General features: G+C 40.0%; 4 protein-coding genes, 2 long non-coding RNA genes and 3 pseudogenes across 11 annotated transcripts in view; 5 read left to right on the top strand and 4 right to left on the bottom strand.

The window, feature by feature from the left end:
• Nucleotides 1–22319: 22319 nt before the first annotated feature.
• POU6F2 (POU class 6 homeobox 2) lies at nucleotides 22320–520847 on the top strand. The gene is made up of 10 exons (XM_040259501.1): nucleotides 22320–22424; nucleotides 126946–127117; nucleotides 251806–251894; nucleotides 255479–255707; nucleotides 394143–394501; nucleotides 467201–467347; nucleotides 496960–497166; nucleotides 506455–506623; nucleotides 516221–516389; nucleotides 519908–520847. The coding sequence occupies exons 1-10, from the start codon at nucleotides 22320–22322 to the stop codon at nucleotides 520410–520412; spliced, it is 2151 nt and encodes a 716-aa protein (XP_040115435.1). The 3' UTR covers nucleotides 520413–520847.
• Nucleotides 520848–583269: 62422 nt separating this feature from the next.
• LOC120877265 lies at nucleotides 583270–596016 on the bottom strand. Its single transcript, XR_005724307.1, has 4 exons — nucleotides 596004–596016; nucleotides 595441–595450; nucleotides 584324–584327; nucleotides 583270–583359 (listed from the first exon to the last, which is right to left on the bottom strand). It is a non-coding gene; the product is annotated as an uncharacterized LOC120877265 (long non-coding RNA).
• A 1789-nt stretch (nucleotides 596017–597805) lies between these two features.
• YAE1 (YAE1 maturation factor of ABCE1) lies at nucleotides 597806–601994 on the top strand. Its single transcript, XM_040259500.1, has 3 exons — nucleotides 597806–597981; nucleotides 599406–599527; nucleotides 601389–601994. The coding sequence occupies exons 1-3, from the start codon at nucleotides 597853–597855 to the stop codon at nucleotides 601816–601818; spliced, it is 681 nt and encodes a 226-aa protein (XP_040115434.1). The 5' UTR covers nucleotides 597806–597852; the 3' UTR covers nucleotides 601819–601994.
• Nucleotides 601995–633805: 31811 nt separating this feature from the next.
• Nucleotides 633806–695435, top strand: RALA (RAS like proto-oncogene A). 5 transcript variants are annotated; one of them, XM_040259495.1, is made up of 6 exons: nucleotides 633855–634066; nucleotides 648796–648894; nucleotides 683769–683921; nucleotides 686090–686298; nucleotides 690046–690220; nucleotides 693464–695435. In XM_040259495.1, the coding sequence occupies exons 3-6, from the start codon at nucleotides 683808–683810 to the stop codon at nucleotides 693584–693586; spliced, it is 621 nt and encodes a 206-aa protein (XP_040115429.1). In that variant the 5' UTR covers nucleotides 633855–634066; nucleotides 648796–648894; nucleotides 683769–683807; the 3' UTR covers nucleotides 693587–695435. The 5 variants fall into 5 exon arrangements, with proteins under 5 accessions (XP_040115428.1, XP_040115429.1, XP_040115431.1 ...); XM_040259494.1 differs by lacking the exon at nucleotides 648796–648894 and having other exon boundaries at nucleotides 633806–634066; XM_040259497.1 differs by lacking the exons at nucleotides 633855–634066; nucleotides 648796–648894 and adding an exon at nucleotides 641355–641369.
• Nucleotides 695436–708235: 12800 nt separating this feature from the next.
• Nucleotides 708236–709082, top strand: LOC120877261 (annotated as a pseudogene).
• A 79668-nt stretch (nucleotides 709083–788750) lies between these two features.
• LOC120877530 lies at nucleotides 788751–790223 on the bottom strand (annotated as a pseudogene).
• A 14616-nt stretch (nucleotides 790224–804839) lies between these two features.
• The window catches only part of CDK13 (cyclin dependent kinase 13), a 127961-nt gene continuing 67610 nt past the window's right edge, over nucleotides 804840–865190 (top strand). The window contains exons 1-5 of one of the 2 annotated variants that reach the window (XM_040259488.1): nucleotides 804840–806071; nucleotides 840537–841196; nucleotides 846565–846735; nucleotides 848122–848261; nucleotides 850102–850272. In XM_040259488.1, coding sequence (XP_040115422.1) covers nucleotides 804858–806071; nucleotides 840537–841196; nucleotides 846565–846735; nucleotides 848122–848261; nucleotides 850102–850272 — 2356 coding nt within the window. In that variant the 5' untranslated portion in view covers nucleotides 804840–804857. The remainder of the gene's footprint in view (nucleotides 806072–840536; nucleotides 841197–846564; nucleotides 846736–848121; nucleotides 848262–850101; nucleotides 850273–865190) is intronic. The other variant, XM_040259489.1, reaches the window with a different exon arrangement.
• On the bottom strand, nucleotides 811739–813009 carry LOC120877256 (annotated as a pseudogene).
• Nucleotides 863089–865190, bottom strand: part of LOC120877259 — a 5328-nt gene continuing 3226 nt past the window's right edge. The window contains exon 2 of the long non-coding RNA XR_005724305.1: nucleotides 863089–864792. This is a non-coding gene — a long non-coding RNA (uncharacterized LOC120877259). The remainder of the gene's footprint in view (nucleotides 864793–865190) is intronic.

The raw sequence follows: 865190 nt of genomic DNA, 5'->3' as shown, positions 1-865190 counted from the left end.
GCAAAGAAATAGAGGCAAACAACAGAATGGGAAAGACTAGAGATCTCGTCAAGAAAATTAGAGATATCAAGGGAACATTTCATGATGGGCTCGATAAAGGCCAGAAATGGTATGGACCTAACAGAAGCAGAAGATATTAAGAAGAGGTGGCAAGAATACACAGAAGAACTGTACAAAAAAGATCTTCACGACCCGGATAATCACGATGGTGTGATCACTCATTTAGAGCCAGACATCCTGGAAGGTGAAGTCAAGTGGGCCTTAGAAAACATCACTGTGAACAAAGCTAGTGGAGGTGATGGAATTCTAGTTGAGCTGTTTCAAATCCTGAAAGACGATGCTGTGAAAGTGCTGCACTCAATATGCCAGCAAATTTGGAAAACTCAGCAGTGGCCACAGGACTGGAAAAGGTCAGTTTTCATTCCAATCCCAAAGAAAGGCGATGTCAAAGAATGCTCAAACTACCGCACAATTGCACTCATCTCACATGCTAGTAAAGTAATGCTCAAAATTCTCCAAGCCAGGCTTTAGCAATACGTGAACTGTGAACTTCCACATGTTCAAGCTGGTTTTAGAAAAGGCAGAGGAACCAGAGATCAAATTGCCGACATCTGCTGGATCATGGGAAAAGCAAGAGAGTTCCAGAAACACATCTATTTCTGCTTTATTGACTATCCCAAAGCCTTTGACTGTGTGGATCACAATAAACTGTGGAAAATTCTGAAAGAGATGGGAATACCAAACCACCTGACCTGTGGTTTCTTGAGAAATCTGTATGCAGGTCAGGAAGCAACAGTTAGAACTGGACATGGAACAACAGACTGGTTCCAAATAAGAAAAGGAGTACGTCAAGGCTGTATATTGTCACCCTACTTATTTAACTTATATGCAGAGTACATCATGAGAAACGCTGAACTGGAGGAAACACAAGCTGGAATCAAGATTGCCAGGAGAAATATCAACCTCAGATATGCAGATGACACCACCCTTATGGCAGAGAGTGAAGAGGAACTAAAAAGCCTCTTGATGAAAGTGAAAGAGGAGAGCGAAAAAGTTCGCTTAAAGCTCAACATTCAGAAAACGAAGATCATGGCATCCGGTCCCATCACTTCATGGTAAATAGATGGGGAAACAGTAGAAACAGTGTCAGACTTTATTTTTTTGGACTCCAAAATCACTGCAGATGGTGACTGCCGCCATGAAATTAAAGGACGTTTACTCCTTGGAAGAAAAGTTATGACCAACCTAGATAGCATATTGAAAAGCAGAGACATTACTTTGCCGACTAAGGTCCGTCTAGTCAAGGCTATGGTTTTTCCATTGGTCATGTATGGATGTGAGAGTTGGACTGTGAAGAAGGCTGAGCGCAGAAGAATTGATGCTTTTGAACTGTGGTGTTGGAGGACTCTTGAGAGTCCCTTGGACTGCAAGGAGATCCAACTAGTCCATTCTGAAGGAGATCAGCCCTGGGATTTCTTTGGAAGGAATGATGCTAAAGCTGAAACTCCAGTACTTCGGCCACCTGATGCGAAGAGTTGACTCACTGGAAAAGACTCTGATGCTGGGAGGGATTGGGGTCAAGAGGAGAAGGGGACGACAGAGGATGAGATGGCTGGATGGCATCACTGACTCGATGGACCTGAGGCTGGGTGAAGTCCGGGAGTTGGTGATGGACAGGGAGGCCTGGGGTGCTGCAATTCATGGGGTCGCAAAGAATCGGACACAACTGAGTGACTGAACTGAACTGAACTGAAATGATGTCTTCTTTGCGGAGAAGGCAATGGCACCCCACTCCAGTACTCCTGCCTGGAAAATCCCATGGATGGAGGAATCTGGAAGGCTGCAGTCCATGGGGTCGCTGAGGGTCACACACGACTGAGAGACTCCACTTTCACTTTTCACTATCATGCATTGGAGAAGGAAGTGGCAACCGACTCCCATGTTCTTGCCTGGAGAATCCCAGGCATGGAGGAGCCCGGTGGGCTGCCGTCTGTGGGGTCGCATAGAGTTGGACACGACTGAAGTGACTTAGCAGCAGCAGCAGCATGTCTTCTTTGAGGAAATGTCTGCTTAGGTCTTTTTCCTACTTTTTGATTGGTTTGTTTGATTTTTCTGGCATTGAGTTTTATGAGCTGCTTGTATATTTGGATAATTAATCCTTTGTCACTTGTTTCATTTATTATTATTTTCTCCCATTCTGAGGGTTTTTTTTTCACCTTGCTTTTAGTTTCCTTTGCTGTGCAAAAGCTTTTAAGTTTAATTTGGTCCCACTTGTTTACTTTTGTTTTTATTTCTGTTACTCTAGGAGATGTATCATAGAGTATCTTGCTTTGATTTATGTCATCGAGTGTTCTGCCTATGTTTTCCTCTAAGAGTGTTATATTTTCTGGTCTTACATTTAGGTCTTTCATCCATTTTGAGTTTATCTTTGTGTACGGTGTTAGGAAGTGTTCTAATTTCATTCTTTTACATGTAGCTCTCCAGTTTTCCCAGCACCATTTATTGAAGAGGCTGTTTTTGCCCTACTGTATATTCTTGCCTCCTTTGTCAAAAATAAGGTACCATAAGTGCATGGGTTTATTTCTGGGCTTTCTATCTCATTCCGTTGGTCTATATTTCTGTTTTTGTGCTGGTACCATGCTGTCTTGATAACTGTAGCTTTGTAGTATAATCCGAAGTCAGGAAGGTTGATTCCTCTAGCTCCGTTCTTCTTTCTCAAGACTGCTTTGGCTATTCGGGGTCTTTTGTAGTTCCATATGAATTGTGAAATATTTTGTTCTAGTTCTGTGAAAAATGCCATTTGTAATTTGATAAGCATCACATTGAATCGGTAGATTGCATTTGGTAATATAGTCATTTTCACAATATTGATTCTTCCTACCCAAGAACATGGAATATGTCTCCAACTGTTTATGTCATCTTTGATTTCATTCATTAGTGTCTTATAATTTTCTGTGTACAGTTCTTTTGTCTCCTTAGGTAAGTTATTCCTAAATATTTAATTATTTTTGTTGCAATGGATTATGAGATTGATTCCTTAATTTCTCTTCTGTATTTTCATTGTTAGTATATAGATATGCAGGTGATTTCTGTGTTTTGATTTTGTATTCTGCAACTTTGCTAAATTAATTTATTGATTAGCTTTAGCCATTTTTTGATACTATCTTTAGGGTTTTCTATGTACAGTATCATGGCATTTGCAAACAGTGAGAACTTCTTCTTTTCTGATCTAGATTCCTTTTATTTCTTTTTCTTCTCTGATTGCTATAGCTAGGACGTCCAGAACTATGTCAAATAATAAAAGTGAAAGTGGGCACCCTTGTCTTGTTTTGGATCTTAGAAGGAATGCCTCCAGTTTTCACCATTGAGAATAATGTTTGCTGTAGCCTTATCATATACGGCCTTTACTATGTTAAGGTAGGTTCCTTCTATGCCCATTTTTTGAAGAGGTTTGATTGTAAATGGGTGCTGAATTTTGTCAAAGGTTTTTTATGCATCTATTGAGATGATCATATGGTTTCAATTTGTTAATATAGTGTATCACATTGATTTGCATATATTGAATCCTTGCCTTCCTGGAATAAACACAACTTGATCATGGTGTATGAGCTTTTTGATGTGTTGCTGAATTTTGTTTGCTAACATTTTGTTGAGGATTATTGCATCTATGTTCATCAGTGATATTGGCCTGTAATTCTTTTCTTTTTTGTGCTGTATTTGTCTGGTTTCGGTATCAGGGTAATGGTGGCCTCATAGAATGAGTTTGGAAGTGTTCTTTTTCTGCAATTTTTTGAAAGAGTTTTAGAAAGATAGGCATTAGCTCTTCTCTAAATGTTTGATTGAATTCTCCTGTGAAGCCATTTGGTCCTGGGCTTTTGTCTTTTGGGAGATGTTTGATCACAGGATCAGTTTCAGTCCTTGTAATTGGGTTGTTCATAATTTCTATTTCTTACTGGTTCAGTCTTGGAAGATTGAACTTTTCTAAGACTCTGTCCATTTCTTCAAGGTTATCTATTTTATTGCCATATAGTTGTTCATAATAGTCTCTTATAATCCTTTTTTTTTTGCATTGTCTGTTGTAACCTTTCCTTTTTCATTTCTAAATTTTTTGATTTGGTTCTTCTCTCTTTTTTTCTTGATGAGTCTGGCTATAGGCTTGTCAATTTTGTTTATCTTCTCAAAGCTTTTAGTTTTACTAATGTTTACTATTGTTTCTTTCATTTCTTTTTCATTTATTTCTGCTCTTATTTTATGATTTCTTTTCTTCTACTAATTTTGGTGTTTTTTTTGTTCTACTTTTTACAGTTGTTTTAGGTGTAAAGCTAGTTTGTCTATTCTATGTTTTTCTTGTTTCTTGAGGTAGGATTGTATTGTCATAAACGTCCCTCTTAGAACTGCTTTTGCTGTATCCCATAGGTTTTGAGTTGTCCTGTTTTCATTGTCATTTGTTTCTAGAAATTTTTTGATTTCTCTTTTTATTTCTTCAGTAAGCTGTTGGTTATTTAGAAACGTGTTGTTTAATGTCTATGTGTTTGTGCTACTTATAGTTTTTTTCTTGTAATTAATATCTAGCCTCATAGCATTGTGGTCAGAGAAGATGCTTGATATGATTTCAATTTTCTTAAGTTTACTGAGGTTTAATTTGTGATCCAAGATGTGGTTTATCTTGGAGAATGTTCCATGTGCACTTGAGAAGAAGGTGGATTCTTCTGCACTTGGATGGAATGTCCTGAAGATATCAATGAGATCCATCTCATCTAACATATCATTTAAGACTTGTGTTTGCTTATTAATTTTCTGTTTTGATGACCTGTCCATTGGTGTGAGTGCTGTATTAAAGACTCCTACTATTATTGTGTTACTGTCGATTTCTCCTTTTATGTCTGTTAGTGTTTGTCTTGTGTATTGAGATGCTCCTATGTTGGGTGCATAGATATTTACAATTGTTATGTCTTCCTCTTGGATTGATCCCTTGATCATTAAGTAATGCCCTTCCTTATGCTTTGTAATCTTGTTTATTTTAAGGCCTATTTTGTCTGATATCAGGATTGCTACTCCAGCTTTCTTTTGCTTCTCATTTGCATGGAATATATTTTTCCATCCTCTCACTTTCAGTCTATGTGTCTTATGGTCTGAAGTGGGTTTTCTGTAGACAGCATATATATGGGTCTCATTTTTGTGTCCATTCAGCCAGTCTGTGTCTTTTGGTTGGTGCATTTAATCCATTTACATCTAAAGTAATTATTGATATATATGTTCCCATTGCCATTTTCTTAATTGTTTGTGGTTGATTTTGTAGATCTTTTTCTTCTCTTGTATTTCTTGACTATATACATCCCTTTAACATTTGTTGTAAAGCTGGTTTGGTGGTACTGAATTCTCTTAACTTTTGCTTACCTGAAAAGCTTTTTATTTCGCCATCAATACTGAATGAGATCCTTGGTCAGTACTGTAATTTTGATTATAGATTTTTTCCCTTTCAATACTTTAAATATATCCTGCCACTCCCTTCTGTCCTGTAGAGTTTCTGCTGAAAGATCAGCAGTTAAGCATATGGGGTTTCCCTTGTATTTTACTTGTTGCTTCTGCCTTGCTGCTTTTAATATTCTTTCTTTGTGTTTAGTCTTTGTTCGTTTGATTAGTATGTGTCTTGGAATGTTTCTGCTTGGGTTTATCTTATATGGGACTCTTTGTGTCTCTTGGACTTGATTGACTATTTCCTTTTCCATGTTGGCAAAATTTTCAACTATAATCTCTTCAAAAAATTTCTCATATCCTTTCTTTTTCTCTTCTTCTGGGACCCCTATAATTTGAATGCTGGTGCACTTGATATTGTCCCAGAGGTCTTTGAGACTGTCCTCAGTTCTTTTCATTCTTTTTACTTTATTCACTTTTCAGAAGTTATTTCCACCATTTTATCTTCTGATTCACTGATTTGTCCTTCTGCTCCAGATATTCTGGTATTGATTACTTCTAGAGTATTTCTAATTTCAATAATTGTGTTGTTTGTTTCTATATGTTTACTTTTTCATTCTTCCTGGTCTTTGTTAAATTGATTCTTGCATTTTCTCCATTTTATTTTCAAGGCTTTTGATCATCTTTACTACCATTGTTCTGAATTCTTTTTCAGGTAGTTTGCCTATTTCCTCTTCATTTTTTTGGACTTCTGTGTTTGCAGTTTGTTCCTTCAATTGTGTAGTATTTCTCTGCCTTTTCATTATTTTTTTTTTAACTTATTGGGCTTGAGATCTCCTTTACCCAGACTTCAAGGTTGAACTCTTTCTTCCTTTTGATTTTTCCCCTCCTAAGGTTGGTCTGGTGGTTTGTGTAACCATTGTATAGGGTGAGATTTGTGCTGAGTTTTTGTTCATTTGTTTGTTTATTTTCCCTCTGATGGCAAGGCTGAGTGAGGTGGTAGTCCTGTCTGCTGATGATCGGGTTTGTATTTTTGTTTTGTTTGTTGTTTAGATGATGCATCCCGCACAGGGTCCTACTGGTTGTTGGGTGATACAGGGTCTTGTATTCAAGTGGTTTCCTCTGTGTGAGTTCTCACTATTTGATACTCTCTAGGGTTATTCTCTGGTAGTGTAGGGTCTTGGAGTCAGTGCTCCCACTCCAAAGGTTCAAGGCTTGATCTCTGGTCAGGAACAAAGATTCCACAAGTGGTTTGTTATGGTATTAAGTGGGAGTAAAACAAATATCCAAAAACAAGAAACCAAAGATGAACCCCAGACAAATGGCAGTTACAAAACCAGGCAAATAACAATTACAATACTGGAATATACACATGTACATATATACCCATGAGGAAAGTGAAAACAGCCCAACAGAAGTAAAGTACAGTAGACTGATCTGGCAAACAAAGGAAATAAAAAATTATATTTACCAGTTAAGAAAAAAACTAACTAAAGTACAAACTGGAAAACAAAACTCAAGCAAAGTGCCAAGTGGGGAATAAAGCAATGAAAACAAAACTAACAAATATGTTGAAAGGAAAGGAAAAAGAAAAGAAAGAAAAAATAAATATCAAAGTTAAATAGAGGCAAATAAAGATTTATATACATTAAAGACTAACTGCAAGAGGAAAAGAACATTAGGAAAGGCAAACAAAAGAATAAATGTAGAAAAAATATAATAGATTTTTTAAAAATTAAAGATAAAATTATAAAAAAGAGGAAAAAAAAAAACAGAAGAAAAAAAAAAGGAGAAAAAAAAAAAAAAAAAGGAAAACTCCACAGAACTGCAAAAGCCCAATGTAGAGGCAGAGGATTCTAACAGTGATAAAAAATGTGACTGAGGGGGGAAAAACAGCTCCCAACAGCTTAATTAGATTTAATTGTGCCAATAAAATCGACAACTACAATGGGGGCGGGGCGGGGGGGCAGAGAGGAAAAAGAAAAAAGAAAAAAATCCAAAGGAATCTACAGAACAAATCAAAACATGTTCGATGCAGGATACAGGATGCTTGGGGCTGGTGCACGGGGATGACCCAGAGAGATGATATGGGGTGGGAGGTAGGAGGGGAGTTCATGTTTGGGAACTCATGTACACCCGTGGTGGATTCATGTCAATGTATGGCAAAACCAATACAGTATTGTAAAGTAAATAAAGTAAAAATAAAAATTAAAAAAAAAGAATAATAAATGTTTTTCTTGAGTCACTGCTGTCAGAGTCCTTTCCCTCGCTGGGAGTCACAGTACACCTCACCTCCCTAGGATGCCCTCTAATGCTGTGCTGATCTCTGGACCTTCTCAGATTCTAATCTGGTCCTACTCCTACGTGTTCTTGCTTCCAATGTCCACAGCTGTCAGAACTAGTGCATTTTCTTTTGTGGGAGCTCTCAACGACTTTTAATATTCCATAGACACAGAGTGCCTAGTTGATTGTGTGGATTTAATCCGCAGCTTGTACTGCTGGTGGGAAGGTTTTGGGTCTTCTTCCTTAGCCACTCTGCCCCTGGGTTTCAATTGTGGTTTCATTCTCCTGAATGTGGGTCATCCACTGGGGTTTGCTCCTGAGGCTGCCCTGGAGGACTTGGGTTTGCTCCTGTGAGGGCCAGGTGTGGAGGTGGTGCAGCTGCTTGGGTCACAGGTATTCTTGCAGCACCAGGTACTCAGGGGAGTTGGCGGCCAGGGCAGCAGGAAATATAGTGCTCTAAAAGGGTATGTGGTAACCAGCATTCGCCAATATATACTCCAGTATTCTTGCCTGGAGAACCTTCCTCCCTGGCAGAGAAGCCTGGCAGGCCACAGTCTACAGGGTCACAAAGAGTTGGACACTACCGAAGCAACCCTGCCTGCATAGACACAAGACTTTTTTTTTTTTGCCTGTGCCAGCTCTGTCCCAGTGAGAGTTGAGCGTGAAAGTGGCACAGCTGCTTGGCTTGTGGGGACCCTGGCAGCGCCAAGTGTGCAGGGACATGGACTGCCTCTGCTGCAGGAATATGGCCCTATCAGAGTCTTTTTTTGAGCCTCTTGTAGCTGGCGATCAGAAGGCCTCTTTGGCCAGTCTTTCTCCGTAGCTCCACCTGTTCTGGCGCTTACAGGGGTCCCTTGCCTGGGGTCATTCTCTATTGTCGAGTGCACCAGGCACATAGAGGGGCTCCCCTGGCTGGGGTCCTACTCTGCAGATCGGTGTGTTGGGCACTCAAAGGGGCACCCTGGATGGGGTCCTACTTTGTAGTCGGCACACCAGTCACTTAAAGGAGCACCCTGGGTAGGGTCATACTCTATAGTACAGTGTGTCAGGCGTTTGATGGACCAGCTGCTCTATTGTTCAGCTGCTGGTGGGAGTGGGGAGAGAGAGGCTATAGTGAGGGCTATAGTCACATCCCTTACTTATGACTCAGCAGTATCGCCTTGCTTCCATTGCTGCCTGGCTTTCCTGCACAGGAATTTCCCATCACAATCTCCTCCCTTACTTCCCCTCGATCTTTCTCTCTGCAATCAAGAGCAGCCCTCGCCCTGGGATCACTCCACAATCCCTAAACTCCAGCTCCCAGCTGCTCCACCTTCCAGGGGACCCTGGTCCCTGTCTGGGTTAAATATGGTTGTCACAAGGACTGTCTGATTCTCATTCCATTTAGGCTGCCACAGATCAGCTGTTTCACTCTCAGCCTTAATTGTTTCTTCTCTGACTCAGACAGTTGCCCCAAAGTAGGGATCGGACCCCTGCTTCAGTTCCCCCATCCGCCAAGGGCAGGTCCAGTCCTATTAACACTCCTGGTTTTCCCCCCTAGTTCCTTCATCCCACCAAGTTTTGCATGGTTCTGTATATTCTTTCCTGGTCAGGTACTCCTGTCTTCTCTCAGCTGGTGTTCTGCACGCACTTCTGTGTCTGAAGGTGTATTCCTGATGTATCCGTGGAGAGAGATGTACTCCACATCCACCTACTCTTCTGCCATCTTGTTCTCCTCCCATTATTATTTTAAATTTATTTTTATTGGAGTATAGTTGATTTACAATGTTGTCTTAGCTTTCTGTACAGCAAAATGAATCAGTTACACCCACCTATATATATACTTATATCCACTCTTTTAAAAACTCTTCTCACGTGTAGGCCATTATGCAATATTGAGTAGAGTTCCCTGTGCTATACAGTAAATTCTTATTAGTAATGAATATTATTAACTGGCACCTAGCTCTAATATATACTTGGGCATTATATATACTGTGTCCACTAAATGCTCTCACAACTCTATGAGGTAGATATTATTATCCCCATTTTACAAGGGAGTATTGATCAAGAGTTTAGTAGTGAAATACATTCAGAAACTGTACATCTGAAAATATCTCTCTGTTGTTCCCACAGAATTCAGACAATACACTGGCCAAAGGTAGAAATACTGTAGCTATTACCTTAAAACCATTCCTTCATTTTGCATAAAAGTCTGATGATAATTTGAATTTAAAATGCTTCCAGATAACTGAAACTATCACAACATTGTCAATTGACTATACTCCAATATAAAATTAAAAAGTTAAAAAAAGAAAACCAGGAAAAATACTTCTGAACACCTCAAAACTAATAATATAGAAATGGAAAACTGAGAGAGAAATCAAATGTGAAGAATTAATCAAGGAGTTAACAATTATCCTTCAGAAGAAAATAAAGCAAGCTGATTGGAAAGAAATGTATTAGAATTACACAAAAGTTTTTTAAGGTTTAAAAAAGACTTGGTTGAAACATGTATAATAACATGTAAGAATCGAAATGCCAGTCTATGTCTGATGCAGGATATGACACGCTTGGGGCTGACGCGCGGGGATGACCCAGAGAGATGTTGTGGGGAGGGGGGTGGGAGGGGGGTTCATGTTTGGGAACGCATGTACACCTGTGGTGGATTCATGTCAATCTATGCCAAAACCAATACAGAATTGTAAAGTAAAAATTAAAAATAAATAAATAAATAAAATAAAAAAAAAGAAAAAAAAAAGAAATAAATAAGTAAATGTTAAAAAAAAAGACTTGGAACAAGCCACATGTTAGAAAAAAATTAACAAGGGAAAGACTAGGAAACATCCAGCCTGGAGACCATTTTCTATATGATGGTGGGGAGATATTGAGAGTTTACACACTATTTTTTTTTTTTTTGTCTCACAGCAAGTGGGATCTTAGTTCCCCAACCAGCAATGGAACCTGAGCTCCCTTCTCCCCTGGCCACAATATTGGAAAGGAAACCTTAACTGCTGGATGGCCAGGGAAGTTCCAACACACTATTTTTAGTTTCAATTATTTGATGAAAAGCTGGAGATAAAGAAAATGGAAAGTTCATGGATGGAAATGGCCCCATTTCAACATGAACAAACCAAAAATGATATAAATCCTTGTGGAAGCCATGCAATCATCCTACAATGGTATGCAATAACAAATTTTGAGAGTGTAGACTGTCAACCACTGATTAAAAGTACTTCTTTGGAAGAATAAGAAAAGATAATTTTTGATAGTACTAGTATCTTAAGGAAATTTCAAGGAACATGAATGCTATGAAAGCATCAAAGAATATTTGACAGAAGAGTAAGAAATAAAATGAAACCAGTAGAGCTATGAAAAATTGAAGAGACAAAATATATTGCATTTTTGGTTGTTCTTTCAAACATATCTTCAGTTCAGTTCAGTTCAGTTGCTCAGTAGTGTCCGACTCTTTGCTACCCCATGAACCTCAGCACGCCAGGCCTCCCTGTCCATCACCAACTCCTGGAGTCTACCCAAACCCATGTCCATTGAGTCGGTGATGCCATATCTTACAGTATAAGAATTGTAGATACAGCTAAAGCCACCCCCATCCCTTTCTAATCCTGTTCCCTAACATAATCACATTCTTTAATTTGGTGTGTTTCCTTTCTATGCATGATTTTATACCTTTACTACAATGAATGTGAGTATTAATAAGATATAATATTATTTTATGCTTTTAAAATTCACATGGTCTAGATGATGTTACATGCATTAAAATGGCAACTTTTTTTTTCTTTTTCATCCAAATACTACCTTTTAAAAGTTTTTCCATGATGATCTATTTTGGTCAATTAAACTGTTGTATGGCATTTCATAGTATACATATACCTCAATTTGTCTATTCTCCTACTGGAGATTTTCTATGTCTTTTACAATTGTAAGTGGTTATGGAATAAATATCTGTTTATATGTTTCTTTAAGCACATATGGATGTGAGATTTTCTCCAGAGTAGACTTCTACAAGAGGGTCAATTTGAAGGTCAATACACATCTTCGGTTCTTCAATTTGACAAAGTATTAATTTTCTCCAACTTATACTTATATTCTTATCATAATGCAAATAGTTCCAATTTCCTCCCACATTGCCTGATTTGTGTTTTAAACTTTTCAATATACAAGTTTATTTCCACATTTGAATATTTTGCTTTGTACTTAACATTGTGTTTCTTTCATATTTTATTTCTTTCCTGTTTCTCTCTCTATTGGCTAAGTTACATTAGATTTTCTTCAACATTATAGACATTTATTTCCTCATGATTTCTTGCCATTTAAAATTTCAGAATAAAACTCTTTCATAGGTGATAATTTTCATATGTCTATTTGAAAAGTTTTAGTCTTTATTTAAATTTAGTGTTTTGCCAAGAGACTTTGCTTTTGTTACTTTTTATTAGGAAAAAATGCAGAAATATACAAAATCAAAGAACGCAAGTAACTTCTGAGTAAGTTACTGTCCAATTTCAACAAACATCCTCCCTACCAGACTTGTTTTGTTAAATCCTTTCTGCTTTCTTGGCTAGAGTATTCTAGAGTAAAACCCAGATATTTGTTCATCCACTGATAGACACTTAGATTGCTTTAATATCTTGGTTACTGTAAATAATGAACATGGGGATACAAATATTTATTCAATATCATGTTTTAATTTCCTCCAGATATATTCCCAGAAGTAGAATTGCTCCATCATGTGGTAGTTCTATTTTTAATTTTTGATGACTCTCCATACTGTTTTCCATAGTGGCTGCACCAACAGAGCACAAAGTTTCCCTTTTCTCCTTATCCTCACCAGCATTCATCTCTTGTCTTTTTAATGCAAACCATTCTAATGGACCTGATGTGATATCTTATTGTGGTTTTCATCTGCATTTCCCTTATGATTAGTGATCCTGAGCACCTTATCATGTACTTGTTGGTCATTCATATATATTCTTTTGGGGAAAAAAAATGTCTATTCAGGTCCTTTGTTCATTTTAAATTGGACTATATATATATTTTTGCTATTGAATTGCAGAATTTAATTGACTAGTATAAATACAAAGATTCTCAAAAGACAGCCTGCAGAATGAGAAAAAATATTTGCAAGTGATAGATCTAATAAGAGGTTGATATCCAGAATACATAAAGAATTTTGACAAAAAACTAAATCAATTAAAAAATGGACAAAGGACCTGAATAGACATTTTCCCAAAGAAGATATAATAGCCAATAAAATATTGCAATCAGTGTCCTTATTTGTAAAGTCAAGATAAAAATATTTACTTTCTAGGGTCAATGTGAGGATTAAATGTGTTAATGTATATAAAGTGCTTTAGGGCAGTACATGGCATATAGTAAACACTGTATTATGTCTGCTATTCACAAACTTTTTAATCTTAGGACCTCTTGACACTATTATAAAATTGTTTAGCACCCCCCAACTTTTGTGTTTACGGGTTATATTTATCAATATTTATTACACTAGAAATTAAAGCCAAGAAACCTTAAAAAGGTTTATTTATGAAGTCTTTTAAAATAACATGATAACATAATTTTTAAATGAGAAAATAACTTCATTTTCCCCCCAAAATTAGTGAGAAGAGTGGCATTACTTTACATTTTTGTTCACGTGGGAAGCATCTGGCTTTCTATAAAAGACTTGGAACCATACTTGCTTCTGCATCCAACCTGCTATAAATCACACATCAGGAAGCCTTGGGAAAACTCCACATGCTCTCCTCAGAAAATGAGAGTGAAAAAGGCAAATCTCATTTTATTATTATGTGAAAAAGTTTTGACCTTGTGGACCCCCAAGAAGGGTCTCAGGGACCCTCTAGAGTCCTCAGACTGAATTATACCTTGAGATTCCCTCTCTCTGTTTTCTATTTTTACTATGGTTATGGTTATTGATGATGATGGAGAAAGCCAGGATAGAAATGGGGTTTCCAAAGTTAGAGCTGCGTGTGAAGTTCTTTTAGTTCTTTGCAGATATCATTTAAAAAGTGCTTGTCTTTGAAAAAGTGGAACCAGGTTTGGGTTAAAATGCTGTGAACCAGGACTTCTCTGGAGCTCCAGCAGTTGAGATTCTTCTATGTGTCTACTGCAGGGGGCGTGGCTTTTATCCCTCCCTGGTCAGGGAACTAAAATCCCACATACTGTGAGGTGTTGCCGAAAAATAAAATCAACCAATCAATAAAAGTTAGGTGAAGAAAATATTTTAATAAAATTCTGTGGACCTATTGATATTCAGAATAAATGGACAGTTGTATTTAGCTTTTTCATGCATGTGGAGCCAGAGCTATGAAGAGGAAAAAGACCCCTTAGTGCATTGTTGCTATAAGGAAACAAAGTGTGTGCTTGCACCACCATGGAAAATTTTCATTAGAAACTTTGTGTTAGCATTGGGCTCAGACACCAAAACTGCAGATAGTACAGTGAAATCCAAGAGCATTCTAATGCTCTTTTTCCAAAGATGCTCAGGCAGAAGAAATATATTTTGGAAGACCAAAATGCGTAACTAACCAAAGCATTTCATGAAAGGGGAAGATGGAAATGAAAGGATCTTGGCTCCCTTGCCTGGATTTTTCTGTTTTTATCAAGGATGGTCACTTGGTAGAAAAGGTAACAAGGTTGAAGTTCTGATTGTACATCAGTCTATTCACGTGCCATTCTTGCCCAGACAACAAGGTGTTGAACTTCTTAGCTATTCAGTGTAAAGGCAAAATCTTGTCATTGTCTCTCAGGCAAAAATAATGATTCCAAGCTATGTTGTAAAACGGAAAAAAAAAAAAAAATCACAGGTCCTCATGACTGATGGTGTTTGGCTCAGCAAGCCAAACCACTCTGGATCCTATATTCTCTAGGTCTTGTTGTGTAGGTTTCCTTCTTCCCCCTGTTCTCTTTTAAAAATACTCATTCTGCTTTTGGTATTTTCCCTGTCCTCAATTTCCCCAGAAATATGAAAATAACAACAAAAGATCCCAGGGTACAGAGTCGCTATACTGCTCAAGGAACTGTGGAAGTAAAATTCATCTAATGTTGAGAACGCTTAAGGAAAAAGATTGAAAACACTATTCCAGAGAAATGATCTACAAAACTTAAAAGTAGAGGCAAAACTGTGATATTAGGGGGATAGTGCAAAGAGAGAAGGGAATGGCTCATTTCAAAGGCTGATGGTGTCAAATGAAATTTCAGGAAAACCTAACCTTGAAAAAGAGGTACAGGATGAATCAAAAGAGAGTGAACTAAAGACTACAGAGAAAGTCCATGAGCTGCCTTGACTATGTATATCTAACTCCTCCGTACTATCTCTTGTCTACCTGTTACCCTGGTTCCTGCATCAGCCCTGAAAATCCTGAAACAACTGGATGGTGAGGCGTACTCTAGAGGATGAAATGTCATGATTCGTACTCTAGGAAGAAGACTGAAGTCATGTGGGCATGTAACAAGAACAAGGTTTGGAAGATTTGGTGGAAAAAATGAACTATTAATAGTGGAGAAACATTCAGACCAGAAAGCAGAAGAATAAAAAGCAAAGAGTAGGAGAGAAACAAACAAACAAACAAAATTAAAACTGTAACAAATGAAGAAACAATTAGCCAGAGAAAGAACAAGTCTTAACAGAGAGAAAAGGAAGGTAGTACAGAATTGAAGCAAACCAGCATGTTGTGATGGCATCGGTGGAAATAGACTGAGCAGAAGTGGATTCTTCCTGGTGACTTTTTGAATGTTTTCTTCTCTTGATTCTTGCAGACCTCAGCTATATTATCTCTTCTCCCTTTAAACACTGCAGAAGATTTACTGAAAAACAGATGACCAAAACCTCTATTTTATATTGTTTCCCTGTATAGTATTTATCTCTCAGTATTCTTAGGATTTTAGTTATTAAGAAATTAAGGACATTTTGGGAAATATAAGCAATATTTTATAATAACTATAAATATTTTATAATAACTATCCATAACCTTAAAAATTGTGAATCACTATATTGTACACCTGGAAGGTATATAATATTGTACATCAACTATACTTCAATTAAAAAAAAAGAAATTTGGACATCTCTATTTCATTTCCTGAGAAGTTGGAGACTGAGTCTGATTTTTGGTGACTGGTTGTTCTCTTATATACCAGATGGTATCAGGTGTTGGGGCTGTTGGGAAATTGTCATGTCTAGATGATCTGTGATGCAAGAAGGGGTCTTACAGGATTGGAAAAGTATCATTTTATGAAATTTGGTGGGGAGAGGGGAAAGCAGAAGAGGTGATGGTAATGACGAACATTTCACTTCAGGAATTTTCTTTCCTAAATTTGTTTGTGAGCCTGGGAGTAAAAATTAACTGAAATACTTTCTGCCCCCTCCATTTGTTTTCCATTGTTTTAACCTTAAAAGCATCTGACACCCACACTGACAGAGGAACAGATGGTTTTTCTCATGGTCTTCCCTTTGCCCCAAATAGAAAATACCCTCTGTTTATATCATAATCAAAATCCTTCCACCATCTTCATGGTGGTGAAGAATTCATCTTTCCTGCCTTCCTATATTCCTTCCATATGGGAAAATAACTAACATTTGCTGGGTACCTACAGAATATAAGCTCTCACAGGACATTATCTCCCAACATTCTTACAGTGACCTTAAGGAGTTACAAGATGAGAAACTCAAAACAGAGGAGTGGCCACTTTCTGAAGACAAGTCAGAGGTAATGAATGGCTGGAGGAGATTCTGACCCAAACCTGTATGTTATGGTAGTTAAAACTGTAAGAATCTTCCACCAAATAGAATCAAACAACCCCCAGAGATAAACTTCCTTATGCATTTAATTTATTTTTTAAACAGCAATTTGTGCTGTATTTAAGTCATTTATGTGTGTTACCTGCTAAATTAAGAATCTTTGAATGTCAAGAAGCAGATATTATTCAACTCTCTGTATTACCCAGAGTACCTCCCAGTTCAGTTCAGTTCACTTCAGTAGCTTAGTCATGTCCGACTCTTTGTGACCCCGTGGACTGCAGGACACCAGGCTTCCCTGTCCATCACCAATTCCTGGAGCTTGTTCAAACTCATGTCCATGGAGTCGGTCATGCCATCCAACCATCTCATCCTCTGACATCCCCTTCTCCTCCCGCCTTCAGTCTTTCCCAGCATCAGGGTCTTTTCCAAGGAGTCAGTTCTTTGCATCAGATAGCCAAAGTATTGGAGCTTCAGCTTCAGCATCAGTCCTTCCAATGCATATTCAGGACTGATTTCCTGTAAGATTGACTGGTTTGATCTCCTTGCAGTCCAAGGGACTCTCAAGAGTCTTCTCCAACACCACAGTCCAAAAGCATCAATTCTTCAGTGCTCAGCTTTCTTTATGGTCTGTCTCTGATGTCCGTACATGACTACTGGAAAAACCATAGCTACAACTAGTTGGACCTTTGTTGGCAAAGTAATGTCTGTGCTTTTTAATATGTTGTCTAGGTTGGTCATAGCTTTTCTTCCAAGAAGCAAGCATCTTATATCTGACTCTGACATCCATACATGACTACTGGAAAAACCATAGCTATGACTAGTCGGACTTTTGTTGGCAAAGTAATGTCTGTGCTTTTTAATATGTTGTCTAGGTTGGTCATAGCTTTTCTTCCAAGAAGCAAGTGTCTTATAATTTCATGGCTGCAGTTACCATTTGTAGTGACTTTGGAGGCCAAGAAAATAAAGTCTGTCACTGTTTTCATTGTTTCCCTGTCTATTTGCCATGAAGTGCTAGGACCAGATGCCATGATCTTAGTTTTCTGAATGTTGAGCTTTAAGCCAGCTTTTTCACTCTCCCCTTTCACTTTCATCTAGAGTTTCCCCAGTTTCTTTTTGCTTTCTGCCATAAGGGTGGTGTCACCTGCATGTGGTGATGGTGGTGGTTTAGTTGCTAAGTCGTGTCTGACTCTTTACGACCCCATGGACTGTAGCCTGCCAGGCCCTCCTGTCCATGGGATTCTCCAGGCAAGAATACTGGAGTGGGTTGCCATTTCCTTCTTCAGGGGATCTTCCCAACTCAGGAATTGAACCCAGATCTCCTGCATTACAGGTAGATTCTTTACCTACTGAGCTATGAAGGAAGCCCTATCTGAGGTTATTGATATTTCTCCCAGCAATCTTGATTCTAGCTTGTGCTTTATCCAGGCTGGCATTTCATACTCTGCATATAAGTTAAATAATCAGGGTGACAATATACAGCCTTGATGTCCTCCTTTCCCAATTTAGAGCCAGTCTGTTGTTCCATGTCTGGTTCTAACTGTTACTTCTTGACCTGCATACAGATTTCTCAGGAGACAGGTAAGCTGGTCTGGTATTCTCATTTCTTTAAGAATTTTCCAGTTTGTTGTGATCCACACAGTCAAAGGCTTTAGCATAGTCAATGAAGCAGAAGTGGATGTTTTTCCAGAATTATCTTGCTTTTAATATGATCCAATGGATGTTGACAATTTGATCTCTGGTTCCTCCACCTTTTCTAAATCCAGCTTGAATATCTGGAAGTTCTTGGTTCACATAATGTTGAAGCCTAGCTTGGAGAATTTTGAGCATTACTTTGTTAGTGTGTGAGATGAGTGCAATTGTGCAGTAGTTTGAACATTCTTGTCGTTGCCTTTCTTAGGGATTGAAATGAAGACTGACCTTTTCAAGGACCTACCAGGAAATCTTCCTGCTGATGCTAAATAGAGGCTGTTGGGGCTTCCCAGGTGGCTCAGTGGCAAAGAATCTGCCTGCAATGCAGGGGACACAGGTTTGATTCCTGAGTTAGGAGGATCCTGGGAGAAGGAAACGAAAACCCACCACAGTATTTTTGCCTGAGATATCCCATGTACAGAGGAACCTGGCGAACTACAGTCCGTGGGGTCGAAAGAGAGTTTGACAGGACTTGGTGACTAAACATTAACAGAAGCTTTTAATTGAATAACTCAAAAGCGGCTTTTTATTTTTACATTATTCTTTCCTTGCCATGCTAGGCCTGAAGCTCTGTCCTCCAGTTTTTATTTGGGCAAGGTCTAGCGTCTCAACCAATCTTTTACACCAAAGATGCCTTTCATGTCATCTGGAGACTTGTTATTGTGGGAACTTCTAAGAACAGTTCTAGCTATCAGTTTTACCTTGGTTTCCTGGTAGGACAATTTTAATCTGCTGGGCAACCCAGACCCACCAACTCATTCCAAAGCAGTCTAATGCAGGTATCAAGAACCTGGATTTCCCCCAGATGAACCTCCCCGTCTGCTGCCTGATCATGGTCAAGTAGCGTCATCTCTCAAATCCCTAGACTTTTCATCAGAAAAAGGGGGATAATCATTCTTAACCTGAAGATTGCAGTGAAAATAAATCTCAAACTAAAATTATGATTCAGGGACCTTCCCTTGTGGTCAAATGTTTAGGACTCCACGCTCCCACTGCAGGGGGCACAGGTTCAGCCCCTGCTCTGAGAACTAAGACCCACATGCTTCATGGCAAAGCCAGAAAAACAAAACAAAACTTAAAACTAGAAGTATAATCTTTACTGTCCTTCTCCAACCTGCTTTTCCTTCTGATTCCCTAGCTCAGCAAATGGCATCACCCACTGTACATTTTATGCAATCCAGAAAGACATCTCTTGTTCCTTCAGGTTCCACCAGCAGTCAGTCATAAAGTTCTGTGAATTTTACCTATCATCTTGAAATCATGTAGTTCCTGCAACACCAGCACCGCCGCCCTATAACTAACTAGTCTCACCAAATCAACTTTTATTATCCCAGCCCCAGCCCTAACTTTCTACACTATTGCCAGGGACATCTTTCAAAATTAAAGTGTGAGACATTGCTAAAATATTCTCAGTGCCTTTGCAGTGCTCCTGGCTCGGGTAAATCATCTTCCATACCTAAGAGACCCTAAGTGCTTCTGTTCTTTGCTTGCAGTTTTCCTTTCCCTTCCAGTCTGCGATCCAATCAAGGTAGAAAGTCTGCTTAGAGCTCCTCCAATAAGCCACAATCCTCCATCACCTTTTGCACATTTCTTCTGCAGAGAATGTTTACTCCATCATGCCCTTTCTCCCTTTCCCTGAAATTTTTTTCAACTTTAGTTTATTTCAAGTTAATTGCTTAATTCCTCTTTGCTCAACCTGCACACCCATGACTAGGTCAATGTTTTTGATACAGGTTTTGCTAGTAGGGTTTTGCCTTCTTCCGTCACTCTCAGAATAATTTTAAATTCCTGTGATTATTCAACAAGTTTCTGTACTAACACTAGACTGTAAGACCCCTGAGGAACTACCTTTTGCCATATCTCCAGCATTAAACACGGCACGTGGCAGATAGCACAGGTTCCATAAATATTTGTTGAATGAGTCTGTACTGTACATATGGTAAGGTTACCCCACCCTCTGGTTTCATATGAAAAGCTCCATCTTTGGATTCGGCGCAGTTTTAAATCATGTCCCTGTTAATCTTGAGGAGCTATGTCTTTTTGTGCTCATCTGTAAAATGGGAATGACTGTCCCTGCCTCACTGAGTTGTTGAGGCTTTAAAAGGTGAACACAATATCAAGTGTCTGCCTGGCTCAGAGCTCCCTCCGCGATGGAGAGTAATTACGGTAATTAACACAGGTCGGAAGGTCCGGACCTTTAAGCAAACAATTGTCTCTACGCCAACCTGGAGCTTCAAAGGGGGTCTTTGGACTCAGTAGCCTGTCCCCCATCCCAAACCCAGCCAAACTGTCCAGGAAGTTCCCATCCTAGGCGAAGGTTAAGCCTGCAGGGAGGTGGCAACGAGAAGACACCGGCTGCGCTGCAGAGGTGGGGGCGGCAGCCCATCCCCCACTTGGCTCAGCCTGTTCTCTGCAACTTTCGAGGTCCCGCGGCGCTCCCTGTTTGCCTGTCGGTGTGTCTCTGTTCTCCTGTCCCATGAAGGCGACGCCAGGAGCGGCCGCACCCCACCTGGCTTCGGCGAGCCCGCAGGCTTTGGGCAAGTTTGGCGCAGCCCTCGCGGGTCTCACGGCGCCCCCGGCCCTGATTTCCGGGCGCGGGGGTGGAGGGCGCTGTCCCCGCCTCCCCTGCGCGGCCAGAGGTGGCGACCCGCGCGCGAGCGGCGTCTGATCTGGGGTGGCTGCACAAATACCCGGGTGTGTCCGTGTCTCCGCGGGCAGAGAAGGGTGTCAGGGGCGGTCTGTGCATTTTAATCTTGTCTAGGAGGGCCTTCCTTGTCGTCAGTTCCTAGGAGGGCTACCCAGTTGGTGCAGTTTCTTTTTCCTTTGGGGATGCATATTTAAGTGTGTGTGTGTGTGTGTGTGTGTGTGTGTGTGTGTGTGTGTGTAAATCTTTATATTGTGGGGCAACTCTTAATTAGAAGTCCATGAGATTTCAATCCTTAGTTCTTCCCTCCTAAAGCTTCTTTAAATATGTTGCAAGTTGTTTTTTTTCTCTTTCCTTACTTGAAGTTCATTTTATTTAATTTTCAAGCAACGATACAATACAATGTTATAATATACATAAAAATATGTATTCTGTTGTTAAACATTTCTCAATACTCCTCTACCTTTCAAGCTTAACGTTAGATTTGAACCTTGAAAAAAATACCCATTTTCATAATACAAAGTATTCCTGTAAATTTTTTTGAAAAGTTAAGAGTACACCAACTAATGAACTTAAGTTTAAAAAGTGGCCAAATGCAAATGTTAACTCCACAAAGCCACCAAATCAATGGATACTATTTATGCTTTTGGATATTCAAAGAGCAGTTTTGCAGTATCTGTCAGATTGTCTTGAAAATCAGGTTCTGATCTTAATCCTGAAAGGGTTAAATAACTTCTAGGTTGCTCTCATAATAGCTGACTCATAATACATCAATAATCTTATCCTAGGGTGTGTGGAATCAAATAGCTTAAATTAAATGAAAATAAGTTGAAATATTTGTCAGTATGTTGTATGTTTTATCAGTTTAGATGACTTGCAAGTAAATAATTTCCTAACCTTTTAAGGATGAACAGCTACTTTCTACACACTTTGAATATTTTTTAGGCATGGTCATCACAGTTTACACTGGTGATAGTGTATATGCATTTCCAGTCAACAAATAGCAAGGTATCTGTGTTATTCGATGGTTAACAACCCACACTTTTCCATAAAGGTGACATTATATAAAACTGTAGAGATTACTGAATAGTATCAAAAGACCATTTTGAGAATCTGAAGATAAAATCATTAGGGATAAGTTAAGAGATATTGGGTAATGAATTATTGAAAAAAAATCATATGGTAGCATAGATATCAAAGTCTCAATTAGCACATGAAATAGTTAATTTTGTTTTTGTTTTAAACATAGGTTTCCAGAGCATTAAAAAAAATCCTCTTAGGTTTGTTAAACCTTTAGTAGAAGATTACAGCCAATGTTTTGTGTTTGGTGAATAGCTGTTTGTCTCACTTTATTTACTTGGTATTGGATATTTGTCAACGTCATTTCATATCTACAGAAAATTCTTACGCTCTATGGAGGTAGTGAATGTGTGTGTGTGTCTGCCGGAGGTCACATGACAGTTTCATCCTATTTGGTGGAGCAGCTTGACTCCCCCCCCCTCTTTGCTTTTGGTGATGGTTGTGAGTACAGAAGTTGATTGACAGATGCATGCCAGAAACCCCCATTCTCTTTTTCAAAGACAACATATGATGGATTGCGATCTCTCAGCCCAGCAGGACACGGGGACCATGCAAGCTGTAATTGGTCAGGTATGGAGTCAGCCATTTCTCAACTCCCCTTTTTTTCCACAAGGATCTCACCATATGATTCACATAATTCATATTTACAGTACCATCTTTCTATCTGTATCTTCAGCTACCTGCCAGCGTAGCGCTGAAAGTGCGAAAGGGAAAAGGCACCCATTAAAATCTAGCCAGGAGAGCTCAGCTTCAAACTTCAATGCGATGCTTACAAACCCAAACTAATACAACCACCAAAAAAAAAAAAAAAAAAAGCGGAGAACAAATTGAATTTACCCTTTTGCCTGAATGTTTAAATATATATATATTTTAGAATTTATTTTCTGTTGAGAGATAGTGATCTCTGAAAGAAAGTGTGAGAAGAGAATAAAGTAGTATGTTTTCTCGGTAGTAGTTAACAATTTTCTGTTAAATATTTTGATTTGGACTGTCTTCTCTCGCTCTTTCTCGCTCTCTCTCCCTTGCTGTATGGGAAATATAAATACATAAATGCACGTGCCTTTACTCCCAACCCAGATAGTGTGTGATCGAGCCTGGGAGATGTATGTAGTGGTCTTGCCCGCTGCAGAGGGGCAAGCTGCAAATTAAACACTGCCACAGTCTGAAAGGTCCAGGTGGTCTGCCCGCGCCTCCTAATGCAATCCACACAACAGCTTTAATAAACAGCTCTATTTAGTGCCTCCTCCCTGTATCCAGGGAGGTGAACTGGTCTGGGGCTGCTGTGATGAAATGCCAGAAGAATATCTCTCAGAGGCCTCACAAGCTGATTTTTAGAGCTTTCCCGTTCTGTCGTCTTTGTCTTCCAAATGGGTCAGTGAGTCTTGCTCTTTTCCGTTTTGGTGCTTTCTGTGAAATCGGTAGCTTCTGTTTGTGTGTAAATGTTTGCGTCCTGAGGTAAATCAGAAGAGGAAAGGGTTGTTGTATTTTCATTTGCCTTCCAATAACGGAAGGGAAGAGAGGGATGAGAGTGCCCTGCTGCAAAAGAAGGGTGATTTTTCTGATTGTGATGGGGGTGGGGTGAGGAAAAAGGGAATATATGTGGTTGCTTTCTGGGTTTTTTTGTAATGTATTTTTGACCAAAATTTTTCCGAGTTTTTTCTCTGCTTACTTAGGAACTGTTAACTCATAAATCAGAATATGGTTACGAATATTTATGAACTCCTAAAAGTTTTTTCTTTTTTCCTTTTTATATCTTTGCACACTTTCCAATCAAGACAGGCTGGTGAGGTGATGACCTAAAATTTGTTTGCTGTATGTTAATAGCATGGAAGGAAATATACCATCTTACTGTGTTTTCAACAGAATTATAGCAAAGCACTTTAGAGGTCTGAAAGCACATGGTTTATTAATACCAGCATGCTTCATAATGCATTTTACAAGGAAAATGTCAGATATATAATACCATGTTTCCACAGGTTCACACTATTTTAAAAGCGGTAGATAACTGCTTAAACAGAACAGTATTTTTTAAAACTTTCCAGTTGGTTTTTGTTATACAGACATAAATAGAGTGAAGTCTCTGGGCATATATTTGTCAGAAAAAAATATGTGAAGACTGATTTTATATACTGTTAATACCCTTTTCGGTGTTCACTGATGAACGAGCAGGTATGTGAAATCTAGCTAAAGTAATGGTGCCATGTGGAAATAAATACATACTTGTTAAAATAGATAACCATTTCACGTAGAAATAAAACTTAAGCTCTGATAACTGTCTTGTCCTGCTAAATAAAACTTGTTGGTTGGCAAGCATGTTCTCACTTCTGTAGATCATAGTATGGTCTTAATACTGTGCAAAATTACTGTGTTTCAGTACCCAATATGAAACATTTCCTTTTGTATATATTTCCCTAGTTGGGAAAAGAAAGCTTGGTTAAAACAGACAGAAGAGATACTTCTAATTTGTTATTTGATATTATTTATCAGAATTAATTGTTGATGTGTATATTTTTAAAAGGTTCAAGAACATACTGAAAAATAGGAAATGGCATATACTTTACAGATATCAGACTTAAACTTCTAATTTGTCAGGATTTCATATTGGTTGTTATTACTACAGCACTCTGGATTTTGTGTGTATGTCAAATGACTTTTAAAGGCTTTTTTTTACATGTGTCCGGAAACTATATATGTTAATTATTTGTTATGGATACCTACTAAACAGTTGCATCAAAGTAGCCAATTTTTTTCTGAAGATTTCATTCCTCATAAATTATTTTATAAAAACTCAGATACTTATGTCCAACGAGTAAATTATAAAAGCAATTATTCTGAAGGTTGTAAAATTTTCTGTAGTAAAAATGGTTTGTACATTTTTAGTTCAGAAACTGAAACACTATTTGGAAACTGAGACACTATTTGGAAACTGAAACAGTAATATTCAAAAGAAAAGAAAGATAGAATCCTGTCCCATATGCATATCACAAAAATAAGAAAACTTAATTGAACTCATATCTATAGCTATAAAAAGAAAGATGATATCCAGATTTGAAATTATTTCCTTTTAATTGTTATAGCACAGATAATAATACTGACTCAAACCACGACTTCTAACAATAAGGACAAGAACGTGAAAACAATTTTCCTTGCTTTTCAGTCACTCGTAATCAGAAAGAGATGGTTTATTTTTCTGCTTTTGATTTCAATATCATCTTTTCCCTACTCACCAGGTGTGAATCAGTCTCAGCTGATGATACAAATGTTTGTGAGTGTTCCTTCTCAAATACATACTGAAATAATAATTATGTTTGTCCTTTTATTTTTCTTTCTGGTCCGAGTTCTGTTCCTACATGGCTTTGAGCTGGAGAAGCAAATCACTCGTTTTCAATGATATTTTCCTTTCAGAAAGATTCCCATGAAACAGTTCTTCAGGTTTTTTTAATTCATCTCTGGGATCACATATCTAGATGCTTCCACTGGAGGGGACAAGGAGACTTTTCTGTGTTGCTGGCCAAGATCCAGCTCTGGGGAGTGCCAAGGGCTACCTGGAAGAGATATTGTTCCTACGTGCCTTCCCTCCAGGGCCTTACCTCCCCAAGCCAGCAATTAAGCAGTCTAGTACTTAAGAACAAACTCTCTGCCTAGTATCTCGAGATCAGGAAACTTAGTTCATTCATAAAGTTTTGGGGAAATCAAGCGGGATTTTTGATAGTTACCTCTAGCAAGTTTACTATACCTTGGAAGCATAGGATGGATTTTACCTTTACACGATTTTCAAATCAATTCAGACTAAACAGTTAAGTAGGTTCTGAGCCATGAGTTTGAATAGCATTTAAAAATGAAGACACATTTCTACCTCTCATGGCCATTTAGTATTTACTGCATCTTTTTTGAAGACCTGAGCTTTTGAGTGACAGATTAGTTTATCAGCATCACAGACCTCTTGGGTTTTTTTTCTTTCTTTTTTTTCTCATCTCACACAGACGGGTCATGGTGTCCAACCCACTTCTGGCACTGCTGTCCCCAGAGGACCCTTGGCTAGCCTGCCATCTTGATGTGTAGGCCTGAAGGTCCAGGCTTGGCTGTGTTGCTATAGACTGACTTCTGCAAATATTACAGGACTGAGACTATTAAATTTGTTGTTAATAAAAACAACAGATGAGGCAAATTAGATAAAAATATGTATCAGGCAGATCTAAGAGTTTGCTGGGAATGGCAGAGACAGCAGGATGAAGGGGCTCCTGTGTGCACTCCCAGTGGACATGGCTGAAGTACCCGAAAAGTGGAAAAGCCATATTTAACAGATATCAAAAGCTTTTGTGGTTTTCCTTACCAGTAAAATGGGTCTTTTTCTTCTCCAGGGTAGATTTGGATGATTTAAAGTGTTTGGAAGTAGCACGTTAGAAAGTGAATGCAGTTGTCTGAGACCATGGCCAGTGAGTGTGCTAAGAGTTTAGAAGGGGAGTGAGTGTGGCTAACTGGGTGCTTTTGGCTTAGTGGTATTTCAGTGTGTGTTTTTTTCTTACGGAGTTTCCAAACACGCAAATATTTTGATACTGTAGTATCAAAACAGTTTTGTAGTGGGTTTGTTTATACCCTCCCTTGTTCCCAGAAGTATTTTAATGATGCTTAAAGAACAGTGTGCTTACCTAGAACATACTCAAGCTGATGTGAAATGCAGGTGGCCTAGGGAGAGAGGGCCCTGTAAATAACATGCTTGCAAATTGTTCTTAGTCCATGGAGACTGCTTTCCATGCTCCTTCTATAAAAATTAAACTTTGAGGCTAACCTAACCGTGTCTTATGGGTGCCAAGCATAACCCTCATATACATTTGAAAAGTCATTTTTTGTAGGTATGAATGCCTATTTTTTGGGAAACTGATATATTCATTTAAACAAATTTACATATTTTGAAGATATATAATTATTATAATTTGGATTTAATTAGTAATACTTTTTTCAGAGTACTGTTACAGGTAATAGTCTGTCGCTAAGTTGCTTCAGTCATGTCAACTCTTTGCAACCCTGTGGACTGTAGCTCGCCAGGCTCCTCTGTCCATGGGATTCTCCTGGCAAGAATACTGAAGTAGGTTGCCATTTCCTCCTCCAGGAAAATAGTTTATTAGAAAAAATGCAAATTAATTAAGGATTGTTCTTTCTGAACACAGAGTCGTGCTGGTATGCTTTTTATAAGTGGGGAGCTCAACAAAACTGAATTTGTACTGTGTATTTCTAACTAGCCTTAAATGCTTCATGCAATATTCCACTTAGATGAAAGTTGATGTTACCTTTATATATTTTATCAGATTAACTCAATTTTTATTATCTTTAAAATATTTTAAAATTGAAGTTCATTGTGTTGCTTGAGCAGTAGTTTAAATCGCAAAGCCAATTTTGTCCCTTAAAGTAAAACTTGTCAGTATAGTAATAATACTATACAATAATGTTAACAATAATACTCAACAAGAAACACATGAAATCTGGTTTTGAAACTAAATTTTCTTTTCTATTTTTAAGAAGATTTAGTGAAACGTTCTCTATATACTATTCAGGTATTATTTATTTATTTTAGTGCTTAAGAATTGAAAGCTTTTGGATTCATATCTCGAGAATATGGAGAGAGGTTGTTGAGACATGTCAAATATGAACGCTTATGAAAGAAAATTTGAATGCAATATATTTCCTGTATATAAAATCTATAGTACTTGTTCTGTAGGTCATTGAAAGAAGGTATTCTTTCCTTGACCATTTTTGCTATGTAAACTGCATTTAGTCCAACAATTTGAAGCATCTTTCTCTTTTCACCTTCATTGTTTACTAAAATTACAGGTTAACTAACATGTTTATAAATATTGAAAAACTCCACTTTTCAGTTGCATTATGATTTCATATAAACTGTTAACTTTTTAAAATGCTTGATTGAGTAGAAAATTAAGTTGGGAAATAAAATGCAAATATAAAAGGATCAGACCTGAAGAAACAGTGTGCAGAAAGGTGAGTAATGATCTGAATTTGAACACTGAAAGAAAATCCAGCTTATAAAACTTTTAAATAAATTTGTATTTTGTAACCAAAGTTTTACTTGGGAAATAATAGTTGCTCTAAATATATTTTCAAGCTTGCTTTTATATTCTGCTTTATTCCCTTCCTTCCTGTTTTTTTTTTTTTTTTGGTAGGTGAAGTGTGTTTCTAATAAAGTAAATTACTAGGTGAAGCTTGGTTCTGGGATCACATGTCATTTACTCTGTTGATCCATCATATCTTGAGCTGGTCCAAAATTGTAATCAAATTTATAGAAGAGGTTGTGAGAAATTGTCATTACATTGTGGTAAGATTCATTTTCCTTTCTACCTATTATTTTCTTATTCTTCCTAATTATACAATGTGAGCCAATTATGATGGAAATTGACTATTATTTGATAAATTTTTTCCTGGTTTACCCTATGCTTGTATTATTTTCTTTAGCACATCTGTAAATGGCTATATTATTGTTATTTCAAGGTTTCCACTTCTTTTAAATATAAAACCATTATACGTAAGTAGTAGACAAATGAAAACATTTTTGATTACTTATATTAAAGACAGCTCTCTAAATTTTTAAAGGCACTTTCTTTTTCAAGATAGCTGGTTTTGGAAAATAGCATTTTGTCTTATCACTAGCTTTAAAACCCCCATGATACGAAGAACTCTTTCTTCCAAAGAGAGAGGTTAGCTGTTGATACTTGGTACTGATTCTGGATGAATTGTAACCTTATTCCCTTGGCAGCATTTTTTTAAACTAGAGAATAAGAAAGAAAACTGAGGATCAACAGAATATTCTAAATTTCACCTAATTTCAGTACACCTGCAAGGGGTGGATTATTCCAGTGGGAAGAGATACTCCTACAGTTTCTAGCTCCTGCCTCCTAAAGGTCAGAGATGCAAATCAATGTCTGGACATCTTGAATGAAAAGGACATAGTTACTTAAATGCATTGCTCTATTATTTTGCTCTCTTCCTTCAGTGTCATTTTTCCATCAGCTTTTCTTCTCTTTTCCACTGTAACCCAGAGTCAGTCAGATGAGTAATAAGTGAAAAGTGAATCCTTGTGGGCTGTCCAGGCAGCAAAGGGCACTGGAAAGAGAGACAAGACCTGAAGCAAAACAAAGCAGAATGCTAGCAGAAAACTCACCAACACACTTGCTTCTGTATTTAATTTTTTGGTGAGGCATTTCATGAGCTTCCTTCATTTCATCTAGCAATAGAAGATCATGTAAATACATAGTAAAGCAGTATTTTAGAACAAGACCTGTAAAATTTTAAAACAAAACTGAAAGGAAAAGAATTAGCTTCACAGTGCTGGAAAAAGAATTTTAAAATTAAGAAACACTTTTTTCTGGAGCTTTTTACAAGATTTTTTTATGACTGCCTGGGTGCTGTGAAATAGCAACCTTATTAACAGTATACACCAGTTTCTGGTGGTTAATATGATGTAAACTCTGCATATTTTACAACTTTGACTTTTCATGATTAATCAGAAGCTATTTTAAGAAGAAAACATCTAACACCTAAAAAACATATATACTTAAAAAAAATGAAATATCTATTACATGGTGCTTTTAGCCTTGATCAGAAGAATTCTAGTAGACTTATCTTTAAAAGAACAAACTGCATCTTTAGAGAAAACTTTGTTTTCAATGCAGAATTTATACACAGATTATTATTTTTTTAATGAAAGACTTCATTGTTAAGAGTGAGAGGCAAATATTGCACCAATGCAGAGGCATAGGTACCAGAAGCCCTAATGGATATTGGAGATATGTGTCAAGAAAGGTAGATATTTCTTAGATCTCCAGTTATATTCCTCCAAAACTGAAGAGCAGCATGGACGAGAATGAAGCCAGGCACCTACTATTAGGCTATGGCAGGGCAAACTTGCTTCAGACAGACCTAGTTAATTCTATAAGCCTTAAATAACACTTGAAAACAAGGCTCTTTCAACTTTTTGGAGAAAAGGTTGAGAGTTGGGACAAATGTAAAATGCTGCTTAGTGTGCACGAATAAAGCCAAGAACATCAGGCTCATTTCACTCTGTGTCAGCCCTGATGATTCATCGTGATGGTCAGGGCAAACTGTGGTCTCTGGGTTGAAACAATTTTATCCATTTTTTTTTTTAACAGAATGTTCCAGCTTGGATCTTATATCCTTAGGGTTCCGATATTGAATTCTGAATCAGGAAACTTAATCTTGCAGCCAGATTTGACAAGATGCTGGTTGAATGGGAGGCAGAAGTGATGATTGTGGGATGAAATGCTCCAGGTCAGAATTTGGGAAAATAAGATATTTTGTGGAAATTTGGCTATGATATAAGAACCCCCCATTTGAAAATTTCTCACTACTCATATTAGCAGATGGTGTTCAAGGATCTGAAAAGTAGATCACTGCTGTATTAATTTTCTCTGCTTCAAGTCTTTCTTTAACAGAGGGAGTTTTTACACGTTCTTAGGTGCATTTCTTAGTGTATTTCTAATGTTGCTAATATAAAAGGTGTTTGTAGTAACAGTCAAAAGGTTTCTGGGAACAATGAATAACATTATGGCTCAAATCTAAGACAGTCATACTTTGTTCCTGGCAAAAGGTTAATACTTAGTTCAGGAACTAAAGTTTCTTCTTAGAAAACTGTTTCCATTTGTAAACATTTTGTGGTGGTGGTAGTGGTTTAGTTGTTAAGTCACGTCCAACTCTTGTGACCCCATGGACTGTAGTGTAGCCCCCCGGCTCCTCCGTCCATGGGACTTCTCAGGCCAGAATACTGGAGTGGGTTGCCGTTTTCTTCTCCAAGGAATCTTCCCAACCCAGGGATCAAACTCTGCTTTGCAGGCGGTCTCCTGCATTGCATGTGGCTTCTTTATGGACTGAACCACCAGGGAACCCGAAAACAAAACTATGTATGTATTTCCAGAGACTAAGGGATTTAGGGGTGTCCCTGGTGGCTCAGATGGTAAAGAATCTGCCTGCAGTGCAGGAGACCTGGGTTCGATCCCTGGGCTGGGAAGAACCCTTGGAGAAGGGAATGGCTATCCACTCCAGTATTCTGGCCTGGAAAATTCCATGGACTATATAGTCCATGAGGTCGCAAAGAGTCGGACATGACTGAGTGACTTTCACTCACTGAAAGGGATTTAGAATAAAACTGAAAATGAAGCAATCTAATTATAGAAAACACATACACACACCTCTTAATCATTATAGGGGTACCTGATGATTTAACCTCTAGTAATCTAAAAATGGGCTTTCCAGGTGGCTCAGTTGTAAAGAATCTGCCTGCCAATGCAAGAGATGCAGGTTTGATCCCTGGGTCAGGAAGATTCCCTGGAGAAGGAAATGGCAACTCAGTCTAGTATTGCCTGGGAAATCCCATGGACTGAGGAACCTGGTGGGCTACAGTCCATAGGATTAGAAAAGAATTGGCTATAATTTAGCAACTAAATAACAACAAATTAAAAAATATGTTAACTCTATGTTTTCAGTTTTAATACATGAAAAAATTATGGACCATCATGTTTACTTAAAATACTCCCCCTCTCAACTAAATTGTTCAAGACAATGGATAAATATTTTGCAGCTTCTAGAGATCAAGATCATCTTAGAAATCTGAATACATAGTTGATCAATATGCTGCAGAAGGATGATTATTGTGGTTATTTCCTTCTCAAACAGGGGTTCTTTGTTGGGCAGTGTAGTTCTATTTTATATCAGCTTTCTACAAGTACTAAAATATATCAACTGGGATTGTTTTCTCTCTTTCTACCATGATTCATCATATAGAAATTAAGCAACTAGTTCAGGCAGAGAGTGAAGCATCTGAGTAACACCTGCAGAAAAGTTCTTTTTGGGGGGACTAGAGAAAGGTTTATTACAGAACTAAGCAAGCAAAACAGGTGCTTATGCTCAAAAGAAACCTGAATTCCATGAACACAATTCTTAAATGCATAGTATTGAGGCAGGTTATATAATGGAAGCCTACAAGTCTTTTTAAAAAATTTTATTGAACAAATTATAAAAATCATGCATGGTTATGACAAATAATTTCAGCACAGGAAAGTATAGAGAGAAACATAAAGTACCCCATCATTTAACTCCTCAGAAATAATCATCATCAGTAATTTCTTATATCTTCTTCCAGAAATTTTCTCTTCATGTATAAGCGTAGGAAATCTTTATACAAGCTAAGTAGATCCATACTGTATCCATACTGTACAGAGTTTTGCAAATTACTTTTGCATTTTAAAATTGTATTTTTAACATACCATATTGCTACCAGGAGATCTGCACTCTTCTCTATAGTATTGCATTTTATGGGCACACTATTTAACAGTTTTCTCTTTTTTAAATTGAAAAAATTTATTGAAATATAGTTGATTTGCAATGTTGTATTAATTTCAGGTTCACAGCAAAGTGATTCATATTTATATATATGTGTGTGTGTGTATACATACTCTTTTTTACATTCTCCTCCATTATACATTATTACAAGATACTGAATATAGTTCCCTGTGCTATACAGTAAGTCCTTGTTGGTTATCTATTTTATATATAGTAGTGTGTGTATTTTAATCTAAACCTCCTAATTTTAATCTGTTGTCTTTTTTAAAAATATTGATCTATAATTGACATTTAACATTACTTTCAGGATATAACATAAGGATTCAATATTTGTACACATTGTGACACAATCACCACAATAAGTAACCAGTTATCTCTTGATGAACACCTGGTTTTTCAAATATAACTTCCTCTCTGTAAGAAGACTAGCTAGCAGAGATGTTTCATTTCTCTTAGCATAAAAAATTCTAGAATCTTCCAAAAGGGGTTTTGCTGTATCAAAAGAACTTTAAATAGCGACTCCTAAAAGAAGGTAAGGTGTAATGTTAAAAGTGAAGGATAGCTTATGCCACAAGAATAGATACTTATCACTTATATATTGAATACTCAAACCAGTTAAAATTAACACTAAAAATCATAGTATTGTATTTAGTGACAAAGAAGGGAAAATAGGAGATAATAACATAAAGAGACTGTTCTCGTTAAGATATGACCTAAAAAATCTCTTGTTTGTTCCAAGCTGAACAAAATGCATAACTTATTTTCTTTCATGGGCCTCAGTGCTATTTATTAAGCTAATTGACAGAGATCTATGCTTCCAATGCCTGATTCAGTTACTATACCTAGATTAGTGAAAAGGAGACCAGAAGGTATTCATGGTAATTATGTCAGTTAAATTCCTGTTTTCTATATTTCACATCGCCAGACTAATCCTTCAACCGTGATTTGTAGGTTAAATAATACAGTCAGGAGGAGGGCTGAATCAAAATTAACCAGACATAGTGCCTGAAATCAACTAATTTAGGGTTTTGATAAAGTAGACAAAATATGTGCTACTTAAATATTTAGTAGTTAAGAGTTACGTTTTATGTTTCTTTTTTAGGATATATCTCTCATTCATCTTAACCACATCATTTCACATATACTAAGATGAGAAGTGGAAGTAAGGAAATCGTATTTGTGTAAGAGATGGAAGTGTAGGCTGATTGTGACAAGAACAGTCAAGGTACTCTGAACTGATCCTAGGGAGCTCCTAGTTGGGTGGGTAAATGCTTCCTCCTTCTCTGTTCTTCTCTCAGATGCTGGGACAAGTAACCTGGATAAGAAATGATCACGTTCATTTATAGCCTTAAAAGTGGCTGACTCCCTCATGTGACGTTCAAAGCAGATTTTTAAGAACAAACTGCAGAGGAACTCTCTGAAATTAATACTTTCATTTGAAACCCACAACTCTGAGAAGTAGGTCGAAGTCATCATTCCCATTTTATGGAAGTGAAAAATGCTCAAAGAGGTTATAGGTCTTATTTATAGCCATATTGCTGTGTTTAGAAGGGAGGTTTGGACCCAGATTTTTTTTTAAGGGTTCACTGTTTTTTCCTACACCAGTTCCTACCTGTGGTTGCCTTTTAGAATCACCTTGGGCAACTGGGGAAAAATCTACTAATACCTTGAACCAATCCTTAGAAATTCTGATTCACTTTACCTTGATAGGGCCTGAGAATTTATAAGAAGCTTTACAGTGATTCTGGGCTTTCCCGATGGCTCAGCAGTAAATTTTCCCCCTGCATTGCAGGAGACACAGGAGACATGGGTTCGATCCATGGGTTGGAAAGATCCTCTGGAGGAGGGCATGGCAACCCACTCCAGTGTTCCTGCCTGGAGAATCCCATGGACAGAGAAGCCGGGCTGGCTACAGTGTAAAGGGTTGCAGAGTTGGACATGTCTGAGCACACACACACACTACGCACATTACCTGCTACACTGATTCAGATGCACCGCATCACAGTGCCTCTTAAGTTGTATGAATGTTTTTAAATAAAATGAGATAATGAAGATTAAACAGTGTTGATCCACCCTACCCCCACCCCACACACATACACTGCTGCTGCTGCTGCTAAGTCGCTTCAGTCGTGTCCGACTCTGTGCGACCCCAGAAACAGCAGCCCACCAGGCTCCCCCGTCCCTGGGATCCTCCAGGCAAGAACACTGGAGTGGGTTGCCATTTCCTTCTCCAATGCATGAAAGTGAAAAGTGAAAGTGAAGTCACTCAGTCGAGTCCAACTCTTAGCGACCCCATGGACTGCAGCCCACCAGGCTCCTCCATCCATGGGATTTTCCAAGCAAGAGAACTGGAGTAGGATGCCATTGCCTTCTCTGACACACATACGCACACAGTCATAAATCCACAGAAGAAAGGCGGGAATTTAGTTTGGTGTTCATTTTGTGTGTGCGTGTGCTTCAGTGGGAAGCTTGTAAGTTTATTGAATAGCCAAGAAAATGTTTGATAACACTTTTCATCCAGAAAAGAGCTAGTCACTCATTTCAAAAGTTACATCACTACTAATAACCTACCAATTAGTGAGTGCTTCCTTGGTGCCAGGGAATTTATAGACAATGTGGAATCCTTGCAGTCTGTGAGGTTGTCACTGTTACTGTCCCCATTTCATTAAGTAGGTGACAGAGGAGGTGGCGCAAGTTCGTATGGACAGTAAGTGGTAAAGCTGGAATTTGACCTAAGGATGTTGGATGCCAAGGTATACATCTTCAATCATGCACAAAAATCAGAGTTGAACCATGGCACTGAACATTACCTGTGGGAGGTAATGATTCTTGGTATCATCTCTCTTTTTATTTAAAGATTTTTTTAATGTGGACCATTTTTGAAGTCTATTGAGTTTGTTACAATGTTGCTTCTGTCTTATGTTTTGATTTTTTAGCCTCGAGATGTGTGAGATCTTAGCTTCCCAACCAGGGATCAGACTTGCATCTCCTGCATTGGAAGGTGAAGTCTTAACCACTGGCCTGCCAGGGCAATCCCTTTAGTATCATCTCTTGATGAAGGCATATTTTATTGCAGAAATAATTGGTAGGGCTTGGTAGGGCTTGGTAGGCCTTGGTAGGGCTGAAAAAGAGAAATCTCTCCCTAGACAGTAATTTGAAATTTTTACAAAATATCCGTTTTGTTTACATTTGTGTGTTATGGGTATAGAACCAAGTAGAGTTTACTCTTAAATATCTCCTTTAACTTTTACACATAATTCAGTTATGTCAGAACTCATAGACAGGTGGTTAGCAAACAATATGGTGATTTAGAAAAATGAATCCCCATGATCTTCCACAAAGTACTTACTGCTTTGGAACATCAGAGATGAACATAACATTTGGTAAAGACAGTGGTTTTGCTTGGAGCTTGCGACCCATTGTGGTATAATACATCTTCTATCTTGGCTTGCCACGTCTTCCCCACCTACATCCCTCCTCTCAATGACCGCTGGGAATAAGAGGTAGGAGAGATGCTCCACAAGACGCAGTGGATCCTTATTTTTAGCACATCTTAATGTGGAATCTGAAAGTACGAGAAGGGATACAATAATTCCTTCCTTCAGCAGTGGTTCTGGGGCATTTTTTGGGCAAATTTCTTTGCCCTGGGGATACAAGTTCCCGGCTGTTATGACACCACCAGCAGGTATGGATACATGTGAGCAGACAGTGTAGATGTTTTAGAGAAAAGAGATCATCAAGCCTAACTGACCCAAGTCCCTTGTTTTCAAAAAAGTGAAATGGGTAGACTAAAGTCAGTGGCCAAACCTCGGTGAGAGAAACTCCACTCTAGGCATTATGTCATCAGTCTTAGACCACCTCTGATTGGTCCCTAAGCAGCTATCTTGTTGGTTCAGAAAAATGTGCCAAACAGAGACCATTCTATTTTTTTTAATGATATTTTGTTTTATTTATTTGGTTATTCTGTGCAACATAGGATATCTTAGTTCCCTAGTTCAGTTCAGTTCAGTCTCTCAGTCATGTCCGACTCTTTGTGACCCCATGAACCACGCAGCATGTCAGGCCTCCCTGTCCATCACCAACTCCCAGAATCCACCCAAACCCATGTCCATTGAGTCAGTGATGCCATCCAGCTATCTCATCCTCTGTCGTCCCCTTCTCCTCCTGCCTCAGTCTTTCCCAGCATCAGGGTCTTTGCAAAGGAGTCAGTTCTTCGCATGAAGTGGCCAAAGTATTGGAGTTTCAGCTTCAACATCAGTCCTACCAATGAACACCCTGGACTAATCTCCTTTAAGATGGGCTAGTTGGATTTCCTTGTAGTCCAAGGGACTCTCAAGAGTCTTCTCCAAAACCACAGTTCAAAAGCATCAATTCTTCGGCACTAAGCTTTCTTTATGGTCCAAGTCTCACAGCCACACATGACCACTGGAAAAACCATAGCCTTGACTAGACAGATCTTTGTTGACAAAGTAATGTCTTGCTTTTTAATATGCTGTCTAGGTTGGTCATAACTCTCCTTCCAAGGAGCAAGCGTCTTTTAATTTCATGGCTGCAATCACCATCTGCAGTGATCTTGGAGCCCAGAAAAATAAAGTCAGCCACTGTTTCCACTGTTTCCCCATCTATTTGCCATGAAGTGATGGGACCGGATGCCATGATTTTCGTTTTCTGAATGTTGAGCTTTAAGCCAACTTCTTCACTCTCCTCTTTCACTTTCATCAAGAAGCTCTTTAGTTCTTCACTTTCTGCCATAAGAGTGATGTCATCTGCATATCTGAGGTTATTGATATTTCTCCCGGCAATCTTGGTTCCAGCTTGTGCTTCCTCCAGCCTTATGAGGCATACCTAATGAGGCATCAAACCTTTGGTCCCTGAAGTGGAAGGATGAAGTCTTAACCACTGGATCACCAGAGAAACCCCAAGACTGATCTTTGCAAATTATCTTTGTACTCTATTTTCTCTGACCAGTTTTATAATAATTCTTTTCTCTTTCCCTTGTTCCTGCTCCCTCCCCACTCCTACCAGCACTCTGCCCCCCTCAGCCCTCTCCCTGCCCCAACAATGATCACATGAACAATGTATGTAGTAGTTATGCATCGCTTTACTACTCATTCCAGTTAATCAGTTACTTGTAACTTTGATCTTGACCCTGAAACTTTCTGAGGTCAGAAGTGGGGGAAAGGAATCTTCTCTCATGTTCTTTATCAGGTGCACTCTGGCTTGAGCTGTCTTAAGTGATTAAGGTGGACTAGAGTGAATTTTAACAACTCAGGAAGAGGGGTTTGCAGCCAGCTCCCAATGAGAGAGGAAGCTTACACAGTTTACAATATGTCTCATGTTTAAAAAGCATACCTGTATCTAGACTTAGGTATATTTTGATATTTATTGAGATTTCATGGGATACCTAGAAAGCCATTAGGAGATCTTAACGTTTGTATATAAGTAGAAGCATGTGCCATAAAAGTATTTTTAATGCAAGAGGAATGTTAGGAAAATTTAAGCAGTGAACATTGGTGTTCATTGTTGTTTTAAGGTGAATTGGAAGGAGGCAAGAGAAGAAAGGGTGGATCATTGTGTTAAAGACTCAACAGTGGAAAGCCCAGTGTGGACATTAGGGGGTTAATTTAAGAGACAGATGGTAGAATTGAAGTAGTGCGAATTGGGGGTTGATTTTTTAAAAATTTTATTTTCTTGGATTAGAGTTGATTTACAATGTTGTATTTCAGATGTATAGCAAAGTGATTCAGTTTTATATGTATATATATATATATACACACACACACACACATAATTATATTTCAGATTGTTTTCTCATAGAATATTGAGTAGAGTTCTCTGTGCTATACAGTAGGTCCTTGTCGGTTTGTTCTTGTTTAGGTGCTAAGTCATGTCCAGTTCTTTTGAGACTCCATGGACTGTATGTAGCCTACCAGGCTCCACTGTCCATAGGATTTCCCAAACAAGAATACTGGAGTGGGTTGCCATTTCCTTCTCCAGGGGCTTTTCCTGACCCAGGGATTGAATCAGAGTGTCCTGCACTGCAGGCAGATGCTTTACTGCTAGGGTACATTTCTGCTTTGGTAACCATAAGTTTGCTTTCAATGTCCGTAACTCTATTTCTGTTCTCTAAACATTTATTTGTATTATTTTTAAGAAATTAGATTCCATCTATGAGTGATATCATATGATATTTGTCTTTCTCTGACTTATTTCACTTAGTATGATAATCCTTAGGTCCAGCCATGTTGCAACATATTGCCTTTATTTCACCTTTTTTTTAAGACTGAGTAGTATTCCACTGTATATAGATACCACGTCTTTATACATTCATCTGTTGATGGACATTTACATTGTTTCCGTGTCTTGGCGATTGTAAATAGTGCTGAAGTGAACATTGGGATATGTGTATCTTTACAAATTATGGTTTCCTCTGTGTATATGCCCAGGAGTGGAATTGCTGGAGCACGTGGTAGCTGTATTTTTAATTTTTTGAGGAGCCTCCGTAGTGTTCTCCATAATGGCTGTCCAATTTACATTCCCACCAACTGTAGGAGCGGTCCCTTTGCTCCATATCATCTCCAGCAATCATTGTTTGTCGACTTTTGATGATGGCCATTCTGAGTAGTGTGAGGTGATATCTCATTTTTTTTTAAAATTTCGTTATTTATTTATTATTGAAGGATAATTGCTTTACAGAATTTTGTTGTTTGCTGTTAAACCGCAACATGAATCAGCCATAGGTATACATATATCCCTCCCTTTTTGAACCTCCCTCCCAAATCCCTCCCCATCCTACCCCTCTAGGTTGATACAGAGCTCCTGTTTGAGTTTCCTGAGACATAGAGCAAGTACGGCTATCTAATTTACATATGGAATGTAAGTTTCCAAGTTACTCTTTCCATACATCTCACCCTCTCCTCCCATCTCCCCATGTCCATAAATCTACTCTCTATATCTGTTTCTCCATTGTTGCCCTGTAAATAAATTCTTCAATACCATATTTCTAGATTCTGTATATATGCATTAGAATATGATATTTATCTTTCTCTTTCTGACTCACTTCACTCTGTATAATAGATTCTAGGTTCATCTACCTCATTAGAACTGACTCAGATGCATTCATTTTTATGGCTGAGTCATATTCCATTCTGTATCTGTACCACAACTTCTTTATCCATTCATCTGTTGATGGATATCTAGGTTGCTTCCATGTTCTAGCTATTGTAAATAGTGCTGCAGTGAACAGTGGAATACATATGTCTCTTTCAGTTTTGGTTTCCTCAGGGTATATGCCTAGGAGTGGGATTGCTGAGTCATATGGTGGTTTTATTCCTACTTTTTAAAGGAATCTCCATACCATCTTCCATAGTGGCTGTATCAATTTACATTCCCACCAACAGTGCAAGAGCATTCCCTTTTCTCCACATCATCTCCAGGATTTATTATTTGTAGACTTTTTGATGATGGCCATTCTGACTGGTGTGAGGTTATATCTCATTGTAGTTTTGATTTGTATTTCTCTAATAATGAGCAATGTTGAGCATCTTTTCATGTGTTTGTTAGCCATCTGTATGTCTTCTTTGGAGAAATGTCTGTTTAAGTCTTTTTCCCATTTTTTGATTGGCTTGTTTGTTTTTCTGGTATTGAATTATGTGAGCTGCTTGTGTATTTCGGAAATTGACCATTTGTCCATTGTTTCCTTTGCAATTATTTTCTCCCATTCTGAGGGTTGTCTTTTTTCACATTGCTTATAGTTTGCTTTGCAAAAGCTTTTAAGTTTAATCAGGTCCCAATTGTTTACTTTTGTTTTTATTTCCATTACTCTAGGAAGTGGGTCATAGAGGATCTTGCTTTGATTTATGTCTTTGAGTGTTATGCCTATGTTTTCCTCTAAGAGTTTTATATTTTCTGGTCTTACATTTAGGTCTTTTACCCATTTTGAGTTTATCTTTGTGTATGGTGTTAGGAAGTGTTCTAATTTCATTCTTTTACATGTAGCTGTCCAGTTTTCCCAGCACCATTTATTGAAGAGGCTGTTTTTGCCCCATTGTATATTCTTGCCTCCTTTGTCAAAAGTAAGGTACCCATAGGTGCATGGGTTTATTTCTGGGCTTTCTATCTTGTTCTATTGGTCTATATTTCTGTTTTTGTGCCAGTACCATGATGCCTTGATGACTGTAGCTTTGTAGTATAATCTGAAGTCAGGAAGGTTGATTCCTCTAGCTCCGTTCTTCTTTCTCAAGACTGCTTTGGCTCTTCGGGGTCTTTTGTGTTTCCATATGAACTGTGAAATTTTTTGTTCTAATTCTGTGAAGAATGCCATTTGTAATTTGATAGGGATCACATTGAATCTGTATATTGCATTTGGCAGTATAGTCATTTTCACAATATTGATTCTTCCTACCCAGGAACATGGAATATCTCTTCATCTGTTTATGTCATTTTTGATTTCTTTCATCAGTGTCTTATAATTTTCTGTATACAGTTCTTTTGTCTCCTTAGGTAATTATTCCTAGATATTTAATTATTTTTGTTGGCAATGGTGAATGAGATTGATTCCTTAACTTCTTTTTCTGATTTTCGTTATTAGTATATAGAAATGCAAGTGATTTCTGTGTATTGATTTTGTATCCTGCAACTTTGCTAAATTCACTGATTAGCTCTGGCAATTTTCTGATACTATCTTTAGGGTTTTCTATGTACAGTATCACATCATCTGCAAACAGTGAGAACTTCACTTCTTTTCTGATCTGGATTCCTTTTATTTCTTTTTCTTCTCTGATTGCTATAGTTAGAACTTCCAGAACTATATTGAATAATAATGGTGAAGTTGAACACCCTTGTCTTGTTCCTGATCTTAGGGGGAATGCTTTCAGTTTTCACCATTGAGAATAATGTTTTCTGTAGCCTTATCATATATGGCCTTTACTATGTTGAGGTAGGTTCTTTCTATGCCCATTTTTTGAAGATTTTTTGACCATAAATGGGTGCTGAGTTTTGTCAAAGATTTCTTCTGCAACTATAATCTCTTCAAAAAATTTTCTCATACCCTTTCTTTTTCTCTTCTTCTGGGACCCCTATAATTCGAGTGTTGGTGCATTTGATATTGTCCCAGAGGTCTCTGAGACTATCCTCAGTTCTTTTCATTCTTTTTACTTTATTCTGCTCTTCAGAAGTTGTTTCCACCATTTTATCTTCCAGCTCACTAATTCATTCTTCTGCTCTAGATATTCTGTTATTAACTCCTTCTAGAATATATTTAATTTCAGTAATTGTGTTGTTTGTCTCTGTATGTTTATTCTTTAATCCTTCTAAGTCTTTGTTAATTGATTCTTGCATTTTCTCCATTTTGTTTTCAAGGTTTTTGATCATCTTTGCTATCATTGTTCTGAATTCTTTTTCAAGTAGTTTGCCTATTTCCTCTTCATTTATTTGGACTTCTATGTTTCTGGTTTGTTTCTTCATTTGTGTAGTATTTCTCTGCCTTTTCTTTTTTTTTTTTTTTAACTTATTATGTTTGAGGTCTCCTTTTCCCAGGCTTCAAGAAAAGTTGAATTTTTTCCTTGAAGAAGGTTGAATTCTTTCTTGCTTTTTGTTTTTGCCCTCCTAAGGTTGGTCCAGTGGCTTGTGTAACCTTTGTATAGGGTGAGATTTATGCTGAATTTTTGCTCATTTGTTTCTTTGTTTTTCTTCTTATGGGGAAGGCTGAGTGAGGTGGTAATCCTGTCTGCTGATGATCGGGTTTGTATTTTTGTTTTGTTTGTTGTTTAGATGGTGCATCCTGCACAGGGTACTACTGGTTGTTGGGTGATGCAGGGTCTTGTATTCAAGTGGTTTTGTTTGTGTGATTTCTTGCTATTTGATACTTCCTAGGCTTAATCTCTGCTAGTTCAGGGTCTTGGTGTCAGTGGTCCCACTTCAAAGATTCAGGGCTTGATCTCTGGTCAGGAACAAAGATTTCACAAGTGGTTTGTTATGGCATTAAGTGAGATTAAAACAAATATCCATAAATGAGAAATCAAAGATGAAACCCAGACAAATGACAGTTACAAAGTCAGGCAAATAATAATTAAAATACTGGAATATACACATATATGTATACACCCATGAGCAAAGTCAGAGTAGTTCAACAAAAATAAGGTACCATAGATTGACCCGGCAAACAAAGAAAATAAAAAATGATATTTACCAGTTAAGAAGAAAAACTAACTAAAGCACAAACTGGAAAACAAAAATAAAGCAAGTTGCCAATTGGGGAATAAAGCAATGAAAACAAAACTAACAAATATGTTGAGAGGAAAGAAAAGAAAGAAAAAATAGATATGCCAAGTTAAACAGATGCAGATAAAGAAAATTTATGTACATTGAAGATTAACTGCAAGGGGAAAGGAACAGTAGGAAAGGCAAGCAAAGATTAAATGTAGAAAAATATAATAGGTTTGCTGCTAAGTCACTTCAGTCGTGTCCGACTCTGTGCGACCTCATAGACAGCAGCCCACCAGGCTCCCCCGTCCCTGGGATTCTCCAGGGAAGAACACCAGAGTGGGTTGCCATTTCCTTCTCCAATAATGGGTTTAAAAAATTAAAATTATAAAAAACAGAAAAGAAATAAAATGGAAGAAGAAAGAAAAAAGGGGGAAAAAAAAGAAAACCCAGAACTGCATAAGTACAAGTTATAAGTACGTAAGTACAGTTATAAACCTGTAGAGGTACAGGTTTATAACAACAATAAAATGTGTGACTGAATATACACATATACATATACACCAACAAGCAAAATCAAAACAGTCCAACAAAAATAAACTACAATATTGATTGACCTGGCGAAAAAAGGAAACCGAACTATATCTACCAGAACAAAATTAACTAAAGCACAACCTGGAAAACAAAACTAAAGCAAAGTGCCAATTGGGGAATAAAGCAATGAAGATAAAAGTAACAAATATGTAGAGAGGGTAGTAGAGAAAGAAAAGGAAGAAAGAACAGACATGCAAAGTTAAATCAAGGCAGATAAAGAAGATTTATATACAGTAAAGATTAACTGCAAGGGGAAAAGAACAGTAGGAAAAGCAAACAAAGGAGTAAATGTAGAAAAAATAATAATAGGTTTAAATAATTAAAAGTTAAAAAAGAGAGAGAGAGAGAAAAAAAAAAAGAAAACACAGAACTACAAAAGCTCAATGTAGAGGCAGAGGTTTATAACAACAATAAAAAAATGTGACTGAGGGAAAAAAAGAGATCAAAAGCTTAATTGATTTCATAGTGCCAATAAAATCAGCAACTTCAACAGAGGCGGGAGAAAAAGGAAAAAAGAAAAAAAAATACTAAAGAATCTACAGAACAAGTCAAAACATAAGAATAATAAATGTTTTTCTTGAGTCACTGCTGTCAGAGTCCTTTCCCTCGCTGGGAGTCACAGCCCACCTTAACTTCCTAGGATGCCCTCCAACACTGCGCTGATCTCTGGATCTACTGTGGGCATAGCTCAGATTCTGATCTGGTCCTACTCCTGTGTATTTTTGCCTCCAATGTCCACAGCTGTCAGAACTAGTGTGTTTTCTTTTGTGGGAGCTCTCAATGATCTTTTATATATTCCATAGACACAGAGTCTGCCTAGTTGATTGTTTGGATTTAATCTGCAGCTTGTACAGCTGGTGGGAAGGTTTTGGGTCTTCTTCCTTAGCCACACTGCCCCTGGGTTTCAATTGTCGTTTTATTTCCACCTCTACATGCGTGTCATCCACTGGGGTTTGCTCCTGAGGCTGCCCTGGAGGACTTGCCCCTGTAAGGGGAAAGATGTGGAGGTGGTGCAGCTGCTTGGGTCACAGGGGTTCTGGCAGCACCAGGTACTCAGGGGAGTTGGTGGCTAGGGCAGCAGGAAATACAGTGCTCTAAAAGGGTATGGCAACCAATATTGGCCAATACGCTCCAATATTCTTGCCTGGAGAACCTTCCTCCCTGACAGAGAAGCCTGGCAGGCCACAGTCTACAGAGTCGCAAATAGTTGGACACTACTAAAGCAACCCTGCATGCATAGACGCAAGACTTCTTTTGCCTGTGCCAGCTCTGTCCCAGTGAGAGTTGAGCGTGAAAGTGCCGCAGCTGCTTGGTTTGTGGGGACCCTCACGGCGCCATGTGTGCAGGGACACAGACTGCCTCTGCTGCAGGAGTTATTGCACTATCAGAGTCTTTTTTTGAGCCTCTTGTAGCTGGCGATCAGAAGGCCTCTGGCCAGTCTTTCTCTGTAGCTCCGCCCATTGAGGCACTTATAGGGCTCCCTTGCCTGGGGTCATTCTCTATTGTTGAGTGCATCAGGCACATAGAGGGGCTCTCCTGGCTGGGGTCCTACTCTGCAGATTGGCTTGTCAGGCACTTAAAGGGGCACTCTGGATGGGGTCCTACTCTGTAGTCGGCACATTAGTCACTTAAAGGAGAACCCTGGGTGGGGTCCTGCTCTGTAGTTCAGTGCGTCAGGCATTTGATGGGCCAGCTGCTGATGCTGGCGTGTGGGGAGAGAGAGGCTATGGTGATGGCTCTACCCCCTACTTGTGACTCAGCATTATCACCTTGCTGCTTATGGCTTCCTTTGCTGTGCAGAAGCTTTTAAGTTTAGCTAGGTCCAGGATTGGGGGTAGATTCTAATAACATCTCTACTTTGTATAGACTCCTCTTCATGTCATTTGAGGAGTATTATGGAAAGTTTCTGCCTTTTGGCCACAGAGGAAGGAATTCCCCATTCCTTGTAGAACCAAAAGGTCTCAGTGGCCATATCTCCTCATCAGCTACTTGAGACAGGGGCCATATTTCTCTGCAGCCTCTAACCAAATGCTTTACACATAGTAGGCTCTCAATAAGGATTTTTCAAATGTATGAATGTGTAGGCTTTCTCTAAGCATGTGGTTACAAGGCTGTTCAGGTGGTTCGTACTCCATTTTTATTGCCATTCAGAACTTACTGCTCCCATAGCAACAATAACTTGTACCCCTCGAGCATATATAGTATTTAGTATTTCTGTATGTGGTGTCAACTTTCATGTCATAATATACTATATATGTAACTGGTTAAGTTACAGTTGTATAGGGAACCACAGGCTTTTTCTGTCGAAAATAGACATCTTGCTAGCCATCCTAGTCTACACAGAGGTAACATTTGTTGTATGACTCTCTCCTGCCTACATCCCACCTCCTCATCCCCAATTTGGTAGACACATCTAGTCATAAGCTTAATTGCTGATTATAAAGACAATTCTGTGTTCAATAGTCTTTTTGCTAGTTAACATCATAACATGAATATTTCCAAAGGCCACTTTTATAATTGCTACTGTATTATCAGAGGTACCTTATATTATAGCTATACTTAGAAAAATGGGATTGATTCAAGTTCATATGGCTGTTTGAGATTTTCCTAGAGACAATGACATAGAACACACATATTCCTCATCCTGCCTCCTAGAGCCCAAGAGGAAATGTAATGACTTTGTTTTCCTAAAGTAGATCTTGTAAGTTTTACTTTTTTGCTCATAATTATAGATTTTCAAAAATTGAAATAGTTAATTTACAATGTTCTGTTAGTTTCAGATGTACAGCAAAGTGATTCAGTTATACACATATGTATTATATATATATATACATATATATGTATATATACTTTTCAGATCATTTTCCATCGTAGGCTATTACAAGATACTGAATATAGTTCCCTGAGTTATACAGTAGGTCCTTGTTGTTTACCTATTTTATATATAGTATATATAGTAGTGTCTATATGTTAATCCCAAACTCCTAATTTACCTCCCCCATCCATTTTGGTAACCATAAGTTTGTTTTCTGTGTCTGTGGGTCTATTTCTGTTTTGTAAATAAGTTCATCTGCATCTTTCTATTTTCGATTCCACGTGTAAGTGATATCACATGATATTTGTCTTTCTCTGTTTGACATTTGTTGTTGTTCAGTTGCTCATTTGTGTCTGACTTTTTGTGACCCCATGGACTACAGCACTCCAGGCTTCCCTGTCCTTCACCATCTCCTAGAGTTTGCTCAAACTCATGTCCACAGAGTCGATGATGCCATCCAACCATCTCGTCCTCTGTCCTCTTCTTCTCCTGACTTCAATCTTTCCCAGCATCAGGGTCTTTTCCAATGAATCACCTCTTCACATCAGGTGGCCAAAGTATTGAACTGTCTGATATACTTCATTTAATATGATATCTCTAGGCACATCTACCAATTTATAAGGAGTCTTGCTTGAAACTTGGAGGAATAACTAAGCCTTACTTTAGTTGTTCTTGTAATTCACCTAAGGATAGAAAGCAAAGGAAAGGGGGCAGTGCTCCTGTGAGGGGGCAGTTGAGGAAAGTCCAGTGGAGTACAGTGCTCTCTTCTTCAGGTCCCAGTAGCTCATTTGGGAGAATCCTGGGCCACACTGCCTAAGCCAATTGGCCCTTAGCCAGCAGATATTTCTGTTTGTGTTACTCGAGGCTTAGAGATCTGTGTGTTGTACTCTCTCAGGGAAAACCAGAGCCTATCTGTGTCTTTCTAAATTGAGAGCATCTTATTGTTAAGGCTGATTTACTTATAAAGATTTTACCTTTGTAGTGATGACTTAAACCATTAGTGAAGCAAGGGTGATGCTTCACCAATGTTTATCACACTTAGGTAACTAGCCTCCGAATCCTCTTCACTGTATTTCTTCTGCTAAAGGTTCTCTTAATCCCTTTTAATCTCTCACTTTTCCACTCTCTCTACACACACACACACACACAGCCCTCCCTCCTCAACTTACAACAGTAGATCCTATATCTTTTACATTTGGATCCCTGGCCTCAAGACTGAACATATTTAAGATCTTTGTTTCTCCATCATAAGTCATAAGTGGGTTCACTCAAATACATTTGTTGAAAGGGAATAAAAAATTTTACTTATAGAATATCTGGCAAAGACTGGAGTTAAATGAGGCATTTTACCCACTCTTCTCTGTTCGTGTCTTCTTGGCCTCTGAGCATGGGGACACCTGGCCCAGTGTCTGTCCATCTTTATAAAAAATGTAATCTCTCCTTTCGCTATATCTTCCAACACCTTTCCCTGTCCTTGGCAAGTCAAAAGCCACCAGTTGAGTGTTCTTTGTTCAAACAATCTGATAAATGATTTCATACCTAAGTGTAAATATGTGAAGTACTGTGTAGTATTCATATTTTCAAAGGAGTTTCTTGGCATTACAGGATATTGACCTTTAATAAGGATTAATATAATTTGAAGGACTTCTCATTGGGCAGGTGAGAGAGATATTTCTAAGTGGATCACTTACTCAGCCTCTCAATGACTTATTATGGGTATAATAGCACTAAAGTCCGTAGTGACGGACTTCCCTTATAGCTTAGTCGGTAAAGAGTCTGCCTGCAATGCAGGAGACTTAGGTTTGATCCCTGGATCAGGAAGATCCCCTGCAGAAGGAAATGGCAACCTACTCCATTATTCGTGTCTAGAGAATCCCATTGACAGAGGAGCCTGGCAGCCTATAGTCCATGGGGTTGCAAGATTTGGACACGACATAGCGACTGAACCACCACCACCATACTGAGACAAAATAACTAGAAAAGTCATGTTGCATCACAGTCAATTTGTGTATGTGTGTTAGGTTAGAGTTAAGGACAGGTGTTTATAATTGATTATTTAAATCATATACTTGTACTGAGTGCCTGCCATAGGCCAGGCACTGTATAATATCATGAGGCTAGAATGGTGACCAAGAAAATTGTGGCAATTGTCTGACTCTAGATTGCAGGATGGATAAGGAAAAAGATGAAAAATAAGTAAAAATAATACAAATAAAATACTAATTTTTGATAAGTACTAGGAAAGACATAAAAAATATTGCCAAGATGGTGAATTATGATTGAGGGTTGGAAACCTACTTCCGATGGAGGATACAGGAGAAGGCCATTTTTAAGCTCAGTCTTGAAGGTGGAATGGTCAGCTTGTGGAGAATGGGGCTGGTGATGGGATGGGAGAGATGATGATGGTGATGGTATAGATGGTGACGCAGATGGTGGCGGTGGTGCTGACGGTGGTGGTAACGGCAGTGGTAAAAATGATGCATGAAAGTGGTAGTAGTAATGCTGGTGGTGATGGTGATGATGATGGTGATCATTAAGCACAATGAGATTTCAAACAACTCTCTGGTAAAAATAACAGCTACATCAAATGTTAGTCCTTGATATTTTATCTAAGGAGATCTGGAAATAATCAGGGTAATATTAAATAACTTATTTAATGTTATCTGTGAACAATTTACCCTTAAAAGTACATTTAGTACCAAAGAAGTAAACTATACTTCTATAGTTTATGTGGTTCCTTTTGGAGATTATGAATTCTAGGAAAAAACAAACTTGACTGCTATTACTTTATTCTTCTTTAGGCAAAATTCAGGAGTTTTGAAACCGTTTTTTTAATATAGTGCTGGTTTTGCCTTGAGGTCAATGATTTACAGGTATCATGGAGAAAAATAACATTTAAGAGCAATAAACTGATTACTGACCTGCTGTTTTGGTAATTTATTAATTTGATCAATGTCTTCAACCCTAAGCTTGTTTTTCTCTTCAGGAGGAGTTTCTAAGTATTTTCTGATGGTTATGTCCTCCATTCCTGCCATCTTTTTTCCTTCCTTTTTCTCTCTTGCCTGCCAAAGTAACCTCTCATCTCCTGCCTAGCATAGAAATATAAGGATATCATTAAGGATCAGGTATTAATGTTAAGCAATGAACAGAGATGGTGTTTTCAAAGTTTCTGAGTTGCTATTCATTATAGTCCGTGTTATTATCTATGGAGAAACACATGTGGAAAACACAATTTGGTTACTTTTTTGTTTTTGAATTTGAAAGATTTAATGACATAGAATCTCAGTTATTTCGTAAACCAGAAAAAACAAGTTATAATACATTATGTACTACATGCTTCAATTTTATAAATAATAGAAAAATATGAAATGTATATGTAAATATTTATATATACCTATAAAAGCCATCAAAGATATACTAAGACATCTGTCTCTTAGTGGGATATTTTGAGAAAATATTATGTTTTTTCTACCCTAAGTTCTAAAATTTCATCAGTGAAAGGTATACTTTGAAATAAACCACAAATAAAACAATAGTTTGTCTTAGCTTTTGACCTGGTGATTCTAGTAATTTAGAAAATAACCAGAGATCTGGGTGAACAAATTGTGTCCCTTTTGTCACTTATATTAGCTCTCACATGTGTAAAGGAAAGATCTGATGTCTAAAAAGAGGGAAGTGGCTGAATATATGAAGTTAAATCCATAGACCATGTGACATTAAAGCTGTGTTTTCAAAGAAGTTGAGTAACACAGGTGTGTGCTTACCATATAATGTGTAATGTTAAGTGAAAAAATTTAGTGTATGTAGTAAGGTACTAATTATATATGTAAGAAAAAAAAGACCATAAATAAATAATCAAATTTTTGTCAGTAGTAATTTCTAAGTTTGAGGAATCATGTTTCTTAATTTTTCGATGAATGGGCATTCTCTTTAAAATGAGATATTATAATTAAAAAGATCAGAACAAGATGACAGACAAGAATTTATTTAGATGTTTGGGTGAAAATAATTAGGCCTAGAAAATGTTCCATTTCTCTACATCCCTTTAGTGGCTGAAGTAAACAATAGCAAATGATATCCTTGAATTTCTTGGACATGTCATATAGACTGTCTGAAGTCTAGAGAACTGCAAAGAAATACCAAGTTTTAGGACTGGATTACTGGATTGTCTGAGTGGGTGTAAGTTCAGACATGTTATTACTAACATGATTATTAGAGACACTATCAACTCTTGTCAATTGATTAGGAGACTTCAGTCAGATTAAAAAGCAACAGAAGGGCTTCCTAAAGGTTTTCTTGCATATTGGACATATGGGCTAAGAATGGACTGTATTAACCTCAGAGTCCCCTTTAAGCTACACGACAAACCTGGTGTAGGAACTGACCTGATTGCTTAGGGGTCCCTGAACCTCTGGCTCAAGGAAAGAAAATCTGTAGATTTGCAATGCCCTGTGCAGAAGAGACTCTCAATAAACAAATGAATAATCAGAGCACAACTAACGCACATTTGATCCTTTTTATATTCCCCTCCACAGTTTTAACCAGAAAACAAATTCTTCATATATGATAGTTACGCAAAGGGTAACTGTCTGGGGTAAAAAAGTCCAAACAAGAGGAGTAATGGTATAGATAGTAATAAAAAGGTGCTGAAAGTTATGGCTGCCAGTTATTGTGTCCCTGCAGTGTGCCAGGCCCTGCAAGTGCTGCTGGTATGTTTCTGCTCCTTAATCACTGATGCCCGCGCCAATACGCTCTGGCCTTCACTGATGCTTATAACTGTACAAAGACACAATGACCAGGCTCTCAGTTCATAGGGTGTCTGATCGTCTTCATCCCCTGTCCACCCTGGATCTTGGTCTGCGTTCTGATGGTGTTCCATCTCTGTCTGAAGCGGATGGCATTCAAGGTGAGAGAAAGAACAAATCCTGTAAAGTAATCCTGTCACTCACCTCATCTTCATAATCTTCCCCAAGCTTCCTCCACCGCTCACCCCGGTATTGATCGTGTCACAGGCTATAGCCGAGGGAGGCAGGGGGCTTGAAAACCTTTCCTCGCCAGCCCCGCTGGTGTGCCTGTTTCAGCTCCAAGAAGAAAAGCCTGCTGTGAAAACAATCAGTGCATTTGCTTTAGATCTAAGTGATTCCAACTAGGTCGATGCTTCATGCTGATGTGTTGAAAACATTTTAAAAATTTCTCAGAGTTTGATTTCCACGGGAACATTGTGGCATGTGTCTGAGTGTCTGCTGCTGTTATTTTTCACGGACGCAGCTGACAACTGCTTCTGCCACTGCATACAAAAGCAAGACAGAAATCAAGGCTTTTGTCTGCGTGGGTATTTACCACGAGGGCTTTTTGGAAAAAAGGGAGGAACATATGTGCAAGTTTGGTTGATGGTTGCATGTTAGCTTGACCTACAGTGGTAGGGTTCTGTTTTTGTTTGTTTCACTCCAGAAGTGAATATGATCCAACATTGATTAAGTCAAGAGAAGAGAGAATGGGCAATCCTCTGGTTTGGTTTTGAATATTGAGATTTTCTTTGTTTGGGGACAGGCTTTCCTAAGGCCAATCTTGTATAATAATACCAAGAGTGTCTCTTCTAAAAGATACATCAGATCTCTGCCAGTGCAGGTTTATACTCAGAAGCCATTGGAACTCTTCATTGCATATAGGCATCAAGTGGCAAAATAGGCATTGTAGAAAGGAGTTATCCTCACCCAAGTTGATAGTTACTTAATCTCTGTCACCAGGACAGTATTTATGAATTAAATCAACAATATAATCTACTAAATTTATTAATATAAAGATATAATAATTTGGGGGCTTCCCAGGTGGCTCTGTGGTAAAGAATCTGCCTGCAATGCAGGAGACACTGGAGCCAGCTGTTTGATCCCTGGGTTGAGACGTTCCCCTGAAATAGGAAGTGGCAACCCGCTCCAGTATTCTTGCCTGGAAAACCCCATGGACAGAGGAGCATGGTGGGCTATCATCCATGGGGTCGCAAAGAGACACGACTGAACGATTGAGCACACATGCACACGCACGTGCAGGCACACGTGCATTATAACTGTAAAATGTACAGTCACAAATTTCCCCATGAAAAATAATCCCTACAGGAAGGGAATGCTACACCAGTATTTATGTGGTGTTGGGGGCATAAGATGGGGTAGGGGTCTTGTTTTTAGAAATGGAGGTCAAAGGCATTTGAAAACTTATTATACTTGATCACATTTCTAGGCTCCTCATCCTGGTTATTAATAGTAGAGCCCAGGGTTGTTATTAATAAAATCAAAACAAAAGCAGTCTACAAGCCAGACCTTCAAAATGACTTTTCCTTTATTTGGAAATGAAGTCAGAGGACTGACATTAGAGTGTTTTGTTTTTTCCATATTGTGCCTTGGGGGGTCTATGGCTGAGTCAGAATTAGAACTCATTTGGTTAGCATTTCATCTGCCAAGTCCTAGAAAAACTGTGTCATTTCAGCTGAGTTTTCTTTGCAACACCATCATTTAAAGCAAATGTTGGGGTTTTCTTCTAGGCATGAACTGTCTGGAGTTGTGTTACCCTGTTTGCTGTTTACTGTCAAGATGCTGAGAGAATGTTCTTATAAAGATCCAAGTGTTTGTGTGTGTGTGCTTAGTGGCTCAGTCATGTCCGACTCTTTGAGACCCCATGGACTGTAGCCCACCAGGCTCCTCTGTCCATGGGGATTCTCCAGGCAAGAATACTGGAGTGGGTTGCCATGCCCTTCTTCAGGGAATCTTCCCAACTCAGAGATCAAACCCAAGTCTCCTGCACTGCAGGCAGATTCTTTACCATCTAAGTCACCAGGGAAGCCCAAAGATCCAAGAGGAAGTGGCAAATGAGTGCTCCTCATTTTGTTGATTTTTGTTGATTTTGTTATTTTGTTGATTTCTCAGAATGCCTACTGATAGGAAAGTTTCCACAAAACTAAAATCTGTGAGTTTGTTGTATGAAATCCAAGGGAAAGAATTGCCAAATGAACCCCTGTGCTCTTATCTGTTGCTAACCAAAAGTTGGGTTTATTTTGTGTCAGAAGTTTTCCTTAATGCCTTACAATAAGTCCCCTACCTTCAAAAGAGTTCCATTCTGAGAGCATATTTGTAAATCCAATTAGTTCGTAAGTCCAATAACGTTAGCCTAAGTACCCAACTAACACAGTTGGCTATGTACTGCTGTTATGCTTGCTTCTGGACATCTTGGGCTTGAAATAAAGGTACTTTACTACTGTACTCTGTACAGCACATACAGTCAAGTACAGACAAACACAGCCACTTGTAGAGGATGCATGCATGTGAACAATGTACTCTCAGACGTGAACTAACTTACGTGATTGGACATGTGAATGTGTGTTTGCATGTTTGAAAGTTGGCAACTTGAAGGTTTGTGTGCAGGGGACTTAGTGTACTGTTTCTCACCTGTGGTTAGTTCTGTATCTGTATTATGGTTTATTTTGCTGAACATCTACATTGAATACGTGTTGTTTGCATACTCAACTATAGAGCTTATATTCCAGATACAAACTGCTTATGGATCACCACTTATGGAATTTTTATTATTTTTATATATCATTAGAAATAAGATATGGAGTATGTGGCTTTTAGAAGGAAAGATACTATGGGTCTTGGTGTATTACCTTACTCTTGTATTTTGATTGATCTGTTTATCTGGGAAGCCTAAAGTGTTTCCAGGGTATTAAGTCAATGATACTTAAAGCTTCCTTATGGAGAAGGTGGGAAGGACATTTCAAACGGAATGTACTTCCTTCCTCTTGAAGGCTCAAAGACTTGTGTTCAGGGGGAACCTAGTTCAGTGTTAGTGGATCTGGGAACAGAATTTGTCTCCAGCTTCTAATTTTCTCTATCAGATATTCGCTTCTCTAACATGGGACACGTCTTCCAAATGTCTTGATCTATAGAGTTTTAAAAGCTTGGGGATAATATACTCAACTGATTTAACCATGACAATGATTTTCACAGTGTTACAAAACTTTAAAAAGGGAGCATTTATGTAAAACCATGTCCCTTTTCTTGTTAATAGTAGCATTTGTTTGAAAACATGGAGGGAGTGGAGCTGCTGCAAGTCAACAAGTGGGGAAATAATTCTAAACTGTCATCATTCCAGCATCATTTCATTCATTTTAAAAATACACTCTGTGGGTGTGCTGTAGAACTACGATTTGTGCTTTCAATGTACTATCAAGAGCCCTATTTGTAAGGAATTTATGCACTTAATTTATGTACTCAGCTTGCTAAGTTACTTTGTTTCTAGAATTCCGCACCCCCATCCCACCCCAGAGCCTCGGGAGAGTCTACGTGAATTGCAGAAAGAAAAACTATAGGCTTATAATAAGCTTATACTGGCTCATGCATGGAGCTCAGACTATATAGATTTTCCAGAAAATCAAATATGTATGTGGCAGAAATATCTTTTCTTGCCAGAGAAGTGACTCATTAGGGGACTGTTAACAGGGTATCTCTTGAGGGTGTCTTTAAGTGATTATTTGAAAGCCAATGTTTATCAGGAGAACTTTCAGAGAACCAAAACCCAGTGCTGGCAGTTTAGTAAAGCTGCTTTAAATGAACATTTCCCCACAGGAGATTATTTCAGATGGGCTTGTGGAAATGGCAGGTGACATGGAGTTCTCTTGTAGCTAATTGGAAAAGCATGTTTTCATGAGAGTAGATTCTATATCTATCGAACTATTTTTGATAACATCCTATAGAAAAACCCAAAGGAACTTTCTGGCCAACCCAATATAAAAATGAAGGTGAATGTACAGGAAAAATGAAAAACAATTTGTTTTAAGGAAGGAAATCATAAAATTGTAGACATTGTAATGTTAGGAAATCTTTCCTCTTTCTGTTGTTGTTCAGTGAGTAAGTCCTGTCTGACTCTTTACTGCCCCACGGACTGCAGCACACAGGGCTTGCCTGTTCTTCACTGTCTCCCAAAGTTTACTCAGACTCATGTCCATTGAGTTGGTGATGCTATCCGACCATCTCCTTCTCTGTCGCCCCCTTCTCCTGCCTTCAATCTTCAATCTTACCCTGCATCAGGGTCTTTTCCAATGAGTAGGCTCGTCGCATCAGGTGGCCAAAGTATTGGCGCTTCAGCTTCAGGATCAGTCCTTCCAATGAATATTCAGTGTTGATTTCCTTTAGGATTGACTGCTTTGATCTCTTTGCTGTCCAAGGGGCTCTCAAGAGTCTTCTCTAGTACCACAGTTTGAAAGCATTAGTTCTTTGGCGCTCAACCTTCTTTATGGTCCAACTCTCACATCAGTACATGACTACTGGAAAAACCATCAGTTCAGTTCAGTCGCTCAGTCATGTCCGACTCTTTGTGACCCCATGAATCGCAGCACACCAGGCCTCCCTGTCCATCACCAACTCCCGGAGTTCACTCAGACTCACGTCCATCGAGTCCGTGATGCCATCCAGCCATCTCATCCTCTGTCGTCCCCTTCTCCTCCTGACCCCAATCCCTCCCAGCATCAGAGTCATTTCCAAAGAGTCAACTCTTTGCATGAGGTGGCCAAAGTACTGGAGTTTCAGCTGTAGCATCATTCCTTCCAAAGAAATCCCAGGGCTGATCTCCTTCAGAATGGACTGGTTGGATCTCCTTGCAGTCCAAGGGACTCTCAAGACCATAACTTTGACTAAAAGAACCTTTGTCTGCACAGTGATATCTCTGCTTTTTAATACATTGTCTAGATTTGTCATAGCTTTTCTTCCAAGGAGGAAACGTCTTTTAATTTCATGGCTGTAGTCACCATCTGCAGTGGTTTTTGGAGCCCAAGAAAAGAAAATCTGTAACTGTTTCCACTATTTCCCCATTATTTGCCATGAAGTGATGAGACCAGCTGCCATGATCTTACTTTTTTTGGATGTTCAGTTTTAAGCCAGCTTTTCCAATGTCCTCATTCACCTTCATCAAAATCTCTTTAGCTCCTCTTCACTTTCTGCCATTAAAGTGGCATCATCTGCATATCTGAGGTTGTTGATGTTTTTCTCAACAATCTTGACTTTAGCTTGTGAGTCATCTAGCCCAGCATTTCACATGATGTACTCTGCACATAAGTTAAATCAGCAGGGTGACAGTATACAGCCTGTTGTACTCCCTTTCCAATTTTGAACCAGCCCACTTTCCCATGTCTGGTTCTGTGGCTTCTTGTCCTGAATACAGGTTTCTCAGAAGACAAGTAAGGTGGTCTGGTATTCCCATCTCTTTAAGAATTTCTCACAGTTTGTCGTGATCCATGAAGTCAAAAGCTTGATGTTTTTCTGAAATTCCCTTTCCCTGTGATCCAGTGAATATTGGCAGTTTGATCCCTTGTTCCTTTTGCCTTTTCTAAATCCAGCTTGTACATCTGGAAGTTCTCAGTTCACATCCAGCTGAAGCCTAGCTTGAAGAACTTTGAGTATTACCTTGCTAGCATGGAAATGAGCACAATTATATGGTGGTTTGAACATTCTTTGGAATCATCCTTCTTTGGGATTGGAATGAAAACTGATCTTTTCCAGTCCTATGGCCACTGCTGAGTTTTTCAAGTTTGCTGACATATTGAGTGCAGCACTTTAACAGCATCATCCTGTAGTCTTTTAAACAGCTCAGCTGGAATTCCATCATCTCCACTAGCTTTGTTCATGGTAATGCTTCCTAAGGTCCACTTGACTTCGCACTCCAGGATATCTGGCTGTAGGTGAGTGATCACACCATCATCGTAATATAGGTCATTAAAGCCTTTTTTGTACATTTCTGTGTATTCTTGCCACCTCTTCTTAATCTCATCTGCTTCTGTTAGGTCCTTGCTGTTTCTGTCCTTTCTTGTACCCATCTTTGCATGAAATGTTCCCTTGGTATCTCCAATATTCTTGAGGAGATCTCTAGTCTTTCTCATTCCATTGTTTTCCTTTATTTGTTTGCATTGTTCACTTAAGGCTTTCTTATCTTTCCTTGCTATTTTCCAGAACTCTGCATTCATTTGAATATATCTTTCCCTTTCTCCTTTGCCTTTCATGTTTCATCTTTTCTCAGCTGTTTGTAAGGCCTCCTCAGACAACCACTTTGCCTTCCTGCTTTTCTTTTTCTTGGGGGCAGTTTTGTACAATGTTGTGAACCTCTGTCCATAGTTCTTCAGGTACTCTGTCTACCAGATTTAATCCCTTGAATCTATTCATCACTTCCATTGTATAATCATAAGGGATATGATTTAGGTGATACTTGAATGGACTTGTGGTTTTCCCCAGTTTCTTCAAATTAAGCCTGAATTTTGCAGTAAGGAGTTACGAAGATCAGAGCCACACAGTCAGCTCCAGGTCTTGTTTTTGCTGACTCTATACAGTGTTTCCATATTTGGCTGCAAGAATATAATCAGTCTGATTTCGGAATTGAGCATGTAGTGACGTCCATGTGTAGAGCCGTCTCTTATGTTGTTGGAAGACGCTATTTGCTGTGACCAGTATGTTCCTTTGGCACAACTCTTTTAGTGTTTGCTCTGCTTCATTTTGTACTCCAAGGATGAACTTTCCCCTTTCTTTGCCTTAGGTAATGTGAAAGCAACATTATTCATTAATTTTAGGGAAATTTTGTAAAGGCAGCATTTTGTTTTATATCTGAGTGTGGCCGATTAACAATGTTGTGATAGTTTCAGGCGCACAGCAGAGTGATGGAGCCGTGCATATACATGTATCCATTCTCCAGGGGAAATATTGCGTGTGTGTGTTGAGTTGCTAAGTTATGTTGACTCTTTCGTGACATCTTTTACGACGTGGACTGTAGCCTGCCAGTCCTCTGCCCATGTGATTTCTCATGTAAGATTACTGGAGTGGGTTGCCATTTCCTTCTCCAGGTGATCTTTCCAACAAGGGATTGTGGCAAGTCTTAATTCCCTTTATGAGCCCCATTAAAATATTGTGTTCAGTCTTATGGGTTCAGACAAAATTGAACGATAGAGTATCTGTACTTTACCAATTTGTTTTTATTCTGTTGTAACCTTCTACTTGTCACTAGTGCTTAGTCCTGGAAAGGAAACGGCAGGTTTCTGTTTTATTTATTTATTTTTTTGGTTCTTTTCCTGGCCGTCTCTGAACTTCGAGGGTCATGTGCAACATTCTCTCACAAACGTTGGAAAGATCTTTTTCACAGCAGGCAATAAAAATATATCCCTGGTTTAATAAATGACAGGCCTTTCCCAGTTCTTAGTTTCCTTTTGGCAAACGCTGAATTATTTCCACAAAGATGTTGCTTTTTCCTTTCTGGTGCTATTTACTGTTTGCTGTTGGTGAGGTTTGCTGTTGGTGAGGTTCAAAAGCCTTTTGGCAAAAGGATGGTATATGAGAATAAATTATTGTTTTCCTCCTCATCGTTTCCATTCAAATGACCACTGAGAATATTTAACTATTTACCTCGGGATAAAAAAACCACAGTGATTAAAAAAAAATCTTATTAGTAATGGGGTTATTATTTTGTCAACAAACAGAATTTTAAAGATATTTAGATACCTAATCTAAATTTTGTTCTTCAAATCTATTTCCTCCTTTGAAAAAAATTATAATGACTCATAATCATACCTGTAGGTCTGATTATATCTCTTTTCTCATGACATAAAGTGGAAAGAGATTTCTTTCAGAATTGGAAGTTGGTTTTAGGAAAAATATTTATTTGCATATTCATTTATGCCTTCATTTTATTTATTCATTTCATTATTCACCAATCAAACGTGAGATATGTGTTTGGCTTTAGTAAATGGTGTGCATTTTGTTGAATGCTGAAGATAAAGGACAAATATACATGATTTCTGCTCTCAAGGAGTTTATGGCTTATTGTAAAAAAAAAGTCAGCAAATAATCATAAGGTAATGATAATTGCTTTCATTCATCCAGCTGACAAATTCTTATTGAATCCCTACTGCAAGACAAGCACAGTCCTAGGAATTGGGATATGATGAACAGGTTCTCTTCTCCTCTTAGTCCAGTAGACCACACCTCCTACCACATGGCCCTCATCATCCCCAGTGTAGCCACACTAGGCATTCCTGTAGCTCCCAATGCCAAGTATGCTCCCAGCTCAGAGAACTTCCTGTTCTGGATGACCTGCCCCCAAATAGCTGCATGGCTCCTTCTGGTTATAAGACATTCAAAAGTTATATTAAGCTTATTCCTACATATTGTGTGTGTGATAGTTGAATGGATTTTTTTTTAAGAATTATTCTCTTAATTTATTAAATAATTATCCTGGATTTGTATATTATTATAAATCATGTTAATTTCTATTCTTTTTATAATAGTTAAACCTCATTTCTTTTTCATATCTTGCTGCATTGTCTATTACTTGCATGTTAACATATGAAACTCTTGGTAAAACCGAGCATCTTTGTTTGGTCCTGCCTGCTCCAAGTCTTTGTGATTGGTATAAATATAAAACCAGTCTGAACTCTTTCAGCTGCAAATGACCGAAACTCAAATCAAGCTGTTAAGCAAGCTGGCTCACCTAACTCGTTGGGAAGCCCAGGGATAGGACTGTCTTCGGGCAGAGGCAGCTTTTGAAGTTCAAATAATTTTATCAGGACTATATCTCTGTCTCTATCTCTCATCATTATTTTCTTTTGTATCAGTTTATACTTTGGCCACCTGATGTGAAGAACTGACTCATTAGAAAGGACCCTGTTTCTGGGAAAGATTGAAGGCAGGAGGAGAAGGGGACGACAGAGGAAGAGATGGTTGGATGGCATCACTGACTCGATGGACTTGAGTGTGAGCAAGCTCTGGGAGTTGGTGATGGACAGGGAAGTCTGGAGTGCTGCAATCCATGGGGTCGCAAAGAGTTGGATATGACTAAGTGACTGAACTGAGCTGAATAATTAGAAATACCTTCTCCCTGTAGTAGGGGATATGGAATGCTTCTGCTGGGTCTTTCTGAGGTTACAGGCCCACCTTTCTGTTAAACTTCTGTGTGAGATGGCAGGGTTAACCATGTGGGTACATATGTGTGTTTACATGTATGTGCTCAGTAGCTTTAGTTATATCCAACTCTTTGTGACCCTGTGGACAGTAGCCTGCCAGGCTACTCTGTCCATGGGATTCTTCAGTCAAGAATACTGGAGTGGGTTGCTATGCCCTCCTCCAGAGGATCTTCACGACCCAGGGTTCATACCTGAGTCTCTTATGTCTCCTGCACTGGCAGGCGAATTCTTTACCACTAGCACCATTGCTTAAGGCAATGGTCTGAATTCACTTGATTACAAAATCTGATCTGAACTGACATGTCAGATATTTCCCCTGCATAAATGTGTGATGTTCTGGAATGTGCTAGGAGGGTTACTTAATATATAGTCTTAACTATTGTATTATCCTTATAAAATCTCTAAAATTCTGAGTTCTGATTTTTATCTTGTTCCAGTGAAATCATACAGTGAATACGACCCCGTATAATTAACTTTTCTATATTTATCTGTAAGTTGAATCTTAAAATGGGGAATAATTCCAGTATTTGAAATATGCATTATAAAATGAAATAGAGTGTCTCATAGGCTAAATATATAGACTTATGTTTTGAAAGCTGCTGCTGCTGCTAAGTCACTTCAGTCATGTTCCGACTCTGTGGGAACCCATAGACGGCAGCCCACCAGGCTCCTCTGTCCCTGGGATTCTCAAGGCAAGAACACTGGAGTGGGTTGCCATTTCCGTTTTGAAAGCAGTGTCACTAAAAGAGGAAATAAGTCAGTCAGTTCAGTCGCTCAGTCGTGTCCGACTCTGCGACCCCACGCACCGCAGGACGCCAGGCCTCCCTGTCCATCACCAACTCCTGGAATCCACCTAAACCCATGTCCATTGAGTTGGTGATGCCATCAACCATCTCATCCTCTGTCATGCCCTTCTCCTCCTGCCCTCAATCTTTCCCAGCATCAGGGTCTTTTCAAATGAGTTAGCTCGTCACATCAGGTGGCCAAAGTATTAGAGTTTAGCTTCAACATCAGTCCTACCAATGAACACCCAGGACTGATCTCCTTTAGGATGGACTGGTTGGATCTCCTTGCAGTCCAAGGGACTCTCAAGAGTCTTCTCCAACACCCTGGTTCAAAAGCATCAATTCTTTGGCGCTCAGCTTTCTTTATGGTCCCCCCCTCACATCCATTCATGACCGCTGGAAAAACCATAGCCTTGACTGCTGCTGCTGCTGCTGCAAAGTCGCTTCAGTCGTGTCCGACCCTGGAACCCCATAGACGGAAGCCCACCAGGCTCTGCCGTCCCTGGGATTCTCCAAATTGACAAAGTAATGTCTCTGCTTTTGAATATGCTATCTAGGTTGGTCATAACTTTCCTTCCAAGGAGTAAGCGTCTTTTAATTTCACAGCTTGAGTCACCATCTGCAGTGATTTTGGAGCCCAGAAAAATAAAGTCTGACACTGTTTCCACTGTTTCCCCATCTATTTGCCATGAAGTGATGGGACACAATTAATAAAAGTTGGAAGTTTGAGGGGAGATGGAGCAGGATATTTTTACTTATAAATGTTTAATTATGTCTTTGTCTTTTCATTGAGAAGATTCACTCCCTCCACCAAGAAATTTATTACTTAGAATTCATTTGCTTCTTGGAATCACTCCTTTCAGAACACAATGACTTCAAGTTCTATTGCAGCCTGGATTTCCAGATCCGCTGCATGGCCATCTTGGAAATTTCCCTTTCTTTTGCTGCCTTATTTGGTCTGTAGTTTCTTAAACCTCTTATTTTCTTCACTCTTGGATTCCATGTTTTGTTCTAGTTATTTCTAGAATATGTTTTTGAATCTGTAGATGGTAAAATTTGTGAGTTCTTGCATGTCTGAAAATGACTATTTTGTCTTTACTCTTGACTGATAGCTAGAATTCTAGGTTCAAAATAATTTTCACTCAGAACCTTTGAAGGCATTACTTGGATGTTTTTTGGCATCCAGCATTGCTTAAGAAATGTCTGAAACCAATTTGGTCCTTCTTCCTGTGAAGATAAATGTTATAATCTCTTTGGAATCTTTTAGGATCTTTAGAATCTTGGCATTCTGAAATTTTACTGTATATTGTCCTTAGATTCCCCCCCCCCCCGCCACCATTCTTTCTGTTCAGCCCCAGATGGAATATTTTAAAATGAAGTTATATTATTTTTGTTGGTTTGTTTAAGTTGAGGTAGTTTCATTTTTTTTTTTTCATGCCTTTGGTAAATTGATCATGTCCCTTTTTTAAGAGGCCTCTTCTTGGAACAACAACAGATGTTTATCTCCTAGATTGATTGTCTGTGTTGAAATATTTTACATTTTCTGTTTGTCAATTCTTTCTAGATTCTAGAAAGTTCCCTTGACTGTCTCATCTGGTATTCTATCAAGCTTTCAAATGTCAAAAATTACATTCTGAATTTTTATAAACCATTATTTCTTTTATCATTGCAACCTCTTGTTTTATGGATAAAATAATTTGTCCAATCTCTTTCATAAAACCAATTAAATTAAGATTCCTCCTTCTTCCTTGAATTATTTCTTTCATCCAGTATCAGTAGATTGTTCTTTTTAAGCTTTTTTGGCTATTTGCTGTGATATATCTCGTGCATCTGACAATAATGGTGGTCCATTTGTATTTATAAATAAAGGAATAAGATAATGATAACCTGTTGCTCTGCAACTTTCCCTTGTAGTTTATCTCTGTCAGACTTTGCTCTGTGACAAGTGGAACTAGGAGCAGGTGAGCAAAGTGAATGCTGAATTCTACTCTGAGGTCCCATCTCTCATTCCAGAAGCCAATGCCTCCATTTTGAAAAGTGTTGGCAAGGATCAGAGGGGACTTCCTCATTCAGGCCCTTGTTAAACAAAATTATGTCTTTTTAATTATGCTGTGAGATGAAATATTCAGAAAGGTAAGAGAAAGGGATAAAAGATTTTAATCTAGTCAAGATACTCAATTTTCTACTTAGATTATTATTATATAACCATAAGATATAGCCATATTATTTTCTTAGTCTACTCTTGATGTAATCTCTTTCCTTTCCAGTGTGTGTGCTGATGTCTTAATTTTCACAATTATGGCATTGAGGATAAAGTGCAAACTAACTGCTATTTCTGCTTTGAGGAATGTGTTGAGATGGTCTTGGTAGTCTCATCTATGACTCCTTTTCATTACTGTCCCATGAAAATCTGAAAAGAGTATGTATTTTATATCTGTAAGATACAGTGTTCCTCTTTTACTCTTTCTCCTCAATAAATAAAACTCCTTAATTGTGTTATTGAAGGACTTTCTCTGTTTTTTTATCTACTTGTTCTGTCATTTTCTGAAAGAACTATCTATATATTATCTCCTTTAAGATTGCAATTTTTACCAATTTCTTATTGTGTTTCTAAAAGTTCTTCATCTGATGTATTTTGAGTTTAGTGTTTTTTTTTCCAATGTATAAAGTTTCTTGACGTATCTGTTTGGCAGAATATACCTTATATATATATATAATATACCCCATTTAATGCATTTTGCTTGAGCTATGCTTCAATAGTAATATTGCCACCTGCTTTCTTTTTGTTTCCATTTGCCTTGCTTTCAAGGAGACCATTGGATAAAAACTTGTGACTTTTTTCAACTTGGGGAAAATTTCTTTGATTATATTTCTGATCAATTTTCTCTTTTCATTTGTGATATGCTCTATTTGCTTTTTTCTGTATTCTTTTCTCTGGTTTACAGTTTACTAATAGTCTTTTCTTTTCTCATTTGTCAGTTGCTCATTTTTCATGCTTGGTTGCTCTTTTTTCTGGATAAGATATTTTCTCAAATTCACTGAAATGACTTGAATATATATGTCTATTTAACATTCACTCTTTTTTTGTGTGTTATTATTTTGATTGCTCATCTGATTACCCCCTCAATCCTCATTATTTTTTACAATAAATAAAATAAAACACTCAGATGTACTTTTCAATCAGTTTTGATACATGTGTCTAAACGTGTAACCATTACACCAGCCAAGACATAGAGTGCTGTCATGGACATGGAAAGCTCCCTAGCTCCCCAGAGGCAGTCACTATTTTGATTTTCCTATCATAATTTATTTTTGCCTCTTCTACAAGAACTAAAGAGCCACTTGATGAAAGTGAAAGAGGAGAGTGAAAAAGTTGGCTTTAAACTCAACATTCAGAAAACTAAGATCATGGCATCCAGTCCCATCACTTCATGGCAAATAGATGGGAAAACAATGGAAACAGTGAGAGACTTTATTTTGGGGGGCTCCAAAATCACTGCATATGGTGACTGCAGCCATGAAATTAAAAGACACTTGCTCCTTGGAAGAAAAGTTATGACCAACCTAGACACCATATTAAAAACCAGAGACGTTACTTTGCCAACTAAGGTCCATCTAGTCAAAGCTATACTTTTTTCCAGTAGACATGTATGGATGTGAGAGTTGTACTATAAAGAAAGCTGAGCACTGAAGAATTGATGCTTTTGAACTGTGGTGTTGGAGAAGACTCTTGAGAGTCCCTTGGACTGCAAGGAGATCCAACCAGTCCATCCTAAAGGAAATCAGTCCTGAATATTCATTGGAAAGACTGTTACTGAAGCTGAAACTCCAATACTCTGGCCACCTCATGTGAAGAACTGACTCATTTGAAAAGACCCTGATGCTGGGAAAGATTGAAGGCGGGAGGAGAAGGGAATGACAGAGGATGAGACGGTTGGATGGCATTACTGACTCAATGGACATGAGTTTGAGTAAACTCCGGGGGTTAGTGATGGACAGGGAGGACCTGTGTGCTGTCGTCCATAGGGTCACAAAGAGTCAGAAAGGACTGAGCGACTGAACTGAACTGAACTAAGATCTTCTTATAAATAGAATCAAACAGTGTGAACCCTTTTATGTCTTTTCTTTCCCTCATAATGTCTACGAGATTCAGTCACATTTGTGAATGTATTAGTCTTTCTTTCCTGCTTTCTGCCTTCCTTTCTCCCTTCCTTCATCCCTCTCTCCCACTCTTTCTTTCACATCTTTCCTCCCCCATCCCTCCTCCCTTTCTTTTTTTCCTTGAAGGAGTATTCCACTGATGATAAACCAACCTATTCATCCATTCATTAAAAAAAATTTTTAAGAATGGAGTATAATTGCCTTACAAGGTTGTGTTAGTTTTTGCTGTACAACAGTGTGACTCAGCGATACGTGTACATCCATCCCCTCCCTCTTGCGCCTCCCTCCCACCCCCTCATCCCACTCTTCCAGGTCATCACAGAGCACTGAGCTGAGCTCCCTCTGCTCTACAGCAGCTTCCCACCAGCTATCTTTTTTACACATGGCAGTGTGTATATGTCATTGCTACTCTCTCAGTTTGCCTCACCCTCTCCTCCCCCAACCCTGGGTCCACAGGTCCGGCCTCTATATCTGCGTCTGTATTCCTGCCCTGCAAATAGGTTCATCAGTACCTCTTTTAGACATTTGGGTTGTTTCCAGGTCTGACTAACCATGAATGAGCTGCTATGAACATTTTTGTACAAATCTTTGCTCAGACGTATGTTTTCATTTCTTTTGGGTAAATACTTAGGAGTAGAATTGCTAGGAAGTCCTAGGGTAAGTATATGTTGGACATCTTTTCATATGCCTATTGATCATTTGTATATCTGCTTTTGAGAAGTATTTTGTTCAAGTCTTTTGCTTAGTTTCTAAGATTAGTTTTTTTTTTAAATTAATTGTTTTAAAAGGGTTTTAAAATGTATGATATATGTTAGCCTTTATTGAATCGTTATACTGTGATTTTTTTCAGTCTCTGGCTTACTCTTTTATTTCTAAACAAAGACTTAAGAACATAAATTTAAAATTTGATGAAGTCCAATTTGCCACATTTTTCTTTGTAGGTTGGTGCTTTTTTGTATCCTGTCTAAGATGCTTTGTCCCTAGTGGACATTGGCAACTTCTTCAATATCTGGAGCCATTCTTGTTTGTCACAATTTGGGTGGGTAAGGGGTTGCTAGCATCTAGTGCTTAGAGACCAAGGATACTGCTAAGCCTCCTACAACGTACAGGACAGCCTTCTAACAGCACAGATATTCAGCCCCAAATATCAGTAGTGTCAAGGTTGAGAAATCCTGTTTAAAGGGACACACAACCTCCCGAAGAGTTTTTCTTTTTTCTTACTAGAGAGTTTTACTAGGAAGGTTTTCCTATCTAATTTGTAAATTTATAAGGTCTTACATTCTCCTGTATCTTACTATGGCTACCACATACTGAGTACTTAATATGATGCAGGCTCCATTCTATGTACTGTATGTATTATCTCAATGAAGTCTGATAAGTAGGTTTTCTCCCCACTTTACAGATGGAGAATCTGAAACCAGAAAGGAAAAAGGCCCAATAGTCAAATAGCCAAGATTTCTGTTTAGATACTGTGAGAGTTGAGTCTAAGACTCTAAACATTCTTTTGTGTTTATTTTCATATAAAACAAATGATCACTTAAATTGCTTGTTTTACTTTGTGGTGCTTAGTTGCTTCAGTCGTGTCTGACTCTTTATAAGCCCATGGACTGCAGCCTGCCAGGCTCCTCTATCTATTCTCCCAGCAAGAATATTAGAGTGGGTTGCAATTTCCTACTCCAGGGGATCTTCCTGACCCAGGGATCGAACTTGGTCTCCTGCACTGCAGGCAGATTCTTTACCACTGAGGCACCTGGGAAGCCTATTAAAATAGTGCTGATATTCAAAAATAGACGTGCTGTATTGTGCTGTGATGATACAGTGTTTCAGGTTGAAAGGTAGGGCAGCAAGGAAATAGATAATTTTATTTCCATTTTAGAGATTGCCAAAACTAAGAAACTGTGGCCAAGTGCCTCATCTAATACCTTGGAATGATTTTGGCAATTGACTGCCCCTCCTTCTGTTTTTGTTTTTCGTTTGACTGTCCAACTTTCTGATGATTGAAAGTAGTATTGAGCAGGCTTTGCTTAGGATCTAAGAAAAGACATGAGCAATTTCTCCTGACAGCATGGAAAACAGTATAAGTAAAGTACTTATGAAGATTATAGTGTATTTCCAGAGTGCTTTGAGCAATTTGAATGAGTAATGGGAAATACATTTATATGCTTGAGACCTTTGAAGCTCCTTTCAAGTACGTTGGATACCTTTGATATTATACCAGATATCTTTCCAGAAATCCTACCTGTTACTGTGTATTGAACAGGTATTCTCTAAAAACAATCCTTACTTAGGCTTTCTGCCACCCTCCAAGTGCACTGAGTTTCTTGGATGCTTCTGTCAGGTAAATTAAGACTGGCACCACAGAGCTCAAAACACCATTGCCCACAAGGGCTTATTTTCCTCCCTTTGCCCAAGACTTAGGAATATTATGGTATATCCATAGGGACCACCAAGGAGAGCAAGGAGGGGCTGCGTCCCCCTCCTCTCCCGTCCTTGGACCCAAATTCCGTTAGAGCAGCTCCACTATTGACTTTTCATATTTTGTAAGTTTGATTTCAAGGGGTTTTGTGACTAAGGTGCGTGGAAAATTTTGATCTGCAGGACAAAGTACAAACTGGTAACACTACAGAAATGGCGAACCATGACTTGTCTCTTTCCTACATTGCTAATCACATTTCCTTCCCTTCCATCATAAAACCTAAAACCTTATTAAGATTTTTAACTTGCATGTCTTTTTATGAAAAGAAAACTGGGGAGAATTAACCTTTTTTTGCCATAGAGTTTCCAATCAATGATCATGGTATGTCTCCTCATTGATATAGGTTTTCTTTCTATAATACTTTATACATATATTTAGAAAATTTGTAAAGTTCTCTTTGTGCAGGTTTAAATATCTTTTTAGATTTTTTATTAACTACCTTGTAGTTTTGTTGCTTTTGTTTTTTAACTTAACTTTGCTATTTACAAAACTTTTAAATTTAGATTTTCTAACTATAGTTGCTGATGTGAAGATCATAAAACAGTCATCTTGTCATAAATTAACCCTTTTACCTGCATTTATAATTGTTGTTTTTCAGTTATTAAGTTGTGTCTGACTCTTTGCGACCCCATGGACTACACAGCATGCCAGGCTTCCCTGTCCTTCACTATTTCGCAGTTTGCTCAGACTCCTGTTCATTGGGTTGATGATGCCATCCAACCATCTCGTCCTCTGTACCCCCTCCTCCTCCTGCCCTCAGTCTTTTCCAGCATCAGGGTCTTTTCCAGTGAGGCGTCTTTTTGTATCAGGTGACCAAAGTATTGGAGCTTCAGCTTTAGCTGAATATTCATTCATCTGTCCTTCCAATGAATATTCAGTGGTGATTTCCTTTAGGTTGACTGCTTTGATCTTTTTGCTGTTCAAGGGACTCTCAAGAATCTTCTCTAGCACCACAATTTGAAAGCATCAGTTCCTTGATGCTCAGCTTTCTTTATGGTCCAACTCTCACATCGTACATGACTACTGGAAAAACCATAGCTTTGACTATACAGAACTTTGTCTGCAAAGTGAAGTCTCTGCTTTTTTTAACATGCTGTCTAGATTTATCATAGCTTTCCTTCCAAGGAACAAGTGTCTTTTAATTTCAAGGCTGCATGCATAGACATCACCAGATGTTCAATACCAAAATCAGATTAATTATATTCTTTGCAGCTGAAGATGGAGAAGCTCAATACAGTCAGCAAAAACAAGGCCCAGAGATGACTGTGGCTCAGATCATGAGCTCCTTATTGCAAAATTCAGGCTTAAGTTGAAGACATTAGGGAAAACCACTAGGCCATTCAGGTATGACCTAACCCAAATCCCTTATGATTATACAGTAGAAGTAACAAATAGATTCAAGGGATTAGATCTGGTAGACAGACTGCCCGAAGAACTATGGATGGTGGTTTAGAATATTATGTAAGAGATGGTGACCAAAACCATCACCAAGAAAAAGAAATGCAAGAAGGCAAAGAGGTTATCCGAGGAGGCCTTACAAATAGCTGAGAAGAAAAGCAAAAGGGAAAGGAAGGGAAAGAGAAAAGGAAAGATACACCCAACTGAATGCAGAGTTCCAGAGAATAGCAAGGAGGGATGAGAAAGTCTTACGTGAACAATGCAAAGAAATAGAGGAAAACAATTGAATGGGAAAGAATAGAAATCTCTTCAAGAAAATTGGTTATATCAAGGGACCATTTCATACAAAGATAGGCATTATAAAGGGACAGAAATGGCAAAAACCTAACAAAAGCAGAAGAGATCAAGAAGAGGTGGCAAGATTATACAGAAGAACTATACAAAAAGCCTCTTAATGACTTGGATAACCACTATGGTGTGATCACTCACCTAGAGCCAGATATCCTGGAATGTGAAGTCAAATGGGCCTTAGCAAGCATTACTGAAAACAAAACTAATGGAGGTGATAGAATTACAGATGAGCTCTGTCAAATCTTAAAAGATGATGCTGTTGAAGTGCTGCACTCAGTACAGCAATAAATTTGGAAAACTCAGCAGTGACCACAGGACTGGAAAATGTCAGTTTTCATTCCAGTTACAAAGAAAAGCAATGCCAAACAATGTTCAAACTATCGTACAGTTGTGCTTGTTTCACATGCTAGCAAGGTAATGCTCAAAATCCTTCAAGGTAGGCTTCACAAGGACATGAACCGAGAACTTCCAGATTTACGAGCTGGATTTAGAAAAGGCAGAGGAACCAGAGATCAAATTGCCAACATCCATTTGATCATAAGAAAAACAAGGGAATTCTCCAAAACTTCTGCTTCATTGACTATGCTAAAGCCTTTGATTGTGTGGATCCTGACAAGCAGTGGAAAATTTTGAAAGAGATAAGAATACCAGACTACCTTACCTGCCTCCTGAGAAACCTGTATGCAGGTTACGAAGCAACAGTTAAAAATGGACATGGAACAATGGACTGATTAAAAATTGGGAAGGGAGTATTCCAAGGTTTTATATTGTCACCCTGCTTATTTAACTTCTACGCAGAGGACCGCTTGCAAGATGCTGGGCTGGATCAATCCAAGCTGAAATCAAGATTGCTAGAAGAAATATCAACAGCCTCAGATATGCAGATGACACCACTCTACCACGCTAATGGCAGAAAGCGAAGAGAAACTAAAGAGCCTCTTGCTGGAGATGAAAGAGGAGAGTGAAAAAGCTGGTTTAAATCTTGATATTCAAAAAACTAAGATTACAGCATCCGGTCCCATCATTTCATGACAAATAGATGGGGAAAAGTGGAGAAACAGTTACAGATTTTATTTTCTTGGGCTCCATTCTTTTGGGTTTTCTATGAAGACAATTATATAATTGAAAATTTGTGTACTACTTTTCTCTCTCTTATACCTTTGGCTTTATGTCCTGTTAACACTGGCCAAGTTCTTTGACTCCAGTATTTAATAAAAATAGTGATAGTGAGAATGTTGACTTGCTCTGCATTTCAAAGAGTATTTGCCATTTTTCATGATCAAGATAATATTTCCCATAAGCTTGTTATAGATGTCCTTTAAACTAATGACATGCTCTTCTCTTCCCAGTTTGCTAAAAATTTTCTTATATTTTACACATCTATAGTGAAAATTTAATGATATGCTTCTTCTCAATATGTTAAAAGACAATCATATAATTGCTCACTTTAATCATTTAATATATTGAGTGTCCTTTATAGATTTCAAAATGTTAGATAGCCCTTGAATTTCTTGGATAAATGTGACTTCATCATGATGTATTGTTTATCTACACCACTATATTTTGTTTGTTGATATTTTATATACTTTGCATGAATGAGATCACCCTGTAAATATTTTTTTCCCTATATTCTAGTCTAGTTTTGGTATTAATTTATTGCTTCATAGGTTGCAGAGTATTCCTTCCTTTTTTCTCCTTTGAAAGAGTTTTTAAAAATCAGATTGACTTTTTAATACTTTCATTTTTAAAATTATCTGAGACAATATGTGTGTGCATGTGTGTATGTAAATTAAAATTATGGATTTGATTTATTTTAAAATGATGGGAGATATTCATGCTTTTTTAATCTCTTCCTAAATCTTTTAGGAAATTTTCTAGAAAATTGTCCATTTTTGACTAGGAATTCATACTCATTGATATAGTCTTCACTGAATTCTCTATTATCTTTTTGATATCTGTTTCATTTGTAGTTATGTTTCCGTTTTTATTCCTAACATGGTTTACTTGTGCATTCTCTCTTTTTTTTTGGCCTCAATCACTCTTGATTGAGATCTGATTATTTATGAGCTTTTTCAAAGAAATAATTTTTGCTGTTCTTCTCTGTTTAGTGAAGTGAAAGTCGCTCAGTTGTGTCTGACTCTTTGTGACCCCATGGACTATACAGTCCAAAGGAATTTCCCAGGCCAGGATACTGGAGAGTGGGTAGCCTTCCCCTTCTCCAGGGGATCTTCCCAATCCAGGGATCAAACCCAGGTCTCCCACATTGCAGGCAGATTCTTTACCAGCTAGGCCAAAATGGAAGCCCAAGAATATCGGAGTGGGTAGCCTATCCCTTCTCCAGCGGATCTTCCTGGCCCAGGAATTGGGAATCATATTTTAATGGTTAGCTAAATGTTCATTATAATTCAGGTTTAAGTATTTTAAATTTCAATTATTATTTCTTAAGTTGATAGATTTTGTTAACATTGCCAAATATATGGAGATTTTAAAATATGTATGTTGATATTGATTTCTAAATTAATCACATTTTAGTGAGATGATGTGACATGCTTGACTTTGATTCTTTGAAGTTTTCTGGGATTTACTTAATGACCTAGGTAGTTTGTATAACTGTTGCAGTTTTTGAGAAGAATATTTACTTTATTATTACTAGGTGAAGAATTCTATAAAGACCAATAGCTCATGTTTCATAATTATATTGTTTACATTTTCTGTGTTTTTACTACATAGCAAAAATTGAGAGATGTTAGAATCTCCCATTCTGGTGGTGGATTTTTAAAATATCTCTGTAATCTTATTACTAGATTTTTTAAGCTATATTGCCTAAGTACATATAAGTTTAGTACATTTTTTAAGCTATATTGCCTAAGTACATGTAAGTCTAGTATATTTTAGCTTCCAGGTTAATCAAATATTTTATCACTGGCATGGGTGACAATAAAGAGACCAGTTAGGAAGCTATTGAAATAATCCTAGTGAGTGGTGGCGGCTTGGGCTGAGGTAGAAGGGCTGGAGTTGGTGTGATGTGGTTGAGTTTGGATATATTTTGATTTACTGTCGGATTGTGTGGTATGTGGAAAAAACAAGAATCAAATACACCCCCCAAAGGACCTGTGCTGCTAGAAGGATGAAATTGCCATTTACTGAGATGCAGACTCCTAGAAGAGGAACAGGCTTTGGTGGGGGTTGTTGTGGGCTTTAAAAGCAGCCATTCACTTATAGACAAGGAAAGTTTAAGATGCTATGAGATATTCAAGTGGAAATACATGGAGGGAGTGGTTGGATGTTTGAGACCTAAGAATTAGGCAGGAATGAAGTATTTGGGGATGTCAGCTGGTGGCTGGACTTTAAAGCCAAGAGCCTGGGTCAGGGGTCCAAAGGAGAGAAGGTAGGTAGAGGAGAGAAAGCCAGGGGAACCAAGTCTCTAGGGCACTTCAGGGTTCAGAGGTGGGAAATGAAGAGGCACCTCCAAGGCTGTGGAGGCCTGAGAGATAGAAGGACATGTGACAAACATCATTTCCCGGAAGCCACGAGTGTTTGAAGGAAAAGAGAGTGATGGGTTGTGTGAAAGGCTGCTAAAAGGTCAAGGCATAGAGAACTGAGAATTGACTATTGGACTTAGAAGTGTGGCAGACTTGGTAACCTTTAGCAGAGTAGTGTGTTGTAACTGGTCTCCCTTCATGAATTTCTGAGAAGAGAGACATATCAAGTCTTGGCTAGTGGAAGCATCCAGTAACAAGTGCTAGCCATCATTGTTCATCTGATTGCTGGGCTGCAGCTTGTACTTTGCTTTGTAGGAAACAGCTGCCAAGAAGAACACATGGTTTTCCCACCCACACATATGCTGCTGTCCCAGAGACCCAGGGTTTCTCTAGGAACAGACAGAGGCCAGCCCATAGACTCTCCCAGTGACTTAATGCCCTGGGGCTGCTGTCCTCCAGGACCAAGGACATGGTGTTCCTTTCTTTCTAGGCAGATGACAGCCAGACTCTGGGATTCAGTTTGAGGTTGTCTACTTAAAGTGGTCCTCAAGATATGACAAGAAGGACTTGAAAAGCCCTGTGGGGCAGGGGAAGATGCCAGTGCTGTTGTGGCAGAATTAAAAATCTTCACTGAATAAAAAATGGTATTGACCTTGTCCTCTTTCAATAATCGATATGGGCAGAGGATGGATTAAGCACTCAAAGTATGAAGATGATGCCAGCGTAGAAGCTATGAAGCAGAGGATATGAATCCAATCTATACATTATTGATATTCCTCGAGGAAGTTCTAGAATGTTCAGCAATAGAAAAGGAAATTGAGAAAGAGTGGCCAGTGGTGTAGGAGAGTCTGTCAGGGGCAGCATCCAGGTTGACAGGTATCCGCAATCTCTGTTCTAACAGAAAATCTCTTTCCTGTGCTACTGCTGCTGCTACTGCTAAGTCACTTCAGTTGTGTCCAACTCTGTGCGACCCCATAGATGACAGCCCACCAGCCTCCTCCATCCCTAGGATTCTCCAGGCAAGAACACTGGAGTGGGTTGCCATTTCCCTCTCCAATGCATGCATGCATGCTAAGTCGCTTCAGTCGTGTCCGACTCTGTGCAACCCCATGGACAGCAGCCCACCAGGCTCATCTGTCCTGTGCTAAAGAAACCCCAAATCTGTAGACCAAAGGGCTCACTCACCAAGACCTGTTATTTAATAGATTATCTATTTTTAAAATGTTAGAACTTCACCTTACACTGAACACTAAGAGAAGTTTCAGATGGATTTAATAGTTAAATAGAAGAGAAAATTAGTTTTTGAAAGTCAAATTGAAAAATATGGGAGTAGCTATCTGTTACTGATTTTGAAAAAAAATTTTTCCTGGTTATAAACAAGTCTGGAAAAAGATGCAAGAATGGCAAACTAAGAGATTCAGCAAAATATAAATGTGAAACGTCTATAGGTCAAAAAACATGTAAATAAAATACAAGAGGAAATGAAAAACTCAAAGGAATTTGCATATGGTGATTATTTCACAATATATACAAATATTGAGACATTATGTTGTATATCTGAAATGAATATAATGTTATATGTCAACCAGATCTCACTTAAAACTTTGCATAAATATGACAAAGGATTGGCATCATTCCTATAAAAATTCATACAATTTGATGAGAAAAATGATACTTCAGAATAAAAAATATTCAACAAAAATAATAAACATATGAAATAAGAAATAGATGCAGGAGCATCTAGGTACACAAAAATTGAAGGAAGTAATTAAATTTACGAGATGCTATTCTTCACTGGGGAAATTTATAGAAATGAAAAATGACTGACAGTATATAGAGATGTTAAAGGAAAAGATTGTTGAAATGTAAGGTATTAGACCATTTGAAAAACAATTTGACATCATGTTTTTTAGTCAAAACAACTAAAACCCTTAAGATTATAACTTTCAGCAAGGTAATTTTTCATATTAGAAATGTTATATGATTATAACAGTGATCTGAAAAAAAATGTTTTTAAAATATATGCTCATAGTCTCCTTAAATGTTAAAATATTGTGAATAGCTTAAATATGCAGCCATAATACAGTGATTACCTTAAATATTATGTAGCCATTATGGTACAACTGATGAGGAATATTGAGTCTGAAGAATCTTAAGCTGAATGAAATAGAATAGTAAACATAATACCAAATTCATGTGTGGATGTATTAAAAAAAATATGCCAAGTAGTGTGACTGTGGAATGCATACATTTTCTAATTCATATGTATATTTTCAAAATTATCTTCAGTGAGCACTGTTTCTTTCCATATTACCCTATATTCATTTTTATGTGTATAGAATGTACTATTAATAACTATATTAGTGTATATTATCTAAAGACGAGGAAGACCTGGAGATAAAAGAGAAACAAGAAAACCAAAGACCGATATTACCAAGAGCTATGGAGTTCAACTAGGGCAATTTAGAGGGCAAAAGGACACTTTCTTTTTTTAAATTAAATTTTATTGGAGTATAGTTGCTTACAATGTTGTGTTAGTTTCTGTCGCATGGTAAAGTGAGTCAGCTGTACATATACTTATATCCCCTCATCTTTGGATTTCCTTCCCATTTAGATCACCATAGAGCACTGAGTAGAGATCCCTGTGCTATACAGTAAGTTCTCATTAGTCATCTATTTTATACATACTGTCAATAGTGTATGTCTGTCAGTCCAAATCTCCCAGTTCACCCCACTCCCCTTTTCCCTCTTGGTGCCTGAATGGCAAAGGGATGCTCTCAAAAGTTGATGCTTTTCTCTTTCTTCTCAATTGTCTTGAGAAAGCAAAAGGAATAGATTCTCCCCAAACTTTGAGTAAGTGGGCCCAGAGAGACCCATGGGACGATTTCCATTTTGCTTAGCCAATTTGGGTCAATGAGATTGCTTTGAACAAACAGTTTCATAGCATAAACCGAAGTGGTCAGGAAGAACTACTCAATTTACCCAAACTTTGATGCACCAGCTGCACACAAGAATGTGGTCCCTTTTACACGATTGGCACCTTCTCTTGTCTGATGAGCACCAGCCAGTCTGCGCCACAGTCATTTCATCATATTGCCCAAAAGGCGATGCCTTTGGCCAGAACCTCCAGTTATACTGATTTTAGAAAATTATCCATAAGCCATTTTGTTAGATGCCTAGTAAAGGGTGATTGCTAGGATCAGCAAATAAACTTGTGATACTAATAATACTTTTTAAATATATAATACAAATTGGAAAAACATTAGAGGAAACATTCCATTTTGAGGTTCCTCTGTGAATAGGAGCTTATAACAAAACACCTACTCTCTGCATCTGTCTTTTATTTACTAAGCAGCCCTTATTTCTTCTTTGAAAGGGGTCTGAATTTCCTCCCTCCTATCATTTAGTGTTCTTTAGAATGGCACTTGGCATTTAATAGATAAAGACTCCAGACTCTTTGCTATCGCAAGCTTGGACTTAGAGGAATATTAAAATTTATTTACTTATGTTTGTGCTGGGTCTTCGTTGCTTCACTCGGGCTTAGTGCAGTGAGCAGGGCTACTCTTCATAGAGCTGCACGAGCTTCTCATTGTGGTGGCTTCTCTTGTTGCTGAGCACAGGCTCTAGGCTTGTGGGCTTTAATGGGTGTGATGCACAGGCTTAGTTGCTCCACAGCATGTGAAATCTTCCCGGACCAGGGATGGAACCCATGTCCTTTGCATTGGCAGGTGGATTCTTATCTGCTGAGCCACCAGTGAAGTCTGACTTAGAGGAATTTGAGCTTTTATATTTCAATAATTGATCCCACTGAATCTGGATCAAAAAGGATGCTACTCATTGTTTCTAGATCCATTTCCCCCAAATGTTTAGAGATACCAAGAGCTTTTGTTTCATTTGTTACCCCTACAGACTTCCCTAGATAAATATATGGTTAACTAGTGGGTATTGAGTGATGACTTTATGTAGAAACTTTGACCTGGCATCTTGAAACTCAAACCCCTTCTCTCAGAAAACATTACAAAGGCCAGATTGTGGGAAGGAATACAATCATATGAGCCCTTCTTCCAAAAGAAATTATAGTCACTCTCCATTGTACACAAATGAGTGTCAATATAGCATTACTTAATGAAGAGAAAAATAAGGAAAAGAGGCATGTAATAAAAACTTCGGCACAGCCCCCACCCCTGAAAAGATACTAGTACACGTAGTTCCTATAACATTGTGTACAGTCAATCCAATGAGATCCATATGCATTGATTATACCTGTATGACAATTTTCTGTCTCCTTTCTTTGTCCAAGGATGCTGTATGTGAACGTGACGCATCCACAGAAAACCTTTTTTTCCCCCAAAGGTGCTATCTTGATGTTAATTCTGACATATGCTTGCATGAGGAACAGAGAAATTCAGGTTTGAGCCTGTCATGCTGAGATTTTGCTTTGTTTTATCCTGGTCACAGGGCACAGAATGTTGAGCATGCTCTGAGGCCCCTGAAATACCTTGCTAGCACACAGGCCATCTTTTTTAATAACCACTTTTACACAGTACAGGGGAAATCTCAGCCACACACAGCTGAGGATGCTGTAAGCAGAGAAACTCCTGGGAGCCGTCGATCTACTCCTCGGCTTGTTTTCTCATGACACACATCTTCAGTTTAAATTCTTTGGTGAGGATTCTTGGCTCCCAGCGTGAGAAGGAGCATGGACACCCACTTATGAAACAAATGGGGAATGTGGAAGGAGGGAGAGCTGTAACCACATCAGTTCAGTGTCATAGAACATGTGTGATAAAATCAGTGTCTGAGGTTTCCTTGGTCTTTGCCTGAAGAGAGAAGAGATATTCCTGAAAAAACGAGTAGCATCCCAGGATTAGAAGCACATTACACCCCTACTATTTTTAGGCATTGGGAGAATGCACATTCTCTATTGATGAACAGGTACCTAAAAACTGCACAGACATATTTGGCTGAGGAATTCTGAAAGCATATCCTGTGGCTCCCCAGAAAACTGATGTGGTTAGAAACATATATGTGTGTATGGCGGTAATGACATTTCCTTGTATCACATCTATCAGGTTACAAGCAGCTTATAATTTTCTTTTTCTAGTCACAGCCAAACATTATAATGGCACAAACTGTAAATCAACATCGACACAGAACATTGCTTAGCCCGTATAAATGTATGTGCATTGCAGAGTGATCTGAGATTGCAAAAATATATCAGAAGTCAAAAGGAGCTGGTGGAGAGATGCTATGTCTTTACTTTATTGAGATTGTTTGGAAGATCCTAATGTACTGTCACTGAAAGAATAATTTTTCCTTTACAATCTACTTAGCAAAGATTTATCGATCCTTCCCCCTTCATAGAGAATTACTGATCCATTTTAGAAAATCAGATTTTCACACCTTTCATGAGAATGTACCCAGCATGGTTCTCAGGGGACCTGCCGGGGAAGTTGACTTTGACACGCGGTCCCTTGAAACTTACACACCGCAACCTAGAGTCTCATCACTGATTTGTTGCACCAGGCAGTAAAATACTTCCATTCATTTATAGAGAAATGATTGTACTGCAAGGACTTATTTTTCCATGCCCGTGGATGTATTCAGAGTACTGTTATTTGTGTAAATAGCATTTTTCAGATGCGGTGCTTTTTATTTTTTCTCACTGTCTTCTCAGCTGTGATGTGATGAACAGTAAGGTAAGATAAAAGTTGTTGAAATTCATGCTGCAAGGCTGTGGGATGCTGTAGAATTTCTCAGTGTGTGTGTAAATAACTTTCTTAGTGACATACACATCTGCTTGCCCCTCATTATGGGATCAGCCGTGGTAGTGAGGCAGCCTGCATGGTATATTGAAATATGCATCATAATGAAGATGATTTATTATAATTAAAACAGCATGGTAGGGAGCTCTGTATCAGACATACTGTTTCACAGAAGAGCTTAATAAAGAGCATTATTATTAGTTATGGATTTGGGTGAAGGATGTTGTTTCCTAGGAGTTATATGGGTATTAGCTAAAGTCTGAAGTTGCTGTTTTGAGTTGTTCTGCATTGGGAGGTAAGAAAGACTCAGTAAATGAAGAATATTCATACCAATGGGAGGCTAATGTTGATGTGTTTGTGTGTAAGTAGAAGAGAGATGGGAGAGAAAGAGAGAAGAAAATGACGTGCACCTGAACTGTTCTCGGCAGGCGCGGTTCTAGAATACTTTATTATATATCTATGGAGACAATGACATGGATTATAAGTAGCTCCTGTCTCTTGATATAATAATGCACATAAAGTCGGGGTCAGACTGGGTTCGCTCTGGGCTTTGATGCTGCAGAAGGTCACTAGGGGAATCAATGGACCAAAATGAGCCCTGAGTTTCATGCAATCGATGCGATTTTTCTGTTTAAAGTGGACACTGCTGGGTGTGAGCCTCAAGCTTCAGATGTGGTTTGGCTCAGCTTTTTTTAGATCATGAGTAGATGGCAATGCAAATAGGTGGTTTATTATCATAATTGAGATGAGATGCTGAATGCAGGACTGGAGAGGCAGTCTGCAAACATTGCTTTCAAGTTTGGCGCCCTTGTTCTTTGCACAGCCGAACTAGTAGCCACTTGATTGCTAGGAGATACCTTGTTCTCAGTTTACTTTGTGATTTTTTAATGAGTCAAGAATTAAGGGAATTGTATAAAAATGAAAAAAAAAGAATTGTTACTAAAATCAAACTATTTCTAAATCTTTTCTGTATTCTAACCACCCACCCACCCATCTATTAGCCATCCATAATCTTTCCATCATCATGATCTATCACTACCATTCATAATGTTTGCTGATTGGATGGTATTTAGAAGAATTCTCTCATGTATTTTCATCGCTACCATTTCTAAAATAAATTTTCTGAAAGTTTGGCCCTGTCAGATGTGAATGGAAGAATTTGATTGTCTGAAAATCTACACTTCTGACTTTGCATTAATTCTTTAAGTTCTCCGATTCTCTGCAGGGGCAAGCAGCTTCCTGTTTCAAAGGACAAATTATAAATGCAGTTTTCCCACCAAAATGAAAGTTCTGGAGCTGCTGAAGGATCTTTTATGGGTTTCTCTTCATCATGTCACACCGCCACTGAGATACACTGTATGTCATTCAGGGAAACAGATTACAGGGGGACGGTACTGTTGTTTCTATTTGGGGGAGAAGGCACATGAGAAAAGACTGGAATTTATAAAAATATTCTGAGTAAGTTTATGAAGGATACCTCTTTTGCTCTATCCCATAGGAGGACTGCAGTGACTGAGACAAACGTAACTGAAAGATCCTGCATTTTACTTTGGGCAAAACTTTGCATCTTCCTGTGAATCAGGACTCTAATCCAGTGAGAGAAATGCCAGTCTCCCAGTTACTGAAGGGCCAGGAAGCTGGAGGAATTAAGGAAAATTAACCTTCTGTCACACTGAAACACCTTTGCCACTGAATGGCCACTTGATGTTTTTCTTCCACTCTAAAAGACAACATTGCTGCCTGGGTTTTAATTTAAAGTTAATTTAATCGAAACTTCCAGGGTTTTAATTTAGTAAAAGAAGGGGAGAGAGGAAATAATTGACACCTCTGTTGACCTGAGGCAGAAAACCAAGTTCACACTCTTTCATACAGGCCCTGGCTCCCTTTCACATTCAAATAAGTATTTCCCCCCTTCCCATCCCCCTACCCCCCACCGCAAAGAGCCTGTAAGGGCTGCTTCCCAAGTGCTAGTGGTAAACAATCCCCCTGCCAACACAAGAGATGCAGGCTCCATCCCTGGGTTCAGGAGATCCCCTGGAGTAGGAAGTGGCAACCTACTCCAGTGTTCTTCTCTGGAGAATTCCAGGGACAGAGGAGCCTGGTGGACGGTCGTCCATGGGGCAGCAGAGAGCCTGGCAGGCTACAGTCCATGGGGGCGCAGAGAGTCGGACACAACTGAACGACTGAACACACACAGTTGACTATACTTGTAATAGTATGGGCCAAGTACAGAGAGGCCTAAATTTATTTGCTGAAACTGGAAAAGTGTGCTCAGGGAATAGCAGGTGATGAGAAAAGGGGGAGGGGAGGTGTGCATATCACAAGTGAAGAATTTTGCCTGTAGGATCTTGTTGCTGGGCTTCTGCGGTTAGGGCAGGGTGTCATCATGCCTGCAGTTTTGGGTCTTTATGTGTAGGATCCAGTCGGAGTAGTTTGGTTTGCATTAGTATCCTATCCCTCAAAAAAAATCTTCTTTTAGTGATCTCTAGAATTTGAGGCTGAAAGAATGATTAGTGTTCTTAGCCAAACCATTTTGAGTTTGTGTGTTTAATTATCATAATCTCAGAACAACTCAGAAATATACTGTTGAAAATAACATTTTTGAGTATGTTTTCAAAGACGTAGAACCTTAAATCTTAAGAATTTGTAATATGCACTTTGTAAAATACCTGAAAGATAGGAAAAGAATGATTTAATCATTATCAATTGTCATGAATGACGCTGCACTGTTCACGTCTAGTCACTAAGTTATTTTCTGAAGTGAGTCATCAACATTTAGTCTACATAATATTAAATACAAAATTTAATTTGTGATTTTTTTTCCCCTTTGTTTTACTAGTGATTCTATAAGACAGATACCCTTTAAAAGTGAGAGGGAGGGGGAACTCGGAGATTTGTAGTGCTGATTCGTATTTTCCAGAACACGTTTATTTGTGAAAATAATAAGCTGCTTAAACTTTCTCTGCCATAGGTTTATTTTATTTTATTTTTTTGTCCGTGATGTGTAGCTTGTGGGATCCTAGTTTCCCGGTCAGGGATCGAACCCACATCCCTGGCATTGAAAGGTCAGAGTCCTAACCACTGGGCTGCCAGGGAAGTCCCTTTCTCTGCCATAGATTTTTAAAATATCATAGACTTTACATTCCAGGAAAATTTGAGAAATGGAAAAAAGGAAATGTACTTTTCATATGAACTTGGAATATGTGTCATTTTATATTTTTCCATATATTATATATTATTTTATTTTTATATTTATTATATATATTGTTCCATTTAACTGACAGAGTCCTAGTATTTTAACTTATAGAGTCCATGGGAAAATTAAAGCATACCCCTCATGGATTATGATTTTTAAATCTTTCTTGAATAGTCCTTCTTTGAAAAATGGATTTGAGTGACTCAGTCACTGCTTAAAGATCCTGTAGATCCTGAACTCTTTAGGGGAGGGTGAATTAAGACTGCCACTGAGATGCTTCTTCCAACAAAATCACTTCCCTTCAGATGAGGATACTGGAATAATAGAAAAATTCTTAATCTCAAAAGCATCCCTGAATGTGCCACCCTGAAAATTAACCTCATTCATCCCCTTCCCCCACCTTCATTTTTCCTCTTTTTTGAGATCTCAGAAAAATTGAGCACATAAATTAAAGTGTCCCTCTAGCTGCCCTAACTTATGCAACCAGCATTAACTCAACAGAACCCTGGGTTACAGAGACCTTGATAACATCACAGAGGTCATATTTTCACCCAGATGAACTGCTCAGGAGGAATTTTTTTCAATGTCTTACAGCCAAACAGGCCTTTTTGTTTTGTTTTGCTTTATTTCAGAGACAAAGGCTGCCTTCTTTTTTGTCTTAATTTTTTTTGAAAAGACATTTATCGTGGCTATTTCTGGGAAAAATCCCACTTTCCTGTTTGGTTTGCTTTCTACTTGTGTATCTCCAGCAATAGATCAGGTGAGTAAAGAGGCAGAGACTCTTATCCTGCACTTACATGAATTCTTTTTCTTTTTTTACCTGGTGGCACTTCTTTTCCTGTTTGCAGTATTACAGTCCAGCAGGCCATGTTTATTGATCTTTCTCAAAAAGCTAGTCTTTAAGTCTAGTTCTGGGGAAAGGTTTTGACTGATGGTGCTCTCTGGAGAGATACTTTTCCCCATCACCCTGTTTAGAAGTTCTAGCCGAAGAGGTTAGGATATCTTTCTAGTTTTCTGGAGGCCAAGAGTAAGTAAAATCTCTCTCCACTCATTATCTTCCCCAAATTAGGTTTGGCAAAGAGGAAAGTGTAGTAAACAGTTCCCCATAAATCTCCCATAATTCAAATATATAGTAGGTTTATGTCGATGATCTTAAAAGGCGGGCCCTTGTTGGAATTGTTTGCTCTGCTGGGTAATCCACTGAAGGGACCTGAAAGTGTGTGGTCCACAGACCTGTGACGATAGAAACTGTAGCTGATTGAGAAATCAAAAATTAAGGAAGAGAATGGCTTAGCAATGTTGGGGAGGAAGAAATTTTCCTTTACCCTTCAAGGTTCTTCAGGATGGTCTAAGAATTAAAGTGACATAAGACAGATTAACAGGAGAAAATCAAACAGAGGTTTAATAACATGTCCCTACTAGGGAGACACCCAGGAAAACTGAGCAACTCTTCAAAATGGCTGAAATATACCATCTTCAGCTAAAGACAAAAGAAGATATTAGAGGTAGTGGTTTGGAACCTCAAATGGAAAGAAGGCAGTTGGTGTGGAGATGGAAAAGCAGATGTTTGGTAAATAAATGTTTGCTGGACCATGCACAGAAATGGGACACAGAGAGGAATTTTAACAAATAGCCTTTCTAGGTTCTTCCCTGTCTACAGACCCTGTTCTTAACGGTGATAGCTCCCTTCCTGGAACAAGTCCTGAATCTAAATTTTTGAGGCAGTTAGGGGAAGATCGAATATTCTTCCTGAGTCTTTGGGGCCTTGATTGTTTTCAGTTTGAAATAATTCATATGCCAAAGATACCTTTTGACGTGGCAAATTTCACCCATCTACATAGATTCTGGAACCGTCTCTTTTGTAACATGATTATTCCTTTCCACACTTGTAAGAACCGTGTGCTGGTCTTACTCTGTTTCACTAAGATGTACATACAGTTCACTTTTTTTTTTTTTTTTGCCATGTTCACCTCCTCCTTATACTGTCCTTTTCCTTCTTTTAGATCATTGGGTCCCTCTGGACACTGCAAAATTTGCATTCATTTTAGGGGAAAATTAAGCTATTTCTAAGGAATTTGAATACTTCTGTGAAGCCTCTAGTTTTCACAGGAAATGGTGTTTTCAAGGAAAATGCATTTGAATCCCAAAAGGCTTAAGTTAGTTTCAAAGAAGGTGAAAGTGAAAGTCACTTCGTATCTGACTCTTTGCGACCCCACGGACTATATAATCCATGAAATTTTCCAGGTCAGAGTACTGCAGTGGGAAGCCCCTTCTCCAGGGGATCTTCCCAATCAGAGATCAAGGCCAAGTCTCCCGCATTGCGGGTGTATTCTTTACCAGCCGAGCCACAAGGGAAACCCAAAGAAGGCCATCTATCAAAGAAGAGAGCCAATAACAAAGGTCCCAGACAAAAAAAATTGCATCTCTAAAACACAGTCTTCAGGCAATTTGAATCTTGGAAAAATCTCTTCCCATTTTTCAATATGGTTCGAGTCTGTGATAACCTTGGAATTAAGAGCAGTATTTATTCTTTCTTGTAGATCCCTTTGAAAAATCTCTTTAGTAATGCTGCTAAACTCCTAAGAACCTTGTCTTATTACACATATTCACTTTGTTTTTTTGTGTTACCTTAACTTTCAGTTCTCTATTTAAATCTTGACTGGAATAGAGTGGGCCCCATGAAAATAACACTTCTTGGGCTGACTTTAGTTAAACCTTCCTGATTTGTCTTGACCAAAGAGAATTTTTCTTACCACAGTTTCACCTTCTGTGGACAGAGAATATTATGTTACTACAGAGACATCAGAGGGGAAAATGTGGGTGCTTAATAAGGATGGTAGACAGAAGTACTTGTAAAATGCTTCTGGGTCCTTGGGAGGAAGTAATATATAAATACATGGATTAAGGGCATAGATTCCAGACAGTTTGAATTCACATAACTTTTGTTGGACAATTGTATCACAATATTGACTCAAGTCCAGGTTAGGGCCTCTGGGGTGTCTGTTTCTCTACTGATTTGCAGTTTATTGGTTCTGCGATTCCATTACTCTCTATCTGATTTCCTCAACATTTCCCTTGCTGTTTTACTATGGTCAAAAGTTCTGTTTGGGAACGGCAGATACAAGAGGTTACTCTTGTATGGAACATTGGCACCACATTTAATTTTCTCGATTCTGGGACATTGACTTTGTTCTCAGTAATTTATTAGAAGAAGAATCGATAGTTAAGAAAGCCTGTTAGTTAATTTCCATTGAAATCTGACTTTTTTTTTGGTCATCTCTGTCCTTGGATGTCTACATCTTTAATTTTGTGAAGTATAGATGAGCCCTTTTATGGATGCATCAACTAATTGCTTCACTTAAATTAAAAAAGAAGAGATTATATATTTTTTTCTTTACTCACTCATGGTAGACATTCTCCATAATTGAAAAAAGAAAAGAAAGGTACAATAGCCATCCCAAGTAATCCTAATTAGCTCAATGGATATTTGAGCTCTATCAATTACTTAAATAACATAAGGAGTCGGGGTATGCTGGTAAAGAACCATCAGCCTATGGCTCAGTAGTACCAAGTAAAACAAATGGCTTGAAGCACAGATAATGTCCCAGACTCTGATCTTGAGACTTGATACTCTCATCTTTAAGCATCTGGCATGCTTAATTATTTGCATTTCTAGTTTTTGAACAATGAGCAAAGGTTAGATGAAGGGTGAATTGAGAAATGAGGCTGTAAAACCAGAAGTTTGATTGGAGATGTACTTGGTGAGGTACCAGATTAAGTACAGAGCTCAATTCGATGACTTCAAATCCATGGTGAATACATGTGTCTGGGATCCTGGGCTTCACTCTGTTGTACTGAATTCCATCAGCTGCTTTTTATCAGCAGCTGTATTGACAGGATTTTCATCACTTCCTAAAAGTCTGCACTGGTTTGCTTTATTTTTCTTGGTAAAGTTTGATATGAATATATATGTATATATGTCACTACAATGTGAATCACTACCACCGTCATCATCCTTCCCATTTATTAATGCTCTTAGTTGCTCTCAAATAATTCTTTCTTTCTTGACTTATCTGTGAAATCCTTCTTCCCCTTGAACTCCATTATCTGGAATTAACCCCGTCATCTTCCACTGTTTTCTGTTTGTGTGGCCAACATAACCATTTTCTTCTTATAAAGTAATGCATATGAAGTGATATATATATGTAATCGTATATACATAACATGTATGCTGCTGTAATACCTCCCCTGGTGGCTCAGACAGTAAAGCATCTGCCTGCAGTGCAGGAGATCTGGGTTTGATCCCTGGGTCGGGAAGATCCTCTGGAGGTGGGCATGGCAACCCACTCTAGTATTCTTGTCTGGAGAATTCCATGGACAGAGGAACCTGGCAGGCTACAGTCTATGGGGTTGCAAAGAATCAGACACAACTGAGCAACTAACACTTTCACTTTCACAACATGTATACAAGTATATATGTATGTGTGTACATGTGTTTATCAATGTATATCTGTATACAACAAATCAATAGCATTTTTTATCTCTACTACCATAAAAACGTATCTATGTTTTTAGTACATTTTAAAATAAAATTTAGTGACTTGGTATTAGCATGAATTGCATGTAATAAAATAAAGTCATTCTAGTCATTCTATCTTTAGTATCTATTTTGTAGTTTTACTTTTAATCATTAATGAATGCTGCTTTTAAATAATAATTATTTCTTAGAGAAATAATCAGAAATGGACTCAAAATTTATATACAGCTAACAGTTGCTCACAAAATGTAAATTTGTTTGAAAAATCCCAAATCTAGGTTTTTCTAGGAAAAACAACTGGAAGAAAATACACCAAACTTTGTGGTTTTCCTGAAGTAGAAGAATTAGGAGTAATTTATATTTTCTCCTTTATCCTCTTATGTATTTTGCAGTTTTTCTACGGTGATACTCTTGCCTGGAAAATCCCATGGACGGAGGAGCCTGGTAGGCTGCAGTCCATGGGGTTGCTAAGAGTCGAACACGACTGAGCGACTTCACTGTGACTTTTCACTTTCATGCATTGGAGAAGGAAATGGCAACCCACTCCAGTGTTCTTGCCTAGAGAATCCCAGGGACGGGGGAGCCTGGTAGGCTGCCGTCTATGGGGTCGCACAGAGTCGGACACGACTGAAGCGACTTAGCAGCAGCAGCAGCAGCAGCAATGATATATTACTTTTGTAAGAAAATACTTATATCTTAATTTAAGGAAACTAATAAAGCAAGACATGTTCAATGGAACAAATCCAAACAATAATACCAAAGTATGAGAAGTACAAGGTCCTACTTTTCTTTTTATCCCACTGGGGCTCTGCTCCAGTTTCTGTTTACCTTTTCTGATATTTTGTCTGTGCCTCTACCATCATACACAAATACATGCTTGCATAATTACATACATATGTCTTTAAAAACTGAAAATTGTCCCATATACTGATCTGTGGAATTTTGTAAGCAGATTTTTAAACTTGTGGTAGTTTGAATGTAACTATGGCAAGTGAGTTTACCTCATGGAAATCAGCAACCAAAAATCAAAGCTTCCTTTAAAAATGAGAGCTGGTTTCCCAGCACACCATGGACCCATGCTATTTATTTCATTATGTAATTTTCTTTTTGTTTAGCAATGCAGACCATGTTCCATATCAGGACTTATTTATAAGTCTTATCTAATTCTTTTTATGGTTATGTGATCTTCTGTTGCAATGATGTCATGATCTTTCTTTTTTTAAAATATTAATTTATTTATTTTAATTGGAGGCTAATTACTTTACAATATTGTATTGGTTTTGCCATACATCAACATGAATCCACCGCAGGTATACACGTGTTCCCCATCCTGAACCCCCCTCCCACCTCCCTCCCTGTACCATCCCTCTGAGTCGTCTCAGTGCACCAGCCCTATGCTTTAAAAATTTTTTGATATTGCAAAAGAAATATTATGCTTATATCTCTTGATGTACTTGTGCAAGTCACTCTGTAGGACAGAGTCCAAGAAGTAGGGTTTTTTTGGGCATATAACACAAATTTTGACTACTACTGGCAAATTGCTGTCCAAAATCATTATTCTAATTTGCACGTCAACCAATTTTTTATCTCTAGTCACTACTTGAGATGATCAATCCTCTAATCTTTTAATTAAAAACATATTTTTTGGCTGTACCCTGTGTCATGTGGGATCTTAGTTCCCCAACCAGAGATCAAACCTGTACCTCCTGCTTTGGAATTGTGGAGTCTTAACCACTGGACCACCAGCCAATCTTTTAAACTTTTTAAATTTTACAGACAAAATAATTGGTACTTTGTTTAATTATCTGTAATTGGATTAGCTTTATTAGCTAATCCAATTTTTATAAGTTTATTGTCCATATATATTTCTTTTTGGTCTTTTGTTATTAGTTTATAAATGCTCTTTACATATTAAGAATTCTATCTTTTTGTTGTATGTGTAGTAAATAGTTTCTTCTGATATATTATTTTTCTTTGTCTTATTTAAGGCTTATTTTGCCTTCTGGGAGTTAAAGTCTTGCTTTATGATATCTAGGTTTCATTTAATAATTATAAATTGTTCTCTAATCTAAGGCTATGAAATTATTAGGTGATGTCCATCAACTTCTTCCACATGTTTTCATGGAAAAGGGTACTTCCATTTCTACCCAAAGACCCAAAGAATGTTGAAATGACCTGTTCTCTTCTTTACATGTCCCCATGAGAGGAGTAATTGCTAATTTGATTGGTAAGAATTATGAGCATTTTTGGGGTCAAATTTTCAAATGTGTGGCCTGAGTGTTAAAAGTCAAAGTTTCCTATGGCACAGCCTCTTGGCTTCTTGAAGATATATGCTAAAGTTTGGAGAGAGAGTGGGCAGAAGAGGATGTGGGATGAACAAGAGAACAGTTGGTTTTCCTGTATATATTTTTATAGATGTGCCTTTTTAACACTTGTCTAGATGATGAAACTAAGACATTTTAGGAAGCAGAAGAAAATGGGCAATTAAAATGTGATGGTCAAGTTGTGAGATACATAGAAAGTAAAATGAATGTAGATTTTAAAATGCTACTCCCCATTGTAGTATATATCCTTAATGTTTATAATTTTCTGGTCCATGGGAGAAAACTGTAGTTTGCTGTCTCTTTGAAGTTAGGAAGAGTCATTTAACAAGTTCTGGCCAGTAGATTGTGGAGAGAAGTGATGTGGGTTACTGTCTAGCCAGAACATTCAGTTGAGGCTTTGAGATCCTTAGTTTCAGTGGTCGTGGAAGCACAGTGTATTGAGAAGGCCACTCTGCCAGCGGGGACTCTGAGTGACTATGATGAGCAGAGCCACCTTGACAACCTGTGTTTGACAATATTGCATGAGCAGGTAAAAAATGTTTTTTTAAAGTTCCTGAGATTTTGAAGTGGTTTGTTACTATAGCCTAACACTGATTGTCATATTCATCAACAATATTGTAGGCCCTACCCTTTAACTCATTCCCCTTATAATCAGCCTCTTTAGTAAGGCTTGCTTTGCATCTCCTGTCTCCAAGTGGTAAACAAATCTTATCAGCACCTACTGGAGACCCAGAGTCTGCAGGGTAGATGCCTGCTCTTTCTTTGTTTCAGCTTTTTGCTTCCATATGGATGGCTAAGTTATGCTGTCAATGTACCCTGACCTGTTTTTAATTGGGGCAGAGGAAATAGAAATATTTTCATCTCAGACTCTCTCCTGCTGCATCTTCCTATCAGAAGCCCTTTCAGGGGTTGGGGACACCCACCAGGACATGAATAAACTGGTATTTTAATCTGCACTGGGCAAGTGGTTCTAGAGTGTGGACGTGTTCTCTGTAGGTTGAGTGGGGAATGGAGCATGTTAGATTTCCTAATATTCCATAGAAAGCATTCTCCTTAATTTTATTCTTGTGATAATTTATACCACAGAAACGAAGTTTTAACAACTTCTATTTTTCACATTCCCATGTTTACACATGATACATTTAATTCAGGAATGCAGTTCCCAACTTTACTGCCTTTAAGTGTAAAAACAGCAAGAAAATACAGTGGGAAAATTTTTCACTGTCTGGCCTAGGAATGGACATCAGGAGTGCAAAGTAGGAAAGACTATTTGTGAGACCAATTTGTGTGACATTATTCTGCTGCCTATAAGTATGTCCTAGATGCAAGAAGACCAAGGAGGGGGACACTTCTGTAATACTCCCTTAGAGAAGAGGACTCCTTTCCAAACCTAGGCAAGTGCTGTTGCAGTAATGGGGCATCAAACAGGCAAAATTGTATGTGTTGTCAATGGTGACAATATAATTTTGTTGATTTACAATGCTGAGTGTGAAGACATGATTTCTAGCTTATATAAGGTGTCACATTGGAGTAATTGCACACAAACTAGATTTTATGGCCAGAAAAGAGCATGGTTATGTCCACACAGATTCCTCAGGCTGCCTTGTGTTTAGGGTTGTTCTGTAATCAGAGAGTTATTATTAGCAGTTGTCCTGCTTGAATGCTCATGGAAGGCACAGATGTTCTGTGGCTTGGGTTTGGTTTTAGTATATGTATTTGAACCATGTAAAAGAAAGTGTTTTCAAGTTTCTTCCTTGGTTTAGTCCAGAGCCGTTCTGTCCTTTTGGTCTCCATTGTCCAGATATTCATGAACTTCTAACCAGCATTCTCCATCATGAACTTTTTCATATCTCAGCTTCTGTACACAAGTTTTGGGAAATACTGCTCCCTTTAAGCAGAGCACGGGAATCTCAGTGGATGATTCTCAGACCACTTGTATCAAATCACTGGGTTGCTAGGCACCGTTTCAGAGGGAACCTGTCAGTGAGGAAATATGTACATCAACTATGAGTCATATGAAATTTTTAAAGAATATATGGATTTTGTTTTCATTTTGTTTTACATTTGTGTCATATCTTTATTCAGAGAAATCTAGAAATCCAAGTTTATATCAGCTTTACAAATAATTTTCATATTGCTTTGAGACATGTCACATTCAAAGATTTGTTGTGCATAACAATACATGCCCATATATTTATACTTATATAGGAATTAGCATATATTCTATGTAAAGACCTTGCTTGGAGTTCACCTGTGCTATTCTTGACAATGAAATGCTTCAAGATATTTTGAGAAAATTGTATCTAGTGAAGAAGCAGACTGTAGCATTTTTATTTGAAATTAAAGGATGTTAGTTTTTCTGAGCCTGAACCAGGTTTATAAAGTGATTCTAAAAATATTGCCACCTCAGTTGTGAAATAATAAATGTTTCCTGAGACTGACCACTACTGTGATGTGATTAAATTAGAAAGCCATTTCTGTTCTTATAAGTTGTTGTGGTCAAACAAGGGATGTCTTTTCTCACAGGCTAAAGATTGCTGACTGAGACTATGAATAAGTTGATAAATATGAGCATTTTTCTGCAGAAAAAAAAATGTGCTCAAGTTAACATTCAAAAGAAGAAAGGATATCTTCTCATATGATGTTTTATAAGAAGACTGTGATAGTTTTGCAATTGTGACTGGTTTAGCTGGGAAATATCAGCCAGGAATTATCATTAGCCCTCTCTGAAGGCACAAAAGGTGAATTCCTATTTGTGTTCATCCCAAGAGTATGGGTTTGCCCCTTTCTGAGCTCTCATCAAATACAAATCTTATGAGATCTACTTTATAACGCCTCTGTAAAAGCAGGCTAGTACAGGGCATCTAAGGCCTTCTGTTAGTGACTTCTCTGCGGACACATGCAACCCCACCCCTTGCAATGACTTTTCTTGAAACTTTTGAAGATTGACAATCTTAGAGTTATGATGTAGGCACATCACTCTATTGGTTTCAGTTCCTCACAAGTAGCATCATGAAGTCGCATCCAGATTTGAGAAATTGTCAGCACTGTGGTCAACTTCAGAGCCAGTGGGTGGAAGCCAGAGGGGGGCCTAGAATTCCCACTGTCACCTTAAAATGAACATTAGGGCTGCCTAAATATACACCAATGGCAACCCTAGCCCTTATTTTTCCCAGGAGGTGAAAGAAGGAGTTTCCAGGAAAGGTTATTGCCAAGATCACAATTTGCAGATTTTATGACATTTCCTGATATTTGTTTATTTGCCTTAAACCTCACTCCCTTCTGACTTCTCTTTCATTATTATCTGTGTTCTCATATTGGGATTAGGCCCTTTAGAGTGATGACCAGGTTCAATTTAGAAAAATCTTTACTGAGGCATAACTTACCTACTGTACATTCACTGAATGTAAATGTGCACTTTGATAATTTCTGAAAATTTACAGAGTTGTGTAACCATCACCATAAACCAGTCTGAGAACACTTCCATCATTCCAAAATGTTTCCTTATGTCCTTTTGCAGCTGATCTCCACTCCTTCCCCTAACCCCAGACAACCTCTTATCTGCTTTCTGTCACTACAGATTTGCCTTTTCCAGATATTTTATCTTTATAAATTTTAATTGCTGTCATATTTTATTTATCCATTCATAGTTGTTTGATTGTTTCTAGTCTTTTGCTATTATAAGTAAGGTTTGTATGACCATTCACGTATAAGTTTTTGTGTGGACATATGTTTTCACTTTTCTTAGGTAGATTCCTAGGACTGGAATTTCTGGATCATTAATGATGTACCTATGTTTCATTTTTAAAGAAACTGCAAAATAGTTTCCCAAAATGGCTGATCCACTGCATGTTGCCATCAGCAATGTGTGAAGGGTCTAGTTTTTCTAAATTCTTGCCAAAAATGGATCTTGTCTGTATTTTGCATTATAACCATTTAGTAGATGCATAGTGGTATCTTCTGAACTTGCCTAATGACTAAATAAGTTGGACATCTTTTCAAGAAAAGTCATTGCAAGGGATGGGGTGCATGTGTCCACAGAGAAATCACTAATAGAGGTCTTTGATCCCCTGCTTTTATACAGGTGTTATGAAGTAGATGAGATAAGATTTGCATTTGATGAGAACTCAGAACAGGGCAAGCCGTGTCCCTGGGATAATCACAATTAGGAATTCACCTTTTGTGTATTTAAATCTTTTACCCATTTTAATATCGTGTTGTTTGTCATATTATTGAAATGAAGAGTTGATTAAGTACAGATATAAGTTCAGTTCAGTTCTGTTCAGTTGCTCAGTCGTGTCTGACATTTTGCGACCCCATGAACTGCAGCATGCCAGGCCTCCCTGTCCATCACCAACTCCCAGAGTTTACCCAAACTCATGTCCATTGAGTCAGTGATGCCATCTAACCATTTCATCCTGTCGTCCCCTTCTCCTCCTGCCTTCAATCTTTTCCAACATCAGGGTCTTTTCAAATGAGTCAGCTCTTCGTATTAGGTGGCCAAAGTATTGGAGTTTCAGCTTCAACATCAGTCCTTCCAATGAACACCCACGACCGATTTCCCTTAGGATGGACTGGTTGGATCTCCTTGCAGTCCAAGGGACTCTCGAGTCTTCTCCAACACCACAGTTCAAAAGCATCAATTCTTTGGCACTCAGCCCTCTTTATAGTCCAACTCTCACATCCATACATGATCACTGGAAAAACCATAGCCTTAACTAGACGGACCTTTGTTGACAAAGTGATGTCTCTGCTTTTTAATATGCTGTCTAGGTTGGTCATAGCTTTTCTTCCAAGGAGTAAGCGTCTTTTAATTTCATGGCTGCAGCCACCATCTGCAGTGATTTTGGAGTCCAGAAAAATAAAGTCAGCCACTGTTTCCACTGTGTCCCCATCTATTTGCCATGAAGTGATGGGACCGGATGCCATGATCTTAGTTTTCTGAATGGTGAGCTTTAAGCCAACCTTTTCACTCTCTTCTTTCACTTTCACTTTCTTCTTTCTTTTCACTTTTTAAAGAGGCTCTTTAGTTCCTCTTCACTTTCTGCCATAAGGGTGGTGTCATCTGTATATCTGAGGTTATTGATATTTCTCCCGGAAATCTTGATTCCAGCTTGTGCTTCCTCTAGCCCAGCATTTCTCATGATGTACTCTGCATATAAGTTAAATAAGCAGGGTGACAATATACAGCCTTGATGTACTCCTTTTCCAATTTGGAACCAGTCTGTTCTTCCATGTCCAGTTCTAACTGTTGCTTCCTGACCTGCATACAGGTTTCTCAAGAGGCAGATCAGGTGGTCTGGTATTCCCATCTCTTTCAGAATTTTCCGCAGCTTATTGTGATCCACACAGTCAAAGGCTTTGGCATAGTCAATAAAGCAGAAATAGATGTTTTTCTGGAACTCTTGCTTTTTTGATGATCCAGAGAATGTTGGCAATTTGATCTCTGGTTCCTCTGTCTTTTCTAAAACCAGCTTGAACATCTCGAAGTTCATGGTTCATGTATTGCTGAAGTCTGTCTTGGAGACATTTTGAGTATTACTTTATCAAGGACTTGGATAGAAATATAGCTTGCAAATATTTATTTTTTTCCCAGTTTATGGCTTGTCTTTTTATTTTTTAATGGTGTAATTTGAAGTGTAAGAGTTATTATTTGAACAATATGTTTTATTTTAAAATAGACTGTTTTTGGAGTCATATATAAGAACTCTCTTTTTAAAATTTATTTATTTATTTATGGCTGCGTTGGGTCTCAGTTGCAGTGCGGGCTTCTTAATTGTGGCATATGGGCTCAGTAGCTTTGGTGCTCCAGCTTAGTTGCTCCAAGGCATGTGCGATTTTAGATCCCTGATTAGGGATTGAATCTGCACCTTTTGCATTGGAAGCACAGAGTCTTAACCACCAGACCACCAGGGATGTCCCGGAATGATTTTAAATAGTACGTTTAGGTAAGCTAACAAAACAGCATGGAAATCGTGAAACAGCATAGTTATTTCCATATTGACTTCTCAGAAAATGTCACATTATCCTTAAGTGTTCATATATAGGGACTCAGTAATGAGCTTCAAGAAGAATTTTAGAATATTATATTTATAGATAATATGAAGATTTTAATTAGGAAAGGAAAGCATTGTTGAGATCTTTTAGGTTAAGTTCTTAGTTAAATGCATATGTACTTCTAAGAGACTCAAGCGAGAACAAAGAAGCAGGCAAAATGATTATTAAAAATACCAGAAATCTGCATATAATGTTTTAAATGAGTGACCAGACCTGATTCATAAATATAGTATTCAAAACATACTCACTTTTTGGAAATCACACTGAGGAAGCTCTTTACACCCACTAAAATAGCTATAAAAATAAAAAATAAGTGGAAAATAACAGGTGTTAGAGAAGGTGTGGGACTTCTTAGTGGCTCAGTGGTAAAGAATCTGCCTGCCAATGCAGGAGACTTGCAGGAGATGTGGGTTCGATCCTTGGGTCAGGAAGATCCCGTGAAAGAAGAAATAGCAACCCACTCCAGCATTCTTACCTGGGAATCCCATGGACAGAGGAACCTGACCGGCTGCAGTCCATGGGATCACAGAAGAGTCAGACATGACTTAGCAACTTAACAACAACAGAAAAGATGTGAAGTTGGAAGCCTTATACATTGCTGGTGGGAATATAAAAAGGTGCAGTTGCTATGAAAAATAGTGGAAGCTCTTAAAAAATTTAAACATGGAATTACCATATGATCCGGTAATTATACTCCTGAGTATTTAAAAATGTATGTATATTTTAAAAATGTGCACACAAATGTCTATAATAGCATCATTCATAATAGCTAAAAAGGTGAAAAAAACTCAGGTACTTATCAACTGATGTATGTATATACTGGAATATTACTCAGCCATAAGAAAGAAGGAAATAGTGATACATGCTAGATTATGGATGAAACTTGCAAAATTATGTGCTCAGTGAGAGAAGCTAGTCACAAAAGTCACATATTATATGACTCCATTCATACATCTATAGAGATGGGATAAATATTAGTGGTTTCTTAAAACTGGGTAAATGAGGAGATAGAGAGGCAGAGCTAAAGGAGTTTTTCTTTTTTGTTTTTGAGTTATTGAAATGTTCCAAAATTTACTGTGGTGATTGCACAACTCTGTGACTATACTAAGAATCACTGAATTGTATACTTTTAGAATGGTAAATTTTTGGTATGTGAATTATATGTCAAATTTCAAAAAAAGAAAATTTCTCAATTTTCCACTGAAATAGATGAAGAAATTGATAACATGAAAATTTACAAAATTCCCATGTAGAACTGGGGCTTCCCTGATGGCTCAGTGGGTAAAGAACCTGCCTGCAGAGCAGGAGGCACAGGAGATACGGGTTCGATCCCTGGGTTGGGAAGATCCCCTGGAGAAGGGCATGGCAATACACTCCAGATTTCCTGCGTGAAAAATCCTATGGACAGAGGAGCCTGGCAGGCTACAGTCCATGGACTTTCAAAGAGTCAGACACGGCTGAGCTACTAAACACGTGCACTCACACACACAAGTAGAACTAATATCCACCTATTTATTTTCCAAATCTGAAAGGAATCTTTACTAACTTCAAGATGGAAGAAGTTTGAATAAAAAATGCAGTTGGTGGTCCAACAATGCTTTTTCTTTTTTTTAACGTTTTATAATAGCTTTTAAACCAGAAACAGAAAGTAGAAATTTGTCCCTTTCTATCTGCACAAAATGAAATGGTAATTCTCAAACATTTGAACTCCAAACTTCATTACAATCTTGAAAATTGTTGAGAACTGCAAAAAGTTTCATTTATGTGGGTAATAGCTATTGATATTATCACATTAGAAATACAAATTGAGGAAAACTTGAATTATTATATACTAAGGCAAAAGTGAAGAGGAACTAAAAAGCCTCTTGATGAAAGTAAAAGAGGAGAGTGAAAAAGTTGGCTTAAAGCTCAACATTCAGAAAACGAAGATCATGGCATCCGGTCCCATCACTTCATGGCAAATAGATGGGGAAACAGTGGAAACAGTGTCAGACTTTATTTTTTCGGGCTCCAAAATCACTGCAGATGGTGACTGCAGCCAGGAAATTAAAAGACACTTACTCTTGGAAGAAAAGTTATAACCAACCTAGACAGTATATTCAAAAGCAGAGACATTACTTTGCTGACTAAGGTCCGTCTAGTCAAGGCTATGGTTTTTCCAGTGGTCATGTATGGATGTGAGAGTTGGACTGTGAAGAAGGCTGAACACCGAAGAATTGATGCTTTTGAACTGTGGTGTTGGAGAAGACTCTTGAGAGTCCCTTGGACTGCAAGGAGATCCAACCAGTCCATTCTGAAGGAGATCAACCCTGGGATTTCTTTGGAAGGAATGATGCTAAAGCTGAAACTCCAGTACTTTGGCCACCTCATGCAAAGAGTTGACTCATTGGAAAAGACTTTGATGCTGGGAGGGATGGGGGGCAGGAGAAGAAGGGGACGACAGAGGATGAGATGGCTGGATAGCATCACTGACTCGAAGGATGCGAGTCTGAGTGAACTCTGGGAGTTGGTGATGGACAGGGAGGCCTGGCGTGCTGCGATTCATGGGGTCGCAAAGAGTCGGACACGATTGAGTGACTGAACTGAACTGAAGGCTTTTTAATGGCACCCCACTCCAGTACTCTTGCCTGGAAAATCCCATGGACGGAGGAGCCTGGTAGGCTACAGTCCATTGAGTCGTAAAGAGTCGGACACGACTGAGCGACTTCACTTTCACTTTTCACTTTCGTGCATTGGAGAAGGAACTGGCAACCCACTCCAGTATTCTTGCCTGGAGAATCCCAGGGATGGCAGAGCCTGGTGGGGGTCACACAGAGTCAGACACTTTTGAAGTGACTTAGCAGCGGCAGCAGCAGCAGCAGCAAGGCTTTTTAAGATAACAATAATAAACAAATTTTTTGTTAGAAATAAAATTATTTATGAGAGCTATATTGTTTTACATTTTGACAAATTTCTTTAATAAAAATTTCATAAAAGATAGCTGAGTCTAATATCTATTTCAGCATGCATTGTGTTGTGATATGTTCCTTTGGTCGAAGTTTACCAAGACACTGACTGTCCAGCAGATATGTTGCAAGAAGGGGTATTTAAGTTGTTTTAACACAATCACAAGTAGTTATAATTATTCTTTGACATTACACCACAGTCTGACAAGTGATAGTTTCATAAAGCTTTATTGCAGTGTAGAACCAAAGAGCATATGAACACTTTTTTTTTGTACTAACTTACACGGTCCTTTGATGGGCCTTGCACTTTGAGTTAATCTTTTACCAGTGTATAATTTTGCCATATCATGCTTTGGTCATTTGAAAAATACTGACTCATTGTGTCATGCAGCTCCTTCAAATGTTGACACATTTCACTGCACAATATTAAAATAATACTCTTTGTTAATATCACCACTAATTTCAGCAGAAAAGTCTTTAAGTTTTGGGAAGTTCTCAAACTCTTGGTGGCAGATACAAGTTTTCCAAAATCCTAATTTTCTCTTTAGAGTTTGAACCTTATTATTAGCAACAAATACTTTTAGGTATTTTCTTTAAAGTGACACTCATTTCATTCATTTCCCTTCAAAATGTCTGCGTCTCCCCCGCAGAAAAAAAAGAAAAAATCATAGTTTGTCTTCCACTGGTTTTTCAAATATGCCGCTTAAACAATCAAACCAATGCTTTTTCTTAAAAAAAAAAAATCATGATATTTTGGTATGCAGACAAAGCTCTTGGTGTGTACTTCCCAGTTCATCACACAGATTATTATTTTAAAAATGTACTCAAGGACTCCAGTTTAACATAACTGATAATTTGATCATTTTTGTCGCTCCATCAAGGACATTTTAAAGTGAAACTGTCTTCTACTTTTTAAAAAATTTTAATCTGAGTTCATGAATACTCAGTTCATTTGGTGCTATTATTATGATTTGTACCAAGACACTAGTAATTTTACCCACCATTGCTTTCACATCATGAGTGTTAATGTCGACGCAGTGAAAAGGCAACTAATGTTGAGATATTACCACAAAATACTTTACATTATAATATTATAGCATTACTATGAAAACAATTTTGACCCTGCAGTCTCCCTTAAAGGATCTCAGGGATTTGCCAACCATGCTTTGAGAACTATGGCGTAAGATCACTAGTAAGGCCCCCTTTTCTCATGGAGTATCATATACTGAGGCAGTTTGAACCCAGATCTAATTGTGAACCTTCCACCACTTGTCTTGACCTTTTATGTACAGTCTGACTTTATTATTACCAAAAGCAATGACATAGAAACTAGAGAGTAGAGGCAATTGCCCATTTCATCTCAAGATGGAAATTTTGTTCATGTTAGCACGAGGGGTGGGAGCAGAGATACAAGTGGAGCACGAGAATTGCTACTAAAGGTTGTACTTTCTCATGTACAGCCTCAGTCTCAGAAAGTCAGGCAGAGGGGGTAAAGAAGGTTCAACTTCAGTTTCCAACAAAGTCATACTGGATAAAACTTTAATAGGTACATAACCTTTAATGTCCCTTGGACAACAAGGAGATCCAACCAGTCCATCCTAAAGGAAATCAGTCCTGAATATTCATTGGAAGGACTGATGCTAAAGCTGAAACTCCAATTCTTTGGCCACCTGATGGGAAGAACTGACTCATTTGAAAAGACCCAGATGCTGGGAAAGATTATAGACGGGAGGAGAAGGGGATGACAGAGAATGAGATGGTTGGATGGCATCACTGACTCAATGGACATGAGTTAGAGTAAACTCCGGGAGTTGGTGATGGACAAGGAGGCCTAGCGTGCTGCAGTCCATGGGATCACAAAGAGTCAGATATGACTGAGCGACTGAACTGAATCTTTAATGTGGCAAAGTCATTGGAAGGAAGAAATCATAGCTAGGACAAAAGAAAAGTTATAAGATTCTGCAAATGAGACCAGGAGTTACATGTAAAGACAACTCCTGGTCAGTGTAGATCTAAGAAAGAGATTTGGTGATTCATTTAAGGGGGCTTCTGAAAATGGGGCCAAAGTCACTTTTTAGCTCTGTAAATAGTAGCCTAGATAGCTTTCTTTTGTGGGTAGCTTAAAAGAAAGGACAGCATTAGACCTATATAAAGATGCTACAGAACAAGGAAAATGAAAGCATCTCATGAACAATATAACAGCACGCTTCTAAATATGATTTATGATAATTAAAAGTATATAAAATCCTTTGGTTTCCTGCCATAGGATCAGAAAATCATAAGAGAAAAAGGAGCATGACTTCCCTGGCAGTCTGGTGATTAAGACTGCAGTTCCACTTCTGGGGACACAGGTCCCATCCCTGGTCAGGGAACCATGGTGCCACATGCAACGCAGTGTATCCAAAAAAATATATATATATAGAGAGAGAGACAAGAGCAAAGAAAGAAGCTGAGTAAGATGCAGAGTGGAGCTTTGGCAGTGAGAAAGCATTCCAATGACAAAATCAAAACTTAACATTGGAGAATTGAAACTGAGGCTTTCCATTGGCAGATTAAGTCTGTGTGTAGAGAAAGAAAGTGAAGTTGCTCAGTCATATCCGACTCTTTGCGACCCCTTGGACTGTAGCCTACCAGGCTCTTCTCCCCATGGAATTTTCCAGGCAAGAGTACTAGAGTGGGTTGCCATTTCCATCTCCAGGGGATCTTCCCAACCCAGGGATCAAACCCGGGTTGCCCGCATTGCAGGCAGACGCTTTACCATCTGAGCCACCTTGCAAAACTCTTGCAGAACATTGACTCAGAGGAGCTTCAAATGATGAGGTATAGAGTGGATATAGAGGAAAGAGAATGGAGAGCAATCCCCTCCTGAAGATTAGCTGAAAAAATTTAAAGTAAAGCAGTGATCAAGGCCACAATTAAGAAAAACAGTGGAAACTGAGTGGGAGGGGAAAAAAAGTGAGAAATGAAGATTGAGAGGATTCTCTCAGTTTTAAGAAAACCAATGGAATAGACCCACCTCAGAGATATGTTAGACATTTTTAAAAATGATTTTTTAAATTATTTATTTATTTTGGCTGTACTGGGTCTTCTTTGCTGCGTGGGCTTTTTTCTCTAGTTGTGTGAGTGGGGCCTACTCTTTGTTGCCGTGCGAGGGGTTCTCATCGCAGTGGCTTCTCTTATTGTGGAGCTTGGGGTCTAATGCACATGGGTTTTAGTAGTTGTGGCTCCTGGGCTCTTCCACAGGCTCGATAGTTGTGGCTCAAGGGTTTAGTTGCTCTGCAGCCTGTGAGATCTTCTTGGACCAGGGATGGAAACTGTGTTTCCTGCCTTGGCAGGCAGATTCTTTACCACAGAGCCACCAGGGAAGCCCTAGAGAAACAGAATAATTATAAGCAATAAGTAGGGAAAAAAATGTTATTTACAGAGGAACAAAAATCAGGTTAGTCTAAAAACACTCCCATTCAGAAACAAGTTCTAGTAGACATTTGAATAACCTCTGTAGAGTTTTGAGCTCAAAGTAGCACTATAAGAAAAGTACTTAGTCAAGATAACGTTAAGATGTGAAAGGAATAGAAGGCCATTATCAGACAATATACTACTTACATAATCTTTTATGAGATAAACAAGTACTGAGACGATATACTACTTACATAATCTTTTTAAAAATTGCTAAAAGACAAATGAGAGATAAATCAAAATTAAGAACCAAGGAAAAGGGACATCACAAGTAAACGGACTGCTGTTGAACTTTGAAGTCAATTAAATGCAAAGTGGACTAAATAATTACAGTATATTTAGTTAACAGAATACAAATATAATACAATATTGATATAAAAACTTTCAGAATATTAAGTATACCAAATAGTAAATTTGGTATAAAATTCCAAGTCAAAAACGTGGTAATCAAAATAAGATAAAATATACTGATTATGGAAATGAACATAAATATTTAAAATTTTTCCATAAAATAAAATCTGCCAGTTTGCCTTAAAAAAAATCAAGATGTCTTAGTAACAAGAGATATAACCTAAAACAAAATATTGTAAAAGAAGAAGCAATTATTTATTGGTAAAATTCAAACAAATAAAAACCCAAAGTAGAATTCAAGATAAAAAAGGCTAAATGAAAAGTAGTTCATTTATAATGATGGAAAATGCAGTTGACAATTAATTGAGATTCAAATATCAAATTAAATATACATAAAGCAGAAACTCTTAGAAATTCAATGCAAAATTGATTACAAAACATAATTCTGAGAAATATTGATATGAGTCAATCAACTTTAGCTAGACCAAGGATTCACAAAGTAAATAATGACACAAATTTCTATTTTAATTTCAAGTGTTTAATTTCAAGGTTCTCATGCAAACAGAGAAAATACTTTGTTTTTATGTATTTATGGAACATTTTAAAAAGCTGATCAAAAACTAGACCACACACATAAAATTCTCCCAAAAAAACTCAAAAATCAAGTTCTCTGCCATAGAAAATTAAGCTTAAAAATTAATGATAAAGATCTAATTTTTTTAAACCTTTACTGTATTTAAAACTCCTCCAAAATAGTTGTTGGGTCAAAAAACAGAAGCACAAGATGAGCTACTTATGAATTAATGAAAATATAAAGGATAAATATAAGGATTCATAGGATATATCAAACTCATAACTTCAATTCTCTTATTATTTTTTAAAAGGATACATGAATTAACTAAATGTGAAAATTAAGAAACAGAAGCATATGGGGCAGAAAGATATACTAAAATCAAATAATTTTTTTAAAAGTTGACATAGAATTTTTTAAAGAAATGAGTTAATAAAAAAGATTTGATAAATCTAAGCAACATAAAATAGGAAAAATACATCAACATTAATGAAATGACATTCTAAAATGGATATAAAGGAGATTCCTAGAAAAACTAAAACTAGAACTGTATGATCCAGTAATTCCACTCCTGGATTTATATTTAAAAAGTATCCCACAAATTTGAAAAGAAACATGCACTCCAGTGTTCACAGCAGTATTATTTCCAATTGTCAAGATATGGAAGCAACCTAAATGTCCAGCAATAGATGAATGGATAAAGAATATGTGAGATATATATGTGTATACACACACACACAATGTTATACTACACAGCCATTAAAAAGAATGAAATTTTGCCATTTGTAACAATATGAATGGACTTGGAAGGTATTATTCTTAGTGAAATAAGACAGAGAGAAAAACAAATACTGTGTGTTTTCACTTATATGTAGAACTTAAAAAGTAATACTACTGATTATAACAAAAAATAAACAGATCACAGATATAGAAAACAAATTAGTGGTTACCTGTGTGGAGAGGGAAGGGGGGAGGGCAAGCTGAGGGGAGGGACTAAGAATTACAATAATTGAATAAGGATATAGTGTACAGCACAGGGAATATAGCCAGTGTTTTACAGTAGCTGTAAATGGAGTATGAGCTTTAGAAACTGTGAGTCATTATGTTGTACACTGAAAATTTATATAATGTTTTAAATCAACTGTATCTCAGCAACAAAATAGAAATTTACTACAGAAAAAAATGATAAAAGGATATCATGTACAATTCTATTCAAATATACTTCAAAATCTTAATAAATATTAATTATCCAAATTGACTAAGTAATAAGTAGGGTTATACTATAGTACACCTGTCTGGCTTTCTTCACATTGTTTCATTATTTTTATGGCTAATATTCCATTGTGTATATATACCACATCTTATTTATCCATTCATCAGTCAACGGACATTTAAGTTGCTTCCTTGTCTGGGCTATTATAAATAGTGTTGCAGTGAACATCAGGGTGTATGTGTCTTTGTGGAGGAGTGGGATTGCTGGGGCATATGGTAGCTCTATTTTTAGTTTTTGAAGGAACCTCCATATAGTTATCCACAGTGGTTGTACAAGTTTATATTCCCACCAACAATGTAGGAAGGTACCCTTTTCTCCAGGGCTTCCCAGGTGGCACAGTGATAAAGAATCTGCCTGCAAAGCAGGAGACCCTGGTTTGGACCCTGGGTCAGAAAAATGCCCTGGAGGAGGAAATGGCAACCCACTCCAGTATTCTCGCCTGGAAAATTCTGTGGACAGAGGAGCCTGGAGGGCAATAGTCCATGGGTTGCAAAGAGTCAGATATGACTAAACAACTAAATACATCCTTTTCTCCACATTCTCTTCAGCATTTATTATTTGTAGACTTTTTGATGATGGCCATTCTGACAACTGTGATGTGATACCTGACTGTGGTTTTGAAATGGAGCAGGACACCATGGTTCTTGCCCTTAGCCTGCCTTTTGTCTGTAGAAAAACTTTAGCCAAAGAATAAGTTTAATCAGAGAAGTGAGAAAATGCAGAAACGAAGGAAAACATTCAAACGAGACCAAATAATAATAAAAAATCATTAAGCAAAGTCAAGGAGTATTAGTTCCTCCTCAAAGGCTATAGACAATGTTCTAAGCCATACCTTTGAACTGCCTTGTACAGGCTGAAATCCCCACCAGGTGGAAGAAGTTAACTACCTGCTGATCAGATTGTAGCCAAGACATGTGCATGCGTGCAAAGTCATTTCAGTTGTGTCCGAGTCTCTGTGACCCCATGAACTATATAGCCCACCAGGCTCCTCTGTCCATGGGATTCTCCAGGCAAGAATACTGGAGTGGGTTACCATGCCCTCCTCCAGGGGATCTTCTGGACTCAGGGACTGAACCTGCATCTCTTGTTTTCTGCATTGGCAGGCAGGTTATTTACCTGGGAAGCCCAAATAAACACAACCTCTCATCCTGGAGATGCTCCAGGATCGAACCAGAGGTCTCATACATACAAAGCATGCACTCTACCCCTGAGCTACATCAGGCCTCAAGCAGAGGCTGGAACTAAAGACTAACTGTGTTGAAAACAGTCAAGATGACGCTTATTAGAGCAATGCACACCTAATTTCAAGATCAGAGCTGATTTTGCTGTTTCTGTATGTAGCCCTCTCCTTCCATTTATAAACACTTTTGCCCCTTGATTGTCAGTGCAGGGAGTCAGCCTCTGAACAAGAGTCAGCCCTCTCCTGCCCCACCCCCCAGTTGCTGGTGTTGGAAATAAAGCAAACTTTCCTTTCTACAACCTTGCCTCTTTATTGGCTTTGAGCAGCAAGCAGCCAGACTCCCCACTTTCAGTAACAGCTCTTCACCACCCAGTGTGAGTGTGTGTTCTCACGACATCTGGCTCCCTGCGGTTTTCTGAATAGAGCCATGGCAACAAATGGCTGCAGTAACGAGCCAAGATGGTTGCGGTGAGCCAGCTGCTTGTGGCTAGGTGGCCCCAAGTGGACGATCCTGGGAGACATTCCTGCTGCTGCTGCTGCTAAGTCGCTTCAGTCGTATCCGACTCTGTGCGACCCCATACACGGCAGCCCACCAGGCTCCCCTGTCCCTGGGATTCTCCAGTCAAGAACACTGGAGTGGGTTGCCATTTCCTTCTCCAATGCAGGAAAGTGAAAAGGGAAAGTGAAGTCGCTCAGTCGTGTCCGGCTCTTAGCGACCCCATGGACCGCAGCCTACCAGGCTCCTCCATCCATGGGATTATCCAGGCAAGAGTACTGGAGTGGGGTGCCATTGCCTTCTCCAGGGAGACATTCCTAGCTGCAGCCAAAACCATTTATTGGGGAACCCTCCCTGATTCTCCCTTGCTTCACACTGACTGCCAGCATTCGCTTTTCCTTGTTGTAAGGAAAGCATGCACTTGGACAGCTGATGAATTCCAAGACTGAGTCCACCTGTGTGCACCTGGGCAACCTTCTCTTTTGAGCATGAAGTGCTATTTGGGCATTTTTGCCAGTTGGTTCTGACGTGTGTCTGATGTTGAGGACTGTTTGTGTTGGGGAAGTGTTTGTTTGGGACTCCATATCAGCCACTAGAACAACTTGTGACAGTTTGGTGTTCTTCCATTTGTGTGATGGTATCTTTGTTGTCTTTTGTAAGATGGAAAATTTAGGTACAATTCATTAGAAAATTTCTTTTTAAATTTTTATTTTATGTTGGAGTATAAGATTAACAGTGCTGTATTAGTTTCAAGATATACATCTATCTATTCCTTTTCAAGTTCTTTTTCCATTTAGGTTATGACAGAGTATAGAACAGAGTTCCCTCTGTACAGTAGATCATTGTTAGATATCTGCTTTAAATATAGCAGTTTGTATATGTCAATCCCAACCTCCCAGACTACCCTTTGCCACACCTGTCCCCTCTGTAACCATAAGTTAGTTCTTAAGTCTGTGAATCTGTTTCTGCTTTGTAAATAAGTTCATTTGTATCATTTTTTAAGATTCTGCATATAAACAATATCATATGATATTTGCCTTTGTCTGTCTGACTTACTTCACTTAGTATGATAATTTCCAGGTGCATGTATGTTGCTGAAAATGGGATTATTTCATTCTTTTTTTATTGCTGAGTGATATCCTATTGTGTATATGTACCACATCTTTTATCCATTCATCAGTTGACAGATATTTGGGTTGTTTCCATATCTTGGCTGTTATAAATAGTGCAACTGTGGATATTGGGGTACACGTATCTTTTAAAATTTGGTTTTCATCATCTCTGGATATATGCCCAGGAGTAGAATTGCTGGATAATATGGTTACTCTATTTTTAGTTCTTTAAAAGAGCTTCTATTCTATAGAGGCAACCATTTCTGATTAAAAAAATCAGAAATGACTTTCAAGTTTCCTCCATGACAAAGCTGGTCTTTAAACCAACACCAAAAATCCTGCAAATACACCAGAAACATTGAGATCTCAAAGCACTATTGTTATGAACTACTTTTCTTACCGTGTTGTAAAATATGAAATAACCATAAATACAAAGGAGGAGACATCTATATTTATTTGTGAAAAATATGCATATATATGTACAATCCTAATAAAATCAACTGAAAACTGAATAGCTTTTCTAAATAGGAACAATAACCATATAGAACTTGATCCTAGAAAGGGAAATTGATTTTATTTACAATAGGAACAAACCAAAAAATATTTGGAAATTTTAAAGCAAAACGTCTGTAATAGACATAAAAAATAACCTCACGTCACTGATAACAATACAAGAAAATTTAAATAAATGAAGAAAAGGACCAAGTTTCCTGATGTTGACATGGAATATTTCAAAGACTTTTATCTGTTTAATTTTGAAATTAGACAAAATGATTCTAAAGTTCTTCTGGTAAAACAGCAGAGAATATGTAAAAAAAATTTTTTTAAGAGAAATAGAATATAAAAAAGATTTTTGCTCTGTTATATGAGAAATAAAGTTTTAAGTAAAAAAGAAGCATATCATTGGGTTCATAATACATTCATTGGGCTCAACTAGTTGTGTTCTAAAAATTGACTGTTTGGAAAACTGTATGATTTTCAATTAATGCCATATACTTACATAAATTCTAGATGGATTCTAGAATTACATTAAAAGTAAAATCAGAAAAAAATTGGTGCCTTTGTGCTTTCACGGATGATTTCTCATAATAAAAGCAATAGAATAAGACATAAGGGTAAAGATTGATAAATATGACTGGGTAGAACTTTTAAGATATATTTATTAACCAACATTAATAACAATCAAAGGGATAACAAATTCTAAAGAAAAAAAAATGAAACTCTTGCAGTTTGGAATCAGGGAGACTCTGCCCTGTTACATGTTATTTAACTACATTCATCTCAATTTCATAGTCAATGAAATGGGATAATAATATGCTTGGTTGTTTAAAGGACTAGAAACAAAGTCTAGTCTATTTACTGCATAGTCGGTGTTCAACACAATGTGTCAGCCATTGTTTTTTATGAGTAGTGCTATTTTTATATATCTATATGAAGTTCCATATAAAAATAACTTAGACCTCAATAGAAAGACAGACAAAGGATGTGAGTAATTTATGAAAGAAGAAACTTAATTACTTATTAAGCTTAAAAATTTTTGTCCTGCTGCTGCTGCTGCTGCTGCTAAGTCACTTCAGTCGTGTCCGACTCTGTGCAACATCATAGATGGCAGCCCACCAGGCTCCCCTGTCCCTAGGATTCTCTAGGCAAGAACACTGGAGTGGGTTGCCATTTCCTTCTCCAATACATGAAAGTGAAAAGTGAAAGTGAAGTCAGTCGTGTCCGACCCTCAGCGACCCCATGGACTGCAGGCTTCCAGGCTCCTTCTGTCCATGGGATTTTCCAGGCAGGAGTACTGGAGTGGGATGCCATTGCCTTCTCTGTTTGCTAATGAGATGCAAATTAAAACATTAATAAAATGCCAATTTCTATGTAATAAATAAGAACAACTTTAAATATAATATGAAAGAGAAGCTTTCTCAGACACTGGGAGCATAAATTTTCCACCAACTGACCTAGAAGGCAATTTGGCAATGATCCATCCTCTTTTACTTGTAATTTCACTCCTGAGAATGTGTTTAAAACTGTCAAAATTTTATTTTTGTGTGAATAATTGAATATATCATAAATCAAAGAACTGCAGGGTTTTGTAATAACTCAGATTTGTCAATGAAAATAATTTTTACCATGTACTATTAATATATGTAAGTTTATTTAGTGCTTTTTTGATATTATCCACTTTTACTGCTAGAAATCATCCACAAAATAGAACTGAAAAAACTAGAATAAAAATTAAATCCTAATACTTTCTTCCTGAACCTCAATGCATTACATGTACCCCATTTCTTGCATTCATGTACCCCATTTCAAAGATCACTGCCCAGACTGTTCTGTAATTAGGAAAGATTTCAATAAGCCATGGCACATCCATTAGTGTAAATATTATTTAGTTGCTTGAAATCACAATTTTGGATAGTAATTCATTTGCAGAACATAGTTACACTATAATATAATAATATCTGTGATGGCAGATATAGTGCTCAGCTGGCTTAACACGTGGTAGCTGATAGAGATTGTTAGAGCTCTAACAAATATTTATTGAATGAAAAATGAATTATAAAAGCAGGATCCTAACAGGAGAGATAAATTATGAGGTGGGGATTAACATACACACTTCTACATATAAAATCAATAACCAACAAGGACCTACTCTGTAGCACAGGGAACTCTACTCAATATTCTGTAACAACCTATAAGAGAAAATAATATGAAAATGAATATATATATATATAACACTGAATCACTGTGCTGACACTTGTAACGAACACAACATTGTATATCAAGTATACTTCAATTTTTTAAAATGCTTGGCAGAAAAAAATACTTTATTGCCAAAGAACGATAGCCATCAAAAAGATCAGGATAGTAACTTGTATATGCAGTATGGATCTATAAACATTAACAAAGATAACAAAGACTGTATATAGACATACTATATGTATGTGTGTATATATATAGATGCATGCACACATATACAACTTTCAAAGATCTCTACAATGAAATTCATATTTCTAAAGTTCAAGGTAGACATAGATGAAAAAATAGAGTTTAAAATATAATATGACTCAAAATGAATGGTGATATTGAAAGGATAGAAGATAAAAGTTGGAAATATAGAGAATATGAAATAATGGTTCAGTACCCCAAACTTTACAACTCAGAGGACAGAATAGAAGGGAGTTATAAAGTGTTCTCTCACTTAAAAGTTATGAATCTATCTATTGCTGTGGCATGCTTTCTTCTGAAATATTGAGAAAATCTGGTAACCTTTTGTATTCCTCAGAACATACTTTTAGGTAGGGCTTCCCCTACTTTAGTGTTCATAAGAATTTTCTGAAGAACTTGTTCCAAATATATATTTCTGAGCCATGCCCTCTGAGATTCTCATTTGGCAGGTTTGAGGAAAGAACCAGGACTCTGTACTGAACCCCTCTACCCCATCACCCCTCAAATGGTTCTGATCCATGGAATGTGAGAATCACAGTTAGCAGTTGTAGAGCAGGACCAAGCATTTGCCCTGAATCCAACAGAACGTTTAGGTGAAGGAGACTTCGAATGAATTTAAAGTGACTTCTTTAAAACTGAATTGAAAGTGAAAAATGAAAGTCGCTCAGTCGTGTCCAACTCTTTGTGACCCCACGGACTATACAGTCCAGGGAATTCTCCAGACCAGAATACTGGGTGGATAGCCTTTCCCTTCTCTAGGGGATCTTCCCAACCCAGGGATTGAACCCATGTCTCCCACATTGTGGGCCGATTTTTTACCAGCTGAGCTATCAGGGAAACCAGCTAGTCAAATGTCAATAAGAATGAACCTCAGTGATGTTAGGGACCCCCTTCCTTCCATACCTGGCTGCATCCGCCCAATTGGACTTGAGTAATAATTTAATCAATCCTCAAAAACAAGAAGGAAGCAGTCAGGGCAGCTTCTGGAAAATCAGGTAAGGCTGAGAGATCGTTCATTTAATTAATTTCTTAAAAGAAATTAAGTTGATGCGAAGGCTATTGGGAATAAGATAGCAAGAAAAAAATGCGGCTAGAATTTGGGGTTTTATAAGATTCAAGTTACTGAAATGTTTTCTGGTTCCGTAGAAATAATACCTTTTAGGTGGTACAATAGACATTTTGTAAACTTTTATTTTAATAAAATTTTATCATAAAAGGGGGAAACTTTTAGAGGTGAGGGAATATGTTCTCATGATGGTTTTGCACATGTTTGTCTATGTCCAAACTCACCAAATTGTATACATTAAATATATGCAGTTTTTGTGTATCAGTCACAGCTCAATAAAGCTGTTAAAAACGTTTTTACTCTAGTATGCAAACTATAAGGCATTTCTCTCTAGGCTTCATTCTGCCTCCCACAAAGCAATCTTTTGAAAGATGAGGGAGATCCTGTTGCATCTTGCTCAAAATGATTTCCACTCATACTTGGAATTAAACCCCAAATCCCCCAATGGCCCAGAAGACCCCACTCGATTATGCCCATTGATCATGCCCATTGGCCATGCCCATTTCTCTGGCATCCAATTGTCTGGCCTCCCATGCACCACCTCTCAGCCACCTCAGCCTCCTGGTCTTTGAAGACTCTGTAAAGGCTCGCAGGCCAGACTCTTTCTCAGAGTCCCCTTATGATGCTCACATGGCCTTCCCCTTGTCATGGTCGCCTTTGCTCAAGGGTCCCTTATTTGTGCCACTTCTCTGATCATCTTATAGGTTACACACCCACACTTTCCCCACACTTCCCTCTGTTTTCTCTTTCTCTTTTAAGTTTCTTTCTTTTTTTTTTTTTAAATTGGGGAATAGTTGCTTTGCAATGTATTAGTTTCTGGGGTACAGTGAAGTGAATCAGCCATGTATATACATATATCCCCTCCTTCTTGGACCTCCTTCCCATCCCCTCCCTGCATCCCACCCATCTAGGTCATCATAGAGCACTGAGCTGAGCTTCCAGTGCTATACCACAGGTTCCTACTAGCTATCTGTTTTACACATTGTAGGGTATATATGTCAATCCCATTCTCCCAATTCAACCCACCCCCTCCCCCTCCCCACCCTGTGTCCACACATCTACTCTCTACGTCTGCATCTCTATTCCTGCCTTGCAAATTGGTTCATCTGTGCCATTTTTCTAGATTCTATCTTTATGTGTTAATATATGATATATGTTTTTCTCTTTCTGACTTAGTTCACTCTGTATGACAGTTTCTACATCCATCCAAGTCTCTACAAATGACCCGTTTTCCCCCTTTTTATGGCTGAGTAATATTCCACTGTGTATATAGATACAGATTCCACATCCTCATCCATTCATCTGTCAGTGGACATTCAGGTTGCTTCCATGTCCTGGCTACTATAAACAGTGCTGCAATGAACACTGGGGAGCATGCGAATTATGATTTTTATTCATAGCACTTTTTGAATTATGGTTTCTATTCATAGCACTCATCACCACCCAGTATCATGATGGTTCCTTATTTATTACATTTGCTATTGTCAGTCTCCCCAAGCTATTGCAATTGCAGGGTGGCCTGCACTTGACCTGTCTTGCTCAATGATGTGTTCTCAAAACCATGAAAAGTGATGGCATGGCACACAGTACTCACTCAATACATATTTGTTGAATAAATAAATAGCATTAAAAAGCCACTCCCAATATCCAAGTTAAAGGAAGAGTAAAGAATCTCTAATAATCCTTGAGCTCAGTTCAGTTCAGTTGCTCAGTCACGTCCAACTCTTTGCGACCCCATGGACTGCAGCACGCCAGGCCTCCCTGTCCATCACCAAATCCCAGAGTTTACTCAAACTCAAGTCCATTGAGTCGGTGATGCCATCCAACCATCTCATCCTCTGTCGTCCCCTTCTCCTCCCGCCTTCAATCTTTCCTAGCATCAGGGTCTTTTCAAATGAGTCAGTTCTTCACATCAGGTGGCCAAAATATTGGAGTTTCAGCTTCAGCATCAGTCCTTCCTATGAATATTCAGGATTGATCTCCTTTAGGAAGGACTAGTTGGATCTCATGCAGTCCAAGGGACTCTCAAGAGTCTTCTCCAACACCACAGTTCAAAAGCATCAATTGTTCGGTGCTCAGCTTTCTTAATAGACCAACTCTGCAATGACAAATCAAACTATTTTCCACTGGATTTTAAAAACTCGATTTTTAAAAATCTATTACCATTGCCTCTATTTTTATATCAAAAGCTCAGAAATGTGTTTCCTAGTTGATTTCAGTGCTAATTTGAATTTACTTTTCTGCTTGTTTTCAATCAAAAAAGGATTTCCTCCTGATTTTTTTCAACTGAGTACTCTGCAGGTTTGATTAGAGTTTTGCTTGACATGCTAAGGAAATGACTGTCCACAGGTGGCCCTCTCAAGATACAGAAGCCAAGGGTGAGCCTTGCAGGCAGAGTGTGAATCCCGCAGAGCTGCCCAGCAGGACCCATCTGTTAGTGGGCACGGTGAAAAGAAGAGACATGAGCCCTTGTAGTCTAAGTAGTGAGAAAGGAGAACTCAGCAATAGTCCAATTCTCATTCATTTTTTGTGGGAAACAGGAAAACTTTTCAGGCACAATGCATGTGCTGGGGGAGAAATTGTGCAGAAGCTCAGTGGAGTAGAATAAAAGAGGATTGTATAATGAGTCTGCATTCCAGCTGTGGATGATGATCGAACCTTCTTGGGGCCACTGGTAACTTAATGTCATTGGGATGGACCTACTTACATAGATTCAGGATAAGTCAGCTGGCCTTGAGTTGAAATTGTGTGTTTTTAATCTATGAAACAGTCTTCTAAGCAAATTCATTGAGGGGTGGGAATGGGAATGAAGGCTTCTAAACCCACTGAAAGAGCCAGTTGTGTATAAAGACTTCAGCACATCCATTTTTCTCTGTTTTTATGAGTGTGCCTTACTGATTTGTTAAAACTGGTCTGTTTTCCTCTTGACAACCCATTACCTGTTTTTTGTTACTGTAGGTGCTTGAGGATATGAGGGAAGCAATTCTTTAATTCATAACTCAGATCCTTCATCTGTTCCACTTGGTAGTACAGCCCTTGATTGCCAGTGATCCTGTGGATAGCTGTGTTGCTACCTTGTTTTAGTGTCTGAGTCAAAAGATGGCTGGTCATCAGTTGCAGGTTCAGGTTAGAAAAGTCCAGTTAAAATGCCCCAAGTAAAGCAACATACTTATTTCATCAGCATCTGTAATGATGTTAAAACAATGCTTCAAAGAAATGGTGTTACGTGTGTGTATGCAGGCATGGTCCAAATGCTTAGTTTGCACTGACACTTTACAGAAAAGGGAGATAAAGGATGCCAAGAAAATGTTGTATATGAGAAAGAAAGTATACAAGGCTCATAGAGAATGCTGAAACCATTCTTTTACTGATATCTATAGATGGTGAAATTTTTGATGGTAGCAAATGTTTCTTGAGCCTTTCATTCCCCATCGTCCCTAGCACAACACCTCGTACATGATGAACTGTCAATAAGTTTTTGTTGAATTGCATCAGTTTTGCCTTAAGGAGACCCTGATTCGGAGCCATCCCCAATCATGCAAACCAAAGAGGACATAAATAAAGATTAATACAAGCCAGCCTTGCTATAAAATTGCCCTCAATTTCAAAGGCTAGAGATTTAAAGAAATATTCAGTTAAGTCTCTTTTTATAGTTGGGTTGGAAACAAAATATTTTTAATAGAGGTTAATAAGATAGCTGAGGGGGTGGGGAGAATCCATAAAACAAAACAAAACAAAACAAAACAAAACTCCCAGCTCATGTATTTGTGAGAGCCCAAATCCCTAGGAATGAGAAGATTTAGCTAATCTTTCCAATCACATTCTCCCTCCCTCCCCAACCCCCTCTCCTTGGAATCATGTTATCTCTGCTAGTCTTAAAAGCTCAGAAGCCTTTTGAATTGGAGTGGCATTCAAAGGACAGTCAAGGGTCACCCTTGGAATATTAAAGGAGAGTGGATTACAGGAGAGAGAGGGAAGGGGTGCAGCTGGGGTGAGGGGCAGCCTTGTACCGACCCAAGGCAGAAAAGGAGAGGCAAGCTCTGCAGGAGCTAGAGTGGCTGAGCAAAAGCTGCCTGAATTGCTAGGAAGGACAGGAAGTAGCAAGGTAGCAAAACCATATAATTAGCCCAGCCCAGGTTATTGCATTCTGAGAGGAGAGGAAAGGAAAACACCTATTAGTGAAATCAATTAGACAACCCCCTTTTGAACAGAGAGAGAATGGCTCCTTCAAGAGAACCTGACTACATGAATCTTGGAAAATTAAAAACCAGATACTGTTACGATTCAGGGATACAGTTCTGCAGAACTTACAACCCCCTGACCATTCTTAAAATAATAAGATCTGAGGATTTATAAAACAAATTCCTTCTCAAAAAGACATCAAAGTAATTTGGTTTTTAAAAATCAAACAAATTTGTGGTCTTTCTCTTGTTATCTATAGATATTGATTCTTGGTTTTGTTTTTTAAATAAAATTAATGGATATTTTAGTGAGGGCTTATGAAATGGCAGACACCATCCTAACATTTGGAGTAGGAAGATGCAATGACAGGCCCTTACCCCTCAGCAATGATTACTTACTGATTTTTTTGGTAGGGGGAGGGGCAGAGGAGATGAGGAGGTAGATCATGAATCCTTTTGAAAATGAGATGAAGGTTAAGGAACTTTTCCAAGATAAAATGCTCACATATTCATACTTTGTTAGGAGAGTCATAGACCTCAAGCAATATATATATATATCTCTCTCATGATTAGTATGCACTTCACCTATTGTAAACATTCTTTGTGAATTATTTATTTAACCTGCAAAGCTATCCCCTGAGGCATATACTGTTATTACTCCCATTTCCTCTCAGGGAAACTGAGGCTCAGAGAGGGTAGAAAGGTCCTTGCCCCCGGCTCTAGCACGGGCTCTCTGTCTCCAGTGCCCAAGTTCTCATCCTAGCACTGGAGCATGGGGGTGTACAAGATCCTGGTGAGGCTGGCTACAGGAGGCCTATGTGGACCAAAGGGAAGGCATCTCTGTGCAAATTAGACCAGACTTCCCTGGTGGTCCAGTGGCTAAGACTATGTGCTCCCAGTCCAGGGGACCCAGAATGCATCCCTGGTCAAAAGATCCCACATGCCACAACTAAGACCTGGTGTAGCCAAACAAATAATTAAATAGATAAATATTTAAAAAAAATTAGACCAGACAGTCCTGGACACTTTACTGACACCTGCCAGAAAATCATCTCAGTATGTTTACAAATCTTTACAAAAATGTGAACAGCACTTTCTATGGCCATACATTGCCTAGCTGTACTCAGCCAGAGAAAAGCGAGACTTGGTCGGAGAGGGAGGGTCTGGCATGTTAGGTAAGATTTGGGCCCAACTTAGAAGGTACTGCTAAAACTTCAGGTTTTAAACTGGTTTTTTAGGAATGTTAGTCTGACAGCAGGGGGCAGAATGGATTTTTCTATTTATTTATGGAAATTTGAAACTATAAGTAACTTGATACTTTCTGAATAAAAAGTTTTCCTCCTCCACTGTCCATCTTTGGCTACTCAGAATGGAAGGACAGAATTAGATGTGTCCACATATTTAATGAATTATTCATTTCATTCATTTCTTGGAATATTTGCTTCTAATAAAAATGGTAGAGTTAGAACATTTGTAATAAAATATTTCTAATGTGCTGTATGTTTGATAATACTGCTCCTGAATGACCATGGGGTAACTGGGAATGAGAGAGAATTGTGTAGGAGCAGCATCAGAGGGAGAATCTTCTAGGCTTAATGAGAGGCATGGACAGAGCTATGAGGCTGGGGCCCATGGTAGGCCAGCCAGGCCGTCATCTGGGACCACCTGAGTCCAGCGTTGCTTGGTCAAGCTTATCCCCTGGACAAGAGGTAGCTTTGCTTCTAGTCAGCCTTAGTCCTAAGGAGAAAAACAGGACTTTCCTTTTCTTCTTTAAGCATTACTATTAAATTCCTCCATTCTTGTCTTATGGTAAACAAAGTAATAGAATCACATAAAACCAAACTCACATTTCTGGAGGTAGAATATGGATCAGTGTGTATATGCGTTCAATGCGAGACAAGTAAATAGTCGAGTGAGACCTTTGTCATTGTTCAGTCACTCAGTCGTGTCTGACTCTTTGTGAACCCATGGATTGCAGCACACCAGGCTTCCCTGTCCTTTACCATCTCCTGGAGCTTGCTCAAACTCATGTCCATTGAGTTGGTGATGCCATCCAACCATCTCATCCTCTGTTGTCCCCTTCTCCTTCTGCCTTCAATCTTTTCCAGCATCAGGGTCTTTTCTAATGAATCAGCTCTTTGCATCAGGTGGCCAAAGTATTGGAGCTTCAGCTTCAGCATCAGTCCTTCTAATGGATATTCAGAATTGATTTCCTTTAGGATGGACTGGTTGGATCTCCTTGCAGTACAAGGGACTCTCAAGAATCTTCTCCAACACCACAGTTCAAAAGCATCGATTCTTCAGCACTCACCCTTCTTTATGGTCCAAATTTCATATCCATATATGAAAAACTACTGGAAAAACCATAGCTTTGACTAGACGGACCTTTGCTGGCAAAGTGAGGCCTTAGTTCCATATTGTGTAATTTCAGACATGATTAAATATATGTTTAAAATATTAAAAATATCAACCCAGAACAATTCTTACTCTTAACTTTCCTTCCTCCCTTCCTCCCTCCCTTCTTTCATTCTTTCCTTCCTTCATTCTCACAATCAATCAATCAGTCACAACACATTTTTTGAGAGGCTTTTTTTTGCATTAGACGTGGTACTGGGGATTCTGAGACAGATCTGTCTGCAAAGGATTCAAACATCTCAGCTGTAGAGTCTATCACTTAAGTCTTTAGGAAAAGTAAGTGATTAATCAACCGAAAAACTGTCATGATTTTATTGCGTCTGTGATGCATTGCAAATATGTAACATGGGGAAACTTGTGAAACCCTTTCTTCAAGTACACTGAAGACTCCATACAGAATAGATGAGAGAAGCCAAAATGGTGTTGTTAAAAACTGGGAGCAGTCACTCTGGTCCTCCCCTGCCTCCTTTGAGGTCCTAGAGGTACCTCCCTAAAACTTTAGGGTTTCTGAGATCAATGGTCAGTTTGAGAACTCTGAAACTAGAAACCAAGTCTTTCCATTCTGTGAATCAACTATATCATCCACATTTGCAAAAAGTTGCTATAAATATATAAAGTACTTCTTAAAATTTTTAAGATGCTAGAAAGTAAGTTTTGTGGCATAGAGATAACATGTTTTTTCTTCGTAACTCCTATACATTCAAATCTCTAAATGCAAGTCCTTTTTAATCTGTGTTGTTTTCTGATTAAATTCTGATACCTAGTTGAAGCCATCAGATTATAAAGAATGTATGAATATAGGGTATGTGTATGCAATGTCGATACTGCTATATAACCCCATTACCAAAAGACCAGATCGAGATGAGCCTGGATTGAACACTTATTGATGCTTTTTCACAAAGGCAGCAGGAAATTGAATTGATGGTGCTATTAGGTTGTCAATATCAGTGTCTCCCTTTCTTCCTAGATAAGTATACATGAAGCATCACCCATACAGTCATTTTAACCTCTTGGGAGCAAAGGAACTATGGAGGTTCAAGGTGATGAGCTAGATGAGCTACGTCTATCTGCATACTAGATGCTTTGCAGAAGTCCAGAACTAGCAGACAACTGATTATGATGTTATTTCATCCTACATTGATGGGCTGTTTAGCTTGTTTGTGTTTAAATACAGTTGTGTCTGATGCTCTGATTTTTAACTGGAGTTGTCTCTAGACAGTTAGCAGAATTAAGAAGATGTGGCACTCATGGTTGAACATGGAGAAAGATAGAAACTCTGATGGCAAGTGAGAGGGAAGGAGGAGATTGAACACTTAGTTGAAGTTCCACAAACCTCAACAAAAAGACAAGACTCTTAAACTCTGCCTATATATATGAAATAAAATATCATCCTCTGACACCACAGCAAATCAGATATTTTGCAATTTTATTTTATTCTTCCAAAAGATTCTGGGCATTCCTCCTAACTAACTATCCCCTAGATAAAATATTGGGGATTGGTGGAGGCAACAAACAGTTTAAGTTTCCTGGGCCATTTTTTGAAAAGGAGTTCTGGACTGTTTTCACTCTGTAAATAACCTTATTTGCCCTCTAAGACACTGTGGGTCATCACCCAATGTAATGGGTTATGTTACAATGGCCTAAGACAGATTTTATTTGCATGATTAGCGGGCTCTATTTGGTAGATGATTGCAGTCTGTAATGATTTGATATAGGAGAGAACTTAATTCATCCCCAAAGCATTGTTACCTGATTACAATGAAAACAAGTTCTGAGTCCAAAGCTGCCATACATAATATATTTATTAAATATCACCCAATATTATTATTAGCCCCCAAATTATTAATCATCCCACAATAGTTTGTTCAACCTGTCTGTAAGCTTGATAAATTCATAGCTCTTTGTCATTTTAGATAAACAGTGTACACCTGGTATGGAGAGGTCATTAAAGCAGATATGGCAAGATTCTAGAAGCAGGATGAGTTTCCCGCATGGTCAACATTAGGCGACTAGAACTCTCTGACCCAAAGACTGGATATGGGACAGTTTGAGTATCAAACCTTAGGCCACTAGCCCCAAGAGTATAAGTGACAGGACTTGATGGTTTTTTAATATTCTCTGGTGCCCTGCAAGGATGGGAAACATCTTCAAAATATTTTAGCCAAAACATATATCTTGAATATGACTAATTTAACCAAATGAGAACTCCATTCTAACCTCCATTCATGTTGATAAACAATTTCACTCAAAATTACTATCAGTTAAGTTAGTTGCTCAGTCATGTCCAACTCTCTGAGACCCCGTGGACTGCAGCAAGCCAGGCTTCCCTGTCCATTACCAACTCCCCAGAGCCTACTCAAACTCATGTTCATCGAGTCGGTGATGCCGTCCAACCATCTCATCCTCTGTCATCCCCTTCTCCTCCTGCCTTCAATCTTTCCCAGCGTCAGGGTCTTTTCCAATGAGTCAGCTCTTTGCATTAGGTGTCCAAAATATTGGAGCTTCAGCTTCAGCATCAGTCCTTCCAATAAATATTCAGGACTGATTTCCTTTAGGATAGACTGGTTGGATCTCCTTGCAGTCCAATGGACTCTCAAGAGTCTTCTCCAACACCACAGTTCAAAAGCATCAATTCTTTGGTGCCCAACTTTCTTTATAGTCCAACTCTCACATCCATACATGACTACTGGAAAGACCATAGCTTTGACTAGACAGACATTTGTTGGTAATGTCTCTGCTATTTGATATGCTGTCTAAGTTTGTCATAGCTTTTCTTCCAAGGAGCAAGCATCTTTTAATTTCATGGCTGCAGTCACCATCTGCAGTAATTTTGGAGCCTCCCAAAATAAAGTCTGTCTCTGTTTCCATTGTTTCCCCATCTATTTGCTATAAAGTGATGGAACCGGATGCGATGATCTTAGTTTTTTGAATGTTGAATTTTAAGCCAGCTTTTTGACTCTCCTCTTTCACCTTCATCAAGAGGCTCTTTAGTTCCTCTTTGGTTTCTGCTATAAGTATGGTGTCATCTGCATATCTGAGGTTACTGATATTTTTCCCAGCAATCTTGATTCCAGATTGTGCTTCTTCCAGCCCGTTTCTCATGATGTACTCTGCATAGAAGTTGAATAAGCAGGGTGACAGTATACAGCCTTGATGTATTCCTTTCCCAATTTGAAACCAGTCCACTGTTCCATGTCCGGTTCTAACTGTTGCTTCTTGACCTGCATACAGATTTCTCAGGAGGCAGGTAAGGTAGTTTGGTATTCTCATCTCTTGAAGAATTTTCCACAGTTTGTTGTGATCCACACAGTCAAAGACTTTAGTGTAATCATTGAAGCAGAAGTAGATATTTTTCTGGAGTTCTTTCGCTTTTTCTGTGATCCAATCAATGTTGGCAATTTGATTTCTGGTTCCTCTGCCCTTTATGAGTCCACCTTGAACATCTGGAAGTTCTCAGTTCACGTACTGTTGAAGTCTAGCTTGGAGAATTTTGAGCATTATTTTGCTAGTGTGTGAGAAGAGTGCAATTGTGTGGTAGTTTGAACATTCTTTGGCATTGCCTTTCTTTGGGATTGGAATGAAAACTGACTTTTTCCAGTCCTGTGGCCACTGCTGAGTATTCCAAATTTGCTGGCATATTGAGTACAGCACTTTAACAGTATCGTCATTTAGGATTTGAAATGGCTCAGCTGGAATTCCATCACCTCCACTAGCTTTACTAATTAGCAAAAGGTAGGTTGAGAGAGTGGTCGACAGAGAATTGATATAGCTGTGGGATTGTGGTGGCCATGCCTGGAGTGGGGACTTTCTGATTAAATACCAGCTTTGGATCATGAATATCGATTAAGGCAACTGACCAAACTCAGAGTTGACCTCAGGGGTCTGAGAACCTTTTCTGTTACAGGGGCAGAGAATAAGTCTGGCCTTTGAAGGCCATAAGGCAGAATCTAGGCTGCCCTGAAAGAAGGGACATGACCTTGGAAGAAGCTCCATTTAGGCAAGGTGGCTCCTGGGAAGGACATCCTTGGCCATCATCTCTGGCAGCTGGGAAATGAGTGTGCTGGTCCTGAATCAAGGATCTGTGTAGCACATCACAGCATCCAGTACAGCTTACCTTCCTGATCCAATTGAAGGTATGGAGAGAAAAGTAACCCACAGTTCACTGGATACTTTAACAAGGGAAGAGGTGTGGTGACAAAAGGTCTTTCTGTGTAACACTTTCTACCTTTCAAAATGTATTCCTATGCCACTATCTATCGAGGACCTTGCTCAGGTCTCATATCTTTTCTTTGAAATAAATAAAGCCATGTTGGCCCAGAATCCAAGATGGAAGAGACAGTGATTCACGCCAGTTATGCAGATGGTAAATCAGGGGACATCCATGAAGTGTCCTGAAGTTTCCTGAGTGCTTTACTCCCAAAGTCCAGTGTTCGTTTTCTGTTTTGAATGCCCCGCTTAATTTTCATAAAACATGCATCTTCTTTATTATGGGATAGGATTAACTAAAAGTGGAGAGACAGGAAAGAAATACTAGTTGGGAGTATCAGGTTGAAGAAGGCAACCTGGGTTGGGATTGATGTGTGGCTATGAAAATCTGCTGTGGGGTGATTTTACTGAGGGTGTATACATGTTTGAGCTTTATAATCAAATTTACTGTAATGCAAATTTTGTCTGTTGAGTATTTGCTAAAAATGTAGAATTTCCTGCTTTTCTCAAAAACAGTTTTAGTTTGCAGTCAAGGAAGTGATATTTAAAATAAAATAATCAGTGGTGGGTAAATTTATGGTATTTTTACTGTCTTGTGGTCTTCATCAATTTTCAGAATTTTCAACTGTATGTATGTTAGATATAGGTATATAAATATGGATATATAGATACATATATAAAGGAAAAACATAAAAATGAACTATGGTCTTATATTCAAAAGTCAAATAGAATGTCTTCTTAAAATGTATTGCCAGAAGGGAGAAGTATTGAATGGTAAAATATTAAATTAGAAACTCTGTGAATTTGGGGGGAAAACATTCTTTAGTACATTAAATTTTATATTGAGAACTAACTTCATTAACCTTATTAATACTTGGTAATTGGTTAAAGAAAGAGAAAAACAAAATTCTTTTCATGACTAAGGTAACAAAATCCACACTTGAAGTTTCCTTCTCCCCAAACCCACTATGGTCTGCTTTCTTCCTCTTCATGCATTTGTGATTTTGATTTTTACTTCTTCACAGTAGGGGAAATTAAATACAAAATATGACGCTGTCTTTGCATCTTAAATTGGCTGTAGGTAATTTGTTTCTACTGTTTCCTAAATTGAAACATGGCATTTTAAGGGGTGGGGGAAGAGAAATCCAATATAGTTCTGTTTCTTTATAATGGATGTAATTTTTCTATTGAGTTCTAGAAATAGCTCTGTTGAGTATAACTTTGCCCTACTCTGGCACTTTGTGACCAAATGAATTGTTTCCTTGGATTTTTAAAGCCTGCCTGTCTATCTAATTTACATTTTCCTCAAAGCTGTTCTGATTGCCTGCTTCAGAGTTGGTTTGTGTGTACATAAAAATATGCTGGACTGAGTTCAAGCTCAGTTTAGAGGGGTGAGGGTATTTCCAACGCGTGGCTGCCACCGGCCACGGATGCTTTGCTGAGTTAATAATCTCGCTATCTTTAGTTTTCTCTGACTATAAAATGAGAATGATTATGCTTACAAAAACTCTGTTGGTTAAGTTATTGAAGCCTTAGCTGAATTATATCTTTGTCTATTTGGTATTGTTTTTAACAGCCTGGTGAAAGTCCAAGTTGAATCTTCCCTTCTCACAGTGCCCTATATCTGCTCTTCACATAAAGGTTTTATGACAAAAATACATGGGGACATCCTTACTTAAAAATTGAAGGGAATCAGAACTTAGCATTTGAAAAGAGTATTTACAGTTAGTATATACTAAGCTGTGTATAATTGTATGTGAATCAACTGTAAGGAATATTAATTGGGTAAAAGAGTATGAGAAGCACTGGAACAATTATATACTTGCTGAAGCCTTCTAGCTTGTTATTATAGGATGGTTAAAAATTAGAACTATAATTTACATTAGCTGTAATCTAAGCAGGCACATTCTAAAATGTTTCAAGAAGCACTGGGTCCATTAGATAATATAATGCAGATTATAAGGAAAAGGTCTTCCATAGTCAGATAATTTGGGGAAATGCTAGCTTAGTCAGAGTTGAATTGGTTTCTTTCCCGGTAGACTTTTCTGGTGTATTTTCTACGTGTGTATGATTGCAAAACTCCTTTATTGTAGAGTCTTTTTTAGGACAAGTGTTCTGTGGAATACACTTTGGAAAATACTGTTTTATTTCAACACCTTCATTTTCCAGATGAGAAACCCGAGGGTGAAGTAGTTAAGTGATTGCTGAGTTTATGTTGGGTGTGACACTGTCTGACGTCCCACATACCACACCCTGTCACCCCACGGATTGTACTCAGGCAGCATCAGACAGAGAGGTGTTTTGTTTCTAGAGACTGAAGCAAATAAGACAGTATACACAGCATGCTGTGGGAATCAGTTTTCCAGGATTTAAAGCCTTTCCTGGTCCATAATTGATGTTCTGGGAAACACTGTGGATTACCTAATCCATGATCGTCGGTTTTTTTTTTCACCCAGTAGAGGGTGCTGTATAAAAAAAATGCTGATTTTTGGAAATGAATTTCCTAGGGTTCAAAATACAGGTTTGCCTTACTAGCTGTGTGGTTTTGGGATAAGTCACCTAACTTTGCGTCTCAGTCCTTCATCCCTGAAATGAGGTAAATATCTTGCATACTTTGAGTGACATTAAATATAGCTGAGTTGCCTGTTTGGTAAAGGCAGTCAATATATGTGATCTATTTTTATTTCTTTAACAATACCCAAAGGAGATTTAAATAACTATTTGTGGTTCTGTTGTTGACTGCAGGCCCTTCATTGTAGGATATGAAAATTTTTGTTGACATTTTGTTAATGGAAACTGAATCTCTCATTTCATCTTTTTTTTACTGTCTGGCTCTTGGATCTCTTATGACCCTTGTGAGTGCCCTATATTGGCACATGCATGTCCTGTTCTTGCTCATACTTGAAAAGTATGAGATCCATCTTGGACAAGTCCCTTTCTTTAATTGGGGCCGATGAATGAACTGCAGAGAAATCCCAACTTCTACAACGCTAGCTGTGACAGTTTCAAATTTTCAAGTAAGAAGTTTTCACTCACTGTATTTTTGGCTTGCAGTAGTTCTTTCTCTTCCTATCTGCTGCTTCAGAGATCCTTGTACATGTGGAAGTTGTACATGAACCCAGGTCAGTGCATGTTGGAAATCCTTTCCTTACTTTGGCAGAAAGTATTTTACACATTGCCATCTCTTTGGGCAGGGAAAAAACAACTTCCAAGTCAAGTGCTACTTGAAAAAGGTAACCACACACCACTGCCCCCCTTCCCCGCCCATCCGTTATAAGACTATACTCTGTGGTTACTGCTTATGACACATTTTCAAATGGACCCCCCAGTGGCTGCAGCTGTGATTAAAAGCTGTCTGCTCTCTACCTCGCTGGGGGTTTGCTGTTTAACCATGTCAAGCACATATATATGTGGGCTACAGCTGCATCATGGAAAAGGTAAAGGATTTTGTAACATGAAAAATCAAATGAGTGTATGAATGACAAACTCGTGAATTTTCGAAGCTCAAGTCACTGAGACACTAGTTGGAAACCTAGCCATGGATGAGGTACATAAAAGTAATTTAAAGAAGAAGAGCTAATGGTCAGGAATATACACCATCTGCCAGTACATGTTTTGCACACATCAGCTAGACTGAAACATCTTAAAGATTTAAGTGCACTTGAACTTAGCAGCTGCATTTCAGCTCCTCTGTGGCATTCAGGATTCAGTTTGACCATTCACAAATAAAGCAGGAATGGAATATTCTTTTCTGAAGTCTGCCCAGATTCTGAAGTCTGCCCAGATACGTAAATAACCATGTTTGGCTTATCACGAGGGTAGTGAATGTCATTCTCAACACAAGTTTTCTTTTAACACCATCTTCAAAAATGCTCAAATGAGCAGTGTGGCCACAGAGACTGAATGTCTCAAATGAGTCACACCCACTTCTTTGGATCAGAGAGACTGAGGATTCAGTGTTCCATAAAGTAAAATGAATGTCCTAGAATTTAAACCTGGGCACTCTCCTTCATGTGGAGCTACGAGGTAAGGTAATATTCCCTTTCCTGCCTTACCCTTCCCTACTGGCCAAATCAGAAGAATCCAAACAATTGTGTCTCGTTTCCCCTCTGCCTGTCCCATCCCTAACCTCCCCTTCACCCTCCCCACCCCCACCCCCACCCCCCCACCACCGCCAGTTTTCAAGTGCTCCAAACCTCTGCCTCCAAACACAGTAAATGAAATGCTAATCTATCACCAGCAAATTTAGGCTGACAATACTGTGCATCGACTGCATTGATGACATTGATTACATTTCAAATATTTACAATACAGTGAGACAAGCCTAATTTATTCTCTAAAGAGTTCAAGGTAGGTCTCACCGTTTTCGAGGGGGAAGACAATGGAGGAATGTTTGTGGTTGCTATCTGCAATAATCTGATGCTGACAGAGAGTAGTATTTTATTTAGTAATTAACAGTGTAAAGGGGAGAGAAGCTGTCATGTTGGTTCTTAAGCTGGGGAATGTGATGAAAGATGATATCTGCGATCTCATCCTTTCCACTTGTTTAGGATTGTCAGGATGAGAAATGTCAGCATTATGAAAGCTCGGCTCTGCTCTTGATATGATAAAACCCTTCAAAAGCCAGTCTTTCTCGCTTCCCTTGTCCCCCTCCTTTCTCCCTCTCTCTGCACTTGCTTTTTTATTTATCCTGTTTTGTTAGATGGCAGAAATATAATTCTTTTCTTTCTTCCTATTATAAGCCACCATTTTTGTTTTATTATATGTTTCACAACCCCTAATGCCCCACTGAAAATTACCTTGTTAAATGACAGTGTTTCAAAGCCATGAATCCTTTCCACCATTCCCTCAGAGGTTTGAAACAGTCAACAGACTGTAAAGAATAAATAATAAAAAAGTATTGATTATTTTGATGACTGTGAGATTCAATTAAGTATTAATTTTGCCCTCCAGTGGACCTATCAAGGTATTCAAAAGGGAGGATTCAGCTCAGCTAAATGCGTGCTGAGTGCTTCAGCCTTAAATAGGGAGAAAATGTGTTTACCTACAGTATTTGAAGAAGAAGTGCATTGATGCACAGAGTCCAATATTTAAGTGCTGTGCAAATTAAGCCCTGGTGACAGTGACATTGTTTTCTGTGGTATGAGTATTGACTAAAGAAGTGCATTTGATGACAGCTTAAACTATTTGTATTGATTAACATTTTCATAGATTATCATGTGTCATATCAAATTCACTTTTCAGGCATGAATACATTAAAAAAAAATAACCACAGGCAAACCGCAACCAATGTAATGATGGGACAGGGAGCGTGTGGCCCCACCTGCTCTGGCACTGGTCACCTGTTTCCTGCTCAGGAACCATTTAGGCATTAACTTGGCAATAAATAGCTCCCAGATAACGCAAAAGGGGCGCTTTTGGCTTTTCTGCCTCCGATATCGGTGCCACCACAGTATCATGCGCCTTAGTTAGCAAGTGGAATAAAAGGCTTCCCTTGGAAAATATTGCTGAACCTAAAATGCCCTCCTAATGAGCTGAAGAGAAAGCAGATTTAAAATACTGGGGGGTAAAGTTTGCCTTTTCGGAGGTGATCTTTGTTTTCTTTCTCTTTAATGCTCTGGGAGTCGGGTGCTCTAGGTATCCGAATTGTTGAACAGAGTTTGTATTTTTTTTTTCCAATTCCTTTCAAAAACTGTAAACCAATTTTCATCTCTTTTGTTGTTTGCTTTCAAATGTTCATTTGATTTGGAGTCAGCTGCAGTCCCAAATCTGGGACCAGCAAAGTCAACTTCTAAAGATACTGCTAGAATTTACATAAGAAATCTCTTTCATTTCATTGAAAGCCTTTGGAGGACTCTTTTCTCCCTGTCTCTTTTTTTTCTCTGCTCTCAGGATAGGGTTTAATTGCTTCTCCCCCAGGGAGAGGGCTTCCTAAAATAGCCCATGGGTCCTCCCTAGGGTGCTCCTTCCTTTGAGTCTGTTGCCTAAGTACAAACCCCGCACTTTCCGCCCCCCCCCTCCCGCCCCTTTCCTGCATTCAAGACAGCACAAGGTGTAAAAACATTCGCACAAAAGCACATCCCACAATTAAAGCTGTGTTGGTTAGGTTGCTTTCAAAGAAGTTTTTTCTTTCCTTTTTTTTTTTCCCCCTCTCGGAAGCCTCCTGCATCTCTCTCATGCTAGTTGAGCTTTAATAGGGTGGGGAGGAATGGAGAACTCGGATCTGTAATAGCTCTTCACTTGACTGCAGCCAGCAATAACAGCGGGAGCAGTCAGAGATAAGAGAGAGAGGGAGTGTGTGTGTGTGGAAGAGAGAGAGAAGAGGAGAGGGAGACAAGGACACGCACACACTCAAGCGGCCACTTTTTTTCCTCCCCTTCACTCTTTTCCCCCATCCTAGGATCCAATGATAGCTGGACAAGTCAGTAAGCCCTTGCTGTCAGTGCGGAGTGAAATGAATGCGGAGTTGAGAGGTGAGGACAAGGCTGCTACTTCAGACAGCGAGCTGAATGAGCCCCTGCTTGCGCCCGTGGAATCAAATGACAGCGAGGACACTCCCAGCAAGCTCTTCGGTAAGTCTGTCTAGGTATTTCATTTCACTCCTACCATGGTGTCCGGAAGAGCCATCCACACCCCCACCCCTCCTCTTTTTTCCCCCCCCATGTTGTTCATTCAATTTTCTTCTAAGTACCAAAGAGGATCTTGGCATCTTGGAGGGGGCTGAGCCACCCCAGCTGATGCCAGGCTGGCTGGGAGGGTGTCCTCCAAACTTTTTCCGACCAGGAACTTCCTCCTGCCCCTTTGGACTGGTCAGATATTGCTAGCGTCCCCAGGCTAGAAATCACTGTGGGGGGGGGGGAAAGAAGATGAAAATCATCATCAGGAAATCAGTTCCATTGTGAGAATTGGTTAATGTTTATTGAATAAATATCGACTCGGTTTCGGGTTGCTTCGCCGCCTTTTGTTAAGGGGAAGAAGAGTAAAGAGTTATTATCTGTAGTCAAAAGACCAAAGAGGGGAACTGAAAAAATATCAATACTGCTCATTCTCTGCAGGTAAACAAAGGTGGCTCTTGGTATGGCTCAAAGACATAACATTTTGTAATCACAATTAGAATGAACGTCTTTTCTTTTACAAACCTGATGAGGGAAGAAAATAGGTGCTTGGCATCCCTCCCCTCAGCCATTCCCTTTTAACAGATGTTTACAGCCTCATCCTAAATGTGGAGGCAGCCCAGATCCTTTCTAGAAATCTTTGTTTCGTAAACAAAACAAGAACAAGCAGAGTGCCACTCCAGCAAAGACATCTGTCATTCAAATAGACGACACTCTGTAAGCCAACTCAAGCAACTCTGATCTCTAATCAGAAAGGGGACCAGGCTGTGTTGAGGCGTGTGACTGAGTGATGGATGGTGATAGATGTCTCTGCTGGAGAAGCACTTTATGGGATAGAGTGACATTAGGTTTTCAGAACAGTTGTTCCTGAAGCACTTGCTTTTAATTATTTCCAAGTGTTTATATACTTATGACACTAAATATATATTATATATACACATATATAACACATACTAACCTGTTCATACCTATATATACTAACCTATCAGGAAGAGAACAAGTTAAAAACAGTCAAGTGCCTGAATTTTAAAGAAACACAGCATCATAATATAGACTGATTTTCTAAGAAAGTTATTAATTCAATTAAAAAGATAAGCTGAAAAATGCAAAACTATAGAAAGAAAGCACCATAGATAGTTTGGCAACTTCAGGCCAGCTTCAGCAAAGGAGCTTTCATCTGATTTTAAATACTCACTCAATCTTAGAGGAGTGTTGCAGAGAAACTTTTTGTATCAAATTTTCTGTTGGTAAAATGCTGTTTTATACTTAACAGTATAATAGATGCCAGTTACAAGAAATTTGGTCCTATGACCCTTTCTTGGAAAAGCAGCAGTTTCATCTCTGACATAAATTTTCCATACCTAGGCATTAAGGTTTTAGCATTTTCACTCTCAAGAAATATTTTGTTGTAGTCTAAGTTTTTATCTGTGTAGGAAGAGTTATGTCCTAAAACACTCATTTCATTTCAAAGGGTTAGTGAGAGAAGGCAGATAAAATTGTAAATTACAGGAAGGCCAAAGTCGCGCTCCAGGCTCTTTGATGTTGAATATACTAATACCAAGCACTTTGACTTTTAAAATATAATCAATTATGAATTCACCATAACTGCAGATAATGAATTATGTGTTCTTAAACTTTGCGTGCATTTTTAAAAAGTAAATGTTCTTTGTAGACTTTGACTTGAAACCCCAAATTGTTTTTTTTTTCTCCCAAGTAAAGCAGTTACTTTGACTTCTCAACATTTGTTTAGATTTTCCAGTGTTGAAAATTGTCATAGATTTGTTATGTCACCTTTTACTGATTGACGTGGTGTGTAGAGAAATAAACTTTTAAAAAAATCCAAGGTGGGAGAGGGATCAAAGAAATTTGAATGAAAATTTCTTTGAAAATATATTTTTTAAGTGGAATCTTTACAGAGTAAAACTGAAGAATCATAGTGAACTTTAGAAATCTTAGTAGGTTTTAGATGATACTCGTCTTTACTTTTTGGAATGCTCACCTTCTGAGTCTGTGGCTGAAAACCCTGCAAAATCTACATCTTATATCTAATATATCTTGTTTATTCACTTAATTTTATTTGATCTCTAGAGTGCTTTTTAAACACCATGTGAATATTTTCCAGTTTCTATTAGATAAAGTAGAAACCAGCAGATGTGCAGTTTTGAAAACTTAAGAAAAAAACTGAAGAAAATATGAGACAGATAGACTAGAAAGCACCTCAGAGGGATGCCTTTTTTCCAAACTGATTTTACTGTGAAATTCTGATAGATGGAAAATTAAATTGAATATTTATCCTGTCCATTTCATTTAACAATAATCTTGCCATTTATTATCTCAATGTTCTTACAGGTTTCCTTAGCTACTAGGTCTATTCTACTCTCACTTTTAAATATTATTGGGACTTAGCATTAGGAATTCTAGTTTATGTAACTGGCTAAAACTTTTTAGTATAACTCTCTCAGAATTTTTCTCAACTTTGGCAACACTTAACTGATACTAATTTAATGGATGATTATTATATGACCTGAGTATGTTCAAGTTTTAAATTTTTAATATATGGTTATGATTATACTCTTCTCTTGGTAATGGAGAATTGCATTCTTCCTAAATAACAGAGTGTCCAGGTTTATCTCTAAACAATGATTTTCTAACATATTCTCTCAAACCATGCTTCTTAAAGCATGTTCCTTGTATTTTTGAAAACCAAGCTTCTGGAATGAAAGAAGATTAAGACAATTTTTTGTGTGTATGATTTGTTTACTTTTGTGGAGAGACATTTACTGACAGGAGACAAAGTTCCATTTTTTACTGTAACCGAAATTCCAGTATAAATAGAATTCTTTGGAGCTCCATCCTTGTTTTGTGTCTTGTTAAATTAGCAGTCCAGAGGACAAGTCTGTTTCTCTCACAGTATGACACCTTCAGCCCAAAAGTACAGGAGAAAGGCTAATACAGATGCCCTCTATGGATAAACAAAGGAAATTCCAGGAACCATTGGGCCTTTTATGCCTCTCCTTAAATTGCACCTCTGCACTTAACAGCATCTAAAGGGAAACATACTGTGCAGACTGTTTCAGTGCTCTGAGCGGCTCAGCATACCAGAAGGAGAGACCAGCAGCCCATATGCCCGCCTAAGGAGAAAGTTCAGAAAAGGACCCTTGTGTTTAATAAAGTAATTACATCAGAGGAAATGCTTTGCTTAACTTGAACAGCCATGGAAACTAAAGTACACTTAGGAGAGATGAATTCACATTTCATTGAGAAACATGTGGTAGGCCCATTCTCTGTGATATCATTAAGTAGTGCATTATTTGTTCCTGTAAAGACTGTGGAAGAAGTCTTCCCTTTTCAGTTTCTGACTTTGTTATGCTAAGCTCTGAGCCGGAGGAAGCAGTATGGAGGAAGAGTAGACTTGCACTTCAGGAAGTATTGCCAGAGAATCTGGTTCTGTGTCTCCCTGTTTCAGCCTTGTGGTCAGATGAGTGATGGCACACAGGGCCAGTCATTTAATATGTGATGAGTGATGTCCATATTCGAAACCACTCTCAAAACTGGCCTTTGGCGAACAATCTTAAAGGAAAGAGGTTGCTGTGTTTCTCTAGTGACATTTATAGCACTTGTGTCAATGTGGTGCTTCGTTTTTAGTTATGCCCATCAAGAATTCAATGTTCCACATTCAGTCAAGTTGGATGCTAAAATTCAAATGGTAGCATCAACAACTTGGTGAGGAAAATGGCCCCAGAAAGGATAAAAATAATATATATCCCTAGAAAAAAATCTGTACTAAAGTTTTCCCATGCAGTCACAGCAGCAGAAGTGAGATCATATAAAACATGCCCTAAATATTTTCTCTCATATATATTTGAAATTCGAAAGATGATTTATTAACAGTCTTCCTCCTGGGAATATTTTTATTGTTTCAAGTTAAATCTTATGATTGCTTTTCTTGCAGTCCCAACTACCTTGCGTGGCTGGGTTAGTTGCTTACTTATACCCACTGCATGGGAACTGGGCACACAGCTCTAAAGCCTTGAGCTGAGATATTTAGCAAACAAACAAAAACATTTACAAACATTGTACCTGAAATAAAAATTGGTGGTTGGTTTTCTCTTATGATAGTATGTGTTTTTAGGTTAAAACAATGATACTTGCATGGAATGATACTTATAAGGGTGGGTATTTTCAATGTCATTTATTTATGAACTATTGCAAAAGGATTGAAAGTTGAGTCAGTGATTCTTAGCCTAGAAAATGCACTCTCTATGGGGTTTTTCATTTCCTTTCCTTTCTGTTATCTTTCTCATAGAAACATGCATTAGGAGATTTTTTTTTAATTGCCATCCAGTTTGACTTGATTAGAATTTATGGCAGTGGAGTCATTTCCAATGACAAAAGGATAAAGAACTAAATTGTCTGTCACCCCTTGAGACGGTGGTCTCTGCAGGTCAGCGAGGAGGTCATTGGTGGGGTGTTATAAGAACTGCACTTTGTGGTAAAGCTGCCTCTCGCCTGTGCATTAGTGAAGGCCTTCATCATGGCATCACTCTATTACTTTATTTAAACATCTTTCAATGTCTTGATATTTATAATATTCTGATAAAATAGGCTAGCCAAGGAATCAGTAATGGGGCTTAAGCCCAAGAGGGATTTAGCTGGGAGTTGATAAGGAAAATTCTCTAGAGAAATAGATGTATTGAAAATATGTACCATGCTTTGGATCTTTAAAAGTTTCGATATATGGCTATTGAAAATAAATACTAGTTTTTCACTGAGGAAAGTGTGTTTTGCTAGAGAAACCTTAAAATAACATCTTTTAAAGTCAACTAATCTGAGTCAGAGATTAGAGTTAACCAGTGATTTAAAAGAAACCAGTAGAAACCTCAATTTGCATAAGTAAGTGAGGGGCATGATAAGGTATTTGTCAAAAATCAATTCTGGTTTCATAGTCAAACAAGCCCATGCGGTGTTGTTCTCTGATTACTGAGTGGGGAGTGTGCCTGTAGGGGCATTTCTTAACATTTAAGAAAGTCTACTGCCCCAACGTATTTTTTTAATAAAATCCCTTGTGTATGTTTAGACAAATTAAGTTTAGTGTCCCTCCCCTCCCCAAAAAGTATTAATATACTGCACTGATAAATAAATCCACTTTGAATAGCACTAATGTGTAAGCTTGGAAATAAAAATAAATTCCTATGAAATGTCTCTGATGTTCAAACTTCTCACCATGTTCTCACTATGTTACACTGAACTGCGTTCATTTCTATAGGTCACTGTGATGGACCAAAGTGCACCATATATGACACAGATTCAGTGGGAACTTTCTCAGTGTTTTCTTTTTCCATCTCTTTGCCATGCCTGGGGTACTGAGGTCAGACCTCTGTACAAAGACTAAAGTTCTATATTGCGGTATCTGAGGATGCTACTACTTCGTAATGTATTAGTGAATCAAAATGCAGATACAAATTTACACTTTTTCTTTCATTTTGATTGCTAGGATGCTTATAGTTTGTTGTCCTTGTGGTTAAGTGGTCCTGTAAACAAGTGGAAAGAAGGTGAAGTATTAGAAATCACATTACTCTGTACCATCACCCCTTCAAATGATCCCTTTTTTTAATGTCTGGGAGGTTTTAATTTAAAGGTTACATGACATTATAATATTTTTGTACTTCATACAGCTTGGTTTGTGTCATAATTAATAAATAGATTCAGGCTCCCAAGGCTCAGCCCTTTAGTAGATTGTTTTCTTTGCTAATTACCTAATTTAATGACAGAGTATTATTCTTTCCAAGAACTGACCAAATAAATATTTCTCCCACTTCAAAAATGAGATATAAGTGACTTTTGGCAGTGGACTTTACTGGTTATTAGACAGTAAACAGATAATTTGTGAGAGAGCAGGTATTTTCTTTGACTGGCGACCTTGCTGGTTTATGTTTGGGGATTAATAATACATCAGACATTCACACATTAAAAAGAAAGTAGATGTGAAGGAGGAAGGATGAAGGATGTGGCCCTGCTATTGGGCTGCTCCTGATTATCCGGGGCCTCCCTGGGAATGGGGGCCGTCGGAGGGGCCAGCGCTTGCCCAAATTTGCACCTGGCTCCACTTCTCCTGCTTCTTGATTTTCTTATGCTAAAGAAAATGATAGCAAAGTGTTTATACCAAACTGGCACCCTGTCAGGGGGCAATCTGTGTAAAGCTTCCTGCTGTCAGGTTAATAAATTTTTAAAAAATATCCAAAGGCAGAGGTAGCTAGAGAAGGCTCATAGTGACAGTTGCCATTCTCCACTGGATGGGTGGACGGCCAAAGTGGCTCTGAAATTTTCTTGTTTATTGCCTTCCTAGGTTCTGTACTTCACTGGTGTTTTTGTTCAGCTGTCCTTTTATGAAAGCCATTTCAGTCTTAGTTTTTAAATGTTTTTCCCATTTAAATTTCCAATGTCTTTTCTTTGAGAAGGAAATAAGTGAGCATAGTTTGTTTCGAAATGGTATTTTACAGTTGCACACATACCCTATGCGATGAGCCTGAATGAGGTTCTAAATCTGTCAACACTGGGCTTTTCTTTCAAAATAGCTTCAAGTAATGTTTATATTAAAATTCATTCATAAAGGACTACTTGGGCTTTGGCATTCTGGGGGCTTCTGATGAGGTGTGTTTATTAAACCTGTTGACCTGACTCAGTGTTTGAAATGTAAACTCCCACCTTCTGCTTCTCAAAATCAAGAGAAAATGTATCTTAAAAAAAAATGATACAAGTGAACTTATTTACAAAACAAAAATAGACTCACACAAATAGAAAACAAATTTATGGTTACAGAAGGGAATAGCAGGAGGTGAGGGGGAGATAAATTAGGAGTTTGGGATTAACATATACACACTATTGCATATAAAACAGATAAACAACAAAGACCTACTGTATAACACAGGGAATTCTGCTCAATATCTTGTAATAATCTATAATGGAAAATAATCTGAAAAAGAAAATATATATGAGTACATATAACTTTTGTAACTGAATCACTTTGCTGTACACTTGAAACAAACACAGCATTTTAAATTAACTATACTTCAATAAAGTAATGATATAAGAAAAAGATAGTCCACCTTAAAAAAAAATCAAATTGCCTACAAATATGAAACAAGGGCACACTAGTTTGGTTACATCTCTTACTTTATGTTGAGACACTATTGAGAACTATCAAAAATGGACCAATCCTTTTTAATGTGAATGCAGAGGTCAGGAAAAGTAGCACTGAATCACCTTTGGTTGAAGAAATTTGTCATTCTCAAAGAAATGGAAATTAACTTTTTGAGTAAATGCTCAAAAATCATTTTTAAAAACCACCCTAGTGAAGGCACATAACTCCTCTTTTTAATCGTTAACTGATACTTTTTATTTAAAAAACCTAGATGTTAGGTGTTTTCATTTGAGTTTTTAAAAGAGAGTCTAAGCTCAAACTTCTCTTATTCTTTCTTTTAAAGTGCTTTTAAGGTCTTAGAGTGGCAAGAACATACTGGTTTTTATTTTCATTAAGATGAAACAACAACATACCTGGAACAACATAGCTAATATATTATGAGTCACTTTTATTAGAGGACTGTGCTGCTATCAAAACTATTTGAAAATAGAAAAAAATGATCATATTACAATTAAAGGAACTAAGTAACATCATTACACAATTAAATACATTACATAAGAGTTTTGTAGTACTGAAGACCATTTGAAAATGGGATTCTATAATGAAACCTGCATTCCTTAAGATGGTGAATAATTTAAAACCTGCTAGCCTGAAAATGAGGTAAAATATTAAGATATTTTTAGGACATTTATCGTGGACCAAATAAAACAATTTAATGAATGTGTTCTGAGTGCTTTATCTTTTTCTATGAAATAATAGTATTTTCCAGATTGATGTATTTTTCAAATATCTTGTGTTATTTTAATTTCATCCTATTAATGAGGGAAAAAAAAACCCAGGTGAGAAAAGTTTGTGAAAGTCCAGAAACCCATATTTAAAGATCAGTGTTAATACAGTGTTTTAAATTAGCAATGCACATTTTCCATTTTCTTATCACTTTTATATTTTATCTTGTTTCCCTGCATTTTCTTTCTAAGGCACTATGAATGCACAGTGAATGACTGTAACACTACCCATGTAAAGCATGTGTGAGTGTCTACTGTGTGCTCTCTGTTCTTTCTCCTGTGTTTGTGTGATTCAAATTGTCTTGCTAAATTTGGACTATGCATGTATTTTATCTATCATAAAATTAAGAAAGGTATCTACACATCACTTAAATGTTCTTCTCCCATACCTATGTATATTAAAAAAAAATGTTTCCAGATAAAATTAATAGCTTGCCAATAAAGGACAACTAGTTATATTATAGCATTGCTTCAGGCACAGTTGGGCTATAATCCAAGTTCCAGTGTCTTTGAAGCTGCTATTCACTGGGCAGAGGAGACAACAGGATTTCTCAGAATTTGTGCAATTTAATTCAGTAAAGAGATTTGGGGGTTTCTATACAGTTTGATTGATATGGAACAGATTTTAAAAACATGGAAAACTTGCCCATGCTAAAGAAAACTCTAAATATTGGGAACTTAAATATTCGTCTACTTGTGGGATATACATATGCTACAATGTAATATTTATCTTTTTCTTTTTTAAAGTAAAAGGCATTTGTGCAATAGGCAGTAAGCACAATTTTGGTTACACATTTCTGAAAGAATTACATGTGCCTAAACATATATTTACATATACACATAGCAAGATATGATGGGTGGTTGATGCATGAAAAGAACTCACATTTTAAACATTTGCTTTTAAAATAGTTGTGGTGTAATTAATCTCCTTTTGCAGTTCTTGATGGCCATATATGTGGTGATTTGTCTTTTCATATCAATATGGCAAGATCTATTTTTATAAATTAATGGTTTGGGGTTACTTATTGCATGAGAGAATCATCATGGTTAAAGTAGAAGAGGGGCTGAGGATTAATTTGATTTGAAAATGCAAACATTTGAAGCTGTTTAAAAAGCATGAAAAATTATTATTGCACAATGAATTCTTGCAAAACCAACCAAGGGTAGAAGAGAATAAAAAATTAAATAGGAAAACACATTTCTTTCCCATAATAAAAAGTGTACAGATGCAGAAGTAGTTTCTAGGGTGAAATGCCCTTTTCCAAACCTGATTTTTTTTTTTCTTTAGCATACCTAATTTCATTTAGTAAAATATTGCAGAATAGAAATGTGTTCAAAAGGAAATATTCAGTTTTCAAAATGAGAAGCATGAAAGGAATATCAAATAAAGCTAACACTTTAATGGTTCTGTTTAATTATATTTATGTACTTCACTGTTATGTATACAGGGGTAAATATTCAAGATAGGGATTACTTGATATTTGTGGGAAAACTTTGTACAGTTTTGGAAAGCAACATACACCGTTGTTTTAGATTAGCTCATCTTATTCTGACTTCTAAAATCAAGGCAGATTTTATTCTTAAGAGCTACCTAAGGAATTGCTCAAATTTTCAGTTATACAAGTCTATTTCTTCACTTTAGTCTTGAATCTTTACTTCTCCAATTATATTTCATGCTCATAGTAATTCTGCAACAATTTAATAGGAATCTGCAGGCAATCAGAAAAGTGTTGAAATTAAGCATTACTTTAAAAGGAATTAAGGTCTACAGCTGCCTGCTTTAAAACAAACAAACAAACAAAAAACTGGTCAGATTGGAGATTGCTGATGGCATTGACATGGTTGTATTAGCCTAGGATGGTAGCTACCTGTCTTGTCGGCTGTAGTGTATCAATATGTTTTTATAATGATACAATAACCTGAACCCTGTAACAGTTTATGGTCCTTTTGAGAATTCTTATGGATTCTTAGAGTGACGGAGGTCTGAGAAAAGATCTTGAAAGCTTTCACAAAATCTGGCTAGGTGACAGAAAGCTAGCATGACTGTGATTTAGCTGCTAAGGAATCCTATTGACTGGGAACATCATTAAACTTTTAAGTTAAAACAAAAATCACAAGACAAATGGTAGATATGAAGGGCAAAGCGTACCCAGAAGGACAGCAGAAATTAAAAAGTGCTGAAGGGTCTGAGATAAAAGGCAAAATTCAGCAAGCTCAATGTTGATCTGAGTATTCTACTTAGAAAAAGGATTTTTGTTCATATACTGTTCTGAGTAGTGCCATGAGCCCTGGAAATCGGTATGAGTACATTTCCTTCCTGGGATCTATCGGACTTTGTGATTGCTTTTTTATTTTCCCTGACTATTTTTAGTCAATGATAAATAAAGAACTTGAATTTTTAATCTGGCACCCATGAAATATAAAACCAGAAGCAGCAGGAAATAACCAGGACAAGTAACTTCACATCAGTTTATGCCCACAGATATCAATCTTCTTAACAATTGTAATACTGCTAATTTCTCTTGGCTTTTTAAAATACACTTCCACACGAGCTCTCAAAACCCATAAAAGTGTGGCATGTAAAGTAAATTGTTTGTCACTTGCCGACGACCTGCCATATTTATTGTCAGGAGAAATGGACATTCTCTGGAAGAGCAGTTGTTAAAGGCCAAACAATTTTTAAAGATGGCAAAGATGCGTGAGGGTTTTCCTTTTTCTAACAATGAGCCACCCCTTCAGACATCAAAAGACAAGATAATAAGACACTTCAAGCACAATTCAAGATTATATTCAACATCTAAAGGCTCATCTCTTGTCAGTTTGCATTTACTCTCTCAGGGATGTGATGCTTCTATCATCTTTCTGTCAAGAGGAGTCTGGCAGAAGAGGCGAGGGCTCTTATTTCACACACTTAGGGTTTTTTTTATCAAATAGCCCACACTCGTTCTGATTCAGCCAAAATGGGGGGATAATTTGAAAAAGGTCATGCACAAGCACAAAAATCTCATATTGATTTGTGTGATTAGAAGGCATTAAAATTGCACGTTTATGTTAGTTGCTGAGATATTTTGTCAGTTTATTTGGTAATACACTTTTGCAGCCTAGAAAAAAAAAAAGATGACTTAAAAATTTCAAATAGATGGCTGAAAGCTAAAATTGTCTCCTTTAATGTAACCATGTTTGAACATTTAACAAGTGAACGTAAAAATGATTTAATGCCTTTAGTATAACAATATTTGAAATTAGCTTATATAATGAAATACTTCATGCAATGTAAAAGCAAAATAGCACGATTGTGCCTATCAGAGGAGAGAAATATATATGTGAAATTATTTTTAAATACTTTAAAAATTGATTTCATATATTTAATATAAGATAAAAGATGACATTTTCAATATAAATGTAATTATGAGGTTAGTTTATAACAGTTATCAAATTTTTAACATTTTTTACTCTTTGAAATTACAGTGCTATTATATTTGTCATTTTATGCCATTCTTAGTATATATACCCTTTTCTGGAGAGGGTACTAAAGAATAAATAAAGGAATTTTAAAGTTATTATTATTATTCTCTGTCAAAATTCATCACATTTCCTCCTTTGCTCTTTGACACAAAGCCATACAAAGAAGCATTCTATTTTTATTTTTGGTGGTGGGGCAGGGGCAAGTCTATAGGAGTTAGAGGAAACAGTTTTTCCTCTCAAAATAGTTGATGAAAACAAAACCATGATATCTTGGGATCATTTCTATATTAAATCTTTGAAATTACTTTTCCTAAGAATTTTCACCAACTCTATGTGTCTTCATTTCTTACATTTTTCTTCTTTGCAATAAGTGTTTTGAAACTGACCTTCTTACCTTTGTGCTACTTTCACATATCAAAACAAAGGAGGTGTGTATATATACAATGTAATTACGGCATGGAATTAAAACCCATCTGTCCTACTTATTATATGAGTCTTTCCTTTACAGTTTATGCCTTTAACAAATTCAACAGTCAATTCATCGATTCAACAAATATTTGTGAGTATCCTCTTTGTGGAAAGGAGCTGTGTTCTGAGGACTCAGTGGAGAATCATCAGAGAGAATCAATCACCTAGTCCAGTTCTCCCACTACCAGGATGCTGAGGATGCAAAAATGAACAAGATAGGGTGGCCCCACCAGTAAATAGCCCACAACCAACATTATACACTGACATTCTATATTTACTTCTTCATGTCATGAGACTCTTCAGGAAATCTTAATCTTCAGTGTTATGCATTCCAGAAGTTATTTATTGGTCATAACCTAAGAATTTAGAAGAAATATGACCTCCAAAAAGTGAGAAAGAAGAGAGGATTATGAAGTAATTCAGACCAGAAGATGTTCATAGTGTTTCCATTAGTTTGGCGCTTATGATTTAAAACAAATGTGATTCTTTACAATTGTCCCTTACTCATATCCGAAGGATACATGAAGTCAGTTTATCTTTTCCTCTCCTGCTTTTACAATCCTTCCAAGATTCTTGTTTGTTTGTTGTACAATGTAATATAATGGGCAAGGCTCTGGAGTGAGCTGGTTGGATTTGAGTCTGACTCTGCTACCTGTCAGTACATTAAAATGTTTAAGCCTTAGCTTGTGTGTCACTCAGGGGTTGGACTCTTTGCAACCCCATGAACTGTAGCCCACCAGGCTCTTCTTCCATGGAACTTTCCAGGCAAGAATACTGGAGTGGGTCACTGTTCCCTTCTCCAGGGGATCTTCCTGACCCAGGGATCAAACCTGGTTCTCCTGCATTGCAGGCAGATTCTTTACTGTCTGAGCTACCAGGGAAGCCTCAGCTTCCCCATCTCTAAATGAGTTACTGATGGTACTTACTTTATAGGGAAGTCTTGAGATTAACATAAGATGGCATGTGTAGAGCCCTACTGAGTGCCTGTAGTGCAGCCAACAAACACCAGCCTACCACACTTTATCAAGAGCTGAAAATGAACTTGCCATTTTCAGAAAGAATTTGATTAATTTTTAGCAACAGATATCCGAAAACCAACAACCAAAATCGTGAGGACTTTGGAATGAGCCATGCTTCTGGGAAGCATCAGTTCAGTTCAGTTCAGTTGCTCAGTCGTGTCTGACTCTTTGCGACCCCATTAATCGCAGCACGCCAGGCCTCCCTGTCCATCACCAGCTCCCAGAGTTCACTCAAACTCATGTCCATCGAGTCCGTGATGCCATCCAGCCATCTCATCCTGTGTCGTCCCCTTCTCCTCCTGCCTGCAATCCCTCCCAGCATCAGAGTCTTTTCAAATGAGTCAGCTCTTCACATGAGGTAGCCCAAGTATTGGAGTTTCGGCTTTAGCATCAGTCCTTCCAAAGAAATCCCAGCGCTGATCTCCTTTAGAATGGACTGGTTGGATCTCCTTGTAGTCCAAGGGACTCTCAAAAGTCTTCTCCAAGACGACAGTTCAAAAGCATCAATTCTTCGGCACTCAGCTTTCTTCACAGTCCAACTCTCACATCCATACATGACTACTGGAAAAACCATAGCCTTGACTAGACAGACCTTTGTTGGCAAAGTAACGTCTCTGCTTTTTAATATGCTGTCTAGGTTGGTCATAACTTTCCTTCCAAGGAGTAAGCGTCTTTTAATTTCATGGCTGCAATCACCATCTGCAGTGATTTTAGAGCCCCCCAAATTAAAGTCTGACACTGTTTCCACTGTTTCCCCATCTATTTCCCATGAAGTGATGGGACCAGATGCCATGATCTTCCTTTTCTGAATGTTGAGCTTTAAGCCAACTTTTTCACTCTCCTCTTTCACTTTCATCAAGAAGCTTTTTAGTTCCTCTTCACTTTCTGCCATAATGGTGATGTCATCTGCATATCTGAGGTTACTGATATTTCTCTGGGCAATCTTGATTCCTGCTTATGCTTCTTCCAGCCCCCCACATTTTCTTGGCCAAAGAAAGATTCTGTACATCTTTCCTTCTGATGACAATACCCTTCCTTCTTTAGGAACGTGAGTCACTGCTTTCTCTCGAAGTCTGTTCAGGAAAGGATTCAGACTTACAATAGATAATGAGCAGTTTCTAGAAGGGACAGTACTTGATAATCTTCATGTTGAAGAGCATGTGGGCTAAGTGGTGAGCAAGGGTGGAGGGACAGTTCCATATCTTCCTCTTTTCTAAATTTGAAACGTTGGAGTATGTGATTCCTTCAAATCATAGAAATTTAAAAAATAATTTTGTCAGTGGGAAGTGATATGAAACCATATGTCTGTGGGCGACAGCAAATGCTTCTCTAACTTGTAGATCAACTGGATCGCCTGGTGGTGAACTATGTTTGGGTGGTATTCCTCTGAGGTGGACAGTTTTCTCTCTGATGGAACTCACCACTCTCAGGCCAAGCAGTTATTTCTTTCCACCTTGACCACATTGTTGCCAAATGAGGAACGTGGCATTGGGCTTCAGTTAAATGCTCAGAGTTTTAGAAGATGTCTATATGACCTTATCAAGGTGAACTACACAAAGTTTCAGAGAGAGTTAAACATCCCACTGAAGTCACACGAAGCTAGGGGAAGAAGAAAGATTGTAGAAGCTAGGCAGAAAGATTGTAACCAGGGTTCAAATCACTGCTCTTGGCCTATGCTCAGAGCTATGCCTCTTTTGTCTCTGTTTCCTCTTCTGCAACACAAGAGCTTGAATGACAATCAGATAGGGTGTTTATGGGACTTCTCAGGTGGCACTAGAAGTAAAGAACCCTTCTGCCAATGCAGGAGACATAATAGATGTGGATTCAATCCTTGGATCATGAAGATCCCCTGGAGGAGGGCATGGCAACCCGCTCCAGTATTTTTACCTGGAGAGTCCCATGGACAGAGGACCCTGGTGGGCTATAGCCCAAGGGTCGCAAAGAGCTGGACATGACTGAAGTGACTTAGCACACACTCAGGGTGTTAAAGATTACACAAAGGAAAACAAGTTAGGTGCCTGCTCATGGGAGTGTTTAATAAACAGGAGTTACTCTCCTTACCTCTTAGACCAAATGTATCTTTCTGATATTTAGAAGTGACCCTGTAGAGATTCTGGATCAGATATTAATGATCAGATGAGGCAGGGGTTTTGAATGATCAGATCTGCTGTTTGAATTTAACTGTCTTCACAAAAGCCAAACTTCAGCTGAAAATGAGGACTGTAATCTCTGCTCTAGAAATAAAGTGGATTCAGTTAGGTTATGTGTCTTTTCCACCCCAATGGGGAGCTCTTTTTGCCTCCAAAGTCAAGCACTTCTCTCCTAATGTTAGTTGTGTGTTGATGAGGTATTGGATACTTGGCTGCAAATAGAAGTCCATGGTGTCTTCATACATTTGGAGATTTTTATAGCCAAAGTTTAATTAGGACTTTCTAATATTTAAGAATGAACTCTTCATATTTTTTTTAAAAAGGAATAAACCAAAACTAAGATAACAATCTCAAAACTCTTTCAGTGCAATACCACTAAGAATTGAACATGCTGTGAATATTTGAATAGGTTACATTTACATTTGAAGCCATATTTGTGGAAAATGTGTTATTACCTTTATTAAGGATATTTAGAGACTTTTGGCTGAGATTATTAAAACCTACTTCCTTTTATAGATATCAATGTGGTCAGAATCACCAAGGGAGAATCTTTCTGTTGTTGTTGTTACCATGGTAACCTCACCTATTTTTAATTATATCTTTATTCATGCATTATGCACATTTATCAGAAATTATTGGCATTTCTTAAACCACATATTAATGTGTCAAGTCATGTCAATAAATAAGCATTGATATTGAAAAATATTAAATTGTGCTTTCAGATTGAATTAATGTACATGGTTGTGTTCATATTAAGCAGAAGAGACAAACTCTTCTTGAAGCCAGTGGCAGTGACCATCCCCTTCATATATAATGTGTCTATTTGACAGTTTTGACTTTCTTCTCTGAATGTATAGATTATTTTTCCCTTTACATGTCCTAGCTTTTGTTACTGTTTCCTCAGTGAATTTCTTACTGGATAAACAAACAGGTCTGTCTCCACATTGCTGTGCCACTGGGTAATGGCAGCATGGAAAAGATGCTACTGGAAAAACTGATACAAGATTGGGTCTATTTCAGGCTTTATATTGTACCAAGGGAAGAAAACCCACCTCTTCAGGCCATGCCAGGAGTTGGGTACAGATTTATTGAGCCTGTCAGCCAGCTCGGATCTGCTTCTCTCATGCCTTTCCCTTCTGGCTACCACCCAGAAGATACTTTCATCAAGTACTGCCCCCTATAGCTCAATCTTCCAATTTTTCATTTTTTCATAAAAGTTAAGCTGCACTCTTAATTTGTCCTAACTAAAAGTCAGTGCTTAGAAGAATTGCTTCTTCCAGGTAAGATTTGTTTGTTTGCTTAACTGATTTTTCTGCTTTTGTGTTCCATAGTGGTTAAAAATCTTTCTCAAAATCCTCAAGACTCTAACAGTCTTAAACAACCCAAAGCATTCATAGTTTATCTTCTTATTTAAACGTTGAAGTAGATGTGCTAACTATTAGGCATTCTTGAAGGCAATCGGCCCCATGCTTTTGTCCTACCCTTTGAAAGGACATCTTGGTTCTTGGTCTTCTTATCCTTCAGAGATGCATTTTTTTCCTATCAGATATCAGCCTTTTAGAGAAAAATCTATAGACTCTATTTTGCAGCATGTGTTAGCTAATATCACTTCATTTCAATTAGGTTAAAGGGGTGAGGTGCGAATAACCATTTACTATCTTGATGTGATCTCTAAGTTGTTCATTATGAACTCATTGAGAGGTTAATTTATTCAAAATCCTTTCTTGTGTCCCAGTCTGCTGCCCACCCTTTTCTGTGGTCAAAAACCTTTGGACCAAGTTTCCTGCTTTCCCAGATTACAATGGAATCTTTCCTTCCCTTGCTTTCCAACTGTTCTCTCATTTTTCAAACCTCTTTTGCAGCCATTTCCAGTGTTTGCCTCGTAATACAATGACTTGTGCATTTGTCTGCCTCCCTTGTTGAGGAGCAAGCCTCCAGAGGACAGATAATAGATCCTGCATATTTTAAGTGTCAGATAAATGTTTTTTGAATCGAACTGCTTCTGAATTGGATGTTTCTGGACATCATCCACACTTGGTAAATACTTACTGAATATTAAGGGGAAATAGACTCTACCCACAGGAGTCTACTATTCAACTAAAGTAAGAGTGTGTGTGTGTGTGTGTTTGTATTTAAAAAAATGAATGACAAAGCAAAGGTAAAGAGACTTCTCTGGCAGTCCAGTGGTAAAAACTCTGCCTTTCCATTGCAGAGTGCCATGGGTTCAATCCCTAGTCTGTGAACTAAGATCCCATAAGCCCTGCCACATGGCTGAAACAAACAAAAAACAAAGGTAAAAAAGTATTTGTTCACATAGTCAACAAATATTTATTGAGCGCCTTTGTGTTTAGTATTGTCCTAGGTGCTGAAAATAGAGTGACAAATTAGAATTGAAAATTTTTTTCACGGAGTTTACAGATGATAGGGAACTCAAATATGAAGTGATGATTGTCTAGAAATTTAGTAATTTACCATTGTAAGAAATGCTTTGTGAGAGAAGTGGGAATCCTATAGGAATGAATAATAAGGGATTGTGACTTAGTTTGAAGGTTCATATGTGATGGTAGACATTGAGTGGACAATATGTAGTTGCTACTTTGACAAATTACTCCTCTCCAGTTGGATACAGTCCTGGTGGAACTATCAAACAAGATGTCCTATCTTCTCCTGGACAAAGGAGTTATATGTGACGGTCAGGTGCTCAAAGTTGATGGTCAGGTGCTCTCTCCTGGGAATATCACTCTTGAACTGAGTCACCCCAGGTCTGAAAAGCAGCTAGATTACCTCTAGATGGTAGTGACCCCAGAGACTGTCACTAGTTTTCACCACCTTAATTCCTGGAAGAATCTTTGTTATCATCTTTTCTGAGGTCTAGATCTTTAGCTTTTTCATTTCACTCTGTGAGCTACCCCCAATCCCTTATGACAAGGGCTTTTCTCTTCCTTTCTCTTTTTGTTTAAGTGAGGACCTAGAGATGATCATACTAAGTGAAGTAAGACAGAGAAAGACAAATGTATGATGTCACTTATATGTGGACTCAAAAAAATGACATAAGTGAACATGTTTACAAAACAGAAGTAGACTCAGAGACATAGAAAACAAACTCATGGTTACCAAAGAGGAAAGAGGGGAGGGAAAAGCTCATGTTACCTAAAACTAAAGAACTCTTACACTGCTATGCTCATGATCTCCAGAGCGGTATTTAGATAAGCTATTTTTCTAAGGTTGATTTCTCAAAGTTAGAACAGAGAAGACATTCCAAGTTGAGCAAAGAGCATGGGCAAAGGAACAGAGGGAGAGAGTTGTGTTCAGTTATAACTTTATAGGATGAGAGTAAAGAATTAGGTCTTGGTAGACAAAGTGGTAGGGCCAGGTGAGTGTTCATTATTAATACTGATACCTGCCTTTGGAACTAGCAAAGCTGGGAGATCTTAAGGGAAACTACATAGGCTAAAATTATGTAGCTGCTTCCCTTCATTCCTCCTGTCTAGCCTGAGACCCAGCCAGAATGTCCATCACCAGTCATAAGGGTCTTCTACTAAATTTGGATTTAAAGTACCACTTGATTCTTAAAGTGCAAATACTCTAGTTACAATGATATGATTGCTTAGTCTCATTATCTACTGCTGTGGTTATTTTAAGTATGGACTCAGCTAGCTATCTACTTAAGCTAGAATCTGGAAGACCACATCAGAACCTGATGGCTTAAACAATGACAAAATTTATTTTGTTCCCAAATCTTCAGTTTGGTAAGTGATTGGTAGAGGCCATTTCTCTTCCACATGGTTTCAACTGAGGCAGTTCAAAGGCTAGGAACTGGAATAATATGAAGGCTTGTCTTTTCACATGCCTGGTGTTTGCTCCTGACTATTGTCTGGGACTTTATCTAGGGTAGTTGACTGGAATACCTATGTGTTCCTTCATGTGACCTGGACTTCCTCATAATATGGTGGTAGAATTTCAGGGCAAGCAATGTGTGAGAGAGAGAGAGTAAAAGAGAGAGAAAGAGAAAGCAAAATAGATGATAGATAATAGATAGTGACACCAGGTGGAATATGACTTTCCTAAACGAGAGTTTTCTAACCTGTCCTTGGAAATCAGCAGCATCACTTCTATCACTTTTTATAAAGCCATCACTATGGTCATATTACTTCTGCACATCTATTTCTTTTCTCTCTGATAAATTAATATAAGTAAATGCATTTTGGAGGCAATGTCCTCTTATTTAGTAAACAGACATTCTAAATGAATAATCAGATCTTGTTTGAGGCAAGGCTATATGGGGGATAACTTCTACATAATTTAATGAGTATAGCTGAATATCTTCTAGATAGTTCTGGTGTTTATCCTACTGAAGTTTACCTTACTTTTATCAATTTCATTTTTCTCGCAGAGATGAAGAGGTTTACTTTAGATTTTGGAAACTGAGTCTTTATGCTGCTGCTGCTGCTGCTGCTAAGTCGCTTCAGTCGTGTCCGACTCAATAAACATAAATAAATAAAGGAAGTCTTATTTTAGAGTGTCAGAGGCAGATGGAAGCTAGAATCTGGAAGACCACTATGTCCACACTATGACAGACCATTGGTTATAGCAAATGAAAATAATTTCCCAAACCTAACATATTAATTCCAATACATTTCTCTTTGGTAATAACACACAGGAATTTCAGTTATAATAAACCATTTCTGAGCTTTTATGTCTGCCATCAGACATTCTAAAGAAGGGTGAGCAGTAAAAAGAAAGTTGGTATGTTCAAAGGCATTTCATATAACTGATGTCATTTATAAGAAAATCATCTGATTACAATTAAAAAAGACATTTAAATATTAAATACATTCTACATAGGAGTTTTACCTCAAAATTTTTCTGGTTATATGAAGGATACATCCTGTTCATACATATTTTTAAAATTTTTTATGGATCTTGAATTTGTATAAAAAATTGATTCCACACTTTCTAATGTCTGATAATTTCTAGAAAAAGGGTCACCAGAAGCAAGAATTAGTATTCTGTGTTTTAGATAGATAAATGAAGTAGGTTTTTTTCTGGTTCTGGTAAGAAAAGTGAGGGAGCAAGAAACAACATGGAAACTCAGGATTAGCTGTGGTTATTTTAAGTATGGACTCAGCAAATTAAAATGTCCTGGACTCCTATTTGTTGTTCAGATGGTGGCCTGACCAAGAGGCTTTTAGTAACTGAAAAGTCGTGAGCTGAATTCTTGTCAGTATTAGAAGAGTTGTAGCCCAGAATCCTGTTTTCCTTGGATCAGTAACTTCCAGCCCTTGTTTCCCCCAGGAAATACATGAGAAGCCAAGCTAGAACTCTCCTGGCTGCCAGCCTGCACACACGGGACTGTCAGTGAGGTCCCCGGGTGGGAACGGGGAGTAGGGACCTGGGGGAAAAGAAGCTTGGGTTCCTAACCGTTCTCTATAGGTCAGGGCATGTGGCACAAATATGCAGTAGGAGATGCCAGTCTACAGAACTCCTTACAAAAAAACACTTCCTTTAAGTCCAGTAAAACTAATTTAATGACAAAGTAGATTTCCAGGTGTCTACTACTTCCAGACTTTCTTTAGCAATGACAGTGATGACGATGATGATGATAGCTGTATAGACTAGCTTCTTAAAGTATTTCTTCCTGCAGAAATTCTAGGTACGTGTTTATCCGGATTTGGTTATCAGACTTCAAGTAATATAGAGTTTGTAGGATTATGAGTATTGTTTTTCTTCACTACCTGAAGCCTTACGGTGGCTTTCTATTGAACTCAGAATAAATTTCAAACCACCAGGACATGGCTTCCATGTTCCAGAATATACACCCCCTTTTGACCTGCAAGTAATCTATAGCAATGCTGAAATAAAATGCTTTTGTAGTTTGCTTTTTCCTTATTTAGCTTTTGTATTGGAGCTCTATATGGTAAATATTTTCCTGGGCAAAAACATTTTTATGGCAACAGCTTAAATGGCTATGAGGTATTTTGTCATTACAGGACGGTTAGATATTTTCCAATTTTTAAAATTGAACCTTTTTGTAGATAAAAATTTGTTTAGATCCTTAATCATGTCCTTAGAATTAATTAGTGTAATTAATTAAGTAAGTAGAATTGTTAGATTAATAGGTATGCATATTTTAATGCTCCAGAAAGGATATGCAAATTTTTACATCATAAACAGTACTTGAGATTGTCCATTTTCTGATTCTTTACGCAAACTTGATTTTTATCTTTAAGTCTTAGATAATTTGAAAGGTAAGATATGATATCTCTTATACTTTACATTTCTTTGATTACTAATCCAGTTTAAATCTTTTTATGATTTTTGTTTATTGGTAATTCCTCTGGAGAATTGCTTCTTATTGACTACTCCTGGGAAATCCATCTTTTTTCTTATTGCTTTTTGTGAGCTCTTTATATAGAAAAACATCAGTATTAAACTTCCCTTATTTATAAACTCTCATAGACATTGCTAGATAGAGCAAAAAAGACATGTTAACAAAAATGTGATGGGAAATGTTTTCTTTTGAATCATCTACTTATCTAAAGGCCAAGAATTGTTTTATACATGGTGAAATATTATAGTAGCTGTTTTCATCAGGATCCTGGCAGGAAAGAGATGGCACAGTCAGATTAGGTAAATTAGGGGAAGTATAGTAATAGTACTATTTATAAATGTTTGGATAGAATGTAAGGAAGTACAAGGGATAATAGAAATGGTCTCCCCCTTTCCAAGATAAGTAACACAATGCCCTAATCACTCTTGGACCCTTGGAGCTCATCACCCTTGGACCAATACTCCCTCCCTTTCCCGAAAGGATAAAGTTACCTTGAAAGGGTGAAGGAAGGGACAGATACAAAAACCGAGACAGAGAGTGTTCTTTGGAAAGGACCACCTCTCTTGAGGTATGCAGCCATCCCAAGACCCTACGGGAAGGGCGGCAAGGTACTGAATGTCCCAGTTTTATTCTCTTCCCTCCTTCCATTGACAAAACCCAACTGGAAGCCAGAGGGAAAGAAAGGTTTTGACATAGTGTGTATAGGTCAGCCCCTCAGGGCATCGAGCAAAATGGAAAAGAGTAGAGTATAATCTGTAGGAACAAATGGTTTTAGCACAGTGGGATAGAACTATGATTCTGAAATTGGTCTCAAGAAGGCTCACTTCCCCAGTTTTGCCACTAAACTGTTCTTTAACATTGATGATCCTCATCTGTAACATGAGGATAACCATAGTCCCACCTCAGATGGTTGTGATAGTTGAAAATAAAGCATTTGGTAGAGTCTTGGCATAGTGTATATAGTGTAGAGGCAGTTGAGGGTCTAAGGAAGCTGTTTCCTTGTGTTGATGTTTTCTTTCTCTTTCCCTTTCTCCTTCTCCTTTAATAATCCCCACTTCTATCCTAGCCTGGTTGCTGGTTGAGATTTGGCTGGGCATCTGGAGTGTAAATTATCAGGGGATAACCCTATTCCTTTCCTCAACTAGATAGTTCATGGCAGTGCGCAATGTGCTATCCAAACAGACTTGCATATCACCCATTGATCCTTTGACCACTGATGCAGGGGGAGCTCTGGGGTATGTCATGCCATGTCCCCAGATATTTTATCATATTCTTCCAGCATAGGCACTTTCCAACTGTGGCATATACTCTGAGAAAATATTTCCTAGAGATGCTTTCACTTGTTCAGAGAGATTATGAAATAAAATAAATATATCCCCCAAAGGGAATTTTCCTCTTATTCTCACAATAGCCATATGAATGTATACACTGCTGTATTTAAAATGGATAACCAACAAGGACTTATGTGATAGCACTGGGAACTCTGGTCAATGTTATATGGCAACCTGGATGGGAGGGGAGTTTGGGGGAGAATCAGTTCAGTTCAGTCACTCAGTCCTGTCTAACACTTTGCGAACCCATGAACTTCAGCATGTCAGGCTTCCATGTCCATCACCAAATCCCGGAGCGTGCTCAAACTCATGTCTATCGAGTCGGTGATGCCATCCAACCATCTCGTCCTCTGTTGTCCCCTTCTCCTCTTGTCTTCAGTCTTTCCCAGCATCAGGGTCTTTTCTGGTGAGTCAGTTTTTCACATCAGGTAGCCAAAGTATTGAAGCTTCAGCTTCAGCATCAGTCCTTCCAATGAATATACATTACTGATTGAATATTCACTGGGGGAGAATGGATGCATGTAAATGCATGGCTGAGTTGCTTTGTTGTGTGCCTGAAACTATCACAACATTGTTAATCAGCTATATTCCATACAAAATAAAAAGTTAAAAAAATAACCATATGAGATGAGCCTTTAGCAGCTGTCCACAGACTTTTGTTTCAATGTTATTTTCTAGATAAAAATAAAACAAAATCATCAACCCAACAAAATCTATATGTGGAGAATTTTGTATATTGAATATGCATGAACACATCGAGTTATATATATACTCTTCAGATTTCCTAGGCAGTAATTTGCAACAAAAGTGTGTTTTCTTTTGAAACATTAGTAGAAGAACTTCCCAATCAAAACTAGAAGAAAATTTCAAGAATACAATTATACACAAAAATTATTTTCCTGGGAACTTTTAGTTTTTGTGTATTTGGTTTCTTAATTTTATTGTTTCTTATTACTTTCTAAGTAAAGTAACAATAATTTTACATACAGTTACTACCATTTTAATACTAGTAAGAAGTATAAATTTGCCACATTTGTGTTTATTGGTTTTAAACCAAGGCATTGATAGCTGACCTGAGTCGGTATTAGAAGGGAATAAATTCTTTCTAATGAATAGCAACGAAATGTGACCATGGAAATAATCAGACATTCTCTCCATCTGCTGAGAAACAATTTTAATTTTTGTATATGAGGTTCCAGTATTTTTAGAGGATTGGTAAAAAGAATTGTCAAGTTTTGTAGAGTAATTTATATTTTATTTTAATGAATTAGAATGACTATTAGACATATAGTTCTGGTACATCTATTATGCAGTAGGAAATGTAAATCACATGAGTGGCATTAGATTAAGTTATTTTGGCTTTAAAATGTGAGTAATGTTTCCAGTTTGAGTCCAATGATTTCAAAACTCAGAGTGGAGTCAGTAGATCAAAGAAGATTTTAAAAAATTGAATATCTGTCTAGATCTATCACTAGTGGTGTGTTGGAGCCAGCTTATGCTGGTCTGTGATCAACAACCTTTATATTTTCCCCATCGTGAGTCAGTTGTTAAACGTAGTCACTGTTAAGAACTAAATAATATAATCTTATATTTATATAAATTATATTAAAGAATAAAATTAACATATATTCAAAACCCATTACTTTCTAAATATTTTGCTATACTTTTAAATCTATGCTCTTGGAGTTATTTAGATCCATCTGTAGGATGGAAATACTATAGAACAGTATTGTGTATCTTTTCCCAACTCTGCATTCAGCGACATGATGTTGAAGCTGGCCCTGGAGAAAGTACTTATACCATGGAAGCAGGAAATGCTAAAAATCAGGATTTTATTTATTGTCTTGTTGATTGTCTAGACTTGAGAAAGTGATTTTAAGGTTAATGTAGATTAAACTTATAAGTATGTTATCTCTATAGGTGTATATTGTGATTAGTGCAAAGACATGAAGAAATTCTCTTCCTGTATTCAACAAATATTATATGAGTCTACAGGGAAATCACTATGCCATTGACAAACAAATGAAGTTTGGCATATCTTTTTATTATTTTCACTTTCATCTTACTTGTTAACATACAGGAAAATACCAGTCAACATTTAGTCAGCATGTTTGTCAATGGCATGAGTGACTTTTTGATGAATCAGAGAGTAATCAAGTATCTATCTGTCAGCTGATTTTGTAACACCACTGTTGATAATAGACACTCACAATAGGTAATTCCCTGGTGGCCCAGTGGTTAAGACTCTGCTCTCTTACTGCTGAGGGCCCAGGATTATTCCCCAGTTGGGCAACTTAGATCCCACAAGCTGTGTGGTATGACAAATAAATAAAAGGAAAAAAACCTCACAGTAGATTTTGTAAGAAATAGTAAATCATAGTTATAGCTTTATAATTTTAAATAAAGAATATTGCCTATTTTGTTATTATTTGTAAACCTGGTTACAGTTCTTTATATCTGTTTACTTAAAATGTATGTATGTATAACAAATGTATATATGCATACTTTTTTACCCCTGAGAGCTGGCCATGAAGCTGTTATCAGATTGGGTGCTATTTGGTCTAAAAACAAGTCTGAGAAACTCTGCATCGTGGTCTCAACATAGCTTTAGGTTTGTGGGGGCCCACAAAGAGATTAAGAACTTTTACAAGGAATGATTTGACCTGAAACACATCATGAAGAATTTTAGAAAGGATTACCATGGTAGTATTTTGGCTCTAGTGCCAACTTATTTAATTTTTCTTAACAGAAGAAGCTGTTTATGAATTATTTGTACTATTTAGATTTTTATGAATAGTAAAATTAAAGTGAAATTGTAGCAAATTTAGATCAACATAGCTTTTCTGCCTAATCATTTAGTGTTTTTGGTTAGTGTTTCTCTGAATAAGGAATTTAAGAAATATTACAATCGTGGATGTTACCTATTATATTCCCTAGCTGAACTATAGTTATATATATATATACTTACATTAGGTAAGACTACAGATTTAAATATAGTTATATAGATATATGTAGATAGACCAAAATGACATGATATGCTCTTAAAAGTGAGGAACATTTATATTTTCTTGAAAGTGAAGTTTTAGATGCCACCTGTTTAGAAAGTGAAGGTTGACAGCATGTTCTGATAAGAATGCCCTGAAAGAGAAAAGAATTCACAGTCATGTCACAAAGGACTGAATCATGAAACAAAACAGTCAACCTGCAGTAATGAAAACTTAGAAGCCCATGGGTGCTAAGTCGCTTCAGTTACATCTGACTGTTTGCAACCCCTGTGGACTGTAGCCCACCAGGCTCTGCCTGATCACGGAGTGGGTTGCCATACCCTTCTCCAGGAGATCTTTCCAAGCCCGATCAAAGCCTGCATCTCTTATGTCACCATGGGAGAGATGTGTACATATGGAAGTTTTTTAAAAAATGTTGGAGAAAGACTGGACTTATTCTGGGTGGTTTTAGAAGGTTTAACAAATCCCAATGGATTTGTAGGGAGGTGAATTTGGCACAGTGTAAGGAGAATTATCTAATAACTAGAACTGTCCAAAGTTAAAATGTACCTCCTAAGAGGTGATTTTTTTTTTTTTTTTTTTGGTCATTAGAAGTCCTCAAGCAGAGCTGAGGGTTGTTATAGATGGAATTCAGATGATCTTTGTGGTCACGCTTCCAGTTCTATAATTTTGTGCATTACTTGACTGCTCATTGTATATTAAACCCAAAGCAGGAGCCAGCCCTTGTACCTGTGCTGGCTTATTTGAAAACTGGCTGACCATGTCAGTTCAAAAAGTTAAAAACTGAAATTAATCTTTCAGATGTGAACAGGTGAAATACACACGTGATCATATACTACTTTTAAATAAGTGAATTCTGGTAAAATCACATTGAAACAAATCCCTCTGCAAAGAAGTATTCTCTATAACAAAAATGTTTCTGTGTATTGGATATAGCATGTAGCATGCGAGCCCTGTTATCTATTAATAGTAGATGACATATTGTATGCTTCTAGGATGTGCTATGCTTGATCACGAATTCCATCTTTGCCCACTCATTTCCCAATACACTTATTTTACAGCTAAGGAAGTGGGCAGGGAAGAGAGGAAACATTCAAAAACACTGTTTAAACTGAGTTGCCACTGGTAAGCTATTTCAATAAGTATCCACAATTGCATGGGCCATGAGAATTGAGTGGGGTGTTTTTTGTTTTACTTTAAAAATACATTATACCCTCCAGGGGCCAATTATCCCCACAAATCAGTGTTTTGCTTGAAAAAGTTCATAGATCAAATGAACAGAAATGAATCTTGACTTGCACTCTGGAATATTAATTATGTTTGGCATGTAGCTATATGATAACTAGGTATTGAAAGGATCTGTGTTGATTAGCAATGCTAATCAGAATTCTAAAGTTTCTCTTCCCCAGAGAAAAGATACTGCCATCTTAAGCTATTGTGGATTAGATGTTTATATTTTTAATGCCCTAATTAACTATTCTTGATTTTTGCAAGACAGTTGCAATGTTTAAATTTTAATTTCATTCATAGATGGGGAAAAAATATTTCCAGGGATCAGAGAACTCACACAAATATCCTAGTTTTATTCTTGAGCCAGTTTAGAATATAAATTACAAAGAAATAAAGAGAAACATAAGGAAAAAATTTGAAATGTATCATTGTCTTGAATTTAAACTCAAGAGTGTCTCTTGCTACCCATTTTATGAAACTGTATCACCATTGTTTTCAAAGCAATGAAAGTAGAGAGACAGTGTCCTTGGTTTAGTCAATTCAGGTGTTCAGTCATGTCTGCCTCTTTGAGACCCCATGGACTTCAGTATGCCAGACTTCCCTGTCCATCACCAACTCCCCAGAGCCTACTCAAACTCATGTCCATCATGTTGGAGATGCCATCCAACCATCTCATCCTCTGTCATCCCCTTATCCTCCTGCCTTCAATCTTTCCCAGCATCAGGGTCTCTTCCAATGACTCGGTTCTTCCCATTAGGTGGCCAAAGTATTGGAGTTTCAGGTTCAGCATCAGTCCTTTCAATGAATATTCAGGACTGATTTTCTTTAGGATGGACTGGCTGGATCTCCTTGCAGTCCAAGGGACTCTGAAAGTCTTCTCCAACACCACAGTTCAAAAGCATCAATTCTTTGGCTCTCAGCTTTCTTTATAGTCCAACTCTCACATCCATACATGACTACTGAAAAAACTATAGCTTTGACTAGACACACATTTGTTGGTAATTTCTCTGCTTTTTAGTATGCTGTCTAGGTTGGCCATAGCTTTTCTTCCAAGGAGCAAGCATCTTTTAATTTCATGGCTACAGTCACCATCTGCAGTGATTTTGGAGCCCAAGAAAATAAAGTCTCTCACTGTATCCATTGTTTCCCCATCTACTTGCCATAAAGTGATGGGACTGGATGCCATGATCTTCGTTTTCTGAATGTTGAGCTTTAAGCCAACTTTTTCACTCTTCTCTTTCACTTTCATCAAGAAGCTCTTTAGTTCTTCTTCACTTTCTGCCATAAGGGTGGTATCATCTGTGTATTTGAGATTATTGATATTTCTCCTGGCAATTTTGATTCCAGCTTGTGTTTATCCAGCCTGGCATTTCGCATGATGTACTCTGCATAGAAGTTAAATAAACAGGGTGACAATATACAGCCTTGATGTACTCCTTTTCCAATTTGGAACCAGTCTGTTGTTCTATGTCCAGTTCTAACTGTTACTTCCTGACCTGCGTACAGATTTCTCAGGAGGCAGGTAAGGTGGTGTGGTATTCCCATCTCTTTAAGAGTTGTACGCAGTTTGTTGTGATCCACACAGTCAAAGGCTTTGGTGTAGTCAATAAAGCAGAAGGAGATGTTTTTCTGGTATTCTATTGCTTCTTCGATGATCCAACAGATGTTGGCAATTTGAACTTTGGTTCCTCTGCCTTTTCTAAGTCCACCTTGAACATCTGGAAATTCACAGTTCACGTACTGTTGAAGAAGCCTGGCTTGGAGAATTTCAAGCATTACTTTGCTAGCATGTGAGATGAGTGCAATTGTGTGGCAGTTTGATCATTCTTTGGCATTGCCTTTCTTTGGGATAGGAATGAAAACTGACCATTCCCGTCCTGTGGCCACTGTTGAGTTTTCCAAATTTGCCTGCATATTGAGTGCAGCACTTTCACAACATCATTTTCAGGATTTGAAATAGCTCCACTGGAATTCCATCACCTCCACTAGCTTTGTTCATAGTGATGCTTCCTAAGGCCCACTTGACTTCACATTCCAGGATGTCTGGCTCTAGGTTATCATACCATGTGGTTATCTGGGTCGTGAAGATCTTTTTTATACAGTTCTTCTGTGTAGTCTTGCCATCTCTTCTTAATATCTTCTGCTTCTGTTAGGTCCATAACATTTCTGTCCTTTATTGTGCCCATATTTGCATGAAATGTTCCCTTGGTATCTCTAATTTTCTTGAAGAGATCTCTAGTCTTTCCTATTCTATTATTTTCCTCTTTTTCTTTGGATTGATTGCTGAGAAAGGCTTTCCTTGGTATTCTTTGGAACTCTGCATTCAGATAGGTACATTTTTCCTTTTCTCTTTTGCCTTTCACTTCTCTTTTTTCACAGCTATTTGTAAGGCCCCCTCAGACAACCATCTTGCCTTTTTGCATTTCTTTTTCTTGGGGATGGTCTTGATCACTGCCTCCTGTACAATGTCACGAACCTCTGTCCATAGTTCTTCAGGCACTCTGTCTATCAGATCTAATCCCTTGAATCTATTTGTCACTTCCATTGTATAATCATAAGGGATTTGATTTAGGTCATACCTGAGTGGTCTAGTGGTTTTCCCGACTTTCTTCAAGGTAAGCCTGAATTTGGCAATAAGGAGTTCGTGATCTGAGCCACAGTCAGCTCCTGGTCTTGTTTTTGCTGACTGTATAGAACTTCTCCATCTTTAGCTGCAAAGAATATAATCAATCTGATTTTTATATTAACCATCTGGTGATGTCCATGTGTAGAGTCCTCTCTTGTTTTGTTGGAAGAGGGTGTTTGCTATGACCAATGTATTTTCTTGGCAAAACTTTGTTAGCCTTTGACCTGCTTCATTTTGTACTCCAAGGTCAAATTTGTCACTCCAGGAATCTCTTGACTTCCCACCTTTGCATTCCAGTCCCCTATAATGAAAAGGACATCTTTTTTGTGTGTTAGTTCTAGGTCTTATAGGTCTTCACAGAACTGCTCAACTTCAGGTTCTTTAGCATTACTGGTCAGGGCATAGACTTGGATTACTGTGATACTAATTTTTTAAGCATCAGGAATAGGAAAGGAAAACATAAGTGAAACAAATATGCAACATTTGGTAGACTTTTAAAACAACACCACCAAACAATCTTTTCCTGTGGTAAGAGTTGATGTCTCAGAGGTTCCTGGCTGCATCAGCTCAGGCTACCCCTTGAGGCAGCCCATTAAGGGAAAACATACCTCATCTTTTCTTCTCAATCAGTATAAAAAGATTATTCAAGAAGAGAAGAGTTGAGGGAGTAGAAGATTTTTTTTAAGCTAAAGAAAGGAAATAAGAGCGTAAGTGAGTCAAAGTAAGATCATGATTCCTGATGACCTGGCTACCTCCCCAGTCAACTCACAAATGAGGTAGAAATTGAGGGCAAATTGGCTGTGATATTATTGCATCTCTCATCCTAGATTTGTTTATTTTCATTGCAAATTGGTTTTTCAGGGACTGAGCCTCGGAAACAGTTCATTTTCCCTTACTATAACCTAGGGAAGTGCCTCGGTTCAATAACATCTACCCTAGATCAAAATAATCTGTGAACCAAGCTTATAATGGAGATTCACCAAACTACATTTGCTTCCAACATGGTGCATTATGTGGTTATAGGCTGACTGAAGGTGACCACGTGAAGAGTGCATAAGTACCACTTACCAGGAAAAAAATTCCAGGAAAACTCCCCTCACATCATACTTACGATATATGGGGTGGTCAGAGTTGTACCTCTTAAGTAGTACTTTAATAAAACCCTAATCTGAGGTCCACCAGGGTGCTAGACTATAAAGTTTACAAAAATGCCTGAATGCTTTTGTACATAGGTAAGCGTATATTGAATATGGACATGGAATTGCATGCAAAAGTACTTAGATTTCTCTCACACACATGCACACAAACATTACAGAAGAAGTGATTGGATAAAGCCAAATTTCTTTGTTATTTTTGTCATCATGAACAGCCAAGTGATGGTGATGGTGGTCATAATTATCACCTTTCACCTGATAGTAAAAATCTTATCCATCTTAGAGTAATTTAAATAAGAGGTAAGCTCATTCATTCATTCTTAACGGTTAGAATGAATATTTGACTGTAGGAATTTAGCATGTACCCTTCATGGGTCAATGGGTAGGTGAGTCTTAAACCTCTTTAGGCGGTGATTATTCTAATAGAAACTTCCTCCAGCCCCTTGCCTTTCTAAGGCCCAAAGCAATATTCCATATTTCTTAGAAGAAATGAGGTCAAATGTGGGGAAAGTGCAGATAAACAGTATCATTCACATGGAAATCATCACTTCAAGTTAATAAAAATGTGATTTTTCTGGGAAAAAAAAGAAAATGGAACTGATTTTTTATTGTATTAAAGGCAAGGAATTTCATTTTAAAAAACTGTTGTTGGCAAGATGCAGAATTATAGTTTTATGCTATTAAAATGAAGTTATTAACTCTTATGGCAAAAGAAGATGATTGTCCTTTAATGTTTAATAATAATTTTTTGTGTTGTTAGCACTGTGCTGCTAATTAGAGAAATTCCAAAGGTATCTTAGCCAAAGAGGAATTTTAAATTTTATAGAAGACGCATAACAAATTACTTAAATAGTTATATGAGTTCATATGTAGATAGCTAGGTAGGTAGGTACAGGTTTGTGCTTGTGTTATGTGTCTGTACTCCTTTGACTTACACAGGTGTAAATTATACTGATTTAGGCAGCTAAAATACATAATAACAGTTAAAATACATGTAATTAACAGTTTATATTCCCTGTTGTGAAGAGAGAAGAGGTACCCCCATTATTAGGTCAACATAGAAAGCGAGCCTTTAGGATTATTGGCTTTACTCTTCATTTGCAAACGAGAACCATGAGACCGGATTGGATCCCATGATCCTGCAGCCACTGAGGGGAAGCCAGACCCAACTGAGGTCTCCTGACTTTCTGTCCAACATTATTCAGCTCTCTCTTTTAACACTAATAACTAATCTCTCAGTTATTACTTGGTGAGGTGTCAGGAGGTGTGATGAACACCCTGTCTTTTTTCTTGGTGAACTTCAGCTTCTTTTCATCTTTATTAAATCTCAGCTTTCCGCAAAACCTTCAAAGCTTTTCCACTATGCCTTCGATTTATGTTTCTTTTCATTCCTCCTCTGTGCTTGTTTTCCAATATTTGGAGCTCCAAAGTGGCAGCTCTAGTTAGAAGTCCCTCCTTATACCTCTCTAGAGGCTGCTTTTCTACCTCCCACTGAGATTTCACATCTGTAACAGCCAGACCAGGGCTTACCTAATCCACAGAGGTGTCTTTGATTGCCTGGAACTTTTTAGAAGTGAGAGCAGAAAACTTTTCTGTATTTACTGAGACAAAAGTCAAGTTGTGTTTCAAGGAAAGGTAGTTGTTGATCAAGTTGAAGCTCCCTGAACTCAGGTGTCAGGTTTATTTGTTTCCCACATGCCATCATTTTTCAAAAATTGAAGTATAGTTGATTTACAATGTTGTTTTAGCTTCAGGGGTATAGTATACATAATTTATTGCAAATATTGAGTATAGGTCCTTGTGTGATACAATAGGTCCTTGTTGGTTATCTTTTTTACATATAGCAGTGTGTTTATGTTAATCTCAAGCTCCTAATTTATTCCTCCCCCTTTCCCCTTTAGTATCCATAAGCTTGTTTTCTGTGTCTGTGAGTCTATTTCGGTTTTGTAAAAAATCTCTTTTGTACCATATTTTTAGATTCCACATATATGTGATATCGCATATTTGTCTTTTCTGTCTGGCTTACCTCACTTAGTATGACAGTCGCTAGGTCCATACATGTTGATGCAAATGGCATTATTTCATTCTTTTTTATGGCTGAGTAATATTCCATTCTATACATGGACCACACCTTCAGATATGACTATTTTTAACAGGGGGAAGAATGAGAGGATGTGGCAAAAATAAAATGAAGAAAGATCTCCTTTTTAAAAAGGCATCTTCTCTTTGTATAATGTAGGTTTGTGGCTCTGTCAGTGGCTGTTCTTATCTGAATTATGGAAGCATTTATTGGTTATGGGCCAAATTCAACTCTGAGCACTTGTTCCCATTTACAGGCGAGAAAGTAAGAGATTGTTCTTAGTTAACTAACTCATTCATTTTCTTACAGTAAAGTAGGGTACATCTACTCAGCAGATCTGTACCTGGGTTTTATCTTTGGCACTGAGACATTCAGAGCCATCTCTAGTTCAATTTGGCAAGGCAGTTGTTATCATTATCACTATCATTTATTGAACATTTATGTGATGCCAGGCACTTTACTAAGCACTTTACATATATAATCTCATTTAATCCCACAACACCTTGACATGGCTATCATCTATGTTTTGCAGATGAGAAAATGAAGAAATAGGTTAACTGTTTAATATTACACAACCCATAAGTGAGAAAAGAGCCCGCCATGCAATTGAATTCCAGAGTGCCATAACTCAAGCATCTCTTGCGGATACAATGGCCAAGAGGAATCAGGAACCCAGGTTAGAAAGGTTCAATGAGAACAAACTATCAGGGCTGCTAAGGAAGCAAAACAGGCTATGCAAGCATCTCAAAGGACAGGAATGGCTGCTGCAAAGGCTCCCACAGAGGCAGCACCTAAGCAAAAGATTGTGAAGACTGTGAAGTTTTCTGCTTCTTGACTTGGTGGAAAACACTAAGTTAGCAGATCAGATTTTCAAAATAAAAATCTGGGTATAACTTAAAAAAAAAAAAACAGCAACAACAACGAACAATGAGGAAAGGAGGATTTGAAGCCAAGTCTTTCCAATCCCCAAAGCCCTTCTCTTTTCCTCTAAACTACTGATCTAAGCTCCCTAACGTCCCTGCCATGGTGGCTCAGACAGTAAAGAATCTGCCTGCAATGCTGGAGATGCCAGTTAGATCCCTGAGTAGGGAAGATATCCTGGAGAAGGGAATGGTTGCCCACTCCAGTATTCTTGCCTGGAGAATTCCACGGACAGAGGAGTCTGGCGGGCTACAGTCCATGGGGTTCGCAAAGAGTCAGACATGACTGAGCAGCTAACACTTTAAACCACTTTAACAGGATATTTGGTGCTTTCACTCTCTGCAGACCTATGCCCTTCTCTTTTTCCAGAACATCTTTCCCTCTTCCCTCTGGTGTTAGGTACCTTGATAATGCCTCTCCAAATAAAAAATCTTCAGATTTTTCATTTACACTCAGATTTTTATATAACACCTTCTAAGAGTATTTGCACATCAAGGAGAAAAAGTCTTAGACAAAAAAAAAACAAAAAGAATTTTAGGAAGAAATTTTAGGGGTTCAAGGGTGAATTAAGCACCTATTCTGATTTCTCTGAAATGACTTTATGTTGTGGTTACCTTCTTATTTGTATGTGGAACTTGAGAAAATTCCCTTTTCAAAGTGAATTACAGCCAAAAGTCGCTTATCAATTTTGTGCTTTTTGAAAGATAGGCTTATTTCAAGAGAATTCACCAGTGTGTACCCAGAAAATTACTTAATAGCAAATAAATTATTGCTTCACTTGTATAATAAATTCCTATGATAATAAATCTGTGTAGTTCCTGAAAGCCTGAGCTTGGGGATGTGGAGCAGCAGAGAAGTAAACAGAAATGACTCACAAGGAAGGACAAAACTTGAGTTACCAAATTATCCTCCCCAGAAAACCAAGTCCCAAATTGATAGCCCCAGGCGAGAGAGAAAACAAACAAACAAAACCAAATGAAAGCATGACAGAAGACTTTTGGTTAAATATGAGAGATTGAGAACACATGCATTTCTCTCTACTTGCTACCAAAACACAATAATAACCACAAAGGAATTTTTAAAGGTATAAAACTCTAAGGACAAAGAGGAGGAAAGAGGAGATGGTCCTGAATAGGGTCTGTCAACAAGCTTTTAGAAGAGGGGAAATGGATGAGTAATAACTGACATAACTGAGAAAAGACAGTGTGAACCCTTACTGCAGCCAATTCACGTGCCAGAGGTCCCAGTCCTCTCTGGAACTTGGAGATGCCTAATTCCTCTGCACAATGTATGTTAGGGAAACAATAGGATTGGTTGAAATCTTATAAAGGGCAATTGGAGCTCCAAGACTTTTTTTTCATCTCCCCTCAGAAAGTGAGTGATTTCTCCCCAACCCAGTGGAGACAGCAACCTCATTCTCTAGGGAAACTGAAACAAAGAGGGTCAGACCAACCCAGACATCCAGGAACAACCAGACTAATAAGGGGGAACCCAAAGGTCTGAAAACAAAGGCCCTGAGTGAGAACCGGACCTACAGAAGTTGGGCTCTCGATTCCCATTCCCTGTTCAGCCTCTAGAACACCAGGAGTTAGTCTTACTCCCTCATATCATCACCACCACCAAACTTTCCCTTAAACAGAAGATGAGAGGAATCTTCTCTGGAGAAATGGTGGTAGTCCAGTGGAAAAAACCTACGGGGAGGACATTGAGTGTTCCCCAGCAAAATGCCTGGTTCTCTACCTAATAAATTGTAAGCTGATAAAATCTACCAGTGTATAGTGGGCTCAATCAGTGTTTTATTGCTATACCTTTATATACCCACTGACAGCTAAGGATTACCTAATATTAGAGGAAAACCTTAAATATGAAAGGAAGATGATAAAGAAACAGCTGTGGGGGAGGAGTTCTGAAAAATGGAACTAAATATCAGTTCAGTTCAGTTCAGTCGCTCAGTCGTGTCCGACTCTTTGCGACCCCATGAATCGCAGCACGCCAGGCCTCCCTGTCCATCACCAACTCCCGGAGTTCACTCAGACTCACGTCCATCGAGTCAGTGATGCCATCCAGCCATCTCATCCTCTGGCGTCCCCTTCTCCTCCTGCTCCCAATTCCTCCCAGCATCAGAGTCTTTTCCAATGAGTCAACTCTTCGAATGAGGTGGCCAAAGTTCTGGAGTTTCAGCTTCAGCATCAATCTCTCCTAAGAAATCCCAGGGTTGATCTCCTTCCGAATGGACTGGTTGGAGCTCCTTGCAGTCCAAGGGACTCTGAAGAGTCTTTTCCAACACCACAGTTCAAAAGCATCAATTCTTCGGCGCTCAGCCTTCTTCACAGTCCAACTCTCACATCCATACATGACCACAGGGAAAACCATAGCCTTGACTAGATGGACCTTAGTCAGCAAAGTAACGTCTCTGCTTTTGAATATGCTATCTAGGTTGGTCATAACTTTTCTTCCAAAGAGTAAGCATCTTTTAATTTCATGGCTACAACCACCATCTGCAGTGATTTTGGAGCCCCCAAAAATAAAGTCACTGTTTCCACTGTTTCCCCATCTATTTCCCATGAAGTGATGGGACCGGATGCCATGATCTTCGTTTTCTGAATGTTGAGCTTTAAGCCAACTTTTTCACTCTCCTCTTTCAGTTCCATCAAGAGGCTTTTGAGTTCCTCTTCACTTTCTACCATAAGGGTGGTGTCATCTGCATATCTGAGGTTATTGCTATTTCTCCCGGCAATCTTGATTCCAGCTTGTGTTTCTTCCAGTGCAGCATTTCTCATGATGTATTCTGCATATAAGTTAAATAAGCAAGGTGACAATATACAGCCTTGACGTACTCCTTTTCCTATTTGAAACCAGTCTGTTGTTCCATGTCCAGTTCTAACTGTTGCTTCCTGACCTGCATACAGATTTCTCAAGAGGCAGGTTAGGTGGTCTGGTATTCCCATCTCTTTCAGAATTTTCCACAGTTGATTGTGATCCACACAGTCAAAGGCTTTGGCATAGTCAATAAAGCAGAAATAGATGCTTTTCTGGAACTCTCTTGCTTTTTCCATGATCCAGCGGATGTTGGCAATTTGATCTCTGGTTCCTCTGCCTTTTCTAAAACCAGCTTGAACATCAGGAAGTTCACGGTTCACGTATTGCTGAAGCCTGCTTGGAGAATTTTGAGCATTACTTTACTAGCATGTGAGATGAGTCCAATTGTGCAGTAGTTTGAGCATTCTTTGGCATTGCCTTTCTTTTGAGTTGGAATGAAAGCTGACCTTTTCCAGTCCTGTGGCCACTGCTGAGGTTTCCAAATTTGCTGGCATATTGAGTGCAGCACTTTCACAGCATCATCTTTCAGGATTTGAAACAGCTCCACTGGAATTCCATCACCTCCACTAGCTTTGTTCATAGTGATGCTTTCTAAGGCCCACTTGACTTCACATTCCAGGATGTCTGGCTCTAGGTGAGTGATCATGCCATTGTGATTATCTGGGTTGTGAAGATCTTTTTTGCACAGTTCTGTGTATTCTTGCCACCTCTTCTTAATATCTTCTGCCTCTGTTAAGTCCATACCATTTCTGTCCTTTATCGAGCCCATCTTTGCATGAAATGTTCCCTTGGTATCTCTAATTTTCTTGAAGAGATCTCTAGTCTTTCCCATTCTGTTCTTTTCCTCTATTTCTTTGCATTGATCACTAAAGAAGGCTTTCTTATCTCTTCTTGCTATTCTTTGGAACTCTGCATTCAGATGCTTATATCTTTCCTTTTCTCATTTGTTTTTCACCTCTCTTATTTTCACAGCTATGTGTAAGGCCTCCCCAGACAGCCATTTTGCTTTTTTGTATTTCTTTTTCTTGGGGATGGTCTTGATCCCTGTCTCCTATACAGTGTCACAAACCTCATTCCATAGTTCATCAGGCACTCTATCTATCAGATCTGTGCCCTTAAATCTATTTCTCACTTCCACTGTATAATCATAAGGGATTTGATTTAGGTCATACCTGAATCGTCTAGCTGTTTTCCTTACTTTAAGTCTGAATTTGGCAACAAGGAGTTCATGATCTGAGCCACAGTCAGCTCCTGGTCTTGTTTTTGTTGCCTGCATAGAGCTTCTCCATCTTTGGCTGCAAAGAATATAATCAATCTGATTTCGGTATTGACCATCTGGTGATGTCCATGTGTAGAGTCTTCTCTTGTGTTGTTGGAAGAGGGTGTTTGCTATGACCAGTGCATTTTCATGGCAAAACTCTGTTAGTCTTTGCCCTGCTTCATTCTGCATTCCAAGGCCAAATTTGCCTGTTACTCCAGGTGTTTCTTGACTTCCTACCTTTGCATTCCAGTCCCCTATAATGAAAAGGACATCTTTGGGAATGTTAGTTCTAAAAGGTCTTGTGGGTCTTCATAAAACTGTTAAACTTCAGCTTCTTCAGCATTACTGGTTGGGGCATAGACTTGGATTACTGTGATATTGAATGGTTTGCCTTGGAAACAAACAGAGATCATTCTGTCGTTTTTGAGATTGCATCCAAGTACTGCATTTCGGACTCTTTTGTTGACCATGATGGCTACTCCATTTCTTCTGAGGGATTCCTGCCCGCAGTAGTAGATATAATGGTCATCTGAGTTAAATTCACCCATTCCAGTCCATTTTAGTTCGTGGATTCCTAGAATGTTGACGTTCACTCTTGCCATCTCTTATTTGACCACTTCCAATTTGCCTTGATTCATGGAACTGACATTCCAGGTTCCTATGCAATACTGCTCTTTACAGCATCGGACCTTGCTTCTATCATCAGTCACATCCACAGCTGGGTATTGTTTTTGCTTTGGCTCCACCTCTTCATTCTTCTGGAGTGATTTCTCCACTGATCTCCAGTAGCATATTGGGCACCTACTGACCTGGGGAGTTCCTCTTTCAGTATCCTATCATTTTGCCTTTTCATACTGTTCATGGTGTTCTCAAGGCAAGAATACGGAAGTGGCTTGCCATTCCCTTCTCCAGTGGACCACATTCTGTCAGACCTCTCCACCATGACCCGCCCGTCTTGAGTGGCCCCACTGGCATGGCTTGGTTTCATTGAGTTAGACAAGGCGGTGGTCGTAGTATGATTAGATTGACTAGTTTTCTGTGAGTGTGGTTTCAGTGTTTCTACCCTCGGATGCCCTCTTGCAACACCTACCATCTTACTTGGGTTTCTCTTATCTTGGGCGTGGGATATCTCTTCACCGCTGCTCCGGCAAAGCGCAGCCGCTGCTCCTTACCTTGGACGAATTGTATCTCCTCACCGCTGCCCTTCCTGACCTTCAACGTGGGATAGGTCCTCTAGGCCTTCCTGCACCCGCACAGCCACCACTCCTTGGAGGTGGGGTTGCTCCTCCCTGCCGCCCCTGACCTGGGACCCTTGGTAGCTCCTCTTGGCCATCCTGCGCCGTCACAGCCGGGCACTCTTGGCCTCTGCCCCTGACCTCGGATGTGGAGTAGCTCCTTTCAGCCATGCTCAGTGTGCCAGTCACAGCCGCTGGCACTCAGTGCACCGGTCACAGCCGCCCACGCTTAGAACTAAATATAGACGAAGATAAAATTTGAAGAAAATAATAATCCCCTCAACCACCTAAGATACTACAATTATAAAACAAGAAAGGAGTGCTACAGGAAAGGGACGTTCAGAGATCAAGAGAAAGCGCTTTGAAATATATATATATATATATATTATATATATATGACAGTTGAAATTAAAATTAAGTTGAAGGTTTGGAAGAGATAATTGAAATCTGTGGTTCATTTTCAGAAAAATAGAGATTGAGCATAAGATAGAATACTTTGAAAATCAGAGGGTAGAACCAAGAAATTCACCATCTAATTAACAGGAATAGTACAAGAAGAATGCAGAAGATAGAAGGGAAGAAACTATCAAAGAAGTAGCACAAACCAATTGCCCATAAATGAAGGACATGAGCTTCCAGATCAAAAGATCAAAAAGTCTGCTACATACCTTGGATATAATGGATGACAAAATATTGTGGCATTATGACATTTTAGAGCATTCTGAACATTTTCAGAAACAACAAAAGGGGCACATATCAAGAATTGAGATGGTGTTCATTTTCTTGATGTAACTTAAGAGCTTAGATGACAATAGAGCAATGCTTAGAATTCTACAAGGAAAGAGATAGTGTTCAGTTTTCAAAAAATGTATCTCCCATAAACTGCTTCTTGGGGAGCTCCTGAAGGATGTCCTCCACCAAAATGAGAGGATAAACCAAGAAAGGTGGACTGAGAGCCATAGGAGCTGCGATCCAGAGGGAGGGAGAGAATTACCAGGAGGATGGTAAACAAGGCCTGGAGAACAGGCATTTCCATTTGAAACTGGAGAATGTTGGGGCATTCAGGGCTGTCTCAGAAGTTTGAAAGGGCACTGTCAAGATGCCTGATGTGTTCAACAACATTGAGGGCATTTTATAGAGTTTGGGAGGAGAAACAATGATTCGTGGATAGAGAATTACTAAATAAATAGACAAGGTAATTACTACCAAAATTTTAAAGAAATAAGTAAATATAATAATTGCTCACTGTATTAGTTGGGAACAAGTACATAACAACAATACTGTAAACATCGAAGACTGACTTATTCAAAAGCAGTGATGTCATTATTTGGGGAGGGAGCCAAAAGAAGAATGGAGCAAGGGAGAGAGAAAATGGGATAGAGAAGTAAGTTCTCATCTTCCAAATGAGAAAGCTATAAATAATAGCTAAAATAGGAGAATCAAGAAATAGAATGGTGAGTGTCTTATTTAGAAACATGAGTATGGAGGGGAACTAAGGAGTAAAGAAGAAGGGGCAGGGTAAGCAGTTTCTCCTATAAGCTTTGTACTACTTGACTTAAAATCTGCTGATGTGTTGCTTCAGTAAAAATTAAAAGTGAGTTTACAAGCCTGAAAATCTGATTTATGGAAAAAGTAATTTTATTTCAGACCAAAATTAGTAGTGGCTTTGGTTCATTATCATATCATATCTCCATGATTGAGTGCTAAGTTGCTTCTTTGCTACCTTATGGACCATAGCCCACCAGGCTCCTCTGTCCATAGAATTCTCCAGGCAAGAATACTTAAGTGGGTTGCCATATCCTCCTCCAGGGGATCTTTCTGACCCAGAAATCGAAACTGCATGTCTCTCGAAAGTGAAAGTAAAGTCGCTCAGTCGTGTCTGACTCTTTGCGACCCTGTGAACTGTAGCCTACCAGGCTCCTTCCCTCCATGGGATTCTCCAGGCAAGACTACTGGAGTGGGTTGCCATTTCCTTCTCCAGGAGATCTTCCCAACCCAGGGATCGAACCTGGGTCTCCCCCATTCTAGGCAGACGCTTTAACCTGTGAGCCACCAGGGAAGCAGTCCCTTGAATTGGCAGGTAGGCTCTTTACCCCTAGCACCACCTTGGAAGCCCTATCATATCTCCAGGTTGGTAAAAATAAATGCTATAAATGGTTCAAATACAAGGTAATGTTTGATAAAACTAAGAGTTTGCAATTCATAAAAAAGGAAGGAGTCTGTGATGAGTTGAAGGTCTCAGAGAAGGGGCACACAAGGCCCTTATATGATGCTATTTGCAATGGTGTGTTATAAAAGTTAAGGTGCGGCATGGTAGGGAGGAATTTTATGCTAATATTTCTTTACCAGAGCTTGACAAGCATTACACCATTTACTGACCAGAAGCCCATTAGTTCTTTGTAAATGATAATATTTATGAAACAAATTCAGTACTATATGAAACTTCATACATCTGACTCTATAATGCCCTGTGTACTTAATTGTTTATAACACCAGGATAAGACCCCAACCAATGAAACAGACCTCCATCTTTCCTGAAAATTCATAGTTTTAATAAAAAGCAACACATTGTACATAATATATTTTTGACTGTTATGTTAATTTGTTGATCAATAAAGTATGCTTCTTTTTTGTAGCTATCCCATGAGAGATATAGATGAAGAGAAACCCAAATTTTCAAATTTATTGGCTTAGCTCAACAAGGTGACCTTTATATCAAAAAATTTTCTATCCCATTCTTTTGTATTTCATTTTTTGAATGTTAATTTCTTTCCAGAGTCATGAAATCAATCGAAGTGAAATAATGGTAGCATTTATTTAAAAAAATAGAATAAAATAGAATGTTGCAGAACATTATGGAAAGGAATATTTGTGATATAATTTGAGAAATAACACACAATTCCATATTGCTTCCTTATATGACACGATTCCATATTGCTTCCTTAATAGAAACCCTATCCCTTTTACTATACTTTTCAAAAACTTCATCCTCATTAGAATCTGCTAGAGCAGTGCCAAGAATAGTGAGAATTATATCAACCAGAGAAATTTGGCAAACCAGCAGTTTTGGTGCTCAACAGAATTTTTAGCCAATTTGCAAAAGTCTTCTAGGCTACTCAGCTATTTTTCAGTTCCTTAATGGAAATGTTAACCATGATACCTAGTGGGAAAAAAACATTGCTATGCAAAGAATCTCAGTGAGGGCAATCACTGTTCTGTAAAGTTTTATTTCAGTGATAGGTACAGGAGTTCCCAACCTTTTTAGCACCAGCAATTGTTTTGTGGAATATAATTTTTCCAGAGATGGAGGGTTGGTTTTAGGATATTCAAGCACATTACATTTGTTGTGCACTTTATTTCTATTATTATTACCTTGTGATATATAAGAATCTAGTTTGAGAACCTAATGCCACCACTGATCTCACAGGAGAGAGTTCGTGGTGATATGAGAGATGGGGAGACCTCCTGTTGTGCAGCCCAGTTCTAACAGGCCAAGGACCAGTGCCAGTCCATGGCCCAGGGTTGGTAACCCCTGGATGGATGGATAGATAGATAGATAGATCAATCGATAACTAGGGCAAGTTACTTGTCCTTTGGGAACCTCAATTTCCTCCTTCGTTGAATAAGAATATCTTCCTTGTATGATTCTTTACAAGATTAAATGTGACGATACCTGTTACACTGTTCCCAGTTCATAGTAGAGAGAAAACCCTCAGTAGAGGCTAGCTTTCATTGTCAAAGGTTTGTTCTCACCTGGACATGTCTCTCACCAGAATTTTTTTGCTAAGTGGCCTAGTTAAGCCTGGCAATTTATAAATGACTTCCCCAACTTCTCAGGTGGTGCTAGTGGTAAAAAAATCTGCCTGCCAATGCAGGAAACTTGAGTTTGATCCCTAAGTTGGGAAGATCCCCTGGAGGAAGAAATGGCAACCTGCTCCAGTCTTCTTGCCTGGGAAATCCCGTGGACAAAGGAGCCTGGTGGCCTACAATTGATGGGATCAAGAAGAGTTGGACACAACTGAGCGTGCATGCTTAGAGAACCCCAGCTGGTTGGGAAAGATGGGTCAGTATTTGTCTGTCAAAACTTGTGCTTCTCATTCTTCTTCATTCATTACCTTCTAATATTTCTGCTGTTTTCTTATTTATGTGATTTGGCCAGTGTATCTTTGCTCAAAAATTTTTATGTCCACTAAAAAGGAAAAATTTAATGTGCATTAGCTTAGCTTATTTGATGCCATATAGATAAGTATTTAATAATCAGATTTAGGTAGCATTGGTGATAAGCTGAGAGTAAGTGATCTGATTCCATTCCAATTTTCCTACCTAATTTGCAATGAAATCTTAAGCCCATCATTTGAAATGTGATTTTAGCAAATATCTGTTTTATGAAATGTGTATAGTATATATACTTTGCAGAAAGATTTTGCACTTCCTGAAATTTGTGCTGCAACCTACCTGTAGTCGTGAATTTTCCCTGTGTGTTTAGAATATGGCTAATTTATACCATCAACAGAATTTGCATGCACTGGGGTTTGGGCACAGCACGAGGAGCAGCAGGACCTAGTGGGAAAAGCACACACTCTTGGAATGAGGAGACCTCCACTCCAAAGCTCCATCTGGTACAGTGGGTCCTGGTGCAAGCTAACCTCTAAAGAGACTCCATCTGGCAGTTGAATGGGCAAGTTTATAGTCCACTGTGAGAAATAAAGTTTGCAAAGTATTTAGCACAGGGTCCCCTGCAGAATAAGCAGGAAAAGTAGCTTTAACAAAATAATTTGAGGTGTACATATACCTGGAAGAGGGGAAGGAGGCTAAGGAAGCAGGAATATTGCCTTTCCCTGATGCTATTTTCTTTTTTCTTTATTTTAAACTGACCACTTCTGTCTCAACTTGCTTGCTGATTGGGGTTCAGCTGGAAACATAAACTGGGGAGGTCATGGGTACAGATGCCTCTCAATGTTCCACCAGTTATGAGCAAGTAATAGACTTAATTTCTCTAAGTTTCCTCTGGCTCAGCTGATAAAGAATCTGCCTGCAATCTAGAAGACCTGGGTTTGATCCCTGGGTGGGGAAAATCCCTCGGAGAGGGAAATGGCAACCCACTCCAGTACTTTTGCCTGGAGAATTCCATGGACAGAGGAGACTGGCAGGCTACAGTCCATGGGATCACAAAGAGTTGGACACGACTGTGTAACTAACTTTCTTTCGCTTTTTCAAATACAGAACCACTTTCAGTTATTGTGCCAATGAGAACTGATATGCATAAATCAACTGTCATGGAAATAGATAAAAGTATTAAAATAGTAGGTCCTCAATAGTGCTAAAATGTTGCAAATGGATAATCTGAACAATAGAAGCCACCATTTGGTTTTGCTGTATGTCGTATGCACTTTCTTTGTCAGCCTGCTTTCCTGTGACAGGGGTACATATTCCCCAGCCCCTGGGGACAACAACTGGATGATTGGTTCCTTCATCATCCAGAAATAGGAAAGCCCCAAACACAGATGTAAGTTAATAACCAAGGAATCAAGCGTTCAGAGAGTTGGTAGGAAATAGAACACTTTTTTGATTAGATACTTGCAGGGAAAAAAAAAAATTCTTCAACTTTCTTTTCTTTGGACTTAAAACATCTACTTCTAAAACGTAATTCCTTGTAGTTAAGCACAATTTCTCACATATTACAAAATCAATTGCTTTTGAATTTGGGGGCATTTTCAAAAATTTGTGGATTTTCTTTATTATCCTTTTTGTCTTGACCGGGAGTTGAAATACAATAACATTTCTATTATCTCTCACTCATTTTCAAAATGTCTTGGTCATTTTTAAAGCATCTAGTTTGATTGTACTGCCTCATAGCAATGACTCCTCAGTTTCTTGGAGAGGGAGTTTTAGCATTCCTTAATCTTTATTCTATTTTTTATTCTTTTTTAAAATTTGCAGTGTATATACTGACATTTCAATGACTTCAACATGTCAAGAAGAAAAAACCAAGTAACTTATTTTAGAATCTGTAGATTAATTTTTAAAAGTGTTTGTACACATACCTATGGTATAGATTACATTGCATCTATGCACACCCACGTGACTATACATGACTAGGAAACCAAAAATGGTCTCCAAGCCTACATAACCTTACCCTACCCTCATTTCCTTGTCTACAGAGTGGGCTTTTCCTGACTTATGCTTGTGCAGATCTGGTGCAGATTAATGAGTCAACGTCTATGTAACATTATATCTGAATGCTTAGGGAAACAAGGGCAGTGGGAAAAAACACTCCTGGTTGGTTTGCCAGGAAATTTAGTTTGCTAGTAAATTTTCACCAACACGGAAATTTTATTTATCTTTGTACATTTTCAGAAATGAAAATGCACCATGAAAATGTAGTGTCTGATGGTCAACAATCATACTTTTTAATGAAATGCCCATCCCTGGAATAAATAACTTCCCAGACAGTGGGAGGACTCTTACTGTCATCATTCTGGTGGCAATAGTAGCTTCCGAGACATATTGGAGAGTGTAATTCTCAAATGTTCTCCTGCACAGTACTATGGGCTCATTTCATAGAAGCAAATTAAAGTGGTAACCACCACAAAACCCAAAAGCCCATTGGTTACGATTGAGTCTTAGAGCAACACCACGGCAAACATTCAGTGGATATGAATCACATGACTCATAGAATAACTCACTAGGGGCCAAGGTTCTTCTGATACATTTTCCTGTCTCTTTCTGTAAAACCAAGTATATCTTCAGCAGTAGAATTTACCTACCTGTTGGTTGAGACAGTTGGTGGAGGTGCAGATACATCCTTAGGTTTCTGGTCAGGCTTTTACTTTTTGTCCCTTCTTTATATTTTCTTTGTGTGTGTGTATGTTCATGGAAGAAAGCAGTGTTGAGGTTGTGAGAGATGTACCAAAATAATCCAAGTCTGTATGAAGCCACTAATGTTAAATGTCTATTAAAATGTCAATGTCTTATATAATCTAATAACATTATATATCATAATTTACATAGTATTATAGATCGTGAGCCCTTCTGTGAAGATTCTTATCAGAATCCCCTTTATTTTTTCAATCTTTCTTTTTATTTGCCCTTTAACTTCCATGGAAGAATGCCATTATTCACTTCAAAAATGGAAAAAAAACCATGCCTTTAGACTTGAAAAAAGTCCCTACTTTAAAACTTAGGAAGTATGTCCATGTGAGGTAAGCATTTCTGTATCTGTGGCAATGTGTTAGCAGAAAGATTCCTATACAGTTGGAATTCAACATTAGATGGTATTTTAAAAGCTGAAATTAGATTCTCTGCTTTGATTATTCCATTGTGGGTCCCCAGTTATATTTTAGTGTCCTTCACCCTTTCCTCCTTTATTATTTATAACCCGTACTCTTTGAGCAATGACCAGTACTAATCTGTAACCTTCTGTCCTTCTGCCTGATTCGCTGCCTCTTTTGAAATTCCAAGATTGAAGCATATATTCTGAGACTTTCTGTTAAAAAATATATTACATTTTTTTCATATTTCTGAGCCTGAAATGAGAGTCAGTGCTGGGTTTGCTTGTCTCATTCATTTTCAGCAGGCTGGCTTAAAAAAAGAGAGATAAAAAAAAAGAGGGGGAGTAGAGAGAGAAAATATAGAGATGTCACACTTATATTCATTATGTTATAATATCTCTCACATGAGCACACTGATATACTTTTGCATACACATTTTTACTTTTTTTTTTTTTTTTGCTCTCTTGATTGCTAGATTAATGCATTGGGTCTTTCTTATTTCCCTTGTCTTGCTTCCCCCTCCCCCCCATCCACAGTAGCTAGACCTAAATAATAATAAAAACAAAGAATAGCAATTCATTTGTATTTGGTGTGCATTAAAAAGAAGTGGGTCAGAAAGCAGCATTAGTGGTAAATTCCCTGAGGACCCAAGATTCCCACTGGTTCCAGTCTCCTGAATGGTGCCTGTCCCTCCCACGCAGCTAATGACTGAAATAGGATCCATTGCCACCGGGAGCTTTTAATTTCTTTACATTGTTCAGGTTGCTCTGATGCGATGCAAAGTGACAGCTTCCATTTCAGGCTGGCTCATTATCAGCTCTTACACCAGACAGCCAGGATATACATCTTTATCTGCACATTGGAATTAACCCTCATCGCTATGAAAACTGAATTTGGCTTGGCTGAGGTATGTGGTATAAAGTCACGTGGGTCTGTGTGCAAACCATGTCATAGCCAAAGAAAGGGAACGTGGAGGCAAGGCATGGATTCTTCAGGAATCACAAACTGAAAAGCTTCAGTTTGGTTCAAATCCACCACTTAAAGGGCAATAAAACTTCTGAGGAAGGTCCAGCTGTGAGACGGTGAAGGCAAATTTAAGATGTAGATCTGGAAAAGGATGTAAGGCTCCTTGGCTTTCTGTTGTCTACTCTTGACTGTTACACTCAGCCATGACCATGCAGTCATTGTCAGATATTGGGTCAGTCTGTGCCAGTTAAGTATGCATCCCGAGTTTCTTTTTCTTCTAGGAATGTCTTCATGAACTATGGCATGGTTCATGGATTTCTGCCAAGTTCAGTCTTCGTTTAAAAATTGAAGTTATCAAATCTGGCCTTAGCTTCTCCTAAGCAGGCCACAGCCAACAATTCAGAATCCAGATTCTCAGTATTTTAATAATCTATTCCCCTTCATTTGAAGACTGACCCTCTCTAATGCTGCATATGAGAAAGCTGAAACCCTTTGTGTGTATAATCTTTCTTAAATTTACACAGAGATATGTACACACAGATATTTATAATCTATACCAAGGTATACTTACCTGCAAGATGTTTACTGGTGTTGAGTGTAGAGAGTGAGTTTGCTCAGTGGGCTAGAGAAATAAGCAAAAGATTGAAAAGTACTTGAAATATGTTTTAGATATACTTTCCAAGCACTGTTCAGTAGAAATTAAATGTGAGCCACACGCTCAGTCACTTCAGTCATGTCTGACTCTTTTGCAACGCTATGGACTGTAGCCCGCCAGGCTCCTCTGTCCATGGGAGTTTCCAGGCAAGAATACCAGAGTGGGTTGCCATGTCCTTCTCCAGGAGATCTTCCCTACCCAGGGATCAAACCCACATCTCCTGCATTGCAAATGGATTCTAACCCACCTGGGAAACCCCATATGTAATTTTAAGTTTTCTAGTAAGCACATTTAAGAAGTAAAAAGAAACAGGTGAAATAAGTTTTTTAAAATTTATTTAATCTAATATGTATAAAATGCTACTATTTCAACATGTACATTAAAATTGTATATGGGTTAAAGTTAAAATTATTGGGATATTTTATATTCTTCTTATTTGTATTTATAGTCTTTCAAATCCTATATGTCATTTACACTTCACAGCACATTGCAATCAGACTTGGCAGATTTTAAGTGCTCAAATATCCGCACGTGGCTTGTGACTGCTGTAACAGACAGCAGAGCTTTAGACAGACATAGTGACTCTTGAGAAGTTATTATTCTTTTACCAAAATGTGGCCAGTTGAAAAATAATGAAGAGGAATTATTTTAGTCTGTTCAGGCTGCTATAACAAAGTATCATAACAAACTAGTGGCTTAAAAAAGTCCTACAGATTCCACATATAAATGATATCATGCAGTATTTGTCTTTCTCTGTCTGACTTATTTCACTTTAGCGTAACGCCTTCCAAAGCCATCCGTGTTGGTGCAAATGGCAAAATTTCATTCTTTTTTTATGGCTGAGTAGTATCCCATCGTATGTATATAGCACACCTTCTTTATATATTCATTGGTCAATGGACATTTAGATTGCTTTCATGTCTTGGCTATTGTGAATAGTGCTGTTATGAACACTGGGGTGCATATATCTTTTTGAATTAGTGTTTTTGGGTTTTTTTTTTTTTTTTTGGATATATACCCAGGAATGGAATTGCTGGGTCACATGGTAATTCTGTTTTTAAAGAAACCTCTGTACTGCTTTCCACAGTGGCTGCACCAGTGTACAACAAAATAGTGAATACAACAAAAAAAAGTAGCAGCCTGAAAGACAGAAAGAGATTTTCCACCAGACCTGACCGTGCTGATATCCCAATCTTGGACTTTCAGTCTACGGAACTATAGGTATATATAATGTCCATTGTTCATAAAAAAAAAAGAAGTAGAAGCAGACTCACAGATGTAGAGAACAAACTAGTGGTTACCAGGGAGGAGAAGGCAGGGCTGGGGTGGGCAAATGGGAGGTACAAACTACTGGGTGTAAGACAGGCTCAAGGTTGTACAACGTATACAACAAGGGAAATATAGCCAATATTTTGTAATAACTGTAAATGGAGTGTAACCTTTAAAAATCACGTAAAATTTAAACAAATTAAAAAAAAATTATCCACTCAGAAATATTATTTCTCACAGTGCTTAGAAGTCCCAGATCAGGATGCTAGCCTGATTAGGTTCTCATTCAAACCCTCTTCTGGATTGCACAGACAAACTCTCAAGTATGTCCTGGCCTGGTACAAGGGGTGAGAGATCTTTGTGGGGTCTTTTTTTATGAGAACATTCATCTCATTAATGTGGACCCCACCCCATGATCTAAGTACCTCCCAAATTCCCTACCTCTTAATACCACCATATTGGGCATTAGGATGTCAATATATGACATTCGGAGGGAAACAAACATTAAGACCATAGCAGGGCTCTTGATAGTATCTTGGTTTAAGCAACTAGCATTCAATCAGTAGTTCATTCAGCCAGTATCCAGGGCCTGTTATGTACTGGGCATGTAAGGAATGCAAGGGACTATTTTGTAGGATTAGGGGTGGTGTATAAGAAGACACTGACTCGATGAGCATGAGTTTGGATAAACTCTGGGAGTTGGTGATGCACAGGGAGGCCTGGCATGCTGCGATTCATGGGGTCGCAAGGAGTCAGACATGACTGAGCGACTGAACTGTACTGAACTGATAAGAAGACAAAAAAGGTCTCTTCCATCATAAAGCTGACATTACAGTGAAGGGTACAGGAAGAGAGAGATAGACAAATAAGTAACCCATCAGATGGACAAAATAAAACAGGGGAGAGAACTAGAGAGTGATGGGGTTACCATGCTGGATTGGATGGGGTGACAAAGGTGTCTGGTAAGGGGACATTTGAGCAGAGACCTCAAATGAAGGGAGACATTGAGTCCTGTGGCTCTCTGAGGAAAGACTGCTTCAGGGAGCAACTGCAAAGGCCCTGAGGCAGGAGAATAAATTTTATATTCTTCTGTAGGCCACTGTAAGAACTCTGGCTTTAACTGAAAGTTCTGAGCCAAGATATAACAAGATCTATCTGGATTTTCCATGGAGAGGAGACAGTTTAGCATTTTGCTTAAACATCTGAGTAATATTTGTGTGTGTATGCATTTATATTTGTGTTTCTTTGTGTTGATCTACTTTTAAGCATATCATCACTCAAAGATTAAATTCAGTATGGAGCAAAATGACATTTCTAAATTCTAGTCAAACAATGCTATTGTTCATCAAGGAATTAATGATGAGATCTGCCTCATCAGAGAGGAACTGAATCCTGGACATAAATTGCACGTTAGGGCAGAGATCAGGTTAGTCTGAATATAAGCAAAAAATGGGATGTGCAGATTACTGCATATAAATGGGTTGTAATAGATGTGTATCTTATTTTGATGATTAGCAATGGGAAATATACGTGCATAAGGACTGCATGTTTGGGCTTCTTGGTGTGTGCATGTAGAATTGTAGTCTACTGTCAGTCTTTATACAAAATTCTGATTATCATCAGTGATGAATGTGCACAGGATGGTATTGGTAGTATTTTCATCTTATTCAAAGTGTGTATCACTAGGAAATAAAGAAAACCAAAGGTATCCAGTTGCTTGAATCTGTGATTGCCATGTGTTCTCAAGCAGCCTCGCAGCCAGATATAAGCCATTTCTTATCTCCTATTAGAATCACAAGTTATTCCTGCTCCCTGATTTAAGTTTTCTGCAGAGTGAAAAAAAGTACATTTACCTCTGAAAAGGAATTCAACTGAAATTCTGTGGAATTATATTGGACTCTAAGAACAAATCTCTTGCCAGCATCCTTATTTAGTAAAAGACTCTCTAAATGCAGTTAGGATGAAATCCAGGATCAAGGTAAGAGTGGATATTGCTTTTAGAATATCATGGTGAAAATAAACATATCTGAAAAGACATGAATGCCCCTCAGGAGTTCAGACTGAATAAAAAAGGCTGGCGAAGGATTCAAACGGGAGAGTCTTTATCTTGGTAATTGGTTATTTCTTAGTGTGGTCAGAAAAAATTGTTTTTAAGTTGTGCTTGGTCATTATAACAGTGCTTTCTTGGGAGAATAGCTCTCTTGTTGAGAATCTCAAGATTCAGTAACACCAAAGAAGTCAGTTAGAATCCCAAGCTCCATGAGAGCAGAAATTGTGCTTATCCTGTTCAGCATTAGATTCTTATTGTCTACAAGGGCACTTACTCTACAATAGATGCTCTAGAAATATCAGTGAGATGAAATTTGACCCGAATGGACTTAAGTATAAAATATTCTTTAAGAAAACCTTTAGAACGACAACCGATTCCCCTCCCCCATGCCCCCATCTCCAGTTTAACTGACAATGGACTTATGTGATTTAGTTTTCAAGTAATGGATGTTCTTTGGCATTTAATCATAATGGCTGTTTTTCAGTTGGAATCTTAGACTCAGACTACTAACAAAATGTGTTTCATGTGTCCAGATGCCTGATAGGTAGCTGTTAAATAGAGTCAAACTTCTGGCCCCTTACTCATTATTTTTAACATAATTTGAGAATTTTTTCCCATCAGATAACAATTCAAACTTTAGCATTATTATAATTATTATAAAATTTTTTTTCACAGCATAGACTAAAAGAATATCATTAAAAAAAAACTAAAGAAAAGTGTGTGTGCATTTTAATGTCTTTTTCTTTCTGTAGGATCTGCTTTATTAACTGGGGAATTTGTTATAAGAAAAAAACAGAATGAATGAAGGTCATCAAATTCAAGTAAATTCTCACTCTTGGAAGGCAAAGCAACACTGTACCTCTAGAACAGGTGACTTGTATTTTTCCTTAAGAATTTTACTCTTTATAGGATGCCCAACTTAGACTCACAAAGACTATCCTGTTTGACTTGGTTGACAATGTATGAAACTGCATCAGAGCTGTAAAAAAATTCACCTGGGAGAAGTCACATAGGTACAGCCAACACACTGAGCTGAGTGTGCTAGGGCTTGGAATTTTCCGACTGAAAGTGTTTCCTTCTCTCCCTACACAAAAGTAAAATGAAACTATCAATACATGTAACAAATGAGGGAATCCTTCCTAGATTGTCTTTTAGAAAACAGTTTGCCAAATATATATAGAAAGGGCGCAGTGAAGTTTATTACTCAGAAGAACAACAGAAAATACGTGTTTTTCAAATAGGAAGAAAATGATTTGTTCTTAAAAAACAATCTCTTCTGGACGAATGTCCTCAAATGCGTCTGAAATTTTAAGATGCTAATTCGGGTTTGGCTGGGATTGTCCGTCACCCTGAGTGAACAAGTGGTATCTTCAAAGGTGCTGTTTAATTAAAAGCGCACACTTGGGATATCCTTTCCGGGCATTTGGGAGGCATCCGGGCCGTCAACCCTCCCACCTGCTGCCCGGCGCGCCGCCAGCGCTGTCACCGTGGCTTGCAGATGCAGGTGAAGCTGGTACAGAACCACTTTCACAGTCCAGAAAGCATGACATTCCCTGTTACCAGTGGGAGGAAAGGCTAATTGAGAAGTGTGTATAAAGGCTGTAATGAGTAGCATTTACATGTATTGATTAGAAGTAGGGCCACCGTTTCTCATTTATCACCACCGGCAGCTGTGAAATTTTCCCCACGTCGATTGGCACGGCTCATATTCCCGCTCCCCTAGTTCTTTATTGCTTTTTCTTCCCCTTCTCCTCCTGAAGCAGAGGGCTGATCCACGGGCTGGAATGGCCTGGTAATTACTCCAGCTCCTCCACCAGCTGCCACAATTGCCAAACCGCTGGAGTGAAAAATTCCATCCCGCATTTCCGATTTTTTACATTACCATTGCATAATCATATTTGACGAATAATTAACCTGGGTTAATACTTCAGGGAGCCATTTGCAAGTAAATTGATAAGCTGAGTGCTGTAACGGCGCACGAGGGCTGGGAATGGGGGTGACATGCTGCCGTTGGGGCCTGGGAGCATCCAGGGGAGAGAGTATGCCTTCTGACCACCTAAATCCACCTCTGATGCCGGCTTTTAACAAGAGCCCTTGACCGTGACTCAGTTGGATCAGAGGAACAAGGGCGCTAAATCTAAGGTCACCTTGAATGACTGGGAGCTCCTCTTTCCTAAAGGATTACCCTCATTGTCCATATCCTGGCAGTGGAATGGATATTTTAAGTGCTATTAGCCCATTGTGAGAAATAGACTAGCTCAGGAGATTGTGGGTTGGTATTTAGGAAAATATTAGCTTGATTTTGTTTTATCTTCTGATGTTTCACCGAAGCATGGAGAGACTTCCCTCTCCTACAAGTGGGGTCATTTCAGAAGTAAAAGAAAGATGTACTACTATATCTATGAGTGCATGTTAGTATTAGACAGGAAGAATGCTTAGAAGTCAATAATAACCATATTTCCAGATTGAAAATAAATGGTCTGGCCATTTTTGAAAACTCTTTGTAGGACTAGTCATAGAAGAACACCAAAGTCTAACCATCTGAATTTAATGTTGTTCATAAACCTGTATTTTGTGGCCAAATGGGATATTGAATTTTTTTTTTCTGTTGCCTAATTCTGCTACCTCTTGATTTCTTATCACTTTGCTGTTCATTTTAGGCGATGGTCTCTTTCAAGGCTCATCAAGGGTGTAAGGGCTAACTTTATGATTTCAGAGATATTTGTACCACGCAGGCTGGGCTTTGAGATGTGAGCTGACTATCCTGAAAGTGGAATCGGTGGTGTGTACAAGCCAGACAGAGAGTCAGCACTCAGCATTTGTCACCGCATGAAGCATTGCAAGGAAAAGCAGTTCCTTTCAGACTCAACTGTAGCACTAAGTGAAATCAATGGCCAAACAATCTAACACAATTGGTCACATATTGATAGAATTAAACACTGCTGTTAACGTGACTTGTCATTGATCTGACAAAAATGGAGTTCAGGGTAAAAGTAGCCTGAAGCCTTTCAATTCTGTGTTTATGGGGAAGGGCCAAGAGAAAAGAGAATGATTTAGCGCCATCTGCTTAAACCGTGATTTTGTTTTCTCTAGCCACCATACTTCACAATGGAATACACATTGAGCATCTCAGTTTTTTCCACTGGTGACACGGAAGGGGGAATTAGAGGTAGCTCATTTAAAGTTCAGATTTGATGTTTTACTCAAGGAATATCTTCTTGGTGGTGTGTGAGATTACATCATGGACAGAAGTCCTAGAGATTTGTGTGGACAATGAAACAAATCAACCTAATTCCTGAAAGATCACATTGTACCCTATTCCATATCACTGCCTAGGAAAAGGAATCTTCTTTTCAAATACAGATTTTAAGAGAGTTTTTCATCCTTTACATGAAATCAAATCGTATTGCAAAAAATTGCAGCCAGGAGAGCCAGGCCATATCATTCCTCACGGTACCTCTGGCCACTGGAGTCAGCTGTTTCTGGGCTCTATCTGCCACAGGCACACGTAAGACTGATAAGAGACTATCCCAGTCGGAGCAAGTCAGCTGCCGCATGTAGTCTGAGTCTGTGGTTTGAGCCAGAGTAGCCACATCAATTGCTGTTTCCAGGGGTATTTTGAAAGAGGAAGCAGGGCTGTCAGTGCCTTGTCTCTGCCGTGAATAAAGTCAAAAATGGAATATGTTTGAGAGGAAGGATCTGTCTCCTTACTGTGTTTCATAATGACTGCAGGTGCATTGGTGAATATACTCAAGGATTTGAATATGAAATCTTTTTCTCCTTTATGTAGCCCACTTGTTTCTTCAAAGTACTCTCACAGTCTACAGTTATGCCTTTTTTTTTAGCAGTTTACTGTCTTCCCCCAAAGAAGGTAGACTCCATGAATACGATAACATTGTCTATCTTGTTCTCTGCAATATCACCTTAATGTAAAACCATGGTCAGAGTAACAGCCTGTTGTTTGGTAGATTGTGCTGAACACTGCTTAACTCTGGAATGGGGGCTGTTAACATCGACTACAATGTGCAACCTGTATAAGGTCTACATGGTAGCCCTGACAAACCAGAACACAGGAGACAATCTCTTTGAAACGAATGAATGAATTTTTTTCTTATGTTAATGTGGACCTATAAAATACCACTTTCTTTTATTTAAGTAGCTAAGTTTTTATTGCAGTATAGTTAAATGACAATGTTAATTACTGCTGTACAGCAAAGTGACTCAGTTATGCATATAAATATATTATTTTTCATATTCTTTTCCATTATGGTTTATCACAAGATATTGAATACAGTTCCCTGTACTATACAGTAGGCCCTTGTTGTTTATCCATTTTACATATACCATTTTCATCTGCTCATCCTGAATGCCCAGTCCAACCCTTTGCTACACCTCTCCCCTTGGCAAGCACCAATCTATTCTCTATGTCCCTGATTCTGTTTCATGGATAGGTTCATTTGTATCATATTTTAGATTCCACACATGTGATATCATATGGTATTTGTCTTTTCTTTCTGGCTTACTTCGCTTAGTATGATAATCTCTAGCTCCATCCATGTTGCTGCAAATGATATTATTTTGTTCCTTTTATGGCCAAGTAGTATTCTATTGCATAAATGTACCATATCTTCTTTTTTCATTCATCTGTTGATGTACATTTAAATTGTTTCCATGTCTTGGTTATTGTGAGCAGTGCTGCTATGAACACTGGGTTGATTGTACCTTTTTGAATTATAAACTTATCTAGATTTATGCTCAGGACTGTTTGTGTGTATGCTCAGTTGCTCAGTTATGTCCACCTCTTTGTGACCCCATGGACTGTAGCTCTCCAGGCCCCTCTGTCCATGGGATTTTCCAGGCAAGAATATTGGAGTGGATTGCCATTTCCTACTCCAGGAGATCTTCCTGACCCAGGAATCAAACCTGCGTCTCCTGAATCTCTTGCATTGATAGCCAGATTCTTTACCACTGCACCACCTGGAAAACCCATGCAAGACTGGATCTGCTGCTGCTGCTAAGTCGCTTCAGTCATGTCCGACTCTATGCGACGCCACAGACGGCAGCCCAAAAGGCTCCCCTGTCCCTGGGATTCTCCAGGCAAGAACACTGGAGTGGGTTGCCATTTCCTTCTCCAATGCATAAAAGTGAAAAGGGAAAGTGAAGTCGCTCAGTCATGTCCGACTCCTAGCGACCCCATGGACTGCAGCCTGCCAGGCTCCTCCACTGATGGCATTTTCCAGGCAAGAGTACTGGAGTGGGGTGCCATTGCCTTCTCCAAAGACTGGATCATATGGTAACTATTTTTAGTTTTTTGAGGAACTTCCATACTGCTTTCCACAGTGGCTGCACTAACTTACATTCCCATCAACAGTGTAGGAGGGTTCCCTTTTCTCCACAGGCTCCCCAGCATTTGTTATTTGTGGACTTTTTAATGATGGCCATTCTGACCAGCATGAAAATACCAATTTCTTTATTGCTAAATAACGCATCACTATCCAGTGGTGATTCTTTAGCATGCATGTGAAGTATTAGGGAGTTTTTCTCAAGCACAAATTGGTGAGCCTCACTCCCATGGCCCCTAATTTAGCAGATCTGAGGTGGGGCACAAAAAGTGGCATTTTACCACATTCCCAGGTGGAGCTAATGCTGGTCCAGAACTACTGCTAAGAGACCCACAGATTATGAGGGTGCTAAAGGCAATGAGAGATGATACCAATGACAATTCCTCTTTCACCTCCATTCTACCTTTCACATTGGAATTTCAGTGCTATTATCCTGAAGAACCAATCAAATATAAGCTTTAACCCTGCTATCAACTTCTGATGGCTCCTTCTATCTAGAGCACAAAGTCCAAGTGCTTTCAAGCAGTGCTGAAAGTCAGCTGCCGTCATTGAAAATCATCAACGTTTCTCCTCGACTGCAACCCAAACCCTATGAGTGAGCACTGGGCACAATAGAACTATAAATCTCATCTCTGACTGTGTATCAAAACCACCCATGGAGCTCTCCCAGAACAGAGATGCCTGAATCCCTGTTCCAGAGATTCTGATTCATAGCTCCCAGTTGAGACCTGACTTTTGAAAAAACTTCACAGATAATTCTGATGCACAGTTGCCCTAAACTATCAACTTATGAGGTGTGAGCAAGGTTGTCGTCAAAGGCCAGTTTGTAATTTTGTCACCTTTCATATTAAAAAATGAATAAAAAGGAAATAAATTATATCAAGAACAGTAAAAGAAAAAATATAGACTGACATAAAAATAAAGACAAGAGAATTCAGTAAATTAGAAAACTTAAAAACAAATAGAAGGAACTTCCCTGGTGGTCCAGTGGTTAAGAATCCGCCTTCCAGGGCAGGGGGCTTGGCTTTGATCCCTGGTGGGGGAACTAAGATCTCACAAGCTGCATGATGCAGCCACAAAGAAAGTAGATCTTGAAGAAATTAAGATACTCAACCTCTGATAAATATTAATACATTATTAATAAATATACCCCAAGAAATTTGGGAAATGGATGATAGGCAACTTTATGGGAAAGCAATTATAAACATGGCTCAATAACTTTAAAAAATACCAAATGTATTCTATTAGCTAAACAAATATTTACCAAGTACTTTGTATCAGGCACTGTCATGGGCAGAGGGATAAAAATCCCAGCCCTTGTGAAGTTTGCTTTTTATGAACCCAAATGTCAAACTCTAATAGCCTGTACATAGAGGGAAATAGACCAATTACATATATAAATAAAGATGAATAAATTTAAGTAAAAGACCAGCACACTAAAAGTTCAACAACCCATTAAAAGAGTACTCATTTATACTCATTCCAGGATTTTAATGATAGTTTAATAATAGCAAGTGCATTAACATAAAGCATCAAATCCATAAGTCCACTAGTTTTAAGAATGTTGATCTCAGTAGATACTAGAAAGGTATTCAGTGAAATGAACTGTCTATTCCCAATAAAAATCACTTGGAACACTAAGAAAGGAGAATATTCCCTCAACCTGATAAAGGGTATCTGAAGCCAAGACATCATACTTCATGTTGAGACAGTGGAGGAATTTCCATGTTAACTGGAGACAAGAGATGAATTCTTACTGTCACCATGGTTATTTAGTGTTGTCTGAAAGTACAGGCAAATACAATAAACCATGAACATAAGAAGAATAGCTATAGAAAAGAGAGACAAAATTATGGTTATATGATGGCAGCATGATTAGACACATCTAGGAAATCCAGGGCAACAACTAAATAATGTTTTGAATTAATAAGCAAGTTCATCAACAGTAGATGGCTGCAAGATAAATATAGAAGCATCAGTGACAGTTCTATATAACAGCAATAAACATGTTAGAAGATATAGTGGCAACAAGAACTATGAATTATCAAGGGATGTGTGACACCTATATGAAGAAAACTACAACATTTTATTGAGCAATATAAAAGCAGATTTAAATAAATGGAAGTGCAGATGCATTCTTGGATGGAAATACCATAAAATAAAATGATCTTCCTCCCCCCCCAATTAACAGTTTTCATATAATGCCAATCAAAATCTGTATGAGATTATTCAGCTACTTTGACAAAACCTAAGTATAAAAAATTAAAAATTATGAAATACAAACATTTTTTTTAAAAAGTAAATGAGAGAGTAGAGTAGAACTTGCCCTACTAGATACTGAAATGCATTATAATGGTATAAATGCTGAAATAGCAAGGTACTATCCTGAGAATTAAAGGTCCACTCAAAGAATAGCTTACCTCCTAGACAGATCCTAGGTTACAGCAGTGTGACTGGAACAGTATGTTCAAAGGTCCTGGGGTAAAAGGGGGTTGCCATGTTGAAGAACTGAAGTCTAATGTGGCTGAGGTGCAAATAAGTTTAGTACACATTGAAACAAACTTTTTTTGAAAGTAATTTTCATATTCTTATAAAATATGCAATCTTAAATACAGGAATAAGGTCTTTAACTCAATGATTTTTCCTCATAGAATCCCAGAAGTAAATAATAAAGGTGCATATTAGGTATAAAAATGATTCCTTAAACATTGTTAATAATAATATTGAAACTCAAAATAAATGACTAGCAACAAGGAAAATGTTAAATAAATTATGGAACATCCATAAATTGGAATATTTTGAAACTATTAGCAAATGTGATTCAAATGTGTATTTTCAGTACATGAAGTGAAAAAAAGGTTCAAACTATACTCACTGTACAATCCCAACTTTATTCAATATGTATACATGCAAAATATCCTAAAATATATTATATTATTACCAATGATTACTCTTGACATGTTGAGTTTATAGATTTCTTAATAGTTATAAAAATTTTAATTTTTCAAGATTTACAGCTGTCATAAAATAAATACTAATAAGCGCAACATAAACATAAAATATCCTTATGTCATTTCATGCCCAGCTCAACTATTACATCCTCTGCAAATTCTTCAGATTTCCTAATTGCAATTAATCTTCCCTCTTCTGAATTCTTAAAACTCCACATATCTCTTTGCAATCCTATATATAACAGTCCTGGGTGAGTTAAATGTCTGTACCCCTATCATTTTAGTTGATTGCCTCCATTTAATTCTAAGCTCCTCTGGGTTGCCCAACTTGACTAAAGATTTCCCATGGGAATAGTCTAAAACCCTGAACAGAGGCGTTCAAAGCCTATGGTCATGTAACCATACAACTAACACAGAGACCAAGGAACAGGAGTGCAAAGTTTTGACTGTCTTAGCAAATGGATATCTTTATGTGTATTATAGGAATTGGGAATCTGAAATATTGTGCTATTGATTTAGGTGGTTGGTACTTTTCTAGATACTTGTTGAATGTAAGGAAAGAGGGTAATGTAGTAATTACAAACAAGACATTTTAGCTTTGGAAATATTAACCTTCCTGAACATCAGTTTCTTCATCTATAAAATTTGGAGAACAATATTATTTACTGGTAGGTGGAGGTGAAAAATAAGATGATGCATGTTGACAGACCAAATGTCTGGCCCCGCAATGAGTCTTTTATGTAGCAAATACATCATCAGGAGAATTCATTTGTTTTCAACAGTCTGGCTGGAATATCCTGCATCTTTCTCTTCGACTGTGTAAAGTCAAGGTTTGAGAATTTCCCTCTCTCCCATTTTGTACTTCAATCCAATAAACTGTAACTTATCCCCCTGTCTGGAGGGAGAGCTATCATTCATTGCAGGGATCAGCTTTATGGTCAGGAGCCTACATTTAACACTGGTACCATCTTGAAATCTGTAATAATTTGAACAAAAGGCCCCATGTTTTCATTTTGCACCAGACTCTGCAAATTTTGTAGGTAGCCCCATTCAGTAGGCTCTCCAATCTACATTAGGCTTCCCTGGTAGCTCAGATGGTAAAGAATCTGCCTGCAATTTAGGAGAACAGGTTCAATCCCTGAGTCGGGAAGATCCCCTGGAGAAGGGCATGGCAACACATTCCAATATTCTTGTCTGGAGAATTCCATGGATAGAGGAGCCTGGTGGGCTACAGTCTATGGGGTTACAAAGAGTTGGACACTACCAAGCGACTAACACACACCCATCTTACTGGTCCCCACAGTGGTCACTGAAAGGTTATGCTCACCAATGGATTGTCACAGTTCCTAGAATATTGAGGCTTTAAGGATATATGATTTGTCTAATTTCTTTTATACATAATATGAGAAGCAGCCTTTACCCAAGAGAGGCAGCATCTTGGGAGACTGGGCTTGGGGGATCACTTCCATGCTGATAGAGGCTTTCCTGATAGCTCAGTCAGTAAAGAATTTGCCTGCAATGAAGGAGACGCCAGTTCAATTCCTGGGTCAGGAAGATCCCCTGGAGAAGGGATAGGCTACCCACCCTGGTATTCTTGGGCTTCCCTTGTGGCTCAGCTGGTAAAGAATCCTCCTGCAATGTGGGAGGCCTTGGTTCGATCCCTGGATTAGGAAGATCCCCTGGAGAAGGGAAAGGCTACCCACGCCAGTATTTTGGCCTGGAGAATTCCATGGACTGTCCAAGGTGTCGCAAAGAGTCAGTACACGACTGAGCGACTTTCACTTTTACTCCATGATGATATACTGACATTTTGCTGCTCATCCTAGGAATCTACATATAGAGCTTCTCTTGTTCCACTTGTGCTGTCTGCTACCTGAGTTATTTGTTAGGTTGACCAGTACTCTTTGGCAGTGAAATCTAACTGCTGTCTTTTTTGTCTTATTTGTATGCTTTACTGAAAGTATGTTGCTTCTGCTTTTGATGGCATGGACTGCTTTCTAACCCTGATTCCCTTCCAAAAGGTTCAGCTACTCACATGTTCTTTGTTTCACTAGGAAAGGGATTGAGAGCACACACAAGCTGAACTGACCCTTACTGCCTAATCTCACCTTTCTCAGAAACATTTCTAATTTAATGAGCAACAGATCTTCATGAAGCTACCTGGTTGGGATTTCTGGTGTCAGGAAGCAGTGGGAGTGGGAGTTTGGGGGAATGGATTTGGTTGTTTGGAGGGGAATGGATTTGGTTGATTAGGGGAATGGATTTTCCCTCCCTCTATGGGCAAAGTCCACCTTATTCTTAGGACTTTTCAAAAATCCTAATTCCCACCTAGACATACAGAACTGTCTTACAGTTTGAGATGTGGGGAAAAAAAAAAGCAGGGAGGCCTGAGTGATTTTTTTATTCTTTAAGATACCAGTGGCCTCATTTGACTATGATCTTATCATTTTCTTTATACATTTTAAACATAATTCCAGAGATCCTTAATGCTGTTTAGTTCTATTCTTAGTTTATCTCACAGTCCTGAGCACAGATACTGCAAGTAAAAATGAAATGTTATGGCCTTAAGTTTCCTGCCTCAATCTCACAGTAAACAATAATAACAATAATAATGAATATTTGTATCATTTAAAATTATGTTTATAGATGGAGTTTGGGGAATGCCATTAAGAAGACCGAAAAAATATTTAAAGTGTCACACTGAACCAAAATCTTTGCTGTCCTAATAAAATATCAAGTAGATATCTTCTGGCCTACAACTGAACTCTTTGCCCTTTTGTTGTGAAGAGCTAATGGTGTGAATTAAAGCATTGAGGCCTGCCCTATTGACTGGCAGCTTGATCTCTGCCTTTGCAGAGAGCAGTGGTCTGCTCATTGGTCTCAGAACACTGTATGATGAGCCAGTAGAGGAGAATCTCCAAGTCATTTGTCATACTGCAGTGTTTACACCTTCTGTAGAGCAGAAGAGGTGGGTAGTGAACTGCTGAAAATTTTTACAAGCTTGTAAATGTCCCTTTGCATTTAGCTACAAGACTTTTTCTATTATTATTATTATTATTATTATTATTACTGGGGTATAGTTGCTTTGCCGGGGTCCAGCCCTGGTGGATCCAGGGAATTCAAAGTGGGGACGGAATCAGCAAGGAGATACTTATTTATAAAGAGAGATCAGGAAAGAATAATGTAGTAGGAAAATTAGTGGAGAAAAGATGCTGAATAACTTGGTTTACACAGGAGACCAATAAAGCTCCGAGACAAGGGGCTTGCACTGTCTACGTAGGCCACCAGCGCCCACTTGAATAGCGGAGGGTGCCCCGCTTTGGGCTCCCTCTCATGTGGGTCTTAGAAGCCAGGGCAAATAAGTAGACATGGAGAGCCTCTGTTCTCCGGATGAGAATTCAGCCTGTAAGGGGAGAAAAGAACAACATGGGGAAGCCAAGCATTGGTGCCAGACCCAAGACTTTATTTTCAAAGGCAGCTTATATACCCCAAGTTGTACATAAAGAAATAATGATGCAGAGTTATGCAGGGGCAGCAGTCCTGACCCTTATTGAGACCAGGCTTTCTTTTTGCATACCTTCCTGTATACAAAAGGTCTTAGGTGGCTTTACATCATCTTCTGGCCAGGGGGCCTGTTAACATTTTTATGGCTCTTTTCCTAGATAAATGTCTATCAACCAGAAAACTCATTTTCCCTTGAAGTGTTTTTTCTTAATCTGCATCACCCTCAAAGTACTAAATAAAGTTACATTGCTGTAGAACAAAGGTGCAGTGGGTTATAACAAAGAAAGTGCTTAACTCAAAGATCTAATGTTGCTAATGCCAGGGCTACTACCTGTTTTTTCTACATATCAACTATATCTACAAATAAGAAATATGAAAACTTGGCAGCAAGTATTGGCTCTACAGTGAAACCCTTAATCAGTCCTATTCTAATGATTTTGACTCCTTGGAAGCCCCTACATTCCTAGGATGTTTTAAGCTTCCTGTGCCTCTTGTGGTCAGTCGTGAGGCCGCAAACAATCACATACGCAGCTGTAAGAGTCCAGACAGGCAGGCTAGAAAGCCATCTGAGGGGTTTTTGGATTGAAACACTCTTATTATGCCCAGGAGGCTTATTATCTAAAAGCTCTAAATTAACTTTTTCCAGAAAAAGTGGTGGGGGGACAGCCCCCTGTTAATGTCAGAAGAGTACGTGGAAAGCATACACAGTAAAGCAGGCAGACTCTGGTTTTCGGGGTAGATGCTCGAGAAAATCCAGGGGGACCCCTGAGGCCTGATCCCACCTTTGCGTTTTTTGTCAGGCCGCTTTCCTCATGACCTTTGCCACGGGCAGGATTCCCCATGCTGGCTCCCGGCATTGCTTCACAAGGCTGTGTTTGTTTTTGCTGTACAATGAAACAGATCAGCTATATGTATACATATATCCCCTCTTTCTTGGCCCTCCCTCCCCACCCACCCCCAATTCCGCCCCTCTAGGCCATCACAGAGCACTGATCTGAGTTCCCTGGACTATACAGCAGCTTCTGCACTAGCTGTCTGTTTTACATATGGCAGTGCACATAAGTCAGTCCCAGTCTCCCAGTTCATCCCCAACCCTGTTTCCACACATCCGTTCTCTACATATTTGTCTCTGTTCTTGCTCTGCATCGTCTGCACCATTTTTTTAGATTCCACATGCATGCATTAATATGTCTTTCATACAGAGTGAAGTAAGTCAGAAAGAGAAATACAAGTCTGTTTGTAAGGAAGAGAAAGAATTCACATGTAACTAATGAAAAAGAAAAGATCAAGACGGCTTAAAGAAACACATAAAAATATTACTTCTTGAAGTTCATGTGATGAAATTAGATATTCCATGCAACTTAATATACACTTGATTTTGTTTTCCTATTGATGTTTCTGGTATCAGGAGTACCTTGAGTCATGTAGTCTTGGCCCTCAAAGAACTTTAAAGTTTTAGTTAAAGTCCTCAAATCTCTTTCTCCTTGTAGAGGAGACAAAAATATATAGCCCACCACACCTTCTTTCCTTTCAGTCAGCCTGTTAACATTAATGAACGTTAACAGTTGCCATGTCCTTGTCTATATAGCGTATGCTTTTGTACACATTTTAAAGCATTTGTAAATACATTTAGATTTGCAAAAACTTGTATATATTTATTTAATAAACATTTATTTAAAATAATAGCTCATTAAACAGATTTTTTATTGAGTTATCATGTGTCCATCACTGTTCTGGATGCTGGCAATATAATAGCATTGAACAAAACAAATAAAATCCCCTGCCCTCACTTATGTTCTTGTGTATTTTTTTTTTCTGAGGAAAGTCTCAAATCTGGAATAGCTTTGGTTTAGAGAAGTATGATGCTTTGAAATCATTTTATAGAGCTCCCTTATTTTCAGTAGTCTGCAACTTGGACTTCATTGTGATGAAGTTTTGAATCATAAGAGAGCTGCCAAACATGGATAAATGAAAGGAAGTGACCATCTCAGTATGCTTACACTGTCCTCTGTGTGAGCCACGAGAAGGCAGGGATCTGAGCTCACCTGCATAGGATTTGGTCTAACTGAGGACGTGAAATGCTTATGTACAGCTTCCTGAGAACTACTGAAGGAACATGCAGACAAGGTTGACTGAAGTCAGATCCGATTCATCAGAGAAGGAAGGGAATAGCTGGAGTGGGGGAGATAAATTAGGAGTTTGGGATTAACATATACACACGACTGTATATAAAACAGGTAAACAACAAGGACCTATGATACAGTCCAAGGAGCAATACTCAATACCTTGTAATAACCTATAATGGAAAGAATCTGAAAAAAATATGCATAGCTATATATATATATAAAACTGAATCACTTTGCTGACCCACTTGAAACTAGCACACCATTGTAAATTAACTATACCTTAATAAAAAGTTTTAATTAAAAAACTGTTACAAACTTTGAAGAAGATGAAAATTTTAAAAAGTAGTGAAAAGAAAGAGTGTTATATGCTCTTTCAAAAAAAATAACAAAATTTACCCAAACCGTATCTGCTTTCTGTAAGCAAGTTGCCTTTGCTGAGCAGAGGTGGGCATTTAGAGGATAAGAATAGATGAAGGGGTGAGAATTGTTGCAATAGAGACAGGAGGAGGAGGTCGGGAGAGGGAGGACTGCTAGGCTGAAGAGCTGAAACTCGAATTAAGTCATTCTATGTGTAAGGTTTATTGATCTACTACAGTTAGCACTTTTTAAAGATTCACTGACAGAAGAAGCTGAGATCCTGAGAAATCTTCAAAAAAGTTGAATTGAGGGCTTTGGACAAGCAGGCCAAAAGATGTGGACATGTTTTGCATTGCATTGCGTTAGTTGCTCAGTCGTGTCTGACTCTTTGCGTCCCCATGGACTGTAGCCCACCAGGCTCCTCTGTCCATGGGATTCTCCAGGCAAGAACACTGGAGTGGATTGCCACTCCCTTCTCCAGTGGGCATGTTTAAGAAGTCTAAATACGAGGGTTACCACCACAAGCCCAACAGCTCATAACGTCAAAATAGTTCTTTCTTCTCATTTCTCTGGCTCTCTCTGTCCCTCCTTCCCATCTTCAAACATTTGTAGAAAGAAAGAAAGTTAGTGGCACAATCATGTCCAACTCTTTGCGATCCCATGGACTGTAGCCTGCCTAGCTCCTCTGCCCATGGCATTCTCCAAGCAAGAGTACTGGAGTGGGTTCAAACATTTATTAAGTTGCTACTAAGTGCTAGGCACTGAGAACAAGAAATTGAGCACAACTTGGCCTCTGCCTTTGAAGAATTTGCCTTCTTAACAAAGAAACCACTATACTCTCCATTTCTGAATGAAGTTGTAGGATAAATATATGAAAAACTCATTTTCAGTAAGGAGTGCCTAGATCTTATCATTGTAGATGGGAAATAAAACTATTGGGCAGGAAAGTGTGCTCTTTTTAAAAGTTTCTTATGTTACATCATGGATTATTTCTGAGAAAACTATGGACAAATCTAATCATTCAAAATAAAATATACTTTGAAATAAAGTATATTTCCTTTGATTTGTATTATAAATTCTTCAGAGTTCTACTTTAATTGTTGATGGCATTGGAGGCAGCTATGGCTTCGGTTTCTTTTAGGATTATTCTATTACCATTCATCCTCTATCCATCCCCTTTTGTCACTATAAGTAAATAGCTAGCTTACCTGGAGCATTATTGTTTGTAACATGAAGTGGCCTTTAGAGTGTGAGTAATTGCCATGTAATTTCTGTATGGTCAGCCAGCCTCTCTGTGAATTTCTGTCAGGGTTTGAATGATCTCTGTTTCTCTATCCCATGGAAATTACCAACTATCTTTCTAAATGCTTCCTTTTTATTTAGGAGATCTCAGGTAAAACTCTCATTTGGTATAATTGTGATGACAAATTCTTTTAGAATTAGCTATCACTTCATGGGAAATAGATGGAGAAACAGCAGAAAGAGTGTCAGACTTTATTTGGGGGGGCTCCAAAATCACTGCAGATGGTGATTGCAGCCATGAATTTAAAAGACGCTTTCTCCTTGGAACGAAAGTTATGACCAACCTAGATAGCATATTCAAAAGCAGAGACATTACTTTACCAACAAAGGTCTGTCTAGTCAAGGCTATGGTTTTTCCAGTGGTCATGTATGGATGTGAGAGTTGGACTGTGAAGAAAGCTGAGTGCCAAAGAATTGATGCTTTTGAACTGTGGTGTTGGAGAAGACTCTTTAGAGTCCCTTGGACTGCAAGGAGATCCAACCAATCCATTCTGGAGGAGATCAGTCCTCGGTGTACTTTGGAAGCAATGATGCTAAAGCTGAAACTCCAGTACTTTGGCCACCTGATGCGAAGAGTTGACTCATTGGAAACGACTCTGATGCTGGGAGGGATTGGGGTCAGGAGGAGAAGGGGACGACAGAGGATGAGATGGCTGGATGGCATCACTGACTTGATGGACATGAGTCTGAGTGAATTCCAGGAGTTGGTGATGGACAGGGAGGCCTGGCGTACTGCGATTCATGGGGTGGCAAAGAGTCGGACACGACTGAGTGACTGAACTGACTGAAGGTTGTATTCCTCATCTGGGGTGTTAGACACATTGCAGGGGACACCACTTAGAAGAGTTGGAGTGTTCCTGGCTCCTCCTCCCAGAGGCTCCTCTGGTTGTCGTGGCCTCCTTTCTTGGGGTTTTTATTGTTTACTCACAGGCAAGATGTTGATGGGCTTCTGTCATGAAGGCTTAATGCATGTTGCAACATGTTAGACAACTTACAGTGGACATTCCCAGACAGTCTGCCACCTGTACCTTCTTCTGAGTTCTCTCTCCACTTACATATGATATTTCGGGATAAAAGAAATAGGAAGTGAGCCCATTGTTGCTACTCTATAATATCTTTTTAAAATTTTATAAAATAGCAAACAAATGTTTTATTCCCTCTGCAAATTGATGGATCAGTATGTTCTTTGAGAAATCTGAAATGAGACAAGAAATTAGACTTACATAAAAATAGACTCTGAAAGCAGTTATATTGTCATTTTAGACTGTACTTGGAATTGGTGGGTATATGATGTATATGAGAGAGAGAGACAGTTTTGACTGGCATAGGTCATTTATGTAAGTAAATGTAAAGTAAAACTTGCCTCAACAGAGAAAAATCAGTCTTTGGCACATTTGGGGGGCTTATTTGCAAATGAGTATAGGGGACATTTCAGCCTTCCTGCTTCTATCTGGTAATGGTTTTAAGAGGTCCTGACTGAAATGGACCAACTTGGAAAATGTCTTGTCAAGTATTTGATTAGCTCTGGGAGATTCATATTCATTGCTGCAGGTTAAGCAGTTGGGTTTGGGGGATTTTCATCTCACTGGTCAATTTTAGGAGAGTCAGAAGAGGAGGAATTCCCATCGTAGGGCCATTATCCCTGCTCCCCACCCCTTCCTCAGGAGCTGCTGTGTATATTAATAAGGGAATGGCTTTGTGAATGATTCTTATTTTATTTTTTATGCTTTCTGTAGAGAAAAAAAGAATAACATAATTCATCCTGCATATGTTTTTATTTATGTACTTTTCTGTGCCTGATATCAGAAAGGATGCGAGAAAGCTTACTAAACATAGACCACTCTAGGCAAAATGCAATTTAAACTGTTGGGAGGAGGAAATTGACAAAGAGGAACTTATTCGTTTTTTAGACAGACATGTCTTAAGTGCTTACAATAGTCCTCAGAATACAACTGATAAACCAAACAGTGCTGCTTGCATGGAGCTTCTAGTCTAAAGTACATACACACACATGATAAATGTTACAGGACTGGAGCACAAGATATTATGTTCTTATAACTCAAGGGAGGGAGGGTGGATATTATCAGCATTCCTCAGAGGCTAAATAAATAAGGATGGGGATGGTCACTGGGGGTCAGCACAAGCAAAAGTTTTTTAAGAGCAATCTTGGGCTATTGGTGGGTATTATCCAGAGAGTGATGTGTTAGATTTGTTTTTACAGTGGATACAAGAGAGATAAAAGGATGTCAGGGTACAGTGAATGCACCAAATCTAAATTTTAAGGTTTCATAATTTGATATTTGGGATCATGACTTAGAGGGAGCAAAAGAAGATTGTTCCTAGAGGAGGGCAGGGGGAGATGCGGCAGTGTCGGGGGAGGAAGCTTCCCCGAGCACTCCCCAAGGGTCGTGGAGAGCTAGAAGTTCAAAGCCTGAGCTTTCTCCATGGAAGTGGCTGTGATGGGTTGGTTGAAATTACTTTATCCTTAACTCTCAATCAAAGCACAGAGAACTGATATATAGGGAAGTACATTGACTTGACCGAGATCACACAGTATGTTAGTGGCAGAGTAAAGGTAGCTCAACTGGTAAAGAATCTGCCTGCAATGCAGGAGACCCCAGTTCAATTCCTGGGTCAGGAAGATTTCCTCAAGAAGGGATAGGCTACCCACTCCAGTATTCTTGGGCTTCCCTGGTGGCTCAGACAGTGAAGAATCTTATCTGCCAGCAATGTAGGAGACATGGGTTCGAGCCCGGGTTGGGAAAATCCCCTGGAGAAGGGAACAGCTACCCCTTCCAGTATTCTTGCCTGGAGAATTCCATGGACAGAGGAGCCTAGCAGGCTACAGTACATGGGGTCACAAAGAGTCGAATACAACTGAGCGACTTTCGCTTTCAAATTATCCCTCCCAGGCAAGGGGACTTCCCACCAGGCAGCCCCTAATTATGGTTCACATCATTAAAAGTACTTGTATAAAGAATTCAGTACCTTAAATATTCTAAAACTGGGTAACATTATGTGAAAAATAAGCTGCAAAATACTAAATACAAATGAGCATTTAACTATGTAAATATATCTCCATATATATTTTAAGTGTATTTGCAGATACACATAGAGAAATGAATGGAAAAATGTATATTAAAACATTATTTTATCTGAGTGGTTGGACTACTGGACAGGTTTTATTAACTCCTTTATACATATTTATTTATATTTCTGAATTTTCTATAATAAAAATGCATTGATTTTTAAATTATTAAAAATAATTTAGGTTGTAAATATTATCCTCTCTGATAAAATTTTCAAGGAAACTAAACATAGCCTAATCAAGTAAATCCTACTTAAACCACAGTCCACATGTATCTATATTTAATTGTAGGAGAGCATGTGCTAGCTGTTTGGAACTAAGTTTATAGAACACAAACATTCTGGAAACATACAAATTTAACCTATGGGTGAGCTGAAGTTGCTTGTAGACTAATAAAGGCCAAACAAGGAAACAAGTTTTTATTTGTAAAGACAGATTTTTATAAAACATACTTGAAGTGAAGGGGAAAGAGCCACCAGGTTGGGCTCTCTGTGTCTCCACACCATTCCGTTCTCTCCAATCCCTCTTTCTCTTTCTTCTCTTCCACTGAAAAATGCTCCAGGGTATTTGCCTTTCTATTTTCCTCTCCATTCTTCACAGAGTAATGTATATTGGTGAGAAGGGCTGGGTTATTGGGGGAATTTGGGATGCTCTGGAAATTATAGTGGGAAATAAACTTCTCTCATTCCAGAATACGGACAACTTGAGTCTATAGCTTGTGTACAGTTACCGAACTGTACTTTATTTCAGGAAGACCCCCTTACCACAGGAGGTCCCTAGAAAAAGGTAGAAATCCACCCCCGCCCTGTCACTTTATACAGTAAATCACACACACTCACTCACACGCACACACACATACTCATCAAATCTTCAAAAGCAGTTTTAAAATACTTCACATTTTCCAAGGACATATTGCTCCTTTCCATCCCAGGTACCACCTCCAACCATATGCTTTTTAACTGGTTTCACCATACCATGAACTTGGCAGGAGCTCTCCCAGGGACATAAAGAAACTTTTACAACGGGGATGGGTCCCTCAGCCATCAACAGAAAAGAAAGGAGTCTTCCTCTTGACTGGAGTATGGTCTGTCTCTTTGCCACGGGCACTGCCCTCTGGACAGGTGGCTCCAAGTTCAGCGTGGATCCCTTAAGAACTGAGAGGATGAGACAAGGGGCATTTAGATTCAGAAGCTGGCTCACCTCCTGACTGTGTTCTCACACCTGGCTGCCTGCTCCCTTCTCGTCGGTTCAGAGTTTCATATTTTTCTTCTCAGTCTCCGGCATGACCACTTGCTTGTCTCAGCTTCTCTTCCTTCAGTCACTCCTGGTCTTGGATACCCTCCCCAAGAATAGTGTTAACTATGATGATGATAATAATTATCTTCTTGAGAGCTTTCTCTGGGCAAAGCATGAACTCTGTAAGGGAATACTATTGTCATCCCATTCACATACAGAAGAATCACAGATGAAGAGATTAAGTAACTTTCTTACACTGACATGTCTAGTGAAATATGGCTTCAGCTTCCAATCCTGCCTCTGCCTCCAAAAATCCTCCTTTATCAGGGTTATTGGTAACCCTAAATGGTGGGGTTGAGTAATGATGGGGTTGACGAGGATGCTGTGAGTGATAACATCCAGGACTTCTGGTAGTAAGTAGTTGAAGGAGTGGGAGGGATTCCTTGGGAAGGATGGAAGACTTGTTGTTTTTTTTTAAAAAAGCATTTATTTATTTGACTGTAGGAGATTTTAGTTGTGGCATGTGGGTTCTTTGTTTGCAGCATGCAAACTCTTAGCTGTGGCATGTGGAATCTAGTTCCCTGACCAGGAATCGAATCTGGCCCTCTGTATTGGGAGCATTAAGTCTTAGCCACTGGACCACAAGGAAAGTCCCAGAGGGCTTGATTTTTGATAGTAGAACTTTCAGTATATTTATTTATGGAGGAGAAAGCACTAGTAGAGAAAAAGTTGAGGATCCAGGAGAGAGGGGGGTTGCTGATGAAGGGAGACTGAGAAAGCAGGAGACAAGGAGTCTAGGAGGAATCACACTCTCAGGGAGGCATTCTTGAGTGGATGTTTTGTATGTCGTGATATATTTGCTTTGATGCATCCATTACTGTTTCAGTCTCTCTGGCAAGTCATCACTTGTGCTTGCCATATATTAATGATGGTGCAACATCCCTTAATTAGTGCATTAAAATTTGCATCCATATCCAGCCATCTCCTTAACTACAGGGAATTTTGTGGCCAAATCTCATCAGAATACCTTTGAAATAATACAGGAGTTCATTTATAGAAGAAGGAAGGGAGAGAGAGGGCAGATCATTCAGGAAAAAAGAGTTTTTCCTGATAATACAGCTTATTCTTTGGGGGGACTATGTGAAATCACCTCTTCCACTCCTTTTATGTTCCCAGAAATCTTCTGTCCTGTGGGAAGTGACACTCTGAGATCTCATGATTTCAAACACATGCTGAAGTGGCATTGTTTTCTTTGCTATTAAACATGGACTTTTTTTGGCCTCTTCTAGATCAGCAAGCTGCAAGGTCTAGCCATGATTGATCCAGCCCCATGTGGCAATTTACAAAGCTGAAGTAAAGATGGCTGGAACCACTGCACAGTAAGAGTGGTTTCATATTTCTAGTGCCTATCCTAAAGTAGTTTTAGAGGTCAGCATTAATCAGTAAATCATTCTGATCACATGGATCCTTTCTGGAGGCCCATTAGTTGGTGATGATGACTCAGTCATCTTGCCATCAGCTTCCTTAGACCAGAAGTTCTTGGGACCACAAGTTCAAATCTCTGTTGAGCTGATGGAGCTCTTGACTCTTCAGAGCTAGATAAATTGAGCTTCACCTAATTTGTTGTACAGAGATTTTTGTGAAGCATCAACCACCACCCAGTGGCAGTACAGTATCTATGACACTCCTATTTTTAAGATCAACTATTATTGATATCAACTATATTATTATTATTAATAATCAACTATATTAGCTTTACAGTGTTGTATTAGTTTCTGTTGTACAGCAAAGTGAATCAGCTATGTGTAGACACATATCCTCTCTTTTTTCTTGGACTTCCTTCCCATTTAGGTCACCACAGTAGAGTTCCCTATACAGTAGGTTTTCGTTAGTTATCTATTTTACATAGCAGTGTATATATGTCTATGATCCCCCTTTAAAAAAAAAAGGGGGAGACAATGCCTGATCCTATCCTTGTACATTCTGTTTTCATCTAACTGTCAAGTAAGGCATATTTGTGGCTTTTGAAATGGCTAGATTCACTTGATTCTTGAAAACAGAATGTCATGACAGTAAGGGCTTTTGTCGATAATCTCACAGCCTTCACAGTACACCGATGATGTGAGCGGTTAGGAGAAACACAATTTCAAATCTGGTGGTTCCCAAACAACAGCAGAGGATTGGAGGCAGGAATTTAAAAGGGATGGGACCATTACAACCCCTTTGAAAGACAGGAAACTGGATTCCTACCACATCCTGACATGTGTAATTCCAGGGCAGTGCTGCAAATGATGAGGCAAAGATCCCACTGCCTGGGTGCTGCCTGTCATGTGGCTGCAGAGATTCCTGGAAGTGGTTTTCTCCTGTGCCTTGTGCCTGGTGAGGTTATCAGGATGAGAGTAGCATTCAGGGTGCCTTATCTTCCCTCTGTAGCCAGGAGGGCCTGTGATGGGGGAAGAAGTGATTCACAGGCTCAGGGGCATTGTTCACACTGTGTACCTATATATGTTTCTGTTTGCAGTATTAGAAAACACATCAAGCTGTGAGCTTTAGTAGGGTACCGTTATATCTACAAGGGAAGCCCCTAAAACATCAGGAATTATTCCCATAATTGATATGCTCAGCATCCTTTTAAAAAGTCCTAAACAATCAGTACCTGATTAATCCTCCTCAGTGAATCCTGGGAAATCAACTAAGGGCCAATATTACCTTCTGGGCTTGTGGGTGGATAAGTGGCCCCCAGTTGATCATTAGGAACTGACTGTGACCATTGTTTATTTCACTGGCCTGGAAAGGGCAGGACCACCATTCTCTTCCCAAAGGTCCTCCTGGCCTGTCATCCTGGCCGCAGGGGAGAGATGTGTGGAAAGTGTCCTAGGCTGCAGTTCTCTTCCTGTTCCAAACCTTGTCTCCCTTATCTCTGAAACAAGAGGCTTCCCATTCCTGCTGGCGCAGTCCTCTAATAGGAATGGGTAGGCAAGCAGTGAGGGGTATGAGCCCACTCACCGAACTCCAGTCTGTTTGAGGCTAGGCTGGCTGAGGTTCCCAAGGTCACTCAGTGATTTGCTGCCAGAGGGGAAATCAGTTCCCAGGTCCTCTGCCTCTGTATCCTGCTCTCCATCCATTAGGCCATGCTGCCTCTCCTGCCAGTGAGACACACTCAGGACACTTTAATTTCAGAGTTTGATTCTATGTCTATTTTTCAGGTATTTGCTACAACATTCTGGGAGAGGAAGGTTTAAATTTCCTACCATCCAAATCATTTTCTAGTTTACTTATAAGTGATTCTGAAACAGTTGGCCCTGGAAAGCTGACAACTTGATAAAATGTATCTTTCAAATCAACCTAGTGCTGCCTTTATATATAGTTAAATCATCCAAATCCAGCGTGCCGAGTTAAGAAACGGAGATCTTCTGTTCTCAGACTGCCTGTCACTTTGGGTAAGAAAACACACAGAGTTATGCTCACTTACGCTTACTCAAGTGTGGTCTCTTGGGAAAGAAATAAGCACTGGCTTTTGGCAGGTTTATCTGCTTTTAGCCAATAAGAAATGGTTCCTGCAGGGATATGCATTGGACAAAGGTGGTTTGGGGAGACTTAGTGTCAAAAACCAGCAGCCAGTATAATGTTGATGGACAAAAGATTATATATATATATATATGTTTGTATCTATTTAAGGTTAGAGAGTTGAAGAGCTCTCCTGAGCATTCAACACCAATGATGGCAGTTTCTATTCATTTAACAAATAGACAAATGGATTTATTTGTACTTGAACTGATACAACATCTGCTCACGAGACATAGCTGAGATGCATGTGACATCCGTAGCACTGTCCTGGCACTAGTCAGGGCTCACAGACATGGTGGCTTCCATCCTTTTGGGGGAAAGGGAGCTAAGAGTCTGAAAAAACATAAGAATCATTTCAAAATCTCTAAATTTATGAAATTCTGGATTCTGGGTCTCAACAAAAGAGTTTTAATGCATTTCTAGATGAGGATAAATTAGTGAAATGAAATCAGTAAGTCTTTATATCACCACCGTGTTTCACAATTATTAAAAAAGTTAAATCAAGGTATAGTGATTAAACAGTGTTTATTTTTCCATTTTTAAAATTTTAAAAATATTAAAATTTTTTTGGCTATGCCATGCAACATGTGGGATCTTAGGTCTCTGACCAGAAATCAAACCCATACACTTTGCATTGGAAGTATGACGTATTAACTACTGGATTGTTAGGGAAGTACATTCTTTTCCATTTTTTGTGAATTGAAGTATAGTTGCTGGACAATATTGTGTAAGTTACAAAGGTACCATTCACAATTTTTAAAGGTTGTATTACACTTACATAGTTATTATAAAATATTGGTTATGTTTCTGTGTTGTACAATATATTCTTGTAGCTTATTTTATACTTAATGGTTTGTACCTCTTAATCTCTTGCCCCTATATGGCCCTTCCTCTTTCCTCTCCCCACTGGTAATCACTAGTTTGTTCTTTGTATCTGTGAGTCAAGAAAGAGGTCTTAAATTTCAATAGCCTTAATAAAATTGTGGTGTCATTTGTTCCATTTTATTCCTTCATCTTTGTATGGCGCTTATGTTACTGAAGAGTGAAAACATAGCATTCAGTTGGGGGCCTGAACATCCTGGCAAGTGACTGCAGTACCACCACTGGCCTCTAAGGCAAAGAGGCTGCTGCACTTTGACAAATGCATTTAGCCAAGTTGTTGGGAGGGCAAGAGACCAAACTGGCACCCTTGCTACTCTGCTGGGAAAGATAAGTGAAAGCTAATTTAATATCTTCTGACACATACCATGTTCACAAGTAAGTGGTAAGTACACATGAACAGCATCCATTAGAAATCTTGGCTATTCTGTGCTGAAAATTAGCTTTTAGAGATGAAAACTGATTATTTAGATTTGAGAAAAAATGTTTGGGATCACAATGAACACAGCACATTGTTTGTAGCTTCTCTAACCAAAAATTTCAAAGTACAAACATTAAGCCAGTGAAGTTGTTTGAAATCAAATGACAAAGCCTGTGTTTCCCACTCATCCCAAACCCCTCATTCCTCTATTTTCTGAATTCTAGCCATGCAAGGCTTGTAAGACAGGTTACATAGAGCATGGGTTTTGCATCCTGGGCTTGCTCCCTGCTTCTACAGTCCTTTCTGGCCTTGCTATATAAGCTCTCTTGGCTCTGAAAATTTTTGTAGAACTAAGTGAGATACATATACCCTGTTGCTTAATTACTTGGGCAATAATTCGATGGACGTGAGTTTGAGTGAACTCCGGGAGTTGGTGATGGTCAGGGAGGCCTGGCGTGCTGCAATTCATGGGGTTGCAAAGAGTTGGACACGACTGAGCGACTGAACTGAACTGAACTGAGCAACACATTACTGTTATGTGCTCTTCGTGTGTCTGATCATTATGTCTAAGTTCATTAACATGTAAGATCCACAAGGGCAAGACTTACATATGTCAAGGTCTTCTCTAAAGAACTTTGCATATTTCTAATTATTATATATTTTATTGAAATTAATTGTATTAGAAATTGCAGAAGTAGACCCCAGGCACAGAGCACAAACTTATGATTACCAAAGGGGAAAAAGAGAAAGGAATACATTTGGAGGCTGGGATTTTACACACTACTGTGTACAAAAGAGATATCCAAGAACCTACTACATGGCAGGGAACTCTACTCAATATTTTGTAGTAACCCATAAAGGAACGGAATCTAAAAAGAATGTATATATAACTGTTATGTATTATACATAATATATAATTATATTAATATGCAATCTATATTTGGTTACATATATATATATATATATACACACACATAGATAACTGAATCACTGTTACACACACTTGAAACTAACACATTTTAAATCAACCTTATTTCAATAAAAAATAAATTTAAAATATAAAAATGGTTAAGAAAAGAAATTGCAACCATAGGCAGAGCCATTTCCAAGTGTTGATGGACCCTGAGTGAAATATGAATTCGTGTCCTTTTGTGTAGAGGATCTATGGGTGAGGCTGAGTTGAAATGAAGACACTGGGGAAGGGAATATTTCTATTGAAATGGATACACTGATGAGTGTCCTGCTTCAAGGCATGGTAATCATTCCATCTGTTTGCTACGAATCTAGGGAGAAACATTCAGAAAACGAAGATCATGGCATCTGGTCCTATCACTTCATTGGAAATAGATGGGGAAACAGTGAAAACAGTGTCAGACTTTATTTTGGGGGGCTCCAAAATCACTGCAGATGGTGACTACAGCCAGGAACTTAAAAGACACTTACTCCTTGAAAGAAAAGTTATGACTAACCTAGATAGCATATTCAAAAGCAGAGACATTACATTACCTACAAAGGTCCATCTAGTCAAGGCTATGGTTTTTCCACTGGTCATATATGGATGTGAGAGTTGGACTGTGAAGAAAGCTGAGCGCTGAAGAATTGATGCTTTTGAACTGTGGTATTGGAGAAGACTCTTGAGAGTCCCTTGGACTGCAAGGAGATCCAACCAGTCCATTCTGAAAGAGATCAGTCCTGGGATTTCTTTGGAAGGACTGATGCTAAAGCTGAAACTCCAGTACTTTGGCCACCTCATGTGAAGAGTTGACTCATTGGAAAAGACTCTGATGCTGGGAGGGATTGGGGGCAGGAGGAGAAGGGGACGACAGAAGCTGAGATGGCTGGATGGTATCACTGACTCGATGGACGTGAGTTTGAGTGAATTCCGGGAGATGGTGATGGACGGGGAGGCCTGGCGTGCTGCGATTCATGGGGTTGCAGAGTCGGACATGACTGAGCGACTGAACTGAACTAGGGAGAAACAGAACAGTGAACAAGTTGGCTCTGTTTCTATAGTGATTTCAGGGCATAGAAACATGAAAATAGTTCGACATGCCCCATCCAGTTGGTCCGATATGCTAATTCATGCTCCTAGGTTGCAGGACAGCTGGCATTTTATCCAGCAGGTGGATCCATTGGGCAAAGTGACTCCAGTACATAGGCCCACAAAACAACAACAAACCGTACCTGAAGGATCTTCTTCGAAAGTCAGAAAGTTTAACAGTGATTCTCCTAGTTGGCCAAGGCAGTGCAGAGAGTAACAAGGCAATCTCATACCCAAAGCAAGAAAGCAAGATCAGGTTGAAGATAAGCATTTAGAGTTTGAAGGGAAGTGAGCAACTTTGAAAAGGAATGATCATTCCAAAACAATATTTCTCTTCATGTGTTGATTTTTTTTGAGGAGTTCAGTATTAAAGATTTTTTTTTTAGTTGTAAGATAGAGCAACTTTTTGTGAGAGGAAGGGGGTGAAGAGGTGAGATGGAAAGAACATTAAGTATCTCTTTCACTATTCTCAGGACGCCTTACTTCCAAAGGTCTGTGGAAAATGGCGAAAAGTGGTTTTCACATGGGGAGAAAGAAGGAAGAGGTTAAGAGGGTGACTTTTGGAAGGTCTTTCTGAAAGACTATAATTTCCATGTAGAAAACCTCAATTTGCAATTTGTAAGATCTGAAGTTGTAAAAATCTTTGAAAAACTTTGTTGGCAAATTTCAATCAAATGTATTCTCTCATGCTTGTCTAAACTGGTTGAACGTTTCCTGTTACATTTTAAATTTGAGGCAACCCCACATTGTATCAGAGAGAGAACTAAATAAGGGACAAACATCCAATTTTATAGTTCACATTCTAATTCTGTGGTCTTAATCTTTGTCCCCTGAGCTTTCAGAAAGGAATATGGGCTTGAGAGAAGAAAATTCATTTGGAAGGTGAACCTATTATTTAATTTATAGCATGAAAATTTAATGTATATATGCAGAATAATATGCGTAAATAACAATATGGCAAACACTATTTTATCACTCAGATTAAACAATAGAACATTATTTGTAGTTGAAGCCTCTGAGTACCCCTCCTTAAACAAAGTCCCCTCCCTACTTCCAAAATATAACACTGATCGATCCAGTATTTGACAAGTCACATTATCGTTAGTATTAAATAGGTATTAGACACTTTTAACAAGACTACATATCAAGTATGCATTTTGGCTGATGGGACACATGACCTAAAGAAATGCCCATATCTTGTTCTAAGCCATCAAGTAACATCCCATTTATGAACTTCTTGCCTGGTACAGGCAGTTGCCTACATGGTAGAGCAGTGTCTATGTGACCAAGATTGCTGGGTTATGCTATGATAGCCAAACATGCATTTTACAAAAGGACATCTTAACGTCACACCCGCGTCAGACCATTTAGTTAGCTGAATGATCGTGAAGAAATTGGCTAGTGTTTATTGACTTTTGAGGCTTTTCCATTATTCAGTAGCCATTTTGCAGTTTCATGTGATTTTGCCCGTTTAGCCTTGTCTCTAGTCTTCATCACAGACACATAGTTTATGTCCAGGACTGTGCTTTAGATTAATTGGGATTATATATATAAAGGATTTAGGAAATTGTAAAGCATGAGACAAAGGTCATTATAATTGCTTTGTTCCTAAGAAAGGAGCCAGAAATTTCAGAGGTGTTAGTTAAATGATAATGGGAAAAAATCTCAGAAAGAGCTTTGCAAATTAGTTATTGCATATGAAGGACTTAGTCCTAGATTTTCTTTTATTGAAGTATAGTTTATTTACAATGTTATGTTGATTTCAGGCTTATAGCAAAGTGATTCAGTTATGCACATATATATGTGTATATAAATATATATATTCTTTTTCAGATTATTTTCTCTTATAGTTTATTGCAAAATATTGAGTATAGTTCCCTGTGCTGTACAATTGGTCTTTGTTGTTTATTTTATATACAGTACTGTGTATCGGTTAATCCCAAACTCCTAATTTATCCCTCCCCCAGCCCTTTCCCATTTGGTAACCATAAGTTGTTTTATATTTTCTTTTGTTTCTACTTTTAGAAAAAGTGGTCTCTCTCAGCCTTGTCACCACCAGATATATCTTTAGAACTTCTTTGTATTTATTGTAATCTGTGACTATTGTGTTTTACAGCTTGTAAATTAGATATAGAATTGAATACTGTGGCAGAGCACAGAGTGTTAAAAATGTTAGACTCCAGTGGGGAAACCAGGGAGCAGTTAAGGCCTGCTGCATATAATGTTAATATTACATTAAGTATGATGTTATTGCACAAGATGCTTATTGCTAATGTCTGTGGGGAGGATCCGTTTCAAAGATTTCAATTTCAATAAACAGATTACTCAGTTCCACCATATACAATTAGGGAGGTGGTAATGAAATGGTGATAAAGTCCCTTGTGGATCTGTCATCTTTTTTTTAATTTTGTAAATAACATCAGAAGCATTCTAGAGGGAAGTGCTTATGCATTTATTTATTATTGATTTTTTAAAAATACATTTAACATTACTAGTTATTGCAAATCTCATCTCAGTGAGTTGAAGAAGATAAGCTGTTTCTACATTATTAAATGCTGAATGTATAGGGAATTTGAAGTGATATCCTTTATATAAACATATTAAATATTAATGGACGGTGATTACTAGAAATTAATTTACAGCTACATTTACTTGGCAAATAAAACCTTTTCAAGGTTTTACCCTTTTGTTGCACTTAATGCATGTTTATGATACATGCCTTCAGTGAATGGTTTTGATGACAAGTCATTTTGTCCTACAGCAGAATCATGTACAACTCCTGAGAATAAGTTGGATTAAATGTACATTTTTTTCAACAGACAACTAATTATTAGAAGGGTGATGTCAATAAACTGCCAGAGTTTTGAAGTATCCCTAAACAGTTTGACGTATCCCTAAAGGAATCCTTGTTATTCCTTCTGGGGAGTATAATAAAACAGTAACAATGAATGCTCGATGACTAGCAGGCAGTATATCTCCTTGGAAGAAGATGTTTAATACAGTAGATAAAAATTCAGCATGCCAGCTATCACCCAGGAAACCCTACTTCGGGGTAGGGGTGGTGCAGGGGTTGAAGCACGCTATCTGGATTCCATTTTTCCAACATGGGCAAGTTACAAAACTGCTCTGAGTTTTGTTGTCTTCATCCGTAAAATGGGAGTAATAAGAATATATTTCTCCTAGGGTGTAATGAAGATTCAAGGAATAATACACATTAAGTACCATGTTGATTATCCCGTTCAATAATTGTTAGTTAACTTTTAAAAAGGAGCTTTTCATTCAGTCACACATTCAGTAAGTAATTATTAAATAGACCATGTGGCAAGACTGAGGGTGCCATGATAAACAGCAGTCCTTGAGTTTCACGGATTTTGCCAAATTTCTGGGCCTGACTGAGAAGTATCTGGGAGCTTAAATACTCTCTTCCAGGGCTCTTATAGGATAATGTTCTTGTAGGCATCTTTGTATCTTTCATTGACACTTTTTAATTATCCCATAATATAGCAACTACTTTTTCCTTCTCTGTTTTTCCCCAATTCATCCTTCAAAACTTATCCAAGGAGTGGTATTGAACAGAAAACTCCTCAAATCTAAGCACTGTAGAGCACCTGAATAGAATGAACCCACTCAGAATTTTTGTCCACAGATTTATACTTTTATAGTCTTGGCTGCCATCTTTAATTGCTCTAGAGTCTTTCTTGAGGGCTGAAATGTATATGCCTTTCCATTTTGTAAACACATAAACATATTGAGATGAACCTAGATAATTCTTTGCATACCTACTCAGTGCATGACCCAGCAAGAGATAAGTATGTAGAACATATATTAAAATAGTTGTCTTACTAGGTACTGTAGTGGGGAAGAGGTAAGAGATAGATAGATAAATAGACAGATAGACAAACAGACAGAGGAAAGAGAGAGAGGGGAGGAAGGAGGAAGAAAACAAGGCAAAATTGTATTGTTTGTATGCACAGAATTGAAAGTGGGGGTTTAGCAATGAGTAAAAATAAAAGAGAGAGAAAGAGGGGAGAAGAAGAAGAAAGGGACAGGGCAGGGAGAGGAGGGAAGAGAATAGCCAAGAATTTACTTAAACTAGTCCAAAAGGAGAGGCCACCAGAAAGACGTGCCTTCTCAGAATCTTTATATGATGTGGGCATTTAAGTAAGCCACCTCCCTACTCCTGAGAATCTGAGATAACATGAAAGAACAGCCCTTCTGATTCAGTGTCTCTGGTGGGGTGTACAGAAGTGGACTCAGGAGGGGAGAGTGGGAAGCAGGAGTCAGAAGATCAGGTGACACAAGAGAGGACAATGTCCCAAAAGTTGAGAAGGATAGTTTCCAAATGAGGGTGTGGCTGGAATAAAGTATCTGTCATGGCTCCTAGCACATGGGAAGCACTAAATAAATGCCAGTTATTAAAATCACTCATAAATTCTGTATGGAGCTTCCAGTTAGATGAAGACTAAGAAAAGGCAGGCAGATTTTATCATTTCAGTAAGCTGGTGGTGGAAGTCTTATCAGAGCTTCGATGAGAGTAGTCTAAGAGAAAAGTCACTCATTGTAAGAGAAAGTAAGCTTGTCCCTTACTTTTCTGTCTCACTGACACCCTCCCATTTCTTTTTGCCTTAGAATCTCCATCTGGTCTCTTGGTTTGCTCCAAAACCTTCATCAGCTGCCACGTTCCCATGAATCTATGGCAAATTTCTCAGCTATCTAGAAGAGAACTCCAGGAGATAGTGAAGGACAGGGAAGCCTGGCATACTGCAGTCCATGGGGTTGCAAAAAGTCAGACACGACTTAGCAAATGAAAAACAGCAGCATTCTACAAGAGCCAAAAGGGCCAATCTGTGTTCTTCCTCATGGGATGTTGTTTCTTTATGCACCTGATATCCATCTAAAACTGGGCTTTCTGTCTTTCTTTTCTCAAGCCCTTCTTCATCTTCATTAGTCAAAATCCTGCATCTATTTTAAGCTCTATTTAGAAACCAGCATAATTCTTGAAAACATGGCTGATGCATTCTTCCCGATTGGTTTCTTCCTCTTACTTGTCTCAGTGTTATTAGCACTGACAATATTCTAACTTGGGTGATTGCCATAAACTTGTAAAATTCTCCTTGCTAGATTTAAATCCCTTTAGTATTGTAAGTACCCAGAGGATAACTTTTGTCAGAGAATTGTTGAGTAAGAACATAACCTTTTCTGATGTCCCCCTCTGGTGCCTAATACAGTATCTCTCATGTAATAGTTGCTCGTTAAACAGATGTTGAGTTGACTTCATGGCAATCACTAATATATTTCATTATTCCTTAAATCTTCCCTCCTTGTACAAAAATGTAGAAACATACTCTGATGAAAATTCTGAATTAGACTATCAGACCTACCAGATCTTGAGAGAAGCAAATACTAAGGGATATCAGAGGAAAGATTCACCACATCTTAGTTATCTGTTCTATTTTCTCCCCTATTTTGGTCACCATCTATTCCTAACTGCAATCTCTTAGACTCATTTATCTTTTTTCTTTCCTATACTGGTATGTATCCTCACAAATCTTTTGATGGGGAGGTAGTTTAATACCTTAGAATTCATGTAGTACTTTATCTTTTCAAAAGAACATCACCTGCATCTCATTGAAACTGATATGCTACGTGAGTCATCTCCATCTGCCTTGAGTATATTTCTTTGTGCCAAGTTGGTCTCATTTCTGCAAAGGTCAGTAGAATTGTAGTACTAAAATTTAGTATTTCCTCAGTTTTCAATCTGTCAAAGACAGTTGTATGACAGATATGTTGGTATGGGTATTAACCCTGCCAGACAGATCCATATTGGTTTTATAGATGAGAAAATAGGAGCCCAGAGAGGTCAAGTGATTTGCTCAAGGTAGCTAGCTCCAGAATGGCCTGTGTAGACTGATGAGGTATCTTTCCAGTTCTAAGAGCAAAGCCATGTGGGTGTTGCTTGGCCCACAGCCTCGTTGGTTGGTGACAGGTGCCTTACCTCCCTACAATTTCATGATACAAAAGCAATACTATGGAAATCAGGGATGATCAGGAGAAAAATGGATGAAGAATATGGGAAACAATAAATGGATCTTGAGTGACAAGAGATAGACTTTCCTGCCCCTGCTTAAGTCTCCTTTGCTGTGATATTGAGGACCCAGGATTTTGGTGTCTTATGAATCGTCATCCTCTGTGGTCTACTGGGCATCTTCAATGTTCATTTAACCTTCATGGTGCAATCATGCTGTCCTTGGATCAGAAAATAAGGCACCTGACCCACCATTCATCATGATACAGGCTTTGGATGTTTTTTCCTATCTGTGGGAATGCCATTCTGCTGATCCATTTATTCCCTTGCATCAAGTTTCCATAGTGACCAGGATGCATTTTTGTTAAACACATGGTTAGGGGTTCAGGGTACAGTCTGAGGCCATAAAACATGGAAAAACTAAGTGCATGTCACTATAGAGAAACCTGGTAAATAAAACTGTGTCACTTTATGGAAAGCTCGCAAGGGGAGAATATCAGAAGTGTGCAAATAAGATTTAGTAGAGAGCATTTAAAGTACTTAGGATTTTTTTTTTCAATTTTGATTTCTAGAATCTCTTTAAAAGACTGAGACATGTTCACTAAGCAGGCCTGGTTGTGAGAACCTGAGGTTTTATTCCTGCTACCCTTCATTTTGTCCAAGATCAGATAGTGTCCATTTAGCAAGTCAGATAAATCCCCATGATGGAAGCCACTATCCCACCTATGATACTGTGTTTCCCAAAGTGTGTCTCATGGGGTACCACTCCGGCAGGATGTGGTATAATACAAAGCCATAGTTCTGGGTCAAGTAAGTTTCATGTAAACAAAGATAAACAGTCTTGACATTCTCAGAGCCCTTATGCCTTTCTGCTGGTAAATTTCTAAGTGGGCGGGGATAGTATTCAGTATTTCCCAGACTTTTTCATAAATAAAATACTTTTCCCTAGGACATACATGAAGATGTCTTGAAAAACTAAGACACTGGGTAAATGCTGTTATAAAGCCTGGGTTTCCCAGGTATCTGGGACATCAATTCATCATATCACTACAAGGAAGATTGGGTCAAGAACAGAGTAGAGCCTAGTAATTGTGTATCTTTACTGCTGCCCACTCACTCTGGAGGATCCATACACCACTGAGCTCACCCCTTGCTTAGCCTTTAGACAGCTGGCTTATGACCTTTTGCCAGTATGAGTTTAACTTTTATTTTCTCATTAGAGACCATTGAAAATGCATGGTGTCAGAGAAAGTGTCACCAACTAGAATCTGACTGAGATGAAGTGAGTACCAAGCCTGATGAAATTGTCTGGGCAATTAATTAGATGATTTCTGAAAGGCTGTTGAGAACTGGGTCTAAAAGCCATCAGTACTGACTTAAAGGAGCTTTACTAATTCCCCTGTTTGAGTGGAGTAGGAAGCTGCCTGTTGAAGCCAATTGCAGTCACAGAGAAGTTTCTAGAGACACTTCTAGTTGGTGTTGGAAGCAAGAGCAAAGAGAACAAGGCATCACACACGAAGCCCTGTCTGTGGTGAGATGCTGATGTTCTAGATCCTGATGCAGGATCTAGTCCCTGCTTTGACCCTTTACTTACCCGGTAACCATGAACAAGTCCCTTAAAACCTCGCTTGGCCTCACTTGTCTCTTTAATATATGATGGTTAAACCATTGATGGTTTTCTCACCATCTTTTCCTTCTCACCTCCAAGCTTTTTCAAATGAATTCATTTCTATAAAATGAATAAAAAAGCATATATGCTAAAACTGTAGTGAGACTCCGAGTTCCACTACTCTCCTGCCCTATCACTTCCCAAGGGCACCCCTTGGGACCTCCAGGTAGGACTGTGGGCCAGGATAGGAGCATCCTTTCTCCCCAAGGCCTGTATCACCCACCAGGCTTTGTGCCAGCTAAGTCCTGATGAGGGCTGAGTGCAGTGCCAGGTGGGAGGAACACTGTGGAGGCACTCACTGTCCGAAGCTGCTGCCAGTCGCCAGGTTTACATGGACGTGGGCCCAGAGCTCACAAATAATCTTATGTGGAAATGTAGTTCTATGTCAGGGAAGGGAGGAACAGTGCATATTAGTCTTATAACAGAGGCAAACAAAGATGAGAAGGAAAAGCTTGAGTGTACTGAAGTTAAAGGTGGGTTTCTAGCAAGGTTTTTGTGTCTGCCAGTTACAAATGATGCTCATCCCACTGTGAGCCAGGTAAGGCTCTCCACCCTCAGTGAGCTCAGTTTCCAACTCTGCCTTACAGGCCCCTTCTTCTTTCTCATTAATATTAACCAACCACAGTGCCATCCTTTATTTCTATTTCTTTAAGTCATCCTTGCCCTGTTTATTTAAATTATGCAAGGAGTTGTATTTCCTAAGAGTGCAACTTCATTGGGATCAATTATTATGTCGTGCTTCCCCGGGGATTGTAGCCCACTCTGATGGGCAGCACACTCAGTGCTTTTCCAGCCCAACTATAACCTAATGTATGTGATGAAAATGCAGCCACACTCCCCCCACCCCTTCAGAAAGTGAGCTCCCAGATATGACTAACCCCTCCTTCACAGGTTAACCCTTTTCAGCCAGGCCTTGGGTATGTGTTGGTTGTGTCTGATGGGCTGAAAACTCATTGAACTTGAGGGCCTGAGGCGATCTTAGAGATCATGTGATCTATCTGAGTCCATCCCATTTCATGTGAAAAAATGGAGAGAAGTGACTTTAGAGGTGAGAACAATGATAATGCAAACATTTACAAACCTTTGCAACATGCCAAGCACAGTCTAGGCGTTGTATCTATTATGGTGTTTAATTTCTGTGCACTGGGCTGTGCCGTGTTCCGTCACCTCAGTCATGTCTGACTCTTTGCGACCCCGTGGACTGTAGCCTTCCAGGCTCTCTAACCGTGGGATTCTCCATGCAAGAATACTGGAGTGGATTGCCATTTTCTTCTCCAGGGTTCTGTGCACTGCCAGGATGGAACTAATACCTGTATTTTGCAAATGAGAAACTTGAGAGCCGCAGAGCTAAATTGTCCAAGTTTGTAAGTCTGCACGGTCAGTTATGACTGGCTGGATTGGCCTGCACCCCTCTGTTTGGCTCAGAGCATATTCCTCCCCTACCACCCTACCCACCACCACTCTGAGCCCATGCTATTGCCAGTAGCCGTTGTACTTAGCCTTTCTGTTTTTTCTGTTCTTGCCACCTTTTAGTATACTAGACTTTTTGGTGGCTCACCAATTTGAAAAACATCATTCCCATTAAAAAATAAAAAAGGGGACTTCCCTGGTGGTTCAGTGGTGAAGAATCTGCCTGCCAATGCAGGAGACGTGGGTTCAATCCCTGATCTGGGAGGACCCCACATGCCACGTGTGACTAAGCCTATGTGCCACGACCACTGAGCCTGTGCTCTAGAGCCTGGGAGCCATAAATATCGGGCCCATGTGCTACAACTACTGGAACTGGCAGCAAGGAAAGCCGCCACCCTGAGAAGCCGCAGGCCACAGCTGGAGAGTAGCCCCCACCCTCCACTGCTAGAGACAAGCCCGTGCAACACTGAAGACCCAGCACAGCCAAAGCAAATAAAATTATTTTTTAAGAAATAAGTAAAAGAGAACTAAAAACCCAAAATGCAAAGAAAACAGGCCTCCTACAGTAATCACTCTGTGTGCATGCTCAGTCATTTCAGTCATGTCCAACTCTTTGCAAGCCCAGGAACTGTAGCTCACTGGGCTCCTTTGTCCATGGGGATTCTCCAGGCAAGAATACTGGAGTGGGTTGCCATGCCCTCCTCAGAGGATCTTCCTGACCCAGGGACCAAACCCACGTCTCCGGCATCGCAGGCGGATTCTTTACTGCTGAGCTACCGTGAAAGCCCTACAGTGATCACTCTATTCCCCAGCAAATTGTGTTGCTGTCTCACTTGAGCTGCCCTGTGCTCAAACGGTGCTCTCTCTTCTGACTGTATTATTCTTGAACATGCTATTAGACCAGAATCCTGGTTTTACCTTTTATTTGCTGCCCCTTACTTACAGCTATCCCATTTTACTTTAAATGTCTAAACTTCTCTGCTCAAAATTCTGTCTGATAGACATCATAGTAAATATCTCTTCAGTTGCAGGACAAGTAAATGATACACATTTATCAAAGTTTGGCAGCCAACCCTACATGGGTTTGCGGGGCACCCAGAGACCACAGCATACCTGAGAGAACTGGTTATAGATTAAAGGCCAAGTTCCTGAACCCTGGTTGAGCAGTCTTTGCAGTACATTTTTTTGTGCTGTATTTTGTGTTATATATAATCCACATGCCTTACTAGTTTTACTTCTCACCTGTATCAGAAAGATTAATTCTTTTCTTCTTGAACCTCCAGCACTAAAAACATGCTCCTGCATTAGCTATTAATTTTGAAAATCCTTTTATTTATTAGTAACAATATTTGTGAACTAGCCATCAATAATACAGTTATGAAATTGCTTTTGGCTATTTCAGAGGTCTATTTCATTTCAATAAGTATTTATCAAACACTTGAAATGTGTCTAGGATTATTCTAAGCATTATGGAAGGGAGCAAAGTAGAACACATGGGGAAGCCCTCAAGGAGCTTATAGTCAGCATGAAATAAAATGTATTCCCTTGAAATCATTTAATAGACTGAGTGCACAAATAATCATCATGGATATTAAATCTTCCCATAGTTGTTAAAAGAAAAAAATCCATGTATTTCAGAGGGGCCCTCCAATTGTAGGAGAGATGGTAACTAATGGAAAGAGGCCATTTCAGGTCTAGAGATGGGAGGGATGGAGGCACAAAGCCACAGATAACCTGTACAGGTGACTCAATAAAAAGAGGTTGGATAGGCTGTGGTTAACTTCACTCTGCAGCTTGAGGGGTCCTGGGAGGGAAGGATTGCCTTGAAATATGGATCCAGAGCCAGCCTGTAGGGGATTCTGAAACAACCCAGAATGTGTATTCTTTATCCTGAGGTGTGAGGAGCTCTGAAGAGCTCTGAGCCCAGGAAAAGCTTAATGACAATGATGCTTGATGGACATCAGTGAGAGGACAGTGGGTAGGAGACAGAGAAGCGAGGGAAGAGTAAAGTCAGCAGAAAGGGCAGATAGGAGCCTATTACATTCCTGCAGGCACAGGGCAGTGAAAATCTAAAATAGCTGGTGACTGTGGGAATAGGGTATGAGATAAGTTGTTAAAAGAGATCACACAAAAGTGGATGATTATGCTTCTGTATATAAAACAGATAAACAACAAAGACCTACTGTATAGCACAGGGAACTATATTCAAAATCTTATAATAACCTATAGTGGAAAAGAATCTGACAAGGAATACATATATATATATATGCACACACATATAACTGAATCATTTTGTTGTACACCTGAAACACTTTAAATCAACTATACTTCAACTGAATGATTAATTAGACATATGAGATGAAAGGAATGATTTGAAACTGGCTTCAAGGTTTCAAACGTTGGTGTTGGTAGGGATTCTGGTTTGTATTTTTTCTGTGCCTGTGCACCATGCCTCAGGGCTTGTCGGGCCTTACTTCCCTGACCAGGGTTTGAACCTGCATCCCCTGTAGTGGAAGCATGAAGTCTTAACCAGTGAACTGCTAAGGAAGTCCTGGGATTCAGTTTTGAGAGAGAAACCTGACATATATTGAGAATTTGATTTATAAACACTGTATCACATATACTGTAATAAAAACCTTGCATATATTGGTTTATTCATTCCACAGATTATCTTGAAAGTCAGATATAAATGCAGAACTTTCACACGAGGATTCTCCAGTTCATTGAGTTTTTGTAGCTTGTTCAAGTTTATTCAGCTGACAGAGCTGAGATCCCAGCAAAGATGCCTCTTGCTTCAAAGCCCACACTCACCAATCTTTGCCATATTTACTCTATTGGGTTGAGATGAGATGACCCCCTGTTGCCGAATGCTGTGGTCTCTTCCTGATATTCACATCAGCTCTTGGACTTAGTAGGCTCTCCTGAGTTTTTCAATTCCAACTCACCAAATCCATGTAAAATGTCGCAGGTCCTGGGTGACAACTCTTGGTTTGTGATGAATAGTTGTATCCTCCAGAGAACCTCTTCCCATTCATTTCTTCCCTCGCTTCAGGATGCCTTATGTCACTCCTCTGCTCTCCTGCTGTGTCTCTGTCCCCATCACTGCACCTCACCACCCGCCAGTACAAATACGTGCTTGTTTCTATCTTTTCCAGGAGTCTGTAATATCTCTTGATTTTTTTTCAGTACCCAGTAAATTGTCAAACACAAGGTATTTAATCAAAAGCTGTTGGATTAAATAAAAGAATAGACGAGACTTGCTGCTAATACCTGAGACATTTTATCATCATCTAAGTCCTATTTTCCAAACTGGTATTCTGCAGACAGTGTGGAGAACTTGGTTGTTCCCACAATTAAAAAGAACTTTAAAGATGCTGTATACTATAACCACTTATAAATATTTGCAGTACATTTTACGTATTAAAGGTAGTTAGACATTCTCACTAAATTAAACTTGGCTTGACATAGAATTTCCCAAACTTAATTTGGTCATGGAAACTTTATTTTCCCCCTAAATAATTGTTCCCAAGGCATTCAGATTCTGTAAGACACTGGTTGGGAAACAGGCCTTCAGAGAAGTTGAATGTGCTTGGCAAGAGTTATAGTGAGCTTCATTTTTGGTAAAACCCACCATCAGCTTATTGTCTGTGAAACTTGGGTCGTATCACCAGTGATTAGAAAAACCATACCCAAGGGAACTGGAACCTTGTCCCTACTTACTCCCATTCCTGGGCTCTCTGGAGCTTTTTCCTTACATGACCCTTGTTTACTCTAACTGATCCTTGTTTGTAACTGTGAACTGGTAAACCCACTAGTGGAATATACAGTTGGAACATTAGACTCATCCTAGGAAGACAAAAGCCTTTTTTGCAAGTAGGTTTACTTTTTAGAGGATAAAGGAGACATTTCTGTAACCACTGGTGTCCCAACCGTGAGTGGGATTTCCCTACAGACTAATATTAGCTCAGTAAGTTTTAAGTGTGTGCATGAGCCAAGTTGCTTCAGTCATGTCTGACTCTTTGCCACCCTATGCATGTAGCCTGCTAGGTTCCTCTGTCTAGGGGATTCTCCGGGCAAGAATACTGGAGTGGGTTGCCATACCCTCCTCCAAGGGATCTTCCCCACCCAGGAATCAAACCTGCATCTCTGTATCTCCTGCATTGGCAGGTGGGGTCTTTACCACTAGGGCCACCTGGAAAACCCACAGTAAGTGTTATACAGAGAAAGAAACTTACCATGTTGGGAAATCATTGTGGTTTTGTTGTTGACATATGAAAAAGACATGTTGTTAGTAACATATTCAGATCATATAGTATCTTTATTCACTGCCTCATCCATTCCTCAGTAAATGTTTTGAATAGGTTAGTTTAAATTCTTCAAACCTTTCTACATATCCAAACAAACTTGATACATATGACAATAAAGAAACAGATAATGTACACTATATAAATACAGTTGTTTTGTTACCTGATAGTCTCATCCTATGAATATCATTTAGAACTTTGTTTAACCTCACAAAAGCCACAAACATCTTTCTGTGCAAGTCTCGCTTTTTAACCTCTGCATAGTATCCTAGTATCTCTTGCGTGTCCATGTGTGTGTGCATGCATGCTTGGTCGTGTACAACTCTTTGTGATCCCATGGACTGCAGCCCACCAGGCTTCTCTGTTCATGGAATTTTTCAGTCAATATTGCAGTGTGTTGCCATTTCCTACTCCAGGAGATCTTCTGATGACCCGTAATTTATTTAAATAGTCTCTTTCTGATCGATTTATCTTTGGGTCATTTGTAAAATATTTACTTATAAAGTTGATATCTCCATGAGTAGCTTGAACATCTTTGTATTAGTGTGACTATTACAATAAGAAGGACATCTAGAAATGGAATTACTGTCTTATGTATGAATATCTTCCACTTAATAGATACTACACATTTTCCCTTCAAAATCCTGTACCATGGTACATACTTCTCCAATTATTAGTGATGCTAAGCACTTCTTTTCCTTTGTTGTTAGCTATTTGTATTCCTTTTATGAATTCATATTTTTTACTTGTTTTATTAAATTATTTATCTTTTGTTGTTGAGTCATAGGCAATGTTATAGTTTATGGATGTTAATGGTCTATTACATTTGTAGATACATTTTAAACCAATTCTTCATTGTCTTCAAAATGTATTTGTGCCTCAGAGAAGTTATATATTTGTATGTAACCACATATGTTACCTTTTTTCTCTTGTCTTTTAGATTTTGTGTGATGCCAGTATGGCTTTTTTCTAACTCAGGCCTATAAAACCATACTCATATTTTCATACAGGACTTTTTCAATCTTAATATGTTTTATTAAAAATTATTTAATATGTTTGTAATTTATATTGTGGATGGCTTATGTTAGGAATTTTCAAGTTGAGAAAAATACCACAGAAAACATATTTACAATTGTAAAACTGTTAATTACATTTTATAAAAGACTTGTTAAAATCTTAGCAATAATAAAATGAGATATTTTGGCCAAGCATCAATTATGTCTGTGTGCTCAGTTGCTAAGTTGTGTCCAACTCTTTGTGACCCCACGGACTGTAGCCTGTCAGGCTCCTCTGTCCATGGAATTTTCCAGGCAAGAATACTGGAGTAGCTGTTCCCTTCTCAGGGGATCTACCTGACCCAGGGACAGAACCCATATCTCCTACATTGGCAGGTGGATTCTTTACCACTATGCCACCTGGGAAGCCCAAGCACCAATTATAAGCTAAGCCTATTTTTTCCAGAGTTATAACATGACAAAATGCTTCATATCTGAGTAGTGCCTTAAAATTTTCCAAACATTTTTGTATCTGTCTTCTCTTTATTAGCATCATTATAGCCTTTTAAGGGAGAGAGAACAGATGCTATTATTTGTTTTAAATGAATGACTTATCTAAAGTCTCCAAGATAATTCATGGTTTTATTGATACTAGAAACCAGCTCCCTTTACTTCCCAGTACTCTTTCTACTATTATAACAATTACAACCTCTGCACTAGGCATTACTCTGCATTATTAAAAAAAAAAAATCCCAAGGCAGAATGTCTGGACTCTAATAAAAGTAAAAGAAGTTAAGCAATGTAGATTTGTTAAAACCCTTGGTCACTAGCCCTTTCTTCCCATCTCTGGCCTGACATAAATGGTTGTGGCTGAGTTACCAACCTGCTAAAAATGAGACTGGGTTGGGTGCCGTGTGCAGGCTTAACTGGAGAGGTGCAAATTGTGCCAGTGTAATTCCTAATACAAGACAGTGGAAAATTGCTTGCACAATTGAGAGTTGTTAACACAATAGAAAGGACTCTGAAGGAAAACCTGATGTGTCTCTCCTGCATCTTTTTTGTCCCCACTGTCATTTTACGAAGGGATAAAATGAGATGACATTGGGAAGAAAACTACCACACCAGAGCCAGCAGTGATTGCTGCTTTGAATGCCGTGCAGCTGCGCCAGTGTGGCCAGATTGATCCATTTCAAAGCAATGGTCATTATATTGCATTTTACTCTGAAAATGCAGTGCTCTTCTGTTTTCTGAGTTGTCTGTTGGGATGGATGGTATGATGCTATATCTCAGTACATTATTTTATGTTTAACACTCTTATATCATTAAATTAACTGAGATGTAGCTTTCAGCAGTGTCCCCAAAGAAAGTCTGAACTACGAAAAGAATGCAAATTAGGGGAGAGAAAGTTTAAACAGTAGGACAGAGTTCTCCTTTGGTCCAATGTTCTTTTAGATCAGTTATTCTTTAGATCTGATTATATCCAGCATCTAATTTTTACACCATTAGTTTAATGACCACTGATTTTTATTCCCAGAGAAAATTCTGAGATGAACTGAAATCCTCTTTAATTTCTCTCTTTTTTAAACTTGCTTTTAAAAGGACATGCTGCTTTGAGAATGCTTTGGGGGGAGAATTGTTAGGCTTATGAAGCATAAGCATGAGCTCAGACATGGTCAAAAATTGTCATCCCCCCCCCACCAAATGAACAAACAACAACAAAAACAGCAACAAAAACTTCTCTGAACAGAATAGAGTTGACATATCATAGGTATCAATACATATCCACTCTGATGGATAAAGTGCCATCAAATCATACCACATTTAGAACTTTTTATCATGTGTTTGTCGTGGGCCTATTCTAGACATACAGTCAGATTGTAACTAAATACACCTAGACCTTCTACCACATACCCTTGATATCTGACCTGTAATAGCACAGAGAACAGTGTCCAGCAGGGTGCAACAATTATTTGTTAAATAACTGGATAAATTCGTGAAATAAAAGTGAATGCTCAGAATAAAATATGTATTTGTCTTTGCATGAATTATTTTTTATAAAATGTTATGTAACATGTTGTGAATGTAAAATTGAGTTAAAATATCCTGTTGGTTGTTATGAATTTTTTTTTCCTCAGGTTCTGCATATTTCTGCCTCTTACTATAATTTTTAAAAATTATTTATTTGTTTGTTTTTGGCTGTGCTGAGTCTTCGTTGCTGTGCGAGCTTTTCTCTAGTTGCGGCAGCTGGGGACTATTCTCTAGTTGTGGTGCACAGGCTTCTTATTGCTGTGGCTTCTCTTTTTCTGGAGCATGGGCTCTAGGGCACAGGCTCAGTAGCAATGGCTCATGAGATTAGCTGCTCTGCAGCGTGTGGGATCTTCCCGGACCAGCAATCAAACCCATGACTCCTGCATTGGCAGGGGGATTCTTTACCACTGAGCCACCAAGGAAGCCCCACTTACTATACTTTTAACTTTGCATGTTGGAGAGTTGGATTGGCAAAAATGCATTTTCTTATATTTGGTCTATCTTCTGTAAAGGAAAAAATGAAATTAAACGTAAACGATACCCAAAATCTTTTGCGAAATATAGACTGGATAGAGACTGTAACGGCATGCTGCAGTCCATGGGGTCGCAAAGAGTTAGACACAACTTTGTGATTGAATAACAGCAACAACAATAGACTGTAATAAAAATTTTGTTAAAACAATTAGGTCTGTGTATCATGGACGAGTTAATATGGCCAGGAGAACTAAAATTTTCTAATATCCTGTCTTTGAACAGCATAGCCATGCAATTTCAATATTGTAATATCTTTATATGTATTTAATCATAAACTAAGAACCATGGAGAGAGAAGATATATTAAGACCTACCTAATCCAAGAACCTACATACTCCTATAAAATGATTAACTGTTTTAAATGACTTTTCAGCAATTACAGAACAAAAATCAGAATTGAAATAGACTTCAGATGTATCTTAGATGTTTTTATAATATATTTATCCTATAAGTTGTACTATAAAATATTGCTGTGAATTCTATTAAATTATTGACTTTGAATTAAACAATTTTCCTTAGATATTTTCATAATTATATTTAAAGACAGAACATATGAGTTTTAAATATCAAGGCACATTTTAATTTGGGAAACAGCCTGCAAATTATAAAATTTCTAACAGTTAGATTTAGATTTTTCTTAGACATTTTAGCAAGCATCCATCTTTGAACATTATTTTTGTTCCCCCAAAAAATTGAATAAAAGAAGAAGAAAAAGAGACTATTAGATTTTAAAAGTTCAACTATAAAACAAAAATAATCCTTCAGTTGGTTAATGGCAGTAATAGACTCCAGCAAGAAATCCAAATTTCAGAGTATTTAGCCCTAGGATATCTATTATTCTTTCTTTTCATGTAGTGTTAGAAAGGAAGAGATAGTGCCCTGTCCTTGGCTCTGTCTTAGGCAGAAGACCCATATACCCAGTCTTCTCTTTGAAAATCACTTCAGCCTTTTAATATGTTCAAGTGTTAGAAACTTTCAAAAGTCAGAAGAGACTGCCTTATATTTACCTTCCTTCCTTCCTGCTCAGCGGTTTCGTGATTGTTAAAGAGTAGGACCATCAAACAAGTTTTATGTTTGCCTTTTTTTTTGGCTTTTGCTTATTTGTTTTTATTGGGAGTGGAGAAGGGAGAAGGGGAGCAGAAGGAATCTGGAAAAGAAACGGTAGTTGACTTCACAAAAGTTGCATTTTTATAAAAGAAATGTTTGGTTTTTTTAGAATAATCAGTAAATCAAAAAGATGTAAAGAGACTGTCTCTTTTTCAAGAAAATGGTCCCAAGCTTCACTTCCTCCAAGAGAGGAGGAATTGTTAGCATTTTGGTGTTCACATATTTCAGATAATACTGGCAATTGACATTAGATCAAGATCAAAAACATTTTTTCTGTATTACTGTAATCTTTGTAGAAGCATCATTTTTAATATTTTACTTAACATTCGGTCTCAGATATAGTCTATAATTTACATAAGCATCTCTACTGTTGAATATTCAAACCATTACCAGTTGTTCACGAAACATTGTGTTAGATCTGAACTTCTACATCAGTTTAATTCCTTGCTCACATAGCCATAAGTAGCTTACTCCATAGAATGTACTGGATTATTCTATAGAACTTGATATACTGAACATGATTCTTAACTAGGTATTATTATTTTTAAGATACTTGAACCAATGAAGCATAGTTAAAATAATATCTGAGGATCAATTGCTGGAAAATTCTCCTCCTTGTTCCAGAAAATTGAAGATAAAAATTAGCAAAGGCTTCATAATTTGTGGAGATATGATATGAGCCTCAAATGCAAGGCACAGACATAATTTGACATTTTCAGTAGACACATTAAAAATATAAAAAGAAACAGGAAATTATTTTAAATAATAATCCAGTCTACTCCAAATATTTTCATTTCAAACTTCAGTCAATATAAAAATATTGAAGGGGATATTTTATATTAACTGTTAGACAGCTGGTGTGCACTTTATACATAGCACACCTCTGTTCAGTCTAGCTACATTTTGAGAGTTCAACAGTTACAGGGAGCTACATATTGTATGGGGCAACTGTAGAGACATGGCATGGGCAGTAGATTAAAAGTCGGTTCCATCTGGAGTTTGAGCCAGCTCTGTATCTTATTACCTAATCTCAGGCAAGTCACTTAATTTCATTGCTTCAGTTTGCTTATCTGTAAAATGGGAATAATAACAGTAACTATTGGGTAGTGTTGATGTTGAGATTCATGAGATAATTCATGAAGAAAGTACTCAATAAATGTTCCACATAGGAGTCTTGGAAATTATTTTAGTAATCCTGTTCTAACTTAAAAAGTTAGCTTCACGCAGTCCACCAGGCTCCCCCGTCCCTGGGATTAAAACAGGCAAGAACACTGGAGTGGGTTGCCATTTCCTTCCCCAATGCATGAAAGTGAAAAGTGAAAGTGAAGTCGCTCAGTGTCCGACCCTCAGCGACCCCATGGACTGCAGCCTATCAGGCTCCTCCGTCCATGGGATTTTCCAGGAAGGAGTACTGGAGTGGGGTGCCATTGCCTTTTCCGATCCTATGGTCTTCGTCCCTTAATCTTGTCACCATTTTTCCTAAGAATGAATTATAATCTATGAATTATAATGAATTATAATCTCTAAGAATGCAGATAATCTCTGCTCTCATGCTCTGGGAAAGGGGTTAGTCCTTCACCCATAGCCTGGATGATCAAAGTTATGTGGAATCATGTGTCTCTTTGTAGGGGAGGGACAGCACCAGTAGAAAATTCAGTCTGAAAGGTCATAGAGCCCTCTATAGGCTTAAACTCTCATAGCCTGATACCATCAAATATGAGATTCCTAGTTTTCCTCTCTACTAAGACTTTTAACATTCTCATATTAGGAAGTGTCTCACAATCAATTATACTTTCAATATAGCATTTTTGTTTAAGAAGTTATTACACTGATGCTCTATTTTAAAATCAATGATTTCTCTGAATAGATGAATCTAATATGCATCTTATTCCCTTTGCTGGAAATTGATGTTTATAAACATTTATGATTTAAATTGTATTCTATGTAGCTCTATCTGTATCAGTCTTTTTCAAGCTTTAAAACTTTATCTTTCTCTAAATATAAAAATACTATTATCCCTCATCCCCCACCCCCCAGCCCCTATGAGTCTCTTTTCAATGTATTGCCATTGAGTAAGAAGAACTTGTGGACTTTTAGGTTCTATGGTTAGATTACAAAAAGTAAGCTTTACATTTTATTTTCAAAATATTTTACTTTATAAGTAGAGTAAAAATTACATTAAAATTATAATAGTAAATATACTTTTAAATTTGTCCATGCAGAAACTCTCTCAGTGGAGAAGCAGAGCCTACTGGGGAAGAATGTATTGTTTTTAAATTAACTTGATATGTTGCCAATTTGGTGTCTACAAACCTTGTGAACTTGTTGTCTGTCCAGGAAAAGAGCTCCTCTGCCTGAACCAGCAGAACCATAGTAATCAAGTTCATTGTGGTGACTTCACCAATGGGACTGCTTGGCAGGGAGAGCCTGCCCACCTTCCTAGGGGCCTGACATCAACAAAGGCCCTTCTGGGCAGAACGCACACATTGGTATCCTCTGTCTATGGCTCATTTCTTTTCTTTTCATGGCTGTGGTAGAAAAAGGCCCTTTTCCAGATATTTTTATTCGATAAGAGCATTTCTTTCTGTATCCAAGGCACCTTGACCAAGTGTGTTTCTGGGGCATGGCCTTCTCAGTTGAGTAGGGGGAATCAAGGCTGTCTTTTCATAATTAAAGAGCTATAGGGTCTGCTCTGAAGGTCTTCTGGAGGCCTGAGTTTCCTGGGTTCTGCTGCCAAATAGCTGGAATTACAATGGCATTATGATAATATGACTATTTTCCGCATTATTATAGCATTACTGATCAGTGAAGAAAACCTCAGTCACTGCTACTTTATCAAGACTGTCCTAGATGGTGTGGAGTGATCCCAAAAGACCAGCAAGGATGCTCTTATTTCATCAGTGAAATGGAATGGGATAATGCATTGAGAATATGCATGGTGGTGCCACACTTCTTGGGTTCAGACCTGAATGCTGCCACTTTTACAAGACTGGGCACTGCTTTGGCTCTTTGTAAAATGTAGATCGGAGGGAAACTTTCCCCTACCCTAGCTAGCGTTGTCATGGTGATCAGTGGAGTTAGTGTCACATGTTTAGAAGGGTCAAAAAGTGCCTAGAAAATCCAGTGTGAGTCCTTGCTATTGTTATTAACTGTGGGACTCAGAGGGACCACACACACACAACCAACAGCAGTAATTCTCAATTTTTGATACACATAGAATCTGAGTATCTTAAACCATAGATTGGGATCCAGAGGGACCAGAGTGATCTGAGATTCTGTGGTTGCTGCTGGCCTATAGACCATACTTTCAGCACTAGGGGTATAGAGCATATGAAGCACCATGTTTATTCCTGTTAAGCACCAGAAATTATTACTGAGAGCGGAATTAACATAACCCCAATTAGAATCACTCCTTGTCTCCTGGAAAGTTCCAGAGTTGGTGGGGCCTGGGGAGGATTCAGTTCTGGCCCTGCGCCTGCCATTGACCAGCTGTGTGTCCTGTCACTTAAGGCCTGCTACTTAAGTGCACGGTATTTCTTTTTCCCCATCTTCCAAATGGGGATAATAATCCTTGCTTTAGCTACTTCACAGGATTTTTGTAAGGGTCAAATGAGAAAATGTATGTGAAAAGCTCTTTGAAAAATTAAAAGTGCTACCCAGTTGTAAAGGGATCAATAGCAGCAGCAGGAGTGGCCGGTTGGTGACGGAGAGCTCCCCAGAAGAGTAAATTCTGAGCTTGGGCTAGATGGAGGTAACTGCTAATGGAGCAAAGAGCACAAAGATAGAAGCAGCTAAGTCTACTGTGTGCACACCTGTTTGAGAGCCACAGCGAATCAGTCAGGGTTCTATCCCAGGGAACTGATGAGATGTTAAATTCAAAAAAACAGAGAAAAAGAGCATAAAAGAAAAGGCAAAACCCTTACTCCACATTGCCTTTTTATTAAAACTTTGTATTATATATTAGAGTACCCCTGATTAATAACATTGTAATCATTTCAGGTGGACAGCAAAGGGATTGAGGCATACATATACATGTATCCTTTCTCCCCCAAATTCTCCTCCCATCCTGGCTGCTATATACCTTTTTTGCTTTCTATTCCAGAGGACTTCAAACTTCTTGACCTTAAATTCCAGTACAAGAGATGTTTCATATTGGGACTTAGAATACACTTAAATATAATATGTAACTGAAACTAAGATTTCTTGAAATAATAATGTGTGCCAAGCATTCTGTGTGTATGTGTGTACACGCTCAGTTGTGTCCGACACTTTGTGACCCCCATGGACTGTAGCCCTCCAGGCTCCTCTGTCCATGGAATTTTCCAGGCAAGAATACTGGAGTGGGTTTCCATTTCCTTCTCCATGGGGCTCTTCCTAACCCAAGGATCGAACCTGTGTCTCTTGTGTTTCCTGCACTGATGGATCCTTTACCAGCTGATCCACCAGGGAGGCCACCAAGCTTCTATTGCAATCTTATTCTACTGTCTTCTGTCACATTCCATTTTTTTCAAATGCTGATTGCAACTCACTAAACTTGTTTCACATCCCACTTCAGTTCAGTTCAGTTCAGTCGCTCAGCCGTGTCCAACTCTTCACGACCCCATGAATCGCAGCACACCAGGCCTCCCTGTCCATCACCAACTCCCGAGTTCCCTCAGACTCACGTCCATCGAGTCTGTGATGCCATCCAGCCATCTCATCCTCGGTCGTCCCCTTCTCCTCCTGCCCCCAATCCCTCCCAGCATCAGAGTCTTTTCCAATGAGTCAACTCTTCACATGAGGTGGCCAAAGTACTGGAGCTTCAGCTTTAGCATCATTCCTTCCAAAGAAATCCCAGGGCTGATCTCCTTTAGAATGGACGGGTTGGATCTCCTTGCAGTCCAAGGGACTCTCAAGAGTCTTCTCCAGCACCACAATTCAAAAGCATCAATTCTTCAGCACTCAGCCTTCTTCACAGTCCAACTCTCACATCCATACATGACAAATGGAAAAACCATAGCCTTGACTAGATGGACCTTTGTTGGCAAAGTAATGTCTCTGCTTTTGAATATACTATCTAGGTTGGTCATAACTTTTCTTCCAAGGAGTAAGCATCTTTTAATTTCATGGCTGCAGTCACCATCTGCAGTAATTTTGGAGCCCAAAAAATAAAGTCTGACACTGTTTCCACTGTTTCCCCATCTCTTTCCCATGAAGTGATGGGACCAGATGCCATGATCTTCGTTTTCTGAATATTGAGCTTTAAGCCAACTTTTTCACTCTCCTCTTTCACTTTCATCAAGAGGCTTTTTAGTTCCTCTTCACTTTCTGCCATAAGGGTGGTGTCATCTGCATATCTGAGGTTATTGATATTTCTCCTGGCAGTCTTGATTCCAGCTTGTGTTTCTTCCAGTCCAGCATTTCTCATGATGTACTCTGCATATAAGTTAAATAAGCAGGGTGACAATATACAGCCTTGAGGTACTCCTTTTCCTATTTGGAACCAGTCTGTTGTTCCATGTCCAGTTCTAACTGTTGTTTCCTGACCTGCATACAGACTTCTCAAGAGGCAGGATAGGTGGTCTGGTATTGAAAATCACTGATCTAACCCCAACCTGCCTTTTTAAACACATAGTATACAGTTCTTCACTTGTTATATATTCTTCTACTCACTGAAATGCAGCCTCAATGTCCATTATTCTGATGAAACTGCTCATACTAACATTTCTTCTTCCAGTATTTTAATTAGCTGGTATATGTTAACATATTAACAAGTCTAGCGGACATTTTTCTCTTCTTCTCTTACTTAACTCCTTCCAAAGCATTTGGGATGACCAGTTGCACTGTCCTCCTGGAAAATCTCTCCTTCTTTGGCCACTGGATGGTCTTGAACTCTGAGTTCTTATCTCATTCATTGAGTGTTTTATTCTTGGTTCATTCCTGGCCTCTTCTTTTCTGCCACAGCTGTGAACTGTTGCTGATCCCCAGAATTCTGACCTTAAGTCATTGCTCTTCAATACACTTTTCCTGGGAGTCCATGCACTCTATATATAGTTTTATATACTGCCTGTTTGTTGATGGTTCCCAAGCCAATGTCTCCACCCTACATCCTCTTCCGTGAGCATCTGGCAGTGTCAGCCTCTCCACTGGAGTCCCAGAGGCACTTAGGATGTATTATATCCAAACCTGAACATTTTATTCCAGGAAAAATGCAATGAGGAGAATCATGGGTTTTGTAACCTGGGTCAGGAGCAGTTGACAGTGTCCTTTAGAGCAATAATTCTCATGTTTGCTTGGCCTTGATGATGCTGAGACTTCTTGTAGACCACCTTGTCCTATTGCTTCCATTTGCCAAAGAACGAATTTAAAAGTTGGCATTACTATTCAGTATTACTATTACTGATAGTATTAGTATTACTACTGATACTGATAGTATTAGTATTAGTACTGATGCTAATAGTATTACTATTACTATTACTATTCATGATCCATGATGATGACTATTTCTCTTCTTAAAACTTATTTTTATTGGAGTATTGTTGACTTATAATGTTATGTTAGTGTCAGGTGTACAGATTATTGCAAAATATTGACCGTAGTTCCCTGTGTTATAGGTCCTTGTTGGTTGTCTGTTTTATGTACAGTAGTGTGTATGTGTTAATCCCAAACTCCTAATTCCTTATTATTATAATACAGAAGATGATATACAAATCTCAGTTATTATTACATACTCCAAACTGAAGTCTGGAGTTACCATATTCTCAACATCAAACCTCTAAGAATCCAGTATTCCACCAACCTGATAGAAAGTTCAGGATGAGACTTGCATTCCTTGTCAGTTGTCATAAATGCCAGCCTCCTCCTATGCCAAGAGCCTCAGTCCTTCTCTGATAGACAATGAAGAGGGACAGTTTAGTCCACGAGAAAGGACAAACTGGTCCATGTGGATGGACCATTAAATCACAGACTTATTTGCACAGCAATAGAACCATCCTGAAAATTAGAGTCACTCAATCTATTAATTTTTCTCAATTTCAGTTGCCTTTCCCCGCTCAGGTGCAGAAACTTTGGGTCAATGCCAATTTGTTTAACTGGATTTTTAAAATAAGCACCAAAAATATCAAGCTGTTCTTTTAAGCTCTGATAGTGAACTCAGCCAAATCAATTAAGCAAATTGCTCTCAGAAATACCTACCGATTCCAAATAAACCTCTTCCTTACTTCAGAGATAGTATATGGCAAGGTTTATGCAGAGAAAAATTTTCCAGTTGAATTACCCACTTCTCAATGCAGGGGATTTGAAACAGAAATGCTGACATGATCTCAGCCATGGTGTTGAAAGAGTGCAGCTCTAATCCAGCAGGGCTGTTTTGACAGAGGTTAGGAACAAGGCAATACTGGCCTGGAGGTGCTTTCCATGCTGTGACTTGATTTGTTTGTGCCTTTGGTGGGGCACTAAGGGCTTCCCTTGTGGTAAAGAATCTGCCTGCAATGTGAGAGATCTTGGTCCAATCCCTGGGTTGGGAAGATCCGCTGGAGAAGGGAAAAGCTACCCACTCCAGTATTCCGCCCCGAAGAATTTCATGGACTGTATAGTCCTTGAGGTCGCAAAGATCCAGACACAACTGAATGACTTTCACTTTGGTGGGGCACTCAGATTAAAAATATCTGCATTCATTTTTCCCTTCTCTTTAGTGTGATTAAATAAATACACATGAAATCTAAAACACCACCTGGAAGGTTTCTCGGTTTTCTTTTTCCCCTTTGTTTGCCATCTCGCTTCTCACCTAACATTTCAGCAGCAGAAGCACAAGAGCTGTGTTTTCGTGTGAGTGGTAATATGTAACCAGAACAAACAGAGGACATAGGAAAGGTGGAGAAAAGTTAGATATATAAGCAAGAAAAAGTGAGTTATTGATTTTATTGACTGGTCTGTTAACTTCTGACATTGCAATAAAGTCTTATTTATTTGTATACAGAAGACTCAATTACATAGATACATATCATTTTAACAACTGGGTTATTTACAGGAGAATTGCAGCTTCATAAATAATATAGAGCCGGGATTTCTCAAGCTGATGTTTATCCATTGTTGCCTAGGGAAGTGGTGATGGCTATGCACATACCTCTGTGGAGTCATTAGAATGTCGCGATAGGCTTGGGGAAAAGAAAGGAGGGGGGCAAGGAACAGGAGGGAAATAAGGACAAGAGTCTCAGTACAGCTAAAATATATAGTAAATAACCCTGGGCTCATCAGATCCAGATAGAGTCTCCTCCCTCCTGCCTCCGCGAACAACATCGCGATAGGCTTGGGGAAAAGAAAGGAGGGGGGCAAGGAACAAGAGGGAAATAAGGACAAGAGCCTCAGCACAGCTAAAATATATAGTAAATAATCCTGGGTTCATCAGATCCAGATAGAGTCTCCTCCCTCCTGAAAGCTGTCAGTGGAGACAACCAGGTTCAAGGATCAAGGTCTTAAAACTTTCCTTTATATTTTGTTATACAAGCCATTAAGATTGTATTACAAATCTTGGTTTAGGAAAAAAAAAAATGAAGGATATGTTTCAAAGGAAGTTTTAAAGGAGAGGGTCAAGAACTCCCAAACATCTTCTCTTGGGGGGACAACTGAAGGAAATGGAGACTGACTTCCTGGGGCTGCCCCTCGTCCTCCAGGGGTCCCGGAAGTCTTGTACAGGGGATCTCCTGAAACAAGTCTTTATTTAACTATTAGTTTAATGCACAGCTTCCCTGCTAGGCTGTAAGCCTCAGAGGCCCAGGAACCATATCTGGTCATTATGTAGTCAATATTTGCTGGGAATGAGTGAGCAGGAGAAGTAGGACAACACAATACTATTTTATGAGTCCCTAGCATCTTGTAAAATACCTGCCACCTAGCAAGAACTTAATGCCGTGACGAGTGAATGATCAAAGAGTAGGGTTAAGGATCCCAACTTTCAAATGAGGTGGCTAGAGCTCACATTTGGTTTTGGATTCAGAACCCAGACCCAGATTTTAGGACTCTGAATCCCACAAGAATAACTCCCCTACAGATCAAGAACCTGAATTGCTCCCTATGCAAGTGCAGATAAATGGCGGCTATAAGAAAATACAAACATATCTTGGCTACTGTGACTAATGCTTCAGTGAACATGGGAGTGTAGAATTTGCTTCATTTCCTAAGAGTATATACCCTAAAATGAGATTCCTGGATTGCATGGTAGTTCTGTTTTTATTTTGAGGAATCTCCATACTGTTTTCCATGACAGCTGCACCATTTTACATTTCCATCATCAGTACACAAGATTTCCATGTTCTCTACATCTTTGCCAACATGGGTTGTCTTTTTTTTTTTTTTTTTAGCTATTCTAACAGGTGTGAGATGATAGCTCTTTGTCCACAATAGCCAAGATATAGAAACAACCTAAATGTTCATCCAGGGATGGATGGAGAAAATGTAATGTAGACATACAATGGAATACTATTCAAAGAGAAAGAATCCTCTGTATGCCACATGAACAGACCTGGAGTACACTATGCTAAGTGAAATAAGCCAGACGCAGAAGGACAAACACTTCATGATTCTACTTATGTGAAGTATCTTAAATTTCAAACTGATAGAAACAGAGAGTTGAACGGCAGTTGCCAGGAGATGGGATAGGGAAGGGGTTACTCCTCAGTGCGTTTAACATTTCAGTTATTCAAAATGAATAAGTTCTATATAGGTACTGCGTTGTGCCTATTGTTAACAATACTGTGTTGTGTACTTAAAATTTTGTTGAGGGTAGAGCTCATGTTAAGTGTCCTTACCACAATAAAGTAAAATAAAATACAAACAGAATCCAGGCTGTGCCCTGAGCAGTCACTTGCTATTTACTCACTCGTGAGGGCAGTCACTACCTCCTTTGTGGCTGTGTCTATTCAGATTTTGAGTCTGCTTATATATACATCTGTGCTTAGAATCCACTTAGGAGCCAAGTTCTTTTTTGGACTCATGTTGGTATGCCACCCAGCCCATGTATAGATTCCTAGGCATCAATTGCACCATTGTGGCCAAAGCCATCACTGCCAGACATTGCCCTGAAAATTGTACCTTCCATTTGGAAAGTGTAATTTCTTTTTTACTTTTGTACCCTAGCTCACACTTGCCTGTGTGTCCTTCTGTCCTGAGTGCTCTCTCCCCCGGGTCAGAGCTGGGAGCAGTGCCTGTCTTCCCTCTGCCCCAGAGCCCTTGCAAACCTCCAGGGGAGGTTGCTGTCGGATCCTGCTCCGTCTTGTCTCTGTGCTCCTCTCCTGACTCACCTGTGAGCTCTACCCTGCCCTTGGGGCATTGACAATGTTTGAAGCTAATGTTGAGCATCTTTGTCAGATCGAACAGCTGTGGCCACAGTTCCCAGGCCTGCTGTCTAGAGCGCTGCCCACTCTGTGTACAACAGCCCTTCTGGACGATGCACTCAGATATGTGGACCGCGGCACAGGGCTCTATCTCCCTTGAAGTGTAACAGTAATGATAAGAACAACGACAATGATAAGAGATCTCAACTTGACTGTTTACTACGTACCAGAAACTTTGATTATATGGATTAGTGTACATAATCCTCACTTTATGAGGGAGGTACTATTCCTATTTTAATTTTACAGATGATGAAACTGAGCAGAGGAAGATTTAGTCACTTGAGCTCCCATCTCTGGTACATGATAGAGAGAGCGAGCAATCCGGCTGCAGAGCCTGTGCTCCCCACGATGAGGCACTCCCACTCCCTTTGTGTCTCTCCATGGAGCTGGCCTTTAGCAGTGACAGGTCTCCTGACAGAGTGTCACCATGCGCACCCCAAGTCCTCAACAACCCGATCTGCAGATCCAAGAGGTAGAAGCCAAAGGTGGGGGCATCTCCAGTATTTATAGGGCTCACCAGCACCAGTGTGTAGGATGGATGAGAAACAGGACCGGCCAGAGGCAGGATGACTGTGCCCAGGGTCTCAGTGACAAAGAGGGCAGCTGGAACAGAGAAGGGGGAGTGGCATGCAAGGCTGGAGTGCAAGATTTGGAGATACGCTGATTGGCTGTCTCTGGGGGAGAAGGGGTGAAGCAGGAAGACCAGGCAAAGAGAATTTAGAGATTCACTTTTGGAGCATGTGTGATGAAAAGGGTGAACACGAATGGGAATTGTGCGTTTGGGAGGAACTGGAGCTTTTGAGAGGGGAGATGATGAGTTTTTTTGTTTGTTTGTTTTAGACTTGAGGAAAATGTGCTGTTCAGATCACTGGGCAATACTTCAGAGGAGTTTTTAGATATGGCACTTTAGATTCAGGCATCATCCTCATTCTCCAGTCTTCCTGCATTTTTTCCTATACCCGAATTCATTCTTGGATATCAGTTGCATATGTCTGATTTTACATGTTCCTCTAAAGGGTGTTCTCTGTGGTCTTGTGTGTTCCTCATTCCTTCTTCATCAAGATCGCCTGTGAGTGGATAATCATTTGTAATAATGCTCCACTAATAACTGATAGTGAAGCCAACTTTGTTGGGCTTTTATTTTTGCCAAGCACAGTACTGGGCTCTTTTCACCCTGTAATCTGTTTCCCTATCACAACTATAATACAGGTGCCATGACTACCTCCATTTTACAGTTGAGGAAACTCAAGATTAGAGAGGTTGAGTAACTTATCCAGAGCCACACAGACATCACAGGTGAAGCAAAGATGAAGACACAATTCTTTCTAACCAGGCTGTATTGTCAGAATACAATGGCTGGGCATTCAGAGGAGGCCTCGGTGTCCTCTTTCTGAACACAGTTTCACAGAATAACATCAGACAAGGTCACTCTGAACAGGATGGATTGGGATAAAACCAAGATCACCTCATAGTCATGTCCAAAGACAGAAAAAAAACAAGAACATTGTCAAGACCACAAAATGACCAGCTAGTCACCCATCCTGCCTAATAATCAGTGAATATTTTCTTTTTCCAATTATAGCTTTAACCCCTCCTTCTTTCCTATCTTCTATACAAGAATTATTAAAATATTCAATCATAAGATTGCTCTGACTTCCAGATAGCATCCAGTCCAGAGCAAAGCCCCACTTCCTCAAACCCTCTCTAGAAATCACTCAACCCAAGCCCAGATGGATGTCATCTTTTCTTACTGTGATACCCCATTGCAGTCTCCCTCCTGTCAATGAGTCTATAAATCAAGTTCAACTACATGGTAGTCTTTGGTTGCAGCATGTGGACATTTCTAAACACACCTCATCAGACACATTCTTAGATTTGCATGCATCTCATAGATTTGCTTACAGTGTGGCTTGAAGCCCCAGACTTGACCAAATGTGGGTTTGAATCCCATCTCCTCTTTCTCCTCTTCCTTTAAAAAAATAAGCTGTGGATGTATGTCTATTGCTGAAATTTTCTGAACATGAGTTCTCATATCATGATTGGGGGTGGGGTTGGTATGAAGATTAAATTAGGTGACATATGTGGTGTATTCTAGCCTATTGCCAGACTCATGCTCTAGAAATGTTCGTTTCTTTCACTGATCCTTTCTTGATTGAATCTTTTCTTCTAAATAAGGCATTTTATCCAACTATCATATTCTAGGCATGAAGTCTGATTCACCAAATCTTGAGGCTATTTAGAGATTAATGTAAAATTTCTAGTTTATGCTATTACCTATTCTCTGTGCTGAGAGAGTTCCAGAAAAACCTCTACTTCTGCTTTATTGAGTATGCCAAAGCCTTTGACTGTGTGGATTACAACAAACTGTGGAAAATTCTCCAAGAGATGGGAATACCAGACCACCTGACCTGCCTGCAGAGAAATCTGTATGCAGGTCAGGAAGCAACAGTTAGAACTGGACATGGAACAACAGACTGGTTCCAAATAGGAAAAGGAGTATGTCAAGGCTGTATATTGTCACCCTGCTTATTTAACTTATATGCAGTGTACAACATGAGAAACGCTGGGCTGTATGAAGCACAAGCTGGAATCCAGATTACCAGGAGAAATACCAATAACCTCAGATATGCAGATGACACTACTGTTAAGGCAAAAAGTGAAGAGGAACTAAAAAGCCTCTTGATGAAAGTGAAAGAGGAGAGTGAAAAAGTTGGCTTGAGGCTCAACATTCAGAAAACTAAGATCATGGCATCCCATCCCATCAGTTCAGTTCAGTTCAATTCAGTCGCTCAGTCGTGTCTGAGCCTTGCAACCCCACGAATCACAGCATACCAGGGCTCCCTGTCCATCACCAACTCCCAGAGTTCACTCAGACTCACGTCCATCGAGTCAGTGATGCCATCCAGCCATCTCATCCTCGGTCGTCCCCTGCTCCTCCTGCCCCCAATCCCTCCCAGCATCAGAGTCTTTTCCAATGAGTCAACTCTTCGCATGAGTTGGCCAAAGTACTGGAGTTTCAACTTTAGCATCATTCCTTCCAAAGAAATCCCATGGCTGATCTCCTCCAGAATGGATTGGTTGGATCTCCTTGCAGTCCAAGGGACTCTCAAGAGTCTTCTCCAACACCACAGTTCAAAAGCATCAATTCTTCGGTGCTCAGCTTTCTTCACGGTCCAACTCTCACATCCATACATAACCACTGGAAAAACCATAGCCTTGACTAGACAGACCTTTGTCAGCAAAGTAATGTCTCTGCTTTTGAATATGCTATCTAGGTTGGTCATAACTTTTATTCCAAGGAGTAAGTGTCTTTTAATTTCCTGGCTGCAATCACCATCTGCAGTGATTTTGGAGCCCCCCAAAATAAAGTCTGACACACTGTTTCCACTGTTTCCCCATCTATTTCCTATGAAGTGGCAAATAGATGGGGAGACAGTGGAAACAGTAACGGACTTTATATTTTTGGGCTCCAAAATCACTGCAGATGGTGACTGCAGCCATAAAATTAAAAAACACTTGCTCCTTTAAAGAAAAGTTATAACCAACCTAGACAGCATATTAAAAAGCAGAGACATTACTTTGCCAGCAAAGGTCCATCTAGTCAAAGCTTTGGTTTTTCCAGTAGTTATGTATGGATGTGAGAGTGGACTATAAAGAAAGCTGAGCACCAAAGAATTGATGCTTTTGAACTGTGGTGTTGGAGAAGACTCTTGAGAGTCCCTTGGACAGCAAGGAGATCCAACTAGCCCATCCTAAAGGAAATCAGTCCTGAACATTCATTGGAAGGACTGATGCTGAAGCTGAAGCTCCAATATTTTGGCCACCTGATGTGAAGAACTGACTCATTTGAAGAGACCCTGATGCTGGGAATGATTGAAATCAGGAAGAGAAGGGGACGACAGAGGATGAGATGGTTGGATTACATCACCGACTCAATGGACATAAGTTTGAATAAACTCTGGGAGTTGGTGATGGACAGGGAAGCCTGGCGTGCTGCAGTCCATGGAGTCACAAAGAGTTGGATAGAACTGAGCGACTGAACTGAACTGAACTGATTCTCTATGCCATAATTTGTAAATATATTAAGACCAATGAATACTAATGCATTTTATTCATTCTGAGATACACAGTATTCTCCCTCAGATTTTAATGTGACCTCTTAAAGGGAAGATTTTAGGATAAAAATTGGGATGTGTCTTATAATCAGTGTCATGTCTTGGTTTAATTGGCAGCTTTTGTTGTTGTTGTTCTTGGTGGAACATATAATATTCATGAATTTTATATCAGTAGCATCCTAGATTTGATGAAATGTGGTATATATTTTTAAATGACTGGACAGCTCTTGTTCTACTCTTTCACCTTTTCACCATTGTAGTTAATGGTTGGCTCTGTTTTCTATTTCAATTCAGAGACTAACCACCATTGTAAAGCCAAATGTAAGCTCGAGAAGTTGAGTTTTTAAAGTATTTGGACTTAAAACCTTGCTATTATCATCTGAGTCCAAGTCATGTTTCGTAGGCATATTTGTATAATATAAGCTCTGACACAGATCCAAAAATAAGTTAATATAGCAAATGGAAATTGCTACGCATTTGATCCTGTCATGTAATGGAGTTAAAATAATGCTAAAAAACAGTCTGAACAAGTTCTGTGAAGCTTTTGTTCTATTTGACTTCAAGTGAAACAAAATCTTCAGAACAAGAGGACAACAAAATAATGCTTTGCTAAAAGGATGAAAGACTATGACCTAAAACTATTAGTGATAGAACACTCTATGAATGCACTCAAGTTAATAGCATCTTTTAGCAATAGATACTTTTTCAATTACAGTAATGCTAAGAAATAAATAGGCTAAGTGAGAGGAAAAGTGGTCAGAGACACATGAATTGGACTAGTTATTTGACTGTTCAGTTTTTTATAACCAATTCTCAAGGGGCAGAAATCTAACCAACAATCTATTGATGGGTCATTAATTTGAGTTTCCATATTCTAGATCTACTTCATCTTATTACAGGGACAGTGTTTTGTTGCCCCAGCTCCAAAGCTTTGGCGGCACTTAGCAATCTGTACAGTGAGTTGTGCAACCTCCTTTTCTTCCTGCCCAATTTTCTGTTGTCATGCTGTCATAGAAGCCCCATTACTGTAAGGGCTTGCTAACTAGGTGTGATGCTACAATTTCATGCAATGTAATTGCTCCGGGGTATTTCCTTCCTGTCCTTTGCTGGGTTCTAAATGACCCCACTTTCACCAATCTTTAGTTGCACGCAAGAGTGATTGCAAATGCTACCCTTTTGGAGTATCTGTGTGGAAATGCAGTTTTATTTCAGCTTTAAGGGGTTTAAAAATTTTATTCCCCCTTTTTAAAAGCAGTGCTCTGGCTACTTTTGCAAAGAATGTGCTGTTCTGAGAGTAAATAACTGAAATGGAGAGGCAGACTCTTATCTTCATGGAACCTCACAAATGGAAAAGCAAAGATATGGAAAGAGAAAGTGTCAGGAAAATTGCCATAAATCACAGAGAAGGGTATTGGGCTACATCTGGCATCAGTTTTGTTGTGTTTTAAAAAGGATAAATATGCTTCCCTTTAAGAATGTAGTAGCAACTCTTCCCGCTGTGAACCTCTTCACTGGGAGTCCTCCCACCGGGTTGCACAGGGTGAGACGTGCTCCAGGGTTATTACTGTGAGAGAGTGTGTCTCTGGAATGTTTGCTTGCCCTGCATTCTCACTTGTCCCTGCCCAGAGGATGTAACAGTCCACTGCCAATATCTGCTAAAATTTGGGCGTTTTAGGTGCAGTTACACTTCAAATGCCATCCAAGGGAATGAAGGAAGGAAGCTGGGGAGGAAGGGAGGGAGGAAGGGAGGGAGGGAAGGAAGAAGGCAGGAAAGGAGTTACAAACTCAAAACCAGTGCTTCTCACACTTTATTGTGAGTAAGAATCACCCAGGGATTTTCTTTCAAGGCAGATTCTGATCCAGGGAGTCTGAGACCCTGGATGGCCTGAGACCTGCAGGTCTGCCTTCTTAGCAAGGTCTCAGGTGATGCTGACGCTGCTGGTCCAGCGATCACATCTTGAACACAGAGACCCTAAACTAAATGCAGCTGTCTTTTTGCTGATTGTGAACATTATTTTAAAGGAGATTGGGTTGCTTACTTCTTAGGAACTTGTCAGGATATATCTGGGAACAAATGGGACACAGGAAAAACCTGTGGAAGTCACTGGACTTCTCTGGTGGAAGTCACTCTCCCTCAGTGTGTTCCATTTTCCTTTCTCCATCACCCACCTCCCAGACCGGGTACCTAGAGGTGTCTGGAGCCGGGGTCCACTAGGTAGAGAAGAAAATATCCCCCAAATATGGTTTCTATCACGATGTTGGGATTTATTGTGTTCTGTCTCTCTGGGACATTTCATGTGATTTATAGGATAGTGTAAGTCTTGGAGTCAGATGGAATTGAGTTCCAATCCCAATTTCAAATTCACTAACTGTGGCCACAGGTGAATTGCTTAACCTGTGTAAACCTCAGTTTCCAGATCTGTGAAAGGGGAATGATAATCCTGTAACACAGGGCTTCTTTGGAGATTTAATGAGAAAATGTATACAAAATACTAAACAAAGTGTCTGGCCTAAAGTAAGTATCCCATGGATTCTAGCTATTATAAAGTATTTGAGCTGTGGAGTAGTCTAGCTGATACATATGTGGGCTTTCATCGATCAGATAGCCTGGGATATAGTCACATCTATATCACTAACTGGCTTCTGAGGTGGCTCAGAGGTAAAGAATCCACCTAAAAATGCAGGAGGCAAGAATTCAATCACTGGTCCAGGAAGATCCCCTGGAGAAAGAAATAGCATCCCACTCCAGTATTCTTGCCTGGGAAATCTCATGGACAGAGGAGCCTGGTGGACTACAGTCCATGGGGTTGCAAAAGAGTTGGACATGACTTAGTAACTGAACAATAACAACTGTCACTAATTAGGTATGTACATAACAGTGAGTTACCCTCTATAAAGCTTAGTATCCTGTACAAATGGACATAATAATCGTAAGCACCCTATAGGGTTATTATAAGGCTTAATGGGTTTCCCCGGTGGCCCAGTAGGTAAAGAATCCACCTTCGATGCAGGAAATGCGGGAGGTGTAGGTTTGATCCTTGAGTGGGAAAATCCCCGGGAGGAGGGCATGGCAACCTACTCCAGTATTCCTGCCTAGAGAATCCAGAGGACAGAGGAGCCTGGCGGGGTACAGTCCATAGGGTCACAAAGAGTCGGACACGACTGAAGGGAATGAGCACACACACATGCATGCATAAGGGTTAATGCTGCTGCTTATTTGCTCAGTCGTGTCGGACTCTTTGTGACCTCATGGACTGTAACCCACCAGGTTCCTCTGTCCATGGGATTCTCCAGGGAAGAATACTGGAGAAGGTTGCCATTCCCTCCTCAAGGGGATTTTCCCAACCCAGGGATCAAACCCGGGTCTCCCACACTGCAGGTAGATTCTTTACCATCTAAGCCACCAGGGAAACCCAAGGGTTAATTATACGTATATATGTGTGTGTAATTAATGTATTACTTGGCACATAGAACTTTATATGTCAAGCAAATTATACCAATATCTCTATAAAATGATCAAGGCAAAAGAATTATTTATTGAAAAGAAGGAACATTTTAGGAGTTGGTCAGACATTTCTTATACCTGGAAAAGTGAAAAGAGAGAGCTGCTATGATTCCTCAAATCCTACCAGGTCACCCAGAAGCTCCTGAATGCTTTTGGACAGACCAGTGTCCCTCTGCAACAAAGCAGACACAAGACAAAAGGAGAATGGGAAAAAATGTCCAATGTAATGAGTTTTTCATTAATCTGAATTGCTTCAATTTAAAGGATTTTTCTTTAATTGGAGAATACACCCTTTGGGGTGGGAGAAAGGCTTTAAAATGTGTGTACTGTCAGATCATGAGAGTATGTAGCAATTTAAAAAATATTTGTACTTTGCAAAATGAAATGTTGAAATCTTTCTATTCTCACAATCGTTAATTGGCTGCTTTAATTGGACTGCCCTGTGAAATCTGTCTGGGAAAGTCAACAGTCTGTGATGATCGAATCACCTGCTCTTTGCAGTCACTGTGGATGTAGGGCCATGCACCTACTGTACTTAGGGTCTCTGAGATCTTGTACCACATGTGTTATCAGAAGCGACTGCACCCAGAGGCCATCATTTCCAATTGAAAAAATGATTTCTTCCATTGTGGCTCATGGTTAAATCATATTCTGAATGTCAGTTCAGCAGCCTTCTTGCTGCTGAAAGGTTGTGCAGAGTTCAGACCTCTGGAAGGCATGTAGGTCTGGAGAAGAGGGAACCCATACATCATTGTGGTTTCCACCTGACTTCCGTCTGAGCCAGGAGTTTGAGCTTGTGTAACCACAACATAGCTCCCTCTATTTCACCCTCATCTCCTTCTCAGACTTGGGGTCCAAGTATCTACAGGCACACCTTGTTTTATTGTGCTTCACTTTAATACACTTCACAGTCATTGCATTTCCTTACAAATTGAAGATCTGTGGCTACCCTGTGTTATCAGATGATGGTCAGCATTTTTATAAGTATTTCAAAATTACAATGTATACATTTCTTAGACATAATACTATCTCATACTTAATGGGCCCCAGTATAGTGTCAGAATAACTTTCATATGCACTGGGAAACCCCCCAAACTTGTGTGAATTGCTTTATTGCATTTTTTGCTTTGTTATGGTGGTCTGGAACTGGATCCACAGTGTTCCTAAGGTCTGCCCATCTTGGGGGCTGCTCACCTAAGAACCTTAATATACTGAAAACAGTTTAAAAACTCAATGAGACTTTTGATGGGGCAGGTCTGTAGGTCAAGGTGGCTGCAAGGAAAGCCTTGCAGAAATTAGAAACAAACCCAAGAGTTCCTGTAAGAGGCTGGAGGCAGGGCTATTGCAAAAAGAACCATAGCGACTTCTGACCCTACCACTTGTACTGTGACGATGGCAAGAAAAATAGACTAGCTTCCCTCCCTTCTGCCTCATCTCCACCCTAGCACACGCACGTGCGCATGCACGTGTACACACACACACACACACGCACACGCACACGCACATGCACACTCTTCACGTAAGCTTGCACCAAAATTTTAAAGCAAATTATCAGCGTGGACCAGTTCAAGCATATTTAAGGCTCACTTCAGTTTAGTCCCTCAGTCGTGTCCGACTCTTTGCGACCCCATGAATCGCAGCACACCAGGCCTCCCTGTCCATCACCAACCCCCAGAATTCACTCAAATTCACGTCCATTGAGTCAGTGATGCCATCCAGCCATCTCATCCTCTGTTGTCCCCTTTTCCTCCTGCCCCCAATCCCTCCCAGCATCAGAGTCTTTTCCAATGAGTCAACTCTTTGCATGAGGTGGCCAAAGTACTGGAGTTTCAATTTTAGCATCATTCCTTCCAAAGAAATCCCAGGGCTGATCTCCTTCAGAATAGACTGGTTGGATCTCCTTGCAGTCCAGGGGACCCTCAAGAGTCTTCTCCAACACCACAGTTCAAAAGCATCAATTCCTCAGTGCTCTGCCTTCTTCACAGTCCAACTCTCACATCCATACATGACCACAGGAGAAACCATAGCCTTGACTAGACGGACCTTAGTCGGCAAAGTAACGTCTCTGCTTTTGAATATGCTATCTAGGTTGGTCATAACTTTTATTCCAAGGAGTAAGCGTCTTTTAATTTCATGGCTGCAATCACCATCTGCAGTGATTTTGGAGCCCCCCAAAATAAAGTCTGACACTGTTTCCACTGTTTCCCCATCTATTTCCCATGAAGTGATGGGACCAGATGCCATGATCTTCGTTTTCTGAATGTTGAGCTTTAAGCCAACTTTTTCACTCTCCTCTTTCACCTTCATCAAGAGGCTTTTTAGTTCCTCTTCACTTTCTGCCATAAGGGTGGTGTCATCTGCATATCTGAGGTTATTGATATTTCTCCCAGCAATCTTGATTCCAGCTAGTTCTCAGTAATTCATGCATATTTTACCATGGGTAAGTAACCCAGGCGACCTTTAAAACTAGGCCAGTGATTCCACCTCAGAGTGTCTTGATCTTATTTCCTTGTCGTCAAACTTGGCAACTGGTCAGGAGGGGGGACATCTGTTTTTCGTTAGTGAAGGTATAACACTATTAGTCAGATAGGTCCGCAGCTGAGAAAATACATCTTCCTTATGATTTCTCCTTTAAGGCATTCATGCCCTGTCTCCCCATTTTAGGGATAGGTACTGAGAACTGATAGAAAACTAAGCAAAATTTGTTAATTTTCCATCAAATGGTATATTTACATGGTCATTGGTAATAACATGCTGATTTGTGAATTCAGTCTTTTTTCGGGGAGAAAAAAGCCATGTCTAAATTCCTCTGGGGACACAAACACTCTTATCAGAATTTGCGCTGATTTGGAAAATGGCCCTCAAAGCAGTTGTAAGTTTACATGCAATTTTCAAAATTTAAAGACCTTTGACAAGAAGGTCCCTTGGGCAGGGCCTGCTTCATGGGCCATCAGCCATCGCAGGCACATGCGTCTCAGCACCCAGCAGGGTCCCATGTTTGGAACTAATGCTCTGAGGTCACCATCTTGAAATTCTTAATAATTTATCTTTGAAATTGTGTTTGTGAGTCAGGTCCAATGGGACAACAAGAACATGGGGTGGAATGCCAGGAAGCTTGGAGCTCTAGGGGTCCAGCCACTATGTCCCCACCTTCCCAGGACACAGCAGTTCTCAGCCACCTGCTCTCTGCCCTGGGTGCCCTGGGTGCCCTGGGAACCCTGAAAGCTGGAGCGTAACTGTCACCTTCACACTTCTGCCCTTTGTGGGGATCTGGGCTCAGGTGTGGGGAAAGTCATGCAATCAACTTGCAACTCACCACAATCCAGGTGTCCAGTGCACCCCAGTGTGGAGACTGCAATCCCTTGGGTTTACCCATCTGCCATGGATTAAGTCAGCAATCCTGAGGAAGGGGGAGATTGACTTCTCAGCCCCAGGCTAGGGACTTGCCTTTGCATTTGGCATTGAACCCTGTAAATTATGTAGGCAGCCCTCCTAAGCACGGAAACCAACTCCCTAGATGGACATTAAAACACAGGATCGACACAACCTTCATGTCCCAAGGGGCTGTGCCAGGATCCCCTCAGTAGGTTGAGAGCAAGGACATCATCCCTGAATCCAGTGCAGTGTTGAGCATGACCCCCTAGTAGTGACTTTGCCAGAGGATGTGGCCATTTACTGGCAAAAATGTGTTGAAGTTAGTAAAGCTTCTTAGATCAGGGAAGACATTTTTTAAATGAGACAGATCATTTTCAGGTGTCTTAAAATCTGTTTTTAAATTGTTTCAGCACATGTTGATACACATCTTCTTCATTTTAGGAACCACATATCTAAACACCAAAATACCTATATACATACATACATAGGAGCATACATACATTCCATGCCCAGAGCTGGCCTGCAGCAGATACAAAGGTGACTGAGAAAGAGTCTTTGCCCTGAAAGAATTCATACTCTTGTAGAGACAGCAGTGCTCAAGGGATAATCCGTACCCCAAAGCTCTCCACATGCCAACAGTGTGTTGTGGAATTTTGCTTAAGTATATTTGATGACTGTCTCTTTTTTCATCTCTTTTCTGAGAGGAAGCATTTACAGAAATTGAGAACTTTATTGGCCCGGATATCACAGGAGTTCAGCTCTGCTTTTATGAGATGGATGTGAAAATAAATGGTAAAAAATTGTTGAACGAAGACTGAAGGGAGATTTAGGAAATTTTGAGAGGGAAAAAAACGTAAAGGTTTCCAGAGCACATATGGAGTAAGTCTACATGGAGGACTGAAGCAATTATTGAATAATTTTGGTAGATATTACAAAAGCATCTTTAGATAGTCAAGTTCAAATAAGGGATTTGTAGGGTTTCTTGTTCTCGTTTACCTGGATATCTTGAATCTCTGTTTAACTTTTCATGCTTTTGTACAGCCTTCACATAAATATAACTTTTAAAACCATGAAGGATCTAGACCCCTCACTCAAAGATAACTGGATTTCCTACCACCAAAGGCCAGATAAGTCACTGCTAACAGAATAAAGGGATCCATTCTTCCCATTAATGTCATGGACATTTACTGTTCTCCTTGCCTCCCTCAGTGGGTGAAGTTACAAGTACTTGACAACAGAACTTGCAAAAATGCACAAACTCTGTGTGAATTAATAAATGTTAGATTTTTCAAGTGCAGCTTATTACTTTAGAGTCTACAGGTCCACTGGGGATCTGTATAGTATTCTGGACATAAATACATGTGTGACCAGTATCCTAAAGAAAACTTGACAGGCAATAAAAAAATTGCAGACGGTAGCAATGGCTCTGGAAAGGTGTTTATAGACACCTCCACCCCCTCTTGGCATTTAGGAATCTTGAAGAAATTGAAAGAAAGGGAAGTTTAATTTTGAGGGGGCTTCTGCCCTGCTTAGCTGAGTTCACATGCCCAACATGAAATAATAATGCATTCAGCCACCCATCTAATAACAAGCAACCTCTGCATCACCTCACTCCCTGGTGAAAACAGCAGACAATGGGCAGGAAAGGTATAAATGCCAGAAAAAGCTGAGGGATCCCTGTGACCTTCGTGTGATTATGTTTGTGCTAATGCATCGCAGACAGAAACCCAAACTGTCCCTCTGAAGAACCCGATTCATTAAAAATGCATTGGTCACTAGCCAGGGAATCTCATGAACTGACTGTTGGAGGAATGGCTGAGGAGAAAGTGGAACTGGTGTATTCCGATGAGCCACTCACACGTGCAACTCTGTTTCCTCCTCCATCTGCTCCTCTATTCTGGAGTGCACATCTGTTTTACTTTTAGAATTGCTAAGACATACTAAGTCTTGTTTGCCTCAGTTAATAAAAACCATTATACAAAACAGTCTTTTTTTTTTTTTAATTTGCGTAAGCAAAGCTAACTTGCTATAAGGAATGCAGTGATGGTCATTCAGGAATTCTGACCTTGACCTGGGGGTGGGGAGGCATGCAATTTTTGAGACTTCTTCAATCCAGAAGGTACTAAAGAGGTATCACCACCCCCCTCCCCAGTTCTGTGGATGGCCAGGCCCTCCAGAGCAGAAAGAGCAGCCAGCAGCTTTGCAGATATTAGATACAAGACCAACACTGGAAAGGTACTGTTGAATGAACCAATGCTCTGACAAGCAGGCATCTTAATGATTAAAATTAAGTTTTATTGTGGTATTTCAGCCCAACTCCTGATCAGTCTTTCAGTGTCTCCAACATTTATGACTTATCCTTTCCTTAGCAGACTTCTATCAGGGATCCCTGTATTTAGAGAAGTGACTCCTATTATATAGCTATTTTATTTTATTTCCTGATCATCTTATTATTTATTTTTAACTTAGACACTCAAAAATTAAAGCCCATTAATATAGTTTGACAATAGAAAAAAAAAAAAAACAACTGAAGACCCCAACTGTAAATGTTATAGGAGACTAATTCATTTGCTTTTCAGTCAACAACATTCATTAATTGCATCTGATAAAGCTACAAAAGAAATAAGAAATAGAATATAGCTATTTTAAATTTTATGTTATGATCCTTTTTCAAATCAGGTTTTAGACTCCTTGAGATACCTATGAACATTATAAAATAGATGCATCTGACATGGATTGTCCCCTTGCTAAGCTAGAATGCCACCAGGGTTACAATGGAAGAATGCTTCAGCTGAAGGAACTTGGAGGGCCAAGGGGGTAATGCTGGCTGATGACCCATCTGCTGTTGTAAAACTGATTGTACATGACATCCTCAGCACAGAGAGATTCAGACTTGCCTGGACAGCATCTGAGCCACTGTGTGTTCCAGTGGTCTTCTATCACAAGTGGAGTCATAAAAATGTACACACTGGCCACCTCTTAGACAGTCTGTCAGTAACCTTATGAAGGATGTATTCAGGAATCTCCACAGACAATTCTGATTCACAGGCCTGGGTAAGAACTGTTGATCTAACCTATGGTCTTGGTGAGAATTTGGGAGCAAATTGCCAGTATCTTTGTGCCATATTACCTGGTCATGTCACCATGGACCAAAGGAAACATTATCCATGAACATCTCACTTCGTAGGCTCTTACAGGTCTGACCGTTTAGTTCAGATCCAAACATTTAGCAAGTGGTACAGAGCACACAGGTAGGGTGGGGTGTGAGTTAATGGGGAGAGCACACGTAGGCATGGGAGTAGGTATTGAGTTGACTTGGGGCAAGAAGATATGATGGGCAAATTAAATAACATTAAATATTGTATTGAATGTAAATTAAATCTTATAACTAGTCAAGAGAAATAGCAATTTTGTGACAAACATGCACTTTTCTAAGATATTTACCAATATATGTGCTCATTTAATTCTCACCATAGCAACCCTATGAAAGACATAGAATTATTTCCCCAGGTTTTTGCAAGAGGAAGCTGGTGTATACACATGAAGAAACTGGAAAACCGGCTGAGTTCACACAGATAGTTAACTGGCCAGGCTAAATCTCAACCCAAGTAGAGTTTCAAATTTAAGAGTCCTTGCTTCTAACCTGTCCACCAAACTGCTTTTAATATCTAAACTAGAATGTATAACTGATGAGGAACTACTGTATAGCACAGGGAGCTCTACTCAATACTCTATACGCCAATAAAATTAAACAAGCAAAAAACAAAACAAAACAAAAATTGGAATCGTGATTGAATTTACCAAGAAGCTAATAATTTAGAGATATTTCCAAAATTGATGCTAAACAAGAGTAACTAGCGAAGTGGATGCCCATACCTATTTTAAAGGAATTATACCAGCCCCTAATTAAAAGCCAAACCTCTGTTTCCATTGAGTGAATATTCAATCAATGTGAATGGTACCTACATTAAGAGCTGGACATAAAGCATTAAACCAGCGAACACAGTCCTTGCCCTTCTAGATCTCACAGTTACTGCCTGAAAAGTCTAGACTATTAAATTCAGAACAGGCCGCAGAGAGCTTTCTGTGCTTCTTTGATCTCCAGAGAGGTAGCATATTTCCTGGGACTGTGATCAGGAGTAGCCTGCCCGACCCATTTAAGTTCACATTTTCATATCTGTGCCCATATCTAACCTCAAATTCTCTGCTAGCGTACAGCTGAGCCCTGCTTCAAATCTCTCTGAAACCCTTAGCCAATGTCATTTATTCATTCTGACTGCTGTATTCCCTCTCTGACTTCTGAGAAGGCCCCTGATATGGGAGCTGCCTTACGACCCAGACTGATTAGTTTATGGTCCTACAAGGTTGTGTGTGATACATACGTTTGGGAGAAATGAAGATGCGCGTTAAGGAGAAACATTACTTTTTGATCCAGGCAGAAGAGCATACATAATCTTCTCTAGAGCCTGTGAAAGACTTCATTTTACACATGAAATTGTGTGGAATTGCCCTGGACCCCACTGAACATGGTTTTTGAGAATAACCAGCCTCAAAACAAGCTGCTGTGCGCTGGTGAGAGCCTCCAGCAACAGAGAATAAAATGTAAGCAAATTTAATCTGTGTCAAGTTACAGGTAACAAAGACACCATCTTGTGACACTGTGCCTGAATGGGACAGATCTCAAACATTACATGATGTGGCATTAGAAACAGAATCAAAAAGTGGTCCCAGTACTGATGAAAGAAGTATGAGACAGAAGGGCCTGGCACAGTACAGAAAAAATTTTAAATTAAGATATATGTATTTTGGGGAATGTGGTTTAAGAGAGTTTAATGTGAAAGCATAAAAATATGTCGAGGTCATTACTGCAAAATAAAAGAGACGTGTTTGCAGATAACTTGAGCTAAAGATATAAAGAAAGAAACATACTTACATCATGATCATGATATGATCAACATCAACACGATTAACATCAGCAATCATTCCTATTTTCATCCAAAAGTCCTGCAGGCAATCATTGCTCCTTTCTGAAAATGAGATAGTTTGAGCATTCCAACAGGAGAGTGAATCAATGGCTGAGGTTTGTTCCCTCCCTACTCAAGATAGGTATGTTTAAATTGTGTAAAAAGATTTTTCTCTTTTTCTGTGCATGGTAAAACTTCCTTCTTACAGTCAGACGTAAAAATCCATGTCAGGAAAATATAAAGAACAAATCAATTTTTAAAAGCATCTTCATAAAAGTCATCAAAGGAGGTTTTTAACCATTTGAGAATTTACCTAATTGATTATCACTAGGTATCTGGTTAGCTCTATAAAAGAAGATAAAGCTCTACTGAAAATTTGAAGGCAAAATAGGACTTGAGTGTATAAGAACTGAAGTTGTGAGATTTACACTGCATAATGCACCTCCCAGTTTAAAGTGCCCTGCTACTCAAGCATGATAAATAAATCACATATAAAAAATTTAGAAGAAAGGTCTCCTGCACATTATGCGAAAATTGTGGGCATCTTATGATGGGTCATCTTACCCTTGTTATTAAATGACAGCAATCATTAAAATGCCAAACATATTTTGACAGAATTCACTTTATAAAATGTCAGCAAGTCTATGTTTTTATTAGTTTGTTCCAAATCAATTTAGAAATTTCAATAGAATGCTTGTAAGTATTCCCCAAGCAATGTCCATTCCTGACTTTCTGCACAAAAAAAAATATTACAAATTAATCAGATTTTCAGATTTCTGCATAATGGCTTTGCACATTTATTGCTTAATCCTATTATAAAATGCTGTTATGATTGACACATGGCTGTGGAGATAGAAGTCAATTGAATAATATGTAGCAGTCAATTTTATTTGTAGCTTAATGTGCCGAAGTATTTTTTTCCCCATTTCCATTATTTATAAGTCTGTCCCTTTGGAGAATATGTAGAAGAATTCGTTTTAAATGAGCTAATAATACCTTCTTTAAAATTTATAAGTGTGACAGAATCATATCTTTTCTTCTTGGTCATCCATGGCCTGCCAGTAAACAGGGCTTGAATTGTCTTCCACTTGCTATTCATAGGACAAACATCAGAAAAGAGGATCTTGTTAAGGATGGCTTGGAATTGGATTTCAACCACCAAGAAAACAAAAGCTTCCAACTAAGAACCCTAAAAAATGGCTGCTAGCTTTATTTATTTGTTTGCTTGTTCATTTATTCCTGTATTTATTGTTATAGCCACTATATCACATTCTGTGGTTGGTCCTGAAACAGAGCATATAAGCATACGCAGAGAAGATTTAAGAAGATTTGAAAGATCTGCTATTTTGATTGAATTTTGTTTCCCATGTTTTAGCATCCAACAGGATTCTAGCAAAACAAATATGTTATGTTCTAGGCTCACCACAGTGGGGCTCCTTGGGGGTAGGGTGATGGTCAGTTAGCACAGAGGAAATTTGCTTAAGGAGATACATGTACTTTTTAGGACCTAAGTGCCACCACAACAACCTACTGTACAGAATAGGGAACTGTACTCAGTATCTTATAATAACCTATAAGGAAAAAGAACATATATATAATGTACATATATATATATATATATATATAACTGAATCACTGTTCTGTACACCTGAAATTAATACAACATTGTGAATCAACTATAATTCAATTTAAAAAAGGAAAAGTTCTTGTTTTCTGGAAAATGCATCCATGAGATTCAATGTCTGAAATATGTATGGAGAAAGAGCTTAAGGGTATGAAGCCATGTTAAGGGATAATATAGATGTGCTTGGTCATGTCTGAGATCACACTTTCCCTGGCTTTGGAAAATTAGGTTAGGTGTTGCCCACCTACGCATAAAGGACGCAGTTTTGCACACAGGGACCGCGTTGGCACACCCTGCAAGCTGATGTATAATGCAAGCCTATTAGCACGACGGGTGATGGTGTCATTTTCTCTGCTGTCACGGCCTTCTCCCTCCTGGAATGACTTTGTCCATCCCGAATGTCCATTAGCATAATGTATGCAGTTGACAAGTGATTTGAGCTCTGGAGCTATTGATAAAGCACTCTGGCATATCATCTGTGCCTTAATGTTATGTGACATCACAGGAAAATGGGGTCATGTGAAGTTCCCAGGCTGGATTTTATATTAAGGGTGCACTTCTCTTTTGAATTCCAGGGGCCAGAGGAAACCCAGCACTGTCAGACCCAGGCACTCCTGAACACCAGGCCAGTCAGACCCACCCCCCTTTCCCAGTTGGACCACAGGTCAGTATCTTTCAACTGCTGCATTTGGCTGCATTTCCGATGGTTTAACCGTATAAGTAACCAAACAAATAAAATAAGAATGAGTTAAAACCAGTTAACTCCAACAGAGCAAAGATGGTGATAAATTTTTGTGGGAAGCTGTATGACTACATTATTTATGAAATACCATCAAGTAAAAAGAATGTGTTAGCAGAACTCTTCTCTTTTTCAAGGGGATGTTGATTTTAATCATTTGGAAACTTTTTTTTTTTCTTAAAACCTACTAAGTTGTGCTGTTGGTTACCATACAGTTTTCTGGAAAGTAAAACTTTAATGACTGGAGTGTGAAGAAAATTAAGTTATTTCAACCTTACTATAGCCATTTTTTGAAATACAAGACGTGATTTAATATAAAAAAGTTAATGCAATTTTAATGCAAGTTCAGCTTATTGGGTTTGACAATATTGTACATCACATATAGCTCCTGCATTAATAAAGAAATACATTCATTACTTTTTAAAGTCCAATATTTGTTTTTTGCTGCCTGGTGTGGTTATATGAAGATGTAGAACGCAATTATAAAAGGCTGGGCATTTTTTTTTTTTTTAATCTCTGTCCTTTAGTGTGAAGCTCTCAGAGTTCACCCACTTTTATGGAAAAAGAAGCTGATCCTTGAGCCTTTCTCCCTCTTTGGCTGTGATAGTTTTTCCCTAAAATGAGTCACTTTCAGCACTTTGGGGATCATCAGTCCAAGCAAAGCTTGAAAACCCACGTTTAGAGCTTGAGTTGGTTTTGACATTCTTATTCCAGCTGCCACCACATCTCCCTGTGGCCTCAGATTCTAACATCCATCTCAGAGCATGGATGCCTCTGTGCTCCAGACAGAAAGCCTGGGGAAATGCCTGAACTCTGATGGAGCCCAGAGGGAATTTTACTGGGCATCTCAGAAACTAACTTCTTTTGGTCATGCCCTTTCTAATTTCATGCTTGTGACATGCTCATGTGTGTGTGTGTGTATGAGCATACCAAGTGTAACAACTCTAATGCCTTCAAGTTAGAAACAGAGCACAACACACCCAATGAGAAACAAGAGACACTGGGACAAACTAAGAGTACTGGCCCTACTGTAATCCCATGAATTCAATTTTTTAAAACTGCTACAGGCCGCATCAACCAAATCTGTGGCCCGTACACGGTCTGATACTGCCTATTTGCCTACCCTCTCATCCTGGTATCACTATTGGCAGCAATATGACACCAGCAATCTGAAGATCAGCTTATCATTTTGTACTTATTCCTAAAAAAATGTTTATTTTGTCTTTTAGTGTAACTTTTAAAGAGAGGCATAGTTACTTTGTGAGAATTTAGCAAAGTCTAGCAGATGTATTCGGAGAAGGCAATGGCACCCTACTCCAGTACTCTTGCCTGGAAAATCCCATGGACGTAGGATCCTGGTAGGCTGCAGTCCATGGGGTCGCTGAGAGTTGGACATGACTCAGTGACTTCACTTTCACTTCTCACTTTCATGCATTGGAGAAGGAAATGGCAACCCACTCCAGTGTTCTTGCCTGGAGAATCCCAGGGACAGGGGAGCCTGGTGGGCTGCCGTCTATGGGGTCGCACAGAGTCGGACACGACTGAAGCGACTTAGCAGCAGTAGCAGCAGATGTATTCGGAGAAGGCAATGGCACCCCACTCCAGTACTCTTGCCTGGAAAATCCCATGGACAGAGGAACCTGGTAGGCTGCAGTCCATGGGGTTGCTAAGAGTCGGACACGGCTGAGCGACTTCACTTTCACTTCTCACTTTCATGCATTGGAGAAGGAAATGGCACCCCACTCCAGTGTTCTTGCCTGGAGAATCCCAGGGACGGGGGAGCCTGGTGGGCTGCCATCTATGGGGTCGCACAGAGTCGGACACGACTGACGCGACTTAGTAGCCGCAGCAGCAGCAGCAGATGTATTAGGTGCTAGTCCCGTGGAGTTCAGAGGAGTGGTTCTAAAATCAGGGTGCACGGGGTTCCAGGGCTTCTTTAGAGGGCTCTCTGGAAGGAGTCTTGAGGGGTGACTTTAGGGAATAACCAGAAAGTGGGCCCAGCTCTCCCCACCATGCTTGAGATAAAGCCACCCCACTTCTCCAAATCTGTTCTGTGTATGGAGAGCAGGGTGAGGTATGGGCTCTGGAATAGCCTGGCTGGATCTGAAACCCTCTACCCCACTTCTCTGAATATGTAACTTGAGCATGTTACTAACTCTCATATGTCATTGGTAGGACATCAGAGTTAATATATGTTAGAATCATGTCTGGCTATTATGTATTGGGCTTTGTACTGTGCTTACCTTTTCCTTTATAGAATAATACTGTGTTAAAAACAAAAAAGTTGAAACTCCCCAATGAGAGTTTTTTATTGGTTCCTCTAGAAGAAAAATGAGCATGGAATTAGGTCCATTGCTCCTTCAGGGGTGTTATCTGGTCTGGTTGCTCAAAGAGTCCTTCCTACTTGTCAGTCATTCTGAGGAGCCACACCTGTGCTCACAACTGAGCTCAGATACATCTGGTGCTGAGAAGTCCACACCTGTGCAGCTGCCTTGCCATGTCAAACAATGGCTGTTGGATAAGTAGTGGATATAAATATGTGTTTTTAGTGTTGTCTTAACTGGACAAAGAATATTAGCATAATAACCAAAGAAATTGTTTAAAGCTTTTAAAATTTATCCTCATCCAATGTCTTTGTTTTCCTATATTCCTTTTTAGATCTTGTCATTATACATGTGTAATGTGTAATTTTACCATTTTAATAGTGATTTCTTGATTATTTACTTAATTATTATCCAGTTAATTTTATATATTCTCATAAATATTTTCTATTTTTCTAGAGATGTCAGAATGACCCATTTTAAAGACTATGTAATATCTAACCATGTTTAATACTGTAACAAACTTTTTCAACATTTATATATTTTTAAATGTAATGCATATTTTCATTTATCTTTAAAAAAAATTATATCTTCAGAAATATATCCTAGGAATATTTTCTGAGTCAAAAGAGGATGAATATTTTTGTAGCTCTTGATACGGATTTTCAAACTGCTTTCCAAAAAGGAAAGCAGTCCACATGTCCTAAATCCATACAGTGATATCACTATAGATTTACCAGCTTTGGGTAAATCTTTTGCATTTTTTGCTAATGTAATAAATGAAAATAGTATTTCATTGCTCTTTTTGAATCAACAAATTCCACTGATTCTAATGAGTTCTTTTTGAAACAATAGAATAAGTTAACAGAGAGTTTCAGATATAGAAGAGTAGGGTTCATTAGAAGAAAATATGTACGTGAAAATCCATTTAAAGAATAATATACAAATGTAGAGTATTACTTTGAAATATATTTGTGCTTTCCAAACCAAATAAAAGTTTCCAAAAAATTAATGAAATACAATTTTTATTTTTTTTCTACAAGTCACTCATTTTCTCTGGAATAGGGCTTGTTTCTTTGCTACTTGTTCAGGAACTTTCTGACCAAGCTTAAGTAGAAGAAAAATGCTCTAAAAGCCCATATCTTAGTTCCATTGGAAAGTGAGCTGGGATTGTCTGTTCCCTTGCAGCCACTTCTGACAGCACAGCAGTTAGCCTCTGCAGTTGCTGGTGTGATGCCCGGAGGCACGCCGGCCCTCAACCAGCCTATCCTCATCCCCTTCAACATGGCCGGACAGCTAGGGGGGCAGCAAGGATTGGTCCTCACACTGCCTACTGCGAATCTCACCAACATCCAAGGGCTGGTAGCAGCAGCTGCAGCCGGAGGCATTATGACTCTGCCATTGCAAAATCTACAAGGTAACCCACTGTGTCTCTGTTTCCTACAGGGTGTTATCCCCTGACCCCTGTTCTCTATAGTGGACAAGCGCTCTGAATGTTGAATGTGGTTTAAAGTTGCTTTCACCATAAAAGCAATGGAAGGTTTATGTAGGAAGCAAAGTTTCAGGGTGTCTGTGAATCCTGAGTTTGCTCAAGTCATGGGCTGTATCAGTCTTTATGTTTTAATATTGATTTGAGTCTTTTCAGGGCTTCTGGAAGCATTTATGAGCAATCATTGAATGACACACCAAAAATGTAGATGTCAAATGATTGTGTCATTATTTGAGGACTCGAAATATAATCTCATGGGTTCTTTAATTTAGCCACCTGCAAAGAAAGGTTAAACATTACTTGTTTGTGTGTGAAGTATTTAGAACATCTCAAATAAAAGGTATCATTTGGAATAATGAACTTATTTTTCTTAATATATTTTAGGTATAATTATTAAATTAAAATTATGTTATTTGAGATCATATTTTATAATGGGAAAAACAGACATATAGAGAACTCTTATCTTATATAATCATGAGCATATAATAAGAATTGAACTCTAACTTTACTTAGGAAGAGTAGTTCTCTTGATAGCATGAAAGTTTTTATTTTTCATTAGAAGATTTGGTAACACTGACTGATAGACTGATTTACAAAAGACTGTCAGAGGAAGAACTGTTATGATGAAAAATAGCTTGAATATGATAAGGATGCCTAAAAAGAAGAAAACAAATTTATTTTGGACTGGTCAAAGAAGATTGCTTTCTCCATTGATATAAACGTTGGCAATTTTTTTTTTTTCAGAGTGAGACTTTGGTTGGGCAAATTATCAGAATAATGATGTAAAGTACTTTTTTAGTTGGTCAAAAGTCAGGGCTTCTGTTTTCTCCATTGGTATAAATGTTAGCAATTGAATTTTTTATGGAGTGAGAGTTTGGTTGAGCAAGTTATCAGAATAACACATTTAAAGTACTTTTTGTAGCTCAAAAGTCAGGGCCCCTTAAAACCTATTAAATTAGTCAGAGTGTCAGTCCATGGATTAAGGAATAGACCAAGTAAGACCTGGTTAACTCTTGACCCAAACTTCTTTACACACTCTATGTTTTAGTGTCCCACCCATTGTGGCCACTTTTTGACTTTCACTTTAATGTTTAAAACAAAGTCTCTCTTATACCATTAAACTGTGCCAAGAAACCTGCCGTTCATAAATCATGCATGCTCAGGACACGCTAATGCACAAATTTTGCTTGTTTCAAATTTGAGAGTGCCTGGGAAGCCAGGATCTCAAGATTAAGCAAATAAGGCAGGAATAAACAAGGTGAAAGCTAAAGCAACAAAGTGTAGGGAGAGGCTTTTTAATGTATGGATGATGAAAACTTAATGAAGAAATGGGCATTATCAAAATGCAATCTTCCCATTTGGAACATTTGCGCTTATGGGAATATTGAATATTATAAATAAACATAAGCTCACAGAGTTCCTAGGTCATGAATTAATCTTGTTTGGTTAAAGTAGATGCCAAAGACAAAGTCTAAAAAGGCCAGCCTTTTGTATCTTTATTATGATTTGGTGTTCTTAGGATTTTAGTTCCTGATTATTTTTAAGGGTTCAGTATGAGTGACTGGTCCAGTGTGGACTCCCGTCAAGATTTCCCCCTGTCTCTCTTTTTAATTATTCAATTTAGTATTAGCTTTTAATTTGGAATTTGGTTCTTTGGAATTTGGCACCTTTGGTTTCAGAAAATGAATCCTAAGATTTGTATCCTGTTTAAGTAGTTTCCATAACGGTGCTGGCTCTTCTTATCCCTTGGTGCCTCTCACACAATTTCCATATTGGCTCCTCTTCAGAAGAGTATTAAAATTGACGGTCAAGTTCTTTTCTAAGGGGACATTTGTCCCTTTGTCTCCATGTTAATGACCAGGAGGTCATTAATAACCACCTCCCAGTTGTAAGTCAGCCAGTTATAGGAAGTTTCCTAGTTATTCTTAACACGCAAACTCTTCCTCCAAACACCTTTCTTTGGTATATCATTATGAATGAATCCCAACTCTAAGTCACTGTTAGAGTTTTGGAAAGTTCTCTCCCAGTTTCCCTGGGCTTTTTGTTCTTGTCACATCTATATAAGTTCTTCACCACTCAGAATTCACTAGCTTGAGAAAAAAACAACCATCCCTGTTTGCAGGGCACTGGGGATTTGTCTTGGACATAGGACTTTCACTGTTGAAACCAGCAAGTCAGTTCAGTTGCTCAGTCGTGTAGACTCTTTGTGACCCCATGGACTGTAGCACGCCAGCCTTCCCTGTCCATCATCAATTCCTGGAGCTTGCTCAAACTCATGCCCATTGAGTCAGTGATGCCATCCAACCATCTCATCCTCTGTCGTCCACTTCTTCTCCTGCCTTCAATCTTTCCCAGCATCAGAGTCTTTTCCACTGAGTCAATTCTTCACATCAGGTGGCCGAAGTATTGGAGCTTCCGCTTCAGTATCAGTTGTTCCAATGAATATTCAGGACTGATTTCCTTTAGGATTGACTGGTTTGATATTCTTGCTGTCCCAGACAAACCAAAAAGAGATGGTCACCCTACAGAACATCCAAGGATAATAAGGATGGGAATCAGGGAAAGTCTCACCTCTGCAAGGTATCCAAGATCAGTGTCCACCACCTGAAGGACAATGCCAGTCGGTCACTTTGTTGCCCAGCAGCCAAGCTGAGGATGATCTCACCACCTTAAGGAAACCTACTGTGGTCCTTACAGCCAATCCCTTGGCTGTGTCTATGACCTGTATAGCTCCCCAGTTTATGTCACGGAAGGTTATGGGACTCAGGATGGTGGGTGAATGGCTGGCAGCCAGAAAGTCATCTGCAGTGGTCCTGGTTGACTCTGAGACTGAGCCAGTCCTAGAAGTCCTCAAGTTTCATCCTTTTTCAAGGGTAATGGTCTTGAGACAGTATTTGAGAAGGAGTGCTTACACATGTTTATATAGCCAACAGAATAGAATGCTCTGCCTCCTCCCTATGGCCTGCTTCTAGACAATGAAAATGGAACTTCAGCCCAGGGCTTTTTAAGAGTCTTTTAAAACAACCAGTAAGTCTGCCCACCTATAATAGCTAGCCCACCTTCTCCCATAATTTTACAAGACAGATTTGATTCATCACTCTGAGGGGGAGGGGCTCAAGTGTTCAACCCCTGGTCTGAAATAGGGCCTGTTTCCATAGGAGGCATTTAGTTCTGGATGGCTCCCCTTTTCCTCCTTGTGAAGCATTCAGATCTTATTCATGAAATGAGTCTGCCAGCTGGAATTATCTCTGATTATTCTCCAGCTCTCCTGCCTAGTCCTTCAATCTGTCTGTTCTTCTAGTTCAAAAGCTACAAGTTTGCTAAGAAAAAAAAAATACTGACATCCATTTCTTAATGGTTTGGAATCCCAGGGATAAATTTTCAAGTATCTTCCTCTTTACTAAAGGGATCAAGAGCTGGTTCATTTAAGTTCTCTATCAAGTGATGTGAAATAGCTCTCAGAGCCTCAGAGGCCTGATTCCTGCATGTATTTTAATGAGTACTAATGATACATTACATGAGAGTGGCTTCTCTCTGCTCAGGCAGCAGGGGTCCTATCACAGTCTTTTTGTCTTTCTCTATGCGTGGTCTCTGGACCAGCGGCTTCAGCATCTTATCAAGGCTGTATCCCAGACACCTTGAACAGAATCTACATTCTTAAAAGGGGATACCTATGTACACTAAGGGCTTTCCTGGTGTCTCAGATGGTGAAGAATCTGCCTGCAGTGCAGACCTGGGTTTGATCCCTGGGTTGGGAGGATCCCCTGGAGAAAGGAATGGCAAGCCACTCCAGTATTCTTGCTTGGAGAATCCCACGGACAGAGAGTGTGGTGAGCTAGAGTCCATGGAGTTGCAAAGAGTCAGACACAACTGAGCAACTAACATGCACACACATACACACACACACACAAGTTTAAGAAAGCCTGGTTCGAGGAGAATTTTCAAAACTCATTTGGCCTCTCCTCTGCTCTCTCCAGCAACCTCTTCAGGACTCTGAGTATTTTAAGATCACCGGGAGCCATGTAACTATGATAAGCACCTTCATTATTTCTCCTGGTCTCTCTCACCATGCCAGGCCTCTAAATGAGGATAATGAACAAAAGGAATAACTTATTTGAGAACATTTTTGTTTCCATAAGACAGTCATATCCCCAAGACCAAGAGGCATTCTCTTGCATAATTAAAACATATGGAAGCCTTTGCTCTGAGACTTTATCCAGCAAAAGCTTTGCATCTTGAAAAAGAGACCATATTGCCCTGCAGAAAACCCATCTGCTTGGCTTAGGGATCATTTTCTCTTTGTCTTCAGATCCTTCCAAGTAAGAAAGAGATACACTCCTGTCTCATCAATGATGGAATGAGACCTGTCTGCTCTCTTCCCCTGTTCCTCCTTGTGACTCTTCCCTACCATGCTGGCTGACTTTTAGCTAACCCACAATTTTGGTTCATTCATATTCCATTCTGTCCTCTTGGAGTCCATGCAACTTCCCAGCTCATGTACCTCTCAGGAACTCTCCATTGATATCTCTCCTTCCATCACCTCTATCTTTATCCCTGTCTCCACTTCTATCTAAAATTCAAGCTCCCTGAAACTCATATTCCTGTCAGTCTGACCCTTTGCATTCTAGACTGCCTACCTGGCCACCCTAGAGCTTGACTGCTCAGGTGGAAGTGTCCTCTCCTGTCCAATCAGCTGTAATGTGGGGATGGGGGGAAGCCAGGATGACATGGTGTCAAAACATGGGCAACTTATTTAAGAAACCACTGGGACCTCCTATGGTCTGAATTGGGAGATGCCAAAGCTGGGGTCTAGGTTCTGAACGTTTTAAGGAAAGTCTTTGAATGTCCTGGCTGGGATGCAAGCCCAGAAATTCTCTATACTCAGATAAGACCAGGAAATAACCTACTCCTGGACACCATGTGTCCTTACATAAAGTAGGTATAGTTTTGCATTCTCTTTTCTCTTACCTTTATACGCCTTTTCCCCTTCCAGGTACCTCCCACCATTTTTATTCTGGGTCCCTCCATTCCTGTGAACATTGTCTGTTGTGTGTTCATAGGACTTTGGTTTCAAGCACCTGTCAGCAAATACAACCTGTGAAATAAGATTAATCGTGATCATAAACCTCAAGGAAAGAAAATGCCTAAGGTTGCTCCATGACATACTTTATAAACTCCTTTAAGTCAGAGTCTTCCATCTTTCTTATTATTTGGAAACATAGATAGCTATACTAAAAATATAATTTGCAGTTGCCTTCATGTGGGAATGAGATTATTATTTAACAAAATATGCCAAATAATTATTATTGGCATATGGATTATTATTATGTGACAAAGTCCCCATTAGGGAACTCATGCAAATGTGTTGGATTTTTGGCTTTTTTAGATGTAGGCAGAAAATATAGATTAGAAACAACCTCCACACAAGGGATGAAAACAGCAGAGGGTTTAATGGGGCAGCAGTTGTGTTGAAAATTCAAGTTAGTGACTTGTTCCCATCACACAGGCCAAGATAACCCACTCATCACTGTGGGCAATGTAAATGGAGAATATAAATGTGCTAGGTAGAAGATTTATATCAAAGTGTGAACATTCCAGTTAAGTCAAGCATAACATTTAAATTAATGACTAAGAATACATTAAAGAGTGCTGCTTACCATGAACATGGAAAAGCAATTAGGTTCAAGGCAAGTTGGAAAATCAAGGCCAAGTATGGTTTTCCTGCCCTTAGCAGTGGCAGGAAATCTGGCCTAATTTCATCCAATTCTACAAATTAAAGTCTCTAGAGGCTAATATTTATGGGAAGAATTTGGGGGATTAGGAATTTTATGTGCAAGTGGCTTACATTGCCTTTTTTGTTTGTGCTGTTATTGTTGATTTCATTGAGGTATCATTTACATGTAACAAAATGCATGTATCTTAAGTGCACAGTCCAATGAGCTGAAAATTGTTTCTATCCATGCAACCCCCACCCACCACAATTAATACAGAAAACAGTTCATTATCCCCAAATATTCCCTTTTGTCTCTTTGCAGTCTTCTTCCTCCTGAAGGAGGAAGAGAACTCCCTATCTTCTTTCTGTCATTATCCATTAGTTTTGTGTGTTCTAGACCTGTATATAAACGGATTCACAGAGTGTATTCTTTGGTGTCTGGCTTTTCTTGCTCAGCATAATCTCAGTTTTTGAGATTTATCCATGTTGTTGTATATGTCGATAGTTTCTTTCATTTTCCAGGAGTGTTCCATTGTGAGAATGCACCACATTTCGTTTATCCATAGCCATTCCCACATCCCAGGAGGCAGCATCAAGACGGTCTCTTCCCTTGAAGGGGTGGAGAAGAGGTTCCTCAAGTGGGAATTTCTCAAAAAGTACCCTTAGTCACTGTTCACCTTGGTCCTTGGCTAAATTTGGAGAGAAAGTTGAGGAATATACCATTCTTTGAGGGTTGAAGATTGTTTGAAGTTTCCAACTATTAAAGATTTGTAGCTTCTTTGGGAATCAAGTTCTCTATGAAACTGAGAATGCTTCTGACCTTTTTGCTTCCAGTCAGTTCCATGTGCCAGAGTTTTCTCTGAAACATACATCTTCAGTCTACTTTATTTTTCTTTCTCAGCCCCACATGCTTCTCTTCCAATTCAATCGGTCTCTGTGTGGGTCCCTGATCTCCTTGGTGTTCTTTAAACATACTCCTACCCAGGGACCATTGCACAGGCTGTTCTCCAGAAACTATCCTTAGAAAGCATCAAGCCTACCTACCTCCTTGTCCCCACCCCAATACTCTTTTCCCCCTCATCTGCCTTCCCTTAGGTCCTTTGTCCATAATACTCATTACCTTCTGCTGCTGCTGCTGCTAAGTCACTTCAGTCGTTTCTGACTCTGTGCGACCCCATAGACGGCAGCCCACCAGGCTCCACTGTCCCTGGGATTCTCCAGGCAAGAACACTGGAGTGGGTTGCCATTTTCTTCTCCAATGCATGAAAGTGAAAAATGAAAGTGAAGTTGCTCAGTCGTGTCCGACTCTTCACGACCCCATGGACTGCAGCCCACTAGGCTCCTCTGTCCATGGGAGTTTCCAGGCAAGAGTACTGGAGTGGGGTGCCATTGCCTTCTACATAACCTTAAAAACCTCAAAAATGGTTGACTCTTGCTTTTCCTTCCTTTTTAAGCACTTTGGGTCATGCCTACTCTAGCATGTGGAGCAGTGGAGGCAGCATTGTGATGCTTGGCCCTCATGCTCTAGAGGACGTTATTTGCATATAAAGTATTTACAATATGTATTGTCTGTGCTTGGCTCTGTCATGGAATGTAAGCCTTGTGATAGGCATCTTTGTTTGGTTAGTTGTGGTCCAAGAACTGGAACAGTGCTGGCTCATATAGGTAAATAATAATGAATGATAGATGGATAGATGAGTGAATATATATGCACTCCAGTGTTTATAGCATCATTATTTGCAATAGCTAAGACATGGAAGCAACCCAATCAACAGATGATTGAATGAAGAAGTTGTCACACACACACACACACACAATGGAATATTACTGAGCCATAAAAAATGAAATAACACCACTTACAACACTGTGGATAGTTCTAGAGAATATAGTACTTAGTGAAATAAGACAGAGAAATATAAATATCATATGATATCATTTATATGCAAGATAGAAGCAAATTCACATGCAGAAACAAATTCACAGATATTAAAAACAAATGTGGTTATCAAAGGGGAGAGGAATCAAGGGTATGGGATTAACAGACACAAACTGCTATATATAAAATAGATAAGCAACAAAGATGTATAGCACAGGGGAATTATAGCCACTCTCTTAGCCTATAATGGAGTATAATCTGCAAAAATACTAAAACACTATGCTGCATACCTGAAACCAGCATAATACTGTAAATCAACTATACTTAAATTAAAAAAAAATAGTAGGAGTTAACTGAGTGAAGAATAGTAAAGAGAACATCCAATGTAGAGAAGAGGAATGAGGAATATGGATTCTACAGAGTTTTGTGGTTGGTTCTGATTGTTGTGGAAATGAAGATTAGGAGTCTGAGATGACAAGAAATCAGATTGGAGGGGAAGGAAGGGGTGACATTAGGGAAATCTTATATGCCTTTCTTGTGCACAGTGAATACATAATAGCATTGTCTTTAAGAACATTTGTCTCTGAGGTCTAATGTGTTAGAGACAAACATACCTAAAACAATGCAATTATGCTGTGATATTTGCATGCATATAGGTTTGTGTGTACTTAATTGTGCCTGTGTGATTCTAAGGATTCGAAGTATCTTGTAAGAAGCATGAATGATAAAAGCTGTTTATTAGAAAAAGAAACTTAGAGATTTAGAACTAGAGGATAAGTCAAAGGGGGGACACATCATATGATATAGTTTTAATTATCTGACAGTAAAAAGAATCAGTTCAGTTTAGTCGCTTAGTTGTGTCCAACTCTTTGCAACCCCATGGACTGCAGAATGCCAGGCTTCCCTGTCCATTACCAACTCTTGGAGCTTGCTCGAACTCATGTCCATCGTGTTGGTGATGCCATCCAACCATCTCATCCTCAAAAAGAATCATACCAGCTTAACAAGAAATGGGCTTATTTATTTTTGTTTTTCTTTTTTACTAAGTTTATTCATTTACTCAACAAATACATATTGAATTTTTCATCATGTTCTAAGCTGTGATCTTGACCTGCGATATACCAGTAAACAAATGAAAGAGACTCCCTAAAGGCATTTCTATGCTTGTGTGGGTGTAAAGGGATGTAAAGATGAAGGGTCCCAGGAACAGGGATGTGATGTACTTATACAAGATCACTAGTGTCGGTCTCCCCACTAGACAGAGCCCTAAAGGACATGGGGGACCAAGCTTTACAAAATCTGGAAGAAGCGTGTCCCAGAGTAAATCCTTGATACTTAGAAAAGTTAATGATACAGATGCTCAGGAAGAAATAGCAAACAACCTGATGGACAAGACGATATCTTTTAACTTTCCCAAAATTGTGCTTGAAGAACAAACAGGCACAAAATCTCAGTGAGAGACAAGGAAAGTTTGTTTTTGTTGTTTGTTTATTTCATCACACATGTGGGCTGCAGGTGGGCAGTAGTTCTGTAGCACATCTTTGTTCTGGGATATAGGCTGAAGGGACAGCCTCTCTCTAGGACAGGGCTTTCTTCTCAGAGTGGGAAGACAGACTAGCAGAACCACAGTGGCTCATAAAGCTTTGACTCAGAAGCAGTGCACATCACTTCTACTCACATCCTGTGAGCCAGAGAGATCACCAGATCAACCTGCTGCCAGTGGAATGAAGATGCTTCTAAGGTGCGGAAGCAGAGCACATAATGGAAACCGCATTACAAGGGGCTATGGTGTTCAGAGGTCATTGCCTTAAAGATACACAGCATGAGTATTTGACTTGGGTGACCTTAAGGATCCTTCCAACACTGAGATTCTATATTAGGTGAACTCATTAGGACATATGGACTACCCAGGTAGAGGTTAGAACGTAGCATATTAACAGTGTATTAAAGTAGTAACACTCAAATGAAAAATATAAAAATGGATAATAAATGTATGGACCAATTGGGGACCATTTAATACTGCAAATAAGCACATGTGAAAGTACAGCTCTATTGATGCAAGCTTCAGGGAAGGGCAAAATTATAGGAACAGAAAGGAGATTAGTGGTGACTGAAGACAAGGGGGCAGAAGTTGATAGTAAAGGAGTACAGGGAATTTGGGGGACTATGGTGGCTCAGACGGTAAAGTGTCTGTCTACAATATGGGAGACCCGGGTTCGATCCCTGGGTTGGGAAGATCTCCTGGAGAAGGAAATGGCAACCCACTCCAGTACTCTTGCCTGGAAAATCCTATGGGTGGAGGAGCTTGTTAGGCTACCGTCCACAGGGTCACAAAGAGTCGGACACAACTGAGTGACTTCACTTCACTTCACTTCATATGCATTTGTCAAACTTGGACAGCTGCACACTAGAAAGGGTGAATTGTACTTAAGTTAAATAAACCTCAACATTTTTCAAAAAAGAGAAGTAAGTGGGTGCTGGGCTTATGAAATACCAATAAAATACCAATTTATTTTAAAACATTTTAAAATGTGGGTGAGTACAAAAAAATGTGTGTGTTAATGGAATGAAAGCTAGATAAAGCTTCATGGGAACAAAAGAGCCTCATTTTCCCATTAAAGAAAACATTTGTGACTCCATTTCATAGATGCAGAAGCTAATAACACTAAAATAATAAAAAGATTTCACATGTACACAGTTTGATCCAAATCATTTAAAAGCCCAAACATACACACACTCCTCACAGAGAGAAGGGAAGGAAAAAAACTATATACAACAAAGTGCTACCCTAGACAGTGAGATTATGGATGATTGCTTGCTTTCTTAAGGTTTCTGTGTTAAATATTATTGCAAAATCAGAATGCTTTGAATCCATAAAGGTACAAGGTCATACCCAAAAAAGCACTACCAGCATTGACAAGGTTAAATCTCTGGGTCTGTGGTCTTGACTTTCTATCTTTTTTAAAAAGCATCACTCAACTCTAAGTGAATTAATTCCCAAACTAAAAACAATACCACCACAAAGCAACTCTTTGTGGATTTATTATGTATGAGGAACATTATAATGTTGCTTTTAAATGTACTGGATTTTATTGGCCCAAGGAGAATAAACATGTGGGTGGGGCATGGGGAGGAGTATCCTTCCCAAGGACAAAACAATTAGGTGACCATGTGTGCACTGGCTTCCCTGTTATTTTGTGCTAGTCTAGTGATGCCCACAGAAGAAAATCACGTCCCCAGGAGCATGATGTGCATACAACAGAAATCTAATACCCCTCCCGGAAAGAGCAACTCAGTACCTGCCACAGACATGGAAGAGCAGTCTCTAGCTTTTAGTATGCAGTGATTTGCCAGTCTCTGGTAAGTGGCTTGCTGTCTCAAAGTCCAATATTAAAAATACCTAGAGCATAAATTCATATTTGCTGTGTTATTCAGAGGAGCCCTACATGACACATGTTATACAATAATACCAAATCCGCCATAAAGAAGTTATGAAAACTTGTTGCAATGTCTTACTTTGGCAGTTTTTCAAACCTCCATATCTCTGAGGCTTCAGACTTTTTATTTAAAATACCTGAAGAGCTCATTCTACAGTACATTATCCTTGAAGCAGGCTTCACTGAAGCAGTGGGGCATGGATTAAACTGGAAGCACATGAATGAGAAGTATGACTAGTATAGTGTGTATTTAAGAGATACTGTCAATGGAATAAAGCATTGTCAAAGGATAATGGTTTCCACCTGCCACATAAATGTCAGAGCAAAGCCAAAGCATTTATTTTCAAAGCAAAAGGCAGGAAAGTAATGTGATCTCCAGTTTGCACATAATAAGGCTGTAAATCCATCTGGGCTCTTGATGTCATCTATCCATGTGTCCACACTAAGGTGTGCAAACTGGATTAGATTCCAAGCTGGTGATCAGAGCACTTTTCCAAGATGGTGGCCACTAGAATGGAAAAGACTGCTTGAAATGCTTCACAATCTCCCTCCATGATCAAGGATGACAGGGAATTGGGGTTATTTATTCCAATTTCCTCTGGCACTAAAATAGAGATGATTTCTGTATCTGAGGAAAGTGTGTGAGGGCAAGGAATGGGGAGGTATTGAAAATAGGGAAATGGGAGGTGGTCTTCAGTTTCCCTCTGCCTGTTTAGATAATGGAGAGCTGCTGCTGCTGCTACTAAGTCACTTCAGCCGTGTCCAACTCTGTTCGACCCCATAGACGGCAGCCCACCAGGCTCCCCCGTCCCTGGGATTCTCCAGGCAAGAACACTGGAGTGGGTTGCCATTTCCTTCTCCAATGCATGAAAGTGAAAAGCGAAAGTGAGGTCACTCAGTCATGTCTGACTCTTAGTGACTCCATGGACTGCAGCCCACCAGGCTCTTCTGTCCATGGGATTTTCCAGGCAAGAGTACTGGAGTGGGGTGCCATTGCCTTCTCCGAATGGAGAGCTAATGCTCCCCAAAAAAGTCCTGTCTTCTCTTATTTGTGCAATAACTTGCAGGACAGATTCCTAGTGAGAAGGTATAACAATTATTTATCAGCTCCCTGTAGGGAAAAGCCAAACCTCTTTTTCTGCCATGACTGTGCACAAAGATTGATTGATCAATTTCACAAAGATTTACTAATTTACCAGGCACTGTGGCAAGCACTGCAGTGTAGTTAAGGAAGGAGGCTATGGCAGTAATCTGGAAGAAAATGGTCCTGGTAGCAGTGATGAAGAGCAGAGGACTGATTTAGGCGACATTAACAAGATGGGTTTGGTTCGACTTGAAGATGGAATATTTTTTTTAATTGGAGGATAGTTGCTTTACAATGTTGTGTTAATTTCTTCTGTATAGCAAAGTGAATCGGCTATACATGTACATATAGGCCCTCTTTTTGGACTTCCTTCCCATTTAGGTCACCACAGAGAACTGAGTAGAGTTCCCTGTGCTATACAGTAGGTTCTCATTAGTTATCTGTATATGGGCTTCCCTGGCGACTCAGCAGTAAGGAACCAGCCTGCCAGTGTAGGAGATGCAAATTTGATCCTTGGGTCAGGGACATTCCCCTGGGGTAGAAAATGACAGCCCACTCCAGTACTCTTGAAATCTCATGGACAGAGGAGCCTGGCGGGCTGCAGTCCGTGGGCTTGCAGAATCAGACATGACTTTGTGACTAAATAATAACAATACGAAGTGTATATATGTCAATCCCAGTCTTCCAATTCATCCCACCCACCCCCTTCCCCATTGGTATCAATACATTTGTTCTCTATGTCTGCGTCTCTATTTCTGCTTTGCAAATAAGTTCACCAGTTCTATTTTTATAGGGTTCACATATATGCATTAATACACAAGATTTGTTTTTCTCTTTCTGTCTTCACTCTTTATGACATTCTCTAGGTCAGTCCACATCTCTGCAAATGACACGATTTCATTTCTTTTTATGGATGAGTAATATTCCATTGTTTACATGTACTACATCTTCTTTATCCATTCCTCTGTTGATGGATATTTAGATGGCTTCCATGTCCTGGCTATTATAAATAGCGCTGCAGTGAACACTGGAGTGCATGTGTCCCTTGGAATTATGATTTTCTCCAGATACATACCCAGGAGTGAGATTGCTGGAGCATATGGTGGTTTTATTCTTAGCTTTTTAAGGAACCTCAGTACTGTTCTCCATAGTGGCTGTACCAATTTACATTCCCACCAGTAGTATAAGAGGGTTCTGTTGGTAATAGATTAATTGTGGAGGGATCCAAGGAAAGAGGGAGATGGTTGGTTGAGTCTGATGTGACTGGTTCAAGTTTCATGTGGAAAATTTAAATGGAGTTGGAATTTAAAGTAATTAAGTAGCCAGTTGGAAATACATAGATCTAAAACTCAGAATGGGGTTGATGAGGAAATCATCAACATGTGACTAAAGCCAGGAAGGGAAAAAATTTCTGGGGGGAAAGAGATTAGAGAAGGAACACAGTTCAAGTCAGTAGAAGAGGAAGAAGGAAGAGTGCCCAATGTGAATGATTGTTCTGCCTCAGGTCTGACTGGGGCTCCTGTGATACTCTGTGTTCAGATTCTCTTTCACTGGACATAATCTGCATATCCATGTTGGCACTTTTGATTGTTGCCTACCCCTTACACAGCCAGAGTGCCACGAACAGGAGCCAAAAAAAAAAAATGTATCTGTCAGTTTGCTTTTTATCTTCTAAAGACATGCCAAGTTTCCATGTAGAAAGAAGCTATTTTAAAAGCTTGTACATAAAAGCTTCAACAGTGTTTGCTCTTTTGCTGAAAAGTTACTCAGTTGATTTAAATCTATTATTTAAAAATGTAGCTATAACCTTAAAATCTCAAAGTGAAAATGTTGGAGTCCTTTTTTTCCCCTCCTTTCTTCCTGTTAAAGCACTTTGGGTCATGCCTACTGTAACCACCACACTGGACACCAGAAGGAGCAGGTTGTGCTTAGTCCTGGAGGACATCTGAGCTTGGGAAAAACTGTAGTTTAAATAATATAGTGTTAATCTTGGGAAATGATTTATCCTGGAAAATGTGGTCTTATTGTAAGCAAAATTAACCTCCCAAAACATTTTGGTTCACACATTGATCTTTTCCTTTGGTTTAGTCTCATCTTCTCCCAAATAATATTAATCAACTATGCTCACCAAGTTTATAGCCCAAACTCAAAAAGAAAAGAAAAAAAATAGAACTGAGGACAGTTGCCATTTGTCACTAGATGAGGATGAGCATGAATATGCAGGCTCATTAACACGCCCTTATGCATCTCTGTTCCCCTGTGTGCCATTATTTTAGATTTCCTTAACAAAACGTCTATATATTCAACATTTGACATAAGATAATTTGAGTTTGCTGTGTTTGGAAAATAACTCACAGGGGAGAAAGTTGCATTAAATAAATAATAGAGATAAAATTTATACTTCCATACATTTCAAAGCTAATGTCGCTAACTTACAATGGAATGGTAACACGAAGACACAGTGCTATAATTTGATTGATTTGTTTTGACAGCAGCCAAATAATTGAGAGTGAAAGGTGTCAGCACAGATGAAATATTGTATAAGCCATGTTCAGAAGGCAACCCCGGCAGCTGCCACAAGTGGAGCTTTATTTCCTTTGATTCCGAACTGGTACTCACCTCCAGTTTATTATGGAACCATGAAAAGTGCATGACTTCTCCAACTAGAGAGACTTTTATAGAGGAGCTAGAAATAGAAGTTTGTCAAGTAGCTGAACAATGAATGTAGACAAAAGGACAGCACATGGCAGCAGTGTGCTGAGCTGAGTGACAGCAGCTGTTCCCTTTCTTCTCCAAGTTTGCCTTTGTCCTGCATTTTTACCTCATTTGAAAATGATTCTGAGTCACAGCAAATACCAGATCTCACTTTCCAGCCCCTAGACAGGAAATGAGCAAAAGACAAGGGTACACTTAGCACCATCTCTGGGTCCAGATAACAGATCCTTACCCAGCTGAAAATTCAAATGCCTGACAAGCATCAGATTTGAGGTACCGGGTGAATTTAGAAGCTAAATGGTCAGAGGAGGATTCATTAGGAGAAAGGCTCTGTTTGTAGGTGACCCTTGAGCACAGCAATTCACAGAGTGAAACATGAGTCACACTGGCTTGGTTTAATTCCACTTCTATCACTTGTTAGCTGTGACCTGACTTCTGAGCTTTTCTTTTATTTGCTTACCTCTGATACTTTATTGTTGTTGTTTGGTTACTAAGTCATGTCTGACTCTTTGCGAGCCCATGGACTACAGCCCGCCAGGCTTCTCTGTCCATGGGATTTCCCAGGCAAGAATACTGGAGTGGGTTGCCATCTTCTTCTTTAGGGGATCTTCCCAACTCAAGGATGAAACCCACATTTCCTGAATTGGCAGATGGATTCTTTACCAAAGGAATAAATGTGATACTATTTGGAACAAGCCTAGTGTAGTGCCTGACACTTCAGAGCAAAATGAATAAGTGTTAATTGTTCACTCATGTTCAACTCTTTGTGACCCCATGTACTGAAGCCAACCAGGCTCCTCTGTCCATGGTATTTCCCAGGCAAGAATACTGGAGTGGGTTCCCATTCTCTTCTCCAGGGGATCTTCCTGACCCAGGTCTCAAATCCAGGTCTCCTGAATTGCAGGCAGATTCTTTATCGTCTGAGCCACCATTTGGGAAACTCAAATGAATGAGAGCCACTTTTATTACTTAGAGCCACAAAGTCCTATATGGTAGCCATGAGCCACTTGTGAATATGGGGCCTTTCCACTGTGGCTAGTCCAAATTAATATATGCTGTAGGTGCAAAATCAACCCAGTTGACAAATATCTCATTAATATTTTTATCTTCATAACTTGTTGAAACTGATACCTTGGATTTATTATGTCAAAAGAATATATTATTAAAATTAATTTTACCCTTTCCTTTTTACTTTTTCATGTGGATATTAGAACATTTTAAATTGATATGTGTAGCTCATATTTATGGCTCAAATTATATTTCTTTTGGATTGCATTGACTAACTTGGAAGGCTCTAAATTCTTACACAGGTGGCATGTGTTAAAAGAAATGTTCATTCAAAATAGAAATAATAAGCATATATTTAAATTTTGGACCCCAGGCAGAAAATCACATGGGATCCTCTTTTGTATCAAAAATTAGAAAGAATACATTTTGTAGATTCTTGGCTATAGTTTAGGAACTGCTTGGAATTTTATCAATATATAGAGAAAAATGATACAATTTTTATGAGCAACTTTTATTGATCAGAATCTAAAATTCTCTTTCCTTTTAAAAATTATTATACTTTGTACTTTGAAATAAAGAAGAAATATATATCATATATACATGACCTAGGATTAACAGCAGATAACATTTGCCACATTTTCTTAAGAATTTTTATTTTAAGAAATGAAACAAACAAAAAAAATGAAACATTATAAACAGTGCTAAGATCTCTTCTCCTCTCTCCACAGTCATTCCATGGCATGTTCTCCTTCCTAGAAGTAACCACTACCTTTCTGGTGCATTTGTGTATCAATTTACTATATTTATATATAAATTATATATATACATGTGTGTGTGTATAAACACATATATACATATACATGAAATACATAATATTATTCTGAAAGTATTAAAATTCTACATAATGCTAGCACACTCTAGATATATTTTTTATCTTGCCTTTTTCTTTCTTTCTTTTTTTTTTTTGTTTTTCTTCCTTTTTGAAGGCTAATGGATTCCTTTTTTTTAAAATATTTATTTATTTTTTATTTTACTTTACAATTCTGTATTGGTTTTGCCATACATTGACATGAATCCACCACGGGTGTACATGCGTTCCCAAACATGAACCCCCCTCCCACCCTCCTCCCCACATCTCTCTGGTCATCCCCGTGTATCAGCCCCAAGCATGCCGTATCCTGCATCGGACATAGACTGGTGATTCGATTCTTACATGATATTATACATGTTTCAATGCCATTCTCCCAAATCATCTCACCCTCTCCCTCTCCCTCTGAGACCAAAAGTCTGCTATACACATCTGTGTCTTTTTTGCTGTCCTGCATACAGGGTCATCATTGCCATCTTTCTAAATTCCATATATATGTGTTGGTATACTGTATTGGTGTTTTTCTTTCTGGCTTACTTCACTCTGTATAATCGGCTCCAGTTTCATCCATCTCATCAGAACTGATTCAAATGTATTCTTTTTAATGGCTGAGTAATACTGCATTGTGTATATGTACCACAGCTTTCTTATCCATTCATCTGCTGATGGACATCTAGGTTGTTTCCATGTCCTGGCTATTATAAACAGTGCTGCGATGAACATTGGGGTACATGTGTCTCTTTCAATTCTGGTTTCCTCAGTGTGTATGCCCAGCAGTGGCTTTCAGATTTTGCCTTTGAGATTTATCCATGTTTATACCCATAGATAGGGAATAGAATTTGTTTTGATCATCTTATCTTATGGGTGTTTTAAAACCATATTTTCCTGCTTTCTTGCATCTAACAGATTTGTCACATTTTCTATTTTTCTTATTGATGTATAATTGACTTACAATGTTATATTAGTTTCAGGTAAACAACATAGTGATTTCATATTTTTATAGATTATAAAATAATCACAGTGTTCTGTCTAGCTACCATCTGTTATTATACAAAGATGTCATATTATTGGCTGAATTCCATGTGCAATACATTACATTCCCATTGTTATAGGGTTTTTCTTTCATCTACTGGATTAGATGTTAAACGTCTATTTTTATCCTTTTAGTTGTTACCCACATATTTTAAGTGTGTTTACCTTAAAAAAAATTATTATTTTCATCTTTCTTCCTAAATGACAGTTGCAAACTTTTGATCACCTCCTTTCTTCTTCTATTTATTATTACCCAGCAGGATTATTCTTCATATTATTTTGTTTATAATAAGCTCACTTAGCTTTCATTCCATTTGCAAGATTTTTTTCTTTTTTACTCCTCATTATGTCTTGTATTCTGTTCCATACTTCTAGGGCTTTCATATTGTTCTAGTGATTCGTCTTATTATTTAGCTGGACTTAGCAGTGTAAGTTAATGCTTACTCTTTTAGTAAATGAAGAAATTATTGTCTGGGCTCTATTTTTCGCTGATAGAAATATACTGTCAGTTTAACTGTCATTCTTTCATAGAGAAAAAGTCTTTTAAAATAATGCTTGATGTTAAGATTTTTCTTTTTGTCTTTGGGATTCACTAGTTTTATTCTGAAAGACCTTACTATGGATTTATTTTCATTTATCCTCCTTGGCACTTGGGACTCATCACATTTCAGTCCTTATTTATTCTCCCAAATTCTCTCAGTTCTCTCCCCTAGGGACTCCTATTACATAAATGCTGTCTTCCATGTCTCGTAACTTCCTTCACATATTTTCTGTCTCTTTATATTTTCCACTGCACTTGTATGATTTCCTTAGATCTGTCACCCAGTTCACGAATTCTCTCGGCAGTATGTTTAAGCTAAATTTTCATTTTAAAGACTACATTTTTCACCTCTAGAAGTTGTATTTTTTCATTATGTCTTCCTTTTCTTCATTCTTCTTAATCTCCTTTAAATATGCTTATTCTATAATCTTCTTCAGACTGCCTTTTAGCTTGAGTGCCTGAGGAGCTATTAATTATGGTTGTCTCTCTTTTCCTCATAATAGAATGCATCCTTATGTTTTAAGCAATTTTTAAAATTATGAACTCACTTTAAACAGAAGGCTTTTTGCCTATGAAATCCTTTAAACTTTGAGTTGCGTGAGTATTGCTAATAAGAGGCTTTGCACTTGCTTCTGCAAAATGCCCAACTTATTTCACAAATTATCTCCCTGCTAGGAAATATCTGCACCATGTACATGGTAAAATTTAGACTCTAAACTATGAAAGAATGAGACCTGGGTTTCAATTTCTCACAGACATTGCCCTCTACCATGTAAAAAAAAACAAAATGGCTGTCTGAGGAGGCCTTACAAATAGCTGTGAAAAGAAGAGAAGCAAAAAGCAAAGGAGAAAAGGAAAGATATACCCATTTGAATGCAAAGTTCCAAAGAACAGCAAGGAGAGATAAGAAAGCCCTCCTCAGTGATCGGTGCAAAGAAATAGAGGAAAACAATAGAATGGGAAAGATTGGAGATCTTTTCAAGAAAATTAGAGATACCAAGGCAATATTTCATGCAAAGATGGGCTTACTAAAGGACAGAAATAGTATGGACCTAACAGAAGCAGAAGATATTAAGAAGAGGTAGCAAGAATACACAGAACTGTACAAAAAGATCATCATGACCCAGATAATCACCTAGAGCCAGACATCCTGGAATGTGAAGTCAAGTGGGCCTTAGAAAGCATCACTATGAACAAAGCTAGTGGAGGTGATGGAATTCCAGTTCAGCTACTTCAAATCCTAAAAGATGATGCTGTGAAAGTGCTGCACTCAATATGCCAGCAAATTTGGAATACTCAGCAATGGCCACAGGACTGGAAAAGGTCAGTTTTCATTCCAATCCCAAAGAAAGGCAATACCAAAGAATGCTCAAACTACCACACAATTGCACTCATCTCACACACTAGTAAAGTAATGCTCAAAATCGTAAACTGTAAACTTCCAGATGCACAAGCTGGTTTTAGAAAAGGCAAAGGAATCAGAGATCAAATTGCCAACATCCATTGGATCATCAAAAAAGCAAGAGAGTTCCAGAAAAACATCTATTTCTGCTTTATTGACTATGCCAAAGCCTTTATGTGGATCACAACAAACTGTGGAAAACTCTTAAAGAGATGGGAATACCACACCACCTTACCTGCCTCCTGAGAAATCTGTATGCAGGTCAGGAAGCAACAGTTAGAACTGGACGTGGAACAACAGACTGGTTCCAAATAGGAAAAGGAGTACATCAAGGCTGTGTATTGTCACCCTGCTTATTTAACTTATATGCAGAGTACATTATGAGTAATGCTGGACTGGATGAAGCAAAAGCTAGAATCAAGATTGCCGGGAGAAATATCAATAACCTCAGATATGCAGATGACACCACCCTTATGGCAAAAAGTGAAGAACTAAAAAGCCTATTGATGAAAGTAAAGAGGAGAGTGAAAAAGTTGGCTTAAAGGTCAACATACAGAAAACTAAGATCATGGCATCTGGTCCCATCACTTTATGGGAAATAGATGGGGAAACAGTGGAAACAGTGGCACATTTATATTTTGGGGCTCCAAAATCACTGCAGGTGGTGAGTACAGTCATGAAATTAAAAGCTGGAATCAAGATTGCCAGGAGAAATATCAATAACCTCAGAAATGCAGATGACAACACCCTTACGGCAGAAAGTGAAGAAGAACTAAAGAGCCTCTTGATGAAAGTGAAAGAGGAGAGGGGAAAAGTTGGCTTAACGCTCAACATTCAGAAAACTAAGATCATGGCATCTGGTCCCATCACTTCATGGCAAATAGACGGGGAAACAGTGGAAACAGTCACTGACTTTGTTTTTCTGGGCTCTGAAATCACTGCAGATGGTGATTGCAGCAATGAAATTAAAAGACACTTACTCCTTGGAAAGAAAAGTTATGACCAACCTAGACACCATGTTAAAAAGCAAAGACATTACTTTGTCAACAAAGGTCTGTCTAGTCAAGGCTATGGTTTTTCCAGTGGTCATGTACGGATGTGAGAATTGGACTATAAAGTTACCTGAGTGCTGAAGAATTGATGCTTTTGAACTGTGGTATTGGAGAAGACTTTTGAGAGTCCCTTGAACTGCAAGGAGATCCAACTAGTCCATCCTAAAGGAGATCAGTCCTGGGTGTTCATTGGTAGGAATGATTTTGAAGCTGAAACTCCAATAGTTTGGCCACCCAATATGAAAAGGTGACTTATTTGAAAAGATCCTGATGCTGTGAAAGATTGAGGGCAGGAGGAGAAGGGGACAACATAGGATGAGATGGTTGGATGCCATGACTGACTCGATGGACATGGGTTTGGGTGGACTCTGGGAGCTGGTGATGGACAGGGAGGCCTGGCGTGCAGCGATTCATGGGGTCGCAAGGAGTTGGACACGACTGCGTGACTGAACTGAACTAAGACATCATACTAAAAAGCAGAGACATTACTCTGCCAACAAAGGTCCAGCTAGTCAAGGCTATGGTTTTTCCAGTAGTCATATATGGATGTGAGAGTTGGACTGTAAAGAAAGCCGAATGCCGAATAATTGATGCTTTTGAACTGTGGTATTGGAGAAGACTCTTGAGAGTCCCTTGAACGGCAAGGATATCCAACCAGTCCATCCTAAAGGAGATCAGTCCTGGGTGTTCATTGGTAGGACTGATGTTGAAGCTGAAACTCCAATACTTTGGCCACCTGATGTGAAGAACTGACCCATTTGAAAGACCCTGATCTAGGAATGACTGAAGGCAGGAGGAGAAGAGGACGAAAGAGGATGAGATGGTTGGATGGCATCACCGACCCAATGGACATGAGTTTGGGTAAACTCTGGGAATTGGTGATGGACAGGGAGGCCTGGCATGCTGCGGTTCATGGGGTTGCCAAGAGTCAACACAACTGAGTGACTGAACTTAACTGAAGTAACAGAACCTTTAACAGAAATAAACATTTTTGTTAATTTCCTGGGTGAGTGAATAGGGTTTGTCTCATCTCTTCTCAATGCTGGAGTAATCTTTTCAGGGTGCTGGATTTTTATGAGAGACTCAGTCCAAATGGGTGTCTTTGCATGGGCCCAGGGTCTCAGATCCCCTCCCTGTGTTCATGATCAATCATCAGCTTCAGACTGGCCAGGCATGTACTCACTGTTCTTGAATTTCCTTTTCTGCTTGTATATTTAAATATACATTGTATATTTATCCATAATTTCTACATATTGGAAGTAGGAGGCTTGTCTGTGTAGGGTCAGTCTAATATTTTGCCATGAAAAGTCTCTTCTCTTTCCTTTTGTCCATTTCTCTAGGTAGATCAAGTCTGGATAACTAATCCTTAGCAGATAGATAATTCCTAAAAATTTCAAGCATTCAATTGTATTTGGTAGTGACTTAAATCAATTTTTTCTGCAATTTTCAAAAATTTACAAATATCCTTTGTGGAATAACTGAAATTTTTTAGTAAGAAAGTTAGTTAGTTAGTTCAGTTGCTCACTTGTGTCCAACTCTTTGCAACCCCATGGACTGCAGCACACCAGTCCTCCCTGTATATCACCAACTCTTGGAGTTTATTCAAACTCATTCATTGAGTCGGTGATGCCATCCAACCATCTCATCCTCTGTCATCCCTTTCTCCTCCCTTCTTCAATCATTCCCAGCATCAAGGTCTTTTCAAATGAGTCAGTTCTTTGCATCAGGTGGCCAAAGTATTGCAGTTTCACCTTCAGCATCAGTCCTTCCAATGAATATTCAGGACTGATTTCCTTTAGGATGGACTGGTTGTATCTCCTTGCAGTCCAAGGGACTCTCAAGAGTCTGCTCCAACACCACAGTTCAAAAGCATCAGTTCGTCACTGCTCAGCTTTCTTTATAGTCCAACTCTCACGTCCATACATGACTACTGGAAAAACCATAGCTTTGACTAGACAAACTTTGTTGGCAAAGTAATGTCTCTGCTTTATAATATGCTGTCTAGGTTGGTCATAACTTTTCTTCTAAGGAGCAAGCATCTTTTAATTTCATGGCTGCAGTCACCATCTGCAGTGATTTTGGAGCCCCCCAAAATAAAATCTGTCACTGTTTCCATTGTTTCCCCATCTATTTGCATTAAGTGTTGGGACCAGATGCCATGATCTTAGTTTTCTAAATGTTGAGCTTTAAGCCAACTTTTTCACTTTCCTCTTTAACTTTCATCAATAGGCTCTTTAGTTCTTCTTCACTTTCTGCCATAAGGGTGGTGTCATCTGCATATCTGAAGTTATTGATATTTCTCCCAGCAATCTTGATTCCAGCTTGTGCTTCCTCCAGTACAGTATGTCTCATGATATACTCTGCATATAAGTTAAATAAGCAGGGTGACAATATACAGCCTTGACATACTCTTTTCCTGATTTGGAACCAGTCTGTTGTTCCATGTCCAGTTCTAACTGTTGCTTCCTGACCTGCATACAGATTTCTCAGGAGGCAGGTAAGGTGGTGTGGTATTCCCATCTCTTTAAGAGTTTTCCACAGTTTGTTGTGATCCACACAGTCAAAGGCTTTGGCATAGTCAATAAAGCAGAAATAGATGTTTTTCTGGAACTCTCTTGCTTTTTTGATGATCCAATGGATGTTGGCAATTTGATCTCTGATTCCTCTCCCTTTTCTAAATCCAGCTTGTGCATCTGTAAGTTCACCATTCACATACTATTGAAACTTGGCTTGGAGAATTTTGAGCATTACTTTGTTAGCGTGTGAGATGAGTACAATTGTTTGATAGTTTGTGCATTCTTTGGCATTGCCTTTTTTTGGGATTGGAATGAAAACTGACCTTTTCCAGTCCTGTGGCCATTGCTGAGTATTCCAAATTTGCTGGCATATTGAGTTTAGCACTTTCCCAGCACAATAAGAAAGTAATAGACCCATTACAGATATATCCAGTATTGTTTTCTAACATTCCCTCTAGAATATTCTTTTAGGTAATAGGTGTATCCTAGGTTCTTATTAAACAAACCAAATTCTGTGTGGATGCCCAAAGCTACTCAGCTAACCTTTGGTTTTGAAAATAATAACAAACATGGATCAGAAATAGGTTAAGGAATCTGTGAATTCCAAACAGACATGATATTTTTTAATTTAAAATTTTTAATTAAAATCCATTTTAATGTATTAATTTAATAAAATTTTAATTCACTACAGATGTGGGATTTAATTCTGATTTAATCCTCCATTTTAAAAAACTTTTAATATTTTTATTTTGAAATATTTAAACAATTACATAGAAGTGCAGTGAATAACAAAAGAACACCTATGTACCTACCACACAGTTCTAGAAAATTCTAACATTTTTCCTTTCTTGCTGCATAGTGCATGCATGCTCAGTTGTGTCTGACTCTTTGTGATCCCATGGACTATAGCCCACCAGGCTCCTCTGTCTGTGGAATTTTTCAGGCAAGAATACTGGAGTGGGTTGTCATTTCCTACCCCAGGGGATCTTCCTGAGCAGGGATCGTACCTGCATCTCCTGTGTCTCCTGCATTGCAGGCAAATTCTTTACCTGTTGAGCCATTGGGGAAGTCCTCTTGCTGTATACTGTTTATTAGAAAAACATTACAAATACAGTTAAAGTACACTTTGTAACACTCTCAGATCTCATTTGCCTCCCTCTTTTTTTCTAGTCTTAAAATCTTCCCCACCTTTGAGTTCCTGAATCATAAGAATTTCTTCCATGCTAGAGTGTTGCTTTATTTCCTACTTTCTATGCCATGAATGTTTCTACCATACTCATGGTTTGGTCTGATTAGGATGATTTTCTAATCAATCGGAGTGTGGTATTTACTTTTGGAGTAAATACTATGCTCTAGTTCTTGTTTTATTCTAGTCTAAATTTTTATCAGTCAAAACTTCAAGGTATATTTTTAAAAGTAAGTTCATTCTCTCCTTTAGCTTTTCTATCCAATCCTATATGCCTAATAGGTTTTTTTTAGACATTTCTATTGCATTTTCATATGCAATAGATGGTATTAAGTCAAGTGATGACTGCAGGTAGCAGAGCTACACTTTACCAGAAAGGTTTTTTTTTTTTTTTTTTTCATTTTCTTAATATACAATCTGCTCTATACTCTGGCAGAGAACAGCATGCAGCATAAAGTAGGCAGGTTGCCTCAGAGGAAAGAGTCAGTGTACAAAAGCCCCTCAAAACCACAAAGTTATTGGTACTCATAAAACTATATTGCCCACTTTTTTCAGGAGATTAATGAATGGGTCATAAAACAGCATTAATTTTTGGCTGAATTCCAGGCAGAAAGTTGTGTTTCCCAGGTAGTGCTTTTCCAACTGGAAAAGCCTTTCTCTGAGAATATTTGCAGTTTAAAACATGAGTACTATCACTTTTCTTCACTTTAAAAAATGCAGAGAGGAAAAGTAGCTATGGAAATGGCTAATCTATCCAGTCTTCAGCCCAGTTATGTCTTAGGCTAAACCCCCTGCTTCATGGGGATGAAGATGAGGCACTTGGGGCAGGATGCTAAAGAGTACACAGGGTTCCCATGGCCATTCCCCTGTACACATCTTAGAGCCGCTTGATTCCAACTAACAACTTGAAAATATAATCTATCTGTTATAAGATTGATAATCTTATGAAATGCAAACAAAAAAAATCACTACTACTGGAAAAACAAATAACAATTAATCAGGCCCGAGAAACTCTATGATTACACATTCACTCCCATAGGGAGTACAGGAAAAGGACATGCCCAATCACCATCACAGCTTCTCAGAAATTCTGGGAGTCCCTCAGTAAATGTGACTGAGACTATAAGCACAGTTTTCCCTTTGAAACCTGGGAAAGGCTTCCATGCTTGTTTCTTGCTTCCTAAATGTTCCAGAATATTATGTGACCATGTGATATATGGAATTACAATCATCTGTCAGCTGTGTTTTAAAACTAAGAACTCCAAGCACTTCTCACCTAAAATATTTCAATCATGTTCACATAAAAATACCATTTATATGAATTTTTAAAAAAGTTAAACCACTTTGAATTTCACAGGCTCTTGGAATACATTAGGAACATTATCCAATGTAAAAACCTTTTCATTTTAAAATACCATTAAAATAATAAACTTTTAATTAAGGAGCTAAAGTTCAATAAGAGACCTGTTTTATGATGATTTGGGGTTCCATAATCTCCCATCTCTCTCCCATATTATTGTTTTAATCAGGACATTTTACATTCTCAAAACAAAAGCAAAAGATGACCTTTTTGGTCTGATATTTCTAAGAAGCTCTCAGTGTACTGAGGTTGAATTCTGTCTTCTCCATCAAGGAGAAACCTGCATTCCCAAAGTGCGTTCCCATTAGGGCAAAATTTCCACATCTAAAACCTTCACAGAACGGTTGGGTATAAAGAGTCTTGATCTAATACTTGATCCATCATTATATTTTTGAAAACTAGACAGTATACCCACATGTCTGTGTATGGAATAGCTTTATGTGCCTGTCTGTGTTCTTTAGCAAATGTGCTCTGTTTTTTGCTGGTATACAATGTTGCCATATTTGTTAATTTTATTGTGACACATGCTTGACCATGTGTGATTGCATGCTTTAAAACTACATCTACATTTTAGAGGGAAATAGGATGCCTTGGGTCTCCATGCCAGATTTTAATGTAAAATTAATTCCTTAAAAAAAGGTTTTTAAAAACACAACATTTTTCTAATGTACATTAAGGATGTGGGAGAAGTTCACTGAAGCATGTGCCTTGAGCTTTCAGGAGCAATCTGGAGTCAGGCATTTTAAATGAAAATTGATTTGTGATTTACATGGTCAGTGGAAAGAAAATTAACTTATGGAAGGTTGTAATGAAATATTAGACAAGTAAAAAAGTAGATGGTGATCTAGTGGAACTAAAAGTCCCATCTGGAAGAATTCTGTGACATTTTTACATTTATCTGTGTTCTGCATGAGTTGTAATGTTAGTGGTAATTTTATGGGACTGAACTGAAATGAAAAGGGTGTTATCTCAGATTGCCTACAATATAGGATTGTGTTCAGTGGAGAGTCCTGTATCCTTTTCTCCATTTTCCTATAATATGACTCATTGCACTTTTTTCAGCTACTGTTGTTGAATGCATTCAGCCTTTTACTTGAGGTTATTAAAGAAGAACATCAAATGCTCACAAATACAATCTAACCTCACATTTAAAAGCAACACTGCAGCTTCCCCTACTTCTGCATTGTTTAGGTAATGTCCAAGAAAGAACCTTCAAAATGTACACAGAGTGTCAAGTGCGCTGAATGTACAGCTTTTACCTTAACCTGTTCCCTTTTTTGTCTTAAAAATATGATTAACACCTCACCAAAACTAGACTATATTAGCATAATGGAGATTTATATCTTCCTAGAAATGAGTCCTTCAAAATTTGTCCATTTTCTCCCTTTTTATTCCTATTTTATAAAAGTAATCACAATTGTTTGTGTGGTCAGAGAAGTATGTTTGATTTAAGAAAGATGAAGACTCTTCTCTTTGATCAGGAATGTCCATCACAGTTCAGTATTTATTAACTGATGTGAATTTTACCAAGCAGAAAGATAGTAGATTTAAATCCATGTTTTTCTTGTTCCCTTGTGCATTTACTCTGCTTGGCAGATGGTCATGATTTTTCAAAAGTATGCAGTGTCTGAATTACTGTACCTTAAACATTTGGTATCATTTAAATACTTTGACCCTGTGCTAAAGCATAAGCCATGAAATTATAGGCCTTAGAATTTCAAAATCCATTTTCTGAGTCTTTTCTTTTCTCTCCTTTAATCTCTGCTTCTGTGATCCACAGCTGAATATAGGTAGAAATTCTAAAAAATTCTAAAGATTAAGGTCTTTGGCTGACTTGATTCTTCTTGTACTATATTTAAACAAACCCACTAGATGTGAGAAATCTTTTGCAATCGGCAGTTTTGTATATCCTTTTATTTTAAATTATTTTCATCAACTATTAATATTTTTCATTTGTCAAGTTTCTCAACTGTACTTTTCTTATGGTTTTCTCTAATAAGGAAACACCTCATTATTTTTAGGTTAAAATTGTATCATATTTATTTCAGCCAGAATGATAACTTTCTATCCCCTTAACACAGCAGAGTCTTCAAGCAGGGCTGTCCCTTAGAATCACCTGGGAGCTTTGTAGACAATATCAGCTCCCAGGCAGGTCTGAAGTGACTTAGCAGTAGCAGCAGGCTCCATCTCAGAGTTCCGATTCAAAGGATCCAGGGTACCTCCTGACACTGGTACATTTTTAAAACTCCCTGGTTGAGTTAAATGTGCAGCCAGAGCTGAGCCTATGGTTCCATAGGAACATCCATAGGCTACTCCCTGTGGAGTGACTCTGTGCTGGGTGTGGGCGAAGAGCTGGGGAGAACTGGAGGAGGTGGAACTGGATTCACTCCTGCTTTCTCAGGGGACACAACTCCACCTTCTCCTGTGTGCCATTTTTAGCATCCCAGAAATCATTATTTGGCCCATGGTATTTGGATTTGAGCATGGAACCCAAATGTATGCAAACCAGAATATAAGAGAGTTCTGCGTTGCTTATTTAATTTGCATCTTCAACTGTATACTCAAAAGATACTTTGGATCTGTTAGCTTATTGTTGTTTGATGACTTAAATGGAAACTTCTGATTTCCCTAACCCCAAAATGAAATTGTAAAAACCTTGAAACTGACTCCTGAGAGCTAGCTAGAAGGGTCTGTTCTGATAGGCAGATGGAAGCCTACTACTTCATTGCTGAAGCTTGATTTTTCATTGTTTCATTCAAGTGGAAAGCAGAGAGCCCCCTACCACCACAGCTCCTAATGTCAGAAACCAAGACTGTTGCTGTGGGTGCTGACGTAGCATTTAAACCACTATTTGACATCCATCCCTCCTGTCATTTCTGCTGCACATTCGGTTCATAGCATTTCTAGGGGTAAGGTCATGGATCTGTCACCAGCAGTGTTTGTGGCACTCAGAAAATAAAACGAGGTGGTTAATGATAGCTAGGGCAGCCCGAGTAATCACAGGATGCCGCCGAGGTCAATATTCCATATTGGCTTTCCGTCCTGTCCATCCGAAACAATATACTACAGTAAATGTAATCAGTAAGTGGTTACAAATGAATCTTTTAGGGACATCACCATTACAGAAATAAGAGATTCAAGAAGAGATGCTAAGTGGATCTCTGGGTTTGTAATTGCAGCCCTGGGAATCATTACCCTAATTAATAGCTGCTAAACCTGCACCCTTGCTCCCTGGGAATGTGGCTGATTTCAGAATTGCTGTCCTGGGAATATCTTCTGGGCTCTGCAAAAAGTGTCAGTGGGGTAAACAGACTCAGGGGACCAGGCTCAGACTCTCGGAAGCCTCCTGGCCCCTGTCTTTTTCTAACCACAAGAACATCCCTGGCGATCAGACAGCTCTCTCCACAGGCCACAAAGTGCTGAGTGGTGGTGGTAGAGTAGGACAAAGAGATCCATTTCAGCCTTAAGTTCCTGTTTAGCCAAGAGAGCCCTATATGTACGCTACTTCTGCTGGATTGATAGCTCTGGTGGGAAGACAGTAGCCCTCTTGACATTTGCCTGGGACTCTAATAAAGAACCCAAGAGAGAGAATATAATAGTTTTTGTTTGTGTCTCCTCCAGCTGACTGTACTTCAAGTTCACTATCTCTTCAAGATAAACTCTTGTCTGAACGATCAGGCTTAGGCAAAACTGAACAAGGCCAAGTTTGTTTCCCAGCCCTCAAGTTTCCTTTGCCCTCTTCAGTGATGCTCACTCTCTGCTCTCCTCAATTGCCATCAACTGTCTAAGCCACTAAGACCCTCTGCTTCCTCTTCTGGTCCAAACTTTGTCTCAGAAAAGGTCCTCATGTACTTGCATGTTCTGAGGTATAATTCCCAATAATGCTTCCAGAAACATTTATAGGAAAACAAAGGCATAAGTCAGGTCTCAGTTAACTGGATTTGGGAATTATTGGGAAGGGAGGAAAAAACCTTCCACATTATAGCTTCATCCTGGAGCCTGATTGATTTCACTAAGGAGATATTAGCTATGGAGAAGCTGATTCTTAATAGAGTCATTGGTTTACTCATCATATAAGCGGATGTGTGTGTGATGTATGAAGAGCCATGGCTGATCAAAGTTCTTTCAGCAATGATCCAAATATATTCACACAAAAGGTGTATCCACATCCACATTCTCCAAGTGTACATGTTAGGGAAACAGGTGGGCATTTTCTAATAGCAATATGTGTCTCATATGCCTTGTGATCTTTGCCCTAGACAACCCATGTGATGTTGGACATCATGAGAGAAGGGGAGATATTAACTCAAACAATTTGAGGATCTTGATGCTGGTGTTCTGACTTAAATTGAGCTCACATTTACTGAGCGTGTGCTGAGCACTCAAAACTTACCCACACTCTGAACCTGGCATGACCCTCCTCACCGCACACAGTAGTTAAAAGAGACGCAGGTGTGATGCAGAGCTTTGCCCAAGATAGTATCAATACTGCTAGGAAGCAGCAGAGTCTGAGTTTGAACTTGAGCTTTCTGGATGGGACTCCTTTATTCCTTCCACTCTAAGGCTGAAGTGATTTGGAGAGTCTATGTTACCTGCCATTAGTTTAGAAGATTGTAAATGGTTCCCATGGCTCTAGTCCAAGGTACCATGGTTGGATTACGTAATTCTGGTATTATGGTAGAATGTGCTCAATAAAATGATGGATGAAATTAACTGGAACCACCTCATGCCTCTTAATATATAATAGCATTTCTTCTTCCCATAGCAGTGGAAGAATTTGCAAATAATATAGACAGGGAGAGAATCACCTGGGGTCCAACAGTAGTATCAATACTGATTCAAATATTTTCTGTCATTTTAAAAATAAATAGCATTGACATATATATACACTACCATGTGTAAGATAGATAGCAAGTGGGAAGCTGCTAGATAGCGCAGGGAGCTCAGCTCAGTGCTCTGTGGTGACCTAGAGGGGTGGGATGGAGATGAGCGGGTAGGAGGAAGACTCAAGAGGGAGGGGATATATGTATATTTATAGCTGATTCACATTGCTGGACAGAAGAAACTAACAACATTGTAAAGCAATTATACTCCAATTTTTTAAAAATGGAATTTTTTAAAATAGAATTACCACATGAAAAAAATTTAAAAATCAGATATTACAGTGATTACTTATGTGAATCACTTTCCTTCTCTCTGAGCTAAAAAAGAACCGCAAAGTGAACTGAGGTTCAGGAAACACACATTTGAAAGATATTTTATAATGCTAATAAAAGAGCCTTGTAGTATGTCACAGTAGGACAATTATAATGCTTACTGAACAAAAAAAAAAAAAGAAAAATAATATAAATGAGCAATGGAAAAATGTCAATCAGTACCACTTAATATACTTAATGTGACCTTTTTGTGTCCAATGAATATAATTGCTAAAAGTTTTAAGGTTTAAATTTTAAAACTTAAAAAAAATTTTTTAATTTAGTGTATAAACCTCACCCAAATTGGTGTATGTGCTAATGGAGTGAGAAGATGCCAGACCAAGGGACCTTTGGCAATATCTGGAAGCATTTTTAGCTGTGACAGTTGAGGGTGGTGTTGCTACTAGCATCTAGAGGGTAGAGACCAGGGATGCTGCTAAACATCCTATAAGGCACAGCACAGCCTCCACACACACACACAAAAAAAAATTGTTGGGGCCCAAACATCAGTTGTGCTAAGACTGAGAAACACTGAAGGATTAATATTATGGGAAAAAATGACAAAAGGTAAAGAAACCTGGTTGAATTTATAATCTCAAAGGGCAAGTGTGTTTTGGCTAGAGATTGCAATAAGAAATGAGTCTCAGTATTGTGAGTTTGATTGAAAAAGTATTTCAGTATTTCAGTATTACAGTTTTAACAGGATTAGCCTCCTAAGAAATTTCTATCTGAGATGGAGCTGAATTCCTGGAAAGCGAAGTGAATGAAGGTCGCTCAGTCATGTCCGACTCTTTGTGACCCCATGGACTATACAGTCCATGGAATTCTCCAGGCCAGAATACTGGAGTGGGAGGCCTTTCCCTTCTCCAGGGGATCTTCCCAACCCAGGGATCGAACCCAGGTCTCCCACATTGCAGGTGGATTCTTTACCAGCTGAGCCACAAGGGAAGTCCAAGAATTCTTTTTACCAGATGAACCACAAGGGTTCCTGGAAAATAGCAATGAAAATACGGGGCACCTTTTGTCCGCTTACTGTTTGTTAGGCATTTACTTTATGCTTTATAAGCATACAATCATCAGAACATTATGATGTATGTTTAATTATGCCTTTATAGGGGTTCCATGGTGGCTCAGTGGTAAGGAAACTGCCTTCAATTCATGAGACGCAGGTTCGATCTCTGGGCCAGGAAGATACCCTAGTGACAACCCACTGCAGTATTCTTGCCTGGAAAATTTCATGGACAGAGGAGCCTGCATGCTACAGTCCACAGAGTCACGAAAGAGTCAGATATGACTTAGCAACTAAACAACAACAACAATGGTCAATAATTAATTAATAATATTTGTAGAACTCTGTTATTGCAAAGCTTCTTGCACTGCTATTTGTTCTCGTTCTCTGGGATTGTAGGGAGGGTCTGTCCCAAGGATGATCTTCCCCCCATCCCTCACTACCTGGAAGAAGAAGGATGTCCAAGGGGCTGGGCAATGAGTGGGTTCTGGAAAGCCAGGATGAGGACCCGGGTCCCAGCATCCTTTCCCAGGCTCTCCATCATGGCCGCACTGCTCATTCCAACAGCCAGGGTTCGGCAAACACCAGCCAGCGATCCCCAGAAGAAAGAGAGTGAGTGAGAGTCACCGCTCAGTAATATGGTGACATTACTGAACCTCCTGGTGACTCATTTTCTCCTGCATAGCTGTCTTTAAAAAAACATGAAACCCAAGAACTTTAATTATATCAATCCATCTGCTTAGTTGTCCTCCACTTGTGTTTTCCAGGCTCCCGGTTGTGAAATCAGAGCATGCGGATACGTCCTCTGAGATTTGTCATTAAATGGCATTCAGCACAGAGAAAGGCAGTGTTGAATCTTTAATGTTCATCTCCCCATAGATATGTGGGCTTCCTGTCTCACTTGTTTTAGTATAAATTTGATGGAGACTACATCCTTTAGTATATGCCGAGCATACAGCGCCATGAGATTCCCGCCTCCCCTTGTAGAAAGTAATTCAAGGGTATTGTCACATCTCTGTTAGATAAAATGCACGTTTCCCATTTAGTGACAAAGTGGCCTGTTCAAATAATGAACGGGATGACACTCTAAGGATTTCTTGTGATTGAAATTAGATTATTGAGGAGTCTGAATAAAAATACTTGGTGGACCTCTGATTAGTGCATGGGTGCTATCAACATGGCCCCATTGACCTGTATTCTAGTGAATGCCTCCCATCAAAGAAAACACAGCATAAATGGTGCCCATGGTATTATGCAGTATAGCCTGTGGACTCTTGAGCCTTTGTCTTTACGGACTTTGTGCAGAGGCTTATTTTGATCAGTTATTGGATTTACTGATATTTTCTGGTGAACACAAAATGCAACCACGTCACTGTGTGTTCATTTCTGGGAAGGAGGTTGACAGTGGAATGAGATCACGTTGTTATGCTTTTGGAAATACTTTTCTTCATATTTTTTGCTTGTCTATTGGCTGCCTCATGGGCAACCTCTCAGTAGATGCAAAAGCATCTTTTTTGTTCCAATGAAACCACTCACTCCTTTTTCACATGAGCAAAACTACTAGTTAATCGAGACCTAAAAGAAATTCGTTCTCTGCTAATGTCAATTTTCTTGCCAACACATTGAATTTTCCATGCATCATTAGTGCCATTGTTCCCATCTATTTCTATTACACATAACATTTTTCTAGAAGTAAAACTATCCAGATAGGGCAGCAGCCAACAAAATGACTATTATTTTTTGCCAGACTGCTAACTGAATAAAAGCTGTCCTGTGCATAACTCCCTGATCTTGGCTTTCTCACTGTGTTCAGAAGCCAATTCTTCCATGCTAATTCAACACAAAATCTGTCTTCCTACTTTTAATTCATGCATTCCTAATTCTTGTAGAACCCTACTCTGATGCCCTTTTGAAGCTACACTCTGTACCACCAAGATGGCAATTCTGATTCCACCTTGGATATTCTATGATTGCCACTTTTACCTTAATTAATTGTAATTAACACCATCTTTTTTTGTCCCTCACTTTATAAATATCTGTTGCTCTCCTGCTTACTTCTGGCAGCTTCTGACCCATATTGGTAGCCACTCATTTTTATGAAAGAAGCAACCTAAGAAATAGAATATATGTATCTGGGAAGATCATTATAGAAAGAGCTCCCAAGTATCAAGTACTGTACTCAGAACTACCATCTAGTGCCCCATTTATGCGCATAGTCATCTCATGAAGTTGTTAGCATCATCTCCACTGCACTTGCTTAAGGTCACACAGCTAGTGGTCATGATGCTCAGATAAAAAACCTAAGACCCTCTCTGCTGTAACCACTGCACCTCAGTGGCTCTTCTTCCTGTTCCCTGGGCCTTCTCCCCCAGGAGTCCAAGTTCCAAACTGTCTCCTCTCTGAGGTCCTTAGTGTTGACAAAACCTCAGTCAGATTTCAACTTATCCCTTTATTCCCTCTGCATCATCTCCACGGAGTGTTTTAACATACAGGGATCCTTGCCTTAGAACAGCTGTCACCCAGGCCCATTGTAATTTATACCTATTGACACTTCGCTGCAGGTAATTCACCCTTGCAAACTCACTTTCCGCTGTCACCAGAAGTAGCTAGCAAAAGAAATCACATGCACGGTGCCTAGCCACAGAGGCCTTGTTGTTACCTGGTGCAAACATATGTGGGGAGATATGAACCTATACTTCCTGGACAACATAGATGTCCTGTTTCTCAGAAAAAGCATCATTTGATAACATTGACAAAAACGATAAGGGAGGATTAGCCTCTAAGATATGATCATTATTGAACAAAAATATTTGATGAATGCATCTGCATTTCCCTCTAGTAGATTTTTTTTTATATAATTCTGGTGTTTAGTAGCAAAATGCAATTGCAATTTTCTCTGAAAAAAAAAAAAGCTATGAACATAATATGTACCGAAAAAACATAGGACACTGACCATTTCCTTTTGAGTACTCAAAGAATCAGGAAATCACAAAAATTTTCTTTAAATGGAAGAGAATTTAGAAATTATTTGTCCCCCAGCTTCTACTTAGCAACTAAAGAAACTGAGGTATACAAATGTTAAAGGACTTGCTCAAGGTTAAATGTGGTGAAGTCTCCTCAAGTATATAATGAAAGTGTCTCTCTCTCTCTCAAATTAATATCATGGCAGTTCTATACATTCCTGCACCCCTTATTTTTCTCTGCTTCAGTGGTGCCTATGATAAAAACCATTTAGACATTCAGTAATCATGGACACTTATTCCTTCCTTTGGAAGGTGCTTGCATTTTTTTTTCTCATCCTTGTGGTACGAAACAGTTAAAGCATCAGCTCCAACCAATATGCAGTTGAATTTGAAATTTACTGTACGATGCTTCTGCTTTTCATTTTTTACCATTTCACACCTTGTCCGCATCTTGAGCAAGCTTGTAAGTTTCCAGCGCATCCATTTCTTGTGATGATATATTGTCCTGGTGGAAAATTTCATTTACTGGCTGTGCCCTTTGCTGAACCTGTTGCTAGTCAGGGAACATGATAAGCGTATAAGTAGCATGCTACTTCATTTATCATATATCGTTTTAGACACTCAAATATCTCATAAACAATTCTGCATTCTGCACAGAGGAGAACTACCCAACTCACACACACACAAAGATCTTCAAATAAAGTGCCCATTTATGATATATAAATGTATCCTCTTAATAAAAATTAATCATAGTTTATACTAAATCTGGAAATATCTTTTATTTTTTTATAACCCTACTAACCACACACTATCAAACACTAATAGAACGGATCTGGCTTTGGCAATTTGGTGCATAAGAGAATTGGGAGATATAAAAATGCCATCTGTTTTCAATAATTGAATTACATGGGTGAAGTAAATCAGGGTGTCGGGAATTTCAGCAGTGTTTCAGTGGTTGTCTGGTGCCACCCTTCTCCTTGGGGGAAGCCCTTCAACATTTCCTTCTGTTCCCTTAAGCTAAAACTGCCATCCATCAGAACCAACATTTTGAGAAGTTTGAGTGAGGCTGAAGAGAGGAGATGGGCATCCCTGAAATGAAAGCAAGAAAAACAAAGCTCCCAGCATTTACGCTAGACAGTCTTTTTTTCTTTGGAGGGTTATTTTCCAAGGCTGCTTCAGGAGGTCAAACCTACTTAATTTCAGTAACTTTTCATGTATTGATTTCTGCTCTTCCCCTGCCTGTCATTACAGTCCTTTAGTAGCACCCATGTTTTATGTGTAGCATAAAAAAATCTACATGCTGTCAGAATGGGGCCCTTGAAATTTTGAAAGTGAAACTTGATTTACATTAAACGCAGCTTAGACTAATTAGGCCCTTTCTCAAAGGAATTGTGCACATGAAATACAGCTAACAATTATGCAGTTGCTGTCTCCCTAATCTTTACAGTCTCAGTACTTTAGCTGAATAGAACCCATGTGGACAAGCAAGGGTTTTAGGCACATAAAGTTATAAATGTAAGTCAAGGCCTAGGTGTTCTTGTTTATATAGGACTGCTGTCCTTCAGAAACAACAGTGGTGGGAAGGGATAAATCAGGAATTTGGGATTAACATACGCCCACTAGTATGTATAAAATCGGTAACTAACAAGGACCTACTGTAGAGCACAGGAATCTATACTCAGTATCTTGTAATAATGTATAAGGGGGAAAAAAATCTGCAAAAAAAGATGTATGTACATATAACTGAATCTCTTTGCTGTACACCTGAAACTAACTTAACAATGTGCATCAACTGCACTCCAATGAAATTAAAAGTGAGAGAGAGAAAGAAGAAACAGAAATGGTGGCCATGCATATTCCAGCAGCAAGCTCGCTTACCTGCCTGTCCACACGGCCCAGGGGGGCCTGCCTCACGGGAGATGCTCCTACTAAAGGGCAGATGCCGTTCAAAGTGAAACTCACTTATCGTTCGATAAAGACTTTCCCCTTTTGGAACCTAGGATGAGGACACAGAATTTAAACGTCGCATCCCTTCTGCCACCAAACGAGCACCTCAACTAGATAACGGGTCACAAGCCATTTGACTGTCGCCATTCCTTGTGCTGATAAGACTCTAGGCCTTGTTTCTTCCTGCTCCTTGGATCACAAAGCCTATGTGATGCTAATGAAAGTGAGGCTCTTCGCCACAGAAAGAGGCACAGGCCCTGGGACCCACAGAGGTCTGCTTATCGGTCATCGGGTACGAGTGCTCTGAGGCTCATCCGTGGATCCCTGAATGTGGCAGAAAGAGTGCTGGGTTCAAATCACTAGCTGTTAACTGGAGCATATGATTCAGCCTCTCAGAACTCAGTTTGGGCATCTGTAAAATGAGCACAAAAATAGTACAAACAAGCCTGTGTGGGTTACCATGGAGATGAGACAAAACAATAAGTGAATGAGGACAAACTCTGCCAGACACATGTAGCTGCTTAGCCAGTGTTGATTTTCTTTTCTTTCTTTGATGAAGTTACGGGAGCCAGTCATCCACTGGAAAGCAGTGCAGGGCAAATCTGACCAAGCACACTGCTTTTCTAAATAAAGTGCTATTGGGACACGATCCTATTTGTTTGTTTACATTTTCGGTGATGGCTCTTGTACCACAATGGCAGAGTGAAGTAGCTGTCCTAGAGATTATGTGGCTCTCAAAACCAAGATACTTAACTATCAGGTTCTTTACCAAAAAAGTCTTCCAACCTCTGCTATAGAGCTATCAATAAAAGTCAAGGTCAGTTGCAGCTGGTTCCCTTCATTTTGATTGGAGAAATCTGTTTATCCTTATTATGACTTTGCCCTTTGGAGACAGGATGTGGGGTAGATGATGACAGTCAGTGGTAATAAGGTCTGAGAGTGAAGACTCCAATGCCAAACTGGAATCAACTGTAATGTCCATCAAGAGGAAAATGGATGAACCCAGACAAAACTAAAAAAAAAGATATATGCTTGCCATTGTTCATAGCAGCACTAATCACGATAATCAAGACATAGAAACAACCTAAATGTCTGTTAACAGATGAATGGATAAAGAAGATGTGGTACGTATATACAATGGAATACTACTCAGTCATAAAAAGAATGGAATAATGCCATTTGCAGCAACATGGATGGAACTGGAGATTATCATAAGTGAAGTAAGTCAGAAAGAGAAAGACAAATACCATATTATAGCATGTGTGCTTCATGCTAAGTCACTTCTGTCATGCCCGATTCTGTGCAACCCTATGGACTGTAATCTGCCAGGCTTCTCTGGTGATGGGATTCTGCAGGCAAGAATACTGGAGTGGGTTGCCTTGCCCTCCTCCAGGAGATCTTCCTGACCCAAGGATCAAACCCACATCTCTTATGTCTCCTGCAATGGCAGATGGGTTCTTTACCACTAGAATCTGTACCACCTAGGAAGCCCCCATATGATAGCATAATACGTGCAATCTGAAATATGACACAAATGAATTTATCTACAAAACAGAAACAGATTCACAGATATAGAGAACAGAATTATAGTTGCCAAGGGGAAGGGAGGGTAGGGAAGAGTTGGATTGAGAGTTTGGAGTTATCAGATGCAAACCATTATAGACAGAATGGATTAACAAGGGCCTACTGTATAGCACAATATCCTTTAATAAACCACAATGGAAAAGAATTTTTTAAACTATGTATCTATATTTATAACTGAATCACTTTGCTACAACAGTAGAAATTAACACGACATTGTAAACCAACTACACTTCAACTTTTAGGAAGATGGATGAATACATCATGGTACATTCGTACAATGAAACAGGACACATCAGTGAGAAGAAACATGGATTCAACAAAGGAAGCTGGGTATAGATGAACACACATATGTGGCTACATCTAACGAAGTTCTGGAATCTGCAAAACTGATTCATGGCGCTAAACCAGAGTAGTGGAAAACAGGGTGGTCACTGGGAAAGGGTGCAAAGGAAGCCTCCTGAGCTGCTGGGTATTCTGTGCCTTGATCACACCACTCAAGATTATAGTTACATATGTAAAAATTTATTAAGATGTATGTTTAAAAGCAGCACACTTTCCATACTTGGTATGTTATATCCGAAATGAAATGAGAGTAGAGAGAGAGAGGCAGAAGGAGAGAGAGAAAAGGAGACAGAGAAAGAGAATGCTCTGAACTGTTGCTTTCAATTCTGATTCCATCACCCACTACTTTTGGGATTTGAGGCCACTGTCTTTGTGGTACATCAATTTCCTCAGTGACAAAATAGTTGCATAGGTCTAAATTTGCTTATCTACAATTCCAAAATCCAGAATCTCTGAAAAGCAAAAGTGTGTCCATAATTTATTTAGCAACAAAACTGAGCTTAACCAGTACTGGGATATTTCATGTTTTTATCAATACCACTATATATTTTGCTATAGAAATAGTAATGTGTTTGATTATGGAAAGCTCTCTAGATCGTACTGTGATGTATGGTGTATATTTTCCATATTAACTTTCTAAAATATAAAAAATTCTAAGTTCTAATATATTTGCCTCCCAAATTTTCATGTTTTATAAAAGATTGTAGATTTGTAACTGCCTTATGGAGTTGATTAAATAAAGTAACACCTAAAGAACCCTTAAATCAATGCCTAGCTCATGCAAACACTCAACAAATATTAATATTATTATTTACTGTGATCTCTGTTCACATTCTAAGAAAGCCTGTGACTGTTGTTTTCCTTGGGGCCAGTTGACACCAATTGTGAAAAAACAATCATGAGCCTGGTTTCTGAGGACCAGAGTCTATAAACTTTCCCTTAAGCAAACTTTATGGCAAAGAGGTGAAAAACTCACGGAGGGGAAAAGCCCTGAATTATCACCAGGGGAACTTCACAAATGAGACTCTCTTAAAAGAGGCTGTTTTCTACCACATCTTCAAGTGGCTACTTCTTCCACTAAAACAGAAATTGCTAAGTGTCCTTCAAGAGGGTATGAGGGTTTCTCTGGAGGACTAGGAGAGGAATTTTATCTAGTGCTGATTCTACCTGAGTTTAAAAACTACAACATTTATAGCATTCCAGCAGGGTCGTGCAGATTTGAAGCACTCCCCTGAAAGGACTCCACTGTCCCTGACCTCTCTGATTCTGCTGGGATTAAGGTGGCAGTGAGCTGGGAAATTCTCTCAAGTTAGAACAAGGGAAGGAAAAATTAACTGAAGAAGCAAATTGTGTAATGGATTCTTCAGAAGGATTTTCAGCACTTGGAACTCATCGAGAGAAAATGCTCCTGCTTTTGTGGAAAGACATACCAGACTCCAGCCCTGGCTTCTGCCACTACTAGCTTAACAATCTTGGATGTGCCTCAGTTTCCTCATTTATAAACTGAAGGGATATTGTAGATTTAAAGTTAATTTCGAACCTTCCTCCCAATTCTATGAATTGATTGTCAATTTTGGAAGGCTAGAAACCAATTCTTACCAATCATTTCAAAATCTTACACAGGACATGACCTGAGGCTCTAGACACGACAAAATTCATAAAAGAACTGGCTTTAAAAATGCCTTTTGGGAATTCCCTGGCAGTCCAGTGGTTAGGACTGTATGCTTTCACTGCTGAGGGCCCAAATTCAATCCCAAGTCAGGGAACTATGATCCCACAAGCCATGCAGCATGGCCAAAAATAAATAAATAAATGAATGGCTTTTTTTGTTTACTGTTGCTCCCCAGTATCTGAAATACTGCCTGGCACAAAGTAGGCACCCAAAATGTATTGCTGAAATAAATGAGTGAATGATTATTTTAGTGATAAGTCTGATATTAAGGCAACAATAGTTTCTTTGATAAATAAGTACTAGTAAAGGTTATATTATTTTCATGATTCTTGCAAATCATGGTAGGATATTTTCAGGCACACAGAAAACTACAACTCAAAATGACTTGCAAGGAAAAAGTTTTATCTCATTTAGTTAAAATTCAAGAGGTAAACAGGGTTTTTACTGGCATATTCGGGGCTTAAGAAAGTCATGAAAGACCCAGGATTCTTACATGTTAGGCTCTGCTGTCTTTCGCATGCTAGTTTTCTTGAAACTGCCTTGCCTCTGGTTGCAAAACAGCTGTTTCATTTCCAGGTGTCACCTTTTCCAGAATATCCCAGCAGACTTCATCTCATTTGTCATTGGCCAAAATCAGGTCAGATATCCACCCTTAATCTATCACTGGCAAAAGTGCCAATATTTATGCTGTCTGAGATAATTTAGGGGACATGGTTGAACCCTGTGCAAAATTAAGCTTCTCTGAGACAGAAGGAACTATGGGAATAGATTAATGTGGTCAACCAGTAGTGATCATGCCAGTATTAAATATTTGTGTAGTAAATATCTGATCAACAATAAGAGTAAGTGAATGAATGGAGAAGTGAATGATGTGAAGATAAAAAGCCAAATGTTTAAATTCCAAATGAGTGATCTAAAGTTTAAATGCTAGGAGACATGACCTAAACTGGTGTGAACAAGAAGGGGCCTCTTTATGAAGGCTCATGGCCTGAACTTGGATGGTTTGGTGTGGCTCAGGGCGAAGTCATTTCATTTGTGGGGACAGAAATACGTCTAGCATGTATTAATAGCCAAGGGGACATTGAATGAAGAGAGAAAGGGTCAATAGGGGACAGTAATTAAGGATCAATTTAGAAGGATAGATGTTATCGCTCAGCTAATTGGCTCTAGATTTTATTCAGTTGATAATGGGAAGGATTTCTCTCTCAGACAGGTTTATTGAGCTGTACTTTACATAAGTAAAATTCACTCTTTTTAGTGTATAGTTCTGGGAGTTTTGACAGACACATGCAGCTAGTAATAACTACCTCCCCAATCAAGACAGAGAATAGTTTCAAAAACTTTCCCTCATGTCTCTTTGTAATTAACCTCTCCTTGACCTCCAGCCCCTGGAAGCCTCCAGCCTCTGTGGCCTGTTCAATAGTTCTGCCTTTTCCTGAAAGTTGTGGCATTTTGAATCTGGACTCTTTCATTTAGTATTCAGACATCAGAGATTCCTGCATGCTGTGTGTAGCGATAATTGTTTCCTTTTTCATTTGATTAGGGTTTAATTGTATGGATATACTACAGTTTATTCATCAATTGAAAGATATTTGAATGGTTTCTAATTTGGGGGCAGTTATAAATAAAGCCACTATAAATATTTGCCTATGGGTATTTCTGTGAATATAAATTTACATTTCTCTTTGGTAATATATTTAAGAGTAGAGTTGGTGGATTGTGTGGTAAGTGTACATTCAACTTTATAAGAAACTGCCAAATTGTTTCTTAAAGTTGTTTTGCAACTTTACAATCCCACCATCAATTTATGAATATTCTATTTATTCCACATCCTTGTGAGCACCTGAATTAACAGTTTTTTTCCTTTCTTCTCTTTCTGTTTTTTTAATTTATTCTACTGACAGGTGTGTGGTGGTATCTTATTGTGGCTTTAATTTTCATTTCTCTAATAACATCTGTAACAATAATGATGTTGAACATCTTTTCATCTGCTTATTTTCCTTCCATATAACTTCTTCCTTCCATATAACTTCAGTTAAGTGTCTAATGAGAAAGGTTTTATTATTATTTATTTTTGGATCATGACATGATGAAAGTGAACCTTTAGAAAGATGAATCTGAGTTTGGAAGGAGGCTATTGGTAATATAGAAATGGGATGGGTTCTGTTGACTAAGTCAAATCAGAGGTGATGAATGGGGTAGTGTATCTCTAACTAGTCTATTAGTTAGTGGTATCTATTAGTGGGCAACCCTCCCCAATAGAGATTGAAAACAAACATCTAAAACACTTTGCACTGCCATTTACAATGCCGAGACACATGCAGGCATACTCATACACCTTACAGCTGTGAACCCTTTCATCTTCCTACCACCATGGAATTCTGGTTCTCTCCCTTGTTTTACATCTGAGGAAACTGAGAAACAAAGAGCAAAATTGCTCAGTTAAGATCATCATACAACCACTAAGTGACTGCAAGGAAATTTGAACCCAGGTTGTCTGCCTCCGTGCCCATCACATGATACTGCCCTCTGAGAAGCACTTCCATTAATGTTTGGTGAATGAACCGAATAAATAAACTAAGGGCTTCCCAGGTGGTGCTAGTGATAAAGAACCTGCCTGCCAATGCAGGAGACTTAAGAGACAATTGTTCGATCCCTGGGTCAAGAAGATCTTCTGGAGGAGGGCATGGCAATCCACTCCAGTATTCTGGAGCATGCAATGGACAGAGCAACGTGGCAGGCAAACCTGGCAGGCTACAGTCCATAGGGTTGCAGAGAGTCAGACAGGACTGAAGTGACTTAGCGTGCATAATAAACTGTAAATAGTCACCAGTCATGCCTATTTAGAATCAAAACTGATTGACAAAGGCATGAGATGTAACTTGTCTCAATGATATACAGCACATGTACTATATTGTTTGGACAATGATAATAACAGTATTCTTCTTTACTTATCCAACTGGATCAAGAGTCTGTGTGCATTAAGTAGCTTCAGTTGTGTCTGACTCTTTGCGACCCCGTGGACTATAGCCCACCAGGCTCCTCTGTCCATGGGGTTTTCCAGGCAAGAGTATTGGAGTGGGTTGCCATGCCCTCCTCCAGGGGATCCTCCTGACCCAGGGACTGAACCCTTCTCTTATGTCTTCTGCACTGGCAGACAAGTTCTTTACCACTAGTGCCACCTGGATCAAGAGTGGTAGTCCCAAAACAGCAGACACTATAAGGTTCTTTATCCATTTTCTGTGATTCTGTCTCAAATCTGTCCTCCTGCTGATGGAAAGGAGAGACACCCCACTTTATCCCCGAAGCCCACCCTACCTCACTTAGCCAGTGCATATCCAAGTCATTTCTTCACTTGGCCAGATGCATGCCCTCCCCTCATCACGCTCTAGTGGGAGACCAGCATCACTTTGGGGGAGCACTTATGCCCTTCAAGGGCATGGCAGCACCCACCTTTGAAACCACTTCTACAGAGCCTGAAGAATGAGGGAAAACAAGCAGAAAACCTTTTTAATCTTTCCTCATTTCATGGTTCAGCTCTGGGACAGTTATTTCACTGAGTGCCCCAAGAAGAGATAAGAGGTGCTAATTGTACTATCAATAATTTAGTCTAGGGGCCATGGCAAATTGTGCTACTAGATCAAAACAGATACATTTTTAGAGATTTTATATTGCAAGAGTGCAAAAAGCCCAGATTTGTCAAGATAGAACATGAAGCCCCAGATATGAAGTCCCCAGGATCCATCTAGTTCGTCTCTCAGTCAATCAGAAAATTGAGAATTTGCTTTTTTTTTTTTTTTTAAACTGCGAATCTTCTTTGAAACAGATATTTGACCTTAGGCTCTAGTAAAGTTCATCTATGGACAATGATGAGATGGGAGGTTATAGCGAAGTGTCAGGCCTATTTTTGGTGCTAGAAAGTTTTCAGTCCATTGAGAAAACGTCAGTCTTCAACATCTTAACATGAAATGCTTGTTGAGAAAGGAGATTAAAGGAAATTTTTAATAAAAAAGGCAACAGTATTTGATAAATTCTTACCAATTGACTTAGTCTTTCCACAGTAATGTCTACTATGAGTTCAGAAGTAGGTTATCTCGGTAAGGAAAGTTACTGTATTTCCAGAAACAATAGGACTACAGATTGAAAAATTGCAATCCCTTAAAACATTAGATTTTAAAAAAAAAATTTTGTTATGAGATATTATTGTAAGTCTCAACTATTATCGTTAACTTCAGATCGTACAGTGTCTTTCTGAGGCATAGTCATATTTTAGACTGCTTCTAAAAAGGCAGAAAACAGCATCATTATCCCCCAGTATGTGTTAATACTGCAGAAAATCCCATACTTCCACCTTTTGGTTAACTATGGGAAGTGGCAAGTACTAGGCCACTCACTGCTTATGTGGCCATGACAAATTTCCTTCTCTGAGACTAAATTTCCTCATCCATAAAGTGGGCATAAAAATATTTATTATTTTTTATCAAGTTTTATTTTATCTTTACCTTCATTTTTTATTTTTAATTGGAGGATAATTGTTTTACAGTGTTGTATCAGTTTCTACTGTATAACACAAATCAGCCATAAAAAGAATATATATATATATTTAAATGTACGCACCCCTTCCCTCTGGAGCTTCCCTCCCACTCAGCCCCCATCCCACCCCTCCAGGCTGTCACAGAGCGCGGGGCTCAGCTCCCTGTGTTACGCAGCAGCTTCCCACTAGCTGTCTGTTTCACACATGGTAGTGTATATATGTCAATGCTCCTCTCTCAGTTCATCACACCCTTTCCTTCCCCCACTGAGGCCACAAGTCCATTCTCTTTGTCTGTATCTCTATTCCTACCCTAAAATATATGTTGGTCAGTACCACTTTTCTAGCATCCATATACAGGGTCTACAAATATTCAATATCTAGGGTTATCATGAGGATTAAGTACATGAATGTCTGTGAAATACCTATAACAGAATAGTCACTAAATCATTGATAGCTTCTTTTTTTAATAAAATTATATCATAATATCAGAAGGAATTTCATGTACTCTTTCATTCGTACACACACACACACACACTTTTCAAACAAGCCATATCATCTTAATATTGGAGAGATCCTAGTCTAAGAAAATCTACCATGTAAAGGTCCAATCCAAGCCAAGTGTTTACAGTCATGGTTCCCATTTATACTTACCTTTAACAGAATCACCATCTCCACCTCAGGGCCCTAAAGCTGTTCTTCCTCAGCATTGCCTTATAGCTGCCCCTAGCCCAGAAATGATTCTTCCATTGAAAATGGTTTGATTTATAAAAATTTTTATCTTTTAATGAGCCAGAAGTCAGTAGCAGCCACAAATGCTCCAAATAACCTTTAATATTGCCAAAGAAATATTAAGAATCTCTGAACTTCACAGAAGCTCTGAACTTCACAGGGGGAAAGATGTGTCCTGAAGATGTCCAAATTCTATAACCTTGTAGGTATTTCATGGAAATAATGTGGGGCTTTGGTAATGAATCACCAAAGTTAAGAATTTTGTTGAGTGAATTACTATTGAGCAAAGATAAGTCTGCTTTGGTTCTATAAATCATGGAAATAAATATCTTTAAAGGTTAGACTTGCTTGGAGAAAGTATGTAACCCTCTTTTAGGATCTTAAGTTGAAGATAATGTCAAAATTAATTTATTAAAAGCTAGCAGACAGCTTCATAAAACTTGACTCACATTTTCTTGAGAACTGCCCAGCTCTCCTTTTGTCCTGAATTCTGTAAAGTGTAAATTATATACGATTATTTGTGTTGTTGTTATTTAGTCACCAAGTTGTGTCTGACTCTTTTGCAACCACATGGACTGTAGATCACCAGGATCCACGTGGGATTTTCCAGGAAAGGACACTTGAGTGGGTTACTATTTGCTTTCCCAGGGCATCTTCCCAACCCAGGGATTGAACCCGTGTCTCCTGCATTGGCAGGCAGATTCTTTACCACTGAACCACCAGGGAAGCCCAAAATGATTTACCCATCCACTTCTATACCAAGTCAATGGGCCTGTCTATTCTGTTTGTCATTTAGACCCATTAGGAGAATATCAGTCAAGGCATTAGGCCAAAATATTGTCTCAATAGCAATACCCACTCCTTTGAAAGAAAATTGTTCGCTAAAATTTGCTTTCTGGTGAATCTTTCACCTTCCCCTTAAACCTATTAGCAAAATACAGCTGTCCCTGATTTATCCTTCTGTATTTGGCAGTCTGTTAATTCTACAAATTGGATTAGGATTGAACACAAATGCTAGTCTCTTTCCATCATAGTTTTTGCAGGAAATTATGTTACCATCCCCAGTAAAAACCTTTGTTGTCCCCAGTATAGCATAAGGAATTGCATATAGTTCCACCTAGATTTTCAGTGAAGGACACTGATGGGAGAAGAAATTATCCTTTAAAAGCAAACAGATGACCCAACAATCCCACTGCTGAGCATATACTCAGAGAAAACCATAATTCACCCGTGGTGGATTCATGTCAATGTATGGCAAAACCAATACAGAATTGTAAAGTAAAATAAAAAATAAATTAAAAAAAAAAAGCCACATGCACCACAATATTCTCCTTTTCATCACTATTTACAATAACCAGGACACAGAAGCAACCTAAATGTCCATCAACAGAGGAATGGATAAAAAAGATGTTATATCTATATATGCAGTGGAATATTACTCTGCCATAAAAAGGAACAAATTGAGTCATTTATAGAGAGATGGATGAACCTAGAGACTGTCATACAGAATGAAGTAAGGCAGAAAGACAAAAATAAATATTGTATATTAATGCATATATGTGGAATCTAGAAAAATGGTATAGATTATCTTATTTGCAAAAGAGAAATAGATACAGATACAGAGAACAAACATAAGGACACCGGGAGGCAGCGGGGGAAGGGAAGGGTGAGATGAATGGGAGATTTAAACTGACATATGTACACTATTGATGCTATGTGTAACACAATAAGAGCTTACTGTATATAGCTCAGAGAACCGTACTCAGTGTTCTGTGGTGACCTGAGTGGGAAGAAAAAGAGAGGATATGTGTATATGTGTATACTCTAGCTGATTCACTTTGCTGTACAGTAGAAACTAACACAACATTGTAAAGCAACTGTATTCCAATAAAATTAATTAAAAACAAAAGCAAACAAATGGAAAGCAGAAGTTCAAACCATTTGACCAAGTGTATCTTGGTCCTGATGGCCTTTACTACTGCCTTAACCACTTCCAGCCCTTTTCCTACAAACATGTGAAGGGCACAAAGATGGCATTTGAAGATAAGCAATAGGATTATAGAGGAAGAACTTAAATATTATCTATAAGTCACCTTCTTCCCTCTTCCTTCACTGATAATTCCCGGAACCTGCCTATCCCTAAGTCTTCGGAGAACTGCTAAGAGAAAGAAAGAAAGAAAACTTTAAGATGATAAAAACTGAACCCAAGGTTTTTTTTTTTTTACCACCTGCTACCACCCTTTAAATTTGTCTAATTGGATTATTGTTGGTCAACATTTAGGAACACTATCAATGAATTCATGTTTTAGTTTGATCAGCAAGTATAATATATACTAAGTCCTCCTTACATCCCAGGCATTGAGGTAGGCACTAAGACTATAATAGGAGATCCAAAAAGCTTGATTTCCCAAGGGACATTCTACGGGGAAGGCAGTCATTTAGCCATGTAAGACCATAGACAGTATGTGAAAGTGAAGTCGCTCAGTCGTGTCCGACTCTTTGCAACCCCATGGACTGTAGCCTACCAGGCTCCTCCGTCCATGGAATTTTCCAGGCAAGAGTACTGGACAGCATAGTACTTACCAATACTGTGAAGAAGGAAAACACTGTCCAGATAGAGAAAATAAGGGAGATGTAATTATATTCAAACAGCTCAGGTTGACCCCCTCCTGAAAGTGTCATTTAAAGAACAGTCATGGAAGGCAGTGTGATAGAGTGACTAAGCCAGGCTGCCTGTATTGGGTCTCAATTCCAGCTCTAGTTATTTGACCTTGGAAAATTTACTTATCCAATCTGAACTGTGGTTATGTCATGTAAAACTGGGATGCAAAATAACTGTATCATGAAAATGATGGGATGGTTCTCTGAGAATGAGCTAATTCCTATAAATAGTTTGTGCTGTGCTTAGTCTCTCAGTCATGTCTGAGTCTTTGCAACCCCATGGACCCTAGCCCACCAAGCTCCTCTGTCTGTGGGGATTCTACAGGCAAGAATACCCTCCTCCAGGGGATCTTCCCAATCCAGGGATCAAACCCAGGTCTCCCACGCTGTAGGCGCATTCTACCGTCTGAGCCACAGGGAAGCCCAAGAATACTGGAGTGTGTGGCCTAACCCTCCAAGAGATCTTCCCAACCCAGGAACTGGGGCCTCCTGCATTGCAGGCAGATTCTTTACCAGCTGAGCTAGCAGGGAAGTCCATAAACGGCTTAATGAGTAGCAGTTATCATCGCCATTGCTACCACCATCATCAATGGTGTGGTTGCTGCCAGCAGTGATAATAGTAGTAAACTGAGACCCATGAAATCAAGACACTCTTGCACTCAGTTTCTCCTTAACAGTTTGTTCTGTGGATATTTCTAGCCAAAAAGAGAGATAAAAACTCAGTTTTGAGATACTTTCTGCTGCTGCTGCTGCTGCTAAGTTGCTTCAGTCGTGTCCGACTCTGCGACCCCATAGACAACAGCCCACCAGGCTCCCCCGTCCCTGGGATTCTCCAGGCAAGAACACTGGAGTGGGTTGCCATTTCCTTCTCCAATGCATGAAAGTGAAAGTGAATACATTTTAGCTCACCTCAAACCCAGGATGGCTTTTTTCAGCCAGTCATCACTCTAATTGGGGAACAAGCCAAAGAACCAACATTCCCTCACTGTTTCCTAGCAGCCCAAGCTCTGTGTTAGGTATTTTCTTTTAGAGTTGCTATGATTTATTCACAACCACTGTTGGTCTAGAATTATTATTTCTGCTGTGCATATGAGGAAATGAAGGCTCAAACAGACTCAAGAAGGTTGGTCAGTGTTATACAGCTAATAAATAGCAGAGCAGGACTGAGATCAAAGCTATCCAAACTGAAGTCCAACGCCCTTTCTATTCTAAGATAGTCACTGAGACATCGGTCTAATCATTGATGTACCAGGTACCTATCAACACCTATTTAATGACCAATCTAATTCCCGTAAGAATCCAAGAAGGAATGTCAGAAATCACCCACTTCTCCTAAACTAGCTTGTGCTTCAGCCAAAACCAAGAGATTACAGACTTGCAAGTTCATGGTCATTTTTGATACAGCAATCCAAAGCATCTAGGAGGAGTTAATTCTGTGAGATTCTGAAAGTCCTCTGCTGTTTTCTAAGCACTCTAGAATATTTTTATTTTCCACTACTATTTCTGGAATAGAAGTTAGGTCTTTCCCGGTGGTCTGGGATGAATCCTTTCCCAAGAGATCATAAGGTACATACACCCGTTATTAAAGGTGAATTTCATGTGTTGATTCTAATAGACTTCACAGTCCATGTTCTCTTTTCAGAGACAAGAAGCTCTGTCTTGTCTACCACTCTGGGAAAAGTGGCTGTATTGACTTATTAAGAGGTATTTTTGACACTTCAGGTGCCAGAAAGATGCTTAACAGGATACAGGATTAAAATAGTATTCCTGGCCAATGAGCCCACTTTCAAACTAAGCATGAACAAAGGGAAAAAGTATCTTCCCAGTTAAAAACAAAACTTAGGGAAGAATCCTTTCCAGGGAGCTAACAGAAAAGTATTTCAAAATGATGAAGCTTGTTCAAGAAGGCATGCATGCATGCTCAGTCGCTTCAGTTGTGTCTGACTCTTTGCGACCCTATGGACTGTAGCTCTCCAGGCTCCTCTGTCCATGGGATTTTCCAGGCAAGGATACTGGAGTGGTTTGCCACTTCCTCCTCCAGGGGATCTTCCCAACCCAGGGATCAAACCTGTGTCTCTTATGCCTGCTGCATTATTAGCAGGCAGGTTCCTTACTACTAGCGCCCCCTGGGAAGGCACAGAGGATGAAAGAACATTCTCAGAACTCTGGCATGAGGATGCTTCTAGGATTGCCAGATGTCTCTACCTCTCTGCTTCGTTATGCTGGCCCCATGATCATGGAAATCCTTTTTGCACCGAGTTTTAAGCTGCAAAGGTCCTTCTAAATGTATGCATGGATAAAATTCTTTGGGGGTCATTTTCGTGAAATACATCCAGAGTTCATGCCATATCTACATTTTAAATCCTTATCATCAGAATAACCATGGTGCTCCTGGCAGTGTTCAGTACTCTGTTGTTTTGGTTTTGGTATGCAGACATAAAGCCACCTTTACACCATTAATTTAGAGGCTTAACTCACTTGCCCTGGCTGCCTCAGTGTGGTGCGTATCACATGGTGAAAGGGACAGGCTAGCTTTGTCACTTACCACACAGGAGCTCTTCTATCCCGACTGGGGGTTCTGCCCACCTCGCTGGAGGCTTTTCAGAGTTACAAACAATAGCATTTCCCACTCTCCCTCAGGACAAAACCACATAAGCACAGTTTTTCATGGCTCACCAACAAGGCGTGCTCTCCTGCCACGGTTTAACCTCCAGATTCTTGTTAGGATGACTCATTTTGGTCCATGACTTCGCTTTTCTATCTGGTCCCCTATGCCAATCTCTGCATTCCACCCACCCACCCACCCTTCTGACATTGGACCCCCATGGAGCTGTAAAATCTTTGTTGCAACAGGGTTGAAAGTAAGAGAAAAATCTTCTCCATGTTGTTGCTGACTGCTAATTGCTGCACAACATGTCTTTGCTTTCCTTTCTGACTGAATTAATTTCAAGGATTGTTTTTCCTTCATCATTCAGTTCCAACTTGTAAGCCTTCCTGAGCTTCCACTTGATAGATGCCAGTAGCGTTTTAAACCAGGGCTGGGACCCGGTCTCCCTCTCCATCCTCCACATCACCCCCGGGCGTGTACGGTCTGCCTGTGGAACCACAGATGCTGTGCTCTGCCTTTTTCAAAACATCTGGCACCCACTCCATTTCTGAGCTTTCTAAAATCATGTCTGGGGAAACTGAGAAGCTCCTTTTGAAGGATTACATTACGGCTTTGATTTTTATTTATAAAACGTAAAGGACTAATATATATCAGTTAGGACATTTTGCTTCCAAAGTGCATTGTAGCAAAATAATTGGAAGGCAGTTGCGGTGTGAAATATATGACAGCTTTACAGGACATAAAAAGCAGCTTTTTCTTTGTAATAGTGTAATTGCCTTAAACCCCACAATCATAATTGTTATCAAAAAATAATCCCAAGGAAAGGCTAATATAAGGTGAGCAGACTATTATAAGAGCTCTAATACACTCGATTCCTTGAACAGCAAAAGCGGCTCTCAATCTCACCGTGCTTTTAGTGTCAGTCAGAGAGCACTCAGTCATTTCCGTGCATCAAGCCTGCAGTATTGATTTTTCCACTGACTGAAACAGCCATATAAGCATAAATTTTGCATGAGCCTTTCACTTTGTAGACTCTCCTTTGGTCAGATGACACATGATGTGAACATGAAGCCTGTATAATAACAATGCATGGTCAACCTGCAGGCATTAAAGCGTGGGCTCTTGCAGTTCTGAAGGACAAAAGCTGGGTTGGGAAGTGTGCCGCCTCGGCGCGCAGGGCCAGAGAAAACAAATATCATCTCCATCTTGGCAGCCTGAGTGCAATTGTATTTTCTACTTCCCTCCTGTATTTTCACATCTTCTTTTCTAAAAATCCCTGCCACACACACACACACACACACACACACACTCATTCACAAGCATCTGACCCATCTCCACTCACTCCAGGTAAGACTGGACTTTATGAAGGGAGTCACCGGGATGCTGACTAACCCCGCTTCCTGTACCTCCCTCTGGTTTTCTCCATGTTGTTGGGTTGTATTCCATCCTTAATGGCATTTCTTTTGTGTCGGCCCTGGAAAATAAACATTGTGTAATGACATTTGATAAGATCTGGGATCAGCCTGAAAAAAAAAAAAAAAAGCCTTATCTAAAGATGTGGTTCGTTGATACCCAGGGACAAGAAACACCAGCTTTACCTAATAGTCATGTTCTATTTACCCTGCCTTGGCCCTGTTGGAGATCTCTTTACTTGTTAATAGTTCTTTATCTTACATCTTTACGATTTAAAATGTTCAGTGTGGAGCACAATCATTCTGTTAGGAGATTTTTTTTCAGTGGAAACAAGGGGCAAATATAATCCTACCCTCATGTGCCTTATCCTAAGTGGCATATTTGCTCACATAACTCAGATCCAGCTACCCTGCCCTGTCACACACCCTTGGACCATTTGATGTAATTAATTAATATTCCAACATGAAGAATTCTCATCACTAAGTTGAATTAGCCTGGATGGAAAATTATCTACTAAAACCAAAAATTCCCATTAGCCACACAGGGTCAACCCGAAGGAAGTACCATTTTCTTTTAAGTAAAAATCATGGTGCAGACAAAAACTTTCACTAATGGATAACTGCAGATGCATTCAGCTTTTCTCTTTAGGTAACCAGTAGGAATAACAGTGACAGCATTCACCGAGAAGCTTGGTAACCTGGAGGAAGAGTGGTGCTGAACCAGGTAGAAACCACTCCAAACTTCAGTGTCTTAGGAAGGATATAAACCTCACACATTGGCAGCATTAGCTTTTGATGAGTGTAAACAGGATCTGATTTATTTTTAAACAGAAGAGGTTTGCATTCACCTGGAATCTTTCTATGGCTCATAAGGAGATATGGACTCTACCATTTTTAATTCTTTTAATATTTCCCCTTTCTGGAGGTGGCTGACTGCTTTCTTCCTCTGATCGGCTTCATCAGTGCTGCTCGTTGTTTGAAAAGAGTTTTGAAAATTATTCTTTTTATTTCCAGTTGATGGCATCACAGGAGATATATCTACTTAAAACCAAAGTTATTATAGCAAGCAGTGTTCTCTGAAATGAGTTCTGGCCAAGGCGAATGAGCAAAATGACACTTGTGAGTCTAAGCTTGTTCTCCAAGCTGGAGTGTGAGGGGGAGGCCGGGTCTGTTTGTTCTTACAGGAAACAGAAATTTCGTGGAGAAAATAGAGCAAACTCCACCTGGTAATGCTTTATTGAATGGCCTCTTCCCCTTCAAATTGGCTCAAATTCCAACGGGTTAAAGTAAGAATGTATGTATACATATAGGTGATTCATTTTGTTGTATAGTAGAAACCAACACAACATTGTAAAGCAATTATATGTCAATAATTTTTAAAAAGGGGGGGGGGATGTTTTCATGTTAAATTAAAAGCCATAAAAATGAGAAGATGGCTCCTCATCTCAGCTGAGCATCCACTGCTGAAGCTCCTCCCTTAATTTAGGAAATGCATTCTCAGCTCTGGGATCCTGGGAGATGTTACACAGAGACACGGGGCCTGGGAGATGAACCAGGATGGTGCACCCAGAAACTAGAATCTGCTTACCCGACCATTAGCAGAGGATGCGAGCTCCTTCTCTTTGTTCTTTTCTTTGTTTTATCTGTCTTTAAATGCCCACCCCCACCATTGTCCCCTCATATTTTGATTATACAACAAGTGAAAAAAATAGATTCAGAGACATGGAAGAGCTGCTAGAGAGTTTGCAGTGGTCGTTTCCATGCCCATTGCCTCAAACCCACCCCCTGTCTAAAAATGATTCCTGTCCATTCAGTGGCCTGTCTGAAATGTAGTGGCCAGCTCTACATTATTCCAGACCTGTGCTGTCCATACACGTCCTCTCGTTCTCCTTAAGTCTCTGTGGAGAGACCATCTCATGATGAGAAAGGAGGCCAGAAGACTTGATGGCAAGAGTCTTCCCATGAGCTCTGGGGGATTTTTCATCATGTGGCAAATACCCTATCTTGCTTCCCTTTCTCTGTCCAAATGTGAACCTGGTTCCACTGAGAGGACCCTGGGGAGCTTAGGATTATCCATAGATCAGTTGTGAAGTTTAGATCCATAGGTCTTATAGACTGTCCACAGTTGCCAGAAACAGACAGACACATACAGAGATACACACATACTCCTGAGCATTCCTAGCACTTTCCTCGGAGAAGGCAAAGGCACCCCACTCCAGTACTCTTGCCTGGAAATCCCATGGACAGAGGAGCCTGGAAGGCTGCAATCCATGGGGTTGCTGAGGGTCAGACACGACTGGGCGACTTCACTTTCAGTTTTCACTTTTCACTTTCATGCATTGGAGAAGGAAATGGCAACCCACTCCAGTGTTCTTGCCTGGAGAATCCCAGGGACGGGGGAGCCTGGTGGGCTGCAGTCTATGGGGTCGCACAGAGTCGGAAACAACTGAAGTGACTTAGCAGCAGCAGCAGCAGCACTTTCCTGGCTCCAATGGGTATTTAGGAATGAGCATTATGTGATGCTGATGAAACAGCCTCTTCTGATCCCAGATCTGGCTGGATGTAATGGTGATGTGTATGTGTGTGTGTGTGTGTGTGTGTGTGTGTATGTGTGTGTGTTAAGAAAAAGCGATAAAGAGAAAGAAAGGGTGAGGGAGAACAGGAGGAGGAGACTCTTGTTTACTAAGTGCCAGACAGGGAGCTAGGTATTTATAATGGCTGCATGATTTAATCTTTATAGTCATCTTTCTGAGTCAGTAGCATTCTCTTTATTTAAAAATTAAGTTTTATGAAAAACAGATTTGGAGGAAGGAAGGAATTGACTTGGCAAGATCTCTCAGCTGTTAAATGACTAGTGACGTACTCAGGGTTTGCATATTGGTTTCTTTAACTTCAAAACTCATGCTCTTTTCACTGTATCACAGAGAAGCCCCCTTTACACTAGCAGATGCCTTGTGATATAAACATTGGTATTAACTTAGCAGAGAAAATGAGGAGAAAGAGGCTTGTCTGCGCAGGCTTAGCTGGGGGCACGGTTGGTTAAGTTGCCCCTGGTTGGAGGATGAGTATTTCAGACTGTGGGAAAATAAATCTACTGACTAACAGCTTGAAGTAGAGGCAATATTGCCAGTATGAAATCAAAGCATTAACCCAAAACATGTCACACAGCTTTCTCTGCCATGGAAATGGTTCTTCCATTAGGTTATTCCTGTGTGCAGAGGTGGGACACTTGTGTTTGGAGAAACAGACACATGTGCTCAGAGTCTTTATGATGTCTGTTCCCTTCCCTTGGAATGCTTTTCCCTCCAGTGTCCATATGGCTCACTTACTGCCTCCAAGTCTCTGCTTTTGGCATCTTATTAGCCAGATCTTCTTGAACCACCCTACAAAAAATAGCGCCCTCCAACTCCTACACCTTTGGCACACCTTAAGCCCACTTGCTCCCTTATTTTAGCCACAGCTCTTAATACCAAGTGATAGACCATGCATTCTCCTGGGTATTTGTCCATTTCCTGCCTCCCTTTTGGAATGTAAGCCCCAGCAGGTAATAGATGTGTGTACTCTCTGCCGGTCTCCAAGCCCCTGAGGCACTGCCCCCATGGGCACATCAACATCCCTACTCTGAAGGGAGCATAAATGACTCCATCTCCCTATCCAACAGAGGAGAGACCTCATCTAGAAACAGAGATGTCCCTTTGATCCCAGGATGCTTCTCAGGACAAAGTCCCCAGTGTTTGAGCAAAACAGGAAGACTCCGTGAAGGGACCCTTGTATCCACTTGGTTTGGAGCCTTCCCTAAAAGATGCAGGATTCTAAATGTGTCTGTCCCCTTCTTCACCTCAGATAGAGGGGACCTGTGCTCTGACAGAGGCAGGAAGCAGGGCAGGTTGCTGACCAAGGTACCGGCGAGCACCTGGTTAACAGAGCTTGGATTCTATAAAGGTACACAGTGGCTTATGATAGACAAGCTTTATAGAATAACAGCAATAATAGCCTTTATTTAATTTTGGTATTTCTATAGTTTTGTACATTGCCTTTGGGCACAGTGCAACTTTAATAAATAAACACACACCTTCTAATGAGGGAATGAAATTACAGAATTTCTACCAACCACAGAACAACAGCCGATCACTACTGCCCGCTGCCTAAATGAGAAGCAGGTAATTTAGGTCACAGTATTGAGAAGTATTGACACTTGGGGACCCCGGTGTCATGCAAAGTGGAGGAGGAGGTAGAGAAGGGCATGGGGAAGGGGGCACAGAGACGCCTAAAGCAACCACTGAAAATGGGGCACTGCCAAGAAACCTCTATTTCCTTTCTCTTGTAAGTTTACAATGAAGTTATTCAACTATTTGGTACCTATTATGATTTGCATGAAGGTAACCAAACTGTTACTTTTTCCCCTTAGAATGTACTCATTATCAGAATTCTTCCTCTTTATGGATCCATTCATCTCCATTGATTTTTCTAAAATTTATCTTGCCTGGAATGTTACATACCTGACCAGGAACTACATTGATCTGCCATACCATTTGTTGTTACCCACATCTCAGACAGAAGGAGCCTGAGGTTCTGAATGGTGAAGTAACTTCCCCAAACACATTTTGGTAAAAGCATCAGTGATAGGATTTGTTTCTAATTTTCTTCTGAGTTTGGTTAATAATATAATTTTTTGTAAGTAACTGATAACACAACATATTTCAAGCTTTGAAATAAAACTATTTAGCACAAAAGAAAAAAGCCAGGGCATACTCTAGGGTCGTCAGAAAGTTAGTGAAAGGAGATGGTCATCAGCCTATGCCTTCTTCGGTCATGGCATATGCTCCTTGGTGTCATAGTTTTCTCACTGTGTAGTTCCCTTCGCTGAATCTCCAGGGCAGGCACTGGCTACTTTGTCTCTGATTTGTGGCCCCTGCCCATTTGTAGGAAAGATGGATAAGCAAGGTGAAAAGACAGCCTTCAGAATGGGAGAAAATAATAGCAAATGAAGCAACTGACAAACAACTAATCTCAAAAATACACAAGCAACTTATGCAGCTCAATTCCAGAAAAATAAACGACCCAAATCAAAAAATGGGCCAAAGAACTAAAAAGACATTTCTCTAAAGAAGACATATGGATGGCTAACAAACACATGAAAAGATGCTCAACATCACTCATTATCAGAGAAATGCAAATCAAGACCACAATGAGGTACCATTTCACGCCAGTCAGAATGGCTGCAATCCAAAAGTCTACAAGCAATAAATGCTGGAGAGGGTGTGGAGAAAAGGGAACCCTCTTACGCTGTTGGTGGGAATGCAAACTAGTACAGCCACTATGGAGAACAGTGTGGAGATTCCTTAAAAAACTGCAAATAGAACTGCCTTATGACCCAGCAATCCCACTGCTGGGCATACACACTGAGGAAACCAGAATTGAAAGAGACACATGTACCCCAATGTTCATCGCAGCACTGTTTATAATAGCCAGGACATGGAAGCAACCTAGATGTCCATCAGCAGGTGAATGGATGAGAAAGCTGTGGTACATATACACAATGGAGTATTACTCAGCCATTAAAAAGAATACATTTGAATCAGTTCTAATGAGGTGGATGAAACTGGAGCCTATTATACAGAGTGAAGTAAGCCAGAAAGAAAAACACCAATGCAGTATACTAACACATATATATGGAATTTAGAAAGATGGTAATGATAACCCTGTATGCAAGACAGCAAAAGAGACACAGATGTAAAGAACAGACTTTTGGACTCTGTCGGAGAGGGAGAGGGTGGGATGATTTGGGAGAATGGCATTGAAACATGTATACTATCATGTAAGAAATGAATTGCTAGTCTAGGTTCGATACAGGATACAGGATGCTTGGGGCTGGTGCACTGGGATGACCCAGAGAGATGATATGGGGAGGGAGGTGGGAGGGGGGTTCAGGGTTGGGAACTCATGTACACCTGTGGTGGATTCATGTCAATGTATGGCAAAACCAATACAGTATTATAAAGTAAAAAAAGAAAAAAAAAGAAAAGATGGAAGACTAAATAATTTGAAAGTCAATAACAATGAGATTTGCTTCATACTTTTTTGCTAAAATATTCCAACAGCCCAATACCCATCAAACGATAATCTTCTATGCACCCTTCCTTCAAAAAAGAGTACAGCTCTTGCATGACTAGAAGTTTTCAAATGGGAGAATCACAGTTTATAAAATAAGTTTCCATGCTAGTTTGGCTCCTTTAGTGTGAGAAGCAGAGGCACAAGGAGTTGCTTCAAGTCAGAGGGAGTCTATTATGAATATAATATTATAAGTATTCATGAGGATCTCTTGAGAATCTGCCAAACAATTGGAGCTCTGGGAATCAGCTTTGAGAAGCCATCGGGATCCCATGCCATGCTCCCAGGGGCTTTTTTTCATAGCATCTCAGCTTCTCTCCATGGATCTGCCTCTTCCCCTCCCTCTACAAACTGGAGGACTCTAATTACTCACAGTTCTCTATACTTTTGGCTTTTTACAGTCATCTTGACCATCCTCTTTTTATTTTTCAATCAACATTTTAGGAGCTTCCCAGGTGACGCTAGTGATAAAGAACCCGTCTGCCAATTCAGGAGACACAAGAGACAAGGGTTCGATCCCTGAATCAGGAAGATACCCTGGAGGAGGAAATGCCAACCCCCTCAAGTGTATTCTTGCCTGGAGAATCCCATGGACAGAAGAGCCTGGCATGCTACGGTCCATAGGGTCGCAAAGAGCCAGACATGACTGAAGTGACTAAGCACGCATGCTAACATTTTATGGGGGTTGGGTTGGGTTTTTAATTTTTATTTTATATTGGAGTATATTGATTTACAATGTTTTGTTAGTTCCAGGTGAACAGCAAAGTGATTCAGTTATACATATGCATATATCTATTCTTTTACAGATTCTTTTTTTAAGTGCAGCCTCAGTGCTCATGACTACAGCTCTCTCAGTCCCTAATTTCACATTTCAAAGAGAAGTATAATTGGTTCTGATCATTTATTTGGGTCACAACACATGCATCTTCTAAGAAAGATAGAATTAACTGTGGGCTAGATTACTGTGGAGGCTTCCTCCAGAAAGTGGGCCCAGCTCAAGGTCTCAGAAGGAGCATAAAGTTTAGACACAGAATGTTGCAAAATTTTATAATTCTGCTCAACCCATTCAGGTCATTCAGCAGCCCAAGAATAGCTACATAGTTTAACCTGCAGAAGATATAAATAATATGGAAAATTTATAAAATCTGTAGACAGCTTTGAGAGTCTGACTATATCAGTTGACTAATAGTTGAGTATATAAATATAAAAGATAGTTTGAAATACTCGTAAAAATGAAACTTCAGTTTTCAAAAAATCATGAAAAGTTTTGAAAATCAACTTGGATTCTTTAAACTGAAGTACAAGTGGCATTCTCACTTAATGATAAATGTTCACTATTGTTAAAATTATTTTCACTGAGAATAAGATTTTGGGAATCAGTAAGTCACAGCTGATAGATTAGAAGAAAATCTTTAAAAGATTTAAATAAAAAAACTAAATTATAACAGTATATCTTCACAGAGTAGATGAGAATACACTTCACTAAATTATGAGGTATGCCTAACAGAAAGAAAACACGTTATTCCCGTGTTATAATTCAGGACAAAGAAGAATGTCTTTTTTTCATCTTTGTGTGTCTGCTGTCAAGCTCAGAACCTGATAATGTTCTAATTATTTGTGCTAATAATGTTTGGGGAATTAAAAATAAAATGGCCTTAATATTTTGGGAAATAGAGCAGAATGTAAACGAGTTTGGGAAGTAAAAAGATTCTAGTTCCAATTACTTAAAAATTAAACCACCTAAACTCCTGGCTTGAGTGAAGCAATCGCCAGATAAATCATAGTTAGCCTGTAACCTGTCTAACTTCAGAAGTGACAGTCACGGTTTGGGGCAGGGAAAGATATTTCAGGCAGGCTGTCCATCCATAGCTGAGGGCACTCTGGGAGATTCTAGAAGATTTCATTTGAGGAAGTTGATGTGTATATGTATCCCCTACTTCCCCCTTAAAAACAGCTTCCCTACTCACTCCTCCCAGTTTGGGGACCATGCGTTCCTTCAGGGGAACAACTGTATCTCTCTGCTTTTCCATCTTCTAGACAGTGCCTAGTACTTGTTTGCTGAATGAATAGATTTTTCCATACATGGCAAAATTAAAAATCACCTAGGAGAATGGAAATAAGGTCCCAGGTGTGTTGATGTACTTGTGAGAGCTACATTTGTAGGAACGGTTGCTAATCTTTCCAGGGTTGTTCCACATAAAGGTCATCTGACGTGCTCTGCTTTCCCGGTCACAGTCATTTTCTTTTTCATTGCTTTCATCACCCTGAGCATATGATTTGCATTTATATACTCCTACTTTGGAGAAGGCAATGGCAACCCACTCCAGTATTCTTGCCTGGAGAATCCCATGGACAGAGGAGCCTGGTGGGCTGCTGTCCACGGGGTCACACAGAGTCAGACACGACTGAAGTGACTTAGCATGCCTGTATGCACTGGAGAAGGAAATGGCAGCCCACTCCAGTATTCTTGCTTGAAGAATCCCAGGGATGGAGGAGCCTGGTGGGCTGCCGTCTATGGGGCTGCACAGAATTGGACACGACTGAAGCGACTTAGTAGCAGCAGCAGCAGCAGCACTCCTATTTCATAAAGCACATTAATTTGCACATAGTAGGTCCTCAACAATTATTTGGTACAAGAAGGATGGAATCTGATGGAGCAAAAGAACAATGTGCTCAAAGGAAAACCTGGATATTGAAATCCCAGAAAGAGAATGCCATAGGACAAAGAAAAAACAGATAGGGGTTATTCTTTTTGTTTTTTCATTCTCAGGGCACCCTATCCACTCTTTTATTTATTTATTTTTTGTTGGACTATATTTGCTTTACAATGTTGTAAAGCAGCAATGACAAAATTGGGACATTTGTAGAGATGTAGATGGACCTACATTCTGTCGTACAGAGTGAAGTAAGTCAGAAGGTAAAAAACAAATATTATATATTAATGCATATATGTAGAATCTAGAAAAATGGTGCAGATGAAACTATTTCCAGGGAAGGAATAATAGATACAGTGATAGAGGTTACTTATTCTTTAGGGGGAAGGAGATGAGTCAGGAAGACCAGAATAGAACGTACTCCATATTAAACTCTCCATGTGGTAGGCAGAACGATGCCTGCCCAAAGATGTCTGTGTCCTGATCTCTGGCACCTGTGAATATGCTGTGTTATATGGAAAAGAGCAAGTAAGGTTGCAGATGGAATTAAGGTATTGTTAATCTGCTGACTATAACAGAGGGATATTATCCTGGATTGTTGGATGGAGCCAATCAATAGGGTCCTTTAAGCAGAAGAGGGAGGTGAAAGAGTCAGAGTTAAAGAAGGAGATGTGATAACAGAAACAGGTCAAAGTGATAGGATGTAAGAAACACAGACTGGTTTTGAGGATGGAAGAAAGGGCCATGAGCCAAGGAATGTGGGAGTCCTAGAAAGTGGAAAAGACTAGAAAACAGACTCTCCCCAAGGAGAGAAGGCAGAATAAAGAATGCAACTGTGCCAGCACCTTGATTTTAATCCAATAATTCAAGATAAATTCATATTGTATCTACTGCTAAGTTTGCAGTAATTTGTTACAGCAGCAAACAGAAAACTAATACATACCGTGGGAGTCTACCAGGAAATGGCACGTGTGTACCTACAAGCTTACCAGCTCTCCTAGGTGGAGCTCCCATCAGACCCTGTCAGGTGAAGGTTTTCCCATCTGTTTGTTTCCACAAGCAAAGCTAAGCTCATCAACCACATACATTTACAAGTTGGGGAGCTTAGCCTGGATAACAAAGGAGAACACTAGGGAAGAAACAGATGGAGATTCTCTACTTTCTCATATCATGATGATGAGAGATGATTCAAGGATGACTGACTTACTTCCTATCACTTTAGGGGAAATATTCAATATATGTGCCTGGAGATAGAAGTAAGTTTAAGTTCTGTAAGACCCAGATAATCGTAACATCATAAAGCCTACTTAAAATTTCAAATCATTTAAAGTGCTTGGATATAATTTTCAGCTTCTGAAAATCTTACTAAAACAGTAACATTTTATACTCCTATTTGTATTGGGTGTTTTTTCTTCTGCTGCCCCTCTGAAAACCATTATGTGCTATCCAGTAATGAAAATGATAATCAGCCTTCTTTAAAACATCTACTCAAAAACAAACTTATGGTTCCCAAGGGGGAAAGGAGGGATGGAGGAGGGATAAATTGAGAGATTGGGATTGACATAAACACGCTGCTATGTATAAAACGGATAACTAATAAGGACCTATATAGCAGAGGAAACTCTACTCAACACTCTGTAATGGCCTATATGGGAAAAGAATCTTGAAAAAGAGTGAATATATGTATAACTGATTCACTTTGCTATACAGCAGAAACTAACACAGCGTTGTAAATCAACTCTACTCCGGTGTAAATGAATTTAAAAAATAAACCATATATACAGTGTCTCCACATGACTATACCCCTACAAACCAGCTGTGGGAGGTATGAAATGAGCAACCTTGGGCTCTGTACATAGGAATCAAGCTTTGAGAAGAAGCTTACTAGGGAATAAAGATCAAAACTAAGGTGACAAGGGAAATGGGCCTAAAATAGAGACTAAAGCTGAAACTCCAAGCCTCAAATACCTAAAATAAAAAGATAATATTTACACATCTGAATAAAAATCACACATAGCATGAAAAATTCCACTCAGAAAAGACACATCATTGAACCTTTGTGTGCCTGGAAGCAGAGCCAGCACAAAGAGGATTTATACATGCTCTGTACCCCCTTGCTTATTCTATTTTTATTCTTTTCTGTAGAGATGCTTTCACGCACATAAAAGCTTTCAGACACCTATAACTTTTATGGAAAGGCAACAAAATTCTAGAAGGAAACTACTGATACTTAATACTATTTACATCCACAATTTTGAAACTAAATTATTAGGTTTGTCAGTGCATCCCCTTGTTTCATACCAATGCCAGATTTGCTGGGGAGAAGAAATTTAATGTAAATTGAGACTAAACACAGGTAAGGACATCAAATATTTTTAGCTCTCATATCGTTGGGTCAGGGAATTAACTCTCAGATAATACTGCATAGATGGCTTGGTTATGATTGTAATGTACAAGAGTTCCATAGTTTTATTTTTCATTGATTTGTCTCATAAAATAGAAAAAAAAAAAAAAACTTAGAGGCAACAGCACTAGACTGTACTCTGAGAGATTTGAAGGAAGAAGATCTACCTTTTACTTTTTGAAAACTCTGAGTGTCAGTGAGAAAAATAGGAAGGAATATGAACCATATCTTTATTCTATAGCTTTAGGTTTCATCCAGCGGATTTACATATCGGTTTTACCTGGTGCTTCATGTTCTGTCCTCATTAGTAGCTGGCATGAGCCCCAGGCTTTACATTTGAACAATCTTTTGCTTAAACCTCATATGTAATAAATTCATCAACTCATCTTTTTCCTGATCATTTCATTTTGCAGCAACTGGAATACGGTAATACAATTGTCACTTGCTAATTTCTTACTGGGCTCAAACCATGTTTAACAGCATTTTGACATCTGGAAGTGTAAAAATCAAGTCACAGTTTTGTGTTGTTTTTTTTTTTTTTCCTTGCTGCTTTGTGTATTTTTACTCTACATGGTTAAAATAAAAGTGGGGGAAGGGCCAGGATTTGTCCTCTCAAGTGATCCAGGTGGACAGAAAAACACAGCAGCGGCTGTAAAACACCTTGTTCCTTCCCCATGACAAAGAATGTAAAACAGAGATGGAAAGGAAGGAGGCTGAAAAGAAAGCGAGTGAACTGTAGGGCATTCAGAACTGCTAAGAATGGGTAAACATATTACCCTTCTCCTTGGTATAACATACTGTTCTGGGTGAATTGCACCTAATTTTTTTCTTATTATGCCATTTGAAGGACGAACTCATTCTTCATAGAAATTGCTTCAGGACCTGAGGGCTCATGTAACTTGTTTAATCGTGATTGTTATTTGATAACATTACCTGGTAATCACTCTATCCAAAGTTGGGTGATGAGCTAGCAGCCATGTTAAGCAGAGATGTGTAAAGACACAACTTGATAAAAACCAACAAGCCAACTGCTCTGCCTTCCTAACAATACAGTCCCTGATCTTCGGAGTGGCTGGTTTTGTTTCCACTCTCACTGCCTTACAGTCACAAGGAAAGATGAAAACAGTGGACAGCTTTTGAAGCCAACTCACAATTTATCAGAAGTAACCCTTGATGAGGGTTTTAGCTTGATTTGGGGTTGAAGGCTTCCCAGCCCTTGAAAATAGACCATCTATCTAAAGTGTGCACAAACCACTACTTACCCTTGAGGAGAGAGAAAACAGAATGGCCTTTGGGGCCCCCGGGGAGGTGACAGGGTCATTCCGATGGTGTGGTGAGGTCAGAGGCTAGAGGGCAGCCCGGACTGCAGACAGGGAGGGCAGCCCAGGGGTGTGCAGCCAGCTCCAAGCCCTTAGGACCAGACTCTTCCTTGAGGACTTCCCAAGTTCAGTGTAGCTCTTCTGATGCCAGTAATGACCACAGAGGTAGTCCGACTGTGTGGTCCCAAGTTTTCCAGGCCTCGAGAGCGGAAGTGGGGTCTATAGAAGCCCATTCAAGTGCTAATTCAGCTCCTACCCATGCCTCTGTTTCTCTGAATGACACCTTTCTCTTCAACCACTGCCTCCCATCCCTCCACCTCAATGCCAACTCCTTCTGCCCTTTTCCTGCCACGGATATACTTGTATATGCACTGGAAATTTCTGTCTCAAAGCCCCTCCTCAGGCTGCTCCAGATTATAGCTCTGTGTATCTACTTTAATCCTTCAACAGCTTCCCCTAATCCTCAGGGAAATTTGGGGAGTGTTCCTTTCAGCCATTTACTCACCCTCAACTGGGCTTCCCCAACTTATGAACACAACTGCAGCCTCAGGACCTGTGGGTGCCAGTGGGGCTGGGAGCTCAGGTGCAAGAGTACACACACAGTCTGTCTCCTGCCTCTTCAGCCAACAATAAAAGCTGCCACTGAGACAATCGCGGACAAAGCTTGAGCCACTAGTCCCACAACCAATTAAGACCCCACCAGGTTGTCTGTCCTACAGGCATCCTGTCAAGATGGGACACTTCCTGCCCCGCCAGCTCTTCTCCCATCAGACAGGTGTCTCCAAAATGTCAAATTCCTCCCTAAGGCCTTAGTCACCTTTTATTTTTTTGGCCATGCCAGCATGGCTTGTGGGATCTTAGTTCCCTGAGCAAGGATCGAACTCAAGCCCTTGGCAATGAGAGCAAGGAGTCCTAACCACTGGACAACCAGGTGATTCCTGTCACTTTATTCATTAAAGTACATACTTCAAATGATTACCTTTTAATGCTCGTCCAAGCTGTGATATGTATTTCTCAACTTGCCTGGGATGAACTTCAAATTTCTGGCTGTCTTGAAGAATTAGCTTTTCTGTTTTTTTAGTTGAAGAATTGTTGATTACAGTATTATATTGGTTGGTTTCAACTGTACAACATAATGATTCAGTATTTTTATAGATTATACTCCATTTTTGGTTACTGCAAAATGTTGGCTATATTTCCCTGTGCTATACAATATATGCTTGTAGCTTATTTATTTTGTACATAGCAGTCTGTACCTCTTAATCCTCTATCCTTATCTTGTACTTACCCCCACTTCCCTCTCACACTGGTAACCACTAGTTTGTTCTCTATATCTGTGAGTCTGTTTCTGTTCTCTTAAATTCATTAATTTCTTTTTTTTTTTTTAGATTCCACATCTAAGTGATAACATACAGGATTTGCCTTTCTCTGTCTGACATTTCACTAAACATAATACCCTCAAGATCAATCCGTGTTATAAATGGCAGGCTTTTATTCTTTTTTATGACTGAATAGTACTTTAGTGTGTGTGTGTGTGTGCATGCGTGCATGTGTGTGTGTCTGTGTCTGTGTCTGTGACATCTTCTTTATCCATTTATTTGTTGATGGACACTTAGGTTGCTTTCACGTCTTGGAAACTGTGAATAGTACAGTTATGAACATAGAGACACATGTACCTTTTCAGATTGTTTTTTGTTTTCTTCAGGTACATACCCAGGAGTGGAATTGCTGAAGCATATGGTAGCTGTATTTTTAGTTTCTTGTGGAATCTGCATGCTGTTTTCCATAGTGGTTGCACCAATTTACATTCCCTCCAACAGTGTACTAGAGTTCCCTTTCCTCCACATCCTCACCAACCTTTGTTATTTGTAGACTTTCTGATGATAGCCATTTTGACAGGTGTGAAGTGATACCTCATCATGGTTTTGATTTGTGTTTCACTGATGATGAATGATATTGAGATTTATTCATGTATCTGTTGGCCATCTGTATATCTTATTTGGGTCTTCTGCCCATTTTTAAATCTGTCTGGGTTCTTTCTGATATTATGTTGTATGAAGTATGTATCAGTTCAGTTCAGTTGCTCAGTCGTGTCCGACTCTTTGTCACCCCATGAACCACAGCATGCCAGGCCTCCCTGTCCATCACCAGCTCCCAGAGTTTACCCAAACCTATGTCCATTAAGTCAGTGATGCCATCCAACCATCTCAGCCTCTGGCATCCCCTTCTCCTCCTGCCCTCAATCTTTCCCAGCATCAGAGTCTTTTCCAATGAGTCAGCTCTTCGCATCAGGTGGCCAAAGTATTGGAGTTTCAGCTTCAACATCAGTCCTTCCAAAGAACACTCAGGACTGATTTCCTTTAGGATGGACTGTTGGATCTCCTTGCAGTCCAAGGGACTCTCAAGAGTCTTCTCCAACACCACAGTTCAAAAGCATCAATTATTCAGCACTCAACTTCCTTTATAGTTCAACTCTCACATCCACACATGACTACTGGAAAACCATAGCCTTGACTAGACAGATCTTTGTTAACGAAGTAATGTCTCTGCTTTTTAATATGCAGTCTAGGTTGATCATAACTTTCCTTCCAAAGAGTAAGTGTCTTTTAATTTCATGGCTGCAATCACCATCTGCAGTAATTTTGGAGCCCAAAAAAATAAAGTCTGACACTGTTTCCACTGTTTCCCCATCTACCCACCATGAAGTGATGGGACCAGATGCCATGATCTTAGTTTTCTGAGTGTTGGGCTTTAAGCCAACTTTTTCACTCTGATCTTTCACTTTCATCAAGAAGTGTGTATAGATTTTGGATGTTAACCCCCTACTAGCCATATCATTTAAGATTTAGCTTTTTTGGATCTGAATTTTATAAGGTGTTGTACTCATCAATTTGCTTGAAGTGTCTCACTGAATCTTCCCTACAGTCCTGAGGTTGGTATTGTCATTAACCCTGTTTCACAGATGAGAAAACTGTGGCACAGCGTGTTTAACTTGTTCAAGACCACTCAGCAAGTAAGTGGCAGAGACAGGATTTAAAATTGGCCCAGACCACATTACACTATGCTGTCACTTCTCATCTAAGCAACTGCAAAATGTAACTAGTTATCCCAAAGGTCCTATTCATTTCTATAGCTTGTGATCTGTCTCAGACTATGCTGTTCAGGTAAATGAGTTTTTATTTTGTCATATTTATGCAAATTGGCTTAACCAGAAAATTCACTAGTATTTATGTCTTTAAGAAGTCAGAGTAGATGGAAAAGAAATGAGCCAGTAAATCTAAAACACATTCAGTATTTTCTCTCATCTTGATATTAGGCTTTCCGGGAATCAGTAGGGAAGAAAGAGCTTAAAGTGAGTTTTCTGAGTTGGCTGCCGCTGGAAGTAGTTTACAAGGATGGAGTAACACTGGAAAAAGGGTCTGGGACACAAGAAAATCACTCAGTGGTATCAGTTTGGGACCTCTAAAGGTTCAAAATCTTTCACCTTCAATAAGTTTATAGCTAAATATGAACTTCATACATTACATAACTAAGTTTAAGACAGTGGCCTAGAAGATTCCCACTCATGATTGGAAAATAGGGTTGTATTTAGGCCTCAGAGAGCCATCAGAGGAAGAGACCCAACTGCCAACAGTCAGTTTTGGGAGAAGGACTGCCTAACAGGACAGGAATGAGTGACCCATGAACTGTCCCAATGACTTGCACGCATAGTCACAGTGGTCAGAGACTCCAATATGCTCAAGTCTCAACAGATGCTTTTTGGCCATGATTTCAGACCCATCTTCTTTCCCCCGTGCCTCTATATTAGTAAAACTTCTCTGATGTAATTCACATTGGATCCTGTTCGTTTCATCCTATACATGCCAAACCCAGCTGCTGTACAACTGCATAGAGAAATTTTGTGCTTTTTAAAAAAATAAATAACTAGGTTTTAATACTTAAGAAAAGCATAATAATATACTGATCAACACCATACTGGGAAAACTTTCAAGTTATCAGCCCAGAAACATGTAGAATTCTATCAGAACATAAGCATCCTTAATTTCACAAGTCTTATAGTATGCATTTTATTTATAGCATAGTTGTAGTTTTTTTCCAACTTACATGAATCATAGAGTTGGACTTTTTTTAAAATATAAAATGCATTGGAACCTATAACATATACTTAACAAAATTACCTAGTGCATTTTCTGTGAATAGTATCCCGCTCTCTTCCCCTTCTTTTCTGACAACAAGAGTGCTATTGCTCAGAAAATCACCCTTCCCTCTCACTTTTATTTGACTGAAAACAGCCAAGTTTCTATGGGCTTCCTAAGGTAGGGTGCTCAGCTCATCTGATATGAGATCACATTAAAGATGATTGTGGCAATTTGTTTCCTCTTGTTGGGAAACCACATGCTGTCCCCAGAAATTCAGTCACATTTTTAGAGACTTCTTTTGTGTGCTTTTCATTATTATAAAGACATACCATGCACAACTTGAAAATTCAAAGAATTGCAGAAGAGTATTAAAAAGAAAATTACAATACTCCTCTAATTTGTCATGAGATTAGGGGAAAAAAGTGTTTTACTCTTTCTGTTTTCAGTATTATTAAAACTAAAAATTCATCTTCAATCACTCAGTATCTTAGAATTCCAGTTCATGACTGGTAATGTTTTGGTGTTTCTTCCTACCTATGTTTTAGTTACTCATAGAGATTGTGTCTGTATGTTTAAACATTTAAAGCACAGTCTCTATAGTAGTCAGGGTTTTTAATTTAGCATCCTGTTTTGAATGTATTCATCAAGCTGTGCCTTCAGCTTTGAATTTAAGTTAATCTGTGTAGATTGAGGATTAATATGTTTCCTTAAGGTACACATAATTATAGAATTTGGCTATCTCTTGGATACAATACATGAATTAAGAAAAATAGAGTCAAAAGTGGAGATTCTGATATAATTGATATTGGCCTTTGATTTGTGAAACCCACTAAATATGCTTTGAATTACACACATGCACTTGCACACACACACACACACACACACAGACACGCGCGCACACACACATACATGAATGCTGATGTGTTAGCACTTCCTATCCCCTCTGCCTGTAAGTTTCTTCCTATGCATATTCCCGCGGCTCACTCCTCACTTTTCTCAGGTTAAGCTTCACTCCTCGGAAAGAGGTGAAACTAAAAATTTACAGTCTGCTTGGCAAAATATAATAAAATGGTAGCCCCTCGACCCCTACACACACACACACACACACACACACACACACACACACACTGTCCCCTGCCCACTGCACATTCCTGATTGCCCTCATTACAACCAGACAGGACGTTGCATCCCATTGGTTAGTACCTCCCACCACTGTCACCACCTGCCACACCCACATGTAACCTCTACAAAGGCAGGAACTTTGTTTACTTCACCATGGTATCTCCAGTACCTAGAACAGTGTCTGGCACATAGTAGGTCTTCAACAAGTGCTCACAGTGTAGAGGTATGCACAGGACCATTTCTTGTCCTTCATGCCACCCCTGGGTCTGGCCTCTGGGGCCAGCTTGCTGATTTTCTGCTCACTGGCAGAAAGGACTGACTTTGGGAGGTACTTCTGGAGTCCCACGGTCTCTATGCAATAAGTTCAGGTCACTCAAAGTGCTATGCAGAACATGGGCTCTGGAGCTGACTTCTGAGTCTGACTCCAGTCTGCTCACTTCCTACCTGTATGGATGTGAGCGGTTTCTCAGTCTCTCAATTGCTGTGAGCAGTCAAAGATTTAATATCCGTGAGACTCTTAGAATAAGGCCTGACACATAGGAAATGCTCTACTACAGTCAGTTGCTATTAAAGGAAATCAGAGAGCTGGGAAGTAGGAAGGCAGGTACATTTTCCCAATGGACTTAAACACCCAGCCTTTGTCATAGCTTCCACTCACTTTAGCCTGTCTCTTCCAGAAGAATGTCACTGAACAAGGAGGGATGCTGCAGTGTGTGTCCCCTAGAGGGTAGGTAACAAGTAGAGAATTGAGGTCTGGACATGGGGAAATGGTCATTTTTCAAAGAGAGTGAATTGCCTGGTTAGAAAATTAAGTCTCATTGTTATAATGAAAAATCTGAGAATAATACCATTCTGATCCCAAGACTGGGCTTGTGGAACACAAGATTATCCCCTGAGTGTGTTGTTTTGGATGCGGTGAGGGCCCCACCTTGTGCCTAAACTGTGCTAAACTCTGTGACTCTGCCAAGTATGGTCATGTCTGGGAGATCGAAGGATAAGGTCATCAGTTATCTTTACCCATCTGACTCCACTATAAACCTGTATCCTTGGTACTTATCTTGGGGCCTGTTGGATGCTTGCAGTTCAATAAATAAATATTCAATGGATGAATAGATCAATAAATAATACATTCAATAAATAATCTAGATGTTCAGAGTGCTTATATATATGTGTACTTGTGTGTATGTAAACATGTACATGTGTGTACATAAACACATACACGTGTGTATATGTGTATATATACAGACATAAACACATATACGTGTGTATATGTGTATATATACCCACACACATATACCATGTATACCACAAAGAATTGTTCTAAAGAATAAAAGAAGGAATCTAAATCTGATTGAATAAGCTGCAAATGTCTTTCCAAAAAAAAGCATTTGCTCTTATTATCAGGTGTGGCCAGAGAACGATTATTAGAGAAGTTCCTAGGGCTCAAGGTGAGCTTTCAAGGAAAGGTGAAGCTTGGCCAGGTACAGAAAGGCTGGCCTGGTGAAATAAATGGAAAATGTCAGAATGGGGACCTCAGGTAGTTCCTGATTTGCTGTTTTATAGAAAAAATAAAAATAAAAAAAGAAAGAAGAAATAAAGCCCCTCACCCACCCTGCCCAGTGAAAACCCTTCTCAGGTTCTGAGAATTTGCACTGAAGTCCAGGTCTGCCCAGAGCCAGCCCGGCCTGTAGTGTGCTTGAGAGCCGGGTGACTTTGGGGACGGCTTTGCGGGGTGTCACTGCCCTTCTACACTGACTTCCTTCAGGGAGAAAATCAGGACTCCACAAAAATCTCAGACTCGAGGCTTTTCTTAGTAACATCTAAACCCATGTTATTAATGCTTATGTTTAGTAGTTTAGTTTGTTTGAAAGGGAAGTCTATGCATTTACACGTTTACATGTGTGTTCTAAGAGGAACATGCTATTTTAATTAAGTTATCCATATTGCAATTGAAATACTCCCCAGTTTAGAACCTATTATTGGGTTTAAAATATTAATAATAACTTTTTTCATCAGCAGTGTTTTTATTCAAGTTGGTCCTCCCAGAGCTGGGTTTCATGTGGTAAGACTGGCAGGCGAGATTTCCATCTGACTTTGACTCCATTAAAGTAAGCTTCTATAAACAGACATCAATTACAACCAGTTTTAAGGGTTTTAAAAAGTAATCCAACAGTGCTGCTTAACTAAATGAATCCCAGGAAGTGATCTCCAGTGAATTAATAAAGCCGTGTGTGGACGACTCGCTATGCGCCTGAGTTAATGACTGAAGAAGATCAAATTAATTACAAGTGTCTCCAAGGAGTTTCCAGGAAGAATGCTCCCTTATCAGTTAAAGTCTGTTTAAAGCTTCATGTTCAAAGCCTGTACATCTTCTAATTGTTAAAATATCAAGTAATAATGGGGAGAGAAAGGCTGCTCTGCCCTCTCCTTCCAAGTGTGGGTTTTCAGATGCATCAAAGCGTCTCTCCCCACTGGGAAAGAAGAATCCCCGTGAAGACACTCTGATTCCCCAGGCCTTTTCATGGACGGGTATCCAGCTGGGTTTGTATCTGACCCATCAGCTGAGTTCCCTTGGCAAAGAGCCACAGGAGACTTTAATGAAGTTTTTACAGTTAAAAAGTGTCCAAAAGATAACTTTAATTGGAGGTGGGGGATAGCCTTGTGAGCAGGGTCAGAGAGAAGCTTGCACTGACCAGGAAGAAGAGTTCAAGGTCATCAAACATAATTTTGCACAGACGGCAAGGATATATGGACAGTAGGTTGTCAGCCAAGAACTCCTGGGCGAGCTGATTTCCCCAGGATATAACAGAGGGGCATCCTTCAGGCCCTGTTCATCCACACTATTTCAGGCCTTCATGAATCACCCTCAACCAAGATCTGGGCTTTGGCCTTTACATTTCCCTGTGAATTGATTTTGAGATGAAGATTCCATATTCTGAACACAAGCTGCCCTGTATTTCATTATTATCGTGACCAAGGATTATATTGGTGGGTGCCAGGGCTGGAGGGCTTGTTTGAACAGCATAACCAGAGAGTGAAATGGCAGCAATATAGAAAAGGAAAAAAGAGGCAGATTGAAAGTAAAAGGTGAATAACAGTGCTTGAGGAGGATGTGGAATAAGAAAGAGAACACACACATGAAAATTATCTTGTGCTTGGAAGCAAACAAGATGTCCTTCAGTAGGTTGATGGGTAAATAAAGTGTGGTACATTGTACAATGGAATATTATTCAGCATTATAAAGAAATGAGCTATAAAGCCAGGAAAAGACATGGTGGCAACATGAATGCATGTTACTAAGTGAAAGAAGAAGCCAAAACACACAACAAGGCAAAACTATGAAAACAGTAAAAAGATGGGTAGTCATCAGGGGTTAGGGGAAGGGAGGGATGAATAGGCAGGGCACAGAGGATTTTTAAAGCAATGGAAATACTCTACAATACTATAATGGTGGATATATATTATTATAAATTTGTCCAAACCTGTAGAATGTACATCAAGAGTGAACCCTAACATAAACCATGGGGTTTGGGTGATGATAAAGCATCTACGTAGATTTATCAGTTGTAACAAGTGTACCTCTCTGATGGGGGATGTTGATAATTGGAGTGGTTATACATACATGGAAGCAGGGGAATATGGGACACTCCCATACCTTCTGCTGTGAAGCTAAAACTATTCTGAAAAATAAAATCTATTTTAAAAATCATATTATACAAATAAAAGGAGATGGGCCTCTGGGTTCTCTGTTTTTCAGGTGTACAGTGGGATTTTCTGTAGTCTTAACATCTTTGAGCCACCCCTTACTTTGATCTGTTCATGAATTAATTCATTTCTATCATCAACACATGTTTACTGAGAGGCTTCTTCCAAACAAGCCATGAGCCAGGCCCTGGGAAGGCAGCAAGGACTCCACATCTGTTGCCTGTGACCACATATCCTGAAGACATAGTTTGTTTCAGCCTGATGCGATGCGGGGAGAATCCCAGTGACTTTCTGTATTTTGCATGATTTGGAAAAGAGATGCTTCTATAATATCCCTAACTAGTACTGGCTTTGACTTTTCATAAAATTATTAAAGTTTCATTGAGCATATATGATGAACCATAAAGAGCTAGTCAACTGACACTCTAGTTCTTGTCAGACTTTTTTCAATACTTAATTTATTCATATGATGAGGTTTACTCTGCCCGAGCCATTTGTCCATCCATCAGGTCTTTAAATAAGGTAACTAATACACAGTTTGCTTGTGAATAGAGTTTGAATAGGTGGGTTTACTGAGGTTGAACCTTCAGGTACATCCTACAGCAATGCTGGACTTCTCTTTAAAATATATGAATTCCAGAGAAGCATCAGCTCTTGTTGACTTTCTTCATTTCAGCCTCTGAGCTAATATGCCACATTTTTATGTATTGTCTGCACAGTGAGATGTGGCAACAGACTGTGAAAGTCACAGAGTCACGTGGCAGACAGACTATGGTATTTGGACTGCTGTAAAGTCCATCAAAGATAATGGAAAGTAGATAAAATAAAATCACAGGCTCGTACCGCACCCACCCGAGCTGGAATTTCAGTGTCGAGGCACTAATTGGTACCAGTTTAGATCTGCCTGATGGTATCTTTATGAGTATACTTGCGGGATGATCGCAGAAGGGAAGTCCATAAAACGCTGAGGCAAAAGGTATGTGATGACTTTTAGTGGATGTTTTTAAGCAAAGGGATAGAACTGTTGTTAAGTTGCTGGAGCAGAAGTGTCTACAGGGCACTCCAAATGACTGTGTTTAAAAAGAGCTTCTCTGTCGCTTCATATTCCATAGAGTAATGGATGAGGGACAGCAAAGCTGATGTCTTACAACACAGGGGCCAGCCTTGCACAGTGAAGTGTCCCCTGACCCAGCATGGCTCTCACCTGTCCTGCCAGACATTCACATTAATGAGAAATGTCATGTTTATCGTGATCTGAGCTGATAAACTTAAATCCATTTGACATCTAAATCCAGATACATCTTGGTACAGAGTAAATACCCATTGAATTTTCCAGGAATGCATCTGCTTGGTGTTGACGTCAAATGAGGACTGAACTTTGTTTTGTTCAGTTTTGCCACCAAACTCACCAAGAGTTTCAAATGTTGCTGGTGGTATTTATGATGCTTATCTCATGTTTCTGGACCACTCTCTTTACAATGTAATCTTCATGCTGCTGCTGCTAAGTCGCTTCAGTCGTGTCCGACTCTGTGCGACCCCTTAGACCACAACCCACCAGGCTCCCCCGTCCCTGGGATTCTCCAGGCAAGAACACTGGAGTGGGTTGCCATTTCCTTCTCCAATGCAGGAAAGTGAAAAGGGAAAGTGAAGTCGCTCAGTTGTGTCCGACTCTTAGCGACCCCATGGACTGCAGTTTACCAGACTCCTCCATCCATGGGATTTTCCAGGCAAGAGTACTGGAGGGATTCTCCCTATTGGTATGAAAATCAGACTGCTTCCCTTTGTCTTTTAATATATGGGTTTTTTCTTATAAATCAGATTCTTTTCTTTCTCCTTTATGGTATAGTTGAAAGTTTATACTGATCTTTTTTAAGAAATGTAGTGTATAGATAGGTTATAGCACTTCATTTCAGACTACTAAAGGGATGCTATAAAAATAATTTTTATGAATAAGTAGGTGTGGGTTTGATGCAATGGCCCAGTGTAAGGGAAGGAAGGCATAAAGCTCATGGTGTGCAGCTTTCACAGTGAGCCATGCATGGTCCTGGCCACTGCAGGGCACCTCGGTTATGTCATTTCCATATGGTGTTGATTATCCCTGGAATACCCCTCCCACTGTGGGAATGCAGGTGCTTCAGGGATCAGGAGGGAGGCCTTGACATTCCCTAGGTTCTTCCCAGGACAGTCCAGAACCCATGACACAGCCCTCTGTGGCCCAGCCTGGGCAACACAAATCAGTCACCCAGGGTCAAGCTGTCCCCTCTAATTCATCATGCATCCTCTCCCTATTGACATGGTTCTCTTTTCTTCATCAGCTCCTTTTAACTCCGGCTACAGTCTCTGCCTCTGCAAGATGTCTCATCTTCAGGAGAATGAGGCAGGCCTTTATCACCTGGCACATCTCCTTGGGAAGGCCCCTGAGTCTGTTAGAGCAGTGAGGGCTAAAGCTTTGTGTTCAGTTCTTGGTGCAAACTCACTGCTAGGGATGCTCTCTGTTCTGTATTATTTACATGGGAAAATGAGGCAAGAAAGGGTGAGAGACGTATAGTCATGGGCCATATTGATGATGTTTTTGTTGCCATTGTAACGTCCATCAAAGATAAAGGAAAGCAGATAAAAGGACATCATACCACCCCATTCCAGGATCAGCTGGACTCTCAATGTCAAGACAAAGTCCAGGTGAGCCCTCGAAGTATTTTTAAAAACAGGAAATAGGCTTATCACTATTGTTGAAACAGTAATCATTAAGAGAGGAACCAAGACAGAGTACTTGGAATATTCCTTGGCAACCCCTGTTCATTTATCCCAGTTTTTCCCTTCAGGGGAGAGGAATGCAGCATCACAGTGAAGAAAATGAGTAAACCTCGCCTCAAATTGCAATGGAGGTGACCTTGGGAATGTCATTCGCCCAAGTCTTGGTGTCCTTATATGTGACACATGATTAGTACCCACCTTTAAGTGTCATTCGGAGAATGATGAGAGAATGTAAACATCTACAATGCACCAAGCACTATCTTAAGCACCTTATAGGTACATCAGGCACACAATTAGAATAAAGACCTTGTCAAGGTCCAGTAGGGATTTGTGATAGAGATGGGACTTGAACCCAGGCAATTTGGCTTTGGAGATTCTGCTTTCAACATCTATGCTCTGTTGCCTCTAGGAAAGGTGTCAACTCTATGGACTGTAACTCACCAGGCTCTTCTGTCCATGGAATTCTCCAGGCAAGAATACTGAGTGGGTAGCCATTCTCTTCTCCAGGGGATCTTCCCAACCCAGGGATTGAACCCAGGTCTCCTGCATTGCAGATGGATTCTTTATCATCTGAGCCACCAGGGAAGCCCATAGTGAGTGGTAGCTATATTACTGTGTGCCCTTTTCTTTCACTTTCCTTCTCCTGTGTGGTGGAGGGAAGCAGGGAGGCATAGCCTTTGCAGGTAATGAATGAAATGTCAGTGGGGCTTTTGCTTCCCCAGCCCACACTGCCCAGACCTGAATCTTGTCATGATAACAAGCTAAGCTATGATGCAATATTCATCCATGCAGGCCACTAAGAGGCTTGGTCACTGTGCCACTCAAACTTCATTTTCCTATCAGTTTTCTTATGTCCACTAAAATGTGGGGAAATAAAAATATTTCTAGATCAGAAAGTCAACACACCAGTATTCTGTTCCCGATTAGTCACCCAGCTTCATTCAGGTCAGCTAGTTACCTTCACTGAGACTTGCTTTCTTTACCTGTAAAATGAGCTTGTTTTATTTCAGTGATCTCTGAGACCCTTTCCCCCTTGAGGGTTCAAGGATGCTCTTTTAGAGTCCTGCACCAAGACCAGTCCAACTCTGCTTTTTACACCCCTGAGCTAAGAATGTTTTTAATGTTTCTTAACATTTAACATTTCTTAATGGTTGAAAAGGGCTTCCCTAGTGGCTGAGATGGTAAAGAATCTGCCTGCAATTCAGGAGACCTGGGTTCGATCCCTGGGTAAGGAAGAACCCCTGGAGAAGGAAATGGCTACCCGCTCCAGTATTCTTGCCTGAAGAATTCCATGGACAGAGGAGCCTGGCAGGTTGCAAAGAGGTGACATGACTGAACAACTAACACACACACACACACACACACACACAATTATTGAAAAGAAATCAAAAAGTGAATCACCTTTTCATAGCACATGAATGACATGAAATTCAGATTTGCATCCTTAAATGGTTTTATCAGAAGCCAGCCTTGCTCATTTGTTTGCATATTAGGTCTGGCTGCTTTTGTACCTGACAACAGAGGGGAGGGGTCACAACAGAGAGAGCCACAAAGTCTAAAATCTTTACCATCAGGCACTTAACCAAAAAAGTTTGCTAACCTTGGATCTCAATGAGCAACAAGAGAAAATGTTTCCAGGTTTAGGTTTGTCCTGCTTTTGTTTCACAAAGGAAATCCAGATTGTGTCCTGTGTTCAGTCAGTGAAACAAATAACCCTGATGACCGGGGAGCAGTCCCCAGAGTCAAGAAATTACAGAAAGCTCCGTGCTGGCAGCCTGCCCACAGAAGTGGCCATGGTGGCTGTGTGAGCGGCAGGGATTTACAGATTATCTCAGCAGTGGGAGCCTGTCGAAGTGCCCCTCTGGTGGTCGAGGAAGCCTGCTTGATGTGCCATAGCTTTCCATCAGTAACATGCCTAAACACTCATTTCCAAACATTATCTCTGCCTGGAGGGATAATTTGCTGTAATGTGGGAGTAAGAAATCCAGGAATAGTTCAGCCAGTCATTCACTCTATTTTATTTAAAAAAAAAAAAAAACAACAGAAAACTAAGAATCCTGGAAATGGAAATGTTTTCAGGAAAGCCAGTTTGCTGTGGAAGAAAAAAATCTGATTTTTTTCTGATCAGGTAGGAGGCTGGCATGATTTAGTTCATAAGCATATGAAGAGGATGAAGAACTGGTAATTGTGAGTGTGTGTGTGTGTGTGTGTGTGTGGTTGTGGTGGTGGTGGTGGTGGTTATTAGACTTCCAAAAAGCTAGACAGTTTAGGTGGTAGAGATGGAGATAAATTTAGATATGATGATGACTATGCAGACAATTTGGGGAAGGTCCAGAGATAACCCAGGGTAACAGGGAAGAAACTATTCCATGCTTTTTAACATTGAAATATAGTTGATTTACAATATTGTGTTATTTTCAGGTATATACAGCAAAATGATTCAGTTTTACGCATATGTAAAAAAATCTACTCTTTTTCAGATACTTTTCCATTATAGGTTATTACAAGATATTTGATATACCCTGTGCTATACAGTAGGCCCTTGTTGGTTATCTATTTTGTATTAAGTAGTTGCATTGATAAAGATGAACCATAAACTCCAAATAGAAATTTATTAAGAACTTGTCAATTCATAATCCTCTCAGTTACCACAAAGAGGTTCAGGGTCCAGGCTGGCTCCTGCTTTACTTTCAGCACAGTCAGCTGCTAGTGTCTTCTCAGCCAGCCTCGTTCAGGGCCGGGGGACCTTCTCTTGTGCTCCCACGGCACAAGGAACACACTCTGTCCAGCACTTGTCAGATTGCATTGAATATTTCTGTTGATTTGTCTTGCTTCTCTACCAACCTAGAAACCCCTGGAAACCAGGTTTTATTCTTCTGTGAATCCAAGGGCTGCTGTGTAGGCCAGAGTCTTAGTAGAACCCAACAAATAAAATGTTTACTGAACACAGCCAAATACCAAGAGGGTGGGGAGAGCAGGAACTTCTTGTTGAGTTTTGGACCTCTCTGAAGACAAAGAAACTAGGTATTACAGCACAAAACATTTTTTTAAACTTAAATTTCAGAACTGAGTTTCTTAAACTCAGTTTGAGGTTCAATGCACCTCAGTAAAAAAAAAAAAAAGACTCAATTTGTTGTGCTTTACTTCTGAATTTATAATTATTTGCTTTTAGAAAGGTCTATTTTTAAGAAGAAAGGACAGTGTTACCTAAAGTGATTTACTTAGTGGCAAAATATTTCTCCTTCCCAAAATTATTCCTTTCTAAAATAAGTAGCAGAGGAGTTAGTGAGCACTTTACTAAACAAGCAGTTAACACTAGTTAAAGAGCAAGCAGTGAGAAAATTAGAGCCACTAACTTCCTTCTGGAATTCCTTGATAATGAAGATGAAAGATGACTTAAAGCAAATTGTAAACATTTTAGGGATTGAAAGAATGGGAGATGATGGGGGAAAGTGAGAGAATATGATACTTTGCAGGATATTAACCAAGAATCCTTAAATACTAACCCAGGCAAGTCACAGGTAAGAATAGGACAAGAAGTTTTAAATTCTCCTTAAAGAAGAATTAAAAATAACTTATACATATTCCCCCACCTTCTTGGAGGTGGAGCTTAATTCTGCCCTTTTCCCCACCCTGCCCTCCAGGATGAGCTGGATTTTATGACTTGCTTCCATAGAACAGAGTATGAAAAGGGAAAAGTAGAACTTTACAGTGAACAACTTTGGCAGGCCCTATCTTTAACCAACTGATGAAGGCAAGCATCCCCAGTAATGCCTTGTAGATATCATGAATCTCCTGATAGGATATGGTGAGAGGTGCTTCACCCCTGCAGCACTCCCTCCAAACCCATAACTGTTGAATTAAGATAAAAACAGTAGGCAGATCTAGATTGGGGGACAGTCTACAGGATTCCTAGTCAGAACCCCTGTCATAGACTAGAGGAGACTGGGGAGACATGACAACTAAATGTAATATGGTGCCCTGGATTGGATCCTGAAAAAGAAAGACACCATCAATGGAAAATCTAGTGAAAGCCAAACAAAGCCTGCTGCTGCTGCTGCTAAATCGCTTCAGTCATGTCCGACTCTGTGCGACCCTGTAGACGGCAGCCCACCAGGCTCCTCTGTCCCTGGGATTCTCCAAGCAAGAACACTAGAGTTTACTTAAAAAGGCGGGAAAAGAAGTGTCAGAATAGATACAAACTGTTACAACTTATCAACCAATTTCTCAATATAATTCTTCTGTTGTTTCAGAAAAGTTAAAGAAAATTCCAATTTTTAAATGTTTAAGGATCTAATGTGAAACATGGTGACTATAGTTGCTGACACTATATTATATTTGAAATTTGCTAAGACAGTAGAACTTAAATGATCTCACCAAGAAAAAGAAAAGATGATGAATGTGTTAATTAACAGGATGGGAAGAATTCTCTTAACAATGTTTACCAAAAAAAAAAAAAAGTATGTTGGCAACAATTGTAGTGATAAACAATGAAAAAAATGTAAATGACTAAAATATGATATAGTTAAATCACTTTTTGGAAATTCATTTATAAGATGTAAAGCGTAAAAAGAAAAATAATGAACAATAGGCATGTGGATATAACAGTTTTGCATGTTTACTCCCAACAAATTTAATTTGCTTAACATAAATAGCAGCTGTAGAAGAATCAGGTGAACCATTTATCCCCCTTCAAACTACCTACCAATATATTTATTGTTGCCCACTGGCATTGAATTTTTATAAAATTGTCTTTCAAAACATAGCTAGCAGCCTTGAACTTCTGGAGAAACTGTATTTCAATTGGAAAAACAATAACTAAGATTTAACAAACAGTACAATTTCAAGTAAACAAAGGTAGATAGGAAAGTCTCTGTTTTTCACACCGCTTAATTAACAGATCAACACAATCAGAAAAACATATAGGATTGAGTCTCCAGGCACTGGTGCTCTGCTTTAGTCCTGGAAAAGTATGGAGTGTCTAAGACCTCAGAATTTTTGTCATCATCAGTTGAGAAGGACAGACTCAACAAAAAGGAAAATATTTATATTTATGCCCTGGTTGGATTTCCTTTCATAAGATTTCAAGGGTGAAGAGGAAGGAAGGGGACCAATACGGTCGGGGTGAAATCTCTGTAGGGAAGCTGTTGACATCAAGCTGCCTTATGGTGTAGGACAGGGGAACCATGGGTAAGGAACAGTTCCTCTAGGTCATATGCAAGAGGGACTCTTGCCTATGGCAAAGAAGGATGTTTCAGAAAAGCACCTGAGGTAGGAACCTCTGACATTTCAGCATTAGAGTGCAGTCAGACAGTGCAAATCAGCTCCATATATATAAGTTCAGAAAGCACAACATTCATTGGAAGGACTGATGTTGAAGCAGAAGCTCCAAAACTTTGGCTGCCTGATGCAAAGAGCTGACTCAATGGAAAAGACCCTGATGCTGGGAAAGATTGAGCGCAAGAGGAGAAGAAGGCAACAGAGGATGAGATGGTTGGCTGGATCACCAAATCAATGAACAAGAGTTTGAGCACGCTGCGCGAGACCGTGAAGGACAGGGAAGCCTGGAGTGCTGCAGTCCATGGGGTCACAAAGAGTTGGACACAGTGACTGAACAGCAACAAAGAAGCACAAGCCAATGACATTGAACTTGCTTACATCCACCTTCTGTATGGTATTAGAGGGTGAGGGAAGCTTGTTCATCCTGTTTTACTCATTCTCCATGGACACCAGACAGGGTCTGCATGGCTCAGGTTCCAGTGTTTTTCAGCTCTGTCCTTCATGAAAAGAAGTTAGTGGAGAATGTCTGAGCCCACATTCTCTGATGAGATTGTTTGCAACTTTCTGTATATAGGGAGGTGCAGTGAACCAAGGCTGTTCAGTGGATTCTGATACTGGTTCCCACATCTTCGTAAGGATGACTAGGTTGCAGGTGGCTCCATCTGAGCTCCCACCTTGCACTTGGTCCTCTCTGTTCCAAGTGGCAGAATCCCCATCACTGCTTTAAGGCCCTTCTTTCCCATCACTGATCAGGGAAAGTTTCACTGACATAGGAAAGCTTCTTCACAGAAGGACACCATGTCTGTACCCCTTCTTCACACCAGTATCCAGGGGCGGCTCTGCAGGCATGAACAATGTGCTAAGTGCCTGTCACCAAGTCAAGCATGGGACTCAGCTGAGAAGCATTTTTTGTGCATTGCTTCCTGGGTGTCCCCTTTCTCAGTCAAGGCATCACCATCCAGGGTCCTTCAGGCTGGAAAGCTGGATCTTGAACCTCCTTCTTCCTGATCATTAATCCCTTCCAACCCAAGAACGCCCATATCCTGGATTCCATCTCTAAATTCACTTCCTACTCCCTAATTCCATTCTCATATCCTAAATCCAAACCCTCATTGCTTCTAACTGGTATTAGGAACCACCAAACCTCCCAGCTCCTCCCTTCTGACTCTAGTCTCTCTAAACCACCTGGCATGACATACAGAGCCATTCAGAGTTGGGCTCCAACCACCACTTCTAGTCTCATCTTTGGGCCACTCATCCTGTATTCTAGTCATCAAGCACTTCTCTTCATCCCCAGCATGCTCTTTCTTCATATCCCCAAAATACACTCCCAGGCAAAGTCTGCTCTGTTATAAACCCAACTCGGATGCCGGAAGCCAAACCTCCCAGACGCCCCAAGCAGCTCTCCCAACCCACCGCCACCTGAAGTTCCCTTGACATTCATATGACTTGTGTTCAAGTCCTATGTTTCTGAGCTTCAGTTTCCACATCTGTAAAGTAGGAGAAAAAAATATAACATCTGTTCCATAGTTGTATGTCTCGAAATGAAATAATGTGCTGGTTTCCTAGGGCTGCCGTAACAAAGTACCACAAACCAGATAGCTTGATATAGCAGTCTCTATATATATATGATTGCTTTATGTTGCTGGTCTCATGTCAAATGCATTTCAAATATTCTGCATTTATACTCTTGTCCTCTCACGATGACTGGCTTTAATATCTTATTTGTGTGTGGATGATTTCCTGCCTTCACTGTATGTTTGCCTTTACCAGGGAACTTTCCTATTTCATAATTTTCTGGTTTCTAGTTGCGGCCCTTTCTTTCCCATCTAGAGACGTTCCTTCAGCATTTGTTGTAATGCTGGTTTGATGATGCCAAAGTCTTTCACCTTTTGCTTTTCTGTAAAGCTTTTGATTTGTCAACTCCGAATAAGAGCCTTGCTGGGGAGAGTACTCTTGGTTGTACGTTTTTCCCTTTCACTACTTAAAATACATTGTGCTACTCCTTTCTGGCCTGCAGAACAAACCGGGTAGCTTGAAACAGCAGAAGTTCATTGTCTTGCAGTTCTAGAGTCTAGAAGCCCAAAAGCAAGGTGCTAGCAGGGGTTATTTCCCTTGCCTTTTCCTTCTTTGCCTCCTCCTGACTTTCAGCAGTCTTTGGCATCCTTTCCTTATAGATGCACCGCTGCAGTTTTCCATCTTCACCCAGCCATCTTCCCTCTGTGACTGTCCTTGTCTGGGTCCAGATGTCCCCTTAAGGACTGCATCCATTAGGACACCAGTCATATTGAATTGGTGTCCCTTCATGACTTCATTTTGACTTTACTTCTGTAAAGACATTATTTCCAAGTTCACATTCTTAGATACTGATGGTTAGGATTTCAACGTGTCTTTTTCAGGGGAAATTAATTCAGCCCATGAGAAATAATACGTACTAGGTTTTGAGTATGTGCTAAGCCTGTGTTTTCCTACAGTGTGTTCAGAAGTCACGCTCCCTCCACTGTCAGGGAAAATCCCTGGATCCAGAACAGGCAACTGAATGGGCACCTTCAACAGAGAAAAGACAATTGGTGCTGCTGACACAATTTCAATGTGAGACAGTTTCTCTCCCACACTCCCAAGTGTGCATTTACAGTGGACCTTTAGGGACCCCAGAATCTGAAACTCTGCCACTGGGAATTCCCTGGTGGCTCAGTGTTTAAGAATCAGCCTTGCAGTGCTGGGGACAGGGGTTCGATCCCTGGTTGGGAAACTAAGATCCTACATGCCACGGAGCAGCTAAGCCGGACAGCCCCAGCTAGTGAGCCCTTGCCCTGCAACGAAGATCCCACGTGCTGCAACTAGGACCTGAGGCAGCCAAATAAATACATAAATATTTTAAAGAAAGAAACTCTGCCACTTAGATATGATACCAGCCCAAAGATAAAGATTCACATGGACCATATCTCTGGAACTTTACTTTCAATTGCTCCTGAAAATTGCTGAAAAGGCAATTACTGCCACGTGTTGGTAATGGAAATAATTATGACTACTTACTGAAATTATGTATTTGTTATATTTCTCACAGGTAATTTCAGGGGCCAGTGAAGTGGGCTAGGTGAGTTCTTTCACTGAAAGCAGACACTAGATAATTGGACAACGTAATGGAGGAAGAAAATGACATAAGTGAGCATAAGATAATACATCCAAGAGAAAATATAAGTTAACATGCTGATTGCTTTGAGATTTTGCTAGAATCTCACTAGGTGAAGCACTGGGAAAGATCTGAGTGTTAAGACATTGTCTGCCTACTTAATGATCATCAAATACTATCTTAGGGCCCTGCAATGCAGTGATCCTCACAAGCTGGCGGACACCAGTGATGTTCCATAGAGCCACGATCCTTCTAGAATCCAGAGCAGCCTGATACAAAATCTCAGGGCTGCACTAAAGGATGTTTTGCAAGATAAATGCATCTTCTAAAAGTTTTAGTGTTACATTTACTAATGGAAAAAAAAACCATGGGAATAGAGAAGGCAAGACATATGAAAACAGATTCACTTACAAATCATGGATTATTTTTTTAGTTTTTCCTTTTAAGCGTGGTAACATGTACATAAGATAAACTTTACCATTTAACCATTTTTAAGTATATAATTCACTGGCAGTAAGTGCATTCACACTGGCATGCAACCAACACCACCTTCCATCGCCAGAACTTTTTCACATTCCTAATCTGGATCTCTGTCCCCATTAAACACCAACTTCCCATCTCGCCCTCCCCCTAGCACCTAGTAACCACCATTCTACTTTCTGTCTCTGTGAGTTTGTCCTGTATGAATTTGATTACTCTGGTTACCTCATATAAATACAGAGTTTGTCCTTTTATATCTGGCTTATTTCACTGAGCACAATGTCTCCAAGTTCTATCTATATTATGATGTGTCAGAATTCCCTTCCTTTTAAAAGGTTGAATAATATCCCATTAATGTTTTTATTACATTTTGTCTATCCACTTATTCATCAGTGAACACTTGTTTCTACCTTTTGGCTCATGTGCTAGTCATGACTTTTTAAATGAAGTACAGTTGATTTGTAATATTGGGTTCATTTCTGGTATATGGCAATGATTTGGTTATATATATATTATAATATACTATATATTCATATGTATTATATATACAAATATCCTTTTACATTGTGATTTATTATAGGATATTGATTGTCGTCTCCTGTGCTATACGGAAGGACCTTGTTGTTTCTATATTTCATATCTAGTAGTTTGTATCTGCTAATTCCAAACTCCTAATTTATCCCTCCCTGATAAATTTGTTAACCATAAGTTTGTTTTATGTCTGTGAGTCTGTTTCTGTTTCATAAGTTCATTTGTATCATATTTTAGATTCCACACATTAGTGATATATGATATTTGTCTTTCCCTTTCTGACTTACTTCACTTAGGATGATAATCTCCAGGTCCATCCATGTTGCTGTAAGTGGCGTTATTTCATTCTTTTTATGGCTCGTAATATTTCATTGTGTGTACCGTTCACCTGTCCATGAACATTTAGGTTGCTTCAGTGACTTGGCTTTTGTTAACAGTGCTGCTATGCACATACAGGTGCATGCATGTTTTTGAAATATAGCTTTACCTGGACATATGCCCCAAAGTGGGACTGCTGGGTCATATGGTATTCTATTTTAGTTTTTAAGGAACTTTCATACTGTTCTCCATAGTGAGTGCACCAACTTACATTCCCATCAGCAGTGTGAGAGAATTCCCTTGTCTCCATACTCTTTCCAGCATTTGTTATTTGTAGACTTTTTAATGATGCCATTCTGACCCATGTGAGGTGATATCTCATTGCAATTTTGCCAGTCATGACTTTTTAAGCTTACTTTAACTCACTCCCGGAATCCACTGATTTTATCCACTAATCATGGCAAGGGAACACAGTTTCTGAATAGCTCAGCTAAAAACCAGTTTCAGTTAACAGTTAATAATATGAACAGTGAACAGTTAATAATATTCTTACCTGACTTCTGAAAAGTTTAGTACCTAACCCTCTCAAAAGGTGAGACATACATTATTATTGCAATTATTGCAAATGAGGATACAAAAGTTTAGACTTAAGTGACTTGCCCACATACATCTGCTAATAACTGACGGAACCAGGATGCAAATCTGTCTATGTAACTTCTAGTCTGAGCCTTTTCCCTACACCACCATCCAAGCCCTACCCATTTCATCAAGATCATAGAGCTTTGGGGACTTTCCTGGGAGTCCAGTGGTGAAGACTCCATGTTCCCTCTTCAATCTCTGATCAAGTAACTAGATCCCACATACCACAACAAAGTTGTATGTTACAACTAAAGATTCCACGTGCAGCAACAAAGACTGAAGATCCCACATGCTGCAACTAAGACCCAACACAGCCAAATAATTAAATAAGTGTAATTTTTAAAAAAAGATCTTACAGTCTCATGAAGCCAGACAATTTCTTTGTAAAAGAGACTTGGTAACTGAGATCAATTTTCCCTTCAAGCACATGATTAAAATAAATCCTTAGTGTGGATGTTGGAGATCTCTTTGATTCCATGCAGGACTGGTACAGCTCTGTATATATAAATGCATATTTAGCCCAAAGCTTTCACAGTGGGAAGCAAACTTACAAGGCAGGGACACAATCAAGCCTTGTGAGCTCTGGGCTTTCCGTAGGTTTTGCAGCTGTGGAGGTAGCTATTCACAAGATAAAGGGATCTGGTAAAGCTTTAAAGGGCTGCCACGCTTTCCTGTATTTTCTCCTATGAATGTGCTGTAGGAAATTTCTCCTGACAGGTTATTATGACTACTTTAACGTACATATGACCAGCTGTCTGGAAAACAGTTCAAATTATAAATTGTTCATAAATATACTGACATACTTGGCGACAGCCCGTGGTGGCGTTGAACATTTAATTTGATCTTTGTTCTTTAAAATAGTAATACTGCCTTCAGAGTGGGAGTAAGAGATACTATATCCTTTGCAGAAACACACATCTCTTTTTTTGTGAGCTAGCTTTCAAATGCTTGCTTGTTTGTGAATTGCTCAACATTAAAATCATAGCTAGTTTGACTTTCTCCATGCCGCTCAAGGAATAACAAATGGATTTTCCTCCCTAACTTAAATGCAGTCAAGGTTGGTAAGAATATGATATTAAGTCATTTTAGGGGCTGTCTCCTCCTCTTCTGACCATATAAGATCCTTGGGTGTAGCTCTCAACACTGACCCGGGTCCTCAATTAGGGGACTTCTCAGAAGGTGTTGCTTCTTTTTTTTAGAGTTTAGTTGTTTTACAGTGCTGCGTTAATGGGCTTCCCAGGTGGTGCTAGCGGTAAAGAACCCACCTGCCAATGCAGGAGACTAAGAGATAGGGATTCAATCCCTGGGTTGGGAAGAGCCCCTGGAGAAGGGCATGGCAACCCACTCCAGTATTCTTGCCTGGAGAATCCCATGGACAGAGGAGCCTAGCGGACTACGGTCCACAGGGCTGCAAAGAGTTGGACACGACTGAAGCAACTTAGCACGGACGCACACTGTGTCAGTTTCTGCTGTATAGAAAAGTGAGTCAACTATGTGTATACACATATCCACATATATTCCCTCTTTGTCACCACGGAGCATTGAGCAGAGTTCCCTGTGCTATACAGTAGGTTCTCATTAGTTATCTGTTTTACACATAGAAGCGTATATATGTCAATCCCGTTTTCCTAATTCATCCCACTCCCCCTCCCTTTCCCTCCGTGGTGTCCATTCATTCATTCTCTACATTTGTGTCTCTTTTTGCTTTGAAAATAGGTCATCTGCACCATTTTTCTAGATTCCACATATATGCCTGAATATACAATATTTGTTTTTCTTTTTCTGACTTACTTCACACTGTACGACAGTCTCAAAAGATACGTGCACCCCAATGTTCACTGCAGTACTATTTAAAATAGTCAGGACATGGAAGCAACCTGAATGTCCATCAACAGAGGAATGGATGAAGATGTGGCAAATATATGCAATGGAATATTACCCAGGCATAAAAAGGAACAAAACTGTACCATTCACAGAAACATGGATGGACCTAGAAGCTGTTGCTTCTTGGCCAGGCTTGTGGGACTTCTTTCAAATGAAGGCTGAAGGCTTCACTTCCTCTCTATCAAGTATCTCCACAGAGCATGGGTACCTCCACATAGCATTTGAGCCCAAGGTGTTTGGTGGGGGTCCCTCACAGGAGATAACCTCCCATCTTACAGACAAGGAAACCCCACTGTTTTAGTGGTTTGCCATGGTCATATAGAACATGTCAAAGTCTGGCTTTTACTCCCAGATCCTGAATCAACAATTCTTCCTATTTTGTCACAGCTATATTCGTTGGATTTTTCCTCCTGCAGGCTTTATAACTCATCTGTGATACACCCCCTCACTTCAGATAGCCTATATCCCTCTGAAATCCCTGATGCTATGACTGGTTATGTTATGATGCATTGACTGACAATGAGACGGCGTTTTTTCAAGACTGCCCCAGAAACTTAGGGTGTACAGCTACTATGTCCATTGTACTTGTGTATTAGCCACCCATGGTTCTTTGGGTGATAGATTTCTTACCTGCAAACTATCAAAAAGGCCTTTAAAATATGAGATTTGTTTCTACTGCCAGTAGCAAAGATTCAGGAATTCCAACTTAGGAATATAGAGAGAGTTACCAACTTGTTTTTAAAAATGCTATTTGGGCAGGACTTGAATTGCTATGCAGTGTTTCTAAAAATTTGGATGTCAAGTGTATCGACCTTAACATTTTGTAAAACTAAACCACTCCCCTGTTAAAGAACTAAAACTGTTCTTTTAATCATGTGAATTAGATTTTGAAAAAATATATCTATCTTAATCAGCCATAGAGGAAAGAAATGTGAAATTACATGCATTTGTTTGCTCTAATATTGGCTTCCCTGCGACTTTCATTCATTGGCCCTAACTCAGCTATTGACATCAGCATTTTCCAGAGAGTGTCCTGAGGATATGACTTGCATGGTATGTGAAGAAGTATTATTTTTTTAAAGGGAGAAAAGAGTGTTGTGGTCAAAAAAGAATGAAAATCCTAACTTCAAGATATCAAAAGATCCCGCTTGCTCGGGGACTTCTCAGAGCCTTGGCTAGACTAATGGATGCTGTGAATCTCTCTGAGCAGTGAGCACAAGGCAAGTCTGTGATCCCAGCATCACTTGTCTCCACAGAGCCTTTCTCACGATTAATAGCCGAGCAAGCAGTGTTTGCAAATATTTATCCAAATAAACATAAAATAAATCTACCTTTCTGTCCACCTACAGCTCTCCAAATGTCTGAAGAAAATCATAAGGAAGACAAGCCATAAATCCAGGCTAAATATCTTAGCTTGCATGTCCCAAGGTTTTATTTTGATCCCAAATTTCACTTTCCTCCAGCTTCCTGACTGTGACTCTGATCTTGCCCTAAACTAGAGCTATACTGCTGCTGCTACTGCTGCTAAGTTGCTTCAGTCATGTCCGACTCTTTGCGACCCCATAGACGGGAGCCCACCAGGCTCCGCCATCCCTGGGATTCTCCAGGCAAGAACACTGGAGTGGGTGGCCATTTCCTTCTCCAATGCATGAAAGTGAAAAGTGAAAATGAAGTTGCTCAGTTGCATCCGACTCTTTGCGACCTCATAGACTGCAGACTACGAGGCTCCTCCGTCCATGGGATTTTCCAGGCAAGAATACAATTCAGTTCAGTTCATTTCAGTCACTCAGTTGTGTCCGACTCTTTGTGAACCCATGAATTGCAGCACGCCAGGCCTCCCTGTCCATCACCAACTCACGAAGTTCACTCAAACTCATGTCCATTGAGTCAGTGATGCCATCCAGCCATCTCATCCTCTGTCATCCCCTTCTCCTCCTGCCCCCAATCCCTCCCAGCATCAGAGTCTTTTCCAATAAGTCAACTCTTCACATGAGGTGGACAAAGTATTGGAGTTTCAGTTTCAGCATCATTCCTTTGAATGAACACCCAGGACTGATCTCCTTTAGAATGGACTGGTTGGATGTCCTTGCAATCCAAGGGACTCTCAAAAGTCTTCTCCAACACCATAGTTCAAAAGCATCAATTCTTTGGCCTCAGCTTTCTTCACAATCCAACTCTCACAGCCATGCAAGACCACTGGAAAAACCATAGCCTTGACTAGACGGACCTTTGTTGGTGAAATAATGTCTCTGCTTTTGAATATGCTATCTAGGTTGGTCATAACTTTCCTTCCAAGAAGTAAGTGTCTTTTAATTTCATGGCTGCAATAACCATCTGCAGTGATTCTGGAGCCCCAAAAAAATAAAGTCTGACACTGTTTCCACTGTTTCCCCATCTATTTGCCATGAAGTGATGGGACCTGATGCCATGATCTTAGTTTTCTGAATGTTGAGCTTCAAGCCAATTTTTTCACTCTCCTCTTTCAATTTCATCAAGAGGCTTTTTAGTTTATCTGAGGTTATTGATATCTCTCCCAGCAATCTTGATTTCAGCTTGTGCTTCTTCCAGCCCAGCGTTTCTCATGATGTACTCTGCATAGAAATTAAATAAGCAAGGTGACAATATACAGCCTTGACGGACTCCTTTTCCTATTTGGAACCAGTCTGTTGTTCCATGTCCAGTTCTAACTGTTGCTTCCTGACCTGCATACAGATTTCTCAAGAGGCAGATAAGGTGGTCTGGTATTCCCATCTCTTGAAGAATTTTCCACAGTTTGTTGTAATCCATACAGTCAAAGGCTTTGGCATAGTCAATAAAATAAAAATCCATCCATGGGATTTTCCAGGCAAGAGTATTGTACCCAAATATAATTTCTTTACTCAGGGGGACATCTTAACTTACATTAGGACAGCACTCACGTCTCTCTTTTCTGCTCATCATTTCTCCCCTAAATCCCTTCCACCTTGGTGCCTCACTCTGGCTGCTCTGGTTGACAGGCTCCCTCATTCTAGCCTCATCTGACACAGTCTATGCTTCTCCAGGCCATCGAACCCAGCCCTGGAAACTAGACATCCAAGCCCAGAAGGGCTGGTGTACCCTTGATTTAGACACCACTCCAACTGTTAAACCACCCACCACATGATCATTTTCTAGCCATGTCAAATAGTTGGGTTATAATCAACTAAAACCCTTTGGTTGGTTCCTATGTACTACTATAAAGCTAAGTTCTTCTGGTCTTACATTTGTAGATCTTTTTTTTAAAAGCAAAAAAGCAGGACTTCATATTTTTTCTATTGAGGCCCACTTTAATGTTGATCAAGGTCTTCCAGCATTTTGATCCGACTATGGAAAATACTAGCTATCATTTTTTCATTGGTAATGTCTATCAGTGATCTGGTTTCTGGCTGTGTGCAATTCTAGTATGACTGTTGATCATTCAATATCATTAAAATGATCCTTCAAAGGAAAATGGAAATAGTCAATTTTTAACAGTTTTCTCCATAATCTGAATTTACGGTTGAAAAGAGTTGTTACTGCTTTTAATGGCTGATTACACAAATACCCTAGACTCACAAGCAAGAAGCTAGGTCATTTACAATTAGAGACATTGCATTTCCACTATTGTTTGTAGTTTGGAACAATCTTCAGGGAGCTTGTTATGTCACCTTTGGACATGTCATCCTCAGATTCTCCATCAGCAGTAAGACTTTGTTCCTTATAAGGCATCTTAGCTCAATGACATGGGCTTTGGCCTTCGTAATGACCACCACAAAGTCCCAATAATACTTACAAAGAATAGCATTCATAATTACAAATGTAAAGCCATTTCTTTTTTATTAGAAATTATCAAGTAAAATAGCATCCAAAGTTGGAAAAAATATAACATAAGGAAATGTATATATTTTTTACATAACATGTTAAGTTTATTTTGGATCTCTTCTTATATGTATGAATTTTCAGGGGTTTTTTGGATCCATTTCACAGTTTGGGTTATCAGCTTCCTCTTTCATGTTGGTCTGTTTCCTCATGGGAGGACTGCCTAAATTGTTCTTCAAGACTAGTACCCCCCAGGGTTGCCCATCCCCCTCCAATTCCTTTCAGAATCCAGATTTCACTCCCAGGATTCCTGTGCTGCAGCCCACTCAGCTTCTACGTGGAGCATCTGCAGCCCACTCAGCTTCTACGTGGAGCATCTGCCTGGAGCCAGGTTCACAGCTTTAGGCTGCCTGGATAAGTCTCTATACCAGGCCACTCCACCTATATTTTTTTTCTCTGAGCTATTTGCTCCTATATTCCAGGTTCTAAACACAGCAGTGCTATATTCCATTGAATCCACATCCTCAAGCTGAACCTGGCAAATGGCTTTGCAGGTGCCATTTTTTTCAAGGACCAAACATACCATGCTACAAAATCAATATATGCTATATTAGAAGTTAACCATAATTTCTGCCAAATTGAAATTAGCCTAGAATTTCACTAAACGATTTTATTTACTGTTATTATTTTCCTCTCTAAGAAGGAGATTGTGTGTTGAACTTACACAGATCCATCCCTGTTCTCTCTTCCAACCTCCTGAGATCCTTGGAAGGACTTTCTATAGAGACTGCAGATCTGTGAGCATGAGATAGAAACAAAGTGAAATTTACCAGACCACATTAAGACTTTAGTCACACAACCCAGTTGCCAACCAATAGGAATGGGCTGGGCTAATGAAATTACAAATCTTGTAGAGACCATTAGATGATTGGTCCAAACAATGTCACTACTGTAAAGCAAATTCTAACCTAGATTTTATCAATTCACTTTGGTCTGGGTCTTTGTAACAATATTTAGAGGCAAAGAGGATGGAAACCAAAACACCAAAGGGTTACAAATTGAGAAACTCATCATCACTGCTCAACTTTAAATTGTTATCTAGTGATGGATATAAATTTGTGGTTCATGAATTACCTCTCTTTGCCGATGACACATAGCATTTGGCAGATTGATGCTTTAAAAATTCACAAATGAATCCCCATCTAACTAGTCATCATTTTCTTTCACTTTAGGAAAATTAAACATGAGCTAATTAAGTAAGTCTTTGGGAGGTGGAATCATTTGATAGGGTTAACCTACATTTGACCCACTGTGGATGGCGTATGAGATTCCCAGCAAAATTGGTGTATTATATTAGCTTTCTCATTATGTTGTTGTGACCAGCTGTAATTATAAGGAGAAAAAAAATTTTCCCTTATAGACGACACATCATTTTAGATGGCTTCCAGATATTACATTCCATTTTGTTTTTCTCTTTATGAGATGCAAAGATCTTGCCATCCTCCAGTTACATTGGCTCACAAGCTTTCCACCTGCTAAGATTTAATTACAAACATTGATACCATGTGTGTGTTTTCAAGTTATTCTCACTCTAGGAGCAATTTCCTCAGGTGGCTATGGGAGAAAATGGCCTTTAAAACAGTGCTTTCTCTGGAGCGCTTGAGAAAGGACAGGAAGCAGGAGAACCTCAGAAGATGAGGGCCATGCTTGAAGCACAGTTTCATTAATACTGGATGGCAGAAAAGGAGCCAAGTCCCAGATAATGAGGAAGGAGTTGCAATTTTTTTAAAGCTATCTGGTGACAGGGAAAACAAAAATGACATTCAGCTGACGAATGAGCGGAGTTTGACCTAGCCTTTTGACCCTTGACAATCAATCTTACCTGCTACTTCATAAAGAATTATAGCTCTGCCACTCACATTTGACTCTGGATTTTTACTATTCCCTTTACCTTTTTTTTTTTTTTTGAATACATGGTCCAAGAAGATAAATGTTTATGTTGTCTATAGCAGAGAGGAGGAAATATGGGATACTTAGAAGGGGGAAAAATAACTGAGAAAGAGAGAAGAGAGCGACAACCAGACCAACAGTCATAAAATGGTTTATACATGCAATTCAGAATTGTCAGGGATGTTTTTTATGTGACTGACCAAAATAGCAACTGGAAATAAAGGATGACCCCATCCACCCAGTCTAGATGTGAAACCCTGAAGACTGGGGGTGAGATCCAAGCCTGCCTCCCCTCTACTTCCCACCTACCCCCACCCCCAAAGGCATCAAATGAATTTTGATGAATCCATTCCCTGTCCACAGGCTCTGATTGCAGTGTGTGCTGGGCAGGGTTTCAGTGCCATTATTATAGGGAAGAAAGGGCGGTGGGTCCAGGCTGCAAGCTGTGTTCAGGATGTGTTAACAGCACCAATGCAAGCACCAGACAGTGTGCTCTGCCCACCTAGCGTAAATCAGCAGGGGTGAGGAACATCTCACTGGGGAGGAAGAGGCGACACCTTAAGAATAAGAGATAAGGTCTTCTTTGGCATTGGAAGTACTTTGTTTCTCTATGTAATTTGATGCAGTTTGTCCCGAGACTCTCAAACCCAGGCTCGTCAGCAAAAGCCAACTTTATGGAGCTTGCCCGGTACATAAGTTGGCCGCAGGGACTTCTTGCCTTTATAGAGTCGAGATGCTTTTTCATAGCTGTGCTGGAGACTATCAGCACAAGCACAGTGTCCTGGAAGCAGAATGCAATTTCTGACCATTTAATCCATCCTGGATCACTGGGAGCACAGAGCTGTTTTCTGCATCTGGCTTGAAATAAGAGAGCCAGGTTGGAGGGTGTGAGAAGATGGATGGAGACTTGCAGTAGTTGTCAAAAACAGAAACGAAACATTGGAGTGGGTGGTGTACAAACTGGCCCTTTTGATAGCACATTTTCAAACCTGAGTCATAGGTTCCAACTGCCTTGCATCTTACTGAAGAGAGAAAGGATCCTGGGAAATAAAAAGAAGCCCAATTATGATGTTAAAAGCCACCAATCTGTCGCTGACATCTTTCTCAGTAAATAGGCATCACTCTTAGCCCTAAACCTCTTCCCAAACCTGGGCCTACGCCCACCTTTCTCTTGCCATGACCATGCCAGGTACATCCTGCAGCCCCATCTAGCTGGTCAACTGGTCTCTGAGGTGTGACCATCCCTCTCCTTGGCCTGGACTTCATTCCTTCCAGTATCACAAGGCTGACAAGCTCTTTATGAGAGGTTTCTGGGCTATATGTTCATAAAGAATCCCCCCTCAAAACAGGGTGAGCTCGTTAATGGAGGAAGTGAGGTCAGTGCTCTGACAGTCCTAACAAGATGACAGAATTTATGAAGCGCTGCGGTAGAGAGATGGAGTCATCTGCAGTCTATTCATATAACAAGGCCACTGGGGGCCCGTCGTTGCTCCCCTTGAATTTGCTGTCCTTTCTTCCTTCCTGTTCTGTGGGCTGGCTCTTCCTTGGCCTCCCTTTCTGATCCACAGAAAATCATGATTACTTTGGATGACGTCATAGCTGGGGTAAATGGTCTCCCTTCCTCATAGGGATGGATGGGCTGCTCCTTGCGCTGTGTGTGAACCAGGGTGACAAGGGAGAATTATATAGGCCAAGTCCTTGGGTCAAATTTGGTGTAAAATCTAAATGTGGAATCCAATCGACAGCATCTTAAGCCTAAGTTAAAATTTTTATCTGAAAAAACTTGTTGCAATTTCTTTTTTTAAAAATTTTATTGCCATATAGTTGATTCACAATGTTGTATTAGTTTCAGATGTACAACAAAGTGAATCAGTTAGACATATATCCACTCTTTTACAGATTATTTTCCCATGTAGGCCATTACAGAGTACTGAGTAGAGTTTCCTGTGCTAAACAGTAGGTCCTTATTAGTTATCTATTTTATATATAATAATCTATATATGTCAATCCCAGTATTCCAATCTGTCCCTTCTCCTCTTACCCCCTGATAACCATAAATTTGTTTTCTACATCTGTAACTCCGTTTGTTTTGTAGGTAAGTTCTGCAATTTCTTTTTAAAGTCCAGTATCCTTTTAAATCCAATGTATGGTAATATTCCTCTTGTCATAACTCTATGAGGTGTAGGTGAATTGTATTGTCCCTGGTATAGAATCATCATTGCCCAAATTATCAGGGAAGACTCGATGGAGATGTACAGCTTGGGATAAACAAGAATGGAGCAAAATATTTGAAAGGTAAAAGGGAAGAAGGAAAAAAGATAAGCCAACAATTTTTGGTATTCAAATGAGGAGAAAATTTGCTAATAGAATCCATTAGTTGTAAAAACTAGTAACAGGCTAAGTCAATTATTAACCAGGAATTTTTGTGGGAACTTTTGTGAGAATATAAGAAAGTAGAAGAGTTAGTTGAGGCTTGTTAATTATAAGAACTCTAAAATTAACCACTTTCCTCTTTATTTTCCATAACTAAGCTTCTGTCTTAATTTTTACCTACCCTACGAAGCTCCCTGGTGAGCGAGATGCCATGTCTCAGTCACTTAAATAAGTGACCATCCTCTCTCCTTCCCAAAACCAGACTATACCTAGAGTAAAAAAAGTAGTGAAAGTGTTAGTCACTCAGACATGTCTGACTCTTTGTGACCCAATGGACTGTAGTCCGCCAGGCTCCTCTGTCCATGGAATCTTCCAGGCAAAAATACTAGAGTGGGTTGCCATTCCCTTCTCTAGGGTATCTTTCCAACCCAGGGACCACACCCAGTTTTCCTGCAGTGCAGGCAGATTCTTTACTATCTGAGCCACCAGCGAAGCCTACCCAAAACAATCTTTTTGAGATGCAGTTCTGAGCACATTGCACCCTTTTGGGTCTGGTACAATGACCATCCCATCCCATCCCTAAACACAGCCCCAAGGCCTCCTTCTCCAGTTTCACCTTCAGCTATGCCCATTCCCTCCTGCTCAGAGTCTTTGCAGGTGCTGTCCCTCTACCTGGAAGTTCCTTCCTCCTCGTCTCATTGACCCAGACTCAACCTCAGGGCAGCTTGCCTTCCTGCCTGCACCACTCCCAGAAGAAAATAAGGTGTCATTTTGCATTTGTATATGTGGTTACAGAGCTCATATGTGTTTTGTCCTCTTGAAAGTCTGTAACATAGGTCTGTGACAACAGGCTCTGTGCCTGGTTTGGTCCACTCTCATTTCCCCATACCTGGCCAGTGTCTGGCAATGAATAGGCAAATTAATGAATGAGTAAGTTTTACTGCTCCATAGTTTCATTGAACCAATATCACTGAAAAACACCAGAGTATTTTTATTTTCCATATGGTTTATTACAGAATATTTACTATACTTCCTTGTGCTAAATAGTAGGGCCTTATTGCTTATCTATTTTACATATAATGGTTTTTATCTGCTAATCCCAAACTCTCTATCCATCCCTCTCTCACTCTCCTTCCCTTTGGCAGCCACAAGTATGTTCTCTATGTCTGTGAGTCTGTTTTTATTTCATAGGGTAGTTTCATTGTGTCATATTCTAGATTCCACATATGAGTGATATCATACAGTATTTGTCTTTATCTGTCTGACTTACTGCATTTAGTGTGACCATCTCTAGATCCAGCCATGTTGCTACAAATGGCATTATTTCATTCCCTTTCATTGCTGAGTAACATTCCATTGTCTACATGTACCACATCTTTATTCATTGGTCAATGGACATTTAGCTTGCTTGTGTTTGGCTAGTGTAAATAGTGCTGCTATGAACATTGGAATGCATATATCTTTTTGAATTATACTTTTCCCCAGATATATGCCCAGGAGTGGGATACTGGATCATAAGACAACTCAGTTTTTAGTTTTTTGAGAAACCTCCATACTACTTTCCATAGTGGCTGCACCAATTTACATTACTACCAACATTGTAGGAGGGTTCCCTTTTTTCTACACCCTCTCCAGCATTTACTATTTGTAGACATTTTAATGATAACCATTCTGACCAGTGTGAGGTGGTACCAAATGTATTAAATGCATTTTAATAATGCATTTCTCTAATAATTGCTGCTGCTGCTGCTAAGTCACTTCAGTCGTGTCCGACTCTGTGCAACCCCATAAACGGCAGCCCACCAGGCTCCCCCATCCCTGGGATTCTCCAGGCAAGAACGCTGGAGTGGGTGGCCATTTCCTTCTCCAATGCATGAAAGTAAAAAGTGAAAGTGAAGTCACTCAGGCGTGTCCAACTCTTAGCGACCCCATGGACTGCAGCCCACCAGGCTCCTCTGTCCATGGGATTTTCCAGGCAAGAGTACTGGAGTGGGGTGCCATTGCCTTCTCTGCTCTAATAATTAGAGATGAGTATAATTTTAGGAAAAGATACAAGAGTTGTTAACAGTGACATGCTCTGAAACTCTAAGGTATCACAATATGTAAAGCCTAGAGTTTTTAACTCAAATAATTTTCAGAGCCTAGATCTGTTTCTACTTGGGAGAGAAATAAGCTACATTAAAGAGAAATTAAGCAGAATTAATGATTCAGGTAAAATCTCTAATGAAAATTCTCTTTAAATTATATTCTTTAATATTTGTGCTTAATTATTTTAAAAATAAATTTCAAGTTAACCATATTGTTATAATTAAAATTATTATTTGGCCACACCACATGATATGTGGGATCTTAGTTGGTTCCTTGACTAGGAATCAAACCCACACGCCTGGCACTGAAAGCATAGGGTCTTAACCACTAGATTGCCAGAGAAGTCCCTGTGCTTAATTATTTTAATAAGGGTTTTCACACACACAGACACACATACACACACACACACACATAATTTTACACTTTCCCGCACATACACACACATATGCACACACATTCTTTCCTTGGAATGAATGAAACATGCCTGTAGAAGTCTGGAAATTTGTACCATGACACCATATCCATCACCAGTTTCCTGTTCTTTTTATCTTCACTGTAAGACAGAAGTCACTTGCAACTCACATTTAACAAGTGATGACATGGGCCACATTATTATACCAAAAGGAAAAGTTTATAAAGTATATAGTTCTGCCTCAGATCAATCTTTTATCTATTCTTAGAACCAGAAAGTTAGGGGTCCAAAAGCCCATTGTTTTATGTGATCACAGCCTGAATTTGTTTGTGAAACCATTTTGATTATACTTTACCCGCCTCTAAATTCTACTCTTAAAGAAAAGTAGGTGTCCTGGCAGATATTGCTACAAAATAGCTGCAAGGCTGGAGCAGTCCTGTTTGTGATATGTCAGTGGCAGTATGGGCTGGCATCAGAACAGTCAAATTAAACTACCCCTTACCTACTTTCTGTGCCTGGCCTGTCAGATACTTGCAGTTTTATTTTTCATCACTTATTTCACATATTTCTTTTCATCTTTTTTGAATAAACAGACAATCTTATCTGTTGACCCTTTTGGCTCCTGCTGTGTATTTCATCTGTCTCATAAAGATCTGTTTGGGTTCACTTAGAGAGGGAGCCCAAATAATTAATAAACCCATTCCCTGAATGGTGCCCATAGCACTGGTACTTCTGAAAGATGCTGAAAGTAAACAAAACCAAACCAGCCTGAAGTGTGTCGATTTCACAGCAGGCCATGAAGAGCACCCTCCCAGCAGAAAACTCCTAGTAAATAGGTAATGAGGAGTTGGAATTGTTTTCAGACTGGGTCCAGGCTTCATTCATCACTGAATGTTGAAATCTAGAAATTGTGAGAATTACATACAGTGGATTTAAGGGGCATTTGCTTAAAACCTAAACCACGCTCAGAGGCTCCCCATCTCACTGACATTGTGCTGTTTCTGCATGTAGGTTCTCATTCAATGCCAAAGGGCCTTTGCAGATGTCAAAGTCCCCCAGGCAGGACTCTGGAGAATTCATGGCTGGGAAAAGGTGGGGAGCAGGACTTGACTACCTTAGCATGCAGATATCTGCCCTAGGCAACTTCCTTCAGGCCATGGTCTTTGCTTCTAGCTACTGCACTTTCCTTCCCCAGCCAGCAGGCAAGAGTTCCATCCTGGCACCCTCCCTGCCTCTCCTGGCAGTCCCAGAGCGGCCTCCCTGATTCAGACTGGAGAGCCAAAGCCCTCGGACCCCTCCAAAAGCCAGTCAAACAGGGAAGACCTGGAACATTCCCCCAAAACTGATGCTCTTCAGTCACTAACAAGACTCTCAAACCAACTGTCAAGAAGAACATCATTCACTAAAAGGTTGTTAGGAAAAAGATGAATAAATTTGATTTTGTAAAGTTTGACTTCTACTGGTCTCAACTAAACATTGTAACCATGTAGCCTACATTTTTCCAATTTATTCACACAGAGATATGAGTGACTTTGTTGACTAATTCTGCCTAAATCCAAATAATAATAGTACTTTGTATACAGCTTCCTCCAAATCAACAAAGCTGTTTTTTTTTGGGGGGGGGGGGTGAGAAGCAAAGAATTCTTTCATTTAATTTGCTCGTGGTTAATATGTGCTAGCTTTCAGTTGTCAACACAGCTCCTTTTAAGCGGTTACAAATCACCTATTTAATACGTTAGCTGTGAGTTTTGCATGAGAATAACATCAATTATTCCCATCGATAGTTTCCAAAATCACCCTCTTTCCCCTTTTGAAAATTACCACATTTTCTCAATTTCACACTCCATTCTCCTATGCAAATTCAAAAGTTATGAGGCAAGTTTTGTCAAATAAGCTTTGAACTATTGAAACCTAAGAACTCACCAAAAGGGGTAGATCTGCCCCCCAGGAAGAAGAATCAGAATAGATGGGCCCACTACCAGAAATAGGGCTTTTAGGGGTGGTATTTACTTCCTCTTGTGGATTTTTTTTCCAAAGCCAAAGTCTTGGATAAGACAGTCATTTGAAGATTAGTACAGGGGAAAGGAGAAACTCAATTGTTCCAAGTTTGAAATGAGTGTTTAATCCACATCTTATCTTAATCATGCCTCTTTCCTTCACGTTCAGTTGGTCCCAATGAAATTCTAAGTTCCTCGAGGGCAGAATTATGTCTGTTCTTTCCTTAGGAGCCTCCACTATGACCAGCTCAGCCCAAGACTCATAGCATTTCAATAGATACTCATTGTCTGAACTCGAAAGAAACAGTTAACTGCCAAGAAACTGGGGTAAAATCCAAACTATGTTTTTCATGATGTGTGTGCCTGCATCTTTCCTTCCTTTGTAACTTGAGCATCCATCATAGAGATGGTTATAGGCAGAGCATAAAAAGCTTGCAGAACTGAACTCATAGCAGGTATTTAATGTTAGGTGAGTGATGCATGATTGTCGGTGATCAAGACCTAAGGGCTAATCTCCTGCAGTGGTCCTCAAACTTGAACGAGTAGGGCTTGTTAAAAAACGATTGCTGGGCTCCCCTAGGAGTTTTCTATCCGGTGATCTAGGATGTGGCCTGAGAATTTGCTTTTCTTATAAGTTCCTAAGTGATGCGGATGCTGCTAGATTGATGAGGGACCACACTGAAGGAACCAATGCTCTTGCCAATGTGCTTGCAAAGGCAACAGTTGTTATAAGAGTTGTTATAACAGTTGTTATAAGAGTTACTGCCCTTTCTACTGACCCTGCTTTATGGTTTCATTCCTCTGCTTGGATATCTTATGTGGATTTGTCCGAACACCTCACATTTTCAGCTTATAATGGTCTTTATCCTGTATCTTTTCACAATATTCTCGTTCCTGTGTCTGTTGAGAGATGCAAAAGGAATTGATCTTGTAGCCTGGATGGGGTGAGTGATACTCTGGAGGTATCAGGGACTGACTTCCCTTCCTTCAGGAAACATGGAAGCAAAACATGGGTACCAACTTTATCCTATACAGCCAAGTCCCAGCAAGCTGTAGCCTTCAGAATAACCACAAGGTCTCCATGTTTACAGAAAAAGAGAGGAGGGGGAGAGAACAAAATGCACATAAGTCCTAAGAAATAATCTCATCAATTCCTCTTAGAGAAAAAAGTAGTTAGGAAATATAATTCATCGAAGACTTACATCAGACTTTATTATTTCTTACTAAGAATGTTACACTCAACACTGCCCCTCTTTTCTCTTCAATCCACTTCAAACTCTCCCAAATACGATATCCAATTCTTTCATTAAACCAGTCCTTTCACTAAACCACTCCAGAATGCTAGAGTGGGTTGCCATGCCCTCCTCCAGGGGATCTTCGTGACCCAGGGATCAAAGCTGTATCTCTTATGCCTCCTGCATTAGCAGGCAGCTTCTTTACCACTAGCGCCACCAGGGAAGCCCACTTAGGTTAGGGAGTGACCCCTAGTGGATCAGACCGTAAAGAACCTGCCTGCAATGCAGGAGACCTGGGTTCCGTCCCTGGGTCGAGAAGATCCCCTGCAGAAGGGCATGGAAACCCATTCCAGTATTCTTGCCTGAAGAATCCCATTGACAGAGAAGCCTGGTGGTCTACAGTCCATGGGGTTGCAAAGAGTAAGACATAACTGAGCGACTAACACACACACACGCACACACACACCAATGTGAGGCTTGGGCTGAAATCCCTCAGCGATTACTATGACTGCCAATACAGTTCAGTCACTCAGTCATGTCTGACTCTTTGCAGCCCCAAGGACTGCAGCACACCAGACATCCCTGTCCATCACCAACTCCCAGAGCTTACTCAAACTCATCATGTCCATCGAGTCGGTGATGCCATCCAACCATCTCATCATCTGTCATCCTTTATTCCTCCTGCCTTCAATCTTTCCCAGCATCAGGGTCTTTTCCAAAAAGTCAGTTCTTCATATCAGGTGGCCAAAGTACTGGAGTTTCAGCTTCAACATCAGTCCTTCCAATGAATATTCAGGACTGATTTCCTTAAGGATTGACTGGTTTTCTCTCCTTGCAGTCCAAGGGACTCTTAAAAGAGTCTTCTCCAACATGACAGTTCAAAAGCATCAATTCTTCGATGCTCAGCTTTCTTTATAGTCCAACCCTCATATCCATACATGACTACTGGATAAACCAAAGCTTTGACTAGACAGACCTTTGTCAGCAAAGTAATGTCTCTGCTTTTTAATATGCTTTCTAAGTTGGTCATAGCTTCTCTTCCAAGGAGCAAGCATCTTTTAATTTCATGGCTGTAGTAAACATCTGCAGTGATTTTGGAGCCCCAGAAAATAAATTCTGTCACTGTTTCCATTGTTTCCCCATCTATTTGCCATGAAGTGATGGGACCAGATGCCATGATCTTCGTTTTTTGAAGACTGAGTTTTAAGCCAACTTTTTCACTCTCCTCTTTCACTTTCATCAAAAGGCTTTTTTGTTCCTCTTCACCTTCTGCCATAAGGGTGGCACCATCTGCATATCTGAGGTTATTGAGATTTCTCCCAGCAAGCTTGATGAAGCTTGTACTTCATCCAGCCTGGCATTTTGTATGATGTACTCTGCATATTAAGTTCAACAAGCAGGGTGACAATATACAGCCTTGACTTACTCCTTTCCCAACTTGGAACCAGTTTGTTGTTCCATGTCCAGTTCTAACTGTTGCTTCTTGACCTGCATACAGATTTCTCAGGAGGCAGGTCAGGTGGTCTGGTATTCCCATCTCTTTCAGAATTTTCCACAGTTTGTTGTGATCTACACGGTCAAAGGCTTCAGCGTAACCAGTAAAGCAGAAGTAGGTGTTTTTATGGAACTCTTTTGCTTTTTCACACTATGAATGCCAGAATGTGATAATAAATTCTAGAAAGTAGAATCATATAGACTGTCATTTAATTGAAAGTCTCTCCCTGGTGGTTCAGCTGGTAAAGAATCCACCTGCAATGCAAGAGACCTGGGTTCAATCCCTGAGCTGGGAAGATCCCTTGGAGAAGGAAATGGCTACCCACTCCAGCATTCTTGTATTCTGGCCTGGAGAATTCCATGGACTGTGTAGTCAGTCGGGTTGCAAAGAGTTGGACAAGCATGTTTGATTCCAAAAGTCAGTATGAGTCTTAAAAGCCAAAATAATAATAATTATTATCATTCTTGAACATTTAGTGCTGAGATATACTCTTTAGATACTTTATTTCATCTTCACAGTAACTTTATTAAGATGTTATTCTTCCCCTTTCCTCTTGAAAAATCTAATGCTTAAGGTAATCAAGTAACTTGCCCAAAGGCATACAGTTACTAATAATAACATCACTAATATTGCACTTCTTACTCTATAATCAATGACAAATGCCTATCCAGTTGTTTTCTAAAATGGATTCAACTAAAAACGGGTTCAACTTAAAATACCTTCCCCATCACTCTTAGAAGTAACAAAAATCAGAACAGCACTCTGATTTTATTATGGGTTTATTAACATGGGACCAGTATAAACAGACTGGTCACAAGTGTTCACACTGTAATCAAGATGTTTATACAGATGTGAGGGAAGAATTTGTGGTTTTTATTAGGAGTTATAGTCCTTGAGATAGAAATTTTGAGAAGGTTTTCAGGCATCATCTTTACATGTGGGGACTCTTGTAGAGGTTTTTCCCTGCTGTGCAATTCCGGTGAGAATATACAAGTGTAACCTGAAGGGGAAAGGCTGGCTTAATCTGGCAATATTACACATCTCAGAAAATGTAAGATGGTAAACACGGGCTTGCTAATGTTCTTCAGCATGCAAAGAATGTCCTGAAGCGTGCTACCTTGAATTGTCAAGTACATGATTCACACTGAATATTTGTAAAAGAAAATAAATGAGCTAAATTTACTCCCAGAAAGCTTCAATAGATAGTTTTCATTGTTAGAATGAAATAGTAAATTCTTTAACCACCCCGAAGGATGGCTCAATTTCCTTTCCTTTAAGAATAAACCTCATTCTTAGGTTTGATCCCTGGGTAAGGAACATCTCCTGGAGGAGGGCATAGCAACCCACTCCAGTATTCTTGCCTGTATGAAATCCCATGGACAGAGAAGTCTCACAAGTCCATGGGGTCATGCGGTTGAAAAAGAGTCAGAAAAGACTTAGTGACTAAAAAACAACAACAATAAAGGAATAAATATTCTTCCCAAAGTTTCTAATTATTATCAAATTGAAAATCCAGCATCAGAGAGAATGTAACCCCATGTTTCAAACTCACGAAGGTTTTTGTTTTTCTACAGGTTATCTTTTTCCTTTTTTGTGGTTCATTTTTAAATGTGACAGATGTGACTTTTTAAATTTTTCTTATTTTTTTAATTTAAAAAAAAGAATAACTCTCATTATCTGTAGTTATTAATACTTAACTGTAGGGAGAAACATTACATTTGCAAATTCAGTCCATGAAATCCTAGATACATGAACAATATTGAAAATTTCTGGGCTTCTAACAGATGGAAACCAAGTTCACAAATCAAGAGAGCTCGATCCATTAAATCAACCAGAACTGCCAGCTTGTCAGCGGTTGAAATTAGCATTGTTGAAAATATAGTCACACTTGTTTATAAGGCAGCTATTATTTGAGACTAAGACTTTGACCTTCAAACAGAAGCAGTGGCCTAAACCCACAAAGGAAATCATACCTATCATCCGTTGAGTATCTACCAGACACTGCAGCTATATGTTTTTGCTTGCACATCCTTGTGGGTGGGTATTATTAAACTAGCATTATAGATGAGGAAACTGAGGTTCAGAGAGGTTAAGTAACATCATCAGGGTCAGTTAGAAAGTATTAGAGACCTAAACTCAGGGCTTCAAAATCCATGTTCCCCTTATATCACTACAGAGGTACCAGTTGAGACTCCTGTCTGATTCCACTTTCTAAAATGTATTATGCTGCTGCTACTAAGTCGCCTCAGTTGTGTCTGACTCTGTGCGGCCCCATAGATGGCAGCCCACCAGGCTCCCCCGTCCCTGGGATTCTCCAGGCAAGAACACTGGAGTGGGTTGCCATTTCCTTCTCTAATGCATGAGAGTGAAAAGTGAAAGTAAAGTCGCTCAGTCGGGTCCGACACTTAGTGACCCCATGGACTGCAGCCTATCAAGCTCCTCCATCCATGGGATTCTCCAGGCAAGAGTACTGGAGTGGGGTGAATATGTATTATAATAACACATTAATTCCAGACATTGTATTGTATTATATATAATACAATAATTCCAGAGTATTATTATACTCTGGAACTCACTGTAATCATTGCTTTGAGGTTTTCAGTTCCAGCATTACCTTTGGGATTACTACCTAAAATGAATATTTAACCAAATTCAGAAAAATAGGTCAGGAATATAAATTTTTCTGCAGAAGCAAAAGCCTATGGGTTTCCTTTCCAAACAGAAAAGCATGCTATTTGAGTATATTCTCGACATGTGTGAAAGATTGTTTTTTATGTTAATTCTTATATCAGGGACTTCTGTCAAAATAGGGGTTGATGGTTTTTATTTTCTGTGCCAGAGGGACCTATTTATTGGGTGTTTCCATCAGAGTTGGGATTTAGATTGTCCCTTGACTTCTTTGCTCCTATTTTTAATCAGCTTTGACATTAGAAACTTTCAGTTCTGATTTGGGTTTAGGATTTTGGAAGATCACTTAGGGGAGGTTTAGAAGGAGTCAGTCATGAAGGAGATGTTTGAGGTCACTGGATTGTTCAGATGTTCAAGAGATCTACTAACTAATGGCTCAAATGGTGGTGATTTTCTACAAAGCTCTCAAAAAACTATTTCTGCAATTAACTGTTACATATTTAAAATAATTGATAGGTAGCCATGTCTTTAAAAAGCAAATATATTTTTATTAGGTCAATATTTAACAAATTAGAATCTCTCTTCAAGGGCAGGTCTCAGGTTATAGAGCCTAAAGCTCTCTTTAAGAAATAGTATATAAAATTAAGAATATAAAGTTATATATTATAGTTAATACTTTTAGAATGGGAAAAGAAGTCACAATGTATTATAAATACAAAACTTGGGGAAAAACCATATGTATCACAAATTTCCAAATATCATACTCTCTAATATCTCTGACATTCTTTGGTTAATATTTTTATTGCTTCTTCTCATGGCACTTTTGTAAGGTCAGTTTCAATAATTATTGAATGATGTTGCAATGTTTCCTCTGTCACGGATAACCTCTGTTTTTTAAGTGATACTTTAGAAAAGTTTCTTAGAGCTTCATTTGTTACTGGTAAAATTTTAGGATTATTGTCAAATTTGAGAAAAGCCTTTACTGAGTTAGTTTTATTAAAGAGATGTAAAAGAATTTTTCACAAACTAGCTTCTAGCATTGTACATTGTAATTGTTGCCTCTGCCATCCACATACCTCCAAGTGCTGAGTGCCACTGAACAACTTCCTATGTCCATGTATATCCATGTTACAAGGTGGTAACGATGTTGCTACAAAGTTCTTCCTATGTCAAGATACCTAGCAACAATGTAACTATTCACAGGAGTAATTTAAGACCACATAAAGACATATGCAAATCAGGAAGCAACAGTTAGAACTGGACATGGAACAACAGACTGGTTCCAAATAGGAAAAGGAGTACGTCAAGGCTGTATATTGTCACCCTGCTTATTTAACTTATATGCAGAGTACATCATGAGAAACACTGGGCTGGAAGAAGCACAAGCTGGAATCAAGATTGACGGGAGAAATATCAATAACCTCAGATATGCAGATGACACCACCCTTATGGCAGAAAGTGAAGAGGAACTAAAAAGCCTCTTGATGAAAGTGAAAGAGGAGAGTGAAAAAGTTGGCTTAATGCTCAACATTCAGAAAACGAAGATCATGGCATCTGGTCCCATCACTTCATGGCAAATAGATGGGGAAACAGTGGAAACAGTGTCAGACTTTATTTTTGGGGGGCTCCAAAATCACTGCAGATAGTGATTGCAGCCAGGAAATTAAAAAACTCTTACTCCTTGGAAGAAAAGTTATGACCAACCTAGATAGCATATTCAAAAGCAGAGACATTGCCAACAAAGGTCTGTCTAGTCAAGGCTATGGTTTTTCCAGTGGTCATGTATGGATGTGAGAGTTGGACTGTGAAGAAAGCTGAGCACCGAAGAATTGATGCTTTTGAACTGTGGTGTTGGAGAAGACTCTTGAGAGTCCCTTGGACTGCAAGGAGATCCAACCAGTCCATTCTAAAGGAGATCAGTCCTGGGTGTTCTTTGGAAGGACTGATGCTGAAGATGAAACTCCAATACTTTGGCCACCTCATGCAAAGAGTTGACTCATTGGAAAAGACTCTGATGCTGGGAGGGATTGGGGGCAGGAGGAGAAGGGGATGACAGAGGCTAAGATGGCTGGATGGCATCACTGACTCGATGGACATGAGTCTGAGTGAATTCTGGGAGTTGGTGATGGACAGGGAGGCCTGGTGTGCTGAGATTCATGGGGTCGCAAAGAGTCGGACACGACTGAGCGACTGAACTGAACTGAACTGAAAGACATTCCACTAAACCAATACTAAATACAGTCCCAACTCAACTTCCCTACAAATGCCCACAACCACTCCAAGTACCACCTGACTGAGGGAAAGTGAAGGGGGAGGGATGGGTATCAAAATGGAAAAATTCAGCGGACAAGCTAGCTGCTGTTAAAGTATCTCAGTAAAGCATGTCATCAGGTGAATGCAATGTCAGGCTCCCTCCAGGGGTTTTGAAGAGGCTGTACCGTTGGGGCACCTGTGTATCTGTTAATCCCGAACTTTAATTTTCCCTTCCCCCACACTTCCTCTTTGGTAACCAAAGTTTGTCTCCCATGTCTGTGAGTCTATTTCTGTTTTATAAATAAGTTCATTTGTATCATTTTTCTGGACTCAGTGTGTAAGTGACCTCACATGGCATTTGTCTTTGCCTGTCTGACTTACTTCACTTAGTATGAGCATCTTCAGGTCCATCCGTGTTGCTGCAGATTTTCAGCCCTAGGTGTTGATAGCTGTTTTGGAAGCTGTCTCACAGCTTCTCCCTTCAGGCTCTGTGGCTAAAACACTCACCTATACACACGCTACCTTTGTGAGGCCTCTCAAAGAGGACCTTGCTGCTTGCAGGCAGCCGTGAAAAGGCCCCTTCCATGTCACCCACATCCTGTTTGTTTTTTTCCCTATGTAGATAAAAATAAAGCTCTCCTGGGTATAGACAGGGCTTCCCATTGGCTCAGTCAGTAAAGAATCTCTGTGCAGTGCAGGAGCCCTGGGCTCGATCTCTGGGTCAGGGAAGACCCTCTGGAGAAGGAAATGGTATAGATAAGAACAAAGAAGGGGAGAGACACAAAATAGAGAGAGAATGGAAACAGACTCAACTACCATTTCTGGAAAATCGGACTTGAAGGGGATTCCCAGAAGTTCTCTCTCAGGAGGGAGGTAGCCAGGACCTTCCGTGAGTGAGAATGTGGTGTCCATGCTATGGAGGAACGGTGGATGGAACAATCTTTGCTGTCTGTCATCTCCATCCCCTACCCCATCCCTCTAGTCTCTGAATAACAGGGGATGCAGGGTGGGGTGAGATGGAAAGTTCTTGGAAGAAATGGAGATGCTGAGGGAAACCCCCAGTAGCAGCCATGGCCACTGGCTAGACACCAATCTCCATGGCTATCCATAAAGAACACAGGTAAGAAGGAGATTACCTCACTATAGATAGTGGGTTTTTTTTTTTTTTTTTTTTAGATAGTGTTTTTTTAAAAAAACTTTTTTCCTCAAGTTCACAAACTGAAGGACATTTAAAGAAAACCGAAGGGCTAGTGTAATGTCAAGGTTAACATTTTAATTGCATAAAACATCGAGAAAGCCTACGCTTGTCATTTTTACAAGGTTACCTTTCCTGTACAATGGAGGCTTTTATCCAACAACTTATATACGAGTTGGTGACATGACACAGAGTGTGACTTACATAAACGGGAGAGCTCACACTCTTTTTTCGCCCATAGCTCCTCCAGAAGGCACCATCAAGTAGCTAAATGATGGCCTTTAAAACCTTTCCTCACAGATAAGAAATGCACACATATGTGTCATTTTGTAGTTTTGAATGCTCAGGGCTTAATTCTCCTGTAGTATGTCTGCCCCCTCCCCATGCCCAGAGCCCCAAGGACTTCAAAGAGGGGTTTGCAGGTGGAATAGCAGATAAGCGCTGGAGAATTTAGCTCTTTTGGTTGGTGTGATCACATAACAAAAGACTGCTGTAACCCCTTGAGAAGGTAACGTTAAGGTTACCATTGGAGCCTTAACTCTGAATTCCCTGAATCTAGGGCAATGCAGAGTATATAGCCCACAGCGTAATACTTCACAGTGTTTTACAATGAGCAGAAAAAGAAAAAGAAAAAAAAAAATCTTGTAAAAAATGGGAAGCCTTTCAGATCTATGCACTGAATCTTTTTTTTTTTTTTTTGAAACGTAAGTTTCAAGATTGAAAAGTAGCTTGAGGTAAGTTTCAATACACTACACATGCTTAGGAAAATAACAGCTTTGTATATTAATACAAGGTATGCAAGGAATGTGTCCTTATTGGTCGATACTCAAATGTCTACGTATATTTTCATCTCATGGGGCTTCCCAGGTAGCACTAGTGGTAAAGAACCCACCTGCCAATGCAGGAGATATAAGAGATGTGGGTTCAATCCCTGGGTCGAGAAGATCCCCCAGAGAAGGAATTGGCACCCCACTCCAGTATGCTTGCCTGGAGAATCCCATGGACAGTGGAGCCTCGCAAGCTACAGTCCATAGGGTCCCAAAGAGCTAGACAGAACTGAAGTAACTTAGCATGCATGAGACTCAGGAACAAAAAGGCAGTTGTCATCCATAAGCACAAACTTATTCATAAAAGACCTCATTCCCACAATCAGTCTTGAGATAGAAATCCAAATCCTCAAGTGCAGATGAAAAATGTCATCAGTGTCTTACCTCTCAAAATGAAAGTGCAGTCCCGTTAAACAGGACTGATTCTTTTCAAAACTAAGAGAACACCACCACCCAGTTTATACATGGTGGTGCTGAATGGTAATACCCAATAACTTATGTATAGCACACTAGTTTTGTTCTCCCAGCCAGGAGGAAGGCAGGTTTGTGATCACCCAGAGCTAGAAACATGGAACTGGCTGAAAGAAAGCCAAAAGAGTATACACCAGAAAGAGGGCCCTGGCAGAAGTCCCCTGCCCCACCGCAGGCAGGGGCCTTTTTGACAGGGTCCTGTTTCATTACATCACCATCTAACATAGTCTATCTACTTTGTTCTTATCTCTTGTTTCTTATCTGTTTCCCCCCCACTAGCAAATAAATTTCCCTAAGGACACAAATTATCTGTTTTGCCTATTTCTGTATCCCCAGAAAGTGCCTGGGACATAGAGGCATTCAGATATTCATTAAATGAATGAATAGATTCCTTGATGTACAAATCCATCTCTTCCCATCCATTCCCTTCAAATGTCGGATTCAGAGTGAACCCAGAAGGTGATGAGCAAGGTTTTTTGTCAGGACAGTCTAATATTTGTGTGTATGTGTGCTAAGTCACTTTAGTTGTGTCCAACTCTTTTCAACCCCATGGACTGTCGCCCACCAGGCTCCTCTGTCCATGGGATTCTCCAGGCAAGAATACTGGAGTTGGCTTCCATGCCCTCCTCCAGGGGATCTCCCTGACCCAGGGATCCAACCCATCTCTCTTATGTATGCATTGGCCGGTGGGTTCTTTACCATTAGTGCCACCTGGGAAACCTTTCTGTTAATTGATCCTAAATGTGTTAATGGACCCTACATATCAAAGAAATCTCTTATTGCTTCTTTGGCATTACTACAGAAATAGAATTTCGACACTTACAGAGAGGTAGTTCTTCTGTTTTCTAAGAAAATTAGAAATGGCCTCATGATGAGTGCTGAGGAGATTCCCTGGCAGTTGAAATTGGAAAACAGGTATTGGGTGTTTTCTGGCCAGAACCGTGCAGATGAAATTCCCACCACATCAGGGAGTTTAATCCGGCTCTTTTGAAAGATGTCCCAATTTCCTCTCCAGCCAACAGGCAGTTTCCATGGCTCCAAGCTGCATGGTTGTGTTTTGAAAACATTTACACTCAAGGGTTTGGAGTTCTGCTCTGACTGCAGGTCTCCTTGGCCATTTCCCCCAGCTCCTCCTGGCTGCGCTGTGAATCACAACACTGCCAACAGGCAGGATCTCAGCAGAGTAGGTTGACTGGCTTTCCTCAAAGAGATTTATTTTTCAGCAGTAATACCAACAGGAGAAATCTGTTTACTGTAATTGAGTAAGGCGGTCACATCATATTTCTTTCGAAAATTATGACTTCATTAATATGATCTCTGGGCAGTTTCTTCTAGACATAGGCCTTGGTTAAAGCAAGATTCTACATTTCTCTGCAGTAAAGACAAAAGACGTTATGAGAAGGAATGAAAGATTCTAGAGAGTTGAGTTAGTTCCAGGCATATCGGGAAGAGGGCACATTCTTGTTGGGGCATTTGAAGGAAGAGCACAAGACAAAAGTTCTGTGAGTTTGCATTCTGATTTTGTTATCATCTTCCTAAGAGTCATATTTTGTGTGGCTACTGCTATTTCTGAATACAGTTGACAAGACGTGGAATTCATATTAATGTAACTGAAAGCAGGGTCTGACTGCTAGCCGCTCAAATCCAATAAAGAGGCCAGACTGGTGGAAAGGAAAGTTGGCTTTATTTTGGATGCTGGCAACTGAGGGTGAGGGCAGACTCCCCCTACACCTCCGACAATCGGGGGCAAGAGCTTTTATAGATGAAGGGAAGGAAGATGTGACATGCAGAAACAGCACAGTCAGCTCTGACAGTCTTTGAGACTGGTCATCCGTGGTCTGACCAGCATCCTCTTGATTGTTTTAGGTATAGTTAATCTGCAGTTCCAAAGTCGGTTTGTTCCCATTTGCTTGAGGCCAGTTCTTGGAATTGTGGCAGCTGATGTCATGGCTATAGTCTGGTCATCGTGTAGTTAACTTCTTCCACCTGGGGGGTGGGGTTCAGTATCTATAAGACAGTTCACAGAGTATGGGTCAGAATATTACCTTACCCCTTGAAAAGGGACTAAAGTTCATTGACTGTGCTTAATGACCACATTAATATTTGGTCTCCTTTGTTTTTCTTTGTTTCTGCATATTCTCACTTCCCTGATTAAACTTAGTTTTTGGCTAAAGTGTTTCCACAGGCAAAAGGCAGGCAGAAGACAAGGGAGACAAGGACTATAGGGTCCTGTTGGTTCATTAACATACATCCCAACAGTCAAAACTTAAAACTCATTCCTATATAAAAAATACTTATTTGAACTGGAAAGTTGGATGCTAAATTAATTGTGACCTTATTTTATAGGATATATGAACCAAATTACAACAAAGGCATTGGAAAGATTTGAGGCTCTGAAAAAAAAAAAAAAAAGATTATTCACAATAGTTCTTTAGAAATACACTGTGAAGTCCCAACAATCAGCCTCCTGAGCTTTAGAGCAGGCAACTTTTTAAAAGACTCTTTGACCATAGAACCATGACAGTGATCACCTTTGAAAAGATGGTCTGGATGAAGCTTTGGGTGATCAAAATTAAAACATAACAAAACCCCAAACCTCTGTGATCTTAAGTACAATACTTCCTTGTGTTTCCCACCACTTTTGTGATTAAGATTTATGGTGCTGTCAGCCTGAGCATCCTGTTTTATAGTCGCCAAAAGAAAACTTCATGTTTCCCATTCATTGCTGAGTCGGGGAGAGCTGTGTACAGGTTAGGACTGTTGAGAGAGGCTGACCGTTCTGTTCTGAGAGGCTGTCTGAAAGAATCTTCTTTCCATTGGTAATGTTTCCATAACGACACACAATGTTAATTTTTCCAGAGGTGCATACAGACTCAGATCACTGTGAGAAGGACTTTCCTGGTATGACTTACAGCTGGCCATTGGCAAAGGTCCTTAAGCCATTCGAGCCTGTTAACCATCAGGGTTTTTACACGGGTTATAGGAGGTTGAGTGTGGCACATAGTAAGCACTCAGTGAATGATCAGTAAACTTTCTGTTTGTGTCAGTTGGTGTTTTCAGACTGATTACTCTGTATTGTTGGGAAAATAAATGCCCACTAGTTCATGGACAGTCTCCGTTCTCCTCCCCGGCTCTGGCCAGCAGCATTCCTGAACCCATGGCCTCGCATCACAGTTCCTGGAGCAGTGCAGCCTTGCTTTCTTAAGGAACACCTTCCTTCTATTTCTCTTTATATTCTATTCCTCTTTCTCCTTCAAACTCCTTTACCCACTCCATGTACCTCTTGCTTCCATCCAGGTTGAAGCCTCAAGAGCAGGAAGAGTAGAGGGTTAGTGAGAAAAGAAGAATGAATGCTTTGGATGGTCCTGCCTCATGGATGGAACCAAGCTAGGAGCTTTATGTGCACTACATCATTTCAGTTTTCTAACACCTTTGTGGAGTCTCTCATTTTTCTTTTTTAAAAATTTTTATTGGAGTAGAGTTGATTTATAATGTTGTGTTAGTTTCATGTATACAGCAAAGTGAATCAGTTCTACATATACATCTATCTTCTCTTTTTAAGATTCTTTTCCCATATAGGCCATTACAGATTATTGAATAGGGTTTCCTTTGCTATACAGCATGTCCTTATTAGTTATCTACTTTATATATAGTACTGTGTATTTGTCAATCCAAATCTCCTGCTCTATTCCTCCTCTGGAGGAGGAAATGGCAACCTGCTGCAGTAATCCTGCCTGGAAAATCCCGTGGACACAGGAGCCTGGCAGGCTACAGTCCATGGGGTCACAAAGAGTTGGACGCAACAACTAAACAACAAGTAACAACAACAAGCCTTCCCTGGTTACCATAGGGTTTTTTTCTACATCCGTGACTCTATATGTTTTGTAAAGAAGTTCATTTATACCATTTTTTAATATTCCATATAGACCTAAGATTTGAGTAAACAATTTAACCCAAATTAGTTATTTCATCCTTTTGCTATACTTGTCCTATGAGGAAATCCTTCCAGTTAAGTAAGAGAGAAGCAGTTCAGTTCATTTGCTCAGTCATGTCCAACTCTTTGCAACCCCATGGACTGCAGCATGCCAGGTCTCCCTGTCCATCAACAACTCCCAGAGTTTACTCAAACTCATGTCCATTGAGTCGGTGATGCCATCCAGCCATCTCATCCTCTGTCGTCCCCTTCTCCTCCTGCCCCCAATCCCTCCCAGCATCAGGGTCTTTTCTAATGAGTCAGCTCTTTGCATCAGGTAGCCAAAATATTGGAGTTTCAGCTTCAGCATCAGTCCTTCCAATGAATATTCAGGACTGATTTCCTTTCCGATGGACTGGTTGAATCTCTTTGCTGTACAAGGGACTCTCAAGAGTCTTCTCCAACACCACAGTCCAAAAGCCTCAATTCTTCAGCACTCAGCTTTCTTTATAGTCCAACTCTCACATCCATACATGACTACTGGAAAAACCATAGCTTTGAATTCCTTGAATTCAAGTGCTATTTAACCCTGTGTTCCAATAATAATGGTAGCAACAATGCAAGTAACAGCAGTGAGAATAGTAATTGTAGTAGTGGAATGATGGTAGTAACAGTAGTAATGATAGTAGAAATACTAGTGATCTGTCTCTTGATCTCCTGACAAGAGTTCAACATTCAACTTTCTGTCTTTTGAGTTTTCATGTTTTAGATGTTCAAACAGTACCAATAAGCTCCCTGAGTTTATGAATTTGAATTTATCTTGTCTCCAGGGACTTTTTGGACACCAGTCGGAACACTAGTTTTATTTTCCATTTTTAACTCTAACATTAACAGAAAGTCTGTTATCTTTTTCGGGGCTGCATTTGACACTTATCCCCATGGATCCAGGGTCTTAAATAAGATTTGACACGAAAAGGTTATGATCTCTGTGACTGAGAAATACCCCGGAACATAGCCTGCCCCGAGGCTCCTTTGAGCTCCTGGCCAGTACCTGCTGATTGTGATGTAAGTCACACCATGAGGATGTAGGGAGAATTAGGGGGTTAAAGTAGGAAGGGAGTTAGGGGATAGCAAGCAGCCCCCACCGTTGCAAAGTTCTTTGTGTTCTTTTCCAGGAAGACTTAGGACTTTGGAGAAAGTCAGTCAGTCTAGCACCAAGTGCCCTGTGTAAGGTACTTTCTGAAAGACTCTCCCTTGGTTGTTTTTAATATTTATTTATTTGGCTGTGCCAAGTCTTAATTGCAGCCTGTGGGATCTAGTTCCCTGACCAGGGATTGAAGCCGGCCCCCCTGCATTGGGAACACAGAGTTTTAGCCACTGGGCCACCAAGGAAGCCCCCAAACTGTCACTTTCTTAATCACCTTCCCAAGTTTGGATCCACATATTTTCCAAGTACATATTTCTAAGACAGTTGGCAGCAGGTTCCTCCATCCTACTGCTCATCTTTGCTGAAGCTGAAGGAAGATGAAATATTGTTGCAATTGACTTTCAGAGTAGAAATTTATTTTATTAATGGTCCAATAATCAAATAGAAAAAACTTAACTAATGTAGCTTTGAGTCTTTTAAAATATCTGTCCTCTGTTTAAATTGTTTCCCTTGAAAAGGGAGGGGCAAACCTAGAGGGTACACTTTTAAGCATGGCCAAGAGTATGAACGCTTCTTGGTGACTTCAGATTGTCTCAATCCTAGTGGGATGCCTCTGAAACACTCCCAAAGGAAAGATTAGGAACTCATCTTCTTTCTTGGGATAAGGAAGATGCTCTATTCTTGAGCAGTAATTTCTCTTTCTTGAATCCCTGATGGTAAATAATCCACCTGCAATGCAAGAGACCCAAGTTCAATCCCTGGGTCAGGCAGATCCCCTGGCTAAGCGAGAATCCCATGGATAGAGGAGCCTGGTGGGCTACAGTCCATGAAGTTGCAAAGAGTTGGACATGACTGAGCGACTAAGCATGAATGCATGCCTCTACATTAAGCCACCCGTTAAGCTAGAAGGAAGTAGATGTCACCAGAATGCTTTACCTATCCTTGAATGCACTGGAGGGACGATCATTCATGGAGGACACCCCCAATTCAGTAGCATGTAAAAGCAACTACCCATTGGCAGGATCTAGAAACTGGCTGCCCATGCGGCCGCCACTTGGTGATGGTTTGTAAAAAGCCAGAGCACACCCAGAGAAAGCTGCAGTCTTTTCTAATGTGAGTCTCTCCTTCTTTAATATTCCAGTCTTGCCTGAGAGCAACACTGCCTGGAACACAGCAGGCACTCAATATGTGTGGCCTGAACAAATAAAGATGTATACACAGTTCAGTTTTTGTACCAATGATATTCTTCAGGTTTAATAATTTACGGTCAAAAGCAAAGAGATAATAAATTACCATGGGGAAATTTTTTCCCACTCAATTGTACTATCTTAGATAAATAGTTCTTTAAAAACAAAGTTTTGGATCCCTAATTATTTCAGTCATTGAGTCACATATTTATAAGAAAATTAACTATTAGATTAGAACTGCCTCTAGAATTCAAAGCCAATGAAAGACTCCCTTTGGTAAAATGGTTATTGGTTGAAGATAGATCCAAAATATATGGATAAGCAATCCTAACTTTTCCTCTGTGTTCACTTGAGCAAATCACTGAAGGTCTCCAGATCTCATTTTCTTATTTCTCAAAGGTCAGGTTGGGTGTGATGAGTTCCAAGGACCCTGCCAGCTCTGATTCTTATACATTTGGCAGAATCTTGGCAGAAGAATGATCAGATTAGAAGTCATGCTTTCACTGTGGGTGGCCCCTTAAAGACTTCACCCTTCGATTTCCCTTTCTCAGCAAACCTAACTCGCATACCAGTAGGAATGCCTCATTTTTTGGCACTTAGAGTGGGTTTTCTCTTTCTCTTTTCTTAAACTAATCCTATTGCTGTCCCATGGTTGCTATATATCTCCAAAGAAATAAGTGCATGCTCATTAATATGTCAGTACTTTGAAGGATATCTGTGTATGCCACCAGACTTTTAAATTTTTGAGAATAATATGTATACTTGGTTGTTTGTGACATCATAGGCCCCTAGCACTATGTCTAGAATCCAGTAGAGACCAGAGCTACTCAAGTATGGAGTAGTCACCCTCTGCATCAGAATCTTGTTGAAAAGTTGCCAGTTTCTCACCACCACCACCACCACCCCAAAGCTCCTGCTGGAAATCTATGTTATCAGAATCTCTGAATGTAGAGCCTTGGAATCAGCATTTCAACAATCCATGAGGATTCCTCTGCACCCTGAAGTTTAACAATCTCTGCAATATACCACCCATAAATATGTTTCCAAAGATGAATAAATATTTCCCTAGCAAGGGAAACTTATCCTTTCCCCAAACAAAGGTCTTAGACTCAGAGGGCAATACCAAGGAGCAAAGGCACCAGAAAAACAAACAAACAAAAACACCTTGCACTTAAACCAGTAGTGATTATGTATCGGCTGTAAAGTGACCTGTCTACAGTCTTAGGAAAATGCAAATCCAGGCTTTGTTCCTCTAAGGTCAGTGGAAACATGGACTGAACAGAAGAGACTTTGTTCAAGTTTATTTTGACCGCATTGTCACTTTAAATTCCCTGATTTGGGCTGCCCCTAACTGACAATTCAAGGAGGTCCCACCCCTCCTAGATGATACACTTCGAAAACAAAAGAACACTTCACTTCTATAAAAACAAAGTACAGATGAAGGTAATAGTTAAAACTCCAGCTTGATTTGAAGTTTCCAACATCTTCATCTCCCACGTCTCAGCCAAATGGTGAGCAGACAGCCTGTGTTTGGGGAATGGAGTCAAAAACGTTCTCTTTGTTTCCACCTGAAGCTTCAGCTTGTTCTCCTGGCATCAGTTTCTGACCCCTTCAGAAGTGAGGAAAGTGGGTACGGTCCTACGGGCCCTCTGCCAGCTGGCTTTATGCTCATAGGACTGGGAGATACTTATATCTTTTAAGACTTTTGGGGGGATGATTTTGTGGTTTTTTGGGAAACCTCCAGTCCTGGCCATTCAAATATAGATCCCTTGGTGGGAGCAATGAACTGCCTGTACAGTCTCTTTGCTGACATCTGTCCACTCCTCCTCGGAGAGCCCTCAGGCAGGGTCTAAGATGTCCACACCAGGATTCTCTCATCCAGCCCTTAGGAAATTCTCACTCACACCAGAAATACTAATCAGCAGGGCCTCCATCTCTCACTAGCTTCCACATTGGAGCAGCTAACCAGGCTGTCTCTCCCCTTTTGCATTTTCCAAGCAAAAGCCTGACACAAGTCCTGTGTGTCCCCTAACACAAGGACATGATAAGCTGTCCTCCTTGGAAACTCCTCCTTCTTGATGTCAGGTGAAGGAGAAAGAGCCCCTACTCCCTGGAGGGAGTGGGACTCATAGAACACCAATAGCTGTTTCCAAAAATGTGATTTAAAATCCTATGTCTGGGACTTCCCTGGTGGTACGAGGTTAAGACCACACTTCCAATGCAGGGGATGCTGGTTCAATCCCTGTTCAGGGAACTAAGTTCCCAAAGGCCTCATGGTGAGCCAAAGAAATAAAAACAGCAACAAATAAAAAAAATAAAATTGTATGCCTTTGTAACATAGGTGAAGAATTAAGAGGTCTCCTCTTAATTCTCAGATCTCTTTAAAAATCTGCACCTTGCTCCAGCAATGTACTGCAGTGTCTAATATCTGCCACCATAGAATGACCTTAAGTCCCCATAACAGAATGAGATGGCACTAAAATATTTAAACATGACTTTAGTAGAAGCTCAGAGAAGCAATCGAGCTCACTCAGAATGAATCTCCATGTGGCAGAGAGCCTTTTATTCTGCCCAACTGGGACATCCAAAGCACAACTGGGAATCATCAAGATCTTACCCCAGAGAATAAAAACCATCCAAGGGCCAGAGTTCCCTCAACCACCTGTGGCCTACCTTCCAAATTCTAGATCTCTTTTCTGAGGACCTACCTCTCTCCATCAAGGCATACCATCAAAGGCCGTGTATTTCATAGCCTGATCCCCCAGCAGAAGTTCTTAGCCTTTGTAAGAATCTATGGACGGGCATCAAAGGGGCCAGAAACTCCCCAAAAAAGTATGTTAAATTTTTACAAATATAAACATGTCTCTTGGGGAAATGATGTATTTTTTAATAAGATTCTGAAGGAGGTCAAGATCCAAAAACAAAAAGCTCATCTCAACCTTCAAATCTCTACATGGTCATAACACGGCATTCCTGACAGGTGTAAAAGACACACATGTGTAGCATAACCAGGTATTTCTTTATACCTACTAGGGGCTTCCCTGGTAGCTCAGTTGGTAAAGAATCCTCCTGAAATGTAGGAGACCCTGATTGAATTCCTGGGTCGGGAAGATCTGCTGGAGAAGGGATAGGCTACCCACTCCAGTATTCTTGGGTTTCCCTGGTAGCTCAGCTGGTAAAGAATCCACCTGCAAAGTGAGAGACCTGGGTTCTATCTCTGGGTTGGGAAAATCCCCTGCAGAAGGGAACAGCTACCCACTCCAGTATTCTGGCCTGGATAATTCCATGGACTGTATAGTCCACGGGGTTGCAAAGAGTCAGACACGACTGAGTGACCCTCACTTTCACTTCACTTTCACTAGGTGCTAAGAGGAAGCAGAAGAGGTTACACGGAAGATGAGCTGAGTTTTGAAAGAAGTAAAGGATCATGACAGACAGGGATGGGGGGAAAGACCATTTCAAGAAGTAGGATAACCACGAACAAAAGCATGGACAAAGGAAAGCCAAGTATGTCGGGGGAAAGGACATGCAGGTTGTCTGATGGGAACAGAGGGTACATGTAGGTAAATGGTGGAGCCCAAGACACAAAGTGGGGATGAGGCTATGGTGTGAATGGATCTAATATGAATGCTAAGGACTTAATTTGGAGACATAAGAAGTTGGTAAAAATCTTTAAATAGAAGCATTAACGTATCGTTGTATCATGATTGGGCACCTACATGTCTATTTTCCCAGATAGAACATGAATGAACTTTGGGAAAGCTGAATCAGAGTCTAGTTCAGGTTTATACTTCTTGAATATCCCCTGGCATGTGGTAGGTGCTTAATAACCTCTTAGAGAAAGGAGAGAAGATGGGTAAAGAGGAGTGGAGGGAGGAAAGTAGGGGAAGAAGAAAGGAGGAAGACGGGAGCAGGAAAGGGAGAAGGGAAGGCAGGTGGAGGAAGGGGAAGTTGGTCTTTAAAAATAGAGGAACTGGAAGAGAAAACAGGAGGCTGTTGCACTGGTCCAGGTCAAAAGCAATGAGAGCATTCATGAAGGGAGAGAGTAACATATTAACGAGATGCTTAGTTGCCATAAAATTCAATTTCTCATCTTCCTCTAAACAGCTCTTCTATAACCTACTTAAGGTTTGTATTTAATGATTTAATTCAGTATAAGCAGAAAGGACCTGTATGTGTTGTTTTACCAATACTGTTAATGAATCTGTGCTCATCTATCCTAAGCTTTTGCCCAGTTTCTGTGATGAACAGAGTATGCATTTACTGATGGCTCCAGTACTCTTGCCTGGAAAATCCCATGGATGGAGGAGCCTGGTTAGGCTGCAGTCCATGGGGTTGCGAAGAGTCGGGCATGACTGAACGACTTCACTTTCACTTTTCACTTTCATGCATTGGAGAAGGAAATGTCAACCCACTCCAGTGTTCTTGCCTGGAGAATCCCAGGGATGGCGGAGCCTGACGGGCTGCTGTCTATGGGGTCGCAGAGAGTCGGACATGACTGAAGTGACTTAGCAGTAGCAGCAGCAGGAGTAGAGTACAGCCGTGGAACAAGGAGATAGAAATGTACCCAGGGAGCCCTGGATCTACATCGTGATTTTGCCCATTCCCCTAACAAGGCAACACTTGTTTATATCTGACTGACTTTCACATCCTGCTAGCCCAGACATCCTAAGAACCTGACCTTCAACTCAAACCCTCTTAATCCATATGCTCTGTGATGTTTCTCCCCAGATTGAGTAGATTTTGGGTCAGCCTGGGTTCTGATGACATTTTTCACTCTTCTAAGATTACGATTTAATCTGCCCATCTCAGACCCACCTGAAGCTCTTATCTGTTTTTGCAGATAACCTTTCAGGGCACTCTAAGCCTGTCATTTCCTCTTTGACCATATTTTATATACAAGCATTTCATGTTAAATTTCTATAGCACACCTTCAAATTCTGAATCCTGAAATATTAATTTGCTTCCTTTAGGAACTTTGTGAACTAGTTCATAAATAAAATTATGAATAAGCAATTTTATGTTTTGCTTATGAATTTGTGAACTAGTTCATAAGCAAAATTATGAATAGTTGATAAAGTTATGCTACAGAGTTTTAGGACATAGTTTCAGATGTGTCAGAATGTCTATCTCTGTCTGTATAGCTATAAAAAAAGGAACGTAGGAATCATAGAAATTTGCCTTAGTTTTTTATATAAATATATAAACTTCTTCAAAGTTAACTGAAGATCCTTACATGCTCAGAAATCACATAACTCACATGTAGTCACCTAGAAACCCAACCAGTGGATCTTTTTAAACTCAAGAATCCTACCATTACATATATCTTCCTTTGTGAGCCAACCCATAGCAAGCATGTGACACAGGGTAAAAAGAATAAGATAAAATTAACAAAAGGCAAATCAAATTACAGTTCCTTGTAATGATCATTTCTCAATTAATTTTATTGGAGTATATTTAATTTACAATGTTGTGTTAGTTTCAAGTATACAACAAAGAATATCAGTTACACATATACATATATCCACTTTTTAAAATATTCTTTTCCTACATAGGCCATTACAGAGTGTTGAGTAGAATTCCCTGTGCTATACAGTAGGTCTTTATTAGTTATCTATTTTATACATGGTAGTGTGTATATGCAGAGAAGGCAATGGCACCCCACTCCAGTACTCTTGCCTGGAAAATCCCATGGACAGAGGAGCCTGGTGGGCTGCAGTCCATGGGGTCACACAGAGTCGGACACGACTGAAGCGACTTAGCAGCAGCAGTGTGTATATGTCAATCCCAGTCTCTCAATTTATCCCTCTCCTGTCTTACCCCCTGGTAATCATAAGTTTGTCTTCTACATCTGTAACTCTATTTCTGCTTTGTAGATAAGTTCATTTGTACCCTTTTAAAAAAATTCCACATATAAGTGATATCATATATTTGTCTTTCTCTGACTTACTTCACTCAGTATAACAATCTCTACGTCCATCCATGTTGCTGTAAATGGCATTATTTCTTTCTTTTTATAGCTGAGTAATATTCCATTATGTATATGTACCACATTTTCTTTATCCATTCCTATATTGGTGGGCATGTAGGTTGCTTCCATATCCTGGCTGTTGAACATTGGATTGCATGTGTGTTTTCAAATTGTGGTTTTTCTCCAAATATACGCCTAGGAATGGAACTGCTGATTCGTATGATACTCTGTTTTTAGTTTCTTAAAGAACTCCATACTGTTCTCCATGGTGGATGCACCAATTTACATTTCCAACAACAACATAGGATAGTTTCTTTTTCTCCACACCCTCTCCAGCATTTATCATTTGTAGATTTTTTTGAAATGATGGTCATTCTGACCAGTGTGAGGTGATACCTCATTATAGTTTTGATTTGCAATTAGTGATGTTGAGTCATTTCTCAACTATTTAGCAAACATCTACTATATGCAGGTTGCTGAGGGAAGGCTGGAAGATTAAGGAGGGGCAAGGATCTGACTGAAACCTGGTTCACTTCTGTTGGAAGCTATTTGGTAAAAGAGCCAACTGAGTGCACATTATTCTTTGTAGCACAGAGGACCCCATGAATGTCCCCTTATGGGAGTGCAGGGGAAAACAATTCATCCTAGCCACTGTGAGCACCAGCCCGACCTGGCAGAGCATCTGCTACTCAGCTCTGGTTCCCATACAGGAATGATAGTCACATGGCCAGACTTTCTGGATTATTTTTAAGAACAGTGGACAATGCATATTTTATGTTGACTCTCCTTATTTTTTTGAAAGTGAAAGTGAAGTCACTCAGTCATGTCTGACTGTTTGCGACCCCATTGACTGTAGCCTACCAGGCTCCTCCATCTATGGGATTTTCCAGGCAAGAATACTGGAGTGGATTGCCATTTCCTTCTCCAGGAGATCTTCCTGACCCAGGGATTGAACCCAGGTCTCCCGCATTGTAGGCAGGCACTTTACCGTCTGAGCCTTATTTTTTAATCTTGTCAACTCACTGAACTGAATTCAAACTTTTTAAAAGTTCTATTTTTGTATGTGTGGGAATGGGGCATCCTGGTCTTTATGTCCATGTACTGCCAGCTTCTACCTCTGAACTAGAAGTGAGGGTCCTCAACAGGGGTTATAATCAGTCTAGAAAGGTGGGCTGGAGCCAAAGTCATACTCCAATATGGGCTGAGCTGTATGATTTCATTCTCTGATGAATAGGAGCTATCATAATCCTTTTTAATTTTTAAGTTAGTGGTATAATCCCATCTATATTTTAGAAAATTAACTCTTGTGGCAGAGGGGCACTTGACACGTGGTCTGATAACATTTACTGAATTAATGAATGAGAGAAAGAAGGAACAGGGAAGGTAAGAGCTTAAGAGTTCAGTTAATAAGCTCTTTCAATGATCCAGACAAAAATGAAAATGGGGAGAAAGTAATACAGACAGAAACTATCTGGAGGGCAGAGTGACGCTTTTGTGGAGATTGTTAATGCTATTTACCAATTTTTTCTGACTCTCCCCCTCTCTAGGACTTGATAGTATAACACTTCCTGGTGCCCTTGCATTTAGCCACAAGTAGACGTGTGGCTACTGCTGGCCAAGAGTTGTGAGAGAAAGTGATGGGATGACTTCTGAATCAGAGCATTTAATTCCCACCCTAAAAAACTCTCTGTCCATCTCATATCATAGGCAGCGTTCAAGATAGTGACAGACCTATCAGCTGGGTACCTAAGTGACTATACTAAGCTAAGACCCTTCTGACAAACTTTATTATAGCACTAAAAGAAAAAAAAAATCTTTGTTGGGCTAGCCAATGAGTTTAGGGGCTGCTTGTTACCACAATATAACTAACTGTGCTGACTGCTATGTTTGTGTTCACCTCTTTTGTCCACATTGCATTAATGAAGTAAAAAGAGTATCACTTTACTTCCCATAGCAAGATCAACCAGCCTGGTAAAAATCCGTGAGACAACTGCAAAAACATTTATCCTTATATAGGAGATATGACCTCATTACATTTTAATTCCATTGATATTCCAGCATCTATTGCTTTCTATGGAATTTCCCAGGATTCTTTTTTTGATGACTCTTTTCTTCCAGTAGGATTATCATTAATGTAATTAATTATTTCACTAAAACTATTTGTTTTCTTCTTGTTTGTTACATATGAAACCATAAAGTAATATGAATTGAATGACTGATTTGCATATCAATACAAAATAACCAAATTACCCATGCAGTATATTAATGATCCTGCTAAAGAATTCTACTTGTAGAGATAAAGAAAATAAGAATGAGAAGAGTAGGCATCCCTGGTAGTCCAATGGCTAAGACTCCGAACTCCCAATGCAAGGGGCCCAGGTTTAATCCCTGGTCAGGGAACTGGTTCCCACATGCCACAACTAAAAAGATCCTGCTTGTCACAACTAAGACCCAGGGCAGCCAAATAAGTAAGTAAATAAAAATAAATATTAAAAAAAGAATGAGAAGAGTAATAACATTTGTGATGTAATCTGCTGCCGCTGCTGCTAAGTTGCTTCAGTCGTGTTCAACTCTGTGTGACCCCATAGACGGCAGCCCACCAGGCTCCTCCATCCCTGGGATTCTCTAGGCAAGAATACCGGAGTGGGTTGCCATTTCCTTCTCCAATGCATGAAAGTGAAAACTCAAAGTGCAGTCGCTCAGTCGTGTTGTGATGTAATATGAGGGACTTTTAAACAGTAAACATTTTGGTACACAATTAAAATCAACTGTTACTAGTTTCTTTTCTATGAATCTAGAATAGAATTGCAGATCTGACAAGGGCATATCTTTGATATCTGTCTCAAAATACAAAAATAGATGTAGCCTATTGAAAGTTTTATCATTTATTATGCGGGCCACACAAAGCTAGGATACATATGGCCCAGAATCATGTCTGAGTTTAGATTTCTTCATCTGTAACGTGAGGGGAGACATACGCTATTTCTTCTTTTCAAAAAATAAGCAAGAACCAATAAGGTAAGATCGATAAAGCCTTTTGGCAAACCAGAAGTTGTCGTAGAGGAACAAAACTGAATTGCCTGTTTATGGAGTTTAAAGTTCAGCCTAGATAAGGAAGATTTGTGGTGATTGGAGGGAAATTAAAAAGAGAACATAGTCAGATTCTTAAAAAGAAATCTCTTACTGTACAGCATAGGCTTCTAAAGGAATCAGCCACTGCATCTTTGTCACTTAACTTTTTTTAATCTGAACTGACAGACCACTGAAGAATAACTGTAGGGAATAATCCCCACACTGGCAGAGGGGATGGATTAAATCAACCATGAAAATAAGCACTGGCCCATGTGTCTATAGCCTAAAAGAAATTTGAGTGAACACAGTCCTGTGTTTAAGCCAGGCACAGTATCCATTGAACTGCCTGTAACATTGTCTCCTGCAAATGCCCATTTGAAGGGAAGGGCAAACATCGATGCTTTGAAAGGCAGGGTACATCTTACTTGCTCTGATAAGTTTAAAAAAATTATATTATTAGCCTAGAAATATAAAATGAGCACATGTGTTCCTTTCCCCCATATCCCTGGCTTCGTTTTTAGTAAGTATGGCTTCACTTCTACCCTAATAATTTTTTAATATACCCAGGAAAACCATGTTCAGTGAATGTTAGCTGTAATTTTAAACCACTTGCCCTCCAGCTAAAAAGTCTGAGAAGAAGTTATCAAAGATGTAAATAATTGTTTTCCATATCTAAGGAGGAAAAATAATGGGATTGAATGTTACATGAGCACTTCTATTTCACCCAATTGCGTTAAACAGATATGGTATTAAGAAGGAAAGGTGGCATATTCAGTGATGCACTCTTAATCTCAAACCTCTAAAAAAACAAAAACAAAAACAACCCCCTAGATTATCCATGTATTGAAGAATGAGCAGAGCAGAGAGAACTGACATCCAAGGAGATTCTGATGTTTCAACCAGATCGCTAATGTTTCAACCAAGCCTCTGCCAAACTCCATGAGAAAAGGAAACCAGTTCTTACGGGAGGGTTGGGATTCTCTGATGAATAAATCTGGTCTCCTCTGTTGAATAAACTGATTTCATATCAAGAGTGAATGTTTCCATATATAGTGTGATTCCCTGCAGGTTAGGGAAAAATCAATCAAGCAAAATCAAGGAACAGAATCTATACTCAAAATGCACACTCAACCCCTACAAGTTCTAATTTTATATGGTATTACCACCTGAAGAAGACTTGAAAATCTGATGGTAACAGGCAGGAGGGGGTTATTTAAATCTTTTTTTTTTTTTCCCTGAAGGAAGATCTTATGTTCACAAGTTTAATATTGACGGAGCTTCATTTTCTTGGCCCATGTTACATGCTCATTTGAAGAAAGAACATCCTCACCAGGTTCCTCAGAGCTAAAAATCCCTAACACTGATGCTTTTCCACTGACGGAGTGTCCTGTTAGGCCCCAGGTTATCCGACTTAGTAACAGAAAGGTCATTCTAGACTGTGGCTTTCCCAAGCAGCTTTTGTTTTGCTTGAAATTCATAGTTTCCTTTCTCTTTTATATCATACTCTCAAATTCTTCTAAATATTGTATCACTTCTATGGAACTGTGCTTTTTTTTCTAGACATATCTCTCTAGAGCTCTTTCTTTATGCTGCAGTCTCGACTGGGTATTATTAGAACTTCCAGCCATCTATCATAGTTAGGCTCCCTTGTATTATTTTTAGGGGAGGACACACACTGCTCTCTGCATCCTAAATCTTCCTCTTTCTTGGTTCACCTCCTTATTTTACTGAAGTATCTATTCAACTTCCTAAGAAAAAGTAAGTCAAGAGAGGATAAATCCTTGTAAGTTCTGATGTGGGCCTTCTTCCACACTTGCTGATAACAGTTTAACCAGCAATAGAATTCTTGGCTAGAGATCATTTTCTTTCAGAACTTAGAAGGCATTGCCCCACTGATTTTAGATTTTTAGGTGGTGATAGTGGTAATGCACCTGCCTGTCAATGCAGGAGTCACAAGAGGATCAGGTTCGACCCCTGGCTTGGGAAGATCCCCTGGAGAAGGAAACGGCAACCCACTCCAGTATTCTTGCCTGGTAAACCCTATGGACAGAGGACACTGGCAGGCTACAGTCCATAGCATCACAGAGTTGGACACGACTGAAGCAACTTAGCATGCGTGCAATGAGAAGTATGAGGCCTATTTGAGTTATGTCTCTTTTTAATATTCACTTATCTGTTTGTTTATTTTTTGCTGTATCAGGTATTAGTTGTAGCATGTAGGCTCTTCATTGCACCCTGTGGGCTTCTCTCTAGTTGTGGCACACGTGGGCTTAGTTGCTCAAGTGGGATGAGCAACTCATGTGGGATCTTAATTCCTCAGTCAGGGATCAAACCCACATTCCCTGCACTGGCAGGTGAATTCTTAACCACTGAACCACCAGGGAAGTCCCTGAGTTATGTCTCTTTGTACGTGGCCTTTTATTTATCTCTCTGAAATCGTATTTAGGATTTTAAAAAATCTTTATCTTTAGTGTTCTGCAATTCCATGGGGGAAGTATCAGTATCATGGGGGGTGTTTTTCCTTTCACCTTGGTTGGCACTCAGTAGGAACCTGGATGGACTTCCTAAGGACTTGGAAGAACCACTAAGAGCTCTGAGTACTGGGGTGAGACTGTGAACTTTCTGGTTTCTTCAAGGTGAATGAGAAGAGAAGGGTGAACCGTGGGGTGTCACATCCACATTAGAAATCCTAAGTCCTCCCCAGTTTTTTTCTATTTCATAATAGGAGATCCTTTCTGTTATTTTCCTGAGAGTTTAAGCCTCACTGGGGCCGTCCTGCAGGCAGAGATGTTGAGAGGTCAGCTGGTCCAGAGAAAGGACTTAGCAAACCTCTCTGGGGATTTAGGGAACTCCTCAGCCTCCCTGCCTGCCACATTGTTGGGCGGGTACAATCCCCTCGGGATGACCCATGCCACCACTTCACCCCTTCACTTTACAGTTGGAGCTTTCCCTCAGTTTTTCTATCCTCCCTATTCAGTGGGGCATCTAAAAGCTAATAATATGTCTCAGATTTAAGATACCCCAGCAAGAGTGCTCCCCAAAATATCAACAAAGGCAGTAATGAGTGGTGAATAGCTCTTACTATCTAAATAAGATACTAAAGAACACTGGAAAATTCCCAGTGTCTGTTTCTTTCCAACCAATGTTTTCTGTTTCCTTTTTTTTTTTTTTTTTTTTTGCTAATAGAAAGAACAAGTTCATTTTTCACAAAGCAATATTCTCAAAGTGATGGAGATGGATAAACAAGCTGCTCAGGTTGAAGGCCAAGTGAAGAGACTTCCCCTCCTGGATAGGCTGCCAGGAGCCCCAAGGCCAGTGGCTCCTGATCCCCTTGGCTGGGGGCTTTAGAATGCAGACTTCATCCTACCCACTGGAATCCACTTGTCTAACAAGCTCCCCAGGTGGTTCTGGTCCATAATTTGAGATAGAGTAGGTGAAAACATCTGACCTAAGGAAGAAGCTTGTGTGGTTCAGGCAAGACATGGAAATTAGTGGGGAGATTTTCATTGGAAGAATTTATCACTTTTTTCTCCCTGATGTCTCAAGAGATACTTAGATTGCTGCCTTAAATGCAAAGGAAGCAAATGACAGGTTACAGATATGTATGGCAATATTTAAGAGCTGATGACACTGCATATGAAATAGTTACACATCTTTGGGGCAGAACTGAGTTTGCTTGTTTGGGGCATAATTGCCAAAAAATAAAGGCAAATTTTCCAGAACATCTTCACCTTCTGCACTTTTTCAAAATCCCAAGTCCCCAACCCACTGTTTCCATCTACTTTGAAAAAACTTCTGTCTGCCAGTGCAGGCTGGGGATGCTCTTAATGAGGGTACCAGGAATAGTTCCTGACCTGCCTCCTTGCTTCAGCTACCTTAGATGTTATTACTTGGGGGGTTGCTGGGAGGGAAGATGTCCAATTTTACCAACTCAAATTCTTCTGGATGGGTTGTTCTAGATTTCACTTTTTTTCTTCTTCTAGGGATTTTTCTAAGCAGGAAAAATGAGCAGTAAATGCAGAATTAGGGAAGCAAAGGCTCCATACATCAGGGAGCACAGATTTCCTTTCCAGTGGCCCATGAGCCCACTGATTTGTACAACTGGGGCCAATCTGGGAGTCACTGTCCCCAGTTAAGGAAGAAAGCCATTTGGAGAACTCTTAGCTGCCACCTGATGATACTCTAGAGACAACACATCACAGAGTTCCATGGACAACATAAGAGGATGCCCTAGTCAGTTACTTTCCTTAAAACGCCACCAAGCTCCGCTGCCGCCCAGTGTCTAAGTGTAGAGGAAACATTCTTCCACCAGCAAAGCAAACTTGCGACATGAATCAAGGGTACTGTGGCCCTTCCCCACCTCCTGTCCACATATACCCCTCACCCCCTTTCCCTTGATTCCATGTCCCTGTTCTTATAATAACTCAAGGCTCACACTCAAATTAGCATCTTTATTCTCAAAATGCACATTTACATTTTAAGAATGTTTTGCCTGCAGCAGGACAGAGGTTCAACTATACACACTTCCCCAGGAGCTGAACGATTCATCCCTGAACCAATGCCTTCAAATGAGCCTCTGTAAACTGAGGACCTGTGCCCACCTCTTCTCAAGAGTGGTGTCATGGAGGGCATCCCTCAATGAGGGAATAGTTATCTTTGTTCCAGCCCTCAGCATCCTTGATACTGTTATGTTAAGAGGCTTTGGGAAGTGGCAGACTTAAGACTGAATCGTCCATAGCACCTGTCAGCTGAACTCAGGCAGGTCATTTAAACTTCTGAGCCAGGTTCCACAGTTTTAACATGGCAGTGATATCATCTATTCATAAGGTTGTCCTAAAAAGTTAAATTATCCATATTAAATGAAAGTGCTTTTCAAGCTAGGAAGCTCTGTCTTATTTTGAACCCAAATAGCCATCACTGTTCTCCACCAGCTCAGACTCTAGCTTTGACATTTCTAGAGGGGTGTCTTGGGTGCGCCCAGGACTGACCTCACAGTCCATGTTGAGAGCAATCCATTTTTCCCAGTACCAGCCTGTGCCTCTCCATCTTCAGTGGACTCAGCACTTCCCTCCCAAAGCTGGGGGGCATCCTACAGCCCTGCCTGTATCTCTCCCTCTGCTCTGCCAGGCATAGCCCTAGGGACTACACAGCCACACAGAGTAGAGAAGGATTGTTCTCCTCCCTTGTGGCGTCCCAGAGCAATGTGGCTTGGTCGTGTGCTAAGTCACTGCAGTTGTGTACATCTCTTTGTGACCCCATGGACTGTAGCCTACCAGGCTCCACTGTCCATGGGGATTCGCTGGGGCAAGAATACTGGAGCGGGTCGCCATGTCCTCTTCTCAGAGATTTTCCCAGCCCAGGGATCGAATCCGCATCTCTTGTGTCTCCTGCATTGGCAGTCGGGGTCTTTACCACTAGCACCATCCGGAAACCCCTTGCTTGGTCTCCAGGGTATATACATGGAGAAACAGCTATTTATTATTGCTGTTGTTATTGTTGTAGTAGTAGTAGAATAAACATAGCATAAAATCTGCCACTTTAACCATCTTAAAGTGTACAATTCAGTAGCATTAAACACATTCATCATGTTGTCTAGCCCTCAGTGCTATCTCATTCTAGAACTTTCTCATCACCCCCAGCCAGAACCCCATTCCCAGGAGCAGCTACTCTCCAGTCCTGCCCCTCCTCACCCCTGGCAACCACTAACCTGCTTTCTGCCTCTGTGGATTTGCCCATTCTGCACATTCCATATAAATGCAACTATAGAGTATATGGTCCTTGGCATCTGGCTTCTTGCCCTCAGCAAGTTCAAGGTTACCCTTTGCTCTTTCTTTTCATAGGACTAGGCTTGCACCAGAGGACTGTACCCAGAATGGGCTTGAACAGCCATTCAGTTCAGTTCAGTTCAGTTCAGTCCAGTCGCTCAGTCGTATCTGACTCTTTGCAACCCCTTGAATCACAGCATGCCAAGCCTCCCTGTCCATCACCATCTCCCGGAGTTTATCCAAACTCATGTCCATTGAGTTGGTGATGCCATCTAACCATCTCATCCTCTGTCATCCCCTTCTCCTCCTGCCTTCAATCTTTCCCAACATCAGGGTCTTTTCAAATGAGCCAGCTCTTTGCATGAGGTGGCCAAAGTATTGGAGTTTCAGCTTTAACATCAGTCCTTCCAATGAATACCCAGAACTGATTCCCCTTAGGATGGACTGGTTGGATGTCCTTGCAATCCAAAGGACTCTCAAGAGTCTTCTCCAACACCACAGTTCAAAAGCATCAATTCTTTGGTGCTCAGCCCTCTTTAGAGTCCAACTCTCACATCCATACAGGACCACTGGAAAAACCATAGCCATGACTAGATGGATCTTTGTTGACAAAGTAATGTCTCTGCTTTTTAATATGCTGTCTAGGTTGGTCATAACTCTCCTTCCACGGAGTAAGTGTCTTTTAATTTCATGGCTGCAATCACCATCTGCAGTGATTTTGGAGCGCCAAAAAATAAAGTCTGACACTGTTTCCACTGTTTCCCCATCTTTTTCCCATGAAGTGATGGGACCAGATGCCATGATCTTCGTTTTCTGAATGTTGAGCTTTAAGCCAACTTTTCCCCTCTCCTCTTTCACTTTCATCAAGAGGCTTTTTAGTTCCTCTTCACTTTCTGCCATAAGGGTGGTGTCATCTGCATATCTGAGGTTATTGATATTTCTCCCAGCAAGCTTGATTCCAGTTTGTGCTTCTTCCAGCCCAGCATTTCTCATGATGTACTCTGCATATAAGTTAAATAAGCAGGGTGACAATATACAGCCTTGACGGACTCCTTTTCCTATTTGGAACCAGTCTGTTGTTCCATGTCCAGTTCTAACTGTTGCTTCCTGACCTGCATACAGGTTTCTCAAGAGGCAGGTCAGGTGGTCTGGTATTCCCATCTCTTTCAGAATTTTCCACAGTTTATTGTGATCCACACAGTCAAAGGCTTCGGCATAGTCAATAAAGCAGAAATAGATGTTTCTCTGGAACTCTCTTGCTTTTTTGAACAGCCATTACCATCACACTTTTGCAGGATTCCTGGTCTCTTGCAGGAGATAAATCCTTCCTGCTTCCTTCCTCCTTAGCAACAGTCCTTTCACCTCTAAAAACATATTGCTATGAGGTGACTCAGGTCCCAGCCAGGCTGGGAGCTTGTAACCCTTCCCAGCAGATTCTCAAACCCAAGCCTCCAGATGGCCAACCATGCCCAAAGATCCCTTAACTTGATAGTCCCAGAAAATGCTGACACTGAGCCCCCAAATAGAATGATTATAATAGTCTGAGTTGCACTTTGTGTTAACAAAGGTGAGCACGTTGCTAAGAATCACATCACCTTTAGCGTTTAAGTCCCGTTACATTTTCAGTGAATCCCAAGGTGTTTGAGTACCTTGCAAAGTACAAGAGACATTTGTATTTCTCCCGAATCACTCATGGCCGTGCTAATGGGCAGAATTTCCTTTCCATTTCCCTGCCTCAGAAGTAATTGTATGTAAAGCCCATCCAGGATAGTTCTGTTGCCTCTGTGGTATAGCTTTTTTTTATGTGCGTGGTTTCCTGAGAACATCTTTATCAAAGATCCTAAAAAAGACATTTTTTAAAAATAATTTACAGTTGATACATAGTAACTGAACAAATAGAGAGATGCAAGCTTCTAGACTTCTTTGTCTTATTAAATTATTTATTTGGGAAGTTCTGACCCACTGGTCTTATCTTACTGCTTCCTTCTCTCTAGAAAACTCAAAATTTGATAGAATTTTTTTTTTTATCTGCACCACCAGGCTTTCAAGATCTTAGTTCCTCAACCAGGGATTGAACCCACACCCTCGGCAGTGAGAGGGCAAAATTCTAACCTCTGGACCACCAGGGGATTTCTTGATGGAATTTTGTTTTGTGTTTTGTTTTCAAAATAGTAAGTTTTTAAAATTTAAAACGTCCTAATATAAATTTTTGTGCATCTCTTTAAGTTCTTCCATATCTACTGTTACTGTAGTTAAATTTTACATTTAACTTTGGCCCATGGAGTGTATAGTAACCAGACATAGAGGAGATAATCATTAAAGGACATAAATATCAGGGAAGAAAGTAAAATCTTTAAATTGCTATGCATAGAACCAAAGCATAGAATCACCCAACAATCACCATTTTATCTGCAAACATTCTCTTTATTTTCCTAACTTATGTCTGTACCTGTGTGCTTTACACAATGAGCCATTTAGAGGCTCCATATTTTAGTATTTCTTTGCTTTTTTTTTTCATATCATTGTGTATGTGCCTTTGGCATTTTTCAGACCAGAATGACATTCTTGTACAGCCCCCTCATGATTTCCTTTGTGTCCAGTACATACCTGAACATAGTTTACTGCCCATCATTCCTGGCTTGCAGATGCCAAATTAGTTGATGTAACTCAAAGAGGTTTAGTTTAGGTTAATGCCTTTCCAGGGAGGGAGCAGGTTACAGGGAAGAAATAGCCAAGCAACATGAACTCACCAACATCAAGAAGCAAAGACACATTTGGGACCCACTTCTCATTAGTAGGTTAGGGTCCGCTGCACCCACCTGTCTGCCAATATCTATCTGCCAATATTTCCCAGTCTTTCCTGTTTTCAAACACTGATTTAGATAAATGATTTTCTAACCAAAATGAAACAGTATGGTATTTAAGTCAACCATGAAAATAAGCACTGACATATATACCCCCTACCCTGAAAGAAATCTGGACAGGCTTGATTTGAATCTGGCAGGGGGCCAGATGCAATCAGGTTTCCAAAGTCTCTAACTCCACAAAAGGAGAGATCTAGCCCCCTCCGGATTACAGAAGATCCCAGGGGTCATAACTGAGCTGGGCTCTCTGGTCTTCGATAAAACGTGGCTTTGTAGAATAGGAGCAAGGAGAGGGGGAATCGGCAAAATCAGATCATTCTTTTAAAGTTCTTATAACTGGGGTTTTTTTTTTAATATGGACTTTCGTTTTTAGAGCAGATTTAGATTCAGAGCAAAATTGAGCAGAAAATTCAGAGTTCCCCTTGACTGGGTATTTTCCAGCCCTCTCTCAGAGATGTTGTCTCTCCCAGTAGAGTCCCAGAGCACTCTGCATTTACATCACAGGCAGGACAGACACTGGTCTGAGTGTTTGAACAGACCTAGAGTAACTCACTGACCCAGGGGGACATTTGTCATCCCCACCAGTCCAACATGGAAGCTCTCCGTGTACCTGAGAGCAAAAAAAAAAAAAGGTATTTGATGCCCCTGGGAAACAGCAAACTATCATTTCATCAGTATAGCTATGGCTTGCTTTAAACAAACCTGATTACATTTAAAATGTGACTTATACCAGAGGTGAATTGGGAATGATCCACATTTCCACCACGTTCAAAGTCAGGCTTCCACCACTCTAAGGTCTAAAATCATCGAAGCTTCTGTTCCAGGCAGTTCATTCTCCACTTTGTCCTTCAGAAACATCACCTAAGCCATGCTGTCATCTGGGTGTCTTCCTGCCCAGAATAGCCTCCCCTCCAGGTGTAGAACTCACTCTCTTGAGCCCTCTCTGCCCTCATTCCACATCCCCCAGGAACACTGCCTTAGCCTCTCTAGCCCACAAAGGAGCCACTCTCCTCATTCTCCTGGCCCTTTTGGTCAATTTTCACACTGTTGACCGTTTAGACAACCAGTTGATTTATATCAAGCACTTACCATTAGCAGGATTATAACAGGCTCCCCAAGCCTGATCATTTCTTATAAGTTCCTCTTACCTCCACAAATCCACTATAAATGGCTAAAAGGCAGGACTATGTCCCCTTGTTAAATCCTACCTATTATCAGAACAGCACTGGTACCTAGCTGTTTATATTTTACAAAACGATTCTTAACTTTACAAAAATAGTCATTAGTTGACTTCTTTACAGAGAAATTTCTTAAAAGATGTGCTCAACGTAGGGTCCCATGTACATATATTTTTCAAGACCATCATTGTCATATGAAGGTGGGTATATGATGTCACTTTATAGAGCCACTATATATTTTTTAATAAGTTTTTTTTTTTAATTGGAACTAGTTTAATGTTGCAAACAGCAGTTACTACCTTTGGGAATCTTGATGAATTGTAAGGGGGGGAGGAATGGAATAGCATAGAAGCCAAGGCCTATGGTTTCCTTACATTTATTTGTAGGCTTATGGGAAAGCTTTTAGACTGATATTCAGGCAAAGAAGAAAGTGAACTTGTAGCAATAATTTTCTCTAGACCATTCTTCAGCCAAACTGATTTCCTGCTGGAGAAATTGTTCAGGGCTAGATGGGCATATGAAAACAAAGTTAGTGAGCTCAATGTTAAGATAGTTTATCTTACCAACTCTTACTTTTCACAGAATAAGAAAATCTGGAAAGATGATTTCTTTCTCTCAGTTCCTGGCCTGTCCTTGAGGTCCCAATGTGACTAGTCACCATCGTTCACAGCTGACTGTACCCCTTCTGATATGGGGGCTCTGTGGGGCTCCCAAGGTGGCTCAACGGTAAAGAATCTGCCTGCCAATGCAGGAGACTCAGTAGACATGACTTCAATCCCTGGGTCAGGAAGATCCCCTGGAGAAGGAAATGGCAACCCACTCTAGGATTCTTGCCTGGGAAATCCCATGGACAGAGGGGCCTGGCAGGCTACAGTCCATGGGATTGCAAAAAGTCAGACATGACTTAGTGACTAAGTACACATGCACGTCTTTTTAACGAGCAGGCAAAAAGTTCAGACTGAGACTTTTGATTCTGCAAAACTGAGATGCATGTACTATCTTCAAATTAAAAAAAAAAACAACACTGTAGAAAACAAAATTCATATATCTAAGCAAGTTGGCAGAGGTCTGATGCAAGTGGAAATTACACCATGAGTGGCACTGATGATGAAAAGGAGATTGCACACACTTTAGCTTTCTGTGCTTAACTCCATTCAAGCATTTGCCAAAAAGATTTAAACGAGTTGACCTTTAAAAATCTAAATCAGGCCTTGAAAGTCTAAGTGTCTTTCCCAAACAGGATGGAAAGGAAGAGAGGGAGAAATTACTCAAAAATTACCTCTGTTCCTAGTCCATCCCCTTGGTTTACACCTGCTCTATCCCTTAGAATGTAATGTCTGGTGTGTTACACTCTGGTCCTCCCTAAATTTTAAAATTTCCCCAAGAACTGACTCTCGTACTCCCAGTGCCCCACAACCCTCTAAGAAAGACATCAAGGAGTTGCAGGGCATGAGGGTTAACATTCCCTAAAGGAGAGCCTTCTCAGCTCGCTGGGGACCGGTTGTCAAATCCACAGCCAGCGGTGTGGTGGTGTATTTTCAACTCTACGTGTACGTTTCAGGTTCACGTGTGCGTTTCAACTCCACGTTCGCTCTCTCTCCTTGCAGCTACCTCATCCCTGAACTCCCAACTCCAGCAACTCCAGCAGCTTCAGCAACTCCAGCAGCAGCAGCCGCCACCGCCCCCGGCTCCGCCGGGCAGCCAGCACCCGCAGCCCGCCCCGCAGGCGCCCCCGCAGCCCCAGCAGCAGCCGCCCCAGCCAGCCCCGCCGTCCCAGCAGCCGCAGCCCGCCTCCCAGCCACTGCCTGCTCCGCCCGCGCAGCCCCCGCAGCCTCCAGCCCACCCTCACCCCCAGAGCCAGAACCAACCGTCTCCGACTCAGCAGAGCGCCAGCCCCCCTCAGAAAGCCAGCCAGTCTCCGGGACACGGCCTCCCGTCGCCGCTCACGCCACCCAATCCTCTGCAGGTACGCCCCCGCCCCGTCCCGCCCACGCACAGGGGACCCGGCTGCCGTGTGGCGCGCCCTCCCTGGAGGCAGAGGGCCCGCCAGACTTAGCACCCACTTGTGCAGCGTCTAATTCAAATTGATCGTTTAGACGGAGGGAAGAGGGAACAGATAGCAGGCAACTGGGGATGCATGTAAACGAAACAGATAGAAACCCATTGATGTTGCCTCCGAAGGATAAATGTTATCTGTTTCCTCCGGTGAGAGGCCGGCACGGTAAGTGCACTTGTAGCCTGTAATAACTCCACTTTATGATACTTTTTGAAGGCAGCAAAGATAGCATCCAATTAAAATTATTACTAGCAGAGTTTTGTAGCCCCGTGGAGAACTACATCTCCTGTCCATGAGGCATGGTGGTTATTTCTCTATATTATGAATACAGTAGCGTCTTACTTTAAGTACTTCAGTGCTCTTTTGTTTCTATTTTCCCAAAGATTCTCTGGGGTTAGGAGGGTAAAGAAATTTAGCCCCAGTCTTATGTCCCAGATTCCAACCATTACTCCATTGACTAACAAGTGCTCTAAATTCACACCAAAACCCTCAACAAGTATGCATCTTTATAAAATAATTAAAGCTTCTCTATATTGACCTTATTGCTGTGAAGCTGAGAGCATCCAAAATAGAATTTCAGGCTAATCATGAAAGCTCATCTCTATCTACTATCATTGAGGAGCAATGAACAGGAGCATTCAGGAATATATAACTCTAATGGTTCAGAAACTCATTCTTAACTTAGATGCCTTTAAAATAAACTAGCTTCAAAAGATAACGACTCTGATGTCAACACATCAGATCCAGAAAGTAAAAGCTCAGTTTGGGACTTAAAAAAAATAAGGATTTTTTTTTTTTCCCCCAATGAGATTTCGGATGGTTTAGTACATGTGTAGTGTAGTCACAAATTCCCACAGAGTGGAAAGCCTATACTTACTTCAAACACCAACTCACCTCCCTTCTCGAGGGTCCTTGACTCACAGTCAGTCAGTCTAGCCCAGCCCTTCCAGAGGACCACAAAAGTGATGTTATCCTTAGGTCCTAAATAGCTAAACACGCAGAATTAAAATAGGTTGGCCCACAAACAGAAAGGCGAGTAGATTAGAGAGTATTTTAGAACTGATTTAATTTGTGGTCCTGTTTCTATGAGCTTGGTTTCTCAGTGGTGGCTCAGAGTTTTCTTGGAAATGGAAACATTTGGGTGAGATAAGTAATTGTGTCTTCCTTGGCACTTGGGTCATGGCTACCTAAAAATTTGAACAGTTTTCCCCAGTTGAGTTTGAAGGTGTATTTTTAAAATATTACAAGTATGAAACAACATAATACCTTTGACATAAGTTAGATTGAAATGAACACAGGCTAAAAAAGTCTTGATTGTACACTTGACATCTATGGGATGTCATATATGTATATAAGTACATCTAATCAGATTTACCAGACACATGACTAGAGCATATTTTCAACATTTGGAATTCAACAGTGGTTATTCAAAAAAATGGGTTTAATGTATTTTAAAGAGCAGTTAAATTAGATATACCTCAGCACCAAGTGATTAAACACTCCCTTGATCTAAACCATCAAAGTAGATGAATTACCAAAGAAACCATGTGTCCTGCTCTGAGAAATGAGATTGCTAAGCCCTGCCCCCTGTTGTTCAACTTAATCCAGTATTCTATAGAGTTGAGTAAAAGCTTTGAGTTCTGTGGACATCAGTCTTCTCAGAACACTGTCAACATTGTATAAATCTCTATCAGCCAGTAAAAAACAAGTGTAGACAACCCACTTGAATGGCTGTTGACAGGGCTTTAGAAGAGGTGACCACTCAGCCTCCTGAAAACTAATTCTGTGAGAATTTCCAGATGTTCTCCTAAAGGTTTCCCATGGAAATCTGAGAGGTATTTCATTTTGTGTTTTTGCAACAAATGAAGGCTCAAAATCACATTTATTTCTTTATAACTCTGAGAAACTATTCTACTTTTCACTGTTGAAGTTTTAATTTATAAGCTTACTAAGTACATTGATGAGATAATACTCTATCTTCTTATGGCTCTAATGAATGACCACTGAAGGAGTGATTTGGTGAAATTTTAAGATATTATTGAGCAGATAGAGAACTAATTTTGAAAAGTCCACAACTGTAGGAATAAAATGATTTTTTCCTTTCACTGTAGGCATGTGTAAAGGAAATAAAGAATTCTGTGGTTTTGAAATAGTATATTTTTCGCTACTTTAGCTGAAGGGTTTTTGAGTTTGTTGAACATGTTATGTTTGAACTTTTGAAAAAGAAAACTATTTAAGAGGATATGAAAGATATTTAACCCTCAAAGGTAATGATCTTTACAAACTAGAATAAAATATTTTTGTTTGAAGGTTATTAAGAGAATAATGATCAACTAAGTTCATATATGACAGCTTAAATTCTATTTTACAATTATCTATTTTCATGTGGGCTTTGCCTTTTTACATTGTTCAAAACCTGTCAGAGAGATATTAGTTTAAAATATGCAACCTAGGTTGTTAGAAAGGATAATAATCATTTCTAAAACTGTACAGATACTATCATATCTTCAGAAAAAATAAAGTACCTTATGTAGGTCATATCTTCAGAAAAAATAAAGTACCTTATGTAGGTATATTTGGTGAGGTTTTTCCTTGAGATGAAAAAAAATAATAGTGCTGACAGGTAGTAACACTCTAGGCTAAAGTTCTCCAAATAGTTCTGGTCAGGTTTTTGTCTAATACTGAATTTTTTTTTTTTTCATTCTTTTACTCAATTCCATGAAGTGAATTGCATATCCAAAACCAGGTTGTTGTTATAAGACAGATAAGAGTCTAAAGTATTGTCACCTCAGAGAACTAATTTTGATGGCTTAGAGTTATAGGGGGGCTGGTGGTCCAGCATGGATATCAGAAGCTGGCCTCTGGAAGCCTGTGTTTAAACTCTTCATGGGATTTAAGGTCTGCTCACCCAGTTTCATTCTCGGGAGGGAGAAGTTCTGAACAGGATTATAAGTGCAAAGATTTAGGGGCCAGGCAGTCAGTAAAAATAAGTAAAGCAGACTTGACTATAAGGGCTTCCCTTGTGGCTCAGTTGGTAAAGAATCTCCCTGCAATACGGGAGACCTGGGTTTGATCCCTGGGTTGGGAAGATCCTCTGGAGAAGGGAAAGGTTACCCACTCCAGTATTCTGGCCTGGAGAATTCCATGGACTATAGTCTGTGGGGTCACAAAAATATCAGAAGATATCCACAAAGATGGATATCAGAAGCTGGCCCCTGGAAGCCTGTCTTTAAACTCTTCGTGGGATTTAAGGTCTGCTCACCCATGACTTCATTCTCTGGAGGGAGAAGTTCTGAACAGGATTTTAAGTGCAAAGATTTAGGGGGCCAGGCAGTCAGCATAAACAAGTAAAGCAGACTTGAATATAAAATCCAAGTGAAATTTTGGAAAAGGTGTATGGGACAAATGTGAGTTGAATTTAACCCTTAGGTTTCAGATAGATAACAATCCACGCTCTTTATTTTTGTCCTAACCCACCTGCCACAGGCTGCACGAGAATCTAAAACTAGAAATGTAGTGTGTGTGTTGAGTGGGAACAGATCAGAAACATATATGGAAGCAATCTTTGGGGGAAAAAGATATGGTCTAATCATTCCTGGGTAGAAAGAACAATATACAGTTTTAATTTCAGTGTATGATATTTATCTGAATAAAAACCCCATAAGCCTAAGAATGACAAAATACATCCTTTCTGTGACCTTTGAGATGACTTTTCTTGACTGTTCCTTGGGAGTTTTTAACTTTCACTAAAGAAAATACAAACATTGTGTAAAAGTCTAGTCTAGTCTACCTGAGTGATCTGGAGATGATCTGGGCATGGTTGGAGCCTAGTCATGGTGACACAGGAAGCGGAAGCTTATTCTAATTCTGACTCTGCTTCCAACTAATTCACAACTTGGGACAAGTTCTTTGGGCTTTGTTTTCTTTGTTTGTTAATTGTGTGGTATATATCATTTGTCAGATCCTTTTTGGGTCTTTGAGTCTATAATCCAAATGTTGGTAGGCCTGTAGAATTTTACTGGATACTCAATGTTCCTGAAGATTCTCTGAGTATTCTTCAAGGTCAGGTTAATTTCTTCCCACTCAGCTGGGTGGCAGAGTAGAAAGAGAGTGAAGACAAGCCTAAGTGGGATAATGATAGCAGAAGCAGATTTTCTCTTAGCCTGAGAGTCAAAGTTAAAGTCAGGTTTTCATCCTCAGAGAGTCAGTGCCGTAAACTCTAGGCCCCAGATTGCTTTTTCACACCTATACATTAGAGAGGCTTAAGAAACCAAATGGTGCTTTTAACCTTGGCCTTTTGCATACCGTCTTGCATGGCAGGAAGCAGGATCATCTTTTTCTCTTGTTGTATTGCACATTTTAATGAAAACAAAACAAAACACAGAGAGAGAGAGAAATCAGTGGAAGCAATTAGGGGAGAGAAAACTATATGCTTGTAGGAGGAATGAGGAGCACAGTCGCCTCTCAGAGGTGAAGTCACTCGAGAAATACCAAAAATTGTCCTCTACCACGTGCGTTTCTTCATGTAAAGGTCTTGGTACCACTCAGGCATCAGCGGTAAACCTGCATTCAAATTCCACCTCTGCTATAGCGCAGGCTCAGCCTCTTGATCTTCTCATATAGGATGTTTTCCCCCTAGCAAAGTTTCAGTACTACTTTCCAGAGTGATAGAAAGAATGATGTATTACCACTTTTTAAAACAAAGAGCCCAAGCCCTTGAGAAGGAGTTAGACCCACATGATCTCCGTGCTTTTAAAGCAAATAATCTGCAATCATGTCTCCTTCCTATAAAACAGACCCAGTGCTTGGGGCCAACCCCCTCTCTTCCCAGTAGTTAGTCTTAATTTAACACAGTATTAGTCAAAGCTGGGTGGGTCTAAGTTTTTTCATCTATAAGTGGAGGGGGGAAACGTAAATACTTTCTGAACTCTTTCCCCTCTATTTGGAATTTTAGGTTACAAACCTCTAAAACTCACCTTGGGTGACCTATGCAGGTGCAGGGGGAAAAAACTCTTTTTCCCTCTACTCATTCTGAGTTCTCAAACTGGGGATCTGTAAATTAGACTAGAAAAGGCAGATTAAGAAGAGAAAAACAATTTTTTTATGACATGTGCTTCCTGCATACACATAGGAGCACTTAGTGATGAGGAACTCGAAGGGGTGGTTAGAACTTGGGCTTTACCAACATCTTAATAAAGGAATAACAAGACTGAGGGAAAGGACTATAGGCTTCTCAGAGTGGCAAATTGTGGGAAGATGATATATGAGGAAACTAATAGTAGATAAGCAAGATCTGTTATACATATTTTTCTGGTGCCATCTCTGGACTGATACAGGTCTAGACTTGTCCCCAGTCATTAAATTCTGTCCTTCCTGGTAGAGGAGGAGTTGGGGGAACACTTTTACAAGTTTATGTCCTGCTATTAGGCACAATAGGAGGATGGCAGAAAGCTTTTCTTGTATCTGTTGATACTTAATTGCCTTCAGCTCAAAATAATCCTCATGCCAAAGTGGGCATGTTTTGAGGTGACATATTCTGCTCCCTTTTGTAGGTATAGTTGTATAACTCCCTTGTGGCCACTGTAAATAGAGAACTCTATTTACACAGGGCGGAATCAGGCATAAAAGTCCCTTCACCTGGACTAAGATAAATGAGGCATTCATCTCAGATGCAGAATTCATCTCAGGTGCACCCAAAAATACAGTCATCAGGACAGACCATATTTTAATACAATTTTATAAAAAATCAAAATGAATGTCAAAATCCATGATGACCTAAATATCACATTTTAAAATATAAGATCAGTAACAATAATGAGCCATTTTGAAGTCTGAGGCAAAAGGGAAAAGTCACTACCACTGATTTTGTTGGTCATGAATTTTTTGCATTCATTTTGGATTTTTAAAAAAAATATCACATTAGATGTTACTCATCTTGATTAGTGTATTTGGGACACACCCTTAAACTCTGTGCCTGAGATGAGTACCTCTCTTGTCTCACATTGGCTACCAGCTATGTAAATGATTTACTTAGCAAATACTCTCCAAAGTCAATAGCATTCTGTCTATTGGAAATTTCAGCTAGGTCTTGGATGTCTTTGTCTAGCTGAAGTTGAAAAGTGCACCAAATTTTTGCACAATGGAAAAAGAAGTGTATGTTGGATAATGGATTGGGGTGGAGAGGTGGAATAGAAACCCATCCTCCCTGTGTAAAATAGCACAGGTCTAATAAACCAATCATTTTTTATTGAATTGAGATGTTATGACAATCCAAAACGTACAGACTTTCAGTTATAAAATAAAGAAGTCATGGGGATGTAATATACATCATAGTGACTAGAGCTAATAATATTTATTTAGAAAAAAAGAAAATGCATATTATTACTAAGAGCTGCATGTAAAATTTCTTACAGTTTAAAAAATATATATTTTTTTTACTTTAGTTTCACAAAATAAAAAAATATATAATTCAAAGTAAAATCTTTGAATTATATAATATATATTTCTTTGTTGCTTTAGCAATAGAAATACAATTTAGCAATACAAATAAAATTGATGACTCCTGAAAAAAAATGTTGAGGACTTCCCTGGTGGCTCAGACGGTAAAGCATCTGTCTACAATGCCAGAGACCCAGGTTCGATCCCTGAGTTGGGAAGATCCCCTGGAGAAGGAAATGGCAATTCACTCCAGTACTATTGCCTAGAAAATCCCATGGACAGAGGAGAAAAAATGTTATGGCAATCAAAAAACTTCTTTGGCTGATATTTATCACTGAACTAAAATTACAGTTTTATGAGATTAATAGGTTTGGTAAAAATGACAAAAAGTATCATTATGTAGACAACATTCTTCCAGAGCAATCCAGGCCATGAGAATCTTTTAAAAACTGGAATTGTCCACAGGGAGTGAGTAAGGTTTCCTCCTGGGCTAAAAAGCCAAAAGAAATTTCATTATTACGGATAAGAAAAATCTATTCAAGCCCAGAGTTTCCAGGAAGATTAAATATGATATACTAACGAAAATGCTTTGTAGGGTATGCATTTGTTAAGCAAATGTTGATAACACTACAGATATGAAAGAGTATAAATTTATTTCTGTTTATATGACTATACAGTAAATTGAGGCCTTCGTTCATGATTCCCTCATTCAGCAAGAGGTCGGGTAAGAAATGGGAGTCCCTTTACCCAATTGTATTCAGGCCTGAATACAATAAACAAAGCATGTTTAGCTACATTCTCTGCAAGGTACAATTTTTCCTTTTATGAAAGAAAGAAAACCTTCTTTAAAAAAAAAACCCCTCAGTTCAACATTACTGACATTTCAAAGAATTTATTATAAGCATTTGAGATCCAGGAGGAACAACAAAGTTTATATTGCTTTGAGAGTAGCAGGGGGAAAAATTAGTTTAGCAAGAATATACTTACATACTGTGGTTCTTCTTTGTCATTGTCTAGATGTACCGTTCCTAGGTACTGCTCTGTAGATTAGTCAGATCATGTAGAAAGGAGCTTAACAACGCAGGTGGTGTGTTCACAGCTCTGACTGTGGAAGCTTATGTCAAGTAGCAATAGATGGAGAGAGGGCCAGACTCAAAGCAGGGAGCATGGGAAGATTCCTGCAGTATTTGAACTTGGCAGCTTCTGTCTTCTCAAGGAAACTGCTCTGATCACTACAGTGGGGTAGATTCCTGGCTTGTCCACAGTGCGTTCAGCAGTAACCGTGGAGCCACACACTCCACCAGCTCCCATCACTGTCTGCTGGATGTAACTGACAGGCTGACCCCGAAGTCTAGTTCAGAATGCTTCTAAAACAGTTTCGCCTGCATGTGCATGGTTCCAGGTTTGAGTGGCAATGGGAGCAGCCCAAAATGTGCTGGCTGGTATTTTGCTCTGAATTAGCAAGACATGATCAACTGTTATTTCTCATAGTTTAGGCTCAATTTGTTCAAGGTAAATATTGTGGTAAATTTCCACAGGTCTTTTGTGTGTGTTTGTTTGTTTGTTTTACATTTACATGTATCTATTCTTTTTCAAGTCCTTTTCCTATTCAGGTTATTCTAGAATATTGAGCAGCATTCCCTGTGTTGTACAGTAGGTTCTTGTTGGTTTTAATTTTTCATTTTAATTAAGTAAGATTTAATTTTAAAAATAAACTATATTTAAAATATCTATTTTAAATATAGTAGTGTATACTTGTCAATCCCCAGCTCCCCAATCTGTCCCTCTTCCCCACCCTTCCTGTCTGGTAAGCATTAGTTCCTTCTCTTAAGTCCATGAGTCTGTTTCTGTTTTGTGAACAAATCCATTTGTATAGTTTTTTTAGATTCTACATATAAAGGATATATGATATTTGTCTTTCTCTAACTTACTTCACTTACGATGGTAATCTCCAGATCCATCCGTGTTGCTGTACATGGCATTGTTTCATTCTTTTTAATGGCTGAGTGATATTCCACTGTGAGGAAGGCATGACAACCCACTGCAGTATTCTTTCCTGGAGAGTCCCATGGACAGAGGAGCCTGGTGGGCTACAGTCCCTGGGGTTGCCAAGTGTCAGAGGCGACTGAGTGACTAAGCACGGCACAATAGTTCATTGTATATATGTGCCCCATCTTCTTTATCCATTCCTCTGTCAGTGGACACTTAGTTTGCTTCCGTGTATTGGCTATTGTCAGCAGTGCTCCAGTGAACCCTGGGGTGCATGTATCCTTTTGGATCATGTTTTTCTCTGGATATATACCCAGGAGTAGGATTGCAGGTCATATGGTAGCTCTGTTTTTAGTTTTTCAAGGAACTTCTGAACTGTTCTCCATAGTGACTGTACCAAATTTCCTACCAACAGTGTAGGAGGGCTCCCTTTTCTTCAGACCCTCTCTAGCATTTATTGTTTGTAGATTTTTTGATGGCCATTCTGACTGGTATGAGGTGATATTTCCTTATAGTTTTTTAAAAGTCTACAAGGTTTTTAGTTGACTCCTGAAGTACAGGTTTGCAAATGAATATACTCCAGATCATAAAGAAAGCACTTTTACCGTTATCTGCATTTATTAAGCTCATATGGGATGCTCTGTGCCCTTAAGGAATGTTTGAAGAACAGCTTGATGCCATAGGACAAGCAGTTGTGTTTAGAAGCGGACACACCTGAGCTCAGATGCTGATTCTGCTGGGTGGTTGTGTGAGGTCAGCCCATCCTTCTGAGCCTCAGTTTCCTCATTGGTTGGAGGGTTGATGTGAGGATTGAATGAGATTATTTTTATGAGAGTATCTAATTCAATTCCTGATAGCTGGCTCTCAAAAAATATCGGTATCCTGCCTGCCTTTTTGCTTCCTTGACTATAGATATTATAATCCAAGGAGGACTATGAGACAAACAGACCCACTCGAAGTTGAACAAAAAGAAAATAATCGTGGGAATTATAATGCATGCGTACACCATAAAATGATGCACGGCACACTACGTGAAACCCCATATAAGCTAGAATGCAGCTAATATTGATACATGAGTCTTGTAGTTTTTGTATGCATGAAAGAGGTTGGGATTTGTGAAAAGGGGAGCATAGCAGAGGGAGGATAGAACACAGCACAGGCCAGGACTGGATGTGGGAGATGTGTGGAGGGCAGGGAGAGAGAGAATCGTAGCCTTATGCTTGTGTCATCTTAAAGAATTCTCACTTCAACCCCCATAACCTTGGTTTCACCATCCATGTTATTAAGAAGTAAAAATTCTTCTTTCCTTCTATATTCCCAATATTGTGGGTTTTAACATGTGAGTAAACAGGAAGCATCTTGGTGATGCTGGTTCTGCCCTTAACTAGCTCTGTGACCTTGGGTAAGCCACCTAGTCTGTGGGACTCAATGTGTCACTTACTACATGAAAAGTTTGTATTAGATGACCTTTAAGTTCATTCTAGCTTTACACTCTGTTTATGAAATAGCACAAATAAGGTGGTTTGAAGTATATATGTACAACACCGTAACTCACAACACACCTGCAGGACTCAAGAGATACTCTTGATAGTATTTGACTAATATTTGCCATGTGTCTTGAAATTTACAAAGCACATTTTAAAAAATGTATCTATTTATTTTTGGCTGTGCTGGGTCTTTGTTGCTGTGCAGGCTTTTCTCTAATTGTGGCCAGTGGGGGCTACTCTCCAGTCACTGGGTTCGGGCTTCTCATTGCCATGGCTTCTCTTGTTGTAGAGCACCGGCTGTAGGGTTCACCGACGTCAGCACTTGCGGCTCCCAGGCTCTAGAGCACAGGCTAGCTAGTTGTGACACACAGCCTTAGTTGCTCCTAGGCATGTGGGATCTTCCCAGATCAGGGATCGAACCCAGGTCTGCTGCATTGGTAGGCAGACTCTTCACCACTGGGCCACCAGGGAAGCCCTGAAGTACATTTTTATACACATTATTTCATGCACTTAGCCCCACAGGTTCACAGTTCTGATTGGAATCATCATCATCATTGTTGAAATGTATCTTATACTCTCTAAAGACTTCAGCTTCTCATTTTCTCCTCACAACAACCCAGAAGAGACAAAAAATCATCTTTACTCAGATCCAAGAGTATTAGAAAGTTGAAGCAACTTCCTCAGCATCACTCTCAGACTTCAAGGCACTTCAATTTGTATCTTACTGTCTCTGCAATGTTCATTGGAGTGTTGGCAAAAGTTTTTTATTTCCTGATTTGGCTGCCAGCATTTTTGTAAGGCAGCGTTTCTCAAAGTGTCTTCCACAAAGCTCTAGTCCAAAGGGAGTTTATTGAAAATGGATTCCATGCTAGGTAGGTAAATAGGTAAATAGATGTGTGTGTGTCTCTGTGTGTGTGCCTAGTCGCTCAGTTGTGTCCAACTCTTTGTAACCCTATGGACTGTAGCCCGTCAGGCTCCTCTGTCCATGTGATTTTACAGACAGGAATACTGGAATGGGTTGCCATTTCCTACTCCAGGGGAATCTTCCCAACCAAGGGATCAAACTTGCATATCCTGCGTTGGCAGGAGGATTCTTTACCACTGAGCCACCTGGGAAGCCATATAGATATGGAGGGAGATACAGAGACAGACAGATAGACATCACTGTTGTACAGTGCATGCTGTTCCTGGATATTGCTTGATGCATATTAGAATACTAAAAGTTAAAAGGCATCCTGTAGTAAAGATGTCTAGTTTAAATTATTTAAGAAATAATTTAGAAAGAAATTCCCAAATATATAATCACTGAACCTTTTTTTTTCATGTTCAGTTCAGTTCATTTGCTCAATCATGTCCGACTCCTTGCAACCCCATGAATCACAGCATGCCAGGCCTCCCTGTCCATCACCAACTCCCAGAGTTCACTCAAACTCACATCCATCGAGTCAGTGATGCCATCCAGCCATCTCATCCTCTGTCGTCCCCTTCTCCTCCTGCCTCCAATCCCTCCCAGCATCAGAGTCTTTTCCAATGAGTCAACTCTTTGCCTGAGGTGGCCAAAGTATTGGAGTTTCATCTTCAGCATCAGTCCTTCCAAAGAATACCCAGGACTGATCTCCTTTAGAATGGACTGGTTGGATCTCCTTGCAGTCCAAGAAGACTCAAGAGTCTTCTCCAACACCACAGTTCAAAAGCATCAATTTTTCAGCACTCAGCTTTCTTCACAGTCCAACTCTCACATCCATACACGACCACAGGAAAAACCATAGCCTTGACTAGACGGACCTTTGTTGGCAAAGTAATGTCTCTACTTTTGAATATGCTATCTAGGTTGGTCATAACTTTTCTTCCAAGTAGTAAGCGTCTTTTAATTTCATGGCTGCAGTCACCATCTGAAGTGATTTTAGAGCCCCCAAAAATAAAGTCTGACACTGTTTCCACTGTTTCCCCATCTATTTCCCATGAAGTGATAGGACCAGATGCTATGATCTTAGTGTTCTGAATGTTGAGTTTTTTTCATGTAACACTTATTATCCCATAGAAAATTTTTCAGGATCCTGTACTTTAAGGCTTCCTTCTCTATTGTAGTATCCACACAACTAAAATAACCTTGCATCTGCTTACCTAGAACTTCAGGCAAAAATCTACAGATCTAATCAAATGGACAATGGAGAAAAGGAAAGTATAGAAAGATCGGGAAAGGAAAGAAAGAAAAACTCAAAACCAAAGCAAGAGCAGAGAAAGCCAATACCAAGGGTGGTCTTCACAGTTGACAACAAGCAAAATCACTAAGTGAAAAAAACAAAAGTCTGACTGGGGTGCCTCTTCTTGGGACTGAGGTCTTAGGGATTCTTTCTCCTTCAGGTGGTCCTTCCATCTCCTCTTCTTCACTGCCATCATTTCGTCTCTTCACACACGCTACAACCAGAGTCAGTCCTCCCCACAGCAGGGCCACATTAGTGACCACTGGATCCCACTGCCCCTGGCAAGTCCATGGAATCAACAGGACAGCCAGAAGGGACACCCTCCCCTCCCCTCACCTCTACCCTCCTGTTTTGTGACTGAGGAATTTCCAGGGATCAAGAGAGTCCCTATACCCTCAATCTCAGTCTCCATCCCTGTGTCTTAAGTGGGGTTGGATTCCAAACAACAGGTCAAGTCAGTCTAAAATCTGTAGCAGTTAAGTCCTCTAGAATACTAGGCCCTGTGTCCCTGGGGGCATTCCTGCAGTTATAAGGCTCTTGTCCTGGCTCTTTTTCTGTTTCCTATTTAAAAGAGAAAAAAAAAAAAAAGACCCTCCAAGGCACTGGTGTTTTCCTTCTCTTTTATCCCCCACTGTTGAGAAGTAAATCGGGCGTTCTGGCTTCAAACACAGCATGTCGAGAAGACCAGTTCCAGAGCCTCTTCTTTGACGCGTAAGAGAAACCCACATGTCAAAGCCTCAGGTGCCCCTCAAAGTGGCCGTCCAAGGGAAAGGGCAATTCTGTGTCTTCAGCCACTTGTCAGGGGGGAGGCCTGGGAGGCCACAGGCCTGCAGTGAACATCGTGGTAGATTTGTATGTTGATGGCTCTCTTCTGGGTACTAATGTCTGAAGGCCCAGTTGGGCTCCAGTCAATGCAGCCTTTCCAGCCTGATACACTTTGTCTGAACTGTCATTTGACAGGGATCCACCTGGTGCCACCACTTAGGTTTCTACACCAGAAGATATTTAAATGACATTGAAAAGTAGTAAAGTTAGGGATCTCCTTCTTTTTCTCAGCTGGACTCCATACCCTCCCAGAGGCTAGCACCTCTTTCCAGAGTTGAACTCTTTGTCCTTTGCACTGGGAGGTTATCAATGTGGCCTTTAAAGAAAGCAGAGTGATGTGAAAGGCTTCAGAGAGGATAAGATTTCAGAGAAACCCTCTCACTTCCCCCAAGGAAAGCACTCCTGTGTCTGGCTGGCTTGTAAACATCTAATATTTTAAATCAGAGGGAAAATAACCTTGTGCTCTTGTCTAAGGTTCTAAGAAGTAACATTCCTTAGAGTAGTTATTACCTTCAGTATTTGGACCCCATGAAAGAAGTTTGAACAATTGAGGATGAAAACCAAATGGTTCTTGAAAGCAACCTGGACACAGCAGGGAGTTACTAAAGGCATAAAGCAAAGATGGGGTATTTTCCAAACTCCCTGTAACAATCACAGTTTATTCATTTTAAGCATCTTCAAGGCACAACCTGCATACCAGGTTTTCATTGGCAGTTAGTATCCTTAAGTGACAAAGTGGAGATCTTCATACCAAAAAGAAAGACCCCTGAATATTTTCTACACTCCAGGGGCCCATCATCTCACTACCATGCTTAACTTTCTCCCTCTTTTTGACTCCCTGAAGTCACACCATCTCCAAATAGCTGGAGGCATGCCCACACCACCCACTATATTGTGTTCAATCTTTACTTTCTTTTCCAAAAGAAAATTTCCAAAGTCAATGCCAGTGATTCTTTGCATTGGACACACTTTGGATTACCTGAGGAATTTTTTAAGAATACCAATGCCTGGGTCCCACCCAGAGATTCTGATGGAAACTGAGTGGCATAAAACATGGGTATGAGCATTTTTTAAGTTCCCCAGGAGACTCCAATCTGGGGCCAGAGTTCCAGACAACTACCTATTGTCTTATAAATAGGCTCCCAATTGTTCATTTCTAAAAGATCAAATTCCTACCTCTTGTTTATACAAAATGCTTTTTACCAGCTGTGTTGGTTGCATGACTTGGCACTAACTTTACTTCTGTGATACAATAAAATTAGGTCTGCTGCTGCTGCTGCTAAGTCACTTCAGTCATGTCCGACTCTGTGCGACCCCATAGACGGCAGCCCACCAGGCTCCCCCGCCCCTGGGATTCTCCAGGCAAGAACACTGGAGTGGGTTGCCGTTTCCTTCTCCAAACATTTCTCAAAAGAATGAGCCCATGTTATTTCTACCCTGCACCCTCCCCAGATTCACAACCATCACAGAATGAAAAGAACTCTATCTGTACTTTTTAATCCACTAAATAGTCTCCCTAATTCTGAAGCTGGGTTATTAGCCAATATTTGCAGAAGAATCTCAAACCTGGTGATTCACATCTGATACTCAAAATATAACAGACAAAATGCATAATCCTTTTCTCCCCAAACAAGAGCAACTGCTACTGATTGAAAACTAGTTAGATGTTCCAAATGCTGATAAAACATTGACTCATCTAATCTGTACTAAGGCTTTCCAAGCTTTTGTTTACATATGAATCCCCCTAGGACCCTGACAAATGTAGATTCTGACTCAGCTCTCAGGTATAGAGTGCACACCAGAATCTGCATTTCCAACTGGCTCTCAAGTGAGGCTGATGCTCTGGTGTAGCAAACTCTACACCATAAACCTTCAGCGCCCCACTAGCTTCATTTCACAGATGAGGAAGTTAAGGGGAAAGACTTAGGAGAGGCAAGATTCAAACCGAAGTCTGAAGTGAAGTGAAGTCGCTCAGTCGTGTCTGACTCTTTGCGACCCCATGGACTGTAGCCTACCAGGCTCCTCAGTCCATGGGATTTTCCAGGCAAGAGTACTGGAGTGGGGTGCCATTTCCTTCTCCAGGGGATCTTCCTTACCCAGGGATTGAACCCAGGTCTCTCGCATTGTAGGCAGACGCTTTACTATCTGAGCTATCAGGGGTCTCCAAAGTCTACCTGACCTAAAACCTTGTCCACTGGGCGAATCTGCCTCATGGTGTCTTTTTCCACTGTGGCATGTCCATCTTTTAGAAGAGATCTTACTTAAATCACATAATGATTTGTCTCCTTTCAGATGAAGATGGAGGTAGAGGCTCTGCTGGCAGAAAGACTCTTACTGTCTTGTCTTGGTTCTTTCTTCCTGATCTCAATCTTGATCTCATCATGGCTTGAGAACCAGTAACTCTGAGGTTGGGGTTGAGGTCTCAACCACACCTTCTCTGTATTTAATAAATGTGCTAGTTTTGTTGAAACTGTTTCCACCAAATTGAAACTCAAGAGATGAAAGTGGTGTGTGGCCACTGACTACCTTAGAGCTGAGAGAGCCAACAGGATCTCTGTGAGAAGACAGAGTCTCATTCCACTCATTAGGCCCAAGATCGCCTGGCTACAGAACCAGGTACAAAGATCACTCCTACCTACTTTCCTTCCACCATCTTTCACGCAGCATGAAAGTGCACTTGAGACTGTCTACTCTGGTAGGGGGTGAGGGAATGTCGTCTTCCATCATCATCTCAATACACTTTTTTAAGAGCAAAAGCCAAGCTGCTTTCCTGGTGGTTCAGATGGTAGAGAATCTGCCTGCAATGCAGGAGACCTGAGTTCAATCCCTGGGTCAGGAAGATCCCCTGGAGAAGGAAATGGCAACCCACTCCAGTATTCTTGCCTGGAGAATCCCATGGACAGAGAGCTTGGCAGGCTACAGTTCGTGGGGTCACAAAGAGTCAGACACGACTGAACGACTAAAACACACATGCAAAACAGGTAACAGAATCATTCAGACAGAGTCAGAAGCTTACAAAACTTCTCAACCCTCTTAATCAGGGGTGTGGAAGCAGTGTATAAAATGACGTTCAAATGCAGCATCTTCACTCCAGCCACATTTGTTTTCTAAGAGGCCATTCCTATCAGAATAAAGAATTTGCTTTATGATCATTGAAAGCTGTGCCATCATGGTGAGGCATTGTCTGCTCTGTAAAATGCAAAATAAGTCTTCAAAAGCATGTGCTCTTTTGAAGTTCTTACCTGTTGTTTTGTACTTCCTGTAAATAACCGTGTAGACACAGTAACCCAGGCACATCCTTGACACCAGTCCAATGTCTGTCTGTACCGGATCAGACAGCCAGGTCCTGCTTGTTAACATCATCTTCAAAGAACAGAGACTAGGGATTTTCCTTTTGGTCCAGTGGCTAAGACTCTGTACTTCCAATGCAGGGAGCCTGAGTTCAATCGCTGGTCAGGGAACTAGATCCTACATGCCACAACTAAGACCCAGTGCAGTGCAATAAATAAATACCGAATATTTAAAAAAAGAAAGCAGAGACCACCTACCAGACTTGTGTAAATATCAGCCCCTAACCTTAGGATGCATATATGAATGCACAGGTTGACCTAAAAGAAAACAAATTGAAGAAGTGCATCCTTAAGCCCTGCCAATGCAAATCCAATGCATAGAGGCTGGCTATACTCTTGCATTAAAAGCTTAGGCTCTATGTGTGTGTATAGACTTGAAATCTTCATAGTTATATGTCTGTGTGTTCCATATTTGTGTGTGAACATCTCTGTGTTTCTTTGATACATACATAGGCACTTGTATATTTAAAATCTTTTTCATAAACACCAATTCAGGGATTCTGTCAAGTGTCCACTTACATACTTACAAGGTTATCCATGGAGTCTGGGCAGATCAGTGGAGTGTGAGCACACGGGGAGAAATGACATTGTCTGGGGCTTTCTTTTCTTCCCTTTTCTGCCCAGGATGTTTTGAGAGAATGACTAAGCAGTGCTGGAGATTGTGAATTTGCTTAAGTGTGAATGGGTGATGGCTGGGTGCCGCACAGCCCTCCCCAAAGGTGATTGACTGGGGCGGCAGGTCTTCACACTTGATGCCTGGATTTGACTCGGAAAGTCTGCCAAGTCTTTTACTCGGAAATTTATCTTAATTAGATCTGAAAGACCTGCCACAGCAGAATAGTCACACCGATTAAAATGAAAAACAGGAGAAATTACTGATCAAATTAATCATAATGTCGGGTTACAGCTGTAGGTCTGATGTAATTTGCCAGTCCAGTGAGTTACATCGGCCCCGGCCCAGGAAAGGGAGCTGGTTTTATGCTGATCCGTAACACCCGCCCGCTCCAGGCGGCCCAGCAGGAGGCTGATTCCATTCATTTTCCTGGCTAGCTCTGACCTCCATGCAGCAACTAGAAACAAATCAGGCACCAAACAAATGCAGGGATGGGAGGAGGTAAACGAGAAATATTCTCTTACCCCAGCGATCATACTCTTTCAAGAATGGTGAGCTTCTAAAACTGGGCCCGCAGGCTTGGGCCTTTGTGCCTATTGGGATTTAGGCTTTTGGTTTTTCCACTTAACCTCCTTTTAGTTTTACTTGCGGTGACCTGACATTGATTAGATGCAGAACGAGAATCAAAAGGTCAGAGGACAAAACCTCTGGCTCCAAGCCAGCAGAAGAAAAGCCTTTAGAAAAATCTCCTTGCCAACCTGTCTCTACAACTCCGGTGTGGATTGAAGTAATCTAAAGTGTCACAACAGAGGAGGAAGAAACCTAGCCGGTACAAGCTGATTGTTCCCCTGAGGGTATAGTCCTGGTATTCTAATTTAAAAATAAATACCACTTTACCCCTCGCTGTGTGTTTGGGGTGGAGGTGGAATATACTTCTTTATTAAAGAAAACAAATCAGGGTCCTGATTCTTTTCAGTGTCTAGCCCTGACACTGAGCTGTGATTCATTCAGTGTTTACAAAACCTGTCTCTCCACTAACAATACAGAGAAGGGGCCTTAAAGCGCACCCCAGTATAGACATTCCATGGTTAGATTTTAAGTGCAATGTAGGAACAGGGGAAGGAGGCCTCCTCCCCAATCAGTAGTTGTAAGACCTTTCTCTCTGACCCTGTGATGGGTTGTCCAAATCCCACTCATTCATCCCTGGACCAGATGCTTATACCCTTTTACTTCCAGTCTGAAAAGGACCCCATCCTTTCTCCATCCCATTGAGAATGAATCTGGTAAATGACAGAGACAGGCAGTTATAGAATACCAGGTGGTCTTGGCACTCTACAGGCTACACTTTTTGGACCTTTTTATGGTGCCTGATGAAGAATCAGGTGAGACCACATGCCCAGATTGGGGAAGGCTATAATAACCACATTTTGAGTGATTATCTTATTGGTTTAGTAGTTTGTAACCAGAATTTTGTAAAGAAAATAAAAGCTTCAGTTTAAATTATATACGTGTAGATATATAGAGTTACATACAGGCATAGATATGTAGATAAAGAGAGGAGAGAGAGAGACTTATATGCATGTATGTATATATATGGGAAGATCCCCAGGAGAAGGAAATGGCAACCCACTCTAGTATTCTTGCCTGGAGAATTCCATGGACAGAGGAGCCTGGTAGGCTACAGTCTATGGGGTTGCAAGAGTCAGACACGACTGAGCGACTAAGCACACACATGTGTGTGTGTATATATATATATATATTTCTGTGTGTATGTATGTACTGGTTTGAGTTATAAGATGTATTTCTTACTATAAGGCAAGATCAGAAGAATTTGAAAAACACTTCTTTGAAAGACCTAGCTCTTAAGGGGGCAGAAGTGGGAATTCTTAGACATATAACTCAGGGCTTCCCTGGTGGCTCAGAGGGTAGAGCGTCTGCCTGCAATGTGGGAGACTCAGGTTTGATCCCTGGGTCAGGAAGATCCCCTGGAGAAGAAAATGGCAACCCACTCCAGTATCCTTGCCTGGAGAATACCATGGACAGAGGAGGCTGGTAGACTACAGTCCATGGGGTCACAAAGAGTCAGACACGACTGAGCGACTTCACTTTCACTTTCACACTTTAACAACTCAGTAAGCAGATTTAGAGGCGGGAATGACTACCCACTTCAGTATTCTTGCCTGGAGCATTCCATGGACAGAGGACCCTGGTGGGCTACAGTGCATGGGGTCACAAAGAGTCAGATGTGACTGAGCAACTAACACTTTCACTTTCAACAAACTGAATGTGCTGATGAACTCCTAAATGGTAAACATCATCCCCAATGGTTTAAAGACCAAAACATTAATGCAGACCCCTCACTTCCAGCCACCACACATTTGAACTGCAGGGAAATTCAAGATTCAACATTATACCACTATCCAGGCAACAAAACTCACACAAAATGAAGAGTTTAACAAATTAATTGAGAAACAAAATAATATATTAAAAGCTAAGTTATCCCACCAGAAATAAAGGAGATGATTCAAAAGAGAACGAGAAAGGAGGGAGAAAATGGCTGTGAGAAAGCACAGGGCCCCACACTGATGAACTGGCTGTTTCAGGTTTGTTGGGATTCACCATGGGAAAAACTCTTCCTAGGAGTCCAGGCCAGAAGCCAGGCCCCTGGGGCCTGATCGGAGGAACATCTAAGGGGTCTGGAATTTTCCTCAGTTCTCCCACCTGCTCTAGCTCTCCTCCTCCCTGTTCTGGTCTTTTGTAATTCTGTTTTCTCCCTGATTCTGTCCGCTTTGCAAACGACAGGCAAGCAAAACTTCCTGAAAGAATGCTCTGTTCGCATTTGCCCTCATTCGCAAGGTTCTTTTTTGACTTTCATAACCTGCCTCCTCTTCACCCATCTCCCTCCTCCCTCCACTGCCCTAACTGCCTTCCACCCGCCACTCCCCGGGCCCTGCAGCCACCTTCCTGACTCTGTGAGTGCCAGACCCATTGCCAAGACCTGCCACTCTTCTCAGCATGGATCCCTCCTGGCTCCTGTCACCTGCTACTCCTTCCACATAGCACCCACGCTTGCCCAGTGCTCAATAATTGTTCTGTTCTCTGAACTCACATGATGAACACTTAGCCTATGCAGTTTTAGTCATTCTGGGTTTGGGGTTTTTTTTTTCCTTTTTTTTTTTAATGGACAAAGTTGTTATCTTGCTTGAATTACAAGCCCCTTAAGAACAGACACTAAGTCCCACACCTCTGTACATCCCAGCACTGTCAATAATTGTGATGATTTCTCATTTAACAGCTATTCATTTCACAAATCTGGAAGTGCCTGTGACCTATTTTAAATTTATTTGCAAAATGACTCAATGAAGATAACAATTCCTAATGAAAGAAATATTGCCTGTTTATTTTTATATTTAGGAAAATGCCTGGCACATAGAGTAATGGCCATAAATAAATAGAGTTTATTACGACCATGATTCCTTTGAAATATTTTTCACCCGATTTTTCTTTGCACTGTCTTATCAATGGGCTTCAGGAAATGCAGTCTTCATTTAGACTGCTTGAAATCAGTTCCTTTCATTTGGGAGGAAATGTACAATCAGAGCAAGGAACACGATTTTCTAATTAATGTTTTGTTTCTTTCGCCCCACTGTCTCAACAATGCCTGATGGGTCTTGTTATTTAGAATATAATAGAGGAGTGGGCTTTCTAAGTATTTTATAGGTCTGATTGATCTGTGAGTTAAATTATCTTTTTCAAAACATAAGAGTGTCACAAAGCAGATAGAAAAACCCAAGGATAAGGAAAGTGGTTCTCCTACCATGGATGCACCTCATGTCCCCAACAATGGATACTGGAGACTCTCGTATGACACATTCTGGCTGCCCCAAGCCCCACTAGTAAAGTGGACAAACACATCCAGAATCTCCCAGTAGAAAAATGACGATCTGGTTTAAAAAATAAAAACACTGGTGAGCATTCAAGGCAGGCTGAGTGTTTTGTATATGTATTCTGACATTGCTTGGTGATCAGTTACAGGAATAAAGACACCAGGACTCAGAGAAGCTGGGAACTTGTCACAGATGGAGTTGGGATTTGAGTCTGTCTGGCTCCAGCCTGGGCAACCACACATGCCATTTTGACCAGGACAGTCTCTGTGTCTGTCTGTCCAGTGTGGTTACCAGTAGCACCCATTCCATTCTCAGAACAGTCCTGTTTGGGACATTTAAATTATCTGGGCACCTCATCCCATGTCATGCCACTTCCAACTTTTATCAAGACTTCCTCCACCTGCTTTCCCTCCTCTATATGCCACGAAAGTTAAAACATTTCGATGTCTTCTTAATTTACTAAGAAGATGGAATGAGTAGTTCTTATAAATATATTGTCTTTTTCAGTTCAGTTCAGTCGCTCAGTTGTGTCCGACTCTTTGCGACCCCATGAATCGCAGCACGCCAGGCCTCCCTGTCCATCACCAACTCCCGGAGTTCACTCAGACTCACGTCCATCGAGTCAGTGATGCCATCCAGCTATTTCATCCTCTGTCGTCCCCTTCTCCTCCTGCCCCCAATCCCTCCCAGCATCGGAGTCTTTTCCAATGAGTCAACTCTTCGCATGAGGTGGCCAAAGTACTGGAGTTTCAGCTTTAGCATCACTCCTTTGAAAGATAACCCAGGACTGATCTCCTTTTTCCTCTATTTCTTTGCATTGATCGCTGAGGAAGGCTTTCTTATCTCTCCTTGCTATTGTTTGGAACTCTGCATTCAGATGCTTATATCTTTCCTTTTCTCCTTTACTTTTTCACTTCTCTTCTTTTCACAGCTATATGTAAGGCCTCCCCAGACAGCCATTTTGCTTTTTTGCATTTCTTTATCTTGGGGATGGTCTTGATCCCTGTCTCCTGTACAATGTCATGAACCTCTATCCATAGATCATCAGGCACTCTATCAGATCTAGTCCCTTTAATCTATTTCTCACTTCCACTGTATAATCATAAGGGATTTGATTTAGGTCACACCTGAATGGTCTAGTGGTTTTCCTTACTTTCTTCATTTTAAGTCTGAATTTGGCAATAAGGAATTCATGATCTGAGCCACAGTCAGCTCCCGGTCTTGCTTTTGTTGACTGTGTAGAGCTTCTCCCTCTTTGGCTGCAAAGAATATAATCAATCTGATTTCGGTGTTGACCATCTGGTGATGTCCGTGTGTAGAGTCTTCTCTTGTGTTCTTGGAAGAGGGTGTTTGCTATGACCAGTGCATTTTCTTGGCAAAACTCTATTAGCCTTTGCGCTGCTACATTCCATATTCCAAGGCCAAATTTGCCTGTTACTCCAGGTGTTTCTTGACTTCCTACTTTTGCATTCTAGTCCCCTATAATGAAAAGGACATCTTTTTTGGGTGTTAGTTCTAAAAGGTCTTGTAGGTCTTCATAGAACCATTCACTTTCAGCTTCTTCAGCATTACTGGTTGGGGCATAGACTTGGATTGTCTTCTTACTACCCAACAACTTAACTAGAAAGTTTTCAAAATGTGATCTTACCTGAGACAAGAAAAGCCGTGGATGAAGAGCCATAGGAGACACTTTCTTCCTCCAAATGATTTGGAAAAACCTAATGGGATTGTTCTTGGATCCTGGCTGAGATGCCCATTGCCATGCTTACAGAACTATAATTAGGACAGGGAGCTTCCCCAAGCTCCAGAAAGATGATATTCAAGAAGGAGAGACACATATACTATAAGGATAGAAAAAGAAATCACACACATATGAATGTAGAAATAATGGGTTTAAAAAAAAAATCTCAAGGTGAACAAGAGCCAAAAATGCAATGTTATTAAAAGGTTTGCAGGTGACATGGAGGAGAAAGAGTACAGAGTTTCATAAACAAAGCTGAGGACTCCAGAGCACTGATTGCTCCAGTCTTTCTCCGTCTGGGTGGCCCTTAAGGGTGCATCAGAGCAGTACTGATTCCCAGATTGGCCACATCAAAACTCCATGGAGAGATTCCTTCAACAAGTAAATTGTAAGAAAAAGAAACAAAGAAGACCTGGAGGATTTGGACCTGTAGGTCAAAAGACATAGCAACTGATTTCATTACATGAACTTTGTTTAGATTAGGATCCAAGCAAGCTACAAAAAAGCAAAAAGAATGACATTTTTGACACAGATGGAAATGTGACTGCTGACTTGGAAATCTGATGATGTTAAGGAATTACTTTTAATATTTTTAGGTATGATGATGATATGTAGTCATATTTTTAAGACTGTCTTTTGAAGATACTGAAATACTTACAAGTGAAATAATAGGATGTCTGGAACATTTTTTAAAAGGATATGGAAAGGAAAATAATATATGGCTGAAGTTGTTGGGTGAGGTATAAATGAAAGAAGATTGACCATGAGTTGATAATTATTAAAGCCAGGTGATGGGTTCATGGGAGTTATACTATTGTGTCTTCTTTTATATTGTTTAATTTTTTGCATGAGAAAAAATTAAAAAGAAAAGCTTTGATCATTTGGTAATATAGACTACATTCACCTGACCTAAGAACTACAAAATCAGAGTCTCTGCGGTGGAGACAGTGATTCCAACGATCAATGAAGTTTGAGAGCACCTGCTCTATAGAATTGTGAAGAATTTATTAGATCAAGATAGGTTAGTTAAGGCTCAAGGGCAGTATACCAAAAATGGCTGATGGGTTAAGACACAGTATCTTAAGAAACAGATTTTTCAGCTGAAAGATTAAATAATTGAAGATGGTTGTGAATATCTAAGGAACTGTAAAGACTGGGAAAAGTACTAGAGAACCAAAAATAGACAAAGTCTTTCCAATTCTCACAAAGAAAAAAAAAAAGGAGGACCTCCTCTTCAATTGGGGCAGATTGAATACACTGAATACGTTTATCTCCATACTCTCCCACTAAAATGACACCAAAGGAAAACAGTTTGCAATTTTATAAATCTAAAGGGCAAAGAGAAGTGGAGAAAAGACAACAGTGGACAAGTAGTGTCAATAAACTTTTGGAAAAGCAGCAGCAGGAGTTAATTAAGCAGAAAAATCTAAATACCAAAGACCTGAAAGAGACATATGATGAGAAGCAAGAAAGCTCTGGAGCCCTCAACAGTCTTGGGGATTTGGAGACACCAGTGGCTATGAAAGATGAGGGTGGAAGAGCATGTTGGGAAAAACAGGAGGATTGGTTAATGACTGTATCATGGACCTTGAGATACTTAGCTCCTTCCCCAATTCAAGCAGACAGGCAACTGTCTCTCGAGCAGCTTAATACATGAGAAACTGAGAGCCAGTCTAGACATGGAGACGCAGACATGATTGTATGTAGCAGTGAAGCCCTTCCTGATGAGTGGGTCACTGAGGGAAAATCTGCATCCTGAATGATGGGACCTGACCTTATTGGGCCACTCAGATCTATACACAGGTGTTCAAATGTACAGGCATCTCACCACCTCCCTACTTCATACCCCACCCGGGTAATTCATGGATTCTACTTGGGAGAAACTACATGGCTAATCAGAGAGCAAAGACTCAGTTATAAATATCTCCAAAAATACAGACAGGTAACTGCCGTATTCTTTATGAAAGGACAGCACAAAATGACTAAATGTTTCAGAAATGCCTTTGCCTGAACTGAGAAACCAAACCAAAACACAGTGGGAGAAAAGAAGTTCTTAGGAAATAGAGACAACACAAAAAGGAGGAAAACTTCATAAAAACTTCAAGGCTTCCCTGCTGGCTCAGAGGTTAAAGCGTCTGCCTCCAATGCGGGAGACCTGGGTTTGATCCCTGGGTCGGGAAGATGCCCTGGAGAAGGAAATGGCAACCCACTCCAGTACTCTTGCCTGGAGAATCCCATGGACGGAGGAGCCTGGTAGGCTGCAGTTCACGGGGTTGCAAAGAGTCGGACACGACTGAGCGACTTCACCTCACCTCACCTCAGAGAATATTCATAGAGAAGACAATGTATCTATAATACAAAACACATAATAGATGCTACATCCAAGTAACATCTAGAAAACAACCATGTAGGTAACAGTTAAAACAATTAAAACATGAGTTTAAATTTCAATAGACAGTTTCAAAAATCAAGAAAACCGCTCTGAATGTAGAACAAAAGAACAGAGAAGTGGGGGAAAGAAAGAAAGAACAAATCCGTAAACACAGTGAGGGAATATCACGGGGAGAATAGGAAATCCAAATTCTAACCAACTGAACAAATAAAAATAGAGATGAAATATCAAGAAAATTCAAGAAAAATTTTCAGATTTGAAGGATGTCACCTCATGTAAAGTCCCACTGAAGGCATAACCTGTTTTAATCTCTCAGTCTTGTCTGACTCTTTGAGACCCCATGGACTGTAGCCCAACAGGCTCCTCTGTCCATGGAATTCTCCAGGCAAGAATACTTGAGTGGGTTGCCATACCCTCCCCCAGGGGATCTTCCCAACCCAGGGATCAAACCCAGGTTTCCTGCATTGTAGGTGGATTCTTTACCAGTTGAGCTACCAGGGAAGCCCTAATGCATAACCTAATACATGGGGGGGGGGAACCTTCTCAAACAAATCATTATAAAAATTTTCCAAAGAGAAAAAATTATATATTAAATACAGAGAATAGGAAATCAGAATACCATTGCATTTAGGTAGGTGAACTTGATGGTCCTGTCCAACTCTGAGATTCTGTGGCCAACACTGAGAAAAAGACAAAAAGGAAATGTACTTCTGTATAAAAACTGGGCATGAGAGGAATATGCTTTCATCACCAGCTGAGTTAAGCTTTGGAATAGATGACAGAGGAAAGTTAAAATATCTCCTTGGCAGTGCTTGAAACACAGGCTAAAGTCTAACTGCATTAGGCTTGGTTTAATGCATCTGTGCATTTTATTTGCCTGTGTCCTTCATACCTAGTATGGAACCTAGAGAATGGGCCATATTTAATGTGGCTATTTGAGACAGCTAGTGGGAAGCTGCTGCATAGCACAGGTAGCTCAACTCAGTCTTCTGTGCTGACCTAGAGAGGTGGGATGGGGGGAGGAAGTAGGTGGGAGGGGATAAATGTATGCATATACCTGATTCACATTGTTGTACAGAGGAAATTAATACATTATAAAGCAGTTACATGCCAGTAGTAAAAATGCAATAATAATATGGCCATTTGAATGCTGTGAACTTCTCAGACTGGTTTACTCCTGGAGATGACTCCCACGAAGAAAGAGATAATTTTTTTCCTGGGTTTGGTATGAAAGGAGAGAGAGGGAATCTAATATGGAATAAGGGCCCAGCAAAGTGTCATTCAGTATGTAAAGGATTTTTCCCATCTATACTGTTTGGTTTTAGAAAGTCTCATTGATGTTTGACATTCTCATTGGCCCCATGTACTAGGCATGGCAAGTAGAGAGAAACAGCATCTAACCCAACAAGATTTTCCCATATTTTTTTAACATTTTATGAATTTATTATAAAAAAAGAAATCCTGGATTATAAAAGTTTACAGTTTGTGGTTTTCCCTACTAAAACTTTAAAAAACTTCTATATTAAAATATTTTTATGTATAACATCTGCTCTCAGCCCTAATTTATGGAAATAGGAAAATAGGCATATTGCAAATTTCAGTTGCTTAAATTAGCTCTTTGCTAGACCAGAAACAGAGAGAAGTAGGAAAAAAACTACAGGAATGAAATCTTGTTTTATTTTTCCATACACCCAGTAGTTTCTGTAACAGCTGATCAGAGTGCAGTCAAATGCGTTGATGAGAGGTTTCCCAAAGTTAATTTTTCTCATAACACAATAACTAAATTTGCTTTAACACTTGAAAAGGCCCATCCATACTAAAAAGAATCAGTTGCTTAATCCTAAAATTAAAGGTTATTGCATGCAAGAGAAAATAATTACATGCTCAAAATATGGAAAAAAGAAAACTTTTTTTAATATGTAGGTATTTGTATAATTAAAGACTAATCAAGCATGGAAGGTTGCTGACTAAACCAGAAAATGAGATTGTTGGCAAGCAATATTGTAATGTAAATGCCGTTTTTGTTTAACTACTAAGAAGCTGGAGAAATGATATCCTGAACAGATTAAAAGCAAACAACATTGATAATAAATATTTATCAGATTCCAAATGCAACACAGAGGATTTTTATATTTTACATGCAAGGTTTGTTTGCAGTGAAGTGTTCAGGTACTTTTCAAGGGGTTACTTAACATCCTTACTCAAAATTGCATTTCCAGATAGTATCTTCCTACTTTTAAAGTACATGTGAAATATTAACCAAGGGAAAATGTCCCTTTTGAGATACCACACACAATGTAGTTACCTATTAATTAAGATTTTCTTAATATTAATCCCATAGTATTAGGCAAAGATTTTCTAATGAATACAGACATACCTTGGAGATATTGTGGGTTTGGTTCTAGACCAGCACAGAAAGCAAATATCTCAATAAAGCAAGTCACACAATTTTTTTTGGTTTCCCAGTGCATATAAAAGTTATGTTTACACTATACTAGCTGGAATGAAGATTGCCGGGAGAAATATCAATAACCTCAGATATGCAGATGACATCACCCTTATGGCAGAAAGTGAAGAGGAGCTAAAAAGCCTCTTGATGAAAGTGAAAGAGGAGAGCCAAAAAGTTGGCTTAAAGCTCAACATTCAGAAAACAAAGATCATGGCATCTGGTCCCATCACTTCATGGGAAATAAATGGGGAAACAGTAGAAACAGTGTCAGACTTTATTTTTGGGGGGCTCCAAAATCACTGCAGATGGTGACTGCAGCCATGAAATTAAAAGATGCTTACTCCTTGGAAGAAAAGTTATGATCAACCTAGATAGTATATTCAAAAGCAGAGACATTACTTTACCGACTAAGGTCCGTCTAGTCAAGGCTATGGTTTTTCCTGTGGTCATGTATGGATGTGAGAGTTGGACTGTGAAGAAGGCTGAGCGCCGAAGAATTGATGCTTTTGAACTGTGGTGTTGGAGAAGACTCTTGAGAGTCCCTTGGACTGCAAGGACATCCAACCAGTCCATTCTGAAGGAGATCAACCCTGGGATTTCTTTGGAAGGAATGATGCTAAAGCTGAAGCTCCAGTACTTTGGCCACCTCATGCGAAGAGTTGACTCATTGGAAAAGACTCTGATGCTGGGAGGGATTGGGGGCAGGAGGAGAAGGGGACGACTGAGGATGAGATGGCTGGATGGCATCACTGACTCGATGGACGTGAGTCTGAGTGAACTCTGGGAGTTGGTGATGGACAGGGAGGCCTGGCGCGCTGCGATTCATGGGGTCACAAAGAGTAGGACACGACTGAGTGACTGAACTGAACTGAACTGAATAGTCTATTGTGTGTAATAGCATATGTCTAAAATGTCAATGTACATACCTTAATTAAGTATTACTAAAAAATGATAACCATCATCTAAGCCTTCAGTGAATCATAGTAGTAACATGAAAGGTGACTGATCAGAGATCACCATAGAAATATAATAATAATGCAAATTTTCAAATACTGTGGAAATCACCAAAACGTGATACACAGATGCAAGTGAGTAGATGCTGCTGGGAAAAATTGGCACAGATAGATTTGCTTGACACTGCTTGACACCACAAACCTTCAGTTTGTTTAAAAAAAAAAAAACAAAAAACACAATATCAGCAACACATAATGAAACAAAGTATACCTGTATACTGAACGTATTCTTAAAGAGAAAGAAAGATGAGATACAAGTCACACACAGTTATTAAAACATAAAAAAAGAAGCATCAAATGTAAACAATTTCTGTAAACTTAAGGCATATGGTTTAAAGTAGAAAGAGAAAAGAGATTTCCTGGACAGCCCAGTGGTTAAGATTCCACCCTTCCACTGCAAGGGGCACAGTTTTGATCCCTGATCCTGGAACTAAGATCCTTTGTGGTGAGGTCAAAAAATAGATAAGTAAATAAAATAAAAAGTTAAAGTGTCCCTCCAAAAAATAGAAAAAAGAAACTGAAATCACATATAAACATTCTGAGACTTTCTGCAACTATAAAATATTACGTGGTGTGCCCATTTGTCTTGTATGAGACTTATTTGATTAGATAGATAAAGCACCTTTCAGCACCTAGGACGTAAAAGTCACCAGTGAATCTCAGTTCTTTTCCTTTCTCGCACTCTGCTGGTTGAGTTCAGTGGCCACTCACAGGTCCATTCTCATGACCACAATGTTGCCTTTGGAGACCCTGCTAAAGTATCCAAGTCTGCATTCCACTTAAGCACAAGAGCCTGACCAAATCTGACCCATCAGTATTTCTGAAATGTAAGAGGAGTCTGAGGGGTAGAGAGAGTCTGGATTTTTCTCTTGACCAGAGAGAACTTAGAAATTCAATACAAACACCCCACAAAGAGTCCAAAGATTTTAACCTGAGGAAGCCCTCACTGTAAAACTTACTGTTTGCTTGTGCTGATTTCCCTACGTTCAGCTCTGTTTTGTCTTATGAAGAAAATTTGCTGCATAACTGTGGGTGTGAGCTCTGAAAAGCAGACTCCTTGACCTACTGATGAAAAATAGGAATGAATTAATCAACAGTTTCCAAAACTCAAATGTTGTGTGCCGCAAGTAGGTTGTTTTCACAGAGCATAATTACAGGTAAGTTTTCAAGAGAAGAGGCAAGACTGTCATTTTTTACCTTCAAAAACAATAGAAGATTCACTTTTCAGTTTCTAAATTAGAGTCTGTCAGTTTGACTGTTTCTTTTGGGTGTACTGTGTACGGTATGTGATCCAGAAAGTTGAAAGCTTGCAGACCTACTACAATGCATTTGGGGATTTTTCAGAAGCAGATTACTGAGTGACAAGATGATAGCCTCCAGGCTCACTGCTGAAAATTTTTATTTAACTTATTTTCTTCCTAATGTGGTAGTGAAAGTGAAAATGAAGTCGCTCAGTTGTGTCCGACTCTTCGTGACCCCATGGACTGTAGCCTACCAGGCTCCTTTATCCATGGGATTCTCCAGGCAAGAACACTGGAGTGGGTTGCCATTTCCTTCTCTAGGGGCTCTTCCTGACCCAGGGATCGAACCCGGTCTCCCGCGTTGGAAGCAGATGCTTTAACCTCTGAACCACCTGGTAACATATACCTATTTTCTGAAGATGGTGGAAAACATCTTCCAATGACAGTTCAAAAAACATTATAAAGTTTATTCTTTCCCTTTTTATGTAACTTATTCTGGGAACCAGGAAACAGCGCGAAAAGATGTGTTTCTCTACCAATTTAACACCACTCACATGGTTTGAAAAGGTCATGAGAAATTGTAAGCTCTGAGGTCTGAAGAAAGAACACCCACAGTTGTTTGAGCTCTAGTTTTAGCGAAGACCTGAAGTTATTTGCACTAACCCCCTTGCACTGTTGATGGGAATGTAAATTGTTATGGCCACTATGGAAAACAATATGGAAGTTCCTTTAAAAACTAAAAATAGTGCTACCATGTGACCCAGCAATCCCACTACTGGGCATATATCCAGAGAAAATCATAATTCAAAAAGATGTATACACCCCAGTGTTCATCGCAGCACTATTTACAACAGCCAGGACATGGAAGCAGCCTAAATGTCCATCAACAGAGGAATGGATAAAGAAGATATGGATACAATGCGATATTACTTGGCCATAAAAAGGAACAAAATTAGGTCATTGGTAGAGACATGGATGGACAATGTATACAATGCAATATTACTCGGCCATAAAAAAGAACAAAATTAGGTCATTGGTAGAGACATGGATGGACCTAGAGACTGTCATACATAGTGAAGTAGGTCAGAAAGAGAAAAACAAATATCTGGAATCTGAAAAAAAATGCTATAGACAATCTTATTTACAAAGCAGAAATAGAGACACAGACATAGAGAACAAATATATGGATACCAAGGGCAGGGGAGTGGGAGGAATTGAGAGATTGGGATCGACATATATACATTGCATACTATGTCACTTCAGTCGTGTACAACTCCTTACAGCCCAATGGGCTGTAGCTGGCCAGGCTCCTCTGCCCATGGGATTCTCCAGGCAAGGATACGGGAGTAAGTTGTCATGCCCTCCTCCATGGGATCTTCCTGACCCAGGGATCGAAGCCACATCTCTTATGTCTCCTGCATTGGCAGGCAGGTTCTTTACCACTAGCACCACCTGGGAAGCCCATATATACCCTGCTTCTGCTGCTGCTGCTAAGTCACATCAGTCGTGTCCGACTCTGTGCGACCCCATAGACGGCAGCCCACCAGGCTCCCCCGTCCCTGGGATTCTCCAGGCAAGAACACTGGAGTGGGTTGCCATTTCCTTCTCCACATATATACACTGCTATATATAAAATAGATAACCAACGAGAACATGCTGTATAGCCAAGGAACTCTACTTAATGCTCTGTGATGACTTAATGGGAAGGAAATCCAAGAAAAGAGGAGAAATATGTATACATAGAGCTGACTCACTTTGCTATATGGTAGAAACTAACACAACTTTGTAAAATGTCTATATTCCAATAATTTTTTTAAAAAAAAAAAAGGACCAAGGGTCAGACAATAAGGAAGAGCCTGCAACAAGTGTCACCTGGAGACAGCATGTCCTTCACATGCTGCCAGTGGACAGAGCACCTGTCCACAGAGGACAAGTGACAAGATTCCTTTTTGTTGCCAACACCTAGTGACGAGGTCTGAGACTGTAACTCAGTTCACTCAGCCTAAGTATCTACAGCAATTTTTGCTGTCCCTTGTCTGACAATATGCAGCTGCTATTTAAAGTAAATCCAAACAAAATTATAATCTTATCTTTGTGGTCAGTCACTCAGTTTTGTCTGATTCTTTGTGATCTCATGAACTAAAGTCTGCCAGGCTCCTTTGTCCATGGGATTCACCAGGGCAAAAATACTGGAATAGGCTGCCATTTCCTTCTCCAGGAAGAAATCTTTTAAATTGCTCAAAAAACACCTTTCACTAAAATATTGGGTTAGCTGAAGAGTTTGTTCAGGTTTTTCCATAAAATAGTATGGAAACAAACAAACAAACTTTTTGGCCAACCAATACAACTTGAAGTTTCCTGTCTAGACCAAAATTTAGAGAGCATACCCTTGGACAATGCCCTTATATTTTCTATTGAAAGCCAATAAATTTCTGGGGAGAAGAGGAGTGGGGAGAAGAAGAAGTGAAAGCATTGATTCCAATGCATATATGGGTTGAAGAACAAATTTACCAGGGTCCCCTTTGGCAAGCCCCTCTTTTCTGGGCATGACTGCTTAGAAGAGCAAAATCAGAAGCATTTGTGGGGTCTTTGGAAAGGAGCTTAGCATGCTCACTCTTAGAGACAAAAGACAGGTAGGTAAAACACAGACATAGATTCTCTGGGTGGGTATATGCAGGAATGAGAAGGTGTACAAGTTCTCTCCTGATTGATTCTTTTTTTTCTCAGTGAAGTAAGAAAAGCTATAACAAACCTAGACAGCATAATAACAAGCAGAGATATTACTTTACTGACAGAGGTGCATCTAGTCAAAGCTATGGTTTTTCCAGTGGTCATGTATGGATGGTTGTGAGAGTTGGACCACAAAGAAAGCTGAGCCCTGAAGAATTCATGCTTTTGAACTGTGGTTTTGGAGAAGACTCTTGAGAGTCCCTTGGACAGCAAGGAGATCAAATCAGTCCATCCTAAAGGAAGTCAGTCCTGAATATTCATTGAAAGGACTGATGCTGAATCTGAAGCTCCAATACTTTAGCCACCTAATGTGAAGAATTGACTCATTGGAAAAGACTCTGATGCTAGGAGAGATTGAAAGCGGGAGAAGAAGAGGGCAACAGAGGATAAGAGGGTTGGATGGCATCACCGACTCAATGGACATGAGTTTGAGCAAGCTCTGGGAGTTAGTGATAGACAGGGAAGCCTGGCATGCTGAAGTCCATGAGGTCACAAAGAGTCGGACACGACTGAGTGACTGAACCGAACAGACTAAACTGAAAGATCAAGAGCAACAGCTGAGAATAAGAATGGGAAGGTAGGTGCTGGAGGGTTGAATAGAAACAAGAAGATAGAAAACAGTCCTTTTAGGGAGTGGTAGAGTGATCTGATGGGGAAATGTCATATGGTTGCTAGGTGGTACCTAGGGTCTGTCTACTTGAAGTTCATAGTTTTGTATTTAAGTGAGGCCAGCCAGTTGTGAGGTTTTCTCCAACCAGGTTCAGCTCTGTGGGCACCAGCACAGAGTAGGTAGAGAGTTGGATTATGAAATCTAAGCTCCGTGAAGAAGGAAGGACTCAAATTGGGGAGGTAAGGGGTAGTAGAACAGTGATAGGATTCATGGATTATAGATTCCAGAAAGATTAAAGAGCTATTAAAGTTTGCAGTACTAGACACATACGAGAGAGAAGCTAGAAATGAGATGCTTGTAATTGAGATGATGGAAAAGTTGCTGTTGTTGACAGTCATAGAGTATGACCTTCAGAAAAAGAACATGCTCATTAGAGGAGAGTAAGTCAAACACTATGAGGCCAGGGTATCAGAAGATATAAAAATTATACCCTCCCCCCAACACACAGATGCAGTTTTAATTCCATAAAGTGTAACAAATGTCCAGGAACAATAGTTTCAAGGAATGAGGTCAGTTCAGTTCAGTTCAGTTCAGTTGCTCAGTCGTGTCCTACTCTTTGTGACCCCATGAATGGCAACATGCCAGGCCTCCCTGTCCATCACCAACTCCCAGAGTTCACTCAGACTCACGTCCATTGAGTGAGTGATGCCATCCAGCCATCTCATCCTCGGTCGTCCCCTTCTCCTCCTGCCCCCAATCCCTCCCAGCATCAGAGTCTTTTCCAATGAGTCAACTCTTTGCATGAGATGGCCAAAGTATTGGAGTTCCAGCTTTAGCATCATTCCTTCCAAAGAAATCTCCTTCAGAATGGACTGGTTGGATCTCCTTGCAGTCCAAGGAACTCTCAAGAGTCTTCTTCAACACCACAGTTCAAAAGCATCAATTCTTCAGCACTCAGCTTTCTTCACAGTCCAACTCTCACATCCATACATGACCAGTGGAAAAACCATAGCCTTGACTAGATGGACCTTTGTTGGCAAAGTAATGTCCCTGCTTTTGAGTATGCTATCTAGGTTGGTCATATCTTTTCTTCCAAGGAGTAAGCGTCTTTTGATTTCATGGCTGCAGTCACCATCTGCAGTGATTTTGGAGCCCCCCAAAAATAAAGTCTGACACTGTTTCCACTGTTTCCCCATCTATTTCCCATGAAGTGATGGGACCAGATGCCATGATCTTCGTTTTCTGAATGTTGAGCTATAAGGCAACTTTTTCACTCTCCACTTTCACTTTCATCAAGAGGCTTTTTTAGGTAGGGTGACTTAAAGATCTATAGATTATTAAAATAAAGTGTAGCAAGTTGGACAGTCAAGGCATGAGCTTCAAAGCTGGGGTTTTCGAGGAGATGGGAGGCAGAGTGGCCTGACACCACCCACCTCCAAGCCCAGAGGTGGCAAGATAACAGCCACCACATACGAGATCTTCAGAGAAGCAGTGTCCTTAGGGGAAAGCTGGATGTCTGTTAGTGCAAAAAACCTCACAGAACATTCCAAGAAGACATTGAGGAGATAGACAATTTGGTTGATGAAGGACCACAATGGAAGAAAGGGTCTCAGAAACAGAAAAGGTGAGAGATATGGGCTCTGCAGTGCCATATGAGGAGATTGTCCAGATGATGAGACTAGCTGGGACTCTTGGGTTTCCTGGGTAACTGAAACAAATAAGGATACAGGATGGCTTACTCCTGGGGACTTCCAAGGTAGATGATGGTGGGAGCTTTGAAAACCCAGGGGCAGGGAAGTGGGGGTTTTTCCAGAAGTAAGAAGTTTGAGGGCTCATCTTCACCCCCAAAGATAGAAATGGAGACTAGGAGAAGGGCAACATTTTGAGAATCACAAGCAGGCTTTCAGGTTCTAGTCACTCAATTTATTTTATAAGGCTGATGAATTAGAAAATCTTGATACAATGAAATTTGAATCCTTAATTTTAAATATTTGAATATGTAATGAAGCTGGTAAGCTATTTATCTAATAGACACCCATGCCATGCAAATAAATGTAATTTTAAAATCTGAGAAAGCATGTACTTTCAAAAACACAGAATGGAAGAATATCAGGATAGCACAGGAAAATCTTTTTTTAGCATTTATTTTTATGTGCCTGTGACAGGTCTTAGCTACAGCATGTGGGATCTAGTGTCCTTCCAGGAACCCAGGAGCAAACCAAGGCCCCCTACTTTGGGAGCATGGAGTCTTAGCCACTGGGCCACCGGGGAAGTCCCTAGCACAGGGAAATCTTGGCTATCCATTGTTAACCCTTGGACCCTCAAAAAAAAGTACCTCTTGATAGCTGAATTTTCCCAGAAGAGTGAAGGGTTAAAGCTTTTAGAGTAGAACTATAAAACTTGTAAAATGTAAATCATTTAAAAGCATTTTACTCCCATCTTCTGCCTTCTTAAACAGAATATCATCATAATAAAATTCTCCTATTTGTATCATACTTTGTGGTTGACAGAGTACTTTTACAAACATTATCTCACATTATCCTCCAAGATCCTAGTAAAGTAAGTATTTCAAAGATTTGACAGATGGTTGAGTTGGACAGTCACAGGGGTGTGAATTGCCCAGTGCACGTGAAAGGGAACATAACTGCAACTTCCTGATGACTTTGGGTCATTATGTTGGTATCAATCATAAGGATGTTCCCAGAAGGCAGGACTTAACGTGCAATATAAGAAAACATAATGAAGGATCCAACTGTTTGGGCAGACAGCAAGTGCTCTCAGAGACCCAAAGAGGAGCCTGCTGAGGACTGGAATGTCCAGGAGGACTTCCTGGAGGTGGTAGAACTTGAACAGGGCTCTGAAGTTCTAATAGAATCTATGAGGGTAAGAAGATCCAGAGGAAGACATAGTAAGTGTGTGGCTTGGATATTGGAACATCAGTAGAAGTTATTCACTTAGATGATTTCTGTTTTGCTGCAAATGAATACCACTGCCCTTTGCTCACTCCCCACTGGTTCCCCTGCCATCTAAATTATTCCCTGAGAGGGATGATTTTATGTGTCAGGTAGACTGCACCATGATGCTCAGATGTATTCAAACATTATTCTGCATGTTTCTATGTGGATGTTTTGGGATGAGATTTACATGTAAATCAGTGGACTTTGAGTAAAGCAGTTTACCCTCCATAATGTAGGTGGGCTACATTCAATCAGCTGAAGGTCCGAATGGAACAAAAGCCTGACCTTCCTTGAACAAGAGAGAATTCTACAGCAAACTGCCTTCAGACCTCAGAACTCCCACACCAGCTGTTGAAGCCCACCCTAGATCGCCAGCCTGCCAGCCCACCTGCAGACTTTGGACTTGCCAGCCTCTGTATTCACACAAATCAATTCCTTATCCTATTGGTTCTAGTTTTGGTTTTTTTTTTTCCTTTCAGAAGAGCCCTGAACGATACTGTCCCTTTCTCATAAATTACATGAATTTCCTAAAGGGCAAAGGGGTACAATTCTCCAGAGTATGGACCTGTTCAGGGGTAAAAAGATTTTTCCTACCCATGAAGTCTTTAGGATCCAGGATGTTCCTGAGTTTATCGGGGCAAAAGAAGCCAGACTCTAAGAAGTGGTTCTTAAAATTCATTCTGGGAGAAACTCAGAGCATTACAAGCCCTCACTGCTCTGCTCAGAACCAGTTCACCAGTTTTCACATCTCCCATAGATTTTCCCTTTGAGCCAGCTCTGACCTTGCCCAACACCAGCCAAGGGAGAATTGTGTTGGATACACTATGGTTGCTCTGTCACATGATTCCACTGGTAATTCTGCCAAACACTCAATCAAGATGGACAATCAGTCAAACTAACTAGATAGTTCAGATTCAACCCCAGGCTCATCGCCATAGTGCAGGAGTTGGGAAACATTTTTTGTAAAGAGTCAAATAGTGAATAATTAGGGCTTTGTGGGTTGAGACCACATTTAGAATATTCTTTATGTACTTATATAACAAGAGAGAACAAATTTCCATGAATTCCTTATTGATGAAGTTTGAAGTATATTAATAGTAACTGAGTAGAAATTTTTGTTAAACCAGTTACTAATGAGGAGAATAGAATTCTTTTCTTGGTAGGGGGAGTGTATTAGTCCGGGTTCTGGAGAGAAACAGAACCAGCAGTTTTAATGCACATACATATGTGGAGATTAGAGAGATAGATACATAGATATACATATATGTATATATTACATATGTACCGCTAACCCTTGAACAACATAGGTTTGAATTTCACAGGCCCACTGATGCATAGATTTTTTTTCAATAAATATATGAATGCATAAACACAGTACTACACAATCCATGGTTGTCTGAATGCACAGATACAGAACCAAGGATACAGAGGATTGATAAGTGGATTTTCAACTGCCAACCTCCACATTGTGTCGTTCAAGGGTCAACACAAAGAGAAAAACGAGAGATTTATTTATTATAAGGAATTGACTCACATGGTTATGGAGGCTGAGAAGTCTAAAGTCTGCAGAGCTGATTTCCATCCAATTTGAATTCAAAGATTTACAGGCAAGAGAATTCCCTGTTATGGAAATATCCAGAATAATGTTTGACCAAATATCTGGGCACCCCTTGGCCTAGGCAAGTTGACACATAAAATTAGCCATCAAGGAGGATAACGTTTCACTTTATTAAAATTCAAAATTAGTCATTGTCATCATCAAAGCAAGTACAAATATTCATCTGTAAAAACCGTATTAGCTGGTGGGCTGTTTTTAAAAAAAAAAAAAAAAGCTCTGGACCAGATTTGGCCCATGAGAAGTAGTCTGCCAAACCTGGCTATAGGATAATATTGTAATGATAATAATGATGGTAATCCCCTTAAATAAAGATAATAAGATTCAGTATATTATACAGCTGAGAGAGGAAACTGAAGCCTGCCTGCCTGCTTGGGTTGGAATTTTGACTCTCTCACTTAGTAGCTGCATGATTGTAGGCCTATTGTTTAACCCTTTGTGCTTCAGTTTACTTCTTTTAAAATGCAAATAAAAGTATAAACCTCATAAGTTTCCCATGGAAATTAAACTGGTATCTGCAAAGCTCTTAGAAAAATGTCTGATATAAATGGTGAGTGTTATATTATCAGTAGATGTGATGCTGTATGATGCTGATGAGATTACAGGAAAGGAGAGAGAAGCCCAAAGAAAATGGGAAATAAATCCTTCTGATGCCAGGAAACTGAGTGGTTTCTACAGGTTGAGAGTGCTACTAGAAATATGATGTGCTGACCTCTGAGACTGACCAATCTTACCAACAACTCAAACATGCTCTTGTACTCCAAGCACCAAGAGTCGTGGTCATGTGCTGTAGCCCAACCATCAAGATTATTAGTGTTTATTGCACTCTGAATACCCATCAGCTTAGGAAGAGTATGGAATGGGGAGAATGGGGCAATGGGGGAAAATTTTGGTGCTTACCTTCAGGAATTATTCTAGAACCCAGCACACAGGAAACGGAGACCTGACTACCCAGTCCGAGCTAACTGTGAGTTTACTGGAGAAGCAATAATTTTACAAAGAGGCTGGGAATTGGTGTTCTTATCGAATAAAGAATAAGCTCCCAGATTTACATTCATTGATTTTCTATCTAGTTTCTATCGATGTTCATCATGTTGAATTTCTTAGTATCCAAAAATCAGGTCATTGAGAAAGCAAAAGTGTCTGCGTCCCTGTAATGCCCACATCCTTGGTAATGTGGCCAACTTCGTATAGATCTTAACTCTTAGTTGTACTCACTCAAAAGAGTGTTTTTAGAAAAGAAGTAAGAGATTCTGAAAAAAAAAATATCTAGCCTTATTGCTTTGATGAAGACTCACCACCTGTGACCCTTTAAATATTGAACTTGGACTATAAAAATATCACTTCTTATTGATCACATGGTTATTAAAGTCAGTCAAATGCTGGATTTATATGTCAAACACTTGTAATATTTCCTGTAAATATTAGGGCAAAGGGAAAAGATGATAATGCCACTTGTGAAGAATCACATCAGATTTGTTCAACTTTACAAAACTGAAAAGTAATATAAGTGTCGTCAAGAATTTCATTACACATGCCAGGCACTTGTCAAAAACCGCTGCACATCATTTTTGCATGTTGATGTGTCTGTGGATGAACCCAGAAAACACACACACACATGTGACAGGAAGCAGAGTGAAGAGTAATCTGTGTGCCTCTCCACCTACACGGGCTCTATAGCAACCATGTGAGTGACAGCTGCTAGGATTATTCAGGAATAGTCTGCTAGAATTAATCAGCTGCTCGGATTATTCAAAGGCTTCTGTGCATACAGTCATTCAGGTTTGCTTTTTTCTGAACTCCAGTCCCCTGGGGGATGCTGACCAATGATCTAAGTCTGGGAGAAAGCCTCAGAACTCAATAAATCAACGAATCCTCATTAACAGTTTAAGGCTTTTTTTTTTTTTTTTTTAAGTGTCAGTGGCTGGAGACTTTCTTTCTTTCTTTCAGCTGTGCTGAGAGGCTTGCAGCATCTGGGTTCCCTGACAAGGGATCAAACCTGTGCCCTCTGCAGTGGAATCTCAGAATCTTAACCACTGGACCACCAGGGAAATCTCAAGGCAGATTCTTAATCCCCTCAAATTCAGGTCCCCACCTAATGAACCTCGAGAGTGCTTTGAGGGAGAGGTCAGCATAGAGATCTTTAGAGCTCCTGTTTCCCCCAACACAACTTTTCATCTAAGCAAATGCTTTCAGATGAGTAAAAGAAACCATTGGCCCATCCCGGGCTTCCTGACTGGGAGACTGGGATCGGAGGCCCAGGGCAGGCCTGTGAACAGAGCAACGGGTAGGCATTTCTAATGGCATTTTGATGTACATGCACAAAATTGATGTCGGAAGGATCATTGTAAAGTCCCAAACAGTGGAATATTGAGGACATTTTCAGGTGGCACTCTGATTCTGGCTGGGTGAGCCCAGTATATTTTCTCATGTCACAGTTGATTAGGTTCACGGGGAAGTGGAAAGAGTAAAAAATTCTCTTATTACTGCAGCAATGCCATCTCAGCCTCTTTTCCCTTTGAATGCAACATTAGTTTTTGTCCAGAAGTCTAACTGCTTTCTACAGTTTGGGGAATTGTAAAGCAGAAACAATTTTCCCAGCCAGGCTGACCTTCAGAGTAATGAGAAATGACTGGAATTTCTCCCTATTTCTCTAACATTTGGGGAGGTTTGGGAAGGTGGGGGGAAGGAAGAATATGCTTGTTTTACCTGATATTATGTTGTGAGTGTCCATTTGGTACTTGGAGCCTAATTTTTTTCCATTCAGGGGATTACATGGACTGTTGCACCCTATGACCCAGGAGTCAGACCACGGGAGTATTGAGAAACGACAGTAAGGCACTTGAAATCTTTTGTTATCACAACAGAGATGGCATTTTGTTTCAGCCACTAAATGAATAAATATTTTTCTCCGGAGGATGGCTATTTTCATTTACTCTCCAGCCCTTACTCAGGTGACGAGCAGGAGGGTGAGGAAATTCAACCTTCATTTAGGCCATGCCCCTCAAGTCTTTGATGTCCTTGGAGCCCTGCCCCATCCCTTCCAGCCTCTGGGACCTCTCAATGGGCCTCTCCCATGAGCTAGCCAAATGGTGCTTCTTCTGCTTGGCCTCTTGCTTAGTCCTCACCTTGAGCTTTACCAAGATGGTGAGATAAATGGGCTCTTTGTCAGGATATATGCCCAGGATTTGGATTGCTGGCTCAAATGGTAACTCTATTTATAGTTTTTGAGGGCCCTCCATACAGTTTTCTATACTGGCTGCTCCAACTGACATTCCCACCAACAGTGTAGGAAAGCTCCTTTTGGCAAAGAGAGTGATTTATTGGGAGGGGGAATATTTCATAGCTACTTTTCTCTGACCTCAGACTCTATGTCTACCTCCTTTTCAGGTCGGCAGTAGGACGTCATCATGACTACTCTAAATTTAAATTCTACTCTGCCTCTCACTAGTTGTGTGACCTCGCAGCAGGCTGCTTAAACTCTCTGAGCCTCAGTTTCCTCATCTGTAAAATGAAACTAAAATAATACCTCTCTCTTAAGGCTTTTTCATTTGAAGGAGAAAAAAAAAAAACCCACTTAGCATGTTTACTGCTGTATGCCCTCACTAACTGTAGCTTGTGTTATTAACTCGATTCTCTCATTAAATATACTGTAAATTGATTAATTTGCTATATAGTATCATAGAAGCCAGGCTTCCCTGGTAGCTCAGTCGGTAAAGAGTCTGCCTGCAGCGCAGGAGACCTAGGTTCGATCCCTGGATCAGGAAGATCCCCTGGAGAAGGAAACGGCAAACCACTTCAGTATCCTTGCCTAGAAAATCCCATGGATAGAGAAGCCTGGTGGGCTGCAGTCCGTGGGATCACAAAGAGTCGATAAACAAAATATTATTAAAATAAAATTTAAAAAACACTAAAAATAAATTAAAAGCTAGGTCCATTATAGATAATCATATATTTACAGCATCATTTTGAGGTCTGTACATGTATTCTAGGCACTAGAGGCTCCTAGCACTATAATTGGGGCTATTTTAAATAGCAAATAAAATTAAGGAGATCATAAATTTAGAATTGGAAAAGTCCTTAGAGATCATCTCTTTATTTACTGGGCATATGTAGCCTTAGGAATGCTTCTTAAACACTACGGGTCTTACTTTTTAAATACGTAAAATGAGAGAGCTTGAGAATGTCAGCCAGGTAAAAAGGCCTGAGATCAAGGCCTTCAGCAGAAAGCTTAATACTGAGATGGTGACAGAACAGGCGCTGAAACGCCCTGGAGACTCTTAAGACTGAGCAGCATTCACCATCCACAGCTCACTAGGCAAGGTGCTCCACATCTCGGTGCCTCCCACTGTGGATTCTTGACCACTGACTCTTCCAATGCCTTAATCCACTTGTTTGTTTTAACACTTAGTTTTAGCCTTCACCACTACATCTCATGTGGGCTTCTTCAGTGGCTCAGTGGTAAAGAATCTGCCTGCAATGCAGGAGATGTGGGTTCGATCCCTGGGTCTGGAAGATGCTGGCGAGGAGAGCATGGCAATTCATTCCAGTATTCTTGCCTGGAGAATCCCACGGACAGAGGAGCCTGCCGGATGACAGTCCATGGGGTCACAAAGAGCTAGACATGACTGAAGTGACTTAGCACGCGTGCATGTACTACGTCTCATGTAAGGTTCAGGTACGAGGCAGACGGGAGAAAAAGACAGTTTCAGTCCCAAACCATGTATCTCTTCATCTGCCAAACTAAGGCAGGCATCCAACAGCACCCCATTGTATAGAACACACCACCGAGTGGATTAATAGTGGAGGGCTTCTATGATGTGTGTGTGTATGTGTTAGTCGCTCAGTTGTACCCGACTCTTTGCGATCCCATGGACTGCAGCCCACCAGGCTTCTCTGTCCATGGGATTTTCTAGGCAAGGATACTGAAGTGGTTTGCCATTTCCCTCGCCAGGGGATCTTCCTGATCCAGGGATCGAACCTAGGTCTCCTGCGCTGCAGGCAGACTCTTTACCGACTGAGCTACCAGGGAAGCTCGATACTGAATACTAAAATAGTATTTTAGTCCATGGAATTTTCCAGGCAAGAATACTAGAGTGGGTTGCCATTTCCTCCTCCAGGGGATCTTCCTGACCCAGGGATTGAACCACACCTCTTATATCTCCTGCACTGGCACACAGATTCTTTACCACTAGTGCCATCTGGAAAACCATACTTTAATATTAGTATAGCTTAATATTTAGTATATTTATTATATAGATATATACTTATATTTGTAATTATATAAACACCTGTATACTTATACCTTGTATATAAATATATGTGTACTTATATATTAAATTATATATAAATATATAATTTTACTAGTAAGTTTAAATGTTTGCCAAACTTAAGAGACCAATTTGAGGATTCTCTTTGTGGGTCCATGACTCCAAAATTCAGCAAGGCAACGAGAGATTTTCAGAGCTTAGTTTAATAAGTTCAATTTATGGTTCAAATGACAGTAACCAGTTCTCTGTCTCCACCATGCAACATGAACCTTGAGGCAAGATTTAAATATACTTGCTTTGTCACATGTGTCTAAAGATGGCTTCAGGACCTAAAGATACAGGTGTGATCTCAGAGTTCCCCAAGGAATTAGGGATAGACTTGGGAGGAAAGCTTGGTAGAAAGGTGAAGATTTGTAAAACACAAACAAGCAAAGACACAAAAATCTTATTAACTTAGAACATGAGTTAATGTTCTAACCTCTATTACAGCCATGAAAAGTTATTGCCTCTGAGAAGAGTTGATTTAGGAGAGAGCCTTTCCTCTCCTCGAGTGCTTCCTTCTCCCTCTTGCTAATTTCTGCCAGCAATACATCACTTCAGCCATCTGAGTCCCTCAAGATATTTTGTTTCACTCATTGGTCCAATGATATAAGCGAGTTTGTGGACTCCATCCTCTGACCCAGGGTTGCTGGCACCTCATGAGTGGCTTACTCACTATACCTTGGAAGACAGTCACTTCTCATAATGATAAGAATGTGTTTCAAGACAATCTCTGTCCCAGAAACATCTTTGAGCAACAACAGGGAATTATGGGTACAAAGTCATGTTCTGTTTCTCAAGTTCGTTCCCTTCTCTCTGTCCTTACTGCCACACCCTAGGTTTCAGCTGTTACTTCTACTCTCTATAAGAGCTCTGGATCTTTTTCCCAGGTTCCCTGACCCTGTGCTTCCCCCAGGCACATCCCAACACATCTACAGATCAAGACAACCTTCCTGAAACTTGAGCAATGATCAGCTCATGTTGATGGCCTGATATGCCATGGTGAGGCATGGAAGAGCATGAACCCAGAGAGGCAGAAGACAGCACATTTTTTAAGGTTAATTTATTTATTTTAATTGGAGGCTAGTTATTTACAATATTGTAGTGTAGTGGTTTTTGCCAAACATTGACATGAATCAGCCACGGGTGCACATGTGTTCCCCATCCAGAACCCCCCTCCCACCTCCCTCCCCATCCCATCCCCCAGGGTCATCCCAGTGCACCAGCCCTGAGCACCCTGTCTCATGCATTGAACCTGTCTCATGCATTGGACCAGCTATCTGCTTCATATATGATAATACACATGTTTCAATGCTACCCTCTCAAACCATCCCACCTTCGCCTTCTCCCATAGAGTCCAAAAGACTGTTCTTTACGTCTGTGTCTCTTTTGCTGTCTTGCATATAGGGTCATCGTTACCATCTTTCTAAATTCCATATATGTGCATTAGTATACTGTACTGGTGTTTTTCTTTCTGACTTATTTCACTCTGTATAATAGGCTCCAGTTTCATCCACCTCATTCAGTCAGTTCAGTTCAGTTGTTCAGTCGTGTCTGACTCTTTGCAACCCCATGAATCACAGCACGCCAGGCCTCGCTGTCCATCACCAACTCCCAGAGTTCACTCAGACTCACATCCATCGAGTCCGTGATGCCATCCAGCCATCTCATCCTCTGTCGTCCCCTTCTCCTCCTGCCCCCAATCCCTCCCAGCATCAGAGTCTTTTCCAATGAGTCAACTCTTTACATGAGGTGGCCAAATATTGGAGTTTCAGCTTTAGCATCAGTCCTTCCAAAGAAATCCCAGGGCTGATCTCCTTCAGAAAGGACTGGTTGGATCTCCTTGCAGTTCAAGGGACTCTCAAGAGTCTTCTCCAACACCACACTTCAAAAGCATCAATTCTTCGGCGCTCAGCCTTCTTCATAGTCCAACTCTCACATCTATACATGACCACAGGAAAAACCATAGCCTTGACTAGATGGACCTTTGTTGGCAAAGTAATATCTCTGCTTTTGAATATGCTATCTAGGTTGGTCATAACTTTTCTTCCAAGAAATAAGCATCTTTTAATTTCCTGGCTGCAATCACCATCTGCAGTGATTTTGGAGCCCCCAAAAATAAAGTCTGACACTGTTTCCACTGTTTCCCCATCTATCTGCCATGAAGTGATGGGACCAAATGCCATGATCTTCGTTTTCTGAATGTTGAGCTTTAAGCCAACTTTTTCACTCTCCTCTTTCACTATCATCAAGAGGCTTTTTAGCTCCTCTTCACTTTCTGCCATAAGGGTGGTATATCTGCATACCTGAGGTCATTGATATTTCTCCTGACAATCTTGATTCCAGCTTGTGCTTCTTCCAGCCCAGCGTTTCTCATGATGTACTCTGCATATAAGTTAAGTAAGCAGGGTGACTGATTAAAATGCATTCTTTTTAATAGCTGAGTAATATTCCATTGTATATATGTACCACAGCTTTCTTATCCATTCATCTGCCGATGGACATCTAGGTTTCTTCCATGTCCTGGCTATTGTAAACAGTGCTGCGATGAACACTGGGGTACATGTGTCTCTTTCAATTCTGGTTTCCTCAGTGTGTATGCCCAGCAGTGGGATTGCTGGGTCATAAGGCAGTTCTATTTGCAGTTTTTTAAGGAATCTCCACACTGTTCTCCATAGTGGCTGTACTAGTTTGCATTCCCACCAACAGCGTAAGAGGGTTCCCTTTTCTCCACACCCTCTCCAGCATTTATTGTTTGTAGGCTTTTGGATAGCAGCCATTCTGACTGGCATGAGATGGTACCTCATTGTGGTTTTGATTTGCATTTCTCTGATAATGAGTGATGTTGAGCATCTTTCCATGTGTCTGTTAGCCATCTGTATGTCTTCTTTGGAGAAATGTCTTTTTAGTTCTTTGGCCCATTTTTTGACTGGGTCATTTCTTTTTCTGGTATTGAGCTGCAGGAGCTGCTTGAATATTTTTGAGATTAATTCTTTGTCAGTTGCTTTGTTTGCTATTATTGTCTCCCATTCTGAAGGCTGTCTTTTTACCTTGCTTATAGTTTCCTTCATTGTTCAACAGCTTTTAGTTTAATTAGGTCCCATTTGTTTATTTTTGCTTTTATTTCCATTACTCTGGGAGGTGGGTCATAGAGGATCCTGCTTCAGTTTAAGCACATCTTGACTCTGCCTTTCACAATCTGTCCTGAAAATCTGTTGCCATCCCTGGACTTTGGTTTCATTTCTTAAAAATTAGCCTGTCCATTGTTCGCATGTAAGACCCCTTGTTTCTCCCATTTTAAGACATTTCTCCAGTGGAATATGGGTTATCCTTGTTTCAACTTGGGTCCTTAAAAAAATGGCAGAAGGACTTCCCTGGTGGTCCAATGGCTAAGACCTTGTGCTCCCAGTTCAGACGACACAGGTTCAATCCCTGGTTGGGGAACTAAGATCCTGCATGCCATACAATATGACCAAAAAAAGAAAGAAAGAAATTGTGGCAGGAATACTTCAAATTCTAGGAGGACCAGTATGAGATCCTTGTTAGATCATTTCTGATAATTCAGTTCAGTCACTCAGTCATGTCTGACTCTTTGCAATCCCATGGACTGCGACACGCCAGACTTCCCTGTCCATCACCAACTTCCAGAGCTTACTCAGACTCATGTCCATCAACTTGGTGATGCCATCCAACCATCTCATCCTCTGTCGTCCCCTTCTCCTGCCTTCAATCTTTCCCAGCATCAGGGTCTTTACAAATGAGTCAGTTCTTCACATCAGGTGGCCAAAGTATTGGAGTTTCAGCTTCAGCATCAGTCCTTCCAATGAATATTTGGGGCTGATTTCCTTTAGGATGGATTGGTTTGCTCTCCTTGCAGTCCAAGGGACTCTCAAGAATCTTCTCCAACACCACAGTTCAAAAGTATCAAGACTTAAATAAATTGTTCTTTGCAAGACATGTGATCACAGGAATGTCTGATGTTCACCCTGTGACTGAATTATGCAGTTATTCAAGGTTTTCTCTGGTGGGGAAGAATAATTAAACATAGAAAGTACTAGAGTCAGAGCCAGGAGGATGATCATGCCATTATCCAAATGAGAAGAGTTGGAAACCTTAACTAGGCCACAGCAGTGATAAAGAGGAGGAGAAGTGGACAGTCTTCAGAGTCCAGATGATGAGATTTAGTCATTGATTGAACCTTAGAGGTGAGGAAGGCAAGAAGTCAGAGAAGAATAATGCAGGGACTGAGGAAGAGGGTCTCTAGAAGGTGAAACTGAGTTTTGTTTTGAACAAGCTGAGTTTTTGAAGCTGTGCATCACTTCATGGAAATACACAATATCCTGTTGGGATTTCTCTGGAGGCAGGCAACAGTTGCAGCTAGAACCATATTTCATATGGAATCACAGTCAAATCTCTCCTGGGGTGAACATGGCCTTTGATCCCCTACTCTTCCTCCAGAAATCACTCCCCTCTTTTAATACTCTTGGCTTTATAGTCAGTGTCCCATTTTGAAAGTGATGTCGCCACTTTCTCCTGCCCCTTAAACAACCATCCCTGATCACTCTGCACCTACTTACTTTCAGTATCATTTCAGCTCCGTTCCTTAAATTCCATCCCTCCTAACCTAGTTGTCAAGGAACATGCATAAATTATCTTCTTTATTTTGCATCACCCATCACTAAATGTTCTTCAAGTAAAATTCTACCCAGTCACTTTAATCCTGCAGTGGAGCCAGACAGCTTACAATCTCTGCTATTTCCCACAATGGTTACTATTACTCTCTTTTTATCTTTGGGGGGAAAAAATGTTTAAACAACAACAACAAAAATGCAAGGCTGGTTTCTCCTCCTGATTCTACCATCCTGCCTCCCCTTTGTATCACCAATACCAACTTCTCTGGTTTGCAGAGCAAACTATTCACTTGCGTCAGTGCATGAAAGGATATTCCTTCACAAAATGAAAGCCCCCGTCATTTCGAGGGAAAATGCCCTTCTAGACAGAGCTGTATGACTTTCTAAAAGAGGGCATTTATAGAACCTCAAATAGATGAATCGTTTTCTTTCAAGCAGGGAAATGTATTTCACTCTTCTTGCTTCAACTGGGATTGAGCCCATTCATTTCATTTTTTTTATGCTCTCCTGTTTTATTTAGAAATGATCTATTCATCCCAACCCAATTGAAGAAATATAGATAACTCAGAAAAAAATTGCCATATTATTCACATGAGGAGCATAGATGCTCCCACTGAATATTTTCAGAGCTCCATTTAATTTGTGCTGTATAAACCTGGTCTACAAAACTCTCTTTTTTTTTATTTGTTATACTCAAAGAAGGCAGCATCATCCCTGGAGTCAGTGAGACCCAGATTCTAATTGCAGTTGCTTTCATGCCCTTTGGACAAGTTATTTAACTTCAAGGATAATAGAATCTATTTTTCAGTGTGCTGTGCGATTAAGTGAGATGTTAAACATCTGGCATATACTGTGTTATAAGGGAAATATTCTCAGAGGTGTAAAGTCATCTTCAGCAGGAATCTTTTTGCATCTCTTGTATCGTGGATGTACACGATTCTGTTAATCTAATGAGGAGTACTCTCTGTATCACACCTCTGTTCTTAGCTCAGCACTGCTTGTATTGCACATTGCAGGGGATTCTTAAATTACAGTAAAATAAGAACACTGTGAGTGTGAGAGTGCTAGATGCTGGCACTAAAAAACAAATTGCTTCATTATTACTAAATTGAATCCTCTTTTACGTAATATTTTTGATGATCAGTTTTGCATTCATCTGCCTCTATGATAACTGTTTGTGCAGAGGCAAACAATTAGACATTACTTAAGTCCTGACTCTTACTGTTTGATTTCCAGAAGTCTCCCTATTTGGACTCCCTTCACTGAGATATTTAGAAATGTCTTGAGTAAGATGGATTTCACAACAGATCTCCAAACCCTGCTTCGTGGTGCCAGGTCCATCAGAAATTCTACTCATTTTCAGACCACTACTCTCTCCAGTGGTTTCTGGTAGAAGCTTTGTGCAATATTTAGGGGGGACAGTCACATGTCTTCCAGTTACTCACCCTTCAGATGTGGGAGCCCATGGCATGTAAATAATGTAGGAAAAACATGATCAGCAAACTGTGCTCCAATCTCTTCTGTCTTTACGAACATGGTAGACTCTCTGTTTGCCTTCCCTAACTAAGCAAGTGACATTTCACCTTGAGTCACTTCTCACCAGGCCATCCAAAGCTACTTTCAAGAGAACCCCAGTAAGGTCTTCATTATGGGCTACAAAAGGCTGATTTTGTATATTCAGGTGTTTCTCTTCCTTGAGATATTTGCATGATTGCTGGGGACCAGGACCCTGTTCCAATTTAAACAGAAATATGACCCAATTATGAAATGGATTCTCATAATCAGTTGATTACATTCGTGATTTCCTTTTATTAACCCAGTTTATGTCTTTAGGAAGATTATATACACTCACATGGATGGAGGAGCCTGGTAGGCTTCAGTCCATGGGGTCGCTAAGAGTCGGACACGACTGAGCGACTTCACTTTCCTTTTTCACTTTCATGCATTGGAGAAGGAAATGGCAACCCACTCCAGTGTTCTTGCCTGGAGAATCCCAGGGATGGGGGAGCCCAGTGAGCTGCCATCTATGGGGTTACACAGAGTCAGACACGACTTAGCAGCAGCAGCAGCAGACCCTAGTTACCTTTTTAAGAAATCTCTGAACTCACAGCTTCGTAATTCCAGTCTAAGAAAAACAAATTTGTTCAGGATAATAACTCTCCTATGAGAAACTCCTCTATCCAGCTACTTGACTCTTTAGAACAGCTGAGAACCAAAAGATAAACTAATATTGTGCAAGCGTGCTGAGTTGCTTCAGTCATGTCCGACTCTTTGCGACCCTATGGTCTGTAGCCCACCAGGCTCTTCTGTCTGTGGTATTCTCCAGGCAAGAATACTGGAGTGCGTTGCCATGCTCTTCTCCAGGGGATCTTCCCAACCAAGGAATCTAACCCACATCTCTTACATCTCCTGCATTGGCAGGCAGGTTCTTTACAACTAGTGATACCTGGGAAGCCCAAACTAATAATAATGCTGCTGCTGCTGCTAAGTCGCTTCAGTATATACAAATTGAAAAAAACTTTGTCAGAATACCCATGCATATTATTTAGAAGAGAGAAAAAAACATTGGAGCCCTCACCTAACCCAACCAGATTGGCTATTATTTTTAATTTTTTAATTAAAAAAATGAGTTAAAAAGATCATAAAAGCCACAGCAGATTATAAGCAACAAATCACAAGGGAAAGAGGAGCTTTTAGGAGCAGATTGGAAGACAGCTGAGAAAAGTGTCCCTGCTATCAGGATGGGAGGGTTCGGAAACATGCAAGTCACAAAGCACAGCCTCTGGGCCCCTGTGGGGTGAAGCCAAGGGTCTGGTAGCCAAGGGGGCACAGCAACTCAGAGACCCAGGTCTGGATAAGCAGGAGGAACCAAAGTGAGAGAGGAGATGGGGTGAGGCAGGTGAATGGAACAGACCCCAGTCACACCTGAGATTTTCCTTTACTTGTGAAATGAGAACCTCAGTCTAAACCACCGGCTAACAAAAATTTTCTATACTACTATCTTCTGCAATATTTTAGGTTGCTATTATAGGAAAATGTTAAATTTCCTTTGATCAGGAGCTCAGAGAGCCCTAATTAGACTATTCTAATGGTGTAAACACTTCAGCATTATGAGCTGTCTTTGACCTCTTTTTCTTTACCAGTGGGGTATCAAACAGTAGAGTCCATAGATGTCACTCAGGGGTGTTTATCTTTTGATCAAACCCCAGAAAGTTTACATGAAACCATAGCCATTATCTAAGAACAGGGAAAGCTTGCACATGTTTTAAAAAGTCAGGGATTTCTGCACCTGTAAGAATCCAGGCAACTTCTTTGAACTTCAGTTTCTTCTTGCTTTCCTGTTGCATGAGGTCACATGGAGACACACCTTCAACTTTTGCTGTTTTCTCTCATCCATTTCCTCAAAGGAAGAATGTTTTAATTCTGTCATCCTCTCCAAAAATGCTAAATTTGAATCTAACAAATATGCTCCCCAGATGAGGGTCTTAATATATGTGATACATAAATCATTCAAGCATAAGGAACTCAAGAAATTTTAATCCAAAGGCTGATTCAATAATCTGAAACACTGTCCAGTGAGAGGTCAGGGAGTGGGGGATGAATTCAAACTAGCCCCAGTGGTTCGCATTTGTTCCACTGAATGTCTGGAGAAAGGAACTTTATTGGTTGTGGAGCATAAAATAATAAATACTCTATTCTTAAAAATACTTGCAATTTTTTCACATCAAATGCTCCAGGGCTTGGACCAGACACCATAGCTGGGCTGTTTCCTTTTAGCAATAGCAGTGACAGATCACTATGTTAAAAACCTTGTAAAGTTTTTAAAGTTTTAGCAAAATACATTGCAACTCAAAGTGTGCTCACAGTGGTGATTGTGACAGTAGTCGGTAGAAAGGTAGGGTAACAAAGGAGATTTTCCTTTCCTTAAACACTGAAGGGTCGCTTGCTTTCTGCATTTATTTTGTGATTCTTTTTTAATTTTTTTTTACTTTATATTGGAACATAGTTGATTAACCATGCTGTGTTAGTTTCAGGTATACAGCAAAGTGATTCAGTTATACATATACATGTGTCTATTCTTTTACAAATTCTTTTCCCTTTAGGTTATTACAGAATATTGAGCAGAGTGCCCTGTGCTGTTTTTTATTTACCAAAAACTCTGCCATGTGTGTTGAGTATAAACTAAAATAACCAATATTCAAATAATTACACATGGTTTTCCCACCTGGGCCTGTGAACAGCCTTGCTTATTTCCGCCTTGGGACTTTTGCCCATGCTTTCCCCACTCCTGCCAGTCCTGTGTCCAGTTATTTACATGCTGGCTTTCTCTTGTCTCTAAATTCTCACCTCATGTCTTGCCTTCTCAGAGAACTCTTCTCCTGACCACATTATCCAAAGTATCTTCTTCCTCTTCCCCCACCAGTTCCTATTTTAATTTCTTCCTAGTTCTTCCTGCTACCTAAAATTATCTTGTCTATCACTTACCCATTTACTTCTGTCTCCCCCCACCAAACTCCAGGCACCTTGGGCCCCACGTCAGTCTTGTTCCCTACTGTACCTATGGTACCTAGAATAGTAGTACATATGTGACAAGCACTCGGTAAATGGATGCTGAATGAGTGATCTCACTTATTTTCCCCTTTGTTCCAGCATCTATATTTCTGCTATAAGGACCACATCTAGGAAGGCTCTTTTCCACATCTTAGCTATATCCCTGTAAACACAGAATGGAAGCCAACTATATTGGGTTAAGGTGATTCAGAATACAGTTGGAAGCTTTGCATTCTATAAATAAATCCTTCTAAGTAGCAGGGTCAATTCTGCTCAGATAGTAATACCTCAGTGTTTTTGAAGGCCAAACTTTAGAAGATGTTATTTGCATATATTTAATTCACAGTCTCCCAGCTCCCAAAATGGCCTGAGAGGCTTATGATTAAAAACGTATAATATTCATAAGCAGAGTCAATAAAACAAACACCTAATCCGTGCAGAGTGAAAGGAAAGTAAGACACCAAATGCCTAGGCTAATATCATTCCACCCTGGAGAAGGACACGGCAAACCACTCCAGTATTCTTGCCTGGAAAATCCTATGGACACAGGAGCCTATGGGCCATCCTATGGGCCATGGCCCATAGGGCCGCAAAGAGTCAGACATGACTGAAGTGACTTAGCACACACAATATCACTTCTACAATTGCTCTCTGGGACTCCATACTTCCATTTCAGAGGGCACAGGTTCGATCCCTGGTCAAAGAACTAAGATCCAAAATGCTGCACTGCAAAAAGAAATGAAATTGCTCATTTAAAAAAAAAAACCCGGACTTCCTTTGGGTAAATGTAGAAAAAGATTCTGTGAATCTCAAATCCTTGCAATAGGAAGCTCCATGTCACGAATGACCTCTCCTCTCTTTCCTGTATTCATTCAACAAACACACATCACTTGCCTCACAAGGCACTCAAGAGTAAAATGTGTCTCTGCTCTTGAGTTGCTCATGGTCCTGGAGGAAGAGGAGAAAATCAGACATGGCTCCAATTAATTAATAGTATATTAAAATCACATACAAAAGTGCTATAAGATTAACAGAGAGGGAGCAATTCATTCTGGCCAGGAGTAAGCCTTAGAAGCCAGATCATGTTGGTTCTGCATTGGGAGGAACCTTGCCAGTGAGAAAAGTAGTCTAGTCAGAGGCTAGGAAGGATGCGAGAACATTAGGTTCTAGAAGCAGCAACTTATTCAGAGTGGTTGGACTATTAAGAGTCCAGTGATAAGCATATAATAATGTAGTTTGGGGGAGCTTCTCAGGTGGCACAAGTGGTAAAGAACCTGCCTGCTAATGCAGGAGACATAAGAGACTCAGTTTCGATCCCTGGGTTGGGAAGATCCCTTGGAGGAGAAAATGGTAACCAACTCCAGTATTATTGTTTGGGGAATCCTATGGACAGAGGAGCCTGGCAGGCTACAGTCCATAGGTTGCAAAGAGTCGGACATGACTGAAGTCACTTAGCACACACACAATATGGTTTTTTTGGCATATGCTGTGTGCCTGGGCATTGAACTTCAAACAGATGCCACAAGGTGAATGCTCTTCTTACTCCCCTTGTACACTGAGGGAAACTGAGGCTTGTAGAAGCTAGGTGTGCTGGGCCCTGGTTGTTGTTCAGTTGCCCAGTCATGTACAACTCTTTGCAACCCCGTGGACTGCAGCACACCAGGCCTCCCTGTCCCTCATCATCTCCTAAAATTACCCAAGTTCATATGATGCCCCCAGATCTCCCTTTTTGGAACTTTGGATAGAATGGTGCCAGACCAACATCTTTGCATACCCTGCCTTCGTCATAAGTGGGAGGCAAAGCAACCCATCTGTAGGTGCAAACAAATTTGTTGTTGTTGTAGTTGTTTAGTCACTAGTTGTATCCAACTGTTTGCAACCCCATGGACTGTACCCACCAGGCTCTTCTGTCCATGAAATTTCCCAGACAGGCGTACCCAAAAATAGTGGGTAGACATTTCCTTTGCCAGGGGATCTTGCTGACCCAGAGATCAAAGCCGCATCTCTTGCTTGGCAGGCAGATTCTTTACCACTGAGCTACCTGGGAAGCCCTCAAATAAATTCAGCTGGCAATATTTCTAAGCTTGGGGGTTAGAGTAGGAAACGGCAACCCACTTTGGTATTCTTGACTGGAAAATTCCATGTACAGAGGAGCCTGGCAGGCTACAGTCCATGGGGTCACAAAGAGTTGGACATGACTGAGCATGCATGCACATTTCTAAGGTTAACAAAAAATGCTCTAGTTGCAGAAACTAAGGAAAGTGAAAAATCAAATGTAATTTGTAAATTTGCTTCTTAATACAAAGATTTTTTTCTTAACGCAATATCTTGTGTCTTTGAAAATATGTGATTTTTGGTCTTGTTAGCATTGAGGATATAAAAACAAAATAAAGACCTTAGTGGCCATTTTTTTCTTTCTGATTAGCAATTATCTACATACAATAGAAAATAAAAGAGTATTATTCTCGGGACATCCCTGGCTATCCATTGGTTAGAACTCTGCCTTCCAATTCCCAGGATGTAGGTTGGATCGCTGGTCTGAGAACTAAGATCCCACACACCAAGCAGGGTGGCCAGAACAATATGTATTATTCTCAAGCTAGACTTAGGCATGTCAGCTACAGGTTGAGTTTAAAACCTATAGCCTTTAAAATAGACAACATGGCTCTCTTTCCAAAAAAGTCCCCACATACCAGTACTGGAAGCATCTTCAAGTTTTCCACTCTTGAGGCTTTCATTTTAACACAGTGTTTGCTTTCTGATTCCGTTCCAATCTGAACTCTTTCTGGGATATATAAGGAACCTTGTCAGGTAGTAACAATGAGGACACCCTCAGACACCCTTGTGCTCGTTTAATGGTGATAGTTCATCCAACAGTCACTCAAAAATATTGTCATCCTGCTCACTGAGTGGTAAGGCAGCTGTGTTTGTGGACACTCAAAGTTTGTGCAGTCTCCAGGGGTCTTTTGCAATCAATAAATTTTATCTTAGCCAATTGGCATGAACATTAACAAAAACACCAGAAGGAGTTTTATTCAGACCCACGTGGTTTGTAGAGCATCTAGATTTTGACTATAAAGTCCTTCCTGTAAAAATAGTTGATGAGAGGGACTTCCCTGAAGTAGCTAAGACTTCGCCTTCCAGTGCGGGGGCTGTGGGTTTGATTCCTGGTCAGGGAGCTAAGATCCTACATGCCTTGCAGCTGAAAAGCCAAAACATAAAACAGAAGCAATATTGTAACAAATTCAATAAAGACTTTAAAACACTAAAAAGCCACCTTAAAAAAAATAGTGGATGAGAATAGCCAAAGCAGATTACAGGCTTATTCCATTGGCCTATTTGTCAAATTTATGGATAACAAAGTAATACATCATCCAGATTTTCTCCAAGTGCATAGCATACAATGCAAGTTCCAGGGAACAGTATCACATGCAAAGGGGGAACCATGATCAGATATTAGTGAGAAATAGAGAGTGAAGCAGGCTGAGCAGGCTTTCTTTTGTAATCATCAAGAGGAAGATGCTTCACGCAGTTTCCCACACCTTTATTCCTGGGCCAATCAAGGACCAGGATTCCACTAAACACACTTTAGAATTGCTGTCATTTTCAAGTGTTCCACCAGAATATCATTGTTTGCTAGCATAGAGCCACAAGCCCAAAATTCATTGTTATAGACACTTTGCAAACTTCCAGTATATTTTGATAAATTCGAAGAAATTTACATTTCACCTTGCTATTTGATGGCTTTTTCTTTAAAATCCATGTGACTGTCTTGGTCCATGTGTCCAAGTTCTTAAAACCGAATTTGGAAAAGTAAAGCTGCTTATTTAATTCTTTTTCATTTTCTACTTCTATATTTTATTTTAAGTGATGTTTTCCAGACAATGATTATGTAATCATCTCTAAAGTTATATAAATTTCCTTTTCTTTCTTTCTTTACATTACTGCAATAGAGAAGCAAAAAGCATAGAGAATTTTTAAATGTGCTCTTATTTTTTTAAGTGATATACTGAGCACATAGTAAACAATGTACATGAGTATCTGAAAAATCAAATAAAGCAGGAATAAAACTTTCTACTATCCAGACACCAGAATATATGCCACCCCTCAAAAAGCCCAAATGATTCTGGAGTTCCATACTGAAGTTATAGGGGTACAAACCCCAAGCAGCTGTATCTCTGCCCATTTCATAGTGATGACTAGCCCCCCTTTATTCCTTCTGCAGTGGCTTTTTTCTTTTTTTTTTTTTCTTTTTTTCAGTATTTGGACAAACTGGGATATGCCAGTTCTGAGTCTTTGCTCTTATCCTTGAAAGCCTTTGCCTGCTTGATTTGCAGTTACTTATTCAGTATTTTATTGATTTCAAATTCTATTGCTGTTTCCTGTGGTGGAAGAGTGTGCCAAGTCTGACCACACGAGAAAGCCATATAACCCCAGTCTCAGCCCAGGATGTGCAGTCTCAGCTCACTGGCTGCTGGGAACTTGCCCCAAAGTCAGTGAACAGCATGGTCATTTCAAAAACTTGCTATAAGCCCCAAGAGCCTTATGTCCCCACTGGCTAGAGCAGATTTAGAAAACATTTTTCATTTAACATATTTATTTAGTAACTCTTACAGAAATAGAACTCACAAAATTATAGCACTCTTGTAAGTTTTCTTCTCCCATTTGAGCATCATCATGGAATTTTACCGTTTGAAGGGGCTCTAGAGATCATCCGGTTCGGGGTTCTCAGGCTTGAGTGTGCATCAGCATCATCTGCAATTCAGCTGTTAAAACCCAGACTGCCGCTCCCACCCCAGTTTCTGATTCAGCAGGTCTGGGGTGAAGGCTGAAAATTTGCATGTTCAGTTCCCTGGTCATGCTGATGTTCCTAGACCCTGGACCCTGTGGTAAAAGCCCTTTCTTCTAGCCCGCTCCAGGGAACCTGAACTTACCTGGAGCTAGCCTGCAACCCAAACCCTGCAGAGCTATCAGAGAGGGGAGGAAGGAAATTGTGATTCCTCCAGGTCTTGGAGCAGCACCAGGGGTGATGGCTTGGTGGACTTCAGTGTTTACCAGGGGTGTTCATCAGGGGCTAACTCCGTAGCAAACATCCCTGAAACTACTGAGGCTTATCTGCCCATCAGGGGCCACATTTGGGGAATCACTGAGGTGGCGCTAGTGGTAAAGAACCTGCGTGCCAATGCAGGAGACATGAGCCGCGGGCTCGATCCCCGGGTCAGGAGGATACCCTGGGGGCGGGCACCTGACAACCCGCTCTAGTGTTTGTGCCTGGAGAATCCCATGGACAGAGGAGCCTGGCAGCCTTCTGTCCATAGGGTCGCACAGAGTCAGACACGACTGAAGCGATTTAGCACGCGCACGACTCAGTTCAACCTTCTCATTTTACAGACAAGGAAATAGAGCAAATACTAGAGTGGGTTGCCATTTCCTTCTCCAGGGGATCTTCCCAACCCAGGGGTCGAACCCTTGTCTCATATGTCTCTTGCATTGGCAGGTGGGTTCTTTACCACTGAGGCCACCGGGGAGGCCACCGGGGAGGCCCCCGGTGGGAATGGAGCTAGGGCAGGGCAAGTGGCCATGCCCATTGGCCGCTGACCCAGGAAGAAATTCCGCTGCCCCGAATTCCAGCAGTTTTACATTCCCTCCTCCATCGCTAGTTACCTAGTTTCTGCCTATAAAGACACAGCCAGGCTTTTCTCAGTCTGTACTGCAAGGACATTTTAAGCATATTTTACTCTGTGCTGATTGGGTAGATTGGTTTCTTCACTTGGTAATATCTTACTCTTTTCTCCTGAAATGTGGAAAATTCCAACACAGCCTTGCTTTTGCTCTTGGTGAGATTAAGCTTTATGTTTTTTAACCTATGTTCAGTTTTATTAATGGAAACTTCCCAAACGATCTCTACAACAACTTTTTATATTTTCGTGGCTTACGGCTCCTACTGGTAGTGGTTCTACTGTTAGCTTAATGTTTTTAGAACAACCTATAACCAATATATTTTGTGAACGCAGAGGATTTTATTTACCTCTGAGCATTCTGGTCATGTTTTGTTTTGTTTTTTTTTTTCTTTCTTTCTCTTTCTTGTACTTATCTCCTTTTACAGAGTCGTATTTTCTCTAATAATTTGGACTGTTTGTTTTTCCTAATGGCAAAGTTTTGTTTTGGGCACTGAGGCTGCAGTACATCTGATGTGGTCTGTACCCTGTACTCTTGACAGTAAAGGAACCAGCATAAAAGCTTAAGAACATCATCTAAAGATGGATGTGATATGACTAGAAATTCATTACCTTCTCCTTATAATAAAAATGGTTAGTCTGGTCCCACTATAAATTTAAGAAAATAGAAGTTTGAAAGGTTACACACCGACAATAAATAGGTTGATTTCTGCTGGTCCTTGGGAGAAATCAATGCATGACCCAAATGTAGTATTGTTCTGTCGGAAGAAGAATATCTTTTGACTAGCCCTCTTCTACAACAGCTGTTCAGTGAATAAATTTTATGAGGCAAGCAAGCCATTATGCATAATAATAAGATTCAGTGACAGTTTAGACAAGGCTTTGCACTGTCCATGGGTGAATAAAACGAAGATTATTATGTATAACATTAGTTACAAGCATATTTTAATAACCAATATAGTTATTGAGATGGAAGAAGGATGAGGCATATGTTTTGTTCTTTATAAATGATAGATTGAACTAGTTTGGACTTATAAGAAGTTATTGAATTTCGATGGTAAAATTAATATCTATAGAAAACATGTGCTTGATTACTCAGTTGTGTCCAATTCTTTGCAACCCCACGGACTATACAATCCATGGAATTCTCCAGGCCAGAATACTGGAGTGAGTAGCCTTCTCCTCCAGGGGATCTTCCCAAACCAGGGATCGAACTCAGGTCTCCCACAGTGTGGGCGGATTCTTTATCAGCTGAGCCACAAGGGAAGCCCAAGAGTACTGGAGTGGGTAGCCTATACCTTCTCCAGGGAATCTTCCCAACCCAGGAATCAAACCAGGGTCTCCTGCTTTGCAGGTGGATTCTTTATCAACTGAGCTATCAGGGAAGCTCAGTTATAAGTAGTAGTTTGCACTAGTTTTGACTTATAAGAAGTTTTTGAGTTTCAATGGTAAAATAAATATATAGAAAATATACATATTTAGAAGTAAAATAGGCCCAGAGTAAATAAAAGGCTTTCATCTTCTTTGGGTAGATTCTCAGAGACCTGAAATTTTATTGTAAATGAATACAACCCTTATAATAAATTTATAAAATTAAAATTTACAAACTCACAGCTCAATCTTGTGTACTCAGCCATGGAGACAATGGTTGGATACAGAGTCTGAGAGCAAACTCCGGGTAATAGTGAAGGATAGGGAAGCCTGGAATGCTGCAGTCCATGGGGTCACAAAGAGTTGGACACGACTTAGCGAATGAACAACAACAACAGAGATACAATTTATCACTTATAATCCATCTTTGTGATTTTTTTAACATCCTGTATTTCAAAAGATGATGACTTGCTTTTATGATTCAAAATTCAGTTGTTTGGGGGCAGCGGGGGAGGTTGGTCCGTCATCAGTTTAGATTCCCATTTGTATAAACATAAAATAAATGAAAGTATTCTGTGATTTAATGACTGTCAATTAGTATTGCTTCCTGAGCTGCAACGCTGTCAGGGCTATCTCCATTATACTGCAAAAGGAGAGGAATAATTAGGTTCTTTCAAAGCAACAGCCTGCAAAGGAATCTCTCAGGAGATGCTCTATACCTTATATGAACACATGTGTGCCATTCACACATCTACTTCCTAATTTCTACTATTCTACCTTCTTTCTCTGCCTTTGGATTTTTTCTTTCTCTGAATTTCCCTAGCCCCATCTCCTGCCCTAATTCTGGCCATTCACAATACACCAGGTATTCTGATGTTCCTATAATTTTGTACTTATTCTCTCTTTGGCTCTAACTGCTCTTCTTCTCTTCTCTGCTTAATTCATCTTCCTCCTGTCAATTATTTCTTGAAGCTTCCCTTACATCCATCTCTCTCCCTAGGGAGCTGGCAAGTTCCCTAATGTTCCCCCAAGGTCACTTATCACACTGCTGCCCCACTTGTGGCTCCTTTTGTATTTTACTAAGGTATGATTGACAGACAACATTATAGTAGTATCAAGTGTACAACAAAATGATTTGACATTTGTATGTACTGAGGAGTGATTACCAAAATAAGTTTAATTAACATCCATCACCATACAGTGTTAGAAAATTTTTTCTTATGATGAGAAATTTTAAGATCTACTCTTTTAGCAACTTGCAACTATACAACATGTGTTATTAACTAGAGTCCCCAGGCTGCATGTTATATCTCCGTGACTTATCTATTTTATTACTAGAAGTTTGTACCTTTTGACACCCTTCATCCATCTGGCCCATCCTCACCTCTGGAGACCACCAATCTGCTGTCTGTATCTAAAAACTTAGGTGGTTGTTATTGCTGACATTCACATATGTGACATCACACAGTATCTTCCTCTCTCTGACTTATGTCACTTAGCATAACGCTCTTGAGATCCATCCATGTTATGCAAATGTCAAGATTTTTATTCTTTTTTATGACTGAATAATACTCCATTGTATATGTGAATATGTGTGTGTATATATACATATATACCACATTTTCTTATTCATTCATCTTTGCTTGCTTCCTTGTCTTATCTATGGTAAATGGTGCTACAGCGAACAGGGGCTACAGATATATTTTCAAGTTAGTATTTTTGTTTTCTTCAAATAAATACACAGAAGTAGAATTGCTGGATCATAGGGTAGCTCTATTTTTGACTTTTGAGGACCCTCCATACTGTTTTCTGTGGTGGCTGCACCAATTTACATCACCCCCACCCCGTCCAACAGTGCATGAGGGTTCCCTTTTCTCCACCTCCTCACCAATACCTACTATTTCTTGTCTATTTGATAATAGCCATTCTAACAGGTATGAGGCATCTCTCATTGTGATCTGGATTTGCACCATTGGCTCTTAATTTATCTGTCTACAGATCTGTCTTTCCCACCCCCTGGAAGCTCTTTGGGGAAAAGACATGTAGTTGATGCTCAGTGTTTGCTGAATCAATGGAGAACAAGCTACGCTATATTCCATGTACAAAGTTATCCCAAGCTAAACTCCTTCTCCCCCTAAAGGGCAGCCTATAATCTTTGCTCCAACAGCCTCCTGATCTTCTCTGCCTCCAAGTTGACCCACTCCCACCCTAGAACAACTCAGTCACCAAAATGACCAATCTAAACCTGAGACCTGATCATGTCCCTCCACTCTCGCCTACAGAATGAAGGACAAGCCCCATAAAGTGTCATAGAAAGTACTCCATTTATAATCTCACACCCCATCATCTTCCACTCCCCTCCCTCACTTCATCCTCCCAAAATATCCCAGCACTAATGCAGTGATTCCAGACCCACAAAATGTGTCTATTCCTAGTGGTTGAGAAGCCTTCTCTCTTCCCTTCCCTTCCCAACTCCTCCCCAAACAACTTCTAATCATCCTTAAGTGGTTTGCACGCCTGAGGTCTACTGAGGGTCCCTTATCTGGGCTCTGGGCACCCCTTTCTTATAGCACTGGCTACACAGGGTGGAAATCAGCAACTCATTCATTAGACTGGGAGCACCTCAAGGCAAGAGATTCTTGCCTTGTTCACCTTTGTATCCCTAGGGCTGACTCATCACCTGCTCCAGGGTTAGGGAAAATATCTGATGAACAGAATTGTCCTGAGGCTCCATAAGGCAGACCATGCTTTGTCTTTCTTTGAGCACCTCATCTTTTCTTGTCTTTCTTCTGCTCTCAGTAGACCTATTTTATCTGCAGGGAGTCAACCAGTGTTAGGGAGTAATTTAAGTAGTTAAATGTGGGTGTGGCAAGAGTGTGCTGTGCTTTCCAATTGCTAGAAACTAGAATAATACCAACTGCTGTACCAGGGAAGCAATTTATTCTTTTTTTAAAAAATAGCCTCTTTTCTTTCATCTCAGGAGTGCTCCCAATCATTTGTTTAAACTGGATGATAGAATAAAAAATAAGAAAGAGTAATTTTGAAATATCAACAAATTCACCTAACTAATGTGCCATGACAATAGGCAATTGGTAAGAAGAGCGCTATTGTATGTAAGTCAGAAAATAGCATGAAACTCAATAAAAAGATAGATTTTCAGGTTATTAAATGGAGGACTAGACAGAAGAGGAAATGAGATGTGTAAGCTTGTGGTAATACAGTATTGGTCTACATGTAACTTGGATAAAATCTGATTTAGAAGTGGTGGGTTTCCTTAATACTAACCTCTCTGCTTCCAAATCAAATGTATTGGAGTAAGTTAAAAAGTTTTTCCCCTCAGCTCTGGGCCTGAAAATTTTATCAGTAAATTTTAAAATAAAACTTAAATGCATCCCTTCAGAGAGCTTTCTACTAGTTTTCCGCCGAATCACAGTGTGCTGGCCAGACTTGTTTATTTCCTTCCCCTCTATTGAGTGTTCCCTGTTTCCTCAGCACAGACACATCAATCATCCTACAGAACCTGGACCCCAGTCCTCTGCAGACTCCACCTCTTTCTCAGTGTTCTTCTAGAGCACACTCTAGGGCGTTCATGTGTATGTAGACTCTCTTCTGTTTACCAGCAATGATGCGCAGGGTTTGCAAAGCTATCTGAGTAGAACCTCACTTTTGATCCTGTCTCCAGTGACCTCCAGGAACCATAAACTTTCTAAATGCCCAAGTGGCCGACGCCTCCTGAAGTCCCACCATACTGATGCTGCACAAAGGGAGAGTATATCCCCCTCCTTCACTAAAGTCACACTCTGAGGGACACAGGGATCCATCCTTATCTGAGGGGAACAGCCCCTTCTGCTCCTGCCCCTGATGCAATCTGCAGCAGCTTTACTCCAGTCCACAAGGTTGGGCTGAGGATGTAGACCCATAGCCTAACTGCATCGCCACCAACATGCCCCAAGGATAAAAACAATAAAAGCTTTCATTCACTGCCTCCTTATCCTTCAGTTCCCAAATAACATCAAACCTGGGGCTTAAGGCCCCACCCAGCCCCAGCCCCACCCACCACTCTTCTATATCCCCACCAGCTCTCTCATTATTTCAGAATGTATCCCTGTATCAATTCCTTGTACATGTTTTGGTATGAATCTCTAAAAGAAAGGGAGTGCTTTTTAGATAAAGTAGCAAGAAAGGTGTCGCTAAGGAAGTGACCTGGGAGAAAAAAGATGTGAATGGCAAAGGGTTACAGACATAGAAACAGCAAATGCAAACACTCCAGAATAGCTAAGGATCTTCAAAAGGCCCAGCAAGACTCCCCTCGAGGGAGTAAGGAGACAGAGAGGACTCAACTCTAAAACAACAGTGTGTCCAGAAGTTCCTGGAAGGAATAAGAATTATTATAGCAAAACTTGCCTCATGCTTACCATATGCCAGGAACTCTTCCAGTATTTTACATATTAATTAACTCATGTATTTTTCACACCGTCCCTGTGACTTCATTACTTCCCTTCATTATTCCCCTTTTCCTAAAACTGGAGAAAACAGAGATACACAAGTGTTTAGACCCCTTTGGGCTGCTATAACAAAATACCACAGACTGGGTGGTTTAATAAACTAGAAATTTATTTCTCACAGTTCTGGAGGCTGGGAGGCCTAAGATCAAGGCACCAGCACAGTTGAGTTGTGTTGAGAGCATTCTCCTGATTCTCACTGTGTCTTTATGTGGTAGAAGGGGCTAAGGATCTCCATGGGGTCTCTTTCATAAGGGCACAAATCCCATTCATGAGGGCACCACCCCCTTGACTTAGAAAAGTGAAGTCACTCAGTCATGTACGACTCTTTGCGACCCCATGGACTGTAGCCTATCAGGCTCCTCCGTCCATTGGATTTTCCAGGGAAGAGTTCTGGAGTGGATTTCCATTTCCTTCTCCAGGGTATCTTCCTAACCCAGGAATTGAACCTGGGTCTCCCACATTGCAGGCAGATGCTTTACCATCTGAGCCACCAGATACCTGAAAAGTGAAGTCACTCAGTCGTGTCCAACTCTTTGAGACCCATAGACTGTAGCCTAACTTAAGCCCCTTCCAAAGGCCCCACTTCCTAATACTGCCATCTTTCCGTTCAGTTCAGTTCAGTCACTCAGTCGTGTCCGACACTTTGCGACCCTATGAATCGCAGCACACCAGGCCTCCCTGTCCATCACCAACTCCCAGAGTTCACTCATGTCCATCGAGTCAGTGATGCCATCCAGCCATCTCATTCTCTGTCATCCCCTTTTCCTCCTGCCCCCAATCCCTCCCAGCATCAGAGTCTTTTCCAATGAGTCAACTTTTGCATTAGGTTGCCAAAGTACTGGAGTTTCAGCTTTAGCATCATTCCTTCCAAAGAACACCCAGGGCTGATCTTGTTCAGAATGGACTGGTTGGATCTCCTTGCAGTCCAAGGGACTCTCAAGAGTCTTCTCCAACACCACAGTTTAAAAGCATCAATTCTTCGGCACTCAGCTTTCTTCACAATCCAACTCTCACATCCATACATGACCACTGGAAAAACCATAGCCTTGACTAGACGGACCTTTGTTGGCAAAGTAATGTCTCTGCTTTTGAATATGCTATCTAGGTTGGTCATAACTTTTCTTCCAAGGAGTAAGCATCTTTTAATTTCATGGCTGAAATCACCATCTGCAGTGATTTTGAAGCCCCCCAAAATAAAATCTGACACTGTTTCCACTGTTTCCCCATCTATTTCCCATGAAGTGATGGGACCAGATGCCATGATCTTCGTTTTCTGAATGTTGAGCTTTAAGCCATCTTTTTCACTCTTCTCTTTCACTTTCCTCAAGAGGCCTTTTAGTTCCTCTTCACTTTCTGCCATAAGGGTGGTGTCATCTGCATATCTGAGGTTACTGATATTTCTCCCAGCAGTCTTGATTCCAGCTTGTGCTTCCAGCCCAGTGTTTCTCATGATGTAGGGGTTAAGATTTCAACATATGAATTGGAGAGAGGGATTACACAAATATTCACTCCTTAGCAGAAAGGTAAATTGAGTTCCTGGCAGCCTCATAATTAGAACCCAGGCAATCTAGTTCCAGAATGCAAGCTCTTAAGCCTTACACTGGGCTTCCCTGGTGGTTCAGACAGTAATCTGCCTGCAATGCGGCAGACCTGGGTTTGATCGATGAGTTGGGAAGATCCCCTGGAGGAGGGAATGGCTACCCACTCCACTATTCTTGCCTAGAGAATCCCATGGACAGAGGACCCTGGTGGGCTACAGTCCATGGAGTCGCAAAGAGTCAGACACAACTGAGTGACTAACACACACACACACACACACACACACACAATCCTTACACTGTGCTGCTCCCCTTTTCCTTCTCATATAGAGTGGCTCATTCATTACCAGTCACATTCTGTGCAACTCTGAGCGAGTTCAAGGTAGACAGGTTCAGAACTGCCCTCCCAGGGCTCGGAACCCACCACCTCCTCTCTCACAGACCCCACCGCAGACTGCCACTCCCTCAGATGTGGATACTGCTCCCTGAACAGCTCATCTTTTCCTACTTCCCATCTCTTCCCACCAGATCTCCTTCTCTCTTTGACTGTAAGCCCACAGAGGGTAGGGAACATGTTAATCTGTCTTTCACATCGCCTCCCTCACACTGTGCCCAAAACATAGTGGGTACTGATTAAATGTTTGCAGGATGAAGACTATTAATTTTTTTTTAAGAGCTAAGATGCTTTTATTCTACTGAACCCTTTGAGTTCATAATAGTACTTTTTTATTGAGCATAATTGCTTTATAATGTTGTGTTAATTTCTGCTGTACAACAAACTACAGCAGAATCAACTGTATGTGTACATATATCCCCTTCCTCCTGAGCCTCCCTCCCCAGCCCCATCCCACCCCTCTAGGGTATCACAGAGCATCAAGCTGAGCTCCCTGCACCGTACAGCAACTTCCCACTAGCTATCTATTTTACACATGGTAGTACATATCCAATCAATGCTACTCTCTCAATTCATCCCACCCTTTCCTCCCCCCACCCCATGTGTCCAGAGTCCGCTCTCTACATCTGCATGCAGGGTGAAGACTTTAATGAATAAGAGAGAGTGACAGTTGCCCTGTAGCAATGTGTTTGTGTTCCACCCAGATCCCCTGGAATTCTTTTCTGTAAGTTGCCCCTGCCTTGTGCCTGCATGCTCAGTCACTTCAGTCCTGTCTGACTCTGCAATGCTATGGACTGTAGCCCACCAGGCTACTCTGTCCATGGGATTCTCCAGGGAAGAACAATGGAGTGGGTTCCTATTTCCTACTCCAGGGGATCTTCCCAATCCTGGAATGGAACCTGTGTCTCTTGTATCTCCTGCATTGCCAGGCAGATTCTTTACCACTGAGCCACAGGGGAAGCCCACCCCTACCTCGGGGGATTTCAAAAACCAGCACCAGCAGCCGTTCTTCCAAAGACTCCACTTTGCCCCAAGAGCAAAGAGCCAACAACACCCAGGTATTTGATTCCCAAGCCTCTCCTTTATCCCAGGGCTGTGAATTGGGACTGTCTGGTGTGGAGGGTGGACACCAAGCTTCCAAGCCTCAGGGTGGAAACTCACACCCCTACCAGATTGGGATCCTTCCCTTCCCGCTCCATCCTGTTTCTGGGAAACTCAACCTCAGACTTCAGGTCATTTTCAAAATTCGTCTGTGAGATAGTATGCCTGGGTGTTGATGGAAAATGACTAGAGCATTCATGGAAAGTTACTGTACTTAGTGTACCCACAAAATGAAAATATAATTTGTTCTGAAACTAGACTGCATTACCTTGATGATTCAAAGGTATTTTAGGAAGTTGCAGTGCCTTAGAGTCATCGTGAAAAATCTCAGACACTCCAATGTGGGGGGTCTCAGACATGGTGAAGAAAACTTCTGGTAGGCAGAGAATTGGATGGTCAGCTTCTATGACTGTCTCTCCAGGGAGATGAGCAGAGAGCAAGCAGCAAAGCTTGGCTCAATATTAAAACTCACAAAACTGATTTTTAACTGTTATGAGGATTTCATAACGCATTAATAAACATGAGACCAAAGGGAAAGGTCTAGTTGGACAAAACACACAAGTGGGTTGTTGAGATAAATATGGCTTCCCTTCCAGAATTTGTCTATTGGTATTTCCTTGACCTTTAAGAGAAGACTTGAGGGTAAGAAGTGGAAGTACAGATTTGGTTAAGAGTCCCACTGAATTAAGAAACATGTTTCAGAGCATAAGAAAAGTCAAGGACCTCAGGTATAGCAATGAACTTGAAGAGCCACGTTTACCCTATTTCTAGGCAGCCACTGCTAGTCATTCCTGGCTTTAAATGGGGAATGAATGGTGATCAATGTGTTTATGAACATCCTCATTTAAAAACAAATGGCACCACAGTTTCAGAGTTTTAAATTGTAAACTTAGTAGCAAAACGAGCTGCTCCAAAATCCATAGTCTATAAAATTCACATAGCTCATGAGGAGAATGATAAAACTATAGATCATGGGCATTTATGCTCCAAAGAAAGGCTGAGCCTGCTGCACCCATTATTTCCTCTTGGTATAAAAGACATAGACATATAATATAACACTATAGCCAAATTGCTGCCTCATGCTGCCAGATTTTTGCAAATAAGATTTACATTATTAGGATAATGCAGTCAGCAAATTTTCATGAAAAATAGAGTGCTGCTAGTGCTCAGATTCAAGAAACCTGAATTCTTTAGCAGGCTGCAGAATATGAGTCTTTCAGAGAAAGAGAAGCTGGGGCAAGACTTAGACACCCCACCACATTATCTATGGTGACATTTATGTGATGTCACACATATGATGTCATCTAAGAGTCCTCCTTGAAGAAACTGTTTTAAAGCTTTTCTCTCCATCACCATTTAGGGTCCACAGATAACAAGGTTGTGCATAGAGCACTAAAGATTTGGGAACATGGATTTATTCTCTTTATGCGATGAGTACTCAATATCCCCATCAATACGTGAAGGTAGAAATCAACCACTGCAAATCCTAAGGGAAATGTTTTTTATAAATCTATTTCCTGAATGCCTTCACTATCAAATCAGCAACTATGAAATAGACTCATTCACCATATTTTGACATGAGGAAGGAATTAGACTGCAAAATTGATGTCCTGGAATCCTAACAAATGTTGTAAACTGAGTGTGAGACAATAGATCAGACAAAAAAGGTCTTCTCTTGTTGGCCTGACACCTACCTAGCCTGTCCTCAGAATCAAAACACTGCTTTCTCTAAAAATTTCTCTGTACATGATCAAATATAAATCCAAGAGCAGCAGGTGACATCATGCTATAACTATTTTTCCTGATGTTCTCCAGTCTGAAATATTTTCAAACAGCATATTATCTTTTAAATCATGCAACTCACCTCATCTAATAGTCACATTACTTGCTAATAGCTTTTTTCAGGCTACTCTTTGCAAACAAGCAAAATAGGGACTTCTCTGGTGGTTCAGTGGTTAAGAATCTGCTACCATTGCATAGCACACCAGTTTGACCCCTGGTCTGGGAACTAAGCTGTTGCATGCTGTGCATCAGGCCAAAAAATAAATAAATAAAAATAAATTTTAAAATAAGCAAAATAAAGTTATAGAAAATAGTTAAAAATGTAAAAATGGAGAATGCAGTCACTTGTGTTCACATTCTTTCTAGAGTAAGAGAGTGTTTGTGGAGGTCTGTTCTATTCTGCTCAATTAGTTTAAAATCCTGATGCACAACCTGAACTGTGAGGATAATAGCTAGCATCATTTTTAGAACTTGATATATGCCAAGTATTGTTCTAAAACGTTTTTGCATCTGTTATCCATTTAATTTTCATCGTTCCTCTATGAGAAGTGGTGCCCTGTTTACACCCACTTAACCTAAGAGAACATGAGGCCTGGTTGACTGAAAGTCACAAGCCAAGGCAGTCTGGTTTCAGAGTGGATGCCCTCAGCTGCATGAATGGATATGCAGGCTCTGTGAGGTCTGGAGTCCTTGCTTACAGAATTATTTCCTATTATCCTAGTATTATGTTCTTTAAAACTGAGGGGGCTGTCTTAAGAAATTTGTGTTCCTATTGGGTTTTTAGGCTATCTGAGAAGTATAGAGCTATAGCTTGATATATTCAAGGCCCAGAATCCATGTGAAAGTGACATGAGGATGCTGTCTCTCTGCAAATTCTCGCTTTGAGAGCTTCCACATTTATAATCAAGCATACACCAGAATGCAGCCTGTCTTTTTAATTGGACTGTTGCAAACACGAGTATGTAACACAGTCAGACCTCATTGGGGCCATCCTTTGCTGGTTGGGTACATTGGCAGTGAGAGATCTGAAGACATATACTTGGCAGCGACTTCAAAATGCCCAGTTGGTCCCAGAATGTTAACATGCTCATTATGTGCATTTATTGTGCCCGGGTTCCCCACTGTCCAAATCTCCCCCGAGTCCCAATCAAGAAGAAGTATTGAGAGGAATACTGCTAATATGACATGACTGAGGACAATACAGAGTGACGTGACCGGAGGTGATGAAGAGAACACTTATGGTTTCCTGACTAGCCCCTCCCTCATCCCTGCCACATATCTTAATGCATACTAACATCCCTGCCTTGGCAGTCCCAGACAGAAAAGCCAAAAGGTATTTATGAAGCTGCATCCATCAACAGCATCAATGGTCCACCAGAAATGCTGTCAGCTTACAGATTGACTTGTACCCACTGTCTGTATATACCACTCACTTCCCCACTTCACTTCTAACTCTGCTTCCAGGGGCCAGCAAGACATCTCCCCCAGAGCCCCTACATCTTCACAAAGACTTAGGGATGCAGGATAGGAAGTAAGAGAGCCACCGAGTCACCATTTGCTTCATTAAGAGGGAAAAGCGGCAAAAAGAGGAACACATTGGGTTTCAATCTAGGACCAGGATATAGAGAAAATAAACAAAAACAAACAAACAAAATCTGAAACATCTGGTTGCTGAAGAAATCTTCCAAAACAGAGCTGTACCCATTTCTGACCCCATAGCACAAAGGTTCAGGGCCTGATTTTAAGTAGGTGCTTTTTCTGTTCAGAACAGTTCACCCTTTATATGATGCCTGAACTTATTGCAAATACAAAGATATAGCTGAATAACACACTAGTGTCCCAAACACTGAGAATTCCCAACTACACTACTGAATATATCCAGAGAGTGATTCCAAATTTTCTCATGTGAACTTTTGATTGACCTAGATGTTAGGAAGATGTCTTACAATTTTTAAAAATATGTTCTCATCATTAAATGGGAAGCACTATCTCTTTCAGAAAGCATTCTGTAGGTACTGATTTAAATGTTTCACTCAAAATTCATGGACAAAATTGCATATTCAGCATTAAAACCAAATTGCACATAATTTAATCTTTCTTTAAGATTAAGAAGCTTATTTTGAGACCTCCTTGAAATTCAGGAATTTCATTATGATTTCAAATTATATTGCGTGAAAATAAATTTGAACATAGCAACTGGCAGATGACCCAAGAATTGTGTGCCACTGGGCAGTGTGCATCCTGGTCATTTAGGGAAGGTATTCCTCAAGGGGTCTTCTCACTTTGGAAGCCAAAAAGAGAACACACTATAAACTCTTTGACTTCAGGGAGTCAAGCCAACAAGAAGAATTTCCGTTCAACATATACCATTACTTGCCTCATATACACTATACAAATATATTCAGAAAACCAAGATCAAGGCCAATCTGAATCTTAAATCCCATGGTGGTAATCTGGGATAAGACAGGGTTTCTTTTTAGGCTGATGAATGAGAATTTTTTTCTCCTTAAAAAGAAAATCATTATTATCTTTGAGGAGAGACATAAAGGCGAAAGACACATAATGTAATGAGCTGAAAATGGATTCTCATTTCTAACAAAACCTGCTGGGTCAATGGAATTTCTGTAGAACTAGTGCTGTGAAATTTGGTTATAAAAGAATAAAGAAACCAATACGATAAAGATATCACAGTAATGGAGGGGGAAGAATTATTAAATTCCTCTCCCTTTTGACATTTCCTCTGACAATTAGTATTTCCATCCTCATCAGATGATGTTAATGCTAGGCAAATTTCCAAAGGAATTAAGTCATAAAATATGTTTTGAGGGAAAGGAGGCGGGGGAAGGAAAAAAAAAAAGAGAAAAAGAGAAAGTAAAGAAGAAAGTTTTTTTTTTTTAAATCATCTTTAAAAGAGTTTCCAGGACTAGAATTAAGTATGGCATTAATTTTTTTTCCACCAAGTCTTAGTCTTGGCAGGTTTCTGCTAAATGCAGGAATTTCATGGATGCAGGAACTGGTGATGGAAAATGCATTATTATACACAACAATTGTTGTACTTGAGAGGAACTATATGGGAAAAATAACACCCTAGAATAAATACAAATGAAATTCATGTATCAAAACCAATACTGTGAAAAAAGTTTAAATGTTTCTTGCATTTATATCTAGTCATTAACCTAAATGCAGATTTTAGTTCAAGCTACACTTCTGCCTCATGGTCAGAAGGCCTGAAAACCTGTGACGTGGAAAATTGGCAGGATAAAGAATATTGAATTGGCCTCCATGGAAAAACAAAATTTGGCAGCCATAACCTCCTCCTTGGGCAACTCCCCCCACCACCAGCCCCATCAAATTTTCCTCCCTAGCTCACTCTTATCCCAGGAAAGAGGCCAAGGGAAGGCCATATATGAGCTCAAACAGCAAGCCAATGTCACCCTGACCATTCACCAAGGGATCTTCCTCCTTGACCTTGAATCCCATGGTTTGAGTGAGGCCCCCCAAAAGTCCCAACTCTAGACTCACTCTCAGAGAGCACAGAGGCTAGAGGAGTCAGTACCTCCGGACTTTGGTTTCCTTCTCCTTTGGAGAAAAAAGTGGAGTGAGGCATCTTCTTTACCGAATGTGAATTTGCAATTCACAAATGAAAATGATAAATTCCTCTGCAGAAATCCCTAAAGTCTATTCCCTTCCTCCATCCCTACTCCCATCCTATTTTAATCCCACTTTTGGTAATTAATTAATTTGGTCTGATTGCCGCAAGCAAAGTAGACATTTTCTCAATATTTTATTTAGCCTAGCAAACAAAACCCAGGGATCTCTCCAAAATTATTTCTCCACGTGGGGCGATCCTAAGGACCTACCTCACCCCTGGGGCCCACCTCTCTCCCTCCTGGAGCTCACCTCTCTCCCTTCCTGGGGCTCACCTCTCTCCCTCCTGGGACTCACCTCTCTCCCTTCTGGGCCTCCTCCCAAACTCAGGCTCCATTAAGCAGCCCAGTGTTGATGGAGAGTATTTCCCTTCCAGTCCATTTCCAACCTCTCCCAAACTCTGCAGCTTCAGAGGGAACGTTCCCCAGGCCCCCTCGCTGGGTTCCCGGACCTTTGCATGAGCCATTTGGAGTGAGAACCTCCTTCCCAACGTGAATATTGTTTCCATTGTGCTGTGCCTGTGTGTGGTGGTTTCACCCTGATCTTTTCTCTCTTTGCAGCTGGTTAATAATCCACTAGCAAGTCAGGCTGCAGCGGCTGCAGCAGCAGCAGCCATGGGCTCCATAGCAAGTTCACAGGCCTTTGGCAATACCCTCTCCAGTCTGCAGGGGGTCACAGGTCAACTAGTTACTAATGCACAAGGACAGGTGAGTGGGAGTGGAAACAAGAGTGAATTTGTATGGCAGCTTGAACTTGGAAAAGAAATGAATTTCTTTTGCATGACAGTGATATGTAACCGCAGTCATTCATGTCAAATAAATAATGTTGACCAGCAATGTCAAGAAGAAGAGAAGGCTTGGGAGGTGTTTCTCTATTTTAGAAACAAGATTTTTTTTTTCTTTCCCCTAGAATGTCTACTAAGTTTTATGTGGGTTTTATTTCTGTACAATGACTTGTGTTATGACCTTAATTAAAGAAATTACTTTTCAGGACTGAGAGACTCTTGCTAAGAAAATATCAGTTACATTTTACAAGTAAGATTTCTGTTTTGTTTTTAATTTTTTTTAATTTTTTGGAAACTTGGGTATTGGAGGAAATTGGTAAGTTTCCTTCCCTAATTGCTCTAAGATTTCTAATTAGCCTTAAGAAAGCCATTTTCTGGGAGATCTCGCTGGTGGTCCAGTGGTTAAGACTCCATGCTTCCACTTCAGGGGGCAAGGGTTCAATCCCTGGATGGGAAACTAAGATCCCATATGGTGCACTGTGCAGCCAAAAAATAAAATAAAAATTTTTTTAATTAAAAAAGAAAAGAAAGTTAATTTCTGGATGTATGGGGAGGTGATGGGAAACAATTCAAGATGTTCTGTAAAGGAAACAAAGAAAAGGTGTGAATTAGAATAAAGCCAACTGTCAGTCGACGCATGTGCCTGGCCTCTTGCTGATTCTCCCAAGAGCTTAGTGGTTTCTTGCATGCTTGTTGATTTACTTCAACCTGCCAGGGCCAGTAAACCTTCCTCATGTCACCAGCAGGCACGTTTGTTCCCTCCCCCTGCACATGGGCCTGCATTGTGGCCACCAAGACTCTGAAAGAACTTCAGATGGAAGTCATCCCTCTTCAAGACCCCAGTAAACCTAAAAGCTGCATGCAGAACAGAAGAGGGTGAAGCTGATGGTGTCAGGGGTGCCCTCTCATTCAAAGGCCTGACACAGAGCCTGGGCTCGCTGCGTAGGGCATCTGGTTCTCAACATTCCTGTGTCTGATGATGAAATGCAAGAAAGAAGCAGCTTTGCATCCTTGCTGATATTTTCTTCTCCCAGGGTTATTTTCCCAACAGCAAGGTTACTACTCTCTGCTTGGCCTGCTCTGGGGGAACAGGAATTGTGATGTCTTGAACCTTGCTTTATTTTACATAAAGAGTAAACAGAGATGCATTATAAGCTAAACTGTCTCCAACCACATCCCAGGGGGAAAAAAAGCTGACCTTGTTATATTTCCTGGGCGGGTGCAGGATTGTCCCGTCAGAACCCCGAGGCCTGAACGATGGAGCTTGTCAAAGAGCGGCCCCAGGTAATGAATCATCTTATCACAGGTGCACACCACACATATTAAAGGAGGGATGTATGAACACCATGCCCTCCACAGTCACCTTTCAATGTCGGCTTTAACCCTTGTTCCAATCCCTTTTCATCAAAGAATCATTTTATGCAGCCAGCTCTAAATGGAGGCTCTCAAAACCCTATTAAGATTTCTGGAGGGATGGGGTATTAGTGTGGAGGAAAAGTTGGTTATAATATCTGTAACTCATACTCAGATCAGGTCCATCCTGGAGGCTATTTCCTGCAGTTGAGCCTAAAATAGAACACCTTGATTCCTTTCTGCCAGGCAACTAACTCTTGAAATGTAAATTTTAAAAGTCTAAGATAGACACCACAACCACTAACTTGTATTTGCCTCTGATTTCTCTTGTCCCCATGTCCAAGTGAAATATACTACTATGCTCCACCTCTTGAGTGTTTGTGCTGGAGAAAATGCTTTAATATTAGAAGGAATTGTTAGGAGCTGATTCTTCTGATGATGTAATGGCTGATCTTTTTTGCCGGTTACAAACCTCCCTCCTTCTCAGGGACTCAAGTTATGACTTTTGCTTTTTGTAGGCTTTGCCAGCTCTCATCTCAGGGATGGCTCTCCCAACCCATAAGTACTCCTAAGGAAAGGGAATTCAAAGTTGGAGCTTGATTGGCACTCTGCATATATTGAATAAAAGTTGATTTTAACCATAATTTTTTTATTTTAGAAATTGTGTTAGGATAGGTGATTTGGCATGGTACACAAACCTTCTAACGTGAAACAACAACAACTTACAGAGACATCAATTATGCCCACTTGTGAAGTCTTGCCTGAGAGTTTTAGACGTGTCTCCATGTCGTCATGTCCTCCTCCCAGCGCAAGAAAAGACCAAGATGCTCTCATTTCCAAAGCAGAGGAAGTGGCCACATTGATGCAGCACTGTGCCTTTTTTAATCTTTGTAATTTAAACACCGTCATCTTCCCAGAAAAAGGTGCATGCCCGCATCTCTTGGCCTCAAGATACTTGGTTGAGCTTTATGAAGAAGTCAAATTATACTCCCAAAAAGGCAAGTGTTATTTGTTGTGTGTGTCTGTATACTCCTTTGGCTTGTGTTACTGTGGTACAGAAGTTAAGACTACTTTGGCATCAGGTGATTGCAATTGCCATACTCAGACTGCCATGTTAACTAGGAGTACAGCATGCAGCCCATTTTCAGCTCCTTAAAAATCTCTATGGAGCTTTTGCAGAAAAGATACAGAGAGAAAACTCTAAATATATTTAGAGATTCCTTCATTTGAGTTCTTGACATCAACTATTTTTTAAACGTGAAAGTTCACGTGGAAGTCGTAACATTGAAATCTAAACTAAGTTAGAAAAGCATGTTTCACTCCACTACAGTATTTGCTACAGTAGGTCTGTTGAGGCACAAAGGGACCTTGTGTTATCAGAATTGCTCTAATCCTTGATCCCCACTGCTGAGATTCTCTTTGTTCCCTCGAAGTCAATGTGGGATTACACAGTAGTTTAGAGTCCTGGCTGAATTCAGACCTTCTTGACTGAGAGTGGGTGTAGGCTCCACCTCTTTTTCGTCTTTTGACGTGAGGGTAATAATTTAACTTTCCTCAACCAGAGCCTCATCCTGTGAATTCTAACGCAACTCCTGTGAAGCAGCCTGGATCACTAGCTCCAGCTCAGAGGGCAGGAGGTCCTAGGTCTGCCTCCTTGGCTGGGCAGATGCCCACATAGGGAGACATTTCTCAGATCTCCCTTCAGTCTCTAACCTTAGACTCAACAGGAAGACATTCTACCACCTGAGACTTGCAGTTTTGCTTCCCAGGCTTGGAATCTGACTGTTTTCATTTACCAAATCTCAGTAAATTTAAAGGACATCTCAATATAGTTAAAGGTTTTTTACGGTTTTTTTTTTTTTCCAAGTAGTAGTTTTGAAGCAAATATGGAGGGAAACCTCAGACATTTCATACCCTTCTAACCTTGCCATTCATTCAGAATAGCAGTTAATTCCAAAGTCAGAATTAACTTGTCCAAAGAGTGAATAATACTAACAAAATACTTCATTCTTTTCTTTATATTTTTTAATTAATTCATTCATTTATTCATTTGGCTGCTCCAGCTCTTAGTTGTGGCACAGAGGATTTTTAGTTACAGCATATGGGATATAATACTTTGACCAGGGATCAAACTCAGGCCCCCTGCATTGGAAATGCAGAGTCTTAGCCATTGGAACACCAGTTCAGTTCAGTTCAATCTCTCAGTCGTGTCCCACTCTTTGTGACCCCATGAATCGCAGCACGCCACGCCTCCCTGTCCATCACCAACTCACGAAGTTCACTCAGACTCACGTCCATCGAGTCAGTGATGCCATCCAACCATCTCATCCTCTGTCATCCCCTTCTCCTCCTGCCGCCAGTCCCTCCCAGCATCAGTCTTTTCCAATGAGTCAACTCTTCGCATGAGGTGGCAAAAGTACTGGAGTTTCAGCTTCAGCATCATTCCTTCCAAAGAACACCCAAAACTGATCTCCTTTAGAATGGACTGGTTGGAACTCCTTGCAGTCCAAGGGACTCTCAAAACTCTTCTCCAGCACCACAGTTCAAAAGCATCAATTCTTCGGCACTCAGCTTTCTTCACAGTCCAACTCTCACATCCATACATGACTACTGGAAAAACCATAGCTTTGACTAGACGGACCTTTGTTGGCAAAGTAATGTCTCTGCTTTTCAATATGATATCTAGGTTGGTCATAACTTTTCTTCCAAGGAGTAAGCGTCTTTTAATTTCACGGCTGCAGTCACCATCTGCAGTGATTTTGGAGCCCAGAAAAATAAAGTCTGACAGTGTTTCCACTGTTTCCCCATCTATTTCCCATGAAGTGATGGACTGGATGCCATGATCTTGGTTTTCTGAATGTTGAGCTTTAAGCCATCTTTTTCACTCTCCTCTTTCACTTTCCTCAAGAGGCTTTTTAGTTCCTCTTCACTTTCTGCCATAAGGGTGGTGTCATCTGCATATCTAAGGTTATTGATATTTCTCCCAGCAATCTTGATCCCAGCTTGTGTTTCTTCCAGTCCAGCATTTCTCATGATGTACTCTGCACAGAAGTTAAATAAGCAGGGTGACAATATACAACCTTGCCGTACTCCTTTTCCTATTTGGAACCAGTCTGTTGTTCCATGTCCAGTTCTAACTGTTGCTTCCTGACCTGCATATAGGTTTCTCAAGAGGCAGGTCAGGTGGTCTGGTATTCCCATTTCTTTCAGAATTTTAGGGACACCAGGGAGGTCCCTAAAAAAACTACTACATTCTAAATTCACAAAGCACATATCATACCCAGGGATGTTAATATATTTTAAATTATATCACACACAACTTCACTGTGAGGTGGGAAGGTACCAAATGTCTTGATGATAATTAGTGATAATGAAATTGACAATGGCTGTCACAGTGCTGAGAAGAACATTTTGCTTCCTTCTGTTTCCACGAAAGTGGGAAAGGTAGGCAATAGAAAGAATGCTAGTTATAGGCTCATTTGAGTCCAAAGTCATTCAGTTACTAGCTCTGTGACCCTAGGCAAATTACCTGATGTCTCTCTGGCCTCAGTTTTATTTTAAAATAAAAATAATCAAAACTAAGCCCCTAGATCATGAAGTTATATGAAATGTGTGTGAAAAAAAAAAAAAACCTACTATAGCACCTCAGTATGCCATTAAAGACTCAATAAATGATTATCATAATGTTCATCATCATTTAGAGTTTGTCTAACATTTTCTGGAATGTTTCTTTGTTCAGATATGCAGCAAAGGCAGTGCAGTGCTCAGGCAAAGAGAACAGGCTCTGTAACTAGACTGCTGTTCACCAGGTGTGAGACCTTGGGCAATTGATTTACCCTCTTTGTGCCTCAGTTTCTGCATCTGAAAAATGGGGATTATTATGGCACCAGCTTCTAGGACTAAAGGGCTTAGAACAGGGTCAGGCACATAATGATCATTCAATAATACCATCATTCAATTAACACTACCTATTAGGATTAATCAAGGAGCTGTGTTTTGGTTTATAGCTGTGCACTCGTTCATAATTCTTCAGTGTCTGAGGAGTTTGAGAATGTGAAAATCTTAATAGTAGGACATTAATTTCCTTAGAGGAATGTCATCCTTACCCTGGATAGTTCAATAGGGGTGTGTATGTGTGTGTGTGTGTTCCTAACACTTATTCAGTGGGTCTGTTCAGGATTTGGCAAGTAGATTTACCATCGATTTGTTCAGCTATGGAATTGGTTTCCCTCAGGCCCCCCGGCAATATCTCCTTATTGGCATTATTGCAGAAAAGTAAAAGCAAATGAAATTTCATTTTATCCTGGGGCTAAAGAAAGCATTTTACATTTTAACTGAAGCTTAGAATGTTTCCTGATGAAATTAGTTCTCGACCACTGTGAAATTTTCTTAAGTGGCAGCAAGGCAAGTCAAAAACCCTCCCTTCAGTCTTTAAAGAGCCAGTCAAGTGGAAAAAAAATCAGCTAAACAATATTACTCTTTTATATATATAAAGAAGAAAATTTTAAAGGACTTACCCATCCAGGTTAACTGAGAATACACACAGCATCCTGTGAATAAACAATGGCTGAGCAGAGCTGGTTTGGCAAGAAGGAAGGATGTGTTGTAGTAGGGGGTGCTTCCTAAGTGACCCCAAGGCCATAATTAAATAAAAAAGATCTGCTGATCCTAACAGTAGCCTAGGCTGGAGAGGGGTGGATGAAGAGGCAGGACCACCACTGGTAACAACTGGAAGGCCATTTCAGTATCATAGCTTTCTAAAGTGGTGAGAAGTACATGTCTTGGAGTGAAGAAATGCGATGCTGATGTTGGGATAGCCCTCTGAAGTATAATAATAGTAAAGCTCCATAGAATCTCTAGAAGGCAAGAGGGTAGCTAAGAACATTGACTTTGAAGGACACAGGTCTGATGGGATCACATTGCTAGCTCTGTGGCCTTGGATAAGGTCTAAGAACCTTCCTGGGCCTCTGTTTCCTCATCTGCAAAGTAGAAGTGATAAGACTTCTCACATTCTTTTGTGGTGGGGTTAGACGTGATAGCAGCACAGAGACTGCTGAACACAGTGCCTGCTAAGTCTTAAGCATTTAATAAATTGTATTCATTGATCCATAAGTTAGTGCTGTAGCTATTGTTTTTAGGATGAAAAAGCAACAATTGACACTGAACTATAAGTTGCTAAAATCATTCAATACGATGGGAATTTCCTGGCTGTCCAGTGGTTAGGACTCAGCACTTTCACTGCCAGGGCCAAGGTTCAATCCCTGGTCTGGGAATTAAGATCCCTCAATCCACACAATCAAAAAAAAATAAATAAATAAAATTAAATAAAGTCATTCAACACATAATTTAATTAAGGAGAATCTTTTAGAATCACTACAATATGAATGAATATAAAGTTATAATAAATGCAAATCTTAGCCAAAGGATTGAGATATAATGAACATATACATGTCTATTGAGGCCCTCTGTGGGTTTGATTAGGTCTGTCTGTGTAGGACAAATAACAAAGCCACAGCTGCCCATGTTGTAAAACTAATTTTAAACTTTATACAAAGGAACAAATCGATGGTAAGTCTACTTTAACAATGGGACTAGAGTCAGTGAGATGTGTTTGATGTTTCCAGATAAAACCAGTTGAGTGGGAATTTAGGAATTTCCCATCAACTTCTGTATTTCATTTTTTATAATGAAACACGTTAACTCTAGAGAAAAATAGAAGTTTTTTACATAAAAAATAGTACAAAAGACATTCTTGATAAGCCACCCAAATAGTAACCTTTTTCCATACAAGCTTAAGTTCTTTTGCTTATTTTTAAAAGAAATAAAACATTCCTGATACAGCTAAGGCCTTAAAACTCCTCCCATTCCTCTCCTTGCCTTCCCCTGGTGATTACTATGATAAAAACAGTGATTCCTTTCATGCAAATTTTGCATTTTTACTACAAAATATTGATTTTTTAAAGCTACAAAATCATTACAGAATACCATCTTAATACAACAAATAGAATATATTATTGAGAAACTTTGCACAAATAAAAATGAAACACATTTTTTTAAAAAATTCAGTCAGTATCTAAAAATTCCAAGTAGGCATCTATATATACCCCTGCCCCCAAATATTACAAACAGAGCAATAGACACATGTAATGCATTCAACCAATGAGTTTGGCCATGTTTTCTAAATCAAAACTCAAAACGATGTGAAAAAAAAATTTTTTATTTTCTCACATCTAATCCACATGGAACTTAGAGAATTATGAGCAACTATACATCAATTTAAAGAAGATTTTATCTTCTCATTTGCAAATATCATTATATGAAGGTTTTTTTAAGGTGTAAAAATTCAATCACATTCAGTGAAATACATATAAAACAGCATTGTTTGATAGAATAACAGCTCATTCTAGGGACTGGGAAATCTATGTTTATGGGGTTAGTAACATTATATGAATTTTACCCTGGCTTCATCCAAGTAATAAAGATAAAACAATAACCACAATAAACCACCCAATCTTTCCACTAACATATCAAATTTCCCCTTTGAGCCCAGTTAAGAGCTCTATTTCCTCATTTCAGGAGAGGCCATTGCATTAAAGCAGTGCTTCCTTAAGGATGCCCCTCAACACTCCTCACAAAAGGGGGTTCTCTGAGGAGATGTGGGAGGTGCTGCAGTCGATGAATACACACGAGGCCAGGCAGGGGACACGCCCCACCCAGCAGATGAGCCAAAAATCCCTTTAATTTCTTTAACCCTGCTTTCCCCAAATTCCCTGCCACCCGCCATATCCTTCGAATTTACAGTTTGGAAAATGGTGCAGGAAGTAACTTACTTGCATCCCTATCCACATTTTTGAATAATAGTGCTGAGTTGTGTCTTTGTGGCCCCATGTACTGTAGCCCACCAGGCTTCTCTATCCACGCAATTTTCCAGGCAAGAATACTGAAGTAAGTTGCCATTTCCTTCTCCAGGGGATCTTCCCAACCCAGGGATAGAACCGGTGTCTATTCCGTCTCCTGCATTGGCAGGTGGATTCTTTACAAGGAGCGACACCTAGGAAGCCATTTGAATAATGACTTTGATCAAAAAGGAGCCACTTCCAGGAAGGTTCTGCTCTGTCATGAGGTTGGGAGTGGGTTCTGCCCTGCTGTTTTGAGTGCACACACCTGCATTGCACATTTTTGCAGAAAGAAGGGATCCCACGCCACTGAGAAGAACTCCCTGGGGTTGCAACGCGAGCACTGTGGGCAGACAGACAAATAGGTGGCGGCCCCCAGGCCTCCCACTGCGGTGCACTGGCTGGAGCTTTGGCACCTGCTGTGACTGGGCAGGGGTAGGATGAAGGGTTCCTCACCATTCTGAGAAGTGAGGTGCCCTTCATGGGAAATGGTGCTAACGAGCCCCAGTGGCCCGCAGTGATCCAGGGAGATGGATTTGATGAAGGCCTTGCTTCTGCAGTGGCTCAGCTGCTGACACATAGGACCTAATCAGGTCTCAGAGGCGGTCAGGGCCACAAGCAGAAGCTCCAGTCTGTCCCTCATTGTGACAGCGAACTATTCAGCCCAGCCCTTGCTGCCTGGCCAAGGGTCAGCTCCTCTCTCCCTCTCTGGCTCCCTCCTTACCGCCCCCATTTCTGAAATGAAAGGGCTAATCCCATTAGTGTCATCATTCCCACAGAGCTGGCCAAGTTAAAGAGCTGGAAAATGAAGCACCCTCAGAAATCTTTCTACCTTCCTCCCAGAGCAGAACTCAGCAGGGTAGCGTGTCCTGTACAACTAAAGGGATGGTCAGATGGACAGAAACAGGAGGAAGAATCTAGTTTGGGGGATTCCTTCTGAAGACTAAACCTGAGAGAACCAAGGCCTCTCTCATCTAAAGTAGTGATTTGGATTACAGTGCTGACACTATTTTCCCCCACTCTGGTCACTACATTTTTAAAAAGAAATTCTTGAGTATTACATTTTCCTGTAAATAGGGAAATGTTTTCTTGTGTAGACTCCTAGAGTAAGACAGTTGGGCAATCCTTCTGGCTAAAGAATAAGAAAGGAGCCAATTAACTAAGGGAGCAACCTAATTAACAGCTGTGATTCTAGAAAGGCAATAAGTTACGAGACTCCAAGTTCCCTCAGAGCTAGTCTGACTTTTCCAATCTTTGTTTCAAGAACATAGTTTACGTTCCAATTACTGTAAACTTAATGGCAAAATAGTATCACTGACTAATGTTCATGGGATTCATTTCAGTGTGCAAAACTCTTCAGCCATCTTACATCTTAGAGTGGTGCTAGGTTTTAGCTGAATGCTCCTTTAGGCTAAGTGATTTCTAGAAAAGCAAGATGGAACTCTAGCTCCCCATGCGCTGCGGCTTCACCATGGAGTAGGTGTCATATGTGGTCCCATGGGAGCGCTTCACCACAGGTTTGATGATCCCAGCCACGCAGACGAGCAAATTCTTGGGAGAGTTCAGGCAGCCCCCTGGGATGATGCCTTTAGTAAGTGGCAGATCTGAGATGTGAGCCACAAATCCATATCCATCCTGTGGCTTCTACCTCACCTTCTGGGATTCAAAGATCCAGGTTCATTTTCTGGACGCTCCATAGATTTGTCACAAATCCAAAAACTGCATTGCCCCATCTACAAAGGAGAACTGTAATTCTTTTCCTATCAACCTTAGAAATTTCTCTTGATGATACACAAACCCTCACACATTGGAAACTGTTAAGAGCTATGCTGCTGCTGCTGTTTAGTCGCTCAGTCATGTTAGTCTCTTTGCGATCCCATGGACTGGAGCACGCCAGGCTCCTCTGTCCAACAAGTTCTCCAGGCAAGAATACTGGAATGAGTTGCTGTCTCCTTCTCCAGGGGATCTTCCCAACCCAGAAATCGAAGCTGTGTCTTCTGCTTGGCAGGTGGATTCTTTACTGCTGAGCCATCAGGGAAACCCAAGTCTTAAATGAAAGTAAAAGTTGCTCAGTTGTGTCGGACTCTTTGTAACCCCATGGACTTTAGAGTTCATGGAATTCTCCAGGCCAGAATACTGGAGTGGGTAGCCGTTCTCTTCTCCGGGGGATCTTCCCAACCCATATGCAAAATTAAGGACCATTTATTTAAAAGGTAAATCTGTACTGTGAGTCTGAGAAACTACTGATCTTAAGTTACACCCTCAGTTTAATAACAGCTTGTTTGTAATGGAAGAAAATTAAACAAATGTATCAGTTGTTAGGGGCAGCCTAATTTTACAAATATTAAAAAATGTAAAAATTATGGGGATTGTGTAATTGAGGAAATATTATTTATTTGACAAATCATCAACCAAATCCAGCATCAGAAAGACTACACTGGGCTGTTGATGATGGCTCTCCTTTTAGTAATTTTTAGTGAAAAGTGAGAGATGAAAGTAGAAGCTATTTATGTCTCAGTTTTTCCAAATAAAGGGTGAAAATTAAACTTGATTTGGGTCATGGGCAATGAAAGAGAGGAAGTGTGAATTTTGACTTAACATCCCTAGAGCAACATCAGCTTTTTCTGCACAATTTTTATGGTTAAGCAGAACATTCTCAGAGAGGGGAAAATATCAAATCCACATAGGAGACTCAGTCAACTTCCCAATTTGTTCATTGTACCATTTACTACACTGTATGCCCCAATAATGCACCCAACTTTCTTGTTGGCCCACAAGTTGTTGACATGATGCATTCTTCTTAGAGATGTAAGCACCATGTCATCAATCAGAGAGAGCCAGCAATGGAAAAGTCACAACTCAGAACAGTTAGAGGGGCCAGGTTCAAGTTCAACTGTACATATGTAAGCCTTCATATGATCCAGTGGAATACGATGCATTAGCCATAAAGTTCAGTCACTCAATCGTGTCCCACTCTTTGCAACCCCATGAATCACAGCACACCAGGCCTCCCTGTCCATCACCAACTCCTGGAGTTCACTCAGACTCACGTCCATCGAGTCGGTGATGCCATCCAGCCATCTCATTCTCTGTCGTCCCCTTCTCCTCCTGCCCCCAATCCCTCCCAGCATCAGAGTCTTTTCCAATGAGTCAACTCTTTTTGCATGAGGTGGCCAAAGTATTGGAGTTTCAGCTTTAGCATCAGTCCTTCCAATGAACACCCAGGACTGATCTCCTTTAGGATCGAGTGGTTGGATCTCCTTGCAGTCCAAGGGACTCTCAAGAGTCTTCTCCAACACCACAGTTCAAAAGCACCAATTCTTCAGAGCTCAGCCTTCCTCACAGTCCAACTCTCACATCCATACATGACTACTGGAAAAACCATAGCCTTGACTAGATGGACTTTTGTTGGCAAAGTAATGTCTCTGCTTTTGAATATGCTATCTAGGTTGGTCATAACTTTTCTTCCAAGGAGTAAGCATCTTTTAATTTCATGGCTGCAGTCACCATCTGCAGTGATTTTGGAGCCCCCCCAAAAAAGTCTGACACTGTTTCCCATTTCCCCATCTATTTCCCATGAAGTGATGGGACCAGATGCCATGATATTAGTTTTCTGAATGTTGAGCTTTAAGCCAACTTTTTCGCTCTCCTCTTTCACATTCATCAAGAGGCTTTTTAGTTCCTCTTCACTTTCTGCCATAAGGGTGGTATATCTGCATATCTGAGGTGATTGATATTTCTCCTGGCAATCTTGATTCCAGCTTGTGCTTCTTCCAGCCCAGTGTTTCTCATGATGTACTCTGCATATAAGTTAAATAAGCAGGGTGACAGTATACAGCCTTCTGCTCTGCTAAGTCACTTCAGTCGTGTCCGACTCTGTGCGACCCCAGAGGGCAGCCCACCAGGCTCCTCCATCCCTGGGATTCTCCAGGCAAGAACACTGGAGTGGGTTGCCATTTCCTTCTCCAATGCAGGAAAGTGAAAAGTGAAAGTGAAGTCGCTCAGTCGTGCCTGACCCTCAGCGACCCCATGGACTGCAGCCTTCCAGGCTCCTCCGTCCATGGGATTTTCCAGGCAAGAGTACTGGAGTGGGGTGCCATTGCCTTCTCCAATATACTGCCTTGACGTACTCCTTTTCCTACTTGGAACCAGTCTGTTATTCCATGTCCAGTTCTAATTAGCCATAGAACATTGGTCCAAACTGCTATTTATCTCACCACCTAACACATTCCACCTTGTAAAAATAACAATATACATTAGATGCCAAGAAGTTGTCATAAGGTACAGACTTCAGAATGTGCCAGTAAAGTCAAGATGTGATATGATTTATACTTACTAATAAATGGCATCAATCAAGCAGCACACAGACACACAAAGAAAAACACTACACACCCCTGATCTAACACTTGTCAATAGATATTCACAATAGTCCAGTCACAGAGTGATAGAGATAAAACGTGCAAGTATCTGTGTATTCATTTGGAAAGCAGTCCGAGGTAAAGAGCACAGGCTTTCAAATTAGACTCCATCCCCAAGCAGCTCTGCAACCCCAGGCAGGGCCCCTAATCTCACTCAGTTTTCTCTTCCTGGCAATGGAAGGCATTGCTGTCCTCTGATGGAAGCTGCTTGCAGCATCACATGTCTAAGTGCCTCCTACCACGCCTGCCATATAGTTGTCATTTCATACATATCATGCTCTCCCCACCTCTATATATTTTATCCACTGCTCCAAAGTAAGGTCTGTTTAGTATACTGAAGTTTTATATGGAAATGCTTTTTTTTGATGCTTTTAAGCATAATGCCATCCAGTATTACTGTATCTGGTGAAAACAACATTTGTCTATTTTACTTAACTTTCTTCAATTTTTTAAACCACTGTACTAATATTTCAGGGTTGTTGTCAGGATTAAAAGCAATAAAGGGTATTAAATGCTTGGCACAGCTCCAGGTACCTACCGAGTACCAAGCAAGCCCTGCCTCTCTCCCTCACTCTTGACCACCAGGGTTTTGAAACCCATGGTCACCCCAGCATGCAGAGAGGGCCAGATTGATGATTTTTCAGTCCACTGCTCACACTATTAATAACCAAGTAAGCTGACTACCTTGTTTTCTCCATATTATCAGCAACAGAAGGTTAAGTGATGTCTGGCTTGCCTCTGTAACATGACTATGTGGCTGAGGACAGGAGAGCGTCCACTTTTCTTCATAACAAAATGTTGTACTTTGTTTAATCAAAAAGCAGTCACAAGGGTTTTATCTGGGGGGTTCGTTAAACTATTGTTCATTCTTTATGATGCTCTAGAATAAAAACATTTCTGTCTACCTTCAGTAAATCTGCAGGTGATATTAGCAAGCTCTCCCATACCACCAAAAGGACGAGATGTAGTGATATGTACAGCTAGAGAAACAAAAATCTGTTTCAAATTCAGAGAATTTGAGGATTTGATTGCAAGTTGAAACTGATTTTAATGTGAGGATCTTCTCAGTATAATTGGTTACAAAAGAAAGTTTTGTAATATGAAAGGAGAAAGATATTTAAATCATTTATGTTTAAAAGGTGATGCACAGAGAATTCTCTGTCAGTCCAGTGGTGAGGATCCCACACTTTCATTTCCAGGAGTGCCAGTTCAATCCCTGGCTGGGGAAATAATAAATAATATCCCATAAACCATGCACACAGCCAAAAATAAAAGTCTCTTACTTAAAAAAAAAAAAAGAGTGGCATACAAATTGCTTAGATGAACACAGAAGGGAGTGAGATGGCATGCTACTCAGAATTCTAAGAATTCATTCTGAATTTTTGAGATCACAAAAGTATATGCATTTTAAAATATTAGCAAGAGTTTCTGCTCCCCCTCAGCTCACATTGGGACAACATAGTAGAAATGGAGATAATGTCGATGGTTTTACACATTTAAACTTGTTCCTGCCGTCCTAATCTAGAGGAATCAGAAAGAACTAAGAAAGTACCCTTCTCAGAAACTGAATCTTGGTACCACATACATTGCTAGAAATGTCCCCCAAATTTTTAGAGAAGTTAAACAGGTTATTTTTTAATTCTGAGTAGATTAATTTATTGTTTTGTGACTAAATATCTCCATTGTTCTTTAATGTAAGTATCACTATGCCAACTTCTACATGATTTAATAATCTTACACAATATATATGAATGAATTCATCTGGCATGATGAGAAACATATTCCTAACAAGGCTGTACTTACTTATAGCTTCACAATTAACAATTCCAAAATTTGTATTATTGGCATAAATTTTGATTTCTTAAGCTTAGAACAGGATAGTTGGAAAATCATTATATTAGTGAGATCTTTTGCCACTTTATTTTAATTTTTTTAAATTTGACTACACCAGGTCTTAGTTGCAGAACATAGGATCTTTGATCTTCATTGCAGCATATGGGGACTAGTTCCCTGACCAGGGGTCAAACCCAGGCCCCCTGCATTGGGATCATGGTGTCTTAGCCACTGGACTGCCAGGGAAGTCCTGGTTTATTTTTAGTAATAAATTAACATTGTCCCATGACCAAATTTGAAGTATCAGATGTATATATAGTATATATATCATATATTGAAAGTGAAGTGAAAGTGTTAGTCACTCAATTGTGTCTGACTCTTTGCGTCCCCAAAGGCTGTAGCCCACCAGGCTCCTCTGTCCATTGAATTCTCCAGGCAAGAATACAAGAGTTTGTAGCCATTTCCTTCTCCAGGAGACCTTCCTAACCAAGGGATTGAATTCTTGTTTCCTACACCGTAGGTGGATTCTTTACCATCTGAGCCACAAGGGAAGCCCATATCATATATTATACTCTGCATATATATTTTGTATATATTATGGACACACATATTATATTGTACATATATTCTGTGTATATACTTTGAGGGACATTTAAAATAGAAACCAGAAAATTATGAGAAATAACTAGAAGAGTGCAATGGCCCTCTGTCCTTACAGTTATCAAAACCTGCCCAATGGTTAGGGGTAAGAGAGTGAAAATTGGTCACCTATGAAAATGAGGATACAATTTTACGAGAAAAACTCATCGGCATAATTCTAATGAGTTATAGTCTTTGTTGTGAGAAATGAGAAATTCAGTGGCCTCACCCTAAAGAACATTGAAAAAACATTACTAAGAAGAAACTGAAAAAGTAAAATATGGTAAAGTGATGAAGACAACTTTTTTCTGATTGAACAGATAGATAAATTTTACATGCAAGTATCAAAATACATTTAATTTTGCCACAACAATAGATATTCTCTTCACAAAAAGCATATGAATCATCCTGTACTCATGAAAGTGGATGGTAGTAAACAGATGCCTCTTTAATGACACCTGGCATGGCTTCATTCCCCCACCCCATCCCCCTTTTTTTCTTTTTTTAGAGGCTTGTTATACTAATTTAAATTCAACTTTACAGCCTGAATGCTTGAATGCACTCACAGTACTAGGTGATGATAAATGCATGCAGCACTTTCTTTTTCTCTTTTTCTTTGTTTTTTTTTTTAAGAGCAGAGAAAGTTTGTTACAGGGCCAAGCAAGGAGTACAGGTGGCTTGTGCTCAAAAACCCCAAACTCCATGCAGCATACTCTTGAGCAAGTGCCTTCACTGACTCCCACTTCTCCAAAGAATTTGGGATAATGGAGATCACTGGTCCATGACTTAGGTTTTTTGCTATCATTGCTGTAGCTCTTTCTTCTCTCATTTGGGAAGAAATATTGCCATTTCCTTCTGCAGGGGTCTTCCCGACCCAGGGATCAAACCTGGGTCTCCCGCATTGTAGACAGACGCGTTACCATCTGAGCCACCAGGGAAGTATATAATAAACAGTAAGTAGGTGCAGGGCTTTATTTAGGAATGTTTACTAAAGCTTCTTAGGGCTAAGGCTGAGTCAAACTAAAAAGCAATAGCTAACTTTAATCTGATTTAGTCACTTAAACTGGCATCAACAGGCAAAACCAGAAATACTCCTCACATTCTAAGTCTTTTTTTCCTGGCATCAAAACTTAGAATCTTAGGCAAAGCCATGTAAATGCTTACAAAGTTCATCTTCCTGCAAAATGATGGCTTCACCACAGTTGTGATTCTCTCTGCAGGGGGAAAAAAAAAGGTGTTTTAGCAATTCCACAGTGCTGGCAACTGTAAAGAAAAAAAAATTTTTGTAGTCATTGGGGAAAAGATGAAAAAGATGATGAAAACAAATATTTCCAGTTCATGTTTAAGAATTTGTTTTCTGGTACATAGAACATCTGACTGGACAAATACTATGAACATTATAGTGACAATTAAAGTCTCTAAAGAGAACTGGAAATTGAAGCATTAGATATTATTTATAAAGATTTTCATTTCTTCCATTGAAAATAACATGACTGGGCTTCCCTGGTGGCTCAGTGGTAAAGAATCCACTTGCCAATGCAGAGGACAAGGGTTCAATCCCTAATCCAGGAAGATCCAGCTTGCCTCGGAGCAGCTAAGCCCGTGCACCACAACTATTGAGCCTGTGCCTAAAGCCCAGGAGCCACAACTGCTGAGCCCACGTGCGACATGAAGTCCATGTGTCTCCAGTCTGTGCTCCACAATAAAAGAAGCCTCCACAATGAGAAGCCTGCACATGAAATGAAGAGTAGCCCCTACTCATCGAAACTAGAGGAAGCCTGCACACAGCAGCAAAGACCCAGTGCAACCAAAAATAAATAATCTAAACAAATCTAAAAACAAAAGTGAGAAGTTACAAGTGTGATATCAAGGCCATGATGGGTTGAAGGCATTTGCTTTTGTGTGAAATGTCACACTTGTCCCTGTTATAAATAATTGCATATTGAAATATACTTTTGTTTTTATTCCAATTAGGACTCAGTAGATAGCAAAATCATAACATAGTCACAGATGAAGTAGAAATCTTTGAGAGCATGGTAGAACCATGTAATGAATTCACATGGATCCTTGTGGTGGAATCAAGATGGCAGAGGTTATGACTGTGATGTGGTCACTGAGGAGAAATATTGTCCTGTGAAAACTGAAGAGCATTCCCCACTGTGTGCCTGGCATTTCTACTCTGCCATGGGAAATGGGCCGTTTCAATTATGTTCTTGGGGAACAGATGTCCCAAGGGATCTACTTCCCATCCACCCACTGACACCCATCATGAATAACTCAACCCTTACTGATAACTGACTTCAAGATGGCAGACCCTTTAGCCATCTTCTTTTCCATGATCAAAGTTATTTAAAAATAAAATCTAGGATCAGGAGGTATTTCTCAGACTCCCCAAATCTAGAACAGTGCCTGGCACATAATGGACCCTTAGTAAACAGAATGCAGAAATCAAATTTTAATATATTAGTCTTCAAAAATCTTTTTTAAAAAAACTAACACTTTTCAGGAGAATAAAAGAACCTATTTTAATGACGAGTGAATTCATCCATCCAATGACACAAATGAGTGGCAGTCAGTCCTTGAAAGGAGGAACTTGGGAGATCCCCTCAAGCCATTGACAATTACAGCAGTTTCCCTGGAGGAGAGAAGAGCCAGCAAGACCACTGTCAACAGCAGGAGTTCTAGTTTTGTGTAAACTTCTGCAATCTTGACCATCCTAACTACTGGGAACCTTAGGCTTTCTTTTCCATTGGCAGGTTGTTGGTGCCATATTTGGCAAGATATACAGAATGCTCTTGTTAACCCCAAAGATTTTCGTGGATGCAGATAGCAGGATAATCGCCCAGTCTTCTACAGTGGGAATGAGAGCAATGTGGTGTGGCCCAAAGCTGGGCACTAGAAGTTGCTGAGTGAGTGGGTGGGTGAATGAGCATGTGAGTGATCAATTTGTATGTGAGTTCAGTTCAGTTCAGTCACTCAGTCGTGTCCCACTCTGCGACCCCATGAATCGCAGCACGCCAGGCCTCCCTGTCTATCACCAACTCCCGGAGTTCACTCAGACTCACGTCCATCGAGTCAGTGATGCCATCCAGCCATCTCATCCTCTGTTGTCCCCTTCTCCTCCTTCCCCCAATCCCTCCCAGCATCAAAGTCTTTTCCAATGAGTCAACTCTTCGCATGAGGTGACCAAAGTACTGGAGATTCAGCTTTAGCATCATTCCTTCCAAAGAAATCCCAGGGCTGATCTTCAGAATGGACTGGTTGGATCTCCTTGCAGTCCAAGGGACTCTCAGGAGTCTTCTCCAACACCACTAAGTGCACAAATAAACAAACATTCTTAATTTTACACCATTCAGAACAAAGCAGATATGTTTAGATAACTGCCTACCTTTTCCAAAGTAGGAGGTAGTTTTTTATTTTTCCCCTTCTTCTAGAATTATCTACATAGTTACATCAATCCTCCATTCTTGACATTGAAAATTATGCCAGTATATTTGTATTATCCATTCACATAGGCATACTTTTAATGTGTAAAGTACTAATATTTGTATAAACAACCAAACTCATATATTAAAGCCTTTGGGTATATGCTAGCTATATACATTTTGAAGGAGAAGACATGCATAGAACAAAATGACAAGCTCTCTGTTCATTTCCAAAAGAATTTCTCCAAATTCCACTTCCTTTGCCCAGAGCAAATTGCATCAGTGGTGAAAATCTTGCTTATATGACCTTTGCTGAGATAATCTACTTTGCATCAGTGAGAATTTCTTCCCAATCACAGATGAAGCCAGTCAATTTCTGATTACAACATCATGCCCAATCAAACCTTGAGCTAATATTTTGCAAAATCTACTCTCCTTTCTTCTGTCTTCCTCATCCCACCTTCTAATTGAGTAAAAAGCAAGCAGAGTAGTAAAGGAAAAACAACACCTTAGAGAAATCAAGAATCTCTAAATAATCCAGAGCTTGACAATATGCTTTTCCATAAGTATACAACTCAGATATAATTTTGAAATTTGGGTTGATGGTGGGTCCCTATACTGTGTTCAAGAAAAGGATTTGTTTCCTGGGCACTGATCTCTGCCCACCACTGACTCCAGAAATAAGCCACGAGGGCAGTTATGATGCCTCCTCACTTCATTCTCATCTCCATGTAATACCATCTTATATAAATTTAATGTAATCTTTTGATTATTCTCTGGATCAAAGCTTTTATTAACACTTGAGTAGGAACCGAAATAAAAGAGAAAATAGCAAATCTCACAAATACAGTAAACTATTTAGGAACAGATATGATGCATCTTAAAATTTTAAAGTAAACAAAGCAAAAAAAAAAAAAAAAAAAACCTCTAGAGTGTAGCGTATGCCAGATTCAATTGTAGAATTATTGTAGTAGGAACTGTCAACTGCTCAGAACAGGGCTGCAGCTGCTAACTTCATTTTACCAAAGGACTCAAGAAAGATTCAGGTCCACTCAGAATGATCATTGTATCAATTGAGTTGACTCTTACCTGGGAGACCTGTCAGCTCCCTGAGATGTGGATTTCCTTCCACAATGTTTACTGCTAATGGGCTGCATTACTAGGGTTCAGCTTGTGCTCCATAAGCAAATCGTTCCTGTAAAACACCTTTGGAATTGACATTATTCATCCTGTCTTACATCATTGAGAATAGAATCTTTTCACCACCACCACCACCCTCATCATTTGTAAGTGGGAAACAAACACATACACATTAGGTTTCTTTTTTCTCAACAATTAAAAGACTGTGTTTACAGTGTGTTTGGGAATATAGGGGGAATCTTGGCTTTTATTAAAGATGAGAGAGGAAATAGAGACCCATCAAAGCACATCATTACTATACCTTAGAAATATTGCTGATTACTAGTGAGAATAATCTTGCTAACATTATTGTCAAATGACAATGTCTAAATGGTCCTGAACCTTTTGACCTTCCCTTTTCCTAGATATTGTTACTGTTTTCTTCTTTGGTGGGCATTGGTTTTTCTTGTTAGAGTTTTCAGGTTTTTAAAAGGTTCAGAACTTCAGCAACTAAGACATTTGAATAGTATCCATTTTTTAAGTCCTGAAACTTCAACAAGTTTATAAATAGTGTTATAAATAGCAGCAGCACCTACTTCTCAGAAATAAACCAAATTCATAGTTTATGGGGGGAAATGTATATTCTGCTCACAATTTAAAATTTTCTACTTCTGCTAGCTTGTTAAATTTTCTCCTCCCTTCCTCCATTCCCCTTCTTGTTTACCTTTCTCCTCTATTTTTCAAGCATCCTTAGTTAACAAACTCATGACAGTATGATCCACAAAATCTCCTTTTTTCATGTTATTGATGGACCTTCCATTATTGTGGTCAAGACAGTCCCCATTTTTACCTGTTTTTAAAATTAACAGATAGCAGTGGCTTAGAAAATATTCAGTAATATTCATGAAAAAGGTCATGTTTTATTTAGAGGAGCTACTTATAGATCCAAAATGCTAAAATTAAATTTAAATATGAAAAGGTTGGTTTTTATCCCCTGGCACATACAGTGGTGAGTTAGCCCAGAGTGGTGGGAGACTTGGAGAGATTTACAAGTTTAAATTTCTTTATGCAGTAGTTTACAATTATCAAACCCCTTCCCATATAAGTGGAGAAAGAAGACAGAACTGAAACTCAGAGGATCATCATCAAAGGCTCCCATGGTCCCTTTCAATCCTCCAGGTGGCCATGGGCCTGACCCTCCCGCTGGATAAAAGCTACTCTGGGGGCGGCCCACTTCCTGAGGTCTTCCCAGGCCCCGATGGGATACTCCAAGGGGATGTTGCTATGGCAAAGTGGTTTCTTCCATCTCCTCATTCCCCTCTCAACGCTTGATTTTCTCTTCCACTCCTCAAGCCTCTCTCGGTGATGCTGTCCCAGTGCCCATAGCTCAGGGCTCCGCTGGGACAAAGATTTAATTTTTAAAAATTTTTTTTAATTGTGGTAAAAGCCACATAATATAAAACATACTATTTGTTCGGTGACATTAAGTACATTCACATCATTGTGCAATTCTCGCCATGATCCATCTCCTGAATTTTTCGCCCTCCTAAACTGAAGTCCTGTCCCCAATAAACACTAATTCCCCATACCCCCTCCCCACCTCACCCCCTAACCCCTGGCACCTAGCTTCTACCAATGTACTTTCTGACTCTGAATTTGACTTTTGCAGATACCTTGTATAAGTGAAGTCAAACAGTGCTTGTCTGCATCTAAAGTATATTGGAATGCATTTTAGGTTAATTAACATATGGGACAAGGATTTTAAATAGCTTAGACCCATGACAATGAGTCCAGGAAAACACACACATTCGACTTATCAGTAGGAGCATTGCTGGTGTTAATGCACTGATGCTTAGGCACATGGGGGCCAGTGGGGCTCGCTCTCTTTCTCTCTCTCCCTCCCCTTTTTCCTCTCTCAGCCTTTTTCTCTTCCCCATTCAGCACTTAAAGCCACACTGTCTCACCTCTAGATTCTCTGGGTGTATATTCCCTAGGTTGAAGGGACACTATTTATTCAACCACGTTCGTTCATGTTGAAGAGAAGAGAAGGCTTTCCTTCCCCATCCCTAGAGTGAGGGAGACATGCAGAATCTCAAGAATTCTGTTTATCTAGGCGACGGCGCCCCACTCCAGCATTCTTGCCTGGAGAATCCCAGGGACGGAGGAACCTGGTGGGCTGCAGTCCATAGGGTCGCTAGGAGTCGGACACGACTGAGCCACTTCACGTTCACTTTGCACTTTCATGCATTGGAGAAGGAAATGGCAGCCCACTCCAGTGTTCTTGCCTGGAGAATCCCAGGGACGGGGGAGCCTGGTGGGCTGCCGTCTATGGGGTCGCACAGAGTCAGACATGATTGAAGCAACTTAGCAGGAGCAGCAGCAGCAGCCCTTACCATGAGCACCTGAGTTCTGGAGTGATCTAACTGGTTTTCACAAACCTCTTTTGCAAAAGCATAAACATCTAGTCCCTCCTTTTGAACACAGCACCTATTGAACCTTGGTGCCTCCACTGAAACTCCCAACTTTGCATTGTGACAGGACAAGGAAGATTTAATTACTTTTTCATGGGAAACTACCATGTTCTGTTCTTCAGCGTAGTCTTTTCATAGTGAAATGATAACACACAGAAAAATTCAAAAAAGCTTTTGCAACTTAGTGCAAAGGCCCAGGGATTACAAAAACATGTAAGAAAACTAAAGTTATGAACAAACATGTACGGAACACCTCTTTGGTTGTTAGAGTACTTTGCTGGGTGCTCTGCATATGTTAACTTAATGAGTCTTCACAATAACCTTATAAAGTGCACATGATTATTCCCATTTCCTAGAATGAGTAGACTGAGGTGCTAAGAGATGAAATAATCACCAACAATTTTCCACTAGTTAGTGGCAAAACTTAGACTTGTATCCAACCAGTGGGGAATTTTTTTCCTCTCCCTCTCTCGCTATATTTATCTCATGAAGACTATTAAGAAAAATTACCTTTAATGGCTTTTAAGTGAGTGTGAAAGTCACTCAGTCATGTCCGACTCTTTGGGACCCCATAGACTATACAGTCCAAGGAATTCTCCAGGCCAGAATACTGGAGTGGGTAGCTGTTCCCTTCTCCAGGGGATCTTCCCAACCCAGGGATCAAACCCGGGTCTCCCACATTGCAGGGGGATTCTTTACCAGCTGAGCCACAAGGGAAGCCCAAATGGCTTTTAAGAAGCCATTAGAGGGAAGCAGATTTTCTTATTGTTGTCATTGCTGTTTTTACAGCATCAGTTTTCATGCAAATTATCCTTCTCATAATGTGAGTCAAAGTGACATTTTAAAGATCATGACACTTCCAATTCTTTACTCTCGTCTGTGAGTGTGTTTCTAAAGTTGAGCACTCAGCAGCAAGGATCCTCATTCTAACTGACAGTGAGAAACAATGAGTAGGTAGATATTCCCAGAGGTGGAATACTTACTGATACCCATAGTGTAAGCATTAAACTGTATGCTTTAAAAAGCTCTTTCTCACACTCATTAAGAAATTGTGTGTCATCTATTTCTTACAGTTTGACCTAAGATAATTTGTCTCATGTCCCGGGCTTTAGTTATGCCCCCTTCAGACACACCTCCATTCCCTATGCCCATACTCTTGCCAGACATTGTTAATCAGTCATGGCACTGTTTCTTCCTGAACATTGGAACCTTTAGAGCTCCAGGAAGCCATAGCCAATTGGTTGATTGATTGATGTTGCCTGCAACAAGATTAAATCTATTTATCCTTAGTTGCATGTCTTCCTCTAATTAAACTCATTGATCTGCTTATCTTCATGCCTTTACTATCTCTGGTTCAGATTCTCCATAGAAGACCTCTAAATATTCATACTTTTCATGTTTCCCTCCTTGGACACTAGATTGCATGTCACAAAAATAACTTTTGTTTGGGAAATGGATATATTTCCCTATTCTTCCTAAATCAGCATCCTAATTGGAACTGCCAAAACAACCAAGTTTAACCTTAAACTTGAGAGCACCTGAGACTGAAGTCAACATATTATGTAAAGAAGACAAAAATTCCCTGGAGGAAGAGAGAACAGTGGCTGTGGCCAGACCAGAAGGGAAAGGGAAGGAGACAGGTGATCACTCGCTACCAGCTCTTTAGCTCTCAGAAGCTAGAGTTCTGTGCTCAAGAATGGACAAAGTGATGCCAGGTGTTAACAAAAGCATCTTGACCAAAAAGTGCTGAGGTTACACAAATATTTGACAAAGAATTGTCTCTGCTGATGGACTGAAAGCCCTGAAAAATCACCCCTTTCCAGTGTTGATGGGTTTCCTTTTCCTAAAGATATATGCAACAGAATTACTTGTCACATTGACATCTGCAATCGCATTCTCTGTGGCAGAGTTTAACAGCATGTCATAGACTATTACAACATGTGGCCCATCAGACGACTTGTCTGGATGCCCTAGGCTTCTGTGATACCCCCTCAACTGCTGCTGATGACACCTACATGCTGGCAGTGAATAAATTCAGCACCATTCCTCTCCATCAGTTATAATGCATCACTGCTAAACACCTCCACTACACTGAGGTCCATAAGGGCATTGCAGTGACAATGTGGTAACCCAAGGCATTACATGCCACTGAATTGCTGGAGTTTGCCACAATCACAAGATAATCTTTATGGTGGCTTAAATCATAATGGCTACTGGATAATAATAGCATCCTTATGTGTAAGTCATCCTCATTCTTATGAAAACAGGGAGATGTGCTAATGAACACTAGTAATCATTTCAGTGATTTTTTTTTTTTAGTTACTCTTACAATATGGACTTTGTTCTCCCTTGTGGTTTATGCTCTTAACCCTTTTAAGCAAAGAGACAAGTGAACATGAACAGCAACAACCAAATAAGTCCCCTGTCAGAGAAGCTGGAACTCTTAGGTCACAAATTATCATTGCAATAGCAGTATGGGCCTCGTCCTGGTTAAAGCATTCATCAGAGATGAATCATTACTGTTGGAGTCAGGGAAAAGACAGAGGGGATCATTGCAAATGATGCCTGAGCTATTTGCTGTGGAATTGATGGGCCAATAACTTCACTCAAAAATTTCTAATGTTGCAACCTAGGCATAAAGTAGACCATGCTTGTTGAATTGAAGTGGAAGGCAACGAATCAAGCATCCCCTATGCCAAGGATTCATTGAAGCCTTTCACTTCACACTTGGAGGACTACAATAATATCCCAGTGACTCGTCTCCTGGTCAATCACCTCTTGACACTCCAGTCCATTCTTACCACGCAGTCACGTTCTCATCTGAAATAGCTCTATTTCAGTACTCTCCCCTGGAATTTGACCCTTCCAGACCAACCTGTCACTGCCGAATGTCTGCACTCTCTTTTGCATGAAACTAGTTAACTCACCACTGCCACGTTTCTCACCGCCCGATTGAAATGGATTCTCTGACTTACCATGTCCCAGCCAACCTCCAAGATGCTCTTCTGCCCCTGTTTCTTCTAGGAAGTCTTCCTAGCCATCATCCTCATCTTTCTTCCTCTGAAACCACTCATTCATTCCAAATATTCCTCTGAGCACTGACCACATGAGCAGAGATTTTTATCAGAGAGTCCTTGCCACTTTGACACGTATCATTTCTCCATCGGGTTTTTAGAATCTTTGCATGCAATGAGCCTATTTTATCACCCCCTCCCCTGCCCCAGTTGTGTCTTCCATGGCACGACACTGTGTGTTACATAGAGAAAGGTCTGGTGGTACGAGGCTGTTCCGCCAGAGTCCTCAGCATCTAAGGAGAGCTGGAATACGAGAATATCTCTTGTGTGTCTGATGCCTGGATCCAGAGTCCCAGCACAATGGCCGTTTGCTCAGTGACATGTGCTTCCATCAGGACATCTCCTTGTGGTAAATCCTTAGCCCTAGGAACCAGAAAATCAAACTCCAAAAGCTAGTCCTTGGACTACAAATGCTTTGAAAGTGGCTTCTTTCTATCTTTGTCCTCAAATCAATTTCATTATTGCCTTTTCTTTTTTAAAATTTATTTTTGGCTGTGCTGGGTCTACGTTGCTTTGTCAGGCTTTCTCTAGTTGCAGTGAGCGGGGGCTACCCTTCGTTGCAGTCCATAGGCTTCTCATGGCAGAGGCTCTAGGCACGTGGGCTTCAATCGATGTGGCATGTGGGCTCAGCAGTTGCAGCTTACGGGCTTACTTGCTCCCCAGCATGTGCAGTCTTCCTGGACCAGGGATCAAACCCATGTTCCCTGCATTGGCAGGCGGATTCCTATCCAGTGAGCCACAGGGAAGCCCCCTTAATGCCTTTTCAAACCTCAGCTGCAATTTCCTGATTTAGTTGAAGGATGTGTAGATGCAAATACTTCCTTTGAATATTGAAAACCTTTTCATTTAAAACACAAGTAGTCCAGGTCAATGAACCTCCCACCTTGCTGCCTCGGCTTCTCACACGTCCTTGTGACCACCTTTTGGAAGTTAGAGTCTAAAGAGAAGTTACAGTGAGATATATGTAAGCAAAATTGGCACATCTGACAAGTTTTCAACAACACAGTATGTGACGGTCTCCACACTTGGATGCATGGGAGCAAATGAAAATGAGCGAGTTGTAAGGCACTAGGGAATATTAAAAAATTCCCCAGAGTACTGCCAAGGGTTTGACAAGCTGAGATGGTGATCCCAACTGTGCTGAAAGGAGAACAAAAATGGAAAATGCTCAACTTCACAGAAGCCATCCTGACTTTAGAACCACCCAACCCCACCCTTCCACCTCTCAAAGCCTCCCATTAAAGGGTTCCCTCTGTCGGGCCAGGGAGGGTCTCTCTGGCTCTGACGCTAGCACTGCCTTACCCTCAGTAAGTGATGCTAAGGCCCAGGAAAGAAGAAAGGAGCGAAGGAGGGGTGAAGGGGGACAAAAGTGACGCCATGTTTTAGTAATGTTGCCTTGAGGTGTTGGCAAGTGAGACTGCACTTGGGGAAGAGGCTGGTGAGATGCTGTGTTTGCCTTTGCTTCTTTGCACTCAGAACTCAGGCAGAGCATCTCATTACCGCCAGGTGAGCACAGACTCGTGTCAATCTTCTTGGAAGCAGAATGCCTCACTCCACATCCCAGTGTGTTCTGTAGCTGTCAGATGCCTGCCTCCTCTGAAGCCTTTTCCCAGGCTAAACACGCTGACATCCTGCCTAAAATAGAACCCACAACCCTGCCACCTAAGTGAATCCAGCTTCTGTGGGCTTTCATCTGGGGCCAATCAGGAGGAGTGGGGCTTCCCAGGCCCAGGGAAGTCAGACAGGATGGGTGAGCCTCTGGACTTTCCCTGTGCCTTGAGGACAGGGGCGTTGTACATTTCATGGTGCAGGTGAGGAAAGTGAGAGTAGCCTGCATCAGAGTCAGACAAGGAACTCGCTCACCTCATTGCCTGTGGAGTCAAAGCCTTTGGACCCTGGGATGTTAACGCAAGACCAGCCATCAATAAAGTACTTATGCACCCTGATCTATTGATGTGGACTCCTGCTGACCTTGCTGGCACTGATGGGACATGCTCATGACCAGTGCTGCTGGAGGGACAGTGCAGTCTTGCTCAGTGAGACAGTGGAGCTACAAACTCCCTGTAGGACCACTGACCACTCTCTCGGAAATGACTTGACCTTGATTGTCCGCCATTGACAACTGCCATGGATACCTGATATTTGCCCAGCTCCTCCATTAGCGCCATCCCACAGGAGCTTCTGTGGTGGAAGCATGGCCTGCCGAGTGAGGAGGGATGTCTCTCAACCCTGATCTTTGGACTGAATCCTGTGGTCTTGCAGGTCTTCTGCGGTGCCAGCTGTATCTGGAATCCAAGAGACAGCTGAACCCAGAAACCATTCCTTCCCAAGATAGCTATTGAGAAACTATGTCCCAAGCCCTGCCTGGGGCACTGTGGGCAGAAAATGGAATCATTTATAAACTTAGTCTACAAGCAGCTGAGCATCTGGTGGGAAACGGCAAGCAGGATGCAGGGCTTTTCCTAAGAGCAGGGGCCCTCCTATGTCCTCCCTGTGGTAGCAGCCAGGGGACACATGGAAAAGTGGGCATCTGGGGGTCCTGCAGACCTGGACCCCAACTCTGCCACTTGCAAACTCCTCCCTGAACCGCCACTGTCTTACCTACTAAAAAGGGGTGAGACTAGTGCCCACAGGACTGAGCTGTTGTGAGAATGTGGAATGAATGAAAACCAGACCCATGAAAGCACTTCCTGAGATAGTACTGTTAATATGTCGAGGTGGCCCCCTCAGGTCACGTTACCACAGTTCATGTCTGGAAAGTGTCCCTGGAAGACAACCAGCACAGCAGAGCTGCATAAGCATCCTGGGGTACCTGGAGGGGATAGCATCCAACCTGAGTTCCATGACTTTCCCTGGGAGAGTCCATGACATTGAAAAACAGAGTTGTATTTTCTTTTCTCACCAATTAGATTTGTCCCTGTCAACTTATGAATGTGTCTGTGTTTCCAGATCTTATGAACACCTCTGTTCACGATCCCTTTCTCCCACCACGGTGACTGGATCCAGCCAGGCCCTCCTGTGATGCTCTGCATGAGCTCTTTACTGACACCAGAGGCTACCAGATACAGAGAAAAGCCTCCCCCACCTGCCGCAGAAGCCTTGATCCTCTCACCTTTAGGACCCAGTTTAAAACCCATGTTTTAAAATGCACTTTCAGAGACTTCCCTGGCAGTCCAGTGGTTAGGAATTTGACTTCCAGTGCAGGGGTTGCCATTTTGATGCTTTGTCAGGGAGCTACGATCCACATGCCTTGTGGCCAACACCGAAACCTAAAACAGAAGCAATATTGTAACAAATTCAGTGAAGACTTTTACAACGGTCCACATCAAAAAAAAAAAAAATTAAAAACAAAATGCTCTTTGAAAAATGTTCAGTCCTCAGTCGTCATTTCACCTCTATTTTGAGTTTCATTTATCGGTTAATGATCCCAGTTCTCCCTCAGAAAGCATAGGCTCCTTAACGATATAGTAGAGGAGGCGGCACAGCTGGGACTGGACTTATGTGTCCCTGACTCCAGAATCCGGGCTCTCCACCACCGTGATCACCAGGGTGCTGCTGGGGCCTCCAGTCATGCTGGGATGTCAGGGAGCTAACCCCCGACCTGAGAGAGGAGCAGGAAGGCGGGGAAGGGAAGGAGCACTGGAGAGGGCAGAGGAGAGGGTATAAGGAAGCACGCTGTGTGTGAAGAGCCCTGTGGGGAAGGGGCGCGGCTCCCCGGCCAGATGAGGGCCTTCAGTGCGAGTGGTTGATGCTCCATCTGCTTCTGAGACAGAGCAGGTGAGTCTGCTGCCCTGGCAGAAGTCACGTGTTTCTGCCCTCACTGCTGCCTGAGTTTCCTTTCTTTTTTTTTATATTGAAGTATAGTTGTAGTGTAATATAGTTTTAGGGGTTGTGTTAGTTTCAGGTGTCCAGCAAAGTGTCTCAGATATACATAAACAAATATACATTCTTTTTCAGATTCCTTTCGCAGATAGGTTGTTACAGAGTATGGAGTAGAGTTCCCTTTGCTATACAGTAGGTCCTTGTTGGTTATCTATTTTGTATATAGTAAGGTATATCTGTTAATCCATGATTTTAGTTTTAAATAAGATGGTTTCCCTTTTTGTCCAGGCACTCGGTCTGCGTGTGTTTCTCTCTCCTTCACATGCTCATTCTTTGCTACTTTCTTTCTTCTCCAGATCGGTCCAAGGATTCTGAATCAGCTCTCAGGGAGCCTCCAACAGAGACCAGAGCATGAGAGAGGGTCAGGTGCCTGTGCCAACTCTGAGCAGAGCCTGGAGCCTCACCTGTGGGCCTGTTTCTTGCAGATTATTGGGACCATTCCTCTGATGCCGAATCCAGGGCCCTCAAGCCAAACAGCAAGTGGCACACAGGGCCTTCAAGTGCAGCCGATTACCCCCCAGCTCCTGACGAACGCCCAGGGCCAGATCATTGCCACAGTCATCGGGAACCAGATCCTGCCTGTGATCAACACGCAGGGCATCACACTCTCCCCCATCAAGCCCGGCCAGCAGGTAAAGGCTTCTGGTCCAGACAGCCGTGGCTACCTGGACATCTCTCCTTATCGTCCTTCTTCTATTTGGGCTCAATCAATGAAAAGTAATTTTTAAATTAGAAAACATTTAATCTCACTAATCCTAACATACCAATACTTATTTTTAAAAAAAAGCAAGTAGCTTTATTTTTCATTATTAGTGAATATGAGTGACAACTAAATAACTGCTAATCTATAAATAAGAATATATTTGTTATAACAAGGACAATTGCCTAAAGTTCATTAGATTTGTGTTCTTATTTATCACAGCTTATGATACTTAACTTTCAGTCAATTTTAAAAGGGGTCAACAAGAAATTAAGACCAGTTAACATCTCATCTATAAATGGGGGGGGGGGGGGTAGAGAACTATTACTCATTAAGAGATCCTAAATTGATGCTGCTAAAAGTGCTTCCCAGAAATTAGGGAATGAAAAATAGGTTCTAATTGGTAGAATTTTATTAAAACCATGAGAATCCGGTATGTTTTATCCATTCAAATATCAATCAAGCACTTTCTGTGTGTTATACTAGAAGCTGGGTACACAGCCCTGAAGAACAACATGGTCCCTGACCTCATGGAGTTTCTGGTTAATTATTTTCTTCAATAAACCTTTCTTGATAACCCACTAGACACTGAGCCTCTGCTTAATGATAAGAAACAGGGTTGAAAGAGTGGCAATTTCTTGTCTTAAGGAGCTCATAGTCTTGTAGAGGACACAAATGTATGACACAGCCCCATTATGCAATAAAACAGAATGTCCTGGGACTTCCCTGCTGGTCCAGTGGTTACAAATGTTGTTGACCCATCATTCACCTGACTGACTCCAACCCATCCATCAAGACTCACTTCCAAACCACGTGAGCACTTCCACAGCGGGAAGGGGTGGGGACGGGGCGGGGGGGCAGAGGGGGGTGGAGCAGGTGAGGAACTAAGATCCAGTGACATGGCCAAAAAATTTTTAATAAATAAATAAGACAGCATGTCCTGTAACAGGACAGGTATGCACAAAGTTTAGTATCATCACAAAGATGGAAGTGACTGACTGTCCGGAGAGTTCATGGTTTGGAAGTGAATCTTAATGGATGGGTTGGAGTCAGCCAGGTGAATGATGGGTCAACAACATTCCAGGCAGTGGGGATAGCAGGCACAGAGGCAGGAACACACGAAGAAGCCTGGAGTATTAAAACACAGGGAAAAGGTTCATGTGACTGAAACGCAGAGTGAGTCTGAGAACAGTCATGGAAGGGGCCTAACATTCAAACTGAAAAGGGTGACTTTGTCCCAGTGTGATCTTGAGGCATTCCTCATCTTTGTGCCTCAGTTTTCTCATCTATAAAATGGGGAAATGTCAGTATCTCCCTCACATAGCAGCTGGGGGGCCTCTCTTACTCCCGCTGGTTCTCCCTCTAAATCGAAACCACTGCCTGTGAGCCAGGGTTCCCATTGCCCTCTTCTTCCCCAGCTTTCTCATGGGCAGTGGGACAGTCCCTGACAAATGTATTGTGAGGACTTCTACCCTCTCCCTCTGCCTCTGTCTCTCAGCTATTTTCTTTCTTTTACTATTTACGGGATTCCACTGTATTCTCTACCCTTCTAAATAGTTCCCCCAAGGGAACTGGACTGGTCCCTGCTGGTCCAGTGGTTAAGACTCTGAGCTGCCACTGCGGGAGGCACGGGTTCCATCCCTGTTCAAGGAACTAAGATCTCACATGCCACACAGTGTGGCCAAAAAAAATGAATAAATAGTTCCTCCAAATGTTCCGTTGGCTTTTTAATCTCTAGTTCTATCTGTTCAAACCTATGTTCAAAATTATCTCTGGGTGCAGAAATGAGAAAATTAATCTTTTTGTACAATCTGCTAAAAAACTATTTCTGTCAGCAAACCCAAGTTGTAAATTGCCAAGTTGATGAATTAATTAGAGATCATCAACATTTAATACAAGTAGCTCTCATTCTCACTTTGAATTTCTAAGTAGGGTGTGTGGGTGATAGACCACTGCCATTATACAAGATGACAGCTCTATATTTGAGGTAGTACAGTTTTGATCCAGAAGGAGCTAACTAAGAAACGGTAAGTAAGAGGGAGGTATGGTGCTCCTCCTCAAACCCTCGCCCACTATCAACAGTGTGAATCCATTTACACAGTCTCTCTCGTGAGCATAGATGCACCTCAGAATCTTGCTCGCACCCTACCTGTTGACCACTGGATGAAACCTCATTATCACGGTGGGAATGTCTGGTCCTCTGCTAGTCTGATCACTGCCATCAACCCTGTTGGTAGAACTGGAGATCTAGCAACTGGGAAGAAACAGCCAGCCTCTAGGGGATGTGCCTTGCCCATTCAACTCGTGTCATTTACAACCAGCATCGCAGAGAGCAGGACTTGCCTTGCCAGTATATGCGCATGCATCTCTCATGAAAGTGCGTGCTGAGAGGACATGTGTGCACAGCTGAAAAGAGTGACACTCAAACCTTCCTGAATCCTCAAGTCATGGCAGGCACCTGTGGGCCTGTTCTGTTGTTCAAGGCACTTGCCAGTGGTCTACTCAAGTCCTAGAAAGGTCAAGGGAACTGATGACGGACCTGCTGAGAAATATCAGGAGAAGAGCGCCACACTGTTTCTTGGCATCAGCTCTGATTGAAACACCTTGGAAGGTGTAGTAAAGTTAACAAGTTGGGTGAATCGACAGGAAATGCTCAAGTCTGAGTCCCAGATATAAAAGGGGGAATTCTGAGGATAGAGGGTCATAAAATGCTGAAAGTCCAAAAGTAAAAAGCTCAGACCTAGAGATATATATAAGAATAGTGGTCTTCAATTTTTTCTTTAAATACTACCCTTTACATTGAAGAAATATAATATGGACAACCACTAAAAAATAAAGGATTTCTCTTGTACAGTAGAGAAGTTTCTCAATTTATTTTTTCATGTGATTTATGACAAATGCTTGATCTCACCAGAGCATAGTTCCAACAGTAAAATATGTCATAAATTACAAGAGCAGAGAAATCCCTAACTCGCACTCAAAAGGAAGTCCACTTTTTATGGAGTGAAGTACAGGCCTCTTGGGCTAGATGACCTGGGGTGATTCATTTTAATTAAAAAAAATAATTTAAAAATCTTAATTTTTACACATGCCTACCACTAGTTAAAAGAACCTGGATAAAATCGAAGAGTGAAGAGTCAACTACTCTTGAGGATGCTTTATTCCAATGATTAAAGATTGAGAACCTGCAAAGTTATCATCTGAAATACAAACAGTATTTTTTAAAAAACATATACCAATATCTGATAGTCCTAGATATCACTTTCATAGTATCGAGTTGGGAATCCTTGGTAAGCAATGCAAAGAAATAAAGGTCACAAGAAAATGACTAGATAAGAAAGAGAGGGGGACTTACTTGGTGGTCCAGTGGTTAAGACTCCCAGTGCAGGGGATGCGAGTTTGATCCCTGGTCAGGGAAGTAAGATCTCACGTGCTGCACATACACACATACATACACACACACACACACACACACACTCTCTCTCTCTCTCTCTCTCTATATATATATATATATATATATATATATATATATGAGGGAGAGAGAAGGATCTTTCTGTCCGTGGAACAAAGAGCTTAATACAAAAATATTTGGTAGAGCTTGAAAGTAACCTTTCCTTTCCTCCATAAGATTCTGAAGCTTCAAAAGTCAGAGTGACCCACATGCCAGGGTTTGCCCTTATTATTCTGTGATTGTGAATTCATGATTTCTTCATGAGCAGCACAGAAATCATGTTGTGTGTATTTATTCTTCCTCTGACTAAATCGCAACAAAAGTTTATGGGAGATTTTTAATGTCATTAAGCAAATAGAGACACGGGGAAGGGAAAATGTGATTTGTAAAATCAAAGCATTGAGATTTTTCAAAAATTGAATACTATGGCTATAATACTTGGAGACTGCCATCCATGAAGGCACTCAATTGTTCTTCAAAATGTAATCTTGGTGCTAATACGAAGCCAAAGGAAAATGATTTATTTAAAGTAGCTCTCTAGAATGCCGTGCATGCTAAGTCGCTTCAGTCATGACCAACTCTTTGCCACCCTATGGTCTATAGCCCACCAGGCTCTTCTGTCTGTGGGATTCTTCAGGCAAGAACACTGGAGTGGGTTGCCATGTCCTCCTCCAGGGGATCGTCTTGACCCAAGGATCAAACCCATACCTCTTACCTCTCCTGCACTGGCAGGTGGGTTCTTTACTACTAGCAACACAGGGAAGCCCCTAAAATGCTATATGATTCTCTAAATCCATCTTTTTTTTTTTCAAGTAAAAAAATATAGTCACCAGTTTTTTCCCAGCTGTTACATAAATCAGTAGTTTCCAACTTTTTCTTGAAGCCATCCAGAATGAGACACAAATGAAGTATTTCCACCCATACAGGATCTAAAATAGTCATAAGGGTTTCCTAGAGAAAGGAAATGTGTGTCAGGGACCCCAATACAAAACAGACCTTTGACCTTCCAGCCACACATCCGGGCATCTCACCTCTCTGGTCTCCCCTGGTCACTCCCAGTCGATCTCAGCTGACAGAGCACGTGCTCCCTGCCCACCCTAGCCTGGAGTGCCTTTCCCTCCTCTTCTGTCTGGCAAACTCCAACCACCATCCCCCTGCCCAGGATCCCTCCTTTGTGAAGCTCCCATTTGTCATTCTCCCACCTCGGTTTTCCCCTCGCTCCATCCACTGTCATTAGTCTGTACTGTCTACACCTGGAAGGCAGGGACCAGACTGATTCAGCCTTGCTCAGGACCCACCCTATGTTGCGTGCTCCATCCATCGTGTTTAACCACTGCCAAATGGTAGTGTTTCCCTATCTGGGACACCAGATTCCAGAGGCATGCTCCCTGAGGAGCCCAGCCCAGGCCCTTCCGTGGCTTTCCCATTCTGTGTCTTTTGCCATTTTCCAGTTTGTTCCACACCAGCACCTGCCGGCAGCTTGGGGAGAACTTCCACACAGCACTCTCTTCCCTAATTCTCTTTCTTTCTCTGTTAACCCCTTCCTCTGTACTAAGATTCTATCATGTTCTAGATATGGTACCCAAGGGAGTTTTTAGCTATCAGAAATTTTCAAAATTTTAGTGCTCAAAATTTTTCAAGTTAGGTTGTCCTGAACCTTCCAGCAAATTTAACACCTGCACAGTTGGCCATGTCCACTGTAGAATGAACTCCTCGATAACATTCAGGTATTCTTTATGTCCTCCTAATTATTAAAAGTTCTTACTAAATCTAGGCTCTGGCTTCTCTTGTCTAGACACAATAAATCTACTTTCTTTACCCTTTTTCTAAGACAAGATCCTTCCAAAACCTTAAGTGGTCCCTCAACCAGCAGCCTTAGCCTCACTTGGGAACCTGTTAGAAATGCAAATTATTGACTCCCACCTGGACCTACGGCACCAGACACTGTGGGGGTAAGGTCCAGGGACCTGTTCTGACAGCCCTCCACGTGATTCTGAAAGTGCTTAAATCTTGAGAACCACTGATTTCATTTCTTCTGCACCCACTTTGCCTTTACCTATTTGGAAAGTTTCTTCTCCCCCTTGCCCAAATAAATTTCTCTATATTTAATCCCATTTGAATTTTACTGTTTACATAAATTAACTTTTTCCAATTCATCTATCACATTCTGGTTCTTCATTTTATCCCATTTTCCAAGATGCTTGTCACCTTCACTTCTTTTTATATCAATCGTGAATTTAATTAGAAGATGCTTTATTTCAGAAACTGAAATATTGTTAAAGATATACTGCGTTACACAAAGAAGACAGATGAGGAGCACTGGCACAGAAAATCCAGAAAGACTTCAAAGTGTGCCTATATCTATTTTTGTTGAATACAGTAAACATCAGCAGTGTCAACCAACACAAACCGACAAAGCCAGCCTATGAGACGCAGTAAGAAGCGTAAAGCTTAAGGGACTCTGAATCCTATTTCTGCCTGTCTCTCATACCCTGTGTGGTGTGAACATCCTCACATCCTTCTCTCCTTCCCTGGATGAAGCAAAGCCCAAGGCTAACATGAACCGCCCCTTCCTTTTCCTCCTTTTTGGTGGACTTTCCATGCCTGTATTAATTTGCTAGAAATGCCATAACCTTAAAATCTTGATTTTTTTCAAGTAAGAACTTTTTAGAATTTTTATGGGTTATTCTGAACTGTTTGGTTGAATGCTGGAAGGTAAGCAGGACCCCAGTGTTCTAAAAAATGTGTTTATTTCCGTTGGACAAAATACTTCTTTCCTAGATTCTTAGTTATCTTAGATTCATCTCTTTCTTTGACTGTGTAGGCATAGAACAAACTCTCAATAGAGCTACTTTGTTTTCCTCTAGAATTCCTTCTCTTGTGTAGACTGAAGCCTAGTAATTTTTCTTTACTGAGTTGTGTATGAGAAAAAGAAATTTAAATTGATTATTGTCTTATCCAGTTCCTTGATGGTGCTTTGCCACACCCAGGGCCAATAAAATATTGATGAAATGATAAAACCAAAGACTAGCTCATGATTCAGTAACTCAAAACTGTGCAAAGCTTTTGTCAAGTAACAATATTTAGAAGGACAACTCAATAGGTTAGAGGGGATAGACTGACATGCAAATATCCATCACATTTTATTAAGCAAATTAAAAATAGATTTAATCTTCAGTGTGTGTTCCTACAGAATAAAATTTACTGGATTCGATTGTTGATTATGTACTCAGCAGATTGGCTAATTACTTTAGGCAGATGCTTGTTGCATATTAATTTGAGTTCCATGTCAATTACAACTACCTTACTTCACAATCTTAGCACAGTGGAGTAACAATGAGGATGTTCCCTTGAGATGTAATTGCAGGAAATTGTGGAACAGGACAGCCTGGCATCCTGGAAAGAGCCCTGAACTATGGGGCAAGAGCTTGGATTCTAAGGCAGACTCATGGTCTTGGGAGAGTCACTTACTTCTCATAATTGTGCCAGCTATATCTGCTGCATAGAGCTAGCCTGTGAATCTGGAGAGCAAAAGCATTGCCAAGGGGTGGGAGGGGAAGGGAAATAGGTCTAAATATGTTTAGACACATTTCCAAAGTAGCACATAATTAACAATTGTTTGAAAGTAGAATGTTAATTGATGGTTAAAAACACTTTAGGGAATTAAAAAGACTGTCGACCACAGGTGTTGGTGATGCTGCACAGCAACTGGAATTCTTATACATAGCTGGTGAGCATATCAATGGTTCCAGCCACTTTGGAAATCAGTTTGGTAGTTTCTTTAAAAGGTAAATGTACACTTAAGGTATGACTCAGTCATTTCCACAGTTTCACTCATAGGTATTTACATAAAAGAAATGAAAACACAGGGATACACAAAAATTTGTCCATAAATGTTTATAACAGCTTTCTTCATCATAGCCCCAAACCAGAAATAACCCAAATGTCCATCAACAGATGAATGCCTAGACGATCTTCGACATAGATATGCATACAGATATATAACAATACTCTACATATTTCTCAGCAACTAAAAAATGATTTACTGATATATCCAACAAAACTGGGTAAATCTCAAAAACAGTATCTGAGCGAAAGAAGTCAAATGCAAAAAAGTACATACCATACAATTCCAGTTTTAGAATTATGCCAAATGAGTACATGTGGCAGAAAGCAGCACAGTCCCTGTCTGGGGCCAGGAGTTGGAAAATTGATTACAAAGGCAATTAGGGAACTTTATAGAATGATAAGAAGGTTCTATATCTTGATAATATGGTGGTTTCACAGATGTATACATTTGACAAAATTCATCAGACTGTATGCATAAAATGTATATATTTTATTATGTGTAAATTATATCTTGACAAAGTTGAATTAAAAAAAACTGAACACACACACACTGGGAAAGCATAGACAAATGTGAAGTTGGAATCTCCAGGCTGACTCTTAGATCCTGAGGAGGTGGTCAAAGATCAGGGCCTGTTTTGTAGTTGGCTCTCTTTTCACCAAAGTTCAGGGCCTGGCCTGATTCCACTCCCAGACTGACTTCCTTTTGTTAAAAACCTTTTTTGAAAACCTTCCTCCACCTCTGGGAGCTGTGATGATGGACATGAAAGCACTCTGGGAAGTACTCTGTCTAATCAACAAAGGTGGCCACTGCTGAGGCTACTAGTGCCCTCGTGCCAGGCCTCGGGCTGTCATCCGTCAGCTTCCCAGAGGGTCAACACGTGGATGGAGAGAGGCCCCGCCCAGAAGCGGTGGCTGTCCTCCTTTTCTCTCCCCTTCCTCCCTTCCGTCGAGGTTCTCACCTCCCAGAACCATAGCACTTAGATCACCTGGAAAGAAGTCATGAATACAATGACCACCTTCCTTACCACACACAAGACTTGAAGTGAATTCTGACTTGTGGCGCTGTGACTAAGAGCTCAAGCCCAGGGATCAGACTTCATAGGCCTGGAGACCAGCTCCTCCACACCTGCCAAAGGAAGACACCAGATCCCTTAAACTCTCTATGCCTCAGCTTCCCTGGTGGTAAAAGAGGGGTCAGAATAATACCCACTCCACGGGCTGATGTGAGAGTTTTAAATGTGAGAGCATGACAACGTCAAACAAAGTTCTGGCACAGTAGAAAAAAGTGACAACCAAGAGGGACAAATATCGATCGATACATTGGTCCTGACTGCCCCCATTTCTCTCTCAGTTGTGATAGGGTCTTAGAATTAATTTTCCCAGCTCCACAGTAATACACCCAGCCTCTGGTTGGAGAGAGCAGGAAGTTCCCATATACACTCAGCCTAAATTGGAACGTTCCTAAAAACACCAGTTACATAAGACAAAATGATTGGGCACAGCCCACCCTTGATCTTGAGTCTTGCGGTCTAAGTTGATGGCAGGTGTTATATTTTAGCTATACGTACTCGAGAAGTCTGTCAAGCGCCCTGGAATTGCATGAACAGGCAGAAAGAGTACAATCACATGTGGCGGTCAAGAAATGTAGAAAACTAGATGCTTCAGCAAGCCGAGTAGGGAATTAATATATTTAGAAATAGTAATAAAATGCCTGTCAAGGAAGCAGCCACATAATATATACAAAAAAAAAAAAGAAAGAAAGAAAACAAAACCCTGCCTCTTGTGCAGGGTGTGCATTATTCCAGAGACGTATATATTCTTAGAAATAAAATGATTCAGCCCTGATAACACTTTTATTCCCTGGCATTTTCCTCCTAATTTTTCATGCCTTTGTGTATTTTTTTACATCCCTCTGCATAGCTCCACCAGCCCTCCCAGACGTCAGTGGGTCAAGCAGCCTCCCAAAGCAGTCTTCTGCACCTGGCTCACAGCCAAGCATCCATGTCTCAAAGCCCCGTCCGGCAGGCTTCCTCCTCTTCCTCCTCATCCTCCTCTTCTTCAGCTTTGAGCGTGGGCCAGTTAGTCAGCAGTAAGTATCCTTTCTGGCTCGGTTAAATCATGGTGACCTTCTTGTTGCCTAATTGCAATGCCTCTCTCTCTCTCTCATCCCTCCTATCCCTTCCTCCCTCTTTCTCCCTCTGATCTTTCAAACAGAAGAGAAGTTTCCTGGCACTGGTAGGTCAATATTGGGATAAAGTCCATGCCCAGGGCCAGTGGTTCACTGGGGAAGCAGACACCTCCACATCCCATCAATCAATGCATGGAGGGGCCGTTTCCACCCCAAGATGCCTTCTGATGGCGCTGAGTCAGTCTGGCCACTTCAGAAGGAAGAAACTGATCAGCTTTCAGGGCATGAGCCACATAGCTTAGAACTGAAATAACCAACAACAGGCACTCAGCCAGCAGGTCAAGCTGCTTTTCTGTGTGTTTGAAGTCCCTGCCATTCTATTTGTAGGTGTCAGAAGAAATAAAAGAGAGTGTGCCTATGGGCGGGTGGTGTGTGCACCACGAGCTGCCCCCAGTGGTGCGAGGGGGAAGCTGCATGGGCTGGAATCTGATGAGAAACCTCTGAACAACCATTCATAAAATAACGTGAGCCTGCAGGTCTGCTTCCCTGAGCAGGCCATGTAGACGTATTTTAGAAATGGTAAGTGGCCCTCGGAGAAGACAGCGTATGTATCAGATGCAAATAGATGAATGTGACAATGATCTAATTCAATGTTAGTTGTTCACCTTTAGTACAATTTTTACCTGTATATAAAATCACAGAATAGTGCATGAATTATAATCCTCCAGGCACCAAAAACCCAACAGCTACAGGTTTAAAGGGCAACAGCACTGCAGAGGCATCTGTGGCACAAAACAAGGATATATGTGAGTATCTGTGTTTGGTCAAGTGTCATGAGTGACCTGTTATAACAGGAATAGTAGGGATTCTCCATATCATGGGCCAAGTCTAGAGATGCAAGGCAAAATGGAGGGTTTCCATGTCTCCCTCACACACACAAGCAAGCCCTCCAAAAAATATACAGGTACATATATACATACGCATGCATACATGTATGGATGGCACTCGGCTCTGTCTTGCCATTTGCTGGGCAGACAAGGATTAGCCTTTTTCAGAAATCAGTTACAGAGCTACTTAATGGACCAAGTAAAATTTCATTTACACAGAGGCCAGTAGGACATTCTATGAGTCTAATGAGTGAATCATAGTCCACGTCCTTGAGAGGAAATATTAAAAACCAAGGAAAAGAGACTCCTTTACCACAGGCACTTGAGGCAAGAAACTCCAAACTCATATGCAGAGCCTGAATGAGATACCTTCTCTGGGAAATACAAGAAGGTCCAGGACTATACCTACCAGGGTTTGAACTTTATACAAACCCATTGCTGGGCTTATGACTGCTACAGATTTTGAGCATTTTGAGCATAAACCCAATATAGAATAAATAATACATGGATCATCTTCTGATACTGATTACTCCCCAGCAAACTTCCATTTAAGATTTCATTTGTGGACTTCCCTGGCAGTCTAGTGGTTAAGATTCCAGGCTTCCACTGCAAGGGGTACAGGTTTAACCCCTGGTCAGGGAACTAAGACCCCACTTGCTGTGTGGTGCAGCAAAAACAACAACAAAAACTTGTAAAGTAGAGTTTTCAAAGCACTTTCAATATTTTACCTATTTGAATACTCACAAAAAGTAATATAAATTATCATTTTTGGATACTGATGCTGGCATCAAATAGATCCTGTAAAATACAACCCACCTTATGTCAGAGAGGCCAGATTCAGTCTTAGTTGAGAGACCTTGACACTCTATGACAAATCTCCTTTATGACAAAGCCAAGATGATAACCCAGCTAGTCAGATTCAATGGGTCATACACATTCTACACACCACTGCTGCCCTAAACAGACAGGACGCTTTCACATAAATTTTATCCAGTGCAATTTGAATGATAAAATACATCAAATCACCTAAATATTCTTCAAGTGATTGTTAAATGCCTGAACCCCTATCTTATAAATAAAGCACAAGATTTTTCTCTGAGCCAATATGAAGAGAAACCCTAGACAACTTTCATATTTTGAAATGTATATTCGAGCATGCAATATGCATTTAAAATTACTTTTGTCTAAGATTAAACTTTGACAACTTTGCAGATAAGCTAATGTAGGGAGACTCAACCCTATATTTCAGATGTAATTGTTTTATACAGGTTAAATTATAGGAGGGAAAACGTGTTTCAGTCAGAGGATGTCAACTTAAAATTTTTAAATGTGGAAAAAAAACAACAACAACTTATTTTTGAGCACCATATATATGTGAGCACAGGAATAGAAACAGAGAAAGAAAAAAGGGAGATGTGGTCCTTGCTCTGAGGGGAAGGTCATGAACTGATAACAAAGAAATACAGTTACAACAAAGGGAAACAAATGCTATGGTCAACATATGAATAAGGTCTATGGCAGAACAGTAGATCGTGATCTCAGTTTTGGAGGCTGAGACAGAACAGAAGGACATCTGAAGTAAAAATCCTTCAATTAAGTTGGATGGTTAATGGATCAAATCCCTCCACTAAGCCAAGGCCATAGTTTGAACCAGGTCAAACTGGATTTGAACCTATGGTCAAAACCTTGGTGAGTGAACCTTCCTAAGTCATGGTCAAAGTGGCCTGATGCTGGGCAACCTGCCATTGCTTCAAATGAATGGGAGTGGGTGGGGCATCCGTAACCTGCCCTACTGCAGGCGAAAAAATACAGAGTTAATACCAAGCATGCATGCATGCTGGGCTTCCCAAGTTGCCCTAGTAGTAAAGAACCCACCTGCCGATGCAGGAGACACAGGAGACTTGGGTTTGATCCCTGGGCTGGAAAGATGCACCAGAGGAGAGCATGGCAACCCACTCCAGTATTCTTGCCTGGAGAGTCCTATGGATAGAGGAGGGTGGCAGGCTACAGTCTGTAGGGTCGCAAAGAGTTAGACATGACTGAAGAAACTTAACACATACCCTCCATCCATTATCTGCAGAATAAGGTTGAACAGAAATGCGCGTGTTCAGTCACTTCAGTCGTGTCCAACTCTCTAAATCTATGGACTGTAGCCCGCCACGCTCCTCTGTCTGTGGGATTCTCCAGGCAAGAATACTGGAGTGGGTTGCCATGCCCTCCTCCAGGGGATCTTCCCAACCCAGCGATGCACACTCCTTAAAACATCTGCATTCTTGTTCACAGCACTGCACAGCCTGCCTTGCGTCAAACCTTGCTCAGTCTCCACAGTCACCAGGGGTAACTACAGGTCCCATAAGCAGAGCTATTAGAAAGTCTAGAAGAGCCAAACAAATGACAAAGTTCCAAACCAACTTAAGATTTACACAGTACTTTTCAAAAACAAGTAGACATGGGACTTTTGTGTTCTTTTCGGGGTTTGGTTTGGCTTTTCAGGACAAAAAAAAAAAAAAAACAAAAAACAACAGGCTTTTCTGGGTTTGGTTTGGCCTGTAAACTCAGTTCTCAGACAGCAAAAGGACTGAGAGCTAATATAAAATAAAATAAAATAAAATAAAATAAAACCCAAACTATAAAGTGAACCTAAAGATGCCTGGTGCTAAAAAATTTTTTTAAAAACAACAACACAAAAAAAGACTGTCACTCATACCATTCCACACCTGAAGACTGAATTGTATCTGCTTTGAAAATGAACTTTTCCTGCTACACAGAAGTAACAATATGGTAGTACTGGATTCCATAAAACAACCCTGGTTCCTTTGTGGACTCTCTGAAGTTTGCATGCTTAAGGATCCCAAACAACTAACAAACTTAAAAAAAAAAAAAAAAAAAAGATGCCTGGTGATAGCTACGGCACAGTGGGACCTGTGATTCATTTGATCAATTTCACGCCATTTTCTACAGCTCAATAAAGTCACCACATTGTAAGCAGGCTGTTCTCCCAAATTACATTGCACATTCCCAAATGGTTTCTTATGTCTCAGAAATATTTGGTAAATATGCCCATTTTTGCTGTGAGAGTAGCACTAAAAAGCAGACGGATATTTAGAAGGCAGTGGATTCAGACTTGGCACCTTCTTTATATTAGATATGTGTTTCTTCTGTAACAATCCCACAAGCAGAGAGTGTAGAAGGGGCGTGTGGGTGGAATGAAACTGTTGGACCCTTTTAGCAACCCCTTATACTGATGTCCAGGGGAACAGTTAGAAGGAGCTAAATTTTGAAAATTAAACAAAATAACAGTCCTGGCCCATCCTGAGCACTCAGTTCAGTATGGGCTCAGTGACCAAGCAATCCGATTCTACAGAACAGGTTCTTTTTCACACACTTTGCATTTAGCTCCCATGAAAATCTTTTATTGTTAAGCCCATACATTCCAGATTTGGGAAATGTCATCATTATACTTAAGGGTTGCTGCCAACATTCAATGCCAGGTGAGCCAATCCCTGCATAGGCTGATATTCTGGCTCCTTTAGCAAGGCTCAGATTCAGGGTGAAGCCTGGAAGTCTTTGCTTTCTGACTCTATTTAACACTGAGTAGGCCAAAAAGTTCATTCAGGTTTTTCCATTAAGATGTTACAAAAAACCTGAACTTTCTGGCCAATCCAATGTATTGGACCGAATTAATCCGGAGCAAACTTCTATGAGATGCATTTGCACTCAGATGGTAAAGCGTCTGCCTGCAATGCAGGAGACCTGGGTTCGATCCCTGGGTTGGGAAGATCTCCTGGAGAAGCAAACGGCAACCAACTCCAGTACTCTTGCCTGGAGAATCCCACGGGCGGAGAAGCCTGGTAGGCTACAGTCCATGGGGGTCGCAAAGAGTCAGACACGACTGAGCGATTTCACTCACTCCCAATGCAGAGAAATAACAAATTGGGTTTCCCTAGAGCTGGATTCAAGGTTCTGGATTCACTTCTGGGGGGACCTGAGGGTTCCCCCTGAAGTCCCCATCAAGGAGGCCTGAGACTCATCCTTAGAATTAACCCAACCTCCGCAGAGCCAGGAAAAGGAATGACACGATGGAGAAAAGGAAGCCAGACTGCCTGATCCCAGGGTGGACTGCCTACCTCTGGGCCCGATTGAGAGCTACAATGACCTTCTAGGGAAGCTTCCATTTACCATTCACCATTCATCTTTCATTTCCTCTCTTCAAACAGAAAAGCATATAACCATTAATGAAGGGGAACTGGCCAACAGTCCAACAGTGGAGAGAAAACCTCAAGAACTTAAAACAGAAACTTTGGAACCAAAAAAAAAAAATTGCATTAGTTTTTTTATTAATTCAAAACATGTTCTGGACACCATCTAATGCATTCTCCCAATGTGGGAAAACAAGTCCCACATGTTGCAATCAGAATAAAACTTACATTCATCCATGCAAACACTGTCTTGCACAAGTCTTGGGATCCATGGAATGAAACCATCATAATACATCTGCCATCTGATTTTTATGGATGAGAACAATAATATAAAGAAAGCCAAGCAGCTCATCTCCAGCAATCAACAAACTGCACAAACAATGAAATACTGATTTTCCCTCCCCAGGCCTTTGTCCAATAGACCATCACCCTGTTTCAATTTCACCATAATTCCTATCTTATCAGCTCTCTAAGTAGAACCAGGAAAAAGACAGGAGAGGGAAATGGGTGAGACGAGGAAGAAGATGTGATGAATGTTTGTTTGGGGTCTCACAGAAGTCTGTGGACTCAGGGGGCCAGGCACTCACCTCTCTGAGCTTTTTAAATAATATACACAACTGGTCAGTGCAAGCAAGTAAGAGGTCATAGCTTTCTTTTCAACCCTGATTATTCTCAGCGATCTAGTCAAGAGCAACCTGCACAATCACACACAGAGATTTCATGGCTGGTCTCGGGGAACTAGTAAGGAGAGAAACAATAAAGGCAAGGAAGACATAAGCTGGAAGCATCTTGCACAAAATTACATCTGAAATCATAAACCTGCCTAGTACTGCACTGCCAACTCAGGTGGACCCTGGGACTAGAGTCGACCCCAGAAATCCCTCCAGATTAACTCTCTTGCTTCCTGTTGGTCTAGAGATGGGGCTAATGTAAGGCAACAAATTTACTTCCCTACCTAGCTTTGCTCAGAGAAAAACTCTCCTCTCAACTCCAGACTCCACTGGCCACCCAGCCCACTGACTCCCAGACACTTGTCACTTGCTATGAATGGTGGAGCTGGGAGTGGAAGCAAGGATGGGGTGCCTACTGAGTAGTCTTTCTGGCCCATCATCTTACAAGGTGGTAGAGATCTCTGTGGAGTGGAACCTGATGAATAATGATGGTTAAGCGTTGAGTGGAGCCATGCAGTGGATGCTACATCCAAACTCGGATTGGCCACAACTACAGAGAAAACTTCTGACCCTGGGGTCAGTAGGTCCTCTGCATCAGAGTTGCCTGTGGTACCTGTTAAAAATGCATGTCCCAGGTCTTAACAGGTGACTTCTAGACCTACTGAATTAAGAAAATCACTGTCCTAGGGTCTTCCCTAGTAATTCAGTGGCTAAGACCCTGCACTCCCAATGCAGGAGGCCCCGGGTTTGATCCCTGGTCAGGGACCTAGATCCCACATGCTGCAACTAAGACTCAGACCAGCCAAATAAATTAAAAAAGAAAGAAAGAAAGGAAACCACTGTCCTAAAGCCATGTTGTTACAGGAAAGCATCCAGCTTCCATTTCTTTATCCTCAGTTTTGAACCTCCAGTGCTCATACTTGGAAAGCCACCAGTTCCTCTTCCTTTTCTCTTGGAGAGAGGCTAAGCCCCCTCTCCCTGTGCCCCTGTGCTGTTCTGTACCAAGTGTCCCTCTCTGTTCTACACCGGAGCGTCTCGACTATTAGCTTACTATTGCCTCTTCCCTCCCCAAGGAGCTCTTTTAGACTTTTCTGTCCTAGCTGGCCCCCTTCTTCAGTGAAATGTTAACACCACAGGTATGCCACACACTGGCTCTGTTCATGTACCTCAGCCCTTTGCGGGAGTGCAACAGTTGTGCTACCTAAGACTTTTCCATCTTCCCCACTGCCACCTCAGAACCAACTTCCACCCCCTTGGGAATGCATGCTCTAAAGGCAGGGTCACAAGACAGGCTCAGCAAGGCAGAAGGTCCGAGGAGGGCTGGAGGTAAGGACGCAGAGTAGCTGAATGGGCAAACTGAAGCAGGGCCAGCTGACTGATTGTGCCCAAGTGTAAGTGTGGACCTCGTGGACCAAATCTTCTAACATCTCAAAGAAAAATATGACAAATCTAAATTTTTCGTTTGAAATCTCCCAGTGTTTAATGTTTTCAAGTAATTCCCCCAAATTGTACACACTCAAAAAGCTAAGTTTTCTTTGCAAGATGTTCATTTGCAACTCCTGCTCTAGGAATTTTTAAAGGAAGAAACAGCAGAGGATCTAAACTGCTATGTGCATGGACAGGACTTCCCAGAATCCTTAGCAAATCCTCCCAGCTGCTCCAGGTGCACTGTGGGTGGGAATTAAGATCCAGAGGGCAGCCCTCACCAGGCACAGCCTAAACAAGTCTTCATTGACCAAGTGATGCCAGGCTTCCGGGTCAGTTGGGAGAGAAAAAGCGGGATTATAATTAATCTCAACAGCCAATCAGTTTTATAGTCATCTTCTGCCCTGTCCGTGGACATAGATTTTCTTTATTCTAAACTGAAATATTCACCACTCACAACACAAGCTCTCCCTCCTGCTACCAAGCTCCCTGCAGGCCCCCCACAGTGCTCAGCTCCTCCCTACACCCATGCCTGTCTGTACCCTGCTCCTATGGACCAGAATACTCTCTGAAAGCTGCCCACTGGGTAAGACCCAGATGAATCCTCTCTTCTGTCACCTCTCCCTTCTCTTAAAATTTCGATGTGGGTGCCACACTGCTAGTTCTTAACTGTAGGCAACCTGGTATTTTCCTCTCTTTCTCATTCATAATGTTGAGCCCCAATACCCTGTAGACAGCAAACTCCATAGAGGCTGGACCTGCCTCATCTCTTTCTCTTGCTCCTTCTCTCCACTTATTAGGATTCCCAGGAGTCACTCAAAAAATACTTATAGGGAATTCCCTGGCAGTTCAATGGTTAGGACTCTATCTACACTTTCACTGCTGTGGGCCAGGGTTCAATCCCTGGTCAGGGAACTAAGATCTTGCAAGCTGCACACCCAAAATCAAAACAAACAAACAAACAAAACATAAAGAAAGAAGTAGAAATATTTAGAGACTAAAGACAGTGATTATACCTCTTTTCACACATCTTTCTTCCATGAAATTATGCTTAGTGACATGTGAAAATTATACAGGACTTTGTTTTTAATGAGAAGATAGGATACAGTGCACACATTCACAACTGATTTTACTGACAGATACCATTTGCCCTGTAATGTGAGAATCTATACAAGGAAGCTCCAAGTCTTCTACAGATGTTAACATCTTTATTTCAGGGTTCTTGAAAAATTGACTCTGGGGGTACAAATGTTTGTTTCTTTTCATGATAATAGTAGTTTCTATAACCCTAAACCCAGAAGACTAATAGAGTCCACCCCAGTTCCTTAGACAATTCCTGGAATGGACAGAAACTGGTGGGTGATTGTGCAGAAAAAGGAAAAGAAAAACTTTTCACCTAAGTCCAGGAGAGAGGTGAAGAACAATAGAGTCAGCTTGCAGGGAGAATGGCTTCGCTCCAGGAAGGATGGAACTACACTTTGAAATCTTCCACCATCCCCAATTCATGCTGTCTCCAGCTTGGTATAAGCTTTCATTTATCCAGGGATCAGTAGCTGGGGGTGGGGGGGTCGGAGGGAGAGTTTCATTCTCCAGCTGTTGTGTCATTTCCCTTGATAAGTCCTAAATTGACTGCGTTATCTGGCACCAAAGGAGCCTTCCTGCGGTGGGCATTTTTTATTATGTGCCTTTTCAGGGGACAAAGACATCTGTGTCAGTAAATTGCTATGGGGTGGCGGGGGAGGGGCGAGGGACAGTGTTATTCCCACAGTTTCATAAGTATGCTCTTCTTAGGGGTAATGTGAACACAAGAAATTAGGCATCTGTTAGCCTAATCAGTGATCAGGTAAAGGAAAACACAAAATACTATTTTTCTCCAAGGGCAATTTTTAGCACTGAACAGTCCAGTTAAGACATATCAAAAAGAAATCTTTTCATCTTTCTATTTTTGCATGATATCTGAACATATTTATGGGCAAAATGGAATTGCACTCCCCCCATAACTGGCGTGTCGTCCCCCCACTGTCCCCTGGCGCCCCCATCACCTCCCCCCACCCCTCCCCCACCCCCCACCCCGGCACTGGTAGTATTTGCTAAGCTCTAAGGAACTCACTCTTGTATTGTAGAAGTGGCTGGATGGGTTCACTGTGGTTTTCATCTGGGACAGAGCTATCTCAAAGGATGATTGGTGCAGGTGGAAATGAGTTGTGAGGATAGGGGCTTGAGCTCTACTCCGGGGAGACAAAAAACATTCTGCCATGTGGCTTCCCCACCGCTCTGCTATTATAAAATGAGCCACTCTCTCATCAGCCATCATGAACACATAGTACTCGGATGTGCGTTGATGTATTGATCCTATTTTTAAAAACATCTCCACAGATCCTCAAACGGCTGCGGGTGAGGTGGATGGGGTTAATCTGGAGGAGATCCGAGAATTTGCCAAAGCTTTTAAAATCCGGCGCCTGTCCCTTGGCCTGACCCAGACTCAGGTGGGCCAGGCCCTCAGTGCCACAGAGGGCCCCGCGTACAGCCAGTCGGCCATCTGCAGGTAACCCGTGCTCGCATGCTGTCACCTCTCCCAGCCGGCCCGGGCCTCGTTTGTCCTCTCGGCTCAGCTTTTCTTCTTCGGGTGGGCAAAACTGGAAGGGTAGAGTGTGGAAACAAAGTTTCGGGTAGCTATGTGTTGGGATTGGTGATGTTGATGGAAATGAAGTTGCTAAAGCAGATTTGGGGGGCTGGCTTGATAATGCCCATCAACTCACAAAGAACTTCCAAGGCGGTTTCATCGGAAATACATCTCCCATCACCCCCAGCCCCACCCCTCCCTGGGGCCAGAGGCTTCCTTCAGGACCCACAGCCCTACATAGCTGACATTCACTGTTTCCTGTGTGTGGACTGATGTTGTAAAGCTACCAGTCCCAGATGGTGTTCATACTCTCACCATTTCTGCTTTGGAATGGCCCTCTAGATTTTCCAAGAAAACACACCTTAAAAAAAAAAAAAAAAAGAACCATCTTGTGACCACGAAGGATTTTTCTAACTTGTCTCACCAGACACAACTTTAAAAGCATATTTTTAAAAAGAAGCAGCTGCTTTTCATAGCTCAGAAAAGCATAGTGCGAATTTGGCCTAACCTAGCCTACTCCCTCCCCAAATTAAATACATAAATGACAGAAGCCAGCCTTGGTTGTGTTCGAGTTGATCTGGGTCAAGCCGCCAGAAGCGGACCCCGCGCATGCATGTGTGTGTTGCACTAATCCCATGTTTATGCATGAGGTAACAAAGGCACTTCAGTAAGAGCTTTTTCCTCTTGGGCAATGTCTTATGAGTCCTCCTCCATCAGGAAAAGCCAAGAAACCAACTCTAAACTCATTTAAGTGGATTTTGTTCTTGGTGATCCATGAAATGCTGTCTTTTTATCTGCTCTTTATACTTTTAATGTATTCCCCAAAGGACGGAAGTGTACTTTTCCTGCAGTTTAAGACTAAGGTTATAAATAACATCAGTATGGGGTAGTAGCTTGCAGCTCACATTTTGCTCAATGATTTTCCATAAAACCCATTGATTGTTGTTAAATACAAAAAGCACCATAGGATCCTCTCACTTCTATGGTCTCCCCTACTGTTTTTTCTTATAAGATACCTCCCTGTAGAAAATAACCTTTATTCAGTCTATACAAGGCTACTACTGCTGGGAAATTTGTTTCCAGGCTTGTATATGTTATTCCAAACAACATGTACCGAAGCATCAACACTAACAAGCAGCATCAAATGATATGAATACTGTTGCTCCCTGTTGGGAAACATTAATTTTGTTTCATCTCGACAGGCTGGTGATAAAGGCTGCCACAGGTTTTGAAGTTGTTGCCCAAGTACTATTGTTGCTAAAGTCCTCTTTGGCTTATTTTTAGTCCTAAAATGCAATTTTCTTCTCCTGGTTGAAGTGCTGTGTAAGGTTTTCACTAACACACGTAGTATTTCTTGGGCATTCCCAATCAAATATGTTGATTTCTAACATCTCTTTTGGAAGCCAAAAAAAACTATGGCTGAAATGAAAAGGTGACTTGGCGAGTATTCACTGTTTAATAGAAAATGGCAGATGGGGACTTTGGGGCCCTTTTCTAGCTCCTAGTGTTTCAACAGGGTAGTTTTTAGAGCTAACTACCAAGGGGAAAAAAAAAAATAGAAGTCTTAAAAGAGACCAAGATCTGACAATGGAGCAACTCCAGTTAATTTAAAGTGTGGGGAGGACTCTGCGTCTGCACGCGCTCTAGTGTCACGCTCCCCTTATTAGCTGCAGGGACTCCCTGTTTTTTTTTTTTTTAAGTAAGGCTTTGACAAATGCCCCCACATCAGAGACACAGAGGAAAACACACCATCAGTAAACTGGACATCCTTATCACAACCTTTATCCCCCATACCACAGTGCTATAAAGCCTGTTGTCATACTATCAAGACTTTACCTTTGGGAGTTTTGCAGCAAATGATGGTAAAGTGTGGTATGTGGCAAATGAATGCAACAATGAGCGCTTTAGCAGAGCCTGCCACAGGGAGCAGCTCATTAAATGATAATAAATAATTAGTTCATTTTACAGTGGAAGCAAAATGTACTTCTTTCCTCTTTGACCAGCCAAAATTTGGGAGTTTTTTTAAATAAACAACTTCTTGATCTATATGTGAAAGGGAATGCTATGGAAGTCACATTAAAATTTGATACTATTGGTGCTGCTTATCACAAAATAAGATATCTAAAATGGGATGCCAAAAAATAAGATTAAGGCACATAAAGGAAGCCTATCCTTTTGTGTCCTTTTGCAAGCATCCTCCTAAAACATGCTGTGACAAGAGCAGGTTCATTTTCACTCTATGAAAACAGTCAATTGTAATAAGATGCACTCTGCAGTCAGAAGGTTATTTTTCAATAACATTGAACTTGAAAAGATAGAGGAGAATGCTATGGATCCAAAGTTGTCATCCTGGAGGGTTGTGCATTTAGTATTAGAATAAACAAACAAACAAATAAAAGGAATGGGTACTGTATTTCATTGAGAGTGTGTATGAATTTGATACCAGAATGACCTCTTTAAACACTGTATATAATTTTGTCCAAGATGCTTCATATTTTTTTAAGTCAGTGTTGCAAAGAATTGCTGATGGCAATTGATATATAGAAGACCTCATTTACAGAAAATGATATCATTCAAGTACAGTTTGCAGATATAGCACATTAAACACAGCTTGATACCCTGGTGCAAAAGTACACCATTACACTGGACGGTTTTGAAAGGCCTGAGGTGGCCCTAGCACTTTCAGGGAGTGGGGGGGTGTTCATAGTAATTACAATGTGTCCAGCTGTTTGAGTCCAACAGTAGAGTAACAAGGGCTTATGTTTTACCTGAAAAGGGAGCGTGTTGTTAACTTACATATGGTGAAAATTGTTTGTTACCAGAGAGAGACAGAGATGGGAGCGGGCTTGGGGGAAGAGAAAGAGATTAAAATGAGACACAAAACAGAGATGAAAAGAGAATCATAAAAGAAACGTGTCCCAGTTGCCGTCACTGATGATTAGAATGGATAGAACGTTTTTTATCACCAAGTCAATGGGGGGGATTGAAGGAAACCAAATGGAAAACATACAAAGAATCATTTTAAGCAAAAGAACATGACAGCTCTTGCCTTTGATGTCACTTCCTGGCATTAATTTTTGCCTTAAGGATTCTGAAGTTTGGGGGAATTGGTGCTGGGTGGATTCAAAGCAAAGCTCAGATCTCAAGCATTTTCAGGAAAAAGATCTACGAGTGGTTTTTTGTTTCTGTCATGGTGGCTACTGTGTTGTGCTGTGTCCACCCGTGCTCACCTGGTCCTCATGTGGGTGTGCGGGCTGCATGTGGGGGGCATGAAGCATGCAAGCGGTGGGCGCTGGCTTGAGCGGGGTGGGCTACCTTGCAGCTGGCTGCTTATCTGGAGTGAATTTGCTCTGCCAGTCCGTCAGGCAGGCAGGCAGGCAGAAGGCCCACCCTGGCAGAGGACTCAGTGTAAGACTGTTCTTTCTCAATTTTCCCCCCAGACACACCATCCTGAGAAGCCACTTTTTCCTACCACAGGAAGCCCAAGAGAACACTATAGCTAGCAGTCTGACAGCCAAACTGAACCCTGGCCTTTTGTATCCTGCCAGGTTTGAAAAGCTGGACATCACTCCTAAAAGTGCCCAGAAGATCAAGCCGGTGCTTGAGCGGTGGATGGCTGAGGCTGAGGCCCGCCATCGAGCAGGTATGCAGAACCTGACCGAGTTTATCGGGAGTGAACCGTCCAAAAAGCGCAAGAGGCGCACCTCCTTCACGCCCCAGGCCCTTGAGATCCTCAATGCCCACTTTGAGAAGAACACACACCCCTCTGGGCAGGAAATGACCGAAATTGCCGAGAAGCTGAACTATGACCGGGAAGTAGTTAGAGTTTGGTTCTGCAATAAGAGGCAAGCCCTGAAGAACACGATTAAACGCTTAAAACAGCACGAGCCGGCCACGGCGGTCCCTTTGGAGCCCTTAACAGACTCGCTGGAAGAAAATTCCTAAAGAGACACCCACTCAAAATCAGAAAAAAAAAATCCACGGAAACTAAACTCCACCCTTGGGACTTTATCCCATTACCAACCCCTCCCCACAAAAAGAAAAAAAATTACATTAAAAATAAATTTTAAGATAGCCCCAGTCATCACCCTTGTAAGTAAAAGACTAAGAAAATTACCAAGTGGACAGGATGGTTTATACACCTTCATGGGATTTTCCAAAAAAGAAAAAAAGAATTTTTTGAAAATTTTTAAACAAGGAGTACACCACATTGCAGGTGTCTGGGGGAGGATAGGTCCCTCCCCCACCTGTCTCCCCAAAGCCAGTTTTTTAATGGATTTAAAGCAAACCAAATAACCACAAACTCTTTTTCTGTACATTATGAAAATGTGAACACATTTTAAGGAAAAAGTAAAACAACTAAACCAAAAAAAAAAAAAAGAAAAAAACACCAACAACAAACGAAAACTTTTCTCTGTTCAAAGCGAATACAAGCCTGCCACCTGGAGGAGGGACTATGGACGGCATTCTTTCAGGTTCTAAGTGCTGATTCACTATGAAACCTATTAACCAAAGTCAGAAACACTGCATTGCAAACGCGACCATGAGTCTATTCTTCTCTGCCTGTCAAGTTGTGTTCTGAGATTTTACATTTGTACTTAACGGAAAAACAGAAAGCCTGATTTCTCCCATCTTTCCTATCTATTGTCACCACCTGTGGGGTGGGTGCCATTGTTGAAGCCATTCTGTAAGGCTCACTATTGGTTTTTATTTGGGGGGAAGGTTTTGTTTTGTTTTTGTCTTTGTTTTGTGGGGTGGGGGGCATCCTGGATCGTGTGCCAAAGCATCCGTTTCTTTCTTCTCACTATGACCTGTGGGTTTGAGAAAAGAAAATTTCTCACTTTCCTCCATCTCTCCATCTCTCCCACATGTGGCTACCAGGGTCTGCCAGAAGGCCACAGAGTGGGCACAATGTCTTTCCAGCCAGACCCCCGTGAAATGCAGGAGAGACTGCAAAATATCTAGGGCTTTGCTCAATGAACTATCAACACTGGCATAAGCTGTAATTGTGCTCACTGTCCACACCAGAGCTTGGGATTTTTCTCAGTCTGTTGGCCACGTACATGGAGAGCTGACCAAAACTAATTTTGTAATATAAACATAAGCTGCACATTTGGTTCAATACTTAACGTCTATGTTATGCTTCTGTGCAAAGCAATTTCTCTCAGAAGTCTGATAGCCAAAGAAATGTCTCAAGATTTCAGTCAAAATGTACACATAGCATGCACACACCATATACACACAAAGAAAACAGGCCAAAAAGAGAGAGGAGGAATGACCAGACTGTTAAAGGCCATCGAGCATCCTGTAAATTCCATCTTTTCTGCTACCACTTTCATTCCAATAGCGATGGTAGACTTTTGCCCAGGAGTTGGGGAAGAGCAATTATTTGGGGATATACAAAGGCAGCAGAGAGTTAGCAGATGAATTAAACAATGGGAATTGCAACTGGGTTCTTGAGGGGATAGGAAGTTTTAACAAGGAAGTGCCTCCACTAACAGGAAAAATATAGAAGTGGGTTATCGAGTACATCAGAATAGCCTTCACACTTAGAAGTAGGGGATTATTCCACTTTTCAAAAGAACCTACTCCAAAGATCTGTGGGAGAAAATAACCCAATAAGTCAGAGGGGAAAGGCAAGATGTGAGGATGGCAGTGCAGATGAACAGTTGAGACCTGCAGTTGATGTTTTCCTCAGGGAGAGGCAAAAAGTGTTCCATTATAGACGTGGGCAAAGAAGAGTGTCAGGTTTCCTGCTGTTGAGATATAAATAGTCCTGAATAATTAATTAATAATTAATACTATATAGAAGTAAATTCTGAAAGTAAAAAGCCTCAAATTGCCCAACTGATTAGAAGCGCCATCTTCCCCTAACATACTCCTCTCCCCTGTAAGGAGTTTGAGTTTCTTCTACCGTTTGACCTCTGTATTGGTGGAGTCAATTCAACAGTATAACTGTCCCCACCCTATGCCCCCTGCCTAGATAATTCATGCAGGAATCAGGGGACCACCAGCAAGAAAACTCTCAATGAAACACAAGCTTGTACAGCTGTTTCCCGTTCTCTGATCTGATGCTAATTGGACCACAGCTAACTTGATCTTCAGTGCCAGTGACATTCTGGTACCCATTTGGCCACCTCAAAAACTGCACAAATACTAACAACGCAGAAATCCAAAAATATATTGATTAAACAGATTTTGTATTCTCCTAGGACCTGCTCCAAATTCCATCAAGAAAAGCTCCCCAAGAAGAGAAGTTAACAAGATAACATATGATGGATGCTAAATGTTTAAACATATGCCAGCAGCACTTACATAAGGCCTGCTCAGTTTGGAGATCTATAATTGGGAGGGTATAACTAGGACAGTGAAAATATAAAATAAAATAATCTTCCAGAGTGGAATAAAAAAGAAATATATTCATCCCACAGTCGTAAAACCATTCATGTGCAGTGATTTTTTTTATAGTTTTATAATTTTGTATTGTTTTATAAATTATTTATAAGGTGTTGTAATGCTTCTTATATTAATTTTTTTACAGATAACTTTTTTGCTACAAGGCATAAAAAGGTGCCTGAACAGATTCTTAGAAATATAAATTATACTGTGTAACTCGTAAGTCTTTGGGACCACACCTACTGCTTAATGTTATTACTGCATTTCTTATTCCACTTGTGAGCAACTTCATATGCCAGTAGCATTTAAGTGTCTTTTAGGTTTCCATGAACTGAAGGTTAAAGTTGCCACTAACAAAAGTAAAAGCCACTTCAGGCATATGTGATTGTATTTCAAGCTTCAGTATTTTTCTTGCATATTTTAAAATGACTGTCATCTTCATTTTCTTCATTGTTTAATGAAAAAGAAAAAATGACTGATGTTATACTTGACACTTGTTTGTGGGTTTTTTTTTTTCAATCAAAAAAAAAAAAACATTGTGAACAGTTGAGAGTTTTAATTGCATTGCAAGGTTTTTGGTTTCTTTATGTTGTATTCACACAATATACACACACATACACACATGCACGCACACACACATACACACATGCACGCACACACACACTCCACAGAAAGAGAGAACAAAAAAGCAAAAGGAGCTAGGGAAAAAAAGAAAAAACAAGTAGAGGTGTATCAAAGAACTCAAGCTATAACCAAAAAGAATTGTAAAATGCCTTTGCTCATCTTCTCTACGCTGGACCAAAGCTCAATATTTGTAGGTATATGCACATTGTATAGATATGGCTAAACGTTGCTGACAATCTTGCAATACTAAACTGTTCCTATTTTAAGAAAAAAAAAAAAAGAAATACAAACTGTTCATCAATGTTTTACCTCAGCACTCTACTTGTACCCAGTTAATGATCAAGTTTAAAAAAATGGAGAAAAAGGAAATTGATTTTCATTTCAAGGTTTGACTGGAATATCTGTTTGGATAACATTTTGTAATGGGCTTTTTGTCACGTGATTTGCCTGTCTTCAACTTGAAATTCTGTGAGGCACAATTTGTTTATTTGTTGTTAAGGAGGTGATTTCTTTTTTTTTTTTTGTCCTACGTGCTGTGATCCAGACTGGTTACCAGAGTCACTGATGAGACATGGCAAAGAAAGCTGCTTTCTCTGCACCTGGAGCAGGCAGCAGAAAGGAGGGCAGGAAAACAGACTGGGTTGTTTTGAAAAAAGCACCATGACGAGACATTGACATGATGGACTTGTGACCAAGAAGCCAAACTGGATATTTAAAAGCTCCTTACTTGCTCTGACATTGAAACCAAAGCTGATTTATCTGCACAGGTTGCTTAATGTTTAAAAAAAAAAAAAACTGACAAAACTGTACTTAATCTAGAGCAATATCTGTATGGTCAGTTAAGCTGCACTTTGTGTATTTCTTAACAGTTCAAATCTGTCACTTTTAATTTGTACCATAAAAAAATAAAGAATTGTTTGACATGAGCTTCTAGGCTAAATGTGTCTTGAACTCAAGAAAGGTAATTCAAATTGCAATCCTGGAAATAAGTATGTGGTACAATCCCAAATGTTATGGAGGGGTTTTGTGACATACTAGTTCAGATCATGATTATTTAAAATTTTCAGAAGACATACTATTAATAATTCACAATATATGAGTTAGGACTCCTTTGATTGCAAATTATAGAAATCCAACTCAAACTTATTTAAACACAGCCTGGGAAGTCTGGTCAGGGACATCAAGCACAGCTAGACACAGTGGCTCCGAGAACATCATCAGCCAGTCCTCCTAGACTTCCTTCTCAGGTGAGAGCACCCAGACATGGAGTCACACATCTCTCTCTAAAGCTGGCACTGTACTGGGGATGATGTACTTGAATCAGCCACTCAGGGTCCCAGACTCACTCCTGTCTGTGGTAGTGGGGATGGGGCCTAATGACAACCCTGAAGGACCACAAGAGTAAAGGAGGAAGTCTTGCTAAGAATCAGAAGACAGAAGATGAGAAACCATAAAAGACAGGCAAACCCCAGAGACATTGCAGTCTATGACTAACAGCCAGCTGTCTGCCAGGTATTACAGTGAATTCTACTGGAAAGGAGTTTTGCTGCTCTTAGCAATGCCTTGTAATTGTATGTTCTGGAAAAATGCTGGCTCTTGCTTGAAGTTTTATGTGGGTACAAGGGATGAGTTAATGTTGCTATGTAATTTACTAATTCAAAGGGAAAATGGGAAATCTCGCTTAAAAATACCAGGAATTTTTTAAAATTAGAATCACTATCGCTATACTTTTAGTAATGCTTAGCAAACATTTCTGATGCAACATAGAGCTCCATGTGTCAACTTTACATTATGGTTGATAAGAAGTGCTTTGGGGATTTGGGGAAAGCAACAGAATTAAAACTCCCAAGTGCCCATAAACTACAAATGGACAAGGAAAGTGCCAGGAAACTCCCAGACTAACTTTAAAGACAAGCAGGAAAAAAAAAAAAATGCTGATTCTTCTGCCCTCGTGGGTGGAGAAAGACAAAACAATCGTTTTCAAGCTTTGTTTCCATCTAAAATACTCTAAAAAGTATTGTAGGCTAAGATCCTGCCTATGATTACACCTATTACTATGAAATATGTTTGACAGGAAATTCTGAAAAGTCTTCTTTAAAAAAATGCCCATCATTTAAATTCTATCATTCTATGTTCCACAGATATCTGCTAAGCACTTCATATGTGCCAGAAACTTCAATGTGCTGAGGACTTATAGCACATAAGAGAAATAAACAAAAGGAATCCTTGCCTTCAAGAAACTCACATTCATTCTACAAAAACAGTAATATTTCTCCAAAAATGAGAATCATCACATGCTTTTTATACTGAAATATTTTACAAATAAAATAAATTTCAGAATTAAAATTACAAAAAACAGTTTTGAAGCTGCCTTTGGAACAGCAAATCAATGGGTAGAAATAGCTTCAACTCACAAGACAATCACTGGTACCTGTTTTAAGTGATTTTATTTTTTTTTTTATTTTTTTTTTAAGTGATTTTAAAAGCTGTTCCACTAAGAATCTTTCACTAAACCAACCATATACACATAATCTATTCAGTGTCAGTCCAGTGGGTGGATGAATTTTGTCAAAAATCCATGGTTGGAAAGAATTTAGAGGCAGTCTGTCATGAAATAGTTGAAACCAGCCCTCTACTAACACACACAGGTCCAGACGCCTCATCCACTCACTCTTCCACCCTTTGAACGGTGTCCAAGCAAATAATTCTTCTGACCCATTTGACTGATCTACTGAACCATGTAGAAAGCCATGCTTAGGAGAAGAAGGCACCTAAGGAGGTTTTCAGGATATTGGATGAAACTCTGTCTAATATATGTGCTTTCTTTAAGTTAGATTATGGACATAAGTTACCCTCTTCTTGATGGACTTTCTCCTTCCGTTTACTTTATCCTTATTAATAGTCTGTCAGCCCTCCAAAACAGAAGTCTGCAAGTCATCCTGATCCCTGTACACACACACACACACCAATTCTCTGGAAGTCTGGAATTCTGTCTCATGAATTTCTTTTGACTTGTCTCCTGGCCTCCAACAGCCCCCTGGCCCCCAGCTGCCCTGACACTACTTAGTTCAAACCTACCCACCTCTCACCTGGACCATCAAGATAGTTTCCTCCCGGTCTCTCTATGCATCAAGTACTTGCCACCAGAGAAATCATTCTAAAAGGTCCATAGGACGATATCTCTCTTCTATCGAAAATCTTTCTAGTGTTTACCATTGCCTTCAGACTGAAAAACAAACTCCAGCCTAACAAAGAGTATCTTTTATGATCTGGCCCTTGTTTACTTCAGAAACCTCAGCTCTCATCAATTCCCAGTTCATCCTAGCCTCACCAGACTTTCTAAAATTTCTCCAATGCTCAAAGCACTTTTGGTGCTGTTCCTTCTGCTCAGAAAATCATCCATTACACCATTGACTTATCCAACTTCTACTCATTCTTTAAGACTCAATGCTGTTCAATTCCACAAATAGTTATCAGACTTGTGCTATGTGTCAGGCCCTGTGCTGCCTTTATCACAGCACTACTGAGTCTGCGTGTTTATCAGTAATCACTCACGTTTTTCAACATCACTGCCAGACACTGCTGAATGACCTATAGACTCGGCTTATAGATAAATGTAGTATGGAGACATATTCTTCTAGCATGTTGTCATTTGTGGGCAGCAGGTCTTCCTTGTCCAGTAAGAGTAACAATAATCTCATATCTGTATAAGTTTTCAGAGGTCTTTCTTGTACATTTTTTTATTTGCTCCTAACATAAGCCCTTGGAAGTAATGATTTCTGTTTTATAGGCTAAAAATTCAATAAACGTAACCAATTCTCCAAAGCACAACAGTAAAGCTGGCATTTGAATACACCAGTAATTATAGTATTTGCCAAGATGAATACACACTAAACTCTGGTGAAATGGTGTCTGACACCCACTACCCGTCTTTGAATCCCCTGTGTAGAGTACAATATGTGATATATGATATATTTCAGGAGAGTCTTACTGCTGTTGATGATAAACTCCAATTACCTAACTGCTAAGTCCACTGTGATTTAGGTGAACATAGTCTGAATGATGAGTACTTGGCAGAAATAGTAAACACTATTCAAGGGAAAATTAGAAATGCCTATACATGTGTGTGCTTCCATATTAGGGGCTCCAGATAAGAATGCAGAGAGTTCTAATCATTCCAAAGGCAAATGAGTTGAAGCCAGTAGAAAAGTAAAGGAGAAAGTCAATGAATCCTACAGGTTATTTGACTAACCCCATCAGCAAGTGATGGGCTTCCCAGGTGGCGCTAGTGGTAAAGAACCCACCTGCCGTTTTCCCACCTGCAGGAGACCTAAGAGACCTGGGTTCAATCCTTGGGTCAGGAAGATCCCCTGGAGAGGGGCATGGCAACCCACTCCAGTATTCTTGCCCTGGAGAATCCCCATGGACAGAAGAGCCTGGTGGGCTACAGTCCATGAGGTCACAAAGAGTTGGACATGACTGAAGCAACTTAGCACATACACAAGTATAAGCAAGTGAAGAACGTGCAATGAGTATAGGAAGCTGGGCCAGGACCTAGACTGGTGGGTCTACTTCAGAACCTTCTTTAATACTCTAATGTCACTTCTAAGATTTTAACTATGCTCTTAACCAGACTTGCTGAGATTGTCATTTAGGAGCAAGTCATACTCTTCCCATGGCTGTATTTGTACCACTCAAGTCTGGTATCTGCATGGCAGCCCTGGTATGTGTTACTGGGCTTTATTATTGAGGTCACTGCTGCATAAGTTGGGATGCTCCTAGGGTGCTGGGCCATGTGTACATATGCAATAGTGGGAGGGCCAATATAATCACACAGATCCAGAACTGGAGGTGCTCCCAAAAGTGGACTACAATCAAAAAGCAAGGGGCCCATCTGCAATGACATGTTTGGTGAACTGTAACACAGAGATCTTTCACAGATGCTTTAAGATGCTGATGAAAGCAGAAAAGAGACTGACACTTCTTAGATTCCTACTGTATCTCCATATCTTGCACCTCATCTGAGATTGCAGGCCTGTGATTCATAAGCAATAAGATCACTTTTCTGGTGTGATTCATAGATGGGCTCAAAGAGCAATTTGAAAGAGGGGTCCAGAAGGTTTCAACCTTTGTCAGTAGCATTGAAATAAGGAAGCTATAAGGAGGGATAAATTTTGGTTTTGTTGTTTATATTTTGTAAGCAAAATCTATTTTGTATGCTAGTGTGTTTCTTTAGGGATTGGGTTTTTTTTCTTTTTTAAAATATATTTGCTTTCTTATTTATCCATTTATTTACATTTATAGTTCCAGCTTCTGGGATCTTTTGTTGTGACACATGGGCTCTGGAGCATGCAGGCTCAGTTGCCACATGGCGTGTGGGATCTTTGTTCCCCAACCAGGGACTGAACCTGAGTTTCCTGCATTGGAAGGCAGATTCTTAATCACAGGACCACCGGGGACATCCCAGGAATCAGTTTTTCATCTCACAGTCCCAGGATAAATGTACCCACATATAAAAAGCCACCCTGTATGCACAAAGACAATATGACTAACCAGCTATCTTAGTCATGAGCTTTGCAAAGAGCAGCAATAGACAACTTGGGCTAAAAAAGTGAGGAAAAGAAAGACTTCTTTAAAGGGGAGTTATCATGTTCAAGTAGCCTAGCATCCACACCAGCAAGACAAAGTTGCAAGAAACAACATCAGAATGAATACCATAGGCATGCATTCAATAAACCAAAAGGATCAGCGCAAAGAGGTAAGCAAACTAGACTCAGAAGATAAAATTTTAAAAAGAGACAACCACAGGCACAGGAGGGCAAGGAGAGGGAAGAAATGGAGGAATCAAAATGAATCAACATGAAATCTACAAAGAAAAGCAGAATTATAGATCTTAGGGCTGAAACAACAAACCACTAGGGCCACATAAAGCCCCTGGGGAAGGCTGTGCAGTCCGCTGCACTAAAACCCTTTCGTTTTTCATCTGCTTGGCTCTGAGCATCCAGAGAAGGGCCTCAGTCTTCAAACAGCCCATTCCCCGTTGTTAAAGTTGAATCCTTATAGCTGAAATGTTTCCCTCATCCTGATGAGGGCCATTACTCTGTGCTACACTTTTAACCACAGTCAATAACTTGTCCCTTTTCCTTCCGTTATTGTTTCTCAGTATTTATAGATGCATCAGTGGTTTCTTTCCTTCCAAATGTGCATATTCAATTCCCTCGATCCCAGCTGTCTTCAAAATACATGATTTTGAAGGGTCATGTTTATGATCCTTTGCATATACCCACTTTATCAATGTCTCTGCAACTCTGAGAAAGACCAAGCTGGACCAGGCATTCAGCCATCTAAGTGGGCACATCTACCAGCCGTCCCTGTGTATTGATCAGTTGATTGATTTTTAAGATTTATAGAAATGTACACACTGCCAAGGTCTCAGGGCACCTCTATGACAGTCACATTAAGAGGTGGATGTTTCTTGTCCCAAAGGCTTCTTGCCATTCAAGGGTTCTTTTTAATGCACATTAAAAGATAGACTTTATGCCATGCACTGGAGGTCATTCAAACAAGATTTGCTCAGGGATCAAAAGGAAAATGTTTACAGTGCCAATGAAAATCCTATACAAAGTTGCCTCTCCCCAGCCTTGAGAAATTCAAAGAATCATAGTCTTAGAAGAGCCATTAAGATTCCCCAATGTGTAAAATAGATGGTGAGAAGTTGCTGTATAACACAGGGAACCCAGCCTGGCACTCTGTGATGACCTAGAGGAATGGGATGGGGGGAGGAGAGGGAGGCCCGTGAGGGAGGTGGTATTATGTATAATTATGGCTGATTGGTGTCATTGTATGGCAGAAAACAACACAACATTGTAAGGCAATTTTCCTCCAATTAAAAAAAAAAAAGACTACCCAAATACTAACTCATGGTGTACAGTCTTTCACTGATCCAAGTAAAGTTAGAAAAAAGTCAACGTAAGTAAGTTTTTCTAAATGCCAACTCAATTTAAGGAACTAATCAGCAGACTTCCTTGGTCCAGTGGTTAAGAATCTGCCTTCCAATGCAAGGGACATGGGTTCCACCCCTGGTCTGGGAACTAAGATCCCACATGCCATGGAACAACTAAGCCTACATGCCACAACAAAGACCCAGTGTAGCCAAAATCGAAAAACAAATATTTCCTTCTTAATCACCTTTGTATTTTCAATGTTAGTACAAGTGACTGGCACCCAATAAAAAGCAAGATGAAGAAGTGAATGAATGAGTACATGAATGAATAAATCTAACTATGATGACTTGATGTCTCCTAGAAAAAAGATTTGAGAAAGAGAGGTTTAATAGATGAAATACAATTGGCCCTGGGACGTTATTAGATGCATGAATATGGGAACAGGAGCTGTTGCCTGTCTTCAGTACAGAGGCTCAGATTCTAGGGAAGTAGGAAAAACTCACTCAAATCCAGACCATGTTTATATCAATACTTTACAATATTCCCTAATTGCATGACCCACTTGAGAAACCCTTACCTCCCGTGGTCCTCCATTGAGAAGGTTGAGGGCTGGGAGGGAGTGGCCTGCAAAGGGCAGTGGATGCGACTTTGAAAGGACATTTCCAAAGCTAGTGAAGTGAAAAGAAGCAGCAGGGACAACAGCAAAAGCAGCAGGCTTCATACACTCAGAACCAAACCAGTCTGGGGGGAACAGATGCCTTCATCAGAGCAGAGTCCAACTCAGGAACGGAGAGGTTGTCCCACCTGCCATGACCTTGTCTGAATCCCTTTACAAGTGAACTACTGGATCAAAATGACCTCAAAGGTCATTTTGGGAGGTGCCTGTAGGTAAGATAACCAGGGTTCTTCTTCAGCCTTGGCCAAAAAAAAAAAAAAAAATTGGCTTGGTACGGATATGCAATAAACTTAAAAGCAGTAGGTCCATTATTTTTTCTCTCAAGATTGACATTTGTCAATAAATATCAGTTTATGCCTAGCCTAGACATGTGCTATTTAGTCATACGTGTCACATTTGCAGTAAAAAAGTTCACTGATCAAAAAAATAAAATAAAAAATAAAGCAGATAATTTAAATTAAATATTTTCTCTATTTGATTTCATTTTCCAGCTGTTTTAACTTAATAGAATTTTTTCCTTGATTTCAAACTATATAATGCCTTTTGGCTGAAAGATGATTATCTTTCCAGCCCAATGGCCTTTTTCTGTCAATGGCAATTAAATCCACAGAGATGATTTGCTTTCTGTTTGAGATTCTTGTTTTCCTGCTGCACATCAGAAATTTGCTCAAGTCCACCAAATTTTGTTAGGGAAATTTTATTTGATAAGGCAGGATCCAAAATTCTCAAGTTAAAAAGCAAATGGCTTCAGGGCATAGCCACTGCAAGGTGTTTTATTATGTAATTATTATACAGCTTTGTACATATTGATAAGCTGCAACCAAGATCTACTGGTTTTTGTTTTCTTAAAATGTATTTTCTGGGATCACACAGCTCCCATTCCAATATACACCTCCACAAAAAAATTTGGATATTCTTTACTATTGAGTGGCTACATATTTTTAACATGGGGTTTTTAAATCTCATTATTTCAAATGATTATCTACTACTCAGTGAGCACAGGTGAATCTTTTAGGCAACAGTGAACAAAATTAGAGGCCCGCAGGCTATTTTTTAACCTACATTTTAAAGTTGTTTTCAGACTCTGTGTGGGTGTGTGTGTGTGTGTGTGTGTGTGTGTGCCCATGCACGCTCACACTCCATCATATCTGACTCTTTGCAACCCCATAGACTATAGTCTTCCAGGCTCCTCTGTCTTATCCTGGCAAGAATACCGAAGTGGGTTGCCATTTCCTCCTCCAAGGGATCTTCCCAACCCAGGGATCAAGTCCAAGTGTCTTGCATCTCCTGCATTGGCAGGAGGATTCTTCACCACTGAACCACTTGGAAAGCCCGTTTCAAACCATTAAAATAACCAGATCGAGAAACAAATAAAAGGCTTTTATTCTTCCTTTTTTCCCATTTCTAAACCATGCAAACCAGTTGCATGTGTTAATACACTTTTTAAAATGGCTTTTAAGTTCTTGAAACTCAAACCTTTTGTTTTACTCACTGAAACACATACACTCTGATTGATCCCATGCTTTCATACAAAATGTCACTTTTTTCTACTTGATTTTATTCAACAATCTAAATGCAATGACCAGTGAGGTTATGATCAGTGAAGTCATGACCAATGATGAATACTTAATGTAAATGTTCAGAAAGAAAGAAAGAAAAAAATATATATTTAAACTATTCTAGAGTCAGGTCTTGAAGTAGGGGGAGAAATTATTCCCAAATTGTCTCATCCTAACTTCCAGAAAGGAAAGACAAATCAGCATCACTCCATCATACCCACAGAAGTTAACCTGGCCAAGAAAGTCTAAAATGTTTTTCTCCATTTCACTTTAGCTGAGGACTAGACCTCTGGATTTTTCTTTTTTATCTGAGTATAACACATGCTCCTGTGTGCCACCATAGCAGTGTGGACAAAGCTATTTAACTGCAACAAGAATAACAGCTGCTACTTATTAAACTCTTCCTTCCAGGAACTGAACTAAGTGCTTCACCAAAAGCTGTGTGTGTGTGCCCGTGCATGTGTACACGCATGTGGAGTCCTGCCCCAAGGCCATAGGGGCAAGGCCTTGCATCAAGGCTACAGGAGCAGAGCCCAGAACCAAGGCCACCTCTGAAACTGACTGAGCCTCTCTGTAATCACTGCCAAAAGCCCCCCGATCATCACCAGCAGGCCTCCTGACTCCATATTAGTAAAAAATGCCTACCCCAGTCCTCGCCTATGGCACTCTAACCAATCACCTAATGCCACCATTCCAGCAGGAATTTTGTTTACCTTGAGACTATAAAAACTGGCTATTAACCCATGAAAGCACTGGCTTTCCCTTGAGCCCACCCACTGTTCTAATAGTATTTGGTCAACTCTCCCTAGCCTGTCAGGAGGTGTCAGCCACTCACTCTCGGAGTGCCCACGTTATCTCTGCTCTTTGTTCTTAATAAACTCACTCCTTTCTGCAATATTCTGTGTCTGGAAATTCTTTTCCAACCACATTCAGGCTGCCAGGTCAATGCACATGGGTGAACTCATACATACATGCACCTCTGTGTATTTAATTTTCATAGCAATGAAGGAGTCTACTACCTCCATTATAAGCATGAGAAAAATAAAGTTTGCCAAGTTTAAGTAACTTATCTAAGAAAATGCCTGAAGTAGAAATTAATACCATGCCTATCTGATTAATAGTTGATGCCCTGAATCTCTCCTCCAAAGGCCCATATTGTATTTGTTTTACCTTCCTTATTTCTCAAGTGCTTCTCACTCAAGAATATGGGTCTCCAGCCCCAGAGTCATTGGCATAAGGTCTCCATTCTACTGGAAACCCAGAGCAAAACTTCAACTTTGGAGCTTTCAGGCACTTCTAGAATTTCCCAGGATGGAGGTCTATATGGCACTTGAGATGACACATTCCATGTGTTCTCTGACAATCACTCATACCTGGGAGTTAGGGGAAAAGAAATAAAATAATAACAACCAGTGTCTACATCTCTTCAACCTTTCTTGTAGGCGCAGAGGAATAGTTAGTTGCTCTCACTACTTTGAAGCCTGGTTCCAAAACGCAACTCAAACCACAAAATATGATAAAACGTTAGCATCTTCCGAGAGTCAGAAAGTGGCTTCATGCAAATCTAAAGGTCTTTATTACAGTAAAAATCACTGATGTGTTTTTAAAAAGGAATACGTTGGAAATTTACAGTTTTGAAAAGTGCTATTTCCCTCCATGGCACTTACATATGATAGAGCTCTTTGCAATCATGCACAAGGTCATTAAAGCGCTTTGCTAATGTACAGATCCACTTTGATTAAAAAAAAAACTTTCAAGGAACAAAAAAGGTGACAACTGAGCAGAAGTTTTCTTTAATTTGTAGGAATGAAAAAGAGAGTTCTTCTCTAAAACAACATCTGAGTGACACTGTTGAGATGCACTGTCTGTTTCAAGCACAAAGGATTTTGTATGACTATTTGTTACAAACTATAGTCTAACCTCCTCAAAACTCATTCTCTACTGTTTACTTGTTCAAAGGACTTTTGATCTATTTTTCATTAAAACATATAATACTAAAGTGAAATTTTAAAAGGAAAAAGAAGGAATTCCCTGGTGGTCTAGTGGTTAGGACTCCATACTTTCACTGGCGAAGTCCTGGGTTCAAACCCTGTTCAGAAAGCTTAAGATCCCACAAGCCTTGTGGCATAGCAAAAAAAAAAAAGACAAGAGAATCAGGCATAATTACAGCTTTCCCTTATCCTACAGCAAAGCAGGGGTGAAAAGAGCTGTATAGTCTCCTACCTTGAAGACACTAAGATAGGAAGATGGAGTCTCTGAGAATTTCCAAAATAGTACTTTATGTATTTTGCTCATTTTTTTTAATTCACTATTTTCGATAAGTTATTAAAAACCTGAATTAGTAAATTCCTTTCTCATTTTCAGAATACATGGAAACAACTTTCCTACTTTGATAGTGGAAGAAAGGAAAAAGCAAAGAAAGTAAATTGTTAAAAGCCATAAATGTTAGTAGTGGCTTTGTCCTGAACAGTTTGAAACTTTGTATCTCAAACAGGGCAAATAAACACATCCTGAAATAGTTTAAGACAAAGTCCATTTTCGGTTTTTTACCACCAACTAAAAGAGCTTTCTCTGTGGTCACAAATGCATTCTGCTTTGCTGATGAAAACAGTAGGCTGCTGCTGATGTTACTAACTGTTAAGACTCTACCATATGCCTATTCTATACTAAATGCATTACATAAATTATCTCATTTAATTCTCACTTTACGTATAAAGAAACTAATGCTCATGAGTAACACAGCACCAACCAGGAATCAACCAACCAACACAACACAAAATATCAGTTAGGCTGTGGTTTTGGGTTATTTAAAATAGGTAGTTGATCTAATGGAGTAATTTTATGGCTGTCACAGGTAGTAACAATTTGAGGCAGAGCTGATGGAGAGAAAGAAAGCCAGCCAAATCTAATTGGCAGGATAGTCACTCTGCAAAGTGCAGCACGGTCATGGCCAACCATGTGTCACATTTCATAAGATCTCCAGGTCAGCGAGAAACAACTAAGCCTGGGAAAACATAGGGAGGGAGGGTTCCTCACTCTCCCTTACTTAAATGCCCTCCTCCTCCTTTGATGAGGACAATTGGGATTGCTTTCACACAAACTCTCCATTAGTTCTCTGCATCAGTCATTCAATCCCTCGGTCACTCCAGTGGAACTATCTGCTCACCTCCTCTTCAGCAATCTATAACTATCACTTCCCCTGGACTCAGCTCTCATCTTCCAGAAAGCCTTTTCTGATCTGCTGATCACTCCTCATTCTTTCTTTCTTCATACTCTACAGAACTTGGAATGGTGCTTACCTAACCAGACTGTCAGTTCTGTAAGTTACCCAGCCAGACTGGAAGGGCCAGAATTCTACTTCTCCTGTCTCTCCAGGTGCCTGTTAAATTAATGCACTCATGATAATTTTATTCTCCTTCAGGTTAAAGATGTTGAATGCAGAGGATATGACTTCCAAATCACACTAATCGATCAAGATACCTGTGACTCAGGGACTCTCCTTAAGACTGCTTAATGCATTATTCAGCCAGTTTATTGATTCTATTTCCCATCTGTAATAAATGTACATTCTATCTTCCCAAACAATATCTCAGTAAATAGAAGATAATTCAACTTCACTTAAAACTTCTCGCTGGTTTCTATGAGCTAGTAAAGCACTCACTTTTTATGAGCTCTGAGTTCCTGGGTCCACCAAAATTTTGGTCTATGAACCTTGATTACATCTCTCTAAATTATGACATCACTTCTCATTAAGTAATTCTACCCATCTGTATTATTTCAGCTAACCTGTGCTGTGATGTCAAACAAACCCAGATTTCTTGGTGGTTTTAATGTAGCTTAAAACTTTAGGTTTGGCTCACACAAGTCCTTGCTGTGGTGAGCAAGGTTCTCCTCCATCCAGTCAAGAACAGATGGAGGAGAATTCACTGCCTGCACCTAAAAGGGACTCATGTCTCTTTCACTTTAGTCCATTGGTCAGAAATGGTCACATGGTCCCAATCCACTTGTAAGGGAAGCTGGGAAATGTCAGAAAGCACAAAGACTCTCAATAAACATTCTTGCCTGGAGAATCCCAGGGACGAGGGAGCCTGGTGGGCTGCCGTCTATGGGGTCGCACAGAGTCGGACACGACTGAAGTGACTTAGTAGTAGTAGTAAACATTTACTAACAGTCTATGACCCACCATCCTTCAAGGCCCAACTCAGATACCTTTTCCTCCACAAGGTTTTCTCCAATCTTCCCCCAAATAAAAGTGGTCTCATCTTCACTCCAACTTCCCAACACCCCACTGGTCCCGGTCCATATTTTCCATATTTTTTGTATACACTACTATAGATAGAGTATGCTTGTTTTACCCACACTTTTCAAACCCTAAGCTCCTTGAAGGAGGTGATTATGACATACTCAGCTCTTTAAGACCCTTTTTAAAATCTAGCATTGCTCAAGGATTCTTGCTAAATTCACAAGAATCAGAGACCAGAGACGGCAGAAATCCAAAAGCACCTTTGAGGAAACCAAAGATGGGAAAGAGGAGCAAAGTTTATTGAAATTCAAAAGCAAAAGTATCATGCTTCCTCATTTGCTCCTGTTTAGTGGGTACAGCAAGATGGCATCGTTTGAAGAGATCAGCCATGACTGAACAATATATTAGAGATTGTCTAATATTGGCAGTTTAAAAAAAAAATGTTCTTTTGAACAGTCTCCTCCAAGTCAGAGCTCTCTCTCCCAGCCCTGCTTTAAAAGTTAGAAGGCAGTCTTCTGCCCATTCCAAATCACCAGAAGTGAAGTACCAAGTTGTAAATACCCCCCAGTGACTGACTGGGAGAGCTGGTACAAGTTTTTTCCCTTCTACTCTGCAGAAAGAAAAGACAGTAAAAGTTCCTTCAGCGAGCTGCCAAGGTGCTCCCAGGCCATTGTGCAGAATCATTGTCAGGTTAAATTAGGGAGTACAGACTCCATGAGTGTAAAAAAATCAATACTTGATGGAAGATTGCTCCCCGGAAAATCTGTTTTGATTCCAGGATTAATTCGCGACCAAAGGCTTCTGCAAAATGACATGCCATTAGTCAGAAAATGAACACATTCTATCCTTGAAATTGGATGGAAATATGTCAGCTGATTGACCCATTCATTCTCCTCACTCTCTGGGCAGAAAGAGCGGGTGTGGTAGCTATGTGAACTAGTGCCCCAAACCTGGTCCATTTTCAAAACAGGATAAAAAAAATACATTCTGCTAAAGTCCAATGTGAATTGGGAGTAGTCTCCAGGCCATTGTTGGAAAGCTATTGCAAATGTGTTTCGTCAAAGCAAGTGCATTTGTCTGGAAGGCCCGACTCTCCTGAGTTTTCTAAGCCTCAGAATAAACCCTACTAAAAATCTTAAAATAAAACAAGGATTTTGCCCCCAAAGCAATGACCTGCAATATTAATGACAATGTAATGCCTTTGTCATATATAAAGTAACACTCCTCCCATTCCTGTCTCTTAGGTTTCTTCAGCTAAAAACTTTTGCAAGAGGCAAGTTCCAGCTCTTCACATGTGCTAATGTCATCAGTCTTCAGGACTTTTCCCAACTGGTGTGGTCAGATCTGCAACAGAGCTGAAGTTCATTCCATGGACTCTCAGACACATAAATATCACTGGCTTTATTTCCTTTTATCAAGTGAAGTCTGATTCTGAGATGCATCAGTCATCATTAGGATTGTTTCTCCATCCCCTAGAATGATGACAAGGGCCCAAGAGTTTTGACCAACCACATGTTCAAAGACACCATTCTGGGGGACTTCCCTGGTGGTCCAGTGGTTAAGACTTCAACTTCCAATGCAGGGGGTGTGGTTTGATCCCTGGTAGAGGAACTAAGATCTCACATGCCTCAGAGGCAAAAAACCAGAACATAAAAAACAGAAACAATATTATAATGAATTCAATAAAAACTTTAAAAATGGTCCACATAAAAAATCTTTAATAAAAAAAAGACAGCCTTCTGTTCTTCTTGGTCACCACCAACAGCCTCAGAGTCCAAACCCACACAGTCTATTGAAAGTGGTTCTTTTTCAGTCAGGGGCAGACAACTTTGCCAACCTTGTTGTCCTGCTGCCAAGAATCAGACTTCCCTCATTTCTCTGCTTTCTACCATCTTCCCTAAAAGATACATACCTCTCTCCTACTCCTCCCTGAGTCTCCTTGATAAGCTCATCATTGCCAAAACCAAGGCAGGGAAAGGGGACTGTTTTCAAACGACCAAGCTTTCCAGTCTGCTGGGTAAGATGCACACATTCCTTGTTAGCTTGTGGGAATAGGAGAGGAGAACCAAAGGAAGACAAAACCCACCAAATATGTCAATAATTATCCATGCATCCACAGACACACCCTGAAGGATGCTCCTGCCCCATCTCTGTTGAAGCCCCCTGCCCCTGCCCCTGCCCTTCCCGCCAAGACATAGGCCTCATCTCCCAGTGCAAAAGGACATTCTAATCTACTTGCTGATGTCTCTGGGCCCGCACAACGGCTGCTAACAGTGTCCAACATGCTGAATGTGTAAAACAGGAAGGGGGGAGGGGGTCACGACATTGGATGTTTGTATTCATTTCGCTGGGAGAGGAATTGCCAAGGTGAAGCTCACCTCCTTCTCTGAGCATCTTTCCCTGCAGATACCAAAGATAAAGACGGCAGTTGCACCGCTAACAACCAGGCAGCAGAAACAGTCCCTGCAGGAGAGGACCGCGGGGCTGAGCCTCATCACCCACGGCGACTTCATTAGAATCCTCTTGGCTCAGGAGTAAATGGAGATGGCAGGAGATTGTCTTGAAACCCCATTTTAAAAAGAAAAGCGTCAAAATTGCCATGTAGGTGCCAAGGTTCCAAATGCTCTGAGAGCTCCTTGTTATCCCAGCTTAACAGCTCACCCTCTGGACTATGGCTCACGTTGACAATATCCGACGTTCAGAGAGAAAAAGGACCTTAGAGGAAAAAAACAGACGAAAGCACCCAATGGATAGCACGCCAGCTTGCAGTCCCACATAAAGATTCTAATTCCCATAGTTCAATTTCCTTGAGGAGCCCCTAGCCCCTTAAGCACCCAAATTAGTGACCCCAGGGCACAATTATGATAATGTGAATCTTCACTCCTTAAAAAAGTGTGGATTATTGTAAAGCTAAATAAAACTAGGTAACTAAACAAAGTTATATGATGCTTCCTCACCCTCACTTGCAAATGGGGAGAGAAAAGGCACATGAGACATCCACATGTTCCAGTAACACACATAAATCCTGCTTATTTCTTTTCACACTGTTGCAGGTATGCTAGGACATCAGAAAATAAGATTTCTTAGCAAATGGAAAGAGAACTGTGAATATCCAGCCCCCACTAGACATGAAAGAGCAGTTTCAACTGAAATTAAGACCATAACTTCTGAAATCTTTCCCCGAGTAGATGAAGATTGAAGAAGTTGGTATCATAATTGATTACACCAAATATTTCCACCTTCGCTTAAGGATCTTAAACATTTAGACTCAGTTACTGAAAATCTGTCTTTTATTTCTACTTTAGAACGTCACCTCCAAACACTAGAAGTATATCCAACCTTACCACAGTATAACACAGGGACTGGATCCCTGAATAAGGAACCTAGAAATGTGGACTCTGGCCAAGTCGTCCACTAGTTCCAGAATTCTAGGGCCTTCTACAAAGTATAGAACTTTTCTAAACCACAGATAACTGGAAAGATTTTTAAATCCTGTTCTCAGAACTTCTGGTATCCCCTTTTGCAGACACATTGAAAAAGAGGTGTTTCCACACACAATGCAATGAAGATGTGGTACTTGAACAGGCATAAAGAGGTAAATGAAAGAAGATCAGATCTGTTAGTTCTCCAAATGTGATCAGTCTTTAATGGTATTAACAAATGATGACCCAAAACACTGATTCTCTCTGATTCTGTCAACTCTAAAAGGCAACTTAATGCCAACATTCTTGATTGACTAATAATGTTTGTTGACAGAGTCTAAATAACAGTGCCTGTGTATATTCTTTTTTAGAAATTTTTATTGGAGGATGGTTGATTTACAATATTATGTTAGTTTCAAGTGTATAGCAAAATGATTCAGTTATACCCATAAAAGTACCTATTCTTTTTCAAATTTTTTTCCCATTTAGGTTATTACAGAATATTGAGCTAAGTTCCCTGTGCCATATCCAGTAGGTTCTTTACTAGTTATCTATTTTATATACAGTAGTGTGTATGTATTAACTCCAGTCTCCCAACTTATGCCTCCCACCTCTTGTCCCCTGGTAATCACCAAACTAAATCTCCTTGCAGGAATATCTGTTTTGAAGCTCATTTAGACATTCCTGAAAGGAATTCGTTTGTGGGCTTTTCTACTCTGTCTGATAAAGGACAAAGAACTTTACGTGTGACTTTCCATCACAGTTTGCAGATGTAGTTCACAGAAGTTAATGAGTTTTTTTCTCTTCAATTTCACCTGGTAAGATAAAAGCAAGCTGCACTAGAGTTTTCCTATACTGAGGTGACTTGTCAATACTTTGCTGCTTGCTCTGTCAATGCCATCAAAATATTGTTTAATAATTTAGGAACAGCCATGTAATTTTCTTCTCTAGCAAGAGCAAATTAGGCACTTACTAAATAATTGACTAAAATACTTAATTCTAGGGATGTCTTGAGGATGTGCTATTATCAAAAAGAATTTAAAATAAAATCGTCCTCCAACTCTTCAGCACGTGACTTTCATTTTCATGTTATTTTCATGTCTGGTCATGAAAATTACCAGACTTTGTCCCCTTCTAGCCTGATTCCCTTATTCACAAGTGGTCTACCAGTTGTCTGTACATGGTGTGTGGGTGCTGCCCCTGGTCAAGACCAGTCAGAAAGATGGGCTGGGACTTGAATGGTTTGGACAAGCCCCTCTTCTTTAAGTCTGTCCCAACCAGGAACACCAATGGGGCACCAAGAAGTTTCCGTTTTTAGAGTTTTAATCTCAAATAATGAGATGCTGTCATCAAGGCCACTTAGACTTGGAACCCTTTTCACTTGGCCGTCTGCTAAAATAAGTGCTCCCTCATCAGCAGGCTATTGGGCTGAGATCCATCTACTCAGTCAGACCCTCTCTTAAATATCCCACACGCAGGCCATCAAGGCATTTCAATTAACACTTAACTTCTGAAATGCCCCGGGTAGACCCACAATTCATAGGCCAGCATATTAACCCATGACTTTACAAGTTAAAAGGGTGGAGGGTAAAGGTATATCAAGTCTTCTGTCCCTATTTCAACAAATGCTTTCTCAAATGTGCTCTTCTCAATCGATGTCCTCGGCCAAAAGTATAAGTTCAATGATAATACTTAAATTACTCAAATAAGATAGATTTCTGCCCCTCTCCCTCCCTCCCTGTCTGTCTCTCCCTCCCTCTCTGTCTGTCTTTCCCTCCCTTGCTCACTCTCTCTCCCTCCCTCCCTCTCTTCCTCTCCATTCCTTTCTCTCTCTCCCTCATCTCAGGAATAGAGGTGAGCATCAACCATCTCTCGATACCACCCTCGCCCTCTCCCTCCCTGGCTCCACACACAGCTTCTCTAGGAGCTGACATTTGAAGAAAGGGTTCATCGTGTGAAAGGGTTCAGTACTGCTCCAGCCCCAAGGGCAGCATGACTGCAGGGTTGTTCTAGAATCCTCAAACTATAGCCCAGTTGTAGAAACCCAGAAATTATTTTAGAGACTGTCTTTATGGATAGAGATACAGACATCAGAATTTCAGCAGACGACAATGTTCTAACAATGCTTACCCCTTGGGTTGTGAAATCCAGGCTACTCTTTATATACGGAACCATGACAAAATACACACATTATACCAATCAAGACAAGAAAAGAGCACTTTCAGCTTTTCTTGACTCTCTCAAGGAACATGAGCGCTCTATAGCCCTTCTTCACTCTTTAGACCTCCTTCTCTCTACTCTGCCCCAGGTTAACTTGGCACCCACCCTCACCCATGAAGACTTTGACCTTTGTTCCCTTTTCTTTTTCCTTTTCCTTCTACCACTAGCCCAGTCTCACCTACCCCACCATAAAAGCCTGTGAACTGGGTTGGTGGAAACAGCAGAGGGTAATAAATATGAAGTTCGTGTTCTGGTGAGGGAATACAGACAATAAATAAATAAGCAGTAAACCGAAATTGTCAGATAAAGTGTGTTTCCTGGCTGACACAGTACTTAACTGCAAAGAAAGTAGAAGGTGGTAAAATTAAAAAAAAAAAAAAAACAATTATGAGAGCTGGTAGGGGAAGTGGGGCAGTGTCACAAGATAAACATTTCTGAGGAAGTGACTTTAAAGCTGACGTCTAAACGATAGGAGAGGAACTTCCCTGATAGTCTAGTGGCTAAGATTCCACACTCCCAATACAGGGCTCCCAGATTCAGTCCTTGGTCAGGGAGCTGGATCCTACATGCCACCACTAAAGATCTCACGTTCTGCAACTGAGTTCACATGCCACAGCTAAAGATCCTGTGTGCTGCAACTAAGACCAGGTGCAATCAAAGAAAGAAAGAAAGCAATGACAAGAGGAAGCCATTCTTGCAAACATCTGAGAGAAAAGCTTTCTAGGAATATGGAACAGCTAGAACAGCAAGCCTAAATAAGCTTAAAAATGAAATAAGTTTAACATGATGATACTACTGTAGCAGAGGAAGAGAGAAATGCCTGGAACTAACCTGTAGAACTGCCTCCTTTCACCTCCTCAGAGCAATGTCCTGAAGCCTGAATGCATCTGAGGTAGAGGCACCAAAGCAGCAGATGTAGTAGATCATATTACTCTTTATCAGTGTTCTCTGCACTCGAAAGGACTCCATCCCCATTAAACTCAGGTGCTGTCCCCTGACTTATTTTAGCCAATGACATGTGATTTGCATCACTCCCAGGCAAAAGCCTTTATAGTCAAATGCACACCATTGCGTCCTTCCTCTCTCCCCTCTGCCAGGTCACCACTGGTATTCTAGAAAACAACTGACCTATTGGATTGAGCCCTAGAATGAGGCAGTGATGCAGAACAAAGCCCTTAACCAGCCCACTATGAAAGCAACATGAGCAAGAAGTAAACTTCTGTTGTTTTAACATCCATATTAAGGGGTTATTTGTTATTGCAGCATAACTTTGCCCAGCCTAACTGATACAGAGTCCTTGAGCAATACCCTAAGATGACTCCAACTCTAGATAAAAGTTGTTACCCAACTGGCCTCCCAGAACCAGATCTATAATTCTATGCATTTCCAACAAAATTTCAACAGTTGTTTTTTTTAGAAATAGAAAAACTAATTCTGACTTTCGTAAAAAAGTACAAAATATTAATGTTATCTTGAATCACCAAACTAACTATGAAAGAGATCAATAGTTTGGAAAACTAACACTGCCTGATTTCAAGACATTCTAAAAGTGAACTGTTAGTCACTCAGGAGCTCTCCAGGCTCCTCTGTCCAGAATTCTCCAGGCAAGAGTACTGGAGTGGGTAGCCATCCCTTCTCCAGGAAGACAGCATAAAGCTATAGCAATGAAGACAATATGGCATTGGTATTAAGATCAATAAATAGATCAGAATAAAGAGTAAAGAAATAGACCCTCACATACAAGAACAACTGAGTGTTTACAAACAAGCAAAGGTAACTGGTGGAGAAACAATAGCTTTTCAGCAAATGTCCTGAAACAATTGGATATCCCTATGCCAAGAGAAAAAGAAAAAATGAATCTGAATCCACATCTCACATTATATTTAAAGATTAATTCAAAATAGATCATAGACTTAAATGCATGCTTTAAAACAAAGCTCTGGAAAGAAAATACATGAGAAAATTCTCTATGACATTCAGTTAGACAGAGCTTTTTTAATTACAAAGCCAAAAACACAATACATAAGAAACGAATAACTAAACTGGATTTCATCAAAATTTGAAACTTCTGCTCTTTGGAAGACACTGTTGAGAGAATGAAAAGACAAGCCACAAACTGAGAGAAAATATTTGCAAATCATAAAATGGGCTTCCCTTGTGGCTCAGCTGGTAAAGAATCCACCTGCAATGAAGGAGACCTGAGTTCGATCCCTGGGTTGAGAAGATCTCCTGGAGAAGGGAACGGCTACCCACTCCAGTATTCTGGCCTAGAGAATTCCATGGTCTGTATAGTCCATGAGGTCACAAAGAGTCAGTCACAACTGCGTGACTTTCACTTTCACTTTCAATATCTACAAAAGGACTTGTATCTAGAAAATATGCCAACGGATAATATTTTTACACCCAGCAGTTACAGAGACTTTTTAGGGACAGGCATAGTGCTAAATGCTGTCTGACATTTAATCTTCACAACCCTGTGTGTTAGGAAATACTTGCCACATTTTACAAAGGGGAAAATAAATCTTGGAAAAGTTCACCTGAATTGCTCATTTAGTTTCACAACAACTCAGGATAGGCAGTAACAGAAACCAGCAGAACTCACTGGTGTCCCGCAGCAGAAGTGTGTTTCCTGTTCATACAGTCAACTGTGGCTCCAGGTGACTCTCCAAGGCCACTGTTCTCCACACAGAGACTCTGTCCCAGGCATAGTCTGGAACAAAAAGCCTCAAAAGAGCAGAAAAGAATGAAGCCTACAAGTTTTCCCACCAGCAATTAACAACTTTGGCTGGGAAATTACATGTTACATCTACTTACAAGGCATTGGCCAGAATTAGTCACGTAGACCCAACTAACTTCAGGAGAAAAATATCCAGATGGGTGCCCAGAAAGAAGAGAACTGAATCTGCATGAGCATTAGAATCCTGTTATATACAGGTAACATTTAGGTTGTATTTTATGTAACAGGTTAGAGAAACTGCTTTCTCCCCCAACTAAAGCACTCTTCCTTGATGTATACAGTGGTTTTATAGTCTCTTCCCAATGCTCTTGTTTAGCATCTTAGAATAGCATTTGATAGCAAAGATGCAGGTTTCCAGAATTTTGAAATTTTCTGCTCTTCTTCATCGATAGATCCTGAGGGGATTGCAAAAAATTTAAGCCACAGTCAGACATAACTTTGCAACTGAACAACAACAGCAACAAGATTGGAAGGGTGAAGAGAAAAGAGTGACTCTCACTGTTAATGTATGTTTAGATATTTTGGCTCTGATTTTATGCAAATTATCCCTCATGCCTGTGGCTCCTAGAATTATCTAGAGACAATCAGAGGACAAACACAAGATTGTAAACATAAACCCGGAGAGGCTGGGTCACTTGCTGAACATCTGTAGGTCTTCTTGCTGTACCAATCAACTAGGAATGAAAGCCATTTTTATGGCTAGGTAAGTGTAGTAAATTAGACAAAATAATTAGGTTTGCATTTTGCAGAATTTTGACAAGAATCATCAGAAATCTAATACACATTATGGATTTCATAATGGGAATATTATATAAAATGTCTATCAAACTTACTTGGTCTCAGCAATGTGTTGACATCTTGAGAAATCCTAATACTTGGCAAAAACACAGTTCAGGAAATGGTGCCCTGGAGAGATTGAAATGAGATATTATTTCTCTCACACAGTCTTCTCCTCATACTCTAATCAGCACCATTAGCACCACTGCACACCAAGAGCTGAAACCACAAGCTGGTTTCATGAAGTTAAATGTGCCCCGGTGGCAGTCATCTTCCTGGATACTAATATCTCTCTCCTCTTAGTTCTGGCTGATTGGCCCAGGCTGGAGCATATCCATCTCCAGCAGAGAAGCACTGAGTTGCCCTGTTTCACTCCACATCATCAAATAAGCATTCCAAAAGAGCTCACACGTACTAGACACTGCATGCCTCTAGGCTGAACCCCACCCAAGTCTCTTCATAAGGAAAATTCTCAAAGCTATTCTTGGGCAAATGTTCCATGATGACTTAACACAAGGCTTAAGGTTAAGAATAAGGTGTGCCTATTTGGCAATCCACTCCAGTACTCTTGCCTAGAAAATTCCATGGATGGAGGAGCCTGGTGGGCTACAGTCCATGGGGTCACAAAGAGTCAGACACGACTGAGTGACTTCACGTCATGACTCGGCATTTTCCCCCGTGGCCCAGACCATAAAAGTGTCTGCCTACAATGCAGGAGACACGGGTTCGATCCCTGGGTCTAGGCGATCCCCTGGAGAAGGAAATAGCAACCCACTCCAGTACTCTTGCCTGGAAAATCCCATGGACAGAGGAGCCTGGTGGGCTACAGTCCACAGAGTCACAAGGAGCTGGACACTACTGAGCGACTTCACTTTATGGATCAGTGGGGCTGTGCAGTGCTGTAACGGCTTTCTTATCTCTGCATTCAAATGGGTATATCTTTCCTTTTTTCCTTTGCTTTTCACTTGTCTTCTTTTCACAGCTATTTGTAAGGCCTCCTCAGACAGCCACTTTGCTCCTTTGCATTTCTTTTCCTTGGGGATGGCTTTGATCCCTGTCTCCTATACAATGTCATGAACCTACATCCATAGTTCTTCAGGCACTCTGTCTATCAGATCTAATCCCTTGAATCTATTTGTCACTTCCACTGTAAAATCATAAGGGATTTGATTTAAGTCATACCTGAATGGTCTAGTGGTTTTCCCTACTTTCTTCAATATAAGTCTGAATTTAGCAATAAGGAGTTCATGATCTGAGCCACAGTCAGCTCCTGGTCTTGTTTTTGCTGACTGTATAGAGTTTCTTTATCTTTGGCTGCAAAGAATATAATCAATCCAATTTCGGTATTGACCATCTGGTGATGTCTATATCTAGAGTCTTTTCCTGTGTTGTTGGAAGAGGGTGTTTGCTATGACAAGTGTGTTCTTTTAGCAAAACTCAATTAGCCTTTGCCCTGCTTCATTCTGTACTCTAAGGCCAAATTTCCCTGTTACTCCAAGTGTTTCTTGACTTCCTACCTTTGCATTCCAGTCCCCATCTTTACTGGGTGTTAGTTCTAGAAGGTCTTGTAGGTCTTCATAGAACCGTGCAACTTCAGCTTCTAAAGCATTACTGGATGAGGCATAGACTTGAATTACCATGATATTGAATGGTTTGCCCTGGAAACGAACAGAGATCATTCTGTCGTTTTTGAGGTTGCATTCAAGTACTGTATTTCAGACTCTTTTGTTGACTATGATAGTTACTCCATTTCTTGTAAGGGATTGTTGCCCACAGTAGTAGATATAATGGTCATCTTAGTTAAATTCACCCATTCCAGTCCATTTTAGTTCGCTGATTCTTAAAATGTTGACGTTCACTCTTGCCATCTCCTGTTTGACCACTTCCAAGTTGCCTTGACTCATGGACCTAACATTCCAGGTTCCTATGCAATATTGCTCTTCACATCATTGGACCTTTCTTCCATCACCAGTCACATCCACAACTGGGTATTATTTTTGCTTTGGTTCTGTCTCTTCACTCTTTTTGGTGTTATTTCTCCTCTGATCTTCAGTAACACATTGGGCAGCTAATGACCTGGGGAGTTCATCTTTCAGTGTCCTATCTTTTTACCTTTTTGGAAAACTCAGCAGTGGCCACAGGACTGGAAAAGGTCAGTTTTCATTCCAATTCCAAAGAAAGGCATGCCAAAGAATGCTCAAACTATCGCACAGTTGCACTCATCTCACATGCTAGTAAAGTAATGCTCAAAATTTTCCAAGCCAGACTTCAACAGTACATGAACCATTAACTTCCAGATGCTGAAGCTGGATTTACAGAAGGCAGAAGAACCAGAGATCAAATTGCCAACATCTGCTGGATCATCAAAAAAGCAAGAGAGTTCCAGAAAAACATCTATTTCTGCTTTATTGACTATGCTAAAATCTTTGACTGTGTGACTCACAACAAACTGTGGAAAATTCTGAAAGAGATGGGAATACCAAACCACCTGATCTGCCTCTTGAGAAATCTGTATAGAGGTCAGAAAGCAACAGTTAGAACTGGACATGAAACAACAGACTGGTTCCAAATAGGGAAAGGAGTATGTCAAGGCTGTATATTGTCACCCGGCTTATTTAACTTCTGTGCAGAGTACATCATGAGAAATGCTGGGCTGGATGAAGCATAAGCTGGAATCAAGATTGCCAGGAGAAATATCAATAATCTCAGATATGCAGATGACACTATCCTTATGGCAGAAAGCAAAGAAGAACTAAAGAGCCTCATGATGAAAGTGAAAGAGGAGAGTGAAAAAGTTGGCTTAAAGCTCCAACATTCAGAAAACTAAGATCATGGCATCTGGTCCCATCATTTCATGGCAAATAGAAGGGGGAACAGTGGAAATAGTGACAGACTTTATTTTGGGGGGCTCCAAAATCACTGCAGATGGTGACTGCAGCCATGAAATTAAAAGATGTTTACTCTTTGAAAGAAAATTTATGGCCAACCTAGACAGCATATTAAAAAGCAGAGACATTACTTTGCCAACAAAGGTCCATCTAGTCAAAGCTATGGTTTTTCCAGTAGTCATGTATGGATGTGAGAGTTGGACTATAAAGAAAGCTGAGTGCTGGAGAATTGACGCTTTGAAACTGTGGTGTTGGAGAAGGCTCTTGAGAGTTCCTTGGACTGCAGGGAGATCCAACCATTCCATCCTAAAGGAAATCAGTCATGAATATTCATTGGAAGGACTGATGCTGAAGCTGAAACTCCAATACTTTGACCACCTGATGTTAAGAACTGACTCATGTGAAAAGACCTTAATGCTGGGAAAGATTGAAGGCAGGAGGAGAAGGGGATGACAAAGGATAAGATGGTGGGATGGCATCACCAACTCAATGGACATGAGTTTGAGTAATCTCTGGGAGTTGGTGATGGACAGGGAGGCCTGGCATGCTGCAGTCCATGGGGTGGCAAAGAGTCGGACTCGACTGAGTGACTGAACTGAACTGATGGATCAATGGACCATTTGTAAGACTAATTAACAAATAGATTCAAACATCTCAAACTTGAGATTCATGCTCTAAAGCCAGCTCACACTTTAAATAGCCTATTACCTTTCTTGTGTGTATGCTTGGTCACTCGGTCGTGTCTGACTCTTTGCAACCTCTTGGACTGTAGTCCACCAGGCTCCTCTGTGCATGGAAATCTCCAGGCAAAAATACTGGAGCAAGTAGCCATTCCCTCTTCTAGGGGATCTTCCTGACCCAGGGATCAAACCCACATCTCTTCTGTATCCTGAATTGCAAGCAGATTCTTTACCATCTCAGCCACCAGGGAAGCCCGTTATCGTTCTTAGCCAGCTGATAATATATTTTCAGTGGCAACAGTTTGACAACCCAGGAGCAATGCTGACAAGGAGCCATTGTCTGAGAAGTTACTCCTACAAAGATTACATCTGCTAGACAAGAACCCAAAACTTCTCAATAGAGTTTATTAATATAATCTCTATTAACCACCACTGATGGCTCTAACACTACTTGCCTTCAAATCACCATTGTTAACCTGTTAGAACATGATAAATATCTTTAAATTTGAATATATATTTTTCTAGACAAATTTCACTGTCCAAGAGCATGATTATTGGGACTTCTCTGGCAGTTCAGTGGTTAAGACATCATATTTCCATGCAGGGGGTGAGGGTTCGATCCCTGGTTAGGGTACTAAGATCCCACATTCCACGCAGCACAGCCAAAAAAAAAAAAAAAAAAACATGATTATTAAGGATCCATACTTGCTTTAGAATGAAAATATAATTTAGCTTCCCATGTTTGAGGTTACTTAAACCATAACTATCAGGCTATGGTATATGTTTATTGGTATTCCTGCCTGTCTGTAGGCTAGCAGTGTGGACCAGAGTCCCATCACTAACTTGAGAAGCTGACAACCCCTCTGGGCCTCCATTTCCTAATCTACAGAACAGAGAGCATCACAAGCATGTCAGTCACCTTACAGGGTCTACACATAAGAATTATACACAATTTAGACCATTATTTTACCTAAAGAAGGGTGAAAGGATTCTGAATGCTTGAATATATATATATATATATGTCCTCTACTTTGGATTTAAAGAAATAATACACATGTTTGACAAGTTTATATGATTGCCCAGTCCCCAGGAGTTGTCCCAAACATATTTTTATTTATTTATAAAGTTTTACTAAGGGGAAGCAGACAGTGAAAGTTTAAAATAGAAACACACTTAAGGTTTCTTTCTTCTCTATCTCCTAGCTTATCCAGGAAAAGAAAAAAACTATATATATATATATATATGTATATATTCAATTACTAGCCTAACACAGAGAATAAGGCACATGGCTCTGACAAGGCAGCTGGGGCATAGAGAGCCTCATGTCATAATGAAACAGAATCCAGCCCATGAGGCCACATCAGGGTTGAAGGCTTAGAGACTCTTACTTTCTGGCTGGTGTCTGAGCTGCAGGAAAAAAAAAAAATCTGTGTTATCTCCAAAAAGACAAATATATGTATATACATACATATATATATATATATATATATATATATAACATTACCATTTCAAGGGGGCTGAACAAAAGATCCTATCTATGTATCCTGCCTTTGGATCTAAATAAAAGGATGCAATATATCTCCTGGAAGTATACATGACTCCACAGTGCTACTCAGGCCCTCTGTTCCATCACATTGAGTGTCCCATCAATCCTACTGGACTACTATTACCCTCCACCCCAACTGCCACACACTCACACTCACACTCACACATACTCTCACACACACTCATACTCTTATTTCCTATTCCCCCAGACCTGGGCAGGGCAGTCATTACACCAAGCAGCATTCAAAATAACTTCAAAATCGAGTTTCCTATTTTTTTTCTTTGGAATCCCTTAGCACAGCTATAAAACTCCTTATGATATAGAAACGCCCAGAGAGAGCAGAGTCTTCAGATTTGGGTGATAGGTACAGTATTAAATAAAACAACAACAACAATACAGCTGGTTCAGCTAATAGAGTCACAGCAGTAAGCCTATATTCTACCAGGGGGCACTGAGATTACTAAAAGAGAAATAAAATGCCTCAGGATTAAGCAAGGCTCTAGCTGTTTTCTACTAGGAAAACCTCAATGGAGCTGAATGTTCTTAACTTCAAAAATTACTCAAAAAAAAAAAATTGAAGATGAGGAGAGAGATGGGAAGGGGGTAGAATTTGGTTGGGAAAGAGTTGGAAAGCAATTGAAGACAGTAGACTGTGCAGACTGAATCCATTTTTCAACCCACTAAGGAGGTGCTCTTATTAACCACACATATTGTGCCATGCAGGTGAATTTACCAATATTTTTGATAATTAAAAAAAGGTGCTCCATCTTTCATACTCCTCTCTATCTTGGTGAAAACTGGAAAGCTTATGAGATGTTAAAAACCTCCACTCAATGTTTAGTAAGAGTTATAACATGAAGTTTATTCATAATTGATATACATGGGGTTTGATTCTTGAAAAGAGAAACAGGAATTGATAGTTAAGTCTCTCTTGCCACATAAGTGTGAACTAAAAGTGATGTACACAGTGTGCATGCCAACTTCACAACTCACTTTACACGTTTTTTTTTCACTTCATTTCCTAAGCCCTAATTCTAATTGCTTTTCTTTTTTTTAATTATTTATTTATTTTATTTAGTTGGCTGTGCCATGTGTTATCTGTAGCATGCAGGAATCTTTAAGTGAGGCTTGTGGGACCCAGTTCCCTGACCAGGGATTGAACCCTGGGCCCCTTGCATTGGAAGCTTGGAATCTTAGTCACTGGACAATACAATTGCTTTTCTAATATTGTGTCTTGTATCTACTGTTGTTGACCATATTTAGATTATTTTTAAAGGCTTAATCCATAATTCTTATATTTATTTGTGCCTTAAAATACATTGTTAAATCCCTTTTGGCTCACCTTTGTTACAGTCCAGAAGTGTACACATGAGTGTCCATTCATGACATCGTTAATCAAATCAGCTACCATGGGAAACTGAATGATAACAGTGGTTTTCAACAATGGCCCCTGGAGCTACTGGGTATCACCTGAGAACTCATTGTTGTTGTTCAGTCACTAAGTCATGTCCAACTCTCTGCAGCCCCACAAACTGTAGCACACCTGTACAGGGCTTCCCTGTAAATGCAAATTCTCAGCTGCTTCCCACTCTCTCAGAACTACTGTTTAAAATTTTCTAGTTCTTCCTAACAAGTTAGCACAACTTCAGCAGCTCAAAACAACACACATGTATTTATCTCACAGTCTTCTTGGATCAGGAGTCAAGAACAAATTGGTAGGGTCCTCTGCTCAGGACACCACTAGGCTGAAAATCAAGGTATTTTTCAGAGCTGTGATCTCACCTGAAGCTTGGAGTCTTCTTCCAAGTTCACTAGCTGTTGGAAAAATTCAGTTCCTTAGAGTTGAAGGACTGCAGGTGCTTTCATGCTGGCTGTCAGCAGGGGGCCATTCCAGCTCCTAGAGACTGCCCACATAGTCTTCTCCACACTGTGACAGTTTGCTTCTTTGGGGCCAGCAGGATAGCTCTTGCTTTGAATCTCTCCGGTCTGCTAAGACGAAGACATAGAAAACATTGTAATGTTTAAAAGTGAAAGTGAAGTCACTCAGTCGTGTCCAACTCTTTGTGACTCTATGGACTGTAGCCCACCAGGCTCCTCTGTCCATGGGATTTTCCAGGCAAGAGTACTGGAGTGGGTTGCCATTTCCTTCTCCAGGGGATCTTCCCAACCCAGGGATTGAACCCGTGTCTCCTGCATTGCGGGCAGACGATTTACTGTCTGAGCCACCAGGGAATTTGGCCAAAAAGTCCACTCAGGTTTTTCTGTACCATCTTACAGCAGAACCTGAATGGACTTTTTGGCCAACATAATAACACAGTGTAATGTGTGGATTATCTCATCACCTTTGCCATACAACATAAACTAGTCAAGTGAATGACATAGCATCATATCCACAGTCCCTGCCCACACTCGAGGGCAGGAAATGCTGCAAGGGAGTGGGCATCTTGAGAACCATCTCAGGATTCTACCCGCCATACCTGTTGAATCAGAGTAAACAATCTCCCAGCACACCTGTTGAATCAGAGTAAATAATCTTAAATTCCAGACTGTTTCCCCATACCTCCCCACTCTTCAGCATAAATCAGGACATTTAAGGGGATGATGTAATTTTAGGATTCTGTTGAATGGATGCTTGCTTAGTCTTTCAAAAGAAGCTTTTCCCCACAAAAGCATTGCGCTACCTTGAGCCTCACGGGGACATTCCACTCTACGTCAGAAATCAGACTTTCCCTGGCAGCTGAAAGAACAGATCAATCAAGGGTTAATTACACAGCTCATTTTCCTGGCCCCCATGGGCATAAAGGTTATAGATGGCCATGTATTTATGCCACCAGTGTTAAAAATTCAACCGCAGCATTTATTTCAATGAACTCCTTTGACTACATGTTAAACAGATGCACTAAGGGAATACATAAAACATTATCTCTATTAGTTCAAATTTTCTGACTCTTTAAAAGCTTCCTGTGACTGAAGGGAAAATGCATCTGTAATATACCCCCCTGCCATTACAAATACATTCATTAAACTACAAGCAGCTTGACAATAAGTGGGCATTAAGCACTCACACACACACACACACACACACATACACAGAGTAGCTTGAATGTGGAAGTTTTTTAATAGTACATTATGTTTAAGACTTCAGAGTTATTAATAGACCTAGATAGTACATACAAACTACCAAAGTGCTGCTTTAAATTGTAAGAATCCCTTCAATGTCTTTAGATGTTTCCTAAGTGCTTCTAATCCTAACTACACAGTGCTGCCTGGCACTGTCCACAGGGACAGTGGGCTTCTCCGTTCGACTCTAAGTGGACAAAAGGGAGGCTTCTGTTCTTGGAGGTCTTTGTTTCCCCACCCAGTTTCCAGAATCAAGTCTCCTTCTGGGTAGAAGTGGGTTTGTAAGGATTTCCCTGGCAGTCCAGTAGTTAAGATTCTGTGCTTCCACTGTGGGGGGCACGAGGTTTTGATCCCTGGTCAGGGAACTAAGATCCCTCATAAAATAAAATTTAAAAGAAAACCAAGTTATTTTTTTAAAGCGGTGTTGTAGTATAATACTAATTCATATAGCAGGTTCTGCATCTTTACCAAAATCTACCCACGGAGAAGTCTCCGAAAGCATCAAGTTTCTGTCCGAGTTTACTGATATGAAGAAAGTTGCCTTTGAAAGAATGAAAGACATTCCCTACGAGACTCTGCAGTGGCTTCACCCAGTCACCACATGAGTCGGAATCAAGTCACCTTTCCTGGTGACAGCGTGGTGCGCCTGTGCCCCACATGTTGACACACTAAGTAGGGTACACTAAGAGAAGTTAGCTGATTGGGACCACCTCCAGATAACACACCCTCAGCGCTTTTCCTGCCCTGCCGCCTAGTGGAATAGTGTTCCTTTGAAATCACCGAATATTGCACCAACAGAAACCACAGTGCAAAAGCAGGAAAAGACTAACTCTGCTAAAAAGAACAACCTCAGGGCCACTGTGAGAGAAGTGGTTTTGCCTATTATCGCAACAGGGAAGGATGCCCCTAAAGGTTCAGCCGCGGCCAATGCGGAGAATCACTGTTTGTCCTTGAAAATTCACCCAGAGAGGAGACCCTCCAGCTTCTCTCTGTAGGGTGTGGCGAGCCCCAGGCACTCTTGTTGGAGACACAAGGAGTATACTATCAGGAGCAGGATAATTTGACAATACCAACACCAGTGAGTTGGGGTAACACATCCCAGACAGTAAATAGAACATCTCCCTGTCCTGGATTGAAGGTGGATGGAGGACAGGGAAATAGGAGCTGTCAGTAAGAAGGGAGTCATCCTTCATTACTGATACTGACTAGGGTAGGGGATCATTTCTCTTGAATTACATGCATTTCTCAGATGAGACGTTGACACCTAAAGACTTTGCAGCACAGTTGGGACTTCCCTGGTGTCCAGTTCTTAGGACTTTGTGCTTTCACGGCAGGGACCACAGATTCAGTCCCTGGCTGGGGAACTAACATCCCACAAGCCAAAAAAAAAAGAGAGAGAGAGAGAATTTTATTTGTAGCACAGCAAGTTATTGATAACACCAAGACACACTTCGGTCCACAAACACTGTGTTTATTTTTTCAATATGATCTCTCCATCTTAAATCCACCATGAAGGAAACTTATTGCAGTCATCATTTGCAACACAAGCATATATATATGTGTGTGTGTGTGTGTGTGTATATGTGTGTATATATATATACATGTATATATATATATATATCAAGTATTTATGTTGTATACCTTAAGCTTATACAATGTTATCTGTCAATTATATCTCAATAAACCTAGTAGGGGAACCCTGTCTTGTGCCTCAGACAACATGAACACATCTTTCTAGAATAGTTTAGGGGCTTTGAGTGAAAGACATTGCAGAAGCATGGAGTAATGAATGTTTTCTTGTAGAATCATTGGCTATTTGTGGGAAGAGATTACCTTAGTCACATTCTAACCTTAGACTCAACTCTTGAAGAAGCTCCCTTCTTTGGTTTCACTGCTCTCATGGGCTGAATGAGTGTCAATTAGCATCTAAGTGTCTAAATATCAATTCGAAAAAAGAAAGTTGAAATAAATGAAGCAAACACAGAAGCCCAGGAGAAAAGGTTGTCCCCTGTTAGCCAAGGAATGACTGTCCAGGTTACACCGAGCAAAAAGATTAGAACCAAGCTAAGGACACCGGGACAATTAACCCTCCTGTCCTCCCCTCCCTTGTTCCAGGGAAGACCTTGAGACAGGGAGGAGCTGGAGAGAGGACAGAGGATTACTCTTTTCAGTTTAAGTGAGCAACTCAATTCCTGGTGCTACTGTATTTGGGGGTGACCCTCCTCAAGAGGCTCCACTCTCAACCTCCCTCTGACAGGAGGAAAATAATACAAATAACAACACCAACACACTTTGTGTGGATGCCACGGTCAGATCAGGCTAGACGAGATGGTGAAGTATCCATTCAGAGTGATTTACTTGGTTCACAATTTGGCCCCCAAATGTGGGGATGATGTTTCCTATTCCTCTAAAAGCAGGGCCCATAACCAGTTCACAAAAATTGCATGTAAATCAAGCAATCTGCAAGATGCCTAACTCTAGGCCTGCTTTTGTAGTGAATTTTACTTCAGAAAAAGAAAAGGCTGACAGTGGCAGTTTCAGACATTTTAAAACTATCCCTCTTTGCCCATCCCACTCCCCAAAGCAACTTCCTGTAAACCCTCTCTCTCAATGTTCCAAGACTTCTGTCTATGGAAGCTCCTTCCAAGTGATGGACTCCCTGCAGGAATATTTATCATTCTCTAACTTGGTAGCCTGTTGTCCAGGGTCGTTGTAGTATTACCAAAAGATAGATTCTGGCTGCTTGCTGCTTAAAAGCCGATGAACAGGCCAAGTTGGTAGAAAGGAAACTCTGCTTTATTTCAGATGCCAGCAACTGCGGGGGCGAATGCGGACACCTGTCCAAAGGTTGATTCTCCCCCTGCCCCCACCAACAAGCAGAGGGTGTGCCGTGCTGTGCTTAGTCACTCTATCATGTCCAGCTCTTTACAACCCCATGGTCTGTAGCTTGCTAGGCTCCTTTGTCCATGGGGATTTGCCAGGCAAGAATACTGGAGTGGGTTGACAGCCTCCTCTAAAGGATCTTCCCAACCCAGGGATTGAACCCAGGTCTCCCACATTGCAGGCGGATTCTTTATCAGCTGAGCTACCAGGGAAGCCCTGATAAGCAGAGGGTAAGAGCTTTTATAGAAAGAGGGAGGGGGTTACATGCAGAAATAGCATGGTCATCTCTGACAGTCATCTTCTGATTGGTCATTGGTGGTCTGACCAGCATCATCTTGGTTGTTTTAGGTACAGTTAATCTTCAGTTCCTGGGTCAGTTTGTTTCCATTTCTTTGAGGCCGATTCTTGGAATTATGGCAGCTTATGTCATGGGTAGAGTCTGGTCATCAGGCAGTTAACTTCCTCACCTGGGCTTTCAATATCTATAAGACAGCTCACAGGATATGGCTCGGAATAATATCTACAGCCCTTGAGGACTTGACTAGGCTTAATGAGCACTATTATTATTTGGTCTCTTTGACTGTTTTCCTGTTTTCCTTTGTTTCTGAATTTTCTCACTTTGCTGATTAATCTTATTCTCAGACAAAAGGCAGGCTGAAGACACGGTGGGGAGAGGACCGCAGGGTCCTGCTCCACTTCAATAACGGATCTTTTCACTTCACCTCTGCTCCTCCCCTTTCTGTCCTCTTAGAGGCCCAGTGGAAGACGTTTCCTTTAATTTTTAAATCTACCATCTCTAGTTTTGAGATGTGATTTTTCCCGGCCCTAGAGAAAAACAATTTTGAGCACATTGGAAACTTCTGGGAGGGGTAGGGGTTGGAGTTAAACAATAAAAGCTGAACTGGCGGGAACTGTGGCCCCATCACCCTATGGTGTTTGAGCCTGGAGTGATGAAAGCTGTTTTTGCACAACTCCTCCTGGAGAAGGAATTTCAGAACATGTTATTTTCTTCTCCTGCTCCCCTCGTCCAGTCTACATTCCTTGTTGTTGCGTGTACGTGCTCAGTTGTGTCTGACCAACGGACTCTAGCTCCGCCAGCCTCCTCTATCCATGGATTTCCCCAGGCAAGGACACTGGAGTGGGTTGCCACTTCCTTCTCCAGGGAATCTTCTTGACCTAGGATCGAACTCACATCTCCTGTGTCTCCTGCACTGCAAGATGATTCTTTACCTCTTGAGCCACTGGGGCTTCTCAGGTCTACATTCCTGGGCACCTACAATGGTGCGACCAAGACTGTCCACTCCAAAAAGCAACTTCACCTGAGATTCTTTTTCCTTTAGAAAAACTACTTTTTGGCCACTTGAGACCTCAGGAAAGCTACGGTTAATCCATACCTTCAAGAGTGTCACCGCTCCAGAGAAGAGATCTAGGTAATTCAACATTGGCTATCCTTAGCATCGACGGGTAACGGGGCATAGCAAGGACAGTGTTTGCCCTTCTTCCCTGTAATCCACCCACTAAATAACGAGCATCATCGTTATGCTTGATCTGGTCCATAGGTTAGAGCACCAAATGGTCCATTTCCAAGTTCAGTCCTTTAGCGCCACCTGCTGCTAACTATTCTAATCACTCATTTAGCCAATAAAATGAAACATGCCTCTATATGATATATTTCAAGTCCCAACTACATAAAAGTCTGTTCAGCTCACATAGGAAGGTAAAATTTGGACTGAATATCAACATTAGTATGGCCGTTCGTTCAGTGAATCACAGGGCACGGATGTTTGGGTTCTTTTGTCATCATTGTTGTTGCCAACGGAACTCTAAAAAGGGGGATTTAAGAGAATGTGTCTAAGATATGGTAACTTTTTAAAATTATCAGTGAACTGGACTTGATAAGGCACAAGTAATACTTAATTGAAAATCTAATGAGTATAGTATTCATTGTTAAGGAGATAATAACTCAAGTAATTAAAATGTTTAATAAAAAGCAAGCTTTCCATTATCCATAACAAAGAGTTATGTGTTTTATATTTTAGGATATTCCCATAAATACGATGTTTGTGCCCATCTCTCCATGAGAAAAGGAAACTACAAGAAATAATAGAAGCTGTGATGATTTCAGAATTATCTCAGGGACCTTGAAATTACCGTTCTGAAAATAAAACTGTTTCTACAAAAGGCAAAAACTATTCAGTAATCAAGGTGTTGTATATGTATACATCAAAAGCCAATGTATATGTTTCATTGTTATACTTTTTCCCAAAATTGAATGCCACAAACATCTCTATTAATTAAACCAGACTCTGCTACACAGGAACGCACTTTATAAATGAATATGTATTTGCAAATTCTCACATATAACCTGTCCCAACGGCTCAAGGTCTGAAAGGAATTAGTGACAGCTCTGAGCGATAGGATGATAAGCATCATGTCATTTGAAAAATAAGTTTGTCCCTGGTGTATTGTTCTAAACAGAATGCGGAGACTAAGAGGGAATTTATTAAACAAAAGCAATATAATCGACTTTGGACGATTTATTAATACTATCTGGCCAGCACTGTTGTTAGTGTTTAACATGTATCATCTCATTTCATCTTCACAAGCACTTCATGAGGCTGTTACACACCTGATTCTTCTGATTCCTTGTCACTGATTAGCTCACACACAATTGGTGAAAGGGGGTGATGTGTATAACACATCATGCTGTTTCATACCTGATTTTTCCCAGCATGTTAGGGTTTTTAAGCGGCCAGAGACAGGCTTTCTCACAATGAAAGAGGAGGCTTGGCAATAAATAAAGACTTCAAGAAAAAAGAAAACATATATTCAAATGGAAGCTGATTTAGAGTTTTCAAAAACCACTAGTTGGGTGGGATTGACTGGGAGATTGGGACTGACGTACGTATCTGTGTATAAAATAGATAACTAATGAGAACTTACTGTAAAGCTCAAGGAACTCCACTTTGTGCTCCATGGTAACCTAAATGGGAAGGTCACCAAGGATGAGAGGTATGTATATATATAGCAGATTCACTTTGCTGTACAGCAGAAACTAACACGTAAAGCAACTATGTTGCTGTTGTTCAGTCGCCCAGTCATGTCCAACTCTCTGTGACCCCATGGACTGCAGCATACCAGGGCTCTCTGTCCCTCATCATCCCCTGAAGCTTGCCCAAATTCATGTTCATTGCTTCAGTGATGCCATTCAGCCATCTCATCTGCTGACACTGTCTTCTCCTTCTGCCCTCAGTCTTTCCCAGCATCCCTGGTGCTGGAAAACAACTATACTCCAACTAAAAAAAAACACTAGCTTTCCATTGTGTTAATGCAATTGGTGAAGCTTCAGGTGCTAATGAAAAAGCCATGAAATATATCTTCCTATTAAAACTGTGCAGTAATGACAATTAGAAACAATGCCCTCTGGGATGCATAACCTGTGGTCTGAAGGACCCACAACTGGAAGGAGGAGTGTCAAGGTTGCAAAGTATTGGCTAACTGTAATTCTAGGTGCCAATCCCTGTAGAGAATGACACTAGTATTTTATTAGGATTGTTATCATTTTTGTTAGCACTCATAGTTTCATAGGTTATATTTTGTCTGCCCCAACCCTACTTTTCCCAGGTGACTTTTAGTACATGATTTTTCAGAACACATTTTTTTCTTTCAGGAATGAGTAGATGATAAATGAGATTAAGGCAGAAACATATACCATCATCATTCCCATTTCACAGCTGAAGAAACTGAGGCACCAAGAATTAAGCAATCTTTCCAAGATCACACAGCAACTGTAGGAGGAAGCCACAATTTGGCTACAGGTTTTACTTTAAAAAAAGAAAGAAAGAAAGAAAGAAAAGACATTTGGCAACACCACACTGCATGGGAATCTTAGTTCCCTGACCAGGGATCAGACCTGCCCCAATCCCCTCACACTTCCCAGTCCCCATCCCCAGCATTGGAACTGTGGAGTCTTAACCACTGGACCACTAGGGAAGACCCTGGCTCCATCTTGACAGTGACCTCAGAAACGCCCTGAACCAGAACAACCAGCTAAGCCATTCCTGCAGTCTCCTGACCCTCAGACCTGTGAGATGATAAATGTTGTCCTAAGCTGCTAAATTTTGGGATAACGTATTATATAGCAATAGATGTATTCTATAGCAAGTAAAACAAGTGCCTAAACATTATGCACACTCTGATTCCTTTTTTGCTCAGAGTGTATCAAGGCATCAGTAGAAAACAAATCACAGATACTGCTCTCTCTAGGTGGAGAAACTATTTGTATTTTTCTCCTTTTAACTTATTATTTTCCTACTTTCCTACACTGAATCTCTTTGTTTCTATAATAAAAAGCAATTGTTACTTTTGATTTGCTTTATAAATGAAAAATAGGTCAAAGTAGGGAAAGGCTTTGATAATAAAGGAGACACAGAGCTTGTACCAGAGCAAGAACAATGTCAAAAAAGAAAACACAAGCGATGTTTGAAAGAAGAAAGAGGCAGAACTTGCTGAATGACCTAACACAGGAGATGAAAGACCAAGAGGAAAAACGGAGTCCACACAGATCTCATTGACTGTGCATTTGGCCACCGTGTGCTGTAGTTTCAAAGTCTGGCTGTGTGTCACCTGCTATCCCAGGAGCACTGCCCTCTCTGCACTACGGAGACGTTGATCCATCTACCTTCAGTGCCGCTCCAAGACTCTTCAGCCACTGGGCATGAATCTCAGAGAAATTTCTCTCATTTTTCAAGGAAGATGAAAGACTACAATCTTAGGAATACTTGCCTTAACTCATATTATCACAGCCCAGGGCTGGATGTCGGTTGTGGTTCAAATTCATTCCATTTGTTGCGTAACTGTTATTCATTAAACATTTTCTAGGTGCGAGCACTGAGCTCCACACTTCATTTTTTTTCTTTTTTCTAATGGAAATATAGTTAACTTACAATGTTGTGTTAGTTTCAGGTGTACAGCAAAGTGATTATTAAGATATATAAATATATTCTTTTTTCAGATTCTTTTCCGTTACAGGTATTACAAGATGATGAATATATTTCCCTGTGTGACACAGTAGGACCTGTGTTTATCTATTTTATATACAGTAGTGTGTATCTGTTAATCCCAAATTCCCAATTTAACCACCCCCATTTGCCCTTTGATGACCATAAAATTGTTTTCTGTGTCTGTGAGTCTGTTTCTGTTTTGTAAATAAGTTCATTTGTATAATTTCTTACATAATTTCTTACATAATTTGTATAATTTCTTACATGTCTCAGTTTTTCCTCAGAACATTTCCTATAAGTAGTGTAAGTATTCTTTCAGTGATTTAAAGAAGAGGAAACTCCATGTTGAGGGAGGTTACATGATTTTGCTGCTGCTGCTGCTGCTAAGTTGCTTCAGTCGTGTCCGACTCTGTGCGACCCCATAGACGGCAGCCCACCAGGCTCCCCCGTCCCTGGGATTCTCCAGGCAAGAACACTGGAGTGGGTTGCCATTTCCTTCTCCAATGCATGAAAGTGAAAAGTGAAAGTGAAGTCGCTCAGTTGTGTCCAACTCTTAGCGACCCCATGGACTGCAGCCTACCAGGCTCCTCCGTCCGTGGGACTTTCCAGGCAAGAGGACTGGAGTGGGGTGCCATTGCCTTCTCCCATGACTTTGCTGGGGCTGCCGCTGCTAAGTTGCTTCAGTCGTGTCCGAGTCTGTGCGACCCCATAGATGGCAGCCCACCAGGCTCCGCTGTCCCTGGGATTTTCCAGGCAAGAACACTGGAGTGGGTTGCCATTTCCTTTTCCAATGCATGAAAGTGAAAAGTGAAAGTGAAGTTGCTCAGTCCTGTCCGACTCTTAGCGACCCCATGGACTGCAGCCTACTAGTTAATGGCAAAGCTGGGTATGAACTCACTTCCATCAAAAGAAACAGAGTAACCCTCTAGCAGCATGTGTACAGCTGACCCAGCATGCTTCCTGGGAAAGACCTCAGTTGCTGGTAGCACAATGGGGCTGTGGGTTTTGTGTTGATTTTGCTGTGATCGTGTTTCTTTCTTCCCCATTGGCTCAGACGGTAAAGAATCCACCTGCAATGGAAGAGACTTGGGTTCGATCCCTGGGTTGGGAAGATCCCTGGAGAAGGGAACAGCAACCCACTCCAGTATTCCAGCCTGGAGAATTCCATGGACAGAGGAGCTTTGCTACAGTCCATGGGGTCATAAAGAGTCAGACATGACTGAGCAACTTTCACTTTACTTCATTTTTGCTAACGTGAAGGAAGCTGTCAATTGTTTCGTGATAGAAGAAAAGGAAACAGCGGTGCTTTTAAACAGCAGGCTCTGAATTCTGTCAGTGGGAATATTCACAAAAGAATAGGAACTTCATTAAGCCATGAAAAATAAATAAGTAAATAATGGTTTCCGGAAAAAGGAGACCAAGAAACATGTTTCTCAGAGCTCACAAGGGTGTTGAGCAGGAATATGAGTAAAAGAAAAATAAAGGGGCATTCTCCCGAGTATCCCTTATTCTGGATGAAGAGCAAAGAAGAAAAAATGAGAGGGAAGGAGAGAAAGGAGAAGGCTGCTGAAAGGAAAAAGAAACCAGAGAAGGGATATGCTGGGAAGGAATTTGAATGGGGGCAGGGGAGAGAAAGAGGCTGGAGAACCGAGATCAAGGGACTGAAGTAAAGAGAGGAGGAAGGACCAAGGGAAGGAGGGGCGAGGAGCATCCTCGAGTTCCTGCCAGGACTCCCCAGGAGCCCCTTCACAAGGAAGAAAGAGGGCCTTTCTCAAAGAAGCCTTTACATTTTTTCTTTTATAGTCTCATTTCCCAAAAGGGATTTCTGAGAAGGGAAAAGCCTCCAGTCTTCAATGAACTCCAAAAGTTTAAGGACTCTCTTTAATTAGTTTCTTAACCTCCAGAGTGAATAGCAAGTTTTGTGCTATAGACAGACCTCTTTCTCTGATGGTACACACACACACACACATACACACACACACACACACACACACACACACGGTCATATGCACATACATATACACAAACACTCACACACTCAGACGTAAACATCATGTATACACAGCCACACCTGCACACTCACACACATATACCCACAACCAGTGCCCATTTACACAAATACACACACACTCACATACACACACATACACTCATACCTCTCCATTAGGCACCCCCCAGCTCATCTCTTTTAGTATCTGTGGCCTGTGCTTTGCCCTGTAGTGGTCCTCCTGGGGCTTTCTCTTCCTTGGGAACTGAGCCCTGTGCCTTGCAATTCTAATATGATTACCATACAAAAAATGTTTTGTTTTGTTTTGTTTTTTAAACCTATATACTCTAAGAAAGCAGTTTAAGATTTGACCAATTCTAATTGATTACCTCACTTTTTAAAACAATACCCGAGGAAAGAAAGATGGGAGGAGAAACAGAAGAAGGGAGGGAGGGAGGGAAATATATAACCCTCACTAAGAGCCTGCAAGGTGCCCATGCTATGCTAAGGGTCTAAATTCATTCAAGCTGCTGTAACAGAAATATCCCAAACTGGGTGGCTTCTAAATAACAAAAACTTACTTCTCCCAGTTCTGGAAGCTGGGAAGGGGTGAGGGATCTCTCTGGGGTCCCTTTCATAAGGGAACTAATCCCATTAGTAAGAGCTCCACCCTCCACCCTGGAGACCTAATCCTAATGCTGTCACCTTGGGGTTTGGGGATTCAACCTCTGAATTGTGGGGGAGCATGAACATCCGGTCCGCTGCACTGAGTTCTACATTCGTCCTCTCATTTATTTCTAAAACCAATTTAAGGAGGTAGGTTTATTATCCTCTTTTGAAGATAAGGAAATAGAGGCTCAGGAATGTTAGATCATTTGTCCGAAGGCACCCAGTTAGCTCCGAACCAGATGGGAACCCAATCTGCCTGGTTGTGAGTATAGAATTGAGAAATCTGTGTGGGAGGACGGGGGACAGGGGTGCTACACATAGAGATTGCCTGAGCACAGAGCTCCCTGAAGGAAGACTGTGTCTTGTTTTGCTTCACTGCAGACTCCTTTTGTTCCCTACTCTTGTTTCACTTCTGTCCTATACTCCTATGCTATCCATTCTTTTTTTTTTTTTAATACAAATTTACTTATTTTAATTGGAGGTTAATTACTTTACAATATTGTATTGGTTTTGCCATACATCAACATGAATCGGCCACAGGTATACACGTGTTTCCCATGCTGAACCCCCCTCCCTCCTCCCTCCCCGTACCATCCCTCTGGGTCGTCCCAGTGCACAGCCCCAAGCATCCAGTATCATGCATTGAACCTGGACTGGCGATTCGTTTCATACATGATATTATACATGTTTCAATGCCAGTCATATTTTAAGTATCCTTTGAAGTCTCTGTGGATCTGTTTTTTAAAAACACTCCTTTAAAAAATATATAAACCAACTAATTTTTAAAATATGCAGACAGTATAAATTCCAAATCCCCTAGGACCATGGTGGCTCAATGGCAACGACACTGATGGAGGATTGATTTAGGTTTGGGCTGTGAGAGGGGCCTAAGCCTGGCTGCATTCTCCAAATCAGACTTGACCTGCCACAGGTTTCCTGAATGAGTCTGGTCAGTTGTTACTGTACAACATGTGATAACAGGATTTCCCACGAGGTGTTTTAGAAAGGTTTTGAAGTGCTTGGGTACAAAGAACCATAGTACATCTCTCTCTCTGTCTTTTTCCCTTGAATGTCAATACCTCACACCTACTTTTCAGTTACCTTTTAAGAGCAGTTGAAATTTGTTGTGCTCCAAAACTCCTGACTCTGAATGAGGAATTGGTCACTGAGAGTTAATAAGGGCTTTTTTCAAAACAGTGAAAGGAGCCCAGTGATGCCCCAGATTTTCTTATACAAGATAGCTCTTCCTCACTCCACAATAGCAGCAAGGCCTTCAGGTCACAAACAGGCCCCAAGCAGTCAGACAGACCTGAGTTCAAATCCTGCCTTCACCACGAACTAGCTCTATGATCTCTAGCAAATTATTTCACTGCTCTGGCCTCTAATTCCTTGTTTATGAGATGCAAATAATAACAGTACCCATCTCAAACTTTGTTATGACAATTAAACCAGATACTGGATATAATGTGACCTGTGAATATGAGTTGCTACTCTCAACATCATTAGCAGCAGCCGTGGCACCATCCTTCAGATGGGTGTTTTCTTTAGGGCTGACACAACAGAGGTTTTGGGTGGTGATGGGATTCATTATGGACCTCACAGGAGGTACTAGGAACTCCATTTTATTGACAGAAAACTTTTCCAAGTCACTCCTCCCCTACCTACTGCCAGGGTTCTAACACAATCTTCCTTAAAGCCCTTACAAGCTGCCATCCAATACCATTGCTGCCTCCCCGCCCCCACCCCTGCCCCTCCATCTATAGGACTCACCCAGGCCACCATCCATGTGGAAACTGAAGGCAAGGTTACATGCCACTAGGAAGGCAAGAAGTCTTGCCGTCCAAGTCAAGGAAGATAGAGGCATTAAACACTCAGGACTCCCCTCCACTTCTTTGTTTCTGCTCTTTATAGAATTTGAATCTTTTTATGGGATTTAGGAGACAGCAGAATTAGGAGAAAAACTAGGGGACTAGATTGACACTAAGCGCAGGCGGCTGCGGGAGCCGCGGGCGCACTAAGCGCGGCCAAGAGGATCTACCCCAGGTCTGAGGTCAGGGGCAGCGGCCTAGAGTGCCAGGCTGCAACGGTGCAGGGACTGCGGAGAGGAGCTACCCCGCGTCCGAGGTCAGTGGCAGCTGGGAGGAGCTACCCCGCGTCTGAGGTCAAGGGCGGCCGGGAGAAGCTACCTCGCGCCCAAGGCCAGGGGCAGTGACCCTGAGGAGCCACCCCGAGCCCGAGGCCAGGGGCGGCAGCTGGGAGGAGCCACCCACGCCGGAGGCCAGCACCCACCGCTGGGAGGAACATCCCGAGGAGCGGTGGCTGCGCAGGCGCAGGAGGGCCTAGAGGAGCTATCCCAGTTGAAGGTCAGGTATGGCGGCAGTAAAGAGATACCCCTCCTCCAAGGTAAGCAGCAGCAGTTGTGCTTTGCTGGAGCAACCATGAACAGATACTCCACAATATGGTAAGAGAAACCCAAGTAAGATGGTAGGTGTTGCAAGAGGGCATCAGAGGGCAGACACACTGAAACCATACTCACAGAAAACTAGTCAGTCTAATGACACTAGGACCACACCCTTGTCTAACTCAATGAAACCAAGCCATGCCCGTGAGGCAACCCAAGATGGGCGGGTCATGGTGGAGAGGTCTGACAGAATGTGGTCCACTGGAGAAGGAAATGGCAAGCCACTTCAGTATTCTTGCCTTGAAAATCCCATGGACAGTATGAAAAGGCAAAATTATAGGATACCAAAAGAGGAACTCCCCAGGTCATTAGGTGCCCAATACGCTACTGGAGATCAGTGGAGAAATAACTCCAGAAAGAATGAAGGGATGGAGCCAAAGCAAAAACAATACCCAGTTGTGGATGTGACTGGTGATACAAGCAAGGTCCGATGCTGTAAAGAGCACTGTTCCATAGGAACCTGGAATGTCAGGTCCATGAATCAAGGCAAATTGGAAGTGGTCAAACAAGAGATGGCAAGGGTGAACGTCGACATTCTAGGAATCAGCGAACTAAAATGGACTGGAAAGGGTGAATTTAACTCAGATGACCATTATATCTACTACTGCGGGCAGGAAGCCCTCAGAAGAAATGGAGTAGCCATCATGGTCAACAAAAGAGTCTGAAATGCAGTACTTGGATGCAATCTCAAAAACGACAAAATGATCTCTGTTCGTCTCCAAGGCAAACCATTCAATATCACAGTTATCCAAGTCTATGCCCCAACCAGTAACGCTGAAGAAGCTGAAGTTGAACGGTTCTATGAAGACCTACAAGATCTTTTAGAACTAACACCCAATAAAGATGTCCTTTTCATTATAGGGGACTGGAAGGCAAAAGTAGGACGTCAAGAAACACCTGGAGTAACAGGCAAATTTGGCCTTGGAATGCGGAATGAAGCACGGCAAAGACTAATAGAGTTTTGCCAAGAAAATGCACTGGCCATAGCAAACACCCTCTTCCAACAACACAAGAGAAGACTCTACACATGGACATCACCAGATGGTCAACACCAAAATCAGATTGATTATATTCTATGCAGCCAAAGATGGAGAAGCTCTATACAGTCAACAAAAACAAGACCAGGAGCTGACTGTGGCTTAGATCATGAACTCCTTATTACTCAATTCAGACTCAAATGGAAGAAAGTAGGGAAAACTGCTAGACCATTCAGCTATGACCTAAATCAAATCCCTTATGATTATACAGTGGAAGTGAGAAATAGATTTAAGGGCCTAGATCTGATAGATAGAGTGCCTGATGAACTATGGAATGAGGTTCATGACACTGTACAGGAGACAGGGATCAAGACCATCCCCATGGAAAAAAAATGCAAAAAAGCAAAATGGCTGTCTGGGGAGGCCTTACAAATAGCTGTGAAGAGAAGAGAGGCGAAAAGCAAAGGAGAAAAGGAAAGATATAAGCATCTGAATGCAGAGTTCCAGAGAATAGCAAGAAGAGATAAGAAAGCCTTCTTCAGTGATCAATGCAAAGAAATAGAGGCAAACAATAGAATGGGAAAGACTAGAGATCTCTTCAAGAAAATTAGAGATACCAAGGGAACATTTCATGCAAAGATGGGCTTGATAAAGGACAGAAATGGTATGGACCTAACAGAAGCAGAAGATATTAAGAAGAGGTGGTAAGAATACACGGAGGAACTGTACAAAAAAGATCTTCAGAACCCAGATAATCATGATGATGTGATCACTAATCTAGAGCCAAACATCTTGGAATGTGAAGTCAAGTGGGCCTTAGAAAGCATCACTGTGAACAAAGCTAGTGGAGGTGATGGAATTCCAGTTGAGCTGTTTCAAATCCTGAAAGATGATGCTGTGAAAGTGCTGCACTCAATATCCCAGCAAATGTGGAAAACTCAGCAGTGGCCACAGGACTGGAAGGGGTCAGTTTTCATTCCAATCCCAAAGAAAGGCAATGCAAAAGAATGCTCAAGTACAGTTCAGTTCAGTCACTCAGTCATGTCCGACTCTTTGCGACCCCATGAATCACAGCATGCCAGGCCTCCCAGTCCATCACCAACTCCCGGAGTTCACTCAGACTCACATCCATCGAGTCCGTGATGCCATCCAGCCATCTCATCCTCGGTCGTCCTCTTCTCCTCCTGCCCCCAATCCTTCCCAGCATCAGTCTTTTCCAATGAGTCAACTCTTCGCATGAGTTGGCCAAAGTACTGGAGCTTCAGCTTTAGCATCATTCCTTCCAAAGAAATCCCAGGGTTGATCTCCTTCAGAATGGACTGGTTGGATCTCCTTGCAGTCCAAGGGACTCTCAAGAGTCTTCTCCAAAACCACAGTTCAAAAGCATCAATTCTTCGGCGCTCAGCCTTCTTCACAGTCCAACTCTCACATCCATACATGACCACAGGAAAAACCATAGCCTTGACTAGACAGACCTTAGTCAGCAAAGTAACATCTCTGCTTTTGAATATACTATCTAGTTTGGTCATAACTTTTCTTCCAAGGAGTAAGCGTCTTTTAATTTCATGGCTGCAGTCACCATCTGCAGTGATTTTGGAGCCCAAAAAAATAAAGTCTGACATTGTTTCCCCTGTTTCCCCATATATTTCCCATGAAGTGATGGGACCGGATGCCATGATCTTCATTTTCTGAATGTTGAGCCTTAAGCCAACTTTTTCACTCTCCTCTTTCACCTTCATCAAGAGGCTTTTTAGTTCCTCTTCACTTTCTGCCATAAGGGTGGTGTCATCTGCATATCTCAGGTTATTGATATTTCTCCTGGCAATCTTGATTCCAGCTTGTGCTTCTTCCAGCCCAGCATTTCTCATGATGTACTCTGCCTAGAAGTTAAATAAGCAGGGTGACAATATACAGCCTTGACATACTCCTTTTCCTATTTGGAACCAGTCTGTTGTTCCATGTCCAGTTCGAACTGTTGCTTCCTGACCTGCATACAGATTTCTCAAGAGGCAGGTTAGGTGGTCTGGTATTCCCATCTCTTTCAGAATTTTCCACAGTGTATTGTGATCCACACAGTCGAAGGCTTTGGCATAGTCAATAAAGCAGAAACAGATGTTTTTCTGGAACTCTCTTCCTTTTTCCATGATCCAGTGGATGTTGGCAATTTGACCTCTGGTTCCTCTGCCTTTTCTAAAACCAGCTTGAACATCAGGGAGTTCATGGTTCACGTATTGCTGAAGCCTGGCTTGGAGAATTTTGAGCATTACTTTACTAGCATGTGAGATGAGTCCAATTGTGCAGTAGTTTGAGCATTCTTTGGCATTGCCTTTCTTTGGGATTGGAATGAAAACTGACCTTTTCCAGTCCTGTGGCCACTGCTGAGTTTTTCAAATTTGCTGGCATATTGAGTGCAGCACTTTCACAGCGTCATCTTTTAGGATTTGAAACAGCTCAACTGGAATTCCATCACCTCCACCAGCTTTGTTCACAGTGATGCTTTCTAAGGCCCACTTGACTTCACATTCCAAGATGTCTGGCTCTAGGTGAGTGATCACACCATCGTGATTATCTTGGTCTTAAAGATCTTTTTTGTACAGTTCTTCTGTGTATTCTTGCCACCTCTTCTTAATATCTTCTGCTTCTGTTAGGTCCATACCATTTCTGTCCTTTATCAAGCCCATCTTTGCATGAAATGTTCCCTTGGTATATCTAATTTTCTTGAAGAGATTTCTAGTCTTTCCCATTCTGTTGTTTTCCTCTATTTCTTTGCATTGATCGCTGAGTAAGGCTTTTTTTATCTCTCCTTGCTATTCTTTGGAACTCTGCATTCAGATGCTTATATCTTTCCTTTTCTCCTTTGCTTTTCGCCTCTCTTCTCTTCACAGCTATTTGTAAGGCCTCCCCAGACAGCCATTTTGCTTTTTTGCATTTTTTTCCATGGGGATGGTCTTGATCCCTGTCTCCTGTACAATGTCACAAACCTCATTCCATAGTTTATCAGGCACTCTACCTATCAGATCTAGGCCCTTAAATCTATTTCTCACTTCCACTGTATAATCACAAGGGATTTGATTTAGGTCATACCTGAATGGTCTAGTGGTTTTCCTTACTTTCTTCAATTTCAGTCTGAATTTGGCAACAAGGAGTTTATGATCTGAGCCACAGTCAGCTCCTGGTCTTGTTTTGTTGACTGTATAGAGCTTCTCCATCTTTGGCTGCAAGGAATATAATCAATCTGATTTTGGTGTTGACCATCTGGTGATGTCTATGTGTAGAGTCTTCTCTTGTGTTGTTGGAAGAGGGTGTTTGCTATGACCAGTGCATTTTCTTGGCAAAACTCTATTAATCTTTGCCGTGCTTCATTCCGCATTCCAAGGCCAAATTTGCCTGTTATTCCAGGTGTTTCTTGACGTCCTACTTTTGCCTTCCAGTCCCCTATAATGAAAAGGACATCTTTATTGGGTGTTAGTTCTAAAAGATCTTGTAGGTCTTCATAGAACCGTTCAACTTCAGCTTCTTCAGCAGTACTGGTTGGGGCATAGACTTGGATTACTGTGATATTGAATGGTTTGCCTTGGAAACGAACAGAGATCATTCTTACCATGAACTATTTGTTCATTTAGTGACATGGCAGATAGAGATAAAAACAGTTAGGGCTGAATCTAGGACAGAGGGGTCAGCCAGTTTAATTCTGCTGGGAACTATTTGCGAGATCAGTGTTTTTGCTTGGAAAGTTGTTTATAACGTCACTGGACTCCAGTGTGGGTCTGCCTGTAACATTTGCAGACCTAGGGTAACAGTACAAATGGAGGCACCTGGCCCACAGCCCACTCCTTTCTCTGGTTCCTCCTTTGATTCTACCCAGATCATGAAAGACCTTTTCCATGTGCATACAGGTATCCCAGCTCACTCAGTCAATCTCTATATCCCACCACCCCTGCCAAACAGCCACTCCTTGGCCACTCTTTGGGTACTTAGGTAGCAGGTACCATTAACTCTCAAAAGGACAGACCTGCAGAAGAAACTCATGCAACTCTTGGTTCTTAGGCAGAGAATTCAGTGTCCCTGGTAGAAACAGGGTGGCATGGGCTCCATGTGGGCACCTCCCTTGGCCTCCAGGATGTCTCATCCCAGGGGAAAGGTACAGCTCAAAGAGGGCCAGACCTGGCCTTTGTAAGCATGGGACCAGATCAGAGGCCCATCTCCCTAGGCCTAAGAATAATACACTTGTCCCTATAATTTCCAAACCCACGCTCCAACGTCTACTTCACTTTTCAGGTTCTACTTCCTCAATCTCCTTCAACCTACTCCCCTACAACTCCCTTTTTTCTCCTATATAAGAATTCCTAGTTCCTATTTTTGAGTCATCCTGATTCTGACCTTGAAGCTGTGTTACACATAAAAAAAGAGATATTATATATTTTTTAGAAGTCTACAAAAACTGAATATTTATGATATGCCACATCAAGATTTCCTGGTATAAAATGTAATTCTTGTCACCTATGGCTACTGAAAAATGCCTTTATGGATATACTAGTGGCACTTTTTATCTTTCACAGGCTGACAGATAATGGGATTGCAAGTTTCAAGCAGTAATCTCCCTCATCTGATTGTGAAAAAGAAGGAAAAAAAAGGCAACACAGTTCTATAGAGAGCTGAACAGACAAGCAAACAAAATAACACTGCAGGCAAGAAGTCCCTGTTCTGCAAGAGATCTGAGCAAACTCACACTCTTTCCATGGGAATTGGCATTGTTCAGCTTCGTGATGAAAGGGTAGAAAAGAGGCTATAAGATCTGCCCCAGAAGTCAAAACCAGGATTGGCAGACTCCAGAATCAAAGTGCTTTCACATTTCATGATATCCTGATATCACAATATGCGGTCTTAAAAAAATAAATCATATCTTTCTTTTCTTTGAAGCCATGTAACACTTTACTTGTAATTTCCTTATGGCAGTTTTGATGTAATAAAAAATAAATATTTGGTCTTTGTCCGCAGTTCCTGTGCTCCTAAAACCCTTGGGATCCCCAGAGTGATAAGAATGTCTTTTGTAGGCTATTACAATGAAGGAAGGGGTTCTAGCTAACTTCTGGATGGGGGCTGGACTCTAGAAAAACCAGGCCTGGCTTAGAAGCTTGGAACTATCAGCCCCACCTTTCAACCTCCAGAGAGAGAATGGGGGCTGGAGACTGAGTCCAGTCACCAAAGGCCAATGATTTAACCATTCAGGTGTGATGAAATCCCTGAACAGGGATTCAGAGCTCTTCTGGGTTGGTGAATATATCCACGTGCTGGGAGGGTGGTACACCCCAACCCCACAGAACAGAAGCTCCTATGCTCAAGACCCTTCCAAACCTCATCATGAGTACCTCTTCACCTGGTATTCGCTTGTATCCTTCATAATATCCTTTATAACAAACTGGTAAATATAAGTGTGTTCCTTATATTCCTGTGAGCCATCCTAGCAAATTACCAAACCTAAGGAGGAGGTTGTGGGAACTCCCAGTTTAGAGCTAGTAGGTCAGGAGTATGGGAGGCCCAGGGTTTGTGACTGGCATCTAAAGCCGGGCACAGACTTATGGGACAGAGCCCTTGAATTAGGGGGTCTGCACTCACTCCAAGTAGTATCAGAATTGAATTGAATCACTGAACACCAAGCTATTGTCTGAAGAATCAGAGAATTGACAGTTGGTGTGAAAAACACCCCGGAGTGGTTATTTGGCACTGCCCTGTATTATAGTCATTTGTGCTGGTTTTTCCCTCCTATTGGTTGTATTTTCTTTGAGGGTAAAACCTGGGTCATATTTATCATTATAATTCTTATGATACCTAACACAGGGCCCGGCCCACAATAAAAGATTAATGAATAGAGTTTAATAGGTTCAAATTTGTTCAACTGACAGCTCCTTGGGTCTTCTTGTGCTGGTGAAAGTTTAGGAAGTTTGGGCTGGTCCAGATTGGGTGATGGCTTGTAGTCACAAGGCATGCAAAGATCACAGCATTCACCAAGGATGTGTCTCCAAGCTTTCTCACACACAACAACATAGAAAGAACAAGAAGGGCTGCTATAAGAAGTAGAGACTGGGCAACAAGCTGAGTCCAGTCACAAAGTAACTGGCTCTGAGCCACACTACCTGGCAGTTTGGTAACTCAGATTCATGCTTCAGCAATATTTTGCACTTTGCTCTATAGAATGGACTTCCAGATCACACTCAAGTGACTTAAACTTCAGTGTTACAATCATAAATGGCCAGAGTCTACTATGTGGGGAAAATTGCTACACATTCTAATCAACTGAGAAGGAAGGAAAGAAAGGAGGTAGGGACTGCATGACCAATCAGTGCAACATGTAAGACAAATGCCACACGGAACAGTCTTAACTGGACAAGCCATGGACATGAGTGCCCGCTCAAATTCAATTCTTCAATTCAGCCTGAGGAAACTCATACTAGTTGTAGCAAAGGATTCAATAAAGCAAGACCTGACTGGACTCCCAACTCTTAACCACAAAAGACCATTTTGTGGGTTTTGTAGCTATTTTAGTTCACTCCCTGGACCAGAGTCCATTTGACTCCCTGTAGGATAATCTCCCGTATATCACCCAATCTATTCTCAAAAGCCTCAGGTGGTGGGATTTTCAGAGCTTTCCTTGGGAAGTTATTCTTAAAGTTGAACACGCAGGGTGTTTTTCCTGTCCTTGAACATCCATCTTGCCTTTTCTTAACATCATCCCCATTATCCTGAGGCATAAGCTCCTGCTCACTGTCTTCTGTCTTAGTGTTTACTGATGCAGTTCCCAGGCGTACTTACTTCAGCATCTATGCACTAGAGCCTCAGAGATCAAAAAACGACTGAGAAATGAAATGACAAATAAAGGCTCTTCCCATCTGGCTGGCATAAGCAGAAATGAGATGGGAGCCTAAAATCTCAATAAAGAAGGGATCATCATCAATCCACATTCTGTTGTCACAGAGCCCCACAACAACAGTGGAATAACTCTGCAGGGAGTGATCCTCTGCCAGAGGGACCCTGTTCTCACTGTGATTCATTTTCACAACCTCATGAACTCAATTTCCCCCAAAATAATTCTATGAAACACCTAATCTATCTTACCATAGGTGTCTTTAATTGCATTCATCCCACTTGTTATACCTTTTATCTTACTGTGCTATGTGTGGAAACAGTTGCCTGGTGCATAAACTCTCACTGTACAAAGTTTTGAGAGTTGAGCAGTACGGTGGTCTGGCATTTCCATCTCTTTAAGAATGATGCTTGTGTGCATCCCAACAGACTGTGGAAAATTCTGAAAGAGATGGGAATATCAGAACACCTTACCTGACTCTTGAGAAATCTGTATGCAGGTCAAGAAGCAACAGTTAGAACTGGACGTGGAACAACACACTGGTTCCAAATTAGGAAAGGAGTACGGCAAGCCTGTATATTGTCACCCTGCTTATTTAACTTATAATGCAGAGTACATCATGTGAAATGCCGGGCTGGATGAAGCACAAGCTGGAATCAAGATTGCCGGGAGAAATATCAGTAACCTCAGATATGCAGATGACACCACCCTTATGGCAGAAAATGAAGAGGAACTAAAGAGCATCTTGATGAAAGTGAAAGAGGAGAGTGAAAAAGTTAGTTTAAAACTTGACATTCAGAAAACGAAGATCATGGCATCTGGTCCCATCACTTCATGGCAAATAGATGGGGAAAGAGTGAAAGACTTTATTTTGGGGGGCTCCAAAATCACTGCAGATGGTGACTGCAGCCATGAAATTAAAAAGATGCTTGCTCCTTGGAAGAAAAGCTATGACCAACCTAGATAGCATATTAAAAAGCAGAAACATTACTTTGCCAGCAAAGGTCCATCTAGTCAAAACTATGGTTTTTCCAGTAGTCATGTATGGATGTGTGTGAGAGTTGGACTATAAAGAAAGCTGAGCACCAAAGAATTGATGCTTTTGAACTGTGGTGTTGGAGAAGACTCTTGAGAGTCCCTTGGATGGCAAGGAGATCCAACCAGTCCATCCTAAAGGAAATCAGTCCTGAATATTCATTGGAAGGACTGATGTTGAAGCTGAAACTCCAATACTATGGCCACCTGATGCAAAGAACTGACTCATTTGAAAAGACACTGATGCTAGGAAAGATTGAAGGCAGGAGGAGAAGGGGATGACAGAGGATGAGATGGTTGGATGGCATCACCAACTCGATGGACATGAGTTTGAGTAAGCTCTGGGAGTTGGTGATGGACAGGGAAGCCTGGCGTGCTGAAGTCCACGGGGTCCCAGAGTTGGATACAACTGGGGGACTCTTTCCCTCTCTTTATCTGTATGCTTTAATGGCATCTCACTTTCTATCTTATATTATGGTTTTCTGAAGTTCATAACTTATTTTCCTGGCTAGATAATAAGATCTTTGCTGGCAAGGAGCTTATCCCTATTATGAAAAGGTAAGCTCACAAACAAGTCAGAGATGTATTGCGATCCATCTTTGAATTATCTTTGTATTCACAACCTGGTATGGTGTTTGGTGCTTATTATTCACAGAATGAAGACATGAATGAAAATCAATCAATCTCAATATAGTGAAACCCACCAGACTAAAGAGAGCAATTAATACCTGAAGAGAACATGTGAAGGTTGCTAAGTGGAGTCGAAGGTATATTCCTTTCTACACATGGAGCATGCATTAGTCAGGGTTCTCCAGAGATACAGAACCAGAAGGATACATACATAGAGAGAAGTATGAGGAGATTTGTTCTAGGACCTGGTTTATGTGATTATGGAGGTTGAGAAGTCCCACAGTCTGCAGTCTGGAAGCTAGAAAATTAGGAAAGTTGCAGGGGTAATTCCGCCCCAGTCACAAGGCCTGAGAACCAGGAGGCTGATGGGTAAGTTCCAATCTACATCAGAAAGACCAAGAACCAGGAACACCAATGTCCAGGGACAGGAGAAGATGGAAGGCCCAGCTTAGACAGAGAGAGCAAATTCCTCCACCAGGTTGTTCTATTTAGGCCCTCAACAGATTGAAGGATGCCCACCTGCATTGAGGAGGGTAAACTTCTTACTGAGTCCCCTGATTGAAATGCTGGTCTTCTCCTGAGATACCCTCACAGACACACCCAAAATAATGTTTCACCAATTATCTGGACAACCCTTAAGCCTAATCAAGTTGACACAAAAAGTTAACCATCGACTGCTACACTTCACAATGCAGGGGGATGCTTCTGTTTTATTGCTATCATAAATTCTGACCAAAACATGACAGCATATTAGCATTTCAATCAAAGTAGCTTCATACAGACACACACATACACACACACACACTGCCAAATCTATTTGGCAGTGCTTACCACTCAATTTATTTCTTGCCTAGAATCCTGGTTTAGAAACTTTTGAATCAGAATCAACCCACAAGAGTAAAAGAAACAGCTCAAACTTTTCCTCTTAATATGATTATTGCTTAGTCTTTTGCTCCCAAACCTGCAAAGCTTTTGAGAGCAGTTTTAAAGTGCTTTCTCAAACTTGTAGACCACAAACCAACTTTGTGGCTAGGCAATCTCCATTATCCATTATCCAATGATTTGGGAAGACGTGAAAACTTTGCCAGTATTTGGTGATTTATACTTTCCAAGAGGAGTTGAAAACAGAAAATGTAGACATTTTCAAACCATGAAACTTGGCAAATTCCACTCACACCTGTCATCCCCAAAGATTGAACACAATCCCTGCCTCTCTCTACATGAAGAACAGCTGAAAAACTCTGGGAAAATTATTTTCCCCTGAACACAATGGCTGGTGAGAAACCCTAGAGAAGAGAAACAAGAAAAGAAGCAAAACGAAGACTAGAATACTAATCTACATTAAGCTGACTCAACTAAATAAACGGTGAGACTCAACTGCTACACTTTACAATGCAGGGGGATGCTTCCGTTTTACTACTATCATAAATTCTGACCAAAACGTGACAGCATATTAGCATTTCAATCAAGGTAGCTTCATACAGACACACACACACACACACAATGTACAAGCATACACTCTCACATACATGTCTCTTGGCCAGCCCACTCGGCACTGTGTGTTGAAAGCTTTATGAAATGAAAGCCTGGAGGATGTCCACAGACCGCTGATAAGATTCAAAGGGATGGAATTTTACAAATCTTTATAAAAGAACCAGGAGCCTTGCCAATGGGGATTTGAAATATGTCCCTCCACTCCTCTGGCTGTACAGAAGAAAAAAATCATAAACCACTTGCAGAGGATATACATTCCCACAGAACACATCGCCCTCAAGCTAAATGCTCACTGTCTTTTCTTCTTCCTTAAGAAGTAGGAATCAGTGACATTACTGGGGCAATACAGATCCGCCTGACTTCTTCAATCACTTGGCAAATTATAAAACATTGCTATGTCACTTCAGCTATTGAAATAAGGAGGTAAGTCAGCATTACCAAATAAGCACGCGCAGTGCAGGGGTATAAGAAATGGGGCAATATTTCAAGTGCTTGGGAAGTGACAAATTTTATGTTGAGCCATATCCACTGCAGGGCACCATATGATATTTCTTCAGGCGCCGACACTGCAGGAGGGTAAGCTGTTCCATGCATGTTTGTAAAGTATTTCTATTCCACCAGCTTTCTTGCCTGTCGGAAAAATAATAGCAGTTCTTTGCACTTATGCCAGATTAGTTTCATAATGGAAGCCATGCCCCGTTTCTAAGTAAATTATTAAATCACCAGCTTTTTAGTGAAATGGAATTATCTACACTGATCTTCCAGATAAAAGATGCTGTTTTTTAGAAAATGATTCTCGCAGAGTAGAAGAATTAATTCAACCACATGCTTCTGAAGATTGTGGAAAGTGAAGTAAAAACCAGAACTTACTGAGTGAAATGCCAGACACTGAGTAGGTACTCGCTATGCTATTTCACTAAATCCTAATATCAATCTACAAGGAAAGAACAACTACCCCCATATCAGAGAGGAAGCAGTCAAACAGGCTAAAACACTTGCCCAGGAGCACAACGCTCAGAGGTGGCACAAATGAGAATTGAAAATCTAGGTCTTATGAAAACCTACCTTCTTCAAATGCTGTATGCTAACTGCCAACTTGGGTCAAAGTGGCCTAGATAATCTTACCCTGGCTTTTGTACCAATGTCCACATGTATTCATGCATATAGACTATATGCTGTCATAGAACTGCTGTTCATAATCACAGGTATGGTTAGAAGAATTTTTTTAGAGTTGAGTGGGAAGCTAAGGGTTATCTAATCCATCCTTCCGTTTGTTCATTTATTCATTCAACAAATATTTATTGGATCTTCCCTGATCACTCACTTGGTAAAAAAAAATCCATCTGCAATGCAGGAGACCCCAGTTCGGTTCCTGGTTTGGGAAGATCTGCTGGAGAAGGGATAGGCTACTCACTCCAGTATTCTTGGGCTTCCCTGGTGGCTCAGACAGTAAAGAATCTACCTGCAATGTGGGAGACTTGGGTTCGATCCTTGGGTTGAGAAGATCCCCTGGAAAAGGGAATGGATGCCCACTCCAGTATTCCAGCCTGGATAGTCCATGGGATCACAAAGAGTCGGACAAATATTTATTAAGTGCCTGTAGGTCATTCACTGTTCTAGACACTGAGAACACAGGATTAAACAAAACATATAGCATCTCTAGTGTCAGAGATCTTCTATTCCAATAGTGAAGACAGGTAATAAATAATACCTTTACTTTGTGAAACCTGGAAGACACTGTGTTAACCAAGTGATGATGGTTAACATTTGTAGTATGTCAGGTGGATGTCATTTATCCCCGATAGGATGTGATTAAAAGGGTACTTCTCAGGACTTCCCTACTGGTCCAGTGGTTAAGACTTCATGCCAGCAATGCAAGGTGCACAGGTTCAATCTCTGGTTGAGGAACTAAGATCCCACATGACGCACAGCACACCCAAAAAGAAGAAAGAAAGAAACTGCCAGACCATTTTACTAGTAGTATCATGTCCTAAAATAATATGACATGTAACCTTTTTAGCATGTAATATCATGAGGAGAGTACCTGAGAGTTCCAGTTCCTTCATAGCCTCACCAGAAATTAGTATGGTCAGTGTTTTTAATACAGGCCATTCTAATAGGTATGTGAGTGCATGCTCAATTGCTCAATCATGTCTGGCTCTTTGCAACCCCTGCAGCCTGCCAGGCTCCTCTGTCTGTGGGATTTTCCAGGCATGAATACTGGAGTGGATTGCCATTTCCTACTTCCTAATAGGTGTGTAGTGTTGTTTTCTTGTGGTTTTGATTTGCATTTCCCTAAGGACTAATGCAGAGAAGGCAATGGCATGATGTTGAATTTCTTTTCACCTGTTATATCTACTTTGATGACGTGTCTGTTCTAACCTTCTGCACTGCATGTTTTTATAAGGGCCTCAAAAGTTGAGATACAGAGTCATATCAGGAGAAAAACTTTTCACCTCTTTTTTCTCCGTATAACTTCTCTTTCCATTCTGACAAAATCCAAACTTTCTGCAAGAAGTTTTTCAGTATCCTTTAAATAATAGTTTACTTTTTAGAACAGACTTAGAGTCACACCAAAGTTGAATAGAAGGTAGATATTAACTATGTAACTCTTGCCCCTCCCCTGGCCTCCATGAACTACAGCAGCACGTTTCTTACTACCGATGAACCTACATGGATACATCATTATCAGAGTCCATAGTTTACTTTAGGGTTCACTCTTGGTGTTTTGTATTCTGTGGTTTGGTGGTAGAGGTTTTAGTCCCTTAGTCGTGTCTGATTCCTGTGACCCCATGGACTGTAACCCACCAGGCTCCTCGGTTCATGAAATTTCCCAGGCAAGAATACCGGAGTGGGTTGCCATTTCTTTCTCCAGGGGATCTTCCCAACCCAGGGATCTAACATGCATCTCCTGCATTGCAGGTAGATTCTTTACCACTGAGCCATTCTGTGGTTTGGACAAATTTATAATGGTATGTATCCACCATGATACCTAAAATATCATACAGGGTAGTTTCATTGCCTCTGTGCTTCAATTATTCATCCATCATTTTGCCTTTCCTAGAATGTCATATAAGTAGAGTAATGTAGCATTTTCAGACTGACTTCTTCACTTAATATGCATTTAAATTCCTTCCATGGCCTTTCAAGGATTGATAATCCATTTCTTTTTATTACTAAAAATATTCCATTGTTTGGATGAACCACAGTTTAACATTTCACCTACTGAAGTACATCTTGGTTGCTTCCAAATGAGGGTCCTCTTATTACTGGGTCCCCGTGGGCCTCCAGGAATCTGTCGATTGCAGTTCAGGTTTTCCTACCCTGGCACTGGTGTCCATGGAGGCTTCTGCTTTGGGGTTTGTGCTCTAGTAAGTTGTTACTCTCTGCATCCACTTTCTGTCTCTCCAAATTGGGAGACAGCAGTTTGCCCTGTAACCTCACTTCTCTAATGGATTTGAGAAGAATTGTTGATTTTTCCATTTGTTCAGAGTTTTAATTTTTATTAGGATAGAGTGGCAACTTCTGAATTCCTATGTGCCAGTCCAAAAATCAGTCTCTCAGTTATTTTTCAATTAAAGCCATCTAGTAGGTATACCTCAGAGAAGGTAATGGCACCCCACTCCAGTACTCTTGCCTGGAAAATCCCATGGACGGAGGAGCCTGGTGGGCTGCAGTCCATGGGGTCGCTGAGAGTCGGACATGACTGGGCGACTTCACTTTCAGTTTTCACTTTCATGCATTGGAGAAGGAAATGACAACCCACTCCAATGTTCTTGCCTGGAGAATCCCGGGGATGGAGGAGCCTGGTGGGCTGTGGGGTCTATGGGGTCTATGTGTGGTCTATGGGGTTGCACAGTCGGACACGACTGAAGTGACTTAGCAGCAGCAGTAGGTATACCTTCTGATTGCAGCATTTGTTTTTAGTGGTACCTATTAATGATGTAATGGACTTCCTAGATAGTGCCGTGGTAAAGAAACTGCCTACCAATGCAGGAAGCACAAGAGATGCAAGTTTGATCCTTGAGTTGGGAAGATCCCCTGGAGTAGAAGGCAACCCACTCCAGTATTCTTGCCTGGAAAATTCCATGGACAGAGGAGCCTGGTGGGCTACAGGCTATAGGGTTGTAAAGAATCAGACACGACTGAGCACACACACACAGATTACAGAATATGATGGTACATTTCACAATTTATGGTGTGATCTTCATTTTATAGATGAGAAAACTGAAGTATAGGGAAGTTAAGCCCCAGGCCACATAGCTTGAAAGTGGGAGGGCTATTTTATTTACTTTTCTATATTGAATTTTTTGGGGTCACACAGCATGCAGGATCTTAATTCCCTGACCAGGGATCAAACCTGAACCCCCTGCTCATGGTCTTAACCACTGGACCAACAAGGAAATCCCAGGAGGGCTAAATTTTGACTGAACCCAGGCAGTCTAACACTAGAGCTCATACTTTTTATGTTTTGCTTTTGACCAACTAGATAACTATGTGCATGTTCATGGCTCAGGCATGTCTGACTCTTTATGACTTCATGGATGGTAGTTGGCCAGGCTCCTCTGTCCATGGAATTCTCCAGGCAAGAATACTGGAGTGGGTTGCCATTTCCTTCTCCAGGGGATCTTCCCCACCCAGGGATCGAACCCAGGGTCTTCTTATACATTGCAGACAGATTCTTTACCATCTGAGCCACAGGGGAAGCCCAAGATAACTTTATAACTATAATAACTATACACATGAGTATAACTGTGACATTCTACAAAATATTTTTTATTTCCCGATGTGTATCACATAGTTTTTAATCTTACACTTGCATATGTTTCAACTTAACACATTTTTAACACTGTTTCCTCTTTCTCCATTTTCATTCTGCTAAGCCATTGATACTTATGGTGAAGGATGTCAGATTCATGATCTCTGAAGATTTAGCTTTGGGACCAGGGACCAGACTTGATCACTCAAGAGCTTTTGTGTAGCAGAATTTTATTAAAGTGAAAAAGAGACAGAGAAAGCTTCTGACATAGATACCAGAAGGGGGACGGAGAGTGCCCCGCTAGCTAGACTTATGAAGGCCTTATATACTTTTTTCAGACCCACTCCCACAACATACAGCTTAAATTAACAAGATTAGAATGAACAATAGAAAGATCTTACCAGATGTACTCCCTTAGTATACATTTTAAGATGACAGGATTAGTCAGAAAGTTCCTGTTAAGGAGAAACATGTCCTTGAGCAAGAGACATTGTTATATTGACTAAGACAAAGCAATGTAGAAAAGAATGTTTGTCCTTTTCTCCTTGAGAGCCCCAGACCCCTTTCTCCTTCTCAAGGGCTCCGGACCCCTTTCTCCTCCTCGGGAACCCTGAACTTCTTATCAACCAATCTAGGAACTGACTCTCTCACCATGTTGAAGTAACATTGTCTGGTATAAACTGTACCATTGAGTTTGGCTTTACGTGAGTGCTTGTGAGCACTCATTACTCCGTGGAGGTATACATCTATCTATTAACACTTATTTGAATTTTCTGTCTGTCTCACTAGAATATGAACTCCAGGAGGCTTGGACCTGGGTTTCTGAAGAGCTGTATCACTGATGCCTAGAACAGTGACACTCAAAAAATATTTGTTAAAATCAATGTTCAAATGCCAAAAAAAAAAAAAAAACCTGTAAAATGGATGTTATATCATTATTAGAGACACCATGGTTTTCAAACACTGATGGTGCATTGTGGTCTTTCAGTGAAGTCTGTGCAATAAAATAACAGACTATCTTCAAAACTAGCCTTGTCTTCTAAAAGTATAAGCTTTTTTAAAATTTCATTTTTCTCTGCTGGCAATTCTTAAAAGTTGAGCTATAATTCTCATGCCATAAAACCCATCTTTTAAAGTACATGATTCAATAGTTTTTATTATATTCACAATGTTCCGTGACTATCAACATTATTTAATTCCAGAATATTTTCATTATTCCACAAAATAAAACCTCATACACATTAGTAGTCACTCTCCCCTTCACCCTCCTCCTGACCCTTTACAAACAATTGATTTTCTACTCCATGGATTTGCTTATTCTGGACTTTTCACATAATGGTATCATAGTATGCAGCCTTTTGTGACTGGCTTCTTTTATTTAGCATAATGTTTTCAAGGTTTACCTATGTAATAGCATGTACAAGTACTTCATTCTTTTTATGGCTGAAAGATATTCCATCATATAGATGTATATAATCTATTTTGTTTATCAATTCATCGCCCATACTCAACTTCTCTGCTACAGTTCCTGTCAAAACACAGAGGGCACAGTTGTTCTACTATCTGATATTGAGAATACAGGAAGAAGACCAGGTTTGGGACAGAAAGACAATGAGTTCAGTTTTAGACACATTAAGTATGAGGTACCTCTCTGCAGATGTCCAGTTTATAGTTAAATATGCAAGTCTAAAGCAGAGGCAAGTTCTGGTGTGAAGATATCGATGAGGAGAGAGAGAGTTGAATTAACTGAGTGCTATTTGAAACCATGGGAGAGTAAGAAAACACCCAGAAAGATCAGACAGAGCACATTTAGTACTTACATTTGTAGGGCTCTGCTAGGTAATTTATTTATTCCTACTAGTTTAACAAAAAAAATTTTTTTTTAATTTTTTGCTGTGGACCATTTTTAAAGTCTTTATTGAATCTGTTATAACATTAACTCTGCTTTATGTTTTGGTGTTTTGAGATCTTAGCTCCCCAACCAGGGTTCAAACCCACAACTCCTGCATTAAAAGATGAAGTCTTAAACATTGGACCACCATAGTCCAGTGTTTAAGTCCTTGGTTTAAGTGCTTAGGAGTTTGTTTCTACCTTACATTTTGGTTCTCCAGAGACATTCCCTCTGAGTGATAACTCAGAGATCCAGGCTGGCTCCGTCTTGTGCCCTTACCATCCTAATTCATGACCACTGGTGATTTCTGGGGAGTGCTGAGACAACTGGAGCGAAGGCAGGAGCCATAAGAGCCTAAGCTGGGAAATGAAGAGCGTTATTGCTGTTTACTACCCTCTAGCCAAAATAAGTCATGTTTGGACCCAACTAAGTGCCAACAGGCTTGGAAACATAGTATTGTGGGTAAGCAGAAATGGGAGAAACTAGGTAATGGTGAGTGCTAGCAATGCCTACTACACTTCCAATGGGCAGCAGTCTTCAACTCTCATTCCAGTTCTCATTTCCACTAACACCAAAGAGGATGGAAAGTGGGAAAGACCAAGAAGCATAAGATATATTGTGCCTACTGTTTGTGTCAGTTGCTCAGTTGTGCCTGCCTCTTTGCAATCCCATGGACTGTAACCCGCCAGGCTCCTCTGTCCATGGAATTTTCCAGGCAAGAATACTGGAGTGGGTTTCCATTTCCTTCTCCGGGGGATCTTTCCAAACCAGGGATCAAACTTAGGTCTCCCACATGGCAGGCAGGCTCTTTACTGTCTGGGCCACCAGGGATCCTGGTGCAGGCTGAGATCAATTAAATATTTATACCTTAGGATAAATTACTATTGAAACACAGTTACAAAGTTGAAAAGTTTTTTGAAATCCATGAAATGTGATTTTTTATTATAGCTTTCTGTGTCTTGCTTCACCTACCTTACCTTCCCCTTTTACATCCTAATGTTAATCAATTCTTACTTAATTTAATCTGGATTTACAGACAATTTATTAGGAGACACACTGTAGACAGTAAGATACATGAGTCTGATGTGCAGAGAAGACGGGCTGGAAGGAGATTTGAGAGTCATCAGCAAAAATACTGTAGTACTTGCCCCTCCTCCCTCACTCCCATTTCAAATGGAATAGTGGGGTTGGAAGCCAGATTGCAGTGGATTGAACAGTGAGAGGAGCAGAAGTGGAGACACTGACTTTTTCAAGAATTTCAGTTCTAAAGGAAAAGAGAAGCAGAGAGCAATAGCTAGACAAGACGTTGGGATTGAGGAAGGATTTTTTTTTTTAAACATTTGACAGACTTGAACATGCTGAAATGCTATTAGACATAGCCATCCATTGGCAGGCCATTAGAAAGATCAATCAGGCTTCCTGTATGAAATGTCTACCTCGTCCTTTCTAATAGTCAACAATATTCTATATCGGACTAACAATTTTCCTCTTAGTTTTGACAGCTATATTATAACTAGGGTCTTCAACAGATACAACACTTAAAAATAAAAGAGGCAACACTGCCCAGGATCTTGTTATTATAAACAGTCTTTATTCTTTATTCTCTCTTTAGAAGCCATATTTTTAAAGCTTTCCTGTCATTATCGCCACAAGCAACAATTTTATTATTCAAAGACACATTTTACGGCCTGGTATAAGCAATTAAAAGACAGCACTCAAAGACTTAGTCACTAGATACCATAAAGGTTCATAGACCATACGATAGTTTTGAAGGGACAAAGGAAAATGGACAACTATCTCCCTTGCCATACAGAAATCTGGAGTTTTCCTGGCTGGTTTCCAGAGACTTAATGATTAAAGCCAGTATGTTAGAAATTTTGAAGTGGAATTGAGAAAGGGTCTGTGCCCTCTTAGAGTTTATTATAGCAACTACAAAATAGCCGTTTGCAAAAGGTGAGAATAAAGTTTGGAAGACTGAGATAAAGAATGAAACTTAGCAGGAGACAGGAAATATGACATAAAAAAGAACTGTTGAAAGCTCTGAAAGAAAAGACAAGGATGAACAATAAGCAGAACAGGAAAAGAACCAAGTGAATCCCAAAGGCTGACCTCATCATAGAGTATTTATGTAAGAGATATTGAGCTACAAGATAAGTTTACTAAATACTTTCAGTAAGTTCACACTGTGACACCAAAATTTATGCAGGAGATGTCACTGTTATTTACAAGCTCATTTAAAAAGTGGGGAGCACTCTTTTGGAAAAAAATAGAAGCACACTCTTAAAAGGACCTGCAAGATCATCAGTTTCTTAACAAAAAGTACAGCTGTCAGCCTTCAGCTCTTAGCACCTACAGGATGCCCCTCGGATTTCAGGCCAAGGCCATACTCTTCCAGGGCACTCCCCAGCCAGTTCCGAGCGTGGCAGGAGTACCAAGGCCTGGCTGTATGTGTCTAGTGCAGGACTCCTCTGTGCCCTTTGCTCTAGCGCCCCATCATGCTGGCTAAGACTTTGCCAGATCTACAAACAATCCGAAGTTCTTTCTGCCCAATCCCACTTCCTCCCCACTTCCTATCCCATCATAGGAATCAAGTAGGCACTCCTTTACATAGGATTTTCTTGCCTAATCAGACTTCCTCCTTTTTTTAATCTTTCACAGGCGTTATGCTTCCTCTCCCCACAAAACTTCATGAACTCCTAACTTTATCTTTACAACCATCTGATGGATACAACTAATGCAAAGAACATAATTACAATTCATGTATCTGACAAAAGACCTACACCCAGGATATATAAAGAAACTCTAAAATACAGTAATAAGACAACCTTTTTTTTTAAATGGCCAAAGACTTCATTTTTATAATATGCAAATGACAAATAGGCACAGGAAAAGATTTTCAACATCATAAATCATCTTGAAAATGAACATTAAAACCACAGTAAGATATCACTACACACATATCAGAAGAGTCAATATTAAAAAGACTGAAGTGGTCTTTTTAATAATGGAATATTACTCAGGCATAAAAAAGAATGAAATAATGCGATCTGCAGCAACATGGATGGACCTAGAGATGATTATACTAAATGAGGTAAGTCAGACAAGGAAAGACAAGCATCACATGACATCACTTATAAGTGAAATTTAAAAAATGATACAAAAACATTTATATACAAAACAGAATAGATCCACAGACATAGAAAACAAGACTATGGTTACCAAAAGGGAAAGCAGGGGAAGGGAAAAGTTGGGAGTTTGGGATTAAAACATACACATATACATGCTACTCTATATAAAATGGGCTTCCTAGGTGGTTTAATGGTAAAGAACCTGCCTGCCAATCAGGAGACGTGGCTTCAATCCCTGGGTCAGGAGGGTTCCCTGGAGAAGGAAAGGGCAACTCACTCCAGTATTCTTGCCTGGGAAATCCCATGGACAGAGGAACCTAGCAGGCTACAGCCAATGGGGTCGCAAAGACTCAGACACGACTCAGAAACTAAACAACCACAGCAAATATATAATATAGATGAACAACAAGTGCCTACTGTATAGCACTAGGAACTCTATTCAGTATTTCACAATAAACTATAATGGAAAAGAATCTAAAAATGAATAGATTATATACATATGTATAACTGAATTGTTTGCTGTACACCTAACAGTAATACAACATTGTAAATCAACAATTCTTCAATTAAAAATAATTTTAAGGTTTTTAAAGTTAATTTTTAAAAGATTTTTTTTAAAGTCTGACAATTCCATGTGAGGAACAGGACGTGGAGCAACTGGCACTATTATACAATGCTAGTGGGAACATAAAGTGGTACAATCACTTTGGAAAACAGTTTGGCATCTTATAAAGTTAAACTTATACTTGTCATATGACTCAGCAATTCCACTTCTGGATATTTACCCCACAGAAAACATGTATACACAAAAAGACCTCTACAAAAATGTCCATAGCAGTTTTATTCACAATAGCCAAAGCCTGCAAACTATCCAAATGTCCAATAAATGGACAAACCATGCTATATCCATACAATGAAGAGAGTACTTGGCAATAATAAAGAACAACCTACTGGTACATGCAGGGCTCCCCAAGTGGTGCCAGTGATAAAGAACCTGCCTGCCGATGCAGAAGACATAAGAGACCTGGGTTTGATCCCTGGGTAGGGAGGATTCCCTGGAGAAGGGAATGGCAACCCACTTCAGTATCCTTGTCTGGAGAATCCCATTGACAGAGGAGCGTGGTGGGCTACAGTCTATGGGGTCACAAAGAGTCAGACATGACTGAAGCGACATAGTGTGCACACTGGTACATACAACCAAATAAAGGAATCTCAGAAACATTATATTGAGTCAAAAAATCAATTTACATAAAATGTCATATGTGATTCCATTTTTGTGAAGTTTTAAAACTGGCAAAACTATTCTTGAGTAATATAAATTAGATTGGAGTTGCCTCTGTGAGGCATTAGTGATTGACTGCAAAGAAGTATGAGGGAATTTTCTAGGATGATGGAAATTTCTATATCATACTTTTATTTTTATTTTTGGCTGTGCTGGGTCTTTGTTGCTTAGCGGGCCTTTCTCTAGTTTCAGAGAGCAGGGGCTACGCTCTAGCTGCCATACTTGGTCTTCTCATTGCAGTGGCTTCTCTTGTCTCTGAGCGCTAGATCTAGGGCACACAGGCCGCAGTAGGTGTGGCTCCAGGGCGCTGGAGCACAGGCTCAATACTTGTGGCACACAGCCTTAGCTGCTCCACGAAGTGTGGGGTCTTCGCAGATCAAGGATTGAACCTGCACTGGCAGTCTGAATCTTTACCACTGAGCCACCGAGGAAGCCTGGAAATTTCTATATCTTGATTGGGTGATGGTTACACAGATATATATGTATTTGTCAAAACTCATGAAACTGTACCCTCAAAATGTATGCATAGTTCAGTTCAGTTTAGTTCAGTCGCTCAGTCATGTTTGACTCTCTGCGACCCCATGAGCTGCAGCACGCCAGGCCTCCCTGTCCATCCCCAACTCCTGGAGTTTACTCAAACTCAAGTCCATTGAGTTGGTGATGTCATCCAACCATGTCATCATCTGTCGTCCCCTTCTCCCCCTGCCCTCAATCTTTCCTAGCATCAGGGTCCTTTCAAATGAGGCAGTACTTCACATCAGGTGGCCAAAGTATTAGAGTCTCAGCTTAACATCAGTCCTTCCAATGAATATTCATGACTGATTTCCTTTAGGATAGACTGGTTGGATCTCCTTGCAGTCCAAGGGACTCTCAAGAGTCTTCTCCAACACCACAGTTCAAAAGCATCATTTCTTCGGTGCTCAGCTTTCTTTATAGTCCAACTCTCACATCCATACATGACTACCAGAAAAAACATAGCCTTGGCTAGAGGGACCTTTGTTGGCAAAGTAATGTCTCTGCTTTTCAATATGCTGTCTAGGTTAGTCATAACTTTCCTTCCAAGGAGTAAGTGTCTTTTAATTTCATGGCTGCAACTGCATCTGCAGTGATTTTGGAGCCCCAAAAAATAGTCTGCCACTGTTTCCACTGTTTCCCTATTTATTGGCCATGAAGTGATGGACCTGGATGCCCATGATCTTTGTTTTCTGAATGTTGAGCTTTAAGCCAACTTTTTCACTCTCCGCTTTCACTTCCATCAAGAGGCTCTTTAGTTCTTCTTCACTTTCTGCCATAAGGGTGGTTTCATCTGCATATCTGAGGTTATTGATGCTTCTCCTGGCAATCTTGATTCCAGCTTGTGCTTCATCCAGCCCAGCGTTTCTCATGATGTACTCTGCATATGTTAAATAAGCAGGCTGACAATAGACAGCCTTGATGTACTCCTTTTCCTATTTGGAACCAGTCTGTCCTTTCATGTCCAGTTCTAACTGTTGCTTCCTGACCTGCATACAGATTTCTCAAGAGGCAGGTCATGTGGTCTGGTATTCATATTTCTTTCAGAATTTTCCAGTTTTTGGTGATCCACACAAAGGTTTTGGATAGTCAATAAAGTAGAAATAGATGTTTTTCTGGAACTCTCTTGCTTTTTCGATGATCCAGCAGATGTTGGCAATTTGATCTCTAGTTCCTCTGCCTTTTCTAAATCCAGCTTGAACATCTGGAAGTTCATGGATCACGTATTACTGAAGCCTGTCTTGGAGAATTTTGAGCATTACCTTACTAGCATGTGAGATGAGTGCAATTGTGCGGTAGTTTGAGCATTCTTTGCCATTGCCTTCCTTTGGGATTGGAATGAAAACTGACCTTTTCCAGTCCTGTGGCCACTGCTGAGTTTTCCACATTTGCTGGCATATTGAGTGCAGCACTTTCACAGCATCATCTTTCAGGATTTGAAATATCTCAACTGGAATTCCATCACCTCTACTAGTTTTGTTCGTAGTGATGCTTCCTAAGGCCCACTTGACTTCACATTCCAGGATGTCTGGCTCTAGGTGAGTGTGAGTGATCACACCATTGTGATTATCTGGGTCGTGAAGATCTTTTTTGTACAGTTCTTCTGTGTATTCTTGCCACCTCTTCTTAATATCTTCTGCTTCTGTTAGGTCCATACCATTTCTGTCCTTTATTGTGCCCATCTTTGCATGAAATGTTCCCTTGGTAACTCTAATTTTCTTAAAGAGATCTCTAGTCTTTCCCATTCTATTGTTTTCCTCTATTTCTTTGCACTGATCACTGAGGAAGGTTTTCTTATCTCTCCTTGCTATTCTTTGGAACTCTGCATTCAAATGGGTATATCTCTCCTTTTCTCCTTTGCTTCTCTTCTTTTCACAGCTTTTTGTAAGGCCTCCTCATACTGCCATTTTGCTTTTTTGCATTTCTTTTTCTTGGGGATGGTCTTGATCCCTGTCACCTGTACAATGTCATGAACCTCTGTCCATAGTTCTTCAGGTACTCTGTCTATCAGATCTAGTCCCTTAAATCTCTTTCTCTCTTCCACTGTATAATTGTAAGGGATTTAGGTCGTACCTGAATGGTCGGGAGAAATATCAATAACCTCAGAAATGCAGATGACACCACCCTTATGGCAGAAAGTGAAGAAAAACTAAAAAGCCTCTTGAGGAAAGTGAAAGAGGAGAGTGAAAAAGTTGGCTTAAAGCTCAACATTCAGAAAACTAAGATCATGGCATCCAGTTCCATTACTTCATGCAAATAGATGGGGAAACAGTGGAAACAGTGACTGACTTTATTTTTCTGGGCTCCAAAATCACTGCAGATGGTGACTGCAACCATGAAACTAATTACTCCTTGGGAGGAAAATTATGACCAACCTAGATAGGATTTTGAAAAGCAGAGACATTACTTTGTCAACAAAGGTCCATCTAGTCAAGGCTATGGTTTTTCCAGTGGTCATGTATGGATGTGAGAGCTGGACTATAAAGAAAGCTGAGCGCTGTAGAATTGATGCTTTTGAACTGTGGTGTTGGAGAAGACTCTTGAGAGTCCCTTGGACAGCAAAGAGATCCAACCAGTCCATCCTAAAGGAAATCAATCATAAATATTCACTGGAAGGACTGATGTTGAAGCTGAAACTCCAATACTTTGGCCACCTGATGCGAAGAGCTCACTCATTTGAAAAGACCCTCATGCTAGGAAAGATTGAGGGGAGGAGAAGGGAACGACAGATGATGAGATGGTTGGATGGCATAACAGACTCAATGGACGTGGGTTTGGGTAGACTCCAGAAGTTGGTGATGGACAGAGAGCCTGGCGTGCTGCAGTTCATGGGGTCGCAGAGAGTCAGACACGACTGAGTGACTGAACTGAACTGAATGGTCTAGTGGTTTTCCCTGCTTTCTTCAAGTTAAGTCTGAATTTGGCAATAAGGAGTTCATGATCTGAGCCAAAGTCAGCTCCTGATCTTGGTTTTACTGACTATATAGAGCTTCTCCACCTTTGGCTGCAAAGAATATAATCAATCTGATTTCAGTGTTGACCATCTGGTGATGTCCATGTGTAGAGTCTTCTCTTGTGTTGTTGGAAGAGGGTGTTTGCTACGACAAGTGTGTTCTCTTGGCATTAGCTTTTGCCCTGCTTCATTCTGTACTCCAAGGCCAAATTTGCCTGTTACTCCAGGTGTTTCTTGACTTCCTACTTTTGCATTCCAGTCCCCTGTAATGAAAAGGACATCTTTTTTGGGTGTTAGTTCTAAAAGGTCTTGTAGGGCTTCATAGAACCATTCAACTTCAGCTTCTTCAGCATTACTGATTGGGGCATAGACTTGGATTACCGTGACATTGAATGGTTTGCCTTGGAATGAACAGAGATCATTCTGTCATTTTTGAGATTGCATCCAAGTACTGCATTTTGGACTCTTGTTTACTATGATGGCTACTTCATTTCTTCTAAGGGATTCTTGCCCACAGTAATAGATATAATGGTCATCGGAGTTAAATTCACCCATTCCAGTCCATTTTAATTCACTGATTCCTAAAATGTTGATGTTCACTCTTGCCGTCTCCTGTTTGACCACTTCCAATTTGCCTTGATTCATGGACCTAACATTCCAGGTTCCTAGGCAATATTGCTCTTTACAGCATTGGACCTTGCTTCCATCACCAGTCACATCCACAACTGGGTGTTGCTTTTGCTTTGGCTCCATCTCTTTATTCCTTCTGGAGTTATTTCTCCACTGATCTCCAGTAGCATATTGGGTACCTACCGACCTGGGGAGTTCATCTTTCTGTGTCCTATCTTTTTGCCTTTTCATACTATTCATGGGGTTCTCAAGGCAAGAACACTGAAGTGGCTTGCCATTCCCTTTTCCAGTGGACCATATTTTGTCAGAACTCTCCTCCATGACCCTATGCATAGTACTGTATGTAAATTATACTTTAATAAAATTGACTTTTTAAAATGTATTCCCAGTGTTTATAAATATTATACTAATAAACACCAAAGACTGAATATATAAACACTATATCTAATAGTATTCATTGGTATTGCAAGTGGAATATTTATCTAATCTATGCTTTTAGATGTTATTGCCAAAAAGTAAAAAGGCTATTATTGATCAATTTATTTTTCCTATATCCAGACAACTTCTCGAATTCCTTTATTCATTTTTTTTTAAACTGAAGTCTTAGTCTTGGGCTTCCTTAATAGCTCAGTTGGTAAAGAATCTGCCTGCAACGCACGAGATCCTGGTTTGATTCTTGGGTCAAAGAAGATCCGCTGGAGAAGGGATAGGCTCCCTACTCCAGTATTCTTGGGCTTCCCTTGTGGTTCAGATGGAGAAGAATCCAGGAGACCTGGGTTCCTGCAATGCGGGAGACCTTGGTTTGATCCTTGGGTTGGGAAGATCCCCTGGAGAAGGGAACAAGTGCCCACTCCAGTATTCTGACCTGGAGAATCCCATGGACTGTATAGTCCATGGGGTGGCAAAGAGTCAGACATGACTGAGCAACTTTCACTCACTTCACTTAGGCATGCAATCACATATACAGCGAAAAATAAAAATAACTTCTTATTATCCAACATTTATACAGATTACTTTGGAGAAGGCAATGGCACCCTACTCCAGTACTCTTGCCTGGAAAATCCCATGGACGGAGGAGCCTGGTAGACTGCAGTCCATGGGGTCGCTAGGAGTCGGACATGGCTGAGCGACTTCACTTTCACTTTTCACTTTCATGCATTGGAGAAGGACATGGCAACCCACTCCAGTGTTCTTGCCTGGAGAATCCCAGGGACAGAGGAGCCTGGTAGGAGGCCGTCTATGTGGTTGCAGAGAGTCGGACATGACTGAAGCGACTTAGCAGCAGCGGCAGCATACAGATTACTTTTTTTACTTCTCTTTTGCAATTCACTAATCTCCAAATGAATGATCATAGTGATCACCAGATGTTCTCTCTTTTCCCTACTTTAAGGGAAATAGCTTAACATCTGAATGTTTAGGATAGTACTTGCTGTTGGACTTTCTTATAAAATCCTTATCAGTTTGTATTTTCTATATTATTTTGTTAAGAATGATTCTTTTTGGGGGGTACTCTTTCTGCCCCCTTCTGATGCCTATGTCAGAAGCTTTCTCTATCTCCTTTATACTTTAATAAAACTTTATTATACAAAAAAAAAAGAATGATTCTTTTTTTTAAATTTTAAGTGTGTGTTTGTGTGTTTGTGCTCAGTCATGTCCGACTCTTTTCAGCCCCATGGACTGTAGCCCACCAGGCTCCTCTGTCCATGGAATTTTTCAGACAAGAACACCGGGGTGGGTTGCCATTTCCTACTCCAGGGGATCTTCCCAACCCAGGGACTGAACCAGTGTCTCTTGAGTCTCCTGCATTGGCAGGAGAATTTTTTACCACAGAGCCACCTGGGAAGCCCAACTGACTTTTCTGCTTTTATTAGTACAATACTGGTTTCTCTTTTAAATTGTTGATGCAGTGAAATATAGGTTTCCTAATATTGCAACATTTTGCTTTCATGAAATAAAACCTCTTGAATTATTATTTTGATAAGACACTGGATTCTCTTTTAAATACATATTCATAAGCTAACTTGAACTTTGGTAGTTCTTTCATATTAACTTTAGCAGATGAGAGTAAAGCTGGTTTCATGAAATGATTTAGGGAGTTTCTTTTTCTGTGCCCTACAAGAGTAAAAAAATGATATTTATTTATCCATTATTCTTTAAAGATTAAAAAGGATTTAGAGCATTTAACTGTAAAATTCTCATCTCTATGCTATTTTTATAGTAGATAGTTAATCTCCAATTTTTCTACGGTAATTATTTTCTTCACGTTTTTTACTTGCTTGATAAATTTTATTAGGAAGTCATTCATATCACCTGTTTTCAAATGTGTCACAAGTTTTAGTCAGTAATTTATAATATTTGATTTCTTTTCTATATCATTACCTTCCTTCTCATTTTTATCTTGTATAATTTTTTTTTTTTTATTCAGGGTCAGAAAAGGATTGTCTGTTTTATTGGTGTTTTCAAACAACCAGCTTTTGGAATTACTTATGCAAGTTTGGGTGTTCGTATTTTATTAATTTCAATTGTTTTCTTTACTGCTTCCCTTACTATCAGTTTGTTTCTAACTAAGATACATAGTAATTCTGTCTTGTTTCTCTTTCTTCTTTAATAATAAAAACGTTAAAGCCTCCAGAATTGCCTAATAAGACAGCTTTCATTTGTTCTCAAGTTTTTTTGTATGAATTATTCTGATTTTTATTGCTTATTATGTTGTTTTAATTTTTATTTACCTTTTGATTCAAATGTTATTTAGGAAGATGCTTATGTCCAATATTATATTTAAATTATTGGAGTAACTTATTATTTAGTATCAATTATATTGGATTATGATTAGTTTATTAAGGCTTTTTGTTACAAAGTGTCACAATGTTTTTATATATTCCGTGGACCTACCAAGTATTGCATATATTTTTCATATATTAAATATATACAAAAAATTTTCTCTGAACATTTAAAATGGTAACATATACTACCTAATTGCCCTCACTCACACACATACCCATAGCTCTCTTTACTTTGTTTATAAATATTTTTTCATAGCATGTATCATAATCTTGTAACAGACGGTATAATTTACTTATATAGTGTTTATTGCTTATCCTCTGGCATTTCCTCATGAATGTCAGAGCTGGGACTTCCGTGTGTTGTTCACTGATGTATCTCAAAAGCATATAACAGTGCCTGGCACAAGGCAAATATTCAAGAAAATTTGTTAGCTAAGTAAATCATCATTACCACATGGGCTTCCCTGGCGGCTCAAACTGTAAAGAATCCGCCTGCAACGCAGGAGGGGGAGACCCCTTGGAAGAGGGAATGGCTACCCGTTCCAGAATTCTTCCCCGGAGAATTCAATGCACAGAGGAGCCTGTAGAGCTACAGTTTGTGGGCTTGCAGAGTCACACAGGACTGAGCTATGAACACACACTACCACATGAGTACCCAAAGGGCCAAACAGGAATACTGATGGTATCTATTCACTCATTAACTTTTGTTTCAACACCTACTACAATTCGGAACAGTGCTGGTGCTGAGTTCTTATATAAAGACAAGTCTCCATCCTCACCAGTGGTCTTTTCTGGCATTTCAGAAGGAACAGGAGTCAGAGAAGGACGCTGTGAATCAGTGAGAGATATATTTCGTTTCATAAACGCTCTCTATATTTACTGATCTCAATAGAGCTGCAATATCTTAACTTCTTTAATGTCCTTTGTTCCACGCTCCTAACAATTGAAACAGTGGGGCAGTCCAAACCTTTAAATGCACTCAAAGAAAGAAAGCTCAGTCGTGTCCGACTCTTTGCATCCCCATGGACTGTAGCCTACCAGGCTCCTCTGCCCATGGGATTTTCCAGGCAAGAGTACTGGAGTGGGGTGCTATTTCCTTCTCCAGGGACCCTCCTGACCCAGGGAATGAACCCGGGTCTCCCGCATTGTAAGGCGGATGATTTACCATCTGAGCCACTAGGGAATGACGGAGTGCCTCAAAAGAACTACCTCGAAAGGTTTTGCCAATGCACGCGTCTTCAAAACCCAGACCCCAGCAGACACCACGGTAGAAGAGCACAGTGTTTCTCTGAATGCTGGCGCTGCCTTCCGCAATCAAGGTCAGAGGGGTTCCACGTGGGAGGAACCCGCCTGGCCCACAAGTGCACGGCGACATTTCCAGCTTAGTTATGGGTACTTCCAAATATTAGGGAGCAAAAGCCTCGAGGGGAAACCAGTACCTTCCTGGGACCCGTGACCACCCTGTGAACCCGTCACAACGTTCAGACACCGCGCACATCTACGCGCACGCGCAGCGGTGCCGCGAGCCCCGCAGTGGGTCTTCGCCCCGCCCCTCGGACCGGAAGGAGTTGCCGGCCCTTCCGGCGTCCGGCGGCCCTGTGGTTGCCTCAGTGATGTCGTGGGTTCAAGCTGCTTCTTTGGTCCAAGGTCCTGAAGAGGAAGGGGACGTGTTTGACGAGGAAGCTGATGAGTCGCTCCTGGTGCAGCGGGAATGGCGGAGCCATATGCAGAGACGAGTCAAAGTAAAGCTGCGTGGAGAGGGCGGGGGGTCCGTTGCTGTACCGGGTTGTTAGCGCTGGAGCTGGGAGTTGTGAGAAGGTGGGGTCCCAGGATGAAGGCCGGAGTGGTCGCGGCCTGGCCTGGCGCTGCCCTCCCTCTCTCTTACCATTCTGTCTGGCCCATGTCCTGCTAGGGTTTCCCAGTGGGTTACTTGAAACCGTGCGACACCACAGGATGCTTTCCTCGAGCGCCCGTGGAGTGTGTTGGGTGGACAGCGGGGACCGAAAAATATAACCTTTGTCAGAGACTTTGAAGAGATTTCAGTTTGATGGGCATCAGAGGGAAAGGGGTGGACGAGAAACATTTACATTGTTCCAATTATGTCTGTCAAAGGACATGTAGGCAGTTGACATGGGTTGCTTGAATAAGTGGGGAGCCTAAAGTTAGGAGTAGTGTTAATCAGGACAGATGGAAAAAGTGAACTTATGAATGTTGTCAGAGGGCAGTAAGAGAAAGCTAATAAGGAATGGAATCACAGAGTCAGACAAGGCTGAGCGACTGAACAAAATAAGGAATGGTAGTGGCTACGTAAGGGAGTGTTAATGTGTTTTCTTTTTTTTAATTTGTTGGGTGTGAATTATCCATCTCTAATTTGTCTTACTATTCATTGAGTCTCAGCTTAATACCACACACACCCAGTTTCCAAGTGGAGCTTTCAGAGCTTAGTTCAGGGTGAGGACCAGATGGTGAGATCTGTGCCTGCTAGTGTCCTTGCCAACCATTAAATTGCCATTAAATCTGCCCTTGTTTAATGTCTCAGTAAAATAATATTTGCTTAGCACAACAACAATGTTGTCAACTTCAGAAATGGCTTACATGAAGCTGAGGCTAAACCAATAAATACTGAGCACCTTTTGAGTGTTGTGGCAGGACAAAATCCTTGTGCACAGAGGATTTTCAGTTTACTTATATTAAGGTAAATTTCTAAATCAAGCAAAATTTCTAAAACCAGACCTCTCGTCTTCCTTTTACTATACCAATTTCCTCTTTCCCTACTCCAGTTCCAAGACCTTGGTAACCCTGCCCTGCCTTACCCACCCACACCAAACCAGTTTCTAAAGGACCAGACACCTAATTCTCCATGTTTCCTTTCTGTGGAGCTATTGCTAGCACGGATTTTTTTTTTTTAATATGTAGAATCAGTATTTTTAAATGTGTGCAATAAATCTAGACTACCAAAATGGAATAAACCAACAATAAACTTTTATGAGAAGCATAGTCTACTTTGATTGTGTGATTATGCCATGTTATAGAACCATGATGTTAAATAACACAATAGAGGCCTGTTTCATCAGTTTCTAAATTGGTTCTGTGGCTTTCTAGAAAAACCTACACTGGTTTACTTGGTGTTAAGTTACAGCTATAATTCTTCATTACTTATTTTTAGGAAGGCTACAGAGATGGAATAGATGCTGGCAAAGCAGTTACTCTTCAACAAGGCTTCAATCAAGGTTATAAGGAAGGTGCAGAAGTCATTATAAACTATGGACAACTCAGAGGAACATTGAGGTAATTTTTAAAACTTAAATGCTGAATTATTTTAACCTTTGTACTAGTGGAGGGTTTTGATGAAAGTAATATATAAAAATAAACTGTAAGCTGGTGTTTCCCCTAGTGTTAAATCCACAAAAGGGTACTGCAGAGCATAGACTAAAATTGCATTCAAAAATTCAGCAGTTACCCACTTTAATATGTGAGCCAAATGTTGTCTTTTATTGCAAAGAAATGATAGAAAGTTGTCTTCTTTTTTGCTACCTGAACTACCACCAATCTGTATCTCAAAGTAATTGAAAAAATCTTCAGGTTTTGGGTAACATTTTTATTCTTGCACATGTGGCAGAACACAATAAAACAGATGTCTAGACTAGCGGTACCTGATGAAGAGTATAGCCAGTAACAGAAAAAGTATTCCTTTTACTTTATTCCTGAACTTTGAATACCTGTCAGGATTTCATAGGAATAATGGCATGTATTAGAACCAAGTGGTCCAAAGGCACATGGAGCTAGGAGCACGGCAGGCTTGTCCTCTGATGCTTTGTACCTTTTAAACAGTCCTCTGTAAAGAAAAACATAAATGCTTCAAAGAATCACTGACTTTTACAAGGTATGAAATAAAAGTTATCAAAACAGGACAGAGACTTCCCTGGCAATCTAGTAGTTAAGACTTGTCTGCACTTCCAATGCAGGGGATGCAAGTTTGCTCTCTTGTCAGGAGATGAAGATCCCACATGCCATGAGATGGCACAGCCAAGAAAAAAATCAAAATAAAATTAGAAAAAAGTTATCAATACAAAAGTTCATTACATTTGAGGTTTTATAAAATTCAGCTGTCAGGAATCAGCATTTATAGTATACTAAGAAAGTGATCATGTGTTCATCTTCTCATCAAGTTAAATTAATTTTTTATAAGCTTAGAAAGCTTATTGCAGGGTATCTGCTGGCAATGCAGTGGATTTGGACTTCATGTTTTCATTTTCACGGTCTGCATTCAGTCCCTGGTCTGGGAACTAAGTTACCACAAGCTGTGTGACATGGCCAAAAAAAAAACAAAACTTGTTGCTAACATTATTAATTTTCACAACAACCATTATTTCGTGACATGAATAATATGAATGTAGGAAAGTAAAAGTACTATCTATACTAAAAACAAAGTAAAGAAAAATAATTATTAGGACTGGAAGAATTCTAACCTTCAATAAAATTGTTAGTAAAGTAGCTACTCTAACAAAGTTGGAAAAGTGAGTTGTCGCAAAACTTTTTTTCCCCTCACCTTCAGTTTTGATGTCAAGCAGCTATACGGTTATAACAGTGATTTTTAACCTTGGTTACACCTTGTTATCAGCTGGGAAGCTTTTAAAAAATAATACCCCCCGAGATTCTGATTTAATTGGTCTCGGGTATGACCTGGACCTTGATAAAGTTTAAAAGTTTTGCAGGTAATTCTGATGTGCATCCAAGATTGAGAATCACTAGTTTAGAAGCTGGTTGCTGCCTTTAAAAGAAAAACTGATTTTTCAGGTTTTTTCTTTCTCTTGAGTTGTATCCATCTTCAACAGAAGCTACACAATCATAAGGGGAAAATAAAATCAGGAAAAATAGATGAGGACCTGTGAAGGAGGGGTTATGAATTATAAACAGTTTATATGATTAAATCCAGTTGTTTAATTTTTGTTGAAAGATAATGTCTTTTATATTTATAATCTTATTTTACTATCATTACTTTCCTGATTTTGACTCACATTGCTATTATTAATAATTTTTGTATGATTTTATCTAGAAGAGAAACCTGAAAGCCTTAGCTTCAAAAATTCTAAAAGCCTTTGATTGTTTAATTTTTTCCTCTTTAACTCTTATTTATATTTTCGTTCAGTGCTTTGCTCTCCTGGTGTCACCTTCACGATAATAGTTCGGCTTTGATCAGTAAAATAAATAATCTTCTGGATGCAGTTGGCCAGTGTGAAGAGTGTGTGCTCAGACATCTGAAATCAATCACTTCACAGCCACAGGTTGTAGATTTATTGGACTCCCTTCAGGATATGGACCTTTGTCATGTAGCTCCAGCTGAGGAAAAGACTGATGAAGCTAAAGATGAAAGATTCTGTGAAAATAATGCTGAGTTTAACAAAAACTGTAGTAAGAATCTTAGTCAAGTAGATTGTTCATCTTTAGAATGTTGTAGAGCCCAGGAGCATGCACGCCCTGAAAACCCAAGCCTCACTTGGATTTTAGAACAGACAGCCAGTTTGGTAAAACAGCTGGGAGTATCAGTAGACATATTACAACACCTCAAACAACTATAAAAATTACCTTCACTTTAATAATGGAAGCGATGTTCAGAACATTTTTAGAACATTTTGTTTCTGAACAAGCTAACCAAAATTTGCACTGGTTTCTACACTTCACTTGTAAGGGTATCCCTTCATGTAATGTTGAAACATCTTCAAAATTAATACTATTAAAGGTAATATAATCCTTCTTTCTTTGTCACTGGCAGTTTTTATGTGGTTTAAGATATGCTCAAAAATTCCAGTTGTCTTCATTTTCAAATTTCTGGGGACTCATTACTATCAGAAATTAACAAGAATCAGACTACAGTTGACCCTTGAACACAGGTTTTAAAAGCACCCACCCACCATGCAGTAAAAAAAGGTGCATACTACTTATAGCTGGCCCTCCATATCTGCAGTTATGAATCCCAGATTCAACCAGCCTCCGATCATATAGTACTGTAATATTTACTATTGAAAAAGGTCCAAGTGTAAGTGGACCCTCAGGGTTCAAACCCATGTGTTCAAGCATCAACTGTTATTTTGTAAGGACTTAGCCTTACTTTCTGCTCCTGTCACATTGTCTTATGCCTAGGACCTCAGCAACTAATCAGACCAAAGTTACAAAAAATAACCTAAAGGCTAAAGTTGTAAATAGACACATACAGATATATATATATGTAGATGTATTATATTTGAAATTAAGAGGCTAATAAGTATAAAGCCGAAGACATGTTTATACTGATAATTAAAAACAATTCTAAAGTTTGCTTTAGTTTTTTTATTTAAGTATTACTGATTTTTTGTTGAAGTGTAATTTTTTAATAATGTTTCAGGTTCACAGCAAAGTGATTCAGTTATATATTTTTTTCCATTATAGGGTATTACAAAATATTGAATATAGTTTTATGTGCTGTACAGTACATTCTTTGTATCTATTTTCTATATAGTAGTGTGTACACATTAATTTGAAACTCCCAATTTATCCCCACCTCCTTTCTCTTTTTAGTAACTATAAGTTTGTTTTCTCTGTCTGTGAGTCTGTATCTATTTGTATAATTTTTTTAGATTCCACATATAAGTGATATTTGTTAAAGTTTGTTTCAGTTTTGTGATGATTAGAAGTAAGGACACAATTCCAAGAAAACACAGAAAATACATTTCATGCTCAAGTACTTACCTAGCTTTTCCAAGTTTTAACCAGTTATATTGCTTGACAGTGTGCCAGATTATTCCTAAACTGCAGTTTACCTTCATATTTATTTAGTAATAAAACATTGAAGCCACTGACTTCTTTATTACCTTGTAGCAATATTCTTAGTCTAGCATAGACAAAATTAGATACAGATTTTTGCTCTAGGACCTAAGCATATAAGATCAGGAAAAAGTTTTCCATCACTTTTTTGCCTGAAACACAAATTTATGTAACAAATCCGACTTCAGAGACACCCAAATGATTGCCCCTCATTGATAGCCTTAACTTATATCTATCATCTACTCTAAAAGACAGTCTTTTCTGATAAAAGAGGTATTTCAGGAGATCAAGAAAATGTACTACTGCAATCTTGGACTTCCTTAAAGTTCACCAAACATTATGAAATTGAGGCAACAAATTTGAAATTAGAAAACCATAAAGTGTTTAGAACTTACTAAAACATACTGAAGATAAGTGACATTTGATAGCTGGTTTTTAAAAAGTATCTGATCACATCTCTCTAGATGTAAATATTATTATTTCAGAGATTTAGTAATTTGCCTTGTTATACAGATACTATCATCATATGTATGAATGCAGCAAAAATCTCAAATCCACCTGGAATATTATAAGCAGTCTCTAAAGTCTTAGATTTGAAATATACCCATCTTTAATAATATATCTCAAGAAAGTCACCCTGAGCAAAAATTTCATGAGTGCAGCAAATCTAGAGATTTTATCTGAGCTCACCCTGACATTCCCTGAAGATAACAACCTTTGGCGCCATTGAAAATAGGGTGTTTTGAGTAGATGTTCACAGAAAAGGAAGCCAAGAGAATTACGTGAGTTAAATGAGGCTGTTAGATTGAAAACATCTCTTTTAAGTTTACATTGCCTTTTGGAAAACACAGAAGTTCCTGAAATGCAGAGGAAAAGTAATGGAATGCTCATTTTATACGTGTTTCCTGAGCCTCTGTACTAAAACCAGCAAGAAACCTTGCCTTGTGTCTTTTACCCTGCCTTGTATATTATAGGCCTACCAATTCTTGCCATGAAAAGACCCTAGATAAACATAAATGTAAAGCAAGATTGTCCCAGAGCAGATAGCCAAGAGTTTCAAGACCCAGGATCCAGACATTAGGCTTGGGTGATGTGGTCTCCTTAAAAACAGAATCTTCACCTTAAATAAGTTATTTCTAGATACTGACATACCTGGAGTTTTTTATTTGTTGTTGGGTTTTTTTAAGCCCATAATACTGTTCTTCTCTGACAGAGCTGTTGAAGCCACCAAAATTTTTGTGATACACAGACAAGTGGACAGTGGACAGCTGAATTCACCTACCTCATCCTTACCTCATTTATATCCTTAGCACTGCTCATTAACTGCTTTTGTGGTACACCAAAATAAAAGCCTTGAACCAAGTCCAAGCTGTGATTTTCACCTGTCTTCAAACTAATTAGAGCTTTGTGTTCCAGTCTAAGATAAAGAGAAATAAATATAGAGATTCTTTTTTCAAATTCTTTTCCATTATGGTTTACTACAGGATATTGAGTATAGCTCCCTGTGCTATATAGTAGGACCTTGTTGTTTATCCATTCTGTATATAATAGTTTGCATCTGCTAATCCCAAACTTCTTATCCATCCCTCCCTGACATCCCCTCCCTCTTGGCAACCACAAATCTGTTCTCTTATGTCTGTGAGTCTGTTTCTGTTTTGTAGATAAGTTCCTTTTATCATATTTTAGAGTCCACATGTAAGTAATGTCATATGATGTTTCTCTTTCTCCTTCTGACTTCACTTAGTTTGATAACTTCTAGTTCCATCTATGTTGCTGCAAGTAGCATTATTTCATTTTTTAAATGGCTGAGTAATATTCCATTGTATATTTGTCCCACATCTTCTTTATCCATTCATCTGTCCAGGGACATTTAGTTGTTGCCATGTTTTGTCTATTGTGAACAGTCCTGCTGTGAACATAGGAGTGCGTGTATCCTTTTTTAATTATAGTTCTGTCTACATATATGCCCAGGAGTAGGTCATTTACTGGATTTCTGGTTCATATGGTAACTCCATTTTTAGGAACCTCCATACTGTTCTCCATAGTGGCTGCACTAATTTACATTCCCACCAACGGTGTAGGAGGACTCCCTTTTCTCCACACTCTCTCCCGCATTTGTTATCTGTAGACTTTTTAATGATGGTCCTTCTGACCGCTATGAGTTTTCACTTGTATTTTAGAGAGAGATTCTTAATTTCCAACCAGTAGATGAAGCGAATATCATATGTCATGTTAATAAACTACCATTCAGATTTCTTGCTCTATAGAAATTCTCAAGTCTCTGTCATTAATATATCAGTACTTCACCGCCATAATTACTTTTCTTTCTTTTGCCCTCATTCACTGCCTTTTCTCAACAAACCTTCTGGAAGAAGAGTCTGCTGTCACTGTCTCAAATTATTTTTTCCGCATTCACTCCTCAGCTTCAAACTGCTTTTAGTCAAGGTCCTGGTGGCTACTAAATCATACAGCTGCCCTGACTGACTGGTTTCTAGTCTTCTCACTTGTCTCCTCCATCACTGGGCATCTACCTTTACATTCCCCCTACCTGCCTTCTGCAGCAGCACTTTTCCTCTTTGTCCTGCTCATTACTACTTGCTTCTACTGGGTAAATTATAGACTTGAATTTCATTTCCAGACCCAAGCAGTACTGTCAGTCTTTCTCATCCTGCATCCTGCTCCACTATGCACACAGACACTCTACACTTCTTTATATACTGCAGTGCTTTGTGGACAATTCCCAACTTATAAATTTACTCACTCTGACTCTTCTGCCTAGAAGAGTAGAAGACCATCATTCCTTGCCAACATTCCTTCCACATCATTCTTTCCCAACAAATTCCTATTTATCTGTCAATCCTAACTCAAATTTTACCTATCTTAGGCAGAGGTTGTTGCCCTTCCCAGTGTTCCTTCTGCATCACTTTGAGTACCTCTGACTTCAAACTTACAGGGAATTACCTTATTCATCATTATATCCCCAGCACTTAACCATCGCACCCTGTATATAGATGCATATGTACTGCTTGATGAGAGGGAAAAATAACTATATCTACTAGCCACAATGAAAATGAAATCAGAAATTTAGAATTCCAAAATGCATCACGTTATATTTTATTTTTAGACGAGAAAACAAACCTTTATGTTTGCCTTTTAAATTTTTTTTCCTTTTCATTTTGCATGTTTATAAGAATCCACATATACAAATTCTGTCTTTATCTTGTACGAAGCTAAATAGTGGCACTAAGACAATATTATTTACCAATCACTAAATGAATACTACAGTATAATTTTTAGTGATAAAAATTTTATTTGAACAGTTTTAGTTATTAAGGACAGAAAGATACTGCAAAAGAAAAAACTGGAAGGATATATAAATAGTTTCTAGCAGACTGCCTGGTACATGGTGTCTAACAACAATAAGAAGGAATTGGAGGAAATAGAGGAGTGGAAAGTTAAGAGCTAACATGGTATACAGGATTACAGGCAGTGTTCTGAAAATTCCACCTGTATTACTTGTTTAATCCTCATAATGTCCCTAAGCATCAAGACTATTCATTATCCTCATCCTAGAGATGAAACCAGAGCCGGAGAAGACTGACTTATCCAATCAGAGATATTAAACGGGCCAGTTGAGATTGAAAGCAAAGCAATTGTACCTGCAGAGTTGGTGCTCTGGGTAAATGTGTATGAAATAATAACACGGCAGCAGTGATTGTGTTTAGTGAGGGACTGTGAACCGTATTTCCCCCTTGCTGTTAATTTCTGTGTTTCTGCATTTTTCCAGTCTTACCTAGTCAGCAAGTATTATTTCTATAACATGTATAGTAATCAGCATTTACAAAGAGAGAAATTTGTTTGCTATACATCTAAAACAAGAAATTAAATGCCATTTGCTATTGGGAGAATATCATGTAGAAAGTGTTAACGAAAGGTGTGTTCTGCATATACAGAAACTAAAGTCTCCATGGACTCAGACTTTCTAGAGTCCTGGTAGAGAGGATAATTTGTGTCACTTGTTGCCATAATATTTCTTTCGCTTTCATAAATTTCCTACTTAACTTTCAAATACAGAGTATGAGTTCACCACTGGCAAGAATATGTATTGCTACAGATCTGCCGAAAAGAGCCTGGAGTCCTTACCATACACCAAACTCCGTTTTCTTGCCCTATAGTCTGCTCTTTCATAAAGAAGGTTAGAGTATAATTAGAGCTATGCACAATGAATTCAGATCTGCAGAAGTTGAATCCTGTTCCTTTTGTAGACAGTTCACAATTGAAAGGCTGGCCCTGAACTCTGGATCTGGTTTCTTTCCAAGAGCTGTTGAATTAGTTCAGGGCCACTGGGTGGTGCTGGTACATCCTGATTCCTATTGTGCTCACAAGACAGGAAGCCGGTGATTATTCCTGAAGCTATCTATGCCGAGCAAATTGAGTCTTTTGTAAGATTGGGAGGATAGGGAGAGGTTTCTGGAGTATGTAAAAAAAAAACTCAAAAAGGTAAGGTGCACTCCCCCCACTTTTTTTAAGAAAGGGAGACCCGGGTTCTGGATACTCCACTCCAGTATTCTTTCCTGGAGAATCCAGTGGACAGAGAGGAGCCTGGTGGGCTACAGTCCATGGGGTTAGAAAGGGTCAGACATGACTAAGCAACTCACACTTGAGGCTGAGAATTTTTCTCAATCAAAATAACCAATCATAAGAAAACCTGGTGGCAGGAAAAAAGCACCATTTATTCTCCAAATCCCTGAGACCTAAAAATAAATGCCTAGAACTCAAAGCATATAACCTTCAATCAGAAGCGATGTAAGATTACAATTTTACATGCATGAAGCATTTCTACTTTGTCAGGACTGTGCCTAAACTGTTTCAAACATTAATCTCTCACATACACAGATACAAACAACTCAGAATTTAGGGATAGGAAGATAGAGACAGCAACTTACTTTTTTAGCCTATCAAATAGGTCACAACCTTCCTTTTTTAAGTCAACAAATACACTACTAGGTATTTCCTCACATTAAACACAACTCATTCCAGCTAATATTTAAGTCTATTTCCTTATGGATTGCAGAGTCACCATAATATCATACTGCTTTGTTATTTATAAAATAAGGTTTTACAAAGAATTTTTAACATAAAGCTAAAGTGATTTGTCAAGTCCCTTGTAATAATAATATGAATGATTTGACTAATCATACAGACAGCCCTTGCCAATAAAGTAAAGCTGGACTGGAATGAGGATATAACATAAATAACCTGAGAATAAAATCTTTCTTTTTCTTATTTGGAAACTATACTATAAAGCACCTTCCTTCAAATATCAGATCCTACAATAGCCAGAGATTCTAATTTATGATGATAAACTATAGTCAAACATCAAATCATACTTTGAGAACCTTCAATGATGAAGTTTTTACTTGGTATAAACTAACCACAAATTTTTAATCTATCTGCTATATTAAAAATCAGGGCCTTCCCAGATGGCACAGTGGTAAAGAATCCACCTGCCAGTGCAGGAGACACAGAAGACATGGGTTCAATTCCTGGTTGGGGAAGATCTCCTGGAGGAGGAAATGGCAACCTCATTCCTGTATTCTTGCTGGGAAAAACTCATGGACAGAGGAGCCTGGCGGGCCTCAGCCCATGGGTTCGCAAAGAGTCAGACACGACTGAGTGACTGAGCACACACATCCTAGAAATCATTGCCATAGAGTTGATTATGATCCAAAACTCATTTAATGCATTTAGACATTTAAATCCCAGGTGGGAGCCAGTTAAACTACTGTCACTTGAAGTCACTTTGTTTTGCTATTCAAGATGCCAAATAACATATTATTAGTCTGTATTTTAACCTTATAGGCCTGTATGAGGTTCATTGGATGTCTAGAATATGGCATAGTATTTATTGTGACCCCAGCTCAGAGACTGTTTTTCTTTCTGTCCGTGTGCTAGAATAAAGGACTCCCTTCATGAAGGTAGCAGCAGAGCTGGGGTCAGGGATATAAGCCAGGTTCACTCAGCTGCTCACAGGCCCCACCTCTTTAGTAAACAGGCTCCTGACGTCATCACAGGATACTGCTGTCACCAAGGAGGTAACCAAGGGACAACTTGAGAAAGTCAGGCCACTGACCAAGTGAGTGACTCCTGAGAGATCCTGTTCAATTAGTGGGAAGAATGAGCAGAGAGACAGACATGGGTGCTGAAGATCAGTATAGCTTCTGGTTTGATAAAGCAGCTGTGCCGCTAAGTTGCTTCAGTCGTGTCCAACTCTGTGCGACCCCATAGACGGCAGCCCACTATGCTCCTCTGTCCCTGGGATTCTCCAGGCAAGAGTACTGGAGTGAGTTGCCATTTCCTTCTCCAAAGCATGAAAGTGAAAAGTGAAAGTGAAGTCACTCAGACTCTAGCGACCCCATGGACTGCAGCCTGACCAGGCTCCTCCATCCATGGGATTTTCCAGGCAAGAGTACTGGAGTGGGTTGCCATTGCCTTCTCCGTGATATAGCAGAGTATGAATCAAATCAGAAACACCTGTATCTAGGAATTTGATCTAAGAAAATAAACATGTAGAAGAAACCTTCAGCACAAAGATATTTATTGCCTATGCAGAGTAAATAATGATTAAAAACAACCTAAATGACCAACAGTAAAAGAATTGCTAAGGGTATTTTGATATATCCACTCAGAAATGTGAATGCACTCATTACAGATGATCACTATGAGATCTGTAGAAACAGGGAGAATAATTATGGTATTTTAAAAGTAAAAGTCACTGTAAAATGTTTCTTATGTATGTGTACAAATTATGTAAAAAATGTTTTTGCAGACAAAAACTAGAATATGAGTCTCAGATATACTAAGGTACGAACATGGTAGGATTAAAGGAGTTTTTTTCTTTTTCAGAACTTACTTTAATGTCACTGTGCTGTTTTACAGTAAGAAAAGAAAAATATTTGTAAAGGCATTGGTTTTTAAGAAAAAGAACAATATGTACTTTATCATGAACATCAAAATCTGGGAAAAAGGTAGATACACTTAATTCAAAACAGTAGATCAGAAGAAGATCCCCAGACAACTATCTGGTAAGGAGGGGGAATACAAGAAATCAGAAGACTTTGATTATATTTATATTTTTTTCCAACTATGTAAAAAACCATTCCTATTTGCCCTTAGTACATTTTTTGAGAGTCACTGTAAGGTTTTACTTCAGCTGATGCTAACAATTACAGCAAACTGTAACTGAGGTGGTTCCCCGAGAATGTGAGTACATTCTTGGTAGCATGAACAAACTAGCTTTCTTAAAAATCTGTGGGGCTGTTACTCTCTTAACAAAATAAAATAAAACAGATAAAATGAAGTCTTTATTGAATCTGTTACTATATTGCTTCTGTGTTAAAAGGGAAAGATCAATCAGTTCATAAAATTGACACTACTGTTAGCCAGCTGAGTTATTTTGCACTCACTCTTAGGGGAAACTGATATCACACATATAAATCAATTCTACGCAATACATAATATCCAATAATAAGACACTTCGAACCTCAGAAAGCTCAATGAGAAGTGACTGACTGCTAACTCAAATAGATTTGAAAGAGAATACATATTTACATAATTTATTTGGGTCTCGATATTGATTTGATTGTTGTAATAATTTTGGTTAAGTTTGCCATTATTTTGTATATGGTAATGAATTATATGTATATAAGCTGTCTACTTCCCCAAAGAGGTTTGAGCCTCTTAGTTTCCAAGTCTGTAAAATGGAGGTGATGATAGCAATCTCATTGTTTCTGTGAAGATCACATGCTATGAGATACATAAGAACAGTGCTTACTAAGTGTCAGGCACCCAGTAAGCACTCAGTAAGGGAGGGCACGTATCCTGTGGTGGCTCAGCATGACAGCCCTGAAGCCATATTGTCTGCTTCAAAGCACAGCACCATCATTTGCAAGGCGCTTACTCCTTGGAAGGAAAGTTATGACCAACCTAGATTGCATATTCAAAAGCAGAGACATTACTTTGCCGACTAAGGTCCATCTAGTCAAGGCTGTGGTTTTTATAGTTGTCATGTATGGATGTGAGAGTTGGACTGTGAAGAAGGCTGAGCGCCGAAGAATTGATGCTTTTGAACTGTGGTGTTGGAGAAGACTCTTGAGAGTCCCTTGGACTGCAAGGAGATCCAACCAGTCCATTCTCAAGGAGATCAGCCCTGGGATTTCTTTGGAAGGAATGATGCTAAAGCTGAAACTTCAGTACTTTGGCCAACTAATGTGAAGAGTTGACTTATTGGAAAAGACTCTGATGCTGGGATGGATTGGGGGCAGAAGGAGAAGGGGACAACAGAGGATGAGATGGCTGGATGGCATCACTGACTCTATGGATGTGAGTCTGAGTGAACTCCGGGAGTTGGTGATGGACAGGGAGGCCTGGTGTGCTGCGGTTCACGGGTCGCAAAGAGTCGTACCCGACTGAGCGACTGAACTGACTGACTGACACCTTATTGTGCCTGTTCCTTCATCTTTCAAATATTAGTGCCTATCGTAGTTTTATGGTAAAAAAAATAAATGAATTTTATATGTAAAGCATTAAAGACAGTGTCTGGCACATATTCAGTGCTCACAACACGTTGTTGTTCAGTCGCCAAGTTGTGTCCAACTCTCTGTGACCCCGTGAACTGCATCATGCCAAGCTTCCCTGTCCTTCACTATCTCCCTGAGTTTGTTCAAACTTATGTCCATTGAGTCAGTGATATCATCCAACCATCTCACCCTCTGTTGCCCCCTTTTCCTTAATCGTTCCCAGCATCGGGGTCCTTTCCAGCGAATTGGCTCTTTGCAGCAGCAGCTTCAGCGTGACACATCAGCTATTATTGTATTTGCTCCTAAGCATCATGCCTATCATTTGGATAAAATGCAGCAAGAGATTTAACTGTCTTTGGATAACTTTAGTTATCATGGTACTCTGCCATGACTGGGACACAGCCAAGCTTCCCACTGACATAGCTAAAGGTAATTAGTGTGATTTCTCCCTATGTTATCTTAAAAGAAAGGGGGAAATGGAGAGGAAGAAAACACTTCCAAACATTTGCAAATTTTAGTATAAAATTAGTTTAAAGCGATGATAATCAGTGAAGTTTTTGGTTGCCAAAGTGATGGTGGAAAGATGCTCCTTGGCAGTACTTGTGGGAAGGGGATGCTGTGCCTCCTGCCCTGCCAGATCAGTCCTGCAACAAAGAATTGTCCTACAGCCCTCAAATTTCACACAGCCCGGGAGACATTCATGTAAATGAAGATGCAGTTTGTAATTATCTAAGCCTAGAATTATCTAAGGCTTCCCTGGTGGCTCAGATGGTAAAGCGTCTGCCTGCAATGCAGGAGACCCAGGTTCAATCCCTGAGTCGGGAAGGTCCCCTGGAGAAGGGAATGGCAACCCAGTCCAGTACTCTTGCCTGGAAAATTCCATGGATGGAGGAGCCTGGTAGGCTACAGTCCATGGGGTTGCAAAGAGTCGGACGTGACTGAGTGACTTCACTCACTTAAGCCTAGAATACAGCTATATTTTAATTATGAATACAAAGTATTTTTGCTTTGTTCTAACATCGCTTTTTGAAGTTATAATTAGATTCCTTGTACAGAAACATTGTAAAAAAAATATTAGGAAAAGTAAATCTTCCATATTGCTACCAGTTATGAACTGAATTGTGATTCCCCCAAATTCATGTCAAAACCTTTAGCCCCCAGAACCTCAGAATGTGACTATATGTGGAGAGAGGGCCTTTGGAGAGATGATGAAGTTATGTTGATATGTGCCAGAAACAAACACAATATTGTAAACCAATTATCCAATTTAAAATAATTTAAATTAAAAAAAGATGATGAGGTTAAAATGAGTCTATGAGGATGGGCCTTAATCCAATCTGACCTGTCCCCTTCTAAGAAGAAGAAATTTTGACACACAAAAAGACATCAGACATATGCGTGCACAGAGGAAAGACCATGTGAATACACAGCAGGAAGGCAGCCATCTGCACTCCATCCAAGGGGTGAGGCCTCAGAAGGAACCACACCTGTTGCCATCAGACCCTAATCTCCAGAACTATGAGAAAATAAACTGCTGTTCATCATCCAGTCTGTGGTGTCTTATTATGGCAGCCCTAGCAAACTAATAAAACACCCCTCCAAATTCTTCCAGAATCTTTCTATACACGTTAGCAAATGGCACAGTTTTATTTTCTAGAAATTCATTGTTTCATCAGATCTTTATTGAGTACCTACTATATTCAGAGGTTTCATTGGCATGCAAAACAAATCCCTACTGAAATGAGATCATACCAGATATACAAAAAGCAGCTTTATTTTTTCACTTAAAAATGTATCTGTGTCAGTAATGATAACTATGATTTATTAAGGGCTTTATAATCTCTAGGCACTGAGGGTAAACACTTTGCTTACTGTGTGTTAAAGTGCCCCCATCTCTCCAAGCCAAATGAGATGATAGGCTTGAAAGCCTTTGGAAACTGAAGCTTAAGCCACATATAAAGGATGTATCCTCGACAGCAGCCTTCAGAGATTTACTGACTGATAAACATCAAGCCTAGAAGGAACCTTAATAAGCCAGGGCTTCTAATTACTGTGTATGTCAGGAAACTGAGGCCCCGAGAAAACAGAACCTGTTGTGACCCTTAGATGGGATCATCAAATTGGCTCTCGACAGCAGAAGCCAAAAGAATAACTTCTTGCAGGATTTCAGGAACCAAGGGAGAACCAAGCCCAAAAGTTAAAGGAGGGGGCAGTGGTTCCCTCAGACACTTCTAGCCACTTGGACTCTCAGCAACACCACTGCCACTGTAAATAATCTGTAATGACTCCAAGATTTTGTTGAACCTCTTCCAATTCTAAGTCCCAGGCAAGATCGTCCAATCACTTGTTCTGCCAGGTACCGAGAGAGCGGGGATGTCTGATGCGTCACACTCGGAGGAAAAGTCCTGTCTCCCAAAAAGCCTCACGCTGCAGAGGACCCCCACATCAAGAAAGGACACTCAGATGCTGGGTATCCAAAAGTCCTGATGTCCACTACGGAGGGGAAAATTCAGGACTTGAAGTCAGCTGTCCTAACTTTTAGTTCTATCTTTTTTCTACAACCCTTTTTTTAACCTTCCTTGTATGTGGTTTCTTTAAAATCATGAGATATTTTTATTTGAATGGGAGTACAATTTAATACATACTGAATTTTCGGGGGCTGTGACTACTGCGTTATTAGAATGTTGTACTATGTTGTGTTTGGAACTGATAACTGCACTGCTCCTGGTATCAAGTCACCAGTGCAACTCACCTGCCAGACTGCCCCCTTGTCTCCATCAGACTCCTCTGTTATGCCTTAGTGGAGCTGTGCCCAAGCATTAAGTGTAGAAGTACAGATTCTTTTGATGATAATATTTTTCCTTTGATTTCTCCTTTAGGTTATAATTAGGGCCCTATCATAATTTTTTAAATAGATGAATAGGAAAAGGCTGTTGTGTCTAAAAACCACTACTTTAAGGATAACAACTTAGAATAAAATTCTAAAAGCACAAACTTCTGTATCTTCCTCACTTTTTAAAATCACTATTTACTTTTGGGGGTTTTTTATTTGTTTGTTTTCTTGGCTAAGTGGTTCCAATTTATCTTGGTTTCTGCCTGGAGAATCCCATGGACAGAAGAGCTGCAGTTCATGGGGTAGCAGAGAGTTAGACACGACTCAGCGACTAACACTTCACTGCTGATTTCTAGGACTTTTAAAATGCTCCAAACCACTATACTTATCTTTTAGAGGGGTTAAAATTTCTCCAATCTTTCTTTTATTCCAGCCTAGATTTAATTACTATGTTACTGTGGACTGCTTGATTTTGAAAAGTTAGTGTTACTTAGTCCTTTGTACATGTAAGGAGCCTGTAAGCTTGACAAACCTTGGAAGTAGGAAGAATTATAACTACCCCACCTATTGCACAGCAGCGGCAGAAATTTCCACAGTGTTTCTTTTCTAATAATAATAGTCTCCTCTGGCAGAAATTTCCACAGTGTTTCTTTTCTAATAATAATAGTCTCCTCTCAAAGGAGAAGGCTTTCCCACTTTTATTAAGTATATGGCTATTTAGTTAGAATTTGTTCACTGATTATATCCACTTACTTGGTGTTATTAACAGATTAAACAAAGCTTCCTATTTATTCCCTTGCTGGCACATTCCTTTTTTAGAATTTACTTTAGAAATTTAAACATTATACAATTTTAGTTTTAGTTTAAAATAAAAGGCTTTTTAAGGACTTGAAAGTGACTTGGACAGCAAGGAGATCAAACCAGTCAATCTTAAGGGAGATCAACCCTGAATATTCACTGGAAGGGACTAATGCTAAAGCTGAAGCTCCAGTATTTTGGACATCTGATAAGAAGAGATGACTCACTGGAAAAGTCCCTGATGCTGGGGAAGATTGAGGGCTGAAGGAGAAGAGGGTATCAGAGGATGAGATGGCTGGATGGCATCACCGATGCAGTGAACATGAATTTGGGCAAACTCTGGGAGATAGTGAGACAGGAAGGCCTGGCATACTACAGTCCATGGGGTCAAAAAGATTAGGACATGGTGACTGAACAACAACAACAGGGATTTCCCTGGTTGTCCAGTAATTAAGACTGCCCTTCCAATACAGGGGGCATGGGTTCAATCCCTGGTCAGGAAACTGAGATTCCACATGCCATGAGGTGTGGCCAAAAATAAATAAAAATAAAGGAATTTTATAATAAAAAATAAATCACTTGTAATCTTAGAAGAAATGGAAACTAATTTACCTTATAAACTGATGAATGTTGAAAAGTGATAGCTATAGATAAAAGTTCCCATGTAAGTCAAAAGCTTTGCTGAGAAAATAAGTATGACTATATTTGACAACATAAAATATTTTTCACCAAAAATTTTCTACATAGTTTTCTGTATAGCTAGTTTAATGACCTCAAGCACACATGTAGTTTAGAATCTGAAATCCAAAATTTAAACTGTCAGTTGTTGATTTAATGGTTTATAGAGAACTGTTGGTGTTCCAAATCTAAAATGTGTTCTTCAACTGGGGTGTCAGTTGCTTAATTAGAATACGCAGTGTCCTAACCTTTAAAAATACTTAAAGATAAATTATCTTCTTTTACATAATTGGGGACCCCAAATCCTATTGGGGGTTAGTAAAAAAAAAAATCCCTCACATTCTTCAGCATATACAGCTCAAACCCAGTTTTTAGCTGTATAAGAAATCCTATTTTCTTCTCTGTTTAACTACCTTGGTTTGAATCCCCCACCCATCCCATACCTCCTACTCTACCCCCACCTCCAGAATAATCCTCATGACCCCCAAACTCCTGAGGAATCCTGTTGTCATGAAAGGTAGGTTTCATACCTATCTAGTAAGGCGATTGTTAGACCTAAATACATAGTAGGCAGTATTAGTAGTATTACTGTGTACTCTCTTAAAATCTTGTCATTGGTTTATTTAGATTTTCTCCTGAATTCCATGAAGAGACAGAGATCTAGTGTCTAATAAAAGACAAACATGTGGAGTTAATTGTCGGCTTATTGTTTGGCTGGCTTTGAGAAAAAGAATCAGTGCAGATATATTTGTTGGTGTATAGCCAACACTATCCTGGGGAGGGCGGCGAAGTTTCCTTTAGCTGAACACTCAGCATTGCCAGAAAGATCTTTCTAAAACACAAGTTTGATCTTACTGTTCTCTTGCATGTCCCCTCATGACTGAAACAAGCGGCCCCAGCTTTCATTTCCAGTGTCATCATCTGTCAGGCGACCTCACACATCAGTGATAATAACAAATGCTGTTTCCTAAAGCTCCATGTGCTTGTAAATTTGTTGCTGTTGCTGGAATGAATGTTTTCCACTGTCTCCTCCTTTAAATTCAACTAAAGTATCATCACTAGGAAAACCATTACTCATTCTCCCAACGCTGAGATAAATTTGTGTTTCCCTGGTACCTCTTACCCACCACAGAGCATGTTACAGGTACTCCTCAGTGTTGCCTCATTAGCTTGTAAGCTCTTTGAAGGGTTGAATAGATATTACTAAAATCTGGCTTCTCGGCATTTAGTAAAGTGCTGGACACACATTGAGTAAATGCTCAATCAGTTCAGTTCAGTTGCTCGGTCATGTCGGACTGTTTGCAACCACATGGACTGCAGTACGCCAGGCCTCCCTGTCCATCACCAACTCCCAGAGTTTACTCAAACTCATGTCCTTGAGTCCATGATGCCCTCCAATCTCAATAGACATGTACTGAATGAACAGCATTCCACAGGATAATTCTTTTCATTTTCCCACAGTCTTAAGGAAACTTCCTTGAATTCATTGAAGTACCTTTTTTTCTGGGAAGGGTGTCTTGAATGTCTAGGGGGATTTTGTCCTCTGTAAAGATATTAACAAATAAAGTGACCCAATCAGTCTGGCTTGTTTATGTCTCTCGAATTTATATGACTCAATCTGCCAGAGCCTGATTCCTCTGACTGAATGAAGAAACAGAATTCCTGAACACACAGTAGGGTGTACCAGACATGTGAGAATATTCAATAACAGTTACATTTTTCTCTAAACTTTTATTTGGTTCTACTCCTGGAATCTTATCTTATTGGAACAGATAGATAATAAATTGGGATTGCTTGTTGGCATGTGGTTTAAAAGTTTTTAAATAGACACCATTCTTTCACTATTCTGTGAATAGTGCCTTAGTGGTTTTCTTAGAATTTGTAATGTGTGGTGGTTTCTCTTTTTATTTATTTATTTTTATTTTTTGGTAAATCATTTTCCAAGTTGAAAATAATTAAGCTATCACTGACTCATTGAGGGTTTAACTGATTGTTTCTTTGACATTTGCTAACATAAGGAATTGTTTCTTGGTCATTACTCTTTCATAATTTTTTCTGAATGTGTTGTTTATTGACATTTCTTTCAAATATTAGGGTGGTAATTTTTTCTTTCTTTTTTAGTGTTTTTTAGTTGTGATTATAATACTTAGTGTTTGGTAGTATTTACTGTTTAATAAATATCTGTTCAATGAATGAATGAACATAAAATCAACTTCTTTTTTTTTTTTTTTTTGGCCATACCGTGGCATGTGATCTTAGCTCCCCATTGAACCTGTGCCTCCTACAGTGGAAGCTCAGAGTCTTAACCATTGGACTGCCAGGGAAGTCCCTCCAATCCTTACTTTTTTAATCTTCCTATTCCTACTACCAGTTATATACATAAATTGATTTTATCTTTTGTTGAAATCAATAAAATCATCTTTAATAAAAATAAAACTATTAAAAAATGTGCTCTCAACAGGCCCTTAATAAAATTTTGAAGTAAATTGGGTTTTACAGTCTCAGTTATATGATCTGAATATTTTTAATGTGAAGATAAAATTTCTGTACTTAAAATTTTATCCCTCTTTACTGCTAATAAAAAATTAATCTATTTTGATCACTAATTCTGAGTCTTTGTGTTTTTCATAATTAAAGGTAATTTACTTGAGTACCTGACATCTCTGTTATAAAATATTTTCCTGTTTGCCAGGAGGTCTATCAAGGGTAATTCCAGGAATGTGCCAGCGTCTACAGCAATAACAAAACCACTGCAACCAGTCAGCATTTAGGGAACTGTAGCTTATTTCAGGAAGCCATGCTTGGAGGCAGTAGACAGACAATAAGGTCACCTGTCACCACAAGGCACCAAGATGATGATTCACCAAAAGTCCCCTTCCAAACCTTGGCACTTAGAGGAAGAAACACTTGACAAGCATCACTAACACAATATGTATCTATTATACTTTACAGAATATGATTGTAGCAGCAGGAAACTCAGAACACAGAGAAATATAATTTCAGTATGGCTCAGTTATACTGACATGACAATCATGCATATATAAATGAATTATTATTGAATGTAATAAGGTATTTAATATGCTGAATATTTACTGAGACACTGTACCAAACACTATAAATCACTCATAAAACTGTTCAAATTCCCAACATAACTTAAATTTCAATGATTCTTAATTACTGTAAATACTTTAAAGAAATTATCACATAACATATACTAATCTCACAGTGTTGTCATGGAATCAAATGATGATGATACTAACTGAGCACATAAAATATGTCAATACCGGCTAAAGGTTTTAAGTGGACTGTGTTATTTTTTTCTCATTAAGTGGTGATATCCTTATTTTACAGATAAATAAAGAAGTGAGATTGAATCTATATCTGCCAGACTCCAAAAGCTTGTCCCCTTAATTACTTTGATCTTTAGCACCATTCCCTCAGACCTTTACAAAGGAGTGCCCACAGAGCTGAATAACATACCTTTTATTACTGGCTGCCTTTCTCTTCCATCCCCACTTCTCTACCATGTTTCCTAGTATCCCCTCATGTATTAGTTTGCTAAAGTTGCCATAATAAAACCTAATACAACCATCTGGATGGCTTAAACCACATAAATTTATTTTTCATGGTTCTGGAGACTAGAAACCTGAGATCAAGGTGTTAGCAGGTTTAGTTCCTTCTAAGGCCTTTCCCCTTGGCTTGTAGATGGCCTCCTTCTTTATGTGTCCTCATGTGGTCACTCCTGTGCACACACATTCCTGCTGTCTTTCCACATGCCCAGATGTCCTCATCTTATAAGGACATCCATAATTTTGGATTAGGGCCTACCCTGAAGACCTAATTTTTACTTAATCAATACTATAAAGCCCTTACCTCCAAATAGGTTACATTCTGAGGTGCCGGGGATTAGGACTTCAACATATAAATCTGGCAGGGGGCAGGAGATATGGCACATAATTCAGCACATAATATTACCCAATAAACTACTTCAATTGAAACTTTGTTCCAGGTTTGACTTCTTGGCAGAAACAAACTACTACTTAAAATATGAAGGTTTCTATTTGGTATGTAGTATTAAATATTTCTTTAGCATTCTTGGTAGTGCTAGCTTACTGGCCATTAATTCTCTTAGTTTTCATTCATATTAAAATGGCTTTATTTCACTTTCATTCTTAAAGAGTATTTTTTGCTAGGTGTAAAATTCTAGATACTTCTATTAAGTATAAAATAGGTATAGAGTTCTAGTGTTTTCTTTCTTTTGGCACTTTAAATATACCAGTTCAGTTACCTTCTGACTTCTGATTAAAAGTCAGCTGTCATTACATATCATTGTTGCCTTGCTCACAATGTACTGACTCTCTGGTTGCTTTAAATATGTTGTCTCATTTTTAATTTCAGTAGTTTCAGTATGATGTGCCCTCATTACCCTGATTTGTGTTTGCCAAGTATCTTGGATATTTCACCAAATTTGAAAATTCACTTTTTTGAAATTTTGAAATTTCAAAATTTCACTTTGGCCATTGATTCTTCAAATTTTTGATCATTTATTCTCTCTTTCTCTGTCTCTCTTGCCTTACAACACTCCAGCTATACAGAGTCTGCTTGATGTTGTTGAAGAATTCACTGGGGCTCTGCTCATTTTTTTCCCAAGACTTCTACTGTTTTTGTCAGGTGGGATAATTTCTATTGACCTGTATTTAAGGGTACTAATTCTTTCTTCTGCTATCGCCATCTACAGTTAAACCCATTCAGTCAATTTTTTATATCAGATATTTTAACACTTAATTCTAGAATTTTCATTTGGTTATTTCTTTTTACTTTCTATTTCTTCTGAGATTTCCTATATATTTGCCCATTAAAATTAAATTTTCTTTTATATCCTTAAGTGCAGTCATAATAATTGCCTTAAAATCCTTGTCAGCTAACTACAACATGTGATGCATCCTGGGATTGATCTCTTGATTGTCTTTTCCTTTGAGCACTGGTCATATTTTCCTGTTTCTTCTTTTGTGTAGTAATTTTGGATTGTATCCCAGACATGGTGAATAATACATTGCAGAGACTGTAAACTCTGTTATGTTTTTCTCAAGAATATTGACTTTTGTTTTAGTTAACAGCTTCGCAGAACTCAAACTCTAAACTCTACCTCTCCATGTTGGGCAGCAACTGAAAACTCTGTCAGTTCTTTTAGCCTTGTATAAGCTGCTTGGATTCTGTCCTACACATACATAGAACAGAGTTGAGCCAGATTTTCAGCCAGAGTTTGTACTCCTAAGTGGGGGCCTTTTTGTGGCTCTCTCCTTTCTGGAATATTCTCCGTAACATTTCAGCCGTGGTTGCTCCAAGCATTAACTTTGAATACTCCGGATTACAAGTTTCTGAGCCTTAGCTCTCTGTATGATGCTGCCTGGAGCCTGCCCTGAGGTAAAGAGTTATGGAAAGGGGAGAATTCACCCAATGTCCTTCCTTTCTTCCAATTGTTGACTCCCCTCCAATTTCTGCCTGCTTTGATCACTTTTCAGTGCCTTCATATAGTCGCTTTCTTCTATTTTGTCCAGACTTTATTAAGTGTTACCTATGGAATGGTTGATGTGATACAAGCTACTCACCATTAACAGAAGTAGAGCCTCATTTTTTCTTTACTCAAGAAAAATCTGCTCCGTATCTAGACATCTGTATTGTATTTATTTATACCAACCCTACTACTCCCCTTCAAAACATGCTTTTAAATTTTTTTACCTTTTAGAGAAAAACCTTTTTAGAAAAAGGACTGCCTCCCTTCTCCTTTTCTGGTGCTTCTGTCTCAATTCTCTGTTGAAAAGAAGCTGCCACACTACTTTTTCTCCAGACCTCCCTACCAGTAGGACTTTTATACTTGTCTTGACTTACCCTTCCAATTCTGTTTCTTTGGATTAGTGAGTAGAAACATTATAGACTGGGGATTTTTTCCTGAGGTTGAGGAAGTACCTTGGAACATTTCAAAGCATTCCATCCAACTGTTCTCTTTTTATTGACAAGGATATTTATATAGAATGTTTCTGGAGGGTTGCACAGGAAATTTCTGAATAAAGGAGATTTAAGTTCACATCCAATGGTATAACCAGGAAAGGAGGAACATGTCACCCTGGGACATGTTCCAGAGGAGATGAAGGACACTGCAAAGGGGTAGAGTCAGCCCACGCTCTGAACTCAATGCAAGAAACATTTATGTGCCAAACTCTGCTGGTCTCTGGGGGGGAAAGACATTGGAATACACTATAAATGTCTTTTCTTTAACAGCTTTATTAAGATACAATTTATATACCAAACTATAAAATTTTAAGAATGAATAATATCTGGATAAATAACTACTTCCCAAATAACTGGTACAATATTACAGTAACTACTACTATATTTTCTTGAAGAGATCTCTAGTCTTTCCCATTCTATTGTTTTCCTCTATTTCTTTGCTCTGATCACTGAGGAAGGCTTTCTTATCTCTCCCTGCTATTCTTTGGAACTCTGCATTCAGATGCTTATATCTTTTTTCTCCTTTGCTTTTCACTTCCCTTCTTTTCACAGCTATTTGTAAGGCCTCCTCAGACAGCCATTTTGCTTTTTTGCATTTCTTTTTCTTGGGGATGATCTTGATCCCTTGATGGTCTTGATGCCTTGTCTCCTGTACAATGTCATAAACATCTGTCCATAGTTCATCAGGCACTCTGTCTATCAGATCTAGTCCCTTAAATTTATTTCTCACTTCCACTGTATAATCATAAGGGATTTGATTTAGGTCATACCTGAATGGTCTAGTGGTTTTCCCTACTTTCTTCAATTTAAGTCTGATTTTGATGAGCTGAGCCATAGTCAGCTCCTGGTCTTGTTTTTGCTGACTCTGTAGAGCTTCTCCATCTTTGGCTGCATAGAATATAATCAATCTGATATTGGTGTTGACCATCTGGTGATGTCCATGTGTAGGGTCTTCTCTTGTGTTGTTGGAAGAGGCTGTTTGCTGTGACCAGTGTGTTCTTTTGGCAAAACTCTGTTAGTCTTTGCCCTGCTTCATTCTGCATTCCAAGGCCAAATTGCTTGTTACTCCAGGTGTTTCTTGACTTCCTACTTGTGCCTTCCAGTCCCCTATAATAAAAAGGACATCTTCCTTGGGTGTTAGTCATAAAAGGTCTTGTAGGTCTTCATAAGTCTGTTCAACTTCAGCTTCTTCAGCGTTACTGGTTGGGGCATAGACTTGGATAACTGTGATATTGAATGGTTTGCCTTGGAGACGAACAGAGATCATTCTGTCACTTTTGAGATTGCATCCAAGTACTGCATTTCAGACTCTTTCGTTGACCATGATGGCTACTCCATTTCTTCTGAGGGATTCCTGCCCGCAGTAGTAGTTATAATGGTCATCTGAGTTAAATTCCAGTCCATTCCAGTCCATTTTAGTTGGGGTAAATGATGGGAAAAAGAACATCCCAGTTGCTGTGTTTGTGCATACACAAAGACATGCCCAGGATTTTCTCTCTAGGTTTAGAAGCAAACTAGAAGATCCCAGACATAATATCAAGATAGGACTAAAATATTAAGCTCCAAGAGTACATTATCTAGGAGTTATAAGAAGACATAGAAAATTGTTTAGCAATTTACAATACAAAATTCATCAAATTGTGTAATTGTGGAGTAAAATCTCTTTTGTAATTTTTATTAAACTTCAGAGAAACAGGCTTTCTTGTTTGAGTGACTTGCATAAAGTTGCCTATGGTGATTATTTTTGAGTCTTTCAAGAGATAAGTGGTACACTTTGAATTCTTTCCTGAAATTTTAATATTTTATGCCAGTACAAATTGACTTTGGTGTTGTTTTCTGTAACAATTACATGACATATCCAAGTTCTTTCCTCCAATCTATGAAAATGTTATTTCCAGCGTCATGAACTATCTTGTCTTTAGCACTTCTTTGTTGCCATCTATTCCTCCAAAGTATGATGTTTACTTAAAGCCATAATTTGTCCCTTTTTTTTAGGATTGCCTGGATCCTCTCCTTTGTTGTAGATGGAATAACACCCATCTCTCTAAGTCAACTGTGAAAGTGTTAGTTGGCCAGTCACGTCTGACTCTTTGGGACCCCATGGAATGTAACCCGCCAGGTTCTGTCCATGGATTTCTCTAGGCGAGAATACTGGAGTGGGTTGCCATTTCCTTCTCCAGAGCGTCTTCCCTTCCCAAGTATCAAACCTGGGTTTCCTGTATTGCAGGCAGATTCCTTATTGCCTGAGCTACCAAAATAAGTAAATACATAAAAACACAATAATACCCATCTCCCCAAAGATGTCTATGTTCTAATCCCTGGAATCTCTGATTAGGTTAGGTTACATAGCAAAGGGACATTAAGGTCCCAGATGGAATTAATCAGCTGATTTTAAGGTAGAGAAGCTATCCTTGATTATCCAGATGGGCTCAATGTAATCACCAGAGTCCTTAGAAGTGGAAGAAAGAATTATGAGAAGCAGAGAGATGGCAGGCACATGATGCTCCTGGTTTTGAGGGTGAAGGAAGCCATGAGCCAAGGGAAACAAGCAGACTCTAGAATGTACCTAGCCAACAGCTGGATTATAGTCCAGTGAACACTGGGTAGGATTTCTGATCTGCAGAACTGTAAGATTATAAGTGTGTGTTGTTTTAAGCCACTAAGTTTATGACAACTTGTCACAGCAGCATTAGAAAACTAATTCATCTGTTTTGTTTTGGGCCTTTCCTCTGCACGGATTCCATTTTCATTGAAATCCTTAGTAACCTTCAGGCCAAACCCAAAGATCATAGTATCTGTTCATCCTCCCTTGATTTTTTTCTGTCTCTCAGAAAATTAATGAAACTATGGAATAATCCTGAAGTCAACAAAAATGCCTATTGTTTTAAGAGTATAAAGATATGCAGTTTTTCACTTGACTAAGATGCCAAGATATAAGTGAAATGTCATTTGCTTATCATTCTAAAATATTTCCATAGCCAATAATCTCTTGAATGCCTATAAAATATCCAGCACAGTAGTCTAGGTAAGTTAAAAATTGGGATGATACATGTAGCAAAATCCTTGAACAAATGACTTGAGAGAAGAGGTAAAGATGGAGAGACAGGAAGTGAAGAATAGATGGAATGGGAAGTAGAGGAAGTTCAATGGGTGATGTTTTTAATGGAGAAAAAGAGAAAGAAAACAAAGAAAGGAGAATGTGGCAAAAATAAGAACACTCAGGAGATTTGTGTCTTGACCATAATATGTACCCCACAAACCTCTACAGAAGGACTGACTTGCATAGTGTAATTCATTCTCAGTGGAAACCCAGGAAAGAGATTTATCCCTCTTTCTCTGATTCCCCAAGACTCAAACCATCCAGATTTATGGGACATAGCCAGACATCCCTTCTTTTATAAGGTGCCTGGTACAATGTTTGAAATATAATAAATATTCAATAAATGGCAATCTAATTCCCTTTCCTTGGCTGACTCTGGACTCAAATAGTCAGTTGCTTCCCAATGGATGGCATCTAATTCTTTCTTTTGGTTTCTTAGATCTGTATCTTCTGGTGTAATCCTTGCTACCTACCAGATTCATCCTGATTTTATAAATACCTTTTTGTTCTAGTCTATCCCCACCTTTACCCTTTTCTAGGACAAATCAATTTGTTTAGGATACAATAATTCATTTTAATGAAGTATATTAAAGACTAGATTTGTATTCTACAGGAAGATATGAAGGTATTCTGTGTATTTGTATACACCCATACACACACAGACACACAAGAATATATTAATAGAAGCCATTGAAGCCCAAGAATTGTGGCTCAGATGATAAAGAATCTGCCTACAATGCAGGAGACCCGGGTTTGATCCCTGGGTCAGGAAGACCCCCCCTAGACAAGGGAATAGCAAACCATTCCAGTATTCTTGGCTGGAGAATTCCATGGACAGAGGAGCCTGGTGGGCTACAGTTCATGGGGTCACAGAGTTGGACACAACTGAGCAATCACACTTCCACTTTCACTAGATATTGATGCTGGTATGCAGTGATTCTTCTGAAAAAATAATACAACTTATAAAACTGAACAAAACTAAAATGGGTATTAATTTTCACAATGATAGATCCTGACCAGAGGTATATTTTCACAGACTTTGTCAAAATGTAATCAAGAGCTGTTTAAAATATCAAAATAGATTCTTCATTTACTGATGAGAAAAATGCACAGTTTTATAGTTAAAAAGTATAAAAACTTATTCAAGGTTGAAAGATTATGAAAGAAACCTGAAGAGAAGGACGGACATTAAATAGAACCAAGCATATCTATTCCCTAATTCAAGGGAAATATTTCATTTGCAAGATCAATCCAAGTAGACAATGGCTTCTAAAAAATGAATATTTGATTTCACAATAGTAAAAATCAATTTTAGAGCTAATTCAGTGATAGAAGGACAGTATAAAATACATCATGCTGTGCTGTGCTTAGTCACTTAGTTGTGTCCGAGTCTTTGTAACCCCATGGACTGTATCCCACCAGGCTCCTCTGGCCTTGGGGACTCTCCAGGCAAGAATACTAAAGTGGTTGCCATGTCCTGCTCCAGGGGATCTTTCCAACCCAGGTTTCCCGCATTGCAGGTAGAATCTTTACCATCTGAGCCACCAGGGAAGCCCAAAATACATCATCCAATGCACTTTAACTGTAATTACATCTTAAATTAAAAAAATATAAAAATACTATACAGGTACAAATCCAAAACTTCATTTAATAATTCCTAACATTTCTCTTAATGTGTCAAAAAAGATGAAAAGAAGCAGTATAGAGGTATTTTCAGCTATACAAATTCAGGGCTTCCAAAACACACATACACAAAAGCTGAGGATGCCACTGTTATTTATACATATTTTTTTCTACATAGAAAATGTTTATATCTAATTCAATTTTACCTTATTAACCCTGAGCAAAGTAAATGCTCTAGACAATAGCATTCATTTAACATGTAACCTACTCATTTAACAAATTTCACCTGCATGTACTAGACATGTGCCAGATACTGTTCTAAGTACTCTATAGATATTAACTCATTTAATCCAAAAACCATGCAACAGAATATGGTAGAAAAAAATTTTAAACTGAAATTGCTATTTTTTCCTTCACTTCTCCATTCCACCCCATCATACTTAGTGAAAGGACAGCAAAAGTCCAGTGAAAAGTGCTTAACTCAGATTCATAAAATTTGAGTCCATTTCTGGCTCTATTTAGGGTTCTGGGTAACATTGGGTAAGTTAGTAAACCAGAACTTCCCAAACCTAACTGATTAGAATTTGAAGGAGGTGTTATAGCTATAAACAGAACTATTTATATTTGTTATATATTTAAATTTATATAAATATACATATAAGGTTTTACCCAAGACTACTTTGTTTAGAATGGGACTCAAGAATCTGAATTTCCTTTAAAGCTAAACATATCTTCCTCAATTTATGATGGGGTTATATCTAAAAAAATCCATCATAAATTGAAAATAACATAAGTCAAAAATCTAACTTATTGAACATCATAACTGAGCTTAGTCAGTTAATTGTGTTCAGAACACTTACATTAGCCCACAGTTGGGAAAAATCAGCTAACATGAATACCTATTTTATAATAAATCTATTTTATAAATTTCATGTAATTTATTGACACTGTAGTCAAGATGAAAAACTGAATGGTTGTCTGGGCACAGGATGGTTGGATATAAAGCAGTTATTTACCCTTGTGTTCTCACAGCTGACTGGAAGCTGCCTAATGAGAGAGAGTATTGTGTCCATATGGCTAGCCCAGGAAAAGTTCAAACTTCGAAACTCCAAGTATGGTTTCCACTGAACATGTATTGCTTTCACACCATCATAAAATCAGGGACTGTCTGTACAGGTGGTTCTGAGGTTAGCGGTCACACTTGGGAACCATTGATCTAGTGGTCTTAGCCTTTAATCCCAACAGAACAAGTATGGGAATACGTGGTCCACAAAAGTGGGAATGAAGGGCAGGATTATAAAGTCTAAATGTCAGACCTCCATTCTTTATGCATTCTCACTAGAGTGGCCACAGCCTTAGGGCAGAAACATTACACAAGTAACTGTCATGGCACCTATGTAAATCTACCCCTTTAGGCCTAATGTCAGTAAAAGTGAAGCAGGAAACAGAGTCTCATAAACTTATGAGTCTCATAAACTTAAGCTAAAAAACAAATCAAAACAAAATTTTACCTAAATGTGCTGAAAATGGACACACACACCTAAAAGTTTCTAAGGTGATCACATATTTTTCCTATTCAACTAATCATCACAATATACTTTTTATTTTTATCCCTAAAATATTTTGATTACTTACACCTGACACCATGAAGATGAATAAAACAAAATGTATGTCTTCAAGGTGGTAAAGGCATCTCTATAAACATAAGAATAGCAGTTTAAGTTTAAAAACTTTAAGTTTGGCTGGATTTCTGAGATTCTAACAGGCAATCAATCATAAGCCAGAAATGCAAATAACTGCCATATCAAGCTGGTAGCAATCTATGAAGTCCTAGAAAGAAGGCTAATTTGAGAGTCTCAGGATAAGAGATTGAGTTTGACTTGGCTACTTGACAATTTGTAGCAAGTCTTTCAGCTCTTAGGCAAATCTTCAAACCCTTTGAGCCTGTTTTTTTTTTTTTTTTAAACAATGCATGTCTTACAAAGTTGTTATGAAAACAAAATGAAATACAAATGTTAATATACCATGGGTATTACAGATAATATTTACAACTATTAATAATAAAACATGTATTTTGAGTTCTTTTTCCACCAATAGGGATAAACTGCTAGTAACCAACTACTTTCTCACCTTATTCCTAATACATCTACACGGCTTTTGTCATTACTATATGTATATCTATTGTATTTTTATAAATTGATATATAAGCAGGCATATAAAAATAAATATGCACATTATATAGCCATGAATATATTTAAATGAATGTTTATATACACATACACCTTTCAAAAGAGAAATATTGAGGGCAGCAATCTAAGAGGCAAAATTTCATCTACTTTGGGGATAGATGCTGGACAAGACCTCAGAGGACTATGTATTATATATTTCTGATAAAACAATGATGAAAATGACAGATTTATGCACTTAGCTTCATACTTCAAACATGTAACTACATGTAAATTACTATTCTATGGGGATATGAGTAATGCTTTAATAGAAAATTCCAGTTAAATGACTGCAGTAAACTGATCATTAATTCTAAAATGTAATTCTGACAAAAGCATACATACCTATCTTACACTTCTCCCAAAGGCATAATTAGCTACAAGCAAATGTAAGAATTATAGTTACTAAAACTTCTTACCTTTTTTCCTCATAAATAAGGTAGGTTTATAAACAATAAAAATTAAATGAACAAGTCAAGAAGAAATCCAAGTATATTTTAAAACAGAATCTTTCATGTTCTTTGAGTTGTTCAAGCAGCAAATTTTGAAATGCTCATGCATTCTACTGGATATTAGTGCTGATTATTAATAACATATACTTACCATTACGCCCTTTCATCCAAGTACCTCAAAGAGCTTTTAAAGCAATATATATGTTATTTCTTATAATATCTCTGAGAGACAGACTGGTAGAAAGTTATTATTAACTCTATTTTATAGTCAAAGAAGCTAGGGCACTGAGAGGTTAAATGACTTTGCTGGGGCCATATGGTGAAAAGAACTTTGGACCTCAAGATCATTGTTCTCATTTAGAGTTCAGTATATTACCCATTACATGGTTGTTTACTACACCTAAATGTAATTCTATTCCAGGAAAATTGAGAATAATGTATTTGAATAATCTAAGAATTAAAGGTGAGAGGTTTTTTTGTGTGTATTTAAAAAATGCTGTTATACAGGAATATAGAATAACTAATAATTAGTCTTTGGTTTGTTGCTGTAGCTATTATTTATAGGGCTTTGCTATTTGTGGCTTTCTGAAGCCTCTGCTCAAAAATGATCCATTCTATTTCTGACTGTTTTAAGCTAGGTTAGCATAGCTGTAAACAACCAAGAAGCAGCTGAGACAGGCTGACTAACTTGAAGTTGTCTTTCATTGTGTTTCCATTGCTCACTCTTCTGAAAGTCATCCTCCTAGTTCTCCATTCAATAGGTATCTGTGCACTCTAACATCCTCAATCCTCCATCTATGGCCAGTTTAACTAATACCTTCAGTTCAGTTCAGTTCAATTCAGTCGCTCAGTCATGTCTGACTCTTTGCGACCCCATGAATCGCAACACGCCAGGCCTCCCTGTTCATCACCAACTCCTGGAGTTCACTCAGACTCACGTCCATCGAGTCAGTGATGCCATCCAGCCATCTCATCCTTGGTCGTCCCCTTTTCCTCCTGCCCCCAATCCCTCCCAGCATCAGAGTCTTTTCCAATGAGTCAACTCTTCGCATGAGGTGGCCAAAGTACTGGAGTTTCAGCTTCAGCATCAGTCCTTCCAAAGAAATCCCAGGGTTGATCTCCTTCAGAATGGACTGGTTGGATCTCCTTGCAGTCCAAGGGACTCTCAAGAGTCTTCTCCAACACCACAGTTCAAAAGCATCAATTCTTCGGCGCTTAGCCTTCTTCACAGTCCAACTCTCACATCCATACATGACCACAGGAAAAACCATAGCCTTGACTAGACGGACCTTAGTTGGCATATCCTATCTGGCTGGTCATAACTTTCCTTCCAAGGAGTAAGCGTCTTTTAATTTCATGGCTGCAGTCACCATCTGCAGTGATTTTGGAGCCCCCCCAAAAAAAGTCTGACACTGTTTCCACTGTTTCCCCATCTCTTTCCCATGAAGTGATGGGACCGGATGCCATGATCTTCGTTTTCTGAATGTTGAGTTTTAAGCCAACTTTTTCACTCTCCTCTTTCACTTTCATCGAGAAGCTGTTTAGCTCCTCTTCACTTTCTGCCATAAGGGTGGTGTCATCTGCATATCTGAGGTTATTGATATTTGTCCTGGCAATCTTGATTCCAGCTTGTGCTTCTTCCAGCCCAGCGTTTCTCATGATGTACTCTGCATATAAGTTAAATAAGCAGGGTGACAATATACAGCCTTGACGTACTCCTTTTCCTATTTGGAACCAGTCTGTTGTTCCATGTCCAGTTCGAACTGTTGCTTCCTGACCTGCATACAGATTTTTCAAGAGGCAGGTTAGGTAGTCTGGTATTCCCATCTCTTTCAGAATTTTCCACAGTTTACTGTGATCCACACAGTCGAAGGCTTTGGCATAGTCAATAAAGCAGAAATAGATGTTTTTCTGGAACTCTCTTACTTTTTGCATGATCCAGCGGATGTTGGCAATTTGATCTCTGGTTCCTCTGCCTTTTCTAAGACCAGCTTGAACATCAGGGAGTTCACGGTTCACATATTGCTGAAGCCTGGCTTGGAGAATTTTGAGCATTACTTTACTAGCATGTGAAATGAGTGCAATTGTGTGGTAGTTTGTGCATTCTTTTGCATTTCCTTTCTTTGGGATTGGAATGAAAACTGACCTTTTCCAGTCCTGTGGCCACTGCTGAGTTTTCCAAATTTGCTGGCATATTGAGTGCAGCACTTTCACAGCCTTGTCAATTATTAAATTTTAAAAATTTATTTAAAGTAAGAAAGATAGGGATTTCCCTGGCAGTTCAGTGGTTAAAACTCTGCACTCCTATGGCAGAGGACATAGGTTTGATCCCTGGTCAGGGAACTATGATTCCCCATGGTGTACCACGGGGCCAAATAAATAAATACTCATCTGCTTTTAATAAAAATCAAAAAAGGACTCTTAAAAATACTATGCTATACTAGCTATAATTGTCATATTCAGCTTTTGCAAACCTAACTTTTATAGGCTTCCCAGATGGCTCAGTGGTAAAGAATCTGCTTGCAATGCAGGAGACAAAGGAGATGTGAGTTTGATCATGGGTCAGAAAGATCCCCTGGAGAAGGAAATGTCAACCCACTTCAGTAGTCTTGCCTGGAGACTCCCATGGACAGAGGAGCCTGGTGGACTACAGTCCGTGGGATCACAAAGAGTCAGACATGACTGAAGCAACTTAGCAACTGGCACAAGCCTAACTTTTATTGTCCTTAGAAGGCCATTAAGCTTATATCACCAAATGGGGATTTTAAAAAATGTAATATTTCACCATTTTTCCCAAGAAAAATTTGGAAGAAAGGAGAAGTGGTTTTAAATCTGTGCTCAATGAAATGAGACTGCACAGTTGGCTTGATTGTGGTAATACAAGCCTGTGGTGTTTGTAACTTCATACCACATCCTACCCAGAGCTCTAGATAAATATAGCAACTGCCATTAGACAGCACTATCCACGCTTAAAATCCACCAGGTCCAAAATGGCACTTATTATCTGCACCCTACCCCATCCCAATCCTTCCCTATTTGTAAAATACACCTTTATCCTCCCCTCAAAAGCAGGACAAGGCATACTTATAGTGATTTCCATTCTTTTACCCAGCAAGCACCTGCCTCCCCATGAATCAATTATCATAACCAATTCATTTGGCATTCATACTTTAGGAATTCATCTTTGGATGTTCACTCCCACTCACATTATGGTTCTTTTCTCTTGATTTCTGTAATGGCCCCTGGTCTACAAGCTCTCTGCTTGCTCTGCTCCTCCCCTCAGCTAGCTATCCACCAACTTAATGTATTATCAATCTGTCCAAGGTCATTCCTCTATTCATTGCCTCAGCACAGCGTAAGACGGTTCATGTTTGGCTCCTGTCTACTACTTCAGATTCATCTTTTTCAGCAGCCCAGGCTTGAACTGTAATTACTACTCAGACTTTTCAATACTATTTGTTCCTTTGCTGGACGTCCTTTTTTGTCATGATCTGGATTTGCCACTCCACCCCTTTCTGGTGCTGTAAAATCCCCACTTTAAAAGCTTAAAGCAGTTTCAGTAAACTCATCCATTCTTTTCTCTATATCTTTTGATATACTACACTTCCAACCATAACTATTTGTTTTCATTAGACTCGGCATCCTTTGAATGGACTGTGTCAAGCGCAGAGTTGATACTCAGTTGGAGGGTGGGGAGGCTGGAGGAGAAGGGAGTTAAGTATCAAGAGACAAGACTGTAGCTGCTAACGGATGTTAGTCTAACGATCTTATTTCGAACCTGTGGATTGATTAAATAAAGCAAACGATTTAGTGGAATTACTTCCAATTTAGGTTCCCAAATTACACGATGAGGCTACGGGTTGATCTCAATGCCACACCAGACATCAGAGCCACAGTGTCGTAGGAAGCTCGGGAATCCCAGGAAAGGATCCCAGACTATCCGCCGATGCGAGTTCTCTAGGGATCAGCAGGAGAATAGGAAACCCAGGGCGGCCACCAGACCCTCCAGCCAGGCAGGCGACTGACTCATCTCCCGGGATTCGGCCCTCGACGAGCCACGTCGCCGGCTCCACTCGGGAAACCCCGTTCACAAAAAAGTTGCCTCCACCCTAGGACGCCCCGGGAGAAGGGGCTGCCCTCTAGAAGCAAGATGGCGGCCTCCGCTCTTCCCCCTCCTTCCAAAAACCCCCTCCTGGTCCCCAGAAGAGAGACAAGGACGTCGTGGCGCCGAGATCCGGGAAACTCAGCGAGGTCCGCGGCCACTCCCGGGCCCCCGGGAGGTGACTTCACCTCGCCAGCGCAGAGAGCCGGGGGTGGAGCCGCCCTAAAGGCCGTGAAGCCCGCCCTCAACACTCGGAGAATGGACACAGGAGAGCCCGCGCCCTTCGGCCATTGTTCTCCAGCCCCCGGCCCCCCACCCTCCTCTCCGCTCGCAGACAGGAAGTTGCTTCCCAGCCGGCTCCGCCCCAGTCCCCAGCGCCCCGGAAGTGATCGGCGGCAGCTGCTGCAGAGCGGCCAGGAGGAGGGTGGATCTCCCGAGAGCGGAGCGCCCGGAGTCCTCCTCCACCTCCTCCTGCCGCCCAGGCTCCACCGTCGCCTGTCGGACTCCTCCTTTTGCCGCTCCCGGCGCGGAGCCTCCTAGACTACAAGAGCGGAGCACTATCCGGCTGGAGCCAGCTCAGCCGCGGCTTCCGGAGCCCACGGGGCTGCTGACCCGCTTGCGGTGCAGGTGAGCGGTGCCCACCCGGGCCGGCCCGGGAGGGGTTGGGGCCGCCTGGGCGGCGGCGGGGGTGTGTCTGGGCGGCGGCTATCCGAGGCCCAGGCGCAGGGCCCGGACGCCGAGATTGCACCTCCCGCGTTCTGCCCGGGAACCAGCTGCGGGACGAGCCCGAGCTGGAATCCGGGGCGCCGTGTTCGCCGCTGTGCGGGCTAGTGCACCTCCTGAGAGCGGGCGGTTGCGGCGGGGTCCCCAGAGCCCGGCACCCCGTTGAGTTGGCCTCTTCGGAAGGTCACCCTGCATCTCTAGCCCGCCGCGCCGAGGTCCCCGCCTGGGCGGTGCCCGCGACCTGGGGGACCCGACGCCGCAGTCCCCGCGCCTCACACCGCCCCTCTCCCCTCCTTCCCTTTCTTCCACTCCTTGTCTGTTTGCTGGCAGTTGCTTTTTAAACATCTCTGGTGGGGTTTTGTGCCAGTTAAAGGAACGGGTTTTACAGGTTGAAGTCATTAGATGGTCCGCACTGAACTAAATAGCCGGTCCTGGGCTCTTGCACAGGTTTAGCCAATAGTCAGGAATCAAGCCTCTGAAGCGAGGACGCGATAAGGGTGTTTTGAGCAAGGGGGTGTTTCCTCCGTGGTTCGTTCTAAAGGTTTTCCACAAGTGAAAGATGTGATGTGTGTGCTCCAGGCTGGGTATGTGTGTGTAAGTGGGCGGAGGTGACGGCGCAGAGAGGTGGCAGTGTTGTTTCAAGGTTTAGGGAGAATCAGGGAGTTGACTGGCATTTTCTTGGGAACCTGAATGTCCAGACTTGTGAGAGCTCATCCAAGTGTCTTAGACGTTGTTTGAGAACTCCAGGACCACGCCCTACCTGTCAAGCTAAAAAGCACCTAATTTACGAATAGTGTCGGGAGCGGGGAGGCGGGGAGAAGATCGTTATAAAATATGTGTCATGAGTTAATTCTTGTCCTGGAAATAAATTCCGACTTTAATCATGCTCCACATATTGAATAACACATTTCATTAGTAAACTCATTTCCACTAAAGGAAAGTTATTCCTCTTAGTGTATTTCAGTGTGTCTTACTAGCTTACGTTTTTGTCTCTATTAATGCAATATTATAAAATGACTTGTGATTCTTAAAACATTATTTTTAGTTTTTGAATGTCTTCAGGGTCAGAGTCATGTCTTTCTCATCCCTGTGCTTACATGGCATGTGCCCAGAATATAGAAGTTATTCACACAATTCTTCACCGAGTGAATGATGTGCAGGTGATCTCACAGTTGCCTTCTAGTAGTCATTTATTTTGTTGGGCTAAGGTGTTTGTTTGTTTGTTTTTGTTTTTGTTTCAGTTTGGGGGCACATGCAGATTTTGCTTTGTCTTTCTGTTCTGTAGCATGGTCAAAGGACAAATAAGAATCCTTTGCCATCCTTCCAAAACTATCCTACCATGAAAGATTAAAATTATATTTGGGGTGTTGTGATTGAGTATTATAATAACTTTATTCAGTCGGAAATGTCTACACTTGAGCTTTTTTTGCCCAGGATTATCAGGATTTCCTGGTGATAGTAAATTGTGTTTGGAGTTTGTCATCATACCCTATCTTAATCAAACAGAAAATTGGGAGTTAGCACTGTTGCGATAGTGTGGTACATCACAAAATTGCTTATAATGGCTCATTTTTTCCCCCATGGATGCATGAAGTCTGACATAACAAGTTCTCTTGTTATGACCTTGACATGACTTACCAATTAGCCACTTTCACACGATTTTTCATCGATCCAGATGTCGTTCTCCAGTGTGTCTGCTGAGTGTGCAGTCATCTGTATCAATTATTTTGAAGTAACTCTTCATACAACACTTTCTTTGCAGGGCTTTCAGGGAAAAGGGGCTAATTATAGGAAAGAATATTGTCTACCATTTGTGCAGGGAGATAATTTTTGCCTGTGGATGGTTGGGTTATTTTCACTGTAGTGAGGTTCAGATGAAAAAACGCTGATACCTTCTTTTCTCTCCAAATGTCTGGTCCTGCACTGGTTTTCCAAGCTTAGCTTCTGCAGAACAGAAATAAATGTATCAGTATCACTTCTTGTATCTGTGTGTACCAGTGTAATATGCAGGAGTACATGGATTGCAAAGACAGTTACTTTTAAAACATTGGATTAAGAGGCTGTGAGTATTCATGGGGAAAAGATTGTGATTTTGAAGAACTAGGGAGATGGTTCATGGTTTTCATTGTTTTATGAAGTTTTTTATTTTAGACACTAAGGAGACCGAAGCCTGCAGTTTCTTATCTCAGTGACGTAACCACTATACAGAGGTCAGATTTCCCTTATTTTAACAACCCTCTTGATAATAGCAGTCCTCCTACATTGACTGCCTGCCAAGCACTGTGATAAGAACTTTACTTGTATTATTTTTAATCTCCACACTACAGGAGGTAACTTTTCCATAGTTTACTAAGGCTAAGTGCGGTTAATTGCTGGAAGCTGGGCCGCTAGTGAGTAACATCATCTGGATTTTGAAGTAATGATTGCTGAGAGCATTGGCTATTGCAATTAATCCTAAAAGACTGAGAAAAAAATTCAATTTTTGATTTAGCTGAGCTTTAAGAAAGCAAAGATACTGATCTCCTCAGTATTCTTGGGCACCGAATGGGGCCTGGCGTAACCACTGACCCTGGCCAGGTGGCTTCAGACAGCAGCCAGTCTTCTGTTTATGACCTTTCATATGTTATCCCCTTCTGCGTGTGCCATGATGAAAAAATGGTTGGGCATTGTTCATGTAAGTGTCCTGGGAGAGTAAACTATTAGGAACTCAACTTTGGTGTTTGATGATTACGTTTTACCTTTCAAGTAGCTGAATAGTCCCTATTTGAGAAGACTATTGGAGGCTTGTTTGTAGTGACCTTCCTGAAATCTTGTGTTTTAGCTCTTTCTTGGACCGAAGGAGATACGGGAACTTATACTCCAGCCCCCATTAGTAACAGTTATTTGTTTTGTTTTCTTTAGCTCTAAAACATCTTTCTTACTACTTTATTGCGCTCATAAGGATTTGGTTACAATATAGAAAAAATGAAATTAAAGCTCTGAGTTCTTAAAGATGTTTGAATAAATTATAGAAAAGAATTTGTATCTTTGACTTATTACATCTGCAGGTGAAAACTTAATTTCTCAACATCAGCGGGTATTCTCTCTGATCCAAAAAGCAGGCTTCCATAAAATATGTTAGTATTCTTAAATATACCACAGCTAGACTCCTGTATCAGACTCAGGAGACAGACATAATGCTTGACACACATAATCTCTTTGAAGTCTGGGATCCAGTTTCATTGCAGAATTCACTTACTGAAACTAAATATCAGGGTTTGTCAATGTCATCTTGGAGAATAAAACACAGCAAGATTATGAGATGACTTCTACCCCCCAAATACATTGTGAAGGTGGGGCAAAGATCCCCAGTTTCTAAATAGATCATGACTGTAGTCTTCTAAACCACAGGATCTCTGCCTTCTTGTGCAGTTGAGAAGCTGGTATAGTAATCCACTGGAAATGAGGCTGCCCACCACTGAGTGATTCAGTTGCGTTAGTTCTGCTGCCCTATCTAGATCTATTCTGGATTTTTGTAGCAGCCTTTCAGCCTCTGACTGGGGGCTCCCCACCCAGTCTTTTCTCCACGGTTTGGGGGTTAGAGCATTCTTGATATTCCCATGCTTAAAACCCTTTCACACCTCCTTCTTGCTAATTAAAAAAATCCAAATTCCTTTTATCCTTAATTTCATATATAAGTTTAACTTATACCTCTCCAAAAATTGTATCTTGATTCGATTTTTTTTCTCTCAACTCCACCCCTCAAAACAACAACACACAAAAAAACAACTTTCAAGACTGGGCTAGTTACTCCCCTTGTGATCTGCCATAAAATCTACCTTATACTACTATGGACAGTGCCTTCATTAGCCTATTATAAATTTTGTTGACCGCAGTCTATAGTAACCTCATAACTACAGGTACCTATGCATTCTTAAAAGCCTACACAGGACTTTGTCAGAAGTTCCCAAACTTCCTCAGTTCTTAATGACATCCTTATTCCTGGTGGCTCAGATGGTAAAGAATCTACCTGCAATGCAGGAGACCAGGGCTTGATCCCGGGGTTGGGAAGATCCCCCGGAGAAGGGAATGGCAACCTACTCCAGTATTCTTGCCTGGAGAATTCCGAGGACAGAGGAGCCTGAGGGGCTACAGTCCATTGGGTCACAAAGATGTGGACAGGACTGAGCAACTACCACACTAGACTACAAGTAATATCCAGTATCTTTCAATTACTGATGATATTATAATGCTAATCTTTGTTTCTTTGCATTGTTGAAAGCATATCTTCAGGGTAAATGCATGTGTAAGATTTGTTAGATTTGCGATATTTTTCTTTGTAGGATTGTAGTATTTTGAATTCCCACCTGTGGTATATGAGTACTGCAGCTTCTGCTAATCTGAAAGATGAGAAATGGTATCTCAGTGTAGTTTTAATTTGTATTTCTTGTATTACAAGTGTATGGAACATTTTTTTTCATATGTTTAAGGGCCATTTTTTTGTATGTTTAAAATTGTTCACATTATTTACGCACTTTCTAAATAAATTTTGGTCTTTTCTCCTCAGAGTTTAAAACTTCTTTATATTTAAGAATATTAGTCATTTAGCTTTGCCATATATTGTAGATACTTTGCCCAGTTATCTTTTGGCCTTGCTAGTGGTACATGTTTGTTTGTTTTTTTCTTTTGACTTGCAAAACTTTGTTTCTGTGCAATAAAATATATTAAATTTATTGCATCTAGGCTTTAGTCATAGTGAGCCTTTTTGCTACCCACAGGTTAGAGAGGAATTTAGCCATGCTTTCTTCAGTACTAATACAGTTTTTTTTATAATATAGAGAGCATTCAGTTTTGTGATCCATTTGGAGTGTATTTCTGTTTTGATGTAAGGAATGGATCTAATGTTAACTTTTCTACATGACTTTCCAGTTGTTCTAATGCTACTTTTAAGAAAAAACTTTGCTCCCTTTATCATGTACTAGATTTCCATATGTAATTGGGTGTGTTTCATTCTTTTGTATGTCTGACTATTCCTGTACCAGTAAGTAGTACACTGTTTTAATCATAAAGGCTTTGTATATGATTCAGTATCTGGTAGGGCTAGTTCCCCATTATCGCTCCTCCTTCAATGTTCTTTACTAGTCTTACATGTCTTTTTTTTTTAATTTGAACTCTAGCATCAGTTTTTCTAAGTCCATTGAAAAGCTCACTATTTTTATTGAGATCTCATTAAACCTACTATTTAACTTAGAACTGATCTCTTGATGATGTTGGAACACCTTTAATCTTAAATAAGCGAAATCTTTTCATTTTCTTAAATCCACTATTGTGTCTCTGCAGAATGATTTATATTTACTTTGTATAAGTTTTGAACATTTCATGTTTATTCCTACGTATTTTGTATTTTGTCTTTTGTTGTTACTATTATAAACAGAATTTTCTTATCCATTGTATTTTATCATTGCTTCTCTTTGGCCCAGATATACAGTTACTTGTTGTTCAGTAACTCAGTTGTGTCCAACTCTTTGCGATATATAGTTATATCACCTGTAAATAAAGGTTTTATCCTTTTCTTTTCCAGTGTTTATATTTGTTTGTCATATATAATTGCTTTGATTACTATCTCCAGAACAATGTTAAATAGTGGTGTTAAGAGTGTCTTTGATAGAGATGCTGATTGTTTTATTGTATTATCTTCTCTGTGCATGTACAAAGATAAACATTACACTAGATATTAATTTAACTATGGAAATTCTTTGCCATGACTACAGTCCTTCACTGTTTCTGTGATACTAATGTCGATAGGTGTAAGAGGCAGGAAGCTTTACTTACCTAGTGGGCAGCAGCAAAGTGTAATGATAGTCGAGGTGAGGTACTGATCCTTAGTTTCCCAGTTCATACAACCATTCCCAAGTTCTGTTCCTGCCTCTCCATGTAATTCTTCTGAACCTCATTGTAATCTTCACTCAGCGAGTCATGGGTGCCACAGGTTAAAAGCAGCCATAGGTCTATGAAAATCTAAGAGTTTCCTTCTAGGCTTTCATGATCTTTAAGTGGTTTCTGTGCCTAGCAGATGAATTAGACTCACCTTGTATTGATGTGATTATGACTTAAGGACAGCCCTTAGTCAATAAGGTAAGTCAGACTTGTAATTAGATGAGTTTACCCATGAAATTAAAAGACGCTTACTCCTTGGAAGAAAAGTTATGACCAACCTAGATAGCATATTCAAAAGCAGAGACATTACTTTGCCGACTAAGGTCCGTCTAGTCAAGGCTATGGTTTTTCCTGTGGTCATGTATGGATGTGAGAGTTGGACTGTGAAGAAGGCTGAGCGCCAAAGAATTGATGCTTTTGAACTGTGGTGTTGGAGAAGACTCTTGAGAGTCCCTTGGACTGCAAGGAGATCCAACCAGTCCATTCTGAAGGGGATCAGCCCTGGGATTTCTTTGGAAGGAATGATGCTGAAGCTGAAACTCCAGTACTTTGGCCACCTCATGGGAAGAGTTGACTCATTGGAAAAGATTCTGATGCTGGGAGGGATTGGCAGCAGGAGGAGAAGGGGACGACAGAGGATGAGATGGCTGGATGGCATCACTGACTCTGTGGATGTGAGTCTGAGTGAATTCCGGGAGTTGGTAATGGACAGGGAGGCCTGGCGTGCTGCGATTCATGGGGTCGCAAAGAGTCGGACACAACAGCTACTGAACCGAACTGATCCATGGGGTGGCCTATGGTACACAAATATGGGGTGATTGTAGGCATGTTTTTAGGGTCCATTTGGCCTCCAGAACTCATTTGTAAATGACCTAGGCCTCTGGCTGCAGGTGTGTGTTGGTGTGGAATCAGATGCTGGCACCCTGGGCACAGCCCATTCATGTGGCAGCTGTGGACACACCAGTGCTCAGTCTCCCGTGTTCTGGAGAACACGTCCATTTCACTGCTATTGACTTCACCCAGAAAGTTCAAGTAGCATGTTTTCTGTAGATTCTTATAATTTCAAGATTGTCTAGGTCCATTTTGTGAACTTGCAGTCCACATCTCATTTCCTGTTTCAGTCATTCTATTTCCTTTCCCGGGAGTGCAGGGTGATGGGATATTTATTAATTTCTTGTCCCTTGTGCTTCCCTAGAAGTCCCCTCAAATCCCAGTCTGTGACCTGTAAGTCCATCTTCGTTGTCCCAGAAACGCTGGTAGGTCTCTAGGTTGAGGAGCTCTCACCCCCCAGGTGAGTACTCTTGGTCTGTGGCCAGTTGTCTGTCTCCCCTTTTACCTGGGATCTATGTTGCCTTTTTCTCTGTGGGTCTTGTTGCCTCCTTAGTCCACAGTTCAGCCTTGGGCAGGTGGTGGATGGGGACTCTCCTGCCTTGAAGATCCTCAGGTCTCATCCTCTGCTACATGCTGCTACCCTGATATATGGGCTTGCAGTCGGCTGATCTTTTCTTTTCTGTTTTTTGCCTTATTTCCCCTTCCCCCATTATTTTAGTCTGAGGACATTTCGTCTTCCTTCATCTTTCTGCCTAAAACACTTTCCTGTGACAGAAACTCCCTGTCCTCTGAGATCCTAAGTGTCTGGGGCACCAGCCCTAGTCCCTTAGTGCTTGGACTATCAGTAACTTTACTACTACCCTGTCAGTCTCTGAGAGCTCCTTGTTTCCTGTGTCTACACTACAACTAAAATAACTCTCTTTGTCTGTTACTTCATTTATTCATATTTGCTGAGCTTTCTTGATCCCTCAGAATAAAATAAAACTTGACCATTTGCTCTATCTTTTCTTGTCCTTTGCTTTGGCCTGGATCATTAAACCCACCCTTGTTTGTATGTTTTGTTAAAGTTTATATATATATATATGTATGTATGTATTTCGTTACAGCTGTTTGAACTTTTTGCACATTCATTAGTCATTGAATTTTTTTTTTTTAAATCCTGTCAACTGTCTTTTTATGTCCTTTGCTTAATGGGTTGGGGATGGGGAGGCTGGTTTTTTTTTTAATGATGAATTTGTCAATTTTATGTGGTATAATTCACATACTAATAAATTTACTTTTAAAGTGTTCAATTCAGTGCTTTTTGTTTGAACTTCCCAGGTGAACAGTCCTTTTGATTCATTACAGGATTCCTGTCTTACATTACTGTGTCTGAATTTAAGCTATTAAAACTCTAAATTGTTTAAAAGTACACTGTTAACAGACAGTGGTATAGTAAGTACAGAGACAAAATACCCAAATTAGAGTGCTGACAGGGAATTATTCATATTGAACACTGACAGTGCTTTGAAGAATTGTTTGTACAGTGTTGACTACAGAATTGAGGAAATCAAGTTATAGACAGGAGTGATCAAATAGGATGCTAGATTTAATTCTGTGTTTCTGTTCTAGAAAGGTACAAAGTGTTAAGTGACTAAATTTTTTTAAATTGACACTTAGCACTTTTGTGTATGTGATTTCATTTGATCTTTGTATCAGCCAAAGAAATGACAGTATACCTCATCTCTGCCTCTTTCTGAAAAACTATATCAGTGAGTCCTATTACATTTGCATTTTGAAATGAGAGTGCTCCATGAAAAGATGTTCAGTGTCACCATTTACTAGCAACATGCAAATCAAAACCACAGTGAGATATCACCTCACACCTGCTAGAACGACTTTTATCAAAAAGGCAAGAAACCACAAGTGTTGGCAAGGATGCGGGAAAAAAGGGGATCCTTACACACTGTTTGTTGTTGTTTAGTCACTAAGTCGAGTCTGACTCTTTGCGACCCATGGACTGCAGCACTCCAGGCTTCCCTGTCCTTCACCACCTCCCAGATTTTGCTAAACTTCATGTCCATCAAGTCAGTGATGCCATCCGACCATCTCATCCTCTGTCATCCCCTTCTCCTCCTGCTTTCAATCTTTACCAGCATCAGGGTCTTTTCCAATGGGTTGACCCTTTGCATGAGGTGGCCAAAGTATTGGAGCTTCAGCATCAGTCCTTCCAATGAGTATTCAAGGTTGATTTTCTTTAGGATTGACTGGTTTGATCTCCTTGGTGTCCAAGGGACCCTCAAGAGTCTTTTCCAGCACCACAGTTCGAAAGCATCAGTTCTTTGGCTCTCAGCCTTCTTTATGATCCAACTCTTACATCCATACTTGACTACTGGAAAAACCATAGCTTTGACTATATGGACCTTTGTTAGCAAAGGTTTGTTGGCAACAGATTTCTCTGTTTTTTAATATGCTGTCTAGGTTTGTCATAGCTTTTCTTCCAAGGAACAAACATCTTTTGGTGCAGCCACTATCAAAAATAGTATGGACACTCCTCAAAAAGTCTAGAAGAGAGCTACCATATAATCTAGGTGTTCCATTTCTGGGTATTTATCCAAAGAATGCGAAAACACGAATTCAAAAACACGTATGCACTGCTGGGTTCATCACAGCCTTATTTATGATTGTCAAGATTTAGAAACAGCTTCCGTGCCCATCAGCAGATGAATGGATGAAGAAGATGTGGTGTACACAGACACACACACATATGCAGTCACACACAAATACACCACAGGATAGTACCCAGCCGCGAAAAAGATGAAATCTTGCCATCTGTGACAACATGTACTTTGAGGGTATTATGCTAAGTGAAATAAGTCAGAGAAAGATAAATACCTTTTGGTGGAATATAAAAAGAAAAAAAAAGTGAAGAAACCAAACTAAAGCAAATACAGAGAACAGAGTACTAGTTATCAGGGCAGTGGTGAGGGCAAAATAGATAAAGGGGATAAGCTGTATGGTGACAGATGGAAAGTAAATTCTTGGTGAGCACATTGTAGGATATAGGAGAAGTAGAAACATATGTTGTACAGATAAAATTTATATAATGTTGTAAGCCAATATTACTGCAATAAAAACAATGTTTAAAGAGAGAATATAAAATGAGTAATCTTTTCCCCCAACTTTGTGCTTTGAAAGATTTCTTTTTTTTAATTGAAGTGTAGTTGATTTACAATGTTGTGTTAATTTCTGCTGTACAGCAAAATAATTCATATATATATACATATATATATACACACATTCATTTTTTATATTCTTTTCCATTATGGTTTATGCCAGGACGATGGCTATAGCTCCCTGGGCTATACAGTAGGTCTTTGCTGCCTTGAAAAGTTTACAAAAAAGTTAATAAGAGTACATTGTTGAAAGCCAGTAATTACTAATCACTTTATATTCACCAGTTATTGTTTTGCTACATTTGCTTTACCTTTTTAAGTGTAGTTGGTTTTATTTTTCTGAGTTGTTTGAAAGAAGGTTGGAGACATGAAATTTCACCTCTATGTACTTGAGTTTACATTTTCTGAGGATGAAGACATTCTCCTGTATTTCCATACTACTATTGTAATATTTAAGAAAATTAGCAATAATTTCATTATATCATCTAATATCTAGTCCAAGTTCAGATTTCATTAATTGTCTCTTATCGTCGTTAATAGCTGTTTTTTTCCTTCTGATCCAGGACCCAGTCAAGGTTCATAATTTCTGCTTGCTTATTTTGACTTCTCTAGCCTCTTTTCACTTTTTCTGAGTAACTTTTGAGACATAGTTTACGTACCGTAAATTCACCCATTTTAGATTTACAGTGATTTTTAGTAACTTTACTGAGTTGTGTAAATCATTACCATAATCCAGTTTTAAAACATTTTCATCTCTTTAGTATAAAATCTCTTATACCCCTTTGTAGTTAATTCCCATTCTATGAATATACTACATTTTGCTTATCCTTTTACTGGTTGATGGACATTTGGATTGTTTACCCTTTTTGGTTATTTTGAACAATCCTGCTATGAACATTCATGTAGAAGTCTTTAATGGACATATGTTTTCATCATTGGCAATGTAGAGTGAAATCTCTAGGTTGTGTGGTAGGTTGATGTTTAATACATCATTTTGCATTCCCACCAGCAATATTTGAGAATTCTTGTTTCTTTGCCTCTTCATGAACAATTGTTAATCATGTTTTAAAAAAAATGTATTGCCATTCTGTTGGGTATAAATAAATATCTTGTTGAGAATTTAATTTGCATTTCTCTAGTGAATGATACGGAGAAGGCAATGGCACCCCACTCCAGTACTCTTGCCTGGAAAATCCCGTGGATGGAGGAGCCTGGTAGGCTGTAGTCCATGGGGTCGCTAAGAGTCGGACACGACTGAGTGACTTCACTTTCGCTTTCACGCTTTGGAGAAGGAAATGGCAACCCACTCCAGTGTTCTTGCCTGGAGAATCCCAGGAACAGGGGAGCCTGGTGGGCTGCCGTCTATGGGGTTGCACAGAGTTGGACACGACTGAAGCGACTCAGCAGCAGCAGCAGTGAATGATAGTGTATCTTTGCATGTGCTTATTATTAGTCTTCCACCTGTTTTCTTTAGTGAAGTGTCTACTGAAATCTTTTGCCCAGTTTTTAAAAATTGGGTTATATTTCTTATTATGTCTTAAGAGTTCTTTGTGAGTTCTGGATACAGGTCCTTAAGATCTGTGATTTTCAAAGATTTTCTCCTAGAGTGTAATGAAGTTAACCATAAGCCTTGCTTAATTTTTCTCATTTGCCATGTGGCTTTTTGGAGAGTTGGAATAAAAGCTAAATCTTCTGTTTATAATTCTTCCACATGTCTAGTACTGAAGTACTAGATTAATTAAAGACTAATCAAAGACAGCATAGACCCCTTTATCTTCATTCTGCCATTAAGCAGTGAGAAACTCTTCCTTTCTAAGCTATAAGAAGCAAATAGAGACCCTATAAAGCATTCATTCAGTTGTAAGAGTCAGAAATCCAGGTTAGGCTACCTTAAGCACAACAGAAGTGTGCAGGCTTTCTCTCCTTCCCCAGCTCTGCTTCTTTCTTTTTTTGTACTGGCAGACTATGTGGTAGCCACATTCATCTCCAGATTCATCAAAGAGCCTGTCTCTCTCACTTATTTAAGGAGTAGAGTACTCTGGCCGGCCTGTGTCTCTTGTCCTGCTTTGTAGTCCTGCCCGGATATATAGTCCCATTGTAACTGTAATAGGAGAGAATGGTTCCCACAAGAAGAGGGTGTGCTGGCAGACAGACCATGTTTAATGCCTCTTTAGGGGCAACGGGTCATTTTTTGCTCACTTTTATGAAATTAAACCAAAAGTAATGAATAGGATATTAATATCTGAGGTTAAGGGGGAAATCACATTTGTTAGCTGATGAAAGTAGCCTTTACTAGTAGCACTTTTTCTTACCTAACTAAACACAGGTGATATTTGGTTTAAGCTAAAACATTCAAGGTATCTCTCCTGTGGAAGTGAGGGGAGGACCTACATTAACAATGATAACAACTTGATAATTGTGGCTGATTTTTCTGTACTTCTCTTGCGTGTTTTTTTATGTAGTTTTCTTTAGCTCTCTGAGTGGGGGTTATAGCCAACTCTCTTGGAGTTCCTGCATTCCTACAGATTGCTGAAACGCATTTTTATAATTAGTTTCCTTCCTCTCTTCTTTCATTTACTTGGATTCTCAAGCTCTGTCTGTGTCCATATGTTACATGATTCATCTTCAAAGCGTTTTTTTTTTTTCCCCCCCTAAAGTAAGGCTTGTTCCCAGTTCCTCTTCATGGCATTGAGTGTATGGTGATGGTGACGATCCTATTGATGCAGTTGTGATTTTCCTGCTCAAAAAATAAAATGCTTTTCATCACTCAGAGCATTTCTAATCTAAACTCTTGAGTAGTCATACAACTGATATGTAAGTACTGTCATGAAGTCAAACAAATAATTTTGGATACTGTGGCTCTTGTGTTGCGTCTATACTTTTCCAGTATTCTTTAGGGTTTATTTTTGTGTGAAAATAAATGCAGAAACAAGAGCTTCTGATTTTGGACTGTGTATAAAATGTATCATCTCTTACAGAGTTAGAACAGGTCTTCAAAGGGCAGCTAATACATGCTTCCACTGTTTACAAAAATCTCCTCAAAAGCCCCTCGGCCACTAGCCATTGCTTAACCACTTGTAGTGGTATTGTGAAAATATGTGTTATTTCTGGATGTCTTAATTTAAAAATCCATCCTTGTTTTGAACTGTAGTCTATTATCCTGTGGCTTCTCTTTATTCCTGTTTTCTCTGGAGAAGCACTTAGCACACAAATATGTTTTTCAGCCCTTGTTAAACAGTGCATCTGTTGACAGAATCAAGAATAGTCATTTTCACATGTACCTTTCTTCAAATAATTGAAGATGGCAGCCATGCAACTCCCTTGCCAGCTTCCCAAGCATCTGCCTGTTCAGACACATCCTTCATGTATTTAGTTAGCTCCCTAACCATCTTGGTCCCACGCTTCTAAAAATGATACAGTAACTTTCACTTATTTGGGGTCAAACTTTACAACTTGAAATATGAAATGTACTTAGAGAGGGAGAAAGAAATGACTAGAATTTGTGCCTTTCCTTCCATGGCCAGGCCCTCACCCAAACATTTCAGATTCTTTATTTCCATTTAATCATCCAAATACAACCCTGTGAGGTAGAAGATATTCCCCATTGAGAATGAGAAAGTAAAGTTTCAGAGCAAATGTTGGGGGGGGGGGGCGGGGCGGGCCAGGGCGGGAGATACCTTTGAACATCCAAAGTAGCAAGGTGAGGTCCTAACACTAAATGCTATTATGTGTCCAGTGCTCAAGAGTATAGTAATAAGTCTTTCAGAACCTACTTATTCTTATTTTATATCTAATGCAATAAGCCTGGTAATTGGCTTCCAGATAGTTTTTGGGGACGGAGGGGTGCTCTGAAGGCACGTAGGCAGTTAGTGATCAGTGAGGGACAGCTGTGAGAGGAAGGGATGAGGCAGAAAGACTACAGCATGACAGTAGAATTTAGAGTTCCATCTTCTAGAGCTATTGAATCTAGGGAAAACTGCCCTACATTCATAGTCGCCTCTGGGAACAGGGTAGTAGTTGATCATTATGATTCTGGGTTATCAAGGAAAAAATTTTTAACTGTTCAGTTAAGTTGAATTTGTGAGACATGAAATTCTGAACTCAATTTTCATCAAATACAACTCAGAAATTAAAATATCATCCTATCCAAATACTGCTTCTGATGGCTAAGTTGCTTATTTTGATTACTGGCTTGTTGAAAAATTCTCATGATTATTACTATTATTTTTTGATGTGTGTATGCATATGTGTGTGCGTGCTTAGTTGTGTCCCACTCTTTGCAACGCTGTGGACTGTAGCCCACCAGGCTCCTCTCTCCCTGGGATTTTCCAGGCAAGAATACTGGAGTAGGTTGCCATTTTCCTACTCCAGGGGATCTTGCAGACCCAGGGACTAAACCCATGTCTCTTGCGTCTCCCGCATTGGCAGACAGGTTCTTTAGCACTGCACCAGATGTGTGTATATTGAGTGTTAAGTATACTTGGTAAACAGGAGATATCACTCTTCGATGATTTGGGGAGCTTTGATTGAATTCCCAGGGTTTTCCCATCTTGGATGTGTTAAGGTTTATCACAACTTGACTGGTCCACGTCCCCTGCTGTCAGTTACTAAGTATTTAGAGAATGCTATTATTAGACTAAGTGAAACATAATTTAAATTTTTAAATGAAAGTATATGTGAATACTTTTAAGATTATCTAGTTAACAGTTGCTTGCTCTTTTCTTAAATTAGGAAGTAAAGGAAGAAGATTATATTACTCCAGAAATACTCTAGTTTCAGCCTTCATCTCATTTTCCTCCAAATCCCAGCTGTCCATTTGGTTCTTTCAATGTAAGTAGTTAAATAACTACTGTTTGTTATTCTTATGAGTTTAAACTGTGTCTAATTTTATTACATCTTTAAAGCTTTGATACAAATATTGACAATGTGTTCTTCAATCAAAAAAAGACTAGTTAAAATGTACAGTCCAGAATATTTCTTTTTTTGGTTGTTTAAAACTCAGGAGTAATCCTTATCAGAGCAATACTGCCGTAGAGAACTGTAAGATAGTAAGCTGATCTGTGTTCTTAGTGAAATTTTAGTAACTTCTTAAGAACAGTGTTGTCATGCAGTATAGAATGTATGTCATCATCTGACAGATTTGTGCAAAATGTAGGAAACTGGTTCTGCCTATGGATTTGCCTTTTGCTGGTTCTTTACTGATAAATATGACCAGATTTCCTTAACTCTTAAATCTTAAAAACATGAAGTGCTCTTTTGATTATAATTGTAACATCATTTGGGTCAGAATTCGTTTTCAACTTAATGTCAGTATAAAGTATTATCAGTTACAATAAAGCTCTTGGGGCAAGGATAAACAGCAGCAAATTTCCTTTTTGTAGGTTATTTTTGTTATATTAGTCAATAAACCTCTGTTTGAAATCTGTGTCACAGTGTCACAATCAGGCAGATGGCTTCAAGAAGAAACATTCCCTTTTAAGGCAGTCATATGAAAGTAATTTTGAGATGAAAGTTGTTACTAATGTGTGTTTTCTTCATTCCAAAACTGGGACATGATGGCAAAAATGGTCTCATAAATGAAGTGAAAAAGAGAAGAAAGACAGTAATTGAGAGGTTTTCTTCTTTAGAAATTATAGTTTTGGGTTTTTTTTAATATTTGAAGCTCATAAACATCCATTTATTCTCACTACAGTGTAAAGTTTTGAATAGAAGTATAGAACATTTTGGGGGAGACAGTAGGTACGGTGAATATTGAACATAAGTTTTGTTTAATAAAATATTTATTGAGTGAAAAGCACTGTTGTGTGCCAGGCACTGTCCTAGACACATATGAGGGAAGGCACTTAACCCCCACTGAAGCAGCAGGGAACACTCCCCAGAAGTGACCACAGGAGGATGAACAGAAGTTTGATAAAGGAGATGAATCACGTTGAGTTGGACATCAAATGTTCAGAACTAGGGAATAAAATTCATGCCGTGCCCTTTAAAGGGAGTGTTGTGTATTCCTGAGGGGTAAGGTAGGGAAGCAGAAAGGGCCTGGGGGAGAGAGGATTGGGAGAATTGCGGACAGATCTTAAAGCCCCTCATTTCAAGCCTCTGGGGAGCCACTGGAAAAATTTAGGAAGCATCATGATCAAGTTTGCCTTTTGAGTGTTTTCTGCAGCAGTGCTTCTGACATGATCTCTGATAAGGTCTGTTTTTTAAGTTTTCTGTATATAGCAGACTGATACTTTTGTAAAATATAGTAAAAAATAAAATACTAGAAAGATGAAAATTTAAGAAGACAGAAAACAAGTCCATTTTAAAAATTAAGTTGAACAAACAATTACTGTCAAGTTCCTCTTTGAGTTTCTAAATGTATACTCTAAAATTGGTTCTTTCCTATTCTTAAACTAGTTATCCTTTGAGTACCTCTCCTGCAGAGGGGTAATCTCTTTTTGATCATGTACCCCCCTCAGTACAGAATTCTGGAAACTCTCAGGTATATATTTGCTTTCAAATCATGTACATGTGCTACTGTGCAGTTATATGATGTGTGCCATAAACTGTAAATCCAAATTGAAAAATAACAAGAGATTTTATTAGCTATTTTAAATGAAAATGTTTTAGTAGTTAAAAAAAAAACCTTGCACTAAAATATTGTTTAGTGAGAGCAGTGTAATTGAATACTTCATTACAGCTTTTGAAAGACTTGGTTCATTCATAAAAATAATCAGTGTATTAAATGATATTGTGTACTTTGTATATAACTCTACTGTCAATTATATTTCAGTAATGCTGGAAAAATTAAGAAACAAATTGTCTCGGCTCTCTTCCAGATGATGCCAGACCATAATATATACAAGAACCCCTACACACCTGGGGTCTTCTTTCTAGTGGAGGTTATTAACACTTCGTGATTCAAAGGCCTGGTTTTAGGGTTGAGTTCGTTTTGTATTTGTTGTAATGGCTGTCATAGTTGAAATCAATGCTTTATAAAGTATATAGATCAAAATGGGAGAACTGTGTTGTTGGGTGTGTTTCCTTAGTAATGGCCTCAGTTTTCAGTTTCATCCAGCAGTTAATGACAGATTTTTAATGAAGTTTGTCTTGCTCATTTTCTTTTCCCCTGATGTCAATCAGTTCTTACAAACTCATCAGAATGTCTTCCCTTTGTGTATGTGTGTGTGTGTTTAATCAATGTATTCAAAATCCAGTGAAACTGTAGATTTAAACAGGTTAGGAATTTTCAAATTGGTATTCAGATGAGATGTAAAGTGGGCATATTACATTTATAAGGGTACAAACTTGTCAACTCTTTCTGTATCCATTCACTAATACCACACTGTCTTTATAGCTTTCTAATAAGTCTTCTTAGTCAATATAATAAGAGTCAGCAAATATTTTCTTAAGGGGCCAAGTGTTAAATGTTGTAGGCTTTGCAGGCCAAATGGTCTGTTATAGTCCACACCTTAGCCACTGTAAATAGAAGGCAGCCATAGATAATACATAAATAATTTGAAATTACTATGTCCCAGTATAAGACTTCCCTGGTGGCTCAGATAGTAAAGTGTCTGTCTACAATGCAGGAGACCCAGGTTCGATCCCTGGGTTGGGAAGATCCCCTGGAGAAGGAAATGGCAGTCCACTCCAGGACTATTGCCTGGAAAATCCCATGGACAGAGGAGCCTGGTAGGCTACAGTCTATGGGGTCGCAAAGAGTCGGACACAACTGAGCAACTTCACTCAGTATAACAAAGAAGCATTTTGCTGTGAACCTGAATTGCTCTTAAAAAAATGAAACCTATTAAAAAGAAATGAAGGCAGAAAAAAAACAGCATCCCTTTTTTGTTCTTCCTGCCAGAGACGCATAACCTGAATCTGATCATCATACAATTCACTTAAGGGACATTCTGTGAAAAAATTGGTCAGTAATCTTTAAAATTCGCAACTTGATGAAAGTCAAAGAAAATATTAGGAATTCTACACTGAAGGTGACCAAAGAGATATGACTATTAAATGCAGTGCATGATTCTAATCCAGTGCAGAATCTTGGATAAGCTCTGAGGAGTATCTGGTAGAAATATGTTCATGCTGATTTCCCAATGATGGTGGCTGCATTATGATTTGTAGATGCTTGTCCTCATTTGTTGGAAATAAATGCAGAGGTGTTCAAGTGATATAGTGAGCAACTTACTATCAAACAGCACAGGGAAGAAATCGTTTTGGGTTATACTTGCAACTTTTCTATAAATTTGAGATTATTTTGACATCTTAACTGTATATATCATTAAAAGTAAAATAGATTTATTGGCAGGACAGTCTAGTTTGACAATCTTCTACATACTTTGATGCTGTTTTGGATATTCTTGATGTTACTGTTTCCATACAAATTTTAAAATTAGTTTGTCGATTTCCACCAAAAAGAAAAACCCTGCCAGGATTTTTATTGAGATCGAGTTGAGTCTGTAGATGAATTTGTGGAGGATTGATACTTTTGCAATAATGTGAGTTCCAGTCCATAAACATAATTTAGAGCAGTATTTAGATGTCTTTACATTTTCTTAGCAGTGTTTTATACTTTTCTGTGTAAAGTTTTTTGTGGTTGCTATCTTCTAAAATGCCCGCCAGAGATTTTTGCCTCTTGGTATTCATACATACCCTTTTGTAAGTGATTCTCTTTCACATTGAGTAAAGGAGTAAGATTGACCGAATGACATTGAATGACTTCCAAGACTAGATCATAAAAGACATTTCACCTTGGTGGATTCATGTCAATGTATGGCAAAACCAATACAATATTGTAAAGTAAATAAATAAATAAAACTTAAAAAAAAGACGTTTCAGCTTCAGCCTTGCTGTCTTGGATCACTTACCTGAAGGAAGCCAGCTATTGTGTTATGAGGACATTCAAGCAGCCCAGTGAAGAGGCCCAGATGGTGAGGAACTCTGAGGTCTCCCGCCAACAGCCATGTGAGTGAGCCATCTTGGAAGTAGCATGTCCAGCTCTGTTTAAGCCTTTGGATGACTGCAGTCTGCCAGCATCCTGACTGCAGCCTCATGAGAGTCCCTGAACTACTAGCACCACCTGGCTAAGCGGCTCAATCTCTAAGATAATAAGTGTTTGTTATTCTAAGCCTCTAAGTTTTAGATTAATTTATTATGGAGCAGTAGATAACTAGTAATGTACTTGTTTTTTAATTTTTAAATTCTGTGTAATTAGTTGTTTGTTTCCACCTTTTTTTGTAGTAAAATACAGTAACATCACATTTGCCATCTTAACTATTTTTAAGTGTACAGTTTCATGGTATCAATACAGTCACTTTGTTCTACAACCATCACCACCGTTCATCCCCATAACTCTTTTCATTGTAAAACTGAAACTCTGTATTCATTAAACAATAACTCTGCAGTCTTCCCTCCCTGTAGCCCATGGTAGCCACCATTCTACCTTTTGTGTATGATTTTGACAGTGCTAAGTACCATAGCTAAGTGGCGTCATACACTATTTGTCTTTTTTGATTAGCTCATGTTCACTTAGCCCAGTGTCCCAAGATTCATCCATGTTGTAGCAGACTGCAGAATTTCCTTGCTTTTCATGTTGAGTGTTATTCCATTGTATGTTTATACCACATTTTGCTTATCTCTTCACCCACTGAACTTGAGTTCCTTCCATACTTTAGCTACTATGACGCATGCTCTATGAATGAGTGTACAGATATCTCTTTGGGAGCCTACCTTGTTTTTCTTTCTGTCTTCTCTTTTTTTATGGCAGTTTCGATTCTTTGGGGTATATAGACTCAAGAAGGAGAATTGCTGTATCATACAGTAATTCTGTTTTTAACTTTTTGAGGAACCACCATAAGGTTTTCCACAGTAGCTGTACCATTCTGTGTTCCCAATAAGAGTGGAGAAGGGTTCCAGTCTTTCCACATCATCACCAGCACTTGTTATTTTCTGTTTTGTGTTTGTTTTGTTTTGTTTGTAGTAGCAGCCATCCTAATAGCCATGAAATTAGCTATTCTTGAGCCCAAGTGGGTGATGATGCCATTCATTGAAATGAGGAACATAGGAGAAAGAACAGGCTATTTTAATCATTTTCAGTTTGAGTTCTCTGAATATCCATGTCGTTATAAGCAGTAGCAGTTGGAAGCATCAGATGGACTCTGTTCAGTTCTCCGTTAATTAATATTGAAGATGCATAATCCCTTGTACAGTCTTGTCTTGTTTTTTATTCATCTGTTTGATGCCTACCTTATAGAATCATTTTGACAAATATCATAGAATGTTAGAATATTGTAAGCATTCATCCACAAATTTTAGCATTTTTCCTTTAAAAATAAGCAGGAACTTATTTAAGTTTCTATTATTTAAACTAATATAAACTGTTAGTTTATATTCAGAAATATAACTGAGTATATTCCTGTTAGCTTATAAACAGGTTGTTTTTGGTACTAAATCTGCGTAGCCTCTGCTCTTATGGGACTTACTCAAGAATTTTGGAAATACTTTCATAATGACCTATAACTCGGCTATAAAAATGATTTTTGTAAATATACTAGAGGTAGAATCCAACTAATTGTATGTCTAATCAGAATTCCATCAGTGTGTGCAACTACCTCAGATATATTGTGTCCTTGAACTTAATTTTATGGTATATAGTACATTGGAAATAGTGTAGATTTGGGGTTTCATAGGCCTATATTTGAATTCTTGCGCAGCCATTTATTAGCTGTGTGACCTTGCACATCTTACATAACTTTAGGGACTCATTTACATGGTTTTCTACTGAAATTTGAAAAAAGGATTAAAATTTTTACCAACTTGCCATTGTTATTGTTGGAGACCAGAAGACAGTTTTTTCCATATCTAACCTAATACCTTGGACATTTTAAGCCCTTAAATAAGTGTTAAGTATATTCTCATTGTTGTACAACCATCACCACCATACATCCCCACTGCTCTTTTCGTCTTGTAAAAGTGAAACTTGTTTCACTTCTGTGTCACCAGGTTATATCAGCTGGTATGATACTTCTCCTACATAGCATGTCATTTTTTCCAAGAAGTCAGAATTGTACTTCCCTATCAACACACCTTTATAGAAGCTGTGGTCTGCTCCCTGTGGGTTTGAAAGCATCTGTCATCACACAAGCCTGAAGTTATATGTCAACTTTTGAAAGTTTGTAGATTTTAAAGGAGTCCAAGGCTCCTGGTTTAGTCATCATTTTACAGATCTGAAAACTGTGGTCATCAGAAGTTAGGTAAGTGTCAGAAAAATTAGTCTTTGCAGGCTAGTGTGTGGCAAAATCTCAGTGTATTGACTCATATGCCATCCTTTTTGCTGTAAGTCATCAGGGGCTCTGGTTATGTTTTACAAACACTATGAGAATGTAAATTGAGGACAAAGTTAATATACACAATTTATTTTGCTAATAAGTTTTCCGTCAACTTTGTAAGTGATCCGGGTTTTGGTTTGGGGGATTTTTTGGTGGGAGGGGAGTCTCTTTTCACAGGTAACTCATTCAACAAATATTTCCTAAGGACTTAGTATGTGTCAGGTACTGCTGAGGTCATGGAGACGCAACAATAATCAAAAACTCCGTGCACTCATGGATCTTACATTCTGCAGACCAGAATCCTGAAGGATATGAGGAAGTAGGCCATACGGTTTATCTTTTAGTAGACGGAATGGCAAGAAAAGTTAGAATCATAGTAAGGATTTTATTCTGAGTATCATGGGAGGTCTTCTGAGGAGTGGATATATTCTCAGGATGGAGCCTCTAAATTTGCCAGCAGATCAGGTGTGGCCTATGAAAGAGGAGTCAAAAATGATTCGAGTAGTTTTGGTCTGAGAAACTCAAAGAATGAATTGCCATTTACTGATAAAGAGAAAACTAAGAGAGGCAGTTTGGGGTAGGTAAATTAGATAGGAGTAGAGTCTGGACAGTTTGGAGTTTGGACTACCTGTTAAGACAACCAGTTGAAGATATTGAATTGGTAGTTGAATATGAGCCAGGTATTCAGGGGAGAAATGAAATCTGAAGATATAAATTTGTGTGTCTTTCCATGTAAAAAAATATTCTGAGTGAGAGCATGAAAGGAAAGACTGTAGCTAGCCAAAAGGGGTCCAAGATGAACCCTAAGATAACACCAGAGTTTAAAATGATGGTGATGGAAGAGTAATAGCCGAAGAGATTCGAGGGGGAGAAAAAAACAATGTGATTAAGATATCTTGGAAGTCAAAGAAAAAATATATTTTAAGAAAGAGAGTGATTATCTTGGTTGCTGCTGCTAAGCAACGTGTGTTGAAGACTGAGAATTTCTGGTTGGGTTTGGGTTTCCCTGGTGGCTCAGACAGTGAAGAATCTGCCTGCAATGTGGGATACTTGGGTTCAGTCCCTGGGTTGGGAAGAACCCCTGGAGAAGGGAATGGTATCCACTCCAATATTCTTGCCTGGAGAATTCGTGGACAGGAGAAGCCTGGCGGGCTATAGTCCATGTGGTCACAGAGTCAAGACATGATTGAGTGACTAACACTTTAACTTTTTCAGTTGGTGATTTGAAGATCATTGATGATCTTAACAAAAGCTTGGGTAAGAGCAGGCTTAGGGAGAGGAAAGAAGCAGAATTTGATACAGTGAGTTTAAGAAATGGAAGTAGGGTTGAGAATTTTTTAAGATAGGAGAATAACATGTTTGCATCCAGTACAGAGGGGCAAATTGGGAGGGTGGGGGATTTCTGGAACATTATCTGTTGAATCAACAGAGGAAATAGGATGTGCTGCATGAACAAAAGCATTAGTCTTATAGGATCTTGATCAGTTTCATTTGTAGCAAGGGTTGGCAAGCCACAATTCTGCAGCCAAATTCCATCTACTGCCTGCTTTTGAAATAAAGTTTTATTGGAACAAGGCCGCGCCCAATTATTTAGACATTGTCCATGGTTACTTTCCAACTACAGCGACAGGCTTGAGTAGTTCCTCCAGAGAAGCCTAAAATATTTATTATCTGGCTCTTTACAGGAGTCTGGTGGCCCTAGGTTTATAGTAAAAAAAGAGAAGATGGGATGAAACAGGAGTGAGGGAAGGAAGGAAGTAGAAGTCAAATCTAAGGAACTGAACCTTTTGCAGAGGTATTCAAATATCTTTTCTGATTTAGGTCAGACCAAGAGAAAAATCAGAACCATGAATTTGAGCAAAATGAGCTATAGCCTAGGTGCTTTTTCCTAAGATGAGTTCTTAGGACTCTATAGTCTGCAAAGCTGTAAGCCAACTGTATATAGTCAGCTCTTCCTGCGTTACAAATGACTTCAATCTCATCAGCTTAAAACAACAAACTCTTAACTATCTCACAGTTTCTGTGGGGGAAGAATCGGAAGTAGCTTTAGCTGTATAGTTCTGACTCAGGAGGCTGTAATCAAAGTGGCAGCCTGGACTGCGAGCACCTAGGCTTGTCTTAAGTCCAGAGGGTCGGCTTCCTATCCTGCTCACATGGTTGTTGGCAGGAGACCTCCGTTCCTTGCCACTTGGGCTTCTCACATATGACTGCTCACGGTGTGGTTTCCCATGTAGAGAATTACAAGAGAGTCCAGGATGGAGGCTTGCAGTCTTTTATTACCAGTTCTAGGAAGTGACGTGCCTTCGTTTCTGCTGTGTTACATTGATCGCACAGATCAAGGCTGGTATAGTACAGGAGAGACTACGGGAGGGTGTGAATACCGGGAAGCAGGAGTTGTCGGGACTTCTCCTGGAGGCTGACTACCACAGACCCACCTGACTGTCTCCAGAGTTCAGTGCTTTGTGTACTTCCAGCTTTGCTGTATGTGTCCACTCTCTCCACAGTTGCCCAAAGCAGCTTGTGATGGTTTGAGTCTCGTAAAGCCCAAACACAGACACTGTTTTAAATATTTTTCTGTTTTTTTAATAAGCTTTTTTATTCCTGGTTGTAAAAGCAGTATTCATGGTATTAAAAAAAAAAAAAAACTGGCATAGAAATAAATGAAAAGCTCTGGAAATTAAACATTTTTCATGTTCCCCTGTTTAGATTATTGCGTGCTTGTTCAGTCACTCAGTCATGTCTGACTCTTTGCAATCCCTTGGACTGTAATCCGCCAGGCTCCTCTGTCCATGGAATTTTCCTGGCAAGAAAACTGGAGCGAGTTGCCATTTCCTCCTGCAGGGGATGTTCCCAGCTCAGGGATCAAACCCTCATCTTGGTTGCATTGCAGGTGGATTCTTAACTGCTGATCCACTGGGGAAGCCCTCAGATTACTCATACCAGATTTTCATTTTGCTATCTTAATGTTTTTCCTGTCTGTACTAGTACATACCTGTTTTAAAAGTTTATACATAGATCCTATTTGTAAGCTACTTTCACATATTTTGTGAACATTTTTCAGTGTCCGTGTCACTTTTTAACAATTGTTTTATAATTCTATTTTACAGCTATTCTTCATTTTTTGTTATGCATAATGTTACAGTAAATATCCTTGTTATCAATTCTCTATGCCAGCCATATTTCTTTAAAGCAGTTATTGCTGATAATCCACTAAAAATTCAGCAAAAGCAGTAACTAGGTATAAGCTTTATAGCATTTAGATTAATTTTTAACTAGAACCAAGGTGGGTCTTCTGTGTTGAGGTTCCATGAACTTTATTGGGTTCTCAAAGGGGAATGGGATATTTACATGTCAAGTTAATTTGTGAAAATATTTCAGTACTGTAAACATAGCTTACATAAGTAAAACTATTGGAATGGATATAGGAATAGAACATGGGTCTAATCCATATATAACTTTGTAATACATACATAAGGTAAGCGCAAAAGTTTTGTAGAGATTTGCAGTTTGCTATAGTGATTTTAGTAAATACCTGTCATCAGAAGACTGAATTTCTTTGTAATCAAATGTTATATAACATGGACATGGTTGTATTTATTAAGAAAACTGCATGACAGATCAGCTCAGCTCAGCAGGATTATCTCTGACAGTTCCATTTTCTTTTTTTCAGGGTTTCTTTTTCAGCATTAGTCTCATAAAAGCTAACTTAGCCTCTGAGACCAGTGTTCAGTTTGTCCATACTGCATAATGCATTGTAATTCCAGGTAATACAACAAGGCGTTATCAGATATGGGAGCAGTCTGCCTTTCTCTGTGGCTGGTTTCTCCATCACCTCAGTCAGTTCTTAACTAGTACCAGCCTTCCAAGGAGAATGAATGTCTCAGAATTTTTACTGGTACTGATTACCTGTTCTCCAAGGTCATTTTCAAGAGTTTAATTTCTTTTTCAACAGTGTATGTATATACTAGTTATTTGCTAGATACTATGCTAAATTTGAGATTACAAAATTGGAGGTGGGGAGCTCTTTGCTATCGAAAAACTCCCAATGATTAATGTGGTGGGAAGCCCTGGAAGAAGTTTTGTCCAAAATGCTCTGGACTACTGAGGAGTGAGGAGTTACCCACCTAGGCCTGGAGAGAAGGCCAGGAATGCTTCACCAAGAGGTTCTGTTTAGATAGAACCTCTAAGGGATTCCCTGGTGGCTCAGATGGTAAAGAATCTTTATCTTTCCTTACACATTTATGTACATCACCCTATTAGGCAAAAAATGTTTTAACTGAAAACATTTTTATCAGGATTTATGGATCAAGAATTTCTTTCACCATTGATTTAATATGATGTCAAATATGCATTAAGTTGGTCATCTTACAAATAGCTAAAATGTGTATTTATAGAGTAAGAAGGAATTTGAATTTAATCAGCTCAGTCTCCTCTATTTCCCTTTCTTTCTCTGCTTGAATTCTTTGATGGTAGCTTACATACAGTTCAGTTCATTTTTTAGTTCCTGCCAGTAAGCCAAAATCTGCCTTTCTCTTTACCCAGTAATTTTAGTTTTAAATTCTAAAATTTTCCTCCTGGTCTGTGGCTTACCTTCCCTTTTTTGTTGTTGTTGGGCAGGGAATTTTTTTTTTTAATTAGCTTAATCCATTTAATATATTTCAGAAGGTGCAGTATTGTCCTTCACTTATCAATGAAAGAAGTTAGAAATTTTAAAAAGATCGTCCAGTGGCAAACAAATTTCCTTGAAAGTCACATATACAGCGCATCCTAGAAAAGAGGCAAGTCAAGTTTCACTAACTTTCATGAAATTCATCAAATACTGGACATACTCGGGGGTGGGGGAAAGAGGCAGCATTCACGAAGGACAGAGTTACAGTGTTTCCTGCACTCCTTCCTAGGAGCACCAGGCAGGAACGCATTTTCTAAACTAGATCCAGGAATTGGAATACAGTATCAATCTGCCTTCCTGTTAAAAATTGTTCAGTATTTTGTTTTGTTTTTTGAAAAAAGGACTGATAACAAAAATTCTCCCTCCTCAAAAAAAAAAAAAAAACAGAAAAGGAGAAAAAACACCACTATTCTCAAGAGCGGAATCAGGTTCAGGAATCCAAATTAGTCCGTTACAGTCATTACAAGCATGTCTTTCTTCTAAACACAAGAAAAAGAATTTAAGTAACAGAACAAAAGCTAGTAGTGATACAGATGACCCAGTCAGAGAGAAAACCAGAACCTTATAGTCGATGTAGTTCAGTTTAGTACTAGTTCTTCTGTGGGTTTTACTTTGGGTATTATATGTAAGAAATTTGCCTAACTCAAGACCACATGCCTATTTAACCCTATGCTTTCTTCTTGAAGTGTTGTAGTTAGTTTTAGTTTTTATACATGGGAATGGGTACATTTTGACTTAATTTTTTTGTGTGGTGGAAGATATGGATCTACTTGTTTCGGTATATGGATATCTGATTTGTTCCGTGGTTATCATTGTTGGCGCTTTTTTTTTTTTAACCACACTGCCTTTTTCACCTTTGTCAGTGGGTGTCAAAAACTAAATTCCCATGTAAATCAACAGGTGAGTGGATAAATAAATTGTGGTGTACCCATAGTAGTGGCATTGTGCAGAAATGAGTTATTGATACAGCAACGACAGGGATGCATCTCAAAATTACCCTGAGCGAAAGAAGCCAGATTGAGTACATATTACATAATTCTAGAAATTCTAGAAAATGCTAACTTATTTATAGTCACAGAAAGCAGATTGATGTATTGGTGGGGGAGTGGAAAGGGGGGAATTATAATAAGGCAAATTTTTGAATATGTACAGTTTATTATGTTATACTTCAAAGCTGTTAAAAATAAACTTCTTAAAATTATACAGGCTAACACAGTAGTTGGATAAACTTTTGATAGCCACAATTTTTCTACCCCCATTCATTAATTGTTTCTTCATACTGAAACTCCAGTTTATTACTGCTGTTTAAAAAAAAGACGTGTGAGTCTGAACATAACATCCAGAAAATGTTGTGATGATTATAAACTCACTTCAACTATGCTTTTTATTTCTTTATTCAAGACAGTAATATGTCATGCCAGTCCCTGTAGGGTCTGTTAACTTTCCTTGGTACCATGTTGTTCAACTACCTACAAATCCACTTTACTCATTATCACTTAATTCAAACTTCCCCAAATTGTCCATACATATTTCATTAGTAGAAATTGAAAAATGCATCAGGATTGAGGTATATGAGGTTTAGTGGGAAAGAGTAGAAAAGGGACAGAGTATTAAGAAATTTAAATTTTAACCCAGAAGCAGCGTGGAGTCTGGAGAAATTTAAGTAAGCCGTGTCAAACTAATTTTACTTTTTATTGTGGTAGGTGGTGCTTATGGAAAAGGCAGACAGTATTAATAATAAGAGTATTTGTGTCAGTCCCTTTGGTATTTTAGTATGTATATAGCTTTTGTGGGTGACAGGATCACCCTATTCTTATATCTTAAATTAATTGTTCCCATGCTTTGTACGTTATAGTTGTAGCCTGTCAACTGAAATGTAACTAGCAATTCAAAGTTCAGAACTATTTGAATTTTCTCGCTTCTGACTACTTCTTGGTTTTATGAGAATGACAACTATATTTAGGCCCAAGAATTTAGTCTGCTAGAACTGGAACAAATGCAGGTCTCATCTGTTCATGCTGGCTGGTTCCCAATATAAAATCTTATAAAATAACATGTAAGAGCTCTAAAATTTTTTTCCTTTCAAACCTTTAGAGTTAAGGTACAGTTATTTGGTTAGTTATGGTTCTCTGTGAGGCCACTACTGGTTCTTGACTACAGCAAGAACCCAAAAAGGAAAAAAGGTAATTTATGAGCAGCAGCCAATTTGGCAACCAGAATGCTTTGTTGTTACAGAGCCTATTGTAGTAAGTCTCTTTGTCGTCATTCAACATCTGGTCACTTGTGTAACCAAGACCATGTTTTTGAACACCTGGCATAGCATAAAACCACTATATCACTTTGAAGCCAGTCCCTCAGGTGAGTTAAATTGCTCCATTAGTTTTAACTCAGCCCTCCAGTATGGTGGATTGGTGAACGTGGAGACCTGTAAGTGGGTACCAGTTACTAAGTGGAACAAACATGCTCAACCCACACCTTGAACTGAACCCCAGATTTGGGGATAGAATAAAAGAATGAGAGTGGATAAGGGATATTTGCTTCAAATGTCATTTGGGAGAACACAGTGATTTCACATCTGATCTATCTACATTGGCACAGATACATAGAATCTGCTGGATCATGCCATCCTGGGTGAGTGCCATTTTTAACTCTGTCACAAGTTTCTGCTGAGTTTCTTGCAAGTGACTTAACTCTTCTCAAGCCCTTGTTTCCTCATATGAAAAAATGAGGGGATTATTTTAAGAATTCATCTGTGGTTCAGTTACGTTTTATTTACCTGACTTTAAAAAATATCTTGCGGTAAAACTTTTAGGTAAAAATGAAAGTAACTTGTTAAAATCATATCACATGTAAAATTGGAAAAAGTAGATTACTATACCAAAAGATATTGTATTGAATGAGATCTCCAGGAAAAATCTCACTTTCTCTGGAGCATGGACCTTCCAAATGTTATTTCTTGGATCATTGTCCTCTGTATTAGTTGAAGCCTTTTCTTGCTAGGGACTCCTATGGACAGAGGAGCCTCACAGGCTGTAGTCCATAGTGTCGCAAAAAGTTGGACACAACTGAGGCGACAGAGCATGCATGCATAGCTTAAATGATGGTGAGACAGTACAAGTTTACTTCTGACCACTGGTTTGAATTCAAGTGTGCATGTTTAATGTTTTAACTTTAAATGTATGATTGGGTGTTTAGTGATACAGTTTGAGAAGAATGGAGGTTTACTTGCACATGGGGCTGCTGACCAGCCTGATGAACCATGACTATACCCAGTAAACCCCTTATAAGGAGAGAATGCACTCTCACTGTCTCTCCCCGCTAACCCCCCATGACTCCCTTGATGTTTCCCTTAGAGTAATAGGACTTGCAGTCTAGTCCATATTCCTGCTGTTACTGACTTGGAACAATGAGAAAGGTGGTCCCTTCATTGACCACATAGGCCATTGCTAAATGTAGGACTTGTTTTAAATTCATATTCTCTTCTCTCTTCTCCTGCCACTGATACCGATCGGGGTTGTTCAGGTCCGTTCAGTTACTCAGTCGTGTCTGACTCTTTGCGACCTCATAGACTGCAGCATGCCAGGCCTTCCTGTCCATCACCAACTCCCAGAGATTACTCAAACTCATGTCCATTGAGTCAGTGATGCCATCCAGCTATCTCATCCTCTTTTGTCCCCTTCTCTTCCTGCCTTCAATCTTTCCCAGCATGTTTAATGTTTTAACTTTAAATGTATGATTGGGTGTTTAGTGATACAGTTTGAGAAGAATGGAGGTTTACTTGCACATGGGGCTGCTGACCAGCCTGATGAACCATGACTATACCCGGTAAAGTCAGCTTTTCCAGTGAGTCAGCTCTTCTCATCAGGTAGCCAAAGTATTGGAGTTTCAGCTTCAGCATCAGTCCTTCCAGTGAATATTCAGGACTGATTTCCTTTAGGATGGACTGGTTGGATCTTGCAGTCCAAGGGACTCTAAAAAGTCTTCTCCAGCACCACATTTCAAAAGCATCAATTCTTCAGCATTCAACTTTATTTTTAGTCCAACTCTCACTTCCATACATGACTGTTGGAAAAACCATAGCTTTGACTAGATGGACTTTTGTTGGCAAAGTAATGTCTCTGCTTTTTAATATGCTGTCTGGGTTGGTTATAACTTTTCTTCCAAGGAGCAAGCGTCTTTTAATTTCATGGCTGCAGTCAGCATCTGCAGTGGTTTTGGAGCCTCCCAAAATAAAGTCTGACACTGTTTCCAGTGTTTCCCCATCTATTTGCCATGAAGTGATGGGACCAGATGCCATGATCTTAGTTTTCTGAATGTTGAGTTTTAAGCCAACTTTTTCAGTCTCCTGTTTTACTTTCATCAGGAGGCTCTTTAGTTCTTCGCTTTCTGCCATAAGGGTGGTGTCATCTGCATATCTGAGGTTATTGATATTTGTCCTGGCAATCTTGATTCCAGTTTGTGCTTCATCCAGCTCAGCATTTCTCATTCTCTTGACCTTCCTTAATCAGTAGAAATTGATAAGAGGCCAAACAAGAAATTTAGCTAAGGCTGTAGCAGGAGGGAATGAAAACAACTAACAGATTTCCTTGCTTTTAGGAAGGTGGGGTAGTCTGGTTCCTTTTATAGGTGAGGGTAGGGGTGTGTCCAGGGTTCAGACCACAGGAGTGGCTTAAATGTTCTGCCTACCCTCTTGGTGGGGTCAAGTTCAGGGGGCATGCCCGGTACCCTGTTTTTCCTCCTGACACCTTGATTTATGTTCCTATCTCTTCAGAAGTGTTGGGGGGGGGATCTTTTTGTATCCTGTTGTCCATAATTTGCTCCAACTGCACATGCACGCAGTTATTGATAGTCCCTTACAATTTCTTTGTATTTTATTGCTTGAGGAGACATTTGTCCAGCTGTAGGCACTGCAGCAAAGAGTCCCAGGTCCTAGGAAGTGCAGAACCCTAACCACTGGACCACCGGGGAACTCCCACTCCAGTGTTGTTTATCCCAATCATAACAGTAATTTGCCCTGTGGCCTCATCTCTAACTCAGTTCGTCTTCTGTCTCAGCTGCCCTTCTGCCCCCTCACCTTGTCATGCGAAGTTTGGGTTTATTTTTGCTCATCTGTTGCCTGGTGTTACCAGACTTTCAGCAACAAGTATAAAGAACCTAGTGCCTGGTACGAAGTCATAGTGTTGGCTGTTTTTAATCCTTGGCCACTTTCTATCAGATGAATCATATGAAATTGCTATTTTTGTATTTAAAAGGGAAACCTTATGTTGGCAGTGTCATGCAGTTCAACTTTATTGATAGACATAGAGAGCAATGATTCTTAGCCATCACTAGGATGCAACTGGAATTATCTAGGCAGCTTTTTACAAAATATGTATACACTGTCCCCGTCTTAGACCAGTGAATGAGAAGCTTCATGCATGTTAGTTAGTTCAATCACTCAGTCGTGTCCGAATCTTTGCAAACCCATGAATCGCAGCACGCCAGGCCTCCCTGTCCATCACCATCTCCCGGAGTTCACTCAGACTGAGTCCATCGAGTCAGTGATGCCATCCAGCCATCTCATCCTCTGTCGTCCCCTTTTCCTCCTGCCCCCAGTCCCTCCCAGCATCAGAGTCTTTTCCAATGAGTCAACTCTTTGCATGAGGTGGCCAAAGTATTGGAGTTTCAGCTTTAGCATCATTCCTTCCAGGGAATGATGGATTCCAGGGAATCCACCCAGGGTTGATCTCCTTCAGAATGGACTGGTTGGATCTCCTTGCAGTCCAAGGGACTCTCAAGAGTCTGCTCCAACACCACAGTTCAAAAGCATCATGCATGGGTCCTGGGTAAATACCTTTTTATGGAGCCCCCCAGATGATTCTAATTCATATTCCATCTTAAAACCACCTATGAGAGAATCTTTCCTTCAGGTGATTTTTCTTTTAATATAGAAGTTTCTTTTTAATACAGACCTGTATGTTTTTGATATAGTCAGTTGTCGGATCATTTACTGAAACTTTAATTTTATGACTCTACAAATTATGGTCATTTTTTTACTTTGAGATATGATCAAACCTCAGATTAAGATTTATCAATACTCAATCTTGGGAAGAAAAAATCTAGGTGCTACAAGACATTTTCATGATTTTCAGGGAATTCCAAAATCTTTTTTTTCCTCCTAGTTTGTAGCACCACATTATCTTTCATATAACTTAGAATTTTGGCTTTTCAAATGCACTTTTGCCTGTTCCTGGAAAAGAGCGTGAACAGCAGTAAGCAGGCTACAGTTGAGTAGTAACTTATCCTGACTCACGTGACTCACAGTGTAGCATACATGGTTCATAATTTTAATGTAGCCAAGAAAAAATGGAGGCAGCTCATTTGAAAGTATCTGTCTTTGTTCGCGGATGGTAGTTTGTGTGTTGTCCTCTTGTGATGGACCAGTGTTTTGAAATCTCTGGTTAAGTGGGCTCTAGGTAAGTCCAAAATGATGAACAGAATTTTTTACTTTGTTCCTTGGTGGCTGTAGACCAGAATATTAAAATCCAGAAAAGAGAATTGCGAGTCATTTTTCTACCTCCCCCATCATGTTCTCTGCACATGAAATGAGCTTGCTCTAGTGGCAAATACACTTTATATATTAAAAAAAAAAAGACAGAGAAGTATATTGTATAAAAATGAACTCTGTATAAGAATGGCTCTTAAAGTTGTGTATGAAGCATTTCATTAGAAATACATATGTGCACCAACAGTGGGTAACCTGTGGTGCTGAAGTCATAAATGTTTTATCAGCAAGGCCTACTGAATTTTTCTGATGCCTTTTCTTTTTCTTTTTTGTTAACTATATGGCTTTTCTCATTGGGCCTAATCATGCGACTGTTATTTTATAGCCTTCTTAGTATCAAGCTATTATTGTATTCCTAGAATAAAGCACATTTCACTCAACTGAATTATTCTTTTATTAAGAGGTAAAATTCAGATGTTCATCTTTTATAAAATTTCTGTGCTCATAAAAGCAATTGTAATATGGCTTTTTTGGGTACAGTTACTGCTCTTTTGTTACCACTGTTATTACCCAAATAAAATGATTTGGCTACCTTTTCTATGCTGCCATGAAAATTATCTTTTTATGTTTAAAAGAAATTGCATCTCAACTTGTCTGTGCCCCAAACCTTGTACAAAGATCATTCTTACATTTTCTTCCATAGTGGTAGTAAACTTTAGATGGTAAACACTTAGGATCTGGATTTTTGTAACAATCCTGGCTCTGTATCAGCAGTGAGATTTGGGGTTTGTTAGTTTGAAACTCTGTGTGTGGTTAGTTTGAAACTCTGTGAATTTTCTCACAGAAATAATGATTATAAAGCCTTTTGAGAGTTCCATGAGATAATCAGGTAATTGAAAAAGTGCCTCACTAAGTGAAACTATTCATTCTCCTCCAGTGTTTATTGTACCATTTCCAGGTATTATGAGTCTTTTAATCTCTCTTTTTTTTTCCCCCTTCTTTTCTGTTCTTCTTAGAATTTTCCTCCTAGTTTCTTGAACCATATGACTGGTTGAATGCTTTTTGTAAGATAGACCTGGAAGAAGATAAAAATTGAGAAATATTAACCCTGGATTACAGGAGCACACAAGTGACCTTTCCCCTCTTCTCTTTTCTCTCCACATTATATATGATGACCACATGTTATTTTTATGATTGTGAAAACTTGATGAGGCAGCTTAAGTCTGTGCATCCATGCCTGTGTACTTCGTGCATGCATGGCAAGGTGATCAACACTAAGGGTAAGATGAGGAGTTTTCAACAGCATTCAGGATAGATAGCCCTTGGAGGTGAACCTGTGGTAAACAAGTTTAATATTCAGGTTGTCAGTAAATGAGTTCAGATAATATATTCATTGTCAAAGGAGGTTTTTATTTGAAAAAGTGGTATTTCCTGTATATTTGTTAGGCCTTACTTAACAGTGAGTATCTTACAGTACATACCAAGATGTTAACTTGTCTGGAGAGGTGGGTGGTACCATGCATAGCAGGTCAGAATTTCAAAGGTTAGTAGTTTATATTTTCTCTCTTTCTTTCTGTTTTTTCAGCAGCTCCATGTTATTCCTTTGAAAGAATTAGCTGATTGCCCACAATTCCACAAAAATAGAAACTCAGCAGGTGGTCTCTGAAAGAGCTATCGTCTTTCAATAGCTAAGTCATGTCCAACTCTTTGCAACCCCTGAACTGCAGCACGCCAGACTTCCCTGTCCTTCACTGTCACCTGAAGTTTGTTCAAACTCCTGTCCTTTGATGCCATCCAGCCATCTCATCATCTGTCACCCCCTTTTTCTCCTGCCCTCAATCTTTCCAAGCATCAGTGTCTTTTCCAATGAGTCGGTTCTTCGCATTAGGTGGCCAAAGTATTGGAGCTTCAGTGTCAGTTCTCCTAGTGAATATTTTAGTGACTGGTTTGATCTCCTTGCTGTCCAGGGGACTCTCAGGAATCTTTTCCAGCACCACAGCTCAGAAGCATCTGTTCTTTGGCACTAAACCTCTTTATTGTCCAACTCTCACATCCATATGTGACTAGTGGAAAAACCATAGTTTTGACTATATGGACTTTTGTTGGCAAAGTGATGTCTCTGCTTTTTCATATGCTGCCTAGGTTTGTCATAGCTTTTCTTCTGAGGATCAAGCATCTTTTAACTTCCTGGCTGCAGTTACCATCCGCGGTGATTTCGGAGCTCAAGGAAATAAAGTCTGTCACTTTCCACGTTTTCCCCTTCTGTTTGCCATGAAGTGATGGGACCAGATGCCATGATCTTAGTTTTTCTTTCTGCCATTAGAGTAGTATCATCTGCATATCTGAGGTTGTTGTTTCTCCCAGAAATCTTGATTCCAGCTTGTGAGTCATCCAGCCTGGCATTTTGCATGATGTACTCTGCATATAAGTTAAATAAGCAGGGTGACAATGTAGTGGAGCTTTGATGTACTCCTTTCCCAATTTTGAACCAGTCTGTTGTTTCATGTCTGGTTTAACTGTTACTTCTTGTCCTGCATACAGGTTTCTCAGGAGACAAGTAAGGTGGTATGGTATTCCCATCTCTTTAAGAATTTTCCACAGTTTGTTGTGATCTGCACAGTCAAGAATCTGCCTCCAGTGCAGGAGACCTGGATTCAATTCCTGGGTCAGGAAGATTCCCCTGGAGAAGGAAATGGCAACCCACTCCAGTAGTCTTGCCTGTAGAATCCCATGCACAGAGGAGCCTGGCAGGCTACAGTCCATGGGGTCAAAGAGGCAGGCACAACTTCGTGACTACACCACCACCACCCAGCTGCAGCCTGCATCTTTGGGGCTTCCTGGGTGGCGCAGTCGGTGAAGAATCCATCTACCGTGCAGTGGGTATTTTTCTGGAATTCCCTCTTTCTATGATCCAACAGATGTTGACGGTTTTATCTCTGATTCCTCTGCCTTTCCTAAACCCAGCTAGTACATCTAAAAGTTCTTGGTTCATGTACTTTTGAAGCCTAGCTTGAAGTATCTTGAGCATCACCGTGCTAGTATGTGAAATGAGCATAATTGTAAGGTAGTATGAACATTCTTATAATTAGATGTCTTTAATACAGCTTTTCAGAGTTTTAAAATTTGGAATATTTGAGGATTCCAAATCAAGTCAACTCTGAGTTTTAAGTCATTTACAGGGAAGGCCAACAGACTAAACTAATGTGTCCTACTCCTCTGTAGCCCCAACTCCCTGTGAAATGACAGAGGGGAAAAATTTACAGGCAGAAATTTGTAAATCCATAACTGAGAGTGGGAACAGATGGAGTGACCATCAGCAAAGCAGACACTTTCCAGGTTCCAGAAGACAGAAGACAGATGGTGCTGGTGGATGAACCAGAGTGGAGAAAGCCCCAGTGAAACATAGCCATGAGGGAAGCTGCCAGTGCAGTCTCTCTTTCCCCACAGACTCCTGAAGAGACTTCCAGCTCGAGTCTGTAGCAGCAGAGAGCAGAAGAGATGCTAGGACATGGTAGTAAGTAAAAGAGGATATATTAAGAGCTAATTGGATATGCTGCCCACTCACCCAACCCATGCAAAGATTGTGCAGCTTTGGTTACCACGCTGATTTTGGAAATCTGCTTTCAGAAAACCTTGTTTTTAAACTCTCAGCCTGAGGAGGACTAGGAGTTCTGATGCATGAGCTAGTGCCCCAGATAGTACCCTCCTTATTTTAATATTTGGAAAAAGATCCTACCTGTCAACCTGTTCCTTGCCCATGAACCCCTGAAGTAAGGCGTTTCCACTAAAATGCCAGTGATGAATAGAGTCTGTTACCTCTGCTGATCTGTCATGGTAGCAGATCTACCCAGCAACAGAAGAAACCTGCTACAGTGAACTGGGAAACAAGAGGAAAGAAAGCCTAGCCAGGGGAGACGTGAAAGAATAAGAAGTGTAATATGAGATATGATTGCCTGATGAATAAAGGATATGATTCACAGAATTCATAAGAACATGGAAAAAATGATCACCCTCATCATGTAATCAAAGGTGTAATTAGAAACAGTGAGATAATTCCCCCATTATATAATTAGCAGATTTTTAAAAAGAATGTTCATTCCTAATAGGAATGTTGTGAATGACTGTATAGCACTTTTGAAAAGCATGGGACAGTATATCTAATAAACCTTAAACAATCCATTAACTCATTACAGTTCCTTAAAATATGCCTCATGGAAAGTATTTTAAATGTAGAAATAGATGGTTATCCATTTAGAAGTACTATAAACAGCCATAATGTCTTATATGAGTTTTTACGTAGACTTTCTACATCTATAGGATGATGGGATTAAATTCAAAAATAAAAATGGCAGCTATAAAGTTAACCAAAAGAACATAGAAAAAGCAGGTGACTTAAGTGGAAAGGGATGCAGAGGGCAAACTTGTGTGTTGCATCTTAGTAACATCCTCCCCCCACATCTGTCACTTATTGTATAAGATCTTGAAGTCAGGGATTCTGACTTGCTCATCTGTATACCCACCCACCAGCCCCTCCCAATGCCTAGCACAGTATCTGGTCCTTAATATATGTTGACTCAGAAAATGGGGATAAGAAGAAGAAACAGAAAGGAAATCCAAAAGCAAACCAAAAGATCAGGGAAGCCACTATACGAAGAGAGAGCTAATAATGAAACTCGCATCCCAAAGTGGGCACTGACAGATGTCTTCATGTAAACCAGAGGCCATACTTAGATTCTTCTAAATAACAACTGTTTACTGTTAAAACTTTTTGTCAGTATTTCTTCTAGTATGTAGTTTGATATGGGGCTCAGATGGTAAAGAATCTGCCTGCAGTGTAGGAGACCTCAGTTCGATCCCTGGGTTGGGACGATCCCCTGGAGAAGGGAATGTGTGCCCACTCCAGCATTCTAGTCTGAAGAATTCAATGGACAGAACAGCCTGACAGACTACATCCATGGGGTTGCAAAGAATCGGACATGACTGAGCAACTTACACCTTAATGTCATTCAGTTAATCAAATGCCGTGTTTATTTTTAAGTTGGATCTTTAAGACATGGGTAATTCAATTGTTTTTATCTGGTTCCACTTTTTTAATCAGAGTTTTCGTAGCCAATATCAGGTTTATATATATATCAGAGAAATTCAAAATAGCAGTAGTTATACACCTAATTTATAGCTCAGATGCAGTAGAATCTAAAGCAGGTATAAATTACATAAATCATACTTTTTTATTCTATTAAACTTAGGCTTTGACTGTTCATCTAATTTTGTAGTTGTTAAGTTCAGTAAATAATATGTATTGAATTTTCAAATAGGTAAAATACTCACCTGGTTCAGAACTCAAGATTATTGTTATGTATCTTCCCATAGTTAGCATAGGAATGCAGAAGCAAAACATATGTTCTTTATAATTAATAATTATTAAATGTTTCTACATAAACTTATTTTTAAAACACATTTAGAGGTTCAAAGACAAATGTTAAAATAGCTGTAAATAATAGTTTGTCAGTCTTTCTCTTCCACCTTTCAGGTTCTACCCTGTTATTTATTTCTCAGCATTGCTGATACCAAGTCATAGCGTGGTAGCGAAACCTCTGGGACTGGAGTAAGAAAACCGCTTATACTTAGACTATACTTAGATTCTTCTTTTAAAATATTTTGATCTGTTAAAAGATCAGTATCGATTTCCATCATTTCCTGGCACCAGCTCTTCTCACACACCCTCACTCCCCTAAAAAGGCCGCTTGTTTCTCTTCCTTTCCTTACCCCGATCAACTCTAGCCTTAAAGGGGAAGTTGGGTACTTTGGATTGAATTGTCCCTTCACCCCTCGCATTTAATCTGTCCCCAGATTTGATTGATGTTTTTTATCTGAACATCTCCTATCCATCACCATCTTCTCCCTAGTCCACACTCAGGTCACCGTTGCCCGGTAGCCTTGCAGCTGTTCTTCCTGCCTTCTGAGTCATACTCTCGGACTTAAAAACTCCTGGTGGCCCTCTTTGAGTGCATTCGTGCTCAGCCGCTTCAGTCGTGTCTGACTCTTTGTGACCATATGGACTGTAGTACACCAGGCTTCTCTGTCTGTGGAATTCTCCAGGCAAGAATACTGGAGTGGGTTGCCATTTCCTTCTGCAGGGGATCTTCCCAATCCAGGAATCAAACCCTGGATTGCAGGCAGATTCTTTATCACTGAGGAGGAAACCTAAATTACTGGCACATAAACTTCTGTTTTTAGTCAGTTTTACTTACAGCTTCATCTCTCACCACCATCCCCGAAGTTCACCTCATCTGCTGATGCTTTGTCTTTCAACTGTCAGCTTAGTTGTGACTTTCTCCTGAGCTCTAGACATTTTTTGTTCGTCTTAACTGTGGGGAGGGCTTTCCTTTGTGCTGCTGCTAGTGACTTAATATTGATGGGGCCTGAATATACCTGGCATATAAAGGTAGGGCCTTCTAAAAAGACGCCTGAATGTTTATATTACCCATACTTAAATGATGTGTATTTAGACATCTTACAGGTGCTATTCATCTTAACCTTAGTTTTACAAACAAACTGAGATCGAAGGAAATAAAGTAATTTTGAGCCTTCCCATGAATTTGAGTCTATGCTTTGATGTCTGACAACATGTCTGGCAAGTCAGATAAATAAATTTTATTATGCAGACAAGGCAAATTGTTAAGTCATCTTAACCCTTAAAACAGAATGTAATTTTTATTTTAGTTCAGTCTTTGTTATAATTTTGTGTTCTCCTTATTCATTGCAGTTTGGATTGTTGGAAAATATTAAGTTATTTTGTTTCAAAAGTAAAACATTGCTTCAGGGACTTTGTGACTTTGTTGCTTCTTTTGAGCTGATCAAATACCTTAAAATAAAGAAGGACCTTCTAAGAGTTGAGGGTATCAGTTACTACTTATTTATGTTTCACTTGGATGTGCTTCCATTTTCTCTTGTTAATAATAACTAAGTAATAAGATTTTGTTTATAAATGTTCAAAATATAGTAGCTTCTTTGCCATTTAAAAATTATCAAAGATTAGGACTCCCAAAATGTGAAACACAGAAAATTGATAAATTGGACTTCATCAAAATTAAAAGCTTCTTACTCTCCAGAAAACATATTAAGAAAATATAAAGATAAGCCACAGGCTGGGAGAAATACTTTCAAGATAATGTTTCTGGTAAAAGATTTGATTCCAGAATATCCACAGAACTCTTATGAATCACTTAAAAAAAAAAAAAAAAGAGAGACCAATTTTTTAAAATGGGCCAAAGATTTTAACTCTAAGGACATAAAATGGCAAGTAACCACATTAAAAGATGCCAAACATGATTAGTCATTAGGAAAATGCAAATTAAAAACCACAGTGTAATTACTACTACACACACAATAGACCACTCAACATGGAAAGCCTGTGGCTGTGACTGTACCAGGATGGGGAGCAGCTGGAAATCTCGTACATTTACGTGCCATACAGATTAGCAATCCCACTCCAAGGTATTCCGAGAGAAATGAAAGCATATAGGTATACAAAGATCGGTACACCTCTGTTTATACCTTCTTTATTCATAAAATTTTTTAAATGGAAATGCCCTGAATAAATGTGAATAGATAAATTATGCTACTTCAGACAATGGAATACAGTCCAATAGTTAAAAAAAAAAAAATAGGGCACATCCTACTGATAACGTGTAACAATATGAATATATCTCAAAAGCCTTAGCTGGGTGAAAGAAACAGGCACAAAAAGCTATGTACAATATGATCCATTTATATATAACATTCTGGAAGATAGGAACTAAGATCAGTAGCTGCCACAGTGGCTGCCATGGGATGGAGTGGTCATAGGAAACTGACCGCAAAGATGTAAGAGAAAACCTTCTGGGGTGATAGAAATGTTGTGTATGGTGGTGTTACATGACTGTATACATTTATCAAAGCTCATGAAAAGGGCAATTTATTGTATGTAATCAGCTTGCCTTAAAAGAAAATGTTGAAGTCAGCTTTTAACATCAGAGATTATCTTCACAAATTTAAGGGTGAGGAAAGCTAGGAGATAGTTCAGATGACTCCTGAGTCAGGTCCTTTGTCTCTTGACTCAGTGGTCAAAATTTTTTTTCATTGTGAAGTAATTTTTATATATTAGAGATTAATAGTATTTCTTACTAGAGTTTTGTCCCTTTACCAATATACAGTCTTCTTGTCCCAAGAACAGGATCTACTTTGATTTAGTCACCCTTTCTGTTACCTAAGTATTGTTATTAAATTGTCTTCATGAATATCTTACAGCCTGTTCATTTTATTCTTAGTTATGTGTTCTTTTGTGAGTCTTGTAAATTGAGCCTTCCATTATGTATTCTAACTGCTTATTTGAAAAGAAATTTTTCACATAATGTATTGATTATATAACCAATTTACCTTTGAAATCTCTCATTTGTAGTAATTTTTCAGTTGATTCTTTTGGCCTCACTGTGAAAGCATCATTGGTATAAGCAGTGGACTTTGAGTTTTATCAGATATCATTCCAGATCGTATAGAGATAATCGGTGACTTTTCTATTAATGTAAAGAACTAGATTGATTTTCTAAAATGTAAAGATATCCTGTGTATCTGGTTGAATCCCACCTGGTTACTTTTATTCTTTTAATGTGCTGAACTCTAACATTTTTTATTTAGAATTTTTGCATCATATTTACATTATAGATCACCAATATGCTTTTCCTTTTGTCTCTCTGTTAGGAACTTTACATCAATGTTTAACTAGCTCTCAAAAAAGAATTTGGAGACTTTCTGTATGCTGAGAAATATTAAATTGTATTAATAAGACACGTTCTTTAAATGGTTGGGAAAATATGCCAGTGATACTATCTGTATCTGAGCCTGGTGATAAACCTGAACAGACTCAAATGCCTTTCAAATTAGAATTGTGTATCTTGCTTTCTTGGTCAAGTATAGTTTAACTCAGTTGTTTGTTTTCTACTAAATTTCTTTATTGAGCAGGTATTCTTAATGCAGATAAGAATTGTCATTTGTGAGTTGTCTGTATGAACCAATTTTCACTTGGAGGATGAGTCAATAATTTGGCCTCTACCTGCTTGTGCTTAGTAATGGTTTGTAATGATTTGCTCGGAATTGAACTTCCATGATCATAGCCTTTCATGGGCTATTCAAATTGGAGGGGAGAGAGATGTTTCATTTAATCTCTTTTTAACAAGGACTCTCTCAGTAAGAACTTCTATCAGCTAATGGTTTTATTAAACTAAAGTCTAATGATAAGTGTCTCTATTTTAGAAGTCTAAAAAAGGTAGTAATGAACTCTGAAAATAAAAAGATCATTGGGTTTATTGTTTTTAGTGGACAAGGAGTATTGTTTGAGACCTTACTTAACTAGGTTGATCACTTCTTAGAAATTTTCATGAAGTTTGAAATAGAGACCTTAGAGTTTCAGTTGGAGATCTGTGGTCTAAAGCTCTGTGACCAACTTCCTATTGGTGGGGCAAGGTGAATCATGACCCAACTACAAGATACCTATGGTCCCCATAACCTTTGACTATTAACTCCTGTGGCAAAGGGTACAGGTGTGATGAAGTGAAGGATTTGGGGATGATTTTCTGGATTATCCTTGTGGGCCTTAAATGTAATCACCAGTCTCCTCATCACGAGTCTGCCTGTAAGAGGGAGGCAGAGGGAGGTTTGACTGCAGTGAAGGAGAAGGCTGCATGACCACAGAAGCAGAGGTGGTGGTGATACAGCCAGGAGCCAAGGAAAGCCAGTCCCTAGAAGTGGAAGCGGTAGGGAACAGATTCCCCTCTGGAGGCTCCAGAAGGAACCTGCCCTCCTGACACCTTGAATTTAGCCTCTGAAAATTCATTTTGGACTTCTGACAACAGGAGCTCTTAAGACAATATATTTTGTGTTGTTTTCAGTTCAGTTGCTCAGTTGTGTCTGCCTCTTTGCAATCCCATGGACTGCAGCGTGCCAGGCTTCCCTGTCCATCACCAATTCCTGGGGCTTACTCAAACTCAGGTCCATTGAGTCGGTGATGCCATCCAACTGTCTCTTCCTCTGTCATCCCCTTCACCTCTTGCCTTCAATCTTTCCCAGCATCAGGGTCTTCCAGTGAGTCAGTTCTTCACATCAGGTAGCCAAAGTATTGGAGTTTCAGCTTCAGCATCAGTCCTCCCAATGAATATTCAGGACCAGTCTCCTTTAGGATGGATTGGTTGGGTCTCCTTGCTCTCCAAGGGATTGTTAAGAGTCTTTTCCAGCACCACAGTTCAAAAGCATCCATTCTTCAGCACTCAGCTTTCTTTATAGTCCAACTCTCAAATCCATATGACTACTGGAAAAACCATAGCCCTGACTAGACAGACCTTTGTTGGCAAAGTAATGTCTCTGCTTTTTAATATGCTGTCTCGGTTGGTCATAACTTTTCTTCCAAGCGTCTTAATTTCATGGCTGCAGTCACCATCTGCAGTGATTTTGGAGCCCCCCCAAAAACCCCTATAAATTTGTGGTATTTGTTACAGTGACAGGAAACTTAATTCAGTAAATGTGTATGTGCTCAATTGCTCAGTCCTGTCCAACTCTTTGCAACCCCATGGACTGTAGCCCACCAGGCTCCTCTGTCCATGGAATTTCCCAGGCAAGAATACTAGAGTTCGTAGCCATCTCCTACTCCAGGGGATCTTCCCGGCCCAGGGATCAAACCCATGTCTCTTGTGTCTCCTTCAATGGCAGGTGGATTCTTCACCACCACGCTACATGGGAAGTCCCTTAAGACAATATGGGTACCTGTTACCTAAACATAGTAGGGCAGGGACCTAGGCCTGTGGAATTCAGCTTCGCATCCTCAGACCCTAGAACTGTGCCTTATATATTTTAATAAGGCAAGCACTGAGTATATTTGTTAATGGAGGATGGGAGGGAGAGAGGGAGGAAAAAATCGTGTAACTATCATTTAAATCAACATTGTGAGCATGGTGTAGATATCTAGCTTCTGGGTGAAGCAGAGAAATGCAGTAAGGTTGAAAACTTGAAGGCCACCCATAACCATAGATTCTACAGTATTGTTCTGCGACATCACTTTTTAAAAATAGAACTGCCGTCAGTTCAGTTGTTCAGTAGTGTCTGACTCTTTGTGACCGCATGGACTGCAGCACGCCAGGCTTCCCTGTCCATCACCAGCTCCCAGAGCTTGCTCAAACTCATGTCAGTCTAGCTGGTGATGCCATCTGACCAACTCGAACTGCCATATGATCCAGCAATTCCACTTCTGGGTATTTCTCCAAACAAAATGAAAATACTTACTCCGAAGATATATGCACCCCCTCATTCATTGCAGCATTACTGACAGTAACCAAGACATGGAAGCAGCCTTAGCGTCCATCAGCATATTAATGGTTGAAAAAAGTGTGGCATATATGTACAATGTAATGTATTACTCCAGCCGTTAAAAAAAAATTGAATCTTTCCATTTGTGGATGGACCTTGAGGGTATTATGCTAATGAATAAGTCAAAGAAAGATAAATACTATAGGATTTCACTTATACGTGGAATCTGAAAAAACAAAACCAAGCTTATAGATACAGAGAACAGATTGGTGGTTGCCAGGATGGGGGTGAGGGAGCAAACAGTGAAGGGGATTAAAAGGTACACACTTGCAGTAAAAAAATAAGTCACGGGGATGAAATGTTACCCTAAACGTGACAGGGAGGAGGCAGTTATGTAATTTAAAAAAATTTTTTTAAAACAGTAAGACTCAATGAACGTGAGATTGAGTGAACTCCGGGAGTTGGTAATGGACAGGGAGGCCTGGTGTGCTGCAGTTCATGGGGTCGCAAAGAGTCGGACACAACTGAGCAACTGAACTGAACTGAAGAGGTAGAAAATAATTGAGGAACCAAATCAAACAATTTGAAGTTCAGGGATCCCTAACTCTTTACTTGCAGAAGGATAGCATAAATGCATACACATACATGGAGAAGTCATATTTCTCCATGAGAAGTCTGACTTCTCCAAGAAGTTAAAACTCAGGTTCAGTTCTCTAATTTCTAGTTTGTTTAATGTGCCAGGAAAGTAGTTAATAATATTTTTACCAAGTGGATGCAGAAAATAAGCAGATTTACGTTATTAGTTTATTGTATGACTAATTTTGATTTTAAAAACAAGCTGTATGTTCACATTATGCAAAAATCAAAATGGTGGTTAGCCAAATGCCATTATCCCAAGTCTGTTCACCAGTGACTCAGTTTCCATTCTCACAGGCCACCCTGTGTTACCACTTTTTATATTCTCTCAGGCAGATAAACAAGTGAACTTCTAAATCCCCTTTTCCTCATCGTTTCATGCAGTTCATAGCTTACAAGGTGCATCGTTCTGTCTCTTAGCTTTTTCACTTTACCAATGTGTTTGGGCTCCCTCCATATCCGCGGGTAAAGAGCATCTGTTTCCCTGTGTGGGCTTCCCTAGTGACTCAGTGGTAACAGCTTGCCTGCCGATGCAGGAGACACAGGCTCAGTCCCCGGGTCAGAAGGTTCCCCTGGAGGAGGAAATGGCAGCCCACTCCAGTGTTCTTGCCTGGGAAATCCGATGGACAGAGGAGCTGGCAAGCTGCAGTCCACGGGGTCGAAGAAGAGTTGGACACGACTTAGCAACTAAACAACAGCAACACAAACTTTTTCTGTGGGTACTAAATAGTTTGTGTTTCCAGTTTATACTTCCACTGCAGAGAAGGAACGTGCCAGGAAGGAACAAGCCTTTTCTGTAGATGAGAGGAAAGAAAAGATCATCTAGACTTGCTGTCCACGCTCTCTGTTGCATATTCTTCTTAGTTTTCTTTTGTGTACAACCCTTTAAAAACGTAAAGCCATTCTTAGCCACAGACCATGTAAAAAGTAGACCAAGGAGGCGATAGTTTACTGGTTCCTGCAGACATATTGATAGCAGTCTGATGGGTAAAACAATTGAGTCCCCATCGATTAGATTGTTATTAAAATTAAGATTATTATTTGTATTTCTTTTATAAGCAAGGTTGAACCTACTAGAGCCATTTGTATCTTACTGTTGATTTTATTTGTAGTAGCTTTTTATATCGAGAAATCACCTCTTATCTTTGAAATGGATCACAAAATATTTGCCTCAGTTTATCTTTTTATTCTGCTTATAGAATTTTTTGCCATATAGAAATTGTTCTAAGTAATAAAACTCATCAAAGTTATTTTATGACTTGGGTTTTAGATAGTACTTTATGCCTTTCCCATTCTAAGATTATAAAACAGAAATTTTGTGGGATTTTTTTTTCTGGTGATTTTTTCTGGCTTTCGTGATTTCATTGTGTCATTTAAACCTCTGATACGCTTAACAGTTTTGGTTTTTTTTCCAGAGAGCTCACCAGTTGTCCCATTACCATGTGAATTATCCTTTGTGCTTCCCTCCCCCACTCTCCACTTGAAATGCCACCTTTATTACACACTAAACTATAGTCTGTACTTGGATCTGTTTCTGTATATCATGATCAATGTTCCATTGATCTTATCTAGACAAGCTTACTTGTGAATTCCAACTCCCTCACTAAATTGCTCTGAGTCATATTTCATTGAGGAAATACAGGTGCAGTTAAATAAGTAGCCAGATCTACCTGCAGCCTGTATGTCTTGCTTTACCGCCTCACCTGGTGCAAAGGAAGCAGTGTGCCTGCCCTTGTGTGCTCTGGGCCCCACTCCTCTGGTCTGCAGCTAATAGAGTCACTTTGTCTGCAACTAATAGTCACTTTGCTGCTCCTGGAGGCACTGTCTCTTCTTCATCATTAATTTCTGCCTCTTTTAGATGACTGTCATATAAACACCCCTTAGGAATATTTACGGAGAAGGCAATGGTACCCCACTCCAGTCCTCTTGCCTGGAAAGTCCCATGGGCAGAGGAGCCTGGTGGGCTGCAGTCCATGGGGTCGCTAAGAGTCAGACACAACTGAGCGACTTCACTTTCACTTTTCACTTTCATGCATTGGAGAAGGCAATGGCAAGCCACTCCAGTGTTCTTGCCTGGAGAATCCCAGGGATGGGGGAGCCTGGTGGGCTGCCGTCTCTGGGGTCGCACAGAGTTGGACACAACTGAAGTGACTTAGCAGCTTAGCAGCAGCAAGAATATTTAAGAAGCAAGCCACACTAAAATATGTTCATCTATGGCCCAGTTTCTCCATTTGTCTTCAAAGTTTGTTTCTGCACCTTCTGTTTTCTCCTCAACCCGCCCCATTCAGGCTATGGTTTCTATCTCATTGATGAAATGACTCTTCCCAAGGTCACTGGCAACCTCCATCTGCCAAGCTTAGTCATGGCCTGTGGGAGAGATTCCTGTGCTTTCAACCCTTGCACCTCTTCCATTTATTCTCCACACACCAGCCATGGTAATCTATTAAAACTGGATGAAATTATGTCACAGTCTTGCTTACACCATCTCCAGAGGCTTCCCATTACATTACAGTCAAACTCAAACACTTCCGTAGCCTTCAAGGCTTTTTATGATTTAGTCTCTGCTCCCTCTCTGTCTCACCTCCTGTTTACGCTCCCTGATACTCATAGACTCCATCTACTCTGGCCTTCATCTGGCCCCTAGAATGTGGCAAACCCTCTCCTGTCTTGGACCTCTTTCCCTGTGTCTAGAGTGCTCTTCCCTCAGAGCTGGCTGGTTTCTTTATAAAATTCAGATCTCAGCTCAAATGCTGCCTCATCACAGGAGTCACCCTTGGCCGTCCTGGTTACAGCAGCCTGTCCCCACTGTCTTGATCCCAGTGCCCCTGTGTTCTCCATTGCACTTGCCACCAGTGGAAGAGTCTGTGTTGTCTTAGGTACAACATCTAGACCAAGGATTGGGACCTGAGTTGTGGAAAACCAGTTTTTTCACTGGGGCTGAGGAGTGTCTCCTTGGTGGGATCTTTTCCTGAATAGCCTCTTAAAAGTAAGGGATCCGCACCTCATAGTTACTGAGGAATGTTTGCACTTTGGAAAAATGTCTTTGAGAATCTCTGCATTTTTTAAAGTCACAGACTGAATTGTAAATTTTTCTGAAAGGGAAAATGTTCGTCTAACTGCTAACTAATTTTTTGCTTTAAAAACATACATACTCAACTCTTGGAATATCAATTGATACGGTAACACCCTCAGCTCTTGTGGTATAACTGTTTTAAAAATAAAATGGTAGTTACGTAGCCATGAAGTGATTACAGCTGCCAGCAACTAAAGATCATAAGAGTGAGAAGTAAGTAATTTCCTGCCTTCATTAGGAATGCCAGCAAGAGCATGCTCCACAAGCTTTCTTAGATGAGGTGTCTTTTAGACTTCTACTTATCTGAAGTACACTATTAATTTTCACTGTTTCTGAGCAGTGGTAATCATTTAGAATCCAATGATTGTGTCCTTGATGTCCAGGGAAAAGAGGGACTCAATCCTTGTTTATTGAGTTAAATTGAACTATTAGCCTCCAAATGTGGATTCCTTATCATATGCATCACAGTTCAGGTTGCCTCTACTAAAAAATGTTTATGACATAAGAATAGGATCAAAAATTGCATATATAGTGTGATCTCAGTTATGCTCACAAGTTGCAGCTTGTGAAAGGTATGCTGTGACTCTCTCAAATACTTCTCAACTTATTCCTGTTGTTATATGGATAGCAAGATTTGGGTTTTTTTTTTTTTTTTTCCCTTAAGACTTTTCTATATTGGGCAGATAGGAACATGGGCATGATTTCTGGGGCGGCCTGAGCAGCACCCAGCTCTTGGGTGCCCTGCACAACCAGTGTGTGGAGCACAAACCCAAAGCTGACTGTCCTCACCTGAACTTGTGATGGAATCTTTAGTAGCAGTAACTGCTTTATACCAGTACCATCCAAAGCACTCCCCAGGTTAAGTCAGACTCCGACATTTGTTTGTTCATTTGACACACGTGTACTGATGTTGCCAAGTCAAGTAAACCAGCAGACTTAGCGCCCATACTCAAGTTGCTTCCAGTATTTTAGGAAGAAGACCTCTATTAGGAAGAGCACACTTGAGCAGTTCCAGTTCATGATAATGGTTACGAAGGAAAGGTATCATGTATCATGTGAGCACAGAGCAGGGGAGAGCCTAGTTTAGGCTGAGAGTTTCAGGTAAGCTGAAACCTCAAAACAGAGGAGTTAGCCAAGAATATGCCAAACGGAGGAAACGGCATGATAAAGGCCAGGAGGCAGAGAAGAGCAATGAAGAATCAAGGGAGACCAGTGTGGGTCTGATGCAGCCAGACTGGGAGAAACGAATGAGCATGAGGTGGAGAAGTGGGCAGCGTGAGGGGTGTTCCTGTGAGTTGCAGCTTGTGAAAGGTGTGCTGTGACCGAAATAAGTCAGAGATACTGAGAAGGTACCTCTGACTTCTAAAGAAGGAACCCCCCTCCAGCCTCTAAAAACAAGAAGTCTCCTTGCATGGGCCTCCACACAGACTCAGTGTTTGCTCTGACCTTACCGCCTCTTTTTCTAAGGACTGGTAACCATGACCAGAGGTAACTGGGCACCTTTAGTGTGTGTCACCACTCCAGCTTCGGGGGGAACCTGGTCTTTCTGCTCTGAGCACATAAATGTAGTGAACAAATGCATATTCTAAGGAAAGTGAGGGCACGCTAGATTCACGTATTTAAGTTGGGTTACCCATCCCATCACAGTATATACAGATGTTCCAGTAACACAATCCTCGGGAATCGGGGTGCACAGTGTTAGATTCTACTTATACGTCAACTTCCAAGTTGTCAGGATGAGGTTTCTTTTCTTTTTTTTTTTTTGTCAGTTGTTTCTTACTGAAATTAGAAGAAACGTCTCTTTAATTATTGCCAACAGCGATTAATGTGGAAACAAAGTGATCGCTCAGCCTGCTTGGTAATCTGTGTGACCATATTCTCGTACAGCTAATACTCCATTACTGTCAGCATGTGGTTGCTCTGGGAAGTTTTTGCTTTCGGTCAGCAAACTCATTACTGAAAACTATTATAAGAGAAATGTCCTTGAATCATATACTTGTCTACTTGTCTTATTGCCATGGTGTTTTCTGATAAGTGGTTCTTCCCACAAATGAGCATACTTCATTTGCCATCTGTTTAAAATCATAGCAGAATGGGAACTACCTTGAAGCCTAAGGACTTCATATCTCTTTCATACACTGGAATTCTGACGAAGAATGTATTGAGCATGACTTGTTCTTTCATTCTTTTTAGATTCTTCTTAATCCTTTGGTGAAAACTCTGTGACACAAGATGGCTGCAAATAAGCCCAAGGGTCAGAATTCTTTGGCCTTACACAAAGTCATCATGGTGGGCAGTGGCGGTGTGGGCAAGTCTGCTCTGACTCTGCAGTTCATGTATGATGAGGTAAGTGCTGCTTGTATCACGGATGTCAAAGTTCGGGCTTTCAGAGAGGATTTCTCTAGCTTAGTTTTGATTGTGTTTTGGATGGATTCCTTGAGTCTTTGAAAGCTACTGATCATTTTTTTCCTGGTTTTAAATTCAGAGCCAACATTTGTATGCAGCTTGATTTACCAAGTTGAGAATTCAAGGTCCTTAAAAACATTATGCTTTTAAAAAACAGAACAAAAATGAAAACACCTGTCTCTGAGCAATATGTGACTTTTTTTTTCTTTTTAGTATCTTAATAGTGAGACCCACCTTGAATTAATAGAACTGGTAAGATATAGTACCTAATTGAGACTTGAGGTTAACATATATAAGGTATCCTTTAATAACTCAATGGAAAAATCAGTTATTTATTGTATATTTGGCCTGGTACTACACTCACCACTAAGCAGGTGAAGGCTGTGTCCCTGAAGTAAAATTACTTAACAGGTTACAGATTTGTGTGCATGTATTTGTATTAGACTTTATGGCTCCAAAGTTAAGGTCTCAGCCTCTATACAGCAATGTATTTTTTCCATAGAGTATTGCTATTAAGGCTAAATGATTTGAGTTGCTAATCAAATTTAAGCATTTATCCTCAATTCTTCTTCCTCCCAAATAGAAGTAAGGATTTATGGTTACTCTTTCTTACCTGGTCCTCACAACAGTCTTGTGTGGTAGGTAGTGGTATCTTCATTTTACAGATGAGAAAACAGAAGTTACCCAACCTGCCCATGTAGAGTGACCTCTGATGAGTAACTCAGTGTTACACCTAGTCTTCTGAGAAAAATATACTGAAGATTTTTATCACCCAATGTCTCTTTTCATTGCCTGATCATCAGCATTTATTTCATACACACAGAAATTTTTTTTAAAAATTTATTAACTGTAGTTGATTTACAATATTGTATTAATTTCTTCTCACACAGAACTCTTAAATCCTGTCATTGTCCTGCTTAATTAAACAATTTGGAGGAGGGAAAATTGAAATGGTATTTTAAATGGAATTGCTAATTTATCTGTTCAGTTCTGTTCTTCATACTAGTCACCTGAATAGCTGCTTTTCTTTAATCCTTAAATCAGTCCCCTTCTTGACAGTAAGGCGGTCAAAAGTAAGAATGTTCATATGTCTGACGTTTGATGAATGGTTAAGCTTTCATTTAATAGTCATAATATTATCAGATGCAATAACTGAATATATCCATTAAATTTTCATAAATGTTTATAAATATTTGATATTTATGAAATAATAGCATGTAATTATGGTAGAATATTCTATATCTTTTACAGTTACAAATACACTGTGTTTGATTTTTCAGTAAATACTTGTTGAGTGTCTCCATGTACCAGACACTCTTCTAGGCTTTGAGGAGACATTGATGAATAGACTGATCAAGGTCCCTACCCCCAGGGGTTAAATTCTAGTATGGGGATTTAGACATTGAGCAAATAAATAAGAAAATATCAGATAAATATTTATAGAAACTAATTAAAAGCCCACAAAAGTATGTGTGTATATCTATATACACACACACCAACAATGATACTCTGCTCAGAAATATCAAGGTGAGATTTAGAGAGTTAAAGTTAGAAGTACAATTGTAAAGTTGTTTAATTGTGCTATTTTTAAAAATGGGAAGACTGAGGAAAAATCTCAAAGTTCAAGATTTGACATTCTACAGAGTGGTATAAGCCACTTTTTTGACTTGGTTCATTTTGGAGGAAGAAAAGAATTAGCCATACTTTTAATCCTTACCTAAATATTGACTTACTTTGAAGTCATTTTCTACAATTCTGACATGAAAATTTATATTTGGAGTCACAAAAAAAGGATTCTTAAACATTTGATAAAATACCTATCTAATAGTTTTTGCAGGTATAGCGTTTTAAGGAAGAAAAGAGTCATGGTTTTCAAGCTGTCAATGACCTAGAGCTGTTCAGCCTCCACTGTTTGTAAAAGAAAAGACCTCTGAATTGTCTACAAGGGAAATTTAAACGAATGTAGCTTTTACCACTAGGGAAAACTTAAGGTAACATGCGGCTTCTCAGTACTGTTTTGGTACCTTCATATGAATCTGTATTTCAAAATAAGAACATTTGAAAAGGAAAGATGATTTAGAAATGGAAGTGCTTTTCCTCATTCCCAGTTTGTGGAGGACTACGAGCCGACCAAAGCCGACAGCTATCGGAAGAAGGTGGTGCTGGACGGGGAGGAAGTGCAGATTGACATCCTGGACACAGCTGGGCAAGAAGACTACGCTGCCATTAGAGACAACTACTTCCGCAGCGGCGAGGGCTTCCTCTGTGTCTTCTCCATTACAGAAATGGAGTCCTTTGCAGCCACAGCCGACTTCAGGTATGGCAGGGAGTCGTGTCATGACACTGCAGAGCAGCTGCCTCCTCAGCAACGACTGGACAACTAGAGGCTCTTAACCTGGTTGTCTTTCCCTCTAACTGTGTTTAGTCCCTCTCTGCATCAGTACGACTCTGTCCTCTGTGCGCTTGTCCTCACATTTTCAGTGCACCGTACCTAACCTCACAGCCAGCTCTGCCCGCGCCAGCTGCAGTGCAGCCTGAGTGTGTGACAGCCTGCATACGCAGAGTCTCCTTATGTGTTACTGAAGTATTTCCCTTTGGAGTACCGTACTACTGCTGCCATAAAAGCAGATGCCTGGATCACATAACGGATCTCTGACCCAGATTTTGAGTCTTTCTGTGCTAGTCACGGGTCTCCCAGCACCTGTGTCGTGCCCAGCAGGCACGTGTCGCCATCCTCCTCACAGTGTAGACACGTTGATAACACACACTGAACTTTTAGTGGAAATAATACCACCATAGCTTGACACACTGTCTTGTTATACAATCTTTTTAATATCTTGTTTACTGTTTGTTTAATCAAAATCCATCCTCCACTTGATTTGGGGCAGGGGATTGGGGAAGTGAAAAAGCGGAGAGGTGTTGTCTCTATACATAAGACAAATATAAATAAGTTCTTGAGTAGTGTCATAAATATAGCATGCATAAAAACAAATATTCTTTATTTATTTTTATTTTATTACCATGTAATAAAAATAAAATAATTTTTATTACCACGTACACATGGTCTGCTTTGGTGTGGGGGGGGGCGCAAAAGAAGCATATAATATATCCTCTGTTTTCAACGTTCACACAGCCGAGTTGAATAAGGCATGAAACCCAGTGTCAGTTAGTGATAAAGAAGATATGGACAGTGATTGTTACAAGGGATCCAAGAGCAGAGAGGAGTTGGAGGCCTTCAAGAGATAGATAACCTTGAAGGATAACACGGATTTCCAAAGATGAGGAAAGACGTCATCCCTAGTATTTGGGCAGGAGACTGAACCAGGGCTTACACAAAGCATTCCTCTTCATGTATACATGAAAGTCCCAAGAACTGAAAAGATTCTAAGAGAACCTTCTTTGCAAAAGACCATGTCACTGAAAAACTTAGGAAATGTAAATTTATATGTAAAATTAAGTTTGTTGGTTTCTGTAAGGAAGAAGTTTTTTGTACGTGATACAGTGCAAAGCGTGGCAGATTCTGGTAACTTGCAACCCTGGGAGACAGATTGAAAGTTACGTGTCAGGGCTTATTCATTCTTTCAGCAAATATTTGAGTGCTTATGCTGTAGCAGATTCTGTTCTAAGTAATGGAATACATTTTGTCACCATAGTCACCAAAGCCAAAGTGGTATCTCAAGGGAATGAGGTATTTTTATGCCAAGAGAAAAAGTCTTGGGCTGTTGCTATTACAGAAAATAAGTGAATCATTCATTACCCTTCTGTCCTACCTCCAATGTGTTGCCTTTCCCATAAATAAAAAATGTTCTGGTAATTGACCAGCAGTAGGAAAGCCATTTTTGAGGTGATCTGAATGGTAATAGAATAGTAGGCACGCCACATCTGACCTGCAAAGTATAGCACAGTGTCAGCTCCTGTTTTTAATTTTTTTTTATTGTAGTTGATTTTTTAAAAAATTTTTATTGAAGTATGGTTGATTTACAATGACATGTTAATTTCAGCTATACAGCAAAGTGATTCAGTTTTACATACCTAATTATTTTTTTATATTCTTTTCCATTATGGTTTATCATAGGATATTGAGTGTGTTCTCTCTGCTATACAGTGGGACCTTGTTGTGTATCCATTTTATGTGTAATAGTTTACATCTGCTAATTCCAAACTCCCCCAACCCATTCCTCCTTGGCAACCCTAAGCCTCTCTTGTATGTCTGTGAGTCTTTCTTCATAGATAAGTTCATTTATGTCATATTTTAGATTCCATACATAAGTGATATCATATGGTATTTCTCTTTCTGACTTGCTTCACGTGGTATGATCATCTCTAGTTGCATGCACGTTGGTGCAAATGGCATTATTTCATTCTTTTGGCTGAGTAGTATTCCATTTTATAGGCACCATATCTTTATGCATTCACTCATCTGTTGATGGATAATTTGTGTCTTTGCTGTTACGACTAGTGCTGCTAAGAACACCGGGGCACATGCATCTCTTTGAATTAGAGTGTTGTCTGGACTATGTCTAGGGGTGGGCTTGCTGGATCATATGGTGCTTCTTAGTTTTCCGAGGGCCTTCCATACTGATTTCCACGATGGCTGCACAGATTGACGTTCCCACCAGCGGTGTAGGTCCTGGTTCTCCATGCCCTCTCCAGCATTTGCTATTTGTAGACTCGTTAATAACGGCCATTCTGACTGGTGTGAGGTGGTACAGCAGTATAGTTTTGATTTGCATTTCTCTAATAATTGTCAGCTCCTAAATGTAGCCTTCCTGGGCTTCCCGTCATGAAGGCAGAATCCACTGTCTCCTCATCGGTGTTTGTGATGTGCTTTGCACAGCCCCCGTAGCACACTCACCACACTCTGACACTGAGATTGATTTTTGTATGCTGTGTGTTTTTCCTGACAAGGTAAAAACACTTGAGAGCAGAACCGATTTCTTACCCATTTCAGTATCCCTGATACCCACATTTGGCACCGTTGCTAGCATATAACTTACAGTGCTTATAAGTGTTCGATAGATATGTTAGAAAACCCTGTTGCCTTTTGTGGTTCTCACTTTCTTCAAGGTAAAAATGAAGCTTGACCAGTTTGTAAAGGTGCTTTTCTATTCTAAAATTCTATAATTGTCTCTCAGACTCTAAAGGGAGCATCACTTTAAGCAAAAATGCCGGTAATAATTACAGTCATCACAAAAGTCACTGATCACCCTAACAAATTTAATGATAATGGAAAAGTTTAAAATATTGTAAGAATAACCAGAATGTGACACAGAGACACAAAAGTGAACAAATACTGTTGGGAAAGTGGCACCAATAGACTAGCTTGACACAGGGCGACTACAGACCTTCAATCTGTTAAAAAAAAAAAAAAAAGAGAAAGCAGTATCTGCAAAGCACAGTAAAGCTAACTGCGGTATAACAAGGTATATTTGTATCAGTAGTACTTCATAAATTGTGATAAATTATGTTAACAACGGGGAAAGTGGATGTGGGGACATACAGGAACTCTGTCTTATCTTCACACCTTCTCTGGAAATCTGAAATCATTCTAATGTAAAGAGTTTGTTGTGAAAAAGCCTTTAGAGGGACTTCCCTGACAGTCCAGTGGTTAAGACTCTGCACTTCCACTGCAGCAGGTGTGGGCTCAGTCCCTGATTGGGGAACTAAGATCCCAACTAAGATTCCCAAAACGTAAAAAAGGCTTTAAAAACAAGGCATTTAGACTGAAGTTCCCTTCATGCCTCTTCTGCCATATTTGTACTCTTCCTTGGTGTGTTTTTTCCTCCATCAGTGAAGTGAATGTGAAGCTCAAACGATTGAGGGCAGATAAAGGAAGACGTGCTGCTTGTTTCCTCCCGGGTAATAAATGAGCTCATTGTTCAGTTCAGTTCAGTCACTCAGTCGTGTCCGACTCTTTGCGACCCCATGAATTGCAGCACGCCAGGCCTCCCTGTCCATCACTAACTCCCGGAGCTCATTGTTAAGAAGCATAAATAAATGCCTGCATGCGTTATTTGTTATTTTAACACATACATATATTTCTTGCTCATTTCCTCTTATCCAGGGAACAGATTTTAAGAGTAAAAGAAGATGAGAATGTTCCATTTCTGCTCGTTGGAAACAAATCAGATTTGGAAGATAAAAGGCAGGTTTCTGTAGAAGAGGCGAAAACCAGAGCCGATCAGTGGAACGTTAACTATGTGGAAACATCTGCCAAGACGCGGGCCAATGTTGACAAGGTAAAAGGGGACTCTCCTCACCACAACATCATGTTAAAATAGGTTGATTTGCTTAACTTGGCTCCATCTGTGTCTAGAGATTCTGTTGAGACTTTCAGAGAGAGATTTAATACACGTTGATGTTTCTTAGCCCTGAAGGCTCAAGTACGCTGTTAGGACTTTCTTGACTTTACCTTGTCCTTCCGTTCCTAAGGGGTGTAAAAACATGAGACAACCACAGCAAGGTGTACTTTTTTTTTTTTTAAGCACTGGCCAGATTCCTGACTTGAATCCCTCCTCTTTTTTTTTCTTTTCTTTTCCTGATTGGCTGGAGAATCTTTTATTTTCTTTTTTCTTTCCTTTTCTTTTCCTGATTGACTGGAGAATCTCTGAGCAGACACTTGCCCATTCCCACTTAAGTTCTCCCAAGTGAAGGTGGCTCCCAAGTTGAAGGAGCCCCAAGGGAGAGGGTTTTGAAGTCTCTGTCACCACAGCTGCACTCCCCACCCTCCACTTCTGTTCTCCACCCCCTCACCCCGCTCTCCACCCAGGGGAAAGAGAACTCCTCTGCCCTCTTCTCTCATCTTTGCACTTTGCGCAGATTGGCCCTTCCTGGAGACCAGGTGAGGAACACCTTGGAGCCTTCCCCGGTGCCGTTTATCTGCCCCCCAACACCACTGTCAGCATTCAGGAAGCCTGCTGGTGGGGCTGGAGCAGCTCTGGGTGGGTGCCCTTCTAGGGAGCCCTTTCCAGTCCCCGAGTATCTCGGCCCTACAAGTGCCTCACAAAAACTAACATGCAGAAGGATTGCCTATAAAGCCTGATAAACACAGGTTCCTGGGTCTTCTCCAGAGACTTGGATTCATTTGCTCTGGGGTCAGTCCTAAGAATCTGCAGATCTAGTTAGCTCCTGGGTGTGCAGGTGGGGTGGTGGACCGCACTTGAAGTAACACTGCCCTAGGTGCCTGTAGGTGTCTGTGAACTGGTCTGCTCTGTCTGTAGATCCATAACCCTGGTCCAGAAAACATGATGTTAAAAGTTTAGAGGTTCTTTCTGCCTGTTTACTGTAGGTTTAAAGACATTGTCATTTTAAGCTCACCTTTTTTTTTTTTTTCCAGTCACACAGTCAGATTCCTCTAAGTCCAGGATATCTTTACAACATGCTACAAGAGTTCTACTCAGTAAACCAGTTTCCACTAATTACAACAAATGTTTTTTTAAAATACTAATGAAATACAGTTTAAGATTCAGTGTGTATGGGGTTTTGAAAGGCACCGCAGAACAGTATCATAGCATATATATAGTTTGTTTCCTCCTGTTTAATGTCTTGAGCAGATGGTAGAACACACACTAAAACCTATTTGAACTAAGGGGAGTGGGGAGGCGAGGTGAACAGTAACTGTCCGGCTCTGAGGCTTGCAGCAGTCCTGCGGTGTCACTTGCTGGCATCAGAGGCCCAGGGAAAGTACAGCCATGCACGTTGTCAGAGTTATCACAGGACAGTGAGAAAAAGACCAGCAACCCAATGGGAAAACAGTCAAAAAATATAGACACCTTTGTCATAGAAGAGAAGTACAAATTGCTTTTAAAGTTTAAAAGCGGCTTAGTCTGACTTATATTAGGAAGCACAATTTAAAAATAGGACTTTTTTTTAACCTGTTACATTGGGGAATAAAGCAACAAGACTGATGATAATACTATTGACAGGAGTATGGAGAGGAGGGGAAAGGAACTCTCATATGTTCGTAGAAGGGCAATTTGGTAATTATCTATCAAAATTATGACCCCACCAATTCAAGTTCTAAAATTTATATAAAGTCATACATCCATGCAGCAGTAGTCACTGAAGCATTATCTATAGAAACAAAAGACTGGAAATATCAAAGTGTCCAATAACAGACTATTTTAAAGACTGGTGCATCCATATAATGGAATATTGTACAACCATTAAAAAGAAATGAAGAGAACTTCCTTGGTGGTACAGTTGATAAGAATCTGCCTCCCAGTGCAGGGGACATAGGTCGACCCTGGTCCATGAAGATCTCACAATGCCGCGGAGCAAGTAAGCTCGTGTGCTGCAACTGCTGAGCCTGGGAGCTGCGGCTGCTGAAGCCCCCACACATGGAGCCTGTGCTCTGCAAGAGAAGCCACTGCAGTGAGAAAAGCCTGTGCACCGCAACTAAGAGTAGTCCCCACTCAGAACAACTAGAGAAAACTTCGAGCAGCAGTGAAGACCCAGCAGGCCAAAAATAAGTATTTCTTAAAAACGAAGGTAGAGCTAGATGTGCTGATCTTCAGCATTAGGAAACGAAATACAGAACGGTAGCAGTAGCTGTAGTTTGCTGCCATCTGTGTTTGAAACACATGCACACAAGCACACATCTTTGTATGTATCAGGGGGATATGCAAGAATCTAGTACCTGTGGCTGCCACCAGGTAGATGCATTTTTTACAAGCACCTCAGTGGCTGCAGAAAAGGAACGTGCAGCAACTCTTCAGCCACAGCGTGAGTCCACATCCTTCAGGCCCTACTCAGTGTGCACTCAGACACTTGCCTGGAGAATCCCATGGACAGAGGAGCCTCGTGGGCTACAGTCTTCAGGGTTGCACAGAGTCGGACACAACTGAAGCAACTTAGCATGCATGCATGCACAGACACTTGTTAGTGATATTGAACTTTTGAATTATTACACTAATAGCTTTTAAATTATTATGCTAATATCTCCCATTATTTGCCAATTTCTAGACAGACAAAAATTGCTAAATACTAAAATATTGTGCAACAAGCAGTTATTTTCTAGTGCCTGGTATCAAAATGATAAAGGAAGCAGTCATTTTCCACAGCTGTTTTTAAAAATGGGGCTGAAGAAAGGTTAATAAATGAAAATTTTATTAAATTACTTTAAAGTAGTAATTGATAAAATATATTTGCTAATTATTAAATACTCAATCCATTGGGTTACATCTTCAGAGCTATCACTTGCAGTGCTTTTTTATTTTTATCTTGAAAATTCAGATGGAAGATTAGGTTATATTATGTAAGCAGATTTTACCCGAAGGTGTAATTCAGAAAATCTTCCTGTCTTCCCATTTTTTTAATGTACTTGGAAGAAGCAGACTTTAGTTATATACTTTCCTGTCCCTGTACTCCCCAAATAAGAGCTCTTTAATATTCATATAGTACTCCCAATGTTTATTGCTGTGATTCAGAGATGTACCAGGCACATATTATCTACTTGCTTTACTCTGTTTTCTTCTTTGTAGGTATTTTTTGATTTAATGAGGGAAATTCGGGCCAGAAAGATGGAAGACAGCAAAGAAAAGAATGGAAAAAAGAAGAGGAAAAGTTTAGCCAAGAGAATCAGAGAAAGATGCTGCATTTTATAATCAGAGCCCAAACTCCTTTCTTATCTTGACCATACTAATAAATATAATTTATAAGCTTTGCCATTGAAGGCTCAATTGACTGAAATTACTTTAACATTTTGGAAATTGTTATGTATCTCTAAAAGCATGAATTGGAACTGCACTGAAAGTCAAATTCACTTAAAAAGAAATTAATGTGGCTTCACCAAGAAGCAAAGTTCAACTTATTTCATAATTGCCTACATTTATCACGGTCCTGAATGTAGCGTGGGCGCTTGTGTTTTGCCGGCAGTCTTTCTTGAACTGTTCGAGAGGTGAGAATGGGGGTGGACAATGGGAGGAAAGGCTACTTCCTCTGGTTTATTATAAAGCTTAAATTTTATAATCATTTTAAAATGTCTTGGTCTTCTACTGCCTTGAAAAAAAAAAGACAATTGTGAACATGATAGTTAAACTGTACCACTTTTTTTTAAAACCATTGTTATGCAAAATATAGAAGAAAAAAGTGACTGGCATGATTGTTGCATATAGTTCAATTGAGAGTAATTCATCTGTGAACCTGCATTAATTACCTGGTGATTAACTTAGAAAAGTGGTGTAAACTTGTACATGGAAATTTTTTAATATGCCTTAATTTAGAAACTGAAAGATACCTGGTTACATCATTCTGGGTTGTATCTTCCTGGTGCCGTGGGCCCACTGCCCACGTGTCCTGGTGAAAGAATATATGTCAGGATGGAGGACAACTTTTGTATGGAAGATGCTCAAGAAATAACTGCTAGAGTCTGTCCAAATGTAAAATGTGTGCCATACTCTGGTTCTTGAAAATGAAGTTCCAGAGCTCCTTGATTGCTTTTAATTAACTGTAAGGTAGTTTAAAAATGAAGGACCAGCATATACTTGTAAGATAATTTTAGACTATGAGGATTCAGTATGTCTCAGTGAACCCTTATTCTTTAGGATGCTGATCCCTGGAAATCCTTTTATGCAAGTGGTGAGTATGTGTTAAGATTTTATTCTCTTTGGAGCAGGGCATAGGAAAAGTGTCCACGGTGCTAATGCGCTTTGCACTAGACCACTTCGGGAAAATAGTTGTCCTTGCCATCTGTTAACTTCTAAATTTGTATTCCTGAGGTTGCAGTTTGGCTGTCAGGGAGTTACTAGGAGTGTTTGTAGTCTGTGTTCATAATGAAGAACACTGTAGTTACGTTTTCCTAAAGTTAACATCGAACGGCCAAACCTGCGGATAGTGCAGAAATCATGTTCGCCACCAAACGGTAGGTTCTGTCCCTGTTGTATGGCATCCCCACTGAAGGGACGTAATTTCAATGGGAAATATACCACTGTCAGACTTTTCTTCTCTTTGGAATGGGACTAGGGCAGTTGTTTCAATAAAGTTTTGCTTTCTTTATGCTCAGTCTTAATATCAGCAAGTCAAAGATGTGTTCAGGCATTCCAGATAACAGATGTGTACGTAAAGTTAACACAAATAGGCTATTTAGGAACTGAACTCTTTAGATACTACATCCAGCTTGTCATGTTAAATATGTGTCCTTAAAGGGTTTGAGATGTACATCTTTCATTTCATGTTTTTCATAGGCTATGCCGTGTGCAGAATTAAAGTTCCCCATATAAGCGCAGCCCCGCGGGCCCAGCAATCTCCATGTGTACTTGTTGCAGTCTCATTTAACCAGGGGTCCTAACCACTAACGTGATTTTGCTTTGAGACCTTTCCTCTCCTGGGTACTGAGGTGCTATGAAGCCAAATGACAAAGATGCATCACATGTCTTAGGCTGATGCCACTACCCGACTGGTTTATTTGCAATTTGAGCCATTTAAAGACCAATAAACTTTCTTTTTTTAAATGTTTGTGGTGTTACTTGATGTTTACAATAGAAGATGTGAAATTCAACCTGGGCATCCTTACCAGAGACTTGAAAACACCTCAGTGTTTTGAGCTATCAGTTTAGGGACTTCTGTGTGAGAATAGTCCTGAGCCAGATGTGCTCAGTCATAGGACCATCATTACTCAGGTTTAAACAAAGCTCAGAAATGGCAGAGCCCCCACATGCACAGTTGCATGGAAGGCACTCTTCTGCTGTCACGAGAGTCCTCCATTGTACATTACTTTTCGAATACGACTCGACTCCTGACTGGGTAGGTGGCAGCTTTATATTCATTTTGTAAATCAGACTGATCCCCAGGGACAATTCCATTTCCAAACTGGCAGGAAGAACCCCCCCTCCCCCTGCCATCTCATACTTCAGGCATTCCCTCACATTGATGTCTGTCTGGCAAACGATGGCCTGCTAGCTGTCACACAGCCCCTGGGAGAGAAATGATCTGGCCCAGTATTGACCACAACCCTTCAAAATCCAATTCACTTTAATTTCTTAATTCATAAGCAGTGAGCACATTTATAATTGGCATAATTTTAATCTCGCTGTATGGACCCATGCAGTACTTTGGCCACCTCATGCGAAGAGTTGACTCATTGGAAAAGACTTTGATGCTGGGAGGGATTGGGGGCAGGAGGAGAAGGGGACAACAGAGGATGAGATGGCTGGATGGCATCACTGACTTGATGGACGTGAGTCTGAGTAAACTCTGGGAGCTGGTGATGGACAGGGAGGCCTGGCGTGCTGCTATTCATGGGGTCACAAAGAATCAGACACGACTGAGTGACTGAACTGATACTGATACTGATGGACCCTTTCTTAACACCAATCAGGGGCGTGGTGGTGAACATTATATACTAAACAAAGGTTAGATTAAGTTGTCTCAAGGTGAATCAAAATGTCATTTTCAAAATTTTGTAACGGAACGTAAAATTTAAAACTATCGAAGAATTTACCAGAACTTAAGTTTTCAAACTAATCCTTAAAAAAATCCATCACTAAAAGTCCCCTTTAGCAAATTGCTTTGAAAGTCAAGAGTGGACAGACCAATGGAGGCCTTCATTCATGCCCTTAGTTTGTGATAGGTTTTTATGGACCACCTACTGTGGGCACTGCTGCGAATATAACAGGTGAAAGGACAGGCATGATGAGTTCAGGACAAGTATAGAGATTCACACAGAGGAAAGTACCTATGTGTTACAAGGAAAGCAAGTTTTAAAAAGATTAGAGATTAAGTCTAGGTCTCCTTATCCTGGGCCAGACACCCTATGATTGTAAACTCATATAATAATAGCAAACAGTGCATTCTATATGCAAGACACTGTATATTTTTTAATTTAATATTAACTCTGAGGTACTTCCAGATGGAAAAACTAAGTTGAAAAACTTGCCCAGAGCCAAAAAAATGGCAGAATTATTAGCGGATTGGAAACAAAGTAGTCTGGTCCCAAGTCCCTGCTCTGAATCCCTGCACAGTGAAGGAGTAGAGGATAGAGTTAATGATTCAGGGGCCTGTACTACGGGGGGAAACATCCAGGGTTTTCCCCAGGCTGATTTCCTTCAGAGAGCAAGCAGAGGCTGCTGTGAACCAAGAGGCCTCTTGGGCGTACAGCCTGGTTGCTAAGAGAAAAATCAATTGTGGAGGGAAAACGTTGTGAGAGCTCAGCTGTGGAGTCAGCCTTACAGTGCTTTTTCCATAACATCAGTCAAGAGGCAGCATTCTTTGGCAGGCAAGAAGCCTGTATCCTACATTTCTTTAACTGCAAAAAATTTCCGAGTCATTTGCTCCAGCAGCACTGCCTGCAGCTGTTGTGGACAGCTTCCTGGAGACGCATGAAGGTAGGTGAGGAGGGACGTTCAGCCATCTGTACTCTCAATCCTTACAGAAGCACCATTTCTGGGGAGAGTGAGGAGCCCAGAGAGCATTTAACATTTGTTTAAGAAAGGCCATGATGGTCCAGTGGTTAGGACTCGGAGCTTTCACTGCTGGGGCCAAGTTCAGTCCTCAGTCAGGGAACTAAGATCCTCCAAGCCATGCAGCGCAGCCAATAAAATAGCCATGAGAACTGTGATAACTTACACAGCTAATCTGATAGAAGAACAAGATCACTTTTATCAAAAGCCCTGAGGAAAGAGAACAGCCAAAGTTTCTGGAAAACAGCTGCTTGCAAGCTCCTAGCAGCTAGAAAGTTCTAAGGGCAAAGTGAAACAACCAAAAAGTAAGAGTCAAGCCTTGTTGAATTACAAGGGAAAGGAGCAGGTGTGAGAGCTAACATCTAGGCCTTTGCCCAGGGAATTGTATGCTGTCGCCCTCAGCATTGCGCCATTACATGCCAACTCTGTTGTTTATGACCAACCTAGACAGCATATTAAAAAGCAGAGGCATTGCTTTGCCAACAAAGGTCCATCTAGTCAAAGCTATAGTTTTTCCAGTAGTCATGTATGGATGAGAGTTGGACTGTGAAGAAAGCTGAGTGCCAAAGAATTGATGCTTTTGAACTGTGGTGTTGGAAAAGACTCCTGAGAGTCCCTTGGACAGTGAGGAGATCCAACCACTTATCCTTAAGGAAATCAGTCCTGAATATTCACTGGAAGGACTGATGCTGAAGCTGAAGCTCCAATACTTTGGCCACCTGATGCAAAGAGCTGACTCATTGGAAAAATTGAAGGCAGTAGAAGGGGATAACAGAAGATGAAATGATTGGATGGCATCACCAACTCGATGGACATGAGTTTGGGTAAGCTCGGGGAGTTGGTGAAGGACAGGGAAGCCTGGCATGCTGCAGTCCATGGGGTCACAGAGTCAGACACAACTGAGCAACTGAACTGATACCAACTCTTTCTACAGACTGATCTTTGCAAAGGGTGCCAATTTGGTGAAAAGGTATTTGGATGATTTTCCTGGACACCAGGAAGTTGGCTTAGAAGGTTGGAAATCACTTTGAACTTCGTCTTCAGGTCTCCTTAGTCTCCAGTTCAGTTCAGTTCACTCTCTCAGTCGTGTCCGACTCTGCGACCCCGTGAATCGCAGCACGCCAGGCCTCCCTGTCCATCACCATCTCCTGGAGTTTGCCCAAACTCACATCCATCGAGTCAGTGATGCCATCAGGTCATCTCATCCTCTGTCATCCCCTTCTCCTCCTGCTCTCAATCCCTCCCAGCATCAGAGTCTTTTCCAATGAGTCAACTCTTCGCATGAGGTGGCCAAAGTACTGGAGTTTCAGCTTCAGCATCAGTCCTTCCAATGAACACCCAGGACTGGTCTCCTTTAGGATGGACTGGTTGGATCTCCTCACAGTCCAAGGGACTCTCAAGAGTCTTCTCCAACACCACAGTTCAAAAGCATCAATTCTTCAGCACTCAGCTTTCTTCACACTCCAACTCTCACATCCATACATGACCACTGGAAAAACCATAGCCTTGACTAGATGAACCTTTGTTAGCAAAGTAATGTCTCTGCTTTTGAATATACTATCTAGGTTGGTCATAACTCTTCTTCCAAGGAGTAAGCGTCTTTTAATTTTATGGCTGCAGTCACCATCTGCAGTGATTTTGGAGCCCCCCAAAATAAAGTCTGACACTGTTTCCACTGTTTCCTCATCTATTTCCCATGAAGTGATGGGACCAGATGCCATGATCTTAGTTTTCTGAATGTTGAGCTTTAAGCCAACTTTTCCACTCACTTTCATCAAGAGGCTTTTCAGTTCCTCCTCACTTTCTGCCATAAGAGTGGTGTCATCTGCATATCTGAAGTTATTGATATTTCTCCTGGAAATCTTGATTCCAGCTTGTGTTTCTTCCAGCCCAGCGTTTCTCATGATGTACTCTGCATAGAAGTTAAATAAGCCGGGTGACAATATACAGCCTTGACGTACTCCTTTTCCTATTTGGAACCAGTCTGTTGTTCCATGTCCAGTTCGAACTGTTGCTTCCTGACCTGCGTATAGGTTTCTCAAGAGGCAGGTCAGGTGGTCTGGTATTCCCATCGCTTTCAGAATTTTCAACAGTTTATTGTGATCCACACAGTCAAAGGCTTTGGCATAGTCAATAAAGCAGAAATAGATGTTTCTCTGGCACTCTCTTGCTTTTTCGATGATCCAGTGGATGTTGGCAATTTGATCTCTAGTTCCTCTGCCTTTTCTAAAACCAGTTTTAATGTCAAGGAGTTCACGGTTCACGTATTGCTGAAGCCTAGCTTGGAGAATTTTGAGCATTACACTACTAGCGTGTGAGATGAGTGCAATTGTGGGGTAGTTTGAGCATTGTTTGGCATTGCCTTTCTTTGGGATTGGAATGAAAACTGACCTTTTCCAGTCCTGTGGCCACTGCTAGTTTTCCAAATTTGCTGGCATATTGAGTGCAGCACTTTCACAGCATCATCTTTCAGGATTTGAAACAGCTCAACTGGAATTCCATCACCTCCACTAGCTTTGTTCGTAGTGATGCTTCCTAAGGCCCACTTGACTTCACATTCCAGGATGTCTGGCTCTAGATTAGTGATCACATCATCATGACTATCTGGGTCGTGAAGATCTTTTTTGTACAGTTGTTCCGTGTATTCTTGCCACCTCTTCTTAATATCTTCTGTTTCTGTTAGGTCCATAGCATTTCTGTCCTTTATCGAGCCCATCTTTACATGAAATGTTCCCTTGGTATCTCCAATTTTCTTGAAGAGATCTCTAGTCTTTCCCATTCTGTTCTTTTCCTCTATTTCTTTGCATTGATCTCTGAGGAAGGCTTTCTTATCTCTCCTTGCTATTCTTTGGAACTCTGCATTCAGATGCTTATATCATTCCTTTTCTCCTTTGCTTTTCACTTCTCTTCTTTTCACAGCAATTTGTAAGGCCTCCTAAAACAGCCATTTTGCTTTTTTGCATTTTGCATTTTGCTTTTTTGCATTTCTTTTCCATGGGGATGGTCTTGATCCCTGTCTCCTGTACAATGTCACGAACCTCCGCCCATAGTTCATCAGGCAATCTGTCTATCAGATCTAGGCCCTTAAATCTATTTCTCACTTCCACTGTATAATCATAAGGGATTTGATTTAGGTCATACCTGAATGATCTACTGGTTTTCCTTACTTTCTTCAATTTAAGTCTGAATTTGGCAACAAGGAGTTCATGATCTGAGCCACAGTCCACTCCTGGTCTTATTTTTGCTGACTGTACAGAGCTTCTCCATCTTTGGCTGCAAAGAATATAATCAATCTGATTTTGGTATTGACCATCTGGTGATGTCCACGTGTAGAGTCTTCTCTTGTGTTGTTGGAAGAGAGTGTTTGCTATGACAAGTGTGTTCTCTTGGCAAAACTCTATTAGCTTTTGCCCTTCTTCATTCTGTACTCCAAGGCCAAATTTGCCTGTTACTCCAGGTGTTTCCTGACTTCCTACTTTTGCATTCCAGTCCCCTATAATGAAAAGGACATCTTTTCTGGGTGTTAGTTCTAAAAGGTCTTGTAGGTCTTCATAGAACTGTTCAACTTCAGCTTCTTCAGTGTTACTGCTTGGGGCATAGGCTTGGATCATCGTGATATAGAATGGTTTGCCTTGGAAATGAACAGATCACTCTGTCGTTTTTGAGATTGCATCCAAGTACTGCATTTTGGACTCTTGTTGACCATGATGGCTGCTCCATTTCTTCTAAGGGATTCTTGCCCACAGTAGTAGATATAATGGTCATCTGAGTTAAATTCACCCATTCCAGTCCATTTTAGTTCTCTGATTCCTAGAATGTCGACGTTCACTCTTGCCATCTCCTATTTGACCACTTCCAATTTGCCTTGATTCATGGACCTAACATTCCAGGTTCCTATGGAACAGTGCTATTTACAGCATCGGACCTTGCTTCTATCACCAGTCACATCAACAACTGGGTATTGTTTTTGCTTTGGCTCCATCCCTTCATTCTTTCTGGAGTTATTTCTCCACTGATCTCCAGTAGCATATTGGGCACGTACCGACCTGGGGAGTTCCTCTTTCAGTATCCTATCATTTTGTCTTTTCATACTGTTCATGAGGTTCTGGTTTTTCCTGTGGTCATGTATGGATGTGAGAGTTGGACTGTGAAGAAGGCTGAGTGCCGAAGAATTGATGCTTCTGAACTGTGGTGTTGGAGAAGACTCTTGAGAGTCCCTTGGACTGCAAGGAGATCCAACCAGTCCATTCTGAAGGAGATCAACCCTGGGATTTCTTTGGAAGGAATGATGCTAAAGTTGAAGCTCCAGTACTTTGGCCACCTCATGCGAAGAGTTGACTCATTGGAAAAGACTCTGATGCTGGGAGGGATTGTGGGGAGGAGGAAAAGGGGATGACAGAGGATGAGATGGCTGGATGGCGTCATCGACTCAATGGACATGAGTTTGAGTGAACTCCAGGAGATGGTGATGGACAGGGAGGCCTGGCGTGTTGCAATTCATGGGGTCACAAAGAGTCGGACATGACTGAGCAACTGAACTGAACTGAACTGAACTGAACTGATGGGGTTCTCAAGGCAAGAATACTGAAATGGTTTGCCATTTCCTTCTCCAGTCGACCACATTCTGTCAGACGTCTCCACCATGACCCATCTGTCTTGGGTGGCCCCACACGGCATGGCTTAGTTTCATTGAGTTAAATAAGGCTGTGGTCCGTGTGATCAGATTGGCTAGTTTTCTGTGATTATGGTTTCAGTGTGTCTGCCCTCTGATGCCCTCTCACAACACCTACCATCTTACTTGGGTTTCTCTTACCTTGGACATGGTGTATCTCTTCACAGCTGCTCCAGCAAAGTGCAGCCGCTGCTGCTTACCTTGGACCAATTGCCCCTCCTGACCTTGAACATGGAGTAGCTCCTCTCGGCCCTCCTGCACCCCTGCAGCCACCGCTCCTTGGACATGGGATTTCTCCTCTCGGCCACCGCCCGACCTTGGGCATGGGGTAGCTTCTCTCGGCCTCGCTTCTGCACGGTCTGTCAATGACAATTCCTAATAGAATTAAGATCCCACATGCCCTGTGGCCAAAAGATTAATAAAAAAAGGAACTGAGAGCATTTGACATAGAAAGCACCCATTAAGTGTGACTCTCACCAGAAACACATCTAAATCCCACACAGGACTTCCCTAGTGGTCCAGTGGTTCAAGACTTCACATTTCCAATGCAAGTGGTGTGGGTTTGATCCCTGGCTGGGGAACTAAGATCCCAAAAGTCGTATGGCATGGCCAAAAAACAATCCCACTCCAGTTCAAGGCCCACCTCTTTGCAGTTAGTAGATAGTTGGGATATAAAATAGTGGGTGAACCTTGTAGTCAAAAGATAAGTGCTTGTTGTCCAAGATGTGGGGAAACACATATCCAGGTGGGGGAGGGGGTAGTATGGCAGAGTCTTCAAATATGAAAACCACATACCTTAACATTCATAAAATTCCCTTTTTCTATATCTCTCTAAAGAAATAACTGCACATGTGCCCAGAGTCATGCACAAGGTGGTTCACTGTAGCACTGCTTACTAGAAGAATACTAAGAACTGCCTGTGTGTGAAGTCGCTCAGTCGTGTCCGACTCTTTGCGACCCCATGGACTGTAGCCTACCAGGCTCCTCTGTCCATGGGGTTTTCCAAGCAATAGTACTGGAGTGGATTGCCATTTCCTTCTCCAGGGGATCTTCCCGACCCAGGGATCAAACCCAGGTCTCCCGCATTGTAGACAGATGCTTTACCGTCTAAGCCACCAGGGAAGTCCCTGCCTAAATGTCTAGAAATGGAGGAATGGCTAGAAACGGAGGAATGGCTGAAGAAACATAGACGATCCATACTATACAACAGTCTGAAGGAACAGACTAGAGATAATTTAGCAGTACTCAGTTCAGTTCACTCGCTCAGTCGTCTCCAACTCTTTGCGACCCCATGAATTGCAGCATGCCAGGCTTCCCTGTCCATTACCAACTCCCAGAGTTCACTCAAACTCATGTCCATTGAGTCATTGATGCCATCCAGCCATTTCATCCTCTGTCGTCCCCTTCTCTTCCTGCCCCCAATCCTTCCCAGCATCAGAATCTTTTCCAATGAGTCAACTGTTCACATGAGGTGGCCAAAGTATTGGAGTTTCAGCTTTAGCATCAGTCCTTCCAAAGAACACCCAGGACTGATCTCCTTTAGAATGGACTGGTTGGATCTCCTTGCAGTCCAAGCCACTCAATTTATCAGTATAGAGAAGTCCTTACAATATTCTTGGGTCAAAAATGCATCTTTGGGACTTCCCTGGCGGTCTAGTGGTTAAGACTCTGTGCTTCCAATGCAGGGGGCATGAGTTCAATCCCTAGTCAGGAAACTAAGATCCCACATGTCACACAATGCTGCCAAGAGCTTTTTTAATTTTTAAATTTAAAAATACATCTTTGACCATGGTACAAACGTTATAACTTTTTTGTAAAAGTTATATACGAACAACACCGAACAACACCATATACATTCTATGAGTTTGTTTATCTTGAGAAAGCTAATTTTTTTTAATCTAGAGGAATAAACCTGAATACGTAATAATGGTTACTCATGAGAGAATGCTGAAAAGGGAAAGGATTTGAGGGTTTAAACTTTATCCTTTAAAAAAAAAATAAACATTTTAAGTCAACCTGGGGGATTGTCAGGTTGACTGCTTTTTTTAAAAAAATTATCTCTTTTTGGCTGTGCCGGGTCTTTGTTGCTACACGGACTTTTCTCTAACTGCAGTGAGCAGGGGCTGTGCTCTAGTTGTGGGGCACAGGCTTCTCTTGTTGTGGGGCACAGGCTCTAGAGCGTGCAGGCTGCCGTTCCCAGGCTCTAGGGCACAGGCTCAATAGCTGTGGTGCATGGGTTTAGTTGCTCCTCACCATGTGAGATCTTCTGAGATCAGGGATCACACCTGTGTTTCCTGCATTGGCAGGTAGATTCTTTACCCCTGAGCCACCAGAGAAGTCCTATCTTGTCATTTTTAAATGAAGGATGCATTCATGTATTACCCACATAATTGAAATTAATTTTCTTAAATATATGATTACATGTAGCCAAAGTCCTCACACCTAGAATATATAGAGAGCGCTCAAAACTCAACATTAAAGGAAAAGCAATTAGAAAATGGACAAAAGAAACATTTCACTAAGTGGCAAATAAACATGAAAAGATGTTCATCATCATTAGCCATTAGGGAAATGCAAATTTAAGACACTGTCAAAAGAGTTAGATGACAAGTCACAGACTGAGAGAAAATATTTGCAAAACATACATCTGTTAAAGGACTGTGGTACAAAATATGCAATGAATTCTTCAATCTTAACATTAAGAAAAATAACCCAATTTTTTTTAATGGGCCAAAAACCCTAAGAGACGCCTCACCAGAGAAGATATTCAGATAAGAAACAAGTACATGAAAAGACATGCCACATCATGGGTCATGAAAGAGATGCTAACTAAAGCAAGAAGGTGATAGCACCACACACCTATTAGAACGACAGCACCAAGTCCTGGTGAGGATGTGGAGCAGTAAGTATTCTCACTTATTGCTCGTGGGAATGCAAAATGGTATAGACCCTTTGGAAGACAGTTTGGTGGTTTCTTCCAAAACTATGAATAAAGTTTTGGGACTTCCCTTAAGAATCCTCCTTGCAATGCAGGGGACATGGGTTCCATTCCTGGTGGGAGAACTAAGATCTCACGTGGATCGAAGCAAGTAAGCCCACAGACTGCAACTAAGACCTCCTGCAGGTCTTAGTAACTGTTTAAAAAAAAAAAAACTGTGGTATTGGCATAAGAATAGACAAATAATCAATGGAATAGAATTTAGAGTCCCAAAATAAATCTTCACATTTAGAGTCCATCTGTTTCGGAAGGTGCCAAGACAATTCAATGAAAAAGAGTAGTTTTTCAACAAAATCGTGCTGGGACTGGATATCCACAAACAAAAGAATGAAATTGTACTCTTTCTTCATACCATATACAAAATTAACTCAAAATGGATCCCTGACCTAAAATATGAGAACAAAACTACAAAACTCTTAGAGGAAAAGACAAGTAAATCTTTATAACCTTAGATTCAACAAAGCCTACTAAGCTATAACACACAGAGAACAAAAAAATTAATTGAACTTCATCAAAATTTAAAACTTTTGTGCTTCACAGAATACCATCAAGAAAGCATAAAGACAACCCCCAAAATAAAATATTTGCAAATCTTATATCTGATAAGGAATTTGCATCTAGACTATTAAGAAACCTACAACTCAACAACTAAAATACAACCCAATTTAAAAATGCACAAAAGTTCCAAGTAAACATTTTTTCCCCCAAGAAAATATGCAAGTCACCAATAAGCACATGAAAAGATGCTCAGGGGCAGAATCAAGATGGTGCAATAGGATGTAGAAGTCACTTCCTCCCACAAATGCATCAAAATACATCTAATACCTACTCAATGCTGGACTAACTCAGACACCCAAAACTGCAAGAAAGATCTCCACATAACCAGGTTGGATGAAAGGAGGGGAGAGAAAGGAATCAGGCCAGAACCTATGCCCCTGGGAGGGGGCTGTGAAAGATGAAATGTTCCCGCTGCCTGGGAAGGCCCTTCACCAGTGGGGTGATCAGTCAGGACAGAAAAGGAGTTTCAGAGGCTCAGTGAAACAGGCAGTTTGCAGCACACAGAACAGAGCAAGACCTGCATAGGTGGTCTGTGCCACCTCCCCACACTCTCCAGACTGAGATTCACATTGGCTAGTTCATGTGGGCACTGGATGCTGGATGCGGAAACTCTGGCTTCAGTGGACAAACACAGGGAGAAGACTGGGATGGGCTGCATGGAGACAGCCGGAAGGGGCTGGAGCCTTGCTCTTGGCTCACAGTGGGCTTGACACCACCAATGAAATCTGATTGTTGGGACTTGCCTTGTAGTCCAGAGGTTAAAACTTCACCTTTCAATGCAGGGGATACAGGTTTGTTTGATCCCTGGTCAGGGAACTTTCCTGTGCTTTCCCATGTGCTTTCCAGCCAAAAAACTAAAACATAAAACAGAAGTAATATTGTACAAATTCAATAAATACTTTTAAAATAATCCACACCAAAAAAAAAAAAAACTTAACAAAATAAAAAGAAGGGCTTCCTGGTGGTAAAGAATCTGCCTGCCAAAGCAGGCCGATCCAGGAAGATCCCACATGCTGCAGAACAACTGAGCCCATGTGCCACAACTCTTGAGACTGTGGCTCCACTGCCTGGGATCCACAGCTACTGAAGCCTGCGCTCTCTAGAGCCCATGCTCCACAATGAGAGAAATCACCGCAATGAGAAGCCCTTGCACCACAACTAGAGAGTAGCCCCAGCTCTCTGCAACTAGAGAAAGCCCATGTGCAGCAACAAAGACCCAGCACAGTCAAAAATAATTTTTTAAAAATCAAGAGAATTCCCTTGAAATAACAAAATGTACCCCAATGTTCATTGCAGTACTATTTACAATAGTCAAGACATGGAAACAACATAAATGTCCCTTGATAGATGAATGGATAAAGAATATGTAATATATGTGTGTGTGTGTGTGTGTGTGTGTGTGTGTGTATGTAGGTATGAATATATAAATGGAATACTACTCAGCCATAAAAAAGAATGAAATAATGTCATTTGCAGCAACATGTTTGGATCTAGAGATTATCATAGTAAGAGAAAGACAAATACCATATGATATCACTTATATGTGGAACCTAAAATATGACACAAATGAAGTTATCTATGAAACAGAAGCAGACTCACAGACCTAGAGAACAGACTTGTGGTTGCCAAGGGCAGGGGAAAGGAAGGATTGGGCATTCAGGATTATATGGTATGAATGAATAACAAAGTCCTATTATATAGCTGCTGCTGCTGCTGCTGCTGCTGCTAAGTCGCTTCAGTCGTGTCTGACTCTGTGTGACCCCATAGACAGCAGCCCACCAGGCTCCCCTGTCCCTGGGATTCTCCAGGCAAGAACACTGGAGTGGGTTGCCATTTCCTTCTCCAATGCATGAAAGTGAAAAGTGAAAGTAAAGTCACTCAGTCGTGTCCGACTCCTAGCAACCCCATGGACTGCAGCCTACCAGGTTCCTCCATCCATGGGATTTTCCAGGCAAGAGTACTGGAATGGGGTGCCACTGCCTTCTCCTATCATATATAGCATAGGTCACTATATTCAATATCCTGTAACAAACCATAATGAAGGCAAATATGAAAAAGAATATATATATATAATATATATATATTATATATATATAACTGGATCACTTTGCTGTACACCAAAAAATAACACATTGTAAATCAACTATACTGGATATATAATATATACACATATTGATGCTGAAGCTGAAACGCCAGTACTTTGGCCACCTCATGCGAAGAGTTGACTCATTGGAAAGGACTCTGATGCTGGGAGGGATTGGGGGCAGGAGGAGAAGGGGACGACAGAGGATGAGATGGCTGGATGGCATCACTGACCCGATGGACATGAATCTGAGTGAACTCCGGGAGTTGGTGATGGACAGGGAGGCCTGACATGCTGCGACTCATGGGGTCGCAAAGAGTCGGACACGACTGAGCGACTGAACTGAACTGAACTGATACTATGCAGGCTTGGCAAACTTATATGGAAACTAGAAGTCTGATACACTACTGATGGAAATAGTCTTGATAAAAGCAAAACAAAGTTGGGTGGGCGGGCGCGCGGTGCTGGCTCAGCAACGCTGTGAATCGCTGGCTGTGTGGCAGTGAGTGTGCGCCTTTCCCAGCCCAACCTCAGCGTTCCACGGGCATGAGCTATAACCGCGCCATCAGCGTCTTCTCTCCCAACGGCCACCTCTTCCAATTGGAGTACTTGCAGGAGGCCATGAAGAAGGGCTGGACCATGGTTAGTGTTTGAGGAAAAGACACTGTTGTTCTTGGTGTGGAGAAGAAGTCAGTGGCCAAACTGTAGGATGAAAGGACGGTGCGGAAAGTCTGTGCTCCGGATGATAATGTCTGCGTGGCATTCGCCAGCCTCACTGCTAACGCAAGGATAGTCATCAACAGGGCCCGGGTGGAATGCCAGAGCCACCGGGTGACTGTGGAGGACCTCGTCACCATGGAGTATATCATATCGCCAATCTGAAGCAGCGCTACACACAGAGCAAGGGGGGCCGGGAGTTTGGCATCTCTGCCCTCGTTGTGGGTTTTGACTTTGATGGCACCCCCCGACTCTATCAGACTGACCTCATCAGCACATACCATGCCTGGAAGGTCAATGCTATAGGCCGGTTGCCAAGTCAGTGCGTGAATTCCTAGAGAAGAACTATACTGAGGAAGCCATTCTGGAAATGGTTCAGTCAGGTGACAAAAACACAGAGCTTGCTGTTGTGAGGCGAGATCAACCCCTCAAGATTTTACATCCTGAAGAAATTGAGAAATACATTGCTGAGATTGGAAAAGAAGAAGGAAATGAAAAGAAGAAACAAAAGAAAGCATCATGATGAGATCAGATTTTGCTTGTAACAATTTTTAAATTCAAATCATGGCTGATTTCCAAAATGATACATAGGTATTTCCATTCCATTTATCTGTACTGTCCAAGTGTCCTACAATAAATTGCCTATTTTTTTTTTAAAGCAAAACAAAAAGATGTTCAATGTCTTTACACCTTAGGGAAATTCAAATCAAAACCACAATGAGATCCTACTTCACCTTCACTAGAAAAGAATGGCTGTAATCAAAAAGACAGTAAGTATTGGTGATGTTGTGGAGATATCAGAATCTTCATACACTGCTGGTGAGAATGTAAAATAGTGTAACGGCTTTGGAAAACAGTTTGGCTTTTCTTGAAATGATTAAACACAGAGTGATCATATGATTCAATAATTTCACTCAGGTATACCTAAGAGTACTGGAAACATATGTCCATGCAAAAACTTGTACATAAATGTTCACAGCAGCATTATTCATCACAGCCAAAAAGTGGAAACAACTCAATGTCCATCAACTGATGGCTAGATAAACAAAGTGGTTCATCCTTACAGGGAATATTCCGGGCAATAAAAAGGAATGAAGTACATGCTACAATGTTACTAAGCAAAAGGCTTGCTGCCCCACTTGCACAGAAGCCAATACTATGGCACTGGCTTTTGAGGAAAGAACAAGCTTTACTGCAACATGAACCTGCAAGGAGACAGGAAACCTAGCTCAAATCTGTTTCCCAAATCTGGGATTCAGTCAAACTTTCATGAGTTGGGGGAGAATGGATTAGTATGCAGAAATGCTGGTGGGACAGGTTTCAGATGGAGGGCTTTGGAACTTGGCATTTATGGGAAGATATGGGAGGACGCTTTGGCAGTGGATCTTCTGGGCAATGGAAATTTCATTTCTGAAAGGGTTCTAGCATTCAAGTTCCAGTCATGTCTCCATAGTTTACTTCTGGGGTTTGGGGGGCATCACACTCTCTTTATAATTCCCCATGCCTAGGGCCTCACCTGCTGGAGAAGGCAATGGCAACCCACTCCGGTACTTTTGCCTGGAAAATCCCATGGATGGAGGAGCCTGGTAGGCTGCAGTCCATGGGGTCGCTAGGAGTCGGACACGACTGAGTGACTTCACTTTCAACTTTTCACTTTCATGCATTGGAGAAGGAAATGGCAACCCACTCCAGTGTTCTTGCCTGGAGAATCCCAGGGACGGGGGAGCCTGGTGGGCTGCCGTCTATGCAGTCACACAGAGTCAGACACGACTGAAGCGACTTAGCAGCAGCAGCAGCAGCAGCAGCAGGGCCTCACCCAACACAAGGGGGTTGGGGGGAACTTTAGTTCCGAGTGTCATTTAAGGTCAAAATTTTCTCTTCTGTGCATGATTTATGGTTTTGCTCTGTTGTCTCTGAAAAACAGCTCAGTATCTTATTATTGACAGAGTACGACTTGTTTCAGCTCTTCCTACAGTTGCAACAACATGGATGAACCTTGAAAACATTGTGCTAAGTAAAAGAAGGCAATCACAAAAAAACCACATATTATATGATTCTATTTATATGAAATGTCCAAAATAAGTGAATCTATAGAGGTAGAAAGTAGATTAGTGCATGCCTAGGACTGGGGGTTTGGAAAAAATAGGGAGTGACTGATAAGGTTTCTTTGGGCGGTGATGAAAAGGTTCTAAATTGACTGTGGTGATGGTTGTGCAACTGTTAATATATGGAAAAAACTATCGAACCGAACACTTTGAAGGGATGAAATGCATGGTATGGGAATTATATGTCAATAAAGCTGTTATCTTTCAAATAAAGATTGCATACTGTATGATTCCATTTATATAACATTCTCCATCTAAAGATGGAGAACAGATTAGTAGTTTCCAGGAAGGGGAGGGGGAGGGGTGGGTGTAAATACAAAAAGGCAGCAGGAGGGAGTTCTTTTTCAGCAATGGAGCAGTTCTGTATCTTGATTGTGGTGGTGATGACAACTTTCCAGAGGCGATCAAGCTGCATGGATACACATACACAGAAATGAATACAGTGTTTCTTTCTTTTTTTTTTCAAGTGGTTAAAACTGAGTAAGGCTTGTAGTCTAGAACAGTAATGTACCATTTTCCTGGCTTTGATACTGTACTACACCCATATAAGATGTCACTACCTGGGGGAAATAGGTGAGAGGTATAGGAAGCTTGTTGGATTCGTTTTATAGTTTTCTACAAGCTTATAACTATTTCAGGATAAAAACTTAAGATAGAATTACAGTTGTCCAAAATTGGAATATTTTCTCCCATGGAATGATTTCTCTGTTACCAGAGTTTTTAAAAAGCCTTGGTATCATTTAAAATTTTACAAATAATAAATGCTAGAATAGCATAGGGAACTCTACACAATACTCCGTAATGGCCTAAATGGGAAAAGAATCTTTAAAAAAGTGGATATATGTATATGTGGGCTTCCCAGATGGCGCTAGTGGTAAAGAACCTGCCTGCCGATGCAGGAGACATAGGAGACATGAGTTTGATCCCTGGGTCAGGAAGATCCCTTGGAGGAGGGCCCGGCTAACATATTCCAGTGCTCTTGCCTGAAGAATCCCATGGATAGAGGAGCATGGTGGGCTACAGTCCATGGTGTTGTGACTTAGCATGCATGTACACATGTATATGTACATATGTATATGTACACTTGAAACAGCATGGTAAATCAACTATATTTCAATAAAAAATAATAATAATGATAAACACTGAGGAAGCTGTGGATATCAGGGAAACTTCCTACAGTGTTGATTAGAATGTAAACTGGTGCAGCCACTGTGGAAAACAGTATGGAGGTTCCTTAAGAAACTAAAAATAGAGTTGCTATAATGATCCATCAATCCCACTCCTAGGCATGTATCCAGATAAAACTCTAAATTCAAAAAGATACATGCACCCCAATGTTCATAGCAGCACTATTCACAGTAGCCAAGACATGGAGACTATCATACTATGTGAAGTCAGACAAAAACAAATACCATATGATATCACTTTTATGTGGAATCTAAAATGTTATACAAATGAACTTATTTATCGGGCTTTCCAGGTGGCTCAGTGGGTTAAGAATCTGCCTGCAATACAGGAGACCTGGGTTAAGAAGATCCCCTGGAGGAGGGCATGGCAACCCACTCCAGTGTTCTTGCCTGGAGAATCCCATGGAGAAAGGCCCCTGACAGCTTGCAGTCCATGGCATCACAAGGAATCAGACACGACTGAAGCGACTGAGCATACATACAACCACAAACTTATTTATAAAACAAAAACAGACTCACAGACATAGAAAACAAAGTTATAAAAGTGTTTCCCCTCTTTGGAGGGTGGGGGAGGGATAAATTAAGATTCACAGATAGAGACTACCTTACATATAAAATAGATAACCAAAAGGTCTCACTGTACAGCACAGGAAACTATATTCAATGTCCTATGATAAACCATAATGGAAACAAATATATTCTTTGCTGAACATTAGCAACTAACACAGCATTGTAAATCAACTATGCTTCAGTAAAAAATAAGATAAAAATAAATAAATTTTTTAAAGGTTGGGTGAATCTGTGTCTGGGATACTAAAAATTGTAGAGGGCTGGCAATTGAAAAGACTTTTTTCTAAGGCAAATACCAGATCCAGCTGTTACACAAGCCAGCCCTGTCCCTACTTACAGTTTTAGGCCTGAGAATGAGGTCTGGAACGTGGAGGCTCTCAGAAATGCCTGGATGGGCCAGGCTACCCTCTGGTTCCAGGTGACCCAAAGCTCTTTATCTTCCAAGGCTGACTTGACAAACTCAGTTCTCTCTGGGCAAACCCAGCTCCAGTGTAAACAATGAAGCTGAGGCTCTGTCTGGAAAATCTTTTACTAAGATAAGAAGCAACTTCCTGCTCCAAGAGCTATTTGAAGATAGAGACTGAATCTTACTCCCTCTCGAATTCCCCGTGCCCAGGGCCTCACCCAACACAAGGGAATGGCTAGCAGAGTAGCATGCCTTACATATCACTCCCAGTCCCTGTGGGTCTCAACTCTGGCAGCACATCAGAGCTTTTAGAAATATGGCAGACCCAGTATTATACTACAAGTAGTTAAATCAGTTTGGAGTGTTCTTTTTCACTTTTGCTTTTCTATTTTATAGCATCCTCAATGTCATTCTTACATCAGGCTGGATGATGAGTTTCTGAGGGATATTTCTTACGCTGGCTCTCAGGGGAGGGTGACAGCTATCATTCCTAAGGAGGATTCAGTTAAATATGATGTCAACCAGACATCAGCTTGGAGACTCATCTAAGCTTCCACAAACTTATTGCATCTATTTTAACGTAAGTGTTAGTTGCTCAATTATGTTTGACTCTTTGTGACCCCATGAAGCCTGTCAGGTTCCTCTGCCCATGGAATTCTCCAGGCAAGAATACTTGAGTGGTTGCCATTTCCTTCTTCAGGGGATCTTCCCCACCCAGGGATTGAACCTGGGTCTCCTGCATTGCAGGTGGATTCTTAACCATCTGAGCCACATAGTAAACATAAGCCAAAAGCACTGAAAGCTGTTCAGTGTAAACAAAGCTTAATTCCTACCCAGCTCCCCAAAGGCCACCATTTGGTTTTTGTATTTTGTTGTTGGTTTTTTTTTTTCGGCCATGCTGCATCGCATATAGGATCTTCATTCCAACCAGGAATCAAACCCATGCCCCTGGCAGTGGGAGCATGGAGTCTTAACCTCTGGACTGCCAGGAAAATCCTGAGGCCATCATTTGTATCAGCTTATTTTTCCTCCCAAACATTCTCTGCAATAACACACATACATATACTCATGTAGAGATGTATTTGAGAAGACACAGACCCTTATGGGCTTTAATGTGCTTGTAAAAGCTTCTGGGGAGAAAGAAACATTTGGATATGCTGCACCCAATCTATTGCACACACGCATGCATCTACTGCATAGTGCATATTAAAATTTCTGAGTGTCCACAGCAATATTTTTTTTTGATCTGTCTCCTTGAGTAATGAGAATGAAAACCAAAATAAGCAAACTGGGCTTAATCAATCAAAAGCTTTTGCAGAGCAAAGGAAACCATAAACGAAACAAAACAAAAAGATCTCCCACAGAATGGGGAAAAGTATTTGCAGATGATATGACCAAGAAGGTATTAATGGCCCAACGGCACATGAAAAGATGCTCAGTATCACTAATTATTAGAGAAATACAAATCAAAACTAAAATGAAGTACCACCTCACACCAGTCAGAATGGCCATCAATAAGTGGTACTGAACAGCTACATATAAAAGAATAAAATCTGAACACTGCCTAATACCATACACAAAAATAAACTCAAAATGGATTAAAGAGCTAAATGTAAGATTGGACATTCACAGGCAGAACACTCAACATAAATCGCAGCAAGATCTTTTTTGATTCGTCTCCTAGAGTAATGAAAATAAAAACAAAAACTAACGAATGAGACCTAATTAAACTTAAAAGCTTTTGCACAGTGAAGGAAACCATAAACAAAATGAAAAGACAACCCTCAGAAAGGGAGAAAATATTTGCAAATGAAGCAACCCACAAGAGATTAATCTCCAAAATATACAAATAGCTCATGAAGCTCAATATTAACAAAAACTCCAACAACCCAATTAAAAAAAATGGGCAGAAGATATAGACATTTTTCCAAAGAAGACATACAGGTGTCCAAAAAGCACATGAAAAGATGTTCAACATTATTAATCATTAATGAAATCAAAACTGAAATGAGGTATCACCTCACACTGGTCAGAATGGCCATCATCAAAAAAAATCTACAAACAGATCCTGGAAAGGCTGAGGAGAAAAGGAAACCTTTCTACACTGTTGGTGGGAATGTAAATTGGTGCAGCCACTATGAAAAACAGTATGAGGTTGCCTAAAAAACTAAAAATAGAGTGGACATATGATCCAGCAAACCTACTCCTAGGTATATATCCAGAAAAGATGAAAACTCTAATGTGAAAAGATACCTGCACCCCAATGTTCATAGCAGCACTATTTATTCAGTATAATCACCAAGACATGAAAGCAACCTAAATGTCCAACAATGAATGGATAAAGAAGATGTGGTATACACACACACAATGGAATACGGCTCAGCTACAAAAAAGAAATAGTACCATTTGCAGCAACAAGGGTGGACCCAGAGATTATTATACTAAGTGAAGTAAGTCAGACAAAGGCAGATACTATGTGATATCACTAATATGTGGAATCTAAAAAAATGATACAAATGAGCTTATTTACAGGACAGAAACAGATTCACAGACACAGAAAACAAACTTTTGGTTACCAAAGAGGAAAGAGGAGAGGGAAATAAATTAAGAGATTAACACATACTATATATAAAGTAAACAACAAGGGCCTAGTGTATAGCACAGGGAGCTATACTCATTATTTTGTAATGACCTATAATGAGAAAACCTTAAAAAGAATACTGGAGTGGGTTGCCATTTCCTACTCCACTTAAAAATAATATATATGTATATTTAGGTGGATCGTTTTACTATACAGTTGAAACTAATACATTGAAAATTAACTGTACTCAATTGAAAAATAAACCAGTTCTGTTTCTCACAGTTTTTGAACTTAGAACTTTCCTTTTGGGGGAAATTCTTTAAGACTTCTAGTGCCGGCATTTTTGGGCACACCATCTAGATGACTACTGACATAGATGGGTCTGTCATAGCTGATAAATTAGTGAACACGTCTTCATTCCTGGACATCCCCGGTCCCTTGTGAGCCTTTTCCTCTTTGAGTCCCAGCTACAACATTCTGGGCTCATAGTCCCAGAGAATGGGGATTGGGGCAAGTTGTACAGTGACAGAAAAGTACAAAAGACACAAAAGTGACACAAAAAATCTGATCTAGATTTCTGACTTTTGAGCTACATCAAAGCAGCAGCTGAGGTATAAAGTCTAGAATTGCAGTTCTAATGCCTCTGGTAATTCAAACTCCTTGAGGACTAAAATCTTGACTTATTCGTTACTGTATCCCCAGTCCTTGGAACAAAGCCTGGTGCAAAGATGACCCTTAATACACACTGAACAAAGGAAAGGAGGAGGACTTACTTCCTTTTAGGAACCCTCCCCAGATTAGGCTGAACCAGGTTCTATAGTCATTTGAGGAAATGGTACTTTGGCCTTTTGGGTCCAAAAGATACCACTCCCCCATCTCTACCCCACAGACACACAATTAGTAAATAGATGCATGCCATGTAGGAATGTCCAGCCTGGCCTCTCTGGCTACATACCCACGTTCTTCACTGTCCGCTGGCCATGTCTAGCAGGACAAAGTGGACACAGCTGGCATTCCTCTCCCTACAACTTGGCTCTAACTAGCCCTCCCTTCCCCTCAGGTACACCTTAGTCTGTTGCTTCCCAGGATGGTACTTCCCTCCTCTGACATCCCCATTCATGAAAAGGGCCCCTCTCCCATCGCTACCTGAACCCCACTCAGCTTTTCCAGGCAGAATCAAAACACAGCGATGGATTCCACCCTCCAGTACCCTATGGCCACCACTCCTAGCGTAAACGGGCAGCGTTGAGAACTGAATGCAGGAGTATCTGAGGGGAGGGGAGAAGTGAATTTGGGGACCGCATGAGAGGAGGTGCCTGTGGAACGTCTAGGAGGAGAGGAAGCTGCGCGTCTCAGACTTACTCCTTGCCAGCTGCCTCTGCTCGCCGGCCTAGATACCATCGACGCCTCGGGATTCCCGCTATCTCATTGGTCGATATTTCCTCTGCCCGTGCGTGGGAAGAAGGGAGAACCGTGGTCCCTTGAGATCTCGAAGGCTGTTTCCCTGGTGACTGTAAGCTGGCTGCACACGAGGCGCCCACGTGGGCCTCCCCCAGCCCGCTCTAGGAGATGGGATCTCCTTGGGCAGAGACTGCTCCATCTGTCGTGCCTGAAAACCGGAAACCGGATCCACCCTGCTCCCTAGTGCATCCGCAGCACCAGCGCAGAAAGGAGGCACTCAGCCTCCATCGGCACTAGAGTTTGTGGCCACAGCTTTTTCTTTCGCATCATGGCCTTGGATTAGTCTCTCCTCACATCAGAGAGAAGAGATTATCAGAGATGATCCAGAAGCAGTTTCGGCTTCAGAAGCAGAGAAATGAGCGGTTCATCAGGAGCCTGGATTCCTGACCTGGCCCTGTATCCTACCTCAGTTTCCTCATCTGTAAAATATGAGTATTGAGACTTGGAACATGGGAGAAGGGGTGGAGGGTCATTAGAGCCCCTTCCAGCCTGTCTTCTAAGCCTGGGATCTCTTTCAATGCCCAGTTGTCTTTGAGGGTTTCAGATAAAAGGACTGAATCAGAACCTAGGTAATTTCCAGTGCTTCTAATGAGCAAGACACTGAGTGACCTTTCAGTCTACAAATGAGGAAACTGAGGCTCTGAAAGGTCACTCAGACTCAGACTGAGGACTGTGAACCCCTCTTCCATGGTGTGTCCCTATAATTAGGAAAAACCGTATAGAGTAAGTGCCAAGTACACGGCACGTAATAAAAAAAAATCACTATAGTGTATTTAATTTTTAATAAAGAAAATATATTCTTATTAAGTGTATTCAGTGTTGTGTCCCTAAGCTTATTCTGTTAATTCTTTTTTCCCTTTGTCTAGTCTGGCTTCTCCAGTTCTTCTCCCCCATCCCTCCCCCATTTCTGTAATTCCCAGGGGCTCAGCTTATTTCTCTCTCATCTGGGTCACATCACAGTCCCCTCCTTGAGATCTGTACTCCAGCCTCCTGTAGAGCTGAATAAAACCATATGTCTTATTATTTTTTTTTTTTAATCATTTGGCCACAGAGCAAGGCATATGGGATCTTAGTTCCCTTCCAGAGATGGAAACTGCACCTCCTGCACTGGCAGTATGGAATCTTAACCACTGGACAGCTAGGGAAGTCCCTAAACCCTATCTCTCTTCTTGACTTCACTATGCTCAAGCCAAGGCCACACAACTTTACTATATTAGGGATTTTGTAGTATTTACTGTAAGGGCTTCCCATTGGCTCAGTGCTAGAGAATCTGCCTGCAATGCAGGAGACCTGAGTTCCATCCTTGGGTTGGGAAGATCCCCTGGGGAAGGAAATGGCAACTCCAGTATTCTTACTTGGGAAATCCCATGGACAGAGGAACATGGTGGGCTACAGTCCATTCAGTCATAAAAGAGACATGATTTAGTGACTAAACAACATTTACTGTAGGAATACAGTGGCGGACAAGAAAAAAAGGAATTGGGATAATTACAAAGCTCAGGAAAATGATACCAAGATGAAACATGACTTCTCTGCCAGGCATCCCACTGGGTACTGGCCTAGGCTCACTTTTCAGCTCAAACGCCATCTATACAGATCATTTCTGAATCTCTGTAGCCAACTCAGATCTCTCCTGACCTGTGGCCTCAACTGTGTACTGTGAAATGTGTTCATTCTTTCACTCAAGAACATGTGTCTCTCTCCACTTCTCTGGGTAGTTCTTGGGAGGAATAAGCCAGTGAAAGTCCAGTCCCCACTTCTGATCTAGTAGCCTGGAGAGGGATGAACTAGGCAGGAACCAATCTACCTCTGCCAACAGGAATAAGGATACTATGTAAGAGAATCAAATCCCTTAAAATACACATTTTGTTGATTCTGATGATGCTTTGAGAACCACTGGACTCTGTTTCCCACGTCAGTTGTTTTTATTCAGTTGCTAAGTTGTGTCCAACTCTCAGCCACCCCATGGACTGAAGCACAACAGGCTCCCCTGTCCTTCACTCTCTCCCAGGATTTTCTCAGATTCATGTCCATTGAGTTGGTGGTGCTAGCTAACCATCTCATCCTCTGCTGTCTCCTTCCCATTTTGCTTTCAATCTTTCCCAGCATCAGAGTCTTTTCCAATCTGTCAGCTCTTCATATCAGGTGGCTAAAGTATTGGAGCTTCAGCATCAACTGAAAGTAGACCCCAGAGCAATGAAGCCTTGGTCCAAGAGGGGTCCATGTGGAACAGAGAAATCTTTCCTTGTGCTGTGTTCACCTTCCTCACTCTTCTAGTTACTTTATGACTTCTGGAACCCAAAGCTCACAAAACCTTTCATGAAAGGGCCACAGTTTACATCATCACATCTCTCATGGATCTCTTTCTCCTCAAAATGTACCTTGAAGTTTTTCCATAAGCTCTTCCCTCTGCCTAGACTCTACTCTGCTCCTTGTTCCAGCTCTGCCAGCTACATTTTCACCAGGCTATTTGCTGTTTCCCATCCTTCTGATCTCAGCTTAGACATCACTTCCTCTAGGAAGGCTTCCTGAACTTACTGCTTATCTGTCTTCCCCAGTATCAAGCATAATACCTGGCATAGAATAGATGCTCTATAAATACTTGTTAAATTTAAAAAGTGGTGGGGCAGGGGACTTCCCTGGTGATTGAGTAGCTACCTCGCTCCCAGTGCAGGGGGTCTGGGTTCAGTCGTGGTCAGGAAACTAGATCCCGCATTGTTCAACTAAGAGTTAACATGCCACAACGAAGATCAAAGATCCTGAGAGCTGCAACTAAGACCTGGTGCAGCCAAATAAATTATTGTTTTTTGTAAATGAGGAATTCCCTAGTGGTTCAGTGATTAGGACTCAGCACTTTCACTGCTATGAACCTGGATTTGATCCCTGGTTGGGGAACTAAAATCCTGCAAGCCATGCAGTGCAGGACAAAAAATTAAAACAATTAAATGGTCAATCTGTGACTGTTCTTTCTGATAATGACTATCCGGTAGACAGTATTATCTTTGATTTTGTCCCTCCTAGTTTGAAGGAATAATGCATACCATATGTTTATTACACATGTTTATTATAGAATTTTTATCTTTATGTTCTCTGTAACAAGATAATGGGAATGTAGCCCATTTCAAAGTTTTGTACTTTTTATAAACAAATTAGAAAAAAAGGGAGGCCAGATAACAGCCCTGTGTTGGGTTTACCAACAGTTCAGTTTGAAGACTGTTTCCATAGAGATCTGGCCTCCCCTATTCCAGTGACAACCAACAGTCATTCTCAACCATAGCTCACCTGGAAGTCTTAAAAAATACTCATCCCCAGAAATTCTATGCAATTGGTCTAGGGCGTGGCCTGGGCAACAGATTCTTGGAAGTTCCTCAGGCGATTCCAACGTGCAGCTAAAGTTGAGAATCCCTGTCAGATTGAAGCAGAGCGTCATCAGTGTTCCCTCCTGGCAGACTTGTAAGAACAGCCCTGGTAGGACAATGGAGTGGGTTTCCATTTGGGTGACACATTACTGGTACTGGCAATCTGACTGGCAGTGAGCAGTGCCAGCAATCTCAGCAATAACAGTTCTAGACAGCTACAGGTAACCTAGGATCATCAACCTCAATAGGTGGCAGAAAACCAGCTCTGGTCTCATTACCAAGAGGCTTAGAAAGGGAGACTGATCTTTAGTCAGACTACAAAAGCAGCTGAAAGAGCTGAGTCAGGACAAAGCAGGATAAGGAGGCTTGTGCTGCCCAGGTTTGTACAAATGTCAATCTCAGTTTCTTCATCTTTAAAATGTTGATAAAAATACTACCCATGACTTCTCTGATGGTACAGTGGATAAGAACCCGCCTACTAATGCAGGGGACATGGATTCAATCTCTGGTCTGGGAAGATTCCACACGCCAAGGAGCAACTAAGCCCACGTGCCACAGCCACTGAGCCTGAGCTCTAGAGCCTGCAGGTCACAACTACTGAGCCTGCGCATCACAGCTACTAAAGCCTGCACACTCTAGGGCCTGCAAACTACAACTGCTGAAGCCTGTGCTCCTAGAGCCTGTGTTCCACAACAAAAGAAGCCACCACAACAAGAAGCTCGTACACCACAAAGAAAGAGTAGCCCCTACTTACTACACCTTGAGAAAGCCCTTGTGTATCAGTGAAGACCCAGTGAAACAAACAAACACAAATACTATTTCTCTTATAACCCTTTCAGACTTCAGACAATACTACAAAGCTACAGTAATCAAAACAGCATGGTATTGGAACAAGAACAGACATATGGCCCAATGAAATAGGATAGAGCGCCAAGAAATAAAATTCACACATCTATGTCAATTAGTTTTTGACAAAGGAAGCAAGAATATATTAATACAATGAAGAAAAAACCAGTCTCTTCAGCAAGTGGTGCTGGGAAAGTTGGACAGTCACAAGCAAATCAGTGAATCAGTGAAGTTAGAACACAGCCTCACACCATACACAAAAACAATATCAAAATGGCTTAAAAACTTAAATGTAAGACCTGATACCATAAAACTCCTAGAAGAGAATATAGACAAACATTCTCTGACATAAATTGTACCAATGTCTACTTTTGTTAGCCTATCAAGGCAATAGAAATAAAAGCAAAAACAAGCAAATGGGACCTAACTAAACCTATAAGCTTTTGCATAGCAAAGGAAACCATAAACAAAGTGAAAAGACAACCTATGGACAGGGAGAAAATATTTACAAATGACACAACCAACAAGAGCTTAATTTCTAAAATATGCAAACAGCTCACACAACTCAATAACAGAAAAACAAGCAACCCAATCAAAAAGCAGGCAGAAGATATGAACAGATATTTCTCCAAAGAAGAATAGGCACGTGAAAAGATGTTCAACATTACTAATTATTTGAGAAATGTAAATCAAAACTACAATGACCTCACAATGATCAGAATGCCATCATCAAAAAGTCTACAAATAATAAATATTGGAGAAAGTGTGGAGAAAAGATAACCCTCCTCCACTGCTGGTGGGAATGTAAATTGGTGCAGCCACCATGGAAAACAGTATAGAGGTTCCTCAAAAAACTAAAAATTGAATTGCCATATGTTCCAACAATCACATTCCTAGGCATACATACAACTCTAACCCTAACTGTAATTCAAAAAGATACATGTACCCCAACGTTCAGACCAGCACTATTTACGATAACCAAGACATGGAAATAACGTAAATATCCACCAACAGATGAAAGGATGAAGAAATGGTATAAATATATACAGTGGAATATTACTCAACCACAAAATAGAATGAAATAATGCCCTTTGCAGCAACGTGGATGGACCCAAAGATTATGATATCAATACTAAGCAAACTAAGTCAGAGACAAATATATGATATCACTTATACATGGAATCTAAAATATGACACAAATGAAATGCAAAGTAGGAAGTCAAGAAACACCTGGAGTAACATGCAAATTTGGCCTTGGATGTGGAATGAAGCAGTGCAAAGACTAATAGAGTTTTGTCAAGAAAATGCACTGGTCATAGCAAACATCCTCTTCCAACAACACAAGAGAAGATTCTACACATGGACATCACCAGATGGTCAACACCGAAATCAGATTGATTATATTCTTTGCAGCCAAAGATGGAGAAGCTCTATACAGTCAACAAAAACAAGACCAGGAGCTGACTGTGGCTCAGATCAGGAACTCCTTATTGCCAAATTCAGACTTAAATTGAAGAAAGTATGGAAAACCAGTAGACCATTCAGGTATGACCTAAATCAAATCCCTTATGATTATACAGTGGAAGTGAGAAATAGATTTAAGGGCCTAGATCTGATAGATAGAGTGCCCGATGAACTATGGAATGAGGTTCGTGACATTGTACAGGAGACAGGGGTCAAGACCATCCCCATGGAAAAGAAATGCAAAAAAGCAAAATGGCTGTCTGGGGAGGTCTTACAAATAGCTGTGAAAAGAAGAGAGGTGAAAAGCAAAGGAGAAAAGGAAAGATATAAGCATCTGAATGCAGAGTTCCAAAGAATAGCAAGAAGAGATAAGAAAGCCTTCTTCAGCGATCAATGCAAAGAAATAGAGGAAAACAATAGAATGGGAAAGACTAGAGATCTCAAGAAAATTAGAGATACCAAGGGAACATTTCATGCACAGATGGGCTCGATAAAGGACAGAAATGGTATGGACCTAACAGAAACAGAAGATATTAAGAAGAGGTGGCAAGAATACACGGAACAACTGTACAAAAAAGATCTTCACGACCCAGATAGTCATGATGATGTGATCACTAATCTAGAGCCAGACATCTTGGAATGTGAAGTCAAGTGGGTCTTAGAAAGCATCACTACAAACAAAGCTAGCGGAGGTGATGGAATTCCAGTTGAGCTGTTTCAAATCCTGAAAGATGATGCTGTGAAAGTGCTGCACTCAATATGCCAACAAATTTGAAAAACTCAGCAGTGGCCACAGGACTGGAAAAGTTCAGTTTTCATTCCAATCCCAAAGAAAGGCCTGCCAAAGAATGCTCAAACTACCGCACAATTGGACTCATCTCACATGCTAGTAAAGTAATGCTCAAAATTCTCCAAGCCAGGCTTCAGCAATACGTGAACTGTGAACTCCCTGATGTTCAAGCTGGTTTTAGAAAAGGCACAGGAACCAGAGATCAAATTGCCAACATCCACTGGATCATCGAAAAAGCAAGAGAGTTCCAGAAAAACATTTATTTCTGCTTTATTGACTATGCCAAAGCCTTTGACTGTGTGGATCACAATACACTGTGGAAAATTCTGAAAGAGATGAGAATGCCAGACCACCTGACCTGCCTCTTGAGAAATCTGTATGCAGGTCAGGAAGCAACAGTTCGAACTGGACATGGAACAACAGACTGGTTCCAAATAGGAAAAGGAGTACGTCAAGGCTGTATATTGTCTCCCTGCTTACATAACTTCTATGCAGAGTACATCATGAAAAACGCTGGACTGGAAGAAACACAAGCTGGGATCAAGAGTGCCAGGAGAAATATCAATAACCTCAGATATGCAGATGACACCACCCTTATGGCAGAAAGTGAAGAGGAACTAAAGAGCCTCTTGATGAAAGTGAAAGAGGAGAGAGAAAAAGTTGGCTTAAAGCTCAACATTCAGAAAATGAAGATCATGGCATCCAGTCCCATCACTTCATGGGAAATAGATGGGGAAACAGTGGAAACAGTGTCAGACTTTATTTTTTGCGGCTCCAAAATCACTGCAGATGGTGACTGCAGCCATGAAATTAAAAGACACTTACTCCTTGGAAGAAAAGTTACGACCAACCTAGATAGTATATTCAAAAGCAGAGACATTACTTTGCCGACTAATGTCTGTCTAGTCAAGGCTATGGTTTTTCCTAGGGTCATGTATGGATGTGAGAGTTGGACTGTGAAGAAGGCTGAGCGCCGAAGAATTGATGCTTTTGAACTGTGGTGTTGGAGAAGACTCTTGAGAGTCCCTTGGACTGCAAGGAGAGCCAACCAGTCCGTTCTGAAGGAGATCAGCCCTGGGATTTCTTTGGAGGGAATGATGCTGAAGCTGAAACTCCAGTACTCTGGCCACCTCATGAGAAGGGTTGACTCATTGGAAAAGACTCTGATGCTGGGAGGGATTGGGGGCAGGAGGAGAAGGACACGACTGAGGATGAGATGGCTGGATGGCATCATGGACTCGATGGATGTGAGTCTGAGTGAACTCTGGGAGATGGTGATGAACAGGGAGGCCTGGCATGCTGTGATTCATGGGGTCGCAAAGAGTCAGACACGCGACTGAACTGAACTGAACTGAAATGAAGTTAATCACAAAACAGAAATAGAATCACAGAAATAGACAACAGATTTGTGGTTGCCAAAGGAGGCATGGGAGAGGAACAGATTGGGAATTTGGATTAGTAGATGCAAATGATTATATATACACAAAATATAAACATCAAGTCCTATTGTATAGCACAGGGAACTATATTCAATATCCTGTACTAAATCATAATTGAAAATAAATACTACCTGCATTGTTAGTAGTTACATAGAATAAACAATTTAATGTATATGAAATGTTACTAAGTGGTATGTAAGTTTTCACTGCTACTGTGGTTTGGAACAGTGAGGAAATAGGACAGTGTTTCAGTGGATAAAATAAGATTTTTTACACATATTTCTTCCCTGACCAATCTCCTCATATGAAGAGGTTCACAGTTTACATTGTTTTGAGTTCCTATTATAATAAAAAAAAATAGTGATGCTGTACTGTCTTAGTGTAAATGAACTTCAGCTTCATAAATCATGTAATTTTCATGTCCTAACATGCTTTATGTTCTGTCAAGCTTCTGATCACTGCAGTTTCCTCTTTGGAACATCAGCAAGGCATTGGGGTTTATACAAAGTCTTGCTGTATTGGGGAGCGCAACTCAACATGCTGGATCCAAGGAGTGGGTTTGGAAGGAACCCAGGTTTCTCTCTACCAACCAAATGTTGTGCTTATATCTTCAGCCTGGCCTTCTTAGTTAGCTTATTGGAAAAAAGACACTAAGGAGGCTGAAACTTTGGGGCCAGGTCAGTGGGGAATGGCAGATCCTGTCTGTGTGAGGTCACTAGGTTACCTATCCTAAAGAGAGATACAATGGTGAAGGCACCCACCTGCTGTTCTCCAGGGATGCTGACCTACACAAATCAGGTCTGTGGTATCACCATGGCTCCTCCTCTGCCTCTTGTGGTGTTGACTCTTCAGATACGAAATGTGGAACACAAGCGTGGCCACTCCACTTGCTGACAGAATTAAACTAGAATACTCTGCCCTCGAAGGGAAATCCCATTTCTCTCATGAAGAAAAACGGCCTGAGAACTGTCAACAATTCTGATTAAAAGCTACTGACACAGGGGAAAAACAAACTTGATCAGAGCAAGAGAGACTGTAGACTATTTTCTAATCCCCTGGAAAAGTCGGCATCTTTTGAAATGATTTCTTGTACCTGAAATCCAAATTCTGAAATTAAGTTCCTGGAACATAGCAAAAGCAGGGCAGTGACAATTATTGGTGTCTTTTTGTCTGTGTTGCTCAAGGATAAACGCTTTACATGTGTGAATCATTTAAAATCCTCAATTCTTAATCCTTACAAAGTATCTCATTTTTTATTTGTCTGTAAAAGGAAGTCCTTATACTGAGATAACACCTCCATAGTAGCATGGCTAACACAAGGTTGGGGCCAGAACATCATTCCAGATCTGTCCATAGACACTGAGTTCTCAGGGGAGGCAAGTCATCTGTTTACCCAGGACAATGAGACTGTCTAAGGTTGAATAAAATGCATGCGTGCTACATTGCTTCAGTGATGTCTGACTCTTTGCAAGCCTATGGACTGTAGTCTGCTAGGCTCCTAGGTCCATGGCATTCTCCAGAAAGAATACCGGAGTGGGTTACCATGCCCTCCTCGAATAAAATGACTAAATGTCTTTTTAAAGATAAGGGTTTTATAGAAAAGTCAGAAAATACATAGGAGCAACTGGAAAAATAATCATTTGTCATGACCATCCAAGTTACCACAGGAAACATTTTGGGGTTGTATTAATATTTGAAAATATTAATGTTTCTCTGTTTTTGTCATGTGAGCCTTTATAGTGAGGTTATTTTTCTAGGTCAATAAGTATAGATTTATATCATCTACAGTTGGCAGGGTGGTATCTCAGTATACACATGTCTCCTAAATTATTCATCTAGTTTCCCTATCATTAGACATCTATATGGTTTCTAATTTTTATTTATTACAAATGGTGTTCAATGAATATCTTTGTACATATTTGGTGCTTTTATTATAGCTTTCTTAGGGGAAAATTTTTCTGGAAATTGCAAAGTCAAAGGGAATGCACATAACTTTCTTGGAAAACAAACTTTTGATTTTATTTTTGAAAGATTAAAAAAATTTTATTTTATGTTGTTTTGGCCATGAGGATGTTCTGGATGACCATTCGAGGATGTTCACTTAGTCCAGTATCCATAATGAACACAATATCCTTATGTACTGATGGATCAGACTGTGCTGGTTTGAGCAGGGGCAGCAAGAGCAAGAACCCTGGCTGAATTTTCTTAGATGGCTCCAGTAGAGCTGCTAGTGACCCATTTTGCTTTCTCGAATGCAAGAAAGGCTCCAAAAACAAACTTTAATTTTTTCAACTTTTTGGCTGTGCTGTGTGACATAGGGGGATCTTAGTTCCCCAGTTCAGTTCAGTCGCTCAGTCGTGTCCAGCTCTGCGACCCCATGAATCACAGCACGCCAGGCCTCCCAGTCCATCACCAACTCCCGGAGTTCATCACGTCCTTCGAGTCAGTGATGCCGACCAGCCATCTCATCCTCGGTCGTCCCCTTCTCCTCCTGCCCCCAATCCCTCCCAGCATCAGAGTCTTTTCCAATGAGTCAACTCTTCACATGAGGTGGCCAAAGTACTGGAGTTTCAGCTTTAGCATCATTCCGTCCAAAGAAATCCCAGGGCTGATCTCCTTCAGAATGGACTGGTTGGATCTCCCTGCAGTCCAAGGCACTTTCAAGAGTCTTCTCCAACACCACAGTTCAAAAGCATCAATTCTTTGGCGCTCAGCTTTCTTCACAGTCCAACTCTCACATCCATACATGACCACTGGAAAAACCATAGCCTTGACTAGACAGTACAAGGAATCAAACCCTTGTACCCTGAATTGGAAGTGCAGAGTCTCAAACACTGGACTTTCAGGGAATTCCCCCAAAACAAACTTTTAGCTTTAAGTATGGCGCTAGTGTAAAGAATCCATCTGCCAATGCAGGAGACATAAAAGACACGGGTTCAGTCCTTGGGTGGGGAAGACCCCCTGGAGAAGGGCATGGTCACCCACTCCGGTATTCTTGCCTGGAGAATCCCAAGGACAGAGGAGCCTGGTGGGCTACAGTCCATAGGGTCGCAAAGAGTCGGACACGACTAAAGCGAGTTAACATGCGCAAGCACATGTCATGTATACAGAAAGCTCACAAACGATAGGTGGACAGCTTGACCGAGTATCAAAGGGAGCACACCTGTGTAAATATCACCCAGAACAACAAACAGAAAGCTATGAGCCCCCAACCCCTTTCGTGCTTCCTCTCAACCTTTCTTGCTCTCACCTTTCCAGACGTAACCACTCTTCTAAAGTTTAACATCACAGATTGATTTTGACTCTTAACATTATGTAAACGTTTTCATTCAGTGTACATACATTTGTGTCTGATTTCTCTCACTATGATCTTTGTGAGCTTATGTTGTCAAGTATAGCAGTAATTTATTTTCACTGATGTATTTTTTCATTCTAATAGTGAATTTTTGCAAATGAATTCTCACGTGCAGCCATCATATCAGAAGCAAACTTTGTGCTTTCTATCAGTCATTGCTTTCCATAAAGGGGACCTCTCTCCTATTTTCCCAATTCTTGGTGTATCTTCGCATGTTATTTTCATAGAGATGTACTTTAGTATCATGAGCTAAAAATCTTAGGAAAATGAATGTCAGCATTTTGATTTGGATAGTGCAGGACACACAGGTTAATTTAATATCTTAATTTTCAGAATTCTCCTGTGTTTATTAAAATCCATGTTTCTTAACAAAGCTTTACAGTTTTCTTCCTGTCACTTTTACACACTTAATTTTATAAATAAAATTTATTCCTCGGTAGTTTATACCTTTGGTCACTTTTGTGAATGAGATCTTCTTCCAGGGAGGTCTTTCAATGACATTGTACAAAAGAAGTAAATGAGTACCTTTCAGAAATTCAGTATCTTACAGAAATTCTACCCATTTCGGGACTTCCCTGGCAGTCCAATCGTCATTTTGTGCTTCCAGTGCTGGGGGTCACAAGTTCAGTCTCCGGTCCAGGGACTAAGATCCCACATGCTGAGTGACCAAAAAAAGAAAAAGAAATGAGAGGAATTCTGCTTGTCTCCTTTGTTTTTAAATGACTACTTAGAACAACCATTTAGTTGCTTAGCAACATGTCCCCTTGGCTTTTTATTCCTGGTGGTACAAAGACAACATAGAATTCTGAAGAACTCCAAAATTGCATGGTGGTGTTGGAAGCTTTCCCATCCCAGGAGTCACTGTAGAAGTTTTCCACTCACATTGATGGGGAAGAACACCTAAAGCCTGGGTGCTTTTGCAGGTACTTTTTATGTACCAGGTATTACTAAGTGTGGAGAAGACAGATAGATGATCCTATAGGACACCTATAGAACTTTCAGTTTCCTATGGAGAGAGAGTCAGCCAGGTAACAGCAAGAAACTTCCAGCAGGGGACCCACAAAGGGAAAGGTGCTGAGGTGGGAGGCACATTCAGAGAAGGGAAAAGAATGCGGCTGGCTGTAGTGAGAGAAGGGTGTGTCCAGAGACAAGTCATGAGTGGGGACATGTAGGCAGGATTATCTGCTGACACAATGCTCTTCCCACTCTAGGTGATTGGAAGAGACCCAGATGAATGCAACAAGCTGGGGACTGGCAGGCAGGTGGCCCTGGCCGAAAGGTGGTATGGATCCAGGGATACTGAGTCTTTAGCTCCAGGGCGGCCTCCTTCTAGCTGTGGGAATGAGATGTGCTTGCCTGATAAGTCGCTTCAGTCCTGTCCGACTCTGGGCTATAGCCCGCCAGGCTCCTCTGTCCATGGGATTCTCCAGGCAAGAATACTGGAGTGGATCCTCCTCCAGAGGATCTTTGCAACCCAGGGATCAAACCCCCATCTCTTATTCTCCTGCACTGGCAGTTCAGCCCAGTGGCTGAACTCTCCCTGGGCTCCATATTGAACAGGATATCTGGCATTGTAGCTTCCTATTTGATTCTGTAAAAAATATTACTGGTGATAAATTACATATACAATGGATAGACAACAAGGTCTTACTGTATAGACCAGGAAACTATATTCAATGTTCTGGGATAAACCATAATGGAAAAGAATATACATATTTATGTATATATACATATACATATATGGTCTGTAGCCCACCAGGCTCCTCTGTCTATGGAATTCTCCAGGCAAGAAAAGGAGAATTGCCATTCCCTTCTCCAGGGGATCTTCCCAACCCAGGTATGGAACCCAGGTCTCCCACATTGCAGGCAAATTCTTTACCATCTGAGCCACCAGGGAAGCCCAGATTAGGGGTCAAACCCATGTGTCCTGCGTTGGCCAGTGGGTTCACTGAGCCACCAGAGAAGTCCTGTCTTATTCTTAAATTACATTTACAATAAGCAGCAAGTTGGAACAGTGCAGCTTTTGGTTCCTCTCCCTGTTAAGCATTTAACCATCTGTAAGTGAGTACATGAGAAGCAGCTTCTTCAAAGGACCTTTTAGAAATATGGGCAAGGCTTTTGTCATGGGAGTGACATCACTCTCCAATCTGATGCGGTAATGAGGCTTCCCTGATAGCTCAGTTGGTAAACAATCTGCCTGCAATGCAGGAGACCCTGGTTCAGGAAGACCCGCTGGAGAAGGGATAGGCTAGCCATTCCAGTATTCATGGGCTTCCCTCGTGACTCAGTTGGCAAAGAATCCACCTGCAATGCGGGAGACCTGGGTTCGATCCCTGGGTTGGGAAGATCCCCTGGAGAAGGGAAAGGCTACCCACTCCTGTACTCTGGCCTGGAGAATTCCAAGGATTGTATAGTCCATGGGGTCACAAAGAGTCGGACATGACTGAGCAACTTTGACTTTCACTTTTTTTCAATGAAACAGGAGGGAAGCATGTGGAGCACAACCTTTGAAAGAATGACATAGCCAGAAGACACAACGTAAACTGATTAGAACCAAATAGGGCCAAGAGGGTGGACGAATTGACTTCCACTAGACCTTGAGCCTCAGTATAAGATTATTGTAACACAGCACCACACTAAATGACACCCCCCCACCCCTCAGTGTCATGACAGATCTGAAGCCAACCATAAAGGGTCAAAGGAGGGCAATGGCCCAGTTCCTGGAAATTCCCATGCCTTCCCTAAAAGAGCTGGAGTACTCCTCTTCATTAGCCTATGAAATTACCCACCCTTGTAAAAACTGACAACCCTGTACCCTGGTGCCACTCTCACCTGAGTGACCACACTGTCTATGTTTCTCTCTAAATACATCCACTTCTTACCTATCACTTGTCTTTCACTGAATTCTTTCTGCCATGAGACATCAAGAACCTGAGCTTCATGAAGTCTTGAGATCAGGTGTATGATCTCAGTTAAAAGACTCTGGGTTCAAGTCACAATCTGAGTTACACAGTTTCAGTAAGTAAATGGCTCTGTCTTGGAGGAGGCAGCCCAGTGAGGGAGAGGGTATTTTTGTACACATAGAATTCCTCTGATTCACACTCTGTGGTGTCCTATGTTCCTGTGACAGACACCCAGGCATTCCAAGCACTCCCCTCCCAGAAAGTTATTGTGTGATGCCAAAGAGATAAAGCATGGGGAAATGCTTTCTAACTGCAGAGCCAGACAGGCTGGGGGGTTATAATCAGGTTGAGGGTCTTTCTGGGGTACCTGAGCATCTGGGGAAACAGGTAACCCACCGAGAAAGTGGAGGAAATGTCAAAACTGAGGAGATGACTGAGGCAGCTGGAAGTTAAAGAAGACCCGTAAAACTTAATTTTTTTTCCTAAGCTGGTCTGTCCATAGTCAAAATTTCATACTACAGCAGAAACTAATATGATGTGGTATAGCAACTATACTGCAATAAAAATTATATTTAAAAATACATTGAAGGAAGAAAACATGATATAGTTTCCAGTAATGGAAATATATTAGACATAATTTGAGCAAGGACATAGTGAAGGACAGGGAAGACTGGTGTGCTGCAGTCTAAGGGATCCCAAAGACTGGGACACAACTTAGCAATAACACGTTCACTTTCATATCAAAGGAATAATGTCAGTGAGTCCAGACTCTTGCATCTTCCCATACACAGAAAAGTGTGAAATTCCTTCATTTGGGATATCTGGTTTTCTTTAATTTATAATTATCTTTTGATGTTCAGACTACCTGTCCTTTGTTGCAAAACTGCTATACAACCTAGCTCCCCACTCACCTCCTTGGAGCAGTTCTCTTAGGGGTACTTGAGATGCTGCCTTCCAGGTTTGAAGTCTCAATAATTCCTGCCAAATGAAGCAGAACTCTCAACTTTTAAGTTGTGAAAATATTTTTGAGTTGACAAACCCAACTAGGGTCTGTTACCTCAATGGTTAGCAAGACATGGAAGCCTGAGGTCTGGAAGAGCAGGGATCCAGGGATACTGGACTGGTTCCCAAAAGGTAAAAGGAATGGAGAGCAGGGGAGGGTCTAAACTGTTCAGCCTAACATAAGACGGACGCAGAAGGAATGATAATGCTCTGGCTCACCTCCCTGCCCCAGGCATCCTTGTTTGAGTGCCAGCTCTGTTACCCTGAGTACTAGCACTCTAGATACATAAAGCACAGTATACCAATCAAAGGAAATCAGACATTCATCTCATCTAAGGAAAATTTACTGACACCCTCCTTTGGGCCAGGAGTAGACAGATACTGGGAATCCGAAAAGGATTTCAGGAGAGAGGATGACATAACACAGTGAGGTAAATGCCCTGAATTAAGCCCAAGGGGTCCCAGGAGCCCAGAGGAAGAGCAAGCTGGCTCACTTTTCCTGGGTGGGTACCTGGGAAGTTGTCACAAAGGAGTTGCTGGAGTTGGGCTCTGCAGACAAGACAAGGTATCACAGATCTCCTTGTAAGGGGCAGGGGATTCCCAGCTTTGAAGAGCCAAACAACCAGGATCAGAAATCTGTGTGAGCAGATGTAGAGAACAAATGTATGGATACCAAGGAGGGAGAGGGTGGCATGGACTTGGAGATTGGAAATGACATATATATGCTACTATAAAATAGATAACTAATGAGAACCTACTGTACAGCACAAGGAACTCTGCTCCATACTCTTTGGTGACCTATATGGGAAGGAAATCTAAAAAAGAGGGAATATGTATAGGTATATGTATACATAAAGAAGGCTGAGTCCACAATAATCGATGCTTTTGAACTGTGGTGTTGGAGAAGACTCTTGAGAGTCCCTTGGACTGCAAGGAGATCCAACCAGTCCATCCTAAAGGAAATCAGTCCTCAATATTCATTGGAAGAACTGATGCTAAAGCTGAAGCTCCAATACTTTGGCCACCTGATATGAAGAACTGACTCATTTAAAAAGACCCTGATGCTGGGAAAGATTGAAGGTAGGCGGAGAAGGGGACGACAGAGGGTGAGATGGTTGGATGGCATCACTGACTCAATGGATGTGAGTTTGAACAAGCTCCAGGAGGTGGTGAGACAGGCAAGCCCGGCGTGCTGCATTCCATGGGGTTACAAAGAGTCGGACACGACTAAGCCACTGAACAACAATAATATATACCTATAGATGATTCACTTTGCTCTACAGCAGAAACCAATACAACGTTGTAAAGAAACTATACTCCAATTGAAAAAAAAAGTCCGTGTGAGCAGTAGACCCAGGCAGGCAGATGAAGACGCAGATGAAGTAGTCCGTAGAGGGCTGGTCCTCCTTCCAAACCTTCTTCTTGGGGACAGCTTGTACTAGGCCCTAAGTTGGGGCTAGGTCTGCATGTCTGGGCATTCAGATGGCCTGAGGGAGAGACGAGTGGGGCTGCCAATCAGGCAGGCTCTGAAAAAATTGATCTGCTATCAGATACACTTCCTGGGGAAAAGTGTGGAAAATATGGACTGGAGTGTGGCCTTTCCAAGAAGCAGAAAAGATAGGCAGGCTCCAAGGCACTGGTTCATGCTTGACCAGAGAGAAAGGTTGAGCAACAAGCAGGCTGGCCCCAGTCTACCCTTCCCACCCACTCCACCCTCCACATTGTCTCCCACCGCTGGTTGTGCTTAGCAGTGTGGTGAGATCTGCACACTGAGGATGCTGGTAAGTTTTTGGGTCTGGATGAAGTAACCAAGTGGGGCTTTCAAGCTCAGCATCACCTGAGGAACCCTGTTAAACACAGATTACTGAGGCACCCCTCCGGGATCTATGGGTTTGTGGTAGAGCCCCTCAAACTCTACTGTATACAAGTTCCCAGGTGATCCAGTTCTCAGGATTGGTTTTTTTGTTTGTTTGTTTTTAATTGAAGTCTAGCTTCATAATATTATAAAAATTTCAGGTGTACAACATAGTGATTCACAATTTTTTTTTGCTCTCACCATGCGGCTCGAAGAGTCAGACATGACTGAACCCAGCACATGTGATGTGTGGGGTGGAACCTGTGCCCCATGCAGTGGAAACCAAAAGTCTTAACCAATGAACCATCAGTTCAGTTCAGTTCAATTCAGTCATTCAGTTGTGTCCAACTCTTTGTGACCCCATGGACTGCAGCACACCAGGCCTCCTTATCCATCACCAACTCCTGGAGTTTACCCAAACTCATGTCCATTGAGTCAGTGATGCCATCCAACCATCTAATCCTCTGTTGTCCCCTTCTCCTCCCACCTTCAATCTTTCCCAGCATCAGGGTCTTTTCAAATGAGTCAGTTCTTCTCATCAGGGGGCCAAAGTATTGGAGTTTCAGGTTCAGCATCAGTCCTTCCAATGAACACTCAGGATTTGATCTCCTTTAGGATGGACTGGTTGGATCTCCTTGCGGTCCAAGGGACTCTCAAGAGTCTTCTCCAACACCACAGTTCAAAAGCATCAATTTCTTTGGCACTCAGCTTTCTTTACGGTCCAACTCTCACATCCATACATCACTACTGGAAAAATCACAGCCTTGACTAGACGGACCTTTGTTGGTAAAGTAACGTCTCTGATTTTTAGTATGCTGTCTAGGTTGGTCATAACTTTCTTTCCAAGGAGTAAGCATCTTTAAATTTCATGGCTGCAGTCACCATCTGCAGTGATTTTGGAGCCCCCCAAAATAAAGTCTGCCACTGTTTCCACTCTTTCCCCATTTATTTGCCATGAAGTGATGGGACCAGATGCCATGATCTTAGTTTTCTGAATGTTGAGCTTTAAGCCAACTTTTTCACTCTCCTCTTCACTTTCATTAAGAGGCTCTTATTTCTTCACTTTCTTCCGTAAGGGTGGTGTCATCTGCATATCTGAGGTTATTGATATTTGTCCTGGCAATCTTGATTCCAGCTTGTGCTTCCTCCAGCCCAGTGTTTCTCATGATGTACTCTGCATATAAGTTAAATAAGCAGAGTGACACTATACAGCCTTGACATATTCCTTTTCCTCTTTGGAACCAGTCTGTTCCATGAGGGAATTCCAATGAGTCACAATTTTTTTTAAATGTATTTATTTATTTTTAGTTAGGCTGGATCTTCACTGCTGCATGTAGGCTTTCTCTAATTGCAGCAAGCAGGGGCTACTCTTTGTTTCAGTGCCCAGGTTTCTCATTGCAATGGCTTCTCTTATTGTGAAGCACAGGCTCTAGAAGCTTGGACTTCAGTAGTTGGGGCACAGGGGCTCAGTTGCTCCATGGTATGTGGAATCTTCCCAGACCAAGGATTGAACCTGTGTCCCCTGCATTGGCAGGCAGATTCTTAGCTAGCGCACCACCAGGGAAGTCCTGATTCACAACTTTTAAAGGTTATATTCCATTTATAGTTATCAGAAAATATTGGCTATATTTCCTGTATTGTACAATATATCCTTGGAGCTTATTGCTTATCTTGGTTCTCATGTTTTCAGAACTGACGTGACCCAGGTCTGGCCTCTCTTTGACAGGGGCCCTGTGGCTGAGGAAGGACGGGGAATTTGGAAGCTGGAACTGTGCTTGTGGGCTGACTTGAGTGACTCCTCATTTTCTATCACAATAAAAAGGTCATCTGGGGAAATTCCCTGGGAGTCCAGAGGTTAGGACTTTTCCATCCAGGTTCAATCCCTGGTCAGGGAACAAAAATCCCACAAGCCACATGGTGTGAGGTGAAAAAAAAAAAAAAAAAGAGAGAGAGAGAGAGAGAGACAAGGCTCATTCTGAGTCCCAAACAATACCTGTGATGGGTAAACTGAGAGGTGAGACTCAACATCAGTTATCATGCCCAAACTTAACATTGTAAAATGTGTTTATTTTTCCTAAAATTATCATGGCTGTGACCTAAGAACCTCACCTACATCAGGACTCCCTGGGATGCTTCTTTTAATGCAGACTTCAGATGTTCTGAATCTTGGGTTTTTGTTCAGTTGCTCAGTCATGTCCAACTCTTTGCGATCCCATGGATTGCAACACACTGGTCTTTCCTTCCCTCACTATCTCTTGGAGTTTGCTGAAACTCATATCCTTTGAGTCTGAGCCATCCAAGCATCTCATCCTCTGTCACTCTCTTCTCCTCCTTGCCCTCAATCTTTCCCAGCATCAGTGTCTTTAATGCATCATTTTTATACATTTTAATACATCTTGGGTGATTCTTGGGTACCCCAAGGAGTTTGAGAACCTCCAACTTATGCTGAGGAGTGAGTGGAAGATGAAAAAAAAAGTCATTCTTCATTGTTCTGGCTTGCTGTTGGACCACTAAGCTCTCGGTTTAGTCTTCTTACTGCTAGCAGTGCTGGAGGAACCTCAATTCTCTGGAAGGTCATGACTTACCAGCTTCACTTTTCCAGAAGGCAACTTCTGGGTTGGCAGACTCCTAGCCACATGCACGCCAAACGCCACCTCCTGGCCACATAGTTTTGTCACTTTTTTCCTCTAGTGGTGTTAATCTGATCCTCCCACATCTGTGTTCAGAATCTTTTTAATGTCAGAAGGAAATGAGATTCTCTTGCATTTAAGAAGTTTGAGTGTCTCTTTAAATGTCTCAGCTACTTGTGATTTTGCCTTTCCGGTGTTTTGGAATGAATTCTCCAGAAAAATAGGTTCAGGCATTTCTTTGGTAAAAGTGAAATGCAGGTTGGGTGGATCGCTTCTTCCTTGAGTGGAGTCCTTTCTTCAGAAGCACTGCATCTGCCAGGGTGTGACTCAGAGCGCAGCAGAAACCTGCAGTCCTAAAGGATGTTTGTGGTGGGTACCCATGTGCAGTTCCCTTCCATGGCTTCAGTTCAGCAGAGTGTGGTTTTCTGTGTGCATTTAGCATTTCCTGAAGAAATCACACATAAGCAAATGCAAAATTCCCATTATGCTCAGATTGTTTCCTAATATATCAATTGTGCTGCACAAATTTGTGCCTCTTACAGCAGATCTGACTGCAATGCATAATTAAGAATGTGCTGATGTGAAAATACCTTTGAAATAAATTGTAGAGTGAAATAACCAAGGCTAAAAAAAAAAAAAAAAAGTGCTGCTTCTCAGTAAGCTAGTGGAGAAAGTGTCTGTGGATTCAGAAAACCTGAATAACAACTTGAGATTTCCTCTGCGTCTTGTTGATTGTCTGATCACTTTTATCACAGCATCCTGGAGCTGGAGGGTGTCCTAGTGATTTCTTCCCATCTCTGTGCACCCTGAGCACACCAAGACTATTAAAAGGTAAGCTAATGCACATGACACCTTTGAAAAGTCTATTTCAGCAAACATCAGTTTGAATTGGGCAGTACCAAACCAAAGCAGGCTTCCCAGGTAGCACAGTGGTAAAGAATCTGCCTGCCAATGGAGGAGATGCAATAGATTCCGGTTTGATCCCTATGTCAGGAAAAGGAAATGGCATCCCACTCCAGTATTCTTGCCTGGGAAATCCCATGGACTGGTGGGCTACAGTCCATGGGGTCACAAAGAGTTGGACACGACTGAAGAACTAAACAACAACAACAAAACGCAAAGCAGTGAGGAGCACACAACCAACAGGAACTGGGGAAAGGCTTTTATAGGAAGATGTGGAAATAAAGCAATGATTTCATTGGCTGTAGCCTGAGCAGTTGCCTTTGTGGGGGGAATCTACTTGGCTGTTTGTCCTTAAATTTTGTTTTCTGGGAATTGAGCTCATTAACTCTGGCCTAGGTTTCAGTTTGTTTATACAGGCTATCACAGCATTAGTGCCACCTCAGTCCATAGCTTTCCTTAGGGTCCACTCTCACTGCTGTACATTCTATGGATTTGGACATGTGTGTAATGGTACGTATCCATCATTATAGTATCATCTGGAGTGTTTTCACTGTCCTCCAAACCCTCTGTGCTCCACACAGTCATCCCTCCCTGCTCACTAACCCCTGGCAACCACTGATCCTTTACCATCTCCATAAGAATGTCCTGTACTTGGAATCATACAGTATGTAGGCTTGTCAGGTTGGTTTCCTTCACTTAGTAATATGCATTTAAGTTTCCTCCATTTCTTTGCACAGCTTCATAGATCATTTCTTAACAGTGCTGAATTATATTTCACTGTCTGATGTACCATAATTTATCCATTCACCAGAACTTTTTCATCTCCCCAAAAGGAAATTTTTGTACTCATTAAACACTCTGCAAGTCCTGGTCTTCCCAGCCCGTGGCAACTGCTCCTCTTTTTGTCTCTATGGATTTGCCTATTCTGGATATTTCATACAAATGGAATCTCATTAATTCTTTGTACTTTCCTCATTATTCAGTCTTGATTTCATTTGTTCTTCATTTCCAGCCTCTCCTCTTTCCTAGGTCCCCCAGGCTTCCTTGCTACAAACATGATACTGTGTTATCTTTCCTTGGAAAATTTATGCTGTAAACCCATATGAATGTGGCAGCTTAAAGCAAAAAGAAACATTTTAAATCATATTTCTGGGCCTGGCTCTGACCCACCCTCCAACCTGAGTCAGCCTCAGAGTTACCCGGAAAGTGTCAAGAAAATGCAGATTCTAACTTCTCGCCCAGAAAGTCTCGTCCAGGGTGTCTTTGGACACCCTTGGACGTATGTCTTTTTGTTCATGCACACTTGTGAGCACTTTGGGCAGGGCTGGAAGTAGAGTAAGAGCAAGCCCTGGGGCATAGCACTTAGGAAGCGCTTGCCCTGTCCCCCTTGTCTCACCCCAGTCCAGGCCCTGCACTGTGCTGTGCGCTTAGTTGCTCAGCTGTGTCCGACTCTTTGCAGCCCCACGGACTGTAGCCTACCAGGCTACTTTATCCATGGGGATTCTTCAGGCCGGAATACTGGAGTCGGTTGCCATACCCTCCTCCAGGGGACCTTCCCAACCCAGGGATCGAATCCAGGTCTCCTGCATGGCAGTTGGATTCTTTACCATCTGAGCCACCAGGGAAGCCCAGGCCCTCCACTAGAGACTCCTAAAAATGTGTGGAGGAAAAATGGGTCTTTCCAGGGAGCTGGAGCCAGTGGCCAGTGTCAGAAAAACACAGGTTATAAGGCCTCTTGACTTAAACAACATGGCAATTCAATGCGTTTTCACTGTTATCTTCATTTTTTTTTCACTGTTATCTTTAAAATCTTGTATCTTAGGCCTTCCCTGGTGGCTCAGTGGTTAAGACCAGGCTTTCACTGTTGGGGTGTGGGTTTGATCGCTGTTTGGGGAACTATGATCCCACATGCTGTATTGTGCAGCCAATAAAAGAAAAAAAAAAACCCTCATATCTGTAAAGGTCACATGCACAAGGCCATGTTTCCACCTAAATTTCAGACCTAGAGATGTCTAAGAACTATTCAGAATTAGTGACCCTCACTTTTCTCAAATGGATGCTTTCTAAGATGCTGTATTAATTTCCTAGTGCTGCTGTAACCAAGTACCATAAGTGAGGTGGCTTAGAGTAACTATTTCCTCCCAGTTCTGGAGCCCAGAACTCTGGTAAGGTGTTGGTAGGGCCAGGCTTCCTCTGAAACCTGTAGGGGAGAACCTCTCCTTGCTTCTAGCTTCTGGACTACTGGCTATCCTTCAGATTCCTCTGCTTGAAGCTTCATGACCCCAGTCTCTGTCCCCACAGCCTCATAATCTTCCTCTCTCTGTGTCTGCGTCTCTATCTCCAAATGTCCCTCTCCTTATCAGAAGCCCTACCCCAATCTGGCAGGATCTCATCTTAACTTGATTACATTTGTGAAGTCCTATTTCCAACAAGGTTATTTTCACAGGTTACAGATGGACAGCCAGGAAGTCTTCCATACACTTTTTAAATAAGCCAGTATCACTTAAAAGTTCTTGATAAAGCAGCATAAAGTCATTAATGTTATCAAGTCTTGATCCTTGCCTACACATCTTCTTAATATCCTGTGTATGAAATAAACATGTATAAAGCATTTTCGTGGCATACTGAAGTATAGTGATTGTCCACGAAAAGCAGTTGAGCTATTGTTTGAATTACAAACTGAGTTGCGTTTCCATGGAACACTGTTTTTACTTGAAAAGAACATCTGCCAAACTAGAGTTATTCACATTTGAGTATTTAGCAGGTATTTCCACAAAAATGAATAAAGTGAAGACAACTGACAGCATTTGTTGCCAATGATAAAATCTGATCCTTCAAATAACAATCAGAATTCTGGGAAACTTGTGCCTACCACCATGCACTTGACAGTTTCCCAATATATAAAGACTTTTCTGATAAGATCTATAGCCATATTAACAAAGGTGATTTTTTTATATTACATAATGAAATGTGTCAATTTTTGTGAGGTTTGAAGAACTCAGTAAATAAGTGTTTTCCACATCTTTAATCCATGATGTTAAGAAACCACGCATGGGTAAAAAGATCTATTTGAAGTACAAAATGAGTTTTAATGTAGCAGAATATGAAAAGTTCATTGATACAGTTTTGGATTACACATTACAATTTGGGAAACTACCACTTGTGTAGTGTTGGGGTAGTATGAAACAACAGCCACAATTATATAAAAATCATCTAAAAACAAAATATCATTCCCCTTTCAAACTGCATAACAGTGAGGATGAACTTTCTTCAAACGGTTTAGCCAGAGCAACAAATAGCAACAGACTAATAAAGAACTGTGATGCTGGAAAAGACTCTTGAGAGTCCTTGGACTGCAAGGAGATCAAATCAGTCCATCCTAAAGGAAATCAGTCCTGAATATTCATTGGAAGGACTGATGCTGAAACTGAAACTTCAATACTTTGGCCACCTGATGCGAAGAACTGACTCATTTGAAAAGACCCTGATGCTGGGAAAGATTGAAGGCAGGAGGAGAAGGGGATGATGGAGAATAAGATGGTTGGATGGCATCACTGACTTGATGGACATGTGCTTGAGTAAGCTCTGGGAGTTGGTGATGGACAGGGAAGCCTGGCATGCTGCAGTCCATGGAGTTGCAAAGAGTCAGAAATGACAGAGTGACTGAACTGAACTGAGCTGAATAAAGAATCAGATGAGAATCAAATATCTTCTATTAAGATCAACTATCTTCTATTAAGCTAGGCCTTAAAACATTTTTAATTAAAAAATCCATTCTTCTCACTAAATGCTTTCCTATTTTGAAGAAGATGTTTATTTTCTATTTTTAAAAAAATGTTACTGTTTTACCTAACATGAAATGGGTTTATTATTGGTATTGTTCTGGCCCCTCCCATGGAAGTACATGGACCCCATGCTTAAATTTTGGCTCACAAAATTTAGATAAGAGCTAACTAACACCTACCCTACTGAAATTCTTCCAGGAAATTGCAGAGGAAGGTAAAATGCCAAACTCATTCTATAAGGCCACCATCACCCTAATACCAAAACCAGACAAAGATGCTACAATAAAAGAAAACTACAGGCCAATATTACTGATGAACATAGATGCAAAAATCCTCAACAAAATTCTAGCAAACAGAATCCAACGACATATTAAGAGATCATACATCATGATCAAGTGGGGTTTATCCCAGGGATGCTAGGATTCTTCAATATTTGCAAATCAATCAATGTGATACACCACATTAACAAACTGAAAGATAAAAACCATATGATTATCTCAATAGATGCAGAGAAGGCTTTTGACAAAATTCAACACCCATTTATGATAAAAAAAAAAAAACACCCTCCAGAAAGCAGGCATAGAAGGAACATACCTCAACATAATAAAAGCCATATATGATAAACACACAGCAAACATTATCCTCAATGGTGAAAAACTGAAAGCATTTCCCCTAAAGTCAGGGACAAGACAAGGGTGTCCACTCTTACCACTACTATTCAACATAGTTTTGGAAGTTTTAGCCACAGCAATCAGAGAAGAAAAAGAAATAAAAGGAATCCAGATTGGAAAAGAAGAAGTAAAACTCTCACTGTTTGCAGATGACATGATCCTCTACATAGAAAATGCTAAAGACAGCACTAGAAAATTACAAGAGCTAATCAATGAATATAGTAAAGTTGCAGGATATAAAATTAATACACAGAAATCCCTTGCATACCTATACACTAACAATGAGAAAACAGAAAGAAATTAAGGAAACAATTCCATTCACCATTGAGATGAAAAGAATAAAATACTTAGGAATAAATCTACCTAAAGAAACAAAAAACCTATATATAAAGAAAACTAAAAAACACTGATGAAAGAAATCAAAGATGACACAGATAGATGGAGAAATATACCATGTTCATGGATTTGAAGAATCAATATAGTGAAAATGACTATATCACCCAAAGCAATCTATAGATTCAGTGCAATCCATATCAAGCTACCAACAGTATTTTTCATAGAACTAGAACAAATAATTTCACAATTTGCATGGAAATACAAAAAAACCTTAAATAGCCAAAGCAATCTTGAGAAAGAAGAATGGAACTGGAGGAATCAACCTGCCTGACTTCAGACTATACTACAAAGCTACAGTCATCAAGACCATATGGTTCTAGCACAAAGACAGAAATATAGGTCAATGGAACAAAATAGAAAGCCCAGAGATAACTACATGCACCTATAGACACCTTATCTTTGACAAAGGAGGCAAGAATATACAAGGGAGAAAAGACAACCTCTTTAACAAGTGATGCTGGGAAAATTGGTCAACTACCTGTAAAAGAATGAAACTGGAACACTTTCTAACACCACACACAAAAATAAACTCAAAATGGATTAAAGATATAAATGTAAGACCAGAAACAATAAAACTCCTAGAGGAAAACATAGGCAAAACACTCTCTGACATAAATCACAGCAGGATCCTCTATGACCCATCTCCCAGAGTAATGGAAATAAAAGCAAAAATGAACAAATGGGACCTAATTAAACTTAAAAGCTTTTGCACAATGAAGGAAACTATAAGCAAGGTGAAAAGACAGCCTTCAGAATGGGAGAAAATAATAGCAAATGAAGCAACTGACAAAGAATTAATCTCAAAAATATACAAGCAGCTCATGCAGCTCAATACCAGAAAAATTAAAAACCCAATCAAAAAATGGGCCAAAGAACTAAACAGACATTTCTCCAAAAAAGACATACAGATGGCTAGCAAACACATGAAAAGTGTTTATTAACATCACTCATTATCAGAGAAATGCAAATCAAAACCACAATGAGGCACCATCTTACGCTGGTCAGAGTGGCTGCTATCAAAAAGTCTACAAATAATAAATGCTGGAGAGTGTGTGAAGAAAAGGGAACCCTTTTACACTGTTGGTGGGAATGCCTCCTAGTATAGCCACGATGGAGAACAGTGTGGAGATTCCTTAAAAAACTGGAAATAGAATTTCCATATGTCCCAGCAATCCCACTGCTGGGCATATACATCGAGGAAACCAGAACTGAAAGAGACATGTGTACCCCAATGTTCATTGTAGCACTGTTTACAATAGCTAGGGCATGGAAGCAACCTAGATGTCCATTGACAGATGAATGGACAAGAAAGCTGTGGTACATATATACAATGGAATGTTACTCACCTAGTAAAAAGAACACATTTGAGTCAGTTCTAATGAGGTGGATGATACTGGAGCCTTTTATACAGAGTGAAGTAAATCAGAAAGAAAAACACCAATACAGTATATTAATGCATATATATGGAATTTAGAAAGATGGTAACCATGACCCTATATGTGAAACAGCAAAAGAGACACAGATATAAAGAACAGACTTTTGGACTCTGTGAGAGAAGGTGAGTGTGGGATGATTTCAGAGAATAGCATTGAAACATGTATATTACCATATGTGAAATAGATCACCAGTCCAAGTTTGATGCATGAAGCAGGGCACTCAGAGCTGGTGCACTGGGAAAACCCAGAGGGATGGGATGGGGAGGAAGGTGGGAGGGGGCTTCAGGATGGGGGACACACGTACACCCATGGCTGATTCAAGTCAATGAATGGCAAAAACCACCACAATCTTGCAAAGTAATTAGCCTCCAATTAAAATAAATTAATTAATGTAAAAAATTTTGGCTCACAATTTGACACACCACACACACCAACAGGGTATAAAGAATTCTATTACTCCACATAATGAGGCTTTCTGGGAAAAGCAGGGCAGGCTCTCAAAGAAGGTCCAAACACAGCTTACAAAGGCTGAGAGAGGTGACTGATTTGGAGTGTTTTGGTGGTTGGAGGGTGGAACTGGGCCAAATTGGCTGTGGTCTGAACTTTTTGTTGGTGCAAAGGGAGGCAGCTCATTGAGCTTTGTTATTGCCTTCAGTTGTAGGGCAAGAGGGCCAAGTAAGGGACAGAGGTTGAAAGATGTCAACAGTCAAATAGCAAGAACAGAGTTAGACTCCTTACTAAAATTCACTCCTGATATTGGACCAATGACTGAAATGTGCCATGCTTCATTTAATTGAATTTGAACCTGTAATGAATAGTCTATCATGGTGTTCTACAAAGCCTGCAGCCTGAGACTGGTTTAGGAGGTGAAAGGTCTATTTAATACCTATTTGGGTTCAGTGTTCTGTATTTTGCAAAATGAAATGTGTGCATTGGTCACTATCAATAATATTTCAAACTGCAATAATGGAAGTAAGAAGAATCTTGGTGAACCCTCACACTGTGGCTTTTGTAGGTGCAGAGGTATGTGTGACCTTGGTTTATATATTTAAGTGTCAGTGAGGCTACAGATTCCTAGAGTTTTTACCTATAAGGACACAACCTTGGATCAGGAATTGTTGCTGCCATTGGCTGGACCAGATGGCTAACCACTGGAAATGAATGACTCACATGTCTGCAAACATGTGCAGCTTGGTCCAGGGCTAAGATGACCGCCTGAAGTATAGCTAATTATGCTGATCCTTGTGTCCATCCTTAGTTAGGGATGACTCTGTGACGGGAAAGAAAAATAGCAACTCTCCAGCAAGCTCCATCTTGTGACCGACTGCATTGCTGTCTGTAAACCATTCAAACTTCCTATTCACTGTATGGATTCCAAGTAGCCACAGGGGTCTGGAGAGGGGTGACCTCATCCAGCATGCATCTAGTAAAAGCTACGAGACATCTGACCCACAGCTAACCTGAAAGGGAATCTCAAAGCCATTCTCCAGGTCCTAAACATCAATTATCAAAACTTTCAACAAAGGTTGATTACAAGTGTAAAGGAGGCTTGGGAGGACTCAGCAAGTGCAGCACAAAGCAGCACAGCTCAGAGTGTAAGTGCCCCAGTAGACAGGAACACAGCTCAAAGAAGTACACAGCCCAGCCAGCCTGTGGTGCTCAGAACGTGTGCTCACAAGCAGGCAACAGAGCCACTGGCATCTCTGTTTGTGAAAATGAAGCAAGAGTCTCACAAAACATTAGTTTCCATCTATCATGTGATAGCTCTGATTTTCTCCTCTATCATTTTCTCTCTCCTCCTGTATCAAGTGCCAGTCATGCCCACAAATAGTTCATTCACCAGGTAACAAGCCAAAGCAAGAGAAGAGAGACCCTAGGTAGTAGTCACCAGCCTGATACCCCATGGTTGGGTTCACCTTGCCTCCTTGGGGTGATCACATTTATTCATACAAAAAATAAATAATTAATTATTATTTAGTTATGCCACACTGTGCACCACGTGGGATCTTCGTTTCCTGACAAGGGATCAAACCCACACTCCTTGCACTGGAAGCTCAAAGTCTTAACCACAGGACTGCCAGGGAACCCCTGCATTTTCCCTCTTTAAATACAAGAAGAGGCAGGCAGGCCACCACTGAATTTCCCCTGGTTATTATTAGTCTGGTTGTTGGCTAACAATGGAGAGAGGCATTTAAATGCAACTTTTTTTTTTTTCTTTTATGGTATTTCTGGTCTCTGTTAGGCAGAAAGTTAGAAGTTAATTATACAAAATAAAAAGGAGTTCATTCCTGCATCAAGGCATGGTAGGATATTTTTTGAGGTTTAGTGACTAGGAGAATAAGATGTGTGTATTTCAAAATACACTAAGCATTTAGGTTCAGAAAACACTTTGCCAAATACCCCTTGGATCTAAAACAAGAATTCACCTTGTCCTTGTGTGACATGTCTGGGAGGGTTAATGTTTCTGACCTTAAAGAAACTGCCCAGGAGACGGGGCTGAGAGCAGGACAACAAGACTGTGTGAAGACCTGTTGTGACAGAAGCTGACTATTTAGAAGCTTTACAATCAGAAGAAAAATGAGCTTGAGAAGAAATATGGAACAGCAACAAATCACCATGCTACACAGTGAGCCCTCCAGTTTCTATGAAAGATGAAAACTCTGTCATTTGAAAAGGCAGAAAAAAACAAGCATTCTAATGATGAAAACTCTTAAGATTTTCTGTTTGTGAGAAACAGGGATGAAAATAGCATCTAAGTTACTTTAAAAAGGTCACAATCTTAGAAGAGCTGTGGCTTGCAACAACAGCAAAGCAAAAAAACAACCCTGGTTTAAGCTTATTGACTTGTGTAAGACTTAGTAAAATGATTTCAAGCACATATTTTTATTTTCTTAGGACATACTTTTCAAAAGTAGAAAGAATATGTGTTGGGCTGCACCCCGTGGGCCTGCAGGGACTACACTTGCCAGCTTTAAGGCAGAATAAAGAGGGAAATTGCCTCTCAGAGTACAGTGGTTGGGACCCTGAGCTTTCAATGATGGGGTTCAGGTTCAATTCCTGGTCGGGGAACTAAAGATCTCACATGCCACACAGCATAGCCAAATAGTTTTTAAAGAGAGAGAAAGAGTCTCAACTCAGTGACAAAGATGTCAGTGGTTTAATGGATGAGAGAGCTTGCATATATGAAGCAGGGTCCTGGGCCTGTAGCGAGTCTTCACCGTATACAGCTGACAGCGGACAGGACACAGCAGCAGGCCTTGCTCCTGGGGGAAGAGGAGATTGTCCATGGGCTCACTGGTTACCTGGGAAACCACCAATCCTTTGATAAGAAAAATTACTAGCTAGAGCCTGGGGCAAGTATGTAGGAAGGTCAGTCAGGTGAATATGGTGTAGGTGAAGCAAGCATCACTGGTCAGGCAGGGCATGTACCTTTCCCGTGCCACCTAGAGCTGTTGTGAGAATCAATTAAATTGACAAACAAAATAAAACAAAACAGAGGCAGTAGCCAGGTCAAAATATCTCTGTGCTATGAATCGCAGAGTTGCACACAACTTTGTGACTGAACAACATGAACAAAAGAAGAGAGATGAAAATATTTACTGCATGAGGGATTTCCCTGATGGTCCAGTAGTTAAGAATCTGCACTCCCAATGCAGAAGGCATGGGTTGGATCCCTGGTCAGAGATCTAAGATCCTGTATGCTCCATGGTGTGGCCTAAATAAATAAATAAAATTAAAATTTTAATATGTGAAAATGAAAAATTAGGTTGGAGTCTACCTAGCTCTGGGCTTTCCTAGCAGCTCAGCTGTAAAGAATCTGCCTGCCAATGCCGGAGACGCAGGAGATGAGGGTTCGACCCGTGGGTTGGGAAGATCCCCTAGAGAAGGAAATGGCAACCCATTCTAGTATTCTTGCTGGGAAATCCCATGGACAGAGGAGCCTGGAGGGCTACAGTCCATGGGGTTGCAAAGAGCCAGACACAACTTAGGGACTAAACAACAACTACCTACGCTCGAGTTGTGATATATTTGTTCTTTTGCCAGGTTCAGTAAACATCTGTTGTTTTGGTACAGATGTTGGACATCCTTTAAGGGGAGAATGTATTGGATATTTGTTGTAGTTGCTGTTGTTTTTACACAGTTTTACTCTGTGGTGATGGTACCCTGAATTTTGCTTTGGGGAGCCACCCCTTTCCCACACTTTGAGCCCACATGCTTCAGGTGAATCCACCATGGCTCCTGGAAAGAAGTATGTGACCCAGGCTAAGTTGATCAGCACACCTATGTCCCCTGACAATAGTAATTGATTCAGAGAAGAACACATGAATCAAATGAGACCAATCAGGGCATAAAAGATTCAATACCAAGAAATTGAGCCCATTGGTGGGTTACCTGGACTTATTTTTTCTCCTTGGGTGTGAGTAAGAATAGAGCTACTGCTATAATACGTTCCTGGCAGAGAATGCAAAGTGTTACAAGCTCACGGAGAATTCAGCAATATCTAAAGAGACTGACGATAGAAGCAATTCATAACCCATGATTTTTTTCCCCTATAAAAGGTGTTATTGGGACCTTTAATTAAATCTGTAGCTTTTAAAGTGAAATATACAGCGAAATCAAGAAAACTTGAGTTTTTATATCAAGTTTAATATCTTGTTTTTAATCATTGTTTTTCGATAACTATATTGTGGTCAGTATTCTTGTTTTTAGATAATGCACACTGATGTGTTTAGAGATTAAAAAGTTATTACCTTCATGACTCATTGCCTGTGGTTGAAAAAAAAATGCCATTATACACATACACATGCAGATGGTAAAAGAATGAAAAAGCAAATGGGATAAGAAGTTAACTGGGGAACCTGATTAAGGGGTGTGGTACAGCAAGAAATATATTTAGTCCTTGTCATGGTTTCTGACTCTGAGCTCCTTTAGGAGGGTTTTGTGTAAGTGTGTGTGTGTGTGCATGCGTGCTCAATTGTGTGTGACTCCTTGTAACCCCATGGACTGTAGCCCACCAGTCTCCTCTGTCCATGGGCTTTCCCAGGCAAGAACACTGGAGTGGGTTGCCATTTCCTCCTCCAGTGGTTCCTGACCCAGGGATGGAACCCACGATTCTTGCATGTCCTGCCTTAACGGGTGGCTCTTTCACCACTGCACTACTTTTAACCCTTGGCATTTCCTGAATGATGGAAATGGCTTGTTATTCATAAGGAGCCCCTTTTGTGCACACCTGAGTACATTCTAATGAGTTGACTGAGGTCAGGCCCCAAGATAACCCCTGGATCAAGCTGGTCACCAGAAAGGCAGAGGGATGAGAAAGCTGGAAATTTCAGCCACACCTACCCACCTCTGGGAAGGTGAGGAGGCTGGCAATTAAGCTCTATAAAAACTCTTCAACAAGATTTGATCAGCTTCCTAGTTGGTGAAAGCTTCCCCACATGAGGAGGTGGTGCACCCCAGTTCCATGGGAACAGAAACTCTTCTCCTCAGGACCTTTCCAGACCTTGCCCATGTACGTCTTCATATGACTGTTCATCTGGAAATAAATATTTTTGAGCTCTGTGAGTCATTCTAGCAAGGTAACTGAACTTGAAAAAGGGGTTATGAGAATTTCCAGTTTATAGCCAGTTGTTCAGAAGCATCTGGAATTTCTGTTGGCATCTGAAAAGGCAGATGCACTCTCATAGAACTGAGCCCTTCAGTTGTGGAATCTGACACTATCTTTGAGTAGTTAGCGTCAGAATCGAGTTAAATTGTAGGACACCCAGCTTGTGTAGCAGAATTGCTTAACGTCTGGGAAAAAACCATCACATACTTGCTGTCAGAAGTGAAGTGGAGTGCGTGAGGAGGGGAGTGAGGGACACACAAAGGAAGTGAGTTTTCCTTTACAGAGCGGACACAGAAATAAGTCTTGCTATTCTCATAACCTCTGTAAATCTGTAATTATGTCAAAACAAAGTTTACTTGAGCAAGTGCAGGGGAGGGAGTAGGAAATGGCAACAGAGGAGGAAAAAGAAGAAAATTACTGTGGGCAGCCACCTTAAAACCACACTGGAAAAGGCTGTCTCCGAATGGAATAAACCCAGAAGCAGCAGTGTGAGGTGGATCCAGGTGATTTTATATTTTATAGTAGGCAGTCAATAGATACTCATTAAGAACGATTGAAGGAAGAAAGGAAGGGAGGGAGGGAGGGTGGAAGGGGAAGACAGACATTTTGTTTATCATAATTAGATCCTTTGCCTGCATTTGTGGATTAGCAAGCCACATTAAAAAAAAACCTATAAAAAGCCATTTTTGAAATAATCAAGAAAATTTGCATAAGATTTGGGTATTGCATGTTATTTACTGAAGTTCCTATTAATATTAGTGTTTTTCTGTGTGTGTGTGGTGCTCACTCGCTCTTTGAGACACCATGGACTGTAGGCCACCGGATTCCTCTGTGCATGGAATTTTCCAAGCAAGAATACAGGAGTGGGTTGTCGTTTCCTACCCCAGGGGATATTCTTGACCCAGAGATCGAACTTGAGTCTCGTGCATCTCCTGCATTGGCAGGTGGATTCTTTGTCTCTGCGGCACCTGGGAAGCCCCATGTTACGGTATACATTGTGTTATTCTTTCCATTTACTATGACTTTAGCTGGGTACAATCATGGCATAGTGATTTATGAGTGATTTTAAAGACCTTTCCAGTGAGAGATGTATACTGAAGAATTTATAGGTGAAATTTTAGGATGTCTCAAGGAACAGATGAAACAAAATTGACAGTTGCTAATTGTTAAATATGAGTGGTTTGTACAGGGGTTTGTTATAGTATCTGTGTGCTCAATCGTGGACTGCAACCTGCCAGGCTCTTTCTGTCTGTGGGATTATCCAGACAAGAACACTGTAGTGGGTTGGTTGCCATGCCCTCCTCCAGGGGATCTTCCTGACCCAAGAATTGAACCCAAGGTCTCTTGAGTCTCCTGCATTGGCAGGCGGATTCTTTACCACTGAGCCACCTGGGAAATCCCGTGTTATAGTGTTCAGTTCAGTTCAGTTTAGTTGCTCAGTCGTGTCCGACTCTTTGCGACCCCATGAACTGCAGCACACCAGGCCGTCTTGTCCATCACCAACTCCTGGAGTTCACTCAAACGCACGTCTATCGAGTCCGTGATGCCATCCAGCCATCTCATCCTCTGTCGTCCCCTTCTCCTCCTGCCCCCAATCCCTCCCAGCATCAGAGTCTTTTCCAATGAGTCAGCTCTTCGCATGAGGTGGCCAAAGTATTGGAGTTTCAGCTTTAGCACCAGTCCTTCCAATGAACACCCAGGACTGATCTCCTTTAGAATGGACCGGTTGGATCTCCTTGCAGTCCAAGGGACTCTCAAGAGTCTTCTCCAACACCACAGTTCAAAAGTATCAATTCTTTGGCACTCAGCTTTCTTCACAGTCCAACCCTCACATCCATACATGACCACAGGAAAAACCATAGCCTTGACTAGACGGACCTTAGTCGGCAAAGTAATGTCTCTGCTTTTGAATATGCTATCTAGGTTGGTCATAACTTTCCTTCCAAGGAGTAAGCATCTTTTAATTTCATGGCTGCAGTCACCATCTGCAGTGATTTTGGAGCCCCCCAAAATAAAGTCTGACACTGTTTCCACTGTTTCCCCATCTATTTCCCATGAAGTGATGGGACCAGATGCCATGATCTTAGTTTTCTGAATGTTGAGCTTTAAGCCAGCTTTTTCACTCTCCTCTTTTACTTTCGTCAAGAGGGTTTTTAGTTCCTCTTCACTTTCTGTTATAGTGTACATTGTACTATTCTTTCCATTTCCCTGTATGTAACAAAAGGTAAACTGCCCTTTTCCTGAGAGAAACAAGTCTTCCTATCCGGAGGCATGTGAAGGTAATGAATTAAGTTTGCTCCTTTGTATCCAGCATGAGACTAGTTATGTAGCATTCTGAGAGAGCTGGGTGCTACAAAATACTCAAGAGTATTGCTTTGTGGTTTCTGTGGTTCCTCCTCGCTGGAGAGTTCTGAAAGCCATAAGCCAGAGCAGGACACCCCATTAAGGAACAGGAAGGCACAGTCAGGATTTACCTAATCTTTCTTTACCTCAGTTCACACAGATGTGAAAATAGAGATAATAAAAGTACCCACCTCATAAGGAATTGGGGTGAACTGCGTGCCCTTCTTGTTGCTCTGGACAATTGATTTTGTACTGTCTGAGCATGGTGGTTTCTGCCCAAGGCCACAACAGGCGATGAGGGAAGAGGAAGCTTTGGAAGCAGTGATTATGGGCACACTCCTCTGGAGTCTGCCAACACATCCCTGTTTCTCTTCTCCTTAGCCCCCCAGGATGAAGCCTCACCTCATCTTCCCTTCTCTTCCATCCCTAAAACAGTGTCATTCTAGATTTCCCAGCAGTGACTCAGGAGCCAAAGGGCAGGATTTTTAGTGGGACGTGCTGGGCCTGGCGGAGAAGGCAATGGCAACCCCCTCCAGTACTCTTGTCTGGAAAATCCCATGGATGGAGTAGGCTGGTGGGCTGAAGTCCATGGGGTCGCTGAGTCGGGCACGACTGAACGACTTCATTTTCCACTTTCGTGCATTGGAGAAGGAAATGGCAACCCACTCCAGTGTTCTTGCCTGGAGAATCCCAGGGACAGGGGAGCCTGGTGGGCTGCCGTCTATGGGGTCGCACAGAGTTGGACACGACTGAAGCGACTTAGCAGCAGCAGCAGCTGGGCCTGGCAGCCCACAGGCACCTGATTTTCTGTCCTGATCCCATGACTCTTTGGCCATGTGATTTTGGTAGTTACCTGACCTCTCTTGGCATCAAGCTACTGTGAAACAAAGATAGTATCGCCCCACACGCAGATGGGAAGACTGAAGAATTGGAGATAAGGGGCCTGGTGGACCACATGGTATACAGCAGATGCTCAATAAGTTAGTGATGAAGGCAGCATGAGCCTCTCCTTGCTGCCTCCCCAACATTCCCCACCATGCCCACTCAGACCTCACTGGGCCATTTGCACCTTGGATTTTTGATGCTGATATTTGGTTTCTGGTGGGGCTTCCCATGTGACGCTAGTGGTAAAGAACCTGTCTGCCAAAAGAGGATACATAGAGATGCTGGTTGGATCCCTGGGTCAGGAAGATCCCCTGCAGGAGGGCAAGGCAACCCACTCCAGTATTCTTGCCTGGAGAACCCATGGACAGAGGGGTCGCGGCGTCCGACACGATGGAAGGGACAGCATGCACACAAGGTGAGATCAGGGCAAAGAAGACCCGGGAAGGGTTGGTAGGCTGCTCAAAAGACTTCCTCCATAAGGGCTGATGGTGCAGTTTTCAGTGAGGCAGATGAGAAGGAGAATGCTTGGAAGGGAGACAAGGGGAATTTCTGGAGCAAATGGTAGGGGAAAGGAAGAGAGAGGAACATGTGGAAAGAGGAACACATTGGAAAACCAGCCTTACCTGTGAATATGAATATCTCTTATAAATAGAGAATAAAGTAAGATAGTGCTTACTATATGCCAAAGATTATTCTAGGTGCTTTACATATGATAAACCTCATGTAAACCTCCCAGCAACCTGTGAGTTATGCACAATATTATCATCTCCATTTTACATGTGAGTGAACTAAGGCGAAGAGTATTTAAGTATCTTGCTTAAGTACCCCAGCTGGTAAGTGATGGGGCAAATATTGTTACTGTTCCCTATCTGCCCTCCAGATTCCATCCCAGATGTCTCTAGTAGCCCATGCCAAGCCGGAACTGTGCAGGGAAGGGAATTTGAAGAAGTATAGTTCCCAGATGCCTCAGTAGTAAAGAATCTGTCTGCCAGTGCAGGAGATGCAGGTTCAATCCCTGGGTTGGGAAGATCCCCGAGAGGAGGAAATGCCAACCTGCTCCTGTATTCTTGCTGGGGAATCCCATGGACAGAGGAGACTGGAGTCCTGAAGAATCAGACATGACTGAGCATGCATGCAGCAGCAGTAGTCCCAGTGTAACTAAACTGCTGCAATGGGGTACAGCCTACTTTTACTGGGGAAGCCCCACCATTCTTTCTCTGGCTGTCAAGCAGAAGGGAGAAAAAAAATCTCCTGCTCAGGCAATCTCCTGTCTTTAATATTTCCATTGTGTAAAATGAAAAAATGAAAAATTTCCCTACTGCCAGCCTCTGGTCTGGGCCCCTGGTTGGGTCCTTTGCTTCTCTTTGGAAACCCCAAACCCTCTGCTCAGAAGCGGGTTATTATCCTAGTCAAAAGTAAGTTAAATTTCTGACAGTCACCAGTGGTTTGATGAGATTGGGAAATGAAGCTAATTTTTTTTACGGTCTTAATTACACAATTATTATGTACCAAACATACATGTCAATATATATGTTTTAAGTCTCAGCGTCTTGTGAATATGCCATAATTATATGAAATAGCATAAATGACAGTGTGATATGATCTACCATACTGATCTCCAGGGTAGGTGTAGGCACAGAGCTGCTTTTATTGAAATACTCGAACAATTAAAGGCAGCATTGCCTAGGTGAGTGGTTGTCATAATTTGGGCTGTGGCAGAATTCCCTGCTGTGTGTGCTTAGTTGCTCAATTGTGTCTGACTCTGCAACCCCATGGGCTGTAGCCCGCCAGGCTCCTCCGTCCATGGGATTCTCCAGGCAAGAACACTGGAGTGGGTTGCCATTTCCTTCTCTAGGGGATCTTCCTGACCCAGGGATTGAACCAGAGTCTCTGCATTGCAGGAGGATTCTTCTACCTCAGGGCTGATTAAAACCCTGCTGGCTCCCGTCCTTGGAATTTGATTCAAAAGTTCTGGGGTAGGGAGGGCCTGGAAACTTGCAGTTCTATTGGGTTTCCAGGTAAGGATGGTGCTTCTGGTCTAGGGGGCCACACTTTGAGAACCACTGGCCTTGTGGTTAGGATCACATCCTTCTAGGTCAGACGTCATGAGCTGGACACCCAACTCATCATCAATTTGCTATTTGACCTTGAGCAAATTCTCAATATCCTCAAGCCTCAGTTTCTTTATATGTAAATGAGGATAATAATGACGCAATCTTTGGGAGTTATACTGAGGATTATATAAATTAATCCCCATAATGTGTAGATATTTTATGCATCTATAAAGTACTTTATCCATATAAAATATGGATACCGCACACAGTAAATACTCAGATGTTTGCTATTATTTTAATTCAGAATGTTTTGTGAATCAATGATTATATAGAAAATGCATATTATAAAATATTCCAGATCTGCAGATCTTTTAGACTGTGTCTAGAAGGAATTGAAGTTTTTTAATGTAATTTCTAAGTAATCGGTTGTGAACTTGTCATGTCTCATCCTATTTGTCCCTTCATTTTTCTCTAATGATCAGGGAGTTAGGAAAAACCAAGCAAATGCATTTAGGAAAAAAGGTAGAAATACAGCAAGGGCCAGGTCTTTCACAAAGTTTAATTTCATTAGCATTACAGCAAAGTTTGAGTTTAATTTCCTAGTTGAACAGAAGGTGGCAGCACCACACAGGATCTGGCAGAAGAGTGTCTCAGCGGCACCTCCCCCAAAGCCCCTGCCTGAGGCTGTCTTCTTGCACTTTGACCTCCATTTCCTGGATCTCAGGCCCTTTCTTATCCTTGTTGAGGTTTTAGACCCTGAGTAGATCGAGCCTCATTCCGGTTGGGGACTCCAGGGTCAATTCACAAGTTAGAAAAACAGAGTTTCACCTTGGCCACAAGACTAAACTGATTTGTAACTCAAAACAGGCCCCTGTTTCCCTTTGAGCCTCAGTTTCCCCTGTGAAAACAAATTCAGTTCAGTCGCTCAGTCGTGTCTAATCCTTTGCGATCCCATGGAAGGGAGCACGCCAGGCCTCCTTGTCCATCACCAACTCTGGGAGTTTACTCAATCTCATGTCCATTGAGTTAGTGATGCCAATCAACCATCTCATCCCCTGTCTTCCCCTTCTCCTCCCACCTTTAATCCTTCCCAGCATCAGGGTCTTTTCCAATGAGTTGGGTCTTTGCATCAGGTGGCTAAGTTTCAGCTTCAGCATCAGTCCTTTCAATGAATATTCAGGACTGATTTCCTTTAGGATGGATTGGTTGGATCTCCTTGCTGTCCAAGGGGCTCTCAAGAGTCTTTTCCAACACCACAGCTCAAAAGCATCAATTCTTTGGTGCTCAGCTTTCTTTATAGTCCAGCTCTCATATCTATACATGACTACTGAAAAAACCATAGCTTTGACTAGACAGACCTTTGCTGGCAAAGTAATGTTTCTGCTTTTTAATATGCTGTCTAGTTTGGCCATAGCTTTTCTTCCAAGGAGCAAGCATCTTTTAATTTCATGGCTGCACTCACCATCTACAGTGATTTTGGAGCCCCCAAAAATAAAGTCTGTCACTGTTTCCCCATCTATTTGCCATGAAGTGATGGGACCAGATGCCATGATCTTCGTTTTCTGAATGTTGAGTTTTAAGCCAACTTTTTCAGTCTCCTCTTTCACTTTCATCAAGAGGCTCTTTATTTCTTCTTCACTTTCTGCCATAAGGGTGGTGTCATCTGCATATCTGAGGTTATTGATATTTGTCCTGGCAATCTTGATTCCAGCTTGTGCTTCAACCAGCTGGGCACTTCGCATTATGTACTCTGCATATAAGTTAAATAATCAGGGTGACAATATACAGCCTTGATGAAGAGAGTGGAATAAGGGTTCTCCAAGGTCATCAGCCTTGACAGCCAGGGTTCCAGGTTTAGAATCAGGTATCAGAATCATCAATTCTTCGGTGCTCAGCTTTCTTTATAGTCCAACTCTCACATCCATACATGACTACTGGAAAAACCATAGCCTCGACTAGACGGACCTTTGTTGGCAAAGTAATGTCTCTGCTTTTTAATATTGAAATGTAAAACTTTGTATATTAAGCAAACCAGGATTTATCAGGAGAGTCTGGAAAGTCGTGTCAATTTTTAACACCAAATGGATAACGGCAATGAAATTGCATTGCCTCAGAAGACTTTTCCAGGGACCACCTGTCCACTCTCTTCTGCCTTTAGGGTTACTTCGGTGGAGCCTGTCGTTTTGGGGAAATGTTTTTAACTGACGCCATAAGGGTTTTGTTGAACTGAAACTTCTTTCGGCGAAGGATGCTCCGGCGCCCTCTGGTGACTAATCCCAAGTAATGCACCATTCGCCTCACAACACCTTGCTTTCTGTCCTTGTCACCAAATAATCCAGTTTTTGCCTTTTGAGTCCTATGATAGCCTGCTTCTGGATTATTATTTTTACTTCTAACTCTATGAAACCCCCAAGAAGCGGTTATGAGATTCAGTATTGGAAATAATTAACTCTAGGCAAGCTTAGAGTGGAAGCACAAACTAACTCGGTAGGACTGCCAACTCTTTGATGTTGGCTCATTTCACAGGAAAAGCAGATGCTTTTGGAGAGATGGTTGTCAGTCCCAGTGGGGAGAGGGAGTGTCGGTGAGCTCCATATTTTCTGTGCTTGCGATCCGGATAGCTGGCTCCCTGGAATCTCCAAGCCCTTTCCTCTACCTCCCCTTTCCAAGGCTCACTATGTATGACTTGATGGCCCCTCTCAGGACTCTGACGTGTATCCTAGCGCTCCTAGTGAGTGAGGGGCCAGATCCTGATCCTTCTGCCTGGAAATGTTGCTAGAAATACCAATATTTCTCCAGGAACCAACTGCATCAGAATCTTCTAAGATGCTGCTTACATCCAGACTCCTTTGGTGAACCCTGGACTTGCTGCAATAGAATCTCTGAAGGTAGAGATGAGAAGTATGCATTTTAGCCATATCCCTGTGATTGTGAGGCAAGCTGAGGTTTAGAAATTGCTTCATATACTCGTGACTTCACAGACATGATGATGATGATACCTGCTGTCTACATAACAAGTGTCTGTGTTTCTGCTGCCACTTCCCCACTCCACCTTGGTGACTGTGTGATGTGAGCACCAGCCAGGGTGCATAAGCATGCACCATCTGGCTTCCATCCCTGGAAACACATCATAGAATAAGTTTTTCAGCCCTTTCCTGGGCCCTCTTTTTTCATCCATCAGGCTAGTGTTTCTGAGCAAGACTCTTTGCTGAGAAGCCTTAAATTATACCCCTAACACTAAAGTTAAAATGTGAAGGATTAAAAAATCGAATTTCTTTGTGGTACATATATATACTGGAATATTACTCAACCATAAAAACAAAATAATGCCATTTGCAGCAACATGGGTGCAATTAGAGATAAGCGTACTAAGTGAAGTCAGAAAGAGAAAGACAAATACCATATGGTATCACTTTTACGTGGAATCTAAAATATGGCACAAATGGACTTATCTATGAAACAGAAAAAGACTCACAAACATAGAAAACAGACTTGTGTTTGCCAAGGGGGAAGGGGGGTGGGAGAGAGATAGATTGAGAGTTTGGGATTAGCAGATGCAAATTATTATATATAGAATGGATAAACTACACGGTCTCTACCGTATAGCACAGGGAATTATATTCAATATCCTGTAATAAATCATAATAGAAAAGAGTATGAAAAAGAATGTATATATATATATATAAACTGAACCCCTGTACAGCACAGTGATTAGCATGACCTTGTAAATGATATTAGCATGACATTGTAAATCAACTTCAATAAAATAAAATTTTAAATAAATAAAGGTTACCTACCAAAACAATTGTCTGGTGGGTAGCTTTGCCCAGCTGAAGCACCTTTTATTTCTGCCGGTCTGTCTGTCTGTGGAGGGCATGGCATGCTACTGTCCCTTTGACGTTAACAGGAATAAGTTGAAAGTGAGCATCTGCTGTTTCTGTTAGACACAAACTATGAGGACAGGGATGTTAAATCCACCCTAGGATTCAAGGACTCAGTGTTAGTAAGGACAGTGAAGTCCAACTTGTTGCCCAGGGCAGGAATCCCATACCCTCATACTCACTGAGGGGACATTGTTTTAGATGCTGACTTCTGAAGCTATCGTCCCTTGAATCTGCTTTCAGGTATATTTTTCATCTGAGCACACAAGTGCTTCCTCACCCAGCAAGGCCCAGAAAAGAGATGAAGCATAAAGAAGCCCAGGAGGTCACTAACACTGGTCTCTGGTGTTACCAGTGTGGACACTGATCTCAGGCTCTGTGCGGTGCTGTCCAAGGTAGTGATACAAGCCACATCTGGCCACGGAGCTCTTGCAATGTAGCTGATGAAGAATGTGCGATAAGTGTGAAACACACACCAGCCTCTGGACACATAGCAAGAATATAAAATATCCCACAGACAGATAGGTAGCATGTTGAAATCATAATATTCTGGATATATTGGGTTAAATAAAATGTATTATTAAAATTAATTTTACTTGTTTATTTGTCATTTTCAAATTTGGCTACAAGGCAATTTAAAATTATATAACATGGTTTAGATGCTACTAGTCTGGACCTATGGAGAAGGAAATGGCAACCCACTCCAGTGTTCTTGCCTGGAGAATCCCAGGGATGGTGGAGCCTGATGGGCTGCCGTCTATGGAGTCGCACAGAGTCAGACACGACTGAAGCGACTTAACAAGTCTGGACCTATGGTGTTTACCTGACGGTTTCCACTATTTCTAACCAGCCTTTCCTGGTGGCTCAGTCAGTAGAGAATCCCCCTTAAATGCAGGAGACCACCTGCAATGCAGGAGATTGGGAAGATACCCAGGAGAAGTAAATGGCAACCCACTCCAGTATTCTTGCCTAATAAATCCCATGGATAGAAGAGCTGGCGGACTACAGTCCATGTGATCACAAGAGTTGAACACGACTTAGTGATTAAACCACTACCACTGTTTTTAACCTTTTGGGGCTTAACCACTTCCCTAACATGATCTTTCTGGTTCCTCCTAGTTCTTTCCCTCCTGGTCAGTCCTATCTTGTTGCCCATGGAGCTGTGTGACACATTACAGCTCATGCTAGAAAGTCTTCCTGGGGTGCCCCAGTTTGCCCACTCCATTGCTACATGATTCTAGTGGTTAGAAGATTCTTTTTTATACATAAACCCAAATAGGCTTCCCTGGGACAGATTTCTATGAGAAGAAATGAGTCATGGTTAATGATAGAGTAATACATGTAAGTCATTTATTTAATCAGTTCCCTATTGCTAGTTATTTAGTCTATTTTCAGGTTTCTAAATTTTGTATTATGATAATTATCCTTATGTTTAAATCTTTGTACCCATGTTAAATCATTTCCTTTGGATCAGTTCTTACTAATATAATCTTTTAAGCTTTTGATGCCATTCTGTATTACATGAACAATGTTATGTATTATAAATTTAAAGAATTTTATAATTCTTATAAAATGGTAATTTTGTTTAAAAATTTGCATTAAAATTTTACATGGCTTAAGGGAAGTTTAAAATGATAATTACTAAATGGCAAGAACTAGAGCGGTGGGATGGGGGACAGAGGGAGGTTCAAGAGGGAGGGGATATATGTTTACACACAGCTGATGCACTTTGTTGTACAGCAGAAAATAACACAACATTGTAAAGCAATTATATTTCAAGAAATAAGTGAAAAAAAGAACTTAATTTCTTCTCAAGTTCCCTTTCTGTTGATGTGCTGTGCTGGGTGCTAAGTCGCTTCAGTGGTGTCCGACTCTTTGCGACCCAATGGACTGTAGCCCTCCACTCTCCTTTGTCCAGGGGATTCTCCAGGCAAGAATACTGGAGTGGGTTGCCATGCCCTCCTCCAGGGGACCTTCCTGACCCAGCGAACGAACCTGTCTCATTATGTCTCTTGTGTTAGCAGGAGGGTTCTTTACCACTAGCGCCACCTGGGAAGCTTCTTTTTGTTGATAGCAGAAGTTAAATAGAAATCAAATGCCAGTTCTGACGTGTATGTTTTCTTCTAGAGGCATTTTCTATAGAAAAGTACCATTAAATGCACCCTTTTATACGCCTTTCATTTTCACATTTATAGTTTTTTTTTTTTTTTAAAGAAAATTCTAGGCTGGCTTAAAGAAAAGTCCTCCTTAACAAATGTCACTTATTACCTTAGTCTTGTGATAAACACAGGAATCCACTCTAAGCAGCGATTTATTTTCCTCCTTCTTTTCTTTTTCTTTTTCCTTTTCTTTCCTTTCTTTCCACTTGCCTTTTCTTCAGATGGAAGAGTAAGCAGTTAGATCCTGAGTATTCTGGGACACGTTTGCCTACCCTTGTGTCTTGTGAGCTGGAAAAGGTGGGTACTAAGCCACTGGGCCAGGCTGCAGAATCTCTCCTCTAAGAGCTGCTGGTGGAGACAAGAAATGAGAAATGACTGACATTATTATTATAAGAGGTCTCAACCTCTCCTCCTCAGGATTATTTCTTTATTTTATCTCTCTATTCCAACAAAGGTCCATCTAGTCAAGGTTATGGTTTTTCCAGTAGTCGTGTATGGTTGTGAGAGTTGGACTATAAAGAAAGCTGAGCACTGAAGAATTGATGCTTTTGAACTGTGGTGTTGGAGAAGACTCTTGAGAGTCCCTCGGACTGCAAGGAGATCCAACCAGTCCATCCTAAAGGAGATCAGTCCTGGGTATTCATTGGAAGGACTGATGCTGAAGCTAAAAACTCCAGTACTTTGGCCACCTGATGCAAAGAACTGACTCATTTGAAAAGACCCTGATGCTGGCAAAGATTGAAGGCAGGAGGAGAAGGGGATGACAGAGGATGAGGTGATTGAATGGCATCACCGACTCAATGGACATGAGTTTGAGTAGGCTCCGGGAGTTGGTTATGGACAGGGAGGCCTGGAGTGCTGCAGTCCACGGGGTGTCAAAGAGTCGGACACGACTGAGCGATTGAACTGAACTGAACTGAACTGATTTCAATTTAACAATGTTTTGCATATAATTGACTTTATATAAATATTATTGAATGAATGAACTAATAAATGTATATATCAGTGGGTGACTGTTAACCCTGAGAATATCTGGTTAGGCTTGTTACGGCAATACAAAAGATTTTCATCTGTGTGACTCACCATATAGATGGTGAGTCATATAATGATCCATATGTCACTCACCATAAATGATCAGTGACAGGGTAGCACATATACTATTGGGATATCACAGAATTATATATTGTTAGACCTGGAAAGGGCCCTTGAGCTTTTCATGCCCCAAGGTTCCCAACTGGTGAATACCATCAGAATTTAGCTAACAGATGTATTTATTTAGCTTGCATAGTCTCACTGCTGACTTTTACTTATTTTTTATTTTTTACTTTTATTTATTAATTTTTAAATTTTATTTATTTTAGGCTGAGCCACATGGCTTATGGGATCTTAGTTCCCTGACCAGGGATTGAACCCAGACCTTGGAAGTGAAAGCACAGAGCCCAAACCACTGGGTCACCAGGCAACTCCCTACCTTTAAAGTGGTTACCAACATATACATACTGGGAGATTCATATACAGTGTTTGGAGCTTTTTTAAACTGGAAATTCTGGCACCACTAGGTCCATAGCTACACACAATAGCCTGGGCTGAGTAGCTGCTGCCCTCTTTTATTCAACCAATAGTGGATTTTCATTCACTTGTCAAATGATTGCTATATATTTAAGGCAACTTGCTCATTTTTCTGTTTAATCTATGACTTAGTGAACTTTTTTGCTATGAATCCAGACTTGCTGATTGATTCTTGGAAGCACATTCAAGTATAGTTTGGGTCTATCCCCTATCTTAAAATTCTTTCCTTTTTTTTTGGCCACCCCTTGCAGCATGTGGGATCTCAGTTCCCTGACCGGGAATGGAACCCATGATTGTCACATTGGAAGCCCAGAGTCTTAACCACTGAACCACCAGGAAGTTTCTGCCCTCTTTTAGATGGGATGTGTCCTGTCCTTCTGTGGAGCCCCGACCACACACAGCACATTTGACAGATACACAGGACTTTTCTGCCCTTTGGAGATTGTATTTTGTGATGTCAAATCGAGTCTGATGCCAATGTAGTTGAGGAAACTGAAGCCCACTGAATTTATCTCCTTAAATATTTTGCTTGATCTTCCCCACACCATCTTCCATCTATTGCCAGAGAAAGCTCTGGAAAATATAAATTTGCCTAGGTCACACCCCTGCCTAAAATCCTCCATTGGATCTACTAGACCTAAAGATTCTGATCTTATCGTGGTTTACGAGACCTTTCAGTGCCAAGCCTGCTTTACCAGCCTTAACCCAGAACAACTCTGCCTCACCAGCCACACCAGGTAACTTCATGTTTCTCTACTCTGCCCTTCCTCTTTGCCTCAGGGTCTCCATTCCTGCTGTTCCCTTTTCCTAGAAGGCTCTTCCCCATCTATTTGTCTGACACTTTCTTATGTGCTTACGTCAGACACCTGTGATTCTCCCCTGTGAATCCTTCCACCCTCGCTTCATCATCTCTGCCATGGGACACAGTTCACAGTCCACGGAACAATTTAGTATGACTTCTCCACTAGGCTGTATTTTTCTTGTGGATGGGAACCACAAATCATTCTCTTTTTTTTTTTTTAGGCCACAGCATGTGGGATCTTAATTCCCCAATTAAGGATCAAACTCATGCCCCCTGCATTGAAAGTGTGGAATCTTAACCACTGGACTGCCAGGAAAGTCCCACAAATCATTCATTTTTATCCTCATTATTTATTCCTGTGCCAATAAATATTGAATGAATGAATGACAGCCTTGCTCCATGTGACTTATTTAGTAAGATAGCCATGAGAAACTATGGTCTGCCCCTGATTCCCTGTAGGGTTATGCCCAAGGAGCCTTTGCAAACTGGAGACAGCATAGGGACAAGCTTCCCTCTTTCCATATTACCAGACTGTCTCAGGAACCTTGGTCTTCAGTGTTTGTTGATTTTATTCCTGCTCGTTCTTCTACACAAATTGTATAACTTATTTTGACTTCAGCTTCTCACTTTAAAAATTGACTCCCAAGTCCCTGGCAGTCCAGTGGTTAGGACTCCACACTCTCACTGCCAGGGCCTGGGTTCGATTTCTGGTCTGGAAGCTAAGATACCACAGGGTGCTCAGCACGGTCAGGGGGAAAAAATGATTCCCAAATCTCTATTTGCCTCCAGATAATTAATATAAATCAATCATTGAAATTTTATACTCCTTACTAGTGGGTTCATAAATGGGTTTGTGACCAAAACCTGGCTAGTGAGATATAAGGACGAGGATGCTGGATGAGAACAGATGTGTCCTGCGTCTATCATCTGGACACCGTCATTTCGGAATTTGATGTTTAGACAGCCTGCAGATATCTTGCCACCAACCTGAAAATAAAGCCAGTATTAAGGACGACAGAAAGATGCAAAAAAAACCCTGAAATGAAGGTATCATTGAAGAGCTAAATCAGTCAACCCTGATTCTTGTTACAGTATGAAGGTTAATTGTTAATTGCTACATTAGGTGATAAATTTTCTTTCTGTTAAGCCAATTTAAGTCTTGTTTCTAGACTTTGATTTGGAACCAAAACATGTTACCTGATATAGTTCTCCAATTCCCACTATCATTCCTAAAATAACTACATATCATCCTCAACTTTTTAATCTCTTTGTTAGTCTATGAATAACTTCATTAGATAGGCTTTGGATGATCTAAAATTGAGCACCATGAAGGTGGAAGTGACAGGACCAGGAGTTCTTTAAGTATTTGTTTTCTTTGGATCAGTTCTATACATTGTTGTTGTTTAGTCACTAAATCGTGTCTGACTTTTTGCAACCCCATGGACTGCAGCATGCCAGGCTTCCCTGTCCTTCACTATCTCCCAGAGTTTGTGCAAACTCATGTCCATTGAGTTGGTGATGTTCTACACATGGCTATTAATTACTGATAATGCACATCTTAGAGGGGGCCACAAGTGAGCCTCGTTCCATCATTCCCTACTGTGGGCCACACTTCTACCCAGGCTTCAGCCACAGTTTTTCCTTCCTAACGCCACCCAGATTTTGTTTATAATAATACCCATCTTCCCGATAGTCACAATACCCACAGTAGGGGGTAGGCCCGATTCCTCCTCAGATAATCACATTGCCCTTGTTAATGGTCAGTTATGAGTGAGCCCAAGACTGATTTCTAGCCAGGGAGACATGACGGGAAGGCCATTAGGAGGCTTCCAGAAAAACTTCTCTCATTCGTAAGAGAGATGTCATCCCTATTCTTTTTCCTTTCCTTTTGGGATGTGGATACTAGAAATACTGCTGCTGTTTTATTATGAGCTTGAGGACAAAGCCAACACCAAGGATTTCAGAAGAGAAAGCTGAAAAGACTGCTGGTCCTTGATGGCACATTGAGCTGTTAAACTGACCAGTGCTGATGCACTCCCTGTCTTAGCTGAAACTTTTAGTGGTGCAAGTTAATGTATTTTCTTATGTTTAAGCCAATTTTATTTAGAGTTTCTGACACGTGTGCTAAGTCGTTTCAGTTGCAATCCCATATACTGTAGCGTAGCCTGCCAAGCTCCTCTGTCCATGGATTCTCCGGGCAAGAATACTGGAGTGGGTTGTGTGCTCTCCTGCAGGGGATCCTCCTGACACAGGGATCGAGTCTGTGTCTCCTGAGGCTCCTGCATTGCAGAAGGATTCTTTACCCCTGAGCCACTGGGGAAGCCCAGACTTTCTGACATTTTCTCCTAAGTCATCCATATGATACATCTACAAAATAGGGAAGGTGTCTTGCAGTTAGCCATTTATTACTTTCCTGATAGCCCTAAGTTACTTTTATATATCTTGCTTGCTGGTTGAAAATCAACTTTTCATTAAGCATCTGACATGTGGGTGATATGATTTGAAAAGGACATTCCAGGAATCAGGTACTGTTCAGTTCTCCTTTCCAACAAAAATCAAATGTCACATACTTGTCTTAGTCAGGATAGGATAGGGTGTGACTCGGCAACAAACCCTGTCTAATGACTTAGCATGCATTAGAGCCAAAGGTCTCCTCCATCTGGCCGCCTCCACTTTTACAATTTGGGGATCCCTGAGTCACCAGGTCCAGTTAGTCTTCTGATGAGACCAAGTAGAATCTGTGGAGGGGCCACACAGGGAGGGTGAGGCTCAGGGACTACTCAAGGCAGAGAGAGGAGTCTCACCTTCTCAGAACTTCAACTGAGCACAGGCTTCCTACTGCCCCCGCCTCCTGCCCTCGCCACTCAGGGGCCAGACATGAGAGTCAGGACATTTTGGACCTTCCAGTCCCTGCTGGCAGGTGACGGCAGCTTTGTGGAAGACTACTCATGAGGACGACTTTCCAGGTGGCTCAGTGATCAATTATCCACCTGCCAATGCAAAAGACACAGGAGATGGTGGGTTCATTCCCTGGGTTTGGAAGATCCTCTGAAAGAAGAAATGGCAACCCATTTCCAGTATTCTTGCCTAGAAAATCCCATGGACAGAGGAGTCTGGCGAGTTACAGTCCATGGGGTCATAAAGAGCTGGACATGACTGAGTGACTGAGCATACACATAGAGACTCATGAGGCCAGCAGAAGAACCATCAGCTGAGATTTATTCAACTCACAGAACCAAGGGAAATATTAGAGTGGTGGCTGTTCTAATTACGCTTGTGACATGTAACTAAAATGACCACCAGGCAGCAACTCCCCGGACAGGGAGCCTGGGGATGATAAACCTTTCAACCTCACCCTTCTCTCTGTCTTATTTCACCTGCTCTCCCAAAGCTGAATCTAATCAGAAGCAGAGGTTAAAGGAAACTTTGATGTTGTCCATAAAGGTGAGCCTCTCAGGGCATAGATCAGGGAAGACATGAACAGATATTGGATCTGGAGAGATGAACAGAAGCGATTCAGTAAGGTTCACCCCATCCCCTTTAGCATTAACTTGATCTTTGTGCAGGTAAAATTCTGTCTCCCATCACAGGAGATACTCAGAGTTCTTCAGCTTCTATATTACCATAGGGAAATGTCTATTCAGTCATAGTCCCACTTGAAACCTAAAATACTAGCCACCACTAGCATCTTTCGGGCTTCTTTGTGGCTCAACTGGTAAAGAATCCTCCTGCAGTGTGGGAGACCTGGGTTTGATCCCTGGGTTGGGAAGATCCCCTGGAGAAGGGAACAGCTACCCACTCCAGTATTCTGGCCTGGAGAATCCCATGGACTGTATAGTTCATGGGGTTGCAAAGAGTCAGACAGGACTGAACGACTTTCACTTTCACTAGCGTATTTCACATCAGGTGGCTGGGACAGGGAAAGGATATAGAAAAATAGTTAATGACTACATAAAAACATCTCTATGGCCATCCCTGCTTCTGTGACTGGTCAGGAGGTCTAAAAGATGGTAATCACAGCTGTGCTCTTCAGGCTGGCTTCCCGTTTTTCTTAACCTCTGAAAGCACATCAGCCAGATGGGATTCTTCACCCAGGAGGATGACTCTGACCTTCCCTCTAGGGCATTTGAGTCCTTAGTGGTCTTGCTTTATTGTTCCACAACAGTTTCCCACTGACTAAGATACTGGGCCAGCTGAGTACTCTGAGGCTCCCAGTGAACGCTCTGGATGCCAGACACAGTTCTCTGCCTTCCTTTTGTGGCAGCAACTCAATTTCCCCCTGGAAATCAGGATCAATGACCCAGCCAGCACCGTAGCCTCATTCTTTAAACTCCTCCCTTGGGCACTAGGATCACTAAGAGAAGCTAAGGTCACGGAGACAGAAAGCAAAAATTCTTCAAGCCTATGGTGTAATAGGGAGAGGGATCACTCTCATTTCCAACCCTTGGAGCCCATGCAATCTGGCTAGGAAAAAGAAGGCACTGTAAATGGATCACTGGTTAAACATATACTTCTATTTATAAATCGCTTATGGCAACCCACTCCAGTGTTCTTGCCTAGAGAATCCCAGGCATAGGGGAGCCTGGTGGGCTGCCGTCTATGGGGTCGCACAGAGTTGGACACGACTGAAGTGGCTTAGCAGCAGTAGCAGCCCAACTTCACAGGGTGTTGTCTCCCAGCTGGTGTTGGGACTAAGCCTTCAGCAAGCCATTCCACTCTTCCAGCTAAACAACTACTCCTGTGAAATGGAGCACATGGTAATATCAGTGAAGTTCACAGATGCTGAGAGAAGTGCTCTGGTTCCTTTACTCTAAAATTCACCCTCTAGTCTTAGGCAAGTTTGTGTGGGATACAATGGTGGTGAATAAGGTATTCTGGAGCACGAAACTGGTGGAGTTGGCAGAAGCACTGAGATCTGCCACTGATTTTCCAAAAATTATCTTTCCAAACTCATGACCACCTGAATCCCTGTCCATGTGTCACTATGGTTTTATACCTCAGGCTACGTCTCTTTTTTTTTTAATTGAAGTACAGTTGATTTACAATATCATTTTAGTTTTAGGTGTACATTACAGTGACTCAGTTACATATATATACATATATATACCTAACTTCATGTGTTATATATGTGTATACATTTTCTATATATATATAACTTCACATGTTACATATGTATTATATATAACTTCACATATTACATATGTTATATATATCTTCACATATATATGTGTGTGTATGTTATATATGTGCATAACTTCACATTTATATGTGTGTATGTTATAACTTCGCATGTTATATATGTGTGTATCTTATATATATATACTCAATTTCAGATTCTTTTGTCTTATAGTTTGTTAAAAAATATTGAGTACAGTTCCCCGTGCTATACAATAGGTCCTTGTTGATTATCTGCTTTATATACAGTAGTCAGGCTACCTCTTCTTCCCCATGAAGTGGACAACCATATGTAGCATCCAGAATTCTGCCCATGAGGACTTTGCCTCTGTCTTTCCGGGCCACGCTTTGGTAGAGCACTAGTGTAGCAGCCCCCTACTTACAGCTGGTGATGTCATTAATAGGCAGATCTGTCAATAAATCTAGCCTTTGTTTTTTTCTTTTCTATTAACTGGTCATATGGAACTCTTCACAAGGCACTGGTGTGGATTGAGAAAGAAGTGACAAAGCAGTAGCTTGGTAGGGGCAGGGGGTGCCACACATTTGTGTAGTTTTCTTGTGTCTTCCCAAGCTCCATATAAGACTGTGTATACCATTTCTGTTTGATAAGAAATCTCTACTGTAAAATGGCCACATTTTAATTTTTTTTTATGGAACACATACCACTGAGTTCATGATGGGTCAGACATCTGTCAGGGTCTGGTTATCCAGGTTTTTTTTTTTCCAACAGAGAATAGTTGAAGGCCTTTTAGGACATGAGTCCTTCCAACAAGGGATGTAGCTAGACTTCTTAGAGAGGGAGCTGGGACTATAAATATCCAAACCTCCCTCTTCTTCTTCTCTCTAATCTCCTTGGTTTGTCATGGACTGAAGCCAAATGGATTCCAGAGAACAGGAGGTTCATTGGTGATTGTAGACCATATATGTCATCTTCCTAGGGCACAAAGCAGGATGGAGGGTGGATCTAGAGAGGCAAAAAGAAGATATCCTGCACATGGGGTGAATATAGTAAAGGAAGACGCAAAGAAGTTAAGAATGATGTGAACCAGACTTAGAGAATGAATTTATGGTTACCAGAGGGAAGGAAAGGAGAATGGGATATTTAGGGAGTTTGGGATTGACATGTGCACACTGCTATATTTAAAATGGATAACCAGCAAGCTCCTACTGTACAGCACAGAGAACTCTGCTCAGTGTTATGTGGCAGTCTGGATGAGAGAGGATTTTGAGGGAGAATGAATATATACATATGAACAGCTGAGTCTCTTTGCTGTGCACCTGAAATGATCACAACATTTTTAATTGGCTGTACTCCAGTGTAAAATATAAGTTAAAAAAAAATGAGGTGGGACTTCCCTGGCAGTTCAGTGGTTAGAACTCCATGTTTCCACTGCAGGGGACACAGGTTTGATCCCTGGTCAGGGAACTAAGATCCCACATGCAGCAACTAAGACCTGGGAAAGCCAAATAAATAAACTCTAAAAAAACACACAAAAAAAACAAGAATGAAGTGAAAGATCATAACACTTAAGCTGGGGAGGGGGAGTGATGAGGACTCAGGAAGGGGATAACAGTAAGGAGAAAGATGTAGGACCTTATAAATACAGGTCAGATGGAGGTTACAGAGAATTCAAGTGGGGATACAAGGGCAAGTTGGAAAGATAGAAGGTGTCTTTCATAAAAGCGGACTGCTTTAAAATAAAAACTCTGTGTGAAATATTGGTTATCATCCGGTTTAGAAAAACAAGACCAGGAACTGACTGTGGCTCATATCATGAACTCCTCCTTATAAAATTCAGACTTAAATTGAAGTAGGGAAAACCATTAGACCATTCAGTGTGACCTAAATCAAATCTCTTACAATTATACAGTGGAAGTGACAAATAGATTCAAGGGATTAGATCTGATAGATAGACTGCCTGAAGAACTATGGATGAAGGTTCCTGACATTGTTCAGGAGGTGGTGATCAAAATCATCCCCAAGAGAAAGAAATGCAAAAACACAAAATGGTTGTCTGAGGAGGCCTTACGAAAGGCTAAATTCAAAGGAGAAAAGGAAAGACATACCCATCTGAATGCAGAGTTCCAAAGACAAGCAAGGAGAGATAAGAAAGCCTTCCTCTGTGATCAATGCAAAGAAATAGAGGAAAACAATAGAATGGGAAAGACTAGAGATCTCTTCAAGAAAAGTAGAGATACCAAGGGAACATTTCATGCAAAGATGGGCTCAATAAAGGATAGAAATGGTATGGACCAAACAGAAGCAGAAGATATTAAGAAGAGGTGGCAAGAATACACAGAAGGACTGTACAAAAAGATCTTCATGACCCAGATGACCACGATGGTGTGACCATCACCTAGAGCCAGATATCCTGGAGTGTGAAGTCAAGTGGGCCTTAGGAAGCATCACTACGAAAAAAGCTAGTGGAGGTGATGGAATTCCAGCTGAGTTATTGAAAATCCTAAAAGATGATGCTGTGAAAGTGCTGCACTCAATATGCTAGCAAATTTGGAACCTTCATCCATAGTTCTTCAGGCAGTCTATCTATCAGATCTAATCCCTTGAATCTATTTGTCACTTCCACTGTATAATTGTAAGAGATTTGATTTAGGTCACACTGAATGGTCTAATGGTTTTCCCTACTTCAATTTAAGTCTGAATTTTATAAGGAGGAGTTCACAGGACTCCTTGTGACCACAGGACTGGAAAAGGTCAGTTTTCATTCCGATCTCAAAGAAAGGCAAAGACAAAGAACGTTCACACAATTGCACGCATCTCACATTCTAGCAAAGTAATGCTCAAAATTTTCCAAGTGAGGCTTCAACAGTCCACGAACCAAAAATTCCAGAAGTAAAAGCTGGATTTAGAAAAGGCAGAGGAACCAGAGATCAAATGGCCAACATCCATTGGATCATCAAAAAAGCAAGAGAGTTCCAGAAAAACAGCTACTTCTGCTTTATTGACTACGCCAAAGCCTTTGACTGTGTGGATCACAACAAACTATTGAAAATTCTTAAAGAGATGGGAATACCAGACCACCTGACCTGCCTCCTGAGAAATCTGTATGCAGGTCAAGGAGCAACAGGTAAAACTGGACATGGAACAATGGACTAGTTCAAAATTGGGGAAGGAGTACATCAAGGCTATTTATTGTCACCCTGCTTATTTAACTTATATTAATTTACATGCAAAATGCCAGGCTGGAGGAAGCACAAGCTGGAACCAAGGTTGCTGGGAGAAATATCAATAACCTCAGATATGCAGATGACATCACCCTTATGGCAGAAAGTGAAGAGGAACTAAAGAGCCTCTTGATGAAAGTGCAAGGGGAGAGTGAAAAAACTGGCTTAAAACTCAACATTCCGAAAACTAAGATCATGGCATCTGGTCCCATCACTTCATGGCAAATAGACAGGGAAACAATGGAAACAGTGACAGACTTTATTTTCTTGGGCTCCAAAATCACTGCAGATGGTGACTGCAGCTATAAAATTAAAAGACACTTGCTCCTTGGAAGAAAAACTATGACAAACCTATACAGCATATTAAAAAGCAGAAACATTACTTTGCCAACAAAAGTCTGTCTACAAAGCTATGGTTTTGCCAGTAGTCATTTTTGGATGTGAGAGTTGGACCATAAAAAAAGCTGAGCACCGAAGAATTGATGCTTTTGGACTGTGGTGTTGGAGAAGACTCTTGAGAGTCCCTTGGACTGCAAGGAGATCCAACCAGTCCATCCCAAAGGAAATAAGTCCTGAATATACATTTGAGGGACTGACGCTGAAGCGGAAGTTCCAATACTTTGGCCACTTGATGTGAAGAACTGACTCACTGGAAAAGACCCTGAGGCTGGGAAAGACTGAAGGCAGGAGGAAAAGGGGTCGACAGAGGATAAGATGGTTGGATGGCATCACTGACTCGATGGACATGAATTTGAGCAGGCTCCAGGAGTCGGTGATGGACAGGGAAGCCTGGCATGCTGCAGTCCATGGGGTCGCAGAGTCAGACATGACTGAGCGACTGAACTGAACTGAATTGAAGCACTCTCCAGTGGAACTTCCTGTGATGAAGGACGTGTTCCAGATATGTGCTGTTCAGTTCTATAAAGACTCATCACATATGGCTACTGAGCTCTTAAAATATGGCTACTGAGCTCTTAAAATATGGCTTCTGTGACTGAGACAATGAACTTTAAATCGTATTTCATTGTAATTAATTAATTTTAATTTTGATAGCCAAACGGGTCTAATGGCTACTGTACAGTGGGATAGGACAGGTCTGGAGTATGACCATATCAGCTGCTTTAATGGGAGGGCAGCAAAGAATGATGGAAAAAGGAAAGAAGCAGAAACACACACAGTGTGGTGAGTTTCCGAGCTGGTCACAGCTTCATGGGAAAACACACCAATTACACGGGACATCCCTGGATGTGCCACATGGCAGTGTTGTGGGAACAGCCCATCAAGGGCAGGAAGGAAGACGCCCTGGTCTGCCGGCTTCTTCCCATCATCTCCAAGTGTGCTCAGAGTGTGATAATTACTCCACCCTTCTGGGCTGTGCTGGGAAAGCAGGGCTTTATCTCTTCTGGAAACTGGGGGAGGAGCTAGTCAGTGCGTCGCTTTGGATCTGAGTGCTGAAGCTGCTGCTGCATGAGTGGGCATGAGAGAGGTCAGGACAATGCCAGGCCCTCAATGGGGGAAGACTGAGTCACATGGGGCATTAGGAGATGCGATTAGCTCCACTGAGCAAGAGACCAAAGTCAGGAGGTATGGTCAGGAGGAGCCAAGTAAGTCTGAGGTAGTGTATGAGCTCAGTCTGGTAGATTATATATAAGTGAAATTTAGCAGGTCAGCTAAGCACTTCAAGTCTTATATCCTTTTTCTGTCCAGTGGGTAACAGGACCTACCTTGTATGCTGGCTCATATTATGCATACACATTACTCAGTATTATTACCAGAACTTTATAACAATAGGTGAGGCATCTAGCATTCTTGCCATTTCACAGATGGGGAAACTGAGGCTGCTGCTGCTGCTAAGTCACTTCAGTCATGTCCGACTCTGTGTGACCCCATAGACGGCAGCCCACCAGGCTCTTCCGTCCATGGGATTTTCCAGGCAAGAGTACTGGAGTGGGGTGCCATTAAAACTGAGGCTAAGAGAGAGTAAATGAAAATACAAATGGTAGAGCCTGAGTTCCTCTGATTCAACATCTTACTGTTTCCACCCTATACCACATCCCTTGAGATTTCATCTGAGGACTGAACTTTAAAATGCTAAGAGAGAAGACTCCAGCATGAAAGTGAGTTAAAATTATACACGAGGACAGATATTAAAAAGGGTAAGGTGTTTGTTTAACAACATTGACTTTATAAAGTGAAAGGTACTGGCAAAGCAGTTGACAAGTACAGTTTTAGAAGCACTCCCAAAAGTGTTTGTTTTGAAGGAAGTTATTCCTGTTGAATTGCGATCTGTTGAAGCAGAAAATATAAGACCCATTCTTCCAAACAATTTTCAGGGGATGCTTCTCATGGGCTAGTCCAGCACAGCAGGAGAGCTGCTATCACTGAAACCACACATGCTCTGACTTGTCAAAACCTACCTTTGTGCTTCCCTCTGCCGAAGAACAGGCTCAGGTATCACGATCTCTAATCCCTTGGATGCAGCTGCCTATCAGACTTTTAGAGCCCAAGCCAGGCAGCTCCCACTGACAGCAAACCTCTTTCAGATCTGAGTTCCGAGGAAAAGAACTCAAGATGAGGAGATTAACTCAGCAAAGACCCTCCAGGCAGTATGAGTAGAATTTAATCATGAAAATGAGATGTGAACTGTTAATTTTTTGTACTTCATGTAAATACAGAGTGAAATCAAGACTCTCTTAAAAATAGGGTTATTATTTTGCAAGCCTTCAAACTCTCTGAGTAAAGCAATATGGAATTCATGTTAAGGGACACAGGCAGAGCTCTTAGAGAAGTCTAACAGGGGGTTCTCTGGTGGGCCAGTGGCTAAGACTCTGGGCTTCCGGTGCAGGGCACAGGTTTGGTTCTTGGTCAGGGAACTAAGATCCCACATGGGCTGGCACAGCCAAAAATAAATTAATTAATTAAATTTAAAAAAAGAAGAAGAAGCCTGGTATTTCTCAGGAGCATGTACCAGAGATGAACCATTTCATAACTGAAGACTTTTCCTGTGAATGATATGGACACTGTAAGGGCTATGGAAACAGAAACTGGCACTTATTCACTGATGTTATTAGCCCAAGAAGTGAGTGCTGGAAGGGATGAGAAGGTCATCCAAATGCTAGACTGAGGCCAGTGTCTTGGACACCCAGGGCCTCCTCATCAAGAGAGAGGCAAACAGGCATTCTGCAACTCCACACTTATTCCCCTCATCTTAGACAGAAGATGGTGGCAGTGCCAAAAGATCCAGTGATGATCAACACGGGCTCTCTTCCTGGGGAGCTGACTGGTGGGCCACTACTGATGTAAGCAGTTCCGTGAGCTTTCTCCAAAGTCACCTTTAGTGATAAGGAAAAAGAGTCTCAAATATATTATGCTCTGGAATGGTGGAATTTCAAATAAAGTTTCCATCAAAAGAGAAAGAACTATGCTGTTGGACTTTGCTGGTGGCTCAGTGGTAAAGAATCTGCCTGCCAACGCAGGGGACACAGGTTCGATCTCTGGTTTGGGAAGATCCCACATACTGCAAAGCTTGTTTGCCACAACTACTGAGCTCACGTGCTGCTGAAGCCTGCGTGCCTGGAGTCTGTTCTGCAACAAAAGAAGCCACAGCAATGAGAAGTCCAAGCACCATAAGGAACAGTATCCCCTTCTCACTGCAACTGGAGAAAGCCTGCACTCAGCGAAGACCTAGCACAGCCACAGAAACTTTAAATAATAAATTGCCTGTCAGAGAAGAAACATGTCCGCTTTCCATCTTTGCATCTAGGATGGTGCCTTCCCTGGATGTGGTAGGACTCAACAGTCTCTGTCATCAATGATGATAGTAAAAACCTTAAAAAAAAAAAAAAGTTCCTGGGCTTTCTGGAGTAATTATTTGTTTACCTTTCAGTTTCAGTGACCACGGGATGAAAAGTCGTAAGCTTTGACTTCACATTATTCTGTGAGGCATTAACCAGCTGTCCTTTCATGAACAGCTGTGAAAAAAAAATGTTTCAACACTATTATGTGTTCTGTAGACAAATTCTTATTGTACCCTTTCTCCGAAAGGAGATATACTACTTAAGGCTCTGCTCCAAGAGGCTAGTTACATGATGTTGAGGAAATTATCTAATTTCTTCGATCTTCTCTTTCTACATTTGCTTAATGTGGATGACAGTAATGCCTGCCTCCCCAGGGTGTTCTGAAAATAGTTAAATGAGTTATTATCTATAAATACTGTCAGCAGGATGCTCAGTGGACTGTAGATATGAATGGGATTTTTGGATTAAAAAAACATGCAGAAATGACAGCTTAGGTTTTACTTAGCTGATATTTAAAATTTCTCTTTTGAATCCGATGTGAATATCAGAAGAAAAAGAGAAAGTGGCAAATAGTCCTTATTTTGGAAAATATTTCAGAAGAAAGTCAATGTCATATGGCCTAAACATTTCTTTCAGATGCAGGCCAATTCTACCTTTCCTGAAATATGGGCAGTTTGAATTTTCTTTAGATTTTGAAGAATTTTGTTTAATTGAAGACCTTTAAATATCTAGAGTTTTCAGAGAAAATAGGAAATAGTATCAAGAAAAAAAATTCTGCAGCATTTTTGGTTTCATCTGGATTGAAATTTATAGATTCTTATCAACTGATTTATGATTTTTCATAAAATGGGACAAACTACTTAAGTTTCATGAATCCTGTCATTCTAAATTAAAATTTTTTGTGTAATATAATCTCATGCAATAACTTTCTGCTAATAACTCCAGAGATGAACAGAAATCAAGCTTTTTAAAAAATTATCAGCAATAAGTACTTAGTGATATTTATAATAGCCTACTATTTTATGCAATATGCTAAGCAAAGGGAATATAATTAAAACTTCCAGGAAACTAACATTCAAGTCATTCAAAACAAAGTCTGAACAGTTGGTTATGAGTGCATTCGTCTATGGGAAGACAATCCTCTTTCTTTGGTAGAAGTTTCATTTATTTTTTTCTGCTTGATTTTGTTTGATTTGGTGTTTCCCTGAGACACCCCTTGTTGGGGGTGGGGACAGGGCAGTTGAATGTAAAGGGATTTGAGAGTAAGTTTAGGCAGAACAGTCAGGGGCTTGATTATTCATCAGGCTTGGAATTTGTCAGTTTTATAAATGAACTGAGAACTAAAGTCATTATTTACAAACAAAAGGAGAGGCTTTCTCATTAAAACCAACTTTCTGGTCATAAGATTTTAAGTCCACTAGGGGAATTAGGGGCTTCCCTGATGGCTCAGTGGGTGAAGAATCCACCTGCAATGCAGGAGACTCTGGTTTGATCCCTAGGCAGGGAAGATCCCCTGGAGAAGGGCACGGCAACTCACTCTAGTATTCTTGCCTGGAAAATCCCATGGACAGAGGAGCCAGGGGGCCACAGTCCATACTGTGGCAAAGCGTCAGACACAACTGAGCATGCATGCATGCATTTTACCTGTGTGTTAAAGGTCTAGTAAACCTTCAAAGGGAAAAAAAAAAAAAAAACATCTAGGGGAATTAGGGTCAGAAGAGAATGAGTGAAGACACCAAGTTAGGATGAATTATCCAATGACATGCAATGGGAATACCCAAGATAATATACATCCCAGTCTTGGAGGGATGAAGAAGGTCCTCTTTGGAGAAGAGGAGACTTAAGTTGAATTTTCGTGGGTACATGGGATGTACACAAGAGTAAGCCATGAGAAAGAGGATTGAAAAAGGAAGGAACCACACCTAGGAACTCTGGTTCAAAGACCAGCAAGCACCACATTAGGACAGATTGGGATGCTGAGATGTGAGGCTCAAAAAGTGACCAGAGATTAGAAGAAGAAAAACCTTCAATCTGTCAGGAAGGCAACGGAGATCCATTAAAGGATTTAGGTTAGGGGAAGGCCTTAAGCAGATTTGCCTTTGAGTAAGATCCCTCAGGACTAGTGTGGAGAAGAGATTGAGGGAGATAGTCTAGCTGTTGGCCAATATTAGTGTCCTAGAGGGAAGAAAGTGACATACAATAAACCTGTTTTTCAAGTTTAATCCAATTTTAATGTCCTTAGGTTGCTCTTAGAAGCAACCTAAACATCTAGAGAACTACCTAAATACATAAATTCAATTTGTGCCCTTCATATAAGTATTGATACATGCTGCTAATGTGTCAGCAGGCTTTTATAAAAACAAGAATTTCAAGATAAGCTGGGTGTAGTTTTAGAGATGATTTTCCTCTTGTGCAAGCTCTGTGGTTTGGTTTCTTTGGTTTATCATTTAAAGTCATTAGTCATGTCAGATGTTATGCCTAATTGTATAATTAAGTATATACATTCCCACTTAGAAGGGCACAGGTACCTTCGTGAAATATGATACACCTTCAGGGGTTTTTATAGGTGATTTTAAAATGAAGTTGCCACAATATATTCTTAAGTGTTTAGTTTCTTGATACTGTAAAATATGACACCATGAAACTCAATGGTTTCATTTCTATGGTTTAAGGCAGATTCAGGATTCAGGATGATCATGATCTTCATAAATTCTAGGAAACATGAAGTGTGGAAACTCATACTTTCTGCGTCTTTTTTGAAAGGTACTAAGACCTATTTTTCTCCAGGGACAGGCAGTACCTTTGGCTACTCCTTCAAACTTTTCTCAGCTCTTGGCCTCTTCTAACTATTTTTGGCAGAAAAATGTAGTTTCTCACCTTTGAGAGTAACTTCCTGGCAAAACTAAGAGTAATGCCCACCTACCTACCTTTCAGAACCAAAGAATATAAAAGAAGTTATCACACAAGGCAACACTCACCTGCCCCAGCCCTGTACCATTTTCCAGAGACAACTACTTTGAACCATTTTCTCATTATTTCATCAACCCATTTTAGATGTTTTCTTTTTACTTTCTGCTCTGAGAGTAGAGTATTTAGCACATTTATACTTCATCTCAGTTCACTTACCTCACCTCTCCTTTCTGTTCGTCATCTTCTTACACTGTATTTAGTTTCTCTACTGCAGAGCTTGCAAGAGGATGGCTGGAGGCTAGATCTGACCATAGATGTATTTGGTTTGAATAGCAATGAGTTCAAAAACAAACAAAAATAACCAATATGAAAAAAATTCTAAGATGTGACATTTAAAAATTCCAAATGTTTAGCCTCCTGAAGAAGTCAGAGTGGGGCACATTTTAATTTCCTAGGGCTGCCTTAAGAAATCACCATGAACCAGGAAGCACAAAACTTAAATGGACACTTACTGTCCTAGAGGCTTGAAGTCTGGAAGCAGGGTGTTAGCAAGGACATGCTCCTTCTGCAAGCTCTAAGGAAGAATCCATTCTTGCCTCTTCTGAGCATCTGGTGGTTCCCAGCAATTCCTGACATTCCCTGGTTGGTAGCTGTATCACTCACATTTCTTTCTGTGTCTTCATGTGGACTTCTTCCCTCCATGTGTCCTGTCTCTTAGTTCAAACCTCCCCTTCTTGTAAGAACATCAGCCATCTGATTTAGGGCCTACCATAATCCAGTACAACTTTATGAATTACATTTGCAAAGACGCTTTTTCCAAATAAGATCTCTCTTTGAGATTCTAGGTGGACATGAAGTTTAGGGGGACACTAACCCCATGCATGGCAAATATGGCCCTTTTCCCATGAATTGACTAACTGATCGGCTTTATTCTTCAGATGGGGCAAGCACTGACTAGCCAGCCAAAGTACTCTGCACATCTTCCAGGTAAACACAAGCGCCGAAACCCTAATCTGTTTCTCATTTAAGTTGCTTGCTTTGCTTCTTGCTTAGTTTGCTAATCATGGTATTGGTTATCTTCATAACTTTTAAATAATATACCAAAACTCCTATTTCATGTTTTATAAACTTTTGTCAATATCTCACTGCTACCTTCCTGTTCTGTGATACCAGGATATTAGTTTTTTCCATGTTTTTTTCCCTCTCTTCTGTTCCCTTTCTACCTCACATATTTTTGGCAGCAGCATCTTAATTATTGCTATGGGTTGAATCGTGTCCCCCCACCCCACTAAAATTCTTATGCTGAAGTCCAAATCCCTAGTACCTCAGAATGTGGCCTTATATGGAAATAGGGTGATTGCAGATATAATTAGTTAAGATGAGATCATACCAAAGTAGGGTGGGTCCTTAATCCAACATGAATGATGTTCTTAAAAGGGGGGAAATTTGGAGACAGATGTACATACAAGGAGAATGGCGCATCAAGAGAAAGGCAGGGATTGGGGTGATGCAGCAAAACCAAGGAATGTCACAGATTGCCGGTAAACCTCCAGAAGCTAAGGGAGAGACATGGAAAAGATTGCCCCTCACAGCCCTTAGAATGAACCAACCCTGCTGGCACCTAGATCCTGGATTTCTAGACTTCAGAACTGTGTGACAAAAAAATTTCTGCTGAGGACTTCCCTGGGAGATCAGGGGTTAAGACTCCATGCTCTGAATGCAGGGGGCATGGGTTCAATCCCTGGTCGGGGAACTAAGATCCCGTATGCTGCACAGTATGGCCAAAAAATAAATAAATAAAATAAAATTTCTGTTGTTTTAAGTCATCAGTTTGTGATACTTCATTACAGCAACCCTAACAAAGTAACTTCACTGTGGCTTAGATAGCAAAGAATTTGCCTGCCATGCAGGAGACCTGGGTTCCAGAAGATCCCCTGGAGAAGGAAATGACAACCCACTCCAGTTTTCTTGCCTGAAAAATCCCATGGACAGAGGAGCCTGGTGGTCTACAGTCCATGGGGTTGCAAAAGAGTTGGACACAACTAACACTTTCACCTTATACATGTATAGTCAATGTTACAGCATTCATATTACATTCTAAAATTTGAAGTATACCTTATGTTCTATTGCCCTCAGATGTCTGCTGATTCATTCACATTTATTTATTTTTTTGGCCACATGGCATGTAGGATCTTAGCTGCCCGATCAGGGGCTGAACCTGCATCCCCTGCGCTGGAAGTGTGGAGTCTTAACCATTGGACCATTAGGGATGTCTCTATTCTTATTTCAAATGAGGCAACAGACTTCTGCTTCCACTCATGATGGGGTTACTGGTATGGGCTTGCCATCTGCTATGAATAACTAGAAAATTGGACAAAACATTTGAAATAAATATCCAAAGCCATTTATTTTCAGCCTTTCTTTCAGAAAGGAAACCAATAAGGTACACCTTTTGATTTGGCAGCATTTTCTTTGGGGGCAACTTCTGGACAATAGTATCAGGAGGAGAAATTGATACATCACTGGGAGATCTCACTGTGTGGATAAGCCAGGAATCCAGAAATAAGGGCTTGGAGGACTGAGGTGGCTGCAATTTGTGGGGTGAAACACCAAAGAGAAGGGAGATATGTAAAGAAGGAGATCAGAAACTCTGCCTAGGGATTTCCTTGATTATTTGGCAGAATAATCATCTAAACGTATGTAAAATGAAACTATACAAGGCTGGGTAAAGAACAAAAACTAGGAGCTATGAGCTAAACAAATCTTAGAGCTCACACAGGGCTAAGAGACAATTGATCTCCTACTAACTAGAGTGAAGAAAACATATTAAAAAAAAAAACCTGGGGCATTCAATAGAGAACCAAAAGCATTATGCTTTATTAGTTGAGTTTAAATAAGCATTACAATAAAAGTTACTTTAAATCTACTTTAACAAAGCTTACAAGTAGGTCTTGACATGATCAAGCTGATCCCCAAGTAACTAAATTGCCTGACAAGCAAATTTAATGCTCATTAAATGAGACAAAAATGTCCAGATATTCAAGGGACTTCCCTGGTGGTCTTGCAGCTAAGACTCTGTGCTCCCAATGCAAAGAGCCCCGGCTTGATACCTGGTCAGGGAACTAGATCCCCCATGCTGCAACTAAGATCCAGTACAGCCACATAAATAAATAAATGTTTTTTTTTTAATCAAAATATTCAAAACCATAACATTCAAAATACTCAACTTCTAGTCAAAATTACTAGACAAGAGAAGGTGAAAATACAGCTTCACTAGCCAGGAGAAAAACTCAGTATGACAAAAAAGAGTGGGGGTTAAACTCATCAGGAAGATATAATTTCTCAATGTGTATACAATTAAAAACAGCATTTCAAAATACATGAAGGAAAAGTTGGTAGAATTAAAAAAGAAATGAAAAATCCATAATTGCAGTAGATTTCACTCAGCTCAGTTAACTGATAGATTAAGTAGCAGATATGTAAGAATGTAGAACTATAGGAAAATTTGACTGACCTGTTGACACTTATAAAACACTTTTTTCTTATTAAAGAACACTACCCTCAACAACAGAAGAATACATATTTTTTAAGCTTAGGCTATGGTTTTTCCAGTAGTCATGTATGGATGTGAGAGTTGGATTGTGAAGAAAGCTGAGCACCAAAGAACTGATGCTTTTGAACTGTGGTGTTGGAGAAGACTCTTGAGTGTCCCTTGGACTGCAAGGAGATCCAACCAGTCCATTCTAAAGGAGATCAGTCCTGGGTGTTCTTCGGAAGGAATGATGCTAAAGCTGAAACTCCAATAGTTTGTCCACCTCATGTGAAGAGTTGACTCATTGGAAAAGACTCTGACGCTGGGAGGGATTGCGGGCAGGAGGAGAAGGGGACGACAGAGGATGAGATGGCTGGATGGCATCACCGACTCAATGGACATGAGTTTGAGTGAACTCCGGGAGTTGGTGATGGACAGGGAGGCCTGGAGTGCTGCAATTCATGAGGTTGCAAAGAATCGGACACGACTGAGCAACTGAACTGAACTGAACTGAAGCTGACTAGAGTAATCAGTGAGGTGAAGTTGTTCAGTCGTGTCCAACTCTTTGCGACCCCGTGGACTGTAACCTACTAGGCTTCTCCATCCATGGGATTCTCCAGGCAAGAATACTGGAGTGGATTGCCATTTCCTTCTCCAGGGGATCTTCCCGACCCAGGGATTGAACCCGGGTCTCCGGCATTGGAGGCAGACGCTTTAACCTCTGAGCCACCAGGGAAGCAGTAAAATAGGCTATGTATTGAACCACAAGATAAGATTGGATAAACTTATGTATATGGAAATCATAGTGAGCATGTTATTTGACCACCATGGAATTAAATTAGAAGCTAGTAATCAAAAGATACATATTGTTGTTTAGTTGCTAAGTCATGTCTGACTTTTTGCAACTCCATGGACTGTAGACCTGCCAGGCTCCTCTGTCCATGGGATATCCCAGGCAAGAATACTAGAGTGGGCTGCTGTTTCCTTCTCCAGGGGATCTTCCCAACCCAGGGATCGAACCCAGGTCTCCTGCTTCTCAAGTGGATTCTTTACCCTTGCACCAGCTGGGAAGCCCAAAAGATATATGATCAGAGCCTAATTACCTGCATAATCTGTACATTTTTTTAAAAAAAGATATTGAATAACTGAACCACTTTGTTGTACACCTGAAACTAACACAACACTGTATACCAACTATTCAATTTTAAAAATTCTGTGAAGAAAAAAATAAGACCTAAAATCAATCATCTTGCTTTGTCTTTAAGAAGCTGCTGCTGCTGCTGCTACTTTGCTTCAGCTGTGTCCGACTCTGTGCAACCCCACAGACTGCAGCCCACCAGGCTCCTCCATCCATGGGATTTTCCAGGCAAGAGTGCTGGAGTGGGGTGCCATTGCCTTCTCCGTTAAGAAGCTAGTAAAGAGTAAATTAAACCCAAAGTAAGCTCGAGGAAAGAACTAGTAAAGATAAAAGTAGAAGTCAATGAAATAGAAAGTGGAGAAACAAAAATGAAAAGCTAAAAGTTAACTCTGTAAAAGATGAACAAAAATGACAAGCTACTAGCTAAAAAGATTAAAAAATGAAAAGAGATAGCATAAATTTAAAATAACAGGGTTGAAAGAGGAGAGATCACAGCACACATTGAAAGATGTAAAGTAAAATTTTGGAGAACTTTATGCCAATAAATTCCACAAGTCAGATGAAATGAACAAATTTTCTGAAGGACACAAAATTATCATTAAGGTATAATAACTATTTTTAAATACTAGCAATGAACTGAAAGAAAATGGAATATTTAAAAAAAAGCACTTTTGCATACCTTTCATGAAAATTAACAAAAAATGGGTCATGGACCTAGCTTTAAAATACAAAGCTACAAAATTTCTAGTGACAACAAACGAGAAAATATAGATGACCTTAGGTTTGGTGATAAATGTTTATATACATCAAAAGCATGATCCCTAAAAGAAAAACTTCATAAGTTGTCCTTTATAAAAATTGAATACATCTGTTCTGTGAAAGAGAATCAAAAGACCAGACTCGAACAAAAAAAAATATTTACAAAATATTGTTTTTGTAAATACTTAAGTGAAATATTAAATATTTAAGTGACTAAACAAGACCAAAAGACCAGACTCAGACAGGCAAAAAATATTTACAAAATTCATAATTGATAAAGGATTTGTATCACCAATTCACTAAGAATCTTACAGCTCAACAATAAGAAAACAATCCAATTTTCAAAAATGGGGAACAGATATAAAAAGAACACATCAAAGAAGATACACACATATCAGATAAGCATATGAAAAATGTTCCGTAGCATTTGTCATTAGGGAACTTCAAATTAAAACCTCAATGAGGGCTTCCTTAGTGGCTCAGTAGTAAAGAATCTGTCAATGCAGGAGACATGGGTTTGATCCCTGATCCAGGAAGATCCCACATGCCACAGAACAGCTAGGCCCACGCGCCACAACTATTGAGCCTGTACTCTAGAACCCGCGCTGTACAAGGTATCCCACTGCAATGTGAAGCCTGGGCACCGCAACTAGAGAGTAAGCCCCTGCTTGTCACTACAAGAGAAAAGCACACACAGCGATGAAGACCCAGCATAGCCAAAGATAAATAGATACATAAATAAAACAACGAGATACCACTACATATCTATTGTCAGATGTGTTGCTAGAGAGGATGTAGAGAATAGGAACTCTCATTTGTTACTAATGGGAATGGAAAATGGTACACTGTGGCAGTTTCTTACAAAGTTAAAAATAGTCTAAACATAATCTTACCATATGATTCAGCAGTTGTACTCCCAAGTATTTACCCAACTGAACTGAAATTTTATGTCTACATAGAAGCCTGCACACCAATGACTGTATCATCAGCTTTGTTCATAATCAACCCAAACTGGGAACAACCAAGATATCCTTCAATAGGTGAAAGGACAACCAAACTGTGGTACATCTGTGCAGTGGAATATTTTTCAGTAATAAAAAGAAAAGAGCTATTGAGCCATGAAAAGACGCAGATCAATTTTAAATGCACATTGCTAAGTGAAAGATGCCTGTCTGAAAAGACTAAACACTGTATAATTTCAATTATAATCTGGAAAATTAAAACTGCAGCAATTGCCAGAGGTTTAAGGGGAGCAAGAAATGGTTGAATAGGGTGAAGTACAGGGGATCTTTTTAGGACAGCAACACTATTTTGTATGATACTTTAGTGGTGGCTACATGAAACTTGTATGTGTGTGTGTTAGTTGCTCAGTCATGTCCGACTCTTTGAGACCCCATGGACTGTAGCCTGCCAGGCTCCTTCGTCCATGGAATTCTCCAGGCAACAATACTGGAGTGGGTTGCCGTTTCCTTCTCCAGGGGATCTTCCCGACCCAGGGATTGAACCCAGATCTCTCACACTGTAGGCAGACTCTTTACAGTTTGAGCCACCAGGGAAGACTTGTTCATGAGCCTTATAGCAGTCTTATTCATAGTAGTCCCAAACTGCAAACAGCTGGAATGTCCAACCACAGGTGACATGTGGTATATCCATACAATGGAGTACTGCTCAGCAAGAAAATGAAATGAATACAAGCTGATACATTGATACTGATACAAGCTACAACTTGATGAATCTCAAAAACATTATGCTAAGCAAGAGAAAACCACATACCCTATGTATGATTCAATTCATCAGAAATTCTACAACATGAAAATTAACTTATAGCTAGTTGCCTGGGACAGGTGAAGGTAGAGTCTGATTTCAAAGAGGTAGGAGGAAACTTGTGTTTTTGCAAATAACTGTTTTTGTTTTATTTTGTATGGTGCTTAATATGCATTATACATTTGTCACTATATATATGTAATATATATATACAATATACTATTTTTTATAATATACTATTATATACTTATATACTATATGCAGTATAATATATAATATACTATATATGTTATATATATATTTTACACACTACCACCCACCCAGGTGTAACCACCTAGCTGCCAACATTTATGTGTTTTGTGTTTCAGGGAGTGGGCAGGAGTGGTTGGTTCCCTATAGACCTTAAAATCATTACAGAATGATTCCTCCCTTCTGTAAACTTCCTATACCTAAGTCAAAACCTCTCCAAAGTCCTGTAAATCCAAAGTTGTTCATTTATCTTCCAGACTTTTACTTCTTGATGTGCATCCATTGATTGAATCCTCATTGAAAGTTAGTGTATCCATTGTCTGCTGCTGCTGCTAAGTCGCTTCAGTCGTGTCCGACTCTGTGCGACCCCATCCCTGGGATTCTCTAGGCAAGAACACTGGAGTGGGTTGCCATTTCCTTCTCCAATGCATGAAAGAAAAGTGAAAGTGAAGCTGCTCAGTCGTGTCTATTACTGCATAAAAAATACCACGAAATTTAGGGGCTTAAAACAACAATAAAAGGTCATGAAGATCATTGGGGATCATCTTGGAGGCTGGCTAATGTATAGTCAGTGAAGAGTTACTTGTGTATTTATGTCCATCTACTTCATTTTATTCCTTAGTGAGTATTTCACCTACCACTTATGAAGAAAATACCAGTGTTTATTAATTTGGTAGATACTATGATAAATGCAGCTAAGAAGTTTATAGTATTTCAAAATTATAATTGTACATGCATCAGTCTTGAAAAAATTAATATACTTAAAAAAAATAAAAAGGAGTTGTAGGAAACTTGAGCTGAAAGTTCTCATATATACCCCATGCCCAGTTTCTTCTATTAACATCTTATATTAGTGCAGTATATTTGTTACAATTAATGAGCCAATATTGATACATTTTTATTAACTAAAATCCAACTAAAGTTTATATTAGGGTTTACTCTTCTTGTTATACATTCTATGGATTTTGACCAATGTATAATGATAGGTATCAACCTTTACAAGATCATATAAAACAAATTTCACTTCCTTAAAAATATTTTTTTGCTCCACCTATGAATCCCTCCCTTGCTCTGAACCCCTAATCTTTTTACTATTTCTGGTTTTGCCTTTTCCAGAACGTCATATAGTTGAAATAAGTATTGTGAGCCTTTTCAAATTGATTTATTTCACTTTGCAATACATACCTAAGTTTCCTACATGTTTTTTTTTTTTTTTGTGTGTGTGTGTGTGTGTGTGTGTGTGACTTGGTAATTCAATTCTTTTTTATTGCTGAGTAATATTCCATTGTCAGTATGTACCACAGTTAATCCACTTACTTATTGATGAGCATCTTGGTTGCTTCCAAATTTTGAGAATTATGAATAAAGCTGCATAAACATTGATGTGCAAGGTTTTGTGTGGATGCATATTTCTTTTTCACTCTTGCTTTCTCAGGTTTTACATTGGACATTTTTTTTTTCTTAGATGCTTTATTTCTTCCATATCTGAGAAAAACCCTTCATCTTGTCTCTATGACCCTGAATTCCTGTTGCATTCTTGACAAACATTAATTACCACAAGGTTTCCCCAAGACTCCTACAGACATTTAAAATTTTATTGAGTGATTTTCAAAGCCTTTTGGATTTCTAGGTCGATTGCTATTTTCACAGAAAGGTAGAATTCTGTGCTGTAATTGAGATGGGAGTCCCGTATAACTTTTGCCTGCTGCAACTAAAAGTACTTTAAGTGCTTTTCAGTTGATGTTTTAAATGTTTATTTTGTAATTTCTTTTTCTATCCTTAACTGAGCACTTCATTAAGTAAAACTTCTCGCATAACCATATCTGAATTACTGAATATTCCACTTGACTACAGGATAAAGATTATGTTTCTCTAAAAACATCACACTCAATTCATGTGTTTTTATTACTTTCTAAGCCACTCTAGAGGCCCTAAATACACACATGGCATCAAAACAAACTATTCTGTGTGGAAACACACATTTTGCTTTAGTTCTAGACAGCTGTAGCAGACAGCTGTACTTTCTTAGCTTCACTGTATCCAACCCTTCTTCCTGCGTGAAGGAATTCCCCACTGTCCTAGGGAGAGGCATGCCCTCATTTCCTCTCTGGACGTGTGACAGGCCCTGACCTGATATTCCTCTTCTTCAGCAGCCTGGGCATGGCACATGATCATTAGCCAATGATTGCTTTTCCAGAAATGTAAATCTTGATCAAGTGACACAGAGATGAAGGGGCAATTCCCAGCAGTGGGGAAATTATCTCCAAGAGAATTTGAGGTGGAATCCTAAAGAGGCAGCAACAGGGTCGTATTAAAAAAGGTGACTGTGTCCCTCTCAGTCTACTGGGCTGTTCGTTGCTAACATTTTCCAGCTTCTTGGCTGCTGGAGTTACCCAGCTCTTTACCCATTTTTGAAGACTGGTATTACAATTTCTTGTCAATTCATGAGCCCTTTTTACCCTTCCAATAAATTCCTTTATGATTGTTATACTACCTGTTACTTTCAACAGAAGTATTTTAATTGATGAATCAGCAAAATCAATCCATTCTTTAGGGATTTCCCTGGTGGTCCAGGGGTTAAGACTTCATCTTCCAATGACAGGAGGTGTGGGTGTGATCCCTGATCAGGGAGCTAAGATCCTACATGACTCAGGGGCCAAAAAACAAAACAAAACAAAACATAAAAGAGAAGCAATATTGTAACTAGTTCAATAGTTTAAAATGGTCCACATCAAAAGATCTTTAAAAAAAAAATCTATTCATTAATTTTCCCACTATCCATTAAGAAACTTGCAGGTACCAAATATTGTGGGAGGCTTGATATGACGATGAATAGACATCGTTTCTATTGTGCTACAACCTACAGTCTATTGAAGGATACAGGCCAGGAAAGAGAAGACTGTAGTACATGCTTGATGAAGAAGGACATTATTCATTGGGAATATAAAAAAGGAAAATTTATTCCAACCTTAGTGATGGTAGTGGTGGGGGGTGTCAGAGAAAAGTTCAAATGATATTTGAATATGTAAATTTATGTTTGAAAATGTAAAAATTAGATCTAGTTGAGGGGTAGGAATTGGGGGGGCAAGTGTTTCACATAGTGCGACCAGCCCGTGTGAAGGCCCAGCACTGAGAGATGAACACGACTTTCAAAGAACTGAAGAGAAGCTCCAGATGACTAAAGTGCAGAGTTTGAGCAGATAAGTCTGGAACTATAAGTGGGACTCGAATCATTCAGAGTAATGTGAACCTCTGATGGTGTTAGCACTTTTTCCTAGATGCAGTTGCGAGCAACTGAAGAGTTTTAAGCAGAAGTCTCAGTATATCACACTTTGGTGCTGTTTTCCAAAACTTGTCTATTGATTATAGCCACCCTGTTTTGTTTTTCTCATAGTATATTTTCCATTTTATTGTCTTTTCAGACAGTATTTCTTCAGTCTTTAAGGACTTGCCTCTCTACAAGGGCTTTGGTGGAGGACGTGGGGCAGCACGAGCAAGTCTATATTGAGGTGGGGAGTCCTTTCTGGCTTCCCCGAGATTCCTAACTACCTTGCTGTGAATGGCACAACTCACACAGTAATGAAGCATCACATACAGCTTGGAATGCACATAGGCATTGAAAATACTCACTTCAGAAGTGTCCCTGACAGTTGTGGCCTCTAAGATTCTGAATGACTAACTTCTTACCGGCCTATCCTCAGGCATGCATCGGGCACAGTTGGTGCAGTGAACAGGCTGCATGTAGCCTCAGCCCTTTCTGGCACGACCATTGTTCCTTCTTTTCTTGGAAGCAGGGAGGAAAGAGTGCCCATCCTGGTGTTTTAAAGTGGTATCTCATTGTGTTTTTTTTTAATATGAATTTCCTTTTTGTTGTTGTTGTTTAGTTGCTAAGTTGTGTCCGACTCTTTGCGACCCCACGAACTGTAGCCCATCAGTCTTCTCTGTCCACGGGATTTCCCAGGCAAGAATACTGGATTGGGTTGCCATTGCCTTCTCCAGGGGATCTTCCTGACCCAGGGACAGAACCCTCATCACCTTCCTGGCAGGCAGATTCTTTACCACTCAGCCACATGGAAAGCCCAAATTTCCTTAATGGCTAAATGTTTTGAGCATTATTTCAACTTTCTTTTGTAGCAATTTGTATGTCTTCTTTTGAGAAATATCTATTCAGATCCTTTAAAGATTTTAAAATTGGGCTATTTATCTTTCCATTATTGAGTTGCAGAAGTTCTTTATATATCCTACATACAAATCCCTTACTGTATAAAATTTTTGTAAAGATATATGTGCTATCTTTTTTATTTTCTTGATGGTGCCATTTGAAGCAACACAAGCTTTTTTAATTTTGATAAGTCCAATTCATCTATTTTTCCTTTTGTCATTTGTGCTTTTGATGTTTCATCTAAGGTTTTGTGTAACCCAAGGTTGCAAATATTTATTCCTATGTTTACTTCCCTGGTGGCTCAGACGGGAAAGCGTCTGCCTACAGTGCGAGAGACCCAGGTTCAATTCCTAGGTCGGAAAGATCTCCTGGAGAAGGGAATGGCAACCCATTCCAGTATTCTTGCCACCCCCTCCAAAATAAGGGGCTCAAAGAAATATAGGGGCTTCCCTTGTAGCTCACTCGGTAAAGAATCTACCTGCAGTGCAGGTGACCCAGGTTTGATCCCTGGGTTGGGAAGATCCCCTGGAGAAGGAAATGGCAACCCACTCCAGTATGCTTGCCTGGAAAATCTCATGGACAGAGGAGCCTGGTGGGCTGCAGTCCATGGGGTCGCAAAGAGTCTGGCATGACTGAGTGACTAAAACTATGTTTACTTCTCAGAGTTTTTTATTTTAGCTCTTACATTAGGCTTCTGATCCATTTTGAGCTAATTTCTGTATACTGCATGAGGTTGGGGTCAGCTTCATTCTTTTGCATGTGGCTATCAAGTTGTTCAAGCAACATTTTTTTTCTTTGCTATTATTTATATTCTGATAATGGGGAAAAGGGAAATGGAGAGGGGCTGAACAGTTGTTTTCATCAATCAACAATAATCATCTTCATCATAACCATCTGTTGAATGGACTATTCTTCCCCATCAAATTGTCTGGGCACCCTTGTTGAAAATCATCTGATCATAAATATAAAGATGAATCAATTGATCCTAATAATTTTATTAGATTCTAATAATTTTATTGCAGTACTATGAACACAAAATAAGATTCATATGGTCAGTTAAAAAGTTCTAGTAGAAGTTATTTCCTTTGATCTATATCACCAATAGTGTATTTTAAGGCTATAATGACCTTATTAATGAGAACTTTGAACACTACATAAATGGCTTACTTGTTTATGCTTTCTCTGTCAAGTCTTAGTAGGTGTAATTAGAAATTTAAAGTATTGTTCTGTAGTCATACTTCCAAATATTCCTGAATATCTATCTCCTAAAGAAAGGCAATGCCAAAGAATGCTCAAACTACTGCATAATTGCACTCAACTCACACGCTAGTAAAGTAATGCTCAAAATTCTCCAAGCCAGGCTTCAGCAATACGTGAACTATGAACTTCAGATGTTCAAGCTGGTTTTAGAAAAGGCAGAGGAACCAGAGATCAAACTGCCAACATCCTCTGGATCATGGAAAAAGCAAGAGAGTTCCAGAAAAACATCTATTTCTGCTTTATTGACTATGCCAAAACCTTTGACTGTGTGGATCACAATAAGCTGTGGAAAATTCTGAAAGAGATGGGAATACCAGACCACCTGACCTGCCTCTTGAGAAACCTATATGCAGATCAGGAAGCAACAGTTAGAACTGAACATGGAACAACAGACTGGTATTGTCATCCTGCTTATTTAACTTATATGCAGAGTACATCATGAGAAATGCTGGGCTGGAAGAATCACAAGCTGGAATCAAGATTGCCGGGAGAAATATCAATAACCTCAGATATGCAGATGACACCACCCTTATGGCAGAAAGTGAAGAGGAACTAAAGAGCCTCTTGATGAAAGTGAAAGAGGAGAGTGAAAAAGTTGGCTTAAAGCTCAACATTCAGAAAATGAAGATCATGGCATCCGGTCCCATCACTTCATGGAAAATAGATGGGGAAACAGTGGAAACAGTGCCAGACATTATTTTTTTGGGCTTCAAAATCACTGCAGATGGTGACTGCAGCCATGAAATTAAAAGACGCTTACTCCTTGGAAGGAAAGTTATGACCAACCTAGATAGCATATTCAAAAGCAGAGACATTACTTTGCCAACAAAGGTCTGTCTAGTCAAGGCTATGGTTTTTCCAGTAGTCATGTATGCATGTGAGAGTTGGATTGTGAAGAAAGCTGAGTGTCGAAGAATTGATGCTTTTGAACTGTGGTGTTGGAGAAGACTCTTGAGAGTCCCTTGGACTGCAAGGAGATCCAACCAGTCCATTCTAAAGGAGATCAGTCCTGGGTGTTCTTTGGAAGGACTGGTGCTAAAGCTGAAACTCCAATACTTTGGCCACCTCATGAGAAGAGCTGACTCATTGGAAAAGACTCTGATGCTGGGAGGGATTGGCGCAGTAGGAGAAGGGGATGACAGAGGATGAGATGGTTGGATGGCATCACCGACTCGATGGATGTGAGTTTGAGTGAACTCCGGGAGTTGGTGATGGACAGGGAGGCCTGGCGTGCTGCAACTCACGGGGTCTCAAAGAGTCGGACACGACCGAGCGAATGAACTGTACTGAACTGAACTGAAAAGTACATAAGTATTCTTGTGAAATTAAACATTAACAAAATATTGATTCCAGTAAATTACATATCCTCTAAATCTTGACATAATTCAATGTATTCATCTGTCTCTATAACTAAGGCATAACTAATACACCATAACTAACATGTGTAGTTTTGTGTCAGGGTGTGAATCCTGAATTTTTTGACCAAGAAATGCTCCAAATAGGAAAAACTGCTTCAGAACAAGCATTAAAAATAATTTCATTACTGGTATCATTTCTGATTCAGAGGTTATAGGCTTCTGAAACTGTGTGAAAGATGAGGGAGTTTCACTGGTGAAATTGACCTTAAGTTTTATTGCAAATTTCGTGTTGTATTTTTTCTTTCTTTTGTAAAAATTTTTTCTGGCTTTGCCACACAGCATGCAGCAGGATCTTAGTTCCCGACCATGGATAAAACCTGTGCCCCCTGCAGTAGAAGCAGGAGGTCTTAACACTGGACCACAGGGAAGTCCTGTGTTATATTTTCTTTTATTCTGGTATATATTGCTTTGTGTATGTCTATGTCCCATGCTTTATTTAAGAACAAAGTGATGAATGATGTGGGGATTATAATCAGGAGCATCACTGAACTTCACCTTCCCTCCAGCCAGTTCCCTAAAACTCCCTGTGGCCACACCCTCTGTGTTACCAGTTCCTTTCAGAGTGAATGAGAACTTAATCCCAAAAACCTTGGTAGAGACTCCAAAGTGTCCCCCTAACTTTTTCCTTTCCTTTGACTTCCATTCCTGGGAAGGCACCTCAATTTGAAGGTATGGGAAAGCCCAGAACGGTGATAGACATGAAGGAAAGGCTTTACCCTCACAGAGAGACTGAAGGGTTCAGCATAGTCAAGTGAGGGTCCCCATAGTCTAGGGTGCCAAAAATCTGGCCCTAAGGGCACAGAAAAAGATGCTGGTCTCTCAAAGAAAGGAGACACAGTAGCCTCAAAATCCTCTCGTTGGGAATAAGTACCGCACGATCATTTGCCTTTCTGATGAACCACACTTAGCTGCAGAACCACACTTGGCCCATGTGCTTCTCAAGCCTGAGCTGCTGGGTGATGTGGGTTTTAGACACTTATGTTGAGATGGATTCTGAGGCTATGTTTAGGATGAGCAGGAAAGAATGCTGTCATTAATGATACCCATCATTGAAGTGGAATGGGAGCATGGGGTTCATATAATATTTACGTGTGTGTGCTGTCGTGTCTGACTCTGTGTGACCCCATGGACTGTAGCCCACCAGGCTCCTCTGTCCATGGAATTCTCCAGGCAAGAATACTGGAGTGGCTTGCCATTACCTTCTCAAGGGCATCATTGTGACCCAGGGATCAAACTGGGGTCTCCTGTACTGCAGCCAGATTCCTTACGATCTGAGCCACCAGGGAAGCCCTTGTAATATTTAGGAAGTTAGTGTATCTGTAATGAAATTGGAAAAAATAGTGGCATAATCATATTACCAGTTTTATGTCTTTATTGGTCCGGGGTTGATTTGGCAGATCCAAAAGTAAGAAGTCAAGAGATACCAAGAGAACAGGCAACTTTGGCCTTGCAGTACAAAATGAAGCAGGTGAAAGGCTAATAGAGTTTTGCCAAGAGAATGCACTGGTCATAGCAAACACTCTCTTTCAACAACACAGGAGACAACTCTACACATGGACATCACCAGATGGTCAATACCAAAATCAGATTGATTATATTCTTTGCAGCCAAAGATGGAGAAACTATACACAGTCAGCAAAAACAAGACCAGGAGCTGATGGTGACTCAGATCATGAACTCTTTATTGCCAAATTCAGACTTAAATTGAAGAAAGTAGGGAAAACCACTAGACCATTCAGTATGACCTAAATCAAATCTCTTATGATAATATAGTGGAAGTGATAAACAGATTTAAGGGATTAGATCTGATAGATAGAGTGCCTGAAGAACTATGGATGGAGGTTTGTGACATTGTACTGTAGGCAGTGATCAAGACCATCCCCAAGAAAAAGAAATGCAAAAAGGCAAAATGGTTGTCTCAAGAGGCCTTACAAACAGCTGAGAAAAGAAGAGATGCTAAAGGCAAAGGAGAAAAAGATATACTCATTTGAATACAGAGTTCCAAAGACTAGCAAGGAGAGATAAGAAAGCCTTCCTCAGTGACCAATGCAAAGAAATAAGGAAAACAATAGAATGGGAAAGACCAGAGATCTCTTCAAGAAAATTAGAGATACCAAGGAACATTTCATGCAAAGATGGGCTCAATAAAGGACAGAAATGGTATGGACCTAACAGAAGCAGAAGATATTAAGAAGAGGTGGCAAGAATACACAGAATGATACAAAAAAGATCTTCATGATCCAGATAACCACGATGGTGTGATCATTCACCAAGAGCCAGACACCCTGGAATGTGAACTCAAGTGGGCCTTAGGAAGCATCACTATGAACAAAGTTAGTGGAGGTGATGGAATTCTACTGGAGCTATTTCATATCCTAAAGATGATGCTGTGAAAGTGCTGCACTCAATATGCCAGCAAATTTGGAAACCTCAGCAGTGGCCACAGAACTGGAAAAGGTCAGTTTTCATTCCAATCCCAAAGAAAGGCAAAGACAAAGAATGCTCAAACTACTGCACAATTGCACTCATATCACACACTAGTAAAGTAATGCTCAAAATTCTTTAAGCCAGGCTTCAACAGTACATGAACTGTGAACTTCTAGATGTTCAAGCTGGTTTTAGAAAAGGCAGAGGAACCAGAGATCAAATTGCCAACATCTGCTGGATCATTGAAAAAGCAAGAGAGTTCCAGAAACATCTACTTCTGCTTTATTGACTATGCCAAGGCCTTTGTGTGCATCACAACAAACTACAGTATATTTTTCAAGAGATGGGAATACCAGACCACCTTACCTGCCTCCTGAGAAATCTGTATGCAGGTCAAGAAGCAACAGGTAAAACTTGACATGGAACAACAGACTGGTTCCAAATCGGGAAAGGAGTACATCAAGGCTGTATATTGTCACCCTGCTTATTTAACCTATATGCAGAGTACAGTACATCATGTGACATGCCAGGCTGGATGAAGCACAAGCTGGAATCAAGATTGCCAGGACAAATATCAATAACCTCAGATATGCAGATGACACCACCCTTATGGCAGAAAGCAAAGAGGAATGAGAGCCTCTAGATGAACGTGAAAGAGAAGAGTGAAAAAGCTGGCTTAAAACTCAACATTCCGAAAACTAAGATCATGGCGCCAGTCCCATCACTTCATGGGAAATAGATGGGGAAACAATGGAAACAGTGACAGACTTTATTTTCTTGGGCTCCAAAATCACTGCAGATGGTGACTGCAGCCATAAAATTAAGACACTTGCTCCTTGGAAGAAAAGCTATGACAAACCTATACAGCATATTAAAAAAGCAGAGATATTACTTTGCCAACAAAGGTCCATTTAGTCAAAGCTATGGTTTTTCCAGTAGTCATGTAGGGGTGTAAGAATTGGACCATAAAGAAAACTGAGCACCAAAGAAGTGATGCTTTTGAATTGTGGTGTTGGAGAAGACTCTTGAGAGTCCCTTGGACTGCAAAGAAATCAAACCAGTCAATCATAAGGAAATCAATTCTGAATATTCACTGGAAGGACTGATGCTGAAGCTGCAATATTGTGGCCACCTCATGCAAAAAACTAACTCATTGAAAAAGACCCTGATGCTGGGGAAAATTGAGGGCAGGATGAGAAGGGGACGACAGAGGATTAGATGGTTGGATGGCATCACTGACTCAATGGACATGAGTTTGAGTGAGCTCTGAGAGTTGGTGATGGACAGGGAAGCCTGGTGTGCTGTAGTCCATAGGGTTGCAATGAGTTGGACACAATTGAGCAACTGAACTGAACTGAAAATATTCTCAGAGATCCAGGTCTTTCTCTCTTTCCTTAACCCAGCCATCCTTAACATGTGCTTGTTCCTTTGTAATTACAAGATGGTTGCTCAAGCTCCACTATTGCATTTGAGATGCAGTTGTAAATGAAAATAAAAGGCAAGATCAGCTAAATTGGCCTTCCATTTTAAGAAAGTATTCTCAGAAATCTCATCCAACAACTTCCACTTAGATTTCATTTGGCCAAGACTGCATAGTATGGTCACGTCCTTCATCTGTAAGAAGTGCTGGGAGATGCAGTTTTAAGCCAGGCACACTTATACAGCCATCAAAAATAGTGTTCTTTCCTTATGATCAGGGAGAATCCCTATCAGGAAAGCCTCTTAGTTTCACCCACCATTCCTGTTTTATAAATAGGCATTCTTCAGCTTTATTGAACCAGCAAGCACTGCTCTTCTACCACCTCCAACACACACGTGCGCACACACACACTAAAGCAGCATTGCTTTTCTCAAATTGTGGGCCTCTGAACTGTGTAAAAGATGAGGGTGGGAAGAACACATGTATCACATTAGTGTTTTACTACTGTAACTGAACTTAAAATTTTATCATAAGATTTTGTGTGTTATTTTCTTTTATTCTGGAATATGTTACTATAGTCGGGTTCAACATAAATCTCAGGAGCACTATCGTTGTGGAACAGCTCGTTATTCTTTAGGATCCAAGATCCACATTAACTAGCAGTATACTTTGGGCAAGACACTCAATCTCTCTATGCCTTGGTTTCCTAATTTGTAAACTGTTGATAGTATTTTTTATGGGAAAGGTGTTCAGATAACGTATGTCCCAACTTGAAAAATTTATATTCTGGAGTGAGTGAAGTTGCTCAGTTGTGTCCGTGACTCTGAGATATCATGGACTGTAGCCTACCAGGCTCCTTCATCCATGGAATTTTCCAGACAAGAGTACTGGAGTGGGTTGCCATTTCCTTCTCCAGAGGATCTTCCTGACCCAGGGATTGAACCTTGTTCTCCCACATTGTAGGCAGATGCTTTACCATCTGAGCCACCAGGGAAGCCCCATATTGGAAGGGGGGTAGTATTAATAATTATGTTTGTTCAAGTGGCACAAACAAGGACCACTCCAGGCAGGCTGAGGACTATGGTCATCATTTTTTTAAATGCAGGTGCGAGCGTGCATGCTCAGCTGCTTAGTTGTGTTGGACTCTTTGAGACCCCATGGACTGTAGCCTGCCATGCTTCTCTGCCCATGGAATTTTCCAGGCAAGAGTACTAGAGCTGATTGCCATTTCCTACTGCATGGGATCTTCCCTGCCAAGGGACTGAACCCAAGTCTCTTGCATTGGCAGGTGGATTCTTTACCACTGTGCCCCTTGGATGCAGTTGAGAGAATTAAATGAGAAAATAAATATAAAGCACTTAGCACAAAGCCTGACACACAGTAAATATTCAGGAGATACTAGCCAATATTTGATTTTACTATTGAATTGAAAAGTTTTATTGTTTTGGCTTTGCTTTCCACTGAAGGGAATGGCAAGCCACTTCAGTATTCTTGCCTTGAGAACCCCATGAACAGTATGAAAAGGCAAAATGATAGGATACCTAAAGAGGAACTCCCCAGGTCAGTAGGTGCCCAATATGCTACTGGAGATTAGTGGAGAAATAACTCCAGAAAGAATAAGGGATGGAGCCAAAGCAAAATAATACCCAGTTGTGGATGTGACTGGTGATACAAGCAAGGTCCGATGCTGTAAAGAGCAATATTACATAGGAACCTGGAATGTCAGGTCCATGAATCAAGGCAAATTGGAAGTGGTCAAACAAGAGATGGCAAGGGTGAACGTCAACATTCTAGGAATCAGCGAACTAAAATGGACTGGAATGGGTGAATTTAACTCAGATGACCATTATATCTACTACTGTGGGCAGGAATCCCTCAGAAGAAATGGAGTAGCCATCATGGTCAACAAAAGAGTCCGAAATGCAGTACTTGGATGCAATCTCAAAAACAACAGAATGATCTCTGTTCGTCTCCAAGACAAACCATTCAATATCACAGTGATCCAAGTCTATGCCCCAACCAGTAATGCTGAAGAAGCTGAAGTTGAATGGTTTTATGAAGACCTACAAGACCTTTTAGAACTAACACCCAAAAAAGATGTCCTTTTCATTATAGGGGAATGGAATGCAAAAGTAGGAAGTCAAGAAACACCTGGAGTAACAGGCAAATTTGGCCTTGGAATGCGGAACGAAGCAGGGTAAAGACTAATAGAGTTTTGCCAAGAAAATGCACTGGTCATAGCAAACACCCTCTTCCAACAACACAAGAGAAGACTCTACACATGGACATCACCAGATGGTCAACACCGAAATCAGATTGATTAAATTCTTTGCAGCCAAAGATGGAAAAGCTCTATACAGTCAATAAAAGCAAGACCAGGAGCTGACTGTGGCTCAGATCATGAACTTCTTATTACCAAATTCAGACTCAAATTGAAGAAAATAGGGAAAATCAGTAGACCATTCAGGTATGACCTAAATCAAATCCCTTATGATTATACAGTGGAAGTGAGAAATAGATTTAAGGGCCTAGATCTGATAAATAAGAGTGCCTGATGAACTATGGAATGAGGTTCGTGACATTGTACAAGAGACAGGGATCAAGACCATCCCCATGGAAAAGAAATGCAAAAAAGCAAAATGGCTGTCTGGGGAGACCTTACAAATAGCCGTGAAAAGAAGAGAGGCGAAAAGCAAAGGAGAAAAGGAAAGATATAAGCATCTGAATGCAGAGTTCCAAAGAATAGCAAGGAGAGATAAGAAAGCCTTCCTCAGAGATCAATGCAAAGAAATAGAGGAAAACAACAGAATGGGAAAGACTAGAGATCTCTTCAAGAAAATTAGAGATACCAAGGGAACATTTCATGCAAAGATGGGCACGATAAAGGACAGAAATGGTATGGACCTAACAGAAGCAGAAGATATTAAGAAGAGGTGGCAAGAATACACGGAAGAACTGTACAAAAAAGATCTTCACGACCCAGATAATCATGATGATGTGATCACTCACCTAGAGCCAGACATCCTGGAATGTGAAATCAAGTGGGCCTTAGAGAGCATCACTACGAACAAAGCTAGTGGAGGTGATGGAATTCCAGTTGAGCTGTTTCAAATCCTGAAAGATGATGCTGTGAGTGCTGCACTCAATATGCCAGCAAATTTGGAAACCTCAGCAGTGGCCACAGGACTGGAAAAGGTCAGTTTTCATTCCAACCCCAAAGAAAGGCAATGCCAAAGAATGCTCAAACTGCTGTACAATTGCACTCATCTCACACGCTAGTAAAGCAATGCTCAAAATTCTCCAAGCCAGGCTTCAGTAATACGTGAACCGTGAACTCCCTGATGTTCAAGCTGGTTTTAGAAAAGGCAGAGGAACCAGAGATCAAATTGCCAATAACCGCTGGATCATAAGCAAGAGAGTTCCAGAAAAACATCTATTTCTGCTTTATTGACTATGCCAGAGCCTTTGACTGTGTGGATCACAATAAACTGTGGAAAATTCTTCAAGAGATGGGAATACCAGACCACCTGACTTGCCATTTGAGAAACCTATATGCAGGTCAGGAAGCAACAGTTCGAACCGGACATGGAACAACAGACTGGTTCCAAATAGGAAAAGGAGTACGTCAAGGCTGTATATTGTCACCCTGCTTATTTAACTTCTATGCAGAGTACATCATGAGAAACGCTGGACTGGAAGAAACACAAGCTGGAATCAAGATTGCCAGGAGAAATATCAATAACCTCAGATATGCAGATGACACCACCCTTATGGCAGAAAGTGAAGAGGAGCTAAAAAGCCTCTTGATGAAAGTGAAAGAGGAGAGTGAAAAAGTTGGCTTAAAGCTCAACATTCAGAAACGAAGATCATGGCATCTGGTCCCATCACTTCATGGGAAATAGATGGGGAAACAGTGGAAACAGTGTGTCAGACTTTATTTTGGGGGGCTCCAAAATCACTGCAGATGGTGACTGCAGCCATGAAATTAAAAGACGCTTACTCCTTGGAAGGAAAGTTATGACCAACCTAGATAGTATATTCAAAAGCAGAGACATTACTTTGCCGACTAAGGTCCGTCTAGTCAAGGCTATGGTTTTTCCTCTGGTCATGTATGGATGTGAGAGTTGGACTGTGAAGAAAGCTGAGCACCAAAGAATTGATGCTTTTGAACTGTGGTGTTGGAGAAGACTCTTGAGAGTCCCTTGGACTGCAAGGAGATCCAACCAGTCCATTCTGAAGGAGATCAACCCTGGGATTTCTTTGGAAGGAATGATGCTAAAGCTGAAGGTCTAGTACTTTGGCCACCTCATGCGAAGAGTTGACTCATTGGAAAAGACTCTGATGATGGGAGGGATTGGGGGCAGGAGGAGAAGGGGATGACCGAGGATGAGATGGCTGGATGGCATCACGGACTAGATGGACTTGAGTCTGAGTGAACTCCGGGAGATGGTGATGGACAGAGAGGCCTGGCGTGCTGCGATTCATGGGGTCGCAGAGTCGGAGACGACTGAGCGACTGAACTGAACTGAACTTTCTCTAACAATACTAAGCTTGATGTTCTTTATGATAAAGGATAGTGGGCTGAAATAAAGAGAGGTTAAGTTTTTCAAGACTGAGAAAAACCCGACTGAAAATTAAATATCCAACCTCTCTAAAGGAGGAGGAATGTTGAAAGACACTGCAGAAATTCTTAGTTACAAGGACGATTCTGGAATTACAGTGCATGACCTGTCTGTGAACTGTTTGTACCATCAGAAGCATGAATGGAAGAACTGGAATTTTAATGATTTTATGTAACATTTCTCAAAGGTTTTGATCTGAAGATCCCTTTATACGTAAAAAGCTTTTTTAAGCACCACAAAAAAGCTTTAGTTTATATGAGTTATAGCTATTGATATTAGAAATAAAAATGGAGGCAATTTAAAAATATTCATTTAGGGAATTCCCTGGCAGTACAGTGCTTAGGACTCCCCACTTTCACTGTCAAGGGCCTTGACTGGACCCTTGGTCAAAGAACTAGGATCACTCAAGCCACTCCATGTGGCCAAAAAAATTATTTTTTTCATTTAAGATGACTTCATCATATATTAAAACAACTAACGTATTTAAATGAAATAAACTATTTTTATAAAAGAAAAACTGTTAGAGGGTTCATGTGTTACCTTTCTACAGATCTCTTTTTTGACTGGTTTAATAGGGTTGAATTTGTTGCAATATGTTATGGTAGAAAAGTATGAATAAGATACACTGTTGGAAAAGTGAGGGAGTATTTTAATAGCTTTCCTAGATAATTATAGTTATTCTTTGATAATACACCAAAACTCCACAGTAGTTTCTTAAAGGTTTATTATAATTGAGATCTGAAATCATATCAAACTTTTTGTTCTGTTATATTAAAGCTCATCAGTCTGTTCTGCACTTTGAATGAATCTTTAACTCGTGATTTTGTAACATCATCCATTATTCAGTTGGAAAATATTGTTTCACTGAGTTGGGCAGATATTTCAAACGTTCACACATTTCAGAAACCTAATACTTAAGAACATTCTAGAAAATATATGACACACATTCTATTAGCCATCAGAACGATGGTATCATCACATGTCACGTTGCCTCTGGAAAACTCCATGGTGGATTTGTGAAAAAATGAGTATAATAAAGACAAATCATGTCTTATTATGAAAATAGTTTTGATTGCATGATTCATTGAAAAAGTTTTAGTTTCAGGCCACACTTTAATAACAGTTGAAATGGTACGATATGAGCTATTAGATAAGGAAAACAAACAAAAAAAACTTACCACCTCCTTTTCTCTTTTAAAAAACAAGAAGACAATATGACATAACACCCAAACAGTAAAAGGCTAAAATATAGCCTCCGGTGGCAATTGCAAGTCTCTTCACAATGAAGGTAAGTAGACAAGCTTGTAGAAACATATGACTTGTAATATAAAGGTCTTTCTCATTTTTGGGGAGTTTGAACCCTGTTAATCATTAGCATTTCAAAGCATGAGAGTAGCTCTCTTTGGGGACCTCAAAGTGCTTCACTTCTTGGTCTTCTCCCCATTTCCCCTTACCCCTACCCCTGCCTAAGATGGATCTTCCCAGAAACAAACAGGGTGGCAGAATAATACTAAAAATATTTTAGTACATGTTTTCTGTTTGCAACCTAGATTGGAAGCTACTCATTTTCTACGGCACAACTTTTCTTTGCAAGAAGATAAGATAGTATTCTTAAATGAAATTTGTTGCATGCGAGGAACTGCTAGATAAACCTGTTTTGCTCTCCTTGTTCTATTATTCCAAGCCTTTCAAAGTAGGATGATAGCGCAGGCTGATCCTAGTTTTTGGGAAAAGCTGCTTGCTAACTAGTTTAGGCTTCAGGAATACTGAATTCATTCAGCAATACTGCCAAGGAGAAACGTTTTTTAGGCGCCTTGCTCCTTACTATTCAGTCGCCCAATGCACTTACCACATCCTTCCGGCTACATGGTAGGTCCTACTGTGTGGTCTCCTAGGAAATGCACCGATTTCAAGATTACCTACCCTTCAGCAAACACCTTTTGTACTTTCTTTTAGGTAAGTCTGATTTTATCTTAGATCAGTCCAGACTCAGATACAGTGTGTCAAATCAATTAAAATTATTTACACTAAAGCATGAATGAAAGGCGGATATCAAGTGTTCAAGAACCAAGAACAAACTGATGGACTGAACAAATAAACTTGGAAAGGGGTGACTATATGTGGCCACAACGCAGTACTCAGCTTTTCTTTGCAACCATAATAAAAACCAGTTAAGATATAGCACAGGGAACTCTACTCAATACTCTGTAAACACCTGTGAGGAAAAAGAATTCTTAAAAAGAATGTATATATCTATACCGGATTCACTTTGCTATACACCAGAAACTATCACAACAGTATGAATCAACTGTATACTCCAATTAAAAAACCCCCCAAAACAGTAAGTCATTTAAGTTTTAATCTTTGTCTTAAGTGCCCAGGCCATAACTGAAAGACAAGGCTGGTAATGCAATGAGACCTGAGATCACTAAATGGTTATGTTTTGCAGACCCACAGATTTAGATAGTTAAAGTGAAACAGGGTGAAGTGACAAGATGACAACTCTCATTTGAGCAGGGTGTTTTGACTTCAAGGCCGTTGGTAATAATTCTGAGACCCTCTTGGCATTTCATTATTCCTCGTATTTGTTTTTTTAACTTCAGCACTATGAAAATTCCACACTGATTTACAACTGTTTTTAGGTTAAGACGGGGCCTGGAACTTGGGTGTACATGACATAGTTTAAGCTAATGCCACCTCCACCCTCTTTTGCAGGGCGCCCTCTCTTCCCTTCTCGCAGCGTTCCAACTCCCAGGCTTGGCTGAGGGTAGACGACGGGGTGACTACCCTGCCCCAAAAGCCATTAAGGGCGTATTCCTGAATCTTCAGATTCTCGCTCTCGCCATGACTTTTCAACAAGCAAGCGGTACGGCGCCTGCGGTGATCCGGAGCCGGCAGTGCGCGCTGGAGGCAAGCAACAGGCACGACAGACGTGCCATTACTGTGATTCTCCAGCGACAGCAGTAGGCGACACAGGAATCTTTCTTTAACCCTTCTTCACACAGAATCCCACCCTCACCGGAAATGAAGCTAGCTCTCTACGTTACGTCACTTCCGGTCCGGAGCAAGCCGCTTGGCGGAAACGAGCACGTCCTTGCGCGGTAACTTTGTTCCCGCCTCCTTTGCCCCTGACACCACTCACCTTCGGCTTTCTCGGAGCGCGACGTACGTGCGCGCTCCCGGCCTTGCGTCAGGGCCGAGGGGAAAGGCCGATAGAGTGAGGCTGGAAGGAGGGGTTGCGGAGGTTAGGGCCCAACCAGCAAGTCCCGTCGTCCTTCCTCCTCCTGACGAAGAGCGGAGAGGGAAGGGGAGGAGCGAGCCAGGCCGGCCGCGCACTCCTGGAGCCTCCTCGTGGAGGGGGGTAGCGGAGGAAAAGGGCAGCACCGCCACCTCTGCTCGCGGCGGCGGAGGAAGAAGAAAGTCAGGGCCCCTACCCACCGCCACAGACTCAGAAACGCCCCCCCCCCCCCATCTCCCCGGAAACAGCCCCCCGCCCAGCCCCGCACACTCGCTGCCCCAACCGTGAGCCGCAGCCGGGTCGCCCCCGCTTCGCCCCGCCCCGCCGCCCGTCCCTGCGGGCAGCAGAGTGCGCGAGGCCTTAGGCCGGGAGTTGTTGTCAGGCCCAGGCCACTTCCGAGGCGCCCGCCGTGTGTCGCCGCCACTACAGGAGGACGACGTCGACGCTGAGGAGGAGGAGGAGGCGGCGGAGGCGTGTTGTTGTCTCGCCCACTCCCCTCCCCTGAACTCGCACCCAACGTCAGGGCGCGATGAAGTGAAGCGGCGACGAAGGTGGTACTTCCGCGTTGCGCTGCCGGAGCCCAGAGCGCAGCCGAGGCCGCTCCCCCACCCCTGGGGGGCACTTGGAGGACTCCGGACTCCCCCGCAGGTCAGCGCCCGGCGCATCTGGTGTTTTTGCGGCTGAAGCTAGGACGACGAGAGCGATCGGGGGCTCCACCGCCGGGATTCCTGCTGCCCTCGGGCCCGGAGGCCGCTACGTACCCCACTGTGTCCTGGAACCCAGGGACCCAAGTCCCGATCCGGATTATCGTGGCGCTTCTCCCGGACGGCCCTGGTGCTCGGTGTCCCTCCGCCGCTGCTGCCGCCGTTCCCGTTTCCGGCGGGGGAGATGGCCAGGATCTGACCCGGGAGGAGGCCGCACCCGCGCCGCGCTCTGCGGCGGGCTCTAGGCGATGCCGAGCAGCTCGGACACGGCGCTGGGGGGAGGCGGGGGCTTGAGCTGGGCGGAGAAGAAGTTGGAGGAACGCCGCAAACGGAGGCGATTCCTGTCCCCTCAGCAGCCGCCGCTGCTGTTGCCGCTCCTGCAGCCGCAGCTCCTGCAACCGCCGCCGCCCCCGCCGCCTCTGCTCTTCCTGGCTGCTCCCGGCACGGCCGCCGCCGCAGCCGCCGCCGCCGCGGCCTCCTCCTCTTGCTTCAGCCCGGGCCCCCCTCTGGAGGTCAAGCGGCTGGCGAGAGGCAAGAGGCGCGCAGGAGGGCGGCAGAAGCGGCGCCGCGGGCCCCGCGCCGGGCAGGAGGCGGAGAAGCGTCGGGTCTTCTCGCTGCCCCAGCCGCAGCAGGACGGCGGTGGCGGTGCTAGTAGCGGCGGGGGTGTGACCCCGCTGGTGGAGTACGAAGATGTAAGCTCCCAGTCCGAGCAGGGGCTGCTGCTGGGGGGGGCCAGCGCGGCAACGGCGGCGACGGCTGCCGGGGGAACGGGGGGCAGCGGCGGGAGTCCGGCCTCCTCCTCCGGCACCCAGCGTCGCGGGGAGGGGTCGGAGCGCAGGCCCCGCCGGGACCGCCGCAGCAGCAGCGGCCGCAGCAAGGATCGCCACCGCGAGCACCGGCGGCGGGATGGGCAGCGCGGCAGCGGCGAGGCCTCCAAGTCCCGCAGCCGCCACGGCCACGGCGGCGAGGAGCGGGCCGAGGCCGGCAAGAGCGGTAGCAGCAGCAGCAGCGGCGGCCGGCGGAAAAGCGCCTCGGCCACGTCCAGCAGCAGCAGCAGCCGCAAGGACCGAGACCCGAAGGCCCATCGGAGCAGGACTAAATCGTCCAAAGAACCGCCTTCGGCCTATAAGGAGCCGCCCAAGGCCTACCGGGAGGACAAGACCGAGCCCAAGGCCTACAGGCGGCGGCAGCGGTCCCTGAGCCCGCTGGGAGGCCGGGACGACAGCCCGGTGTCTCACCGGGCCTCGCAGGGCCTGCGGAACCGCAAGTCTCCCAGTCCGGCGGGAGGTGGCAGCAGCCCCTACTCGCGGCGGCTGGCCCGCTCCCCGAGCCCCTACAGCCGCCGCCGCTCCCCCAGCTACAGCCGCCACAGCTCCTACGAGCGCGGCGGCGACGTGTCCCCCAGCCCCTACAGCAGCAGCAGCTGGCGCCGCTCCCGGAGCCCCTACAGCCCGGTGATCAGGTGAGTTCGGCGTCCCGAGCGTCCGTCATGGGCTGGGCCGGCCGGAGCCTGGAGACTGGGCTGGAGGTGATGAGACTCCGCAAAATTCGGGTCCGCGGGCGGGGCGAAAAACCCCACCTCGATCGGGGCTTCCGGTGGGGAGGGGCGCTTTCGCGCGCCCGGGACCCCTCGTGGGGGGTTTGGAGGGGACAAAGCGACAGGTCCAGCAGACTCTTCTCGCTCTGGAAAGGAAGGGTTCTGCGGAGGAGTTCAAAGTTTTAAACTTGTTGCATTAATATATTAACAGATTTCTCTAAACTGCTCTTAGCTTTTTACAGCCCAGTTGCTTTAGGTAAACCGAGAGGTGGTTGGATTTGTCACAATTTGAAAGCTCTTAGAAGAGGTTTCATTGCTGGAGACGTAGGACTGGGTTGCGGCTTAGGGAGTAAATATTGTAAAGGAGAGTCGGCACCCAGGTGCTGATGTCAAAGTTAGGTGTGGGTTGCATATGTTGCATATGAGTACAGCGATGGGAGAAGCAGCCTTTCTGTAAAGTTCGTTGTTTCAGTATGTGAAACAGCTGAAGTGAAAGCTCATGGTTATAAATTCTGTAGATCCTTATTTTATGTTCTTGTGTGGAATAGTTTTTTCACCTGACCTTCCAGTCCTGGTTTTAGAAAGAAAGAAATGGCGAGATTGTGGTTTCATTGTTTGTTTTGTGTGACACTCAGCTGCTGATAACGTCATTTAAATAGTCTAGATGATGTGATCCAGTATAGTGACCGAGTGAATGACTTAGTACTGAACGTTTCTTACACTATTACACTATCTGCTATTTAAATCATTTACATTAAAGTTAACTGGACCTTTAAGTATCAGGATTTTTGTTCAAGTATCTTTGAAAAGTATAATTCGATCCAGTGAAATTGGAGTAATTCTTTTATGCAGCTGTTATGCCTTACCTGTTATATAATACTATTCTCCAAAAACAGCGTGTGCCTTGATATAAATTTATATCTTAAGCAAAATAACTTGAAAGTAACTTTTGAGGATATTTCTTGTTCTTAAATTCCCTTAGATGTGTAGGAATTCTAGGCTTTATAATTTAGGGTATTGGAAAATGTCTTTTTTTTTTTTTTCTGTTGGTCTTTTCAGTAATGCCAAGCAGCTGCTGAGCGTGGTTATGTTGAACACAATGTGTGTACCTGTAAAATTAGATCTTGAAGCGGCAGCCTAGTGTTTGTAAAGATGTGATTCCAGTAGAGATGCGTTTGCCTTTAAACCAAAACAGCTGTATAAATCTCTTCATTCTTGCAGGGTTGCAGCACACTTATAGTGCCAGTTGATGTGTTAAGCAGAGAATATCAAGATTGAACACTCAATTTCACCATATCTAGCTTCTATATCTTGTAAGAGTTTATATTTTACTTTAAATGAAATACGGTAGGTTTGCCAAATGTTTATATTTTTTGCAGGTAAATTTGTTTTTGACTGATTAGGTCTAAGTTTCAGTGCTTTAGATAGATATTAAGTGTATGGTGCAGGTTTAAGAATGAATTTTGTGTTTATCAGACTTTTTAGTTGCCAGGTACTTCAATGAGTTCCTTTATTATCTAATAGTGCTGTGTATTTTCTATTTATTACAGAGCAGCTTTATGTGTTGTTACGGGTGTTATTTTATATTTAGCAAGTATTTATTGAGCATGTATTATATGCCAGATAACTGTTTTAGGGACTGAAATATAGCAGTGAAGAAAACCAAGTTTCTTCCCCTTATGAGCCTGGCATTCTAGAGGATCATTCATACAGAATCTTTTCATGGTGTCTGTACTGATCACCCATGTTTATAAATGGCTGGATTTGGAAGAAGCTTTAGAATATATTGGCCAACATTCCTGACAGCTAGCCTTTTGACTGTGTGCATGTATACATCTAGAGGTGGGAAGATATTGTACTACTTTTGCGATAGCCTATTCTGTTAGATTCGGAGCTTCTGCTCCTGGTTTGCCCAGTTTCTTAGCAAGTCCCTGGGAGATTCCATTTCCTAAACTTTAACAGGGAAATACTTGTTTTTTTTGATTATTTCAAGGATTAAATGAAAAATTTGTGTTTTGTGTGTATTTAAAATTGGTAAATTTTGCTGTATTTAAATTACATCTCAATAAAACATTTTCAAGGGGAGAAAGATTGTGTTTATAAAGTATAGAAATATTATAGACTGTTGCAGAAATATAACATTGTAGAATATTTATAGAATAACTTGAAATGTTGGAATTTTTCATATTGAAACCAGAAATATGCCTCCACAAAACTTCTGCTCACTGCTTTGAGTTTAGCTTTTTGGAATGGTTCAGAGCAAACATGTATGCTGCCTCTTCAAAATATAGACAGTTGTTTCTTCTGAGTCTTTTTTTTTCTGGGTAAAAAACCTAATTTTTCATACAGTTTTTAGATTTCACATTGTATTATGCCTAGTTTGTCAAATGTCCTACTTGAAAATAGGATTCAGAATATATAGTTAAAACAGTTGATTGAAAAGCTTGATTTTTAAATATAGCAAATGTTATTACTATTTTGGAACAACTAATTGATCTCTTGTCCATGTTAATGCAGAAAGTTTTAAGTAATTATGGTAGATGGCCCACATTGTTTAATGAATAGACTGTTGGATTGTGAGCTCCATGAAGGCAATTAGCCTGTCTTGCCTACCATTGTATTCCTAGTGCTCAGCGTAATATCTGGCACCAGTAGACTTATTACTTGTTGAATGGGGACAAGAAGGGATGATGGAGTTTACTGAGCATATGAAATGCTGTGGGCCTGAATACTTTAAAGAGTTTAATAGCAACTGTGTATTTTGCTATAGGAAATAGCAGAATGATATTTTGTAGCACTTTTGAAGCTTACATATTAATGAATCGTCAGTGTAGATATTTTAAGGAAATGCATGCACCTTTAAAATGGTATTGAAACCATGGAATGAAAGTTTTTCTCTGTATTTCTAGAATAAATCCTCTATTCCATTGACTTCTACTTTATGACTTTACTTCCATTGACAGCCTGCTCTTTGCCTCCATATGACTCTTTAGCCCCCTGCTGCTCATGCTTTTCATAAAGTCCTTTCTTTCTCTCCTTTATAACCAGGTTACATATTTTCTTTGCTAGTTGACACTTGGGGTGTGAGAAGTCACATAATTCTGCTGATTGGCCTTACAATAAATGTGCAAGTGAACTGAAGAGAGGGGCTGTGTAGAATGAGAGAGTGGTACTGACATTTAGGTTTTACTGAGGGCCGGGCATTGACCGATACTTAACATACATTCACCTCCAAAACCCATGTTGTGATTGGAACATTCTTGTTGGTAGACTGGGAAATGGAACCTCTAAAAAGTTAAGTGATTTGTTCCAAGGTCAGCTTGGATTCAAATGCTGAGCTGATCCTGAAGTATAAACTCTTGATAGGTATTGTGCTGTAGGGGTTCAGGGGAGCTGACCACCTCACTTGGTGATCTGTTTTGCTAAAATTTACCGTTTGGTTACTTAATTTCTGTTTTCTGACCATCTCCGCAGCATTTTGAGGATTAAAAAAAAAAAAAAAAACAACAACCAGATTCTTCTAAAGGTCCTTTCAGGTAATTTTGTCTTTTAAATTGTAGGTTTTATGACTAGGAGGCTAAAAACATTTCTTGGAGGCACTAGTAATACTTAGTTATTGATGGTTGTTTTGCAATGGCATGTTTTGGTCTGAAGTCACTCAAGTCAGACCAGTTGCAATCAGTACAATAAATTGCTATGTGTAATTGATTCCTTTTCTGAACCTGTGGAAGTTCTCTTCCACCAGGAAGCAGCAGAAGCCTCGATTATGGAATAATGAGACCCTGAGGATCTAAAAATAGGCATAAATTTAAATGAATTTACTAGCATTCACTTGCATATGTTGTAGGGTACCTCTGTGGTGGATTATTTAGTGTTTGGTCCTAAAAACTAGTGCTCAAAAATAAATGAAGACATTCCAGAATTTTTAAAACACTATTACTCATAAAATACTGATTTGATATATACTTACTAGAAATGTCATGAGTATCCATAGATGAATTGAGTTCTTAGAATGCTTTTCAAAAGTGTTAAAAAGATAGGCTAGTTGAATAAATGAAGAAACACTCAGAAGGGATGGAAATTTAGGTGAACTGTCTTAAATCTCTAAATCGGTAATCACTCCTTTCGTTCCCAAGATGGCCTTGTGTTTTGCAACTTCTCTGACCAGACCTTACCTGACATTTATGTCTACTCATTCTGTATCACATTTTTAACACTGATACTATTGCCTTAGTTCAGGCCCTTGTTTGTGATCAGACTTCCTGTTGTTATTTTCTTCCCTGTTCATCCATTCTTTTCTTCCCAGTTCATTCTTTATCCAGGAGAGTTTTCTGAAAATTTTGGTGAGGTTGTGTCAATTCCATTAATTTAAGTCCACATTTTCTAGTGCATTGTCAGTTAAGGCCTTTTATTATTTGGCCCTGTTCTCTCAGAGTTCTGCTTTTAGAGGCACTTGTATTTCTCCACATTTTTACTTTTGCCGTTCCTTTAGCTTGAAATCCCTTTCTTTCTCTTCTCTGCCTCCACCTTTGCAGCTCAAAATCCAGCTCAAATTCCACCATCCTGAGACCTTTCTCCATTCATCCAGAAAAAGTTAATTCCTTTTTTTTAAATATCCTTATAGCACTTTGCTGTAGCTTTAATGTAGAGCGAGCTCTTAAAAATTTGTTTGTCTGACTACATTTCCCTACTAGATTGCAGCCTCCTAGAAGACTAATTCCAAAGTGTATTTATTAGTGGTTGAATTAATTTAAATATTTTTCTCCACAGATTAATACAAATCAACTTTTGCACAGATGCCATTTGTATCTATAAACTTACCTACGGTTTTGGTTCACATATACTCCAGGATGGGGGAAGTAATTGTTTTGATTTTTAAGTGAAGAATTTAAGAACCTCCCTCTTTTAGCGTCTACTTTATTGGAATGAGTCAAGGATACTGGGAGTCACTTTTAATGTGAATAGAATGAATTCAGAGACTTCCCTGGAAGTTCAGTGTATAGGACTCTGTGCTTGGGGCTAGTGTTCAGATCCCTGGTTGGGGAACTAAGATTTCACATGCCAGGATGTGTGTGGACCCTCCCCTACCCCCCCACAAAAGAATAAGTTCAGACTTGTGTTTATATTTGCACTCTGTTGTGTGATCAAGATAATGATCTGTTTTTCTTGGTGAAAATTTTCTGAATAGACTTTATGTCAAACTTTCATTTCCTAACTCTGAAAAATTAATAGCTATTTCTGAAAAACCAGTTGAAAATTAACATTGCATAATATTAATGTTTAAGGTCATTTATATATATATTTTAAATATTTAGTATTTCTGTTTAATTTTTTTTTTAGCAGACAATTTACATACCTCCCCACCCCTTCCTTTAAGTTAGTGTTGATAGCGTTCCATAATAAACTACTTAAAGAGAAGCTTTGGTCAAGAATGGAATGAAATTGCAAAACAACCCCCCAAACAAAACCCAAATCACTGTTTCTTTAAAAAAAACCAACACTTTCACCAATTATATTCAAACAAAACACATAAGGAAGTTTGCGCCATGTGCGTCTTCAGTGTTTCCTGGTCTTCAGTGTTTCCTGGGCGGGCTCCCCTCCCCTTGCGAATGGCAGCGCTGCCCCGGCGCAGCCGGTCCGCCCTCATGCTGGGTCTGGAGGCTCGCTCAGCTTCACATTATCCAAAGACCCTGGATGGAAGACTCTAAGGTCTTGAAATCCCAAATGGTCATGGCTCTGTCGATGCTGGTAGTGCAAAACTTGCGACAATCTTGCTTGTCCACCTCGTAAATAGCCACTTGAGTAATGCTGTTCTGGTGCAGTGTCTCAGGGCTGTGTTGCGGTCCTCGGTCGTGGCCCGCTTGTCCATGTTGCGGAAGTGCTCCATGACCGACATGTTGCGCTGGATGCTCTGTTTGGGGATGTTCAGCTTGGAGACGAAGGTCAAGCAGCCGCGGTTGTCGTAGTTAAAGAGCATGGGGCAGCAATCATGGCCAGCAGCCACGACGCTGTTCTCTGAGACAAACGACACACTTAGGGGCAGGAACTCTGTCTTCAGAGTTGAGACCTGCACGCTTTTTGAGGCGTCGGCAACGGACACGGTGCTGTCGTGGCTGACCCAGGCCAGGCGGCTGCCGCTGGCTGAGAAGCTGACCCCTTGCACCCAGCCGCCGGTGCCGCTGCCCCCAAACTCGGACATCAGCAGACCGAAAAGCATCTTGCTGCCCCAGGGCGCGCTGGCTGGCTTCTCATCCACTTCTTTAATGTAGGCAGAAAACACTCTGCATTTGAAGTCGCAGGATCCCGCGGCCAGCAAGACGTTGTTGGGATGCCAATCCAAGCTGAGGACCGTGGAGTGGATGGGCTTTTTAATGTATTTGCTCACCCACCAGTCATTTTCATATTCGAAGTAACAGACGGAGATGAGTCGTGCTCCGCTGCCCACGGCAAACTTGTTCTCTAGCGGGGACCACTTGACGAAAGTGGCCGCCCGGTTAATTCTCAGGATCACCAGGGTTGGCTTCCAGACACCATCCTTCTGACTCCAGACGTAGGCGTTGCGGTCAGCCCCACAAGTGATGATGCGGTCACTCTTGGGAGCCCAGTCGATACCTGTGATGTGTCCATTGTGTTCCTTGAGTTCATGGGCTTTCACCCACTAGCCCCCGTTCTTCTTATAGATGTGGACCTCGTGATTATTGGGGCTAAGGGCGATCAGGGTACGATCCCTGTTCCAGGCATGACAGGTGGTTGGCTCCAGTAAAAACTGATGCAGGGACATTATTTAGTGTTTTCAAAGGATAGAAAGCTGGGATCGGGGCCATCCGGACGGGCTCGGAGCGTTGAATTCACGGACTCTGGTCAGTCGCCGGGAACAGGCTCCCGGACAGTCATTTACATTTTTTATTTTGTATGCTTTCTGAATATCAGTTAAGTTTTTGCTGTTATTTTTGTTTTTGGTTGACTTTGTTTCATATGTAGATATTTGTAAACTTTAAACTGGATGGTGGAAGCAAAAGTATTTGCTAGAAAAATCAGTTCTTGTTTAGTTGCTCAGTCATGTCCATCTCTTTGCTACCTTTGCTGGACTGCAGCACACCATGCTTACCTGTCCTTTACCAACTTCTGGAGCTTGCTCAAACTCATGTCCATTGAGTCTGTGGTGTCATCCATCTCATCCTCAGTCGTCCCCTTCTCTGACTGCCTTCAATCTTTCCTAGCAACAGGGTCTTTTCCAATGCGTTGGCTCTTCACATCAGGTGGTCAAAGTACTGGAGCTTCAGCATCAGTCCTTCCAGTGAATATTCAGGACTGATTTCCTTTAGGATTGACTGGTTTGATCTCCTTGCAGTCGGAAGGACTCTCAAGAGTCTTCTCTGGCCTCACAGTTCAAAGGCATCAGTTCTTTGTCATTCAGTCTTTTTTATTGTCCATCTCTCACATCTGTACATGACTACTGGAAAAACCATAGCTTTGACTAGATGGACCTTTGTTGGCAAAGTAATGTCTCTGCTTTTTAATATGCTGTCTAGGTTTGTCACTGTTTTTCTTTCAAGGAGCAAGTGTCTTAATTTCATGGCTGCAGTCACCATCCACAGTGATTTTGGAGCCCAAGAAAATAAAGCCTGTCACTGTTTCCATTGTTTCCCCATCTATTTGCCACGAAGTGATGGGACCAGATGCCATGATCTTCACTGTTTGAATGTTGAGTTTTAAGCCAGCTTTATCACTCTCTTCTTTCACCTTCATCAAGAAGCTCTTTAACTCCTCTTCTGGAAAAGGTCAGTTTTCATTCCAATCCGAAAGAAGACAGTGCCAAAGAATGTTCAAACTCCTGCACAGTTGCACTTATGTCACATGCTAGCAAAATATTGCTCAAAATCCTTCAAGGTAGGCTGCAATAGTATAGGAACCGAGAACTTCCAGATGTAGAAGCTGGATTTAGAAAAGGCAGAGGAACCAGAAATCAAATTGCCAGCATCTGTTGGATCATAGAAAAAGCTAGAAAATCAGAGGTATTATTCACAGTGATTTTTGTTCCATGAATTTCTACACATGCAAATTATGGAATCTAGTGTTCTTAATGTATTTGGAAAATAAATGTAGGTTAGAGGATCAAAGTCTAGGCTAAAAATTGGAATTTACATAAATGGAAATGAAAAAGGTAGTGAGAGGAACTGAAAACTGAAAGTAGTTAATGGGCTGCATGCCTCCCCTTTTCTGTTTCTGCATTTTCATTGCATAGGGAAACTTTCACTAAGGCATTTTATTGACACTTCAAACTTTGTCCACCATTTAATTAATTATTTCACTTCCCTTGGAGTCATTTCTTTTTCTTATATTGCTCTTCATTATTTTTTATATATCCTCAAAGAATAATAGAGGCTTATGTAGACATTTTGGTAGTACAGAGAAGTATAAGTGTTTAAAAGTCCCTTTGAATCCACCTACCTGAGATCACTCTATGACATTTTGATGAACATTCTGCTGGACTTCTGTGCATATATTTGTAAGGACATAAGATTTTACATAACGTACTATAATTCTATTTTGTACCCTGTACTCCATATGTATTTTTATATTGACTTCTAGTATTCTGTTATATGAATATATCGTAACTTGTTTGTTCAAGTCCATTTTGCTAGATTCTTAGTTTTTTGTTTTTTCCCTATGATCATGGATGCATCACAAAATTTTTGTGTACATTTGTTCATAATCTCTCCTAGATTGGATTTCCTAGGGATAAAATTACTGGGGTCAATTTATAGGCTTATAAGCTTGATACACTATCATATTGACCTTTAGAAGACTTTTATCAATTTATATTTCCCAATGATGTGAGAGTGCCTGTTTCTTTTGTATTACCATCACTTGGAATTGTCAGATGTCCCACTATTTTTTTTTTTTTATTTGTGTTTCTTTAATGTCTAGTAAAGATGCCTTTATTTTCATTCATATATTGAATGTTCTAATTTCTTGATTCATTTTTCTGATTTTTTCTAATTTATAAGAGCTCTCTGTATTAGATTCTAAAAGTTTTTTGCGGTACTAATATTTTTGTGAGTCTTTTAACCTTCTTTATATAGCTTTTAGTTTTAATAAGTTTCTGATTTGTGTGTGCATACATGTTTTAAGTGGCATTAGTTTCCCTCAAACGTCCTGTGGGAAGACCTTAGTAGTACTTAACTCCTCTCCTTCCCGAGCTCTGATGAATCACTTGTTCTCGTTGGTTCTTCTGTGATGGTCTTTGTGTGGTGTGGGCTGTCACCTGCCAGTCTCCTCTGTCCATGGGATTCTCTAGGCAACAATACTGGAGTGGGTTGCTATGTCCTTCTCCAGGGGATCTTACCGACTTGGGGACTGAACCTGCATCTGCCTGTGTCTCCTGCATTGCAGATGAATTCTTTACCCACTGAGCTACCTGGGAAGCCACCTGAGAAGTAATGATCTTTAGTATGCTCTTACTTAGTTTGAAACTCTTTAGCTCATGTCCCTATTGTTGATTCTGCTTGCTTTTGGGCTTTACATTTTTGAGTCCCTCCGGTTTTCTGCATTCAAATTAATCTTAAAATACCACTTTGAATCTGTCCTTTATCTATAAAACATGTTTACAGAGTCAAATTCTTGAATTGGGTATAATTGGGTATTTAAGATTCTCCTTTATAGACAGATCCAAAATAGCCTTATTTTTCACTGTATATACTGATGACAATACAAACTGCACTCCTTACTATTTTAAAAATAGGAAGTTGTAAGCTCCTATACCTTGCTTTATGTTGTACCTTTCCTTGGCCAGTCCTGCTTGTCCATTCTGTCAACCATAGTTTGGGTGTCATCTTCTCTATGAAGCCTTCATTAATCTCATCCCAAAATGCTTTGTCTTAATGCTTTTTTCTCTGAGATCACTTTTATGTATACTTACTACAACCAGGCTTACATTAAATAAAATTCTCCCACCTAACCCCAGGTTTATTGGACATGTTTCATTTATTCATTTTTTAAAATTCAGTTTTATTGAAGTATAACTTTACATATAGTATAATTCACCAGTTTTAAGTGTATAGTTAAATGGGTTTTGGCAAATATATATATGTGTGTATATATTATATACACACACACACACCTGTGTAATAGTCATCACAATCATGATAGCTGGAACATTTCTGTTGCCTCAGAAAGTTCCTTATGCCTCTTTGCGATCCATCCTCTGCTTCTGCCTGTGGTCCTTGGCAACCACTAATTTACTTTCTGTCACATTAGTTTTACCTTTCTTGATGTCATATAAATGGAATTATATGGTATGTAATTTTTGATGTCTGTCTTTTACTTAGCATGCTTTTGAGATTCACTGATGTTATTGTATGTTCTAGTGGTCTGTTCCTTTTTGTTGCTGAGTAATATTCCACATACGAATATACCACAGTTTGCTTATCCTGCTACCCAGTTGATAAACTATTGAATTGTTTCTAGTTTGGGGCTGTTGTGAACAAAGCTGCTGTGAACATTTGAATATACTTTTTTTTTTTTTTTTTGGTGAGCAAATTAAGGGTGGGATTGTTGTATGGTTAAGTGAATGTTTGACTTGATAAGAAAATGCCAGCCTGTTTTCCAAAATGGCTGTACTATTCTGCATTCTAGTTGGCCATGTTTGAGCATTCCAGATACTTTGCATTCTTACTGAGACTTCAGCTTTTGTCTTTGATTTTAGTTGTTCTAGTTGATACATAGTGGTATATCATTGTGGTTTTATTTACAGTTTCCATAATGACTAGTAATGTTGAGCTTCTTTCTAGTTGCTGTTTGTGTCTTCCGTGAAGTGTCTTAAAATGTTCTGTCCATATTCTTTGTGAATTGAATTGCTTGTCTTAATGAGTTGTATGAGTTCTGTACATATCCTGGGTACAAACTCTTTATCAGATAACGTTTCTTATAAAGATGAGCGAGTCTGTGGCTCACCTTTTCTTAACAGTAATTTCAAAGAGCAGAAGTTTTTAATTTTTATGGAATCTCACTTGGCAGTTTTTTTGTTTTATGATTTCTGTTCTTTGTTTTCCCATCCTGTCCTCAAACTGCCTAACACATGTTCACAGATTTTCTCCTTGAGTTTTTTTTTAATTGAAATATAGTTGATTGATGGTGTTGTGTTAGTTTCTGGTGTATAGCAGAGTGATTCAGTTATTTTTATATATATATTCTCGCTCAGTCGTATCCGACTCTTTGCGACCCCATGGACTGCAGCCTACCAGGCTCCTCTGTCCATGGGATTTTCCATGCAAGAGTACTGGAGTGGGGTGCCATTTCCTTCTCCATGTATATATATCCTTTTTCATTATAGATAATTATGAGATATTGAATATATGTATCCTTGGCTTTGTAATACATTTTTAATTTGTCACAGTCTACTTTCATGTATAATATAACATTATAGGAGCATATCTCCATTTTCTTGTCTTTTGCACTGTTCTTGTCATGTTTTATTTCTACATGTGTATAACTTAACATATGTTATAAGTAGACAGGAAATGTAAAATGAGAAAAGTTACTTACCTACTTTATATATACCTTTTCTTTTTAAAAAATTTCTCATTGATTTTATTTCTGGCTGTGCTACGTCTCCATTGCTGTGTAGGTTTTTCTCTAGTTGAGATGAGCAGGGGCTTCTCTCTAGTTGTGGTATGCCGGCTTCTCATTGCAGTGGCCTCTCTGATTGTGGCTCCCAGGCTCTAGAGCATAGGCTCAGTAGTTGTAGCACATGGGCTTATTAGCTGCTCTGTGGCATGTGGGATCCTCCCACATTAGAGAGTGGACCTGTGTTCAGTGCATTCTCATGCCTTGGCAGGCAGATTCTTTACCACTGAGCCACCAGAGAAGCCCTTATATGTATACCTTTTCAAACATTTCTCTTGCCTTGGTATAGACCCAAATTTTAATATGATATTTTTCTGTAGCCAGAGGGATGGTTTTGAACATTTCTTTTAATGTAGGTATGCTGTTTTATCTGTTTGAAAAAGTCTCCATTGCCAAAGATGTTTTTGCTAGGTATAGAATTCTGTTAATACTACCCGCACGCCCCCCACCCCCACCCCCCGGCACCTATTTCATTTCTAGCTCACATAGTTTGATGAGAATTTTCATAATTGTTTTTACTTCAGCCACTGGATTTTAAGTTCCATGAAGTTCTTTTTAAATCTTCCTGTCTCTTAAGCATTTGTCACCTGTGTGTATCTATAGGTATAGATACTTGACAGATAATTTTAGATTGATTTGAATTACAAAATATCCAGCATTTCAGAATTGAATAAAATTTCCTAGGATTGCATTGAATCCAGAGATTAATTTGGGAGTATTCCTGTCTTTATCCATTGCTTGTATTGTTGGTGTTCAGTTGCTCAGTTGTGTCTGATTTTGAGACCCCCCCATGGGCTGCAGCATGCTAGACTTTCCTGTCCTTCACCTTCTCACAGAGTTTGCTGAAACTCATCACCAAATTTGAGTTGATGATGCCATCCAACCATCTCATCCTCATTGAGACCTGATGCTGGGAAAGACTGAGGGCAGGAAGAAAAGGGGTTGATAAGAGGATGAAATTGCTTGTATATAAAACTGTTAATACATTTTGCCATTAACAGGGTCTAATATTGACCTTGAAATAAATTCATGATGACTAGAGCTAGACTAATCAAAATTATGTGCCTTTATGCAAGTCAAGTATCAAGCCTGTTGTATGCTGTTCTCCTGTCTTTCTTTTTTCTTTCTTTAAAAATACATTTGAATACATGATTCAGTGAAACATGAAGACAGGGTTATGCTCAGTGGATTAGAACTTGTTTGCCTGAGCAAATCAGCAAAAGTCAGCCATGTGTTTTCTACCTTTTTTTCTTTTTAGCTTTTAGTGTTGTGTTAGGAACATAAGGAAAGAAGATATACTTTTAAAATATGAAGCATTTCAGTGTTACTTATTTTTTCTAGTTTTTTTAGTTTTAAAGTAATTGCACAGTTTACGCTGGTTTTAAATGGTGCAGTCAGTGGTCTTTAGTATATTCACAAAATGAATAATTCCTGCATAATACAAACTGGAACAACCTGAGTACTCTGAATAGGGAAGCAGTTAAATAATTTATGGCACAGATATGTGATTTGCAAATATTTTCTCCCTATGTATCACTTTGCTGATGTCTATTTGTATCACTTTGCTGATGTCTGTTAAACACAGAAAGTTTTAAATTTTGATGAAGTCTAGTTAATTTTTCCTTTTGTTGCTTGTGCTTTGGTGTCATCTAAGAAGGCATTTCCTAATTGAAAGTCATAAAATTTTCTCCTATATTTTCTTCAAAGGGTTTTTATACTTTCAGTTCTTATATGTTGGTCTTTGATCTAATTTAAGTTACTTTTCTGGAATCTCAGTTCCATTCCATTGATTTACATGTCCATCCTTCTGCCAGTACAACACACTCTGGATTATCCTGCTACTGCTACTAAGTCGCTACAGTCGTGTCTGACTCTGTGCGACCCCATGGACTGCACCCTACCAGGCTCCTCCATCCATGATATTTTCCAGGCAAGAGTACTGGAGTGGGTTGCCATTGCCTTCTCTGGATTATCCTAACTTTGCAGTAATTTTTGAAATCAGAAAGTATGATTGTGTTTTTTGGGGAGTGGGGAGGGTGGTGGAGAGATCCTTTGCATTTCCACATGGGTTTTAGGATCGATCAGCTTGTCAATTTGTATAAAAAAGAAAATTAAGGATTTTTATAGGAATTGCATTGAATTTGAAGATTAGTTTGGGAATATTACCAATATTCTTAATAATGTTGAGTCAGCTAATAATGTTAAGTCAGCTAATACCTGAACATGGAATGTCCTTCTGTTTATTTAGATTTTCCTTAATATTTTCAATGGTGTTTTAAGTTTTTAGGTACAATCCTTACACCTTTTTTTGCCAAATTTATTCCTAGATTTTTCTTTTAAGGCTATTGTAATGGGAATTGATTTTGTAAGTTAATTTTTTTTGTAAATTTAAAAAACTTTTATTGAAGTACAGTTGATTTGCAATGCCATGTTAATTATTGCTGTACAGCAGAGTGACTTGGATTTATATGTATATATGCTTTTTCATATTTTCATTATGATTTATCATACAGTATTGAGTATAGTTCCATTTGCCTTACATCAGGACCTTATTTTTTAAGTAGATTTTGATTGTCCATTGCTGCCGAGTAAAACTAACGTAGATTTTTTTTTCCAGGGGGGCTACTCTCCATGGATTGAGGGATCTTGGTTCCTCAACCAGGGATTGAATTTTGGGCCTTGGCAGTGAAAGTGCTGAATCCTAACCACTGGACTGCCAGGGAATTCCTTAACAGATTTTTCTGTATTGATAATGTATCGTACATCTTGCTGACTTGTTTGTTTGTTCTAATAATTTTTAGTGGTTTCCTTAGGGTATTTTATGGAGAAGGAAATGGCAACCCACTCCAGTGTTCTTGCCTTGAGAATCCCAGGGACAGGGGAGCCTGGTGGGCTTCTGTCTATGGGGTCGCACAGAGTCGGACACAACTGAAGTGACTTAGCAGTAGCCGTAGGGTATTTTATATACAAGATGTGTTATCCTATCTGAAGATACTCCAGTACTCTTGCCTGGAAAATCCCATGGATGGAGGAGCGTGATAGGCTATAGTCTATAGGGTCACAAAGAATCAGACACAACTGAGCTTCTTCACTTTCACTTCTTTTTTACCCCTACTCTAGTTCTTTTTCTTGCTTAATTGTAGTGGTTAGAATTTCAAGTGCAATGTTTATTAGAAGAGGTGAAATTGGACTTCCTTTATTCCTGATCATTTAGGGAAAGTATGCAGTCTTTCTTCACAGAATGATTTTAGCACTAAATTTTTCATAAATGTCTGTTTTATCTTTTGATTAAAGTTGTTTCTCTCAGAGTCTCATTTTTGGTGTCAAAAAAATTCCAAAGGCTTTGGGTGTCCCCTATACCAAGCCTGTATAATTATCACTATTGTCCTATGGGCTAGAAGAAGAGGAAAATCTCCTACTTTGTGTGTAATGATTGGTCATATCAGTTTCTTCAAATATAGTGCCCAAAAATCATTTGAAAAATGTTTGTTATGGATGATATATGCACTGATTATTACCAATATTTCCTTTAGTTAGTGTTACTTGAAACTGGAGTGGAAGTTGCTGTCATGCCCTACTCTTTGCGACTCTGTGGACTGTACAGTTCATGAAATTCTCCAGGCAGGATACTAGAGTGTGTAGCCATTCCCTTCTCCAGGGGATCTTCCCAACCCAGGGATTGGACCCAGGTTTCCACCATTGCAGGTGGATGCTTTACCAGCCGAGCCACCACGGAAGCCCTAGTGTTCCTTCTGTTCAGTTCAGTTCAGTTCAGTTCAGTTCAGTTCAGTTCAGTCGCTCAGTCGTGTCCGACGCTTTGCGACCCCGTGAATCGCAGCATGTCAGGCCTCCCTGTCCATCACCAACTCTGGGAGTTTACCCAGACTCATGTCCATTGAGTCCGTGATGCCATCCAGCCATCTCATCCTCTGTCGTCCCCTTCTCCTCCTGCCCCCAATCCCTCCCAGCATCAGGGTCTTTTCCAATGAGTCAGTTCTTCGCATGAGGTGGCCAAAGTATTGGAGTTTCAGCTTCAGCATCATTCCCTCCAAAGAAATCCCAGGGCTGATCTCCTTCAGAATGGACTGGTTGGATCTCCTTGCAGTCCAAGGGACTCTCAAGAGTCTTCTCCAACACCACAGTTCAAAAGCATCAATTCTTTGGCGCTCAGCTTTCTTCACAGTCCAACTCTCACATCCATCCATGAGCACTGAAAAAACCATAGCCTTGACTAGACGGACCCTAGTCGTCAAAGTAATGTCTCTGCTTTTGAATATACTATCTAGGTTGGTCATAACTTTTCTTCCAAGGAGTAAGCGTCTTTTAATTTCATGGCTGCAGTCACCATCTGCAGTGATTTTGGAGGCCCCCAAATAAAGTCTGACACTGTTTCCACTGTTTCCCCATCTATTTGCCATGAAGTGATGGGACCAGATACCGTGATCTTAGTTTTCTGAATGTTGAGTTTTAAGCCAACTTTTTCACTCTCCTCTTTCACTTTCATCAAGAGGCTTTTTAGCTCCTCTTCAGTTTCTGCCATAAGGGTGGTGTCATCTGCATATCTGAGGTTATTGATATTCCTCCCGGCAATCTTGATTCCAGCTTGTGCTTTTTCCAGACCAGCGTTTCTCATGATGTACTCTGCATAGAAGTTAAATAAGCAGGGTGACAATATACAGCCTTGATGTACTCCTTTTCCTATTTGGAGCTAGTCTGTTGTTCCATGTCCAGTTCTAACTGTTGCTTAAGCACACATAATTTTCTGAATTTCAGTCTGTAAAGTTAAGTAGTTGGTGTACTGGAGTACATAGTACAACTTCTTTTGTTTTTATTGAGGAAAGTGACAATGTAAAAAACAATGTAAAATACCATATATTTTGGTTTGTAGTAATTTCTGGTAGTGTTCATCTTTAAACTTTTCTATTGGTGTTTATCCTTAAATTTTTCTGTAATTTTCAGTTTTCTACAGCGAAGTGGTGTGACTTTTTTAACCTACACTTTTTTCGGTATTTGCATATGTAATACTTGAAAACAGCATGGAGGCATAGCAAGATGTGAAAGCTACCCTTTATGTCCTTTTCATTTCCATTTCCTTCCAAATATATAACAATGTGAATAGATTGTGTACATCCTTTTTTTGCATATAGGCTTACAATAAACATATGTATTCATAAACATTAAAGATGTTTTTATGCCATAAATGTTCTTTACTGTTTTTTAAACAGTATTATGTGAAGATGTTTGCAAAACTACATAGAATTCCATAAGGAAATTTATCAGCTTTATTTTAACCATCACCTTTGGGCACTAAGCCATTTTTTTCATTATTTTTGATTTACAAATAGTCCTTTAAAGTATATGCTAGGGATAACTTTTGACACATTTGGAAATGTTTTTGTAGCATATGTTCTTAAAAGTGGAGTTACAGTTCCAAAGCATTTGATAGATACTACCAAATTGCTTTTTTAAAAAAGTCTTAGTTAGCAGTTTTGTATTTTCTCTGATAATTTATGTGAGTGACTGTTTCTTTGTATTCTGGTGACTACTTGATATTTTCAGAATTTCTGTTTTTGCCATCCTGATGGATGTAAATTTATTACCAGTGTTTCATTTTGCTTTTTTCTGGTTACCAGAGAGGAGAGAGCATTTAAAATTTTTAAGTGACCATTTGTATTTTTTCTGTGACTGAATCAATTTTCTAATTAAGAAGACCCTCTAGTTGTTAAAAAGAGGAGCAAACACAGTTTTTACATTTAAAAAAGTAGTTTTGTTCACTAAATCCCCATGCGGTAATTAATGCAAAATGTTTGGTTGTTAATAAAGAATAGATTAATCTCAGTGTTTACCTGAATAAGCTAATTAACTAAATGTGATTCTGTCTCCTAAATCTTCTTAAAGTAGAATTTTATCAGTAGACCTATGCCCATTAGTTGACTAGCTGGATATCTGTTACCCAAAGCATTCTTTAGTATTAATATTTGCAGACAGAGAAGTAGATGACTTGTTCTTAACTTTTATTCATCAATTCAGTAAATGTCTTTTGATCTCTTACTATATGCCAGACATATATTTAGGCATTGGGGCTATAGTGGTAAACGAGACATTGGTTGAGGAGAGGGCTGTCTATGTACAAATTTATCTTTCTGATGAGGGAAAGCCTCACTATGAAGTTGACAGTTAAATGGAGACCTAGGCAATGGCAACCCACTCCAGTACTCTTGCCTGGAACATCCTGTGGACGGAGGAGCCTGGTAGGCTGCAGTCCATGGGATTGTGAAGAGTCAGACACGACTGAGCGACTTCACCTTTCACTTTCCTGCACTGGAGAAGGAAATGGCAACCCACTCCAGTGTTCTTGCCAGGAGAATCCCAGGGACGGAGGAGCCTGGTAGGCTGCCATCTGTGGGGTCGCACAGAGTCGGACACGACTGAAGTGACTTAGCAGCAGCAGCAGATGACAAGAGTCAGTTATGTGATGATCTAAGCATCCAAGGAAGATAAAAAATTATATTTTAGGTATCAAATCAAGAAGCATGGCCTTTTTTTCTTCATATTAAAAAAAATTAAGTACAGTTTATTTACCTTGTGTTAATTTCAGGTGTGCAGTAAAATAAGTCATATATCTATATTACAGATTCTTTTCCATTATAGCTTATTATAAGATATTGAAGATAGTTTCCTGTGATATGCACTAGGTCCTTACTGTTTATCTGTTTTAAATATAGTAGTGTGTATCTGTTAATCCTGAACTCCCAATTTATCCCCTCCTCTCCTTTTTTCCTTTGGTAATCATAAGTTTGTTTTTAGTGTCTGTGGGTCTGTTTTGTAAATAAGTTAATTTGTATAATTTCTTTCTGATTCCACATATAAGTGATATCATATGGTATTTGTCTTTCTCTTTCTGACTTATTAGTATGATCATCTCTAGGTCCATCCATGTTACTGCAGATGGCATTATTTCATTCTTTTTTATGGCTGAGTAATCTGTTGTAGATATCTTATCTTCTTTATCACTTCATCTGTTGATGGACATTAGGTTGCAAAGTGTGACCTTTTGAAGACTTGGGAAAGAGGCTTGTGTGGCTGGACCCTTAAAGACAAATGAGAAATAAATGGAGGAGGAAGATGTAGTATGGTATGGTGGCAATAAATAATGCCTGCCTTTCAACTGGAAGACTTGCTCTTGAGTATTGACTCTACCTTTTTATAGATCCTGGCCTCTAAACTTCTGAACCCTCTTCATTCTAGTTCTTCCATCTGCTTTCTCTATGCCTTGGTTAATATAAAGAGCAAGTCAAACGAAAAATGCCTATAAAGGTATTTTGTAAACTGTTTGGTTCAGTGTGGTGTGCTTGTTTATTTAATAAAAGGCCACTGTCTGTGTGTTTTGCTCAGGGCTATGGAGAGACACTGAAATGAATTACATTTGGTGTTTGCTCCTTAAAAGAGGATGCAGTCTAGTAGTAATATAGTAATATCTGAAATACAATGCTGAGAATGATGGAGATTTTAAGGATGCAGATAAGGTGGTATAGGGACTCAAAGAAGGGAGAGCTTTCTTTTTTCTTGGAGTTGGCTTTATGAAGAACAAAGGACTCTTGAACTAGCCCTTGAAAGATGGATATGGTTTCAATAGAAGATGGAGGGGAAGAGGAGAATCTCAGTAGGTCAGCCTGTGGGAGTAAAGGCATGGAGCCTTTCCAAATTCAGAAGGAAAGGTTAGGACCAGACAGATTATGTAACATTTTAATACTAGGTTAAGGAAAGTGAATTCCATTCAACAGGAACGCTACCAGTAAATATTTATTGAGCATCTGCCTTTGCCAGGTCTGTGCTGGTTAGGACTATGAAAATTCAGTGATCTCAGTTTAGTTGGAGAAGACAGATTATTATAATTTTAATTAAATGTGAATAAAGTGTTGCAGGATCATAGTTCAAGGAACTATGCCAGCTGCTTGGCATAATAAGGGAAGGCTTCATAGAGGTAGATATTAGTGCTTGGACATAAAGTATCCCTTTTCGTAGCAGATAAAATTGATAAAGAGAGGTATATGAAGAAACATTCTGGCACTTTATGTGTTTTGGGATGTCTGGATGAGGTTTTGTGTGCAGTACAAGGCTGTGAAGAGTTTTGTCAGAGAGAAACTGAAAGATTCAGGTGGCAACGTGAATAGTTAATTAGAAAAGGTAGAGATTTGAGGTGGGGAACCTGTAAGACTATTACGCTGGACCAAGTGAAAGATGATGTAGGACCTCTTCATGTGAAATAGTAGCTAAGGGAATAGAGAGCCTGGAAAATTGGAGACTGCTTAAGTTGTAGAATTGGCAGGACTTGAAAATCAGTTGGTTATAGGAGAAGGGAGGAAAGGATCAGGTGGAATATGGAATGACTTCCAGATTTCTGCTACTTCAGTGGATACCATTGCATGAGGATAGAGTATATTTAAGGGGAAAGGGGGTGGATTTGGAGAGGTAGGCTAATAGTTTCAGCTGTATTGTGTCAGAGGTGCATATAAGATAATTGGGAGGGGCAAAGGATGACTTGGGGGTTGATCAACGTTTAGATGATGATTTAAGCCTTACATAGTGAATAAGGAAAATCATGCAGTCTTGTACAGCTCTTTGCAACCCCATGGACTATATAGTCCATGGACTTCTCCAGGCCAGAATACTGGAGTGGGTAGCTATTCCCTTCTCCCGGGGATCTTCCCAATCCAGGGATCGAACCCAGGTCTCCCACATTGCAGGTGGATTCTTTACCAGCTGAGCCGCAAGGGAAGCCATATATAAATATAAATTAAATAATCATGGGAGAATAGGTAAGTGAAGAGGAACCTTGAGGAGCATTGAGAGACAGCCATAGAAGTAAAAAAGACAATCAGGAAAAAAAAAAGGTATTAAAAGTGGTTAGAAGTTTTTTTTAAAAGGTGTAGTCAGTATTGTCATCATAGATGTTGACATTTCTCTTTCTTTTTCCCTTTATTTTTCCTCCAGAAGTAGGTCATTGGTCACCTCAATAGTTTCAATGAGGATATATAAGTCAGATTATAGTGACTTGAGTATATGGGGGCAGATTAGAATTTGCCTATAATTGGAAGGAGAGATAAAGATACAATATCAAGGTACTGTTGTTTACTTATTTTTTCTTGTCTGTTTTTAAAGATCAAAGAGTCTTGACTTTTTTATTTCCTGAGAGGAGATAGTAAATAGACAAAGGGTTGAAGTCACAAGTAATGGAGTAGCCTTTGAGGAGCCTAGCATAGTACATCTCAAACTGTAATGGGAATTCTGTTGAAATGCAGATTCTGAATCGGAAGGTCTGGGTTGGAGTCTGAGATACAGCATTTCTGATAAGCTCCCCGGATCAGGATGCTCCTGCTTTTGTTTGTGGGCCATACTCTTTGAAGTAATATTTAGAGACTATGGGATTGGTAGTATTATAGTGAGTTAGCCTTAATAGAAAGAGGAACACCTGCTCTGAAATCGGGTGGAACATAAGGTGGATGGGATTCAAATTAGGTTTACAGGTAAGAAACATGCTTAGTAACCTTAATTTGTTTTTTCTGTGCAATAGAAGTAAAGTGGCTTAAAAAAAAAGACTTGGAGAATGGTGTGTGAGCTTAAAAAAGGTGTGAAGGTTTGGAATAGTTACAAAAAGAGAAGGGAAGTGAGTGAGTATGAGACATGTAATCACTGAAAAGTGAGAATTTTTAATAGTTTGGTTATGGTGTCTGTACAAATAGTCGGGACAAGTTAGATTTGAGGAAGTCAGTCCTTTTTAAGATGATAGGGTAACCTAGAGGAGAGGTAATGAGGTCTGAAATAGAACAGTGGCTTTCAGAGTAGAAAAGGAACATGTGAATAATGGCCCCCTCAAAGATGTCCTGGTGGCTCAGACTTCCCTGGTGGCTCAGATGATAAAGAATCTGCCTGCATTGCAGGAGACCCAGGTTCCATCTGTGGGTTGGGAAGATCCCCTGGTGAAGGGGATGGCAACCCACTCCAGTACTGCCTAGGGAATTCATGGACAGAGGAGACTGGTGAGCTACAGTCCATGAGGTCGCAAAGAGTCTGACACGACTGAGCAACTAACTCAAACACAGACAAAAGATGTCCATGTGAATTTGTGATACGTTACTTTATGTGACAAAAGGAATTTTGTAGATTAAAATAGGAATTTTTAGATAGATTATTCTGGTAATAGATCCTGGGTAAATACAAGGATCTTTGTAAAAGGAAGCAGGAAAGTCAGAGTCAGAAAAGACCATGTGATGATAGAAACAGAGAGAGAGGAAATGTGATGATGAAAGCAGAGGTCAGATGATGTGGGACCGTGAACCAAGGACTGGACCGCCTTTAGAAGCTGGAAAAGGCAAGGAAACAGGTATTCCCAAGAGACTGTAGAAGGAACAAAGCCCTGGTGACATGTTGATTTTAGCCCAATGAGACATTTTGGACTTCCAGAAACTGTAAGATAAATCATTTGTGTTGTTTAAGCCACTAAATTTGTGGATTAATTTGTTACAGCAGTAGTAGGCAACATGCAGGGAATTATGGATGTGTGGGAATGTTGTTAGAATCATAAAATCAGGCAACTAATGGCATGTGAAATGGGCAACAGAAAACTGGGAAGGTTTTTAAGCTGGGTAAGTGGGTGGAGGAGTGTGGTGAAATTAAAAATAGAGAATGACAGAGCAGATTTTATAGAAAGGTGTTCATTTTGCATGTAAGTATGGGTTAGTTATGGATTAGTTTTGAAACAAGGAGATAAATTTAAGTGGCTGCTATTTTATAGTACTATTTAATGGTACTATTAAAGTTAATAGCACTGTTATAATAAAATGCATGGTAAATTTTATAGGAATATTTAGAGTTTAGAGTTTTGACTGAGTGGCCAAAGGGGTGAGTGAGAGAGACTGGTTTTTTAAAAAATAATGTCACATTATGTTTATATAGTGCTTTTCTTCATTTTGGGAAGTGTTCCCCCCCCCCCCGGTTTATTGAGGTATAATTGACAAATATAAAATTATAATATATTCAAGGCATCAACAGTGATGGTTTTGATATATGTACACATGGTGAGAGTCCACACATTCATGACTTAGCATATTTACCTTTTTTTTTTCTTTTTGATTTTTTTTTTTGTTGTTTAGTTGCTAAGTCGTGTCCGACTCTTTGCAATAAGTGTTATCATGCAGTATTTGTCTTTCTCTGACTTACTTCACGTAGCATAACACCCTCCAGATTCATCAGTGTTGTCACAAATGGCAGAATTTGTCTTTTTTTTTTTAAGGCTACATCATATTAAACACATGCCCCCATTTTCTTTATCTGTTCATTTGCTCATGAACACTTAGGTTGTTTCACTTAGTATCTTGGCTGCTATGAATAGTACTGCAGTGAACCTGGCCGTATAGCAGTATTTTGTTTTATTGTGCTTTGTAGCCTCTTTGTGTTTTTTTGTATACAAACTGAACTGAAAGTTTGTGGCACCTTTATATTGAGTAAGTCTATTGGTGCTATTTTCCCAGCAGCATATTCTTTTTAAAAATCTTATTTATTTTAATTGGAGGCTAATTGCTATCTCTTCCCTCTTGACCCTTTACCTCTGCCCCCATCCCAGCCCTCTAGGTCATCACGGAGCACCGGGCTGAGCTCCCTGTGTTACACAGCAGCTTCCCACTAGCTGTGCGTCTCACGCGTGGCTGTGCATGTATGTCAGTGCTTCAGTGCTTTTCTCTCAGTTCATCTCACCCTCTCCTTCCCCTGCTGTGTCCACAAGTCTGTTTTCTGTGTCTGTGTCTCTATTCCTACCCTTCAGATAGGTTCATCAGTACCATTTTCCCAGATTCCATATGTATCTGTTAATATACAATATTTGTTTTTTTCTCTCTCTTAACTTCACTCTGTACAACAGGCTTTAGGTTCATCCACCTCAGTTCAACTGACTCAGAATTGTTCCTTTTCATGGCCCAATAATATTCCATTGTAGATACGTACCACGACTTCTTTGTCCATTCATCAGTCATTGGACATCTAGGTTGCTTCCATGTCCTGACTCTTGTAAGTAGTGCTGCAGTAAACATTGGGGGTACATGTGTCTTTTTGAATTGTGTTTTTTTCAGGGTACATGCCCAGTAGTGGGATTGCTGGGTCACATAGTAGTTTCATTCTTAGTTTTTTAAGGAATCTCCATGCTCTTCTCCATAGTGGCTGTATCATTTTACTTTTCCACCAGCAGTTTAGGAGGGTTCCCTTTTCTCCACATCCTCTCCAGAATATATTGTTTGTAGATTTTTTGATGATGGCCATTCAGACCCGTGTGAGGTGACTCCTCATTGTAGTTTTGATTTATATTTCTCTAATAATTAGCAATGTTGAGGATTTTTTCATGTGTTTATTGGCCACCTCCATGTTGTCTTTGGAGAAATGTCTGTTGAGGTCTTCTCCCCGTTTCCTCATTGGGTTGTTTGTTTTTCTGATATTGAGTTGCATGAGTCACATGCATAATTTGGAGATTAATCCTTTGTTAATTGTTTCATTTGCAGTTTTTTTTCCCATTCTGAGAGTTGTCTTTTCATTGTGTTTACTTTCCTTTGCTGTGCAGAAAGCTCCTAAGTTTAGTTGGCCTTATTTGTTTGTTTCTGTTTCTGTTTCCATTACTATAGAAGGTGGGTCAGAGGATCTTTCTGTGATTTATGTCAGAGTGTTCTGCGTATATTTTGCTCTACGCGTTTTATAGTTTCTGGCCTTACATTTAGGTCTTTAATCCATTTTGAATTTATTTTTGTGTATGGTGTTAGGAAGTGTTCTGATTGCATGTTTTTACACATAGCTGTCCAGTTTCCCCAGCACCACTTACTGAAGAGCTCCATTGTTTTTTTCTCCATTGTATATTCTTGCCTGCTTTGTCAAGGATAAGGTGCCCATAGATGTGTTGGTTTATCTCTGGACTTTCTTTTTTGTTATATTGATCTGTATTTCTGTTTCTGTGCCAGTACCATACTGTCTTGATGACTGTAGCTTTGTAGTATAGTATGAAGTCAGGATGGTTGGTTCTTCCAGCTCTGTTTTTCTTCGTCAAAATTGCTTTGGCTATTCAAGGTTGTGTTTCCATACAAATTGTAAAGTTTTTTTGTTCTAGTTCTGTGGAAATGCCATTGGAAATTTTATAGGGATTGCATTGAATTTGTAGATTGCTTTGGGTAGTATAGTCATTTTCACAATGTTGATTCTTCCAATTCAAGAACATGGTATATTTCTCCATTTGTTTTTGTCATCTTTGATTTCTTTTATCATCAGTGTCTTACAGTTTTTTGCTTACAGGTCTTTTCTCTCCTTACATAGGTTTATTCCTAGGTATTTTATCCTTTTTGTTTGCAGTAGTGATGGGATTGTTACCCTAATTTCTCTTTTTGCTTTTTCGTTGTTAGCATATAGGAATGCAAGCGATTTCTGTGTATTAGTTTTGTGTCCTGTACCTTTACTAAATTCATTGATTAGCTCTTAGTAATTTTCTGGTGGTATCTTTAAGGCTTTCTATGTATAGTATCATGTTATCTGCAGACAGTGAGAGTTTTACTTCTTTTCCAATCTGGATGCCTTTTATTTCTTTTTATTCTCTAATTGCTCGGGTAGGACTTCCAAAACTGTTGAATAATAGTGGAGAGAGTGGCCACCCTTGTGTTGTTCCTCATCTTAGAGGGAATTCTTTTAGTTTTTCACCATTGAGAAGAATGTTTGCTTGGGTTTGTTGTATATGGCCTTTATTATGTTGAGATACCAACAACAGTAATTTTTAAAATTGAGGTATGTATTTATTTTAGAAATGCTATTGCATACTTAATAAACAACAGTATAGTATAACATAGCTTTTATATGCGCTAGGAAACCAAAACATTTGTGTGAGTTGCTTTATTGTAAATTTGCTTTTTGTGGTGCTTTGGGTATGTCTGTATAGATACCTCTTTTGAGGTAGTGATTTCATTTCCTTTGAATATATACAGAAGTGGATTGCTGGTAGTTGTATTTTTGACGTCTAGATGTGCTTCCATATGATTTCTGTGGTGGTTGTATCAGTTTGCATTCCTACCATCAGTGTACTGAGGTTCCCTTTTCTCTACATTCTCACCAGCATTCAGTGTTTCTCACCTTTCTGATTATAGACATTCAAGCAGATATATGATGCCTTCTCATTGTGGTTTTGAATTGTGTTTTCCTGATGATTAGTGATACTAAGCACCTTTTCAGATACTTGTTAGCCATTTGGATGTGTTTCAAAATCTCTTCAAGTCCTTTGCCCACATTCTTTTAAATAAATGCTTTTTAAAATTAATTATTTGGCTGCGCAGAGAGGTGTGTGGGATCTTAGTTCCCTGACCAGGGATCAAGTCTGCACTCCCTGCTATGGAAGCACGGATACTTAAACAGTGGACTGCCAGGAAGTCCGTTTTGCCCACTTTTTAATTGGGTTATTTGATTTTTTTGCTCTGATTTGTATGAGTTCCTTATGTATTTTGTATATAAACCCCTTATCAAGAACACTTTTTCCCATGCTATATAGGTTGACTTTTTGTTTTGTTGGTGGTTTCCTTTCCTATGCATAACTTTTGTTATGCATTACAAGTTTGTTATACATAAGTTATGCTATGCATAATTTTGATGTAGTCCCACGTGTTTGTTTTTGCTTTTGATAAACCATTGCCAAGACCAGTATGAAGGAGTTTACCCCCTATTTTTCTTCTAGGAATTTTATGGTTTCAAATCTTATCTTCAAGTCTCTATCCATTTTGAGTTGATTTTTGTATGTGGTATAAAATAAAGGTCCAGTTTTATTTGTTTGCATATGGTCATCTAGTTTTCCCACACCATTTATTGAAGAGATCATTCTTTCTTCTTTGTGTATTCTTGACTCCTTTGTAGAAAATTAATTGGCCATATGTATGCAAGGGTTTATTTCTAGACCCTCCATTTTGTGCTGTTAGTCTGAATCTCTGTTTTTATGTCAATACAGTTACCAATACAGCAATCAGTTATTTTGATTACTGTAACTTTGTAATATAGTTTGAAATCAGAAAGTTGATGCCTCCAACTCTGTTCTTCTTTTTCAAGAGTGTTTTTGCTATTCAGGGTTTTTTGTGGTTCCATATGAATTTTAATATTTTTTCCCAATTTTTGTATAAAATGCCATTGGAATTTTAATGGGGGTTGCATTGAATTTGCTACTTCGAGGAGTATGGATGATTTAATAATTCTTCTACTCCATGAGCACAGATGTTTCCATTTATATCTTTTTCAATTTCTTTCATCTCCTTGGTTAAATTTATTCCTGATTGGTTCATTCTTTTTGATGCTATTTAAAAGGGATTGTTTTCTTACTTAGTCTTTCTAATGGTTCATTGTTAGCGTATAGAAGGACAACTCATTTTTTTTTTTATACTGACTTTGTATCCTGCAACTTTGTTGTTGTTGTTCAGTCACTAAGTCGTGTCCAACTCTTTGCGACCCCATGGACTGCAGCACATTAGGGCTCCCTATTCCTCACTATTTCCTGGAGTTTGCCCAAGTTCATCTCCATTGAATTGGTGATGGTATGTTGATGTTTATTCTTGCCATTTCTTGCTTGACCACATCCAATTTATCTTGATTCATGGACCTAACCTTCAAGGTTCCTATGCAGTATTGTTGTTTACAGCATCGGATTTTACTTTCACCACCAGACACATTCACAACTGAGGATCATTTCTGCTTCCACCCAGCCGCTTCATTCTTTCTGGAGCAATTGGTAATTGTCCTCCACTCTTCCCCAGTAGCATATTGGACATCTTCCAACCTGGGTGGGGGGCATGGTTCATCTTTTGGTGTCATATCTTTCTGCCTTTTTATACTGTTCATGGAGTTCTCATGGCAAGAATACTGGAGTGGTTTGCCATTCCCTTATACAGTGGATCAAGTTTTGTTAGATCTCTCACTGTGACCCAGCTACCCTGCATGGCATGGCTCATAGCTTCATTCAAGCCCCTTCGCCACAACAAGGCAGTGATCCATGATAGGATCCTGCAACTTTCCTGAACTTAATATTCTGACAGGTTTTTGGTGGGGTCTTTAAAGCTTTTTCTGTCTATTTAAGATCACATCGTCTGCAAACAAGACAGTTTTACTTTTTCCTTTCTTATTTTGATGCCTTTTATTTCTTTTTCTTGCCCAGTTGCTTGGACTAGGACTTCCAATACTATGTTGGTTGAAAGTGGTAAGAATGGGTATCTTTATTTTGTTCCTGATCTTGAGGAAAAGTTTTCCAGCTTTTCACTGTTGAGTATAATGTTATCTGTGGGTCTGTCATATATGGCCTTTACTGTGTTGAGGTATGTCCCTCTGTCCAGTCTGTTTAGTTTTTATTTTATTTTTAAAAGTTTTTATTGGAGTATAGTTGGTTTACACTGCTGTGTTACTCTTTGCTGTACAACAAAATCAGTTAGTTATACATATATGTATGTCTACTCTTTTTTGATTCTTTTCCCATGTAGGTCATTGTAGAATATTAGGTAGAGTTTTCTGTGCTATATGGTCCTTATTTGTTATGTATTTTATATATAATAGCATGTATGTGTGAATCCCAGCCTCCCAATTTATCTGTCCCTCCTCCCTTTTACCCAGTAACCATAATGTTTAATTTTTATAATAAAGGGATGTTGAATTTTATCAAACACATGATTTTTATCCTTTATTTTATTAATGTGATGTATCACATTTATTAGTTCACATATATGTTGAACCATTCTTGCATGGGAAGCATTTCATACCTTTTTAGGGGGCTTAGCAACATGTTTTTGAATGGACATAGATACTAGCATGTAAAATAAGCTACTAGCATATAAAATTAGGCCAAAATAATATTGTGAATGGGTTCTTCCCTGGTAGCTCAGCTGGTAAAGAATCTGCCTGTAATTCAGGAGATGCCAGTTAAATTCCTGGGTCAGGAAGATCCGCTGGAGAAGGGGTGGGCTACCCACTCCAGTATTGTTGGGCTTCCCTGGTGGCTCAGCCAGGTGGTAAAGAACCCCCTGCAATGTGGGAGACCTGGGTTTGATACCTGGGTTGGGAAGATCTCCTGGAGAAGGGAACAGCTACCCACTCCAGTATTCTGGCTTGGAGAATTCCATGGACTATTCCATGGGGTCACAAAGAATCGGACACAACTGAGTGACTTGCACTTTCAATATTGTGAATAGTTACTGCTCTAATAGATATCAAACATATGGACCATTTCCACCATCCCAGAAATTCCTTTTAGATACTACTGTTCTGTATGATTTTATGTAATGAGGGACTGAATATCATTACAGTAAAAGTTTTAAGAATCATGCCTTGCTAATTACGTAGAATTTCAGAAGACCTAGAGTCTTGGAAAGATTGGGTGACATAGTGAAGTGAACAGTACACCATGCTGTTTAAGGAACGCTAATCTAATTAACAGTGAGCACTAACCAGTTGGTTTTCTTTATTTTTTAATCCTAGCTCTGCTTTGTGTTGTATGAATTTGGAAAACCTAAAGAGATTCTATAAGCTCTTATAAAACCTTAAAAGCAAACAAGAAACAGCTAATGTGTGTTCACTGTAAATTTTATAGTGCAAAAAAATTAGAAAAACCATTTTTAAAAAGAAAAATCATATTTGTAAAACATGGACTTGCTGTCTATCATCCATTTAAGTTCTTTTTTAACATGATACAAGTCGTTATATCGTCTTCTCTAATTTGATCCCCTTTATATCGAGCCACTTCTCTCTTAGCCTCATAACTTTGTTTGACTGGAATATTAGGTAATCAGTAAAAAAAGAGACCTAAACTTGACTTTTGTGTTTTTATTTAATTTTAGATTCCTGAAATGTGTTGTTATAAACAGTAAGGATTTCCCTCGGTGGTTCAGCGATAAAGAATCTGCCTGCAGTGCAGGAGATGAAGGTTCCACCCCTGGGTCGGGAAAATCCCCCGAGGAGGGCATGGCAACCCAACCAGTATTCTTGTCTGGAGAATCCCATGGACAGAAGTGCCTGGTGGGCTACAGTCCATGGGGTTGCAAAAGGTCAGACGCAACTGAAGGGACCTAGCCCACATGCACATAAACAGTGAACACATAATTGAAATTTATTACCAAATATGAAACAGCTTAGAGGACACAACTTTACTAGGATAGAAAATGTGAAAAGTTAAGAAAACTTTGAAATGAAATAGAATTCGATAGGAAGGGAGAGCGTGTCTAGAAGAATTTCATTTGGTACAGAGAACCAGTACCATAAAAACGTCTTTTCTGAAATACGATTTTTAGAAATCAAACATTTTTTGTCTTTCCGGTAATTTTGTTATACAGATTCTTTGCAGAAGAGAATAATCAATGCGCTAGAGGAGTTACTTGTGTTGGAATTTTGTCTTTGTTTTCTTAAATAAAGTTTCAGTTCAGTTCAGTCGCTCAGTCGTGTCCGACTCTTTGCGACCCCATGAATCGCAGCACGCCAGGCCTCCCTGTCCATCACCAACTCCCGGAGTTCACTCAGACTCATGTCCATCAAGTCGGTGATGCCATCCAGCCATCTCATCCTCTGTCATCTCCTTCTCCTCCTGCCCCCAATCCCTCCCAGCATCAGGGTCTTTTCCAGTGAGTCAACTCTTCTCATGAGGTGGCCAAAGTATTGGAGTTTCAGCTTCAGCATTAGTCCTTCCAATGAACACCCAGGACTGATCTCTTTTAGGATGAACTGGTTGGATCTCCTTACAGTCCAAGGGACTCTCGAGTCTTCTCCAACACCACAGTTCAAAAGCATCAATTCTTCGGCGCTCAGCTTTCTTTACAGTCCAGCTCTCACATCCATACATGACCACTGGAAAAACCATAGCCTTGACTAGACAGATCTTTGTTGGCAAAGTAATGTCTCTGCCTTTTTTTTTTTCTCTGCTTTTGAATATGCTATCTAGGTTGGTCATAACTTTTCTTCCAAGGAGTAAGCGTCTTTTAATTTCATGGCTGCAGTCACCATCTGCAGTGATTTGGGAGCCCCAAAATATAAAGTCTGACACTTTCCACTGTTTCACCATCTATTTTCCATGAAGTGATGGAACCAGATGCTATGATCTTAGTTTTTTGAATGTTGAGCTTTAAGCCAACTTTTTCACTCTCCTCAAGCCAACTTTTTCACTCTCCTCTTTCACTTTCATCAAGAGGCTCTTTAGTTCCTCTTCACTTTCTGCCATAAGGGTGGTGTCATCTGCATATCTGAGGTTATTGATATTTCTCTCAGCAGTCTTGATTCCAGCTTGTGCTTCTTCCAGCCCAGCGTTTCTCATGATGTACTCTGCATATAAGTTAAATAAGCAGGGTGACAACATACAGCCTTGACGTACTCCTTTTCCTATTTGGAGCCAGTCTGTTGTCCCTTGTCTAGTTCTAACTGTTGCTTCCTGACCTTTCTCAAGAGGCAGGTCAGGTGGTCTGGTATTCCCATCTCTTTCAGGATTTTCCACAGTTTATTGTGATCTACACAGTCAAAGGCTTTGGCATAGTCAATAAAGCAGAAATAGATGTTTTTCTGGAACTCTCTTGCTTTTTCCATGATCCAGCAGATGTTGGCAATTTGATCTCTTGATTCCTCTGCCTTTTCTAAAACCAGCTTGAACATCTGGAATTTCACCGTTCATGTATTGCTGAAGCCTAGCTTGGAGAATTTCAAGCATTACTTTACTGGCATGTGAGACGAGTGCCATTGTGTGGTAGTTTGAGCATTCTTTGGCATTGTCTTTCTTTGGGATTGGAATGAGATACTGCTGCTTAGTATCTGATCAGGGCATAGAAACATGGCATAGCAGACTTACTTTGAGGTCCAAGATTCTGAAGGCATAGGAAATTAAAAGTGTGGCTGCATGTTTCATAATATGACACTTTTGGCTCCTCTATTAAAGTTATCCAAGATAGTTTATAACCAGCTTATTACTTTATATTTAACCAAACGTTTCCCTCATTTCCATAGTTATAAGCTCATTGATGATTTTAATGATTGATGTATATGAGTATATAACCATAACCGAGTGTTAAAGTGTTTTCTAAACCAATATTCCCTTTTACCTGAAATAATGTTACATAAATACTTTATGTAAAGTATAGAATTTGAAACACTAGCTCAGCACTGAACACTAATTGGCCCTCTGTACATTTTGAAATGTTTCTGAAAGAATGAGGGAGAAGTTGAATTTTTATTTGAGTTTATCCTAAATCTAACCATTGTCTGTCTTCATACTAGAATTGTAAAATGTATTGCGTAATATATATTATGTAATACATGAAGGCCAGTTATAAAGAAAAATTTTCAGTTCTTCCTTTTCTCTTCCCATTTTAATTATAGATTCTTAGGAGTTTCTTTGCTTTTTTTTAAAACTGAATCCCAATATTTTCCATCTGTTTCCCATCAGTTCAGTTCAGTCACTCAGTTGTGTGCGACCCTATGAACCACAGCACGCCAGGCCTCCCTGTCACCAACTCCCAGAGTCCACCCAAACCCATGTCCATTGAGTTGGTGATGCCATCCAACCATCTCATGTGTCGTCTGCTTCTCCTCCTGCCCTCAGTCTTTCCCAGCATCAGGGTCTTTTCAAATGAGTCAGTTCTTTGCATCAGGTGGCCATAGTATTGGAGTTCAGCTTCAACATCAGCCTTTCCAATGAACACCCAGGACTGATCTCCTTTAGGTTGGATCTCCTTGCAGTCCAAGGGACTCTCGAGTATTCTCCAACACCACAGTTCAAAAGCATCAAATTTTCTGTACTCGGCTTTCTTTATAGTCCAACTCTCACATCCATACATGACCGCTGGAGAAACCGTAGCCTTGACTAGATGGACCTTTGTTGGCAAAGTAATGTCTCTGCTTTTGAATATGCTGTCTAGGTTGGTCATAACTTTCCTTTTGAGGAGTAAGCGTCTTTTAATTTCATGGCTTCAATCACCATCTGCAGTGATTTTAGTGCCCCCCGCCCTCCCAAATAAAGTCAGCCACTGTTTCCCCATCTATTTGCCGTGAAGTGATGGGACCGGATGCCATGATCTTAGTTTTCTGAATGTTGAGCTTCAGTAGTAGTGTGTTAATGTGTTGAATGTGACTTTACCTACTTCAGAATCAAAAGGTCTGGTTTTAAGACCTGGCATGCAATTAGGTTCTAAAAGATGACAGAATCCAGCTCAGATGGTTCAGGAGGAGTACAGGGATAGGGATGGAGTAAGAAAACTGACAAAGGATGTGTTTTCACTGGTTACAGAGGGAAGCTTGAAAGGGCAAGGAAAGCATAGTGTCATTAGAGCCTAGTGAGAACTGTGGAGGAGTACCTGACAGGAGCCATGGGTGATAAAGGGACACAGTGTCTGTCACAAAATATGACCAGTAGGAAGGAGGGAATTGGAAAGAATTAATCCAGCTTTTCTCTGCCAGTGATAGACAGTCGTGGAATCGAGCAGATGCTGTTCAGGTCTGCTTCCTTTTGGCACAGAGTGGGGCAGAAGAATATTGGAGGGATGGGGTAGTGGCAGTAAGATAATAACCAGGACAATTACTAATCAGAGGGGGGCTGACTTAAGGTGATCTTTTAGATTCAGTTTCTTATCTCTAAACTGCAGATACTTTACTGGGGTTGATGTGGTCATTAAGTGAGCCATATCAAAATACTCCAATAGTGCATTGGTCTTGTATTTTTTAGAAGTTTTGATAAGGTGTGAATTTGAAAAGCTCAGCTTTGTTTCTCTTGGTGCTATGCTACATTTGTTTCATAAGAACTTTGATTGCCACCATCCTTTTGAATATATGTTAGTATTTGTGTTTCCCAATGATTTTGGGGGCTTCCTTGTTAGCTCAGTTGTAAAGAATCCACCTGCAATGCAGGAGACCCCCCGGTTCAATTCCTGGGTTGGGAAGATCTGCTGGAGAAGGGATATGCTACTCACTCCAATTTCTTGGGCTTCCCTGTGGTTCAGTTGGTAAAGAATCCGCCAGCAATGTGGAAGACCTGGGTTTCATCCCTGGGTTGGGAAGAACCCCTGGAGAAGGGAAAGGCTACCCACTCCAGTATTTTGGCCTGGAGAATTCCATGGACTGTATAGTCCGTGGTGTTGCAGAGTCAGACATGACTGAGCGACTTTCTCTGTACTTCAGTGATTTTTGAGAAGTGAACAGTCATTGTTCAGTAGTTCCCAGGATTTAGACTTCTTTTACTTACTGCCAAATGCGAGGTTTCACTCTTTTCATTCCAGGTGTAGACAGAGCAGTGCTTGCTTCTGAACTTACAGATGAAGTGCTTTTGAGATGCAGAAATTATCTCCCTGGTAAAAAACTGGTCAGACTTCACTCTCCCACATCTACCAGTGATGTATCCTTAGTGACTGCTTCTATTTTCTTGAGACAGCAGTGATTGTATTTTCAAATTTTTTTCTCCTAATTTTTACTGTATTTCTTCTCACAGAGATGTGCTTTCATCCAGCTTTACCTTTGAGTGTTAGTAGGTCAGACCAGAATCAAGCATTCACTCTGTTTTCAGGAAATGTATAGCCACTAGATGATATTTTACTTAAAAGCGCTTTTTGTTTTTTTAAAAATTCTCTCAAAAAAAACTATATTGTGATCTTGAAATTAAATACTTTCTATTTAATTTACAGGCTCAAGTTAGCAGTTTTGTACATTGCAGATTGAACTTTTCTGAATTACTGACTAAATCTTAATTATTTTCCACCAGACGGTCTGCCAAATCGCGAAGCAGAAGCCCATATTCATCTAGGCATTCAAGATCTCGTAGCAGGCATAGATTGTCTAGATCCAGAAGTCGTCATTCTAGCATTTCTCCTAGCACACTAACTCTGAAGAGTAGCCTGGCAGCTGAATTGAACAAGAATAAAAAAGCACGAGCTGCAGAGGCAGCACGAGCTGCAGAGGCAGCTAAGGCTGCAGAAGCAGCTAAGGCTGCTGAGGCTGCTGCCAAAGCTGCCAAAGCTGCCAACACTTCTACACCTACCAAGGGGAACACAGAAACTGGTGCCAGTGCATCACAAACCAACCACGTGAAGGACGTGAAGAAGCTTAAAATTGAGCACGCACCTTCTCCCTCAGGCGGTGGGACGTTAAAAACTGACAAGGCAAAAGCAAAGCCACCTCTTCAGGTAACAAAAGTGGATAATAATTTGATTGTAGATAAAGCCACCAAGAAAGCAGTTGTAGTTGGAAAGGAGAGTAAATCTGCTGCTACAAAGGAGGAACCAGTATCTCTTAAAGAGAAAACGAAACCACTTACACCAAGCATAGGAGCCAAGGAGAAGGAGCAACATGTGGCTTTAGTGACCTCTACCTTACCACCCTTGCCTTTGCCTCCCATGCTGCCTGAAGATAAAGATGCCGATAGGTAAGTGCAAAAAAGTTTGTTGTGACTGGTTAAAGAAAAGGAAATCTCAGTTTGAAATGACAGATTATTTGACCCCTCCCCCCAAAAATTTTTATGAAATACTGTTTAGTAAGTGAATTAATTTTCTTTATGGTATACAACTTAAAATGAAGCACATTGCATGTAGGACGAAAAAATTATAGCTTATGCTAAGAATTCCTGGTAAAAATTGCCATTGTCATGGGATATAATGTATGTTTCAGTTTGAGTTTAGAAATGAGAAATGTCAGTATTTTCTTTGGCTGAGTATTTGATGTTATCAGAGACAGGACATTTTATAATAGAATCTGTCCTGGGTGATAATAATCATATTATCTTGCTTATTTCTAATGTTTTCATTGACCTTATAAATTTATCACTTTAGGTCCCTTTATGAATACATCATTTTTTAGTTTTTTATTTTTTGCAACTAGAGATTAATTACATGTTTCAGAAATGTCATAATGTGTTAATGCTTTCCTTTAAATTATTTATAAATTTCTGCTGTTGGGGTATAGCTAGTACTTTATTTTGAAACATTTTAAAGAGGATGAAGGTAAGAATGACTAAATGTAAACGCAGTTCTAAGAATGTTTCTCAAATTGTGCTCGGATGGAAACTTTATGCTGTGTGTGATTTGCCTATTGACCTTTTCCATTTTTATTTTTATGAAGAAATTATAACTCCTACTCCCTTTTTGTTAAAAAGCAACTATATGGGCAGTTTTTCTAGCTGGCATCTTTAGGGAATTTGAAAACAAGTTGATAAAAATGCCATGTGGGCAGGTCTTTCAAGCACTCACTTTGGCTAGCTTTATGAAAATTTTGTAATTTAAACAAAAATAAATTATAATTTCATGCCCTCTGAAGCATCTTTTTTCTTTTGTATTTTTAGTACAATCAGAAATGTTGCTGAAGGGACCCCATCCAATTTAATCAGGTGTTACCTAGTTATACTATTCTGATTGTGATATTTGCAGGTTTGACTGTTTTTGTTAGGAACACTGAAGGGACATAACAGTAATGATTTATAGTTTTGATGAGTCCTGGAATAGGTTGTCCAGCACAGAGAGGCATGAGTCCAGAACTGAGTCTCTTCATCAGTAAGAGAATAAGCCTGTTGCCTGTTGCCAGGAATCTAGTGATTCTGGACTAGTGAGACTAGTTATTCTCTACTTTACTCTTCATATGTGCTGTAGGGGTAAATTTTACTGGTAAGAATTCAAGATATGTGCCCAGGTGGTGACTGCTTATTAAGAAGGGTTTTCTTTGTGCATCTGTTTTTAATAAGATGGTGGCACATTCCATACTTGGTCATTAAAAATTTTTTTGACTCACCTTGTTTGCTGTCGTCTTTTTTATTGTGTCTCTGCTCTTTTTTACTTTGAATGTTTTTGTATGTTTCAAGGATATAGAACTTTTTTAAGATTCTTGAGTACTACTACTGACATATGTGGCCAAAGATTGATTTAACACCAGTTACAGCCACTCTTCTTTTTGATGTTCCAAATTTGATTGTCTGGAATTTGACCAGTGGGAGCTCCTTTAAGCCAACTCCTTTGTCCTTTTGATATGACCCCTTTTATTTTGGAGTGAATTCTTGATTCCCATCCAAATAATCTTTTAGACTCACTTTGAACTTTGCTTCTCTCCCAGCCTTGAAATCTATTTCTCTCTGAAAATCATAAGATAGACTGTTAACTATACGTTTATATCTAATCATCTTTTTTTAAAAAAATGAGGATCATGCCATTTATAATATTCTTCCTCTCTTCTTTTGAAATTTAATGTATTGGAGATCTTTCCATGTTGGCAGAGATAGATTCAGTATTCCTTCACATGGAAGTGGATGCATCCACTTATTAATTATTCTCCTGTTGATTAATGGATATTTAGATTTAAAATTTTTTGCTATTAAACACTCCTTATACATTAATATTTTGTGTACACATGAGCAATTTATGTAGGATAGTTATGTGGTCAAAGCTCCACATTTAAAAATTTGATAGATACTGCCAAATTGTGTCTTAGTAGGATTGTGTGTCAATTTATGTAGCCAAATATATAAAATTGCTTCAGTGTCACTAAATATTGCCAATATTGAAATACTGAAAATCTTTAAAATATGTGATTAATTTTGCCTTTTTCTGATTATTGAGATATAGCATCTTTCTGAACATTTGTTGGCTATTTTTTCCAGTGAATTGCTTGTTCAGGTCTTATGCTGACTTTTCCTTAAGATTATTATTATTTTTTAATTGATTTATAGGTACCCCTTATGTTAGGATCTTGATCTGTGCCTGTCAGAGTGTGTTGCTTGTCTTTGAGACTTAACTTGTTTTGGCTGTGTGAATGTTATCTATTTTGAATGTATTTGGATCTGTCATTTTTCCATTAAAACTTACAGGTTTAAAAAGTTTTTAAAGGCTGATTCACATCTTATAGAAATTTATATGTGGGAGAAAGACATGGTCTGATTGTCCACTCTCGTCCACCACCTTGTGGACTAATAGATCAGTTGTCGCTAACATCGTTTATTGAATACTCTATCTCACTGACTTCTGGTGCCATATATAAAAATTAGACGCAGGCAGGTAATGTAAAAGTGAAGGGATGGAGTAAATGACTGCTTAGTGAACAACCCAACCCTTCAGCCTCAACTTCAGCACTGCTGTGAATGAATTTGGGTCCACTGTTGGCATTTTTTCCCTTTTTCTTAGATAAATTTTAAATCATTTGATTTCTCTTGCTTGATTTTTTGTTTGGGACTTGATTAAATGCAGTGATTAATTTGGAGACTGACAGCTGTACAGAATTGGAACTTCCCATATGAAAATATCATTTCTTTCATTCTTGTCTAGTTTTATGTTTATCAATCATGTTTTAATTTTCTTCTCTTGATCTTACACATTTCTTGTTAAGGCATTTTATTGTTTTTTGTTACTGTAGTATATGGAAACAAAAAAAAATCATTACATATCCTATTTGGTTATTGCAAGTATTCAGTGTGAATATATTTTAAATTATATAGTGTTATTCTTGGGAAGTAATATTTCATTTCTCTTAAGTCTCGGAGCCTTGCTGAATTTACTAGTTCATATAATGATGTATTTGAATATAGGCAGTCTTTTACATGCTAAATTGTAAGTAGAGTAAAACTTCTACTCCGCGGCCCCATGTTGAATTGTTTTTGTACAAGCAAATTTTTGACTAAAGTCTAATTACGAGTTAGAGACTACAGTTCTCTAAATAAATTATTTTAAATAGATTTATTTTCAGACAGTTCAAGTGGTACCTTTTCTAGAAAAAAGCTTTTACTGTCTTTCAGTCTTGAGTTGGCTACCCTTTAGTACCATATTACTCTGGAAAACAGTGTGTTTAGTACTGTATCCTGCTGTTTACTGACGTCTTCCAAAAGACTGAAAGCTTTTTTCTGAGAAGAACTGAATCTTAATGTTTTTGTGAATTTTTTTCTCTTGTTAAACTATAGTGTTTTATGTAACATCTAGCACATGGACATATACAGTGAATATTTGTTAAATGGTGGGACATTAAAATTGAAAAGGTTGCATGACACTATTACTATAGAAATAAAACTGCAATCCATGTCCCTTTTGAGCTTGTTTTACCTATCAGAGGTTACTTTCTAGTAAGTAACCTGGGGTTGTCAAGAAGAGTCATAATTAATTATTGATAGTTTTTATCAGATGCTATTAAAAGATCCATATATTTACTGTACAATAATATTCATTTTCAATGTAAGTAGAAGTGATAAGTAAAATGACATATTGTTAACGTCAGTAGTAATTTCTGACTACAGCAGTGTAGTTTCACTAAATTTTTTAAATTCTGGGACTCATAACTGTTACGAAAGTATATGAAGTAAGGCTTCTCTACTGGCTCAGTGGTAAAGAATCTACCTGCCAGTGCAGGAGACAGTGTTCAGTCGCTGTTAGGGAAAATCCTGCATGCTACAGAGCAGCTAAGCCTGCACCGCAACCATGGAGCCTTGCTCTAGAGCCTGGCGGCTGCAGCTACTGAGCCTGAGCAACGTAGAGTCTGTGCTCTGCAATAGGAGAATCCACTGTAATGAGGAGCCTGTGGACTGCCTGCCGCAAGTAGAGAAAACTGCATGTAGCAGCAAAGACCCAGCACAGCCAAAAACAAAGAAATAAAATTATGTTTGGGAACGCATGTACACCTGTGGGGGATTCATGTCAATGTATGGCAAAACCAATACAGAATTGTAAAGTAAAATTAAAAAAATAATAAATAAATAAAAGCAATCCTGCTATTACCAAAAAAAAAAGAAAGTATGTGAAGTCCAAATTTTATTACTATTTTAAGATTTTCTTTCAATGTGTTACATTTGTAATGTCTGGGAGGTTTAAAATAATTACCAGGTTAACATATACTTAAAAAAATCAGACCCCTTAATATATTCATAAAAAGTATAAAACTGAGCTTAATTTTCAACCGTAGTTCTGATAAACTAGAATCTTAAAAAAACTGAAAAAAAAAAAAGAATCATTGTCCAATTCAAGAAAAATTTATTCTGAAAAGGGATGAAGCGAAATCAGTTCTTTGTGTATGTGCTCAGGCCTGTCTGACCCTTGCCACTCTATGGACTGTAGCCCCCCAGGTTCCTTTGTGTATGGAATTTTCCAGGCAGGAATACTGGAGTGGGTTGCCATTTACTATTCCAGGGGATCTTCCTGACCCATGGATCGAACCTAGGTCTTTTGCATCTTCTGCATTGGCAGGTGGATTCTTTTCTACTGACCTACCTGGGAAGCCCTAAATTAGTTCTCCGTGGTTATTTAAATAGGCAAGATTGTGGTTTATTTCTTACAACAAAATGGCTTTTTGTCTCTCTACCAGAATCAAACCAAATGCTTGAATTTTCCTGTAAAGCATGATTACTTGACTTTAAGTTTTAATTTATAGTTTATATAGTAATTCTGTATCATTTAAAAATAAACATTTTTTAAGAACAGTTTTAGTATTTACAAAAATTTACAGTGATATTACAGAGGGTTACCATATACCTTGAACTTGGTTTCATTATTAACATCTAACAGTATTAGTATGGTACATTTGTTACAATTAACAAATATTAATATTGAACCAATACTTATACATTATTAGTAACTGAATTCCATATTTTTCTTAGCTTTCCATTGTTTTTTTTTTTTTTTATCTAATTCTGTATCATTTTTACTTCCAAATTTTGTATTTTGCAGTTGAATATAGCTGGAAAGTAAACTAGTCTTTTGCCATTGCATATTGCATAAATGTATTTTTATTTCTCAGTGAAATAAATTTTATGTTTATTTGTGATTCCTTTTTAGCTTGCGAGGAAATATTTCAGTAAAAGCGGTTAAAAAAGAAGTAGAAAAGAAACTGCGATGTCTACTTGCTGATTTACCACTGCCCCCTGAGCTACCAGGAGGAGATGATCTCTCAAAGAGTCCAGAGGAAAAGAAAACAGCAACACAGTTACATAATAAAAGGAGGCCTAAGTATGTGCTTGCTTTCTACCTGCTCTTAAATTGGCCAGAGATGATTCTGTATCATCAGAAAAAAAAATCATAAAATATAAAATTAAGATTTTAAAAAAGTGTATTTATTTTTTCAGCTTAAGTATATGAATAAATTTTATTGGAGCTTTGGAAATTTTTTCATAATTGCCTGAGTACTTACTCAAAGTGACTAATAAAACCACAATTTTTTCTCAGTTTGTAATGTATTGATTTCTTGGGATATTATATGTGTTGAAGAAAACTTCTATAATTAACATATTTAAATGACAGAAATACTGAAATTGGGCAAGGTGGAAGTCAGCATTCAGTGAGCCCAAACAAAATTAGAAATGGGCGAGCTGCTATGTTTTCCTTTCCTTTTAGCTCCATTTGCTCCCATAACTAATGTATTCTTCATTTTGCAAGAGGTGGAGTGGAAGAAAGTTTGAAATCTGTATCCTAAATTAGCTTCAAGTAAGTGCCTAGAGATAACTCTTTCCCTTGAAACCTGTTTGTCAGTTAAGGAGAAGAGAATGATTCCTTTTTTTTTAACTTAACGAAAGAAAAGTGTGAGTAAGCCTTTGAGTTAGATCTGATTTTAGAATTGCTGTTTCAGGTAGTGTCTAGTATAAGAATATGAAGTGATTTTCTAGTGTAGAGTAGAAAGCTAGAAAACTTTTAAAATAGTCTCTCCTTGAGTATTGTAGCTTAATTACTTAAATTCTATTACCTGCCAGAATATTAAAATACTACAGAGTTACATATCTTCTTGACGAGTGTCAACTATTTATTGTATATATAATGCACGCTTTTTAAAAAGTGTGGATTCCTAGGGGATGATTATATTAATATTTCTATTTTCTCTTGACTGAAAGTCTTTCTGGTGCTTCTGTTTTTAAGATAGTTTTATTGAGCCATAAGTCTCAATATGCTTTATATGTTAATATGCTTTATAGTTAGATCTTTGGTAATTTTCATATTTTTAAACTTTTGACTTTTGAAAGCAAATACATATAGATTTGATGTCAGTAATGTAAAAGAAAACACTCTGGTGGCTGGTTAGAGAGCTTTGACTCTTTGGACTGGTGTTGCTTTGGTTCACTCACTGAAAAATTACATTGTATTTCTGAAAGTCCTTCGTAAACACTTTACTTCTCCTATTCTGTTAGTCTACAGAAGGAAAGTTAGTATGCAGAAATAACAACTTGACTTTCATGATGATTTATAGTACCAACTCACAGTGTTACTTGTCTTAGATGATCACAAATATACAAGAGTGAGGGGAAATAAAAGATTTAAGATTGGGTGGAGGGTGGATACTGAGTATTAAATAGTTTATTCAGTTTGCTTGATTGTATATAAAAACTTCAGAACTATATTTGATAGAATATGTGGGCCTCGCTATGGTGAAATCAAAGAGAAAGATATTGACTGGGGAAAACGCTGCGTGGATAAATTTGATATCATCGGAATTATTGGAGAAGGTACCTATGGACAAGTTTACAAGGCCAGGGATAAAGACACTGGTAAGAATGCCAAATATTTTGGATCTTTGGGTCTATGGAATGTACTTAATTCATGTTTCTCTTCTAATGTATAACTTGAAGTTTCAGGAAAAAGTTAAACTTGGATTTATCATGCTCTTGTTTCATCTTGTTTTTGGTTTCATTTTATATATAGAATAACATTAAGGTACGAGTTCGGGTAACAAGGTATATACATATATATGTTAAAGTTTTTTTTTTAGTATTTATGTTGTGTAATATGGGGGGATTTAGATTTTTTCGGTCAGTAAAATTTTATGTTGTTAGTAATCAGGTGGAAAGTACTTTGACCTTGATTTTGTTCTATTAAGACTTATGTGATACCTATGTTTTGTGCCCCCCCTCCCAAGTTTTTTTTCTGTAGAAATTACCCTTTATTTGGAGGCCAGATTTAGCAGTGTACTCTTTCAAATTATAATGAGTCACCTGAGAGAAAGTTTTAAAAAGCCTTGAAGCAAAGGAAAAAGTAATTATGTTAGAGGTCATATATTTAGTGCTTAGAGCCAGTATTTAATTTTTATTTATAGTTCTTTGTTGATATAAACCAATACATAAAATAGTATAGATGTTTGAGGCCATTTAGTATAAGGGAGACTACCTTATGCATAGAAACTTTGAAGTCAGTTATAGCATGCAGCAATAAAGTAATGTTTATAAAGATGATTCTGCATTATCAAAAGAAGTTGAATTATAAAGCAGGGACTCATACTTTATTTTAGAGTTCTGTTAAAAAGAATCAACTAAGTTTTAATGATTAAAAGTAAAAATGTCCTTCCTTTGGAAAAATTATAAGTACTGAATTCTTTTTTCTTACAAAAGAAGTGAAATGAACAAACTTATTATAGTGAATTTTCTCTTAAAATAGGATTTCTGTGTGTGTGTTTCAGTACACACACCTTGCTTCTTTGGTAGCTCAGATAGTAAAGAATCCACTTGCAAGCGGGAGACCTGGGATTCAGTCCCTATTGGGAAGATCCCCTGGCGAAAGAAATGGCTGCCCACTCCGATATTCTTGTCTGGAGAATCCCATGGACAGAGAGGAGCCTGGCGGGCTACAGTCTTTGTGGTTGCAAAGAGTTGGACATGACTGAGTGACTAACACTTCAATACTTAGATCATCTGTTACAAAACTCAGTTGTATTTAAATTATGAAATCATTTAGTGTTGAGGGAAGAGCACATAGTTTGGAGACAGCTAAACCAGATTCTGAATTCCAGTTTCACTACTAGATTACTGTGCATCTTTGGACAAGTTAATATATATGAGCGTATCTTCTATCTGTTTAATTTCCAGAGTTTTTGCATCTGTTTAAAGAGATTTTATACATGTATAAGCAAATTAGTTGTGTATTTAATGTTTCCTCTTCATTAAAAAAAATTGACAGTGTAATGTATCAACCCTCATTATCTTGCTTTTTTCATTTATGCATCTTATCATAAAATAATAATACATTTGGACCTACTGTATCCTTTTTAACAGTTATATAGTATTCCGTAGTTTGATAAATACCCCATAATTTATTTAACCAGAGACTTTTTGAACCATAAGTTTATAATTTGGTATGTTGGAAACCAAAATATATTTTGTGGGTTGTAATTTCAAGAGATAGGAACTGAAATTTTGAATTAAAAATTGGAGGGATTCCCTGGTGGTCCAGTGGTTAAGACTCCAAGCTTCCTCTGCAAGGGCATAGCTGTGATCCTTGGTTGGGGAACTAAGATTCCCATGAACTGCCTGGTGCAGCCAAAAAGAAAAAATAAAAGTTTAAAATGTTATTTGGTTTTGTTAGTTGCTAACCTGGTTTTATTTACTTTTCTAATAGGAGAAATGGTAGCCTTAAAAAAAGTGCGCCTGGATAATGAAAAGGAAGGGTTTCCTATTACAGCAATTAGAGAAATTAAAATTCTCCGGCAGCTTACCCACCAGAGTATTATCAATATGAAGGAAATAGTGACTGATAAAGAAGATGCTTTGGACTTTAAGAAGGATAAAGGTATGTGTGCATATTTATATAATCAGCTCTGTATATTCATGATGTTGCTAACATATATTTTGGTATTGATTATTTAAGTATTAGGTACAGTAAAGCTATTGCCTTAAACTTATTAAATTTTTTTCTAAAAATGTATTTTATTGAATTATAGTTGATTTACAGTGTTGTAATAATTTGTGCTGTATAGCAAAGTGATTCAGTTTTACGTTTATATACGTTCTTTTCTGTATTCTGATACGAATTTCATGTGATGATTAACAGAATATTGACTATAGTTCCTTGTGATATATAGTAGGACCTTGTTATTTATCCATTGTATTTATAATAGTTTGCATCTGATAATCCCCAATTCCCAATCTTTCTGTGCCCCATCTCCCCTCCTCCTTGGCAACCACAAGTCTATTTTCTATGTCTGTGAGTCTGTTTTGTTTTGTAGGTAAGTTCACTGTGTCACGTTTTAGATTCTACATGTAAATGATACCATATGATATTTGTCTTTGTATGACTTCACTTAGTATGATCATCTCTAGGTCCATCCATGTTTCTATAAACGGCATTATTTCATTCTTTTCTATGTCTGAGTGGTATGTAGATATACCACATCTTCTTTTCTGTTCATCTGTCAGTGGATATTTGTGTTTCCATGTCATGGCTGTTGTAAATAGTGCTGCTGTAAACATTGGGCTGCACGTATCTTTCTGAATTATAGCTTTGTCCTGGATACCCAGGAATCAGATTGCTGGATCATAGGGCAACTCTATTTTACTTTCCTGAGGAACCGCCATACAGTTTTCTGTAGTGGCTGCACCAACTTATATTCCCACCAACAGTGCAGGAGGGTTCCCTTTTCTCCACACCCTCTCTAGCAAGTTATTTGTAGACTTTTTAATGCTGGTCATTTTGAACTGGTACGAGGTAGGTACCTCACGGTAGTTTTGATTTGCTCTTCTCTAGTAGTTAGTGACGTTGAGCATCTTTTCATGTGACTGTTGGCCACCTATATGTCGTCTTTGGAGAAATGTCTGTTTAGGTCTTCTGCCATATTTCGGTTTGGTTGTCAAACTCTATTTTAAAAATAGCTGTGTTGAATTATTTTACATGTATTACCTTACTGGTTTTCGAGTCACGTAAGTAAACATCGGAGCATACTTACCAGTATTACACATAAAGCATTCACTAGTAATATTTGTTTTGGGGGGCTCAGTATATAATTTTTAGTTAGTTCAGTCACTCCGTTGTGTCTGATTCTGCGACCCCATAAATCACAGCACACCAGGCCTCCCTGTCCATCACCAACTCCCGGAGTTCACTCAGACTCACATCCATTGGGTCAGTGATGCCATCCAGCCATCTCATCCTCTGTCATCCCCTTCACCTCCTGCCCCAGATCCCTCCTAGCATCAGAGTCTTTTCCAATGAGTAACTCTTCGCATGAGGTGGCCAAAGTATTGGAGTTTCAGCCTCAGCATCAGTCCTTCAGTAAACACCCAGGACTGATGGACTGGTTGGATCTCCTTGCAGTCCAGGGGACTCTCAAGAGTCTTCTCCAACACCACAGTTCAAAAGCATCAGTTCTTTGGTGCTCAGCTTTCTTTACAGTACAACTCTTACATCCATACATGACCACTGGAAAAACCATAGCCTTGACTAGATGGACCTTTGTTGGCAAAGTAATATCTCTGCTTTTTAATATGCTATCTAACATCTATATCGATGCTATATAATTTTTAGTCTTTATTTTTTAGCGATTGAGAAGCAGTTTATAGTAGTAGTGTTAGAATATATTTACCTTACATTTTTAATGTTAAAATGCCTCAACTTACAAGTAAAGTCTATGGCAGGCATATATATTATTTCTGTAAGTGTGGAGACAAAAATTTTAACCTGAAATTGCTTTGATAAACTATAGTAGTATATGGTTGACTTTTAGCAAAAAGAGCTGAAAAGACATTAGCATGCTTTTTGAAGTAGTTAAAAAGTAGTTATTACAGGATATATGATGGGTAAAAGAAATGCTCTACTTCCAATAGGTTTTAGATCTTCAGAGTAAGATTTTGGAACCAAGATTGACGCCCTGATTGGTTTTCAAAGAACAGAATTCGTTTTCAAACTAAATCTGGTATAAAATAGGTTAAAGTAGGTATGCTCTGATTGAGCATGATTCTTAGCCTCTTCCCATCCACAGCTATACACATCCACCATCTTATTCTTCTAGGGACCAAAGTATAAAAATGATTAATGTTATATATAGTAACCATTTCTTATGAGGGAACCTATGTTTGAAAGTGTCCTGTATTTCTTATGGAGATCATCAGAATCATCTTTTTAATTGACATCACTTTTTCATTGTTTTTTTTCCCCATAATAAAGCTAATTTCTTAGCCTGACTTTCAACCCAGTTTGCCTTTTTCATGTTAGTTATCATTATTTTTTACAGTGTAGTAGAAAGGAGACCTGTTTGACTTCAGTTGGAATGTCTGAGATAGAGATTTAGCTTTTTAATAAGGTCTTTAGCCCTTCTGAGCCTGTTATTTCTTCACCCTTTAAAGGGAAATATTTCTCTTACTGTGTAGTGAGAATTAACATTTTATGAATGAGGGTGGTGACAAATTTTGGTTTTTATTAATCTTGTACTGTAGCCAAGTTTATATAGTACTTTTCCTGTAACATATCCTGGACTTCTATTTTTTCTGATCTGTGGATCACATCCTTGTTTATTTTCCCAGACCCAGCCCAAATCAGTTTTTCTGATTGCTCACCAAACTCAAGTCACATTGCTTGTTTGGTCAGATAGGCTAGTGCACTTCTTTGCCCTGCAGCCTTTCTTTACACTGGCATATACCTCTCCAACCCCAACACACACACACACACACACACACACACGCACATGCACACACGCACACACACACACACACACACACACGGTTTGAAGGCTAGTTTCTCATTTCTCTAGGTCTCTACCTGAGTGTTAGTGAGGGCTTACCTGGCCTTATGATAGAAAGCAAAGAGTAGCTAAAGAGCCTCTTGATGAAAATGAAAGGGGAGTGTGAAAAAGCTGGCTTAAAGCTCAACATTCAAAAAAATGAAGATCCTGACATCCAGTCCCATCACTTCATGGCAGATACTTGGGGAAACAATGGAAACAGTGACAGACTATTTTCTTGGGCTCCCAAATCACTGCAGATGGTGACTGCAGCCATGAAATTAAAAGATGCTGGTTCCTTGGAAGAAAAGCTATGACCAACCTAGATGGCATATTTAAAAGCAGAGACATTACTTTGCAGACAAAGGTCCATCTAGTCAAAGCTACAGTTTTTCCAGTGGTCATGTATGGATGTTGAGAGTTGGACCATAAAGAAAGCTGAGTGCTGAAGAACTGATGCTTTTAAACTGTGATGTTGAAGACTCTTGAGAGTCCTTTGGACTGCAAGGAGATCAAACCAGTCCATCCTAAAGTTAATCAGTCCTGGTATTCTTTGGAAGGACTGATGTTGAAACTGAAGCTCCAGTGCTTTGGCCACCTGATGCAAAGAGCTGACTCATTAGAAAAGACCCTGATGATGGAAAAGATTGAAGGTGGGAGGAGAAGGGGAATGACAGAGGATGAGATGGTTGGATGGTGTCACCGACTCAATGGACATGAGTTTGAGAAGGTTCCAGGAGTTGGTGATGGACAGGGAAGCCTGGTGTGCTACAATCCATTGGGTTGCAAAATGTTGGACACAGCTGAGCGACTGAACTACCTGGCCGGTCTTCCCACTTTCCACCACAGTGTCCCTAAGAAAACAACATTAAGTGGTTTCACTGTGGGTATAGTTTTGTGCAGGATCACATAGAGGCTGAAGGAGCTTTTTCTGAATTAACTGAGGGAATGCAGGAGAGACTAACTAATTCTGAATTTTTTTCCTAATTCTTTTTTCATCTTTAAGCAATTCCACTTCTTTTTAATTATCTTTGAGGGAATCTTTGAACTTTTTGTTGTTTATAGTCTTTTTATTTTTAATGTGAGGTATAAGAAAACGTTTCCTGTACCTCTAGATCTTTAGTTTCTGTGGTGGGATGCGATTACTTGTTTCAGTTTTAGTACTCTTGTGTGCATACAAAGTCAACTAAGCTATGAATTATTTTGCAGCAGAAGCTTTGCTTTGTTATTTTCTTCTTTCAACTGAGGATTATGAATTTACAGAATACTTTCTGAATGAATTTAATAATGTTCAATTAAAATTTTTAATGCAGTTTATAATTCTCTGAGTAGAGGAGACTTTTTATTTTACAGTTATATGAAGGATAAAGTAAAAACTTCAGTTACTGATCTCCATGTGCTGTGCTTGGTCATTCAGTTGTGTCTGACTCTCTGCGACCCCATGGACTGTAGCCCAACAGGCTACTCTGTCCATGGAGATTGTCCAGGCAAGAATACTGGATTGGGTTGCCATGCCTTCCTCCTGGGGATCTTCCCAACCCAGGGATGGAACTGAGGTCTCCCACATTGCAGGCAGATTCTTTACCGTCTGAGCCACCAAAGGGAAGCCCAAGATTTGTTCTCCATATCAAAATGTAAATATTTAGTATTCAGGTTAAAAACAAAGACTGAAATAATGGTATCAATATAGCAAAATAGTATTTTCATATTTAAAATTAACATAATATCCTGGATAACCAAACCAGTATTAAAATTACTTTGTGTAAACTGTTAGCTATATTACATTTAACACTAGTATTTGTTTAATGAGAGAATTGAGTAATTTTTTAATTTGGAATTTTCCTAAGGATCAAGAAAACAGTTTATTAATGCTTATGGCAAAATGTCACCTGGAGTATGAAGTCAAGTGGGCCTTAGGAAGCATTACTATGAACAAAGCTAGTGGAGGTGATGGAATTCCAGCTGAACTATTTCAAATCCTAAAAGATGATACTGTCAAAGTGCCGCACTCAATATGCCAGCAAATTTGGAAAATTCAGCCATGGCCACAGGAGTGGAAAGATCCTTGTCATTCTAGTACCAAAGAAGGGGAATGCCAAAGAACATTCAAACTACTGACTGTGCAGTTGCACTCATTTCATGTGTCAGTAAGGTAATGCTAAAATTCTTCAAGCTAGGCTTTAATAGTATGTGAATGGAGAACTTACATATTTTCAAGCTGGATTTAGAAAAGGCAGAGGAACCAGAGATCAAATTGCCAATATCCTTTGGCTCATAGGAAAAGCAAGAGAATTCCAGAAAAACATCTGTTTCTACTTCATTGACTACACTAAAACCTTTGACTGTGTGGATCATAATCTCTATGGACAGAGGAGCCTGGTGGGTTATAGTCTATAGGGTCACAAAAAGTCGGACATGACTGAAGTGACTGAGCACGCACACATGCTGATATTTAATATGTTTTGTGATGAGAGAATTATTGATTATTGATTGATTTGGTCATTTTTTCATTCCACACACTGTGCCAGTTCAAGACTTGGGCTGACCAATACAGGATCCATTAGGCAATGTGGTTATTTGAATTTAAACTAATTAAAGTTAAATAAAATTAAAAGTTGAGTTCCTTGGTTACATTAGCGACATTTCAAGTGCTCTATAGTTGTACGTGACTACTGGCTGCAATTTGGATGGTGAAGCTATAGATTGAAAGAAAGTGAAAGTCTCTCAGTTGTGTCTGACTTTTTGTCCATGGAATTCTCCAGGCTAGAATATTCGAGTGGGTAGCCTTTCCCTTCTCCAGGGGATCTTCCCAACCCAGGGATTGAACTGAGGTCTCCCACATTGCAGGCGGATTATTTACCAGCTGAGCCACAAGGGAAGCCCAAGAATACTGGAGTGGATAGCCTATCCCTTCTCCAGCCGATCTTCCTGACTACAGAATATTTCCATCAAATCAGCAAGTTCTAATGAACAGTGCTTGAGATATACAAGGGAAAGAAAAACATCTGGTCTGTGAATCAGCTGAGCTTCTGGGAACCAGACGGATCAGTGCTTGCTAGAACTAGAACAAACTAATACATGAATGACAAGCTTATTTCTGCCCAGAAATTTTCCTCTGTTAATTTGTAATTGCTAAAATTTCAGTTGTAAGTGGTGAGTTTTCAAGAGAAGTGAAAAAATTTAAATACAGGCTGTGGAATCTTATCTAATAAGCAGGAGAAACTTGGTTAAGGAGTCTGCACCTACTAACTCTATATTGTCTTCTTTTTTCCCAACTTAAAAAAGTAATGAACTGGTTGCTGCATTTAAAAATAAAATTTTCCTGTAATGGTGCAGTCTGTAGCAGGTTATTGATGCAGGATTGAAAGTCATTTGTAACTTTAAATTTTTTATATACTGCTGTGTATGTGCTCAGTAGTGTCTGACTCTTTGTGACCCTATAGACTTTAGTGCACCAGGCCACTCTTGTCCATGGGATTTTCCAGGCAGGCATCCTGGAGTGGGTTGCTATTTCCTACTCCAGGCAATCTTTGCAACCCAGAGATTGAACCTGCATCTCTTGTGTCTCCTACATTGGAAGACTGCCTGTAGTATGGTATTAATTTTGTCATATAAATGAGAAAACTTGTCTCAGATGTTTAATTTATTTGTATCTGATATTTTATGTGAAGTTTCCAATTAAGGTGTCTAGACCAGGGATGTATAGTTTTAAGATCTTATACCCTCTTTTTGTGTAGCACTACTACTATTTAGAATTAGTAACTTTTTTTGAGTGAGGCAGAGTATATCATGAGAAATGCTGAGCTGGATAACTCAAGCTGGAATCAAGATTGTCAGAAGAAATAACAATCTCAGATATGCAGATGATGCCACTTCTAATGACAGAAAGTGAAGAGGAACTAAAGAGCCTCTTGATGAAGGTGGAAGAGGAGAGTGAACAAGCTGGCTTAAAACTCAGCATTCAAAAAACCAAGATCATGGCATCTAGCCCTACCACTTCATGGCAGATAGATGAGGGAAAATGGAAACTGTGACCGACTTTATTTTTTGGGGCTCCAAAATCATGGTAACTGCAGCCATGAAATTAAAAGATTCTCGCTACTTAGAAGAGAAGCTATGACAAACCTAAATAGCATATTAAAAAGCAGAGGTAACAATTTGCTGACAAAGGTCTGTATAGTCAAAGCTATGGTTTTTCCAGTAGTTGTGTACAGATGTGAGTTGGACCATAAAGAAGGCTGGGTGCTGAAGAATTGATGCTTTTGAACTGTGGTGCTGGAGAAGACTTTTGAGAGTCCCTTGGACTGCGAGGAGATCCAACCAGTCAGTCCTAAAGGAAATCAACCTTGGATACTCATTGGAAGGCCTGATGCCGCAGCTCCAATACTTTGGCCACCTCATGCAAAGGATTGACTCATTGGAGAAGACCCTGATGCTGGGAGAGATTGAAGACACGAGGAAAAGGGGATGACAGAGGATGAGATGGTTGGATGGCATCACCGACTTAATGGGCATGAGTTTGAGCAAACTCCAGGAGTGGTGAAGGACAGGGAAGCTTGGTGTGCTGCATGCAATCCATGTGGTTGCAAAGTTGGACACAACTTAAGGACTGAACAACAATAGCAACTCTTTAAAGTGAGGCAGAGGAGGAGAAAGAAAAATATTAGACTTTCTTTACTTGATTAAAATAGTTATGCTTACTGGTTTAAATTTGGGAGATAACACATAAAGAATAAAATGACCCAGATATTATCACTATTGAAATTTTCTGTAGTTTTCCTAATATCTCTTTTCTCTATACATATGATTATTTATTCCCAAACTGAAGTTCTGCTTCTGTCATTAATAACTTGCTTTTTTATTGGCATAGTGTCACTTGGATAGACCATATTTCGTTCCTCCATTGTCGCACATTTTATTTCTTTCAGGCATTTCAACTACTGTTTGCTATACTGAAGAGTTTATTGGAAAATTCTAGTAGTTATTGTAGCTATTCATATACCTTTAACCAGACATAGGAATTTATCTGCTAGAAAAAGTCATAACAAGTTCTGAATTATAGGTTTGATGAGAAATGAAGTAGTGAGTGATAAAAGATTCTGTATAATAAGCATGTATAATTCTAACAGTCAGTAAGTCCATATGTCTTTTTGTATAAAACTTATTTGCATCTGATTGTTCCCTTAACCTCATTATAGAAATGGGATTACTAGGTCAAAGGATTTGAACTTTTGAAATTTCGTGACACATAATCACGTTGTTTTCCAGGCAGTTTTGTGTCCATTTACACTCTGAAAAGTAGGGCAGCAATAGAACAGAATAGGAAAAAAGGGAACTGCCTCCACTTATTAAAGGGCATCTGTGAAAAATAAGGATATCTGCTTTTGCCACTTCTATTCAACATTACCAGGGCAATTAGGTAAAAAAATGAAATAAAAAGTAACCAGTTGGAAAGGAGGAAGTAAAACTAACTCTAATCAGTTTGTGTGTTTGTGTGTTTGCATGTATACACAGTACAGAATATTCTGTGTAATCCACAAAAAATCTGTTAGATCTAATAAATGCAGTCAGGAAGGTGGCAGAAGACCAATATACAGAAATCTGTTTTTCATTACACAAGTAGTGAACTGTCTAATGTGAAATTAAGAAAACTTTAATTTACATTAGCATTAAAAAGAATAAAATATCTAGGAGTAAATTGACCCAAAAATTTTAAGTCTTTGTATCCTGAAAACGGGGAAATATCATTGAAAAAATATTAAGACCTAAATAAATGGCAAGACATTGGATCAGATTCATAATACTCCCCAATTTGATGTATGTATTCTGTTCAGTCTCTTTCAGAATCCCAGCTGGCTTCCTTATAGAAACTGACATGTTAATCATAAGATTCATATGAAAATTCAAAAGGTGAACTAGTAAAACAAAAAAAAAATTAGAAAAACAAAATTGGAGGGTTCATACAAAGAGATATCACATATTACTACAAAACTAGAATGATCAGGACTGTGTGGTACAGGCTTTAAGATAAATATAGAGATCAGTGAAATACAATTGAGAGTCTAGAAACACTCTCATAGTTAACGGTCAGTTGATTTTTTTATGAAGATACCAGGACAAGTCTATGGAAAAGAATTAAGTTTTTTAGCAATTAATGCTGGGTCAAGTGGGTATCTGTCCACATGTAAAAGAATGAAATTGGACCCCTTTCTCACATTATACACAGTAATTAACTGAAAATGGATCAGGAACCTAAATATAAGAGCTAAAACCATATAAAACTGTTAGAAGAAAATCTAGGAGTAAACTTCATGGCCTTGGATTGGCCAGAGCCACCTTAGTTACGACACTAAAAGGAGAAACCAAAGGAAAAAAATAATTTATTGGACTTGATGAAAATTTAAAACTTCTTTCCTTTGGTGGACCCATTGGAAAAGTGAAAAGAGGACTCACAATGGGAGAAATTTATAAATCATATATCTGATAAGAGGCTTGTATCTAGACTATATAAAGAACTCTTAGAACTAAATGCAAAGGATTTCAGTGGACATTTCTCTGAAGAAGATACGCAAATGACCTATAAGCATATGAAGAGATGTTCAACATCATAGTCATTAGGGAAAATACTGATCAAAATTCACACTATCAGTTGACCATAATTAAAAGGATAAGTAATAACAAGTGTAAGGGGAGATGTGGAGAAACTGGAAGACTCGTACATTATTGGTGGACTGTAAAATGGTACAGTGGACTACTTTGAGAAGCATCCTGGCATTTCCTCAAATTATTTGTGACCCAGAACAGCTTCTACTCCTAAGGATATATCCAGTAGAAATAAAAATATAAGTCTACACAAAAACTTGTATATCAATGTTCATAGCAGGATAAAATTCACAGTAGCTCCAAAGTGTAAAGAATCCAGATGTGAATCAGTTTTTGTAAAGAACCCAAATGTGAATCAGTTGATGAAGAGAAAAGCAAAGTCTGTTACATTTATACAGTTGAGTATTACTCTGCCATTGAAAGGATTGAAGTACTTACACCAACAAATTGGGTAACTTAGATGAAATGCACTCATTCATAAAAGCACAGAACCTACCAAGAATCATGAGGAAATAGAAAATCTAAATAAACATATAACTGTTAAAGAGATGAATCTGTACTAAAAAAAAAACAAAATCTCTAGACTTCTGGTTCAGTCACAGCTAGGTGTTGAACAGCCATCAACAGGAGGACACTGGAACCCACCAAAACAAGATACCCTATGTCCAAAAAACAAAGAAGCTACAGTAAGACGGTAGGAGGGGCACAATAACGATAAAATCAAATCCCATATCTGCTGGATGAGCAAGCTACAAACTGAAGAACAGTAATACCAAAGAACTCTCATTGTTGTGAAGGTTCAGAGCCCCATGTCAAGCTTCCCAGCCTGGGGTCCAGCAAAGGGACTGGGAATCCCCAGGGAATCTGAGCTTGAAGACCAGTGGGATTTGATTACAGATAAGTCTTCCACAGCACGGGGGAAACAGAAACTCCACTCTTGGAAGGCACAGACAAAATCTTGTGTACACCAAGATGCAGGGGAAAGGAGCAGTGACCCTTTAGGAGACTGAACCAGACCTACCTGCTAGTGTTGGAGGGTCTCCTGTAGAGGTGTGGTTCAGCAGTGGCTTGCTGTGGGGATGGGAGCACTGGAAGCAGCAGCCCTGGAAGTAATTCCTCTTGGAGTTTGCCATTAACCCTACCATAGAGCCCAGGGCTGGGTCACCTCAGGCCAAACAGCTAACAGAGACGGAGGGAAACCCCACCTATATGCAGATAATTGGATTAAAGCTTTATTGATCAAGGCTCTGCCCACCAGAGCAAGACCCAGTTTTTCCCATCCAGTCCCTCCTCTCAGGAAACTTACACAAACCTGTTAGCCTCATCTTCTGTTAAACAAAAGCAAGAAGAACCACATTCCCATAACTGCTAGTACAAAAACCACATTACTGAAAGTTAACTAGAATGAAAAAGCAGAGAGTTATGTCCCAGATGAGGGGACAAGGTAAAACTCCAGAAAAACAACTAAATGAAGTGGAGATAGGCAGCATTCTAGAAAAAGAATTCAGAATAATGATAGTGAAGATGATCCAGAATGGAGAACATGCAAGAAATGTTTACCAAAGACCTAGAAGAACTAAAGAACAAACAAACAGAGATGAACGTTACACTGGAAGGAATCAATAGCCGAATAACTGAGGCAGAAGAACAAATAAGTAACCTGGAAGAAGAATGATGGAAATCACTACCACAGAACAGAGTTTAGAAAAAATGAAAAAAAATGAAAATAGCTTAAGAGACCTTTGGGACAAAATCTGCATTATTGAGGTGCCAGGAGGAGAAGAGAGAGAGAGGACCCAAGAAAATATTTTAAGAGATAATAGCTGGAAATTACCCTATCATGAGAAAGGAAATAGACAATCAAGTCCAGGAAGTGCTGAGAGTCCCAAGCAGGATAAATCCAAGTAGGAGCACACCGAGACAGATAGTAATCAAACTGACAAAATTAAAGAGAAAGATAAAATATTAAAACCAACAAGGGAAAAACAAAAAGTAACATACAAGGGACCTTCCATGCTGTTATCAACTGATCGCTCACTGGAAACTCTACAAACCAGAAGGGAATGGCATGATATATTTACAGTGATGAAAGGGAAGAACCTACAACAAGAATACTCTACCTAGCAAGGCTCTAGTTCAGATTTGATGGAGAAATCAAAAGCTTTCCAGACAAGCAAAAGTTAGGAGACTGTAACACTACCGAACCAGCTATATACAGCAAATGCTAAAGGAACTCCTCTAGCCAAGAAACACAAGAGAAGGAGAAGACCTACAGAAAATAACCCCCAAACAATTAAGAAAATGGTAATAGGATGATAAATACTGATCATTATCTTAAAGGTAAATAGATTCAATATACCAATCAAAAGACATAGATTGGCTGTGCGGATGAAAATGTGCGTGTATGCGCTTCCACTTACCACATCACTCTACTTAACCCCTTAAATTGTATGTAATTATTTTCTCGTTAGGTTAGTCATGTTTCCATTATGGCTTGCAGTTATAATTATCTTTTGATTTTTGCCTGGCTATTGATTGTGAAAATTGATAAAATCTTTTCTTACTTTGATTAGGTAACTATTTGCTTAGTACCATTGTGTTATGATTGGTCAACAGAAAATCATTGAATTCTTTATCACTAAAACTAGCATTTAATAGAAAAACCTGTAATCACTTCTAAAAATCCAGATGCATATCAGGATTATCTTGGAAAATTTTGAAAAATACAAATGCCCAAGTATTGCTTCTTTCTCCAAGGTTCCAGATTTGTTTCTAATGAGCAGCCATGTTTAAAAAGAACTGGACTGTATGACTTTACTTTTATTTCACTTTTTCTATTTTATATTCAGTGTTGCCATTTCACTTAGTTTTTGTTTTCCAGGTTCTCCGTCTCTCTTTTTTTTTGATGTTCTTTCTCAACCCTTTATCAAGAAAGTAGAAAATATTTTGCATAAATATTTATGTACATAAATAGTATGTATAATATATGTCTCAGAAAACTGAGGAATTTTTGCCTAGCCAAAATATTTATGACATTTTAATACCACTTGTTTGAGTTAGTGTGAATAGTTTGCTAGATTTCTAATTTATATTCACTCAAACTTTGATATAATTCCATGTATTTAGGCATTTAGTATTACTGCTAAAAATCTAGGAAATTTATTATGTTAGTTATCTTTAAATAAAAAATTTGAATGAGGCTTGAAACTTCTAACCCAATTCTGAGAATATAAAGAGATACCATGTTGCTGAAAAAAAAAAACAACCCAGGAAATTAACATGGGATATGGTATTATTAACTAAGTACAGATTTTGTTCATATTTCACAACACATAAAAAAATTTTCAACAAAAAATGCCCAGGTCCAGATGGTCTTGCTGATGATTTCTGTCAAAAAATTTAATGAAGAATTAACACCAGTCCTATCCAGACTTTTCCAAAAAATTTAACAGGAGAAATACTTCAAATAAGCCTAGCATTGCTCTGTTACCAAAGTTCGGCAAAGACTACAAGAAAACTATAGACTAATACTTTCGATGAATATTCAACAAACTAAATTCAGCAATGTTTTGGAAGGATTATGCACTATGATCAAGTGAGATTTATTCTTGGATTGCAAAGATGATTCAGTGTGATATATTACATTATTACAATGAAGGGGAAGAAAAATCACATGATAATCTCAATCGAGACTAAACATTTGTCTTAGTCTCTTAGTCTCTATTTCTCAAAAAGAGAAAAAACATTTGGCCGTTTAATGCAATTTTATATAATAAAAACAGTCAACAAACTAGGAATAGAAGGAAACTGTGTTAACATGTTAAAGAGCATATATGAAAATGCCACAGCTAACATCATGCTTAGTGATGAAAGACTGAAAATTTTTGTAAAATCACGTAGAAGACAAGACTATAGTTTCTCCAATCTATGTGAAAACTGAGGGGTCTTGTGAAGCCTTCTGTAAGCCAAATGGTGTAAAGGGAAGAAATAATTACTTTAGGACACATCTTGCTAATAAAATAAAAAAATAAATTGAGATAAAGCACAGTTATGGCAGCCTGATGCTAGGACTGTGAGTATAGGTGCAAGGGAAGGAGCTTGGTAGTGCCATTCTCATTGCTCAGAGTGCATTCTGCCTCTGTAATGGATCCGTGTAAAATCAATACTGAATGCTATTTTTGCTTTTTACCTTTTTTGGTAACAGCAAAAATCCTCTTTCAGTTAGCAAAAACAGATATTAATGTAGGTCTTCTATAAAAAGCAAAGTGGTGTAAAATGAACTTTCTAAAAAGGGATATACCTGTACCTGCTTTTGATGCTTCTGTTCAACATGGTGATAGAAGTCCCAGTCAGAGCAAGAAAAAGAATAGATGCCCAAATAGGAAAAGAAATAAAATTACGTCTGTTCATAGAGAGCATGATGTTATGTGTCGAAAACTCTAAATGTTTCACACACACATGCACACAGAATTAATGAATGAATGCAGCAAAGTAGCAGGGAATAAAATCAACATCCAAAAATCAGTTGCATTTCTATACTCTTTAACAGTGAAAAATATGAATTAAAAAATGTAGAAAACAATTCTATTTACAATAGCATCATAAAGAATACCAGGAATAAATTAATCAAGGAAATGAAAATGTTTTACACTCAAAGTTACAAGACAGGAAGTTAAGGACACCAATAAATTACAGATATTTGTGTTTATGGATTAGAAGACTTAATAGTTTTAAGGTAGTAATACTACCCAAGGTAGTCTGCAAATTCAGGGCAACTCTTACGAAAATTCCAACATTGATTTTTGCAGAAAAAGGTTTATTTGTTTTATTTAAAAAGTATAATGTAAAATATCAAACCTGTGTATAAGTTTAAAAATAGTATAATGAAATAATACTCCATGTACCCATGGCCCACCTTTACCAATTATCAACTCATGGACAATCTTGTTTGTATATATCCATATCACAGTGATCTAAACTGCAATCTCAGGAATCTAGAAAAAGAACAAATTAAACTCCAAGTAAATAAAAACAAGAAAAGAGTGGAAATCAGTGAAATAGAAAACAAATATGGTAATAGATTAAAAAGCAATGAAACCAATATGTGATTCTTCGAAAGTGGGAATATCACTTTGAAAGTGGGAATATCACTTCCAACCCTACAGATGTTAACATGATACAGGAATTATGACGTTTGTATTCATAATTTCAACAACTTAGAGGAAATGAACACATTCCTCAAAGGGGAGAAAAAAGCAGAGCAATGATAAATTTGAGTAACTTTTGTGAAAGCGTTGTTGGACCGTGTGTGTGTGTGTGTGTGTGTGTGTGTGTTTGTGTGTCTGTGTGTGTCTGTGTGTGTCTGTGTGTGTCTGTGTGTGTGTGTGTGTGT

This window comes from Oryx dammah, unplaced genomic scaffold, assembly GCF_014754425.2.
Source record: "Oryx dammah isolate SB20612 unplaced genomic scaffold, SCBI_Odam_1.1 HiC_scaffold_18, whole genome shotgun sequence".
NCBI lineage: Eukaryota > Metazoa > Chordata > Mammalia > Artiodactyla > Bovidae > Oryx > Oryx dammah.
Note: the sequence above shows the minus strand (reverse complement) of the source record. Positions and strands in the feature narration are given on the sequence as shown.

What these genes read in the sequence shown, in the direction of transcription:
- POU6F2 (XM_040259501.1), top strand. Translation starts at nt 22,320, where the DNA reads ATGCATGCCAGAAACCCCCATTCTCTTTTTCAAAGACAACATATGATG. An exon ending in TTACTAATGCACAAGGACAG is followed by an intron (nt 467,348 to 496,959) that starts GTGAGTGGGAGT and finishes TGTTTCTTGCAG; the next exon opens with ATTATTGGGACCATTCCTCT. An exon ending in CGTGGGCCAGTTAGTCAGCA is followed by an intron (nt 506,624 to 516,220) that starts GTAAGTATCCTT and finishes ACATCTCCACAG; the next exon opens with ATCCTCAAACGGCTGCGGGT.
- YAE1 (XM_040259500.1), top strand. Translation starts at nt 597,853, where the DNA reads ATGTCGTGGGTTCAAGCTGCTTCTTTGGTCCAAGGTCCTGAAGAGGAA. An exon ending in ATATGCAGAGACGAGTCAAA is followed by an intron (nt 597,982 to 599,405) that starts GTAAAGCTGCGT and finishes ACTTATTTTTAG; the next exon opens with GAAGGCTACAGAGATGGAAT. An exon ending in CAACTCAGAGGAACATTGAG is followed by an intron (nt 599,528 to 601,388) that starts GTAATTTTTAAA and finishes ATTTTCGTTCAG; the next exon opens with TGCTTTGCTCTCCTGGTGTC.
- RALA (XM_040259494.1), top strand. Translation starts at nt 683,808, where the DNA reads ATGGCTGCAAATAAGCCCAAGGGTCAGAATTCTTTGGCCTTACACAAA. An exon ending in TGCAGTTCATGTATGATGAG is followed by an intron (nt 683,922 to 686,089) that starts GTAAGTGCTGCT and finishes CCTCATTCCCAG; the next exon opens with TTTGTGGAGGACTACGAGCC. An exon ending in GCAGCCACAGCCGACTTCAG is followed by an intron (nt 686,299 to 690,045) that starts GTATGGCAGGGA and finishes CCTCTTATCCAG; the next exon opens with GGAACAGATTTTAAGAGTAA.